Source organism: Eretmochelys imbricata, chromosome 6 (assembly GCF_965152235.1).
Source record: "Eretmochelys imbricata isolate rEreImb1 chromosome 6, rEreImb1.hap1, whole genome shotgun sequence".
Lineage (NCBI taxonomy): Eukaryota > Metazoa > Chordata > Testudines > Cheloniidae > Eretmochelys > Eretmochelys imbricata.
Genome location: NC_135577.1, coordinates 6971317 through 8037085, shown reverse-complemented (window position 1 = coordinate 8037085; position 1065769 = coordinate 6971317). Strand labels below are relative to the sequence as shown.

Below are 1065769 nucleotides of genomic sequence, written 5' to 3'. Positions count from 1 at the left end.
AGAACTTTGTCTGTTTCTACAGGGCTCTGGTGCATTTGCACAGGGTGGGTCCTAAACGCGCATTTAAAATACCCATAACCAACCACTTGATATTTTACTTTCCTTTGTATTTTTGTCACTTGGTTTGGTTTTCCTGTTTGTGTCACTTTATTACTTAATTTTACTGTTCTCTGCGTGTGAAGTATTAATCAAATTTAGAGTGGATATCTCAGAGAAATTGCATAAGCCTGAATGAGTGCCTTTTACTCTCCTTTCCAGTATCAGAAAATATTGTTGTAATGTTTGCAATGAGAGCATGCCTATTTATAGTTGACTCATAGATTTGTTTAGAATCGTAAAGCTGAGCTATGTGTGCAGATAATATGCGTGCAAGAGGGATAGTTAATTATTAAGGTTTTTTTTATATAGCGCTTTTATCCAAAGTGCTCTATGATAATTAGCTAACGGTACAAACAACATTTGGAAAGATCATTAAGTGGTCCGCCGAGACCCTCTGCAATTTTCCAGTGGTCTGCGGAAAAAAAAGTTTGAGAACCACTGAACTAGATGATCTAATTGTTCCTTCTGGCCTTGGAATCTTTGAATCTCTGAAAGTGACTGTGTAGCAATGGTCCCATCTTACTCACCATATGCATCCTGGTAAGAAATGCTGTCCTAGTGACATTTCCCCCCCCATTTCCTTTTTCACTCTTTTGATCCACACCAGCTCAGAGACAATCCAGTCTTTCTAATTCCTGATCAACAGGATTGTGTTCTGGGAGAACGGTAAGAACCAGAAGAGAATTCAATAGGGCCAGATTCCCTGCACCTTCCTGAAATTTACAGTGGTGCAAACTGGGTGAGAAACCACTGACTAGTAACTGATGCAAGAGTCTACAGTCTCAAGAAATCAGCACAGGTTTGGGAACTAGGATTCTTGGGTTCTATTCCTGTCTCTGCTCCTGAATTCTATGTGTTTTATCATATCCGTGGAGTGGACTCCCAGAAGCCTCTCACTCCCAGACCAGGTCTTTGGCTACAGCCCTCTGCTCACCAACCAACTAATTGGCCTCAACCCCTTCAGGAATGGGGATGAGCGGTTAATACTGTCATGAGGCAGCCTTCTTAAACTAAAGTATTATTAAACCCTAACAATAGGAGCACAGAACAGCACATGAGAACAAGACAATAGTCCACATGCATGTCTCACTTCCCTAAGCCTCACCAGACTCCTGGAAGTTCACCAGTTTCTGACCTTTCTGAAGGGTCTGCCTTATCTGTGTCAGTCTGCTCCATGACAGTTGCCTCCCTGGACAGAAGTTTGTGTCCTTTTAATCTGTCACTGTTCCCAGCCTTAGCAAAACAGCTGTTGCTGGAGCCTGAAATTAGCATCTTCACAACTCAGAGATCAGGTATTGTGTCTCACCTCCTGACTACAGCTGGGCAAAAGGTTTCACCCGGAACTTTTTTCCCGCAGAAAAAGGCAGATATGGGCCAACTGAAGCATTTAGCAAATTTGTATTGAATTTGCCGACTTCTTTGTTGGAAACAAACCCAAAATAAAAAAAAATCCAAAAGAATCAAAATGGTTTGTGTCAGTGTGTTCAAAATGAAATATTTTATTTTTTAGTTGAAACAGCTTTTGGTCACAAAACTTTTTTTTTTTTTTAAACAAAATGGAATGTTTTTAAAAACTCAAAACTGAAATGAAACGTGTTTCAGGTCAAACAAAAAGTTTAATTCAATCCAAAATGAATTTATTTACTTTTTGGGTTACTGAAAAATTAGACTTTTTAAATTTCAGGTTAACCCAAAAAATTTGGGGGGAGGAGAGGCCCCAGTTGTATGACCAGCAAACCAAATATCAAATATTCACCCAGCTCTCTTCCTGACTTTCTTTCCTACTAGTTTACTAACAGCCCTGCTATTAAATTAAATACTGTGGCAAGGCACTTCTTTTGCCACCTCAGCATTTCTCCCTCTGCAAGGGCCAGTATGCCAGAATAAATCAATCATATTCCAGAGATCCTTAATGCTTAACTTTGGTATATTTACAAGGTGGACCTCAAGATAGGCCCAAGTAATTCTCTTAAGCAAAAGACCACCCGCAACACAAAAGACATACATTCCTTGTGTAAGGGGACTGTTGCCCCCTTACTAACATTCAGTGGGGGTGTTTTGGTTGGCTAGCTCCCAGTACTAAAAAGGGGGAAGGGTCGATGAGGAATCAGGACCATGAGACTGACAGCCCCCAGGAACAATGGGGAGAGGCCAATGCTCCAGGTCAGCCTGAATGACAGGGGGGGCAGGCTAATCAGGGAGGTCCCGTCCTCCGTGTGAGCTGGATTTGCCTGGGTCAGACAGAGTGGGAGCTGAGCTAAGGAGAAAGCAAGGGCCCAAGGTAAGCTGGGGAGCAGAGCTGTGCCAGATCCAGAGGGGCCAGAAAAGCAGCCCAGGAAGCAGGTCAGTGCTAGGAGCAGAGTCACAGAAGCAGCCTGCAGAGCAGACTTGCCCTGGGAGCAGAGCTGCAGCAACCAGAGCCAGAGAGGTCAGAGAAGCAGCCCAGGGAGCTGGAGGCAGAGCAGCAGCAGTGCAGAGACAGAGTGGTGGAGCTGGGTGCGGTGAGCAGCTGGGGAAAGCGAGGGGGACCCTGGGCAGCGGGCCTCTCCCTGTGCTGGGCCCGCTGCCCAGGGTCCCCCTCGCTTTCCCCAGCTGCTCACCACACCCAGCCCTCCAAAGAGACATAAACTCAGTGTTTACTGAGGGAGGAGAGCAGCCCTCTAAGAAAAGCCTTAGTTTCCTGCTTCTTCTAACCTTACTGCAGAGCACTGGGAGAACTCTCTCCCCAGCGCTGGCATCCATCCACTCTGTCACATTAAAGTGCTACTGTAATGAGACTGGCAAACCTTTTAAATCCAAACCTGGTCCAATTCCAATAGGATTGTTGTCAGTCACAGCTCTTTGAAGAATTTGGCTGTGTTAGAGAGGTGTCTCATGTGCTGCAAGGGACAAGGTGTCATTAAACACTCTATTTCCTGTTGTAACTGAAAACCCTGGGTGTGGTCTGCAATTTCCCGTCAAGTTATTGCTCGTGACTCCTGTGGAAACCACTTTCTAGGAAAAGAAAACCATGAGTTCTTACCAAACACAAACAGGAAAAAAAAAAACAGCTAAAGAGTTTGAAATGTAAAGCTTTCATTGCAACAATATCACTTACTCCCTTTCTCTTATAGAAGAGTTTGATAATATTAACTGTCCTTTTGGGGAGAAAAGTGGCAGCTGCAATGATCTGGAGTGATGGTTGGTGTTGCTGATGGGCAGCTGCAATGATCTGGAGTGATGGTTGGTGTTGCTGATGGAGCTGGATCCTGTTCCCTTTCATAAAAAAACAAACTTGTACTGAGAGGTCAAAAGGTAGAAAATGCAGTCTCTGTTTCTGGCGCTGACTCATACTTGTAGCCTCACTGCTGGAAAAAGAAGCCCAGCACTGTGCTCTGATCAAACCACTCTGAGACCTGACAGACTTTTACCAGACTCGGGCAATTTGAGGCATTGCTTTTAGCTTCTTCTCTGGTCACAGGCTCACAGCTTTGTTGCAAGGAGTGGAGGTTTTTTGCTGACTAATCCAAACTCTTACTAGATAGAAGGCAAAAAGAGAGAGGCAGGGAAGAGAAGTGAAAAGGGGACGCAAAGTGACACATGAAGGAGTGTGTGGGAGCAGGAACTCAAGTCTCTCACATCCCAGCTGTTGGTCAGGAGTTACCATGAACTGGTGGCCGTGCAGTTCCTTCTCTCTGGTCGGGACACCTTCCATGCTCAGGACAATGGAGGCCCAATGGTGTCATGGTGGATCCTAGGGTCCCAAGGTGAAGTAGGGGTAGAGGTAGAAGAGCAGCCATGATGCTGAAGCTTGCTCCTTCCAATCCATATGTCCTGCTGCTCCATTTAGGGACTCCCAGATTAACAACATCCAGAAAGAGGGTGGCAGCCTCATCCCATAACCAATCAAATTGCATTTGGGGCTGATTATAACTGAACATTTCCTCCCATTTCTAGAACCTTCCATCTCACCATCCTGCCAACCCGAGCTGCCTTTTTCATAGATTCCAAGGCCAGAAGGCACCAATGTGATCATCTAGTCTGACCTGCTGTGTAACACAGGCCAAAGAACTTCCCCCAAATAATTCCTACAGCAGATCTTTTGGAAAAACATCCAGTCTTGATTTGAACATTGCCAGTGATAGAGAATCCACCACTACCCACAGTATTGTTCCAAAGGCTAATTACCCTCGCTTGTTAAAAAAGGAAAACCTCTTCTCCTGGCTCCTTTCCCCGGAACAACCTTAGTTCATACCAGTCATTCTCCAACTTCTGCTGGCTTTTATAAACAATATGATAGCCTAGTTGATTTTCTGTTACTCTTTTAACGTGGGTTTAATGTGTGTGGTGGCTAATTAGAGTGACTGTTGCTTGTGAACAGATACCCGAGTTTTCGGAAGTACAGCTCTGTTAGCTCTCTCTGAAGACCATGAGCATGAGCCCTCCTTATGGAGCTCAGGGAAGGGGTTGCTCCCAGGGCAGCTGCGTTTTTTAACCCGTGACACACTTTTCTGATCAAACAACAGAACCAGGCTCAGCGTGGTGGGTCAGAAGTTCACTTCACTTTGGAACTGTACTACCAACTCCCTAGTGCTCAAAAATCCTGAGATACGATTTTTAAGCCAGAGACGTTTTAAAAATAATAATGAATTTGGGGTTCCCCTTTGGGACGTTTGATATATGATGAGTTAACCATTTTGCAGAATGTAACCCTACAGGTGATATGGATGCCAAGCTGGAAGAACACAATTTTCAATTGGCCACAGCCTGAAGCTGAGAATATTCCCCGACATGCAAACGGATGAGAACCATTGTGGGAGCGGGTGCAGCCAGCGCTTTTCAGTGTGTCCTTTCACTCTATTACATGGGTCGTATGCCGCAAGGGATGGTGGGTGGACTAAATTCATCCCAGCTGTAGTGCGTACAGAAAAGGATTGAAACAACAACTTGATTGGTGGGTGAAGGGGCGCACCTGGAATCGTCGTTGGAAAAGGGGATTGTGGGCAGCAGGGAACACTGTGCTGGGTCCATGGAATCTGAGGGGCGAGTGGGTAACCAAACAATTGATAAGCCAAAATGTGAGATTTCAACAATGAATGAATGGCACAGCAACTCTCGGCAGATGCCACAGGATGGAGGACGGCAGTAGAGGTGAACCTGCGGTTAACTCATTGGGTAGGAGACCTTGTGACATGGGTGGGGGATGGCTTCAGAAGGCTAACATGGGGAGAAGTGTGTGTAGATATACAAAATGCTCCGTTAATAATGTTAATGGATATCATGAGAGACGCTTGGTCAGAACAATGACCTATGGTATTAAATCGGGAAGCTGACCCATATTTATCCACACTTGCGAAAACATACCCATCATCCTGGAAAATAATATCCCCTACCTGTGGGGCCAGTTCTTGTGTAATTGTTACCATGATACTGTGGGAAGGGAATGCAACTAAGGTGGTCCCCCGAACCCTATCGGAGTAACAAGAAAAGGAGGCGTTTGTTGGGAGCCTCTGGGAAATAGATGGGGAGGGTGGAATGATGTGAATGGACTATCATTACGTTAAGCAATTGTATACCCAGAGGAGGCATCTGGGTGTGCCCCTCTCCTATGACTATGGAGGAGCAGGATCAATGGCTTCTTGCAAGGGGGGGATATTTGGGTGTAATATATAGGGGTGCGGGGTATTCTGTTGGGAATGTATGCAATCCTGTAATATAACACTAGGAGGCAAAATCATACCAGCATATGACCAAATTATAAGTTTCTATACATTGCCAGCTGGACTATGGTGCACGAATGGATCAGTGGACCTAAGCATTGTAAACAATCGAACTCGCACCTATTACCCCATCCCGTAACAAGTAGTCGAATTGGTGTGGACAATACCGAATTTCACTGTGGATATTCAGTGGGCATAAAATATGGACAAGAGTACACAAAGATTACAGGAGCAACTCACCGTGGCCGCCAATAGTTGGACACACTTCAGGATGGCGCTGACAGAATTTTAACCCTATCGAAGGAGGAGAAGCAGTGTTTTTGGTGGTGGCCAGGATCTTGGACTATACTACAGTGGTCAGAAGTCTCAGTGTTGCTGTGGATTGTCATGGAGGCTGGTGTATTGTTAAGTATACTTGTGTTACATTGCATATGGAAGCCGTCAAGAGAGGCACAACTCTCTAAAGAACAGCCAATAATTATAATCCATACGTAATACAGTAAGCCCCCCGCCTCACGTACTAGACAACCCGGACTCAAACTTCTTGGGCCCACTATAATGGGAAGTCTGGAACACTAATTGGAATAGGTGTGGTATGCCCAGACGAGCGAAGGTGCAGGGCACGGTACTATACAAGGAGCAGTGGGACAGATGGAGCATCGACACATTCCACCTTGATGCCTGGCCCTATCAGGAAATGTGTCACCATATGTCCTATGCCTTTCCAGGGATACCTGGGCAGGAGGATCCCAAAAGAAAAGAAAGGGGTGGACTGTTAGAATATAGATATGCAGGCCTGCTTGTAAAGGCCTATACTTTAAGAACTTAAGTGTATTTTTATCACTTAGCTAGTTATAGAGGTATAAAACAAAGAAGCAAAATCACAGTCCACCTGTGTATGGGTCTTCTCGCACTAGGATAATCTGAGGCCTGGTTCTTAGGCTAAGGGCTTTGGCTAAGCAGCAGGGGCAGCCATAAGCTGGGAAGCGAACGGTCACATCCTCACATTCCAAACTAGTTACATTGAAATAAGGTGGTATTGGGCTGTTAGGAATACAATCCTGTTCTGGTAGTGCCTATCGCCTCCAGATAAAGAGGGTTAAAGAAAACTTAGTTTGATAGCATTCTGTCTGGCAAGAAATCACTAATCAATGGTTGTGGTTGTGAAACCCTCATTTCTGTATGTTTTATCTTTATGGCCCACACTTTTCTATTGTTAATCTGTCTGGTTCTCTAATTGTTTCTGTCTGCTGTATAATTAATTTTGCTAGGTATAAGTTAATTAGGGTAGTGGGATATAATTGTTAGAGAATTATGTTACAATAGTTTAGGATTGGTTAGACAGATTTCAGTAAAATGATTGGTTAAGGAGTAGCTGAGACTGTTACTATATAAACTGAGGTCAAACAGGAAATAGGTGGTGAAATTAGAATCATGCTTGGTGGAAATTAACCCCAATAAACATCACATTGTCTTCACTTTGGACTTCTGGTCTTTTGCTGCTTGCTGTCTGCGTGACAAGAACCAGGGAAGTGGGAGAGTTGAGAGAAAGCCCTTTAACAGTCTGCAATTTCCTGTCAAGTTATTGCTAGTGACTCCTGTGGAAACCACCTTCTATAAAAAAAACGGTGAGCTCTTATCAAACACATACAGAAAAAAAAAACAGCTAAAGAGTTTGAAATATAAAGCTTTCGTTGTAACAATATCACTTACTCCCTTTCTCTTAGAGAAGAGTTTGATGGTATTAACTGTCCTTTTAGGCAGAAAAACGTCCGTTTCAATGATCTGGAGTGATGGTTGGTGTTGCTGATGGAGTCTGATCCTGTTCCCTTGTACTGAGAGAAAGGTCAAAAGGTAGAAAATACAGTTTCTGCCTCTGGTGCTGACTCTCACTTTAGCCTCGCTGCCCAGCAAGCTAAAACAAGCCCAACACTGTGCTCTGATCAACCACACTGAGACCTGATAAACTGTTACCAGACTCAGGCGATTTCAGGCATTGCTTTTAGCTTCTTCTCTGGTCACAGTCAACATGGATTCACCAAGGGCAAGTCATGCCTGACCAACCTGATTGCCTTCTATGATGAGATAACTGGCTCTGTGGATATGGGGAAAGCTGTGGACGTGATATATCTTGACTTTAGCCCAAGCTTTTGATACCATCTCCCACAGTATTCTTGCCAGCAAGTTAAAAAAGTATGGATTGGATGAATGGACTATAAGGTGGATAGAAAGCTGGGTAGATTGTCGGGCTCAACGAGTAGTGATCAACGGCTTGATGTCTAGTTGGCACCCGGTATCAAGCGGAGTGCCCCAGGGGTTGGTCCTTGGGCTGGTTTTGTTCAACATCTTTATTAATGATCTGGATGATGGGATGGATTGCACCCTCAGCAAGTTTGCAGATGACACTAAGCTGGGGGAAGAGGTAGATACGCTGGAGGGTAGGTATAGGGTCCAGAGTGACCTAGACAAATTGGAGGATTGTTCCAAAAGAAATCTGTTGAGGTTCAACAAAGACAAGTGCAGAGTCCTGCACTTAGGACAGAAGAATCCCATGCACCGCTACAAGCTGGGGACCGACTGGCTCAGCAGCAGTTCTTCAGAAAAGGACCTGGGGATTACAGTGGACAGGAAGCTGGGTATGAGTCAGCAGAGTGCCCTTGTTGCCAAGAAGACTAATGGCATATTGGGCTGCATTAGTAGGAGCATTGCTAGCAGATCGAGGGACCTGATTATTCCCCTCTGTTCGGCACTGGTGAGGCTACATCTGGAGTATTGCATCCAGTTTTGGGCCCCCCCACTACAGAAAGGATGTGGACAAATTGGAGAGAGTCCAGAGGAGGGCAATGAAAATGATTAGGGGGCCGGGGTACATGACTTACAAGGAGAGGCTGAGGGAACTGGGCTTGTTTATTCTGCAGAAGAGAAGAGTGAGGGGGGCTTTGATAGCAGCCTTCAACTACCTGAAGGGGGGTTCCAAAGAGGATGGAGCTCGGCTGTTCTCAGTGGTGGCAGATGACAGAACAAGGAGTAATGGTCCCAAGTTGCAGTGGGGGAGGTCTAGGTTGAATATTAGGAAACACTGTTTCACTAGGAGGGTGCTGAAGCACTGGAATGGGTTACCTAGGGAGGTGGTGGAATCTCCATCCTTAGAGGTTTTTAAGGCCCGGCTTGACAAAGCCCTGGTTGGGATTATTTAGTTGGGGTTGGTCCTGCTTTGAGCAGGGGGTTGGACTAGATGACCTCCTGAGGTCTCTTCCAACCCGAATCTTCTATGATCCTATGACATTTTGTGTTCCTCATGGTGGCATGGGGTTTGGTTAGTGACCCAAATTTAGGGCCTTTTGAACAAGCGGCTCACAAGATACTGGCCCTCCACACACACACACATGTGTGCGCGCGCCAGACTAAAGTTGACATGTTTTGGCAATGATGTTTTGCATAGGGATAGAGATCAAAACAGGGCTGAGGTCATCGCACCAGGCTCTCAGTCATTTGAAAGTTCCCCCAATGCATGTTATACACCAGCCCTTTGGGAGAAATCAAATTACAGTGTTATCCGCCAAAGAGTTTGGTTCTTCTGTTAGGTGTGTCACCATGCCTTGGGTCACATGCCAAATAGAGTACACTGAGCATGCACAGACAGTGATTATAGACTACACGTTTAATTGCAGCAGGATAGCCCAAGGCTACATGTAGGTAAGTTTTTAAACAAGACCCACCTCTCCCTGTCCATTTAAGTCCCGTGCTTGGCAGAAATCTGGAAAAAGTTGGAGAAAAAAATCTGTTGCTGTCCAGGATTTTTATTATTTTATTTGGAGGCAAAGTAATCAAAGTATTTTTGTAAAAAACTTGTCGTGAATTGGGTGGAGGAGTGGGGGGAATGGGGGGAGAGAGTTTGGGGGCTGCACTGAGGGGATTGGGTATTGTGGGAAGGGGGATAAATGGGGATGGGGTGGTGAGAAGGGTTGGGGGACTCAGGTGAGGGGGAAGGACACAGGGAAGAAGGAATATGGGGTGAGTGGCAGGAGAGCTGGAGGAGAATAGTGGCAGGAGTGCCTGTCAAGTCAGCCTCATATTTCCCCCTTCTGTGTGTGTGCTAAGACCTGGGGGGCCTAGATCCTATTCCTACCTTTGCGTGTGTGCCAGTCTCTGTCCCAGCAATGGCATCTGAGCCCCTTTCCTGCCCCCACTTGTGAGCTGGGATATAAGGGGCCTGGCCTCTCTGGGGGTAGCTGAGTCCTACTCCCTGCTCCTGTCTATGTGTGCCAGCGTCTGGGGCCCCTCACCCACTTGTGAGAGCCTGACCACCACCCCCAACCGTGCATTCCCCCACGTAGCTGGTTCTGGAAGGGCCTGAGCCCCTCTCCCTAACCCTTTATGTGAGTTGGAATCAGGAGGTCCCTGCTGACCCCTGATGCACCCCCCAACTCTCCGACACCTGCTCCCAAAACATCAAAGCATTGACAGGCCAGAAAGCACATTAGGGGTGAGGAGACAGCTAACCCCGGTGGGATCACACACAGGACCCCAGGACTGTAGCCACTGGACTGTGTGTGCTTCTAACCACCCTGTGTGACAGGGGACATTGCTAGAGGAACCGAGAGTGGCAAGGATGACAAAGGACAATCCCTTCCTGTTCCCATTTATCTCCTTGCCCAGACCCCAGTCACTCCTTCCACAGTTAATAATAACCCCCACAATCTCCTGATGCAATTAACCCATGCCATGCTGAGAGGCTGTAGAGCTGGGATCCCTCACCCACCGCTGAGACAGAGCTGCTTCGCTAGTGGGTGGTGGGAGCTGTTTATACTGGGATCACCATCTGCCATTAACACAGATTTGGTGTGTGGAATGAGGGCTATTTTATAAGGGAATCTGTCCCCCACCACTGAGATGCAGCTGCCTCTGGTGTGGGTGGCTGGGGCTATTTACATAGGGATCTCTCACCTCACACCAAGAGACAAACAAAGAGACGGTTAAGGGATGACTTGGTTACCTCTGTAAGTACCTGTATGGGCAACAAATCTTTGATCATGTGTTGTTCAATCCAGCAGAGAAAGGTAGAACAGGATCCAATGGCTAGAAGTGGAAGCTAGACAAATTCAGACTGGAAATAAGGCCTCAATTTTGCATGGTGAGAGTAATTAACCACTGGAACCATTTACCAAGGGTCGTGGTGGATTGTCCATCACTGACAATTTATAAATCAAGATTGGATGTTTTTCTAAAAGCTCTTCTCTAGGAATTACTTTGGGGCAGTTCTCTGGCCTGTGCTATACAGGAAGTCAGACTAATGGTCCCTTCTGGCCTTAGAATTTATGAATCTAGATGCAACCCCCTCTGGGGAAGGGCACAAAGGCAGTTTATAAAAGGAACTCTTGCCCCGTGCTGTAATGCAGATGCCTCTGGGGTGGGACAGCTGGTTGTACAACCATCATTTGCCGGGCAAGATGCATCCCCTGCCAGAGTATACCTGCTATCTGTATGGGGATCCCTTGCCCGGTTCTGAGATGCAGTTTCTGGAGTGGGGCAAGAGTTTATGGAGTGGATCAGAAAGCAGTGTGTAATCTGGCTGGACTCTGATGTGACCTCTAATGGAGGCTTTTAATGCCTTGGAGGTAGGAATGCGGGAAGGAGGGTCAGTGTCTCTGTTTGATGTCACAGGAAACCACATACCCAACCCCCAGCAGCTGCCGAGGCTGATATGAGGGGTTGGACTCAGGATCCCTGATGCAGTCAGTCAGCCCAGTGGGAAAAGCTGCCCCCAGAGCAACCTCTCAATCCACAGCTGGGAGTGTGGGAGACACAGGTAGGAGAGCAACCCCAGCAGAGACCCCCGGTGAGTCCATAGGGACGGGTAATCATCAGTGAGATGCAGTCACCTCTGGGGTGGAGCAGCTGTTTGTACAGGGAACTCTGGGTGGGGGGAAGCTGTTTAATCCGGGGATGTACCACTGATGGCATGGGGTGCAAGGGCTGTTTATACAGTGATCCCTCACCCGGTGCTGAAGGCACTAAATGCCAGATGTTTTAATCATGCTCCCCTCACGCAGATGGCACTGGGGGACCTAGTTGAAGCAAGAGCAGGGGATACAGGCAGGTGGGGACTGGACGTGGTAATTACCTGTGGGGGGGGGAGGTGGCATCTCCTCCTGACTGGACCAGCTGCTGTGGGTGTAAGGGGAGCAGAAGATACAGGGTTGGGTGGAAGGAAAACTACAGGGATTGATTCAAATCTTTTGAGTTTAGTCCAGTCTGGGGTATGGGGAGCAGGTGTGAGGGCGTCAACTCCTTGTAAGTGGTGTCAGCTCCCTGACACTGTTACAGCACCAGAAGGGTTAGTGTAAATGGTCCCCAGCGTGGTCAGGATGCAGGTGCAATGATCTCCTGCCTGATGGGACAGAGAGCACTGGGCAGCAAGGGAGCCCTTGTTCTTAGAGCTAGTATCTGCTCAGGGGACCCAACGCTGTTGCAGCACCAGCCGCCTTAGTGTAGATGGGACCATTGTGGGATATCCCCCCTAGAGTTGTCCCCCAGCACTCCAGACTGGGAAGTCACGTCTCAGTTAGTGTTCACAGGGTTGCTGTATTGTTGCAGTCTGAGCTGGCTAGTGTAAACATGCCCTGTGATGTCGGTGCCCTGAGCATGCTCTTGACCTCCCCTGCAGACCATGCTGTGCCCCACCTCACCTCACCTAGCCCTCCTGGCCCTGCTCTCTGTGGCTGGCGCTGTGGGTCCGGGGGAGCCATGCAAGTCCGAGATGAACCTGATCAAGGACCAACTGCAGGTCAACTGCTCCGGGCAGGGGCTCAGCATGGTGCCACCTGCCCTGCCCAAGAACACCGGCATCCTGCTGCTCAGCACCAACCGCCTGGCGTCCGTCTCCACTGCCTCCTTCCAGCACCTCCCTGAGCTGGCTGAGCTGGACCTGTCAGGCAACGGCCTGGGTGCGCTGCACACTGGGCCCCCCCTGCCCTTGCTGCAGGAGCTAGTCCTGTCCCACAATGCCCTGGGGGTCCTGCCCACCCTGCAGGGCCTGCCTGCCCTCACCCGCCTGGCCCTGGCTCACAACAGCATTTCAGCGCTGCTGCCAGGGGCCTTCCAGGCTGTGGGGCAGCTGAAGGATCTGAATCTACGGGGGAACCAGCTGCGGACGCTGCCAGAAGAGGTCTTTGAGGGCCTGGCTGGGTTGAAGGACCTGGATCTGTCTGATAACGCCCTGGACGAGCTGCCACGGGGGCTGTTGACTGGGCTGGAGCTGGAGACACTGAGGCTGTCAGGGAACCAGCTCCGCACTCTGCCCAGCGGCTTCTTTCCCAAGGAGCACATGTTCGCCTTCGTCTTCCTGGCAGGGAACCCCTGGCGCTGTGACTGTGGCCTGGCCTATCTGCGGGGCTGGATCGCGGACAATGACTTCAGCGTCTACACCCAGGAGCAGAGGTCAGAAGGGCTGCAGATCGAGAATGATCCCCGCAGCCCCGTGTGCGATGCGCCCCTCAGACACCAAGGGAGCCCCGTCCTTGAGTTCAAGCAGGCCTGCGGCAAAGCAGGGGACGCGGACTTGGATATTGATGGGACAATGACAGAGGAGGGAACCCCTGTGCCCTCCGCTACTGCCCCCTCCGCCACCCTGCCCCCAACCACTCCCGTGCCCCTCACTACTGCCCCCTCCACCACCCTGCCCCCAACCACTCCCGTGTCCCCCACTACTGCCCCCTCCACCACCCTGCCCCCAACCACTCCCGTGCCCCCCACTACTGCCCCCTCCACCACCCTACCCCCAACCACTCCCGTGCCCCCCACTACTGCCCCCTCCACCACCCTACCCCCAACCACACCTGTGCCCCCCACTACTGCCCCAGAACCTGCATCCCCAGCACCCCCACAGCTCCCCAGCACCCCCATGACTCTCACCACCACCACCCTTATCCCCTCGCCTCCATTCCATACCAGCCCTCTCCACATCACCCCCTGCCACCAGCCACCCCCTCCAACGGGGGCTCCTCACCTCTGCGTGTGCCCCACCCCACCCCCAGCGATGCCCGTGGCTGGGCATCAGCAGGGCAGGGAGGGACCAGCGTGGGGCCACTGGGTGCTCGCCCACTGCTGCCTGCTGCACCTGATGCTCTACCTGGCCTCCTTGCTGCTGCTGTTACTGCCCATGGTGGCTCTCATGGGCTGGATGGGCTGGGTATATCTGAGCTGGTATCGCCCAGCTCTGAGGGGTCCCCCGGGGGCACGGCTGGTGCGGTACCAGCTGCTGAGAAAGGGGGAGCTGGCAGCGCCCACCATGATGCATCTCAGCAGCTTCAAGAGCCCCACCGAGCCCCCGACCTTCCGCACCACCAGAGAGCTGCAGATCCACCGTGACCCCCCTGTGCCCTCCTTCCGCCGTGTTACCAGGAGGCTGCTGAGTGTGGGGGGGCTGGGCCCCTGGCGGGCTCCCTCTGCCTACAGCCTAGACAGGGGGGAAGCAGCTATTGGGGCTGTCAGGGTGAAATATGCAACCACCACCCTCTAAGGGGGGCAGGACACCTGGGTTCTATTGCTGGGGCTGAGGAGGAGGGTCCTGTGAGCTAGGGCAGGGTGTGCTGGTCGCCAGGACGCCTGGGTTCTAGTTCTGGTTCTGTTGCTGTGACCATACCCACTGTGCACCGGGGACAAGATTCCTCCCACTGCTGCAGTACCTGGGAGGCTCCCTTAATATATGTAGAACCCAGGAGTCCTGACTCCCAGATGCCCCTCCTGTCTCAGACCAATGGGACCTTCTAACCCTGTATCTCCCGCACGCACACACCTGTTGCAGAGGCCAGATCTGGAATAACTGTCCAGAAGGACAGTTTGCCCCTAAAACCAGGCACTTCAGGGCTGGCTTGTGCCCTGGCAGAGCCCTGTAGATATTTCCTCCACTCTGTATCAAGTCTCTGGTTGTTCTTATAATACACATAAATGTTGATCCTACTCTGAATCCTGTGGCAGACAGTTCCATTGGCTAATCACAGAATAAAGACCTTCCCTGGATGCATTTCAACTAGGTCACAGTTCAAAAACACTGGGCCGCTAGTTGTCTTTGCCGGAAGTGAATAATGGCGCTCAGTTTATCAACTGGAGCTGACAACCTCTAGATGGGAAAGGCCCCATATCGTATGCCCTGACCTGTCTGGGCCAGCCAATTCCCTTGCCTTGTGTGTGGTTCAGAGACAGCACCCTCTAGAGCGAAAAAACCCCATATCCCAATCCCCACCACTCTAAGCTAGCTAGATCCCCTACCCTGGGGTCACATCAGCTGGTGCCCCCTAAAGGAGAAATGCCCCATCTGCCACCGCCCTAAGCCAGCCAATCTCCCACCCCGGGGCTGGATTGGAGCTGGCACCCCCTACAAGGGAAAGGCCCCATGTCCTACTCCCCACCCCCATCAGAGGGCCAATCCCCTGCCCTGAGGCTAGATTGAAGGTGGCACCCACTAGAAAAGACAGGCTGCATGTCCCACGCCCCGCTGCCCTGAGCCAGCCAGTCTCCTGCCCTGGGGACTGATGGGAAGCGAGGACAGTGCCCCCTAGAGGGGAAATGCCCCATCTCCCAGTCCCCAGCACTCTGAGCTGGCCAGTTCCCCCACCTTGCAGCTGATTTGCAGCAGCATCTTATAGGAAGGAGAAGAGTGGGTAGTTGTATGATTGTTTGATGGCTTTAAGTTCTGGCTTTATTTCCCATATCATATTTCCCAATCAAGTGTCTGATTTCCCACATCATTCCAATGCACTGAACTGCGGCTGGAACACTTTCTAATTTCTATTTCCTCTGTAACTAACACACAATATATATATAATCCAAACCCCATTTCATATGGCAATGCTCCTTGAGAGTCTTAAAGAGAAATCACAGATGGTTTTGTGGAGATGTGAGGAGTCTAAAATTTTCCTGTCTTTCAGTTTCAGAGCTTGTCATAAAAATAAAGGGAAAGGTAAACACCTTTAAATCCCTCCTAGCCAGAGGAAAAACCCTTTCACCTGTAAAGGGTTAAGAAGCTAAGACAACCTCACTGGCACCTGACCAAAATGACCAATGAGGAGACAAGATACTTTCAAAGCTGGAGGGGGTGAGGGGCAGGAAACAAAGGGTTCTCTCTGTCTGTGTTGTCTTTTGCCAGGACCAGAGCAGGAATGCAGATCAGAACTCCTGTAAAGGGTTAATAAGCAATCTAGTTAGATATGCGTTAGATTCTGTTTTGTTTAAATGGCTGATAAAATAAGCTGTGCTGAATGGAATGTAGATTCCTGTTTTTGTGTCTTTTAGTAACTTAAGGTTTTGACTAGAGGGATTCTCTATGTTTTGAATCTGATTACCCTCTAAGGTATTTACCATCCTGATTTTACAGAGGTGATTCTTTTACTTTTTCTTTCATTAAAATTCTCCTTTTAAGAACCTGATTGCTTTTTCATTGTTCTTAAGATCCAAGGGTTTGGGTCTGTGTTCACCTGTACAAATTGGTGAGGATTTTTATCAAGCCTTCCCCAGGAAAGGGGGTGTAGGGCTTGGGGGGATTTTGGGGGGAAAGATGTTTCCAAGTGGGCTCTTTCCCTGTTATTTTTGTTAGATGCTTGGTGGTGGCAGCAATAAGGTCCAGGGACAAAAGGTAAAATAGTTTGTACCTTGGGAAAGTTTTAACCTCAGCTGGTAAAAATAAGCTTAGGGGTTTTTCATGCAGGTCCCCACATCTGTACCCTAGAGTTCAGAGTGGGGAAGGAACCTTGACAGAGCTAGAGCAAATTACAGTCCAGGTTTTTAAGGGACATTGCTATAGTGTAGGGTCACATCCCAAATCTGTCTGAATAACACAAGACGGGATCCAGTTAGTTTAGCAGCCAATGTCTGTAACCACACAACTCCTTTGGAAGGAAAAGAAAGCATTTATAGTATGATGAGAAGGGAAGATCAAATCAAAGAACTGGCAACAAAAGTTTATCTGGCATGAATTAAAATTGGAGACGGGAAATATTTTGTATAATCAGATTTAATTCAAATTTTAGAAGATAGTTTTCTCTAGTTCTATGGGAGAATGAGATTTCATGATTGATACTTGTCTACACCACAAGGGACATAAACCCACAGGTGGTTTCTCTAATGTAGTTGTCATAAATATAAAGGGAAGGGTAAACCCCTTTGAAATCCCTCCTGGCCAGGGGAAAGCTCCTCTCACCTGTAAAGGGTTAAGAAGCTAAAGGTAACCTCGCTGGCACCTGACCAAAATGACCAATGAGGAGACAAGATACTTTCAAAAGCTGGGAGGAGGGAGAGAAACAAAGGGTCTGTGTGTCTGCCTATATGCTGGTTCCGGTTCTGGGACTGGTTCCGTCTGGATCTCTGGGACTGGATCCACTACTGCTGTTGCAGACATTGGCCTGGGGTCCGGGTCCATCACCTCTGACCGGGTCCTGATAGAAGTTTCCGGAACAGAGCTAGGCCTCACGGCTTGTTTAGCCTGGCTGCGGGTGACCGTTCCCACCCTCTTGGCCTGTTTCACATGATTGGCCAAGTCTTCCCCCAACAGCATGGGGATGGGATAATCATCATAGACTGCAAAAGTCCACATTCCTGACCAGCCCTTGTACTGGACAGGCAACTTGGCTGTAGGCAAATCGAAAGAGTTGGACTTGAAGGGTTGAATCGTCACTTGGATCTCTGGGTTGATTAAATTGGGGTCCACTAAGGAAGCATGGATAGCTGACACTTGTGCTCTGGTGTCCCTCCACGCGGTGACCTTCTTCCCACCCACACTCACAGTTTCCCTCCGCTCCAAGGGTATCTGGGAGGTATCTGGGCCTGTGGACCTCTGGTGTGATTCCGGTGCAATGAACTGTAATCTGTTGGGGTTCTTGGGGCAGTTGGCCTTTACATGCCCCAGCTCGTTACATTTAAAACATCGTCCAGCTGACGGGTCACTGGGGCGAGGAGGGTTGCTGGAGAACGGGGTGGTGGGACGATAAGGGGTCTGGAGGGTTCTTTGGGAGGTAGGTGGGGCTTTGGGCGGCCCCCGGTAATAGGGTGGGGTCTGGGGTTGTCCCTTCTGGTCTCCGCTCCAACTGCGACCAGTTTTCTTCTTCTCTGCCACCTCCACCCATCTGGCTCCAATCTCTCCTGCCTCGATTACAGTTTTGGGCTTCCCATCTAGGATGTATCTTTCTATTTCCTCAGGAACACCCTCTAAGAATTGTTCCATTTGCATTAGGAAGGGCAAATTTACTGGAGATTCAACACTTGCTCCTGATATCCAGGCATCCCAATGTTTCACAATGTGGTAGGCATGTCGGGTAAATGACATGTCTGGTTTCCACCTTAGGGCTCTGAACCTCCGACGAGAATGCTCGGGTGTTATCCCCATTCTGACTCTCGCCTTGGATTTAAACAGTTCATGTGTTCTCTAGGCATTTCAGCCGCCACCTCAGCTAAGGGTCCACTGAGCTGTGGCCTCAGCTCTACCATGTATTGGTTGGTAGAGATGCTGTACCCAAGGCAGGCCCTTTCGAAGTTTTCTAAGAAGGCCTCAGTATCATCACCTGCCTTGTAGGTGGGGAACTTTCTGGGATGGGAAGTGGTACCTGGAGAAGGATTGCTAGGGTTTGTTGGTATATTCTGCTGAGCCTTTATCTTCTCCACCTCCTCCACATGCTTCCTCTCTTTTTCTTTCTCCTCCTCCACATGCTTCCTTGCCTCCATTTCCCTCTTGTGGGCAGCCTCCTCTACCTCCTTCTCCAGCCGCATGAGTTCTATCTGTCTTTCCTGTTCCCTTTGTTTTTCCTCAGCCTGAAATTTGGCTAATTCCAGCTGTAGTCGAGCCGCGGATTTTGTCATTCTAACCTCTCTGTTTTTAACTAACTTTATACCCGAGGTTTAGAAATAAACAAACAAAACTTGGCTGTAAAATTTTGCCGTGCTGGAATAGAATACCTATTCTCTGATAGTGATTGTCTGCCTACAGAAAAAGACAATTCCCTTGTCTCTGCTCTGGGCCCAAATCAAAGCAAAAAACCTCCAACTACTTGGAAACCTGCTTACCCAGCCCAAAGAAAAAGCAAATGGGTAGAACACCCCCCCCCCCATTTACTATTAGGAAGAAAAAAAAAAAAACCTCTGGGTTGGAAGACTGTGAATTTCCCTGCAGGAGTTAAGTACCCTGCCTCCAGGCAAAGAAAACCTGCAATTCACAAAGATAATCCCCTTTTGTCTCTGCTTGGCCACAAAGCAGAGAAAAAACAAGCTGCTTTCAGTTTCAGCTGCTTTCTGGACTTCCTTTCCAAAGGAAAAAAAATTTCCTTTTTAAAATCTGTATTTCTAGTTCAAAAAATCTCAGCTGGATCTCAGAATGATTTCAGGTTAATCCCACCACTATGCCACCATGTCAAGGTTCCTCCCCCACTCTGAACTCTCGGGTACAGATGTGGGGACCTGCATGAAAAACCTCCTAAGCTTATCTTTATCAGCTTAGGTCAAAACTTCCCCAAGGTACAAAATATTCCACCCTTTGTCCTTGGATTGGCCGCTACCACCACCAAACTAATACTGGTTACTGGGGAAGAGCTGTTTGGACGCGTCTTTCCCCCCAAAATACTTCCCCAAACCTTGCACCCCACTTCCTGGACAAGGTTTGGTAAAAAGCCTCACCAATTTGCCTAGGTGACTACAGACCCAGACCCTTGGATCTTAAGAACAATGAACAATCCTCCCAACACTTGCACCCCCCCTTTCCTGGGAAATGTTGGATAAAAAGCCTGACCAATTTGCATAGGTGACCACAGACCCAAACCCTTGGATCTGAGAACAATGAAAAAGCATTCAGTTTTCTTACAAGAAGACTTTTAATAAAAATAGAAGTAAATAGAAATAAAGAAATCCCCCCTATAAAATCAGGATGGTAGATATCTTACAGGGCAATTAGATTCAAAAACATAGAGAACCCTCTAGGCAAAACCTTAAGTTACAAAAAAGATACACAGACAGAAATAGTTATTCTATTCAGCACAATTCTTTTCTCAGCCATTTAAAGAAATCATAATCTAACACATGCCTAGCTAGATTACTTACTAAAAGTTCTAAGGCTCCATTCCTGGTCTATCCCCGGCAGAAACCAGCATATAGACAGACACACAGACCCTTTGTTTCTCTCCCTCGTCCCAGCTTTTGAAAGTATCTTGTCTCCTCATTGGTCATTTTGGTCAGGTGCCAGCGAGGTTACCTTTAGCTTCTTAACCCTTTACAGGTGAGAGGAGCTTTCCCTTGGCCAGGAGGGATTTCAAAGGGGTTTACCCTTCCCTTTATATTTATGACAGTAGTGATTAGCATCTTGGTCTAACATCTGACAGGTCTCTGGTTTGAAACAAAGCAGAGATGATACATTTTCCTTATTTTGTTCAATTGTTCTTGTTTTAAATGTAGTCTAATATTTAATGTTTTCCCAGCTCATTGGGGTCTGTCATAAATATAAAGGGAAGGATAAACACCTTTAAAATCCCTCCTGGCCAGAGGAAAAACCCTTTCACCTGTAAAGGGTTAAGAAGCTAGGATAACCTCACTGGCACCTGACCAAAATGACCAATGAGGAGACAAGATACTTTCAAAAGCTGGAGGGGGGAGAAACAAAACCTCTCTCTCTGTCTGTGCGATGCTTTTGCCGGGGACAGAACAGAAATGGAGTCTTAGAACTTAGTAAGTAATCTAGCTAGATATGCATTAGATTCTGGTTTCTTTAAATGGCTGACAAAATAAGCTGTGCTGAATGGAATGGATATTCCTGTTTTTGTGTCTTTTTGTAACTTAAGGTTTTGCCTAGAGGGATTCTCTATGTTTTGAATCTAATTACCCTGTAAGGTATTTACCATCCTGATTTTACAGAGGTGATTCTTTTTACTTTTTCTTCTATTAAAATTCTTCTTTTAAGAACCTGAATGCTTTTTCATTGTTCTTAAGATCCAAGGGTTTGGGTCTGTGGTCACCTATGCAAATTAGTGAGGATTTTTATCAAACCTTCCCCAGGAAGGGGGGGGTAACTTTTGGGAGGATTTTTGGGGGGAAAGACGTTTCCAAACAGACTCTTTCCTAATAATATACCAGTTAGACGTTTGGTGGTGGCAGAGAAAGTCCAAGGGCAAAAGGTACAGTAGTTTGTACCTTGGGGAAGTTTTAACCTAAGCTGGTAAAAGTAAACTGAGGAGGTTTTCATGTAGGTCCCCACATCTGTAACCTAGCGTTCAGAGTGGGGAAGGAACCTTGACAGGGTCAAAAATCATATTCACATATGGGAAGTGTCATGACTATCCTAAATGGATGGACAATACATTAGTCCTTCTTGCTCCGCTTATGCTTTTATTGTGGCCAGTAGCAAGCTGAGTGATCCTGATCGGTGACTGTAGATAATATTTCCTGGTCGTGTTCCCATTTTGACATTCTCAGATGACCAACATCCTCCATCTTTGGAAGGAATAAACTGCTAACATTTGGACCTGAACTTGGAAACCCAGCCTTGAATAACAGGAAGCTCAAGTTTGGAATACATTTTTACAATTTGTATAAGATTCAATTATCCTTCAACCTAATGTCACAATAACTGAAATTGCTTTATCCTTATAGTTTGCCTAGCATAGAAATAAATTGTCTTTAAATATAACGGAGTTGAGTTAAATCACTTTTCAGAGTCAATAGTTATTTATTCATTTACTTAGCATTTGTGTGTTCACCGAGCCAAGCAGTTGCATTCTCAGTGGCCAAGTGGAGCTCTGAATTTGGTTAGCGAGCACTCGACAATGTGTATCATTGCTTGATCTGCGCCACAGCTGCAGCTTGGGTTGTCTCGAAGACCCCAACAGTGCTGGTTGGCTGCACATAGGCCTTGCCCTGTCTGGAATTGATTAGAAGGACCCAGTGATGACATGGCAGGTTGAAGCTGAGCGGGTGAGCAGCAGGGTCTGTGATGAGGAACTGATTGGTGGTTGTTGTTAAGCACTACTCTTCCCACTACAGGGACTCTGTCACTTCCTGGCATGGCAGCCTCGACCACAGTGGGTGTTGTGATGAAAGACGTGTGGCAGGTGGGTTAAAAAGGTTGTTGAAGAAGGGCAAGCTTGGGTTGGCACATACCTTCCCAAGAAGCTTGCCAGCTGCAATCTCCCTCCTGATGTAAGGTGTGGACGATGTGGCTCAGAACTGGAAGCCATGGAAGATGAGTTGGTTGGAGAGTTCCTGTGATGATGCACACTGCTGAGTTGAGTTGCATATCAACAAGTTTGGTGTATTAAAGATGTGTGTTGTTTTTCATTTCTTAGGTTCTGGTGCAATGCATGGCCATTTTGTCTCATTCCTTTCTTTTAAAATGTTAGTGATTTCCACAGAAACATTACTTCTTTGGGAGAGACTACGTTCATTTAATCTATGCCTTCACCCCTCCAAAAACAGAGAAAGATTGAAATAGTCAAATCTCAGTAGAGCCAATATTTTGTCAGATTTCCCTCCATGAAGTAGCATGGAGAAGTCAATCCTGCTGTGTTAATGCTCCATAGCATGCAGTGAATATGTTGTAAAAATAACAAGATCTTACCAATTTCAGACCATTCTTTCCCATATGCTGATAACTGATCTAAGAGCAGATTAGAAACCATCGTTTCTGGGCATGTTATAAAGGGACCTGGGTTTGGATGGGTTTTTAGCACCCTGCCCCCTGTCATGGCCAGCAAAAGTTATATGACTTGCCAAGATCATTCTGTCCTCTGCAAAGGGAAGGAGCAACTAAGAGCTGGCTAGTTCCTGGGGGATGAGGGTGCTGGACAGGGCAAAGACGTCCCTGTCATGGAAACACCAGTCACCTCCCACCAACATCCCTGTGCCAGGCCCGATGGCAGCCATCTGAAATATGCTGTCCATTGATCTATGCAGAGAAAACAACAGACTGGACTTCTACGTAGAGTGCTTCCGCCGACATGCACAGGCTGAAATTGTGGAAAAGCAGCATCACTTGCCCCATAACCTCAGCCGTCCAGAACACAATGCCATCCACAGCCTCAGAAACAACTCTGACATCATAATCAAAAAGGCTTACAAAGGAGGTGCTGTCGTCATCATGAATAGGTCAGAATATGAACAAGAGGCTGCTCAGCTGCTCTCCAACACCACTTTCTACAAGCCATTACCCTCTGATCCCACTGAGAGTTACCAAAAGAAACTACAACATTTGCTCAAGAAACTCCCTGAAAAAGCACAAGAACAAATCCGCACAGACACACCCCTGGAACCCCGACCAGGGGTATTCTATCTGCTACCCAAGATCCATAAATCTGGACATCCTGGACGCCCCATCATCTCAGGCATTGGCACCCTGACAGCAGGATTGTCTCGCTATGTAGACTCCCTCCTCAGGCCCTACGCTACCAGCACTCCCAGCTATCTTCGAGACACCACTGACTTCCTGAGGAAACTACAATCCATCGGTGATCTTCCTGAAAACACCATCCTGGCCACGATGGATGTAGAAGCCCTGTACACCAATATTCCACACAAAGATGGCCTACAAGCTGTCAGGAACATTATCTCTGATAATGTCACAGCGAACCTGGTGGCTGAACTTTATGACTTTGTCCTCACCCATAACTATTTCACATTTGGGGACAAAGTATACCCTCAAATCAGCAGCACTGCTATGGGTACCCACATGGCCCTTCAGTATGCAAACATTTTTATGGCTGACTTAGAACAACGCTTCCTCAGCTCTCGTCCCCTATTGCCCCTACTCTACTTGCGCTATATTGATGACATCTTCATCATCTGGACTCATGGAAAAGTAGCCCTTGAGGAATTCCACCATGATTTCAACAATTTCCATCCCACCATCAACCTCAGCCTGGACCAGTCCACACAAGAGATCCACTTCCTGGACACTACGGTGCTAATAAGCGATGGTCACATAAACACCACCCTATACCGGAAACCTACTGACTGCTATTTTTGCCCACATGCCTCCAGCTTTCACCCAGACCATACCACATGATCCATTCATTGTCTACAGCCAAGCTCTACGATACAACTGCATTTGCTCCAACCCCTCAGACAGGGACAAACACCTACAAGATCTCTATCAAGCATTCTTACAACTACAATACCCACCTGCTGAAGTGAAGAAATAAATTGACAGAGCCAGAAGGGTACCCAGAAGTCCCCTACTACAGGACAGGCCCAACAAAGAAAATAACAGAACACCACTAGCCATCACCTTCAGCCCCCAACTAAAACCTCTCCCACGCATTATCAAGGATCTACAACCTATCCTGAAGGATGACCCATCACTCTCACAAATCTTGGGAGACAGACCAGTCCTTGCCTACAGACAGTCCCCCACCCTGAGGCAAATACTCACCAGCAGCCACACACCACACAACAGAACCACTAACCCAGGAACCTATCGTTGCAACAAAGACCGTTGCCAACTGTGTCCACATATCTATTCAGGGGACACCATCATAGGGCCTAATCACATCAGCCACACTATCAGAGGCTCGTTCACCTGCACATCCACCAATGTGATATATGCCATCATGTGCCAGCAATGCCCCTCTGCCATGTACATTGGCCAAACTGGACAGTCTCTACGTAAAAGAATAAATGGACACAAATCAGATGTCAAGAATTATAACATTCATAAACCAGTCGGAGAACACTTCAATCTCTCTGGTCATGCGATTACAGACATGAAAGTCGCTATATTACAACAAAAAAACTTCAAAAACAGACTCCAACGAGAGACTGCTGAATTGGAATTAATTTGCAAACTGGATACAATTAACTTAGGCTTGAATAGAGACTTTGAATGGATGGGTCATTACACAAAGTAAAGCTATTTCCCCATGTTTATTCACTCCCCCCCCCCACACTGCTCCTCAGATGTTCTTGTTAACTGCTGGAAATGGCCCACCTTGATTATCACTACAAAAAGTTTTCTCTCCCCCCTCCCCGGCTCCCACTCTCCTGCTGGTAATAGCTCATCTTAAGTGATCACTCTCCTTACAGTGTGTATGGTAACACCCATTTTTTCATGTTCTCTGTGTATATAAATCTCCCCACTGTATTTTCCACTGAATGCATCGGATGAAGTGAGCTGTAGCTCACGAAAGCTTATGCTCATATAAATTGGTTAGTCTCTAAGGTGACACAAGTCCTCTTTTTTTTTTTTGGTAATAGTGACTCTCCCCAGGCAGGCAGGGAGCAAAAGGAGAAGCCAGTGGCTAAGGTGGCCCAGTAAAACATCTGTGAATGGCCTGGAGGGTGAACCAGATTTAATAAACAGTTGACAGAATTTGAAAAAAGAAATTAATTTATAAAACCCCAAGAGTGTTCTGGGCTAATTTGAGAAGAGGAAAACTGGCCAAATACTGAGGTGAACTGATTTCCTCTGTCCAGTTTGAACCATAGTCCTTTAGCATTAGAAAGAATTTATTCAGGTCAATATTTTCCGATCGGAATATGTGCTGTAGTGCCTGGTTAGTGCAGCTGGTAGCACATGAGACTTTTACTCTCAGGCCCGTTGGTTTGAGGGCTCCCCCCCACTGGGATATGCCTTAGTATTTTTAGGCTGATACAAACTCCCACTAAGGGATGGAACTGAAAACTTTTTTATTCCACATAGCAGAAAGATGTTTCCTACCTATTTAGCTGGGGATTATTCATGGGAAAGATGGAGAAATCCCCTAAAAAAAATCTTTGTCTATGTTTAAACTGCCTCAACCCGAAACTACCCCTTTTTGCCTCGGAGAAAAAGAACAGCACCGGCCTCTCTGAGAGCGATGTACCCCCCGGGCTCTGTCAGTAATGCTGAAAGTTGTGCCACTCCGTGCATGTGTTCCCGCCTCTCTCCGGAATTGTGGCATCAGAAGGGGGAATTTGCTTTACTTTTGTAGATTAAATAAACTGCTTCTGTGTTTCTAAAAGGAAAATAATGTTTTCTGTGAAAAACACCATTGTTTAATAAAAAAAGGAGTGACATGAAATAGCTACATGACGGCACGAGAACTCCAGGAATGGGAAACAAGAGGCTGCTAGTCTGCACATTGATTACGAAAAGGGATGGACTCACTCTCCTCTGTTCACAGAGAGATTCATTTATTTCTCCAATAGGCAAACTTAAATTTAAACACATTTCTAGGGCGGATGAAAAGGAATTCAGGGGTTATTTCCCTTGGGGGGCATCGTGCCTGGCACAGCACTGCTAGTAAAAGGGCTGATGCGATGAACAGGTACACGGTGCTATGACAGACGGCTCATGCATCATCTACTGATGGAGGAGTGATTTCAATCCTAGCTCTCACCCAGGGTGAACAGGTGGCTGCTTCCCTCTTGTTTTAAGGATCTGAGCACTTCAGGCAATGTGGGGATATAGCTCAGTGGCAGAGCTCCTGTTTTGTCTGTAAGAAGCTGCTGGGTTTCAAACCCTGCCATCTTCTGAAAATGCTTGCTTTGATTCCTGTCAGTGGGGGCTGATTGTTTCTTTACATCCTAAGATCAGGGCACAAATGTCCCACACCCTTCTGCTGCACAGAAGCTGGCCTTCCATTTATGTGGGAATGTTCCCTTCTTCCTCCAAGACAGTACTTTGTGCTCAGGGCTAGCGGTGACTGAGCACTTTATGAAATAGACCTAAAATGTCCCTCTATATAAACATTGCTCTGTTGAGCTTTAGTCCAGAGCTAGGGCCACCTCCCCCGGCTCTCAATTTAGTGAATCTCCGGGAGGGTCAGACACATTCAGATGCTGGGCTCTTCCACACACCCTACTCTGCTGACATCCCCGTATCCTGAGCCGGAGCTGCCGGCTGTTCCAGCTCACTCTGCTACTGCAGTTGGGAGAACAAAACCGGCCAAAAAGCAAAGATTTTTTTTCCTTACTGAGGCAAAAATTAGATGACAGTAAATTTTTATAGCTGCTCAAAGAAGGTTCAGTGATTTTTTTAACCTTGTTTTTTTTAAAAAAATCACTGTTTCCTCTAAATAACAACATCAAGAGAAATGAACATCCCTGTTTCAGCCCCTAATGAGAAACTATATCCCTAATCTCTTCACTCCAGTCTGTCGCTGATAACATCCCCCACATTGGGGAAACTGGCCAGAGTTTTGCCCTCTTTAGTGCAGTTTGAGTCACACACATTGCCCCAAAGATAAATCTCCCAGCACAAATGAGCAAAGACCCCCATCACAGCAAAGAGTCTGGGAGTAACCCAGCCCTGGATCTGTGTTAGCTAAAGTGTGTGATGTATAAAAATCAGAGTGATCTTGGGAGATGTGACAAGAGGGAAAGTGGGCAAGTGGGGAGAATAAATTATTCCCTCTGAGCAGCTGCTGCAGCTCTGGGATCACTCCCTGAGATTGGCCAAAGGTGAGAGTGCTCACAAACCATGGTCAGATGCAGGGGTGAAAGTAACTTAAAGGACTTACTGGTATGCCGGAGTCCTGCGTGGGGGCATGGCATCAACAGGAAGAGGCGATTTAAAGGCCCTGGGGCTCTGGCTGGGAGCCCCGGAGCTCAGGGGTAAATTAAAGGGCCTGAGGCTACGGCTGCCACAGAGCTCCGGGCATTTTAAATCCCTGCTGGAACCCGGCTGCCAGAGCCCCGAGGCTCCGGCAGCTGGGCTCTGGCAGCATTTTAAAGGGCCCGGGGCTCTGGCAGCTGGGCTCCGGCGGTGGATTTAAAGGGCCCAGTGCTCCTGCCACTGCGGGGAGTCCTGGGCGCTTTAAAGCACCGCTCAACCCCCGCTGCCTGAGCTCCGGAGGTGATTTAAAGGGCCCGGGTCTCCCCGCAGCGGCAGGAGCACCGGGCCCTTTAAATCACTGCTGGGGAAGCCGGTCCGGTCCGGCACAGCATACTGGCTCTTGCCGGTAAACTGGACCGGACCGGCTTACTTTCACCTCTGGTCGGATGTCATCTTTTGGCTGATAGGCTGTAAAGTAGTAGCATGGCTATTTCAGTTGGTAGAAGAGGCACCTTAAGGGCGGTGGTTTTCAGCACCACATGGGGGGAATTGTGTTTGAATTTAGTCTCCCCATGTAATAGCTCCCTAGTATTAATCAGAAACAAAGCACAAAGAAAGTATCAGAATTTAAAACATTTTCCATCTGGACAATGAGCTAAAAAGCAGCCATGAGGCAGTTTGATTCAATTCGAGAAACAGGAGAAATGAAAAAAATCCTGCCTCTGTGGGACAGAAGCAGAGACAGGAACCATCCCAGGGAGAGGATCTGCTGCCACATTGTATCATTCTGAGACTCAAGAATGGTCCCAGCTACAGGATCCTACAGTCCTACAGAGGTGTGTCTAGACGCACTAGACCCCCGTTTCTCAAATGCGGCCACCAGGGGGTTTCCCTGCAGCCACAGCAGTTTCCTGGGCAGTGGGGGGAAGCACCAGCCCCTCCACTCCCTCCTTGTTCCTCCTGCATGCGCCGCTTCTCTGGAGACAACGGTGGGACACCCAGGTGGGGCATACCACGCTTAAGGAACAAGGTGAGGCGGCAAGGAGGGGGTGCGAAGGCGAGCAGCGAAGAGAGCAGCGGGCGGGAGGGTGAGCGGTGAGGCGGGCGGGAGGGCCTGGCGGAGGAGTAAGGAGATGAGCAGCGAGCCAGCAGCAGGGCGAGGAGGTGGGCGTGGGTGTCTGGCTGCGAGCGGGGGAGTGAGGAGGAGGAGAGCGGTGAGCCACCAGACAGTGGGATTCTCACGGCGGGCAGAGGGGTGTCTGTGGCAGGGGAGTGAGGAGGCGGACGGCAGGTTGGGGGGTGAGAGGAGGTGAGCAGCGGGTGGGGGGCTGAGGAGGGACGCAGGAGGCGAGCGGTGGGCGGCGGTGAGGAGGTGAGCGGCGGGTGCATGGGCAGCGGGTGGAGTCCCCCGACTCCACCCCTTCTGCCTGCATTTGCCCCACCCTGGCAGCCAGAGCCCCGAGACCCCCTGCACCTGGAGCAACAAGCCTCCCGCCTGGAGGAGCCCCGGGCTGGCCAAGGCCCCAAGACTCCCCCCACACACACCTGCCCGGAGGAGCCCTGGGCCAGCCGCAGCCGTGCCTATCCTCCCCTCCCCAGACCCAAGCCACCCAGATATGTTTTTCATTATTACTTTGGACTTCTATTATGTCAAAGCATTTTTAAATTTACTTCACAATTGTTATACAGACAACCACTTTTACCAAAAAAGCAAAAGAAACAGTAATAAAAAAGACAAGAACGTGCAAAGCACCTTATTTGTGTTTCTCTTCTGTTAGGTCCAGTAAAGAATAGAAGTAACTGTGCATGATTTTTCTTATTGAGTCTGCAAAAAACCCCAAACCCTTCCTAAATAAATGACAGTGATGAGGATGTATAGATGTGCATATTACTTTATTAGCTTTAGGAAAAATAAATAATTTTAGGAAAAAGTGTCAGGGTGGCCAGCAGCAAGAGCTGGTGGCCGCTTTCAGAGGCCATCAAAAAATTTGTTGCCAGAACCGCTGCACTACACTTCCCCTTCCTGCCAGCGACGTCCTGTTATCATCCCATTTCTGGGGCTGCTCTTTCACTTTCACATTCCCTCCCTATTGCTGGCGGCAGGTGGGAGGAGCACATTCAGCTGCCGATTACAATCTGCCGGGACAGACGATTTCTGGCACAGCAACAGAACTGGGTGCCCTCCATTGCAAAAGCTCCTTGTGGATTAACTCTGATTCTCAGGAGGTCCTAGGGAGCCTTTCACCGTGGAGCAGGGCCTGGCACATCCCTGCGGTTAGGTAGGTGGAAGAGCTCAGAGACTGAGTGTGGCACTGTGGGTGCAGGGGCCCAGTCCCCAGATGCTAATTCGTGCTCTGTCCTTGCTCCTCTCCGGGTGAGATCAACCCCTGGTCTGGAGAGCCAGAGCAACCCTTCCACCCCCAGCATAGGGACTGGGAGTTGGGGCAGCAGCTCTGCAACAGGGATTCTGTCCCCTCTATGCCCCATGGCGGTGGTTTGTGGTAGCATCAAATGATTCAGAGGGGCTGCTGCCAGCACTCCAGGGGAAGATTGGGGCAGTGTCTGAGCTGGGAGTCTTACCATCAGTTAAATCATCACGGCTCTGTGGGTAGACCAGGCCTCATTTGGCCTATGAATATTACAAAGTTTTATCATGGCTGAACCCAGCTGGGAGCACACTTTCCTCCCAAACTGAGCCCAGACAGTCATGATGGGTGGCTGTTCCCAAGCTGTGGGCAGGATGGTGCAATCTTCATTGTGGTACATGATCACGTGCTATTTATTCCACAGGACCCCCTGCCTCATCCACCACACAAAGAGGGTGAAGTTCAGGCTGTTCGTACATCCCAGCATTTCCTAACCCTGAGAACCCAACCCTGGAACCTAAATAACGTTCTTTTAATGTGTTTTTTGTAAGTATTATTATTTGTATTGACGTAGCACTATGAGGTGCCCCAGGCATGGCCCAGGCCCTTGCTTAGCTAGGGGCTGTGCAAACACTAAACAAAAACACGGTCCCTGCCCCCAAAGAGCTTACAAGCCAAATCATGTTTCGAGAAGTGGAGACGTCCATTTCAAGAACATTGGTGAAATAAAATGAACGGATCACCCAGCCACGGGTTGAAGCAAAGACAGGGGATACTGGCAGGTGGGGACTGGATGTGGTAATTACCTGGGGGGGGGGGAGGGGGCGTGTCTCCTGGCTGGACCAGCTGCTGTGGGTATAAAGTGAGCAGAAGATATGGGATTGGGTGGAAAGGAAACTACAGGGATTGATTCAAACGTTTTGAGTTTAGTCCACCCTGGGGGATGGGGAGCAGGTGTGGGGGAGTCAACACCATGTAAGTGGTACTAATGGCAGCTCCCTGACACTGTTACAGCACCAGCAGGGTTAGTGTAGATAGTCCCCCAGCATGGTCAGGGTGCAAGTGCAATGACCTCCTACCTGATGGGACAGAGGGCACTGGGGAGCTAGGGAGCCCTTGTTACTAGGAGTTGCACCACCAGCTGGGTTGGTGTAAATGGGACCACTGTAGTATATCGCCCCGGGAGTTGTCCCCCAGCACTCCAGACTGGGGAGTCATAAACCTCAGTTAGTGTTCACAGGGTTGCTGTATTGTTGCAGTCTGAGCTGGTTAGTGTAGACATGCCCTGTGATGTCGGTGCCCTGAGCATGCTCTTGACCTCCCCTGCAGACCATGCTGTGCCCCACCTCACCTCACCTAGCCCTCCTGGCCCTGCTCTCTGTGGCTGGCGCTGTGGGTCCGGGGGAGCCATGCCAGTCCGAGATGAACCTGATCAAGGACCAACTGCAGGTCGACTGCTCCGGGCAGGGGCTCAGCATGGTGCCACCTGCCCTGCCCAAGAACACTGGCATCCTGCTGCTCAGCACCAACCGCCTGGCGTCCGTCTCCACTGCCTCCTTCCAGCACCTCCCTGAGCTGGCTGAGCTGGACCTGTCAGGCAACGGCCTGGGTGCGCTGCACACTGGGCCCCCCCTGCCCTTGCTGCAGGAGCTAGTCCTGTCCCACAATGCCCTGGGGGTCCTGCCCACCCTGCAGGGCCTGCCTGCCCTCACGCGCCTGGCTCTGGCTCACAACAGCATTTCAGCGCTGCTGCCAGGGGCCTTCCGGGCTGTGGGGCAGCTGAAGGATCTGAATCTACGGGGGAACCAGCTGCGGACGCTGCCAGAAGAGGTCTTTGAGGGCCTGGCTGGGTTGAAGGACCTGGATCTGTCTGATAACGCCCTGGACGAGCTGCCACGGGGGCTGTTGACTGGGCTGGAGCTGGAGACACTGTGGCTGTCAGGGAACCAGCTCCGCACTCTGCCCAGCGGCTTCTTTCCCGAGGAGCACATGTTCGCCTTCGTCTTCCTGGCAGGGAACCCCTGGCGCTGTGACTGTGGCCTGGCCTATCTGCGGGGCTGGATTGCGGACAATGACTTCAGCATCTACACCCAGGAGCAGAGGTCAGAAGGGCTGCTGTTCGACAATGATCCCCGCAGCCCCGTGTGCGATGCGCCCCTCAGACACCGAGGGAGCCCCGTCCTCGAGTTCAAGCAGGCCTGCGGCAAAGGAGGGGACGCGGAGTTGGATATTGATGGGACAATGACAGAGGAGGGAACCCCTGTGCCCTCTGCTACTGTCCCCTCCACCAACCCCATCTCCCACCATCTTGAGCCAGCCAATCTCCCACCCTGGGGCTGTAACAAAGCTGGCACCCCCTAGAAAGGAAAGGCCCCATGTCCTACTCCCCACCCCCGTCAGCCTTCCAATCTCCTGCCCTGAGGCAAGATCGAAGCTGACACCCATTAGAAAGGAAAGAGAAGAGAAATCACAGATGTTTTTGTGGAGATGTGAGGAGTCTACAGTTTTTGTTTTATTTTTCTTGTCTTTCAGTTTCAGAGCTAGAGCATATTACAGTCCAGGTTATTAAAGGGCATTGCTATAGTGTAGGGTCACATGCCAAATCTGTCTCAATGACACAAGAAGGGAGCTGGTTAGCTTAGCAGCCAATGTCTGTAACCACACAACTCCTTGGAAGGAAAAGAAGGCTCGTAATATGAGAAGAGGAGATCAGATCAAAGAATTAGCAACAAAACTTTATCTGGCATGAAATAGAAATGGAGACGGGAAGTATTTTGTAGAATCAGATTTCATTCAAATTTTAGAAGATCGTTTTCTCCAGTTCTATGGGAGAATGAGACTTCATGATTGATACTTGTGTACACCACAAGGGACATAAACCCCCAGGTGGTTTCTCTAATGTAGTGAGTAGCATCTTGGTCTAACATCTGACAGGTCCTTGGTTTGAAACAAAGCAGAGATGATACATTTTCCTTATTTTTTTTCAATTGCTCTTGTTTTAAATGTAGTCTAATATTTAATGTTTTCCCAGCTCATTGGGGTCAAAAATCATATTCACATATGGGAAGTGTCACGACTATCCTAAATGGATGGACAATACATTAGTCACTCTAGCTCAGCGTATGCTTTTATAGTGGCTGGTAGCAAGCTGAGTGATCCTGATTGGTGACTGTAGATAATGTTTCCTGGTCGTGTTCCCATTTTGACATTCTCAGATGACCAACATCCCCCATCTTTGGAGGAAATAAACTCCTAACATTTGGACCTGAACTTGGAAACCCAGCCTTGAATAACAGGAATCTCAAGTTTGGAATACATTTTTACAATTTGTATAAGATTCAATAATCCTTCAAGCTAATGTCACAATAACTGAAATTGCTTTATCATTATAGTTTGCATAGAATAGAAATAAATATGTCTTTAAATATAAAGGAGTTGAGTTAAATCACTTTTCAGAGTCTTTATTTGTTTCTTTAGCATTTGTGTGTTCGCAGAGCCAAGCAGTAGTGTTCTCAGTGGCCAAGTGGAGCTCTCTTAGCCCACTGCTGAATTTGGTTAGCGAGCACTCCTCGACAACGTGTATCATTGCTTGATCTGCGCCACAGCTGCAGCTTGGGTTGTCTTGAAGACCTCAACAGTGCTGGTTGGCTGCACATAGGCCTTGCCCTGTCTGGAATTGATAAGAAGGACCCAGTGATGACATGGCAGGTTAATTCTTTGGGAGAGACTACATTCATTTAATCTACGCCCTCACCCCTCCAAAAACAGAGAAAGACTGAAATAGTCAAATCTCAGTAGAGCCAATATTTTGTGAAGTAGCATGGAGAAGTCAATCCTGCTGTGTTAATGCTCCATAGTATGCAGTGAATATGTTGTAAAAATAACAAGCTCTTACCAATTTCAGACCATTTTTTCCCATTTGCTGATAACTGATCTGCAGGCAGATTAGAAGCCATCGTTTCTGGGCATGTTATAAAGGGACCTGGCTTTAGATGGGTTTTTACTGCCCTTCCCCCTATCATGGCCAGCAAAAGCTGTATGACTTGGCTGTTTCCTGGGGGATGAGGGTGCTGGACAGGGCAAAGATGTCCCTGTCATGGAGACACCAGTCACCTCCCAGCAACATCCCTGCGCCAGCCCCGAGGGCAGTCATCTGAGATATGCTGTCCATTGATCTGTGCGTGGAAAATTGTGTTTCTGTGTAAAATCCAGGAGGGACATGAAATGACCACCTGGTGGCACCATATCCTAAGGAATGAGGGTGAAGGACTCAGAACAGCACCCAGGCTGAGAACTGATTTCACTCCAGTCTCCTGGAATGAACCTTTGGTAATAGTGACTCTCCCCAGGCAGGCAGGGAGCAAAAGGAGGAGCCAATGGCTAAGAAGATGACTGACAGTGGCTGTGAATGACCTGGAGGATGAACAGAATTTACTAATGAGTTGACACAATTTGAAAAAGAAATTAATTTCTAAAACGCCAAGAGTGTTCTGGGCTAATTTGAGAAGGGGAAAACTGGCCACATAATGAGGTGAACTGATTTCCTCTGTCCAGTTTGAACCATAGTCCTTTAGCATTAGAAAGAATTTATTCAGGTCAATATTTTCCGATGGGAATATGTGCTATAGTGCCTGGTTAGTGCAGCTGGTAGCACATGAGACTTTTACTCTCAGGCCCGTTGGTTTGAGGGCTCCCCCCCATTGGGATATGCCTTAGTATTTTTAGGCTGATACAACCTCCCACTAAGGGATGGAACTGAAAACTTTTTTATTCCACATAGCAGAGAGCTGTTTCCTACCTATTTGGCTGGGGATTATTCGTGGGAAAGATGGAGAAATCCCCTAAAAAAAATCTTTGTCTATGTTTAAACTGCCTCAACCCGAAACTACCCCTTTTTGCCTCGGAGAAAAAGAAAAGCACCGGCCTCTCTGAGAGCGATGTACCCCCCGGGCTCTGTCAGTAATGCTGAAAGTTGTGCCACTCCGTGCATGTGTTCCCGCCTCTCTCCAGAACTGTGGCCAGAGCTCGCATCTCACGAGACATCAGAGGACCCACACGTCTGATAACCATGGCATAGCTGCACAGCAGGTCCTGAGCAGCTGCTGCCCCAGAGCAGCCCCATGGTAGGGGATCTTGTGGCCTAGCATGTGTCAGGTATCTGGGCCTCTGCCCTGGTCACACAGCTATAGAATGGGAAAGGATTAGGGAGAAATGTAGGGAGCACTTTCCTGGGGTGACTGACTGCTGTGAGGAGGGATGTGATAGGTGATCACAGTGAGAAGCAGATATGGTCTTATGTACCAAGAGGTTGGGGCGGGGGTGGGCTGGGAATTCTGTTCCCAGCTCCAGGAGAAGTGTGACATCTAGATTTGGAGCAGGGACTATCAGCTGGGAGATCCTGAGGTCTGTTCTTGAGGCTACAGATATGTTTTCTCCCCATGCCCACACCCTTTATTTGTAACAGGGTTTTGGCTCCCTGGGTGGAAACACTGTTAAGTAGTAAAAAGTAAACAGGGTCTTAAGGACAGGGATGCATTTGCAGCCAATAAGAATGGCCAAACTGGGTCAGACCAGAGGTCCATCTAGCCCAGTATCTTGTCTTCCAACAATGGCTAATGCCAGGTGCTTCAAAGGGAATGAACAGACAGATAATCATCAAGTGATCATTTCCTATCACCCTTTCCCAGCTTCTGGCAAACAGGCAACAGACACCATCCCTGCCCTTCCTGGCCAATAGCCATTGGTGGACCTCTCCATGAATTTATTAAGTTATTTTTTGAACCCTGTTATAGCTAGGGCTCACCATCCATCTTGGAGCTGAACGCCAGATGTGAGCTGATAGATTGTCCTTGGCGGGCAGTGTTCTGTGTGTGACGGAGCTGTGTGCCAGAGAGGGCCAGGAGCAGATGCACCACGCCTGGCCAGGACTGGGCTAAACAGCCTGTAATGCTAGGTGAGTCAAACCACGGCCACAATACAGACACCCTGGGCATCCATGGGGACTGAATCTGGGCCCTTCACTACCAAGAGCACAACTCATTTAAATTTGAGTCACGACAGTGGTGACCCCTGCCAGCCCCTCTGAGGTGGGTCATTATTATCCCTGTCAGCTGGGGCATACGGATAGAAAGCAACTGGCTGCAAGGTCACACACAGCGTCACTGACAGAGGCAAGAAGGAAGCGTGGTACTGATACCAGTCCAGCGCCAGCCACTAGACTCCTCCACCCACTTCCAAAGTCAGAGAACCCAGGAGCCCTGACTCTGACAGCTAGGCCTTAAATGACAAGACCAACCTCTCTCCCAAAGAGAAGCAGGAAGCCATAGAAGGGACCATCTGCTGAGCTCCCCTTTGCAATGCCACTGTCGAGACCATTGCTAGTGGGTGCCAAGTGACTGAGCAGGGAACTCCTTGAGAGCCTCCTAGAGACTCACAGGTATTTCACTGGGACCCTCTGGGAGCCGTGGAAAGAGTGCTGCATTGAAGACACTCTCCTGCTCTAACAAAGGATTTCTGTTCTCCTAGACAGTCAGCCAGTGAGGCCAGTTTGCAGAATGTGGAAGAGCCCTTTGGCGATGGGTTGGGGGATTCACCTTGTGGGTGTCAGCAGCTGCAGTGCCTGGGGTCCCCATGGGCCAAGCCTCCCCTCCTGACACGCCAGGCTAATCTCCCACTGCTCTCAGTGGGGCTTGGCTTTAGCTGCGGGGCCTGTGTGCCTAGACAGAGGACTCAGGGATTTCCATCAGGCTGCTCAATGGCAAATACGGCCACCCAAAGAAGTGAAGAAGAATGGAAGTAAAAGAGCAAAGCTGGACCATCCGCTGAGCTGCTGCAATCAAGTGAGCAGAGGTGGGGAGAGAAGAGGGAGAACTCGAAGGTGGCTGGCGGCATTAGGGAGCAGAAGCCGTTTGGGAGCCAGGAGAGTAGAAATAAATAGTTAATGACAAATACTGCAGGCTTTGTCTTGTGTGGTGAAGGGTTGAAAAGAGGTCTCTTTACTATCACACTAAAATAGCTGTGTATGGTGAAAGGGCAGGTCTATAAAGGTAAGAGGTCACTCTAGGGGCTTGAAGTCCCAGATTCTGGCGCTATTGCCTGCTTCTACCAGCTGATCTCAACCCAGCAAATCCCTCAGGTGGTAGCAGTCGTGAGCTCTCGTCCTCCTTTTCTGGACTAGCCACCAGAGAAAGGACACGGTACATGTGGCCAAGGAAATAGAGAGGCAGTGTTGCCTGTTAATATGGTTCTTGTGGGGGAGCACGGCAGGTTACTTTGGACTAGGTAGGAGGCACATGTCTCCAAACCTGCACATCCCGAGGCTCCAGAGACCTCTCTCCCGATCCCAGAGTTTCCTGAGTGTCCTAAAGAGCCAGATGGAATCTGGCCTCGCTCCCCGCACCTCAGCAGTCCAGAAAAAGTTAGTTGTAGACATGTTATGTGTCCTCTCCTGCCACACTCCCCTGTTGGTGACTAATGCAGTCCCAGAGTCCAGGCTTGGTGTCATGCATTCCTCTGGGCTGTGACAAGCAGGAGAACGTGAGCTGCAATGGATCCTCCTGCGTATGGGCTGAGTGGGCAACGTCTCTACTGCCATATCTGATTTCCAGCCCACACGCACTAAGGAGGAAGTGATGGACTTACCCCAAAGGTGGGGGTGGGAAGAAGCAGAGTAAAGAGGTGATCAGAGAGCCATCCCCTAGCATTCCTCCTGGAGTCACTCCAACAACCACCTGGCTCCTTCCTGCCGTAGGCCGCAGCCCCTAGATGCCACAGGGAATTTCTGAATTAACGCTCTAGAAAGCTGCCTCTGGCTTTCTACAAGCTCTCACACAGCCCTGTCATGAGAGGTAAGGAATAAGGTCCTGCCTCCCCCAACTGCTTGGGGGAATCCTCTCAAGAGAATCAGTGCAGGGCTTTATGCATCTCTGCGAACAGATCACTTTGCGTGGTGTTGTCAAGAAGCTGCACACCCCTTGGCAGCTCTTTTTAGAGCAACATTAACTCCCACATGGATTTCTGCTCTAAATGCTCCAGGCCTGAGGGAAGGATTCTGTGGAAAACAGGCCTTTCCCTTGCTCCAGTCCAGGCTCTGCTGTTCTGATGCTGCAGAGGCTTGAGGGTTCCTGGAGAGCATGCTGCAACGCCAGCAATCCCATGCTGCCTCAGCCCTGGGGACACGTTCTCTCTCTCCCCCAGCAGCTTGCAATGGACGGAAGAAAGGGACACGTGAGATGGAGTCTCTCCCTGGCTTACAGATAACCCGTCCTGTAGTAACACAAGGGTGGACTCAGGGGAATGCTGTGCTGCGGTCAGGGGTGGCAGGTTTGTAGAAATTTTGGTGGTGCCCAGAACCTGCCCCTGCCCAAACTCTGCCCTGTACCTGCCCAAGGCTCTGGGAGGGAGTTTGGGTGGGGGAGGAGGTCTTAGGTGCAGGCCCTAGGCCGGGGCAGGGGATTGGGGTGCAGGGTGCAGGCTCTGAGAGGGAGTTTGGGGATGGGAGGGGGTGCAGAGGGAGGGGGTGCAGGTTCTGGGAGCGAGTTTGGGGATGGGATGGGGGGCAGGGCTGAGGGCTGTGGGGTGTGGGGTATGGGAGGGGCTCAGGGCAAGAGTAGGGGTGTAGGGGGAGAGGGCTCTGGGGCTGGGAATGAGGGGTTTGGGGTGTGGGAGGGGCTCAGGGTGAGAGTAGGAGTGTGGGGGGTGAGGGCTCTGTCTGGGGCTCGTGGCTTTTGGGGGTTTGAGAGGCTCAGGGCTGGGGCAGAGAGTTGGAGTGCAGGGGGATGAGGGCTCTGGCTGGGACTGGGGATAAGGTGTTTGGGGTGTGGGAGGGCACTCAGGGCTCAGGCAGAGGGTTAGGATACGGGGGGATGAGGGTTCTGGCTGGGGCTAGAGATGAGGGGTTTGGGGTGTTAGAGAGGCTCAGGGCTAGGGCAGAGGGTTGAGGTCTGGGGGGTGAGGGCTCTGGCTGGGGCTGGAGATGAGGGGTTTGGGGTGTTGGAGGGGACTCAGGGCTCGGGCAGAGGGTTAGGATGCAGGGGGATGAGGGTTCTGGCTGGGTCTGGAGATGAGGGGTTTGTGGTGTTGGGGGGGCTCAGGGCTGGGGCAGGGGGTTGGAGTGCAGGGGAATGAGGGCTCTGGCTGGGACTGTGGATAAGGTGTTTGGGGTGTGGGAGGGGCTCAGGGCTAGGGTAGAGGGTTGAGGGTGTGATGGCGGAGTGAAAGCTCTGGCTGGGGGTGTGGGCTCTGGGATGGAGCAGGGCTGGGGGTGAGTTTGGGGTGCAGGCAGTCTGCTCTGGGACAGGGGCCAGAGAGGAGGATTCCCCCAGCCCTTTCCCTTCCGGCAGCAGCGAGCTCTGTGGGAGGAGCCCCCCTTTTCTGCCCCCCCAGCAGCACACTCATCCCCACCACTGTCACTGCATGTGCTCCTAGGGCCTTCTCAGGTCCAGGAATCTCGCTCGCCTCCCCCATGGTGAGTGGTGGGGGGTGCTGCGTGTACCTCCTCCCCTGCCTGCCACTGGGCTCTGACCCAGGCCACTTTGAGGGCAACACAAGGTGGTGACACTTCCTACCACCCCGCTATTGTCAAAAGTTTGCAGTTTATCACAGGAAGCTCTGAAGGGTGTCAACTCGCTGCTTGGCACCTCTTTGCAGCCAGGCGTGGCATGGCAGCTCTCTTCTTCTTGGGGTGGCAGCTGCCTGTGTAAGACTGACAGATCCCGGTCGTCGGTGGGCGGGATCGAACCGGGGACCTCTGGAGCTTAGGCCTCTACAGCATGAACTAAAAGCCACCTGGCTGTTAGCGAAGGCTGTAGAGAAGACTCGTTTTATCTCTCCCTCTAAGTGGTCTTGGTGCCACTAGCTGGGACACACCACTGCACCCAGAAGGTGTGTGGGTTACATACTTCCCCTAGCTGAGGAAGCGCGTCCTGGGAAGTCTCTGAAGCTCAGTTTTAATCCTGGACGACCCCTGTAATGATGTGGCCTCTGGCGGGACACTACTGAGAGTATCAATTCAGGACAAATTGCTTGGAGCAGGGCAGTCACAGCCCAAGGCTGGGTGTCCTTTACTATTAAAGCATGCCAAACCCGCCATACAGAGAGGACTTTGGTTTTACCCCACTGGCTAATCGGAAGTCATACAAGCAATTCCCTCAGATATTCCAGTTCCCTTGTATCACCACCAGCACCACTCCTTATGGGGATGAATGGTTATGAAAACCAATACCCCAGTAAAAGAAAAAAAGGTTCTCTCAAAGGACCGCAAAGTACCAAGCCCCAGACCCAGGTCAATATACAAATCAGATCTTACCCACAAATCACGCTGTTGCCAATCCTTTAGAATCTAAAATCTAAAGGTTTATTCATAAAAGGAAATAAATATAGATGAGAGTTAAAATTGTTAAAGGAATCAATGACATACAGCAATGGCAAAGTTCTTGGTTCAGGCTTGTAGTATCCACAGGTCAGATGGGTCATTCAGTCCTTTGTATAGAGCTTCAGTTTGTAGCAAAGTCCCTCCAGAGGTATGAATCAGGACTGAAGACAAGATGGAAGTGAGGCATCAGTCTCTTGCAATGTGGTCTTTGCTTTCTTTGTCCCAAGGACACTCTATCCAGCACGTGGCATAGAAAAACCTTAAGAGTTCTGTCCATAGGCAGGTCCCTGCATACCTTGCTGAGTCATAAGGTGTTTATGCCTTCTCTCAGTGGGTTGATTGTATCGCTGATGGTCCTTAATTGGCCATCAAGCAGGCTAGGCAGAGCTAACACCAAATTGTCTGGGGTGTTCCCCAGAAGCAGAGCACAAGTTTGAAATACAGACAGTATAGAGCCAATAGTCATAACTTCAACTACAAAAATGATACATATACACAGATAGCATAATGAGAATCAGCCAATCATAACCTCTCCGCAGACCCCTTACACGACAACCTTTATACAATAGGGGCTGCAAATATATAACAGTGGTCGCAACAGTGATCTATAGAGTTACAGATTATGTCAATAACATCACAGGAGGTGACACGGCATCAGTGAGACTGATATTGGAATACTGCCTCCAGCTTTGGTGTCCTCATTTCAAAAAGATGTTGTGAAATTGGAGCTGGGGCAGCAAAGCGCCACCAAATGTTCTGCGAGCTGGAGAAAAATGCCTTCTCGTGAGCTATTGAAAGAGCTCAACCTGGTCAGCTTATCAAAAGAAGACTGAAAGGGGACTTCATTGAAGTGTCTTAATGGAGAGAAGATATTGGGTATTAAAGGGCTCTTTAATCTAGCAGAGAAAGGCATAACAAGACCCAATGGCTGGAAGGTGAAAAGAGACAAATTCATATTACAAGTAAGGCACAAATATTCAACAGCGAGGATGATTCACTACAGGAACAAGCTACCAAGGAAAGCGGTGGATTCTCCATCTCTTGATGTCATTTAATGAAGACTAGATCCTTTCTAGAATGTGTTTGCCCAACAAGTAGCTATTGTGTCATACAGGAGGCCTGTGATACGCAGGGAGTCAGATTAGATGCTCTAATGGTCTCTTCTGGCCATCAAGTCTACTCATTTCTGAAAAACTGAGTGGAGCATTGCGAGCAGCGTCTGATGTTTTACTGTCTAGCCGGCTTGCTTCCGAGAATGAACACTCCTTGAGTGGGGTGATCCACAGGGAGTAGCTCAAACCTCCAAAGTGCCTGTCCAGCGGCAGGACATTAGCACAGCAAGGGAGGGGTGTGGCAGTGACATCACAAAGGCCTTTTGCAGGACCTCAGACTATTGGTTCAAGGTGGTGGGGAGGTGGTGACCTCACAGAGAGATGCTGACATCAGCCAGGCAGGACAGGGGCGAGGGGCAAGGGAAACCTCACAGACCCGTGTGGCTTTGCTTCAGCAAGTCTCCTTCTCGAGGTCTCTCTTTGAGGACTGAGAGAGTATTAGCGTTCACGTATGTGAGTGGAGGAGGAACCTCTTTTGAGTTTTCTTCTTTCCTTTTACTGATTTGACTAGAAAACAGACATCCCTGTTTAGAAGGTAAGAGCCTCCTCAAAGTTTGAAACCTGCTCAGTCTGATCCCTCTGGTGACAGTTGAATTTTAGGCGTGGAAAACATGAGTTTAAGGAGGCAGAATTTTATTCCACACCTAGAATTTTGTCCCTTAGAATCACTAGGGACATTAGGGTTTGTCCTTTTTGTTTCACCTTTTCCTCCATCCCTCCCTCCTTTCTCTTCTTCTCTTGCTTCTTTTGTCCTTTCTCCTGTTCCCCTCCCAACACCAGGAGGTGTGTCTGTCATGGGGGAGAGCTCTGCAGCTCCCATTGTGGGAGGTCCCCCCAAAAATGTGGGGCTGAAATAGTGCTTGGGCAGTGATCCCCACCAGTGACCTGGGCCATCCTTTGGGCTCTCTGGTGAGAACCCTCAGCCTTCCATCCTCAGTCTCTACCCTGATTGGCTGAGCAGGGGGTTATTGACAGGGAGGAGACTCAGGTCCTTGTTGTTCTCTTTTAAGACCAAGTAAAAAAGTCATAACCAGTCATATCTTTGATGAATTTTGCTGCTTCTCGGCATTAATTGTCTCTGAGCAGTTCATGCTTCTCTCTAACATTCCAGTTCTCCTAAAATACTTGCTGAATAATTCCTGTGTAGTGTTGTTGGTCTGGAGCTCATTTGAGAACACTTTATTCACGTCATTCAATCTATGAAATTCAAGATCCGAGGGTTAGTTTGAAAATCAAGGCTCTTGGGTCTTATTCCCAACTCTGCCACTGACTGGCTGTGCGACCTAAGACAAGTCAATTCTCCTTTCTCAGCCTTAGCTTCTCTCTCTTTCATGTAGGGACAATAATGATCCTCTCCTACCTACCTCACGGTGGCTGGAGGATGGGGATCCATTGGAGAGTGTCACTACGAGAAGTGCGTAATATGAGGTTTACTCAGATCAGATTATGACATCATAGAATAGCTGAAATATTCTATTTTATTTGTATTTTTTTATTTTGAAATTGTTAAGAGCAGCAACTACTTAGCTCAGACTGAAGCATCTTATCTAATCTTCGAGATCTAAGTGTCTCCTGTTTGTGTGCGATGAGACAGTTTAACACACTCTGATAAACAGGAGATGCTTTTGTTTTGCAACAAAATATTTTTTGCAAGAACTTTCATCCCGCTTGTTATGATTTCAAGAAACAAACTGGTGTAGTCTGAATGGGATTTTCTGACAGAAACGGTTTCAATGAAATTGCCCCACCATTTCAATTCCTGGACTCTATCCCTACCTCTGGGTGGTTTGTTGTTCGTTAGAACAGGAGTCAGGACTGGTGGCTTCTCTTTCTGGCTCTGCCACCACCTTGTGGCGTAGGCCCTTGTGTAGATCACTTCCCTTCTCTGTACCTCAGGCTCCTCCCCATCTGTCCAATGGAAACAGGGACAATTCTCGAACTCTGGGCAGTCATGAGCCCAAGTGAGATAAGGGGCGTTAAAGCCCTCTGTGAAGGAGAAATGGGAGTTTCACAGTGTTTAGCACCAAGGAATTCTAAAGTTTCCTAAAATGTCTAGTCTGCGGAAACAAGAAATGGTTGGGGCCAAATTTTGTAACCATTGCCTTTTTTAAAGCCCATTCAGGGATGTGAGTCCCTGTCTTTTAGGTACCTGGGGTTCTTTACCAGCAGGAGAGAAGAGGTTCCTGCCTCCATTTTTGTGGCCCTAACAAATCAGGTGCTGTTCCCCAGCTTTCATCTGAGATCCCTGAAAAAGAACATCTTCCCATCCATTAACAAGACAGGACCTATCTTTAAAAGGGGAACAAAGAGAACCCTGGGACTTACAGACTAGTTAGCCTCACTTCCATAGCTGGAAAGATACTGGAATACATTCTTAAACAATCAGTTTGTCAGCACCTACAGGATAATTTCGTTCTTAGGACGAGTGAGCATGGATTTATCAAGAACAAATAATTCCAAACCAATCCTATTTCCTTCTTTGGCAGGGTTACGGGCCTGGTGGAGGTGGGTAAACAGTAGATGTGATCTATCTTGGTGTTACTAAGGCTTTTGACACAGTCCCATGGGACATTCTCACAATCAAACGAGGGAAATGTGGTCTAGATGCAATTAGTGTAATATGGGTGCTGAGCTAGTTGAAAGCCCATACTCCAAGAGCCCTTCTCCATGTTTGGCTGTCCAATGGAGAGGATGTACATAGTGGGTCTGGCAGGGATCAGTCCGGGGTCCAGTACTATTCAATATTTTCCTTAATGATTTGTAAAATGAAGTGGAGAGTATGCTTCTAAAATTTGCAAATGACACCAGGCACTTTGGAGCACAGGATTAGAGTTCAAAACGCCCTTAACAAATTGGAGAATTGGTCTTCTTGAGCCAAACTCCATGGCTGGGCCCCTCTCTATAGACTGGGCTGAAGTGAAACCCCAGAGCCAAACACTCCTCCTCCTGCGCAGTGCGCTCCAATCTCTAATGGTCAGATGCTGCTTAGCATTGTCAGAGCAGCTTTTGCTGGTGGATTCTCCCAGCACTTTCCAATAGCGGGAAAGTATTAAATTCCTATTTGTCTGCTGGGGACAGAGCCATAGACGGGGGAGCAACTTGCCCAAAGTCCCACAGGAAAAGGAAAACAACCAGCAATGGAACCAATAGGAAACCCAGCAATGGAACTCAGGAGTCCTGACTCCCAATTCCCTGGTTCAGTCACTCCAGCGGAGTACACTCCCTCTGAAAGGCAGGAGGAGCGGACATGAGTGCCTGGCTGTAATTGCCAGCTGTGGGAGGGAGTGTGTAGCAGTGGTTAGTGAAGGGGCCTGGAAATAAGGACTGCTGGGTCCCATCCATAGTTCTAACACTTGCTGTGATTCTGAGCCAGTAGCTTCCCCTCCCCAGGTCTGTTTCTCATGAGTAGGGTTGAGGTCGCAATCCTGACAGCCCAGAGGGTTTGGGAGGCTTCAGGAAGGTGTGTAAAGTGCTGGGATGTCAGGATCCTGGAGGCGCTGTCACCCGCGCACTACGGCAGTGATCTGTACCCCCTGCTGCAGGCCGAATTTCTCCATCCCTTGGCAATAAGACAGACTCTTGTTTTCACAGCCAGTTGATTGCCCAGTGTCATCGCCCTGCCTGCTGGCTGGGCAGGGTAACTCCTCAGGTCACCACCCTCTCCAGCCTGCCTTGGCTTGGAGAGTGAGGAGAAGGGCGAGGGACAACACTGAACATCCTCCATCCATCGCTCCATCACCAAGAGCAAGTGAGTGGCACTAGGGTTCCTCTGTGGCGTTCCCTGTCTGTCTGGGGAGAGGCAGAAAGAGGGGGAGAGAATCTCTCCCAAAGGAGATTGGATTTGCAAACAGCCCCCAGGAGCCCCTCGCTCTCAGACCGGGGAGGGGCTTCTCCAGAGATGTCTCCAGTATGTTTGGAAAGGTCCCAGCAATGGGGCTCCCAGCCCTTCCCTTGTGGGAGACAGTTCCCCAGTCTGAGAGTCTCTGAGCTGGGCCAGACCCTGTGAGCTGCTGAACATGAAAATCAGTGGGAAACAAGGGGGCCCTGGTCTTGCTCAGCCTAGGGACTTTGAAGTGGGGAATGGTTTCCCAGGAGAAGTCCGGACTCCTGGGTTCTGTTCCTTCTCTAACCTGGGCAGGGGGAAGTGTGGCCTGGGATGGCAGGAGGGAGCTGCTTGTCCAAAGTGACCGATGGTCTTGTCCAAAGTGACCGATGCCCAGTGCTCGAAAAGGATGAGACTCACCAGTTATTGCAGCACCAGGGATGACGAGGGGGAACGCTGGGAGCAGATCATGCAACGAACTCCTGCTTGCACTCCCTGCACCTTTGTGGGGAGAGGAGGAGCTGCTCTGGCTGGGGCAGGGATGGGGAGGGACGAATAAGGCTGGTTCATGAGAGGCTGCCTCGACCCCAGACTCATGCCTACTCCCTGCTTGGTTCCAGGATGGCCAGGCTCCTGAGGATGTTCAGGAAGAAGGCTCTGCAGGTGGAAGTAGCTGCCATCTTCCCCAGGAGCACAGTGGCCCCTCCGTCCCCGCTGGTGGGGAAGGAGCCCCTAGCCGGGCCAGGAGGTGGAAGTGTCCAGCCTTCTGGCAGAGGAAACCCACTCCTGGCGCAGGTGCCGAGGTGGGAGAGGCAGTGGCCAGGCCAAAATGGAGCAGAGCCAGGATGCGGCTGGGCAGGCAGGACCCAGCCCAGGAGCAGAACCGGGCAGGGTGGCTCTGGGGCTTGTTGTGTGGGCAGCAGTGGCCTCAGGAGCCGAGCCCTGATTTCCAGCAGGAGGCATCGCCCTGCCCGGTCCCTGAGGACCTTCCAGCCTTCCCAGGGCAGGAGGTGGACGATCCCTGTCCCAGCACCAGCGGCTCGGCCCGCTCCCCATGGGACAGCAGCAGCACCTGGGACTCGGGCAGCAGTGAGGCCGATGGACGCTTCTGCTTTGTTCCAGGTGAGGAGCCAGGCTGGGCTCAGGGAGGGGTGAGGAGGGGGCTGTGAACCTGCTGGCCCAGGCCCTCGACCAGTGCTATGGGGGTGGGTCCCCAGCCCAGGTGTCTGGCCTGAGCCACGTAAACCCCACTGACACTAGATGCTGCCACTTTGGTCCTTGGTGCTCCATTGGGCGGGGGTGGAGGGTGGAGGCAAATCCCAGGGAGTCCAGGAGAGTGGGTGGGAGGGGTGTCTCTTTGCTGTGGTCTTGTGAAGGGGTTGGGGGCTGAAGGCATCACTGAGGCAGGGGGGAGTGTGGGGCCCGATCTGCCCTTGGTCCCAGAGGTGGGAAGGGGGCACATTGCCCCACCATGCCCCTGTCCTTCCCCCAAGTAGCAGCAGGAGTCACCCTGTCCCCTTCTCTCTCTGGTGCAGGGACCGCCAGGGACTCAGAGGACGAGGAGGAGGAGGACTGGGTGGACATGGTTACAGAGGAGGCTGCTCTCAAAAACATCCGAGAGCAGCTCCAGGGCTGAGAAAAGGTACAAACGTCCCCCAGCTGTGCTAGAACCGAGATTGTCCTGCTCCTTCCCAGCATCCCAACCCCCTGCAGAGGGTCTTGGCCCTCATGAGCCACCACCCCTAATGGGGACCTTTCTCCTCCATGATTTAGGACCCCCAAGATAGGGGTGTTTGTCACACCCCAGCCGGGGTCTCCTCCCCCACAGGCACTGTCCCAGTTGCTGACCCTGCTTGTGTAGGAGTCGTGGGGGATTTGGACAATGGGCTGGTCCCCACTATCCCCCATTCAGGCCTAAGTCCTGGAGCTGGTGTGGCTGGGACAGGGAGGTCCCCGGCTAACTGGCTCTCTCTCCCCTAACCCCACTCCTGGTGGGTGCAGGATGAGGCCCAGCAGCTCATGTTCCTGCACACCATCCACCCCGCGTGTCTCGCTGCACAGCAGAGAGGGCAGGACACACTGGAGCCGCACTGCTGCAAGGCGGCTGTGGTGGAGAGGATTGTGGTGAGCGAGACAGGGCGCCCGGGAGCTAGAGGGTGGACAGAGACATGGGAGGGGCAGGGGTCTCCGCAGGTCGATGGTCGGGGGTGGCTGGTGCTGGAGGGGCACCTGTGGGCAGGGATTGCTGGGACTGAAGATTGCGGAGAAGAGACGGGAGAAATAGTGGGCAGGTGGGGGGATCCTGCTGGCTGTGTGGGGTACTGGCTTTGTAATCTCCTCATTGGGAAGCGTGAGTGAGGCCCAAAGCTCACAGGCTCCTTTGGGTCTCACAGGAGCTCAATGAGGAGCTTCCCGATGACTCTCCACCCAGCGCTGTCCTGGCCAACTCTGTGACTGCTGTGGGCAACCTCAGATACCAAGACCCTCTTGCCCGGTTCCCCGAACCCCAGTGCTGCTCAGGCCCATGGCTGGGAGTCACTGCCCCTCCCACCTCACAAGGGTGGCTACTCTGGCAGAGGTGGCAGAAAGGTTCACTCTCTCTCCTGGCTGCTCTGATCTTTTCCCTCCAGTAACATTGCAATGGCTTTGGGGAGAGGCTGACTCCCAGGATTAGATACAGGAGGGGCAGCAGGGTCCAGGGAACAGGCCCCATTCCTGCCCTGCCACTATCTGTCTGGGAAACCTTGGCCTTATCATTCCCTGGCCCAGTGCCTCAGTTTCCATTCTCACCAGCCTCTACCTATTTCCCTGCAGCTTCACATCCGTGTTGGTGCCAGTCCCACCCCTGCACTGCACAGTCTAAAACCGGCTCCTCTCTCTTGCCAGCACCATGACACCTGCCCTTGAGCCAGAGCTGGAGACCCACCTCCTTCGAGCTGCCCTGCATGCAGTCTTCACCTTGGGCACAGAGAAGGACACCAGCCAAGTCCAGGTAGATCGTGCTAAATCCCGGATTGAAGAGCCAGCTGTCATCCTGCCACGAATCCTTGCTAATTGTCTGCAGTGGGATGTGAATGAGAGAGGCCAGGATATGTGTTTGGGGGTCTCACCAGTGCTTCCCAGAGCCCCCCTCTTCCCATCCTGTGGCAGGTGTAGCCCCAGTTTCCCTAACTCTGACCCACGACTCTCCCTTGCTTTGCAGGATCTGCATAGGGTCTTGCCAGACCTCCTGGATGCCATGCTGGGGAACCTGCTGGCAGAGTCCCCAGACACCAACAGGCTCCACTACACCTTGGAGGTGAGCCCGATGAGAGGGGTGGGGGCAATTTTCCCTTAACTCTTAGATCCCTTTTCCAGTCTGTCCTCCTAGCTGGGCCCCCAGTGGGCCATCCTTGGTCCGGGCCGTCAGTGCAATGTAGTGTCAGGCCCTTCCTCCTTGAAGGACAGAGGAAGGAGCTGGGACTTCAAGCCAGAGCTCTGCCTGGTTCTGTTGAGCACTAACCATGGGGCCCTAGCTGGCTTGGGGAGTGAGAGTCTGAACCGCTCCTGTGAGATCCAGAAGATGGTCCTCAGAGAAGAGTCACAAGCTCGTTCCTAGAGAAATAGGAGGACCCCAGAGAAGCAGCCCTTGTCTGTGATGGGCCCCGAGATTCCTGGGGGGATTGTGCTCACACTCAGTCCCTTCACCCAACCAAGGACTTGAGGGAGGGAGGGGTGAGGGGTCTGTCTCCTTCCTGGTGAGCTGTTCAGGAATCAGGAGTTCAGGGACGATGGGACCAGCCCTGACACCGAGTATTGTCCCAATGTAAAGAGACAATGACAAGCTGTGTCCTACAAGCATCATCCTGGGCACAACGATCCCCTTCTAAAGCTCTGCGATCAATGAATCAGATATTCCACCCCGCATACAATGTCTCAGCCCCCTGGGGATGGGGAGGGGCTCATTAGCACAACACATGCACCTGCCCATTGATCCTGAGCTGCCGCCTTTCCCCACAGCACATTAACTACTGGATTGTGTCCAGGGTGTCGCGAGAGAGAGCCTGGGCCATTAGGAGCAGCATGGCCCTGCTCAGATCCACCATCACCCTCCCTGAGTTCGACGTAAGTGGCCTCTGACCCCAGCTTCCTGACTCCAGATATAGGTGGGCTGGCTCCAATGGGCTGTAGGATCTGCTGCTGCAGGGGCTGTGGGTTAGGAGTGCTCCTCTTGGGGAGGCAGAGTCGAAGCAGAGAATGAGCCTGGCTTGAGTCAAGTTCTTCTTGTCCTGGTTAAGTGGCGACTCTTGCTTTTGAGGGGACCATGCTCCAGATTCATGCCTTCCTGTCATCCTGGAGCAGCTGGGGAAGCAAATCCTCATGGAGAGCCTTGCCCGCATCCCTGTGCTCCAGGCTCCCTCATGGGCAGAGACAATTAAGGATCCTATCCTCTAGCATCTCCTGCAGAGGGGCTGAGGGGAAGGAGAGTCCTGGCCCAGGCGGGGACTGGGAGCTGACAGGAAAATGCTGATGGAATCCCCTCTCCCTCTCCCTTCCATTAGAACTCAGCCGAATTCCCCAGGATGGGTCACCATGTGGCACAGCTGGCTCTGTTCATCGGTGACCCAGCCAAGGACATCACCCAGCAGGCCAGGGAGGCGGTTTACTGGCTCTACCAGCTGCTGCTGCACCAGAGGGGTAAGGAAACCAGCTGGGAAATGGCACCCGAGAGAAGAGTGAGACTGGGACCCCAGCCAATTTCTCTCAGACTGACCCTGGCTGGAAGATGAGTCTCTCTCTCTCTCTTTCTGTCTTCTACACCACTCCCTGCAATTGTGTTGGGCCAGGCACACAGCAAGGACTCTGCCCACTGTGCAGCCAGCAATGGGATTGGAAGGACACAAGCACTGCAACCAGAACGACAAATGTGTGTGTGTCTCTCTTTCCCAGGCCTGACCGTCCATGAGGCCGAAGACCTGTGGGTCTGGGACTGGCACCAGGACTGCAGGCTCCTGGGCTACAAGAATACAGCCAGGGTGGGGGAGGTAAGGACACTCTGACAGGGCATGACACAGCTCTGGCACTGCGGGTGGCTGCCTCCTGGAGCCACTAGACGGAGATGCCGTTCTAGTCCAGGATTTGGAGCCTGGCTCTGGGCTATCTGCTGAAGCCTCAGATCCGGTTGGTTTTAGGTCTTTGGAAAGTTCTTCTCGGAGGGGCAGAGAAGATTCTTCCTGCGGACGGCAGTGCTGGCCATCCAAGACCCCCTGCTGTGTGTCAGCCAGGCTGGGCTGCTCCTCACCTACTCCCTCCTGGGGGAAGCCCAGCAGCTGATGGGGGACAAGGGAAGCAGCTGCATTAGACTCAGGAGATTGTGGTGGGGCCCAGGTCTCATTCCCATCCTATGGCCATTCCCTGGCCTGGCAGCAAGGAGGCTGGTGGGGAATGAGAGTGAGAGCAGGTGCTACTGGGAAGGGAGATGAATTCACCTCCATGAGCAGGAGGGAGCCAGCTTGTCCCAGGAGCAGCTCCAACCCTGCTCTTTAGTAAGGCTAATTAATGACCAGCATTGCCTCATCACGGACTTATGTTCTTGGGAAGGGCAGCAGAGTCCTCTAAGTGCCCCCTGCGAGCCTCTCCTGTCATCTGAACCACCACACAGAGTTGTTCCCATCACTGGCAGCCTGGGAGGCCAAAGACTGATGGGTGATGGCGACTGACCAGGCAGTTCTGAGGCACATGGGTCGGGGAAGCTTGTCCTGCTGCTGGCAGGGCTGGACCCGCTCTAGAGAGAACGGGAGGATTCAGTCAGCAGGGGCTGCTGATCTGCCCCATTCACCAGGGCTCCATCCTGCGGCTCCAGCAATAGTGGCTGGGATGACTTGGGGAAAGGTCTCAACCTCCCCACTTCCCACTTCACTGCTGCCAGAATCCCTCCTTCTGCCCCCCTCCCCGGCTAGAGCCCCCTCCCTGCTCAACGTGGGTGGGGGTGGAGGAGAGGGGTCTGAGAACTTGAGCTGCGGATTGGAGGTGGAACAGCTGTCAGGGGCACTGAGGGGGAAGTGGCAAGAGCTCACCCTACAAGGAGGGGCGTTGGCACTGGAGGTCACTAGAAAGGACAAGAAGACTCCATTCTGGGGGTCAAGAGGGGGAATCCATCCCTCAGAGGTGGGCAGGTGCTGGGTGGAAATGCTGCTGGTTCCAGGTGCCCTTAATTCCCCCTGATTCCGCGGGGGCGTCTGAGTCTCTGACAGGTCCTCGTTCCCTTGCAGCAGGAGGGCGTCATGGCCACTGTGATGCGCCAGCTCCACATCATCCGGCACTTGTGCCAGGTGCCTGAGGCACTGCAGGGGCTCTGCCGCTGAGGCCACCAGCAACTCCCATTCCCTGCTGCAGGTACTGCTCTGGCTCCCTGTGAATGGGGAGTGAGTGGAAGGGGAAATGGAGCCCTCTGGCACTCACAGAAACTCTCTCCCCTCTCTGTGGAGCAGGATCCTTCCTTCTGCCGTCCAAATTCCTTCATCTGGGGCAGGAGCTCTTTCCCTCACACCCATTCCCCCTGCGCCCAGGCAGAGCTCTCCCTGCCCCATATGGTGCAGGAAGGCCATTGTGTCAGGGCCACTGAAGCTCGAAAAGCTCCACTTTTGAGGAGGTGGGGGTGGGACAGAGGTTCAGGGCTAGCTTCACCTCCTGCCCTTTATTCTCCCCTTGGCCCCTCTATGGGGTCTCTGGGTGTGAAATGAATAGGAGCCTTCTTCCCAGCTATCCTCCAGGCCCTGGGATCCTGCACAGCCTCCCAGACGGGCACATCCTGTAGCTGAGCCACGTCAGGGAGCAGTGGGGACAGGTCACCTCATCCCATCCAAGCAAGCAACACTCGCTCTCAAAGAGGCTTAGATGGAAGACCCCACTCCCCCATGGAGCTAAGAGCCATGGGGCGGGTGGGTCTCTTGGGGGAGAAATGGCATCCTCGATGCATAGCCTGGCTGGGAGCTTCCCCCGTCCCTGGCTCCCAGCTCTGGGACAGAGACGTCTCCATCATCTACCACCCTGGTTTTCTTCCTAGGAAGGGGCTCCCCAGAGACGTCCTCAAACCTGGACTCCTGAGAGTGTTTCTGGCAGGAGGCTCCAGCCCCTCAGGCAGGAATAGAGCATCAGGTAGTCTTGTTCACATGGCATCTCCGGTCTCCAGCTCCACTTCCCGCAGCAGAGCAAACGAACCCATCAGCTCCCAGAATCCCAACTCTTTGACTTCGTTCCGCTCAGCAGTGGGGTTTCTCCAGCCCCCTCACCACACCCGTCAGCCTCTGAATGATGAAGGGTCTGAATGTCAGAGTCACCAGAAAAATCAAACTTCAGGTCCAGAAAATGGGGCCTGTGTGTACTCAGCCCTTCTGGAAACCAGGTCTGAAATGGGGAGCAAGGACCCCAGGCCAATAACAGTAGGAGTGGGCAGAGCAGGCCTGTAACAGGGTGCTTTCCCCTGGGCTGCAGAGCCTGGGACCTAGCCAAGCTGATTACAGAATGAGCCCTAACTGAGAGGCACCAGGTACCTCCCCCTAAAGAGCCAGACTTCAGTGGTGACACAGCCCAGCTGGGGTATCAACAGGAAGGAGAACGAGGTCGTTCAGAGCAGCAAGGAAACTTGAGAAGAGAGGTAGGACGTGCCCAGGGAAACCTGCAGCAAAGAGAAAGGAGCAGACCTAGCTGTTGGGTACAGGGCCCTGGGCTGCTACCAATGTCAGGGTGGGACTGGGTTCCCCTACTGGCCCCAAGAAAGGGGGTGTACACACACCCAGAGAGGGTTACGAAGCCCAGCAAGGGGGTTGCAGGCTGAGCAAGAGCCCCAGCTATGGGAGAAGGACTTCTTTCTGTGGAAAGACCTCTTTGGACTCCTAGTGTGAGACAAGCTGGGCCCCAGAAGGATGGACCAAAGGTGGTAACCTGGCTGGAGGGCTGAGTAACCAGGCAGAGAAACTGCCATGGTGCTGGAGCAACCATAGGTGGGGGACGCTAGTCCAGTGAGAGGGCTGTGATGCCATGCCAGGCCTCCAGCGGCGGCACGTAACAATGAGTAGATTCGTTTATGATTGGCATAGTCAGGAGAATTGAATTCTGCCTGTGATCCACGAGGACTGATGGAAGACTTGGTTGCTGAAGGAAGGTCTGTCCTCCCAAGCGGGTGTATCGAGGGACCGAGCCGGTCACTGGATTTCCCATTTCAGCTCCAGGGACTGGTTAAGCAGCTAAACCAGGTCTACGGGTTTCTCCAGCAGCTCACAGAAAACCAAGAGAGGCAGAAGGAAGTGGAGGCGGAGCTACAGATGCAACAGCAGCAATACGTGTGAGAGATCTTGCAAAGGGAATGGACAAAAAGAGCAGACATGGAGAGCATGCCTGGGCTGTGCTGAGGTTAGCCCAGGAGAGCAGGGCATGAGAAAGTGTACAAGCCTGGCCTAATGCCAAGATGGGGACAGGAGTTCTTTGTTTTGGGTGCAGAGAAGCAGGCCATATCAAAAGACAGGGCCTGCTTAGGAAATTGCTGAGTGTCAAAAGGAGGGGCCAGGGCCCCAAGAAGTTAGAAAGAAAGGAGAAGGTTCCTCTGACACAAACCCACATGAGGCAGGTAACGTGGAGGTGGCAGGAATGGCCATGGACTTTGCAGACCCTCCACCAACACACCTTGTCAGGTGCTGCAGGGAGGTGAAGGACGAAATGGTTGGCCCAGAGATGAAGCAGACTGGAGTAGGGAAAAACACAAGGGGGAGCAGTCCATGGCGGGCTCTTCGACTCTGATGGAAAAGATTTTGGCATCTGCAGCTGCAGTAGCGAAAAGGCTACAGAAGACGCTAAGGGCTTCAGAACAGGCTCTGCCAGCAGCTGTTAATGAGAATGAGTGGCTGCAGGAAGAGCGTTGGGATACTGCAGAAGAGGAGGATTGCCTCTTCATTCTGGTGAGGCAGCTGGCAGTGGAGCTGGAGACACTGTGGGTGCAGGCTGTACAAGCACGCAGCCGGTGACAGCGACAAGATGACGAGGGATGAAGCTTGTACAAAAATAGAACTTCCCCTCGTGTGGGCCAGTTTCTAAGGAGGAGCATATCTGACAGGGGGGCTTGGCTTGTGGGCAATAAAGCCTGGAGCTAGGCCAAATGGATTACAGAGTGAGCTCCACCTGAGGAGAAAGCCAGGGAAAACCGCAGCAAAGGTACAGGAGCAGGCCCAGCCGTTCGGTACAGGGCCTTGGGGCAGAACCTAGAATCCAGAGTAGGACTGGTTCTCCCATGGTCTCTAAGGAAGGGGATGTACAAGGCCATAGAAAGGGCTACCAAGACCAGCAAGGGCAGGCCGAGCCAAAGTCAGGCTGATGAAAAGCCCCCGAAAGGGACGGAGGACCTTGTTTCGGTTAAAGACATTTTTGGACTTTTTGTTTGGGATAAGTGCGACCCAGGAAGGAGTGGACTAAAAGATGGTCACCTGGCTGAAGGGCTGAGTTCGCAGCCAAAAAACTGCCAAAGTGCCCTCGTGACTATCGGCGGGGGTGCTAGCCCAGCAAGAAAGCTGTGACACCAGGCCTTGCCAGGAAGGGGCACCTAATGGTGAGTGAACTCTGTTAGAAGCTTGCTTCCATTATGGAAACAGCCTGGTATTGGAGAGTGGTGGGGATGGCCTGTGGGAGAGGATGGCTGGAGTGGTCATACAGAAGGGGCAGCAGGGTCCAGTGATGAGAGCAGGGAACAGGTTATACTGCAGCCCTGCCACTGAGTGGTAATGTGATCCTGGCCAGGTCATTCTCCCACCTGGTGCCTCACTTTCTCTGTCTTTGAAATGGGGATCATCCTGTCCCACATTAGAAAGTGTTGGATCCTCTGCTCTTGCTTCCCAAATCCCTGCCCTCCTTGCCCCACACAGGCCTCTGCCCTGTTCCTCAAACTTCCGTGCCCGTGTTCGTGCCTGGGTCACCCCGCAACTGCAAGGGCTCATGTACAGTCTCCTGCCAGCAAATTGAAACCAGCCCTAGATCCAGAATAGGAATCGCAGTTCCTGTGTGCTGCCCTGAATGGAGTATAGACCATGGGCATGGGGAAGGCCAACACTCACATCCAGGTAGATCATCAACCTACTCCTCTGTCCCAGGAGCAGGAAGGCCTCTGGTTCTTGTTCTCTCGGTAGCTGGAGCTGCTAAGTTGGAGGTGTGTTGGGCCATTGGGCCTCCTGTGGTCAGAGCAGTCAGTGCAGAGCAAGTTTAACCAATTACCAATCCATGAGAGGACCTTATGGTGTACCTATATGGCACAATAATACTTCATTGAATCTGTTGATTCAATTGCTCATTATTTGGGGTTCAGACCCTCTGTTCTCCCCCTGAGGTGACAGAACCCTGATTGTCACATCTGTCTTTCAGGCTCTGTCCCAGCCTCTCACACAGATATATCCTGCAGCCAGCCCAGCTCAGGGAGCAGTGGGGACAGGTCATCTCATCCTGTCAAACCAAGCAACATGGGTCCCATTGAGGCTCAGATGGAAGATCCCATGCACCTCCTGGAGGGAAGAACCATTCACTCATCCTGCCACTTGGGGCTCTTGCAACAAACAGGGGGCTCCTGCTACATAACCTGGTTGGGAGCTTTCCCTGTCCCCGGATCCCAGGCTTGGAACAGAAACCTATTTCTCATCATGATATCCTCATTTGATTCTCAGAGGATGTGTCCAGGATCCTGGAGGCTGTTTCCTGCTGCAGGAGGTTTGAGCGGGGAGAGCTCACTCACTGTCACGGCCCAGGGGTCTTCAACCTGGGTCTGCAGGGTTCATGGGAGCAGCCACACTACAACCCTCCACCTGGAAGGCTGCTGAAAATTGCTTACCTAAGGCCCATGAAGTTCAGCCCCAGTCTGAGGCTCCACTCCTAAAGTCCTATTGGAGGAGTCCCAGAAAAGCTAATTGGCCCCCTGGTCCTGCTTAAGACAGCAGCAGGAACAGGAAACTGACTGAACACCAGGGCTGCTCCCTGTTCTGGACCGTGTGGTGCCTGTTTCTGCTGCCGCTCCCCTGGCTTGGTTTCCTGGCATCTGACTTGTGGTTGTGATCGCAAGTTTGTCTTTTGCTGCTGATCTTCCAGTATCCTGACCCAGCTGACTCTTGACTCCTGTCAGTTCAGGAGAGTTCAGTCTCCCTGGCCCATTCAGCTCCCTGGATTCTCTGCTGAACCCAGCAATGGGATATTAGTGCTGATGGGTTTGGGAGGGGACTGGGACAGCTGCCCCCCACCAAGTCATTCGTAGCCTCACACGCAATCAAATTACATTGGGTGCTGCTGACCAGGCCGCGGTTGAAGTTGAACTGGTGACCCAGAGGTGAAAGGCTCTGTATCCCATACAGCTGAGGCATCCAGCACCTTGGGATGCATCAGGAGAGGTATTTCCAGTAGGGATAAGGAGGTTTTAGTACCGTTATACAAGGCACTGGTGAGACCTCACCTGGAATACTGTGTGCAGTTCTGGTCTCCCGTGTTTAAGAAGGATGAATTCAAACTGGAACAGGTACAGAGAAGGGCTACTAGGATGATCCAAGGAATGGAAAACTTGTCTTATGAAAGGAGACTTAAGGAGCTTGGTTTCTTTAGCCTAACCAACAGAAGGTTGAGGGGAGATATGATTGCTCTCTATAAATATATCAGAGGGATAAATACCGGAGAGGGAGAGGAATTATTTAAGCTCAGTACCAATGTGGACTCAAGAACAAATGGATATAAACTGGCCACCAGGAAGTTTAGACTTGAAATTAGACAAAGGTTTCTAACCATCAGAGGAGTGAAGTTTTGGAATAGCCTTCCAAGGGAAGCAGTGGGAGCAAAAGATCTACCTGGCTTTAAGATTAAACTCGATAAGTTTATGGAGGAGATGGTATGATGGGATAACATGGTTTTAGTAATAGGCCTAATGGCCTGTGATGGGATGTTAGATGGGGTGGGATCTGAGTTACCCAGGAAAGAATTTTCTGTAGTATCTGGCTGGTGAATCTTGCCCATATGCTCAGGGTTTAGCTGATCGTCATATCTGGGGTCAGGAAGGAATTTTCCTCCAGGGCAGATTGGAAGAGGCCCTGGAGGTTTTTCACCTTCCTCTGTAGCATGGGGCACGGGTCACTTGCTGGAGGATTCTCTGCTCCTTGAAGTCTTTAAACCACGATTTGAGGACTTCAATAGCTCAGACATAGGTGAGAGGTTTTTCGCAGGAGTGGGTGGGTGAAATTCTTTGGCCTGCATTGTGCAGATGATAATAATGGTCCCTTCTGACCTTAGTATCTATGAATCTATGAATCTCCATCATCTTACTCCTTGCCACACATTTACTCACCAATACATTTGCTCCTCACTAATTTAATCTGGGAGTTCTGTATTTTATCCTAGTTTCTCCACAGGATTGTTCTGGGCTGGAAGCAACTGAACTAGTTTTTGCATCTCAGAAAATTTGTTATTCAAAAGTCACTCACCCAGGCCAGAAACACCCCCAACAGACAGGGCAGCATCTGCCTCAAGCACAGCCAGTGCCCTCTCCCATGGGAGCAGTGCTGGGTGCTCTGTGAACACGGACCCTCTGGGAGATGCTGCAGGAGCATTTAGAGGGGAACCAAAGTAAGGGGTTGGAAACATCCCAAACCCAGAGAATTCACTGGGGCAGTAAAAGCTCCATGGCAGAGAGGGAAGGGGCCACAAAGGAACAAATCCCATCTCTAAGGTGCTTTCGGGGAAAGTGTCAGGCCCGTGCAGAGAAATGCAATCTATGGCAATTGTCTGTGAATCTGGGAAGTTTCAAATTTACTCGGCATGAATAGGCCATAAATTCTCCATCAGACACGTGATGGAATGCTCTGGGAGGACGGTACGCATCTGACAAGCGATGTCCAAACCAAGCTGTCTAGCTCCCTCTGCTGGTGGTGCATCAGACTCTTGCTCTAGGGCATCTCCTATCCTTTAATAACAGGGCTCCCATAGCAAATGAGGACATTCTCCCAGGAGGACCAACTTCCTGGGATTAGAGAGGAGGGGGATAAGAGACTTCTGAAAGAGTGAGGTGGGATTTCCAGCCCTAATATCCCCAATGAGGGGAAGATGAAGAAAACAGCTCCATTCCCCAATCTCATTGATATAATCATGGGTAACAGGTAATTTACATAATGACCAGAAAACTAACTTTGATGGCTATCTATGTAACTATTCTATTTATTTATAACTTGCTCATCCCCAAGTGGAGTGGGAGGCTTGCTAGACATCTGGCAAGACACAACAAAGCAAGCTAAAGCATGGTAGGCCAGAATCTCAGTGCAGGAGCTCTGGGAAGGTTTTCTGATCTCCAGCTCTTCCCATCTCTCTCATATTTGAGCAGTTCTGAGGGATTCATTACGGCTCCTCAGGGGAGGGGCTTTCAGGCCCTGTGCCTTCTCTCAGGGTCCTCCTCATTGTGGTCCCAGAGCTCTGCAAACAGGTTTGTTCAGCAAGACCTATTTTCCATGAAACCATGTTGGTTGTCATTGATTCTACTTCCATCCTTGCTTCATTGTTTATTGAATCCCCTACCAGCTTTTATATTATTTTGCCTGGAACTGATATCAGGTTAACCAGCATTTAATTTTCCAGGTCATCACACTTGCATTTTTAAAATATTGGCACAACATTAGCTCTCTTCCTCTCTGCTGTAATTTCCCCACCATTTCAAGATTTATCAATAATTAACATCAGCAGCTCAGAGAATGCCTCAGCCAACTCTTTTAGAACTCTTGGGTGAAAGCTACATGAGCTGATTATTTAAATGTTTATCACTATGAGATATTGTTTAAGTCTTCCTTAGTTATCATGTGTCCTAGAGATGAACAGTTCCATATCCCATTACTCCCAGCCTGAGCCAGGCAGCCAGCCTCCTATTTTCCCCACACACCCAGTACTGGGCACTCCCTTCACAGCTGCCCCTTCAGAATTCCCCACATCCATCTTGTCATATCCTGTAGTCATCATATTACCCATTTCCTGGAGAGGCCAGAGCTCTTCTTTGGGGACACAGGGCAGCTTGTATTGGGATCTTGGGTCTTCATCCTATCCCACCTTCTCCTGGAATACACACTTGTGATGGGACTGTAGCTGTGGCTGCTCCAATTGAGAGCCAGGAGATTCCCATAATGCCCCAGAGGATAACATCTTCTCTGAGCTCACTTCATCAACTTTAACATGCACCATGACCTGAGGACAAGTCAAAAACGTCAACTTGTGCTGGGGCCTGGCACCCTCTGAGGCGAGTTGGACCTGAGACGGGAAATGGCACAGAACATCCATCATGGACACAAGGATGGGGGTGGTTGGGGGGATACAAACCCATGCTCAATGCCCAGGGGCAGTATATAGAGCTGTGGTGCTTCCTGGAAGTAAGAAACCAATAGCTCTGGCTCTGCCACTCTTTGTGCCCCCTTGGAAGCTCCCATGAGGCTGGGCAGTCAGTGTAGGGGGAAACTGTCTCTATAGAAATGGACATACCCTAGATCCTGGCACAGACATAGCACAGTCTGTCTCCCTTCCCCAACCCCATTCCTCACTGGGATGATTAGGGTTAAATGCTCTGACCTGTAGCCCTGGCCTGTCAGCCTCTGGATGTCCCAGCTGGGACCTCTCTGCCAGGGCCACTGCCTAGGCACAGGTCTCAGGGCCACATTCCCAGACACACACTCTGCATTCCTCCAGCAGGATGGTCAGGAACTGCTCCAGGATCAGCAGCTCCAGGATCTGCTCCTTGGTGCAGCTCCCGCCAGCCATGGCAGAGCTCCTGGAGCTGGAGGTGGCTGTAAGCCTCCTGGGGCCCCTCGGCCTACTGGTAGCAGAACTGCCTGAAGCGCCGACGGCACATCTCTATGTGGGTGTCATCCCCACAGAGGGTGGCTGGCTCAGCTCCTGCTTGACCTCTCGTGGTGCTGCCCATCTCAGTAACTCCCCAATGGTCCCAGCCTGGATGGCATCAGAGGCTTTTCCTGCCCCCTCCCCTGGCTCTGGGCCTGCTGCGTCCTGATTCTCCATTTTCACTGGAGGCTGCACCCCCTGCTCTATCGGTAACTGGAACTGGAGACCCAGGGCTGCTGCTGTCTCTCGCTTTACAGCCATTTTCTCTCCCGGAGGAGCACTTATCTCAGCTGGGGCCTTCCCTCGCTCTCCAACCCCCATACTTGCAAGGCCTGTTGTGTATATCCAGCCTCCCCTGCAGCCTGCAGCAAAGGCTCCAACACGGATCTTACTGTGATGGGAGAGCAAGAAATGATCTGTAACCCCAGCTCCTTGCTCCCACTCAGCACAGATAGGCCCGTCCCTGACCCCCTGCCTGTCCCCTCTAGCCTCTGCATGTCCCCAGCTCCCTGCCCGCCCAGGGCAGGGCGATGCTGCTGCAGCTCAGCTCCCTTCTACTCTCTCCTGAGCTCAGCTGCCAGGCTGGGCCCATGGGCTTGGGCTCAGGCTGCTCTTGCACCGCTACCCCCAGACTCACTCAGGAGTGGAGGCTGGGCCCAGCTCCTGGACACAGGGCGGGGGGCTGCTCGTGGGACTGTGAGCCCCGGGAACAGCGAGTTGTCACAAACTGCTGCTGCCCGTCAGAATTTGCTGCTGTGCTGTACTGAGCAGCCTGAGTAACATCTGCTGAAACCGCTGCCCTACTCTTCCCATACAACCTGCTCCCTGAAGTCCCTGCTGCTCTGGGGTTCATGGGGGAGGGAGGGGTATAGTTTGGGCAGGGCAGAAACTGAATGCACATTGCACAGGAGGGTCAAACAGCTGGAGGCAGGGGAAGGACAAGGAGAGAGGCCAAGGAAGGGGCAAAATCAGGGATGGGGTAGGAGCTGGGGTTGAGAACCGGGCTAAGTGTTGCCGGACAGCGACAGAGGGGGAAACCTAAGGAGCGGGAGGGGCACAGGGATTAAAATTATACCAAGCCATCTGTGGCTGCAAAAATGGGGTGGGGGAGGGGGAAGCTGAAGGAGTCCCAGGGCTGTGTTCTTTCTTAAAGGCACAGTGCATCCCAATGCCTAGAAAAGGCAGCTCTTCCCTATCTGCTATGCTGTATCAAGCTGCTAAAGCAAACTTGATTCCATGAAATATTTTACACACACCCCCTCTCCAAAAATAAAAAATAAAACAATGTTGTTCCTTGAAGCTACATGCATTGAGCCCACTGCCTCTCTAGGATCCATTCCCTGAACCTGATACTTACATCCAGGGTCTCATACTCACGTTTAGACTTTGCAAATCTTGGGCAAATGGGAAGCACAGCTCCAAAACCTCAGCATCTGTCACATACTCCCTCCAGTATAAAGAATGAACCCCCTTAACTGTAAACACTGAAAGCTATTGGTATAGACATATTTTCAACCTGTGAGGTATGCCATAGCCAAAGATCACCCATATCCACCAAACAACCCCCAGCTTTAACCCAATCTGCTCCTAAAATTCCCAAGAAGCAGCATCCAGAAAGACATGAGTAACAGAAAAGCTCCCAACTGGGACATCTAAGGGTTTATACCAGTGAGTATCTCCTTGCCCTGTCACTCCAGTCATAGTTTCCACTGTTGTCTTGTTGTGTGATGTCCCACATCTGAATTCTAGATGTTAAAGAGACAGACATCCACTATCAAGCAAAGCTGGCTTGTGAATGCCTTCTACAAGCAATGACACAGCAGGGCATCCCCACTTATCCAAGGTAATGTGGGTAAGACTCCTGGATAAGTGGGGGATGGAGGAAGCAGTTCCAGTTGGAGCACAGCTCCTTGCCCCCAAAATCAGCTCCTTAAGCCTCTGCACATCTTCCTCCAGTTCCTCATGATGCCTTTGTATCTCGTAGAAAGTGAGCCATGGGTGCTCAAGGCCGCCTTTCCCTCAGCTGTACCCTCTCCAATATTCAGAGGTCTCCGAACTACCCTCTGAATTGGGTTTCTGGCAGGCCACTTTCAACCCTGAATGCTTTAGCCTCCTCCAATGGGTCCCTATTCTTACCTCAAGGGGCCATGGCAAAAACCACATTCTGCTTTTTTACCCAAAATCTGAAAATCAGTACAATCCCTATCAAACATCATTTTGACTGCCTTTTTAATCTTTGGAAGTAGCCCATCTACAAGTTTTTGGTAGCCTATATCAAGATTATTAGAGATTAAGCAAAAATAGTTGCCCTTCATATTATGCTAATAGGTTTCTGCTTAACAGCATCGACAATGGTGATTGCTGTGCCAGACCCGAATAAAGTTTGGATAATCTCTGAACACAGGAACTGCCACTGTCCCTGACCTCTATAGCCCTGTGGCGTATGCAGCCAAACCCAGAGCAAACTCCCTTCTGCAAAATTCTCTCCCAATTCCCTCTAGTCAGATCACAAAATTCAGCCTGCTCCCTACTTGTCATAAGCCTCTTTAATACTTCCTCCATACGTCTGCTTTTTGGGACAAGGATCTATTTCTTTCATTATGGCTGATATCTCCTCTGGGAGAAGGTTTTGAACCTTCACTTCTGCACACGAACTACTCTGATTGTTTTGGACTGTGGATATGATTACAGGCTTCACAGGAACAGGTGCTGTAGGAGATTTCGAATCCAGATTGGTCAAGGAAGGATAAAGTGGACTATAAAGGAATGGAACTTCTTTTGACACTACAACACTCTACACATCAATGCTTTTTCCTTTCAAAAGTTTCACTAAAAGCCCTGTCGTTTCTGTATTCTCCCATTGTACTGCTTCTAGCTGTGTCTGCAGAATGTCGCTCTCCTCCACAAGAGACTCACATTCCTGAGGCTTCTCAATCAAAGCCTCAGACCTTGTAACACCCTGTGCCCCTAGCTCTGTGACCTTGCATTCCACCCTCCTGCACATCCTTGAGTTCAGGCGTTTTGTATGTTCTACATTCCCGTTTCAATGCTGCATTGTTTCACAAAAGCTCTGGCTGCTACTATCAAACTCTGAACAACGGTGGCTTTTGCCTTTTTCTTAGCAACCTTTTGTTGCCAAAAAAAAAAAAAAAAAAAAGTTGCTTTCCAACAGCTTCGTCCCCAGTTCAAATGGATTCTGGCTTGTCAGGCTGTCTTCCTCCTTAACCGGACCCCCACCGTATCTGCAGATCTCCCCAGCAACTCCATTGTCCCTGAAAAATGCCTTAAATCCCTTTTGACAGTCCCACAGTACAATCCAGACTCATAAGCGCTGACTCTGTGGGTGCTCTGGGGCTGGAGCATGGAGGGAGAAAAATTAGCAGGTGCTTAGCACCCACTGGCAGCCAACTCCCCCTTCCCCACAGCACCTCTTGCCTGTTCCTCAACTCCTCCCCCTCCCTCCCAGCGCCTCCTGCCCGCCGTAAACAGCTGTTTCACGGCATTCACGAGGCTCCAGGGTGGGAGCAGTGGGGGGCATGTGTGCGCTTGGGAGGAGAAAGAGGTGGGGAAAAGGCAGGGTGGGAAGAGGCAGGGGAGGGGGCTTAAGGGAAGGGATCAAGTGGGGGTGTGGGCTTGGGGGAAGGGGCGGAGGGGAGGGTCGAACACCCCCTGGCTAGAGGGGAAGTCAGCGCTATGTCCAGACTAATGAATACCTTTGTCACCCCAGATCTCTAACCTGGGGTGCCCTTTACAATGCTTTGCTGCTGTAGCCTCCAGCCTAGACTGCTCACAAATGGCCTCCAGCATGCAAATCACTCCCAGCTAGATCTATGTTTGCTGTAGCCAGCGAGCCACTCCAGGGTGATTCCAACTTACTCCCAATCTCAGATTTCCCCCCAGAAATCTATGTCCTGTACTGCCCAGCCCTTTCCTGGACAATAGAAGTTTATATAAAGTCTGTCATTTCATCAATTGAAATAATATGCACACATCTTGTTATCCCAAAAGGAGTTTCCCAAACACTTCAATTTAAAAGCACTGAATTGGATAAAACAATACGAGAAGTTTAATAACTACAAAGAGAGAGATTTTACATGAGTCCATATAATAAGCCATAAACATCAGAAATGGTTACATAAAAATAAAATGCAACTGGTGCCTAACCACATGCTCTCAGCAGTCTTGCTGACCAAACTTCTTAGGTCAGGACCCCTTCCCCAGTTCAATGGCCACTTCCTTTTTCCCTCCTGGTGTAGTGAATCAATTGATGCAGAGAGAGAGGAGGGGAGGGGGCATTGGGTATTTGTCTCTTCATTTTATAGTGTCAGTCTCCCCCTTGGAAAACATTTGCAGATGAGATTTAGGAGAGAGAGAGTCTATAGGGAAGGATGCTCCCTGCTGCTTTTTCCTTAACTGTTGGAGCTTCTTTTGTTTCCCTTTCTGCTTGAGGACTCTGTTTACTGCTTAAAATGTAAATTAAGACAGGCACCCATTCCTTTGTTTGAGACAGGCCTGTTTGCAATATATGTTAAGAACACCATACAGTGGAACCTTATAACTTCACTTACAATTTTGCTACACACATTTTATCAGGGCAATGACCAGCAAATTCTGAGATTTCAAATGATACCTCTCAATGCATACTTTGTACAAAGATTATTACAATAGCATATAGGGTGTAAACATAGAGATACATTCTGTCACACCCCTCAATAGCTGTAGGTTGTGGTTCCTGGAATATTGGCTGTTAGCCCAATCTGAGGAGTGTTTGGCTAGCTCACCAGAATGTTGGATTGAGGTTCATTTACGGAGCAGATGGATCTAACAAATATTTATTAAGGCAAAGCACTCAGCAAGCTGTGATCAATTACTTCCAAGTGAGAAGTTCATTAGGTCGATCTCATCACCATCATCTCCAGCACTGGACAATACAATTTCAACCTCCCTATGTTACACAAACTTATTAATTACTTTTTGATATCTTTTATTACATATATTTATTAGTCTCATTTCCATGTTAATTCCTCACCCCTTACCCCATCAGTACAGGTTTAGTGTTAGTTCAAACTGGTCTTTTCTAGCTTTTTAATTACTTTATGTTTTGTGGCTCTCACAGACACGATTACTCTGCAATTTTTTACACATACACAGTTCTACTTATGCTGTTAAGCATTATCAGAACAGGCCTGTAAAATCCACAACAGGCTTCTGTCATGCTTAAGTATGCCTTCGCTCCCAAAAGTAATCTGTTCAGAGAACTCACAGGGGAGAGAGACCTGGCCCTTGTATGTGATAAGGGGGAACCTCTGCTTGCTCTCGCCTGATCCTTCTCCCCAAAGCCTTTAGACAGAAGCTAGACCCTGAACCTGCCTTGAAATGCCCCCACCGCCCCATTTTAACCAGGCACTAGGTCAGCATGGGGTCAGCATCTGAACATCCCATTGAGAGGGCATTATGGGCTGTAGCTAGGACAGAGGAGACAACTGGAGTGAGGGCTGCCTGGTTTCTCCCAGGCCAGTCACTCACTGCAGCTCCTTCCCCTCAACCCCCACAGATGCAGTGTATTATTTTATTTCCTCAGGGGGGTTTCAGTTTGCAAAATGAAAAAATGAGGAAAGTTTCTCACCAAGAGACGGACAAGGAGCTTCCTGCTCCTGAGTAACTGAAAGGCTGTGATGCCTCCTCTGTACCCCTCACTGCACTGATCACAGGGAAGGGCAGGGACGAAGGACTGATACATTACAGGGGTCAGAGAGCTGCTGCCTGTTATAATGGATCTTTTTCTGAATAACTCAAGTCTTTGTCCCTGGAAGCGGAAGCAACACTTGAATGCCACTAACACTGAGATGTTCTAAGGTCTCAGCTCTGACATTTAGCAGCAGGGAGTGGGGACACTGTTTCCAGGCACCTCACTCTGCTTCATTGCCTGGTATTCTTAGCTTGTCCTTGTAGTGGATTAGTGGTCGTCCCTCCCTCTCTGGCTCAGTGGGAGGCCACTCCACCTCACTATGTCACTGGGGCACGGCCCGCTACTGGGGAATTAGCTAATCGAGCACGAGAATCTGTGGTCTCGGTGGTTAGACAGGGCCAAGATGGTCTAGGCCCCTGAGGTCCTTAGGCAGGGTAGAGCAAACAAACAGTCTATTGCCTGACAGACGGCAGACAAATGCAAGCCTCTTGGCCTAAGGTGGGGAGGCTGCCACCACGAGGTGGAGTTGGCAGCAGGGGGTAGGGGGACCCAGGCCCAACCTCCTCCACAGGGTCCCAGACCAGGGCCCTAACAGTGGCAGAGTGTTCCACCACTGGGTCAGCGGGGAGCCTACTGCAACACACTGACTTGGGGTCTAACAGCAAAACTGGACCATGGACTGGTTCCCCTGGGCTACTTCCTACTATGGTCTGGGCGAGGGGTAGTCCAGGGGTCCTTTGTCTTCTCAGGGTATACAGTGAGTGGCCGTCCTGGCAACTTTTCTCCAGGGTCAGTCTTCTGTAGGGGCAGGGCATGGCAGGAGAAGTGGGCATGGCCAGGCTCCACCCACCAAGGATCAGAGAGTGGCTTCTCCCCCTCTGGCTCAGTGGGAGGCCACTCTGCCTCATTACAGTCCTAATGACATTATTATGTACAAAAAGATTCAGGCTCAAGGGGCCTGGTCTCTGTGTCTGAGGAGGACGATGAGACATGCCCATCAGGGAGCTCTTAGTGCCAGGGGGCAGGAAAGCTATGAGCTCACACTGGGTGCAAGGAATGTTTTGCACATGGAGATGGGCAAGTGCAATTGACCAATCCCTGGTGCTGGGGACCATCTCAGTTTGTGCAGTGATTTAAAGGGAAGTTATCACCTTGGAAGAGTTAGCTCTGGGCCTGACTCTGCTCATTCTTCTGTCAATGGGGGATACCCCCTCCTTGCTCCTGAGCTGGTCTCAGAAGAATCATGCCCCACCTCACCCCAATGGATTCAGGACAGACAGGCAGACCAACTGACAACACCGGATTAATTTTGATTAAAGAACAAAAAAGTGTATTTAACTATAAAGAGATAAGTTTTAAGTGAGTACAAGTATTAAAGCATTAAAGTCAGAAATTGTTAGAAGAAAAATAAAGATAAAATGCTTTGTAGTACTAAATCTTTACAAAGTAGGTTTGGTTTAAGGTGAAATTTGTACCATGTGCTTCCAACTGCCGTACTGACCAATCTTCAGGTTAGGATTCCTCCCAGAGTTAAAGAGCTGAATTATTTTGTCTTCTCAGGTGGAAAAGAGAGAGAAGGACAGGGAGAGATAACTTGGAGTGCTTTTGCCCCTCATTTCAGTCACCCTTTGAAATGCATTTCCCTGAGAATGACCCTTACATAAAGTTCTTTGCAGCTGAAAGCAAGGAGACATGGAGTCTCATGAGGGGGAGATTTTACACTATTGATTGCCTAGATCAAATCTGTTTGTTCCTACCCTTTTCCTTGCCAAAAGAATGGCTACTTGGTAGGTGATGGCCCATAACTTTTGATGGCACCTGGCTGGGGCATCAGCTTGCTCCTTGTCTTTAAGGGACGGGTTTGCCCACTTCCCAGACTTGTCTGGTAAACACATGATTCCAGCTTATGTTCATAACTTTACACATAACATTGCTACATACATTTTACCAAGATATTATTGATCAGAAAGTTATTAGATTTGAAATGATACCTTACAAGGCATATATTATACAAAGGTAATTTCAGGAGTGTTTAGGGTGTGAATATAGGGGTGCATTCAGTCATACCAGTTAAACCCCACCCTGCCATAGGCTGTGGGGATTAAATTACCCCCAGTTCAGGCCTGGCCACGACTGCTGAGCCCTCCCCTGACACTGTGAGCTCAGCAGTTGTGAGCCTGACACTGGGGGCAGAGGAAGGGTCTGGCCAACTGCCATAACTGCCACTTTGGAAGGTCCCATTCTCACGGGAGGAAGGGAGGATCCCTCACCAAACCCTCAAATCTATTGATTTCTTTAAAATCAAGTTGGGATGTTTTCCTAAAAGCTCTGCTCTAGGAATTATTTTGGGGCCGTTCTCTGGCCTGTGTTGCATGGGAGGTCAGATTAGATGGTCACACTTGTCCCTTCTGGCCTTGGAATCCATGAATCTGTGCATTTAAAAATGTGGAAAATAAAAATGAAGCAGGTCAATTTTGAGCCTTTGGCATTTTATTTCCCCTCTTCTCCCACCCACTGTCGAAATGGTTCATTGAGACGGTTAGTGTCTTGCTTTGCTCTGAATTGAACCATCTTGCTGCTGGTGGTGGGGACAGTAATAAAGTATCTGGGGAGCCCATTTTATTTTTGTTTTTGTTGCCCTGTCAGGAGTTTTAAAAGAAAAACCCCTCCCCTTGTATTAGGGACTCCTTTTCAACATGGGAGTTAAAATTCCTATGTCTGGGGATAATTTTCCATCCTCCCTCTCAGGCTGAGAAGGTCCTTCCCCAGCCCTGAGCGGCAGTTAGTTGTTTCCCTTCCACTTAAACTGGGGCGGGGGGAGAGTAAACAAAGCTCTGTATTAGGGGTGGGGGTGAAATGGGACCTTCCAAAGGGGAAATTAGAAATAAACACAGCCTTATATTGCATGGGATGGGGGGTTAGCACGAATGGGCCCAACATGAAGTAGACATACTTTTCAGGTGTCCCCGGCTAATAGATATTTGTATCACAGGAGTGGGGCTTTCTCAAGATCAGTGGTGCCTGAGAACCCGCTTTCTTCCCCCCAAAATGCTCCTTCTAGAAAGGCAGAACAAGAACCGATGGTTGGAAGCTGAAGAAAGATTCATTCAAATTAGAACTAAGGCACCAGTTTTCCACCGTGAGGGTGATTAACCATGAGGACAAACTCCCAAGGGAAGTGGTGGATTCTCCAGCTCCTGGTGTCTTCAAAGCCTGTTGGGACACGGTTATGGAAGATGCTTTAGCCAAATACAAGATATTGTGCTCAATACAGGAGTAACTAGGTGAAATTTAATGGCCTGTCTTATAGAGGGGTCAGATTAGATGATTTTATACAGGGGTCAGACTAGATGATCTACTGATCCTTTCTGGCCTTAAAATATATGTATGTCTGAAGCCCTTTTCCTATCCTTCTGCACATTCACCTTCATCAATGTTCCCCCTCCACATGGATGTTGGTGCAGTAGTTGGTTGCATCAGGATTATGGAGCATGAAAGTTCTTATGCAGAGGCACACACAGCACCAAATTATACAGGAATTCTCTGTCGTAATTCATGAAGAAAATTCCCTTCTGTATCAAACAGAGTCTTATAATTTAAACCATTAAGAATGAGTAAATAAGGTGTCAATGGTGAACAGCACTAACAACAAAAGCAGGAAATCCTTAATTAATTAAAATATTTGTGTTATAATAATTAGCAACTTTTTTTTTTGCTTAATTTACAATTTCAGAGTCAAAGTGAACAAGTGCAACAGATATATCAATTGAGTAAATGTCATCTCACTAATGGTGAACCAGGCATCATATTAATTACACTAAAAGAAAAGGATGAAGTGAGCTGTAGCTCACGAAAGCTTATGCTCAAATAAATTGGTTAGTCTCTAAGGTGCCACAAGTACTCCTTTTCTTTTTGCGAATACAGACTAACACGGCTGCTACTCTGAAACCTGTCATTAAGTACACTGGAAGTTAAATCTAATCACAGAAAAATTCTAAAATGTGACCCTCAGCTATTTCCATCAGAGATTTCTGTGCTTGCTGGCAAGTAAGTTGACAGAAAACAAAATGCATTTGGGGTATTATATTAAAGTACTGTACAGTACTGCCTCTTTTCAGATACATTCTATGACTGTTCAGAGAAAGAAATGTTCCTAGGCCAGATAAATCATTCATCTGCCCCTCTTCAGTTCTTTTCAATGTAGCTTGTATATAATATTAATATTTAAAATAATGTTCCAAATGTTGATTAGTTCAGTAGAGAACATCAAAGTTATCTAAATAAACATTAACACTAATTAAAGCAAAGGTGCTGTCCTTACAGGTACAAACTGTTAGGATGACATACAACACTGGGTACCATTTTATATGTTTCCAAAAACTTGATCAAAAGGAGAGTTGCCGTTTCTGTAATGGAATTCTGGAATTTAAAAGGAAAAGGAAGTGGAGAGATTCCAGCACAGATGAAGAATTCTCCAAGTAACTTGAAAAGTAAAGTGTACCAAGAGCCACACTACTACTGTGCAACTCTCACAGCAACATTAAAGACTGGTTTAACTAGTAGTGTAGTGTGTCTGGGAATAGGGGAATATCCCTGTAAGTTGTTTGAGAGTCCTCTAATGATGTTCACTGTGATCTGTGTTTTAGAAGCTATCAGAAATCAGTCTGAGCATAGTCTGCATTAAGCTCTTTCTAGTGTGTTTTTATATCAATAATAAACATGACTATTTGGGGGCCAGGTGTGCCTGATAGTTTCTTCATATATTTTTGGTTGTGCACCAAGCAAAATACACACGCTAATTATAACAATTTTTTTCCTATTTATAACACAATGAAGCAAGTTCTGATACCTTAGCCATTGCTCCTGTTCTTAATTTGTCTGATTTAATTTGTCCAAAAAGCAAGCGGAGTTAGTCCCATAGACTTCTTAATTTGTAACTGTCCATATAATTTATGTGAAAACATTACCTCTGGATCTGCAACAATTTGGTGTGACTATTGCTTTTGGTTGATTATTTTGTGCATGTGCTATAGCTATTGTCAAATGAGATACAAAATAGAACAGAGGTGTAATATTTGGCAGGGAGTAGCCCAGACATGGAGTTTCAGCTCTGGGAATGGCATATTCTTGTCTCACCACAATGGCACTCCTGGTACTCCGAGAAATATTTTGTCACTGTCAGCCACTCCCATTCCAATTCCAGATTTGAATATTGCATTATTAAATAATGTATAATTATGTATATACACTGTTATGAAACAGTGGGTTATAGCCCACGAAAGCTTATGCCCAAATAAATTTGTTAGTCTCTAAGGTGCTACAGGACTCTTTGTTGTTTTTGTCATGAAATTCAATCAGATTTATTATGGTAAAATGTTTGAAAAAGCATCGCACACTGATGAATTACTACAAAATACTCTTTTGAATAAGTTTCAGAGTAGCAGCCCTGTTAGTCTGTATTCGCAAAAAGAAAAGGAGGACTTGTGGCACCTTAGAGACTAACCAATTTATTTGAGCATTAATCAGATAAATTGGGTTAGTCTCTAAGGTGCCACAAGTCCTCCTTTTCTTTTGAATAAGGAATGGGACGATGGGACCCATCAGCAGTGAACCGACCTCGCTTCGTGTTCACGACTGGCTGGGTCTGTAACAAATCTTCTCCTAACGAGATGATTAAGGGTTAAACCCACAGAGCTCGGGGTCCTCCACAAGCCTAGACACGCCCAGGAATGACTGCGACACCTTCCGTGCCTCAATCCTGAGCCCGGCCCGAGCGGCGCGTGCGGGAGCGAGCCCCCTCTGCAGGCTGCAGCCCCGGCGCGCGGGGCGGTGAGCGGGGCCCGGGGAGGCGCCGCCAGAGGCGGCCGCGGAGGGAGGGAAGCGGCCGCAGAGGCTGCGAATCGCTGCCCGGGGAGGAGGCTGCTGCGCGGGCGGGTCCGTTCGGCCGGTTCCTCTGGCCTGTGCCACGGGCGCTGGGACCGGCCCGCTCGGGACACCGGGCTCGGCGCCGGGCCGGGGCCGCTGCACACACCGGCGATGGGAGCGCGGGGGGAGGCTGCGCTGGGTCCGTGGGTACCGCGGGGGGAAGGTTCCTTCTGTGAGCGCCCCATCGGGCAGCGTGCTGGGGATTCAGCCCGGGGCCTCCAGCGCTACCAGCCTGGGCTGCTCCTGCTTGAGCTGCAGCTCTCTGGCTGGGGCTCCCAGGGTCTCTCTAGAGGAGGAGTGGGCAAACTTTTTGGGTCGAGGGCCACATCTGGGTGGGGAAATTGTATGTAGGGCAGGGGGTTGGGGCGCGGGGTGCAGGAACCGGCTCAGGGCAAGGGATTGGGGCAGAGGAGGAGTGTGAGGAGTATGGGGGGCTCAGGGCAGGGAGTTGGGGTGCAGAGTGCGGGATGGGGCTCTGGGCAGGGGTGCAGGAGGGGTGTGGGGTTTGGCAGGGGGCTCAGGGCAGGGAGTTGGGGGGTGGGGTGTAGGAGGGGTTCGGGCTCCAGTCTGGTGCTGCTTACCTAAAGTGGCTAAGGGGTGGCAGCGGCATGCACCGGGGCCAGGGCAGACTCCCTGCCTGCCCGCCCTGGCCCCATGCCGCGCCGCTCCGGGAAGCGGCCGGAACCAGGTCCCTGCGTGGTCCTGGGGGGCAGGCGGGGGTTTGTACAGGGCTTCGCTTACTGCCCTTGACACGCCTCCAGGTACCTCCCCCGAAGCTCTCATTGGCAGCGCGCGGTTCCCTGTTCCCAGCCAATGGGAGCTGCGGGGGGTGCCTGGAGGTGAGGGCAACATAGGGAGCCCTCTGCCCCCCTCTTCCCCGCCCCAAGGGGCAGCAGGGACGTGGTGCTGGCCGCTTCTGAGAGTGGCATGGGGCCTGCAGCACCATGGGGGCAATACCGCGGGCCGGATCCAAAGCCCTGATGGGCCAGATCCGGCCTGCAGGACGCAGTTTTCCCACCGATGGTCTAGAGGGCAACTAAAACCTGCAGCCGGGCTGTGCCAGTTGATGGGGCTCAGCGTAGGGGCAGTTTAATTGTGGTGCAGACATTCGGGCTTCTGCTGGAGCCTGGGCTTTGGGACCCTGCTCTGTGTAGCTCAAGAATAAATAAAGTTGGTCCAGAAGGAGATATTACCTCCCCCACCTTTTCTCTGTAATATCCTGGGACACACTGTTGTAGCCATGTTGAACGCTAGTTCCCGCCCAAGAAAGAGGGCAGGCCCTAGGAGGGAGTGACTGGGAAGTGAACCACCCCTGTACACATCCCACAATGCCACTCCAGTGCCCCACTCTCACCCTGCAATAGTGGCTCCAGCAAGGTCCTGTGGGGTTGACTGGGCCCGATGCCCTGCTCTGGGCATTGCATCATGGCTGGAGGGGCTGCAGTGCATGGTGACAGAGGGTCAGGTGTGCCGGCTAAATGTAAGTGGGGCTGTGACCTGCTGCGACACTCACTGAAGTTTGGCTTGCCTGTCCCATCATGACAGAGGGTCAGGAGGACGCCGCCTCAGAAGTGGTGCTACTCTTTGTGCTAGGATACAACACCCACAGCAGGGGGCCAGGCTTAGCTCCCGGAGCCACCACTGTGTGGTGAATCACAGACACGGAAAACAGTGTCCATTACTTCTTTTACACTGCGCAAACCCGCACCCATAATAATGGTACAAACTTTCAAACCTCCCAGAACCCTCCCAGATCCGTGGACCACTTTTACGTCTGCCTCACCTGCAACAGCTCTTCCTCTACCCGTGTGTAAACTTTGCCATGCTGAGTTGGGTTGTTTGTCCTTTCAGATGTTGCTGACGTTTGAGGATGTGGCCATGTATTTCTCCCCAGCGGAGTGGGCCCTGCTGGGCGAGGAGCAAAGGCAACTTTACAAACACGTCATGTGGGAAAATTACCAGACTCTGGTCTCGCTAGGTGAGGAGCTGTGTCTGTGAGATCAGGGCCCCAGTGCACTGGGTGCTGCACAGAGACACCGTAACTGAGATGGAGCATTGGTATGAGTGGTTAGGTGGAGAGGTGTCTATGGGGTTGGAAGGAGGGGTGCATGGGTGTGGATGCATAGAGGCATGTTTAATGGAGCAGAGCAGCCCTTTCAGGGGGAGACAAGGTTGGTAAGGCAATATCTTTTATTAGGCCAACTTCTGTTGGTGAGAGAGAGAAGTTTTTGAGCCACACGGAGCTCTTCTTCAGGTATGGGAAAGCAAAACTACTCTCTCTCACCAACAGAAGTTGGTCCAATAAAAGATATTACCTCACTCAGCTGATCTCTCTAATATCCTGGGACTGATATGGCTACAACTACACTGCATATCTTCAAGAGTATGCACTTCTACCCATGGTCGCTAGGGCTCCACAGTTTAGTGCAAGAGAATTGTGTCTCTTGTAGTTCCCCGGACAGAGCACATAGGCAGAAAAGGGTTGTGTGTTCGTTAGGTCTACAGGATGAAAGGCCAGCCAACGCCATAGTTAAGGTGAAAGACAGACTGGGTTCATCTGTGCAGGAATAAAAGACCCCTGGCATAGGCCCAAGACCTATGGGTGGCCTGGGTCAGTTGACTCAGGATGTAGAGCTCAGGTTCTGGGGCTAAAAATTGCATCGCAGATGTTCATGTCCGAGTTGGAGCCTGGGTTCTGGGACCCTCCCTCCAAATATATCCACTCTGCAATTTTACAGTCCAACGGCCCAAACCCAAGTCATCTGGCCCAGGCCAGCTACAGGTGTTTTATTCCTATGTAAACATATCTGCAGGAGAAAGGGGGGTGCTGGGTAACTGAGTAAATCTCCTAGGGTAAGGAGAAATATCCAGCATTTGTCACATCTGTTCCCCTCAATCCCTTGAGACATCGCAGTCCTCTCCATCTGCCCTTTCCACAGGTGCCAGGTTGTTTGCAGCTCAATATCCCACCTCTGCCGGGCACCAGGAATGTTGACCATAAGTTGCAGTACATGTTTCCATAGAAAAAAATTGCCTATTAGCCTTCACATTTAGCTCATTGCCTAATTAACAAACATTGCATATGGAGCGGTGCAAAGTGCAACAGTTGTGTAGCTGGAAGTGCTTAGCTTAGATCTAATGGGCGGTGATGATTTTCTCTAAGCAGGAATCCAAACCCCCAAGCCAGTGGTGATCTCCAGCATAGAGCGAGGAGAAAATTTGTGTGTGCCAGGTCCCACAGAAGATGAAGATGGGGACATCCTGAGAGGAACCCACCCAGGTGAGGAAGGAGTTAAACTGATGTGCAGGGATAGAAGGAAGGCAGCTGGAATCCTGATTGTGGTCCAGGTGACGACAAATCCCTGATTGTTAGTCTTTTAGTCTATTGTTGGTAGGCTTTCTTAGAACAGTATCACGTTGTCAGCTCTCATTCAATGCATGATCCACTTTAACCACCACATTCTTTTCTGCTGTACTGCTGTAAAGCCAGTTATCTCCCATTTTCTATTGTGCATTTCATTTTTCCTTCTTCGGTGAACTAATTTGAACTTGTGTTTCTTCAATTTCACCGTGTTGATTTCAGACCAATTCTCCAGTTTGTCAAGATCGTTTAGAATTCTAATCCTGTCCAAAGGTTTCAGAGTAACAGCCGTGTTAGTCTGTATTCGCAAAAAGAAAAGGAGTACTTGTGGCACCTTAGAGACTAACCAATTTATTTGAGCATGAGCTTTCGTGAGCTACAGCTCACTTCATCAGATGCATACCGTGGAAACTGCAGCAGACTTTATATATACACAGAGAATATGAAACAATACCTCCTCCCACCCCACTGTCCTGCTGGTAATAGCTTATCTAAAGTAATCTTCAGGTTAGGCCATTTCCAGCACAAATCCAGGTTTTCTCACCCTCCACCCCCCCACACAAATTCACTCTCCTGCTGGTGATAGCCCATCCAAAGTGACAACTCTTTACACAATGTGCATGATAATGAAGTTAGGCCATTTCCTGCACAAATACAGGTTCTCTCACTCCCTCACCCCCCTCCAAAAACCCACCCCCATACACACACAAACTCACTCTCCTGCTGGTAATAGCTCATCCAAACTGACCACTCTCCAAGTTTAAATCCAAGTTAAACCACAACATCTGGGGGCGGGGGGGGGTAGGAAAAAACAAGAGGAAATAGGCTACCTTGCATAATGACTTAGCCACTCCCAGTCTCTATTTAAGCCTAAATTAATAGTATCCAATTTGCAAATGAATTCCAATTCAGCAGTTTCTCGCTGGAGTCTGGATTTGAAGTTTTTTTGTTTTAAGATAGCGACCTTCATGTCTGTGATTGCGTGACCAGAGAGATTGAAGTGTTCTCCGACTGGTTTATGAATGTTATAATTCTTGACATCTGATTTGTGTCCATTTATTCTTTTACGTAGAGACTGTCCAGTTTGACCAATGTACATGGCAGAGGGGCATTGCTGGCACATGACGGCATAAATCACATTGGTGGATGTGCAGGTGAACGAGCCTCTGATAGTGTGGCTGATGTTATTAGGCCCTGTGATTGTGTCCCCTGAATAGATATGTGGGCACAATTGGCAACGGGCTTTGTTGCAAGGATAAGTTCCTGGGTTAGTGGTTCTGTTGTGTGGTATGTGGTTGTTGGTGAGTATTTGCTTCAGGTTGCGGGGCTGTCTGTAGGCAAGGACTGGCCTGTCTCCCAAGATTTGTGAGAGTGTTGGGTCATCCTTTAGGATAGGTTGTAGATCCTTAATAATGCGTTGGAGGGGTTTTAGTTGGGGGCTGAAGGTGACGGCTAGTGGCGTTCTGTTATTTTCTTTGTTAGGCCTGTCCTGTAGTAGGTAACTTCTGGGAACTCTTCTGGCTCTATCAATCTGTTTCTTTACTTCCGCAGGTGGGTATTGTAGTTGTAAGAAAGCTTGACAGAGATCTTGTAGGTGTTTGTCTCTGTCTGAGGGGTTGGAGCAAATGCGGTTGTATCGCAGAGCTTGGCTGTAGACGATGGATCGTGTGGTGTGGTCAGGGTGAAAGCTGGAGGCATGCAGGTAGGAATAGCGGTCAGTAGGTTTCCGGTATAGGGTGGTGTTTATGTGACCATTGTTTATTAGCACTGTAGTGTCCAGGAAGTGGATCTCTTGTGTGGACTGGACCAGGCTGAGGTTGGTGGTGGGATGGAAATTGTTGAAATCATGGTGGAATTCCTCAAGGGCTTCTTTTCCATGGGTCCAGATGATGAAGATGTCATCAATATAGCGCAAGTAGAGTAGGGGCTTTAGGGGATGAGAGCTGAGGAAGCGTTGTTCTAGATCAGCCATAAAAATGTTGGCATACTGTGGGGCCATGCGGGTACCCATAGCAGTGCCGCTGATCTGAAGGTATACATTGTCCCCAAATGTGAAATAGTTATGGGTAAGGACAAAGTCACAAAGTTCAGCCACCAGGTTAGCCGTGACATTATCGGGGATAGTGTTCCTGACGGCTTGTAGTCCATCTTTGTGTGGAATGTTGGTGTAGAGGGCTTCTACATCCATAGTGGCCAGGATGGTGTTATCAGGAAGATCACCGATGGATTGAAGTTTCCTCAGGAAGTCAGTGGTGTCTCGAAGGTAGCTGGGAGTGCTGGTAGCATAGGGCCTGAGGAGGGAGTCTACATAGCCAGACAATCCTGCTGTCAGGGTGCCAATGCCTGAAATGATGGGGCGCCCAGGAGTTCCAGGTTTATGGATCTTGGGTAGTAGATAGAATATCCCAGGTCGGGGTTCCAGGGGTGTGTCTGTGCGGATTTCATCTTGTGCTTTTTCAGGAAGTTTCTTGAGCAAATGCTGTAGTTGCTTTTGGTAACTCTCAGTGGGATCATAGGGTAATGGCTTGTGTAGGGGACACAATCACAGGGCCTAATAACATCAGCCACACTATCAGAGGCTCGTTCACCTGCACATCCACCAATGTGATTTATGCCGTCATGTGCCAGCAATGCCCCTCTGCCATGTACATTGGTCAAACTGGACAGTCTCTACGTAAAAGAATAAATGGACACAAATCAGATGTCAAGAATTATAACATTCATAAACCAGTCGGAGAACACTTCAATCTCTCTGGTCACGCAACCACAGACATGAAGGTCGCTATCTTAAAACAAAAAAACTTCAAATCCAGACTCCAGCGAGAAACTGCTGAATTGGAATTCATTTGCAAATTGGATACTATTAATTTAGGCTTAAATAGAGACTGGGAGTGGCTAAGTCATTATGCAAGGTAGCCTATTTCCTCTTGTTTTTTCCTACCCCCCCCCCCCCCAGATGTTGTGGTTTAACTTGGATTTAAACTTGGAGAGTGGTCAGTTTGGATGAGCTATTACCAGCAGGAGAGTGAGTTTGTGTGTGTATGGGGGTGGGTTTTTGGAGGGGTGTGAGGGAGTGAGAGAACCTGTATTTGTGCAGGAAATGGCCTAACTTCATTATCATGCACATTGTGTAAAGAGTTGTCACTTTGGATGGGCTATCACCAGCAGGAGAGTGAATTTGTGTGGGGGGGTGGAGGGTGAGAAAACCTGGATTTGTGCTGGAAATGGCCTAACCTGAAGATTACTTTAGATAAGCTATTACCAGCAGGACAGTGGGGTGGGAGGAGGTATTGTTTCATATTCTCTGTGTATATATAAAGTCTGCTGCAGTTTCCACGGTATGCATCTGATGAAGTGAGCGGTAGCTCACGAAAGCTCATGCTCAAATAAATTGGTTAGTCTCTAAGGTGCCACAAGTACTCCTTTTCTTTTTGCGAATCCTGTCCAAAGTGTTTCTAATCCTTTGCTGGCTGTCTGAATCATTGGCTGAGCAGCACTTGGGAATTTTCCTTCCGAGTTCAGGCCCAGTTTTCTAGGGACCCAACATCGTTCCATCGCTTTATTGGGCTCTCTGTTGACATTAATAAGAGATTTTCTTATTATTCTCCAGGACTGGTTCGGAGGCAACATGTTATGGGAATGAGGAGACCTGGACTCTATTCCTCATTCTGCCACTGAACTGCTGGCAGACCTTGGACAATGTTGTATTAATTCATATAGATTACATGGGCCCAGAGAGACAAAGATGTTAACATGACACTGTTATGGCCAGCATTGAAGAGCGTTAAATAAGGTTTGGGATTTGGAATACAGAGACAGTAGTCTGCTCAGTACCATAGAAATCACCATGAAAAATTCTTTCTAACCTTTCATTAAGTATACAGAAAAAGAAGGAAAAAGAGTTAAGACATTTTAGGTATTACGTAAGACTTTTATTTTGACAATGTCCCTTGTTGCCTTTCCCTTTAGCAGGAGAGAGTCTTTAGTCAAAAGGCCTCTGTTTGAAAGTCTTTTCGATGGTATTAAAGACGGTAATAACTGTCCTCCTGGGGAAAAGAGAAGCAGCTAGTTGAAATGGGCTGGAGCTGTTGTTGCTATTATTAAAATCCAATCCCATTTCATAGATTCATAGATATTAAGGTCAGAAGGGACTATTATGATCATCTAGTCTGACTTCCTGCACGATGCACACCACAGAATCTCACCCACCCACTTCTGATAAACCTCTGACATATATCTGAGCTATTGAAGTCCTCAAATCATGGTTTAAAGACTTCAAGGATCAGAGAATCCTCCTGCAAGTGACCCCATGGCCCCATGCTACAGAGGAAGGCAATAAACCTTGGGGGGAGAGATAGCTCAGTGGTTTGAGCATTGGCCTGCTAAACCCAGGGTTGTGAGTTCAATCCTTGAGGGGGCCATTTAGGGATCGGGGCAAAAATTGGGGATTGGTCCTGCTTTGATCAGGGGGTTGGACTAGATGACCTCCTGAGGTCCCTTCCAACCCTGATATTCTATGATTCCAGGGCCTCTTCCAATCTGCCCTCGAAGAAAATTCCTTCCCGACCCCAAATATGGTGATCAGCTGAACCCTGAGCATGTGGGCGAGATTCACCAGCCAGATATCCAGGAAAGAATTCTCTGTAGTAATTCAGATCCCATCCCATCACAGGCCATTGGGCCTATTTACCATGAATATTTAAAGATAAATTAACTACCAAAATCATGTTATCCCATCATACCATCTCCTCCATAAACTTATCGAGTTTAATCTTAAAGCCAGATAGGTCTTTTGCCCCCACTGCTTCCCTTGGAAGGCTATTTCAAAACTTCACCACTCTGATGGTTAGAAACCTTTGTCTAATTTCAAGTCTAAACTTCCCGATGGACAGTTTATATCCATTTGTTCTTGTGTCCACATTGGTACTGAGCTTAAATAATTCCTCTCCCTCTCTGGTATTTATCCCTCTGATATATTTATAGAGCGCAATCATATCTCCCCTCAACCTTCTTTTAGTTAGGCTAAACAAGCCAAGCTCCTTGAGTCTCCTTTCATAAGACAAGTTTTCCATTCCTAGGATCATCCTAGTAGCCCTTCTCTGTACCTGTTCCAGTTTGAATTCATCCTTCTTAAACATGGGAGACCAGAACTGCACACACTATTCCAGGTGAGGTCTCACCAGTGCCTTGTATAACGGTACTAAAACCTCCTTATCCCTACTGGAAATACTTCGCCAAATGCATCCCAAGATGGCATTAGCTTTTTTCACGGCCATATCACATTGGTGGATCATAGTCATCCTGTGATCAACCAATACTCCAAGGTTCTTCTCCTCCTCTGTTACTTCTAATTGATGCGTCCCCAGCTTCTAACTAAAATTCTTGTTATTAATCCCTAAAATGAATGACCTTACACTTCTCACTATTAAATTTCATCCTATTACTCCAGTTTACAAGGTCATCCAGATCTTCCTGTATGATATCCTGGTCTCTCTCTAAATTGGCAATACCTCCCAGCTTTGTATCATCCGCAAACTTTATTAGCACACTCCCACTTTTTGTGCTGAGGTCAGTAATAAAAAGATTAAATAAGAATGGTTCCAAAACCAATCCCTGAGGAACTCCACTGGTAGCCTCCCTCCAGCCTGACAGTTCACCTTTCAGTATGACAGGCTGTAGTCTCCCCTTTCACCAATTCCTTATCCACCTTTCAATTTTCATATTGATCCCCATCTTTTCCAATTTAACTAATAATTCCCCATGTGGCACCGTTATCAAACACCTTACTGAAATCTAGGTAAATTAGATCCACTGCATTTCCTTTGTCTAAAAAATCTGTTACTTTCTCAAAGAAGGAGATCAGGTTGGTTTGGCAAGATCTACCTTTTGTAAAACCATGTTTTATTTTGTCCCATTTATCATTGACCTCAATGTCCTTAAGTGCTTTCTCCTTCAAAATTTTTTCCAAGACCTTGCATACTACAGATGTCAAACTAACAGGCCTGTAGTTACCCGGATCACTTTTTTTTCCTTTCTTAAAAATAGGAACTATGTTGGCAATTCTCCAATCATACGGTACAAACCCTGCATTTACAGATTCATTAAAAATTCTTGCTAATGGGCTTGCAATTTCATGTGCCAATTCCTTTAATATTCTTGGATGAAGATCATCTGGGCCCCCCGATTTAGTCCCATTAAGCTGTTTGAGTTTCGCTTCTACCTCAGGTATGGAATATCTACCTTCATATCCTCATTCCCATTTGTCATGCTACCATTATCTCTAAGATCCTCTTTAGCCTTATTAAAGACTGAGGCAAAGTATTTGTTTAGATATTGGACCATGCCTAGATTATCCTTAACCTCCACTCCATCCTCAGTGTTTAGCGGCCCCACTTCTTCTTTCTTTGTTTTCATCTTATTTATATGGCTATAGAACCTTTTACTATTGGTTTTAATTCCCTTTGCAAGGTCCAACTCTACTTGACTTTCAGCATGTCTCACTTTATCCGTACGTGTTCTGACCTCAATAAGGTAGCTTTCCTTGCTGATCCCTCCCATCTTCCGCTCCCTGTATGCTTTCTGCTTTTTCTTAATCATACAGCTGGTCTACAACTCCTGCCGATGAATTTTTTCCCCTTTCTTGGGATGTAGGCTTCCGATAGCTTCTGCAGCTTTGACTTAAAGTAATCCCAGGTCTCCTCTACCTTTAGATCCATAAGTTCTTCAGTCCAATCCACTTCCCTAACTAATTTCCTTAATTTTTGAAAGCCCTTTTGAAATCAGAAACCCTAGTTGCAGATTTATTTTTGTTTATCCTTCCGTTCAGTTTAAACTGAATTAGCTCATGATCACTTGAACCAAGATTATCCCCTACAACCATTTCTTCTATGAGGTCCTCACTACTCACCAAAACCAAATCTAAAATGGCATCCCCTCTAGTCGGTTCAGCAACTACTTGATGAAGGATTCCATCAGCTATCGCATCTAGGAAAATATGAGCCCTATTATTATTACTAGCACTCGTCCTCCAGTCTATATCTGGGAAGTTAAAGTGTCCCATGATCACGCAGTTTCCATTAGTATTTACTTCATTAAAAACATTAAAGAGGGCTCTATCCATATCCAAATTAGATCCTGGCGGTCTATAGCACACCCCAAGCACTATCCCAGGGGAGGCTCTAGTAGTTTTCTTCCCCAATGTGATTTTTGCCCAGATGGACTCTGTCTTATCCATGCCATCGCTTCTTATTTCTTTACGTTCTACCTCATCATTGATATACAATGCTACTCCACCACCTTTACCTTTATTTTGGTCTTTCCTAAACAGCACATACCCTTCAATACCTGTAGTCCAGTCATGACTTCTATTCCACCCTGTTTCTGTTATCCGTATAATATCTGGTTTCACTTCCTGCACCAGTAGCTCTAGTTCCTCCATTTTGTTACCTAGGCTCCTCGCATTGGTGTCCTAGGAGACAAAACAGAACAAACCCACACGAGGGAAGAGAAGAGAACAGCATGGATAGAACATGTGGCTTCTGACTCGGGTTTACTCTTACTTGCCACTTCACGGCTGGAAAAACACAGGCACGGCACACGGTCTGATCAGCCAATTGGAGACCTGCCTGGCAAACCTGTCCCGTGCTGGTCTGTTCTGGACAATGCGTTTGGCTGCTTCTTTGATCACAGGCTTACAGCAATGTGGCAAACTGGCATTTTTGCCCAGCTAAGCCAGACTCTTATTTACTCGAAGGCAAATGGAGAAAAATAAGGAAGAGAAGAAATATGATGGGGAATGAAAATAATTCATGAGGGTTAGGCGGGACGGAGACAAAATCTCACATTCCAGGTGATTTGGGGGAGTTAGCCAGAACTGGTAACGGTGGCAGTATCCTCCGGCTCCTTCTCTCTGGTCCAGTCTTGTTAGGACATTTTTTAGGATTAGGACGAAGAAGATCTGGGGTCCCAAAAGAGTATCAGGAGTGGCAGCATGATGGTATTGCTCACCACAGCAGTTGTTGGCATGCTCCTGCTGTTGCTGTTTTTTCAGTCAGCAAGGGTTGCATTCAGTTCCACTCCTTTATTTCCCCCCGAAAGTGTTTTCTTTTGAGAAACCCCAAAAGGAAGTAATGGGCAAAATAGCCCAGCCCCTCATTGTTTTTCTGCCAGTTAGGCCTAAATTCTAACTCAGTCATTTTGGTTCGTTAATGTCCAGTTCCGCACTTCTCTTGTTTACAACCATCATTTTATCACTGTCCTTGAATTGCATTGTAGGCCTCTTTTGTTTGGACTAATTCCGTCATCTTGTTTATATTTTGCACCTTTTCCATCTTCATTTATTGTTGTAGGATATTGTAACACTTCGTAAACTTTCCCACAGTTTTTACAGTTATACTGGCAATTAGGGTAAATTTGTGGGCCCAATTATTACAACAGCAAGTTACTCTTTTGGCTCAGGTTCTCTCCCACCCTTTATGTATTTAGTATGTAAGCTTTTCAACATCAGGGTGATCTCTCTGTGTAGCACTTGGTGCTATGAAACCACAAGCTGAGTTGTGCTACCACAATACAAAGTAACAGTCAAGCCTCAAATAGCTTCTCCTCTTGTATGTTGTGGAACTAGCATGACCAGATAGCAAGTGTAAAAAATCGGGACAGGGGTGGGAGGTAATAGGAAAAAGCCCCCAAAATCAGGACTGTCCCTATAAAATCGGGACCTCTGGTCACCCTATGTGGAACCCACTGTCCAAGAGTGACTATAAATGAGTAATTTACATGCAGGGGAAAGGGCTTCTGTCAGTGATGTTCGTTTGGTCCATATGATGTCAATCAACGGCCTTTTGTCTTGGTGCAGATTTTCCAGATACGGTGGAGACCTGGGACTGGTCAGCAATCGGAAGCTCCTTGGGCTTCTTCCTCACACGAAGATATTCCTCTGGAGCAGGTAGGGAACCTGCCCTCTCTAGCAGTGGGAGCCGGAGAGCTCATTTCAGGAATCGTCCATCAGCTGCAAACTCTCCCCTCACAGAGCATTACAATACGGATTGAAGCCCAAACATGAGAAGAGCTACAGCTCCTCACCCTGACATGCCCCTAGAAACTCAATCTCTCCCCTTACGCAGATTCCTCCAGTCTCTCCCCCTCCCTCATTTTCCACAGAACATGGAGCCATTCGGATCCATCACAGTGTGAGTCCCTCGGGAGAGGGGTGTCAGTGCTGGGTCTGTGGTGATGCTGTTCTCCCCACTGAGATGGGCCTCAGATTAGGGAGAGAATCGTGGGTGCCGATTTTCACGTTTGCTTGTGGGGCTGTTATCAGGGCCTATGAGACACTGATCTCTTCCTCCTTCCCCAGCGCTGAGGCCCCTGGGAGATTGGCCTCTTGCACTGAACTGCCGATGGCCAGCCCTGCTCTGAGGGGAGAGGCATGGGGCTCCCTTAGGCACATCCCCCTGCTGGGAATATTAGTGGTATCCCTTTCTGAGCAGCACAAGAAATAACATCTGAATTCTCTTCCCCACCAACCAGGGGTGAGGAAACTGAGTAGGGCTGAGGGGCAGACTCCTGAGGAAGAGTCTGGCAACCTGGAGTCACCCAGGCCTTTCCCAGGAACACCAGTGGAGAGTCATTCCCAGAAATCTGAGCGGGGAAGGCACCACAAGAGACAGTGCAGGCTCCAAAGGCAGAGGAAGCACCTGACTAGGAAGGAGTCAGGAACCGGAAGAGGCCATCAGAGGAGATCCAGGCCAAATCTAAAGCCTCCTGCAGAGGGAAAAGCTGAGCCCAAAAAGAGCCTATATACCTGCCGTGTGTGCAGGGAAGAATTCAAGGTGCAGAGAGACCTGATAAGCCACCACTGGATGGTTCATAGGAGACAGGAACTGTATCACTGTAGCGAGTGTGGGGAGAGCTTTAGGAGAAAGAAGGAGTTCAGAGCACACGGAAAAGCTCACAGAAAGAAGAGAGACCATCCCTGTTCTGAATGTGGGAAGATATTCCACCAGTTATCACATCTCACTGCCCACCAGAGAATACATACAGGAGAGAGACCCTACTGCTGTGCTGAATGTGGAAAAAGATTCTTCCATATATCGGCTCTTAATATCCACAAGAGAGTCCACTCAGGAGAGAGACCCTATGCCTGCGCTGAGTGTGGAAAGCGATTTATGGATTCATCAACATTTCGTAATCATCAGGCAATCCACTCAGAAAAGAGACCCCATCGCTGTAACCAATGTGGGAAAGGCTTCAAAGTTACATCAAGTCTTACTAGACACCTGAAAATCCACAGCGAAGAGAGACCCTTCTTGTGCCATGAGTGTGGGAAAACATTTTGTCTGCGAGAACATCTGATCAGACATCAGAGGATCCACACTGGGGAGCAGCCCTATTGCTGTGCTGAGTGTGGGAAAAAATTCAGTCTCCTTCAAAGTCTCAGGAGACACCGGGAAATTCATAGTACGGGGAGATTCCATTGCTGTGCTGAGTGTGGGAAAGTATTTGGTCATCCAAACAGTCTCACTAGACACAAGCGAGTACACACTGGCGAACTCTATCGCTGCACTGACTGTGGAAAAGGCTTTGTCCGTCTACAACATCTCACTCGCCACCAGAGAATCCACACTGGAGAGAAACCCTATTGTTGCACTGAGTGCGGGAAAAGTTTCACCCAATTGTCTGGCCTCGCCAACCACCTGAGAATCCATTCAGGAGAGCGACCCTATCCCTGCACTCAGTGTGGGAAGCGCTTTGCTCACTCATCATCTCTCACTGAACATCTGAAAATCCATTCAGGAGAGCGACCATATTCCTGCTTTCAGTGTGGGAAGCACTTTGCTCGCTCATCATCTCTTACTCAGCATCAGAGAACCCACCCAGGAGAGCGACCATATTCCTGCACTCAGTGTGGGAAGCGCTTTGCTCGCTCATCATATCTTACTAAACACCAGAGCACCCACTCAGGATAGAGACTCCTGACCCTTGTGTTCGATGGAGGGAACCTCTTCAATCTCTTACTTCACCCGTTCCCAAAGTCTGTAAAAGTGGGAGAACTTGCTCCCACTCTGAAATGTTCCCACCTCTTCAGTAAGCAGACACAAATTTAGGTGCTGAGTTTGTTAAAATTATTTTGTGTAGTTTTGGAGATGGAAGCATTTAACCCTAGAGGTACCGAAACATTCCATTGTGAGCATTATAGGCTGCAGCTGGGACAGAGATGATTGGAGTCAGGACTGCAGTTTGGAGTCCATGAATCAAACAAATCAAACAAACAGCCACAAAACAAATTGATCAGCAGAACCAGGTCAGTGTCTCCCTGTTTCTCAAGTGGGGAAATCCATGGCCATGCCTCTCTGTCGGAGGGCGATGACGAGATGTGACTTTGTCACTGTTGTCTCATCGTTCTTGGAGGGAATAAAATAATACAATAGAATTATGAGTCTGAAATGGCTGCGTTGCCATGTGTGTAAGTGAAGACCTGCAATCTTCCCTGCAGTGCTGACTTTATCTGTGACTGCCTTTCTTTTTGGAGCAGGTTATGCCAGCTGCATTTCAGTTCAGTTGTAATATTCTCTAAACACTTATTCCCACTCTAGAAATGGGGGTGTTAGAGCTTTGAACTACTAAAAATCTGACAGAATACTCTGCTCGAGCTAACCTTTATTTTGCTAATTTACTAGTAGTTAACTTGTTCGAATCTTTGTTTATTGTATATGCGACATCTGTCAGACGCAAGATGTATGCTCTCTTAAGGTTTGCCAAATATGAACTGTGTGCTAGGTACAGTTAGTGCAAATGTTTCCTTTATCTAATGCTACTTGTGTGCTATGGTCTACTGCCAGCTAAACTGTTGTGTACATAATTAGATAAGTAAAGGTGTGTAAGGTCTGTGGAATTTGGAATTTTCTGCCTCCTAAATGCGGAGAATACAAATATGAGCTAAACTGTGCTCATAGTTTGAAACAGAGTGAAGATGTAACTGCTGCAAGACAGGTTTCAGAGGGGCAGCCGTGTTAGTCTGTATCAGCAAAAAACCCACGAGTCCTTGTGGCACCTTAGAGACTAACAAATTTATTTGGGCATAAGCTTTCATGGGTTGTGATCCGCTTCATCAGATGCATGGAGTGAAAGATACAGTAGGCAGGTATAAATAGACAGCACATGAAAAGATGGGAGTTGCCTCACCAAGTGGGGGGTCAGTGCTAATGAGGTCAATACAGTCAGGGCGGATGTGGCCCATTCCCAACAGTTGACAAGAAGGTATGAATATCAGCAGAGGAAAAATATTATTTATTTATTGTAGTGCTAATGAGACCATTTCAGTCAGGGTGCCAGCAATGCCCCTCTGCCATGTACATTGTCCAAACCAGACAGTCTCTATGCAAAAGAATAAATGGACAGAAATCATACTTTCTTGTCAACTGTTGAGAATGGGCCACATCCACCCTGACTGTATTGGCCTCGTTAGCACTGACCCCCCCACTTGGTAAGGCAACTCCCATCTTTTCATGGGCTGTCTATACCTGCCTACTGTATCTTTCACTCCATGTATCTAATAAAGTGGGTCATAACCCACAGAAGCTTATGCCCAAATAAATTTGCTAGTCTCTAAGGTGCCGCAAGGACTCCTTGTTTATTTATTTATTTATTTATTTTTTGCTGCAAGACAGTTCTCTAGATAAACAAATTAAGAACCGGAAAAATGGCTAAAGGACCAAGAAAGGTTAGTCATGGAGCTTTCTTGAATTGTAACTGTCCATATAATTTATGTGAAAACATTACATGTCGGTCTGAAACAATTTGGTTGAATATTGCTTTCGGTTGATTTTTTTTTTCATACATATGGTATGACTACTGTTAAATCAGATACAAAATAGAAACTCAGCGGGGTCTGATATTTAGCAGAGTGTAGACCAGATGCAGAGTTTCAGCTTGCGGAATGGCATATCCTTGTCTCACTTTTCAGGGCACTGTAAGTGCCATGAAAGTATTTTATTACTTAGAGCCAATCACATCCCAGTTCTAGGTTTGAATAATTATTAAATCTATTAATTTACTGAGAGACACTGTTATGAATCTCAATCCACATTTATTCTGGTGAAATGTTTGAAAAGGTCTCACACCCTGATGAATAAAGAGGGGGCCTGGAACTTAGGGTGCTGGGAGTGCAGGTACAGCAGCCCCCCCGGGTTGAAGTGGTTTCCATCCTACACAGGGCCCCCAGCCCCCCACTGTAACATTGGTGCCATACCCGCCTTTGCACAAGGGATGGGAGCCACCAACCCACAGGGAACCGGCTTCACCCCGTCTCCGCTAGTGGCTCCCCCTGCAACTCGCTTCCCCGACCGAGATGATTAAGGGTTAACCCCACAGAGCTCGGGGTCCTCCACAGCCTAGACAGGCCCAGGAATGACTGCGCGAGGGGGCGGGCGAAGGGAGGGACCTTCTCGTGCCCGCCGCGGAGACCCGGGGGCCGAGCCCGGCCCGAGCGGCGCGTGCGGGAGCGAGCCCCCTCTGCAGGCTGCAGCCCCGGCGCGCGGGGCGGTGAGCGGGGCCCGGGGAGGCGCCGCCAGAGGCGGCCGCGGAGGGAGGGAACCGGCCGCAGAGGCTGCGAATCGCTGCCTGGGGAGGAGGCTGCTGGTGCCGGAGCCGAACCGCGCCTGGGACCGGAGCCACCCCCCGGGGGCCGGTCTGTGCAGCGGAGCCCGGGAGGGTCCGCGCCCCAGCCAGCGAGAGCCCGACCGAGCCCCCCCGCTCGCTGACGGGGGCAGGCGGGACCCTTCTCCGGGGCGGGGCTGCGGGGGCTGCCGGGTTCTGACCCCTCCCCGCAGAGCAGGCACCGGCCGGGGCTGGGGGGCGGGTCCGTTAGGTCGGTTCCTCTGGCCTGTGCCACGGGCGCTGGTACCGGCCCGCTCGGGGCACCGGGCTCGGCGCCGGGCCGGGGCCGCTGCACACACCGGCGATGGGAGCGCGGGGGGAGGCTGCGCTGAGTCCGTGGGTACCGCGGGGAGAAGGTTCCTTCTGTGAGCGCCCCATCGGGCAGCGTGCTGGGGATTCAGCCCGGGGCCTCCAGCGCTACCAGCCTGGGCTGCTCCTGCTTGAGCTGCAGCTCTCTGGCTGGGGCTCCCAGGGTCTGTGCAGATGGCAACTAAAACCTGCAGCCGGGCTGTGCCAGCTGATGGGGCTCAGCCTAGGGGCAGTTTAATAGCAGTGCAAACATTTGGGCTCCTGCTGGAGGCTGAGCTTTGGGACCCTGCTCTGTTTAGCTCAAGAACAAATAAAGTTGGTCCAATAAGAGATATTACCTCCCCCACCTTGTCTCTGTAATATCCTGGGTCCAACACAGCTACAACACTGTAACCCTAATTCCTGCCCAAGAAAGAGGGCAAGCCCAGGGAGGGAGCACCTGGGGAGTGAACCAACCCTGCACACACCCCACAATGCCACTCCAGTGCCCCACATTCACCCTGCAGTAGTGGCTCCAGCAGAGTCTTATGGGGCTGCCTGCCCCCAGTGCCCTGCTCTGGGCATTGCCTCACGGCTAGAAGGGTCGTAGTGCTACTCAGGTTTGGTCTGCCCAGCCCCCCAGCATGGTGACAGAGGGTCAGGTGTGCAGGCTAAATGTAAGTGGGGCTTTGACCTGGTGCTCCAGGTTGCTGTGACACTCACTGATGTTTGGCCTGCCTGTCGCATCACGACAGAGGATCAGGAGGACGCTGCCTCAGAAGTGATGCAGCTCTTTGTGACAGGATACAACACCCACAGCTGCGGGCCGGGCCCAGCTCTCGGAGCCACCACTGTGTGGTGAATCACAGACATAGAAAACACTCTTCATTACTTTTTTTACGCTGCGCAAACCCGCACCCATAATAATGGTACAAACTTTCAAACCTCCTAGGGCGCTCCCGGTTCCATGGACCACGATACATCTGCCTCACCTGCAACAGCTATTCCTCCACCAGTGTGTAAACTTTGCCGTGCTGAGTTGGGTTGTTTGTCCTTTCAGATGTCGGTGACGTTTGAGGATGTGGCCTTGTATTTCTCCCCAGCGGAGTGGGCCCTGCTGGGCGAGGAGCAAAGGCAACTTTACAGACACATCATGTGTGAAAATTACCAGATTCTGGTCTCATTAGGTGAGGAGCTGTGTCTGTGAGATCAGGGCCCCAGTGCACTGGGTGCTGCACAGAGACACCGTAACTGAGATGGAGCATATGTATGAATGGTTGGGAGGAACAGTGTCTATGGGGTTGGAAGGAGGGGTGCATGGGTGTGGATGGATAGAGGTGTGTTTAGCTGAGCAGAGCAGCCAGTTCATGGGGGGACCAGGTGGGTGAGGTAGTATCTTTTACTGGGCCAATTTCTGTTGTTGAGAGAGAGAAGCTTTTGAACCACACGGAGCTCTTCTTCCGGTCTGGGAAAGGAAAACTCTCTCTCACCAACAGAAGTTGGTCCAATAAAAGGTATTACCTCACTCAGCTGATCTCTCTAATATCCTGGGACTGAAAGGTCTAAAACTACACTGCATATGTTCAAGAGGATGCACTTCCACCCGTGGTCACTAGGGCTCCACAGTTTAGTGCAAGAGAATTCTGGCTCTTGTAGTTCCCAGACAGAGCACGTGAGCAGAAAACAATGGTGTGTTCTTCAAGCCTACAGTATGAAAGCCCAGCCAACACCACAGTTAAGGAGAAAGGCAGACTGGGTTCAGCTATGCTGGTGTATGCTGGGTTAATCTATGCTGCTCTGGCTGGCCTGGGTCAGTTGACTCAGGACGTGGGACTCAGACTGTATGGCTAAAAATTGCATTGTAGATGTTCTCGGGCTGGTGCTTGGGCTCTGGGATCCTCCCTCCAAATATCCACTCAGCAATTTTACAATCCCACCACTGCCGGCTACCAGGAGTGTTGACCATAAGCTGCAGTTCATGTTTCTAGGGAAAACAATTGCCTATTAGCCTTCACAATTAGCTGATTGCCTAATTGGCACAAACATTGCATGTGCATCTGTGGAAAGTGCAGCACTTCTGTGCCTAGAAGTGCTTAGCGGTGATGCTTTTCTCTAAGCAGGAATCAAAACCCCCAAGCCAGTGGTGATCTCCAGCATAGAACGAGGGGAAGATCTATGTGTTCAGGGTCTCACAGAAGATGAAGATGGGGACATTCTGAGACGTACCCACCCAGGTGAGGAAGGAGTTAAAGTCATATGGAGGGATCGAACAAGTAGCTGAAGGCAGCTGGAATCCTGATATGTTTTGGCCAAAGTGACAGTAGATCTCAGAATGCTAGTCTTTTAGTCTAATATTAGGCTTTTTTAGAACAGTATCACATTATCGGCTACCATTCAATTTGTGATCCACTATAACCGTCACGTTCTTTTCTGCTGTACTGCTGCCAAGGCAGTTATTCCCCATTTTCTATTGTGCATTTCATTTTTCCTTCCTAAGTGAACTATTTTGTACTTGTGTTTCTTGAATTTCACATTGTTGATTTCAGACCAATTCTCCAGTTTGTCAACATCATTTTGAATACTAATCCCGTCTATCAAAGTGTTTGTAACCCTTCCCTGGCTGTCTGAATCATTGGCCAAGCAGCACTTGGGTGTCTCCGTTCCAAGTTCAGGCCCAATTTTGTAGGTACTCAACATTGTTCCATCACTTTTTTGGGCTCTCAGTTGACATTAATAAGGGATTTCGTTATTACTCCCCAGGATTAGTTGGGAGACAACATCATGTTGTGGGAGTGAGGAGACCTGAATTCTATTCCTCATTCTGCCACTGAGCTGCTGGCAGACCTTGGACAATGTTGTATTAATTCATATAGACTACATGGGCCTAGAGAGACAAAGATGTTAACATGACACTGTCATGGGCAACATTAAAGAGTGTTAAATAAGCTTTGGGGTCAGGAATATAGAAACAGTAGCCTGCGTAGTACCATGGAAAACACCACAACATTTTTTTTCTATTCTTTTATTAAAGATACAGGGGAAAAAAAAGGAACAAGAGATAAGGCATTTGAAATGTCAGGGATGATGTAATACTTTTATTTTGACAGTGTCCCTTGTTGCCTTTCCCTTTAGCTGGAGAGAGTCTTTGGACAAAAGTTCTCTGTTGGAAAGTCTTTTAGATAGTATTAAACATGGTAATAACTGTCCTTTTGAAATATCAAAGCTCTTGGAGCTGTTGTTGATATTATAAAAATTCGATCCCGTTTCCTAGGAGACAAAAAAAGACAAACCCACTCAAGACGGAAGAGAAAAGAACAGCATGGATAGAACATGTGGCTTCTGACTCGGGTTTACTCTTACTTGCCGCTTCATGGCTGGAGAAACACAGGCACGGCCCATGGTCTGATCAGCCAATTGGAGACCTGCCTGGCAAACGTGTACCAGCGTTGGTCTGTTCTGAACAATGCGTTTGGCTGCTTCTTTGATCACAGGCTTACAGCAAGGTTGAAAACTATGGCAGTTTTGGCCAGCTAAGCCAGACTCTTCCTTATTAGAAGGCAAAGGGAGAAAAATAAGAAAGAGAAGAAATATGATGGGGAATGAAACGAATTCATGGGAGTTAAGAGGGACAGGGGCACAAAAATCTCACATTCCAGGTGATTTGGGAGAGTTAGCGAGAACTGGTAACGGTGGCAGTATCCTCCAGCTCCCTTTCTCTGGTCCGGTCTTGTTAAGACATCTTTTAGGATTAGGATGAAGAAGATCTGGGGTCCCAAAATCAGGATCAGGGCGGCAGCTTGATGGTATCGCTCACTGCAGCAGTTGATGGCATGCTCCTGCTGTTGCTGGTTTTTTCAGTCAGCAAGGGTTGCATTCAGTTCTGCTCCTTTATTGTCCCCTTGAAAGTGTTTTCTTTTGAGAAACCCTTAAAGGAATTAGTAGGCAAAATAGCACAGCCCCTCATTGTTTTTCTGCCAGTTAGGCCTAAATTAAACTCAGTCATTTTGGTTCGTTAATGTCCAGTTCCACACTTCTCTTGTTTACAGCCATCATTTTAACACTGTCCTTGAATTGCGTTATAGGCCTTTTTTGTTTGGACTAATTCCATCATCTTGTTTATATTTTTCACCTTTTCCCATCAACATTTGTTGTTGTAGGACATTGTAACACTTATAGATTTTCTCACAGTTTTTACAATTAAATGGCCAATTAGGGTAAAATTTGTGGGCCCAATTATTACAACAGCAAATTACTCCTTTGGCTAAGGTTCTCTCCCACCCTTTGTGTATTTAGTGTATAAGTTCTTCAACATCAGGGCGATCTCTCTGTTTTTTTGTGTAGCACCTGGTACTATGGAACCATGATCTCAGTTGTGCTACCACAGTACAAAGTAACTGTCGAGACGCAAATAGCTTCCCCTCTTGTGCATTGTGGAACCCACTGTCCAACAGTGACCATAAATGAGTAATTTACCGTGCAGGGTAAAGGGCTTCTTTCAGTGATAATCATTCAGTTCATATGATGTCAACCAAAGACTTCTTGTCTTGGTGCAGATTTTCCAGATGCAGAAGAGACCTGGGACTGGTCAGCAATTGAGAGCTCCTTGGGCTTCTTCCTCACACAGAGCTCTTCCCCTGGAGCAGGTAGGGAAGCAGCTCTGCCCTTTCCATCAGTGGGAGCCAGAGAGCTCATTTCAGGAATCGTCCATCAGCTGCAAACTCTCCCCTCACAGAGCATTACAATACGGATTGAAGCCCAAACATGAGAAGTGCTACAGCTCCTCACCCAGACATCCCCCTAGAAACCCCATCTCTCCCCTTACGCAGATTCCCCCAGTCTCTTCCCCCTCCCCCATTTTCCATAGAACATGGAGCCGTTGGGATCCCATCATAGTGTGAGTGTTCCGTGTGTGTCCCTCGGGAGAGGGTTGTCAGTGCTGGTGTGTGGTGATGCTGTTCTCCCCAGTGAAATGGGCCTCAGTGTAGAGAGAGGATTGTGGGGGCTGATTTTCACGTTGACTTGGAGGACTATTAGCAGGGCCTATGGGACACTGACCTTCTCCTCCTTCCCCCAGCACTGGGGCCCCAGAGAGTGTGGCCTCTTGCACTCAACTGCCAATAGCCAGCCCTGCTCTGAGGGGAGGGGCATGAGGCTGACTCAGGCACATCCCCCTGCTGGGAATATTAGTGGTTTCCCTTTGTGAGCAGCACAAGAAATAACATCTGTACTCTCTTCCACACCAAGCAGGGGCAAGGACCCTGAGCAGAGCTGAGGGGCAGACTCCTGAGGAAGGGCCTGGCACCCTGGAGTCACTCAGGCCCTTCCCAGGGACATCAGGGAAGAACCATTCCAAGAAATCTGAGCGGGGAAGACACCACAAGAGGCAGGGCAGGCCACAAAGGCAGAAGAAAAAGCTGATCAGGAATGAGCCGGCAACCTCAAGAGGCCATCAGAGGAGATCCAGGCCATATCGAAAGCCTCCTGCAGAGGTTAAAGCTGAGCCCAGAAAGAGCCTATTTACCTGTCGTGTATGCAGAGAAGAATTCAAGGTGCAAAGAGACCTGATAAGCCACCACTGGATGGTTCATAAGAGACAGGAACTGTATCACTGTAGTGAGTGTGGGGAAAGCTTTAGGAGAAAGAAGGAGTTCAGAGCACATGGGAAAGCTCACAGAAAGAAGAGAGACCATCCCTGTTCTGAATGTGGGAAGATATTCAACCAGTTATCACTGCTCACTGCCCACCAGAGAATCCACACTGGAGAGAGACCCTATCATTGTGGTGAGTGCGGAAAAAGATTCTTATACTTATCAGCTTTTACCATCCACAAGAGAGTCCACTCAGGAGAGAGACCCTATGCCTGCGCTGAGTGTGGAAAGCAATTTATGGATTCGTCAACATTTCGTAATCACCAGAGAATCCACTCAGAAAAGAGACCCCATCGCTGTAGCCAGTGTGGGAAAGGCTTCAAACTTACATCAAATCTTACTCGGCACCAGAAAATCCACAGTGAAGAGAGACCCTTCTTGTGCCATGAGTGTGGAAAAAAATTTTGCCTACGAGAACATCTGATCAGACATCAGAGGATCCACACTGGGGAGCAGCCCCATTGCTGTGCTGAGTGTGGGAAAAAATTCAGTCTCCTTCAAAGTCTCAGGAGACACCAGGAAACCCATATTACGGGGAGACTCCATCGCTGTGTTGAGTGTGGGAAAGTATTCCGTCATCCAGACAGTCTCTCTAAACACCAGAGAGTGCACACTGGGAAACTCCATCGCTGCACTGACTGTGGAAAAGGCTTTGTCTATATGCATCATCTCACTCGCCACCAGAGAATCCACACTGGAGAGAAACCCTATTGCTGCACTGAGTGTGGGAAAAGTTTCACCCAACTGTCAGGCCTTACCAACCACCTGAGAATCCATTCAGGAGAGCGACCCTATCCCTGCACGCAGTGTGGGAAGTGCTTTGCTCACTCATCATCTCTCACTGAACATCTGAAAATCCATTCAGGAGAGCGACCATATTCCTGCATTCAGTGTGGGAAGCACTTTGCTCGCTCATCATCTCTTACTCAGCATCAGAGAACTCACTCAGGAGAACGACCATATTCCTGCACTCAGTGTGGGAAGCGTTTTGCTCGCTCATCATATCTTACTAAACACCAGAGCAGCCACTCAGAATAGAGACTCTTGACCCTTGTGTTTGATGGAGGGAACCTCTTCAATTTCTTACTTCACCCGTTCCCAAAGTCTGTAAAAGTGGGAGAACTTGCTCCCACTCTGAAATGTTCCCACCTCTTCAGTAAGCAGACAGAAATTTAGGTGCTGGGTTTGTTAAAATTATTTTGTGTAGTTTTGGAGATGGAAGCATTTAACCCTAGAGGTACCGAAACATTCCTTTGTGGGCATTATGGGCTGCAGCTAAGAGAGAGATGACTGGAGCCAAGACTGCACTTTAGAGGTCCTGGTTTATCCTAGGCTGTTTGCTCACTGCAGCTCCCATCCTCTCACACTCCACAAATCAAATTAATTGTTTCATTTCTTCTGGGATTTTTGGGTTTGGAAAAATTGGCAAAGATTCTGGCAGAGACTGAAAAGGAGCTTTTGTCTCTTTAGTTAATGAAAGGCTGTGACATCCCCTGTGTGCCCCTCATAGTACTGAATCAAAAGGAAGGGTGTTTTTATTTGGCTTTGAGAGAAAATTATGAATCAAGCTGTCTTAGTAGTTGGCTTCATGCACAATGCAGCCAGGGCTCTGTCTTCATACCTAATTGCCAGACAAGCAATACCAGCTAGGACCTGAGGTTTGGAGAGTGGAGTTTCCAGGTCACACAATGATGATACAGCTAAAGTCAAGATACCCCTTTTCTGAAATAGCCTGTCAGACAATGTATCAGAGACAACATTTCTAAGGAACAGTGCCAACAGGTGGTGTGGGACTGTACTTTGGTTTGATGCTGCATTTCTTGGTGGATAGATAAGTCAGATTTCCATCCCCTGCTCTCTCCGAATCAGCTCTCATGTCCTTCTCGGAATAACCATATTAAGTGAATCATAGAATCATAGAATATCAGGGTTGGAAGGGACCTCAGGAGGTCATCTAGTCCAACCCCCTGCTCAAAGCAGGACCAATCCCCAATTAAATCATCCCAGCCAGGGCTTTGTCAAGCCTGACCTTAAAAACTTCTAAGGAAGGAGATTCTACCACCTCCCTAGGTAACGCATTCCAGTGTTTCACCACCCTCCTAGTGAAAAAGTTTTTCCTAATATCCAATCTAAACCTTCCCCACTGCAACTTGACACCATTAGTCCTTGTCCTGTCCTCTTCTACCACTGAGAATAGTTTACAACCATCCTCTCTGGAACCACCTCTCAGGTAGTTGAAAGCAGCTATCAAATCCCCCCTCATTCTTCTCTTCTGCAGACTAAACAATCCCAGTTCCCTCAGCCTCTCCTCATAAGTCATGTGTTCCAGACCCCTAATCATTTTTGTTGCCCTTCGCTGGACTCTCTCCAATTTTTCCACATCCTCCTTGTAGTGTGGGGCCCAAAACTGGACACAGTACTCCAGATGAGGCCTCACCAATGTCGAATAGAGGGGGACGATCATGTCCCTCGATCTGCTCGCTATGCCCCTACTTATACATCCCAAAATGCCATTGGCCTTCTTGGCAACAAGGGCACACTGCTGACTCATATCCAGCTTCTCGTCCACTGTCACCCCTAGGTCCTTTTCCGCAGAACTGCTGCCTAACCATTCGGTCCCTAGTCTGTAGCTGTGCATTGGGTTCTTCCGTCCTAAGTGCAGGACGCTGCACTTATCCTTATTGAACCTCATCAGATTTCTCGTGAAAGATCCTTCTTCATTACAACAGGATACATTGTGGTGACAGGTGCTTTAACTTACATCTCTACCCATTGAGGCTTCTCGAGCTCCCAATCCTGTTCCTGTGGGGCTCAAGAACAAACAGCATGTTGTTTGGTTATGGACTGCCGTCTTTATCATATTGATGGAAGATGCAAATGCTTGACCTCTATGGATGCTGCTGTCATGATTAGAGTGTCTACATTACTTACCCAACATCTAATTCATTGTGCCATCAGAAGTCATACACCAGAAAAAAGGGCATGGGCAGGTGTCAAGGCTGATTCCCACTCTGGCACTTTGAGTGCAGAAGGTGGGGGCCTGCAAGGATTCAAAACGTTAATACTTGCCACTCCTTGCTTGTATTAAACTCTCAAGGTTACAGCTTCTCTCTGACCTTGGACGGGTAGATGCTGCCACCACTCAAATGCAAAGCCTTTGGAACTCAGGAAGGAACACTTGGGAAGTCCTTTCTGTGGGGTACCCTTAAGCCCTTTCACTCCCTCCTCCAGAGAGGAGCTGAGAAAGAAAACACAGGAAATTAGCTGTTGCCCCCAGCTAATTAAACAACATATGCACAAACCTCTTAGGACACCAAAAATCCAATCCTGTTCTTTAAAAAGGTAAATTTTATTAAAAACAAAAAGAAAGAACAAAGATCTGGAATTTAGGCTTTTGCTAGATTTTAAAAGAGCAATTCCAAAAAATAAGCACCCAAAATAGCTTTCTTGGGGGTTCAGCTTAAAGGTTACAAGCAAACAAAAGTATCTGGGGTCAGCACAGAGGAGTCCACTAGCCATAAGAAATAAACGGAAATAAACCTAATTGTGTCTTTCTAAACATTCCTGATCTACTTACACATTTGGGGGTTCCAAATCAGTCGTTCTAGGTATGATTTGATCTATGATCATACCTGGCTTAATGTTTCTCATAGGATAACTGCTCCCTGTCCCCTCTTTCCTGGAGAACAACAACAGAGACAAAGGGGAAGTTTTGTCCCCCATTTTAAAAAATCTGGCTTCAAGATTAAACTCGATAATTTTATGGAGGAGATGGTATGATGGGATAACATGATTTTGACAATTAATTGATCTTTAATTATTCATGGTAAATAGGCCCAATGGCCTGTGATGGGATGGGATCTGAGTTACTACAGAGAATTCTTTCCTGGGTATCTGGCTGGTGAATCTTGCCCACATGCTCCATATTTGGGGTTGGGAAGGAATTTTTCCTTCAGGGCAAATTGGAAGAGGCCTGTGGGGGGTTTCGCCTTCCCCTGCAGCATGGTGCACAGATCACTTGCCGGGGTATTCTCTGCACCTTGAAGTCTTTAAACCATGATTTGAGAACTTCAGTAGCTCAGACATAGGTGAGGGGTTTATTGCAGGAGTGCGTGCCTGGGTGGGATTCTGTGGCCTGCATTGTGCAGGAGGTCAGACTAGATGATCATAATGGTCCCTTCTGATCTTAATATCTATGAGTTTAAGTTATAGCCTTCCCATTGGCTCTTTTGGTCATGTGCCCACTCCCTTTCCTTTTCCTGGGGGACTTTGTTAACCCTTTGCAGGTAAAGCAAGCAGAGAACAGCCACCAAGAGGGACTTTATAGCTAACTGGCTGGGCGGGTGTCCATAAAATGGAGCTACTCCCCACCCCCTTCATTTATCACAGCAGGGATGAGAGATGTCAGTTACTTCCTGTTATGCCTTTTTTTTTTTTTTATAATTCGAATTTGTATCCTTGGACGCTTATGTGGCACTTTAGTGCCACCCAGGGCTTGTCTACACTAGACTTTATCACTTACCAAAACACTCATCCACATCCCTGAGAGATGTAAAATATACCAACCTAAGCTCTGGTGTAGACTGAGCTATGTTGGTGGGAGAGCTTTCGCCTCTCATAGAGGTGGAGATGTTATGCTGACAGGTGAGCTCTCTCTCCCCCATCGGCTTTGAGCATCTTGAATGCTAGCTTGGTGTCTTGAACACTATTGGGAGATGTAGCACTTCTAGTGTAGATTAGTCCTAACACTGAGATGTACCTGGAGCTCAGCCTTGACACCAAGTGGCCAGGAATGCAGGAAACTCTGTGGGCAACTTTGCTTCACTTTGCAGGCTGGGACTCAGGTTTGGCACTTGTTGTAGGTGTTTTCTATAAACAACTTGTGGAGTTGCAGTCCCAGTCCAGAGTGTGACAGGGTATGAAATAGCCAGGGGTCATGGGGCAGGAACAGAGATGGGATCCTGTGTGGGAACAGGCAGCCCAGACAGCACTGTTTGAGGAGAAAGAGAGGGACTCCTAAATAGAGAGGGAGAGAAATCAGTCCCAGCAACATCCACAGATCAAACTGAGCAGCAGTACTGGGCCAGTGTCTCCCCATTCCTCAAGTGGGGAAATCTGTGGCCATGCCTTTCTGTCGGAGGGCGATGATGAGATGGGACTTTGTGTCACTGCTGTGTCATCATTCCTGGAGGGAATAAAATAATAGAATTATGAGTCTGAAATGGCTGCCTCCCATGTGTGTAAGTGAAGACCTACAATCTTCCCTGCACTGCTGACTTTGCCATGTTCCAGTCACTCTTGGGAGATGATATTGGGGAGAAGTAGCCATCTTGCCTTTCTTTCTGGAGCTGATTATGCCAGCTGCAGTTCAGCTCAATTGTAATCTGCTTTAAGATTGAGAAATCTGCATTGTAACAAAGGAACAGCTTAAGGTTCCTGTCCAGACAAATCTTGTGTGTCCTAAAAACTCAGCAGGGGATGATTCTTTCACAAGAGAATGAACTATAAGAAAGGGGAAGAGGTGCCCCCAAATAATCTTCTCTTTCTCTCTGCTCATGGCATCAATGACACCTGAAAGACAAAGAAAGTAACACCTCACTTGGGGAGGGTCCCTAACTGAAGGGATTCCTGCCAATAAAACTAATACAGCGTGTGGTGAGAGACTTCTGCTTGAATCCATTTAGCTAGATATGTTAGTTATTAGTTGTGTTTTACCTTTTATTTTCTTATAGCTACGGCTACGGTTTTGTCACAGAGGTTGTGGAAGTCACGGGATCCGTGACTTCCAAAGATCTCCGTGACTTCAACCCTGGCATTTGAAGGGTCCCACTGCCTCCCGTAGTGGCAGGGAGCTGTGAGGTACCCCCTCCGCCTGAGTCAGTAGCCCCCCAAGCTCTCCGCTGCCATGGGCAACAGGGGTACCCCACCGTTCCCAGCCACAGGTGAGCTCTTTCCCATTGGCTTGAGCATCTTGAATTCTAGCTTGGGGTCTTGAGCACTAGTGGGAGCTATAGCACTTCTAATGTAGATTACCCCTAACACTGAGATGTACCTGGATCTCAGCCTTGACACAAAGTGGCAAGGAGTGCAGGAAAAATCTCTGGGCAACTTTGCTCCCCTTTGCAGGCTGAGACTCAGCTTGCTGCTTGTTGTCTGTGTTTTCTGTGAACAACTTGTGGAGTTGCAATCCCAGCCCAGAGTGTGACATGGGTATGAAACATCCAGCGGTCATGGGACAGGGACAGAGGTGGGATCCTGCGTGGGAACAGGCAGCTCAGAGAGCATTGTTTGAGGAGAGAGAGACCAGCCCCAACAACATTCACAGGTCAAACTGAGCCACAGTAGCGGGCCAGTGTCTCCCAGTTCCTCAGGTGGGGAAGTCCGTGGCCATGCCTCTCTGTCGGAGGGCAATGAGGAGATGGGACTTTGTGTCACGGTTGTGTCATCATTCCTGGAGGGAATAAAATACAAGAGAAATAGCCGTCGGAAAGATTCTGTGTGTGCGTGTACGCATGGCCCTGCAGTGCCGACTGTGCCATGTTCCAGTCCCTCTCGGGAGATGTGGGGGGAGAAGCAGCCATCTTGCCTTTCTTGCTGGAGCTGGTTATGCCAGCTGCAGTTCAGCTCAGTTGTAATCTGCTTTAAATCATTATCTGTATTCAAAAAATGGGGGTGTTAGAGCACTGAATTAGTTAAAATCTCCCAGAATACTTTGTGCTCATGCTAAGCTTTATTGTACAAATGTACAAGTAGTTAAATTGCTCTAACCTTTGTTCATAATATATGCAGAATCTGTCAGATGCAAGATGTATTCTCTCAAGGTTTGCCAAATATGAACTGTGTGCTAGGTACAGTTAGTGTACATGTATCTGGTTTTTATGCTACTTGTCTGCTATGGTCTGCCGCCAGCTAAACTGTCGTGTGCATAATTAGATGATAAAAGGTGTGTAAGGTCTGCAGAATCTTGACTTTTCTGTCTCCTGTATACATCAGGGTTACATTCTTGAAAAGGGCGATGGATACTGAAATTCAGTTGGAGATGATTCATGCAGAAGAGAATTAACTATAAGGAAGAGGTGCCCCCAAGTTTCCTCCCTCTCTCTGCTCTTGGCATCAACACCACCTGAAAGACCAGGAAAGTAACACTGCACTTGGGGAGGGTCCCTAGCTGACAGGATTCCAGCCAATAAAACTAATACAGCATGCAGTGAGAGACGTCTGCTTTGAATTCATTTAGCTTGTATAGTTATTAGTTGTGTTTTACCTTTTATTTTCTTATAACTAAGGCTATGTTTTTTTTCCCCCCACAGAAGTTGCAAAATTCAAAGAATCCGTGACTTCCAAAGACCTCCATGACTTCAGCCCTGGCATCTGGGAGCTGCAGGGTCCCACTGCCTCCCATAGCAGCAGGGAGCTGTGAGGTACACCCACTGCCTGAGTCAGTGGGCCCCCAAGCTCTCTGCCACCATGGGCAGCAGAGTATCCCACAGTTTGTAGCTGCTGCCGCAGGCCAGGTTGTACCCTGCAGCTTCTGGCCACTGTGTGGCACAGGGGAATCCCTGTAGCTCCTGACCCACTTGGGGGGCATGTGCACCCCCACAGCTCCCCCCTGCAGCGATGGCAGGGGGATTCCCTGCTCCCCACTGCTGGAGAGGGGGCAGGAGGACCCTGCAGCTTCTCTCCACTGCTGGTGGCAGGAGGACCCTGGAGAGCTGAACCCCCACTGGTAGTAGGGGCCCCAAGAGCTCCAAGCCACTCCACAGCTGCCCAGTCCCTTCCCTTTTTATCATGGATATTTTTATAAAAGTCAGGGACGAGTCACAGGCCTCTCTGAATTTTTCTTTATTAACAATCCCATGAACAATCCCTCATTACTTGTAATCACTTAAAAAATTCTCTGTAGTTTTAACTTGCAGTTAACTTGTAATATTGTTTCATCAAATCCAGTGTGTTTGGATTGAAGGGTTTGAGAATCTCCATATCGGATAACAGCTGTTCAATATTCCAGATGGAACCATGGTTAAAGTCACAATTATACTGACCATTTCCAATCAATAAAGTCAGTGAGTCTGGTTATCTGACGTCTCAACGCACTTACCATCAGACCCCGAAGCGGATAAGAATTATTGTGCATCTCTCTCTTGTTAATTAATCTGAGCTTGACTAAACTGCCTCTGCAGTACATGTTATGGAAACTGTGCCAGCCCCAAATGTTAAACAATTATGAGATTTTTCTAAAATATAAAAGTTGGAGGTTTTTATTTGCTTTAGGTTTGAGTTGTTAGGGTGCACTTGTTTCATGTTTTAAAGGTTTACTCTACTACCATGAGGGCTAGAAACTTATCTTTTGTAATGAAAGAAAATTCTCCTGCAATGCAGTGGAGACAACCTGAACCCCTGTACCAGCCCTACCCCCTGAGTGCTATCCCCATCCCTCCCTTCAACCAGCTTTGGCACTTTCCCACACAGACAGACTCTCCTGATCTGTATCTGGGCTCACATGACAGTTGCTGAGTGATCAGGATGGGCTCCAGGTTCAGGTTATCATTATGGTCCTTTTTATGTACTCCTCAGACAGAATAATTTAATAGGAACCTGATCTGCAGTCACAGGCTCCTCTCCCCCGGGCTTGTCATCTGGTGTGCCACTCCACAGAGTGGGAGTAGGGCTACGTGGCCATAAATGGTGAAGATGGCAAGGAAAGGAAATGGGGGTGATCTCATAGATCCCTGTGGAGTGTGATGAGCCTCACAGGATACAGGGTGGCAGTGATGTCTTAGGGGCTGAAGCAGGGGCTGCCCCACAGGATATGGGGGGGGGGGAACAGGGACCTCTCAGGGTCTGAGCCCTGTGCAGCCTGTTGTGGCCCCTCAGGGAACATTCACTGGGACTGTTAGAAATTCAGGAGCTGTTTGATCCTTCTGAGCCCATCATCCCCTCTCGCCCCCTGCAGCTGCTGCTCCCAGCGGTTAATGCCGCAGTGAAGGGCAAAGGGTATCTTGGGTTTGGATTGTGGGATGGAGCCTATACAGGCCCAGACTGTCCCACTCTGGGCAATTCACCCTCTACTTTCAAACTGCACAACCCCGCCCCCACCCCTAATTACCAACTGCCACTCTGGGCTGAGGAAGGACCATTCTCACCTGCGCAGGCGGGGAGAAAGGGAGTTGGAGACTTATCCCCAGACTCAGGATAAAAGCTTCCAGCTGAGGGGATGAACCATTTCACTATGGGAGGGGAGGGGGGTGATGGGTTGGGTCACAGAGATCCCCTTGGGACTGTCAAATGATGTGCTGGAATTGCCTTGGAGTCAATTTTCCCTGCTAGCCTGGGCGCCCCAGACTCCTGTCTTGTGAGCCAGACATGCTAGCCTGCCCAACACAGACCCAGGGTCTGGGCTGGGCCCCCAAAGCTGCAGGCTTCACTAAGAACAGCCCAGCAAGTTACCTGTCCCCAGATACCCAGCTCCCAATGGGATCCAACCCCCAAATAAATCCATTTTAGTCTGTATAAAGCTTATACAGGGTAAACTCATAAATTGTTCGCCCTCTATAACACTGATTAAACAAAATTAAACATAACACATAAGTCTAAGCCCAATACATTAAGAAACAGATTACAGGTAATATCTTACCCTGTGACAGGATTGGGACTCACCACCACAGTGCCGCCCCCTGGAACGTCAGGGAATTAGCTCAGTCTCATCATGGAGCACTTTTTGCACATGGTGCCTTGCCCTTTGTCTGCTCTGCTGCTTTGGGGACCCACGTTGCTCCCCACTTGGCAGTGTCCTCTTCAGGACACTGCCCTCCGGCAATGCCCACTGCTCCGGTCTCATCCCCTTCCGGGGGTTTGGTGTTATCAGCAGTCTTCGATCTACACCAGCTCTAGTGGCCGACTGCAGCCTCAAAGTCTATCCCCTTTGTCGCAGGGTCCAGCCATAGCCTGTATCAGGCCACGCTCCTCCTCAGCCAGGTGTAGTACAAGGTGGGAACCCAGGCCCACCCACTACTCTGGGTCCCAACCCAGGGGCCCTCTAGCAGCAGCCTCTCTGCCCTCCTTCTCTCCCCATGTCAAACTATTGTCCCTGGGCCGCTTCCCCTGTGGCCCCATGCACCTGCTCAGCCCTTTGTAGCAAGGCCTGCAGCCTAGGGTTTTCTTTGGCCGGAGCTCCCCAGCGCCTTCTACCCTTCCCCAGCACTGCTCTGTCCAAGGTGCTACCTTTCCACTCAGGAGACAGTCCTCCTCCCTTACCACTCAGGGAGAGACTACCCTGTGCCCTAGCTGGGCAGCCTTTATATAGGACCTTGCCTGGTCCTGATTGGCTGCCCCTTCTCCCTCCCTGATTGGCTCTCCCCAGGCCTTCACTGATTGTCTGCTGGTTCGCGCAGCCTCTCTGGCCTGGTTCAGCCCTTTTCTCAGGGGGTGGGGCTCCATCCCCCCCCCCAAAGATGTTCCAATAAGCTTCTTTTACAGACTAGACTCCTTCTTAGTCTGGGCCCAATCCTTTCTCCTGGTACAGACCTTGTTAGTTTCAGCTTACATCTCAGGTGATAAACAGTGGTGTTCTCCTAACTGGCAGTCTCTTGAGCCAGGTGAAGACAAAATGGAGGGGCTTCCAGGGCCTTTTAATATTCTCTCTCTTGTGGGTGGAAACCCCTTTGTTCTTCTGTGCAAAATCACGGCAGCAAGATGGAGTTTGTAGTCACCTGGGCAAGTCACATGTCCATGAATGATTCAGCTTTTTGCAGGCCAGCGCCATTGTATACATGTTAGCTCAGCCGATGCGGATTGGCATCTCCCTAAATCCATTGTCAGTCAAGTACTTCCAATTACTTGAATAGTCCCTTCACAATAGGTTGGCCAAAACTCCTTTATGTGTTTTCCATAGCAAACACTTAAAATACAAGAATAGAGCCAATGCTCATAACTTCAGATATAAAAATGATACATGCATACAAATAGGACGAATGCATTCAGTAGATCATAACCTTTGCAGAGATATGTTACATGGCATATTTAGCATAAAGCATATTCCAGTTATGTCATATTCAATTCATAAGCATATTTTCAGAAAGCATATGGAGTGCAACGTCACAGGGGGATTAAATGGCAAAGGCTGAAATTTCACCTGTTTAATGTTGGTTTGGGGTTTGAACAATCAGATCCTTTTCATTTTCCCTGTTCCCCTTAGCAAAGGGGGATTTTTACCACCGTGACAGATTTTGGGATTGTGTAAGGATAACCCCCTGCCACCTGGGAGAGTGGGACCTTCCAAAGTGGCAGTTATGGCAGTTGGCCAGCCTCCCTTTCCCACCCCCAACTGCCCCCTCAGAGGGCGAGGGGGATCAGCAGCCCTGACCGGCCTGGGCTTTCCCCTGTCAATGGAGGATTCCCCCTCCTCAGTCCTTAACTTGTTCCAGAATCACCCCCAACTTCCCCAGTGGAGACAGGACAGACAGACCCAATTAACCTCTACCCTGCCATGGATTGAAGGGATTAAAGTCCCCCCAGGCCAGGCCTCACCATGGCTTCTGAGCCCATTTGGCATCTGAGGCGGGCAGTTGGGGTGGGGGAAGGGTCAGTCCAACTGCCATAACTGCCACTTTGGCAGGGCCCATTCTCAGCTGGAAGGGGGGAGGGATCCCTACTAAAATCCTCAAACCTATTGATTTGGTAAATATTCCCCCTGTCACTAAAGAGAAGAGAAAACTTTTAAAGCATCTGGATTTAAATATATAGAGGAACAAAATTAAACAGGTCAGTTTTGAACCTTTGGCATTTTATGCTGCATGAGCTCCTCCTCCCAAAGGGAAATGGTTCGTCCCACGAGCTGGGAGTTTAGTGCCTTGCTCTGCTCTGGATGGAACCATCTCGCTGGTGGCAGGAGCAGGGGCGATAAAGTCACGAGGGAGCCCATTTCATTTTTGTTTTTATTTTGCTGTCAGGAATGTCAAGAAAAATCTCTGCGGTTACATTATTTGCCATCCCCCCCGTCTCAGGGTGCGAACGGTCCCTCCCCAGTCCAGGCTGGCAGTTCACTGTTCTCCTGCCCATGGGGGTGGATGGGGGTGGGCGAAGGGAGTGAACACGGTATCACCAGAGCCAATTCTCCAGTCCCTGCTGTGTAGTTCTGATCTCCGTTCGGAGTAAGGAGAAGTCACTCCTCCCTGCGATGGCTGCTGTGGGCTTGGAGCCCGCTCAGTAAGAACTTTGGATTTCTTCAGAAAAAAAAAGAAAAGAAAACGTTGCACTGGCCGCTGGCAAAGAGCCAAGTGTGTGCGGACGTGTCTCTGCAGAGTCACAGCGCTGGGGTAAAGGACAACAAGGAGCATCGTGCGAGATCGGCAACTACTGGGCATGTGCAGTAAGGGGGGACGGACAGGTCAGTCAGTTAAGCAGCTGGTTGGTCGGAAGCCACTCGTCCTGGTCACAACTTGTTTTAAAGGTCAGAGCTGTCACTCCGAATTCCGGGGTAGTGGTCAAGGCTGAGCGTGTGCAAGTGGGGGAACTGTTTCTACGGGCATGTCTACACTACGAAATTAGGTCGATTTTATAGAAGTCGATCTTTAGCAACTGATTTTATAAAGTCAGTGGTGCATTTCCCCACTAAGCACACTGGGTCGGCGGAGTGCATCCTCAGTACCACAGCTAGCATCGACTCACGGAATAGTGCACTGTGGGTAGCTATCGCACAGTCCCCGCTGCCCATTGGATTTCTGGGTTAAGCTCCCAATGCCTGATGGGGAAAAAAAGCATTGTCGCAGTTGGTTTTGGGTACATGTCATCCGTCTCCCTCACCCCCGCTTGAAAACAATGGCAAACAATTGTTTCACGCCTTTTTTCCTGGGTTATCCATGCAAACGCTATAGCATGGCAAGCATGGACCCTGCTCAGCTGTACACTGCTTTTGTGGGCATTGCAAACACTTCACGCATTATCCTGCAGTATGTGCAGAGCCTAGCTAGGAGCTGCTAGCATGAGGAAGACTGTGGGGAGGACATGGACACAGATGTTCCTGAAAGCATGGGATGTGGCAATTAGCACATGGCATCATTGGGCCATGTTGATACAGTGGAACGCTGATTCTGTGCCCGGCAAACAAGCACAGACTGGTGGGACCACATAGTGTTGCAGGTATGGGATGATTCCCAGTGGCTGCGAAACTTTCGCATGCTTAAAGTCACTTTCATGGAACTTTGCGAGTCGCTTTCCCCCACCTTGAAGCACAGGAATACCAAGATGAGACTTACCCTGACAATTGAAAAGCGAGTGTCAATAGCCCTGTGGAAGCTTGCCTGACTGCTACCGGTCAGTCAGGAATCAATTTGGAGTCGGCAAATCTACCATGGGGGCTGCTGTGATCCAAGTAGCCAGGGCAATCATTACCATTCTGCTAAAAAGGATAGGTTTCAGAGTAGCAGCCGTGTTAGTCTGTATCCGCAAAAAGAAAAGGAGTACTTGTGGCACCTGAGAGACTAACCGATTTATTTGAGCATAAGCTTTCGTGAGCTACAGCTCACTTCATCAGATGCATGCAGTGGATGAAGTGAGCTGTAGCTCATGAAAGCTTATGCTCAAATAAATTTGTTAGTCTCTAAGGTGCCACAAGTCCTCCTTTTCTTTTTGCTAAAAAGGATAGTGACTCTGGGAAATGTGCAGGACATAGTGGATGGCTTTGCCGCAATGGGGTTCCCTAACTGGGATGGGTCGATAGATGGAACGCATATCTCTATCCTGGCACCAGACCATCTTGCCAAAGAGTACATAAACCTCAAGGGGTACTTCTCAATGGTGTTGCAAGCATTGGTAGATCACAAGGGCCGTTTCACCGACATCAACATGGGATGATCAGGAAAAATGTATGACGCTTGCATCTTTCAGAACTCTAGGCTGTTCGGAAAGCTGCAAGAAGGGACTTTCTTCCCAGACCGGAAAATTACCATTGGGGAAAATTACCACTGGGGACGTTGAAATGCCAATAGTTATCCTTGGGCACCCAGCCTACCCCTTGCTCCTATGGCTCATGAAGCCATACACAGGCAGCCTGGACAGCAGTAAAGAGCAGTTCAGTTATAGGCTGAGCAAGTGCAGAATGGTGGTAGAATGTGCCTTTGGGCATTTAAAGGAGCGCTGGCGCAGTTTACTGAGTAGGTTAGACCTCAGCGAAAGCAATATTCCCACTGTTATTGCTGCTTGCTGTGTGCTCCATAATATCTGTGAGAGTAAGGGGGAGACATTTATGGCGCGGTGGGAGGTGGAGGCAGATTGCCTGGTGGCCAATTTTGAGCAGTCAGACACCAGGGCAATTAGAAGAGCACACCGAGGTGCGCTGCACATCAGAGAGGCTTTGAAAAACAGTTTCATGACTGACCAGGTTAGGGTGTGACAGTTGTGTGTGTTTGTCCTTGATGTAAAGCTGCCCCCTTTAGTGAACGTACTTCCCTGTAAACCAATCCCCCCTCCCCACTTCGACCACAGCTGGCACAGGAAATAAAGTCCCTATTGTTCTCAATCCATTCATTTTTTATTTATTAAAAAAAACTTGAGATCACTGGCAATGCTGACTAGTAAAAGGAAGCCCAGGTGTACGAAGGGTTTGATAACAGGGGCGGGTGGAGGTGGAGGGAAGGACAAGGCCACATTGCTTATTGTAGCCACACTACAAATCAAAGCTGTTTGAATGACAGCCTTCTGTTGCTTGGGCCATCCCCTGGAGTTGAGTGGCAGGGTGCCTGGAGCCTCCCCCTCCCTCTCTCCACCCCCACCCCAATGTTCTTGGGCGTCTGGGTGAGGAAGATATGGAACTTGGCGATGAGGGCAGGCGGTTACACAATGGATGCAGAGGGGCTCTGTAGTCTAGCTGCCTTTCCTGCAGCTCCACCAGATGCCTCATCATGTCCATTTGCTCCCCCATTAGCCTCAGTATCTCCTCCTACATGTTACAATCACGCTCACTGTATTGTTTCCTAGCCTCTGCCACCGAATGCCTCCATGCATTCAGCTGTGCCATATCAGTGCAAGAGGATTGCTTGAGCTCTGAAAACATGTCATCGTGAGTGTGTTTTTTTCGCTTTCTAATCTGTGATAACCTCAGGCTGGAGTTGATGTGGGTAGCATGGAAACATTTGCAGCTGCAGGGGCTGGGGGTGGGGAGGGAGAGTAGACTTTACAGAAGATTCATTTCTGAGAACAAAAGGCAGACGATTTCACAGTGAATCAAGCAATTCACAGCAGACAGCACATGTGTTTTAGGTACAAGGTCACATTTTGCTTTTTAAATCGAGTGCCTATCAGCAGGGTGACACAACACACATGGCTGGGCAACAAAATTTGGTTTGCACACAGCCATGGTGAGTGAAAGGGTACATGGGGTTGTCTTCTTCCGCGTTCATAACATGTGGGAATGGTTTCAAACTGCAGCACCCTCCTTTCCCATAGCAACCAATGCCGGTTGTGTTTGCTGTTTAAAAGGAGGGGACAGCCCGTGCACTGTCGGTGTGGACAAGGCCAGATTGACCTTTTATGGGCTCGGCACCAAACATATTTGTGGGCCCCCATGGGGGCAAAGGAGCATGGCGTGGGGAGGTCGGTCCCCAGAGCAAGGGGCCAGCCAGGGGCAATGGAGCATAGCATGGTGGGCCGGCCCCACTCTGCCCAGCCCAGTGCAAGGGCACTGTATACAAACTGGCAGTTGCCAGATGCACACTGGCCCACCCAGCCCTGTGCTGCCAGCCTGTGCCTTGCCCTCGGGGGTGGGCCCACGGTGTGTCACACAGCCCCCGACTTCCTATGCCCAGCATCCCCTGGAACTGCTATGCCCAGCAGCCCCCCGCACAGACCCTCCACCACAAATACCCAGCAGCCTGCACACCCCCAGCCCCCCACACAGCCGCACCACTTCTGGTACTGGACGTGGATTCCACTCACACATCCCTCCCCCAGCATGGCTGTTCTCCAAGATGATCCCTTTTAGCCAAGTGCAAACAGCCCAGCATGCCCGGGGTCTAATCAGCAAACAGAAGGGATTACTGTTCCCTTACAAAACTTCCCCTATTTCAGTCAGGTGACCATGAGCGATATCACTCTCCTGAGGCTGACACAGAAAGAAAAGGACCGAACATTGCATGAACACAACCAAAACCCAGGACCATTCGCTGCCATGCTTTGTGCTGCAATGATTCCAGACCACTTGCTATTGGCTTGGCATGGTAAAGTGTCCTACCGTGGAGGGTGGAATAAGACAGCCCTCCTCAGAAACCTTCTGCAAAGGCTTTCAGAGTACCTCCAGGAGAGCTTCACGGCGATGTCCCTGGAGGATTCCCGCTCCATCCCCAGTCACGTAAACAGACTTTTCCATTAGCTGTACTGTACTGGCCGCGAATGCATCCCAATTGTTCAGGGCAAATCAAATATTAAACACAATTGCTTTTAACTCCTGTAGTGTCATTACAAATGTGAACTCACCAGACGTGACTCCTCTGCCATCAGGGTCCGGGAACAATAGGTCCTGGCAGAGTATTGGCTCCAGAGTGAGCAAAAGGTCCTGGCTGCCAGGGAGAACGGATTCTCTGCTTGCCTGCTGCGCATTCCCCTCCTCCTCATCCTCTTCATCCACAAAATCCTCCTCCGTGTTGCCAGGAGGATGCCACCTTGCAGCTGTTGGCTGAGGATGCCACCTTGCAGGTGTCCATGGAGCGTGTTGGGGTACTGGTAGGGTCTCCTCCTAGAATGGCATGCAGCTAATCATAGAAGCGGCATGTCTGGGGCTCTGATCTGGAGCAACCATTTGTCTCCTTTGTCTTTTGGTACACTTGCCTGAGCTCCTGAATTTTCACACGGCACTGCTGTGTATGTAGCCTCTCTCCACCATGCCTGGTGTGATTTTGGCATATATATCAGCATTTCTTCTGCTGGTTCGGAGTTCTGTCTGCACAGATTCTTCTCCCCATACAACAATCAGATCCACTGTCTCCTGTTCGCTTCGTGCTGGAGCTTGTTTGCGATTCTGGGCTGGCATGGTCACCTGTGCTGCTGAGTTCGCCACGCTGACCAAACAAGAAATGAAATTCAAAAGTTCCCAGGGCTTTTCCTGCATACCTGGCTAGTGAAGCAGAGTTGAAAGTGCTGTCCAGAGTGGTCACATTGGAGCACTCTGGGATAGCTCCCGGAGGCCAAGAACATCTAATTGCACAGCGCTGCATCTACACTACCCCAAATTCGACCCAGGAAGGTGGATTTTAGCGCTTCTCTCCTCGTCAGGGAGGAGTACAGTAGTCGATTGTAAGAGACCTTTAAGTTGGCGGAATGGGGCTGATTGTGTAGTTCATTATAAAATCAACCTAATGAGGCTAAAGTCGACCTAACCTTGTAGTGTAGACCAGGTCTAAGAATAGGAAGCTATATAAAGAAAGAGGTACAATGTAGCATAACTGTAAAAGGCCAGTTGCCAGCAATAGTTTCGAAGTCCAGAGGCTACGTCTGAAAAGGAGAGAGGCATGCAGGAAGAGCCGGGGAGCCAGCAAGAGAAGCCAAAGAAGAACTGCGGCAGAGAGAGAAAAGAAAGATGGAGTCGGGCAAAGCTGACTGAGCAGGAATTGAACAGCAGCCACAGCTGTGATTTGACTTTTAAAAGAAAACAGCAACAGATTTATAGCGTAAGCTTAATATACTTTTAATTATGGTTTAGTGTGTAGGGCAGTATATAGGGTTAGTATGTGTATGCTTTACGCGTGTGTGTGTTTTAAGTATACTTACAGCAGCAGCTAGTGGGGACCACCCTAAGGGGGGCCACGTGACCTCCCCACGTTACCCATCCCCGCCCCATTCCTAGCCCAGGACCCCCACACTCTCCCCATCCTGTGTTTCGCCCCCCACTCCCCGGCCCCATCCTTCTTTATCCGAGGCTGGGGAGGTGTCCCAGGTCTGGCCCCTAAGCTCTGGCGGTGGACCGAGCAGCGCAGCTACACGGCTGCGTACTCTGGCCGGCCCTGCCCCTGGAGTTCAGGCAGCGGGCCAGGGGCAGCACATGGCCCTCGGTGCGACACCTATGCGGCACCAGTGTATACATATATAAACTTGAAAGTAATTTAAGATCTGTTGTCAGCGATTTGTTGCAAACTGGCTACTTGCAATGAATTACTTTGCTTAGAATCATTTGAACTATATGCTATTGTAGTTTATGTGCTCTTTAATTTGCAAGATGGGATTTGTGTCTTGGGGACACCATAATGGAAGATGCTTTAGCCAAACACAAGTTGTTGAGCTCCACAGAGGGGTAATACATTGAAATGTCATGGCCTGTGTTATGCAGATGACATAGATGATTGACTGGTCTCTTCTGGCCTTAATACCTATGAATTTCTGAAGCCCTTTTCTGATCCCTCTCCACATTCACCTTTACCAACTTTCCCCCTTCACATGGATGTTTGGTGCAGTAGTTGGTTGTGTCAAGTTTACAGACCAGGAGAACTTTTTACGGAGAGGCAGACACAGCACCAAATTATATAGGAACTATCTGCAGTAACTGGTGAAGAAAATTCCCTTCTGCACAACACAGTGTCACATAATACAAACCTTTAGGAATAGGTAAATACAGGTGTCACTAGTGTTCAGCACTAACAACAAAAGCAGGAATTGGTTAGTTAAAATATTTGTGGTATAATAGCTAGCAGGTTTTTTGCTTATTTTACAGTTTCAGAATCAAAATTAACAAGGCAACATATATCAACTGAGTAAATGTCATCTCATTAATGACGAACCACAAATCTTTTGCATTACACTGGAGGTTAAGTCCAATCACAGAAAAATTCTAAAATATGACCCTCGTCTATTTCCACCAGCAATTTCTGTGCATGATGGCAAGTAAGTTGAGAGAAAACAAAATGCATTTGGGGTGTTATATTAAAGTACTGTACTGCATCTTTTCAGATACATGCATTGACTGTTCAGAAAAAGAAATATCCCAAGGGCAGATAAATCCTTTGCCTGCCCTTTCTTTAACTCCTTTCTATGTAACTTGGATATAAGATTAATAGTAAAAATAGTGTTCCAAATATTGATTAGTTCATTAGAGAACATTAGCTTTTTCCACATCCTCTGTCACTATGTTGCCTCCCTCATTCAGAAAGGGGCCCACACTTTCCTTGACTTTCTTCTTGTTGCTAACATACCTGAAGAAACCCTTCTTGTTACTCTTAACATCTCTTGCTAGCTGCAACTCCAGGTGTGATTTGGCCTTCCTGATTTCACTCCTGCATGCCCAAGCAATATTTTTATACTCTTCCCTGGTCATTTGTCCAATCTTCCACTTCTTGTAAGCTTCTTTTTTGTGTTTAAGATCAGCAAGGATTTCACTGTTAAGCCAAGCTGGTCGCCTGCCATATTTACTATTCTTTCTATACATCGGGATGGTTTGTCCGTGTAACCTCAATAAGGATTCTTTAAAATACAGCCAGCTCTCCTGGACTCCTTTCCCCCTCATGTTATTCTCCCAGGGGATCCTTTATATTAAAGTACTGTACTGCATCTTTTCAGATACATGCATTGACTGTTCAGAAAAAGAAATATCCCAAGGTCAGATAAATCCTTCGCCTGCCCTTTCTTTAATTCCTTTCCATGTAACCTGGATATAAGATTAATAGTAAAAATAGTGTTCCAAATATTGATTAGTTCAGTAAAGAACATCAAAGTGATTTGAATAAACATTAGCACTTATTAAAGCCAAGGTGCTGTCATTACAGGCACAAAACTGTTAGGATAACATACAACACTGGGAACCATTTTGTACGTTTCCAAAAAACTTGATCAAACCGAGCGTTGGCATTTCTGTGATGGAATTCTGGAAATTAAAAGGAAAGGAAGTGGAGATATTATTGTACAGATGAAGAGTTCTCCAAGTAACTTGAAAAGTAAAGTGTACCAAGCCACACTACTACTGTGCAACTCTCACAGCAACATTAAAGCCTGGTTTAACTAGTTGTAGTGTGTGTGGGAATAGGGTTGTAATATCCCTTTAAGTTGTTTGTGAGCCCTCTGATGGTACTTACTGTGATCTGTATTTTAGAAGCCATCTGAAAATCAGTCTGACCACAGTGTGCACTCAGCTAGGTCTTGTATGTTTATATATAAATAATAAACATGTTTGGGGGGGGCTGGTTGTGTCTGATAGTTTCTTCAAATAATTTTTGTTGTGCACCATGCAAAAGACATGACACAAATTATAACATTTTAGATATTTATACAACTATGAAATAAGTTCTGATAAATTGAGCCCTTTTCTTGTTCTTATTTTGGCTAAGAAGGAAGCAGGGTTAGTCCTACAGACTTCTTAAATTGTAACTGTTGTCCATATAAACTATGTGAAAACATTACATCTGGATCTGCCATAATTTGGTTGACTATTGCTTTTGTTTGATTTTTTTTCATACATGTGGTATGACTACTGTCAAATAATATAGACTAGAAACTCGGGTATGATATTTGGCAGAGCGTAGCCCAGACACAGAATGTCACTTCTGGAAATTGTTTTCTGTTATCTTAATGGCACAAGTTACAATGCCCCCAAAAGTATTTTATTACTTACAGCCACTCACATCCCAGTTCCAGATCTGAACAATTATTAAATAATATATAGATTTACTGATAGACACTGTTATGAATCTCAATCCATATTCTGGTGAAATATCTGAAAAGGCGTCGCTCACCCTGATGAATTACTAAGAAATGGTCTTTGCACCGGGGGCCTGGAACTCAGGGTGCTGGGAGTGCAGGTGCAGCAGCACCCCCGGGTTGAAGTGGTTTCCATCCTCCACAGGGCGCCCAGCCCCCCACTGTAACATTGGTGCCATACCCGCCTTTGCACAAGGGATGGGAGCCACCAACCCACAGGGAACCGGCTTCACCCCGTCTCCCCTAGTGGCTCCCCGGGCAACTCGCTTCCCCGACCGAGATGATTAAGGGTTAAACCCACAGAGCTCGGGGTCCTCCACAGCCTAGACAGGCCCAGGAATGACTGCGCGAGGGGGCGGGCGAAGGGAGGGACCTTCTCGTGCCCGCCGCGGAGACCCGGGGGCCGAGCCCGGCCCGAGCGGCGCGTGCGGGAGCGAGCCCCCTCTGCAGGCTGCAGCCCCGGCGCGCGGGGCGGTGAGCGGGGCCCGGGGAGGCGCCGCCAGAGGCGGCCGCGGAGGGAGGGAAGCGGCCGCAGAGGCTGCGAATCGCTGCCTGGGGAGGAGGCTGCTGGTGCCGGAGCCGAACCGCGCCTGGGACCGGAGCCACCCCCCGGGGGCCGGTCTGTGCAGCGGAGCCCGGGAGGGTCCGCGCCCCAGCCAGCGAGAGCCTGACCGAGCCCCCCCGCTCGCTGACGGGGGCAGGCGGGACCCTTCCCCGGGGCGGGGCTGCGGGGGCTGCCGGGTTCTGACCCCTCCCCGCAGAGCAGGCACCGGCCGGGGCTGGGGGGCGGGTCCGTTCGGTCGGTTCCTCTGGCCTGTGCCACGGGCGCTGGGACCGGCCCGCTCGGGACACCGGGCTCGGCGCCGGGCCGGGGCCGCTGCACACACCGGCGATGGGAGCGCGGGGGGAGGCTGCGCTGAGTCCGTGGGTACCGCGGGGGGAAGGTTCCTTCTTTGAGCGCCCCATCGGGCAGCGTGCTGGGGATTCAGCCCGGGGCCTCCAGCGCTACCAGCCTGGGCTGCTCCTGCTTGATGGGAAAAGGTGGAAAATAAATTGCATTGCATCATGGCTGGAGGGGCTGCAGTGCTATTCGGGTTTGGTCTGCCCAGCCCCCCAGCCTGGTGACAGAGGGTCAGGTGTGCCGGCTCAATGTAAGTGGGGCTGTGACCTGGTGTGCTGACTGACGTTTGGCCTGCCTGCTCCATCACGACAGAGGGTCCGGAGAAAGACACCTCTGCAGTGGTGCAGCTCTTTGTGACAGGATACAACACCCACAGCAGGGGTCCAGGCCCAGCTCTGGGAGCCACCACTGTGTGAGGAGTCACAGACACAGAGAACACTGTCCATTACTTTTTGTACAATGGGACAAACCTGCACCCATAGCAATGGTACAAACTTTCAAATCTCCCAGGGCCTCCCAGTTCCATGGACCACTGTATGTCTGCCTCACCTGCAACAGCTATTCCTCTACCAGTGTGTAAACTTTGCCATGCTGAGTTGGGTTGTTTGTCCTTTCAGATGTCGCTGACGTTTGAGGATGTGGCCATGTATTTCTCCCCAGCGGAGTGGGCGCTGCTGGGCGAGGAGCAAAGGCAACTTTACAAACATGTTATGTGGGAAAATTACCAGATTCTGGTCTCGTTAGGTGAGGAGCTGCGTCTGTAAGATCAGGGCCCCAGAGCACTGGGTGCTGCACAGAGACACACTAACTGAGATGGACCATTGGTGTGAGTGGTTGGGTGGAATGGTGTCGATTGGGTTTGATGGAGAGGTGCATGAGTATGGATGGACAGAGGCATGTTTACTTTATCAGAGCAGCCAGTTTCTGGGGAGACCAGGTGTGTGAGGTAATATCTTTTATTGGTCTAACTTACGTTGGTGAGTGTGAGAAGCTTTTGAGTCACACAGAGCTCTTCTTCAGGTCTGGGAAAGGAAAGCTTCTGTTGGTGAGAGAGAGAAGTTGGTCCAGTAAAAGGTATTACCTCACCCACCTGGTCTCTCTAATATTCTGGGACTGATAGGTCTACAACTACACTGCATATCTTCAAGAGAAGATCCTTCTATGCATGGTCACTCGGGCTCCACAGTTTAAGGCAAGAGAATTCTGTCTCTTGTAGTTCCCTAGACTGAGCACATAAGCAGAAAAGGGCCGTGTGTTCTGCAGGCAACAGGATGAAAGGCCACCAGCACCACAGTTAAGGTGAAAGACAGACTGGGTTCATCTAAGCTGGTATACAAGACCAACACCACGGCCGTGGTTTGCCTGGGTCAGTTGACTCAGGACGTGGGACTCAGGCTGGAGGGCTAAAAATTGCAGTGTATATGTTCATACTTGGGTTGGAGCTAGGGCTCTGGGACCAGGGCCATCACTAGCCATTCTAGGGTCCTACGCAGCCCCCCCCTCCCCCCCCGCAGGGTGTGCGTTTGGGGCCCCAGGCCTCCGCAGGTGGGTGGAGAGGCTGGCCCCAGGCCTCCGTGGGGGCGGGGGGGGGGCGCTAGCCCTAGGCCTCCACAGGGGTGTGTGTTATCTTGGGAGACGGGGGAACTGCCCCCTGGCACTCACCAGTGGCGCGGCTGGGGCCAGGTTGCTGCCCTTCCCGCCGCCGGTCAGTGCTTCCTTGTTGCAGTCCTCAGGGGAGTGGGCGCGCAGTGGGCGTGGAGCAGGGGCGGGGGCTTTGGTGAAGGGGTGGAGTGGGGAAGGGACTGGGGCAGAGCAGGGGTGGGGGCTTTGGGGAAGGGTTGGAGTGGGGACAGAGCTGGGGTGGGAAGAGGCGGGGTGGAGCATGGGCGGGGGCCATGGGGAAAGGGTGGAGTGGGGTTGGGGCTGGGGTGGAGCAGGGAGGAAGAGGCTGGCTTGGGGCAGAGCATGGGTGGGGGAAGAAGTAGAGCAGGGGCTGGAGCAGCATGCAGCTGCATAGGGCACCAGGAAATTTGGTGCCCCAAATTTCTGGGTGCCCTACACAGCTGCGTACTTTGCGTATAGGTAGGAACGGCCTTGTCTGGGACCCTCCCTCCAAATATTCACTCAGCAATTTTGCAGTCCCACAGCCCAAGCCCCTCAAGCCCAAGTAATCTGATCCAGGCCAGGCAGAGGTGTTTAATTCCTATGTAAACATATCCACAGGAGGGAGAGGGGTGCTGGGCCATAGTACAGTAACTTTCCTATGACAAGGAGAAATATCCAGCTTTTGCCACATGTGTTCCACCCAATCCCTTCAGACACCGCTTTCCTCTCCAGCTCCCCTTTCCACAGGTGCCAGGTTGTTTGCAACTCAATATCCCACCACTGCCGGGCACCAGGAGTTTTGACCATAAGCTGCAGTTCATGTTTCCATGGAAAACAATTGCCTATTAGCCTTCACAATTAGCTCATAGCCTAATTGGCACAAACATTGCATATGGAGCTGCACAATGTTCTTAGAAGTTCTTAGGGGTGATGCTTTTCTCTAAACAGGAATCCAAACCCCCAAGCCAGTGGTGATCTCCAGCATAGAGCGAGGGGAAGAGCTTTGTGTCCAGGGTCCCACAGAAGATGAAGATGAGAACGTCCTGAGTGGCACCCGCCCAGGTGAGGAAGGAGTTAAAGTGTTGTGCAGGGAACAAATTAGTTGCTTGAAAGCAGCTGGAATCCTAATACATTTTGGCCAAAGTGACAATACATCTGGGAATGATAATTTTTAGTCTAATGTTGTAAGGCTTTTTTAGAACAGTATCACATTTTCAGCTCTCATTCAATTCATGATCCATTGTAATCACCACATTGTTTTCTGATGCACTGCTGCCAAGCCAGTTATTCCCCATTTTCTATTGTGCATTTCATTTTTCCTTCCTAGGTGAGCTATTTTGAACTTGTTTCTTCAGTTTCACCTGGTTGATTTCAGACCAATTCTCCAGTTTGTCAACATCATTTAGAAATCTAATCCAGTCCACCAAAGTGTTTGTAATCCTTCCCTGGCTTTCTGAATCATTGGCCGAGCAGCACTTGGGAATCTCCCTTCTGAGTTCAGGCCCAGTTTTGTAAGGACCCAACATTGTTCCATTGCTTTTTGGGGCTCTGAATTGACATTAATAAGGGATTTCATTATTACTCTCGAGGACTGGTTGGGAGGCAACATCATGTTGTGGGAGTGAGGAGACCTGGATTCTATTTCTCATTCTGCCACTGAGCTGCTGGCAGACCTTGGACAATGTTGTATTAATTCATATAGACTACATGGGCCCAGAGAGACAAAGGTGTTAATATGACACTGTTATGGCTAACATTAAAAAGTGTTAAATAAGGTTTGGAGTTTGGAATACAGAGACAGACGCCTGCGTAGTACCGTGGAGAACACCGTGAAAAATTCTTTCTATTCTTGTATTAAAGATACAGAAAAAGAAGGAAAAAGAGTTAAGGCATTTGAAATGTCAGGTATGACCTAAGAACTTTTATTTTGACAATGTCCCTTGTTTCCTTTCCCGTTACCCGGAGAAATTCTTCAGACAAAAGTCCTCTGTTTGAAAGTCTTTTTGATGGTATTGAAGATGGTAATAACTGTCCTTTTGGGGAAAAGAGAAACAGCTAGTTGAAATGTGCTGGAGCTGATGTTGATATCATAAAAATCCGATCCCGTTTCCTGGGAGACAAAAGAAGATAAACCCACTCAAGACTGAAGAGAAAAGAACAGCATGGATAGAACATGTGGCTTCTAGCTCGGGTTTACTCTTACTTGCCGCTTCATGGCTGGAGAAACACAGGCATGGCACACGGTCTGATCAGCCAATTGGAGACCTGCCTGGCAAACCTGTCGAGCGTTAGTCTATTCTGGACAATGCGTTTGGCTGCCTCTTTGATCATGGGCTTACAGCAAGGTTGCAAACTATGACAGTTTTGGCCAGCTAAGCCAGGCTCTTATTTACTAGAAGACAAAGGGAGAAGAATAAGAAAGAGAAGAAATATGGTGGGGAATGGAAAGAATTCATGAGGGTTAGGAGGGATGGGGACAAAATCTCACATTCCAGGTGATTTTGGGGAGTTAGCCAGAACTGGTAACCATGGCAATATTCTCCTGTTCCCTTTCTCTGGTGCATTCTTGTTAAGACATCTTTTAGGATTAGGATGAAGAAGATCTGGGGTCGCAAAAGAGGATCAGGGTGGCATCATGATGGTATTGCTCACTGCAGCAATTGTTGGCATGCTCGTGCTGTTGCTGTTTTTTCAGTCAGCAAGGGTTGCATTCAGTCTCGCTCCTTTATTTTCCCCCGAAAGTGTTTTCTTTTGAGAAACACCAAAAAGAAGTAATGGGCAAAATAGCCCAGCCCCTCACTGTTTTTTCTGTCAGTTAGGCCTAAATTCTAACTCAGTCATTTTGGTTCGTTAATATCCAGTTCCACACTTCTCTTGTTTACCACCATCATTTTAACACTGTATTTGAATTGCATTATAAGCCTTTTATATTTGGACTAATTCTGTCATCTTGTTTATATTTTGCACCTTTTCCCATCAACATTTATTCTCACAGGGTATTGTAACACTTTATAAACTTTCTCACAGTTTTTACAATTAAATGGCCAATTAGGATAAATTTGTAAATTTGTGGGCCCAACTCAGGTCAAAGGACCCACCCTTTCTGTATTTAGTGTATAAGCTCTTCAACATCAGGGCGATCTCTCTCCAATTTTGTGCAGCACCTGGTGCTATGGAACCAAGATCTCAGTTGTGCTACCACAGTACAAAGAAACTGTCAAGTCCCAAATAGCTTCCCCTCTTGTGCATTGTGGAACCCACTGTCCAAGTGACCATAAATGAGTAATTCACAGTGCAGGGGAAAGGGCTTCCCTCAGTGATATTAATTCGGTCTATGTGCTGTCAACCAAAGACCTTTTGTCTTGGTGCAGGTTTTCCAGATACAGAAGAGACCTGGGACTGGTCAGCAATTGAGAGCTCCTTGGGCTTCTTCCTCACACAAAGCTCTTCCCCTAGAACAGGTAGGGAAGCAGCTCTGCCCTTTGAACCAGTGGGAGCCAGAGAGCTCATTTCAGGAATCGTCCATCAGCTGCAAACTCTCCCCTCCCAGAGCATTACAATACGGATTGAAGCCCAAACATGAGAAGTGCTACAGCTCCTCACCCAGACATCCCCCTAGAAACCCCATCTCTCCCCTTACGCAGATTCCCCCAGTCTCTTCCCCTCCCCCATTTTCCATAGAACATGGAGCCGTTGGGATCCCATCATAGTGTGAGTGTTCCGTGTGTGTCCCTCGGGAGAGGGTTGTCAGTGCTGGTGTGTGGTGATGCTGTTCTCCCCAGTGAAATGGGCCTCAGTGTAGAGAGAGGATTGTGGGGGCTGATTTTCATGTTGACTTGGAGGACTGTTATCAGGGCCTGTGGGACACTGACCTTCTCCTCCTTTCCCAGTGCTGGGGCCCCTGGAAGTTTGGCCTCTTACACTGAAGTGCCAAGGGTCAGCCCTGTTCTGAGGGGAGGGGTGTGGCGCTTCCTCAGGCACGTCCCCCTGCTGGGAATATTAGTGGTTTCCCTTTGTGAGCAGCACAAGAAATAACATTTGGATTCTCTTCCCCACCAAGCAGGGGCGAGGAACCTGAGCAGGGCTGAGGGGCAGACTCCTGACGAAGGGCGTGGCAACCTGGAGCCACTCAGGCCTTTCCCTGGGACATCAGGGAAGAAGCATTCCAAGAAATCTGAGCGGGGGAGACCCCACAAGAGGCAGTGCAGGCTCCAAAGGCAGAGGAAAAATCTGATCAGGAACAAGCCAGCAACCTCAAGAGGCCATCAGAGGAGATCCAGGCGATATCTAAAGCCTTTTGCAGAGGTTAAAGCTGAGCCCAGAAAGACCCTATTTACCTGTCGTGTGTGCAGAGAAGAATTCAAGGTGCAGAGAGATCTGATAAGCCACCACTGGATGGTTCATAGGAGACAGGAACTGTATCACTGTAGTGAGTGTGGGGAGACCTTTAGGAGAAAGAAGGAGTTCAGAGCACATGGGAAAGCTCACAGAAAGAAGAGAGACCATCCCTGTTCTGAATGTGGGAAGATATTCCACAAGTTATCGTATCTCACTGCCCACCAGAGAATACATACAGGAGAGAGACCCTATCGCTGTGCTGAATGTGGAAAAAGATTCTTCCATATATCAGCACTTAACATCCACAAGAGAGTCCACTCAGGAGAGAGACCCTATGCCTGCGCTGAGTGTGGAAAGCGATTTATGGATTCATCAACATTTCGTAATCATCAGGCAATCCACTCAGAAAAGAGACCTCATCGCTGTAGCCAGTGTGGGAAAGGCTTCAAAGTTATATCAAGTCTTACTAGACACCTGAAAATCCACAGCGAAGAGAGACCCTTCTTGTGCCATGAGTGTGGGAAAAATTTTTGTCTACGAGAACATCTGATCAGACATCAGAGAATCCACACTGGGGAGCAGCCCTATTGCTGTGCTGAGTGTGGGAAAAAATTCAGTCTCCTTCAAAGTCTCAGGAGACACCAGGAAACCCACAATATGGGGAGACTCCATCGCTGTGCTGAGTGTGGGAAAATATTCCGTCATCCAGACAGTCTCTCTAGACACCAGGGAGTCCACACTGGGAAACTCCATCGCTGCACTGAGTGTGGAAAAGGCTTTGTCTATATACATCATCTCAAGAGCCACCAGAGAATCCACACTGGAGAGAAACCCTATTGCTGCACTGAGTGTGGGAAAAGTTTCACCCAACTGTCAGGCCTCACCAACCACCTGAGAATCCATTCAGGAGAGCGACCCTATCCCTGCACGCAGTGTGGGAAGCGCTTTGCTCACTCATCATCTCTCACTGAACATCTGAAAATCCATTCAGGAGAGCGACCATATTCCTGCATTCAGTGTGGGAAGCACTTTGCTCGCTCATCATCTCTTACTCAGCATCAGAGAACCCACCCAGGAGAGCGACCATATTCCTGCACTCAGTGTGGGAAGTGCTTTGCTCGCTCATCATATCTTACTAAACACCAGAGCACCCACTCAGAATAGAGATGCCTGACCTTTGTGTTTGATGGAGGGAACCTCTTCAATCTCTCACTTCACCCTGTTCCTAGAGCCTGTAAAAGAGGGAGAACTTGCTCCCACTCTGAAATGTTCCCACCTCTTCAGTAAGCAGACATGAGTTTAGGTGCTGGGTTTGTTAAAATAATTTGTATGGTCCTGGAGATGGGAGCATTTAAGCCAAGAGGTACTGAAACATTCCATTGTGGGCGTTATGGGCTGCAGCTAAGAGAGAGATGACTGGAGCCAAGACTGCACTTTGGAGGCCCTGGTTTATCCCAAGCCATTTGTTCACTGTGGCTCCCATCCTCTCAGGCTCCACAAATTGAAGTAATTGTTTTATTTCTTCTGGGATTTTTCTGTTTGGAAAAAGGAATAATGGGTAAAGATTCTGGCAGAGACTGAAAAGGAGCTTTCATCTCCATAGTTAATGAAAGGTTGTGACATCCCCTGTGTGCCCCTCATAGTACTGAATCAAAAGGAAGGTTGTTTTGATTTGGCTTTGAGAGAAAATTATGAAGCAAGGTGTCCTGATAGTTGGCTTCATGCAGAATGCAACCAGGGCCCTGTCTTCACACCTAATTGCCTGGCAAGCAATACCAGCTAGGACCGGAAGATTGGAGATTGGAATTTCCGGATCAACAAACAGCATGCCATTTGGTTATGGCCTGCCTTCTTTGTCATCTTGATGGTACATGCAAATGCTTGACATCTATGGATGCTGCTGTCATGATCAGCGTTGACTACATCACTTACCCATCATCTGATTCATTGTGCCATCAGAAGTCATCCACCAAAAAAAAGGCAAGTGCAGGGATGAGAGATGTCAGTTACTTCCTATTATAATGGCTTTTTTTTTAATAACTCAAATTTGTGTTCCTGGATGAGTTAGTGGCACTGTAATGCCACCTAGGGCTTGTCTACACTAGAACTTATCACTTACCAGAACACTCATCCACATCCCCGCGTGATGTAAAATATACTATCCTAAGCACTGGTGTAAACTGAGCTATGTTGATGGGAGAGCTTCCCTGCCAACATAGCCATCGCCTGTCATAGAGGTGGAGGTGTTATGCTGACAGGCAAGCTCTCTCCCATTGGATTAGAGCGTCTTGAATGATAGCTTGGTGTCTTGAACACTAGCGGGAGTTGTTGCACTTAGGGCTTGTCTTCACTACCCACTATGTCAGCGGGCAGCAATCGATCCAGAGGAGGTCGACACCAGTACACCACCAGAACGAGGAGGGCAAGTGCAGTTGATGGGAGTTACCGCGGTGTCAACTTCAGCTACGCTATTCACATAGTTGAAGTTGCGGTATCTTAGATCAACCCTGTGTGGTAGTGTAGACAAGCCTTGACAGGTACTCGGATCTCAGCCTTGACACCAAGTGGCAAGGAGTGCAGGAAAATCTCTCTGGGCAACTTTGCCCTGCTTTGCAGGCTGGGACTCGGGTTTGCTGCTTGTTGTAGGTGTTTTCTGTAAACAACTCGTGGAGTTGCAGTCCCAGCCCAGAGTGTGACATGAATATGAAACACCCAGGGGTCATGGGGCAGGGACAGAGGGGGGATCCTGCTTGGGAACAGGGAGCCCAGAGAGCATTGTTTCAGGAGAGAGATTCCTAAATAGAGAGGGAGAGATATTAGTCCCAGCAACATCCACAGTTCAAACTGAGCAGTAGTACTGGGCCATTGTCTCCCCATTCCTTAAGCTGGGGTAATTTGTGGCCATTCTTCTCTGTCAGAGAGCGATGATGAGATGGGACTTTATGTCACTGTTGTCTCGTCGTTCCTGAAGGGAGTAAAATAGTACAAGAGAAATATGAGTCTGAAATGGCTGCACTGCCGTGTGTGCAAGAGAAGATCTGCAATCTTCCCTGCAGTGCTGACTTTGTTATGTTCCGGTCACTCTTGGGAGATGATGTTGGGGAGAAGCAGCCATCCTGCCTTTCTTTCTGGAGCTGGTTATGCCAGCTGCAGTTCAGCTCAGTTGTAATCTGCTTTTTACCATTATTTCTACTGAAGAAATGGGGGTGTTAGACTCTAAACTAGTTTAAATCATCCAGAAAACTCTGTGCTCATGCTAAGCTTTATTGTACAAATTTACTAGTAGTTCAATTTGTTCTAACCTTTGTTCATTGTATATGCGACATCTGTCAGACGCAAAATGTATGCTCTGTTAAGGTTTGCTAAATGTGAACTGTGTGCTAGGTACAGTTGGTGCAAATATTTCTATGGTTTTATGCTACTTGTGTGCTGTGGTTTACTATCAGCTAAACTGTTTTGTGCATAATTAGATAAGAAAAGATGTGTAAGGTCTGCGGAATCTGGAATTTTCTGTCTTGTAAATGAGGAGAATACAAATATGAGCAAAACTGAGCTCATAGTTTAGAACAGAGTGAAGAGGTATCTGCTGCAAAACATTTCTCCAGAGTGAGTACATACTTACCTTTTTGTATTACTGTGACAGTAAAAGAATAAATAGACACAAATCAGATGTCAGGAATTATAACATTCAAAAACCAGTCGGAGAACACTTCAGTCTCTCTGGTCACTCGATTACAGACCTAAAAGTCGCAATTCTTCAACAAACAAACTTCAAAAACAGACTCTAACAAGAGACTGCTGAATTGGAATTAATTTGCAAACTGGACACCATTAAATTAGGCTTGAATAAAGACTGGGAGTGGATGTGTCATTACACAAAGTAAAACTATTTCCCCATGTTTGTTTTTTCCCCCTACTGTTCCTTATACGTTCTTGTCAACTGCTGGAAATGGCCCACCTTGATTATCACTACAAAAGGTGTTTTTTTTTCTCTCTCCTGCTGGTAATAGCTCACCTTACCTGATCACTCTCTTTACAGTGTGTATGGTAATACTCACTGTTTCATGTTCTCTGTGTATATAAAATCTCTGCACTGTATTTTCCACTGCATGCATCCAATGAAGTGAGCTGTAGCTCACGAAAGCTTATGTTTAAATAAATTTGTTAGTCTCTAAGGTGCCACAAGTACTCCTTTTCTTTCTGCGGATACAGACTAACACGGCTGCTACTCGGAAACCTGTGACAGTCTGTACCTCTATGTTCACCCCTCCTCAGGTTAATGATCAATTTTGTACAAAGTATGCCTTTTGAAGTATTATTAGAAAACTCGTAATTTGCTGAACATTGTTGTCTTGTGAAAATATGGGAGGCAACATTCTATGTAAAGTTATGATTCTACTGTATGATGTTACTTAGACATGTCATAGTTCTAGAGAAAACCCACAGACCAGTTCCTCAGAGACAAAAAGGCAGACTGACCCCTCAGCCAAATATCAGCTAAATCGAATGGACTTTCACCTGGTTAAGTGGCTGTTATTTGGCTAGGGGAAAGGGTGTGAGTGAGAAATCTGAATTTTAACAAAGGAACGGCTTAAGATTTCTGTCTAGACAGACCGTATGTCTCCTAAAACTTGGCTGGGGATGATGCTTTCACAAGAGAAAAGGAGTCCTTGTGGCACCTTAGAGACTAACCAATTTATTTGAGCATGAGCTTTCGTGAGCTACAGCTCACTTCATCAGATGCATACCGTGCATACCATACTGATGAAGTGAGCTGTAGCTCACGAAAGCTCATGCTCAAATAAATTGGTTAGTCTCTAAGGTGCCACAAGGACTCCTTTTCTTTTTGCGAATACAGACTAACACGGCTGTTACTCTGAAACCTTTCACAAGAGAATGAACTATAAGAAAGGGGAAGAGGTGCCCCCAAATAGTCCTCTCTTTTTCTCTGCTCATGGCATCAATGACACCTGAAAGACAAAGAAAGTAACACCTCACTCCCGCCAATAAAACTAATACAATAGGTGGTGAGAGAGACTTTTGCTTTGAATCCATTTAGCTAGTTACGTTAGATATTAGTTGTGTTTTACCTTTTATTTTATAACTAATCCTGACTTTTATGCCTCATTACTTGTAATCACTTATAATCTGTTTTCTGTAGCTAATAAACTTGTTTTATTGTTTCATCTAAAACACTGTGTTTGGATTGAAGGGTTTGAGAAACTTTATTTGAGACCAGGATTTGTTCCTATCATTTTCTGTTAATAAAATGATGGAGTTTATATGAGCTTGTATTGTCCAGAAGAAGGCTGGACAGGACCATGTGTTACATTTCTGGGGGGAAGGTCTGGAACTAGGAATTGGCTGGTGTTGCTCTGCAGTGTAATTCAGGAGTCACTGGCTATAGGCCTCATATAGTGTTGCTGGGAGTAATTTACATGCTGGAGGCTGAGAGAGCAAACCAGGAGTGGTTGCTTTCACAGCTAAGCAGTGTAAAAGGCACCCCTGGTTGGAGACCAGATGGGATACAGCTGTTCAATATTCTGGATGGAACCGTGGTTAAAGTCACAATTCTACTGACTTCATTTCCAATCAGTAAATCTGTTGAGTCTGGTTACCTGACATTTCGGCTCACTATCAAACCCCAAAGTGAATAGGAGTTATTGTGCCTCTCTCTCCTGCTGGTGAACCTGAGCTGTGCTGTGACTAACCTGCCTGAGTAGTACATGTTAGCTAAACAGTTTGCCAGCCCCAAATGGTTAAAACTCATGAGACTCTTGTAAAAAAAGGGAAGTTGGAGGTTTTTACTTGCTTTAGGTTTCTGAGCTGTTAAGGTGCACTGGTTTCACGTTGTCAAGGTTTCAGCCAATCATAACCTCTCCACAGACCCCTTACACGACAACCTTTATACAATAGTCGCTGCAAATATATAACAGTGGTCTCAACAGTGATCTATACAGTTACAGATTATGTCAGTAACTTCACAGGAGGTGACACGGCATCAGTGAGACTGATATTGGAATACTGCATCCAGTTTTGGTTTCTTCATTTGAAAAAGATGTTGTGAAATTGGAGCTGGGGCAGCAAAGAGCCACCAAATGTTCTGCGAGCTGGAGAAAAATGCCTTCTCGTGAGCTATTGAAAAAGCTCAACCTGGTCAGCTTATCAAAAGAAGACTGAACGGGGACTTCATTGAAGTGTTGAAGTGTCTTAATGGAGAGAAAATATTGGTTATTAAAGGGCTCTTTAATCTAGCAGAGAAAGGCATAACAAGATCCAATGGCTGGAAGGTGAAGAGAGACAAATTCATATTACAAATAAGGCACAAATATTCAACAGCGAGGATGATTCACCACAGGAACAAGCTACCAAGGAAAGTGGTGGATTCTCCATCTCTTAATGTCATTTAATGAAGACTGGATGCCTTTCTGGAATGTGTTTGCCCAAAAAGTAGCTATTGCGTCATACAGGAGGCCAGTGATACGCAGGGGGTCAGATTAGATGCTCTAATGGTCTCTTCTGGCCACAAAGTCTCATTTCTGAAAAACTGAGTGGAGCATTGGGAGCAGCGTCTGATGTTTTACTGTCTAGCCGGCTTCCTTCCTAGAATGAACACTCATTGAGTGGGGTGATCCACAGGGAGTAGCTCAAACCTTCAAAGTGCCTGGCCAGTGGCAGGACATTAGCACAGCAAGGGAGGGGTGTGGCAGTGACATCACAAAGGCCTTTTGCAGGACCTCAGACTATTGGTTCAAGGTGGTGGGGAGGTGGTGACCTCACAGAGAGATGCTGACATCAGCTAGGCAGGACAGGGGCGAGGGGCCAGGGAAACCTCACAGACCCGTGTGGCTTTGCTTCAGCAAGTCTCCTTCTCCAGGTCTCTCTTTGAGGACTGAGAGAGTATTAGTGTTCACGTTTGTGAGCGGAGGAGGAACCTCTTTTGAGTTTTCTCCTTTCCTTTTACTGATTTGACTAGAAAACAGACGTCTCTGTTTAGAAGGTAAGAGCCTCCTCAAAGTTTGAAACCTGCTCAGTCTGATCCATCTGGTGACCGTTGAATTCTAGGCGTGGAAAACACGAGTTTAAGGAGGCAGAATTTTATTCCGCACCTAAAATTTTGTCCCTTAGAATCACTGGGGACATTAGGGTTTGTCCTTTTTGTTTCACCTTCTCCTCCATCCCTCCCTCCTTTCTCTTCTTCTCTTGCTTCTTTTGTACTTTCTCCTGTTCCCCTTCCAACACCAGGAGGTGTAGGGGTGTGTGTGTGTGTGTGTGTGTCGCGAGCGAATGCTCTGCAGCTCCCATTGTGAGAGGTCTCCCCACAAATGTGGGGCTGAAATAGTGCTCGAGCAGTGATCCCCACCAGTGACCTGGGCCGTCCTTTAGGCTGTCTGGTGAGAACCCTCAGCCTCCCGTCCTCAGTCTCTACCCTGATTGGCTGAGCAGGGGGTTATTGACAGGGAGGAGACTCAGGTCCTTGTTGTTCTCTTTTAAGACCAAGTAAGTAAGTCATAACCAGTCATATGTTGGACGAATTTTGCTGCTTCTCTGCCTTAATTGTCTCTGAGCAGTTCATGATTCTCTCTAACATTCCAGTTCTCCTAAAATACTTGCTGAATAATTCCTGTCTAGTATTGTTGGTCTGGAGCTCATTTGAGAGCACTTTATTCAGGTCATTCAGTGTATGAAATTCGAGATCTGACGGTTAGTTTGAAAATCAGGGCTCTTGAGTCCTATTCCCAACTCTGCCGCTGACTGGCTGTGTGACCTAAGACAAGTCAATTCTCCTTTCTCAGCCTTAGCTTCTCCTTCTTTCAAGTAGGGATAATAATGATCCGCTCCTACCTACCTCATAGTGGGTGGAGGATGGGGATCCATTGGAGAGTGTCACTAGGAGTAGAGCATAATATGAGGTGTCCTATCACGTGTACTCAGATCAGATTATGACATCATAGAATAGCTGAAATATTCTATTTTATTGGTATGTTTTTATTTTGAAATTGTTAAGAGCAGCAACTACTTAGCTCAGACTGAAGCATCTCATCTAATTTTCAAGATCTAAGTGTCTCCTCTTTGTGTGCGACAAGACAATTTAACACACTGTGAGAAACAGGAGGTGCTTTTGTTTTGCAACAAAATATTTTTGCAAAGAACTTCCATCCCACTTGTTATGATTTCAAGAAACAAACTGGTGTAGTCTGAATGGGATTTTCTGACAAAAGTGGTTTCAGTGAAATTTCTCCACCATCTCGATTCCTGGGCTCTATCCTTGCCTCAGGGGGTGGGGTGGGGGAGTTGTTGTCCATTAGAACAGGAGTCAGGACTGGTGGCTTCTCTTTCTGGCTCTGCCACCGCCTTGCTCTGTAGGCCCTTGGGTAGGTCACTTCCGTTCCCTGTACCTCAGGCTCCTTCCCATCTGTGCAATGGGAACAGGGACAATTCTCGAACTCTGGGCAGTCATGAGCCTGAGTGAGAGAAGGGGCATTAAAGCCCTCTGTGAAGGAGAGAGGGGAGTTTCACGGTGTTTAGCACCAAGGAATTCTAAAGTTTGCTAAAATGTCTAGTGTGTGGAAACAAGAAATGGTCGGGGCCAAATTTTGTAACCATTGCCTTGTTTAAAGCCCATTCAGGGATGTGAGTCCCTGTCTTTTAGGTACCTGGGGTTCTTTGCCAGCAGGAGAAAAGAGGTTCCTGCCTCCATTTTTGTGGCCTTAACAAACCAGGTGCTGTGCCCCAGTTCTCATCTGAGATCCCTGAAAAAGAACATCTTCCCATCCATTAACAAGACAAGACCTATCTTTAAAGGGGGAACAACAAAGAGAACCCTGGGACTTACAGACTAGTTAGCCTCACTTCCATAGCTGGAAAGATACTGGAATACATTGTTAAACAATCAGTTTGTCAGCACCTACAGGATAATTTGGTTCTTAGGACTAGCGAGCATGGATTTGTCAAGAATAAATCATTCCAAACCAATCCTATTTCCTTCTTTGGCAGGGTTACGGGCCTGGTGGAGGTGAGTAAATAGTAGATGTGATCTATCTTGGTGTTACTAAGGCTTTTGACACAGTCCCATAGGACATTCTCACAAGCAAACGAGGGAAATGTGGTCTAGATGCAATTAGTGTAATGTGGGCAGGGCCGGCTCCAGGCACCAGCTTTCCAAGCAGCTGCTTGGGGCACCATTCAAAACGGGGCGGCAATCTGTGTCTCGCAGCAGCACTTCGGTGGCAGCTCCGCCGCTCTTGCGGTGGCGGCAATTTGGCGGCGACTGCTTGGGGTGGCAAAAGAGTTGCCCCGACTGTGGGTGCAGAGCTGGTTGAAAGCCCATACTGCAAGAGCCCTTCATGTTTGGCTGTCCAACAGAGAGAGTGTATCTAGTGGGTCTGGCAGGGATCAGCAGTGGGGCTCCCAGCCCTTCCCTTGTGGGAGACAGTTCCCTAGGCTGAGAGTCTCTGAGCTGGGCCAGACCCTGTGAGTTGCTGAGCATGGAAATCAATGGGAAACGAGGGGGCCCTGGCCTTGCTATGCCTGGGGACTTTGAAGTGGGGAATGGTTTCCCAGGAGAAGTCCGGACTCCTGAGTTCTGTTCCTTGTCTAGCCTGTGGGGTGGGTGGGGCGGGGGGGGGGGGAGAAGTGTGGCCTGGGATGGCAGGAGGGAGCTGCTTGTCCAAAGTGACTGATGGTCTTTGTGACTGACCCCAGTGGTCGAAAAGGAGGAGACTCCCCTGTTATTGCAGCACCAGGGATGATGAGGGGGAACGTTGGGAGCAGATCATGCAATGAACTCCTGCCAGTGTGTGTACCTTGCACTCCCTGCACCCCTGTGGGGGAAGTAGGAGCTGCTCTGGCTGGGGCAGGGATGGGGAGGGACCAAAAAGGCTGGTTCGTGAGAGGCTGCCTTGACCCCAGACTCACGCCTACTCCCCGCTTGGTTCCGGGAAGGCCAGGCTCCTGAGGATGTTCAGGAAGAAGGCTCTGCAGGTGTCCTCAGAGCCTGAGGGAAGCAGCTGCCCATCTTCCCCAGGAGCAGAGCGGCCCCTCCATCCCTGCTGGTGGGGAAGGAGCCCCAAGCCGGGCCAGGAGGTGGAAGTGCCCAGCCTTCTGGCAGGGGAAACCCGCTCCTGGCGCAGGCGCCGAGGTGGGAGAGGCGGTGGCTAGGCCAAAATGGAGCTGGGCCAGGGTGCGGCTGGGCAGGCAGGAGCCAGCCCAGGAGCAGAACCAGGCAGGGTGGCTCTGGGGCTTGTTGTGTGGGCAGCAGCGGCCCCAGGAGCCCAGCCCTGATTTCCAGCAGGAGGCATCGCCCTGCCCGGTCCCTGAGGACCTTCCAGCCTCCCCAGGGCAGGAGGTGGAAGATCCCTTTCCCAGCACCAGCGGCTCGGCCTGCTCCCCATGGGACAGCAGCAGCACCTGGGACTCAGGCAGCAGCGAGGCCGATAGACGCTTCTGCTTTGTTCCAGGTGAGGAGCCAGGCTGGGCTCAGGGAGGGGTGAGGAGGGGCCTGTGAAGACCCTGTGCCCAGGCCCTTGACCAGTGCTATGGGGGTGGCTCCCCAGCCCAGGTGTCTGGTCTGAGCCATGTGAACCCCACTGACACTAGATGCTGCCACTTTGGTCCTTGGTGCTCCATTGGGCGGGGGGGTGGGGGGCAGGGAGGCACCTCCCAGGGAGTCCAGGACAGAGCCGGGGGGTCCCTTTGCTGTGGGCTCCTGAAGGAGTTGGGGGCTGAAGGCATCCCTGAGAGGGGAGAGTGTGGGGCCCAATCTGCCCTAGGTGGGAAGGGGGCACATTGCCCCACTGTGCCCCTGTCTTTACCCTGAGTGGCAGCAGGAGTCACCCTGTCCCCTTCTCTCCCTGGTGCAGGGACCGCCAGGGACTCAGAGGACAATGAGGAGGAGGAAAGGGTGGACGTGGTCACAGAGGAGGCTGCTCTCAAAAACATCCGAGATCAGCTCCAGGGCTGAGAAAAGGTACAAACGTCCCCCAGCTGTGCTAGAACCGAGATTGTCCTGCTCCTTCCCAGCATCCGAACCCCCTGCAGAGGGTCTTGGCCGTCATGAGCCACCACCCCTAATGGGGACCTTTCTCCTCCATGATCTAGGACCCCCAAGATAGGGGTGTTTGTCACACACCAGCCGGGGTCTCCTCCCCCACAGGCACTGTCCCAGTTCCTGACCCTGCTTGTGTAGGAGTCGTGGGGGATTTGGACAATGGGCGGGTCCCCACTGTCCCCCATTCAGGCCTAAGTCCTGCAGCTGGTGTGGCTGGGGCAGGGAGGTCCCTGGCTAACTGGCTCTCTCTCCCCTAACTCCACTCCTGGTGGGTGCAGGATGAGGCCCAGCAACTCCTGTTCCTGCACGCCATCCACCCCGTGTGTCTCGCTGCACAGCAGAGAGGGCAGGACACACTGGAGCCGCACTGCTGCAAGGCGGCTGTGGTGGAGAGGATTGTGCTGAGCAAGACATAGCGCCCAGCAGCTGGAGGGTGGACAGAGACATGGGAGGGGCAGGGGTCTCCTTGGGCCGATGGGGGATGGCTGGTGCTGGAGGGGCAGCTGTGGGCAGGGATTGCTGGGGTTGAAGATTGGGGAGAAGAGACAGGAGAAATAGTGGGCAGGGATCGGAGGAGCAGGAGGCAGGTCGGGGGGTCCTGCTGGCTGTGTCCTCACTGGTGACCCCTGCCAGCCCCTCTGAGGTGGGTCATTATTATCCCTGTTAGCTGGGGCATAGGGATAGAAAGCAACTGGCTGCAAGGTTACACACAACGTCACTGATAGAGGCAAGAAGGAAGTGTGGAACTGATACCAGCCCAGCTCCAACCACTAGACTCCACCCACTTCCAAAGTCAGAGAACCCAGGAGCCCTGACTCTGACAGCTAGGCCTTAAATGACAAGATCAACCTCCCTCCCACTCAGGAAGCCGTGGAAGGGACCATCTGCTGAGCTCCCCTTTGCAATGCCACTGTCGAGACCATTGCTAGTGGGTGCCAAGTGACTGAGCAGGGAACTCCTTGAGAGCCTCCTAGAGACTCACAGGTGTTTCACTGGGACCCTCTGGGAGCCGTGGAAAGAGTGCTGCATTGAAGAGACTCTCCTGCTCTAACAAAGGATTTCTGTTCTCCTAGACAGTCAGCCAGTGAGGCCAGTTTGCAGAATGTGGAAGAGCCCTTTGGCGATGGGTTGGGGGATTCACCTTGTGGGTGTCAGCAGCTGCAGTGCCTGGGGTCCCCATGGGCCAAGCCTCCCGTCCTGACACGCCAGGCTAATCTCCCACTGCTCTCAGTGGGGCTTGGCTTTAGCTGCGGGGCCTGTGTGCCTAGACAGAGGACTCAGGGATTTCCATCAGGCTGCTCAATGGCAAATGCGGCCACCCAAAGAAGTGAAGAAGAATGGAAGTAAAAGAGCAAAGCTGGACCATCCGCTGAGCTGCTGCAATCAAGTGAGCAGAGGCGGGGAGAGAAGAGGGAGAACTCGAAGGTGGCTGGCGGCATTAGGGAGGAGAAGCAGTTTGGGAGCCAGGAGAGTAGAAATAAATAGTTAATGACAAATACTGCAGGCTTTGTCCTATGTGGTGAAGGGTTGAAAAGGGGTCTCTTTACTATCACACTAAACTTTAAAATAGCTGTATATGGTGAAAGGGCAGGTCTATAAAGGTAAGAGGTCATAGAGTCATAGAATATCAGGGTTGGAAGGGACCTCAGGAGGTCATCTAGTCCAACCCCCTGCTCAAAAGCAGGACCCATACCCAATTAAATCATCCCAGCCAGGGCTTTGTCAAGCCTGACCTTAAAAACGTCTAAGGAAGGAGATTCCACCACCTCCCTAGGCAACGCATTCCAGTGTTTCACCACCCTCCTAGTGAAAAAGTTTTTCCTAATATCCAACCTGAACCTCCCCCACTGCAACTTGAGACCATTACTCCTTGTCCTGTCCTCTTCCACCACTGAGAATAGTCTAGAACCATCCTCTCTGGAACTACCTCTCAGGTAGTTGAAAGCAGCTATCAAATCCCCCCTCATTCTTCTCTTCTGCAGACTAAACAATCCCAGTTCCCTCAGCCTCTCCTCATAAGTCATGTGTTCCAGACCCCTAATCATTTTTGTTACCCTTCGCTGGACTCTCTCCAATTTATCCACATCCTTCTTGTAGTGTGGGGCCCAAAACTGGACACAGTACTCCAGATGAGGCCTCACCAGTGTCGAATAGAGGGGGACGATCACGTCCCTTGATCTGCTCACTGTGCCCCTACTTATACAATCTGCTCACTCTAGGGGCTTGAAGTCCCAGATTCTGGCGCTATTGCCTACTTCTACCAGCTGATCTCAACCCAGCAAATCCCTCAGGTGGTAGCAGTCGTGAGCTCTCGTCCTCCTTTTCTGGACTAGCCACCAGAGAAAGGACACGGTACATGTGGCCAAGGAAATAGAGAGGCAGTGTTGCCTGTTAATATGGCTCTTGTGGGGGAGCACAGCAGGTTACTTTGGACTAGGTAGGAGGCACATGTCTCCAAACCTGCACATCCCGAGGCTCCAGAGACCTCTCTCCAGATCCCAGAGTTTCCTGAGTGTCCTAAAGAGCTAGATGGAATCTGGCCTCGCTCCCCCCACTTCAGCAGTCCAGAAAAAGTTATTTGTAGACATGTTGTGTGTCCTCTCCTGCCACACTCCCCTGTTGGTGACTAATGAAGTCCCAGAGTCCAGGCTCGGTGTCATGCATTCCTCTGGGCTGTGACAAGCAGGAGGATGTGAGCTGCAATGGATCCTCCTGTGTATGGGCTGACTGGGCAACGTCTCTACTGCCATATCTGATTTCCAGCCCACACGCACTAAGGAGAAGGTGATGGACTTACTCCAAAGGTGGGGGTGGGAAGAAGCAGAGTGAAGAGGTGATCAGAGAGCCATCCCCTAGCATTCCTCCTGAAGTCACTCCAACAACCACCTGGCTCCGTCCTGCCGTAGGCCGCAGCCCCTAGATTCCACAGGGAATTTCTGAATTAACGCTCTAGAAAGCTGCCTCTGGCTTTCTACAGGCTCTTTCACAGGCCTGTCATGAGAGGTAAGGAATAAGGTCCTGCCTCCTGCAACTGCTCTGGGGAATCCTCTCAGAGAATCAGTGAAGGGCTTTATGCATCTCTACAAACGGATCACTTTGCATGGTGTTGTTAAGAAGCTGCACAACCCTTGGCAGCTCTTTTTAGAGCAACATTAACTCCCACGGGGATTTCTGCTTTAAATGCTCCAGGCCTGAGGGAAGTATTCTGTGGAAAACAGGCCTTTCCCTTGCTCCAGTCCAGGCTCTGCTGTTCTGATGCTTAAGAGGCTTGAGGGTTCCTGGAGAGCATGCTGCAACGCCAGCAATCCCATGCTGCCTCAGCCCTGGGGACACGTTCTCTTTCTCCCCCAGCACCTTGCAATGGACGGAAGAAAGGGACACGTGAGATGGAGTCTCTCCCTGGCTTACAGATAACCCGTCCTGCAGTAACACAAGGGTGGACTCAGGGGAATGCTGTGCTGCAGTGTATGTGCCCTGCAAGATATCACTCGTGAAGGGAAGCAACGCCGCTCTTGGCAGCAGAATCTGGGCAATAAGGAAGAGGAGTTGGAAATTCTCCAAGTGGAGGAGAAATGGGAAAACCCGGTGGGACGATGCCTCTGACTGGAATGTTTGTGTCGCTGGTTACAACCCATTGGGGTAGGGGAGAGAGGGTAAAAAAAGTGGTGGGCAGGGTGGCACTTTCCATTAGACCAGCAGTTCTCCAACCATGGGTCAGGACCCCAAAGTGGGTTGCAACCCCATTTTAATGGGGTCCCCAGGGCTGGCTTAGACTGAAGCCCGAGCCCCACTGCCTGAGGCCGAAGCCAAAGCCTGAGGACCTCACCCCTGGGCAGTCAGGCTCACGTTGCAGGCCCCTTGTCTGGGGCTGAAGCTCTTGGGTTTCGATTTTGGCCTCCCCACGCAGGGTGTGGGGACTCGGGCTTTGGCTTTCCCCCCACACCTGGAGCGGTGGGGCTCTGGAGGGCTCAGGCTTCGGTCCCCCCTCATGGGGTTGTGTAGTAAATTTTGTTGTGAGAAGAGGATGGGAGTGCAATGAAGTTTGAGAACCCCTGCATTAGACACATCATTACCTGTTTTCCATTCTTGGTTCTTGAGAACCCCAGGACCACGAATGGATAGGGATCAATCTGCTAACTAACACAGCCCAGCAGATGAATCGGTGCGGGGCTGGCACAGTTCACTGAATCCAAACAAGAGAGGAAGAAATGTTTCTCCTTTTGCACCTGTCTGTGACTTGTGGGAAGAAATTAGGTTAGCACGGGGGACTTCCTATCTGGAGACAGACGGGGGAGGTCTCATGTAGCCAGGAATAAATCATCCTTGGAGATTTTGAAAAATTATAGATACTTTTCTAATACAAAGCTTGTACCCAAATAGGGGTGACTCTATTCTGGGCCTCCTTGTGGTGGATAAAGATGAGCTGATCACTGGACTGGATGTCCATGGTTGCTCTGGGGCCAGTGATCATGACTTGACTGTAACAACCAGTAAGGAGGTTTTGGAACAAATTGATAAATTAAACAGCAATAAGTCACCAGAACTATATGGTATTCACCCAAGAGTTCTGAAGAAAGTCAAATGTGAAATTGCAGTACTACTAACTAACTGTGGTATGTAACCTGTCCTTTAAATCAGCTTCCGTACCAGATGCCTGGAGGATAGCTAATATGACACCAATGTATAAAAAGGGCTCCAGAGATGCTTCCAGCAATTACAGGCCACTAAGGCTAACTTCAGTACCAGGCAAAGTGGGTGAAATTAGAGTAAAGAGCACAATTATTAGGCACATAGATATATACAATTTGTTGTGGAAAAGTGAACCTGGTTTTTGTAAAGGGAAATCATGCTTCACGAATCTACTAGAATTCTTTGAGGGAGTCAAGAAGCATGTGGATAAAGGTGATCCCGTGGATATAGTATACTTAGATTTTCAGAAAACTTTTGACAAGCTCCCTCCCCAAAGGCTCTGAAGCAAAATGGGGTAAGATGAAAGGTCCTCTCTGGGGTAGGGAACTGGTTCAAAGGCAAGAAAGAAAGGGTCTGACTAAGTGGTCAGTTTTCAGAATAGAGAGAGGTAAATAGTGGTGTCCCCCTGGGGTCTGTACTGGGACCAGTACTGTTCAACATACTCCTAAGTGATCTGGAAAAAGGGGTAAACAGTGAGGTGGCAACATTTGTAGATGATACAAACCAACTCCAGTTAGTGAAGTCCAAAAGAGAGTGCAAAGTGTGACAAAGGAATCTCACCAAATTGAGTGACTGGGCAACAAAAAGGCAGATGAAATTCAATGTTGATAAATGGAAAGTAATGCACATTGAAAAACATGATCCCAACTCTACATCTAAAATAATGGGGTCTAAATTAGTTCTTACACCTTAAGAAAGGGATCTTGGAGTCATTGTGGATAGTTGTCTGAAAACATCCACTCAATGTGCATCGGCAGTCAAAAAAGCGAACAAAATGTCAGGAAGTGATTAGGAAAGGGATAGATAGCAAGACAGAAATGAAATATTGCCTCTCTATAAATCCATGGTATGCCCACATCTTGAATACTGGAGCTGGTCCCCGCATCTCAAAAACATATATTGGAATTGGAAAAGGTCCAGAAAAGGGCAACCAAAATGATTAGGGGTGTGGAACAGCTTCCGTATGAGGTGAGATTAATAAAACTGGGGGGAGTTTTCAGCTTGGAAAAGAGATGACTAAGGGGGGATAGGGTAGAGGTCTATAAAATGACGACGGCTATGAAGAATGTAAATAAGGAAGTGTTATTTACTCCTTCTCATAACACAGGAACTAGGGGTCACCAAATGAAATGAATAGGCAGCCGTCTTAAAACAAACAAAAGGAAGTATTTCTTCACACAACACACAGTCAACCTGGGGAAACTCTTTGCCAGAGGATGTTGTGAGGGCCAAGACTATAACAGGGTTCAACAAAGAACTAGATAAGTTCATGGAGGATAGGTCCATCATTGGCTATTAGCCAGGATGGGCAGAGATACAAAACCATGCTCCTGAAGTGTCCCTAGCCTCTGTTTGCTGGAAACTGGCAATGGGTGACAGGGGATGGATCGCTTGATGATTACCTGTTCTGTTGATTCCCTCTGGGGCACCTGGCATTGGCCACTGTGGGAGGATAGGATTCTGGGCTGGCTGGACTATTGGTCTGATCCAATATGGCTGTTCTTATGACCAATAGAGGGCAGTCCCAACCACCAATATTTATATTGGGTGCACTGAAAGGGCTAACTTTCCAAAGCTGACCAAAATGATTAGAGAAAGTGTTTTGGAGAAAAACACTAAACAGAACAATGTGAATGAAAATTGGGACCTATTGTTTAAGGAGCTTGTTCGATGGGGCATAAGCCACATTGCATAATTAGCTGAGCTTGCAATGGCCTTCCACTCAACTCGCTGACAGTTCTCCGTCTGCAAATGTGGTGACCATTTTAAAATCTAGATCCAATCAATTACAACATGTCAGGAAAGATTCTAGGTGTCAATGGTCTGATCATTGGGTTGATGATGGTAAACAAGAGATTCCCATAAGGCTCCCTCCCACTCCCCAAGAGCCACCCTCATCCTCTCTCCCCTTTCTACTCCCGCATCCTCTGCAAACTTTCAAAGATGGATTCCTCATCATGGCCTTCACTTGTGGGGATGTTGCCTAGTGGTTAGGGGTTTCAGCGCTTCGGGGGGAAGGGTGTGGCAGATGGTGGGGGAGCCCAGGGCCTCCCACTGGGCTCTGACCCAGGCCACTCTGAGGGAAACACAAGGGGGTGACACTTCCTACCACCCTGCTATTGTCGGAAGTTCGCAGTTTATCATAGGAAGCTCTGAAGGGTGTCAACTCACTACATGGCACCTCTTCACAGCCAGGCATGGCATGGCAGCTCTCTCCTTCTTCAGGTGGCAGCTGCCTGTGTAAGGCTGACAGATCCCAGTCGTCGATGGGCGGGATTGAACCGGGGACCTCTGGAGCTTAGTGCATGGGGCTCTACAGCATGAACTAAAAGCCACCTGGCTGTTAGCAAAGGCTGTAGAGAAGACTTGTTTTATCTCTCCCTCTAATTGGTCTTGGTGCCACTAGCTGGGACACACCACTGCACCCAGAAGGTGTGTGGGTTACATACTTCCCCTGGCTGAGGAAGCGCGTCCTGGGAAGTCTCTGATGCTCAGTTGTAATCCTGGACGACCCCTGTAACGATGTGGCCTCTGGCGGGACACTACTGAGAGTATCAATTCAGGACAAATTGCTTGGAGCAGGGCAGTCACAGCCCAAGGCTGGGTGTACTTTACTATTAAAGCACGCCAAACCAGCCATACAGAAAGGACTTTGGTTTTACCCCACTGGCTAATTGGAAGTCATACAAACAATTCCCTCAGATATTCCAGTTCCCTTGTATCACCACCAGCACCACTCCTTATGGGGATGAATGGTTATGAAAACCAATAACCCAGTAAAAGAAAAAAGGTTCTCTCAAAGGACCCCAAAGGACCAAGCCCCAGATGCAGGTCAATAGACAAGTCAGATCTTACCCACAAATCATGCTGTTGCAAATCCTTTAGCATCTAAAATCTAAAGGTTTATTCATAAAAGGAAATAAATATAGATGAGAGTTAAAATTGTTAAAGGAATCAATTACATACAGCAATGGCAAAGTTCTTGGTTCAGGTTTGTAGCAGTGATGGAATAAACTGCAGTCACAAATCAAGTCTCTGGAGTACATCCACAGATTTGGATGGGTCATTCAGTCCATTGTTCAGAGCTTCAGTTTGTAGCAAAGTTCCTCAGGAGGTAAGAAGCAGGATTAAAGACAAAATGGAGGGGTTTCCAGGGCCTTTTATATCCTCTGCCATGTGGAAGACCCTTTTGTTCTTACTGTGGAAAATCACAGCAGCAAGGTGGAGTTTGGAGTCACATGGGCAAGTCACATGTCCATGCATGACTTCATTCTTTACAGGTGGAGCAGCCATTGCTCACATGCTATCTTGAACGTTCCCAGGAAGGCTTCTGATACGTGGATTGGAGTCTTTCAAGGTCAATTGTGAGTTAAGTGATTCTAGATTGGACACTTAATCTGAAAATTGCTTTCTCAAGAAACTGACCAAATGCTTCACTAACGCTACTTAGAATCAAACACATTGAGATACAAGTACATAGCCAAGACTCATAACTTCAAACGCAAGAAGGATACACACATACAGACAGCATAATCATAACCAGCGAATTACAGCCTTTTCATAGACACCTCACATGACCTCCTTCGTACAAGATTTGGTGCAACTATAGGACCTTGGTCACAGTTCATGTCAATAATGTCACAACCCCCCCACTTATAACACTGATACACCCCGGTCGTCAGTGGGCAGGATCAAGCCTGGGAGCTTAGTGCATGAGCCTCTACAGCATGAGCTAAAAGCCAACTGGCTATTAGCTAAGGCTATAGAGCAGACTCATTTAATTCTCTCTCTATGTGGTCTCAGCGCCACTAGATGGGACAGAACACCACACCCTGGTGCAACAGGAGCAAGTCCTCCCTTCCCTCAGGGAGACGGACCTTCACGTAGTTGCTGAGGAAGAGATCCTGCCTTCCTTCTGTTCTTCTCTCCTTTGTACCAGCAGGGCAGGATGACCTTTTCTCACTGTGCTGTGGGGAGCAGGTCCTGGGTACTAAGAGTCTGAAGAAGCTCTCAAGGACTAATTTTTAAAAATATTTTTTATCAGTGAATTGGGATAAAACATATAATCACTGCTGATAAGATTGGTGGGTGACAAAAGAGCATTGGCCTGCTAAACCTAGGGTTGTGAGCTCAATCCTTGAGGGGGCCATTTAGGGATCTGGGTCCGGAATTGGTCCTGCTTTGAGCAGGGGGTTGGACTAGATGACCTCCTGAGGTCCCTTCCAACCCTGATAGTCTGTGATTCTAAAATACTGGTGGAGTGGTAATTACTGATGAGGAGAGAGCAGTGATACAGAGCGATCTGGCTTGTTCGGCAAGCTGGCCCCATTCAAAGAAAACAAGTTTGACCAGAGCCAAAGGCAAGGTCCTACACCTAGCAACAAGGCATGCCGGCCACACCTACACAATGGGGACATGTATCCAGGAAAGCAGTGACTCTGAAAAGGATTTAGGGGCCAGAGTGGAGAAGTCACTCAAGATGAGCTCCCAGTGTGATGCTGTGGTGAACAGGGCTAAAGCCATCATCAGACGTAGGGGCAGAGCCATGAGTAGGATAGGGAGCTGTAATGATGCTGGTTCTGGCAGGACCCAAATGAGAGTGCCAATTCAGGACAAATTGCTTCAAGCAGGGCAGTTAGAGCCGAAAGCTGGTTTGCCTTAGATGTGGGTTTTTCCACATCTAAGGCAAACCAAACTGGCCAAACAGAGAATACTTCAGTTTTACCCCACTGGCTAACCACAAGTCACACAAGCAATTCCCTTGGACACTGCAGTTTCCCAGTATTACCGCCAGTGCCACTCGTTATGGGGATGAATGGTTATGAAAACCAATACCCCAGTAAAAGAAAAAGATAGCATAATTAGAATCAGCCAATCATAACCTCTCCATGGACTCCTTACACGACAACCTTTATATTGACTGCAAATGTATAACAGTGGTCGCAACAGTGATCAATAGAGTTACAAATTATGTCAGTAATGTCACGGGAGGTGACACGGCATCAGTGAGACTGATATTGGAATACTGTATCCAGCTTTGGTGTCCTCATTTGAAAAAGATGTTGTGAAATTGGAGCTGGGGCAGCAAAGAGCCACCAAATGTTCTGAGGGCTGGAGAAAAATGCCTTCTCGTGAGCTATTGAAAGAGCTCAACCTGGTCAGCTTATCAAAAGAAGATTGAAAGGTGACTTTGTTGAAGTGTCTCAATGGAGAGAAAATATTGGGTGTTAAAGGGCTCTTTAATCTAGCAGAGAAAAGCAAAACAAGACCCAATGGCTGGAAGGTGAAAAGAGACAAATTCATATGACAAATAAGGCACAAATATTCAACAGCGAGGATGATTCACCACAGGAACAAGCTACCAAGGAAAGCGGTGGATTCTCCATCTCTTGATGTCATTTAATGAAGACTAGATGCCTTTCTGGAATGTGTTTGCCCAACAAGCAGCTATTGTGTCATACAGGAGGCCTGTGATACGCAGGGAGTCAGATTAGATGCTCTAATGGTCTCTTCTGGCCACAAAGTCTCCTCATTTCTGAAAAACTGAGTGGAGCATTGGCAGCAGCATCTGATGTTTTACTGTCTAGCCGGCTTGCTTCCTAGAATGAACACTCATTGAGTGGGGTGATCCACAGGGAGTAGCTCAAACCTTCAAAGTGCCTGGCCAGCGGCAGGACATTAGCACAGCAAGGGAGGGGTATGGCAGTGACATCACAAAGGCCTTTTGCAGGACCTCAGACTATTGGTTCAAGATGGTGGGGAGGTGGTGACCTCACAGAGAGATGCTGACATCAGCCAGGCAGGACAGGGGCGAAGGGCCAGGGAAACCTCGGAGACCCCTGTGTCTTTGCTTCAGCAAGTCTCCTTCTCGAGGTCTCTCTTTGAGGACTGAGAGAGTATTAGAGTATGTGAGCACGAGGAGGAACCTCTTTTGAGTTTTCTTCTTTCCTTTTACTGATTTGACTAGAAAACAGACATCCCTGTTTAGAAGGTAAGAGCATCCTCGAAGTTTGAAACCTGCTCAGTCTGATCCCTCTGGTGATAGTTGAATTCTAGGCGTGGAAAACACGAGTTTAAGGAGGCAGAATTTTATTCCGCACCTAAAATTTTGTCCCTTAGAATCACTGGGGACATTAGGGTTTGTCCTTTTTGTTTCACCTTCTCCTCCATCCCTCCCTCCTTTCTCTTCTTCTCTTGCTTCTTTTGTCCTTTCTGCTGTTCCCCTCCCAACACCAGGAGGTGTGTGTGTCGCGGGGGAGTGCTCTGCAGCTCCCATTGTGGGAGGTCCCCCCAAAAATGTGGGGCTGAAATAGTGCTCGGGCAGTGATCCCCACCAGTGACCTGGGCCATCCTTTGGGCTCTCTGGTGAGAACCCTCAGCCTCCCGTCCTCAGTCTCTACCCTGATTGGCTGAGCAGGGGGTTATTGACAGGGAGGAGACTCAGGTCCTTGTTGTTCTCTTTTAAGACCAAGTAAATAAGTCATAACCAGTCATACGTTGGACGAATTTTGCTTCTTCTCTGCCTTAATTGTCTCTGAGCAGTTCATGATTCTCTCTAACATTCCAGTTCTCCTAAAATAGTTGCTGAATAATTCCTGTGTAGTGTTGTTGGTCTGGAGCTCATTTGAGAGCACTTTATTCAGGTCATTCAATGTATGAAATTCAAGATCCGATGGTTAGTTTGAAAATCAGGGCTCTTGAGTCCTATTCCCAACTCTTCCACTGACTGGCTGTGTGACCTAAGACAAGTCAATTCTCCTTTCTCAGCCTTAGCTTCTCCCTCTTTCAAGTAGGGATAATAATGATCTGCTCCTACCTACCTCATGGTGGGTGAAGGATGGGGTTTCTTTGGAGAGTGTCACTAGGAGTAGAGCATAATATGAGGTGTCCTATCACGTTCACTCAGATCAGATTATGACATCATAGAATAGCTGAAATATTCTATTTTATTTGTATTTTTTTTAAATTGTTAAGAGCAGCTACTAGTTAGCTCAGACTGAAGCATTTTATCTAATTTTCGAGATCTAAGTGTCTCCTCTTTGGGTGTATCTACACTATGAAATTAGGTCAAATTTATAGAAGTCGGTTTTTTAGAAATCGTTTTTATATATTCGAGTGTGTGTGTGTCCCCACAGAAAATGCTCTAAGTGCATTAAGTGCATTAACTCGGCGGAGTGCTTCCACCGTACCGAGGCTAGCGTCGACTTCCGGAGTGTTGCACTGTGGGTAGCTATCCCACAGTTCCCGCAGTCTCCGCTGCCCATTGGAATTCTGGGTTGAGATCCCAGTGCCTGATGGGGTAAAAAACATTGTCGCAGGTGGTTCCGGGTACATGTCATCAGGCCCTCCCTCCCTCCCTCCCTCTGTGAAAGCAATGGCAGACAATCGTTTCGCGCCTTTTTTCCTGAGTTACCTGTGCAGACGCCATACCACGGCAAGCATGGAGCCTGCTCAGCTCACGATCAGCGTATGTCTCCTGGGTGCTGGCAGACGCGGTACTGCATTGCTACACAGCAGCAGCAACCCATTGCCTTGTGGCAGCAGACGGTGCAATAGGACTGGTAGCCATCATCGTCGTGTCCGAGGTGCTCCTGGTCATCTCTGTGATGTCGATCAGGAGCGCCTGGGCAAACATGGGTGCAGGGACTAAATTTGGAGTGACTCAACCAGGTCATTCTCTTTAGTCCTGCAGTCAGTCCTATTGAATCATCTTATGGTGAGCAGGCAGGTGATTCAGATTGCTAGCAGTCCTATTGCATCATCTTATGCCGGGCAGGCAAGATATGAGGATGGCTAGCAGTCCTATTGTACCATCTTCTGCCGGGCAGCCATGAGATGTGGATGGCTTGCAGTCCTGCACCGTCTGCTGCCAACCAAAGATGTAAAAGATAGATGGAGTGGATCAAAACAAGAAAAAGACAAGAAATAGACCAAATTTGTTGTGTACTCATTTGCTCCACTCCCTCCCCCCATCTAGGGGACTCATTCCTCTAGGTCACACTGCAGTCACTCACAGAGAAGGTGCAGAAGTAAAAGATAGAAATAGACCAGATTTGTTTTGTACTCATTTGCTTCCCCCCACCCCCTGTCTAGGGGACTCATTCCTCTGGGTCACACTGCAGTCACCCTCAGAGATGGTGCAGATGTAAAAGATAGATGGAGTGGATCAAAACAAGAAATAGACAAGAAATAGACCAGATTTGTTTTGTACTCATTTGCTTCCCCCCCAATCCCCCTCCATCTAGGGGACTCATTCCTCTGGATCACACTGCAGTCACTCACAGAGAAGGTGCAGCAAGGTAAATCTAGCCATGTATCAATCAGAGGCCAGACAAACCTGCTTGTTCCAATAAGAACAATTACTGAGGTGCACCATTTCTTATTGGAACCCTCCGTGAAGTCCTGCCTGAAATATTCCTTGATGTAAAGCCACCCCCTTTGTTGATTTTAATTCCCTGTAAGCCAACCCTGTAAGCCATGTCGTCAGTCGCCGCTCCCTCCGTCAGAGCAACGGCAGACAATCGTTCCATACGTTTTTCCTGTGCGGACGCCATACTACAGCAAGCATGGAGCCCGCTCAGATCACTTTGGCAATTAGGAGCACATTAAACACCACGCGCATTATCCTGCAGTATATGCAGCACCAGAACCTGGCAAAGCGAAACCGGGCGAGTAGGCGACAGCAGCGTGGTGACGTGAGTGATGAGGACATGGACACAGACTTCTCTCAAAACACGGGCCCTGGCAATGTGGGCATCATGGTGCTAATGGGGCAGGTTCGTGCGGTGGAACGCCGATTCCGGGCTCAGGAAACAAAGACAGACTGGTGGGACCGCATAGTGTTGCAGGTCTGGGACGATTCCCAGTGGCTGCAAAACTTTCGCATGCGTAAGGGCACTTTCATGGAACTTTGTGACTTGCTTTCCCCTGCCCTGAGGTGCAAGAATACCAAGATGAGAGCAGCCCTCACAGTTGAGAAGCGAGTGGCAATAGCCCTGTGGAACCTTGCAACGCCAGACAGCTACCGGTCAGTCGGGAATCAATTTGGAGTGGGCAAATCTACTGTGGGGGCTGCTGTGACGCAAGTAGCCCACGCAATCAAAGATCTGCTGATATCAAGGGTAGTGACCCTGGGAAATGTGCAGGTCATAGTGGATGGTTTTGCTGCAATGGGATTCCCTAAGTGTGGAGGGGCCATAGACGGAACCCATATCCCTATCTTGGCACCGGAGCACCAAGCCGGCGAGTACATAAACCGCAAGGGGTACTTTTCAATAGTGCTGCAAGCACTGGTGGATCACAAGGGACGTTTCACCAACATCAACGTGGGATGGCCGGGAAAGGTACATGACGGTCGCATCTTCAGGAACTCTGGTCTGTTTCAAAAGCTGCAGGAAGGGACTTTCTTCCCAGACCAGAAAATAACCCGTTGGGGATGTTGAAATGCCTATAGTTATCCTTGGGGACCCAGCCTACCCCTTAATGCCATGGCTCATGAAGCCGTACACAGGCAGCCTAGACAGTAGTCAGGAGCTGTTCAACTACAGGCTGAGCAAGTGCAGAATGGTGGTAGACTGTGCATTTGGACGTTTAAAAGCGATTAGACCTCAGCGAAACCAATATTCCCACTGTTATTACTGCTTGCTGTGCGCTCCACAATATCTGTGAGAGTAAGGGGGAGACGTTTATGGCGGGGTGGGAGGTTGAGGCAAATCACCTGGCTGCTGGTTTCGCACAGCCAGACACCAGGGCAGTTAGAAGAGCACAGGAGGGTGTGGTGCGCATAAGGGAAGCTTTGAAAACCAGTTTCATGACTGGCCAGGCTACGGTGTGAAAGTTCTGTTGGTTTCTCCTTGATGAAACGCCCCGCCCCTTGGTTCACTCTACTTCCCTGTAAGCTAACCACCCTCCCCTTCTCCTTTCGATCACTGCTTGAAGAGGCAATAAAGTCATTGTTGCTTCACGTTCATGCATTCTTTATTCATTCATCACACAAATAGGGGGATAACTACCAAGGTGGCCCAGGAAGGGTGGTGGAGGAGGGAAGGACAAGGCCACACAGCACTTTAAAAGTTTAAAACTTTAAAACTTATTGAGTGCCAGCCTTCTGTTGCTTGGGCAATCCTCTGGGGTGGAGTGGCTGGGTGGCCAGAGGCCCCCCCACCGCGTTCTTGGGCGTCTGGGTGAGTAGGTTATGGAACTTGGGGAGGAGGGCGGTTGGTTACACAGGGGCTGTAGCGGCGATCTGTGCTCCAGCTGCCTTTCCTGCAGCTCAACCATACGCTGGAGCGTATTAGTTTGATCCTCAAGCAGTCTCAGCATTGAGTCCTGCCTCCTCTCATCACGCTGCCGCCACCTTTCAGTTTCAGCCCTCTCTTCAGCCCGCCACTTACTCTCTTCAGCCTGCCACCTCTCCTCCCGGTCATTTTGTGCTTTCCTGCACTCTGACATTGTCTGCCTCCACGCATTTGTCTGTGCTCTGACAGTGTGGCAGGACAGCATGAGCTCAGAGAACATTTCATCACAAGTGCGTTTTTTTCGACTTCTAATCTTCACTAGCCTCTGGGAAGGAGAAGACCCTGTGATCCTTGAAACACATGCAGCTGGTGAAGAAAAAAAAAGGGACAGTGGTATTTAAAAAGACACATTTTATAGAACAATGGGTACATTCTTTCACAGTAAACCTTGCTGTTAACATTACATACATAGCACATGTGCTTTCGTTCCAAGGTTGTATTTTGCCTCCCCCCACCACGTGGCTAGCCCCTCCCCCCCCTTCCCCCTGTCCGGGGCTAACAGCGGGGAACATTTCTGTTCAGCCACAGGCAAACAGACCAGCAGGAATGGGCACCTCTGAATGTCCCCTTAAGAAAAGCACCCTATCTCAACCAGGTGACCATGAATGATATCACTCTCCTGAGGATAACACAGAGAGATAAAAAACGGATGTTGTTTGAATGCCAGCAAACATACGCTGCAATGCTTTGTTCTACAATGATTCACGAGTACGTGCTGCTGGCCTGGTGTTGTAAAGTGTCCTACCATGGTGGACGGAATAAGGCTGCCCTCCCCAGAAACTTTTTGCAAAGGCTTTGGGAGTACATCCAGGAGAGCCGGAAATGCCAGGGCAGATTAATCATTAAACATGCTTCCTTTTAAACCATGTATAGTATTTTAAAAGGTACACTCACCAGAGGTCCCTTCTCCGCTTGGCGGGTCCAGGAGGCAGCCTTGGGTGAGTTCGGGGGGTACTGGCTCCAGGTCCAGGGTGAGAAACGGTTCTTGGCTGTTGGGAAAACCGGTTTCTCTGCTTGCTTGCTGTGAGCTATCTACAACTTCATGATCATCATCTTCCTCATCCCCAAAACCTGATTCCGTGTTCTCTCCATCTCCATTGAAGGTGTCAAACAACACGGCTGGGGTAGTGATGGCTGAACCCCCTAAAATGGCATGCAACTCATCATAGAAGCTGCAGATTTGGGGCTCGGACCCGGAGCGGCCGTTTGCCTCTCTGGTTTTCTAGTTGGCTTACCTCAGCTCCTTAATTTCATGCGGCATTGCTTCAGGTCCCTGTTATGGCCTCTGTCCTTCATGCCCTGGGAGATTTTGACAAAGATTTTGGCATTTCGAAAACTGGAACAGAGTTCTGATAGCACGGATTCCTCTCCCCATACAGCAATCAGATCCCGTACCTCCTGTTCAGTCCATGCTGGAGCTCTTTTGCGATTCTGGGACTCCATCATGGTCACCTCTGCTGATGAGCTCTGCATGGTCACCCGCAGCTTGCCACGCTGGCCAAACAGGAAACTGAAATTCAAAAGTTCGCGGGCCTTTTCCTGTTTACCTGGCCAGTGCATCTGAGTGGAGAGTGCTGTCCAGAGCGGTCACAATGGAGCACTCTGGGATAGCTCCCGGAGGCCAATACCATCTAATTGCATCTACAGTACCCCAAATTCGACCCAGCAAGGCTGATTTCAGTGCTAATCCCTTTGTCAGGGGTGGAGTAAGGAAATCGATTTTAAGAGCCCTTTAAGTCGAAAAAAAGGGCTTCATCATGTGGATGAGTGTAGGTTTACATCGATTTAACGCTGCTAAATTCGACCTAAACTCCTAGTGTAGACCAGGGCTTTGTGTGCGATAAGACAATTTAATACACTGTGACAAACAGGAGATGCTTTTGTTTTGCAACAAAATATTTTTGCAAAGAACTTTCATCCCACTTGTTATGATTTCAAGAAACAAACTGGTTTACTCTGAATGGGATTTTCTGACAGAAACGGTTTCAGTGAAATTTCTCCACCATCTCGATTCCTGGGCTCTAGCCCTGCCTTGGGGGGGTTGTTGTCCGTTAGAACAGGATTCAGGACTGGTGGCTTCTCTTGCCCCAGTGGAGACAGGACAGACAGACCCAATTAACCTCTACCCTGCCATGGATTGAAGGGATTAAAGTCCCCCCAGGCCAGGGCTGACCAGGACGGGCTGAGGGAGGGGTCTGTCCAACTGCCATAACCACCACTTTGGCAGGGCCCATTCTCCACTGGGTGGGTGGAGGGATCCCTAACAAGATCTTCAAACCTATTGGTTTGGTAAATACTCCCCGACTTCACTAAAGAGAAGAGAAAACTTTTAAAGCATCTGGATTTAAACATATAGAGGAACAAAATTAAACAGGTGTAGCCAGACAGCCAGCCCCCCCCCCCCTCAGACCAGCATTGCTGGAAACACAGGAGGAAGCCGGAACAGGGCACTTAACATATATTCCAGCACAGCCTTTGAAGCTGTGAGAAGCACAGGTGTGCTGCTACAATGTGCCTCTGGGGGCAAATACAACGATTAAGCTCACAGCAGGCAGAGGCCCTGTGACAGACATGGCTCTTAGCCCCTACTAACTAGCGTGATGCACACACACCAACATCCTAGTTGGGAAAATATTTACCCTGATAAAAGAAATGTCCAGTAGTCAACACTTATTGTTTCTCTCCCTTGCAAGTGTAAACTACTCTTGCGAAAGCTGGCGTCACCCAGACAGACCAGCCTCAATTTGGCATAAGAAAGGAGAAAGAGAATAAAGGAGTACAGAGGTATAAGTAGGGGACCTACAGCACCATGATTTTTGAGTGCTTTTCACTATCTATCTGCTGGTCAGATAAGTGACAACCTCCCAAGGCTTCTGCAGCTAAGAGGGTCCCTACGCCTTGTCCCTTATTCGTCTTTCCGCGGAATTGAGTGACCGATCCTGGCTTGGCACCGCTGGAATCGAGAGATGCAAGGAGGGTAAGAAGCACCCACACCTGATCTCCTATCTTTAGTGTACACATATTTTGAAATAGAGCTCTATACTTTGTTTTCTTTCTTTGGGATTGTGGCTTCAGTTTTGTAACTTGTTTGTGTGTGTAACATCTCTACATTTAAATAAGTAGGCACTAGCAATTTTGTAACCACATGATTAGAATCTAGCTTAATAAATTTTGGTAACCATTTGTGCATAAGCCTGACTTGTTTTCTCTGGTTTACTGTAAAGCAGCCAACACAATTAAAGAACCTCAGCCGTTTTGGCTCTAAAGCCTGGCCATTAGGTGAGAGTACTAAGAGCCTAGCGTTGAGTTGTGCCGCCTCCACGGGGCAAACTCTTGGGGCACCTGTCAGTCAATCCTGGCTGCCCGCTGCGAAGGAGCTCTGAGATCTAGCAGTTAAAGTCACGGGTGTGGAGAGGCTCTTAGTGCTGCCATTGGGGCACCTGTCAGTCAGTATTGACTGCCCGCTGCGAAGGGGCTCTGAGCTCTAGCAGTTAAAGTCACGGGTGGTTAGGACCTTGGGGCATCCGTCAGCCTAGCCCGGGCTGCCCGCCGCGAAGGGACAGTGCATCCTAGCGGTTAAAGTCACGGATGGTATAAACGGGCATAGCTGGCACCTCACCAAACATCCTTGGCCGTCGGCTAACAACAGGTCAGTTTTGAACCTTTGGCATTTTATGCTGCATGAGCTCCTCCTCCCAAAGGGAAATGGTTCGTCCCACGAGCTGGGAGTTTAGTGCCTTGCTCTGCTCTGGATGGAACCATCTCGCTGGTGGCAGGAGCAGGGGCGATAAAGTCATGGGGGAGCCCATTTCATTTTTGTTTTTATTTTGCTGTCAGGAATGTCAAGAAAAATCTCTGCGGTTACATTATTTGCCATCCGCCCCGTCTCAGGGTGCGAACGGTCCCTCCCCAGTCCAGGCTGGCAGTTCACTGTTCTCCTGCCCATGGGGGTGGATGGGGGTGGGCGAAGGGAGTGAACACGGTATCACCAGAGCCAATTCTCCAGTCCCTGCTGTGTAGTTCTGATCTCCGTTCGGAGTAAGGAGAAGTCACTCCGCCCTGCGACGGCTGCTGCAGGCTCGGAGCCGGCTCAGTAAGAACTTTGGATTTCTTCAGGAAAAAAGAAAAGAAAAAGTTCCGCTGGCCGCTGGCAAAGAGCCAAGTGTGTGCGGACGTGTCTCTGCAGAATCACAGCGCTGGGGGTAAAGGACAACAGAGAGCATCGTGCGAGATCGGCAACTACTGGGCATGTGCAGTAAGGGGGGACGGACAGGTCAGTCAGTTAAGCAGCTGGTTGGTCGGAAGCCACTCGTCCTGGTCACAACTTGTTTTAAAGGTCAGAATTGTCAATCCGAATTCTGGGGTAGTGGTCAAGGCTGAGCATGTGCAAGTGAGGGAACTGTTTCTACAAATAGGAAGATACATAACGAAAGAGGTACAATGTAGCATAACCGTAAAAGGCCAGTTGCCAGCAATAGTTTTGGAGTCCAGAGGCTGCGTCTGAAAAGGAGAGAGGCATGCAGGAAGAGCCGGGGAGCCAGCAAGAAGAGCCAGAGAAGAACTGCGGTGGAGATAGAAAAGAAAGCGGGAGTAGGGCAGAGGGAATTGAAAAGTAGCTGCAGCAGTGATTTGACTTTTAAAAGAAAACAGCAACAGATTTATAGCGTAAGCTTAATATTCTTCTAATTATGGTTTATTGTATAGGATAGTATATAGGGTTAGTACGTGTATGCTTTAAGTGTGTGTGTGTGTGTGTGCATGTTTTAAGTATATTTACAGCAGCAGTTAGTGGGGAAGGAGGCTAAGGAGGCACCACCCTAAGGGGGCCATGTGACCTCCACATGTGACCCCTCCCCGCATCACCCCTAGCCCCGGGGACTCTCCACATGAACCTTCCCCGCCCAACCCCTCGTCCGGGACCCCCACGATATCCCCATACTGCCCTTCCCCCCAGGCCCACCCCACCTTACCTGAGGCCGGGAAGGTGTCCCTTGTCTGGCCCCTGCGCTCCGGTGGTGGGCTGGGCTGCGTGGCCACGCCACTGGGCGCTCTGGACGGCCCCGCCCCTGGAGCTCAGGGAGCGGGCTGGGGGCACTACAAGGCCCTCAGTGCGACCCCCATGCAGCACCAGTGTATACATATGTAAACTTTAAAGTAATTTAAGATCTGTTGTCAGCGATTTGTTGCAAATTGGCTACATCCAATGAATTGCTTTGCTTAGAATCATTTGAGCGATATGCTATTGTAGTTTAAGTGCTCTTTAATTTGCAATATGGGATTTTTGTCTCGGGGATTTTGTGCCTTATTGAGGTGTTTTGGATACACTTTATTAGGGATTATTGGTTATATCAATAAGATACTTTGTTTTAGAAAGAATATTGCCTGTGTCAATTACTTTAGCAGAAGGTTATATCCGTTTCCTTTAGTGTTTCCTTAACAACCCCAGAAACTTTTACCTCATGAAGAACAGACTAAGGGGGAAATAGGCAGGTTATAAAGCAGTGCCCCAAAAGCCATTTTTGGGGTAATAGTAATCCTGGATTGTGGTGGGGGAGGTAGGAGAATAGGACATTTGAAAGTGGCAGTTGGACCTGGGCTTGGGAAATAAATACAGCCCTGTATGTGGAGGAGGTGTGGGGTGGAAATGGCTCCCACATAAAGTAGACTTCCATGTCCTTGGCTAATAAACACTTGTATCCAGGGTCAGTGCCTGAAAACCCACTTTCTTGTCCCCTCCCCCCGAAATGCTCCTCCTACACTTCAGAAAAGGACCAGATGGCTGGAAGCTGAAGAAAGACTAATTCAATCTGGAAATAAGGACAAATTTTCTACAGTGAGGATGATCAACCATTGGGACAAACTCCGAAGGGAAATGATGGATTCTCCAGCTCCTGATGTCTTCAAAACCCGTCATGACTCCTTTATGGAAGATGCTTTAGCCCAAACAGAAGTTGTTGAGCTCCATACAGGGGTAATACATTGAAATGTCATGGCCTGTGTTATGCAGATGATATAGATGTGTAAGCAGTGTCAGGATGAGCTCCGCCCTGACACCTGGTGGTGAGGTGTGGCAAGTTGTGGAAAAGAACTTCAGGGGCTGATCTCATTTGCATAGGCACACCCACCCTGCCTAGAATGAGGCCATAGCTGCCCAAATGGTCACTTTGGCTGCTGTGGGATCCCCAGTGTCTCTGTTATTGGGGCAGGAAGAATAAATTGTTATTACTCTGATTATGGGAACTGCTTGGAACTGTACTTGGCCTTTTGTTATGATGGAGGGACTCACCATCAACTAAGTGGCACTCGCTAGGCAAGGGTCATGGGTTCCAAAACTCTGTGAATTGAGAGAGGTTGGGGACAAGTATTATTACTTGGTGGTATGGGCCCTTTGGTGAGGGTCTTACATGCTAATTGCACTTTCTCCTCTCTCTACTGTGGAATATCAGAGCTAATTTTGATTTCATTAGAAGTTTAGTTATAGGCTGCTGAGCTCACTTTGGGCTAATAGTGCACCAGCACTGAGGCTCCCCTACTACAAGCTGAATTCACCAAAGAGCTGAGCTGACTAAGAGCTGAAATCACAGAGCGTTGTGTTAAGTAGTGGGGGAGCCTGAAGATATATTGTGGAGCAGTTTGCGGGATGGCTGGAGTGCCTTGTGGACAGGCTGGTGGAGCAGTTTGTAGGACGGTGGGAGCTGCTGGTGGGACGTGGAGCAGTTCGTGGGATGGCGGGAGTTGCTTGTGGGCCGCGGAGCGGAGCTGAGCAGAGCGAAGGAGTTCGTGGGGTGGCTGGCAGAGCGGAGCGGAGCGAAGGCCTATGGAGCTATGAGGCGGTCAGCTTCAGATCATGTAAGGTGCTTCTTACCCCCATCCCATCTCCACCCAGGTTGGGAGGTAAAGCTCCGCAGATAAACTTTCGAACTCTGGGGCTGCCCTGACCAGGGACAGAGACTTTTGGGTCATTGGACTTTTGGGACTTTGGGTGATTTGGGGTTGCTGGACTCAAGAACCAAAGGGAAAGGGGCATGCCCCAATTTGCTTGGGGTGGGTTTTTTTTTTGCTCCTGGGTTGTGGTATGAATCCTGTTGGTGGTGTTTCCCCAATATAATGCCACATTGTTTCTTTCTGTTATTAAAAGGCTTTTTGCTACACTCAGACTATGTGCTTGCGAGAGGGGAAGTATTGCCTCTTGGAGGCGCCCAGCCAGGGTGGTATATATTTGTCCCAGGTCACTGGGTGGTGGCTCGAGCCGGTTTGCATTGTGTTATTGGAATGGATCCCCTAGATATTGAACCCGGCCCTTGTTGCTGCCAACTCTGATGGGCAGAAGGGTTACAGATGATTGACTGGTCTCTTCTGGCCTAAATATCTATGAATTTCTGAAGCCATTTCCTGACCTTTCTGCACAATCACCTTTACAAGAGTTCCCCTTCCATGAGGATGTTTGGTGCAGTGGTTGGTTGTGTCAAGATTACAGACCAGAAGAACTTTTTATGGAGAGGCAGACACAGCACCAAATTATGTATGAATTCTCTGCAGTAATTGGTGAAGAAAATTTCCTTCTGCACAAAACGGCGTCTTATAATAAAAACCCTTAGGAATGAGTAAATACAGGTGTCACTAGTGATCAGCACTAACAACAAAAACAGGAATTTGTTAGTTAAAATATTTGTAGTATAATAACTAGCAGCTTTTTTGCTTATTTTGCAATTTCAGAGTTAAAGTGAACAAGTGCAACATATATCAACTGAGTAAATGTCATCTCATTAATGGTGAACCACACATCTTTTTCATTACACTGGAGGTTAAGTCCAATCACAGACAAATTCTAAAATGTGACCCTCAGCTGTTTCCACCAGCGATTTCTGTGCATGATGGCAAGTAAGTTGAGAGAAAACAAAATGCATTTGCAGTGTTATCATAGAATCATAGAATCATAGAATATCAGGGTTGGAAGGGACCTCAGGAGGTCATCTAGTCCAACCCCCTGCTCAGAGCAGGACCAATCCCCAACTAAATTCTCCCAGCCAGGGCTTTGTCAAGCCTGACCTTAAAAACTGCTAAGGAAGGAGATTCCACCACCTCCCTAGGTAACGCATTCCAGTGTTTCACTGCCCTCCTAGTGAAAAAGTTTTTCCTAATATCCAACCTAAACCTCCCCCACTGCAACTTGAGACCATTACTCCTTGTTCTGTCATCTGCTACCACTGAGAACAGTCTAGATCCATCCTCTTTGGAACCCCCTTTCAGGTAGTTGAAAGCAGCTATCAAATCCCCCCTCATTCTTCTCTTCTGCAGACTAAACAATCCCAGTTCCCTCAGCCTCTCCTCATAAGTCATGTGCTCCAGCCCCCTAACCATTTTTGCTCCCCTCCGCTGGACGCTTTCCAATTTTTCCACATCCTTCTTGTAGTGTGGGGCCCAAAACTGGACACAGTACTCCAGATGAGGCCTCACCAATGTCGAAAAGAGGGGAACGATCATGTCCTTCGATCTGCTGGCAATGCCCCTACTTATACATCCCAAAATGCCATTGGCCTTTCTGGTAACAAGGGCACACTATTGACTCCTATCCAGCTTCTCGTCCACTGTAACCCCTAGGTCCTTTTCTGTAGAACTGCTGCCTAGCCATTCGGTCCCTAGACTGTAGCGGTGCATTGGATTCTTCCGTCCTAAGTGCAGGACTCTGCACTTGTCCTTGTTGAACCTCATCAGATTTCTTTTGGCCCAATGCTCTAATTTGTCTAGGTCCCTCTGTATCCTATCCCTACCCTCCAGCGTATCTACTACTCCTCCCAGTTTAGTGTCATCTGCAAACTTGCTAAGGGTGCAATCCACACCATCCTCCAGATAATTTATGAAGATATTGAACAAAACCGGCCCCAGGACCGACCCTTGGGGCACTCCACTTGATTCCGGCTGCCAACTAGACATGGAGCCGTTGATCACTACCCGTTGAGCCCGACAATCTAGCCAACTTTCTATCCACCTTATAGTCCATTCATCCAGCCCATACTTCTTTAACATGCTGGCAAGAATACTGTGGGAGACCGTGTCAAAAGCTTTGCTAAAGTCAAGGAACAACACATCCACCGCTTTCCCCTCATCCACAGAGCCAGTTATCTCCTCATAGAAGGCAATTAGATTAGTCAGGCATGACTTGCCCTTGGTGAATCCATGCTGACTGTTCCTGATCGCTTTCCTCTCCTCTAAGTGCTTCAGAATTGATTCCTTGAGGACCTGCTCCATGATTTTTCCAGGGACTGAGGTGAGGCTGACTGGCCTGTAGTTCCCAGGTTCCTCCTTCTTCCCTTTTTTAAAGATGGGCACTACATTAGCCTTTTTCCAGTCGTCCGGGACTTCCCCCCGATCGCCATGAGTTTTCAAAGATAATGGCCAATGGCTCTGCAATCACATCCGCCAACTCCTTTAGCACTCTCGGATGCAATGCATCCGGCCCTATGGACTTGTGCACGTCCAGCTTTTCTAAATAGTCCCGAACCACTTCTTTCTCCACAGAGGGCTGGTCACCTCCTCCCCATGCTGCGCTGCCCAGTGCAGTAGTCTGGGAGCTGACCTTATTTGTGAAGACAGAGGCAAAAAAAGCATTGAGTACATTAGCTTTTTCCACATCCTCTGTCACTAAGTTGCCTCCCTCATTGAGTAAGGGGCCCACACTTTCCTTGACTTTCTTCTTGTTGCTAACATACCTGAAGAAACCCTTCTTGTTATTCTTAACATCTCTTGCTAGCTGCAACTCCAGGTGTGATTTGGCCTTCCTGATTTCACTCCTACATGCCCAAGCAATATTTTTATACTCTTCCCTTGTCATTTGTCCAATCTTCCACTTCTTGTAAGCTTCTTTTTTGTGTTGAAGATCAGCAAGGATTTCACTGTTAAGCCAAGCTGGTCGCCTGCCATATTTACTATTCTTTCTACACATCGGGATGGTTTGTCCCTGTAAACTCAGTAAGGATTCTTTAAGATACAGCCAGCTCTCCTGGACTCCTTTTCCCCTCATGTTATTCTCCCAGGGGATCCTTTATATTAAAGTACTGTACTGCATCTTTTCAGATACATGCATTGACTGTTCAGAAAAAGAAATATCCCAAGGGCAGATAAATCCTTCGCCTGCCCTTTCTTTAACTCCTTTCCACGTAACTTGGATATAAGATTAATAGTAAAAATAGTGTTCCAAATATTGATTAGTTCAGTAGAAAACATCAAAGTGATTTGAATAAACATTAACACTTATTAAAGCCAAGGTGCTGTCATTACAGGCACAAAACTGTTAGGATAACATACAACACTGGGAACCATTTTGTACATTTCCAAAAACTTGATCAAACCGAGCGTTGGCATTTCTGTGGTGGAATTCTGGAAATTAAAAGGAAAGGAAGTGGAGTTATTATTGCACAGATGAAGAGTTCTCCAAGTAACTTGAAAAGGAAAGTGTACCAAGCCACACTGCTACTGTGCAACTCTCACAGCAACATTAAAGCCTGGTTTAACTAGTTGTAGTGTGTGTGGGAATAGGGTTGTAATATCCCTTTAAGTTGTTTGTGAGCCCTCTGATGGTACTTACTGTGGTCCATGTTTTAGAAGACATCTGAAATCAGTCTGACCACAGTGTGCACTAAGCTAGGTCTTGTATGTTTGTATATAAATAAAGATATTTTGCGGGGGGGGGGGGGGGGGGGCAATTGTGTCTGATAGTTTCTTCAAATAATTTTTGTTGTGCACCATGCAAAAGACATGACACTAATTATAACATTTTAGATATTTATACAACTATGAAATAAGTTCTGATAAATGTAGCCATTTTTCCTGTTCTTAATTTGTCTAAGAACAAAGCAGGGTTAGTCCTACAGACTTCTTAAATTGTAACTGTTGTCAATATAAACCATGTAAAAACATTACATCTGGATGTGCAACAATTTGGTCAACTATTGCTTTTGGTTGATTTTTTTTCATGCATGTGATATGACTACTGTCAAATAGATACAAATTAGAAACTCAGGTATGATATTTAGCAGAGTGTAGCCCAGTCACTGGAATTTCACCTCTGGGAACGATCTTCTCTCACCTTAATGGCACTTAGAATATCCTGAAAAGTATTTTCTTATACTTTTCTTACTTACAGCCACTCACATCCCATCTCCAGATCTGATTAATTATTAAATAATTTATTAATTTACTAATAGACACTGTTATGAAACTCAATCCATATTTATTCTGGTGAAATGTTTGAAAAGGCGTCTCTCACACACTGATGAATTACTAAGAAATGGTCTTTGCACCGGGGGCCTGGAACTCAGGGTGCTGGGAGTGCAGGTGCAGTAGCACCCCCGGGTTGAAGTGGTTTCCATCCTACTCATGGCGTCCAGCCCCCCCACTATAACATTAGTGCGATACCCGCCTTTGCACAAGGGATGGGAGCCACCAACCCACAGGGAACCGACTTCACCTCATCTCCCCTAAAAAGAACATGAGTCCTTGTGGCACCTTAGAGACTAACCAATTTATTTGATCATAAGCTTTTGTGAGCTACAGCTCACTTCATCGGATGCATCACGATCATCCCTGTTGCATCCCATGAAGTGAGCTGTAGCTCACAAAAGCTTATGATCAAATAAATTTGTTAGTCTCTAAGGTGCCACAAGTACTCCTGTTCTTTTTGCGGATACAGACTAACAGGGCTGCTACTCTGAAACCTGTCATCTCCCCTAGTGGCTCCCCGGGCAACTCGCTTCCCCGACCGAGATGATTAAGGGTTAAACCCACAGAGCTCGGGGTCCTCCACAGCCTAGACAGGCCCAGGAATGACTGCGCGAGGGGGCGGGCGAAGGGAGGGACCTTCTCGTGCCCGCCGCGGAGACCCGGGGGCCGAGCCCGGCCCGAGCGGCGCGTGCGGGAGCGAGCCCCCTCTGCAGGCTGCAGCCCCGGCGCGCGGGGCGGTGAGCGGGGCCCGGGGAGGCGCCGCCAGAGGCGGCCGCGGAGGGAGGGAAGCGGCCGCAGAGGCTGCGAATCGCTGCCCGGGGAGGAGGCTGCTGCGGGGGCGGGTCCGTTCGGTCGGTTCCTCTGGCCTGTGCCACGGGCGCTGGGACCGGCCCGCTCGGGGCACCGGGCTCGGCGCCGGGCCGGGGCCGCTGCACACACCGGCGATGGGAGCGCGGGGGGAGGCTGCGCTGGGTCCGTGGGTACCGCGGGGGGAAGGTTCCTTCTTTGAGCGCCCCATCGGGCAGCGTGCTGGGGATTCAGCCCGGGGCCTCCAGCGCTACCAGCCTGGGCTGCTCCTGCTTGAGCTGCAGCTCTCTGGCTGGGGCTCCCAGGGTCTGTGCAGATGGCAACTAAAAGCTGCAGCCGGGCTGTGCCAGCTGATGGGGCTCAGCCTAGGGGCAGTTTAATGGCAGGGCAGACATTTGGGCTCCTGCTGGAGCCTGGGCTTTGGGACCCTGCTCTGTGTAGCTCAAGAACAAATAAAGTTGGTCCAATAAGAGATATTACCTCCCCCATCTTGTCTCTGTAATATCCTGGGTCCAACACGGCTACAACACTGTAACCCTAATTCCTGCCCAAGAAAGAGGGCAAGCCCAGGGAGGGAGCACCTGGGGAGTGAACCAACCCTGCACACACCCCACAATGCCACTCCAGTGCCCCACATTCACCCTGCAGTAGTGGCTCCAGCAGAGTCCTATGGGGCTGCCTGCCCCCAGTGCCCTGCTCTGGGCATTGCCTCATGGCTAGAAGGGTCGTAGTGCTACTCAGGTTTGGTCTGCCCAGCCCCCCAGCATGGTGACAGAGGGTCAGGTGTGCAGGCTAAACGTAAGTGGGGCTGTGACCTGGTGCTCCAGGTTGCTGTGACACTCACTGACGTTTGGTCTGCCTGTCTCGTCATGACAGAGGGTCAGGAGAATGAAGCCTCAGAAGTGATGCAGCTCTTTGTGACAGGATACAACACCCACAGCAGGGGGCCAGGCCCAGCTCTGGGCGCCACCACTGAGCGGTGAATCACAGACACAGAAAACATTGTCCATTACTTTTTTTACACTGCGACAAACCTGAACCCATAATAATGGTACAAACTTTCAAACCCCCCCCCCCCCCAGCGCCCTCCCAGTTCCATGGACTACTGTACTTTTGCATCATCTGCAACAACTCTTCCTCTACCAATGTGTAAACTTTGCCATGCTGAGTTGGGTTGTTTGTCCTTTCAGATGTCACTGATGTTTGAGGATGTGGCCATGTATTTCTCCCCAGTGGAGTGGGCGCTTCTGGGCGAGGAGCAAAGGCAACTTTACAGACATGTCATGTGGGAAAATTACCAGACTCTGGTTTCATTAGGTGAGGAGCTGTGTCTGTGAGATCAGGGCCCCAGAGCACTGGGTGCTGCACAGAGACACTGTAACTGAGATGGAGCATTGGTATGAGTGGTTGGGTGGAGAGGTGTCTATGGGAGGAGGGGTGCATGGGTGTGGATGGATAGAGGCATGTTTAACTGAGGAGATCAGCCAGTTCGTGGGGAGACAAGGTGGGTGAGGTAATATCTTTTATTTTGCCAACTTCTGTTGGTGAGGGTGAGAAGTTTTTGAGCCACCCAGAGCTCTTCTTCCGGTCTGGGAAAGGAAAGCTTCTCTCTCACCAACAGAAGTTGGTCCAATAAAAGGTATTACCTCATTCACCTGCTCTCTCTAATGTCCTGTGACTGACAGGGCTATAACTACACTGCATATCTTCAAGGGGACGCACTTCCACCCATAGTCACTAGGGCTCCACAGTTTAAGGCAAGAGAATTCTGGCTCTTGTAGTTCCCCAGGCTGAGCACATGAGCAGAAAAGGGCCCTGTGTTCTACAGGATGAAAGGCTAACGCCACAGTTAAGGAGAGAGACAGACTGGGTTCATCTAAGCTGGTATGCAAGACCAACACCACAGCCGTGGTTTGCCTGGGTCAATTGACTCAGGACGTGTTACTCAGGCTGGAGGGCTAAAAATTGCAGTGTATATGTTCACGCTTGGATTAGAGCCTGACCCTGCTGCAGTCCTTAGGGGAGTGGAGGCGGGGCTAGGGCGGGGTGGGAGTTTTGGTTAAGGGGTGGAGCAGGGATGGGGCTGGGGCAGAGCAGGGGCTGGAGCAGCATGCAGCTGCGTAGGGCACCAGCAAATTTGGTGCCCCAAATTTCTGGGTGCCCTACGCAGCTGTATATTTTGCATATAGGTAGGGACGACCCTGTCTGGGACCCTCCCTCCAAATATTCACTCAGCAATTTTGCAGTCCCACAGCCCAAGCCCCTCAAGTCCAAGTCATCTGATCCAGGCCAGGCACAGGTGTTTAATTCCTATGTAAACATATCCACAGGAGGGAGAAGGGTGCTGGGCCATAGTAGAGTAACTTTCCTAGGACAAGGAGAAATATCCAACTTTTGCCACGTGTTCCCCCCAGTCCATTCAGACACTGCAGTCCTCTCCAGCTCCCCTTTCCACAGGTGCCAGGTTGTTTGCAACTCAATATCCTGCCACTACCGGGCACCAGGAGTTTTGACCATAAGCTGCAGTTCATGTTTCCACGGAAAACAATTGCTATTAGCCTTCACAATTAGCTCATAGCCTAATTGGCACAAACATTGCATATGGAGCTGCACAGTGTTCTTAGAAGTTCTTAGGGGTGATGCTTTTCTCTAAACAGGAATCCAAACCCCCAAGCCAGTGGTGATCTCCAGCATAGAGCGAGGGGAAGAGCTGTGTGTCCAGGGTCCCACAGAAGATGAAGATGAGGAAGTCCTGAGTGGTACCCGCCCAGGTGAGGAAGGAGTTAAAGTGTTGAGCAGGGAACAAATGATAGCTTAAAGGCAGCTGGAATCCTGATACATTTTGGCCAAAGTGACAATACATCCGGGAATGTTAATTTTTAGTCTAATGTCGTTGGGCTTTTTTAGAACAAAAAGAAAAGGAGTACTTGTAGCACCTTAGAGACTAACCAATTTATTTGAGCATAAGCTTTCATGAGCTACAGCTCACTTCATCGGATGCATGAACAGTATCACATTGTCGGTTCTCATTCAATTCATGATCCACTGTAATCACCACATTCTTTTCTGATGCGCTGCTGCCAAGCCAGTTATCCCCCATTTTCTATTGTGCATTTCATTTTTCCTTCCTAGGTGAACTATTTTGAACTTGTTTCTTCAATTTCACCTGGTTGATTTCAGACCAATTCTCCAGTTTGTCAACATCATTTAGAAATCTAATCCTGTCCACCAAAGTGTTTGTAATCCTTCCCTGGCTGTCTGAATCATTGTCTGAGCAGCACTTGGGAATCTCCCGAGTTCAGGCCCAGTTTTGTAAGGACCCAACATTGTTCCATTGCTTTTTCGGGCTCTGGATTGACATTAATAAGGGATTTCGTTATTACTCTCGAGGACTGGTTGGGAGGCAACATCATGTTGTGGGAGTGAGGAGACCTGGATTCTATTCCTCATTCTGCCACTGAGCCGCTGGCAGACCTTGGACAATGTTGTATTAATTCATATAGTCTATAAGGGCCCAAAGAGACAAAGGTGTTAACATGACACGGTTATGGCCAACATTAAAGAGTGTTAAATAAGATTTGGGGTTTGGAATACAGAGACAGAACCCTGTGTAGTACCATGGAGAACACCATGAAAAATTCTTTCTATTCTTTTATTAAAGATATAGAAAAAGAAGGAAAAAGAGTTAAGGCATTTGAAATGTCAGGTATGACCTAAGAACTTTTATTTTGACAATGTCCCTTGTTTCCTTTCCCTTTACCTGGAGAAATTCTTCAGACAAAAGGCCTCTGTTTGAAAGTCTTTTTGATGGTATTAAAGATGGTAATAACTGTCCTTTTGGGGAAAATAGAAGCAGCTAGTTGAAATGGGCTGGAGCTGTTGCTGATATTATTAAAATCCGATCTTGTTTCCTGGGAGACAAAACAAGAGAAACCCACTTAAGACGGAAGAGAAAAGAACAGCATGGATAGAACATGTGGCTTCTGGCTCAGGTTTACTCTTACTTGCCACTTCATGGCTGGAGAAACACAGGCACGGCACACAGTCTGATCAGCCAATTGGAGACTTGCCTGGCAAACCTGTCAAGTGTTAGTCTATTCTGGACAATGCGTTTGGCTGCCTCTTTGATCACAGGCTTACAACAAGGTTGCAAACTATGACAGTTTTTGCCACCTAAGCGAGACTCTTATTTACTAGAAGGCAAAGGGAGAAGAATAAGAAAGAGAAGAAATATGGTGGGGAATGGAAAGAATTCATGAGGGTTAGGAGGGATGGGGACAAAATCTCACATTCCAGGTGATTTTGGGGAGTTAGCCAGAACTGGTAACAGTGGCAATATCCTCCAGCTCCGTTTCTCTGGTGCAGTCTTGTTAAGACATCTCTTAGGATTAGGATGAAGAAGATCTGGGGTCCCAAAATAGGATCAGGGTGGCATCATGATGGTATCGCTCACTGCAGCAGTTGTTGGCATGCTCCTGCAGTTGCTGTTTTTTCAGTCAGCAAGGGTTGCATTCAGTCCCGCTCCTTTATTTTCCCCAGAAAGTGTTTTCATTTGAGAAACCCCAAAAGGAAGTAATGGGCAAAATAGACCAGCCCCTCATTGTTTTTCTATCAGGCCTAAATTTTAACTCAGTCATTTTGGTTCGTTAATGTCCAGTTCCACAATTCTCTTGTTTACAGCCATCATTTTAACACTGTCCTTGATTTGCATTATAGGCCTTTATTATTTGGACTAGTTCCATCATCTTGTTTATATTTTGCACCGTTTCCCATCAGTATTTATTGTTATAGGATATTGTAACACTTTATAAACTTTCTCACAGTTTTTACAGTTAAACTGCCAATAAGGGTAAATTTGTGGGCCCAATTATTAAAACAGCAAGTTACTCCTTTGACTCAGGTTCTCTCCCACCCTTTCTGTATTTAGTATATAAGCTCTTCAACATCAGGGCGATCTCTCTCCAATTTTGTGCAGCACCTGGTGCTATGGAACCACGATCTCAGTTATGCTACCACAGTACAAAGTAACTGTTGAGGCCCAAATAGCTTCCCCTCTTGTGCATTGTGGAACCTGCTGTCCAACAGTGACCATAAATGAGTAATTTACATTGCAGGGGAAAGGGCTTCTCTCAGTGATATTCATTCGGTCTATGTGCTGTCAACCAAAGACCTTGGTGTGGGTTTTCCAGATGCAGAGGAGACCTGGGGCTGGTCAGCAACTGAAAGCTCTTTGGGCTTCTTGCTCACACAAAGCTCTTCCCCTAGAACAGGTAGGGAACCAGCTCTGCCCTTTCCATCAGTGGGAGCCAGAGAGCTCATTTCAGGAATCGTCCATCAGCTGCAAACTCTCCCCTCCCAGAGCATTACAATAGGGATTGAAGCCCAAACACGAGAAGTGCTACAGTTCCTCACCCTGATATCCCCCTAGAAACCCCATCTCTCCCCTTACGCAGATTCCCCCAGTCTCTCCCCCTCCCCCATTTTCCATAGAACATGGAGCCGTTGGGATCCCATCACAGTGTGAGTGTTCCGTGTGTGTCCCTCGGGAGAGGGGTCCTCAGTGCTGGTGTGTGGTGATGCTGTTCTCCCCAGTGAGACGGGCCTCAGAATAGGGAGAGAACTGTGGGGGCTGATTTTCACATTTACTTGTGGGGCTATTATCAGGGCCTATGGGACACTGACCTTCTCCTCCTCCCACAGCGCTGGAGCCCCTGGGAGTTTGGCCTCTTGCACTCAACTGCAAAGGGTCAGCCGTGTTCTGAAGGGAGGGGTGTTGAGCTTTCTCAGGCATATCCCCCTACTAGGAATATTAGTGGTATCCCTTTGTGAGCAGCACAAGAAATAACATCTGTATTCTGTTCCCCACCAAGCAGGGGCGAGGAACCTGAGCAGGGCTGCGGGGCAGACTCCTGAGGAATGGTGTGGCAACCTGGAGCCACTCAGGCCTTTCCCAGGGACATCAGGGAAGAAGCATTCCAAGAAATCTGAGCGGGGGAGACCCCACAAGAGGCAGTGCAGGCCACAAAGACAGAGGAAAAATCTGATCAGAAATGAGCCAGCAACCTCAGTAGGCCATCAGAGGAGATCCAGACCATACATAAAGCCTCCTGCAGAGGTTAAAGCTGAGCCCAGAAAGAGCCTGTTTACCTGTCGTGTGTGCAGAGAAGAATTCAAGGTGCAAAGAGACCTGATAAGCCACCACCGGATGGTTCATAGGAGACAGGAACTGTATCACTGTAGTGAGTGTGGGGAGAGCTTTAGGAGAAAGAAGGAGTTCAGAGTACATGGGAAAGCTCACAGAAAGAAGAGAGACCATCCCTGTTCTGAGTGTGGGAAGATATTCCACCAATTATCGCATCTCATTGCCCACCAGAGAATACATACAGGAGAGAGACCCTATTGCTGTGCTGAGTGTGGAAAAAGATTCTTCCATATATCAGCTCTTAACATCCACAAGAGAGTCCACTCAGGAGAGAGACCCTATGCCTGCACTGAGTGTGGAAAGCGATTTATGGATTCATCAACATTTCGTAATCATCAGGCAATCCACTCAGAAAAGAGACCCCATCGCTGTAACCAATGTGGGAAAGGCTTCAAAGTTATATCAGGTCTTACTAGACACCTGAAAATCCACAGCGAAGAGAGACCGTTCTTGTGCCATGAGTGTGGGAAAAGATTTTGTCTACGAGAACATCTGATCAGACATCAGAGGATCCACACTGGGGAGCAGCCCCATTGCTGTGCTGAGTGTGGGAAAAAATTCAGTCTCCTTCAAAGTCTCAGGAGACACCAGGAAACCCATATTATGGGGAGACTCCATCGCTGTGTTGAGTGTGGGAAAATATTCCGTCATCCAGAAAATCTCTCTAGACACCAGAGAGTCCACACTGGGAAACTCCATCGCTGCACTGAGTGTGGAAAAGGCTTTGTCTATATACATCATCTCAAGAGCCACCAGAGAATCCACACTGGAGAGAAACCGTATTGTTGCACTGAGTGCGGGAAAAGTTTCACCCAATTGTCTGGCCTCACCAACCACCTGAGAATCCATTCAGGAGAGCGACCCTATCCCTGCACGCAGTGTGGGAAGCGCTTTGCTCACTCATCATCTCTCACTGAACATCTGAAAATCCATTCAGGAGAGCGACCATATTCCTGCATTCAGTGTGGGAAGCACTTTGCTCGCTCATCATCTCTTACTCAGCATCAGAGAACCCACCCAGGAGAGCGACCATATTCCTGCACTCAGTGTGGGAAGTGCTTTGCTCGCTCATCATATCTTACTAAACACCAGAGCACCCACTCATGATAGAGGCGCCTGACCCTTGTGTTCAATGGAGGGAACCTCTTCAATCTCTCACTTCACCCTGTTCCCAAAGCCTGTAAAAGAGGGAGAACTTGCTCCCACTCTGAAATGTTCCCACCGCTTCACTAAGTAGACACGAGTTTAGGTGCTGGGTTTGTTAAAATAATTTGTATGGTCCTGGAGATGGGAGCATTTAAGCCAAGAGGTACTGAAACATTCCATTGTGGGCATTTTGGGCTGCAGCTAAGAGAGAGATGACTGGAGCCAAGACTGCACTTTGTTGGTCCTGGTTTCTCCCAAGCCGTTTGTTCACTGCGGCTCCCATCCTCTCAGGCTCCACAAATTGAAGTAATTGTTTTATTTCTTCTGGGATTTTTCTGTTTGGAAAAAGGAATAATGGATAAAGATTCTGGCAGAGACTGAAAAGGAGCTTTCATCTCCGTAGTTAATGAAAGGTTGTGACATCCCCTGTGTGCCCCTCATAGTACTGAATCAAAAGGAAGGTTGTTTTGATTTGGCTTTGAGAGAAAATTATGAAGCAAGGTGTCCTGATAGTTGGCTTCATGCAGAATGCAGCCAGGGTCCTGTCTTCACACCTAATTGCCTGGCAAGCAATACCAGCTAGGACCGGAAGGTTGGAAATCAGAGTTTCCGGATCAACAAACAGCATGCCATTTGGTTATGGCCTGCCTTCTTTGTCATCTTGATGGTACATGCAAATGCTTGACATCTATGGATGCTGCTGTCGTGATCAGCGTTGACTACATCACTTACCCATCATCTGATTCATTGTGCCATCAGAAGTCATACACCAGAAAAAAAGGCAAGGGCAGGGATGAGAGATGTCAGTTACTTCCTATTATAATGGCTTTTTTTTTTTAATAACTCAAATTTGTGTTCCTGGATGAGTTAGTGGCACTGTAATGCCACCTAGGGCTTGTCTACACTAGAACTTATCACTTACCAGAACACTCATCCACATCCCTGCGTGATGTAAAATATACTATCCTAAGCACTGGTGTAAACTGAGCTATGTTGTTGGGAGAGCTTCCCTGCCAACATAGGTACTGCCTGTCGTAGAGGTGGAGGTGTTCTGCTGACAGGCAAGCTCCCTCCCATTGGGTTAGAGCGTCTTGAATTCTAGCTTGGTGTCTTGAACACTAGCGGGAGCTGTACCACTTCTAGTGTACATTAGCCCTAACGCTTAGGGCTTGTCTACACTACCTGCTGTATTGGTGGGCAGCAATCGATCCAGCGGGAGTCAACACCAGTACTCCACCAGAACGAGGAGAACAAGCGCAGTTCATGGGAGGGTGTCAGCTATAGACTTACCGCAGTGTCTTCGCTGCGGTAAGTAGATCTAAGTACGTCGACTTCGGCTACACTATTCACATCGTTGAAGTTGTGGTATCTTAGATCGACCCCGTGCGGTAGTGTAGACAAGCCCTGACATGTACCTGGATCTCAGCCTTGACACCAAGTGGCAAGGAGTGCAGGAAAATCTCTCTGGGTAACTTTGCTCTGCTTTGCAGGCTGGGACTCGGGTTTGCTGCTTGTTGTCTGTGTTTTCTGTAAACAACTTGTGGAGTTGCAGTCCCAGCCCAGAGTGTGACATGGGTATGAAACACCCAGGGGTCATGGGGCAAGGGCAGAAGTGGGATCCTGCTTGGGAACAGGCAGCCCAGAGAGCATGGTTTCAGGAGAGAGAATCCTAAATAGAGAGGGAGAGAAACTAATCTCAGCAACATCCACAGTTCAAACTGAGCAGCAGTACCGGGCTATTGTCTCCCCGTTCCTCAAGCTGAGGTAATTTGTGGCCATTCTTCTCTGTCGGAAGGCGATGATGAGGTGGGACTTTATGTCACTGTTGTCTGGTCGTTCCTGGAGGGAATAAAATAATACAAGAGAAATACGAGTCTGAAATGGCTGCACTGCCATGTAAGTGAAGATCTGCAATCTTCCCTGCAGTGCTGACTTTGTTATGTTCCAGTCACTCTTGGGAGATGATGTTGGGGAGAAGCATCCATCCTACCTTTCTTTCTGGAGCTGGTTATGCCAGCTGCAGTTCAGCTCAGTTGTAATCTCCTTTTAACCATTATTTCTACTAAAGAAATGGGGGTGTAAGAACTCTGAACAAGTTAAAATCATCCAGAAAACTCTGTGCTCATGCTAAGCTTTATTGTACAAATTTACTAGTAGTTCAGTTGTTCTAACCTTTGTTCATTGTGTATGCGACATCTGTCAGACACAAGATGTATGCTCTGTTAAGGTTTGCCAAATATGAACTGTGTGCGAGGTACAGTTGATGCAAATATTTCTATGGTTTTATGCTACTTGTGTGCTATGGCCTACTACTAGCTAAACTGCTGTGTGCATAATTAGATAAGAAAAGGTGTGTAAGGTCTGCAGAATCTGGACTTTTCTGTCTTGTAAACGAGGAGAATACAAATATGAGCAAAACTGAGCTCATAGTTTGTAACAGAGTGAAGAGGTATCCGCTGCATAACATTTCTCCAAAGTGGGTACATACTTACCTTTCTGTATTACTGTGACAGTCTGTACCTCTGTGTTCACCCCTTACCAGGATAATGATCAATTTTGTACAAAGTATGCCTTTTGAGGTATTATTTTAAAATTCATAATGTGCTGAACATTATTGTCTTGTGAAAATATGGGAGGCAACATTCTATGTAAAGTTATGGTTCTACTGTATGATGTTACTTAGACATGTCATAGTTCTGGAGAAAACCCACAGACCTGTTCTTCAGAGACAAAAAGGCAGACTGACCTCTCAGCCAAATATCAGCTAAATCGAATGGACTTTCACCTGGTTAAGTGGCTGTTATTTGGCTAGGGGAAAGGGTGTGAGTGAGAAATCTGCATTTTAACAAAGCAACAGCTTAAGGTTTCCATCTAGACAGACCGTATGTCTCCTAAAATTCGGCTGGGGATGATTCTTTCACAAGAGAATGAACTATAAGAAAGGGGAAGAGGTGCCCCCAAATAGTCCTCTCTTTCTCTCCGCTCATGGCATCATTGACACCTGAAAGACAAAGAAAGTAACACCTCGCTTGGGGAGGGTCCCAAGCTGAAAGGATTCCCGCCAATAAAACTAATACAATAGGTGATGAGAGAGACTTTTGTTTTGAATCCATTTAGCTAGTTACGTTAGATATTAGTTGTGTTTTACCTTTTATTTTATAACCAGTCCTGACTTTTATGCCTCATTTCTTGTAATCACGTATAATCTTTTTTCTGTCGCTAATAAACTTGGTTTATTGTTTCATCTAAAACAGTGTGTTTGGATTGAAGGGTTTGAGAAACTTTATTTGAGACCAGGATTTGTGCCTAGCATTTTCTGTTAATAAAATGATGGAGTTTATATGAGCTTGTATTGTCCAGAAGAAGACTGGACAGGACCATGCATTACATTTCTGGGGGGAAGGTCTGGAACTAGGAATTGGCTAGTGTTGCTCTGCAGTGTAATTCAGGAGTCCCTGGCTATAGGCCTCATACAGTGTTGCTGGGAGTAATTTACATGCTGGAGGCTGAGAGAGCAAACCAGGAGTGGTTGCTTTCACAGCTAAGCAGTGTAAAAGGCACCCCTGGTTGGAGACCAGATGGGATACAGCTGTTCAACATTCTGGATGGAGCCGTGGTTAAAGTCACAATTCTACTGACTTCATTTCCAATCAGTAAATCTGTTGAGTCTGGTTACCTGACATTTCGGCTCACTATCAAACCCCAAAGTGAATAGGAGTTATTGTGCCTCTCTCTCCTGCTGGTGAATCTGAGCTGTGCTGTGACTAACCTGCCTGAGGAGTACATGTTAGCTAAACAGTTTGCCAGCCCCAAATGGTTAAAACTCATGAGACTGTTCTAAAAAAAGGGAAGTTGGAGGTTTTTACGTGCTTTAGGTTTCTGAGCTGTTAGGGTGCACTGGTTTCATGTTTTCAAGGTTTCAGCCAATCATAACCTCTCCACAGACCCCTTACACGACAACCTTTATACAATAGAGGCTGCAAATATATAACAGTGGTTGCAACAGTGATCTATACAATTACAGATTCTGGAATGTGTTTGCCCCAAAAGTAGCTATTGTGTCATACTGGCGGCCTGTGACATGCAGGAGGTCAGATTAGATGCTCTAATGGTCTCTTCTGGCCACAAAGTCTCCTCATTTCTGAAAAACTGAGTGGAGCACTGGGAGCAGCGTCTGATGTTTTACGGTCTAGCCGGCTTGCTTCCTAGAATGAACATTCATTGAGTGGGGAGATCCGCAGGGAGTAGCTCAAACCTCCAAAGTGCCTGGCCAGCGGTAGGACATTAGCACAGCAAGGGAGGGGTGTGGCAGTGACATCACAAAGGCCTTTTGCAGGACCTCAGACTATTGGTTCAAGGTGGTGGGGAGGTGGTGACCTCACAGAGAGATGCTGACATCAGCCAGGCAGGATAGGGGTGAGGGGCCAGGGAAACCTCACAGACCCGTGTGGCTTTGCTTCAGCAAGTCTCCTTCTCAAGGTCTCTCTTTGAGGACTGAGAGAGTATTAGGGTTCACGTATGTGAGCGCGAGGAGGAACCTCTTTCGAGTTTTCTCCTTTCCTTTTACTGATTTGAGTAGAAAAAAGACGTCCCTGTTTAGAAGGTAAGAGCCTCCTCAAAGTTTGAAACTTGTTCAGTCTGATCCAGCTGGTGACAGTTGAATTCTAGGCATGGAAAACACAAGCTTAAGGAGGCAGAATTTTATTCCACACCTAGAATTTTGTCCCTTAGAATCAGGGTATGTCTACACTACAAAATTAGGTTGAATTTATAGAAGTCGGTTTTTTAGAAATCGTTTTTATATAGTCGTGTGTGTCCCCACACAAAATGCTCTAAGTGCATTAAGTGTGTTAACTTGGCGGAGTGCTTCCACAGTACCGAGGCTAGCGTCGACTTACGGAGTGTTGCACTGTGAGTAGCTATCCCACAGTTCCCGCAGTCTCTGCTGCCCATTGGAATTCTGGGTTGAGATTCCAATGCTTGAAGGGGCAAAAAACATTGTCACGGGTGGTTCTGGGTACGTGTCATCAGGCCCCCGTTCCCTCCCTTCCTCCCTTTTGTGAAAGCAACGGCAGACAATCGTTTCGCGCCTTTTTTCCTGAGTTACCTGTGGAGACGCCATACCACGGCAAGCATGGAGCCCGCTCAGCTCACGATCAGCGTATGTCTCCTGGGTGCTGGCAGACATGGTATTGCATTGCTACACAGCAGCAGCAACCCATTGCCTTGTGGCAGCAGACGGTGCAATAGGACTGGTAGCCTGACAACCATCCTCATCATGTCCGAGGTGCTCCTGGCCGCCTCGGTAAGGTCGGTTAGGAGCACCTGGGCAGATATGGGTGCAGGGACTAAATTAGGAGTGACTCGACCAGGCCATTCTCTTTAGTCCTGCAGGCAGTCCTATTGTACCATCTTATGGTGAGCAGGCAGGAGATGTGGATGGCTTGCAGTCCTTCTGCACCGTCTGCTGCCAGGCAAAGATGTAAAAGATAGATGGAGTGGATCAAAAGAAGAAATAGACCAGATTTGTTTTGTATTCATTTGCTCCCCCCTCCCTCCTTCCCTCCGTGAAGCCCTGCTTGAAATACCAGAGGGAGGGATAGCTTAGTGGGTTGAGCATTGGCCTGCTAAACCCAGGGTTTTGAGTACCCTTGAGGGGGCTTTTCTGTGTGACAGTTGTTTTTGTTTCTCCTTGATGTAAAGCCACCCCCTTCGTTGATTTTAATTCCCTGTAAGCCAACCCTGTAAGCTGTGTCATCAGTCGCCCCTCCCTCCTGTCAGAGCAATGGCAGACAATCGTTCCGCGCCTTTTTTTCTGTGCAGACGCCATACCACGGCAAGCTTGGAGCCCGCTCACATCACTTTGGCAATTAGGAGCACATTAAACACCACGCGCATTATCCAGCAGTATATTCAGCATCAGAACCTGGCAAAGTGATACCGGGCGAGTAGGCGATGTCAGCGCGGTGACGTGAGCGATGAGGACATGGACACAGACTTCTCTCAAAGCACGGGCCCTGGCAATGTGGGCATCATGGTGCTAATGGGGCAGGTTCATGTGGTGGAACGCTGATTCTGGGCTCAGGAAGCAAGGACAGACTGGTGGGACCGCATAGTGTTGCAGGTCTGGGACGATTCCCAGTGGCTGCGAAACTTTTGCATGCGTAAGGGCACTTCCATGGAACTTTGTGACTTGCTTTCTCCTGCCCTGAAGCGCATGAATACCAAGATGAGAGCAGCCCTCACAGTTGAGAAGCGAGTGGCAATAGCCCTGTGGAACCTTGCAATGCCAGACAGCTACCAGTCAGTCGGGAATCAATTTGGGGTGGGCAAATCTACTGTGGGGGTTGCTGTGATGCAAGTAGCCCACGCAATCAAAGATCTGCTGATATCAAGGGTAGTGACCCTGGGAAATGTGCAGGTCATAGCGGATGGCTTTGCTGCAATGGGATTCCCTAAGTATGGTGGGGCCAAAGACAGAACCCATATCCCTATCTTGGCACCAGAGCACCAAGCCGGCGAGTACATAAACCGCAAGGGGTACTTTTCAATAGTGCTGCAAGCTCTGGTGGATCACAAGGGACGTTTCACCAACATCAACGTGGGATGGCCGGGAAAGGTACATGACGGTCGCATCTTCAGGAACTCTGGTCTGTTTCACAAGCTGCAGGAAGGGACTTTCTTCCCAGACCAGAAAATAACCGTTGGGGATGTTGAAATGCCTATAGTTATCCTTGGGGACCCAGCCTACCCCTTAATGCCATGGCTCATGAAGCCATACACAGGCAGCCTGGACAGTAGTCAGGAGCTGTTCAACTACAGGCTGAGCAAGTGCAGAATGGTGGTAGACTGTGCATTTGGACGTTTAAAAGCGATTAGACCTCAGCGAAACCAATATTCCCACTGTTATTACTGCTTGCTTTGTGCTCCACAATATCTGTGAGAGTAAGGGGGAGAGGTTTATGGCGGGATGGGAGGTTGAGGCAAATCGCCTGGCTGCTGGTTACGCACAGCCAGACACCAGGGCGGTTAGAAGAGCACAGGAGGGTGCGGTGCGCATAAGGGAAGCTTTGAAAACCAGTTTCATGACTGGCCAGGCTACGATGTGAAAGTTCTGTTTGTTTCTCCTTGATGAAACCCCCCGCCCCTTGGTTCACTCTACTTCCCTGTAAGCTAACCACCCTCTCCTCCTCCCTTTGATCACCGCTTGCAGAGGCAATAAAGTCATTGTTGCTTCACGTTCATGCATTCTTTATTCATTCATCACACAAATAGGGGGATAACTACCAAGGTAGCCCAGGAAGGATGGTGGAGGACGGAAGGACAAGGCCACACAGCACTTTAAAAGTTTAAAACTTTAAAACTTATTGAGTGCCAGCCTTCTGTTGCTTGGGCAATCCTCTGGGGTGGAGTGGCTGGTTGGCCGGAGGCCCCCCCACTGCGTTCTTGGGCGTCTGGGTGAGTAGGCTATGGAACTTGGGGAGGAGGGCGGTTGGTTACACAGGGGCTGTAGCGGCGGTCTGTGCTCCAGCTGCCTTTCCTGCAGCTCAACCATACGCTGGAGCGTATTAGTTTGATCCTCCAGCAGCCTCAGCATTGAGTCCTGCCTCCTCTCATCACGCTGCCGCCACCTTTCAGCTTCAGTCCTCTCTTCAGCCCGACACTTACTCTCTTCAGCCCGCCACCTCTCCTCCCGGTCATTTTGTGCTTTCCTGCACTCTGACATTATTTGCCTCCACGCATTCGTCTGTGCTCTGTCAGTGTGGGAGGACAGCATGAGCTCGGAGAACATTTCATCGCGAGTGCGTTTTTTTCGCCTTCTAATCTTCACTAGCCTCTGGGAAGGAGAAGACCCTGTGATCCTTGAAACACATGCAGCTGGTGAAGAAAAAAAAAGGGACAGTGGTATTTAAAAAGACACATTTTATAGAACAATGGGTACATTCTTTCACAGTAAACCTTGCTGTTAACATTACATACATAGCACATGTGCTTTCGTTCCAAGGTCGCATTTTGCCTCCCCCCACCACGTGGCTAGCCCCTCCCCCCCCTTCCCCCTGTCCGGGGCTAACAGCGGGGAACATTTCTGTTCAGCCACAGGCAAACAGACCAGCAGGAACGGGCACCTCTGAATGTCCCCTTAAGAAAAGCACCCTATCTCAACCAGGTGACCATGAATGATATCTCACTCTCCTGAGGATAACACAGAGAGATAAAGAACGGATGTTGTTTGAATGCCAGCAAACATACACTGCAATGCTTTGTTCTACAATGATTCACGAGTACGTGCTGCTGGCCTGGTGTGGTAAAGTGTCCTACAATGGTGGATGGAATAAGGCTGCCCTCCCCAGAAACCTTTTGCAAAGGCTTTGGGAGTACATCCAGGAGAGCCGGAAATGCCAGGGCAAATTAATCATTACACACGCTTGCTTTTAAACCATGTATAGTATTTTAAAAGGTACACTCACCAGAGGTCCCTTCTCCACTTGGCAGGTCCGGGAGGCAGCCTTGGGCGGGTTTGGGGGGTACTGGCTCCAGGTCCAGGGTGAGAAACAGTTCTTGGCTGTTGGGAAAACCGGTTTCTCCGCTTGCTTGCTGTGAGCTATCTACAACTTCATCATCATCATCTTCCTCGTCCCCAAAACCTGATTCCGTGTTGCCTCCATCTCCATTGAAGGAGTCAAACAACCCGGCTGGGGTAGTGGTGGCTGAACCCCCTAAAATGGCATGCAGCTCATCATAGAAGTGGCATGTTTGGGGCTCGGACCCGGAGCAGCCATTTGCCTCTCTGGTTTTCTGGTAGGCTTGCCTCAGCTCCTTAAGTTTCACGTGGCATTGCTTTGGGTCCCTGTTATGGCCTCTGTCCTTCATGCCCTGGGAGATTTTGACAAATGTTTTGGCATTTTGAAAACTGGAACGGAGTTCTGATAGCACGGATTCCTCTCCCCATACAGCGATCAGATCCCGTACCTCCCGTTCGGTTCATGCTGGAGCTCTTTTGCGATTCTGGGACTCCATCATGGTCATCTCTGCTGATGAGCTCTGCATGGTCACCTGCAGCTTGCCATGCTGGCCAAACAGGAAATTGAAATTCAAAAGTTCGCGGGCCTTTTCCTGTCTACCTGGCCAGTGCATCTGAGTGGAGAGTGCTGTCCAGAGCAGTCACAGTGGAGCACTCTGGGATAGCTCCAGGAGGCCAATACCGTCTAATTACGTCCACAGTACCCCAAATTTGATCCAGCAAGGCCGATTTCAGCGCTAATCCCCTTGTTGGGGGTGGAATAAGGAAATCGATTTTAAGAGCCCTTTAAGTCGAAAAAAAGGGCTTCGTAGCCCTGGTCTACACGAGGAGTTTAGGTCGAATTTAGCAGCGTTAAATCGATGTAAACATGCACCCGTCCACATGATGAAGCCCTTTTTTTTGACTTAAAGGGCTCTTAAAATCGATTTCCTTACTCCACCCCTGACAAGTGGATTAGTGCTGAAATCGGCCTTGCTGGGTCGAATTTGGGGTACTGTGGACGCAATTAGATGGTATTGGCCTCCGGGAGCTATCCCAGAGTGCTCTATTGTGACCGCTCTGGACAGCACTCTCAACTCAGATGCACTGGCCAGGTAGACAGGAAAAGGCCCACAAATTTTTGAATTTCAATTTCCTGTTTGCATGGTCACCTGCAGCTTGCCACGCTGGCCAGAGCTCATTAGCAGAGGTGACCATGATGGAGTCCCAGAATCGCAAAAGAGCTCCAGGCAAACGGCTGCTCCGGGTCCAAGCCCCAAACATGCCGCTTCTATGATGAGCTGCATGCCATTTTAGGGGGTTCAGCCACCACTACCCCAGCCGTGTTGTTTGGCTCCTTCAATGGAGATGGAGGCAACACGGAATCAGGTTTTGGGGACGAGGAAGATGATGATGATGAAGTTGTAGATAGCTCACAGCAAGCAAGCGGAGAAACCGGTTTTCCCAACAGCCAAGAACTGTTTCTCACCCTGGACCCGGAGCCAGTACCCCCCAAACCCACCCAAGGCTGCCTCCTGGACCCAGCAGGCGGAGAAGGGACCTCCGGTGAGTGTACCTTTTAAAATACTATACATGGTTTAAAAGCAAGCGTGTGTAATGATTAATTTGCCCTGGCATTTCCGGCTCTCCTGGATGTACTCCCAAAGCCTTTGCAAAAGGTTTCTGGGGAGGGCAGCCTTATTCCATCCACCATGGTAGGACACTTTACTACACCAGGCCAGTAACACGTACTCATGAATCATTGTAGAACAAAGCATTGCAGTGTATGTTTGCTGGCATTCAAACAACATCCGTTCTTTATCTCTCTGTGTTATCCTCAGGAGAGTGAAATCATTCATGGTCACCTGGTTGAGATAGGGTGCTTTTCTTAAGGGGACATTCAGAGGTGCCCGTTCCTGCTGGTCTGTTTGCCTGTGGCTGAACAGAAATGTTCCCCGCTGTTAGCCAGGGCAGGGGGGTGAGGGGCTAGCCACATGGTGGGGGGAGGCAAAATGCGACCTTGGAACGAAAGCACATGTGCTGTGCATGGTAAACAGCAAGGTTTACCGTGAAAGAGTGTACCCATTGATCTAGAAAATGTGTCTTTTTAAATACCACTGTCCCTTTTTTTTTCTCCACCAGCTGCATGTGTTTCAAGGATCACAGGATTTTCTCCTTCCCAGAGGCTAGTGAAGATTAGAAGGTGAAAAAAACGCACTTGTGATGAAATGTTCTCTGAGCTCATGCTGTCCTCCCACACTGACAGAGCACAGACGAATGCGTGGAGGCAGACAATCTCAGAGTGCAGGAAAGCACAAAATGACTGGGAGGAGAGGTGGCGGGCTGAAGAGAGGGCTGAAGCTGAAAGGTGGTGGCAGCGTGATGAGAGAAGGCAGGATTCAATGCTGTGGCTGCTGGAGGATCAAACTAATACACTCCAGCGTATGGTTGACCTGCAGGAAAGGCAGCTGGAGCACAGACCGCCGCTACAGCCCCTGTGTAACCAACCGCCCTCCTCCCCAAGTTCCACAGCCTCCTCACCGAGATGCCCAAGAACACAGTGGGGGGGCCTCCGGCTACCCGGCCACTCCACCCCAGAGGATTGCCCAAGCAACAGAAGGCTGGCATTCAATAAGTTTTAAACTTTTAAAGTGCTGTGTGGCCTTGTCCTTCCCTCCTCCACCACCCTTCCTTGGCTACCTTGGTAGTTATCCCCCTATTTGTGTGATGAATGAATAAAGAATGCATGAACGTGAAGCAACAATGACTTTATTGCCTCTGCAAGCGGTGATCAAAGGGAGGAGGAGAGGGTGGTTAGCTTACAAGGAAGTAGAGTGAACCAAGGGGTAGGGGGTTTCATCAAGGAGAAACAAACAGAACTTTCACACCGTAGCCTGGCCAGTCATGAAACTGGCTTTCAAAGCTTCTCTGATGCGCACCGTGCCCTCCTGTGCTCTTCTAACCGCCCTGGTGTCTGGCTGTGCGAAACCAGCAGCCAGGCGATTTGCCTCAACCTCCCATCCCGCCATAAACCTCTCCCCCTTACTCTCACAGATATTGTGGAGCGCACAGCAAGCAGTAATAACAGTGGGAATATTGGTTTCGCTGAGGTCTAATCACTTTTAAACTTCCAAATGCACAGTCTACCACCATTCTGCACTTGCTCAGCCTGTAGTTGAACAGCTCCTGACTACTGTCCAGGCTGCCTGTGTACAGCTTCATGAGCCATGGCATTAAGGGGTAGGCTGGGTCCCCAAGGATAACTATAGGCATTTCAACATCCCCAACGGTTATTTTCTGGTCTGGGAAGAAAGTCCCTTCCTGCAGCTTTTGAAACAGACCAGAGTTCCTGAAGATGTGAGCATCATGTACCTTTCCCGGCCATCCCACGTTGATGTTGGTGAAACGTCCCTTGTGATCCACCAGAGCTTGCAACACTATTGAAAAGTACCCCTTGCGGTTTATGTACTCGCCGGCTTGATGCTCTGGTGCCAAGATAGGGATATGGGTTCCGTCTATGGCCCCACCACAGTTAGTGAATCCCATTGCAGCAAAGCCATCCACTATGGCCTGCACATTTCCCAGGGTCACTACCCTTGATATCAGCAGATCTTTGATTGCGTGGGCTACTTGCATCACAGCAGCCCCCACAGTAGATTTGCCCACTCCAAATTGATTCCCGACTGACCGGTAGCTGTCTGGCATTGCAAGGTTCCACAGGGCTATTGCCACTTGCTTCTCAACTGTGAGGGCTGCTCTCATCTTGGTATTCTTGCGCCTCAGGGCAGGGGAAAGCAAGTCACAAAGTTCCATGGAAGTGCCCTTACGCATGCAAAAGTTTCGCAGCCACTGGGAATCGTTCCAGATCTGCAACACTATGCGGTCCCACCAGTCTGTGCTTGTTTCCTGAGCCCGGAATCGGCATTCCACCGCAAGAACCTGCCCCATTAGCACCATGATGCCCACATTGCCAGGGCCCGTGCTTTGAGAGAAGTCTGTGTCCATGTCCTCATCACTCACGTCACCGCGCTGACGTCGCCTACTAGCCCGGTATCACTTTGCCAGGTTCTGGTGCTGCATATACTGCTGGATAATGCGCGTGGTGTTTAATGCTCCTAATTGCCAAAGTGATCTGAGCGGGCTCCATGCTTGCCGTGGTATGGCATCTGCCCAGAAAAAAGGCGCGGAACAATTGGCTGCTGTTTCCTTGACGGAGGGAGGGGCGACTGACGACATGGTTTACAGGGTTGGCTTACAGGGAATTAAAATCAACAAAGGGATGGCTTTGCGAGAAACTGAATGGCCCCCTCAAGAATAGAACTCAAAACCTCAAGGATAGAACTCAAAACTGGGTTTAGCAGGCCGTTGATTTCATAGAGGGAAGGAGGGAGGGAGGAGAAAATGAATACAAAACAAATCTGGTCTATTTCTTGTTTTGAACCATTTCATCTATCTTTATACATCTTGCTGGCAGCAGACTCTGCAGTACGACCGCTAGCCATCATCATCTCCTGAGTGCTCGGCAGAAGACAGTGCAGTATGACGACTAACCATCATCTTCTGCTGGCTGGAGGTTAAAAGGCAGTGCCCTGTCGGTAGGACTGAATCTCCACAAGACGAAACAAGGGAAATGACCTGGCTGAGTCACTCCCATGTTTGCCCAGGCGCCCAGTTAAAAGAGCTCCCAGGACTACGTCGACGACGGCTACCAGTCATGCTGCACTGTCTGCTGCCAAAAGGCAATAATAAGCTGCTGCTGTGTAGCAATGCAGTACCGCGTCTGCCAGCACCCAGGAGACGTACGGTGACGGTTAGCTGAGCGGGCTCCATGCTTGCCGTGGTATGGCGTCTGCACAGGTAACTCAAGAAAAAAGGCGCAAAACGATTGTCTGCCGTTGTTTCCTCCCTCCCTCTGTGAAAGCGGGGGCCTGACGACATGTACCCAGAACCACCCGTGACAATGTTTTAGCCCCATCAGGCACTGGGATTTCTACCCAGGGTTCAAATGGGTGGCGGAGACTGCAGGAACTGTGGGATAGCCACCCACAGTGCAACGCTCCGGAAGTCGACGGTTGCCTCGGTACGGTGGACACACTCCACCGACTACATGCACTTAGAGCATTTGTGTGGGGACACACACAATCAACTGTATAAAAACGCTTTCTACAAAACTGACTTCTATAAATTCGACCTAATTTCGTAGTGTAGACATACCATAGTGTGGACGGGTGCAGGGTTAAATCGATTTAATGCTGCTAAATTCGACCTCAACTCCTAGTGTAGACCAGGGCTTAGTGGGGACATTAGGGTTTGTCCTTTTTGTTTCACCTTTTCCTCCATCCCTCTCTCCTTTCTCTTCTTCTTTTGCTTCTTTTGTCCTTTCTCCTGTTCCCCTCCCAACACCAGGAGGTGTGTGTGCATGTGTGTCGCGGGGGAGTGCTCTGCAGCTCCCATTGTGGGAGGTCCCCCCAAAAATGTGGGGCTGAAATAGTGCTCGGGCACTATCCCCACCAGTGACCTGGGCCATCCTTTGGGCTCTCTGGTGAGAACCCTCAGCCTTCTGTCCTCAGTCTCTACCCTGACTGCCTGAGCAGGGGGTTATTGACGGGGTGGAGACTCAGGTTCTTGTTGTTCTCTTTTAAGACCAAGTAAATAAGTCATAACCAGTCATATGTTTGATGAATTTTGCTGCTTCTCTGCATTAATTGTCTCTGAGCAGTTCATGATTCTCTCTAACATTCCAGTTCTCCTAAAATACTTGCTGAATAATTCCTGTCTAGTATTGTTGGTCTGGAGCTCATCTGAGAGTACTTTATTCAGGTCATTCAATGTATGAAATTCAAGATCCAATGGTTAGTTTAGCTTGGAGCCGGCTCAGTAAGAACTTTGGATTTCTTCAGAAAAAAAGAAAAGAAAAAGTTCCGCTGGCCGCTGGCAAAGAGCCAAGTGTGTGCGAGTGTGTCTCTGCAGAGTCACAGCGCTGGGATAAAGGACAACAGGGAGCATCGTGTGAGATCGGCAACTATTGGGCATGTGCAGTAACGGGGGACGGACATGTCAGTCTGGTTGGTCGGAAGCCACTCGTCCTAGTCACAACTTGTTTTAAAGGTCAGAACTGTCAATCCGAATTCTGGGGTAGTGGTCAAGGCTGAGCATGTGCAAGGGAGGGAACTGTTTCTATGAATAGGAAAAAGAAAAGGAGGACTTGTGGCACCTTAGAGACTAACCAATTTATTTGAGCATGAGCTTTCGTGAGCTACAGCTCACTTCATCAGATACATACCGTGGAAACTGCAGCAGACTTTATATATACACAGAGAATATGAAACAATACCTCCTCCCACCCCACTGTCCTGCTGGTAATAGCTTATCTAAAGTAATCGTCAGGTTAGGCCATTTCCAGCACAAATCCAGGTTTTCTCACCCTCCACCCCCCCACACAAATTCACTCTCCTGCTGGTGATAGCCCATCCAAGGTGACAACTCTTTACACAATGTGCATGATAATGAAGTTAGGCCATTTCCTGCACAAATCCAGGTTCTCTCACTCCCTCACCCCCCTCCAAAAACCCACCCCCATACACACACAGACTCACTCTCCTGCTGGTAATAGCTCGTGCTGGAAATGGCCTAACCTGACGATTACTTTAGATAAGCTATTACCAGCAGGACAGTGGGGTGGGAGGAGGTATTGTTTCATATTCTCTGTGTATATATAAAGTCTGCTGCAGTTTCCACGGTATGTATCTGATGAAGTGAGCTGTAGCTCACGAAAGCTCATGCTCAAATAAATTGGTTAGTCTCTAAGGTGCCACAAGTACTCCTTTTCTTTTTGCGAATACAGACTAACACGGCTGTTACTCTGAAACCTATGAATAGGAAGATACATAACGAAAGAGGTACAATGTAGCATAACCGTAAAAGGCCAGTTGCCAGCAATAGTTTCGGAGTCCAGAGGCTGCGTCTGAAAAGGAGAGAGGGGTGGAGGAAGAGCCGGGGAGCCAGTGAGAAGAGCCAGAGAAGAACTGCGGTGGAGATAGAAAAGAAAGCGGGAGTAGGGCAGAGGGAATTGAACAGCAGCTGCAGCAGTGATTTGACTTTTAAAAGAAAACAGCAACGGATTTATAGCGTAAGCTTAATACTCTTCTAATTATGGTTTACTGTATAGGATAGTATATAGGGTTAGTACGTGTATGCTTTAAGTGTGTGTCGTGCGTGTTTTAAGTATACTTACAGCAGCGGTTAGTGGGGAAGGAGGCTAAGGAGGCACCACCCTAAGGGGGCCATGTGACCTCCACATGTGACCCCTCCCCGCATCACCCCTAGCCCCGGGGACTCTCCACATGAACCTTCCCCGCCCAACCCCTCGTCCGGGACCCCCACGATCTCCCCATACTGCCCTTCCCCCCAGGCCCATCCCACCTTACCTGAGGCCGGGAAGGTGTCCCTTGTCTGGCCCCTGTGCTCCGGTGGTGGGCTGGGCTGCGTGGCCACGCCACTGGGCGCTCTGGACGGCCCCGCCCCTGGAGCTCAGGGAGCGGGCTGGGGGCACTACAAGGCCCTCAGTGCGACCCCCATGCAGCACCAGTGTATACATATGTAAACTTTAAAGTAATTTAAGATCTGTTATCAGCGATTTGTTGCAAATTGGCTACATCCAATGAATTGCTTTGCTTAGAATCATTTGAGCGATATGCTATTGTAGTTTAAGTGCTCTTTAATTTGCAATATGGGATTTTTGTCTCGGGGATTTTGTGCCTTATTGAGGTGTTTTGGATACACTTTATTAGGGATTATTGGTTATATCAATAAGATACTTTGTTTTAGAAAGAATGTTGCCTGTGTCAATTACTTTAGCAGAAGGTTATATCCATTTCCTTTAGTGTTTCCTTAACAACCCCAGGAACTTTTACCTCATGAAGAACAGACTAAGGGGGAAATAGGCAGGTTATAAAGCAGTGCCCCAAAAGCCATTTTTGGGGTAACAGTAATCCTGGATTGTGGTGGGGGAGGTAGGAGAATAGGACATTCGAAAGTGGCAGTTGGACCTGGGCTTGGGAAATAAATACAGCCCTGTATGTGGAGGAGGTGTGGGGTGGAAATGGCTCCCACATAAAGTAGACTTCCACGTCGTTGGCTAATAAACATTTGTATCCAGGGTCAGTGCCTGAAAACCCACTTTCTTATCCCCTCCCCCCAAAATGCTCCTCCTACACTTCAGAAAAGGACCAGATGGCTGGAAGCTGAAGAAAGACTAATTCAAACTGGAAATAAGAACAAATTTTCTACAGTGAGGATGATCAACCATTGGGACAAACTCCCAAGGGAAGTGATGGATTCTCCAGCTCCTGATGTCTTCAAAACCCGTCGTGACACCTTTATGGAAGATGCTTTAGCCCAGACAGAAGTTGTTGAGCTCCATACAGGGGTAATACATTGAAATGTCATGGCCTGTGTTATGCAGATGATATAGATGATTGACTGGTCTCTTCTGGCCTAAATATCTATGAATTTCTGAAGCCCTTTCCTGACCTTTCTGCACAATCACCTTTACCAAAGTTCCCCTTCCATACGGATGTTTGGTGCAGTAGTTGGTTGTGTCAAGATTACAGACCAGGAGAACTTTTTATGGAGAGGCAGACACAGCACCAAATTATGTATGAATTCTCTGCAGTAATTGGTGAAGAAAATTTCCTTCTGCACAAAACGGCGTCTTATAATAAAAACCCTTAGGAATGAGTAAATACAGGTGTCACTAGTGATCAGCACTAACAACAAAAGCAGGAATTGGTTAATTAAAATATTTGTAGTGTAATAACTAGTAGCTTTTTTGCTTATTTTACAATTTCAGAGTCAAAGTGAACAAGTGCAACATATATCAATTGAGTAAATGTCATCTCACAAATGGTGAACCATGCATCTTATTCATTACACTGGAGGTTAAGTCCAATCACAGACAAATTCTAAAATGTGACCCTCAGCTGTTTCCACCAGCGATTTCTGTGCATGATAGCAAGTAAGTTGAGAAAAAACAAAATGCATTTGCGGTGTTATATTGAAGTACTGTATTGCATTTTTTCAAATACATGCATTGACTGTTCAGAAAAAGAAATATCCCAAGGGCAGATAAATCCTTTGCCTGCCCTTTCTTTAACTCCTTTCCATGCAAGCTGGATATAAGATTAATATTAAAAATAGTGTTCCAAATATTGTTTAGTTCAGTAGAAAACATCAGAGTGATTTGAATAAACCTTAGCATTTATTAAAGCAAAGGTGCTGTCATTACAAGTACAAAACTGTTAGTATAACATACAACACTGGGAACCATTTTATATCTTTCCAAAAACTTGATCAAATGGAGAGTTGGCGTTTCTGTGATGGAATTCTGGAATTTAAAAGGAAAGGAAGTGGAGATATTATTGCACAGATGAAGAGTTCTCCCAGTAACTTGAAAACTAAAGTGTACTCTACTCATTTACTCCGATTTCTGTACTCCACCTTGGCAAGTGGAGTAGCGCTAAAATCGAAATCGCAGTTCTGGGTTACAGGTACTGTGGATGCAATTTGACGATATTGGCCTCCGGGAGCTATCCCAGAATGCTCCCTTGTGACCACTCTGGACAACACTCTGAACTCTGATGCACTAGCCAGGTAGGTAGTAAAAGCCCCGGGAACTTTTGAATTTCCTGTTTGGTCACCATCAGCACAGGTGACCATCAGCACAGTCCACCATCGCAGGCGACCATGCAGAGTCCACCATCTCAAGAGACCACGCAGTCCTGGATTCGCAGACGAGCTCCAGCATGGTCCGAACGGGAGGTACTGGATCTCATTGCGTGTCGGGGAGACGAATCTGTTTTGGCAGAACTATGTTCCAAAAAAAGGAACGCAAATACGTATGCTAAAGTCTCCAGGGCCATGACAGAAAGAGGCTACTCCAGGGACACAGAACAGTGTCATACAAAAATCAAGGAGCTCAGGCAAGCGTACCAAAAAGCCAGGGAGGCGAACAGGCGCTCTGGGTCACAGCCCCATACATGCCGCTTCTACCGTGAGCTGCATGCCATTATGGGGGGTGACGACACCATTACCCCACCACTGTCCGTGGACACCTGCAAGGCGGGAGTAGCATGGAGCAAGGAGGATGAGATTTTGGAGGACGAAGAGGAGGAGGAGGAGGAGGACAGTGCACAGGTGACAAGTGGGGAATCTGTTTTCCCCCCTAGCCAGGAACTATTCTTAACGCTGGAGCCAATAGCCTTCCCCTACTCCCAAAGCATGCTCCCGGACCATGACCCTGGAGAAGGCACTTCTGGTGAGTGAGAGCTTGATCGGAGCCACGCGGTGGGGGGTGGGGGAAAACCCAGCCGTGCTGGGCTGTTCATGTTTAGTTAAAGGGCTCATCCCTTCTCAGAGCCTCATCGGAGCCACTCTGGGCTGTTCACATTTAATTTAAAGGGCTCATTCCTTCTCAGAGCCTCATCGGAGCCACGCTGGGCTGTTCGGTTTAGTTTAAAGGGCTCATCCCTGCTCAGAGCCTCATCGGTGCCCTGTGGTGTGTGTGTGGGGGGAAGGGTGTTGTGTAAAGCAATCATCCCACAGAGCCTGCAGGCTGCCTGCAAGCTGAATTCTGTTGCCTGGCCGCATGTGATGGCTTACTCTCACCAAAGTGGCAGGCACTTCAGTATAGGAGGCAAAATGAGACCTTGTACAGAAAGAATATGTGCTGTGTACTATGAATTGCCTGTTTCACTGAGAAACAGTGTCCCCTTTGTTCTCTAAAATGTATCTTTTAAAATACTACCCTCCCTTTTTCTCCTCCTGCAGCAGGTGCAAATGTTTCAATGCGGCCCCTATCTACTCCGTCCCAGAGGCTGGTCCAGATTAGAAGGCAGAAAAAGCTAACTCGGGACGACATGTTTGCCGAGCTCATGCAGTCCTCCTGCACTGATAGGGCCCAGTTGAATGCGTGGAGGCAAACAATTGCAGAGTCACGTAAAGCATTACATGAATACGAAGAGAGGAGGGACATACGTGATGAGAGCAGGCAGGATGCTACGGTCAAGCTCATGGGGGAGCAAACTGACATGCTCCGCTGTATGGTGGATCTAATGCGGGAAAGGCAGCAAGACCACAGACTGCCGCTGCAGCCCCTGAATAACTGCCCTCCCTCCTCCCCAAGTTCCATAGCCTCCTCACCCAGATGCCCAAGAACACAACACAGGGTGTGGGGGGAGGGCTATGTTGACCCACACAGTCAACCCCAGAGGATTGCACAAGCAGCAGAAAGCTGGCATATCCTAAATTTTTGTTTGGTTTCTGGACTTGTCCTTCCCTCCTCCTCCACTCCCCTAACCCAACCCCCCCGCCCCCAAATCTAGCTTCTGATTTCTCTCAATGTTTTGTGCAACAAATAATAAAGAACATTTTTTAAACAATTGTGACTTTATTTCCTTTAATATATATATAGGGGGCAGGTAACTTTAAGAGAAACAAACTCAACTCTCACACCGTACCCTGGCCAGTCATGAAACTGGCTTTCAAAGCTTCTCTGATGTGCAGTGCACCCTGCTGTTGTCTGGCTGTGCGAAACTGGCCACCAGGTGAGTTCCTCAACCTCCCACTCCGCCATAAATGTCTCCCCCTTACTCTCACAGATATTGTGGAGCACACAACAAGCAGCAATTATAAATGGAATATTGGTTGTGCTGAGATCTACCCCTAAGCTTTCAAATGTCCAAACTCACATTCTACCACCATTCTGCACTTGCTCAGCCTTTAGTTGAACTGCTCCTTACTACTGTCCAGGGTGGCTTCATGAGCCATGGCATTAAGGGGTAGGCTGGGTCCCTGAGGATAACGATAGGCATTTCAACATTCCCAACAGTAATTTTCTGGTCTGCGAAGTAAGTTCCTTCCTGCAGCTGTTCAAACAGACCAGAGTTCCTGAAGATGCGAGCGTCATGCACCTTTCCTGGCCATCCTACGTTGATGTCGGTGAAACGTCCCTTGCGATCCACCAGAGCTTGCAGCAACATGGAAAAGTACTCCTTGTGGTTTATGTACTGGCCGCCCCGGTGTTCCAGGGCGAAGATAGGGATATGCGTTCCGTCTATCGCCCTGCTGCAGTTAGGGAACCCCAGCGCATTAAAGTCATCCACAATGGTCTGCACATTTCCTAAAGTCACTACCCTTGATAGCAACTGGTCAATGATTGCATTAGCTACTTGCAGCACAGCAGCCCCCACAGTAGATTTGCCCACTCCAAACTGATTCCTGACTGACTGGTAGCTGTCAGACGTTGCGAGCTTCCACAGGGCTATTGCCACTCGCTTCTCAACTGTGAGGGCTGCTCTCATTTTGGTGTCTTTGCACTTCAGGGCAGGGGAAAGCAAGTTATAAAGTTCCATGAAAGTGGCCCTAGGCATACGAAAGTTTCGCAGCCACTGGGAATCATCCCATACCTGCAACACTATGCGGTCCCACCAGTCTGTGCTTGTTTCCCGGGCCCAGAATCAGCGTTCCACAGCATGAACCTGGCCCAACAGCACCATGATCTCCCAATTGCCACATGCCGTGCTTCTAGGAACGTCTGTGTCCATGTCCTCATCAGTATAGTAACTGTGCTGTCGTTGCTTCCTCGCCTGGTTTTGCAGGTACTGCACATACTGCTGGACAATGCACGAGGTATTTACAATGGTCAAAACTTCAGCGGAGATCTGATTGGGTTCACGGCTATGGCGCCTGCACAGGTAATCCAGGAAAAAGGGCGCAAAATGTAGGAGAGCAGAGTTGGCAGCAGAAGCTGTGCTGTTTGGTTCACGGTAGCCGAACAATGGTGGAAAATGGTTGTCTTCTGTGGCTTTCACGGAGGTGGGAGCCCAGGACAGAAAACATGGAGAAGCTTGGAAGCGTGGCAATAACAGGAGAGCAGAGTTGGTGGCAGAAGCTGTGCTGTTTGGTTCACGGTAGCCAAACAATGGCGGAAAATGGTTGTCTTCTATGGCTTTCACGGAGGTGGGAGCCCAGGACAGACAACACGGAGAAGCTTGGAAGCGTGGCAATAGCGGGAGAGCAGAGTTGCGGCGGAAGCTGTGCTGCTTGGTTCACGATGGCCGAGCACAGTTGAGTTGGAGAGGTGGATTCATCGTAGCAGGAGAGCAGCGGTGCACCGTCTGCTGAAAGCAGTATGGCGTCTGCACGCCAAAAAGGCGCGAAACAATTGTCTGCTGTAGCTTTCTGACGACACACACCCAGAAACACCTGCGAGAATGTTTTTGCCCCATCATGCACTGGGAGCTTAACCCAGGATTCCAATGGGTGGTGGGGACTGTGGGAACTGTGGGATAGCTACCCACAGTGCACTGCTCCGACATTCGATGTTAGCCTCGGTACTGTGGACGCAATCTGCCGAATTCACACACTTTAGTGGAGACACAGAAGACCGAATGTATAAAATAGCTTCTGAAAATTCGAATAGAATAATTTTGAAATAATTTCATACTGTAGACGTATCTAAGAACAAAGCAGGGTTAGTCCTATAGACTTCTTAAATAGTAACTGTTGTCCAAATAAACTTTGTAAAAACATGTGGATCTGCCACAGTTTGGTTGACCATTGCTTTTGGTTGATTTTTTTTTTCATGGATGTGGTATGACTACTGTCAAATAGATACAAAATAGAAACAGAGGTATGATATGTAGCAGAGTGTAGCCCAGACACGGAATTTCACCTCTGGGAATTATCTTCTGTCACCTTAATGGCACTTAGGATATCCCCAAAAGTATTTTCTTACTTACAGCCACTCACATCCCAGTTCCAGATCTGAATAATTATTAAATAATGTATTAATTTACTAATCTCAAACCATGTTTATTCTGGTGAAATGTTTGAAAAGGTGTCTCACACCCTGATGAATTAACAGGGGGGCTGGAACTCAGGGTGCTGGGAGTGCAGGTGCGGCAGCCAATGTGCCCTCTAATTTTTGACAGGCCCTGTGCGCAAAAAATTTCTTCTGTGCAAATTTTTGTGCACGCGGTGTTTCGCCGTGTGCGCGGGGTTTAGGATCTGTGTGCACGCGCACAGGTCGAGCTTAGAGGGAACAGTGGTGGCAGCCCCCCCCGGGTTGAAGTGGTTTCCATCCTACACAGGGCGCCCAGCCCCCCACTGTAACATTGGTGCCATACCCGCCTTTGCACAAGGGACGGGAGCCACCAACCCACAGGGAACCGGCTTCACCCCGTCTCCCCTAGTGGCTCCCCGGGCAACTCGCTTCCCCGACCGAGATGATTAAGGGTTAAACCCACAGAGCTCGGGGTCCTCCACAGCCTAGACAGGCCCAGGAATGACTGCGCGAGGGGGCGGGCGAAGGGAGGGACCTTCTCGTGCCCGCCGCGGAGACCCGGGGGCCGAGCCCGGCCCGAGCGGCGCGTGCGGGAGCGAGCCCCCTCTGCAGGCTGCAGCCCCGGCGCGCGGGGCGGTGAGCGGGGTCCGGGGAGGCGCCGCCAGAGGCGGCCGCGGAGGGAGGGAAGCGGCCGCAGAGGCTGCGAATCGCTGCCTGGGGAGGAGGCTGCTGGTGCCGGAGCCGAACCGCGCCTGGGACCGGAGCCACCCCCCGGGGGCCGGTCTGTGCAGCGGAGCCCGGGAGGGTCCGCGCCCCAGCCAGCGAGAGCCCGACCGAGCCCCCCCCGCTCGCTGACGGGGGCAGGCGGGACCCTTCCCCGGGGCGGGGCTGCGGGGGCTGCCGGGTTCTGACCCCTCCCCGCAGAGCAGGCACCGGCCGGGGCTGGGGGGCGGGTCCGTTCGGTCGGTTCCTCTGGCCTGTGCCACGGGCGCTGGGACCGGCCCGCTCGGGACACCGGGCTCGGCGCCGGGCCGGGGCCGCTGCACACACCGGCGATGGGAGCGCGGGGGGAGGCTGCGCTGAGTCCGTGGGTACCGCGGGGGGAAGGTTCCTTCTTTGAGCGCCCCATCGGGCAGCGTGCTGGGGATTCAGCCCGGGGCCTCCAGCGCTACCAGCCTGGGCTGCTCCTGCTTGAGCTGCAGCTCTCTGGCTGGGGCTCCCAGGGTCTGTGCAGATGGCAACTAAAAGCTGCAGCCGGGCTGTGCCAGCTGATGGGGCTCAGCCTAGGGGCAGTTTAATGGCAGTGCAGGCATCTGGGCTCCTGCTGGAGCCTGGGCTTTGGGACCCTGCTCTGTGTAGCTCAAGCACTTCTCTCTTTCATCAACAGAAGTTGGTCTAGCAAGAGATATTCCCTCCACCACCTTGTCTCTCTAATATCCTGGGACCGACACGGCTACAACACTGTAACCCTAATTCCCGCCCCATAGAGAGAGCAAGCCCGGGGGGGAGCAACTGGAGAGCGAACCCACCCTGTGCTCACCCCACAGTGCAGCTCCAGCAGCTCCTGTGTTCTGTACGGCTGAGTCCAGTGCCCCACTCTCACCCCGCAGCAGTGGCTCCAGCAGGGTCTTGAGGGGCTGGGCCCAGTGTCCTGTTCTGGGCATTGTATCATGGCATGTGAGGTTGCAGTGCTGCCCAGGTTTGGTCTGCCCAGCCCCCCAGCATGGTGACAGAGGGTCGGGTGTGCCGGCTAAATGTAAGTGGGGCTGTGTCCTGGTGCTCTGGGTTGCAGCAACACTCACTGAAGTTTGGCCTGCCTGCCCCTTCATGACAGAGAGTCAGGAGGACTAACCCTCAGCAGTGATGCAACCCTTTGTGCCCGAATACAATACCCACAGCCGTGGGCTGGGCCCCGCTGCTGGAGCCACAACTGTGGGGTGAGTAATGGACACAGAAAAAAAGTCACAGGAAAACACTGTCCATTACTTTTTTCACATGGTGACAAACCTGCACCCATAATAATGGTACGAACTTTCAAGCCTCCCAGACCCTCCCAGTTGCGTGGACCACTGTGCATCTGCATCACCTGCAACAGCTCTTCCTCTACCAGTGTATAAACTTTGCCATGCTGAGTTGATTTGTTTGTCCTTTCAGATGTCAGTGACGTTTGAGGATGTGGCCATGTATTTCTCCCCAGCGGAGTGGGTGCTGCTGGGCGAGGAGCAAAGGCAACTTTACAAACACGTTATGTGGGAAAATTACCAGACTCTGGTCTCATTAGGTGAGGAGCTGTTTCCCAGAGAATTCTGGCTCTTGTAGTTCCCCAGACAGGGCACATGAGCAGAAAAGGACCATATGTTCTGCAGGCCTACAGGATGAAAGGCCACCAACACCACAGTTAAGGTGAAAGACAGACTGGGTTCATCTATGCTGGACCCATGACACGGCCGTGGCGAGCCTGGATCAGTTGACTTAGGACATGGGGCTCAGGCTAAAAATTGCATTGTAGATGTTCAGGCTCGGGCTGGAGCCTCTGATCTGGGACCCCTCCCCAAATATCCACTTAGCAATTTTACAGTCCCACAGCCCAAGTCTCTCAAGCCCAAGTCATCTGACCCAGGCCAGCTACAAGTATTTAATTGCTATGTAGACATATCCACAGGAGGGAGAGGGGTGCTGGGCCATAGTAGAGTAACTCTTCTAGGCCAAGGAGAAATATACACTATGTGCCACATCTGTTGCCCCCAATCCCCTCAGACACCGCAGTCCTCTCCAACTCCTCTTTCCGCAGGTGCAAGGTTGTTTGCAATTCAGTATCCTGCCATTGCTAGGCACCAGGAGTGCTGACCATAAGCTGCAGTTCATGTTTCCATGGAAAATCATTTCAAATACATAGATTAGCTTATTGCCTGATTGGCACAAACATTGCATATGGAGCTGTGCAAAGTGCAGCAGTTCCATGGCTAGAAGTACTTACCTTAGATCTTATGAGCAGTGATGCTTTTGTTTAAGCAGGAATCCAAACCCCCAAGCCAGTGATGATCTCCAGCATAGAGCGAGGGGAAGAGCTGTGTGTCCAGGGTCCCACAGAAGATGAAGATGGGGTCATCCTGAGAGGCACCCACCCAGGTGAGGAGGGAGTTAAAGTGTTGTGCAAGGGACAAATGAGTAGCTTGAAGGCAGCTGAAATCCTGGTACATTTTGGCCAAAGTGACAATACATTTCAGAATGTTAGTCTTTTAGACTAATGCTATTAGGCTTTTTTGCAACCGTATCACATTGTCAGCTCTCATTCATTCATGATCCACTATAACCACCACATTATTTTCTGCTGTACTGCTGCCAAGCCAGTTATTCCCCATTTTCTAGTTGTGCATCTGATATTTTCTTCCACTTTCTACTTGTGTTTCTTGAATTTCATCTTGTTAATTTTGGACCAGTTCTCCACTTTGTCAAGATCATTTTGTTTTCTAATTCCATCCACTAAAGTGTTTGTAACCCCTCCCTGGCTGTCGGAATCATTGACCGAGCAGCACTTGGGAATTTCCTTTCTCACTGCAGGCACAGTTTTGTAGGGACCCAACATCGTTCCATCGCTTTTGTGGGCTCTCAGTTGACATTAATAAAGGATTTCCTTATTACTCCCCAGGACTGCTTGGGAGGCAACATCATGTTGTGTGAGTGAGGAGACCTGGACTCCATTCCTCACTCTGCCACTGAGCTGCTGGCTGAGCTTGGACAATGTTGTATTAATTCATGTAGAATATATGGGCCCAGAGAGACAAAGGTGTTAACATGACATTGTCATGGCCAGTATTAAAGAATGTTAAATAAGGTTTGGGGTTTGGAATACAGAGGCTGTAGCCTGCTCAGTACCATGGAAAACAGCATGAAAAATTCTTTCTAACCTTTTATTAAATATACAGAAAAAGAAAGAAAAAAGTTTAGGCATCTGAAATGTCAAATGTTAAGTATGACTTTGTTAAAATAAATGTCCCTTGTTTCCTTGCCCTTTAGCTGGAGAGAGTCTTTAGACAAAAAGCCTCTGTTTGAAAGTCTTTTAGATTATATTAAAGATGGTAATAACTCTGCTTTTGGGCAAAAGAGAAGCAGTTAGTTGAAATGGGCTGGAGCTGTTGTGGTGATGTTAAAATCTGATCCTGTTTCTTAGAAGACAAAACAAGACAAACACACACAAGAGGGAAGAGAAAAGCACAGCAAATATAGAACATGCAGCTTCTGTCTCTGGCTGACTCTTACTTAGAGCTTTGTGGCTGCAGAAACACAGGCATGGCATGCAGTCTGATCAGACTGCATCTGGCAAACGTGTACCAGCGTTGGGCTGGTCTGGGCTGTGCTTCTGTCTGCCTCTTTGATTACAGGCTTACAGCAATGTTGCAAACTATGGCAGTTTTGGCCAGCTAAGCCAGACTTTTATTTAATCTAAAGCAAAGGGAGAAGAATTGGAAAGAGAAGAAATAAGTTGAGGAACTAAAAGAACTCATAGTGCTTGGCGGAGAAGGGGACAAAGTCTCACATTCCAGGTGATTTTTGGGAGTTAGCCAGAACTGGAAATGGTGACGGCATCCTCAGGCTCCCTCTCTCTAGTCCAGTCTTGTTAGTACATCTCTTAGGGTAAGGATGAAGAAGATCTGGGGTCCCAAAAGAGGATCAGGGTGGTAGCATGATGGTATCACTCACTGCAGCAGTTGTTGGCACGCACCTGCTGTTGCTGCTTTTTTCAGTCAGCGAGGGTTGCATTCAGTCCTGCTCCTTTTTTTCCCCTCAAAAGTGTTTCTTTTGAAAAACCCCAAAAGGAAGTAATAGGCAAAATAGCCCAGCCCCTCATTGGGTTTTTCTCCAGTTAGGGCTGATTTCTGACACATTCATTTTGGTTCATTAATTTACGGTTCCACGCTTGTCTTGTTTACCAATCATAATTTTAACACTATTCTTGAATTGCATTATAGGCCTTTTTTGTTTGGACTAATTCTGTCTTTTTGTTTATATTTTGCACCTTTTCCCATTGACATTTATTGTTGTAGGATATTGTAACACTTTATAAAAACTGTGAGAAAGTTTATAATTATACTGTCAATTAGGGTAATTTTGTGGGCCCAATTATTACAACAGCAAGTTACTCCTTTGACTCAGGTTCTCTCCCACCCTCTGTATATTTAGTGTATAAGCTCAACATCAGGACGATCTCTGTGGTTTTGTGCAGCACCTGGTGCTATACAACCATAAACTCAGTTGTGCTACCACAATACAAATTGAAAATCAAGCCCCCATTTTATGCATCATTTATGATGGTGGGGAAAGGGCTTCTCTCAGTGATATTCATTCGGTCCATGTGCTGTCAACCAAAGACCTTTTGTCTTGGTGCAGATTTTCCAGATGCAGAGGAGACCTGGGACTGGTCACTAATTGAAAGCTGCTTGGGCTTCTTCCTCACACAAACCTCTTCCCCTGGAGCAGGTAGGGAACCAGCTCTGCCCTTTCCATTGTGGAAGCTGGAAAGCTCATTTCAGGAGTCACCCATCAGCTGCAAACTCTCCTCTCACAGAGCATTACAATAGGGATTGAAGCCCAAACATGAAAAGAGCTACAATTCCTCACCCTGACATCCCCGTAGAAACTCCATCTCTCCCCTTATGCAGATTCCCCCAGTCTCTCCCCCTCCCCCATTTTCCATAGAACATGGAGCCGTTGGGATCCCATCACAGTGTGAGTGTTCCGTGTGTGTCCCTCGAGAGAGGGTTGTCAGTGCTGGTGTGTCATGATGCTGTTCTCCACACTGAGATGGGCCTCAGAGTAGGGAGAGAATCATGGGGGCTGATTCTCATGTTCATTGACTTGGGGGACTATTAGCAGGGTCTGTGGGACATTGATCTTCTCCTTCTTTCCCAGCACTGGGGCTCCTGGGAGTTTGGCCTCTTGCACTCAAGTGCCAAGAGCCAGCACTGCTCTGAGGAGGGGGGGCGCAGGGCTGACTCAGGCTCATCCCTTTGCTGGGAATATTAGTGGTTTCCCCTTGTCAGCAGCACAGAAAATAACATTTGGATACTCTTCCCCACCCAGAGGGTGCCAGGACCCTGAGCAGAGCTGAGGGGCAGACTCCTGAGGAAGGGTCTGGCAACCTGGAGCCACTCAGGCCTTTCCCAGGGACATCAGGGGAGAACCATTCCCAGAAAACTGAGTGGGAAAGACATCACAAAAGGCAGGACAGGCCACAAAGGCAGAGGAAGAACCTGACCAGGAAGGAGCCAGCAACCCCAAGAAGCCATCAGAGGAGATCCAGGTCACATCTAAAGCTGCCTGAAAAGGGACAAACTGAGCCCAGAAAGAGCCTATATACCTGCCGTGTGTGCAGGGAAGAATTCAAGGTGCAGAAAGACCTGATAAGCCATCACTGGACGGTTCATAGGAGACAGAATCTCTATCAATGTAGCGAGTGTGGGGAGAGCTTCAGGAGAAAGAAGGCATTCAAAGCACATGGGAAAACCCACAGAAAGGAGAGAGCCCATCCCTGTTCTGAGTGTGGGAAGATATTCAACCAGTTATCACTGCTCACTGCCCACCAGAGAATACATACAGGAGAGAGACCCTATCGCTGTGCTGAGTGTGGAAAAAGATTCTTCCAAATAACAGCTCTTACCATCCACAAGAGAATCCACTCAGGAGAGAGACCCTATGCCTGCGCTGAGTGTGGAAAGCGATTTATGGATTCATCAACATTTCGTAATCACCAGAGAATCCACTCAGAAAAGAGGCCCCATCACTGTAACCAATGTGGCAAAGGCTTCAAACTTACATCAAGTCTTACTAGACACCTGAAAATCCACAGCGGAGAGAAACCCTTCCTGTGCCACGAGTGTGGGAAACAATTCTGCCTACGAGAACATCTCATTAGACATCAGAGGATCCACACTGGGGAGCAGCCCCATTGCTGTGCTGAGTGTGGGAAAAAATTCAGTCTCCTTCAAAGTCTCAGGAGACACCAAGGAATCCATCGTACGGGGGGACCCCATCGATGCGATGAGTGTGGGAGAATATTCGGTCATCCAGAAAGTCTCACTCTGCACCAGAGAATCCACACCGGGGAAAGACTCCATCACTGTGGTGAATGCGGGAAAAAGTTTGTCCGTCTAGTACAACTCAGAGTCCACCAAAGAATCCATACTGGGGAGAGACCCTATTACTGCACTGAGTGCGGGAAAAGATTCACCCAATCGTCAGGCCTTATCAACCACCAGAGAATCCATTCAGGAGAGCGACCCTATCCCTGCACTCAATGCGGGAAGGTCTTTGCTCACTCATCGTCTCTTACCAAACATCAGAAAATCCATTTGGAAAAGAAGCCATACTCCTGCGCTCGGTGTGGGAAGCGGTTTGCTCGCTCCTCAGCTCTTACGAAACACCGGAGAACCCACTCAGGAGAGCGACCATATTCCTGCACTCAGTGTGGGAAGCGCTTTGCTCGCTCATCATCTCTCACTAAACACCAGAGCACCCACTGAGGATAGAGACTCCTGACCCTTGTGTTTGATTGGAGAAACCTCTTCAATTTCTCATTTCACTCTTTTCTCAAAGCCTGTAAAAGAGGGAACCTGCTCCCACTCTGAACTGCTCCCACCTCCTCACTAACCAGACATTAGGTCCAGTCCTGGGTTTGTTAAAATAATTTGTGTGGCCCTGGAGATGGGAGAATTTCACCCTAGAGGCGCCTAAACAATCATTGTGGATTGCAGCTGGGACAGGGATGTCTGGAGTCAGGACTGCGCTTTACAGGCTCTGATTTCTCCCAGGCCATTCACTCACTGCGGCTCCCATCCTCTCAGGCTCCTTGAAAAATGGAAAAATGGACAAAGATTCTGGCACAGACTGAAAAGGAACTTTTTTCTCCTGCGTTAATGAAAGGCAGCGACATCTCCCGCATGTCCTGAATCAAAAGGAAGGGCATTTTGATTTGGCTTTGAGATAAAATTATGAAGCAAGCTGTTGTAATAGTTGGCTGTATGCATAATGCAGCCAGGGCCCTGTCTTCACACCTAATTACCAGGCAAGCAATACCAGCTAGGACCGGAAGATTGGAGACTGGAGTTTCTGGGTCACACCAATGATAATACGGCTAAAGTCAAGACACCCCTTTTCTGAAATAGTTGAACCTGTCAGACAGTACATGAGACACAACATTTCTTAGAAACAGCGGCAACAGGTGGTGTGGGACTATATTTTATTTTGATGATGCACTTCTTGATGGATAGACAAGTCAGATTTGCATCCCCTTGTTCAGTCATTGTCAACCAGGGGTATGTGTACCCCTGGGGGTACACAGAGGTCTTCCAGGGGGTACATCTTCTCATCTAGATATTTGCCTAGTTTTACAGCAGGCTACATAAAAAGCACTAGGAAAGTTACAAACTAAAATTTCATACAGACAATGACTTGTTTATATTGCTCTATATACTATACACTGACATGTAAGTACAATATTTATATTCCATTTGATTTATTTTGTAATTATATGATAAAAATGAGAAAGTAAGCAATTTTTCAGTAATAGTGTGCTGTGACACTTTTTTGTATTTTTATGTCTGGTTTTGTAAGCAAGTATTTTTTAAGTGAGGTGAAACTTGGGGTATGCAAGACAAATCTGACTACTGAAAGGGGTACAGTATTCTGGAAAAGTTGACAACCACTGCCCTAGTCTCTCTGAATCAGCTCTCACATGCTCCTTGGAATAACCATATAAAATGAAAGATCCTTCTTCATTACAACAGGATACATTGTGGTGACAGGTGGTTTAACTTACATCTTTATCCAGCTTCTTGACCTCCCCATCCTGTTCCTGTGGGGCTCAAGTACAAACAGTATGCTGTTTGGTTATGGATTGCCTTCTTTATCATCTTGATGGTAGATGCATGCACTTGACGTCTCTGGATGCTGCTGCCATGATAGCGTGACCACATCACTTACCCAACATCTAATTCATTGTTTGTGCCATGAGAAGCCATACGCCAGAAAAAAGGCAAGGGCAGGGATGAGGGATTGATATAGTAGAAGTTTCAGAGAGCTGCTTCCTGTTATAATGGTTTGTTTTCTGAATAATTTGAGTTTGTGTCCCTGGAAGAGGAAGTGGCACTTTAAGTCCACTAGCACTGAGATGTACCTGGATCTCAACCCTGACACGTAGTGTCAAGAAGTGAGGGAAATTATCTCTGAGCACCTTTGCTCTACTTTCCAGGCTGGGACTTGTTTGCTGCTAGTTGTAGGTGTTTTCAATAAACAACTTGTGGAGTTGCAGTCCCAGCCCAGAGTGTGACATGGATGTGAAACAGCCAGGGTTCATAGAGCAGGGACAGAGATGGGATCCTGCGTGAGAACAGACAGCTCAGAGAGCCCTGTTTGAGGAGAGAGAGAGAGAGAGAGTCTTAAACAGAGAGGGAGAGAAACTGGTCCCGGCAACGTTCACAGATGAAACTGAGCAGCAGCACAGGGCCAGTGTCTCCTCGTTCCTCCAACTGGGGAAATCCGTGGCCATGCCTCTCTTTCGGAGGGTGACGATGAGATGCAACTTTATCTCACTGTTGTGTCATTGTTCCTGGAGGGAATAAAATAATACAATAGAATTATGAGTCTGAAATGGCTGCCTCCCATGTGTGTAAGTGAAGCCCTGCAATCTTCCTTGCACTGCTGAATTTGCCATGTTCCAGTCACTCTTGGGAGATGATGTTGGGGAAAAGCAGCCATCTTGCCTTTCTTTTTGGAGCTGGTTATGCCAGCTGCAGTTCAGCTCAGTTGTAATCTGCTTTAAATCATTATCTGCACTCTAAAAATGGGGGTGGTAGAGCACTGAATTAGTTAAAATCTCCCAGAATACGTTGTGCTTCTGCTAAGCTTTATTGTGCAAATTTACTAGTTGTTAAATTGTTCTAACCTTTGTTCATTGTATATGCAGAATTTGTCAGATGTAAGATGTATGCTCTGTTAAGGTTTGCCAAATATGAACTGTGTGCTAGGTACAGTGAGTGCAAATATTTCTTTGGTTTTATGCTCCTTGTGTGCTATGGTCTACCGCCAGCTAAACTGTTGTGTGCATAATTAGATAAGAAAAGGTGTGTAAGGTCTGTGGATTCTGGAATTTTCTGTCTTCTAAATGAGGAAAATACAAATATGAGTAAAACTGAACTCATAGTTTGGAACAGAGTGAAGATGTAAACTGCTGCAAGACAGTTCTCCAGATTGGGTGCATACTGACCTTCCTGTATTACACTGATTTTACTTCCAATCAATAAATCGGCTGAGTTTGGTTATCTGACATCTTGACTCACTATCAAACTCCAATTGCTGATAGTAGTTATTGTGTATCTCTCTCCCCTTAGTGACTCTGAGCTGTACTAAGACTGAACTGCCTCAGGGATACATGTTAGGGAAACAGTTTGCCAGCCCCAAATGGTTAAAACTCATGAGATTTTTCTAAAATAATAAAAGTTGGAGGTTTTTTCTTGCTTTAGGTTTCTGAGTTGTCAGGGTGCACTGGTTTCATGTTTTCAAGGTTTTTCTCTGCTACCATGAGGGCTAGAAACTTACTTTTTGTAATGAAAGCTGAAATTCTCATGCAATACAGTGGAGACAACCTGAACCCCTGCTCCACTCCTACCCCCTGAGTGCCATCCCCATCCCTCCCCTCAACCAGCTTTGGCAATTTCCCAAGCAGACAGACTCTCCTGGTCTGTATCTGGGCTCATGTGACAGTTGCTGAGTGATCAGCATGGGCTCCAGGGTCAGTTTATCATTATGGCCCTTTTTATTTACTCCTCAGACAGAATCATTTATTAGGAACCTGAGCTGCAGTCACAGTGCCCTCTGCCCCTGGAGCTTCAGCTGGGGTGCCCCTCCACCAAGATGGGGTAGGGCTGCCTGGCCATAAATGGTGAAAATGGGCAGGAAGAGAAATGGGGGTGATCTCCTAGATCCCTGTGAAGTGTGATCAGCCCCATAGGATATAGGGGGGCAGGGACCTCTCAGGGGCGGAGGCCGGGGCAGCCTGTTTGTGGCCCCTCAGGAAACATTCACTGGGAACCTTAGAAATTCAGGAGCTGTTTGATCCTCCTGAGCCCATTTTCCCCTCTCGCCCCCTGCAGCTGCTGCTCCCAGGGGTTAATGCCGCAGTGAAGGGCAAAGGGCATCTTGGGTTTGGATTGTGGGATGGAGCCAATAGAGGCCCAGACTGTCCTTCTCTGGGCAATTCCCCCTCTACTTTCAAACTGCACAACCCCGCCCCCACCCCTAATTACCAACTGCCACTCTGGGCTGAGGAAGGACCATTCTCACCTGTGCTGGGGTAAGGGAGGAGGGAGTTGGAAACTTATCCCCAGACTCAGGATAAAAGCTCCCAGCTGAGGGGATGAACCATTTCACTGTGGGGATGGGGGTGGGGGGAATAGAATCAGAGACTATTAGGGTTGGAAGGGACCTCAGGAGGTCATCTAGTCCAATCCCCTGCTCAAAGCAGGACCAACCCCAACTAAATCATCCCAGCCAGGGCTTTGTCAAGCCGGGTCTTAAAAACCACTAAGGATGGAGATTCCACCACCTTCCTAGGTAACCCATTCCAGTGCTTCACCGCCTTCCTAGTGAAATAGTGTTTCCTAATATCCAACCTAGACCTCCCCCACTGCAACTTGAGACCATCGCTCCTTGTTCTGTCATCTGCCACCACTGAGAACAGTCGAGCTCCGTCCTCTCTGGAACCCCCCGCCCCTTTCAGGTAGTTGAAGGCTGCCATCAAATCTCCCCTCACTCTTCTCTTCTGCAGACTAAACAAGCCCAGTTCCCTCAGCCTCTCCTCATAAGTCATGTGCCCCAGCCCCCTGATCATTTTCATTGCCCTCCACTGGACTCTCTCCAATTTGTCCACATCATTTCTGTAGTGGGGGGCCCAAAACTGGACGCAATACTCCAGATGTGGCCTCAACAGTTCCGAATAGAGGGGAATAATCACTTCCCTTGATCTGCTGGCAATGCTCCTACTAATGCAGCCCAATATGCCATTAGCCTTCTTGGCAACAAGGGCACTCTGCTGACTTATATCCAGCTTCTCATCCACTGTAATCCCCGGGTCCTTTTCTGCAAAACTGCTGCTTAGCCAGTCGGTCCCCAGCCTGTAGCGGTGCATGGGATTCTTTCGTTCTAAATGCAGGACTCTGCACTTGTGCTTGTTGAACCTCATCAGATTTCTTTTGGCGCAGTCTTCCAATTTCTCTAGGTCACTCTGGACCCTATCCCTATCCTCCAGCATATCTACCTCTCCCCCCAGTTTAGTGTCATCTGCGAACTTGTCAAGATATATCATGTCCACTGCTTTCCCCATATCCACAGAGCCAGTTATCTCATCATAGAAGGCAATCAGGTTGATCAGGCATGACTTGCCTTTGGTGAATGCATGTTGACTGTTCCTGATCACCTTCCTCTCCTCCAAGTGCTTCAAAATGGTTTCCTTGGGGACCTGCTCCATGATTTTTCCAGGGACTGAGGTAAGGCTGACTGGTCTGTAGTTCCTCGGGTTCTCCTTCTTCCCTTTTTTTAAAGATGAGCACTATATTTGCCTTTTTCCAATCGTCCAGGACCTCCCCCGGTGGCCATGAGTTTTCAAAGATAATGGCCAATGGCTCTGTAGTCACATCAGCTAATTCCCTCAGCACCCTCAGATGCAGTGCAGTCAGCCCCATGGACTTGTGCATGTCCAGCTTTTCTAAATAGTCCTCAGCCTGTTCTTTCACCACTGAGGGCTGCTCACCTCCTCCCCATACTGTGTTGCCCAGGACAGCAGTGTGGGAGCTGACCTTTTCTGTGAAGACCAAGGCAAAAAAACCATTGAGTACTTCAGTCGAAGGATGCCAAAGGCTGAAATTTCACCTCTTTAATTTTGGTGGGTTTGGGTTTCTGAACAATCAGACCCTTTTCATTTTTCCTGTTCTCTTTAAGAAAGGGGGATTTTTACCAAAGTGACAAATTTTGAGATTGTGTCTGAGCAATCCCCACCCAACTCCTCCAGGAGAGTGGGACCTTCCAAACTGGCAGTTATGGCAGTTGGCCAGTCATCTTCTCCACCCCATAAGTGCAGCCTCAGACAGCGAGGGGGATTAGCCACCCTGACCAGCCTGGCCTGGGACACTTTGATCCCCTCAGTCTGTGGTGGAGTGTGCTGTCTACACTGGAACAGGTGGCCAGTGATCCTCGGAGCAGCTTGGGTGGGGAGGGGAAATTGGACACATTTCTCCCTCCGCCTTGCCCCCCCGGTGGAAGCTGCTGTTTTGTGACCCCTCAGTGCTGGGAGGGGAGTGAGGAGTCCCTGCCTTGGTGTGTTCAGTGCCTTTGTGCAGGGACAGCTCAGCCCCAGGGGCTCCTGGAAGGGGAACGTCTCAGTCTCTTCTTCCCCAGAAGTGGTTTCCTGACCCTTCCCCATCACAGAGCAGCCTGCAGGCCTGGTTCTCTTGGGGGAGGGGGAGTAAACGCAGCCCTGTGTTGTGGTGGGGGAGGGAGGGAGGAGAATGGGACATTCCAAAGTGGCAGTTATGGCAGTTGGACCTGGGCTTGGGACATAAATACAGCCCTGTATGCGGAGGGGGCATGTCATGGAAATGGCTCCCATATGAAGTAGACTTGCACATTCTTGGCTAATAAACTTTTGTGTCCACAGTCTGTGCCTGAAAACCTACTTTCACACCCCTGAAATGCTCCTCTTATGAAGGCACATCAAGACCCGATGGCTGAAAGCTGAAGAAAGACAAATTGAATTAGGAAATAAGGACAAATTTTCCACCATGAGGGTGATTTACTAGTGGGAGAAACTCACAAGGGAAGTGGTAGATTCTCCAGCTCCTGATGTCTTCAAATTCTGTCTGGACACCTTTCTGGAAGATGGTTTAGCCAAACACAAGTTATTGGGCTCCATACAGGAGTAATTCATAGAAATTTCATGGCCTGTGTTACGGAGGTGATATAGATGGTTGGCTGGTTCCTTCTGGTATTAATAGCTATGAATCTCTGAAGCCCTTTTCCAACCCATCTGCACATGCACCTTTATTAACGTTCCCCCTCCATGTGGATGTTTGGTGCAGTAGTTAGCTGTATCAGGACTAATGACCATGAAAACATTTTATGGAGAGGCAGACTCAGCGCTAAATTATATAGGAATTCTCTGCAGTAATTCATGAAGAAAATTCCCTTGTGTACAAAAGGGGGTCTTATCATTCAAACGCATAGGAATGAGTAAATATAGGTGTCACCAGTGATCGGCACTAACAACGAAAGTAAGAATTGCTTAATTAATTAAAATATTTTTATTGTAATAACTAGCAACTTTTTTGCTTATTTTGCAATTTCAGAATCAAAGTGAACAAGTGCAACATATATCAATTGAGTAAATGTCATCTCACTAATGGTGAACCATGCATCTTATTCATTACAGTGGAGGTTAAGTCCAACCATAGAAAAATTCTAAAATGTGACCTTCAGCTGTTTCCATCAGAGATTTCTGTGCATGGTACAAGTTGAAGGGAAACAAAATGCATCTGGAGTGTTATATTAAAATAATGAACTGTGTTCAAATAAGTTCACTGACTGTTCATATAAAGGCACTCACCACAGATAAACATTTCATCTGCCCTTTCTTTAGTTCTTTTCCATATAACTTGAAAATGACACTATTTAAAATAATGTTTCAAATATTGATTGGGACATCAATGTTATTTGCATCAACATTAGTGTCTTTTTAAAGCAAAGGTGCTGTCATTACAGGTACTAAGTTCTTAGGATGATATACAACACTGGAAATCATTGTGTATGTTTCCTCAGACTTGATCGAACTGAGAGCTGGTGTGTCTGTGTTGGCATTTTGGAATTAAAAAAGGAAGGGAAGTGGAAATATTCAAGCATGGATGAAGAGTTCTCCAAGTTTCTTGAAAAGTAAAATATACCAAGCTGTTTATTGCTGCTATACAACTCTCATGGCAACACTGAAGACAAGGTCAACTAATTGTAACCTATAGGTAGGTCTGGCAGAATTCACTTTTTAAAAATAATTTCAACAGATATCAATGTTTATTTTAAGCATTTTAAAAATATTTTTTATTGATTTGAATTTTCTCAGTTGCGGGAAATTATGGGAAAGGGGGAGGTTAGACAATTACTTAATGATAATAGACATTGAGATTCAAAAAGTTAAAGCTTTTACAACCATTCATACATAAATTGTCAACATCACATGTCAAAATCTACAAAGTAAATATCCTTAAGTCAACAAATTATGCCCGTTTTTTTACTGTTCATTTGCAAGTCCTTTGGAACATCTTAATTCAAAAGTAAATCACTGGATTTTGACTATAATAAGTTCTCAACCTGCAATTTTCTTACTTTGCCTATCTGTAAATTTGATCATAATCCATTTAGCACACAGATTTTCAAACTCTGGCATGCCCCACAGCAAGCGCCTCAGGGAGTCATGGCAGCCTGGCTTCACAGGCTGGGGCCAGTTCCAGGGGTGTTGCTGACTGGCGCCAAGTTTCATTGGGGGAGAGGCAAGAGTGCATCGGGGCGCAGCTCAGAACTGTGCTACCCACCCTGCCTGGGGAGCACCTGGTCATATAGAGGCGGCCCGGTTCGGGGCACAGGGCAGGGAGGACTGCCAGGCAGCCAGCAAGTGCCTCAGCTCCCACAGTACGGAGAGCCAGGGGCCCAAGAGGGCTGGGTGGCTCCCACCGGCTTCTAATCAGTCATGCTAAATTGAAGGCAGAAATCTGGGCAGGGGGCATGTAACCCCACATGTCCCTCCTATACTGCCCCATTTTTTTGCCCCCACAACTTTGTGCCTGGGGCAACTGCCCTGCTTGCCCGATCCTGGTTACAGTCCTCTATAAAATCCCCCAAACCAGAACCTTTTGTACATAAAACCTTTTGTACATGAGTATCAGGCCATGAAGCAGAATGACAGGACCCAGACAGAACTTCCCCCATGTCCTGCCACTACACGTCAGGGCTGAGACCTGGGAATATCTCAGTGGTGCTAGTATTGGCATTCCACTTCCTCTTCTAGGGACACAGAGTCAAGTTATTGAGAGAGAGAGAAAAGAGCAGTTATAACAAAGCCGTCTGCTTTGATCAGTGCAGTGAGGGGCACAGAGGGGGCCTCACAGCCTTTTGGTTACTCAGAAGCAGGAATATACTTTTCGATCTTTTTGGAAATATACTTTGCATTTGGGAGAAATTGGGTAAAGAAGGAAAACTAGAGGAAATAAAAAAATATACTGTGTCCGTGGAGTCTGGGGTGGGTGGGAGACAGCAAGTGAACAGCCTGGGAGAAACCAGGGCCTCGTACACAGCAGCCCAGATTCCAGTCATCTCCTCTCTCCCAGTCCCAACCTGTAAACCCACAACGGGATGTTTAGGTGGGTTGTTGGTTAATGCTCCTATCCCCAGGGCTACACAAATCACCTTACCAAACTTAGCACCTGAATTTCTGTCTGGTCAATGAGCAGGTGGGAGCATTTCAGGGCAGGTGCAGGGTCCCCCTCCTATGTACAGGCTTTGGGGAGAAGGGTGAAGGGAGAGTTGGCAGAAGTTTCCCCACATCAGACATGAGGGTCAGGTCTCTCTCTCCCCTGTGGGTTCTTTCATGTCTATTGAGAGCTGATGAGTGAATAAAGTGCTTCCAGAACTCAGTGCAGGGACAGAGTCTCTCTCCTGAGCAGATGCTCTGCGGCGTGATAAGGCCTGATAATTGGGTTAATCTTTTCCCGCATTCAGCACAGCAGTGGGGTTTCTCCCCAGTGTGATTTCTTTGGTGGACGGTGAGATGTTGTACACACCTGAACCTTTTCCCACACTCAGTGCAATGAGGGGGTTCACCCTCTCCTCTAAGTGAATGTGCTGATGTCTAGCAAGATTTGATGACCAATTTAATCCTTTCCTGCAGTCAGCACAGCCATAGAGATTCTCTCCCAAGTGCTTGCTCTGGTGTCTAGTGAGATTTGATGGATAATAGAATATTTTCCTGCATTCAGCACAGGAACGGGCTCTCTCCTTTCTGTGGGTCCCCCCCCATGTGCACTGAGCAATTGCTATCCTCTGGAGCTTGCCCCACCCTCTACATTTATCCTGTTTCCCTTTCCTAGGAACCCTCCACTTGTGGTTTTTCAGGTCTCTCCGCCCCTCAAATCCTTCACTGCGTAGACAGCAGGTGTATGGGCTCTTTTTGCCCACAGCTGTCCCCTGTGTAGGGAGCTTTGGATGTGCTCTGGATTCCCTCTCCTGTCTCTTTGGGGTTGGTAGCTCTGTCCCATCCAGTTTCTCCCTCTGCTTTTGTGGTCTGTGCTGCCTCTTGTGAGATTTTCCCTACTCAGATCTCTGGGAAACACTCTCAAGGCCTGGGCAGCTCCAGGCTTCCAGGCCCTTCTCAGGCGGCTGCTCCTCAGCTCTGCTCAGGGTCCTGGCACTTGCTGGGTGGGGAAGAGAATCCAGTTGTTAGTCTCGGTGCTGCTTGCAAAGGGAAACCACTGATATTCCCAGCAGTGGAATGAGCATGAGGAAACCCCACAAGCCTCACCTCAAAGCAGAGCTGGGCCCCATCACTTGAGAGCAAAGTCCCCAATTCCAAGAGGCCCCAGTGCTGGGGGAAGAGCACAAGGCCAGTGCCCCATAGATAAGGCTACTTTTTAGTCATGGGTATTTTTAGTAAAAGTCATGGACAGGTCACGGGCAGTAAGCAAAAATTCATGGCCTGTGACTGGTCCATGACATGTTCTATATACTCCTGACTAAATCTTGGGGGTGGGACCCCACAGGTCTCGGGGGGGGGGGGGGCGGCCTGGGGGTGGCCCAGGACCCTCGCTGGTGTTAGGGGAGGGGTTGGTGGGGCACGCAGGCTCCCTACCTGGCTCCTCGCGGCTCCCTGGAAGCAGCAACATGTCCCTCCCTCAGCTCCTAGCTCCAGTCCGTGCGCTGCCCCCACCCCAAGTGCCGGCTCCAACGCTCTCATTGGCAGGTAACCGCAGCCAATGGGGGTTGTGGGGGCAGCGTTTGTGCCTGCGGGCAGAGGCAGTATGTAGACTGGAGCTAGGAGCTGAGGGAGGGTCTGCTGCTGACAGACAATGCATAAAATGAGCTCTCTGGCATCCCCTGCTCCAGAGAGCAAAGCAACACCTATTGTCTGTTCCCGGCAGGGGTGAAAGTAAGTTAGAGGACTTACAGGTACGCCGGAGTCCTGAGCAGGGGGCGTGGCCTCAACTGGAAGAGGTGTGGCCTTAACAGGAAGAGGCAGGGCCTTAAATCCCCGGGCCCTTTAAATCTTGATTTAAAGGGCATGGGCTCCAGCTGCGGTAGTGGCGGCTGGGAGCCCGGAGCCCTTTAAATCACCCCTGAGCTACCAGCTGCAGAGGCAGCTGGGAACCCTGAGGCTCGGGGGTGATTTAAAGGGCCCAGGGCTCCGGCTGCTGCTACCGCAGCGGAGCCCCTGGCCCTTTAAATCACTGAGGAGCCCTGGGGGCTCCCGGCTGCCACCTCTACCCCGGGGCTCTGGGTCTGGCAGAGCTTTAAAGGGCCTGGGGCTCCGCTGTAGTAGCGGCTGCCAGAGCCCCGAGCCCTTTAAATCCCAACCTGAGCCCGGCTGCCCGAGCCCTGGGGGAGCAGCAGCCTGGCTCCGTCGGGGATTTAAAGGGCCCCGGGGCTCCAGCCGCTGTTACCGCCCCAGCCCTTTAAATTCCCGCCAGAGCCTCCCCACCCATACCCCAGGGCTCGGGCAGCAGGGCTCAGGCGGGGATTTAAAGGGCCATGGGGCTGTAGTGGCGGCTGGAGCACCGGGGCCCTTTAAATTCCCGCCAGAGCCCCGCTGCTGCTACCCTAGGGCTTCAACAGCAGGGCTAAGGCAGGGATTTAAAGGGCTGGGACGGTAGCAGCGGCTGGAGCTCCGGGGCACTTTACATCTCCGCCACAGCCCCGCCGCCACTACCCCAGGGCTTTAAATTGCTGTCTGGGAAAGCCGGTCCCGGGGCGTACCGGCTTACTTTCACCTCTGGTTCCTGGGGATGGGTCTCGGCTGAGGAACCAGCTGGAAAACCCTTTATCAGCCTCCAAGAACCGTGTCTCCTCCGTGTTGGGGAAATCTGCATTGAAGAGAAGGTCTCAGCCTTGTGCCAGATCAGAAGTCTGCCCAGAAACTGTCCACTGAGCCCTGCCATGGGGCAGGATCTGAAGGGGTCTGGGATGGGGTTGGGGGGCTACTGAGGGGAATAGGTTTCATTAGTAATTGCTGGGTGTTGGAGTTATTAATAATATTTGAAATTATTAATATTAATATGGGAAGTCACCATACACTAATTTAACCATTAATTCCTTTATTAAATCCGAAGGCCAAATGCTACTTATACAATTGTTCTAAACATGCCTAAAAAGCCTAAATAATAAGCAATTTAGTACATCCAAACAGTAACAAAACATTTGTAAGCATTTGATCAAAATACTTACAAATGGGCTAAACCCAGTGGTGCTTAGACCCATATTGTCTGGGTCCAGTGTGTTCAGGCAGTTTACTTTTTATGCGCACTAAGAGTTTACTTTTTTACCTTTTAACAAACAAGTGATGTCATTGCCAATTACTGTACTGACTTCAGCTAAAAATCAATTTGAGACAGTTCATCCTCATTTCCAGTCTTAATCCAGATAAGATTTGCAACTGCCTTCTTTTCCAAGGCCTGTTCTCCCCTCCTTCTTGCTGTCCAACAGTTTTCCCTTTGCACTTGGGTTCAGATAGGCTTTAGCTCAGGTATGTGGGGTGGGAAGTGCTCTGTTGGCTCATTTTACAACAGATTCTTTGTTTAGAAACCATCTGCAGTCATCCCTAGCGGTCAGAGGCCTTCTTTTTAGAAACTTTCCCTTATCTCATTAATTATTCTTTGAACCAGACATCCTCCCTACTTTATTCCTTCTGGCCTTATCACTTATTATGTTCAAGGTCTTCCTTCTACTTGCTAGTCAGGGCCTTTCTTTACAACACATACATATTTCCTTAACCAAACTCAAGCTAACTCTAATTATTTAATTTTATACTTGTCCTACACTAAGCCCCCTCACACCCTGAGCAATGTCACACTGTGGTTGTGGTCAGCTGGTGGATCCCTCACATACAGAGTGTACGGAGCTTCCTGCTGCTCAGGGCTCCCAGACTGGTGCTGAGGCCATATAGGCAACAGTCTCCCAGGAGATTCTCAGATAGGAACCAGAGCGAGGGAAGAGAAGAGCCCCCTGCCCACCTATCCCAAGAACTGCTGCTGCAAGTCCTAAAACCAGCGACAGCAGGATGGGCTTCTGACCTAGCACTATGCTCCTTCCCTGAGGAATCGCTGTTCTCCCTTTCCCTCCCCCTTAATAGACTCATAGAACTGGAACGGATCTCAAGAGGTCATCTAGCCAGTCCCCTGTGTTATGCTTATAAGAAGCACACGGGATCTTTTTCAGGGGAAAAGGCAATACACTGCATTTATTGAAGATACAACAATTGGTATATGCATTCAGTCACACACACACTCACTCATTCACTCTCACTCTCTCTGTCCCGCCAGTCAATGTTATATTTACCAGTCCAGCGTCCAGATCAATCTAGTGGCCAGCTAGGTCGATCACAAGTAGAGAGGAGCCGGGTTCCGGCGGTGGCAACACGATGCTCCGGGAAAGCCTTGGAAGGACAAACCCAAAGTTTCATGGCAAGGCACCCTGTTTATATAGTGATTTTTTTTTTAATTGGGACCAATGAGTTTTGCACTGTTATGTTGTAATTAATTGTTGTTTGACGAGTGCTTGTTTTTTTAATTTTTTAATTTTATTTTTTATTTTGTTTTTTTTATCACGTTTCTCAGGGAGTTATTCCATGCTGGTTTTAATCACAACTATCTTGTCCCCATTGATAGGTGCCTGTCTCATCTTTAGAGTCGTCAAACTGCCCTCCTCTGACATTTCAGAAGGGGCGTGTTGCAGCCTCCTGGTGCCCTTGCATCTGTCTCCGGTTAAGCAGTGCTTTGTGCTCAGGTTCCAGGATGTCCTTTTCTGCAAAGAATTCAAACATCATTATTTATGTAAACAGTTTAATTTGTGAAACATGTACCCACTTCAGTTTTCCATCTTTTTCAATATGGTATACCAATGGGCTAAGGCAGTCCTTTATGGAGTAAGGGCCTATCCATTTTGATTCCAGTGTGTGCCCCTTTTCCCCATTTTAAGGTACATGACTTGGTCTCCTGTTTCCCACAGGGCTGCCTTTGTGGGCCTTTGTTTCTGAATTTTGTTGTTCATGTGTTTGATGGTCTGATTAACCCTATACTGGAGGGTGGTTTTATCTTCTTGTAACTGTTTGAGCCACTGAAAATAATCATGCTGGATTATATTAGAGCTCTCTTCTTGACCCTGTACCAGGTAACTAGGATCAATCATTAGGCACATTGGATGTCCAAACAAAATTTGGAAGGGTTGAATTTTTGTTCTTAGTCTATTACTGCTGTGGATGGCAGCCAAAATCAGAAGCAATTTATCCAGCCAGTCTTTTCTTGTGTGATTTACTACCTTCTGGGGCATTTCCTTAATAGTGCAGTTTATGCACTCTGCTTAGCCTGAGGACTGAGGCCAGTATGGTATACAGACCTTTTGTTTAATTCCCAAGACTTGTATCATTGTGGTAAAGATTCCTCCTAAAAAGGCTCCCCCATTGTCAGAATCTATTATTTTGGGGGTGCCATATCTACATACTACCTCATTAAAAAACTTTTTAGCCACTACCCTGGTGCTATTATCTTTAGTAGGAAATGCCTCCACCCATCCTGAAAAGGAATCAATTATCAGCAATAAATACTGGAATCCTTCCTTACTCCTTGGCAATTTATCAGTAAAATCAATTTGAACCCAAACCTTCGTTGGTGCATCCTGGGTTGCCAGTGCACAGGACAAGCCTTGTCCTGAGCGCACCACACCCAATTTCGCACCCATGTTTTAACATCATCTTCCATACACTCCCAATCTGCTACTTGCTTTAGCCTTCTTGAAGTCCCTTCCACTCCTTCATGCATAAACTGATGGGCTACATTAAGTAACTCCTGTCTTTCTGTTTTTCCTGTAACTTGGTTAGGGAGGTCTGTAGTGCCATCTGTTGGCTCATATGTGTCAGCACAGACATTTTTTTTTCTGTCTTCTGGTTACAACTGCTATGTCATGATGTTGGGCTATTGTATCTACCCGATTATTCCAGGTGGCCTCCGTACCCATTCCTTTACTGTGTGCCCTTAAAAAAGGAGTACGTGTGGCACCTTAGAGACTAACCAATTTATTTGAGCATCCGATGGAGTGAGCTGTAGCTCATGAAAGCGTATGCTCAAATAAATTTGTTAGTCTCTAAGGTGCCACAAGGACTCCTTTTCTTTTCGTGGATACAGACTAACACGGCTGCTACTCTGAAACCTGTGTGCCCTTACATGTTGCACCTTTAACTGTTTAGGGTTCTTTGTTACCCACTGGTAAATCCATTTCCATTCCTCTGAATAGGCAATATCCTTTCCATCTGCTGCTTTCCACCCATTCCTATACCAATCATGTATCCAAAACTGTATCTCCTTCACACAAAAATCACTGTCAGCATAAATATACACGGGCCTGGGGGGAATTTTCATATTGTCTTAATAAATAATTGCCTGATAAATTGCGTGGAGCTCGGCATGCTGAGCCGATCCATGGTCTAAATGTCCCTGAATAACTTCCTCTTCTAAGTTAATGGCAGCATATTTTACACATCTTTTCCCTTTTACTACCATTGCACTCCCATCAGTAAACCAGATGTGCTTTTCTTGGCCCACAGTATCTAATTCTTCCAGTGGGGGTGCCTCTGCCAAGGCAATTCTTTGCTCCAGAGTGGCCTCTGGACATTCATGTCTGTTCCCTTTATCAATTAGGGCATGTGTTAGCATGTCCGGCTTGGACACTGTTTCTGTGGTTACCTCTCTGTTAATTAAAGTAAGCATCCATTGAGCCATTTGGGTGTTTGCGACTTTACCTCCCATCAATCTCCCTGATAAAATGTGGGAGGAGTGGAGAGGAGTGTGGATGCTTTGGATAGTAATAGGGGCCATTCTTGTAAGAGGCTCAAAAGATTCTACTGCCCAGACGGCTGCTAGACACTAACGTACAAAATTTATTTCTGCTCCTTGTAATTTCCTGGATTCATCTGCTACTGGCCCTAGCTTTCCCTCTTCATTGTTTTGTAATAGTGTGGCAGCCAAGGCCATGTTATTAGCCGTCAAACAAATAACAAAAGGCTGTGATTCATCAGGGAAACACAGGGCTGTGACTGTGAGAGCCTTCTGCTTTAGCAGGGTTAAAGTGGAGTTCTGCTCTTTTCCCCATTCCCATTTTGTCTTTTTCTTTAGCAGTTTCCCCAATGGGTGAGTTATTTAGCATATTTATAAATGTGTGGTCTAAGAAAATTGAATCCTCCTAGCAGTACACTTAAGGAGTGGGTATTGGTAGGGACCAGCATTTCTACTAGTGCCCTTACCTTCCTCTGATCTACCTGTCTCCCTTCTTGTCCCCTTTTTCCTTTATGTCACATCCTTGGGTCTCATTTTTGGACGGGTACATATTTGGTGCTGTCAGACATTTTGAAAAAAAAAGTTTTAAAATGTTTTTGATTTAATTTATCCTTATCGGAAGCATTAGAACTAAATGAATAAATGTAGCTTTCATGCCTTTCCCTCATTTTTTTGCAGAAATTATGCTTGTTACACTTTTTAGTGCAACTCTAAATAAAGTCTAATAAACAGGTGAACCAAATCCTAATGACAGAAGAATAGCGTTAAAATGCATTTTTTGAGAAAGTGACATTTAATGCAATTAGTCCTTTCTAAATAAAGTAATTTAATAATTACAAAATCTTAATAACCATGGACAAAACTGTTAAGATATATCTAGAATTATGCATTTTTAATGGAAAATATGCTTTTTATGGAGTTAGTGCATTTCTAAATAGTCATTAAATAATTGTACAAAGTTTAATGACAGAAGAATTCAGGAAAAATATGAATAACTGTAGATAAGCAGGAATTTTTAGAAAAAAATAACTTTATGCAGTTGCTACAAGTCTAAAAGTTTATTAGACTATTGCACACAGGTCACAAAGTATTAGAGTGTGAGAGAGAAACTAGGGCCTGGTCTACACTGGGGGGGGAGGATCGATCTAAGATACGTCGACTTCAGCTACGGTATTCTCGTAGCTGAAGTTGCGTATCTTAGATCGACTTAGAATCACTTAGGCCAAGTCTACACTGCCCGCCGGATCGGCGGGTAATGATCAATCTATTGGGGATCGATCTGTCGGGGATCGATATATCTTGTCTAGTGTAGACATGATAAATTGATCCCTGATTGCTCTGCCGTCGACTCCGGAACTCCACCACTGCAAGAGGCGGAAGCGGAGTCGATGGGGGAGCAGTGGCCGTCGATCCCGCGCCGCGAGGATGCGAAATAAGTGATTCTAAGTTGACCTAAGATACGTCGACTTCAGCTACGCTATTCTTGTAGCTGAAGTTGCGTATCTTAGATTGATCCCCCCCTCAGTGTAGACCAGGCCTTACTTCGCATCCTTGCACCGCGGGATCGACAGCCACTGCTCCGCCGTCGACTCCGCTTCCGCCTCTTGTAGTGGTGGAGTTCCGGAGTCGACAGCAGAGCGATCGGGGATCGATTTATCGCGTCTACGCTAGATGAGATAAATCGATCCCTGATAGATTGATCACTACCCACCAATCCGGTGGGTAGTGTAGACGTGGCCTAGAGCTATAGAGCCACTACATAGGACAGGGGACAGAGCCACCTTTCGAAGATAACCAAGGAAGTTTTAAAACAGCAAAAAAAAAAAAGGCAGAGAGAAGAGAAAAGTGTCTCACCCTGCAAGGCTATTACTGGCTAAATGGCAGAAACTCTGCCCTGGGAGCTTGCCACAAATCAGACCTCCTTGGCTAAACCAATCAGAAAGTATTTGTTAATTAAGCGGCCTCTCGGGGAATCACATTTCACAGAATATTAACATAGCATTTTCCTCAGTCACTCTAAACAGCACTTCATGGATTTATCCATTGATATTTAATTACCCCATATTTTCCTGAGTCACACTGAACACAGCACTTTATTCACTGTGGCATATGAAAGGGTAAATTAGAGCTAAAATATCAAACAAACTGACTAGTATGCTCCTTTTGATTATCAGGCTTCTTACAAAACCTATGTCAATTTAGCAATTTGCCTTCTTTATTTTTAATTCTGTGTCAGGAATCAGATTTCCTCTTTCTAAACATTTTGTTAGCAAATGGCTTTAAAAATTGGTAGAGTGATGTTACACATGGCTAACCTTTATTCCAATTTCCCTTATTTCATTGATTAAAAATAATGTAATTCATCAAAATCTTTATTCTTTATTGGCAGTTAGCACCTAATTGGCTTAAGCTGTAAGGAGGCCTCTAATAGGCTTTAAATTAACACCTGTTTGCAGGATATCATTTGTAAAGTGTGAAGATTTTGGAGGTCAAAAAAATACCCCCCCTCCCATCACTTACAGAGGATTTTTACAATTAAAAATAATTTAATGAAACAAGTTGTAGTTTTGTGACTACAGGAAGCAGACAGATAAAGACTGTCCCCTCCGACGCTGTCAGCTTAGCAAACATGTCCCTCTACATCTCCCCCCCTCCTTTTTTGCAAAATTGCCGGGTTTTGCAGCTTCATCATCAAAAGCATTTTTTAATCATAGGATTAAAATGGGAATTGAAATAGCATTTAAAACTATACCATCCCAACCTTTTAAAGATAACATAAGCATGTTTTTACATTGAATCTATATATTACAGCCTAAACAGATGCCAAGAATGGGACATTGCTAAGTTTACTTCATTTCCATAATTAAACAATTATCATTTTCCAGCAGAACATAACAACGGTCATTCTGGGTCAGACCAAACGTCCATCTAGCCCAGTATCCTGTCTTCCGACAGTGGCTAATGCCAGGTGCTTCTGAGAGAATGAACAGAACACGTAATCATCAAGTAAACAGAGAGACAGACTTTTGTTACACTTCAAGTTTAGAAAAGTTTTACCCAAACAAATTGCATAGTGTGCCAAATCCACTGTAAAAAATAGTTTAGACAGCTCTAGTTTGTAATTCGTAAAGAAATAGGCTCCTGGGGAACAACAATATCCCCATTTGTAATTTTAAAAGACACAAGTCATTGATTTCTGGTTATCTCTGTACTTTAGACAAATACAAGGGAATGTCCATATACAAAACCCAATATCTACACGTCTGTTCCATTAAAAAAAAAAAAGTCAAGTCATGACTTTTTAAAGGTTTAAAGGACTGAGATAAAAATGAGATTTTATGTAGGTTTATGGGATTGTGTGAACAATTCTTCCAATATCCTTTTTCTATAGAAATTGTTTTTTAACAAAGAACTAGTTAAATAAAATGAGAATTACAATAAAGTTTTAAAAATTAAAGTATACCACCCCTTTTAAATAAAGAAAATGAAAAACCTATGTTAGCATGTTTTATAAGCATATTGTGTATTAGTTACTAAAGAGATGTCAGTAACAGGATAGCTTTAAATTTAAAATTTAGTTCTTATTGTGGGCCCCTTTTATTTTAAAGTTTGTTTTTAATTTAAATATATGCGAGGCTTAAAGTGTATTAAAATTGGTTGGCAGTAGTAATGCCCAGGATTTTAGTATTATATGTGTTAAAATATGAAGTTTTGTTTCACATAAAGTGACTTTGTCTTTCACTTGACCTACCAGGGTGTGTAATTAGAAACCTGTTTTCTGCAGAGATAAGAAATAGTTAGACAAGGATGCTTCTGCCCCCCTGTCATTGTCCCCTGCCGCACCTCCCCCTTGGTTTTTGTTTTATTTTGTTTTTGTTTTTTCCTTCTAGTGCTAAGCAGTTTGGTTTTGTCTCTCACGCAGAATTAATTTGCAATAAATATGACCATGCATGTGCAAAGTTGCAAAAAGATAATTATTGCTTCTTTCAGTGTAAAAGAATGTGGCAGTATAGTATTGACAGCATTGCTATGCATTTACATATTAAAGAAACATTAGTGCTGAAATTTGCGAAGTTATATCTTTACTTGATTAGCAGACTGTAAAAGAGCCGGATTCTGGCTGTGTGAAAGAGTGGTCCAACAGTTAAGGTGTTGGGCTCAAGACCTGTTGGCCTGTATGTCAGTACAGGTCTCTGGTATTTTAATATAGTTAATAAAAACCTAGGAATTGGTTGTAAACTAGTAAAATTTTTGACGGATCCTAAAAAGGTTTAGGCATGTTCTTTCGCAGACTCAGTTTGCTAATTACATATCCCCGTCCTTCAAGTAGAAAACAAAGTTGCTTTATATGATACAAAACTTTATATTTAACACAGACAATACTAAAATATAGGTTGTTTGTTCTGGCAACCAAGACAAACTCCAGCATCAAAAAAAAAGATAGCTCACAGGAACCAGCTTTAAAAAGGGCAAAGAGAATTCCTGCTTTAAGAAATTCAGAAACCCCAGAAAATCACTTCAAAGCAGCCCCAGTTTTCAGGGGCAGACAGGCAGGGGGTAAGCAGCACCCACACAACAGTGAAGTCGATAATCCTGATTTTGAACAGCCTAATACTTCCAGGGCCTTCATTGGACATAAGCCTGAGGAGCCCAGTTAGAACCCCTGGCTGTGGTGTTGTAGCTGACCAGCAAAGATCTCCTGGTGATGGTTGTAAAGAGCTGGTCAGGACTTCTACAGCTCTTAGGTGTGCAATAGAGAGAGAAAGAGTAAAACTCTGGATTTCTGAAGTGTTTCAAAAACTAGGTTCTCCAAGTGAACTGGAGGCCTTAAAAGATAACAGAGACTAAGGAATTGCTTGTAAGGTTGGTTAAAGCTGTGAATAGTGAAGTGCAGCATTGATTACACATGAATCCTGCAAACATAATGGGGTAGGGGTGAGAAAAAAAGGTGGGAGAGGTCTGAAATACTGGGGAAGATTATCAAAGAAACTTAAAAAAACACAAAACACTTTTAAGAAAGTTTAAAATCACATTAAGAAGGGTATGCTCAGAAGATTCCCCCAGACAACAAAGCAAAATCGATCCACCTAACCAGAACTTCAGGAAATAGGTGCAGATAAACCTAACCCTGAATCACAAGAAATGGTTGTTGACCCCCCTACTCCAGATTCTGAAGGAATGGAAGTGCCGTTCCTGATGAACCTGAAGAGTTTCCACAGGTGTATCTGGAACGTGTACAAGTGGATAAGATACAAATGAGCATTTAAGGTTGATGGGTTGTGACCCGAGGACCTCTTAATGCCGATGGGCATCCCATGGAGCTGGAGTGTACAGCCTAGTTCACCAGAGTGTCATATGAGGTCTTGAATAAGAGCCTGTGTCACTCTGGTAATCAAAATAATTATAAAATGTATGTACAAATACCATGTAAGGAGGTATGTGTATATACTGAAAATAAGTCTGTGGGTTCTCATCACCGACAAAGGTGAAAAACAGATTTTCTGTCAGTCAAGAAATATTTATTCATCTATCGGTTCACATGTAAATTGAGCATTGTTCCATCCACAGTGGGCTTCTTATCGCCCGTTTGAAATGAATGCAAATTAAGGATTGTGTGAACTGCAGAGAGAGGATGGAACTAACAGAGAGAGAGCGAAAGAGAAACAGGAGGAGGAAGAACCCGATCTTCAAAGGTTTGTTTGACTGTATTTGGGGGACAGAGAAGACACCTAGGCACCCTTCACTGAGGAAATAAAAAAACAACACTTTTGCTTCATAAAAAAGGGGTCTCAGCCAGGCTTGTCTGACAATGCTGATGAAAGTTACCTCCTGTCTAAAGAAGTTTTACCTCATCCAAAGGTAAGTTTAGTCTCTAGAAAGTGTGGTATGATTTTGTTTTTTCCAATATTCTTTCTCACTACTGTGTGAATCTTGAATCTTTGCTAATCAACTTATTCCTGTTAATCTAAGCGCTGTGGTGAGAAGCAAGGTGCTGATCCTGCACTGAATCGTACAAGCTGGTGTGTTCTGTTCATTTGGGAACAGTGGGCCTGGTAATTCTGTGAGGGTTCAGTGGACACTCCAGGGAATGCTCTGAGGACTTGGGGGTTGGTGTGGGTCTCCTGCTAACTGTACAGAGACAGTGAGGCCTGCAGAGGCCTGGAAAGCCATGCTTGTGTTGCTAGAGGCTGGTGGATTCAGGGAGATGATCCACAGCAGCCACGGCAAGGCTGCCTCATGCTAAGGGCAGATGGTGGTGAGGTGCCTCACAACCCTGGGGACCCCCCAGGGAGAATCACAAGATTTTCATATTGCTAATTTAGACAGTGTGATGTCTTTCACTCAGGTGATCAGAGTCATTCACGATGCAATTCAAAACTTTCTGAGTTTAATACCCAAATAGGCTACAGTTAGATGCTCCAGGGTTAAACCATCCTTTCTTGTCCAAGGGAGACTTTGGGAAGAATTAAACTCTGCAGATTTCTTAAATAACATCAACATTTTGCAAAGTAATGCAGAGGTCATGGGGATCGGTACTCAAAGGCCGGTTGTGACAATCATTAGAAATGGGGAAGGGGGCATTGCTATGCCCTTAAAGACTATTTTGCATGGTAAAATTACTGGAGGGGAAAGGAAAGATTTAAGTGATTTAAACAACCAGGATAATAACCTGTGTTTTGCTGGTAATGTCCTGGCCCTCTTATCAAATGAAAGCCTCAGAGACACCCAATTATTAGAGGGGGCCAGCATCTCTACAAGGAGCTGGGTTTTCAGACCCAAATTGGTCAGTTTAATTTGTGTAAACTCTTTCCAAGAACATTTAGGTGTGGCTGTTAAAAAAAAAATCTATCATGAAAGAGGGGATTGGTCCATTTTTCTAACAGGTGGGGAATGGCACCCCAAAATCATGTTTATACTGTTACACGACAACTGTTATTAGATAAATTTGATGTATTAAAGCAGGGTGTGATGAAATCCATCCTAGGGTACCTAAGGAATGAGCTGAAGGAATCTTGGACCCTTCACAATTATCTCTGAGAACTCTCGGAGGACAAGTGAAGTCTCAGAAGACAGGAGAAGAGCAAACACAGAACCTATATTTAAAAAGGGGAACAAAGAGGACCCAGGGGATTATAGACCAGTTTGCCTAAATTTGATACCTGTTAAGACAGTGGAACAAATTAGTAATCAGTTTGTAAGTACCTGGAGGATAATAGGATTATAAGAAATAGTATGGATTTGTCAGGAACAAATCATGCCATGCCTACCCAAATCCCTTCTTTGTTATTGACCTAGTGGATGAGGGGAAGCAGTTTATGTGCTATCTTGATTTTAGTAAGGCTGTTGACAGAGTCCCACAAGACATTCTCATAAGCAAACTAGAGAAATGTGGTTTAGGTGATATTACTAGAAAGGGCTCACAACTGGGTGACAAACGTTACTCAAAGAGTACTTATCAATGGTTCAGTGTCAAGCTGGGAGAGGCTGTGTCATGGTGTCCCACAGATGTCCATCCTGGGACCAGTATTATTCAATATTTTTCATGAATGACTTGGATAATGGAGTGGAGAGTATGCTCATAAAATTTGCAGATGACACCAAGCTGGTAGGACTTGCAAGCACTTTGGAAGACAGGATTAGACTTCAGAATGACTTTGACAACTTGGAGAATTGAGCTGAATTCAATAAGATGAAATTCAATAAAGAGAAGTTCAATGTCCTTCATTTAGGAAGGAAAAATCAAATGCACAACTAGAAAATGGGGAATAACTGGTTAGCTGGTGGTAATGCTGAAATGGATCTGGGAGTGATAGTGGATCACACATTGAATAGCTTCCATATGAGGAGAGATTAATAAGACTGGGACATTTCAGCTTGGAAAAAAGACAACTAAGGGGGGGATATGATTGAGGTCTATACAATCATGACTGGTGTGGGGAAAATAAATCATCAAGTGTTATTTACTCCTCATAACACAAGAACCAGGGGTCACCAAATGAAATGAATAGGCAGCAGCTTTAAAACAAACAAAAGGAAGTATTTCTTGACACAACACACAGTCAAACTGCCTGTTCCTAGAGAAGGGCAGCAAAGGTGTGACAAGATTATGACTATCAACAGATGGCTTAGGCAGTGGTGCTATAAGGAGAGCTTTGGGATGTATGGTCACTGGGAGGCGTTCATGGACAGAGGACAGTTTTCTCGGGATGGACTTCATCTGAGTACGGAAGGAAATAGACTTCTAGGATGGAGGCTGGCACAACTGATTAAGAGGGCTTTAAACTAGGAATTTGGGGGAGATGGTTGGGAGATGTCCAGGTAATCTCCATGCCGGATTTTAGCATTGAGAGGGAAGAAAACGAAGTAAGAAAGGATACAGCCGTGGGTAGGAGAATGTATATATGTAGGAAGGGCAGTGTGGATACCAGTCTAATAGGTTATACTGGCTGTAGAATGACCGTGCCTAATAGGGTACAGAATGTGAGCGAGGACAAAGAGTAAAAATTAAGATGTTTGTACACCAATGCGAAGAGCCTAGGTAACAAAATGGAGGAACTAGAGCTACTGGTGCAGGAAGTGAAACCAGATATTATAGGGATAACAGAAACATGGTGGAATAGTAGTCATGACTGGACTACAGGTATTGAAGGGTATGTGCTGTTTAGGAAAGAGCGAAACAAAGGTAAAGGTGGTGGAGTAGCATTGTATATCAATGATGAGGTAGAATGTAAAGAAATAAGAAGCGATGGAATGGATAAGACAGAGTCCGTCTGGGCAAAAATCACATTGGGGAAGAAAACTATTAGAGCCTCCCCTGGGATAGTGCTTGGGGTGTGCTGTAGACCGCCAGGATCTAATTTGGATATGGATAGAGCCCTTTTTAATGTTTTTAATGAAGTAAATACTAATGGAAACTGCGTGATAATGGGAGACTTTAACTTCCCAGATATAGACTGGAGGATGAGTGCTAGTAATAATAATAGGGCTCAGATTTTCCTAGATGTGATAGCTGATGGATTCCTTCATCAAGTAGTTGCTGAACCGACTAGAGGGGATGCCATTTTAGATTTGGTTTTGGTGAGTAGTGAGGACCTCATAGAAGAAATGGTTGTAGGGGATAATCTTGGTTCAAGTTATCATGAGCTAATTCAGTTCAAACTGAATGGAAGGATTAACAAAAATAAATCTGCAACTAGGGTTTTTGATTTCAGAAGGACTGACTTTCAAAAATTAAGGAAATTAGTTAGGGAAGTGGATTGGACTGAAGAATTTATGGATCTAAAGGCAGAGGAGGCCTGGGATTACTTTAAATCAAAGCTGCAGAAGCTATCGGAAGCCTGCATCCCAAGAAAGGGGAAAAAATTCATCAGCAGGAGTTGTAGACCAGCTGGATGATTAAGAAAAAGCAGAAAGCATATAGGGAGTGGAAGATGGGAGGGATCAGCAAGGAAAGCTACCTTATTGAGGTCAGAACATGTAGGGATAAAGTGAGACAGGCTAAAAATCAAGTAGAGTTGGACCTTGCAAAGGGAATTAAAAGCAATAGTAAAAGGTTCTATAGCTATATAAATAAGAAAATAAAGAAGAAGTGGGACCGCTAAACACTGAGGATGGAGTGGAGGTCAAGGATAATCTAGGTATGGCCCAATATCTAAACAAATACTTTGCCTCAGTCTTTAATAAGGCTAAAGAGGATCTTAGGGATAATGGTAGCATGACAAATGGGAATGAGGATATGGAGGTAGATATTACCATATCTGAGGTAGAAACGAAACTCAAATAGCTTAATGGGACTAAATCGGGGGGCCCAGGTAATCTTCATCCAAGAATATTAAAGGAATTGGCACCCAAAATTGCAAGCCCATTAGTAAGAATTTGTAATGAATCTGTAAACTCAGGGGCTGTACCGTATGATTGGAGAATTACTAACATAGTTCCTATTTTTGAGAAAGGGAAAAAAAGTGATCTGGGTAACTACAGGCCTGTTAGTTTGACATCTGTAGTATGCAAGGTCTTGGAAAAAATTTTGAAGGAGAAAGTAGTTAAGGACATTGAGGACAATGGTAAATGGGACAAAATACAACATGGTTTTACAAAAGGTAGATCATGCCAAACCAACCTGATCTCCTTCTTTGAGAAAGTAACAGATTTTTTAGACAAAGGAAACGCAGTGGATCTAATTTACCTAGATTTCAGTAAGGCGTTTGATACTGTGCCACATGGGGAATTATTAGTTAAATTGGAAAAGATGGGGATCAATATGAAAATTGAAAGGTGGATAAGGAATTGGTGAAAGGGGAGACTGCAACGGGTCCTACTGAAAGGTGAACTGTCAGGTTGGAGGGAGGTTACCAGTGGAGTTCCTCAAGGATCAGTTTTGGGACCAATCTTATTTAATCTTTTTATTACTGACCTCGGCACAAAAAGTGGGAGTGTGCTAATAAAGTTTGCGGATGATACAAAGCTGGGAGGTATTGCCAATTTAGAGAAGGACTGGGATATCCTACAGGAGGATCTGGATGACCTTGTAAGCTGGAGTAATAGTAATAGGATGAAATTTAATAGTGAGAAGTGTAAGGTTATGCATTTAGGGATTAATAACAAGAATTTTAGTTATAAACTGGGCACGCATCAATTAGAAGTAACAGAGGAGGAGAAGGACCTTGAAGTATTGGTTGATCATAGGATGAGTATGAGCCACCAATGTGATATGGCCATGAAAAAAGCTAATGTGGTCTTGGGATGCATCAGGAGAGGTATTTCCAGTAGAGATAAGGAGGTTTTAGTACCATTATACAAGGCACTGGTGAGACCTCACCTGGAATACTGTGTGCAGTTCTGGTCTCCCATGTTTAAGAAGGATGAATTCAAACTGGAACAGGTACAGAGAAGGGCTACTAGGATGATCCAAGGAATGGAAAATTTATCTTATGAAAGGAGACTCAAGGAGCTTGGCTTGTTTAGTCTAACTAAAAGAAGGTTGAGGGGAGATATGATTGCTCTCTATAAATATGTCAGAGGGATAAATACCGGAGAGGGAGAGGAATTATTTAAGCTCAGTACCAATGTGAACACAAGAACAAATAAATGGATATAAACTGTCCATCAGGAAGTTTAGACTTGAAATTAGACGAAGGTTTCTAACCATCAGAGGAGTGAAGTTTTGGAATAGCCTTCCAAGGGAAGCAGTGGGGGCAAAAGATCTATCTGGTTTTAAGATTAAACTCGATAAGTTTATGGAGGAGATGGTATGATGGGATAACATGATTTTGGTAATTAACTGATCTTTAAATATTCATGGTAAATAGGCCTAATGGCCTGTGATGGGATGTTAGATGGGGTGGGATCTGAGTTACGCAGGAAAGAATTTTCTGTAGTATCTGGCTGGTGAATCTCGCCCATATGCTCAGGGTTTAGCTGATCACCATATTTGGGGTCGGGAAGGAATTTTCCTCCAGGGCAGATTGGAAGAGGCCCTGGAGGTTTTTCGCCTTCCTCTGTAGCATGGGGCACGGGTCACTTGCTGGAGGATTCTCAGCACCTGGAAGTCTTTAAACCATGATTTGAGGACTTCAATAGCTCAGACATAGGTGAGAGGTTTTTCGCAGGAATGGGTGGGTGAGATTCTGTGTCCTGTGTTGTGCAGGAGGTCAGACTAGATGATCATAATGGTCCCTTCTGACCTTAATATCTATGAATCTATGAAACTCTTTGTCAGAGGAGGTTGTAAAGGCCATGACTATAATGTCTCTGCCTCTTTGAGCTTTGGCAACACAATTCCTAAGTGTTTTGTGCGATCATACCAAATGTTGCTGAACAGCATTATATCGGCAACGTAGGCCCTTGCAAAGTCCTGTAATATATTTAACACCTGGTTGACCAGCCACTGAAAAGTAGCTCCTGCATTAATTAACCCAAATGGTAACATTCCGAACTCCTATAGTTCCATGTCAGTGCATCCTCATCTAAAGGAATTTGCCAGCATCCCTTAACTATGTCAAAAGAGCTGAGATATTTAGCTTTGCTCAAGGTATCCAGCATAGTATCCATCCCAGGCATGGGATAAGCATCTGGCACTGCGACAGCCGTGAGCTTTTTATGATCAACACAAAACCTTCCAGTGTTGTTTTTCTTAGGGACCAAGACCTCGGGTGTCACCCGAGAGCTGTCAGACCCCTTAATCGCTCCCAGGCCCAGCATGCTCTGTATCTGTGTGAATTTATGCTTGTACCTCTGCAGTGGTATGGTAGGCCCTTCTGGGAGATGACTGTGGTACTACAGTAATGATTTTAGCAGTCAGCAGGTGAGTTTTCCCTGGCTTGCTAGAAAACACTTGTCTGTGTGCTTGCAATGCAGATAACACCTCTCCCTTTTCAGCTGGTGTTAATTCTCTGCAGATATCGATGCTTTCCAGAGATGACTCAGTTTGGCATTCAGCCATCAAATCGATGAGGTGGCGGGTCACGCTTTCCACAGTTGCACAGCAGATCATGTTTACCATGGCTTTCCTGTTGTCATAAGCTTTAAGTCTCTTTACATTCACGCCCTGTGGGACAGGATTACCATGAGGCCTTTAAGCAAGATATTGATCTTCATTTACCCCTTCTATCACCTCAAAAGGGTCTTCCCAAGAATTTTGCATTTTGTATTTTCTCACAGGGCTTAATACTAACACCAAGTCCCCCAGTTCTAAGTGTGTTTTCAGGTATGTTGGTCATACCACACCTTTCATTTGGACTGACTGTCCCTGAGATTAGTCTGAACTATTTCCATCCTGTCCTTTAACTTTTGCTGAATCTTTGTACTTATTCAGTTACAGGCTCCTCTTCTGCCCCAGTTTCTCCTTCCCAGGAGCCTCAGATAAGATCTATGGCACTTTCCTTCTGTATAGAAGATCAAATGGGGCAAACCCTGTGGACTCTTGTGAATAGCAAATAAGGTAACAATTCATTGTAATAAGGTAACAATTCATTCCAGTCTTGGGCTCAACAGTATTGGGCTCAGACTTAGGCTCATCTCTGGGCATACAGTCCCATCATTGATTTCAATGTCCCATTAAATCTCTCCACCAGTCTGTTTGTCTCTGGATGATATAGGGCACCCCACACAGCCTCCATAACTCACTGAATATCTGAGACATGAAATTTGTCCCACAGTCAGATGAAATCTCTTTAGGGAAACCCACTCAGCTAAAAATAGTGAAAAGGGCTCTTGCCACAGAATCAGCCTCTGTTAGTTAGAGCAACTACTTCAGGGTACCTAATAGCAAAATCCAATACCCCCAGTATATATCTTCCCCCCTCTGGGTAGGCCATGGCATAGGGCCTTCAATATCCATTGCTATCCTATAAAATGTGTCTTGTATTACAGGCAATGGGCAGAGAGGAACTTTCTGGGGTCCTACATGACTTTCCCTTTTTTGACATAATTCACAAGACCTGCAATCATTCTTCAAAAAGAAAAGGAGTTCTTGTGGCACCTTAGAGACTAACAAATTTATTTGAGCATAAGCTTTCGTGAGCTACAGCTCACTTCATCGGATGCATTCAGTGGAAAATACTGGGAGATTTATATACATAGAGAACATGAAACAATGGGTGTTACCATACACACTGTAACCAGCGTGATCACTTAAGGTGAGCTATTACCAACAGGAGAGCGGGGGGGGGGGTGAGGGGTTATACTTCCCTACCTCACACGGGTGTTGCAGGGATAGATTCTGTTATGCTGCAAGGTGCTAATGACCACTGTGGACCCCGCACTTGAGAGCAGGAACGACTTGCCCAAGATCACACGGCAGGTCTGTGGCAAAGGCAGGAAGAGAAGCCTCAGGTTAGCATCCTCGCCACTAGGCCACAGAGTCAAGGACGAAACAGGGCTTCTGGAGATGGAGCCATTTCATAGAGTTTTCCTGCCCACTGGACCCTCCGCCTCCCCTCAGTTTCCCATTCAGCCTGACTTCTCCCTGTGCTCATTCCGACAACATTAAGTCAGCAGAACCCAGCAAATAATGTCACGAGGGACTTTCTGTTACAGGAAGCTCTTATATATAAGTTTCTATTTACATCAGCATCTCCACTGACCCAGAGCTGACCCTGCTTCACACTCACGTATCATTAACCTGCTGACGAATTGCACAAGGAACTGTCCTGACCCGAAGAGCAGCTAACTAGAAACAGAGCAGTAGATATGTAGAATGATCTGAACCCACAATAACGTTCTGGGGCCAGTCTACAGATTCAGAGCCAGCTTAGTCAGCTGGGGCCCAAACATCCCTTTGAAATGTGGGAAGAGAAGGGAATCCCTTCGATCTGGACCCTACCTGAGTCTCATGGGCAGACCTCCCAAGTACCTGTTTTGCAGAAAAAATTTGGCCCATTCAGGCAGCCTGTGACCCTGCACAGGAAGCCAGGAGTTCAACTCTTACCTCTCCTGACTGCTGCTTACATTTCCATGGGCTCCCCAGCCCTTATTACTGATCAGTGTCTCCTGCCTCTAGCCTGCAAGGGCACCCTCCTCGGAGCAGGAGCATGGGATGGGGCATGGAGAGGACGGAGGCTTGGCTCTATGCCCCAGTGCACAAGGCAGCAGAGCTCTCCCAATGTGCTGGGGGAAGTACGTTGGGCCAGGCACAGAACACATGCAAGGTGCATCCCTCCCCCCCAACACTCAGAGCAGGGGGAAAGTGGGAAATAGAGGGCAACTCTGAGTCACAGTAGGGTTCCTGAGCTGCTCCTGGAACAGTGCAACCATGTGGTGCCCCTTGCCTGGGACAAAGCCGTGACTGAACCCTTGAGGAGCAGCCCCTGAAAGTGCAGTGCCTCACAAACACCCCTCTGAGTCACAATGTGTCCCTGGCTTCCCCCTTGTAATGCTGGAGCTTCTTCCCTGGATCCTCCCCTGCATGCGTGCACACACACACTGTGCTGGTTCAGGCTCACTTACCTGGCCAGCAGGTAGGGGAGGAGGAACCAAGGCTCCCCCCCTTCCTTCCTCTTCCCCATCCACTCCCCAGCAACATGCTGCAGACATGGGAGTAAATGGACAAGGAGCTCCCTTACGCCCACAAACTCAGAACCAAGTTCTAGGTGGCCCAGCAGGAGGAGTCAAGAGGGTTCTTACTCCCTCACACAGCTCACCAGGGGCACGTAGTCTGAGGCACGGTCTAGCCCAGGAACTCACAAGGGTTAAGTTGCTAAATGGCAGGGGGGTCGTGGTGTAGAGAGAGATTGAGAATCCCTGATCCAGCATTCTGTTACGATGAGATCCACCCCAAGCAACAGTTTGGAAAGCCCTGTCTTTGCGTACATAGCCCAACGCTGCACCCGTGTTCTTTAAGGGTTATCGCACGTTACAAACTCATGCCCAATGTGCTGCCCATTCCCAGCCCTAGGTCTCTGTCCAGTGTATATTCCCAACACATTCCCCCCCCCCCCCCCAAGCTGTCCCATAAGCACTGGGGTTGCACACTCTGAGCCATTCTTTAGGACAGTGTGGATTGTTTCCCCGTGTACTACCCCCACATTGAGTGGGAGCCAGTGCGCAGGGGAAGGGGTCATAGCCCTGCCCACCCCCCTGTGAGAGATTTGCTCACCCAGGGAGTGAAGGGGGCGAATGGTTATTTCTCTGCAAACAGACTGAGGTTTTGATACGTGCTGCTTCGCAGCTGTTACTCTCAACAGCAAATATACACGGCTGCCCGCAAACCTCCTTCCTGGTTTGCTCTTCTTTCTAGGCTAGGAGCGAAGCATGGGCCTCTCTTCCTGCTCTGGCTTCCTCCCCACAGCTTGAGAGTTAAAAATGTTCCTAAATTGATTTTGTTAGGGTGAAGTTTTAAAAGCTCTCTGGGTTTGTTTATTTGCCCCACACACTTTACCTGCCCATGGATGGGGTTCCTCAGGGGGCTGTTAATGGCATCCAGCCACTCAGTAGGTTGCGGAATAGGAACTGTGGTTGTTCCCAGAAGCAGGAGGTATTTTGACCTAGTTATTTATCCTTTATTCTACGGTAGCTCCGAGAGACACCCCCCGCACTGAAATTGGTGCCCCATTGTGCCAGGTGCCACACAGACCCCGACTGAGATTTGGGCCCCATTGTGCCAAGTGCTGCAGAGGCACACGGTGACCAAGTCCTGGTTCTCAGAACCCCCCAGGGTCACACACCAGGAGGCAGGTCCCTTGCTCACAATTCCAAGGCCACCTTCTCAGTCAGCACTCTCCCAAAAAGCTTCCTCTCAGGAACTCGCTACAAGAAAGCCAAGAGTCAGCCAGAGAGGCACGGCTTGCTTTCTGACTGCTTCTGACTCTCTCTCTCACACCCACATACACCCAACCAATAACTGCCCCATCTCCTGCGTTTGACATTCAGTCCCATGGAATCCCCTCAGCCCATCTGATTTAGTTTCTGATTAGCCTGGCCATGTGGCCAGTAAATAGGCTCCTATTGTTTCCAGCACCTGTTCACAAAGGGGCATTTAATTATTCCTTCCATTCAGTCTTAACAGAAGGCAGTTAGAAGCTCCCACCATCAGCTTAAATCATGTCTCTGGACCCCAGTGGTCTTTAGCACATTCTGTAATAATAGAGTTTCTCCCTGCAGCACCTCGGTGAGGCAGGGCAGTACTATCCCTGATCTACAGCAGGGGAGTAGAGACACAGGGTAGATTAACTGTCTTGCCTAAGCATGTCAGAGCAAGGAACAGAACCACAGGGCTCCCAGGCTAGGGCCTTAGCTACTAGACCTTCCATCCCACCCTAAGAGATGGGGGAAGGTTTTCTCAGCGCAGGAAGTTATGTTGCAGGCCTAGATTTTGGTGGTGATTGTGATCCATTCCTTCCCACCCATTGGGAGACTGTACGGCCACTGTTTCTGGCCGGGCAGCAAATATAGTTCAGAATGACTTGAATACTCTGCTATTTAAGAAAGGACTGAGAGACCAAAGGGAAACAGGTGGTCCAGGTGTCCCCCCTCCCCACACTGTAACAACGCCCCCTGTCTCTGACTTAATGTCTAGATGAGCTGGGGCTCCTGAAACCTCTGTCTGTGGTAACATGGGTAAGAATCTCTGACTAGCCTAGAAAGAACAGAGTAGGTTTGAAGTTCACCCATGAGAGACTAGATAGGAAAGTAAAGTGAGGATCCCACTGGAAATCCCTGGGCAGCTGCACTTTGGAATTCTTGTCCCACTCGCTCCAATTGGCCATGAAGTTTCATAGAGTTGGGCCTTCTCTAGTAGGGCTGGGAGTTTGCACCTGAAAGTGGCAGAAGTGTTTTCCTCTAAATCACTCTTCTTTCTTATCTGTTCTACTATTGAGTAATAGGACAGTCAGGCTTGTCCACAGCTACAGTAACTGATGACTGTTCAAAAGCAGAGCTACTCAGAGCTAGGAGTGGCCAACCTCTGATAGTTGGGATAAAGAGACACTCCCAGAGCAGGGCCATCCCTGTCCTCCCCAGCAGCATCCTGGGTGTTGGACTCCTCCCTCTGGCTTGGACTGAGCCACTAAAGAGTCATTTCCCAGTAAGACCCTGCAATCAGATCAACTGTCACTTTGAAAACATCACGGGATAGGCCAGTTGACACTGGCTAGGTGAAGAAACACCCTCTGCTGTATAAAGCTCTGCACAGACTGTATCTGCCCTTCTTGCAACAGTTCCTGCTCTTGGATCTGCAGCCCTGTGAGGTGTTTGAAGAGAAAGGTGAGATTTACGGGGGTTACTTTGAAAAGTTTATCTCCCTGGGTATGGTGTTTTAAAATACGAATTGATGTCAGATAGTAGCAGAAACAAGAGATAGCAATGTATTTAACTACACTGGATAGTCAATCAAATCTGAGAGAGAAGTATATTTATGCATCAGCATTATTATTTACCCTAAAAGAATACTAAGGGTAAGTTCGGTGAGGCTGAGGAATGGTCTTTTCAGGGGAAGAGGCAGGACAACACGGTTATAAGAAATAGCCAGCATGGTTTTGTCAAGAACAAATCATCCCCACCCAACCTAATTTCCTTCTTTGTCAGGGTTACTGGGCTAGTGGACAGGGTGAAGCAGTAGTTGTTGTTTAGTTTGATTTTTAGTAAACCTTTTGACAGTGCCACATGCCAGTCTCATAAAGAAGCTAGGGAAACATGGTCTAGATTAAATTACTATAAAGTGCGTGCACAACTGGTTGAAAGACCATACTCAAAAACTAGCGGTCAAACTAGGAGGAAGTATCTAGTGGGGTCCCACTGGGGTCTGTCCTATGTCCAGTGCTATTCAATATTTTCATTAATTACTGGATAATGGAGTGGGGAGTGTGATTATAAAAAGTGCAGATGACACCAAGCGGGGAGGGGTTGCAAGCACTTTGGAGGACAGGATTAGAAATCAAGTGACCTTGATATATTGGAGAATTGGTCTGAAATCAACAATATGAAATTCAATAAAGATGAGTGCAAAGTATTTCACTTAGGAAGGAAAAATCAAATGCACAAATATAACTTGGGAATAACTGGCTAGGTGGTAAAACTGCTGAAAATGATCTGGGGGTTACAGTGGATCACAAACTGGGTACAAGTTAACAATGGGATGCTGTTGCAAAAAAGGCTAATATCACTCTGGGGTGCATTAACAGGAATGTTGTATGTAAGACCCAAAATAGTGTTTCTTATACACATCCCTTGAACACATGAAGAAACAATGCCCTGAGTATGGCGAATCCAAATACAATCCCTGATCCATCCAGGTTAATGTACCTACCCTCGAGTCAGAGACTTCAGTGGTATCAGAGGGGGCGCTAGTTAATGTTATCAGCTCTGACCTCCTGGAGGTAGATCAAGAGCTCATTCAACAGGCCAAGATAAAAGGTAATGTGTGGCGCAGTGGTCAAAGTTGCATGTAGGGTTGGGATTGGGCTGAAAGCAGCACTGATACCAGGGTCTGGAGGCAGGCTGTGGGTCAGAATCTCTCAGTGACCCTAATTATCAGACCCCAGCCCCAAGGGACGGCCCAAAATTGTGTTTCTTACTCACATCCCTTGAACACATGAAGAAACAGTGCCCTAAGTCTGAAAAACGAGGAGTACTTGTGGCACCTTAGAGACTAACAAATTTATTTGGGCATAAAGTTTCCTGGGCAAAAACCCATTTCATCCGATGCATGCACTGTTCACTGATGCCGGTAACACAGGTCTAGGGGCCTTGCTAGCGCAAGCTGGTGAAAGCTTCTCCCCCTATGGCTGCATTCCACAGAATATGGGTCTCCACCCTTTCCCATTCCCCCACTGCCAGATGGGGACACAGAAATCCTCATTTTACTTAGGGGCTTTTTTCAAACACATCATGGTTCACACACCTGGTGAGTAATGAGAGCTCCACGAACAGGGCTGCTGACAGGGTTGAATGAGGGGGCAGCCATTTAAAAGGGCCCAGGGCTCCCGGCAGTGGAGCCCTTTAAAACACCCAAGCCCTTAAAATCCCCACCAGAGCCCCAGGTGACCCTGAAGGGCTGGCTGGGGGAGGCTAGCCCCAGCCCTGCCCCTTCCGCCCGAGGCCCCGCCTTCTTCTTGCAGGGGCCCGGAGCCGTCCCCCACACCACCTTGCCCAGGGCATGGCCAAGTCTGTCAGCCGCCCTGTCCCTGAATGTCACTGCCTCCCTGAGTTGAAAAGTCAGCTTCTCGTTCTAACTGATTCCCAGGGGTTACCTAACCTGGCACTGAAAGTGCTCACGTTGGCAAAAAGCACTTTCTCCCCCAGCTCCATAGGAAGCACAGTCTTCGATATTGTCATAAAAGTAAAGGGAAGGATAACCACCTTTCTGTATACAGTGCTATAAAATCCCTCCTGGCCAGAGGCAAAACCCTTTCACCTGTAAAGGGTTAAGAAGCTAAGATAACCTCGTTGGCACCTGACCAAAATGACTAATGAGGAGACAAGATACTTTCAAAGCTGGAGGGGGGGAAACAAAGGGTCTGTCTGTCTGTGTGATGCTTTTGCCCAGAACAGATCAGGAATGCAGCTCATAATTCCTTAAGTTAGTAAGTAATCTAGCTAGAAATGCATTAGATTTTCTTTTGTTTAATGGCTGGTAAAATAAGCTGTGCTGGATGGAATGTACATTCCTGGTTTTGTGTCTTTTTGTAACTTAAGGTTTTGCCTAGAGGGATTATCTATGTTTTGAATCTGATTACCGTGTAAGGTATTTACCGTCCTGATTTTACAGAGGTGATTCTTTTACCTTTTCTTTAATTAAAATTTTTCTTTTAAGAACCTGATTGATTTTTCATTGTTCTTAAGATCCAAGTGTTTGGGTCTGTGTTCACCTGTACAAATTGGTGAGGATTTTTATCAAGCCTTCCCCAGGAAAGGGGGTGTAGGGCTTGGGGGGATATTTTTTGGGGGAAGATGTCTCCAAGTGGGCTCTTTCCCTGTTCTTTGTTTAACATGCTTGGAGGTGGCAGCATACGGTTCAAGGACAAGGCAAAGTTTGTACCTTGGGGAAGTTTTTAACCTAAGCTGGTAAGAAAAAGCTTAGGGGGTCTTTCATGCAGGTCCCCACATCTGTACCCTAGAGTTCAGAGTGGGGAAGGAGCCTTGACAGATGTGAACCAAGCACTGGTGGCAGAGCAGTGCTGGCAACCTGGCATATGAGACTGGAGATCCTCCTCTCTTTCTCTAGACCAGGAGCAGCATGGGTAAAAGCTGTGAACATTTCTCACAGTGTGGCAATATGCCTCAGCTGGACCTTCAGAGAGAAGCTGTGAGAGGGGAGTTTAGTCTTAATGCCTCATTGAACCTTTCGTCTCTCTGGTGATACTAGCTCTGCGGGCATCAGATAGTGACAGTTTGCATAGAACTTCTTTTCTGCATTCTAGTAAAGGACATAACTTTCCTTGATTTGGTGTAAAACAAATCACTCTGTAATATGTACTCATTTGCTTTACTTTAATAGTAATTCATGCCCATATTCACCTTTGGAGAAGATTTGTGTAGTGAACGAGAAACAATCCGCATCACTAACGAATTTAAATGAGATTGTCCCAAGGCAGATCCTTGAGGAACTCAACTGGTAACCACTCTCCAGCCTGTTAGTTCTCCTTTGCACGTATCCTGCTAGAGTTTAGTGCTATTTCAACAGCAGAATTTGCCTTATACTTGAGCTCTTGTGTATGCATGTTGATTTGAGTTAAAGATTAAGGGCTGCAAATCCTTCATGGAATGTCTCCCATACAGACCTGTGAGTGCAACTGGTCACAGCACAACTGTTGGGCAGGAGGGGGCAGAGGGAGGCTCCATGACAATGAGGCTAACTAGGGCTGGTCAAAAATGGGGAAATTTTCATGAAAGTGGAGCCAATTATGTCATTTTAATCCATTTATCTGTGTGCTATGTGGTGTTATGATTAACTCATATGCTACGTCAATCAGTTTATGCTAAATAGATTTAAGTTGTAGGATCATAGAAGTATAAGATTGCTAAGTTGTTAGGAGTAATAAGTATGCATTAGGCATTTAAGTAAAGCAGGGCTGAAATGTAAGGCCTACAGGCTGAGGCCTGTAAAATTCCAGCTTAGCCATATTGGGCCATAGTTTAAGAATGCTTGACATAAGTAAGTGACCGAAGAATAACCCTATGCCAGTAAAGATCACAAGACTACTATAAAGATGTGACAATAGGTGATGTTGTGGAAAAGCAACCACAGTGTTTTGTTTAAGATTATGAGACACCTTATTGTAACATCATTAAAATGTCTGTCCTGACCGCAGGGTACATGTTGTACATAAATGCTAATAAGAACAAGAGGAACTAAAATAACCTATGAAAAACAGGGAACCCCAATATTCCTGGTGTGTGGAAATACAAATAAAGGAAAAAGGACTGATGCCTTCATGCACATGCATAAAGTGTCAGGTGTAGTCAGAATCAAAATTGGAGACACATATGGAACAACCTCCAGCAGAATCATTCCGAGGAACACTCAAGGAAGAACCTGTAGGATTAAGGGAAGGGAGATGATCCCTACAAAGCAGAATTACCCCATTCCCTGCTCTTGGGATCTACCTGTTCAGGCCATAAGCAAAATACAAAAAGTAAGAAAAAGTTAAACATTTTTCCCCCTCTTGTTTCTTATTTTATCACTTGAATAAATTGTTAATTGGACAGGAGTGTCTCTTGTGTAACTTTGCCCAGCTGTAATTAAGGATGAAGCTTATTTGTGGTTTTGGGGGGCTGACGTACTTCATCTCTGAAGATCCCTGTGTTGCTAATGCTGCTTGTCCTGCTATTTTCGGAGCTCCTGTGTATTCTGCACCAGCAGAGATGGTAGTTGTCTGAATCAGCAGACCTCGATGTCAAGCATAAAGAAAAACTTCAGACTTGGGTCACTGGTGAAGGCTTGGTCATGTTTATTGTCAGCAAGGCACAGGATCAGTGCCCCATCCAACTGATTATGGGTACACTAATACGTATGCCCATGACAAGGTACATACTGTACATACTCAACCAACATAATTTCATCCCCTAGGCCAGTAAAGAGCTGCTACTTGTGTTACTTTCTTTTTATTAGGGCTTTCAGTTAATTGCAGTTAACTCAAATGATTAACTCAAATCAAATGAATTCGAATAAAAAATAATTGCGATTAATCACTGTTAAGAACATAAGAAGAACATAAGGATGGCCATACTGGGTCAGACCAAAGGTCCATCCAGCCCAGTATCCTGTCTACCGACAGTGGCCAATGCCAGGTGCCCCAGAGGGAGTGAACCTGACAGGTAATGATCAAGTGATCTCTCTCCTGCCATCCATCTCCACCCTCTGACAAACAGAGGTTAGGGACACCATTCGTTACCCATCCTGGCTAATAGCCATTAATGGACTTAGCCTCCATGAATTTATCCAGTTCTCTTTTAAACCCTGTTACAGTCCTAGCCTTCACAACCTCCTCAGGCAAGGAGTTCCACAGATTGACAGTGCGCTGTGTGAAGAACTTCCTTTTATTTGTTTTAAACCTGCTGCCCATTAATTTCATTTGGTGACCCCTAGTTCTTATATTATGGGAACAAGTAAATAACTTTTCCTTATTCACTTTCTCCACACCACTCATGATTTTTTGTACCTCTATTATATCCCCCCTTAGTCTCCTCTTTTCCAAGCTGAAAAGTCCTAGCCTCTTTAATCTCTCCTCATATGGGACCCGTTCCAAACCCCTAATCATTTTAGTTGCCCTTTTCTGAACCTTTTCTAATGCCAGTATATCTTTTTTGAGATGAGGGGACCACATATGTACGCAGTATTCAAGATGTGGGCGTACCATGGATTTTTATAAGGGCAATAAATGTTCTCCGTCTTATTCTCTATCCCTTTTTTAATGATTCCTAGCATCCCATTTGCTTTTTTGACTGCCACTGCACACTCCGTGGACGTCTTCAGAGAACTATCCACGATGACTCCAAGATCTTTCTCCTGATTTGTTGTAGCTAAATTAGCTCCCATCATATTGTATGTATAGTTGGGGTTATTTTTTTCCCAATGTGTATTACTTTACATTTATCCACATTACATTTCATTTGCCATTTTGTTGCCCAATCACTTAGTTTTGTGAGATCTTTTTGAAGCTCTTCACAGTCTGCTTTGGTCTTAACTATCTTGAGCAGTTTAGTATCGTCTGCAAACTTTGCCACCTCACTGTTTACCCCTTTCTCCAGATCATTTATGAATAAGTTGAATAGGATTGGTCCTAAGACTGATCCTTGGGGAACACCACTAGTTACCCCTGCTGTTTTAATCGCACTGTTAAATAATAGAATACCAATTGAAATTTATTAAATATTTTTGGATGTTTTTCTGCATTTTCAAATATATTTATTTAAATTACAACACAGAATACAAAATGTACAGTGCTCACTTTATATTATTATTTTTATTACAAATATTTGCACTGTAAAAATTATAAACTGGATAAAGAGTATTTTTCAATTCACCTCATGCAAGTACCGTAATGCAAACTCTTTATCGTGAAAGTGCAACTTATAAATGTAGATTTTTTTTGTTACATAACTGCAATCAAAAACAAAATAATGTAAAACTTTAGACCCTACAAGTCCACTCAGTCCTACTTCTTGTTCAGCCAATCTCTAAGACAAAGAAGTTTGTTTATATTTACAGGAGATAATGCTGCCGGCTTCTACCTTACAGTTGCACCTGAAAGTGAGAACAGGCATTCGCATGGCACTTTTGTAACCGGCATTGCAAGGTATGTACGTGCAAGACATGCTTAAACATTCATTTGCCCCTTCATGCTTCAGCCACCATTCCAGAGGACATGCTTCCATGTTGATGACGCTTGTTAAAAAAATAATGCATTAATTAAATTTTGACTGAATTCCATGGGGGAGAATAGTATGTCTCCTGCTCCGCTCTGTTCTACACTCATTCTGCCATATATTTCATGTTATAGCAGTCTCGAATGATGATCCAGCACATGTTGTTCATTTTAAGAACAGTTTCACTGCAGATCTGACAAAACGCAAAAAAGGTACCAATGTGAGATTTCTAAAGATAGCTACAGTACTCGATCCAAGGTTTAAGAATCTGAAGTGCCTTTCAAAATCTGAGGGATGAGGTGTGGAGCATGCTTTCAGAAGTCTTAAAAGAGCAGGACTCCAATGCAGAAACTACAGAACCCAAACCACCAAAAAAGAAAATCAATCTTTTGCTGGTGGCATCTGACTTAGATGATAAAAGTGAACATGCATTGGTCTGCACTGCTTTGGATTGTTATCAAGCAGAACCCGTCATCAGCATGGACAGATGTCCTCTGGAATGACGGCTGAAGCATGAAGGGACATATGAATCTTTAGCACCTCTGGCACGTAAATATCTTGCGACGCCGGCAACAACAGTGCTATGCAAACGCCTGTTCTCACTTTCCTGCAAATGTAAAGAAACCTGTTTGTCTGAGCGATTGGCATAAGAAGAAGTAGGAGTGAGTGGACTTGTAGGCTCTAAAGTTTTACACTGTTTTATTTTTGAATGCAGGTTTTTTTGTACATAATTCTATATTTGTAAATTCAACTGTCATGATAAAAAGATTCCATTACAGTACTTGTATGAGGTGAATTGAAAAATACTATTTCTTTTGTTTTTACAGCACAAATATTTGTAATCAAAGATAAAGAGTGAGCACTGTGTGCTTTGTATTCTGTGTTGTAAGTGGAAAAAAGGAGATTCCAACTCTAACTTTGTCTGTTGTAGCACTGCCTCTTCTCCCATGAGCAGAACAATGATCAGGTAATACCGGTGTCTTCTTAACTGGGGGTTGGGCTGGGCGCCATCTTTAAATGTAAACGTTGTAAGGAAAAATGCATGTGCACTGTGATGCCAGAGCCTTAAGCAAACTCTAGGTCTGTGTATCAACTAAGAGTCTGTCAGACTTTATGCTGGTAGAACATTATTAAATCGTTAGAATTGCAGTAAAGTACGTAGTGTCTGGAATTTCCTAAATGCTGGTGAACAGATGACTGCAATCCTCAGGCAAATCTCTATTTTTTCTTATGTTAGGAGTAGTAACTGTACATTTGTGTTACATATCTCTCACCTGACTGGGACAGAGCCCCTCAAAACAAGACCCATTAATCATTGCTGAGTTTCACCCATAGAAATGTCTACACTCCTTAGGGGAGAGAGCAATCAATTAATACCCATTAAAAAGCAATGTGTCCACAGGCAAGTCCTCAATTCTCATCACAACAGGTACAAACCATCTTACAGAACAATGGAGAAGGGGAAACTCCCACCCAGATATGTCACACAGGATGACTTCACTGAAGAATTGCCTCATGGACCCATCCATCACCCCCTTACCATCTGTGGGCCCTGGGGGCAGAATGGTCACATGGCCGGGTTTTGGGTTAAAAGCTGCCAAGGGGAAGGAAACAAGGTTCTTTTTACCAGACTGGACCCTAAGTGTCAAGGCCTTTGTCTTCCAGGTAAAGGACCTCTAGATGGCACAGCTGGGATAAGCCCCAGAAGCTGAATTTATAAGTCTTTGTTACATTGGACAGAAGTTTTATAAGATAATGACCTAAGTTCATGTCTTTGCCTGTCGGTGTCTTGAGTATTCTTAGCACTATGCAAATATCTCTGGCTTCATTTTTATTTAATTAATAAACCCTGTGTACGCTTATGTCAAGGTTTTTTCCCCACTCTGAACTCTAGGGTACAGATGTGGGGACCTGCATGAAAACCTCCTAAGCTTACTTTTACCAGCTTAGGTTAAAACTTCCCCAAGGTACAAATTAATTTTACCCTTTGCCCTTGGAATTTCCACTGCCACCACCAAACTTTAACTGGGTTTACTGGGAAACGTAGTTTGGACACGTCTTTCCCCACAAAATCCTCCCAAACGTTGCACCCCACTTCCTGGGGAAGGTTTGGTAAAAATCCTCACCAATTTGCATAGATGACCACAGACCCAAACCCTTGGATCTTAGAACAATGAAAAAGCATTCAGTTTTCTTATAAGTAAAGGAATCAACTCTGTAAAATCAGGATAGTAGATACCTTACAGGGTAATTAGATTCAAAACATAGAGAATCCTTCTAGGCAAAACCTTAAGTTACAAAAAAGACACACAGACAGGAATAGTCATTCTATTCAGCAAAGTTCTTTTCTCAGCCATTTAAAGAAACCATAATCTAACAGATACCTAGCTAGATTACTTACTAAAAGTTCTAAGACTCCATTCCTGTTTTGTCCCCGGCAAAAGCAGCATACAGACACAGACCCTTTGTTTTTCTCCCTCCTCCCAGCTTTTGAAAGTATCTTGTCTCCTCATTGGTCATTTTGGTCAGGTGCCAGCAAGGTTACCTTTAGCTTCTTAACCCTTTACAGGTGAGAGGATTTTTCCTCTGGCCAGGAGGGATTTTAAAGGGGTTTACCCTTCCCTTTATATTTATGACAGCTTATTACAGGATCAGACTGAGAGCTGCCTTATCAGGAAAGGGAGGAAGATCTAAGGAGAAACTGACCTGTGGTCTGTGTGTGGCCCTTTTGGAACAAAGAAACTTGGATTTCTGTGACTTTTTGGTGAAAAGGGCCTAAAATCACAGGAATCCTACTTGGTGTCAAGAGGGACTTTTTAAACTCTGTACTGAGGCTGTCAAAAGCCTAGGGAGTTAATGATCTGTGCGGTTAGCTGATGTGTCTAAGGCAGTGGTTCCCAAACTTGTTCTGCCACTTGTGTAGGGAAAGCCCCTGGCGGGGCGGGCTGGTTTGTTTACCTGCCACGTCCGCAGGTTCGGCCGATCGCGGCTCCCAGTGGCTGTGGTTCGCTGCTCCAGGCCAATGGGAGCTGCTGCAAGCGGCGTGGGCCAAGGGACGTGCAGCTCTCTGTAAAAGTGCTATAGCCCTAGTACCAGATCAACTGTTGGCCTCCCTGACCTTGGGACATGCATGGAGTGGTTCTTTTGCTTTCATGCAGCACTGCTTCTGATCCCTGTCACATGCCTTCTCCAACTGCTGGTGTAACTCACACACCTCCTGGGTGTGGTGTTCTGTCCCATTCAGTGGCACTGAGACCACTTAGAGAGAGATTAATGAGTTGACTCTACAGCCTTCACTAAGGGCCACATGGCTTCATGCAGTAGAAGCTCATGCACTAAGCTCCAGAGGGCCCAAGTTCGATGACGACCGGGGTCTGTCAGGGTTACACTGATCCGTAGCTGCACTTGCACAGCCTCTTCTCCCCCGAGGCCAAAGAGCTGCACGACCGCCTGTCTGCTCCAGAAAACAGACACCCTAGTGTTTGGAGCCAGCATATTTGGTTGGGCAGTTGCACACAGGGGGCTGACAGACTTTGCTGGGCCCAGGGCAAAGGTGCGGGGCAGCTCTGGGCGCCCGGAAGGGGTGCGGCCTCGGGCGGGCGGTAGCAGGCGTGGTAGCCGGGAGCCCCGGGCCCTTTTAAATCACCTGGCCTCAGGGCAACAGCCCCCTTTGCTCCCCCTTGTTGGTGGCCCTGGTTGCACACAACACGGGAGCTCTGCTAGGTGTACTCACCAAGGTGGGCAATCAGGAAAAACATTTAAAAATGGGGGGGAGGGGGGAGCTTCCAGTCTCCATAGCCCCCGGAGAGTGGAGTTTACAACTGTGACCTGAATAGTCACTGTTGCAGGGAATGAGGCATTGTGGGAAAGCTGCTGGAGGACTATGAGGATGAACACAGGTCATGCAGGGTCTAAACTCACACTGCATCAACCTCAGTAGGTCAACTGTGACTCCACACCATTCAGGGAGGTGGTTTCACTGCGTTGCAATAACTGAGCGCTTATGTCAGCTGCAGACAAATTTGAATGTAGACACAAATCATTCAAGGCAAAGCAACTTATGTTAGTCTAACTTTGTAGTTTAGACCAGGCCTGGGTTCTGAACTTTTTTCCCTTGAGTTGTCTCTCATTTATCATTCCCAAGGGCAGTCCTACCCTCCTCATTAGGCCAAAGTACAGTGCACCTGGACTGAAACAGGAGAAGTGGGCCTGATTTCATGTAAGGGGCCAGATACACAGATATTACAGGGTGTCAAGGTTCCTTCCCCACTCTGAACTCTAGGGTACAGATGTAGGGACCTGCATGAAAGACCCCCTAAGCTTATTCTTACCAGCTTAGGTTAAAAACTTCCCCAAGGTACAAACTTTGCCTTGTCCGTGAACAGTATGCTGCCACCACCAAGCGTTTTAAACAAAGAACAGGGAAAGAGCCCACTTGGAGACGTCTTCCACAAAAATATCCCCCCCAAGCCGTAGACCCGCTTTCCTGGGGAGGCTTGATAATAATCCTCACCAGTTGGTACAGGTGAACACAGACCCAAACGCTTGGATCTTAAGGACAATGAAAAATCAATCAGGTTCTTAAAAGAAGAATTTTAATTAAAGAAAAGGTAAAATCAGCATGGTAAATACCTTTCAGGGTAATCAGATTCAAAACATAGAGAATCACTCTAGGCTAAACCTTAAGTTACAAAAAGACACAAAAACAGGAATACACATTCCCTCCAGCACAGCTTATTTTACAAGCCATTAAACAAAAGAAAACCTAATGCATTTTTGAGCTAGATTACTTACTAACTTTACAGGAGTTGTAAGGCTTGCATTCCTGATCTGTTCCCGGCAAAAGCATCACACAGACAGACAAAACCCTTTGTCCCCACCCCCTCCAGATTTGAAAGTATTTGTGCCCTCATTGGTCATTTTGGGTCAGGTGCCAGCAAGTTACCTTAACTTCTTAACCCTTTACAGGTGAAAGGGTTTTGCCTCTGGCCAGGAGGGATTTTATAGTACTGTATACAGAAAGGTGGTTACCCTTCCCTTTATATTTATGACACAGGGCATCACAGCATTTTGGTCACTCAGGCGGAGGAAGGTACTTTATTAGCTATAAACTCTGCATACTGAAAAAATTGGGCAAAGAAGAAAAACCCCAAAGAAATAAAACATTAAACTGCATCCATGGAATCTGAGGGGCGGGGGTTGGGGTGGGGAGGACAGGAGCCACAGTGGGTTAAAAGCATGGGAAAAATTCAGGCCTACTGCAGAAGTCCTAACTCCAGTCATCTCCTCTGTCCCAGATGCAGCCCATAACGTCCACAAGGGGATATATAGGTGACTCTTGGGCTAATGCTCCCACACAAACCATCTTTACAAATCCAGTGACTGACCTGGTACCTGGTTAGTGGGAAAATTTGGACATTTCTGGATTAGTTTAATGAAAAAGTAGTACTCAGTTTACTCACTGACTTCGTCCTGTTACCCAGTGGATTTGGTCATGCAGGCGTATCAACTGGTATGACTGAACTATCCAGGACTGGCCATATAAGACTGCAGTTACCTGGAAGAGACAATGCAAGCCCAATGCCCGGACATTAACTTTTAGTAACTAAGAGCCAAAGGAAACAGAACATGTTGAATTGGCCTATCTAGTACTTGAAACAAAGATGGGGGATGTGAGCAGATTGTGGGCTAATGCCTGGTGCAGTATGAAATCCTGTCCATGCTGGTAGTGATATATGTACCCTGGATGCTGTGGGGGAGAAAGGTAGGTGATACTTTACAGAAGTTAAACTTGGAAGATTGTGGAAGCTCCATCTCTGGAGGTTTTTGAGAACAGGTTAGACAGACACCTCTCAGGAATAGTCTAGATCAGTGTTTTAGGGGTCACGGGATGGGTTTAGGGTGAGTCACGAATGAGGACTAGCATTAGAGTTGTCTGAATCTTTTCCTACAGTGAGCACAGGGATGGGGTCTCTCCCCAAAGTGGACTCTCTGGTGTTTAGCAAGAGCTGGTAAGTCAACAGACCGCTTCCCACATTGAGTGCAAGAATGGGGGTCGCTCACCCGAGTGGACTCTCTGGTGTGTAGTGAGATGCTGTAGATGAATGAAACTTTTCCCGCACTCAGGACAACAATTGGGTCTCTCACCTATGGGGATTTTCTGGTGCATAGCGAAATGGGCGGTCTGCTTGAATCCTTTGCCACACTCAGCACAGCAATAGAGTCAAGTTGCAGTGGGGGAGGTTTAGGTTGGATATTAGGAAAAACTTTTTCACTAGGAGGGTGGTGAAACACTGGAATGCGTTACCTAGGGAGGTGGTAGAATTTCCTTCCTTAGAAGTTTTTAAGGTCAGGCTTGACAAAGCCCTGGCTGGGATGATTTAATTGGGGATTGGTCCTGCTTTGAGCAGGGGGTTGGACTAGATGACCTCCTGAGGTCCCTTCCAACCCTGATATTCTATGATTCTATGATTCTCTCCCATGTGAATTCTTTGGTATCTAGTGAGATGTGACAGGTGATTGAATGTTTTCCAACACTCATGACAGTGTTGGGGTCTCTTCCCTAAGTGAATTCTCTGGTGTCTAGTGAGACATGGAGGCTGGCTGAATATTTTCCTGCACTCAGCACAGGGATGGGCTGTCTCCCTTCTGTGGGTCCCCCCATGTGTTTTGAGCTCCTGCTTTCCCCTGAAGCTCTTCCCATGCTCTCTACTTTGAAACAGTTTGACTCTCAGTTTCAGGTCTCTCTGCCTCTTGAATCCTCCTTCCCTGCTCTCACAGCAGGTGTGCGGGCTCTTTCTGGGCTCAGCTCTCCCCTGCTCTGGGGTCTTTGGACATGCCCTGGTCCCCCTCTCATGTTCTCTTAGGGCCACTAGCTCATTCGCGGTCGGGTTCCAACTCTGCCTTTGGGGTCTGCGCTGCCTCTTGCAGGATGTTCCCCGCGCAGGTCTCTGGGAAACACTTTCTCCCAGTCTCACTGGGAATATCCTGGGACACTCCAGGGTTCCAGGCCTTTCCTTGGGAGGCTGCTCCTCATTTCTGCAGCCCACACCCTTCACCACAGAGCATGCCTGAGCCTCGACACTTGAGAGTGAGAGACCCAATTCCAGGTGCCTCCAGGGCTGGGAGAGGAGGAGACTGTCAATGTCTCATGGGTCCAAACAGGCAATGAAATTGGGAACAAGCCCCTAGCTATTCTGCCCCTGCTCTCAGCCCAATCTGAGTGGAAAACAGCATCACGTCAGACCCTGCAGGGGCATCAGTCTCCAAAGTGGGGAGACACATGGGACAATCACACTGTGATGGGATCCAAGCAGCTCCATGTTCTGAGATAGGAGGAAAGAGGTAAGACCAGGGCAATCTGCTTATGGGGGCAGGGAGGGTTCTAGTGGGATGCTGGGGACAGAAGGAAAAGCTGAGCTGTTTGGGCTTCAGTCCCTGTTGATATGCTCTGGCAGGGGAGAGTTTGCTCCTGATGGACAAGTCCTGAAATAAGCTCTCTGTCTCTCTCTCTGCTGAGAAGGGCAGGGCTGCACCTCCTACCTGCTCCCTGGGAAAGACCTTGTCTGGGGAACTGGCCCAAGGAGCTTTCATCTGCCAGCAAGTCCCAGGCATCCCTGGTGTTGGGGACATCTGCACCAGGACAAAGGACTTGTGGGTAACCCACACATGGACTGGACAAATATTTGTTAGAGAAAGAATTTCCCCAACTCCTTAACTGACAGATTCTCGGGACAGTGGGTTCCACGATACGCATGAATGTGAAGCAACAATGACTTTATTGCCTCTGCAAGTGGTGATCGAAGGGGGGAGGGGAGGATGCTTAGCTTACAGGAAAGTAGAGTGAACCTGAGGGGGGTGGTTCCATCAAGGAGAAACAAACAGAACTTTCACACCGTAGCCTGCGCATTCCTGAAACTGGTTTTCAAAGCTTCTCTGATGCACAGCGCGTCCTGCTGTACTCTTCTAACCACCCTGGCATCTGGCTGTGTGTAATCAGTGGCCAGGCGATTTGCCTCAACCTCCCACCCTGCCATAAACGTGTCCCCATTACTCTCACAGATATTGTGGAGCGCACAGCAAGCAGTAATAACAATGGGAATATTGGTTTCGCTGAGGTCTAACCTAGTCAGTAAACTGCGCCAGCACGCTTTTAAACGCCCAAATGCACATTCTACCACCACTCTGCACTTGCTCAGCCTGTAGTTGAACAGCTCCTGTCTACTGTCCAGGGTGCCTGTATATGGCTTCATGAGCCATGGCATTAAGGGGTAGACTGGGTCCCCAAGGATAACTGTAGGCATTTCAACATCCCCAACAGTTATTTTCTGGTCTGGAAAGTAAGTCCCTTCTTGCAGCTGTTCAAAGAGACCAGAGTTCCTGAAGATGCGAGCGTCATGTACCTTTCCTCGCCATCCCACGTTGATGTTGGTGAAGTGTCCCTTGTGATCCACCAGTGCTTGCAGCACCATTGAAAAGTACCCCTTTTGGTTTATGTACTCTCTGCCTTGGTGCTCTGGTGCCAAATTAAGGATATGGGTTCCATCTATCGCCCCACCACAGTTAGGGAATCCCATTGCGGCAAAGCCATCCACTATGACCTGCACATTTCCCAGGGTCACTACCCTTGATATCAGCAGCCCAGTGATTGCGTTGGCTACTTGCATCACAGCAGCCCTAACAGTAGATTTGCACACTCCAAATTAATTCCCGACTGACTGTCTGGCATTGCAAGCTTCCACAGGGCTATCACCACTCACTTCTCAACTGTGAGGGCTGCTCTCATCTTGGTATTCTTGCGCTTCAGGGCAGGGGAAAGCAAATCACAAAGTTCCATGAAAGTGCCCTTATGTATGCGAAAGTTTCGCAACCACTGGGAATCGTCCCAGACCTGCAACACTATGCGGTCCCACCACTCTGTGCTTGTTTCCCAGGCCCAGAATCGGCATTCCACGCCATGAACCTGCCCAATTGACACCATGATGTGCACACTGCAGGGGCCCGTACTTTGTGAGAAGTCTATGTCCATGTCCTCATCACGCTCGTCACTGCACTGCAGTTGCCTCCTCCTTGCCTGGTTTTGCTTTTCTTGCAGGTTATGGTTGTGCATATTCTGCTGGCTAACACGCGCAGTGTTTTTAGTGCTCATAATTGCCACGGTGATCTGAGCGGGCTCCATGTTCCCAGTGCTATGGCATCTGCGCTGAAAAAAGGCATGAAACGATTGTCTGCTGTTGCTCTGACGGAGGGAGGGGCAACTGGCAACTTGGCTTACAGGGTTGGCTTACAGGGAATTAAAATCAACAAAGGGGGTGGCTTTGCATCAAGGAGAAACAGAATGGCCCCCTCAAGGATAGAACTCAAAACCCTGGGTTTAGCAGGCCGTTGATTTCACGGAGGGACGGAGGAGAAAATGAATACAAAACAAATCTGGTCTATTTCTTGTTTTGATCCACTTCATCTATCTTTATACATCTTGCTAGCAGCAGACGGTTCAGTACGACTGTTGGCCATCGTCATCTCCTGGATGCTCGGCAGAAGACGGTGCAGTATGACTGCTGGCCATTGTCGTCTCCTGGCTGCTCTTTAGAAGATGGTGCAGTACGACTGCCGGCAGGACTGAATCGCCATGAGATGAAACTTAAAAGGGAAATGACCTTGCTGAGTTACTCCCATGTTTGCCCAGGTGCCCCTGACCAGCTAAAAGAGCACCCTGGAGTACGGCGATGATGGCTACCAGTCATACTGCACTGCCTGCTGCCAAAAGACAATAAACTGCTGCTGTGTAGTAATGCAGTACCGCATCTGCCAGCACCCAGGAGACACGGTGACGGTGAGCTGAGCGGGCTCCATGCTTGCCGTGGTATGGCATCTGCACGGGTAACCCAGGAAAAAAGGCACAAAACGATTGTCTGCCATTGCTTTCATGGAGGGAGGGAGGGAGGGAGGGAGGGAGGGAGGGAAGGGGGGGCCTGACGCTATGTACCCAGAACCACCTGCGATAATGTTTTTGCCCCATCAGGCATTGGGTTTCTACCCAGAATTTAAATGGGCGGTGGAGACTGCGGGAACTGTGGGATAACTACCCACAGTGCAACGCTCTGGAAGTCGACGGTTGCCTCGGTACTGTGGATGCACTCTGCCAACTACATGCTCTTAGAGCATTTGTGTGGGGGGACACACAATCGACTGCATAAAAACACTTTCTACAAAACCGACTTCTATAAATTCGACCTAATTTCATAGTGTAGACATGACCTAATTTTTAACTCTCACTGTTAAAATCAGATGCCTTATTTCTCATTTGAATTTGTTTGGCTTTCACTTTCATTTATTGTTTCTTGTTATGCTGTTCTCTACTAGATTAAATAACCCTTTAATACCTGGTATTTTCTCCTCATGACAGTATGTATACTCTTTAATCAAGTCACTTCATGTTGTCTTAGATAAGGTAAATAGATTGGTCTCTTTAAGTCTCTCATTGCAAGGTATTTTCTCCAGTCCTTGAAAAACTTTTGTGGCTCTTCTCTGCTCCCTTTTTTATTTTTTTAACACCCTTTTTAAAATGCACACACCAGAAATGAACATGGCTAGAGCTAATCTTTCAAAAAGAAACATTTCATCTCCACTGCATCTGATGGAGAACCACTCTTGTCCCTAGGTGAGCTTTCCGATACCTATCTCCCCTCCCTGTTAGAAGTCTGAATCTTGTTTCAAAAGAGACTGGTAATTTGGAGGGCTGTTTGGGATTTATAAACCCCAATTCAGACAAGGGTTGACCCATTTTGTTATTCCTGCAGGGTGTCAGATGCAGAGAGAATCATAGAATCATAGAATATCAGGGTTGGAAGGGACCTCAGGAGGTCATCTAATCCAACCCCCTGCTCAAAGCAGGACCAATCCCCAATTAAATCATCCCAGCCAGGGCTTTGTCAAGCCTGACCTTAAAAACTTCTAAGGAAGGAGATTCTACCACCTCCCTAGGTAACACATTCCAGTGTTTCACCACGCTCCTAGTGAAAAAGTTTTTCCTAATATCCAACCTAAACCTCCCCCACTGCAACTTGAGACCATTACTCCTTGTCCTGTCCTCTTCTACCACTGAGAATAGTCCAGAACCATCCTCTCTGGAACCACCTCTCAGGTAGTTGAAAGCAGCTATCAAATCCCCCCTCATTCTTCTCTTCTGCAGACTAAACAATCCCAGTTCCCTCAGCCTCTCCTCATAAGTCATGTGTTCCAGACCCCTAATCATTTTTTTGCCCTTCGCTGGACTCTCTCCAATTTATCCACATCCTTCTTGTAGTGTGGGGCCCAAAACTGGACACAGTACTCCAGATGAGGCCTCACCAATGTTGAATAGAGGGGAATGATCACGTCCCTCAATCTGCTCGCTATGCATCTACTTATACATACAGAGGAGTTAAAAGGCAGAAGTTCAGTGCAGCTGGAGAAAGGAGACAGGAGACAGGTAGTCTGGAGTTCCCTCCCTGTGGGAAGGGAGGCTGGCAGAGAGAGATCTGTAGGATGCTACAAGAATGCAGTTAGCTCCACAAAAGCTTATATCCAAATAAATCTGTTAGTCTTTAAGGTGCCATCAGACTCCAAAAGAGACAAGTGATTTTGGGTGCCCAACCAGGTGTTTGGCCAGCTAGTTCTGGCTCACATGCTTGAGGTGATCGCCATGTGTGGGGTCAGGGAGGAAATTTCCCCCCAAGTCAGACTTGCAGTGGCCTTTGGGGGTTTCATCTTCCTCTGCAGTATGGGGCGTGCGTCACTTGTCAGTATCATCTGAGCAGCTCTCACCTAGTCAATTCCCTGCCATTGCTGGGGCCTTGGGCATCGGTGCACCTCAGTCTCTCCTGACAATTCTCACAACAGTTCAGTCTCCTCAGGACTGAAATACTTTGGTCTAAATTTAGTTGCTGGGTTTACTATGCGGGTGCTGGGGTGGTGCTGATGGCCTGTGATATATGGGAGGTCAGACAACACAATCTGGTGGTCCTTCTGGCCTTGAAATCTGTGATCTGCACAAGGGGCTAAAACTCAGAGAGATAGGATTTGGCTGGGATCCATCCTATTCCCACAAAGCCTTCAGCCTTCAGTTTCATTTTGAATCCTCTCTGATAGATGAGCTCAGTTCGCTATAGTGGATGGAAGGCTGCCTACTTTAATACAGACAATGCCCATGAGCTATCTCAGCTAGTCCCAGCCATTTTCTAGTGCAGACCCAAGGACAGAACCTCTTACTCCAATGTAGCTGGTTGTTGCCCTGCTCCTCCAATATGGGTACTAAGCAAACCAGGACCCAGCGATCCCCGTGCCCTGCCCCCTTGCCATCGCCCTGTCTCCCACTTGACATTGCAGGTGCCCCCCATATATAAGCCATCTGCTTGGTCCTTGGGAGCCAATCGACATGGTCCCTTTTGGTAGGCTTGGATTCCCCTCCTGCCCAGAGACACAGGGCCACTTTACTTGGCTACCTAATCTCTAATGGATGAAATTCAAAGCTGTTCTACTCTTTCTAGGCCAGTGATTCTCAAGCATGTTACAACAGCGAAAGGTTTCAGGAGTCCCAGCCCATCCAGCCATTAAGTCAGACACAGGGGGTGTTGTTATAATCATAGGCGCCAATTCCGTGGGTGCTCTGGGGCTGGAGCGACCACGGGGAAAATTAGTGGGTGCTCTTCATCCACTGGCAGCCAAGCTCCCCCACCCCTTTCTCGCCGCTTCCTCCTCCCTCCCCTTCTGAGCACGCCGTATCCCCACTCCTCCGCCTACCTCCCAACGCTTCACCCTGGCTGCCGCCAACATTCCTCAGCCCGCGCCGCTTCCCGCAGCCCCCATTGGCTTGGAACAGAGAACCGCAGCCAGTGGGAGCCGCGATCAGCTGAACCTGTGGACGCGGCAGGTAAACAAACCGGCCCAGCCCACCAGGGGCTTACCCTGATGGGCTGCGTGCCAAAGGTTGCCGATCCCTGACCTAGGTGAAAGGTCTCAGATGTGTGTGTGTTGACTTTTCTATCTGGGTGAAAGGTCCCAAACCTAGATATGCTAACTTTGCCTTAGCTCAACGTACAGGATATGGCCTGTAGGTCCCTTGTGTTACACCCAAATTTACTTTAATATAAATCTATAAACCTATTACAATTAACCAAATACTTAAACTATAAGAAAAGATACATATACGCAAGCAAGCAGGCTAATCCTATAGTCTACATGCCCCCCCTTTGACGGGGTGGTTTGCAACAATGAACCCTGTCATGTAGGTATGGATGTAGGTGGTTAAGCATCTGAGGGGACAATTTCAATGCCATTTTCCCTCAGTTGGGGTGGAGGAAGGGTATACTAAAGATGGTATTTTGGACCCTGGCATGTTTCTAGAGTGGGCACTGTGACGTTGCACCCCACAACACTTTATGGGAATATGCTTATGAATATATATATGACATAACTGGAATATGTTTTATACTACATATGCCATATAACATATCTCTGTAAAGGTTATGATCTACTGAATATATTCATCCTATTTGTATTCATGTGTCATTGTTTTATTTGAAGTTATGAATATTGGCTGTGTACTTCTTTGATTTTAAGTAGCCTTAGTAAGGCATTTGGTCAGCTTCTTGAGAAAGGAATGTGCAAGTTAAGTGCCCAATCAAGAAACACGTATAGACCTTGATAGACGCCAATCCACATCTGAGCTTTCCTGGCTATGTGGCTTGGCCTGTACAGTTCTGAGTCATGTATGGACATGTGACTAGCCCATGTAACTCCGAAACTCCATTTTGTAGCTGTAACTCTACACAGGTGGAGGGAGGGGTTTAGACCCACAAGGAGAAACTATATAAAGCCTTGGGAAACTAAGGGCAGAGGTGCACAGACAATCCAGGAAGTTTTTGGAAAGTGTAGGGAACAATTTCCTGGTGCAAGTGCTGGAGTAACCAACTAGGGGCCATGCCCCTCTTCCCCTGCTGCTCACAAACCGGGAAGAATTAGTAGGGGAAGCAAAAGTGGATGGGAACCTGGGAGGTAGTGACCATGAGATGGTCGAGTTCAGGATCCTGACACAAGGAAGAAAGGAGAGCAGCAGAATATGGAACCTGGACTTCATAAAAGCAGACTTTGACTCCCTCAGGGAACTGATTGGCAGAATCCCCTGGGAGAATAACATGAAGGGGAAAGGAGTCCAGGAGAGCTGGCTGTCTTTTAAAGAATCCTTATTGAGGTTGCAGGAACAAACCATCCCAAAGCGTAGAAAGATTAGTAAATATGGCAGGCGACCAGCGTGGCTTAACAGTGAAATCCTTGCTGATCTTAAACACAAAAAAGAAGCTTACAAGAAGTGGAAGATTGGACAAATGACCAGGGAGAAGTATAAAAATATTGCTCAGGCATGCAGGAGTGAAATCAGGAGGGCCAAATCACACTTGGAGTTGCAGCTAGCAAGAGATGTTAAGAGGAACAAGAAGGGTTTCTTCAGGTATGTTAGCAACAAGAAGAACGTCAAGCAAAGTGTGGGCCCCTTACTGAATGAGGGAGGCAACCTAGTGACAGAGGATGTGGAAAAAGCTAATGTACTCAATGCTTTTTTTGCCTCTGTCTTCACGAACAAGGTCAGCTCCCAGACTACTGCACTGGGCAGCACAGTATGGGGAGGAGGTGACCAGCCCCCTGTGGAGACAGAAGTGGTTCAGGACTACTTAGAAAACCTGGACAAGCACAAGTCCATGGGGCCGGATGCACTGCAACCAAGGGTGCTAAAGGAGTTGCAGATGTGATTGCAGAGCCATTGGCCAGTATCTTTGAAAACTCATGGAGATCGGGGGAGGTCCCGGATGACTGGAAAAGGCCTAATGTAGTGCCCATCTTTAAAAAAGGGAAGAAGGAGGATCCAGAGAACTACAGGCCAGTCAGCCTCACCTCAATTCATGGAGCAGTTCCTCAAGGAATCAATTCTGAATCACTTAGAGGAGAGGAAAGTGATCAGGAACAGTCAGCATGGATTCACCAAGGGCAAGTCATGCCTGACTAACCTAATTACCTTCTATGAAGAGATAACTGGCTCTCTGGATGAGGGGAAAGCAGTGGACGTGTTATTCTTTCACTTTAGAAAAGCTTTTGATACGGTCTCCCACAGTATTCCTGCCAGCAAGTTAAAGAAGTATGGGCTGGATGAATGGACTATAAGGTGAATAGAAAGCTGGCTAGACCGTTGGGCTCAGTGTTTAGTGATCAATGGCTCCATGTCTAGTTGGCAGCCAGTATCAAGTGGAGTGCCCCAAGGGTCGGTCCTTGGGCTGGTTTCATTCAATATCTTCATTAATGATCTGGAGGATGGTGTGGATTGCACCCTCAGCAAGTTTGCAGATGAAGCTAAACTGGGAGAAGTGGTAGATACGCTGGAGGGTAGGGATAGGATACAGAGGGACCTAGACAAATTAGAGGATTGGGTCAAAAGAAATCTGATGAGGTTCAACAAGGACAAGTGCAGAGTCCTGCACTTAGGATGGAAGAATCCCCATGCACTGCTACAGACCAGAGACCGAGTGGCTAGGCAGAAGTTCTGCAGAAAAGGACCTAGGGTTACAGTGGATGAGAAGCCGAATATGAGTCAATAGTGTGCCCTTGTTGCCAAGAAGGCTAACGGCATTTTGGACTGTATAAGTATGTTAAGGAAAAGTTAGCATATGTGACTCCATTTTGGTTTGGGGCCCACCATTGTCTAAAAGCAAGTTCATCATGTACTAGGAGGAGTGTTTCTAAGAGATTGCATTCCCGTGAAAACCCCACCCCTGTCTCCAGCCTGTCTCGATTCCCTGTTTCTGTTCTTTGTCTGTTCCTAACTCCCTGCCTCCTGGCCTTTTGATGTGGGCCTCCCATCCTGATAAGAAAAGTTACTGATGCATTGCTTCAGGGCCATGGTGGGGAGTTGAAGTAACAGTTTAAGCACGGGGAATGTACCTAGCAGGGATAGGTGGGAGATAAGAAAAAGGTTTGTCTATTGGCTAAGGTTTCTGATGCACGAGGGCAACATGCTTTGCTAAAATGTATATAATCTTTGTATAACCTGCATTCGGGGTCCCTTCCTGACTAGCAGGAGGGCACCATGCTCGAGTGTAATAAACTTAGTATCTTTGGGAACTCTGCAGTTGTGGATTTTGTTCATGTGCCTCAGCCTCGACTCGAACTGTGCGTGACCTATCAGGTATAATTCACAGCAGTTCTTGTGCATGACCTATATCAGGTATAATTCGCAGCAGTTCTTGTGCGTGACCTATCAGGTGTAATTCATAACAAGTAGGAGCATTGCCAGCAGATCGAGGGACATGATCATTCCCCTCTATTCGACATTGGTGAGGCCTCATCTGGAGTTCTGTGTCCAGATTTGGGCCCCACACTACAAGAAGGATGTGGAAAAATTGGAAAGCGTCCAGCGGAGGGGAGCAAAAATGGTTAGGGGGCTGGAGCACATGATTTATGAGGAGAGGTTAAGGGAACTGGGATTATTTAGTCTGCAAAAAATAAGAATGAGGGGGGATTTGATTGCTGCTTTCAACTACCTGAAAGGGGGTTCCAAAGAGGATGGCTCTAGACTATTCTCAGTGGTAGCAGATGACAGAACAAGGAGTAATGGTCTCAAGTTGCAGCGGGGGAGGTTTAGGTTGGTTATTAGGAAAAACTTTTTCACTAGGAGGGTGGTGAAGCACTGGAATGCATTACCTAGGGAGGTGGTGGAATCTCCTTCCTTTAGAGGTTTTTAAGGTCAGGCTTGACAAAGCCCTGGCTGGGATGATTTAGTTGGGGATTGGTTGTGTTTGAGCAGGGGGTTGGACTAGATGACCTCCTGAGGTCCCTTCCAACCCTGATATTCTATACTGTATATTCTATATTCTATGATTTATACTGCAGGCATCCTAAAACAAGGAAATTAATCCCAATTGCAATTCCTGGACAATAACCCATCCTTTTAATCCAAAATTCTCCCTGGGAATTGTTGCAGACTCATCACCCTCATTCATTAACTGGGTAATAGCTTGTTTGGCTTTGTCCATATTGTTAGTAATTTGTATAAGGTGGGTTTCCTTACGAGCCAATAATGACTTTAACTGTAACTCTAGTGGGGGAATGTAGATGAGAAATGTGGGTGTACTTTGGATAGTTAAATCCTGATAGGCTGGGTTGGACTGGATAATGGTGATGTTTTCAAAAGTGGGAATAGGGGGAATAGCTTGATTCCCTATCAAAGTGGGTTGCTTTGGGGTAAAACAAAAATTTGGAACTATGACAGGACAATCCACAGGACAATATTGGTACCTCTTTTGATTGGTGTCATAAATATAAAGGGAAGGGTAAACCCCTTTAAAATCCCTCCTGGCCAGAGGAAAAATCCTCTCACCTGTAAAGGTTAAGAAGCTAAAGGTAACCTCGCTGGCACCTGACCAAAATGACCAATGAGGAGACAAGATACTTTCAAAAGCTAGGAGGAGGGAGAGAAACAAAGGGTCTGTGTCTGTCTGTATGCTGCTTTTGCCGGGGATAGTCCAGAAATGGAGTCTTAGAACTTTAGTAAGTAATCTAGCTAGGTATGTGTTAGATTATGATTTCTTTAAATGGCTGAGAAAAGAACTGTGCTGAATAGAATGACTATTCCTGTCTGTGTGTCTTTTTTGTAACTTAAGGTTTTGCCTAGAGGGATTCTCTATGTTTTGAATCTAATTACCCTGTAAGGTATCTACCATCCTGATTTTACAGAGGTGATTCCTTTACTTCTATTAAAAGTCTTCTTGTAAGAAAACTGAATGAATGCTTTTTCATTGTTCTAAGATCCAAGGGTTTGGGTCTGTGGTCACCTATGCAAATTGGTGAGGATTTTTACCAAACCTTCCCCAGGAAGTGGGGAGCAAGGGATGGGAGGATTCTGGGGGGAAAGACGTGTCCAAACTACGTTTCCCAGTAAACGCAGTTAGAGTTTGGTGGTGGCAGTGGAGATCCAGGGTCAAAGGATAAAATTAATTTGTACCTTGGGGGAGTTTTAACCTAAGCTAGTAAAAGTAAGCTTAGGAGGTTTTCATGCAGGTCCCCACATCTGTACCCTAGAGTTCAGGGTGGGGGAGGAACCTTGACAATTGGTAACCACATAAAATTGGCTATTTCCAGCATAGGTCACCCTCTCCATCGGATCTTCCACTTGGTCAGCCTCACCAGTCATGACGATGAAGAATTCCATAATTCCTCTCCCTGAAGTCCACACAGAACAGTGTCTGTCTCAAACACGTTACACCTACAGATATACCGAGGCCCCTTTATCGGAGCAACAGGCCATTTGTGGTACGTTCCAGGTCTGAGTTGGAGTGTGATAGACCACCAAGGGAGGTGCATTAACGCGTTCTCTATAGATGTCATCTTCGAGGTGACCTATAGAACAGACAGCTACCAATTGCCTGTACACATCCTTGTCTGGGTCAAATACTGGTAACGAGATTGTGAATGAGACATAGAAGGATCGTGCCATCCTACAATCTTTAGAAAGAGAACTGTCTCGGTTGGGGTGAGGTGTCACAGATCCCATCTCTCTCATAGCACCCACACATACATTCTGACATGAATTCAAACATGTGGATTGTTCCTTTTCCAGCCTTTGAAAACATTGGGGACACTACCAACCTAACAGTTGCTCATCTTTAATTAAGTTGCAAACCTTTCCCAATTGTAAGGATCGTAATGCATCAGTGATTGCATTTACAACGTATTCCCCATACGCAGAGCAGATAATCTCCTTTCCTAAATGTTGATCCCTGTGCTGATCATTGTTTAAAGCGATTAGCTGATTAATTTTACGTTGGGTCTCATTAAATAGTTGGGTTATGTCATGCATATTATAAGCAGTAAATCGTTCTTCCTGTGACAATCCCTTTAGTCCCTGTAACATTGGACTGACCACTTGCTTGGCTTCCTCTTGTAACACATAATCTATATGTTTGTGAATTTTCCAAATATCTACTAGGTTCCAAATCAACATTCCTGAACCAAATAGTCCTGTTAGGGACCCTAAACTTTCAAGAAGATTCAAGCTACGCTTTCTCCTAGAGGTATGCTGTTTATGGATTTCATTTTCCATCCCCAACAGAACAATATCTCACACTTGTTGTTGATAGGCTGCAATCCTATCCACAAGTCGTACTGAGAAAAAGGAAGTCCCTTTGGTATGCTGACAATAGCTGAATTCTCCTAGATACCAATTAGACAAATTTAACACCACAGGAATATGCAAAAACCAAACCTGATTAATCACTTCCCCTACTATGGGCATTATGGTGAGACCACTAGCAGGTCCTGGGTTGATCATTGGACAAGTTACATCATTAGGTATTGGATTGTCATAATCAGAGTCAATAATTGGATCCCTAACCTTAAATTCAAATGTCACGTTCAGTACATATCTTTTGCTTCCTGATTTGGTCTGAAAAGTAGCTATAATGAGCACTTCATATCCTCCTTCATCCTCATATTCAAGTTTATATAAGGTTAAACTCCTCCCCACCCCCGTTATCAGATTATTACAAATGGCTTTGTTTCTTCAAGTCCCACAAGGTATTCCGTATCTAAGGGAAGTTGAATTTGTTAGTGAGGAGGTATAGGTTTTACATCCTCCCCCCTTTGAGTCATCATCTAAGGGCCAAATCTTGTTCCAACCACTGGATGGCAACGAGATTACTCCAACCAATTGATATTCAAAGGTGACATCTTCCCCTCTAATTCCCTTAACCTGGTGAATAGGACTGTGTATAAATTCTGGGTTGAGTATCTGAAAAGAAAGAAACATGGTCCCGAGGTCCAAACACATAACACTGTCAAGGGGCACGCCCACTCGAAGGTCCAGGATTATTACATGGGTTAGGGTCATTTTGCCAATGCTGGTACCTAGGGAATCTAAGAACACCTCGGCCTAACCCTGGGGGTCCCTCAATCCTCACAGTGGGATTAGTTTATGGTTCCTGAAATATTGCAACAGGGGTTCCACGCCGACCTATTTTAGGGCCTCCCAGAGAATATGCCTTGGTCAATAAGGCTAATGCCTCCTCAAAGAAGTTTTATCATTTATATGCACAATAACCTTTTCCTGCAAATGGGGAAGAGAGTTATTGACCAGCAAACTAACGTATGGTGGCTCGTCTGTTTCCTCTTTCATGTGACTCTGCCATGCTGCACTTAACCATAGGTAAAATTGATGTGGGGACTCATTAAGTCTTTGCTTAGGTTAGAAAGGATGGCCACTCCAGCTTGCCCTGGATGCTGATTATGTTCCAGTAGGGCTACTGTATCTTGAAAAGATCTCTCTCCTACCCTAAACTCAGGTGGCAAAGTACTCCATAACGCTCGATTCACTGTGAGTTGTAAGATTTTAACCCAATCTTCTCTTGGTAAGCCAAACACTTTTGCTGTTTCTTGTACACGTTGTGCATGCATTGCAACCGAAGAATTCTCAATCATTCCCACTTGCTTAGCTACCAGATCTAGGGTCTTAATATCTGTAACAACTGCTCTAGGGCAATCAAAGTCAGAATCTGAGGATCTCCTCCCCGGATCAGGATCTGGGCTTCTATCTGAGTTTGTATCTATAGTTTCAATGTTTTGACTTCTCTTACCCAAATCCGCATTTTCCTCATAAGAGCTATTAGAACTTTCCTCTGGAGATAATCCTGGATGAGCAGGATAACTTTCCATAAAATGTCTACGTCCTACACTCAAGGCATCTCCACACTGACGCAGGACATATCTCAGTCCATTAAGATCTGGTGTAGTAGAGTGTTCTACCAGTACACCAGGTGATACCAGCATATACCAAGGGGGTGTAGAGGGTCCACAAAATTCTAGGGACCTAGGCAATGTTCATGATCGCCCAAATGCCAATAAGTGTCCACCCAAAGGGGCTGGGTCTCCTGATCTATATGGTGCCAATGTAACATTGGGTGGAGGAGCAGGAATTGCATCCCTTGGCTGTTGTATCTCTCTCTGTTGTAACCTAGAGATTACTACATCACAGGCACTAGCTACTTGTGTCACTTGTGACACTGCATCTTCTAGTCCCTGCACAATCGCAGTCTCTAAAGGCACTCCCTCTTCACTATCGGAGCGGACACTAACAGAGGAGAGGATATCTCCTTCACCTTTGCTCTGCTCGTCTCATCCTTTACATCACTAGTTGCTACTCAGGGATGACACTCAACTCCACCATCTGTGACACCACCCTGGGACTTCCTTTTTCTATCTGCAGACTGCTGGTAGCAGCGGTGCTGCTAACTTTCTGTTTTGACTTCTGAGACTCGATCTCCAACTCTGCTCCTAAAGGTACTGTATCAGCCTGAACTAACTCTCTCACCCTACTTCTAGTAATTGGCCCCGCAGGTTTCTCTATCTCCGTCGGTTCCACCATACCCATAGGGATGGGAACCGATTCTTTGTCCTCCTCTAACACATTTCCTATCTTTTCCAAAATCTGTGTCTCCATTTGTTCCTCTGTGCTTGCTTTTTCTTTCAAGTTCTATAGCCCGTGCTGTGTACGCCTTATCTCTCTCTAACAAATCACAAACACTTTCCAGCTCTCTGATCTTTCCAACAGCCGATCTCGGTCTGATTTATAGCCGTCCAGCAATCTTAAGATGGCAACCACTCACTCCTGCAAACAACTTACTTCCTCTCCTGCTCCTTGTACCTGGTACCTACTTTGTTCTAAACTTTTCTCTAACTCCGGCTTTTATTTTATTTTATTTTTTTGCAAAGTACTGACCGCTCCTCTTGTAGAAGCAGGATTTTATAATTGTACTATAAGAATTAATATATGATTTGATTTCATCCTGCCAGCCACCCTTTTTAAATAGCAGAAAGAAATGACCCTCGGGGACTATGGAATTCTGTTTCCATATGCATTATAAATTGGGCCCTTTTTAGTTCTTTGTTTTAAGGTTTAGTTAGTAAGAGACAGACTCCTGTATTCTGTCTATGTTAAGTAAATTTAAAAAATGTGAAAGGCCTAGGGCTTAATGTAAATTGTTTTGGTTATAAAATGTAGCAAGGTTTAATTTACAATGTCTTTTTGCTCGATATAAAATACTGCTGTCAAGGAACGCGGGGGGGTTGGATGGGGCAGGAGTCCCGAGGGGTGGCGGGGGGGGCAACGACCCCCTTGTGGGGTGAGGAGGGAACCCATTGTTAAGATTTTGGCAGCTCATCACTGCATACATCCTCAGCCCTAGCAAAACTAAGCATTAAAAAAAAAAGTAGGGTTTCTCACTCTGCCCCTGGGGTTTTTATATTTGGCGTATAAACCCTCGGTGGTAAAAGGCCAAGCAATACAAAGGAAAACTTAGCGTTTCTCACTCTGGCCCAGAGTGAGTTAAAATCATAAGTCCTGGCACTGGCACAGGCAACAAAATAAGAAAAATTGTAAGCCCCGGCACTGGCATGGGCAAACATAAAATCTTAATTACAGTAATTGAAAAAAACAACCAAACATCTTAAAATACAATGTTCAGGCAAAAAACGTCCCCTAAGGACAATACTCAGGCAAAACTATAAAAAGCTGCCGTGTGTGCAAAAATCATTCCTTTTAAACAAATTTTGCTCTGTTAAACCAAACTCTAAAAAATATCAGAGTTTGGCTGTGTAGTGTTTTTGTAAGTAATATTTTTTAAAAAAATAAAACCAAAAGGGGTGGGGACTGGTTAAAAAGCCCCCACCCCTTGCTAAATTGGTAATAAAACAAAGCCTGTGCCCACAAAAAAAAAAAAAAAAACGGTTCAATAAAAAAAGAAAAATCAGGCCCAGACAAGCAGGCAAGCAACAAATATAAAAAAAGTAAAAAACAAATTAAAAGCCCTCAGGGCATAGTGGCAAAAATAAAAAAAGCAGTAAGTCCAGGCATAAAAATTTCAAATCCCTAAAACAATACTTAAAATAGTAAAATCTAAATGAATAAAAGCATCATTTTAAAAAATAAGCAAATTTTTAAAAAAACTGAAAAAGCTAAAAAAACCCTAAGTAATTAAACATTATAAAAATATTTTTTTTAAAAAAATTCTTGGTTTCTTTGTATCCATTTAAAAAAAAAGGGGGGGGGCCCTTTTCCAAAAAAAAAGTCTGTAAATAAGCCAAACCAAAAAACAATCTAATTTAAATCATTTGACTATAAACAATTTAGTCAAATTTGCTAAAAAAACAGAAGGGGTTTCTATTAAAACTTAACTGCCCCCAAATGTATATAAATGTAATCTATGTACCGTTGTGTAAAAATTAAAGCAGTGTAAAATATTTTTAAAAATATGTATATATAAATATAATGTGTAAATATGTAAAATGTTTAAAACCTAAAGCAACACTCCTGGTTTGTAAAACTTTTGTTCTGTAAGTTTAAAATAAAATGGTTTTGTTTTTAAATAATACCACTAAAATCCATTTGAATCTTTCATTCAAAGTTGCAAAACCAAAAAATGTTTTTTGCCAAACACAGATAACTAAAGTGTTGTTTGGCTTTGATACTTAGCATTTAACCCTTAAGGGGTGACATAAATATAAAGGGAAGGGTAAACCCCTTTAAAATCCCTCCTGGCCAGAGGAAAAATCCTCTCACCTGTAAAGGGTTAAGAAGCTAAAGGTAACCTCGCTGGCACCTGACCAAAATGACCAATGAGGAGACAAGATACTTTCAAAAGCTGGGAGGAGGGAGAAAAACAAAGGGTCTGTGTCTGTCTGTATGCTGTTTTTGCCGGGGTCAGAACAGGAATGGAGTCTTAGAACCTTTAGTAAGTAATCTAGCTAGGTATGTGTTAGATTATGATTTCTTTAAATGGCTGAGAAGAGAACTGTGCTGAATAGAATGACTATTCCTGTCTGTGTGTCTTTTTTGTAACTTAAGGTTTTGCCTAGAGGGATTCTCTGTGTTTTGAATCTAATTTCCCTGTAAGGTATCTACCATCCTGATTTTACAGAGGTGATTCCTTTACTTCTATTAAAAGTCTTCTTGTAAGAAAACTGAATGAATGCTTTTTCATTGTTCTAAGATCCAAGGGTTTGGGTCTGTGGTCACCTATGCAAATTGGTGAGGATTTTTACCAAACCTTCCCCAGGAAGTGGGGTGCAAGGTTTGGGAGGATTTTGTGGGGAAAGACGTGTCCAAACTACATTTCCCAGTAAACCCAGTTAAAGTTTGGTGGTGGCAGTGGAAATTCCAAGGGCAAAGGGTAAAATTAATTTGTACCTTGGGGAAGTTTTAACCTAAGCTGGTAAAAGTAAGCTTAGGAGGTTTTCATGCAAGTCCCCACATCTGTACCCTAGAGTTCAGAGTGGGGAAGGAACCTTGACATGGTGGCAGCGGTGGGATTAACCTGAAATCCTTTTGAGATCAATTTGAGATTTTTTGAACCAGAAAAACAGATTTTAAAAAGGAAATATTTTTTTTCCTTTGGGGCTGCTGGAAAGGAGGTCCAACTGAAAGCAGCTAGTTTTTTCTCTGCTTTGGGGCCAGAGCAGAGACAAAAGGGGATTATCTTTGTGAATTGCAGGTTTTCTTTGTCTGGAGGCAGAGTAATTAACTCCTGCAGGGAAATTCACAGTTTTTGCAAACCAGAGGGTTTTTTCCCCTAAAAGTAAATAAGGGGGGTGTTCTACCCATTTGCCTGGAGACAAAAGTGGCAAGGTTTTTTTTTTTTTTTTTTTTTTAGGATTTTGATTTTTTTTTTGTATAAGGAGCACAGGTTTGAAAACGAATTTGTTTTTTCTTTGGGCTGCTGGTAAGCAGGTTTCCAAGTAGTTGGAGGTTTTTTGCTTTGATTTGGGGCCAGAGCAGAGACAAAGGGAATTGTCTTTTTCTGTAGGCTGACAATCACTATCAGAGAATAGGTATCCTATTCCAGCACAGCAAAATTTTACAGCCAAGTTTTGTTTGTTTATTTCTAAACCTCGGGTGTAAAGTTAGTTAAAAACAGAGAGGTTAGGATGACAGAATCCACGGCTCAACAAAAGCTGGAATTAGCCAGATTTCAGGCTGAGGAAAAACAAAAGGAACATGAAAGACAGGTAGAACTCATGCGGCTGGAGAAGGAGGTACAGGAGGTTGCCCACAGAAGGGAAATGGAGGCAAGGAAGCATGTGGAGGAGGAGAAGGAAAAAGAGAGGAAGCATGAACTGGAGATGGAGAAGGTAAAGGCTCAGCAGAATATACCAACAAACCCTAGCAATCCTTCTCCAGGTACCACTTCCCATCCCAGAAAGTTCCCCACCTACAAGGCAGGTGATGATACTGAGGCCTTCTTAGAAAACTTCGAAAGGGCCTGCCTTGGGTAAAGCATCTCTACCGACCAATACATGGTAGAGCTGAGGCCGCAGCTCAGTGGACCCTTAGCTGAGGTGGTGGCTGAAATGCCTAAAGAACACATGAACAAGTATGAACTGTTTAAATCCAATGCGAGAGTCAGAATGGGGATAACACCCGAGCATTCTCGTCAGAGGTTCAGAGCCCTAAGGTGGAAACCAGATGTGTCATTTACCCGACATGCCTACCACATTGTGAAACATTGGGATGCCTGGATATCAGGAGCAAGTGTTGAATCTCCAGTAAATTTGCCCTTCCTAATGCAAATGGAACAATTCTTAGAGGGTGTTCCTGAGGAAATAGAAAGATACATCCTAGATGGGAAGCCCAAAACTGTAATCGAGGCAGGAGAGATTGGAGCCAGATGGGTGGAGGTGGCAGAGAAGAAGAAAACTGGTCGCAGTTGGAGCGGAGACCAGAAGGGACAACCCCAGACCACATCCTATTACCGGGGGCTGCCCAAGGCCCCACCTACCTCCCAAAGAACCCTCCAGACACCTTATTGTCCCACCACCCCCTTCTCCAGCAACCCGCCTTGCCCCAGTGACCCGTCAGCTGGATGATGTTTTAAATGTAACGAGCTGGGGCATGTAAAGGCCAACTGCCCCAAGAACCCCAACAGATTACAGTTCATTGCACTGGAATCACAGCAAAGATCCGCAGGCCCAGATACCTCCCAGGTACCCTTGGAGCGGAGGGAAACTGTGAGTGTGGGCGGGAAGAAGGTCACCGCGTGGAGGGACACTGGAGCACAAGTGTCAGCTATCCATGCTTCCTTAGTGGACCCCAATTTAATCAACCCAGAGATCCAAGTGACGATTCAACCCTTCAAGTCCAACTCTTTCAATTTGCCTACAGCCAAGTTGCCTGTCCAGTACCAGGGCTGGTCAGGAACGTGGACTTTTGCAGTCTATGATGATTATCCCATCCCCATGCTGTTGGGGGAAGACTTGGCCAATCATGTGAAGTGGGCCAAGAGGGTGGGAATGGTCACCCGCAGCCAGGTTAAACAAGCCGTGAGGCCTAGCTCTGTTCCAGAAACTTCTATCAGGACCCGGTCAGAGGTGGTGGACCTGGACCCCTGGCCAATGTCTGCAACAGCAGTAGTGGATCCAGTCCCAGAGACCCAGATGGAACCAGTCCCAGAACCGGAACCAGCGGAACAACCAGCACAGGACCCATTGCCAGCACTGAATCTAGTACTTGCAACCTCAACACCAGAGGGCCCCACCGAACCTGAACCGGCAGCAGCCCATAACCCTACACAAGAGGCTCAGCCAGAGCCTGAACCCCAACATAGTGTCCCAGCGGAGAGCGGTTCACAGTCAATGGAAACAGCCCCATCCCCTACATCGCTTCCAGAGGGACCAAGCATAGGTCCATAATCCAATGAGGAACTGATGTCTCCAGCATCAAGGGAACAGTTCCAGACCGAACAGGAAGCAGATGAAAGCCTCCAGAGAGCTTGGACGGCGGCATGGAGCAACCCACTGCCTCTCAGCTCTTCTAATCGATCCAGGTTTGTTGTAGAAAGAGGACTTTTATACAAGGAAAATCTTTCTGGTGGACACGAGGAAGACTGGCATCCTCAGAGACAGTTGGTAGTTCCAACTAAATACCAGGCCAAGCTCTTGAGCTTAGCCCACGATCACCCTAGTGGCCATGCTGGGGTGAACAGGACCAAAGACCATTTGGGGGGGTCATTCCACTGGGAGGGAATGGGCAAGGATGTTTCTACCTATGTCCGGTCTTGTGAAGTATGCCAAAGAGTGGGAAAACCCCAAGACCAGGTCAAAGCCCCTCTCCAGCCACTCCCCATCATTGAAGTTCAATTTCAGCGAGTAGCTGTGGATATTCTGGGTCCTTTTCTGAAAAAGACACCCACAGGAAAGCAGTACATACTGACTTTCATGGATTTTGCTACCCGATGGCCGGAAGCAGTAGCTCTAAGCAACACCAGGGCTAAAAGTGTGTGCCAGGCACTAGCAGACATTTTTGCCAGGGTAGGTTGGCCCTCCGACATCGTCACAGATGCAGGGACTAATTTCCTGGCAGGAACTATGGAAAAGCTCTGGGAAGCTCATGGGGTGAATCACTTGGTTGCCACTCTTTACCACCATCAAACAAATGGCATGGTGGAGAAGTTTAATGGAACTTTGGGGGCCATGATACGTAAATTCGTAAGTGAGCACTCCAATGATTGGGACCTAGTGTTGCAGCACTTGCTCTTTGCCTACAGAGCTGTACCACATCCCAGTTTAGGGTTTTCACCATTTGAATATGGCCGTGAGGTTAAGGGGCCATTACAGTTGGTGAAACAGCAATGGGAGGGATTTACACCTTCTCCAGGAACTAACATTCTGGACTTCGTAACCAACCTACAAAACACCCTCCGAACCTCTTTAGCCCTTGCTAAAGAAAACTTACAGGATGTTCAAGAAGAGCAAAAAGCCTGGTATGATAAACATGCCAGACAGCGTTCCTTCAAAGTAGGGGACCAGGTCATGGTCTTAAAGGCGCTCCAGGCCCATAAAATGGAAGCATCGTGGGAAGGGCCATTCACGGTCCAGGAGAGCCTGAGAACTGTTAATTATCTCCTAGCATTCCCCACCTCCAACCGAAAGCCTAAGGTGTACCATATTAATTCTCTAAAGCCCTTTTATTCCAGAGAATTAAAGGTTTGTCAGTTTACAGCCCAGGGAGGAGAGGACGCTGAGTGGCCTGAAGGTGTCTACTACGAAGGGAAAAGTGCTGGTGGTGTGGAAGAGGTGAACCTCTCCATGAACCATGGGCGTATGCAGTGACAGCAGATCAAGGAGCTGTGCACTAGCTACGCGCCAACGTTCTCCATCACCCCAGGACTGACTGAACGGGCATACCACTCCATTGACACAGGTAATGCTCACCCAATTAGGGTCCAACCTTACCGGATGTCTCCTCAAGCTAAAACAGCTATAGAATGGGAGATCCAGGATATGTTACAGATGGGTGTAATCTGCCCCTCTGGCAGTGCATGGGCATCTCCAGTGGTTCTAGTTCCCAAACCAGATGGGGAGATACGTTTTTGCGTGGACTACCGTAAGCTAAATGCTGTAACTCGCCCAGACAACTATCCAATGCCATGCACAGATGAACTCTTAGAGAAACTGGGATGGGCCCAGTTCATCTCTACCTTGGACTTAACCAAGGGGTACTGGCAGGTACCGCTAGATGAATCCGCCAAGGAAAGGTCAGCCTTCACCACACATCTCGGGCTGTATGAATTTAATGTACTCCCTTTCGGGCTGTGAAATGCACCCACCACCTTCCAAAGACTTGTAGATGGTCTCCTAGTGGGATTAGGAGAATATGCAGTCGCCTACCTTGATGATGTGGCCATATTTTCAGTTTCCTGGGCAGAACACCTGGAACATCTACAAAAAGTCTTTGAGCGCATAAGGGAGGCAGGACTAACTGTTAAGAATAAGAAGTGTCAAATAGGCCTAAACAGAGTGACTTACCTTGGACACCAGGTGGGCCAAGGAACTATCAGCCCCCTACAGGCCAAAGTGGATGCTATCCAAAAGTGGCCTGTCCCAAAGTCAAAGAAACAGGTTCAATCCTTCTTTGGCTTGGCCGGTTATTACAGACAATTTGTACCACAATACAGCCAAATCGCCGCCCTACTGACAGACCTAACCAAAAAGAAACAGCCAAATGCCGTTCAGTGGACCGAAAAGTGTCAGAAGGCCTTTAACCAGCTTAAAGCGACACTCATGTCTGACCCTGTACTAAGGGCCCCAGACTTTGACAAACCGTTCCTAGTAACCACAGATGCGTCCGAGCGTGGTGTGGGAGCAGTTTTAATGCAGAAAGGACCTGATCAAGAATTCCACCCTGTAGTGTTTTTCAGCAAAAACTGTCTGAGAGGGAAAGCAACTGGTCAGTTAGTGAAAAAGAATGTTACGCCATTGTCTACGCTCTGGAAAAGCTACGCCCATATGTTTGGGGACAGCGTTTCCACCTGCAAACCGACCATGCTGTGCTACAGTGGCTTCATACGGCCATGGGAAATAACAAAAAACTTATTCGGTGGAGTTTAGCTCTCCAAGATTTTGATTTCAACATCCAACACATCTCAAGAGCTTCTAACAAAGTGGCTGATGCACTCTCCCGTGAAAGTTTCCCAGAATCAACTGGTTAAAATCGTCCTTGAGATGTGGAAAATATTGTTAGTCTTTATGTACTTGGTAGTATATTTAGAGGTGCATGTGTCTTATTAACTCTGTTTTCCTAGAGCTCCAGGAAGAAATCCCAGCCAGCGTTTCACCCTAGCTGAGATTTGGGGGGCGTGTCATAAATATAAAGGGAAGGGTAAACCCCTTTAAAATCCCTCCTGGCCAGAGGAAAAATCCTCTCACCTGTAAAGGGTTAAGAAGCTAAAGGTAACCTCGCTGGCACCTGACCAAAATGACAAATGAGGAGACAAGATACTTTCAAAAGCTGGGAGGAGGGAGAAAAACAAAGGGTCTGTGTCTGTCTGTATGCTGCTTTTGCCAGGTTCAGAACAGGAATGGAGTCTTAGAACTTTTAGTAAGTAATCTAGCTAGGTATGTGTTAGATTATGATTTCTTTAAATGGCTGAGAAGAGAACTGTGCTGAATAGAATGACTATTCCTGTCTGTGTGTCTTTTTTGTAACTTAAGGTTTTGCCTAGAGGGATTCTCTATGTTTTGAATCTAATTACCCTGTAAGATATCTACCATCCTGATTTTACAGAGGTGATTCCTTTACTTCTATTAAAAGTCTTCTTGTAAGAAAACTGAATGAATGCTTTTTCATTGTTCTAAGATCCAAGGGTTTGGGTCTGTGGTCACCTATGCAAATTGGTGAGGATTTTTACCAAACCTTCCCCAGGAAGTGGGGTGCAACGTTTGGGAGGATTTTGTGGGGAAAGATGTGTCCAAACTACGTTTCCCAGTAAACCCAGTTAAAGTTTGGTGGTGGCAGTGGAAATTCCAAGGGCAAAGGGTAAAATTAATTTGTACCTTGGGGAAGTTTTAACCTAAGCTGGTAAAAGTAAGCTTAGGAGGTTTTCATGCAGGTCCCCACATCTGTACCCTAGAGTTCAGAGTGGGGAAGGAACCTTGTCAAGGGGTAACTCAATGCTTTACAGAATTTAAACTGTTTTTAAATAAAAACCAAAATCATGGCTGCAGCAGGGCAATCAAAACCAAAAAAATAAAAAAAAATCTAAATTTTTTTTGGTAACAAAATAGCAAATAAAAACTAAAATAAAAAACAACAACAATGCCCCACACTGAGCCTTAAGATGGCTCCATGTAATCAAACTATCACTTTAATAAGGGTACATAAAAACTCTGTAATCACAAAAAAAAAACCAAAACACCAGTTACACCTTATGTAAAAATTAATATGGCTAATGTTATAAAAATTAAACTATGAAAAAATGTGCATTTTCCCCAATATATATTATAAAAAAAATAAAAAAATGCAACAACATACCATGCTACTTAATTAAAATCCTATTAGGGCTCCAAAGGTAGCCACAGTAGATTGTGTTTTCTTTTCCAAATTGCTGTGTGTTTTAAAAGCAAAAATTAACAATAAAAAGTAATCAAAACACTGGTAAAAATTAATTGTGTCCCTTTTAAAACAAAGTCTGTAAGCTGCTAATGGCTTTAAATCCAAAAGCAAACCAAAAAAAATCTGTGTTAATGCAAATTACCTAACTAATTAAAAAAAAACTGCCCATAAATAGATTCATAGAGTCATAGGTACTAAGGTCAGAAGGGACCATTATGATCATCCAGTCCGACCCCCCGCACAACACAGGCCACAGAATTTCACGCACCCACTCCTGCGCAAAACCTCTCACCTATGTCTGAGCTATTGAAGTACTCAAATCGTGGTTTAAATTCTTCAAGGAGCAGAGAATCCTCCAGCACGTGACCCGTGCCCCATTCTACAGAGAAAGGTGAAAAACCTCCAGGGCATGTAGCTGATTTGTTAAATCCTGAATAACCTTTCCTCCCTCATATAAAGTTTGCTGGGCTTTCCTGAGTAACTCTAATTTCTTATTCAATTTCTTTCCCAGTGAATTACAAGGCACGAGCAGACATTTGACAGCTATTCCTTTCCCCAGTTTAGCCTTTTTTTTTTGGCTCTGTTTCTACATCAAACACCTCACTCACAAAACCTCATGGGTTATAATGGTCAGCGATCATCTCGCTATTTCTCACCTGTGCTAAACTTCCTCCATGTTCATAGAATCATAGGATATCAGGGTTGGAAGGGACCTCAGGAGATCATCTAGTCCAACCCCCTGCTCAAAGCAGGACCAATCCCCAATTAAATCATCCCAGCCAGGGCTTTGTCAAGCCTGACCTTAAAAACTTCTAAGGAAGGAGATTCCACCACCTCCCTAGGTAACGCATTCCAGTGTCTCACCACTCTCCTAGTGAAAAAGTTTTTCCTAATGTCAAAGTTTGACTCAGACTCACAATTTATCAGACCACTCTGTTTTATTAGCAAAGCTGCTCTGCTAATACATTTAGAAGTGAGCCCCCCGAGTGGGGCTTGTGTCTCTTAAATTATACAGTTTTTTGGAGAACAAGTTACAGAGAAGTTACAGACAAAAGAAGAAAAAGATTTTAGTCACCACCCTTTGAGATCCCTGAGACCAGTCACGTATCTTCAATTACCTGCCACCCTTAACAATCTCCTTTAACAGCTTCCAGTTAACTTAACTAATTGCCCTTCACACCTTCCATTCTGATGCCTGCTTCTTAGACGTGCTGACTCTATCTTAATTGCTTCTCCATTCAAAACTAACTGTCCCTATGTGTGCTCCCTCAGATACTTTGTAACATGTTTTGGCATGCCCTCTCATATACAATGTATCCAGCATGTCCCCTTATACAAAGTTATACTTCCACAATCCCCCCTTTTGGTCAAGGCTACGCCTATGACCAATGACTTACTGGATTCCATACATCAATCGTTCTTTTTCATTACTTTCACTGGTGACATTTAACAACATTAGATTAGCACTCTGGTTAGGGGTAACCTGATGGATGGTGTGTCTTGTGCAGTTTTGGATACAACAAGAAATCAATTGAAAACACACAAAGATTATTAGAATTCCAAATAGGATAGTCAGGATTCCTTGAAACAACCAGTTTCCCAGACTAGAGAAATTGAATAAGTTACTTATCCATTTCCACAAGGAACTTGGTGGTTCTTGGGGAAGGTATGCAATTTGCTCCAGATGGCTAGCACGATTTATTACCTCATTAGTATTATCAGGTATGTATACACAGCATTCTGTTCCAAAGGTCCCTCCTTTGGCTGCCAGTATTATATCTAATGCCGGACGGTTTTGGAGGGCCACTTGTTGGACCGCTCCTGCTTCTTTGGCTAGAGCTTTTAAGCTCTCTCCTGTTTCATTGGCCATGATCTCAACTACCGCTTGTAACCTTAAAAGCCTTTTTGCATGGTGGATTACCCCCCCTACTGGGACTAAAGAAATGCCAACAGCTTCTTCCCAAGTTAGGGGGATTATGTTATCCACATACCATTTAGCATCTGGCAAGTCCCTCTTTTTTCGCCTGAAATTACGGAGGCGATTTCGTGGGAGGGATTGAAGCACCCAGAATTGTGGGAAAAGCTGAGCAGGATAACAGATACCTGACCAATTTGCTGGTAACACAGTGTAAACATTTTCCCCACAAACCCAATGATGTCCCATTAAAGCTGGGAAGGGTTGACTGCAACCCTTTGACATGTAAGAATTTACGAAGGAGGAATAGTATCCCCCAAAGGGCACAGGATGATTTTCACTGGGAGAAGAGGTAGCATTCACATGACACTTGTAGATGATGCTGTTTTTCTCAGGGAGGCTGTAGGGGGAGCAAGAGATTGAATCTTTGGTTTGATCCCAGGTTGAGAGGAAGTTTATCTTTCCATACCCAGTTCGCCATTCTCCAACCTTGTTTGAATAGTCCCGTACACCCTGGGACACGATGTATTGGAGACAGCTGCTCCTCCCTAGATTCAGCCCTGTCCCATTACACACCCAGCACCAGTGGCCCTTTCCTTTCACCACACTTACAAGTTTAGGAACATATGTTTTTCCCCACCCCCAAGTGTCATTTTCCTTCCATGTCCTTTTAAGTGGATAGGGTTCTCCAACAAGCTATGAGGAATTCAAAGGGATTGCCATGGTGGGGATACTAGCTTGTGAGTGAGCTGGGATTGTGGCTGCAGACCCAGCAATTAGAAATATTCAGGATCTGGGCTATCTGCACCTGTTGTTGGATGAAAGAATTGTCACTGTCACTCTGGATTCCCCAGATCCTCAGGACACAGTAGCTGAGGATTAAGCTTCTCAAAGGACACATGTTGGAAGCAGGACCCTTTCTGGTTCCGACAACCCCTTTCAAGGGAACCACAGTCACGGTTTTACGTCCACCAGGCAGCAGGCACTAGGCTCACTACTGCTTCTTGTTTGTTGGGTCCTGCTGTCTGCTTACCCTCTGCTTCTGGCAACCCTTACGAGAGCGCAGATTGTAAGGTATTGCAGGCTGTTCCTCTTTGTCTTCTGGGGTTGAAGCTGGTTCTGCGTGGTCTTGCAGAGGTGCTTGGTCCCCTTGAGGTGGCACTGGCTTACACTGTGAGGCGTGGATCCATGCAGCGATGCCGGATAATTTCACTGCTGTCTGGGTGGTGAGCAGTACCTGGTATGGACCCTTCCACCGGGGTTCCAAGGCGTGCTTCCGAAGGTGGTGCCGCAGGCAGACCCACTCACCAGGCTCAGGGGTGTGACAGGCAGCAGAGGTGGGTTCCGTCCGCCAAGCTGCTCCCACCTGCGAATGGAAGGAGCTCACCGCTTGCATTAACCCTTTGCAGTACTGGAGGAGCGTGCTGTGAGTTAGGTTTAGGTCTGGGGCTGGGGAAATAGTAGCCATTGTTTGCATAGGGCGTCCCATGATGATTTCAAATGGACTCAATTTGTGTCTCTGGGATGGGGATGACTGAATTTCCATAAGGGCCAGTGGTAAAGCAGCTGGCCAGTTTAACCCTGTGGAACTACAGATTTTTGCCAGCTTATTTTTAAGCACACCATTTCGCCTTTCAACTGCCCCTGCACTCTGTGGATGGTAAGGGCAGTGCAACAGGTGGGTGACATGTAATACCTGGTTTAGATGTTGTTAGAGGGCTTATTCCTTCACCCACTTACTTCCCTGGTCCTTCTCGCATGAACAGAGAGCAACAATACCCGAAGTCCAAAGGTGCAAACAATTTGATGTTTATTGGGGTGAACTTCCAGCAAGCATGATTCCAGTTTCCCTCCTTAGTATCCTCCTTCCCAGCTCTGACACCACAGAGCCTTATACCTGTGTCCCTGTTCCCATTACTACTCTTAGCCAAACATGATTCCAACTTCCTTACTCCCATTCCCTGTTCCTATCTCCCCCTTTAGCAAAACATGATTCCAATTTTCTTACCCCCATTCCCTGTTCCCATCTCCCTCACCCACATGCCCATGCCCACCCCCAACCACACCCAGTCACTTCCTCATTGACTACAGATTATATAGTAAAACTTGAGTTCTGCTTAGCTATACCTTAACCAATCATTTTCCTGAAATTTAACTAACCAATCCTAACATATTGTAACATGATTATGTAACCAATTATATCCCACCACCTCAATTAGTTTACACCCAGCAAAATTAATTATACAGCAGCCAAGAACAATCACAGAACCAGACAGAGATTATACAGACAAACGACAGCAAAGTGGGAACTATAATGACAAAACAATACAGAAGTGAGGATTTCACATCCCAGCTATTGATAAGTGAGTTCTTGCCAGACAGGATGCTATCAAACTAAGTTTCCTTTTACATTTTCTAGGCACTTCCCTTTCTCTGGAGGTGATAGGAATACAATCCTGTCCTGATAGTGCCTAACAGCCCAATAGCACCTTATTTCAATGTGACTAGTTTTTAATGTGAGGATATGACCGGTCGCTTCCTAGCTTATGGCTGCCTCTGCTGCTTAGCCAAAGGCCTGAGCCTAAGCACAGGGCCACAAACTGTCACAGTGAGAGAAGGCCCTTACACTGGCAGACAGTGGTTTTTTTCTTTTATACCTCTAGAACTAGCCAAGCGATAAGAATACACCTAAATTCTTAGAGTATAGGCCTTTACAGACAGGCCTGAATATCTATATCCTAACAGATGTTGAACAATTTTTCCAGTAAAATGTGTTCCCCGGTCACTAGACAAAATGGCAGGAATTCCCTTGGTAGGGATAATGTGGTTTAACAGACATTTTGTAACGGACAATGAATCAGCTTTGCGACAGGGAAAGGCTTCAATCCAACCCAAAAACAGACATATTATAACCAAAATGAATTCATATTTCTGACACTTTGGCATTTGTACAAAATCAAGTTGCCAGTGTAGGAAAGGTGCTTGAGGCAAACCCCGGAACCCTTGTGTTACTTTTACAGATTTGCCGACATTGTGGCTTTGACAAGTAACACAAGCAGCACAGTGGCGGGTTGCAAAGGAGCTGAAATGGGGAGCCCACCACCCCACCTTACTCATAGCAGAGACCATCTCCTCCTTGCCGACATGCGAAATGCCATGTAGCAGGGCAGCTAGAGACGGGTAGAGTGAGAGGGGGGCTACAAAGGTACCGGTGGGCGATCGCCAAAGGGAATCAGAATGCAAAGAGCAACCCAAAGCACTCCAGGAGTCTTTCTCTGTTTCTGGGGCAGAATCCTGGAGCTGAGCGAGATGAGACAGGGATGGTGGCATTACAGAGACACAGAGGGGACCAAGAAACGCTTCTGGTGAAGGTTTTATAGTGGCGGCATGTTTTGCAGCAGCATCAGCAAGTGCATTACCTTTTGCCACCTCAGTGTCTGCGGCTGAGTGGCCAGTACACTTAACAATTGCCAAGGCAGACGGTAGTAAAACTGCATACAGGAGGGCGGCAATGTAGGGGCCATTCTTGATAGGGGTACCAGTAGAGGTAAGAAAACCTCGAGCCTGCCAGAGGGTGCCAAAGTCATGCACAACCCCAAAGGCATACCGAGAATCAGTAAAAATAGTGGCAGAGAGCCCCTCGGCTAGAAAGCAGGCATGGGTTAGAGCAATCAGTTCAGCCACCTGGGCAGAGGTCACAGAGGGTAAGGGCGCAGCTTCTATGGTCTCAGAGAGAGAGACCACAGCGTACCCTGCAAGAAGGTGGCCTTGGTCATTTCTATAACAGGACCCATCAGTGAATAATACCAGGTCAGAGTTAGGGAGAGGTACATCTGAAAGGTCGGGGAACGGGACAGTGATAGCGGAGACAGTTGCAAGGCAGTCATGGGGTTCACCATCACTAGGTAAAGGAAGGAGGGTAGCAGGGTTTAACCGGGAGCAGCGCTTAATAGTGATATGTGAGGCTGAAAGCAGCAAAAGTTCATACCTAGTGAGGCGAGCAGAGGAGAGGTGAGCAGTGTTGCGTTGCAGAAGGAGAGTTTCCACAGAATGGGGAACCATGAGAGTGAGAGGAGAACGGAGGACAAGGGACTCAGACATCTCGACCAGGCGCGCTGCAGCAGCTACAGCGTGTAGGCAAGGGGGTAAACCCTGAGCTACAGGGTCCAAGGTTGCAGAAAAATAAGCCACCGGGCGATTTCTGTCACCGTGCTCCTGAGTAAGAACCCCGAGGGCACAAGCAGATTGTTCGTGACAGAAAAGGGTAAAAGGCTTGTCATAGTTAGGTAACCCTAAGGCAGGGGCAGAGGCTAAATTCTGCTTAAGGGAGATTAAAGCAGCATTTGCTTCAAGTGGCCATGGCATGGGGTTAGGTACAGAGGATCGAGTGAGTTCTCGGAGTGGTTTAGCCAGAGAAGCATATTGGGGAATCCATTGCCTACAGAACCCTGTCATGCCTAAGAATTTTCTGACCTGGCGTGGAGAGCAAGGCTGGGGAAAGCTAAGGATGGCTTGTACCCGGACTGGAGAGAGTGTACGGGAGCCCTGGGAGAGAAGGAAGCCTAGGTATGTGACAGAGGTTTGGCAGAGCTGCAATTTTGTGCGAGAAGCCTTATGACCCTTGTTTGCTAAAGCTGTGAGAAGTGTTAGTGAATCAGTTTCTGAGGTAGACAGAGGGGGGGAGCACAGGAGTAAGTCATCCACATATTGGATCAGTGTGGATCCTGATGGGAAAACCAGATCAGCGAGATCCCTGGCTAGGGCTTGAGAAAAATAGAATGGACTCTCTGTATACCCCTGGGGAAGGGTAGTCCATGTATATTGCTGACCCTTGTAGGAGAAGGCAAAGAGATACTGGGATTCAGAGTGAACTGGGACAGAGAAGAAAGCGGAGCACAAATCTACAACAGTAAAGTGGGTTGCATTTGGAGGAATAGACGCTAGTATTGTAGCAGGGTTAGGAACCACTGGAAAAGAAGGTATGACAATACGGTTAAGAGCTCAAAGGTCTTGAACAAATCACCACGATTTGCCATCAGCCTTTTGAACTGGGAGGATAGGGGTGTTACAGGGGCTGGAACAAAGGAGGGACTTGCAGATAGACACCGTCTGGGGAGCAGTAAATAGAACAGCCAAGTTTGCATAGCAAGTCCCGTCCCAGAAGGTTTGCAGGAGTGGAATCAGAGAGGAGGAATGCATGCTCCTCAGAGAGGGGACCGACCTGAACAGACAAAGGTTTTGAGAGGGGAAAAGAGGTAGGGATCCCTGTAATGCCAACAGCAGACACAGATTTTCCAGATCGGGGAACCTCAGGCAAGTCAGTGGTGCGGATTGTAGAAAGAGAAGCTCCAGTATCAACAAGGAAAGGGAGAGAGAGATCATTTACAGTCAGGACACATTCTCCAGTAGGGGACAGAGGTAATAAGGGAGCTAAAACTTTGTGAGGTTCCCCAGCATCCCGTCATTGTTGGGGTGAAAAATAGGGTTGGGGATCAGCTGGAGGAACTAGCGGGGGGTTCACTTGATTTCCCATACAATTATTAGGTCGTCTTGGACACTCTCTTTTTTCCAGTGTCCAGGCTGTTTACAGTAGTTACAAACCCCAGTTAATCCAGCCCCCCGCCCCCTTCTGCAACCCCGTCCCTGTCCCCGGTGTGGTCTGCTTAGTCCTGAATAATGCTGTATCTGCAGAGCCATTAACTTTTGGGAGGACTGTTCCTCCTTTCCTTTTAAAGTGCGGTGGCAATGCTCTGCTACTGCCAGCAATTTGTCCATGGTTTCAGTCTCCCATCCCACACTTATTCGTTTTAACATGCTGCCTGTGGCAGGGAGAAGACCATCAACAAATGCATGTGCCAAGGCCCCCTGCCCATTTACATCGGGCTCTTGTATTCCTGAATGTTGTAGGAAAATATCAGTTAGCCGGGACATATAGTCGCCTGGGCTTTCTCCTTGCCCTTGCTTACAGCAACGCATTGCTGTCCAGTTTGTTTTAGGAGACCACACTTTGGGAATGGCTTGATGCAGGCGCTTCCAAAGAGCCATACACCGGTCTCTGGATGCCGAATCTGGGCCAGTACTTTTTATGGTTGAGTGGCGTGCCTCAGCTGGCCAGTCTGCGGCAGCCAACCATTTTTCATAATAACTGGCAGGAGCTAACAATTTACACAGTTGGAGGAGATCTGTCTCAGAGGGTTCATAGGTTTCACAGATTAACAGAAAGAAAGGGAGTACTTGTGGCACCTTAGAGACTAACCAATTTATTTGAGCATGAGCTTTCGTGAGCTACAGCTCACTTCATCGGATGCATACTGTGGAAACTGCAGTTTAACAGAAACTGCAGATTAACAGAAACTCCTCAGCAAATTTGACAGAGTTTTCCTGTGGTTTGGGAAAACTTTTAACTTAGATAAAAGTTCCGTACGAGTCCAGGGCTTATAATCCCATATGGACTCACTTTCTCCCATTTTAAGGACTCGTAAGGGTGCCACAACAGTTTGATCAGAGTCTCTCATTAACCTCCCATCAGGTTCTCTTTTCCAAGAAGAGATGTCAAGAGAATCTTTGCAGTCTGCTTTGGATTTCTTCTTCATAATATTTTGCAGAGCTGCGAGGCCAATGAGGGTATCTTCTTCACTTTCATTATCTGTAGTCACTGAAGATTTTTCCTTTTCTGATTTCTTATTTGCGCAGGAGTATGGTGGGGGTCGGGTTTGATCCGGATCATTGCACAGGACTGGGCAAAGGGGAGCGCTCAGACTAGTGGTGGGAGAGACTGCATCCAATTGAACTGTTAGTTTTTTGATAGAATTTTTAAGAGAGGTGAGTTTTGACTCAGTCCATCTACAATTTGCCTCTTCCCACCACTGCATGAAGCAGTCTACTTCTCCTCTCTCCAATTTGGTTTTTGGGAGGACAAGTTTGCTTTTTAAAGCGTCCACTCAATCCTTGTCCCAAGAACCTAACAGTGGCCACTGTAATTTGGGGTTCTCTAGAGCTAATTTGGACCATTTTTCAAGAAACCTACAAGAGTCCGGACCCCTCCTAAAATACATAAAATAAGCTGGAGTTCCCTTAGGGAACTGTTCTACCTTAGACTTCTGATTACCCATCCAGGAGGACTTCACACAGCACTCACACAAGAAGGAAATTCGGGCTCAGCAGAGCGGTACCCAGTGCAACACACAGAAAGGAGCCCACAGGCTACTGCCTCAACTGCCCTTGCTTTCACACCAGGGGTTATACCCAAGGCGCGGTGCGGCTGCAGCTGTGCAGATTCCACTTATTCAGACCGTGGGGATGGGGACCCCTTGGTCAGCCAGTCTCCGTACAGAGATGGCTCCCAGATTCACACACACACCATGGGGAAGACGGATAGACACAAAGACAAGACAGTACTCAAACCAGTTAAAGCACAAAAATAATAATTACCTGAGACATCTGATTCCAGAAGCTGGATCCAAAGACCCCTACCCGAACAGAGTGGGAACCAACAAGTTCAATGGCGTAGACTGCGCTGCTGCTGTGTACCTTTCTGTCCTGTGGAGGATCGCTTGGACTAAGCGTCCAGGCGCCGGCTGCCACAATCGTCCTGCAAGGCAGTCAGGGATCACACAGCCTCAGTGAAGCCGCTTGCCATCTCGGTGGGACCTCCAAATTCTCAAAGTTTGACTCAGACTCACAATTTATCAGACCACTCTGTTTTATTAGCAAAGCTGCTCTGCTAATACATTTAGAAGTGAGCCCCCCGAGTGGGGCTTGTGTCTTTTAATTTATACAGTTTTTTGGAGAACAAGTTACAGAGAAGTTACAGACAAAAGAAGAAAAAGATTTTAGACACCACCCTTCGAGATCCCTGAGACCAGTCACGTATCTTCAATTACCTGCCACCCTTAACAATCTCCTTTAATAGCTTCCAGTTAACTTAACTAATTGCCCTTCACACCTTCCATTCTGATGCCTGCTTCTTAGACGTGCTGGCTCTATCTTAATTGCTTCTCCATTCAAAAGCTAACTGTCCCTACGTGTGCTCCCTCAGATACTTTGTAACACGTTTTGGCATGCCCTCTCATATACAATGTATCCAGCATGTCCCCTTATACAATGTTATACTTCCACACTAATATCCAACCTAAACCTTCCCCACTGCAACTTGAGACCATTACTCCTTGTTCTGTCATCTGCTACCACTGAGAACAGTCCAGAGCCATCCTCTTTGGAACCCCCTTTCAGGTAGTTGAAAGCAGCTATCAAATCCCCCCTCATTCTTCTCTTCCGAAGACTAAACAATCCCAGTTCCCTCAGCCTCTCCTCATAACTCATGTGTTCCAGTCCCCTAATCATTTTTGTTGCCCTCCGCTGGACATTTTCCAATTTTTCCACATCCTTCTTGTAGTGTGGGGGCCCAAAACTGGACACAGTACTCCAGATGAGGCCTCACCAATGTCGAATAGAGGGGAACGATCACGTCCCTCGATCTGCTGGCAATGCCCCTACTTATACATCCCAAAATGCCATTGGCCTTCTTGGCAACAAGCGCACACTGTTGACTCCTATCCAGCTTCTTGTCCACTGTAACCCCTAGGTCCTTTTCCGCAGAACTGCTGCCTAGCCATTCGGTCCCTAGTCTGTAGCGGTGCATTGGATTCTTCCGTTCTAAGTGCAGGACTCTGCACTTGTCCTAGTTGAATCTCATCAGATTTCTTTTGGCCCAATCCTCCAATTTGTCTCGGTCCCTCTGTATCCTATCCCTACCCTCCAGCGTATCTACCTCTCCTCCCAGTTTAGTGTCATCTGCAAACTAGCTGAGTGTGCAATCCACACCATCCTCCAGATCATTTGACAGGAAATACATTCTCCATAAAGTTTTCTAAAGCCATACTGCGGGTAACTCCTACAGACTCTACATTTGCCCTTGCTTCACTTACCTTAACCTGTAACACAGAACTCATTTCAACTCTAAAACAAAGAATTTCACTTCACTATTGACTAGCCTAAGTAGTAAACTATATAATGAACACTCTGCTGTTCTTTTACTCTGAAACTGAAGGCATCCCTTCACAGAAACAACAAGAAATAACACCCCAAACCGGTATTTACACTGAGTTTAATAAGTCCCAAGTAAACCATAGAGGGGTGGGGGCGTGTTCCCCTCTCTTCCCTTGATGGCTTGTAGCTGATCGAGAGGTCTTTTACCCTGTCTGGACCTGCTAAACAGTTGGAGGAAACTGAGACAGAAGTATCAGGGTTGCAGCCTGGGAGAGCTGAGGGGACTGAAATTGTACTTACAGTTCAGTGTATAGTATATAGAGCAGTATAAACAAGTCATTGTCTGTAATTTTAATTTGTATGACTTCGATAGTGCTTTTTCATGTAGCCTGTTGTAAAACTAGGCAAATATCCAGCTGAGCTGATGTACTCCCTGGAAGAACTCTTTGTACCCCCAGGGCTACAAGTACCCCTGGTTGAGAACCACTGACCTAGAGGACAACACGGTTATAAGAAATAGCCAGCGTGGTTTTGTCAAGAACAAATCATCCCCTCCCAACCTAATTTCCTACCATGGCAGGGTTACTGGGCTAGTGGACAGGGTGAAGCAGTAGTTGTTGTTTAGACTGATTTTTAGTAAACCTTTTTCACATGCCATTCTCATAAAGAAGCCAGGGAAATGTGGTCTAGATTAAATTACTATAAAGTGGAGGCACAACTTGTTGAAAGACCATACTCAAAGGCTAGTTATCAATGATTCACTGTCAAACTAGGAGGAAGTATCTAGTGGGGTCCCATTGGGGTCTGTCCTATGTCCAGTGCTATTCAATATTTTCATTAATTACTGGATAATGGAGTGGGGAGTGTGATTATAAAATGTGCAGATGGCACCAAGCGGGGAGAGGTTGCAAGCACTTTTGAGGACAGGATTAGAAATAAAGTGACCTTGATATATTAGAGAATTGGTCTGAAATCAACAAGATGAAATTCAATAAAGATGAGTGCAAAGTATTTCACTTAGGAAGCAAAAATCAAATGCACAAATATAACTTGGGAATAACTGGCTAGGCGGTAAAACTGCTGAAAAGGATCTGGGGGTTACAGTGGATCACAAACTGAACACGAGTTAACAATGGGATGCTGTTGTGAAAAAGGCTAATATCACTCTGGGGTGCATTAACAGGAGTGTTGTGTGTAAGACCCAGGCGGTAACTGTCCTACTGTGCTCAGCACTAGTGAGGCATCAGATCGAGTATTGTGTCTGGTTCCAGCGCCACATTTTAGGAGAGACATGGGCACAGACTGGAGAGAGTTCAGAGAAGAGGCACAAGAATGTCAAGAGATTAAGAAAATCGGAACTGTGAGAAAACATTAAAACCTGGGCCTGTTTAGTCTTTAGAAAAGAAGACTTGGGGGGGTGGGGGAGGGACCTGATAATAATCTTCAAATATGTTAAGGGCTGCTATAAAAAAGATGGGGATCAATTATTCTCCATAACATCTGGGGTTTTCAAAGGGAGTCAGTGGGAGGTGAAGAAAACCGAGGAGTCCTTGTGGCACCTTAGAGACTAACGCATTTATTTGGGCACAAGCTTTCTTGGGCTAGAACCCACTTCACGAAAGCTTACGCCCAAATAAATGTGTTAGTCTCTAAGGTGCCACAAGGACTCCTTGATTTTGTTGCTGATACAGACTAACACGGCTCCCTCTCTGAAACCTGTCACCAAGTGGGAGGTGAGTATCTAACTCCCTTCATTCCCTGACAATACCAGCCAACACCCATGTTTTATAGCAGTGTGACAGCAAAGGCGCAGTTAGTATGTTAGCACCCAGACCCCTTGCTAAGGGAATTGTTTGGCTGAACCCACTTCCCTTTCTCTGCCAGAGACAGCTCAGTGCTTGCTTCCAGTTGCAAAGCAGCAGCACAAAGGAGGGTAGAGGCCCAGGCTCACCTTCAGGCCATGTGGTGCTTGGTGGGCAGATTTGGGTTTGGGGGTTCCCAAGTGTAAAGCCCAGAGGCTGGGGCTGGGAGAAGGCTCTGTGTGCTTAGCAGTGATCTGGCTGTGAGAGTGGAGTGAGATCACAAGAAGGTCCTGGGAAGAGACAGAGCTCCAGGAGAGCTTCTGGATGACTTGGCAACGGTGTCTGCAACTCTGTGACCAAACCAGTTACACTGAGAACGACCGACTAAGTGTCACCAAATTCTGCTCCAAACATGAAACTGAGCTGCCAGTTCTCAAAATCTGCGGCCACTTTTAAAGTCAAAGTGCAACATTTTAAAGCCAAAATTTGGCCCTGATTCAGCAAAACACGTAAACATGCCCTTAACTGTAAACACACACACACACACACACACACACACACAGTGTCTTATTCAAGTCAATGAGATTATTTATGTTCTCAGAATTAAGCACATGCTTAAGTGCTCTGCTAAACTGGGGCTCGAAATTGTCGTGCCTGCCCTGTAGCACTCCCTGTTGTCCCAGGGTGGCACTGTGGGTTCCCTGCCTCAATTTCCCTTTCAAAGGTTCCCAGGAATAATCCACAGAGGATTATGTCCAGTAACGAACCCCCTTTCTGGGGACTGGTTTGTTAATGTACAATAAACCCAAAGTAAAGTCTCTTCCACTCCAGTCTGGCCCTGGGCACAGCCCCCGCTCCCTGAGGTCTGGCTGGCTCCCAGCCCCTCTCCCAGGCAGCGTTATCAGCCCTTCCCAGGCGCTGCTCAGTCTCTGCCCTCGAGGTCAGGTGGTTACCCATGTCCCTTCCTTGGGCTTGTGTTTCCTGGAGTCTCAGGCCACCGCTCCTCCAGCAGCTCCACCAGCTGCTTCCTTCCTTCCTTCCTTCATTCCTGAGCCTTTCCAACAGCTCTCCTCTCTCACCGCCCCCCACCACCTCACTGTATCTCCCTTTTTAAGGCCCAGGTACCTTCCCTTAAGCCCAGTTGGGCAGCAGCTGACCAGTCCCCCCTTCCATCTTAAAGGGGCCCATGACCCTGGCACAGGGCTTTAATGCACAACTAGTTTTGGGGAAACAGTGATAAACAAAGGTGACAAAGTTTATTAAGTTTTCCTTTCCTTGAGCCCAACCCAGACACAGCTAAAAGTTCCACCAATTTAGACAGGAGTTTTGCTTATATAAAGACTACAGCTCTGTGCCCTGTTCCTCCGAACTGGGTGATTCTCTGGTCCACGCCAATAACTTCTCTCAGAATCATACTTAAATTAAAGTAGTCACTCAATTTAAAGGGATCTTGTGCTGCACTGAGAACCTTGTCATGAATTCAGCTGCACTCGTTCAATTCAAAAACGGTAATAGGAGATTAGTGCATTTGACATGGAAAAGCCCAGAAATCATAGAATCATAGAATATCAGGGGTGGAAGGGACCTCAGGAGGTCATCTAGTCCAACCCCCTGCTCAAAGCAGGACCAATCCCCAATTAAATCATCCCAGCCAGGGCTTTGTCAAGTCTGACCTTAAAAATTTCTAAGGAAGGAGATTCCACCACCTCCCTAGGTAACGCATTCCAGTGTTTCACCACCCTCCTAGTGAAAAAGTTTTTCCTAATATCCAACCTAAACCTCCCCCACTGCAACTTGAGACCATTACTCCTTGTCCTGTCCTCTTCTACCACTGAGAATAGTCTAGAACCATCCTCTCTGGAACCACCTCTCAGGTAGTTGAAAGCAGCTATCAAATCCCCCCTCATTCTTCTCTTCTGCAGACTAAACAATCCCAGTTCCCTCAGCCTCTCCTCATAAGTCATGTGTTCCAGACCCCTAATAATTTTTGTTGCCCTTCGCTGGACTCTTTCCAATTTATCCACATCCTTCTTGTAGTGTGGGGCCCAAAACTGGACACAGTACTCCAGATGAGGCCTCATCAATGTCGAATAGAGGGGGACGATCACGTCCCTTGATCTGCTCGCTATGCCCCTACTTATACATCCCAAAATGCCATTGGCCTTCTTGGCAACAAGGGCACACTGCTGACTCATATCCAGCTTCTCGTCCACTGTCACCCCTAGGTCCTTTTCTGCAGAACTACTGCCTAGCCATTCGGTCCCTAGTCTGTAGCTGTGCATTGCGTTCTTCCGTCCTAAGTGCAGGACCCTGCACTTATCCTTATTGAATCTCATCAGATTTCTTTTGGCCCAATCCTCCAATTTGTCTAGGTCCCTCTGTATCCTATCCCTGCCCTACAGCGTATCTACCATTCCTCCCAGTTTAGTATCATCCGCAAATTTGCTGAGAGTGCAATCCACACCATCCTCCAGATCATTTATGAAGATATTGAACAAAACCGGCCCCAGGACCAACCCCTGGGGCACTCCACTTGACACCGGCTGCCAACTAGACATGGAGCCATTGATCAATACCCGTTGAGCCCGACAATCTAGCCAACTTTCTACCCACCTTATAGTGCATTCATCCTGCCCATACTTCTTTAACTTGCTGACAAGAATACTGTGGGAGACCGTGTCAAAAGCTTTGCTAAAGTCAAGAAACAATACATCCACTGCTTTCCCTTCATCCACAGAACCAGTAATCTCATCATAGAAGGCGATTAGATTAGTCAGGCATGACCTTCCCTTGGTGAATCCATGCTGACTGTTCCTGATCACTTTCGTCTCATGTAAGTGCTTCAGGATTGATTCTTTGAGGACCTGCTCCATGATTTTTCCAGGGACTGAGGTGAGGCTGACTGGCCTGTAGTTCCCAGGATCCTCCTTCTTCCCTTTTTTAAAGATTGGCACTACATTAGCCTTTTTCCAGTCATCCGGGACTTCCCCCGTTTGCCACGAGTTTTCAAAGATAACGGCCAATGGCTCTGCAATCACAGCCGCCAATTCCTTTAGCACTCTCGGATGCAACTCGTCCGGCCCCATGGACTTGTGCACGTCCAGCTTTTCTAAATAGTCCCTAACCACCTCTTTCTCCACAGAGGGCTGGCCATCTACTCCCCATGTTGTGATGCCCAGCGCAGCAGTCTGGCATCTGCCCAAATCTCATAACCATAAACAAATCTCATAACCAGTTTTGCAGGGAGGTGGGGACCGGGGGGGGGAGGAGAAATGATGCTACTGGCTGAGTCTCCATTTTAAATGATGTGATGCACGGAGACAGTTTCTGTTTTAATGGCAGTTCCGGGTTTGCATGAGTGGCGCAGGCCCGTAAATACTGGAATGTAATGGCACCATTTTGTTCCTCATCCTGCCTCATTTTCTAAAACCATAGAAGTGAAGAGCAAAAACACAACCACGGGGCAATGTTAACAGAGAATTCAAATACAACAGCTGTGGGATTCAAACCTTAGCATTCCCACACTGACAGCAGTTTTCACTTCCAGGCACGTCTTGTTTGCACAGTATAGTCTCTGATGATGGTCGATTCAGGTGGATACACCCCCTCATTGTATTGCACTGGGCATTGTGGGTACAGTGGGCAGAGCTGTTTGTTTCACAAACACTTGAGAGCTGAGCCCCTTTTCAGGACATGAAACCAGTCGCCCCCCTTATCCCCACTACAATCTGCCATGTGCTATTAAAGGCCTGCACATCTTCTATGCAGTTACCCAAGTTGGTATGGAGTTGACTTTAGCCAAATCAAGATAAACCAGGATTACAGCAAATTAAATGCGTCTTCACAGGGGTTTGCACTGGTTTAACTTAATTGGGTTTAAAACAACTTTAGTTAAAGTGATGCAACTCTGTGTGTAGACTCAGCCTGAGTGAAATCAATGGAAGTTAGGAGCCTAAATACCTTTGAGGATCTGGGCCAAAGTGCTGGTTAGGATACAGACCTAGAGAGCTCATCTGGTAAAATGCTATTTGCCATATTCAGAGTCCTCGGGTTATTTGTGTTCCCTCAGCTCAGTGTCTTGGGGCCATAACTACAGTCAGAAAATGATCAGCTTTTAAAACCTGTTTGTTAATATGCAGTTTTGCCAACTTTTGCCATTTTTATCTTGAGTCACTTGATATTTGGTGTTTTTTCATCAAGCCGCAGCTCCTGGAATTTGTACTGAGTCTTTGTGATTACAGAGAGAAGCATGGCCCCTACAGGCTCAACCACCAGACAGCAAATAAAAATCAAGAGATTAAAACAATCCATTTTGTGTTCTTTTTAAATCAATCTCATATTTTGGAGGTTGGCAATACTGAGTTTTAATTTACATATTTTCAAACCTTACTGTAGATACGTTACCTGGACATGAATTGATCTAGGGGATTTAAATGGGCTTTGGATCAGATCCTAAGTGTGAACGAATTGTATATTGTATGTCTGTTAACATCTGGTCTAAGAATTTCTTATCGCTGAGATTGGTGAAGACCACAGCCTGGACAAATGAACTGGAGGTAGTGTGGACACGGGCTGAGATGCTGATAATGACAGTTACTGTGAGTGAATGAGTGACACACTTTAGTCTATAACTTACACACGGTTAGAGCCACATTTTCAAAATCTCAGCACCCACGTAGGAACCAAAATATGGGGCCAGATTTTCCGAAGGGCTCAACATGCTGGGTGCATTTTGGAAGCTGAGGCCCAGATCCTCCAAGGTATTTGGGCTTCGAACTTTCATTGAGTTCAGTGGGAGTTAGGAACCTAAATACCTTGGAGGATCTGGGCTGGAGTTTGAAAATTTGGTCCCAGTTTTGGGCACTGAACACACAAAAATAGGGCCTCAGTAAAGGCCTCAAGTATCTTACTCTGCTGTGCTGTGGGTTTGTGAGCTTGCCCAGTAGCTGAAGAGGTGAAGGGGAGACTAGGCTTTGATGGCTGTTCAGTGCCATAAGAACGTGAGAAAAAGGACTCCTGAGGGCCAGAGTGTGGGTGGAAACAGGAAAAGCAAATTTCAGCTCAGCCCAGCCAAAGCCGTGTGTAACATACAGGATGATTCTGGATGGCACGTCCCGAGCTGCTGTCTCCTGTTCCAATCAGACAGTTTTAGGTGTTTGGTGGCGAGGGTGCAGAGATGTCTGGTCTCCCAGAATGGTCACCCTTTGTAGTAAGGTTCCATTTCTACACTTGCCTAATAGGGGATAACAAATGATGTTTTAATAAATGTTTGTCTACTGTTATAGTTTGTTACCCAGTCCAACAGGCAATGGGTTGCTTATGACCCTCTGTAGCACCTACTGCTTACGGCTGCAACATGCTTGTAAGATCCATGAATCATTTAATCAGCCTTTTTAATGATGGCCTGGGTCTCTGCCCCTCCACACCCCTGGCAAGTCATCTTCACTCCCAGCTCCCTGTGCCCCTTGGGTCTCCACCGATCTTCCCCTCCCTGCTCCCCATCCACACACAGCCCCCTGGGGTGCCCTGTGCTGCCCAGACCCCACCTTCACCCTCAGTCTGCACCCACAGGGGCTCTGCCCTATTCTCCTTCCCTCTTATATGGGGGAGTCTCTCTGCATCCTCCCTCCACACTTGGGCTGAGCCATGACTGGGCTGGAGGAGCTGGGGCCTCCCTCCCTGCTCAGCTAAGGGGGGCAACAGGGAAGGGAAGGGAGGTAGAAGGGGAAGGTGGGAGCAGAAGGAGCTGTGGATCCAAATTCCTCAGCCTCAGGCACATCAGCTCCTGCAACCACCACCCTGACCCACCCACCAGGCGGGGACGGGAAAGCGGCGAGGTCCCTGCCTCTCAGCTGCTGAGGGGAGCCAGAAATCACCAGCTCTGCCTGTGCTCGGGGAGGCTGTGGGGCCAAGAGAGCCTAGGCCTGGCCAAGCCCCTCCAGGACCTCAGCTCAGCCCTGCAGGCACTGAGCCCAGGGCAGCCTCCACTAGGCTTCCCGTAAACCCCCCCCCCACACACACACACACTTCTGCCCCTGTCCCCCCAGCCAGGCCACAGTCTGTCCCCTCTTCAGCTCTAGGGCAGGGCACTGGTGGAGCTGGTGGCTCCATGGCAGTTGGGCACCAGCCAGGGGGCACTGAGAGGGGGCAGGGAGCTGGTCTCCTGCCTTCCCTCCCACCACGTGAGTGCCCCTTGGGCCACCCGGAAGGAGGAGTCGCTGGGCAGTCTCTGCTGCCCCTCTGCAGCCCTGTGGGAAGTGAGAGATGGCAGCAGGGCTGCGATGGGGGAGTACACGGGGGCTGTGGCCAATGGCTGACACATGCCAGCCCAGCTGGGTGTGGGCGATTCCAGCAGGATATGGGGGGGCTGTGAGTCTGTCCAGTGCCCCAGGCTCTGGCTGTCTGGGTGGGCAGTGACTGCACCAGCTGGTACGGATCTAACTCCAGAGGTGTTCAGAGGTCAATGAGCAGAGAAATGGGCAAAGAGTAACATCCTCCCCTCTCGTCTCTGTTCCCTCCTAGGACGGCCAGCGCCTCTCCACCAACTGTCCAGGTAACTGAAGACACTAATCCAGGACTTCACTATTTTGATTTTATCTCAAACAGAGCAGAGGGGGAAACTGGAAGCAGGACAGGGAGAAAAGAGATGGGGAGGGAGGGGACGAGGGGAGGGACTGGGAGGGGACATGGGAAGGGTGGGGAGGGGACACAGGGACGGGGAGGGAGAGGAGGGGAGAGAACACGGGGAGAGAAGAGATAGAAGGGAGTGGACGAAACAGGGAGAAGGAATAGAAGGAGGGAGGGGCACAGGGTGGGGCAGGGGGAGGAGGGAATAAAGGGAGGTTTGATGGGGAATCTTTGAAGAAGGGTGCAATGAATCAAGGCAGGGGATGGTCCGGAGGCCGCTGTTTTGCAGTTGTTACTGTGGGTATAATTGTGTCTTGAGGGGGCAGCGGGAGAGGGCAGAAGGAGGAATAGAAGGGGGCACAGAGAGGGACAGGAGGAAATTGAAGGTGGGGAAGTTATTTGGGGAAGAGCGGATAGAGGGAGCGTCGATGCGGAGGCTGGAGAGAAGGGGTGCAGTGAATGGAGGCAGGGGGTGATTCAGAGGCTGTTGTGTTGTTGCAGTTGTTAGTGGGCATATAACTGTGTCCTGTGTCCCTTCCTTTGCCTTGTAGGACGTGCGATCAAATATGGAGCGACGGGTACGTATCTGGGCCTGGGCTGGGATTGTGTCCTGGGCTGGGATTGTGTCCTTGGCAGGGGGATGCACAGGCAGAATTAGGAGAGGCTGGGTACACGCTGGGGCCCTGCTCATTGCCTCCAGACCCAGCCTGGCTCCCCTATCTACCTCCTGTCTCTGACCCTACTTATCACCCCACCAGAGGGGATCTCCCCTATAACCATCCTGTTGACCCTTCCCCAGACCAGCCAGCTGGGACCCCTTTCCCACTGATTACCATGGTAGGACTGGGGGTCATGACCCCCAACAGGAGAAGCCCTGGGCTGCAGTGAGCCTCGTAGGACCTTACATCCCTGGTACTAAACACACTGTCAGAGTCTCAGAAAGACCCTTTGCTCACGGTGCTTTCCCCTGCCTTGCCAGAGCCCAACATAACATCCAAAGCAAGGCTGGAATAGTGGGTAAACTATTATTTCAATATCGAGAGATGCAATTTTCCTCTCAATCCACACCCCATCCCCATGTCTCCCTCATCCTGCCCTGCCTGTTAAGGTGACCTCATACTGTTTCTAGGATTAATATGTTGCATTTTTGGCAATGATTTTTATAACTGAAACCTCTGTCTGTAAGACAAGCATAGAATCTCAGAAAGAATTGCCCTCTTCTAAAAAGGGTTTCATCTCCCACTGTTCACAGAGAGCAAAGCCAGGCTGCCTTAGAGGAGATGGTGTCGTCCTTTGCTTCTGGTAGACAGAGACACTTGTTATAAGGGACCTGTGTTTAAAAAGGTTTAAAATTATTCCAGAAGCATCTCACCTAACGTTTGAAACGTCAAAAAAACTTGATAAGTCACAGGGAATCTGTTCATAAAATGGGGGATTATTTTTGAGAAAATGAATCAAAAGGAAAGGGGCAGAAACGTACGATCAGTTGGTAGATCCAATTGCTCAGAAGCAGTTCTTTGGTGTCTGCTCTGGTGAGGTGAGGGCAGCAGTGTGGGAAAATCCCAGTAACTGTGGAAAAGGCAGATGAGGCCACTGACTGATACAGGCCAACAAGACCATTTATAGTGCGCTGGTCCCAAAGGGAAGGGCAAAAGCCTGGCATAAAAGGGGGCCCCCGATTTATTCCTGGGAAAAAGGAGGGGGGAATAAGCTCCCACCAGCCCAGTACCAGTCACCTCCTGGTAACCCTCATTATTGAACCCCAGCCCAAAGGGATGGCCCCAAATAGTGTTTCTTATGTGCATCCCTTGAACGCATAAAGAAACAGTGCCCTAAGTATGGTGATCTGTCCAGTCAATTCCTGATCCGTTGAGGTTAATGTAGCTACCCTCGAGTCAGAGACTTCAGTGTAGCTAGAGGGGGATCTAGTTAATTTTTTCAGCTCTGACCTCCTGCAGGAACACAAAGAGTTTATTAAACAGTCCAAGGTAAATGGTAACCTGTGATGGGTTAGAGAGGCCCTGGAGCAGGGATTTCCCTAGTCAAGAGGGATGTGATTAAGGAGGGTGATATCATCCCAGGGGAGGAGGTAAAACTCCTGGCCTTGAGAAAATTTAGAACCACGGTTCCTTTACCCTGCATTGAATTAGAAGGGAAGGTTTAGGGGGTACCTTAAATGTTGGGATTCTTAGAAATTTACCAGCTGACGCATTGGTGTGAAATGCCATAATATCATTGCCCACAGCTGTGGATATTGTGACCCATGGCAAGAGGGAATATGTCTCAAAGTTCCCAGAGATAAATGCAGAGTAGGGAGAGGCAGATGAGAGGGGAGAAAGTAGGGATGTGTCTCCAGAGGAGGGAGATGAGGAGTCACTTCTCTTACCTATGAGAGCCCTCAGTGGAAGTAAAAGCCAAATGGAGTTTGCTGCAGAGCAAAGTGCGACCCCTCACTGGAAAGCACAAGGGAGGCCAGCCACAGTAGTGCCACAAAGAGAGAGAGAAGAGGGGGAGGCTTTCTATAGAAAAGGGAAGGATTTCAAGGGATCCCCGGTTGGGGTCAGGTCTGGGCAGAGCTTATCTCAAGCAGCTCCTGGAAGCAGCGGCATGTCCGCCCTCTGGCTCCTACATGGAGCGGCGCTGGCCAGGTGGTTCTGCGTGCTGCCCCGTCCGCAGGTGCTACTTCTGCAGCTCCCATTGCCCGTGGTTCCCAGCCAATGGGAGCTGCAGAGCCGGCACTTGCAGTGGGGGCAGCGTGCAGAGCCCCCTGGCTGCCCCTATGCGTAGGAGCTGGAGGATGGACAAGCCACTGCTTCCAGGAGCCACGGCACATGCCGAGCAGGGCAAGGTCCCGATCCCACTCCTCAGTAGGAGCTCGAGGGCCGGATTAAAAGGTCTGATAGACCGGATGCGGCCCCCAGGCCGTAGTTTGCCCACCCCTGATAGATGCTGAGGCAGATAACTGTGTAATAATTACAGGTTTCAGAGTAGCAGCCGTGTTAGTCTGTATTTGCAAAAAGAAAAGGAGGACTTGTGGCACCTTAGAGATGCTCAAATTTATTTGAGCATAAGCTTTCATGTGCTGCAGCTCACTTCATCGGATGCAGGTGCCCAGTAAAGCCTACACTGAAATGCCAAGGTCAGGGCAGGCTGAAAAAGGAGAGCAGATTCTCTCAAACCTGGTGGTTAACACTGCAGTTAGATTTACCCACCAGTTACAAATTGTGCTTCTGATCCCCCCCACTGGTTATCAAGAAGCAAAAAAGAAATCACAGAGCCCCTTTATTGAATCCTGTTCTCTGGCTCCCAATCAGCACCTAGGTCCAGTAAAGTGAGGAGTTATTTACAGCTCTGCTCACTATATAAAATATTCTTCTGATCCCAAAGGGCCAGCCACATTACCAGATTAATATTAGTTTGGATTTTACCCAAAATACCACACTGCCAGCCAATCCTCTAGTATCTAAAGCTAAAGATTTATTAGAAAAGAAAAGAAATGAAAGAGAAGAGAGTTGTTAAATGGTTAAAACAATCAGATACATACAGAGACTTCAGAGTCCATATTCAGGTTCTTAGCAGTCTTGGTGAGTTCAGTGGCTTCAAAGTCCCTCTGGACACATCCACAGCTGGGATGGGACATTCAGTCCTTTGTTCAGAGCTTCGTCTGTGGAGAAGTTACTCCAGAGGGAAGAAGCAGGACTGAAGACAAAATGAAGATGGAGCTGCCTTTTATATTCTTTTTGCCATGGGGCTTGTACTTCCTTTGTCCTAAACACAGGCTCACAGCACATGGCATGGAAAAGCCTGAGGGTTCTGTCCCTAGGCACGTCCCTCCATGTCTTGCTGACTCATAAGGTGTAGCCCCTGGCTTCTTTCAATGGATCCATTGTACAGCTGATGGCCCTTCAAATACAGATCGATCACACCTATTCATAGCTTACTGATAAAGGCTCCCTGGGACCTTTCCTGTGAGACGCTCTCACCCCTCAGTTTGCAACAGCCTGGGATATTCAACAGTGGCCCTGCCTTGAACTAAGGAAGGCCCCTTTCCTCTGCCCTGTGGAATTCCCTTCAGATACAGCTGAGTTGGGAAGTGTCCAGAATCCCCCTCCCCCGTCTCTCCCCTGTGTCCCTCAGGGAAATGTCGGCAGGGCCAAAATCCCACACACGGGGCCCTGCCCGCGCCAAAGCAGCAGCAGCACCGCACGCTGCACAGGGAAGGCCTGGGAGCTGCCGGAGCCGCTCTGTGTGCGGCGGGGGACGTGGGGGGGAGGCAGAAATGGCTGGGCTGGGCTGCCCACCCCTTCCCGACCCATCCCCTGGTCCCAGTAGCCCACGCCTCCCCCTCGCTTCTCATGAAAACACCACGTGAGGAAAGAGCTTGCCATGCGGTTTGTCATGCTAGCCGCAGGGCAGGCTGTTCAGAAGCAGGGCAGGCACCTAACTGGCTGTGAGCTCGATCCTTACATTTCACCAACCTAGGAACAAGTGTGAACTCCTCAGGCGCTGTAACAGCCTTGACATGGAGTCACTGGAAGTCGCCTTCGACGTTCCGGTCTAGCTTCCCAGCCGGGCAAGCCTGCTTCTGTGATAGACAGACCCTTTCCCCACGGTGCTTTCCCCTGCCTTGCCAGAGCCCAGGCCCCTCCTCCTTCCAGCACCCCCACCCCACCAAGGACTTGGTGCCCACAAGACAGACTGGGGAGGGGTGAAGGGAGACGCCCTTGTTGGATTTTAATCAGTGTTTGCACAGGGAGTGGGAGAAGAGGATAGAGGCAGGGAGGGAGCATAGGAGGGAGGAGGAGGGAATAGGGGGCGGGATGGGGAAGCCAGGATGGAGAGGAGGAAATAATGGGAGGGGAGGGGCAGGGGCTGGGAGAAGGGAAGGGAGGTAAATTTGATGGGGACAGTGGTGGATTCAAACAGGGCCCAGGCCCAGGCCCAAGCCCCTGTCCAATTTGGGTTCCCCGGCAGGAGCCCTGGCACCTGTGTAGAAGTGTGGGGTGGGCACCAGCACCAGAACAGTGGCCCCACTCCTCGCTCCTCCTCTTCCCCCTGGGGCCCCAGGCCAGGACAGAAGTCAGAGCTGGGCTGTGATTAGAGCTGCCCAGGGAGCTGGGACCACTGTGGGGTGCCCTGGACCCTCCACCTGGCCTGGGTGGGGAGCCAGGGGGCCTGAGAGCAGCCCCCAGCCCATGTCTCTTCCCCTGCCACCCAGGGCAGGTGGAGGGTCCAGGGCTTCCCACAGCAGCCCGAGTTCCCTGAGAGGCACGGCTGGGCTGTGGGAAGGGCCTTCCAGGGCCAGCGGGTGGGGCCTTGGGGGAACAGGAGGAGTAGAGGGTGGGGCCCCGTGGTGAGGAGGGGCTCAGGTGTATCTCAGCCCCACACTAGGAAGAGGCTGGTGCCACTCATAGGGGCTGCTGGTTCTCCTGGAATTGGGCTCTGTCTCCCAGAGGCTACTGAAGCCAAACTGGGAGATTTTAGGTGCTAAAAGTCCTGCGGCACAGTGGGGCTAAGGCAGGCTGCCTACCTGCCCTGGCCCCGCTCCGCTCCCAGCTAGCCACCAGCCTATCCTTGCAGTCCCTGGGAACGGGAGACAGGGGGTCTCTGCCCCTGCCCTGAGTGCCGACTCCACAGCTCCCATTGGCCAGGGATGCAGCAGGGTAAGAGGGGATTCAGGAGTTGCAGTGTCCTCAATAATTATGTGGTTAACTTGTATTTTTGTCTTGAATTATATATGATGTTTAACATAACATCCAAAGCAGGGTTGGAAAATTAGGCCGGAATAGTGGGAGAACTCTTATTTCAATATCGAGAGATGCAATTTTCTCCTCACTCCATCCCCATGTCTCCTTCGCCCTGCCCTGCCTGTTCAGGTGACCTCATACTATTTCTAGGATTAATGTATTGCATTTTTTGCAATGATTTTTATAACTGAACCTCTGTCGTGAGACAAGCATAGAATCTCAGAAAGAATTGCCCTCTTCCAAAAAGGCCTTCATCTTTCACTGTTTGCAGAGAGTGAAGCCAGGCTGCCTGCGAGGAGATGGTGTGGTCCTTTGCTTCCGGTAGACAGAGACACCTGGTCTAAGGGACCTGTGTTTAAAAGGTTTCAAATTATTGCAGAGGCATCTCACCTAAAGTTTAGAAACCTCAAAAATCTTAATTAGTCACAGGGAATCTGTTCATAAAATGGAGGATTATTTTTGAGAAAATGGATCAAAAGGAAAGGGGCAGAAACTTACAATCAGTTGGTAGATCCAATTGCTCAGAAGCAGTTCTCTGATGTCTGCTCTGATGAGGTGAGGGCATCAGTGTGGGAAAATCCCAGTAACTGTGGAGAAGGCAGATGATGCTGCAGACTGATACAGGCCAACAAGACCATTTATAGTGCGCTGGTCCCAAAGGGAAGGGCAAAAGCCTGGCGTGATAGGGGGCCCCCAATTTTTCCTGGAAAAAAGGACGGGGGACTAAGAACCCAGCAGCCCAGTACCAGTCACCTCCTGGTAACCCTCATTATCAGACCCCAGGCCAAAGGGACGGCCCAAACTAGTGTTTCTTGCATCCCTTGAACACATGAAGAAACAATGCCCTAAGGATGGTGAGTCCAAATACAATCCCTGATCCATCCAGTCAATGTAGCCAGAGGGGGATCTAGTTAATTTTGTCAGCTCTGACCTTCTGCAGGAACACAAAGAGTTGATTAAACAGGCCAAGGTAAATAGTAAAGTGTGCTGGGGTGGAGAGGCCCTGGAGCAGGGATTTCCCTAGTCAGGAGGGATGTGATTAAGGAGGGTGATGTAATCCCAGGGGAGGAGGTAAAATTCTTGGACTTGGGCAAATTTAGAACCACGGTTCCTTTACCCCGCATTGAATTAGAAGGGAAGGTTTAGGGGGTACCTTAAATGTTGGGATTCTTAGAAATTTACTAGCTGATGTATTGGTGTGAAATGCCATGTCACTGCCCACAGTTGTGGATATTGTGACCCATGGCAAGAGGGAATATGTCCCAAAGTTCCCAGACAAATGCAGAGTAGGGAGAGGCAGCTGAGAGGGGAGAAAATAGGGATGTGTCTCCAGGGGAGGGGGATGAGGAGTCGTTTCCCTTACCTATGAGAGCTCTGAGTGGAAGTAAAAGCGAAATGGAGTTTGCTGCAGAGCAAAGTGTGGACCACTCACTGGAAAGCAGAAGGGAGGCCAGCCACAGGAATGCCCCAGAGAGAGAGAGAACGGGGGAGGCTTTTTATAGAAGGGGGAAGGCTTTACACAGGATCCCTGGTTGGAAAAAATAGAAATCCTGGGGACTCCTGCAAACAGTTGATTGTGCCCTCACAGCAGCATGCAGAGTTATGTTACCCCCACGATTGTCCTTTTTGTTGGCCACCTGGGAAGAGAGAGGATGTTTGACAGGCTAAAGAAAAATGTTTATTGGCCCAATATGCGAAACAAAGGAAAGGAATTCTGCAGGACGTGTGACCTGTGTGAAAAGCCGAAAAAGCCTGTAGAGCTCCACAAGTCTCCTTTGCTTCCTTTCCTGGTGATCAAAGCAGCATTTTCAGGGTCGCTCTAGATATCATGGGGCCCTTACCTAGGTCAACTCAGAGAGGAAGAAGATTTGTATTGGTGGGGGTGGATTGTGCCACCAGGTATCCCCAGAGGCAATTGCTCTGTCTAATGGGGAAACTGAAAGCGTTTCTAAGGCGCTCTTCTCCATGTTCAGCAGGGTGGGCTTTCCAAATGAGACTGATCAGAACAGGGGTCAAATTTCATGTCCCAGCTATTGAGTGATTACGGAGGATGTGTGGGGTCAAACAGCTGAAATCTGCCCCTACCACCCAGAAACCAATGATTTAGTTGAGTGGTTCAGTGGGACCCTAAAATCTAGGCTGAGTGCATATGCAACCAAGAAAGCCAGTGCCTGGAATAAGAACCACGTGGAGTCCTGTGGCACCTTAAAGGCTAACAAATTTATTTGGGCATTAGCTTTCGTGGGCTGGAACCCACTTCGTCAGATGCATGAAGTGGAAACTTCAGTTTGGCAGGACCAGTGTTAACCAGACAACCAGCGCACACAGGTGCAAATGTGGGCAATCTCTCCTGTGGCCACGAGACGATGCTGCAGCCTCGCACTTTCCCATTCTCCGGATTATCAGTAATTTTGATGATCTCTTCTGGCCCAGTCCCAATTAAATCAGATAAATGGGGTTCTCCTGTACTTGTGAGTGATCATTTGATGCAGGTGATCTGCTGCTAGTGTTACTCCATGGGGAAAAGGACAACATGCAGAACTGATGGGAGGGACCTTCTGCGGTGGTAGAGAGGGTTCACGCTGTTATAAACAGGTTAAAAGTGTATCACAATAGTGAAGCCATGATCAAGATGCTATGTTGTGCAGAGGACTGTAAGACAGCCCCTTTTACTGATCTGATGCCTGAATCCCATAGTTATATCTCACCAGGGAGCACTGAGGTGTGTGAAGAGTTCACCCGAACTGAAAAGACAGAGGTTATGGCTCTGCTGCAAAGTCACTGGCAGGTATTGTCTGGCATCCCAGGCCTGACTCACAAGATGGTCCCTAAGTTTTATACTGGGGGATCACAAGTTGCACCCAGCAGAGCACACCAGGCAACGGATGAAGTGCAGCAGCAAGTTCATAAGGAGATGGCAAGCGTGCTGCACGTGGGATTAAAGAGTCAAATTGTCCCTGGGCTTCTCCAGTTGTTATGGATCCCAAGAAAGATGGAGCCATAAGGATTTGTGTTGGTTACAGAAAACTTAACACTGTCATGGCTCTGGATACATACCCTGTGCCTAGAATTGATGGTGTGCTAGAACTTTAGCCAGGGCAAAGTTTCTAAGCACCTTGGATTGAACAAAGTGTCAGGCTCTGGTTCCAGGCAGTCAGGCCTGATGGTTGGAGTGGTAGTCGGGATCGGGCTAAGAGCAGAGCTGAAATGGGGGTCTGGGGACAGACTGTGGGTCAGAACTGAGGTCAGAGTCCAAGGAGAAGCCAAATCAGTAGCGTAGTCAGAGTCCAGCCGCAGGCCAAAAGTCAAAGCCGGACTGGAGTCATTCCGGGGTTCTGGGGGTCAGGAGGCTGATGCAGGGATGGAGTGGGTCAGTAGCAGGGCTGGAGCAAGGCCAGAGTAGGGCACGGACAAGGCGGCAACATTGTGAGGCAGCAGGAGGGTTTGTCGCCAGGTGATGCTGTTGCACAGACTAACTTGTAGCTCAGGCAGGGTCAGTGAAATACCTGAGGGCTGGGTCAGTGTTGGAGGGTGAGTCACGGCAGCTGAATGAGCAGCCCTGGTCCGACTGCAGGTTTCCCTCACACAAAGGGATATTGGAAAATCCCCTTAGAAAGGGAAGCACAGAAAAAAATCCACCTTCATACCTGATTCGGGACTTTATGAATTTGAAGTGTTGCCGTTTGAGTTAATTAATGCAGGAGCCACATTTCAGAGGCTTGTTAACCAGTTGTTAGTGGAGTCACAGGACTTTGCTAGAGCTCACGTAGATGATGTTGCTCTCTTCAGCAATTCCTGCTCAGATCATAACAATTAGGGCTGGCCGTAGGGGTGGGTGACGTGGTCAGGGAGCGCTGTCCGAGTGCCATTAGCTGGCAGGCCTGGGCTGCCAGAATGGGGGTGAGTGTGGGCGGGCCTGGGGCGGGAGCCTCTGCCCAGCCAGGTGGGGAGCGGGCGATGCCATGCGGAGCTGCCACACCTCCGGGGAGCCCTCTCCATGCCCTCCAGGCAGCACTAAGGCAGAACCGTGCTCCCGCTCTCGCCATCCCCCCTCCACTGAGGTCCACACGCCGAGCCAGGCTCTCCCTGCAGCCTCCCATGGAAGCTGATGGCTACTGTTGCTGGATCAACTGCGCCATCGAGGGCAGCCAGTGGGCACTGCCCAGCTTGCTGCTCTTCAATGCTGGGCTGCTGGGGAACTTGCTTGCCCTCAGTGGACCTCACTTCAGTACTGGGCAAATTGGTTGAAACTATCGTAAAGAACAAAATTGTCAGACACATAGATGAACATAATTTGTTGGGAAATACTCAACATGGTTTTGTAAAGGAAAATCATTCCTCACCAATCTACTAGAATTCTTTGAGGGGGACAACAAGCATGCGGACAAAGGCTATCCAGTGGATACAGTGTATTTAGATTTTCAGAAAGTCTTTGACAAGGTCCCTCACCAAAGACTCTTAAGCAAAATAAGCAGTCATGGGATAAGAGGGAAGGTTCTCTTATGGATTGGTAACTTGTTAAAAGATCTGAAACAAAGGGTAGGAATGAATGGTCAGTTTTCAGAATGGAGAGAGGTAAATAGTGGTGTCCCCTAGGGATCTGTACTTGGCCCAGTCCTATTTAACATATTCATAAACGATCTGGAAAAAGGGGTAAACAGTGAGGTGGCAAAATTTGCAGATGATACAAAACTACTCAAGAGAGTTAAGTCCCAGGCAGACTGCGAAGAGCTACAAAGGGACCTCACAAAACTGGGTGACTGGGCAACAAAATGGCAGATGAAATTTAATGTTGATAAATACAAAGTAATACACATTGGAAAACATAATCCTAATTCTACATATACAATGATGGGGTCTAAATTAGCTGTTACCACTCAAGAAAGAGATCTTGGAGTCATTGTGGATAGTTCTCTGAAATCATCCACTCAGTGTGCAGCAGCAGTTAAAAAAGCGAACAGAACATTGGGAATCATCAAGAAAGAGATAGATAATAAAACTGAAAATATCATATTGCCTCTATATAAATCCATGGTACACCCACACCTTGAATACTGCGTACAGATGTCGTCGCCCCTTCTCAGAAAAGGTATATTGGAATTGGAAAAGCTTCAGAAAAAGGGCAACAAAAATGATCAGGGGTATAGAACGGCTTCTGTATGAGGAGAGATTAATAAGACTGGGACTTTTCAGCTTGGAAAAGAGGCGACTAAGGGGGGATATGATAGAGGTCTGTCAAATCATGAGTGGTATAGAGAAAGTAAATAAGGAAGTGTTATTTACTCCTTCTCATAATACAAGAACAAGGGGCCACTCAAATGAAATTAATAGGTAGCAGGTTTAAAACAAACACAAGAAAGTATTTTTTCACTCAATGCACTGTCAACCTCTGGAACTCCTTGCCAGAGGGTGTTGTGAAGGCCAATACTACAAAGGGATTCAAAAGGGAGCTAGATAGATTCATGGAAGATAGGTCCATCAATGGCTATTAGACAGGATGGGCAGGAATGGTGTCCCTCTGTTTGCCAGAAGCTGGGATTGGGTGACAGGGCATGGATCACTTGATGGTAACCTGTCTGTTCATTGCCTTTAAAGCACCTGCCATTGGCCACTGTCAGAGGAGAGGATACTGGGCTTGATGGAACTTTGGTCTCACCCAGATTGGCCGTTCTTATGTTCTTATGACCTGCCACCTGCAGGACAGGCTGGGGAGGGGTGAAGAGAGACACACTTGTTGGATTTTAATGCTGTCAATGTTTGCAGAGGGACGGGGATGAGGAGATAGAGGGATGGGAGGGGGAAAGGGCATGTAGATGTAACCCTTCTGCCCATCAGAGTTGGCAGCAACAAGGGCCGGGTTCAATATCTAGGGAATCCATTCCAATAACACAATGCAAACCGGCTCGAGCCCCCACCCAGTGACCTGGGACAAATATATACCACCCCCGCTGGGCGCCTCCAAGAGGCAATACTTCCCCTCCCGCAGGCACCTAGTCTGAGTGTAGAAAAAAGCCTTTTAACAACAGAGAGAAACAATGTGGCATTATGTTGGGGAAACACCACCAACAGGATTCATAACACAACCCATGAGCAAAAAACCCACCCCAAGCAAATTGGGGCATGCCCTTTCCCTTTGGTTCTTGAGTCCAGCAACCCCCAATGACCCAAAGACCCAAAAGTCCAATGACCCAAAAGTCTCTGTCCCTGGTCAGGGCAGCCCCAGAGTTCAAAAGTTTATCTGCAGAGCTTTACCTCTCAACCTGGGCGGAGATGGGGGCGGGAGTAAAAGGCACCTTACATGATCTGAAGCTGACCGCCCCACAGCTCCATAGGCCTTCGCTCCGCTCCGCTCCACTCCACCAGCCGTCCCACAAACTGCTTCGCTCAGCTCCGCGGCCCACAAGCAGCTCCCGCCGTCCCATGAACTGCTCCACCAGCCTGTCCACAAGGCACTCTAGCCATCCCACAAGCTTCTCCACAATATATCTTCAGGCTCCCCCACTACTTAACACAACGCTCAGTGATTTCAGCTCTTAGTCAGTTCAGCTCTTTGGTGAATTCAGCTTGTAGTAGGGGAGCCTCAGTGCTGGTGCACCATTAGCCCAAAGTGAGCTCAGCAGCCTGTAACTAGACTCCTAATGAAATCAAAATTAGCTCTTATATTCTACAGCAGAGAGAGAAGAAAGTGCAATTAGCATGTAAGGCCCTCACCAAGGGGCCCATACCACCAAACATTAAAACTTGTCCCCAACTTCTCTCAATTCACAAAATTTTGGAACCCATGTCCCTTGCCTAGCGAGTGCTGCTTAGTTGATTGCGAGTCCCTCCATCATAACAAAAGGCCCAGTACAGTTCCAAGCAGTTCCCATAGCCAGGGTAATAACAATTTATTCTTCCTGCCCCAATAACAGAGACACTGGGGATGCCACAGCAGCCAAAGTGAATATTTGGGCAGCTATGGCCTCATGCTAGGAGGGGTGGGTGTGCCTATGCAAATGAGATCAGCCCCTGAAGTTCTTTTCTACAACTTGCCACACCTCACCACCAGATGTGAGGGTGGAGCTCATCCTGACTCTGCTTACATCGAAGAGGGAATACAGGGAAGGGAGGGGACACAGGGAAAGGGAAGAGGAAACAGAAGAGAGGAGGAAGTATAGAGGGGGAGGAGGGAATACAGGTGGGGGGCACGGGGAGGGGGAGCAATAGAGAGCGGGGAAGTTATTTGGGGAAGAGCGGATAGAGGGAGGGGCGATGGGGAGGCTGGGGATAAGGGGTGCAATGAATAGAGCCAGGGGGTGATAGGGAGGCTACTGTGTTGTTACTGTGCGCATAACTGTGTCCTGTCTCCCTTCTTTTTCCTTGTAGGAGGCGTGGAGGAAGTTCCGTGTACGTATCTGGGCCTGGGCTGGGATTGTGTCATTAGTGGGGGGATGCGAATGCAGAATTAGGAGAGGCCGGGTACACACTGGAGCCCTGCTCACTGCCTCCAGCCCCAGGCTGCCTCCCCTATCTACCTTCCTGTCTCTCTGACCCAATTCATCACCCCAGCAGAGGGGATCTCCCCTATAACCATCCCATTGACCCTTCCCCAGAGCAGCCAGCTGGGACCCCGCTCGCACTGATCACCGTGGCAGGACTGCGGGTCGTTGTCACCCCCAGCTGGAGAAGCCCTGGGCTGCAGTGAGACCGGTGGGAGCTGACACCCTGGTCCTAAACACAGTGTCAGCGTCGCTGAACGAACCTTCACCCGCTGTGCTTCCCCTGCCCTGCCAGAAACCAGGCCCCTCCAGCAGCCCCATCCCACAATGCACCTGCAGGCTGGGGAGGGGTGAAGAGAGATGCACCTGTTGGATTTTAATGCTTTCAATGTTTACAGAGGGACGGGGAGGAGGAGATAGAGGGATGGGAGGGGAAAAGGGCAGGTAGAAGAGGGAATGCAGGGAAGGGAGGGGACACAGGGAAAGGGAAGAGGAAACAGAAGGAGAGGAGGAAGCATGGAGGGGGAGGAGGGAATACAGGTGGGGGGCACGGGGAGGGGAGCAATAGAGAGCGGGGAAGTTATTTGGGGAAGAGCGGATAGAGGGAGGGGCGATGGGGAGGCTGGGGATAAGGGGTGCAATGAATAGAGCCAGGGGGTGATCCGGAGGCTACTGTGTTGTTACTGTGCGCATAACTGTGTCCTGTCTCCCTTCTTTTTCCTTGTAGGAGAAGTGGAGGAAGTTCCGTGTACGTATCTGGGCCTGGGCTGGGATTGTGTCATTAGTGGGGGGATGCGAAGGCAGAATTAGGAGGGGCCGGGTACAAACTGGGGCCCTGCTCACTGCCTCCAGCCCCAGGCTGCCTCCCCTATCTACCTTCCTGTCTCTCTGACCCAATTCATCACCCCAGAAGAGGGGATCTCCCCTATAACCATCCCATTGACCCTTCCCCAGAGCAGCCAGCTGGGACCCCGCTCGCACTGATCACCGTGGCAGGACTGTGGGTCGTTGTCACCCCCAGCTGGAGAAGCGCTGGGCTGCAGTGAGACCGGTGGGAGCTGACACCCTGGTCCTAAACACAGTGTCAGCGTTGCTGAACGAACCTTCACCCGCTGTGCTTCCCCTGCCCGGCCAGAAACCAGGCCCCTCCAGCAGCCCCATCCCACAATGCACCTGCAGGCTGGGGAGGGGTGAAGAGAGATGCACCTGTTGGATTTTAATGCTTTCAATGTTTACAGAGGGACGGGGAGGAGGAGATAGAGGGATGGGAGGGGGAAAGGGCAGGTAGAAGAGGGAATACAGGGAAGGGAGGGGACACAGGGAAAGGGAAGAGGAAACAGAAGGAGAGGAGGAAGCATGGAGGGGGAGGAGGGAATACAGGTGGGGGGCACGGGGAGGGGAGCAATAGAGAGCGGGGAAGTTATTTGGGGAAGAGCGGATAGAGGGAGGGGCGATGGGGAGGCTGGGGATAAGGGGTGCAATGAATAGAGCCAGGGGGTGATCCGGAGGCTGCTGTGTTGTTACTGTGCACATAACTGTGTCCTGTCTCCCTTCTTTTTCCTTGTAGGAGAAGTGGAGGAAGTTCCGTGTACGTATCTGGGCCTGGGCTGGGATTGTGTCATTAGTGGGGGGATGCGAAGGCAGAATTAGGAGGGGCCGGGTACACACTGGAGCCCTGCTCACTGCCTCCAGCCCCAGGCTGCCTCCCCTATCTACCTTCCTGTCTCTCTGACCCAATTCATCACCCCAGCAGAGGGGATCTCCCCTATAACCATCCCATTGACCCTTCCCCAGAGCAGCCAGCTGGGACCCCGCTCGCACTGATCACCGTGGCAGGACTGTGGGTCGTTGTCACCCCCAGCTGGAGAAGCCCTGGGCTGCAGTGAGACTGGTGGGAGCTGACACCCTGGTCCTAAACACATTGTCAGCGTCGCTGAACGAACCTTCACACGCTGTGCTTCCCCTGCCCTGCCAGAGCCCAGGCCCCTCCAGCAGCCCCATCCCACAATGCACCTGCAGGCTGGGGAGGGGTGAAGAGAGATGCACCTGTTGGATTTTAATGCTTTCAATGTTTACAGAGGGACGGGGAGGAGGAGATAGAGGGATGGGAGGGGAAAAGGGCAGGTAGAAGAGGGAATACAGGGAAGGGAGGGGACACAGGGAAAGGGAAGAGGAAACAGAAGGAGAGGAGGAAGCATGGAGGGGGAGGAGGGAATACAGGTGGGGGGCACGGGGAGGGGAGCAATAGAGAGCGGGGAAGTTATTTGGGGAAGAGCGGATAGAGGGAGGGGCGATGGGGAGGCTGGGGATAAGGGGTGCAATGAATAGAGCCAGGGGGTGATCCGGAGGCTACTGTGTTGTTACTGTGCGCATAACTGTGTCCTGTCTCCCTTCTTTTACCTTGTAGGAGGCGTGGAGGAAGTTCCGTGTACGTATCTGGGCCTGGGCTGGGATTGTGTCATTAGTGGGGGGATGCGAAGGCAGAATTAGGAGGGGCTGGGTACAAACTGGGGCCCTGCTCACTGCCTCCAGCCCCAGGCTGCCTCCCCTATCTACCTTCCTGTCTCTCTGACCCAATTCATCACCCCAGCAGAGGGAATCTCCCCTATAACCATCCCATTGACCCTTCCCCAGAGCAGCCAGCTGGGACCCCGCTTGCACTGATCACCGTGGCAGGACTGCGGGTCATTGTCACCCCCAGCTGGAGAAGCCCTGGGCTGCAGTGAGACTGGTGGGAGCTGACACCCTGGTCCTAAACACATTGTCAGCGTCGCTGAACGAACCTTCACCCGCTGTGCTTCCCCTGCCCTGCCAGAAACCAGGCCTCTCCACAGCCCCATCCCACAGTGCACCTGCAGGCTGGGGAGGGGTGAAGAGAGATGCACCTGTTGGATTTTAATGCTTTCAATGTTTACAGAGGGACGGGGAGGAGGAGATAGAGGGATGGGAGGGGAAAAGGGCAGGTAGAAGAGGGAATACAGGGAAGGGAGGGGACACAGGGAAAGGGAAGAGGAAACAGAAAAGAGGAGGAAGCATAGAGCGGGAGGAGGGAATACAGGTGGGGGGCACGGGGAGGGGGAGCAATAGAGAGCGGGGAAGTTATTTGGGGAAGAGCGGATAGAGGGAGGGGCGATGGGGAGGCTGGGGATAAGGGGTGCAATGAATAGAGCCAGGGGGTGATCCGGAGGCTACTGTGTTGTTACTGTGCGCATAACTGTGTCCTGTCTCCCTTCTTTTTCCTTGTAGGAGAAGTGGAGGAAGTTCCGTGTACGTATCTGGGCCTGGGCTGGGATTGTGTCATTAGTGGGGGGATGCGAAGGCAGAATTAGGAGGGGCCGGGTACACACTGGAGCCCTGCTCACTGCCTCCAGCCCCAGACTGCCTCCCCTATCTACCTTCCTGTCTCTCTGACCCAATTCATCACCCCAGCAGAGGGGATCTCCCCTATAACCATCCCATTGACCCTTCCCCAGAGCAGCCAGCTGGGACCCCGCTCGCACTGATCACCGTGGCAGGACTGTGGGTCGTTGTCACCCCCAGCTGGAGAAGCCCTGGGCTGCTGTGAGACTGGTGGGAGCTGACACCCTGGTCCTAAACACATTGTCAGCGTCGCTGAACGAACCTTCACCCACTGTGTTTCCCCTGCCCTGCCAGAAACCAGGCCCCTCCAGCAGCCCCATCCCACAATGCACCTGCAGGCTGGGGAGGGGTGAAGAGAGATGCACCTGTTGGATTTTAATGCTTTCAATGTTTACAGAGGGACGGGGAGGAGGAGATAGAGGGATGGGAGGGGAAAAGGGCAGGTAGAAGAGGGAATACAGGGAAGGGAGGGGACACAGGGAAAGGGAAGAGGAAACAGAAGGAGAGGAGGAAGCATGGAGGGGGAGGAGGGAATACAGGTGGGGGGCACGGGGAGGGGAGCAATAGAGAGCGGGGAAGTTATTTGGGGAAGAGCGGATAGAGGGAGGGGCGATGGGGAGGCTGGGGATAAGGGGTGCAATGAATAGAGCCAGGGGGTGATCCGGAGGCTACTGTGTTGTTACTGTGCGCATAACTGTGTCCTGTCTCCCTTCTTTTTCCTTGTAGGAGGCGTGGAGGAAGTTCCGTGTACGTATCTGGGCCTGGGCTGGGATTGTGTCATTAGTGGGGGGATGCGAAGGCAGAATTAGGAGGGGCCGGGTACACACTGGGGCCCTGCTCACTGCCTCCAGCCCCAGGCTGCCTCCCCTATCTACCTTCCTGTCTCTCTGACCCAATTCATCACCCCAGCAGAGGGAATCTCCCCTATAACCATCCCATTGACCCTTCCCCAGAGCAGCCAGCTGGGACCCCGCTCGCACTGATCACCGTGGCAGGACTGCGGGTCATTGTCACTCCCAGCTGGAGAAGCCCTGGGCTGCAGTGAGACTGGTGGGAGCTGACACCCTGGTCCTGAACACATTGTCAGCGTCGCTGAACGAACCTTCACCCGCTGTGCTTCCCCTGCCCTGCCAGAAACCAGGCCTCTCCACAGCCCCATCCCACAGTGCACCTGCAGGCTGGGGAGGGGTGAAGAGAGATGCACCTGTTGGATTTTAATGCTTTCAATGTTTACAGAGGGACGGGGGGAAGCAGATAGAGGGATGGGAGGGGGAAAGGGCATGTAGAAGAGGGAATACAGGGAAGATAGGGGACAGAGGGAAAGGGAAGAGGAATGATTAGAGCCAGGGGGTGATACGGAGGCTACTGTGTTGTTACTGTGCGCATAACTGTGTCCTGTCTCCCTTCTTTTTCCTTGTAGATGGTGTTTAGGCTGTTACGGGTACGTATCTGGGCCTGGGCTGGGATTGTGTCATTAGCGGGGGGATGCGAAGGCAGAATTAGGAGGGGCCGGGTACACACTGGGGCCCTGCTCACTGCCTCCAGCCCCAGGCTGCCTCCCCTATCTACCTTCCTGTCTCTCTGTCCCAATTCGTCACCCCAGCAGAGGGGATCTCCCTTGTAACCATCCCATTGACCCTTCCCCAGAGCAGCCAGCCGGGACCCTGCTCCCACTGATCACCGTGGCAGGACTGCGGGTCGTTGTCACTCCCAGCTGGAGAAGCCCTGGGCTGCAGTGAGACTGGTGGGAGCTGACACCCTGGTGCTAAACACATTGTCAGCGTCGCTGAACGAACCTTCACCCGCTGTGCTTCCCCTGCCCTGCCAGAAACCAGGCCCCTCCAGCAGCCCCATCCCACAGTGCACCTGCAGGCTGGGGAGGGGTGAAGAAAGATGCACCTGTTGGATTTTAATGCTTTCAATGTTTACAGAGGGACGGGGAGGAGGAGATAGAGGGATGGCAGGGGGAAAGGGCATCACTATGGTAGGACAGGGAAGAGCCTGGTGGCTCTAGTAGGGGCTGCTGGGTCTCCTGGAATCAGGTTCTATCTCCCGGAGTGCTAAAATTCCTGCGGCGCAGTGGGGCTAAGGCAGGCTGCCTACCTGCCCTGGCTCCTTGCTGCTCCCAGAAGCCGCTGGCACGTCCTTGCAATCCCTGGGGGTGGGAGACAGGGAGTCTCTGCACTCTGCCCCTGTCCTGAGTACCGACTCCACAGCTCCCATTGCCCAGGGATGCAGCAGGGGAGGAGGGGATTCAGGAGTTGCAGTGTCCTCAATAATTATGTGATTAACTTGTATTTTTGTCTTGCATTATGTACGATGTTCAACATAGCATCCAAAGGAGGGTTGGAAAATTAGGACGGAATAGTGGGAGAACTCTCATTTCAATATCGAGAGATGCAATTTTCCCCTCACTCCTCACCCCATCCCCATGTCTCCTTCGTCCTGCCCTACTTGTTCAGGTGACCTCATCCTGTTTCTAGGATTAATGTGTTGCATTTTTTGCAATGATTTTTATAACTGAACCTTTGTCGTGAGACAAGCATAGAATCTCAGAAAGAATTGCCCTCTTCCAAAAAGGCCTTCATCTCTCACTATTTGCAGGCAGCAAACCAGGCTGCCTAAGAGGAGATGGTGTGGTCCTTTGCTTCTGGTAGACAGAGACACCTGGTCTAAGGGACCTGTGTTTAAAAGGTTTCAAATTATTGCAGAGGCATCTCACCTAAAGTTTAGAAACCTCAACAAACTAGATAAGTCCACTCCTGGACTTGTCCAACAAACTGTGGAAAAGCAGCTAATGCCACTGACTGATACATGGAAGAGAGACCATTTGTAGTGCGCTGGTGCGAAAGGGAAGGGCAAAAGCCTGGCATGGAAAGGCGTCCCCCAGTTTGTTCCTTGGAAGGAGGAGGAGGGGACTAAGCACCCAGCAGCCCAGTACCAGTCATCTCCTGGTCACACTAATTATCAGACCCCAGGCCAAAGGGACGGCCTAAAATAGTGTTTCATATACACATCCCTTGAACACATGAAGAAACAATGCCCTAAGTATGGCAAATCCAAATCCAATCCCTGATCCGTCCAGGTTAACGTACCTACCCTCGAGTCAGAGACTTCAGTGGTACCAGAGGGGGTGCTAGTTAATGTTATCAGCTCTGACCTCCTGGAGGTAGACCAAGAGCTCATTAAACAGGCCAAGATAAATGGTCATGTGTGGCGCGGTGGTCAAAGTTGCATGTAGGGTTGGGATTGGGCTGAAAGTAGCGCTGATACCAGGGTCTGGAGACAGGCTGTGGGTCAGAACCTCCCAGTGACCCTAATTATCAGACCCCAGCCCCAAGGGATGGCCCAAAATGGTGTTTCTTACTCACATCCCTTGAACACATGAAGAAACTGCACCCTAAGTATGAAGAACGAGGAGTACTTGTGGCACCTTAGAGACGAACAAATTTATTTGGGGATAAACTTTCCTGGGCTAAAACCCACTTCATCCGATGCATGCACTGTTCCCTGATGCCGGTAACACAGGTCTAGAGGCCTTGCTAATGCAAGCTGTTGAAAGCAATAAGAAACATCCTGTTGCTTTTTTAAATGAAAAACTGACACCCAGTGAATAAAATTACTCTGTCATAGAAAAAGACTGTTATGTGATTGTTCGGGCAGTCCGGAAGCTAAGGCCTTCCCTGTTCAGCCAGAAATTCAGGGTTCTAATGGACCACTCTCCAGAGCAAAAGGTACCAACTCCAGACTGCTACGTTGCAGTAGAGAGCTTCAAGAATATGATACAGAAATAGTCCATATTAAGGGCAAGGAAAAGGTAGTGGCAGATACACTGTAAAGGCAAGAGGGTCTGAGCTGACTCATATGCATCAATGTAGGGGGTGAGCTGTGACCCAGGGACCTTTTGGTGCCAAACGGCAGAGGGCACGGGGGCGCAAAGGGTTTTACAGGGATCCTCTGGATCAGATCTCTGCATAATACCAAAGGGTGGCATGTGAGGTCTCTCCTGAGAGCCCGTAGTCCATTAGCCATCATGATCACTGCAAAATATATGTACAGAGAATATTTAGGGAGTTATGTATCTATACTGAAAATTATGTTCTTAAGGATTTGGGATTCAGGCAAGTAGCCAGAGGTAACAATCTTCAGCACTGTACCTCCCAGATAAAAGGTAACAGACACATAGAATCATAGAATCATAGAATATCAGGGTTGGAAGGGACCTCAGGAGGTCATCTAGTCCAACCCCCTGCTCAAAGCAGGACCAATCCCCAATCAAATCATCCCAGCCAGGGCTTTGTCAAGCCTGACCTTAAAAACTTCTAAGGAAGGAGATTCCACCACCTCCCTAGGTAACGCATTCCAGTGTTTCACCACCCTCCTAGTGAAAAAGTTTTTCCTAATATCCAACCTAAACCTCCCCCACTGCAACTTGAGACCATTACTCCTTGTTCTGTCATCTGCTACCACTGAGAACAGTCTAGGTTCATCCTCCTTGGAACCCCCTTTCAGGTAGTTGAAAGCAGCTATCAAATCCCCCCTCATTCTTCTCTTCTGCAGACTAAACAATCCCAGTTCCCTCAGCCTCTCCTCATAACTCATGTGTTCCAGTCCCCTAATCATTTTTGTTGCACGCCGCTGGACTCTTTCCAATTTTACCACATCCTTCTTGTAGTGTGGGGCCCAAAACTGGACACAGTACTCCAGATGAGGCCTCACCAATGTCGAATAGAGGGGAACGATCACGTCCCTCGATCTGCTGGCAATGCCCCTACTTATACATCCCAAAATGCCATTGGCCTTCTTGGCAACAAGGGCACACTGCTGACTCATATCCAGCTTCTTGTCCACTGTCACCCCTAGGTCCTTTTCTGCAGAACTGCTGCCTATCCATTCGGTCCCTAGTCTGCAGCGGTGCTTTGGATTCTTCCGTCCTAAGTGCAGGACTCTGCACTTGTCCTTGTTGAACCTCATCAGATTTCCTTTGGCCCAATCCTCCAATTTGTCTCGGTCCCTCTGTATCCTATCCCTACCCTCCAGCATATCTACCACTCCTCCCAGTTTTGTGTCATCTGCAAACTTGCTGAGGGTGCAATCCACACCCTCCTCCAGATCATTAATGAAGATATTGAACAAAACCGGCCCAGGACTGACCCCTGGGGGACTCCACTTGATACCGGCTGCCAACTAGACATGGAGCCATTGATTATTACCCGTTGAGCCCAACAATCTAGCCAACTTTCTATCCACCTTATAGTCCATTCATCCAGCCCATACTTCTTGAACTTGCTGGCAAGAATACTGTGGGAGACAGTGTCAAAAGCTTTGCTAAAGTCAAGGAACAACACGTCCACTGTTTTCCCCTCATCCAAAGAACCAGTTATCTCCTCATAGAAGGCAATTAGATTAGTCAGGCATGACTCACCCTTGGTGAATCCATGCTGACTGTTCCTGATCACTTTCCTCTCCTCTAAGTACTTCAGAATTGATTCCTTGAGGACCTGCTCCATGATTTTTCCAGGGACTGAGGTGAGGCTGACTGGCCTGTAGTTCCCAGAATTCTCCTTCTTCCTTTTTTTAAAGATGGGCATTACATTAGCCTTTTTCCAGTCATCTGGAACCTCCCCCGATCACCATGAGTTTTCAATGATAATGGCCAATGGCTCTGCAATCACATCCGCCAACTCCTTTAGCACTCTCGGATGCAACACATCCGGCGCCATGGACTTGTGCTCGTCCAGCTTTTCTAAATAGTCCCGAACCACTTCTTTCTCCACAGAGGGCTGGTCACCTCCTCCCCATGCTGTGCTGCCCAGTGCAGTAGTCTGGGAGCTGACCTTGTTCGTGAAGACAGAGGCAAAAAAAGCATTGAGTACATTAGCTTTTTCCACATCCTCTGTCACTAGGTTGCCTCCCTCATTCAGTAAGGGGCCCACACTTTCCTTGGCTTTCTTTTTGTTGCTAACATACCTGAAGAAACCCTTCTTGTTCCTCTTAACATCTCTTGCTAGCTGCCACTCCAGGTGTGATTTGGCCTTCCTGATTTCACTCCTGCAAGCCGAGCAATATTTTTATCCTCATCCCTGGTCATTTGTCCAATCTTCCACTTCTTGTAAGCTTCTTACACCTATCTCTCTGTCTGATTATTTGTGTATGTTGCGTTGTATACCTCACTCTGTGTGCCTGTTAGCATTCTGAGCCAATTCCTGATGAAAAATTTTAAAATCTACAAGACAGGAAATCTACAGGAAGAACCCGTCAGGAGGGGGGTGTCCTGTTTATGCATAAAGCCATAGGATTGTTCGGATAGACCTAGGGGTGACCAGGGACACCCTGGGTCCTTTACCAAGGAATAAAGTGACAGCATGTTTGTCTCATGAAATAAGGTCACAGATTGCCTGGCTGAAAAGCATTGGAATGATTTGGGGCGAGCAATTCTTTATTAGACATGAGAGCAGCTTGTTAATTAAGTCTAGATTCTAGAATGCATGTGATGATTTTATTTGATATGTAAGCATTTGTTGCCAATACTTCTACTTGGTACGACTTGAATCTCTGGGCTTTGGTAAATGAACTGATAGTGGATCTCACTCTGAACATCTCTAAGTGCTGTGAGGTGAGGAGAGCGGTGATCTGAGGTGTAATTGATAGCTGGGGTTCACTATTTCTTTGGAAGCAGCAGATCTGTGCATACTGAGAGTGTCCAGTGATCAGAGACTGGACATGCTAGGGAGACACTCAAGGGATCAAGGGTTGGAATGTGCCTATTGCTAACCTGTAGATTGACAGCGGGGCCTGTGAGGCCGTGAGGGGAGTGCTTGTGTTACCCCTGGCCAAGCTGGGGATCTGATCCGCTACAGGCATAGAAAAAGCTTCCTCACACTAAGGGCAGGTGGTAAGGAGCTGCCTCACAACCCTAGGTCCCTCTGGGAAGAATCATATTAGATGTATTATGGTAGTAGCTAGGCGCCCCAGTCATGGACCAGCACTCCCTTGTGCTACGCACTGTACAAACGTGGGTTTTTAGGCATTGCAGCAAAGGAGAGTTTTGAGGAGGGATTTGAAGGAGGAGGAGGAGGTGGTTTTGTTTTATTTCTTGAGAGCTTGTTTGTCCCTTGTCACTGGATTGGAGCATTGACCTTTCTTTGCATCACGGGCAGTTCTTAAGTTGGCCACAGAGCATGGCCTTCGGCAGACGATCTTGGGGCACGCGCGTCATGTGTCCCAGACAGTGAAGCCTGCGAGCATCCAGCATAGTCTGCATAGATTATAGGCTGGTTCTCTCAAGGATCTCGTTATTGATGATCCCTTGGTCTCAAGTGACTCCAGGGATTTTTCTAAGACAGCGGAGGTGGGAACTGTTCAATCTCCTCTCCTGCTTGGAGGATGTGACCCAGCTTTCACAGCCGTAAAGGAGGGTACGAAGGACACAAGGCTGATAAACAGACCCCTGTGTGTTCAGGGTTAGCCACAGGCGTTGAATGTGTAGGTGCTCCAGGGCTGGAGCACCCCCAGAAACAAAATGGTGGGTGCTCAGCATCCACTGTCAGCCCCCCACCCTAATCAGCTCTTCCCCTTCGCCCCAGCCACCTCCTACCTGCTGGCAGCTCTGCTGATCAGCACCTCCCCCGCCCCCCAGCACCTCCTGCGTGCTGGTGATCAGCTGTTCGGCAGCAGGGAGGAGGCGCTGGCAGGGGAAGGGGGATGAGTGAAAGTGGTGTGAGCTTGTGGGAGAGGGCGGGAAGAGGTGGGGTGGGGGCAAGAAGAGGCAGGGTGAGGGTGGAGTGGGGGGAGGAAGAGGCAGGACCTGGCTGGGACCTTGGGGGAAGGGGTGGAGTGGGGTGGAGCCTGGGTCGGAGCGGGGTCGAGCACCCCCCCCGGCACATTAGAAAGTCGGTGCCTCTGGGTTTAGCAGCTTGTTGTTCCAAACACGTGACAGGTATCACGAAGGTGACAGAAGCTTTGCCAATGACAGCAACAAGTCTCCTATCAAGGTTATGTGAGTTGGTAAGATAGCAGAAGGGATCCACGTTATCCAGAGCTTCATTACTGACATAGCTTTTGGTGGGATGTTGGTACTGTGACAGGGCAAGGCCAGATGGCTATAGAAAAGTAGTGGGAGATAGATATATTAACTCCAGGGTAAAGAAATCCCTGGTACCAGGATAAGTGAAATGGCAGCTGCTCCAGGTCAATTAAGACACCTGCGGCCAATTAAGAACTATCCAGAAGGCAGGGAGTAGGCTAGGTTGATTGGGACACCTGAAGCCAATCAGGGGCTGGCTGAAACTTGTCAAAAGCCTCCCAGTTAGTCAGGTGGGTGTGCATGTCAGGAGCTGTGGGAGGAAGTTGTGCTGTTGGAGAGACTGAGTAGTACATACCATACCAGGCACAAGGAAGGAGGCCCTGAGGTAAGGGTGAAGTGGAGCTTGAGGAAGTGAGGGCTGCTGTCGGGGAAGTAGCCCAGGGAATTGTACATGTCATGTTTCTAAAAGGTCAGCTACCATAGCTGATACTATTAGGGTCCCTGGGCTGAAGCCCGGAGTAGAGGGTGGGCCCGGGCTCCTCCCCCCCACCTTTGCCCCCTGATTGATCACTGAGACTGGGAGACAACAGAGACTGTGCAAGGAAAGATAAATTCTCCTCACCTCCCTCGCTGGCTTATGATGAAAATGGCTCAGTAGACTGTGACCCTTGTCTCTAGAGAGAGAAGGGTTACGTGCAGGGTTACAGTGAGCCTCTGAGGCTAGCAAAATCCACCAGGAAAGGCGGGACCCACGGAGGCAAGGACAGAGCTTTGTCACAACTGGCGTCAGGAGTGGGACTTCGTTCACAGCGTGGCAGAAGAAAGAAGTTTTTTTTAAAAAAGAAGTGCACTGGGGTTTTGGATTTTTTTTTTTGTTTTGGTTTGTTTGTTTGCTTTGTACCACAATGGAGGAGGTGGTAAGAGCTCTGGTACAAGCCACGGCAGCCCAGCAGGAGGCCACCCGGGTTCAGGCAATGGCACGACAGGAGTCTATGCGGCTACAGCAGGAAACCAATCAATTATTGATGAGCCAGGTGACCCAAGATCGTGCCCTCTTGAGAGAGGTGGTGGACCAGCTGAAGATCCTCACCACCCAGGCCCAGGGGTCCGATGGGACGCGAACCCTGAGGGCCACTGGTTGTCTGCCAAAGATGACATCAGAAGATGACGTAGAGGCATATCTCCTCTCATTCGAAAGGACTGCTCAGCGTGAGGCATGGCCCCAGGAGCAGTGGGCCAGCATTCTTGCCCCTTTTTTGTGTGGAGAGGCCCAGAAGGCCTTCTTTGACTTTCCTGCCACAGATGCCACTGACTATACCCGTCTGAAGGCAGAGATCCTAGCACGATCAGGGGTAACGGCAGCGGTAAGGGCCCAGAGGTTCCATGAGTGGAAAAACCAGGAGAACAAAACCCCAAGGTCCCAGCTATTCGACCTCATACACCTCGTGCGGAAGTGGTTACAGCCCAAGGTGTGCAGGCTGGAGGAGATTTTGGAGAACCTGGTCATAGACCATTACATGCGGGGACTGCCGCCAGATCTCCGCAAATGGGTAGGCCAGAATGATCCGTCCACGTACGATGAGATGATCACACTGGTAGAAAGACGGATGACAGCCAGGGAACTGACCCGACTACCCAAGGAAGGCCCCTTTCAAACCAAGCACCCGACCCCAACCCTGGAAGTTTGGGCAGCCAAACCCCCGGGGAGTCCTAGGTGGAAGAAGCAGGGGGCCCGAGAACCAGCGGGGACCCCAGAAGGAAGGGATTGGCCTGAGTGGGGGGAACCCTGGGACTAAACCCCCTAACCCCCGGGATAGGGGAGTGATTAAAAGCAATTATAGATGTTATGCATGTGGAGAGTGGGGACACAAAGCAGCAAAGTGTCCCAGCACTGAGGAGCCTATGCAATGTAACTTGGGGGATTGGGAGGTCCCATGCTCCCTTATCCACCTCGAGGGGGTAGCATTAGCTCCGCATAATTATACCAGGCCGGTGAGGATAAATGGAGCAGAGACTACAGCTCTTGTGGACTCTGGGAATGCTATCACCCTCATATCGGGTAAGCTGGTAAAAAATAGTCAGCTGCTACAAGCCAAACGCGTAGCAGTGACGTGCGTGCATGGGGCCGTGAGCCATTACCCCACCATCCCGGTGGAGATAGAGGTTCAGGGAAATCCCATTGAGGTGACCGTGGGCGTAGTTCCTAAACTCCCATATCCTGTAGTCATAGGGAGGGACTATCCAGGGTTTGATAATTTACTCCCCCCGGAGAGGCTGGAGGGAGGTGGGGATCCTGAGGACAGCAACTCGTCACTGGGGGAATGTCAAACTCCGATGTTCGCTGAGATTTCTCAGGATCTGTTCTCAGCCCCCCGAAAGACCCGGAAGACAAAAAAAGAGAGGAAGGCTGCGAAGGCCTTGGGAACCCGGATCCTGACCCAGGGCCAGAAGACCTACCTATTCGGCAGATGGACGCGAGCAGCCAACAGAGAAACTTCCACCACAGAAGGTGAGCCAGAAGCTGCGCCCAGCCATGACGGCGGCGAGCTATTGGAAGAAGCAGAAGCCGGCCCCTGGGAGCTTGGGCAGGTTAGTCCCGGGAGAGAGACTTTTGGGCGGGACCAGGAGGAGGACCCCAGATATGATAACACCAGGAAAGAGGTGGCTGAGATCGATGGGATACCTGTTGATGAGAAGGTCCAGGGTCCCGGACCTTACTTTATAGTGAAGAAAGATCTCCTGTACCGCGTGGTGAAAATGCAGGAGCAAGAGATACAACAACTTCTGGCGCCACGAAAACATCAAAAAACCATGTTCAGTCTCGCCCACAGTCACCTGTTTGGAGGACACCTAGGGGTAGAGAAAACCCAAGCACGGATCCTGCAGAGGTTCTTCTGGTCAAGAGTACATGAAGATGTCTGGCGGTACTGCACCTCTTGTCCGGAGTGTCAGTTACATAGAAAACTTGTTCATCATGTTCTGCAATTCATCAGGTGAATTAGAGACGAGTGCAGTGTCATCTGCAAAAAGCAGATCCTGAATAGTAAGCTGGGTGACATGCCTTCTGCTCTGTCATCATCTGATTTTAAACAAGCTGCCGTCCATCCTTGAGTCAGTTAGTACACCAGATGGATCATTTCCAAGTCGTACTTAAGAAGACTCGAGAAGAAGATGCCAAAGCCAGTGGGTGCTAAGTTGCAGCCTGCTTCATGCCAGTATCAACAGTAAACTCGGATGATGTTTCATTTTCAAACTGGATAGTTGCCTTCATTCCCAAGTGGAACTCTTTGAATAGGGAGAGCCCCATTTCTGCACAGCCAATTTTCAACAGGATCTTATAGATGCCGTTCCTGCCAACCGTGTTGAAGGCCTTTTGTAGTTTAACGAATGCGATATAGAGACGGGCCTGTTGTTCACAGCTTTTTTCTTGAAACAAGCACAATCACTACATGCAATTAGTACAAAAGCATCCAGTGATTTGTAAGGGCCACATCTGCATGGGTCAGAACGACCAATTTTCAAATCATTAGGAACATCACATGGTCACATTCACTTTAGGTTTTTGGTTTAGTGACCATATATGAGATTTTTAATTAAAGCAGGGCAATTCCCAGACAAAAACCTTACTGTGGAGTTAAGGCTGAGGGGACATAGCAGTAATTTAGAGTAAACTATAGTACCAGGATGTAGAAATGATCCCAAATCCAAGTGGTCGGCCAGTTCTCTTCTAAAAAGTTAAGTCGAGCCTGTTATGTAGCTCAGGGCAGGAGCGTGAGAAGCTCCCTAGACGGGGGGGGGGCACCAGCACCCAAACAATGTCCTGCCCCCTGCTCCTTCCCTTCTTCCCGAGGTCCTGCCCTCCCTCTGCCACTTCCCCTGAGGCCCCATCGCACTGCTTGCTCCTCTCCGCCCCCTGGCTGAGGAGCATGAAAAATCCACACCCCTGCGTGACGTAGTCAAACCAGCCTAACCCCTGGTGTGGACAGCGCTAGGCTGATGGGAGAATTCTTCTGTCGCCCTACATACCGCCTCTCGGGTAGGTGGGTTAACTCCAGGGGGAGAACGCCTGTCGTGGGTGGCTGCACTGAGGTGCTATAGTCCTGTAGCTGCACCACGGCAGCTGTGCCCCTCGAGTGGTTTGAGTGTAACCATGGCTAACCCCAGCCCATCCACAGTCCAGGTCGCCCTGAGCACAAGCAAAAGACGGTAGGGTCTGGAAATGCCCAGCCAGGGCCTGCAGAATAGATGGAAGCAGCAAGGCCTGAGGGGGAGGGAAGAGGGGGGACGACATGTGTGTGAGGGAGGGGAGAGGAGGAGGCATTATCCAGATGATCCGTATTTTTTCCGACACTGCTATTCCTGTCTTCGTACAGACACGGCTAACGCCTGGATTTTCCATGTATTCATGTCTTAGCCCAGTTAAGTTCTTCCTCCACATTTCTTTTAGGCTGGACTGGGGGTGAGTGCTGAGCAGGGGGAGCGAATGGGGCTACAACAGGGGGAGGCAGAACACAGCAGGGGGAGGCAATGCCAGCAGTGGGGCGGGCAGGGGGGTAAAAGGACGGTAGAAGTGAGAGGGGAGCATGTGTGTTGACGGAGATGAAGGGGGAGGGGAAGATGTTTGTGAGGGGGAGGGGATCCTTTGTGTGAAGGCAGGCAGAGGGCAGGGAGCACATGGGGTGTGAATGGAAGGGGCATGTGTGTGTTTAAGGGATGTGTAGGGGAGGGGATTGGGGGAATGAAGAACATTTGTTCTTGATGGGGGGACGAGGACACAAGGATGGCTGGTGGGATGGGGAGTGCTTGTGTTTTAGAGGGGTGTGATGGGGGATGGGACCATGCATGAGGGAGAGGTTGGGAGGGGAGCTTTGTTGGAAGCCTTTGTGTGTGCAAGAGAGAGATGTTGTAGATATTCTGTGATTCCCCTGCCCCATCCCCCGACACACACACACACACACACACACACACACACACACACGAAACACTGGTCGTTGTCAAAGGGCTTCTCAGATCTGTTTCTATCTGGTACTGAAGTAAGCGTGTCCCATTCCTGGCAATCTATTTGCCTTCTGCTCGGCTGCTGTCTGCTCTGGAAATCCAGATCTAGTTTCTTGATGGTGGGAAGGGAGGCCTGTTTGGGTGAACTCCCCCAGGTTAGTGTAGATGGCACCTTTCTTCACATTAGACAGCGGGATCTGGCAGTGGGAAAACTAGGATCCCAGCTGCATCAGCCTCCGCCCGCCTCTCCTTCCTCTTCTGGAGGTGTGGGTTCCCCTGGGGCCCTGCCCCCACATCACCTCTTCCCCCCAAAACCCCATCCCCAACTCGCTCCTCTCCATGCATTCCTCCCCATCACTTGCCCTTATGTCCAGGAAATATTGCCAGGGCACAGCCCTCTGACTTTTGCAAGTGATGGGGCCATGGCCACCTGGCCCCCCCTGTTCCGGTGCCACTGTGCAGGAGCCTCCATCTGTTCCTCCCCCTGCTCTTCTTTCTGTTATTTTTGTGGGGGGGGTTCACTGTTCTCTTCCTCCCATCACTCTGCTCCACTGTTGCTCCTGCTGCCTCCCCTCTGTCCCCCATGGAGCTGCCCCAGCTGCTCCGGACTGGGAGTCTGCCTCCTGTCTGCTGCACAGAGCGCGGGGGAGGGTGCTGATGTCAGGGTGTCCCCCTCCCGTGCACCTGGTCGCCTCTGAGCTGTGGTCGGGGAACAGGGGGAGCCTGTCTCGGCAGCTGCCTCTGGGTCAGGGATGGGTGCTGCTGTCTGAACAAGCGTTCAGGCTGGTGAGTGCTCTGCTCACAGAGACCGTACGCTGACACCCTCACTCCCCCAACACACACACTGTCTCACGCAGTCCCCCAACACACACACAGTCCCTCTCTCACACACAATCCCCACCACACGTTCCCCCAACACACACTCCACCAACACACACCGTCCCTCTCTCACACACACACACTTCCCTCCAACATCCAAGAAGATTTAAATAAACGGTATTCTATTATTCTTTAACAATGCCATTAAAACTGTGATTAATTGCGACTATTTTTAATATCATGATTAATCACAATTAATTATTTTAATTGTTTGACAGCCCTAGTTTGGACTAATAGAGTTTCTCTGTCTGGTTCTTTAGCTTAGAGTCAAACTCATATTAGGGTAGCTGTGTAGGCCCCGTTATCACAACAGCACCCCGCAGGGGGAGTGTGGGCACACGGCAGGAAGAGGGAATGACCAGCAGGGCTGAGGGGAAGCTGCAGCGGGAGAGATTTTTGTCATGGATTTACAGACCCTTTTTGGCAGTTAGAATCATAGAATCATAGAATATCAGGGTTGGAAGGGACCTCAGGAGGTCATCTAGTCCAACCCCCTGCTCAAAGCAGGACCAATCCCCAACTAAATCATCCCAGCCAGGGTTTTGTCAAGCCTGACCTTAAAAACTTCTAAGGAAGGAGATTCCACCACCTCCCTAGGTAACGCATTCCAGTGTTTCACCACCCTCCTAGTGAAAAAGTTTTTCCTAATAACCAACCTAAACCTCCCCCACTGCAACTTGAGACCATTTCTCCTCGTTCTGTCGTCTGCTACCACTGAGAACAGTCTAGAGCCATCCTCTTTGGAACCCCCTTTCAGGTAGTTGAAAGCAGCTATCAAATCCCCCCTCATTGTTCTCTTCTGCAGACTAAACAATCCCAGCTCCCTCAGCCTCTCCTCATAAGTCAAGTGTTCCAGTCCCCTAATCAGTTCCTCAACTCCTCTGTACTGCTCCTTAGCTTTTCATACACTCCGGCAGTGTTTCCCAGCTAGTGTGCCATCAGGCCCGAACAGGTGTGCCGCAGAATTTTTAGAAAAGGTACATGTGAGAGCAAGATGAAGAAAGCCACATTTTGATTGGTCATCTGCCTCACTGCCCTACCTCCTCCTGGGGTGGAGCAACCAATCAAAGCTCAATCTCCCTTTCTGCCCCCCTCCTTTCCTGTGTGAACAATGGATCACCTCTTCTGCATCTCCTCTTCCCTCCCGGCTGCTGGCCAGGGGAAGGGGGAAGAGCCCTGGGAGCTCGAGGTGAGCCGCGGCACAGAAAAGGTTGGGAACCACTGCGCTAAGGATGGATTTTCTTCATTATGACACTTTGCAGCACTGTTTAAAAGACTTCAAGGTACAGAGAATCCAATATTACCCTAGTTCAGGGGTCTCAAACACACGTGAAAAAACACCCCCTGAGCGCAGCAAGGTTCAGCGCTGTAAAGCTACAGTGTAAACAGTACAGCAGCGCAGGGAGCCGCGCCCCACGTGGAGGTGGTGTTTTTAGAGCGCTGGGGGAGAGCTCTCCACCGCGACTACATGAGCCATGTTAGTTCACTTCAATGAGTAGTTTATTTAAAGTTGAAAGACCGATAGGAAGTTGGAAAAGCTTGTCTTTCTCTTCTTCTTCTTCTTCCAATCTTTGAATAAAAATGGTTTGAGAGGATGAGATCTACTGGTTCTAAAATGTTAAAGGCTGCGGTGACCAGAAACATCAATTCAATTCCTAATTAGAGATAATACTGCCTTTGTTTAATAAATCAGGTAATTTTACATTCAAAAGCCCAGGGTTTGATATACTTAGATATTTTTTCCTATGTATCCAGTACATTTAAGGTAGTTTGATTTAACTAATAACAAATTAAAATGCTGCTTTTGTGCATTTTTACTTGAATTTTAATTTCAATCCAAGTAGAGCTTGACACAAATCACAAGTAAAAAAATACTAATATAGTCCATAAAAAATCACTATTTTCTAACATATACAAAATGTAAAAATTAAGAATCTGGATAAAAGTAAATTAAGCTATATTATAGGTTAAAGGTCGATATAGTGTATCTTCCTAGTTTATGAAAAAGAAGGACCAAACTTAGGGTGGAGGCTATATTTACATGCAAGTCAACATGTTTTAATTGTTACCAAACAATGAGAACCAACCTTTCTTGAGGGGGAAAAAAAGAAAGTAGAAAGGCAAAGCAAGGTTAAAATTAGTTATTTAATACGGGATGAAAATTGGTGATTTAAATAGCTTAGACTTAAATTCTTCCACTCTGATCTGGGGAGGTAGAATTGGTTGTTTTAGAGAGGGGAAGGGGAAGGGGAGGTGTGAGAGGGAGGATGGGGGGATGAAGAGTTTGTGTGGAGAGAGCTGTAGCGGTGAGGGGGACCTGACTGTGTGGTGAAGGGGTGAGGAGTAGGGGAGCACGTGCACGTGTGTGAGTGTGTGTGGAGGAGGTGATGGGGAGGGGAGTGTGTGATGGCTGAGGGTGATGGAAGTGGCAATTTTCTGTACTATTTTTATGAACTATCTGTATGAGTCTGTGCCAACCCTCTCGTTATCACTGCCTGTTGGGGAAAAGAATTGATTTTCTCCCTGGGACATGGGAGATCAGGGCTAGGTATTCCAGACATAGCAGCACTAGGAGTGTCTGGGCTAGAATCACCACATTCGAATGGAAGCCTCAATGACTGAAGCTAACTCGCAAAGAGAATGACTTCCCCACACCTCTCTGCAGGGAAGCAGGGCAATGCCCCAAGCTGGAGAAAAAGAAAGAACGTGTCAGGAGGCTGCAAGTTAAAGTGCATTTGTAGCATGGATTAGCATACCCATGCTAGCTCTAATCTAGCCAGCACGGGTAGCAATATCAGTGTGGACAATGCTGGCACAGGCCTCAGCATGGGCTCATAACCCGAGTTCTGTGTTGTTGAAAGACTGCGGCAGCGAAGAGCTGCCAGAGCTTTTCCCTGCTCCCCCCGCCCTGTGCCAGAGGCTTTCCCCACTGCTGGAGCCTTTCTCTGTGAGAGAGGAAGACTACAGCAGCAGGGAGGCAGTGTGGGACAGTACACTGCAAAAATTAACAGGGGAGTCAGGAGGCATGGCTTGGATGAGTCGAGAGCGTGTAGGGCTGGGGTAGTCAATAGGTGGACTGTGGGCCAAATCCAGACCAACAGACAGTTTTGAATGGACTCTGAAATCTTTTTATTTCCTTATTATTATCATTAAAACAGTGTAACACAGTTGCAAAAAAAAGTAAACATAATTCTGGGATAGATTAGCAGGAGTGTTGTCGGCAAGACACAAGAAGTAATTCTTCCACTCTACTCCCCTGCCCACAGCCCGACCACACCTGTCCAGCACCCCACACAGAACCCCCCACTCGAAGTTTCTCAATACACAGAGATTTCCCTTCCTCCGTCCCAGTGCCCTTCCCCACAGCCCCACCACCACTACTACACAATGCCCCACATAGACCCCCAGTGCCCTGGCACACACAAATCTCCCCCACTTCCCAGCACCCCCCAACAGGCCCCCAAAACACACAAACCTCCCCCACTGCCCAGCACCCTCCACACACCTCCCAGACACTCACCATCACACCCTGCCCCCTTCCCTGGCCGCACTAGCCAGCCCTGCTGGGAGGTCTCTTGCTTCTCGGGTGAGAGCGGTGAGGGGAGTCTCCAGACTCTCCACGGGCTGCGCCCGCCAGACGCGTGAGCTCCATGGCTCCCATTGGCCGTGGCTCCCATTGGCCAGAATTACAGGGAAGAGAAGGGACACAGGGAAAGGGAAGAGGAAACAGAAGGAGAGGAGGAAGCATAGAGTGGGGAGGAGGGAATACAGGTGGGGGCACAGGGAGGGGGAGCAGGGAATAGAAGGAGGTGGGGCCTGGGACGGGGCAGGTGGGAATAGAGGGAGGGGAGGGGACACGGGAAGCGGGAGGAAGGATTAGGGTGCAGGAGGGGGCATGGGGAGGGGGAGGAGGGAATAGAGGGAAGGCTCATGGGGAGACTGGGGAAAACGATTACAATGAATAGAGATGGGGGGGTGCATTTGGAGGCTGCTGTGTTGTTTCTGTTGTTACTGTGGGTGTGATTGTGTCCTGTGTCCCTTCTTTTGCCTTGTAGGTAATATCAGTACTTCAGGTGGCAGCGGTAAGTAGCTGGATCCGGGTTGGGATTGTGTCATTAGCAGGGGGATGCGAAGGCAGAATTAGGAGAGGGCCGGGTACACGCTGGGGCTCTGCTCATTGCCTCCAGCCCCAGGCTGGCTCCCGTATCTACCTTCCTGTCTCTGTGTCCTTACTCGTCACCCCAGCAGAGGGGATCTCCTCTATAACCATCCCACCAACCATTCCCCAGAGCTGCCTGTGGAAGAGGGAATACGGGGAAGAGAAGCGACACAGGGAAAGCGAAGAGGAAACAGAAGGAGAGGAGGAAGCATAGAGTGGGGAGGAGGGAATACAGGTGGAGGGCACAGAGAGGGGGAGCAGGGAATAGAAGGAGGCGGGGCCTGGGACGGGGCAGGAGGGAATAGAGGGCATGGAACTGACACGGGAAGGGGGAACAGGGTTTAGGGTGGAGGAGGGGGCATGGGGAGGGGGAGGTGAGAATAGAGGGGAGGCTCATGGAGTGACTGGGGAGAACGATTACAATGAACAGAGATGCGGGGGGAGGGGTGCATTTGGAGGCTGCTGTGTTGTTTCTGTTGTTAATGTGGGTGTGATTGTGTCCTGTGTCCCTTCTTTTGCCTTGTAGGTAATATCAGTACTTCAGGTGGCAGCGGTAAGTAGCTGGATCCGGGTTGGGATTGTGTCATTAGCAGGGGGATGCGAAGGCAGAATTAGGAGAGGGCCGGGTACACGCTGGGGCTCTGCTCATTGCCTCCAGCCCCAGGCTGGCTCCCGTATCTACCTTCCTGTCTCTGTGTCCTTACTCGTCACCCCAGCAGAGGGGATCTCCTCTATAACCATCCCACCAACCATTCCCCAGAGCTGCCTGTGGAAGAGGGAATACGGGGAAGAGAAGCGACACAGGGAAAGCGAAGAGGAAACAGAAGGAGAGGAGGAAGCATAGAGTGGGGAGGAGGGAATACAGGTGGAGGGCACAGAGAGGGGGAGCAGGGAATAGAAGGAGGCGGGGCCTGGGACGGGGCAGGAGGGAATAGAGGGCATGGAACTGACACGGGAAGGGGGAACAGGGCTTACGGTGGAGGAGGCGGCATGGGGAGGGGGAGGTGAGAATAGAGGGGAGGCTCATGGAGTGACTGGGGAGAACGATTACAATGAACAGAGATGCGGGGGGAGGGGTGCATTTGGAGGCTGCTGTGTTGTTTCTGTTGTTACTGTGGGTGTGATTGTGTCCTGTGTCCCTTCTTTTGCCTTGTAGGTAATATCAGTACTTCAGGTGGCAGCGGTAAGTAGCTGGATCCGGGTTGGGATTGTGTCATTAGCAGGGGGATGCGAAGGCAGAATTAGGAGAGGGCCGGGTACATGCTGGGGCTCTGCTCATTGCCTCCAGCCCCAGGCTGGCTCCCGTATCTACCTTCATGTCTCTGTGTCCTTACTCGTCACCCCAGCAGAGGGGATCTCCTCTATAACCATCCCACCAACCATTCCCCAGAGCTGCCTGTGGAAGAGGGAATACGGGGAAGAGAAGCGACACAGGGAAAGGGAAGAGGAAACAGAAGGAGAGGAGGAAGCATAGAGTGGGGAGGAGGGAATACAGGTGGGGGACACAGGGAGGGGGAGCAGGGAATAGAAGGAGGCGGGGCCTGGGACGGGGCAGGAGGGAATAGAGGGCATGGAACTGACACGGGAAGGGGGAACAGGGCTTAGGGTGGAGGAGGGGGCATGGGGAGGGGGAGGAGAGAATAGAGGGAAGACTCATGGGGTGACTGGGGAGAACGATTACAATGAACAGAGATGCGGGGGGAGGGGTGCATTTGGAGGCTGCTGTGTTGTTTCAGTTGTTACTGTGGGTGTGATTGTGTCCTGTGTCCCTTCTTTTGCCTTGTAGGTAATATCAGTACTTGCCGTGGCAGCGGTAAGAAGCTGGATCTGGGCTGGGATTGTGTCATTAGCAGGGGGATGCGAAGGCAGAATGAGGAGAGGGCCGGGTACACACTGGGGCTCTGCTCATTGCCTCCAGCCCCAGGCTGGCTCCCGTATCTACCTTCCTGTCTCTGTGTCCTTACTCGTCACCCCAGCAGAGGGGATCTCCTCTATAACCCTCCTACCAACCATTCCCCAGAGCTGCCTGTGGAAGAGGGAATATGGGGAAGAGAAGGGACGCAGGGAAAGGGAAGAGGAAACAGAAGGAGAGGAGGAAGCATAGAGTGGGGAGGAGGGAATACAGGTGGGGGGCACAGGGAGGGGGAGCAGTGAATAGAAGGAGGCGGGGCCTGGGACGGGGCAGGAGGGAATAGAGGGAGGGGAGGGGACACGGGAAGGCAGCGGAAGGATTAGGGTGGAGGAGGGGACATGGGGAGGGGGAGGAGGGAATAGAGGGAAGGCTCATGGGGAGACTGGGGAGAACGATTACAATGAATAGAGATGGGGGGGTGCATTTGGAGGCTGCTGTGTTGTTTCAGTTGCTACTGTGCGTGTGATTGTGTCCTGTGTTCCTTTTTTGCCTTGTAGGGAACAGCATTATTTGTCCTGGTAAGTACCTGGACCTGGGCTGGGAGTGTGTCATTAGCAGGGGGATTCACAGGTAGAATTAGGAGAGGGCTGGGTACACGCTGGGGCCCTGCTCATTGGCTCCAGCCCCAGGCTGGCTCCCGTATCTACCCTCCTGTCTCTGTGTCCTTACTCGTCACCCCAGCAGAGGGGATCTGCTCTATAACCATCCCACCAACCATTCCCCAGAGCTGCCTGTGGAAGAGGGATTACAGGGAAGGGAGGGGAGACAGGGAAAGGGAAGAGGAAACAGAAGGAGAGGAGGAAGCATAGAGTGGGGAGGAGGGAATACAGGCTTGGGGCATGGGGGGGAGCAGGGAATAGAAGGGGGTGGGGCCTGGGATGGGGCAGGAGGGAATAGAGGGCGGGGAACTGACACAGGAAGGGGGTACAGGGCTTAGGGTGGAGGAGGGCGCATGGGGATGGGGAGGAGAGAATAGAGGGAAGGCTCATGGGGAGACTGGGGAGAATGATTACAATGAATAGAGATGGGGGGGGGTGCATTTGGAGGCTGCTTTGTTGTTTCAGTTGTTACTGTGCGTGTGATTGTGTCCTGTGTCCCTTCTTTTGCATTGTAAGCAAGATTAGTTTTTGCCATGTCACCGGTAAGTAGCTGGGCCTGGGCTGGGATTGTGTCATTAGCAGGGGGATGGGAAGGCAGAATGAGGAGAGGGCCGGGTACACGCTGGGGCCCTGCTCATTGCCTCCAGCCCCAGACTGGCTCCCGTATCTACCTTCCTGTCTCTGTGTCCTTACTCGTCAGTCCAGTAGAGGGGATCTCCTCTATAACCATCCCACCAACCATTCCCCAGAGCTGCCTGTGGAAGAGGGATTATAGGGAAGGGAGGGGAGACAGGCAAAGGGAAAAGGAAACAGAAGGAGAGGAGGAAGCATAGAGTGGGGAGGAGGGAATACAGCTGGGGGGCACAGGGAGAAGGAGCAGGGAATAGAAGGAGGCGGGGCCTGGGACGGGGCAGGAGGGAATAGAGGGCATGGAAGTGACACGGGAAGGGGGAACAGGGCTTAGGGTGGAGGAGGGGGCATGGGGAGGGGGAGGAGAGAATAGAGGGAAGACTCATGGGGTGACTGGGGAGAACGATTACAATGAACAGAGATGCGGGGGGAGGGGTGCATTTGGAGGCTGCTGTGTTGTTTCAGTTGTTTCTGTGGGTGTGATTATGTCCTGTGTCCCTTCTTTTGCCTTGTAGGTAATATCAGTACTTGCCGTGGCAGCGGTAAGAAGCTAGATCTGGGCCGGGATTGTGTCATTAGCAGGGGGATGCGAAGGCAGAATTAGGAGAGGGCTGGGTACACACTGGGGCTCTGCTCATTGCCTCCAGCCCCAGGCTGGCTCCCGTATCAACCTTCCTGTCTCTCTCTACTTACTCGTCACCCCAGCAGAGAGAATCTCCCCTATAACCCTCCCACCAACCATTCCCCAGAGCTGCCTGTGGAAGATGGAATATGGGAAAGAGAAGGGACACAGGGAAAGGGAAGAGGAAACAGAAGGAGAGGAGGAAGCATAGAGTGGGAAGGAGGGAATACAGGTGGGGGGCACAGGGAGGGGGAGCAGGGAATAGAAGGAGGTGGGGCCTGGGACGGGGCAGGCGGGAATAGAGGGACAGGAGGGGACACGGGAAGGCAGCGGAAGGATTAGGGTGGAGGAGGGGGCATGGGGAGGGGGAAGAGGGAATCGAGGGAAGGCTCTTGGGGAGACTGGGGAGAACGATTACAATGAATACTGATGGGAGGGTGCATTTGGAGGCTGCTGTGTTGTTTCGGTTGTTACTGTGCGTGTGATTGTGTCCCTTTTTTGCCTTGTAGGGAACAGCATTATTTGTCGTGGTAAGTAACTGGACCTGGGCTGGGAGTGTGTCATTATCAGGGGGATTCACAGGCAGAATTAGGAGAGGGCCGGGTAGACGCTGGGGCCCTGCTCATTGCCTCCAGCCCCAGGCTGGCTCCCCTCTCTACCTCCTAAAAAAACCAACGAGAAGTCCGGTGGCATCTTAAAGAGTAACAGGTTTATTTGGGCATAAGCTTTCGTGGGTAACAGACCCACTTCTTCAGATGCATGGAGTGAAAATTACAGATACAGGCATAAATATACTGGTACATGAAGAGAAGGGAGTTACCTTACAAGTGGAGAACCAGTGCTGAGAAGGCCAATTCAGTCAGGGTGACTATCTACCTCCTGTCTCTCTAACCCCAAGGGTGCCATTCGGGGGTGGGGGGAGCTCCTGCTGTCTCCCCCGCTTCTGATTTTTGTGCAGGAGGTGTTCTCCCAGGTGGAGCTCTTAACTGCAGCCCAGCATTGCTGTGGAGTGTGGATTGTGGGGAGGAGAGGTGCTGCTTCCAGCTTGTGCCCCTGGGGCAGGGAGCCAGTGTTCGGTTTACAGACAGAGGCAGGGTGATTAAGATGAGAAGGAGCTGGTAATAAAATGAAGGACCTGGATGTCCTTAGATGAGCCTGTAAAACAGGAAGCTCTCTGCACGGGTTGTGGGAGGGAGGGAGGTGGAGGGGCAGGGGAGTGTTGAAGGGAGAACACAGGGGACTCAGAAGAAATACAGCCAAGCCCTTTGAGCCAAGGTTACAGTCAGAACAGAGGGAGATTTGAGGGCTCAGGTGAAAAGAAGGATCCAAAACCAAGGGGAGGAATAGCAGCAGTGGTACGGTGAGGTTCCCACTCTACCTGTGATATGTATGTGGCCCCATCCCCACGGTATATTAGCGCCTCACAGGGTCTAAAGTGTTTCTCTTCACATCCTCTCAATGAGGTAGAGCAGGGCTGTTATAGCCATTGTACAGAGGGGGCACTGAGGGACACACAGACTAAAGGACAGAACAGAACAAGGAGCAATGGTCTCAAGTTGCAGTGGGGGAGGTCGAGGTTGGATAGTAGGAAAAGCTATTTCCCTAGGAGGGTGGTGAAGCAGTGGAAGGGGTTACCTAGGGAGGGGGTGGAATCTCCATCCTTGGAGGTTTTTGAGGCCTAACTTGACAGAGCCCTGGCTGGGATGATTTAGTTGGGGTTGGTCCTGCTTTGAGCAGGAAGTTGGACTCGATGACATCCTGAGGTCCCTTCCAACCCTGTTCTTCTATGATTCTAAAGGCCAGATTTTCAGAGGTATTTCTGCACCTGGTAGGATTTTCAGAAGTGCCGAGAAGGACACTCAATGGAAGGGGCCTCGTAGGTCTGGGGACAGAGTTTCAGAAACTGTGGAAAAGGCAGCAGATGCTACTGACTGACACATGCAAGCAAGACCATTTATAGTGCGCAGGTCCCAAAGGGGAGGGCAAAAGCCTAGCATTGAAGGGGGGGCCCAGTTTGTTCTTTGGAAAGGGAGGGGGACTAAGCACCCACCACCCCAATACCAGTCACCTCCTGTTAACCTTAATTATCAGGCCCGAGCCCCAAGGGACAGCCCAAAAGAGTGTTTCTTACATGCATCCTGTGAACACATGAAGAAACAATATCCTAAGTACAGTGAGTCCAAATACAATCCCTGATCCGTCCGAGTCAATGTAGCTCCCTCGAGTCAGAGACTTCTGTTTTTGGTAGCGCCCCACACACAGAGTTGATTAAACAGGCGCAGAGTTGATTAAACAGGCCAAGGTAAATGGTAACCTGTGCTGGGGTGGAGAGACACTGGAGCATGGATTTCTCTAGTCAGGAGGGATGTGATTAAGGAGGGTGATATAATCCCAGGGGAGAAGGTAACACTCCTGGTGTTGGGCAATTTACAAACATGATTTCTTTAGCCTGCCTTGAATTTCAGGGGAAGGTTTTGGGGGGTACCTTAAATGTGGGGGCTCTGAAGAATTGACCAGCTGATGTATTAGCGGGAAATGCCATAATATCACTATCCAAAGCTATGAGTATTATGAGCCATGGCAAGAGGGAATATGTCCCAGAGCTCCCAGAGATAAACCCAGAGGAGGGATAGGCAGGTAAGAGGGGAGAAGAGACCCCTTCACCCTTATCAGCAAAAAGCAGCAATATGTTTCCAGGGGAGGGGGATGAGGAGTCACTCCCTTTACCTGAGAGAGCTCTCAGTGCAACCAAAACCAAATGCAATTTCCTGCAGAGCAAAGTGCGACCCCTCACTGGAAAGCAGAAGGGAGGCCAGCCACAGTAATGCCCCAGAGAAAGAGAACAGTGGGAGGCTCTTGACAGAAGAAGGAAGGAGTTACAGGGGATCCCCAATTGGGAAAAACAGAAGTTCTCTGGCACTGTGTCGGAAGCTGGTTTTAAATACGCCATCACTTCCTTTGAGTGTCCACTCAATGCCCATATTCCCTGAAAGGGGGACCAATCCCTCCCCCCTTATCAGCTTTGCCAGGTTTTATTTGGGGTCACTCTCCTTCCTGCTGTCTGGCAGAGGCACACTCCAATTTGCATTTCTGATGGCTCCCTATCAGATTTTACCCCGGCCCATTTCCCTCTGTAGGGAAGAGGGTGGCCATCACCCCTGTGTCCCCAGCTAAATGTATATACAAGACTTACACAATCAGGTACGGAGTACACATCACTACATGCAATTAATACAAAAAGCAATCCAATGATTAGTAAGGGCCACATCTGCATCGGTGACAAGAACCAATTTTCCAATCATTAGGAATGTCACAGGGTCATATTCTCTTTAGGTTTCTGGTTTAGTGACCATATATGAGATTTTTTAATTCAACCGGACAATTCCCAGACAGACGGGCAAACAAACACACACCCCTTATTGTGGAATTAAGCCTGAGGGGACATAGCAATAATTCCGAGTAGACTACAGCAGCGGCTCTCAACCTTTCCAGACTACTATACCCCTTTCAGGAGTCTGATTTGTCTTGCGTACCTCCAGGTTTACCGCACTTAAAACCTACTTGCTTACACAATCAGACAAACATACAAAAGTGTCAGAGCACACGATTACTGACAAATTGTTGATTTTCTCATTGTTACCAATAATTATAAAATAAATTGATTGGAATTTTAATATTGTGCTTACATTTCAGGGAATAGGATATAGAGCAGTATAAAGAAGTCACTGTCTGTATGAAATTTTAATTTGTACTGACTTGGCTAGTGCTTCTTATGTAGCCTGTTGTAAGACTAGGCAAATATCCAGAGGAGTTGATGTGCCCTGTGGAAGACCTCTGGTTCCCCAGGAGTACACGTGCCGCTGGTTGAGGACCACTGAACTACATGAGCAGGATGTAGAAATGATCCCAAAGTCAAGTTTTAGGCCAGATCTATTCTAAACAATAAAGTTGAGCCTGTTACATAGATCAGGGGCATGAAAAATCCTCACCCCTGCGTGATGTCGTTAAAACGACACACCCCCGACTGCCTCTTAGAGAGGTGGATTAACCACAGTGACAGGAGAACCCCTGTAGTGAGTGGTTACACTGAAGCATTACAACGGTGCCGCTGCTGGTTTAAGTGTAGACGTAGCTAAACCCAATAAATTCACAGTCCAGGTTGCACTTAGCACAACCAGAACACGGTAAGGTCTGGAATGCACAGCCAGGGCCTGCAGAACAGATGGAAGGGAGGGAAGGGGGGCGGCGACGTGTGTGAGAGGGAGAGCGGGGGAGGAGGAGGAGGCATTATCCAGATGATCGGTATTTTTTCTTACACTGCTAATCCTGTCCGAGTACAGACATCACTAGCACCTGGATTGTCCATATATGCATGTCTTGCCCCAGTTAAGTTCTTGCCTTACATTTCTGTGAGGCTGGAGAGAGGAAGAGTATTGTTCAATGACTAGTGAGTGCTGAACAGGGGGAGTGGGTGGGGCTACAGCAGGGGAGGAGGGACAGAAAGACAGGTAGAAGTGGGAGGGAAGCATGTGTATGAAGGGAGGTGAAGGGGGAGGGGAGGGTATTTGTAAGGGGTAGGGGATCGTGTGTGTGAGGGCATGAGGGGGGAGGGAGCACATGGGGCACCAGTGGGAGAGGAATCTGTGTTTGAGGGATGTGAGGGGGAGGGGCGTGGGAAGGGAGGGGAATGGAGCACCTTTGTTCTTGATTGGGGGAAAGGGGGTCTGAGGATGGGTGGCATGGTGGGGAGTGCTTGTGTTTAGAGGGGTGTGATGGGGTCATGAGAGAGAGTTTGGGGGGTGGGAGTGTTGGAAGTATGGGAGTGGGAGAGAGATGATGTAGTTATTCTGTGATTTCCCACCGCCTCTCCTCCTCATGAGGGCAACACTGGTCATCAAGAGCTTCTGTGATCCATTCCTATCTGGTACTGAAGGAAACGTGTCCCATTCCTGGCAGTCTGTTTCCCTTCGGTTAGGCCATTCTCAGGGCTGGGACTGCAGATCTGGTTTCTTGCTGATGGGAAGGGAGGCCTGATTGGGTGAACTCCCCCAGGTTAGTGTAGACGGAATCTTCCTACACGTTCGACAGGGGGAAAACTAGGATCCCAGCTGTATCCTCATCACCTTGCCACTCTTTCCTCTTCTGGAGGTGCGGGTTGGCTGGGTGATCCTGGCCTGTACCCAGGGAAGACAATTCCGTTCTATGTCTCCTGACGTCCCCACTGGGCATCGGATCAGGTTTTGTTTTCCCAGTGAGGCCTTGTCCGTGCCTGGAGATGTTATTTCATTTACTCACAGGACGAGGGCTCAGCAGTTTGGGCAGCTGTGACTTGCCAGTCACCTGGGGGAGTGTTGCTGAGCACTGACAAGGGAAAAGAAGGCTCACACCAGCTTAGGTCTTGAGAAGAGGGGGCTGCCCTGGAGTAGTCTCTTCATGTGGCCCTGCTGACCCAACAAGCCTGGTTCGCAAAACATTGTTTTATTGCTGTGCTTAGTTCCCCTCAGTGTGGGGGTTTGGTACATCGGCCACCTCTTGTGCACTCTCTGGGAAAATTCCTCTTTGAGTTATTATCTGGACCGTGGCCCCACTGTTTCGGAGGTGTCCTTCCTTTCTCATAATGGGGATGCCGATAGTGACCATTGTGTTTCCTTCAAAGAGACCTATCCCCATAGGCTTTATGTTTACCCAGAATATCACAGCTGGGCTCCCCTTTCCCCTCTCTGTTTGTTTCTCCCTTATTGAGGGATTGATATAGTGCCTCAGTGGGTCACAACTGAGAATACCAGCTTCTGGACAAACTGCTGAGAAATGGGACAGACTCACCACGAACTGGTGGTTATTCTTCCGTAAGATATTCCAAAACAGTAACATAAGTATACTTCGGTCTCACCACACTGGCTAATAAGAAGTCAGAAATGCAGCCTCCTTGGGTATTCTAGTCTTTGTTTCACCATCCAGACACCGATTTTATGATGAGTAAAAAGAAAAGGAGTACTTGTGGCTACTCTGAAACCTGTCTTTATGATGAGTAGTTATTTAAAAGTAGTTTAATCAAACAAAGAGTTCTTCTCATCCCCAAGGACCAGCCACGTGCCCAGGTCAATATATAACACAGATCTTACCCAATTATCACACTGTTGCCAATCCTTTAGTATCTAACATCTAAAGGTTTATTTATGAGAGAAAAGAATAAGGAGAGATTTAAAATGGTGAAAGGAATCCAATACATGCTGAAACAGTCCTCACTTGGGACTGTGGCCTAGTGGTCACAGCTGCAATCCCTGAGTGCCAAGGGGGCTGTGGGGAGGGGATCCCAGGCCCTCCCACTCCACCAGGCTCTGACCCAGGGCCCTTTGGGCTACCAGTAGCCTGGCAACCAAGCTGCTGTCCTCCCTGGGCCTCTTCCTCTCATCCAACTGCCTCAGGTCAGCTTAGTCCAAGGCTTTCCCCTGGTGGGGAAACCCAAACCACGCTAAGTAAGAGGGGGTTTCCACCAGGGTCCACAGGATACTTCCCTCCCTGGGGTAGGTCCTCCCTTCCCTCAGTCAGGGCCCCTTTGGGCAACAGTGTCAGAGCTTTTAGGCTTCTTGCTGCACGGCTGGAGCTCTGAGCTACAGGTCTGCTCCCCTCCAGCTCTGCCACCCAAATGAGCGAATTCCCTGCCTTTTAATTCCTCCAGCAGATGGAACATTTGCTGTGGGTGTGGCAGGGCAGGGCTGGCTGATACCAAAATAATCCCTTAACCCTTGTTGCATAGTGTGGGGTGTGTACATCCCATCCCACATACACTCATTGTAAAGTTCTCATATCAGGGTTGAAGCAGTGATGGAATAAACTGCTGGCTTTTATGGCTTCGAAAAGCTTGGAAGGTCCTCAATCCATTGGTTGTCATGCTCCTTTTATTATAAGTCCGTAGTCACGAGGTCAGAACAGGAAAGAGGCAAAATGGAGATGCTTCCAGGGCCTTTTCTACTTTCCCTCATGTGGTGCTGCTCTCAGCCTTAGTTTGTGGGAAAGTACAGGCACAAGATGGAGTTCAGAGTCACATAAGCTGGCCACATGCCCCTGCATGCTTCCATGAGTCACAGCAGAAGCCATTACCCTTATTCCAGCTAAAACGTCCACAGGAAAGTCTATCAGGTTGGGATAAGCTGCTTCTATGGCCCATTGTGTTTCTGAATGGGCTATCTGCTTAAATGGTCCATCCACAATGTGCTGGCTCGACTGGATGTAAACTACCTTGTGGGTGTTACCACAGGAGTAAACACATTTGAAATACAGGTGCATAGTCAATATTCATAACTTCAGCTACAACAATACTTCAGGCCTACAGGGAGGGTAATCATATTCAGCAAATCGTAACTTTTCCAGTGAAATGGTACATGACATACTTTCTATAAGATTGGTTGGAATTCTATAGCAGAGGTAGCAACAAAGACATACATTCCCTGAAGACTGACTTTTAATCAATAACATCACAGGGGCGTACAAAATTCCTTGCCCTTCCACTGGTTGGTCAGGCTGAGTTGATGATTGTGTTTGTCCATGTCACTCAGCAGTTAGTGTACAGGGAACCCCTAGAAAGGGGTGGATCTGCTGAGATCTGAGTGGGGGCAGCTGCCTGCAGGCCCAGGAGAGAAGTAAGAGTCCCTAGTTTGGAAGCACAGGCTGAAGGATTAGAAAGAGGCGCTGGGGTCTCCTGGTGAGGGACAGAGACAGATACATTTGTTGACTGAGAGCCTGCACCAATAACCATGGATTAGTAGCCAGAGTGGGTGTCTATGGGCTCTTTGCTTGAGGAGCAGGGGACCATTGAGGAGAGACAGGGCCCTGCTCACCCTGACATGGTGAAGTAATGCATTGTTTATAATGGCCAGTGGGGGTGTAACGATTCTGGTTCTGGCAGGACCCAACTGAGAGTGCCAATTCAGGACAAATTGCTTAAAGCAGGGCAGTTACAGCCCAAGGCTGGGGTTTTTCCACCTCTAAGGCAAAGCAAACCAGCGAAACAGAGAGGACTTTGGTTTTACTCCACTGGCTAACCGCAAGTCACACAAGCAATTCCCTTAGACACTCCAGTTTCCCAGTATCACCACCAGTGCCAGTCGTTATGTGGACGAATGGTTATGAAAACCAATACCCCAGTAAAAGAAAAGAGGTTCTCCTGATCCCAAAGGACCAAGCCCCAGACCCAGGTCAATATACAAATCAGATCTTACCCACAAATCATGCTGTTGCCAATCCTTTAGAATCTAAAATCTAAAGGTTTATTCATAAAAGGAAAAAGATATAGATGAGAGCAAGAATTGGTTAAATGGAATCAATTACATACAGTAAAGGCAAAGTTCTTGGTTCAGGCTTGCAGCAGTGATGGAATAAACTGCAGGTTCAGATCAAGTCTCTGGAGAACATCCACAGCTGGGATGCGTCTTTCAGTCCTTGGTTCAAAGCTTCAGTGTAGCAAAGTCCCTCTAGAGAATGAAGCAGGATTGAAGACAAGATGGAGATGAGGCATGAGCCTTTTATCGTCTTTTCCAAGGGTAAGAACACCTCTTTGTTCTTACTGTGGAAAAATTCCAGCAAAATGGAGTTTGGAGTCACATGGGCAAGTCCCTGCATACTTTGCTGAGTCACAAGGTGTATCTGCCTTCTCTCAATGGGTCAGTTGTACCGCTGATGGTCCTTAATGGGCCATCAAGCAGACTAGGCAGAGCTGACACCAACTTGTCTGGGGTGTCACCCAGAAGCATAGCACAAGTTTGAAATACAGACAGTGTAGAGCCAATATTCATAACTTTAACTACAAAAATGATCCACCCGTATAGACAGCATAATCATAACCAGCAAACCATAAGCTTGTTTTAGACACCTGATTTGACCCCCTTTATACAAGATTTGGTGCCACTACAGGACCTTAGTTGCAAGCATGTTCTATATGTTACCAGTTCAAGCCAATAATGTGACGGGGGGGGATACATCAGGGGAGGGAATGCCCACCAGAGGGTAGCGGAGATATGTTAGGCGGGTGAATTCCCAGTCGGGGAGGGGGAATGCAGCTGGGGGGATCAGGCATAGGTGTAGTTTGACTTCTATTTTGGGTGGGCAGGGGCCAGCGGGGCTCAAGCCAGCTCCGTAGGGTGGCGACTGGGGAGGGACAACCACCTCCACCCCCTGACTCACGTCAGCAGGCCACCCGCCTGCCTGGGTTCTGTGTGGGGGCACTACCAAAAAAGTATAACTCAAGGGGAGGGGGCGGGCCTCAGCTCCAAAAGTTTGCAGGCAGCTCAGGGTGCAGGGGGAGAGGGGTAACCAGGGACTTTGTGTGGGCAGGGGCGTAGCTCAGGGTGCTGGGAGGGGGTTGCTCAGGGTGCCGGGCCAGGATAGCTCAGGGAAGGCGGGAGCTAGGGGCAGTTTGCCCAGAGGGCTCCCTGCGGTCTCTGTTCCTTGAGGGCTCTGCCAGCCAACTCTGCCCATGGCTCAGGACTTCTGCCCCCGGGGGAGCACCGGGCTCGGGGCTCTGGAATTCAGCCCTGCTGTTCCCGGCTTCAGCCCCTCCCACGTACCGGGTCACCACTGAGCTGGGGTCGGGGAACAGGGGGAGCCTGTCTGTGCAGCTACCTCTGGGTCAGGGATGGGAGCTGCCAGCAGCTGCTACTGTCGGAACAAGCGTTCAGGCTGGTGAGTGCTCTGCTCAGAGACAGTACACTGCCACCCTCACTCCCCCAACACACACACTGTCTCACGCAGTCCCCAACACACACACAGTCCCTCTCTCACACTCCCCATCACACATACTGGCTCAGTCACACTCCCCCAACACAGAAACAGTCTGTCCCCGTCACACACTCCCCCACACAGTCTCTCTCACACTCACAGTCTCTCTTTCATACACACTCTGTCTCACACACTGCCCTAACACACACACACTTCCCGCCAACATCCAGAAATATGTAAATAAATGGTATTCTATTATTGTTTAACAATGTGATTAAAACTGTGATTAATCGCGACTACATTTTTTAATATCATGATTAATCACAATTAATATTTTTAAGTGTTTGACAGCCCTAGTTTAGATTAATCCAGTTTCTCTGCCTGGTTCATTTTGGCAGTTCCTCAACTCCTCCGAACTGGTCGTTCACTTTTCACACACTAAGGCAGCGTTTCCCAACTCGTGTGCCATGTCACCCTGGTGTGCCGTCAGGCCCGAACAGGTGTGCTGCAGAATTTTTAGAAAAGGTACATGTGAGAGCAAGATGAGGAAAGTCACCCTCTGATTGGCTATCTGCCTCACTGCCCCTCCTCCTCTGGGGGTGGAGCAACCAATCAGAGCTCAATCTCCCTTTCTCCCCTCATCCCTGCCTGTGTGAGCAATGGGTCGGCTCCTCTGCCCCTCCCCTTCCCTCCGGCAGCTGCCAGCCGGGGGCGGGGGGAAGAGCCCCGGGAGCTCCAGGTGAGCCCTGGCTGGGAACCACTGCACGAAGGAAGGATTTTCTTCATTATGACACTTTGCAGCCTGTTTCTGTCCTAGCCACGCCTGGGGCAGAAGAAGACGTGTCCTTTCCCTTTTTACTCGGCTCACAACGCTCTTCCTTGGACAGGTTTCAGAGTAACAGCCGTGTTAGTCTGTATTCGCAAAAAGAAAAGGAGTACTTGTGGCACCTTAGAGACTAACCAATTTATTTGAGCATGAGCTTTCGTGAGCTACAGCTCACTTCATCTTGGACAGTGCATCTGCCACGACCTTTTCCTTTCCGTTAATATGTACAAGTGCAGGAATAGGACATCAAGACACCCTCTTTCTTCCTTTCCTCCTTCCTTTCCAGGGGTTTTAAAACTTTCTCTGCAGCCTCTCTGAGTTTATTCTCTCTCTGTCTGTAACAGGCTGAAAGGCTTTTGTTTTCTCAGATGTTCTACCGCCTCTCTCGGTTTGTTCTTGTTTAACTCCCCGCCCCCCGCCTGCTTTATTTTCTCTACAATCACATTCTGTTACTAAATATTTATTATTCAGAAAAACATAATAATTTTTCAGTCGTTAGTTAAAACTAAACCTAAATGCAAAAACATAATTTTTGTCTAAAAAGACCTGTTAACATATTTGCAGCTTACCGCTGTATTCCTCTTCCCCAGTCTTCCTTTAAAATGTGTAAAAAGCCTATTTTCTTTTGAAAAAAAAAAACCTTTTTTTCTTCTAATCTTTACAATGGCTCTAAATGTGAGAGACACACGCACACAAGCAGTCCTAATGTTCCCCATAAAAATATAAAATTCATTCAAAATGGCCATCAGACCTAAAGTGCACGGTCCAAAAATGAGAGTGGAGGGAAGGACATAAACCAAAAAGGGAGTATGATAGTCTGTCGATATTATACGGTAAGGCAAGATATAGAGGTCTTTATTACTATTAGGAAGGGCCACATCTCCACTGGTCACAACTACAATCTTCATATCATTACGAACGTCACATGGTCACAGTCTCATTAGGTGTCTGGTTGAGCGAGCATGGACAAGATGTTTAGTTCAGCAACCAAGGCACTTCCCAGAGTAAAAACGTTGTTACTGTGGCGTTATGGCTGAGGGGACATCGCTAATTCTGAGTAAATTACATTACCAGGGTGTGGAAAGGAGCCCAAAGCCAAGTGTTAAAAACCCATGAAAAGAGTCCAGGGTGGTACGCAGAGCACCACCCAGAGACGGTAAAGTCTGGCAATGCACAGCCAGGGTGTGCAGAACAGATGAAAGCAGCAGAGCCTGAGAGGGAGAGAGGAGTGTGTGTGTGTGTGTGTGTGTGTGTGTGCTTGGGCGGGCACAGGAGGGAAATGGCCTTTGCTCTCTCTCCTTCTCTTTTACTTCTTTCTGTTAAGCTCCTTTCGAAAATCACGAGGTCCCATCAGTGTGAAGGTTCAAGATCCAAAGGACGCAGGGAACTAATACTGACAGTGTTGTGATGGTCCATAGCGCAGAGCTGGAAGGCCAGTCACTCACTCTGCATGAAACCTGCTTCCATCATATACCCCTCAACTCACCTGATTTCCCCTCCATGGATGAGCAGTTCAGTTGATTTGGAAAGCAGCCCACTGCTGTGTAAAACATGAGTGTTATAACTTCCTATCTGCCAATATCCACTCTACTAATGGCATAGTCTGATGATGAATGAATGGGGAAAGGGAAACTCAGACAGAGGAGATGGCCTGATGAGAACAAATACAATCAAATGGAAAAAGGGAGTGAGATGAAAAAGCTCACAGCACATGGCATGGAAAAGCCTGAGGGTTCTGTCCCTAGGCACGTCCCTCCATGTCTTGCTGACTCATAAGGTGTAGCCCCTGGCTTCTGTCAGTGGATCCATTGTACAGCTCATGGCCCTTCAAATACAGATCGATCACACCTATTCATAGCTTACTGATAAAGGATCCCTGGGACCTTTCCTGTGAGATGCTCTCACCCCTCAGTTTGCAACAGCCTGGGATATTCAACAGTGGCCCTGCCTTGAACTAAGGAAGGCCCCTTTCCTCTGCCCTGTGGAATTCCCTTCAGATACAGCTGAGTTGGGAAGTGTCCAGAATCCCCCTCCCCCGTCTCTCCCCTGTGTCCCTCAGGGAAATGTCGGCAGGGCCAAAATCCCACACACGGGGCCCTGCCCGCGCCAAAGCAGCAGCAGCACCGCACGCTGCACAGGGAAGGCCTGGGAGCTGCCGGAGCCGCTCTGTGTGCGCCTGGGGACATGGGGGGTAGGCAGAAATGGCTGGGCTGGGCTGCCCTCCCCTTCCCGACCCATCCCCTCGTCCCAGTAGCCCACGCCTCCCCCTCGCTTCTCATGATTTAACTGGGAATTGGTCCTGCTTCGGGCAGGGGGTTGGACTAGATGACCTTCAGGGGTCCCTTCCAACCCTGATATTCTATGATTCTATGATTCTATGAAAACACCACGTGAGGAAAGAGCTTGCCATGCGGTTTGTCATGCTAGCCGCAGGGCAGGCTGTTCAGAAGCAGGGCAGGCACCTAACTGGCTGTGAGCTCGATCCTTACATTTCACCAACCTAGGAACAAGTGTGAACTCCTCAGGCGCTGTAACAGCCTTGACATGGAGTCACTGGAAGTCGCCTTGGACGTTCCGGTCTAGCTTCCCACCCGGGCAAGCCTGCTTCTGTGATAGACAGACCCTTTCCCCACGGTGCTTTCCCCTGCCTTGCCAGAGCCCAGGCCCCTCCTCCTTCCAGCACCCCCACCCCACCAAGGAGTTGGTGCCCACAAGACAGACTGGGGAGGGGTGAAGGGAGACGCCCTTGTTGGATTTTAATCAGTGTTTGCACAGGGAGTGGGAGAAGAGGATAGAGGCAGGGAGGGAGCATATGAGGGAGGAGGAGGGAATAGGGGTGGGATGGGGAAGCCAGGATGGAGAGGAGGGAATAATGGGACGGGAGGGGCAGGGTCGGGGAGAAGGGAAGGGAGGTAAATTTGATAGGGACAGTGGTGGATTCACACAGGGCCCAGGCCCAGGCCCAAGCCCCTGGCCAATTTGGGTTCCCCGGCAGGAGCCCTGGCCCCTGTGTAGAAGTGTGGGGTGGGGCACCAGCACCAGAAGAGTGGCCCCACTCCTCGCTCCTCCTCTTCCCCCTGGGGCCCCAGGCCAGGACCTAAGTCAGAGCTGGGCTGTGGTTAGAGCTTCCCAGGGAGCTGGGGCCACTGTGGGGTGCCCTGGACCCTCCACCTGCCCTGGGTGGGAGGCCAGGGGGCCTGAGAGCAGCCCCCAGCCCATGTCTCTGCCCCTGCCACCCAGGGCAGGTGGAGGGTTAAGGGTTTCCCACAGCAGCCCAAGCTCCCTGAGCGGCCCTTCCCACGGCCCAGCTGCACTTTCCGGGGCCAGCGGGCGGGGTCTTGGGGGAAGAGGAGGAGTAGAGGGTGGGGCCCCGGGGTGAGGAAGGGCTCAGGCATATCTCAGCCGCCCACTAGGAAGAGGCTGGTGCTACTCGTAGGGTTGCCTGGAATCAGGCTCTATCTCCAGAAGGTTTCAGAGTAACAGCCGTGTTAGTCTGTATTCGCAAAAAGAAAAGGAGTACTTGTGGCACCTTAGCCAAACTGGGAGATTTTAGGTGCAAAAAGTTCTGCGGCGCAGTGGGGCAAAGGCACGCTGCCTACCTGCCCTGGCCCCGCGCCGCTCCCAGAAACCGCCGGCACGTCCTTGCAGTCCCTGGGGGCAGGAGACAGGGGGTCTCTGCGCTCTGCCCCTGTGCTGAGTGCCGACTCCACAGCTGCCATTGGCCAGGGATGCAGCAGGGGAGGAGGGGATTCAGGAGTTGCAGTGTCCTCAATAATTATATGATTAACTTGTATTTTTGTCTTGCATTATGTACGATGTTCAACATGACATCCAAAGCAGGGTTGGAAAATTAGGCTGGAAAAATGGGAGAACTCTTATTTCAATATTGAGAAATGCAATTTTCCCCCTCGCTCCTCATCCCATCCCCATGTCTCCTTCGTCCTGCCCTGCCTGTTCAGGTGACCTCACACTGTTTCTAGGATTAATGTGTTGCATTTTTTGCAATGATTTTTGTAACTGAACCTCTGTCGTGAGACAAGCATAGAATCTCAGAAAGAATTGCCCTCTTCCAAAAAGGCCTTCATCTCTCACTGTTCGCAGAGCAAAGCCAGGCTGCCTTAGAGGAGATGGTGTGGTCCTTTGCTTCTGGTAGACAGAGACACCTGGTCTAAGGGGCCTGTGTTTAAAAGGTTTCAAATTATTGCAGAGGCATCTCACCTAAAGTTTAGAAACCTCAAAAAACTTGAGAAGTCCACTCTTGGACTTGTCCAACAAACTGTGGAAAAGCAGCCAATGCCACTGACTGATACATGCAAGAGAGACCATTTATAGTGCGCTGGTGCGAAAGGGAAGGGGAAAGCCTGGCATGGAAAGTGGTCCCCCGGTTTGTTCCTTGGAAAGAGGAGGTGGGGGGACTAAGCACCCAGCAGCCCAGTACCAGTCACCTCCTGGTAACACTAATTATCAGACCCCAGGCCAAAGGGATGGCCCAAAATAGTGTTTCTTATACACCTCATTTGAACATATGAAGAAACAATGCCCTAAGGATGGCGAATCCAAATACAATCCCTGATCCGTCCAGATTGACGTACCTACCCTGGAGTCGGAGGCTGTGGGTCAGAACCTCCCAGTGACCCCAATTATCAGACCCCAGCCCCAAGGGACGGCCCAAAATATGGATCAATGTAGGGGGTGAGCTGTGACCCAGGGACTTTTTGGTGCCAAAGGGCAGAGGGCACAGGGGTGCAGAGGGTTTTACAGGGATTGTCTGGATCAGATCTCTGCATAACACCAAAGGATGGCATGTGAGGTCTCTCCTGAGAGCCAGAAGTCCATTAGCCATCATGATCACTGCAAAATGTATGTAGAGAGAATATTTAGGGAGTTACATATCTATACTGAAAATTATGTTCTTAAGGATTTGGGATTCAGGCAAGTAGCCAGAGGTAACAATCCTCAGCACTGTACCTCCCAGATAAGAGGTAACAGACACCTATCCCCCTGTCTGCTTATTTGTGTATGTTGCATTGTATACCTCACCCTGTGTGCCTGTTAGCATTCTGAGGCAATTGCTGATGAAGACATTTTAAAATCTACAAGACAGGAAATCTACAGGACGAACCAGTCAGGAGGGGGGTGTCCTGTTTCTGCATAAAGCCATAGGATTGTTCGGAGAGAACTAGGGGTGCCCTGGGACACCCTGGGTCCTTTACCAAGGAATAAAGTGACAGCAGGTTTGTCTCATGAAATAAGGTCACAGATTGCCTGGCTGAAAAGCATTGGAATGATTTGGGGCAAGCAATTCTTTATTAGACATGAGAGCAGCTTGTTAATTTGTTAGACATGAGAGCAGCTTGTTGATGTCAAGGAACTATGACGTGATTGGAATAACAGAGACTTGGTGGGATAACTCACATGACTGGAGTACTGTCATGGATGGTTATAAACTGTTCAGGAAGGACAGGCAGGGCAGAAAAGGTCGGGGAGTAGCACTGTACGTAAGGGAGCAGTATGACTGCTCAGAGCTCCGGTACGAAACTGTAGAAAAACCTGAGTGTCTCTGGATTAAGTTTAGAAGTGTGTGCAACAAGAGTGATGTAGTGGTGGGAGTCTGCTATAGACCACCGGACCAGGGGGATGAGGTAGATGAGGCTTTCTTCCGGCAGCTCATGGAAGCTACTAGATCGCATGCCCTGATTCTCATGGGTGACTTTAATTTTCCTGATATCTGCTGGGAGAGCAATACAGCAGTGCATAGACAATCCAGGAAGTTTTTGGAAAGCGTAGGGGACAATTTCCTGGCACAAGTGCTAGAGGAGCCAACTAGGGGGGGCACTTTTCTTGACCTGCTGCTCACAAACCAGGTAGAATTAGTGGGGGAAGCAAAAGTGGATGGGAATCTGGGAGGCAGTGACCATGAGTTGGTTGAGTTCAGGATCCTGACGCAGGGAAGAAAGGTAAGCAGCAGGATATGGACCCTGGACTTCAGGAAAGCAGACTTCGACTCCCTCAGGGAACGGATGGCCAGGATCCCCTGGGGGACTAACATGAAGGGGAAAGGAGTCCAGGAGAGCTGGCTGTATTTCAAGGAATCCCTGTTGAGGTTACAGGGACAAACCATCCCGATGAGTCGAAAGAATAGTAAATATGGCAGGCGACCAGCTTGGCTTAATGGTGAAATCCTAGCGGATCTTAAACATAAAAAAGAAGCTTACAAGAAGTGGAAGGTTGGACATATGACCAGGGAAGAGTATAAAAATATTGCTCGGGCATGTAGGAATGATATCAGGAGGGCCAAATCGCACCTGGAGCTGCAGCTAGCAAGAGATGTCAAGAGTAACAAGAAGGGTTTCTTCAGGTATGTTGGCAACAAGAAGAAAGCCAAGGAAAGTGTGGGCCCCTTACTGAATGAGGGAGGCAACCTAGTGATGGAGGATGTGGAAAAAGCTAATGTACTCAATGCTCTTTTTGCCTCTGTCTTCACTAACAAGGTCAGCTCCCAGACTGCTGCGCTGGGCATCACAAAATGGGGAAGAGATGGCCAGCCCTCTGTGGAGATAGAGGTGGTTAGGGACTATTTAGAAAAGCTGGACGTGCACAAGTCCATGGGGCCGGACGAGTTGCATCCGAGAGTGCTGAAGGAATTGGCGGCTGTGATTGCAGAGCCATTGGCCATTATCTTTGAAAACTCGTGGCGAACGGGGGAAGTCCCGGATGACTGGAAAAAGGCTAATGTAGTGCCAATCTTTAAAAAAGGGAAGAAGGAGGATCCTGGGAACTACAGGCCAGTCAGCCTCACCTCAATCCCTGGAAAAATCATGGAGCAGGTCCTCAAAGAATCAATCCTGAAGCACTTGCAAGAGAGGAAAGTGATCGGGAACAGCCAGCATGGATTCACCAAGGGAAGGTCATGCCTGACTAATCTAATCGCCTTTTATGATGAGATTACTGGTTCTGTGGATGAAGGGAAAGCAGTGGATGTATTGTTTCTTGACTTTAGCAAAGCTTTTGACACGGTCTCCCACAGTATTCTTGTCAGCAAGTTAAGGAAGTATGGGCTGGATGAATGCACTATAAGGTGGGTAGAAAGCTGGCTAGATTGTCGGGCTCAACGGGTAGTGATCAATGGCTCCATGTCTAGTCGGCAGCCGGTGTCAAGTGGAGTACCCCAGGGGTCGGTCCTGGGGCCGGTTTCGTTCAATATCTTCATAAATGATCTGGAGGATGGTGTAGATTGCACTCTCAGCAAATTTGCGGATGATACTAAACTGGGAGGAGTGGTAGATACTCTGGAGGGGAGGGATAGGATACAGAAGGACCTAGACAAATTGGAGGATTGGGCCAAAAGAAATCTGATGAGGTTCAATAAGGATAAGTGCAGGGTCCTGCACTTAGGACAGAAGAATCCAATGCACCGCTACAGACTAGGGGCCGAATGGCTAGGCAGCAGTTCTGCGGAAACAACCTAGGGGTGACAGTGGACGAGAAGCTGGATATGAGTCAGCAGTGTGCCCTTGTTGCCAAGAAGGCCAATGGCATTTTGGGATGTATAAGTAGGGACATAGCGAGCAGATCGAGGGACGTGATCGTTCCCCTCTATTCGACATTGGTGAGGCCTCATCTGGAGTACTGTGTCCAGTTTTGGGCCCCACACTACAAGAAGGATGTGGATAAATTGGAGAGAGTCCAGCAAGGGCAACAAAAATGATTAGGGGTCTAGAACACATGACTTATGAGGAGAGGCTGAGGGAGCTGGGATTGTTTAGTCTGCAGAAGAGAAGAATGAGGGGGGATTTGATAGCTGCTTTCAACTACCTGAAAGGGGGTTCCAAAGAGGATGGCTCTAGACTGTTCTCAATGGTAGCAGATGACAGAACGAGGAGTAATGGTCTCAAGTTGCAGTGGGGGAGGTTTAGATTGGATATTAGGAAAAACTTTTTCACTATGAGGGTGGTGAAACACTGGAATGCGTTACCTAGGGAGGTGGTAGAATCTCCTTCCTTAGAAGTTTTTAAGGTCAGGCTTGAGAAAGCCCTGGCTGGGATGATTTAACTGGGAATTGGTCCTGCTTCGAGCAGGGGGTTGGATTAGATGACCTTCTGGGGTCCCTTCCAACCCTGATATTCTATGATTCTATGATTCTAAGTCTAGATTCTAGAATGCCTGTGATGTTTTTATTTGATATGTAAGCATTTGTCGCCAAAACTTCTACTTGCTACTACTTGAATGACTGGGCCTTGGGATCTCACTCTGAACATCTCTAAGTGCTGTGAGCTGAGGAGAGCACTGATCTGAGGTGTAATTGGTAGCTGGGGTACACTATTTCTTTGGAAGCAGCAGATCTGTGCATACTGAGAGTGTCCAGTGATCAGAGAGTGGACACACCAGGGAGACACTCAAGGGATCAAGGGTTGAAATGTGCCTATCGCTAACCTGTAGAGTGAGAGCGGGGCCTGTGAGGCCGTGAGGGGAGGGCTTGTGTTACCCTTGGCCAAGCTGGGGAGCTGACCCACTACAGGCATAGAAAAAGCTTCCTCACACTAAAGGCAGGTGGTAAGGAGCTGCCTCACAACCCTAGGTGCCTCTGGGAAGAATCATATTAGATGTATTCTGGTAGTACCTAGGCGCCCCAGTCATGGAGCAGCACTCCATTGTGCTAGGCACTGTACAAACAGGGGTTTTTAGGCATTGCAGCAAAGGAGAGTTTTGAGGAGGGATTTGAAGGAGGAGGAGGAGGTGGTTTTGTTTTATTTCTTGAGAGCTTGTTTGACCCTTGTCACTGGATTGGATCATTGGCCTTGCTTTGCGTCACGGGCAGTTCTTACATTGGCCACAGAGCACGGCCTTCGGCAGACAATCTTGGGGCACGCGCATCATGTGTCCCAGACAGTGAAGCCTGCGAGCGTCCAGCACAGTCTGCATAGACTGTAGGCTGGTTCTCTCAAGGGTCTCGTTACTGGTGATCCCTTGGTCTCAAGTGACTCCAAGGATTTTTCTAAGACAGCGGAGGTGGGAACTGTTCAATCTCCACTCCTGCTTGGAGGATGTGACCCGGCTTTCAGAGCCGTAAAGGAGGGTACGAAGGACACAAGGCTGATAAACAGACCCCTGTGTGTTCAGGGTTAGCCACAGGCGCCGACTGTGTAGGTGCTCCACGGCTGGAGCACCCCCAGAAACATAATGGTGGGTGCTCAGTATCCACTGTCAGCCCCGCACCCTAATCAGCACCTCCCCCACCCCCCAGCGCCTCCTGCATGCTGGTGATCAGCTGTTCGGCAGCATGGAGGAGGCGCTGGCGGGGGAAGGGGGATGAGTGAAAGCGGTGTGCGCTTGTGGGAGAGGGTGGGAAGAGGTGGGGTGTGGGTAGGAAGAGGCAGGGCAGGGGCGGAGTGGGGGGAGGAAGAGGCAGGACCTGGGTGGGGCCTTGGGGGAGGGGATGGAGTGGGGTGGAGCCTGGGTCGGAGCGGGGTCAAGCACCCCCCCCCGGCACATTAGAAAGTCGGTGCCTCTGGGTTTAGCAGCTTGTTGTTCCAAACACGTGACAGGTGTCACGAAGGTGACCGAAGCTTTGCCAATGACAGTATCAAGTCTCCTATCAAGGTTATGTGAGTTGGTAAGAATTGAGCCATGATAGCAGAAGGGATCCACGTTATCCAGAGCTTCATTACTGACAGAGCTTTTAGGTGGCATGTTGGTACCTTGTGAAATGACAACGGTTTTCTTGATACTGATTACCAGGCCGAACTTGTTGCAGGCATCAGAAAACTTGTTCATCATGATCTGCAATTCATCAGGTGAATTAGAGACAAATGCAGTGTCATCTGCAAAAAGCAGATCCTGAATAGTAAGCTGGGAGACATGCCTTCTGCTCTGTCATCATCTGATTTTAAACAAGCTGCCGTCCATCCTTGAGTCAGTTAGTACACCAGATGAATCATTTCCAAGTCGTACTTAAGAAGACTCGAGAAGAAGATGCCAAAGCCAGTGGGTGCTAAGCTGCAGCCTGCTTCATACCAGTATCAACAGTAAACTCGGATGATGTTTCATTTTCAAACTGAATAGTTGCCTTCATTCCCAAGTGGAACTCTTTGAATAGGGAGAGCCCCTTTTGTGCACAGCCAATTTTCAACAGAATCTTATAGATGCCGTTCCTGCCAAGCGTGTTGAAGGCCTTTTGGAGGTTAACGAATGCGATATAGAGAGGGGCCTGTTGTTCACGGCTTTTTTCTTGAACTAAGCACAATCACTACATGCAATGAGTACAAAAGCATCCAGTGATTAGTAAGGGCCACATCTGCATGGGTCAGAACGACCAATTTTCCAATCATTAGGGACATCACACAGTCCGACCCTCAGTTTGCGTACCCCTGGAATAGAGGGAGCAGAGGGAGGGGAGAGAAGATGGGAAGGGAGAGGAGGGAGGGGAGGGGGAAGGGAGGGGCGGGAGGGAATAGAGGGACAAGAGGGGGCACGGGGAGCAGGGACTAAAGGCAGCGGAGTGTGCTGGGGTTGGGGAAAGAGGGAATATAGTGATGTGAGGGACACGTGAGGGGCAGGAGAAGTGCTTAATTTGTAATGAAAGATGTACCTGGGCTCAAGCAATTAGGTGCTGGGGCTCAAGAAATGTTCTTACATTCGTAACTGATGCAGGAATCCCAGCAGTATAGGGGCTATGAACTGCCAAGCCCAGAGGAGCTGGGGCTTATCCCTGGCAAGCCCTGGCACAAATTAAGCACTGGGAAGGAGGGAATAGAGGTAAGGGAGGGGGCCTGGGGAGAGGGCAGAGGGAATAGAGCGCGGGAAAGTAGCAGAGCAGGAGTGAAGGGGTAAGATAGGAATGGGAGGGACATGTGGCTCAGGAGGAGGGAATAGAGGGAGGGGAAGGTTAAGGGGTAGATAGATGAGGCCATAGAGGGATGGGAGGTGACACGAGGGAACAGAGGGAAGTGATGGGTAGAATGGACTGGAGGGTGGAGAGAGGCTACAGAGAGGGAAGAGAGATGTATTGGGGGCAGAGCAAATAGAAGGATGGGAGGGGGCATGAGTTAGGTCTGAAGAAATAGAGGGAGAGGAGGCGTCATGGAGGGGGCAGGAGGGATACCGGAATGGGAGGGTGCAGCGGGAGAGGGTGGAGGGAATGGAGGGAGGACGGATGCGGAGGCTGGGGAGAAGGGGTGCAATGAATAGAGGCAGGGAGTGGTTTGGAAGCTGCTGTTGCAGTTGTTACTGTGGGTATAATTGTGTCCTGTGTCCCTTCTTTTGCCTTGTCGGGAGAACCACTATATGTAGGGCCCTACCAAATTCACCATCCATTTTTGTCAGTTTCACGGTCCTAGGGTTTTACGAATCGTAAATGTCATAATGTCAGACATTTCAATCTGAAATTTCCTGGTGTTGTAATTCTCAGGGTTCCTGACCCCAAAAGGAGTTGTGGTGGGGGTTGTGCTATTGCCACCCTTCCCTCAGCGCTGCTGCTGGCGGCGGCCCTGCCTTCAAAGCTGGGCAACTGGAGAGAGGCAGCTGCTGGCCGGGAGCCCAGCTCTGACGGCAGAGCCACCGCCAGCAGCAGCCCAGAAGTCAGGATGGCCTGGTCGGGTATTGCCCCCTTCCGTCTGCGCTGCTGTCTGCAGAGCCGGGCCCTCAGTCAGCAGCCGCCACGCTCTGGCCGCCCAGCTCTGAAGGCAGCAGCGCAGAAGTAAGCGTGGCAATCCCGCAATCCCCCTAAAATAACCTTGCGACCCCAGGCTGGCTCTCCTATCTACCTCCTGTCTCTCTTACTCATCACCCCACCAGAGGGGGTCTCCCCTATAACCCTCCCACTGACCCTTCCCCAGAGCAGCCATCCGGGATCCCCTCCCGCACTGATCTCCAGGGCTGGCTCTGTCTTTTCTCTGCCAGCTGCTCTCCAGACTCTGTCCCACGCTGCCTTGCTGATCTCCTGCTTCCACCTAAGATTCTGGGCAGAGCTTGCCTGGAACTAACCTTGTCAGCCTCTCTTATCGGCCCTTCGCCCCCTGGCTGCACCAGAGCCCAGCCCCCTTCACCCTCCAACACCCTGTCCCGTATTCACAGTGTCTGGTCTCGGCCTGGCCTTTAGCCAGACCCTTGGGAGTGACCCCATCAGTGTCCAGGTCCCCAAGGACTCACACAGTTCCACAGGGGCAGGCCCAGGCCGCCACAACTCGGAAACTGGGTCTTTGGCACCAGCGATCCCTGTCTCTCTCTGTAGCTCCCTGCAGTGAGTCCAGTCAAGCCTGACACCTGTGGGAGAGTTTTTCTACCCCATCAGGGCACAAGGCTCCCACTCAGAATGTGCAGGGCCAGCAGGCAGCCTTTTCCAAAACAGGTAACAATCGACTATCTCCTGAAGCACAAAATCTGAAAGTCCCGGGGTGAGTGTGAGAGAGGCAGGGGGAAGCCAGGTTTCATTGGGCCCTGCTGCCCTGCCCTCCATCCCTGCTGTCTCTGTCCCCGTGTCTCCCAGTCCCAGTGCCCTGCCTGTCTGTGCACCCTGCTCATCTCCACACCGACACCTGACACCTTCTCTCTTTATTCTCCTCCACAGCCCTCCCCGAGGAGACTCCCGGAAAGCGTAAGTCACTTGCTCTAAGGCTTGATGTCCAGTCACTGACCACTCCTGCTGCCTTTTCCAGATTCTCCATCGATATGGGTAGATTCTAGCCGAGACAGTTCTAGTGGTGCTATGTCTTGACCCGTGGCCTAGGGAGGAAATGAATTTTCAGTGCCAAGAGGCTTGATACAGATAGTTCATAAATTCCCACAGTCATCACACATGCCCCCTCCCCGCCGCCACAAGGACCCTTCAGGGCATTGAGGCGTTAGGGGGACATATCTCTGGGGTGGGTGATTAGTGGGACATGGAAAGGGGATTATTCCCTCTGCCTCTCCTCCCCATTCTCCCACTGTCCCCTCTTCCCCTGGGGCCGAGGAGGGTCGGGCTCAGTGATGGGCACAGGGACCCTCACAGGCCTGTCACGGACACAGAGGGGTATTTGTCTCCTCCCAACACACAGTTTAACTCCCTCCCCAAACAGCCGCAGCGGGAAAACAACCGCTCAGGTTAATGGGAGCAGCAGGTGCAGAGGGCTCAGGATTGGAGTCACATTCATGTCCCCCAGCCCAGCTGGCCGTATGTGCAGAGGGGAGGGGCACATGGAGCTGGACTCTGACCTGGCTGCAAGGGGAGGCTGCTCTGGCTGCTGGGGAAGGGTGGGGACAGGCCCCTCTGCTGCTCTGCTCAGCGACCCTGGGCAGTTACTGATTGGAGCAGGAGCTTGGGAAATTCCCCCTCATTAGCACTGCTCCCCCACCCCAAATGCCCCTCTGCAGCCCCTCAACCCTTAGCCACCCCCTGCAGAAACTGCAAAGGGTGGAGTGTGGGGGCGGGGACTGGAGGGCGGGGAGGAGGGATCCCAGGGAATAGATGTGGTGGGGGTAGGGAAGCTGGAGGGAGCCGGGAAGGAATCAGGTTTTTTCTTGTTTTCATCCTGTCAGTGCCTGCTTCCCCTTCTCTGTTTGTGTAAAAAGGATTAGTTGGCAGCCAGGGTAGAACAGCAGTAAATACATTTGTAAAGCTCTTTTCCAGACAGCAACACGACCCCAAGTGTGTGTGGGGGCGGGAGTGTGTGTGAGTGCAAGAACCTGTTTTGCATTGCAGGAGAGTCTCTAGGTTTGCGCTTCAAACACTTTCCATTCTAAATTATAAGGGATCCCTGGGACCTTTTCTGTGAGAAGTTCTCACATCTCAGTTTGCAACAGCCTGGGATATTGAACAGTGGGCCCTGCCTTGAGCTAACAAAGGTGCCTTTCCTCTGTCCTGTGGAATTCCCTTCAGATGTAGCTGAGTTGCAAAGTGCTGAGAATCACCCTTCCCCTTCTCTCACCTGTGTTCCTCAGGGAAACGTCAGCAGTTCAAAAAATCACACATACTGGGCCCTGCAACTAGTATTCTTTTCTTTAATTACACACAATATTTAACATAAGGTCCAAAGCAAGGTTGGAAACTTAGGGTGGAATAATGGGACACCTATTATTTGAATTTTGAGTGATACAATTTCCCCCTCACTCCTTCCCTCACACCACCCTGTGTCCTCCATCCTGCCCTGCCTGTTCAGTTGCCTTCATGCCATTTCTAGGATTAATATGTGTGTGTGGGGGGGTTTGCCATTATTTTTAGAACTGAAAGCTTATCTGTGAGACAAGCATAGAATCTCAGAAAGAATTGCCCTCTTCCCAAATGGCCGTCATCTCCCACGGTTCCCAATGAGAGCGAAGCTAAGCTTCATTAATGGAGACGTTGGCCTCTGGTAAACAAAGACACTTGATTGAAGGGATCTGTGTTTAAAAGAATTCAAATTATTCCAGAGGCATCTCACCTAAAGTTTAGAAACCTCAAAAAAATGGATAAATCACAGGGAATATGTTCATACAATGGGGGGTTATTTGATTTGAGAAAATGGATCAAAAGGAAAGGGGCAGAAACTTATGATCAGTTTGTAGATTGAATTGGTCAGGAGTTCTCTAATGTCTGCTCTGACAAGGTGAGGGCAGCGGTGTGGGAAAAGTCAAACAAACTGGAAAGGGCATCCGATGCCACTGACTGACACATGGGAGAGAGACCATTTATAGTGCTCAGGTCCCAAAGGGAAGGGCAAAAGCCTGGCATGGAAAGGGGCCCCCGGTTTGTTCCTGGGAAAGAGGAGGAGGGGGCTAAGCACCCAGCAGCCAAGTACCAGTCACCTCCTGGTAACACTAATTATCAGACCCCAGCCCAAAGGGACGACCCAAAATCGTGTTTCTTACTCACATTCCTTGAACACATGAAGAAACAATGCCCTAAGTTTGGCAAATCCAAATCCAATCCCTGATCCGTCCAAGTTAACATAGCTACCCTCGAGTCAGAGATTTCCGTGGTACCAGAGGGAGTGCTAGTTAATGTTATCCATATTCCTGAAATCTGATGCACACTCACTCTGTCTGCCCTCTCTTGGCAAAGGCAGCTTGCCCAGGCAGCACTCGATCCTGCACAGCCTGGGCCTGGAAAGACAGGCAGAGCTGGAGTCAAGCCTTTCTCTTGAAGAAGGCTTTGAAAGCCAAGCCATTGGCTCTGTCCAAAGCAAGAGGTTTGGGATCCATGCAGGGCTCTTAAAAGACGTGTTTTGGCCCCTGAGTTCTCCTGTGGAAGGAAAGTGAAAGGACAGGAGCCTGGACTGGCTCTAGTTCCACTATGGCCACGGCACAGAGGACGTCAAACACACTCTTGGTGAGTGTGGGGCTGAGGTGCCTGTGGAGCTGGACAGTTGGGCTCCTCGCCATCCCAGGAGACTGTGAAAATGAGCCTGGATCGGGGGCTGGGTGGAAGGAATGGGAACAAAAACTGGACATAAATGAACTAGAACAACACACCATCAGATGGGCTTTGAACCCATTCCTGCCTGAGATCAAAGGCCACAGGGTGCATCTTCTAATGGACAGCACAGCAGTGGTGTACTACGCGAGCAACCCGAGTGGAGCAGGTTGTGCAGAGAAGTGTATCCTGGACCTAAATGTCGAAAGCAGGTGAAAGGAAACAATTGTCCTGCTCAACCTGTTCCATAAAATTCTGCAGGAAATAAGGAAAAATTGGAGACAGACAGACTGGTACAAAGTGGATGTTGTGACCCGTGGTGCCCAGTAAAGCCCACACTGAAATGCCAAGGTCAGGGCAGGCTGAAAAAGGAGAGCAGATTCTCTCAAACCTGGTGGTTAACACTGCAGTTAGATTCACCCACCAGTTACAAATTCTGCCCCTGATCCCCCCCGCCCCACTGTTTATCAAGAAGCAAGAAAGAAATCACAGAGCCCCCTTTGTTGAATCCTGTTCTCTGGCTCCCAATCAGCACCTAGGTGCAGTAAAGTGAGGAGTAATTTACAGCTCTGCTCACTATATAAAGTATTCTTCTGATCCCAAAGGGCCAGCCACATTTCCAGATTAATATTAGTTTGGATTTTCCCCAAAATACCACACTGCCAGCCAATCCGCTAGTCCCTAAAGCTAAAGATTTATTAGAAAAGAAAAGAAATGAAAGAGAAGAGCGTTGTTAAATGATCAAAACAATCAGAGACGTACAGAGACTTCAAAGTCCATATATCAGGTTCTTAGTAGTCTTGGTGAGTTTACCGGCTTGAAAGTCCCTCTGGACACATGCACAGCTCGGGTGGGTCATTCAGTCCTTTGTTCAGAGCTTCGTTTCTGGAGAAGTTACTCCAGAGGTAAGAAGCAGGACTGAAGACAAAATGGAGAAGATGTAGCTGCCTTTTATATTCTTTTTGCCATGGGGCTTGTACTTCCTTTGTCCTAAACACAGGCTCACAGCACATGGCATGGGAAAGCCTGAGGGTTCTGTCCCTAGGCACGTCCCTCCATGTCTTGCTGACTCATAAGGTGTAGCCCCTGGCTTCTGTCAGTGGATCCATTGTACAGCTGATGGCCCTTCAAATACAGATCGATCACACCTATTCATAGCTTACTGATAAAGGCTCCCTGGGACCTTTCCTGTGAGAGGCTCTCACCCCTCAGTTTGCAACAGCCTGGGATATTCAACAGTGGCCCTGCCTTGAACTAAGGAAGGCCCCTTTCCTCTGCCCTGTGGAATTCCCTTCAGATACAGCTGAGTTGGGAAGTGTCCAGAATCCCCCTCCCCCGTCTCTCCCCTGTGTCCCTCAGGGAAATGTCGGCAGGGCCAAAATCCCACACACGGGGCCCTGCCCGCGCCAAAGCAGCAGCAGCACCGCACGCTGCACAGGGAAGGCCTGGGAGCTGCCGGAGCCGCTCTGTGTGCGGCGGGGGGGAGAAGGGGGCAGGGGGAGGCAGAAAGGGCTGGGCTGGGCTGCCGTCCCCTTCCCAACCCATCCCCTGGTCCCAGTAGCCCAGGCCTCCCTTGAAAGCACCACTTGAGGAAAGAGCTTGCCATGTGGTTTGTCATGCTAGCCTCAGGGCAGACTGTGAAGAAAGGCACCTAACTGAGCAGGGCAGGCACCTATCTGGTTGTGAGCTCGATCCTTACATTTCACCAACCAAGGAACAAGTGTGAACTCCTCAGGCGCTGTAACAGCCTTGACATGGAGTCACTGGCCGTCGCCTTCGACGTTCCGGTCTAGCTTCCCAGCCGGGCAAGCCTGCTTTTGTGATAGACAGACCCTTTCCCCACGGTGCTTTCCCCTGCCTTGCCAGAGCCCAGGCCCCTCCTCCTTCCAGCACCCCCACCCCACCAAGGACTTGGTGCCCACAAGACAGACTGGGGAGGGTTGAAGGGAGACGCCCTTGTTGGATTTTAATCAGTGTTTGCACAGGGAGTGGGAGAAGAGGATAGAGGTGGGGAGGGAGCATAGGAAGGGGGAGGAGGTGATAGCAGGGTTGGGGAAGCTAGGATGGAGAGGAGGGAATAATGGGAGGGGAAAGGAGGGGCAGTGTGGGGGAGAAGGGAATGGAGGTAAATTTGATGGGGACAGTGGTGGATTCACACAGGGCCCAGGCCCAGGCCCAAGCCCCTGGCCAATTTGGGTTCCCCGGCAGGAGCCCTGGCCCCTGTGTAGATGTGTGGGGTGGGGCACCAGCACCAGAACAGTGGCCCCACTCCTCGCTCCTCCTCTTCCCCCTGGGGCCCCAGGCCAGGACAGAAGTCAGAGCTGGGCTGTGGTTAGAGCTGCCCAGGGAGCCGGGGTCACTGTGGGGTGCCCTGGACCCTCCAACTACCCTGGGTGGGAGGCCAGGGGGCCTGAGAGCAGCCCCCAGCCCATGTCTCTGCCCCTGCCTCCCAGGGCAGGTGAAGAGTTCAGGGCTTTCCACAGCAGCCCGAGCTCCCTGAGCAGCCCTTCCCAAGGCACAGCTGCGCCTTCCGGGGCCAGGGGGCGGGGCCTTGGGGGAAGAGGAGACGTAGAGGGTGGGGTCCCAGGGTGAAGTAGGGTTCAGGGGTATCTCAACCCCCCACTAGGAAGAGGCTGGTGCCACCAGTAGGGTCTGCTGTGTCTCCTGGAATTGCGCTCTATCTCCCGGAGGCTACTGAAGCCAAACTGGAAGATTTTAGGTGCTAAAAGTTCTTTGGCACAGTGGGGCTAAGGCAGGCTTCCTACCTGCCATGGCCCCTTACTGCTCCCAGAAGCCGGCGGCACGTCCTTGAAGTCCCTGGGGGTGGGAGACGAGGGGTCTCTGCACTCTGCCCCTGTCCTGAGTGCCGACTCCACAGCTGCCATTGGCCAGGGATGCAGCAAGGGAGGAGGGGATTCAGGAGTTGCAGTGTCCTCAATAATTATATGATAAAAATTGTATTTTTGTCTTTTTTTGCAATGATTTTTATAACTGAACCTCTGTCGTGAGACAAGCATAGAATCTCAGAAAGAATTGCCCTCTTCCAAAAAGGCCTTCATCTCTCACTATTCACAGGCAGCAAACCAGGCTGCCTTAGAGGAGATGGTGTGGTCCTTTGCTTCTGGTAGACAGAGACACCTGGTCTAAGGGGCCTGTGTTTAAAAGGTTTCAAATTATTGCAGAGGCATCTCACCTAAAGTTTAGAAACCTCAAAAAACTTGAGAAGTCCACTCTTGGACTTGTCCAACAAACTGTGGAAAAGCAGCCAATGCCACTGACTGATACATGCAAGAGCGACCATTTGTAGTATGCTGGTGCGAAAGGGAAGAGCAAAAGTCCGGCATGGCAAGGGGTTCCCTGGTTTGTTCCTTGGAAAGGGGAGGAGGGGACTAAGCACCCAGCAGCCCAGTACCAGTCACCTCCTGGTAACACTAATTATCAGACCCCAGGCCAAAGGGACGGCCCAAAATAGTGTTTCAAATACACATCCCTTGAACACATGAAGAAACAATGCCCTAAGGATGGCAAATCCAAATCCAATCCCTGATCCGTCCAGGTTAACATACCTACCCTCGAGTCAGAGACTTCAGTGGTACCAGAGGGGGTGCTAGTTAAAGTTATCAGCTCTGACCTCCTGGAGGTAGACCAAGAGCTCATTAAACAGGCCAAGATAAATGGTCATGTGTAGCGCGATGGTCAAAGTTGCATGTAGGGTTGGGATTGGGCTGAAAGCAGCGCTGATACCGGGGTCTGGAGACAGGCTGTGGGTCAGAACCTCCCAGTGACCCTAATTATCAGACCCCAGCCCCAAGGAATGGCCCAAAATGGTGTTTCTTACTCACATCCCTTGAACACATGAAGAAACTGTGCCCTAAGTATGAAGAACGAGGAGTACTTGTGGCACCTTAGAGACTAACAAATTTATTTGGGCATAAACTTTCCTGGGCTAAAACCCACTTCATCCGATGCATGCACTGTTCCCTGATGCCAGTAACACAGGTCTAGGGGCCTTGCTAACGCAAGCCGGTGAAATCAATAAGAAACATCCTGTTGCTTTTTTAAAGAAAAAACTGACACCCAGTGAATAAAATTTCTCTGTCATAGAAAAAGACTGTTATGTGATTGTGTGGGCAGTCCGGCAGCTAAGGCCTTCCCTGTTCAGCCAAAAATTCAGGGTTCTAACAGACCACTCTCCAGAACAAAAGGTACCAACTCCAGACTGCTACGTTGCAGTAGAGAGCTTCAAGAATATGATCCAGAAATAGTCTATATTAAGGGCAAGGAAAAGGTAGTGGCAGATACACTCTAAAGGCAAGAGGGTCAGAGCTGACTCATATGGATCAATGTAAGGGGTTAGCTGTGACCCAGGGACCTTTTGGTGCCAAAGGGCAGAGGGCACAGGGGGTGCAAAAGGTTTTACAGGGATCCTCTGGATCAGATCTCTGCAGAATACCAAAGGGTGGCATGTGAGGTCTCTCCTGAGAGCCAGTAGTCCATTAGCCATCATGATCACTGCAAAATGTATGTACAGAGAATATTTAGGGAGTTATGTATCTATACTGAAAATTATGTTCTTAAGGATCTGGGGTTCAGGCAGGTAGCCAGAGGTAACAATTCTCAGTACTGTACCTCCCAGGTAAGAGGTAACAGACACCTATCCCCCTGTCTGCTTATTTGTGTATATTGCATTGTATATCTCACCCTTTGTGCCTGTTAGCATTCTGAGGCAATTGCTGATGAAGACATTTTAAAATCTACAAGACAGGAAATCTACAGGAAGAACCAGTCAGGAGGGGGGTGTCCTGTTTATGCATAAAGCCATAGGATTGTTTGGATAGACCTAGGGGTGCCCAGGGACCAGCTGGGTCCTTCACCAAGGAACAAAGTGACAGCAGGTTTGTCTCATGAAATAAGGTCACAGATTGCCTGGCTGAAAAGCGTTGGAATGATTTGGGGCGAGCAATTCTTTATTAGACATGAGAGCAGCTTGTTAATTAAGTCTCGATTCTAGAATGCCTGTGATGATTTTATTTGATATGTAACCATTTGTCGCCAATACTTCTACTTGCTACTACTTGAATCTCTGGGCCTTGGTAAATGAACGGATACTGGATCTCACTCTGAACATCTCTAAGTGCTGTGAGCTGAGGAGAGCACTGATCTGAGGTGTAATTGGTAGCTGGGGTTCACTATTTCTTTGGAAGCAGCAGATCTGTGTGTACTGAGAGTGTCCAGTGATCAGAGAGTGGACACGCCAGGGAGACACTCAAGGGATCAAGGGTTGGAATGTGCCTATCGCTAACCTGTAGAGTGAGAGCGGGGCCTGTGAGGCCATGAGGGGAGGGCTTGTGTTACCCTTGGCCGAGCTTGGGAGCTGACCCAGTGCAGGCATAGAAAAAGCTTCCTCACACTAAGGGCAGGTGGTAAGGAGCTGCCTCACAACCCTAGGTCCCTCTGGGAAGAATCATATTAGGTGTATTCCGGTAGTACCTAGGCACCCCAGTCATGGAGCAGCACTTCATTGTGCTACGCACTGTACAAACAGGGGTTTTTAGGCATTGCAGCAAAGGAGAGTTTTGAGGAGGGATTTGAAGGAGGAGGAGGAGGTGGTTTTGTTTTATTTCTTGAGAGCTTGTTTGACCCTTGTCACTGGAATGGAGCATTGGCCTTTCTTTGAGTCACGGGCAGTTCTTATGTTGGCCACAGAGCACGGCCTTCGGCAGACGATCTTGGGACATGCGCATCATGTGTCGCAGACAGTGAAGCCTGCGAGCGTCCAGCATCATCTGCATAGACTGTAGGCTGGTTCTCTCAAGGGTCTCGTTACTGGTGATCCCTTGGTCTCAAGTGACTCCAAGGATTTTTGTAAGACAGCGGAGGTGGGAACTGTTCAATCTCCACTCCTGCTTGGAGGATGTGACCCGGCTTTCAGAGCCGTAAAGGAGGGTACGAAGGACACAAGGCTGATAAACAGACCCCTGTGTGTTCTGGGTTAGCCACAGGTGCCGACTGTGTAGGTGCTCCAGGGCTGGAGCACCCCCAGAAACAAAATGGTGGGTGCTCAGCGTCCACTGTCAGCCCCCCACCCTAATCAGCCCTTCCCCTTCGCCCCAGCACCTCCTACCTCCTGGCAGCCCTGCTGATCAGCACCTCCCCCGCCCCCCAGCACCTCCTGCATGCTGGTGATCAGCTGTTCGGCAGCATGGAGGAGGCGCTGGTGGGGGAAGGGGGATGAGTGAAAGCGGCGTGCGCTTGTGGGAGAGGGCAGGAAGAGGTGGGGTGGGGGCAGGAAGAGGCAGGGCAGGGGCGGAGTGGGGGGAGGAAAAGGCAAGACCTCGGTGGGGCCTTGGCGGAAGGGGTGGAGTGGGGTGGAGCCTGGGTCGGAGCGGGGTCGAGCACCCCGCCGGCACATTAGAAAGTCGGTGCCTCTGGGTTTAGCAGCTTGTTGTTCCAAACACGTGACAGGTGTCACAAAGGTGACCGAAGCTTTGCCAATGACAGTATCAAGTCTCCTATCAAGGTTATGTGAGTTGGTAAGAATTGAGCCATGATAGCAGAAGGGATCCACGTTATCCAGAGCTTCACTACTGACATAGCTTTTAGATGGGATGTTGGTACCTTGTGATATGACACCTGTTTTCTTGATACTGATTACCAGGCCGAACTTGTTGCAGGCATCAGAAAACTTGTTCATCATGATCTGCAATTCATCAGGTGAATTAGAGACGAATGCAGTGTCATCGGCAAAAAGCAGATCCTGAATAGTAAGCTGGGTGACATGCCTTCTGCTCTGTCATCATCTGATTTTAAACGAGCTGCCGTCCATCCTTGAGTCAGTTAGTACACCAGATGGATCATTTCCAAGTCGTACTTAAGAAGACTCGAGAAGAAGATGCCAAAGCCAGTGGGTGCTAAGATGCAGCCTGCTTCATGCCAGTATCAATAGTAAACTCGGATGATGTTTGATTTTCATACTGGATAGTTGCCTTCATTCCCAAGTGGAACTCTTTGAATAGGGAGAGCCCCATTTCTGCACAGCCAATTTTCAACAGGATCTTATAGATGCCGTTCCTGCCAAGTGTGTTGAAGGCCTTTCGGAGGTTAACGAATGCGATATAGAGAGGGGCCTGTTGTTCACAGCTTTTTTCTTCAACCAAGCGCAATCACTACATGCAATTAGAACAAAAGCATCCAGTGATTTGTAAGGGCCACATCTGCATGGGTCAGAAGTACCAATTTTCAAATCATTAGGAACATCACACGGTCTCGTTCATTTTAGGTTTTCGGTTTAGTGACCCTGTATGAGATTTTTAATTAAAGCAGGGCCATTCCCAGATAAAAACCTTACTGTGGAGTTAAGGCTGAGGGGACATAGCAGTAATTTAGAGTAAACTATAGCAGCAGGATGTAGAAATGATCCCAAATCGGAGTGGTCGTCCAGTTCTCTTCTAAAAAGTTAAGTCGAGCCTGTTACGTAGCTCAGGGCAGGAGCGTGAGAAGCTCCCTAGACGGGGGGGCACCAGCACCCAAACAATGTCCTGCCCCCTGCTCCTTCCCTTCTTCCTGAGGACCTGCCCTCCCTCTGCCACTTCCCCTGAGGCCCCATCGCACTGCTTGCTCCTCTCCACCCCCTGGCTGAGGGGCATGAAACATCCACACCCCTGCGTGACGCAGTCAAACCAGCCTAACCCCTGGTGTGGACAGCGCTAGGCTGATGGGAGAATTCTTCTGTCGCCCTACATACCGCCTCTCGGGTAGGTGGGTTAACTCCAGGGGGAGAACGCCTGTCGTGGGTGGCTGCACTGAGGTGCTACAGTCCTGTAGCTGCACCATGGCAGCTGTGCCCCTCGAGTGGTTTGAGTGTAACCATGGCTAACCCCAGCCCATCCACAGTCCAGGTCGCCCTGAGCACAACCAAAAGACGGTAGGGTCTGGAAATGCCCAGCCAGGGCCTGCAGAATAGATGGAAGCAGCAAGGCCTGACGGGGAGGGAAGAGGGGGGACGACATGTGTGTGAGGGAGGGGAGAGGAGGAGGAGGCATTATCCAGATGATCCGTATTTTTTCCGACACTGCTATTCCTGTCTTAGTACAGACACGGCTAACGCCTGGATTTTCCATATATTCATGTATTGCCCCAGTTAAGTTCTTCCTCCACATTTCTTTTAGGCTGGACTGGGGGTGAGTGCTGAGCAGGGGGAGCGAATGGGGCTACAACAGGGGGAGGCAGAACACAGCAGGGGGAGGCAATGCCAGCAGTGGGGCGGGCAGGGGGGTAAAAGGACGGTAGAAGTGAGAGGGGAGCATGCGTGTTGACTGAGATGAAGGGGGAGGGGAAGATGTTTGTGAGGGGGAGGGGATCCTTTGTGTGAAGGCAGGCAGAGGGCAGGGAGCACATGGGGTGTGAATGGGAGGGGCGTGTGTGTGTTTAAGGGATGTGTAGGGGAGGGGATTGGGGGAATGAAGCACATTTGTTCTTGATGGGGGGACGAGGACACAAGGATGGCCTGCGGGATGGGGAGTGCTTGTGTTTTAGAGGGGTGTGATGGGGGATGGGACCATGCATGAGGGAGAGGTTGGGAGGGGAGCTTTGTTGGAAGCCTTTGTGTGTGCAAGAGAGAGATGTTGTAGTTATTCTGTGATTCCCCTGCCCCATCCCCCGACAAACACACACACACACACACACACACACGCACACACAAAACACTGGTTGTTGTCAAAGGGCTTCTCAGATCTGTTTCTATCTGGTAGTGAAGTAAGCGTGTCCCATTCCTGGCAGTCTATTTCCCTTCTTCTCGGCTGCTGTCTGCTCTGGAAATCCAGATCTAGTTTCTTGCTGGTGGGAAGGGAGGCCTGTTTGGGTGAACTCCCCCAGGTTAGTGTAGATGGCACCTTTCTTCACATTAGACAGGGGGATCTGGCAGTGGGAAAACTAGGATCCCGGCTGCATCCTCCTCCGCCCGCCTCTGCTTCCTCATCTGGAGGTGTGGGTTCCCCTGAGGCCCCGCCCCCACATCCACTTTTCCCCCCAAAACCCCATCCCCAACTCGCTCCTCTCCATGCATTCCTCCCCATCACTTGCCCTTATGTCCAGGAAATATTGCCAGGGCACAGCCCTCTGACTTTTGAAAGTGATGGGGCCAGGGCCGCCTGCCCCCCGGTTCCGGCGCCGCTGTGCAGGAGCCTCCGTCTGTTCCTCCCCCTGCTCTTCTTATTCTTATATTGGGGGGGGGGGGCGGTTCACTGTTCTCTTCCTCCCATCGCTCTGCTCCACTGCTGCTCCCGCTGCCTCCCCTCTGTCCCCCATGGAACTGCCCCAGGTGCTCCGGACTGGGAGTCTGCCTCCTGTCTGCTGCACAGAGCGGGGGGGAATCATAGAATCATAGAATATCAGGGTTGGAAGGGACCCCTGACGGTCATCTAGTCCAACCCCCTGCTCGAAGCAGGACCAATTCCCAGTTAAATCATCCCAGCCAGGGCTTTGTCAAGCCTGACCTTAAAAACTTCCAAGGAAGGAGATTCCACCACCTCCCTAGGCAACGCATTCCAGTGTTTCACCACCCTCATAGTGAAAAAGTTTTTCCTAATATCCAATCTAAACCTCCCCCACTGCAACTTGAGGCCATTACTCCTCGTTCTGTCATCTGCTACCATTGAGAACAGTCTAGAGCCATCCTCTTTGGAACCCCCTTTCAGGTAGTTGAAAGCAGCTATCAAATCCCCCCTCATTCTTCTCTTCTGCAGGCTAAACAATCCCAGCTCCCTCAGCCTCTCCTCATAAGTCATGTGTTCTAGACCCCTAATCATTTTTGTTGCCCTTCGCTGGACTCTCTCCAATTTATCCACATCCTTCTTGTAGTGTGGGGCCCAAAACTGGACACAGTACTCCAGATGAGGCCTCACCAATGTCAAATAGAGGGGGATGATCACGTCCCTCGATCTGCTCGCTATGCCCCTACTTATACATCCCAAAATGCCATTGGCCTTCTTGGCAACAAGGGCACACTGCTGACTCATATCCAGCTTCTCGTCCACTGTCACCCCTAGGTCGTTTTCCACAGAACTGCTGCCTAGCCATTCGGTCCCTAGTCTGTAGCGGTGCATTGGATTCTTCCGTCCTAAGTGCAGGACCCTGCACTTATCCTTGTTGAACCTCATCAGATTTCTTTTGGCCCAATCCTCCAATTTGGGTGCTGATGTCAGGGTGTCCCCCTCCCGTGTACCTGGTCGCCTCTGAGCTGTGGTCGGGGAACAGGGGGAGCCTCTCTCGGCAGCTGCCTCTGGGTCAGGGATGGGTGCTGCTGTCCGAACAAGCGTTCAGGCTGGTGAGTGCTCTGCTCACAGAGACCGTACGCTGACACACTCACTCCCCCAACACACACACTGTCTCACGCAGTCCCCCAACACACACACAGTCCCTCTCTCACACACACTCCCCACCACACGTTCCCTCAACACACACTGCACCAACACACACCGTCTCTCTCTCACACACACACACTTCCCTCCAACATCCAAGAGGATTTAAATAAACGGTATTCTATTATTGTTTAACAATGCCATTAAAACTGTGATTAATTGCGACTATTTTTAATATCATGATTAATGCATCCGATGAAGTGAGCTGTAGCTCACGAAAGCTTATGCTCAAATAAATTGGTTAGTCTCTAAGGTGCCACAAGTCCTCCTTTTCTTTTTGTGACTACAGACTAACACGGCTGCTTCTCTGAAACCACTCATATTAGGGTAGCTGTGTAGGCCCCGTTATCACAACAGCACCCCGCAGGGGGAGTGTGGGCACACGGCAGGAAGAGGGAATGACCAGCAGGGCTGAGGGGAATCTGCAGTGGAAGAGATTTTTGTCATGGATTTACAGAGCCATTTTGGCAGTTCCTCAGCTCCTCCAAACTGCTCCTTAGCTTTTCATGCACTCTGGCAGTGTTTCCCAACTCGTGTGCCACCAGGCCCGAACAGGAGTGTTGCAGAAGTTTTAGAAAAGGTACAAGTGAGAGCAAGGTGAGGGAAGCCACATTTTGATTGGTCATCTGCCGCACTGCCCCACCTCTTCTGGGGGTGGAGCAACCAATCAGAGCTCAATCTCCCTTTCTGCCCCCCTCCTTTTCTGTGTGAACAATAGATCACCTCTTCTGCGTCTCCCCTTCCCTCTCGGCTGCTGGCCAGGAAGAGCCCCGGGAGCTTGGGGTGTGCCGTGGCACAGAAAAGGTTGGGAACCACTGCACTAAGGATGGATTTTCTTCATTATGACACTTTGCAGCACTGTTTAAAAGACAGAGAATTCAATATTTACCCTAGTTCAGGGGTCTCAAACACACATGTGGAAAAACACCCCCTGAGCGCACCAAGGTTCAGCGCTGTAAAGCTCCAGTGTAAACAGTACATCAGCACAGGGAGCCGCGCCCCTCGTGGAGGTAGCTTTTTTAGCGCGCTGGGTGAGCTCTCCCCGAGCGCTCTACCGCGACTACATGAGCCACGTTAGTTCACCTCAATGATTAGTTTATTGAAAGTTGAAAGACCGATAGGAAGTTGGAAAAGCTTGTCTTCCTCTTCCTCTTTTTCTTCTTCTTCTTCTTCCAGTCTTTGAATAAAAATGGTTTGAGAGGATGAGATCTACTAGTTCTAAAATTTTGAAGGCTGCGGTGACCAGGAACATCAGTTCAATTCCTAAATACAGATAATACTGCCTTTGTTTAATAGATCAGGTAATTTTACATTCAAAAGCCCAGGCTTTGATATACTTAGATATTTTTTCTTATGTATCCGGTACATTTAAGGTAGTTTGATTTAACTAATAACAAATTAAAATGCTGCTTTTGTGCATTTTTACTTGAATTTTAATTTCAATCCAAGTAGATCTTGACACAAATCACAAGGAAAAAAATACTAATATAGTCCATAAAAAATCACCATTTTCTAACATATACAAAATGTACAAATTAAGAATCTGGATAAATGTAAATTAAGCTATATTATAGGTTAAACAAATGTGTGTCGATATAGTGTATCTTCCTGGTTTATGAAAATGAAGGACCAAATTTAGGGTGGAGGCTATATTTACATGCAAGTCAACATGTTTTAATTGTTACCAGCCAATGATAACCAATCTTTCTTGAGGGGAAAAAAAAGAAAGTAGAAAGGCAAAGCAAGGTTAAAATAGTTATTTAATACGAGATTAAAATTGGTGATTTAAATAGCTTAGACTTAAATTCTTCCACTCTGCTCTGGGGAGGTAGAATTGGTTGTTTTAGAGAGGGGAAGGGGAAGGGGAGGTGTCAGAGGGAGGATGGGGGGATGAAGAGTTTGTTTGGAAAGAGAGGTAGCGGTGAGGGGGTCCTGACTGTGTGGTGAGGGGGTGAGGAGTAGGGGAGCATGTGTGTGTGTGTGTGTGTGTGGAGGAGGTGATGGAGAGGGGAGTGTGTGATGGATGAAGGTGATGGAAGTGGCAATTTTCTGTACTATTTTTATGAACTATCTGTATGAGTCTGTGCCAACCCTTTCGTTATCACTGCCTGTTGGGGAAAAGAATTGATTTTCTCCCTGGGCTAGAATCACCACATGCGAATGGAAGCCTCAATGACTGAAGCTAACTCGCAAAGAGAATGACTTCCCCACACCTCTCTGCAGGGAAGCAGGGCAATGCCCCAAGCTGGAGAAAAAGAAAGAACGTGTCAGAAGGCTGCAAGTTAAAGTGCATTTGTAGCATGGATTAGCATACCCATGCTAGCTCTAATCTAGCCAGCACGGGTAGCACTATCAGTGTGGACAATGCTGGCACAGGCTTCAGCATGGACTCATAACCCGAGTTCTGTGTTGTTGAAAGACTGCGGCAGCGAAGAGCTGCCAGAGCTTTTCCCAGCTCCCCCCGCCCTGTGCCAGAGGCTTTCCCCACTGCTGGAGCCATTCCCTGTGAGAGAGGAAGACTACAGCAGCAGGGAGGCAGTGTGGGACAGTACACTGCAAAAACTAACAGGGGAGTCAGGAGGCATGGCTTGTACGAGTAGAGAGCATGTAGGGCAGGGGTAGTCAATAGGTGGACTGTGGGCCAAATCCAGACCAACAGACAGTTTTGAATGGACTCTGAAATCTTTTTATTTCCTTATTATTATAATTAAAACAGTGTAACACAGTTGTAAAAAAAAGTAAACATAATTCTGGGATAGATTAGCAGGAGTGTTGTGGGCAAGACACAAGAAGTAATTCTTCCACTCTACTCCCCTGCCCACAGCCCGACCACACCTGTCCAGCACCCCACACAGAACCCCCCACTCGAAGTTTCTCAATACACAGAGATTTCCCTTCCTCCCTCCCAGTGCCCTTCCCCACAGCCCCACCACCACTACTACACAATGCCCCACACAGACCCCCAGTGCCCTGGCACACACAGATCTCCCCCACTTCCCAGCACCCCCCAACAGGCCCCCAAAACACGCAAACCTCCCCCACTGCCCAGCACCCTCCACACACCTCCCAGACACTCCCCATCACACCCCGCCCCCTTCCCTGGCCGCACTCACCAGCCCTGCTGGGAGGTCTCTGGCTTCTTGGGTGAGAGCAGCCAGGGGAGTCTCCAGACTCTCCATGGGCTGCGACCGCCACAGGCACAAGCTCCATGGCTCCCATTGGCCGTGGGTCCCATTGGCCAGAATTATAGGGAAGAGAAGGGACGCAGGGAAAGGGAAGAGGAAACAGAAGGAGAGGAGGAAGCATAGAGTGGGGAGGAGGGAATACAAGTGAGGGGGCACAGGGAGGGGGAGCAGGGAATAGAAGGAGGCGGTGCCTGGTACGGAGCAGGAGGGAATGGGGGGGGGGAAGGGACACGGGAATGGGGAATAGGGCTTAGGGTGGAGGAGGGGGCATGGGGAGGGGGAGGAGGGAATAAAGGGAAGGCTCATGGGGAGACTGGGGAGAACGATTACAATGAATAGAGATGGGGGCGCATTTGGAGGCTGCTGTGTTGTTTCAGCTGTTACTGTGCGTGTGATTGTGTCCTGTGTCCCTTCTTTTGCCTTGTAGGTAATATCAGTACTTGCCGTGGCAGCGGTAAGAAGCTGGATCTGGGCTGGGATTGTGTCATTATCAGGGGGACACGAAGGCAGAATTAGGAGAGGGCCGGGTACACACTGGGGCCCTGCTCATTGCCTCCAGCCCCAGGCTGGCTTCCGTATCTACCTTCCTTTTTCTGTGTCCTTACTCGTCACCCCAGAAGAGAGGATTTCCTCTATTACCATCCCACCAACCATTCCCCAGAGCTGCCTGTGGAAGAGGGATTACAGGGAAGGGAGGGGGGAAAGGGAAGAGGAAACAGAAGGAGAGGAGGAAGCATTGAGTGGGGAGGAGGGAATACAGGTGGGGGACACAGGGAGGGGGAGCAGGGAATAGAAGGAGGCGGGACCTGGGGCGGGACAGGAGGGAATAGAGGGCGGGGAACTGACACGGGAATGGGGAATAGGGCTTACGGTGGAGGAGGGAGCATGGGGAGGGGGAGGAGGGAATAGAGGGAAGGCTCATGGGGAGACTGGGGAGAACGATTACAATGAATAGAGTTGGGGGGGTGCATTTGGAGGCTGCTGTGTTGTTTCAGTTGTTACTGTGGGTCTGATTATGTCCTATGTCCCTTCTTTTGCCTTGTAGGTAATATCAGTACTTGCCGTGGCAGCGGTAAGAAGCTGGATCTGGTCTGGGATTGTGTCATTAGCAGGGGGATGCAAAGGCAGAATTAGGAGAGGGCCGGGTACATGCTGGGGCCCAGCTCATTTCCTCCAGCCCCAGGCTGGCTCCCGTATCGACCTACCTCTCTCTCTCTACTTACTCGTCACCCCAACAGAGGGAATCTCCACTATAACCCTCTCACCAACCATTCCCCAGAGCTGCCTGTGGAAGAGGGAATTCGGGGAAGAGAAGGGACACAGGGAAAGGGAAGAGGAAACAGAAGGAGAGGAGGAAGCATAGAGTGGGGAGGAGGGAATACAGGTGGGGGGCACAGGGACAGGGAGCAGGGAATAGAAGGAGGCGGGGCCTGGGACGGGGCAGGAGGGAATAGAGGGAGGGGAGGGGCACGGGAAGGGGGAGGAAGAATTAGGTGGAGGAGTGGACATGCAGAGGGGGAGGAGGGAATAGAGGGAAGGCTCATGGGGAGACTGGGGACAACCATTACAATGAATAGAGTTGGGGGGCTTTTGGAGGCTGCTGTGTTGTTTCATTTGTTACTGTGTGTGTGATTGTGTCCTGTGTCCCTTCTTTTGCCCTGTAGGTAATAACAGTAGTTGTAGTGGCAGTGGTAAGTAGCTGGATCTGGGCTGGGATTGTGTCATTAGCAGGGGGATGCGAAGGCAGAATTAGGAGAGGGCCGGGTACACACTGGGGCCGTGCTCATTGCCTCCAGCCCCAGGCTGGCTCCCATATCGACCTTCCTGTCTCTGTGTCCTTACTCCTCACCCCAAGCAGAGGGGATCTCCTCGATAACCATCCCACAAAACATTCCCTGGAGCTGCCTGTGGAAGAGGGATTACAGGGAAGGGAGGGGACATAGGGAAAGGGAAGAGGAAACAGAAGGAGAGGAGGAAGCATAGAGTGGAGAGGAGGGAATACAGGTGGGGGGCACAGGGAGGGGGAGCAGGGAATAGAAGGAGGCGGGACCTGGGACGGGGCAGGAGGGAATAGAGGGCGGGGAACTGACACGGGAAGGGGGTACAGGGCTTAGGGTGGAGGAGGGCGCATGGGGAGGGGGAGGAGGGAATAGAGGGAAGGCTGATGGTTAGACTGCGGAGAACGATTACAATGAATAGAGATGGGGGGGGGTGCATTTGGAGGCTGCTGTGTTGTTTCAGTTGTTACTGTGGGTGTGATTGTGTCCTGTGTCCCTTCTTTTGCCTTGTAGGCAAGATCAGTTTTTGCCATTTCACCGGTAAGTAGCTGGGTCTGGGCTGGGATTGTGTCATTATCAGGGGGATGGGAAGGCAGAATGAGGAGAGGGCCGGGTACACGCTGGGGCCCTGCTCATTGCCTCTAGCCTCAGGCTGGCTCCCATATCGACCTTCCTGTCTCTCTGTCCTTACTCCTCACCCCAGCAGAGGGGATCTCCTCTATAACCATCCCACCAAACATTCCCCAGAACTGCCTGTGGAAGAGGGAATACGGGGAAGAGAAGGGACAGAGGGAAAGGGAAGAGGAAACAGAAGGAGAGGAGGAAGCATTGAGTGGGGAGGAGGGAATACAGGTGGGGGACACAGGGAGGGGGAGCAGGGAATAGAAGGAGGCGGTGCCTGGGATGGGGCAGGAGGGAATAGAGGGCAGGGAACTGACACGGAAAGGGGGAGGAAGGATTAGGCTGGAGGAGGGGGCATGGGGAGGGGGAGGAGGGAATAGAGGGAAGGCTCATGGGGAGACTGGGGAGAACGATTACAATGAATGGAGATGGGGGTGCATTTGGAGGCTGCTGTGTGGTTTCAGTTGTTACTGTGGGTGTGATTGTGTCCTGTGTCCTGTGTCCCTTCTTTTGCCTTGTAGGTTATAACAGTAGTTGTCGTGGCAGTGGTAAGTAGCTGGATCTGGGCTGGGATCGTGTCATTATGATGGGGATGCGAAGGCAGAATTAGGAGAGGGCCGGGTACACGCTGGGGCCCTGCTCATTGCCTCCAGCCCCAGGCTGGCTCCCGTATCTACCTTCCTGTCTCTGAGTCCTTACTCGTCACCCCAGTAGAGGGGATCTCCTCTATAACCATCCCACCAACCATTCCCCAGAGCTGCCTGTGGAAGAGGGATTTACAGGGAAGAGAAGGGACACAGGGAAAGGGAAGAGGAAACAGAAGGAGAGGAGGAAGCATAGAGTGGGGAGGAGGGAATACAGGTTTGGGGCATTGGGGGGGGAGCAGGAAATAGAAGGAGGCAGGCCCTGGGACAGGGCAGGAGGGAATAGAGGGTGGGGAACTGTCACGGGAAGGGGGAATAGGGCTTAGGGTGGAGGAGGAGGCATGGGGAGCGGGAGGAGGGAATAGAGGGAAGGCTCATGGGGAGACTGCGGAGAACTGTTACAATGAATAGAGATGGGCGGGGGGGGCGTGAATTTGGAGGCTGCTGTGTTGTTTCAGTTGTTACTGTGGGTGTGATTGTGTCCTGTGTCCCCTATTTTGCCTTGTAGGCAAGATCAGTTTTTCCCATGTCACCGGTAAGTAGCTGGGCCTGGGCTGCGATTGTGTCATTAGCAGGGGTATGCAAAGGCAGAATTAGGAGAGGGCCGGGTACACACTGGGGCCCTGCTCATTGCCTCTAGCCTCAGGCTGGCTCCCATATCAACCTTCCTGTCTCTCTGTCCTTACTCGTCACCCCAAGCAGAGGGGATCTCCTCTATAACCATCCCACCAACCATTCCCCAGAGCTGCCTGTGGAAGAGGGATTTACAGGGAAGAGAAGGGACACAGGGAAAGGGAAGAGGAAACAGAAGGAGAGGAGGAAGCATAGAGTGGGGAGGAAGGAATACAGGTGGGGGGCACAGGGAGGGGGAGCAGTGAATAGAAGGAGGCGGGGCCTGGGACGGGGCAGGAGGGAATAGAGGGAGGGGAGGGGACACGGGAAGGCAGTGGAAGGATTAGGGTGGAGGAGGGGCCATGGGGATGGGGAGGAGGGAATAGAGGGAGGGGAAGGGACACGGGAAGGGGGAATGGGGCTTAGGGTGGAGGAGGGGACAGGGGGAGGAGGGAATAGAGGGAAGGCTCATGGGGAGACTGGGGAGAACGATTAGAATGAATAGGGATGGGGGGGATGCATTTGGAGGCTGCTGTGTTGTTTCAGTTGTTACTGTGGGTGTGATTGTGTCCTGTGTCCCTTCTTTTGCCTTTTAGGTAATATCAGTACTTGCCGTGGCAGCGGTAAGAAGCTGGATCTGGTCTGGGATTGTGTCATTAGCAGGGGGATGCGAAGGCAGAATTAGGAGGGGGCCGGGGACACACTGGGGCCTTGCTCACTGCCTCCAGCCCCAGGCTGGCTCCCGTATCTACGTTCCTGTCTCTCTGTACTTACTCGTCACCCCAGCAGAGGGAATCTCCCCTATAACCCTCCCACCAACCATTCCCCAGAGCTGCCTGGGGAAGAGGGAATTCGGGGAAGAGAAGGGACACAGGGAAAGGGAAGAGGAAACAGAAGGAGAGGAGGAAGCATAGAGTGGGGAGGAGGGAATACAGGTGCAGGGCACAGGGACGGGGAGCAGGGAATAGAAGGAGGCGGGGCCTGGGACGGCGCAGGAGGGAATAGAGGGACGGGAGGGGACACGGGAAGGCAGCGGAAGGATTAGGGTGGAGGAGGGGGCATGGGGATGGGGAGGAGGGAATAGAGGGAAGGCTCATGGGGAGACTGGGGAGAACGATGGCAATGAATAGAGATGGGGGGGTGCATTTGGAGGCTGCTGTGTTGTTTCAGTTGTTACTGTGCGTGTGATTGTGTACTGTGTCTCTTCTTTTGCCTTGTAGGGAACAGCATTATTTGTCGTGGTAAGTAGCTGGACCTGGGTTCGGAATGTGTCATTATCAGGGGGATTCACAGGCAGAATTAGGAGAGGGCCGCGTACACGCTGGGGCCCTGCTCATTGCCTCCAGCCCCAGGCTGGCTCCCCTCTCTACCTCCTAAAAAAACCAACGAGGAGTCCAGTGCTATCTTAAAGACTAACAGGTTTATTTGGGCATAAGCTTTCGTGGGTAACAGACCCACTTCTTCAGATGCATGGAGTTAAAATTACAGATACAGGCATAAATATACTCGTACATGACGAGAAGGGAGTTACCTTACAAGTGGAGAACCAGTGCTGAGAAGGCCAATTCAGTCAGGGTGACTCTCTACCTCCTGTCTCTCTAACCCCAAGGGTGCCATTGGGGGGTGGGGGGAGCTCCTGCTGTCTTCCCGACTTCTGACTTTTGTGCAGGAGGTGTTCTCCCAGGTGGAGCTCTTAACTGCAGCCCAGCATTGCTGTGGAGTGTGGATTGTGGGGAGGAGAGGTGCTGCTTCCAGCTTGTGCCCCTGGGGCAGGGAGCCAGTGTTCGGTTTACAGACAGAGGCAGGGTGATTAAGATGAGAAGGAGCTGGTAATAAAATGAAGGACCTGGATGTCCTTAGATGAGCCTGTAAAACAGGAAGCTCTCTGCACGGGTTGTGGGAGGGAGGGAGGTGGAGGGGCAGGGGTGTGTTGAAGGGACAACACAGGGGACTCAGAAGAAATACAACCAAGCCCTTTGAGCCAAGGTTACGGTCAGACCAGAGGGAGATTTGAGGGCTTAGGTGAAAAGAAGGATCCAAAACCAAGGGGAGGAATAGCAGCAGTGGTACTGTGAGGTTCCCACTCTACCTGTGATATGTATGTGGCCCCATCCCCACGGTATATTAGCGCCTCACAAGGCTTTTGTTTTCTCAGCTGTTCTACAGCCTCTCTCGCTTTGTTCCTGTTTAACTCCCCACCCCCCCGCCCCCACTTTATTTTCTCTACAATCACATTCTGTTACTAAATATTTAATATTCAGAAAAACATAATAATTTTTCAGTCGTTAGTTAAAACTAAACCCAAATGCATAAACATAATTTTTGTCTAAAAAGACCTGTTAACATATTTGCAGCTTACCACTGTATTCCTCTTCCCCAATCTTCCTTTAAAATGTGTAAAAAGCCTATTTTCTTTTGAAAAAAAACAACCTTTTTTTCTTCTAATCTTTACAATGGCTCTAAATGTGAGAGACACACGCACACAAGCAGTCCTAATGTTCCCCATAAAAATATGAAATTCATTCAGAATGGCCATCAGACCTAAAGTGCACAGTCCAAAAATGAGAGTGGAGGGAAGGACACAAACCAAAAAGGGAGTATGATAATCTCTCCATATTATACGCTGAGGCAAGGTATAGAGGTCTTTATTACTATTAGGAAGGGCCACATCTCCACTGGTCACAACTACAATCTTCGTATCATTACGAACGTCACATGGTCACAGTCTCATTAGGTGTCTGGTTGAGCGAGCATGGACAAGATGTTTAGTTCAGCAACCAAGGCACTTCCCAGAGTAAAAACATTGTTACTGTGGCATTATGGCTGAAGGGACATCGCTAATTCTGAGTAAATTACATTACCAGGGTGTGGAAAGGAGCCCAAAGCCAAGTGTTAAAAACCCATGAAAAGAGTCCAGGGTGGTACGCAGAGCACAACCCAGAGACGGTAAAGTCTGGCAATGCACAGCCAGGGTGTGCAGAACAGATGAAAGCAGCAGAGCCTGAGAGGAGAAAGAGAGAGAGAGAGAGGAGTTTGTGTGTGTCTCTGTGTGTGTGTGTGTGTGCTTGGGCGGGCACAGGAGGGAAATGGCCTTTGCTCTCTCTCCTTCTCTTTTACTTCTTTCTGTTAAGCCCCTTTCGAAAATCACGAGGTCCCATCAGTGTGAAGGTTCAAGATCCAAAGGACGCAGGGAACTAATACTGACAGTGCTGTGATGGTCCATAGAGCAGAGCTGGAAGGCCAGTCACTCACGCTGCATGAAACCTGCTTCCTTCATATACCCCTCATCTCACCTGATTTCCCCTCCATGGATGAGCAGTTCAGTTGATTTGGAAAGCAGCCCGCTGCTGTGTAAAACATGAGTGTTATAACTTCCTATCTGCCAATATCCACTCTACTAATGGCATAGTCTGATGATGAATGAATGGGGAAAGGGAAACTCAGACAGAGGAGATGGCCTGATGAGAACAAATACAATCAAATGAAAAAAGGGAGTGAGATGGAAAAGCTCACAGCACATGGCATGGAAAAGCCTGAGGGTTCTGTCCCTAGGCACGTCCCTCCATGTCTTGCTGACTCATAAGGTGTAGCCCCTGGCTTCTGTCAGTGGATCTATTGTACAGCTGATGGCCCTTCAAATACAGATCGATCACACCTATTCATAGCTTACTGATAAAGGCTCCCTGGGATCTTTCCTGTGAGATGCTCTCACCCCTCAGTTTGCAACAGCCTGGGATATTCAACAGTGGCCCTGCCTTGAACTAAGGAAGGCCCCTTTCCTCTGCCCTGTGGAATTCCCTTCAGATACAGCTGAGTTGGGAAGTGTCCAGAATCCCCCTCCCCCGTCTCTCCCCTGTGTCCCTCAGGGAAATGTCGGCAGGGCCAAAATCCCACACACGGGGCCCTGCCCGCGCCAAAGCAGCAGCAGCACCGCACGCTGCACAGGGAAGGCCTGGGAGCTGCCGGAGCCGCTCTGTGTGTAGCGGGGGACGTGGGGGGGGAGGCAGAAATGGCTGGGCTGGGCTGCCCTCCCCTTCCCGACCCATCCCCTGGTCCCAGTAGCCCACGCCTCCCCCTCGCTTCTCATGAAAACACCACCTGAGGAAAGAGCTTGCCATGCGGTTTGTCATGCTAGCCACAGGGCAGGCTGTTCAGAAGCAGGGCAGGCACCTATCTGGTTGTGAGCTGGAACCTTACATTTCACCAACCAAGGAACAAGTGTGAACTCCTCAGGCGCTGTAACAGCCTTGACATGGAGTCACTGGCCGTCGCCTTGGACGTTCCGGTCTAGCTTCCCAGCCGGGCAAGCCTGCTTCTGTGATAGACAGACCCTTTCCCCACGGTGCTTTCCCCTGCCTTGCCAGAGCCCAGGCCCCTCCTCCTTCCAGCACCCCCACCCCACCAAGGACTTGGTGCCCACAAGACAGACTGGGGAGGGGTGAAGGGAGACGCCCTTGTTGGATTTTAATCAGTGTTTGCACAGGGAGTGGGAGAAGAGGATAGAGGCAGGGAGGGAGCATATGAGGGAGGAGGAGGGAATAGGGGTGGGATGGGGAAGCCAGGATGGAGAGGAGGGAATAATGGGACGGGAGGGGCAGGGTCGGGAAGAAGGGAAGGGAGGTAAATTGATAGGGACAGTGGTGGATTCACACAGGGCCCAGGCCCAGGCCCAAGCCCCTGGCCAATTTGGGTTCCCCGGCAGGAGCCCTGGCCCCTGTGTAGAAGTGTGGGGTGGGGCACCAGCACCAGAAGAGTGGCCCCACTCCTCGCTCCTCCTCTTCCCCCTGGGGCCCCAGGCCAGGACATAAGTCAGAGCTGGGCTGTGGTTAGAGCTGCCCAGGGAGCCGGGGCCACTGTGGGGTGCCCTGGACCCTCCACCTGCCCTGGGTGGGGGACCAGGGGGCCTGAGAGCAGCCCCCAGCCCATGTCTCTGCCCCTGCCACCCAGGGCAGGTGGAGGGTTAAGGGTTTCCCACAGCAGCCCAAGCTCCCTGAGCGGCCCTTCCCACGGCCCAGCTGCACTTTCTGGGGCCAGCGGGCGGGGTCTTGGGGGAAGAGGAGGAGTAGAGGGTGGGGCCCCGGGGTGAGGAAGGGCTCAGGCATATCTCAGCCACCCACTAGGAAGAGGCTGGTGCTACTCGTAGGGTTGCCTGGAATCAGGCTCTATCTCCAGAAGGCTACTGAAGCCAAACTGGGAGATTTTAGGTGCAAAAAGTTCTGCGGCGCAGTGGGGCTAAGGCACGCTGCCTACCTGCCCTGGCCCCGCGCCGCTCCCAGAAACCGCCGGCACGTCCTTGCAGTCCCTGGGGGCAGGAGACAGGGGGTCTCTGCGCTCTGCCCCTGTGCTGAGTACCGACTCCACAGCTGCCATTGGCCAGGGATGCAGCAGGGCAGGAGGGGATTCAGGAGTTGCAGTGTCCTCAAAAATTATATGATTAACTTGTATTTTTGTCTTGCATTATGTACGATGTTCAACATGACATCCAAAGCGGGGTTGGAAAATTAGGCTGGAAAAATGGGAGAACTCTTATTTCAATAGTGAGAAATGCAATTTTCCCCCTCACTCCTCATCCCATCCCCATGTCTCCTTCGTCCTGCCCTGCCTGTTCAGGTGACCTCACACTGTTTCTAGGATTAATGTGTTGCATTTTTTGCAATGATTTTTGTAACTGAACCTCTGTCGTGAGACAAGCATAGAATCTCAGAAAGAATTGCCCTCTTCCAAAAAGGCGTTCATCTCTCACTGTTCGCAGAGCAAAGCCAGGCTGCCTTAGAGGAGATGGTGTGGTCCTTTGCTTCTGGTAGACAGAGACACCTGGTCTAAGGGGCCTGTGTTTAAAAGGTTTCAAATTATTGCAGAGGCATCTCACCTAAAGTTTAGAAACCTCAAAAAACTTGAGAAGTCCACTCTTGGACTTGTCCAACAAACTGTGGAAAAGCAGCCAATGCCACTGACTGATACATGCAAGAGAGACCATTTATGGTGCGAAAGGGAAGGGGAAAAGCCTGGCATAGAAAGTGGTCCCCCGGTTTGTTCCTTGGAAAGAGGAGGTGGGGGGACTAAGCACCCAGCAGCCCTGTACCAGTCACCTCCTGGTAACACTAATTATCAGACCCCAGGCCAAAGGGATGGCCCAAAATAGTGTTTCTTATACACATCATTTGAACATATGAAGAAACAATGCCCTAAGGATGGCGAATCCAAATACAATCCCTGATCCGTCCAGATTAACGTACCTACCCTGGAGTCGGAGGCTGTGGGTCAGAACCTCCCAGTGACCCCAATTATCAGACCCCAGCCCCAAGGGACGGCCCAAAATATGGATCAATGTAGCGGGTGAGCTGTGACCCAGGGATCTTTTGGTGCCAAAGGGCAGAGGGCACAGGGGGTGCAGAGGGTTTTACAGGGATCGTCTGGATCAGATCTCTGCATAACACCAAAGGATGGCATGTGAGGTCTCTCCTGAGAGCCAGAAGTCCATTAGCCATCATGATTACTGCAAAATGTATGTAGAGAGAATATTTAGGGAGTTACATATCTATACTGAAAATTATGTTCTTAAGGATTTGGGATTCAGGCAAGTAGCCAGAGGTAACAATCCTCAGCACTGTACCTCCCAGATAAGAGGTAACAGACACCTATCCCCCTGTCTGCTTATTTGTGTATGTTGCATTGTATACCTCACCCTGTGTGCCTGTTAGCATTCTGAGGCAATTGCTGATGAAGACAGTTTAAAATCTACAAGACAGGAAATCTACAGGACGAACCAGTCAGGAGGGGGGTGTCCTGTTTCTGCATAAAGCCATAGGATTGTTCGGAGAGAACTAGGGGTGCCCTGGGACACCCTGGGTCCTTTACCAAGGAATAAAGTGACAGCAGGTTTGTCTCATGAAATAAGGTCACAGATTGCCTGGCTGAAAAGCATTGGAATGATTTGGGGCGAGCAATTCCTTATTAGACATGAGAGCAGCTTGTTAATTTGTTAGACATGAGAGCAGCTTGTTGATGTCAAGGAACTATGACGTGATTGGAATAACAGAGACTTGGTGGGATAACTCACATGACTGGAGTACTGTCATGGATGGTTATAAACTGTTCAGGAAGGACAGGCAGGGCAGAAAAGGTCGGGGAGTAGCACTGTACGTAAGGGAGCAGTATGACTGCTCAGAGCTCCGGTACGAAACTGTAGAAAAACTTGAGTGTCTCTGGATTAAGTTTAGAAGTGTGTGCAACAAGAGTGATGTAGTGGTGGGAGTCTGCTATAGACCACCGGACCAGGGGGATGAGGTAGATGAGGCTTTCTTCCGGCAGCTCATGGAAGCTACTAGATCGCATGCCCTGATTCTCATGGGTGACTTTAATTTTCCTGATATCTGCTGGGAGAGCAATACAGCAGTGCATAGACAATCCAGGAAGTTTTTGGAAAGCGTAGGGGACAATTTCCTGGCACAAGTGCTAGAGGAGCCAACTAGGGGGGGCGCTTTTCTTGACCTGCTGCTCACAAACCGGGTAGAAGTAGTGGGGGAAGCAAAAGTGGATGGGAATCTGGGAGGCAGTGACCATGAGTTGGTTGAGTTCAGGATCCTGACGCAGGGAAGAAAGGTAAGCAGCAGGATACGGACCCTGGACTTCAGGAAAGCAGACTTCGACTCCCTCAGGGAACGGATGGCCAGGATCCCCTGGGGGACTAACATGAAGGGGAAAGGAGTCCAGGAGAGCTGGCTGTATTTCAAGGAATCCCTGTTGAGGTTACAGGGACAAACCATCCCGATGAGTCGAAAGAATAGTAAATATGGCAGGCGACCAGCTTGGCTTAATGGTGAAATCCTAGCGGATCTTAAACATAAAAAAGAAGCTTACAAGAAGTGGAAGGTTGGACATATGACCAGGGAAGAGTATAAAAATATTGCTCGGGCATGTAGGAATGATATCAGGAGGGCCAAATCGCACCTGGAGCTGCAGCTAGCAAGAGATGTCAAGAGTAACAAGAAGGGTTTCTTCAGGTATGTTGGCAACAAGAAGAAAGCCAAGGAAAGTGTGGGCCCCTTACTGAATGGGGGAGGCAACCTAGTGACGGAGGATGTGGAAAAAGCTAATGTGCTCAATGCTTTTTTTGCCTCTGTCTTCACTAACAAGGTCAGCTCCCAGACTGCTGCGCTGGGCATCACAAAATGGGGAAGAGATGACCAGCCCTCTGTGGAGATAGAGGTGGTTAGGGACTATTTAGAAAAGCTGGACGTGCACAAGTCCATGGGGCCGGACGAGTTGCATCCGAGAGTGCTGAAGGAATTGGCGGCTGTGATTGCAGAGCCATTGGCCATTATCTTTGAAAACTCGTGGCGAACGGGGGAAGTCCCGGATGACTGGAAAAAGGCTAATGTAGTGCCAATCTTTAAAAAAGGGAAGAAGGAGGATCCTGGGAACTACAGGCCAGTCACCCTCACCTCAGTCCCTGGAAAAATCATGGAGCAGGTCCTCAAAGAATCAATCCTGAAGCACTTGCATGAGAGGAAAGTGATCGGGAACAGCCAGCATGGATTCACCAAGGGAAGGTCATGCCTGACTAATCTAATCGCCTTTTATGATGAGATTACTGGTTCTGTGGATGAAGGGAAAGCAGTGGATGTATTGTTTCTTGACTTTAGCAAAGCTTTTGACACGGTCTCCCACAGTATTCTTGTCAGCAAGTTAAGGAAGTATGGGCTGGATGAATGCACTATAAGGTGGGTAGAAAGCTGGCTAGATTGTCGGGCTCAACAGGTAGTGATCAATGGCTCCATGTCTAGTTGGCAGCCGGTGTCAAGTGGAGTGCCCCAGGGGTCGGTCCTGGGGCCGGTTTTGTTCAATATCTTCATAAATGATCTGGAGGATGGTGTAGATTGCACTCTCAGCAAATTTGCGGATGATACTAAACTGGGAGGAGTGGTAGATACGCTGGAGGGGAGGGATAGGATACAGAAGGACCTAGACAAATTGGAGGATTGGGCCAAAAGAAATCTGATGAGGTTCAATAAGGATAAGTGCAGGGTCCTGCACTTAGGACGGAAGAACCCAATGCACCGCTACAGACTAGGGGCCGAATGGCTAGGCAGCAGTTCTGCGGAAAAGGACCTAGGGGTGACAGTGGACGAGAAGCTGGATATGAGTCAGCAGTGTGCCCTTGTTGCCAAGAAGGCCAATGGCATTTTGGGATGTATAAGTAGGGGCATAGCGAGCAGATCGAGGGACGTGATCGTTCCCCTCTATTCGACATTGGTGAGGCCTCATCTGGAGTACTGTGTCCAGTTTTGGGCCCCACACTACAAGAAGGATGTGGATAAATTGGAGAGAGTCCAGCGAAGGGCAACAAAAATGATTAGGGGTCTAGAACACATGACTTATGAGGAGAGGCTGAGGGAGCTGGGATTGTTTAGTCTGCAGAAGAGAAGAATGAGGGGGGATTTGATAGCTGCTTTCAACTACCTGAAAGGGGATTCCAAACAGGATGGCTCTAGACTGTTCTCAATGGTAGCAGATGACAGAACGAGGAGTAATGGTCTCAAGTTGCAGTGGGGGAGGTTTAGATTGGATATTAGGAAAAACTTTTTCACTATGAGGGTGGTGAAACACTGGAATGCGTTACCTAGGGAGGTGGTAGAATCTCCTTCCTTAGAAGTTTTTAAGGTCAGGCTTGACAAAGCCCTGGCTGGGATGATTTAACTGGGAATTGGTCCTGCTTCGAGCAGGGGGTTGGACTAGATGACCTTCTGGGGTCCTTTCCAACCCTGATATTCTATGATTCTATGATTCTAATTAAGTCTAGATTCGAGAATGCCTGTGATGTTTTTATTTGATATGTAAGCATTTGTCGCCAAAACTTCTACTTGCTACTACTTGAATGACTGGGCCTTGGGATCTCACTCTGAACATCTCTAAGTGCTGTGAGCTGAGGAGAGCGCTGATCTGAGGTGTAATTGGTAGCTGGGGTACACTATTTCTTTGGAAGCAGCAGATCTGTGCATACTGAGAGTGTCCAGTGATCAGAGAGTGGACACACCAGGGAGACACTCAAGGGATCAAGGGTTGGAATGTGCCTATCGCTAACCTGTAGAGTGAGAGCGGGGCCTGTGAGGCCATGAGGGGAGGGCTTGTGTTACCCTTGGCCAAGCTGGGGAGCTGACCCACTACAGGCATAGAAAAAGCTTCCTCACACTAAAGGCAGGTGGTAAGGGGCTGCCTCCAACCCTAGGTTCCTCTGGGAAGAATCATATTAGGTGTATTCCGGTAGTACCTAGGCACCCAAGTCATGCATCAGCACTTCATTGTGCTACGCACTGTACAAACAGGCATTGCAGCAAAGGAGAGTTTTGAGGAGGGATTTGAAGGAGGAGGAGGAGGTGGTTTTGTTTTATTTCTTGAGAGCTTGTTTGACCCTTGTCATTGGATTGGATCATTGGCCTTGCTTTGCGTCATGGGCACAGAGCACGGCCTTTGGCAGACGATCTTGGGGCACGCGCATCATGTGTCCCAGAAAGTGAAGCCTGCGAGCGTCCAGCATCGTCTGCATAGACTGTAGGCTGGTTCTCTCAAGGGTCTCGTTACTGGTGATCCCTTGGTCTCAAGTGACTCCAAGGATTTTTCTAAGACAGCGGAGGTGGGAACTGTTCAATCTCCACTCCTGCTTGGAGGATGTGACCCGGCTTTCAGAGCCGTAAAGGAGGGTACGAAGGACACAAGGCTGATAAACAGACCCCTGTGTGTTCAGGGTTAGCCACAGGCGCCGACTGTGTAGGTGCTCCAGGGCTGAAGCACCCCCAGAAACAAAATGGTGGGTGCTCAGTATCCACTGTCAGCCCCCCACCCTAATCAGCCCTTCCCCTTCGCCCCAGCCACCTCCTACCTCCTGGCAGCCCTGCTGATCAGCACCTCCCCCGCGCCCCAGCGCCTCCTGCGTCCTGGTGATCACCTGTTCAGCAGCAGGGAGGAGGCGCTGGCAGGGAAAGGGGGATGAGTGAAAGCGGTGTGCGCTTGTGGGAGAGGGCAGGAAGAGGTGGGGTGGGGGCAGGAAGGGGCAGAGAGGGGCGGAGTGGGGGGAGGAAGAGGCAGGACCTGAGTGGGGCCTTGGGGGAAGGGGTGGAGTGGGGTGGAGCCTGGGGTGGAGCGGGGGTCAAGCACCCCCCCGGCACATTAGAAAGTCGGTGCCTCTGGGTTTAGCAGCTTGTTGTTCCAAACACGTGACAGGTGTCATGAAGGTGACAGAAGCTTTGCCAATGACAGCATCAAGTCTCCTATCAAGGTTATGTGAGCTGGTAAGAATTGAGCCATGATAGCAGAAGGGATCCATGTTATCCAGAGCTTCATTACTGACAGAGCTTTTAGGTGGCATGTTGGTACCTTGTGATATGACAACGGTTTTCTTGATACTGATTACCAGGCCGAACTTGTTGCACGCATCAGAAAACTTGTTCATCATGATCTGCAATTCATCAGGTGAATTAGAGACAAATGCAGTGTCATCTGCAAAAAGCAGATCCTGAATAGTAAGCTGGGTGACATGCCTTCTGCTCTGTAATCATCTGATGTTAAACAAGCTGCTGTCCATCCTTGAGTCAGTTAATACAGCAGATGGATCATTTCCAAGTCATACTTAAGAAGACTCGAGAAGAAGATGCCAAAGCCAGTGGGTGCTAAAATGCAGCCTGCTTCATGCCAGTATGAATAGTAAACTCAGATGATGTTTCATTTTCAAACTGGATAGTTGCCTTCATTCCCAAGTGGAACTCTTTGAATAGGGAGAGCCCCTTTTGTTGTCAGCCAATTTTCAACAGGATCTTATAGATGCCGTTCCTGCCAAGCGTGTTGAAGGCCTTTCAGAGGTTAACGAATGCGATATAGAGAGGGGCCTGTTGTTCACAGCTTTTTTCTTGAACCAAGCGCAATCACTACATGCAATTACTACAGAAGCATCCAGTGATTAGTAAGGGCCACTTCTGCATGAGTCAGAACAACCAATTTTCCAATCATTAGGAACATCACACGGTCCAACCCTCAGTTTGCGTATCCCTGGAAAAGAGGGAGCAGAGGGAGGGGAGAGAAGATGGGAAGGGAGAGGAGGGAGGGGAGGGGGAAGGGAGGGGCGGGAGGGAATAGAGGGACAAGAGGGGGCACGGGGAGCAGGGACTAAAGGCACCGGAGTGTGCTGGGGTTGGGGAAAGAGGGAACATAGTGATGTGAGGGACACGTGAGGGGCAGGAGAAGTGCTTAATTTGTAATGAAAGATGTACCTGGGCTTAAGCAATTAGGTGCTGGGGCTCAAGAAATGTTCTTACATTCGTAACTGATGCAGGAATCCCAGCAGTATAGGGGCTATGAACTGCCAAGCCAAGAGGAGCTGGGGCTTATCCCTGGCAAGCCCTGGCACAAATTAAGCACTGGGAAGGAGGGAATAGAGGTAAGGGAGGGGGCCTGGGGAGAGGGCAGAGGGAATAGAGCGTGGGAAAGTAGCAGAGCGGGAGTGAAGGGGTAAGATAGGAATGGGAGGGACATGTGGCTCAGGAGGAGGGAATAGAGGGAGGGGAAGGTTAAGGGGTAGATAGATGAGGCCATAGAGGGATGGGAGGTGACACGAGGGAACAGAGGGAAGTGATGGGTAGAATGGACTGGAGGGTGGAGAGAGGCTACAGAGAGGGAAGAGAGATGTATTGGGGGCAGGGCAAATAGAAGGATGGGAGGGGGCATGAGTTAGGTCTGAAGAAATAGAGGGAGAGGAGGCGTCATGGAAGGGGCAGGAGGGATACCGGAATGGGAGGGTGCAGCGGGAGAGGGTGGAGGGAATGGAGGGAGGACGGATGCGGAGGCTGGGGAGAAGGGGTGCAATGAATAGAGGCAGGGAGTGGTTTGGAAGCTGCTGTTGCAGTTGTTACTGTGGGTATAATTGTGTCCTGTGTCCCTTCTTTTGCCTTGTCGGGAGAACCACTATATGTAGGGCCCTACCAAATTCACCATCCATTTTTGTCAGTTTCACGGTCCTAGGGTTTTACGAATCGTAAATGTCATAATGTCAGACATTTCAATCTGAAATTTCCTGGTGTTGTAATTCTCAGGGTTCCTGACCCCAAAAGGCATTGTGGTGGGGGTTGTGCTATTGCCACCCTTCCCTCAGCGCTGCTGCTGGCGGCGGCCCTGCCTTCAAAGCTGGGCAACTGGAGAGAGGCAGCTGCTGGCCGGGAGCCCAGCTCTGACGGCAGAGCCACCGCCAGCAGCAGCCCAGAAGTCAGGATGGCCTGGTCGGGTATTGCCCCCTTCCGTCTGCGCTGCTGCCTGCAGAGCCGGGCCCTCAGTCAGCAGCCGCCGCGCTCTGGCCGCCCAGCTCTGAAGGCAGCAGCGCAGAAGTAAGGGTGGCAATACCGCAATCCCCCTAAAATAACCTTGCGACCCCAGGCTGGCTCTCCTATCTACCTCCTGTCTCTCTTACTCATCACCCCACCAGAGGGGGTCTCCCCTATAACCCTCCCACTGACCCTTCCCCAGAGCAGCCATCCGGGATCCCCTCCCGCACTGATCTCCAGGGCTGGCTCTGTCTTTTGTCTGCCAGCTGCTCTCCAGACTCTGTCCCACGCTGCCTTGCTGATCTCCTGCTTCCACCTAAGGTTCTGGGCAGAGCTTGCCTGGAACTAACCTTGTCAGCCTCTCTTATCGGCCCTTCGCCCCCTGGCTGCACCAGAGCCCAGCCCCCTTCACCCTCCAACACCCTGTCCTGTATTCACAGTGTCTGGTCTCGGGCTGGCCTTTAGCCAGACCCTTGGGAGTGACCCCATCAGTGTCCAGGTCCCCAAGGACTCACACAGTTCCACAGGGGCAGGCCCAGGCCGCCACAACTCGGAAACTGGGTCTTTGGCACCAGCGATCCCTGTCTCTCTCTGTAGCTCCCTGCAGTGAGTCCAGTCAAGCCTGACACCTGTGGGAGAGTTTTTCTACCCCATCAGGGCACAAGGCTCCCACTCAGAATGTGCAGGGCCAGCAGGCAGCCTTTTCCAAAACAGGTAACAATCGATTATCTCCTGAAGCACAAAATCTGAAAGTCCCGGGGTGAGTGTGAGAGAGGCAGGGGGAAGCCAGGCTTCATTGGGCCCTGCTGCCCTGCCCTCCATCCCTGCTGTCTCTGTCCCCGTGTCTCCCAGTCCCAGTGCCCTGCCTGTCTGTGCATCCTGCTCATCTCCACACCGACACATGACACCTTCTCTCTTTATTCTCCTCCACAGCCTTCCCCGAGGAGACTTCCGGAAAGCGTAAGTCACTTGCTCTAAGGCTTGATGTCCAGTCACTGACCACTCCCGTTGCCTTTTCCAGATTCTCCATCGATATGGGTAGATTCTAGCCCAGACAGTTCTAGTGGTGCTATGTCTTGAATACCTAGCCCTGATCTCCCGTGGCCTAGGGAGGAAATGAATTTTCAGTGCCAAGAGGCTTGATACAGATAGTTCATAAATTCCCACAGTCATCACACATGCCCCCTCCCCGCCGCCACAAGGACCCTTCAGGGCATTGAGGAGTTAGGGGGACATATCTCTGGGGTGGGTGATTAGTGGGACATGGAAAGGGGATTATTCCCTCTGCCTCTCCTCCCCATTCTCCCACTGTCCCCTCTTCCCCTGGGGCCGAGGAGGGTCGGGCTCAGTGATGGGCACAGGGACCCTCACAGGCCTGTCACGGACACAGAGGGGTATTTGTCTCCTCCCAACACACAGTTTAACTCCCTCCCCAAACAGCCGCAGCGGGAAAACAACCGCTCAGGTTAATGGGAGCAGCAGGTGCAGAGGGCTCAGGATTGGAGTCACATTCACGTCCCCCAGCCCAGCTGGCCGTATGTGCAGAGGGGAGGGGCACATGGAGCTGGACTCTGACCTGGCTGCAAGGGGAGGCTGCTCTGGCTGCTGGGGAAGGGTGGGGACAGGCCCCTCTGCTGCTCTGCTCAGCGACCCTGGGCAGTTACTGATGGGAGCAGGAGCTTGGGAAATTCCCCCTCATTAGCACTGCTCCCCCACCCCAAATGCCCCTCTGCAGCCCCTCAACCCTTAGCCACCCCCTGCAGAAACTGCAAAGGGTGGAACGTGGGGGCGGGGACTGGAGGGCGGGGAGGAGGGATCCCAGGGAATAGATGTGGTGGGGGTAGGGAAGCTGGAGGGAGCCAGGAAGGAATCAGGTTTTTTCTTGTTTTCATCCTGTCAGTGCCTGCTTCCCCTTCTCTGTTTGTGTAAAAAGGATTAGTTGGCAGCCAGGGTAGAACAGCAGTAAATACATTTGTAAAGCTCTTTTCCAGACAGCAACACGACCCCAAGTGTGTGTGGGGGCGGGAGTGTGTGTGAGTGCAAGAACCTGTTTTGCATTGCAGGAGAGTCTCTAGGTTTGCGCTTCAAACACTTTCCATTCTAAATTATAAGGGATCCCTGGGACCTTTTCTGTGAGAAGTTCTCACATCTCAGTTTGCAACAGCCTGGGATATTGAACAGTGGGCCCTGCCTTGAGCTAACAAAGGTGCCTTTCCTCTGTCCTGTGGAATTCCCTTCAGATGTAGCTGAGTTGCAAAGTGCTGAGAATCACCCTTCCCCTTCTCTCACCTGTGTTCCTCAGGGAAACGTCAGCAGTTCAAAAAATCACACATACTGGGCCCTGCAACTAGTATTGTTTTCTTTAATTACACACAATATTTAACATAAGGTCCAAAGCAAGGTTGGAAACTTAGGGTGGAATAATGGGACACCTATTATTTGAATTTTGAGTGATACAATTTCCCCCTCACTCCTTCCCTCACACCACCATGTGTCCTCCATCCTGCCCTGCCTGTTCAGTTGCCTTCATGCCATTTCTAGGATTAATATGTGTGTGTGTGGGGGGGGGGGGGGTTTGCCATTATTTTTAGAACTGAAAGCTTATCTGTGAGACAAGCATAGAATCTCACAAAGAATTGCCCTCTTCCCAAATGGCCGTCATCTCCCACGGTTCCCAATGAGAGCGAAGCTAAGCTTCATTAATGGAGACGTTGGCCTCTGGTAAACAAAGACACTTGATTGAAGGGATCTGTGTTTAAAAGAATTCAAATTATTCCAGAGGCATCGCACCTAAAGTTTAGAAACCTCAAAAAAATGGATAAATCACAGGGAATATGTTCATACAATGGGGGGTTATTTGATTTGAGAAAATGGATGAAAAGGAAAGGGGCAGAAACTTATGATCAGTTTGTAGATTGAATTGGTCAGGAGTTCTCTAATGTCTGCTCTGACAAGGTGAGGGCAGCGGTGTGGGAAAAGTCAAACAAACTGGAAAGGGCATCCGATGCCACTGACTGACACATGGGAGAGAGACCATTTATAGTGCTCAGGTCCCAAAGGGAAGGGCAAAAGCCTGGCATGGAAAGGGGCCCCCGGTTTGTTCCTGGGAAAGAGGAGGAGGGGGCTAAGCACCCAGCAGCCAAGTACCAGTCACCTCCTGGTAACACTAATTATCAGACCCCAGCCCAAAGGGACAACCCAAAATCGTGTTTCTTACTCACATTCCTTGAACACATGAAGAAACAATGCCCTAAGTTTGGCAAATCCAAATCCAATCCCTGATCCGTCCAGGTTAACATAGCTACCCTCGAGTCAGAGATTTCCGTGGTACCAGAGGGAGTGCTAGTTAATGTTATCCATATTCCTGAAATCTGATGCACACTCACTCTGTCTGCCCTCTCTTGGCAAAGGCAGCTTGCCCAGGCAGCACTCGATCCTGCACAGCCTGGGCCTGGAAAGACAGGCAGAGCTGGAGTCAAGCCTTTCTCTTGAAGAAGGCTTTGAAAGCCAAGCCATTGGCTCTGTCCAAAGCAAGAGGTTTGGGATCCGTGCAGGCTCTTAAAAGACGTGTTTTGGCCCCTGAGTTCTCCTGTGGAAGGAAAGTGAAAGGACAAGAGCCTGGACTGGCTCTAGTTCCACTATGGCCACGGCACAGAGGACGTCAAACACACTCTTGGTGAGTGTGGGGCTGAGGTGCCTGTGGAGCTGGACAGTTGGGCTCCTCGCCATCCCAGGAGACTGTGAAAATGAGCCTGGATCGGGGGCTGGGTGGAAGGAATGGGAACAAAAACTGGACATAAATGAACTAGAACAACACACCATCAGATGGGCTTTGAACCCATTCCTGCCTGAGACCACAGGGTACATCTTCTAATGGACAGCACAGCAGTGGTGTACTACGCGAGCAACCCGAGTGGAGCAGGTTGTGCAGAGAAGTGTATCCTGGACCTAAACTGTTGAAAGCAGGTGAAAGGAAACAATTGTCCTGCTCAACCTGTTCCATAAAATTCTGCAGGAAATAAGGAAAAATTGGAGACAGACAGACTGGTACAAAGTGGATGTTGTGACCCGTGGTGCCCAGTAAAGCCCACACTGAAATGCCAAGGTCAGGGCAGGCTGAAAAAGGAGAGCAGATTCTCTCAAACCTGGTGGTTAACACTGCAGTTAGATTCACCCACCAGTTACAAATTCTGCCCCTGATCCCCCCGCCTCCACCCGCCCCACTGTTTATCAAGAAGCAAGAAAGAAATCACAGAGCCCCCTTTATTGAATCCGGTTCTCTGGCTCCCAATCAGCACCTAGGTGCAGTAAAGCGAGGAGTTATTTACATCTCTGCTCACTATATAAAGTATTCTTCTGATCCCAAAGGGCCAGCCACATTACCAGATTAATATTACTTTGGATTTTCCCCAAAATACCACACTGCCAGCCAATCCGCTAGTCCCTAAAGCTAAAGATTTATTAGAAAAGAAAAGAAATGAAAGAGAAGAGCGTTGTTAAATAATCAAAACAATCAGAGACGTACAGAGACTTCAAAGTCCATATATCAGGTTCTTAGTAGTCTTGGTGAGTTTACCGGCTTGAAAGTCCCTCTGGACACATCCACAGCTCGGGTGGGTCATTCAGTCCTTTGTTCAGAGCTTCGTTTCTGGAGAAGTTACTCCAGAGGTAAGAAGCAGGACTGAAGACAAAATGGAGAAGATGTAGCTGCCTTTTATATTCTTTTTGCCATGGGGCTTGTACTTCCTTTGTCCTAAACACAGGCTCACAGCACATGGCATGGAAAAGCCTGAGGGTTCCGTCCCTAGGCACGTCCCTCCATGTCTTGCTGACTCATAAGGTGTAGCCCCTGGCTTCTTTCAATGGATCCATTGTACAGCTGATGGCCCTTCAAATACAGATCGATCACACCTATTCATAGCTTACTGATAAAGGCTCCCTGGGACCTTTCCTGTGAGACGCTCTCACCCCTCAGTTTGCAACAGCCTGGGATATTCAACAGTGGCCCTGCCTTGAACTAAGGAAGGCCCCTTTCCTCTGCCCTGTGGAATTCCCTTCAGATACAGCTGAGTTGGGAAGTGTCCAGAATCCCCCTCCCCCGTCTCTCCCCTGTGTCCCTCAGGGAAATGTCGGCAGGGCCAAAATCCCACACACGGGGCCCTGCCCGCGCCAAAGCAGCAGCAGCACCGCACGCTGCACAGGGAAGGCCTGGGAGCTGCCGGAGCCGCTCTGTGTGCGGCGGGGGTTGTGGGGGGGAGGCAGAAAGGGCTGGGCTGGGCTGCCCTCCCCTTCCCGACCCATCCCCTCGTCCCAGTAGCCCAGGCCTCCCCCCGCCTCCCATGAAAACACCAAGTGAGGAAAGAGCTTGCCATGCGGTTTGTCATGCTAGCCACAGGGCAGGCTGTTCAGAAGCAGGGCAGGCACCTATCTGGTTGTGAGCTGGATCCTTACATTTCACCAACCAAGTCACAAGTGTGAACTCCTCAGGCGCTGTAACAGCCTTGACATGGAGTCACTGGCCGTCGCCTTCGACGTTCCGGTCTAGCTTCCCACCCAGGCAAGCCTGCTTCTGTGATAGACAGACCCTTTCCCCACGGTGCTTTCCCCTGCCTTGCCAGAGCCCAGGCCCCTCCTCCTTCCAGCCCCCCACCCCACCAAGGACTTGGTGCCCACAAGACAGACTGGGGAGGGGTGAAGGGAGACGCCCTTGTTGGATTTTAATCAGTGTTTGTACAGAGAGTGGGAGCAGAGGATAGAGGCAGGGAGGGAGCATAGGAGGGAGGAGGAGGGAATAGGGGGCGGGATGGGGAAGCCAGGATGGAGAGGAGGAAATAATGGGAGGGGAGGGGCAGGGGCAGTGTGCGGGAGAAGGGAATGGAGGTAAATTTGATGGGGACAGTGGTGGATTCACACAGGGCCCAGGCCCAGGCCCAAGCCCCTGTCCAATTTGGGTTCCCCGGCAAGAGCCTGGCCCCTGTGTAGAAGTGTGGGGTGGGGCACCAGCACCAGAACAGTGGCCCCACTCCTTGCTCCTCCTCTTCCCCCTGGGGCCCCAGGCCAGGACAGAAGTCAGAGCTGGGCTGTGGTTAGAGCTGCCCAGGGAGCCGGGGCCACTGTGGTGTGCCCTGGACCCTCCACCTACCCTGGGTGGGAGGCCAGGGGGCCTGAGAGCAGCCCCCAGCCCATGTCTCTGCCCCTGCCTCCCAGGGCAGATGGAGAGTTCAGGGCTTTCCACAGCAGCCTGAGCTCCCTGAGCAGCCCTTCCCAAGGCACAGCTGCGCCTTCCGGGGCCAGGGGGCGGGGCCTTGGGGGAAGAGGAGACGTAGAGGGTGGGGCCCCAGGGTGAAGTAGGGCTCAGGGGTATCTCAACCCCCCACTAGGAAGAGGCTGCTGCCACCAGTAGGGTCTGCCGGGTCTCCTGGAATTGCGCTCTATCTCCCGGAGGCTACTGAAGCCTTACTGGAAGATTTTAGGTGCTAAAAGTCCTGTGGCACAGTGGGGCTAAGGCAGGCTTCCTACCTGCCATGGCCCCTTACTGCTCCCAGAAGCCGGCGGCACGTCCTTGAAGTCCCTGGGGGTGGGAGACGAGGGGTCTCTGCACTCTGCCCCTGTCCTGAGTGCCGACTCCACAGCTGCCATTGGCCAGGGATGCAGCAAGGGAGGAGGGGATTCAGGAGTTGCAGTGTCCTCAATAATTATATGATAAAAATTGTATTTTTGTCTTTTTTTGCAATGATTTTTATAACTGAACCTCTGTCATGAGACAAGCATAGAATCTCAGAAAGAATTGCCCTCTTCCAAAAAGGCATTAACCTCTCACTATTCGCAGGCAGCAAACCAGGCTGCCTTAGAGGAGATGTTGTGGTCCGTTGCTTCTGGTAGACAGAGACACCTGGTCTAAGGGACCTGTGTTTAAAAGGTTTCAAATTATTGCAGAGGCATCTCACCTAAAGTCCGGCAGCTAAGGCCTTCCCTGTTCAGCCAAAAATTCAGGGTTCTAACAGACCACTCTCCAGAACAAAAGTTACCAACTCCAGACAGCTACGTTGCAGTAGAGAGCTTCAAGAATATGATCCAGAAATAGTCTATATTAAGGGCAAGGAAAAGGTAGTGGCAGATACACTCTAAAGGCAAGAGGGTCAGAGCTGACTCATATGGATCAATGTAAGGGGTTAGCTGTGACCCAGGGACCTTTTGGTGCCAAAGGGCAGAGGGCACAGGGGGTGCAAAAGGTTTTACAGGGATCCTCTGGATCAGATCTCTGCAGAATACCAAAGGGTGGCATGTGAGGTCTCTCCTGAGAGCCAGTAGTCCATTAGCCATCATGATCACTGCAAAATATATGTACAGAGAATATTTAGGGAGTTACGTATCTATACTGAAAATTATGTTCTTAAGGATCTGGGGTTCAGGCAGGTAGCCAGAGGTAACAATTCTCAGTACTGTACCTCCCAGGTAAGAGGTAACAGACACCTATCCCCCTGTCTGCTTATTTGTGTATATTGCATTGTATATCTCACCCTTTGTGCCTGTTAGCATTCTGAGGCAATTGCTGATGAAGACATTTTAAAATCTACAAGACAGGAAATCTACAGGAAGAACCAGTCAGGAGGGGGGTGTCCTGTTTATGCATAAAGCCATAGGATTGTTTGGATAGACCTAGGGGTGCCCAGGGACCAGCTGAGTCCTTCACCAAGGAACAAAGTGACAGCAGGTTTGTCTCATGAAATAAGGTCACAGATTGCCTGGCTGAAAAGCGTTGGAATGATTTGGGGCGAGCAATTCTTTATTAGACATGAGAGCAGCTTGTTAATTAAGTCTCGATTCTAGAATGCCTGTGATGATTTTATTTGATATGTAACCATTTGTCGCCAATACTTCTACTTGCTACTACTTGAATCTCTGGGCCTTGGTAAATGAACGGATACTGGATCTCACTCTGAACATCTCTAAGTGGTGTGAGCTGAGGAGAGCGCTGATCTGAGGTGTAATTGGTAGCTGGGGTTCACTATTTCTTTGGAAGCAGCAGATCTGTGTATACTGAGAGTGTCCAGTGATCAGAGAGTGGACACGCCAGGGAGACACTCAAGGGATCAAGGGTTGGAATGTGCCTATCGCTAACCTGTAGACTGAGCGCGGGGCCTGTGAGGCCATGAGGGGAGGGCTTGTGTTACCCTTGGCCGAGCTTGGGAGCTGACCCAGTGCAGGCATAGAAAAAGCTTCCTCACACTAAGGGCAGGTGGTAAGGAGCTGCCTCACAACCCTAGGTCCCTCTGGGAAGAATCATATTAGGTGTATTCCGGTAGTACCTAGGCACCCCAGTCATGGAGCAGCACTTCATTGTGCTACGCACTGTACAAACAGGGGTTTTTAGGCATTGCAGCAAAGGAGAGTTTTGAGGAGGGATTTGAAGGAGGAGGAGGAGGTGGTTTTGTTTTATTTCTTGAGAGCTTGTTTGACCCTTGTCACTGGAATGGAGCATTGGCCTTTCTTTGAGTCACGGGCAGTTCTTATGTTGGCCACAGAGCATGGCCTTCGGCAGACGATCTTGGGACATGCGCGTCATGTGTCCCAGACAGTGAAGCCTGCGAGCGTCCAGCATCGTCTGCATAGACTGTAGGCTGGTTCTCTCAAGGGTCTCGTTACTGGTGATCCCTTGGTCTCAAGTGACTCCAAGGATTTTTGTAAGACAGCGGAGGTGGGAACTGTTCAATCTCCACTCCTGCTTGGAGGATGTGACCCGGCTTTCAGAGCCGTAAAGGAGGGTACGAAGGACACAAGGCTGATAAACAGACCCCTGTGTGTTCAAGGTTAGCCACAAGCGCCGACTGTATAGGTGCTCCAGGGCTGGAGCACCCCCAGAAACAAAATGGTGGGTTCTCAGTGTCCACTGTCAGCCCCCCACCCTAATCAGCTCTTCCCCTTCGCCCCAGCACCTCCTACCTCCTGGCAGCCCTGCTGATCAGCACCTCCCCCGCCCCCCAGCACCTCCTGCATGCTGGTGATCAGCTGTTCGGCAGCATGGAGGAGGCGCTGGCGGGGGAAGGGGGATGAGTGAAAGCGGTGTGCGCTTGTGGGAGAGGGCGGGAAGAGGTGGGGTGGGGGCAGGAAGAGGCAGGGCAGGGGCGCAGTGGGGGGAGGAAAAGGCAAGACCTCGGTGGGGCCTTGGCGGAAGGGGTGGAGTGGGGTGGAGCCTGGGTCGGAGCGGGGTCGAGCACCCCCCCGGCACATTAGAAAGTCGGTGCCTCTGGGTTTAGCAGCTTGTTGTTCCAAACACGTGACAGGTGTCACAAAGGTGACCGAAGCTTTGCCAATGACAGTATCAAGTCTCCTATCAAGGTTATGTGAGTTGGTAAGAATTGAGCCATGATAGCAGAAGGGATCCACGTTATCCAGAGCTTCACTACTGACATAGCTTTTAGATGGGATGTTGGTACCTTGTGATATGACACCTGTTTTCTTGATACTGATTACCAGGCCGAACTTGTTGCAGGCATCAGAAAACTTGTTCATCATGATCTGCAATTCATCAGGTGAATTAGAGACGAATGCAGTGTCATCTGCAAAAAGCAGATCCTGAATAGTAAGCTGGGTGACATGCCTTCTGCTCTGTCATCATCTGATTTTAAACGAGCTGCCGTCCATCCTTGAGTCAGTTAGTACACCAGATGGATCATTTCCAAGTCGTACTTAAGAAGACTCGAGAAGAAGATGCCAAAGCCAGTGGGTGCTAAGATGCAGCCTGCTTCATGCCAGTATCAATAGTAAACTCGGATGATGTTTGATTTTCATACTGGATAGTTGCCTTCATTCCCAAATGGAACTCTTTGAATAGGGAGAGCCCCATTTGTGCACAGCCAATTTTCAACAGGATCTTATAGATGCCGTTCCTGCCAAGCGTGTTGAAGGCCTTTCGGAGGTTAACGAATGCGATATAGAGAGGGGCCTGTTGTTCACAGCTTTTTTCTTCAACCAAGCGCAATCACTACATGCAATTAGAACAAAAGCATCCAGTGATTTGTAAGGGCCACATCTGCATGGGTCAGAAGTACCAATTTTCAAATCATTAGGAACATCACACGGTCTCGTTCATTTTAGGTTTTTGGTTTAGTGACCCTGTATGCGATTTTTAATTAAAGCAGGGCCATTCCCAGATAAAAACCTTACTGTGGAGTTAAGGCTGAGGGGACATAGCAGTAATTTAGAGTAAACTATAGCACCAGGATGTAGAAATGATCCCAAATCGGAGTGGTCGTCCAGTTCTCTTCTAAAAAGTTAAGTCGAGCCTGTTACGTAGCTCAGGGCAGGAGCGTGAGAAGCTCCCTAGACGGGGGGGCACCAGCACCCAAACAATGTCCTGCCCCCTGCTCCTTCCCTTCTTCCTGAGGTCCTGCCCTCCCTCTGCCACTTCCCCTGAGGCCCCATCGCACTGCTTGCTCCTCTCCACCCCCTGGCTGAGGGGCATGAAACATCCACACCCCTGCATGACATAGTCAAACCAGCCTAACCCCTGGTGTGGACAGCGCTAGGCTGATGGGAGAATTCTTCTGTCGCCCTACATACCGCCTCTCGGGTAGGTGGGTTAACTCCAGGGGGAGAACGCCTGTCGTGGGTGGCTGCACTGAGGTGCTACAGTCCTGTAGCTGCACCATGGCAGCTGTGCCCCTCGAGTGGTTTGAGTGTAACCATGGCTAACCCCAGCCCATCCACAGTCCAGGTCGCCCTGAGCACAACCAAAAGACGGTAGGGTCTGGAAATGCCCAGCCAGGGCCTGCAGAATAGATGGAAGCAGCAAGGCCTGAGGGGGAGGGAAGAGGGGGGACGACATGTGTGTGAGGGAGGGGAGAGGAGGAGGCATTATCCAGATGATCCGTATTTTTTCCGACACTGCTATTCCTGTCTTAGTACAGACACGGCTAACGCCTGGATTTTCCATATATTCATGTATTGCCCCAGTTAAGTTCTTCCTCCACATTTCTTTTAGGCTGGACTGGGGGTGAGTGCTGAGCAGGGGGAGCGAATGGGGCTACAACAGGGGGAGGCAGAACACAGCAGGGGGAGGCAATGCCAGCAGTGGGGCGGGCAGGGGGGTAAAAGGACGGTAGAAGTGAGAGGGGAGCATGCGTGTTGACGGAGATGAAGGGGGAGGGGAAGATGTTTGTGAGGGGGAGGGGATCCTTTGTGTGAAGGCAGGCAGAGGGCAGGGAGCACATGGGGTGTGAATGGGAGGGGCGTGTGTGTGTTTGAGGGATGTGTAGGGGAGGGGATTGGGGGAATGAAGCACATTTGTTCTTGATGGGGGGACGAGGACACAAGGATGGCTGGCGGATGGGGAGTGCTTGTGTTTTAGAGGGGTGTGATGGGGGATGGGACCATGCATGAGGGAGAGGTTGGGAGGGGAGTTTTGTTGGAAGCGTTTCTGTGTGCAAGAGAGAGATGTTGTAGTTATTCTGTGATTCCCCTGCCCCATCCCCCGACAAACACACACACACACACACACACACACACGCACACACGAAACACTGGTCGTTGTCAAAGGGCTTCTCAGATCTGTTTCTATCTGGTACTGAAGTAAGCGTGTCCCATTCCTGGCAATCTATTTCCCTTCTGCTCGGCTGTTGTCTGCTCTGGAAATCCAGATCTAGTTTCTTGCTGGTGGGAAGGGAGGCCTGTTTGGGTGAACTCCCCCAGGTTAGTGTAGATGGCACCTTTCTTCACATTAGACAGGGGGATCTGGCAGTGGGAAAACTAGGATCCCGGCTGCATCCTCCTCCGCCCGCCTCTGCTTCCTCATCTGGAGGTGTGGGTTCCCCTGGGGCCCTGCCCCCACATCCCCTCTTCCCCCCAAGACCCCACCCCCAACTCGCTCCTCTCCATGCATTCCTCCCCATCACTTGCCCTTATGTCCAGGAAATATTGCCAGGGCACAGCCCTCTGACTTTTGCAAGTGATGGGGCCAGGGCCGCCTGCCCCCCCGTTCCGGTGCCACTGTGCAGGAGCCTCCGTCTGTTCCTCCCCCTGCTCTTCTTTTTCTTATATTTGGGGGGGGGGGTTTCACTGTTCTCTTCCTCCCATCGCTCTGCTCCACTGCTGCTCCCGCTGCCTCCCCTCTGTCCCCCATGGAGCTGCCCCAGGTGCTCCGGACTGGGAGTCTGCCTCCTGTCTGCTGCACAGAGCGGGGGGGAGGGTGCTGATGTCAGGGTGTCCCCCTCCCGTGTACCTGGTCGCCTCTGAGCTGTGGTCGGGGAACAGGGGGAGCCTCTCTCGGCAGCTGCCTCTGGGTCAGGGATGGGTGCTGCTGTCTGAACAAGCGTTCAGGCTGGTGAGTGCTCTGCTCACAGAGACCGTACGCTGACACACTCACTCCCCCAACACACACACTGTCTCACGCAGTCCCCAACACACACACAGTCCCTCTCTCACACACAATCCCCACCACACGTTCCCTCAACACACACTGCACCAACACACACCGTCCCTCTCTCTCACACACACACTTCCCTCCAACATCCAAGAGGATTTAAATAAACGGTATTCTATTATTGTTTAACAATGCCATTAAAACTGTGATTAATTGCGACTATTTTTAATATCATGATTAATGCATCCGATGAAGTGAGCTGTAGCTCACGAAAGCTTATGCTCAAATAAATTGGTTAGTCTCTAAGGTGCCACAAGTCCTCCTTTTCTTTTTGTGACTACAGACTAACACGGCTGCTTCTCTGAAACCACTCATATTAGGGTAGCTGTGTAGGCCCCGTTATCACAACAGCACCCCGCAGGGGGAGTGTGGGCACACGGCAGGAAGAGGGAATGACCAGCAGGGCTGAGGGGAATCTGCAGTGGAAGAGATTTTTGTCATGGATTTACAGAGCCATTTTGGCAGTTCCTCAGCTCCTCCAAACTGCTCCTTAGCTTTTCATGCACTCTGGCAGTGTTTCCCAACTCGTGTGCCACCAGGCCCGAACAGGAGTGTTGCAGAAGTTTTAGAAAAGGTACAAGTGAGAGCAAGGTGAGGGAAGCCACATTTTGATTGGTCATCTGCCGCACTGCCCCACCTCTTCTGGGGGTGGAGCAACCAATCAGAGCTCAATCTCCCTTTCTGCCCCCCTCCTTTTCTGTGTGAACAATAGATCACCTCTTCTGCGTCTCCCCTTCCCTCTCGGCTGCTGGCCAGGAAGAGCCCCGGGAGCTTGGGGTGTGCCGTGGCACAGAAAAGGTTGGGAACCACTGCACTAAGGATGGATTTTCTTCATTATGACACTTTGCAGCACTGTTTAAAAGACAGAGAATCCAATATTTACCCTAGTTCAGGGGTCTCAAACACACATGTGGAAAAACACCCCCTGAGCGCACCAAGGTTCAGCGCTGTAAAGCTCCAGTGTAAACAGTACATCAGCACAGGGAGCCGCGCCCCTCGTGGAGGTAGCTTTTTTAGCGCGCTGGGTGAGCTCTCCCCGAGCGCTCTACCGCGACTACATGAGCCACATTAGTTCACTTCAATGATTAGTTTATTGAAAGTTGAAAGACCGATAGGAAGTTGGAAAAGCTTGTCTTCCTCTTCCTCTTGTTCTTCTTCTTCTTCTTCCAGTCTTTGAATAAAAATGGTTTGAGAGGATGAGATCTACTAGTTCTAAAATTTTGAAGGCTGCGGTGACCAGAAACATCAGTTCAATTCCTAAATACAGATAATACTGCCTTTGTTTAATAGATCAGGTAATTTTACATTCAAAAGCCCAGGCTTTGATATACTTAGAGATTTTTTCTTATGTATCCGGTACATTTAAGGTAGTTTGATTTAACTAATAACAAATTAAAATGCTGCTTTTGTGCATTTTTACTTGAATTTTAATTTCAATCCAAGTAGAGCTTGACACAAATCACAAGGAAAAAAATACTAATATAGTCCATAAAAAATCACCATTTTCTAACATATACAAAATGTACAAATTAAGAATCTGGATAAATGTAATTAAGCTATATTATAGGTTAAACAAATGTGTGTCGATATAGTGTATCTTTCTGGTTTATGAAAAAGAAGGACCAAATTTAGGGTGGAGGCTATATTTACATGCAAGTCAACATGTTTTAATTGTTACCAGCCAATGATAACCAATCTTTCTTGAGGGGAAAAAAAAGAAAGTAGAAAGGCAAAGCAAGGTTAAAATAGTTATTTAATACGAGATTAAAATTGGTGATTTAAATAGCTTAGACTTAAATTCTCCCACTCTGATCTGGGGAGGTAGAATTGGTTGTTTTAGAGAGGGGAAGGGGAAGGGGAGGTGTCAGAGGGAGGATGGGGGGATGAAGAGTTTGTTTGGAAAGAGAGGTAGCGGTGAGGGGGTCCTGACTGTGTGGTGAGGGGGTGAGGAGTAGGGGAGCATGTGTGTGTGTGTGTGTGTGTGTGTGTGTGTGTGTGGAGGAGGTGATGGAGAGGGGAGTGTGTGATGGATGAAGGTGATGGAAGTGGCAATTTTCTGTACTATTTTTATGAACTATCTATATGAGTCTGTGCCAACCCTTTCGTTATCACTGCCTGTTGGGGAAAAGAATTGATTTTCTCCCTGGGCTAGAATCACCACATTCGAATGGAAGCCTCAATGACTGAAGCTAACTCGCAAAGAGAATGACTTCCCCACACCTCTCTGCAGGGAAGCAGGGCAATGCCCCAAGCTGGAGAAAAAGAAAGAACGTGTCAGGAGGCTGCAAGTTAAAGTGCATTTGTAGCATGGATTAGCATACCCATGCTAGCTCTAATCTAGCCAGCACGGGTAGCACTATCAGTGTGGACAATGCTGGCACAGGCTTCAGCATGGGCTCATAACCCGAGTTCTGTGTTGTTGAAAGACTGCGGCAGCGAAGAGCTGCCAGAGCTTTTCCCAGCTCCCCCCGCCCTGTGCCAGAGGCTTTCCCCACTGCTGGAGCCTTTCCCTGTGAGAGAGGAAGACTACAGCAGCAGGGAGGCAGTGTGGGACAGTACACTGCAAAAACTAACAGGGGAGTCAGGAGGCATGGCTTGGACGAGTAGAGAGCATGTAGGGCAGGGGTAGTCAATAGGTGGACTGTGGGCCAAATCCAGACCAACAGACAGTTTTGAATGGACTCTGAAATCTTTTTATTTCCTTATTATTATCATTAAAACAGTGTAACACAGTTGTAAAAAAAAGTAAACATAATTCTGGGATAGATTAGCAGGAGTGTTGTGGGCAAGACACAAGAAGTAATTCTTCCACTCTACTCCCTGCCCACAGCTGCCCAGCACCCCACACAGAACCCCCCACTCGAAGTTTCTCAATACACAGAGATTTCCCTTCCTCCCTCCCAGTGCCCTTCCCCACAGCCCCACCACCACTACTACACAATGCCCCACACAGACCCCCAGTGCCCTGGCACACACAGATCTCCCCCACTTCCCAGCACCCCCCAACAGGCCCCCAAAACACGCAAACCTCCCCCACTGCCCAGCACCCTCCACACACCTCCCAGACACTCCCCATCACACCCTGCTCCCTTCCCTGGCCGCACTAGCCAGCCCTGCTGGGAGGTCTCTGGCTTCTTGGGTGAGAGCAGCCAGGGGAGTCTCCAGACTCTCCATGGGCTGCGACCGCCACAGGCACAAGCTCCATGGCTCCCATTGGCCGTGGGTCCCATTGGCCAGAATTACAGGGAAGAGAAGGGACGCAGGGAAAGGGAAGAGGAAACAGAAGGAGAGGAGGAAGCATAGAGTGGGGAGGAGGGAATACAAGTGGGGGGCACAGGGAGGGGGAGCAGGGAATAGAAGGAGGCGGTGCCTGGTACGGAGCAGGAGGGAATGGGGGGGGGGAAGGGACACGGGAATGGGGAATAGGGCTTAGGGTGGAGGAGGGGGCATGGGGAGGGGGAGGAGGGAATAGAGGAGAGGCTGATGGTTAGACTGGGGTGAACGATTACAATGAATAGAGATGGGGGGGTGCATTTGGAGGCTGCTGTGTTGTTTCAGCTGTTACTGTGCGTGTGATTGTGTCCTGTGTCCCTTCTTTTGCCTTGTAGGTAATATCAGTACTTGCCGTGGCAGCGGTAAGAAGCTGGATCTGGGCTGGGATTGTGTCATTATCAGGGGGACGCGAAGGCAGAATTAGGAGAGGGCCGGGTACACACTGGGGCCCTGCTCATTGCCTCCAGCCCCAGGCTGCCTTCCGTATCTACCTTCCTTTTTCTGTGTCCTTACTCGTCACCCCAGAAGAGAGGATTTCCTCTATAACCATCCCACCAACCATTCCCCAGAGCTGCCTGTGGAAGAGGGATTACAGGGAAGGGAGGGGGGAAAGGGAAGAGGAAACAGAAGGAGAGGAGGAAGCATTGAGTGGGGAGGAGGGAATACAGGTGGGGGACACAGGGAGGGGGAGCAGGGAATAGAAGGAGGCGGGACCTGGGGCGGGACAGGAGGGAATAGAGGGCGGGGAACTGACACAGGAATGGGGAATAGGTCTTACGGTGGAGGAGGGAGCATGGGGAGGGGGAGGAGGGAATAGAGGGAAGGCTCATGGGGAGACTGGGGAGAACGATTACAATGAATAGAGTTGGGGGGGTGCATTTGGAGGCTGCTGTGTTGTTTCAGTTGTTACTGTGGGTCTGATTATGTCCTATGTCCCTTGTAGGTAATATCAGTACTTGCCGTGGCAGCGGTAAGAAGCTGGATCTGGTCTGGGATTGTGTCATTAGCAGGGGGATGCAAAGGCAGAATTAGGAGAGGGCCGGGTACACGCTGGGGCCGAGCTCATTTCCTCCAGCCCCAGGCTGGCTCCCGTATCGACCTACCTCTCTCTCTCTACTTACTCGTCACCCCAACAGAGGGAATCTCCACTATAACCCTCTCACCAACCATTCCCCAGAGCTGCCTGGGGAAAAGGGAATTCGGGGAAGAGAAGGGACACAGGGAAAGGGAAGAGGAAACAGAAGGAGAGGAGGAAGCATAGAGTGGGGAGGAGGGAATACAGGTGGGGGGCACAGGGAGGGGGAGCAGGGAATAGAAGGAGGCGGGGCCTGGGACGGGGCAGGAGGGAATAGAGGGAGGGGAGGGGCACGGGAAGGGGGAGGAAGGATTAGGTGGAGGAGGGGACATGCAGAGGCGGAGGAGGGAATAGAGGGAAGGCTCATGGGGAGACTGGGGACAACAATTACAATGAATAGAGTTGGGGGGCTTTTGGAGGCTGATGTGTTGTTTCAGTTGTTGCTGTGTGTGTGATTGTGTCCTGTGTCCCTTCTTTTGCCCTGTAGGTAATAACAGTAGTTGTAGTGGCAGTGGTAAGTAGCTGGATCTGGGCTGGGATTGTGTCATTAGCAGGGGGATGCGAAGGCAGAATTAGGAGAGGGCCGGGTACACACTGGGGCCGTGCTCATTGCCTCCAGCCCCAGGCTGGCTCCCATATCGACCTTCCTGTCTCTGTGTCCTTACTCCTCACCCCAAGCAGAGGGGATCTCCTCGATAACCATCCCACAAAACATTCCCTGGAGCTGCCTGTGGAAGAGGGATTACAGGGAAGGGAGGGGACATAGGGAAAGGGAAGAGGAAACAGAAGGAGAGGAGGAAGCATTGAGTGGGGAGGAGGGAATACAGGTGGGGGACACAGGGAGGGGGAGCAGGGAATAGAAGGAGGCGGGACCTGGGACGGGGCAGGAGGGAATAGAGGGCGGGGAACTGACACAGGAAGGGGGTACAGGGCTTAGGGTGGAGGAGGGCGCATGGGGAGGGGGAGGAGGGAATAGAGGGAAGGCTGATGGTTAGACTGCGGAGAACGATTACAATGAATAGAGATGGGGGGGGTGCATTTGGAGGCTGCTGTGTTGTTTCAGTTGTTACTGTGGGTGTGATTGTGTCCTGTGTCCCTTCTTTTGCCTTGTAGGCAAGATCAGTTTTTGCCATGTCACCGGTAAGTAGCTGGGTCTGGGCTGGGATTGTGTCATTATCAGGGGGATGGGAAGGCAGAATGAGGAGAGGGCTGGGGACACGCTGGGGCCCTGCTCATTGCCTCTAGCCTCAGGCTGGCTCCCATATCGACCTTCCTGTCTCTCTGTCCTTACTCCTCACCCCAGCAGAGGGGATCTCCTCTATAACCGTCCCACCAAACATTCCCCAGAACTGCCTGTGGAAGAGGGAATACGGGGAAGAGAAGGGACAGAGGGAAAGGGAAGAGGAAACAGAAGGAGAGGAGGAAGCATAGAGTGGGGAGGAGGGAATACAGGTGGGGGACACAGGGAGGGGGAGCAGGGAATAGAAGGAGGCGGTACCTGGGACGGGGCAGGAGGGAATAGAGGGCAGGGAACTGACACGGAAAGGGGGAGGAAGGATTAGGCTGGAGGAGGGGCCATGGGGAGGGGGAGGAGGGAATAGAGGGAAGGCTCATGGGCAGACTGGGGAGAACGATTACAATGAATGGAGATGGGGGTGCATTTGGAGGCTGCTGTGTGGTTTCAGTTGTTACTGTGGGTGTGATTGTGTCCTGTGTCCCTTCTTTTGCCTTGTAGGTAATAACAGTAGTTGTCGTGGCAGTGGTAAGTAGCTGGATCTGGGCTGGGATCGTGTCATTATGATGGGGATGCGAAGGCAGAATTAGGAGAGGGCCGGGTACACGCTGGGGCCCTGCTCATTGCCTCCAGCCCCAGGCTGGCTCCCGTATCTACCTTCCTGTCTCTGTGTCCTTACTCGTCACCCCAGTAGAGGGGATCTCCTCTATAACCATCCCTCCAACCATTCCCCAGAGCTGCCTGTGGAAGAGGGATTTACAGGGAAGAGAAGGGTCACCGGGAAAGGGAAGAGGAAACAGAAGGAGAGGAGGAAGCATAGAGTGGGGAGGAGGGAATACAGGTTTGGGGCATTGGGGGGGGAGCAGGAAATAGAAGGAGGCAGGCCCTGGGACAGGGCAGGAGGGAATAGAGGGTGGGGAACTGTCACAGGAAGGGGGAATAGGGCTTAGGGTGGAGGAGGAGGCATGGGGAGGGGGAGGAGGGAATAGAGGGAAGGCTCATGGGGAGACTGCGGAGAACTGTTACAATGAATAGAGATGGGCGGGGGGGGGGCGTGAATTTGGAGGCTGCTGTGTTGTTTCAGTTGTTACTGTGGGTGTGATTGTGTCCTGTGTCCCCTCTTTTGCCTTGTAGGCAAGATCAGTTTTTCCCATGTCACCGGTAAGTAGCTGGGCCTGGGCTGCAATTGTGTCATTAGCAGGGGGATGCAAAGGCAGAATTAGGAGAGGGCCGGGTACACACTGGGGCCCTGCTCATTGCCTCTAGCCTCAGGCTGGCTCCCATATCAACCTTCCTGTCTCTCTGTCCTTACTCGTCACCCCAAGCAGAGGGGATCTCCTCTATAACCATCCCACCAACCATTCCCCAGAGCTGCCTGTGGAAGAGGGATTTACAGGGAAGAGAAGGGACACAGGGAAAGGGAAGAGGAAACAGAAGGAGAGGAGGAAGCATAGAGTGGGGAGGAGGGAATACAGGTGGGGGGCACAGGGAGGGGGAGCAGGGAATAGAAGGAGGTTGGGCCTGGGACGGGGCAGGAGGGAATAGAGGGAGGGGAGGGGACACGGGAAGGCAGCGGAAGAATTAGGGTGGAGGAGGGGCCATGGGGATGGGGAGGAGGGAATAGAGGGAGGGGAAGGGACACGGGAAGGGGGAATAGGGCTTAGGGTGGAGGAGGGGACATGGGGAGGAGGGAATAGAGGGAAGGCTCATGGGGAGACTGGGGAGAACGATTAGAATGAATAGGGATGGGGGGGATGCATTTGGAGGCTGCTGTGTTGTTTCAGTTGTTACTGTGGGTGTAATTATGTCCTGTGTCCCTTCTTTTGCCTTTTAGGTAATATCAGTACTTGCCGTGGCAGCGGTAAGAAGCTGGATCTGGTCTGGGATTGTGTCATTAGCAGGGGGATGCGAAGGCAGAATTAGGAGAGGGCCGGGTACACACTGGGGCCTTGCTCACTGCCTCCAGCCCCAGGCTGGCTCCCGTATCTACGTTCCTGTCTCTCTGTACTTACTCGTCACCCCAGCAGAGGGAATCTCCCCTATAACCCTCCCACCAACCATTCCCCAGAGCTGCCTGGGGAAGAGGGAATACGGGGAAGAGAAGGGACACAGGGAAAGGGAAGAGGAAACAGAAGGAGAGGAGGAAGCATAGAGTGGGGAGGAGGGAATACAGGTGCAGGGCACAGGGAGGGGGAGCAGGGAATAGATGGAGGCGGTGCCTGGGACGGGGCAGGAGGGAATAGAGGGACGGGAGGGGACACGGGAAGGCAGCGGAAGGATTAGGGTGGAGGAGGGGCCATGGGGATGGGGAGGAGGGAATAGAGGGAAGGCTCATGGGGAGACTGGGGAGAACGATGGCAATGAATAGAGATGGGGGGGTGCATTTGGAGGCTGCTGTGTTGTTTCAGTTGTTACTGTGCGTGTGATTGTGTACTGTTTCTCTTCTTTTGCCTTGTAGGGAACAGCATTATTTGTCGTGGTAAGTAGCTGGACCTGGGTTCGGAATGTGTCATTATCAGGGGGATTCACAGGCAGAATTAGGAGAGGGCCGCGTACACGCTGGGGCCCTGCTCATTGCCTCCAGCCCCAGGCTGGCTCCCCTCTCTACCTCCTAAAAAAACCAACGAGGAGTCCAGTGCTATCTTAAAGACTAACAGGTTTATTTGGGCATAAGCTTTCGTGGGTAACAGACCCACTTCTTCAGATGCATGGAGTTAAAATTACAGATACAGGCATAAATATACTGGTACATGACGAGAAGGGAGTTACCTTACAAGTGGAGAACCAGTGCTGAGAAGGCCAATTCAGTCAGGGTGACTCTCTACCTCCTGTCTCTCTAACCCCAAGGGTGCCATTCGGGGGTGGAGGGAGCTCCTGCTCTCTTCCCGACTTCTGACTTTTGTGCAGGAGGTGTTCTCCCAGGTGGAGCTCTTAACTGCAGCCCAGCATTGCTGTGGAGTGTGGATTGTGGGGAGGAGAGGTGCTGCTTCCAGCTTGTGCCCCTGGGGCAGGGAGCCAGTGTTCGGTTTACAGACAGAGGCAGGGTGATTAAGATGAGAAGGAGCTGGTAATAAAATGAAGGACCTGGATGTCCTTAGATGAGCCTGTAAAACAGGAAGCTCTCTGCACGGGTTGTGGGAGGGAGGGAGGTGGAGGGGCAGGGGTGTGTTGAAGGGACAACACAGGGGACTCAGAAGAAATACAGCCAAGCCCTTTGAGCCAAGGTTACGGTCAGACCAGAGGGAGATTTGAGGGCTTAGGTGAAAAGAAGGATCCAAAACCAAGGGGAGGAATAGCAGCAGTGGTACTGTGAGGTTCCCACTCTACCTGTGATATGTATGTGGCCCCATCCCCACGGTATATTAGCGCCTCACAAGGCTTTTGTTTTCTCAGCTGTTCTACAGCCTCTCTCGCTTTGTTCCTGTTTAACTCCCCCCCCCGCCCCCACTTTATTTTCTCTACAATCACATTCTGTTACTAAATATTTAATATTCAGAAAAACATAATAATTTTTCAGTCGTTAGTTAAAACTAAACCTAAATGCATAAACATAATTTTTGTCTAAAAAGACCTGTTAACATATTTGCAGCTTACCACTGTATTCCTCTTCCCCAATCTTCCTTTAAAATGTGTAAAAAGCCTATTTTCTTTTGAAAAAAAAACACCTTTTTTTCTTCTAATCTTTACAATGGCTCTAAATGTGAGAGACACACGCACACAAGCAGTCCTAATGTTCCCCATAAAAATATGAAATTCATTCAGAATGGCCATCAGACCTAAAGTACACAGTCCAAAAATGAGAGTGGAGGGAAGGACACAAACCAAAAAGGGAGTATGATAATCTCTCCATATTATACGCTGAGGCAAGGTATAGAGGTCTTTATTACTATTAGGAAGGGCCACATCTCCACTGGTCACAACTACAATCTTCGTATCATTACGAACGTCACATGGTCACAGTCTCATTAGGTGTCTGGTTGAGCGAGCATGGACAAGATGTTTAGTTCAGCAACCAAGGCACTTCCCAGAGTAAAAACATTGTTACTGTGGCATTATGGCTGAAGGGACATCGCTAATTCTGAGTAAATTACATTACCAGGGTGTGGAAAGGAGCCCAAAGCCAAGTGTTAAAAACCCATGAAAAGAGTCCAGGGTGGTACGCAGAGCACAACCCAGAGACGGTAAAGTCTGGCAATGCACAGCCAGGGTGTGCAGAACAGATGAAAGCAGCAGAGCCTGAGAGGAGAAAGAGAGAGAGAGAGAGGAGTTTGTGTGTGTCTCTGTGTGTGTGTGTGTGCTTGGGCGGGCACAGGAGGGAAATGGCCTTTGCTCTCTCTCCTTCTCTTTTACTTCTTTCTGTTAAGCCCCTTTCGAAAATCACGAGGTCCCATCAGTGTGAAGGTTCAAGATCCAAAGGACGCAGGGAACTAATACTGACAGTGCTGTGATGGTCCATAGAGCAGAGCTGGAAGGCCAGTCACTCACGCTGCATGAAACCTGCTTCCTTCATATACCCCTCATCTCACCTGATTTCCCCTCCATGGATGAGCAGTTCAGTTGATTTGGAAAGCAGCCCGCTGCTGTGTAAAACATGAGTGTTATAACTTCCTATCTGCCAATATCCACTCTACTAATGGCATAGTCTGATGATGAATGAATGGGGAAAGGGAAACTCAGACAGAGGAGATGGCCTGATGAGAACAAATACAATCAAATGAAAAAAGGGAGTGAGATGGAAAAGCTCACAGCACATGGCATGGAAAAGCCTGAGGGTTCTGTCCCTAGGCACGTCCCTCCATGTCTTGCTGACTCATAAGGTGTAGCCCCTGGCTTCTGTCAGTGGATCCATTGTACAGCTGATGGCCCTTCAAATACAGATCGATCACACCTATTCATAGCTTACTGATAAAGGCTCCCTGGGATCTTTCCTGTGAGATGCTCTCACCCCTCAGTTTGCAACAGCCTGGGATATTCAACAGTGGCCCTGCCTTGAACTAAGGAAGGCCCCTTTCCTCTGCCCTGTGGAATTCCCTTCAGATACAGCTGAGTTGGGAAGTGTCCAGAATCCCCCTCCCCCGTCTCTCCCCTGTGTCCCTCAGGGAAATGTCGGCAGGGCCAAAATCCCACACACGGGGCCCTGCCCACGCCAAAGCAGCAGCAGCACCGCACGCTGCACAGGGAAGGCCTGGGAGCTGCCGGAGCCGCTCTGTGTGTAGCGGGGGACGTGGGGGGGAGGCAGAAATGGCTGGGCTGGGCTGCCCTCCCCTTCCCGACCCATCCCCTGGTCCCAGTAGCCCACGCCTCCCCCTCGCTTCTCATGAAAACACCACGTGAGGAAAGAGCTTGCCATGCGGTTTGTCATGCTAGCCACAGGGCAGGCTGTTCAGAAGCAGGGCAGGCACCTAACTGGCTGTGAGCTCGATCCTTACATTTCACCAACCTAGGAACAAGTGTGAACTCCTCAGGCGCTGTAACAGCCTTGACATGGAGTCACTGGCCGTCGCCTTGGACGTTCCGGTCTAGCTTCCCAGCCGGGCAAGCCTGCTTCTGTGATAGACAGACCCTTTCCCCACGGTGCTTTCCCCTGCCTTGCCAGAGCCCAGGCCCCTCCTCCTTCCAGCACCCCCACCCCACCAAGGACTTGGTGCCCACAAGACAGACTGGGGAGGGGTGAAGGGAGACGCCCTTGTTGGATTTTAATCAGTGTTTGCACAGGGAGTGGGAGAAGAGGATAGAGGCAGGGAGGGAGCATATGAGGGAGGAGGAGGGAATGGGGTGGGATGGGGAAGCCAGGATGGAGAGGAGGGAATAATGGGACAGGAGGGGCAGGGTCGGGAAGAAGGGAAGGGAGGTAAATTGATAGGGACAGTGGTGGATTCACACAGGGCCCAGGCCCAGGCCCAAGCCCCTGGCCAATTTGGGTTCCCCGGCAGGAGCCCTGGCCCCTGTGTAGAAGTGTGGGGTGGGGCACCAGCACCAGAAGAGTGGCCCCACTCCTCGCTCCTCCTCTTCCCCCTGGGGCCCCAGGCCAGGACATAAGTCAGAGCTGGGCTGTGGTTAGAGCTGCCCAGGGAGCCGGGGCCACTGTGGGGTGCCCTGGACCCTCCACCTGCCCTGGGTGGGGGACCAGGGGGCCTGAGAGCAGCCCCCAGCCCATGTCTCTGCCCCTGCCACCCAGGGCAGGTGGAGGGTTAAGGGTTTCCCACAGCAGCCCAAGCTCCCTGAGCGGCCCTTCCCACGGCCCAGCTGCACTTTCTGGGGCCAGCGGGCGGGGTCTTGGGGGAAGAGGAGGAGTAGAGGGTGGGGCCCCGGGGTGAGGAAGGGCTCAGGCATATCTCAGCCACCCACTAGGAAGAGGCTGGTGCTACTCGTAGGGTTGCCTGGAATCAGGCTCTATCTCCAGAAGGCTACTGAAGCCAAACTGGGAGATTTTAGGTGCAAAAAGTTCTGCGGCGCAGTGGGGCTAAGGCACGCTGCCTACCTGCCCTGGCCCCGCGCCGCTCCCAGAAACCGCCGGCACGTCCTTGCAGTCCCTGGGGGCAGGAGACAGGGGGTCTCTGCGCTCTGCCCCTGTGCTGAGTACCGACTCCACAGCTGCCATTGGCCAGGGATGCAGCAGGGCAGGAGGGGATTCAGGAGTTGCAGTGTCCTCAAAAATTATATGATTAACTTGTATTTTTGTCTTGCATTATGTACGATGTTCAACATGACATCCAAAGCGGGGTTGGAAAATTAGGCTGGAAAAATGGGAGAACTCTTATTTCAATATTGAGAAATGCAATTTTCCCCCTCACTCCTCATCCCATCCCCATGTCTCCTTCGTCCTGCCCTGCCTGTTCAGGTGACCTCACACTGTTTCTAGGATTAATGTGTTGCATTTTTTGCAATGATTTTTGTAACTGAACCTCTGTCGTGAGACAAGCATAGAATCTCAGAAAGAATTGCCCTCTTCCAAAAAGGCCTTCATCTCTCACTGTTCGCAGAGCAAAGCCAGGCTGCCTTTGAGGAGATGGTGTGGTCCTTTGCTTCTGGTAGACAGAGACACCTGGTCTAAGGGGCCTGTGTTTAAAAGGTTTCAAATTATTGCAGAGGCATCTCACCTAAAGTTTAGAAACCTCAAAAAACTTGAGAAGTCCACTCTTGGACTTGTCCAACAAACTGTGGAAAAGCAGCCAATGCCACTGACTGATACATGCAAGAGAGACCATTTATGGTGCGAAAGGGAAGGGGAAAAGCCTGGCATAGAAAGTGGTCCCCCGGTTTGTTCCTTGGAAAGACGAGGTGGGGGGACTAAGCACCCAGCAGCCCTGTACCAGTCACCTCCTGGTAACACTAATTATCAGACCCCAGGCCAAAGGGATGGCCCAAAATAGTGTTTCTTATACACATCATTTGAACATATGAAGAAACAATGCCCTAAGGATGGCGAATCCAAATACAATCCCTGATCCGTCCAGATTAACGTACCTACCCTGGAGTCGGAGGCTGTGGGTCAGAACCTCCCAGTGACCCCAATTATCAGACCCCAGCCCCAAGGGACGGCCCAAAATATGGATCAATGTAGCGGGTGAGCTGTGACCCAGGGACCTTTTGGTGCCAAAGGGCAGAGGGCACAGGGGGTGCAGAGGGTTTTACAGGGATCGTCTGGATCAGATCTCTGCATAACACCAAAGGATGGCATGTGAGGTCTCTCCTGAGAGCCAGAAGTCCATTAGCCATCATGATTACTGCAAAATGTATGTAGAGAGAATATTTAGGGAGTTACATATCTATACTGAAAATTATGTTCTTAAGGATTTGGGATTCAGGCAAGTAGCCAGAGGTAACAATCCTCAGCACTGTACCTCCCAGATAAGAGGTAACAGACACCTATCCCCCTGTCTGCTTATTTGTGTATGTTGCATTGTATACCTCACCCTGTGTGCCTGTTAGCATTCTGAGGCAATTGCTGATGAAGACAGTTTAAAATCTACAAGACAGGAAATCTACAGGACGAACCAGTCAGGAGGGGGGTGTCCTGTTTCTGCATAAAGCCATAGGATTGTTCGGAGAGAACTAGGGGTGCCCTGGGACACCCTGGGTCCTTTACCAAGGAATAAAGTGACAGCAGGTTTGTCTCATGAAATAAGGTCACAGATTGCCTGGCTGAAAAGCATTGGAATGATTTGGGGCGAGCAATTCTTTATTAGACATGAGAGCAGCTTGTTAATTTGTTAGACATGAGAGCAGCTTGTTGATGTCAAGGAACTATGACGTGATTGGAATAACAGAGACTTGGTGGGATAACTCACATGACTGGAGTACTGTCATGGATGGTTATAAACTGTTCAGGAAGGACAGGCAGGGCAGAAAAGGTCGGGGAGTAGCACTGTACGTAAGGGAGCAGTATGACTGCTCAGAGCTCCGGTACGAAACTGTAGAAAAACTTGAGTGTCTCTGGATTAAGTTTAGAAGTGTGTGCAACAAGAGTGATGTAGTGGTGGGAGTCTGCTATAGACCACCGGACCAGGGGGATGAGGTAGATGAGGCTTTCTTCCGGCACCTCATGGAAGCTACTAGATCGCATGCCCTGATTCTCATGGGTGACTTTAATTTTCCTGATATCTGCTGGGAGAGCAATACAGCAGTGCATAGACAATCCAGGAAGTTTTTGGAAAGCGTAGGGGACAATTTCCTGGCACAAGTGCTAGAGGAGCCAACTAGGGGGGGCGCTTTTCTTGACTGCTGCTCACAAACCGGGTAGAAGTAGTGGGGGAAGCAAAAGTGGATGGGAATCTGGGAGGCAGTGACCATGAGTTGGTTGAGTTCAGGATCCTGACGCAGGGAAGAAAGGTAAGCAGCAGGATACGGACCCTGGACTTCAGGAAAGCAGACTTCGACTCCCTCAGGGAACGGATGGCCAGGATCCCCTGGGGGACTAACATGAAGGGGAAAGGAGTCCAGGAGAGCTGGCTGTATTTCAAGGAATCCCTGTTGAGGTTACAGGGACAAACCATCCCGATGAGTCGAAAGAATAGTAAATATGGCAGGCGACCAGCTTGGCTTAATGGTGAAATCCTAGCGGATCTTAAACATAAAAAAGAAGCTTACAAGAAGTGGAAGGTTGGACATATGACCAGGGAAGAGTATAAAAATATTGCTCGGGCATGTAGGAATGATATCAGGAGGGCCAAATCGCACCTGGAGCTGCAGCTAGCAAGAGATGTCAAGAGTAACAAGAAGGGTTTCTTCAGGTATGTTGGCAACAAGAAGAAAGCCAAGGAAAGTGTGGGCCCCTTACTGAATGGGGGAGGCAACCTAGTGACGGAGGATGTGGAAAAAGCTAATGTGCTCAATGCTTTTTTTGCCTCTGTCTTCACTAACAAGGTCAGCTCCCAGACTGCTGCGCTGGGCATCACAAAATGGGGAAGAGATGACCAGCCCTCTGTGGAGATAGAGGTGGTTAGGGACTATTTAGAAAAGCTGGACGTGCACAAGTCCATGGGGCCGGACGAGTTGCATCCGAGAGTGCTGAAGGAATTGGCGGCTGTGATTGCAGAGCCATTGGCCATTATCTTTGAAAACTCGTGGCGAACGGGGGAAGTCCCGGATGACTGGAAAAAGGCTAATGTAGTGCCAATCTTTAAAAAAGGGAAGAAGGAGGATCCTGGGAACTACAGGCCAGTCACCCTCACCTCAGTCCCTGGAAAAATCATGGAGCAGGTCCTCAAAGAATCAATCCTGAAGCACTTGCATGAGAGGAAAGTGATCGGGAACAGCCAGCATGGATTCACCAAGGGAAGGTCATGCCTGACTAATCTAATCGCCTTTTATGATGAGATTACTGGTTCTGTGGATGAAGGGAAAGCAGTGGATGTATTGTTTCTTGACTTTAGCAAAGCTTTTGACACGGTCTCCCACAGTATTCTTGTCAGCAAGTTAAGGAAGTATGGGCTGGATGAATGCACTATAAGGTGGGTAGAAAGCTGGCTAGATTGTCGGGCTCAACAGGTAGTGATCAATGGCTCCATGTCTAGTTGGCAGCCGGTGTCAAGTGGAGTGCCCCAGGGGTCGGTCCTGGGGCCGGTTTTGTTCAATATCTTCATAAATGATCTGGAGGATGGTGTAGATTGCACTCTCAGCAAATTTGCGGATGATACTAAACTGGGAGGAGTGGTAGATACGCTGGAGGGGAGGGATAGGATACAGAAGGACCTAGACAAATTGGAGGATTGGGCCAAAAGAAATCTGATGAGGTTCAATAAGGATAAGTGCAGGGTCCTGCACTTAGGACAGAAGAATCCAATGCACCGCTACAGACTAGGGGCCGAATGGCTAGGCAGCAGTTCTGCGGAAAAGGACCTAGGGGTGACAGTGGACGAGAAGCTGGATATGAGTCAGCAGTGTGCCCTTGTTGCCAAGAAGGCCAATGGCATTTTGGGATGTATAAGTAGGGGCATAGCGAGCAGATCGAGGGACGTGATCGTTCCCCTCTATTCGACATTGGTGAGGCCTCATCTGGAGTACTGTGTCCAGTTTTGGGCCCCACACTACAAGAAGGATGTGGATAAATTGGAGAGAGTCCAGCAAGGGCAACAAAAATGATTAGGGGTCTAGAACACATGACTTATGAGGAGAGGCTGAGGGAGCTGGGATTGTTTAGTCTGCAGAAGAGAAGAATGAGGGGGGATTTGATAGCTGCTTTCAACTACCTGAAAGGGGATTCCAAACAGGATGGCTCTAGACTGTTCTCAATGGTAGCAGATGACAGAACGAGGAGTAATGGTCTCAAGTTGCAGTGGGGGAGGTTTAGATTGGATATTAGGAAAAACTTTTTCACTATGAGGGTGGTGAAACACTGGAATGCGTTACCTAGGGAGGTGGTAGAATCTCCTTCCTTAGAAGTTTTTAAGGTCAGGCTTGACAAAGCCCTGGCTGGGATGATTTAACTGGGAATTGGTCCTGCTTCGAGCAGGGGGTTGGACTAGATGACCTTCTGGGGTCCTTTCCAACCCTGATATTCTATGATTCTATGATTCTAATTAAGTCTAGATTCGAGAATGCCTGTGATGTTTTTATTTGATATGTAAGCATTTGTCGCCAAAACTTCTACTTGCTACTACTTGAATGACTGGGCCTTGGGATCTCACTCTGAACATCTCTAAGTGCTGTGAGCTGAGGAGAGCGCTGATCTGAGGTGTAATTGGTAGCTGGGGTACACTATTTCTTTGGAAGCAGCAGATCTGTGCATACTGAGAGTGTCCAGTGATCAGAGAGTGGACACACCAGGGAGACACTCAAGGGATCAAGGGTTGGAATGTGCCTATCGCTAACCTGTAGAGTGAGAGCGGGGCCTGTGAGGCCATGAGGGGAGGGCTTGTGTTACCCTTGGCCAAGCTGGGGAGCTGACCCACTACAGGCATAGAAAAAGCTTCCTCACACTAAAGGCAGGTGGTAAGGGGCTGCCTCCAACCCTAGGTTCCTCTGGGAAGAATCATATTAGGTGTATTCCGGTAGTACCTAGGCACCCAAGTCATGCATCAGCACTTCATTGTGCTAGGCACTGTAAAAACAGGCATTGCAGCAAAGGAGAGTTTTGAGGAGGGATTTGAAGGAGGAGGAGGAGGTGGTTTTGTTTTATTTCTTGAGAGCTTGTTTGACCCTTGTCATTGGATTGGATCATTGGCCTTGCTTTGCGTCATGGGCACAGAGCACGGCCTTTGGCAGACGATCTTGGGGCACGCGCATCATGTGTCCCAGAAAGTGAAGCCTGCGAGCGTCCAGCATCGTCTGCATAGACTGTGGGCTGGTTCTCTCAAGGGTCTCGTTACTGGTGATCCCTTGGTCTCAAGTGACTCCAAGGATTTTTCTAAGACAGCGGAGGTGGGAACTGTTCAATCTCCACTCCTGCTTGGAGGATGTGACCCGGCTTTCAGAGCCGTAAAGGAGGGTACGAAGGACACAAGGCTGATAAACAGACCCCTGTGTGTTCAGGGTTAGCCACAGGCGCCGACTGTGTAGGTGCTCCAGGGCTGAAGCACCCCCAGAAACAAAATGGTGGGTGCTCAGTATCCACTGTCAGCCCCCCACCCTAATCAGCCCTTCCCCTTCGCCCCAGCACCTCCTACCTCCTGGCAGCCCTGCTGATCAGCACCTCCCCCGCCCCCCAGCACCTCCTGCGTCCTGGTGATCACCTGTTCAGCAGCAGGGAGGAGGCGCTGGCAGGGAAAGGGGGATGAGTGAAAGCGGTGTGCGGTTGTGGGAGAGGGCAGGAAGAGGTGGGGTGGGGGCAGGAAGGGGCAGAGAGGGGCGGAGTGGGGGGAGGAAGAGGCAGGACCTGAGTGGGGCCTTGGGGGAAGGGGTGGAGTGGGGTGGAGCCCGGGGTGGAGCGGGGGTCAAGCACCCCCCCGGCACATTAGAAAGTCGGTGCCTCTGGGTTTAGCAGCTTGTTGTTCCAAACACGTGACAGGTGTCATGAAGGTGACAGAAGCTTTGCCAATGACAGTATCAAGTCTCCTATCAAGGTTATGTGAGCTGGTAAGAATTGAGCCATGATAGCAGAAGGGATCCATGTTATCCAGAGCTTCATTACTGACAGAGCTTTTAGGTGGCATGTTGGTACCTTGTGATATGACAACGGTTTTCTTGAGACTGATTACCAGGCCGAACTTGTTGCACGCATCAGAAAACTTGTTCATCATGATCTGCAATTCATCAGGTGAATTAGAGACGAATGCAGTGTCATCTGCAAAAAGCAGATCCTGAATAGTAAGCTGGGTGACATGCCTTCTGCTCTGTAATCATCTGATGTTAAACAAGCTGCTGTCCATCCTTGAGTCAGTTAATACAGCAGATGGATCATTTCCAAGTCGTACTTAAGAAGACTCGAGAAGAAGATGCCAAAGCCAGTGGGTGCTAAGATGCAGCCTGCTTCATGCCAGTATGAATAGTAAACTCAGATGATGTTTCATTTTCAAACTGGATAGTTGCCTTCATTCCCAAGTGGAACTCTTTGAATAGGGAGAGCCCCTTTTGTTGTCAGCCAATTTTCAACAGGATCTTATAGATGCCGTTCCTGCCAAGCGTGTTGAAGGCCTTTCAGAGGTTAACGAATGCGATATAGAGAGGGGCCTGTTGTTCACAGCTTTTTTCTTGAACCAAGCGCAATCACTACATGCAATTACTACAGAAGCATCCAGTGATTAGTAAGGGCCACTTCTGCATGAGTCAGAACGACCAATTTTCCAATCATTAGGAACATCACACGGTCCGACCCTCAGTTTGCGTATCCCTGGAATAGAGGGAGCAGAGGGAGGGGAGAGAAGATGGGAAGGGAGAGGAGGGAGGGGAGGGGGAAGGGAGGGGCGGGAGGGAATAGAGGGACAAGAGGGGGCACGGGAAGCAGGGACTAAAGGCACCGGAGTGTGCTGGGGTTGGGGAAAGAGGGAACATAGTGATGTGAGGGACACGTGAGGGGCAGGAGAAGTGCTTAATTTGTAATGAAAGATGTACCTGGGCTTAAGCAATTAGGTGCTGGGGCTCAAGAAATGTTCTTACATTCGTAACTGATGCAGGAATCCCAGCAGTATAGGGGCTATGAACTGCCAAGCCAAGAGGAGCTGGGGCTTATCCCTGGCAAGCCCTGGCACAAATTAAGCACTGGGAAGGAGGGAATAGAGGTAAGGGAGGGGGCCTGGGGAGAGGGCAGAGGGAATAGAGCGTGGAAAAGTAGCAGAGCGGGAGTGAAGGGGTAAGATAGGAATGGGAGGGACATGTGGCTCAGGAGGAGGGAATAGAGGGAGGGGAAGGTTAAGGGGTAGATAGATGAGGCCATAGAGGGATGGGAGGTGACACGAGGGAACAGAGGGAAGTGATGGGTAGAATGGACTGGAGGGTGGAGAGAGGCTACAGAGAGGGAAGAGAGATGTATTGGGGGCAGGGCAAATAGAAGGATGGGAGGGGGCATGAGTTAGGTCTGAAGAAATAGAGGGAGAGGAGGCGTCATGGAAGGGGCAGGAGGGATACCGGAATGGGAGGGTGCAGCGGGAGAGGGTGGAGGGAATGGAGGGAGGACGGATGCGGAGGCTGGGGAGAAGGGGTGCAATGAATAGAGGCAGGGAGTGGTTTGGAAGCTGCTGTTGCAGTTGTTACTGTGGGTATAATTGTGTCCTGTGTCCCTTCTTTTGCCTTGTCGGGAGAACCACTATATGTAGGGCCCTACCAAATTCACCATCCATTTTTGTCAGTTTCACGGTCCTAGGGTTTTACGAATCGTAAATGTCATAATGTCAGACATTTCAATCTGAAATTTCCTGGTGTTGTAATTCTCAGGGTTCCTGACCCCAAAAGGCGTTGTGGTGGGGGTTGTGCTATTGCCACCCTTCCCTCAGGGCTGCTGCTGGCGGCGGCCCTGCCTTCAAAGCTGGGCAACTGGAGAGAGGCAGCTGCTGGCCGGGAGCCCAGCTCTGACGGCAGAGCCACCGCCAGCAGCAGCCCAGAAGTCAGGATGGCCTGGTCGGGTATTGCCCCCTTCCGTCTGCGCTGCTGTCTGCAGAGCCGGGCCCTCAGTCAGCAGCCGCCGCACTCTGGCCGCCCAGCTCTGAAGGCAGCAGCGCAGAAGTAAGGGTGGCAATACCGCAATCCCCCTAAAATAACCTTGCGACCCCAGGCTGGCTCTCCTATCTACCTCCTGTCTCTCTTACTCATCACCCCACCAGAGGGGGTCTCCCCTATAACCCTCCCACTGACCCTTCCCCAGAGCAGCCATCCGGGATCCCCTCCCGCACTGATCTCCAGGGCTGGCTCTGTCTTTTGTCTGCCAGCTGCTCTCCAGACTCTGTCCCACGCTGCCTTGCTGATCTCCTGCTTCCACCTAAGGTTCTGGGCAGAGCTTTCCTGGAACTAACCTTGTCAGCCTCTCTTATCGGCCCTTCGCCCCCTGGCTGCACCAGAGCCCAGCCCCCTTCACCCTCCAACACCCTGTCCTGTATTCACAGTGTCTGGTCTCGGGCTGGCCTTTAGCCAGACCCTTGGGAGTGACCCCATCAGTGTCCAGGTCCCCAAGGACTCACACAGTTCCACAGGGGCAGGCCCAGGCCGCCACAACTCGGAAACTGGGTCTTTGGCACCAGCGATCCCTGTCTCTCTCTGTAGCTCCCTGCAGTGAGTCCAGTCAAGCCTGACACCTGTGGGAGAGTTTTTCTACCCCATCAGGGCACAAGGCTCCCACTCAGAATGTGCAGGGCCAGCAGGCAGCCTTTTCCAAAACAGGTAACAATCGATTATCTCCTGAAGCACAAAATCTGAAAGTCCCGGGGTGAGTGTGAGAGAGGCAGGGGGAAGCCAGGCTTCATTGGGCCCTGCTGCCCTGCCCTCCATCCCTGCTGTCTCTGTCCCCGTGTCTCCCAGTCCCAGTGCCCTGCCTGTCTGTGCATCCTGCTCATCTCCACACCGACACATGACACCTTCTCTCTTTATTCTCCTCCACAGCCTTCCCCGAGGAGACTCCCGGAAAGCGTAAGTCACTTGCTCTAAGGCTTGATGTCCAGTCACTGACCACTCCTGCTGCCTTTTCCAGATTCTCCATCGATATGGGTAGATTCTAGCCGAGACAGTTCTAGTGGTGCTATGTCTTGAATACCTAGCCCTGATCTCCCGTGGCCTAGGGAGGAAATGAATTTTCAGTGCCAAGAGGCTTGATACAGATAGTTCATAAATTCCCACAGTCATCACACATGCCCCCTCCCCGCCGCCACAAGGACCCTTCAGGGCATTGAGGCGTTAGGGGGACATATCTCTGGGGTGGGTGATTAGCGGGACATGGAAAGGGGATTATTCCCTCTGCCTCTCCTCCCCATTCTCCCACTGTCCCCTCTTCCCCTGGGGCCGAGGAGGGTCGGGCTCAGTGATGGGCACAGGGACCCTCACAGGCCTGTCACGGACACAGAGGGGTATTTGTCTCCTCCCAACACACAGTTTAACTCCCTCCCCAAACAGCCGCAGCGGGAAAACAACCGCTCAGGTTAATGGGAGCAGCAGGTGCAGAGGGCTCAGGATTGGAGTCACATTCACGTCCCCCAGCCCAGCTGGCCGTATGTGCAGAGAGGAGGAGCACATGGAGCTGGACTCTGACCTGGCTGCAAGGGGAGGCTGCTCTGGCTGCTGGGGAAGGGTGGGGACAGGCCCCTCTGCTGCTCTGCTCAGCGACCCTGGGCAGTTACTGATGGGAGCAGGAGCTTGGGAAATTCCCCCTCATTAGCACTGCTCCCCCACCCCAAATGCCCCTCTGCAGCCCCTCAACCCTTAGCCACCCCCTGCAGAAACTGCAGAGGGTGGAGTGTGGGGGCGGGGACTGGAGGGCGGGGAGGAGGGATCCCAGGGAATAGATGTGGTGGGGGTAGGGAAGCTGGAGGGAGCCGGGAAGGAATCAGGTTTTTTCTTGTTTTCATCCTGTCAGTGCCTGCTTCCCCTTCTCTGTTTGTGTAAAAAGGATTAGTTGGCAGCCAGGGTAGAACAGCAGTAAATACATTTGTAAAGCTCTTTTCCAGACAGCAACACGACCCCAAGTGTGTGTGGGGGCGGGAGTGTGTGTGAGTGCAAGAACCTGTTTTGCATTGCAGGAGAGTCTCTAGGTTTGCGCTTCAAACACTTTCCATTCTAAATTATAAGGGATCCCTGGGACCTTTTCTGTGAGAAGTTCTCACATCTCAGTTTGCAACAGCCTGGGATATTGAACAGTGGGCCCTGCCTTGAGCTAACAAAGGTGCCTTTCCTCTGTCCTGTGGAATTCCCTTCAGATGTAGCTGAGTTGCAAAGTGCTGAGAATCACCCTTCCCCTTCTCTCACCTGTGTTCCTCAGGGAAACGTCCGCAGTTCAAAAAATCACACATACTGGGCCCTGCAACTAGTATTGTTTTCTTTAATTACACACAATATTTAACATAAGGTCCAAAGCAAGGTTGGAAACTTAGGGTGGAATAATGGGACACCTATTATTTGAATTTTGAGTGATACAATTTCCCCCTCACTCCTTCCCTCACACCACCATGTGTCCTCCATCCTGCCCTGCCTGTTCAGTTGCCTTCATGCCATTTCTAGGATTAATATGTGTGTGTGGGGGGGTTTGCCATTATTTTTAGAACTGAAAGCTTATCTGTGAGACAAGCATAGAATCTCACAAAGAATTGCCCTCTTCCCAAATGGCCGTCATCTCCCACGGTTCCCAATGAGAGCGAAGCTAAGCTTCATTAATGGAGACGTTGGCCTCTGGTAAACAAAGACACTTGATTGAAGGGATCTGTGTTTAAAAGAATTCAAATTATTCCAGAGGCATCTCACCTAAAGTTTAGAAACCTCAAAAAAATGGATAAATCACAGGGAATATGTTCATACAATGGGGGGTTATTTGATTTGAGAAAATGGATCAAAAGGAAAGGGGCAGAAACTTATGATCAGTTTGTAGATTGAATTGGTCAGGAGTTCTCTAATGTCTGCTCTGACAAGGTGAGGGCAGCGGTGTGGGAAAAGTCAAACAAACTGGAAAGGGCATCCGATGCCACTGACTGACACATGGGAGAGAGACCATTTATAGTGCTCAGCTCCCAAAGGGAAGGGCAAAAGCCTGGCATGGAAAGGGGCCCCCGGTTTGTTCCTGGGAAAGAGGAGGAGGGGGCTAAGCACCCAGCAGCCAAGTACCAGTCACCTCCTGGTAACACTAATTATCAGACCCCAGCCCAAAGGGACAACCCAAAATCGTGTTTCTTACTCACATTCCTTGAACACATGAAGAAACAATGCCCTAAGTTTGGCAAATCCAAATCCAATCCCTGATCCGTCCAGGTTAACATAGCTACCCTCGAGTCAGAGATTTCCGTGGTACCAGAGGGAGTGCTAGTTAATGTTATCCATATTCCTGAAATCTGATGCACACTCACTCTGTCTGCCCTCTCTTGGCAAAGGCAGCTTGCCCAGGCAGCACTCGATCCTGCACAGCCTGGGCCTGGAAAGACAGGCAGAGCTGGAGTCAAGCCTTTCTCTTGAAGAAGGCTTTGAAAGCCAAGCCATTGGCTCTGTCCAAAGCAAGAGGTTTGGGATCCGTGCAGGCTCTTAAAAGACGTGTTTTGGCCCCTGAGTTCTCCTGTGGAAGGAAAGTGAAAGGACAAGAGCCTGGACTGGCTCTAGTTCCACTATGGCCACGGCACAGAGGACGTCAAACACACTCTTGGTGAATGTGGGGCTGAGGTGCCTGTGGAGCTGGACAGTTGGGCTCCTCGCCATCCCAGGAGACTGTGAAAATCAGCCTGGATCGGGGGCTGGGTGGAAGGAATGGGAACAAAAACTGGACATAAATGAACTAGAACAACACACCATCAGATGGGCTTTGAACCCATTCCTGCCTGAGACCACAGGGTACATCTTCTAATGGACAGCACAGCAGTGGTGTACTACGCGAGCAACCCGAGTGGAGCAGGTTGTGCAGAGAAGTGTATCCTGGACCTAAAGTGTCGAAAGCAGGTGAAAGGAAACAATTGTCCTGCTCAACCTGTTCCATAAAATTCTGCAGGAAATAAGGAAAAATTGGAGACAGACAGACTGGTACAAAGTGGATGTTGTGACCCGTGGTGCCCAGTAAAGCCCACACTGAAATGCCAAGGTCAGGGCAGGCTGAAAAAGGAGAGCAGATTCTCTCAAACCTGGTGGTTAACACTGCAGTTAGATTCACCCACCAGTTACAAATTCTGCCCCTGATCCCCCCGCCCCCCCCCCCCCCCGCCCCACTGTTTATCAAGAAGCAAGAAAGAAATCACAGAGCCCCCTTTATTGACTCCGGTTCTCTGGCTCCCAATCAACATCTAGGTGCAGTAAAGCGAGGAGTTATTTACAGCTCTGCTCACTATATAAAGTATTCTTCTGATCCCAAAGGGCCAGTCACATTACCAGATTAATATTACTTTGGATTTTCCCCAAAATACCACACTGCCAGCCAATCCGCTAGTCCCTAAAGCTAAAGATTTATTAGAAAAGAAAAGAAATGAAAGAGAAGAGCGTTGTTAAATGATCAAAACAATCAGAGACGTACAGAGACTTCAAAGTCCATATATCAGGTTCTTAGTAGTCTTGGTGAGTTTACCGGCTTGAAAGTCCCTCTGGACACATCCACAGCTCGGGTGGGTCATTCAGTCCTTTGTTCAGAGCTTCGTTTCTGGAGAAGTTACTCCAGAGGTAAGAAGCAGGACTGAAGACAAAATGGAGAAGATGTAGCTGCCTTTTATATTCTTTTTGCCATGGGGCTTGTACTTCCTTTGTCCTAAACACAGGCTCACAGCACATGGCATGGGAAAGCCTGAGGGTTCCGTCCCTAGGCACGTCCCTCCATGTCTTGCTGACTCATAAGGTGTAGCCCCTGGCTTCTGTCAGTGGATCCATTGTACAGCTGATGGCCCTTCAAATACAGATCGATCACACCTATTCATAGCTTACTGATAAAGGCTCCCTGGGACCTTTCCTGTGAGAGGCTCTCACCCCTCAGTTTGCAACAGCCTGGGATATTCAACAGTGGCCCTGCCTTGAACTAAGGAAGGCCCCTTTCCTCTGCCCTGTGGAATTCCCTTCAGATACAGCTGAGTTGGGAAGTGTCCAGAATCCCCCTCCCCCGTCTCTCCCCTGTGTCCCTCAGGGAAATGTCGGCAGGGCCAAAATCCCACACACGGGGCCCTGCCCGCGCCAAAGCAGCAGCAGCACCGCACGCTGCACAGGGAAGGCCTGGGAGCTGCCGGAGCCGCTCTGTGTGTAGCGGGAGGGAGAAGGGGGCAGGGGGAGGCAGAAAGGGCTGGGCTGGGCTGCCGTCCCCTTCCCAACCCATCCCCTGGTCCCAGTAGCCCAGGCCTCCCTTGAAAGCACCACTTGAGGAAAGAGCTTGCCATGTGGTTTGTCATGCTAGCCTCAGGGCAGACTGTGAAGAAAGGCACCTAACTGAGCAGGGCAGGCACCTATCTGGTTGTGAGCTCGATCCTTACATTTCACCAACCAAGGAACAAGTGTGAACTCCTCAGGCGCTGTAACAGCCTTGACATGGAGTCACTGGCCGTCGCCTTGGACGTTCCGGTCTAGCTTCCCAGCCGGGCAAGCCTGCTTTTGTGATAGACAGACCCTTTCCCCACGGTGCTTTCCCCTGCCTTGCCAGAGCCCAGGCCCCTCCTCCTTCCAGCACCCCCACCCCACCAAGGACTTGGTGCCCACAAGACAGACTGGGGAGGGTTGAAGGGAGACGCCCTTGTTGGATTTTAATCAGTGTTTGCACAGGGAGTGGGAGAAGAGGATACAGGTGGGGAGGGAGCATAGGAAGGGGGAGGAGGTGATAGCAGGGTTGGGGAAGCTAGGATGGAGAGGAGGGAATAATGGGAGGGGAAAGGAGGGGCAGTGTGGGGGAGAAGGGAATGGAGGTAAATTTGATGGGGACAGTGGTGGATTCACACAGGGCCCAGGCCCAGGCCCAAGCCCCTGGCCAATTTGGGTTCCCCGGCAGGAGCCCTGGCCCCTGTGTAGAAGTGTGGGGTGGGGCACCAGCACCAGAACAGTGGCCCCACTCCTCGCTCCTCCTCTTCCCCCTGGGGCCCCAGGCCAGGACAGAAGTCAGAGCTGGGCTGTGGTTAGAGCTGCCCAGGGAGCCGGGGTCACTGTGGGGTGCCCTGGACCCTCCAACTACCCTGGGTGGGAGGCCAGGGGGCCTGAGAGCAGCCCCCAGCCCATGTCTCTGCCCCTGCCTCCCAGGGCAGGTGAAGAGTTCAGGGCTTTCCACAGCAGCCCGAGCTCCCTGAGCAGCCCTTCCCAAGGCACAGCTGCGCCTTCCGGGGCCAGGGGGCGGGGCCTTGGGGGAAGAGGAGACGTAGAGGGTGGGGCCCCAGGGTGAAGTAGGGTTCAGGGGTATCTCAACCCCCCACTAGGAAGAGGCTGGTGCCACCAGTAGGGTCTGCTGTGTCTCCTGGAATTGCGCTCTATCTCCCGGAGGCTACTGAAGCCAAACTGGAAGATTTTAGGTGCTAAAAGTTCTTTGGCACAGTGGGGCTAAGGCAGGCTTCCTACCTGCCATGGCCCCTTACTGCTCCCAGAAGCCGGCGGCACGTCCTTGAAGTCCCTGGGGGTGGGAGACGAGGGGTCTCTGCACTCTGCCCCTGTCCTGAGTGCCGACTCCACAGCTGCCATTGGCCAGGGATGCAGCAAGGGAGGAGGGGATTCAGGAGTTGCAGTGTCCTCAATAATTATATGATAAAAATTGTATTTTTGTCTTTTTTTGCAATGATTTTTATAACTGAACCTCTGTCGTGAGACAAGCATAGAATCTCAGAAAGAATTGCCCTCTTCCAAAAAGGCCTTCATCTCTCACTATTCACAGGCAGCAAACCAGGCTGCCTTAGAGGAGATGGTGTGGTCCTTTGCTTCTGGTAGACAGAGACACCTGGTCTAAGGGGCCTGTGTTTAAAAGGTTTCAAATTATTGCAGAGGCATCTCACCTAAAGTTTAGAAACCTCAAAAAACTTGAGAAGTCCACTCTTGGACTTGTCCAACAAACTGTGGAAAAGCAGCCAATGCCACTGACTGATACATGCAAGAGCGACCATTTGTAGTATGCTGGTGCGAAAGGGAAGAGCAAAAGTCCGGCATGGCAAGGGGTTCCCTGGTTTGTTCCTTGGAAAGGGGAGGAGGGGACTAAGCACCCAGCAGCCCAGTACCAGTCACCTCCTGGTAACACTAATTATCAGACCCCAGGCCAAAGGGACGGCCCAAAATAGTGTTTCAAATACACATCCCTTGAACACATGAAGAAACAATGCCCTAAGGATGGCGAATCCAAATCCAATCCCTGATCCGTCCAGGTTAACATACCTACCCTCGAGTCAGAGACTTCAGTGGTACCAGAGGGGGTGCTAGTTAAAGTTATCAGCTCTGACCTCCTGGAGGTAGACCAAGAGCTCATTAAACAGGCCAAGATAAATGGTCATGTGTAGCGCGATGGTCAAAGTTGCATGTAGGGTTGGGATTGGGCTGAAAGCAGCGCTGATACCGGGGTCTGGAGACAGGCTGTGGGTCAGAACCTCCCAGTGACCCTAATTATCAGACCCCAGCCCCAAGGAATGGCCCAAAATGGTGTTTCTTACTCACATCCCTTGAACACATGAAGAAACTGTGCCCTAAGTATGAAGAACGAGGAGTACTTGTGGCACCTTAGAGACTAACAAATTTATTTGGGCATAAACTTTCCTGGGCTAAAACCCACTTCATCCGATGCATGCACTGTTCCCTGATGCCAGTAACACAGGTCTAGGGGCCTTGCTAACGCAAGCCGGTGAAATCAATAAGAAACATCCTGTTGCTTTTTTAAAGAAAAAACTGACACCCAGTGAATAAAATTTCTCTGTCATAGAAAAAGACTGTTATGTGATTGTGTGGGCAGTCCGGCAGCTAAGGCCTTCCCTGTTCAGCCAAAAATTCAGGGTTCTAACAGACCACTCTCCAGAACAAAAGGTACCAACTCCAGACTGCTACGTTGCAGTAGAGAGCTTCAAGAATATGATCCAGAAATAGTCTATATTAAGGGCAAGGAAAAGGTAGTGGCAGATACACTCTAAAGGCAAGAGGGTCAGAGCTGACTCATATGGATCAATGTAAGGGGTTAGCTGTGACCCAGGGACCTTTTGGTGCCAAAGGGCAGAGGGCACAGGGGGTGCAAAAGGTTTTACAGGGATCCTCTGGATCAGATCTCTGCAGAATACCAAAGGGTGGCATGTGAGGTCTCTCCTGAGAGCCAGTAGTCCATTAGCCATCATGATCACTGCAAAATGTATGTACAGAGAATATTTAGGGAGTTATGTATCTATACTGAAAATTATGTTCTTAAGGATCTGGGGTTCAGGCAGGTAGCCAGAGGTAACAATTCTCAGTACTGTACCTCCCAGGTAAGAGGTAACAGACACCTATCCCCCTGTCTGCTTATTTGTGTATATTGCATTGTATATCTCACCCTTTGTGCCTGTTAGCATTCTGAGGCAATTGCTGATGAAGACATTTTAAAATCTACAAGACAGGAAATCTACAGGAAGAACCAGTCAGGAGGGGGGTGTCCTGTTTATGCATAAAGCCATAGGATTGTTTGGATAGACCTAGGGGTGCCCAGGGACCAGCTGGGTCCTTCACCAAGGAACAAAGTGACAGCAGGTTTGTCTCATGAAATAAGGTCACAGATTGCCTGGCTGAAAAGCGTTGGAATGATTTGGGGCGAGCAATTCTTTATTAGACATGAGAGCAGCTTGTTAATTAAGTCTCGATTCTAGAATGCCTGTGATGATTTTATTTGATATGTAACCATTTGTCGCCAATACTTCTACTTGCTACTACTTGAATCTCTGGGCCTTGGTAAATGAACGGATACTGGATCTCACTCTGAACATCTCTAAGTGGTGTGAGCTGAGGAGAGCGCTGATCTGAGGTGTAATTGGTAGCTGGGGTTCACTATTTCTTTGGAAGCAGCAGATCTGTGTGTACTGAGAGTGTCCAGTGATCAGAGAGTGGACACGCCAGGGAGACACTCAAGGGATCAAGGGTTGGAATGTGCCTATCGCTAACCTGTAGAGTGAGAGCGGGGCCTGTGAGGCCATGAGGGGAGGGCTTGTGTTACCCTTGGCCGAGCTTGGGAGCTGACCCAGTGCAGGCATAGAAAAAGCTTCCTCACACTAAGGGCAGGTGGTAAGGAGCTGCCTCACAACTCTAGGTCCCTCTGGGAAGAATCATATTAGGTGTATTCCGGTAGTACCTAGGCACCCCAGTCATGGAGCAGCACTTCATTGTGCTACGCACTGTACAAACAGGGGTTTTTAGGCATTGCAGCAAAGGAGAGTTTTGAGGAGGGATTTGAAGGAGGAGGAGGAGGTGGTTTTGTTTTATTTCTTGAGAGCTTGTTTGACCCTTGTCACTGGAATGGAGCATTGGCCTTTCTTTGAGTCACGGGCAGTTCTTATGTTGGCCACAGAGCACGGCCTTCGGCAGACGATCTTGGGACATGCGCATCATGTGTCGCAGACAGTGAAGCCTGCGAGCGTCCAGCATCATCTGCATAGACTGTAGGCTGGTTCTCTCAAGGGTCTCGTTACTGGTGATCCCTTGGTCTCAAGTGACTCCAAGGATTTTTCTAAGACAGCGGAGGTGGGAACTGTTCAATCTCCACTCCTGCTTGGAGGATGTGACCCGGCTTTCAGAGCCGTAAAGGAGGGTACGAAGGACACAAGGCCGATAAACAGACCCCTGTGTGTTCTGGGTTAGCCACAGGTGCCGACTGTGTAGGTGCTCCAGGGCTGGAGCACCCCCAGAAACAAAATGGTGGGTGCTCAGCGTCCACTGTCAGCCCCCCACCCTAATCAGCCCTTCCCCTTCGCCCCAGCACCTCCTACCTCCTGGCAGCCCTGCTGATCAGCACCTCCCCCGCCCCCCAGCACCTCCTGCATGCTGGTGATCAGCTGTTCGGCAGCATGGAGGAGGCGCTGGTGGGGGAAGGGGGATGAGTGAAAGCGGCGTGCGCTTGTGGGAGAGGGCAGGAAGAGGTGGGGTGGGGGCAGGAAGAGGCAGGGCAGGGGCGGAGTGGGGGGAGGAAAAGGCAAGACCTCGGTGGGGCCTTGGCGGAAGGGGTGGAGTGGGGTGGAGCCTGGGTCGGAGCGGGGTCGAGCACCCCGCCGGCACATTAGAAAGTCGGTGCCTCTGGGTTTAGCAGCTTGTTGTTCCAAACACGTGACAGGTGTCACAAAGGTGACCGAAGCTTTGCCAATGACAGTATCAAGTCTCCTATCAAGGTTATGTGAGTTGGTAAGAATTGAGCCATGATAGCAGAAGGGATCCACGTTATCCAGAGCTTCACTACTGACATAGCTTTTAGATGGGATGTTGGTACCTTGTGATATGACACCTGTTTTCTTGATACTGATTACCAGGCCGAACTTGTTGCAGGCATCAGAAAACTTGTTCATCATGATCTGCAATTCATCAGGTGAATTAGAGACGAATGCAGTGTCATCGGCAAAAAGCAGATCCTGAATAGTAAGCTGGGTGACATGCCTTCTGCTCTGTCATCATCTGATTTTAAACGAGCTGCCGTCCATCCTTGAGTCAGTTAGTACACCAGATGGATCATTTCCAAGTCGTACTTAAGAAGACTCGAGAAGAAGATGCCAAAGCCAGTGGGTGCTAAGATGCAGCCTGCTTCATGCCAGTATCAATAGTAAACTCGGATGATGTTTGATTTTCATACTGGATAGTTGCCTTCATTCCCAAGTGGAACTCTTTGAATAGGGAGAGCCCCATTTGTGCACAGCCAATTTTCAACAGGATCTTATAGATGCCGTTCCTGCCAAGCGTGTTGAAGGCCTTTCGGAGGTTAACGAATGCGATATAGAGAGGGGCCTGTTGTTCACAGCTTTTTTCTTCAACCAAGCGCAATCACTACATGCAATTAGAACAAAAGCATCCAGTGATTTGTAAGGGCCACATCTGCATGGGTCAGAAGTACCAATTTTCAAATCATTAGGAACATCACACGGTCTCGTTCATTTTAGGTTTTTGGTTTAGTGACTCTGTATGAGATTTTTAATTAAAGCAGGGCCATTCCCAGATAAAAACCTTACTGTGGAGTTAAGGCTGAGGGGACATAGCAGTAATTTAGAGTAAACTATAGCACCAGGATGTAGAAATGATCCCAAATCGGAGTGGTCGTCCAGTTCTCTTCTAAAAAGTTAAGTCGAGCCTGTTACGTAGCTCAGGGCAGGAGCGTGAGAAGCTCCCTAGACGGGGGGGCACCAGCACCCAAACAATGTCCTGCCCCCTGCTCCTTCCCTTCTTCCTGAGGACCTGCCCTCCCTCTGCCACTTCCCCTGAGGCCCCATCGCACTGCTTGCTCCTCTCCACCCCCTGGCTGAGGGGCATGAAACATCCACACCCCTGCGTGACGCAGTCAAACCAGCCTAACCCCTGGTGTGGACAGCGCTAGGCTGATGGGAGAATTCTTCTGTCGCCCTACATACCGCCTCTCGGGTAGGTGGGTTAACTCCAGGGGGAGAACGCCTGTCGTGGGTGGCTGCACTGAGGTGCTACAGTCCTGTAGCTGCACCATGGCAGCTGTGCCCCTCGAGTGGTTTGAGTGTAACCATGGCTAACCCCAGCCCATCCACAGTCCAGGTCGCCCTGAGCACAACCAAAAGACGGTAGGGTCTGGAAATGCCCAGCCAGGGCCTGCAGAATAGATGGAAGCAGCAAGGCCTGACGGGGAGGGAAGAGGGGGGACGACATGTGTGTGAGGGAGGGGAGAGGAGGAGGAGGCATTATCCAGATGATCCGTATTTTTTCCGACACTGCTATTCCTGTCTTAGTACAGACACGGCTAACGCCTGGATTTTCCATATATTCATGTATTGCCCCAGTTAAGTTCTTCCTCCACATTTCTTTTAGGCTGGACTGGGGGTGAGTGCTGAGCAGGGGGAGCGAATGGGGCTACAACAGGGGTAGGCAGAACACAGCAGGGGGAGGCAATGCCAGCAGTGGGGCGGGCAAGGGGGTAAAAGGACGGTAGAAGTGAGAGGGGAGCATGTGTGTTGACTGAGATGAAGGGGGAGGGGAAGATGTTTGTGAGGGGGCGGGGATCCTTTGTGTGAAGGCAGGCAGAGGGCAGGGAGCACATGGGGTGTGAATGGGAGGGGCGTGTGTGTGTTTAAGGGATGTGTAGGGGAGGGGATTGGGGGAATGAAGCACATTTGTTCTTGATGGGGGGACGAGGACACAAGGATGGCCTGCGGGATGGGGAGTGCTTGTGTTTTAGAGGGGTGTGATGGGGGATGGGACCATGCATGAGGGAGAGGTTGGGAGGGGAGCTTTGTTGGAAGCCTTTGTGTGTGCAAGAGAGAGATGTTGTAGTTATTCTGTGATTCCCCTGCCCCATCCCCCGACAAACACACACACACACACACACGCACACACAAAACACTGGTTGTTGTCAAAGGGCTTCTCAGATCTGTTTCTATCTGGTAGTGAAGTAAGCGTGTCCCATTCCTGGCAGTCTATTTCCCTTCTTCTCGGCTGCTGTCTGCTCTGGAAATCCAGATCTAGTTTCTTGCTGGTGGGAAGGGAGGCCTGTTTGGGTGAACTCCCCCAGGTTAGTGTAGATGGCACCTTTCTTCACATTAGACAGGGGGATCTGGCAGTGGGAAAACTAGGATCCCGGCTGCATCCTCCTCCGCCCGCCTCTGCTTCCTCATCTGGAGGTGTGGGTTCCCCTGAGGCCCCGCCCCCACATCCACTTTTCCCCCCAAAACCCCATTCCCAACTCGCTCCTCTCCATGCATTCCTCCCCATCACTTGCCCTTATGTCCAGGAAATATTGCCAGGGCACAGCCCTCTGACTTTTGAAAGTGATGGGGCCAGGGCCGCCTGCCCCCCGGTTCCGGCGCCGCTGTGCAGGAGCCTCAGTCTGTTCCTCCCCCTGCTCTTCTTATTCTTATATTGGGGGGGGGGGGCGGTTCACTGTTCTCTTCCTCCCATTGCTCTGCTCCACTGCTGCTCCCGCTGCCTCCCCTCTGTCCCCCATGGAACTGCCCCAGGTGCTCTGGACTGGGAGTCTGCCTCCTGTCTGCTGCACAGAGCGGGGGGGAATCATAGAATCATAGAATCATAGAATATCAGGGTTGGAAGGGACCCCTGAAGGTCATCTAGTCCAACCCCCTGCTCGAAGCAGGACCAATTCCCAGTTAAATCATCCCAGCCAGGGCTTTGTCAAGCCTGACCTTAAAAACTTCCAAGGAAGGAGATTCCACCACCTCCCTAGGCAACGCATTCCAGTGTTTCACCACCCTCATAGTGAAAAAGTTTTTCCTAATATCCAATCTAAACCTCCCCCACTGCAACTTGAGGCCATTACTCCTCGTTCTGTCATCTGCTACCATTGAGAACAGTCTAGAGCCATCCTCTTTGGAACCCCCTTTCAGGTAGTTGAAAGCAGCTATCAAATCCCCCCTCATTCTTCTCTTCTGAAGGCTAAACAATCCCAGCTCCCTCAGCCTCTCCTCATAAGTCATGTGTTCTAGACCCCTAATCATTTTTGTTGCCCTTCGCTGGACTCTCTCCAATTTATCCACATCCTTCTTGTAGTGTGGGGCCCAAAACTGGACACAGTACTCCAGATGAGGCCTCACCAATGTCAAATAGAGGGGGATGATCACGTCCCTCGATCTGCTCGCTATGCCCCTACTTATACATCCCAAAATGCCATTGGCCTTCTTGGCAACAAGGGCACACTGCTGACTCATATCCAGCTTCTCGTCCACTGTCACCCCTAGGTCGTTTTCCACAGAACTGCTGCCTAGCCATTCGGTCCCTAGTCTGTAGCGGTGCATTGGATTCTTCCGTCCTAAGTGCAGGACCCTGCACTTATCCTTGTTGAACCTCATCAGATTTCTTTTGGCCCAATCCTCCAATTTGGGTGCTGATGTCAGGGTGTCCCCCTCCCGTGTACCTGGTCGCCTCTGAGCTGTGGTCGGGGAACAGGGGGAGCCTCTCTCGGCAGCTGCCTCTGGGTCAGGGATGGGTGCTGCTGTCCGAACAAGCGTTCAGGCTGGTGAGTGCTCTGCTCACAGAGACCGTACGCTGACACACTCACTCCCCCAACACACACACTGTCTCACGCAGTCCCCCAACACACACACAGTCCCTCTCTCACACACACTCCCCACCACACGTTCCCTCAACACACACTGCACCAACACACACCGTCTCTCTCTCACACACACACACTTCCCTCCAACATCCAAGAGGATTTAAATAAACGGTATTCTATTATTGTTTAACAATGCCATTAAAACTGTGATTAATTGCGACTATTTTTAATATCATGATTAATGCATCCGATGAAGTGAGCTGTAGCTCACGAAAGCTTATGCTCAAATAAATTGGTTAGTCTCTAAGGTGCCACAAGTACTCCTTTTCTTTTTGTGACTACAGACTAACACGGCTGCTTCTCTGAAACCACTCATATTAGGGTAGCTGTGTAGGCCCCGTTATCACAACAGCACCCCGCAGGGGGAGTGTGGGCACACGGCAGGAAGAGGGAATGACCAGCAGGGCTGAGGGGAATCTGCAGTGGAAGAGATTTTTGTCATGGATTTACAGAGCCATTTTGGCAGTTCCTCAGCTCCTCCAAACTGCTCCTTAGCTTTTCATGCACTCTGGCAGTGTTTCCCAACTCGTGTGCCACCAGGCCCGAACAGGAGTGTTGCAGAAGTTTTAGAAAAGGTACAAGTGAGAGCAAGGTGAGGGAAGCCACATTTTGATTGGTCATCTGCCGCACTGCCCCACCTCTTCTGGGGGTGGAGCAACCAATCAGAGCTCAATCTCCCTTTCTGCCCCCCTCCTTTTCTGTGTGAACAATAGATCACCTCTTCTGCGTCTCCCCTTCCCTCTCGGCTGCTGGCCAGGAAGAGCCCCGGGAGCTTGGGGTGTGCCGTGGCACAGAAAAGGTTGGGAACCACTGCACTAAGGATGGATTTTCTTCATTATGACACTTTGCAGCACTGTTTAAAAGACAGAGAATTCAATATTTACCCTAGTTCAGGGGTCTCAAACACACATGTGGAAAAACACCCCCTGAGCGCACCAAGGTTCAGCGCTGTAAAGCTCCAGTGTAAACAGTACATCAGCACAGGGAGCCGCGCCCCTCGTGGAGGTAGCTTTTTTAGCGCGCTGGGTGAGCTCTCCCCGAGCGCTCTACCGCGACTACATGAGCCACGTTAGTTCACCTCAATGATTAGTTTATTGAAAGTTGAAAGACCGATAGGAAGTTGGAAAAGCTTGTCTTCCTCTTCCTCTTGTTCTTCTTCTTCTTCTTCCAGTCTTTGAATAAAAATGGTTTGAGAGGATGAGATCTACTAGTTCTAAAATTTTGAAGGCTGCGGTGACCAGAAACATCAGTTCAATTCCTAAATACAGATAATACTGCCTTTGTTTAATAGATCAGGTAATTTTACATTCAAAAGCCCAGGCTTTGATATACTTAGATATTTTTTCTTATGTATCCGGTACATTTAAGGTAGTTTGATTTAACTAATAACAAATTAAAATGCTGCTTTTGTGCATTTTTACTTGAATTTTAATTTCAATCCAAGTAGATCTTGACACAAATCACAAGGAAAAAAATACTAATATAGTCCATAAAAAATCACCATTTTCTAACATATACAAAATGTACAAATTAAGAATCTGGATAAATGTAAATTAAGCTATATTATAGGTTAAACAAATGTGTGTCGATATAGTGTATCTTCCTGGTTTATGAAAATGAAGGACCAAATTTAGGGTGGAGGCTATATTTACATGCAAGTCAACATGTTTTAATTGTTACCAGCCAATGATAACCAATCTTTCTTGAGGGGAAAAAAAAGAAAGTAGAAAGGCAAAGCAAGGTTAAAATAGTTATTTAATACGAGATTAAAATTGGTGATTTAAATAGCTTAGACTTAAATTCTTCCACTCTGCTCTGGGGAGGTAGAATTGGTTGTTTTAGAGAGGGGAAGGGGAAGGGGAGGTGTCAGAGGGAGGATGGGGGGATGAAGAGTTTGTTTGGAAAGAGAGGTAGCGGTGAGGGGGTCCTGACTGTGTGGTGAGGGGGTGAGGAGTAGGGGAGCATGTGTGTGTGTGTGTGTGTGTGGAGGAGGTGATGGAGAGGGGAGTGTGTGATGGATGAAGGTGATGGAAGTGGCAATTTTCTGTACTATTTTTATGAACTATCTGTATGAGTCTGTGCCAACCCTTTCGTTATCACTGCCTGTTGGGGAAAAGAATTGATTTTCTCCCTGGGCTAGAATCACCACATTCGAATGGAAGCCTCAATGACTGAAGCTAACTCGCAAAGAGAATGACTTCCCCACACCTCTCTGCAGGGAAGCAGGGCAATGCCCCAAGCTGGAGAAAAAGAAAGAACGTGTCAGAAGGCTGCAAGTTAAAGTGCATTTGTAGCATGGATTAGCATACCCATGCTAGCTCTAATCTAGCCAGCACGGGTAGCACTATCAGTGTGGACAATGCTGGCACAGGCTTCAGCATGGACTCATAACCCGAGTTCTGTGTTGTTGAAAGACTGCGGCAGCGAAGAGCTGCCAGAGCTTTTCCCAGCTCCCCCCGCCCTGTGCCAGAGGCTTTCCCCACTGCTGGAGCCATTCCCTGTGAGAGAGGAAGACTACAGCAGCAGGGAGGCAGTGTGGGACAGTACACTGCAAAAACTAACAGGGGAGTCAGGAGGCATGGCTTGGACGAGTAGAGAGCATGTAGGGCAGGGGTAGTCAATAGGTGGACTGTGGGCCAAATCCAGACCAACAGACAGTTTTGAATGGACTCTGAAATCTTTTTATTTCCTTATTATTATCATTAAAACAGTGTAACACAGTTGTAAAAAAAAGTAAACATAATTCTGGGATAGATTAGCAGGAGTGTTGTGGGCAAGACACAAGAAGTAATTCTTCCACTCTACTCCCCTGCCCACAGCTGCCCAGCACCCCACACAGAACCCCCCACTCGAAGTTTCTCAATACACAGAGATTTCCCTTCCTCCCTCCCAGTGCCCTTCCCCACAGCCCCACCACCACTACTACACAATGCCCCACACAGACCCCCAGTGCCCTGGCACACACAGATCTCCCCCACTTCCCAGCACCCCCCAACAGGCCCCCAAAACACACAAACCTCCCCCACTGCCCAGCACCCTCCACACACCTCCCAGACACTCCCCATCACACCCTGACCCCTTCCCTGGCCGCACTCACCAGCCCTGCTGGGAGGTCTCTGGCTTCTTGGGTGAGAGCAGCCAGGGGAGTCTCCAGACTCTCCATGGGCTGCGACCGCCACAGGCACAAGCTCCATGGCTCCCATTGGCCGTGGGTCCCATTGGCCAGAATTACAGGGAAGAGAAGGGACGCAGGGAAAGGGAAGAGGAAACAGAAGGAGAGGAGGAAGCATAGAGTGGGGAGGAGGGAATACAAGTGGGGGGCACAGGGAGGGGGAGCAGGGAATAGAAGGAGGCGGTGCCTGGTACGGAGCAGGAGGGAATGGGGGGGGGGAAGGGACACGGGAATGGGGAATAGGGCTTAGGGTGGAGGAGGGGGCATGGGGAGGGGGAGGAGGGAATAGAGGAGAGGCTGATGGTTAGACTGGGGTGAACGATTACAATGAATAGAGATGGGGGAGCATTTGGAGGCTGCTGTGTTGTTTCAGCTGTTACTGTGCGTGTGATTGTGTCCTGTGTCCCTTCTTTTGCCTTTTAGGTAATATCAGTACTTGCCGTGGCAGCGGTAAGAAGCTGGATCTGGGCTGGGATTGTGTCATTATCAGGGGGACGCGAAGGCAGAATTAGGAGAGGGCCGGGTACACACTGGGGCCCTGCTCATTGCCTCCAGCCCCAGGCTGGCTTCCGTATCTACCTTCCTTTTTCTGTGTCCTTACTCGTCACCCCAGAAGAGAGGATTTCCTCTATTACCATCCCACCAACCATTCCCCAGAGCTGCCTGTGGAAGAGGGATTACAGGGAAGGGAGGGGGGAAAGGGAAGAGGAAACAGAAGGAGAGGAGGAAGCATTGAGTGGGGAGGAGGGAATACAGGTGGGGGACACAGGGAGGGGGAGCAGGGAATAGAAGGAGGCGGGACCTGGGGCGGGACAGGAGGGAATAGAGGGCGGGGAACTGACACGGGAATGGGGAATAGGGCTTACGGTGGAGGAGGGAGCATGGGGAGGGGGAGGAGGGAATAGAGGGAAGGCTCATGGGGAGACTGGGGAGAACGATTACAATGAATAGAGATGGGGGGGTGCATTTGGAGGCTGCTGTGTTGTTTCAGTTGTTACTGTGGGTCTGATTATGTCCTATGTCCCTTCTTTTGCCTTGTAGGTAATATCAGTACTTGCCGTGGCAGCGGTAAGAAGCTGGATCTGGTCTGGGATTGTGTCATTAGCAGGGGGATGCAAAGGCAGAATTAGGAGAGGGCCGGGTACACGCTGGGGCCGAGCTCATTTCCTCCAGCCCCAGGCTGGCTCCCGTATCAACCTACCTCTCTCTCTCTACTTACTCGTCACCCCAACAGAGGGAATCTCCACTATAACCCTCTCACCAACCATTCCCCAGAGCTGCCTGTGGAAGAGGGAATTCGGGGAAGAGAAGGGACACAGGGAAAGGGAAGAGGAAACAGAAGGAGAGGAGGAAGCATAGAGTGGGGAGGAGGGAATACAGGTGGGGGGCACAGGGACAGGGAGCAGGGAATAGAAGGAGGCGGGGCCTGGGACGGGGCAGGAGGGAATAGAGGGAGGGGAGGGGCACGGGAAGGGGGAGGAAGAATTAGGTGGAGGAGTGGACATGCAGAGGGGGAGGAGGGAATAGAGGGAAGGCTCATGGGGAGACTGGGGACAACCATTACAATGAATAGAGTTGGGGGGCTTTTGGAGGCTGCTGTGTTGTTTCATTTGTTACTGTGTGTGTGATTGTGTCCTGTGTCCCTTCTTTTGCCCTGTAGGTAATAACAGTAGTTGTAGTGGCAGTGGTAAGTAGCTGGATCTGGGCTGGGATTGTGTCATTAGCAGGGGGATGCGAAGGCAGAATTAGGAGAGGGCCGGGTACACACTGGGGCCGTGCTCATTGCCTCCAGCCCCAGGCTGGCTCCCATATCGACCTTCCTGTCTCTGTGTCCTTACTCCTCACCCCAAGCAGAGGGGATCTCCTCGATAACCATCCCACAAAACATTCCCTGGAGCTGCCTGTGGAAGAGGGATTACAGGGAAGGGAGGGGACATAGGGAAAGGGAAGAGGAAACAGAAGGAGAGGAGGAAGCATAGAGTGGAGAGGAGGGAATACAGGTGGGGGGCACAGGGAGGGGGAGCAGGGAATAGAAGGAGGCGGGACCTGGGATGGGGCAGGAGGGAATAGAGGGCGGGGAACTGACACGGGAAGGGGGTACAGGGCTTAGGGTGGAGGAGGGCGCATGGGGAGGGGGAGGAGGGAATAGAGGGAAGGCTGATGGTTAGACTGCGGAGAACGATTACAATGAATAGAGATGGGGGGGGGTGCATTTGGAGGCTGCTGTGTTGTTTCAGTTGTTACTGTGGGTGTGATTGTGTCCTGTGTCCCTTCTTTTGCCTTGTAGGCAAGATCAGTTTTTGCCATTTCACCGGTAAGTAGCTGGGTCTGGGCTGGGATTGTGTCATTATCAGGGGGATGGGAAGGCAGAATGAGGAGAGGGCCGGGTACACGCTGGGGCCCTGCTCATTGCCTCTAGCCTCAGGCTGGCTCCCATATCGACCTTTCTGTCTCTCTGTCCTTACTCCTCACCCCAGCAGAGGGGATCTCCTCTATAACCATCCCACCAAACATTCCCCAGAACTGCCTGTGGAAGAGGGAATACGGGGAAGAGAAGGGACAGAGGGAAAGGGAAGAGGAAACAGAAGGAGAGGAGGAAGCATTGAGTGGGGAGGAGGGAATACAGGTGGGGGACACAGGGAGGGGGAGCAGGGAATAGAAGGAGGCGGTGCCTGGGATGGGGCAGGAGGGAATAGAGGGCAGGGAACTGACACGGAAAGGGGGAGGAAGGATTAGGCTGGAGGAGGGGGCATGGGGAGGGGGAGGAGGGAATAGAGGGAAGGCTCATGGGGAGACTGGGGAGAACGATTACAATGAATGGAGATGGGGGTGCATTTGGAGGCTGCTGTGTGGTTTCAGTTGTTACTGTGGGTGTGATTGTGTCCTGTGTCCCTTCTTTTGCCTTGTAGGTTATAACAGTAGTTGTCGTGGCAGTGGTAAGTAGCTGGATCTGGGCTGGGATCGTGTCATTATGATGGGGATGCGAAGGCAGAATTAGGAGAGGGCCGGGTACACGCTGGGGCCCTGCTCATTGCCTCCAGCCCCAGGCTGGCTCCCGTATCTACCTTCCTGTCTCTGTGTCCTTACTCGTCACCCCAGTAGAGGGGATCTCCTCTATAACCATCCCACCAACCATTCCCCAGAGCTGCCTGTGGAAGAGGGATTTACAGGGAAGAGAAGGGACACAGGGAAAGGGAAGAGGAAACAGAAGGAGAGGAGGAAGCATAGAGTGGGGAGGAGGGAATACAGGTGGGGGCACAGGGAGGGGGAGCAGTGAATAGAAGGAGGCGGGGCCTGGGACGGGGCAGGAGGGAATAGAGGGAGGGGAGGGGACACGGGAAGGCAGTGGAAGGATTAGGGTGGAGGAGGGGCCATGGGGATGGGGAGGAGGGAATAGAGGGAGGGGAAGGGACACGGGAAGGGGGAATGGGGCTTAGGGTGGAGGAGGGGACAGGGGGAGGAGGGAATAGAGGGAAGGCTCATGGGGAGACTGGGGAGAACGATTAGAATGAATAGGGATGGGGGGGATGCATTTGGAGGCTGCTGTGTTGTTTCAGTTGTTACTGTGGGTGTAATTATGTCCTGTGTCCCTTCTTTTGCCTTTTAGGTAATATCAGTACTTGCCGTGGCAGCGGTAAGAAGCTGGATCTGGTCTGGGATTGTGTCATTAGCAGGGGGATGCGAAGGCAGAATTAGGAGAGGGCCGGGGACACACTGGGGCCTTGCTCACTGCCTCCAGCCCCAGGCTGGCTCCCGTATCTACGTTCCTGTCTCTCTGTACTTACTCGTCACCCCAGCAGAGGGAATCTCCCCTATAACCCTCCCACCAACCATTCCCCAGAGCTGCCTGGGGAAGAGGGAATTCGGGGAAGAGAAGGGACACAGGGAAAGGGAAGAGGAAACAGAAGGAGAGGAGGAAGCATAGAGTGGGGAGGAGGGAATACAGGTGGGGGGCACAGGGACGGGGAGCAGGGAATAGAAGGAGGCGGGGCCTGGGACGGCGCAGGAGGGAATAGAGGGACGGGAGGGGACACGGGAAGGCAGCGGAAGGATTAGGGTGGAGGAGGGGCCATGGGGATGGGGAGGAGGGAATAGAGGGAAGGCTCATGGGGAGACTGGGGAGAACGATGGCAATGAATAGAGATGGGGGGGTGCATTTGGAGGCTGCTGTGTTGTTTCAGTTGTTACTGTGCGTGTGATTGTGTACTGTTTCTCTTCTTTTGCCTTGTAGGGAACAGCATTATTTGTCGTGGTAAGTAGCTGGACCTGGGTTCGGAATGTGTCATTATCAGGGGGATTCACAGGCAGAATTAGGAGAGGGCTGGGTACACGCTGGGGCCCTGCTCATTGCCTCCAGCCCCAGGCTGGCTCCCCTCTCTACCTCCTAAAAAAACCAACGAGGAGTCCAGTGCTATCTTAAAGACTAACAGGTTTATTTGGGCATAAGCTTTCGTGGGTAACAGACCCACTTCTTCAGATGCATGGAGTTAAAATTACAGATACAGGCATAAATATACTGGTACATGACGAGAAGGGAGTTACCTTACAAGTGGAGAACCAGTGCTGAGAAGGCCAATTCAGTCAGGGTGACTCTCTACCTCCTGTCTCTCTAACCCCAAGGGTGCCATTGGGGGGTGGGGGGAGCTCCTGCTGTCTTCCCGACTTCTGACTTTTGTGCAGGAGGTGTTCTCCCAGGTGGAGCTCTTAACTGCAGCCCAGCATTGCTGTGGAGTGTGGATTGTGGGGAGGAGAGGTGCTGCTTCCAGCTTGTGCCCCTGGGGCAGGGAGCCAGTGTTCGGTTTACAGACAGAGGCAGGGTGATTAAGATGAGAAGGAGCTGGTAATAAAATGAAGGACCTGGATGTCCTTAGATGAGCCTGTAAAACAGGAAGCTCTCTGCACGGGTTGTGGGAGGGAGGGAGGTGGAGGGGCAGGGGTGTGTTGAAGGGACAACACAGGGGACTCAGAAGAAATACAACCAAGCCCTTTGAGCCAAGGTTACGGTCAGACCAGAGGGAGATTTGAGGGCTTAGGTGAAAAGAAGGATCCAAAACCAAGGGGAGGAATAGCAGCAGTGGTACTGTGAGGTTCCCACTCTACCTGTGATATGTATGTGGCCCCATCCCCACGGTATATTAGCGCCTCACAAGGCTTTTGTTTTCTCAGCTGTTCTACAGCCTCTCTCGCTTTGTTCCTGTTTAACTCCCCACCCCCCCGCCCCCGCTTTATTTTCTCTACAATCACATTCTGTTACTAAATATTTAATATTCAGAAAAACATAATAATTTTTCAGTCGTTAGTTAAAACTAAACCTAAATGCATAAACATAATTTTTGTCTAAAAAGACCTGTTAACATATTTGCAGCTTACCACTGTATTCCTCTTCCCCAATCTTCCTTTAAAATGTGTAAAAAGCCTATTTTCTTTTGAAAAAAAAACACCTTTTTTTCTTCTAATCTTTACAATGGCTCTAAATGTGAGAGACACACGCACACAAGCAGTCCTAATGTTCCCCATAAAAATATGAAATTCATTCAGAATGGCCATCAGACCTAAAGTACACAGTCCAAAAATGAGAGTGGAGGGAAGGACACAAACCAAAAAGGGAGTATGATAATCTCTCCATATTATACGCTGAGGCAAGGTATAGAGGTCTTTATTACTATTAGGAAGGGCCACATCTCCACTGGTCACAACTACAATCTTCGTATCATTACGAACGTCACATGGTCACAGTCTCATTAGGTGTCTGGTTGAGCGAGCATGGACAAGATGTTTAGTTCAGCAACCAAGGCACTTCCCAGAGTAAAAACATTGTTACTGTGGCATTATGGCTGAAGGGACATCGCTAATTCTGAGTAAATTACATTACCAGGGTGTGGAAAGGAGCCCAAAGCCAAGTGTTAAAAACCCATGAAAAGAGTCCAGGGTGGTACGCAGAGCACCACCCAGAGACGGTAAAGTCTGGCAATGCACAGCCAGGGTGTGCAGAACAGATGAAAGCAGCAGAGCCTGAGAGGAGAAAGAGAGAGAGAGAGAGGAGTTTGTGTGTGTCTCTGTGTGTGTGTGTGTGCTTGGGCGGGCACAGGAGGGAAATGGCCTTTGCTCTCTCTCCTTCTCTTTTACTTCTTTCTGTTAAGCCCCTTTCGAAAATCACGAGGTCCCATCAGTGTGAAGGTTCAAGATCCAAAGGACGCAGGGAACTAATACTGACAGTGCTGTGATGGTCCATAGAGCAGAGCTGGAAGGCCAGTCACTCACGCTGCATGAAACCTGCTTCCTTCATATACCCCTCATCTCACCTGATTTCCCCTCCATGGATGAGCAGTTCAGTTGATTTGGAAAGCAGCCCGCTGCTGTGTAAAACATGAGTGTTATAACTTCCTATCTGCCAATATCCACTCTACTAATGGCATAGTCTGATGATGAATGAATGGGGAAAGGGAAACTCAGACAGAGGAGATGGCCTGATGAGAACAAATACAATCAAATGAAAAAAGGGAGTGAGATGGAAAAGCTCACAGCACATGGCATGGAAAAGCCTGAGGGTTCTGTCCCTAGGCACGTCCCTCCATGTCTTGCTGACTCATAAGGTGTAGCCCCTGGCTTCTGTCAGTGGATCCATTGTACAGCTGATGGCCCTTCAAATACAGATCGATCACACCTATTCATAGCTTACTGATAAAGGCTCCCTGGGATCTTTCCTGTGAGATGCTCTCACCCCTCAGTTTGCAACAGCCTGGGATATTCAACAGTGGCCCTGCCTTGAACTAAGGAAGGCCCCTTTCCTCTGCCCTGTGGAATTCCCTTCAGATACAGCTGAGTTGGGAAGTGTCCAGAATCCCCCTCCCCCGTCTCTCCCCTGTGTCCCTCAGGGAAATGTCGGCAGGGCCAAAATCCCACACACGGGGCCCTGCCCGCGCCAAAGCAGCAGCAGCACCGCACGCTGCACAGGGAAGGCCTGGGAGCTGCCGGAGCCGCTCTGTGTGTAGCGGGGGACGTGGGGGGGAGGCAGAAATGGCTGGGCTGGGCTGCCCTCCCCTTCCCGACCCATCCCCTGGTCCCAGTAGCCCACGCCTCCCCCTCGCTTCCCATGAAAACACCACATGAGGAAAGAGCTTGCCATGCGGTTTGTCATGCTAGCCGCAGGGCAGGCTGTTCAGAAGCAGGGCAGGCACCTATCTGGTTGTGAGCTCGATCCTTACATTTCACCAACCTAGGAACAAGTGTGAACTCCTCAGGCGCTGTAACAGCCTTGACATGGAGTCACTGGCCGTCGCCTTGGACGTTCCGGTCTAGCTTCCCAGCCGGGCAAGCCTGCTTCTGTGACAGACAGACCCTTTCCCCACGGTGCTTTCCCCTGCCTTGCCAGAGCCCAGGCCCCTCCTCCTTCCAGCACCCCCACCCCACCAAGGACTTGGTGCCCACAAGACAGACTGGGGAGGGGTGAAGGGAGACGCCCTTGTTGGATTTTAATCAGTGTTTGCACAGGGAGTGGGAGAAGAGGATAGAGGCAGGGAGGGAGCATATGAGGGAGGAGGAGGGAATAGGGGCGGGATGGGGAAGCCAGGATGGAGAGGAGGGAATAATGGGACGGGAGGGGCAGGGTCGGGGAGAAGGGAAGGGAGGTAAATTTGATAGGGACAGTGGTGGATTCACACAGGGCCCAGGCCCAGGCCCAAGCCCCTGGCCAATTTGGGTTCCCCGGCAGGAGCCCTGGCCCCCGTGTAGAAGTGTGGGGTGGGGCACCAGCACCAGAACAGTGGCCCCACTCCTCGCTCCTCCTCTTCCCCCTGGGGCCCCAGGCAAGGACATAAGTCAGAGCTGGGCTGTGGTTAGAGCTGCCCAGGGAGCCGGGGCCACTGTGGGGTGCCCTGGACCCTCCACCTGCCCTGGGTGGGAGGCCAGGGGGCCTGAGAGCAGCCCCCAGCCCATGTCTCTGCCCCTGCCACCCAGGGCAGGTGGAGGGTTAAGGGTTTCCCACAGTAGCCCAAGCTCCCTGAGCGGCCCTTCCCACGGCCCAGCTGCACCTTCTGGGGCCAGCGGGCGGGGTCTTGGGGGAAGAGGAGGAGTAGAGGGTGGGGCCCCGGGGTGAGGAAGGGCTCAGGCATATCTCAGCCGCCCACTAGGAAGAGGCTGGTGCTACTCGTAGGGTTGCCTGGAATCAGGCTCTATCTCCAGAAGGCTACTGAAGCCAAACTGGGAGATTTTAGGTGCAAAAAGTTCTGCGGCGCAGTGGGGCTAAGGCACGCTGCCTACCTGCCCTGGCCCCGCGCCGCTCCCAGAAACCGCCAGCACGTCCTTGCAGTCCCTGGGGGCAGGAGACAGGGGGTCTCTGCGCTCTGCCCCTGTGCTGAGTACCGACTCCACAGTTGCCATTGGCCAGGGATGCAGCAGGGGAGGAGGGGATTCAGGAGTTGCAGTGTCCTCAAAAATTATATGATTAACTTGTATTTTTGTCTTGCATTATGTACGATGTTCAACATGACATCCAAAGCAGGGTTGGAAAATTAGGCTGGAAAAATGGGAGAACTCTTATTTCAATATTGAGAAATGCAATTTTCCCCCTCGCTCCTCATCCCATCCCCATGTCTCCTTTGTCCTGCCCTGCCTGTTCAGGTGACCTCACACTGTTTCTAGGATTAATGTGTTGCATTTTTTGCAATGATTTTTGTAACTGAACCTCTGTCGTGAGACAAGCATAGAATCTCAGAAAGAATTGCCCTCTTCCAAAAAGGCCTTCATCTCTCACTATTCGCAGAGCAAAGCCAGGCTGCCTTAGAGGAGATGGTGTGGTCCTTTGCTTCTGGTAGACAGAGACACCTGGTCTAAGGGACCTGTGTTTAAAAGGTTTCAAATTATTGCAGAGGCATCTCACCTAAAGTTTAGAAACCTCAAAAAACTTGAGAAGTCCACTCTTGGACTTGTCCAACAAACTGTGGAAAAGCAGCCAATGCCACTGAGCTACATGCAAGAGAGACCATTTATGGTGCGAAAGGGAAAAGCCTGGCATGGAAAGTGGTCCCCCGGTTTGTTCCTTGGAAAGAGGAGGTGGGGGGACTAAGCACCCTGCAGCCCAGTACCAGTCACCTCCTGGTAACACTAATTATCAGACCCCAGGCCATTGGGATGGCCCAAAATAGTGTTTCTTATACACATCATTTGAACATATGAAGAAACAATGCCCTAAATATGGCGAATCCAAATACAATCCCTGATCCGTCCAGATTAACGTACCTACCCTGGATTCGGAGGCTGTGGGTCAGAACCTCCCAGTGACCCCAATTATCAGACCCCAGCCCCAAGGGACGGCCCAAAATATGGATCAATGTAGCAGGTGAGCTGTGACCCAGGGACCTTTTGGTGCCAAAGGGCAGAGGGCACAGGGGGTGCAGAGGGTTTTACAGGGATCGTCTGGATCAGATCTTTGCATAACACCAAAGGATGGCATGTGAGGTCTCTCCTGAGAGCCAGAAGTCCATTAGCCATCATGATTACTGCAAAATGTATGTAGAGAGAATATTTAGGGAGTTACATATCTATACTGAAAATTATGTTCTTAAGGATTTGGGATTCAGGCAAGTAGCCAGAGGTAACAGTCCTCAGCACTGTACCTCCCAGATAAGAGGTAACAGACACCTATCCCCCTGTCTGCTTATTTGTGTATGTTGCATTGTATACCTCACCCTGTGTGCCTGTTAGCATTCTGAGGCAATTGCTGATGAAGACAGTTTAAAATCTACAAGACAGGAAATCTACAGGACGAACCAGTCAGGAGGGGGGTGTCCTGTTTCTGCATAAAGCCATAGGATTGTTCGGAGAGAACTAGGGGTGCCCTGGGACACCCTGGGTCCTTTACCAAGGAATAAAGTGACAGCAGGTTTGTCTCATGAAATAAGGTCACAGATTGCCTGGCTGAAAAGCATTGGAATGATTTGGGGCGAGCAATTCTTTATTAGACATGAGAGCAGCTTGTTAATTTGTTAGACATGAGAGCAGCTTGTTGATGTCAAGGAACTATGACGTGATTGGAATAACAGAGACTTGGTGGGATAACTCACATGACTGGAGTACTGTCATGGATGGTTATAAACTGTTCAGGAAGGACAGGCAGGGCAGAAAAGGTAGCACTGTATGTAAGGGAGCAGTATGACTGCTCAGAGCTCCGGTACGAAACTGTAGAAAAAACTGAGTGTCTCTGGATTAAGTTTAGAAGTGTGTGCAACAAGAGTGATGTAGTGGTGGGAGTCTGCTATAGACCACCGGACCAGGGGGATGAGGTAGATGAGGCTTTCTTCCGGCACCTCATGGAAGCTACTAGATCGCATGCCCTGATTCTCATGGGTGACTTTAATTTTCCTGGTATCTGCTGGGAGAGCAATACTGCGGTGCATAGACAATCCAGGAAGTTTTTGGAAAGCGTAGGGGACAATTTCCTGGCACAAGTGCTAGAGGAGCCAACTAGGGGGGGCGCTTTTCTTGACCTGCTGCTCACAAACCGGGTAGAATTAGTGGGGGAAGCAAAAGTGGATGGGAATCTGGGAGGCAGTGACCATGAGTTGGTTGAGTTCAGGATCCTGACGCAGGGAAGAAAGGTAAGCAGCAGGATACGGACCCTGGACTTCAGGAAAGCAGACTTCGACTCCCTCAGGGAACGGATGGCCAGGATCCCCTGGGGGACTAACATGAAGGGGAAAGGAGTCCAGGAGAGCTGGCTGTATTTCAAGGAATCCCTGTTGAGGTTACAGGGACAAACCATCCCGATGAGTCGAAAGAATAGTAAATATGGCAGGCGACCAGCTTGGCTTAATGGTGAAATCCTAGCGGATCTTCAACATAAAAAAGAAGCTTATAAGAAGTGGAAGGTTGGACATATGACCAGGGAAGAGTATAAAAATATTGCTCGGGCATGTAGGAATGATATCAGGAGGGCCAAATCGCACCTGGAGCTGCAGCTAGCAAGAGATGTCAAGAGTAACAAGAAGGGTTTCTTCAGGTATGTTGGCAACAAGAAGAAAGCCAAGGAAAGTGTGGGCCCCTTACTGAATGAGGGAGGCAACCTAGTGATGGAGGATGTGGAAAAAGCTAACGTACTCAATGCTTTTTTTGCCTCTGTCTTCACTAACAAGGTCAGCTCCCAGACTGCTGCGCTGGGCATCACAAAATGGGGAAGAGATGGCCAGCCCTCTGTGGAGATAGAGGTGGTTAGGGACTATTTAGAAAAGCTGGACGTGCACAAGTCCATGGGGCCGGACGAGTTGCATCCGAGAGTGCTGAAGGAATTGGCGGCTGTGATTGCATCTTTGAAAACTCGTGGCGAACGGGGGAAGTCCCGGATGACTGGAAAAAGGCTAATGTAGTGCCAATCTTTAAAAAAGGGAAGAAGGAGGATCCTGGGAACTACAGGCCAGTCACCCTCACCTCAGTCCCTGGAAAAATCATGGAGCAGGTCCTCAAAGAATCAATCCTGAAGCACTTGCATGAGAGGAAAGTGATCGGGAACAGCCAGCATGGATTCACCAAGGGAAGGTCATGCCTGACTAATCTAATCGCCTTTTATGATGAGATTACTGGTTCTGTGGATGAAGGGAAAGCAGTGGATGTATTGTTTCTTGACTTTAGCAAAGCTTTTGACACGGTCTCCCACAGTATTCTTGTCAGCAAGTTAAGGAAGTATGGGCTGGATGAATGCACTATAAGGTGGGTAGAAAGCTGGCTAGATTGTCGGGCTCAACGGGTAGTGATCAATGGCTCCATGTCTAGTTGGCAGCCGGTGTCAAGTGGAGTGCCCCAGGGGTCGGTCCTGGGGCCGGTTTTGTTCAATATCTTCATAAATGATCTGGAGGATGGTTTAGATTGCACTCTCAGCAAATTTGCGGATGATACTAAACTGGGAGGAGTGGTAGATACGCTGGAGGGGAGGGATAGGATACAGAAGGACCTAGACAAATTGGAGGATTGGGCCAAAAGAAATCTGATGAGGTTCAATAAGGATAAGTGCAGGGTCCTGCACTTAGGACAGAAGAATCCAATGCACCGCTACAGACTAGGGGCCGAATGGCTAGGCAGCAGTTCTGCGGAAAAGGACCTAGGGGTGACAGTGGACGAGAAGCTGGATACGAGTCAACAGTGTGCCCTTGTTGCCAAGAAGGCCAATGGCATTTTGGGATGTATAAGTAGGGGCATAGCGAGCAGATCGAGGGACGTGATCGTTCCCCTCTATTCGACATTGGTGAGGCCTCATCTGGAGTACTGTGTCCAGTTTTGGGCCCCACACTACAAGAAGGATGTGGATAAATTGGAGAGAGTCCAGCGAAGGGCAACAAAAATGATTAGGGGTCTAGAACACATGACTTATGAGGAGAGGCTGAGGGAGCTGGGATTGTTTAGTCTGCAGAAGAGAAGAATGAGGGGGGATTTGATAGCTGCTTTCAACTACCTGAAAGGGGATTCCAAAGAGGATGGCTCTAGACTGTTCTCAATCGTATCAGATGACAGAACGAGGAGTAATGGTCTCAAGTTGCAGTGGGGGAGGTTTAGATTGGATATTAGGAAAAACTTTTTCACTATGAGGGTGGTGAAACACTGGAATGCGTTACCTAGGGAGGTGGTAGAATCTCCTTCCTTAGAAGTTTTTAAGGTCAGGCTTGACAAAGCCCTGGCTGGGATGATTTAACTGGGAATTGGTCCTGCTTCGAGCAGGGGGTTGGACTAGATGACCTTCTGGGGTCCTTTCCAACCCTGATATTCTATGATTCTATGATTCTAATTAAGTCTAGATTCTAGAATGCCTGTGATGTTTTTATTTGATATGTAAGCATTTGTCGCCAAAACTTCTACTTGCTACTACTTGAATGACTGGGCCTTGGGATCTCACTCTGAACATCTCTAAGTGCTGTGAGCTGAGGAGAGCGCTGATCTGAGGTGTAATTGGTAGCTGGGGTACACTATTTCTTTGGAAGCAGCAGATCTGTGCATACTGAGAGTGTCCAGTGATCAGAGAGTGGACACACCAGGGAGACACTCAAGGGATCAAGGGTTGGAATGTGCCTATTGCTAACCTGTAGAGTGAGAGCGGGGCCTGTGAGGCCGTGAAGGGAGGGCTTGTGTTACCCTTGGCCAAGCTGGGGAGCTGACCCACTACAGGCATAGAAAAAGCTTCCTCACACTAAAGGCAGGTGGTAAGGGGCTGCCTCCAACCCTAGGTTCCTCTGGGAAGAATCATATTAGGTGTATTCCGGTAGTACCTAGGCACCCCAGTCATGCAGCAGCACTCCATTGTGCTACGCACTGTACAAACAGGCATTGCAGCAAAGGAGAGTTTTGAGGAGGGATTTGAAGGAGGAGGAGGAGGAGGTGGATTTGTTTTATTTCTTGAGAGCTTGTTTGACCCCTGTCACTGGATTGGATCATTGGCCTTGCTTTGCGTCATGGGCACAGAGCACGGCCTTCGGCAGACGATCTTGGGACATGCGCGTCATGTGTCCCAGACAGTGAAGCCTGCGAGCGTCCAGCATCGTCTGCATAGACTGTGGGCTGGTTCTCTCAAGGGTCTCGTTACTGGTGATCCCTTGGTCTCAAGTGACTCCAAGGATTTTTCTAAGACAGCGGAGGTGGGAACTGTTCAATCTCCACTCCTGCTTGGAGGATGTGACCCAGCTTTCAGAGCCGTAAAGGAGGGTACGAAGGACACAAGGCTGATAAACAGACCCCTGTGTGTTCAGGGTTAGCCACAGGCGCCGACTGTGTAGGTGCTCCAGGGCTGGAGCACCCCCAGAAACAAAATGGTGGGTGCTCAGCATCCACTTTCAGCCCCCCACACTAATCAGCTCTTCTCCTTCGCCCCAGCACCTCCTACCTCCTGGCAGCCCTGCTGATCAGCACCTCCCCCGCGCCCCAGCGCCTCCTGCGTCCTGGTGATCACCTGTTCAGCAGCAGGGAGGAGGCGCTGGCAGGGAAAGGGGGATGAGTGAAAGCGGTGTGCGGTTGTGGGAGAGGGCAGGAAGAGGTGGGGTGGGGGCAGGAAGAGGCAGGGCAGGGGCGCAGTGGGGGGAGGAAGAGGCAGGACCTGAGTGGGGCCTTGGGGGAAGGGGTGGAGTGGGGTGGAGCCTGGGGTGGAGCGGGGGTCAAGCACCCCCCCGGCACATTAGAAAGTCGGTGCCTCTGGGTTTAGCAGCTTGTTGTTCCAAACACGTGACAGGTGTCATGAAGGTGACAGAAGCTTTGCCAATGACAGCATCAAGTCTCCTATCAAGGTTATGTGAGCTGGTAAGAATTGAGCCATGATAGCAGAAGGGATCCATGTTATCCAGAGCTTCATTACTGACAGAGCTTTTAGGTGGCATGTTGGTACCTTGTGATATGACAACGGTTTTCTTGATACTGATTACCAGGCAGAACTTGTTGCATGCATCAGAAAACTTGTTCATCATGATCTGCAATTCATCAGGTGAATTAGAGACGAATGCAGTGTCATCTGCAAAAAGCAGATCCTGAATAGTAAGCTGGGTGACATGCCTTCTGCTCTGTAATCATCTGATGTTAAACAAGCTGCTGTCCATCCTTGAGTCAGTTAATACAGCAGATGGATCATTTCCAAGTCGTACTTAAGAAGACTCGAGAAGAAGATGCCAAAGCCAGTGGGTGCTAAGATGCAGCCTGCTTCATGCCAGTATGAATAGTAAACTCAGATGATGTTTCATTTTCAGACTGGATAGTTGCCTTCATTCCCAAGTGGAACTCTTTGAATAGGGAGAGCCCCTTTTGTTGTCAGCCAATTTTCAACAGGATCTTATAGATGCCGTTCCTGCCAAGCGTGTTGAAGGCCTTTCAGAGGTTAACGAATGCGATATAGAGAGGGGCCTGTTGTTCACAGCTTTTTTCTTGAACCAAGCGCAATCACTACATGCATTTACTACAGAAGCATCCAGTGATTAGTAAGGGCCACTTCTGCATGGGTCAGAACGACCAATTTTCCAATCATTAGGAACATCACACGGTCCGACCCTCAGTTTGCGTATCCCTGGAATAGAGGGAGCAGAGGGAGGGGAGAGAAGATGGGAAGGGAGAGGAGGGAGGGGAGGGGGAAGGGAGGGGCGGGAGGGAATAGAGGGACAAGAGGGGGCACGGGAAGCAGGGACTAAAGGCACCGGAGTGTGCTGGGGTTGGGGAAAGAGGGAACATAGTGATGTGAGGGACACGTGAGGGGCAGGAGAAGTGCTTAATTTGTAATGAAAGATGTACCTGGGCTTAAGCAATTAGGTGCTGGGGCTCAAGAAATGTTCTTACATTCGTAACTGATGCAGGAATCCCAGCAGTATAGGGGCTATGAACTGCCAAGCCAAGAGGAGCTGGGGCTTATCCCTGGCAAGCCCTGGCACAAATTAAGCACTGGGAAGGAGGGAATAGAGGTAAGGGAGGGGGCCTGGGGAGAGGGCAGAGGGAATAGAGCATGGGAAAGTAGCAGAGCGGGAGTGAAGGGGTAAGATAGGAATGGGAGGGACATGTGGCTCAGGAGGAGGGAATAGAGGGAGGGGAAGGTTAAGGGGTAGATAGATGAGGCCATAGAGGGATGGGAGGTGACACGAGGGAACAGAGGGAAGTGATGGGTAGAATGGACTGGAGGGTGGAGAGAGGCTACAGAGAGGGAAGAGAGATGTATTGGGGGCAGAGCAAATAGAAGGATGGGAGGGGGCATGAGTTAGGTCTGAAGAAATAGAGGGAGAGGAGGCGTCATGGAGGGGGCAGGAGGGATACCGGAATGGGAGGGTGCAGCAGGAGAGGGTGGAGGGAATGGAGGGAGGACGGATGCGGAGGCTGGGGAGAAGGGGTGCAATGAATAGAGGCAGGGAGTGGTTTGGAAGCTGCTGTTGCAGTTGTTACTGTGGGTATAATTGTGTCCTGTGTCCCTTCTTTTGCCTTGTCGGGAGAACCACTATATGTAGGGCCCTACCAAATTCACCATCCATTTTTGTCAGTTTCACGGTCCTAGGGTTTTACGAATCGTAAATGTCATAATGTCAGACATTTCAATCTGAAATTTCCTGGTGTTGTAATTCTCAGGGTTCCTGACCCCAAAAGGCGTTGTGGTGGGGGTTGTGGTATTGCCGCCCTTCCCTCAGCGCTGCTGCTGGCGGCGGCCCTGCCTTCAAAGCTGGGCAACTGGAGAGAGGCAGCTGCTGGCCGGGAACCCGGCTCTAAAGGCAGAGCCACTGCCAGCAGCAGCCCAGAAGTCAGGATGGCCTGGTCGGGTATTGCCCCCTTCCGTCTGCGCTGCTGTCTGCAGAGCCGGGCCCTCAGTCAGCAGCCGCCGCACTCTGGCCGCCCAGCTCTGAAGGCAGCAGCGCAGAAGTAAGGGTGGCAATACCGCAATCCCCCTAAAATAACCTTGCGACCCCAGGCTGGCTCTCCTATCTACCTCCTGTCTCTCTTACTCATCACCCCACCAGAGGGGGTCTCCCCTATAACCCTCCCACTGACCCTTCCCCAGAGCAGCCATCCGGGATCCCCTCCCGCACTGATCTCCAGGGCTGGCTCTGTCTTTTCTCTGCCAGCTGCTCTCCAGACTCTGTCCCACGCTGCCTTGCTGATCTCCTGCTTCCACCTAAGATTCTGGGCAGAGCTTGCCTGGAACTAACCTTGTCAGCCTCTCTTATCGGCCCTTCGCCCCCTGGCTGCACCAGAGCCCAGCCCCCTTCACCCTCCAACACCCTGTCCCGTATTCACAGTGTCTGGTCTCGGGCTGGCTTTTAGCCAGACCCTTGGGAGTGACCCCATCAGTGTCCAGGTCCCCAAGGACTCACACAGTTCCACAGGGGCAGGCCCAGGCCGCCACAACTCGGAAACTGGGTCTTTGGCACCAGCGATCCCTGTCTCTCTCTGTAGCTCCCTGCAGTGAGTCCAGTCAAGCCTGACACCTGTGGGAGAGTTTTTCTACCCCATCAGGGCACAAGGCTCCCACTCAGAATGTGCAGGGCCAGCAGGCAGCCTTTTCCAAAACAGGTAACAATTGATTATCTCCTGAAGCACAAAATCTGAAAGTCCCGGGGTGAGTGTGAGAGAGGCAGGGGGAAGCCAGGCTTCATTGGGCCCTGCTGCCCTGCCCTCCATCCCTGCTGTCTCTGTCCCCGTGTCTCCCAGTCCCAGTGCCCTGCCTGTCTGTGCATCCTGCTCATCTCCACACCGACACATGACACCTTCTCTCTTTATTCTCCTCCACAGCCTTCCCCGAGGAGACTTCCGGAAAGCGTAAGTCACTTGCTCTAAGGCTTGATGTCCAGTCACTGACCACTCCCGTTGCCTTTTCCAGATTCTCCATCGATATGGGTAGATTCTAGCCCAGACAGTTCTAGTGGTGCTATGTCTTGAATACCTAGCCCTGATCTCCCGTGGCCTAGGGAGGAAATGAATTTTCAGTGCCAAGAGGCTTGATACAGATAGTTCATAAATTCCCACTGTCATCACACATGCCCCCTCCCCGCCGCCACAAGGACCCTTCAGGGCATTGAGGAGTTAGGGGGACATATCTCTGGGGTGGGTGATTAGTGGGACATGGAAAGGGGATTATTCCCTCTGCCTCTCCTCCCCATTCTCCCACTGTCCCCTCTTCCCCTGGGGCCGAGGAGGGTCGGGCTCAGTGATGGGCACAGGGACCCTCACAGGCCTGTCACGGACACAGAGGGGTATTTGTCTCCTCCCAACACACAGTTTAACTCCCTCCCCAAACAGCCGCAGCGGGAAAACAACCGCTCAGGTTAATGGGAGCAGCAGGTGCAGAGGGCTCAGGATTGGAGTCACATTCACGTCCCCCAGCCCAGCTGGCCGTATGTGCAGAGGGGAGGGGCACATGGAGCTGGACTCTGACCTGGCTGCAAGGGGAGGCTGCTCTGGCTGCTGGGGAAGGGTGGGGACAGGCCCCTCTGCTGCTCTGCTCAGCGACCCTGGGCAGTTACTGATGGGAGCAGGAGCTTGGGAAATTCCCCCTCATTAGCACTGCTCCCCCACCCCAAATGCCCCTCTGCAGCCCCTCAACCCTTAGCCACCCCCTGCAGAAACTGCAAAGGGTGGAGTGTGGGGGTGGGGACTGGAGGGCGGGGAGGAGGGATCCCAGGGAATAGATGTGGTGGGGGTAGGGAAGCTGGAGGGAGCCGGGAAGGAATCAGGTTTTTTCTTGTTTTCATCCTGTCAGTGCCTGCTTCCCCTTCTCTGTTTGTGTAAAAAGGATTAGTTGGCAGCCAGGGTAGAACAGCAGTAAATACATTTGTAAAGCTCTTTTCCAGACAGCAACACGACCCCAAGTGTGTGTGGGGGCGGGAGTGTGTGTGAGTGCAAGAACCTGTTTTGCATTGCAGGAGAGTCTCTAGGTTTGCGCTTCAAACACTTTCCATTCTAAATTATAAGGGATCCCTGGGACCTTTTCTGTGAGAAGTTCTCACATCTCAGTTTGCAACAGCCTGGGATATTGAACAGTGGGCCCTGCCTTGAGCTAACAAAGGTGCCTTTCCTCTGTCCTGTGGAATTCCCTTCAGATGTAGCTGAGTTGCAAAGTGCTGAGAATCACCCTTCCCCTTCTCTCACCTGTGTTCCTCAGGGAAACGTCAGCAGTTCAAAAAATCACACATACTGGGCCCTGCAACTAGTATTGTTTTCTTTAATTACACATAATATTTAACATAAGGTCCAAAGCAAGGTTGGAAACTTAGGGTGGAATAATGGGACACCTATTATTTGAATTTTGAGTGATACAATTTCCCCCTCACTCCTTCCCTCACACCACCGTGTGTCCTCCATCCTGCCCTGCCTGTTCAGTTGCCTTCATGCCATTTCTAGGATTAATATGTGTGTGTGGGGGGGTTTGCCATTATTTTTAGAACTGAAAGCTTATCTGTGAGACAAGCATAGAATCTCACAAAGAATTGCCCTCTTCCCAAATGGCCGTCATCTCCCACAGTTCCCAATGAGAGCGAAGCTAAGCTTCATTAATGGAGACGTTGGCCTCTGGTAAACAAAGACACTTGATTGAAGGGATCTGTGTTTAAAAGAATTCAAATTATTCCAGAGGCATCGCACCTAAAGTTTAGAAACCTCAAAAAAATGGATAAATCACAGGGAATATGTTCATACAATGGGGGGTTATTTGATTTGAGAAAATGGATCAAAAGGAAAGGGGCAGAAACTTATGATCAGTTTGTAGATTGAATTGGTCAGGAGTTCTCTAATGTCTGCTCTGACAAGGTGAGGGCAGCGGTGTGGGAAAAGTCAAACAAACTGGAAAGGGCATCCGATGCCACTGACTGACACATGGGAGAGAGACCATTTATAGTGCTCAGCTCCCAAAGGGAAGGGCAAAAGCCTGGCATGGAAAGGGGCCCCCGGTTTGTTCCTGGGAAAGAGGAGGAGGGGGCTAAGCACCCAGCAGCCAAGTACCAGTCACCTCCTGGTAACACTAATTATCAGACCCCAGCCCAAAGGGACAACCCAAAATCGTGTTTCTTACTCACATTCCTTGAACACATGAAGAAACAATGCCCTAAGTTTGGCAAATCCAAATCCAATCCCTGATCCGTCCAGGTTAACATAGCTACCCTCGAGTCAGAGATTTCCGTGGTACCAGAGGGAGTGCTAGTTAATGTTATCCATATTCCTGAAATCTGATGCACACTCACTCTGTCTGCCCTCTCTTGGCAAAGGCAGCTTGCCCAGGCAGCACTCGATCCTGCACAGCCTGGGCCTGGAAAGACAGGCAGAGCTGGAGTCAAGCCTTTCTCTTGAAGAAGGCTTTGAAAGCCAAGCCATTGGCTCTGTCCAAAGCAAGAGGTTTGGGATACGTGCAGGCTCTTAAAAGACGTGTTTTGGCCCCTGAGTTCTCCTGTGGAAGGAAAGTGAAAGGACAGGAGCCTGGACTGGCTCTAGTTCCACTATGGCCACGGCACAGAGGACGTCAAACACACTCTTGGTGAGTGTGGGGCTGAGGTGCCTGTGGAGCTGGACAGTTGGGCTCCTCGCCATCCCAGGAGACTGTGAAAGTGAGCCTGGATCGGGGGCTGGGTGGAAGGAATGGGAACAAAAACTGGACATAAATGAACTAGAACAACACACCATCAGATGGGCTTTTAACCCATTCCTGCCTGAGATCAAAGGCCACAGGGTACATCTTCTAATGGACAGCACAGCAGTGGTGTACTACGCGAGCAACCCGAGTGGAGCAGGTTGTGCAGAGAAGTGTATCCTGGACCTAAATTGTCGAAAGCAGGTGAAAGGAAACAATTGTCCTGCTCAACCTGTTCTATAAAATTTCTGCAGGAAATAAGGAAAAATTGGAGACAGACAGACTGGTACAAAGTGGATGTTGTGACCCGTGGTGCCCAGTAAAGCCCACACTGAAATGCCAAGGTCAGGGCAGGCTGAAAAAGGAGAGCAGATTCTCTCAAACCTGGTGGTTAACACTGCAGTTAGATTCACCCACCAGTTACAAATTCTGCCCCTGATCCCCCCCCCCGCCCCACTGTTTATGAAGAAGCAAGAAAGAAATCACAGAGCCCCCTTTATTGAATCCGGTTCTCTGGCTCCCAATCAGCACCTAGGTGCAATAAAGCGAGGAGTTATTTACAGCTCTGCTCACTATATAAAGTATTCTTCTGATCCCAAAGGGCCAGCCACATTACCAGATTAATATTACTTTGGATTTTCCCCAAAATACCACACTGCCAGCCAATCCGCTAGTCCCTAAAGCTAAGGATTTATTAGAAAAGAAAAGAAATGAAAGAGAAGAGAGTTGTTAAATGATCAAAACAATCAGAGACGTACAGAGACTTCAGAGTCCATATATCAGGTTCTTAGTAGTCTTGGTGAGTTTACCGGCTTGAAAGTCCCTCTGGACACATGCACAGCTCGGGTGGGTCATTCAGTCCTTTGTTCAGAGCTTCGTTTGTGGAGAAGTTACTCCAGAGGTAAGAAGCAGGACTGAAGACAAAATGGAGAAGATGTAGCTGCCTTTTATATTCTTTTTGCCATGGGGCTTGTACTTCCTTTGTCCTAAACACAGGCTCACAGCACATGGCATGGAAAAGCCTGAGGGTTCCGTCCCTAGGCACGTCCCTCCATGTCTTGCTGACTCATAAGGTGTAGCCCCTGGCTTCTGTCAGTGGATCCATTGTACAGCTGATGGCCCTTCAAATACAGATCGATCACACCTATTCATAGCTTACTGATAAAGGCTCCCTGGGACCTTTCCTGTGAGACGCTCTCACCCCTCAGTTTGCAACAGCCTGGGATATTCAACAGTGGCCCTGCCTTGAACTAAGGAAGGCCCCTTTCCTCTGCCCTGTGGAATTCCCTTCAGATACAGCTGAGTTGGGAAGTGTCCAGAATCCCCCTCCCCCGTCTCTCCCCTGTGTCCCTCAGGGAAATGTCGGCAGGGCCAAAATCCCACACACGGGGCCCTGCCCGCGCCAAAGCAGCAGCAGCACCGCACGCTGCACAGGGAAGGCCTGGGAGCTGCCGGAGCCGCTCTGTGTGCGGCGGGGGGGAGAAGGGGGCAGGGGGAGGCAGAAAGGGCTGGGCTGGGCTGCCGTCCCCTTCCCAACCCATCCCCTGGTCCCAGTAGCCCAGGCCTCCCCCCTCCCGCCTCCCTTGAAAGCACCACTTGAGGAAAGAGCTTGCCATGTGGTTTGTCATGCTAGCCTCAGGGCAGACTGTGAAGAAAGGCACCTAACTGAGCAGGGCAGGCACCTATCTGGTTGTGAGCTCGATCCTTACATTTCACCAACCAAGGAACAAGTGTGAACTCCTCAGGCGCTGTAACAGCCTTGACATGGAGTCACTGGCCGTCGCCTTCGACGTTCCGGTCTAGCTTCCCAGCCGGGCAAGCCTGCTTTTGTGATAGACAGACCCTTTCCCCACGGAGCTTTCCCCTGCCTTGCCAGAGCCCAGGCCCCTCCTCCTTCCAGCCCCCCCATCCCACCAAGGACTTGGTGCCCACAAGACAGACTGGGGAGGGTTGAAGGGAGACGCCCTTGTTGGATTTTAATCAGTGTTTGCACAGGGAGTGGGAGAAGAGGATACAGGTGGGGAGGGAGCATAGGAAGGGGGAGGAGGTGATAGGAGGGTTGGGGAAGCTAGGATGGAGAGGAGGGAATAATGGGAGGGGAAAGGAGGGGCAGTGTGGGGGAGAAGGGAATGGAGGTAAATTTGATGGGGACAGTGGTGGATTCACACAGGGCCCAGGCCCAGGCCCAAGCCCCTGTCCAATTTGGGTTCCCCAGCATGAGCCCTGGCCCCTGTGTAGAAGTGTGGGGTGGGCACCAGCACCAGAACAGTGGCCCCACTCCTCGCTCCTCCTCTTCCCCCTGGGGCCCCAGGCCAGGACAGAAGTCAGAGCTGGGCTGTGGTTAGAGCTGCCCAGGGAGCCGGGGCCACTGTGGGGTGCCCTGGACCCTCCACCTGCCCTGGGTGGGAGACTAGGGGGCCTGAGAGCAGCCCCCAGCCCATGTCTCTGCCCCTGCCTCCCAGGGCAGGTGGAGAGTTCAGGGCTTTCCACAGCAGCCCGAGCTCCCTGAGCAGCCCTTCCCAAGGCACAGCTGCGCCTTCTAGGGCCAGGGGGCGGGGCCTTGGGGGAAGAGGAGGAGTAGAGGGTGGGGCCCCAGGGTGAAGTAGAGTTCAGGGGTATCTCAACCCCCCACTAGGAAGAGGCTGCTGCCACCAGTAGGGTCTGCTGGGTCTCCTGGAATTGCGCTCTATCTCCCGGAGGCTACTGAAGCCAAACTGGAAGATTTTAGGTGCTAAAAGTCCTGTGGCACAGTGGGGCTAAGGCAGGCTTCCTACCTGCCATGGCCCCTTACTGCTCCCAGAAGCCGGCGGCACGTCCTTGAAGTCACTGGGGGTGGGAGACGAGGGGTCTCTGCACTCTGCCCCTGTCCTGAGTGCCGACTCCACAGCTGCCATTGGCCAGGGATGCAGCAAGGGAGGAGGGGATTCAGGAGTTGCAGTGTCCTCAATAATTATATGATAAAAATTGTATTTTTGTCTTTTTTTGCAATGATTTTTATAACTGAACCTCTGTCGTGAGACAAGCATAGAATCTGAGAAAGAATTGCCCTCTTCCAAAAAGGCCTTCATCTCTCACTATTCGCAGGCAGCAAACCAGGCTGCCTTAGAGGAGATTGTGTGGTCCTTTGCTTCTGGTAGACAGAGACACCTGGTCTAAGGGGCCTGTGTTTAAAAGGTTTCAAATTATTGCAGAGGCATCTCACCTAAAGTTTAGAAACCTCAAAAAACTTGAGAAGTCCACTCTTGGACTTGTCCAACAAACTGTGGAAAAGCAGCCAATGCCACTGACTGATACATGCAAGAGCGACCATTTGTAGTATGCTGGTGCGAAAGGGAAGAGCAAAAGCCCGGCATAGCAAGGGGTTCCCTGGTTTGTTCCTTGGAAAGAGGAGGAGGGGACTAAGCACCCAGCAGCCCAGTACCAGTCACCTCCTGGTAACACTAATTATCAGACCCCAGGCCAAAGGGACGGCCCAAAATAGTGTTTCAAATACACATCCCTTGAACACATGAAGAAACAATGCCCTAAGGATGGCGAATCCAAATCCAATCCCTGATCCGTCCAGGTTAACATACCTACCCTCGAGTCAGAGACTTCCGTGGTACCAGAGGGGGTGCTAGTTAAAGTTATCAGCTCTGACCTCCTGGAGGTAGACCAAGAGCTCATTAAACAGGCCAAGATAAATGGTAATGTGTGGTGCGGTGGTCAAAGTTGCATGTAGGGTTGGGATTGGGCTGAAAGCAGCGCTGATACCGGGGTCTGGAGACAGGCTGTGGGTCAGAACCTCCCAGTGACCCTAATTATCAGACCCCAGCCCCAAGGAATGGCCCAAAATGGTGTTTCTTACTCACATCCCTTGAACACATGAAGAAACTCTGCCCTAAGTATGAAGAACGAGGAGTACTTGTGGCACCTTAGAGACTAACAAATTTATTTGGGCATAAACTTTCCTGGGCTAAAACCCACTTCATCCGATGCATGCACTGTTCACTGATGCCGGTAACACAGGTCTAGGGGCCTTGCTAACGCAAGCCGGTGAAATTAATAAGAAACATCCTGTTGCTTTTTTAAAGAAAAAACTGACACCCAGTGAATAAAATTTCTCTGTCATAGAAAAAGACTGTTATGTGATTGTGTGGGCAGTCCGGCAGCTAAGGCCTTCCCTGTTCAGCCAAAAATTCAGGGTTCTAACAGACCACTCTCCAGAACAAAAGGTACCAACTCCAGACTGCTACGTTGCAGTAGAGAGCTTCAAGAATATGATCCAGAAATAGTCTATATTAAGGGCAAGGAAAAGGTAGTGGCAGATACACTCTAAAGGCAAGAGGGTCAGAGCTGACTCATATGGATCAATGTAAGGGATTAGCTGTGACCCAGGGACCTTTTGGTGCCAAAGGGCAGAGGGCACAGGGGGTGCAAAAGGTTTTACAGGGATCCTCTGGATCAGATCTCTGCAGAATACCAAAGGGTGGCATGTGAGGTCTCTCCTGAGAGCCAGTAGTCTATTAGCCATCATGATCACTGCAAAATGTATGTACAGAGAATATTTAGGGAGTTATGTATCTATACTGAAAATTATGTTCTTAAGGATCTGGGGTTCAGGCAGGTAGCCAGAGGTAACAATTCTCAGTACTGTACCTCCCAGGTAAGAGGTAACAGACACCTATCCCCCTGTCTGCTTATTTGTGTATATTGCATTGTATATCTCACCCTTTGTGCCTGTTAGCATTCTGAGGCAATTGCTGATGAAGACATTTTAAACTCTACAAGACAGGAAATCTACAGGAAGAACCAGTCAGGAGGGGGGTGTCCTGTTTCTGCATAAAGCCATAGGATTGTTTGGATAGACCTAGGGGTGCCCAGGGACCAGCTGGGTCCTTCACCAAGGAACAAAGTGACAGCAGGTTTGTCTCATGAAATAAGGTCACAGATTTCCTGGCTGAAAAGCGTTGGAATGATTTGGGGCGAGCAATTCTTTATTAGACGTGAGAGCAGCTTGTTAATTAAGTCTCGATTCTAGAATGCCTGTGATGATTTTATTTGATATGTCACCATTTGTCACCAATACTTCTACTTGCTACTACTTGAATCTCTGGGCCTTGGTAAATGAACGGATACTGGATCTCACTCTGAACATCTCTAAGTGATGTGAGCTGAGGAGAGCGCTGATCTGAGGTGTAATTGGTAGCTGGGGTTCACTATTTCTTTGGAAGCAGCAGATCTGTGCATACTGAGAGTGTCCAGTGATCAGAGAGTGGACACGCCAGGGAGACACTCAAGGGATCAAGGGTTGGAATGTGCCTATCTCTAACCTGTAGAGTGAGAGCGGGACCTGTGAGGCCGTGGGGGGAGGGCTTGTGTTACCCTTGGCCGAGCTTGGGAGCTGACCCAGTGCAGGCATAGAAAAAGCTTCCTCACACTAAGGGCAGGTGGTAAGGAGCTGCCTCACAACCCTAGGTCCCTCTGGGAAGAATCATATTAGGTGTATTCCGGTAGTACCTAGGCACCCCAGTCATGGAGCAGCACTCCATTGTGCTACGCACTGTACAAACAGGGGTTTTTAGGCATTGCAGCAAAGGAGAGTTTTGAGGAGGGATTTGAAGGAGGAGGAGGAGGTGGTTTTGTTTTATTTCTTGAGAGCTTGTTTGACCCTTGTCACTGGAATGGAGCATTGGCCTTTCTTTGAGTCACGGGCAGTTCTTATGTTGGCCACAGAGCACGGCCTTCGGCAGACGACCTTGGGACATGCGCGTCATGTGTCGCAGACAGTGAAGCCTGCGAGCGTCCAGCATCATCTGCATAGACTGTAGGCTGGTTCTCTCAAGGGTCTCGTTACTGGTGATCCCTTGGTCTCAAGTGACTCCAAGGATTTTTCTAAGACAGCGGAGGTGGGAACTGTTCAATCTCCACTCCTGCTTGGAGGATGTGACCCAGCTTTCAGAGCCGTAAAGGAGGGTACGAAGGACACAAGGCTGATAAACAGACCCCTGTGTGTTCAGGGTTAGCCACAGGTGCCGACTGTGTAGGTGCTCCAGGGTTGGAGCACCCCCAGAAACAAAATGGTGGGTGCTCAGTATCCACTGTCAGCCCCCCACCCTAATCAGCCCTTCCCCTTCGCCCCAGCACCTCCTACCTCCTGGCAGCCCTGCTGATCAGCACCTCCCCCGCCCCCCAGCACCTCCTGCATGCTGGTGATCAGCTGTTTGGCAGCATGGAGGAGGCGCTGGCGGGGGAAGGGGGATGAGTGAAAGAGGTGTGCGCTTGTGGGAGAGGGCGGGAAGAGGTGGGGTGGGGGCAGGAAGAGGCAGGGCAGGGGCGCAGTGGGGGGAGGAAAAGGCAAGACCTCGGTGGGGCCTTGGCGGAAGGGGTGGAGTGGGGTGGAGCCTGGGTCGGAGCGGGGTCGAGCACCCCCCCAGCACATTAGAAAGTCGGTGCCTCTGGGTTTAGCAGCTTGTTGTTCCAAACACGTGACAGGTGTCACAAAGGTGACCGAAGCTTTGCCAATGACAGTATCAAGTCTCCTATCAAGGTTATGTGAGTTGGTAAGAATTGAGCCATGATAGCAGAAGGGATCCACGTTATCCAGAGCTTCACTACTGACATAGCTTTTAGATGGGATGTTGGTACCTTGTGATATGACACCTGTTTTCTTGATACTGATTACCAGGCCGAACTTGTTGCAGGCATCAGAAAACTTGTTCATCATGATCTGCAATTCATCAGGTGAATTAGAGACGAATGCAGTGTCTTCTGCAAAAAGCAGATCCTGAATAGTAAGCTGGGTGACATGCCTTCTGCTCTGTCATTATCTGATTTTAAACGAGCTGCCGTCCATCCTTGAGTCAGTTAGTACACCAGATGGATCATTTCCAAGTCGTACTTAAGAAGACTTGAGAAGAAGATGCCAAAGCCAGTGGGTGCTAAGATGCAGCCTGCTTCATGCCAGTATCAACAGTAAACTCGGATGATGTTTGATTTTCATACTGGATAGTTGCCTTCATTCCCAAGTGGAACTCTTTGAATAGGGAGAGCCCCATTTGTGCACAGCCAGTTTTCAACAGGATCTTATAGATGCCGTTCCTGCCAAGCGTGTTGAAGGCCTTTCGGAGGTTAACGAATGCGATATAGAGAGGGGCCTGTTGTTCACAGCTTTTTTCTTCAACCAAGCGCAATCACTACATGCAATTAGAACAAAAGCATCCAGTGATTTGTAAGGGCCACATCTGCATGGGTCAGAAGTACCAATTTTCAAATCATTAGGAACATCACACGGTCTCGTTCATTTTAGGTTTTTGGTTTAGTGACCCTGTATGAGATTTTTAATTAAAGCAGGGCCATTCCCAGATAAAAACCTTACTGTGGAGTTAAGGCTGAGGGGACATAGCAGTAATTTAGAGTAAACTACAGCACCAGGATGTAGAAATGATCCCAAATCGGAGTGGTCGTCCAGTTCTCTTCTAAAAAGTTAAGTCGAGTCTGTTACGTAGCTCAGGGCAGGAGCGTGAGAAGCTCCCTAGACGGGGGGGCACCAGCACCCAAACAATGTCCTGCCCCCTGCTCCTTCCCTTCTTCCTGAGGTCCTGCCCTCCCTCTGCCACTTCCCCTGAGGCCCCATCGCACTGCTTGCTCCTCTCCACCCCCTGGCTGAGGGGCATGAAACATCCACACCCCTGCATGACATAGTCAAACCAGCCTAACCCCTGGTGTGGACAGCGCTAGGCTGATGGGAGAATTCTTCTGTCGCCCTACATACCGCCTCTCGGGTAGGTGGGTTAACTCCAGGGGGAGAACGCCTGCCGTGGGTGGCTGCACTGAGGTGCTACAGTCCTGTAGCTGCACCATGGCAGCTGTGCCCCTCGAGTGGTTTGAGTGTAACCATGGCTAACCCCAGCCCATCCACAGTCCAGGTCGCCCTGAGCACAACCAAAAGACGGTAGGGTCTGGAAATGCCCAGCCAGGGCCTGCAGAATAGATGGAAGCAGCAAGGCCTGAGGGGGAGGGAAGAGGGGGGACGACATGTGTGTGAGGGAGGGGAGAGGAGGAGGCATTATCCAGATGATCCGTATTTTTTCCGACACTGCTATTCCTGTCTTCGTACAGACACGGCTAACGCCTGGATTTTCCATATATTCATGTATTGCCCCAGTTAAGTTCTTCCTCCACATTTCTTTTAGGCTGCACTGGGGGTGAGTGCTGAGCAGGGGGAGCGAATGGGGCTACAACAGGGGGAGGCAGAACACAGCAGGGGGAGGCAATGCCAGCAGTGGGGCGGGCAGGGGGGTAAAAGGACGGTAGAAGTGAGAGGGGAGCATGCGTGTTGACGGAGATGAAGGGGGAGGGGAAGATGTTTGTGAGGGGGAGGGGATCCTTTGTGTGAAGGCAGGCAGAGGGCAGGGAGCACATGGGGTGTGAATGGGAGGGGCGTGTGTGTGTTTAAGGGATGTGTAGGGGAGGGGATTGGGGGAATGAAGCACATTTGTTCTTGATGGGGGGACGAGGACACAAGGATGGCTGGCGGATGGGGAGTGCTTGTGTTTTAGAGGGGTGTGATGGGGGATGGGACCATGCATGAGGGAGAGGTTGGGAGGGGAGTTTTGTTGGAAGCGTTTCTGTGTGCAAGAGAGAGATGTTGTAGTTATTCTGTGATTCCCCTGCCCCATCCCCCAACAAACACACACACACACACGAAACACTGGTCGTTGTCAAAGGGCTTCTCAGATCTGTTTCTATCTGGTACTGAAGTAAGCGTGTCCCATTCCTGGCAATCTATTTCCCTTCTGCTCGGCTGCTGTCTGCTCTGGAAATCCAGATCTAGTTTCTTGCTGGTGGGAAGGGAGGCCTGTTTGGGTGAACTCCCCCAGGTTAGTGTAGATGGCACCTTTCTTCACATTAGACAGGGGGATCTGGCAGTGGGAAAACTAGGATCCCGGCTGCATCCTCCTCCGCCCGCCTCTGCTTCCTCATCTGGAGGTGTGGGTTCCCCTGGGGCCCCGCCCCCACATCCCCTCTTCCCCCCAAGACCCCACCCCCAACTCGCTCCTCTCCATGCATTCCTCCCCATCACTTGCCCTTATGTCCAGGAAATATTGCCAGGGCACAGCCCTCTGACTTTTGAAAGTGATGGGGCCAGGGCCGCCTGCCCCCCCGTTCCGGCGCCGCTGTGCAGGAGCCTCCGTCTGTTCCTCCCCCTGCTCTTCTTTTTCTTATTTTTTGGCGGGACAGGAGGGGTTCACTGTTCTCTTCCTCCCATCGCTCTGCTCCACTGCTGCTCCCGCTGCCTCCCCTCTGTCCCCCATGGAGCTGCCCTAGCTGCTCCGGACTGGGAGTCTGCCTCCTGTCTGCTGCACAGAGCGGGGGGGAGGGTGCTGATGTCAGGGTGTCCCCCTCCCGTGTACCTGGTCGCCTCTGAGCTGTGGTCGGGGAACAGGGGGAGCCTCTCTCGGCAGCTGCCTCTGGGTCAGGGATGGGTGCTGCTGTCTGAACAAGCGTTCAGGCTGGTGAGTGCTCTGCTCACAGAGACCGTACGCTGACACCCTCACTCCCCCAACACACACACTGTCTCACGCAGTCCCCCAACACACACACAGTCCCTCTCTCACACACAATCCCCACCACACGTTCCCCCAACACACACTCCACCAACACACACCGTCCCTCTCTCACACACACACACTTCCCTCCAACATCCAAGAGGATTTAAATAAACGGTATTCTATTATTGTTTAACAATGCCATTAAAACTGTGATTAATTGCGACTATTTTTAATATCATGATTAATCACAAATGATTATTTTAATTGTTTGACAGCCCTAGTTTGGACTAATCCAGTTTCTCTGTCTGGTTCTTTTGCTTAGAGTTAAACTCATCTTAGGGTAAATGTGTAGGCCCTGTTTTCACAACAGCACCCCGCAGGGGGAGTGTGGGCACACGGCAGGAAGAGGGAATGACCAGCAGGGCTGAGGGGAAGCTGCAGGGGGAGAGATTTTTGTCATGGATTTACAGAGCCATTTTGGCAGTTCCTCAACTCCTCCGAGCTGCTCCTTAGCTTTTCATGCACTCTGGCAGTGTTTCCCAACTAGTGTGCCACCAGGCCCAAACAGGAGTGTTGCAGAAGTTTTAGAAAAGGTACAAGTGAGAGCAAGGTGAGGAAAGCCACATTTTGATTGGTCATCTGCCGCACTGCCCCACCTCTTCTGGGGGTGGAGCAACCAATCAGAGCTCAATCTCCCTTTCTGCCCCCCTCCTTTCCTGTGTGAACAATAGATCACCTCTTCTGCGTCTCTCCTTCCCTCTCAGCTGCTGGCCAGGAAGAGCCCCGGGAGCTTGGGGTGTGCCGTGGCACAGAAAAGGTTGGGAACCACTGCACTAAGGATGGATTTTCTTCATTATGACACTTTGCAGCACTGTTTAAAAGACAGAGAATCCAATATTTACCCTAGTTCAGGGGTCTCAAACACACATGTGGAAAAACACCCCCTGAGCGCACCAAGGTTCAGCGCTGTAAAGCTCCAGTGTAAATAGTACAGCAGCGCAGGGAGCCGCGCCCCACGTGGAGGTGGCTACATGAGCCACATTAGTTCACTTCAATGATTAGTTTATTTAAAGTTGAAAGACCAATAGGAAGTTGGAAAAGCTTGTCTTCTTCTTCTACCAATCTTTGAATAAAAGTGGTTTGAGAGGATAAGATCTACTAGTTTTAAAATTTTTAAGGCTGCGGTGACCAGAAACATCAATTCAATTCCTAATTACAGATAATACTGCCTTTGTTTAATAGATCAGGTAATTTTACATTCAAAAGCCCAGGCTTTGATATACTTAGATATTTTTTCTTCTGTATCCAGTACATTTAAGGTAATTTGATTTAAGGAATAAAACATTAAAATGCTGCTTTTGTGCATTTTTAATTAAATTTTAATTTCAATCCAAGTAGAGCTTGATACAAATCACAAGTAAAAAAATATTAACTAACATATACAAAATGTAAAAATTAAGAATCTGGATAAATCTAAATTAAGCTATATTAAATGTAAATTAAGCTATATTATAGGTTAAACAAATGTGTGTCAATATAGTGTATCTTCCTGGTTTATGAAAAAGAAATACCAAATTTAGGGTGGAGGCTATATTTACATGCAAGTCAACATGTGTTATTTGTTACCAGCCAATGAGAACCAATCTTTCTTTAGGGGGAAAAAAGAAAGTAGAAAGGCAAAGCAAAGTTAAAATTAGTCATTTAATACGTGATGAAAATTGGTGATTTAAATAGTTTAGACTTAAATTCTTCCACTCGGATCTGGGGAGGTAGAATTGGTTGTTTTAGAGAAGGTAAGGGGAAGGGAGATGTCAGAGGAAGGATGGGGGGATGAAGAGTTTGTGTGGAGAGAGAGGTAGCGGTGAGGGGGTCCTGACTGTGTTGTGAGGGGGTGAGGAGTAGGGGAGCACATGTGTGTGTGTGTGTGGAGGGGGTTATGGGGAGGGGAGTGTGTGATGGATGAGGGTGATGGAAGTGGCAATTTTCTGTAATATTTTTATGAACTATCTGTTTGAGTCTGTGCCAATCCTCTGGATATCACTGCCTGTTGGGGGAAAAGAACTGATTTTCTTCCTGGGACATGGGAGATCAGGGCTATGTATTCCAGACATAGCACCACTAGGAGTGTCTGGGCTAGAATCACTACATTCGAATGGAAGCCTCAATGACTGAAGCTAACTCGCAAAGAGAATGACTTCCCCACACCTCTCTGCAGGGAAGCAGGGCAATGCCCCAAGCTGGAGAAAAAGAAAGAACGTGTCAGGAGGCTGCAAGTTAAAGTGCATTTGTAGCATGGATTAGCATACCCATGCTAGCTCTAATCTAGCCAGCACGGGTAGCACTATCAGTGTGGACAATGCTGGCACAGGCTTCAGCATGGGCTCATAACCCGAGTTCTGTGTTGTTGAAAGACTGCGGCAGCGAAGAGCTGCCAGAGCTTTTCCCTGCTCCCCCCGCCCTGTGCCAGAGGCTTTCCCCACTGCTGGAGCCTTTCCCTGTGAGAGAGGAAGACTACAGCAGCAGGGAGGCAGCGTGGGACAGTATACTGCAAAAACTAACAGCGGAGTCAGGAGGCATGGCTTGGATGAGTCGAGAGCGTGTAGGGCAGGGGTAGTCAACAGGTGGACTGTGGGCCAAATCCAGACCAACAGACAGTTTTGAATGGACTCTGAAATCTTTTTATTTCCTTATTATTATCATTCTAACAGTGTAACACAGTTGCAAAAAAAAGTAAACATAATTCTGGGATAGATTAGCAGGAGTGTTGTAGGCAAGACACAAGAAGTAATTCTTCCGCTCTACTCCACCCTGATTAGGCATTAACTGGAATATTGTGTCCAGTTCTGAATGGCACATTTCAGTAAAGATGTGGAGAAATTGGAGAAGGTCCAGAGAAGAGCAACAAAAATGACTAAATGTCTAGAAAACATAACCTATGAGGGAAGATTGAAAAAAATGGGTTTGTTTTGTCTAGAGAAGAGAAGACTAAGAGGGGACTGTGGTGGGTTCCCCTCGGGGTGCCCCCTGGAACTGGGGTACCACTGAGCCCCTTGACCCACCAGCCTGGGCTCCCTCTCACACTGTACTGCTGTGACAAGCTGCAAAGCCCTCCGGGCTGCACTTTCACCAGCATTCATATCGGTGGGGACACACCCAGCTGCAGTTACATGCAGGCTCTCTCACCACCAGCTTCCCAGCCTGGGACCCAAGAGCAGTACCGTTCTGCCCTGGTCTGTTCTGGCCAGTGTATGAGTTTAATACCCGGTCCGTCTCACCCTGAATGTGAAGAGAACAATCACACTTGGGGTAACCAACTAGAGATTCTCCTCAAGCCCTGCAGGCAAAGCTCACTGCGTTAGAATGAAACAAAAGCAAGTTTATTAACTACAAAAGAGAGTATGAGGTTAGGTCTGAAGAAATAGAGGGAGAGGAGGTGTCACAGAGGGGGCGGGAGGGATACAGGAACTGAAGGTATATCCGGAGAGGGTGGAGGGAATGGAGTGAGGGTCGATGGGGATGCTGGGGAGAAGGGGGAGGGATAGCTCAGTGGTTTGAGCATTGGACCGCTAAACTCAGGGTTGTGAGTTCAATCCTTGAGGGGGCCATTTAGCAATCTGGCATAAAAATTGGGGATTGGTCTTGCTTTGAACAGGGGGTTGGACTAAATGGTCTCCTGAGGTCCCTTCCAATGCTGATATTCTATGAAGGGGTGCAATGAATAGAAGCAGGAGGTGATCCAGAGGCTGCTGTTGTTACTGTGGGTATAACTGTGACCTTTGTCTCTTCTTTTGCCTTGTAGGGAGAAGCATCATCTCAAGGGACATCAGAGGTACATAGCTGGGCCTGGGCTGGGATTGTGTCATGAGCAGGGGGATGCGCAGGCAGATTTAGGAGAGGGCCCAGTACACGCTGGAGCCCTGCTCATTGCCTCCAGCCCCAGGCTGGCTCCCGTATCTACCTTCCTGTCTCTGTTCCAACTCATCACCCCAGCAGAGGGGATGTCCCCTATAACCATGCCATTGACCCTTCCCCAGATCAGCCAGCTGGCACCCCGCTCCCACTGATAACCGTGGTAGGACTGGGGGTCGTGACCCCCAGCTGGAGAAACTTGGACTGCAGTCAGCCTCGTAGGAGCTTACACCCCTGGTACTAAACACATTGTTACAGTCTCAGAAAGACTCTTTGCCCGTGGTGCTTTCCCCTGCCTTGCCAGAGCCCAGATCCCTCCACCCTCCAGCACCCCCACCCCACCTGGACTTGGTGCCCACAAGACAGCCTGGGGAGGGGTGAAGGGAGACGCACTTGTTGTATTGTAATGCTATCAGTGTTTGCACAGGGAGTGGGAGAAGGGGACAGAGGGTGGGGAGGGGGCATAGAAGTAGGGAGGAGGTGATATGGGGAGAGGTGGGGAAGCCAGAAGGGGGAGGAGGGAATAATGGGAGGGGAGGGGAAGGATGGGGGAGAAGGAAATGGAGGTCAATTTGATGGGGACAGTGGTGGATTCACGCACGGGTCCACAGGCCCAGGCCTCCGTCCAATTTGGGGGCCCCTGCAGGAGCCCTGGCACCTGTGTAGAAGTGTGGGGTGGGGCACCAGCACCAGATGAGTGACCCCACTCCTCGCTCCTCCTCTTCCCCCTGGGGACCCAGGCCAGGACAGAAGTCAGAGCTGGGCTGTGGTAAGAGCTGCCCAGGGAGCCCCGGCTGCTGTGGGGTGCCCTGGACCATCCAGATGCCCTGGGTGGGGGGCCAGGAGGCCCAAGAGCAGCCCATGTCCTTGCCCTCCAGGTCACGCCACCCAGAGCAGGTGGAGGGTTCAGGGCTTCCCACAGCAGCTCGAGCTCCCTGAGTGGCCCTTCCCCCGGCTCAGCTGCGCCTTCCAGGACTGGGAGCAGGGCCTTGGGGGAAGAGGAGGAGTAGAGGGTGGGGCCCCATGGTGAGGAGGGGCTAAGGCATATCACAGCCCCCACTAGGAACCCTCATTATTGGACCCCGGCCCAAAGGGACCTCCCAAACTAGTGTTTCTTATGTGCCTCCCTTGAACGCATGAAGAAACAATGCCCTAAGTATGGTGAGTCCAAATACAATCCCAGTCAATGTAGCCAGAGGGGGATCTAGTTAATTTTGTCAGCTCTGACCTCCTGCAGGAACACAAAGAGTTGATTAAACAGGCCAAGGTAAATAGTAAAGTGTGCTGGGGTGGAGAGGCCCTGGAGCAGGGATTTCCCTAGTCAGAAGGGATGTGGTTAAGGAGGGTGATGTAATGCCAGGGGAGGAGGTAAAACTCTTGGCCTTGGGCAAATTTAGAACCACAGTTCCTTTACCCCGCATTGAATTAGAAGGGAAGGTTTAGGGGGTACCCTGGGCTGCGATTGTGTCGTGAGCAGGGGGATGCACAGGCAGAATTAGGAGAGGGCCGGGTACACGCTGGGGCCCTGCTCATTGCCTCCAGCCCCAGGCTGGCTCCCCTCTCTACCTCCTAAAAAAACCAACGAGGAGTACGGTGGCATCTTAAAGACTAACAGGTTTATTTGGGCATGAGCTGAGAAACTGTGGAAAAGGCAGCGGATGCTGCTGACTTACACATGCAAGCGAGACCATTTATAGTGTGCAGGTCCCAAAGGGGAGGGCAAAAGCCTGGCATTAAAGGGGGGGCCCAGTTTGTTCCTGGGAAAGGGTGGGGGACGAAGCACCCACCACCCCAGTACCAGTCACCTCCTGGTAACCCTAATTATCAGGCCCAAGCCCAAGGGACAGCCCAAAAGAGTGTTTCTTACATGCATCCTGTGAACACACGAAGAAACAATATCCTAAGTATGGCGAGTCCAAATACAATCCCTGATCCGTCCAGGTGAATGTAGCTACCCTTGAGTCAGAGACTTCAGTGGTGCGGGAGCGGTGCCAGTTAATTTTGTCAGCTAGAGGGAGACAAAGAGTTTATTAAACAGGCCAAGGTAAATGGTAACAAGTGCTGGGATGGAGAGACACTGGAGCATGGATTTCTCTAGTCAGGAGGGATGTGATTAAGGAGGGTGATATAATCCCAGTGGAGAAGGTAACACTCCTGGCGTTGGGCAATTTAGAAACACGAGTTCTTTAGCATGCCTTGAATTTCAGGGGAAGGTTTTGGGGGGTACCTTAAATGTGGGGGCTCTTAAGAATTGACCAGCTGATGTATTAGTGGGAGATGCCATAATATCACTGTCCAAAGCTGTGAGTATTATGACCCATGGCAAGAGGGAATATGTCCCAAAGCTCCCAGAGATAAACCCAGAGGAGGGACAGGCAGCTAAGAGGGGAGAAGAGACCCCTTCACCCTTATCAGCAAAAAGTAGCTATATGTTTCCAGGGGAGGGGGATGAGGAGTCACTCCCCTTACCTGAGAGAGCTCTCCGTGCAAGCAAAAGCCAAATGGAATTTCCTGCTGAGCAAAGTGCGACCCCTCACTGGAAAGCAGAAGGGAGGCGAGCCACAGTAATGCCCCAGAGAAAGAGAACAGTGGGAGGCTCTTTACAGAAGAAGGAAGGATTTACAGGGGATCCCCAATTGGGAAAAAATGAAGTTCTCTGGCACTGTGTTGGAAGCTGGTTTTAAATACGCCATCACTTCCTTTGAGTGTCCACTCAATGCCCATATTCCATGAAAGGGGGACCAATCCCTCCCCCCTTATCAGCTTTGTCAGGTTTTATCTGGGGTCACTCTCCTTCCTGCTGTCTGGCCTAGGCACACTACAGTTTGCATTTGTCATGGCTCCCTATCAGATTTTACCCCTGCCCATTTCCTTCTGCAGGGAAGAGGGCGGCCATCACCCCTGTTTCCCCAGCTAAATGTATATACAAGACTTACACAGTCAGGTACGGAGTACACATCACTACATGCAATTAATACAAAAAGCAGTCCAATGGTTAGTAAGGGCCACATCTGCATCGATGACAAGAACCAATTTTCCAATCATTAGGAATGTCACAGGGTCATATTCTCTTTAGGTTTCTGATTTAGTGACCATATATGAGATTTTTTAATTCAACCGGACAATTCCCAGACAGACGGGCAAACAAACACACACCCCTTATTGTGGAATTAAGCCTGAGGGGACATAGCAATAATTCCGAGTAGACTACAGCAGCGGCTCTCAACCTTGCCAGACTACTATACCCCTTTCAGGAGTCTGATTTGTCTTGTGTACCTCCAGGTTTATCGCACTTAAAACCTACTTGCTTACACAATCAGACAAACATACAAAAGTGTCAGAGCACATGATTACTGACAAATTGTTGACTTTCTCATTGTTACCAATAATTATAAAATAAATTAATTGGAATATAAATATTGTACTTACATTTCAGTGTATAGGATATAGAGCAGTATAAAGAAGTCATTGTCTGTATGAAATTTTAATTTGTACTGACTTGGCTAGTGCTTCTTATGTAGCCTGTTGTAAGACTAGGCAAATATCCAGAGGAGTTGATGTGCCCTGTGGAAGACCTCTGGTTCCCCAGGAGTACACATGCCGCTGGTTGAGAACCACTGAACTACATGAGCAGGATGTAGAAATGATTCCAAAGTCAAGTTTTAGGCCAGATCTATTCTAAACAATAAAGTTGAGCCTGTTACATAGATCAGGGGCATGAAAAATCCTCACCCCTGCATGATGTCGTTAAACCGACACAACCCGACTGCCTCTTAGAGAGGTGGATTAACCACAGTGACAGGAGAACCCCTGTAGTGAGTGGTTACACTGAAGCATTACAACGGTGCCCCTGCTGGTTTAAGTGTGGACGTAGCTAAACCCAATAAATTCACAGTCCAGGTTGCACTTAGCACAACCAAAACACGGTAAGGTCTGGAATGCACAGCCAGGGCCTGCAGAACAGAGGGAAGGGGGGAAGGGGGGGGGGGCGACGTGTGTGAGAGGGAGGGCGGGGGAGGAGGAGGAAGCAGCATTATCCAGATGATCGGTATTTTTTCCGACACTGCTATTTCTGTCCGAGTACAGACTTCGCTAGTGCCTGGATTGTCCATATATGCATGTCTTACCCCAGTTAAATTCTTGCCTTACATTTCATAGAATCATAGAATCATAGAATATCAGGGTTGGAAGGGACCCCTGAAGGTCATCTAGTCCAACCCCCTGCTCGAAGCAGGACCAATTCCCAGTTAAATCATCCCAGCCAGGGCTTTGTCAAGCCTGACCTTAAAAACCTCTAAGGAAGGAGATTCTACCACCTCCCTAGGTAACGCATTCCAGTGTTTCACCACCCTCTTAGTGAAAAAGTTTTTCCTAATATCCAATCTAAACCTCCCCTACTGCAACTTGAGACCATTACTCCTCGTTCTGTCATCTGCTACCATTGAGAACAGTCTAGAGCCATCCTCTTTGGAACCCCCTTTCAGGTAGTTGAAAGCAGCTATCAAATCCCCCCTCATTCTTCTCTTCTGCAGGCTAAACAATCCCAGCTCCCTCAGCCTCTCCTCATAAGTCATGTGTTCTAGACCCCTAATCATTTTTGTTGCCCTTCGCTGGACTCTCTCCAATTTATCCACATCCTTCTTGTTGTGTGGGGCCCAAAACTGGACACAGTACTCCAGATGAGGCCTCACCAATGTCGAATAGAGGGGAACGATCACGTCCCTCGATCTGCTCGCTATGCCCCTACTTATACACCCCTAAATGCCATTGGCCTTCTTGGCAACAAGGGCACACTGCTGACTCATATCCAGCTTCTCGTCCACTGTCACCCCTAGGTCCTTTTCCGCAGAACTGCTGCCTAGCCATTCGGCCCCTAGTCTGTAGCGGTGCATTGGATTCTTCCATCCTAAGTGCAGGACCCTGCACTTATCCTTATTGAACCTCATCAGATTTCTTTTGGCCCAATCCTCCAATTTGTCTAGGTCCTTCTGTATCCTATCCCTCCCCTCCAGCGTATCTACCACTCCTCCCAGTTTAGTATCATCCGCAAATTTGCTGAGAGTGCAATCCACACCATCCTCCAGATCATTTATGAAGATATTGAACAAAACCGGCCCCAGGACCGACCCCTGGGGCACTCCACTTGACACCGGCTGCCAACTAGACATGGAGCCATTGATCACTACCTGTTGAGCCCGACAATCTAGCCAGCTTTCTACCCACCCTATAGTGCATTCATCCAGCCCATACTTCCTTAACTTGCTGACAAGAATACTGTGGGAGACCGTGTCAAAAGCTTTGCTAAAGTCAAGAAACAATACATCCACTGCTTTCCCTTCATCCACAGAACCAGTAATCTCATCAAAAAAGGCGATTAGATTAGTCAGGCATGACCTTCCCTTGGTGAATCCATGCTGGCTGTTCCTGATCACTTTCCTCTCATGCAAGTACTTCAAGATTGATTCTTTGAGGACCTGCTCCATGATTTTTCCAGGGACTGAGGTGAGGCTGACTGGCCTGTAGTTCCCAGGATCCTCCTTCTTCCCTTTTTTAAAGATTGGCACTACATTAGCCTTTTTCCAGTCATTTCTGTGAGGCTGGAGAGAGGAAGAGTATTGTTCAATGACTAGTGAGTGCTGAACAGGGGGAGTGGGTGGGGCTACAGCAGGGGAGGAGGGACAGAAAGACAGGTAGAAGTGGGAGGGAAGCATGTGTATGAAGGGAGGTGAAGGGGGAGGGGAGGGTATTTGTAAGGGGGAGGGGATCGTGTGTGTGAGGGCATGGAGGGTGGAGGGAGCACATGGGGCATCAGTGGGAGAGGAGTCTGTGTTTGAGGGGTATGAGGGAGAGGGGCGTGGGAAGGGAGGGGAATGGAGCACCTTTGTTCTTGATTGGGGGAAAGGGGGTCTGAGGATGGGTGGCATGGTGGGGAGTGCTTGTGTTTAGAAGGGTGTGATGGGGGATGGGGTCATGAGAGAGAGTTTGGGGGGGTGGGAGTGTTGGAAGCGTGGGAGTGGGAGAGAGATGATGTAGTTATTCTGTGATTTCCCACCCCCTCTCCTCCTCATGAGGGCAACACTGGTCATCAAGGGCTTCTGTGATCCGTCCCTATCTGGTACTGAAGGAAACGTGTCCCATTCCTGGCAGTCTATTTCCCTTCAGTTAGGCCGTTCTCAGGGCTAGGACTGCAGATCTGGTTTCTTGCTGATGGGAAGGGAGGCCTCTTTGGGTGAACTCCCCCAGGTTAGTGTAGACGGAATCTTCCTCCACGTTCGACAGGGGGAATACTAGGATCCCAGCTGTATCCTCGTCACCTTGCCTCTCTTTCCTCTTCGGGAGGTGCGGGTTGGCTGCGTGATCCTGGCCTGTACCCAGGGAAGACAATTCCATTCTATGTCTCCTGACGTCTCCACTGGGCATTGGATCAGGTTTTGTTTTCCCAGTGAGGCCCTGTCCGTACCTGGAGATGTTATTTCATTTACTCACAGGACGAGGGCTCAGCAGTTTGGGCAGCTGTGACTTGCCAGTCACCTGGGGGAGTGTTGCTGAGCATTGACAAGGGAAAAGAAGGCTTACACCAACTTAGGTCTTGAGAAGAGAGGGCTGCCCTGGAGTAGTCTCTTCATGTGGCCCTGCTGACCCAAGAAGCCTGGTTCCCAAACATTGTTTTATTGCTATGCTTAGTTCCCCTCAGTGTGGGGGTTTGGTACATCAGCCACCTCTTGTGCACTTTCTGGGGAAATTCCTCTTTGAGTTATTATCTGGACCGTGGCCCCACTGTTTCGGAGGTGTCCTTCCTCTCTCATAATGGGGATGCCGATAGTGACCATTGTGTTTCCTTCAAAGAGACCTATCCCCATAGGCTTTATCTTTACCCAGAATATCACAGCTGGGCTCCCCTTTCCCCTCTCTGTTTGTTTCCCCCTTATTGAGGGGCTGTCATAGAGCCTCAGTGGGTCACAACTGAGAATACCAGCTTCTGGACAAACTGCTGAGAAATGGGACAGACTCACCACGAACTGGTGGTTATTCTTCCGTAAGATATTCCAAAGTGGTAACATAAGTAAACTTTGGTCTCACCACACGGGCTAACAAGAAGTCAGAAATGCAGCCTCCGTGGGTATTCCAGTCCTTGTTTCACCACCCAGACACCAACTTTATGATGAGTAGTTATTTAAAACCAGTTTCATCAAACAAAGGGTTCTTCTCATCCCCAAGGACCACCCACGTACCCAGGTCAATATATAACACAGATCTTACCCAATAATCACACCCTTGCCAATCCTTTAGTATCTAACATCTAAAGGTTTATTTATGAGAGAAAAGAATAAGGAGAGATTTAAAATGGTGAAAGGAATCCAATACATGCTGAAACAGTCCTCACTTGGGGACTGTGGCCTAGTGGTCACAGCTGCAATCCCTGAGTGCCAAGGGGGCTGTGGGGAGGGGATCCCAGGCCCTCCCACTCCACCAGGCTCTGACCCAGGGCCTTTTGGGCTACCAGTAGCCTGGCAACCAAGGCTGCTTAAAGCTGTCCTCCCTGGGCCTCTTCCTCTCATCCAACAGCCTCAGGTCAGCTTAGTCCAAGGCTTTCCCCTGGTGGGGAAACCCAAACCACACTAAGTAAGAGGGGGTTTCCACCAGGGTCCACAGGGTACTTCCCTCTCTGGGGTAGGTCCTCCCTTCTCTCAGACAGGGCCCCTTTGGGCAGCGGTGTCAGAGCTTTTAGGCTTCTTGCTGCGCGGCTGGAGCTCTGAGCTACAGGTCTGCTCACCTCCAGCTCTGCCACCCAAATGAGCGAATTCCTGCCTTTTAATTCCTCCAGCCAATGGAACATTTGCTGTGGGTGTGGCAGGGCAGGGCTGGCTGACACCAAAATAATCCCTTAACCCTTGTTATATAGTGTGGGGTGTGTACATCCCATCACACATACACTCATTGTAAAGTTCTCATATCAGGTTTGAAGCAGCGATGGAATAAACTGCTGGCTTTTATGACTTCCAAAAGATTGTGTAACCCTTCTGCCCGTCAGAGTTGACAGCAACAAGGGCCGGGTTCAAAATCTAGGGGATCCATTCCAATAACACAATGCAAACCGGCTCGAGCCCCCACCCAGTGACCTGGGACAAATATATACCACCCCTGCTGGGCGCCTCCAAGAGGCAATACTTCCCCTCTCGCAACCACATAGTCTGAGTGTAGCAAAAAAGCCTTTTAATAACAGAGAGAAACAATGTGGCATTATGTTGGGGAAACACCACCGATAGGATTCATAACACAACCCATGAGCAAAAAAACCCACCGCAAGTAAATTGGGGCATGTCCTTTCCCTTTGGTTCTTGAGTCCAGCAACCCCAAATCACCCAAAGTCCCAAAAGGCCAATGACCCAAAAGTCTCTGTCCCTGGTCAGGGCAGCCCCAGAGTTCGAAAGTTTATCTGCAGAGCTTTACCTCTCAACCTGGGTGGAGATGGGGGCGGGGGTAAGAGGCACCTTACATGATCTGAAGCTGAGCACCCCACAGCTCCATAGGCCTTCGCTCCGCTCCGCATCCCACCAGCAGCTCCCGCCGTCCCACGAACAGCTCCACAAGGCACTCCAGCCACCCCGCAAACTGCTCCACAATATAGCTTCAGGCTCCCCCACTACTTAACACAATGCTCAGTGATTTCAGCTCTTAGGTGAATTCAGCTTGTAGTAGGGGAGCCTCAGTACTGGTGCACTATTAGCCCAAAGTGAACTCAGCAGCCTGTAACTAGACTTCTAATGAAATCAAAATTAGCTCTGATATTCCACAGTGGAGAGAGGAGGAAGTGCAATTAGCATGTAAGGCCCTCACCAAGGGGCCCATGCCACCAAGTAGTAATACTTGTCCCCAGCCTCTCTCAATTCACAGAGTTTTGGAACCCATGACCCTTGCCTGGCGAGTGCTACTTAGTTGGTGGTGAGTCCCTCCATCATAACAAAAGGCCAAGTACAGTTCCAAGCACAGTTCCCATAATCAGGGTAATAACAATTTATTGCCCCAATAACAGAGACGCTGGGGATCCCACGGCAGCCAAAGTGACCATTTGGGCAGCTATGGCCTCATTCTAGGAGGGGTGGGTGTGCCTATGCAAATGAGATCAGCCCCTGAAGTTCTTTTCCACAACTTGCCACACCTCACCACCAGATGTCAGGGTGGAGCTCATCCTGACACTGCTTACATCTGGAAGGTCCTCAGTCCATTGGTTGTCATGCTCCTTTTATTTTAAGTCTGTAGTCATGAGGTCAGAGCAGGAAAGAGGCAAAATGGAGATGCTTCCAGGGCCTTTTCTACTTTCCCTCATGTGGTGGTGCTCTCAGCCTTAGTTTGTGGGAAAGTACAGGCACAAGATGGAATTCAGAGTCACATATGCTGGTCACATGCCCCTGCATGCTTCCATGAGTCACAGCAGAAGCCATTACCCTTATTCTTGCTAAAACATCCACAGGAAAGTCTATCAAATGGGGATAAGCTGCTTCCATGGCCCATTGTGTTTCTGAATGGGCTATCTGCTTAAATGGTCCAGCCACAATGTGCTGGCTCGACTGGAGGTAAACTACCTTGTGGGTGTTACCACAGGAGAAAACACATTTGAAATACAGGTGCATAGTCAATATTCATAACTTCAGCTACAACAATACTTCAGGCCTACAGGGAGGGTAATCATATTCAGCAAATCGTAACTTTACCAGTGAAACGGTACATGTCATACTTTGTATAAGATTGGTTGCAATTCTATAGCAGAGGTAGCAACAAAGACAAATACATTCCCTGAAGACTAACTTTTAATCAATAACATCACAGGGGCATACAAAATTCTTTGCCCTTCCACTGGTTGGTCAGGCTGAGTTGATGATTGTGTTTGTCCATGTCACTCAGCAGTTAGTGTACAGGGAACCCCTAGAAAGGGGTGTATCTGCTGAGAGCTGCCTGGGGGCAGCTGCCTGCAGGCCCAGGAGAGAAGTAGGAGTCCCTAGATTGGAAGCACAGGCTGAAGGATTAGGAAGAGGCGCTGGGGCCTCCTGGTGAGAGACAGAGACAGATACATCTGTTGACTGAGAGCCTGCACCAATAACCACGGATTAGTAGCCAGAGTGGGTGTCCACGGGCTCTTTGCTTGAGGGGTAGGGGACCCTTGAGGAGAGACAGGGCCCTGCTCACCCTGACATAGTGAAGTAATGCATTGTATATAATAGCCAGTGGGGGTGTAACGATGCTGGTTCTGGCAGGACCCAACTGAGAGTGCCAATTCAGGACAAATTGCGTAAAGCAGGGCAGTTACAGCCCAAGGCTGGGGTTTTTCCACCTCTAAGGCAAACCAAACCAGCCAGACAGAGAGGACTTTGGTTTTACCCCACTGGCTAACCACACACAAGCAATTCCCTTAGACACGCCCATTTCCCAGTATCACCACCAGTGCCACTCGTTATGGGGACGAATGGTTATGAAAACCAATACCCCAGTAAAAGAAAAGAGGTTCTCTCTGTCCCAAAGGACCAAGCCCCAGACCCAGGTCAATATACAAATCAGATCTTACCCACAAATCACGCTGTTGCCAATCCTTTAGAATCTAAAATCTAAAGGTTTATTCATAAAAGGAAAAAGATATAGATGAGAGCAAGAATTGGTTAAATGGAATCGATTACATACAGTGAAGGCAAAGTTCTTGGTTCAGGCTTGCAGCAGTGATGGAATAAACTGCAGGTTCAAATCAAGTCTCTGGAGAACATCCACAGCTGGGATGTGTCTTTCAGTCCTTGGTTCAAAGCTTCAGTGTAGCAAAGTCCCTCCAGAGGTATGAAGCAGGATTGAAGACAAGATGGAGATGAGACATCAGCCTTTTATCATCTTTTCCAGGGGTAAGAACACCTCTTTGTTCTTACTGTGGAAAATTACAGCAAAATGGAGTTTGGAGTCACATGGGCAAGTCCCTGCATACTTTGCTGAGTCACAAAGTGTATCTGCCTTCCCTCAATGGGTCAGTTGTATCGCTGATGGTCCTTACTGGGTCATCAAGCAGACTAGGCAGAGCTGACACCAACTTGTCTGGGGTGTCACCCAGAAGCATAGCACAAGTTTGAAATACAGACAGCGTAGAGCCAATATTCATCACTTTAACTACAAAAATGATCCACACGTACAGACAGCATAATCATAACCAGCAAACCATAAGCTTGTTTTAGACACCTGATTTGACCCCCTTTATACAAGATTTGGTGCCACTACAGGACCTTAGTTGCAACCACGCTCTATATCAGGGGTCGGCAACCTTTTAGAGGTGGTGTGCCGAGTCTTCATTTACTCACTCTAATTTAAGGTTTCGCGTGCCAGTCATACATTTTAACCTTTTCAGAAGGTCTCTTTCTATAAGTCTATAATATATAACTAAACTATTGTTGTTTGTAAAGTAAATAAGGTTTTTAAAATGTTCATTTAAAATTAAATTAAAATGCAGAGCCCCCCGGACCTGTGGCCAGGACCCAGGCAGTGTGAGTGCCACTGAAAATCAGCTTGCGTGCCGCCTTTGGCACGCGTGCCATAGGTTGCCTACCCCTGTTCTATATGTTCCCAGTTCAAGCCAATAATGTGATGGGGGGGATACATCGAGGAGGGAATGCCCACCAGAGGGTAGCGGGGATATGTTAGGGGGGTGAATTCGCAGTAGGGGAGGGGGGATGCAGCGCAGGGAGGGGAATCGGGCATAGGTGTAATTTGACTTCTATTTTGGGTGGGCAGGGGCCAGCAGGGCTCAAGCCAGCTCCGTAGGGTGGGGACTGGGGAGGGACAACGACCTCCACCCCCTAACTCACCTGAGCAGGCCACCCGCCTGCCTGGGTTGTGTGTGGGGGCGCTACCAAAAATTATAACTCAAGGGGAGGGTGAAGGGGCTCAGCTCCAAAAGTTTGCAGACACCTCACAGAGCAGGGGAAGAGGGGTAACCATGGACTTTGTGTGGGCAGGGGCGTAGCTCAGGGTGTGGGGAGGGGGTTGCTCAGGGTGCCGGGCCAGGATAGCTCAGGGCGCAGGGAAGTGGGGAGCTTGGGGCAGTTTGCCCAGAGGGCTCCCCTGCGGTCTCTGTTCCTTGAGGGCTCTGCCAGCCTCGGAGCTGGTTCCCCCACCCAGGTGGCTCTTACTGGCTGCATGAGCAAAGGGGGCTGGGAGCTGAAAAGCAGATTCAACCCCCTGCACCAGCCTCAGCAGAAGATGAGGGAACTCTGCGGCTGCCTGCTCCATGGCACGAGCCAGAGCAGCAGCTGCCCTGCACTGCCCAGCTCTAGCTTCCTGCCTCCGACCTAGCCAGGGGGCGGGGAGAGAAGGAAGTGAAGGGGTGGGGGTGTGGAGCTGCCTCGGGACTGCCCTGCTTTTGCACTGTAGTCATTTTGGGGGGGACAACACCCTTGTGTCCCCCAAACTCTGCTCATGGGCTCAGGGCTTCTGCCCCCAGGGCAGCACGGGGGTCGGGGCTCTGGAATTCAGCCCTGCTGTTCCCGGCTTCAGCCCCTCCCATCTACCTGGTCACCGCTGACCTGGGGTCGGGGAACAGGGGGAGCCTGTCTGTGCAGCTACCTCTGGGTCAGGGATGGGAGCTGCCAGCAGCTGCTACTGTCGGAACAAGCGTTCAGGCTGGTGAGTGCTCTGCTCAAAGACAGTACACTGCCACCCTCACTCCCCCAACACACACACTGTCTCACGCAGTCCCCAACACACACACAGTCCCTCTCTCACACTCCCCATCACACATACTGGCTCAGTCACACTCCCCCAACACAGAAACAGTCTGTCCCCGTCACACACTCCCCCACACAGTCTCTCTCACACTCACAGTCTCTCTTTCATACACACTCTGTCTCACACACTCCCCCAACACACACACACTTCCCGCCAACATCCAGAAATATATAAATAAATGGTATTCTATTATTGTTTAACAATGTGATTAAACCTGTGATTAATCGCGACTACATTTTTTAATATCATGATTAATCACAATTAATATTTTTAAGTGTTTGACAGCCCTAGTTTAGATTAATCCAGTTTCTCTGCCTGGTTCATTTTGGCAGTTCCTCAACTCCTCCGAACTGGTCGTTCACTTTTCACACACTAAGGCAGCGTTTCCCAACTCGAGTGCCATGTCACCCTGGTGTGCCGTCAGGCCCGAACAGGTGTGCTGCAGAATTTTTAGAAAAGGTACATGTGAGAGCAAGGTGAGGAAAGTCAACTTCTGATTGGCTATCTGCCTCACTGCTCCTCCTCCTCTGGGGGTGGAGCAACCAATCAGAGCTCAATCTCCCTTTCTCCCCTCATCCCTGCCTGTGTGAGCAATAGGTCGGCTCCTCTGCCCCTCCCCTTCCCTCCGGCAGCTGCCAGCCGGGGCGGGGGGAAGAGCCCCGGGAGCTCCAGGTGAGCCCTGGCTGGGAACCACTGCACGAAGGAAGGATTTTCTTCATTATGACACTTTGCAGCCCTGTTTCTGTCTTGGGCACACCTGGGGCAGAAGAAGACGTGTCCTTTCCCTTTTTACTCGGCTCAGGACGCTCTTGCTTGGAGAGTGCATCTGCCACGACCTTTTCCTTTCCGTTAATATGTACAAGTGCAGGAATAGGACAGCAAGACACCCTCTTTCTTCCTTTCCTCCTTCCTTTCCAGGTGTTTTAAAACTTTCTCTGCAGCCTCTCTGAGTTTATTCTCTCTCTTTCTGTAACAGGCTGAAAGGCTTTTGTTTTCTCAGCTCTTCTACAGCCTCTCTCGCTTTGTTCTTGTTTAACTCCCCGCCCCCTCCCCCTCTTTATTTTCTCTACATTCTGTTACTAAATATTTAATATTCAAAAAAATAATAATTTTTCAGTCTTTAGTTAAAACTGAACCTAAATGCATAAACATAATTTTTGTCTAAAAAGACCTGTTAACATATTTCCAGCTTACCTCTGTATTCCTCTTCCCCAATCTCATTTAAAATGTGTAAAAAGCCTATTTTCTTCTAACCTTTACAATGGCTCTAAATGTGAGAGACACACGCACACAAGCAGTCCTCATGTTCCCCATAAAAATATAAAATTCATTCAAAATGGCCATCAGACCTAAAGTGCATGGTCCAAAAATGAGAGTGGAGGGAAGGACACGGTCACAGCCTCATTAGGTGTCTGGTTTAGCGAGCATGGACAAGATGTTTAGTTCAGCAACCAAGGCACTTCCCAGAGTAAAAACATTGTTACTATGGCGTTATGGCTGAGGGGACATCGCTAATTCTGAGTAAATTACATTACCAAGGTGTCAGAGTAACAGCCGTGTGTGTTAGTCTGTATTCGCAAAAAGAACGGGAGGACTTGTGGCACCTTAGAGACTAACCAATTTATTTGAGCATGAGCTTTCGTGAGCTAAGTGAGCTGTAGCTCACGAAAGCTTATGCTCAAATAAATTGGTTAGTCTCTAAGGTGCCACAAGTCCTCCTTTTCTTATTACCAGGGTGTGGAAAGGATCCCAAAGCCAAGTGTTAAAAACCCCTGAAAACAGTCTAGGGTGGTACGCAGAGCACAACCCAGAGACGGTAAAGTCTGGCAATGCACAGCCAGGGTTTGCAGAACAGATGAAAGCAGCAGAGCCTGAGAGGAGAGAGAGTGAGAGTGTGCGTGTGTGCTTGGGCGGGCACAGGAGGGAAATGGCCTTTGCTCTCTCTCCTTCTCTCTTGCTTCTTTCTGTTAAGCCCCTTTTGAAAAAATCACGAGGTCCCATCAATGTGAAGGTGCAAGATCCAAAGGACGCAGGGAACTAATACTGACAGTGTTGTGATGGTCCATAGCGCAGAGCTGGAAGGCCAGTCACTCACTCTGCATGAAACCTGCTTCCTTCATATACCCCTCATCTCACCTGATTTTCCCTCTGTAGATGAGCAGTTCAGTTGAAAGCAGCCCACTGCTGTGTAAAACATGAGTGTTATAACTTCCTATCTGCCAATATCCACTCTACTAATGGCATAGTCCAATGATGAATGAATGGGGAAAGGGAAACTCAGACAGAGGAGATGGCCTGATGAGAACAAACACAATCAAATGGAAAGGGAGTGAGAGGGAAAAGTATAAATTCTACAGTTGTTGAGTGGGAGGGGAGCCTGTGAGATGCGGCGGGGGTGCTGTGATACAGCAGGGGGAGTGACTGTCCATCAGGGACTGAGGCGATACCGCAGTGGGAGTGGGGATACAGCTGGAGGAGAGGGGATTCAGTGGTTGCAGTGTCATCAATAGAGATTATATGGTTAACTTGTATTTTTGTCTTTAATTATATACAATGTTCAACAGAACAGCCGAAGCAGAGTTGGAAACTTTGAGTGGGAAACTATTATTTGAATTCTGAGTGATGCAATTTACTCCTCACTCCCCACTCCTTCCCCAGACAACCCTGTGTCTCCTCTGTCCTGCCCTGGCTGTTGAGTTGACCTCATACCATTTCTAGGATAAATGCATTGGGGGACGGGGGAGTTGTCATTATTTACATGACTGAAAGTCTATCTATGAGATGGGCATAGAATCTCACAAAGTATTGCCCAGTTCCAAAATGGCCGTCATCTCTCACTGTTTGCAAAGAGAGTGAAGCCAGGCTGCCTTGGAGGAGATGGTGGTGTCCTTTGCTTCTAGTAGACAGAGACACTTGGTACAAGGGACCTGTGTTTAAAATGTTCCAAATTATTCCAGAAGTGTCTCACCTAAAGTTTAGAAACCTCAAAAAACGTGATAAATCACAGGGAATAGGTTCATAAAACGGGGGATTACTTGAGAAAATGGAAAGGGGCAGAAACTTATGATCAGTTGGTAGATCTAATTGCTCAGGAGCAGTTCTTTGATGTCTGCTCTGGTGAGTTGAGGGCAGTGATGTGGGAAAAGTCCCAGAAACTGTGGAAAAGGCAGCTGCTGCCACTGATTTATACATGCAAGTGAGACCATCTACAGTGTGCAGGTCCCAAAGGGAAGGGCAAAAGCCTGGTGCGAAAGGGGGGCCCCGGTTTATTCCCGGGGAAAAAGGGAGGGACTAAGCACCCACCACCCCAGGACCAGTCAGCTCCTGATAACCCTAATTAACCCCAGCCCAAAGGGACGGCCCAAAATAGTGTTTCTTATGCGCATCCCTTGTTCACATGGAGAAACAATGCCCTAAGTATGGCAAGTCCCAATACAATTCCTGATCTGTCCAGGTTAATGTAGCAACCCTCGAATCAGCGCCTTCACTGGTGCCAGAGAAAAATCGAGTTCATTTTATCAGTTCTGAGCTCCTGGAGGGGCACAAAGAGTTTATGAAATCAACCAAGGGAAATGGTAACGTGTGCTGGGGTGGAGAGACACTGCAGCATGGATTTCCTTAGTCAGGAGGGCTGTGGTTAAGGAGGGTGATATAATCCCAGGGGAGAAGGTAACACTCCTGGCCTTGGGAAAATTTAGAACCACGGTTCCTTTAGCCTACATTGAATTAGAGGGGAAGGTTTAGGGGGTACCTTAAATGTCTGGGTTCTTAAGAATCTACCAGCCGATGTATTGGTGGGTAATGCCATATCACTGCCCAAAGCTGTGAGTATTGTGACCCATGGTAAGAGGGAATAGGTCCCACAGTTCCCAGAGATAAACGCAGAGCAGGGAGAGGCAGCTGAGAGCGGAGAAGAGACCCCTGCACCCTTATCACCAGAAAGTAGCAATGTGTCTCCAGAGGAAGGGGAGTCATGCCCCTTACCTGAGAGAGCTCTCAGTGCAAGCAAAAGCCCAATGGAGTTTGCTGCAGAGGAAAGTGTGACCCCCTCACTGGAAAGCAGAAGGGAGGCCAGCCACAGTAGCGCCCCAGAGAGAGAGAACAGGGGGAGGCTTTTTATAGACGAGGGAAGGATTTACAGGGGATCCCCAGTTGGGAAAAGCAGAAGTCCTGGGGAGTGCTACAGACAGTTGGTTGTGCCCTCACAGCAGCAGGCAGAGTTAATGTTACTACCACGATTGTCATTTTGCTGGTCACCTGGGAATAGAGGGTCCATGACAGGCTAAAGAAAAGTTTCTATTGGCCCAGTATAAAAAATGAAGTAAATCAGTGGTAGTGGTGAGAGATGTCAGGTCCTGCCATGGAATCACTGGGTAACTGCCTCAGGAAGTGGCTGATGGCCCTTGTGATTTCTTCCACTGGCTCCCCTGCATACCATGAAATACTCCTCTGTCTTGGTGCTCAGGAATTCCTTCAGGGTGTCTGGCACCTGCAACTGCCCCCCAGTCCCTTACCCAGCACCTGGAGGGGCAGGTTTTCAGAGGCATTTTCAGTGCTGTTTCCACACCCATCCCAGCGTCTGAGAATCTGACCTGCCCCCTGTGGGACCCGGCCTCCCCACACAAGGCTTGAGCTGCATGGCCTCTTGGCCCTCCTTTGAAAATCCTCCTGTTCCCTGTGGTTTGGGTCTTGATTGCCCAAGGGCCGCCTCAGTCCCCTAGTGACACTGTGGCAGGTGCAGTCAGTTCAGGTGCTCAGGCTAACAGCCCCTGGTTCAAATCAGGCTACTGGCCAAGTGCTTCCGTGAGAGGCTCCAGACAACCCCTGGGCTCTGCCTGTCCTGAAACGCTGGAGTATAGGTTGCTCTGGCCTTCTCCCTACCATGCCCCCTAGGCTGAGAGGCCAGGGTCAGGTGGTTACATTGTCTATATGCCAGCAGCATTCTTTCTGGAGGGCCACAAAGAACAGACCCCTTCAACTGAAGTTTCCTGTCCTTCCAAACAGTAGCTGAGGAGAGAGTTAAGATGCTTAAAGAAGCTGGTAGGTAGCTGGGTGGGAAGCCTGGTAGCAAGATAATTTCAATAGTGGAGAGAAACCATTTGTTGTCATTCATGCTCCCAGCCAGCCAACAGGGAGGCCTTTGCAGTGCAACAGTTTTGATCAACTAGAGGAACAAGAGGGAATCCCTGAATATTGAAAGGTGTCCTTAACTGGGGATGGAGGTGAAGTGGCTGAAGGTTTGTTCTAAGGGCCATTGAATATGGCATTGGTATAGAGATACGAGATCCAGATATTTCCCATACTCCGTGATTACCCACAGGATACTTGGAAGAGAACTGGCCGGGTGGGAAAGAACTAAGGCTCTGGCTACACTACAGTACACTACACTACTAGACTCAGCCAGTGCAGATGCTCTAAGCCTACAGGAGAAAACTCTCCAGTCAACTTAATTACTCCAGCCCCCGCAAGTGGCAGTAGCTATGTTGGCAGGAGAAGCTCTCCCTCTGACATTGCTTTTCCAAACTGGCACAAAGGTCAGCGGGATTCACGTCGCTCCAGAGTGGCTTACTCACACCCCTGAGCAACATAACAGATTGACCAAAGCTGTAGTGTGCTTATCGCCTCTGTCACCTGCACATAGTATGAATTTATCTCCTTGCAGCCACATTCACCAGCTCCATGTCCAAGTCCACGTCACCTCTCGTAAGTGAAGGGGTTGATCTGGCAGTTGTTATATAATAATGGCTGGTTTGATAGGGGTCCACGTGAGGAACACTTGCATAGCCATGACACACAGTTTGTATTTGAGTCTAACACATCTGAATCTATAACCAATATTGCATACTTTGGGGTTGTGTAACAGGATGCACTCACCCCTCACGAGCGCCCCCGGCCAAGTGCGTGATCCTGCATTCTCTTCTGTGTTTTTTGGTGGCTCTTCAGTGACTCAGCCCTCCAGCCAAATCTCACACACACTGTATGTGAAAAATAAAACACACCCCTTCTGGGATACAAGTCCAACGGGGGGGCCTCTCTCGGGGTCCCGCTCTGGAAGACAGCGGTGCCGCAGAGCTCCTTCCCTGGAGGCAATGCCTTCACCCTCTCAGGGCTTTTCTGGCTCCAGCTCTTCAGCTGGGTCATAATAGCTCAGGTCCCCTTCTGGGGCACCTCAAAGTCCAGGCCTTCCCCCCCGCAGTGGCTAAAAGGGGTTGGGGGAACCCAGGCCCACCCACTACTCTGGGTCCCAGCCCAGGGACCCTATAGCTAGCAGCTGTCTGCTGCATCCATTCATTTAGGTCCCACAGCTGCTTTAATTCCCGGGGCCACTTCCGCACGGCCCTGTGCCATCTCTGCCCTTATCTCAGGGCTCTGCCCTGCTTGTCGTGAGCTCTCCACAGTGAGCTGCCCGTGGAACTGCTACTCTGCCAACCAGGCAGTCTACACTCCTTGAGCTCTGCACAGCAACTGCGTGATTCGCTGTTCTTCAGCTTCTTTTATATGGCCCTCCTGACTCTGACTGGCTGCAGCCATTCTAACCTGCTTGGAGGATCTCTCTACTGGTCTTTATTCTGGAGCGGGGTGTGGCAGAACCACAAGGCCTCCAGCAGGGGTATAACTGTGTCCTTTGTCTCCTCTTTTGCCTTCTAGGGACAAGCATTACTGGAACAGGTATGTAGCTGGGCCTGGGCTGGGATTGTGTCATTATCAGGGGGATGCGAAGGCAGAATTAGGAGAGGGCCGGGTACACACTGGGGCCCTGCTCATTGCCTCCAGCCCCAGGCTGGCTCCCGTATCGACCTTCCTGTCTCTCTGTCCCTACTCATCACCCCAGCAGAGGGGATCTCCCCTATAACCATCCCATTGACCCTTCCCCACTGATCACCATGGTAGGACTGGGGGTCGTGACCCCCAGCTGGAGAAGCCCTGGGCTGCAGTGAGCCTGGTAGGAGCTGACACCCCTGGTACTAAACACAGTGTCACAGTCTCAGAATGACCCTTTGCCCGCGGTGCTTTCCCCTGCCCTGCCAGAGCCCAGGCCCCTCCTCCTTCCAGCAGCCTCACCCCACCATGGACTTGGGGAAAAATGTTCATTGGCTCAATATACAAAACGAAGGAAAGGAATTCTGCAGGACGTGTGACCTGTGTCAAAAGCCGAAAAAGCCTGTAGGTCTCCACACATCTCCTTTGCATCATCTACCAGTAATCAAAGAAGCATGTTCAGGGTCGCTCTAGATATCATGGGGCCCTTTCCCAGGCCAACTCAGAGAGGAAAAAGATTTATATTTGTGGGGGTGGATTGTGCCACCAGGTATCCAGAGGTAATTGCTCTGTCTAACGTGGAAACTGAAAACATTTCTGAGGTGCTGTTCTCCATGTTCAGCAGGGTGAGCTTTCCAAATGAGATCTTCCCAGAACAGGGTTGAATTTCATGTCCCAGCTATTGAGTGATTATGGAGGACGTGTGGGGTAAAACAGCTCAAATCTGTCCCATACTACTCAGAAACCAGTGGTTTAGTTGAGATTACCAATGGGACACTAACATCAATGCTGAGAACGTATGCAACGTATGCTGAGAACAAGAAATCAAGTGCCTGGGATATTATGTTACCCTTGCTGTTATTTGCTTACTGGGTGGAGCCCCAAGCGTCCAAGTTTGACCTCCTGCATGGGAGAAAGGTCAGAGGTCCCTGATCTCATCAGGGATTCCTTGGAGGGTGGCACGGAAGCAGAGGGGGAATCAGTTGCGGAATATGTGGAGAGATTCAGAGAGGATTCAAAATCCATGATGGGGATAGTGCAGCAAAACCTCCATAAAGCCAAGCAGCTCAGAGAGAATGGTATGATCATAATACAGTAGAACCCTGTTTATTTATCCCTCCATTATCCGGCTCTCTGTATTAACCGAACAACCACTGCACACAGGTCCAGAAGCTGGCAAGCTCTCCTGTGGCTACTAGATGGCGCTACAGCCTCACACTTTCCCATTATCCGAATTATCTGTATTTTTGCGAAAGGAAAAGGAGGACTTGTAGCACCTTAGAGACGAACAAATTTATTTGAGCATAAGTTTTCGCGAGCTACAGCTCACTTCATCGGATGTAGCTCACGAAAGCGTATGCTCAAATAAATTTGTTCGTCTCTAAGGTGCCACAAGTCCTCCTTTTCTTTTTGTGAATACAGACTAACACGGCTGCTACTCTGAAACCTGAATTTTTGGTTATCCAATCCTGCCCCAGTCCCAGTTACAGGGCTGGCTTTTGGTTTTTTGCCGCCCCAGACAAAAAAATTTTTGGCTGACGTCCACCCCAGCCCTGGGCTCTCCCCCCACAAGTGCCCTCCCCCACCCACACGCCCTGCTGCCCTAGCCCTGGGCTCTCTCTTTCCCCCCCCACCTGCACCCCCTGCTGCCCCAGCCCTGGGCTCCCCCTCGCCTCCAGTCGGTCTGGCGCTGGCAGGGTCAGGGTAAGCAGCCTCTGCCTCAGCCCAGGGTCCCTCCAGCCAGGGCTCCTGCCTCCAGGACCGGCCGGGACCCGGGAGGGCAGAGCCGGGGGACCACGCTGGCAGGGGGCTGAGGAGCTGGGGCAGAGCAGCCCCAGAGGGAGCGGAGCTCCGGAGAGTGGGACACAGGCTCTGCACGGCAGTGTCCCGCCCTCTATGCCCCCGCTGCTGCTGCTGCTTCTGGCCGCCCTGCCGCAGTCCCTGGGCGGCTCGGGCCGCTTTGCCCAGCCCCGGCCGCGGCGCTAGGGGGCCTCCGCCCTGTGGCACCTGCAGGCGGCTCCGTGTGCCCTGCGGGGCGGCCCCAGCCCGAGTGCCCCTGCTCGGAGCCTGCCCGGCCCAGCCACAAGGTGCGGGCGCTGCTCCCCCGCGGCGCGAACCGCAGCGGCCTCAGGGCGCCCCCCCGCGCAAGATGTGCTGCTGCTGCTGCTTCCAGGGCCAGCTCTAGGCTTTTGCCGCCTGAAGCAAAAAAAAAAAAAAGATGGCCGGATGTGCCGCCCCAAGCACGTGCTTTGTTTGCTGGTGCCTAGAGCCGGCCCTGCCAGTTAAATCAGTAAAGGGGGTTCTGCTGTCCTTGGGAGCGATCATTTGATGCAGCTGATCTGCTGCTGGTGTTACTCCTTGGAGAAAAGTACAAACTGCAAAACTGATGGGAGGGGCCTTCTGAGGTGGTAGAGAGGGGTCACGCTGTTACCTGCAATGTACAAAGGCCCCGCAGCAGCGTTGCACCTCGGACTGTGCATATAAACAGGTTAAAAGTGTATCACAATAGTGAAGCCATTGTCATGATGATACACTGTGCAGAGGACTGTAAGACAGCCCCTCTCACTGGTTTGATGCCTGAATGCCATAGGGATATCCCACTAGAGAGCACTGAAGTGTGTGAATTGTTCACCCTAACTGAAAAGAGGGAGGTCATGGCTCTGCTGCAGAGTCACTGGCAGGTATTGTTGAGTAGGCCGGGCCTGATTCACAAGATAGTCCCTAAGTTTTACATTGTGGGATCACAACCTGCAGAGCACACCAGGCAACGGGTGAAATGCAGCAGTAAGCTCATAAGGGGATGGCAAGCATGCTACTCATGGGAATAATTAAAGAGTCAAACAGTCTCTGGGCATGTTCAGTTATTATGGATCCCAAGAAATATGGAGCCATAAGGATTTGTGTTGATTACAGAAAATGTAACACTGTCATGGCTCCTGATACATACCCTATGCCCAGAATTGATGACGTGCTAGACACTTTAGTCAGGGCAAAGTTCCTGATCACCTTGGATTTAATAAAGTGTCAGGCTCTGGTTCCAGGCAGTCAGGCCTGGTCGTTGGCGTGGTGGTCGGGATCGGGCTGAGAGTGGCACTGAAACAGGGGTCTGGGGACAGACTGTGGGTCAGAACTGAGGTCAGAGTCCATGGAGAAGACAAATCAGTAGCGTAGTCAGAGTCCAGCTGCAGGCCAAAGGTCGAAGCCGGGCTAGAGTCATTCCAGGGTTCTGGGGGTCAGGAGGAAGATGCAGGGATGGAGTGGGTCAGTAGCAGGGCTGGAGCAAGGCCAGAGTAGGGCACGGACAAGGCCGGAGTGGGCTGGAAGAAGGCAACAACATTGTGAGGCAGCAGGAGGGTTTGTCGCCAGGTGATGCTGTTGCACACACTAACTGGTAGCTCAGGCAGGATCAGTGAAATACCTGTGGCTGGGGGTCACCTGACCTGGGCCCTGCTCAGTGATAGGCGGCTGCAGCGTGCCCTGGGGGCTGAGTCACTGCTGGAGGGTGAGTCACGGCAGCTGAGTGAGCAGCCCTGGTCTGACAAATCCCCTTAGAAAGGGAAGCACAGAAAAAAATCCACCTTCATACCTGATTTGGGACTTTATGAATGTCAAGTGTTGCCATTTGGGTTAATTAATGCAGGAGCCACATTTCAGAGGCTTGTTAACAGTTGTTAGTGGGGTCATAGGACTTTGCTGGAGCTCACGTAGATGATGTTGCTCTCTTCAGCAATTCCTGCTCAGCTCATAACAATCAGGGCCGGCCCTAGGGGTGGGCGACGTGGTCAGGGGGCGCTGTCCGAGTGACAGTAGCTGGCAGGCCTGGGCTGCCAGAATGGGGGTGAGTGCGGGCGGGCCTGGAGCCTCTGCCCAGCCAGGTGGGGAGCGGGCGATGCCATGCAAAGCTGCCACACCTCCGGGGAGCCCTCTCCATGCCCTCCAGGCAGCACTAAGGCAGAACCGCGCTCCCCACTCTCGCCATCCCCCCTCCGCTGAGGGCCACACGCCGAGCCAGGCTCTCCCTGCAGCCTCCCATGGAAGCGGGTGGCTACTGCTGCTGGAGCAGCCGCACCATGGAGGGCGGCCAGTCGGCACTGCCAGCTTGCTGCTCTTCGGTGCCGGGCTGCTGGGGAACTCGCTACCTTCCTGCTGGGCCAGCACCAGCTGCAGGGGGCTCCTGCCTTCTCCCTGCGGGTGAGCAGGCTGTCGGTCACTGACCTGCTGGGCAAGGGCCTGCTCCGCCCCATGGTGCTGGTCGCTACGCACACAGCTGGAGCCTCAGCGACCTGGGCTGGGGAGCAGCGGTGGGGTGGGGGGAGCCGGGCAGCCTGTGCCAGCTCTTCACCTTCCTCACGGACTTCTTCGGGCTGCCCCCAGGCTGCTGCTGCTGGCCATGGCCCTGGAGTGCTTGTTTCCCTGGGCCCCCCCTGACTTCTACCAGCCCCACATCAGCCACCACTCGGTTGCCACTGCTGGTCCCGGCTGCCGTCGTGCTCTGCGCCCCCTTCTGCGCCCTGCCACTGCTGGGCTCCGCACCCCCGTGCAGTACGGCCCGGGCACCTGGTGCTTCATCCGCACGGCCAGCAGCGTCACCGCCGTGCTGGGCTGCTCTGTGCGCAACGTGGGCCTGCTGTGTTTGCTGGTGCTGGCCCCCGTGCGCAGCCTCGACCGCGTGGACCCTGGCTGCAGGGCAGGAGCTGCCCGGTGGTGGGCCAGGCACAGCGCCCCCCACAGAGCAGAGCACATGACGCAGCTGGATCCCCTGCTCCTGCTGGCCCACGGACTTGTTTTTCTCCCCGGTGGATGCTCCACTCCCGCTCCACCACGAGGCCCCGCCCTCACTCCACCTCTTCCCGACCCCACTCTGCCCCCTCATCCGAGGCCCCCCAGCCCACCCACCACTCACTCCTCTCCACCCCCTCTCCTGAAACACTCCCCCCCGCCCACTGCACACTCTCTGCCTCCTCCCCCGAGCACCTCCCACCAACCGCTCGCTGGTCGGCATCCAGCCCCGGGCGCCGTCAAACAGCTCTGGCTGGTGGGTGCTGTCAGAGAAACCTGTTCTGGCCAGTCCAGACTTGGACAAAGTCTTGGCTCTGTTCACTGGTGCAGGTAACACAGGTCTGGGGGCCTTGCTAACGCCAGCTGGTGAAGGCAATAAAAAGCATCCTGCTGCTTTAGTAAAAAAAAAACTGACGCCCAGTGAACGAAATGACAAGGTTACAGACAAAGAACGTTACGCGGCTGTGTGGGCAGCCCAGCAGCTACGGCCTCCCCCGTTCAGGCAGAGAATTCAGGGGTCTACCAGCCCCTGCTCCAGAACAAAGGCACCGACTCCAGACTGCGACACTGGAGTGCAGAGCTTGAAGAATATGACACCAGACAAGAGGGTTCTGAGCCAATTCATGCAGATCAGCCAGTGGCTGACCCTGCTGCATCCATGTAGCGTGTGAGGTGTGATTCAGGGAGCTTTTGGTGCCAAATGACGGAGGGCACAGCGCGTGCAGAGGGTTTTACAGGGATCTTCTGGGTCAAGTCTCTACATTATTGTTCACCAAAGGGTGGCATGTGAGGTCTGTTACCGACAGCAGGTGGCTCTCTAGCCGTCATCATCACTGCAAAATGTAGGTAGGGATCATAGTTAGGGAATTACGGATCTAGTCTGAAAATTATATTTTTGAGGATTTGGGATTAAGGCAGGTTGCCAGGAGGAAACAAATCACAGGAATGTACCCCCCCAGGCAGGAAGTAACAGACGCCTATCTTCCTGTCTGGCCATGTGTGTACGTTGCATTCTATGCCTCACACCGTGTGCGTATTTGTGTACTGAGCCAGGTGCCAAGAGATTGTGATATCTACAAGAGAGGAAATCTACAGGAAGAACCAGTCAGAAGGGGAGTGTCCTGTTTATGAATAAAGACATAGGATTGTTCCAATAGACCTAAAAGTGCCCAGGAAGGGTCGATGGGGAAGCTGGGGAGAAGGTTACAATGAATAGAGGCAGGTGGTGGTCGGGGTCCTCTGTGTTGCAGTTGTTACTGTGGGTATAATTGTGTCCTGTGTCCCTTCTTTTGCCTTGAAGGGAGAACCATCATCTCAAGGGACGTCACTGGGACATAGCTGGGCATGGGCTGGGATTGTGTCATTCGCAGGGGGGATGAGCAGGCAGAATTAGGAGAAGGCCAAGTACACGCTTGGGCCCTGCTCATTTCCTCTAGCCTGAGGCTGGCTCCCATATCGTCCTTCCTGTCTCTCTGTCCCTACTCATCACACCAGCAGAGAGGATCTCCCTTATAGCCCTCCCACCAACCATTACCCAGAGCAGCCAGCTGGAACCCCTCCACACTAATCACTGTGGCAAGACTGGGGCTCGTCATCACCCATAGCTGGAGAAACCCTGGAGTGAGACTGGTGGGGGCTGACACCCTGGTACTAAACACATTATTAGTGTCTCTCTATGAACCTTCACCTACTGTGCTTTCCCCTGCCTTGCCCAAGCCCAGGCCCCTCCAGCACCCCCACCCCACAATCGGCCTGCAGGACAGGCTGGGGAGGGGTGAAGAGAGATGCACTTGTTGGATTTTAATGTTGTCAATATTTGCAGAGGGAGGGGGCGGAGGGGATAGAGGAAGGGGAGGGGGAAAGGGCCTGTGGAAGAGGGAATACAGGGAAAAGAGATGAGACACAGGGAAAGGGAAGAGGAAACAGAAGGAGGGGAGGGGGGATAGCTCAGTGGTGTGAGCATTGGCCTGCTAAACCCAGGGTTGTGAGTTCAATCCTTGAGGGGGCCATTTGGGATCTGGGGCAAATATTGGGAATTGGTCCTGCTTTGAGCAGGGGGTTGGACTAGATGACCTCCTGAGGTCCCTTCCAACTCTGATATTCTATCCTAAGGAGAGGAGGAAGCATAGAGTGGGGAGGATGGAATACAGTAGGGGGGCACAGGGAGGAGGAAATGGAGAGAGGAGGATATAGGAACAGAGGGGAGGGGGCCACAGAGGGGCAAGAGGGAATGGAGGAACAAGAGGGGGGAGGGGGAGCAGGCAATAGAGGGAGGACAGGGTGCAGGGGTAGGAGTAGGAAGGAAGAATGAGAGAAGAGGGCGATGAGGAAATCGAAGTCGGGGAGAGAGTTCAGGGAGAGGGAGGAGGGAAAAGAAGGAATAGAGTGGGACGGGGCAGAGGTAGGAGGGAATAGCAGGATGGGAGGGGCAGGAGAGAAGAGAGGTAAGGGAGGGGGTACAGGGAGAGGGAATAGGAGGAGTCGGGATCTGGGATGGGGCAGGAGGGAATAGATGTAGGAGAGGAGACACAGGAAGGGGGAGGAGGGATTAAGGTGGAGGTGGGGGGCATGGGGAGGGGAAGGATACAATACAGAGAGGGGAGAGGCCATGGAATTAAGAAGGAAGAAACAGAGGGAGGGGAGGCATCATGGAGGGGGCAGGAGGCATCCCAGGAATGGGAGGGGGCACAGGGAGAGGGAATGGAGGAAGAGAAGGGGGCACAGAGAGGGACAGGAGGAAATAGGGAGCGGGGAAGTTATTTAGGGAAGAGCAGATAGAGGGAGGGTCGATGCGGAGGCTGGGGATAAGGGATGCAATGAATAGAGGCAGGGGGTGATCCAGAGGCTGCTGTTCTTGCAGTTGTTACTGTGGGTATAACTGTGTCCTTTGTCTCTTCTTTTGCCTTCTAGGAACCAGCATTACTGGAACAGGTACATAGCTGGGCCTGGGCTGGGATTGTGTCATTAGCGGGGGGATGCGCAGGCAGAATTAGGAGAGGGCCGGGTACACGCTGGGGCCCTGCTCATTGCCTCCAGCCCCAGGCTGGCTCCCGTATCGACCTTCCTGTCTCTCTGTCCCTACTCATCACCCCAGCAGAGGGGATCTCCCCTATAACCATCCCATTGACCCTTCCCCACTGATCACCATGGTAGGACTGGGGGTTGTGACCCCCAGCTGGAGAAGCTTGGGCTGCAGAGAGACTGGTGGGAGCTTAGACAACTTTCAGCTCCTTCTCACTAGCCCATGCTCTGCTCTTAAAGGCACAGAACAGACTTGCATGAGAGTCTTTCTACCATTTTTAAAGACAAGGGCTAAAATCTTTATGTAAAAAAGAGGTTATTTGATTCCTGGTACAAAACTAAAAACAAATAAGAGTGTCTGCTAAATTTACATCAATTTTCTAAAAAAGGAAATCTACACCCATGCTCCTTTTGGTTGGTGCTTTAAAAGTTTGTTGGTTAAAACTTTACTTGGTTTAACAGCACTGAGATTTTTAAGAGGTTAGGAAAGAAAGAGTGTGGAGGAGAAATAGCCCTCTCTCTGGTAAAATGTGTTGCTATCTGTTTTACATAGACTGGTTGGTTGGTCTTTTGAGGTAGCCTGTGTGGGTTTTGTGTGAAGTGTGTAAACCTCAACCTTTACCTCCAGTTTACATGTAGTAATTTTTAGAGCAGTTTTCCTGTAGGCCAAACTTTAAAAAGCAAGCTAGCACTAGTTTTTAAAAGGCTGGTGTATTTCTACAAACCCTTGTATGTTTTAGCCCAATCAATGAACAAAAGCCACACCTCTTGGGGCATTAGATGTCATAGAATTGCATTTTCCTGAACCAGTCCTAAAGAATAGCTTGTGATTGGCAGGGCTGGATTAGCACAGGGGCTTTAGGGGCTGCAGCCCAGAGCCCCGGGCTAAGGGGGGCCCCACAGGCCGGATGCAGCCTGCTGCTTCTTTTCATCCAGCCCTCGGCAAGAATCCATGCCGCAGACCAGACACCAGTCCCCGAGCCTCAGTGCCCCCTAACCCCCCACGTGGCTGGATCCGCAAGCTCTGGCCTAGGCAAGGGGCGTTCAGGGAAACTCTGTGTGTTGTCCCTGCCCCCAGCACTGACTCTGCAGCTCCCATTGGCCGGGAACAGTGGCCAATGGAAGCTGCAGGGGCAGCACCTGCAGACACGGGCAGCGTGCATCATGCAGAGCAGCCAGGCCCCTCCGCCAGACATGCTGGCCACCTCGAGGAGCAGACCAGCGTGGAGCCAGGGCAAGCGGGATCCTGCCTTAGCTCTGCCGACCAGGAGCCACCCGAGGCAAGCGCCTCCTGGCCAGAGCCTGCACCCCACACCCCCTCCTGCACCCCAACCTCCTACCCCAGCCCAAAGCCCCCTCCTGCACCCAAACTCCCTCCCAGACCCTGCACCTCCACCCCAACTCCCTGTCCCAGCCCTGAACTCTCTCCCGCACCTAAACTTGCATCTAGAGCCTTTACCCCGCACCTCCTGCCACACCCAACCCCCATCCCATCCCTAGCCCCACCCCAGAGCCCACCCCCTCTCACACCTCAATCTCCTGCCCTAGCCCTGAGCCCATTCCCACACTCCAAACCCCCAGGGGCCCCATAAAATCTAATAGCCCCAGGCCCACAGGAGTGTTAATCCAGTCCTGGTGATTGGCTCAGCAAAGAGTCGTGGCTTGTCCAAGGCTGACTGCCCTGGAATTACTGACATTTGAATAGTGACAGGTTTCAGAGGGGTAGCTGTGTTAGTCTGTATCAGCAAAAACAACGAGAAGTCCTTGTGGCACCTTAGAGACTAACAAATTTATTTGAGCATAAGAAAGCTTAAGCTCAAATAAATTTGTTAGTCTCTAAGGTGCCACAAGGACTCCTCATTGTTTTGACATTTGAGTAGTGGCAGCTGCAGAGACAGCTGGTGGGAAGAGAGAAACAGCTTTTCTTCCTTACCTGTTTTGAAACATTCTCTGCAGTCTCTGAGTTCATGGTCTCTTTCTGTAAATGCCTGAAAGTCTTTTTTGCTTTTCTCAGCTGTTCTGCATCCTCTCTCACTTTGGGTTTTGTTTAACCCACCCCCACTTTGACTCATATTTAATGCCTCTATTTCAAAACACACTACAGTTATTCTCAGACTATATTTCAAAATAACCTAAATGCATAAAAATTATTGTTCTCTGAAAAGGCCTGTTAACAGATTTCTGCCTTAGCATTTTATTCCTCTGTTTACTAACATTTAAAACATATAAAAAGCTTATTTTCTTCTGAAAAAAATAGTTTTTCCTTCTAACTTTTAAAATGGCTCCAACTGTGGACACACACAGAGAAGCAGTCCTAATCTTTGCTATAAAAATTATATTCTGTTTGAGGGACCCTCTTACTGATTTCATGACTGAATGCCATAGGGATATCCCACTAGAGAGCATTGAGGTATGTGAAGGGTTCACCCTAACTGAAAAGGCAGAGGTTATGACCAGAGCCCTGCAAATCCCCAGATATCTACTTTATGTCCTGTGACAAGATGAACAATGTTAGTATGGTGGGTGCTGGGCTTTTCTTGGCAGGGGACTAAGATGTCACCCTTTTCCCTTGCTCTTGGGGCACAGAGGGCCCCATTAGTGACCCAGGAAGGTGGTAAAAGAGGGAAGCAGGGAAGGGGTCTGGGTTTGCTCCTCCCTCTGAGCCCCAGCCCCTCTCAACCCCTGTGGTTCTTACTCTCTTACCCCTTGGGTGGGGTACCTGCAGTCCTTAGACACTGGGGGAAAGAGGACTCCCTTACTTCAGTTCTTTGGTCTTTCAAGTCTCATAGCACACCTCCAAGCTCCAATCCTCACTCCTTCTCTCTGACTTCCTGAAGCCCCAGGGCGGGGGGTGTTATTAGGTTCCTGACAGGGCCTTAATTGACTGCAGGTGCTCCAATTAACCTGTAGCCACGCTCCCTAGTCTACAGGGAACTATGCCTTAATTAGCCTAGTGCTTATGTATTTCCCCTCGACCACTATCCCAGTGCTCCCTGGCCCTCCTGTATCACACTATACAGAGTTGTCCTGGCAGTGCCAGCTGATTGCTCGCCACTTCTTGGGGGCTGCTGCTGCTGTTGTGGGGAGAGGACTCTGCTGGTGTGACCACCCAGAGGGGAGGGCAAGGCCCCACTTTTCCCATTATCTTTGGGGCCTACCTTGGCTGGGTTGCTGCTGCTGCCCCCGGTAGTAGGGTATGGTCTGAGGGTGTTCCTTCTGGTATCCGCTCCAACTGTGACTAGGGTTGTTCCTCTCTCCTCCCTCCACCCGTTTTGTTCCAGCTTGCCCCTCCTCTCTGGCGGTCTGGGACTGCTCGTATTGATCAGCATAAGAAGCAAGACTTTCTGCTGAGTCCATTTTGTTATCCCATAAACACTGCTTTATATCATATATAAGACATGAGGCAGCTGAAGGGAATAGCTCAGACTTGCAGATGGAAGCAGGACTGCAGAATTCTGAGGGGAGACTGCTTGGTGAAGAAAATGGACAGTAGAAGCATGGGACTAAGAGAACCAGGCAGAGGAAAAAACGGGCTAGTGAAGGAGAAATAGAGCTCAAGAATAGGTTTGCAGAGTTGGAAAATGAAGAAGGGGCTGAGCAGGTAGTCACTGAAGGTGAGCAAGAAAGAAGAGAAGAGCAGCTAGTCCTATAGGAAAAGGGGAAGAGTCAATGGAGACTACACCAAATATGAGCCCCAGGAGGATACAGGATGGATTGAAGAGGATTACAAGGGAGAATAGGAATGGAAAGAACTTGCAGCCAGAGGGAACAGGGGATGGACCGGAGAATGGCATGGTCACCAGGAAAAGGCAGGTCTACGTGATCAGGGACTCTTTACTGAGAAGAATAGACAGGCCTGTAACCAGAGCTGATCCAGAGAATAGAAGGGTGTGCTGTCGTCTAGGTGCTAAGATACGGGATGTAGACCTGAGGTTGAAAAGGATCCTAAAGGGAGCGGGAAAGAATCCACTGATTACCCTTCAAGTGGGAACAAATGATACCGGTAGATTCTCGCTGGAACGTATCAAGGGAGACTATGCTAGGCTAGGGAAGACGCTTAAGGAAATCGAGGCTCAGGTGATCTTCAGTGGGATTCTGCCTGTTCCTAGAGAAGGGCAACAAAGGTGTGACAAGATTATGACTATCAACGCTTAAGGAAATCGATGGCTCAGGCAGTGGTGCTATAAGGAGGGCTTTGGGATGTATGGCCACTGGGAGGCATTCATGGACAGAGGACAGTTCTCTCGGGATGGACTTCATCTGAGTAGGGAAGGAAATAGACTTCTAGGATGGAGGCTGGCACAACTGATTAAGGGAGCTTTAAACTAGGAATTTGGGGGAGATGGTTGGGAGATGTCCAGGTAATCTCCACGCCGGATTTTAGCATTGAGAGGGAAGAAAACGAAGTAAGAAAGGATACAGCTGTGGGTTGGAGAATGTATATATGTAGGAAGGGCAGTGTGGATACCAGTCTAATAGGTCATACTGGCTGTAGAATGACCGTGCCTAATAGGGTACAGAATGTGAGCAAGGCCAAACAGCAAAAATTAAAATGTTTGTACACCAATGCGAGGGATCTAGGTAACAAAATGGAAGAACTAGAGCTACTGGTGCAGGAAGTGAAACCAGATATTATAGGGATAACAGAAACATGGGGGAATAGTAGTCATGACTGGACTACAGGTATTGAAGGGTATGTGCTGTTTAGGAAAGATAGAAATAAAGGTAAAGGTGGTGGAGTAGCATTGTATATCAATGATGAGGTAGAATGTAAAGAAATAAGAAGCGATGGAATGGATAAGACAGAGTCCGTCTGGGCAAAAATCACATTGGGGAAGAAAACTATTAGAGCCTCCCCTGGGATAGTGCTTGGGGTGTGCTGTAGACCGCCGGGATCTAATTTGGATATGGATAGAGCCCTCTTTAATGTTTTTAATGAAGTAAATACTAATGGAAACTGTGTGCTCATGGGAGACTTTAACTTCCCAGATATAGACTGGAGGACGAGTGCTAGTAATAATAATAGGGCTCAGATTTTCCTAGATGCGATAGCTGATGGATTCCTTCAGCAGGTAGTTGCTGAACCGACTAGAGGGGATGCCATTTTAGATTTGGTTTTGGTGAGTAGTGAGGACCTCATAGAAGAAATGGTTGTAGGGGATAATCTTGGCTCAAGTGATCATGAGCTAATTCAGTTTAAACTGAACGGAAGGATAAACAAAAATAAATCTGCAACTAGGGTTTTTGATTTCAAAAAGGACTGACTTTCAAAAATTAAGGAAATTAGTTAGGGAAGTGGATTGGACTGAAGAACTTATGGATCTAAAGGCAGATGAGGCCTGGGATTACTTCAAGTCAAAGCTGCAGAAGCTATTGGAAGCCTGCATCCCAAGAAAGGGGGAAAAAATTCATAGGCAGGAGTTGTAGACCAAGCTGGATGAGCAAGCATCTCAGAGAGGTGATTAAGAAAAAGCAGAAAGCATACATGGAGTGGAAGATGGGAGGGATCAGCAAGGAAAGCTACCTTATTGAGGTCAGAACATGTAGGGATAAACTGAGAAAGGCTAAAAGTCAAGTAGAGTTGGACCTTGCAAAGGGAATTAAAACCAATAGTAAAAAGTTCTATAGTCATATAAATAAGAAGAAAACAAAGAAAGAAGATGTGGAACTGCTAAACACTGAGGATGGAGTGGAGGTTAAGGATAATCTAGGCATGGCCCAATATCTAAACAAATACTTTGCCTCAGTCTTTAATAAGGCTAATGAGGATCTTAGCGATAATGGTAGCATGACAAATGGGAATGAGAATATGGAGGTAGATATTACCATATCTGAGGTAGAAGCAAAACTCACACAGCTTAATGGGACTAAATCGGGGGACCCAGATAATCTTCATCCAAAAATATTAAAGGAATTGGCACATGAAATTACAAGCTCATTAGCAAGAATTTTTAATGAATCTGTAAACTCAGGGGTTGTACCATATGACTGGAGAATTGCTAACATAGTTCCTATTTTTAAGAAAAGGAAAAAATGTGATCTGGGTAACTACAGGCCTGTTAGTTTGCCTTCTGTAGTATGCAAGGTCTTGGAAAAAATTTTGAAGGCGAAAGTAGTTAAGGACATTGAGGTCAATGGTAAATGGGACAAAATACAACATGGTTTTACAAAAGGTAGATCATGCCAAACCAACCTGATCTCTTTCTTTGAGAAAGTAACAGATTTTTTAGACAAAGGAAACGCAGTGGATCTAATTTACCTAGATTTCAGTAAGGCATTTGATACTGTGCCACATGGGGAATTATTAGTTAAATTGGAAAAGATGGGGATCTATATGAAAATTGAAAGGTGGATAAGGAATTGGTTAAAGTGGAGACTACAGCGGGTCATACTGAAAGGTGAACTGTCAGACTGGAGAGAGGTTACCAGTGGAGTTCCTCAGGGATCGGTTTTGGGACCAATCTTTCTATTACTGACCTCAGCACAAAAAGTGGGAGTGTGCTAATAAAGTTTGCGGATGATACAAAGCTGGGAGGTATTGCCAATTTAGAGAAGGACCGGGATATCATAAAGGAGGATCTGGATGACCTTGTAAACTGGAGTAATAGTAATAGGATGAAATTTAATAGTGAGAAGTGTAAGGTCATGCATTTAGGGATTAATAACAAGAATTTTAGATATGAGCTAGGGACGCATCAATTAGAAGTAATGGAGGAGGAGAAGGATCTTGTAGTATTGGTTGACCACAGGATGACTATGAGCCACCAATGTGATATGGCCGTGAAAAAAGCTAATGCAGTCTTGGGATGCATTAGGCGAGGTATTTCCAGTAGAGATAAGGAGGTGTTAGTACCGTTATACAAGGCACTGGTGAGACCTCATCTGGAATACTGTGTGCAGTTCTGGTCTCCCATGTTTAAGAAGAATGAATTCAAACTGGAACAGGTACAGAGAAGGGCTACTAGGATGATCCGAGGAATGGAAAACTTGTCTTATGAAAGGAGACTCAAGGAGCTTGGCTTGTTTAGCCTAACTAAAAGAAGGTTGAGGGGAGATAAGATTGCTCTCTATAAATATATCAGAGGGATTAATACCAGAGAGGGAGAGGAATTATTTAAGCTCAATACCAATGTGGACACAAGAACAAATGGATATAAACTGTCCATTGGGAAGTTTAGACTTGAAATTAGACGAAGGTTTCTAACCATCAGAGGAGTGAAGTTCTGGAATAGCCTTCCAAGGGAAGCAAAAGACCTATCTGGCTTCAAGATTAAACTCGATAAGTTTATGGAGGAGATGGTATGATGTGATAACATGATTTTGGCAATTAATTGATCTTTAAATATTCATGGTAAATAGGCCCAATGGCTTGTGATGGGATGTTAGATGGGGTGGGATCTGAGTTACTACAGAGAATTCTTTCCTGGGTATCTGGCTGGTGAGTCTTGCCCACATGCTCAGGGTTCAGCTGACCGCCATATTTGGGGTCAAGAAGGAATTTTCCTCCTGGGAAGACTGGAAGAGTTTTTCGCCTTCCTCTGTAGCATGGGGCACAGGTCACTTGCTGGAGGATTCTCTGCACTTGAAGTCTTTAAACCATGATTTGAGGACTTCAAGAGCTCAGACATAGGTGAGAGGTTTATTGCAGGAGTGGGTGGGTGAGATTATGTGGCCTGCATTGTGCAGGAGGTCAGACTAGATGATCATAATGGTCCCTTCTGACCTTAATGTCTATGAGCCTATGAGTCTGTATCCTCCTTGGACATATTCAGGAATTGCTCCTGTGTCATCAAATCACACACTTCTCAAAGCTAGTTACACCCCTTCCTTTGACCAATTTATCTAACAGATCCTTCATCTGATTTACATAAACTACATTACTTAGTCCAGGCCCTCTCTTAAGGAATCTAAATTTTACTCTGTAAGTTTCAGGTGTACCTTGAAATTGCTTTAAAACCAAATCCTTGAATTTATTATAGTCAGAAGCCTTATCAATAGGCATCTTATTGAATATGTTCAGAACTCTTTCAGTCAATTTTGCGACCAGTGTGGTTATTTTGTGAGCTTTAGGAATTTGATGGAGTGTGCACAGGTGAGAAAATATTCAGCAATATCACTGGATTCATCATACTGTGGACATAGTAGCTCCCATATGTGGATTGTTGGAGAAGGATTGTTAGGATTATTCAGTATATTTTGCTGAGTCTTTGCCTTCTTCATCTCCAAAGCATGCTTCCTCTCTTTTTTTTCTCCTCCATTTCTTTTGCCTCCATTTCTCTTCTGTGGGCAGCTTCCATTTCTTTTTCTTTTGCCTTCATTTCTCTCCTGTGGGCAGCCTCCCTTTCTTTTTCTTTGGCTGCTTGTGCATCCATCTCCATCTGTCTGAGTTTTACCCGTCTTTCATGTTCCTTTTGTTTTTCCTTAGCCTCAAATCTGGCTAATTCCAGCTTCTGTTGAGTATTGCTCTCTGTCATTCTAACCTCTCTGTTTTTAACCTAGCTATACCCGAGAGTTAGAAAGAAAAAAAAAACCTGGCTTGTAAAATTTTGCTGTGCTGTAACCTGATACCTATTTTATCTGATAGCTGTTCTCAGCCTACAGAAAAATCCTTTTGTTAGGCCTGCTGCTCTGTCCCCCAGGCAGAGAGACAGAATCTACAGCTGTAATCACCTTTTACAAAACCTTTTAAAATCTTGCTGTGCTTCTGGTTCAAAATGATCTCACCTCTAACACCATGTCAAGGTTCCTTCCCCACTCTGAACTCTAGGGTACAGATGTGCGGACCTGCATGAAAGACCCCCTAAGATTATTTTTACCAGCTTAGGTTAAAAACTTCCCCAAGGTACAAACTTTGCCTTGTCCTTGAACCATATGCTGCCACCACCAAGCGTTTTAAACAAAGACCAGGGAAAGAGCCCACTTGGAGACGTCTTCCCCCAAAATATCCCCCCAAGCCCTACACCCCCTTTCCTGGGGAAGGCTTGATAAGAATCCTCACCAATTTGTACAGGTGAACACAGACCCAAACCCATGGATCTTAAGAACAATGAAATATTAATCAGGTTCTTAAAAGAAGAATTTTAATTAAAGAAAAGGTAAAAGAATCACCTCTGTAAAATCAGGATGGTAAATACCTTACAGGGTAATCAGATTTAAAACATAGAGAATCCGTCTAGGCAAAACCTTAAGTTACAAAAAGACACAAAAACAGGAATATACATTCCATCCAGCACAGCTTATTTTACCAGCCATTAAACAAAAGGAAATCTAACGCATTTCTAGCTAGATTACTTACTAACTTAACAGGAGTTGTGAGGCTGCATTCCTGATATGTTCCCAGCAAAAGCATCACACAGACAGAGCAAACCCTTTGTCCCCCAGATCTGAAAGAATCTTGTCCCTTCATTGGCCATTTTGGGTCAGGTGGCAGCGAGGTTATCTTAGCTTCTTAACCCTTTACAGGTGAAAGGTTTTGCCTCTGGCCAGGAGGGATTTTACAGCACTGTATATAGAAAGGTGGTTACCCTTCCCTTTATATTTATGACAGGTGCCCAGGGACATCCTGGGTCCTTTACCAAGGAAATCAAGTGACAGCATGTTTGTCTCATGAAATAAGGTCACAGATTGCCTGGATGAAAAGTGTTGGAATGGTTTTGGATGAGCAATTATTTATTAGACATGAGAGCAGCTTGTTAATTAAGTCTAGGCTCTAGAATGCATGTGGTGATTTTATTTTATATGTAGCCATTTGTTTTCAATACTTCTACTTGCTACTACTTGAACCTCTGTGCTTTGGTAAATGAACTGATATTGGATCTCACTATGAACATATCTAAGTGCTGTGAGTTGAGTGGAGCGATGATCTGAGGTGTAACTGGTAAGCTGGGGTGCACTGTTTCTTTGGAAGCAGCAGATGTGTGCATACTGAGAGTGTCCAGTGATCAGAGACTGGACACACCAGGGAGGGGCTCAAGGGTTGGAATGTACCAAGTGCTAACCTGTAGATTGACAGCGAGGCATGTGAGGCCATGAGAGGAGTGCATGTGTTGCCCGTGGCCAAGCTGGGGAGCTGACCCACTAGAGGCACAGACAAGGCTTCCTCACACTAAGGGCAGGTGGTAAGGAGCTGCCTCACAACCCTAGGTCCCTCTGGAAAGAATCATATTAGGTGTATTCCGGTAGTACCTGGGTACCCCAGCCATGGACCAGGACTCTCCATTGTGCTAGGCACTGTACAAACAGGGATTTTTAGGCATTGCAGCAAAGGAGAGTTTTGAGGAGGGATTTAAAGGAGGAAGATTAAGTAGTTTTGTTGATATTTATTGCGACCTCCTCCCAAGTGCGGGGGGGCAGCATGGGAGAAAGCACAAAGGAGCTTGTTCAAAGTGTGAGTGATGGAGGCTAGCATCATAGGCAAGGATCCTGAGGCCTCAAGTCCTTTTAGAACTAGGGTGAGCAGCAGCCATTTTGGAAGAGGTCAGTTTTCTCCTGGAGTTCTCTGCAGTAGAAAATTGTTTTTCAGAACCTGCTGAAGGAGAAATTTTCCTTTAAGAAGAACAATGGCATAAAATTACCATTAATTCTCAACCATTTATTCAAATATAGTTCACACAAATTAGTTCTGGGGTCCTGCAATTCTCCATTCAGGAATCACTGATACCTAGAGCATAGATTCATAAAGTTTAAGGCCAGAAGGGACCATCAGGATCATCTAGTCTGACCTCCTTTATGTTGCAGGCCACAGAACCTCACCCACCCACTCCTGTAATAGACCCAGAACCTCTGGCTGAGTTACTGAAGTCCTCAAATCATGATTTAAAAATGTCAAGTTACAGAGAATCCACCATTTGCCCTAGTTGAAACCTGCAAGTGACCCGTGCCCCATGCTGCAGAGGAAGCCATAAAAACAAACAAACCAACCCTCTACCAGTCTCACAAAGAGGAAAATTCCTTCCTGACCCCAAATATGGCCATCAGTTAGACCCTGAGCATGTGGGCAAGACCCACCAGCCAGACACCTGGGACAGAATTCTTTGTAGTAACTTAGAGCCCTCCCCACCTACTGTCCCATCACCGGCCGTTGGTGTTATTGTCTACTAGGAGTCACAGACTGGCTGTTGCCGAATGCCATTGTAGGCAGTCTCGTTATACCATCCCCTCCATAAACTTATCAAGGTCAGTCTTGAAATCAGTTAGGCTTTTTGCCCCTTCTGCTCCCCTTAGAAGGTTGTTCCAGAACTTCACTCCTCTGATGGTTAGAAACCTTCATCTAATTTCAAGCCTACACTTACTGATGGCCAGTTTATAGCCATTTGTTCTTGTGTCCGCATTGGTGCTAAACTAAAATAACTCCTCTCCCTCCCTGTTATTTATCCCTCTGATGTATTTATAGAGAGCAATCATATCTCCCCTCAGCCTTCTTTTGGTTACGTTAAACAAGCAAAAATCTTTGAGTCTCCTCTCATAAGGTAGATCTTCCATTCCTAGTAGCCCTTCTCTGCACCTGTTCCAGTTTGAATTTATCTTTCTTAAACATGGGAGAGGAGAATTGTACACGGTATTCCAGATGAGGTCTTACCAGTGCCTTGTTTAATGGTACTGACACTTCCCTGTCTCTACTGGAAATACCTCGTCTGATGCATCCTAGCACCGCATTAGCCTTTTTCATGGCTGCATCACATTGGTAGCTCGTAGTCATCATGTGATCAAACAATACACCCAGGTCTTTCTCCTCTTCTGTCACTTCCAACTGGTACATCCCCAGCTTATAGCAAAAATTGTTCTTGTTAGTCCCTAAATGCATGATGTTGCAATTCACACTATTAAATTTCATCCCATTTCTATTACTCCTGTTTTCAAGGTCCTCCAGATCTCCTTATATGATATTCCGGTCCTCCTCCATATTAGCAATATTCTCCAACTTTGTGTCATCCGCAAATTTTATTAGCACACTCCCACTTTCTGTGCCAAGGTCAGTAATAAAAATGTTAAATCAGATTGATCCCAAGACTGACCCCTGAGGAACACCACTAGTAAACTCCCTTCAGCCTGACAGTTTACCATTCAGCATGACCCATTGTAGTCTCCTCTTTAACCAGTTCCTTATCCACCTTTCTATTCTCATATTAATCCTCGTCTTCTCAAATTTAACTAATAATTCCCTATGTGAAACTGTATCTAATGCCTTATTTAAATCCAGGTTGATTAGATCTATTGCTTTTCCTTTGTCTGAAAAATCAGTTATCTTCTCAAAGAAGAAAATTGGGTTGGACTGGTAGGATCTACCTTTTGTAAAACAATGTTATATTTTATCCCAACTACCATGTACCTCTATGTCCTTAACCACTTTCTCTTTCAAAATTCCAGTACCTTGGATACACCTGAGGTCAAACTAACAGGCTTGTAGTTTCCAGGTTGACTTTTTTTTTCCCTTTCTTAAAAATAAGAACTATATTAGCAATTCTCCAGTCACAGGGCACAACCCGCAAGTGTACAGATTCATTAAAAATCCTTGCTATTGGGCTTGTAATTTCATGTGCCAGTTCCTTTAATATTTTTGGATGGAGATTATCTTCCCCCTTGTCTCCCAATTTAATCCCATTAACCAAAAGGTTTTCATGAAAAAAAACCCAACAAAATTGTATTCTGACTTTGGAACAATTGGCAAGTGATCCTTTCACCACACATAGATTTCTATATCCCCTGCAATGCTACCATAGCCAATGGAGACCCAGGGAGACTGAGCTCCTTCCCTTACTCCTGCCTCTGTCTTTCTCTGGCTTCATGTCTGTGCGGGAAACTAGTTTAAAATATGCCCTCACTTTCTTTGGGTGTCCCATATTCCCTGTAAGGGGAACCAATCCCTCCACCCTGATCAGCTTTGCCAGGTTTTGTCTGGGGTCACTCTCCTTCCTGCTGCGTCTGACCCAGGTACAATCCAATTAGCGTTTGTGATGGTTCCCTATCAGATTATATCCAGGTCTATTTCCCTCTGCAGGGGAGAGGGTGGCCATCCCCCCTGTATTCCCAGCTGCACTTATATACCGGACCTACACAATCAGATATGAACTACAGCGTATATGGTATATGGCCGTCAAACATCTTGACAGATGAAAGGAGACGCAACAAAGTTGGTCCCCAGTGGTGCTTAGCGATGGTATGGGGAAAAGAGTCTGATACGTGAGCAGCAAACCTTCTCCCAGTGGCTACAGGTCTTCTCGCCAGATAGAGGTTGGAGCCTACTCTGCTTCCTTCCTTGCCTGTGAGCCTCAGCCTGGGCTCTCTGATGGCTCTCCACCGTGACTGCACCAGTTTTAACCCAGTTCCTCCCAGCTGAGCAGTTGTGGGCAGAGTTCTCCCAGTTGTCACTGGGAATCCTGAATTTCTTGAGACCTTGCTTGACCCTTGTCACTGTATCGGAGCTTTGGCCTTCCTCTGCATCACAGGAGTTCTTACGTTGGCCACAGAGCACGGCCTTCGGCAGACGATCTTGAGGCATGCGAGTCACGTGTCCCAGACAGTGAAGCAAGCGAGCGTCCAGCATAGTCTGCATAGACTGTAGGCTGGTTCTCTCATGGATCTCGTTATTGATGATCCACTGGTACCAAGTGACTCCAAGAAAGCAGAGGTGGGAACTGTTCAATCTCCACTCCTGCTTGGAGTATGTGACCCAGCTTTCACAGCCATAAAGGAGGGTACTAAGGACAGAAGCCTGATAAACAGATACGTGTGTTCAGGGCTACCCATAGGCAGGGGCGGCAGGTTTGTAGAAATTTTGGTGGTGCCCAGAACACACAGAACCCTCACCCCCCCACACCCAAACTCCCCACACACACCTGCCTAAAGCTCTGGGAGGGAGTTTGGGTGGGGGAGGGGGTCTGGGGTTCAGGCGATTGGGGTGCACGAGGGGGTGGGGATGCAGGCTCTGAGAGGGAGTTTGGGTGCAGAAGGGGTGAGAGGTTGGGCTCTGGGAGGAAGTTTGGTGGGGGATGGGGTCTGGGGTGCAGGCTCTGGGATGGAGTTTGGGTGCAGGCTCTGGGCTGGGGCAGGGGATTGGGGTGCAAGAGGGGTGCAGGGTGCAGGCTCTGGAAGGGAATTTGGGTGCAGAAAGGGTGAGAGGTCGGGCTCTGGGAGGAAGTTTGGGTCGGGAGGGGGTCTGGAGTGCAGGCTCTGGGAACGAGTTTGGGTGCTGGGTGCAGGCTCTGGGCAGGGGGCGGGGGTGCAGGAGGGGGTGGGTGTGCAGGCTCTGGGAGGAGTTTGGGGACAAAAATAGGTGCAGGGGAGGGGTGGCAATGCAAGAGGGAGTTGGGGGAGGGGGTGTGGGGTGCAGGATGGGGGTGCAGGAGGGGGTGAGGGGTGCAGGCTCTGGGAGGGAGTTTTCGGGGCGAGAGGAGGTGCGGTGGTGGGGGTGCAGGAGGAAATTTGGGGGCCGGAGGGGGTGTTTGTGGAGGGGGTGTGGGTGCCGGCTCTGGAAGTGGATGGGGGGGGTTGATGCTTACCTGGGGCACCCCCTCCGGCAGCGGCTCCCAGGTGGGGCAGGCCGGGGGGTCTCCTCACGCTGCTGTCTCCAGGCACCGCCCCTGCAGCTTCCCATTGGCCGCAGGGGCATTTGGGGCAGGGGCAGTGCACAGCGGCACAACGCCCTCACACAGGCTGCAAGGACCTGCTGGCAGCCCCATGAACTAGTGCGCGGGAAGCCGCTCAGCCCCGCTGGGTGGCGGCGGGAGCCCTCGGGCTGTTTTAAATCGCCCGGGGGCGGCAGGGGTTCTTTGCTGGAGCCGGGCCCCTGGGACAGGAATATTCCTGGTGCCCGGGCTCCATGGGCCCATAGAATTCGCTGCCCATGCCCATAGGCACTGACTCTGTGGGTGCTCCAGGGCTGAAGCATCCAAAGAAAAAAAATGATGGGTGCTCAGCACCCATCGGCAGCCCCCCCGATAAGCTCCTCCCCCCCCCCCCCGCGCCTCCTGTGTGCCCGTGATCAGCTGTTCAGGCAGAGGAAGGAGGGTTAGGGGGAGAAGGAGATAGGGGGAGGAGGGAATAGAGGTAGGTTTGATGGGGAGGCTCTGGAGTGTCTTCCAGGAGTCTGCTGCATTACCTGAGAGTTTCTGCTCCTCGGGGGATTTTAGTTGCTCCATCTCCAGGATGACTCCATCACACAGTCCTCTTTCCTTTGTCCTCTCTTCTGCCTCTCTCCGGTACCATGTGTTCGCTTGCGTATTCATAAGAAGGAGGCACAGTCTGGACTCTAAGAAGTAAGGCTTTTTGTAGAACTAAAACAGAGTTATCTAAGACAAAGGAGAGCCATGTGCTCCCAGCTGTGTGTATCTTGGCCAGGGTTACAGGCTTTCCTCTTTTCCTGTTGTTTTGAAACTTTCTATGCAGCCTCTCCAAGTTTATTTTCTCTCTCTGTCCATAACAGGCTGAAACGTTTGCTTTGCTCAGCTGTTCTATAGCCTCTCTTTATTTAAAATGTGTAAAAAGCCTATTTTCTTCTGAAAATATTTTTTCTTCTAACCTTTACAATGGCTCTAAATGTGAAACACACACACAAGCATCCTAATGTTCCCCATAAAAAAGTTCAAAATGGCCACCACACTAAAACTGTACAGTCCAAAAATAAGAGTGGAGGACATAAGCCAAAAGGAGGACATAGAAATCTGTCAAAATTATATGGTTATGAAAGGGATAGAGGGCTTTAATGCCATTAGGAAGGGCCACATCTCCATTGATCACAACTACCAATCTTCAAATCATTAGGAACGTCACATGGTCACATTCTAATGAGGTTTCTGGTTTAGTGAGCATGTGTGAGACTTTTAGTTAAGAAGCCAAGGCATTTCCCAGACTAAAATCTTTGTTACTGTTAGGGTGACCGGATGTCCCAATAAAATCGGGACTGTCCCGATTTTAAGGTCTTTGTCCCACATCCCGACTGATGCACGGTCGGGACACTGTTTGTCCAGATATTGCAGCTTTTGCTGCTCCGGCGTTTTTTGGTTTTGTTTTGTTTTTCTTCTGCAACTCCGGCGGATTCTGTTTTTGTTTTTTGCTTCCTCTGTGTGTCCTGATATTTTCCCTGTTAAATCTGGTCACCCTAGTTATTATGGAGTTATGCCTGGTTTGGGTGGGGGGTGCAGAAAGTGGGGGAAGGAGGAACATAGAGCCTTTAGCATGAGGGAATGGGGGACAGAAAGAGCCCTTGGCATGGGGGGAAAAGGAGAAATGAGGGCAAAGGAGTAATGCAGTTTCTCACAGAGCCAGTGCTATGGGAGGAGAATGGGTCACCTTGCCATGGGAGGAAGGGTGAATGGGGGGCCCACAGAAGTCCTGGTTTGGGGGAGATTAGGAGACCCTGGAATGGGAAGGGGACCCTGCACAGAACCCCTGCCATGGGAGAAAGGGGAAATGGAAGGCACACACAACCTCTGGTGTGTGTGGCGGGGGGGGAGAGTTTGGAGAGACTTGCAGGAAACCGCTGAAATAGAGGGGAGTGGGAGGGTGGGATGCGGGGAGCTACTTGGGGAAATGGAGGGATGCAGGGAACCCAAGGTGGGTGCAATGAGCTCAGCCTATATGAGTTATGCAATGTGAGAACCTCCCTAGTTTATTTTATATGTTTAAATCCACCTGAAAATTAGATTAATTTGATGACTTGATATTGACCCACTGTCATAAATATAAAGGGAAGGGTAAACCCCTTTAAAATCCCTCCTGGCCAGAGGAAAAATCATCTCACCTGTAAAGGGTTAAGAAGCTAAAGGTAACCTCGTTGACACCTGACCAAAATGACCAGTGAGGAGACAAGATACTTTCAAAAGCTGGGAGGAGGGAGAAAAACAAAGGGTCTGGGTCTGTCTGTATGCTGCTTTTGCCGGGGACAAAACAGGAATGGAGTCTTAGAACTTTTAGTAAGTAATCTAGCTAGGTATGTGTTAGATTATGATTTCTTTAAATGGCTGAGAAAAGAGTTGTGCTGAATAGAATGACTATTCCTGTCTGTGTCGTTTTTGTAACTTAAGGTTTTGCCTAGAGGGATTCTCTATGTTTTGAATCTAATTACCCTGTAAGGTATCTACCATCCTGATTTTACAGAGGTGATTCCTTTACTTCTATTAAAAGCCTTCTTGTAAGGAAACTGAATGCTTGGTCATTGTTCTAAGATCCAAGGGTTTGGGTCTGTGGTCACCTATGCAAATTGGTGAGGATTTTTACCAAACCTTCCCCAGGAAGTGGGGTGCAAGGGTTGGGAGGATTTGGGGGGGAACGACGTGTCCAAACTACGTTTCCCAGTAAACCCAGTTAAAGTTTGGTGGTGGCAGTGGAAATTCCAAGGGCAAAGGGTAAAATTAATTTGTACCTTGGGGAAATTTTACAGTGTCTACACCTGCTGATGGGTCAAGTCACCCACTGCCATGAGAAAACCCATGGAAGTGCTTGGGGGAGCAGGGGAGGCTGCCCCAGGGTGAACAAGGTGGAGTTTCCATCACACTGTTGGGATGATCTGACGGCTGGTCAGTGCCCTTTGACAAATGAGTTGGTGGTCTTGGTCCTCTTCCTAGGGGACAAGTGTCCCCTCAGAAACACTGCCAACAGAACTTGCATTAAGTCCCCCGTGATAATGTTGTCAGTAGAGACACCAGGGACTATGTGAGCCATGTAGACCTAACTCCTTTTCCCCCCTCCACAGACAGTCCCATCAGCTCAACAGTACGGTGCATCAGTCTGTGTGTGTGTGTGTGTGAAATCTGATCTGCCACTGGCCACATCATCCCAGATTTGGGGTTTTATATAGGACAGTATCGTAGTCTATGATTCAATCACTTCTGCCTTTGTAATGGGCTTAAATTAATTCTTTTAAATGTTTCATTTCTGTTTCCTGTCATTGCAGACAGTGAAGGCGATATTCGCTTTTTATGCTCAAAAGATCAAGAAAACTCTGAATGAGATGGAAAGAGAAGATGCAGCCTCACTGGAGAAAAAACCTGACAGGGAGCGGGAGAAGAAGGAAGAGCTGAAGTGGAAATTGGAATGGTTACAAAAAGTGGAGCCAGTAGTTATCAATATTGTGTTAAATCTCAGTGGTTTGGGAAATGTGCTAACCAGTCAGCAAATCACGTTCATGAAGGGCCTGGCAAACCTTGCTGATGGAAGAATTCAGAGAGCAAATGATGAAGCAGAAGTAACTGCAGTAGTGAGTGAGGCTGCAAAAGAGGGTGATCACCTGCTTCACAGAAAATCTGCTGAACTGCTTGGGAGAGATGAGAGTAAGAAACTAAAGCAAAGCCTGGATCAAATGGCAGGTTCATATTCTTCACTAGTCCAAAGTGGATTTAGGGAAACTGAATTTAGCAAGGAATTCAGTGCCTATGCAGACAGGTGTGGTCCTGAAATTTTTCAGCCTTCATAGGAGTCCTGCCAAAACCTGTTAAAATCGCTGTGCTCTCAGCAGGGTGTACCATGCCCCTTTTGTGGATGAGCCTACACATCTTTCTGTCAGTGTAAGAACACCCCCTCCCCAAAAGACACTCTGTCTGCAATGGGGGGTTTGTCGGCATAGCTACATTGGTCAGGCCTGTGATTTTTTCACACTACTGACCAACATAGCTAGGCCAATGTAACTTTTAAGTGTAGACCAGGCCTAAGTTGACTATATATGTACACAAAAGTCCTTGTACTTTTTTCAACAAAATTAATTTTGAGCCCAAGCCAAGTCCAGTGATAGCTTCATTGTTGCTTGAAAAGTCAGTTTGGCCATTTTGGAGTTATACAAGCATGTAAAAAAGATGGGGGTTTTGGTTGGTTTTTAAATCAGGATGTGATACTCAAATGGCTGACCCTAAACTGGCTGCAGGGAGCTCAGGAAGTGCAAACCCTGCAGCACTTCCTCCTCCCCCTGCAGTTCGAAGCTCCATGTTGGTGGGTTGCTGGCAGAGGCTGCATGTGAGCAGCATTGCCAACCTTATGTTCAACAATCCTAAGTCAGACTCCTCCCTCCAAAAAAATAGATAGTTTTAAAAACCATGAGAATTTAAAACATCATAAACTTTCTTTCATTTGCATTCAGAAATATGCCTGCCTTGCTCCTTGCTGCATACCTGACAAAATTTGCAATCAAAGCATATATTTACATGTATTTGCCTACATTTGCATATAAATGTTCCTGCTTTGTCTCACTTACATTTAACTATTGTTCATGTCTCACCCATTCATTTCACATTCACTTTGTCTTTCCACTTTCCTGAGTTCTGGGTACATTGTGAGAGAACTGTTGGAGGCAAGGTACATCCATGCAAAGGTCCTGTGCCTCTGTGCTACATCCTGACCCACTGCAGGTCTCACCTGGGATCTGTGAACCTGGCTCCAGTTGGACACAAGTAAATAAAATGGGGAAAAATAATATTTAAGTCTAGTCAGCTAAATAGTTACAGAAAGCTGTTCTTGAACAAAACCTGGGCTGAAAATCTGTTCTCACAAACTGTCAGAATGCTTAATAACAAATCAATTAATTTGTAAAAATCAAATAGGCTAAATTAATCATACACTGTTAAAAATTATTTGACCAGTTCTAGTGCTGTTTGTCTAATTTTACCTATAAGACACTTGTGGCAGAGACAGGAATTGCAAAAATGCCTAGAGCTCTTCTTTCATTCGACGCTTGGCTCTGCCCAGCAAGGTGTCAGTCATAGTCAATTAAGCCCTAGATCCTCCAGGGTGTTTAGGCTTCTAGTTTGAAATCCCTTTATAGATCTCAGCCTTAGAGTCTTAGTCATGGTTTTTTTTTAAGTTTTGTTGTTTTAATTTTTAGCTTTACGTAGATCCAATTTCTGCTTATTCACATCAGACTGACCAGGTAACTTTACAGTTGTTTCCATTAAAGTTTATTAATTGTTTTGCTGAAGATCGTAGCTACACTTGCACTCGTACAACATTGTGACTTTCCTGTATTGAACTGAATGACTCAGTCTGAGTTTTTGCTGTTTGATTTATTTTACATTAATTAAAGCTCTTAGTTTAATTCCAGAATTATCAGGACTTTATTCTCTTTGTAAAGGGTGAAAATCACCCTGTGGCACACGCTGGGGGTGGGGGAAAGGAAGAACAAAAGAAAACCCATGTTCTGTAAGAAGATGAACTTGTTACCTCTTGTCTGGAATGCGGTGTTTTCTGGAGAGAAAAAGTCAGGAAGTGGGCTTTAGGAAAGTTTTGTTCCAGCCCAGGAACTGGACCTAGGGTGTGGTTCAGCCAGATTCACCCATTGTGTTGTGTCTTTTGTTCTGTTTGCAACATCTGTAAAATGAAGGAACCACATGGGCATATTGGGTCCAAAAACCAGCGTCTACTTACAATTGTGATGAGTTGGGGACTCTGTCTTTACAACTTCATGTATACTGCATGGTATCATGAAACTGTGTCTTCAGTTACTGTGTCCTGGAGAGCCTGTCTGCGTGTGGCTCCACAACTGATGACAGGACATGCAGCAGGGACACTCCAGACTGAGGACAATGGGAAGGTGCTTTGACCATAATGGTTATGCTAACCCATAGCTTAATTCAGGGGAAAAAAACAGTTTTGCCTTGTCCCTCGGGAGGGAGGGGGTGTCACGAAGTGTGGGGGAGTCCGGGCCCTGCGCCCCTCTGCTTGGGATTCACCGTGACTCTCAGCCAGCCAGTAAAATGGGAGGTTTATTGGACAATAGCAACACAGTCTAAAACAGAGCTTATGGGTACAACCAGGACCCCTCAGCCAAGTCCTTCTGGGGGGCAGGGAGCTTAGACCCCAGCCTTGGGGTTCCCTGCGTTCGACCTCCCAGCCCGAAACTGAAAACTCTCTCCAGCCCCTCCTCCTTTGGGCTTTGTCCCTTTCCCGGGCCAGGAGGTCACCTGATTCCTTTGTTCTCCAACCCTTTAGCTCTCACCTTGCAGGTGGGAAGGACCAGGCCATCAGTTGCCAGGAAACAGGGTGTCGGCCATTCTGTGTGTCCAGACCCCTGCACACACCTGCCCTCTAGGGCTCTGCAAAGATCATACACCCTTATCCCACCACCTAGATACTTAAGAACTGCATAGGGGAAACTGAGGCACCCCCACACTATTCAGAGAAAACATTAAGAACAGTCCCACTTCGTTACATCACAGTTCGAGACCGAACTGAGCGAGGTCACTTTAGCCAGTGACCTGGGGAAGTTCAGGGCCCCCTCTCCAGGACAACGCATCTGCTATCATGGTGGCAGTTCCCTTCACATGGACCAAGTCCATTTCATAATCCTGCAGGAGCAGGCTCCACCTCAGGAGCTTGACATTGGCTCCTTTCATCTGGTGTAGCCAGGTCAGGGGAGAGTGGTCGGTGTACACGGTGAAGTGTCACCCAAAGAGATATGGCTCTAGTTTCTTAAGGGCCCACACCATGGCCAGGCATTCCTTCTCGATGGCCGCGTAGTGTTGCTCCTGGGGTAGCAACTTCTTGCTCAGATACACGATGGGGTGTCTCTCCCTTTTCATCCTCCTGCATTAACACCACCCACAACCCCATATCTGAGGCGTCAGTGAACACCATAAAGGGCTTGTCAAAGTCTGGGTTTGCCAGAACTGGGCCACTGACCAGAGCCTCCTTCAGTGCACAGAGAGTCTTCTGGCACGCCTCGGTACAGACCACCTTGTCTGGTGTCCCCTTCTTGCATAGCTCAGTGATGGGGGTGGCTATGGTGCTAAAGTGGGGCACGAATCTCCAATAACACCCCACTATCCCAATAAAGGCTTGGACCTGCTTTTTGGTTTGGGGCGCGTGCCAGTCTCTGATCACCTCCACTTTGGCTGGTTCCAGCTTTAGGCAGCCGCTCCCCACCCGATGACCCAGGTAAGATACTTCCGCCATCCCCACCTTGCGCTTCTCAGCTTTTATGGTCAGCCCAGCCTCCTGGAGTCGGTCCAGCACGTGTCTAACCTGGGACACATGGTCCTCCCAGGTCTGGCTAAAGACACAGATATCATCAATATACGCCATGGCAATATACGCCCCCTCAGAAGCTGATCCACCAGGTGCTGGAAGGTGGCCGGCGCTCCCTTGAGGCCGAAAGGCAGGGCAGGAACTCATAGAGCCCCAGAGGGGTGATAAAGGCGGATTTCAGCCGGGCATCTGCCAGTAGCCCTTTGTAAGATCCATGGTGGTAAGTACCAGGCGCCTCCCAGTTTATCTAGGAGCTCGTCAGGCCTGGGCATGGGGTAGGCATCAGACATGGTGATGGCATTAAGCTTCCAATAGTCTACACAGAACCGGATCGACCCATCCTTTTTTGGGTACCAGCACCGCCAGCGAGGCCCAAGGGCTGGCAGATGGCTGGATCACCCCCAAAGCTAGCATGTCCCTGACCTCTCTCTCCAGGCCCTGAGCAGTTTTCCCCATGACGCGGAAGGGGGAGCATCTTACAGGGGAATGTGATCCTGCCTGCACCTGGTGGACAATCAGATTAGAGAGTCCAGGCTGGTTGGAAAACAGCTGTCGGTACAGATGCAGCACCCCTCTGATCTCAGCTTGCTGGGCAGGGGTTAGCTGATCCGAGAGGGGAATTGTTTCAAGGGGTGAACCAGCTCTGGTCCCAGGGAATAGATCTACTAAAGGGTCATCTCACTGCTCCTCCCAATGTCCACACACGGCCAACACCACATTCCCCCTGGCATAATATGGCTTCATCATATTCACATGATACACCCGGCAGTGGTGCGCCCGGTTCGACAGCTCCACCACATAGTTTACCCCATTTAGCTGCTGGACAACCTTGAAGGGACCTTCCCAGGTGTCCTGCAGTTTGTTTTTTCTCATGGGGATGAGAACCATCACCTGATCCCCAGTGGCATAGGCACGGGCCTGCGCCGTGCGATCATACCAGACCTTCTGGGCTCTGGCTAAATTCTCCCCAGCCAGGCCCATGAACTCAGCAAGTCTCTCTTGGAAGGTCAGAACATACTCCACCACTGATTCTCCATCAGGAGTGGTCTTCCTCTCCCATTCGTCTCTCATCAGGTCTAGGGGTCCCCTTACCCTCCTGCCATATAACAGTTTGAAAGGCGAAAACCCAGTAGACTCCTGGGGCACCTCCCTGTATGCGAACAGCAGGTGCAGTAAGTACTTGTCCCAGTCCTGCGGGTGCTGGTTCATAAAGGTTTTCAGCATCATCTTTAGCATCCCATTGTACCTCTCCACCAGCCCATTGGATTGGGGGTGATAAGCAGAGGCCCAGTTCTGCCGGACCCCACATTTCTCCCACAAGCACCGGAGCAGGGCCGACATGAAGTTGGACCCTTGGTCTGTCAAGACTTCCTTGGGGAACCCCACTCAGCTGAAAATGGTCAGCAGTGCATCTGCCATGGTGTCGGCTTCAATGGAAGCTAAAGGCACTGCCTCGGGGTAGCGGGTGGCGAAATCTACCACCACCAGAATGTATTTCTTCCCCGAATAGGTCGTCTTGCTGAGAGGTCCCACTATGTCCATGGCCACCTTCTGGAAAGGTTCCTCTATGATGGGCAAAGGTTTCAAAGCCGCTTTCCCCTTGTCCCAAGCCTTCCCCACCCTCTGACAGGGGTCACAGGATCGGCAATATTGCTGGACAGTGGTAAAGTCCCCAGGCCAGTAAAAGTTCTGCAGCAGCCTCTGCCAGGTGCGCTGGATTCCCTGGTGTCCTGAGAGGGGGATGTCATGGGCCAGGTGCAGTAGCTTGCGGCGATATTTCCGGGGTACCACCAGCTGCCTCCTGATCCCCCATGGCTCCACTTCCCCTGGGGGAGCCCATTCTCGGTACAGGAACCCCTTCTCCCACAGGAACCTCTCCTGGCAACCTCTCCTCATGGTCCGTACCACACTACGGGCACCTTGAATGGGGTCCCGCCCACCCCCGTCAGGGTCAGGTAGGTGTCGGGCATCACCCAATCTGGCGCCACCACCTCGAGCAGGGCCAGTGTCACCTCCGCACCTGTATCCCAGTATCCCTGGGCCTTCCTCCCATCCACCTCCAGGGGAACAAGGCACTCACTCCGCAGGGACAGCCCCGCGCCCACCCAGTAAACGGAGAACCTTGAGTCCGGGGCATCCAGCCCCCCAGAGGAGCTGGCCTGGGGCCCTCCCCCCTCGTGAGCAGTTGATAAGCTGCTAGCCCCCTTGCTGGGAAGCTTGCCCCTCATCCGGCTGGGTCCCTACCCAGTTAACCCTGCGTGGGTTCGGTCTGCTCAGTTTGTCCCTGAGCTTGGGGCACTGGGTCCGTATGTGGCCTCTCTGGCCACAGTGATAGCAGCCCATGTCCCGTTGGTCCCCTCGAGCCAGTCGGTTGGCCCTGACACTGGATGTTCCCCTTGGGAAGGGGTTCTCCATATTTCCCCGCTGGGAGGTCCCATGGTGACTGTCTCTTTGCATCATGGTGGGTTTGTTCCTTTGGGACTCCTCCCTGCCACCCCCTGGCTGGCTCTTCACAAACTCATCGGCCAGCTACCCTGCATGTCACGAGTTCTCTGGCTTTTTGTCCACCAACCATAGCCTCAGGTCAGATGGGCACTGCTCATACAGTTGCTCTAGTACGATCAGCTTAACGAGGTCTTCCTTCGTCTAGGCCCCCTCTGCCCACTTGGTGGCATATCCCTCCATGCAGACGGCTAGTTACAGATATGAGGCCTCAGGGGTTTTACACTAACTCCGGAACCTTTCCTGATACATATCAGGAGTCAGCCCAAACTCGCGGAGCAGGGCCTTTTTGAATAGTTCGTAGTCCCCTTTCTCCACCTCTTCTAGTCGGCAGTACAATGCCACAGCCTTGGGGTCCAGTAAGGGGGTGAGAGACCAGAGCCTGCCTGCAGGATCAATCTGGTGCAGCTCGCAGACTGTCTCAAAGGCATCCAGGAAGTCATCCATGTCCTCCCCCTCCTTACGCTGGGCCAGGAGGCACTTATCAAAGCTCTGTGCCATCTGGGGTTCCCCATCACCCACCGCAGCCGGGGGCTCGCTGCTTCTCAGCCTGGCCAAGTCCAGCTCATGCTGCCTCTGTTTCTCCTTCTCCTCCAGTTCGTGCTGATGCTGCTTTTCCCACTCCTGACACTGCTTTTCCAGCTCTTCCCGCCCTCCTGCAGTTCCCGCTGCCTGAGCTCCAACTCTCTCAGTTTTAGCTCCTTCTCCCATTGCAGCCGCCTCTGATCCAGCGATGTGGAGCTCTGCCAGGAGGATCCCCTGCTGGCCGCAGGGGTCACAGTGCCCTCAGTATTCTCTGGGCTCCTCCCGGCCCTTCCCCTAGGCATAGGTAGAAGGGGTCTCGGGAAGCCCTCAGCAGCTGCCTATTCACTCCCCGCTGGGACAGACACCGGTGTCTGCACTGCATCTGCCAGACTGCTTCCCTCAGAGACAGGGATCAGTTTGTTTCAGCGATCTCCCTCCTCCAGCTGGGCAATCAGCTGTTCTTTGGTGAGCCTCCCAATGCGCAGCCCCCTCTGCTTGCACAGCTCCACCAGGTCGCTCTTAAGGCACTTGCTATACATCTCCTCGCTGGCCACTCGCAGGCCTGTGTGCCTGCCACTCCCCACAGTTTCCAGGGAGAACCCCGAGGGTGCCAGCCCTTCTCGAGGTCACCACCTCTTTGCCAGGGTTGAGCTGCAGACTCCTCCGCCCCTGGGACTGCTCACTGCAATCCCCAAGGGGACCCTGTTACTGCAAAAGTCCTTGTCGCCAGGACCCCTCAGCCAAGTCCTTCTGGGGGGCAGGGAGCTTAGACCCCAGCCTTGGGGTTCCCTGCATTCGACCACCCAGCCCAAAACTGAAAACTCTCTCCAGCCTCTCCTCCTCTGGGCTTTGTCCCTTTTCCAGGCCAGGAGGTCACCTGATTCCTTTGTTCTCCAACCCTTTAGCTCTCACCTGGCAGGGGGGAAGGACCAGGCCATCAGTTTCCAGGAAACAGGGTGTTGGCCATTCTCTGTGTCCAGACCCCTGTGCACACCTGCCCTCTAGGGCTCTGCAAAGATCATACACCCTTATCCCACCACCTAGATACTTAAGAACTGCCTAGGGGAAACTGAGGCACCCCCACAATATTCAGAAAAAACATTAAGAACAGTCCCGCTCCATCACAGTGGGGAAAGCAGGAGCAGTGGAAATTTACCAGATGCAGAACAAAGAAAGTCAGGTGACTAGTCAGAGGTTTAAATAAGGAGTCACAAAGGGGAGAAGGGAGGACAGACACACAGGAAAAGAAAGCATGGGGCAAGAGAGAGGAAGGTCACAGAAGCTGGGAAGAAATCTCTACAAGGGAGAACCAACCCAGCATGTAACAGCTTCATAAGGCTGGATTGTGCCTGTTTCCTGAACACACCTGGTACCCCCAAGGACTCCCAAGGGAAGGGTGAGCTAATGATGAACATCTTAGGATGTTTCTTTTCTCTGTTCTCTCCTGTGCTTTATGTGATGACATAAAAGAGCTATTGTGTTGGACTCTGGGCAAACTGTGTATGTGTATCTGCCTCACAATTATCATGTGCCTCTCAAGAGAGTTAAACTGTAACTGCAAAACTTCCCACCTTTGGGGAGGGATTCTGGGAGAGGATGTGTTTAAGTGTGAGGGAGTCTGAAGAGTCAGCATTACACCCAGGGGCTAGAAGCTGACAGCAGATTCCAGCTCTCAGGAGCGGTTGATAGACAGAAGATCTGTACCCTGAAAGCATGCCTGGAGACCCATGGCTACTCAGATTGCCTCGATGTTTGGCATGCCTCGGTGGGGGGCACGGGCGTATAGGATTGGGTTCATGATCCAAATTTGGAGTCAGTTGATCAAGGGGTTCCTGAGATACAGCCACCTGAAAAAAACCCACACTTTTCTTAAGGTTGACAGATTGGACTGTGGAAAATGCTCATGAATCATAGAATCATAGAGTGTTGTAAGCAAGACACGAGAAGTAATTCTTCCACTCTACTCTCATAGAATCATAGAATATCAGGGTTGGAAGGGACCTCAGGAGGTCATCTAGTCCAACCCCCTGCTCAAAGCAGGACAAATCCCCAATCAAATCATCCCAGCCAGGGCTTTGTCAAGCCTGACCTTAAAAACTTCTAAGGAAGGAGATTCCACCACCTCCCTAGGTAACGCATTCCAGTGTTTCACCACCCTCCTAGTGAAAAAGTTTTTCCTAATATCCTACCTAAACCTCCCCCACTGCAACTTGAGACCATTACTCCTTGTTCTGTCATCTGCTACCACTGAGAACAGTCTAGGTCCATCCTCCTTGGAACCCCCTTTCAGGTAGATGAAAGCAGCTATCAAATCCCCCCTCATTCTTCTCTTCCGTAGACTAAACAATCCCAGTTCCCTCAGCCTCTCCTCATAACTCATGTGTTCCAGTCCCCTAATCATTTTTGTTGCCCTCCGCTGGACTCTTTCCAATTTTTCCACATCCTTCTTGTAGTGTGGGGCCCAAAACTGGACACAATATTCCAGATGAGGCCTCACCAATGTCGAATAGAGGGGAACAATCACGTCCCTCGATCTGCTGGCAATGCCCCTACTTATACATCCCAAAATGCCATTGGCCTTCTTGGCAACAAGGGAACACTGTTGACTTATATCCAGCTTCTCGTCCACTGTAACCCCTAAGTCCTTTTCTGCAGAACTGCTGCCTAGCCATTTGGTCCCTAGTCTGTAGCAGTGCATGGGATTCTTCCGTCCTAAGTGCAGGACTCTGCACTTGTCCTTGTTGAACCTCATCAGATTTCTTTGGGCCCAATCCTCTAATTTGTCTTGGTCCCTCTGTATCCTATCCCTACCCTCCAGCGTATCTACCACTCCTCCCAGTTTAGTGTCATCTGCAAACTTGCTGAGGGTGCAATCCACACCATCCTCCAGATCATTATGAAGATATTGAACAAAACTGGCCCCAGGACTGACCCTTGGGGCACTCTGCTTGATACCGGCTGCCAACTAGACATGGAGCCATTGATCACTACCCATTGAGCCCGACAATCTAGCCAACTTTCTACCCACCTTATAGTCCATTCATCCAGCCCATACTTCTTTAACTTGCTGGCAAGAATACTGTGGGAGACAGTGTCAAAAGCTTTGCTAAAGTCAAGGAACAACACATCCACTGTTTTCCCTTCATCCACAGAACCAGTTATCTCCTCATAGAAGGCAATTAGATTAGTCAGGCATGACTTGCCCTTGGTGAATCCATGCTGACTGTTCCTGATCACATTCCTTTCCTCTAAGTGCTTCAGAATTGATTCCTTCAGGACCTGCTCCATAATTTTTCCAGGGACTGACGTGAGGCTGACTGACCTGTAGTTCCCAGGATCCTCCTTCTTCCCTTTTTTAAAGATGGGCACTACATTAGCCTTTTTCCAGTCGTCCGGGACTTCCCCCGATCGCCATGAGTTTTCAAAGATAATGGCCAATGGCTCTGCAATCACATCCGCCAACTCCTTTAGCACTCTTGGATGCAATGCATCTGGCCCCATGGACTTGTGCACGTCCAGCTTTTCTAAGTAGTCATGAACCGCTTCTTTCTCCACAGAGGGCTGATCACCTCCTCCCCATGCTGTGCTGCCCAGTGCAGTAGTCTGGGAACTGACCTTGTTTGTGAAGACAGGGGCAAAAAAAGCATGGAGTACATTAGCTTTTTCCACATCCTCTGTCACTAGGTTGCCTCCCTCATTCAGTAAGGGGCCCACACTTTCCTTGGCTTTCTTCTTGTTGCCAACATACCTGAAGAAACCCTTCTTGTTACTCTTAACATCTCTTGCTAGCTGCAACTCCAGGTGTGATTTCACCTTCCTGATTTCACTCCTACATGCCCGAGCAATATTTTTATACTCTTCCCTGGTCATTTGTCCAATCTTCCACTTCTTGTAAGCTTCTTTTTTGTGCTTAAGATCAGCAAGGATTTCACTGTTAAGCCAAGCTGGTTGCCTGCCATATTTACTATTCTTTCTACACATCGGGATGGTTTGTCCCTGTAACCTCAGTAAGGATTCTTTAAAATACAGCCAGCTCTCCTGGACTCCTTTCCCCCTCATGTTATTCTCCCAGGGGATCCTGCCCATCAGTTCCCTGAAGGAGTCAAAGTCTGCTTTTCTGAAGTCCAGGGTCCGTATTCTGCTGCTTTCCTTTCTTCCTTGTGTCAGGATCCTGAATTCGACCATCTCATGGTCACTGCCTCCCAGGTTCCCATCCACCTTTGCTTCCCCTACCAATTCTTCCAGGTTTGTGAGCAGCAGGTCAAGAAGAGCTCTGCCCCTAGTTGGTTCCTTCAGCACTTGCACCAGGAAATTGTCCCCTACATTTTCCAGAAACTTCCTGGATTGTCTGTGCACCGCTGTATTGCTCTCCCAGCAAATATCAGGGTGATTGAAGTCTCCCATGAGAACCAGGGCGTGCGATCTAGTAACTTATGTGAGTTGCCGGAAGAAAGCCTCATCCACCTCATCACCCTGGTCCGGTGGTCTATAGCAGACTCCCACCACAACATCACCCTTGTTGCTCGCACTTCTAAACTTAATCCAGAGACTCTCAGGTTTTTCTGCAGTTTCATACCGGAGCTCTGAGCAGTCATACTGCTCTCTTACGTACAGTGCAACTCCCCCATGTTTTCTGCCCTGGCTGTCCTTCCTGAACAGCTTATATCCATCCATGACAGTACTCCAGTCATGTGAGTTATCCCACCAAGTCTCTGTTATTCCAATCACATCATAATTCCTTGACTTTGCCAGGACTTCCAGTTCTCCCTGCTTGTTTCCCAGGCTTCGTGCATTTGTGTATAGGCACTTGAGATAACTCACTGATCACCCCTCTTTCTCAGTATGAGGCAGGAGCCCTCCCCTCTCATGCGCTCCTGCTCGTGCTTCCTCCCGGTATCCCACTTTCCCATTTACCTCAGGGCTTTGGTCTCCTTCCCCCAGTGAACCTAGTTGAAAGCCCTCCTCACTAGGTTAGCCAGCCTGCTTGCGAAGATGCTCTTCCCTCCCTTCGTTAGGTGGAGCCCATCTCTGCCTAGCACTCCTCCTTCTTGGAACACCATTCCATGGTCAAAGAATCCAAAGCCTTCTCTCCGACAGCACCTGCGTAGCCATTCATTGACTTCCACGATTCGACGGTCCCTACCCAGGCCTTTTCCTTCTACGGGGAGGATGGATGAGAACACCCCTTGCGCCTCAAACTCCTTTATCCTTCTTCCCAGAGCCACGTAGTCCGCAGTGATCCGCTCAAGGTCATTCTTGGCAGTATCATTGGTGCCCAAGTGGAGAAGCAGGAAGGGGTAGCGATCCGAGGGCTTGATGAGTCTTGGCAATCTTTCCGTCACATCGTGAATCCTAGCTCCTGGCAAGCAGCAGACTTCTTGGTTTTCCCGGTCGGGGCGGCAGATAGTTGACCCAGTCCCCCTGAGGAGAGAGTCCCCGACCACCACCACCCGCCTCCTTCTCTTGGGAGCGGTGGTCATGGAACCCCCAACCCTAGGACAGTGCATCTCATGCCTTCCAATCGGCGGAGTCTCCTTCTGCTCCCTTCCCTCAGACATATGAGCTAGTCCACTCTCTGCATTAGTACTTGTGGAGAGAACATGAAAACGGTTACTTACCTGTATCTGCGTTGCTGTTACATGGACGCTCCCCTTTCTTCTTCTGGAGGTCACATGATGCCAAATTTCCTCACCGTCCTCCTGTCCCCGATGTGCAGCCTGCTCTGAATCTTCAGAACCTTGTGCCCATTGAAGCATATCCTGACATCTGACCAGGAAATCTTCAGTTTCTCTTATGCACCACAGGGTCAATACCTGTTGCTCCAGACCTTGAATCTTCTCTTCCAATATGGAGACCAGCTTGCACTTTCTTCCACTTCTGTCACTTCTGTCCTGTGGAAGAAAGACAAACATGGCACATCCAGTGCAGGTCACAACAGCTGAACGCTCCCCATCCATATTACCTTCCTTCTATGAGCTTCCTTTGTGCTGATTAGGCCTCAGCTGGAGTACTGTGTCCAGTTCTGGGCGTCACATTTCAGGAAAGATGTGGCCAAATTGGAGAAAGTCCAGAGAAGAGGAACAAAAATGATTAAAGGTTTAGAAAACATTTGCTTTTCATTCTCTTGTTGTGCTATGTGGGGGGTGAGGGGCATGTGGAGCAGTTTGTATATGTGCATAAGGGATGTCTCTTGTATACTCCTGAGAGATTTCAATGAAAATTTCATGGAGTTACTCTGCAATTCTCTCCCATAGGTTTCTAGGAACAACTGCCTATTTCTTCCTCTGCCATGGGACACTTACCCGCACCACCTAGTGATGAGTTCAGCTGGTACCATTGCAGTAAACAAGCTAGAGGAGTATGGGCCTGGGCAGCTTTAGGTCGCCATTAGCAGCTGTGCTCTCTGTGTCTTTGTTATCTTTGGGAGTGAGCTATCAGCTAAAACCATCAGTGCCTGTGGAAAACACTGCAAACATCAGCGCCTGCCCTGACTTTGGCATTTCCAGTGTGGGCTGCTGTTAAGGTTCCTTCCCCACTCTGAACTCTAGGGTACAGATGTGGGGACCTACATGAAAACCTCCTAAGCTTACTTTTACCAGCTTAGGTTAAAACTTCCCCAAGGTACAAACTATTTTACCTTTCCCCCTTGGACTTTTGCTGCTACCACCAAACGTCTAACCGGGATATAATTTAGAAAGAGTCCGTTTGCAAACGTCTTCCCCCTCCCCAAAAAATCCTCCCAAAACCTTGTACCCCCCTTTCTGGGGAAGGTTTCATAAAAATCCTCACCAATTTGCATAGGTGACCACAGACCCAAACGCTTGGATCTTAAGAACAATGAAAAACATTCAGAGCCTTAAAAGAAAAATTTTAATAGAAGAAAAAGTAAAAAGAATCACCTCTGTAAAATCAGGATGGTAAATACCTTACAGGGTAATTAGATTCAAAACATAGAGAATCCCTCTAGGCAAAACCTTAAGTTACAAAAGGACACACAGACAGGAATATCCATTCTATTCAGCACAGCTTATTTTCTCAGCCATTTAAAGAAATCAGAATCTAATGCATATCTAGCTAGATTACTTACTAAGTTCTAAGACTCCATTCCTGTTTTTTCCCTGCAAAAGCATCACACAGACAGAGAGAGAGGCTTTTTTTCTCCCTCCCCTCAGCTTTTGAAAGTATCTTGTCTCCTCATTGGTCATTTTGGTCAGGTGCCAGCAAGGTTATCCTAGCTTCTTAACCCTTTACAGGTGAAAGGGTTTTTCCTCTGGCCAGGAGGGATTTTAAAGGTGTTTACCCTTCCCTTTATATTTATGACACGCCCCCCAAATCACAGATAGGGTGAAACGCTGGCTGGGATTTCTTCCTGGAGCTCTAGGAAAAAACGGAGTTAATAAGACACAGGCACCTCTAAATATACTACCAAGTACATAAAGACTAACAATATTTTCCACATCTCAAGGATGATTTTAACCAGTTGATTCTGGGAAACTTTCATGGGAGAGTGCATCAGCCACTTTGTTAGAAGCTCCTGAGATGTGTTAGATGTCAAAATCAAAATCTTGGAGAGCTAAACTCCATCGAATAAGTTTTTTTGTTATTTCCCGTGGCGGTATGAAGCCACTGTAGCGCAGCATGGTCGGCTTGCAGGTGGAAACACCGTGCCCAAACATATGGGTGTAGCTTTTCCAGAGCGTAGACAATGACGTAACATTCTTTTTCACTGACTGAACAGTTGCTTTCCCTCTCAGACAGCTTCTTGCTGAGAAACACTACAGGGTGGAATTCTTGATCAGGTCCTTTCTGCATTAAAACTGCTCCCACACCACGCTCGGACGCATCTGTGGTTACTAGGAATGGTTTGTCAAAGTCTGTTGGCCTTAGTACAGGGTCAGACATGAGTGTCGCTTTAAGCTGTTTAAAGGCCTTCTGACACTTTTCGGTCCACTGAACGGCATTTGGCTGTTTCTTTTTGGTTAGGTCTGTCAGTGGGGCGGCGATTTGGCTGTATTATGGTACAAATCATCTGTAATAACCGGCCAAGCCTAAGAAGGATTGAACCTGTTTCTTTGACTTTGGGACAGGCCACTTTTGGATAGCATCCACTTTGGCCTGTAGCGGGTTGATAGTTTCTTGACCCACCTGCTGTCCAAGGTAAATCACTCTGTTTATCCCTATTTGACACTTCTTAGCCTTAACAGTTAGTCCTGCCTCCCTTATGCGCTCAAGGACTTTTTTGTAGATCTTCCAGGTGTTCTGCCCAGGAATCCGAAAATATGGCCACATCGTCAAGGTAGGTGACTGCATATTCTCCTAATCCTGCTAGGAGACCATCTACAAGTCTTTGGAAGGTGGCGGGTGAATTCCGCAGCCCGAAAGGGAGCACATTAAATTCATACAGCCCGACATGGGCAGTGAAGGCTGACCTTTCCTTGGCGGATTCATCTAGCGGTACCTGCCAGTACCCCTTGGTTAAGTCCAAGGTAGAGATGATCTGGGCCCGTCCCAGTTTCTCTAATAGTTCATCTGTGCGTGGCATTGGATAGTTGTCGGGGCGAGTTACAGCATTTAGCTTACGGTAGTCCATGCAAAAACGTATCTCCCCATCTGGTTTGGGAACTAGAACCACTGGAGATGCCCATGCACTGCCAGAGGGGCGGATTACCCCCACCTGTAACATATCCTGGATCTCCCGCTCTATAGCAGTGTTAGCTTGAGGAGACACCCGGTAAGGTTGGACTTTAATTGGGTGAGCATTACCTGTGTCAATGGAGTGGTATGCCCGTTCAGTCAGTCATAGAATCATAGAATCATAGAATATCAGGGTTGGAAGGGACCCCTGAAGGTCATCTAGTCCAACCCCCTGCTCGAAGCAGGACCAATCCCCAATTAAATCATCCCAGCCAGGGCTTTGTCAAGCCTGACCTTAAAAACTTCCAAGGAAGGAGATTCCACCACCTCCCTAGGCAACGCATTCCAGTGTTTCACCACCCTCCTAGTGAAAAAGTTTTTCCTAATATCCAGTCTAAACCTCCCCCACTGCAACTTGAGGCCATTACTCCTCGTTCTGTCATCTGCTACCATTGAGAACAGTCTAGAGCCATCCTCTTTGGAACCCCCATTCAGGTAGTTGAAAGCAGCTATCAAATCCCCCCTCATTCTTCTCTTCTGCAGGCTAAACAATCCCAGCTCCCTCAGCCTCTCCTCATAAGTCATGTGTTCTAGACCCCTAATCATTTTTGTTGCCCTTCGCTGGACTCTCTCCAATTTATCCACATCCTTCTTGTAGTGTGGGGCCCAAAACTGGACACAGTACTCCAGATGAGGCCTCACCAATGTCGAATAGAGGGGGACGATCACGTCCCTCGATCTGCTCGCTATGCCCCTACTTATACATCCCAAAATGCCATTGGCCTTCTTGGCAACAAGGGCACACTGCTGACTCATATCCAGCTTCTCGTCCACTGTCACCCCTAGGTCCTTTTCTGCAGAACTGCTGCCTAGCCATTCGGTCCCTAGTCTGTAGCGGTGCATTGGATTCTTCCATCCTAAGTGCAGGACCCTGCACTTATCCTTATTGAACCTCATCAGATTTCTTTTGGCCCAATCCTCCAATTTCTCTAGGTCCTTCTGTATCCTATCCCTCCCCTCCAGCGTATCTACCACTCCTCCCAGTTTAGTATCGTCCGCAAATTTGCTGAGAGTGCAATCCACACCATCCTCCAGATCATTTATGAAGATATTGAACAAAACCGGCCCCAGGACTGACCCCTGGGGCACTCCACTTGACACCGGCTGCCAACAAGACATGGAGCCATTGATCACTACCCGTTGAGCCCGACAATCTAGCCAGCTTTCTACCCACCCTATAGTGCATTCATCCAGCCCATACTTCCTTAACTTGCTGACAAGAATACTGTGGGAGACCGTGTCAAAAGCTTTGCTAAAGTCAAGAAACAATACATCCACTGCTTTCCCTTCATCCACAGAACCAGTAATCTCATCATAAAAGGCGATTAGATTAGTCAGGCATGACCTTCCCTTGGTGAATCCATGCTGGCTGTTCCTGATCACTTTCCTCTCATGCAAGTACTTCAAGATTGATTCTTTGAGGACCTGCTCCATGATTTTTCCAGGGACTGAGGTGAGGCTGACTGGCCTGTAGTTCCCAGGATCCTCCTTCTTCCCTTTTTTAAAGATGGGCACTACATTAGCCTTTTTCCAGTCATCCGGGACTTCCCCGGTTCGCCACGAGTTTTCAAAGATAATGGCCAATGGCTCTGCAATCACAGCCGCCAATTCCTTCAGCACTCTCGGATGCAACTCGTCCGGCCCCATGGACTTGTGCACGTCCAGCTTTTCTAAATAGTCCCTAACCACCTCTATCTCCACAGAGGGCTGGCCATCTCTTCCCCATTTTGTGATGCCCAGCGTAGCAGTCTGGGAGCTGACCTTGTTAGTGAAAACAGAGGCAAAAAAAGTATTGAGTACATTAGCTTTTTCCACATCCTCTGTCACTAGGTTGCCTCCCTCATTCAGTAAGGGGCCCACACTTTCCTTGGCTTTCTTCTTGTTGCCAACATACCTGAAGAAACCCTTCTTGTTACTCTTGACATCTCTCGCTAGCTGCAGCTCCAGGTGCGATTTGGCCCTCCTGATTTCATTCCTACATGCCCGAGCAATATTTTTATACTTTTCCCTGGTCATATGTCCAACCTTCCACTTCTTGTAAGCTTCTTTTTTATGTTTAAGATCCGCTAGGATTTCACCGTTAAGCCAAGCTGGTCGCCTGCCATATTTACTATTCTTTCGACTCATTGGGATGGTTTGTCCCTGTAACCTCAACAGGGATTCCTTGAAATACAGCCAGCTCTCCTGGACTCCTTTCCCCTTCAAGTTAGTCCCCCAGGGGATCCTGGCCATCCGTTCCCTGAGGGAGTCGAAGTCTGCTTTCCTGAAGTCCAGGGTCCGTATCCTGCTTCTTACCTTTCTTCCCTGCGTCAGGATCCTGAACTCAACCAACTCATGGTCACTGCCTCCCAGATTCCCATCCACTTTTGCTTCCCCCACTAATTCTACCCGGTTTGTGAGCAGCAGGTCAAGAAAAGCGCCCCCCCTAGTTGGCTCCTCTAGCACTTGCACCAGGAAATTGTCCCCTACGCTTTCCAAAAACTTCCTGGATTGTCTATGCACCGCAGTATTGCTTTCCCAGCAGATATCAGGAAAATTAAAGTCACCCATGAGAATCAGGGCATGCGATCTAGTAGCTTCCGTGAGCTGCCGGAAGAAAGCCTCATCTACCTCATCCCCCTGGTCCGGTGGTCTATAGCAGACTCCCACCACTACATCACTCTTGTTGCTCACACTTCTAAACTTAATCCAGAGACACTCAGGTTTTTCTACAGTTTCGTACCGGAGCTCTGAGCAGTCATACTGCTCCCTTACATACAGTGCTACTCCCCCACCTTTTCTGCCCTGCCTGTCCTTCCTGAACAGTTTATAACCATCCATGACAGTACTCCAGTCATGTGAGTTATCCCACCAAGTCTCTGTGATTCCAATCACATCATAGTTCCTTGACATCACCAGGACCTCCAGTTCTCCCTGCTTGTTTCCAAGGCTTTGTGCATTCGTATATAAGCACTTGAGATAACCTGTTGATCGCCCCTCATTCCCAGTATGAGGCAGGAGCCCTCCCCTCACAGACATTTCTGCCTGTGCTTCCTCCCGGTATCCCTCTTTCCCACTTACCTCAGGGCTTTGGTCTCCTTCCCCCGGTGAACCTAGTTTAAAGCCCTCCTCACTAGGTTAGCCAGCCTGCTGGCAAAGATGCTCTTCCCTCTCTTCGTAAGATGGAGCCCATCTCTGCCCAGCACTCCTCCTTCATGGAACACCATCCCATGGTCAAAGAATCCAAAGCCTTCTCTCCGACACCACCTGCGTAGCCATTCGTTGACTTCCACGATTCGACGGTCCCTACCCAGGCCTTTTCCTTCCACGGGGAGGATGGACGAGAACACCACTTGCGCCTCCAACTCCTTTATCCTTCTTCCCAGAGCCACGTAGTCCGCAGTGATCCGCTCAAGGTCATTCTTGGCAGTATCATTGGTGCCCACGTGGAGAAGCAGGAAGGGGTAGCGATCCGAGGGCTTGATGAGTCTCGGCAGTCTCTCCGTCACATCGCGAATCTTAGCCCCCGGCAAGCAGCAGACTTCTTGGTTTTCCCGGTCAGGGCGGCAGATAGTTGACTCAGTCCCCCGGAGGAGAGAGTCCCCGACCACCACCACCCGCCTTCTCCTCTTGGGAGTGGTGGTTGTGGAACCCCCAACCTCAGGACATCGCATCTCATGCCTTCCAACCAGCGGAGTCTCCTTCTGCTTTCTCGCCCCTGGGGTAGCTGAGAACGTTGGCGCGTGGCTAGTGCACAGCTCCTTGATCTGCTGTCGCTGCATACGCCCAAGGGTCATGGAGAGGTTCACCTCTTCCACGCCACCAGCACTTTTCCCTTCGTAGTAGACACCTTCAGGACACTCAGCGTCCTCTCCTCCCTGGGCTGTAAACTGACAAACCTTTAATTCTCTGGAATAAAAGGGCTTTAGAGAATTAATATGGTATACCTTAGGCTTCGGTTGGAGGTGGGGAATGCTATGAGATAATTAACAGCTCCCAGGCGCTCCTGGACCGTGAATGGCCCTTCCCACGATGCTTCCATTTTATGGGCCTGGAGCGCCTTTAAGACCATGACCTGGACTCCTACTTTGAAGGAACGCTCTCTGGCATGTTTATCATACCAGGTTTTTTGCTCTTTTTGAGCATCCTGTAGGTTTTCTTTAGCAAGGGCTAGAGAGGTTCGGACGGTGTTTTTTTGGTTTGTTACAAAGTCCAGAATGTTAGTTCTCGGAGAAGGTGAAAATCCTTCCCATTGCTGCTTCACCAACTGTAATGGCCCCTTAACCTCGCGGCCATATACAAGTTCAAATGGTGAAAACCCTAAACTGGGTTATGGTACAGCTCTGTAAGCAAAGAACAACTGCTGCAACACTAGGTCCCAATCATTGGAGTGCTCATTTACAAATTTACGTATCATGGCCCCCAAAGTTCCATTAAACTTCTCCACCATGCCATTTGTTTGATGGTGGTAAGGAGTGGCAACCAAGTGATATACCCCATGAGCTTCCCAAAGGTTTTCCATAGTTCCTGCCAGGAAATTAGTCCCTGCATCTGTGAGGATGTTGGAGGGCCAACCTACCCTGGCAAAAATGTCTGCTAGTGCCTGGCACACACTTTTAGCCCTGGTGTTGCTTAGAGCTACGGCTTCCAGCCATCGGGTGGCAAAATCCATGAAAGTCAGTATGTACTGCTTTCCTCTGGGTGTCTTTTTCGGAAAAGGACCCAGAATATCCACAGCTACTCGCTGAAATGGAATTTCAATGACTGGGAGTGGCTGGAGAGGGGCTTTGACCTGGTCTTGGGGTTTTCCCACTTTTTGGCATACCTCACAAGACCGGACATAGGTAGAAACATCCTTGCCCATTCTCTCCCAGTGGAATGACCCCCCCATATGGTCTTTGGTCCTGTTCACCCCAGCATGGCCACTAGGGTGATCGTGGGCTAAGCTCAAGAGCTTGGCCCGGTACTTAGTTGGAACTACCAACTGTCTCTGAGGATGCCAGTCTTCCTGGTGTCCACCAGAAAGAGTTTCCTTGTATAAAAGTCCTCTTTCTGCAACAAACCTGGATCAATTAGAAGAGCTGAGAGGCGGTGGGTTGCTCCGTGCCGCCGTCCAAGCTCTCTGGAGGCTTTCATCTGCTTCCTGTTCAGTCTGGAACTGTTCCCTTGATGCTGGAGACATCAGTTCCTCATTGGATTGTGGACCTATGCTTGGTCCCTCTGGAAGCGATGTACGGGATGGGGCTGTTTCCGTGGACTGTGAACCGCTCTCCGCTGGTGCACTATGTTGGGGTCAAGGCTCCGGCTGAGCCTCTTGTGTTGGGTTATCGGCTGCTGCCGGTTCAGGTTCGGTGGGGCCCTCTGGTGTTGGGGTTGCAAGTACTGGATTCAGTGCTGGCAATGGATCTGGTGCTGGTTGTTCCGCTGGTTCCGGTTCTGGGACTGGTTCCATCTGGGTCTCTGGGACTGGATCCACTACTGCTGTTGCAGACATTGGCCTGGGGTCCGGGTCCATCACCTCTGACCAGGTCCTGGTAGAAGTTTCCAGAACAGAGCTAGGCCTCACGGCTTGTTTAGCCTGGCTGCGGGTGACCGTTCCCACCCTCTTGGCCTGCTTCACACAATTGGCCAAGTCTTCCCCCAACAGCATGGGGATGCGATAATCATCATAGACTGCAGAAGTCCACGTTCCTGACCAGCCCTGGAACTGCACAGGCAACTTGGCTGTAGGCAAATTGAAAGAGTTGGACTTGAAGGGTTGAATCGTCACTTGGATCTCTGGGTTGATTAAATTGGGGTCCACTAAGGAAGCATGGATAGCTGACACTTGTGCTCCAGTGTCTCTCCACACGGTGACCTGCTTCCCGCCCACACTCACAGTTTCCCACCGCTCCAAGGGTATCTGGGAGGTATCTGGGCCTGAGGACCTCTGGTGTGATTCCGGTGCAATGAACTGTAATCTGTTGGGGTTCTTGGGGCAGTTGGCCTTTACATGTCCCGGCTCGTTACATTTAAAACATTGTCTAGCTGACGGGTCACTGGGGCGAGGTGGGTTGTTGGAGAATGGTGTGGCGGGATGATAAGGTGTCTGGAGGATTCTTTGGGAGGTAGGTGGGGCCTTGGGTGGCCCCCGGTAAAAGGGTGTGGTCTGAGGTTGTCCCTTCTGGTATCCGCTCCAACTGCGACCAGTTTTTTTCTTTTCTGCCACCTCCACCCATTTGGTTCCAATCTCCCCCGCCTCGATTACAGTTTTGGGCTTCCCATCTAGGATGTATCTTTCTATTTCCTCAGGAACACCCTCTAAGAACTGGTCCATTTGCATTAGGAAGGGCAAATCTTCTGGAGATTTAACACTTCCTCTCGATATCCAGGCATCCCAATGTTTCACAATGTGGTAGGCATGTCAGGTAAATGACACGTCTGGTTTCCACCTTAGGGCTCTGAACCGCCGAAGGGAATGCTCGGGTGTTAGCTCCATTCTGACTCTTGCCTTGGTTTTAAACAGTTCATACTTGTTCATGTGTTCCTTAGGCATTTCAGCCACCACCTCAGCTAAGGGTCCACTGAGCTGTGGCCTCAGCTCTACCATGTATTGGTCTGTAGAGATGCTGTACCCAAGGTAGGCCCTTTCAAAGTTTTCTAAGAAGGCCTCAGTATCATCGCCTGCCTTGTAGGTGGGGAACTTTCTGGGATGGGAAGTGGTACCTGGAGAAGGATTGCTAGGGTTTGTTGGTATATTCTGCTGAGCCTTTGCCTTCTCCATCTCCAGTGCATGCTTCCTCTCTTTTTCCTTCTCCTCCAGTTCTTTGTCCCTTGCCTCCATAGCTCTCCTGTGGGCAGCCTCCATTTCTTTTTCTTTGGCCACTTGTGCATCCATCTCCATCTGTCTGAGTTCTACCCGTTTTTCATGTTCCTTTTGTCTTTTCTCAGCGTCAAATCTGGCTAATTCCAGCTTCTGTTGAACAGTGCAGTCTGTCATCCTAACCTCTCTGTTTTTAACTAACTTTACACCCGAGAGTTAGAAAGAAAACAAAAAAAAAAAACTTGGCTTGTAAAATTTTGCTGTGCTGTCCGGATTGTCTCTGATAGTGATTGTCAGCCTACAGAAAAATCCTTAAAAAAAAAAACCTAACACCTTTGTCTCCAGGCAAATAGTCAGAAAACCCCTCTAGTTGCTCTTCAGGTCTGTGAAGACTTATGAATTTCCCTGCAGGAGGTTAACTACCCTGCCTTTAGGTAGAGAAAACTCCAGTTCACAAAAGACAATTCCCTTTTGTCTCTGCTCTGGCCCCCAAGCAGAGACCAAAAAAAAAAAAAAAAAAAACCTCTAACTGCTTTCAGCTTAAAACCTGCTTTCCAGCAGCCCAAAGGAAAAAAAATATTTCCTTTTAAAATCTGCGCTTCTGGTTCAAAAAATCTCAAATTGATCTCAAAATGATTTCAAGTTAATCCTACCTCTCTGTCACCATGTCAAGGTTCCTTCCCCTCTCTGAACTCTAGGGTACAGATGTGGGGACCTGCATGAAAACCTCCTAAGCTTATTTTTACCAGCTTAGGTTAAAACTTCCCCAAGGTACAAACTATTTTCCTTTTTCCCTTGGACTTTATTGCTGCCACCACCAAGCATCTAACAGATATATAACAGGGAAAGAGCCCGCTTGGAAACGTCTTTCCCCCCCCCCCCAAATCCTCCCAAACGCTAAACCCCCTTCCTGGGGAAGGTTTGATAAAAATCCTCACCAATTTTCATAGGTGAACGCAGACCCAAACCCTTGGATCTTAAGAACAATGAAAAAGCAATCAGGTTCTTAAAAGAAGAATTTTAATATAAGAAAAAGTAAAAGAATCACCTCTTTAAAATCAGGATGGTAAATACTTTACAGGGTAATCAGATTCAAAACATAGAGAATCCCTCTAGGTAAAACCCTAAGTTACAAAAAGACACAAAAACAGGAATATCCATTCCATTCAGCACAGCGATTTTATCAGTATTTAAACAAAACAGAATCTAACGCATATCTAGCTAGATTACTTACTAAGTTCTAAGACTCCATTCCTGTTCTGTTCCCGGCAAAAGCATCACACAGACAGACCGAGCCTTTGTTTATCCCCCACTCCAGCTTTGAAAGTATCTTGTCTCCTCATTGGTCATTTTGGTCAGGTGCCAGCAAGGTTATCCTAGCTTCCTAACCCTTTACAGGTGAAAGGGTTTTTCCTCTGGCCAGGAGGGATTTTAAAGTGTTTACCCTTCCCTTTATATTGATGACACCTCCTCTAATGACACCTCAGTTTGGGACAGTTCCTCAGATCTGTCACCCAAAAAGAATGGCTCAGGTTTGAGAATCTCCCTCATATCCTCAGCCGTGAAGACTGATGCAGAGAATTCATTTAGTTTCTCCACAGTGGCCTTATTATTTTTGAGTGCTCCTTTAGCATCTCGATCCTCCAATGGCCCCACTGGTTGTTTAGCAGGCTTTCTGATTCTGATATATTTTAAAAAAAAATTTGCTATTACTTTTGGAGGTTTTGGTTGGCTGTTCTTCAAATTCTTTTTTGGTCTTTCTAATTATATTTTTACACTTCATTTGCCAGAGTTTATGCTCTTTTCTATTTTCCTCATTAGGATTTATCTTCCACTTTTTAAAGGATGCTTTTTTGCCACTCACTGCTTCTTTTACTTTGTTGTTTAGAGCAAGCCCTAAGTGAAGAGGGCAAGGGCAGAATTTTTGTGAGGGGTGAATTGTTGCTTAGGGAAGCTCCGAGGGAAAGAAATCTTCATGGTAGTCTTTGCAAGCAGTTTATTGTAACTGAAGGGTGTAAAAGCGATTTAAAAAAGGAAGTTTCAGTTCCTAACAGTGAGAAATTTTCTGTTGTAAATGGATCCACTGACTTTCCTTTTGAAAGTTTCAGTGTGAATAGATTCATAGATTCATAGATATTAAGGTCAGAGGGGACCATTATGATCATCTAGTCTGACCTCCTGCACAATGCAGGCCACAGAATCTCACCCACCCACTCCTGCGATAAACCTCTCACCTATGTCTGAGCTATTGAAGTCCTCAAATCATGGTTTAAAGACTTCAAGGTGCAGAGAATCCTCCAGCAAGGGACATGTGCCCCATGCTGCAGGGGAAGGCGAAAACCCCCCAGGGCCTCTTCCAATCTGCCCTGGAGGAAAATTCCTTCCCGACTCCAAATATGGCGATCAGCTGAACTCTGAGCATATGGGCAAGATTCACCAGCCAGATATCCAGGAAAGAATTCTCTGTAGTAACTCAGATCCCACCCCATCTAACATCCCATCACAGGCCATTGGGCCTATTTACCATGAATATTTAAAGATCAATTAATTGCCAAAATCATGTTATCACATCATACCATCTCCTCCATAAACTTATCGAGTTTAATCTTAAAGCCAGATAGGTCTCTTGCTTTGAGAAGGTCTCAGTTGGAGTAAAAGCTGGTAAGAAAGTTGAGCAGCCCTATAACCAAGTGGCTGTGCTTAACCAGTTTGTTGGGAAGACAAGGTTGTTGAGAGAGGAATGTCATCAGGCTAATTCTTTAAGTGAGCAGTCTGTGCTTCAGGGTCTGCAGTTGGTGAACACACATAGCCAGCAGAGGAATTCCCGTGAGCAGGAAGTTTCAGTTTTCAACTTTCTAGGAAAAAGGTGTGGGGGGAAAGAACCCAATCCTGCTAAATGGAAGAATGAATGTCCAGCCTTGAAATTGGTAGCAGCTGAGAATCTAAAAGCTAGTGTCTGTGTTGATGCAAATTATCTACCTGGCAGGGAGAAGAAAGACTTGCTAATAGCTATTAGCGGAGAAAGCACACCCAATCAGCCAGTGGATTCTTTTAAGCAAGAGAAATCAGGGTTTGATCCTTCAGGACAACGAGGAAAGAGAGCCCTTAATTTTGCAAAGAGAAGCTACAGGATAACCCGAAAATGCCAAAACCCCACTGGTATTGAGCCAAAGGTGTGGAATAACAAACATGATTGTAGATGGACACTTGCAATGAATTTGTTGTTATTGCTAATGATAATTTTTGTAACGAATGTGTTGCTATTACCAAGAACTGTAAAAATGTACAATGTGCCTAATCTTTTGGAAAATCCCTTGAACATGTTAAGTGTGATACATAAGAACACACTTTATGTTAAAAGACTTTGTAATACTGATGTTTCACAGTTAGTGACTGTAAACAGTCCTGGCACTTTGCACAGGAGAAAAGACATTCCAAACCTAATGTGCTATATGAAAAGCGAAAGGAAGGCACACCACCATACTCCTTTCACAGCTAAATGCCAAGATTCCTGTACTATGGACAACATCAATATCTACATAGCTACTGTCATAAATATAAAGGGAAGGGTAAACCCCTTTACAATCCCTCCTGGCCAGAGGAAAAATCCTCTCACTTGTAAAGGGTTAAGAAGCTAAAGGTAACCTCACTGGCACGTGATCAAAATGACTAATGAGGAGACAAGATACTTTCAAAAGCTGGGAGGAGGGAGAAAAACAAAGGGTCTGGGGCTGTCTGTATGCTGCTTTTGCCGGGGACAGAAGAGGAATGGAGTCTTAGAACTTTTAGTAAGTAATCTGGCTAGGTATGTGTTAGATTATGATTTCTTTAAATGGCTGAGAAAAGAGCTGTGCTGAATAAAATGACTAACCCTGCCTGTGTGTCTTTTTTGTATAAGGGCCCTACCATCAATCAAACCCTAACCCCGCCCCTTGACCCCTTAGCCCCGCCCACCGGAATTCCTGCCCCCATGAGTTATTACTTTCGGGGTCAAGGCCGCCACATGACCGGAAGCAAGGTGTGCCATGTGACACCCACCCCACCCCTTGACCCCTTAACCCCACCCCTTGACCTCTGCCCCCCACCGGAAGTCCCGCCCCATGGGGTATTACTTCCAGGGTCAAGGCTGCCACGTGGCCGGAAGCAAGGTATGTCATGTGACCCCCCTCTAACAACTCCTCCCACTGCCCTCTACCAATCAGGGTGGGTTTCGCCCCTGTAGGACCGCCCAGAGAGGAGCTTTGACCAATCAGGGCAAGTTCCGGGGTGGGGGTGTCCTCTTTGGAAGTGGGTCTTGTGACCCCTCTAACAACTCCTCCCCCCACCCCGCTACCAATCAGGAGGGGTTTTGTTCCGATAGGACCAAGAGGAGATTTAACCATCAGGATGAGTTCCGGGGGCGGGGTGACCCGTCCGGAAATGATTCGTGTGACCCCTCTAACAACTCCTCCCACCAACCTCTACCAATCAGGCCGGCCCGAGAGCAGATTTGACCAAAATAGGGCAGGTTCTGGGATGGGGTGAACCGCCCAGAAGAGGGGCGTATGACCCCTCTGCCAATCAGAGCACAGCACCATCACCCCATAAGGCCCAGCGTCGGGCAGAAGAGGCTCTCTTTTACCAAGAGCGCGTGTTTTAGAAATCATGGAAACATGGACTCCTTCACCACCCCCGTGAGAACTTCAGACTTTGTTTTAGCCCCGAGGGCCTTCGACAAACCGCGGCGAAAGCGCTACATCAGCGACAGTTCCGAGGAGGAGGGGGGGCAATTGAGGGGAGCCCTTTGGCCCAGCCATTGATGGATACCCCGGAACCTGAAACCCAGCCGCTTGTGGGGCCCCGCGATGAGCGTGATGGCCTCTTGTTGTCCACCCCCCTGGAGGAGGAAGGTGATGGCAGCTCGGGGAAGTCACTAGTGGACAAGATGAACGCTCAGGTAAATGAATGCTTAAGAAGTGACGGTCGGGGTAGGGGTGTAACAGGGCTAGGAACCAGGGATTGTGTAAATCAAAAACCAAGCAGTGGGGTGCTTACGCTGTTTCTTTTTTGAAAAAAATCTCTCAACAGCTCAATGATGCCTTTCTGGAGGCCTTTGAGAACTTACACATCAGTAGCCCTGTGGGAGTAAATGTATCATGCATCAGCTGTTTTTGCTCATGTCTGAGACACAGCTCTCAAGAGGAAAAGGACAAAATGGAAGAATGAACCAGCACAGACACCCTCATGTTAGGAGTCATGGCGTCCATTTTTACAGGCGGTTGTAAAAGGTTGTGTTAAACCAGGTGATTAATAAAACTTATTTAAATGTGTTAATATGAATGTTGTCCCCCACCCACACTTGTGTTAGTAAGGGATGGTACCAGTAACAGTCATGTCTCCACAGGCGGCTCTGTTAAAGAAAATATATTACACCCCCGAGGAAGTTGGGAGCTTTGGCGGGGTGAATCCTCTTTTTCAAGTGGCCAAAAAGCATAGTAAAACTTTAAATAGAAGACAAGTAACAGCTTGGCTTTCAGACCAGGATGCTTATACTTTACATAAACCAGCTCGAATACGTTTTAAAAGAAACAAGACCATTGTTTCAGATGTGGATGCGCAATGGCAGGCAGATTTGGTGGATATGCACCAGTTCTCCAAACAGAACAGCAATTTTAAGTACATCTTAACAGTGGTAGACATTCTATCCAAATATGCCTGGGCCTTAGGCCTAAGAGACAAGACGAGTGGTGAGGTATCCAAGGCCTTTAAAGCTATTTTTAGCAAAGGGCGTGTGCCTCAAAAATTACAAACCAATCGGGGGAAAGAATTTTTAAACAAACCCTTAAGCAGATTGTTAAAACGACATGGCATTCACCATTTTGTTACTAATAATGAAGTCAAAGCAGGGGTTGTGGAGCGGTTTAACAGAACTTTAAAAACTAGGATGTGGAGATATTTTACAGCCCATAACACCTTTCGCTACATCGATGTGTTACCTGACTTTATAAAGAGTTACAACCAGAGCTTTCACAGAACTATACATACCAGACCCGCTGATGTTAACCCTTCAAATTCTCTGAAGGTATGGAAAATGGTTTATGGAGATGATTTTAAAATAAAACCGGTTGTTGCCCCTTTTCGAAAAGGCGACCACGTGAGACTATCTAAAACCAAAGGAGCTTTTGAAAAAGGTTATGAACAGACATTTACCGATGAGATATTCATAGTGGATGAAGCCTTAACCAGGGGTCAGAGACCTGTATACCGATTAAAAGACTACGAGGGTGAGACAGTTACTGGATCTTTTTACCCTGAAGAATTACAAAAAGTAAACCCCAAACGAGACAGGATTTACAGGGTTGAAAAAGTTCTAGCGGAGAAAGGAAAAGGGAGAAAAAAGCAACTACTGGTAAAATGGTTGGGGTGGCCTGATAAGTTTAACAGCTGGGTGAAAGCTTCCCAACTCTGTGACATTTAGACGCAAACAACAAAGAAACAAAAGTTATTCCTCCCCGCAAAGTCAGAGAAGATGAGCGATGGCGGGTTTTACATTACTTTGCCCAGCAACGCCAGCTCTGCAGTTTTTCCCCAAAACACCAGCTCGAACTTTACAATACGGCTAATGAAGCCCTTGGATCTCCGGGGTGCCTGGGAGGTGGGGTTAGTGGAAATACAATACCCGCACAGCTGGAACACTATCAACGAAGACCCCCCTTTTGAAGTCACCTTTGGAGATATGGCATGGAGTTTCATCCTATGACGAGGTTATTACACGTCGATACCCGAATTACTGGATCATATGAACAGTATCATAGCTCGTCACCCCGGACCACCTGAGATGGTCATGAACTGCGACCCTGTGGGTAGAAAAATTAGACTTAAATCCGCCGCTTTTACTTATATGTTTTCTACCAGCGGGGAGCTAGCTAACATTCTGGGCTTGGGCCCCAAACACAGTGTCCAAAAATTCCCTTTCTCAGCAGACATTACAGGGGGTTTTAATTCCTTGTATCTGTACACGGATATCGTAGAACATCAGTTTGTGGGGGACTTTTCTGTTCCCCTGTTACGTTGTGTCCCTGTCCAAGGAAGGAACAACGAGTTTGTCACCATCACCTACGATAAACCTCATTACGTCCCTATCAGTAAGCACCACATCAACACCATTACCATTGAAATAAAGACAGATCAGAACAAAAGCGTCTCATTTCGCTTTGGCAAGGTGATCATCAAGCTACACCTGCGCCCCCGGAGAGAGCGAGTTTTCTAAAAAAGCAAAACAGTATTATGGCGAGTATTATGATCCTAAAAAATTACGGCGACCCCAACGTCTACAGAAACCATTACAAAGCCCAGGCGGGATACGCCCTTCCCGGATATCATGGGGCCCCCGTGATGTATGGGGCAGGCATGGGTGGGATATTCTGTAGCCTCTTTCGAAAAGCCGTACCGCTTTTGAGGAGGGGGCTAGAGATTATTAAACCCCACGTAAAAACCGCCGCTCAAAACATAGCTAAAGACGTGGTAGGTCACGTCTCCCGCGCTGTTCTGGAGAAGGTGGGGAACATAGCTTCACAGGAAGGATCAGGGCTGATGTACATTAAAAGGAGGAAGAAGAGAAAGAGAAATGCATCATACCCGCGACGTGCAAGTCCCCCGAAACCCTTTAAAAGAAGGGCTTTGACCCGCAGGGTCGGCCATAAGCGAAAGTCCAAGAGGAAGCCTGGGCGAAAGAGGAAACACTCGCCAGCTGATACGAGAGATATATTTTAATCAACATGGCTTTCGTTCACTGCGGGTCTGAAGAACGCACCAAATCTGAACTAGACTTGTTCCAAATAGCCCCTACGCAGACCAGCATTGAGAAAAGCATCTACCTCGAGGTGACACCTCTGTCAGCCGTTAGGAAGTCTGCCCCCATTGACTTTTTTATAGCAGGGAATGGCGTAGATTATACGGATTTAAACAACACACTGCTGTACCTGTGTTGCAAGATTGTAAAAGGAGACGGAACTGAACTCGAAGCGGATGCCGAGGTGGGCCTGGTGAATTACCCAGTGGCCTCTATTTTTAGTCAGCTGGATGTCACGCTCGGAGACCGTCTTGTAAGCCAAAGCAACAACTGTTACCCTTACAGGGCCTTTATAGAATTGGTGCTCAATTACAGCAACGACACCCTCGCCACACAATTTTCCGCTGGCCTCTTTTACAAAGACACTGCCGGACAACAGGAAGACACAGACTTGGATGGCGAGAATCTAGGGTTTGTGAGGCGTGCAAAGCTGACCGCTCAAAGCAGAACAGTAGAGCTTCTGGGTCATCTACACAGCGACCTGTTTTTTCAAGAAAAACTATTGTTGAACGGAGTGGATGTGAAAATTAAACTGACGTGCAGTAAAGATCCTTTCTGTTTAATGGGCAGCAGAACCGAAGGCTTTAAACTGCGCATTCTATCAGCATCCCTTTTTGTGAAGAAAGTACGGATGGCTCCGAGCGTTTGTCTGGGGCACGCCGAGGCCCTGCTTACCGCTAATGCCAAATACCCTGTGGACCATGTGGGAATGAAAGTGTTTAGCATCCCTGCGGACAGCAGGGTCAGGAACCAGGAGAACCTGTTCTTGGGACAGTTGCCCAAAATGCTTGTCCTGAGGTTCGTGGATAACGATGCCTTTAGCGGAAGTTACGCTAAAAATCCCTTTCATTTTAAGCATTACGATATTAATTTTGTGGCCTTGTATGTGGATGGTGAGCAGATACCGACCAAGCCTCTGCAACCAGACTTGGAGGCAGGACGCTGCGTGAGAGAATACATGAATCTGGTACAGACAGCCGGTAAACACATGAAAGATCATTCTCTGTTAATCGACCGTCAGGAGTTTGCACAGGGTTACACCATGTTTGCCTTTGACCTGTCCCCCGACCAGGAATGCGCCAATCACTATTCCCTGATTAAAACCGGGAACCTGAGAGCAGAAATTCGTTTTGGGAAGGCTTTAACCATTACCGTCAATATGATCGTGTATGGGGTTTTTGACAACGTCATAGAGATAAATCAGAGGAGAAATGTTCTGTTTGACTACATGTGAGCATGGACAGCGTGCAGCTCTCACATGTCTTATCAACGGACCCTTACACGAAAAAGAATTTCTTAGACGTGTTTCCCTGCGATTGGCTCCCTGGTGGCAAGCTGTCTCAGAGACCCCTAGGTTTGGTGGTCAACATGCATCCACACAGCCGACTGGGTGAACACTGGCTTGCCGTGTATCTGGTGGAGCGTAACCTTGGAGAGTTTTTTGACTCATACAGGCATCCCCCGAACAGTGTGTTCTTTCCTAAAAGCATTATGAAATTTTTAAACAAAAATGCCACAGACATTGTGTTTCACAACAGACAGTTACAAGACCCCAGCTCCGTTGCCTGCAGCTATCACTGCGTGTTTTTCTTACACCATCGTAGCAAGGATTTATCTTTTGACTGGATTTTAAAATTGTATTCTAATGACTTAGTGCAAAACAAACGGATGGTGATGAATTTTGTAAAAAATAAATTTAAATACTTGGCCATGCCTAGCCTTGCTCAAAGCATGTTTCAACAAGCCTAGACATGCATATCTTGCAATGATTTTCATAGTCATGTTACCCAATAAAGCACCCCAGGTGAGGGGTTTAAAGACAATCGATGTTTGGCGTGGTTTTTTAAAAAAAAAACAAAACACAATGACCCAATTCAGAAATGTTTTATTTAAAGCAAAACATTACCAGTTTTAAAAAAAATAGAACGTGAAAAAGATCACAAACTGAGCCATTCAGCTCTTTTAGCCAATTTTCGTTTTTTAGATGGCAAAAAAGGGGTCACTGTTTCTTGGTCCACACCAGTGTCGGCGATCGAGGCCTTGAGGCGTTCCAAAAGATCTCTGTTGGTCGCGTTGCCCATGACGGAAGATGGTATGTTCAGTTCCGCCATGGCATTCATAAACACATCCCATCCTTTAGGTACATGTCTGCTAGGAACAGAGCGCGTCTGGGTGACGGCCCTGACTAAGTCGAGCATGTTAGAACCATTAACCACAGAGCCTTTGTACACAAAAGACCCTTTATCGGTCCATGAAGAAATGTTTTTTTCTTGGCCCAGCTTATTTAGCAATACTGATGCATTTTTCTTATAACGCTTATTCATGTTATCCAACACCTCCTGAGCAACAGAGTCTGAGGTCTTTGGTGTTTCAGAGGGTTTGGCAGTCACACTCTGTTCCTGTTCTGGTAGAAACAGACTTATTTTTCCTTTGTCCACATCGCTCTGCTTCATGTACGTTAGGTACCTTTGAAGCACGGTGCTGTAAAGTTTAGCCTTTTCATATTCACCTAAGTCAGTTCTTTGAAGAACAGATTTCATTTCAGCATCTAGTAAGTGTGTTGCGGTCGTTCTGATATTTTCCTCTGCCGGAGGGGGAGCACTTAATTGCTCCAACTGCCGGCTGGGCACCAGGTACATTTTTTCTGCATACTCCATTATCGATTAGTTAAAAGCCCCATTATCAGAGGGATAGCAAAACTTAACAGGGGTCCTATAAACCCCCCAGAATGCTTCACCAGACGCTTCTTTCTTTTAAATGAAACCCTTTTATTACACAAAGTTTTTATAAGCGTGTGTTTCTTTTTCAGCACATGCACTTGCTTCGGTGTTAAAGGTACGTTTCCTTTTAAGGTGTTGAGCGCTATTTCTGAGATGGCTGCTACTAGATCGTCAGAGGACGAGCACAGTATAGCCCTCCTTTGCTGCGGGGACGATTTGCTAAGTAATTTTAAAAGGCCCAGGTTTCTTTTCACGCAGCTAGACATGTTTTCAGTCAGCAACCCCGGCTGCTAAAAAGGGGCCTGCCAATAATTCATCTCTTTTTATACCGGGCTGTTGTTCTTTTTAAAGTATAAACTGCCGGCCAGTCTGGAGGGAAAAGACCAGTTCTTAGCCTATAAGCTTCTGGTGTGGAAGCATTTAAATCCACCACCAGGTAGCCATAAGGCCTTTTGGTAGCATCTTCAAAAGCTTCTAGAAAGAACTGAGCTTTGCCGAGCGAGTGTAGCAATTTGTAATCTGTCCCTGGCGTTTTTGAACAGAACCATGTACTTTGTGTTTAGGTTAATAGTGCGACTCTTTTTTCCCTGGCAAAATACGTTCTGAACTATATACATAATGCTCAGGTTCCTGTGATGCACGTACGTGGTAAAGGCTTTCTCGATTTCATCGCTTTCACAAGCAGAGTTCATCAGATCGTCTATGATAATCATGTTCACTTTATTGGTAGGAAACAAACGGTCATTGTCAAAAGCATCAGGCAGACCCTCCACAAAATTGATAAAGGGATATTTACAGAGCAGTTCTTTATACAGAGGTTGCCAACAACTGTAACACCACACAATATTCTCAGGCGTAACAGACAATGTTTGTTTGGCATTATCCAATACATTTTTTATAAAGTAACTTTTCCCGCAGTTGCTAGGCCCCGCGAGAATTGCAGAAAAGGGGTGTTTCCACCTCGTATCCATTTTTCAAAAGCCGTAGGGCAGGGTTTTAAACCCTTCTCCTAGGACCCTCTTGTTGTAAACGACTTTCTGTGTTTTTTTAAGGGTTTTTGTCTCTATTTGCCACTGATTTTTGTTTCTTACAATAGAGGGCTGCTGCACCTCTATCTTTTTTGATGGGTTTTCTTGCAGGCCCGTGCAATAGTCCAGGACTAGATCTTTCAAACTGTCAAAGTTGATCTTTTCACAGTTTGCTACGTTCAGGGTAATACCTTTGACCTTCATACAAGCCTTTCCTCCCGACAGTTTATACCCGTATGTTTTTGGGCCTGCCGACACAAACGCGGTGATGTGTTGATCTGGTGGGATTTCGCTCGTGAGGTCCCCTAAATAATCCCCCAGAGGGGGATTCCAGGCCCCCTCCTTTTTCACAAATATCACCGAGTCAGAGTCGTGGTACAGGCACCGCTCTTGCAATCCGTCTAGGAGGTTGTATCGTTCTAAGCGGGCATAAGCAGTGGTGAAACAGGCTATGAAAACATTGGTATTGCCAGAGACAGAATAACGGTCTTTTGCGTGCTTCCAAGATACGCACGCTGTTTCATCGTCGATAAACTCACAGGATAAAACCTCGTAGTTGGGGGAAAATAGGTACTGAAAGAGTTCATCGGGGTCTCTCACGATGCTGGTTTTGGGTAGGTTGGTTCTTTGGCCGAATTTACCCCACAGAGAATTTAAAAACAGTTTAGCAATTTGGCGTTTAGCGGGGTTTAGCCTGATCTCGTGTCGGCGTAAAAGCACGCCTTCTTTCTGGTAGAAATCGTTCACATACTTATTTTGTTTGTCTTCGTCTGTGCACCAGCTGGGATACCCTGAAGCCTCTTGTTTCTGGTGGAGGTGTAATTTTATGTACTCTGAAAAGAGTTCATCAGATTTTTTATTAAAATGCCAGATTTCATAGATTTTAGCCACCACGTACCCCTTCGCTATGGCTGCGTTCAATTCCACAGTGCACCAAGTCCCCAGGATGGCCCTCTCCTCATCTGAGCATGGGTGCACGTCTCCCGCTGCTCGGTTTCCGCACAGATTCGGCATAGCGGGAACATAAGCTTGCCGCCCACTCTGACAGGTAACAATGGGAAAAAGAGGCCTCGTGGGGGGTACACTTTAACTTTTGCAATTCCAAAATAATTTGCAAGGGGTCCAAATTTGTCATAAACTATATCGGGGTGCCCGATAGGGTAGTCTTTGGTTTTGTTTACAAAAGGGTACAAGCTGGTAAAATCATAATAGTGGATTTCTTCGCTGGGCTTAGGTTTATAATATAGATGGATGGCATTCGTCCTCCCCCCAAAAAGAGCATCCCTAGGCATGAGAGGCTGGGGTAACTGGGCTCGGTTTAAAAAGCTCGCAAGCTCCCTGTCTGTTTCTTTCATCACCACCCACTCGTGCTCCCAAAGAGTCCTCACTACAAAACCAAGCCGTTTTAGATAGTCAGTCTTGAGCTGCGTCTTGTAATTAAGAAATCCAAAAGTTGTACCCATCATAGGGTTTTGTGCTTTTTCACAATGACAGGCGACACAGCCGTGAAAAAAACACCCATTAAACTCAAAGGCTGTGTGTACCCCGTCAATATTGGCATAACCGTCTAAAAAGTAGGGGCCTACCTGTAGTTCCCCACCCTGTAAAGCGTGCCGTATTTGTATATTTTCTTTTTGAGAGATATACAACAGCCACTGGATAGATGGGGTCTCTTTTTCTGTCTGTGATAGAATATCTCTTTTTCTGTCTGTGATAGTTGTCTGGAGGGAGAAAAGCTACCGTGTTAGGCTCCAGAAACATAAACCTGTACATAGCCATGCAGACGGATGTCAGCGTTATGTACCGGAACGGATCTATACAGTTTTATCTCGGTGAATTTACCGGGTTCTCTTTCTACTAGATCGACCTTCTCCGTCATATTCATAATTTCTTTTCTGTATAGGATACAAGCCTGTCTCAAAATTTTTACATCCTGCTGGCAGTAATATGCAAGCTCTTTCTGCAGGTCAAAAGTCTCAGAGCTGTGGTCTTGATACCAGTCGAGAAACTCTGCTTTTTCCCTGGGCATCATGCTTTCTACACCGTAGTGCTCCACACCGGGCATAGGCCCCACATAATTTTGATTTTCTAAAGTGTTAAAAAAATGTGGAAAATACCCTTTGCAACCTTCAAACCCCATCGCCTGTGGGAGCTTGCTAAGCTTCATGGGCAAGAAGTTTAAAGAGTCTATAAAACGAATGCCAAGGGCCTTAACTTCCACACACATTAGTTTACTGCCCTGAGTGATCAGTTCTATGCACATCTTTTCCTTCAGTAACTGTCTAACGCAGAAATACGTATCATAACCTTTGGAATTGTGTGCTAGGACCGTGTAGTCCTGCAACTCTTTGCCAATAAAGGTCTTAACAAACATAGAAAGACATTCGTCACCCTTAAATTCCCAGGATTTTTCCGGCTTTAGGGACATCGCAAAAATGTAATTGGGAGTGTGCAACCCAGTCTCCTGCATGCATTCAAAATCATAAAAAATATACTTTTCTGATGATTCGGGCTTTCTAAGGCTGTCCATAAAACAGAGGTGAACGTCTACATCTCCAACGATCAAACCCTGACACTGCTTACAGCGCCTCCCTTTACACCTGTGCCGCTTGTCCACGTACACCTGACACTTATCGCACAAAGTTTTAGACAGGCATTCAACTTGGTTTTTTGACGCACAGTTGACATGTCTGTCTAAACACTCTTTGGACCGACAATACAGTCTACAGCTAGGAGACCTCAGCTGCACACCCATGTTGTCAGAGCATGTTGTGCTCAAGCAGAGACGGCAACGATACCTGCAAGAATGGTCGTGACTGTGCACCGTGTGGCAAAACTCACAGTAATTTTTTGCTCCAAACAACTTTTTCACATCCAGAACCCCATAGTAATGTTCATTGTGCAACAGGATGAAATAAGTCTTAGGGTACACGGGGCCCCCTGTTTTAAAAAAACCCCAGCCACCTTTCACCACATACAGCACCACCTGTATGTTAACTCCTAAATGCTGTTCAAACTTTGCTACATCACTGAGCAGAACCTTTTTTTGATCTGACCACCCCAGTTTCTCGTGCAACTTTCTCGCCTCTGCTAACAATTCTGCATCCGTAGGTTTATGACCGGCCATGACGGCCAAGAGCCCTCCCGCAAAACATAGATTGGTACTGGTGTAAGTCAGGTCTACTAAACATTGTCTCTTTCTATGAATAATCTGACTACTAAGGATAGAATTTAAAACTCTTCAAGCGCCCCCACCCCTATTTTTTACAACTGTCACAACGAGGCGCAACGTCCCATCGAGATGCAATTCTCTGTTGCTCTGAAGCAGCTTTGAGGCCTGGTTTAAGAAATCCTCAGCGGACAGCTCATCCCTAGTTCTTCTGACTGAAAACAAAGGGTTAGTTAAACGACGGCTCTCTAAACGTAACTGTACGTAATCATCAGGGCCTACCCTACCATTAATGTCATCAAGAACTAGCTGTATCCCTCTGTGTATGGCTTCAACAGCCTGTTGAGCTGAATTTATTTGCTCAAGATGGACAAAACGAAACTCCTCACAATACACCGACCCCCCAAATCTGGGTAATTCACGTTGCCAACTTCTCACTCTCTCCATATACACCTCTGCATTTTCAGGGTTACTTGGGGGTTCCTCTACGGAACCATCAGTGGCATCTTCTACATCCAATACTAATTGAGAGTCAGACTCTGAGACGCTCTGAGGGTCATTGGGAGTAGATGGGACTCCGTCTAGAGAGCACTCTGGGGAATTTTCTAAACCAGAGTCTGATTTCGCCTCCCCATTTTCAGACATGCCAGTTTGAGAGCCTCTGGTAGGGGGCATCTCTTTTTGGTTTTTTTCCCTCATTACCTCTTTAGCCCTTTTTAAAATTTTTACAGCGACCCTGGCCTGGAATTTTTTGGCAGCCATCTGTTTATCCCCCAAGCGCCGTCCGCCCTTTTGTTTACACACGAGCTGATGTGTACCCTTGAGGGTACCCCTTTCCACACCTAGTCATGCCTGATCAGAGCCACCTTTCCAGCCCCCCTTTCTTTTAGGCCCCCTGAGGATTCAGCGTCCATCAGTTTTCTGAACAAAGAGTCGTATTTTTTCCAAATCTTTTTAGAATGCCGTAGTTTTAGACCCCCCGAGGATACAGCGTCCAACAGTTTTCTAAATGAAGCATCAAACTCTTCCCAAATACTAGAATATGGGGGATCTTTGTCAGTCCTTAGTTTTTTATTCACAACCCCTAGAGCACCTGCTCTGGGTTTGTGAATGTGTGTGTTTCTGCACACAGTCAGAGCCCCTAGAGGGCCTACTCCGGGTTTGTGAATGTGGACGTTTTCGCTCACAGTTTTCTCAGGGCTTGGCGTGGCGGTGGCCACTGAGGAACTGGAGTTGTGTTTGCATGGTTGCAATACCTTGGCATCGCAGGTGTTTTCAATCCTTGGTTTTTTATTCACAACCCCTAGAGCACCTACTCCGGGTTTGTGAATGTGGGCGTTTTCGCTCACAGTTTTCTCAGGGCTTGGCGTGGCGGTGGCCGCTGAGGAACTGGAGTTGTGTTTGCATGGATGTTTTTTACCAGAGTGTTTTGTTTTGTCCTTGGGTTTGACGTAAATGAGGTTTGGACTGGGCTGATGCTTCATCTGCACTCTTGTGCTGTTTTGCGTTGTTAAAGGTCTCAAAGCAGATTCCTGGTTCTTTGGTGGTTCTCAGGGAGGGGTCCTTGTAGCTCCCACTACAGCCTTGTCAGAAGGGCTGCATATGCCTGCTTGGGGCAGGTGGGAAAAAAAAGCATTTTACAAAAACGTAACTTTGCCAGCTTTCTCACCGACACCTAGGTATGTACTTAAAATACAAAACCTCATAATTAACCAGACTAATAAGCAAAATATATTTACCCAGCTTCATCCATTCATCTGTCACTGATACTTGTGAATTTTTCTTTTCAGTTGTCTCTTTCCTTTTTCTTTTGAGCATTTTTACCCGCTCATGTTTTGACCGTGCTGTAAAGCAAACAACATTCTAATAAAACACATGAAACTGTCTAGTAAACTTTAAAATAAAATAAAAAAATATCCATTAGGGTGTTTTTTCTATTTAAAAAAGTCATAGCTTTAAAACAAAATAATCCATTTCAGGCTGTACAACAAACACAGGTTTTGAGTTTATTTCTACCACTTTGAAAACAACCCCCACAAATATTTTTTTTAAAAAATACATCTCATTTTGCAAAGTAAAGCCCTGTTAATTGGAAACACACCATCACCATCAGTTTGTAGACATATACTTTTTAAAAACCACCTATATACTTTTTTTGTAGACATATACTTTAAAAACACACACAAACACAGAGTTTAAAACACTGTTTGCAACAAAATACTTTTCAATAAACCCACATGCTTTTAAAAAGACCCCTGGTTGTTCTGGCCCCCGCCCTGCCCCAGCCATGTGTGCTTGGGGTCTTTGGGGTAAAAAAAAACAAGCCAAAATGTTAGTTAGTATTAGCTCCCAAATCCCTATTCAACCTATGTAATACCTGAAGTTATTAAGCACAACTACAGTTAAAAATGGTTTTTACCTTGGCCTGGTGATGAACTGCAACTTAAAGTTACTGGCTCCATGCTAAACAGATCACACTGCAATAAAGATATGCACCATTATTTACTAAGATAGCATGGCCAAAAAATGGCATTATATAATATATATATATATTCAGAGTTAAAAAAAAACCAGGGAACATACCTCCACTTGCAGTCCAGCAGCAATTCAAGAGAGTTTCTGTTGAAAGAGACAGTCTCCAAGCTACCTGAGGTTTTGGGGTTTTTTTTACACCATCCTAACTCTTTTGTTTCAAAATAGTTAGCAGGTTGATTGGATCACCCCTCCCTAGCATTCCCTTTTGTGATCGGGGGTGGGGAATAAGTTTTCTGCACAATTGGGCTGCTTTTCTTTTTTTTCTTTTTTAAGTTCAAATACTTCCCCCTCCCCCCCCCAGTAGGGCCTTCTTACAGTAACCATTTCAAGTGAGGGGCCCTTTGCAGATATCAATGAATGTCTTGGGGCTTGTTTTTGTTTCTAAAAACATGTTTCTTTCATGCTTAAAGTTTGGTGGGGCGGGGGGTGATTTCTAGAAAAAGTGCCCCGTGGCCTTCAACCAACTCCTGGGCCATATTTAAACTGGCCTATAGCATTCCGCCAACTCCAGGGGTTATATTTAAACTGCCCAATAGCATCTGCAAACTCCTGAGGTTTTATTTCATTTCATATTAATCAGAACTCACCATCCTCACCCACCCACCTCCCTTACTATGGGTGCACCCCCATCAAAATTAACCCTATGGCAACAAGGGTGAGTAATCACAGTCACCCTGGCTATTCAGTGAGGGGGGTGGTTAAACCCGTTCAGTTCAACGGAATAAGTCAGCTCTATTGTACTCAACCACATGTCTGAACCATCCCTGTTTGTTTTATTGTAAACACATTTTTAGGATATTTTTCCCCCTCCCACAACATACATTTCAGCTTTGTCTCTCTTACACAAAAGACACAAGAGCTAGGTTCTCACAAACAATTTTTTTTATTTAAAAGACATACAGCTCCTTGAAAACAAACCAAGATGCTCCATTAAAAAAAGAAAGAAAGAAAAAAAAGACTTTAAGCTCCCTTAAGGGCCAGAGACCTTTTAACAGAAATACAGATAGTCACAAAGCCCTTTTCAATAGATTTTTTTTTTAAATTTACAGCTACCAAGTTTTATATCGCATGTTTGCCCCCTCACCATTTTCTAACTTAATCCTTTTAGATTTCTTACAAATAGCCTTTTTCTTAAGCAGGGTTCTGTAACTTTTTGTGCGGACCGGACGGTCAATATAACGCTCTAAGCAGGCATCTTCCGGTTTGGTCATTTTCTTTAAAAAGTGGTCAGGGTCTCCACTGAACTGCACAGCATTTATCAAGGTCACCCCTTGTGCTAAATGTTCTTGGGTTAGGCACAGACATTGCGTAACATAACCTATGGCAATAACAGTGTTTAATAAGCTTTCCAAACACAGCTCAGCACACAGGCCCCAGAGCTTGCAGTTAATATCCACTGAAGTCCAAGTCACACAGTCATGGTGCCGCTGGCCTGGGGCATCTATGACACAGCCCTCACAATCTTCAAAAAGCTTTTCCCTAAGACAGTGATTAAGAACAGCATAAACAGCAACGCGTACAATAGTTTGCATGACTTTTTTACTCTCACGACGTGGCACTGGCTCAGTCAGTTCCATGCCAAGCCTCCTCCTAAACTCCTCATAGCCGTCATCCTCGGAGTCCTCTTCAACATTTTGTATCGGCGTTGAGCAAAAACAAGGTGGGCCCGGTTCATCTTCGCTGCTTGGTGCAACGCTGTCCAGAGTCTCCGGGTCCTCTAGAAAGGCATCATCGAGCTGTTGAGAGATTTTTTTCAAAAAAGAAACAGCGTAAGCACCCCACTGCTTGGTTTTTGATTTACACAATCCCTGGTTCCTAGCCCTGTTACACCCCCACCCCGACCGTCACTTCTTAAGCATTCATTTACCTGAGCGTTCATCTTGTCCACTAGTGACTTCCCCGAGCTGCCATCACCTTCCTCCTCTGGGGGGGGGACAACAAGAGGCCATCACGCTCATCGCGGGGCCCCACAAGTGGCTGGGTTTCAGGTTCCGGGGTATCCATCAATGGCTGGGCCAAAGGGCTCCCCTCAATTGCCCCCTCCTCCTCCTCGGAACTGTCGCTGATGTAGCGCTTTCGCCGCGGTTTGTCGAAGGCCCTCGGGGCTAAAACAAAGTCTGAAGTTCTCACAGGGGTGGTGAAGGAGTCCATGTTTCCACGATTTCTAAAACACGCGCTCTTGGTAAAAGAGAGCCTCTTCTGCCCAACGCTGGGCCTTATGGGGTGATGGTGCTGTGCTCTGATTGGGAGGAGTTGTTAGAGGGGTCACAAGACCCACTTCCAAAGAGGACACCCCCACCCCGGAACTCGCCCTGATTGGTCAAAGCTCCTCTCTGGGCGGTCCTACAGGGGCGAAACCCATCCTGATTGGTAGAGGGCAGTGGGAGGAGTTGTTAGAGGGGGTCACATGACATACCTTGCTTCCGGCCACGTGGCAGCCTTGACCCTGGAAGTAATACCCCATGGGGCGGGACTTCCAGTGGGGGGCAGAGGTCAAGGGGTGGGGTGGGTGTCACATGACACACCTTGCTTCCGGTCATGTGGCGGCCTTGACCCCGAAAGTAATAACTCATGGGGGCGGGAATTCCGGTGGGTGGGGCAAAGGGGTCAAGGGGCGGGGCTAAGGGGTCAAGGGGCGGGGTTAGGGTTTGATTGATGGTAGGGCCTTTATACTACTTCTATGTTTTGAATTTAATTACTCTGTAAAGTATCTACCATCCTGATTTTACAGAGGTGATTCCTTTACTTCTATTAAAAGTCTTCTTGTAAGAAAACTGAATGCTTTTTCATTGTTCTAAGATCCAACGGTTTGGGTCTGTGGTCACCTATGCAAATTGGTGAGGATTTTTACCAAACCTTCCCCAGGAAGTGGCGTGCAAGGGTTGGGAGGATTTTGGGGGGAAAGACGTGTGCAGACTACGTTTCCCAGTAAACCCAGTTAAAGTTTGGTGATGGTAGTGGAAATTCCAAGGGCAAAGGGTAAAATTAATTTGTACCTTGGGGAAGTTTAACCTAAGCTGGTAAAAGTAAGCTTAGGAGGTTTTCATGCAGGTCCCCACATCTGTACCCTAGCGTTCAGAGTGGGGAAGGAACCTTGACAGATACAGACAGGGCCGGCTCTACTTTTTTCGCCGTCTCAAGTGGCGAAGCAGAGAAAAGATCAAGGGGCTGCCGCCGAAGTGCTGCCAAGGGAAAGAAAAAAAAGCGGCCGGAGTGCCACCCCGAGAATGGCCAGAGTGCTGCCCCTTCAGATTGGCCGCCCCAGGCACCTGCTTCCTTAGCTGGTGCATAGAGCTGGCCCTGGCTATACATAGCTAATGTTACGCCAATATTTAAAAAGGGCTCTAGAGGTGATCCCGGCAATTGCAGACCAGTAAGTCTAACGTCAGTACCGGGCAAATTAGTTGAAACAATAGTAAAGAATAAAATTGTGAGGCACATAGAAGAACATAAATTGTTGGGCAAAAGTCAACATGGTTTCTGTAAAGGGAGATCATGTCTTACTAATCTATTAGAGTTCTTTGAAGGGGTCAACAAACGTGGACAAGGGGGATCCAGTGAACATAGTGTACTTAGATTTCCAGAAAGCCTTTCATAGAATATCAGGGTTGGAAGGGATCTCAGGAGGTCATCTAGTCCAACCCCCTGCTCAAAGCAGGACCAATCCCCAACTAAATCATCCCAGCCAGGGCTTTGTCAAGCATGACCTTAAAAACCTCTAAGGAAGGAGATTCCACCACCTCCCTAGGTAACCCATTCCAGTGCTTCACCACCCTCCTAGTGAAAAAGTTTTTCCTAATATCCAACCTAAACCTCCCCCACTGCAACTTGAGACAATTACTCCTCATTCTGTCATGTGATACCACTGAGAACAGTCTAGATCCATCCTCTTGGGAACCCCCTTTCAGGTAGTTGAAAGCAGCTATCAAATCCCCCCTCATTCTTCTCTTCCACAGACTAAACAATCCCAGTTCCCTCAGCATCTCCTCATAAGTCATGTGTTCCAGTGCCCTAATCCTTTTTGTTGCCCTCCGCTGGATGCTTTCCAATTTTTCCACAGCCTTCTTGTAGTGTGGGGCCCAAAACTGGACACAGTACTCCAGATGAGGCCTCACCAATGTCAAATAGAGGGGAACGATCATGTCCCTCGATCTCCTGGCAATGCCCCCACTTATACAGCCCAAAATGCCATTAGATTTCTTGGCAACAAGGGCACACTGTTGACTCATATCCAGCTTCTCGTCCATTATAGCCCCTAGGTCCTTTTCTGCAGAACTGCTGCCTAGCCATTCTGTCCCTAGTCTGTAGCAGTGCATTGGATTCTTCCGTCCTAAGTGCAGGACTCTGCACTTGTCCTTGTTGAACCTCATCAGATTTCTTTGGGCCCAATCCTCTAATTTGTCTTGGTCCCTCTGTAACCTATCCCTACCCTCCGGCGTATCTACCACTTCTCCCAGTTTAGTGTCATCTGCAAACTTGCTGAGGGTGAAGTCCACACCATCCTCCAGATCATTAATGAAGATATTGAACAAAACCGGCCCCAGGACCGACCCTTGGGGCACTCTGCTTGATACCGGCTGCCAACTAGACATGGAGCCATTGATCACTGCCCATTGAGCCCGACAATCTAGCCAACTTTCTATCCACCTTATAGTCCATTCATCCAGCCCATACTTCTTTAACTTGCTGGCAAGAATACTGTGGGAGACCATATCAAAAGCTTTGCTAAAGTCAAGGAATAACATGTCCACTGCTTTCCCCTCATCCACAGAGCCAGTTATCTCATCGTAGAAGGCAATTAGGTTAGTCAGGCATGACTTGCCTTTGGTGAATCTATGCTGACTGTTCCTGATCACTTTCCTCTCCTCTAAGGTCCCTCACCAAAGGCTATTACGTAAATCAAGTTGTCATGAGATAAGAGGGAAGATCCTTTCATGGATTGAGAACTGGTTAAAAGACAGGGAACAAAGGGGAGGAATAAATGGTAAATTTTCAGAATGGAGAGGGATAACTAGTGGTGTTCCCCAAGGGTCAGTCCTAGGACCAATCCTATTCAACTTATTCATAAATGATTTGGAGAAAGGGGTAACCAGTGAGGTGGCAAAGTTTGCAGATGATACTAAACTGCTCAAGATAGTTAAGACCAAAGCAGACTGTGAAGAACTTCAAAAAGATCTCACAAACTAAGTGATTGGGCAACAAAATGGCAAATGAATTTTAATGTGGATAAATGTAAAGTAATGCACATTGGAAAAAATAACCCCAACTATACATACAATATGATGGGGCCTAATTTAGCTACAACAAATCAGGAAAAAGATCTTGGAGTCGTCGTGGATAGTTCTCTGAAGACATCCACGCAGTGTGCAGCGGCAGTCAAAAAAGCAAACAGGATGTTAGGAATCATTAAAAAAGGGATAGAGAATAAGACGGAGAATATCTTATTGCCCTTATATAAATCCATGGTACGCCCACATCTTGAATAGTGCATACAGATGTCATCTCCTCATCTCAAAAAAGATACACAGGCATTAGAAAAGGTTCAGAGAAGGGCAACTAAAATGATTCGGGGTTTGGAACGGGTCCCGTATGAGGAGAGATTAAAGAGGCTAGGACTTTTCAGCTTGGAAAAGAGGAGGCTAAGGGGGGATATGATAGAGGTATATAAAATCATGAGTGGTGTAGAGAAAGTGAATAAGGAAAAGTTATTTACTTGTTCCCATAATATAAGAACTAGGGGCCACCAAATGAAATCAATGGGCAGCAGGTTTAAAACAAATAAAAGGAAGTTCTTCACATAGCGCAGAGTCAACCTGTGGAACTCCTTGCCTGAGGAGGTTGTGAAGGCTGGGACTACAACAGGGTTTAAAAGAGAACTGGATAAATTCATGGAGGCTAAGTCCATTAATGGCTATTAGCCAGGATGGGTAAGGAATGGTGTCCCTAGCCTCTGTTTGTCAGAGGGTGGAGATGGATGGCAGGAGAGAGATCACTTGATCATTACCTGTTAAGTTTACTCCCTCTGAAGCACCTGGCATTGGCCACTGTCGGTAGACGGGATACTGGGCTGGATGGACCTTTGGTCTGACCCAGTATGGCCATCCTTATGTTTTTATGTTCTTACGGTCTTCAATAATCCAACCACACCAACATTTTCAGAGCACATTGATGGCACACCGTCTGTAGCCAAAGATATGAGTTTGTTCCATGCACTCTTCCAGTCCTTGAAATACGTCACGTCCCGTTGTGGTACCCTTCAGTGGCATTAAGTCTAGCAATTCTTCAGTTATATTCAAATTGCAATCCACACCTCTAATGAACACTGCACACTGTGCGGTATCTGATACATCTGTACTCTCCTCAAGAGCAACTGAAAATGTTTCAAAGTCTTTTGCCATTTGAATCAATTGTTTTTGCACATTATCTGCTAAATCCGTTATCCAGCAGGCAACTGTATTGGCAGACAAGGATATGCCTTCAAAAACTTTCTTCCTATCAGGACATAAAATTTCAGGGCTGGCCTTCATCAGACATTCTTTTACGAATAGGCCTTCTGTAAAAGGTCGCAACAATTTAGCTTATCACAAAACTTGCTCTTACTGAATCTTCGCTAGACTTGTTAATCCCCGAAAAGAAATTTCTTTGCTTGGCATATGCTGCTTTAAGTTGCTGAACGTTTTCCTCTCGGATTTTTCCAGTGAATGCATCATATTTTTCATGGTGCATTGTGTCCTAGTGCCGATGCACGCTATACTCCTTGAGAACAGCCATTGTTTGCTGGCAAATAAGGCATTGAATTTTATCTTTCACCTCTGTGAAAAAATATAAATTCTCCCATTTGTCTTGGGAAACTCTCTTTTCTTCCATGAGTGTTCTTTTTTCAATGAAGTCATTTCCAAGCAGTTTTAATAAAACATATACACTCAGTAATGCACCTCACTCAAAGGAGAAAACACGCACTTATTTAGATTTACTTCTGTTAAAGCCCCCGCCCCTGCCCTGGGCTGCGCCCCCACTCCACTCCTGCTCCGCCTCTTCCCACCCCTTCCCTGTCCCCATTTCAACCCCTTCCTCAAAGTTCCCACCCCAACTCTGCCCCCTCCCTGCCCCAATTCCAACCCCTTCCCCAAATCCCCACCTCTTCTCCCCCTCCTCCCCTGTGTGCATGGCTTCCCACTCCTCCCCGCTCCCTCCTGGAAACCGCTAAGCTGCCAAAAAGCTGTTTGGTGGCGGGAACTGCCTGGAGGTAAGTAGAGGAGCGGGGAGCAGCACACGGGGGGGCAGGGAGGGGTGGCGGGGAGCTTAGCAGCCACAGAAAATAACTCGCAGGGGGCGGGGGTGAGGGGAGTTTGGCGACCACAGGAAGTAACTTGGGAGGGGCGGGGAGCTTGGCGGGCCACAGGGAAGAGCTCCCAGGGCCGCATGTTTGAGACCCCTGAGCTATTCCATCCCCCTTCTTTCCATTCCACCTACCAACCCTCCTCCCCCGCCCCTCTTCAGGGACCCATCTCACCAGCACCTGTTACAGCAGGAAATACACCATCTTCTGCAATTAGGTGCTGTGGAACCAGTTCCAGTTCAGCTCAGGGGCCAGGGGCTTCTACTCACATTACTTCCTCGCTCCGAAGAAAACAGGTGGATGGAGGCCCATTCTGGACCTCGGCAAACTCAACAAGTTCATGAGAACACAGCGCTTCAAGATGGTAACCCTAGCAACCATAATTCCGGCACTGGAGAAAGGAGATTGGCTCTCGGCCCTCGAGTTACAGGACGCTTACTTTCACATCAGTATCCACCTGGTGCACAGAGATTCCTATGATTCGCTCTTGGCAACCTACACGATCAATACAAGGTAGTTCCCTTCAGCCTCTCTACGGCTCCAAGGGTTTTTTCCGAAGTACTGACCATGACAGCAGCACATCTTCGCAAGCAGGTTTCCCAAACTTGAGCCCTGCCCCTTCCTTTCCAGTGGTAAGTTTCAGGAAGTCCCAGGTAATGTTCAGTATCAGGTGACAAGACCACCTGACTCTAGTATCACAGAGTCCACGAGTCAGTAGCAGTATGGAGCATCTGCAGGAAGGCCAAGTCTTTTCGCAGTCCGTTCCATCGTCCTCACTGATGGGCCACCCGCCCTGTCTGGCTTTTCATTGTTGTACCAGAAGTGTTAGCAGGGGGCATCACCCAAAGTAGCATAGTCAAAATATAGAGACATAGAGACATAGTCAATATTCCTAACTTCAGATACAGAAATGATAAAGGCATGCGAACTGGATAATCACATTCAGTAAATTATAGCCTTTCGAATGTTATAAAGACCCATCTCGGTTAAAATAAAATAAAATACATCTCGGTTATATCATTCATATCATAAGTATATTTTCATAAATAATATGGAGTGAAACATCACAGGCCGATCTTACAAGAGGAGACTGGAAGAGGTTGGCTTGTTTAGCTTAGCAGAACAAAGGCTGAGGGGTATCTGACAGCTCTCTATAAATACATCAGGGGTTAACATTAGGGAGGGGGAAGAGCCACTGAAGCTGAAGGACAATATTGGCACAAGAACACATGGAGATAATCTGGCCATGAATAAATTTAGTCTGAAAAAGAGAAAGGTTCTAACCATCAAAGAAGCGAGGTTCTAGAACAGCCTCCCAATAGGAGGAATGGGGGCAAACACTCTGATTAGTATTAAGATACAGTTAGGTATGTTTATGAAAGGGATTATATGACAGGGTTGCCTTCAGGACTTGATGGCCCAGGAGGTCCCTTCCAGTCCAATGTCTTATGTTCTACAACTTTAGAGTTCACTTATCTTTTTGGTCCAAAAATAGCCTAAACCTCTCAACTTTCTGCACACTCTGCAAGGCCAATCAATTTTCAGGGAATTAGGGGGAAGTGTGTGAGGTCTGTGGGTTGATATTGCTACTTCCTGTTGGCACGAGCAGTTAGACAATATCTTGAATTTTGCAGGACGTTTCAATTAGGTGGAGAATCTGATGGAATGAGTCTCTGATGCAATTCTGTTTATTAACACAGAATATACACAAAGTCCTTTCCTCCTAAACAAAGTAGGGCTAAACAACAGGGGACAGTTTCTTTGATCACTATTCCAAGTCTGCCTTTCCAGCACTCTGTCTAAAAAGCTGTTTCTCTTGGCTTTCTCCCACCTCCATGCTATCGGTGCTTCTCTTGTTGTCTCCCAGTCCAGTCGCAGGGTCTAGCTGCCACATCAAGAGCCATGCAGGCTTGTCCATTTCAATGGACAAGACAATCCAGTTGGGACTGGGGGTTAGGGGAATAAGCAGCTGCCCAGGCCTTCTCGCCTCCCTGTTCCCCACCAGGAGCAGGCGAGGGAAGTCGCCCAAAGACTAGACTGCATGAAAACCCTGGGCAGGGTCTGGGCCATGTGGACACAAATACAAGGGCTAGGATTAATTGGGGAAGTGGTGTGTGTCTCTGGGACAGTGGGAGAAGCAGTCAGAAGCAAGCAGAAAGTCTGAAGGCAGCAGGGCCAGCGTTAGACTCGCTGGGGCCCAGAGCAGGAACTAAGGAGTGAGCCCCACCCCATCTGCATTACCTGCTCACACACTGGATTTCTGCAGTTTTTGAAGCCAAAGCCCGAGCCCCATGGGCGGCAGGTATCAAAGGCACAGGAAGGCTAAGTCTGCCCACACTGCCTGTGTGGCCCTGCCTGGCCCATTCAATTTTCACCCAGGCAGAGCCCTCCCCCTTCCCTTCCCCCCAAAGCCCCACTCCCAGACAGGCACCAGTGTGGAGCCCGGCCAGGGAGCCTGGGCAGCTGAGGGGAACCACGGTAGACCCTCCACTTGTCCGTGGTGCAGCGGGCCTGAGCAGGCCCTGGCCCATGTCCCTGCTCCCTGGCCATCCTGAGCAGGAGAAGGGAGCACGGCTCCCCACAGCTGCCTGCATGGCTCTCCCCAGCCTGGCTCCTCCCTGGGAGAGGGTCTCGGAGCTACAGCCTCACCATGGTAAGAGCTGGGCGGGCAGCTGTGAGGAGCTGTGGAGTCACAGACCCTCCTCCTGCCCTTGGTGGGGAGTCTGCGGGGCAGGGAGGAGGCCTGGAGCACCATGGGCAGGTAGAGGGTCCACCGTGGCTCTCCACAGCTGCCTGCCTGGCTCTTATCATGGCCAGGCTGTGGCTCTGAATCCATCCCACCCCGGCCGGAGTCAGGTTGGGGCGACCTGTGCAGGCAGCTGTGCGGAGCCTGGGTCCCTCCACCCACCTGGGATGGGCACTCAAGTGGCCGGCAGGGGTGGGGGTCCCAGGGCAGAAGGGTCGGGCTGGCCAGGGGCTAGCCTCACCAACACCCCGGGTCACCCAGCATCCATGCTGGGTCCTGCTGCCTGGGGCTGAAGCCTAAGCCCGAGCCCTGCTGTGTAGGGCCCAGGCAATTGCAGGAAACTAGGGGGCAGGGGGCGGTAGCCCGCTGGGAGCCCAGGATCCCAGAAAGCAGCTGCAGCGAAGCTGAGAGACCTGGCTCTCAGCTCCCCACACTGCCCCCTTAGATTGGTGGAAGCGCTCCTGGTGAGGACATGACCATTCAATCCAAGGATGGTAATGTGGACATCATCCACCGCAGGAATTAATGTGGTGCTGTAAGCTGATCTAACATAGGTTGACTTATCTTTGTAGTGTAGACATAGCGTAATTTGAATCATCAAAGGGCCTCCCAGCGAGAGGAGTCTCTCACATGAGGCAGTCACGTTCCACGGCTACAGCTCAGAAGCAGAGCCAACTTGTGATCTCCATGATATTGTTGTGGTTTAAACTTTATAACCCTGGTCTCTCTCTGGGTTCCTGAAGTGCAGCGGCTGCAGCATACTCACAAAGAAGATACTGTTGGCTGCCTGACCAGGCTAGAAAGCATGACAGAGCAATGTTCCCCCTGTGCATCGGGGTCTGTGCAAGCCCCAGGCACCGCTTACGACCCACTAAGTTCTATTCTGAGGTCTGAAGTGGTCCTCTGCCCGGGAAGTATAACTCCAAATCTAACCATGCATCCTTCCAAAAACGCTAGAAGGGGCAGAGTAATAAACCAATCGGGACTTTGAAGCCCAAGCTATATTACACAGCTATTCCACAACAAAAGTAAGAAACTGCTCAATATATATCATGTCTTCTAAACACCCTGTCCAGTCACCTTCAGGCTTTCCAAAAACCAGTCTCTTCAGGCAGGACATACATGAGACATACATGTGGCAGGACAGAAATAATACATGTCAAGGAAAATGGATTTGTTCCGATGGATTTAGCCATGATTTTCATAGAATAACATGGACTGTGCCAGACTGGATTCGTGCCGAGGTCTTTCTAGCCCAGTCTCCTGTCTCTGACAGTGCCCAGCATGGGATGCTGCAGAGGAAGGTGTAAGAACCCGCAGTAGCAGATGGGAGGCAGGAAGCAGGAAGTTTAATGTCTCTGTGTGTGTATATAAAGTCTGCTGCAGTTTCCACGGTATGCATCCGATGAAGTGAGCTGTAGCTCACGAAAGCTCATGCTCAAATAAATTGGTTAGTCTCTAAGGTGCCACAAGTACTCCTTTTCTTTTTGCGAATACAGACTAACACGGCTGTTACTCTGAAATCTCTCCCAAAGGTTTGTCTTATTTATGAAAAGTCTGATATTCCTGTTGTCCATAGAAAGGTCCCTCTTTGAATCTAGAGGGGAAAAGCATGGGCAACACAGGCCATGGGCCAGCACCATAGTCTGCTGGAATGCTATTAACCTTTAATCTCCGAGAATTCTTTCCTAAAAACAAGTATCAACCAAGCCATTGAGGGAGGAGGGAGGAAATAGGCTGAGGAACTTAGTCAATGGAAAAATAGAGATATAGGAAGGCTCAGCATGTGTATTAAATACTCAGGCATGGATGTACAAAGGGAGTTGGGGCAGCTAAGTGCCAATTTTAGGCTCCAATGCAACACAAAACATCCTCACCCCAATCCCCTGAATTCTGTAGGCACCCAAACTCACTCAGCACCTAAGTGTTTGCAGTAATGTTCCCTCAGTGCCTGTGTTGCTGCTCCACTCTAGGTGTCTGGACACCTACCTCCTGCCTAGAACTGGGTAGGAGAATGGACATAAGGAGGAAGGGTAGTGTGGATACCAGTCTAATAGGTCATACTGGCGGTAGAATGTCTGTGCCCAATTGGGTACAGAATGTGAGCGAGGCCAAACAGCAAAAATTAAGATGCTTGTACACTAATGCGAGGAGCCTAGGTAACAAAATGGAGGAACTAGAGCTATTGGTGCAGGAAATGAAACCAGATATTGTAGGGATAACAGAAACATGGTGGAATAGGAGTCATGATTGGAGTACAGGTATGGAAGGGTATGTGCTGTTTAGGAAAGACACAAAATAAAGGTAAAGGTGGTAGAGTAGCATTGTATATCAATGATGAGGTAGACTATAAAGAAATAAGAAGCGATGGAATGGATAAGACAGAGTCTGTCTGGCCAAAAATCACATTGGGGAAGAAAGCTACTACAGCCTCCCCTGGGATAGTGCTTGGGGTGTGCTATAGACCGCCGGGATCTAATTTGGATATGGATAGAACCCTCTTTAATGTTTTTAATGAAGTAAACACTAATGGAAATTGTGTGATCATGGGAGATTTTAACTTCCTAGATATAGCCTGGAGGACAAGTCCTAGTAATAATAATAAGGCTCAGATTTTCCTAGATGCGATAGCTGATGGATTCCTTTATCAAGTAGTTGCTGAACCGACTAGAGGGGATGCCATTTTACATTTGGTTTTGGTGAGTAGTGAGGACCTCATAGAAGAAATGGTTGTAGGGGATAATCTTGGTTCGAGTGATCATGAGCTAATTCAGTTCAAACTGAATGGAAGGAAAAACAAAAATAAATCTGCAACTAGGGTTTTTTATTTCAAAAGGGCTGACTTTCAAAAATTAAGGAAATTGGTTAGGGAAGTGGATTGGACTGAAGAATTTATGGATCTAAAGGCAGAGGAGGCCTGGGATTACTTTAAATCAAAGCTACAGAAGCTATCGGAAGCCTGCATCCCAAGAAAGGGGGAAAAAATTCATCGGCAGCAGTTGTAGACCAAGCTGGATGAGCAAGCATCTCAGAGAGGTGATTAAGAAAAAGCAGAAAGCATACAGGGAGTGGAAGATGGGAGGGATCAGCAAGGAAAGCTACCTTATTGAGGTCAGAATATGTAGGGATAAAGTAAGAAAGGCTAAAAGCCATGTAGAGTTGGACCTTGTAAAGGGAGTTAAAACCAATAGTAAAAGATTCTGTAGACATATAAATAGGAAGAAAACAAAGAAAGAAGAAGTGCGACCCCTAAACACTGAGGATGGAGTGGAGGTTAAGGATAATCTTGGCATGGCCCAATATCTAAACAAATACTTTGCTTCAGTTTTTAATTAGGCTAATGAGGAACTTAAAGATAATGGTAGGATGACAAATGGGAATGAGGATATGGAGGTAGATAACACATCCGAGATAGAAGCCAAACTCGAACAGCTTAATGGGATTAAATTGGGGGGCCCAGATAATCTTCATCCAAGAATATTAAAGGAACTGGCACATGAAATTGCAAGCCCATTAGCAAGAATTTTTACTGAATCTCTAAACTCAGGGGTTGTACCGTATGACTGGAGAATTGCTAACATAGTTCCTATTTTTAAGAAAGGGAAAAAAAGTGATCCGAGTAATTACAGGCCTGTTAGTTTGACATCTGTAGTATGCAAGGTCTTGGAAAAAAATTTGAAGGCAAAAGTAGTTAAGGACATTTAGGTCAATGGTAATTGGAATAAAATACAACATGGTTTTACAAAAGGTAGATCGTGCCAAACCAACCTGATCTCCTTCTTTGAGAAGGTAACAGATTTATTAGACAAAGGAAACGCAGTGGATCTAATTTACCTTGATTTCAGTAAGGCACTTGATACGGTTCCACATGGGGAATTATTAGTTAAATTGGAAAAGATGGGGATCAATATGGAAATTGAAAGGTGGATAAGGAATTTGTTAAAGGGGAGACTACAACGGGTCCTACTGAAAGGTGAACTGTCAGGCTCTAGAGAGGTTAGTAGTGGAGTTCCTCAAGCATTGGTTTTGGGACCAATCTTATTTAAACTTTTTATTACTGACCTCGGCACAAAAAGTGGGAGTGTGCTAATAAAGTTTGCAGATAACACAAAGCTGGGAGGTATTGCCAATACCGAGAAGGACTGGGATATCATACAGGAAGATCTGGATGACTTTGCAAACTGGAGTAATAGTAATAGGATGAAATTTAATAGTGAAAAGTGCAAGGTCATGCATTTAGGGATTAATAACAAGAATTTTAGTTATATGCTGGGGACGTATCAATTGGAAGTAACAGAGGAGGAGAAAGACCTTGGAGTATTGGTTGACCACAGGATGACTATGAGCCATGTCAAAGTCAGATTCAGGACTCACTGAATTTTGTCAGACCACTCTGTTTATTAGCAAAGCGCTTTGCTAATGCACCCAGATATGTGAGCCCCCTCCAAAAGCTCAAGCTAACTTATTTATACAGATAAGCCAAAGCCAATTTAACATAAGAGACAAAAGGAAGAGAAACTGACAAATATACATACATATCTTATTTGCGTACTAACCTTTACCAATCTCCTAGCTCAGTAGGAGCTCTAAGTTAATTAGTTTGAGGACCCATTGTCTCACACTCCTTAATGTTTCTCTTCCTGACAACTATATTTCAACAAACCCTTCAAGCAGCATTTCTTTAATGAGTTATATTTCAATATAATTCATTTTACTTTCACAGCCACCAATGTGATATGGCTGTGAAAAAAGCTAATGTGGTCTTGGGATGCATCAGGCGAGGTATTTCCAGTAGAGATAAGGAGGTGTTAGTACTGTTATACAAGGCACTGGTGAGACCTCACCTGGAATACTGTGTGCAGTTCTGGTCTCCCATGTTTAAGAAAAAAGAAAAGGAGTACTTGTGGCACCTTAGAGACTAACCAATTTATTTGAGCATAAGCTTTCGTGAGCTACAGTGAGCTGTAGCTCACAAAAGCTTATGCTCAAATAAATTGGTTAGTCTCTAAGGTGCCACAAGTACTCCTTTTCTTTTTGCGAATACAGACTAACACGGCTGTTACTCTGAAACCTGTCACGTTTAAGAAGGATGAATTCAAACTGGAACAGGTACAGAGAAGGGCTACTAGGATGATCCAAGGAATGGAAAACCTGTCGTATGAAAGGAGACTCAAAGAGCTTGGCTTATTTAGCCTAAACAAAAGAAGGCTGAGGGGAGATATGACTGCTCTTTATAAATATATCAGAGGGATAAATACCGGAGAGGGAGATGAATTATTTAAGCTCGGTACCATTGTGGACACAAGAACAAATGGATATAAACTGGCCATAAGGAAGTTTAGACTTGAAATTAGACGAAGGTTTCTAACCATCAGAGGAGTGAAGTTCTGGAACAGCCTTCCAAGGGAAGCAGTGGGGGCAAAACACATATCTGGCTTCAAGACTAAGCTTGATAAGTTTATGGAGGAAATGTCATGATGGGATAGCCTAATTTAGGCAATTAATTGATCTCTGACTATTGGCAGTAGATATGCCCAATGGCCTGGCATGGGATGTTAGATGGGGTGGGACCTGAGTTACTACAGAGAATTCTTTCCTGGGTGTCTGGCTGGTGAGTCTTGCCCACATGCTCAGGGTTTAGCTGATCGCCATATTTGGGGTCAGGAAGGAATTTTCCTCCAGGGCAGATTGGAAGAGGCCCTGGGGTTTTTTCGCCTTCCTCTGCAGCGTGGGAAACAGGTCACTTGCTGGAGGATTCTCTGCACCTTAAAGTCTTTAAACCACTATTTGAGGACTTCAATAGCTCAGAAATAGGATAGAGGTTTATTACAAGAATGGATGGGTGAGATCCTGTGGCCTGCGTTGTGCAGGAGGTCAGACTAGATGATCATAATGGTCCCTTCTGACCTTAAAGTCTATGAGTCTATTCATCCAGGCCCTATTTCCCAAATAGAGGAGCCTGAGGTCACCAGCTAAATTAAATGGAGACCCTTATATAAAGGACCAAGCAAGCTGCAATGACCAGGTGTCTGTTGCCATTTAGGAAATTCAGACACCCAGCAGGGGGGAGGAAGGAAATTTGAAGTATATGGGGGATGAGATGGAGCAGGGGAATCAGGATGGGAGCAGTGGTGTAGTCAAGCCAGAAGACACCTGACTGCACTCTGTTGCTATTACTCTGTGTCTCCGCCACCTAGCATCAGTTGTTATCTGGGGAAAGTGCCTGAACACTGCGGCCACTCAGTGCCTGGCCCACAGTTGGCACCATCTGCAGCCCCCTTGTGGCTTCATGCTTATTTTAGTTAGTGGTGCAGCAGGTGTAGGGAAGCTCAGACGCTCCCAGAGGCAGGACCGAATTAACCTTTTGTAGATCCCCATGTAGTCATCATGGGCCCCTTCTGAGTGTGGGCCTCGTGTGGCGGCACCATAGTATACCCAGGACTGAATCTCAGAGACATTTTTCATTTTTGAAGGAACAAAATATGGACACGGTGTAGAATTAAGCATGTGGGTTTATTACGCACAGCGCTGGCAGAGTGTCACCTTGCTTATTAAGCTCAGAGACACGAAAGCTCATGCTCAAATAAATTGGTTAGTCTCTAAGGTGCCACAAGTACGCCTTTTCTTTTTGCAAATACAGACTAACAGGGCTGTTACTCTGAAACCTGCCAAACAATTGATTACAATAGATTATATGGATTTTCCACGGGTGGAGGGAAATGACGGGGTAGGCAGTCCCAAACCCCTGGATAGGTTTAGCAGCAAGACAAGATAAGCACAGTAGCCAATGGTCAAAAGGTTACATAATGTCTCCGCCCATGGTTTCAGGTTAACACACGACACTTAATTAGTACACAGGTGTTTTCCTTTAAACAATGTATAGAGTGTGTTAGTATAAAATATATATGTTGAATTCTGATTTGGGATCCATAGGAATGAAGTAGCTCCCCGATTGTCTGACAGATACACACCTAGGAGCTAAAGCAAAAGGACAAATGAAAAGTATATAGCAATAAAGATTGTCTTTTAGTTGTTCATTTGTGTTTCCAAGGGTATGTTTACACTACGAAATTAGGTCGAATTTATAGAAGTCGTTTTTTTCGAAATCGTTTTTATATATTCGAGTGTGTGTGTCCCCAAAGAAAATGCTCTAAGTGCGTTAAGTGCATTAACTCGGCGGAGTGCTTCCACCGTACCGAGGCTAGCGTCGACTGCCGGAGTGTTGCACTGTGGGTGGCTATCCCACAGTTCCCGCAGTCTCCGCTGCCCATTGGAATTCTGGGTTGAGATCCCAATGCCTGATGGGGCTAAAACATTGTCACAGGTGGTTATTGGGTACATATCGTCAGGCCCCCGTTCCCTCCCTCCCTCCGTGAAAGCAGCAGCAGACAATCGTTTCATGCCTTTTTTCCTGAGTTACCTGTGCAGACGCCATACCACGGCAAGCATGGAGCCCGCTCAGCTCACGGTCACTGTATGTCTCCTGGGTGCTGGCAGATGCGGTACTGCATTGCTACACAGCAGTAGCAACCCATTGCCTTGTGGCAGCAGATGGTACAATAGGACTGGTAGCTGTCATCGTCATGTCCGAGGTGCTCCTGGCCACGTCGGCCACAAGCGCCTGGGCAGACATGGATGCAGGGACTACATTACAAGTGACTTGACCAGGTCATTCTCTTTAGTCCTGCAGTCAGTCCTATTGAACCATCTTATGGTGAGCAGGCAGGTGATACGGATGGCTAGCAATCCTATTATACCATCTTCTGCCGAGCAACCATGAGATGTGGATGGCTTGCAGTCCTTCTGCACCATCTGCTGCCAGCCAAAGATGTAAAAGATAGATGGAGTGGATCAAAACAAGAAATAGACCAGATTTGTTTTGTACTCATTTGCTCCCCCCCCCCCCCCGCCCATCTAGGGGACTCATTCCTCTAGGTCACACTGCAGTCACTCACAGGGAAGGTGCAGCGAGATAAATCTAGCCATGTATCAATCAGAGGCCAGACCAACCTGCTTGTGCCAATAAGAACAATTACTTAGGTGCACCATTTCTTATTGGAACCCACCATGAAGTCCTGCCTGAAATACTCCTTGATGTAAAGCCACCCCCTTTGTTGATTTTAATTCCCTGTAAGCCAACCCTGTAAGCCATGTCATCAGTCGCCCCTCCCTCCGTCAGAGCAACGGCAAACAATCGTTCCGCACCTTTTTTCTGTGCGGACGCCATACCAAGGCAAGCATGGAGGCCGCTCAGCTCACTTTGGCAATTAGGAGCACATTAAACACCACACGCATTATCCAGCAGTATATGCAGCACCAGAACCTGGCAGAGCGATACTGGGCGAGGAGGCGACGTCAGCGTGGTCACGAGAGTGATCAGGACATGGACACAGATTTCTCTGAAAGCATGGGCCCTGCCAATGCATGCATCATGGTGCTAATGGGGCAGGTTCATGCGGTGGAACGCCGATTCTGGGCTCGGGAAACAAGCACAGATTGGTGGGACCGCATAGTGTTGCAGGTCTGGGACAATTCCCAGTAGCTGCGAAACTTTCGCATGCGTAAGGGCACTTTCATGGAACTTTGTGACTTGCTTTCTCCTGCCCTGAAGCGCATGAATACTAAGATGAGAGCAGCCCTCACAGTTGAGAAGCAAGTGGCGATAGCCCTGTGGAGGCTTGCAACGCCAGACAGCTACCAGTCAGTCGGGAATCAATTTGGAGTGGGCAAATCTACTGTGGGGGCTGCTGTGATGCAAGTAGCCCATGCAATCAAAGATCTGCTGATATCAAGGGTAGTGACCCTGGGAAATGTGCAGGTCATAGCGGATGGCTTTGCTGCAATGGGATTCCCAAACTGTGGTGGGGCCATAGACGGAACCCATATCCCTATCTTGGCACCTGAGCACCAAGCCAGCGAGTACATAAACCACAAGGGGTACTTTTCAATAGTGCTGCAAGCTCTGGTGGATCACAAGGGACGTTTCACCAACATCAACGTGGGATGGCCGGGAAAGGTACATGACGCTCACATCTTCAGGAACTCTGGTCTGTTTCAAAAGCTGCAGGAAGGGACTTTCTTCCCAGACCAGAAAATAACCGTTGGGGATGTTGAAATGCCTATAGTTATCCTTGGGGACCCAGCCTACCCCTTAATGCCATGGCTCATGAAGCCGTACACAGGCAGCCTGGACAGTAGTCAGGAGCTGTTCAGCTACAGGCTGAGCAAGTGCAGAATGGTGGTAGACTGTGCATTTGGACGTTTAAAAGCGATTAGACCTCAGCGAAACCAATATTCCCACTGTTATTACTGCTTGCTGTGCGTTCCACAATATCTGTGAGAGTAAGGGGGAGATGTTTATGGCGCGGTGGGAGGTTGAGGCAAATCGCCTGGCTGCTGGTTACGCGCAGCCAGACACCAGGGCGGTTAGAAGAGCACAGGAGAGTGCGGTACGCATCAGAGAAGCTTTGAAAACCAGTTTCATGACTGGCCAGGCTACGGTGTGAAAGTTCTGTTTGTTTCTCGATGAAACCCCCTGCCCCTTGGTTCACTCTACATCCCTGTAAGCTAACCACGCTCCCCTCTTCCCTTTGATCACCGCTTACAGAGGCAATAAAGTCATTGTTGCTTCACATTCATGCATTCTTTATTCATTCATCACACAAATAGGGGGATGACTACCAAGGTAGCCCAGGAGGGGTGGTGGAGGAGGGAAGGAAAAGGCCACACAGCACTTTAAAAGTTTACAACTTTAAAATTTATTGAATGCCAGCCTTCTGTTGCTTGGGCAATCCTCTGTGGTGGAGTGGCTGGTTGGCCGGAGGCCCCCCCCACCATGTTCTTGGGCGTCTGGGTGTGGAGGCTATGGAACTTGGGGAGGAGGGCGGTTGGTTACACAGGGGCTGTAGCGGCGGTCTGTGCTCCAGCTGCCTTTGCTGCAGCCATACACTGGAGCATATTGGTTTGATCCTCCAGCAGCCTCAGCATTGAATCCTGCCTCCTCTCATCACGCTGCCGCCACATTTGAGCTTCAGCCCTCTCTTCAGCCCACCACTTACTCTCTTCAGCCCGCCACCTCTCCTCCCGGTCATTTTGTGCTTTCCTGCACTCTGACATTGTTTGCCTCCACGCATTCGTCTGTGCTCTGTCAGTGTGGGAGGACAGCATGAGGTCAGAGAACATTTCATCACGAGTGCGTTTTTTTCTCTTTCTAATCTTCACTAGCCTCTGGGAAGGAGAAGATCCTGTGATCCTTGAAACACATGCAGCTGGTGGATAAAAAAAAAAGGGACAGCGGTTTTTAAAAAGACACATTTTATAAAACAGTGGCTACACTCTTTCAGGGTAAACCTTGCTGTTAACATTACATACATAGCACAAGTGCTTTCGTTCCAAGGTCGCATTTTGCCTCCCCCCACCACGTGGCTACCCCCTCACCCCTCACCCCTCCCCGTGACTAACAGCGGGGAACATTTCTGTTCAGCCAAAGGCAAACAGCCCAGCAGGAACGGGCACCTCTGGGCGTCCCCTGAAGAAAAGCACCCTATTTCAACCAGGTGACCATGAATGATATCTCACTCTCCTGAGGATAACACAGAGAGATAAAGAACGGATGTTGTTTGAATGCCAGCAAACATACACTGCAATGCTTTGTTCTACAATGATTTCCGAGTACGTGCTACTGGCCTGGAGTGGTAAAGTGTCCTACCTTGGAAGACGCAATAAGGCTGCCCTCCCCAGAAACCTTTTGAAAAGGCTTTGGGAGTACATCCAGGAGAGCCGCGAATGCCAGGGCAAATTAATCCTTTCACATGTTTGCTTTTAAACCATGTATAGTATTTTAAAAGGTACACTCACCGGAGGTCCCTTCTCCGCCTGCCGGGTCCAGGAGGCAGCCTTGGGTGGGTTCGGGGGGTACTGGCTCCAGGTCCAGGGTGAGAAACAGTTCCTGGCTGTCAGGAAAACCGGTTTCTCTGCTTGCTTGCTGTGAGCTATCTACAACCTCCTCCTCCTCATCATCTTCTTCGTCCCCAAAACCTGCTTCCGTGTTGCCTCCATCTCCATTGAAGGAGTCAAACAACACGGCTGGGGTAGTGGTGGCTGAACCCCCTAAAATGGCATGCAGCTCATCATAGAAGCGGCATGCTTGGGGCTCTGACCCAGAGCGGCCGTTCGCCTCTCTGGTTTTCTGGTAGGCTTGCCTCAGCTCCTTAAGTTTCACGCGGCACTGCTTCGGGTCCCTGTTATGGCCTCTGTCCTTCATGCCCTGGGAGATTTTGACAAAGGTTTTGGCATTTCGAAAACTGGAACAGAGTTCTGATAGCACGGATTCCTCTCCCCATACAGCGATCAGATCCCGTACCTCCCGTTCAGTCCATGCTGGAGCTCTTTTGCGATTCTGGGACTCCATCATGGTCACCTCTGCTGATGAGCTCTGCATGGTCACCTGCAGCTTGCCACGCTGGCCAAACAGGAAATGAGATTCAAAAGTTCGCGGTTCTTTTCCTGTCTACCTGGCCAGTGCATCTGAGTTGGGAGTGCTGTCCAGAGCAGTCACAATGGAGCACTCTGGGATAGCTCCCGGAGGCCAATACCGTCGAATTGTGTCCACAGTACCCCAAATTCGACCCGGCAAGGCCGATTTAAGCGCTAATCCACTTGTCAGGGGTGGAGTAAGGAAATCGATTTTAAGAGCCCTTTAAGTCGATAAAAAGGGCTTCATCATGTGGACGGGTGCAGGTTTACATCGATTTAACGCTGCTAAATTCGACCTAAAGTCCTCGTGTAGACCAGGGCTAAGGCAGGCACTGGCAATGGCTTGGAGGAGAGGTGCACATCTGTGAGAGGGAGGATATCGTATCTCATACTGACGTGTTTGAACCTCTTCCATAAACTCAAGGCTGGTGTGTAGGAAGGCACCTATTCTACAGAAGAAACAGGGCCCCTTTCATTCCTTAGGTCTGTTTGCAACTGAGATAAAGCCCCCAATTATAATTTCCACCTGGCTTCTTGCTGACCAAGCTTATCTTAGCAAAAAACAAAGTTGTCTTTTGTTTGTTCTGCTTCTTAGCTGATATTGTTCACTATTTGCTCGGCCTCTCTTGTCTTGACCAAACTCTGGATTTTGGGCCTGTAAAAAGAGCTGACACAGTCTATATATCAGGCTGTAACATAAACAGCATATGGATTTTAGCCCTTCAATTTTGATCACACACCTCTGCTTAACTATATGTTTTGCCATACCCAGCTTCCTCAGCCCTCAGTTTTTCTCATTGAGCTGTACCCATGTGGGTTTACCAGTGTCCACAGTGAGCAGAACTTTCATAAGGACCAGGGAAACTCCCCACAGATTTATCTCCTTCCTCATTCAGACATTGTATAGCCATGTCTCCAGTACCACCCTATTTCACCAGTCACTGTGTGTGATCCTGGCCTCAGCTCAATAAAGTTCCACAGCCAACAGATACCCGATCAATTCTGACAAATTCCTCCCCCAGCACCCATCCTGCCACTTGCAAACATCATTTCTCCAACCCTGGCTCAGTGAGCACTTAGCCCCTGGGAACCTGCAGCCTTCTTTTTCTCTCTGCTCCCATCTATGTGCTATTCCACTACCTGGTCACCACCACCTCTCCCCAGGCTTGTTTCCCTTCTACCTTGGACGTGCTCCCCAGACAGCTGGTCCTATTCTCCCCCTGCAAACCTGATCTGCTCCTGCTTTCCCTGCTCCCCTTGACATTCCTTTCCTACTGGTGACCTCTGTTCCTTGAGGTTAACTTCAGTTTCTTTATCTGCTCCGAGCTTAATGGCCCCCCAGTAGTCACAGAGCCACCTGCAGCTTCTCTGGCTACAGTGACAGGGCCAATTGCCAGAGGCCTTAGACAGAGCCTTAGACAGCTGCACCTACTAGCTGCGGGAGGGGTGGCAATTCCAAGGCTGAGCATACTTGAACGTTGCAACAGCAGCACTAGGGACTCTCAATCTGCAGCGCTGGCCTTAGGCAGCTGTAGACTCTGCAGTTAGGTGCTTCCCTATTCCAGGCCAAGGCTTTAAGTACCTGAGATGCACATCACATGCAGAAAGGGCCCCCAATTCCTATGCACCCAACAGCTAACACATAGTAGTGAAGAAGGTTCAGCCTGCATGATTTCCGAGGCTGGGGTGCCAGGAGATTCCCCATCCCTGAGCAGCAGCTCTGCAACAAGCTCACACCACCCCCCTCCACTGTGGGATCGGTACCCTATGAAGACAGTGGAGTTACCCCATGTTTCCACCCAAAGCCTGCTGAAGTCAGTGGGAGTCTTTTCAATGTCTTTAATGGGCTGTGTATAGAAGCAAAGGAACTAATTCTAGACTCCAGGAGTACAGTGCATTCGAAAACTATGCTGTACTGGTTTACTGTTGTAAACAGGAGAGACTCACATGACCTAGTGAATAAGCAACATTTCCTGCAGCACTTACCTTTTTCTGAGAGGCCTCCCGCCCAATTACTAAACGTAAACCTGCTTCGCTTACAGCGTTTGAAACTATCAGGTGGTATGGTTACAAAAGCAAGGTACTTCTGCATTCAGTAGGAATTTTGGATGGGCATAGAATGCAGGACTGGTTCCTGCATGGTTACAGAACTGCAGTAAAGTGGAACAATTTTCAGTTTGTATGATTAGAGGATATCTGGATCCATATTGTAAGACTGTCCCACATAATGAGGAAAAGTTGAGGTGCCTTTGGTGTTCTTTTGTTCTACTCTTAGTTTCTGTGGGGAACTTGCCAATGCAATATTGACTGTCATCTTCTTTTTAAACAAACAAAACTAAAATAAAAAAGGGCAATGGTTGTTGAAAATAGCAATTCCAGTCCTAGTTAACATTGGGAAGATGCCAGCATTTGTTGCTCAATTTTATCCTACTTTTTCTTCAGTAAATTACAGTGGATCAATATTTGATTTGGGAGAAATGAAGTAACAGAGAGCGGCCCAAATGGAACTTGAGTGCTCCTGAACTTTAAGGGTGTTCAAATCTGGAAGGCAGGTGCGAGATTCCCTTTCTGGATATGAGATAAATCTGGAAAGGAAAAGCCAATTTCTGCTTCTATGTTTCAGAAGTAGAAATTGAGTCACATCCTCCTATGTGCCTGGTACTGTATCTAAAGCTGCCCAGGTCCTCTAGTAGAGCCTTCCCTCTCTTACTTATCATTTTAACTTCTCCTAGTGGGGTCCACATACCTCCTTTACTAGGCTTCAGATAGAGGCACATTCTCCATTCACTCCACCCAATTCCTTCTTTGGGAGCTGCCAGCCAAGGAAGTCTTCTGAGGGTGATGTCTGGGTCCAAGTCTTCTACTCCTTGTGCATACATGTGCCCCATTCACAGTACCACCCCCTTCTACCAGCCATCTCCCCATTCACAACAAGCAGATGCATCAGGTCTGTCACAAATATAAAGGGAAGGGTAAACACCTTTAAAATCCCTCCTGGCCAGAGGAAAAACCCTTTCACCTGCAAAGGGTTAAGAAGCTAGGATAACCTCACTGGCACCTGACCACAATGACCAATGAGGAGACAAGATACTTTCAAAGCTGGAGGGGGGAAGAAACAAAGGGTCTGTGTCTGTCTGTGTGATGTTTTTGCCGGGGACAGAACAGGAATGGAGTCTTAGAACTTAGTAAGTAATCTAGCTAGGTATGCGTTAGATTCTGTTTTCTTTAAATGTCTGAGAAAATAAGCTGGGCTGAATGGAATGTAGATTCCTGTTTTTGTGTCTTTTTGTAACTTAAGGTTTTGCCTATAAGGATTCTCTATGTTTTGAATCTAATTACCCTGTAAGGTATTTTCCATCCTGATTTTACAGAGGTTATTCTTTTACCTTTTCTTTAATTAAAATTCTTCTTTTAAGAAACTGAATGCTTTTTTCATTGCTCTTAAGATCCAATGGTTTGGGTCTTTGGTCACCTATGCAAATTGGTGAGGATTTTTATCAGCCCTTCCCCAGAAAAAGGGGGGTAAGATTTGGGAGGATTTTTGGGGGAAAGACGTTTCCAAACGAACTCTTTCCCAGTAACTGGTGTTAAACGTTTGGTGCTGGCAGCGAAAGTCCAAGGGCAAAAGGTAAAATAGTTTGTACCTTGGGGAAGTTTTAACCTAAGCTGGTAAAAGTAAGCTTAGGAGGTTTTCATGCAAGTCCCCATATCTGTACCCTAGAGTTCTGAGTGGGGAAGGAACCTTGACAAGGTCTCACCAGCCTTGGCATCTTCCCCCCTCCATCCCCTGTTGATAGCAGCCAAGGGAATGCTGGGAAATGTAGTTCCTTCCCTGCTCCAGGGCTGATGCTCCAGGCAGGAAGCTGGCCAAAGAACTACTCCATCCCTTCCATGAGGCCCCTTCTCTTCTCTGCTCCCATTCCAACCCCTTCCCTGAAATCCCCACCCCAACTCTGCCCCCTCCCTGCCTCCAGGGGGTGCAGGAGGCATGTGGGGTGTGGCGGGGGCTCAGGTAGGGAGTTGAGATGCAGGAGGTGTGCAGGGTGTGGCAGGGGGCTCAGGGCAGGGGTCAGGGGTCAGGAGGGGTGCGGGGGATGGCAGGGGGCTCAGGACAGTGGGTTCGGCTGCAGGGGGGAACCCGCAGCCCCCCTTCCTCCCCCCTGCATTTACCTAGAGCGGCTCCGGCCCAGGGTGCACTGGGGGCAGGTCAGGCTCCCTGTCTACCTGCCCTGCCCCCCCACCTTTGCTCGTTCCTTCCAGGCACCGCCCCTAGCAGCTCCCATTGGCCAGGAACGGGGAACCACGGCCAATGGGAGCTTCGGGGGAGGTACCTGGAGGAGAGGCCAGGGAAACACACAGACCCTGGTGCCCCCTCCCCCAGGTTCTGGCCGAGGGCTGCCCCCGGTGCATACCGGGCTAGAGCCGCTCTAGGTAAACGCTGCGGGGGGGCCACAGGGAGCTTGCGGGCCACAGAAAATAACCCCGCGGGCCACGAGTTTGAGACCCCTGAATTAAAGTGACCTGCTTAAAGCGGAAATAGGGCAGATTGTTTTGCAGGAGGGAGCCGTCCCTGTGTGCTCAGCACGGCCTGCCAGGGGCCTATCCCAATGCTTCCCACAAGGAAGGGAGAACAGGGTGGTTGGACAAGAATGGTGTAACAGTGTTTGTTGCTCCTGACAAACGGTGCTGCTCCCATGGGGCTTGTGATGAAAAGGAAATGAGCATGTTGATAAATTGGAGAATTGGTCTGAAAGCAACAAGATGAAATTCAATAAAGACAAGTGCAAAATACTTTCCTTAGGAAGAAAAAAATCAAACATACAAATACAGAATTGGGAATAACTGGTATGGTTATAGTGCTGCTGAGAAGGATCTGGGGGTTATATTGGATCATAACTTGAATATGAGCCAGCCATGTGATGCAGATGTCAAAAAGGCTAATATCGTTCTGGGGTGTATGAGTAGGAGTGTTGTACGTACAACATAGGATGTAATTGTCCCGCTCTGCTCAGCCCTGGTGAGCCCTCACCTGGAGTTCTGTGTCCAGTTTTGGGCACCGCACAAAGAAAGATGTTGACAAATTGGAAAGAGTCCAGGGGACAACAACAGAAACGATAAAAGGTTTAGAAAACCTGGCCTACGAGGAAAGTTTAAAAAAAAATAGACGTTTAATCTTGAGAAAATAGGCGAACTGGAGATCACTTCAGCTCCGACATGGACTCGGCCAGGTGAGCAATCATTCAAAACCCCACACAGGAGCTCTTCTGTAGTTCCAAAATGGTAACACCCTTTGCTCCGCACAAGGACACAGTCTTATCCAGTCCTTCCCTAAGGACTGGAGCCTTCTGTGGACCAGAGGTCCTGTCCATTTGCTGGATAAGAAAGGAGGCCTTGAGTCAGTTTAAACTCAGGCTATTTAACCAAAAGTCCTTTCTTTCTCGGTTGATCCTAGGAGAATCGAGTTTGAACCAGTATATGCCAGTCTTTCCAGGTGGTCGGCCTCCTAAGAGGAGTTACAATGTGATTAATCAGCCCCTGCTCTTCCGAGTGGTTCCCCCGCCCCTATGGAAGTGCATACAATCTGAAGCACCCTGGAGCACCCATGATAAAAAAATGAAGGGGTGTTCAGCACCCACCGGAGCCAGCTCCTCCCCCTGCCACCCACCAGCATCTCCCACCCACCAGCAGCCCTGCCAATCAACTCCTCCCCCTGGGACTGGGCGCGCTCGGGGGAAGGGGGCGGAACTGGTCGGCAAGAGCCGGGGCAGGGGTGGGGACCTGGGGGAAGGGATGGAGTGGGGGCGGGGCCTGTGGTGGAGCAGGGGTTGAGCACCCCCAGGGCAAAGAGGAAGCCGGTGCCTGCGCCAACAACCTTGAATTGTTTTTTGCCACTGTGACCGGGGGTGCCCGGGGCAGCCCTCACTGGAAATGCCAAGGCAGGGCAGGGCAGGCTGCAAAAGGGAGAGCAGATACTCCCAAGACTGGTGGGTAACACTGAAGTTAAACCTCCCAACCAGTCACAAACTGTGCTTCTGATCCCCCGCACTGGTTATCAAGAAGCAAAAAAAAGAAATCACACAGCCCCTTTATTGCATTCCAGCATCTGGCTCCCAGTCAGCACCTAGGTCTGGTACAGTGAGAAGTTATTTAAAACTCTGCTCACATATACAAAATGTTCTTCTGACCCCAAAGGGTGAGCAACGTCACCAGGTCAGTATAGGTTTGGATCTTACTCAAAATACCATACTGCCAGCCAATCCTTTAGTATCTGAAACTAAAGGTTTATTATAAAGAGAAAAGAAAGAACAAGAAGAGAGATGTTAAATGGTAAAACAGTCACATACATACAAAGACTTCAAAATCCATATATCAGGTTCTTAGCAGTACTGGTGAGTTTGCTGGCTTGTGTGGATCATTCAATCCTTGTTCAGAGCTTCAGTTTGTAGCAAGGTTCCTCCAGAGGTAAGAAGCAGGGACTGAAGACAAAATGAACAAGATGCAGCTGCCTTTTATAGTCTCTTACCATGCAGCCTGTGCTTCCTTTGTTCCAAACACAAGCTGCCCAGCACATGGCTTGAAAGCCCAATTCCGTTCATAGGCATGGCATATCTGGTATAATTCATTGCCATTCTACACTATTGATATTCATAATATCCTCAAGTGTCCCCTACATTCCATGCAGCGTCACACCCCCGACACAAAACTGATGCGGAAAGGGGTGTTCCTAGACACTGCTGAATGCATCACACGAATTTTCCATTCTTGGTCCTATATCATTACACTTCTGGTTTACATCACAAGCATTAGTGTAAAAAAGAACTAGTTTATCAAAATCATGTCTGACTAAATCAGGCTCTTTATATATAGCTACCTTCACTTTCTGAAAGTCTTCTCATCCGATGTTACTTTAATATAGACATTAATGCTCTCAAGGGTGTAATTACCTTGGCATTTAGCCATGACAGTAATGTGGTAGTGTGCCTCAGTTTCCCTTTCTGTATAGCAGACTAGATTTGTAAAGGTTTCTCTGCTGTGCCAAACTTTACGATTACTTACAGGTACCAGTTGTAACATTTCACTATTCTACAGCTCTCTAGCATACAGCGTGTTTTTAGGTATTATCCCCAATATGTTTACAGGCCTTTTATCAAAGTCATACACATTGTACCATTTTACCAGGGTTGACGTCAAAATCAAATACATTAGAAAGCTAAACCTTAACAGTACCACCAAATCTGTTACAAGTCAGTGTTTATAAGTATCTTGGTCATACCATGCCTCTTGTCTCACTGAATCCCTTGCCTGGCCAGGTGTGTCCTCAGTGCTACCAGCTATGGGCAAATCTTCCCTGTCCCTTGTTAGCCAGGTAGATTGTATCAACTCAGACACCAGCTTTCAAATTCTCATCTGCTACCAATTTCAAGTCTGGACCCTCATTCTCCCCCTCAACAGAATTGGGTCCTCCCCTTCCCCCCAACCCCCTTTCTCCTAGAAGGCTGAAAACTGAACCTCCCTGTTCACAGGGATCCTTTTGCTGGCTAGGTGTGTTCACCAACTGCAGCCCCTCTGTGCTATCAACATCTACACAGACACCCTCCTGCATGCTTGCTTCTGGATCCACCACCACCAGCTTAGAGACTGGACTCTGCTTTAAAGATACCAAACAAATCCAAAGTGTCTCAGGGTGAGAGTTTGTCTGCTCTCCCCTGCATCCTTGTGGGTTCAGTCATAAGGCTGTTCTGCTCTGAAAAACCAGTAACCCAATCTTTCCTCAGACCCCGAGGCACAGGCTGCTTACTCAAAGAATCAGCATGGGGAACATGCTGGCCAAGCCCAGCCACTTGGCTACAGGGCTGTTCAATTTCTCTAACAATTCCCCGGCCCCAGCCCCCAATCTGAAACCTCCTCTAGGCTATCCACTCTGGATCTTTCTAAAGCAAAGTCAGTGGATGTTGACACCTCAGAAAGACACTGGCAGTTAGGAACTGAAACCAGTCTCCCAAACAAACTGTTGCTTTCTCTATATAGTGATTCACCCTCAGTGAACTCACGCAAATCACTTTTACACCCATCAGTGGCAGCAAACTGTTTGGGAAAACTACCATGAGGAACCTTCTCCCTAGGAGCTTCTCTAAGCAACAACCCCGCTTTTTTCTGCTCTACAGAAGCGTTGCTCTGTGGAGCCACAACAAACTCCTTCTGAGTTTCACTTACACCCAGAATCATCCCTGGAAGATTAAGAGGATTTTCACATAACCCCCTTTCCGGCAAACGGCTACATTCCATGGTGAAAGCCGGGTTGGAGGACCCTCCCTCTGCAGCTTTCCTCACTGGCAGTATCACACAAGCTTAGGAACGCTTCCTTTTTGGGTTTCAGTTAAGTCCAGAACCGCCTCTGGGAAAACTGAAAAACCATCATAGGCTGTTATACCTAGATGATATCCTGGTGCTTGCTAAAACATCTGATCAGGAACTGAAACATTTTGGTGTGTGAGAGAACACACAGATACTGAGGTCATAGCGAGAGGCAGGCAGAGAAAGAGGCAGAAAAGCCAAGCAGGAGGCTGTAAGTACAGCGTGGCCTTGGAAAAGGCTAGACAGAGCTTTTGGGTCTAGTGTTGGCTGAAGAGTCTCGGGGGCTGGACGCTAAGAAACGGCTCCTTTTGTTCTTGGGTCCTTCTGCGTTCAGAGACACAGGACTTGGTACATTCTTTATAAATAAATGAAGCTGCATCAAAGAAATACCAACTATCCCCAATTTCTGCTTCTAAATGGAACATCCCCAGAGCCCCAGATTTTGACTAGCCGCTCAGGTCAAAAAGCGGCGATGTCCTCTTAAATCACTGGACAGACTGACACACTCCCCCACGATAGGGGTTGTTCAATCTCACCCAACCGTCCCCCTGTGCAGAATGTTCCTTGCGGCCAGCGGGTGTTCACAGACTCCTGCCCCCTTGCAATGAGAGCTCCCTCTGTGTCCGAAGGGGATGGTAAGATGTGCCAGTCAGAGACAGGGCCACAGAGGCCCGCTGGGCCAGGGAAACAGGGAGACACTGGCCAGGGCTGCTGCTGAGTGCTTTGGGGACTGGTTTCTCTGTGTATCTGCGAGTCACTCTCTTTTCTGAAACACCACTCTCCTGATTGCCCGCTCCCACACAGGATCCCAGATCTGTCCCTCCCATGCTACCCCTGACCATTTCATACCAGCGTCACGCTCTGGGCAGGCCCTGTGACTCCAAGGGATGTTTGCAGAGAACACTTACAACTAGCAGAAACCACGAGTCTCAGCCCCAAAAGGTGCCGAGAGACAATGCCCCCCTATTCCTTGCTGCTGGGGATCAGGGCTGCGCCCTACAGACATCTCAGTGTTAGTAACATTAAGTGCCCCTTCCTCCTCCAGAAACTGAGACTCAAGTTCTTCAGAAAAAGAGCCATTAGAACAGGAAACAGCTCCCTGACCCCTGTAACAATCCCTCATCCCTCCCCTTCCATGTGATCAGTGCAGTGAGGGGCACGGATGGGGCACCGCAGCCTTTTGGTTACTCAGGAGGAGGAAACTCCTCTTCAGTCTCTGCCAGAAATGTTGCCCATTTTTCACTGTCCATAATAAAATAATCCCTTCCAGCCGAGAGACGCTGAGTGAATGGCCTGGCAGAAACCAGGGCCTCCAAAGTGCAGCCCTGACTCCTGTCATCTCCTCTGTCCAGCTGCAGCCCATAATGCTCACGGCGATGTTTAGGTGGCTGCTCGGTTCACACTCCCATCCTGGGGGCTACACAAACCATTCTAATAAAACTCTCATCTAGTACCTGGTTAACGGGGAGGTGGGAGGAAGGGTCTCCCTTCTGTGCACTGGCTGTGGGGAGAAGGGCGAGGTGAGAGCGGGCAGAGGTTCCCCCCCATCAAACTCAAGGGTCAGGAGTCCCCGCCCCATGGGTTCGCTGGTGTTTAGCAAGAGACAACGAGTGAGCAAAGCGCTTCTCACACTGCGTGCAGGGATAGGGTCGCTCTCCCGTGTGGATTCTCAGGTGGGTGGTGAGGCCAGACAACTGGGTGAATCTTTTCCCGCACTCAGTGCAACAATGGGGTCTCTCCCCAGTGTGGATCCTCTGGTGGCTAGTGAGATGATGCAGACGGACAAAGCCTTTCCCACAGTCAGCGCAGCGATGGAGTTTCTCCCCCGTGTGGACTCGCTGGTGTCTAGTGAGATTTTCCAGACAACTGAATGTTTTCCCGCACTCGGCGCAGTGATGAGGGGTCCCCCCACGGTGGACTCTCTGGTGTCTCCGGAGACTTTGAAGGAGACTGAAACTTTTCCCGCACTCAGCGCAGCGATGGGGTCGCTCCCCAGTGTGTGTTGTCTGGTGTCTAATGAGATGTTCTTGTAGGTTGAATCTTTTCCCACACTCGTGGCACAGGAAGGGTCTCTCTCCACTGTGGATTCTCAGGTGTCTAGTAAGACTTGATGTAAGTTTGAAGCCTTTCCCACACTGGGTACAGCGATGGGGCCGCTTTTCTGAGTGGATTCTCTGGTGTCTGTTAAGGGTAGAGGAATACATAAAGCACTTCCCGCACTCAGCGCAGGCATAGGGTCTCTCTCCTGAGTGGATTCTCTTGTGCATGGTAAGAGCTGATATTTGGAAGAATCTTTTCCCACACTCAGCACAGCAATAGGGTCTCTCGCCGGTGTGGATTCTCTGGTGAGCAATGAGATGGGATGCTCGATTGAATATTTTCCCACACTCAGAACAGGGATGGGCTCTCTCCTTTCTGTGGATTTTCCCATGTGCTTTGAATGCCTTTTTTCTCCTGAAGCTCTCCCCACACTCGCTACATTGATAGAGATTTTGTCTCCTATGAACCGTCCAGTGGTGGCTTATCAGGTCTCTCTGCACCTTGAATTCTTCCCTGCACACACGGCAGGTATATAGGCTCTTTCTGGGCTCAGATTGACCCTCTGCAGGAGGCTTTAGATGTGGCCTGGATCTACTCTGATGGCTTTTTGGGGTTGCTGGCTCCTTCCTGGTCAGGTTCTTCCTCTGCCTTTGTGGCCTGCCCTGCCTCTTCTGCTGCCTTCCTCGCTCAGATTTCTTGGAATGGTTCTTCCCTGATGTCCCTGGGAAAGGCCTGGGTGGCTTCAGGTTGCCAGGCCCTTCCTCAGGAGTCTGCCCCTCAGCTCTGCTCTGGCTCCTCGCCCCTGCTTGGTGGGGAAGAGAATCCAGATGTTATTTTCCGTGCTGCTGACACAGGGAAACCACTAATATTCCTAGCAGGGGGATAAGCCTGAGTCAGCCCCATGCCCTTCCCCTCCCCTCAGAGCAGGGCTGGCCCTCGACGCTTGAGTGCAAGAGGCCAAACTCCCAGGAGCCCCAGTGCTGGGGAAGAAGGAGAAGATCAATGTCCCACAGACCCTGCTAATAGTCCCCCAAGTCAATGAACATGAGAATCAGCCCCCATGATTCTCTCCCTACTCTGAGGCCCATCTCACTGGGGAGAACAGCATCACCACACACCAGCACTGAGGACCCCTCTCCCGAGGGACACACACGGAACACTCACACTGTGATGGGATCCCAACGGCTCCATGTTCTATGGAAAATGGGGGAGGGGGAGAGACTGGGGGAATCTGCATAAGGGGAGAGATGGAGTTTCTACGGGGATGTCAGGGTGAGGAGCTGTAGCACTTTTCATGTTTGGGCTTCAATCCCTATTGTAATGCTCTGGGAGGGGAGAGTTTGCAGCTGATGGACGATTCCTGAAATGAGCTCTCTGGCTCCCACTGGTGGAAAGGGCAGAGCTGGTTCCCTACCCGTTCCAGGGGAAGAGGTTTGTGTGAGGAAGAAGCCCAACGAGCTTTCAATTGCCGACCAGTCCCAGGTCTCCTCTGCATCTGGAAAATCTGCACCAAGACAAAAAGTCTTTGGTTGCCAGCACATGGACCAAATGAATATCACTGAGAGAAGCCCTTTCCCCACCATCATAAACGATGCACAAGATGGGAGGTTATTTGGGGCTTGATTTTCAATTTGTATTGTGGTAGCACAACTGAGTTTGCGGCTGCATAGCACCAGGCGCTGCACAGAGAGATTGTCCTGATGTTGAAGAGCTTATACACTAAATACACAAAGGGAACCTGAGCCAAAGCAGTAACTTGCTGTTGTAATAATTGGGCCCACAAATTTACCCTAATTGGCCGTTTAATTGTAAAAACTGTGAGAAAGGTTATACAGTGTTACAATATCCTACAACAATAAATGTCGATGGGCAAAGGTGCAAAATATAAAAAAGAAGATGGAATTAGTCCAAACAGAAAAGGCCTATCATGCAATTCAAGGACAGTGTTAAAATTATGGCTGGTAAACAAGAGAAGTGTGGAACTGGAAATTAATGAACCAAAATGAATGTGTCAGAATTTAGGCCTAACTAGAGGAAAACTCAATGAAGGGCTGGGCTATTTTGCCCATTACTTCCTTTCTTGGTTTTTCAAAAGAAAACACTTGGGAGGGAAATAAAGGAGGGGAACTGAATGCAACCCTTGAAAGATGCAGCAACAGCAGGTGCATGCCAACAACTGCTGCAGGGAGCGATATCATCATGTTGCCACCCTGAACTTCTTTTGGGACCCCAGATCTTCTTCATCCTTATCCTAAGAAATGTGCTAACAAGACTGGACCAGAGAGAGGGAGCTGGAGTATACAGCCACCATTACCAGTTCTGGCTAACTCCCCCAAATCACCTGGAATGTGAGACTTTGTCCCCTTCTCCCCCAAGCACCGTGAGTTCTTTTCGTTCTTCAGCTTATTTCTTCTCTTTCCTATTCTTCTCCCTTTGTTTTATATTAAACAAGAGTCTGGCTTAGCTGGACAAAACTGCCATAGTTTGCAACATTGCTGTAAGCCTGTGATCAAAGAGGCAGCCAAAAGCACTGCCCAGAACAGCCCAACGCTGGTACACGTTTGCCAGGTAGGCCTCCAATTGGCTGATCAGACCATGTGCTATGCCTGTGTTTCTCCAGCCAGGATTCAGCTCCAGCTCATTTCAGCTAACTGCTTCTCTCCTCCCCAAAAGGACAGTTATTACCATCTTTAATATCATCGAAAAGACTTTCAAACAGAGGCCTTTTGTCTAAAGACTCTCTCCAGCTAAAGGGCAAGGAAACAAGGGACACTGTCAAAATAAAAGTCACACCTAATACTTGACATTTCAGATGCCTTAACTCTTTTCCTTTATCATTAATAAAAGGTTAGAAAGAATGCGTCATGGTGTTTTCCATGATACTAAACAGGCTACAGTCTCTGTATTCCAAACCCCAAAGCTTATTTAACCCTCTATAATACTGGCCATGACAGTGTCACATTAACGCCTTTGTCTCTCTGGGCCCATGTAGTCTATATGAATTAATACAACATTGTCCAAGGTCAGCCAGCAGCTCAGTGGCAGAGTGAGGAATAGAGTCCAGGTCTCCTCACTCCCACAAGATGATGTTGCCTCCCAAGCAGTCCTGGGGAGTAATAAGGAAATCCCTTATTAATGTCAACTGAGAGCCCACAAAAGCGATGGAACGATGTTGGGTCTCTACAAAACTGGGCCTGATGTGGGAAGGGAGATTCCCAAGTGCTGCTCGGCCAATGATTCCGACAGCCAGAGAGGGGTGACAAACACTCTGGTGGACAGGATTAGAATTCAAAATGATCTTTACAAGGTGGAGAATTGGTCCGAAATCAACAAGATGAAATTCAAGAAACACAAGTACAAAAGTAGCTCGCTTAGGAAGAAAATATCAGATGCACAACTAGAAAATGGGGGATAACTGGCTTGGCAGCAGTACAGCAGAAAAGAACGTGGTGGTTATAGTGGATCATGAATTGAATGAGAGCCGACAATGTGATACCGTTGCAAAAAAGCCTAACGACATTAGACTAAAACACTAACATTCTGGGACAGAGGTGGGCAAACTGCAGCCCGTGGGACCGTCCTACCCGGCCCCTGAGCTCCCGGTTGGGGAGGCTAGCCCCCAGCCCCTCCCCCGCTGTCCCCTCCTGCCGGGCAGTGCGGGCGGCGTGGCTGTGAGCTCCTGCTGCTCTGAGCAGCATGGTAAGGGAGTGGGGGCGGGAGGGGTGTTGGATAAGGGATAAGAGGTTCGCAGGGGCAGTCACGGGACAGGGAGCGATTAGATGGGGCAGGGCGGTCAGGGGACGGGGGGGTTGGATAGGGGGTAGAGTCCTGGGGTGGGGGGGCCCCGGAGGGGGCGGTTAGGAGAAAAGAAGCAAGGGGGGTTGGATGGATCAGGGATTCTGAGAGGGGCAGTCAGGGGGCAGGAAGTGGGAGGGGATAGATAGGGGGTGAGGGCCAGGCTGTTTAGGGAGGCACAGCCTTCCCTACCCAGCCCTCCATACAGTTTCACACCCCGATGTGGTCCTCGGACCAAAAAGTTTGCCCACCCCTGTTCTGGGATGTATTGTCAATTTGGCCAAAATGCAACAGGATTTCAGCTGCCTTCAAGCTACCCATTTGATCCCTGCACATCACTTTAACTCCTTCCTCACCTGGCCGGGTGCCACTCAGGATGTCCCCATCTGCATCTTCTGTGGGATACTGGACACACAGCTCTTCCCCTTGCTCTATGCTGGAGATCACCACTGGCTTGCGGGTTTGGATTCCTGCTTAGAGAAAAGCATCACCGCCCCGTTAGATCTAAGCTAAGCACTTCTAGCCACGGAACTGCTGCACCTTCCGCAGCTCCATATGCAAGGTGCCAATTAGGCAATGAGCTAATCTACGGATCTGCATTTGTTTTCCATGGAAACATGAACTGCAGCTTATGGTCAATACTGCCTGCACATGGCAGTGGCGAGATATCTACACTGCAATTTTAGCCCCGCAGCCTGAGTCCCACGTCCTGAGTCAACTGACCCAGCTCAACCACAGCCGTGCCGTGGGTCTTTTATTCCAGCACAGATGAACCCAGTCTATCTTTCACCTTAACTGTGGTGCTGGTGGCCTTTCATCCTGTAGCCTGCAGAACACACGGCCCTTTTCTGCTCGTGTGCTCTGTCTGGGGAACTTCAAGAGCCAGAATTCTCTTGCCTTGAACTGTGGAGCCCTAGTGACAATGGGTGGAAGTGCCTCCCTTTGAAGATATGCAGTGTAGTTGTAGCCATATCAGTTCAAAGATATTGGAGAGACCAGGTGGGTGAGGTAATTTACTGGACCAACTTCTGTTGGTGAGAGAGAAGCTTTCCTTTCCCAGACCTGAAGAAGAGCTCTGGGTGGCTCAAAAGCTTCTTTCTCACACTCACCTTGTCTCCCCCTGAAAGGGCTGCTCCGCTCCATTAAACACACCTCTATCCATCCACACCCATGCACCCCTCCTTCCAACCCCATAGACACCTCTCCACCCAACCACTCACACCAATGCTCCATCTCAGTTACGGTGTCTCTGTGCAGCACCCAGTGCACTGGGGCCCTGATCTCACAGACACAGCTCCTCACCTAACGAGACCAGAGTCTGGTAATTTTCCCACATGACATGTCTGTAAAGTTGCCTTTGCTGCTCGCCCAGCAGCGCCCACTCCGCTGGGGAGAAATACATGGCCACATCCTCAAACGTCACCGACATCTGAAAGGACAAACAACCCAACTCAGCATGGCAAAGTTTACACACTGGTAGAGGAAGAGCTGTTGCAGGTGAGGCAGACGTACAGTGGTCCACGCAACTGGGAGGGCCCTGGAGGGTTTGAAAGTTCGTACCCATGGGTGCAGGTTTGCCACAGTGTGAAAAAAGTAACGGACAGTCCTTTCCTCTGACTTTTTTTCTGTCTGTGACTCACCCCACAGTGAGCCCAGCCCCTGGCTGTGGGTGTTGTATTCTGGCACAAAGGATTACAGCACTGCTGAGGGTTAGTCCTCCTGACCCTCTGTCATGATGCAACAAGCAGGCCAAACTTCAGTGAGTGTTGCTGCAACCCAGAGCACCAGGACACAGCCCCACTTACATTTAGCCGGCACACCCGACCCTCTGTCACCAGGCTGGGGGGGCTGGGCAGACCAACCCTGAGTGGCACTGCGGCCCCTCCAGCCATGATGCAATGCCCAGAACAGGACACTGGGCCCATCCCCTCAAGACCCTGCTGGAGCCACTGCTGCGGGGTGAGAGTGGGGCACTGGACTCAGCCGTACAGAACACAGGAGCTGCTGGAGCTGCACTGTGGGGTGAGCACAGGGTGGGTTCGCTCTCCAGTCGCTCCCCCCCGGGCTTGCCCTCTCTATGGGGCAGGAATTATGGTTACAGTGTTGTAGCCTTGTCGGTCCCAGGATATTAGAGAGACAAGGTGGCGGAGGGAATATCTCTTGCTAGACCAACTTCTGTTGATGAAAGAGAGAAGTGCTTGAGCTACACAGAGCAGGGTCCCAAAGCCCAGGCTCCAGCAGGAGCCCAGATGCCTGCACTGCCATTAAACTGCCCCTAGGCTGAGCCCCATCAGCTGGCACAGCCCGGCTGCAGCTTTTAGTTGCCATCTGCACAGACCCTGGGAGCCCCAGCCAGAGAGCTGCAGCTCAAGCAGGAGCAGCCCAGGCTGGTAGCGCTGGAGGCCCCGGGCTGAATCCCCAGCACGCTGCCCGATGGGGCGCTCACAGAAGGAACCTTCTCCCCGCGGTACCCACGGACTCAGCGCAGCCTCCCCCCGCGCTCCCATCGCCGGTGTGTGCAGCGGCCCCGGCCCGGCGCCGAGCCCGGTGTCCCGAGCGGGCCGGTCCCAGCGCCCGTGGCACAGGCCAGAGGAACCGGCCGAACGGACCCGCCCGCGCAGCAGCCTCCTCCCCAGGCAGCGATTCGCAGCCTCTGCGGCCGCTTCCCTCCCTCCGCGGCCGCCTCTGGCGGCGCCTCCCCGGGCCCCGCTCACCGCCCCGCGCGCCGGGGCTGCAGCCTGCAGAGGGGGCTCGCTCCCGCACGCGCCGCTCGGGCCGGGCTCGGCCCCCGGGTCTCCGCGGCGGGCACGAGAAGGTCCCTCCCTTCGCCCGCCCCCTCGCGCAGTCATTCCTGGGCCTGTCTAGGCTGTGGAGGACCCCGAGCTCTGTGGGTTTAACCCTTAATCATCTCGGTCGGGGAAGCGAGTTGCCCGGGGAGCCACTCGGGGAGACGGGGTGAAGCCGGTTCCCTGTGGGTTGGTGGCTCCCATCCCTTGTGCAAAGGCGGGTATGGCACCAATGTTACAGTGGGGGGCTGGGGGCCCTGTGGAGGATGGAAACCACTTCAACCCGGGGGGGCTGCTGCACCTGCACTCCCAGCACCCTGAGTTCCAGGCCCCCGGTGCAAAGAACATTTCTTAGTAATTCATCAGGGTGAGCGACGCCTTTTCCGATATTTCACCAGAATAAATATGGGTTGAGAGTCATGACACTGTCTATTAGCAAATTAATACATTATTTAATAATTATTCAAATCTGGATCTGGAATCAGAGTGGCTGTGAGTGATAAAATACGTTTTCTGGGCAGCCTAAGTGCCACTGTGGTGAGACAAGAATATGCCATTCCTGGAGCAATTATCTTGCAGCAGTTACATCTTCACTCTGTTCCCAACTATGAACTCAGTTTTGCTCATATTTGTCCTCATTTAGAAGACAGAAAATTCCAGATTCCACAGACCTTACACACCTTTTCTTATCTAATTATGCACACAACAGTTTAGCTGGCGGTAGACCATAGCACACAAGGAGCATAAAACCAAAGAAATATTTGCACTCACTGTACCTAGCACACAGTTCATATTTGTCAAACCTTAACAGAGCATACATCTTGCGTCTCACAGATTCTGCATATACAATTGTCATAAATATAAAGGGAAGGGTAACCACCTTTCTGTATACAGTGCTATAAAATCCCTCCTGGCCAGAGGCAAAGTCCTTTTACCTGTAAAGGGTTAAGAAGCTCAGGTAACCTGGCTGGCACCTGACCCAAAATGACTAATGAGGAGACAAGATACTTTCAGATCTGGAGGGGGGGGAAAAGGCTTTTTTCTGTCTGTGTGATACCTTTGCCTGGAACAGATCAAGGATGCAAGCCCTCCACCTCCTCTAAAGTTAGTAAGTAATCTAGCTAGAAAATATGTTAGGTTTTCTTTGTTTTGGCTTGTGAAATTCACTGTGCTGGAGGAAATGTGTATTCCTGTTTTTGTGTCTTTTTGTAACTTAAGGTTTTGCCTAGAGGGATTCTCTATGTTTTGAATCTGACTGCCTGTAAGATTATCTTCCATTCTGATCTTACAGAGTTGTTCTCTTATCTTTTATTTTTTTTGTTGTTGTTGTTCTTCTAATAAAGTTCTGTTTTTTAAGAATCTGATTGGGTTTTTTGGGTGTTAAAAATCCAAGGCTGGTCTATGCTCATCTTGTTTATTCTCAAGCCTCCCCAGGAAAGGGGGTGTAAGGGCTTGGGGGGATATTTTGGGGAAATAGGAACTCCAAGTGGTCCTTTCTCTGTTCTTTGTCTAAATCACTTGGTGGTGGCAGCATACTGTTCAAAGACAAGGTGAAGTTTGTGCCTTGGGAAAGTTTTTAACCTAAGCTGATAAAAATAAGCTTGGGGGGTCTTTCATGCGGGTCCCCACATCTGTACCCTAGAGTTCAGATTGGGGAAGGAACCCTGACAACAATGAACACAGGGTAGAACAATTTAACTACTAGTAAATTTGCACAATAAAGCTTAGCATGAGCACAGAGTATTCTAGGAGATTTTAACTAGTTTGAAGTTCTAACACCCCCATTTCTTGAGTGGGAATAATGGTTAAAACCAGATTACAACTCAGCTGAACTGCAGCTGACATAACCAGCTCCAGAAAGAAAGGCAAGATGGCTGCTTCTCCCCAATATCATCTCCCAAGAGTGACTGGGACATGGCAAAGTCAGCGCCGCAAGGAAGATTGCAGGCCATCACTTACACACACAGCAGTGCAGCCATTTCAGACCCATAATTCTATTGTATTATGTCATTCTCTCCAGGAATGATGAGACAATAGTGAGATAAAGTCCCATCTCATCATCGCCCTCTGACAATGGCCTGGCCACGAATTTCCCCAGCTTGAGGAACGGGGAGACACAGCCTGTGCTGCTGATCGGTTTGATTTGTTGATGTTGCTCCTAAACCCTCTCTATTAGGAGTCTTTCCCTCTCTCTCCTCAAACAATGCTCTCTGGGCTGCCTGTTCCCATGCAGGATCCCATCTCTGTCCCTGCCCCGTGACCCCTGGCTGTTTCATACCCATCTCACACTCTGGGCTGGGACTGCAACTCCACAAGTTGTTCACGGAAAACACCTACAACTAGCAGCAAACATGAGTCCCAGCCTGCAACGCGGAGCAAAGTTGCCCAGAGAGATTTTCCAGCACTCCCTGCCACTTGGTGTCACGGCTGAGATCCAGTGTTAGGGGTAATCTACACTCGAAGTGCTACAGCTCCTGATAGCATTCAAGACACTCTACGCTGACGGGAGAGAGCTCGCCTGTCAGCATAACACCTCCACCTCTATTTGAGGCGGTAGCTATGTTGGTGGGAGAAGCTCCCCCGCCAACATAGCTCGGTCTACCCCAACACTTAGGTTAGTATATCTTACATCGCTCAGGGACATGGATGAGTCTTCTGGTAAGTGATCAGTTCTAGTGTAGACAAGCCCTACGTGGGCATTAAAGGGCCACTTACTCTTCCGGGGACACAGCTCGAATTATTTTTTAAAAAGCCATTATAACAGGAAGCGACTGACATCTCGAATGTACCAATCCCTCACCCCTGCCCCTGGCGTTTTTCTGGCGTATGGCTTCTAATGGCACAAACAATGAATTAGATGTTGGGTAAGTGATCTCGTCACTCCATCATGGCAGCAGCATCCGGAGACGTCAAGCGTTTGCATCTACCATCAAGATGATAAAGAAGGCAGCCCATAACCAAACGGCATGTCCTGTTTGTTCTTGAGCCCCACAGGAACAGGATGGGGAGCTGAAGAAGCCCCAGTGGGTAGAGATGCAAGTTAAACCACCTGTCACCACAGTGTATCCTGTTGTAATGAAGAAGGATCTTTCCGTTAATACGATGATTCCGAGGAGGACGTGAGAGCTAATTCGGAGAGACTAGGGGATGGAAATCTGACTTGTCTATCCACCAAGAAATGCAGCATCAAACCAAAGTACAGTCACACACCACCTGATGTCGCTGTTTTCTAAGAAATGTTGTGTCTGATTTTACTGTCTGACAGGCTCAACTATTATTATGCATTCAGCCAACTATCGGGACAGTTTGCTTCATAACTTTATCTCAAAGCCAAATCAAAGCACCCTTCCTTTTGATTCAGTACAATGAGGGGCACACAGGGGATGTCACAGCTTGTCATTAACTCAGGAGACGGAAGTTTCTTTTCAATCTCTTTGCCAGAATCTTTGCCCGTTTTTCCTTTTTCCAAACAGAAAAATCCCAAAAGAAATAAAACAATTAATTCCATTTGTGGAGCCCAAGAGGATGGGAGCTGCAGTGAGCAAACAGCCTGGGAGAAACCAGGGCCTCCAAAGTGCAGTCCTGACTCCAGTCATCTGTCCCAGCTGCAGCCCATAATGCCCACAATGGAATGTTTCGGTACCTCTAGGGTTAAAGGCTCCCATCTCCAGAACGACACAAATTATTTTAACAAACCCAGCACCTAAACTCATGTCTGCTTCCTGGCTGGGCGGCTCCCAATGCTTGAGGAGACTCGATGCAGCCAGGCTTCCCAGGGGGAACAGGGAGCCAGGAGCCCATGAAATTGGCCAGTATGACAGCCAACAGCCCATGGAAGTAACACGCAGTGTCCACATGAACACTCCATCACCCTAACTACACTGACATAAGCCGTACGCCTCTTGTGGAGATGGAGTTATTATGTTGGTGTAGTAGGGCCCTTAGATCGGTGGGAGAAAGGCTGTAGTGTGTACACTGAAAAGCTGCCTTATATCAACCTATGACTGTAGTGTAGACCAAGCCCTAGTCTAAGAACATTCATGGGGAGAAAATACCAGGTACTAAAGGGCTCTTTTTAATGTAGTGGAGACAGGCATAAGAAGAACCAATGGCTGGAAGTCAAAGCCAGACAGATTCAAATTAGAAATAAAGCACTTTTGTTTAGCAAAGAGGCTGATTAACTGTTAGGACAAACTACCAAGGGAAGTGGTAGATTTTCCATCTTTTGATATTTTCACATCCCGACTGGATGGTCAAAGCAGTAACTAGATGAAACATTCGATAATAGTGACAATAATGTAATTAAATGTAACGTCCTTGTAGGGGGAGAAATACCAAAAACCCCACTGTGGTAACATGTAACTTCAAAAAGGGAAACTGCAAACAAATGAGGACTCTTGTTAGAAAGCAATTAAAAGGAGCCGTCACAAGGGTTAAATGCCCGCAAACTGCCTGGGGACGATTTAAAAACACCATAACAGAGGTTCAGATTAAATGTATACCCCAAATCAGAAAAGACAAGAAGAAGACCAAAAGAATGTCACCATGGCTACACAGCAGAGTAATGGAGGCGGTTAGAGGCAAAACAAACAAACAAACGACCCCTCCCACAAACAAAAACAAAGCAAAGTAAAACCTTTAAAATTTGGAAGTCAAAACGGAGTGAGGATAACGGGAAGGAGGACAAATACTGGCAGGTGAAGTGTAACAGTATAATTGGGCAGGCCAAGAAATAATTTGAGAAGCAATTTGCTAAAGATTCAAAACGTACCAATAAGAAGGTTTTTTACATTCGTGGGGAAGCAGGAAGCCTGCGGAATAGCCAGCGGGGCACTAGATGACAAAGATTCTAAAGTATCCGGCGGGAGCAGTGTTAGTCTTTAAGGTGCCACCAGACTCCTTGTTGTTTTTGTGGATACAGACTAACAGATTTATTTGAGCATAAGCTTTCGTGGGGTAAAAAAAGATTCTAAAGGAGCACTCCAGGAAGACAAGGCCACTGCAGAGAAGCTCAATGAATTCTTGGCATCGGTGTTCGCTGCGCAGGATATGGTGAGACACCCCAAAAGAACAGCTCTGATGTGGGTGACGCATCTGAAGTACTGACCCACCATGATGTGTCAATAGAAGAGGTTTTAGAACAAACTGAGAAGTTAAACAGCAATAAGTCACCAGGCCCAGCGGGTATTCGCCAAAGAGTTCGGAAGGAACTCTACTATGAAATGGCAGAACTACTATCTGTAATATCTATCCTGTCCCTGAAACAAGCCCCATGGCACTGGAACAGGTTTTAATTAGTGCAGGGGTGGAAAGCCAGCTAACGAAACTGTAAACCATGTTTCAGAGTTGCAGCCGTGTTAGTCTGTATCCACAAAAAGAAAAGGAGGACTTGCGACACCTTAGAGACTAATTTATTTGAGCATAAGCTTTTGTGAGCTACAGCTCACTTCATCGGATGCATGTAGTGGAAGATACAGTGGGGAGATTTTATATACACAGAGAACGTGAAACAATGGGTGTTACCACACACATGGTAACAAGAGTGATCAGGTAAGGTGAGCTATTACCAGCAGGAGAGCAGGGGAGGGACGACAGACCTTTTGTAGTGATAATCAAGGTGGGACATTTCCAGCAGTTGACAAGAACATGTGAGGAACGGGGGGGGGGGGGGGGGGGGGAATTGTGTAATGACACATCCACTCCCAGTCTTTATTCAAGCCTAAGTTAATTGTATCCAGTTTGCAAATTAATTCCAATTCAGCCGTTTCTCATCTGTTTTTGAAGTTTTTTTGTTGAAGAATTGCCACTTTTAGGTCTGTAATCAAGTGACCAGAGAGATTGAAGTGTTCTCCGAGTGGTTTTTGAATGTTATAATTCTTGATGTCTGATTTGTGTCCATTTATTCTTTTACATAGAGACTGTCCAGTTTGGCCAATGTACATGGCAGAGGGGCATTGCTGGCACATGATGGCATATATCACATTGGTAGATGTGCAGGTGAACGAGCCTCTGATAGTGTGGCTGATTGGATTAGGCCCTATGATGGTGTCCCCTGAATAGATACGTGGGCACAGTTGGCAACGGGCTTTGTTGCAAGGATAGGTTCCTGGGTTAGTGGTTCTGTTGTGTGGTGTGTGGTTGCTGGTGAGTATTTGCCTCAGGTTGGGGGGCTGTATGTAGGCAAGGACTGGCCTGTCTCCCAAGATTTGTGAGAGTGATGGGTCGTCCTTCAGGATAGGTTGTAGATCCTTGATAATGCGTTGGAGAGGTTTTAGTTGGGGGCTGAAGGTGACGACTAGTGGCATTCTGTTACTTTCTTTGTTGGGCCTGTCCTGTAGTAGGTGACTTCTGGGTACTCTTCTGGCTCTGTCAATGTGTTTCTTCACTTCAGCAGGTGGGTATTGTAGTTGTAAGAATGCTTGATAGAGATCTTGTAGGTGTTTGTCTGAGGGGTTGGAGCAAATGCAGTTGTATCGTAGAGCTTGGCTGTAGACAATGGATCGTGTGGTGTGGTCTGGGTGAAAGCTGGAGGCATGTAGGTAGAAATAGCGGTCAGCAGGTTTCCGGTATAGAGTGGTGTTTATGTGACCATCGCTTATTAGCACCGTAGTGTCCAGGAAGTGGATCTCTTGTGTGGACTGGTCCAGGCTGAAGTTGATGGTGGGATGGAAATTGTTGAAATCATGGTGGAATCCCTCAAGGGCTTCTTTTCCATGGGTCCAGATGATGAAGATGTCATCAATATAGCGCAAGTAGAGTAGGGGCAATAGGGGACGAGAGCTGAGGAAGCGTTCTAAGTCAGCCAGAAAAATGTTGGCATACTGTGAGGCCATGCGGGTACCCATAGCAGTGCCGCTGATTTGAAGGTATACATTGTCCCCAAATGTGAAATAGTTGTGGATGAGGACAGTCAGAAAGTTCAGCCACCAGGTTTGCCGTGACATTATCGGGGATCGTGTTCCTGACGGCTTGTAGTCCATCTTTGTGTGGAATGTTGGTGTAGAGGGCTTCTACATCCATAGTGGCCAAGATGGTGTTTTCAGGAAGATCACCGATGGATTGTAGTTTCCTCAGGAAGTCAGTGGTGTCTCGAAGATAGCTGAGAGTGCTGGTAGCGTAGGGCCTGAGGAGGGAGTCTACATAGCGAGACAATCCTGCTGTCAGGGTGCCAATGCCTGAGATGATGGGGCGCCCAGGATTTCCAGGTTTATGGATCTTGGGTAGTAGATAGAATATCCCAGGTCGGGGTTCCAGGGGTGTGTCTGTGCGGATTTGATCTTGTGCTTTTTCAGGGAGTTTCTTGAGCAGATGGTGTAGTTTCTTTTGGTAACCCTCAGTGGGATCAGAGGGTAAGGGCTTGTATAAAGTGGTATTGGAGAGCTGCCAAGTAGCCTCTTGTTCATATTCCAACCTATTCATGATGACGACAGCACCTCCTTTGTCAGCCTTTTTGATTGTGATGTCAGAGTTGTTTCTGAGGCTGTGGATGGCATTGTGTTCCGCACGGCTGAGGTTGTGGGACAAGTGATGCTGCTTTTCCACAATTTCAGCCCGTGCACGTCGGCAGAAGCACTCTATATAGAAGTCCAGTCTGTTGTCTCGACCTTCAGGAGGAGTCCACCTAGAATCCTTCTTTTTGTAGTGTTGGTAGGGAGGTCTCTGTGGATTAGTATGTTGTTCAGAGGCGTCTTAGAAATATTCCTTGAGACGTCAAAAATAGAATTTTAAGTCAGCACAGAACTGTATCATGTTCGTGGGGGTGGAGGGGCAGAAGGAGAGGCCCCAAGATAGGACAGCTTCTTCTGCTGGGCTAAGAGTATAGTTGGATAGATTAACAATATTGCTGGGTGGGTTGAGAGAACCATTGCTGTGGCCCCTTGTGGCATATAGTAGTTTAGAAAGTTTAGTGTCCTTTTTCTTTTGTAGAGAAGCAAAGTGTGTGTTGTAAATGGCTTGTCTAGTTTTAGTAAAGTCCAGCCACGAGGAAGTTCGTGTGGAAGGTTGGTTTTTTATGAGAGTATCCAGTTTTGAGAGCTCATTCTTAATCTTTCCCTGTTTGCTGTAGAGGATGTTGATCAGGTGGTTCCGCAGTTTATTTGAGAGCGTGTGGCACAAGCTGTCAGCATAGCCTGTGTGGTATGTAGATTGTAATGGATTTTTTACCTTCAGTCCTTTTGGTACGATGTCCATTTGTACTGGAAATGGCCCACCTTGATTATCATACACATTGTAAGGAGAGTGATCACTTTAGATAAGCTATTACCAGCAGGAGAGTAGGGTAGGGGGAGAGAAAACCTTTTGAAGTGATAAACACCCATTTTTTCATGGTCTGTGTGTATAAAAACCTCCTCGCTGTATTTTTCACTTTATGCATCCGATGAAGTGAGCTGTAGCTCACAAAAGCTTATGCTCAAATAAATTGGTTAGTCTCTAAGGTGCCACAAGTCCTCCTGTTCTTTTTGCAAATACAGACTAACACGGCTGCTACTCTGAAACCTGTTCTAGATAAGTCATCTGAACAGAGCCCTGTCCCATTAGTGGCTCTTCTTCCCTGCAGGAGCAAGTAGGTGTGTGCTGTGAGAGCTGCGCTTGGTGGCCCCAGGGAGGTATTTTGAAAAGAAGGTGGAGCTGGTGCTGTTAACAACAACTGAAGAAGACAGGTGTGTACAGTAGATCTTATGCCCCCATTATATAGATCTAGGCCTTTTCCTCACTGCTAAACAAGTTTGGTTTTTGCCACCTTGCAGTAACAAGGGGGTTTGAGCCATTCTGAAGTCGCAACACAAGGAGGACAAGGCACTTGCCTTTTCGCAGTGCGGGAAAAGGCTCAAGAGAAAGTCTTTAAAATAAGAGGGGAGAGCAATGCGCTGACGTGTGCCTTGGGACAGAAGTGTCATTTTTGTGTTGAAGCCTTGTTGCTCAGTCTGTGTAACAACGACAAAAGGGGGGCGTCTGTATAAAACACAGAGGTAGGTTTTCTGCCTAGTAGCTTGTTTTCAAAAGGAGATTCATAAGTATTTCCAATACTATTTCCAGTGGCTTACACTATTTTCAGTGTTTTGTGGGCATTTAGTGTTTCTTTACTAATACACTGTGTGACCTACTCTGCAGTGGAAAGGCGCTAATAAAGAACTACTCAGACTTTCATTCAAGGTTTTACATATAATAGTTTTAGTCTGCAGACGACAACTGTTAGGGGGATTTGATAGCTGCTTTCAACTACCTGAAAGGGGGTTCCAAAGAGGATGGATCTAGACTGTTCTCAGTGGTAGCAGATGCCAGAACAAGGAGCAATGGTCTCAAGTTGCAGTGCGGGAGGTCTAGGTTGGATATTAGGAAAAACTTTTTCACTAGGAGGGTGGGGAAGTACTGGAATGCGTTACCTAGGGAGGTGGTAGAATCTCCTCCCTTTTGAGGTTTTTAAGGTCAGGCTTGACAAAGCCCTGGCTGGGATGATTTAGCTGGGGATTGGTCCTGCTTTGAGCAGGGGGTTGGACTAGATGACCTCCTGAGGTCCCTTCCAAGCCTGATATTCTATGATTCTATGAATAGTCCTGAAATTCAACTCTGCAGAATGCTTTCTAAAAAGTCCTGGAAACACGAAAATGTGGGCTGGGTCCTCTCTGCTCCCAAGAGTGGTTTTTTATCAAATGTTTTCTAGCAGGTGTTGTGATGATCTTGCCTAGCCACCTTGTCATAAAGATAAAGTATCACCTATGGTTTTTGAGCTATAAGCATCATGGACATAAGGTTAGTTTTACTAGGAGATAACACAGGGTTGGTGAACCCATACAAGAGTGTACCTACTGATCTTGCTTACTTGTGGTAAACACCTCAAGTGTCTCCACTTCTCATTCTCCAGAGAGATAATAACTATCCTGCCATGACCACTTATCCTTCAGCACTTTGCACCCTTCAATAGAAGTCTGACCACCCAAAGATTTAGGGGCTCCTGGCTGAGTGCATGATAGTCAAGGACCTTCGCAAAAACTCTCAAGTCACTTTGTGCTTTTAAAATGTTTGTTCGTGCCTGTGATCATCCTGATACTGAAATGTGTATGTTATATGGGTTTTTTTATTTCAGATTCTTCAGAATTACAGAAAACTCTTTCCCCCCCCAAAAAAAGCTGTACTAGGCAAAAAATTCACTGTAATATACAACAGTATGGCAGGTAAAGAGAGGGTTTCCTTTCCATACATATTTTGTTGTTTTCTGAATATATTATACAGTATCTTCAAACACCCCTGCTTGTGCTTTTTTTGCAATTCACATTTTGGTGCTGTTACATTTCCTGTCCTGAGTGACTATGTGTCACGGAGTCACCATGCCAATGCTCTGGAACTACTCCATACGAAGCCAGCCAGGACTCTGGGGGAGCCTCCTCTCTGAGCATACTGTAGCCAGGGCAAGAAGCTTACACAGGTTTGACCTTCCTGGGTCTGACCTCGGAGCATTCAGCATCCCCTTCCACACCAGGCACTTCCTGCAGTGAGTCCACCCAGGCAGGGCTCCTGGGGAAGCCAGAGGGCCCTGCACCCCAACTCCACAGTCAGACATGACTCTCAGCCAGCCGGTAAAACAGAAGGTTTATTAGTCGACAGAACACAGCGTAGGACAGAACTTGTTAGCACAGAAATCAGTGACTTTCAGCCAAGTCTATCCTGGGGGGAGGGGAGCCCAGAGCCAGGGCTCTGGCCCTCCCCCTGCGCCCCAAGCCAGGCGAGACGGACTCGCTTCCAGCTGCCTGGCCCCTGCCCTGCCCGTTGCTCCTCCTCCGGCCTTTGTCTCTCTTCCCAGACCAAGAGTCACCTGGTCGCATCCTCTTCCTGGGTCTCAGGTTATGATGGGGTGGCCATAGCATCTGTGCAGGCAGCTGGGCAGCCCCCACAAAAGTCACACCCCCTTATTCCCATCACCTAGACATTGGTGCAATACCCTTGGAAACTGAGGCACACACAGGATTCATGCAAAACAGTAAGATTCACATAGGCTCACATGCAACATAACCAGGGAAAATCCCAACTACGTCACAGTATGATCTTACATGGTTAAAATCTGATCGATGTGATCTAATTATTTCAAATGAAATTTGATCTCATTACAAAATCTGGCTGTATTTGAGCAAGCCACAAATACTTCAAACTTATGCACATAGTTCAGATTTACTTATGTCACTCTTGTGATTGGCCTATGACTGCTGCATTGTTGAGTTTGGCTTCCCTTGCTTATATGTCTGCAGTTTACATGTCACACCTCACCTACAAAATAACACCTGATTGTTATGCAGGTAGATACTTCATGTTTGCAATGATGTGAACGTTAACAGTATGAAATGTTTTCTTCTGTGAACAATACTCGGGAACATCTTTGGAGGAAAAAACTGCACACGTTTTGGCATATAAGAGGAGTAACGTGTATCCTGAAGGAATGAATAAAACAGACAGACGTAACTTGGGTCGATTTTCTGCCAACTTTTCTTTGGAAGGCAAGCCGTGCTTGTTTTTTTACGTAATAAAGACACAGAATACAGTGGAATCTTGAGCATATAAGAGTGTTAACCTTACCTTCAATGGGACCATGATTAGGATCACTAGTTTTCGTCAAATTTCCCAGAAAATCTCCTTGCTCCATATATAGGCACTGTGACAAACCTATATGTCAGTGACATGACAAATGAGTATAAAGTATAAATATTACCAAAACCCCTATGATTTAACTTTCTTTTTCAAGTACAAGCGGCAGAGAGTCCTGTAGCACCTTATAGACTAACAGACCTTTCGGAGCATAAGCTTTCGTGGGTGAATACCCACTTCGTCGGATGCAACAAGTATGTTATCCAGTGCATCCTACAGTGTATCCTACAAACAGCAACAACGATCCATATATGTTCACTGAACAATGACTTCTAGTTTTTAAAAAAAAAATCAAAATCTAATTATAACCATATAGTGGAATTCCCCCCTTGTATCAAGTTAAGATGACCGATATGCAGACAGGTATCTTTTATAAGCATATGCCTTATAATGAATCCGTGACTTTGAAAATATCTGATAATTGCTTAAGTGCAACACTTGATGTCATCATCACGTCTCCATCTGCTTTGATTTGCAGAGGGGACACTTTTCTATTCCGCCAAAGGAAGAAAGGTTGTCATTGTGCATACCATGAAACAAGCCCTACAGCTCTTTAAACAGGTTCATGCCAGTCCCCAGGGTGAACATCAAGGAAAAGTCAAAATGAGAATTGCACTGACCTCAAAATACTATTGGCCAGGGATGACAAAGGACATCACAGGCTGGGTATGTAAAGTAATGAAACAAAATCCTGAAATAGGTGATTTAAAATTTAAATACAGATTTGAAATGTACAGTGCAAAGAATGATATTAATACATTTGGTGTGAAAGTGTAAACTCCGTTCCCTTGCAGTAATGTTTTCATACAAGAATGTTAATGCCGTCCAAACTAGGTTGAGCAATGTCTGCATTGCCGGAAAGCAGGAAAGGAATTAAATCTAGATACCACCTTGAAAAACATAAAGGTAAATTTTGGACTCTGAGACATCTACTACATATCTTCTTTTAAAGCCTTTCCATTGTCAATGCATGAGGAATGTTCTTAGTGCAGACTGCATGTACATGATATACAGTCTTATTCACTTCCTTCAAAAACAGTAAGAAATCTTTGAAAGACAGAATCAAAGATAATTGTTTATCATTATCCATTTTTATTATTGCTACACAATGAGGCTTTGAATTTACCTGAGTGGCACAATGGAGTGCAACAATGACCTCTCTTGCTCCTTGCGCTGGCATGGTCTATTTCTGCAGGTTTATTCTTGTATCATTTTTCCTACCCCTATTCTTATATTTCTTTTTCATGTGTTTGCTTCTTTATTTCTTTTTGTTCTGTTTTTTAAAAAAGGAAATTAGATTCTGCTTGTGTGGTTGTGGAAACCACATTATAGCGTTTCCTCTACTTCCTACATATGTGCTTATTGAGACCATTTAATAAGAAAGATCCAAAGTATGACTGCATGTTAGCCGACGGCCAAGGATGTTTGGTGAGGTGCCAGCTATGCCCGTTTATACCATCCGTGACTTTAACCGCTAGGACGCACTGTCCCTTCGCGGCGGGCAGCCCGGGCTAGGCTGACGGATGCCCCAAGGTCCTAACCACCCGTGACTTTAACTGCTAGAGCTCAGAGCTCCTTCGCAGCGGGCAGTCAATACTGACTGACAGGTGCCCCAATGGCAGCACTAAGAGCCTCTCCACACCCGTGACTTTAACTGCTAGAGCTCAGAGCTCCTTCGCAGCGGGCAGCCAGGATTGACTGACAGGTGCCCCAAGAGTTTGCCCCGTGGAGACGGCACAACTCAACGCTAGGCTCTTAGTACTCTCACCTAATGGCCAGGCTTTAGAGCCAAAACGGCTGAGGTTCTTTCATTGTGTTGGCTGCTTTACAGTAAACCAGAGAAAACAAGTCAGGCTTATGCACAAATGGTTACCAAAATTTATTAGGCTAGATTCTAATCATGTGGTTACAAAATTGCTAGTGCCTACTTATTTAAATGTAGAGATGTTACACACACAAACAAGTTACAAAACTGAAGCCACAATCCCAAAGGAAGAAAACAAAGTATAGAGCTCTATTTCAAAATATGTTTCAGAGTAACAGCCATGTTAGTCTGTATTCGCAAAAAGAAAAGGAGTACACTAAAGATAGGAGATCTGGTGTGGGTGCTTCTTACCCTCCTTGCATCTCTCGATTCCAGCGGTGCCAAGCCAGGATCGGTCACTCAATTCCGCGGAAAGACGAATAAGGGACAAGGCTTAGGGACCCTCTTAGCTGCAGAAGCCTTGGGAGGCTGTCACTTATCTGACCAGCAGATAGATAGTGAAAAGCACTCAAAAATCATGGTGCTGTAGGTCCCCTACTTATACCTCTGTACTCCTTTATTCTCTTTCTCCTTTCTTATGCCAAATTGAGGCTGGTCTGTCTGGGTGACGCCAGCTTTCGCAAGAGTAGTTTACACTTGCAAAGAAGAGAAACAATAAGTGTCGACTACTGGACATTTCTTTTATCAGGGTAAATATTTTCCCACCTAGGATGTTGGTGTGTGTGCATCACGCTATTTAGTAGGGGCTAAGAGCCATGTCTGTCACAGGGCCTCTGCCTGCTGTGAGCTTAATCCTTGTATCTGTTCCCAGAGGCACATTATAGCAGCACACCTGTGCTTTCACAGCTTCAAAGGCTGTGCTGGAATATATGTTAAGTGCCCTGTTCCGGCTTCCACCTGTGTTTCCAGCAATGCTGGTCTGAGGGGGGGGGGCTGGCTGTCTGGCTACACTGCAGCCTGTACCCCTGCATATAGGTCAGTCAGCCCTGGGAACTGGTGGGAATGGATTTAATAGGGCCACTACCAGCAACGAAGAAGGGATACCAGTACATACTGGCAGCCATGGATTATCTTACAAGATGGGTGGATGCATTTCCACTTCGAACTAAGTCAGCCTATGAGGTAGCAAAGAAAATATACAGCATTATTATTAAATATGGATATGTACAGAGGATACTGACAGATGGCGATCCTGAATTCAATAATGAGGTAAAGATTTATTTTTGAGGTTATTTTTACTATTTCTTCATTCACACTGTCAGGTCACGGATAGTTGATAGCGAACATGGGTTTCATTCCCTTGTGAGTTTTTATTTTTTTTAATGTAAATTGTTGATGACAAGTTTTTCTGAACACCCACCCTGGTTTTGCAAATACTGTAGTTGGTCACCCCATCAGGGTCGCTATAACGTGGGTGTGTATGCGTGCATGTGTGCTTACCCACCAAAATAACCCCCATCATATTATTCCAAGTAGTAAAATCTACAGGATAGTTCCAGGTAGTAAAACTAAAAGTAATCCACAGTAATCACACACAAAATCAATGGCAAAGAGGGGAAGAAACATAAATACAGAGCTGTCCAAAGCAAAATTTATGGTGTAATTTTTTTTTCATTGTAATCTGGAAATGTGCAAAGTATGGGGAATAGAACATATCTTCACCAGCCCATGCCACCCACTGACCAATACGTTTGCCCATAGCACTACCAAATCCATCAAAAGGTAATTTTAGGGGTGGGAAAATTACAGTACTAAAGGCTAGTAGAATGCACCATGCCAGAAGCTGCAAATTGCTTCTAAATCTTGCAAGTCAATTTATTACATTGCAAGTCTTTTTACCATATCACACGTGAAATGAAAAATAATCATAGCAATGCTCTGTGATGACCTCCTTCTAGTGCCTTTTTGATTCCATATGATCTGTCTCGGTCGTTTACTTTTTTCCCCACAAACTAATCAATCGCCATTTGTTACAGAGCATTGCAGAAGTTGGTTGATGACACTGGGAGTAACTGGGATGAATTTCTTGGTGATATTTTATTTTCTTTGTGATCTCAAGTGAACATGACCACCAAAATGTCCCCCTTTCAACTACTATATGGCTTTGAAGCAAGATTTCCAATCCAAGTCTCGGAGGATTATGCAGTAAGTGTATTTAAGTACCGTCAGCTTTCATGTCAATGTCTTATTCTGTGAATCTTCATTTCACAAATCCAACCCCTTCTCTGTTTGTTTTAAAGCCACCAAATTTCGAGGAACTCGATGAACAATTCTACAAAGAGTACAGCATAAATTTGAAATTGAGAAAGGATGCTGACATTGCACTGGCTCTTAGTAATATTGCCAAAGCACAAGAAAAACAACAAAACCAGCATGCCAAAAGAAAGAGTTCTGAATATGGGGAAATAACATTTGAGTTTGGGGACTGTGTTATGTTATTGAATACGAGAAGGAAAACAAGAAAGGGAGGGCTGCTGCAACCTACCTATTGTGGCCCATACAAAGTTACTACTGTTGCGGGTAAAAGAGTTAAATTGGAAACCACCTCGGGGAACCTGTTAGGATCTAAGTACAGTATCTCCCACTTAAAACCATTTAAAGAGCCACCAACGTTAGGGGCTGAAAACAAATCAGAGGCAAACACAGAAATGGAAACTTCTGTGGATGAGATTGAAAAAACAGTGCCCTCGGAAGAGATTGGGCAAATGGGTGGCAATATATCTCACGAGCCTCCTGAGAGCCGAGTGATCAAGGTGGAGCTCACATGGCAGAAGAGGAGTGTGTAGTGGAAGAAGTTGCATGCAGTGATGTTGGTGATATGCTTGTGGAGGATGGGGGAAGACAGAGAATGGCTGCTCAAAGGTAATTGCTTACCACACTTTTTTTTTTTTTTTTAACAATTGGTTAAAAGTTTTCATGTCAAAAGGGCAGCATGCACAATGGTAAAACAGAGAAAAAGGAAACTGTATTACCAGGCATGTCATATATGTTCCATGTTTTTTTTTTCTAGTAAAATTTGTACAGACCCACAAGGTTACACAGAGACTGGAGGCCAAAGTGATAGAAATCCATTTGTATGACACTTCATTTTATAACCTGAAGCCCAGAAGCTGGCTGGGTGTTGAGGTACATTTAAATAGCAGTAAACGTTGCTGGCGACTGGATGGATTCATCAACTCTTTTTTTAAAATTTGAACTATTCTTTCATCCGTTGCAGGTGGTCTGTGGGGCTGCGACTTCAACACCGGTACATGCACTGGTTAGTCAGTTTTTAAAGGAAGACAGAGCACATGGGGGCTTACAGAAAAGGTTTGTAATCCATTTTACATCACTTATTTGTAACAGTAAGGATCCCTTCCATATATGTGTTTATGAACTACATTATGGTCTGTGTGTGCCATGATCATAGAATATCAGGGTTGGAAGGGACCTCAGGAGATCATCTAATCCAACCCCCCGCTGAAAGCAGGACCAATCCCCAATTTAATCATCCAACAGATTTTTGCCCCATGTCCCTAAATGGCCCCCTCAAGGATTGAACTCACAACCCTGGGTTTAGCAGGCCAATGCGCAAACCTCTGAGCTATCCCTCCCCCATTAAAAACTTGCTTGCGTGTCAACAGATACAAGCCATTTCGTCAGTCACGTCCACTAGCATTCTGTCAGGCCGAGCAAAACTGAAACTGGAGAAGAAAAATGTTCACACGTTCTCATGCCCCACAGGGGCAAAGCACATTTTCATAAAGGTGGTTAAGTGCAAACACAGTGCTGTGTTGGGGAAGGAAATGTACTGAAACTGGGAAATCCACTATAATCTACATTGCATGGTTTGCTTCACTGACCAGCATAACTGCATTTTTCATTCTTTTTTCAATCAACACAGAGTGGAATCATGCAAAGTGATCTCTTATTGCTTCCTTTCAACGCACCAAAGCACTGGGTTCTTGTGGTAAGATGTTTTCCGCTGTTATACTTTGGGATTGCCTGCACTAAATGTAGGGCTGTCGGTTAATCGCAGTGAACTAACACAATTAACTCAAAAAAATGAATCATGATTAAAAAAATGAATCACAATCACACTGTTAAACAATAGAATACCAATTGAAATGTATTAAATATTTTGGAGGTTTTTCTACATTTTCAAATATATTGATTTCAATTATAACACAGAACAAGTGTACAGTGCTCACTTTATATTATTTTTATTACAAATATTTGCAGTGTAAAAATGATTTAAAAAAAAAGAAATAGTAAAAAGAAGGAGGAGTACTTGTGGCACCTTAGAGACTAATAAATTTATCTGAGCATAAGCTTTCGTGGGCTAAAAACCACTTCATCCGATGCATGCAGTGAAAAATACAGTAGGAAGATACATATACACAGACCATGAAAAAAAGGGTGTTGCCATACCCACTATAAGGACAGTGATCAATTAAGGTGAGCTATTATCAGCAGGAGAGAAAAACTTTTTGTAGTGATAATCAGGATGGCCCATTTCCAACAGTTGACAAGATGGTGTGAGTGACAGTGGGGGGGGGGGCGAAATAAGCATGGGGAAATAGTTTTACTTTGTGTAATGACACATCCACTCCCAGTTTTTATTCAAGCCTAATTTAAAGGTGTCCAGTTTGCAAATTAATTCCAATTCAGCATCTCTCGTTGGAGTCTGTTTTTAAAGTTTTTTTGTTGTAATATTGCAACTTTTAGGTCTGTAATCAAGTGACCAGGGAGATTGAAGTGTTCTCCGAGTGGTTTTTGAATGTTATAATTCTTGACGTCTGATTTGCGTCCATTTATTCTTTTATGTAGAGACGGTCTGGCTTGGCCAATGTACATGGCAGAGGGGCATTGCTGGCACATGATGGCATATATCACATTGGTAGATGTGCAGGAGAATGAGCCTCTGATAGTGTGGCTGATGTGATTAGGTCCTATGATGGTGTCCCCTGAATAGATATGTGGACACAGTTGGCAATGGGCTTTGTTGCAAGGGTAGGTTCCTGGGTTAGTGTCCAGGAAGTGGATCTCTTGTGTGGACTGGTCCAGGCTGAGGTTGATGGTGGGATGGAAATTGTTGAAATCATGGTGGAATTCTTCAAGGGCTTCTTTTCCATGGGTCCAGATAATGAAGATGTCATCAATTTAGCCCAAGTAGAGTAGCCCAATGTAGCCCAAGTAGAGTTAGGGGATGAGAGCTGTGGAAGCGTTGTTCCATATGGCTGACTTAGAACAACGCTTCCTCAGCTATTGTCCCCTAACGCCCCTACTCTACTTGGGCTACATTGATGCGCCTACAAGTCCGATCAGTCCTACTTCTTGTTCAGCCAATTGCTCAGACCAACAAGTTTGTTTACATTTGCAGAAGATAATGCTGCCCACTTCTTAATTACAGTGTCACCTGAAAGTGAGAACAGGTGTTCGCATGGCACTGTTGTAGCTGGTGTCACAAGATATTTACATGCCAGATGTGCTAAAGAATCATATGCCTTTTCATGCTTTGGCCACCGTTCCAAAGAACATGCTTCCATGCTGATGACGCTCGTTTAAAAAAAAAGCTTTGATTAAATTTGTGATTGAACTCCTTGTGGGAGAACTGTAAGTCTCCTGCTCTGTTTTACTGGCATTCTACCATGTATTTCATGTTATATCAGTCTCAGATGATGACCCAGCTCATGTTGTTTATTTTAAGAACACTTTCACTGCAAATTTGACAATATGCAAAGATACCAATGTGAAATTTCTAAGGATAACTACAGGACTCAACCCAAGGTTTAAGAATCTGAAGTGCCTTCCAAAATCTGAGAGGGACGGGGTGTGGAGCATGCTTTCAGAAGTCTGAAAAGCAACACTCCGATGCAGAAACTACAGAACCTGAACCACCAAAAAAGAAAATCGACCTTCTGCTGGTGGCATGTGACTCAGATGATGAAAATGAACGTGTGTCAGTCCGCACTGCTTTGGATTGTTATCGAGGAGAACCCGTTATCCAACATGGACGCTGTCCTCTGGAATGGTAATTGAAGCATGAAGGGACATATCAATCTTTATTGCATCTGGCACATAAATATCTTGCAACGCCGGCTACAACAGTGCCATGATCTCTATTTCAGGTGACATTGTAAACAAGAAGCGGGAAGCATTATCGTCCGCAAATGTAAACAAAGTTGTTGGTCTGAGCGATTGGCTGAACAAGAAGTAGGACTGATTGGACTTGTAGGCTCTAAAGTTTTACATTGTTCTATTTTTGAATGCAGGGTTTTTTGGTACATAATTCTGCATTTGTAAGTTCAACTTTCATGATAAAGAGATTGCACTACAGTACTTGTATTAGGTGAATTGAAAAATACTATTTATTTTGTTTTTTTAAGGTTCAAATATTTGTAATCAAAAATAAATATAAAGTGAGCACTGTACACTTTGTATCCTGTGTTGTAATTGAAATCAATGTATTTGAAAATGTAGAAAACATCCACAAATATTTTAAAAAATTGTATTCTATCATTAACAGCACAATTAATCATGATTAATTTTTTTAATCGCTTGACAGTCCTAAGTACTACATACGACATTTCAAACACAGTTATGTAGCAGTGATATAATTTCCTTTGTATTGTGGGTTTTCAATAAGTTTAATACACACAAATGAAAATGGAACTTCAATGTAAGTCTTGAAATTCAGAGGATGGCCGTTTAAAAGATAAAATCCTAGTGTGAAGAATGTGTTGTTGGTAACGTATATGTAAAGAATATCGTCTGTAGTGTTTGAATCAAGGCATTCACAATACGATTTTCTCTTGTGTGTTAGTCAGATGTTACAAATGAGAATATCTGCAGGCAGTGTTTTGAAAAATCATTACACAATTGTTTCAGAGTAACAGCCGTGTTAGTCTGTATTCGCAAAAAGAAAAGGAGTCCTTGTGGCACCTTAGAGACTAACCAATTTATTTGAGCATGAGCTTTCGTGAGCTACAGCTCACTTCGTATTACCAATAACGTATGTATATGTATTAACACTTACAGATCACATTAATGGAAACAAAAGAAGTATTAATAATTGACCCCTTGGGTGATGAGACGAGATATGAAAGAACCTTCCTGAGGACTTGGAGGTGATTCTTTAGATACTTATTTTCACAGTTTACATGTAGTGTTAGTGTGAAACTATGTTTAATCAGTGTAACAACAGTGAGGAGAATAGCTTCCTGATAGCTACAACGAAAAATGGAAATAGCATATACTTGTACCCACTGTACTTAATAATGGACATTGGGTGAACATGTGCGATTTGAGTGTGACTACTTCATTGGCCGTGGGCACAAAACACTAGCATTTAGTGTGAGTGAGACGGTGTTATTAGCAACGCAGGCCATAGCAAATCAAGTGATATGTAGCGTAAGACTCTCCGCCTAGGAGCTGCAGGGACATGCTGGCCGCTTCTGGGGAGCCCCCTGAGGTCAGCACCGCCCTGCACCCTAACCCCCTGCTACAGCCCTTAGCCCCCTCCCACACCCCAACTGCCCCAGCAGCGGCTGGTGCTTCTGGACCAGGGGCTGCATGATCTGCTCGGGTAGCTCTGGAACCAGCCGCTGCAGAAGTCACAAAATCCGTGACCTCCGTGACAGACACGCAGCCTTAATTATCCTGTGTTTTTCTAATTAGACTTGTTTTTAGTTTGCAGAAACGTTTTTACAGCATAAAGACATCAGTGCTGTAGAAACCACACAAGAGGCTCTCACTACGTGCAGAAGAAAAATAGCAATTCTTTTGATGGAAGAGGCAGGTAAGAGCTTTGTTACATATTACCAAGTCAGCCCATAGGATATGGGAAGATAATAGGAAAAGTGGAATAATGTCATATCACAAACAGTTACCTTAATACATCTACAGTGGGGTATGTCACAAGTTTGGGTCTCGAATGGTGACTCTGTATGAATAATTTCTTCAAGTCGTGAAAAATGTGGAAGGTTTGAGTGGTTACTACGGATCAAGCAGTGAAATGTAATTGGATATTGTTCTACCCACCTGCATTAAACTAAAAGTTTGAAACCCCTAGACTGGGGTACAAAATATCATCTAAAATAGGACACCCCCCAACCCAAAAAAATAAAAAAAAAGTTCGCAAACCAGTTTAATTACTTGACATAATTGACATTAATCAAGATTTGTGTTTAGAGGTTTGGTCACAATGTAATCACAATTTGAGTACAGCGCATTGATTTTTCAGAGAGCGTGGAGGAGTACTGCGTGTACTCCAACTTGGTCACTTGCAAAAAAGAAAGTGAAGATTGCATGATGGGTAAGAAACAGTAAATGTATGAGAAACACACACCATGTGTTGGAGCAGATGAGGAAGCAGAATATGATTGTTTATAGTACAAGAACAAAAGTCATGACCCAACATCTAGCCAATTACATATAGACCCAGCGTAATAACCTGCCAAAGGGGCAGGATTCTTGTAATAATTCCACAGAAGTAAATATTTCCATAAGAATGGCCAAACTGGGTCAGACCAAACGTCCATTTAGCCCACTGTCTTCTAATAGTGACCAATGCCAGGTGCCCCAGAGGGAATGAACAGAACAGGTGATCATCAAGTGATCCGTCCCCTGTCGCCCATTCTCAGCCTCTGGCAAACAAAGGCTAGGGGCACCATCCCTGGCTAATAGCTATCTTCCACGAATTTATCTAGTTCTTTTTTGAATTTTGTCATATCTTGGCCTTCACAACATCCTCTGGCAAGGCTGTTGATAGTCATATCTGACTAATGATTATATGTTCAAGGAATATTATTTTATAAGTTAATTGAAATTAATTTTATGTTATAAGTTTTTATAAATTGTATAAATTAATTGAAATTATATTTAGCACGATTAATTCTGTGATTTCGTGTTCTCATCTCTTACTTATCAAAGGTCCAGTGTGACTCTTGTGAGAGGTGGGCACATGTGCCCTGCCTGCCAGAGGAAATCAATGAAGAAAATGTAACGGATGAGGAGAAAAAGTGCAGCTGCACAAAATGTGCCTCGTTCAGTTGTTTATAAAAAATGTACATTGTGGCATTGTTTTGTAAAGAGAAATATTTTGGTTTTCTTGGAATAACACAGCTGGAATATAAACCAGTAATAGAGAAGTTTAATTTTAATGTACATCTCAGTTAAGAACAAAAATTGTGTTGTTAACTCTGTATCTGTAAATACGTTTAGATGCTTGTTTTTGAAAAACTCTTGAAATGAAAAGTAAGCTGTCCTTGTTTCTATACCTTGCTACAATAATAAAGTCTTTTTACATTTTGAAAAATATCCGTGTTTATTTGTGTCCACATTTACAATGGAGATTTCAAACCGGTAGCAAATTCCCATCACTGTTTGCTACCTCTCAACTTTGTCATCCTCCAGGCCAGAGGTAGGTAACTGCAACGGATGGGTGATGCTCTGGCAGAAGTTGCTACCCCTGGGCCAGAGACTGAAAGGGGAGAGGTAGCGAATTCTGATAGAGGTACCGCTGGCCTAGAGCAAGTACATGGAAGACCTTACAGCAGGTGCAGCGGTACAGCTATGTAGTGTAGAAATAGCCTTTGAAGTCAAGGGGAGGTTACCTTTGATTTCAATGGGAGAAGAACCAGTCCGGCGCCGTGTGCTTTTGAAATTCCCACACTCTGTGCATTCAGCAGCTGAGGAGTTTGCCCTACAAGTGGATTTGCAGGGTGCCGGCCCAGAAATCGACTATGAACCATTTGATGAACTCTGACTCCGACATTTAGGAGCCTAACCTGCAACCAAACACCTGTGTGAAACGGGGGGGAAATGCCGTGGCTGTGCAAACATTCACTAGCTTATGCTCAAATAAATTGGTTAGTCTCTAAGGTGCCACAAGTCCTCCTTTTCTTTTTGCGAATACAGACTAACACGGCTGCTACTCTGAAACGATTCACTAGGTGGATTTTATTTATAACCTTTGCATGGTTAATTTCTTAGACCAGTCCAGGCGCAGAGGGATGCACTTTGCATTTAATACGTTGATTATAGTGCTCATTTCCATGTATTTGGGGAACTGAAAGAAATAACCGTAGAGCTCCCAAGCCTTCCCCAGTTCCAGAGAGGGCCAGGCTATGCTGTAAGGGGAACTTAATAAAGACAGGAACTTCCTGCTCTCAGCTGTTTCCTCTGGAAGTATCAGGCTGGAGTCTCTCAGCACCTTGTGCACTGAGGGGTTGGATCCAATTGATGAGCTCTCCTGGGAACACCTTTGGGAATAAGGCTTCCAAGCGGTGAGTCTCTGGGCTAAAGGGGAATTACAGCGAGAGGCGGCCCAGGGGAGGGACAGAAACAGGCAGAGGCAGGAAATTGCTGCCGGGAGGAACAGGCTGCCAGGACAAAGGGAGCCCAGCTGACCTGTGGCTGAGGCCAGAGGGAACCCACCCAGGCAGCTGGGCAGGGCTGAGCTCAACAGCCGGGAGAACATTTGCACAGTATTTAATTTTGTGTGTCAGGAGTGCAGTATGGGGTCTCACTGGGTGAATCAGAGCCACTTCCTATTGTCGGTAGGAGAGCAGCACTGAAAGCCCCAGTCAGGCTTAGGTCACCCACTGAACAAAAACACCTCAGTTATTCACCCAGATCTACGCTGGTTTCCCCGGCCTGCGTTGTGCAGGAGATCCGACTAGACTCTATGAGCGTCTACCAATCTCTCCCCACGACCCTGAGCAAATCTCCATGGAAAATTCTCGATCCGCTGGATTCAGGGGCCAGTTGTGGCAATGCTGTGCTACATCTCCTCTCGGCTTTCACGCCCTCAGCCAAACCTGCCATGATCTCCCGGATGGAGCGCGGGGAGGAGCCCAGCATCCTGATTCTCCAGGACTCCAAGGAAAGGGAGAGCCTGAGAGGTGAGGAGTGAGTGACGCCGGCTCAGAGAGCAGGGGAAAGCTGGGATCCCAGCAAAGCCATTGGGAGCTCTCCAGTCTGTCTTGTCTTGTCCCCTGTCCTCAGGGCAAGCATCACTCCCGGCTCCCACCTGCCCTGTCTGACCCCTGGCCTCCCCCAGCTTTGGGGGGATTCACTTCCTGCCCATCAGCTGCCTCTCTTTCTCTCGCTCTCCCCCAGAAGGTGCCAGGACAGCGAGTGAGAACGAGGAGGCGAATCCCCAGCAGGAAGGGTCAGCAGGAACAGAGCTGCACAGGACACAGGGAGGAGCCAGCGAGAGCCCAGGCGGGGCAGGACAGCAGCAGGGAGAGCCCCTGGAGGAGAATGAAGCCGGCCCGGGGGAGAAACTCTACCAGTGCACCCAGTGCCTCAAACGCTTCAGCCGCAGCTCCAGCCTGCTCCGTCACCAACGCACCCACACTGGGGAGCGGCCCTTCTGCTGTGCCAGCTGCGGGAAGGGCTTGAGCCGCAGCTCCAACCTGATCCGGCACCAGAGGATCCACAGCGAGGGGACCCCTGCCATCCAGTGACATGGGGAGGGAGAAGGGTGGGAAGTTTGGTTGGAAGATTGACTACAGCTAGACACCAGGAAATCAGCTCAGAGGGGCCCGGCCACGGACCCACCTCAGGGAGAGGGGTTCAGTCATGATTCAGCACCAGGGAATTCCCATCCAGGAAAGCGCCTGCCATTGACCCACAGGCTGTGTGGGAAAGAAGCTGACCTGGTAGGTCAGTCTCTGCCATCAAGTGAGTTCCCAGAGTGCTGCGGTGGCTATGAAGGCTGGCCAGGATCCTAGGCTGTATGAGCAGGGGAACGTCGAATAGGAACCAGGAGACCATCCCCAGAGACTATACGCAGTTCTGGTGCCCACAGTTCAAACCGGAGGGTACATAAGGACGGCCATGCTGGGTCAGACCAAAGGTCCATCTAGCCCAGTATCCTGTCTTCCGACAGTGGCCAATGCCAGGTGCTTCCGAGAGAATGAGCAGAACAGGTAATCGTTGTGTGATCCATCCCCTGTTGCCCACTCCCAGCATCTGGAGTGGGTTCATAGGCATTGCAAGACTGGCTCAGATCCTAGCACCATCTAGTGCTGTATGCCAACTCGGACAGTGTCCCAGTTGCTGCAGAGAAAAGTGTGAGAACCCTACCGTAGCACGTGTGGGGTATTCCGCCCCCCACGTTAGGCCTCAGCCTGGACTGCAAGGGAGCAGAGTGGCCTGAAGTGCAGGCCACAAGAATGATTCCAGGTCTGGAAAAACCTTCCTTGTAGTGAAAGACAGAAGAAGCTCCATCTCTTTGGTTTCTCCAAGGGAAGGCTCAGAGGTAACTTGATTCGGGTTTACACACCCCTGCATGGGAAGGAGGTTCCTGATGGCAGATGGCTCTGTCATCAACAAAGTCTGAACGAGATCCACAGCTGGGAGCTGCGGCAGACCGGAGAGAAGGTGCACATTTTTGACAGACACTGGGGCAGCCTTACCAAGGGACATGGTGGATTCTCCTTCCCTTGGGGTCTTTAGAGGGCGACTGGCAGGGTATCCTCGAAGACATGCTGTCGCTCTGCCACGAGCTGTGGGCTTCATGCAGAGATCACAGGGTGAGTCTCTGGCCTGCGTTATGGAGATCAAACTAGATGATCCCAACGGACCCTTCTGGCCCTCAAATCACCTTTAAACGAGAGAGTTTCACACTTGGTTGCTTCTGCAGGCTGAGCCCGTTGCGCAAGCCAGGGACTCCTTGCATTCTTCTACTTCCCCTACTAGCTCCTGTGGGCCACCCTCTCATCCCTTTCTATTTCTGGGACTCCCCTCCTCAGCACATATGGCTCCATCCCCCATACAATACCCCATACATATGGCTCCATCCTCCGTCCCCCATATGGCTCCATCCGCCATACAATTATCCCCTGTTCACCTCCCATTCCTGAGGCTCTATCTGCCTCCCCATCCCCTATTCCCCCCTTCTCCCTATGTATTCCCCCTTCCCCCATATCAGGGTCCCTCATTTTCCCTCTAGCCGCGGTTCTCTATGCCCCCATTCCCCCATGCCAGGGTCTCTGTGCTCCTATTCCCCCTGTACCAGGGTCCCCCATTCTCCCGCTCATGCCAGGGGCTCTGTACGCCCCCTCACACCCTGCTTTGCCCCTTCCCCCGGTTTTTATTTTCTTTCTATCTGGGAGCTAAGTCATGCAGGATGTCAGCCTTTCAAACTGAGATGGGGGGTTATGGGACACAGGAAGGTGTCATCAGCCTCTCCTTTGAGCTACGGACAATTATGGAGGTGGTGGAAGCTGTAGCTTTGCTAGCCAAAGACCAAGGGCTGGGTGCACCCCACATTTTGCCATTCCAGTTTTCTGGGTGTTTTTTTCCTGTTTTTTGCCAGATCCATGGGGTTCTGCCCCTTGACACCTAGAACAGGGCCTGAAATTGCGGAATTGATCAGCCAGGGCATTCAAAAGTGATCGCATTACAGACCAACAGAGAAATGTCATCAAAGTTGAGTGTAATGATGTGTGTGGAGATGCTTTGGTGGGAGCTTGAATCTTATCAGATGCCAGGAAAACCATGTTGAGAGAGACCCTGTCCCTGAATTACATGGTGGGTTGGGGAGAAGGTTCAGAGCCTTGACATAATGGGCTAGAGAGCCTCATTGAAATCACTGGAGCGATGCCACTTTACACCAGCTGAGAGTCTGACCGCATTGAGTCTCCTCCAATTTCTTCCATATGGGGTAGAATCCAGTGCCCTTGCTCATTAAGATGTCTTGTAATCTTCATGTGCGGGGTGCCAAATAATATCAGCCCGTCCCCTGCCATATCAGCCAGGGGACGGGCTGATATGGCAAGGGACAGGCTGATGTTAGTTGGCAATCTGTTCTGGAGACAAGGTTCTCTCAGCCAGGCTGAAAGGGAACTGAATACTGGAAGTATCTGCATCAGAGTGAGTTACTTTCCCTTCCCCTGCTCAGCAGGAAACATTAACCCCCAGGCCCAGCCTGTACCCTATATATCTATGCCTGTCCCGAATTAAGAACATAAGAACGGCCCTACTGGGTCAGACCAAAGGTCCAGCTAGCCCAGTATCCTGTCTTCCGACTGTGGCCAATGCCAGGTGCCCCAGAGGGAATGAACAGAACAGGATGAAGTGATCCATTCCCTATCGCCCATTCTCCGCTTTGGGATTTGGAATCCAAATGCTGCGGGCTTTTTGCTCTGCTGGATCTTGCAGCCTCTTGTAATGATGCCTCTGGCCGGACGTCTGCCTGGATTGAACCCAGGAGCTCTGGATCTGAAAGCTCAAGGCACGGCTGCCTGAGTGATGGGATCAGGGCCCTCAGCTGAGAGGCTGCAGGAAGCTCATAAACGTCCAGAAATAGTCTGGCCACTAGATGGGGACACACGAGTCACCCGGTGTGGGTTATTCTTCGGGTTGGGGTGAAAGTCCCAAAGGCCGCTAGAAACCGGAGGTCCCTGAGAGGCCAGCCCATGGCCTCCTGCCCTCTCCAGCGCCTGGCTCCTCTCTCCAAGTTGCAGGGAGCTGCTCGTTCAGGAGCCAGGAACATCTGGGGAAAGTCCCCTCTGTGGCCAGCACTGCCCTGGAGGCTCCCAGACTTCCGACCATCCCCACCGCTAATATCAGTTCCCAGTGGGTACCCAGATCCCTCTCCCACATGCTAGTTCCTGGAGCCAGGGCAAGATTCCCAGTTAGGCCCAGGAGGCACGTGCCCAGGGGTGCTGGCAGCGTTCTAGGGGTGCCTAAAAGTTAATAGTGGGTTAAAAGTTTCATTTTTGAATGGAAAACACCAAGGGCAGCTGGGGGGGCACTGAAGACGCTGTGCCTAGGGGCGCGTAAGGTCTCAATCTGGCCCTGCCTGGAGCCCCCACTACAGGGGCAGGGGTTACAACAGCCCAGGATATGTCAGAGCCAGGGTCCGGCCCCGGGGGGGGTGCAGGGTTCCCGGGGGGGGGGGTCTCTGAGGGAGGATGCGAGGATCCCCCATTGCAAGTGGGGTGCAGAGTATCCCCCACCTGCCCTGGGGCGGGGGCTCATCCCGGGGAGGTGCGGGGGTTAGACACTGCTCCGCGCCGGGGTCTTTGGTGCCTGTTCGGGGCGGGGGGGGGGGGGCGTGACGGGGGGGGGGGGCGGGGCTCTCCCGATCGCCGTGCTCTGGCGAGCTCAGAGTTAAAACCAGCGAGCTCCGAGAGCCGCCGAGCCCCGGGCCGGAAGGGAGGGGCCGGCGCGGTCCCGGCCCACGTGCGGCGGGAGCGGGGAGACCCAGCCGCAGAGGCAGGACATCGCTGCCCGGGGGGCGGATCGGAGCCGAACTGGGACCGGAGAGACCCCCCCCATCCAGCTCCGGGGGTCTGTGCAGCTGGGGCCGGCAGGGTCCCTGTTCCAGCCCTGCCCTCCCCGTGCATGTTCAATAAACCCCCCGTGCTTAGATCCCAGCGGCAGCTCCTCCATGGGGCCGTGCCCGGACCCATCGCTACAAGGGGCCAGCTGCTGCCCCCCCCCGGCCCCGTGTGCCTGGAGATCCCTGATTCCCCTGCATGGGGCGCGGCCCATCTGCCCCCAGGGGTCTCCCTGCCTCAAAGAGCCCCTGGGAACATCCCCCCCCCCCCTCACCCCCCAGGCGCATCTCACCGGTTTCTTCTCCTAAACAGGATTCCCCGACCCCAACCTGGCCGGGATCCCCCGCATGGAGCCAGGGGAAGAGCCGAGGGCCCTGGATCTCCAGGGCTCCGAGGAAAGAGAGACCCCGAGAGGCGCCCACCCAGGTGAGGAATGAGCCACACCGGCTCGGAGACCCTCCGGGAGGGAAGGGAAACGCTGGGATCCCAGCAAAGCCGCCGGGAGCCCCCCAGTTCTGTCTCCGCTAGTGTGGCAGCACGTACACGCCTCGCTCAGGTGCGGTGCCCCGCGGTGCCAGGTGCTGCACAAACACAGAGACCTAGTGCCTGACCCAAAGAGCTTTCACCCTTAAGAGGCAAAGGCAGGCAAAGGGTGCTGGGCGGGAAAGGGATGCAACGTACAAGGGTTTGGCCCGACACAGCTCCGTGTATCGGGCCCTAGCAATGTATGGCCAGATCCACAGCTAATGTCAATCCGTGTTGCTCGTTGATTCGCACCAGCTGGGATCTGGCCCATTGACTCCAGTGTAGTGATGCCCATTTACACAAGGGTGGGATCTAGCCTGATCCCCACCTTAAATACCAGCTGGTACTCCCCGCTTCCTTCGTCCTTGTTATAAAAGATTAAATGAGCGTTGCAATATGAGTTTCAGATATATCCTCGTTATTCAAGGCTCTGAGTTTTCGGTCCTAGCCTTCTTATCACATACAAATATAAATAATTCCTTAATCATCTCGTCTCACTCAACAGGTGCCCTGTCCTCATGGCAGGTGTCACTCCCAGCTCCCACCTGTCCTGCCTGATGCCTGGCAGGAGCCCTCCCTCCCTTCAGTCTTTCTCTGGGGACTCAGCTGGGCCACTGGAGCAGACCCCGCCCCTCCTCTCTCTTCAGGGAAGGGTTTGTGGGATTTCGATTCCTGCCCATCAGGTTTTCTGCTCCGTGACCAACTACTTGGCCTCCCCTCGCCAGCACAGGGAACGAGCCCTGGCTGGATTCTCTCTCTCGCTCTCCCAGCAGGTGCCGGGGCAGCCAGTGAGAACGAGGAGGAGAATCCCCAGCAAGAAGGGCCTGCAGAACCTGAGCGACACGCGACGTCCTGGAGCCCCGAGCAGGGAGACGTCGGTGGGGCGGGACGGCAGGGAGGAAACCTCCCAAGGGAGAGCTCTGCTGAGCGAGAAGGAGATCCCTGGCAGCTCCGAGACTGCTCTGGGCGTCCGGAGGGGAGACTGGCCATATGTGGGCAGTGTGGGGAGAGCTTCTCTCAATACAAAGACCTCGCTGAGCACCAGAGATCCCATAGAGAGGAGAGGCCCCATCAGTGCCCTGACTGCGGGAAGGGTTTCACCAGCAGCTCCCACCTCCTCCAGCACCAGCGCACCCACACTGGCGAGAGACCCTTCCAGTGCCCCGACTGCGGGAAGGGCTTTGGGGTCAGCTCCCACCTAGTTGTCCACCAGCGGGTCCACACTGGGGAGCGGCCCTACAAATGCCCCGACTGCGGGAAGGGCTTCAGCCAGAGCTCCCACCTGGCCAAGCACCAGCGCACCCACACCGGGGAGCGGCCCTACAGGTGTGCGGCCTGTGGGAAGAGCTTTGGGGACAGCTCCTACCTGATCCAGCACCAGCACGCCCACACCGGGGAACGCCCTGGCGTGGGCGGTGAGATGGGTGCAGAGGACAGGCCTCACCCGTGCCCCCAGTGCGGGAAGAGCTTTGGCACCAAACTGGCCCTGAGCCGGCATCAGACGGTGCACAGCGAGGAGCGGCCCTATGAGTGCGCTGAGTGCGGGAAGAGCTTCAAGCTCAGCCGGCTGCTCATCCAACACCAGCGGATCCACACCGGGGAGCGGCCCTACCGCTGCCCCGACTGCGGGCAGAGCTTCGGCCGCAGCTCCCACCTCCGCTCCCACCAGCACATCCACACCGGGGAGAAACCCCACCCCTGCCCTGACTGCGGGAAGGGCTTCAGCCACAGCTTCCAGCTGGCTCAGCACCGGCGCGTCCACACGGGGGAGCGGCCCTACGGGTGCCCCGCCTGCGGGCGCAGCTTCAGCCACCGCTCCACCCTCATCAAGCACCAGCGCACCCACACCGGGGAGCGGCCCTACCACTGTGCCCAGTGCGGCAAGAGCTTCAACTGGAGCTCCGCATTCATCAAGCACCGCCGGACCCACTCGGAGGAGCGGCCCTTCCGCTGCTCGGACTGCGGGAAGGGCTTCCGCGAGAGCTGCACCCTCATCCAGCACCAGAAGATCCACTCGGAAGAGAAACCCTACAAATGTCCCGACTGCTGCAAGAGCTTCAGCCTCAGCTCCTACCTCGCCAAGCACCAGAAAATGCACACGGCCTAGGGACGCTGGCGGGGGACCTGCCCTGCCCGCGCAGGGGTGTCTCGGACTCACAGGTCGTGCCCACTCATAGCCCCGTGCGGTCCGTGGGGGGAACCCCCTTCAGTGTGACAGCCCTTCTCGGGGGTCCACTCTGTCTCGGGGGTTAAGCCCCTCCACCTCCCGGAGACGCACCTCTCTGAGCCTTAGTACACCTGTTTCTCGCCGTCGGCCCCCTCAGGGAGTCCACTTGCTCTGGACCTCCGGGGCCTCCACTCCCAAAAGGAATAATGCCACCCTGTTCTCTAGACCGGAGCGACTCTCGGCCAACGTAAAACAGGAGGGTTTATTGAGCGTTTGAACACAGCATAAGAAACTCTCAGAGCGACTCCTGAGCTGAGCCTCCGGGTCGCCAGGTCACCAGTTGCTGGGGTATCCATTCTCCAGGCCATTGGCTGGGGTCCCAAGTTCCCTTGCCGGTCCTCTGTAACAACAAATTCCCTCTCCCATCACCTCATTAAACCAGTAACACACAGGGAAACTGAGTCCCACCCCCTCTGCATGCAAACCATTGGAAAAAACAAGAAAATCCCCCACTTCGTCACAAGGGGCATTGTGGGTACATTTCTGGAGTGGGTATGCACCCCCTGCTTGCACAGAGATGTCCTCTTGTCTTCCCTCTGGTGACTGGAGCGTGTATCAGAATTTGTGTGGAATTTGTGGCCCTGGAGGTTTTTAAGAACAGTTCCAGATCTCGAACAGCTCCCACCTCTCATTGAAGGTCTAGGTATATTTGATCCTGCCTCAGTGTGGAGGAGAGGACTAGATGACTTCTCAAGGACGCTTCCAGCCCTCCATTTCTATGACTCTGTGAGTCTGCTGCTAACCCCTAAACTGATTGAATTTCTCATGGGACGAAAACTTTGAATGTCAGAGATTTTAAAAATTTGATTTTCACCCCGATTTGTTGAAAGCTCATAATTTTTCACAAAATATTATTGGGGGAAATATTTCATTTTATTTATTGTTTTGACTAATTATGTCTTCTGTTATCTGAGAGGCAGTGTGGTCTAGGGCAGTGTTTCGCCACCAGGGCCTTTTCTTGTGGCAACAGCCTCCTGGGCTGTGATGGGGGCAGAGGGGCGCACAGCAGTGGCCCCTCTCCCAGGGCCGTCAGCAGTGATTGGTGTCTGCCCCCCTCTGGAGACAGACACGCTGCAGGTGCAGGCAGCTGGTAAATTCCCCACTTTCCCGGGGGTAAGGTGGGCAGGCTTCAGCCATGGGGCTTCGGTCTCCATCCACGCAGTGGCGGCTCTGGTTCAGGCTCCAGCCCCAGGCTCACCATCCCCTATGCACACCCCTATTGTCCCTGGGCCCCGCTGCCTCCCTGCCCACCTCTCCAACCAGGGCTTAATCTGTCCCAGGGCTTGCCGGGGCTGAGTAAGTCTGCTGTGAAAAGTGATATTAGCAAACATACAAAGATCACTTTCACAGCAGAAAACTTATCAGCTAGCAAGTCTTAGGGGGGAAGAAAAAGCGCAACCAAAAAAGCAAAAGAAACCACAAAAAAGACAAGAACACGGGAAGCACCTTATTTGTGTTTCTATTCTGTTTATGTCCAGTAACAAATAGAGACAGCTGTAAATTATTTTTATTACCGAGTCTGAAAAAACTCTACATAAATTACAATGATTTGGACATATGTGCATATTTATATGTTTTTCCTAAAGTTAATTAAATATTTTAGGAAAACTTGTCAGCGCGGCCACCAGCAAGAGTTGGTGGCCGCACTCTGAGGCCCCCAAAAAATTTGTTGTGAGATCCCCTGGTCTAGTGGATCGCACACTGCACTGAGACATGGATTCTATTCCCAGCTCTGCCACTGGCCTGCTGGGTGACCTTGGGCAGGTCATGTCACCCCTCTGTGCCTCAGTTTCCCCATCTGTAAAATGGAGGTGATGATACTTGACCTTTGTAAAGCACTTTTTGAGATCTACTTGAGGAAAAGCACTGTGTATAAGAGCGTGGCAGTATTATAAATTTTAATATAAAGTAAAAGTCAAAATGATAAAGTAACATTCATAGATTCCAAGGCCAGAACGACCATTGTCATCAGCCTATCTGACCTCCTGCAGAACACAGGCCATAGAACTTCCCCCAAAAAATTCCAAGAGCAGAGCTTTTTGAAAAACAAACAATCTTGATTTAAAAATTGCCAGTGACGCAGAATCCATCACTTCGTAAATTGTTCCAAAGGTTAATTACTCTCAATGTTAAAAACTGACACCTTATTTCTAGTCTGAATTTGTCTAGCTTTAACTTGTTATACCTTCTTCTGCTAGATGTAAGAGCCCACTATCACATATTTGTTTCCCCTGTAGGTACTTAGACTGTGATCAAGTCTATAACCTTCTCTTTGTTAAGCTAAATAGATAGACTCAAAGAGATCAGTCGCTGTGAGGCAGTTTGTGGGGCTAACTGGTGTGATCATTGGAACCCCGCAGGAGATGGACTGGTAGAGCTGAAAGATGTGACTACAGAAGAACAGGGTCCCCCAGGGTGAGCCTGGGAATGAGTTCTCCGGGCACTCGGAGGCAGTGTTTTACATGTAAGTCACTGGGCTAGAGCTCTACAAATCTGGTTCCGTGACTGCCCCAGCCTCTTCATGAGATTGTGGGCATCTCTGTCTCAATTTCCCTATCTGTCCCTTTCTCTGTTTAATTGGTAATTTCTTCAGGCCAGGAGCTGTTTCTGAGTGTGTTTCTGTGCAACGCCCAGCAGAACGGGGCCCCGAGATGCTACTGTAATGCAAACAAAGAAATGGGAGTGTGAGACCTTACTATTTCTTTACTACCATGACAGAGTTGTGTGGCCCAGTTTGGGCAAGGGTGGGATGCCTTAGACCTGGCTAATTTGGACACCTTGGTCTTGGATACCTTTATGTGGATGTCTCCTTGTTTTTCTAACAAATCTTGTTTCAGTAAGATCCATGTTGACTTGGACTCTCAGGAATTTCCCAGAAGGATAAATGAGCCATCAACCTTTCAGGACGGGTGGCTGAATGGGACCTAACTCGGCTTGTGAATTATTATCTAAAGGGTTGAAGCCAAGTGACCATTTTCTATAAGGTGTGTCACTCCCTGGGCTATGTCTAAAGGACAGGTCAGTTCAGCCAAACCCATCAGGATCCCTCCTGACCCTGCCCAGCCAACTCAGGAATTATGGTCCAGAGGGTAAGAGTCCTCCTATGGCTGTGTCACACCCAGCCAGTGGAAGATGCTGGATAACCAAGGCAAGTTGAAGGGGTGTAAGGTTGCAGCAAGATTTCCTTTGCTTAGTGGAGTACTTGTGGCACCTTAGAGACTAACGAATTTATTTGAGCATGAGCTTTCGTGAGCTACAGCTCACTTCATCAGATGCATACCGTGGAAACTGCAGCAGACTCTATATATACACAGAGAATATGAAACAATACCTCCTCCCACCCCACTGTCCTGCTGGTAATAGCTATCAATATCAGAGGCACTATCACTAACACTATCAGAGGCTCGTTCACCTGCACGTCCACCAATGTGATTTATGCCATCATGTGCCAGCAATGCCCCTCTGCCATGTACATTGGTCAAACTGGACAGTCTCTACGTAAAAGAATAAATGGACACAAATCAGATGTCAAGAATTATAACATTCATAAACCAGTCGGAGAACACTTCAATCTCTCTGGTCACGCAATCACAGACATGAAGGTCGCTATCTTAAAACAAAAAAACTTCAAATCCAGACTCCAGCGAGAAACTGCTGAATTGGAATTCATTTGCAAATTGGATACTATTAATTTAGGCTTAAATAGAGACTGGGAGTGGCTAAGTCATTATGCAAGGTAGCCTATTTCCTCTTGTTTTTTCCTACCCCCCCCCCCCGATGTTCTGGTTTAACTTGGATTTAAACTTGGAGAGTGGCCAGTTTGGATGACCTATTACCAGCAGGAGAGTGAGTTTGTGTGTGTATGGGGGTGGGTTTTTGGAGGGGGGTGAGGGAGTGAGAGAACCTGGATTTGTGCAGGAAATGGCCTAACTTCATTATCATGCACATTGTGTAAAGAGTTGTCACTTTGGATGGGCTATCACCAGCAGGAGAGTGAATTTGTGTGGGGGGGTGGAGGGTGAGAAAACCTGGATTTGTGCTGGAAATGGCTTTTAGATAAGCTATTACCAGCAGGACAGTGGGGTGGGAGGAGGTATTGTTTCATATTCTCTGTGTATATATAGAGTCTGCTGCAGTTTCCACGGTATGCATCTGATGAAGTGAGCTGTAGCTCACGAAAGCTCATGCTCAAATAAATTCGTTAGTCTCTAAGGTGCCACAAGTCCTCCTTTTCTTTTTGCGAATACAGACTAACACGGCTGTTACTCTGAAACCTTTGCTTAGTGGGAGGTTCCTGTGGTTTAACCCCATCTCTCCCAGCATTCTCTGGTTGCTGATCTCCCTTGCCCGGGGTGAGGGGACTTCAGTCTGCAACGGCTGGCATCAGTCCCATCTCACCTCAGTGAGGATCTCAAAAAAGTATCCGAGAGAGGCGAATGCCTCTATCTCTAGGGTGGTGGTGGGGAAAGCCAGCTAGGGTCTCTCCCTCTCCTCAGCGGACCCCAAAGGACACAACCCCATCCCAACTGCACCCAGTCTGCTCCCATGTACAGCAGTCACGGAACTTTCCAAGCCTTAGTGTTCCATCTGCCCCCATGGCTATGGAACATTCCTGACCCCAAGATTCCATCTAGCCCAGGTTCCAGGCCCCAATGTTCCACTGACCCTGGAACCTCCTGAGCCTCAAAGTTCCAACTGCCACAGACCCCTCCTAGCTGGAGCAGTGAGTTGGGGGGGCCGGGCACAGGGGAGATGCAGAGAAGAGTCTCAGTGAGAGGCGGCTCCGGGGGAGGGAGAGAAACAGCAGCAGAGACAGGAAATCCCCTGCCTGGAGGAAGCGGCCACAGGGACAAGGGGTTGGGAGCCTGAACCACAGCTGGGACCAGAGAGATTCCCCCCAGCCAGCCCTGGGAGCTGCATGGAGGGAGGCGGGGTCTGTGCAGCTGAGGCCAGAAGGTTCCCCCCCTTTGCCCCCGCAGCAAGTTTCAGGGCAGCACAGGAGATCGGTGCAGCAGAGTGCCCCCAGCCACATTCGGGAGCCATGGAGTGCGTGAACACAATAGGCTGCTGGGAACAGGAGGGGCTGCTCCCTGAGAAGCCAGACAGATGGATGTTCCCAGGTGCGGGGCACCCAGCTCCTCTCTCCACAGCGCTTACCAAGCTCCTAGTTCTCCTGGGCCCAGAGCAGCCCGAGAAGCTCCCAGGTATCTGGCCACACCCCATCTCCTTGACCTAAAATGGGTGATGTGGGGGCAGGAACCCATGAATTGTCAGATTCCAAGGGGCTTTTCACAGTCAAACCTGGTCTTTGCAGGGCGGTTTCTCACTGTGTGACTTCAATAAACAAGGATTTTTTTTTTTTTTTTAGGAAACTAGGAAAAACAATCCCATCATGTGCGACTCTAAGAATCTTATCTCATAGGTGACTGGCGTGGCCTGAGCCCCTTTTGTTTTGTGGACCAGCCCCCAGAGGGGGATGTGGCTAAGCTTTTAGCCCACAAGCCACACAATTAACTGGTCGACAAGCACTGAATGTAGGATCAGCTTTCCTGAGTTCTCTCTCTAGCTCTGGGAGGGATGTGGGGTAGAGCAGGACTCCTGGGTTCTGTCTGCAGTGCTGGGAGGGGCGTGGAGTCTAGAGCAGTGGTTACAGATCAGATCATAGGGGAACACAGTGTTTTGGCCTGTTCCTTACAAAAGACAGTCCCCTCCCGGGCCTGGAGATGCTGGAGGTTCCCAGGCATTCTGCGGCCCTGCCCCAAACTATCCATTCCCAGCAGGTGTCCAGACCTGGCTCCCCAGTGAGGCCCTAGTTCCCAGCTGGCTGTGATCACTGTGGCGCCTGGGGAATGACCCCCTGCCCCAATGCTTTGCACTCTCCTGGCTCTGGTCCTGGAGCCCCAGTTATAATGGCCTTGGATACATCAGAGAAAGAGCCCCCTAGGGTTTCCCTGGGGGCTCTTTGGGAGGGAGAAGGGTTCCCTCTTTAGGACCATCCTGTGGGGGGCGGAATTCCCGGATTTTGTGGGGCGCTGCATTAAAGTCCAGCCAGGCCCATAATGGGTCCCCCAATATCTGCTTCTGCTGTGAGTTCGCTCTCGGACTGTGAGCCTACAAGGGTCCGGATCCCCTGCCCCACTCAGCCCTAGCTAGGGGGTCTGTGTTATCCGCCCCAGGGAATCTGCACCAGTCCGCTGAGCTCCCCCAACGCCGGCTCCTCGGGGTCCCAGCTGAACCCCCAAACCAAGACCTGGTGCCAGGGTGGGCATGGACGGGCACTGGGGCAGCTGGGCAGGGCCACCGTCCCGGCGAGACCGGGGCATCGGAGATGGGGCAAGAGGAGCCAACGGATGTGGGTACGCCAGGGATGGGGGGGCCAGGGGGTCTCTCCTGAAGGTGTGGGGAACTGGTGCATCCTCCACAGGAGGGATCTATCCCCCCCTCTCTCCAGCCCAGCCCCCCGGGGGGGACCCTGCATCCTTCCGCCCCGTGCAGAGCCTTTCCCGGCTCCTGGGGCCGCCAGGCCGGGCTATCCAAAGCGGATCTTCCCGGAGCGGAGCCGACCGAGCCGACCGCGGGGTTGCAATAGCGCAGGGACCTTCCTGTCCAACCCCCCTGCCTGCACCCTGGGCCGGGGACTCAGGCAGCATCCGCTGCCCAAGGGGCCGGACCCCCTGTCTGCAATGAGACCCCCCCGCGCCCCAGGGGACCAACCAGTAACCCCCCCCCACCCCGTGCGCTGCAGCCGGGCGGTGAGTGGGGGCGCAGGGGCGGCGGCTCCGGGGAGGGAGAGAAACAGCGGCCGGGGCAGGAAATCGTTGCTTGGACGAAGCGGCCGCAGGGCCGGGGGGGTCGGAGCCGAAGGGGGGGCTGGGACCGGAGAACACCCCCCCCACACACACAGCTTTAGGGCAGTGCTGGGAGAGGTGGGTCTGTGCAGCTGAGCCCAGCAGGCTGTCCCCCCACCCCAGCCCACCCCCCAGCCTAGCAGCGAGCCCCCGGGACCCCACTGGAGGTTGTGGTTTGTACCGCTTCCTTGGAGCAAAGTTACTGACCCCAGGCAATGAAGGGGAGTCGTGTGCTGAGATCTCCCCCCCCCCCCAGCAATTCGCGTGAGAGCCATTGAACCAAACTGTCAACCCTGGATCTGCTGGAAACCACTCCCTAGCTCCTGCACCTCGGCACGTTTAGGCTGCTTTTTGCAGCTCTGGCGTGGCATGAAAAGGGTTAACACACTGTGTGGTTTCAAGGCCCTTAGGTGATGTTTGCAAAATGACTTCTACTGCTAAGTGTGACTTATTCGTCAAAACACCTCTTCCCTGTCTCTTAGATCAGATCAGTAACTTAACAGCCCTCGAGTGGGGTTCCCCTACAGCCCAGGGGGCCCCACTGTGCTAGAACTTGGGTGGGGGGTTTTTTCGGATGAGATTATAAATGTAGTTGACAGAGGCAATAGTGTTGATGTAAGATAGACTTCTGTAAGGTGTTGGCATTGCTACTGAATGACATTTTGAAAAAAAACTAGAACGACGTAAAATTAACCTGGCGCACATGAGAGGGACCAAAAACTGGCGAAGTGATAGGTCTGAAAATGTAACTGTAAAATCATCAGCAAGTGGGTGTATTTCTAGCGGGGTCCCACAGGGATCAGTTCATGGCACCCCACTATTTAACATTTTTATCGATGACCTGGCAGAAAACATAAAATCGCCACTGATAAAGTTTACTGGCAACACACAAAATGGGAGGAGCGATGGATAATGAGGAGGATAAGTCACTGATACGGAGCGATCTGGATTGCTTGGTAGACTGGGTGCAAGCAAACAATCTGTGTTTTAATATGGCTAAATGCAGGGGTGAAAGTAACATTCAACACTTACCAGAGTAAGAGGCGGGGCCTTGGGTGGAAGGGGCGGGGCTGGGGGGGGTCAGCGTCCCCCAGCCAACCCAGCCACGCTGCCTGGCCTGCGCCGCCTGGGGCAATTTAAATCGCCGGCCCTGGGGCAGCTGCTCCTTTTGCCCTCAAAGCAGGGTCCTTTGCCACAGCAGCGCTTTCACGTTGGCTCCATACGGGCCGGTACCGAAGGCCACCTTTTACCAATACGCCGTACAGGCCCGTACCAGCTTACTTTCACCCCTGGCTAAATGTGACTATAGAAACAAAGGATGTAGATGATGCTTACAACTTTAACCTGAGAAGCAATGCCTCTGAAGACTTGGAGGTCATGGCAGATAATCAGCTGACCATGAGCTCCCCATGTGATGCTGTGGCCGAAAGGGATAAGACATGATTTAGTTGGTGTTGGTCCTGCTTTGAGCAGGGGGTTGGACGCGGTGACCTCCGGAGGTCCCTTCCAACCCTGATCTTCTCTGATTCTATGCATAAGCGGATGCATACACAGCAGTATCTTAAGTAGGAGTAGGATGGTTATTTTACTTCTATATTTGGCACTGATGTGACCACTGCCGGAGTACTGTGGATTCCATTCTTGTGTCCACAATTAGAGAAGGATGTTGCTACATTGGTGAGAGGGTTCAGAAAAGAGCCCCAAGACTGATTAAAGGATTAGAAGGATTAGAAAACAGGCTTTATAGTGATAGATTCAAGGAACTCAATCTATTTAGTTTAACAAAGAGAAGGTTAAGGGGTGACTTGATTACAATCTTTAAGCACCTGCAGGGGGAACAAATATTTGATAATGGGCTTTTCAATGTAGCAGACAAATATATAAGACAATCCCATGAGTGCAAGCTGAAGCTAGACAAATTCAGACTGGAAATAAGACATATGTTTTTACAGTGAGGGTAATTAACAACTGGAAGATTTTACCAAGGGTCGTGGTGGATTCTCCGTCATTAGCAATTTTAAAATCGAGGGGATGTTTTTGTCTAAAAGATCCGCTCTAGGAATTATTTTAGGAAAGTTCGTTGGCCTGTGTTAAGCAGGAGTTCACAACAGATGATCACAACGGCCTCTTTTGGCCTTGGAATCTGTGAATTGTACTGGGTGATGCACAGATCCTGACTAAGATCTGGGCCCCCATTGTGCCAGGCCCTGCACAGACCCAGGCTGAGATCAAGCCCCATTGTACCAGACACCACACAGACCCCTACCAAGATCAGGGTCCCCCATTGTGGCGGGGCTGCATAGACCCTGACCGAGATCAGCGACAAACCCCTTGCCCCTCCTCCCTCCCCAGCGCAGGGAACGAGCCCCGGCTGGATTCTCTCTCTCTCCCAGCTGGAACGGGCTGCAGGAGCAGAGTGGCAGGGGAGGTCCCAGAGCCGGCAGGTGGCAGGTGGCAGGGCAGGGCAGGTCCCTCCCTGCCAACCAGCCAGCTCCAGGGGAGATCAGAGCTTGGATCTGAGTCATAGTGTTTGAGGTTCATTCACTCTCTCCCAGCAGGTGCCGGGACGGGCGTGAGAACAAGGAGGAGCTGGGACCTTCTCAGGAAGAGGTGTGGCAGGAACCCCTCAAATGTCCCTCTTGCCACCCGAGCTGGGGGAGCCGCTGACCATCTGCAGCCAGTGCGGGAAGAGCTACAGACTGAGCACCCAGTTCCTGCGGCACCAGCGGACCCACGTCCGTGAAAAACCCTTCAAGTGCGACGAGTGTGGGAAGAGCTTTGTGGACAGCTCGGCCTTGCTCACACACCGGCGTGTCCACTCCGGGGAGCAGCCCTACCGTTGTGCCGACTGTGGCCGGCACTTCAGCCGCAGCTCCAACCTGATCCGGCACCAGCGCACCCACCGAGAACTGCGGCCCCACCAGTGCCCCGATTGCGGGAAGAACTTCGCTGAGGCCTCCTGCTTCCTGCAGCACCGACATTCCCATGCAGGCGAGCGCCCCTACCTCTGCCCTGACTGCGGGAAGAGCTTCCGCCACCGCTCCGCCCTCCTGGCCCACCGCCGCACCCACCTGGGGGAGCGGCCCTACACGTGCTCCGATTGCGGGAGGAGCTTCCACCAGAGCTCCCAGCTCTCCGCCCACTGCCGGGTTCACCTGGGCGTCAGGCCCTTCCAGTGCCCTGACTGTGGGAAGAGCTTCTTGGACAGTTCCTCGCTGATCATCCACCAGCGCATCCACACCGGAGAGAAACCCTACAGGTGCCCCGAGTGCGGGCGCAGCTTCAGCCGCAGCTCCAACCTCCTCCGGCATCAGCGCATCCATGCCAGGGAGCAGCCTTTCAAGTGCCCCCAGTGTGGGAGGAGCTTCCGGGATGGCTCAGGTCTGGCTCAGCACGAGGGGTCCCACCTGAAAGCCAAGACATACCAGTGCACCCAGTGTGGGAAGGGTTTCAGCCAGAGCACCACCCTCATTAGGCATCAGAGGATTCACACCGGGGAGCGGCCCTACACCTGCCCTGAGTGCGGGAAGAGCTTCAGCCAGAGCTCCACCCTCTTCCGACACCGGAGGATCCACACAGGCGAAAGGCCCTACAAGTGTCCCCAGTGTGGGAAAAGCTTCATCGAGAGCTCGGCCCTGATCCAGCATCAGAGAAGTCACACGTGACAGAGGCCACTAGGGGAGTGCATCCGTTGGAAGTCAACCATTGGCCAGTATCAGTGTGGTGCCGGCAGGAGCAGGTGCCTGGAATATTATGGATTCATTGGCAGGAGGAGAACATCAACCATTGGCCAATGTCAATGTGGCATTGGCATGACAGCATGGCTGGAACATCGTAGATTAATTGGCTGGAGGAGAGCATCAGCTATTGACCAATATCACTATGGTGTTGTTGTGCATTTGTGTCTGGATTATCATAAAGTAATCAACCAGAGGAGAAGGTCAACCACTGGCCAATGTCAACATGGTTTTCGTGTGAGAATGTGGCTGGATTATCGTAGATTAATCAACCTGAGGAGAAGATCAACCATTGGCCAATGTCAACGTGGTTTTGGTGTGAGAACGTGGCTGGACTATCACAGATAAATTGACTGGAATTTTCAAATGACCCTAATGGTGTCAAGTGACCAGGTTCGAAATCCCCCCTTGGAAATCCCAACCATAGATGTGGAAGGCCAGAAGGGACCATTACAATCACCCAGCCTGTCCTTATGCCTAGCACAGTGATATACTGACATTCTTGGCAGTGTGTGGCGGAGGTGTGGAGTCTGGTCAGTGGTAATTGAACTTTCCTGTCTCTGTACGAATTGTCTTTTCCAAGGCTGTTTGACGTGGTATTTAACAAGGTGAAACAGCAATCCCCAAAACAAGAACCCATCATTTCTGCCATGCAAATGGACCAAATGTCAGTGTTTAAAGTGACCTGCAGAGGGGGGGAAGTTAAGGCTGGGTTTGGGCCCCTTTTCTTGATCTTTTATGAAAAAAGTCTGGCCGTTTTATTTTTTTTAAATTCTGCTTGGTTTGGGTGTGTCCCACAGTAAAGCCGTATCTACACACATTTGTAGCTGTTTCACTACACCGGTCTAGTTAAAGGGGTGCAGCCCCCATAGTGTGGGCTCAGTTATTCTGTTATGAAGGGACTTTTTTTATTATTGCTATTCATTTCTATTTACCGTAGTGCTTCGGAATCCTTGGTGTGGACCAAAACCCCACGGTGCTTGGTGCTGTACAGACACGGAACGAGACGTCAGTCCCTGTCCCAGAAATCGTACAATCAAAGTCTAGAACAAGAGACAACAGATGGATACAGACGGAATGATGGTGGAGTACAAGGAAACAATGGGACACTGCTGGTCAGCATGACTGACCATGGTCTCAGCACCAGCGGTCTAAACACTGTCAAGTTTTTTGTAGGACTGATGGCACAGGAGGGATTTGAAGGAGGAGGATGTTTAAGGGGGAGCCCCTCCCCGGCATGAGAGTTCAGCATGGGAGAAAGCGCAAAGGGTCTGGTTTTAAAAGGTCAGTCCAAACTGGATTGAAAAATGGCCAGTGATGGAGAGTCCACCGTGACCCGTGGAGAGTTGTTCTTATGCTTAATTATTATTCTCACGAAACTTTGCCCCTTATTTCCAGTCTGAAATTGTCTAGCTTCAACCTCCAGCCCTTAGATCTTGTTATGCAATGTAACTGTATCAGTTAAAAAAAAAATAATAAATCACACCCCGACCACCAAAGCTCTGCTGGAAAAAGACGTAGGGGAGACCCAATGATACCGGTGAAAAAGGCCGTGTTGCTGGAATAGCTTATTCTGCCTGGGGAACTGATAGAAGCCAAGCTAAAGGAACTCTGTTGGTGGCATAAGCTAGGTCTCCGCAAGGGGGCTTGCTAGTATAGCTCTAACCGGGGTTCTCAAACCTTTTTTGCTGGGATGGGGACCCCCTTTGAAAATAGTTCAGGCTGTGATGCTCCCCCCTCCCATGCCATCCTTACTTCTGCGCTGCTGCTGGCAACGCGCTGCCTCCAGAGCTGGGCGCCTGGCCTGCAGCCACCGCTCTCGCGACCCCCCTACAATAGTCTTGTGACCCCCTTTTGGGCCAGGGCCCCCAGTTTGAGGAACTCTGTGCTATAAACTACACGTTTCCCAAACCCGAAGCAAAGCTCTGTGTAAGCGCGTCTCTCTTACCAACAGAAGCTGGTCCAGTAAAAGATACTAGAGTACCTCACCCACCTTGCCTCTGATATCCTGGGACCAGCCTGGCTGCAACAACACGGCATAAGCTACACGGCAGACTCTTTCTAGTGTAGACGAGACCCAACTCTGTGTGGCTAGACCACATGGGGAGGGGTTTAGGCGTCTACTCCGTCCATGCTTCTGTAGCAGAGATGTCTTCTGTTAGATTCAATCATTCCACTGGCCCTCTGTGGCAATGCAGTGGGTGTAGGGAATTATTCCCTTGGGGTTGGAGGGGGGGCGGGGGTCAATCCAGCAGCAGGTGCTGTTGGTGGGGCTGGTGGCAGGAAGGTCTCCACGCTGTTACAGGCCCGCTCTGGGGAAGTGAGGAGGTTAGGAGCTTCGTAACTTGAAGTCTACAGTAGATTCCTCGTGAGATGCAGCTGGTGGGGGTGGAGGGTATGGGGGCTGTTTAAACAAGGATCTCTCACTTGGCACTGAGATGCGGCCGCTTCTGGAGTGGAGTGTGGGGGTGATTAACAGGAACAGTGCTTTAGGAGGGAAGTGAAAGAGAATCCTGCAGTCAGTTGAAGCCACAACTGGGGGGCATGGCGGGTAGAGGGAAATGAAATGGAATTACCCAACTGGGATGCTATTTTTATTGCTGTTTGTATTACAGTAGCAGCCAAAGGCTTGAACTGAGGTCAGAACCCCATTGTGCGAGCTGCTGCCCCGACACACAGTGAGACAGTCCCTGCCCCCAGGAACCTAAAGCCTCTAGGTCAGGGGTCTCAAAGTCCCGGCCCACGGGCCATCTGCGGCCCGAGAACCTCCCCGCTGCGGCCCGCAGAAACTTTTTTAAAACTTCTTTCATCCCTCCCCGGGGGAAGGGAGCAGGCAGGAGAGATGCAGCCCCGCTGCCGGCTCTGTCTGCTGCAGGTGCCTCCCCCCGCAGCTCCCACTGGTTGGGGGAGAGGGATGGAGATACCATCACCAGTCGCCGGGCAGAGTCAGCCGTGGCGGTTGCATCATTGGTTGCCGGGCGGAGTCAGCTCTGGAGGCCAAGTCACTTTTTTCCACAATGAACATAAACAAGTCAACGTAGCGAACACAACTCTCTGATGCCCACCTGGCTGCAATCCTGAAGGTTTCAACGGCTCAGTTCCCTGAGGCCAAACATCAACAAACTGGCAGAACTGAAGCATTGCCAGGTGTCTGGCAAACACGAAAAGCTCTCTGGCAGGCGAAGCATTGTATCAAGTGGTACGACAGCGGTATTCTTTCCAAGACATTCGAAAGAAAAAATACACTAGAAACATTTTCTTTTCTACACACCATCTTCAGTGACATTATTGGCCCGCTGGGAGGATTTGAGGACTGGCCCTGGCCCGAAGGGAAATGGAGTTTGAGACCCCGATCTAGGTAGAGCGTTTTTCAGATGGGGACACCAAGGCTCAGGGGCTTGGGGACCTGACCCAGGAGCTAATAGCAGAGCCAGGAATTGAACGCAGGTCTCCAGCACAGCACCTTAACCAAGGCCCTGGCCCCATCCTGGTTCTGCCAGCAGGCTGCGGGGTCACGCCCCGATGCTGGGGGGAAAGATCTGAGCTCAGTTTCTTCCATTCAGCCCATCACAGTGGCATCTCTTGGAGCCAAAGGGCACAACCCCTACTCCCAAAGCAAGGGCACCCCAGGACCACAGTTTACACGTAGTCCTGTTTTTCCAGTTGGGGTCCCCTGACATGACACCCCCTCCCCAAACCTGCTGCTTGGGGACACCTGACCCAAACAAGGCAGGATTTTCTGACACTCCCCCACCTTCCCCATCAGATGTTTCGAATTTTGTCACTGGAAATCAGCGTGAAGAGCGGAAGGAAGTGCTCTCGCTCTGCAGATGCGTCTGCACTCCTCTCCCCCTCCCACATCCGTGGGAAAAGCGGGTGATAGAAATCTGCGTAATCATTTCCCCCAAACTCTGTTTCCAGCACCTCAAGCCGGCTCCTTCCCCCTCCGCCTGTGCCCAGACACTGTCTGCACAACGGGCAGGCGAGCCCGCCCGGCCGGATTTCTCCCTTTGCCATCATGCCCTGCGTCATCTAACTCCCCAGATCCCCGGGGATCCATCACGCTCCAGATCCTGACATGGCCAGGACCCCAGGTGCCTTCCCTCTGCTGTTGCTGTTGCTCGGGCCGCCTCTCAAAGGTGGGTTGAATTGAGGGAGCCAGGTTCGGTCAGTCTGAGCCCCCTTCCGGGTGCATGTGAAAGGCCCATGGGATGGAGGGTGTCTGAACTGAAAGCACCTGGTGGGGCAGCGGATTGAATGGGGAGGCAGCAGGGCGGAGAGGTTGGTTTGGCACCAGCCCCAGGTTTGGGGAAAACGGGGATGGGGATGGGAAGAACCAACCCTGGGCACTGCAGTTGGTTTGTGGGTTCCTCTCACTGCAGCAGCTGGCCTCAGAGCCAGGGGGGGTGGGCTGCACCGATTGAAAAGGAAGGGGTGACGAGAGAGAAGCAGACTCATTAGAAATGTCATGGCAGCCGGGCAGCATCTGGTGTGTCTATAAAGGGAGGGCAGTGGAGTTTAGGCCATGCTCCAGTTGTTAGACAAGCCCCAGCCTGGAGCCCCTTGGTCGTTAGAGTTGCCCAGGGCTGGGTGCCTTTGGCCATGAGCAATGTCCCGAGCCAGCTGCCCTCAGTTGTCATTGTCACCCCAGATCAGATGCCCTCTGTCCTTAGCAATGCCCCTGTGACCGACCCAGGGTACAATCCAGACTAATGAGTAGCTGTGTCACCCCTGCCCTGTAATCCGGGGTGCCCTTTACAATGCCTTGATGCTGTAGCCTCTAGCCTGGACACTGCTCACAAAGAGTTTCCAGCATGCAATTCACTCCCAGCTATCTCTGTGTGATCTGCAGCCAGCCAGCCACACCCTGGCTCTTACCAGCCTTGGTTATACTGCAGGGTAATCCCAATTCACTCCCAGTCTCAGATTTCCCCCCAGAAATCTATGTCCTGTATTGCCCAGCCCTCTCGTGGACACTACAAGTTTATATAAAATCTGTCATTTCATCAATAGAAATAATAGGCACACACCTTGTTACCCCAAATGGAGTTTCCCTGACACTTCACTTTAAACACACTGGATTAGATAAAGCAGCAAAACAAGTTTATTAACTAAAAAGAGAGAGATTTTAAGTGAGTATAAGCAATGAGTAGGGCCCTACCAAATTCACGGTCCATTTTGGTCAATTTCACGATCACAGGATTTTAAAAACCGGAAATTTCATGATTTCAGATATTTAAAACTGAAATTTCACAGTGTGGTAATTGTAGGAGTCCTGACCAAAAAAGGAGTTGTGTGTGTGTGTGTGTGTGGGCGGGGGGGTCGCAAGATTTTTCTAAGGGGGGTTCTGGTACAGCCACCCTTACTTCTGCGCGGCTGGCGGCGGCGGTGCTGCCTTCAGAGCTGGGTGTCCGGAGAGCAGCAGCTGCTGACTCGGAGCCCAGCTCTGAAGGCAGCAGCATAGAAGTAAGGGTGGCAAAACCGCGACCCACCCAGAAATAACCTTGTGACCCCCCCTGCAACACCCGTTTGGGTCAGGACCCCCAATTTGAGAAACGCTGGTCTTCCACGTGAAATCTGTATAGTACACAAAAAAACAGATTTCACGGGGTGAGACCAGATTTCATGGTCCAGGATGCATTTTTCATAGCTGTGAATTTGGTAGGGCCCGAGTAATGAGGCATGAACATCAGAAATGGTTACAAGAAACAAATCTAAAATGCAGCTGGTGCCGAACTTCACACACTATGTTAAATTCAAAGCAAAGTTTTCTCACTACATGCTCTCAGCAGTCTTGCTGGTCAAACTTCTTAGGTCAGGACCCATTCTCCAGTTCTCTCTCTCTCTCTCTCTCTCTCTGTGAGAGAGAAAGAGCTCCCTGCTGCTTTTCCTTACCTGTTGGAGCTTCTTTTGTTTCTCTTCCTGCTTGATGTCTCTCTTTACGGCATAAATGCAAATTAAGCAGAGCACCCTTTCCTTTGTTTGAGACAGGGCCTGTTTGCCAACCTCAGTTTGGAATATCTGCTATTAACGCCAAAATCTTATAACTTCCCATACAATGCTGCCAGACCTATTTTATCAGGACAGTATTGACCAGCAAATTTTGACTTTTCAAATGATATCTCACAAGGCAAACTTTGTAAAAGATTGTCACAATAGAGGTGTAGGGGGAGGGCATAGGGGTACATTCTGTCACAGCCCCCAGCCAGATGCCCTCAGTCATCAGCGTTGCCCCAAACTGGATGCCCTAGGTCAATAGAGATACACCAGCCTGGACACCCTTGATTCTTAGCGACACCCTAGGCCAGATGCCTTTATTAATTTCAGCCATCCTGGACTTGATGCCCTCAATCGTTAGTGATGCCCCAGGCTGGACACCTGCAACTTTGTCATTGTACCCAATCAGTTTTTCCCTAAACACTGCCCAACTTTTCAGTCCTTTTCAGTGTGTGTTTAGTGCGGGGGGGGCCTCCCCTCCTGCCAGTGAAACCTCCAGCTGAGCCACGGTGGCTGTTCAGAGGGGAAACAGCAGCACCTGGGGACAGCTCAGATCTCAGGCTGGATGTGTCTCAGGCCTCTGAGTGCGCACGGCTCCCTCTCTGCAGGGGTGCCCGGCCCTGAGAAGCCTGTGAACCCCAGGGATCGTGGGGCACAAGGGCAAATCCTTCCCACACCCCGAGTCTACCCTGGGGAGTCAGCGGGTTAAGACGATGAATGGACTCCTCTTCTGAAAGGTCCAGCCCCTGCCTAGCTCTCCTGCCTGCCACAATCCCCACTGGCCTCCCTGCTGCACGGCGTTCACCCCCAATCCTGCTCACACCAGTGCCCCCACCGGTGCTCCCTCCGCATTGTGGGAACCCCTCCTCCTGCCCCCTAACTAGCACCCCTAATCTGTGATCCCTCCCCATTGCAGGAATCCGTCCCCTGTCCCCCCCACTCGCACCCCTAATCTGTGATCCCTCCCCATTGCAGGAATCCATCCCCTGCCCCCCCCACTCGCACCCCTAATCTGTGATCCCGCCCCATTGCAGACACCCCTCCCCTACCACCCGAACTAGCTCCCCAGTCTGTGATCCCTCCCCGCTCCTGTAGCTTGTGTAGTCGCAGTTCACCACCTGCGCTCTCAAGAAACCCACCTCCACGAGGGGCGTAGCTACTGTCTCCACTGGCATTTTACAGCGCTCAAACCTGCAGCCCTCGGGGAGCAGGGGGCTTTCACCCCCCCCACCCAAGTGAGAAAGTTGCAGCGCTGAACAGCGCCAGAGGAGACAAGCCCTAAGAATCTTACCTCTCCAGCCTTCAGGACACCTGGGTTCTTCGCGCCCTCGGGCCGAGAGCGATGCAGTGTTGTCAACTCACCATATTTGGCATTTCACATAAAGCCCATCGTGTCTTTTGTATTGTAAAACACAGCGCACCTCTCCAGCCCTTGTCTTGGGGAAAGACACGAGCAAGAGTGACCCTTGGCGGCTCAGAAGTCAAATAAGGAAAACCACAAATTTATCATTGGGAAAAAAAACAACCCCACCCAAGACACTTTAAGCCAGTCTTATGATTTCAGGGGACCTGGTGTATGATTTTTGAATGCTTGGGAATGGCAATCCTGCAGCGGGACCCTAGAGGTTAAAACAAAAAAAACACCCCGGCTTTCTGTCAGCTTGTACTAGGATATCAAAAACAGCTATTTCCTTGTGGCGTGTGGTTTGGCGTGTGTGAAGAAAGCGCACAAGCTGAACCTTTGCTTTCTCCACACTGACTTCCTGTAACAGCGGGGGGGGGCAAACCGGGTGGGAGGGCTAACAGGTTGGGGCTGGGAGCCAGGAGTCCTGGGTTCAGTCCCCAGCTCCGGAAGGGGAGTGGGGTCTAGTGGGTTGTAGCCGGGGGGGGGCTGGGAGTCAGGGCGCCTGGGTTCGACCCCTGCTTTGTCTCCCGTTGGCCTGCGATGGAATGAAAATGCCTTTCACGGCCCGCAAGGCCACATCTATCCTTGCAGCTGCGTGGTAATAACAATCCCAGCGGCTCTCAACCTTTCCAGGTGACTGGACCCCTCTCAGGAGTCAGATTTATCTTGCGTACCCCCAAGTTTCACCTCCACCTAAAAACGACTGGCTTACAAAACCAGACATAAACATACAAAAGGGTCATAGCCACACTAGTACTGAACAACGGCTGCCTGGCTCATCGTTACCATATAATTATCAAATAAAGCCACTGGGATATAAATATTGCATTTACATTTCAGGGTATGGAGCGGTCTAGACAAGTCATTGGCTACATGAAATTTTAGTTTGTACTGACTTCGCTAGTGTTTTTTATGTAGCCTCTTGTGAAATCCAGATGAGGTGATGTACGCCCTGGAAGACCTCTGCGTACCCTCAGGGGTATGCGTTCCCCGGCTGAGAACCACTGTCCCCTTGTCATGAAAAGCCCACTTCTACAAGCGGCAGAGTCCCACCCCTCAGTTACATAAGTTATGCCAACAGAGGCTTAGTGTAGACAGCGCTTCTACCACAGACTAGCCCCGTTGCTTATTTCACATGCGGGCTTTCAACACAGCAGGGCCTCTTCCTCTTTCAGTTATCATCACCTGCAGCTAGGAAACCAGCTGGGGCTGGGGGCAGGCGGTTAACGCAGGGGCAAGCACTTAGAAACGCGAGGGCGCGTAGGGGGGTGAGAAAGACAGATTATAGTGGGGCGCTAGGACCACCCTAAGCTAGCTAAGGCTCAGAGAGCCCGCAGCTTGACAGAGGATTTCTCTAAATGCTCTAAAATCCCCACACCGACTGGATTTGGCTTGAAAACTGCTCTGGCCTGAGGGCTGCGGGGTAGGGATAATGGTCCGGATGTGAGGGGAGGGGAGTTTCTAATGTTTCGGAGGCTCGAACGCTCCGCAAACTGATTGCCCATGGAGCTGTGATCCGGGGTCAAAGCTGGCTCTTTAATCCCTTGAGACCAGCGATACAAGGCACTTGCTGCCTTGTGGCTTTTGAAGCTAAGCACCACCCACGGGCTGTGAGTCGGAGGCTCTTTGTACACTGCAGCGTGTGTCGGTGTAACTTATGTGACACGCGGGGGCTGGAGCAGTGAAGCTGACGGGAAAGCTCTTTCCCGTCAATTTAGGGCAGCTTGATTAGAGAGATAATGGCGGTGGAGCTGCGTGGCTTTGTGAGCTCTCTCGGGTAGCCGTAGCCTGAGTCGGGCCTGGGGGAGCAGTCTGAGCATCGTGTGTTGTGTGACTTAGCTGTTCTCAGGCTGCGGGGGGCTCCTAATGGAAGTTTGGCTTCGGTATTTCAAAGTCCACAAGCAGATTCATATTTTATTCCAGTAAATTCACTGACAGCCACCTTCGTTAGCTCAGAGTTAAGGTGTCCCGGGGCTGTCTCATGCCCTTCCAGAATGCTGAGTTCAGCAAAGCACAACTTCCGAAAACCAGGAAATACAGAGTTAAGGTAAACGCCCACATAACCTTAACTCTGCCCTCTTTGAGTGATGCCCCAACGTCATGGGCAGCGGATAGCATAGGCAGGGGAAGGCTGTGCCTCCCCAAACAGCATGGCGTGGCCCCGCCCACGCTCGTCCCCCAGGCTCCCTCCTGCCTGCTTCAGTTCCCTTCCCGCCAGCCCTCTTCTGTGGCCGAGAGGCTGGGGCCGGCAGGCTGGGGCTGGTGCACACAAGGCCCAGGGCTGGGGAGCTCCGGGGTTGGGGCTGGGGGTGCTCTGGCCGCGCCACCCACCCGGCACTCCAGGGCTGGGGGCATGTTGCGGGGGGGCAGCGGCTGTGTGTGGGGGTGCTCCTGGCTCCGGCGGGGCAGGGAGGATAGGAGGGGCGGGGCCTCGGGCAGAGGGGGAGGGGACAGGGGCTAGCCTCCCCCAAGGATGCATTCACCCATCGCCCATGCCCGACATGCCCATAACACACACACTGACCCTCCGCCTTTGTGCCATACTGAACAGGCGCGCCCTACACCTGCCCTACACTCACTTAGCCTGGTCCACAGAAAGAACCCCCCCATCAGCTAAATTTTGCATCCCCTGTAGCACCCCCATCACCTTCATGCGCCCGGTGCTGTCCGGCACTCCGCTTTCACTTACCCTCCTTTCAACCCACAGAGCACGCTCACCTCCCACCTCATGGCTGACAAGCCCCCGGGCAAGAAGACCCCTGTGCCCTGCTACTGACACACCCTACACTACACAGGGCTGTAATGACTGGATCTCCCAAGACACACGTGCAGGGCCGCCCAGAGGATTCAGGGGGCCTGGAGTCTTCGGCGGCGGGGGTCCTTCCGCTCCGGGTCTTCGGGGCACTTCGCTGAAGAAGCGGCGGCGGGTCCTTCACTCCGGGTGTGTTCGGTGGCACTGAAGGACCCGCTGCTGAAGTGCCACCGAAAATTCTCCTGGGGGCCCCTGAAAACTCTCATGGCGGCCCCTGAGGGGCCCGGGGCCGGGGCAAATTGCCCCACTTGCCCCCCGCCCCCTCTGGGCAGCCCTGCACACGTGCGCCTCTTTGATCACATACACGGGGTCAGGGAGAGGGGCTCACAACTCCCCCCCCCCCGCCCCAATCAGCTTATACAATCACAGCTCTGCCAAGCTGCTCCAACTAATCCCTCCATCATTCAGCATAGCTACTCCCAGTACAGGGAATGCAGCTGCAGTGCATGCAGATAATTCCCTGGGGCTCTTGCCAGCCCCGGGGGGCACAGTTAAGGTTACCAGAGCATTTGCCTTCACTTTATATTTCCTGGTTTGCAGAGGTTCAAGTTTTGCTGAACGCAACGTTATGGGAGGACCCAAGAGAGCCTCAGGCAGCCTTCCCTCTGTGGTTATGAAGATTTTTGAACAGAAAGAAGCGTTATTCGTGGGAGTTGGTGGTCATTTAGGCAGTTGTAATGCTACTGTGGTTAATGAATGTAATGACACCACCTACTCGCGCACGGTGCTTTGGCTCAGTACATTGAGAAAGGAGGTACATATCTTTAGCCCAATATTAGAGGTGGGGGAAATTGAGGGCCAAAGAGGTGAAGAGACTTGGTCAAGGTCTCTCAGCAGCCAAGCTAGGACTGGACCCCGTGACTCCTGACTCCCACGGGTCTCACTGCACAGCCACAGAGTTGCTATGTGATTCCCACCCCTGCATTCCCCCCTGTATGTTTTGTTGTGGGGGCAGTCCTGGGTTTACAGTGGCACCAGGGTGCCGGGCCCACACTCAGAAGGGGCTCTGGCACCCGGACTGTGGCCCCGCCCCCCACCCCACTCCACCCATGCTGCGCCATAAGGCCCCGCCCACACTCGGCCTCTTCCCCCTGAGGCCCCGCCCACCACTCGCTCCGCTCCACTCCCTCCCCCAGGGCTTTGGGGGGAAGAGGCCGAGCAGGGGGCAGGGTCTTGGGGGGGACCCTTGCGGGGAAGAGGCCGAGTGGGGGGCAGGGTTTCAGGGCGGGGCATGGGCGGAGCGGGGGGCAGGGCCATCATCTGGGTGCCTGGGCCCATAAAAGATTAATCTGGCCCTGCGTGGAGCACTGGGGTTAAGGATCCTGCTTTGAAATGTTTGCAGTGTGTAGCTGCTAACAGGGCGGGTGAGAGAAACCTCAGACATGGGCCGTGCCCCAAATACTGTATGAAATTAGTCATCAGCAAGTGCTTTGTTGTGTCCAGATCCCCAGCCCAGGATAATGCTGAAAGGGGGACGGCTGGAGGGAAGGGGCTGTGCACACCCCAGAGAGGTGCCAAGTGGCGTCTCAGATGGAGTGTGAACTGCTCCATTCACCTCAGTGGGTGTTCCCATCCCTCACACACACACACACACTGCTGGGGAGCCTGTGATATGCATCGAGCATGCCTGTTCTCAGCTCCTCACGCCAGCCTCAGGCCTGGTCGACATTACAGCGTGAGGGGGGCATAGGGCGGCTGATGTCAACCTAACTCCGTAAGTGTCTACACTGAAATGTAGCTCCCACCCCCGTGAGTCGCCCACTGCAGCTACTTGCGTTGCCTGTTGGCTGTCAGCAGCGTGGTCTTGGTGCCGGGTCCCTATATGCCTGTTCTCAGCTCCCACCCAGAGGAGCAGGGCTGCCCCAGAGGCTGGTTCCTATGGGAGTATCAAGGAGAGGGGCTCAGACTTCCATGGTAGACCAGAGCTTCCTCGGATGGCAGCTCATGGGGGCGGGGAGAGAAAGCGCTTCAGACACCCTAGAATGGCTCAGACACCCCCAGACCCCAAACAGGAGGGGAGAATATGGGGCAGGCGCCCCCCCTCTGTAATCCCTCCACTCACTCTGCCACCCAGCCCTATGTCACTTCTCCAGTCCTCACCCCCTTCCCCAACCCCTTGTGGTCCCCTTCCCATAATCCCCCCACTCCTTGCCACAGCCCCTCCTCCCCATGCCTTCACCCCTATGTCCCCCTCCCCTCCCAGCAAACATTCACATAGTTCATCTTTTTCTTTAAAAAAAATAATAAAAAAATTTGAGCCCCTGCTGAACTCAAGAGTGCCGGTACCCAAACTGACAACAGCCCGTGGACAGGGGCTACCCGCCTGCAGTTCAGCTTCTTGCCAAGGGTCCGGTGTGACGCTATAGGGCCGGGCACAGGGCAGGAGATCAGTGACCTTAGCAGGTCCCCCGGGGGCCAATCAGGGCCTGGGACTAATTTCTCTCTGACGAGCCTCTTCTCAAGTCTTTCTGCCCGTGGAATCCGATTGGTTCACAGCTGTTAGGCACACGCCCATCGAAAGTGCCAGGCTCTGTTTCAGATCCCATTTGGATTCCCCGTAGGGGCAGAGGGATCTCATGCAGTAGTAGGGTGACCGGACAGTAAATGTGACAAATTGGGACAGGGGGTGGGAGGTAATAGGCCCCTATATCATAGAATGATAGAATATCAGGGTTGGAAGGGACCTCAGGAGGTCATCTAGTCCAACCCCCTGCTCAAAGCAGGACCAATCCCCAAGTAAATCATCCCAGCCAGGACTTTGTCAAGCCTGACCTTAAAAACTTCTAAGGAAGGAGATTCCACCACCTCCCTTGGTAACGCATTCCAGCGTTTCACCACCTTCCTAGTGAAAAAGTTTTTCCTAATATCCAATCTAAACCTCCCCCACTGCAACTTGAGACCATTACTCCTCGTTCTGTCATCTGTTACCACTGAGAACAGTCTAGATCCATCCTCTTTGGAACCCCCTTTCAGGTAGATGAAAGCAGCTATCAAATCCCCCCTCATTCTTCTCTTCTACAGACTAAACAATCCCAGTTCCTCAGCCTCTCCTCATAAGTCATGTGTTCCAGCCCCCTAATCATTTTTGTTGCCCTCCGCTGGACTCTTTCTAATTTTTCCACATCCTTCTTGTAGTGTGGGGCCCAAAACTGGACACAGTACTCCAGATGAGGCCTCACCAATGTCGAATAGAGGGGAACGATCACGTCCCTCGATCTGCTGGCAATGCCCCTACTTATACAGCCCAAAATGCCATTGGCCTTCTTGGCAACAAGGGCACACTGTTGACTCCTATGCAGCTTCTCGTCCACTGTAACCCCTAGGTCCTTTTCCGCAGAACTGCTGCCGAGCCATTCGGTCCCTAGTCTGTAGCTGTGCATTGGATTCTTCCGTCCTAAGTGCAGGACTCTGCACTTGTCCTTGTTGAACCTCATCAGATTTATTTTGGCCCAATCCTCCAATTTGACTAGGTCCCTCTGTATCCTCCAGCATATCTACCACTCCTCCCAGTTTAGTGTCATCGACAAACTTGCTGAGGGTGCAATCCACACCCTCCTCCAGATCATTTATGAAGATATTGAATAAAACCGGCCCCAGGACCGACCCTTGGGGCACTCTACTTGATACCGACTTGATATAAGAAAAAGCCCTGAATATCAGGACTGTCCCTATAAAATCGGGACATCTGGTCCCCCTATCCGCACCACTGATCAGTTTCACCCCTACAGTTCCAGGGGAAAGGAGATCCGACAGGAATGCCAAATTCTAGAGAAATGACCCCACTGGGGGTGTGTAGGGGCCAGGAGAGGGCTCGAGTTGGTAACCAAGCGGCTGTGCTGTGATCCCTGGTGTCCACACCCTACCAACCACTTCCTCAAGTCAAAAACCATGGGAAATTCCTCCCCAACTACTTGGTTAAGGCAGAGTTCTGGTTGCCCCTGTGCCCTTCCCAGAAGTGGAGAGCAGCTAAATGTATCCCTCTGCAAATGGGACATGCAGCAGTAAGGGATACGCCACCCCCCGGAATGTAACCTTAACTCTGCCCCCAAGGAGCGATGCCCCAACTCGCCCCGGGCAGATGTGGTGCCGCTCTCCTCCCGGCTGGGACAGAGCACTGTGGGGACACAGAGCGTGTCCTCGCTGAGCCACCTTCAGGGCAGGCTTAGGGAACAGCCCCAACCTCTGGAGCCTCTGGAAGCTCCCCTTCACTCCCCCCGGCCTTGCAGTGCATGGTCACCTATCTTCTCATCCCCACAGCAAGAAGAGGCAACTGCGTTCCCCGCCCACCACAAACCACATAGATCAGCCCAGGAACAAGGCCCTGATCACCCTGGGGACAGATGCCCCTCTCCTCCTATGACCGTGCAGCCCACCTGCCCAGCCAATCCAGCTGGCCATAGCACAGAGCATGTACAGACAATGGCACATTCACAGAGTCAGTCCCAATGGGCAGCCCTAGTGGCCTAATGGATAAGGCCTTGGCTTCCTAAGCCAGAGATTTTGGGTTCAAGTCCCATCTGGGGTGAAAAACTACCCTACTCACAGGATGGGGGCATGGGACATGGCGCCCCAGGCTGGCTCTTGGGGACAGGGAATGGGACCCTCTAGGCTCCAAGGTGGGGGGACTAGCTGGCTCAGGGGGGCAGAGACATTCTGACTGGGCACCTGTTCAGTGGTTCCCTGTGTGAGGTGAGTTTATTGGGTCTCAGCACAAATTTCCCCTGTCCTGCAAGTTTCACTAACCAGTCCCCCTTGCTCCCTGAGAGCTGGACGGAGTACAGAGACCGACCTCCCATCAAGTGGGGGCTCTCCCCGAGCCCCCCAACCTAGGCACTGGGAGGTCTCCTGTCAGCTAGTTGCACACTGACTGCAACATGACGCAAGCAGGGTGGAGAGGTGTTAAATGACACCGGGGGGACTAGGCTGGGAGTGGGGCTGGCCTCAGCCCACAAGTCACAAACCACACGGTGCAGATGACATAACCAAGGCAGGGTTCCCGTGCGAGCGTGAAAGGCAGAGCGAAAGGATATGGCAATAGGTCAGGGTTCTTGGCAGCTAGGCGTCACCTCTTCGGAGGATGAAGGGATCAAAGGGGTTAAGGGCAGGGTTAGGGTTTGAGGGGTTGAGTAGCGGTGTCCCCACTCTGGATGGGGAGGTGGCTGTGCAGGAGGATGCTCTGATCCAGTTTCCTTCAATACCCCACTCTGCTGTAGGGCCAGCCCCCACCCTGGGGTACAACATTGACACCGTCCACCCAGAGGTGCTCGCCCCCAAGGCCAGTAGGACTTTCGGGTACCAGGTGCTGCAGTTCAAAGATGCAAGGTAAGAGACCCACCCTGCACTGCAAGAAAGACCCAGAGTTAAAGGGGGCTGGGAATCAGGACTCCTGGGTTCTATCCCCAGCTCTGGGAGGGCAGTGGGGCCAGAGCAGGGGGCGGGGAGTCAGGACTCCAGACTGTGGGGATTGCCAGGCCCCTGCCCACTCTTTCCTGGTGGGATTCCCCCCCAGCTTGTGTATGATCCCTACTGGGTCATGCACAAACCATGATGCTGACTCCCTCTTCCCCTTTCACTACCCGAATGCATGCTGCATCCACCAGGGCTAATTGGGAAGTGAGAGTATGTCAGCGGGCCACAGCAGGCAGCACTGGGGTGGGGTGACCCAATGAAGGACTAACTGGAACACAGAAATCAGGAAGGAGGTGGGGTCTCATCATGTGTTAGAGCAGGGAGGGGGCTGGGAGTCAGGACGCCTGGGTTCTATCCCCACCCTCTGTGGGGTCCCTGGCAAGCAGGTATTTCCCACCCCCGGCGTCTGATCTGCCTTGTTTTACAGCATCATCGTGGGAGCGCCAGGTGACCAGAACTCCACAGGGCAGTTGTACCAGTGTGCTGTGAAGAAAGGCTCCTGCCAGGTCATCCCATTGCCGGGTGGGTCTGGGGAGAAATCAGGGCGGCAGGGGGCACGGGGCACTGGACAGGGCGAAGCACTGACCCCATTTCCCTCTCCTTGCAGAGAGTGCTCAAATGGCGCATCTCGGCATGGCACTGGCGAGCAGTGGTTCAGACGCCCAGCTGATTGTGAGTGTGCGGGGGTAGGGGGGGGCATTGGCTGCGGGACAGGTCCTGATGGGACGTCTCCAGCTCTGCTGGGGAATAGACAGTTGGGGAAGCTCCTGCCTCAGGTGGGGAGAGGCTAGATGGGGCGTCTCCCTCTCTGCCGTCCCCTCTTGGATTCTCCTGCTGTTGGTCTCATGCCTGGAGACCCAGGCCCCAGCCCCATCTCCCTTCCCGGTCGGGTTTGGCTCAGTCATAGACACTCTGATTTCCAGTCCTATGTGCTTCCCCCGCCAATCCCATACATGGCTGGTAACTGCCCTGCTCGGTGCCCCCCGTAGGCCTGCGGCTCTGGGTTGAACCGAACGTGTGATGGAAACCAGTACCTGAGTGGGGTCTGCTACCTCTTCAAGGAACACCTGGAGCAGCCCAAGGAGATGACGCCAGGATTTGAAAGTAAGGAACTGACAAACTCAAAGCACTGAGACCCTGTTTCAGGAGTCCTGGCTCCCCGCTCTAACCCACCAGACCCCACTCCCCTCCGAGAGCCGGGGATAGCACCCAGATGTCCTGACTCTGAGCCCCGCTGCTGTAACCACTAGACCTCACTCCCCTCCCCGAGCTGGGAATAGAACCCAGGAGTCCTGGCTCCCGCCCCCTACCCCACACTCCAACCCTCTCTGGTGGTTCCCCACAGAATGCCTGAAGGGGAATGTGGATCTGGTGTTTCTCTTCGATGGATCAGGCAGCATGAACACTGCCCAGTTCAATGCCATCAAGGACTTCATGGTCGACGTGATGGAGAAGCTGGGAAACTCCACAATACATGTATGTGTTTGACTCCTGCCCCTCCTGGTGACACTGGCCGGGCCCCATCTCCCCAGATGGGTGCTACAGGACTCTGCTTTCCATCTCCCAGCCATGCCCCATCTCCCAGCTTGGCACTAGGGGGTGCTGTGTTACGGGGGGGGTGCTGGCCGTGGCCCATCTCCCAGCTTGGCACTAGGGGGCGCTGTGTTATGGGGGGGTCCTGGCCGTGGCCCATCTCCCAGCTTGGCACTAGGGGGCGCTGTGTTACGGGGGGTCCTGGCCGTGCCCCATCTCCCAGCTTGGCACTAGGGGCGCTGTGTTGCAGGGGGGTCCTGGCCATGCCCCATCTCCCAGCTTGGCACTAGGGGCGCTGTGTTGCAGGGGGGTCCTGGCCATGCCCCATCTCCCAGCTTGGCACTAGGGGCGCTGTGTTGCAGGGGGGTCCTGGCCATGCCCCATCTCCCAGCTTGGCACTTGGGGTGGTCCTGGCCAGTCCCTATCTCTCAGCCTGGCTCTAAGGAGTGCTGTACAGCAGGGATCCCAGCCCTGCCCTGTCTACTGGCATGGGGGGTGAGGGGGTGCTGTTCTGACAACCCCTCTTCCCCGCCAGTTTGCCGCAGTGCAGTTTTCCCTGGAGGTGAAGACAGAATTTGACTTTAACGATTACAAACGAAACCGAAATCCCCGGGAACTCCTGAAAAATGTGATGCACATGAAAAGCCTGACAAACACCTTCGAAGCCATCAACTATGTTGCGTGAGTAACCAGGGGTGGTAGGGAGAGATGGACCCATGACAACCAGCCCCCCACGCCCCACCCCAGAGGTGGCTGCATCTCAGTGCTGGGGGAGGGATCCTTGTAGAAACAGCTCCTGTGCCCAGCTCTGGAAGTGGCTACTTCTGAGTTCATCTGCACCCTTTCGCTGTGTCCTGCAGAGACAAGGTTTTCACCCCAGAGCATGGCGCCCGGGAAGATGTGACGCGCGTGATGATCATTATCACGGACGGAGATCCCAGTGACAGAGGGAATGTGACCGCTGCCAAAAATAAGAAAATTGTTCGCTACATCATTGGGGTAAGGAACCCAGGAGTCCTGGCTCCCAGCCCCCCACTGCTCTAACCCACTCCCCTCCCAGAGCTCAGGAGAGAACCCAGGCGTTCTGGCCCATTGGGACTGACACGGGCGCCAACGTCCCCTCTTGCTCTCTCCAGATTGGCAATAACTTTCACCGGAACGAGTCCCAGGCCTTCTTGACACAGTTCGCCTCAGAGCCCACAAGCCAGTTTGTCAAGGTGCTGGACAACTTCGAAAAGCTCAAAGGCCTCTTCAGTGAGCTGCAGGCCAAGATCTACGCCATCGAAGGTACCGGCGCCCCCTGGTGTGTGGCCTGGATTGTGGCGGACACAGCTTGGCAGCCCCCCCTGGTGCATGCACTGGACATCTGCAGCTCCCCCAGCGCCCCCGGTGCATGCACTGGACATTGCACAGTCCCCAGTGCCCCCTGGAGCATGCACTGGACATTGCGCAGCCCCCAGTGCCCCCTGGAGCATGCACTGGACATTGCACAGCCCCCTAGCCCCCCCTGGTGCATGCACTGGACATTGCACAGCCCCCAATGCCCCCTGGAGCATGCACTGGACATTGCACAGCCCCCAATGCCCCCTGGAGCATGCACTGGACATTGCACAGCCCCCTAGCCCCCCCTGGTGCATGCACTGGACATGCACAGCCCCCCAACACCCCCTGGTGCATGCACTGGACATTGCACAGCCCCCAATGCCCCCCCTGGAGCATGCACTGGACATTGCACAGCCCCCAGTGCCCCCTGGTGCATGCACTGGCTATGAACAGCCCCCCCCAACACCCCCTGGTGCATGCACTGGACATGCAGTCCCTAGTGCCCCCTGGTGCATGGACTGGACATTGTGCAGCCCCCAGTGCCCCCTGGAGCATGCACTGGACATGCACAGCCCCCCAACACCCCCTGGTGCATGCACTGGCCATGAACAGCCCCCCCCCAACACCCCCTGGTGCATGCACTGGCCATGAACAGCCCCCCTGGTGCATGCACTGGACACGCACAGTCCCTAGTGCCCCCTGGTGCATACACTGGGCATGCACAGCTCCCTCAGTGGATGTACTGGACATGGACAGCAGCCCAGAGCACACGCTGGACACAGAACTAGCAATTCCCCTATGGCTGAAAAGCTGAGGCACATAATCCGAACCCAGGAGGCCTGACTCCCCCCACCCCCCCCACTTCTTTAATCCACTAGAGCCCCCACTCCCTTCCCAGAGCCCGGGATAGGACCCAGGAGTCCAGACTCTCAGCCCCCCCTGCTCTAACCATCCATTCTGTCAGCTGTCACCGAGATGCAGCTGTCTCTGGGGTGAGGCGTGGGGGCTCTTCATACAGGGGTCACTGCTCTGAGCTCCCACCCCTGTCTGTCTTGCAGGTACCAGCAGCCGCAGCTCCTTCCACCTGGAGCTCTCATCCAGTGGATTCAGTGTGGACCTGGACAAAGTGAGCCACAAGGAGGGGGCCTGGGCTATAGTGATTTGGGGTGGGGGAGGGGTCTGAGCTATTGAGGTTCAGGAGGGTGGGAGAGGGCTGTGGGGTTCAGAGGTGGGGGGATGGCTTTTGGGAGCTTGGGGGGGTTGGGGAGGGGCCTGGGCTATGGGAGTTCAGGAATGAGCTGGGGCTACAGGGATTGGGGAGGCTGGGCCATGGGGGTTCAGAAGAGTCATAGAGGGGCCAGGACTATAGGGGTTCAGGAGGGGAGGGACCTGGACTATGGGGGGGAATGGGCTATGGGAGTTTGAGGGGGGGGTGTCAGGGAGGGACCCAGGCATGGGAGTTGAGGGGCTCCCCATTCCCTCTGCCCTCCCCTTTGCCCCATGGCGTGTCTCTCTCCCCCTGCAGGAACGGGTGGTGCTGGGGGCCGTGGGGGCAGATGATTGGGCGGGGGGCCTGATTGAGCTGCGGAGCAACCCGCCGCTGGAGACCTTCATCGGCAGCCCCTCAGCCAGTGAGCAGATAAAGGACGCCTACCTGGGTATGTTACCCCTAGGCCTCCCAGCCTGCCCCAGCATCCCCCATCTGTGGGGTGGGGCGCGGGAGCCATGTATACAGGGATCCCTCACCCGGTTCTCACAGGGGGGAATCCCTGGGTTGTGCGTACAGCCCTGGGGCGAGGGCCTCCGCAGCTGTGTGGCTCTCCGGCTGCTGAAGCTTTGGAGGGCTGATGGGGGCGCACCCTGCCGCCCCCTGCACCCCCATGGGCAGGGCTAGAGAGGCCTGCCCATCCCCCTCTCATCCGGAGAGGTTTCCTGCCCCCCAGGCTACGCAGTGAAATCCATGCAGCACCAGAACAGAACTCTCTGCGCTGCGGGAGCCCCCCGCTATCAGCACGTTGGGGAGGTCATCGTGTTTGAAATCGACCCCCGCACCTCCAACTGGACAGACACTCAGCACATCATGGGCAAACAAGTGAGAACGGGACGGCCGGGCTGCAGGGAGGGGGCGGGGGCTCAGCAGGGGGCGCCGGGCTGCAGGGAGGGGGCGGGGGCTCAGCAGGGGGCGCCGGGCTGCAGGGAGGGGGCGGGGGCTCAGCAGGGGGCGCCGGGCTGCAGGGAGGAGGCAGGAGGCTCAGCAGGGGGCGCTGGGCTGCAGGGAGCAGGCGGGGGGCTCAGCAGGGGGCGCTGGGCTGCAGGGAGGAGGCAGGAGGCTCAGCAGGGGGCGCTGGGCTGCAGGGGACGGGCGGGGGCTCAGCAGGGGGCGCCAGCCTGCAGGGGGCGGGCGGGGGCTCAGCAGGGGGCGCCAGGCTGCAGGGAGGGGGCGGGGGCTCGGCAGGGGGCACTGGGCTGCTGAGAGCGGGTCGGGGGCTCAGCAGAGGGCACTGGGCTGCAGGGAGCGGGCAGGGGCTCAGCAGGGGGCGCCGGGCTGCAGGGAGGAGGCAGGAGGCTCAGCAGGGGGCGCCGTGCTGCTGAGAGCAGGAGGGGGCTCAGCAGGGGGCGCTGGGCTGCAGGGAGCGGGCGGGGACTCTGCAGGGGGCGCTGGGCTGCTGGGTGCAGTGAGAGGCTCACTAGGGGGCGCTGTGGTTGCTCCCTACCTCTCTGACCCCCACCCGCCGTTTGGTTTGCAGATTGGCTCCTATTTCGGGTCAGTTCTGTGCTCGGTGGACGTGGACGGGGATGGGGACACGGACGTGCTCCTTGTGGGGGCCCCCCTGTACTATGAGGAGAGGAGTGGGGGGAGGGTCCACATCTATCGCTTGGACCAGGTGAGTAAGGGGGACCCTGGGGCTAGGAGCGTGGAGGATGGGGGGGGTCTCCCCAGCAGGAGGGTCACCCTAAGGGGTTCCCAGGGCAGTGCTGGGGGGACACTGACTCTGTATCTAACCTTTCCGTGCTCACTCCCCAGGCCGGGCTCACCAGCACTGCCGTGCTCCAGGGAGCCACGGGGAACCCCCTGGGCCGCTTCGGCGCAGCCATCACAGCACTGGCTGACCTGAACGGGGACGGCTGGGCTGACGTAGCCGTGGGGGCACCGCTGGAGAGCGAGGAGCGGGGCGCTGTCTATATATACAACGGCCACCACAGGGAGATCAACACACACTACAGCCAGGTCAGGAGCGGCAGTAGGGGGCGCTGTGCCCCATGTCCCAGCCTGGTACTAGGGGGCGCTGTGCTGTGCGGGGTCCTGGCTATGTCCCGTCTCCCAGCCTGGTACTAGGGGTCGCTGTGCCGCAGGGGGTCCTGGCCATGCCCTGTCTCCCAGCCTGGCACTAAGGGGCGCTGTGTCATGGGGGTCCCAGCCATATCCCATCTCCCAGCCGGGCACTAGGGGGTGCTGTGCTGTGGGATTTCCCAGCCGTGCCATGTCTTCCAGTTGGGCACTAGGGGGCGCTGTGCCATGGGGGAGGTCCCAGTCATGTCCTATCTCCCAGCCTGGCACTAGGGGGTGCTGTGCCATGAGGGAGGTCCCAGTCATGGCCTGTCTCGCAGCCTGGCACTAGGGGGTGCTGTGCCATGGGGGAGGTCCCAGTCATGTCCTATCTCCTAGCCTGGCACTAGGGGGTGCTGTGCCATGAGGGAGGTCCCAGTCATGGCCTGTCTCGCAGCCTGGCACTAGGGGGTGCTGTGCCATGGGGGAGGTCCCAGTCATGTCCTATCTCCCAGCCTGGCACTAGGGGGCGCTGTGCCATGGGGGAGGTCCCAGTCATGTCCTATCTCCCAGCCTGGCACTAGGGGGCGCTGTGCCATGGGGGAGGTCCCAGTCATGTCCTATCTCCCAGCCTGGCACTAGGGGGCGCTGTGCCATGGGGGAGGTCCCAGTCATATCCTATCTCCCAGCCTGGCACTAGGGGCCGCTGTGCCATGGGGGAGGTCCCAGTCATGTCCTATCTCCCAGCCTGGCACTAGGGGGCGCTGTGCCATGGGGGAGGTCCCAGTCATGTCCTATCTCCCAGCCTGGCACTAGGGGGCGCTGTGCCATGAAGGAGGTCCCAGTCATGGCCTGTCTCGCAGCCTGGCACTAGGGGGCGCTGTGCCATGAGGGAGGTCCCAGTCATGGCCTGTCTCACAGCCTGGCACTAGGGGGTGCTGTGCTATGGGGAGTCCTGGCCATGTACCATCTCCTGGCACTATGGGGGCCCTGTGCTGCAAGAATCCAGCATTCACATTCTCATACTGTCGTGATTTCCCCCCGGCTCCGTGTTCCACAGAGAATTGAGGGCGCAACACTCTCTCCTGGTGTGAAATACTTTGGCCAATCCATTCATGGACAGATGGACCTCAGTGGGGACGGGCTATCAGACCTCACCGTTGGGGCTCTAGGAGAGGTGATCATGCTGAGGTAAAGCTGTTTCCCGGACTCCTGGGTTCTCTTCCTAGAGAGTGGGACACGGGGCCTTTCCCCTCTAGGGGTTGCTGGGTCCCGTCTGGCCTGAGGGAAGGGGGACTGGCTGGATCAAGGGGTGGGGAATGGGCCTCCAGACCTTTCTCCTCTAGGGGGTGCTGGCTGACACTGTCCATTGTTCCCCCAGCTCCCGGCCCATCCTGACGGTGGTCCCCACAATGTCGTTCTCGCCAAAGGAAATCCCGGTAAAGCAGGTGGAGTGTTCAGGGAGCGTTTCCTCCCGGCAGGGTGTCCAGAGTAACCTCGTCGTCTGCTTCAGTGCCAGCCAAGCCACCAAGCGCTACCAAGGTCAGAGACAGGGACTGAACCACGTCCTCTAACCCATTAGGTCCCACTCCTCTCCCAGAGCTGGAGTCCTGGCTCCCAGCTCTTCCTGCTCAAACCCACTCACCCGTACTCCAACCTTTATGCATTTCCCCGCTTCTCTCCCGCCAGAGCCTCTCTCTGCCAACCTCACCTACTGGCTGGAGATTGACGCCAATCGCATGAGGAGCCGAGGGGTGTTTGGGAATGGGCAGAGGAACACGTCTGGGACCATGGAGATCTCGGAGCGGGAGCACTGTGAAAAAGAGATGATCCAGATATCAGTAAGGTCCCACTCCGTGGCACGCAGCGGGAACTGGCTAACCCATTGGGATAATAGCGCAGCTGCCTTGGGAGCGGGTCACGGTGGCTGTTTATACGAGGGATCCCTTGCCCAGTGCCGCAATGTGGGTGGAGTGCGGGGACTGATTAGACAGGGATCCCTTGCCCACCTCTGGGGTGGGGTGCAGGGACTGGTTAGACAGGGATCCCTTGCCCACCTCTGGGGTGGGGTGCAGGGACTGGTTAGACAGGGATCCCTTGCCCACCTCTGGGGTGGGGTGCAGGGACTGGTTAGACAGGGATCCCTTGCCTGGCGCTGAGCTGCAGCAGCCTCTGGGGTGGAGCGTTTACACAGCGATCACTCTCTGTTCAGAACTGCATTGAGGATTACGTCACGGCAATCAAGATCTCGCTGCACTTTGCCCTCCAAGAGGACGGTGGCCTGAGCAGGACCCCGAGCCCGGTGCTGAACCCCTTGTACAACTCGTCAGCGACAGAGGTGAGGGGAGCCCAGCCTGGCGTTGCTCAGCTCTGTGGGGCTGGCTGGGCTCTGGGGCTGATCTGGGAGGCGGCCAGCCCAGTCCAGCTGATCTGGTATTAACTTTCAGGCTCTGTTCTGTGTTGCAGATCCCCTTCGAGAAGAACTGTGGGGATGACGGGGTGTGCAACGCCGATCTGCAAATCCGCTTCCACCAGAATATGTACAGCAGGGGGAACCGTTCTGCAGGGAGCGGGGCGGGGGCTGAGCAGGGGGCGCTGGGCTGCAGGGAGAAGGGGGCTCGGCAGGGGGCGCTGGGCTGCAGGGGGAGGGCGGGGGCTTGGCGGGGGTGCTGGGCTGCAGGGAGAAAGGGGCTCGGCGGGGGGTGCTGAGCTGCAGGGAGCGGGTAGGGGCTCAGCAGGGGGTGCTGGGCTGCAGGGAGAGGGTGGCTCGGGAGGGGGCGCTGGGCTGCAGGGGGAGGGCGGGGCCTCGGCAGGGGGCGTTGGGCTGCAGGGAGAAGGGGGCTCGGCGGGGGGCGTTGGGCTGCAGGGAGAAGGGGGCTCGGCGGGGGGCGCTGGGCTGCAGGGGGAGGGCGGGGGCTCGGCGGGGGGCGCTGGGCTGCAGGGGGAGGGCGGGGGCTCGGCGGGGGGCGCTGGGCTGCAGGGGCAGGGCGGGGGCTCGGCAGGGGGCGCTGGGCTGCAGGGAGAAGGGGGCTCGGCGGGGGGCGCTGGGCTGCAGGGAGAGGGGGGCTCGGCAGGGGGCGCTGGGCTGCAGGGGGAGGGCGGGGCCTCGGCGGGGGGCGCTGGGCTGCAGGGGGAGGGCGGGGCCTCGGCGGGGGGCGCTGGGCTGCAGGGAGAAGGGGGCTCGGCGGGGGGCGCTGGGCTGCAGGGAGAGGGGGGCTCGGCGGGGGGCGCTGGGCTGCAGGGAGAGGGGGGCTCGGCAGGGGGCGCTGGGCTGCAGGAGGAGGGCGGGGCCTCGGCGGGGGGCGCTGGGCTGCAGGGGGAGGGCGGGCCTCGGCAGGGGGCGCTGGGCTGCAGGGAGAAGGGGGCTCGGCGGGGGGCGCTGGGCTGCAGGGAGAAGGGGGCTCGGCGGGGGGCGCTGGGCTGCAGGGAGAGGGGGGCTCGGCGGGGGGCGCTGGGCTGCAGGGAGAAGGGGGCTCGGCAGGGGGCGCTGGGCTGCAGGGAGAAGGGGGCTCGGCAGGGGGCGCTGGGCTGCAGGGGGAGGGCGGGGGCTCGGCAGGGGGCGCTGGGCTGCAGGGGGAGGGCGGGGGCTCGGCAGGGGGGCTGGGCTGCAGGGGGAGGGCGGGGGCTCGGCAGGGGGCGCTGGGCTGCAGGGGGAGGGCGGGGGCTCAGCAGGGGGGCTGGGCTGCAGGGAGAGGGGGGCTCGGCAGGGGGCGCTGGGCTGCAGGGGAGGGCGGGGGCTCGGCAGGGGGCGCTGGGCTGCAGGGAGAGGGGGGCTCAGCAGGGGGCGCTGGGCTGCAGGGAGTGGGGCCAGAGGCTCAACGGGGTGCACACTCCCCCTGCAGTCATTGATGACCCCAATGCCCCAGTATTGGCGCTTTCCCCTAATACTTCCCCCTTCACCCCATGGCTCTATTAACCCTTTAATCACCGTGGAGGGACTGAGAGCTCCCCTCACCCTGCTCCCACCGACTACGTCCTCCTCCCCCGCTGCCCCCTGCCCTGCTCCCCGCTCATTCTGCTCACGGATCTGGGGAAGGGGCGGCAAATCCAGTCATGGGACGGAGGGCCGGGGTCTGCTCCCATGGACCGCTCATTCCCCGGGCACCTGGGTCCTTTGCAAGCCCCTGCCCCTCACATTATTTGGTGCCCAGTGCGGGGAATTGCTGCTAACTGGGTCTCTCACCCCTGCCCTCTTCCGGTAGGTCGCAGCGGCTGTTGGTGTCGCCCTCCACCCAGCTGCGGGTGGTGGTGGAGCTCACCAATCGCAGGGAAGACGCTTACCACACAGCTGTCCACCTGCCCCAACTGCCAGGACTGTCCTTCCGCAAGGCCTCGGTGCTGGAGGTAGGAGGGGGCTCAGGCTCTCAGCAGACTCAGGCAGACACCCCGGCGTTGGTGACACTTGGGACAGCTTTAAGCTGGACCAAGCTCAGGGCGGCCTGGTTGCCTCGTGGGGCAGGGGAACAGACCATGGGGCCTTTCCCCGCCAAGGGGCACCGTCGCTGATTGGGCCCCAGGGCAGGGGACCGGCTGGCTCAGGCGGGTGGGGAATGGGCCATGGTGCCTTTCACATCTCGGGGTGCCAGCTCCGACCTGGCCCCAGGGTGTCCGGGGACTGGCTGTCTCTGGGGGGGGTGTTGTTTCCTGACTGGTCTCGCAAGCACTGCTGGCCAGGATTGGGGTCCTTCCTCCTCCCCCCGCCCCGCTTACTTCTCATTGGTGTTTCCCCCCCACAGTCCAGCGTCCAGGCCAGCGTGAGCTGCAATGGCCTGGAGACTCCAGACATTAACTTCAGGAACCTCTCGTGTAACGTCAGCCACCCGATCTACTGGGCGAACAGCCGGGTGAGTCAGCGCCGCCCCCATGGCCCATACGGGTGCTAGGGGGCGCAGTGCTGCAAGGAGTGGGGTGGGGACTCAGTAGGGGGCGCTGTGCTGCAGGGAGCAGGGAAGGGGGTGGCGTTCAGTAGGGGGCGCCGTGCTGCAGGGAGCGGGGGAAGGGGCAGTGCTCAGCAGGGGGCGCTGTGCTGCAGGGATTGGGGGGCGCTCAGTAGGGGGCGCTGTGCTGCAGGGAGCGGGGGAAGGGGCAGTGCTCAGCAGGGGGCGCTGTGCTGCAGGGAAGGGGGTGGCGTTCAGTAGGGGGCGCTGTGCTGCAGGGAGCAGGGAAGGGGGTGGCGTTCAGTAGGGGGTGCCGTGCTGCAGGGAGCGGGGGAAGGGGCAGTGCTCAGTAGGGGGTGCTGTGCTGCAGGGATTGGGGGGCGCTCAGTAGGGGGCACTGTGCTGCAGGGAGCGGGGGAAGGGGCAGTGCTCAGTAGGGGGCGCTGTGCTGCAGGGAGCGGGGGAAGGGGCAGTGCTCAGCAGGGGGCGCCGTGCTGCAGGGATTGGGGGGCGCTCAGTAGGGGGCGCTGTGCTACAGGGAGCAGGTGGCGTTCAGTAGGGGGCGCTGTGCTGCAGGGATTGGGGGGCGCTCAGTAGGGGGCGCTGTGCTACAGGGAGCAGGTGGCGTTCAGTAGGGGGCGCTGTGCTGCAGGGAGCGGGGGAAGGGGCAGTGCTCAGCAGGGGGCGCTGTGCTGCAGGGATTGGGGGGTGCTCAGTAGGGGGCGCTGTGCTGCAGGGATTGGGGGGCGCCAGTAGGGGGCGCTGTGCTGCAGGGAGCGGGGGAAGGGGCAGTGCTCAGCAGGGGGCGCTGTGCTGCAGGGATTGGGGGGCGCTCAGTAGGGGGCGCCATGCTGCAGGGAGCGGGGGAAGGGGCAGTGCGCAGTAGGGGGCGCTGTGCTGCAGGGATTGGGGGGCGCCCAGTAGGGGGCGCTGTGCTGCAGGGAGCGGGGGAAGGGGCAGTGCGCAGTAGGGGGCGCTGTGCTGCAGGGATTGGGGGGCGCCCAGTAGGGGGCGCTGTGCTGCAGGGAGCGGGGGAAGGGGCAGTGCTCAGTAGGGGGCGCTGTGCTGCAGGGATTGGGGGGGCGCCCAGTAGGGGGCGCTGTGCTGCAGGGAGCGGGGGAAGGGGCAGCGCCCAGTAGGGGGCGCTGTGCTGCAGGGATTGGGGGGGGCGCCCAGTAGGGGGCGCTGTGCTGCAGGGATTGGGGGGCGCTCAGTAGGGGGCGCTGTGCTGCAGGGAGCGGGGGAAGGGGCAGTGCTCAGTAGGGGCGCTGTGCTGCAGGGAGCGGGGGAAGGGGCAGTGCTCAGCAGGGGGCGCTGTGCTGCAGGGATTGGGGGGCGCCCAGTAGGGGGCGCTGTGCTGCAGGGATTGGGGGGGCGCTCAGTAGGGGGCGCCATGCTGCAGGGAGCGGGGGAAGGGGCAGTGCTCAGCAGGGGGCGCTGTGCTGCAGGGATTGGGGGGCGCTCAGTAGGGGGCGCTGTGCTGCAGGGAGCGGGGGAAGGGGCAGTGCTCAGTAGGGGGCGCTGTGCTGCAGGGAGCGGGGGGGCGCCCAGTAGGGGGCGCTGTGCTGCAGGGAGCGGGGGAAGGGGCAGTGCTCAGTAGGGGGCGCTGTGCTGCAGGGAAGGGGGTGGCGTTCAGTAGGGGGCGCCGTGCTGCAGGGAGCGGGGGAAGGGGCAGTGCTCAGCAGGGGGTGCTGTGCTGCAGGGATTGGGGGGCGCTCAGTAGGGGGCGCTGTGCTGCAGGGAAGGGGGTGGCGTTCAGTAGGGGGCGCTGTGCTGCAGGGAGCGGGGGAAGGGGCAGTGCTCAGCAGGGGGCGCCGTGCTGCAGGGATTGGGGGGCGTTCAGTAGGGGGCGCTGTGCTACAGGGAGCAGGTGGCGTTCAGTAGGGGGCGCTGTGCTGCAGGGATTGGGGGGCGCCAGTAGGGGGCGCTGTGCTGCAGGGAGCGGGGGAAGGGGCAGTGCTCAGCAGGGGGCGCTGTGCTGCAGGGATTGGGGGGCGCTCAGTAGGGGGCGCCATGCTGCAGGGAGCGGGGGAAGGGGCAGTGCGCAGTAGGGGGCGCTGTGCTGCAGGGAGCGGGGGAAGGGGCAGTGCTCAGTAGGGGGCGCTGTGCTGCAGGGATTGGGGGGCGCCCAGTAGGGGGCGCTGTGCTGCAGGGAGCGGGGGAAGGGGCAGCGCCCAGTAGGGGGCGCTGTGCTGCAGGGATTGGGGGGCGCTCAGTAGGGGGCGCTGTGCTGCAGGGAGCGGGGGAAGGGGCAGTGCTCAGTAGGGGGCGCTGTGCTGCAGGGAGCGGGGGAAGGGGCAGTGCTCAGCAGGGGGCGCTGTGCTGCAGGGATTGGGGGGCGCTCAGTAGGGGGCGCTGTGCTGCAGGGAGCGGGGGAAGGGGCAGTGCTCAGTAGGGGGCGCTGTGCTGCAGGGAGCGGGGGGCGCCCAGTAGGGGGCGCTGTGCTGCAGGGAGCGGGGGAAGGGGCAGTGCTCAGTAGGGGGCGCTGTGCTGCAGGGAGCGGGGGGGCGCTCAGTAGGGGGCGCTGTGCTGCAGGGAGCGGGGGAAGGGGCAGTGCTCAGTAGGGGGCGCTGTGCTGCAGGGAGCGGGGGGCGCCCAGTAGGGGGCGCTGTGCTGCAGGGAGCGGGGGAAGGGGCAGTGCTCAGTAGGGGGCGCTGTGCTGCAGGGATTGGGGGGCGCCCAGTAGGGGGCGCTGTGCTGCAGGGATTGGGGGGCGCTCAGTAGGGGGCGCTGTGCTGCAGGGAGCGGGGGAAGGGGCAGTGCTCAGCAGGGGGCGCTGTGCTGCAGGGAGCGGGGGGCGCCCAGTAGGGGGCGCTGTGCTGCAGGGAGCGGGGGGCGCCCAGTAGGGGGCGCTGTGCTGCAGGGAGCGGGGGAAGGGGCAGTGCTCAGTAGGGGGCGCTGTGCTGCAGGGAGCGGGGGGCGCCCAGTAGGGGGCGCTGTGCTGCAGGGAGCGGGGGAAGGGGCAGTGCTCAGTAGGGGGCGCTGTGCTGCAGGGAGCGGGGGGCGCCCAGTGGGGGCGCTCTCCCCTTGCGGTCAGCGCTGACTATTCTCCCTCGCCCTGCGCAGGTTCTGCTCCAGCTGCTGTTTGACGTTCTCACCAACAGCTCCTGGGGCGACTCGCTGGAGCTGGACGTCACGGCCAGCAGGTGGGCGCGGTGCTCTGGACTAGCCTCTTAAAAACCGGGACCGAGCTGCCTTTGGGGCCATCCCTGTGATCCTGGCTGCATGGGCCACAGCCCCACAACACAGGCCACGGGCGCCCCCCACAGCTGCACGGGCCACAGCCCCCCCTAGCTTGGACGTTGAGAGGTCGGGGGTTGTGTCCTGTGTCACGGGGAGCATAGCTGTTCCCCAGCTGTACCACCCGAAGCAAGCTGGGTTGTGTCCTTGCACCCTACCCCAGAGGCAGCCGCATCTCAGCGCCGGGCGAGGGATCTCTGTATAAACACCCCCCCACGCCTCGCCCCAGAGGGGGCCTCATCTCAGCGCGGGGCGAGGGATCTCTGTATAAACACCCCCCCCACGCCTCGCCCCAGAGGGGGCCTCATCTCAGCGCCGGGCGAGGGATCCCTGTATAAACACCCCCCCACGCCTCGCCCCAGAGGGGGCCTCATCTCAGCGCCGGGCGAGGGATCCCTGTATAAACACCCCCCCCCCACGCCTCGTCCCAGAGGGGGCCTCATCTCAGCGCCGGGCGAGGGATCCCTGTATAAACACCCCCCCCCCACGCCTCGCCCCAGAGGGGGCCTCATCTCAGCGCCGGGCAAGGGATCCCTGTATAAACACCCCCCCACGCCTCGCCCCAGAGGGGGCCTCATCTCAGCGCCGGGCGAGGGATCCCTGTATAAACACCCCCCCACGCCTCGCCCCAGAGGGGGGCCTCATCTCAGCGCGGGGCGAGGGATCCCTGTATAAACACCCCCCCCCACGCCTCGCCCCAGAGGGGGCCTCATCTCAGCGCCGGGCGAGAGATCCCTGTATAAACACCCCCCCACGCCTCGCCCCAGAGGGGGCCTCATCTCAGCGCCGGGCGAGGGATCCCTGTATAAACACCCCCCCACGCCTCGCCCCAGAGGGGGCCTCATCTCAGCGCCGGGCGAGGGATCTCTGTATAAACACCCCCCCCACGCCTCGCCCCAGAGGGGGCCTCATCTCAGCGCCGGGCGAGGGATCCCGGTATAAACACCCCCCCCACGCCTCGCCCCAGAGGGGGCCTCATCTCAGCGCCGGGCGAGGGATCTCTGTATAAACACCCCCCCCACCGCCTCGCCCCAGAGGGGGCCTCATCTCAGCGCCGGGCGAGGGATCCCTGTATAAACACCCCCCCCACGCCTCGCCCCAGAGGGGGCCTCATCTCAGCGCCGGGCGAGGGATCCCTGTATAAACACCCCCCCACGCCTCGCCCCAGAGGGGGCCTCATCTCAGCGCCGGGCGAGGGATCCCTATATAAACACCCCCCCCACGCCTCGCCCCAGAGGGGGCCTCATCTCAGCACCGGGCGAGGGATCTCTGTATAAACACCCCCCCCACGCCTCGCCCCAGAGGGGGCCTCATCTCAGCGCCGGGCGAGGGATCCCTGTATAAACACCCCCCCACGCCTCGCCCCAGAGGGGGCCTCATCTCAGCGCCGGGCGAGGGATCTCTGTATAAACACCCCCCCCACGCCTCGCCCCAGAGGGGGCCTCATCTCAGCGCCGGGCGAGGGATCCCTGTATAAACACCCCCCCACGCCTCGCCCCAGAGGGGGCCTCATCTCAGCGCCGGGCGAGGGATCCCTGTATAAACACCCCCCCACGCCTCGCCCCAGAGGGGGCCTCATCTCAGCGCCGGGCGAGGGATCCCGGTATAAACACCCCCCCCACGCCTCGCCCCAGAGGGGGCCTCATCTCAGCGCCGGGCGAGGGATCTCTGTATAAACACCCCCCCCCCACGCCTCGCCCCAGAGGGGGCCTCATCTCAGCGCCGGGCGAGGGATCCCGGTATAAACACCCCCCCCCATGCCTCGCCCCAGAGGCGGCCTCATCTCAGCGCCGGGCGAGGGATCCCTGTATAAACACCCCCCCCACGCCTCGCCCCAGAGGCGGCCGCATCTCAGCGCCGGGCGAGGGATCCCGGTATAAACACCCCCACACACCTCGCCCCAGAGGGGGCCTCATCTCAGCGCCGGGCGAGGGATCCCGGTATAAACAGCCCCCCACGCCTCGCCCCAGAGGCGGCCGCATCTCAGCACTGAGCAAGGGCTGGAGCCTGTAAAGCACTTGGGGATGTCTGTGGTTTCAGGTACTATCAATAGCGGTGCCTGCCAGGAGGATGTCGCTGGCGTATGGGGCAGGGACTCATTCGGGACCGGGGGTGGCTGCAGGGGGCTATAACGTGTTTCCTTCTTGTCCATCCGCCTCTCCCCCCCCACCCACCTCCCCAGTGACAATGAGATGAACGGGACCCTTGCGAATAACAGAGACTCGCTGAGGATCCCCGTCCTATACCCCATAAACATCATCACCAAGGGGTAAGACACCGGCCCCCTCTCCCCTCCCAGAGCTGGGGCTAGAACCCAGGAGTCCTGGCTCCTCGTGCCTTAAGCTCCCTCTTCCCCTCTCTGCGCCCCCTGACCTGTGGGTCGGGGCCAGCCCTGCTCTCTCTGCTCACCAATGTCCCTCCCTCCCCCTCACAGAGCGGACAGGTCCACCCAGTACGTCAGCTTCAGCTCCCTGAACCCAGAGAGCCAGACGGTGCAGCACGTGTACCAGGTGAGGGGCTGGGCAAGGGGTGGGGGGCGCCGCGCTGGCCAGGATCTGACAGGGGGCGCCCTCCCCTCCAGCCCCGTGACACTGCCCCCAGACTGCCCCAGCCCTCTCTCCACAGCTCCCTTCCCCACCTCCTGCGTCGCCCGCCTCCCACACGCCGGACTCCCCTCCGCGCCCGACGTGAATCCCCCGCCCTCCCCTCGTGCCCTGTGGCCCGGGTCATGGCCTGGCCACAAGGGCCCGGTCCGCGGCCTCGTCCCCATTGCTCTCGGCGCTTCTCTTTGGCAGGTGGAGAACCTGCTGCCAGGGACTTTCCAACAGCCAGAGGTGACGGCCTTTGTGATGGTGCCGCGGGAGTTCCCAGCCGGGCTCGCCTGGGAGCTGCCGGGCGTGCAGACGGTGAGGACAGCGTGAAGGAGTGGAGACGGGGCACACAGCACCCCTAGTGCTGGGGGGGGGAGGTGGGACACAGCCAGGGGCCCCCACGGCACAGCACCCCTAGTGCCGGGGGGGAGGCGGGAGACAGCCGGGAGGCCCCACGACACAGCACCCCAGTGCCAGGACAGGAGATGGGCCATGGCTAGGACCCACCGGGGCACAGCACCCCGTAGCAGCGGGCTAGGATACAGGACACCAGCAGGGGCTGTCAGTCAGATGCTCTACAAGCTCCGTTACATGTGGTGGACTCTCCTGGGTTTCCCCTGCTCCCCCAGGACCCCAAAGTGATCTGCAATCCTATTGCCACGGACGGGAAAACGAAAGAGACAGACGCCACCAGTGTCCCCTTCCACACTCTCAAGGTAGGCGTCTCTGTCCTGAGTGACGTGTAAGACACATCTCAGCCCAAAGACCTTTACAGGGATCCCTCGCCTGGTGCGGAGGTTCAGCCACCTCTGGGGCAGGGCATGGGGGCTGTTTATACAGGGATCCCTCGCCTGACGCTGCGATGCAGCCACCTCTGGGGCAGGGTGCGGTGCAGCATGCAGACTGTAATGTGGCCAGGACACCAAGGTTAACAGCCCCACCCTTGGGGGAAAGTGTCAGGGAATCTTTAATGCCCAGGATCTCACACTAGCGCTGACTTTGAAAGACCTTCAGCAGCACCACACTGGGGTCAGCTCCGATTGTGAGGGGGCAGTACCCTCTATGGAGTCCCCCACCCTGCTCCCTGCAGCACAGCGCCCCCTAGCACCATGCTGGGGCATAGGGGCCAGCACTGACTGAAAGGGGCGCATGCCTCCTGTTGACCCTCCAACCCGCTTCTTGGGTTTTCATGCTGTCTCCCATCCCTGCACTAACCCAGCCTGCTCTACATTGTGTGTGAAACCTGCCCGGGTCCCCACCTGCCAGGCCCGTTGGAGCCAACAGCCCCGTTCCTCTCCCTGAGCCAGGTCCCCACCCCTCACTGGCCCCAGGAACCTCTCGGGTCCCTTTGTGCCCATGCTCCCGCGCCTCGGCTCTCCGGAGAACCCTCTCCCCACCTTTTGCTGGTGTGTTTCTTCCTAGCACTGCTCACCCGGAGACTGGCAAATCTACCAGTGCAACCTGGGCCGGATATATGCTCCCTTCAACATCACCATCACCGGGCAGTTGTCGGTTACTGGCAAAATTGAGGTCAGGGCTCTGTGCGAAGATATAGGGCCTTTCTCCTCCAGGGGGCACCATCACTGAGCCAGCCCCAGGCCAGGTTGGCTCACGGGGGCAGAGAATGGGACTCGGGGCCTTTCTCCTCTAGGGGGCGCCAGGTCTGCTCCAGTCCCAGGTGGAGAGACTGGCTGGCTCGGGGCAGGGGAGGGAATCCAAAGCCCTACGCTACCCCCTCAGCAAAGAGACTGAGCCCCTCACCCTGGCCTGATGTCTCTGTTGGGGGCAGAGCTGAGTTTCCTGCTCTTCCGCTGGGCCCCCCTGGGTAAGGGGGCTCTCAGTTGGGAGCTGCTGTAGAGATTAAGCTTCTTGATCTCACAGGTCAAACCTCGAGCCCTGTCCATAGCGTGGCCCCTGGCGGGGGACTGAGCACCCTCCAGTGTTAGTGTCAAGGTGAGGTGTGATGCCTCCATGCCCCCCAGAAGTGCCAAGAAAGGCAGAGAGCGCCAGTGAGGCTGCCCTATGGAGGCGGGATCGACTCATCTCATGCTCTGCCCCTCTGCCATGAGATTACAGGTGGGGGGCCAGGGTGTCTGAGGCCTGGTGTCCTGCTCTCCCTCCAGACTTCCTCCCGGTCCCGGTTCTGCACTGCCCTGTGGTTCAGCTTCAACACCAGCAAATATGTCAGCCAGTACAGCGACGAATTCACACAATCCCAGGTAATAATCTTGGGCGTGAAATCCCCCCCCCCCCCCCCCCCCGCAGCGAGCAGCTGGAACTTCACTGCCCTGCTCCCCACCTGTGTCTGGGATTCAGTGCCCACCACCCAGCCCAAACTGTCTTGTTGGGCTCGGCTCCTCCCCGAGGGCTGCTCAGCCCACATACTGAGTCCTCCCTCCCCAGAGGCAGGTGGGGTTTCCCCCTTACAGCCCCATCTGCATTTCCCGTTGTGCCCTGTGTCTGCCCCTGCAGGTCACCACGGAGGTGGAGCTGTTGCACGTGATGAATTACCTCTATGTCTACATAGGCAGCGGGGTAGGGGGGCTGCTTCTACTGATCCTGATCATCGTCGTCCTGTACAAGGTGAGATGGGCAGGGACTGGCTGGGCGATAGGACTCCGGCTCACTTAGAAGTGGTGCGCTGGAGCCCGCCGGGCGCTGAATTTCCCTGCTGAAGCAGCCAATAAAATCGCTTAATCTTTCTCCAGCAACATTTCCCCCAGGGGATCCCAAAGCCCCAGGCAGACATTGGAGGGACCACGTCACCTCCTTAGCGCTCATCCAGAGATGCATCCACCTCTGGAGTGGAGGCAACGCTCTCCAACAGCAAAGGGGAGGAACTGAAAAAGAATCCCATGTCCCAGTTGAAACCACAGTGAGGACCTGGCTGTCACAGAGAGGAGAGAATGGGGCCTCCGCTTGGCGGGGGAGGGATAGCTCAGTGGTTTGAGCATTGGCCTGCTAAACCCTGGGTTGTGAGTTCAATCCTTGAGGGGGCCATTTAGGGACCTGGGGCAAAAATCGGGGATTGGTCCTGCTTTGAGCAGGGGGTTGGACTAGATGACCTCCTGAGGTCCCTTCCAACCCTGATATTCCATGACATGGGGCCTTTCCCATCTCGGGGGCACTGGCTCCAATCCAACCCCAGGGCACGGGAGATGGTTGGCTCAAGGGGGCAGGGAATGGGACACAGGGCCTTTCCCCTCTAGGGCAGGCACCAGCTCCAATTCAACCCCAGCATGGATCAGAGAGAGTTTCTCTAGTCCCCTAGTCAATCAGTGGTGGTTTTCCCTTTTCCTGGCAGTGTGGTTTCTTCAAGCGTAATTACAAGGACATGATGGACCATGAGCCAGCGGCTGGGAACGGGGCGGCACCTGCAGAGGTCAGCAATGAGGGAAAGGCAGGTGAAGATTGTAAGGAGGCACTCACCATCGATGCTCCCAGTGAATGACCAGACCCTCCCACCCCCTGGACCATGAATCCGAGACCTCCTTCTCTTCCCTCCATCCCCACCTGCCCCTAGGACTGCCTCATGCTCAGCCGGGGCCCTGCCCTTGCCAGTGTCCCCCAGTGGCCCGAAGGAGGATCACAGCAGCTATGCCTTTGCAGACTCATGTCTATCCCTGTCCTTGTGGCGGGGGTGGCTCCATCCTGCTCCTGGTGGAATGGGTGTCCCCAGGACCTGAGCCCCCCTCGCCGGCAGCCACAGCACAGAGACCGGGGGGCAGAGCGGGCCATGGATACCAAGGTCCACTCTCCGCCAGGCTAAGGCGAGGCACGGGGGCAGCATGTGTTGGGCAGCTCCCCCTGCGCTCAGGGAAGGACATCGTTTCTCCAGGCCTCCCGGCCAGCGCCTCTCCTCAGCAGCTGCCCCATCCACTTCAGTGACGAATAGGGGGAAAAAAATCCCCGTGAGATGTGAACAGCGTCTGCAGTCAGGCGAGCAGCACGTCCCTGGATTAGCGCCACGCTCACCAAGGGCCAGTGGTTCTGGGCAGCCAGACATGGCATGTAAGAAAGCATTTGTGGAGCCACATCTACTTCAACAGGTGACTGGGAACACAGCTTTAATAGTGACTGTCGACTATTAATCTAGGCCCAGCCCCCACACTCGTGAACTCTCCGTTCCTGGAGCCAACTAGAATGCTCATCTATTTATCACCTCGCGCACTTACTGATGTATCTGTCTTCTGCGAGTATGCGACACTGGATGCTGATGCTTCCATCGCCTCGTGGATTTTCGCTTTCCCTGTTCTTCGCTTGAAGTTGCTCTTGCTCTCAGAGGCCTCTGAGTAGAGAGGTGGTTTTACCTCTGTATTCGGCACTGGGGCGACCACAGCTGGAATCCTGTGCCCACAATTCCAGAAGGATGTTGATAAATTGGAGAGGGTTCAAAGAAGAGCCACGAGAATGAGTAAAGGATTAGAAAACCTGCCTTACAGTGAGAGACTTCAGGAGCTCAAACAAAGAGAGGGTTAAGGGGTGACTTGATCACAGTCTATAAGTGGGAACAACTATTTGTTAGTGGGCTCTTCCATCTAGCAGAAGAAGGTATAACAAGTTCCAAAGGCCAGAAGTTGAAGCTAGACAACTTCAGACTGGAAATAAGGTGTCAGTTTTTAACAGTGAGACCAATTAACCATTGGACCAATTTGCCAAGGGCTGTGATGGATTCTCTACCCTGCCAACTTTTAAATCAAGATTGGATTTTTTTTAAAAAAAATCTTCTCTAGTTTGACCAGGAATTATTTCGGGGAAGGTCTCTGACCTGTTTCCCCCCACAACCCCCATGATTTCACAGGTCAGACTAGATGATCACAATGGTTCCTTCTGGCCTTGGAATCTATGAATCCATCTTGCAGTGGCAGGGTGAGGATCAAGAATTTCCTGATACAGGGAAGGAAAGCTGATCTTCCTTTTGTTAGGTGCCTCAGCCAGGTGAGCCCTTTCTAATGAAAACCGAGAGAATGATCACCCCATGATAGCCAGCAGCCACCTGGGATGTAGAACCCCCCCCCCCCAGTTCAAGCCCCTGCTCCCATAACTATTTAAACCAAGTGAAAAGCTTCAGTGGGAGGGATTCCCACACTAGAATACCCTATAGCCCAGTGGCTAGGGAACTCCCCTGGGAAGATGTGGTTTAAGGTCATTGCTGCAGATCAGGGAGAGTGGGGATTCCAACCTAGGTCTCCTACTTCCCATGGGAGTGCTCTAACCAGTGGGCTGCTAATGAGCGACCAGTCCTAAGCTCCCCGCAGGTGTCCTTTGTGCAGGTTAGGTGTGCTTTTGAGCATCCAAAGCCCTACATCTCTTTGTACATCCACCTCCAGAGTACCCCAACTTTGGTGGAATTTCATGGGAGCAGGGCCCTTGCTTTGACACCCAAGCAACGACTGCTCCGTCTGCTGGCAGGGTTGAACCCTGGCACCTATAAGCACCCATCTCTGGTGCCTGAGCTAAAGGACCTCAATACTCAGTCCACTAGAGGGGAATAAGAGCCATTCTGGGATCATGTGGATGTCTCTCTCAGGCACACACTAAATTTCCATTGCGAGGGGGCTGATCTTTAACCCACATGGGTCAATACCAATTTCCAAGTGAGGTAAATCTCTTGTCTACAAACTGTGGAAACCCCCAAGCCAGGCTGTTTCTTTGACACATACGGGGCTGTTATAACTAGGGCCCTACCAAATTCACGGTCCATTTTCGTAAATGTCACAGTCATGGCATTTTAAAAATCTTTACTGTCCCAGTTTCAGATATTTAAATCTTAAATTTCATGGTGTTGGAACAAAACATGAATGTGCATTTAAAAACAGCAAAAGATAAACATGCAAAGCCCTAAAGACTCAGTGTTTCTCAAACCGGGGGTCCTGGTCCAAACGGGGGGTCCCCAAGGCTATTGTAGGGGGTCACGGTATTGCCACCCTTACTTCTGTGCTGCCTTCACAGCTGGGTGGCTGGAGAGCAGCGGCTGCTGGCCAGGTGCCCAGCTCTGAAGGCAGCGCTGCAGCTAGCAGCAGCACAGAAGTAAGGGTGGCAATACTGTGACCCCTCTACAATAGCCTTGCGCCCCCCTTTTGGGTAGGGAACCCCAGTTTGAGAAGCACTGTGTACTTCTGTATACAGTCACCCTGTACTATAGGATACTTTTATAGCATAGGGTAAAAGTTCACATAAGCCCAGATTTCACAGTCCGTGACACGTTTTTCGTGGCCATTAATTTAGGTAGGGCCATAGTTATAACCCCTGCCCCGGCAATGGGGACTCCAAGGCCAGAGCTGGGTGAATGCAGAGCATTGGGATTGGGGAGGTGGGAAGAGGGGCCCCAACAGGGTGACACTGATCACCTAGCCAGGAACTAGCGAGTAATACAAATTACTAGGAAATCAGGAGAAAGGGTCTGGAAAGTGTGTTGGACACAAAAAGCCTCCCCGGCTCGTCTCTTTAAATGCGGCAATCGTACGCTGAGCCCAGTTCTTACTGGGCTAATAAAATACTAGTGATTATAACGCTTTCCACTCACGTAGTTAACGCTCTCAAACAGCCATCAGGTACGTTCTACAACCCCCCTGTTAGTGTCGAGCTCCAGACCCAAGAGGGGTTTCCCTTCACATCTCCAGCGAAATGCAGCCACCTCTGGGGTAGGGTGTTGCAAAAAGCAATATTAACAGAGCACAGCAACGGTTTGGGCCAGGAAGTGGAGAATCCCCTACGTCACTGAGACTGCGGGGGGTGGGGGGGTGAGGGGAGGGGAGGTTGATGTCCTGATGCTGGGGATTCTTAATGGCTGCAAACGAGTCAGGATCTCAGTTTGATGTCTCACCTGAGAAACAGCAGCTCCGCGCCCCCTGGCAGGGCTCGGAGGTCAGCACTGACTGGAGGGGGAAAACATCCCCTACGGGGCCCCCGCCCTGCTCCCTGCAGCACAGCAGGGGGGCCAGCACGGACGACATGGGGAGAGCACCCACTGCTCAAGCCAGGGCTCCAAGCAAGAGGCTGGGCTATTTCAGCCGCGAAGCCAGGCCTCAGACGAGAGAGGCTGGGGCGGGGCTGGCAGCAGCAGGACTTGAACATAAGACCCCTGGATCTTAAGGCACAAGACCCCACGCTCTGAGCGCCACGGCCCTGGCCGCTGCTCGCGGGGGAAAGAGCGCTGCTCTCACCGCCCTTCCCGTCCCCCCCACGCACATACCGTCCTTCCCGTCCCCGCCAGACACGTACCTCCCTTCCCGTCCCTGCCAGACACGTACCGTCCTTCCCGTCCCCGCCAGACACGTACCGTCCTTCCCGTCCCCCTCCACCCATCCCCCACAGACACATACCGTACTTCCCGTCCCCCACTACCCATCCCCCTCAGACATGTACCACCCTTCCCATCCCCCTCCTCCCATCCCCCCCAGACACGTACCGTCCTTCCCGTCCCCCACCGCCCGTCCCACCGACACGTGCCATCCTTCCCATCCCCCGCTGCCCGTTCCCCCCCGACACGTACCGTCCTTCCCGTCCCCCCCAGACACTTATTGTCCTTCCCATCCCCGCCAGACACGTACCGTCCTTCCCGTCCCCCCCAGACACGTACCACCCTTCCCGTCCCCCCCAGACATGTACCGTCCTTCCTATCCCCCCCAGACACGTACTGCCCTTCCTGTCCCCCCAGACACGTACCGTCCTTCCCTCCTCCCGTCCCCCCCAGACACGTACCACCCTTCCCATCCCCCTCCTCCCGTCCCCCCCCGACACGTACCGTCCTTCCCATCCCCCGCCGCCCATTCTCCCCAGACACATACCGTCCTTCCCATCCCCCACCGCCTGTTCCCCCCAAGACACATACCGTCCTTCACATCCCCCTCCACCCGTCCCCCACAGACACATACCGTCCTTCCCATCCCCCTCAGACATGTACCACCCTTCCCATCCCCCTCCTCCCGTCCCCCCCAGACACGTACCGTCCTTCCTGTCTCCCCACGTACATCCTCCCCCAGACACGGCCCTTCCTGTCCCCCTCCTCCCATTCCCCTCAGACATGTACGGCCCTTCCCATCCCCCACCGCCTGTTCCCCACAGACACGTACTGACCTTCCCGACCCTCGCAACTTCCCCCCAGACACGTATGGCCCTTCCCGACCATGCCACCCGGTCCTCCCAGACACGTACCACCCTTCCCGTGCCCCTCCGCCCATTCTCCCCAGACAGGTACTGCCCATCCCAACCCCGCCAGACACGTACTGCCCTTCCCGACCCCCGCCGCCTGTTCCCATCGGAGGAGGGTGGAGAAACTAAATGAATTCTTTGCATCGGTCTTCATGGCTGAGGATGTGAGGGAGATTCCCAAGCCTGAGCCATTCTTTTTAGGTGACAGATCTGAGGAACTGTCCCAGACTGAGGTATCATTAGAGGAGGTTTTGGAACAAATTGATAAATTAAACAGCAATAAGTCACCAGGACCAGATGGTATCACCCAAGAGTTCTGAAGGAACTCAAATATGAAATTGTGGAACTACTAACTGTGGTAGGTAACCTATCATTTAAATCAGCTTCTGTACCAGATGACTGGAGGATAACTAATGTGATGCCAATTTTTTAAAAGGGCTCCAGAGGTGATCCCGGCAATTACAGGCCTGTAAGCCTGACTTCAGGACCAGGCAAACTGGTTGAAACTATAGCAAAGAACAATATTGTCAGACATATCGATGAACATAATTTGTTGAGGAGGAGTCAACATGGTTTTCGTAAAGGGAAATCATGCCTCACCAATCTACTAGAATTCTTTGAGGGGGTCAAGAAGCATGTGGACCAAGGGATCCAGTGGATACAGTGTACTTAGATTTTCAGAAAGCCTTTGACAAGGTCTCTCACCAAAGGCTCTTATGCAAAGTAAGTTGCCACAGGATAAGAGGGAAGGTGCTCTCACGGATTGGTAACTGGATAAAAGATAGGAAGCAAAGGGTAGGTATAAATGGTCAGTTTTCAGAATGGAGAGAGGTAAACAGTGATGTCCCCCAGGGGTCTGTACTGGGACCAGTCCTATGCAACATATTCATAAATGATCTGAGAAAAGGGGTAATCAGTGAGGTGGCAAAATTTGCAGATGATACAAAATTACTGAAGATAGTTAAGACCCAGGCAGACTGTGAAGAACTACAAAAGGATCTCACAAAACTGGGTGACTGGGCAACAAAATGGCAGATGAAATTTAATGTTGATAAATGCAAAGTAATGCACAATGGAAAGCATAATCCCAACTATGCATATAAAATGATGGGGTCTACATTAGCTGTTACCACTCAAGAAAGAGACCATTGAGTCATTGTGGATAGTTCTCTGAAAACATCCACTCAATGTGCAGCGGCAGTCAAAAAAGCGAACAGAACGTTGGGAATCATTAAGAAAGGGATAGATAACAGGACAGAAAATATCATATTGCCTCTATATAAATCCATGGTAAGCCCACATCTTGAATACTGTGTGCAGATGTGGTCGCCCCATCTCAAAAAAGATATATTGGAATTGGAAAAGGTTCAGAAAAGGGCAACAAAAATTATTAGGGGTTTGGAACGGATTCCATATGAGGAGAGATTAATAAGACTGGGACTTTTCAGCTTGGAAAAGAGACAGCTAAGGGGAGATATGATTGAGGTCTATAAAATCATGACAGGTGTAGAGAAAGTAGATAAGGAAGCGTTGTTTACTACTTCTCATAACACAAGAGCTAGGGGGTCACCAAATGAAATTAATAGGCAGCAGGTTTAAAACAATCAGAAGGAAGTATTTCTTCACACAATGCACGGTCAACCTGTGGGACTCCTTGCCAGATGATGTTGTGAAGATCACGACAATAACAGGGTTCAAAAAAGAACTAGATAAATTCATGGAGGACAGGTCCATCAATGGCTATTAGCCAAGATGGACAGGGATGGTGTCCCGAGCCTCTGTTTGCCAGAAGCTGGGAATGAGCGACAGGGGATGGATCACTCAATGATTGCCTGTTCTGTGCATTCCCTCTGGGGCACCTGGCACTGGCCACTGTCGGTAGACAGGACGCTGGGCTAGATGGACCTTTGGTCTGACCCAGTAGGGCTGTTCTTATATTCTTATGTTCCCTCCAGACACGGCCCTTCCCATTCCCCCCAGACACGTGCGGCCCTTCCTGTCCCCTGCCACCCATTCCTGCCAGACACGTAGTCCCCTCCCCTTCTACCCGGGAGCTTGAACCAGGCCGCCTCGAACCATCACAGTGATCCTCCTACTACCAGTCCCCTCAGCGTCCACTGCAGCTTCCACTTTTCCCTTCGTTGCCCCGCCAGGTACATATTCCCTTCCCGGTGCCCTGGTCCCAGTCACCCCAGCCCGGTGCTCTCCTTGCTTCCTGCCTCATCACCCTCCTCCTCCGCCTCCTCCCGCTGGCTCTGTCCGAGCTGGGACGCGCCCCAGCCCCCCAGCGGGATCACTCCAGTCGGCTCCTGGCCCAGGTGAGTCCTCTGGTGCTGGGCCATGGCCGCCTTCTGCCCGAAGCCCTTCCCGCAGTGGCTGCAGCGGTAGGGCCGCTCGCCGGTGTGGGTGCTCTGGTGCTGGAGCAGGGCAGAGCTGCGGCTGAAGGCCTTGCCGCAGTCGGCGCAGGCGTAGGGCTTGAGCCCGGTGTGGGTGCGCCGGTGGACGTTGTAGGTGGAGGAGACGCGGAAGCTCTTGCCGCACTGGGGGCAGCGGTAGGGCCGCTCGCCGGTGTGGGTGCGCTGGTGCTGCAGCAGCGCCGAGCTGACGCCGAAGGCCTTGCCGCAGTCGCCGCAGGCGTAGGGCCGCTCGCCCCGGTGGGTGCGCTGGTGCTGGGCGAGGTTGGAGCTCTGGCTGAAGCCCTGGCCGCACTGCGGGCAGCGGTAGGGCCGCTCGCCCATGTGGGTGCGCTGGTGCCGGAGGAGGTGGGAGCTCTCCACAAAGCGCTTGCCGCACTGGGCGCAGCCGTAGGGCTTCTCGCCGGTGTGGGCACGCCGGTGCCGCAGCAGGTCGGCGCTGAGCCGGAAGGCCTTGCCGCAGTCCGGGCAGCCGAAGGGGCGCTCGCCGGTGTGGAAGCGCTGGTGCTGGGCCACCTTGGAGCTCTGGGCGAAACGCTTGCCGCACTGCGGGCAGGGGAAGGGCTTCTCCCCCGTGTGAACCCGCCGGTGCTGGGCCAGGTCCGAGCTGTGCCCGAAGCTGCGCCCGCACTCCCCGCAGGTGTAGGGGCGCTCGCCCGTGTGGGTGCGCTGGTGGATGATGAGGTTGGAGCTCTGGGCGAAGGCCTTGCCGCACTCGGTGCACTGGTAGGGACGCTCGCCGGTGTGGGAGCGCCGGTGCTGGGCCAGGTGCGAGTCCTGCCGGTAGCTCTTGCCGCACTCGGGGCAGGCGTAGGGCTTTTCCCCCGTGTGCGTGCGGCGGTGGCGGGCCAGGTGCGAGCTGTTCCCGAAGCTCTTCCCGCAGTCGGGGCAGAGGGTGGATTTCTGCCCCTTGAGGGGTTTGGGAAGCAGCTCGGGGCCCTCTGACCCTTCAGGGGTCTCCCCTGCGGGATCCCCCGGCTGCCGTCCCACGCAAATGGTGTCTCCCCAGGCAGGGCTCTGGGACATCCCGCGAGACTCCGTTCCTGCAGGTCCTTCCGGCTGGGGATTCTCCTCCTCTGTCCCGGCACCTGCTGGAAGAGAGCGAGAGAGTCCAGACAGGGCTGTGCCCGGGAGAGGGGATGGCAAAGGGCTTGGCTACAAAGAAATCAACATTTGTACCAATCCCACAGCCAGAGCCCCCCAGACCCTGCTCTGACGTGCTTCGTCCTGCTCAGTGCTGCTCAGAGATGAGACTGAGACCAGAGCCCCATTACGCCAGGCGCTGCACAGACCCTGACTGAGATCCGGGGCCCCATTGCGCCGCGCACTGCACAGACTCCGGCTAAAATCACGGCCCCCTCCTGCCAGGCGCTGCACAGACCCTGACTCAGATCTGGGGCCCCATTTAGGCCTTGCACTGCACACACCCTGGCTAAAGTCAGGGCCCCCTCCTGCCAGGTACTGCACTCCCACCCCCCGAGAAACAGTCCCTGCCCTCACAACCTAGAGAGCCAAGAAGTGACGGGGAAAGGGAGGCCCAGAGCGGGGAGGCGGCTCCCCAGGGCCCTGCAGCCGAGGCCAGAGGCGGAGTTGGGGGCGGGGGAATAGAACCCAGGCGTCCGGCCCGGCTTCGGAGAGCAGCAGCGATCGCCCCCCTGCGCGTCCTCTTCTCTGCGGCCCCTTCCCAAGCTCCCGGGTCTGCCCCAGGCCGGACAAGCCCGGCCGGCCGGCAGGACCCCCCAGCTCCGGGGAAGGAGGGGGGGGGCGAGTGTAACCCAGCCGCTGGCGGAACTGGGGCTCCCCCCTTCGCTCATTCCTCACCGGTGCGGGCGCCTCTGGGGATCCCCCTTCCCGGGGAGCCCTGGCGATCCGGGAGCCTCGGCTCGTCCCCTGGCTCCATGCGGGGGGAAGGAAACAGCGGCTATTTGCTACACACAAAGCTCCCTGGGTTTATCCCGCAGCCCCCCCCCCCCGCATCCCGGCTGGGGGGGGGTCTCTCTAGCCCCCATCTGGCTCCGATCCCCCCAGCCCGGCCCTGCGGGTTCCCCTGCCCGGCGCGCCGCTGGCGGGGCTCCCCCGGGGGCCGGGCGCGCTGGGACCCCGCCGCCGCCGCCGCCGCCGCCGCCGCTTTCCGAGGGGGCAGCTGGGAACAGGAAGGTCCCTGCGTTATTCAGACCCCTTGGCGGCAACTTCCGAGTCCTTGCGAGGAGCCCGCGGCCTGAGGAGCTCCGCTGGTTGCGGCTGGGGGGCAGATTTTCCCAGGGAAGAGGGGCGAGAGCTCACCCTGGGGTGGGGGATGGTGCGGGGGGGGCCCCGTCCCCGTCCCCGTCCCCGGGGAGGCAGGCGAAGTCCCATCACTGCAGAGATCCCAGTCCAAGAGCCAAGGGTATTCAGGGATCCCTCGCCGGGTGCTGAAATGCAGCCACCTCTGGGGTGGGGGCTGGGTATTCAGGGATCCCTCGCCGGGTGCTGAAATGCAGCCACCTCTGGGGTGGGGGCTGGGTATTCAGGGATCCCTCGCCGGGTGCTGAAATGCAGCCACCTCTGGGGTGGGGGCTGGGTATTCAGGGATCCCTCGCCGGGTGCTGAAATGCAGCCACCTCTGGGGTGGGGGCTGGGTATTCAGGGATCCCTCGCCGGGTGCTGAAATGCAGCCACCTCTGGGGTGGGGGCTGGGTATTCAGGGATCCCTCGCCGGGTGCTGAAATGCAGCGGCCCCTGGGGTGGGGGCTGGGTATTCAGGGATCCCTCGCCGGGTGCTGAAATGCAGCCACCTCTGGGGTGGGGGCTGGGTATTCAGGGATCCCTCGCCGGGTGCTGAAATGCAGCCACCTCTGGGGTGGGGGCTGGGTATTCAGGGATCCCTCGCCGGGTGCTGAAATGCAGCGGCCCCTGGGGTGGGGGCTGGGTATTCAGGGATCCCTCACCGGGTGCTGAAATGCAGCCACCTCTGGGGTGGGGGCTGGGAATTCAGGGGTCCCTCGCCGGGTGCTGAAATGCAGTCACCTCTGGGGTGGGGGCTGGGAATTCAGGGGTCCCTCACCGGGTGCTGAAATGCAGCCACCTCTGGGGTGGGGGCTGGGAATTCAGGGGTCCCTCACCGGGTGCTGAAATGCAGCCACCTCTGGGGTGGGGGCTGGGTATTCAGGGATCCTCGCCGGGTGCTGAATTGCAGTGGCCCCTGGGGTGGGGCACAGGGGCTGTTTACCTGGCAATCCCTTCCCAGCAGCCACCTCTGGGGGGGAGCACGGCTCTTCTCAGCTCCCCACTCTTGGTTCCAAAGGTTGTAAACGCCGAGGCAGGGTCCGTGTGCCGCACACAACGGATGTCCCTTTATTATCAATGTAGCAAAGCTGGCTGGCTTTATTGTCCGGGCCGGGGGTGGCCAACCTCTGGCTCCGGAGCCACACGCGGCTCTTCAGAAGTGAAGATGCGGCTCCTTGTACAGGCACCGACTCCGGGGCTGGAGTAGGGTGGCCAGATAGCGAGTGTCAACAATTGGGACGGGGGTGAGGGGCAATAGGAGCCTGTGTAAGAAAAAGACCCCAAAATCGGGATGTCCGGTCAGCGTAGGCTGGAGCTACAGGTGCCATCTTTCCAATGTGCCGGGGGATGCTCACTGCTCAGCCCCTGGCTCGGCCACCGGCCCTGTCCCCACTCCACCCCTTCCCGCCCCCGCCCCTGAGCCTGCCGTGACCTCGCTGCTCCCCCCCAGAGCCTCCTGCACGCCACGAAACAGCGGATTGAGAGGTGCCGCAGGGAGCGGGAGGCGCTGATCGGCGGGGCTGCAGGTGGGCGGGAGGCGCTGGGAGCGGGGTGGGGGAGCGGATGGGGGGCTGCTGACGTATAACTGTGGCTCTTTGGCAATGTACATTGGTAAATTCTGGCTCCTTCTCGGGCTCAGGTTGGCCACCTGGGAGGTTCCTGCGTACCTGACTCTACCGCTCAACTATTGTGAGACCTTGGGCAAATCATTCCTCTCTTTGTGGGTGTTTCCCTCCTGCCGAGGCTGAGCAGACAGCGAGTGTCAAAAATCGGGACAGGAGGTGGGGGTAATAGGTGCCTATGTGAGAAAAAGACCCCAAAATCGGGAGTGTCCCTATAAAATCGGGACATCTGGTCACCCTGCTCCTGCCCTTTGTCTATCTCATATTAACCTCTTTAGGGCCTCCATTATCTCTTATTCTGTTTCTGCGTCGCACCTGGCACAATGGAGCCCTGATCTTACAGGAGGCCATTAAGATCTGTTAAGATTAACAATAATAAGAGTAATTAATTAGTCTTTCCACCAGTCTCCCAATCTTGAAACGAAGCATTTTCCATATGAAACAAAACCAGATTTTATTTATTGGGGTCTTTGCAAACGACAGATACAACCGTCCTCTCGTCCAAAGTCATTACGGCAGAGCATGGGGCCACTTGCGTCCCTGATTGGAGTCTCTGAAGATACTAACGCCATTGGCCAGTCAGATGTCTTGCTGATCACGTGGATCTGTGGTGGGGCTAGGAGGGGAAAGGATACAGCTCCCCGATCGCACAAGAAGACAGAGAATCCAAGAATCATGAACAAAACAGAATTCAACAGCTGCTTTCAAACAGGGCCAGGCCTGCATTTTTCTGTCATGGGGGAGGGTGTGTTACTTACAGGGCTGTTCCAACACCCATTGGAATTAGTGGAAAGGTTCTCATTGGCCCAGATCCCCAGCTGGTGTGAATAGGCCAGGGTGACCAGACAGCATCTGTGAAAAATCGGCACAGGGGGTGGGGGGGGGTAATAGGCTTCTATATAAGAAAAAGCCTCAAATATCGGGACTGTTCCTATAAAATTGGGACATCTGGTCACCCTAGAATGGGCTGTAGATCCACCGGAATCAATGGGGCGATGCCAGTTGACACCAGCTGAGGCTCTGGCCCACTGATTGTGATGGGAATTGGATCAGGCCCTGAATCTCAGGAATCAACCAACAGTCTTGTGTCTCTTTGGAGTCTGTACTTGGATGCCAAGCCCTGCGCTGGGCCTTTTTTACCCGAGCATTCAGCCTTTATCGTAGCCAGTGCTCTGACAGTATGGAACCTGCCTCTCACCCCCCTGAGCTCAGCGTGGGAGTGTGCTTTCGGTCCCATCAACACTAGTGGCTCTGTCCGCTCAGAAAAGGAAGCGAAGCAGGATGACCTTGTAGAGAAAGGTATTGTACCGGGACTCAGGAGAGCTGGGATCGATTCCTGGGGTAAATGCTTGAAAAGTGACTGAGGAGCCTAAATCACAGTTTCAAAAGCGGATGAGACACTTAGGAGCCTTTCAATGAGACTTAGGTGCCTAATTCACTTTTGACATGGGACTTAAGGTTTGTCTACACCACAGAGCCTTGGCTAGTATAGCTATACCAGCAGCGCCCCCTAGTGGAAACACGGTGTAAGCTGTCTGAAGAATAGCTACACCATCTACCCGAACATGCCAACAGAAGCCCTCTTCTATCAGGATAGTTGTGTCTACACCAGGGGTTCTGCTGGCACAGCTATGTCAGCTGATCCAGGCACGGATTTTTTCACAATCCCAGATGACACAGCTAGGCCAACAAAACTTTGTAGTGTAGATCAGGCCTTAGGCTCCTAAGTCTCTTAGCCGCTTTTACAAATGTTACCCTTAGTCTTTCTGTCTCTCTATTATAAAATGGAGGAAACAGTCCTCACTTTCCCTGTCTCGTCTATTTAGGCTGTGAACTCTTTGGGGCAGGGACTGACTTATTGTGTGTTTGTGCAGTGCACCGTGGGGACACTGATTTCAGTCAGGGTCTGTGTAGGGCCTGGTACAATGGAGGCCTTTATCTCAGAAAGGGTCTGTGCAGTGCCTGGCACCTGGGAACCTGCTCTCAGTCAGGATCTGTGCGGCACCTGGGAACCTGCTCCCAGTCAGGATCTGTGCGGCACCTGGCACCTGGGAACCTGCTCCCAGTTAGGATCTGTGCAGCACCTGGCACCTGGGAACCTGCTCCCAGTCAGGATCTGTGCGGCACCTGGGAACCTGCTCCCAGTCAGGATCTGTGCGGCACCTGGCACCTGGGAACCTGCTCCCAGTCAGGATCTGTGTGGCACCTGGCACCTGGGAACCTGCTCCCAGTCAGGATCTGTGCGGCACCTGGCACCTGGGAACCTGCTCCCAGTCAGGATCTGTGCGGCACCTGGCACCTGGGAACCTGCTCCCAGTCAGGATCTGTGCGGCACCTGGCACCTGGGAACCTGCTCCCAGTCAGGATCTGTGCGGCACCTGGCACCTGGGAACCTGCTCCCAGTCAGGATCTGTGTGGCACCTGGCACCTGGGAACCTGCTCCCAGTCAGGATCTGTGCGGCACCTGGCATAATGGGGACGCTGATCTCAGCTGGGGCGTCCAGGTGCTATTGTAATAATACAGTGTCTTTAACATGAGTCATGCCTAATGTATGGGGCCCTACCAAATTCACGGTCCATTTCCGTCAATTTTATGGTCACAGGATTTTAAATGTAATACATTTCACGGTTTCAGATATTTAAACGTGAAATTTCACGGTGTTGTAACCTTGGAGGTCCCAACCCAAACCAGGGTTCGGGGGTTCGAAGGTTGTTGTAGGGGGGTCATGATATTGCCACTCTTACTTCTGTACTGCTGCCTTCAGAGCTGGGCAGCCAGAGGGCAGCTGCTTGGGCTGGCTGTGTGTGGGGTGGGGGGTTACCCTGGCACCCCCCGACCATGGGGCCCTTGGCGGTTGCCCATTTGTCCACCTGTAAGGCCAGCCCTGCCCCTACAATCGCCAGATTTCACAGAGGAAATCAGATTTCACGGTTCCTGATACATTTTCCACGGCCGTGAATTTGGTAGGGCCCTACTAATGTAAGGCAGATCCATGGTTGGCTCCTCCTGCACATGGATTCTCTGATGCTGGACAAGGTGGGAGCTCTGGCTGAAGGATTTCCCACATTCCAGGCATTTATAGGGTCTCTTGCCCAAGTGGACTCTCTGGTGCTCGATGAGGTTGGAGCTCCGGCTGAACCGTCTCTGGCACATGGGGCATTTATAGGATCTCTCCCCAGTGTGGGTCTCCTGGTGCTGAGTGAGAATTTAGCACTGACCAAAGCTCTTCCCGCGCTCGGGGCATTTATAGGGTCTCTCTCCCATGTGGCTCCTCTGGTGTTTGATCAGGGCTGAGTTCTGGCTAAAGCTCTTCCCACACTTAGGGCATTTATGAGGTCTCTCTCCTATGTGGGTTTTCTGGTGCTGAATCAGGGTGGAGCTCTGGCTGAAGCTCTTCCCACACTGGGGGCAACTATAGGGCCTCTCTGACATGTGGATCCTCCAGTGTTTCATGAGGTCCGAGTTCTGGTTGAAGCCTTTCCCGCAGTCAGAGCATTTGTAAGGCTGCTCCCCAGTGTGGATGCGCTGGTGCCGGATCAGGTTGGAGCTCTGTCTGAAGCTCTGTCCACACTCAGGGCAGAAGTAGGATCTGTAACCCAGGTGGGTCTTCTGATGGGTGAGCAGGTTGGACCTCTCACCGAAGCTCTTCCCGCAATGGGGACACTTGTAGGGCTTCTGTCCTGTGTGGATCTTCTGGTGTCTCATCAGAGTCGAGCTCTGGCTGAACCTTTTTCCACATTGGGAGCAGCGATGGAGTTTGACCCCTGTGTGGGTCTTCTGGTGGCTGATCAGCTTGGAGTTCCAGAGGAACCTTTTCCCACACTCCTCGCACCTGTAGGGCTGCCCACCTGTGTGGACCCGCTGATGGCTGAGCAGGTGCAAACTGCTCACAAAGCTCTTCCCACACAGGTGGCAACTGTACGGCCGCTCTCTGCTATGGGTCCTCTGGTGGATCATGAGTTTGGAGGTGTGGCTGAAGTTCCTCTCACAGGTCATCACATCAGCCACGCCATCAGGGGCTCGTTCACCTGCACATCTACCAATGTGATATATGCCATCATATGCCAGCAATGCCCCTCTGCCATGTACTCTAAGGTGGATAGAAAGCTGGCTAGATTGTCGGGCTCAATGGGTAGTGATCAATGGCTCCATGTCTAGTTGGCAGCCGGTATCAAGCGGAGTGCCCCAAGGGCCGGTCTTGGGGCCGGTTTTGTTCAATATCTTCATTAATGATCTGGAGCATGGTGTGGATTGCACTCTCAGTAAGTTTGCAGATGACACTAAACTGGGAGGAGAGGTAGATACGCTTGAGGGTTGGGATAGGATACAGAGGGGCCTAGACAAATTAAAGGATTGGGCCCAAAGAAATCTGATGAGGTTCAACAAGGACAAGTGCAGAGTCCTGCACATAGGACAGAAGAATCCCATGCATCGCTACAGAGTAGGGACCGAATGGCTAGGCAGCAGTTCTGCAGAAAAGGACCTAGGGGTTACAGTGGACGAGAAGCTGGATATGAATCAACAGTGTGCCCTTGTTGCCAAGAAGACCAATGGCATTTTGGGATGTATATGTAGGGGCATTGCCAGCAGATTGAGGGACGTGATGGTTCCCCTTTATTCCACATTGGTGAGGCCTCATCTGGAGTACTGTGTCCAGTTTTGGGCCCCACACTACAGGAAGGATGTGGAAAAATTGGAGAACATCCAGCAGAGGGCAACAAAAATGATTAGGGGACTGGAACACATGACTTATGAGGAGAGGCTGAGGGAACTAGGATTGTTTAGTCTGCGGAAGAGAAGAATGAGGGGGGATTTGATAGCTGGTTTCAACTACCTGAGAGGGGGTTCCAAAGAGGATGGATCTAGACTGTTCTCAGTGGTAGCAGATGACAGAACGAGGAGTAATGGTCTCAAGTTGCAGTGGGGGAGGTTTAGGTTGGATATTAGGAAAAACTTTTTCACTAGGAGGGTGGTGAAACGCTGGAATGCATTACCTAGGGAGGTGGTGGAATCCCTTTCCTTAGAAGTTTTTACGGTCAGGCTTGACAAAGCCCTGGCTGGGATGATTTCGTTGGGGATTGGTCCTGCTCTGGGCAGGGGGTTGGACTAGATGACCTCCAGAGGTCCCTTCCAACTATAATATTCTATGATTCTATGAAAGGTGTATCCGATTTTCTCATGAGTATGAATTAACAAAGCGTTAATGCAGCCCTCTTTGTTTGAGCTTCTACCAGGTCCAGATTTAACTGTTCCTCTTTCAAGACCAAAAGAAAAGGTTGATATCCCAGCTCTACCTTTTCCAGTGTACATGTCTTTTTGGCAGTGAGACCTTTGCTCTAGTTTCAGTTAATTGAGTGCATCTGACCTGGTGTCATTAGCACTAGGAACAGCTTCACATCCAAGTCTTCCCTTTGAACCTGCCCTTGTTCAGGGCTAGGCCTCCTACCAGCAGTGGAATTATCAACTGGATTATTTGTAGCTGTCCAAACACTGTGTAACAACTGTCTTTTTTTGCAGTCATGATGGGGTGTCCAGCCCACACAGGTCTGGAAGGGGTTGGGGTGGTGTAAGCAGGGGGATGGTCCCGCTATTTTGGGGAACTTTCCTGGCTTCAGAATTGGCTACCAACTCCCTTTACTTTTAGGCCTGCCTGACTTCAAGGACTCCCCTTCCTTCCTCCCATATGGCAGAGTCCTCGCAAACCCTACAAGCTTGGACCCAGGATTCCTGGGCGGCTTGATTCCCAGTCTTGTCATGGTCACTTAGGATGGGGACAAAGTTGTCCCCATTCCAGGGTGCTCTCTTCACACCAGACACTTCCCTGACTCACCGATCAATACATATCATTCAAAGCAAATACAGTTTATTAAACAAACAAAAAATTAAAGAAAAAAATTTAAGGCTAAAGAATTGTTAAAGGAAACAAGTAATCCCACCCTTGGGGCAAGGGGACACCACAAACAGCAGTCTTTGGGATGTAAGGAAAGGTCACAGTCTGTTCCTCACACATCCCAGGCCTCCTTCCTAGGCCCTGTCTGTGCTGCGGTGACACTATGGGTCAGACACCTGCTCTGGTGGTGGCCACATGCCCTCAGGATCTAGGTGGCAGGACTCTTCTTCGCAGTGTCAGCCCTCCTGTCTGGTTCACGTCCCCCCTCCGAGTCTGGCAGGGACACCATTTCAGATTTTTTGGGGGTGGGGGAGGCATGACAACTTTAACCGTGATTCCAGGGGCTACTAGGCACCTGAAAACTCTAGGTATTTTGCAGATAATAACTTAGAAATTAGCTGATAGTGTTCCTATCTAATTCTTATATAAAGAAAGGAAAAAACTAGGGCTGTCAAGTGATGAAAAAAATTAATTGAAATTAATCGCAAGATTAAACAATAGAATACCATTTATTTAAATATTTTTACAGTTTCTACATTTTTAGATATATTGATTTCAATTACAACACAGAATACAGTGTACACTGCTCACTTTATATTTATTTTTTATTACAAATATTTGCACTGTAAAAAACTGCATTCAAAAATAAAGCAATGTCAAATTTTAGAGCCTGCAAGTCCATTCAGGCCTACTTCTTGTTCAGCCAATTGCTCAGACAAACAACTTTGTTTACATTTACAGGAGATAATGCTGCCCACTTCTTGTTTACAATGTCACCTGAAAGTGAGAACAGGCGTTCGCATGGCACTGTTTGTAGCCGGCGTCGCAAGATATTTACGTGCCAGATGCATTAAAGAGTCATATGTTCCTTCATGCTTCAATCACCATTCCAGAAGACATGCATCCATGCTGATGACGGGTTCTGCTCAATTACAATCCAAAGCAGTCTGGACCGACGCATATTCATTTTCATTACCTGAGTCAGATGCCACCAGCGGAAGGTTGATTTTCTTTTTTAGTGGTTCGGGTTCTGTAGTTTCTGCATTGGAGTGTCGCTTTTTTAAGACTTCTGAAAGCATGCTCCACACCTCGTCCCTCTCGGATTTTGGAAGGCACTTCAGATTCTTAAACATTGGGTTGAGTCCTGTAGCTATCTTTAGAAATCTCACATTAGTATCTTATTTTGTGTTTTGTCAAATCTGCAGTGAAAGTGTTCTTAAAACGAACAACATGCTGGGTCATCACCTGAGACTGCTAAAACATGAAATATATGGCAGAATGTGAGTAAAACAGAGCAGGGGACATGCAATTCTCCCCCAACGAGTGCAGTCATAGATGTAATTAACACTTTTTTTTTAATGAGCGTCATCAGCATGGAAGCATGTCCTCTGGAATGGTGGTCCCGGACATATGAATCTTTAGCGCATCTGGCACCTAAATATCTTGCGACGCCGGCTACAGCATTGCCATGTGAATGCCTGTTCTCACTTTCAGGTGACATTGTAAACAAGAAGCGGGTAGCATTATTTCCTGTAAATTTTTTAACGCAGTTATGTAACAAAAAGAAATAAATCTACATTTGTAAGTGGAACTTTCACAACAAAGAGATTGCACGACAGTACTTGTATGAGGTGAATTAAAAATACTATTTCTTTTGTTTATCATTTTTACAGTGCAAATATTTGTAATCAAAAATAAGATACACTTTGATTTCAATTACAACACAAAATACAGTATATATGAAAATATATCCAAAATATTTAATAAAACGGCGATTAATTGCGATACATTTTTTAAATTGCGATTAATTTTTTGAGTTTAATCGCGTGAATTAATGGCGATTAATTGACAGCCCTAATATAAACTTAAAATATGGCTTTAATTGGTGTTTGTATATATTTTTTTGCAAATTTAAATCAATCAGGAGATAACATAGCAAGATAGTCCCAGTCCCAAAGCTTGAGGTATCGGTTTTGGAGCCTTGACACAGATATCAGAAACACAAGTTTGATACTTTGTACACTATCTTTAGTAGAGATAAATAAAATCTGCTTACTTTCTCTAACAGACACACTCTGTGTTACGGCCATTATCCACTCCATTTTAGTCATCTGTTTTTCACTCCACTAAAAACGTATTTAATTTTAACATGCGTGGTTAAGTTTTTTCCCCTCTTTTATTAAGGAAACAAATTTATTTTTCTAATTATTTTGGCATTTATGTTTATCAGTGTAAATCATGTACGTAACTCACTAACATTTGACTCCATCATTACTTGGAACCACATTAATTTTTGTACAAATTTTAAGTTATTTTACAGAGATAACTAAAAATACAATTTGAAAATAAGCGACCTTCATCTGCAGCGTCTAAGGTTCTGTGTTTAGCTAATGTTGTTTTAAACTGGCTCTGCTAAGGCGAGTACAAGATAAATTTACATTCTAGAAGGATATTATTATTTGATTGTACCACTTTAATCAATGAATGACAAAAGCATAATTTGGTAATAAAAGTAATAAGGATAATTACTCCAGCCAGGACAGGTTCGGCATTTTAGAACTCACTGCTCAGAATTAAATTTAATCATAAGAGAGAAATAAAATTGTGAAATGCACAGACCAGGCAAAAAACTGTAAAGTAACAGCACTGTAATCCTTAGCGAACGTTGACAAAATAAAATGGCAGAGAACATATGTACGTTTTGACAGGAAGTATCCAGATGTAATAATAGCACCACTACAAGTGTGTGTGAGAAAGAGAGAAAGCGTGTCTGTTGTGGGACGCATGTGAGGGAGACTGCGTGTGAGTGTGTGTTTTTTGGGTGGGGAGTGCGAGGGAGACTGGGTGTGTGTTGCGGGGGGAGTGAGCATGTGCCTGAGTGAGTGTGTCAGCCAGCTGTCTCTTTAAGCCGAGCACTCAGGAGCCTGAAAGCTTGTTCAGTACAGCAGCAACTCCCACATCAGAGCCAGAGGCACCAGCCAAGACAGGCTCCGTCCCCGCACCCCAGCTCAATGGAGACTGGTTACATGGGCAGGGGGACACCCTGACATCAGCCCCCACCTAGCTCTGTGCAGCAGGAGGCAGGCTCCCGGTCCTGAGCAGCTTGGCCAGCAGTGGCTCCATGGTGGGGGAGCGGGGGCAGCGTGGCAGCTGCAGACAGCAGTGGAATAGGGCAGCAGCGGGGCGGGGGAATAGGGGTCAGCATTTTCCCTCCTGCTGCAGACTTCACCAAATGTGGTACAAAACTCAGGGGCAGGGAAAGCAGATGCCCCTGCTGCCCTCCCTAAATGGTGCCCCTGAAGTCCGGCCTGCAAGTCCTTTTGTCTGGTGGCATCTCCCTGCCCAGGGCCTCCACTCGCACTTCCCAGCGGCTCATGGCCGGCGTCTGCTCCCCAGCTCTGGGTCCGTAGCTCCCCGCTGTAGCTCAGCCCTGGCTCCCCATCCACGTGGCTGCTCCAGCTCCCCCTGCCTCAGCACTGCTCTTGTTCGGCTCTGGCTCAGCTCCCCTGAGCTCCCCTGGGCTGCTTCTCTGGCCCCTCTGGTTCTGGCTGCTGGGCAGCTCTGCCCCCAGCTCAGCTCTGCTCCGCCTCCGTCAGCTCCAGCTCACCCTGAGGACAGGCCCTGGGCTCCTGACTCCCTCATTAGCCTGCTTGCCCTGTCAATCAGGCCGAGCTGGAGCGTTGGCTTCTCCCCATTGGCCCTGGGGACCTTGATTTCTCATTGGTAGGGCCCTACCAAATTCATGGTCCATTTTGGTCAATTTCATAGTCATAGGATTTTAAAAATCAAATTTAAATGATTTCGGCTATTTAAATCTGCAATTTCACGGTAGTGTCAATGTAGGGGTCCTGACCCAGAAAGGAGTTGTGGGGAGGGGTCACAAGGTTATTGTAGGGGGGGTTGCGGTCCTGCTGCCCTTACTTCTGTGCAGCTGCTGGGGGCGGCCCTGCCTTCAGAGCTGGGAGCTGGAGAGTGGCGGCTGCTGGCAGGGAGCCCAGCTCTGAAGGCAGAGCCGCCGCCAGCAGCAGCAAAGAAGTCAGGGTGGCAATGCCATACCAGGCCATTCTTATTCCTGCGCTGCTGCCTGCAGCCCTGGGCCCTCGGTCAGCAGCCGCCACCCTCTGGCCGCCCAGCTGTGAAGGCAGCAATGCAGGAGTCAGGGTGGCATGGTATGGTATGGCCACCCTTAGTTCTGCGCTGCTGGTGGCAGGGTGCGGCCTTCAGAGCTGGGTGCCCAGCCAACAGCCATCGCTCTCCAGCCACCCAGCTCAGAAGGTAGCACAGAAGGAAGGGTGGCACTACCCTGATCCCCCTAAAATAACCTTGTGACCTCCCTGCAACTCCCTTTTGGGTCAGGACCCCCAATTTGAGAAACGCTGCTCTCCCCTGTGAAATCTGTACAGTACAGGGCACATAAAAGACCAGATTTCACGGTCTGTGATGCGTTTTTCACGGCCGCGAACTTGGTAGAGCCCTACTCATTGACCGTTCCCCTTTCTTTTGGCACAGGGAGATGGCAACCAAAAGCCCCACTGAGTTTCAGTCAGGAGCCAACAGTCCCCTTGCTGGAGGCCTATTAACCCCACAGGCGGCAGCTGCGGAAGAGCCAGGGAGCATGGAACCCATTGCAAGCGGGTTTAGCCACAGGTGCCGACTTTTCAAAGTGCTGGTGGGTGCTCGACCCCCAGCTCTACCCCAGGCTCTGTCCCCGCCCCGCCTCCTCCCACCCAATTCCACCTCCTCCCCCAAGCGCGCCGCGTCCTTGCTCCTCCCTCCCGGCCTCCCTGCATGCCGCGAAACAGCTGATTGCGGCAGGGAGGGGCAGGTGCCGATCTGCGGGGCCCACCGGCGCGCGGGAGGGGCTGGGGGCAGTGGCGGATTTAGAGTTATTGGGGCCCTGTGCCCAGCTTCATTATTGGGGCCCCTCCTTGGGACCCAGCCAAGAAAAAGAACATTCTCTCTTATCTCTCCCCCCCGCTCCCCTTTTTCATTCTTTCTTTTTCTTCATCCTCCTCCTATAAGTCAAAGGAAGTAAATGAAAATAAAGTGAGGTACTTGACTGTTTTTGTAGTCTAACTTATTTTTCCACAGACCACTTGAAGATTGCTGAGGGTTGCGGCGGACCACTTAATGATCTTTCCAAATATTGTTTCTACCGTTAGCTAACTACTGTAAAGCACTTGGGATAAAAGCGCTTTATGAAAAGAAAATGTAAAAAAATTTGGGGTGCAGGGTCTGGCCAGGACTTAGGGTGCAGGAGGAGGCTCAGGGCTGAGGGTGCAGGGTCTGGGAGGGAGTTAGGCTGCAGGTGCAGGCTGAGGGTTGGGGTGCAGGGTCTAACCAGGAGTTAGGGTGTGGGAGGGGGCTCAGGGTTGGGGAAGGAGGTTGGGGTGTGGAACGCTGACCTGGGGCAGCTCCCGTTTGGTGCGAGGGGTGCAGGTGGGGATGGGGGGGGCGGCAGGCAGGGGGTGTATGAGGGGGCTGCAGGAGTCAGGGCTGGGAGTTTTTTGTGTGAGGGAGTGCTGGAGTTCCCAGTTGGTGCTCAGGTTAGGGGTGGGGATGTAGGGGGGTGCAGGATTCAGGGCATGGGGTGGGGGGGCTGGGTATGTGGGGGGCTGCAGCAGTCAGGGAGGGCAGGGGGCTGGGGATTTGTGAGAGGGTGCAGAGTCAGGGCAGGGGGCTGGGAGCACCCCCACAACCTCAGCCCACACCCCCAGCCCCCTGCCCTGAGTGGCTCATGGCAGGGGGCTGGGTGGGGTATGTGTAGGGGGAGTACGGGGGCCCTGCCTTTGGTCTGCCCTGCCCCGATTCCACCCCCTTCCCCAAGGCCCCGCCTCCGCCTCTTCTCCGCCTCCGTTCCCAGCCCCCTGCGGCCCTGCTCCTCCCCCTCTCTCCCGGAGCGACCTGAACGCCGGCAAACAGCTGTTCGGCAGCGGGGGAAGCACTGGGAGGGAGCGGGAGAGGAAGGGGCGGGAACGCGGCACGTTTGGGGGAGGAGGCAGGGAGGGGAGCTTAGTTGCTGGTTTGGGGCGGAGCCTGCAGCAGGAACCCCAGGAGCTGGCAGGATCAAACTTCTGCCCTCGCAGCTGCCCAGCCCTGGGGCCCCCTCTCACTGGGGGGGCCCTGTGCCTGGGCACCCTGTGTTTCATTGTAAATCTGTCTCTGTCTCAAGGCGTCCTTCACCTCCTTGTTCCTCAGGCTGTAGATCGGGGGTTCAGCATGGGGATCACAAGGGTATAGAACACAGCCACCAACAAACAAACCACCCTGGAACAAATTAACCAGGGAAGAGGTGGATTCTCTGTTTCCTGGTATCCTCACATCACAACTGGTTACCATTCTGGAAGGTGCCTTTTAGTGAATTTCAAGCAATTGGGCTTAATATGGTGGTAAGTGTGTGACATTTCATAGCCGATGAAATAGAGGCCGGATTAGGAGATCGAATAGTTTCACAATCTATGTCTTTATGGAAAACTCAGGGTGGGGTGAGGAACAAGCTCTGCTGTTTTACTGGGTGGCCTGCTTGCTCCCCAGAATCAATAATGAGCAAGTGGGGTGATCCGGGGTACAGCTCAAACATCCAACCAGGCTGGCCAGGGGCAGACATCAGGCCTGCAAGGGAAAGGTGAGCATGGCAGTGACTTCACACAGGCCTTTGGCAGGAACTCAGCCTATTGGGCAAAGGTGATGAGGCGGCTGTGACCCCACAGAGCTCCCTTGACAACAGCCCAGCAGGACAGGGATGCGGGGCAGGGGGAACCTAAGAGACCCCTGTAGCCTTGCTGCACCAAGCCTCCATCTCCCGGTCTCTCGGTCAGGACAAGGAGAGGATTGGGGTGGAGGAGATTCTTTGGGAGTTTTTGCATTTCTGTGTGGATTTTGTTGAAAGAAATCATCATCTGTGTAGAAGGTAAGAAAAAATACAGGCTCTCTCTACAAGATGGGGGACTCTATCCTAGCAGCTTTTCAGGTAGAAGGAGAGAGGTTCTATATCTCTCCATACTGGGCATTGGTGCAGCCACTCCTGGAATATTGTGTCCATTTCTGGTGTCCACAATTTGAGACAGATGCTGATCAGTTGGAGAGGGTCCACAGAAGAGCCACATGAACGATGAAAGGATTAGAACACATGCCTTGTGCTGACAGACTACAGGAGTTCAATCAAAGAGAAGGTTAAGGATGAGCCTAAGAGAACAAATATTTACTAATGGGCTCTTCACTTTAGCAGATAAAGGTTATGAGCAGATAGTGGCTGGAAGCTGAAGCTAGACCAATTCACATTGGAAATAAGAAGAGCATTTTTAACCTCAGCGTTTGGAGCAATTCACCGAGGGATGTGCTGAATCCTCTCAACTGGCCTTTTTTAAAATCAAGATTAGGTGTTTTTCTAAAAAAAAGTCTGCTCTAATTCCTATGGAAATTATTTTGAGGGATGTTCTATGGCCGATGTGAAACAGAAAGTCAGAGCAGAGTGGTTCCTTCTGGGCTTGGAATTTATGAATCTGAGATTCGCTGGGGGCGTTTGGAATTTGTCCCTTTTTGCTTCTCTCTTCCTCCTTCCCTCTTGTCTCTTCTTCTCTTTTCTCTGCTGCTCTTCTTCCTGGGGAGGGTGGGGCTGTGCTCCAGCTGTCATTGTAGGAGGCCCTCACGAAGAGGTGGGGCTGGAATTGTGCGCTGATGGTGATCTCCACTATAGTGATCTCCTGTGGTGACTAGTTGAGATTGCTCGGCCTCCAGGCCTGAGAGTCTTCACACTGATCGGCCAAGAGGGGGGCTATTGCTGAGTTAATAGGGAGGAGACTCAGGCACTCTTGGCTGAGTGCAGTGAGGCCTAAGGCTCAATTCAACGGCATTTCTTTGTCTGTCTGGAAGGCCATAATTTTGGAAGGCTACATCCAATTCATTCCAATATTTAAGGGAATTTCTAGGCATCAGTGGGAAGAACATTGTTGATTTTGGTGACAATTGGAAAACAACACCGCCAGAAAAGCCTGATTTCCGCACTGTGCCCCTTACATTGGTGCTGGAAGCTGAAGGGCGTTGTGACTTGGGAGTTAATTCAGCCAGTCAGTGCTGACTCTCCACGGGCGATTTGCATAAGTCAGCAAATGAGCCTGCAGGTTTCAGTGGGAGCGATGCCCAAGGCAGGCCTCAGGGTCAGGGTCTACGCTCAGGTTGGTGGAGTCGGTGAGCAACAGGTGGCCAAGTTACCACTGATGTCACAGTGTTACTGCTCAGGTTCCTCTGCCTGCAGCAACCCCTGGGCAGTGACTGTCAAGGGGAAGGTTTTGTAGATTTGAAACTTATAAAACAGGAAGCGCAGAAGAGGAATGGCTGAGATGATTTGTCAATAAAATGTAGGTTTTGTGGCAATATCCTGTGCAATTAATACTGGTTCAGGGAGGGAGACAGCATTCCTGCCCCTCCCACCACCTCTGAGCTGGGCCTCCATAAAAGAGGAAGCTACTGCTGTCCAAAGCTGGGTTAGCATTTCAGCTAACTTTGCTTCCAGGGCCTTAGCTATCACGTCAGTGGTGTGACTGTCTTTAAAAGTTGGGAGTGAACATGTTCCCCTTCATGTTATTTTTTCTCTTCTATTTAAATTATTTAAGAGATTGTCATAGATTTCGCCCTAAATAAAGGTTGTCAATTTCAAATTTAATTCAAGCTGGGCTTTACAAATCTCTAAGGATGAAGATTCCACCACCTCCATTGGTCACACTCAGAGCCAGGGAGACTGGGAATAGAGGAAAACCACCAATGAAAGCCAGGAGTCCTGACTCCCAACCCCTGCCTCAGTCACTACAACAGGTCACACTCAGAGCCAGGGAGACTGGGAATCGAGGCCCGCTGGCACGTCCCAGCGCTGGAAGGGAGTGTTCTTCTAGTGGTTAGTGCGGGAGCCTGGACAAAGGACTCCTGGGCTCCATCCCTGGCTCTATCTCTGACTCCCAGTGTGACCCTGAGGCAGTGGCTTCTCCTGCCCAGGCCTCTGTCTCCATCAGTGGGGCTGGGGACACTCCTCTACAGCCCATGGGTCATCACGCTTCAGGAATGTGCGTGAGGTACAAGGAGACCTGGAGATGGGAGGTGTGCTGCTGGCCGTAGGTCAGTGTTCTGAACCCCCGGCTGCTAGCCTGGGTTCATGCATCCCCTGGCAATAAAACATCATCTTGTTTTCACAGCCCCTTTCGATCTCCTGGCTTCTATCCCCTGCCCTGCTGGCAGGGCATTGTGCAGCACCCTTTCCAGCCCGCCTGGGTGTGGGAGATCGAGGAGGAGGGCAAATTACGGACCATCAGTGAGCATCTGCCACCCAGCTCCATCCCATCTAGAGCAAGTGAGTGGAGTTCTCCAGAGCCATCCCCAGTGTGGGGGGAATTGCCCAGAAACAGGGCTCCCAGTCCTTCCCTTGTCGGAGATTGTTTCCCACGTCGAGAGTCTTTCGGGAGAGCAGAACCTGCCACGTGCTGAACACCCCCACCCCAAATCAGTGAAATCAGTGGGAACTGAGGGCGACTCCTGCCTCCTTTGATTGGCACATCTGGGTAATTGTGATTGCCCATCACAATGGGCAATGATCAGGTTCCTGGTACCTAGCCTGGCTGAGAGCATCCCTTATCCCTAGATCCAAGACCTGGGATACAGCTGTCATTCATAGAATCAGAGAATCATAGAATATCAGGGTTGGAAGGGACCTCAGGAGGTCATCTAGTCCAACCCCCTGCTCAAAAGCAGGACCAATCCCCAATTAAATCATCCCAGCCAGGGCTTTGTCAAGCCTGACCTTAAAAACTTCTAAGGAAGGAGATTCCACCACCTCCCTAGGCAACACATTCCAGTGTTTCACCACCCTCCTAGTGAAAAAGTTTTTCCTAATATCCAACCTAAACCTCCCCCATTCTCTGTGTGGTGTTCTCATTTTATTCCTAGGAAAAGGATCCCCAAAGGAGGTGTGAGGATCTTCGACTCTAATGTCTGCAAGAAGCTTCAGCCACCTTCATAGGTAGAAGTCACTGTCTTTCCTACAATGCCACTACTGCCCTTTCTGCTCTCCAGGCCTGCTCCCTGCAGCAGGACAGAGACGCCCCTTAACTCCCCGAGTCCTGATTTCCTGCCATTCAAGGGGTTGGGGGTTTCCATTGCCCACACCCCCACCCCCATCAGATACTTTTCCTGTGGGAATCTCCCTAGAGCAGGGGAGAAATCTCTTCTTCTCTTCTCTGCTCCGTAAATCCACCGACACTGACCTCATCTGAGCTGCTTTGTTTATCCGAGATTAGTGGTATTTTTGGAAAACCCTTAGGGGGTGTGAGGTGGAGCAGGGGAGACGTGAGCTCCAGCAGATTCCCCTGAAAAACACCACCCTGCCTTTCTCTGGTGAGGCTAGGGCTCACTGTCCATTCTGGAGGTGAAGACCGGATGGGAGCTGCTGGATTGACCTTGATGTGCCATGTCCTTGTGTGGATGAAGGACCTACATCTCAGAGATGGCCAGCAGCAGATCTACCACATGTGTCCAGGAACAGGCTAAACAACCTACACTAATAGGTAAGTAAAATCATGGCCACATGTAGACATGAACCCCCTGATCTAAAGCCTAAGGAACAAGGATGTGAAAGATACAGTAATGAAAATGACAGAGAGGAAAACGTTTACTCCGTGAATTCCTATCATAGTGTAATTCAGAGTAACTAATGGGGAAGGGTGGTAGGAGATTGGAATCCCACCATTGCTATGGGATGGGAAGCCAGGGCATTTGCACAAAGACGTGAAAAGTATCACCTGAGTTATATATTGTGACAAAGTTCCTCCTCTACCTTGGTGGGTCTTGCACTTATTGGCGGATTTGCTCGTCTTGGAGCTTCACGGCAGCCCTCGGTTTGGCCGCTTTCGTGAACCCACAGTCCGGCAGGTCAACTCCTCCTGTGTCTGACCAGGAGTTGGGAGGTTTGTGGGGAACACGGGCCCACCCTCTACTCCGGATTCCCTGTGGAATGCAGCTGTTTAGAGTGCCTCCTGGAACAGCTGTGCGACAGCTACAACTCCCTGGGCTACTTCCCCATGGCCTCCTCCCAACACCTTCTTTATCCTCACCATAGGATCTTTCTCCTGGTGTCTGATAATGCTTGTACACCTCAGTCCTCCAACGGTCCGCGTTCTCACTCTCAGCTCCTTAGTGCCCCTTGCTCCCAGCTCCTTACACGCGCACCACAAACTGAAATGAGCTCCTTTTTAAACCCAGGTGCCCTGATTAGCCTGCCTTAATTGATTCTAGCAGCTTCTTGATTGGCTGCAGGTGTTCTAATCAGCCTGTCTGTCTTAATTATCTCCAGAAGGTTCCTGATTGTTCTGGAACCTTCCCTGTTACCTCACCCAGGGAAAAGGGACCTACTTAACCTGGGGCTAATATATCTGCCTTCTATCACTCTCCTGTAGCCATCTGGCCTGACCCTGTCACAATATTTGTTGGCTATCCCTATTCAATGCCCTAGGTACATTGAATGCTGTAAGATCCTAGATGTCAGTCATATTACTAAAACGCTGATTCATCAGGAAATCCTTGTTCAACACAGCATTTAAGCAGATGCCTAACTTGGTGTATCTGTTTTCATCCCCATTGATGTCATGCCTTTAGACACGGGCTCTGAATTTTCTAAATTTCCACAGTGCATCTTATTCTGATCACTAACTCTGTTTCCCAGAGCGTTGCAAGGTAGGAGTAAATATTCCAGTCACTATCTCTAAATGTAGAGAACAACCAGGGGATGCTTTTGGATGCACTCTCTGGGTATGTCTACACTGTAATTCAAAACCTGTTGGCTAGAGCATGAGCAGAGCTTTATGAGACGGCTGCTGCTGCTGTGGACAGCCATCTCAGCACGTTTCCCATTGTCTCTCTTCTGGCTGTGGATGCTCGATTGCAGCAGCTCCGCGGAGGTCCCTGCCATGCCATTTTATCTGTATCCAGCGAGTAGCTGGCACTCGATTGGAAATACATGAAGAGAATCGTCCCGTGGAATTTGGCAACAGCTGTCAGATGGGAGGCGCAGGTGGAGAAGGCCTTGCGCCTGCCCTCAGCAGAGCGGATCCTCAGCATGGCTATGATGATGATAATGTATGAAACGATGATCAGAAAAGTGCTCATTTCAAACAAACTGCCAAAGACAAAAACCAGCATCAAATTCCTATGAATGCTGCTGCAGGAGAGTTTCAGGAGAGGGGTGAGGTCACAGAAAAAGTGATTGATGACATTGGAGTCACAAAAGGATAATCTCAACAAACCACTTGTGTGTATCAAAGCATTCACAAAGCCCCAGAAGTAGGACCCAGTGACAGCATCAGGCAGACCTTCTTGGTCATGCTGACCATGTAGAGCAGTGGATTTCAGATGACCATATAACGATCGTCCGCCATGGCGGCTATGAGGAAGATCTCAGTGGTGGCAACTACAGCAAAGAAGCCATATTGCGTAATGAACCTGCTCTAAGATATGGCTTTGCTCTCCACTAAGAAATTGACCAGGATATTGGGAGCAATGGTGGAGAAATAACAGGTGTCTAGGAACGACAGGTTGCTGAGGAAGAAGCACATGAGTTTGTGGAGATGGGAGTTGATCAGAATTACCAAAATCATCCCTAAATTCCCCAGCAGGGTGATAAAATAGATTAGTAAAAACACTACAAAAAGCATGGACGATAAGCACTGGAGGATTTGTTAGTCCGATGAAAACCAACCTAGTCACCCTTGTGTCATTGTTTCCAGCCATTGCCTTAGCTTGATTCTTAGCTGCTGGGATAATAAATATTATGTATTATTTCTATTGCTTTCGCACCAGGGGGCCCCAGTTGCTGACCAGGACCTGGTGGCGCTAGGAGCTGTACAAACACAGAACAAAAGGATGGTCTCCGTCCTAAAGAGCTTACCATATATTTACAAGACAAAAGACAACAGATGTTTACAGAAAGACAGATCAGGGGAGCACAGGCAAACATGATAGGCAGTGAGCACAGGATATCACCTAACGCTATAATAACTGATGTTTGTTGGCCTAGTGCTACGGGCTGGCGGCCAGCTCCAGTCAGCTGGTTACTGCCCTCTAGGTGTTGGCCACGATTCCAAAACCTTCCTAATTTCGGCATCAGCTGCACAGTGTGCACAATAGCTTCCTGGCTTTTATTAAAGCAACAATATAAAGATTAAAACTGGTGTCTGTCTTTTTAAGTTCCCTGCTCCCAACAGGCCATCACTTATCTCTAACCCACAGCACCTGTAAACAACCCAGGTGTCCCTCAACTGCTGCAGACCCATGGGAGAGAGAGAGAGATTGGAACTTACTGTCAAACCCAGGCCAGCTTCATCAGCAGTCCCTAAGTCACTGGATCACCCAACAGCCTCCCAGCCACTGGCAATCTGGGTAGAGAAAGCAGCACCCTCACTGAGGTGAGGCTAAATGGATAAATAAATGTGGTGACGTGTCTCTCATACTCCCTCTGTTTCATCCAAACATCACACAGATCTCACCGTATCCAGAAGAACGTGGCCGTAAAAGGGCTCATGAGCTCGTGTACTTACATAAGGTCCCTCTGTATTCCTTTTATTCACATCGATAGTACTGTATGGAAAAGTCATTTTAGGATCAATGAAGTTATTCTGAAAGACCCCAGATGAGGAAGATACTTAAGCATGTGCCTTACTTTAACCACACAGGAAGTTCTAAATTAATGGGATCATCCAAATGCTTAAAATTAGCACCAGGATCACAGTAAAATATCACTCAAATTTTATAAATATGCCACAGTGTAGGCCACTATTATTATTACTTATTTTTTGTATTGTGCTAGCACCAACATGCCTAGTCATGGGTCAGGACTCAATTGTGCCAGGCGCTGTACAAACACAGAGCAAAATGACAAAATGCTTACCAAGAAAACCAAGAGATAGCAGGTGGATACAGACACAGAAATGGGGAGGACAAGGCAACAACGAGACAGTAGTCATCATTTTCAGAGGCTTAATATTACAGGTGGAAGATTATGTAGGTCGGACATAAACACATTAATTTTTGATCATTTGGGGCCCAGAGCACTTGCAGTGCCATGAATAAATTAGTCTGCAAAAATATTTCTCCCATTTCACTAATTTTACATTTAAAATAATATGTGTTGTCCTAACATGTAGCACTACCTACTTCAAACTCTTCAGATCACATTGGCAAGAATTACTTTTCACATTCCTTCTTCCAAACTAAAATCAAATATAAAGTGAAGATACTTCAGGCCAGCGATACAGCTGGTGTAAATCGGCACCGCACCCGGGAGAACACCAGCTAAGAATCTGGCCCTAAATATTTCCCCCTGCAGAAAATAGAACATTTATCTCAGTATTTATCCCAGTTTGGGCCATACTAGATCTAGTCAGAACGTTTTTCATGCAAATATCTTTTGTTAGCCAGAGAATGCGGTGTCATTGACGCAGAAACGTTGATGGGTTGATTTTGGTGGAGTTTTCGGCCAGAAGTTTTCTGAGGTGTCGGGTGCACTTTCTGGTCAACTCCAGAGAGAGAAGGAGAAAGAGAGAAAAGACAATTGAAAATCTGACCTTTTTGATCATCCAACAGACATTTTAACACAATTCAATTTTGTGAAGCCTTTTGGAAGGTTTTATTTTCGTTCCACTGTGGAATGGAAACAAATTTTGAAACCTTGAAGATTGTCACAAAAAAGAATCTTCATTCTCTGGCTGTCTCTAGTCCGTGAACCCTACTTGCTGGAAAAAAGGGACCAACTTACGGAAAGACTCCAGAGGATCCACATTGAAGGAAGGGGAGGGGAAAAAGGGCTTGTATATATATGGCTTGTATCTGTCTTTCAAGGCAAGTCACCTGAAAGCTCCAAACATCGCTCCTACTCTCAAACTTCCTCAAACTAAGCAATTAAGATTCCCATCCTAGATCTTTGTTTTGGCTGCAGAATAATTGCCCTCAGATGAATTGTGCCGTGAGAAAAAGAAATGATGTTTGCACCTACATCCATTCTTTCTAGTGTGTCGTGAGCTAGAGCAGGGGTTCTCAACCTTGGTTCGCGGCTTGTTCAGGCCGCGGTTCGCCGTTCCCAGCCAATGGGAGCTGCGATCGTCCGAACCTGCAGACACTCAGGTTAACAAAGCGTCTCGCGGCCCGCCAGGGACTTACCCTGAACAAGCCGCGGCCCAAGGTTGAAACCCCTGAGCTAGAGGACTCTTTCCATAGAGACCCAGCTGGGAGGACTCTAATCATAGTGTTATAACCTAAAGCATAGATCCCTCAAGCCTTTTGTGTCCACAGACTTGAGCTATGGGTGGTGCCCTACCATCCCTCATAGGTCACAGGGCTTTGGAAGCTGTAACCAGAGAGAAGCCAAGCAGCCATCCAGCCAGGCAGACTCAAGGCCTCCGAGCCACAGAACAAAGGCCATGGTGCAGATGCAGCAGTTACAGCCTCCCTCCCCAACCTCCAAGCTAGACATGCAGGAACCTTGTGTTGCAGTTAGGAAGGGGAGAGATGGACCCACTCGGCCGCACTGTACAAATATTTATCGCTTCCTCCCCCCTGCTCTGAGAGAGACGTCATGTGAAAGACTCAGAACAAACTCCTTTCTGTTCCCACATCTTCTGGTGTCCTCACCAGAGAGCCTTGCCCCTTGAAGAGTATAATTTTATCCTGAAACAGACATGGCTGCATTTCAGATACAAATGACTAGTTGACTTCTGCAAATTCCTGCCTTGGGCAAGGTGACCTGAAAAGAGCTATTTCCTGATGTAACTCACAAAGGGAGATTTCAGTTCTATTGTAATGGAAATAGTGTTCACTCCTACCTTCCGAGAGATGTTGTCTTTCTTGATTTCGAAGTACAGGATGGAAGTATGTTTATGTTTGGCATAGCATCATTTTGGGAGAGGATCCCTGTAGCACTGTTGAGTTCTGATCATCAAGACAAGCACGGGCAGACTCATTAAAATACACCGTATTTCTCTGGGGGACAGGGGATAATCACATGCAGATGCATTATCTTTAAAAGTTTTGCAAAGGTTTTTGCCACTGCGGGGGTATGGGCTCTGTGGCTGATGTAGAACCCATCCCCTGCCTCCCCCACCCAGGGCCTGCTATAGGAGGCAGGTTGGAGCAATCCAGGGGAAGGACAGGGTCTGGCCAGACTGCATTATTTTGTGATTATACTTTGCTGGTGTAATGGCCCTGAGTAGGTTTAACATCATTCTCATCACTGATTCCCAAGGGGCTGTAAAAGTGCGGCAGAGAGCATGACTTGGTCCCTGGCATGCAGCAAGCCTGGTCCAGCAATGGTACCTGTCATGTTCCGTCTTGTTTGCCGGCCCAGGGTGCCACTTGCAATGTACGATGCTGGTTTTCCAGTGTATTTGAACTCTGCGAACATGACCTTGTGCTTGTGAAACTTCGCAGCCCAATTAAACGTGACTTATGGATGGTTTTGAACAGCCACCTTCCAATCAGGTTGGAGTCTAGAACTTGAAATACCAGGAAAGCTGGTGCGTGCACAAATTCAGGGCTCCCGTTTGGCCCGCCTGTAGAGCAGTCTCTTTCCAAACCCACTCCTGCCCTGCTCATGACCTCCTCCCAAGCACCCCCTGGTGGCCTGAGTGGTTCTGCAGCACCCTGCCATCCATCTCTCCCTCCTCCGGGCTCCACGGCTGCACTCACAACAGATCAGTCTCACCGGCCCTTCCAGCCGGGTTTTATTTCTTTTCCAAGAGACAACGAACGAAAAGGAGAAGAACAGCATAAGGCAATTTTGCTGCTGGCCTTAGTCTCTGCTCTCGGGGTCTTTCCTCCAAGGTTATTGCCAAACTCTCCGTCTCTAGCCGTCCTTGCTGCTCCTTCCTTTCTCTGCAGCTCCTGCAACTCCCTCAGCCACTTCCTCTTCTGCTCCCCGCTGATCAGTAAGAGAATCAGCTGATCCCTGTTCGGGTGGGCCTTCTTAGCCGCTAGGGTTGGCTGAGCTCAGGCCTCCAGTCCTTAAAATGCCAAGCCACCCCATTACAGAGCTATTTACAGGGACAGGCCATCATCAAAAATCTAGTCCTTTTCCACATCACCTCCCACCCTCTCTGCTTCACCCGTACAGCTAGCACCAATGCCATGTGTGTTTCTTTCTCCCCATTCCGTTTTTTGTGTATTTTCAAATTGCTCCCTCTACATGGAACAACCTCACCACACAAGTTCCCCAACGCACCACCCTTTCTTTAATAATAATAATAATTAATAATAATAAATTAATTAATAATTAATAAATGACTATTCATCAACTGAAAGAAAGAAAGAAAATCCTAGTTCTTACATATCCTGCTTTCTTTGTATGTGTTTGTCTTCCTTAGATCATAAGGTCTTTGTATTAGGGAGTGTCTTTACTTTTTCTGTCGGGTAAAGCACGCACTATTGACACTGAACAGATAAATAATGGATACATCACAAACAAAAAATAAACCTTTGTCATAAAGATTGGTCTCCTCAGTAAAGTAAGCCATAAAAATTAGGAAATGCACAAAGGACTAAAAGACTGCAAAGTCAAGCACTCTCAAGTTAGGAAATACCAGAATGAGCATTGCTCAGGCAACATTAACTCTGCAATAAAGGAGGCAGGGATCCTACAGACAACAGACTCCTTCAATACACAGCCCCAGAGCAGAAAATCCTGTGCATTGAGTAAAGCAGGGATCCTGTGGGAAAAAAATAACATGGGATCATGTAATTAAAGTCTGCATCATCATGCAAATGCACAAAAGGACTGAATTAAGGGTGCCAGGGCAACACTTATTTGGACATTTGCTAACCTGAGAATGCAAAACTTTGTAACCTTTTAATCCATTTTAAAACCTTGACTTTGTATTTCCTAATTATTTCATGGTTTAATTTATTGATGAAAGCTAACTTAAGAAACTTTAAATGAAGGGTTTTTGGTTTGTTAATTTCCTTACTTTTTTTTGAATAGAAAGAAAATCTATTGTATATGTGCCGTTTAAACAAAGAAGCTCTTAATCATCTGTTGTTTTCAGTATATATTTTATTGCCATTCTTATCTTTGTGCAGGTCCCTTTTCACCACTCAATGCTGTGTTGAACACAGTAGTGAAAGTAATTAAATTAAACTGTATTAAAACAAAACTCATTTTATGCAACTTCAGTTTCAGTGAAAGTTCTAAGCTCTAAACCTCAATGTGTAAGAAGCAGATAAACAATATCCAAGAAAAAGAGCAGGAATTTTCCATCTTATTTTCACCTAGCCCTTACTAAGGAAAGTAGCAAACAGTTGCTCTTTGAAAAGAAACACTGTACCGTACCACAGTACAAACCCAAATGAGCCCAGCAGGAGGCTATCGGCTTCTCTCAATCTGGTCCTGTTTCATTACAAACTTCCTTTCTGTGACGATGTTCTGGTAAGAAGGGGGCAATCAGTTGTCAAAGGTAGCTGTTGCCATGGTAGCCAGGGGGCTAGTCATTCTCCCCAGGTATGACAATGAGCTGGAGGCAGGGAGTGCTGAGTGGTGAGTAATCTCTGATGTCACAATGCTACTGCTCAGGCAGCACCAGTGGGTAGCAAATGTGCACTGTGGGGTGGTGGGGGGGGGAAAATAGGCTTTCCCAGTGCTCCCGTTTCCCCAAATTTCCTAAAGAAACCAACAACATAACATCGAATGCACGAGTGATTGTTCCAAACACATGCTAATTAGTAGCTGAAATTTGATTCAAATTCCCCATGGCATGTTTCGAAACCAGTGTTCCAAAACAAGGAGAGACCTTGTAAAACAGAAAATTTGGAGGCTCTGGTGTATTTGTGGTTGTGTTAAGATTAAATACTGTGACTTTAAATTTGGGGCACGGTTCCTGGACCTACTTGCATGCTAGGTAGCTCAGTGGGGGCTTTGCAGCAGTCAGTCAGCAGGTACCCAGTGAATTGCACCTCTCTGTTACAGGCAGTAGCTTACATTCTCTCCCTCTGATTTTTGGGTTCTTATTTGTTATTGTTCTGGTCTTAAGAAACAAATTAGCGAGACATTGCAAACTTCCAGCAAGAATATTTTATGTTTTCTCTAACTTCTCTGCTTGTGTGCCACAAAACATAAAAGACACAATCTCATAAAAAAACAAAATAAAATTCTGAAGCCAAAAGTCCTAACTTCCTCCTGTCTAATTTCCCCCTACTGTTACTCACAGCTTCTTGGCAACTGTTTGAAATGGGCCACCCTCATTACCACGAGAAAAGTGATTTTTTCCTCCCTTGGTATCCTACTCCTAACTGAATTGTCTCGTTAGACTGACCTCCCACTTGGTAAGGCCACGCCCATCCTTTCCTGTGCTGTGTCTTTATACCTGCTACTGTATTTGCCACTCCATGCATCTGATGAAGTGGGTTCTGGCCCACGGAAGCTTATGCCCAAATCAATGTGTTAGTCTCTAAGGTGCTCCAAGGGCTCCCCGTCGTTTTGCCGATACAGACGAACGCGGCCACCCCTCTGAAAACCATTGAACGTTTTCCAGCAGAACATTTTTTTCAGCTGGGAAATGTTGATTCCTTTAAAATGACACATCCCTTGGGAACACATCCGTCTCAATGACATTTCGTTTGGTGGGGGTTCCGACCAAAATGGGATCGTGGGGGAGTTCAGAGGTTGTTGTAGGGGGGTCACAGCATTGCCAGCTCACTTCTATGTTGCCTTTAGACCTGGGCTCTGAGGGCAGCAGCCAACAATCTTTCTGAAGTTAGAGGAGGTTTGAAGATGTGCAGGTGGGTCCCTGCTGCTGAGAGCACCTCAGCTGGGGGCTCCTACCTACTAGTCCCCTGGCAAATTAACGCAAGGGCCAATTTGGGGGCATCCAGAAAAATGGACCCCTGAGCCCCAAAAGGAACTGCAAGGGAAGCCCCGAGCCCCTGCTGCAGATGCTGGGCAGAAGCCCTAAGCCCAGGCACCCAGAGTGCAGACAGCAGTGGGGAGGGGCATGAAAGTTCTGAGCTCATCACCCCAGCCCTGGCTGCAGCCACAGGGGTTAGAAGCCCTGAGCCCGGGCACCCAGAGACGTGGCTGGAGCATAAATTGTCAAAGCCAAACCCCTGAGCCCAATGCCGGGTTGATGCAGTGCAGTCACACCTGCATGCCTCTGGTACATCTGATGTCCCTAGCCCGGCAGACATACAGCTAGGAGGCCCCTGCTGGGGTGCTCCTGGCTGGGGGCTCCCACCACGACAGGGAGATCGGTTTTCACGGGGCAGGGCTAATTCGATCTAGCCAAGAAAGGCACAAGAACCAAGGGCTGTCAGTTGAAGCCAGAGAAATTCAAATGAGAAGTAAGGCACACATTTTTGACAGTGAGGGAGACTAACGACTGGAATAAATTACCCAGGGAAGAGGTGGATTCTCTGTTTCCTGGTATCCTCACATCACAACTGGTTACCATTCTGGAAGGTGCCTTTTAGTGAATTTCAAGCAATTGGGCTTAATATGGTGGTAAGTGTGTGACATTTCATAGCCGATGAAATAGAGGCCGGATTAGGAGATTGAATAGTTTCACAATCTATGTCTGTATGGAAAACTCAGGGTGGGGTGAGGAGCAGGCTCTGCTGTTTTATTGGGTGGCCTGCTTGCTCCCCAGATTCAATAATGAGCAAGTGGGGTGATCCGGGGTGCAGCTCAAACATCCAACCGGGCTGGCCAGGGGCAGACATCAGGCCTGCAAGGGAAAGGAGAGTGTGTCAGTGACTTCACACAGGCCTTTGGCAGGAACTCAGCCTATTGGGCAAAGGTGATGAGGCGGCTGTGACCCCACAGAGCTCCCTTGACAACAGCCAGGCAGGACAGGGATACGGGGCAGGGGGAACCTCAGAGACCCCTGTAGCCTTGCTGCAGCAAGCCTCCATCTCCCGGTCTCTCGGTCAGGACAAGGAGAGGATTGGGGTGGAGGAGATTCTTTGGGAGTTTTTGCATTTCTGTGTGGATTTTGTTGAAAGAAATCATCATCTGTGTAGAAGGTAAGAAAAAATACAGGCTCTATGTACAAGATGGGGGACTCTATCCTAGCAGCTTCTCAGGTAGAAGGAGAGAGGTTCCATATCTCTCTGTACTGGGCACTGGTGCAGCCACTCCTGGAATGTTGTGTCCATTTCTGGTGTCCACAATTTGAGACAGATACTGATCAATTGGAGACGGTCCACAGAAGAGCCACATGAACGATGAAAGGATTAGAACACATGCCTTGTGCTGACAGACTACAGGAGCTCAATCAAAGACAAGGTTAAGGATGAGCCTAAGGGAACAAATATGTACTAATGGGCTCTTCGCTTTAGCAGATAATGGTTATAAGCAGACAGTGGCTGGAAGTTGAAGCTAGACCAATTCACAATAGAAATAAGGCAAGCATTTTTAACCTCAGGATTTGGAGCAATTCACCAAGGGTTGTGCTGGATCCTCCACAAATGGCCTTTTTTAAATCAAGATTAGGTGTTTTTCTAAAAAAAATCTGCTCTAATTTCTGTGGGAATTATTTTGAGGGACGTTCTATGGCTGCTGTGAAACAGAAAGTCAGAGCAGAGAGGTTCCATCTGGGCTTGGAATTTATGAATCTGAGACTCGCTGGGGGCGTTTGGAATTTGTCCCTTTTTGCTTCTCTCTTCCTCCTTCCCTCTTGTCTCATCAAGTCGTGTCTTCTTGGCTTTTCTCCTCTTCCATTTCTTTCTGCTGCTCTTCTTCCTGGGGAGGGTGGGGCTGTGCTCCAGCTGTCATTGTAGGAGGCCCTCACAAAGAGGTGGGGCTGGAACTCTGCGTTGATAGTGATCTCCACCATAGTGCTCTCCTGTGGTGACTAGTGCTGGCTTTTGCCCCTCTGTAGAGAATGCTCGGCCTCCAGGCCTGAGAGTCTCCACACTGATCGGCCAAGTGGGGGGCTATTGCTGAGTTAATAGGGAGGAGACTCAGGCACTCTTGGCTGAGTGCAGTGAGGCCTAAGGCTCAATTCAACCGCATTTCTTTGTCTGTCTGGAAGGCCATAATTTTGGAAGGCTACATCCAATTCATTCCAAAATTTAAGGGAATTTCTAGGCATCAGTGGGAAGAACCTTGTTGATTTTGGTGACAGTTGGAAAATAACACCGCCAGAAAAGCCTGATTTCCACTCTGTGCCCCTTACATTGGTGCTGGAAGCTGAAGGGCGTTGTGACTTGGGAGTTAATTCAGCCAGTCAGTGCTGACTCTCCACGGGCGATTTGCATAAGTCAGCAAATGAGCCTGCAGGTTTCAGTGGGAGCGATGCCCAAGGCAGGCCTCAGGGTCAGGGTCTACGCTCAGGTTAGTGGAGTCGGTGAGCGACAGGTGGCCGAGTTACCACTGAGGTCACAGTGTTACTGCTCAGGTTCCTCTGCCTGCAGCAACCCCTGGGCAGTGACTGTCAAGGGGAAGGTTTTGTAGATTTGAAGATTATAAAACAGGAAGCGCAGAAGAGGAATGGCTGAGATGATTTGTCAATAAAATGTAGGTTTTGTGGCAATATCCTGTGCAATTGATACTGGTTCAGGGAGGGAGACAGCATTCCTGCCCCTCCCACCACCTCTGAGCTGGGCCTTCATAAAAGAGACTAACTAGAGTTTCAGACACTTGTTTGTTTAAGATTGACCAAAAAGGCACAACAAATTACTGGTATGATGAATTTTGCTGCCATCTCTCCTTTAATAGAATATGAGCAGTTTATGATTCTCTCGATTGAAGTAGGTCTAAAATCAAGGTGAAAACCTATCAATGGCTGTTTCAAAACCAAAAACCCCCCATAGGGATTTTTTTTAAATTTAAACTGGATTTTTAAAATGTACATTTAAAAACAGTTTTTGGGTTTTGTTTTGTTTTTTAACTGAACTATTTGAATAAACTGAAATGAAGAAAATATTTTCTGCCACCTTTCAAGGAAGCTACTGCTGTCCAAAGCTGAGTTAGCATTTCACCTAACTTTGCTTCCAGGGCCTTAGATATCACGTCAGTGGTGTGACTGTCTAAAAACTCAGCAGTAAACATGTTCCACTTAATGTTATTTTTGAGATTGTCATAAATTTCACCCTTAACAAAGGTTGTCAATTTCAAATTTAATTTTAAATATATGATTTTTTTTTGGTCAAGCTGGGCCTTACTAATCTCTAAGGATGAAGATTCCATCCCCTCCATAGGTCACACTCAGAGCCAGGGAGATTGGGAATAGAGGAAAACCACCAATGAAAGCCAGGAGTCCTGATTCCCAACCCCTGCCTCAGTCACTACAACAGGTCACACTCAGAGCCAGGGAGACTGGGAATCGAGGCCCGCTGGCACGTCCCAGCGCTGGAAGGGAGTGTTCCTCTAGTGGTTAGTGCGGAAGCCTGGACAAAGGACTCCTGGGCTCCATCCCCGGCTCTATCCCTGACTCCCAGTGCGTCCCTGAGGCAGTGGCTTCTCCTGCCCAGGCCTCTGTTTCCATCAGTGGGGCTGATCCATCCATCCCCTGGCAATAAAACATCGTCTTGTTTTCACAGCCACTTTCCATCTCCTGGCTTCTACCCCCTGCCCTGCTGGCAGGGCATTGTGCAGCACCCTTTCCAGCCCACCTGGGTGTGGGAGATCGAGGAGGAGGGCAAATTACGGACCATCAGTAAGCATCTGCCACCCAGCTCCATCCCATCTAGAGCAAGTGAGTGGAGTTCTCCAGAGCCATCCCCAGTGTGGGGGGAATGGCCCAGCAAGAGGGCTCCCAGCCCTTCCCTTGTCAGAGATGGTTCCCTACGTCAAGAGTCTTTGGAGAGGGCAGAACCTGCCAGGAGCTGAACACCCCCACCCCCAATCAGTGAAATCAGTGGGAACTCAGGGCAACTCCTGCCTCATCGGATTCGCCCCTAGTGAACTTTTGCTGGGGACTATCCAGGTGCTGCTCTTTCCCTGGCCGAGGAGGGAGCGGGGCCTGGAGGGGTAGAGGGAGCTGCTTGTCCAAACTAACGGAGAGCCCCACTGCTCTGAAAGGACGAGACTCCCCTGGTGTCACAGGGCCCCAGTGGTGAGGGGGAGCGTTGGGAGCAGCCTGTGCTGTGAGCTGCTGCCAGTGGGTGTGGACGGCAGCCCCCATGCCCTGGGGTGGGGTGTGCGATGAGGAGGAATTGCCTCAGCGGAGGGGAGGTGGGCAGGGGATCAGGCCGGCCTGTTAATGAACAGCTGCCTTGAGCCCAGACTCATGGCTGCTCCCCACTCAGTCCCAGGATGCAGCGGCTGAAGCGAATGCTGAGGAGGAAGGCTGGGCAGGTGGCTCCGGAGCCAGTGGGAAGAAGTGGCCGGCTTGCCCAGGAGGAGAGCGGCCCCTCTGTCCCCGCGGGCGGGGAAGAGGCCAGTGGCCAGGCGAGGAGGAGGAGCTCCCTGGCTTTCTGAAGGAGGAGGAAGACACCAGCTCCCATAACAGGCCCTGAGGCCTCTTTGGGCCCAAACGGAGGTGGCCCAGGGTGATGCTCTGTGGGAGGGACCCAGGAGCGGGCGGGAGCCGGGCAAGACGGCTCTGGGGCTTCCTTCACAGGAAGCAGAGGAGCCAGGAGCCGTGCCCCAGGGCCCAGCAGGAGTCACCCACCAGCCTGGCCATTGAGCAGCCCCCAGCTGGCCCAGAGCAGGAGCTGGGCAACTCTGGCACGAACACCAGTTGCTCTGCCTACTCCCGCGGGGCCAGCAGCCCCTCCATGGGGTCTCACAGCCCTGAGGCTGAAGGCTCCCACTGTGCAGGTGAGGGGAGACCCAGGGGAACGGGACGAGGACGGGGGTGGTGGGGGGCTCGCCAAGGCACCAGGACTGAGCCACGGGAGCCCCACTGACACCCTGCGGCAGGGGATGCTGGGCGGAGTCGGGGGAGCTCCAGCCTTTCCTGATGATGGGGGTGGGGGTTGACTGCCCCGGGTCCCTGTGGCTGATGGGGCTGAGGGTGTCTCTGGGAGGGGCAGGGTGGGGCCCTTTCTGCCATGGGGCTCCTTGCAGAGGAGGAGGAACATGGAGCCTTTTCTCTCCACTGCATCCCCCCAGCAGCAGCATAAATGATCCTTTTTCCTTCCCTCCCTAGTGCAGAGACCCCCAGTGCCCAGCTGGAGGAGGTGGAGGAGGAGGATGTGTCCCCTGAACAAGCCACCATCAGGGTCATCCAGCAGCACCTCCGGGGCAGAGCTGAGGTACAAAACTCCCCCAGCTGCGCTGCCCCCGAGTCTGTCCTGCCCCTTGTTCCATCCCCACCCATGCAGGGGGTCTTGTCCCAGAGAATCCATCACCCCAATGGGGGGCACTTCACCTCTGTTATCCTGTACCCCAAAGTGGAGATGTTTGTATCCCACACAGGCCAAGGTGTCCACTCCCCGGTGACACGGTCCCAGTTACAACCCTTTCTGTGCAGGGCGACACTGTGGTTTCGGGAAGATGGGGGGCTTTCCCTGTCCAACCCCATGGAGATCCTGGTTTGGGTGGGACAGGGAGGTCCCTACCTAACAGGCTCTCGCTCTCTCTCTTCCCCCACCCCACTCCTAGGGGGTGCAGGACAGGGCAAAACAGCTCCGTTTCCTCCATGCTGTCTCGAGTCTGTGCTTCTCCACACAGAAGCAGGGGTGATACACTCTGGAGCTGCACTTCTCCAAAGCGGCCCTGGTGGAGAACACTGCGGTGAGTGGGACCCTGTGCCCGGCCCCTGGGGCGAGGGAGCCAGACATGGCAGGACGAGTTAGTGGGGCCGGAGGGGGGAGCAGAGGACAGGGCTTCCTGGGGCTGCAGACTGGGGAACAGGGAAGGGGCAAATTCTGACACTGATGGGCAGCTGGCAGTGGAGGAATTGTGAGGCCGGAGGAGCAGCTGAGGCCGAGGGGAGGGAGGAATTGGGTGGGAAAGGGGGAAGGAAGGAGGAAGTTTGATGGATGGGAGGAATGGGGAGCCCAGCTGGTTGGGGGTGGGGGTGACACTGGCTGTTTCCGCAGAGCACTTTGGCCTCCTCCCTGAGAAGCGCCTGTGGGTCTGCGGAGCCTGAATCTCACATGCGGCTTTGTCTCCTTGGGGTCTCCCAGGAGCTGACTGAAAATCTCCCCATGGAGTCCAAGCCAGCCTCCATCGTCTCCAGCTCCATGGCCGCGGTTTGCAGCCTCAGGTACCAGGACCCTCCCTTCCAGCTGCCCTAACCCTGGTGCTGATCGGGCCCAGAGCTGGGAGTCACAGATCCTCCCCGGCCTGCGTTACCCCAAGCTCTGGCTGTTCGAATCCCGCAGCAGAGGAGGTGGGAACGTCCCCTCTTTCCTGGCTGGGGGGTTGATTTCACTTCAGTAACGTTCGAGTTGCCGTAGGGAGGGGATCACTGCAGGGGAGGGGGGTCGTGTCCATGGCAGTGCCAGCACCCCTCTCGTCCTGCAAGGTGTAACATGGGCTCCTCTCTCCTGACAGCAAACTGAAGCCGCCGCTTGCCCTGCAGCTGGAATCCTGCCTCCTGCGGGCTGTTCTCCACGCGTCTTCACCATGGGCACAGGACAGGACACCACCCACTTCCAGTAGGTCCTGATCCTACTTCTGTGTCCCAGGAGCAAGAGCGGCCTCTGGTCCCCGCTCCCTCAGTTTACATATCGGACCCAGCCGACGACATCAGCCAGCAAGCCAGGGGCGGGGTTTATTGGCTGTACAGCCTCCTGCTGCAGAAGAGGGGTAAGAAACCCAGCTGGACAATGGGACACCATAGAAGCAAGCCCCTTGGAGACTAGCTACAGCTGGCCATTGGGACGCCTTTACAACTAAGGCCTCTCCTTTTAGACCAACTGCAGAGGGGCAGAGGGACCCCAAGAGAAACAAGTCCCCGGGGCTTTGGGGGCCATGGGACCCTACAGAAAGAAGCCCCCTCCTCTGAGACTGACCCCAGCTTAGGTGATGATTCACACTCATCTCCCTAATTCAGGGAGAGGGGAAGAGAAATAAAGTGCCCAGGAAATTGGCTGCTTTATCTCAGAGCCCAGCTCTGTTCCCCACCCCAGGGTAATCAGCCCACCCACGGGGCTGCCAACTGGTGAGGGGTCAGGAATGGAGCTATTGAGACACATGGAGGGAAAGAGCCCATCATGAGGGCAGGGGCAGGAACCACAGGGGATGGACACAAAACTTGAATGCATCCAATGAAGTGAGCTGGAGCAAATAAATAATGTAAATAAATATGTTCGTCTCTAAGGTGCCCCAAGTACTCCTTTTCTTTTTGCAAAACTTGTACGATGTCACCAGCTGGGTAGCTAGGGTCAGATCCTGACTTCAGTGGAGGGGGCGGGGGGATTTCTCAGTATTAGACGCCACCATTAACAGGCGCCCACTCCCAGAGCACAATGACCGTAAGGGTCACATGATTACTGTGATGAATGAGGATCCCGGCCAGTGTTCACCCAGCAAAGGGAACCAAAGGAAACAGGCATGGAAACCGGAGGCCAAACCTCCCCAGTGGGTGTGTCTTTCTCCCCCCAGGGCTGAACATCAGAGAGGCGAGCGAGCTGTGGTATCGGAACGGGCTCCAGGACACTGAGTGCCTGGGCTACAGGAACATGGCCAGGGTGGGGGAGGTAAGGACTCTCCGCCGGTGCATGGCAGCAGCTCAGGTGTGGAGCTGCCTCCCCCTGCAGTGAGTGTGTCATGGATACAGGGCTAGAGCCTGCTACTTATTTCCAGCTGACAGCGTTCGGCTGCGAGAGGCTGAGGATCCTGGCTTGGAGCCTTGCTAACGGCCCCGGCTTGTGTGTGTTGCATGGATCCATGGCTATGTGGCATAAAAGGGATCCCCTTGGAGGTTGCGTTAATGGAGAAGTGTATCTCCAGGGATCCGGCTCCGCTCACTGTCCCCCTGACTGACACCCTGGTGTCAGTGAGTTGGGAAGCTCACACCAGCTAGTGCCGGACCAGATCCTCATTGGATTCCCTGCACCCCCTGGAAGCACAGGCAGGGTGTGGGGTTTGCCCAGCACTGTGGTGAGTCCGGGAGCAGAACCTGCCCCTACCCTGGGCATTGGGTGAGGGACACCGAGCTCCTTTTCTGGGCGGAGTCACTGCAGCATATGTGACGCTCGTGGGATTGTCAGTGGGGTGAGGAGCGGGAACGGAAGCAGATCTAAAAGGCCTCTAACCTCTAGCGGGTGAGCTGCAGGAGATAGTGCTGCTGGAAGCAGTAGGGGACCTTTGTTGTCTTTGTGAGCTGCGATCCAGAGCACGCAGACACGTTCCCAGCATGTCATGGCACCTGCGGTGAATCCGGCTCCAGAAAGAGCTATTCGAGGCCTCAGTGCCTGCAATCTCTAACTGAAGGGGGTTCCTTGGTCCATGGGACTCCAAAGGTTGGCTGCCCCAGGACTCGTATCCCCCTGGTGAGATGCTAGAGGGATTTGGAGCCTGGTTCTGGACAATTGCCAAGGGCTCTGGTCCTCTTTGTTTTAGATCTTCGGACACGTCTTCACTGGAGGCCAAAGAAGAACTTTCCTCCAGGCGGCGCTTCTGGCCATACACGACCCCCTGATCCATGTCAGCCAGGCTGGGCTGGTGCTCACATATTCCATCCTGGGAGAAGCCAGCCAGCTGATAGGGGACGAGGTAATCAAAGAAGGATCAACTGGGGAGGGATCCCCAGGTCCTCTCACCTCCGGGCCATAGAAAGACACTTCCAACCCATCCCCATTCGCTGACCAGGGAGCAAGGAGACGTTGAACCCAAGGAGGTGCCATTGGTAGGTGCCAGCTTGTCCCCTGAGCAGCTCAAAGCAGAGGAGACCCAGCTCTCCAGTAAGGCTATTTCCTAACAGGCGTCACATCAACATGAAACACTGCCATGCTCATGCTAGGGACTGCCAACTTCCCTAGACACCTCTGTGAGCCTTTCATCCCCGTCCGGGGCTCAGGACGGTTCCTAGTACTCTGGTATCATGTTATCCCAGCCACCACCTGCTCTGGGAGAACTGGAGGAATCAGTCAGCAGAGGCTGCTCAAGTGCCTCATTCCCCAGAGCTACTGTCCATGGCGTCACCTTAAGGACAGCGAGGGTCCCTTGGGGAAAGGTGTCCACTTCTTCTCACCCCACAGCACTTCTGCCCAAAGCCTCCCAACCCCTCATCTGAAGGGGGCGAGGGTGGCTGAGGGATTCTGGGGAGTGGAGCTGAATCCCTAGCTGGGTGGGGAGGTAGAACAGCTCTCACGGGGGGATTGAGAGGAAGGGGGCAGGAGTTCATTTCACAATGGTGGGAGTGGGGTTGGAGATCACTAGAGAGGAGACAAGATTTCATCTCGGTGGATGGGTGGGGGAATCCGTCCCCCGGACATGGGAAGCGTTGGGGTGGAAATTTTGCTGCCTCCCAGTGCCGTTAATGCCCTTCGTTGCCATGGGTGTCCGAGTCTCTGACTGATCCTTGTTCCCTTGCAGCAGGAGGACGTGACAGCGACGATCTCCATCTGGTGCTTGCGCCAGGTGCCCAAAGCGCTGCAGGGGCTGTGCTCCGTGGGACAGCCTTGAAGGGCCCCCCCTTCCCATGCTCAGAAGCTCCCACTCCCTGTGGCAGGTACTGCTCTTTCTCGCTGGGCCTGGGGGAGACGGGCTGAGGGAAGGTCCATAGAGCCCACAGCACTGAGAGAAACCCAGGCCGAGGACCTCGCTCTCACCACCCTGCCCCACCCCAACCCCTGGAACTGGGGCCAGGCCAGATACGGTCCCTGCCCCCATGCCCAGAGGCCAGTTCAGAAGCATCAGGGGCTGGCAAGAAATGAGAGCATCCGCAGAGCCAGGGTTTATCGTCAGTAGCCATTGCAGTCTGGGAGGGGTGGCCCGACTTGGAGCCCCTCTCATGTCATCACTGCTTAGACCTCCCCATGGCCCGTGTCACCCCGACGCAGTGAATGTCTGACCACCTGGTATCTGAACCCTTCCCAGCCAGGAATGAAACTCCCCGCTAGCACCCTGGGGCAGGGAAGGATCCTCCCCATCTGGCAGGTGGGGACTGAGACACAGAGGAAGAGCTGTGATCCTGGTCACACAATCCTGGGGGTAGATCTGGGAACTGGACGGGGTCCCAGGCCTTTCCCCCAGTGGCACCTTTGCTTTCTGCCCTTTATTCTCCCCTCCTGCTAGGGGGTCTGTGAGTGTGAAATGAACAGGAGGGTGATGGGGTCCTGACACATAGCCTGGGTGGGAGCTCCCCTTGGCTTTGAGCCCACCGTCAGTGACATCTTTGTCATCCTGCTCTCCTTCTTTTATTCCTAGGATGGGAGTCCCTCGATGAGGGGTCTCTAGGGCTCCAGGTGGGCAGTGCCTAGGAGTACCAATAAATCATCCTGGTTCCCGCCTGCATGCACCACCCGGCCCTGCCCTGCCCTCCAGTTCCTCGCTATTGACTCTGGCTTGACTCTGGGGTTATGACTTTGCCATGACCCTTATTGGCTCCAGATGTTGGCTACCCACCCTGATGCCGTATTCTCCTTGCCCTTCTCTAGCCTCGCTCCAGGCCCTCCACTGACCCACTCCAGCATTGCCTCCTCCTCCTGATCTTCCCCAAGCCCTCCGATGTTGACTACCCGGCTTTGACCTTCGGCCTGTATCCGCACTCTGGCTTGACAATGACATCGATTTGGCTGATCTTTGGTCCCTGACTACCCAGCTACGACCTCTGGCATGGACTTGGACTCTGGCTCTGATTCTGCTTTGTCGATGGACTCTGACCTCGCTTTTGACCCTGGTGCGTCCCTGGACCTTGATTCTAGCACCACTCTCAGCCTAGACACAATCCTGCACTTCCCTGCGCTCCAAACACTGGGCCTAATTCTCAGATGTAGCTTGTGACATCAGGTTATACAACTTCTGGCAGAAAAGCAGGCTCTCCACAAGCAAGTGGCCCGTATGCAACAAGGGACGCATCACACAACAAGGTGTGAACCAGGGCCTCACTACATCAGCCTGGCCTGGGGATACCCCTACTGGAGCTGTGCACTGGAAATGACTGAAAATATCGGGGTTCCTTTTACCAGCTTCCGCTCCTGGAAGGAGTAAGTTTGATGGATGGGAGGAATGGGGGGCCCAGCTGGTTGGGGTGGGGGTGACACTGGCTGTTTCTGCAGAGCACTTTGGCCTCCTCCCTGGGAAGCACCTGTGGGTCTGCAGGGCCTGAATCTCACGTGCGGTTTTGTCTCCTTGGGGTCTCTCAGGAGGTGATTGAAAATCTCCCCATGGTGTCCGAGCCAACCTCCATCGTCTCCAGCTCCATGGCTGCGGTTTGCAGCCTCAGGTACCAGGACCCTCCCTTCCAGCTGCCCTAACCCTGGTGCTGATCGGGCCAGAGCTGGGAGTCACAGATCCTCCCCGGCCTGCGTTACCCCAAGCTCTGGTTGTTCGCATCCCCCAGCAGAGGAGGCGGGAACGTCCCCTCTTTCCTGGCTGGGGGGTTGATTTCACTCCAGTAACGTTCGAGTGGCCGTAGGGAGGGGATCACTGCAGGGGAGAGGGGTCGTGTCCATGGCAGTGCCAGCACCCCTCTCATCCTGCAAGGTGTAACACGGGCTCCTCTCTCCCGCCAGCAAACTGAAGCCACCACTTGCCCTGGAGCTGGAGTCACGCCTCCTGCGGGCTCTACTCTACACCATCTTCACCATGGGCACTGGGCAGGACACCACCCACTTCCCGGTAGGTCCTGATCCTACTTCTCGGTCCCAGGAGCAAGAGTGGCCTCTGGTCCCTGCTCCCTCGGTTTGATGGAGCTGCTGAGAATAGGGGAGGGGTGAGCAGAGCTGGGAACAGGCCCAGGAGGGGCGGGGGAGAGGGGCGGACACAAACTGTCAGGGAGGGCCCCTTCCCTCCAGAGGGGATTGCGTTAGCCCTTCTGGCTGATCCCAGACTTCCCTCTTCTCCTCACTCTCTGCTCTGCTGCCCGGACTCTCCCACCCGGGGATCCTGCCTCCCACCCATTGCGGTTTGACTGCTCCATACTCTGCTGGGTACCAGGCCCTGCGCAGAGAACAGCTAAGGGCTAGGATTGAGGAGCCAGCAGGCATCCGGCCATGAACTCTTGCTCAGTGTCCCTGCAGTGAGGTGAATGGGAGAGGCCAGGAGGTGCCTTTTGGCTCTTGCCATGGCTCCCCGGAGAAACCCCACCCCGATTGTCCCCTCTCTGGGGTAGCCCCAGATCCCACGGTTGAGGGTGCTCCCTCTTTTTGCAGGCTCTGCACAAGACCTATTTACAGAGCCTGGACACCATGTTCAGGGGCCTGCTGACAGAGACCATCACCACGGACAAGCTGCAGCACCTCTTGGAGGTGAGCAGAATGGGAGGGTCTGGGGCGAAATTTCCCCTGAACCCTGTGGGAGGGCTGCAAAGGAGAGACTAGAAGAGCCATGTTTCCATTGTGTCCTCCCAGCTTGGACCCAGCCGGCCACAGGTTTCCAAAGCCATCAGTGCAGAGCTGGGACTGTCAGCCAGAGCTCTGCAGGGTTGCATTAAACACTAACAGTGAGCACCAGAGACTGAAACCCCTGTGAGATGTAGGACATGGGCCTCTGAGAAAAGTTACTGGCTCCTTTCGAGGGAGACCCTGAGATACAGGAGGAGCCTCAGGGAATCAGCTCTTCTGTCCTAGGGACACAGCAGTTCCTGGAGGGATTGTCCTCACGGCCGCTCCATCCATCCTACCAAGGCCTCTGCAGCTGGGGTCTGGGGGTCCAGGGCATGTGCCTTGGTGCTGATGTGCTGTTCATGGATCAGGGGTTCAGAGCAAGTAGACCAGCCCCAAAGCCGAACCTTGTCCCTGCCTGGAGAGACAATGACAGCTTGTGCCTAGCAAGATGTGGGCAGTGTCATGAACCCCCTTTTCAAACCCTGCAAGCAGCGGTCAGCTATGACCCCCTGAGCACATGGTCTCAGCCCCTTGGGGAGGGGGAGAGGCCCGTTTGTAGAGCATATACGCCTGCGTGCTGACTCTCCCCTGCCTCCTTCTCCTGCAGCATTTCTGGCTCCACTCCAAAATGACCCAGGAGAGAGCTAGGGCCGTACGGAGCAGCGCTGCCCTGCTCCGATTCGCCACCACCCTCCCCGGATTTGACGTAAGTGACCTTTGATCCCAACATCTACATAGGCAGGGCTGGCTCTGAAAGGCTGTGGGACGAGCCGCTGCAGGGTTGTAAATAGAGAGGGCCCCCATGGGGAGGCAGAGTCAGAACTGAGCCTCAATTATGCTTGAGTCAAGTTCCTCATCCCCTGGCTACATGGTTCCCCCTGGGTCCGTAAGGGACAGCTGCGTTCCATAGGCCACTGGCTGGCACAGCCATGCCTGGCTTCAGGGCCCTCTTTATTCTGGAGCAGCTCGGCAGCGAGAGCTCATACAGGGCCCTTGCCCTGGTCCCGTTCCTCCAAGCTCCCCCAGCGCCTCCTACAGATGGATGGGAGCAGAGCTCTGGCCCAGGGGAGCTGGAGAGCTGAAGGGAGACTGTTGATGGATTCCCCTCTCCTCCTCCTTCCACCAGAGCTTCTCTGACTTCCCCAGGGCAGGCGACTTTGTGCTGCAGCTGGGTCTCTACATATCGGACCCAGCCGACGACATCAGCCGGCAAGCCAGGGGCGGGGTTTATTGGCTGTACAGCCTCCTGCTGCAGAAGAGAGGTAAGAAACCTAGCTGGACAATGGGACACCATAGAAGCAAGCCCCTTGGAGACTAGCTACAGCTGGCCATTGGGACGCCTTTACAACTAAGGCCTCTCCTTTTAGACCAACTGCAGAGGGGCAGAGGGACCCCAAGAGAAACAAGTCCCCGGGGCTTTGGGGGCCATGGGACCCTACAGAAAGAAGCCCCCTCCTCTGAGACCGACCCCAGCTTAGGTGATGATTCACACTCATCTCCCTAATTCAGGGAGAGGGGAAGAGAAATAAAGTGCCCAGGAAATTGGCTGCTTTATCTCAGAGCCCAGCTCTGTTCCCCACCCCAGGGTAATCAGCCCACCCACGGGGCTGCCAACTGGTGAGGGGTCAGGAATGGAGCTATTGAGACACATGGAGGGAAAGAGCCCATCATGAGGGCAGGGGCAGGAACCACAGGGGATGGACACAAAACTTGAATGCATCCAATGAAGTGAGCTGGAGCAAATAAATAATGTAAATAAATTTGTTCGTCTCTAAGGTGCCCCAAGTACTCCTTTTCTTTTTGCAAAACTTGTACGATGTCACCAGCTGGGTAGCTAGGGTCAGATCCTGACTTCAGTGGAGGGGGCGGGGGGATTTCTCAGTATTAGACGCCACCATTAACAGGCGCCCACTCCCAGAGCACAATGACCGTAAGGGTCACATGATTACTGTGATGAATGAGACAAATTCCGCTTCAGGTACTAAACCGCCTGGTGGGGAACCTGCGAGTCCACTGGGCCATGGGTGCCACAAGGATCCCGGCCAGTGTTCACCCAGCAAAGGGAACCGAAGGAAACAGGCATGGAAACCAGAGGCCAAACCTCCCCAGTGGGTGTGTCTTTCTCCCCCCAGGGCTGAACATCAGAGAGGCGAGCGAGCTGTGGTGTCGGGACGGGCTCCCGGACTCCGAGTGCCTGGGCTACAGGAACATGGCCAGGGTGGGGGAGGTAAGGACTCTCCGCCGGTGCATGGCAGCAGCTCAGGTGTGGAGCTGTCTCCCCCTGCAGTGAGTGTGTCATGGATACAGGGCAAGAGCCTGCTACTTACTTCCAGCTGACAGTATTTGGCTGGGAGAGGCTGAGGATCCTGGCTTGGAGCCTTGCTAACGGCCCCGGCTTGTGTGTGTTGCATGGATCCATGGCTATGTGGCATAAAAGGGATCCCCTGGGGGGGTGAGTTAATGGAGGATTGTATCTCCAGGGATCCGGCTCCGCTCACTGTCCCCCTGACTGACACCCTGGTGCCTGAGAGACGAGCCAGTGGGTCAGTGAGTTGGGAAGCTCACACCAGCTAGTGCCGGACCAGACCCTCATTGGATTCCCTGCACCCCCTGGAAGCACAGGCAGGGTGTGGGGTTTGCCCAGTACCGTGGTGACTCCGGGAGCAGAACATGCCCCTACCCTGGGCATTGGGTGAGGGACACCGAGCTCCTTTCCTGGGCGGAGTCACTGCACTGTATGTGAGGCTCGTGGGATTGTCAGTGGGGTGAGGAGCGGGAACGGAAGCAGATCTAAAAGGCCCCTAACCTCTAGCGGGTGAGCTGCAGGAGATAGTGCTGCTGGAAGCAGTAGGGGACCTTTGTTGTCTTTGTGAGCTGGGTTCCAGAGCGCGCAGACACGTTCCCAGCATGTCATGACACCTGCGGTGAATCCGGCTCCAGAAAGAGCGATTCGAGGCCTCAGTGCCTGCAATCTCTAACTGAAGGGGGTCCTTGGTCCATGGGACTCCAAAGGTTGGCTGCCCCAGGACTCGTATCCTCCTGGTGAGATGCTAGAGGGATTTGGAGACTGGTTCTGGGCAATTGCCAAGGGCTCTGGTCCTCTTTGTTTTAGATCTTCGGACACGTCTTCACTGGAGGCCAAAGGAGAACTTTCCTCCAGGCAGAGCTTCTGGCCATACACGACCCCCTGATCCATGTCAGCCAGGCTGGGCTGGTGCTCACATATTCCATCCTGGGAGAAGCCAGCCAGCTGATAGGGGACGAGGTAATCAAAGAAGGATCAACTGGGGAGGGATCCCCAGGTCCTCTCACCTCCGGGCCATAGAAAGACACTTCCAACCCATCCCCATTCGCTGACCAGGGAGCAAGGAGACGATGAACCCAAGGAGGTGCCATTGGTAGGTGCTAGCTTGTCCCCTGAGCAGCTCAAAGCAGAGGAGACCCAGCTCTCCAGTAAGGCTATTTCCTAACAGGCGTCACATCAACATGACATGCTGCCATGCTCATGCTAGGGACTGCCAACTTCCCTAGACACCTCTGTGAGCCTTTCATCCCCCTCCGGGGCTCAGGACGGTTCCTAGTGCTCTGGTATCATGTTATCCCAGCCACCACCTGCTCTGGGAGAACTGGAGGAATCAGTCAGCAGAGGCTGCTCAAGTGCCTCATTCCGCAGAGCTACTGTCCATGGCGTCACCTTAAGGACGGGGAGGGTCCCTTGGGGAAAGGTGTCCACTTCTTCTCACCCCACGGCACTTCTGCCCAAAGCCTCCCAACCCCTCATCTGAAGGGGGCGAGGGTGGCTGAGGGATTCTGGGGAATGGAGCTGAATCCCTAGCTGGGTGGGGAGGTAGAACAGCTCTCACGGGGGGATTGAGAGGAAGGGGGCAGGAGTTCATTTCACAATGGTGAGAGTGGGGTTGGAGATCACTAGAGAGGAGACAAGATTTCATCTCGGTGGATGCATGGGGGAATCCGTCCCTCGGACGTGGGGAGGGTTGGGGTGGAAATTTTGCTGGCTCCCAGTGCCGTTAATGCCCTTCGTTGCCATGGGTGTCCGAGTCTCTGACTGATCCTTGTTCCCTTGCAGCAGGAGGACGTGACAGCGACGATCTACACCTGGTGCTTGCGACAGGTGCCCAAAGCGCTGCAGGGGCTGTGCTCCGTGGGACAGCCTTGAAGGGCCCCCCCTTCGCATGCTCAGAAGCTCCCACTCCCTGCTGCAGGTAATGCTCTTTCTCGCTGGGCCTGGGGGAGACGGGCTGGGGGAGGGGCCATAGAGCCCACAGCACTGAGAGAAACCCAGGCCGAGCACCTCGCTCTCACCACCCTGCCCCACCCCGACCCCTGGAACTGGGGCCAGGCCAGATACGGTCCCTGCCCCCATGCCCAGAGGCCAGTTTCAGAAGCATCAGGGACTGGCAAGAAATGAGAGCATCCGCAGAGCCAGGGTTTATCGTCAGTAGCCATTGCAGTCTGGGAGGGGTGGCCCGACTTGGAGCCCCTCTCATGTCATCACTGCTTAGACCTCCCCATGGCCCGTGTCACCCGGACGCAGTGAATGTCTGACCACCTGGTATCTGAACCCTTCCCAGCCAGGAATGAAACTCCCCGCTAGCACCCTGGGGCAGGGAAGGATCCTCCCCATCTGGCAGGTGGGGACTGAGACACAGAGGAAGAGCTGTGATCCTGGTCACACAATCCTGGGGGTAGATCTGGGAACTGGACGGGGTCCCAGGCCTTTCCCCCAGTGGCACCTTTGCTTTCTGCCCTTTATTCTCCCCTCCTGCTAGGGGGTCTGTGAATGTGAAATGAACAGGAGGGTGATGGGGTCCTGGCACATAGCCTGGGTGGGAGCTCCCCTTGGCTTGGAGCCCACCGTCAGTGACATCTTTGTCATCCTGCTCTCCTTCTTTTATTCCTAGGATGGGAGTCCCTCGATGAGGGGTCTCTAGGGCTCCAGGTGGGCAGTGCCTAGGAGTACCAATAAATCATCCTGGTTCCCGCCTGCATGCACAACCCGGCCCTGCCCTGCCCTCCAGTTCCTCACTATTGACTCTGGCTTGACTCTGGGGTTATGACTTTGCCATGACCCTTATTGGCTCCAGATGTTGGCTACCCACCCTGATGCCGTATTCTCCTTGCCCTTCTCTAGCCTCGCTCTAGGCCCTCCACCGACCCACTCCAGCATTGCCTCCTCCTCCTGATCTTCCCCAAGCCCTCCGATGTTGACTACCCGGCTTTGACCTTCGGCCTGTATCCGCACTCTGGCTTGACAATGACATCGACTTGGCTGATATTTGGTCCCTGACTACCCGGCTACGACCTCTGGCATGGACTTGGACTCTGGCTCTGATTCTGCTTTGTCGATGGACTCTGACCTCGCTTTTAACCCTGGTGCGTCCCTGGACCTTGATTCTAGCACCACTCTCAGCCTAGACACAATCCTGCACTTCCCTGCGCTCCAAACACTGGGCCTAATTCTCAGATGTAGCTTGTGACACCAGGTGATACAACTTCTGGCAGAAAAGCAGGCTCTCCACAAGTAAGTGGCCCGTATGCAACAAGGGACGCATCACACAACAAGGTGTGAACCAGGGCCTCACTACATCAGCCTGGCCTGGGGATACCCCTACTGGAGCTGTGCACTGGAAATGACTGAAAATATCGGGGTTCCTTTAACCAGCTTCCGCCCCGGAAGGAGTAAGTTTGATGGATGGGAGGAATGGGGGGCCCAGCTGGTTGGGGTGGGGGTGACAGTGGCTGTTTCTGCAGAGCACTTTGGCCTCCTCCCTGGGAAGCGCCTGTGGGTCTGCGGGGCCTGAATCTCACGTGCGGTTTTGTCTCCTTGGGATCTCTCAGGAGGTGATTGAAAATCTCCCCATGGAGTCCGAGCCAACCTCCATCGTCTCCAGCTCCATGGCCGCGGTTTGCAGCCTCAGGTACCAGGACCCTCCCTTCCAGCTGCCCTAACCCTGGTGCTGATCGGGCCAGAGCTGGGAGTCACAGATCCTCCCCGGCCTGCGTTACCCCAAGCTCTGGCTGTTCGCATCCCCCAGCAGAGGAGGCGGGAACGTCCCCTCTTTCCTGGCTGGGGGGTTGATTTCACTCCAGTAACGTTCGAGTGGCCGTAGGGAGGGGATCACTGCAGGGGAGGGGGGTCGTGTCCATGGCAGTGCCAGCACCCCTCTCATCCTGCAAGGTGTAACACGGGCTCCTCTCTCCCGCCAGCAAACTGAAGCCACCACTTGCCTTGGAGCTGGAGTCACGCCTCCTGCGGGCTCTACTCTACACCATCTTCACCATGGGCACTGGGCAGGACACCACCCACTTCTGGGTAGGTCCTGATCCTACTTCTCTGTCCCAGGAGCAAGAGCGGCCTCTGGTCCCTGCTCCCTCGGTTTGATGGAGCTGCTGAGAATAGGGGAGGAGTGAGCAGAGCTGGGAACAGGCCCAGGAGGGGCGGGGGAGAAGGGCGGACACAAACTCTCAGTGAGGGCCCCTTCCCTCCAGAGGGGATTGCGTTAGCCCTTGTGGCTGATCCCAGACTTCCCTCTTCTCCTCACTTTCTGCTCTGCTGCCCGGACTCTCCCACCCGGGGATCCTGCCTCCCACCCATTGCGGTTTGACTGCTCCATACTCTGCTGGGTTCCAGGCCCTGCGCAGAGAACAGCTAAGGGCTAGGATTGAGGAGCCAGCAGGCATCCGGCCATGAACTCTTGCTCAGCGTCCCTGCAGTGAGGTGAATGGGAGAGGCCAGGATGTGCCTTTTGGCTCTTGCCATGGCTCCCCGGAGAAACCCCACCCCGATTGTCCCCTCTCTGGGGTAGCCCCAGATCCCACGGTTGAGGGTGCTCCCTCTTTTTGCAGGCTCTGCACAAGACCTATTTACAGAGCCTGGACACCATGTTCAGGGGCCTGCTGACAGAGACCCCCACCACGGACAAGCTGCAGCACCTCTTGGAGGTGAGCAGAATGGGAGGGTCTGGGGCGAAATTTCCCCTGAACCCTGTGGGAGGGCTGCAAAGGAGAGACTAGAAGAGCCATGTTTCCACTGTGTCCTCCCAGCTTGGACCCAGCCGGCCACAGGTTCCCAGAGCCATCAGTGCAGAGCTGGGACTGTCAGCCAGAGCTCTGCATGGTTGCATTAAACACTAACAGTGAGCACCAGAGACTGAAACCCCTGTGAGATGTAGGACATGGGCCTCTGAGAAAAGTTTACTGGCTCCTTTCGAGGGAGACCCTGAGATACAGGAGGAGCCTCAGGGAATCAGCTCTTCTGTCCTAGGGACACGGCAGTTCCTGGAGGGATTGTCCTCACGGCCGCTCCATCCATCCTACCAAGGCCTCTGCAGCTGGGGTCTGGGGGTCCAGGGCATGTGCCTTGGTGCTGATGTGCTGTTCATGGATCAGGGGTTCAGAGCAAGTAGACGAGCCCCAAGGCCGAACCTTGTCCCTGCCTGGAGAGACAATGACAGCTTGTGCCTAGCAAGATGTGGGCAGTGTCATGAACCCCCTTTTCAAACCCTGCAAGCAGCGGTCAGCTATGACCCCCTGAGCACATGGTCTCAGCCCCTTGGGGAGGGGGAGAGCCCCGTTTGTAGAGCATATACGCCTGCGTGCTGACTCTCCCCTGCCTCCTTCTCCTGCAGCATTTCTGGCTCCACTCCAAAATGACCCAGGAGAGAGCTAGGGCCATACGGAGCAGCGCTGCCCTGCTCCGATTCGCCACCACCCTCCCCGGATTTGACGTAAGTGACGTTTGACCCCAACATCTACATAGGCAGGGCTGGCTCTGAAAGGCTGTGGGACGAGCCGCTGTAGGGTTGTAAATAGAGAGGGCCCCCATGGGGAGGCAGAGTCAGAACTGAGCCTCAATTATGCTTGAGTCAAGTTCCTCATCCCCTGGCTACATGGTTCCCCCTGGGTCCGTAAGGGACAGCCGCGTTCCATAGGCCACTGGCTGGCATGGCCGTGCCTGGCTTCAGGGCCCTCTTTATTCTGGAGCAGCTCGGCAGCGAGAGCTCATACAGGGCCCTTGCCCTGGTCCCGTTCCTCCAAGCTCCCCCAGCACCTCCTACAGATGGATGGGAGCAGAGCTCTGGCCCAGGGGAGCTGGAGAGCTGAAGGGAGACTGTTGATGGATTCCCCTCTCCTCCTCCTTCCACCAGAGCTTCTCTGACTTCCCCAAGGCAGGCGACTTTGTGCTGCAGCTGGGTCTCTACATAGCCGACGACATCAGCCGGCAAGCCAGGGGCGGGGTTTATTGGCTGTACAGCCTCCTGCTGCAGAAGAGGGGTAAGAAACCTAGCTGGACAATGGGACACCATAGAAGCAAGCCCCTTGGAGACTAGCTACAGCTGGCCATTGGGACGCCTTTACAACTAAGGCCTCTCCTTTTAGACCAACTGCAGAGGGGCAGAGGGACCCCAAGAGAAACAAGTCCCCGGGGCTTTGGGGGCCATGGGACCCTACAGAAAGAAGCCCCCTCCTCTGAGACCGACCCCAGCTTAGGTGATGATTCACACTCATCTCCCTAATTCAGGGAGAGGGGAAGAGAAATAAAGTGCCCAGGAAATTGGCTGCTTTATCTCAGAGCCCAGCTCTGTTCCCCACCCCAGGGTAATCAGCCCACCCACGGGGCTGCCAACTGGTGAGGGGTCAGGAATGGAGCTATTGAGACACATGGAGGGAAAGAGCCCATCATGAGGGCAGGGGCAGGAACCACAGGGGATGGACACAAAACTTGAATGCATACAATGAAGTGAGCTGGAGCAAATAAATAATGTAAATAAATTTGTTCGTCTCTAAGGTGCCCCAAGTACTCCTTTTCTTTTTGCAAAACTTGTACGATGTCACCAGCTGGGTAGCTAGGGTCAGATCCTGACTTCAGTGGAGGGGGCGGGGGGATTTCTCAGTATTAGACGCCACCATTAACAGGCGCCCACTCCCAGAGCACAATGACCGTAAGGGTCACATGATTACTGTGATGAATGAGACAAATTACGCTTCAGGTACTAAACCGCCTGGTGGGGAACCTGCGAGTCCACTGGGCCATGGGTGCCACAAGGATCCCGGCCAGTGTTCACCCAGCAAAGGGAACCGAAGGAAACAGGCATGGAAACCAGAGGCCAAACCTCCCCAGTGGGTGTGTCTTTCTCCCCCCAGGGCTGAACATCAGAGAGGCGAGTGAGCTGTGGTATCGGAACGGGCTCCAGGACACTGAGTGCCTGGGCTACAGGAACATGGCCAGGGTGGGGGAGGTAAGGACTCTCCGCCGGTGCATGGCAGCAGCTCAGGTGTGGAGCTGTCTCCCCCTGCAGTGAGTGTGTCGTGGATACAGGGCTAGAGCCTGCTACTTATTTCCAGCTGACAGCGTTCGGCTGCGAGAGGCTGAGGATCCTGGCTTGGAGCCTTGCTAACGGCCCCGGCTTGTGTGTGTTGCATGGATCCATGGCTATGTGGCATAAAAGGGATCCCCTTGGAGGTTGCGTTAATGGAGAAGTGTATCTCCAGGGATCCGGCTCCGCTCACTGTCCCCCTGACTGACACCCTGGTGTCAGTGAGTTGGGAAGCTCACACCAGCTAGTGCCGGACCAGACCCTCATTGGATTCCCTGCACCCCCTGGAAGCACAGGCAGGGTGTGGGGTTTGCCCAGTACCGTGGTGAATCCGGGAGCAGAACCTGCCCCTACCCTGGGCATTGGGTGAGGGACACCGAGCTCCTTTCCTGGGCAGAGTCACTGCACTGTATGTGAGGCTCGTGGGATTGTCAGTGGGGTGAGGAGCGGGAACGGAAGCAGATCTAAAAGGCCTCTAACCTCTAGCGGGTGAGCTGCAGGAGATAGTGCTGCTGGAAGCAGTAGGGGACCTTTGTTGTCTTTGTGAGCTGGGTTCCAGAGCACGCAGACACGTTCCCAGCATGTCATGACACCTGCGGTGAATCCGGCTCCAGAAAGAGCAATTCGAGGCCTCAGTGCCTGCAATCTCTAACTGAAGGGGGTTCCTTGGTCCATGGGACTCCAAAGGTTGGCTGCCCCAGGACTCGTATCCCCCTGGTGAGATGCTAGAGGGATTTGGAGCCTGGTTCTGGGCAATTGCCAAGGGCTCTGGTCCTCTTTGTTTTAGATCTTCGGACACGTCTTCACTGGAGGCCAAAGAAGAACTTTCCTCCAGGTGGCGCTTCTGGCCATACACGACCCCCTGATGCATGTCAGCCAGGCTGGGCTGGTGCTCACATATTCCATCCTGGGAGAAGCCAGCCAGCTGATAGGGGACGAGGTAACCAAAGAAGGATCAACTGGAGAGGGATCCCCAGGTCCTCTCACCTCCGGGCCATAGAAAGTCACTCCCAACCCATCCCCATTCGCTGACCAGGGAGCAAGGAGACGATGAACCCAAGGAGGTGCCATTGGTAGGTGCCAGCTTGTCCCTTGAGCAGCTCAAAGCAGAGGAGACCCAGCTCTCCAGTAAGGCTATTTCCTAATAGGCGTCACATCAACATGAAACGCTGCCATGCTCATGCTAGGGACTGCCAACTTCCCTAGACACCTCTGTGAGCCTTTCATCCCCCTCCGGGGCTCAGGACGGTTCCTAGTACTCTGGTATCATGTTATCCCAGCCACCACCTGCTCTGGGAGAACTGGAGGAATCAGTCAGCAGAGGCTGCTCAAGTGCCTCATTCCGCAGAGCTACTGTCCATGGCGTCACCTTAAGGACGGGGAGGGTCCCTTGGGGAAAGGTGTCCACTTCTTCTCACCCCACAGCACTTCTGCCCAAAGCCTCCCAACCCCTCATCTGAAGGGGGCGAGGGTGGCTGAGGGATTCTGGGGAGTGGAGCTGAATCCCTAGCTGGGTGGGGAGGTAGAACAGCTCTCACGGGGGGATTGAGAGGAAGGGGGCAGGAGTTCATTTCACAATGGTGGGAGTGGGGTTGGAGATCACTAGAGAGGAGACAAGATTTCATCTCGGTGGATGCATGGGGGAATCCGTCCCTCGGACGTGGGGAGGGTTGGGGTGGAAATTTTGCTGGCTCCCAGTGCCGTTAATGCCCTTCGTTGCCATGGGTGTCCGAGTCTCTGACTGATCCTTGTTCCCTTGCAGCAGGAGGACGTGACAGCGACGATCTACACCTGGTGCTTGCGACAGGTGCCCAAAGCGCTGCAGGGGCTGTGCTCCGTGGGACAGCCTTGAAGGGCCCCCCCTTCGCATGCTCAGAAGCTCCCACTCCCTGTGGCAGGTACTGCTCTTTCTCGCTGGGCCTGGGGGAGACGGGCTGAGGGAAGGTCCATAGAGCCCACAGCACTGAGAGAAACCCAGGCCGAGGACCTCGCTCTCACCACCCTGCCCCACCCCAACCCCTGGAACTGGGGCCAGGCCAGATACGGTCCCTGCCCCCATGCCCAGAGGCCAGTTTCAGAAGCATCAGGGACTGGCAAGAAATGAGAGCATCCGCAGAGCCAGGGTTTATCGTCAGTAGCCATTGCAGTCTGGGAGGGGTGGCCCGACTTGGAGCCCCTCTCATGTCATCACTGCTTAGACCTCCCCATGGCCCGTGTCACCCCGACGCAGTGAATGTCTGACCACCTGGTATCTGAACCCTTCCCAGCCAGGAATGAAACTCCCCGCTAGCACCCTGGGGCAGGGAAGGATCCTCCCCATCTGGCAGGTGGGGACTGAGACACAGAGGAAGAGCTGTGATCCTGGTCACACAATCCTGGGGGTAGATCTGGGAACTGGACGGGGTCCCAGGCCTTTCCCCCAGTGGCACCTTTGCTTTCTGCCCTTTATTATCCCCTCCTGCTAGGGGGTCTGTGAATGTGAAATGAACAGGAGGGTGATGGGGTCCTGGCACATAGCCTGGGTGGGAGCTCCCCTTCGCTTGGAGCCCACCGTCAGTGACATCTTTGTCATCCTGCTCTCCTTCTTTTATTCCTAGGATGGGAGTCCCTCGATGAGGGGTCTCTAGGGCTCCAGGTGGGCAGTGCCTAGGAGTACCAATAAATCATCCTGGTTCCCGCCTGCATGCACCACCCGGCCCTGCCCTGCCCTCCAGTTCCTCGCTATTGACTCTGGCTTGACTCTGGGGTTATGACTTTGCCATGACCCTTATTGGCTCCAGATGTTGGCTACCCACCCTGATGCCGTATTCTCCTTGCCCTTCTCTAGCCTCGCTCTAGGCCCTCCACCGACCCACTCCAGCATTGCCTCCTCCTCCTGATCTTCCCCAAGCCCTCCGATGTTGACTACCCGGCTTTGACCTTCGGCCTGTATCCACACTCTGGCTTGACAATGACATCGACTTGGCTGATCTTTGGTCCCTGACTACCCGGCTACGACCTCTGGCATGGACTTGGACTCTGGCTCTGATTCTGCTTTGTCGATGGACTCTGACCTCGCTTTTGACCCTGGTGCGTCCCTGGACCTTGATTCTAGCACCACGCTCAGCCTAGACACAATCCTGCACTTCCCTGCGCTCCAAACACTGGGCCTAATTCTCAGATGTAGCTTGTGACACCAGGTGATACAACTTCTGGCAGAAAAGCAGGCTCTCCACAAGTAAGTGGCCCGTATGCAACAAGGGACGCATCACACAACAAGGTGTGAACCAGGGCCTCACTACATCAGCCTGGCCTGGGGATACCCCTACTGGAGCTGTGCACTGGAAATGACTGAAAATATCGGGGTTCCTTTAACCAGCTTCCGCCCCGGAAGGAGTAAGTTTGATGGATGGGAGGAATGGGGGGCCCAGCTGGTTGGGGTGGGGGTGACACTGGCTGTTTCTGCAGAGCACTTTGGCCTCCTCCCTGAGAAGCGCCTGTGGGTCTGCGGGGCCTGAATCTCACGTGCGGTTTTGTCTCCTTGGGGTCTCTCAGGAGGTGATTGAAAATCTCCCCATGGAGTCCGAGCCAACCTCCATCGTCTCCAGCTCCATGGCCGCGGTTTGCAGCCTCAGGTACCAGGACCCTCCCTTCCAGCTGCCTTAACCCTGGTGCTGATCGGGCCAGAGCTGGGAGTCACAGATCCTCCCCGGCCTGCGTTACCCCAAGTTCTGGCTGTTCGCATCCCCCAGCAGAGGAGGCGGGAACGTCCCCTCTTTCCTGGCTGGGGGTTGATTTCACTCCAGTAACGTTCAAGTGGCCGTAGGGAGGGGATCACTGCAGGGGAGGGGGGTCGTGTCCATGGCAGTGCCAGCACCCCTCTCGTCCTGCAAGGTGTAACACGGGCTCCTCTCTCCCGCCAGCAAACTGAAGCCACCACTTGCCCTGGAGCTGGAGTCACGCCTCCTGCGGGCTCTACTCTACACCATCTTCACCATGGGCACTGGGCAGGACACCACCCACTTCCGGGTAGGTCCTGATCCTACTTCTCTGTCCCAGGAGCAAGAGCGGCCTCTGGTCCCTGCTCCCTCGGTTTGATGGAGCTGCTGAGAATAGGGGAGGGGTGAGCAGAGCTGGGAACAGGCCCAGGAGGGGCGGGGGAGCGGGGCGGACGCAAACTGTCAGGGAGGGCCCCTTCCCTCCAGAGGGGATTGTGTTAGCCCTTGTGGCTGATCCCAGACTTCCCTCTTCTCCTCACTTTCTGCTCTGCTGCCCGGACTCTCCCACCCGGGGATCCTACCTCCCACCCATTGCGGTTTGACTGCTCCATACTCTGCTGGGTACCAGGCCCTGCGCAGAGAACAGCTAAGGGCTAGGATTGAGGAGCCAGCAGGCATCCGGCCATGAACTCTTGCTCAGTGTCCCTGCAGTGAGGTGAATGGGAGAGGCCAGGATGTGCCTTTTGGCTCTTGCCATGGCTCCCCGGAGAAACCCCACCCCGATTGTCCCCTCTCTGGGGTAGCCCCAGATCCCACGGTTGAGGGTGCTCCCTCTTTTTGCAGGCTCTGCACAAGACCTATTTACAGAGCCTGGACACCATATTCAGGGGCCTGCTGACAGAGACCACCACCACGGACAAGCTGCAGCACCTCTTGGAGGTGAGCAGAATGGGAGGGTCTGGGGCGAAATTTCCCCTGAACCCTGTGGGAGGGCTGCAAAGGAGAGACTAGAAGAGCCATGTTTCCATTGTGTCCTCCCAGCTTGGACCCTGCCGGCCACAGGTTTCCAAAGCCGTCAGTGCAGAGCTGGGACTGTCAGCCAGAGCTCTGCAGGGTTGCATTAAACACTAACAGTGAGCACCAGAGACTGAAACCCCTGTGAGATGTAGGACATGGGCCTCTGAGAAAAGTTACTGGCTCCTTTCGAGGGAGACCCTGAGATACAGGAGGAGCCTCAGGGAATCAGCTCTTCTGTCCTAGGGACACGGCAGTTCCTGGAGGGATTGTCCTCACGGCCGCTCCATCCATCCTACCAAGGCCTCTGCAGCTGGGGTCTGGGGGTCCAGGGCATGTGCCTTGGTGCTGATGTGCTGTTCATGGATCAGGGGTTCAGAGCAAGTAGACGAGCCCCAAGGCCGAACCTTGTCCCTGCCTGGAGAGACAATGACAGCTTGTGCCTAGCAAGATGTGGGCAGTGTCATGAACCCCCTTTTCAAACCCTGCAAGCAGCGGTCAGCTATGACCCCCTGAGCACATGGTCTCAGCCCCTTGGGGAGGGGGAGAGCCCCGTTTGTAGAGCATATACGCCTGTGCGCTGACTCTCCCCTGCCTCCTTCTCCTGCAGCATTTCTGGCTCCACTCCAAAATGACCCAGGAGAGAGCTAGGGCCGTACGGAGCAGCGCTGCCCTGCTCCGATCCGCCACCACCCTCCCCGGATTTGACGTAAGTGACGTTTGACCCCAACATCTACATAGGCAGGGCTGGCTCTGAAAGGCTGTGGGACGAGCCGCTGCAGGGTTGTAAATAGAGAGGGCCCCCATGGGAAGGCAGAGTCAGAACTGAGCCTCAATTATGCTTGAGTCAAGTTCCTCATCCCCTGGCTACATGGTTCCCCCTGGGTCCGTAAGGGACAGCCGCGTTCCATAGGCCACTGGCTGGCACAGCCATGCCTGGCTTCAGGGCCCTCTTTATTCTGGAGCAGCTCGGCAGCGAGAGTTCATACAGGGCCCTTGCCCTGGTCACGTTCCTCCAAGCTCCCCCAGCACCTCCTACAGATGGATGGTAGCAGAGCTCTGGCCCAGGGGAGCTGGAGAGCTGAAGGGAGACTGTTGATGGATTCCCCTCTCCTCCTCCTTCCACCAGAGCTTCTCTGACTTCCCCAGGGCAGGCGACTTTGTGCTGCAGCTGGGTCTCTACATATCGGACCCAGCCGACGACATCAGCCGGCAAGCCAGGGGCGGGGTTTATTGGCTGTACAGCCTCCTGCTGCAGAAGAGGGGTAAGAAACCTAGCTGGACAATGGGACACCATAGAAGCAAGCCCCTTGGAGACTAGCTACAGCTGGCCATTGGGACGCCTTTACAACTAAGGCCTCTCCTTTTAGACCAACTGCAGAGGGGCAGAGGGACCCCAAGAGAAACAAGTCCCCGGGGCTTTGGGGGCCATGGGACCCTACAGAAAGAAGCCCCCTCCTCTGAGACCGACCCCAGCTTAGGTGATGATTCACACTCATCTCCCTAATTCAGGGAGAGGGGAAGAGAAATAAAGTACCCAGGAAATTGGCTGCTTTATCTCAGAGCCCAGCTCTGTTCCCCACCCCAGGGTAATCAGCCCACCCACGGGGCTGCCAACTGGTGAGGGGTCAGGAATGGAGCTATTGAGACACATGGAGGGAAAGAGCCCATCATGAGGGCAGGGGCAGGAACCACAGGGGATGGACACAAAACTTGAATGCATCCAATGAAGTGAGCTGGAGCAAATAAATAATGTAAATAAATTTGTTCGTCTCTAAGGTGCCCCAAGTACTCCTTTTCTTTTTGCAAAACTTGTACGATGTCACCAGCTGGGTAGCTAGGGTCAGATCCTGACTTCAGTGGAGGGGGCGGGGGGATTTCTCAGTATTAGACGCCACCATTAACAGGCGCCCACTCCCAGAGCACAATGACCGTAAGGGTCACATGATTACTGTGATGAATGAGACAAATTCCGCTTCAGGTACTAAACCGCCTGGTGGGGAACCTGCGAGTCCACTGGGCCATGGGTGCCACAAGGATCCCGGCCAGTGTTCACCCAGCAAAGGGAACCGAAGGAAACAGGCATGGAAACCGGAGGCCAAACCTCCCCAATGGCTGTGTCTTTCTCCCCCCAGGGCTGAACATCAGAGAGGCGAATTAGCTGTGGTGTCGGGACGGGCTCCCGGACTCCGAGTGCCTGGGCTACAGGAACATGGCCAGGGTGGGGGAGGTAAGGACTCTCCGCCGGTGCATGGCAGCAGCTCAGGTGTGGAGCTGCCTCCCCCTGCAGTGAGTGTGTCATGGATACAGGGCAAGAGCCTGCTACTTATTTCCAGCTGACAGTGTTTGGCTGGGAGAGGCTGAGGATCCTGGCTTGGAGCCTTGCTAACGGCCCCGGCTTGTGTGTGTTGCATGGATCCATGGCTATGTGGCATAAAAGGGATCCCCTGGGGGGGTGAGTTAATGGAGGATTGTATCTCCAGGGATCCGGCTCCGCTCACTGTCCCCCTGACTGACACCCTGGTGTCTGAGAGAGGAGCCAGTGGGTCAGTGAGTTGGGAAGCTCACACCAGCTAGTGCCGGACCAGATCCTCATTGGATTCCCTGCACCCCCTGGAAGCACAGGCAGGGTGTGGGGTTTGCCCAGTACCGTGGTGACTCCGGGAGCAGAACCTGCCCCTACCCTGGGCATTGGGTGAGGGACACCGAGCTCCTTTCCTGGGCGGAGTCACTGCACTGTATGTGAGGCTCGTGGGATTGTCAGTGGGGTGAGGAGCGGGAACGGAAGCAGATCTAAAAGGCCCCTAACCTCTAGCGGGTGAGCTGCAGGAGATAGTGCTGCTGGAAGCAGTAGGGGACCTTTGTTGTCTTTGTGAGCTGCGATCCAGAGCACGCAGACACGTTCCCAACATGTCATGACACCTGCGGTGAATCCGGCTCCAGAAAGAGCAATTCGAGGCCTCAGTGCCTGCAATCTCTAACTGAAGGGGGTTCCTTGGTCCATGGGACTCCAAAGGTTGGCTGCCCCAGGACTCGTATCCCCCTGGTGAGATGCTAGAGGGATTTGGAGCCTGGTTCTGGGCAATTGCCAAGGGCTCTGGTCCTCTTTGTTTTAGATCTTCGGACACGTCTTCACTGGAGGCCAAAGAAGAACTTTCCTCCAGGCGGCGCTTCTGGCCATACACGACCCCCTGATGCATGTCAGCCAGGCTGGGCTGGTGCTCACATATTCCATCCTGGGAGAAGCCAGCCAGCTGATAGGGGACGAGGTAATCAAAGAAGGATCAACTGGGGAGGGATCCCCAGGTCCTCTCACCTCCGGGCCATAGAAAGACACTTCCAACCCATCCCCATTCGCTGACCAGGGAGCAAGGAGACGTTGAACCCAAGGAGGTGCCATTGGTAGGTGCCAGCTTGTCCCCTGAGCAGCTCAAAGCAGAGGAGACCCAGCTCTCCAGTAAGGCTATTTCCTAACAGGCGTCACATCTACATGAAACACTGCCATGCTCATGCTAGGGACTGCCAACTTCCCTAGACACCTCTGTGAGCCTTTCATCCCCGTCCGGGGCTCAGGACGGTTCCTAGTACTCTGGTATCATGTTATCCCAGCCACCACCTGCTCTGGGAGAACTGGAGGAATCAGTCAGCAGAGGCTGCTCAAGTGCCTCATTCCCCAGAGCTACTGTCCATGGCGTCACCTTAAGGACGGGGAGGGTCCCTTGGGGAAAGGTGTCCACTTCTTCTCACCCCACAGCACTTCTGCCCAAAGCCTCCCAACCCCTCATCTGAAGGGGGCGAGGGTGGCTGAGGGATTCTGGGGAGTGGAGCTGAATCCCTAGCTGGGTGGGGAGGTAGAACAGCTCTCACGGGGGGATTGAGAGGAAGGGGGCAGGAGTTCATTTCACAATGGTGGGAGTGGGGTTGGAGATCACTAGAGAGGAGACAAGATTTCATCTCGGTGGATGGGTGGGGGAATCCGTCCCTCGGACATGGGAAGCGTTGGGGTGGAAATTTTGCTGCCTCCCAGTGCCGTTAATGCCCTTCGTTGCCATGGGTGTCCGAGTCTCTGACTGATCCTTGTTCCCTTGCAGCAGGAGGACGTGACAGCGACGATCTCCATCTGGTGCTTGCGCCAGGTGCCCAAAGCACTGCAGGGGCTGTGCTCCGTGGGACAGCCTTGAAGGGCCCCCCCTTCCCATGCTCAGAAGCTCCCACTCCCTGTGGCAGGTACTGCTCTTTCTCGCTGGGCCTGGGGGAGACGGGCTGAGGGAAGGTCCATAGAGCCCACAGCACTGAGAGAAACCCAGGCCGAGGACCTCGCTCTCACCACCCTGCCCCACCCCAACCCCTGGAATTGGGGCCAGGCCAGATACGGTCCCTGCCCCCATGCCCAGAGGCCAGTTCAGAAGCATCAGGGGCTGGCAAGAAATGAGAGCATCCGCAGAGCCAGGGTTTATCGTCAGTAGCCATTGCAGTCTGGGAGGGGTGGCCGGACTTGGAGCCCCTCTCATGTCATCACTGCTTAGACCTCCCCATGGCCCGTGTCACCCCGACGCAGTGAATGTCTGACCACCTGGTATCTGAACCCTTCCCAGCCAGGAATGAAACTCCCCGCTAGCACCCTGGGGCAGGGAAGGATCCTCCCCATCTGGCAGGTGGGGACTGAGACACAGAGGAAGAGCTGTGATCCTGGTCACACAATCCTGGGGGTAGATCTGGGAACTGGACGGGGTCCCAGGTCTTTCCCCCAGTGGCACCTTTGCTTTCTGCCCTTTATTCTCCCCTCCTGCTAGGGGGTCTGTGAGTGTGAAATGAACAGGAGGGTGATGGGGTCCTGACACATAGCCTGGGTGGGAGCTCCCCTTGGCTTGGAGCCCACCGTCAGTGACATCTTTGTCATCCTGCTCTCCTTCTTTTATTCCTAGGATGGGAGTCCCTCGATGAGGGGTCTCTAGGGCTCCAGGTGGGCAGTGCCTAGGAGTACCAATAAATCATCCTGGTTCCCGCCTGCATGCACCACCCGGCCCTGCCCTGCCCTCCAGTTCCTCACTATTGACTCTGGCTTGACTCTGGGGTTATGACTTTGCCATGACCCTTATTGGCTCCAGATGTTGGCTACCCACCCTGATGCCGTATTCTCCTTGCCCTTCTCTAGCCTCGCTCCAGGCCCTCCACTGACCCACTCCAGCATTGCCTCCTCCTCCTGATCTTCCCCAAGCCCTCCGATGTTGACTACCCGGCTTTGACCTTCGGCCTGTATCCGCACTCTGGCTTGACAATGACATCGATTTGGCTGATCTTTGGTCCCTGACTACCCAGCTACGACCTCTGGCATGGACTTGGACTCTGGCTCTGATTCTGCTTTGTCGATGGACTCTGACCTCGCTTTTGACCCTGGTGCGTCCCTGGACCTTGATTCTAGCACCACTCTCAGCCTAGACACAATCCTGCACTTCCCTGCGCTCCAAACACTGGGCCTAATTCTCAGATGTAGCTTGTGACATCAGGTTATACAACTTCTGGCAGAAAAGCAGGCTCTCCACAAGCAAGTGGCCCGTATGCAACAAGGGACGCATCACACAACAAGGTGTGAACCAGGGCCTCACTACATCAGCCTGGCCTGGAGATACCCCTACTGGAGCTGTGCACTGGAAATGACTGAAAATATCGGGGTTCCTTTTACCAGCTTCCGCTCCTGGAAGGAGTAAGTTTGATGGATGGGAGGAATGGGGGGCCCAGCTGGTTGGGGTGGGGGTGACACTGGCTGTTTCTGCAGAGCACTTTGGCCTCCTCCCTGGGAAGCGCCTGTGGGTCTGCGGGGCCTGAATCTCACGTGCGGTTTTGTCTCCTTGGGGTCTCTCAGGAGGTGATTGAAAATCTCCCCATGGTGTCCGAGCCAACCTCCATCGTCTCCAGCTCCATGGCTGCGGTTTGCAGCCTCAGGTACCAGGACCCTCCCTTCCAGCTGCCCTAACCCTGGTGCTGATCGGGCCAGAGCTGGGAGTCACAGATCCTCCCCGGCCTGCGTTACCCCAAGCTCTGGCTGTTCGCATCCCCCAGCAGAGGAGGCGGGAACGTCCCCTCTTTCCTGGCTGGGGGGTTGATTTCACTCCAGTAACGTTCGAGTGGCCGTAGGGAGGGGATCACTGCAGGGGAGGGGGGTCGTGTCCATGGCAGTGCCAGCACCCCTCTCGTCCTGCAAAGTGTAACACGGGCTCCTCTCTCCCGCCAGCAAACTGAAGCCGCCGCTTGCCCTGGAGCTGGAGTCACGCCTCCTGCGGGCTCTACTCTACACCATCTTCACCATGGGCACTGGGCAGGACACCACCCACTTCCCGGTAGGTCCTGATCCTACTTCTCGGTCCCAGGAGCAAGAGCGGCCTCTGGTCCCTGCTCCCTCGGTTTGATGGAGCTGCTGAGAATAGGGGAGGGGTGAGCAGAGCTGGGAACAGGCCCAGGAGGGGCGGGGGAGAGGGGCGGACACAAACTGTCAGGGAGGGCCCCTTCCCTCCAGAGGGGATTGCGTTAGCCCTTCTGGCTGATCCCAGACTTCCCTCTTCTCCTCACTTTCTGCTCTGCTGCCCGGACTCTCCCACCCGGGGATCCTGCCTCCCACCCATTGCGGTTTGACTGCTCCATACTCTGCTGGGTACCAGGCCCTGCGCAGAGAACAGCTAAGGGCTAGGATTGAGGAGCCAGCAGGCATCCGGCCATGAACTCTTGCTCAGTGTCCCTGCAGTGAGGTGAATGGGAGAGGCCAGGATGTGCCTTTTGGCTCTTGCCATGGCTCCCCGGAGAAACCCCACCCCGATTGTCCCCTCTCTGGGGTAGCCCCAGATCCCACGGTTGAGGGTGCTCCCTCTTTTTGCAGGCTCTGCACAAGACCTATTTACAGAGCCTGGACACCATGTTCAGGGGCCTGCTGACAGAGACCCCCACCACGGACAAGCTGCAGCACCTCTTGGAGGTGAGCAGAATGGGAGGGTCTGGGGCGAAATTTCCCCTGAACCCTGTGGGAGGGCTGCAAAGGAGAGACTAGAAGAGCCATGTTTCCATTGTGTCCTCCCAGCTTGGACCCAGCCGGCCATAGGTTTCCAAAGCCGTCAGTGCAGAGCTGGGACTGTCAGCCAGAGCTCTGCATGGTTGCATTAAACACTAACAGTGAGCACCAGAGACTGAAACCCCTGTGAGATGTAGGACATGGGCCTCTGAGAAAAGTTTACTGGCTCCTTTCGAGGGAGACCCTGAGATACAGGAGGAGCCTCAGGGAATCAGCTCTTCTGTCCTAGGGACACGGCAGTTCCTGGAGGGATTGTCCTCACGGCCGCTCCATCCATCCTACCAAGGCCTCTGCAGCTGGGGTCTGGGGGTCCAGGGCATGTGCCTTGGTCCTGATGTGCTGTTCATGGATCAGGGGTTCAGAGCAAGTAGATGAGCCCCAAGGCCGAACCTTGTCCCTGCCTGGAGAGACAATGACAGCTTGTGCCTAGCAAGATGTGGGCAGTGTCATGAACCCCCTTTTCAAACCCTGCAAGCAGCGGTCAGCTATGACCCCCTGAGCACATGGTCTCAGCCCCTTGGGGAGGGGGAGAGGCCCGTTTGTAGAGCATATACGCCTGCGTGCTGACTCTCCCCTGCCTCCTTCTCCTGCAGCATTTCTGGCTCCACTCCAAAATGACCCAGGAGAGAGCTAGGGCCATACGGAGCAGCGCTGCCCTGCTCCGATCCGCCACCACCCTCCCCGGATTTGACGTAAGTGACCTTTGATCCCAACATCTACATAGGCAGGGCTGGCTCTGAAAGGCTGTGGGACGAGCCGCTGCAGGGTTGTAAATAGAGAGGGCCCCCATGGGGAGGCAGAGTCAGAACTGAGCCTCAATTATGCTTGAGTCAAGTTCCTCATCCCCTGGCTACATGGTTCCCCCTGGGTCCGTAAGGGACAGCCGCGTTCCATAGGCCACTGGCTGGCACAGCCATGCCTGGCTTCAGGGCCCTCTTTATTCTGGAGCAGCTCGGCAGCGAGAGTTCATACAGGGCCCTTGCCCTGGTCACGTTCCTCCAAGCTCCCCCAGCGCCTCCTATAAATGGATGGGAGCAGAGCTCTGGCCCAGGGGAGCTGGAGAGCTGAAGGGAGACTGTTGATGGATTCCCCTCTCCTCCTCCTTCCACCAGAGCTTCTCTGACTTCCCCAGGGCAGGCGACTTTGTGCTGCAGCTGGGTCTCTACATATCGGACCCAGCCGACGACATCAGCCGGCAAGCCAGGGGCGGGGTTTATTGGCTGTACAGCCTCCTGCTGCAGAAGAGGGGTAAGAAACCTAGCTGGACAATGGGACACCATAGAAGCAAGCCCCTTGGAGACTAGCTACAGCTGGCCATTGGGACGCCTTTACAACTAAGGCCTCTCCTTTTAGACCAACTGCAGAGGGGCAGAGGGACCCCAAGAGAAACAAGTCCCCGGGGCTTTGGGGGCCATGGGACCCTACAGAAAGAAGCCCCCTCCTCTGAGACCGACCCCAGCTTAGGAGATGATTCACACTCATCTCCCTAATTCAGGGAGAGGGGAAGAGAAATAAAGTACCCAGGAAATTGGCTGCTTTATCTCAGAGCCCAGCTCTGTTCCCCACCCCAGGGTAATCAGCCCACCCACGGGGCTGCCAACTGGTGAGGGGTCAGGAATGGAGCTATTGAGACACATGGAGGGAAAGAGCCCATCATGAGGGCAGGGGCAGGAACCACAGGGGATGGACACAAAACTTGAATGCATCCAATGAAGTGAGCTGGAGCAAATAAATAATGTAAATAAATATGTTCGTCTCTAAGGTGCCCCAAGTACTCCTTTTCTTTTTGCAAAACTTGTACGATGTCACCAGCTGGGTAGCTAGGGTCAGATCCTGACTTCAGTGGAGGGGGCGGGGGGATTTCTCAGTATTAGACGCCACCATTAACAGGCGCCCACTCCCAGAGCACAATGACCGTAAGGGTCACATGATTACTGTGATGAATGAGACAAATTCCGCTTCAGGTACTAAACCGCCTGGTGGGGAACCTGCGAGTCCACTGGGCCATGGGTGCCACAAGGATCCCGGCCAGTGTTCACCCAGCAAAGGGAACCGAAGGAAACAGGCATGGAAACCGGAGGCCAAACCTCCCCAGTGAGTGTGTCTTTCTCCCCCCAGGGCTGAACATCAGAGAGGCGAATTAGCTGTGGTGTCCGGAAGGGCTCCAGGACACTGAGTGCCTGGGCTACAGGAACATGGCCAGGGTGGGGGAGGTAAGGACTCTCCGTCGGTGCATGGCAGCAGCTCAGGTGTGGAGCTGCCTCCCCCTGCAGTGAGTGTGTCATGGATACAGGGCAAGAGCCTGCTACTTATTTCCAGCTGACAGTATTTGGCTGGGAGAGGCTGAGGATCCTGGCTTGGAGCCTTGCTAACGGCCCCGGCTTGTGTGTGTTGCATGGATCCACGGCTATGTGGCATAAAAGGGATCCCCTGGGGGGGTGAGTTAATGGAGGATTGTATCTCCAGGGATCCGGCTCCGCTCACTGTCCCCCTGACTGACACCCTGGTGCCTGAGAGACGAGCCAGTGGGTCAGTGAGTTGGGAAGCTCACACCAGCTAGTGCCGGACCAGACCCTCATTGGATTCCCTGCACCCCCTGGAAGCACAGGCAGGGTGTGGGGTTTGCCCAGTACCGTGGTGACTCCGGGAGCAGAACCTGCCCCTACCCTGGGCATTGGGTGAGGGACACCGAGCTCCTTTCCTGGGCGGAGTCACTGCACTGTATGTGAGGCTCGTGGGATTGTCAGTGGGGTGAGGAGCGGGAACGGAAGCAGATCTAAAAGGCCCCTAACCTCTAGCGGGTGAGCTGCAGGAGATAGTGCTGCTGGAAGCAGTAGGGGACCTTTGTTGTCTTTGTGAGCTGGGTTCCAGAGCGCGCAGACACGTTCCCAGCATGTCATGACACCTGCGGTGAATCCGGCTCCAGAAAGAGCGATTCGAGGCCTCAGTGCCTGCAATCTCTAACTGAAGGGGGTTCCTTGGTCCATGGGACTCCAAAGGTTGGCTGCCCCAGGACTCGTATCCCCCTGATGAGATGCTAGAGGGATTTGGAGACTGGTTCTGGGCAATTGCCAAGGGCTCTGGTCCTCTTTGTTTTAGATCTTCGGACACGTCTTCACTGGAGGCCAAAGAAGAACTTTCCTCCAGGCGGCGCTTCTGGCCATACACGACCCCCTGATCCATGTCAGCCAGGCTGGGCTGGTGCTCACATATTCCATCCTGGGAGAAGCCAGCCAGCTGATAGGGGACGAGGTAATCAAAGAAGGATCAACTGGGGAGGGATCCCCAGGTCCTCTCACCTCCGGGCCATAGAAAGACACTTCCAACCCATCCCCATTCGCTGACCAGGGAGCAAGGAGACGATGAACCCAAGGAGGTGCCATTGGTAGGTGCTAGCTTGTCCCCTGAGCAGCTCAAAGCAGAGGAGACCCAGCTCTCCAGTAAGGCTATTTCCGAACAGGCGTCACATCAACATGACACGCTGCCATGCTCATGCTAGGGACTGCCAACTTCCCTAGCCACCTCTGTGAGCCTTTCATCCCCCTCCGGGGCTCAGGACGGTTCCTAGTGCTCTGGTATCATGTTATCCCAGCCACCACCTGCTCTGGGAGAACTGGAGGAATCAGTCAGCAGAGGCTGCTCAAGTGCCTCATTCCCCAGAGCTACTGTCCATGGCGTCACCTTAAGGACGGGGAGGGTCCCTTGGGGAAAGGTGTCCACTTCTTCTCACCCCATGGCACTTCTGCCCAAAGCCTCCCAACCCCTCATCTGAAGGGGGCAAGGGTGGCTGAGGGATTCTGGGGAATGGAGCTGAATCCCTACCTGGGTGGGGAGGTAGAACAGCTCTCACGGGGGGATTGAGAGGAAGGGGGCAGGAGTTCATTTCACAATGGTGGGAGTGGGGTTGGAGATCACTAGAGAGGAGACAAGATTTCATCTCGGTGGATGGGTGGGGGAATCCGTCTCTTGGACATGGGGAGGGTTGGGGTGGAAATTTTGCTGGCTCCCAGTGCCGTTAATGCCCTTCGTTGCCATGGGTGTCCGAGTCTCTGACTGATCCTTGTTCCCTTGCAGCAGGAGGACGTGACAGCGACGATCTCCATCTGGTGCTTGCGCCAGGTGCCCAAAGCGCTGCAGGGGCTGTGCTCCGTGGGACAGCCTTGAAGGGCCCCCCCTTCCCATGCTCAGAAGCTCCCACTCCCTGTGGCAGGTACTGCTCTTTCTCGCTGGGCCTGGGGGAGACGGGCTGAGGGAAGGTCCATAGAGCCCACAGCACTGAGAGAAACCCAGGCCGAGCACCTCGCTCTCACCACCCTGCCCCACCCCGACCCCTGGAACTGGGGCCAGGCCAGATACGGTCCCTGCCCCCATGCCCAGAGGCCAGTTCAGAAGCATCAGGGACTGGCAAGAAATGAGAGCATCCGCAGAGCCAGGGTTTATCGTCAGTAGCCATTGCAGTCTGGGAGGGGTGGCCCAACTTGGAGCCCCTCTCATGTCATCACTGCTTGTGATGGGGGGAGGGGCCATAGAGCCCACAGCACTGAGCCAATAAGGGTGATTGCAACTTTTTGCAGAAAACCAGGCTCTCCTCAAGTAAGTGGCCCGTATGCAACAAAGGACACATCTCACAACAAGGTGTGAACCAGGGCCTCACTACATGAGCCTGGCCCGGGGATGCCCCTTCTGGAGCTGTGCAATGGAAATGACTGAAAATGTCGGGGTTCCTTTAACCAGCCTCCGCCCCTGGACCTACTCCACTGTTCTTGATTCGGACACCCGGCATTCCTGATAAAAGCCAGGGTTACATGGATACCTTTGAAAGAAATGTGGATTCGTTGCCGCTGCACCGGGGCTATGACTGCCCTCTTGACTTACAACCTTGGTTGAAAGTTGCCTTCGGCTGTATTTACACATTGTCAGAACAAGAATTTGTGGCTCTCCCTGCGTACAGGCATGAAAACCAGTACAAAGGCTTTCTTAGCTACCAAGCTTTTCCCACGGGTGCTCAGGCCCTTTTTGAGAAGAAGAAATGTGGGACTCTACTACGCTTCTGGTTAGACAATCGGCCCCTGAACAAAGTGCTTGTTTGGAACCATAACCCCCAGCTGTGAATCCCACAGCTCACAGGAAATCTGCAAAAGTTTTCATCAAACTAGATCTGCAAGGATTTATAATCTAACACTCATTTGGGCAGGGGACAAATGGAAGTCAGATTTCAAAACACACTCTGGACATTTTAACTGTCTGGTATGCTATTTGGGCTCACTAGCGGTCCTCTGTCCTTGCAACACTTCCTCAGTTATGTATTTGGGGCCATTGTGGATCCATACAGTGCCATCTCTTCAGGTGACAGACTTCTCTTTTTGGAGAACCCAGAGCAGCACGTGAACCACACCCGAACCTGGAGAGGTTTGGGCAGCATGCTCTCTACACAGAATTGGAAAAGCGAACCTCCAGCCGACTCTCCACAGAGTTTTTGGGGTACAGCCTCTCCCCGGAAGGTGTCACGATTGATCCAAAGAAGGGGAAGCCATTCACAACTGGGAGGAAGTTTGAAGTCCTCAAGAAGAGCAGTGCTTCCTCGGCTTCACAAGTTTTACCACGGATTCGGCCCAGGGTTCTCAGAGCCGGTAACCCCCAGGAGAGCTCTCCTCCTCAAGATGGCCACATTCGTGTGGTCACTCAAGGCCCAACAAGCCCTCACACAGCTCAGAATCGCCTGCACGACTGCCCCTGTTCTCACATGCAGCATTCATCGTGGAAGTAGACGCATCTACTATGACCATCAGGGCCCACTTTGTTTGGTGGTGCCAAAAGTGGGCTGAAATTCAGACTCATGTGACTTCTGCCCTTGCACCAATGCACCACGCACCAAACTTCTTGGCATTTCAGGCCTCTGGAGACTTTGTCCCAGCCATGGGCAGCCATTGCCAGGAATTTCACTGTTGAACTCCCTGAATCAAATGGCCACAGGGTGGAACTGACTCTCATAGATCACCTGACCAAGATGGCGCACTTCATACCTTGGACTGAGAGGACAGATTAACTCTGAATTCCCAAACCCAAAATGCCGATGACACCTTTATTTTGATAACTATAGATTCCCCCCCGATTCCATGCCACACAACCAATGGCCTCTCCGTACTTCCTGGCCATCAACCTGGTTCAACGAATCCACCACATTCAAGAAGAAAGAAGGGAGCCTCTTGAGGACACTAGGAAGGACTTCAGATAATACGTGGATTGCTGATTTCAAGAGGGGCTAGTCTTTTCAGTAGGGGAGCAAACTCTGGGTCCCTTCCCTCACTCTGACACAATCCGTGCCCAGAATATCTGAGCCCCTCACAGACAATGGGACTGTCCTCCCCTCTCCTCCTTGTTGGGGGGACTTGTACCCCCATTTTACAGACAGGGATTGAAGGTGAGGAAGTGACCTCTCCAAGGTCATGTCTGGAAATGTGGGGGAGAGCTGGGAACTGGACTGGGTTCTACAGGAGTGCCCTCCCCACAGGGGCAACTTCACTTTCTGCCCTTCGTTCTCTCCTTCCCTCTTGGCCCGTCTTCGAAGGGGGCTGTGAATGGGAAATGAGCAGCGGATTCCTCCCCTCCTCTGTCTTCCAGCCTCTGGGATCTGTCCACCTCACCTACAGCAATGCAGCCTGCAGCTGGCCCGGCTTGGGGACCCATGACCTCATCCTGTGAAATCGAGAAGTACTGGCTCTCAGGGATGCTTAGATGGAAAACCACTCACCCCACACAGAGGTAGGAATCACCCATTCCCAGGTTGCCCTGAGGAGCCATGATTCCTCCAGGAGCTGGGGAAGGGCACAGTGATCAGTTTGTCAAAGGTAGGGGAGGATCGTGTAAGGAGAGGGTCTAAGAGAGGAGGAGCGTGAGCTAGGCTCTGTATTTGGACTTGGCTGGGCTCAAGAGAACGGACAGGGGCTGTTAGAGGACAATGGTGAGGTACAAGGGGTGTCGGAGATGGGGGCAAGGCCTGAAAAGTTCAACTACTTTAGATCAATAGTACCAGAGAGTTGAGGTGACTGAAAGCTCTGAAGTAGGGCAGCCAAAATCATCCTCCTCAGATGGGAACGTACCAAAAGTCTGCAGAAGCTCAGCCTCTGAGGTGAACGTTGTGGCTCAAACCTCTCTCTGCTCTGTACCACACAGGATTCCAGTTGGCTGTTCCAATCCAGGATGAAAACTATGCCACTGATGTCTCACAGCACCTGGGCAGTGAAGTGCCACTTAAACTCGCTGTGATGCACAGACCTTGCCCTGGCTGTCTGCCCCGGGCTGAATTTCACCCATTCAGAGTGTAAGGAAATAATTGGCTGAAGGCCTTTTTCTTTTTGGATGTCTGTCTAGTGGGAAAGAACTATGGGGATTTTTAACCTGTATTGCTCCCGGGACTGGTGCTTCAATGTTACAAAAAAGTGCTCATGCACTGGTGGATTTTTCCCCCTTTTAATCTACTCTCTTCTTCTCTTTTAACAGGTATTCTAAGGGCACCCCATGCTTCATACGGGCATTCTTGGGTGTGCAAATTGCATCAGACCAGCACAGGAATAAATAATAGTGAATGAAATATGCAGACACTAAAGTTCTGTAGCCAAATTCTCAGAAACTTTCCTCTTCAATGTAGGATCAGGATTTTGTATTTAATTGATTTTTTTAAAGTGCTAAGCAGGTGTTACACTGTAATGAGAGGAAACAGAAGCAAAAAACTAAAAGAATGTTACTTAAACCAATGAACTGATGCAGAGAGTGGAAACACAGCAAAGCAAACAAATGAATACTGTGAGTAAATAACCTGAAAGCAAATGGGGAAGAAAACCTCATCTGGGTAATTGTGGCTCTTGGGGATAAAGATCAAGTTCCTGGTACCTAGTCTGGCTTGGAGCATCCCTTATCCCCTGGATCCCAGACCTGGGATACAGATGTCATTCTCTGTGTGGTGTCCATATTTTATTCCTAGGAAAAGGATCCCCAAACAAGGTATAAAGATCCTGGACTCAGTTGCCTGCAAGAAGCTTCAGCCACCTTCACAGGTAGAAGTCACTGTCTTTCCGAAAACGCCACTAGTGCCCTTTCTGCTCTCCAGACCTGCTCCCTGCAGCAGGACAGAGACACCCCTTAACTCCCCGAGTCCTGATTTCCTGCCATTCAAGGGGCTGGGGGCTTGCATTGCCCCCACCCCCGCCATCAGATACTTTTCCTGTGGGAATCTCCCTAGAGCAGGGAAGAAAACTGTTCCTTTAGAACCAGTCTGCCCAGTAAATCCACCCACACTGACCTCCTCTGAGCTGCTTTGTGTATCCGAGATTAGCAGTATCTTTGGAAAACCCTTCGCGAACAGGGGTGTGAGGTGGAGCAGGGGAGACGTGAGCTCCAGCAGATTCCCCTGAAGAACACCACCCTGCCTTTCTCTGGTCAGGCTAAGTCTCGCCATCCATTGTGGAGGTGAAGACCGGATGGGAGCTGCTGGATTGATCTTGATGTGCCATGTCCTTGTGTGGATGAAAGTCCTACATCTCAGAGATGGCCAGCAGCAGATGTTCCACGTGTCCAGGAATAGGCTAAACAACCTACACTGATAGGTAAGTAAAATCATGGCCACATGTAGACATCACAGGAATTGCTGGGGATTGAACCAGGGCCCTTCAGCACAAGCCCCTCTCACTCAGTGTCAACCAGTCCTGCTCCACCCACTAGACCACGCCCCCTTCCAGAGCCGCAGAACCCAGGAGCCTTGATTCTGAGACTCATGCCTCACATCACAAGGCCAAACCTCCTCCCATTAAGGGAGCTATAGAAGAGACCGTCTGCAAGAATCATAGAATATCAGGGTTGGAAGGGACCTCAGGAGGTCATCTAGTCCAACCCTCTGCTCAAAGCAGGACCAATCCCCAATTAAATCATCCCAGCCAGGGCTTTGTCAAGCCTGACCTTAAAAACTTCTAAGGAAGGAGATTCTACCACATCCCTAGGTAATGCATTCCAGTGTTTCACCACCCTCCTAGTGAAGAAGTTTTTCCTAATATCCAACCTAAACCTCCCCCACTGCAACTTGAGACCATTACTCCTTGTCCTGTCCTCTTCTACCACTGAGAATAGTCTAGAACCATCCTCTCTGGAACCACCTCTCAGGTAGTTGAAAGCAGCTATCAAATCCCCTCTCATTCTTCTCTTCTGCAGACTAAACAATCCCAGTTCCCTCAGCCTCTCCTCATAAGTCATGTGTTCCAGACCCCTAATCATTTTTGTTGCCCTTTGCTGGACTCTCTCCAATTTATCCACATCCTTCTTGTAGTGTGGGGCCCAAAACTGGACACAGTACTCCAGATGAGGCCTCACCAATGTCGAATAGAGGGGAACGATCACGTCCCTTGATCTGCTCGCTATGCCCCTACTTATACATCCCAAAATGCCATTGGCCTTCTTGGCAACAAGGGCACACTGCTGACTCATATCCAGCTTCTCGTCCACTGTCACCCCTAGGTCCTTTTCCGCAGAACTGCTGCCTAGCCATTCGGTCCCTAGTCTGTAGCTGTGCATTGGGTTCTTCCGTCCTAAGTGCAGGACCCTGCACTTATCCTTATTGAACCTCATCAGATTTCTTTTGGCCCAATGCTCTAATTTGTCTAGGTCCCTCTGTATACTATCCCTGCCCTCCAGCGTATCAACCACTCCTCCCAGTTTAGTATCATCCGCAAATTTGCTGAGAGTGCAATCCACACCATCCTCCTTTATGATCATTTATGAAGATATTGAACAAAACCGGCCCCAGGACCGACCACTGGGGCACTCCACTTGACACCGGCTGCCAACTAGACATGGAGCCATTGATCACTACCCGTTGAGCCCGACAATCTAACCAACTTTCTACCCACCTTATAGTGCATTCATCCAGCCCGTACTTCTTTAACTTGCTGACAAGAATACTGTAGGAGACCGTGTCAAAAGCTTTGCTAAAGTCAAGAAACAATACATCCACTGCTTTCCCTTCATCCACAGAACCAGTAATCTCATCATAGAAGGTGATTAGATTAGTCAGGCATGACCTTCCCTTGGTGAATCCATGCTGGCTGTTCCTGATCACTTTCCTCTCTTGCAAGTGCTTCAGGATTGATTCTTTGAGGACCTGCTCCATGATTTTTCCAGGGACTGAGGTGAGGCTGACTGGCCTGTAGTTCCCAGGATCCTCCTTCTTCCCTTTTTTAAAGATTGGCACTACATTAGCCTTTTTCCAGTCATCTGGGACTTCCCCCGTTCGCCACGAGTCTTCAAAGATAATGGCCAATGGCTCTGCAATCACAGCCACCAATTCCTTCAGCACTCTCGGATGCAACTCGTCCAGCCCCATGGATTTGTGCACGTCCAGCTTTTCTAAATAGTCCCTAACCACCTCTTTCTCCACAGAGGGCTGGCCATCTACTCCCCATGTTGTGATGCCCAGCGCAGCAGTCTGGGAGCTGTCCTTGTTAGTGAAGACAGAGGCAAAAAAAGCATTGAGCACATTAGCTTTTTCCACATCCTCTGTCACTAGGTTGCCTCGCTCATTCAGTAAGGGGCCCACACTTTCCTTGGCTTTCTTCTTGTTGCCAACATACCTGAAGAAACCCTTCTTGTTACTCTTGACATCTCTTGCTAGCTGCAGCTCCAGGTGCGATTTGGCCCTCCTGATTTCATTCCTACATGCCCGAGCAATATTTTTATACTCTTCCTTGGTCATATGTCCAACGTTCCACTTCTTGTGAGCTTCTTTTTTATGTTTAAGATCCGCTAGGATTTCACCGTTAAGCCAAGCTTGTCACCTGCCATATTTACTATTCTTTCGATTCATCGGGATGGTTTGTCCCTGTAACCTCAACAGGGATTCCTTGAAATACAGCCAGCTCTCCTGGACTCCTTTCCCCTTCATGTTAGTCCCCCAGGGGATCCTACCCATCCGTTCCCTGAGGGAGTCGAAGTCTGCTTTCCTGAAGTCCAGGGTCCGTATCCTGCTGCTTACCTTTCTTCCCTGTGTCAGGATCCTGAACTCAACCAACTCATGGTCACTGCCTCCCAGATTCCCGTCCACTTTTGCTTCCCCCACTAATTCTTCCCTGTTTGTGAGCAGCAGGTCAAGAAAAGCTCCCCCCTAGTTGGCTCCTCTAGCACTTGCACCAGGAAATTGTCCCCTATGCTTTCCAAAAACTTCCTAGATTGTCTATGCACCGCTGTATTGCTCTCCCAGCAGATATCAGGAAGATTAAAGTCACCCATGAGAACCAGGGCAAACTCAACCTTATCTGTGGCACTATGCTATACAGTAAATAGTCTGTACTTGGAGCCACATGAACATTTTTTTCAGTGTTGCAGAAAAGTTAGTTTGTCATTTAGTTCTGCTTCATTGGTTAGAAATATATCGATAATGTTCATGGCAGTTGCATATATGTCTATATTTTGCACTAAATCCTGATCTTATTAAACACAAGTGCCAAAACTTCAATTGACTTCAAACTACTTGAAATCTAATAATGCATATGCAGAAGGGGAAAGAATTAAGATTGCATCTGTCTGAAAAGGTCTGAGGAATCACAGCCTAACCCGTAGGCCCGCTGCCTTTCAGACCCATGACGCCCAGTCAAACATTTCCCCTCTTTTTCATGCAATTTGCTCCCTTCTGCATCCTGCTGCTGCCGCCCCCTTTCTGCCCTCACCCAAACACAGTGGAGTTTTTATCTTGCTCCCCTGCCCAGAATATAGCCCAGGGGAGGGGAAAAAGCAATTCTAAAGGCTGGAGAGCCTCCTGCATGGCCTACAGAAGCAGCAGTATCCTAGAGCTGAGAACTGTGCAGGCAGAGGAAGGGGGGAAAAGAATAGAGCCACGCCCAGATATCAGCATCAGCCATCTTAACAGAAAGCATCACCCAGCCCATCACCTAAGAACATAAGAATGGTCGTACTGGGTCAGACCAATGGTCCATCTAGGCCAGCGTCCTGTCTTCCACAAAGGCCAATATCAGATGTTTTAGAGAGAATGAACAGAACAGGACAATTATCAAGTGATCCACACCCTGTCATCCGCTCCCAGCTTCTGGCAGTCATAAGTTTTGGGACACCCAGAGCATGGGGTTGCATCCCTGACCATCTTGGCTAATAACCATTGATGGACCAGTCCTCCAGGAACTTATCTAATTCTTTTTTGAACCCAGTTATACTTTTGGCCTTCACAACATCCCCTGGTAATCACTGTCCTCCGCACAGCTCTACTGCTGACAGTTGAGAGAAATTCTTTTTTAGCACCTCAAGTATTGGCTTGTGTTTTAGGAACTGAGTTCCAGACCCTAGGTTGTTGTGTAATTTCGTTGAACTCACTTGAAGTCAATGGAGCTACACGAATGACAGCAAATGAGGATCTGGCCCTGAAAATAAGGAGTTCTACTGATTCATCTTATTTTTATTAGTTAGTTTATCCAAGGGAAGGTCAAGAAGTGACTTAAACATGCTGTATACGTGCTTGTGTGGGACAAAGATTTCCAATCGGGTAAAGATCTTTCTTTCTGCAGACAGAGGCATAAGATTCAGTGGCTGGAAGCTAAATAAACTCCGTCAAGATACGAGGTGCACCTTTTTCTTCGTGAGGGTAATTAATTATTGGAACAAATTACCTATTACTGCGGTGGATGTTCCATCATGTAATGTCTTAAAATCAAGGCACGCTGTCTTCCTAAATCATATGCTGTAGCTTGAACAGAATTCATGGACTCAATGGACAAATTTCTGGGTCTTGTGCCTGTGTTATGAAGGAAGTTCAACCAGATAAAGATATTGGTCCTTTCAGCATGTTTAAGTCACTTTAAAAAAATCTAGGAATTGATGAGTCTCTTTAAGTCTTCCCAACACATCCTGATCTCTGACTTATGAGGATACGTAAAAATAACCCTGTTAAATCTGACGTTTATCTCAGCAGCTATTGGCATATTCCATATGTCAGGGGTCTGTTGGCCCCTTACTAAAACTCAGTGCGGGTGTTTTGGTTGGCTAGGGCCCAGTACCAAAAGGAAGGGGAAGGGTCGGTGGGAAACCAAGCCCCTGAGGCTGACAGTCCCCAGGGACAATGGGGACAGGCCAATGCTCCAGGTCGGGCCTGCTTGACAGGGGGGCCAGGCTAATCAGGGAGACAGGGGGTCAGAAAGGCCCCGTCCTCCCTGTGAGCTGGAACCAGAGGCTCCACTTTGCCTCAGCCCGGCTGCTGCTTCTCTGGCCCCCCGCCGGCCCTGCCCCCAGCACAGGGCCTGCTCTCTCCTTAGCTCGGCCGCACTCTGTCTGCCTGACCCAGGGCGACTCCAGCTCACACGGAGGACGGGACCTTCCTGACCCCCTGACTCCCTCATTGGCCTGCCCGCCCTGTCAATCAGGCCGCGCTGGAGCATTGGCCTCTCCCCATTGCCCCCGGGGACTGTCAGTCTCCGGGTCCTGGTTTCCCACCGACTCCTCCCCTTCCTTTTGGTGCTGGGCCCTAGCCAACCAAGACACCCCCACTGAGTTTTAGTAAGGGGCCAACGGTCCCCTGAGACATAGCAGTGTGGAAGTGGAGCCACTGAGCCAAAGCCTAGCGCACGTATAAATCTGGAATAACTTCCCAGATTGAACAATGGTAGAAAAGCTGGATCCAAAGGCGCTGAACTCAGTGACGGCTTTTCCATGGACTAGTGGGCTACAGCTCAAGGCATAGAAGCTGATGCACTACTGAACTCTTTCTTGTTGGGAAGAGGCATCTCTCGCTATATCCCCACCCATCCTGAGCCGGGAATTGGGTGTCTTGCCAAGATGCTCTGATACAAAGCAAGGCTCTCTTTGGATTGGAGTGGCAATCTCACTGGCTGCAAGAAAAGAGTTCCCAAAGAACAGCAGCAAAAGGGTTAAGGAGCAGAAAGTGATCTTCGACACACACGCAAATCTACTTCTCTGCTAACAATGCCCGTTGCAACTGACGTTCAAGATATATCTTCAGACACTGGCATTTACATATTCCCAATATACCATATTATCATCAATATGTTTACACCCAAGAGCGTATCTAGTGTTGCAGCAGTTGAATGAATACTTTGATCAATACTGAGAGCAAAAGGCCAAACAGGAAGGAAGGGCCGGACCTCTCAGTGCTAGCCTGGAATTTGGAAGAGGAGTTAAATTCCTGTCTCTGCCACAGATTTGCTATGTGACCTTGGACAAGTCACTTAGCCCCTCATTTGCCTTTCTGTAAAATAGGGCTAATAGCACTTCCTTATTTCACAGAGGTGTTCTGAGAACACCAACATTAAAAGGTTGTGAGATACTCAATTGTTGCAGTAGCTGGAGCCATATATGTGCTTTAGATACATCGCAAATACCTTACTTATGTTGGTGAATGCTGATTCACATGAGCTGTCCCATTCACTACTGCAGGAATAAGATGTCACCCATCAGGAAGAGTCCAGTGATGTGGCTCAAACAGAGGTAGAAAATGGTTACCATTATCAATAAGAACATTCCTATAACTGAGCCATCGGGATGCCTTTTGTGTGGTGTGTGTATGTCCTTTCTAGTAGGTACCACACCTGACATTCATAGCACAGGGCATTTTTGCATGAAAAGGAGATAGAAGGGAGGGGTGTTGAATTAATAAGAAATTTGTTTCATATGAATTCCCAAAGGCCTGCCCCTTCTTTTCCTCCTCTGTGGCAAATATCCTCAATTCTGGATTGAGACATGAAGGATTCCATAGGCCAGATGCTTTGAAAACGATCCACTGTCTGATTCAGAAACGACTATTAAAAGGAAGAGAGCCAAGCTATGGAATAGAGCTGTGGAAAGAAGTGAAAGCATTTGAAGAAAATCAGGGTCCAACTGTGACAGGGTGAGGCCGGACTGCACCATTTTGTGGCTATACTGTGCTGGTGTAATGGCCCTGAGTAGGTTTAACATCATTACATAAGAACATAAGAACGGCCATACTGGGTCAGACCAAAGGTCCATCTAGCCCAGCATCCTGTCTTCCAACAGTGGCCAGTGCCAGGTGCCCCAGAGGGAATGAACAGAACAAGTAATCATCAAGTGATCCATCCCTTGTCGCTCATTCCCAGCTTCTGGCAAACAGAGGTTAGGGACACCATCCCTGCCCATCCTGGCTAATAGCCATTGATGGACCTATCCTCCATGAATTTATCTAGTTCTTTTTTGAACCCTGTTATAGTCTTGGCCTTCACAATATCCTCTGGCAAGGAGTTCCACAGGTTGACTGTGCGTTCTGTGAAGAAATACTTCCTTTTATTTTAAACCTGCTACCTATTAATTTCATTTGGTGACCCCTAGTTCTTGTGTTATGAGAAGTAGTAAACAACACTTCCTTATCTACTTTCTCTACACCAGTCATGATTTTATAGGCCTCAATCATATCTCCCCTTAACTGTCTCTTTTGCAAGCTGAAAAGCCCCAGTCTTATTAATCTCTCCTCATACGGAAGCTGTTCCATACCCCTAATCATTTTTGTTGCCCTTTTCTGAACCTTTTCCAATTCCAGTATATCTTTTTTGAGATGGGGCAATCTGCACACAGTATTCAAGATGTGGGCATACCATGGATTTATAGAGGAAAGATGATAGTTTCTGTCCTATTATCTATCCCTTTCTTAATTATTCCCAGCATTCTGTTTGCTTTTTTGACTCCTGCACACTGAGTGGATGTTTTCAGAGAACTATCCACCATGACTCCAAGATTTCTCTTTCTTGAATAGTACCAGCTAATTTAGACCCCATCATTCTCATCATTGATTCCCAAGGGGCTGTAACAGTGTGGCAAAGAGCATGACTTGGTCCCCGGTCTGCAGCATCCCTGCTCCAGCAACGGTACCTGCCATGTTCCCTCCTGTTTGCCGGCCCAGGGTGCTACTTGTAATGTACAATGCTGGTTTTCCAATTTATTTGAACTCTGGGAGCATGACCTTGTGTCTGTGAAACTTCGCAGCCCAATTAAACGTGACTTATGGATGGTTCTGAACAGCCGCCTTCCAACCAGGTTGGAGTCTAGAACTTGAAATACCAGGAAAGCTGGTGGGTGCACAAATTCAGTGTTCCCATTTGGCCCGGTCTCCTCCCAAACCCCACGCTTCCCCTGCTCCTCCCAAGCACTATGGACACTGTGTGTAGCCTCCTTCTCTTCACCAGAACTCAATGGGACGGAAGTTGGAAGCTTCATCTATGCCTTCTAAAGCACGCTTCTGTTCTTTCACCAGTATGACCACACACGGGGCCGGCCTTACACAGGGGCGAACTGAGCGAAGGCCGGGGGCGCCATTATAAACGGGGTGCCTCTGGATCAGCGGTGCCCCTGCCGCTCTGCTGGCGTCTGCAGCCCCGCAGCTCCTTGGAAACACCCCCCCTCCCCCCCCCCGCAGCTGGGGAAGAAGGGCGCCACTGATGCCCCCTGCCATGTACCCTATCTCTGCAGAGCGGAGTCGGGGGTGGGGATAGGGCTCACCAAGAGAGGGACAGGGCTGCTGGCACCTGCTACTGTGTTGAAAGGAGCTTTTTATTTAGACTGGTGAGTGCCTTCTCTTAAAGGGGCAGTGCACAGTCTCTCACACTCCCCCAGCTCACACCGACTCTCTCTTTCACACTCACCTCCCAGCACATACTTATATTGTTGTTGTTGTTTGTTGTTACTTCTTGGTACTTCCTGCAATGCACATATATTCTCTGTAATTTTATTCTTTCACAGTGCTGTAATTTTAGTTTTTTGACTGGTCTGTGCATTTCATAATTTTATTTCTCTCTCATGCTGACATTGAATTCTTTAAGTAGTGAGTTCTAAAACGCTGAACGTGTCCTGGCTGGAGTAATTATCATTATTACTGTTATTATCATATTGTGCTTTGTCATTCATTATTGTGCTACAATCAAATAATAGTATCCCTCTCGAATAGGGGTGGGCAAACTACAGCCCGTGGGCCACATCCAGCCTTCCAGACGGTTTAATCCGACCCTCGAGCTCTTACTGGGGAGTGGGGTCTGGGGCTTGCCCTGCTCCCGCCAGGGAGAAGGATCGGAGGCCGCTCCACACGTGTGCTGAGGCTCCTGGAAGCAGCAGCATGTCCCCCCTATGGCTCCTACATTTAAGGGCAGCCAGGGGGCTCCGTGTGCTAGCCCCGCCCCAGGCGTCACCCCTGCAGCTCCCATTGGCCAGGAACTGCGACTAATGGGAGCTGCAGGGGTGGTGCCTGCAGACGGGGCAGCGCGTAGAGTCTCCTGGCCACACCTCCGCATAGGAACCAGAGTGAGGACATGCCGCTTGCTTCCAGGAGCTGCTTGAGGTAAGCACGGCCCAGAGCCTGCACCCCTGACCCCCTCCCACACCCCAAACCCCTACCCCACCCTGGAGCCCCCTCATACACCCTGAACTCCTCATTTCTGGCCCCGCCCCAGAGCCCGCACCCCAGGCGAAATCCTCACCCCCCACCATGCCCTAACCCCCTGCCCCAACCCTGATCCCCCTCCCGTCCTCCTAACCTCTTGGTCCCAGCCTGGACCACCCTCCTACAGTCCAAATCCCTCATCCCCAGCCCAGAGCCCACACCTCCAGCCAGAGCCTTCCCCCTCCCCTTACCCCCCACACCCCAACCCCCTGCCCCAGCCAGGAGCCCCTTCCTGCACCCTGAACTCCTCATTTCTGGCCTCACCCCAGAGCCCGTACCCCCAGCCAGAGCCCTCACCCCCTCCTGCACCCCAACCCCCAATTTTGTGAACATTCATAACCCACCATACAATTTCCATACCCAGCTGTGGCCCTTGGGCCAAAAAGTTTGCCCACCCCTGTTCTCGGCAAAACCTGTGTGTGTTATCCAAAAATTGAACATGGCTCTAGATCTTAAAGGAACAAACAAGAGACCAGAACTCTTGAGCCTATTTGCTAATAAGAACAATCAGAATCGCAGGCCTGACTCCATGGACGGCAGGGGTCCCTCCGGATTTACATCAGCGTCACCAAGATCAGAATGTGGCCCTGATTCTGATGCAACCAGGGATTACAGAAATGGAGCTCTATTAAAGACTCCCCATCATTTTCTTTGTTTCCTTTTAATCTTTTCCAGGAACCAGAGCACCACCCAGGCATGACCGAGAGATACAGAATGCTCCACCTATTACCCTGAAAAACTGGCTTTGGGGCACCTCTTGAATAACCTGCCTATCACCCCCCTTAATCTCTCCTTCCCAAGGCATGGGTCTCCAGGGTTGTGAGGGAAACACTTGAAGGACAGGCAGCCAGGCACTTTTTATTTGTGTACGTACTAACCCGGAACAGAGTACTAATCGAAAAGCAAACAACACACAAATAACTTATCACAAGCTAAAGAGCATTCAAACTATAATAGCATACAGTTCAAATTGTCCTAAGCGATTGTGTTTGGCTACACATGGCCAGTATGCAGCAGATCTGGTTTCCTTGTACTAAACGTATTTTGTCCAAGCGCTCCCTTATTAAACTCCACATACATTGTGAGCAGTGTTCCCTCTAATTTTTTATGTCCGTGTGTGGAACGAATTTTGTTATGGGCACCAATATGAAGGTGATGTGTTGCACATCACCTCCATATTGGTTCACATAACATTCATGTGGTGGAGGTGGGGCCAAGGGGTTCAGAGTGTGGGAGGGGGCGCAGGGCTGGGATGTGGGGGGGATGAGGGCTCTGGCTGGGGGCGCGATCTCTGGGGTAGGGTCGGGGATGAGGGATTTGAGGTGCGGGAAGGGGCTCAGGGCTGGGTCAGAGAGGTTTGGGGTGCAGGCTGCCCCAGGGCTGTGGTCGGGACAGAGGACTCCCCCCAGCCCTCTCTCGCCGCAGCAGCTCGGGGCCTGGAGAGAGGCATCTCTCCCCGGAAAATCCGGCAGGCCTGGGCCGGGCCTAGGGAGGGGCTCCTCTCCTCCAGCCGCAGCAAGTCCGGGGCAGGTCTGCGCTATGGCCGGTGGGGAGGGGCGCCTCTCCCTGCTGCAGCAGGTCCATGCTGGGGCCAGCGGGGAGAAGCCTCTCTCCCCGTCGCAGCCCTGAGCCCCTGCGCTGGGCTTAATAAGCGGCTGCAAAGCCACACAGCTTAGAGGGAATTTAGATTGTGGTTCTTCCCCAGGTACCCTGATCTAAATGGGTCACTAAGTCAGCAGGATCATATGCTGACACTGGGGAAACCGGAAGTGCCCAGCCTCCCTATGCTGTCTGCGTGGAGGGGTGGGGGAGATGTAGGTACAGTTTCCTCATACGTTAGTAACCTTCAGAGCAGCTCTGCAGTCAGTTTGGTCTCTGCTTTCATATTGTAACAGCCACTTCCACACTACGTTTCTCCAGGATTTCTGCTGTTCTTTGTTAGGATTCCTATTAATTTCCCCATTCTGGCTACCTCGCTGGCCCCCTTTTGCCAGCAGCTGGTCTCCTAATTCCTCTCTCAACCATTCTATCTGCCTTTTATACTGTCCTGTCAGCTCGCAGATCTTTACAACACATGCTGATCACAAGTTGTTTACCACAGAGTTATGCTGCACCTCTTTCTGCCAGTTCGGTGGTTTTCTCTGGGGGCTTTTTCCCCGCTGAACTTTCGACCTGCAGAGCTTTCGACCTATTTTTTTTCCCCTTCCGCTGAACTTTTTAACTTTTTGGCCTACTTTCAGCAATGAAGTATCATGTGACCTGCAACTTCTCATGGTGGAATGACCTCAGCATATTCAAAATGCAAGCTAGGGACACAAAACGGAGCCTGGAGAATCTCTCCGGTATCACACCATCTCTTACCCTGCAGCAATCCAGGCACTGGGATTCAAATCCTTCACACAGGCCTCTGAACTCCCTTCCTGTGACCCCTCTTAGCTCAGTTCACCCGCACAGAATCCCTATCCCTACCCCCCCCCAGACTTCTTATTTCCACACAGCCGTGGTTTTCTGGATTCCATAGACCACAAAGGAAACACACACACACACACACACACACACACACACACACACACACACACACTCTCCATCATTTAGATCCAAATATTTATTTATTCTTCTTAGATCTAACTACAGGAAGCTCACTACATGGATAGAAAAATATCACTAGTTAAAAAAAATGGATAAAGAATTAAAATCAGCCCTACAGAAAAATATTTGAATTAATCTAACACCTCTCCCTTAAAAGCTACATAGTGAGATGACCCCAATCCTTCCATGAGTAGATTTCCTTCATTAAGTCTCTCTCAACTCATAATAACATTGATTGAAATAAGTGGAACGAGATCTCTGTGTTATGACAGCTAATGAAGCTGCAGAAGAAATATCTCTGGATTATAGCGTCCTGCGAAGTTGCAGGAAAAAGCTCTCTCTTTCCTGCTAAAATGAAATCATGCCAATCCCTCAACTTCCCCCGTCCCCATGTTTATAAAAATTCCCAAATTCAAATATGCACACTCTCCCTCAAAAAGAAAAAACACAACAAAAAAAGAGGCTCACAAAAAAATCACTTTAAAAGGGAATTTTAACAGCAGTCACTTCTCTATAACCATCTGGGTTTCCTTTGGTTTTAGAAGACACTTCCCCACGAGAATCAAAAGAGCAAACAATTGACTTAAGAGAGGGTGGGTGGAAGACCTGGCTAAGGAGACAGCAGGGATTCTAGCTAGTTACTTTGACGATTCAGTGGCCACCACTGTCAAAAGCAGCGAGTGATTCAGTGTCTCAGTTTTTAGGGGACTCAAATTGGGGGAGACCCCCTTACAAGGAAATTGATTCCCCAGAAAGCACTGAGTGATCACCCTCTGAAAAATCAGACTCAGACTGAGCACCCTCAAAATAATTAGCCAGTTTAGAAAAAATCTTAGCCATTTTCTTTCTCTCCTTCTTCCCCCTCTCTCACCCCTTTCTTCAATCACAGCTTTTCCATGCCACATCTTGATGCTAGCTCAGGATTCTAAAAAGTTCTGGTGTAAATTCTCCATGCAGCCCTGTCGCAGACTTAGCCCCTGCCTAGGGTTGGGTGCCTGCTGCTAGTTGCCGTGCACAACCTGTGCCGGGCAAGTGTCTGGTTGTTGAGGGCACTTGGCAAAGGGCCAGAGTGCCATTCTTTTGCAAAGAACAGAACACAGAAATCTAGATTTCCATGGCCTCCTCTGCTGCAACCAATAGACCCCACTTCCCTCCAAGAGCCATGGATACAGCCCAGGCATTCTGACTCCCAGCCTCCCCCGTTCTAATCCACGCTACACTTTTCCTCTACCAGAGGTGGGAAGAAAACCCAGAAGTCCTGACTTGTATCCCTTCTTTAATCTACACAGCTCCAAGACCAGACGAATCACCTTTTCTGCCTTTACTTATGCATAGATAGTTCCACTGGGCTGCTGGGTTTTTTATGAAGAATTCTGCCTTGCAGACATAACTCCACCAAACTCCAACGACAGCTTTGCCTGTAGAAATACAACAGGGCTGGGGGAAGCTCTGGGATTTATTCTTTAAACCTTAGAACCACTAGGAATGTGTGATCTTATTTTATTTCCCTGTGAAGCATCAGGTGAGGATGCTCGAGAATTTAACAGAATGTTAGGATATAGATATTCAGGCCTGTCTGTAAAGGCCTCTAAAAATTTAGGTGTATTCTTATCACTTGGCTAGTTCTAGAGGTATAAAAGAAAGAATCAAAATCACTGTCTGCCGGTGTAAGGGCCTTCTCTTACTGTGACAGTCTGAGGCCCTGTTCTTAGGCTTAGGCCTTTGGCTAAGCAACAGAGGCAGCCATAAGCTGGGAAGCGACCGGTCACATCCTCACATTCCAAACTAGTCACATTGAAAGAAGGTGCTATTGGGCTGTTAGGAATACAATCCTGTCCTGATAGTGCCCATCACCTCCAGAGAAAGGGAAATGCCTAGAAAATGTAAAAGGAAACTTAGTTTGATAGCATCCTGTCTGGCAAGAACTCACTTATCAGTAGGTGGGATGTGAAATCCTCATTTCTGTGTTTGTTCTATCACTGTAGTCCCCATTTCCCCATTGTTTGTCTGTATAATCTCTGTCTGGTTCTGTGATTGTTTCTGTCTACTGTATAATTAATTTTGCTGGGTGTAAACTAATTAAGGTGGTGGGATATAATTGATTACATAATCATGTTACAAGATGTTAGGATTGGTTAGTTAAATTTCAGGAAAATGATTGGTTAAGGTAATACACAATGGGCTGCATCGCTCCCTGAGACAAGAATGTCTCCACAGAAGTCTGATCTCAGCTGGACTCGCTGTAGGAGCTCCTGGTGGCAAACAGGGGTGCTGGAGCCTGAAGGCCCAATCCTGGAATCAGGAAGGCTGTATGGCCTACCCTGGTGGAACAGTGTGGCCCCCGAGGTCTGCCACACTGAAAGGGAGACTATTTAAAGGCCGGGATGCAGCATAGACCTGGTAAACCCATGTCTGATGGGGTGTTCACCCCACACCACCTCTGAAGGGCTTAACGTGGCTAGTTGGACTAATTAACCACCAAGGCTGCACCTGGACAGGGAACCAGGGAGCAAAGAGGACTAATCAAAGGATGAAGCTCACCTGGACAGGAATAGGAAGGGCTTGTAGAAAGCCAGGTAGCTGAGGGCAGAAAGGGGCTGCAGGGACGAGGTCTGTAGCCACTCTGGGGCTTGGGAGAACAGGGAGCTTGGCCCAGAGGGAAAGGCAAACCTGGAGGAGGATGGAAAAGAAGCTGGACAGAGACAATGTAGGAAGCAGACCAGAGAAACAGAAGTCAGGTGGGGGACAGTGCAGGTCTTAGCCACTGGATGTAGGGTCCCTGGGCTGGAACCCAGAGAAGAGGCCAGGCCTAGGTTCCCCTACCACCCACTGGGGAAATGGCCCCATTGATGGGCAGTGAACTGGAAGACTGCCTGGGATGACTGGTACAGAGAGACTTGGATACACAAACCCCCCACCCCCAGAAGGGGAAAACTACAGTGACCTGGCCAAAGGACGAAGTCACGAAGAGGGAGCCATTGAGTCCCGAGAGAGAGACGGAGTGAGCACGTCAGGAAGGGGCGTCAGACTGGCAGAGTATTCCCCAGCTGTGGCCACAAGAAGGTGCTCCAGTGGTGAGCAGAGCACTCCATGATGCCTTGATACAGGCATTTGAGTTACATAAATATTAACACAGGCAACGAGTCTTACAGGCTCCCTTTGTTGACATTTATCTAACTCAGTTATCCCAGGAGCATATTGGAGAAAAATCCTCATTGTTAAAAATTTATATCAAAACTTTCCATGGTGACAGGCGGTGCCCAACTGTTAATGGTTAAGGGGGCCCAATTTTGAGACAATGCTGAGCACTTTGTGGGCATTGCTGAGCACAATGCTCAGACCCAGTTCTCCAGTCTTCCCAAGAGACTTCCAAGTTATACAACTCCCAAATGTCTAATGTACAAGCCCCAAGCAGGTCGATTCCCTCTGCCCCTTCCCCAGCCTTTGATTTGTGCATCATAAAGTAGCAAAATTGAGGGGCACAATCCCCAGTTTTATTTCCCTTTCCAGGATGCCTTTAAATTTCTTCTCCTGGTTAGTTGAGAGAAATGAGAGATCAATTATGGATCTTAATTACTGCAAACCAGATTAAGAAAAGACTGAGAGATCTATGCTCTGCAGCCAACTCAGAGCATGAACAAAACAGGTCAGCTGAGAGCCACTTCTGCTTAGAGAATTACTCATCAAATAAAGAAAAGGAGTACTTGTGGCACCTTAGAGACTAACCAATTTATTTGAGCATAAGCTTTCGTGAGTTACAGCTCACTTCATCGGATGCATACTGTGGAAAGTGTAGAAGATCTTTTTATACACACAAAGTATGAAAAAATACCTTCCCCCACCCCACTCTCCTGCTGGTAATAGCTTATCTAAAGTGACCACTCTCCTTACAATGTGTGTGATAATCAAGGTGGGCCATTTCCAGCACAAATCCAGGGTTTAACAAGAACGTCTGGGGGGTGGGGTGGGAAAAAACAAGGGGAAAATAGGTTACCTTGCATAATGACTAGCCACTCCCAGTCTCTATTCAAGCCTAAGTTAAATTGTATCCAATTTGCAAATGAATTCCAATTCAGCAGTCTCTCGCTGGAGTCTGGATTTGAAGTTTTTTTGTTGTAATATTGCAACTTTCATGTCTGTAATCGTGTGACCAGAGAGATTGAAGTGTTCTCCGACTGGTTTATGAATGTTATAATTCTTGACATCTGATTTGTGTCCATTTATTCTTTTACGTAGAGACTGTCCAGTTTGACCAATGGACATGGCAGAGGGGCATTGCTGGCACATGATGGCATATATCACATTGGTGGATGTGCAGGTGAACGAGCCTCTGATAGTGTGGCTGATGTTATTAGGCCCTGTGATGGTGTCCCCTGAATAGATATGTGGGCACAGTTGGCAACGGGCTTTGTTGCAAGGATAGATTCCTGGGTTAGTGGTTCTGTTGTGTGGTATGTGGTTGCTGGTGAGTATTTGCTTCAGGTTGGGGGGCTGTCTGTAGGCAAGGACTGGCCTGTCTCCCAAGATTTGTGAGAGTGTTGGGTCATCCTTCAGGATAGGTTGTAGATCCTTAATAATGCGTTGGAGGGGTTTTAGTTGGGGACTGAAGGTGACGGCTAGTGGCGTTCTGTTATTTTTTTTGTTAGGCCTGTCCTGTAGTAGGTGACTTCTGGGAACTCTTCTGGCTCTATCAATCTGTTTCTTCACTTCCGCAGGTGGGTACTGTAGTTGTAAGAATGCTTGATAGAGATCTTGTAGGTGTTTGTCTCTGTCTGAGGGGTTGGAGCAAATGCGGTTGTATCGCAGAGCTTGACTGTAGACAATGGATCGTGTGGTGTGGTCAGGGCATGTAGGTAGGAATAGCGGTCAGTAGGTTTCTGGTATAGGGTGGTGTTTATGTGACCATCGTTTATTAGCACTGTAGTGTCCAGGAAGTGGATCACTTGTGTGGAGAGAGATTTGTGGGGGGGACCTGGATTTGTGCTGGAAATGGCCCAACTTGATTATCATACACATTGTAAGGAGAATGATCACTTTAGATAAGCTATTACCAGCAGGAGAGTGGGGTGGGGGGAGGTATCTTTTCATGCTTTGTGTGTATAAAAAGATCTTCTACACTTTCCACAGTATGCATCCGATGAAGTGAGCTGTAGCTCACGAAAGCTTATGCTCAAATAAATTGGTTAGTCTCTAAGGTGCCACAAGTACTCCTTTTCTTTTTGCGAACACAGACTAACACGGCTGTTACTCTGAAACCTGTCACCAAATAAAGAATAATATGGGTATCATTATTCCCATTGTACAAAGAGAGGCCCAGAGAGGTCAAGTGACAGAGCTGGGGCTGGAACCCAGGAGTCCTGATTCTCCCAGCCCCCTCTGATATCACCCCTAGACTCCATTCCCCTCTCTAAGGACCAAACCCAGGAGTCCTGACCCCCAGCCCTAATCACTATACCTCACTATGTTTGCTTATTTCCTCTCTACAAATCTACACATCAAAGCTGAACAAGTTACCTTCGCTCTTCCTGCCATTTTGGGATCTTCACAGAGGCCATCAGCACCTTGATCCACTGGAGGGGGGAAAAGGGGGCTTCTAGTGCACTGGCATGCATTGCAGGTAGGAGCCAAGGCTTCCGAGATGGATTGGTATGTCTTGCTGAGCAGTGGGGGTGGGAAGAGAGGAAGCCAATTTACTCTCTATAAAGGTGCCCTTGTCCCTCCCAGCGCCCCCGGAAGGCACATTAATGTCCCCCTCTGTAGTGGCCCCTGTTCCCCAGGACATGTCAATTTCACTCTCTAGAGGGCCACCAGTGCCCCCCCTCTCCACCTGCTGGGTGTCTACTTGGTGTGCATCCTCAGGTGCTTCATGAGGGCGGAGCTGTCTCCAAAGCCCTTCCCGCAGTCAGTGCATTTGTAGGGCCGCTCTCCAGTATGGGTGCGCCGGTGGTTGGTCAGCCTAGACCTATTGATGAAACCCTTCCCGCACTCGGGGCACTTGTAGGGCCGCTCCCCGGTGTGGATGCGCTGGTGGTTCATCAGGGATGAGTTGCAGCGAAAGCGCTTCCCGCACTCGGTGCACTCGTAAGGCCGGTCTCTGCGGTGGATCTGCCGGTGCCGCATGAGCGACGAGCTCTGGCTGAAGGTCTTGCCGCACTCGGGGCAGCTGTAGGGTCTCTCTCCGGTGTGGATGCGCCGGTGCTTGATGAGATTGGCGCTCTGGCTGAAACTTTTCCCGCAGTGGCCACAGCTGTAGGGTTTCTCTCCGGTGTGGATGCGCCGATGCTGGATCAAGTTGGAACTGCTTATGAAGCTCTCGCCGCACTCGGCACAGGTGTAGGGCTTTTCGCCCGTGTGCGTGCGGACGTGCTTGGCGAAGGATCCCAGGCTGAAGCTCTTCCCGCACTCGCTGCAGAAGCAAGGCTGCTCTGCAGCATGGGTGTGGTAATGCTTCACCAGGGTGTAGTTGCATTTGAAGCTCTTCCCACACTTGGTGCACTGGTAGGGCCGCTCGCCCGTGTGGATGCGCTGGTGCTGGAAGAGGTGGGAACTCCGGATGAAGCTCTTCCCGCACTGGCCGCACTTGTAGGGGCGCTCCCCGGTGTGGATGCGCTGGTGATCGATGAGGTTATATCTGAGGACAAAGCACTTCCCGCACTCGGTGCACTTGTAGGGCTTCTGGCCCGTGTGGATGCGCTGGTGCTGGACCAGGTGGGAGCTCTGGCTGAAGCTCTTCCCACAGTCCGAGCAGCTGTAGGGACGTGCCTCAGCCTGGGCTTGGTTGTGCTCTGTCACCACCCCGATGTCCATCTCATCCGGAGATATCGCCTCCGTCTCCTGCTGCCGTCCAACCCCGCTGGCCTCTCCCTGCTCGGTGCTTCGAGACATCCCACAAGGCTCCCTTCCTGCAGGCCCTTCCTGCTCAGGATTATCCTCCTCCATCCCAGCACCTACTGGGAGAGAGGGAGAATCCAGGCAGGGCTTGTTCCCTGTGCCAGGGAGAGACAGGGCACAAAAGGAGGCAGAAAATCTGAAAAGCAGGAAACGAATCCCCTGCAAACCCTTCCCCAGAGGAGAGCGGAGGGGCTGGTTCTGCCCCAATGGTCTTGCATGAGCCCCCAGAGAATGGCTGGGGGAGGGCAGGGTTCTTCCCAGGGGTCAGGCAGGGTGGGCAAGAGCCGGGAGTGACATGTGTCAGGAGGACAGGGACCTGCTGGAGATGACATCGAGCTAGACCTGTGGAGGGCTCCAGGCGGCTTTGCTGGGATCCCCTCACTCCCGTAAATTGCCAAACTAACCTAAATTATTTGATGCCAATTTTGCCACTTCAAGGCTCCCGCAGCTTGTGGACCACTGACACTAGCCCTATGGGTTTGGGGTGCGACGTCAGGCTTGCTGACCAGAACAGTCCCTTCTGACCTTCCCCATCTATGGCTCTAGCCTGGCACCCTGGGGTGCTGGCCGTTAGTTCGTGGTGGGTCTCTGGGCCAGCATCACTCCTTTCTCACCTGTGCAAATGACCATCAGGTTCTCCCTTTCCTGGGATCCCTGGAGATCAGGGACTCTCGGCTCATCCCTTCGCTCCATCCTGGGGATCACGGCCGGGACAGGGAATCCTGCTCAGGGGAAGGAAACAGGCAAGATGACGCTTCGTGAAGTCTCCCTGGAGGTCTTGGTGCAAAGAACACGCTCTCATTTTAACCCCGGCCCCGTTCTCTGCTGGGGGGCGTGGGGAGGATATGTTTACAGGGACCCTTGGGGCAGGGTGATGCCTGGGGGAAATGGGCTGTGCCCCCCATAAGGGAGTCAGGGATCTCAACACACAGTGAGAGGCCCAAATGGCTCAGGGAGTCGCTGGGCCGTTCCTAGCCCGGCAGAGAGAGCAGAACCCCTGCTGGGCACGGAGCTGCCTTGGGAGGGGGATACAGGGATTCAGTGCCTGTGTGAACTGGAGCAAGGACATGCAGCCACCTGTGCCCTGGAGAGCCCTGGGGGAGGGGATCAAACTACCCCATGTGAATCCCCTTCCAATGAGGGGCTGTGGGGGTGACAGTCTCTCCTGTGGGGTTGGGGGCAGGGGCCAATCCCCCAGAAATCTACAGGACAGGGAAGAGCCCTGAGCCAAAGCTATCCAGGGCTCCCTGCTACATCAGCTCCTGATCCCCAAGGGGCAACGGCGCCTCACCCAGTGAGATGAGAGTCTGGTAGTTCTCCCGCATGACGTCCCTGTAGAGCTGCCTCTGCCCTTCGTCCAGGAGGCCCCACTCCTCCCGGGAGAAATACACGGCCACCTCCTCGAACCCCACAGGCGCCTGGAACCAGAAGGGACCCCGCTCAGCACCTGCCGCTCCAGCCACGGCCCCCAGCGCTGGATCGGAGGGCGGGCAGCGAGGGGCACAGCTGGGAGAGCCCAAAGGGGGAGTCTGTGGAGCAGGATCCAGGGGGAAGGTGCAGTGCTCACTGTCCGATAGCACATCCCGCTGCGCATCTCACCTGGTAGCCAGCCGCAGCAACCACCAGCTCCTGTGCCAGGCCGCTCCCTTCCTCGCCCAGGGCAGGCCGATCTGTGGGGAGGACAGGGAGGTCAGAGGCCAGGGCACAGCCCCAGGGGGACGTGTGCATGGCCCCCTATGGAGCAAACCGCTCTGCTGGAGACCCGTGGCTGGCACAACATCCAGGGGGCCCTGCTGGGGTCATGCTCATCCTGGGGCACATGGGCGGCTGCTGGGATCGCCAGCCCCCTTGGCACAGCTCCCAGCCCCACGGAGCCATCTCTCTGCTGCTCCCCCATGATCTGGGGCACGTGAACCCTGCGGGCAGCCCCGGGGGCACGAGACACAAACACTCGCCGAGTCTGTTCCAGCCGCACACACGGAGCCCAGCTCTGCAGCTCCAGCGACTCCCGATTTCAGCCCTGCCGGACCCGGTTCGCGCCCCGCCGCCCCTGCGCCCAGCCCCGCCCTACCCACGTCCTGCCGCCCGCGGGGCTCCGGCAGCGGCTGGTCCGGGGAGCCCCGGGGGAGCCGCCGGCCTCCGCCCCCCGGCTGGGAACCGGGGCAGGGACCGGGCTCCAGCTGGGAGCGCGGGGCATCCATCGGGCCTGAGATCCTGTCCCGTCTGCTGGCGTCACGTCCCCACGTGTGTCACCCGGAGCCAATCCGCTTATGTCAGAGGCAGGGACTGAATGAAGGGGCTGGTACCCGTGCATCTGCCACCGGCGCCCCCCAGTCCCCACCCGCAGCCCCTGCTAGCCCAGCCGCCCCCCAGCGCCCCCCAATCCCGCCCCTGCTAGCCCAGCCCTGGGCTCCCCCCGCCCCCACAGCCCTGCCAGCGCCCCCCAGTCCCGACCCACAGCCCCTGCTAGCCCAGCCGCCCCCCAGTGCCCCCCAATCCCGCCCCTGCTAGCCCAGCCGCCCCCCAGCGCCCCCCAATCCCGCCCCTGCTAGCCCAGCCGCCCCCCAGTGCCCCCCAATCCTGACCCACAGCCCCTGCTAGCCCAGCCGCCCCCCAGCGCCCCCCAATCCCGCCCCTGTTAGCCCAGCCACCCCCCAGCGCCCCCCAATCCCGCCCCTGCTAGCCCAGCCCTGGGCTCCCCCCGCCCCCACAGCCCTGCCAGCGCCCCCCAGTCCCGACCCACAGCCCCTGCTAGCCCAGCCGCCCCCCAGTGCCCCCCAATCCCGCCCCTGCTAGCCCAGCCGCCCCCCAGCGCCCCCCAATCCCGCCCCTGCTAGCCCAGCCGCCCCCCAGTGCCCCCCAATCCTGACCCACAGCCCCTGCTAGCCCAGCCGCCCGCCAGCGCCCCCCAATCCCGCCCCTGCTAGCCCAGCCGCCCCCCAGTGCCCCCCAATCCTGACCCACAGCCCCTGCTAGCCCAGCCGCCCCCCAGTGCCCCCCAATCCCGCCCCTGCTAGCCCAGCCGCCCCCCAGTGCCCCCCAATCCTGACCCACAGCCCCTGCTAGCCCAGCCGCCCCCCAGTGCCCCCCTATCCCGCCCCTGCTAGCCCAGCCGCCCCCCAGCGCCCCCCAATCCCGCCCCTGATAGCCCAGCCCTGGGCTCCCCCCGCCCCCACAGCCCTGCCGGCGCCCCCCTGCCCCACACTCCCGACCCGCAGCCCCTGCTATCTCCTCCCCTGTCTGCACCTACCTGGCACCTGTGCCTGCCTCGCTCCCGGGGCTATCCAGGTGAAGGGCGAATAGCAGGTTTGGGAGCCTCTCGTTGAACAGGCGTCACCTGAAAGGGGCATTTCAACCTAACCTGAAGAGCAGCCTGGGGAGCCAGCAGGACACTGGCCAACGCTGGGGACTGCTGGGCTCTGATCGCAGTTCTGGGAGCTGAGCGGGCAGAGCAGGGGGCCGGGCGCCGGGGCCCCTGGGTTGTAGCCCGCCCTGTGGGAGAAGAGCGGGGTCGAGTGCGTTGCTGGGGGGCGGGGCTGGGCGTCAGGACTCCTGGGTTCCGTGGCCGGATCTCCTCAGGCAAGTCGCTGAACTGTTCTCTGAGCCATTGCGGAAACGGGGATGGAAGCAGCTGAAGAAAAATCGTTTCCTGCTGACTGGAGAGTTCAGTGTTAATATAATAGAGAAATTCAAGCCCAGCTTCCCAGAGCGGAGCCGGGGCTGGCTTAGGTAGGGCTGTAATAGCGCAGGGACCTTCCTGTCCCAGCCCCCGGACACCTGGGTCCCTCCCAGGCCGGCTTCCCCCGTCCCCCTGCGTGCCCAGGGGTGAGTCCCTGCTGAGGGCCGAGGGGATGGCTCGGCCGGGGGGTGAGTGGGGACGCAGGGGAGGGAGAGAAAGGGCAGCAGGGGGCAGGAAATCGCTGCCTGGAGGAAGGGGCTGCAGGGAGGAGGGGATCGGGGCTCCCCGAACTGCAGCTGGGACCAGAGACACCCCCGGGCAGCGCGGGGGGGGGGCGGGGGGTCTGTGCCGCTGAGCCCAGCAGAGTCCCCCCAACGCAGCCAGCGCCTGGGGAAGTTTTGAAGGGTTTAATGGTAATTCATCAAAGCAGGACTCCCCCCGCTTCCCTCCCCTGCAGGCAGGATTCCTGGTCCCTGACCCCGGGATCTCCGGGACGGAGCGCCGGGGCGAGCCCTGTGCCCGGGATCTCCAGGGCGCCGAGGAAAGGGAGACCCTGGCCGTCACTTGCACAGGTGACAAAGGAGTGAGGAGGGCTTGGGGAGTCTCCATGAACTAACAGTCAGCACCCCCGGGTGCCATGCTAGAGCCATAGATGGGGAAGGCCAGAAGGGGCCATTCTGGTCGGCTACTCTGACATCCTGCCAAGCCCAGGCCAGAGAACCGCACCCCAAACCCGTAGGGCTGGTGTCAGTGATCCACAAAGCTGGGGGAGCCTGGAAGTGGCAAAACTGGCATCGAATAACTTGGGTAAGTTTGGCAATTTACGGGAGTGAAGGGTTCCCCACAAAGCCGCCTGGAGCCCTCCGGGTTCTGTCTGGTCTCGCTCAGTGTCATCTCCAGCAGGTCTCTGTCCCCTGCCCTCCCCCAGCCATTCTCTGGGGGCTCAGCCAGGCCATTGGGGCAGAACCAGCCCCTCCGCTCTCCTCTGGGGAAGGATTTGCGGGGGATTCATTTCCTGCTTTTCAGATTTTCTGCCCCCTTTTGTGCCCTGTCTCTCCATGGCACAGGGAACAAGCCCTGCCTGGATTCTCCCTCTCTCCCAGTAGGTGCTGGGATGGAGGAGGATAATCCTGAGCAGGAAGGGCCTGCAGGAAGGGAGCCTTGTGGGATGTCCCGAAGCACCGAGCAGGGAGAGGCCAGCGGGGTTGGACGGCAGCAGGAGACGGAGGCGATATCTCCGGATGAGATGGACATCGGGGTGGTGACAGAGCACAACCAAGCCCAGGCTGAGGCACGTCCCTACAGCTGCTCGGACTGTGGGAAGAGCTTCAGCCAGAGCTCCCACCTGGTCCAGCACCAGCGCATCCACACGGGCCAGAAACCCTACAAGTGCACCGAGTGCGGGAAGAGCTTTGTCCTCAGCTACAACCTCATCGATCACCAGCGCATCCACACCGGGGAGCGCCCCTACAAGTGCGGCCAGTGCGGGAAGAGCTTCATCCGGAGTTCCCACCTCTTCCAGCACCAGCGCATCCACACGGGCGAGCGGCCCTACCAGTGCACCAAGTGTGGGAAGAGCTTCAACCGCAACTACACCCTGGTGAAGCATTACCACACCCACGTCGGGGAGCAGCCCTTCATCTGCAGCAAGTGCGGGAAGAGCTTCAGCCTGGGATCCTTCGCCCAGCATGTCCGCACGCACACGGGTGAAAAGCCCTACACCTGTGCCGAGTGCGGCGAGAGCTTCAGCAGCAGTTCCAACTTGATCCAGCATCGGCGCATCCACACCGGAGAGAAACCCTACAGCTGTGGCCACTGCGGGAAAAGCTTCAGCCAGAGCTCCAACCTCATCAAACACCGGCGCATCCACACCGGAGAGAGACCCTACAGCTGCCCCGAGTGCGGCAAGACCTTCAACCAGAGCTCGTCGCTCATGCAGCACCGGCGGATCCACCGGGGCGAGCGGCCCTACGAGTGCACCGAGTGTGGGAAGTGCTTCATCGACAGCTCCAAGCTCAACAAGCACCGGCGCACCCACACAGGTGAGCGGCCCTACAAATGCACCGACTGCGGGAAGGGCTTCAGAGACAGCTCCGCCCTCATGAAGCACCAGCGGACCCACACCAAGCAGACGCAACCCAGCTGCGGGGAGGGACTTTAGAGGAGGGGAAATTGACGTGATTGCAGGGGGACCCTCTGACAGTATCTCATATGCTGGAAACTGAGGCATGCATGCATATCAATCAGAGAAGTATTTACCAACATTCTCATGTTCATCACAGACACTTTGGAGAAGGCTTCCTTGTTCAAGGTTTGCCAGCGTGTCACCTTGCTGGCTTTGTCCCCAACTCTAAAGCGTGCCCTGCCACACCCAGTCTTTTCAAGGAGGTCTATTTCTTTGACAGAGGTTAGCACACAGAACAGGAAACAGCCTTAACTCAATCTTGGCCTCAGGCTTCAGGGCCACCCCACCCCGGGGGTCTCGGGCACCCCTGCTCCTGGCAGTTTCCCAGTTTCAGCCACCTCTACATAAGAATACCCATACTAGGTCAGACCAATGGTCCATCTAGCCCAACATAAATGCCAACTTCTCATGGCACCGGTGGGTGCTCGCAGTCCCCCCCCATTCCAACCCCTTCCCCCAAAGTCCCCGCCCCAACTCTGCCCCCTCCCTGCCCCATTGGACCCCTCCCCAAATCCCCACCCTGGCCCCACCTCCTCCCCTGAGCACGCTGCGTTCCCCCTCCTCCCCCATCCCTCCCAGCGCTTGCCGCGCAAAACAGCTGTTTCACGGCAGCAAGCGTGGGAGGGAGGGGGAAAAAGCGGGCACGCGGCGCGCTCGCGGAGGAGGTGGAGCAGAGGCGCAGGAGAGCTGGGCCGGGGGGAGGGGCGGGGTTGGTTGTTGTTTTTGCATTTGTCTCTTTCCAATAAACTCTGATGCTTAAGGCACACCTGAGAGGCAAGGACTGTGTATTATCATTTTAAACCATGCTCTTTCCACTGAAGTAGCTAAAAAACTTAGTTTACACATCTCTCAGCTCTCCAGCCTCTGGCCTTAACCTTACTGAGTCTGTGGCATTTTTGTACAAGAGGCCATGAAAAGTGGGATGGGGCTCAATGGGGATGATCTGGGGGTAGAGGAGGGATTTTTAGCTCATCTCTTAACTTCTTTTGACAACAGAAGCGTCCGGACTTGGAGCTTTCTTTGCAGCTGTCGTGACCAGGGAGCTGGGAATTTCCACTGTTCCTGAACCAAGGCAGGCAAAGGGCCCCAGACTGGGATTCAAACCCTCAGATCCCAGCACCACCCCCTTTTGTATATCCCCCACTCAGCCCCTGCTGAGCTGACTCCTTTCATCTCCCCTTGTAAACTGGTCCCCACAGCCTCTGATCATGTCTGTTGCTTTGCCCTAGGCTCCCTGCAATCTGTCTATATCTCTCCAGGATTGAGGGACCCAGAGATGAATCAAAAGGAGCCTCCCTGGGTTTATACAGACAGGGACTATCCCCTCTGTTCTCAGGTCTGGGAATGGGACTGCAGCCTTTCCCCTCTAGGGGCTTCGAGCAGCCTCAGTGGAGGGGAGTGGGTGGCTCGGAGGGTGAGGGGGTTGGGGGGAATGGGATATGGGACCTTCCCCTCTAGGGGGCACTGGCTCTGATCCAGCCCCAGGGCAGGGGACTGGCTCGCTCAGGGGGGCAGGGAATGGGATACAGGCCAGGACCTTAGTGTGTGAATCTCGTTTGCTGTGTTCATTAGGCCTAGTGTGAAATGAGTTGGGTCTCAGCCCAGATAGGAACAGACAGGTGTGCGCTTGACCACAGTCCCCACAAAACAGTGGGCTCAGTGACAGCAGGAGCCATGAATCCCTGAGACATTTCTGCCTCCTCAACTCCCCCCAGGGTTTGTGACTGAGGTATTTACCTCATGCCTGTGACCCCCTGTCCACCTCAGGCCCCAGCCCCCCACCCAACTGCCCCAGAGACACCAAACCACAACATGCCCAACTGCCATGGAACCTCCAGAGCCCAACATTCCACCCAACTGCCACAGAACCTCCAGATCCCAACACTCCCCCCCACCCCCGACTGCCACAGAACCTCCAGATCCCAATATCCCCCTCCCCCAACTGCCACAGAACCTCCAGATAGCAATATCCCCCACCCCACTGCCACAGAACCTCCAGACCCCAGCAGCCCCCACCCAACTGCCACAGAACCTCCAGATCCCAACACTCCCCGCCCCCTGACTGCCACAGAACCTCCAGACCCCAGCACCCCCCACCCAACTGCCACAGAACCTCCAGATTTCAATATCCCCCACCCAACTGCCACAGAACCTCCAGATCCCAATATCCCCCACCCGATTGCCACAGAACCTCCAGACCCGAGCACCTCCCACCGAACCTCCAGATCCCAGCACCCCCGACCCAACTGCCACAGAACCTCCAGATCCCAGTATCCCCCACCCGACTGCCACAGAACCTCTAGATCCCAGCACCTCCCACCCAACTGCCAAAGAACCTCCAGACCCCAGCACCCCCCACCCGACTGCCACAGAACCTCCAGACCCCAACAGTCTCCCCACCCCCACCCGACTGCCACAGAACCTCCAGACCCCAATATCCTCCTCCCTCAACTGCCACAGAACCTCCAGATCCCAGCCTCCCCCACCCGACTGCCACAGAACCTCCAGACCCCAGCACCCCATAAGAACATAAGAATGGCCCTACTGCGTCAGACCAAAGGTCCATCCAGCCCAGTATCCCGTCTACCGACAGTGGCCAATGCCAGGTGCCCCAGAGGGAGTGAACCTAACAGGTAATGATCAAGTGATCTCTCTCCTGCCATCCATCTCCACCCTCTGACAAACAGAAGCTAGGGACACCATTCCTTACCCATCCTGGCTAATAGCCATTAATGGACTTAACCTCCATGAATTTATCCAGTTCTCTTTTAAACCCTGTTATGATCCTAGCCTTCACAACCTCCTCAGGCAAGGAGTTCCACAGACTGACAGTGCGCTGTGGGAAGAACTTCCTTTTATTTGTTTTAAACCTGCTGCCCATTAATTTCATTTGATGGCCCCTAGTTCTTATATTATGGGAACAAGTAAATAACTTTTCCTTATTTACTTTCTCCACCCACTCATGATTTTATATACCTCTATCATATCCCCCATTAGCCTCCTCTTTTCCAAGCTGAAAAGTCCTAGCCTCTTTAATCTCTCCTCATATGGGACCCATTCCAAACCCCTAATCATTTTAGTTGCCCTTCCCTGAATCTTTTCTAATGCCAGTGTATCTTTTTTGAGATGGGGAGACCACATCTGTACTCAGTATTCAAGAAGCAGGCGTACCATGGATTTATATAAGGGCAATAAAATATTCTTCATCTTATTCTCTGTCCCTTTTTTAATGATTCCTAACATCCTGTTTGCTTTTTTGACTGCCGCTGCACACTGTGTGGATGTCTTCAGAGAACTATCCACGATGACTCTAAGATCTTTCTTCATTAGCTGTAGCTAAATTAGCTCCCATCATATTGTATGTATAGTTGGGGTTATTTTTTCCAATGTGCATTACTTTATATTTATCCACATTAAAATTCATTTGCCATTTTGTTGCCCAATCACTTAGTTTTGTGAGATCTTTTTGAAGTTCTTCACAGTCTGCTTTTGTCTTAACTATCTTGAGCAGTTTAGTATCATCTGCAAACTTTGCCCCCTCACTGTTTACCCCCTTCTCCAGATCATTTATGAATAAGTTGAATAGGATTGGTACTAGGACTGACCCTTGGGGAACACCACTAGTTACCCCTCTCCATTCTGAAAATTTACCATTTATTCCTACCCTTTGTTCCCTGTCTTTTAACCAGTTCTCAATCCATGAAAGGATCTTCCCTCTTATCCCATGACAACTTAATTTCCATAAGAGCCTTTGGTGAGGGACCTTGTCAAAGGCTTTCTGGAAATCTAAGTACACTACGTCCACTGGATCCCCCTTGTCCACATGTTTGTTGATCCCTTCAAAGAACTCTAATAGATTATAAGACATGATCTCCCTTTACAGAAACCATGTTGACTTTTTCCCAACAATTTATGTTCTTCTATGTGTTTGACCATTTTATTCTTTACTATTGTTTCAACTAATTTGCCCAGTACTGACCTTACCAGTCTGCAATTGCCAGGATCACCTCTAGAGCCCTTTTTAAATATTGGCATTACATTAGCTATCTTCCAGTCATTGGGTACAGAAGCTGATTTAAAGGACAGGTTACAAACTATATAGTTAATAGTTCTGCAATTTCGCATTTGAGTTCTTTCAGAACTCTTGGGTGAATGCCATCTGGTCCCGGTGACTTGTTCCTGTTCAGTTTATCAATTAATTCCAAAACCTCCTCAAGTGACATTTCAATCTGTGACAATTCCTCAGATTTGTCACATACAAAAGACGGCTCAGGTTTGGGAATCTCCCTATCATCCTCAGCCATGAAGACTGAAGCAAAAAATTCATTTAGTTTCTCCACAATTACTTTATCGTCTTTAAGTGCTCCTTTTGTATCTCGATTGTCCAGGGGCCCCACTGGTGGTTTAGTGAGCTTCCTGCTTCTGATGTACTTAAAAAACATTTTTTTATTACATTCTGAGTTTTTGGCTAGCTGTTCTTCAAACTCCTTTTTGGCTTATCTAATTACATTTTTACACTTAATTTGGCAGTGTTTATGCTCCTTTCTATTTACCTCACTAGGATTTGACTTCCACTTTCTAAAAGATGCCTTTTTATCTCTCACTGCTTCTTTGACATGGTTGTTAAGCCGCGGTGGCTCTTTTTTAGTTCTTTGACTGTGTTTTTTAATTTGGGGTATACATTTAAATTGGGCCTCTATTATGGTGTCTTTGAAAAGGGTCCATGCAGCTTGCAGGGATTTCACCCTAGTCACTGTACCTTTTAATTTCTGTTTAACTAACCTCCTCATTTTTGCATAGTTCCCCTTTCTGAAATTAAATGCCACAGTGTTGGGCTGTTGAGGTGTTTTTCCCACCACAGGAATGTTAAATGTTGTTATATTATGGTCACTGTTTCCAAGTGGTCCTGTTATAGTTACCTCTTGGACCAGATCCTGCGCTCCACTCAGGACAAAATCGAGAGTTGCCTCTCCCCTTGTGGGTTCCTGTACCAGCTGCTCCAAGAAACAGTCATTTAAAGTATCAAGAAATGTTGTCTCTGCATTTCATCCTAAGGTGACATGTACCCAGTCAATATCGGGATAATTGAAATCCCCCACTATTATTGAGTTCTTGATTTTGATAGCCTCTCTAATCTCCCGTAGCATTTCATTGTCACTATCACTGTCCTGGTCAGATGGTCAATAATAGATCCCTACTGTTATATTCTTATTAGAGCATGGAATTACTATCCATAGAGATTCTATGGAACATGAGGATTTATTTAAGATTTTTACTTCATTTGATTCTACATTTTCTTTCACATACAGTGCTACTCCTCCCCCCCCCCCCCCCCGATCTGTTCTGTCCTTCCGATATATTTTGTACCCCGGAATGATTGTGTCCCATTGATTGTCCTCACTCCACCAGGTTTCTGTGATGCCTTTTGTATCAATTATTATACCCACCCCCCGACTGCCAAAGAACCTCCAGACCCCAGCATCCCCCACCCGACTGCCACAGAACATCCAGACCCCAACATTCCACCCAACTGCCACAGAACCTCCAGATCCGAACATTCCCCCCACCCCCACCCGACTCCACAGAACCTCCAGACCCCAGCACCCCCCACCCGACTGCCACAGAACATCCAGACCCCAACATTCCACCCAACTGCCACAGAACCTCCAGATCCGAACATTCCCCCCACCCCCACCCGACTGCCACAGAACTTCCAGATCCCAGCATCCCCCACCCAACTGCCACAGAACCTCCAGATCCGAACATTCCCCCCACCCCCACCCGACTGCCACAAAACTTCCAGACCCCAGCATCCCCCACTCAACTGCCACAGAACATCCAGACCCCAACATTCCACCCAACTGCCACAGAACCTCCAGATCAGAACATTCCCCCACCCCCACCCGACTGCCACAGAACCTCCAGACCCCAGCATCCCCCACTCAACTGCCACAGAACCTCCAGACCCCAACATTCCACCCAACTGCCACAGAACCTCCAGATCCCAACATTCCCCCCACCCGACTGCCACAGAACCTCCAGACCCCAGCATCCCCCACTCAACTGCCACAGAACCTCCAGACCCCAACATTCCACCCAACTGCCACAGAACCTCCAGATCCGAACATTCCCCCCACCCCCACCCGACTGCCACAGAACTTCCAGATCCCAGCATCCCCCACTCAACTGCCACAGAACCTCCAGACCCCAACATTCCACCTAACTGCCACAGAACCTCCAGATCCCAACATTCCCCCCACCCCCACCCGACTGCCACAGAACCTCCAGTTCCCAACATTCCACCCAACTGCCACAGAACCTCCAGACCCCAGCACCCCCCACCCCACTGCCACAGAACCTCCAGATCCCAATATCCCCCTCCCCCAACTGCCACAGAACCTCCAGATAGCAATATCCCCCACCCCACTGCCACAGAACCTCCAGAGCCCAAACTCGCCCCCCCCCCGCCACCGCCATGGAACGGACAGACCCCAACATTCCATCTGAAATGGCCCGTCCCCCCTGTCTCCTCCTGCTGCAGTTACCCTGTGGGGGCGTCAGGCCGCGTGGAGCCGGAGGAGCTGCTCGCTCCAGCTGGGCTTCACCCCGCGGTGGGAGAAGAGCACTTTGACTGAGACCCGGGACCCCCGATCCCCAGGGAGCCCATAATTCGGATTCCATCCGCTCCCTCTCCAATCTCTAGCGAGCACCCACAGGGAACTCTACCGCCTGCTACCCCTCCCGGGGCACGTGCCGTGGGGGGACCGCACCCCACCGCTCCCCACGCTGGTCTAGTCTCTGCGGTGCCTTCCCGGGGGGCTCGAGCTCTGCCCACCCCGGGCGCGCTCCGCTTTCCCCGGCCTCCGGCGAGTCACCGGGTTAAAAACATAGAGATCGGCAGCGCCCCGGACTAGAGCGGAGCCGGGAGGAGCGGGGCTGCGATCGCGCAGGGACCTTCCTGTCCCAGCCCCGGACACCTGGGTCCCGAGCCCCCGGCTGCAGCGCTCCCCGGCCCGGGCGCGATCCCCCGCATGGAGCCAGGGGAAGAGCCGAGGGTCCCGGATCTCCCGGGCGCCCAGGAACGGGGGACCCCCAGAGGCGCCCCCCCAGGTGAGGAATGAGCCACACCGGCTGGGAGTGAGGGGGGAAGCTGGGGTCCCAGCCAAGCCAGCGGGAGCCCCCCCCCAGTTCTGTCTGGTCAGTATCGTCCCCAGCAGGTCCCAGTCCTCATGGCAGGTGTCACTCCCGGATCCCCCCCCGGCAGGAGCCCTCCCCTCCCCCAGCCTTTCTCTGAGGGCTCAGCTGGGATGCTGGGGCAGCCCCGGCCCCCCCTCTCCCCTCAGGGAAGGCTTTGCGGGCGTGGGGTGCTTCTTACCCTCATGTTTCCTGCTCAGTGACAAACCCCTTTGTTATCCCTTCTCACCCGGGCGCAGGGAACGAGCCCCGGCTGGATTCACGCTCTGTCCCAGCAGCTGCCAGGACAGACAAGGACAACCCCAAGCAGGAAGGCCTGGCGGGAGCAAAGCTGCATGGGATGTCCCACTGTTTCAAGCAGGGAGATGATGCCTGTGGGGCAGGACAACAGCAGGGAGCCCCCCCGGGGCAGAGACCTAGTGATCTCGCCCCGCTGGCCTCCACCCCAGCAGAGAAACCCTACAAATGCCACGAGTGCAACAAGAGCTACAGCCTGAGCTCGAACCTGAGCCGCCATCGCAGGATCCACACGGGGGAGAGAGCCCACAAATGTGCCCAGTGTGGGAAGAGCTTCCACTTCAGCTCCCAGCTTGTCCAGCACCAGATCAGCCACACTGGGGAGCGACCCTACAAATGCCCCGACTGCGGGAAGAGCTTTGGTGTGAGCTCCAACCTTCTCCAGCACCAGCGCATTCACTGGGTGGAGCGACCCTACAGCTGTGCCAACTGCGGGAAGAGCTTTGGCCACAGCTCCCACCTGGCCCGGCACCAGCGCATCCACATGGACGAGAGACCCTACAAGTGTGGGGAGTGCGGGAAGGCTTTTGGGGTGAGCTCGGCCCTGATCCGGCACCAGCGGATCCACACGGGTGAGAGGCCTTACAAGTGTCTGGTTTGCGGGAAGAGCTTCAACCTTAGCTCCAACCTCTTCACCCATCGCAGGATCCACTGGGACGAGAAACCTTTTAAATGCCCCGAATGTGGGAGGAGCTTCAGCCAGAGCTCAAGCCTCAGCCGCCACCAAATCAGCCATACGGGGGAACGACCATACAAATGCCCTGAGTGTGGAAAGTGCTTCAACCAGAGCTCCCTCCTGATCCGGCACCAGCGGATCCACACGGGGGAGCGACCCTACAGATGCTCCCAGTGCTGGAAGAGCTTCCTACGGAGCTCCCAGCTGAAGAGACACCAGAGAGTCCACACCAGGTAGGGGGCAGTGGTTGATGGCTCTCTAGTATCCCGCTGGACCTGGGCCATAGCAGTTATACAGACTGACTGGGATCACTTGGATAATTGGGATTGTCTCAACAAGATGTGTTTTAACACAGCCAAATGCAATGCTGTACATTCAGGAACTATGAGAATGTATTTTGCATTTACTGGGTGAAGGACTGTATCCTGGGACACAGTGACTCGTGAAAAGGACTTACGGGTCCTGGCGGATAACCAGCTGACCATCAGCTCCCAGTATGATGCTCTAGCTAAGAGAGTAACGTGATCCTTGGTTCTATAAACCGGGGAATATCGAGTAGCAATGGAGAGTGGGTAACACCTCTGTATGTGGCATTGGGGAGAGCATTGTAGGAGACTGCGTCCAGTTCTGGAATGCACCCTTCAGAAGGGATATTGACAAATTAGGAAACGTTCAGAAAAGAGCCACAAAAACAGTGTGAGGTCTGGGAAACCTTCCTTGTAGTGAGCCACTAAAGAAGTTTGATCTATTTAGCTTATCCAAGAGAAGATGAGTCGATGACTGGATCCCAGTACCTACATGGGGAGGAGAATGCTGATAGCAGAAAGGTCTTCAGCGTAGCAGTCAAAGGCTAAATGAGATCCAATGGCAGGAAGCTGAAGGGAGACAAATTCAGACTGGAAATAAGGTGTGAATTTCTAGCAGTGGGGGGAATTAACCTCTGGAACAACTCACCAAGGGGTGTGGTGGATTCCCCATCACTTGGAGTCTTTACACCAAGACTGGATGACTGTCTGTAAAAGTTCCACTCTAGAGCCACCAGAAGTTCTGGGCTGGCTACAGGAATCACACGGTGAGGTTCGTTGGCCGGGGTTATGCAGAAGGTCAGGCCGGGTGGTCAGAATGGTCCCTTCTGGCTATAAACTACAAATCCCTCACCCCTGTCGACCTAGCTGTGGGAGGCAGAGAGTGATAGAGACACAAAATGAAGGATTCACATAAACATATCAAGGCAGGCAGAACTAAGACTAAGAAACCACATGGTACTCAAAGTCAGCAGATCTGGGTTGTATTCCTGCCTCAGCTACTGACTGGCTGTGTGTCCTTAAGCAAGTCCCTTCCCCTTTCTGTGCCTCAGTTTACCCTCCTGCCCTTTCTGTTTTCCCTTGTATGTCCTTTGGGAGAGGGACTATTCTTGCTCTGGGTGTGTGCTGCGTCCAGCACAATGGGGCCCTGATCTGGGGTGGGCCTGTGAGTGTGGTTGTAATAGAAATAACTAACCAAGTAAGAAGCTTTCGCATCATTTACAAATGATTCTGTCGCCTCCTCCTTGTGCTGCTTTATCCCTGGTGGAAGTGGCGTCCCACAACCCAAGCCTGTTGACTGAGCAAAATGAGATCTTACCCTTAACTCCAGGGCATCAATTGGACAACCAGTAGGGGGTAAATGGGGGACACACAGAGCTCCTGGCATGGGGAAAAGAGGGAGATGGGGGAGACACATAGAGCCCCTGACATGGGAGTGATGGGGGGGACACAGAGCCCCTGGCATGGGGAAGAGGGGGCAATCAGGGGGGACACAGAGCTCCTGGGATAGGGCCAGGGTTCAAGTAGTCCCTGAAATAGAGGGGGCTGGGAGGGTGGTGCACAGGGAGCTTGTGGGGGATGTGGAGGGATGCACAAACAGAGGAATCTTGAATAGGAGTAAAGAGGTTATTTTATCTCTGCATTTGGCAGCGGTTCCAGTGCTGGAACCCACAATTCAAGAAGGATGTTAATAAATTGGAGAGGGGTCAGAGAAGAGCCACAAGAATGATGAAAGGATTAGAAAACCGGCCTTAATAGTGACAGACTCTAGGAGCTCAATCTATTTAACTGTCCAAAGAGAAGATTAGGGGGTGACTTGAACATAGTCTGTAAGTGCCTACACGAAGAACAAATATTCAATAATGGGCTCTTCAATCTAGCAGAGAAAGGTCTGGCATGATCCAATGGCTGGAAGTTGAAACTAGACAAATTCAGACTGGAAATAAGGTGTAAATTTTTGACACTGAGCGTAATTAACCACTGGAACAATTTACCAAGAGTTGCGCTGGAGTCTCCATCACTGACCATTTTTAAATCGAGATTGGATGTATTTCTAAAAGCTCTGCTCTAGGAATTCTTTTGGAGCCGTTCTCTGGCCTGTGTTATCCAGGAGGTCAGACGAGATGATCACACTGGTCCCTTCTGGCCTTGGAATCTATGAGGAAGCCCTGGTGGGTGCAAAGAACTTGGCGAACAGAAGGAACAAAGTGTGGGACCCTCTAGCATAGAATGTAGGTCACTTCAGGAGCTGAAAGTAGCGATAGGTCAGAGCCCTTCACTCCCAGCTCCCACCCCACATCCCTGGGGCCTCCCAGGAGATCTCCAGCAGGACTACAGAAGAGGAGACTGATCCGGGCTGGGGTTTAATTTGAGATCAAGAACACCGTTATGAAGAGGAACTTTCCACATCTGTTGGGATGCTTCTCCACCTGTTCTGTTCTCCATCTGTCCCTGGAGAATGGACCCATGGGTGGTGGTTGGCACGGTGGGACAAGGGCACATTAACTGGGACACAGGACTCTGAGCCCTTAAGGGAGCCCGTACTTCTGATCCCATGTGTTTCTTCTCCAATCCCTAGAGAGCACCCAGAGGGAAATCTACTGCCTGGTACCTCTCCCTGGGCACATCCCCTGGGGAGAGGGCACCCCATTGCTCCCCACGCTGGTCTAGTTTGTAGTGTCTTCCCCAGGGGCTCGAGATCTGACCACCCCACTCTCTCCATGTCAGGAGCCTTTTCCTAATACTGTATCCGGCATCTCCCTGGGTTAAAAACATAGAGATCGGATGCACCCCGGACTAGAGCGGAGCCAGGATGAGCGGGGCTGTGATCGCGCAGGGACCTTCCTGTCCCAGCCTCCCGGGCTCCCCAGCCCGTGTGCGCGCAGGGGCCAGTCGCCGGCTGCCGCCCCACAATGCCCAGGCGGGACTCGCCCCGGCCAGGCGGTGAGTGGGGACCCCGGAGGCAGGGGAGAGGCAGAGGCAGGAGATCGCTGCCGGGAGGAAGCGGCCGCAGCGACAGGGGGATGGGCGCTGACCCCCAGCTGGGGCTGGAGAGACCCGCCAGCCCTCTGGGAGGCGGGGTGGGCTGGGGGTCGGTGCAGCGTGGGAAGGAGTTTTCTGTGCAGCTGAGTTCGGTAGAGCCCGGGCGCGTTCTCTGCACCGAGCCCCGGGGGGAGGTTTCACCGAGCCCCGTCTCTCCCCTTTCTTTCCCCCGAGCAGGATTCCCTGGCCCGGCCACGATCCCCCGCACGGAGCCAGGGGAAGAGCCGAGGGTCCCGGATCTCCAGGGCTCCCAGGAAAGGGAGATCCCCAGAGGCGCCCCCACAGGTGAGAGACACCAGAGACCCGTGGAGATGGGGAGCGGGGTTGTATCCTAGGAAGCGGTGACCCTGTAAAGAACCTAGGGGCCTCGATGGAAACCTAGTGAAAGCCTGAGCTCCAGGTGCAATCCTCTGGCTAGGAGGGTAAGACGATCCATGGACCCATGAACAGGGAGATAATCCAGCAGTGGCCAGGAGGGATTATCACCTCTGTACAGAATCCTAGAATATCAGGGTTGGAAGAGACCTCAGGAGGTCATCTAGTCCAACGCCCTGCTCAAAGCAGGACCAACACCAACTAAATCATGCATAGGGCATGGGGGAGACCATTACAGGAGGCTGTGTCCAGTTCTGGTATCGCCCTTCGAGAAAGGACGTTGGGAAAGTGGAGGGGGTTCAAAGAAGAGCCATGAGAAGGATGTGAGGTCTGGGTAACCTGCTTTCAGCTGGGGCCCCAAAGACGCTCAATCGATTATGATTTTCCAAGAGGAGGTGACTTGACACCACTCGTCCCTCTGAGGGGAGGATATGGCTCAGAGCAGAGGGCTCTTCAATCTACCTGCCAAAGACAGAGCAAGATTCAGCAGCTGGGAGCTGAAGTGAGACACATTCAGACTAGAAATAAGGTGCGGGCCGGGGAATGAAGCACTGGGCTAAGTGACCAAGGGCGTTGGTGGGTTCGCCATCACCTGGAGTCATTTCACTCTAGTGAAAGCAGAAGCTGGGTTAGATGCAGGAGTCACTGACTGAACTGCTCCAGCCTGAGTTACACAGGAGGTCAGACTAGGTGATCACCATGGTCCCTTCTGGCCTTCGCATCTGTGTATGTTCTCTCACTCCCAGCAGATGCCAGGACAGCAGGTGAGGAGAATCCCCGGCAGGAAGGGCCTGTGGAAGCAGAGCCTCACTGGAATCCCGGAGTGCCAAGTTGGGAAATGCCAGCGGGGCAGGGTGGCAGCAGTGAGATCTCCAGGAGGGAAGAGGCTTGTAGGCACTCGGGGTCCCAGTGGGGATGCAGCGGGGGGAGCAAGCCTACCACTGCCCCGACCGCGGAAAGGGATTCAGCCAGAGCACAAACCTCCTAACCCACCGGTGAGCACACATGGGGGAGAGCCCGTACGAATGCCCTGATTGCGGGAAGGCCTTCAGCTGGCGCTCCCACCTGCTGGAGCACCAACGCATCCACACCGGGGAGCGCCCCTACCAGTGTGGGGAGTGCGGCAAGAGCTTCAGCTGGACTTCGGCTCTGATCCAGCACCAGAGCACTCACACAGGCGAGCGGCCCTACCGCTGCCCCGACTGTGGGAAGAGCTTCAGCCGTGGCTCCAACCTGCTGCAGCACAAACGGATCCACACAGGTGAGAGACCCTACCAATGCCCCGAGTGCGGGGAGTGCTTTGGCCACAGCTCCCACCTGGTGCGGCACCAGCGCATCCACACGGGCCAGAAGCCCTACAAGTGCGCCGAGTGCGGGAAGAGCTTCATCTCCAGCACCTGCCTCCTGCGGCCCCGGCGCATCCACACGGGAGAGAAACCCTTCACCTGCTTGCAGTGCGGGAAGAGCTTCAGCCACAGCTCCTCGCTGCTGCGCCACCAGCCGGCCCACAAGGGCGAGCGCCCCTTCCTGTGCAGCCAGTGTGGGAAGGGCTTCAGCCAGAGCTCCTACCTCTCTGAACACTCGCGCACCCACACCGGCGAGCGCCCCTACAAGTGCCCCGACTGTGGGAAGGCCTTCGCCCAGAGCTCCACATTGGCCCGGCACCAGGGGGCCCACCCCAGCGAGCACTGCTTCCCCTTCATTGGCTGCAGGAGGACTTGATGCAGGGCAGGGAGGCTGCTGCAAACACTCACGCTCCTTCGGATGGGGAGAACCTGCTGCTGTCTCCAGCTGGGGTCCTGTCCCGGGAGCCTCAGCTATTGCATCAAGTTGAGAGTCTGAAAAGGTGACTGGTGGAGACATGTCTCCCTGGGGTCCTGCCCCATTAACCCACGGGGGGGACATACCCCTGCATCCGGCTGAGGGTTTCCAGTGGTGGACCATGCAGCCACATCCCACTGCATTCAGCTGGGGTCCTGGCCTGGAGAACCCAGGGGATACATGTCACTGATCTGGCTGGGGTCCTGTGCCAGTGGACATGAGGGGGGACATGCCACTGCCTCAGGATAAAGGTCTGCCATCTCCCTGTGGCCCTGGCTGAGTGGCCCTGTAGCAGTGGTTTTCAAACTGCGGGTCGCGACCCGCTACTGGGTCATGGAATGTAAGGCGCTGGGTCTCGGCGGCTCTGGTCAGCACCGCCAAGCGGGCCGTTAAAAGTCCCATTGGTGGTGCTGCCCGGCTAGGGCAGGCTAGTCCCTGCCTGTTCTGACACCACGCTGCGCCGCAGAAGTGGCCAGCAGTAGGTCCAGCTCCTAGGCGGGGGGACCGTGCGGCTGTACGCACTGCCCCTGCCCCAATCACCGGCTCCGCACTCCCGTTGGCCGGGAACCAGCTAATGGGAGCTGGGGGGTGGTGCCTGTGAACGAGAGCCACATGGAGCCACTTGCGTGCCTCCGCCTAGGAGCCAGATCTGCTGATGGCCGCTTCTGGGGCGCAGCGCGGTCCGCGGTACCAAGACAGGCAGGAAGCCTGCCTTAGCACCCCCACTGCACCGCTGACCGGGAGCTGCCCGAGGTAAGCCCGCACCCCAATCCCCTGCCCCAGCCCTGCGTCCACCCAGAGCCCCCTCCTGCACCTCAAACCCCTCATCCCAGGCCCCACCCTAGAGCCTGCACCCCCAGCCCAGAGCCCTGATCCCCTCCCACACCCCAACCCTCTGCCCCAGCCCTGACCCCTCCCACATCCCAAAACCCTCATCCCCAGCTCAGTTAGGTCATGGGCATCAACAATTTTTTTCAACTGGGTCACCAGAAAAAAAGTTTGAAAACCACAGCTCTATAGGATAGGGGTCACTGATCAAACCTCAGTGGCCTTTGGAGGGATGTGCCACCCCATCAGGCTGAGGGTCTGCAGTAGCAGATCGTGGAGCCAGTTCCCACTGCAGCCAGCTGGGATCCTGGCCTGGTGGCCCCCATGGGGCACATCACTACATTGTGTCTCACCTCTCCCCACCGGGGGTTGAACCTAGTAACTCTGTTTCTAGACCTATGCCTCCCTCCTGTCAGCAATAAAGGACGTGTTGCCTAAGAGGCACTGACAAGCCCATCATTTAGCTGTTAGGGAGGGACATAGGCACCCTGTTAGCACAGGTTACAGCTAGCCTGAGAGTCACTGGATTATGTACTCATACTCCCTTGGTTGGTCTATTCATGGGGCTCAAACCCATAACCTCTGGTTTTCTACTGCCCTATGTTCTCTCTTTGACTCAGGTCCCATTCAGCTGGGCTGAGAGGTGAAAACAAGCATTGATACCTCTCCGTCACGCCCTCTCCCCCCCCGCCACCGGTGGCATCAATATGAGCCATCAGTTCACAGTAAATTGAGTGGATCATCTGGCTGTGGCCAACCCTCTCTTTCATTACATGGAAGAAGTAAGTGTGTGTGTGAGAGAGAGAGAGAGAGAGAGAGAGAGAGAGTTGGAGGGAGAAGCACAGTGCTCGCATAGTGCTCGGGTACTGGACCGTATGGGGGATACATCAGAGGGTCCATACAGAAGATGGACCAATCAGAGGTAGCACATATTATTGGAACACCTAGGAGCCTCAATCAGGCTCCAGGACCACACCATGGTGGATACTGTACATTATTTATTAGGTGGATTATGGTAACACCTAGGAGCACGGGTCAGGCACCAGGACCGCACTGTGTTTGATACTGTATGTTATTTATTAGGTGTTGTGATGGGTTGCCCCCGCTTCCAGGGTGCCATCTGATTTTACTGCAGTACCATTGAGCCCACCTGTTCCACCGGCTTGGGCTCCCGCACCCTGTCCTGCTAAACCAGGCCCTCAAGCCTCCTCTAGCACACACACAGGTAGGGCCCCACCCAGCTGCAGAAAGACAGACACTGAGATCAGCTCTGTGTGGGACGACTCAGCTCGGGAATTTCCCAGCACTCAAGAGCACATCCCCTCTGGACTGTAAACCCAAAATTGTATTGTCTTGCACCGCTCAGAAGTCTGTACAGCGTAAGCTCATGGAAATTGCCCCCTACTTCAATGTGGAGGAAGATATGCAAAGCTTTTTGGCCCCAGTTATGAATTGCACAAACTGGTTTAGAGAAAACAAAACGAGTTTATTAACTACAAAGGATAGATTTTAAGCGATTATAAGGGATAGCTATCAGATCAAAGCAGATTACTGAGCAAATAAAACACGCAAACTAACCTTAATACACTAAAGAAACTGTCTACAAGTAGTAACTTCTCACCCTAAATGTTGTTTTAAGCAGGTTGCAGAGTTTCTTGAAGACAAACTTCTCTTTCTTGCAGCTTAGAATGGCCAGATATTCCATTCACAGGCCAGACACCTTCTAGCCTGGGTCCAGTCCTTTCTTCCCCCAATCACTCTTAGGTGTTTTCAGCAGTCATCCTGGGTGGGGATTCAGTGAAGAACCAACCAAGATCAACTCACTTCCCTGCCCTAAATAGGATTTATATATGGCGGGAATCCTTTGTTTCCTAGTTTGGTCCCCACCCCGATTAGTGGAAAAATATTAGTAGGCCAAGATGGGGTCCAGTACCAGGTGACATGATCACATGACCCTGCAGTGTCAAAGCAGCATCCCAGGAAGGTAGGAGATTAGCATCTTCAGAGTCCTATTGTTCGCCCTAATGGCCTGTCCAGGCTGATTGCCTACTGTCGAGTGGGCATTCTCCAAGTGTAAACACAGTTGTAATTGTTACATAGTCAATAATCAAAACTTCAGATACAGAAATGATACATGCATACAAATAAGATAATCATACTCAGTTCATCACCTTTCCAATGATACTGCACATGACCCATCTTGCATAAAACATATCTTAGTTATGCCATATTCATACTACAATATCTCTATGACGAATATGGGGCGTAGTGTCACTGAGGTATTATGGTAGCACCTAGGAGCCCCAGTCATGAGCCAGGACCGCATTATGCAGGTGCTGCACCAACACAGGATGTGGGGAGAATCATATGGGGGAAGCATCAGTAAGCCTCAGGACTCCTGGGTTCTATTTTCTAAGAGAAGAAGGATGGCCCACTGACTGATTCCAATTCCCTGCTTCACCGCAGACTATGTGGCCTTTGGCAAGTCATCACAGCCAGATCCCCAAAGGTATTTAGGCGCCTACTTAATTCAAGACTAGGCACCTCTCTGCATCTTTAGGCACCTAAAAACCTTTGAGGAGCTGGCTCTTAGTTGCTCGGTGCCTCAGTTTCCCCATCTGTACTATGGGGATAATAGCTCTGCCCCGCCTCGCAGGGGGTGTTGTGAGGATAAATACATTACAAATAGTGAGGCACTCAGATACTACTTCTCTGGTCCCCACTGATGTATCTTAGCTAGATAGCTGTTGCCAGCACTATCTCACTATATGACTGTATACCAGTCTCTTCCCTGCTCTGTGCCTCAGTTTCCCCATCTATAAAATACGTGTACCGGGCCTACATGAGTGAATGTTCCTCAGGCAGATTCTACCGGGGCCCCAAGATATTACGATGTGGAATATTTCAAGTATGCTGGTCGCTATCTAGCTCTGTTCTCTCTTCCATTCCTGGTACTTGTAAAATCAGTCGAAGGCAATGCTTTTCCATATCACCCACCATTAGCTGGCTGACTGTGAGCTCAGGAGCCCAGTGTCACCCAAGGACTGTCCTCTCTGGTCACCCCCTCCTCTAATCCACTCACCCCATGCCCCTCTCAGAGTTGCAGTGCTCAAATTGTAATGAAAGAGGTGCCAGGGCTCAAGCAATTGTTTTTGGTTTGTTTGTTTTTTTTACATTCATAACTGATGCAGCAAGCCCAGAGGTGCTGGGGCTCTGAACTGCCCAAGCCTAGAGGTGCTGGGGCTCAGCCCTGGCACAAATTAAGCACTGCAGAGTTGGGGCTGGAACCCAGGAGTCCTGGGCAGTGTCTGTGACATGAGGAGTAGAGAGTTACAGCTTTTCACCCCGTCATAAATATGCAAGAGGAGCTGGATCTGAAATCTCCAGCAGGCCCGGAACCAATGGCCAACCCTGCCCTACCATGCACTGCAAAGAGAAGCTCCATTTCCCGGAGTCCCTTGCAATGGGGGCTGCACTAATTGTAGGACAGAATCCTAGCCGCAGCCTATTCCCACCCCCTTAGTTCCTGCCCCGGCACTGGGGACCAGCTGGTGCTGAGTAGGGTCCCTTGCGGTTCTAGGTGCTGTTTGAAGAGGTGGCCGTGTATTTCTCCCAGGTGGAGCGGGAGCTCCTGGACGAAGGGCAGAGGCAGCTCTACAGGGACGTCATGCAGGAGAACTACCAGACTCTCATCTCGCTGGGTGAGGAGCTACTGCTGCTCAGGGATTAGGAGCTGTAGGACTTTGACATACCTGGGTTTGACTCCCAGCCCCCACCCTCCCACTTTAACCCACTAGACCCCACTCCCCTCCCCGAGCTGGGGATGGAGCCCAGGGCTCTTCCTCAAACCCTTACATTTCTGGGAGATCAGGCCCTGCAGCTCCCAAACCCAGCAGCACAGAGACTCTCACCCCTACAGTGCAGCACCCATGTGCCCCCATCAGAGAACAGGGTCAGGATACTGAGCCCTTCAGGGGAGATTTAACAAAGCACTGTCTCATCAGTTTCCTTCCCCATCCCTGAGATCTCCCAGATGGAGAGAGGGGAAGAGCCGAGGGTCCTGGATCTCCAGGGCTCTGAGGGGAGGGAGATCCCGAGAGGCGCCCACACAGGTGAGGAATGAGCAACACCGGCTCAGAGACCATCTGGGAGCAAAGGGGGAAGCTGGGACCCCAGAAAAGCTGCTGAGAGCCCCCCAGTTCTTTCTCATCTCTCAGTTTCGCTGCCTTTTTTTAAACAGCTAACAAAATCATCCAAAGCACAGCCTTAGCAGCAGCCATGCTACACCACCAACCGGGAGCCGCCAGAGGTAAATGCTGCCCGGCAGGAGGCTGCACCCCAACCCTGAGCCCCTCCTGGACCCAGCACCCTGAACCCCCTCCTGGACCCCAAACCCCAGCCCTGACCCCCCTCCCAGAGTCAGCACACCCACCCTCTCCTGCAACCCAGCCTCCTGCCCCAGCCCTGACCCTCTCTCCCAGAGCCCACAGCCCGCACCCTCTTCTGCACCCCAGCACTCTGCCCCAGCCCAGAGCCCCCTCCTGCACCCAAACTCCCTCCCAGAGCTTGCACCTCTCACCCTCTCCTACACCCCTGCCCCAGGCTCAGCCCAGAGCCCCCTCCTGTACCCCAACCCCCTGCCCCAGCCCCTTGAAAATGAGTGAGGGTGGGGGAGAGCGACTGTTGGGGGGGGGGGGGGTGGAGTGAGTGGGGCAGGGCCTCGGGGAAGGGGCAGGAATAGCTCCTGGGTTGCCCTTACTTTCAAAAAGTGATCTTGGGTGTAAAAAGGTTGGAGACCACTGCCCTACACTAAGCAGTCCCCGCCCTGCCTTTCCAGTCTCGGCTGCCTGCTGATCCTTCCCGTCCCCTGCCAGCCCTCTGCGGCTCCCTCGCCCTGCCATGCGCCCACAGGGGAGGGCACAGCTCCCCACCCCCAGCATAACTATGCAAAAGAAGGTGGCGCTGAAATAATCTCCAGCACGCCCCCGCGTCAATGACGAACCCTGCCCAGGGTGCATTGCAAAGGCAGACTCCATTTCCCAGAGCCCCGTGCCGGGGGGAGGGCACTCAACGTGGACAGGCTCCCAGCCCCAGCCCCTTCCCACCCCCTGAGCTCCTGCCCCAGCAGCCGGCGGCTCCCTGGTGGTTCTCCCGGGCGGAGTGGGGGCTTCTGGGGGAGGCTCCGAGGCCGCTCTGCAGGGACGTCATGCAGGAGAATGACAAGACCTTGACCTCGCTGGGTGAGGAGCAGCTGCCCCCCCCCCCGGGGCTCGGGGGGCTCGGAGGTGCCCCGGGGGGAGGCTTCGGTCCAGGACTCCTCCCCACCCCGTTAGATTCCTGAGGGAACCGCCCCTGGAACCTCACCACCCCATAGATAGAGGGGGTCACCCCCCCCCACGGGGCCAGCTGCCCCTTCCACATCCCCAAGTGCTGACTCTGCCTCTCCGTCCCCATCAGCAACAGCTGGAGACCCCCCCCCCGTCTCCAAGAGAACCCTAAATCCTCCGCAGTCTCCTGCCCTCCCTGAGCAGCAGCATCTCCCTGAACACTGCCCCCCTCCCCCCCACACACACATCACTCAGGTTCCCTTTCCATCCACCCAGGGAGTGGAGGAAGTGTGTGCAGGTGGCAGGGTGAGAGGATGGGTGTGCATGGGGAGGAGGGGTGCACACATGTGTGCAAGTGGGGAAGGGCCGGGTGTGCATGTGCAGAGAAGGATGGGAGAGGTGCTGCTAGACCCCATCTCTGTGGCTACGGGGAGTGTTATGGGGGTGCACTCACCACCCAAGCACCCTCTGGGGTCAGGACACAACAGGGATTCGTCCAGCTTCAGCACCCCCTTTTGTCAGCTGATCTGGCTTTGCTGTGGTTTTTTTCTGGGTGACTCAGCCTTCAAGACAGGTCACACTTCAAGTTCAGTGCCCTTCCGGGGTATCCAAGTCCAGCTGTAACTGGTCAAACCCCACGCTGGCCTCTTCACAGTCCCTTCACCCACCTCCCCCCTGGTCCCACTGCAAAATTATAAAATGTAAGTCCATCTCCCTGTGCTAAGGTGGGACCAAGTAAACCTAGACCATCCCTGGCAGTGGTTTGTCCAGCCTGTTCTTAAAAACCTCCAATGACGGGGACTCCACAACCTCCAGCCCTGGAACATGTTGCCTCTGAACTATCCATAGAGTTAGAAAGTTTTCTTAGGTTTCAGAGTAGCAGCCGTGTTAGTCTGTATTCACAAAAAGAAAAGGAGGACTTGTGGCACCTTAGAGACGAACCAATTTATTTGAGCATAAGCTTTCGTGAGCTACAGCTCACTTCATCGGATGCATAAAGTGGAAAGTCTCCTCACTGTACTTTCCACTTTATGCATCCGATGAAGTGAGCTGTAGCTCACGAAAGCTTATGCTCAAAACAAATTGGTTAGTCTCTAAGGTGCCACAAGTCCTCCTTTTCTTTTTGCAAAGTTTTCTTAATATCTAACCTAAAGCTCCCTTGCTGCAGATTAAGCCTGGTTGCTTCTTGTCCTGCCTTCAGTTGATCACTTGGCTTATTTTTAGATTGTTATCAGGTCCCCCCCTCAGTCTTCTTTTCTCAAGACTGAACATGCCCTGGGTTTTTTAACCTTTCCTCAGAGGTCAGGTTTTCTGAACCTTTTATTGTTTATGTTGCTGTTCTCTGGACTCTCTTCAGCATCTTTCCTAAAATGTGGTGCCCAGACTGCGACACCGTTCTCCAGCTGGGGTGTCTCCCAGTGCTGAGTAGAGCGGGACAATTACCTCTTGTGTCTTACACACAACACTCCTGTTAATACACCCCAAAGTCCTTCCAAATTAAACAGAACCTAGCAAAATCACAAGCTTCTTTCACAGAGTAGCAAATCCCAGGGCTTCTCCATAGAACTCAAAACGACAAACAAAATTAAACACTCCCAAAGCATTTCTCAGCCCTCTCCACGCTTGGGCCTCTCATTCCTCCAGGACTCCTTGTCAGTTCCCTGTTTCTCTTGTGGAATGCTGGCCACAGGACGGCATCCCTGGAGCCTGGCCCCTCATTCTAGGGCCCCACCACAGGAATGGAATGGAAGTGAACTCGCATGGCATGGCATGGCATGGCATGGCATGGGTCGTCACCTCTGCTCTACATCAAGCCCCTCACTGTGTTCTCTTAAGCCTTTCTATTTTGAGGCCCAGGTGTTCACCATACTAAGATCCAACCCCATTATTCCCGCAGCCTCATGGAGCTGGGCCCATTTCCCCTTAAAGGGGCCAGGAACAGGCACTCTAGGCCCCGTTGTTATGGTTACAGCAGAATTGGGGAGATGCGCACTGGAGGCCCCATCTCTATGGTTACAGCAGAATTGGGGAGATGCGCACTCAAGGTCCCGTCTCTATGGTTACAGCAGAATTGGAGAGATGTGCACTCGAGGCCCCATCTCTATGGTTACAGCGGAATTGGGGAGATGCGCACTCGAGGCCCCATCTCTATGGTTAGAGCGGAATTGGGGAGATGCACACTCGAGGCCCCATCTCTATGGTTACAGCGGAATTGGGGAGATGCGCACTCGAGGCCCCATCTCTATGGTTACAGCGGAATTGGAGAGATGTGCACTCGAGGCCCCATCTCTATGGTTACAGCGGAATTGGGGAGATGCGCACTCTAGGCCCCATTTCTATGGTTAGAGCGGAATTGGGGAGATGCGCACTCGAGGCCCCATCTCTATGGTTACAGCGGAATTGGAGAGATGCGCACTCAAGGCCCCATCTCTATGGTTACAGCTGAATTGGAGAGATGCGCACTCGAGGCCCCATTTCTATGGTTAGAGCGGAATTGGGGAGATGCGCACTCGAGGCCCCATTTCTATGGTTAGAGCGGAATTGGGGAGATGCGCACTCGAGGCCCCATCTCTATGGTTACAGCAGAATTGGAGAGATGTGCACTCAAGGCCCCATCTCTATGGTTACAGCTGAATTGGAGAGATGCGCACTCGAGGCCCCATTTCTATGGTTAGAGCGGAATTGGGGAGATGCGCACTCGAGGCCCCATCTCTATGGTTACAGCTGAATTGGAGAGATGCGCACTCTAGGCCCCATTTCTATGGTTAGAGCGGAATTGGGGAGATGCGCACTCTAGGCCCCATCTCTATGGTTACAGCTGAATTGGAGAGATGCGCACTCGAGGCCCCATCTCTATGGTTACAGCGGAATTGGGGAGATGCGCACTCAAGGCCCCATCTCTATGGTTAGAGCGGAATTGGGGAGTTGCGTACTCGAGGCCCCATCTCTATGGTTACAGCTGAATTGGAGAGATGCGCACTCGAGGCCCCATCTCTATGGTTACAGCGGAATTGGAGAGATGCGCACTCTAGGCCCCATTTCTATGGTTAGAGCGGAATTGGGGAGATGCGCACTCAAGGCCCCATCTCTATGGTTAGAGCGGAATTGGGGAGATGCGTACTCGAGGCCCCATCTCTATGGTTACAGCTGAATTGGAGAGATGCGCACTCTAGGCCCCATCTCTATGGTTACAGCTGAATTGGAGAGATGCGCACTCGAGGCCCCATCTCTATGGTTACAGCGGAATTGGAGAGATGCGCACTCGAGGCCCCATCTCTATGGTTACAGCGGAATTGGAGAGATGTGCACTCGAGGCCCCATCTCTATGGTTAGAGCGGAATTGGGGAGATGCGCACTCGAGGCCCCATCTCTATGGTTAGAGCGGAATTGGGGAGATGCGCACTCGAGGCCCCATCTCTATGGTTAGAGCGGAATTGGGGAGATGCGCACTCGAGGCCCCATTTCTATGGTTAGAGCGGAATTGGGGAGATGCGCACTCGAGGCCCCATCTCTATGGTTACAGCGGAATTGGAGAGATGTGCACTCAAGGCCCCATCTCTATGGTTACAGCTGAATTGGAGAGATGCGCACTCGAGGCCCCATCTCTATGGTTACAGCGGAATTGGAGAGATGCGCACTCGAGGCCCCATCTCTATGGTTACAGCGGAATTGGAGAGATGTGCACTCGAGGCCCCATCTCTATGGTTAGAGCGGAATTGGGGAGATGCGCACTCGAGGCCCCATCTCTATGGTTAGAGCGGAATTGGGGAGATGCGCACTCGAGGCCCCATCTCTATGGTTAGAGCGGAATTGGGGAGATGCGCACTCGAGGCCCCATTTCTATGGTTAGAGCGGAATTGGGGAGATGCGCACTCGAGGCCCCATTTCTATGGTTAGAGCGGAATTGGGGAGATGCGCACTCGAGGCCCCATCTCTATGGTTACAGCGGAATTGGAGAGATGTGCACTCAAGGCCCCATCTCTATGGTTACAGCTGAATTGGAGAGATGCGCACTCGAGGCCCCATTTCTATGGTTAGAGCGGAATTGGGGAGATGCGCACTCGAGGCCCCATCTCTATGGTTACAGCGGAATTGGAGAGATGCGCACTCTAGGCCCCATTTCTATGGTTAGAGCGGAATTGGGGAGATGCGCACTCTAGGCCCCATCTCTATGGTTACAGCTGAATTGGAGAGATGCGCACTCGAGGCCCCATCTCTATGGTTACAGCGGAATTGGGGAGATGCGCACTCAAGGCCCCATCTCTATGGTTAGAGCGGAATTGGGGAGTTGCGTACTCGAGGCCCCATCTCTATGGTTACAGCTGAATTGGAGAGATGCGCACTCGAGGCCCCATCTCTATGGTTACAGCGGAATTGGAGAGATGCGCACTCTAGGCCCCATTTCTATGGTTAGAGCGGAATTGGGGAGATGCGCACTCAAGGCCCCATCTCTATGGTTAGAGCGGAATTGGGGAGATGCGTACTCGAGGCCCCATCTCTATGGTTACAGCTGAATTGGAGAGATGCGCACTCTAGGCCCCATCTCTATGGTTACAGCTGAATTGGAGAGATGCGCACTCGAGGCCCCATCTCTATGGTTACAGCGGAATTGGAGAGATGCGCACTCGAGGCCCCATCTCTATGGTTACAGCGGAATTGGGGAGATGCGTACTCGAGGCCCCATCTCTATGGTTACAGCGGAATTGGAGAGATGCGCACTCGAGGCCCCATTTCTATGGTTAGAGCGGAATTGGGGAGATGCGTACTCGAGGCCCCATCTCTATGGTTACAGCGGAATTGGAGAGATGTGCACTCGAGGCCCCATCTCTATGGTTAGAGCGGAATTGGGGAGATGCGCACTCGAGGCCCCATCTCTATGGTTACAGCGGAATTGGGGAGATGCGTACTCGAGGCCCCATCTCTATGGTTACAGCGGAATTGGAGAGATGCGCACTCGAGGCCCCATTTCTATGGTTAGAGCGGAATTGGGGAGATGCGTACTCGAGGCCCCATCTCTATGGTTAGAGCGGAATTGGGGAGATGCGTACTCGAGGCCCCATCTCTATGGTTACAGCGGAATTGGGGAGATGCGTACTCGAGGCCCCATCTCTATGGTTACAGCGGAATTGGAGAGATGCGTACTCTAGGCTCCATCTCTATGGTTACAGCGGAATTGGAGAGATGCGCACTCTAGGCTCCATCTCTACGGTTTCAGCAGAGCTGGGGAGATGTGCATGCTTGGCCCTGCTCTATGGTTACATGCAGGCATGGGGAAATGCACATTCTAGGCCCCATCTCTTTGGATACGGGGGAGCCAGGGAAGTGCACACTCTAGATATAGTCTCTATGATTATGGTTGAGCCTGGAAGATGCACAAATTCTACACTGGGTCTCTATGGTTACTGGCAGGGCAGGGAGATTTGTGCTCTGAGTCCCATCGCTATTTACTGGGGGGTGGGGTTGGGAATATGGAGTCTAAGCCCTGACTCTTTGGTTACAGGTGGGCCAAATTGACGTGCATTCTTCTAGGCCCATCTCTGTGGTTACAGGTGGGCTAGAGAGACGTGTTCTCTATGGTTACAGCATAGGTGGGGAGCAAGATGGGGAGCCAAAGGGAGTGAACTCAGGGAAACCTCGGGAGGAGATTACAGAGAATGGGGAGAATCCCTTTTTAAACTTATTATTGAGGGGATATTATATTCATAGTCTTGTTTGCATAATTGTATGGAAATTAGGGGATTGGCTCATTTGCATAAACCCTCCAGATTTCTGAGCCTGCAGCCACGACATTACAGTGAGGGGGCAGCTGGAGAGTGGGAGGGTGGTATAAATGTTGCTTCTGGGCAGGGTAGATACTTTCCACTGATGCCCAGGCCTATAACAACACCGATGATTCACTGGGCATAGCCAGCATCTGCCCTGCCAGGGGTTTCACTTCCTGCCCATCAGGTTTTCTGCTCAGTGACAAACCCCTTTGCTGCCCCTTCTCTCCCCAGCAGGGAACAAGTCCCAGCTGGATTCTCTCTCTCTCTCCCAGCAGGTTCCAGGATCAAGAAGTGGAATCCCCATCAAGATGAGCCTGCGGGCGCAGAACTGCAAGGGATGCCCCAGAGCCCTGAGCAGGGAGACAATCCGGGAGACAATGGTTATAGCCAGGGAAGGAGAGGACGGCAGCAGGGAGACACAGAGGGAGAACCCACTGATGAAGAATGTTCTAAGAAGTTCCTTGGCTTGCAAAGAACCTGCACAGCAGAGAGACCCTATAAATGCCCCGAATGCGGGAAAAGCTTCACCCAGAGCTCTATGCTCATCCGCCATGAGAGATCCCACACGGGAGAAAAACCCTACACATGCTCTGTCTGTGGGAAGAGTTTTAGTCAGAGGTCCAATCACATGCAGCATCAGAGGATCCACACAGGGGAGCGACCCTATAAATGCACTGACTGTGGGAAGAGTTTCTCTCTGAGCTCCCGCCTGCTCCAGCATCAAATGGTGCATACTGGAGAGCGGCCTTACAAATGCCCTGACTGTGGGAAGAGCTTCAACCAGAAGTCGAACCTGAAGCAGCACCAGCGAATCCACACAGGGGAGCGACCCTACAGACGCCCTGACCATGGAGAAAGCCACTCTCTGAGCCCACCCCAGGAGATCCATAAAGTAGAGAGACCCTATAAGTGTCCCCAGTGTGGAAAATGCTTCCGTGTGAGCTCACACCTTATTAGACACCAAGTCACCCACACGGGAGAGCGACCCTATAAATGCTCCGACTGCGGGAGAAGCTTCTCGCTGAGCTCTCACCTCATCCGGCACCGGATAGTCCACACAGAGGATAAACCCTTCGTCTGCACTGAGTGTGGGAAGAAGTTTAGCCTAAGCTCCAGGCTCGACAGGCACCTGAGAACCCACACGGGAGAGAGACCTTATAAATGCCCCAACTGTGGGAGTGGCTTCGTCGACAGCTCCGCTCTTATTAAGCACCAGAGGATTCACACCGGGGAGCGACCCTATACCTGCCCTGAATGTGGGAAGAGCTTTGGTCGGAGCTCGTACCTTATCACCCACCAAAGAACCCATACGGGAGAGAGACCCTATAAATGCCCCGACTGCGGGAAAAGCTTTGTTGGCAGCTCTGATCTTAATAAACACCAGCGCACCCACACGGGGGAGCGCCCCTATAACTGCCCTGAATGTGGGAAGAGCTTCAGCCGGAGCTCAAACCTTATTGCCCATCAGAGAATCCACACTCGTTCCTTCACTCCTGCTCAGGGATGTGGTTAAGGGGATTTTGAATGTTGGCATTAAACATTTTGGGAGGGTTATTTATTTGATCACTTGGCTCCCATGTAGCCTCTTATTTCCAACCCGGCTAGTGCCTTGTTCATCCTGTATTACACCCTGTGTTTAATACAGCTAAATGTAAATGTATACATCTGGGAACAAAGAGTGTTGGCCAGACTTACAGGATGGGGGACTGTCCTGGGAAGCAGGGACTCTGGAAAAGATTTGGAAGTTATGGTGGATAATCAGCTGAACACGAGCTCTCCCTGCGATGCTGTAGCCAAAAGATCTAAAGCAATCCTGGGATGCATAAACAGGGGACTCTCAAGTGGGAGTAGAGAAGTTATTTTACCTTTGTATTTGGCACTTTTGCAACCACTGCTGGAATATTGTGTCCAGTTCTGGTACCTACAATTCAAGAAGAATGTTGATAAATTGGAGAGAGGTCAGAAAATAGCCACAAGAATGATTAAAGGATTAGAAAGCATGCCTTATGGTGGCAGACTCAAGGAGCTCAATCTATTTCGCTGAACAAAGAGAAGATTATGAGATGACTTGATCACAGCCTATAAGTAACTCCATAGGAAAAAAATGTTTAATAATGAACTCCTCAGTCTAGCAGAGAAAGATGTAACACAATCCAGTGGCTGGAAGTTGAAGTCAGACAAATTCAGACTGGAAATAAGGCATAATTTTTTAATGGTCAGAGTAATTAACCATTGGAGAACTGACCAAGGGCTGTAGTGGATCTCCATCTCTGACAATTTTTAAATCAAGATGGGATGTTTTTCTGAAAGCGCTGCTCTAGGAATTATTTTGGGGAAGCTCTATGGATTATGAGATACAGGAGGTCAGACTAGATGACCACAATGGCTTTAGAATCTGTGAATCTACATAAAGCCTTGTCAGGAATAGATTTTTAGTTGGTAAATGTCAATTTCACCGTGCACACACAAACCAGTGACAAAATATTTCCAGTGATAATCAAAATTTACAGATAGGCAAAGTAAGAAAAATGCTGCTTTAGAACTTCTTGGAGTCAAAATCCAGTGACTGGAAATAAACTTATTACAAATCCACTAGTGAATGAATAGTAAAATAGGTAGGATTTGATGATGTCAGGATATTGACTTTGTATATTTTGACATGTGAAGTTGACAATTTGGTTTTAATGGTTTATAAAACTAGAATTTTTTGAATCTCAACATCTGCTATCATTAAATAATTATCTGACCCTCCCGACTTAATTTCCGGTGACTGTGAAAATTTAAAGAGATTAAAAAAAATAAACTTTGGTATTAACTGTTGAAATTATTTCTAAAAATTCTGCCAAACCTAGTTTTATTATATATATTTATATATATATTGTGACAGGATCAGGCCAGATGGCTACAGCCGAGTGATCAAAGGTAGATATATTAGCCCCAGATTAAGCAGGTGCCTTTACCCTGAGTAAAATAATGGGCTGTTCCAGAACAATCAGGAAGTTGCTGGAACCAATTAAGGCAGGCTAATTAGGACACCTGGAACCAATTAAGAAGCTACCAGAATCAATTAGGACAGGCAGGCTAATCAGGGCACCTGGTTTTAAAAAGGACCTTCCTTCAGTTAGTGAGGCACATGCAAGGAGCTGGGAGTAAGAGGCGTGCAAGAAGCTGAGAGTGAGAAGGTGTACTGCTGGAGGACGGAGGAGTACAAGCGTTATCAGACATCAGAAGGAAGGTCCTGTGGTGAGGATAAAGAAGAAGCTGGGAGGAGGCCATGGGGAAGTAGCCCAGGTAGTTGTAGCTGTCATGCAGTTGTTACAGGAGACACTGTAGACAGCTGCAATCCACTGGGCTGGAACCCAGAGTAGAGGGTGGACCCGGGTTCCCCCTCATCCCTCTCAACTCCCTATTTGATACAAGAGGAGGTGACATGGACTGTGGGTCCCACCAGAGGGGAAGGTACCTGGCCTATCCCCCAACCCACTGGGTGGGTGAGCAGAGACTGCTGGGATTGATCTCCTCCCTTTCCCCATGCTGGCCAGTGATGAGGTAATATGAGTGAACAGCAGGTTTGAGGCACTAGCAAAAGTGGCCAATCTGAGGGCTGCCGTGAATCTCTGAGGTGATCAAATCCGCCAATAAGTGCAGGACCCACCAAGGCAGAGGAGGAACTTTGTCACAATATATACATATAAGCTCTTTGGGATAGGGCCTGTCTCTTCAATATGTACAATGCCTAGCACATTGGGATCCCACACTTGATTGGTCCCTCTGGGTATAACCAGGCTGGAAACATTAAAATAACAAAAATGTCCATGTTTTGATTTATGAAATGTTTTTGCAGCCTTTCTTTGAGAAGCTCTAACACATCTCTCATTTGTAGCAGGGTTCTGAAATTAAGCAGAGGGAAAGCCCTTGGGCTGGAGAAGTGCCTTTTCTTTGTCCTGGAAGGTCTGCTCCAGTTTGGCTGAGATATCAGTTGTTACCAGTCACCAATTCTTTTCTCTCACTTGGGTTTCTCCAGAAAGTGGCGAGAGGCTGCAGGAATAACACCCGAACTCAACCATTGTAGAGCCAGGCCTGTCCTGGAGCAGCACACACGACTGGAAATGTGTGGGACCTGCTGGCATGGGAGGAAATGGGGGACACACAGAGCCCCTGGCCTGAGGGAGAAGGAGGGGGGGGGGGTCTCTGAAATAGAGCGGTTGGGATGGTGGCACACAGGGAACTTGAATGGAAGGAAAGCGTGAGCCCTTGGTGTGTGCACTGAGTAGAGCCTGAGCCGAACACTCTCTGAAGGGCTGGGGGAAGTGCCCTCTGCATCTTAGCTCTGAAACCTGTTACTCTGGTGACAGGACAGGACACGGAGGCAGAGAGGAAAGCCCCAAAGCCCCAGATACAGATTTTGTTGCTGGGTTGGATTGGAGCTGAGTTCCCAGCCAGCCTGTGATGAGGTTGCCACACTGGGCAACAAGGGTTAAGGGATTATTTTGGGCTCAGCCAGCTCTGCCCTGCCCCACCTGCAGCAAATGCTCCATCTGCTGGAGGACTTAAAAGACTGGGAATTCACTCATTTGGGTTGCAGAGCGAGAGGTGAGAAGACCTGCAGAATGCAGTGGGAAGCTTGAAGGCTGTTATAACTGCCCGGAAAGAGGGACCCACCCAGAGAGGGACGTATCCTTTGGACATTGGTAACCCCCTCTTATTTATTGTGATTTGGCTTTCCCCACCAGGAGCCGGAAGCAGGAAGATACTGACCTCCATTGCCTCTGGCCTGAGGGAGAAGGAGGGAGTCCGTGAAATTGAGGGGTTGGGATGGTGGCACACAGGGAACTTGAATGGCAGGAAATCGTGAGCCCCTGGTGTGTGCACTGAGTAGGGCCTGCTGGAGAAAGAGACGTGTGCAATCTTTTGGTGGAGAAGGTACTAGCAAGGGACACGGTATTCCTGGACCTTGAGGGAGTCATTCCCTTCTCTGAGCCTCTTTCCCTCTCCCACCTTGGGTCTGCCTTGGGCAGGCCTGGCTCGTGGCTGGGACTGCTGTCCTAAAGTTCTTCCTCTGTAATCTGTTGCCTTTCAAGTCCATTGAACGCCCCCTGAGGGTTTTGTGGCACAGAAGATCCTAAGCTCCTGTCTCCACCTCGCTCCTCGCTCCGGTCCCCTCTCCCTCCTCCCCTCTCTGGGCTAACCAGCCCCTGGCTCTCCAGCCTCACTCCCGAGGACCGTCTGTCCTGCCTGCTCATCCTTCTCCTGCCCCAGCCCTGCCCCCGGGCCTCCCTGCGCCTGCCAGGCTAGGGGGAGATTCGTAGCTCTTCAAGCCACAAGGCACCGCTGGGATCATCGTGTCTGACCTCCCCTGGAACACGGGTCCGAGACCTGCCCGGAATGAATTCCTGCTTCGGCCGGAGCGGATCTGTCGGCAACAGGGACAGCCTGGAACAAAGGTACCAGCTCCCCGCCCCCTCATGAATATTCAACAGGGGGAGGGGCGGGGGCGGAAACCTCCAGCCCGCCCCACGCAACCAGCCCCCCCGGGGCATGGCCAAGGGAGACTCCATTTCCCAGAGACCTTGGCCAAGTGGGCCGCGCTGAAAGCCGCCCCCGCCCCCGCCCCGTCCGAAAGTCGCTCCCGCCCCCGCCCGAGTGCTGGGGACGCTGGCCCCGGGGGCAGGTGCGGCGCGGGGTGCCCGCCCCGGTGGCTCCCGGCGGGGCTGGAGGAGGCTCCCGCGGGGCGGGGGGCTCCCGGCGGACGGGCAGAGGCAGCGCTGCGGGACGCGCCGCAGGAGAATTGCCAGGATCTCCCGGGCTCCGAGGACGGGGAGACCCCGAGAGGCGCCCACCCAGGTGAGGGGTGAGCGACACCGGCTCGGAGACCGTCCGGGCGGGAAGGGACCAGCCGGGAGCCCCCAGTTCTGTCTCCTCCCAGCATCGTCCCCGGCAGGTCCCTGTCCTCAGGGCAGGTGTCACTCCCGGATCCCCCCGGCAGGAGCCCTCCCCTCCCCCAGCCTTTCCCTGGGGCCTCAGCTGGGCTGTTGGGGCAGCCCCGGCCCCCCTCTCCCCTCAGGGAAGGGTTTGGGAGATTCGCGTCCTGCCCATCAGGTTTTCTGCTCAGCGACAAACCCCTTTGCTGCCCCCCCCTTCACCCGGGCGCAGGGACCGAGCCCCACCTGGATTCTCTCTCTCTCTCCCAGCAGGTGCCGGGATGGCGAGTGGGAACTTTGAGGAGATCCCCCAGCGGGAAGGGACTGTGGGAGCGGAGCTGCCCAGGACCTCCCAGAGCCCCAAGCCGGAGGATACTGATGAGGCTCTCCATTGCCATTCTGCCCCCCCGGCAGGGAAACTGAGTCAATCCAGAGCTGGTGTCGAAGCTGAATATGACATGGTGTCTCGGGGAACCCAGGCCAGGGAGAGAGCGAATACGTGCCCCGAGTGTGGGAAAAGCTTCCCTTGGAGCTCCCGGCTCCTCCGACACCGGAGATCCCACACCGGGGAACGCCCCTACCAGTGCCCTGACTGTGGGAAGGGCTTCGTCGAGAGCTCGGGCCTGATCCAGCACCAGCGGACTCACACCGGGGAGCGCCCTTTCAGCTGCGGCGTGTGCGGGAAGAGTTTTGGCCTGAGCTCCCACCTGATCCGCCACCAGCACATCCACACGGGGGAGCGCCCCTACCAGTGCCCCGACTGCGGGAGGGGCTTCCTGCGGCGCTCCCAGCTCACCCTGCACTGCCGGACCCACACGGGAGAGAGACCCTACAAATGCCCTGAGTGCGGGAAGGGCTTCAGCGAGATCCGCAACCTGAACCGGCACCAGCGCACCCACACGGGGGAGCGGCCCTACAAATGCCCTGAGTGCGGGAAGGGCTTTGCTCAGAGCTGCCACCTCCTGCAGCACCAGCGAACCCACACAGGGGAGCGGCCCTACAGGTGCCCCTGCGGGAGGGGTTTTGTCCGCAGCTCCCAGCTGATCCGGCACCAGTCGGTTCACACAGGGGAGAAACCATACAAATGTCCCATCTGCAGAAAATGCTTCACTCAGGCATCCACGCTGGCCAGCCACCTGCGGATCCACACTGGGGAGAGACCCTTCAAATGCCCCCAGTGCGGGAAGAGCTTTGTTCGGAGCTCGCACCTTATTACACACCGGAGAACCCATATAGCATAGAATGCCATGCATGCCTCCCCCTACACGTCCCAGCCCTGGGGTGTGTATTAGCCAAGGTTCATCCCTTATAACGCCCCATAAAACCCATACATGTGTCTCCCTTTGTACGTGCTCCCTCCTGTGCAGGGGTACAGCTAAGGCGAGCTAAATAGTTTTAGGGACCTCACTTATTTCAAATAACCCCTTGGATTTAATCCCTTGATTTCTAGCCAAACTCCTAGTGCCTTTTTGATGCATGGGGGCGGGGGGGAGTGTTCAGAGGTAGCCATGGGGTTCAGATGCCCCCTTTATTAATTTCAATGGGGATTGGATCGCCCCATCCCTTAGGCAGAAAAGGTGGCAATAAGGCATACATTTTTAACAGAGTAATTAACCACTGGAACAATTTACCATGGGTCATGGTGGATTCTCCATCCCTGGCAATTTTTAAATCAGGAGTGGAGGCTTTCCTACAAGCTCTGCTCTAGGAATTATTTGGAGGGAGTTCTCTGGCCTGTGCTATACAGGAGGTCAGACTAGATCAGTGGTTTTCAAGCTGTTTGTTGTGACCCAGTACTGGGTCGCGGAATGTCAGACACTGGGTCGTGACGGCTCTAATCAGCACCGCCGACCGTGCTGTTAATAGTCCCATCGGCGGTGCTGCCCGGCTAAGGCAGGCTAGATCCTATCTGCTCCGACACCGCACTGTGCCCCGGAAATGGCCAGCAGCAGATCCAGCTCCTAGGTCGGGGGGCCACGGGGCTCCGTGCGCTGCCCCGAGCACCAGCTCCGTGCTCCCCAGCCAATGGGAGCGGGGGGCGGTACCTGTGGCTGAGAGCCGTGCAGAGCTTCTTGCGTGCCTCCACCTAGGAGCCAGATCTGCTGCTGGCCGCTTCCAGGGCACGGCGCTGTGCCGGGACCAGCAGGAAGTCTGCCTTAGCACCCCTGCTGCGCCGCTAACCAGGAGCCATCCGAGGTAAGCCTGTGCCCCAATCCCCTGCCCTAGCCTGAGCCCCACCCCCCCCAAACCTGGATCTTCCTCCTGCACCCCAAACCCCTCATCCCTGGCACCACCCCATAGCCAGCACCCCCAGCCCAGAGCCCTGCCCCCATCCCGCACCCTGACCCCCTGCCCCAGCCCAGAGCCCCCAACTACACCCTGAACCCCTCATTCCTGGCCCACTCCACAGCCCTCACCCCTGCACCTCAACCCCCAGCCCTGAGCCCCTCCCACACCCAAACCCCTCATCCCCAGCTCCGGTGGGTCACGGGCATCAACAATGTTTTTCAACTGGGTGGCCAGAAAAAAAGTTTAAAAACCACTGGACTAGATGATCACAAGGGTCCCTTCTGACCTTGGGATCTATGAATCTAGGCACCTTTCGATGTCTGATCCCCACACATTGTAATGTGGAGCGCGTTTCCAAAGCCCTGGGGCTCCAGGGAGAATCTCAGCTCTGTATCCGCTGAACAGACTGTAAAGTCTTTGAGGTAGGGACTTCCTCCACGGTCAGTACTCCTTGACCAACAAGGGACACGGATCACAACCTCTGTGTTCTACCAGGCTGCATGTAATAAAGACAACCTTCACAGGTGACAGTTTGGAAGTCAGTGTTGTCGTTATGGAGGTATTGAAAGGAAGGGTTGTGTTGGGGGTGAGTGTGGTTATTGGGGAGGCCTTAGAGGTTTGGATAATGAATTGGGGCTGGGTTTAGTTCCATTCTCCGGACCCTGGCTTCTGGACTTGCAAGTTTTTATCAGAAACCCCGTTTTCATTAAAAACAAAATCTCTAACCCTCAAGGTTGCAAAGAAAAGTTTCAAAATGTCTCTTGGCTGTGAGCTGAACTCATCGGTCTGAGAGGCAGGAACTTTCCCAAATGGAACGAATGCTGCCTGAGTCTGCAGAGAGCCTGAGCCGAACACTCTCTGAAGGGCTGGGGGAAGTACCCTATGCATCTTAGCTCTGAAACCTGTTACTCTGGTGACAGGACAGGACACAGAGGCAGAGAGGAAAGCCCCAAGGCCCCAGACACAGATTTTGCTGCTGGATTGGATTGGAGCTGAGTTCCCAGCCAGCCTGTGATGGGGTTGCCGCACTATGCAACAAGGGGTTAAGGGATTATTTTGGGCTCAGCCAGCTCTGCCCTGCCCCACCTGCAGCAAATGCTCCATCTGCTGGAGGAATTAAGAGACAGGGAATTCGCTCCTTTGGGTTGTAGAGCGAGAGGTGAGAAGACCTGCAGAGTGCAGGGTGGGAAGCCTGAAGGCTGTGATAACTGCCCAGAAAGGAGGACCCACCCAGAGAGGGACGTATCCTTTGGACATTGGTAACCCCCTCTTATTTAATGTGGTTTAGCTTTTCCCACCAGGAGCTGGAAGCGGGAAGATACTGCTGAGGCTCTCCATTGCCCCTGGCCTGAGGGAGAAGGAGGGAGTCTCTGAAATAGAGGGGTTGGGATGGTGGCACACAGGGAACTTGAATGGAAGGAAAGCGTGAGCCCCTGGTGTGTGCACTGAGTAGGGACTGCTAGAGAAACAGACGTGTGCAATCTTTTGGTGGAGAAGGTACTAGCATTGGACTAGGTATTCCTGGACCTTGAGGGAGTCATTCCCTTCTCTAAAAAGAAAAGGAGGACTTGTGGCACCTGAGAGACTAACCAATTTATTTGAGCCGAAGCTTTCCTGAGCTACAGCTCACTTTATCGGATGCATTCAGTGGAAAATGCAGTGAGGAGATTTATATACACACAGAACATGAAAAAATGGGTGTTTATCATGCATACTGTAAGGAGAGTGATCACTTCAGATAAGCTATTACCAGCAGGATAGCGGGGAGGGGTGTGGGGGGGTTAAAGAAAACCTTTGGTAGTGATAATCAAGGTGGGCCCTTTCCAGCAGTTAAGAAGAATGTCTGAGGAACAGTGGGGGGTGGGTGGGGATTAAACATGGGGAAATACATTTACTTTGTGTAATGACTCATCCGCTCCCAGTCTCTATTCAAGCCTAAAATAATTGTATCCAGTTTGCAAATTAATTCCAATTCAGCAGTCTCTCATTGGAGTCTGTTTTTGAAGCCTTTTTGTTGTAATATTGTGACTTTTAGGTCAGAGATTGAAGTGTTCTCCGACTGGTTTATGAATGTTATAAATCTTGACGTCTGATTTGTGTCCATTTATTCTTTTACATAGAGACTGTCCAGTTTGACCAATGGACATGGCAGAGGGGCATTGCTGGCACATGACACGATAGCATTTTTATGGCTGACTTAGAACAACGCTTCCTCAGCTCTCGTCCCCTAATGCCCCTACTCTACTTGCGCTACATTGATGACATCATCTGGACCCATGGAAAAGAAGCCCTTGAGGAATTCCACCATGATTTCAACAATTTCCATCCCACCATCAACCTCAGCCTGGACCAGTCCACACAAGAGATCCACTTCCTGGACACTACGGTGCTAATAAGCGATGGTCACATAAACACCACCCTATACCGGAAACCTACTGACCGCTATTCCTACCTACATGCCTCCAGCTTTCACCCTGACCACACCACACGATCCATTGTCTACAGCCAACCTCTACGATACAACCGCATTTGCTCCAACCCCTCAGACAGAGACAAACACATACAAGATCTCTATCAAGCATTCTTACAACTACAATACCCACCTGCTGAAGTGAAGAAACACATTGACAGAGCCAGAAGAGTACCCAGAAATCACCTACTACAGGACAGGCCCAACAAGGAAAATAACAGAATGCCACAAGCCAACCAGCCCTCAACAAAACCCCTCCAACGCATCATCAAGGATCTACAACCTATCCTGAAGGACGACCCATCACTCTCACAGATCTTGGGAGACAGGCCAGTCCTTGCCTACAGACAGCCCCCCAACCTGAAGCAAATACTCACCAGCAACCACACACCACACCACAGAACCACTAACCCAGGAACCTATCCTGGCAACAAAGCCCGTTGCCAACTGTGCCCACGTATCTATTCAGGGGACACCATCATAGGGCCTAATCCAATCAGCCACGTTATCAGAGGCTCATTCACCTGCACATCTACCAATGTGATATATGCCATCATGTGCCAGCAATGCCCCTCTGCCATGTCCATTGGTCAAACTGGACAGTCTCTACGTAAAAAAATAAATGGACACAAATCAGACGTCAAGAATTATAACATTCATAAACCAGTCGGAGAACACTTCAATCTCTCTGGTCACTCGATCTCTGTCCTAAAAGTTGCAATATTACAACAAAAAGACTTCAAAAACAGACTCCGACGAGAGGCTGCTGAATTGGAATTAATTTGCAAACTGGATACAATTATTTTAGGCTTGAATAGAGACTGGGAGTGGATGAGTCATTACACAAGGTAAAACTATTTCCCTATGTTTATCTCCCCCCCCCCCCCCTTCCTCAGACATTCTTCTTAACTGCTGGAAAGGGCCCACCTTGATTATCACTACAAAAGGTTTTCTTTAGCCCTCCCCTCCCCACCCCCGCGCTCTCCTGCTGGTAATAGCTCATCTTAAGTGATCACTCTCCTTACAGTGTGCATGAAAAACACCCATTGTTTCATGTTCTGTGTGTATATCAATCTCCTCACTGCATTTTCCACTGAATGCATCCGATGAAGTGAGCTGTAGCTTACGAAAGTTTATGCTCAAATAAATTGGTTAGTCTCTCTGGTGCCAAAAGTCCTCCTTTTCTTTCTGCGAATACAGACGAACACGGCTGCCACTCTGAAACCATTCCCTTCTCTGAGCCTCTTTCCCTCTCCCACCTTGGGTCTGCCTTGGGCAGGCCTGGCTCGTGGCTGGGACTGCTGTCCTAAAGTTCTTCCTCTGTAATCTGTTGCCTGTCAAGTCCATTGAACGCCCCCTGAGGGTTTTGTGGCACAGAAGATCCTAAGCTCCTGTCTCCACCTCGCTCCGGTCCCCTCTCCCTCCTCCCCTCTCTGGGCTAACCAGCCCCTGGCTCTCTAGCCTCACTCCCGAGGACCGTCTGTCCTGCCTGCTCATCCTTCTCCTGCCCCAGCCCTGCCCCCGGGCCTCCCTGCGCCTGCCAGGCTAGGGGGAGATTCGTAGCTCTTCAAGCCACAAAGCACCGCTGGGATCATCGTGTCTGACCTCCCCTGGAACACGGGTCCGAGACCTGCCCGGAATGAATTCCTGCTTCGGCCGGAGCGGATCTCTCGGCAACAGGGACAGCCTGGAACAAAGGTACCAGCTCCCCGCCCCTCATGAATATTCAACAGGGGGAGGGGCGGGGGCGGAAACCTCCAGCCCGCCCCACGCAACCAGCCCCCCCGGGGCATGGCCAAGGGAGACTCCATTTCCCAGAGACCTTGGCCAAGTGGGCCGCGCTGAAAGCCGCCCCCGCCCCCGCCCCGTCCGAAAGTCGCTCCCGCCCCCGCCCGAGTGCTGGGGACGCTGGCCCCGGGGGCAGGTGCGGCGCGGGGTGCCCGCCCCGGTGGCTCCCGGCGGGGCTGGAGGAGGCTCCCGCGGGGCGGGGGGCTCCCGGCGGACGGGCAGAGGCAGCGCTGCGGGACGCGCCGCAGGAGAATTGCCAGGATCTCCCGGGCTCCGAGGACGGGGAGACCCCGAGAGGCGCCCACCCAGGTGAGGGGTGAGCGACACCGGCTCGGAGACCGTCCGGGCGGGAAGGGACCAGCCGGGAGCCCCCAGTTCTGTCTCCTGCCAGCATCGTCCCCGGCAGGTCCCTGTCCTCAGGGCAGGTGTCACTCCCGGATCCCCCCGGCAGGAGCCCTCCCCTCCCCCAGCCTTTCCCTGGGGCCTCAGCTGGGCTGTTGGGGCAGCCCCGGCCCCCCTCTCCCCTCAGGGAAGGGTTTGGGGGATTCGCGTCCTGCCCATCAGGTTTTCTGCTCAGCGACAAACCCCTTTGCTGCCCCCCCCTTCACCCCGGCGCAGGGACCGAGCCCCACCTGGATTCTCTCTCTCTCTCCCAGCAGGTGCCGGGATGGCGAGTGGGAACTTTGAGGAGATCCCCCAGCGGGAAGGGACTGTGGGAGCGGAGCTGCCCAGGACCTCCCAGAGCCCCAAGCCGGAGGATACTGATGAGGCTCTCCATTGCCATTCTGCCCCCCCGGCAGGGAAACTGAGTCAATCCAGAGCTGGTGTCGAAGCTGAATATGACATGGTGTCTCGGGGAACCCAGGCCAGGGAGAGAGCGAATACGTGCCCCGAGTGTGGGAAAAGCTTCCCTTGGAGCTCCCGGCTCCTCCGACACCGGAGATCCCACACCGGGGAGCGCCCCTACCAGTGCCCTGACTGTGGGAAGGGCTTCGTCGAGAGCTCGGGCCTGATCCAGCACCAGCGGACTCACACCGGGGAGCGCCCTTTCAGCTGCGGCGTGTGCGGGAAGAGTTTTGGCCTGAGCTCCCACCTGATCCGCCACCAGCACATCCACACGGGGGAGCGCCCCTACCAGTGCCCCGACTGCGGGAGGGGCTTCCTGCGGCGCTCCCAGCTCACCCTGCACTGCCGGACCCACACGGGAGAGAGACCCTACGAATGCCCTGAGTGCGGGAAGGGCTTCAGCGAGATCCGCAACCTGAACCGGCACCAGCGCACCCACACGGGGGAGCGGCCCTACAAATGCCCTGAGTGCGGGAAGGGCTTTGCTCAGAGCTGCCACCTCCTGCAGCACCAGCGAACCCACACGGGGGAGCGGCCCTACAGGTGCCCCTGCGGGAGGGGTTTTGTCCGCAGCTCCCAGCTGATCCGGCACCAGTCGGTTCACACAGGGGAGAAACCATACAAATGTCCCATCTGCAGAAAATGCTTCACTCAGGCATCCACGCTGGCCAGCCACCTGCGGATCCACACTGGGGAGAGACCCTTCAAATGCCCCCAGTGCGGGAAGAGCTTTGTTCGGAGCTCGCACCTTATTACGCACCGGAGAACCCATATAGCATAGAATGCCATGCATGCCTCCCCCTACACGTCCCAGCCCTGGGGTGTGTATTAGCCAAGGTTCATCCCTTATAACGCCCCATAAAACCCATACATGTGTCTCCCTTTGTACGTGCTCCCTCCTGTGCAGGGGTACAGCTAAGGCGAGCTAAATAGTTTTAGGGACCTCACTTATTTCAAATAACCCCTTGGATTTAATCCCTTGATTTCTAGCCAAACTCCTAGTGCCTTTTTGATGCACGGGGGCGGGGGGGAGTGTTCAGAGATAGCCATGGGGTTCAGATGCCCCCTTTATTAATTTTAATGGGGATTGGATCGCCCCATCCCTTAGGCAGAAAAGGTGGCAATAAGGCATACATTTTTAACAGAGTAATTAACCAATGGAACAATTTACCATGGGTCATGGTGGATTCTCCATCCCTGGCAATTTTTAAATCAGGAGTGGAGGCTTTCCTACAAGCTCTGCTCTAGGAATTATTTGGAGGGAGTTCTCTGGCCTGTGCTATACAGGAGGTCAGACTAGATCAGTGGTTTTCAAGCTGTTTGTTGTGACCCAGTACTGGGTCGCGGAATGTCAGACACTGGGTCGTGACGGCTCTAATCAGCACCGCCGACCGTGCTGTTAATAGTCCCATCGGCGGTGCTGCCCGGCTAAGGCAGGCTAGACAGTATCTGCTCTGACACCGCACTGTGCCCCGGAATGGCCAGCAGCAGATCCAGCTCCTAGGTCGGGGGGCCACGGGGCTCCATGCGCTGCCCCGAGCACCAGCTCCGTGCTCCCCAGCCAATGGGAGCGGGGGGCGGTACCTGTGGCTGAGAGCCGTGCAGAGCTTCTTGCGTGCCTCCACCTAGGAGCCAGATCTGCTGCTGGCCGCTTCCAGGGCACGGCGCTGTGCCGGGACCAGCAGGAAGTCTGCCTTAGCACCCCTGCTGCGCCGCTAACCAGGAGCCATCTGAGGTAAGCCCGTGCCCCAATCCCCTGCCCTAGCCTGAGCCCGACCCCCCCAAACCTGGATCTTCCTCCTGCACCCCAAACCCCTCATCCCTGGCACCACCCCATAGCCAGCACCCCCAGCCCAGAGCCCTGCCCCCATCCCGCACCCTAACCCCCTGCCCCAGCCCAGAGCCCCCGACTACACCCTGAACCCCTCATTCCTGGCCCACCCCACAGCCCTCACCCCTGCACCTCAACCCCCAGCCCTGAGCCCCTCCCACACCCAAACCCCTCATCCCCAGCTCCGGTGGGTCACGGGCATCAACAATGTTTTTCAATTGGGTGGCCAGAAAAAAAGTTTAAAAACCACTGGACTAGATGATCACAAGGGTCCCTTCTGACCTTGGGATCTATGAATCTAGGCACCTTTCGATGTCTGATCCCCACACATTGTAATGTGGAGCGCGTTTCCAAAGCCCTGGGGCTCCAGGGAGAATTTTACCTCTGTATCCGCTGAACAGACTGTAAAGTCTTTGAGGTAGGGACTTCCTCCACGGTCAGTACTCCTTGACCAACAAGGGACACGGATCACAACCTCTGTGTTCTACCAGGCTGCATGTAATAAAGACAACCTTCACAGGTGACAGTTTGGAAGTCAGTGTTGTCGTTATGGAGGTATTGAAAGGAAGGGTTGTGTTGGGGGTTAGTGTGGTTATTGGGGAGGCCTTAGAGGTTTGGATAATGAATTGGGGCTGGGTTTAGTTCCATTCTCCGGACCCTGGCTTCTGGAGTTGCAAGTTTTTATCAGAAACCCCGTTTTCATTAAAAACAAAATCTCTAACCCTCAAGGTTGCAAAGAAAAGTTTCAAAATGTCTCTTGGCTGGGAGCTGAACTCATTGCTCTGAGAGGCGGGAACTTTCCCAAATGGAACGAATGCTGCCTGAGTCTGCAGAGAGCCTGAGCCGAACACTCTCTGAAGGGCTGGGGGAAGTACCCTCTGCATCTTAGCTCTGAAACCTGTTACTCTGGTGACAGGACAGGACACGGAGGCAGAGAGGAAAGCCCCAAGGCCCCAGACACAGATTTTGCTGCTGGATTGGATTGGAGCTGAGTTCCCAGCCAGCCTGTGATGGGGTTGCCGCACTATGCAACAAGGGGTTAAGGGATTATTTTGGGCTCAGCCAGCTCTGCCCTGCCCCACCTGCAGCAAATGCTCCATCTGCTGGAGGAATTAAGAGACAGGGAATTCGCTCCTTTGGGTTGTAGAGCGAGAGGTGAGAAGACCTGCAGAGTGCAGGGTGGGAAGCCTGAAGGCTGTGATAGCTGCCCAGAAAGGAGGACCCACCCAGAGAGGGACGTATCCTTTGGACATTGGTAACCCCCTCTTATTTAATGTGGTTTAGCTTTTCCCACCAGGAGCTGGAAGCGGGAAGATACTGCTGAGGCTCTCCATTGCCCCTGGCCTGAGGGAGAAGGAGGGAGTCTCTGAAATAGAGGGGTTGGGATGGTGGCACACAGGGAACTTGAATGGAAGGAAAGCGTGAGCCCCTGGTGTGTGCACTGAGTAGGGACTGCTAGAGAAACAGACGTGTGCAATCTTTTGGTGGAGAAGGTACTAGCATTGGACTAGGTATTCCTGGACCTTGAGGGAGTCATTCCCTTCTCTAAAAAGAAAAGGAGTACTTGTGGCACCTGAGAGACTAACCAATTTATTTGAGCCGAAGCTTTCCTGAGCTACAGCTCACTTTATCGGATGCATTCAGTGGAAAATGCAGTGAGGAGATTTATATACACACAGAACATGAAAAAATGGGTGTTTATCATGCATACTGTAAGGAGAGTGATCACTTCAGATAAGCTATTACCAGCAGGATAGCGGGGAGGGGTGTGGGGGGGTTAAAGAAAACCTTTGGTAGTGATAATCAAGGTGGGCCCTTTCCAGCAGTTAAGAAGAATGTCTGAGGAACAGTGGGGGGTGGGTGGGGATTAAACATGGGGAAATACATTTACTTTGTGTAATGACTCATCCGCTCCCAGTCTCTATTCAAGCCTAAAATAATTGTATCCAGTTTGCAAATTAATTCCAATTCAGCAGTCTCTCGTTGGAGTCTGTTTTTGAAGCCTTTTTGTTGTAATATTGTGACTTTTAGGTCAGAGATTGAAGTGTTCTCCAACTGGTTTATGAATGTTATAAATCTTGACGTCTGATTTGTGTCCATTTATTCTTTTACATAGAGACTGTCCAGTTTGACCAATGGACATGGCAGAGGGGCATTGCTGGCACATGACACGATAGCATTTTTATGGCTGACTTAGAACAACGCTTCCTCAGCTCTCGTCCCCTAATGCCCCTACTCTACTTGCGCTACATTGATGACATCATCTGGACCCATGGAAAAGAAGCCCTTGAGGAATTCCACCATGATTTCAACAATTTCCATCCCACCATCAACCTCAGCCTGGACCAGTCCACACAAGAGATCCACTTCCTGGACACTACGGTGCTAATAAGCGATGGTCACATAAACACCACCCTATACCGGAAACCTACTGACCGCTATTCCTACCTACATGCCTCCAGCTTTCACCCTGACCACACCACACGATCCATTGTCTACAGCCAACCTCTACGATACAACCGCATTTGCTCCAACCCCTCAGACAGAGACAAACACATACAAGATCTCTATCAAGCATTCTTACAACTACAATACCCACCTGCTGAAGTGAAGAAACACATTGACAGAGCCAGAAGAGTACCCAGAAATCACCTACTACAGGACAGGCCCAACAAGGAAAATAACAGAATGCCACAAGCCAACCAGCCCTCAACAAAACCCCTCCAACGCATCATCAAGGATCTACAACCTATCCTGAAGGACGACCCATCACTCTCACAGATCTTGGGAGACAGGCCAGTCCTTGCCTACAGACAGCCCCCCAACCTGAAGCAAATACTCACCAGCAACCACACACCACACCACAGAACCACTAACCCAGGAACCTATCCTGGCAACAAAGCCCGTTGCCAACTGTGCCCACGTATCTATTCAGGGGACACCATCATAGGGCCTAATCCAATCAGCCACGTTATCAGAGGCTCATTCACCTGCACATCTACCAATGTGATATATGCCATCATGTGCCAGCAATGCCCCTCTGCCATGTCCATTGGTCAAACTGGACAGTCTCTACGTAAAAAAATAAATGGACACAAATCAGACGTCAAGAATTATAACATTCATAAACCAGTCGGAGAACACTTCAATCTCTCTGGTCACTCGATCTCTGTCCTAAAAGTTGCAATATTACAACAAAAAGACTTCAAAAACAGACTCCAACGAGAGGCTGCTGAATTGGAATTAATTTGCAAACTGGATACAATTATTTTAGGCTTGAATAGAGACTGGGAGTGGATGAGTCATTACACAAGGTAAAACTATTTCCCTATGTTTATCTCCCCCCCCCCCCCCCCTTCCTCAGACATTCTTCTTAACTGCTGGAAAGGGCCCACCTTGATTATCACTACAAAAGGTTTTCTTTAGCCCTCCCCTCCCCACCCCACCCCCGCGCTCTCCTGCTGGTAATAGCTCATCTTAAGTGATCACTCTCCTTACAGTGTGCATGAAAAACACCCATTGTTTCATGTTCTGTGTGTATATCAATCTCCTCACTGCATTTTCCACTGAATGCATCCGATGAAGTGAGCTGTAGCTTACGAAAGTTTATGCTCAAATAAATTGGTTAGTCTCTCTGGTGCCAAAAGTCCTCCTTTTCTTTCTGCGAATACAGACGAACACGGCTGCCACTCTGAAACCATTCCCTTCTCTGAGCCTCTTTCCCTCTCCCACCTTGGGTCTGCCTTGGGCAGGCCTGGCTCGTGGCTGGGACTGCTGTCCTAAAGTTCTTCCTCTGTAATCTGTTGCCTTTCAAGTCCATTAAACGCCCCCTGAGGGTTTTGTGGCACAGAAGATCCTAAGCTCCTGTCTCCACCTCGCTCCTCGCTCCGGTCCCCTCTCCCTCCTCCCCTCTCTGGGCTAACCAGCCCCTGGCTCTCCAGCCTCACTCCCGAGGACCGTCTGTCCTGCCTGCTCATCCTTCTCCTGCCCCAGCCCTGCCCCCGGGCCTCCCTGCGCCTGCCAGGCTAGGGGGAGATTCGTAGCTCTTCAAGCCACAAAGCACCGCTGGGATCATCGTGTCTGACCTCCCCTGGAACACGGGTCCGAGACCTGCCCGGAATGAATTCCTGCTTCGGCCGGAGCGGATCTGTCGGCAACAGGGACAGCCTGGAACAAAGGTACCAGCTCCCCGCCCCTCATGAATATTCAACAGGGGGAGGGGCGGGGGCGGAAACCTCCAGCCCGCCCCACGCAACCAGCCCCCCCGGGGCATGGCCAAGGGAGACTCCATTTCCCAGAGACCTTGGCCAAGTGGGCCGCGCTGAAAGCCGCCCCCGCCCCCGCCCCGTCCGAAAGTCGCTCCCGCCCCCGCCCGAGTGCTGGGGACGCTGGCCCCGGGGGCAGGTGCGGCGCGGGGTGCCCGCCCCGGTGGCTCCCGGCGGGGCTGGAGGAGGCTCCCGCGGGGCGGGGGGCTCCCGGCGGACGGGCAGAGGCAGCGCTGCGGGACGCGCCGCAGGAGAATTGCCAGGATCTCCCGGGCTCCGAGGACGGGGAGACCCCGAGAGGCGCCCACCCAGGTGAGGGGTGAGCGACACCGGCTCGGAGACCGTCCGGGCGGGAAGGGACCAGCCGGGAGCCCCCAGTTCTGTCTCCTGCCAGCATCGTCCCCGGCAGGTCCCTGTCCTCAGGGCAGGTGTCACTCCCGGATCCCCCCGGCAGGAGCCCTCCCCTCCCCCAGCCTTTCCCTGGGGCCTCAGCTGGGCTGTTGGGGCAGCCCCGGCCCCCCTCTCCCCTCAGGGAAGGGTTTGGGGGATTCGCGTCCTGCCCATCAGGTTTTCTGCTCAGCGACAAACCCCTTTGCTGCCCCCCCCCCCTTCACCCGGGCGCAGGGACCGAGCCCCACCTGGATTCTCTCTCTCTCTCCCAGCAGGTGCCGGGATGGCGAGTGGGAACTTTGAGGAGATCCCCCAGCGGGAAGGGACTGTGGGAGCGGAGCTGCCCAGGACCTCCCAGAGCCCCAAGCCGGAGGATACTGATGAGGCTCTCCATTGCCATTCTGCCCCCCCGGCAGGGAAACTGAGTCAATCCAGAGCTGGTGTCGAAGCTGAATATGACATGGTGTCTCGGGGAACCCAGGCCAGGGAGAGAGCGAATACGTGCCCCGACTGTGGGAAAAGCTTCCCTTGGAGCTCCCGGCTCCTCCGACACCGGAGATCCCACACCGGGGAACGCCCCTACCAGTGCCCTGACTGTGGGAAGGGCTTCATCGAGAGCTCGGGCCTGATCCAGCACCAGCGGACTCACACCGGGGAGCGCCCTTTCAGCTGCGGCGTGTGTGGGAAGAGTTTTGGCCTGAGCTCCCACCTGATCTGCCACCAGCAAACCCACACGGGGGAGCGCCCCTACCAGTGCCCCGACTGCGGGAGGGGCTTCCTGCGGCGCTCCCAGCTCACCCTGCACTGCCGGACCCACACGGGAGAGAGACCCTACAAATGCCCTGAGTGCGGGAAGGGCTTCAGCGAGATCCGCAACCTGAACCGGCACCAGCGCACCCACACGGGGGAGCGGCCCTACAAATGCCCTGAGTGCGGGAAGGGCTTTGCTCAGAGCTGCCACCTCCTGCAGCACCAGCGAACCCACACGGGGGAGCGGCCCTACAGGTGCCCCTGCGGGAGGGGCTTTGTCCGCAGCTCCCAGCTGATCCGGCACCAGTCGGTTCACACAGGGGAGAAACCATACAAATGTCCCATCTGCAGAAAATGCTTCACTCAGGCATCCACGCTGGCCAGCCACCTGCGGATCCACACTGGGGAGAGACCCTTCAAATGCCTCTAGTGCGGGAAGAGCTTTGTTTGGAGCTCGCACCATATTACGCACCGGAGAACCCATATAGCATAGAATGCCATGCATGCCTCCCCCTACACGTCCCAGCCCTGGGGTGTGTATTAGCCAAGGTTCATCCCTTATAACGCCCCATAAAACCCATACATGTGTCTCCCTTTGTACGTGCTCCCTCCTGTGCAGGGGTACAGCTAAGGCGAGCTAAATAGTTTTAGGGACCTCACTTATTTCAAATAACCCCTTGGATTTAATCCCTTGATTTCTAGCCAAACTCCTAGTGCCTTTTTGATGCACGGAGTGGGGGGGGTGTTCAGAGATAACCACGGGGTTCAGATGCCCCCTTTATTAATTTTAATGGGGATTGGATCGCCCCATCCCTTAGGCAGAAAAGGTGGCAATAAGGCATACATTTTTAACAGAGTAATTAACCACTGGAACAATTTACCATGGGTCATGGTGGATTCTCCATCCCTGGCAATTTTTAAATCAGGAGTGGAGGCTTTCCTTCAAGCTCTGCTCTAGGAATTATTTGGAGGGAGTTCTCTGGCCTGTGCTATACAGGAGGTCAGACTAGATCAGTGGTTTTCAAGCTGTTTGTTGTGATCCAGTACTGGGTCGCGGAATGTCAGACACTGGGTCGTGACGGCTCTAATCAGCACCGCCGACCGTGCTGTTAATAGTCCCATCGGCGGTGCTGCCCGGCTAAGGCAGGCTAGACAGTATCTGCTCTGACACCGCACTGTGCCCCGGAATGGCCAGCAGCAGGTCCAGCTCCTAGGTCGGGGGGCCATGGGGCTCCGTGCGCTGCCCCGAGCACCAGCTCCGCACTCCCATTGGCTGTTTCCCAGCCAATGGGAGCGGGGGGCGGTGCCTGCGGGTGACAGCCACGCAGAACTTCTTGCGTGCCTCCACCTAGGAGCCAGATCTGCTGCTGGCCGCTTCCAGGGCACGGCGCTGTGCCGGGACAGGCAGGAAGTCTGCCTTGGCACCCCCGCTCCGCTGCTAACCAGGAGCCATCCGAGGTAAGCCTGTGCCCCAATCCCCTGCCCTAGCCTGAGCCCTCCCCCAAACCTGGAGCTTCCTCCTGCACCCCAAAAGCCTCATCCCTGGCACCACCCTAGAGCCTGCACCCCCAGCCCAGAGCCCTGCCCCCATCCTGCACCCTGAACCCCTCATTCCAGGCCCACCCCACAGCCCTCACCCCTGCACCTCAACCCCCAGCCCTGAGCCCCTCCCACACCCAAACCCCTCATCCCCAGCTCCAGTGGGCATCAACAATTTTTTTCAACTGGGTGGCCAGAAAAAAAGTTTAAAAACCACTGGACTAGATGATCACAAGGGTCCCTTCTGACCTTGGACTCTATGAATCTAGGCACCTTTCGATGTCTGATCCCCACACATTGTAATGTGGAGCGCGTTTCCAAAGCCCTGGGGCTCCAGGGAGAATCTCAGCTCTGTATCCGCTGAACAGACTGTAAAGTCTTTGAGGTAGGGACTTCCTCCACGGTCAGTACTCCTTGACCAACAAGGGACACGGATCACAACCTCTGTGTTCTACCAGGCTGCATGTAATAAAGACAACCTTCACAGGTGACAGTTTGGAAGTCAGTGTTGTCGTTATGGAGGTATTGAAAGGAAGGGTTGTGTTGGGGGTGAGTGTAGTTATTGGGGAGGCCTTAGAGGTTTGGATAATGAATTGGGGCTGGGTTTAGTTCCATTCTCAGGGCCCTGGCTTCTGGAGTTGCAAGTTTTTATTAGAATCCCCGTTTTCATTAAAAACAAAACCGCTAACACTCAAGGTTGCAAAGAAAAGTTTCAAAATGTCTCTTGGCTGTGAGCTGAACTCATCACTCAGAGGTGGGAACTTTCCCAAATGGAACCAATGCTGCCTGAGTCTGCAGAGAGCCTGAGCCTATTGCTCAGAGAGGTGTGAACTGCCCTGATTGTAATCAGTGCAGCAATGCTGCCTGAGTCTACAAAGAGCCTGAGCCGAACACTCTCTGAAGGGGTGGGGGAAGTGCCCTCTGCATCTTAGCTCTGAAACCTGTTACTCTGGTAACAGGACAGGACACAGAGGCAGAGAGGAAAGCCCCAAGGCCCCAGACACAGATTTTGTTGCTGGGTTGGATTGGAGCTGAGTTCCCAGCCAGCCTGTGATGGGGTTGCCGCACTATGCAACAAGAGGTTAAGGGATTATTTTGGGCTCAGCCAGCTCTGCCCTGCCCCACCTGCAGCAAATGCTCCATCTGCTGGAGGAATTAAGAGACAGGGAATCCGCTCCTTTGGGTTGTAGAGGGAGAGGTGAGAAAACCTGCATAGTGCAGTGGGAAGCCTGAAGGCTGTGATAGCTGCCCGGAAAGGAGGACCCACCCAGAGAGGGACGTATCCTTTGGACATTGGTAACCCCCTCTTATTTATTGTGGTTTGGCTTTCCCCACCAGGGGAAAGCCTTGAACTAATCTGACCCAGAGGGATGAGGGGAGGAAGAGGCCCAGGGAGCACAGCTTTGGTTGCCAGCCTACTGGTAGCCCAAAGAGCCCTGGGTCAGAGCTTGGTAGAGTGGGAGGACCTGGGCTCCCCGTCCCCCAAGCCCATGGCAGTCAGGGGTTGTGACTCTGACCACTAAGCCATGCTCCCCAACCAGATCTTGAGTCAGGACCATTACACAGCCCCATGGAAGGCAGGGAACAGTGGTGTGGGGAGACCGTGGAAGGGAGGGGGCCATAGCAGAGGGAGGGGAATGGGAAGTGTGCTGTTCGGATATAGATATTCAGGCCTGTCTGTAAAGGTCTGTGCTCTAAGAATTTAGGTGTATTCTTATCACTTGGCTAGTTCTAGAGGTATAAAAGAAAGAATCAAAATCACTGTCTGTTGGTGTAAGGGCCTTCTCGCTGTGACAGTCTGAGGCCCTGTTCTTAGGCTACGGCCTTTGGCTAAGCAACAGAGGCAGCCATAAGCTGGGAAGCGACTGATCACATCCTCCCATTGCAAACTAGCCACATTGAAATAAGGTGCTATTGGGCTGTTAGGAATACAATCCTGTCCTGATAATGCTTATCACCTCCAGAGAAAGGGAAGTGCCTAGAAGATGTAAAAGGAAACTTAGGTTGATAGCATCCTGTCTGGCAAGAACTCACTTATCAATAGCTGGGATGTGAAATCCTCACTTCTGTATTGTTTTGTCATTATAGTTCCCACTTTGCTATTGTTTGTCTGTATAATCTCTGTCTGGTTCTGTGATTGTTCCTGTCTGCTGTATAATGAATTTTGCTGGGTGTAAACTAGTTAAGGTGGTGGGACATAATTGGTTACATAATCACGTTACAATATGTTAGGATTGGTTAGTTAAATTTCAGGAAAATGATTGGTGAAAGTATAGCTAAGCAGAACTGAAGTTCTACTATATAGCCTGAAGTCAATCAGGGAGTGAGTGGGTGGGTGTGAGGAGGGGAAATGGGAACAGGGAATGGGGGTGGGGAAATTGGAATCATGTTTGGCTAAGGGCAGGAATGGGAACAGGGACACAGGTGTAAGGCTCTGTGGTGTCAGAGCTGGGAAGGAGGATACTAAGGAAGGAAATTGGAATCATGCTTGCTGGAAGTTCACCCCAATAAACATTGAATTGTTTGCACCTTTGGCCTTCGGGTATTGTTGCTCTCTTGTCATGCGAGAAGGACCAGGGAAGTAAGTGGGTGAAGGAATAAGCCCCCTAACATCTTGGTGCTGGTGACTCGGATGCATCGCATTGGATAGGTGAGTGGCAGCCTGTAAGTCCCCCTCCCCAACAGTCTGCGCAGCTGCTTGGAGGGGGTATTGCGAACTCTCTTGATAGTAGTTGCCAGTTCTGTCAAGCCAGGGTAAAGGATTTTTTGGATAAATGGATAAGGAAGAACCAGGGCCCATACCACGTGCAGGGGTCAACCTGGGATGAGATTAACAAGGAAATGGAGGAAGCGTTAGGGGACCCAGAGGGATGGGGGGTGGCTGAGGAGCCCACCCTCCTTGGCATACGGTAGTGGAAGAAGGTCCCTGCCCATGGGGACTGAATGCCTTCCGGGGAAAGGAGGCTCTTCAGTCCACTTGTGAGAGGTTTGAAGTAAGGGCAGCATTATGGGAAGCTGCCAGGAATCTTTCAACTTTGGTGCTGCTTCAGCAAGGGCTGCTGAAGGGTTGTAAATTAGTTAGGGATGGTTAAAGATGATTTGGCACAGCAGGGTTTAAAGTCAAAAGCAGAGTTAACAGACAATCTTTAGAGACTGGAGCTGGGACTTGCTCCTGGGGGAGTGGAGAGAAAGAAGGGGCGGGGGGGGGGAGTGGCAGGGTTTGCAGGAGCAGGTAACAACCCCCACTCTTCTCCCAGAGCCAGAATGAGAACCTGAGGATAAGGGTTCCCAACTGTTTCAACCCAGGGAGCGTACTCTTGGATCAAAGCTAACTATGTCCTTTTCTTCTTTTCCTCAGTTTACTTAATTTGCTGCTGGTAGCCTATACTTTAAACTGACCTGGCAGGCTTAATTGGTTTCTTTCCACCTCTCCCCCTGCCTTTCCACACTTTTGTTTTTCTGAAGTTTTAATGGAGGGTACTTCGGATACTTATGTGAGATGTCAAGAAGGAAGATTTTGTTTAATGATAAAACCCAGTTCTATAAATGTAACTGTATGTGCAACTCTGCAGTCACATTGGATGGAAGCTTGGTAATTAAATTATCCAAGGGGGTCAGGTAAAGTGGCTACTACCACCACTAGGCTTCTGTCCCCAGAAACCTTTACAGTTATTCTGAGGGAAAATGGGCCCTTTTCCCACAGAAATAGTCTATAAGGGACTGCTGCAGGCACAGAGAGAATCTGATCAAAATTATTTGACTATTGGGTAATGTAATCAAAATCACTAAAGGATGTAGGGGGTTTCTATTGGAACTTAACTTGGCTGCTCCTGGTTGTCTAGTTGTACAAGATGAAAGTGTAATTGGGGTACAGTTGTGTAAAAGAGTAATCACAGTGCAAGAAATGTTAGCCAAAAAGGAATTTTGTGTGTGCGCACAAGGAAAAGGGGAGGAATGATGGGAACACTGAGCCTTGGGGTGGCTCTGGGGGATCAGATTGTTGCTTTGGTGGGTGTGCATGAAAACTCTGTGGGCATGGGAGGCAGTTACACCTTGTGTAACATTAATATGGCTAACATATTATGAAGGTTAAACTATCTGGAAGGAATGTGCATTTTCCCAGGATGTGTACAGTGCTAAAATCTGAAGCTATGTCTCAGCTATTACCTGAGAATAAACTTAAAGCTTGGTACAGCAGAGAAACTATTGCAAACATGGCCTGTTGTACAAGAGGGGAAACTGAGGTATACAACCTCATGAATTTCATAAATGACCAGCAAGTGGGGTAATTCACTAGCCTGACTATAGAACAAAATAAGGACAGCCTGGAGGTAATTCTTCTGTTTTTCCTGCAATTAACAAGGAAATTTGTAAAAGAAAGTGATATTATTATTAAGCAATAATCTGTCCCCACCAGGGGGGTGGAAATTATTTCTTTTGTTTTTCAGACACTCTACAAGCTGGTGCCAGCGGGGAAAATAACTCAGAATATCATGGATCTGTGTTTTGTGTTTGTCTGTGTTGTTTGTCTTGTTGCTAGCATTGCTGTGCTTCAATGAACAAAAAATCTCATGATATGGTTGGGGATGGCTTCAGAAGGCTGACCTTGGGGGGCAGATGTGTATGGGAATGCAAAATGCTCAACTAGGAGGCCAGCACCTGTGTAATAGCTACCGTGGTACCTGGAAATGGAATGGCAGCTCAGGTGGTTCCCACGAGCCGTATGGAATAATGAGAAGGGGAGGAGCTCACTGGGAATCAATGGAGGTGTGTAAAATAGTGTAAATCAACAGAAGATGTTTAGATGTGCCCCTCTCCTGTGACTATGGAGGAGCAGGATCAATGGTCTATGCAAGGGGTGGACAATTGGGTGTACTGTGTATAATTTGTTTTGCTGGGAATGTACATATTACTGGGGGCACAATTACACCAGCCCATAACCAAACTACACCCATCTATACGCTGCTATCTGGACTTTGGTGCACAAATGGATCTGTGAATCTTATTGCTGTGAATAATCAAACTAGGGCATACTGCCTGATTCCATAACAAGTGGTCAGGCTGGTTTGGACAATATCACATTTCTCTGTGAACGTTCAATGGACTTATGATATGGACAAAAGCAAGCAAAACCTGCAGGGGCAGCTTGTTGCAACTGCCAGCAACTGGATACATAAGATCGTGACCCTGTCAAAGGAGGAAAGGCAGTGTTTTGGGGGTGTCTCGGATGTTGGACCATACTGCAGTGGTCAGGACTTGGTGTTGCTGTGGATTTTGTATTGTTAACTGTACTTGTGTTACATTGCATATGGAGATAACCTATAAGTAATAAGCCCTCCAAACCCCGCAGTGTACTAGACAACCTGGACACAACCTTCTCTGGCCCACTCTAATGGGAAGTCCGGAACACTAATTGGAATAGGTGTGGTATGCCCGGATGAGAGAAGGTGCAGGGCACTATACTACACAAGGGGCAGTGGGACAAATGGACTATTGACACCGTCCACCTTGATGCCTGGCCCTATCAGGAAATGTGTCGCCATATGTCCTATGCTTTTCCAGGGATACCTGGGCAGGAGGATCCCAAAAGGAAAAAAAAAAAGGGGGTGGAGTGTTAGGATACAGATATTCAGGCCTATCTGTAAAGGCCTCTACGCTAAGAATTTAGGTGTATTCTTATCACTTGGCTAGTTAGAGAGATATAAAAGAGAGAATCAAAATCACTGTCTGCGGGTGTAAGGTCTTTCTCTTACTGTGACAGTCTGAGGCCCTGTTCTTAGGCTAAGGCCTTTGGCCAAGCAGCAGAGGCAGCCATAAGCTGGGAAGCGACCGGTCACCTCCTCACATTCCAAACTAGTCACATTGAAAGAAGGTGCTATTGGGCTGTTAGGAATACAATCCTGTCCTGATAGTGCCTGTCACCTCCAGAGAAAGGGAAGTGCCTAAAAGATGTAAAAGAAAACTTAGTTTGATAGCATCCTGTCTGGCAAGAACTCACTTATCAATAGCTGGGATGTGAAATCCTCACTTCTGTATTGTTCTGTCATTATAGTTCCCACTTTGCTATTGTTTGTCTGTATAATCTCTGTCTGGTTCTGTGATTGTTTCTGTCTGCTGTATAATTAATTTTGCTGGGTGTAAACTAATTAAGGTGGTGGGATATAATGGGTTAAATAATCACGTTACAATATGTTAGGATTGGTTAGTTAAATTTCAGGAAAATGATTGACTTCAGGCTATATAGTAGAACTTCAGTTCTGCTTAGCTATACTTTCACCAATCAGGGAGTGAGTGGGTGGGTGTGAGGAGGGGAAATGGGAACAGGGACTGAGGGTGAGGAAATTGGAATCATGTTTGGCTAAGGGCAGGAATGGGAACAGGGACACAGGTGTAAGGCTCTGTGGTGTCAGAGCTGGGAAGGGGGACACTAAGGAAGGAAACTGGAATCATGCTTGCCGGAAGTTCACCCCAATAAACATTGAATTGTTTGCACCTTTGGCCTTCGGGTATTGTTGCTCTCTGGTCATGCGAGAAGGATTAGGGAAGTAAGCAGGTGAAGGAATAAGCCCCTAACATGTGCTCCCAGTGGGGTGTACCTATGGCCATGGATTGCTTTAATTCAGCCCAGGGAAGGATGCAGAGAAGAGGAACCATGGACTGACCCAAGGGAGGATCATGGTCGGAGCCACCCTCTTCCAGGCTAGAGTGGGGTGGATCACAACTCCCCTGGATGAATATGAATGGAGGGGCAAGGCAAAAGGATCAGTAAAGAGAGAGCCAACCCTGCTCATGCTGCCTTGCAAAGGCAGACTCCATTTCCCAGAGGCCCTTGCAAAGGGGGCGTGCACAAAAAACAGGACAGGACCCCAGCCCCGTCCATTCCCACTCTTCTTAGTTCCTGCTGGGGACTGGGACAGTGTTGTGGGGTCCCTTGGGGTTCCAGGTGCTGTGGGGAGAGATTGGCCATGTGTTTCTCCCGGGAGGAGTGGGGGCTCACGGCGGAAGGGCAGAGGCAGCTCTACAGGGACATCTTGCAGGAGAATTATCAGACTCTGATCTCGCTGGGTGAAGCACCGCTGCCCCTTGGGCATCAGGAGCTGGTGGGGGTCTGACATACTCATAACTGACTGCCAGCCTCCCTGCTCTAACCCGCTAGACCCCACTCACCTCCCAGAGCTGGGCTAGAATCCAAGAGTCTGGGCTCCCAGCCCCTCTTCTACGTGTAAAAAGAAAAGGAGGACTTGTGGCACCTTAGAGACTAACCAATTTATTTGAGCATGAGCTTTCGTGAGCTACAGCTCACTTCATCGGATGCTGTGGAAACTGCAGCAGACTTTATATACACACAGAGAATATGAAACAATACCTCCTCCCACCCCACTGTCCTGCTGGTAATAGCTTATCTAAAGTGATCATCAAGTTGGGCCATTTCCAGCACAAATCCAGGTTTTCTCACCCTCCACCCCCCCACACAAATTCACTCTCCTGCTGGTGATAGCCCATCCAAAGTGACAACTCTTTACACAATGTGCATGATAATCAAGTTGGGCTATTTCCTGCACAAATCCAGGTTCTCTCACCCCCTCACCCCCCTCCCAAAAACCACACACACAAACTCACTATCCTCCTGGTAATAGCTCATCCAAAGTGACCACTCTCCCTACAATGTGCATGATAATCAAGGTGGGCCATTTCCAGCTCAAATCCAGATTTTCTCACCCCCCCACCCCCATACACACACAAACTCACTCTCCTGCTGGTAATAGCTCATCCAAACTGACCACTCTCCAAGTTTAAATCCAAGTTAAACCAGAACATCTGGGGGGGGGGTAGGAAAAAACAAGGGGAAATAGGCTACCTTGCATAATGACTTAGCCACTCCCAGTCTCTATTTAAGCCTAAATTAATAGTATCCAATTTGCAAATAAATTCCAATTCAGCAGTTTCTCGCTGGAGTCTGGATTTGAAGTTTTTTTGTTTTAAGATAGCGACCTTCATGTCTGTGATTGCGTGACCAGAGAGATTGAAGTGTTCTCCGACTGGTTTATGAATGTTATAATTCTTGACATCTGATTTGTGTCCATTTATTCTTTTACGTAGAGACTGTCCAGTTTGACTAATGTAAATGGCAGAGGGGCATTGCTGGCACATGATGGCATATATCACATTGGTGGATGTGCAGGTGAACGAGCCTCTGATAGTGTGGCTGATGTTATTAGGCCCTGTGATGGTGTCCCCTGAATAGATATGTGGGCACAGTTGGCAACGTGCTTTGTTGCAAGGATAAGTTCCTGGGTTAGTGGTTCTGTTGTGTGGTATGTGGTTGTTGGTGAGTATTTGCTTTAGCTTGCGGGGCTGTCTGTAGGCAAGGACTGGCCTGTCTCCCAAGATTTGTGAGAGTGTTGGGTCATCCTTTAGGATAGGTTGTAGATCCTTAATAATGCGTTGGAGGGGTTTTAGTTGGGGGCTGAAGGTGACGGCTAGTGGCGTTCTGTTATTTTCTTTGTTAGGCCTGTCCTGTAGTAGGTAACTTCTGGGAACTCTTCTGGCTCTATCAATCTGTTTCTTTACTTCCGCAGGTGGGTACTGTAGTTGTAAGAAAGCTTGACAGAGATCTTGTAGGTGTTTGTCTCTGTCTGAGGGGTTGGAGCAAATGCGGTTGTATCGCAGAGCTTGGCTGTAGACGATGGATCGTGTGGTGTGGTCAGGGTGAAAGCTGGAGGCATGCAGGTAGGAATAGCGGTCAGTAGGTTTCCAGTATAGGGTGGTGTTTATGTGACCATTGTTTATTAGCACTGTAGTGTCCAGGAAGTGGATCTCTTGTGTGGACTGGACCAGGCTGAGGTTGATGGTGGGATGGAAATTGTTGAAATCATGGTGGAATTCCTCAAGGGCTTCTTTTCCATGGGTCCAGATGATGAAGATGTCATCAATATAGCGCAAGTAGAGTAGGGGCTTTAGGGGACGAGAGCTGAGGAAGCGTTGTTCTAAATCAGCCATAAAAATGTTGGCATACTGTGGGGCCATGCGGGTACCCATAGCAGTGCCGCTGATCTGAAGGTATACATTGTCCCCAAATGTAAAATAGTTATGGGTAAGGACAAAGTCACAAAGTTCAGCCACCAGGTTAGCCGTGACATTATCGGGGATAGTGTTCTTGACGGCTTGTAGTCCATCTTTGTGTGGAATGTTGGTGTAGAGGGCTTCTACATCCATAGTGGCCAGGATGGTGTTATCAGGAAGATCACCGATGGACTGAAGTTTCCTCAGGAAGTCAGTGGTGTCTCGAAGGTAGCTGGGAGTGCTGGTAGCGTAGGGCCTGAGGAGGAAGTCTACATAGCCAGACAATCCTGCTGTCAGGGTGCCAATGCCTGAGATGATGGGGCGCCCAGGATTTCCAGGTTTATGGATCTTGGGTAGTAGATAGAATATCCCAGGTCGGGGTTCCAGGGGTGTGTCTGTGCGGATTTGATCTTGTGCTTTTTCAGGGAGTTTCTTGAGCAAATGCTGTAGTTGCTTTTGGTAACTCTCAGTGGGATCATAGGGTAATGGCTTGTAGAAAGTGGTGTAGGAGAGCTGCCGAGCAGCCTCTTGTTCATATTCCAACCTATTCATGATGACAACAGCACCTCCTTTGTCAGCCTTTTTGATTATGATGTCAGAGTTGTTTCTGAGGCTGTGGATGGCATTGTGTTCCGCATGACTGAGGTTATGGGGCAAGTGATGCTGCTTTTCCACAATTTCAGCCCGTGCACGTCGGCGGAAGCACTCTATGTAGAAGTCCAGTCTGCTGTTTCGACCTTCAGGAGGAGTCCACCTAGAATCCCTCTTTCTGTAGTGTTGGTAGGGAGACCTCTGTGGATTAGTATGTTGTTCAGAGGTATTTTGGAAATATTCCTTGAGACGGAGACGTCGAAAATAGGATTCTAGGTCACCACAGAACTGTATCATGTTCGTGGGGGTGGAGGGGCAGAAGGAGAGGCCCCGAGAGAGAACAGCTGCTTCTGCTGGGCTGAGAGTATAGTTGGATAGATTAACAATATTGCTGGGTGGGTTGAGGGAACCATTGCTGTGGCCCCTTGTAGCATGTAGTAGTTTAGAAAGTTTAGTGTCCTTTTTCTTTTGTAGAGAAGCAAAGTGTGCGTTGTAAATGGCTTGTCTAGTTTTAGTAAAATCCAGCCACGAGGAAGTTTGTGTGGAAGGTTGGTTTTTTATGAGAGTATCCATTTTTGAGAGCTCATTCTTAATCTTTCCCTGTTTGCTGTAGAGGATGTTGATCAGGTGGTTCCGCAGTTTCTTTGAGAGCGTGTGGCACAAGCTGTCAGCATAGTCTGTGTGGTATGTAGATTGTAATGGATTTTTTACCTTCAGTCCTACGTGTGTGTGTGTGATGAGAAGTAAGCTTAAGGATCAATTTCCTATTCATGCACAAATGCATCATCATGGCAACAAAGATCACATCCCTATGACTTGTTACTAGGCGTACTACTGTAGCACCTGGAGGGTTGTTGTCCAACGCATGACTGAGATTGCCCTGTGTACCTGCCCAATGGAGGTGGACTTGGGACTCCAGGGTCCTGAACTGTATTCCTGGCTCTGCCACTCACCCACTGTGTGACCTTGCCCTAGTCAGTTTCCCCTCCCTCTATTTAGATCATAAGCTCGTCCTGTTAGGGATGGTCTCACTGTTTCTGCACAATGCTTAGCACGTGGGATTGGAGCCTTTTGGTGCTACATAAGACAATTTTGCTGCTCTTTTCGTTGCCTGGTCTGGCCTGTGCTTTCCTTGGAATCCACTGGCAATGGAGTTTCACTCCTGGAAACTATTTACTTTTAAAAATGTTATTTGGATTGCTCTTAGCACTTCATTGTTTACCTGCATTAACGCTGTGCAGCTGGATTGTGCTATGTGACTGATATTTTAATAGCAATAATCATTCAAAATATTAATAATTGTTAGTCATTTCAGCAATTACACTTCTGTGTTTCTAGTATAGCACTTCCTGTTTCTCCTGCAACATTAGATTTTAATTCTAAATTGGGGAGCCGGGGGGATTTTTTTTTTTATACCCAAGCTTATTCTTTGGGGTCATGTGACTTTTAGGCTGACCGATTTCCTGGTTTCATGTCAAAACTATTTCGGTTTCCTTTGATCCTCCTACGGGGATTGCCCACTGCTACTGTTGTTTTGCCTCTCTAACCAGCACCGTCCTCCTTTTTCGCCTCACTTGTGTGTCAAACTTCGATCCCAAATAGTCATCCCAGGCCAGATTTTTAAGTGTTGAAAATACCTAGATGCTATTGAAAATTCTGCTAGTCCCCTTAATACACTTACAAATCTGGCTCTTAAGGCACTATACTATCTTATATGAAATCCTTTTCAGAAGCCAATTTCTACGGTAATTTTTACTGAATATAGGTATACAAGCCTGAGATAGATTGACAACCACAAGCATTCAAAAATCATGGGTTTTACACCTGAAAATCATGACATTTAAATAAATACATATATTTGGGGGTCTTTTATTTTGTCTTTTTGTTTCTGAGCTTCTAGGGTGCACTAGCTTCATACTTTTTCTGTTTCCTCTCCCAAAGACTGCATCTACCTAAAACAGTTGTACATGCCTTTAACATTCAATACTGTTTTGGACCTCCAGTAACATGTGAGTCTCCCCTCCTGTCATAATTGAAAACGTATTAAAGATCCTTATTTCTGTAAGTAATCCCCCATCCTGCAAACACCGAAGTGCAGACTTCCTTCTTTCTATTACTTTCTTTGTTGCATTGTAGATATGTCAATTTGTAAATATTGATTTTTTAATTGAATTGTATATGCTTCTAATTGCATATTTTAATTGCGTAGCCTTTAAGATGTACGCTACATATTTTGTGACGATACATTCCAGTGACATTCTTCATTCTGACAAATTTACGGTTCTGTGCTGCCAAAATCCGGGATTTTTTAAAGTGAATTAGCCTGATACTCCTTTGCATTGATTGGGCCGGAGCACAGTGCTGACCTCACCTGGTTTGCCGTTTGGTGAAACTAAACGGCCTTGTCACCATTGTGTCTTCACAGGGAGATAGCTAATGCATGTTGGCCATATCACACTCCAAAACCACATCTTTTCCAGACTATGCTGCTGCCTCAGACGTTAAATGAACCATTATTATCCATAGCTTGACCGCTCTGGTACTGCTTGCGTGGCTAGCCCTGCTCCTTCGCCGTCAGAGGTATTTGCGTCTGAATGTTTGCAGCCCCCCATTTGTGTGGGTGTCATGGAAAACCAATGAAAACGTTTTTAAACTGGAGGAAATAACAGGTTTGTCTCCCCTCAATTTCCCTTCCCTTATTAAGATAGTACCATGTGACATTAAAGGTGTGAAACCGATGCACATAAAGTGCCTTAAACCCCTGTGTAGACACTCTCGTTCAGAAGTGAAGTGACCTTAGTTTTGACAACAGCTTTCAGGGCCATCATAGCACTACTAATCATCATACTTAGCCCTTTCTTGAGTGCAGGGCTTACAGTGGACGAGAAGCTGGATATGAGTCAGCAGTGTGCCCTTGTTGCCAAGAAGGCCAATGGCATTTTGGGCTGTATAAGTAGGGGCATTGCTAGCAGATCGAGGGACGTGATCGTTCCCCTCTATTCGACATTGGTGAGGCCTCCTCGGGAGTACTGTGTCCAGTTTTGGGCCCCACACTACAAGAAGGATGTGGAAAAATTGGAAAGAGTCCAGCGAAGGGCAACAAAAATGATTAGGGGGCTGGGGCACATGACTTATGAGGAGAGGCTGAGGAACTGGGATTGTTTAGTCTGCAGAAGAGAAGAATGAGGGGGGATTTGCTGCTTTCAACTACCTGAAAGGGGCTTCTAAAGAGGATGGCTCTAGACTGTTCTCAGTGGTAGCAGATGACAGAACAAGGAGTAATGGTCTCAAGTTGCAGTGGGGGAGGTTTAGTTTGGATATTAGGAAAAACTTTTTCACTAGGAGGGTGGTGAAGCACTGGAATGCATTACCTAGAAAGTGGAAGAATCTCCTTCCTTAGAGGTTTTTAAGGTCAGGCTTGACAAAGCCCTGGCTGGGATGATTTAGGTGGGGATTGGCCCTGCTTTGAGCAGGGGGTTGGACTGGATGACCTCCAGAGGTCCCTTCCAACCCTGATATTCTATGTCTCCGGAGCCACAGATCAGCCACCCCTGGTCTAGGAGCTTGTGTTTAAAAGGTATTCATAAGCTGGATGTACTGTTCCCCCTGTGTTAGGCTAGTTGCAGTGTTCTGTGTACAGTAAATGTTTGTTTACTATAGAAACTTTCTACAAAGGGAAGAGACCGAATACAGAAATATTGCAACCCCTTCCTCTGTTCGCTGGTTTTAGAGGCAACAGCCCGGCCCTGGAGTGCTGTAGCATGCTTTTGCAAATTAGACAAATACCTTTCTTTAGGGGTGTCAGAGGAGCAGCCCTGTTCATCCGTATCCGCAAAAAGAAAAGGAGGACTTGGGGCACCTTAGGGATTACTCTTTTTCTTTATGGGTGTCCCCATTTAAGGCAGAGATTTCCCAGGGATGAAGAGGCACCTCTCACCATCACAAAGGGCTCCTGGGAGATGGGGGGAGGTAGCAAACTTGGGCCGAGCCTAACCCCCCCCCCCCCCGGCCCACCTTGCTACCCCTGGACCAGATGATGAAGGGGGTGGGCAGCAAACTGCGCCAGGGTAGCACAACCCCCCCCCCCCAGGTGAGGGCAGCGGTTTGTAACATTGCACCCTGCGGCGGGGTGGGGGGGGGGAGGATTCAAAGCACCGGGGATCCCCAAGTGTTTTGCAGCAGGGGGGGGCTCAACCCCGCCTGACCGGGGGGGGGGGGGGAAGGCGACCAGGGCCAGGAGGGAGCGTGCCGGCAAGGGAAGGGTTAAGCCGAGGCATTGCCCCGCCCCAGAGCCCATGGGGCCGGGCTGTGATAGCGCCGGGACCTCCCCGGCCCGGCCCGCCCGGGCGCAGGGCCCGTCCCCGGCTGCAGCCCCGGCCGGGCGGGGCGCGGGGGCGGCGCCGCGAGAGAGACTCGCCGCAGCCGAGGCAGGAAATCGCCGCCCGGAGGAAGCGGCCGCGGGGCCGGGGCCGGGGCCGGGGCCGGGGCCGGGGCGGGGGATCGGGGCCCGACTGGGACCGGAGAGACCCCCCCCCCCCCCCAGCCAGCTCCGGGGGTCTGTGCAGCTGAGCCCGGCAGGGTCCCCCCCACCCAGCCCGCCGGGCCTTCGGGGCAGCCCCGGCCCCTGCTCTCCCCCGCGGGAGAGGGGCAGGGGTTGGGGGGTTCGCTGCTGCCCCTCGGGGGTCTCCCTCCCTTTGCCGGGCGCAGGGAAGGGGCCCGGCTGGATCCCGGCAGCCGCCAGGACGCAGGAGGGGAGCCCCCAGGGGCGGTGAGGGGGGGGGGGCACGCCCGGGGAGCCCCCATGGGCGACGCTCTGACCATCTGCCCCGACTGCGGGAAGAGCTTCCGCCAGCACTCGTACCTGGTCACCCACCGGCGCGTCCACACCGGGGAGCGGCCCTACAGCTGCGCCCAGTGCGGCCGGGGCTTCTCCCAGCGCTCCAGCCTCGTCCGGCACCGCCGCACCCACACGGGCGAGAGGCCCTACCGGTGCCCCGACTGCGGCAAGGCCTTCGCCCTCAGCGCCTCCCTCCTGGCCCACCAGCGCACCCACACCGGGGAGCGCCCCTACGGCTGCGCCCAGTGCGGACGGGGGTTCAGCCAGCGCTCGGCTCTGGTCACCCACCAGCGCACCCACACCGGGGAGAGACCCTACCAGTGCCCCGACTGCGGGAAGAGCTTTGCCATCCGCTCCCACTGCACCGCTCACCAGAGGACCCACGGGGATCCAGGCGGGGAGCCCCCCTACCGGTGCCCCCAGTGTGGGGAGGGCTTCCGGCTCCGCACGCGGTTCCTGAATCACCGGCGCAGCCATGCAGGCGGCAAACCCCACCGCTGCCCCGACTGTGGGAAAGGATTCTCCCGCAACTTCCTGCTCAAGACGCACCGGCGGATCCACACCGGGGAGCGGCCCTACCCCTGCCCCGACTGCGGGCGCCGCTTCCGGCAGAGCTCCCACCTCACCCACCACCGGGCCACCCACACCGGGGAGCGGCCCTACCGCTGCAGCCGCTGCGGGGACGCCTTCCCCTGCAGCTCGGAGCTCTACCTGCACTACCGTACCCACACCGGGGAGCGGCCCTACCAGTGCCACGACTGTGGGCGCAGCTACACCACCAACGGCAGCCTGCGGCGGCACCGGGCCAGCCACGGCCTGGGCTAGGGCTGCAGCCGGCTCGGCCCAGGGGCACCCTCCTGGGCAAGGGGCTGCATCTTCCTGCCTCTAGGCATGGCCTTTCTGGCTGTTTGCTGGATGGCTTGTACTGGGGAAGAGAGCTAGGGACGGGTTATAGGGGGCTCGCGGTGATCGTTCCAGGAGAGAGAAGGAACGCAGGGAGGGATCGATGGGTCATACAGGTCTAGAGCTGGGTCATACCTGTTAGACTGTGAAAAGCAGCTCCGCTCCATCTTCCGCTCCTGGTCCCGAAGATGAGGTTTTCAAAATGATCTGAAGTGTGCGTGTATTTTTCCAAGCACCTTGAAATAGAGCGTGAGTGTGTCTGTCTGTTCTTAGATGCAGATCTGTGTTCTGGGGCTCAATAGAACAATCAGCCGACGCACAAATTGTGCCAGCAGGGGGTGCAATGTTGGTAGGCCCTGGTGGCAGCTATCAGGTGACAATGACAGACCTCCTTACCGCCACTTAGGGAGTAGAGAGAGCCGCCGAGAAAGGAAGCAACTGCCAGGAGACTTGGCGGGTCAGAGCTGAGCTGGTTGCAAGCTCCGAGCCCTAGGAGATCAGCCTGGGTTGGAGTCAGCAAGTCAAGAGAAGGAGGTGGGAGCATGACCCTGAGAGGGAGCAGAGGCAGAGATTCTTGGTCACAGAGCCCACTGGAGGGGCAAAGGTGGGGATTGTGCTGCGGGGAAACTGCCGGCTGTTTCTTTTCTGCGGCGTATAGGGAAACAGGGTCCTGTGGGCATTCTTTGTAAATAAACACCATCACACCTGGAATAGACCTGCCTTGTCTCAGCGAGGTGCTGTCCACAGAGGAACAGCCTTGCAAGGCCTTGGCTATTGGCTAAGAGCTCAGGCCGGCAGGTTACAGGGTATGGACACGATACCTTGCCCCAGATTAATCCTGAATCAGTCAGTCCCTTGGGATGAGAGCAGCATGAGCCTGAAGCAGCACAGATCTGCCCCCATCTGGACCCCAGGCGGGGTGGACCAATGTTCTAGGGTGGTCCAGAGAATCTTCTTTCTAGCTGCCTGGCCGGTGGGTCTTGCTCGCATGCTGAGGAATGACCGATTAGGGGTCAGGAAGGAATTTCCCCCCCCAGGTCAGATTGGCTGGGGCCGTGGGCGGGGTGGTTGTCAACTTCCCATGCAGCAAGGGGTGCGGGTGGCCAGCTGTTGAACATCTGGGCATAGAATTATAGAGTTGTAGGGCTGAAAGGGACCTCAAGAGGTCATCAAGACCAGCCGCCTGTGCTGATGCGGGACCAAGACCATCCCTGACAGGTGTCTGTGTAACCTACTCTTGAAAACCTCCAGTGACGGGGATTCCACAACCTCCCGGGGCAAACCTGTTCTCGCACTTCACTACCCTGAGAATTAGGAAGTTTTTCCTTATCACTAACCTACATCTCCCTGGCTGCAGAATGAGCCCATTATTTCATGTCCTACTTCTGGTGGACATGAAAAACAATTGATCCCTGTCCTCCTTATCACAGCCCTTAACATATTTGAAGACTGTTACCAGGTCCCCCCTCTGTCTTCTTTTCCCAAGAGTAACATGCCTGTTTTTTTTTTTTAACTTTTCCTCCTAGGTCAGGTTCTCTGAACCTTTTATCATTTTTGTTCCTCTCCTCTGGGCTCTCTCCAATTTGGCCACATCTTTCCTGAAGTGCGGTGCCCAGAGCTGGACACAGTGCTCCAGCTGAGATCTCATCAGTGCTGAGGAGAGCAGGACATTTACCTTCCATGCCTTACATACAGCATTCCTGGTAATACACCCCAGAATGATACTAGCCTTTTTTGCAGAGGCATCCCATGGTTGACTCATAGTCAATTTGTGACCCACTGTAACCCTCACATCCTTTTCAGCAGCATTGCCACCTAGCCAGTTCCCCATTTTGTAGTTGTTCTTTTGATTTTTCCCTCCTAAATAAAGAACTTTGCACTTCTCTGTACTGAATTTCATCCTGTTGATTTCCGCCCAATTCTCCAATTTGTCACGCTCATTCTGAATTCTGCTCCTGTCCTCCAAAGAGCTTGCAACCCCTCCCAGCTTGGTGTCGTCTGAAAGTTTTATAATTGTACTCTCCACTCCATTATCCAAGTCATTCATGAAAATCTTGGCTAGTACTGGACTTAGGACTGACTCCTACAGGACGGCACTAGATGGCCGCTGCCAGTTTGACAGCAAACCATTGATAACTACTTGCTGAGTATGGGCTCACCCAATCAATTCCCTGCCAGTGCAGGGACCGTCAGGCATTGGCGGCTCACTGGTTTCTCGTGTTCTCTGCCCGTTGCTCACAACAGGGCTGAAATGCTTTGGTCTAACTAAAGGCTTTGGGCTGAATAGTAATGGCCTGTGACCTTTGGGAAGTCAGATTAAATGAGCTAATGGCCTCAACCATCCATGAAACTTTGCTGTTTGTTGAGGCTGGTTTAGGCCACGCAGGTTGGGGAGGGGCCTGTAACTGGGGGCTCAGTTATTTATACCGACATTTTAAAAATGCATCCAGGCCTCTGGGTCCCTGGCAGGTCAATTAAAAATTGCTTCCCAGAAAGCTATTCCTTGCCTTTCAGAGTTTGCATTTTAGCCCCCATCTGTCAGCTGCAGGCTACGGTAACACTGCATTAATTTTCTGGCAGGGGATTTCCCTTGTTTGTTATTGAGGAAGTGCTGGTAGCAGTGAGGGGGTGGGATTAGGGGAATCTGTGTGTGCAAAGGGGCATCGTGGGCACACTTCACCATTCAACTGCTGCCTCCCCCCTCCTCCGTGCTGCCCCATGCGTTGGTAAGAGCGGAGGGGAGCTGGTGGGGCCCTGTGGGGCACAGCCCAGCTGGGGGCAGGGGAGTGGAGATGCCAAATGCCTTCCCCAGATACACACATCCAGGGAGAGGTGTGAAGTGGCCCATTCATCTCAGGGCAATGAGAACACCCCAGGGAGACGACTACCGCCTGCAACAATCGCTCGGAGAGGTGTGTACTGCTCCATTCATCCCAGCGGGTGTGCGTGTGCGCCCGGAACTGAGCATGCCCGTCCCCAGCGCCTGGCACAGACCCAGTGCTGGAGTCCAGTGCCCATACCCCTCGCGTGTCCAAAAGGAGCCCCAGAAGCCATGCAAAAGGCAGGGTGAGAGCGAACGCCTATGGCACAGAGTGGCCCGCCCTGAAGATTTTGCCTCCTTGCCCTTGCCTTTCAGGGGCAGCACTTGTTGCCTTAATCCCTTGGGCAAGCAAACAACAGCTCGCAGGGGGGTGAAGGGACATCAGCAGAGGTCCAAAGGGCCGTCTCCACCAAGGGGCCTTAGCCTCAGCATTGCAAGGCCTAGCTTTTTGGTGCCTGTGATGGGTTCAGAGGAACATAGAACCATCGGGCTGGAAGGGACCGCCAGCGTCATCGAGTGTAACTCCAGCCCCGCTGGAGTGATTCGTATAGGATGTCTGAGATCACAGCCTGGCTCAGGCCCAATAGGTGGGGGAACACCTAGATGGGGTTTAGGTGTGAGACAGGCCCCTGGAGCAAGGACTTTAGGTGGCAGTGTGGTTTCCCACTGGCAAATCTTTAGGTGCTAAAGAGACTTTGTCAATGGAAATTCACGCACCTAGAGGCTGTCAGTGCTCACAGGGTTAGGCAGCAGCTGAGAAGGGATTTTGAGGATCTAAATGTTGGATTTAGGTGCCTAAAGTGCACTTAGGGTGACCAGATAGCAAGGGTGAAAAATTGGGATGGAGGTTGGGGGGGGGGATAATAGGCACCTATATACAACAAAGCCTCAAATATCGGGACTCTCCCTATAAAATCGGGACATCGCGTCACCCTAAGTGCAGTTATCCCTTTGTGGACTGAGCCCGAAAGCTTTTGTAGTGCATTGTTGCCAACCCTCCAGGATTGTTTTGGAGACTTCAGGCATTAAAGCTGAATCTTTAATTAAAGATTATGTCACGTGATGAAAGCTCCTGGAATGCATCCAGCCGAAATTGGCAACTCACCCATTATTCCTTGCCTGAGGGTCGGAGCCTAAGCTCTGGGCCAAACACATGATACAAATCTGCAAACGTTCAAAGCTGCTCTTTCTGGTGGGGCTGCATGTGGGGAACTCCTTAACCAAAGGACCCGCAATTGTCCCTTCTGGGCTTAGACTCTATGATTCTATTGCACGTGGGTTTCCGAGCACCTTGACTGTTAAAGTCAGACGCTGATTGGGGTGCTCTGTCAGAGGAAACCCTTGACCAAATGACCCCAAACTAGTACCATTTTCTGTCCTCCTGGTACTGAGGATGGGTAGCAATTTTCAAGACAATCTGATTAGGCTCGTAGGTTTCCAAGCACTTTGAACTATTGGTTCTTAAGCAAAAAGCTCTGAGTTTAGGGCTCGTTTGCCACAACCGGAGAGCGGTCATCTAGGCTGGGGAATTTGCCAACAGCTCAACTTGAACTCATGACACAGGGGAGGTGCTTGGAGTCAACCCTTAAGATCCTGAGCAACTCTATTATTCGGGCTGCTGCTTCATAGGCTCATTCATCCCTGTCTCAGGGTACACCAGCAAACCTTCCCAGGTGCATGCCACTTCAGCAAGCCACAGCACAGCCCTCGTACTTCTTTAACTCTTGCTCCCCCAAAGGCGGAGTGAGTGGGTGCTAGACGCGAGCAGAGATCAGACCAGATCGAGTGAGATCGGTGCGGGGTGTTCACAGCAAGAATTTGAGCCCACGGGTGTGTAGCAAAAAAAACCCAGCGTAATAAGAACGGAAATGTTACCAACCGGTGCTTTATTCTGCTCAGCAACCCCTTGTCCGAATGACCCCAAATTTGCCCTGCTGACCTTATGCCAGGCCCTTATAGGGCCCAAAGATTTTTAAGAAGTGTTGTGTATGCAGATGCTAATCTAACAACTTCCAGTGCTGTGTTCCCGTTGGCTAATACAGGCTGCTCTGTCTTGAAAACGCTTGGGGTCACTGCAAATACTGGCTGAGGTACATTAAGAACGGCCGTACTGGGTCAGACCAAAGGCCCATCTAGCCCAATATCCTGTCTTCCGACAGTGGTCAATGCTGGGTGCTTCAGAGGGAATGAACAGAACAGGTGATTATCAAGCGATCCATCCCCTGTTGCCCCTGGGGAGTGTACAAGTCTCTAACCAGGAGTCTGTTTCAGTTGGATTCACTAAGGAGAGCTTGCAATGTGAAACAGGAGTTCTGGAGCTGTCTCGGAGGTGGCGAGGCTGCACGGCCTAACCTGAAGGAAGTGTCAGACTCTGTGGGAACCTAACTGTAAAAAGGTTCCCCCAAGAGACTGTTTAAAAGCTGGAGCAGAGCACAGATCCTGTCCATGCACAGAGGATCTGGCCTGGGTGGTGCTGAGAACGGTAGGGCACATTCCAGCTAGAGCTGGGTGAATAACGAATTTTTTGATTCACCGGCAATTCTGAAAACAAGAGAAAAGAAATCATTTGGGGTCAAGCTGAAAACCACATTTTCAGCAAATCAAAAAGTGGGGGAGGGGGATTAGTTTTGGGTCAATGTACATTTTTTTGTTTCAATTTTGAGCATTTTTTAAAAAATCTTTTTGAATTGGAGTTTAATGAAATTGAAGGAAATTCGGAATCCAAAAGTTGTTTTGAACCAAAAAAATCAAAAAATGTTCCATTTAGAAAATGTCAAAACTTTACATTTGGATTTTTCAGATTTTATTTTTTGTAAATCAACAATTTGGTGAAACTAATGTGAATTTGCGAAATGTTGCCATGGTGCAAAATCTGCACTTTTCATGGGGGAAAAATGGTTCAGATGAAACCGTTTGCCCACCTCCAGTTCTGACATTGAGCTAACCAAGACCTGGGGTGGTAAGTTGGCAGGAAAGAGCCCATCTCCCTGGTAGCAGACCTCCAAACCATTTACGGTTTTGGTTAAGTCTAACTGTTCGGTGTCACCCCGGGAGCTTATCAGATGCCAGCGCCGACTGAGGATGGCTGGTCTGACGCACTCCCAACAAGAAGAGGTGGTGACAAACTTTCCGTCAAAACTGTTTTTCTACAGAAAATTGAGTTTTTGACTAGATGAAAAGCACCCGCTGCTTTCCATGGAAAATGTCCATGTCTTGTCAAAAAAAACCAAATGTTTGAAAACAGAAATATTTCAATTTGGATCTGCCACCACAGTGCCGTAGGGGATTTATAGTTCAGTTGCCTCATGTCTCCAGTCTCCTCTAGGCGGGGGGGAGGGCTGAGCTCCCTGGCTGGACTAGATCTTCCATGATGCACTGCAGGTGTGGGAGTTTCATAGAATCATAGAATATCAGGGTTGGAAGGGACCTCAGAAGGTCATCTAGTCCAACCCCCTGCTCAAAGCAGGACTAATCCCCAATTTTAGCCCCAGATCCCTAAATGGCCCCCTCAAGGATTGAACTCACAACCCTGGCTTTAGCAGGCTAATGCTCAAACCACTGAGCTATTGATGCACCATCTCCTGTCACCTAGAGTAGACCATGATGCATCAGGGGAGATGTACTCAGACCTGGGAGCCCAGCCTATATAGAATAGGATCATGAGGCACACAATCTACAACTCCCATGATGCATCATGGCCACAGGATTCCCATATGCACTGCCTCCCATCCCCTAGGGCAGGCCATGATACACCATGGGAGATGTAGTCCGACCAGGGAGCCCAGCCTATAGAGAAGGGGAGCATGAGAAACCAACAACTCTAATACTGCCAGTGGCTCTGGGACTCCCAGGATGCACTTTGGTCTGTCTTAGGTGAGAAGGGGAGGTGCATCCTGGGAGTCCTATGCCCATGATGCAACAGGGGAAATGTAGTCTGACGAGGGAGACCTATAGGAAAGGGGAGAAGAAGGCCCTGTGGCCAGGGACTCCCCAAATGCAACAGCCTCCCCAAGAGCCTGCTAGTCCAGGGGTTCTCAAACTTTTTCTTTCTATGGCCCCCCTCAACAGGCTATAAAAATTCCACGGCCCGTCTGTGCCACAACAAATGTTTTTCTGCATATGAAATCCAGGGCCGGTGTTCAGGGGTAGCAAGCAGGGCAACTGCCTAGGGTCCCACAGCACAGGGAGCCCTGTGAAGCTAAGTTGCTCGGGCTTTGGCTTCAGCCACAAGTGGTGGGCCTCCGGGCTTCTGCCCCGGGTTGTGGGGTTTCAGCTTTCCGCCCTGAGCTCCAGCGAGTCTAACGCTGGCCCTGCTTGGCGGACCCCCTGAAACCTGCTCGTGCCCCCCCCCCAGAGGGCCCTGGCCCCCTGATTGAGAACTGCTGTGCAAGTCCATGACAGGGTCCTGGCACCCACTGATAGCCTCAGGGCTGGCAGGGCACCACTCTCCTCTAGCAGCCATGGGCCGAGCCGGCTGCACCCCGTAGGCCAGGGCGTGGCTGGCCCGGTGCCGCCGCAGGCTGCCGTTGGTGGTATAGCTGCACCCACAGTCGTGGCACTGGTAGGGCCACTCTCCGGTGTGGGTGGCCCAGTGGTGGGTGAGGGGGGAGCTCTGCCGGAAGCGATGCCCGCAGTCGGGGCAGGGGTAGGGCCACTCTCTGGTATGGATCCGCTGGGGCATCTTGGGCAGGAAGCCCTGCTCCTGGGGACTCCCCTCCTGGTCCTAGTGGCCGCTGGCGGATGGAATCCAGCCAGGCCCCTTCCCTGCACCAGGAGAGCGGGGTGGCAAAGGGAGGGAAACCCCGACAGGCAGGAGCGAACCCCCCAACCCCTGCCCCACGGGGGAGAGGAGGGGCCTGGGCTGCCCTGAAGGCCCGGCGGGCTGGGTCGGGGGTCCCTGCCTAGCTCAACAGCACAGACCCCTGGGCTGCCCTGGAGCTGGCTGGGGGGGCGGGGTGTCTCTCCGGTCCCAGTTCAGTACCAATCCCCCTGGCCCTGCCGCCACTTCCTCCGGGCAGCGATTTCCTGCCTCGGTTGCTGTGTCTCTCCCTCCCTGGGCTTCAGGCTGTGACTTGCTTCGCCCGATGCCCTACTCACCGCCCTGGGGCTGCAGCCTGCAGAGGGAGACTTGCTCCGGCGCACACGCAGGACCCAGGCGGCTGGGGCGCTGGGGCAGGAAGATCCCTGGGCAGGGCCATGAGATGGGCTCTGCCTGGGAAAGGGAGGAAGACAGAGATGGGGGAGGGGAGAGTTACCCCTTCCCAGTTTGGGCTCCCTCCCTTTTCCCCCTCCCAAGCCTGTTCGCTGCACCATGGGGCACAACACAGTAGCACATAGGGGGCAGGCGGCCACACCCACCCCACGCCCTCAGTTATATTATTCCTTATGTGCAGTGCAGCAGCACCTAGGGGCCCACGCCGCCGATTAGAACCCCACAAACTCCCGGTGTGTCCCCCCCACCATTTCGGGGACTCCCTGCAACCCCTCCCCCACAAACCCTTCCCTCTGCCAGGGTCTCTGCATGCCCCCCATGTCCCTGGTGTCTTTGCCCCCAGTGCTCATTGCTCCTATCAGCTGAGCTCGTTGCTCTCACCAGAGGCTCCCTCCACGGCAATTTCTAATTTTGTACATTCGTTCTTGCCTGCTCGTCTGAGGGCTCAGTCACACGGGGTGGCCACCTGCCACGCTCCATTGGGCCGCTGGGCCCAGCTGGCCTGGGGGAATGTTGTGAGGCTGGAAGGCAGCCATGACCGCCATCAGCCCTGTCTTCCATCTCTAGCCAAACCATGGCAGGCCTGGCTGAAGCTGCAGGCTTCGCTAACCAGACGTTAGGGGCTCTGCGTCCCTCCACCCCACCTCCCCACCCCCGAGTCTGGTTTTCTTATCTTTTCCAAAATCCCCAGGGGTCTGATCTGCAATGTGGAGAACATTCCCTGGAGATCTGGAATCAATTTTGTGTCTCATGCCACCACGTTGGGGTTGGCCTCTCACTTCCCTCAGCTAGCGATTGGTCCATCTGTCTGTCTGTCCAATCAATCAGTCCATCCATGTGTGTCAGAGCAGTCCAACTCTGTGCTCCCTCTACAGGTCAGAGATCCATTCTAACCCGGCCCAGTCCCCCTCTGTATGGACACCCATCTATTGCCAGTGGGCCCCCGTCGTTGGGTCCCATGTGCTCTCAAGTCCCCTGGCTCTGGCTCTGGGCAGGGTGTAGTCCCTGTTTCCAGCTCTGGATCTATGGGGCACATGCCCAGGCTCACACCTCTTGCCTGAGCCCGTCCTTGGGACATGGGACTCCACCATCCAGCCGTCCTAGAGCCTGAAAGGCCTTCTGAGTCTCTCCCCCCCACCCCCAGTTGCCAAGGCCATGGGCACTCTGGCTGTGGGCCCTCTAGGCTTCTAGTTTAACCCTTTCATGGACAAGGGGGTGGGAAACTGTAGAGAGGGGCCATAGCCTCCCTTGGAGACTGATAGGGAGGAGGCACCATTCACTCTTGGTGGGCGGAGCCGTGCCAGCCGCGCCCACCCCACCGGAAACAGAGAGGTGGGACAGGATGTTTAAAAGGCGGGCCCTGCACCATTGGCAGGGCCCTGGGTTGGGACCCAGCGGAGTAGAGTGGACCCAGGTCCCCCTACCTCCTGCAGCCGCCCCACCCCTGGGGTAGCCGCCTACCCACCTTAGGCCTAGAGGCCTGCATTTGTCTGTCATCTGCCTGAGCTAGGAGGCCAGAACCTTAGATTGCTTATTGCTCTGCCCTGCCCAGAGGCCCCTAGATCCCTTGCTCCTCTTCCCTGCCAGACAGCTGGAGCCCCTTTAGACTGTGGCCCTGCCCCTCCCAGATGGCCAGAGCCCTCTAGACTGTCATTCAGCCCAGCCAGAGGGCCTCATACACTGCTGACTGCTCTGCCTGTCCCGGAGGGCCAGCGCCTTACAGACTGTTGCATTCGATGAAGTGAGCTGTAGCTCACGAAAGCTCATGCTCAAATAAATTGGTTCGTCTCTAAGGTGCCACAAGCCCTCCTTTTCTTTTTGCGGATACAGACTGACACGGCTGTCTGAACCCTGTCATTATAGACGGTTTGTTGCCCTGCCCTGCCCAAAGAGTCAGAGCCTTGAGAATGCTAGTTCCCCCTTTCAGACACACTAATGCAGGGGCATGGCCTCCCTCTGAGACTGACGGGGAGGGACGGTCACGGACCCTTACAGAAAGCAAAGAACACGAGCTGAGCCAAGGGGTTTCCTAACGCCAGTGACTTTACTATTAAAGCCCTTGAGAGTTACAGAGCTTTGAAAACAAGCACAAAGCACTCCCAGTCCCCTGCTCTGAGCTGGCCCCAGCTGGGAGTTTGTCCGTGTTTCAGGCTGGTGAGGGTCCCTCTTGCCCTCTCCTTCCCCTGCACATCTGGATTACTTGTGCCCCCATGCTCCATAGGGCCAGTAGTTAACAGACATTCAGAGTTGGTAGCTGCAGATTGCTGTGTCCTGGATGGTCCTTCAGCAAGTGTCAAGCCCTTCCCTGTGTGGGGCGGCTCTCTGGGATGCAGGACAATAGGCCACCCTTGGGCAGCTGTAGACCCATGTTGAGCAAGTGTTACAAAAGGTTTCAGAGTAGCAGCCGTGTTAGTCTACAGCTCACTTCATCGGATGCATTCAGTGGAAAGGAAGTTTGTACTATAAATTAGAGCTCACATGGGAACAGCTCAGAGCCCAGGGTGTGTTGGGGGGCATCGGTGGGTTTATCTTCCCAGGCATTAGGAAAAAAGCTCTCAGAAGCAAAAAGGACTGGAGTAGTTGGATAGACAGTTATCCAGTCATGGACCAAACCCCTTTGAATTATTTGTTAGGTGTATTACAGCAGAGCCTTGGAACCTCAGTTAAGGGGTAGGACCTCACTATACCAGGTGTTGTACAAACACAGAACAAAAAGACAGTCCCCGCTCTAAAGAACTTATAGACTTCTGGAGGCAGATAGGGGGTAATGGATTCTAAACTCTCCCAGGGGAAAATGCATCAGTTGGTGGAGTATTGGTGGGGGAATCCCATAGGGCCAGCAGGTGACCAGCCTGAGGTTGCTGCCATCTGCATTAGACACACAGGTGAGGGCTTGGCTGTTTCTTTGCAAGATGACGTACATGGGGCCGATACAGACTCTGCCCCTGCAATGAGGATGTAGGTCACGAGATGGGAAAAGGTTGTTGATGAATATAGGGGTGCCCAGAAAGTTCCATGGCAGATGAATTGTTGAGCCCAGGAGGGTTCTATGGAAGCTGAGGCAGATGGAACATTGGGTTTATAAAGGCTCCATGGTGGTTGAGGTGGACAGAACATTGGCTTTATGAAGGTTCCATGGCAATTAAGGTGGATGGAACATTGGATTCATGAAGGTTCCATGGAAGTTGTAGCAGATGGAACAATGGGTTCATGAAGGTTCCATGGAAGTTGTAGCAGATGGAACAATGGGTTCATGAAGGTTCCATGGCAGTTGTGGCAGATGGAACATTGGGTTCATGAAGGTTGAAGCCAGGAGGGTTTGGTGGCAGTCGGAAATGAGAGTTGAGTGGGAGCAATGGGTAAGGCATCCCTTCTGTGATCATTTCTCAGGGGCTGGTCCAACGGCACTCAGCCCAGGCCTCAGCTGGAGAAGTGTGCCCAATTCTGGGCACCGAGCTTTAGGAAAGATGTGGACAAACTGGAATGTCCAGAGGAGAGGAACAAAAATAATAAAAGCTTTAGAGAACCTGTGAAGAAAGGTTAAAAAAAAACAGGCATGTTTAGTCTTGAGAAAAGAAGGCTGAAGGGGGACCTGATAACAGCCTTCAAATATGTTCAGGGCTGTTACAAAGAGGACAGTGATCAATTGTTCGCCATGTCCACTGAAGGCAGGACCAGAAGCAATGGGCTTAATCTGCAGCAAGGGAGATGTAGGATAGGTCAGAGGTTTCCTAGGGAGGTTGTGGAAGCTGCAATATTGCAGGTTTTTAAGAACAGGTTGGACAAAAACCTTTCAGGGGTGGTCTAGGGTTACTCGGACCTGCCTTTGCACCGGGGGCTGGACCTGATGACCTCTCGAAGACCCTTCCAGCCCTACATCTCTATGACTCTCTGAGCCCTCAGAGAAAGGCTGGGGGAGGGGAGGGCTCCTGCCAGGGGTCAGGCAAGGCAGGAGGGAGCTGAGAGCCACACCTACCATGAAGATGATACCGAGCAAGACGAGACAGTGTTCTGCTGGGGTTTACGTCAGGATCAGAGCGGCAAATCGTGATAACTGGGAGCCCAAGCCAGCTTCTGAGCTTCCCTGCAGGCGAGAACAACATGTCCAAGGCCACACTGAGCTCTGAGACAGGGCCCTCAGCACGGAGACGGGGGGAGGCAGATCCCGGTGGGGAAGTTTATTTCCAACAGATGCAGTTGACTAACACAACAGCAGACTGGATCATCATCAAAACCAGGCGGGGGGGTGGGATCCAGGTGCCTGCTAGGAACCGAGAGCCAAGGGTGGGGCTGGCGGGATGCCAGCTGCCCCTAGCTCAGGAACGGACGTTCCCCAGGTGCCACTGGGCTCCTGAGCTAGCAGGTCTGTGCACCGTGGAGAGAGGAGCCAGGTGCTGGAGACGCCACCAGGAAGGTGATTAGATGCTCCCTCACCCCCTGCCCAGCCATCTGGGAGCATATGTCTGTCTGGCCTCTGAGAGCAGCCCCCTCCAGTTTCCAGCAGCCTCACGTACCCCTCCCCATGGCTCCCAATACTTCCCTTCCCCAGCCCCTGGGAGAGGGAAAGGAGCAAAGAGTGAGGTCCAGAGCTGTGGAGTTCCAGGGGAACGAAGGAACAGGTCTCCCACACCCCACCCAGGAGCGGGCACAGACAAAAGGCCCCATGTCCTTCAGAGATCACTACCTCACTACTGTGGGGATTCTCACCTTTTCCCTACCAGGATCCCACTGCCATATAGCCAGGAACCCTCCCTCTTAGCAACAAGAAAGGGGTAGGGTTACCATGACCCCCTTTGAGGGGCAGCGATCCCAGGCTGAGAACCCTGCCTTGTGGCCTCTAAGCATTTCTAATAGCCGCATCTTGATTGGGGCAGAAGGGACCCCCACATTCACTTCCTTCCCCACTTCAACTAATTTCCACCTGTGGGCCCCTCAGTCATTCCCGTCCCCCCCTTCCACCCATACACACACTGCACCCATATCGCAGTGCCTACGTGGTACATCACTAGTCTGGAGTCGGACGGGCTGTGCCTCGCCCCAGGGGAAAAACTATGTCAGGTCTCTGGGCTGATGTGATTCCTAAGGACCTTGCTTCCTTCTCCCTAAAGAGACCTGGTCCCAGGTCTCCAAGGCCCTTGGTCTCTAAGGAGGCCTGCTCCCCAAAGAGGCCTGGTCTCTGGTCTCTCAGGAGGCCTGGTCCCAGGTCTCCAAGTTCCTTGGTTTCTAAGGAGGCCTGGTCCCAGGTCTCCAAGTTCCTTGGTTTCTAAGGAGGCCTGGTCCCAGGTCTCCAAGTTCCTTGGTTTCTAAGGAGGCCTGGTCCCTAAAGAGGCCTGGTCTCTGGTCTCTCAGGAGGCCTGGTTTCTAAGGTTCCTAAAGAGGTGTGAACAGTTAATAGAACTGGCCTCGCATGGGGACTCTAGGCCACATGGACCCTCTGGTGCCGGACAAGGTGGGAGCTGAGGATGAAGCTCCTCCCGCACTCTGGGCATTTGTAGGGTTTCTCTGCCAAATGGGTGCGCTGGTGCTGATTCAGGGTGGAGCTGTCGCCAAAGCCCTTCCCGCACTCGAGGCACTTGTAGGGCCGCTCACCGGTGTGGGTGTGCTGGTGCTGGATCAGGGCTGAGCTGTCCCCAAAGCCCTTCCCACACTGGGTGCATTGGTAGGGCCGCTCCCCAGTGTGTGTGCGCTGGTGTTTGATGAAAGCCGAGCCCCAGCTGAAGCTCTTCCCACACTTGGGGCAGCTATAGGGCCGCTCCCCGGTGTGGGTCCGCTGGTGCTTCACCAGGGTTGACTTGTGCCGGAAGCTCTTCCTGCACTGGGGGCATTTGTAGGGCTTATCGCCACGGTGGGTCCTCTGGTGCCCAATCAGGGTGGAGCTGTGGCTGAAGCTCATCCCGCAATCAGTGCATTTGTAGGGGCGTTCCCCTGTGTGGACCCGCTGGTGCTGGACCAGGTGCGAGTTCCGGCTGAAGCTCTTCCCGCACTCGGTGCATTTGTAGGGCCGCTCGCCCGTGTGGATGCGCTGGTGCTGGATGAGGTAGGAGCTGTCGCTGAAGCTCTTCCCGCAGTCAGGGCATTTGTAGGGTCTCTCGCCGTGATGCACCTTCTGGTGCCGGGTAAGGCCTGACTTGTCTCCGAAGCTTTTCCCGCAGTCCGGGCATTCATAAGGCCGCTCGCCCGTGTGGGTGCGGCGGTGCTGCAGGAGGTAGGAGCTGTCGTTGAAGCCCTTCCCGCAGTCAGGGCATTTGTAGGGCCTCTCACCCGTGTGGATCCGCTGATGCTTGGTGAGGTGGGAGCTCTGGCTGAAGCTCTTCCCGCACTGGGAGCAGCTGTAAGGTCTCTCCCCCGTGTGGATCCGCTGGTGCTTAATAAGGTCCGAATACTGGCTAAAGCTCTTCCCACATTGCCCACAGATGGTCAATCTCTGGGGTACAGACATGCTACTGAGAAGGCCAAATCCATTTTCCACCCCTTGGAGTTCTTCCCCCTGCCATCCCACCCTGTTGGCCTCTCCCTGCTCGGGGCTCTGCGAAGGCCTGTGTGGCTCCCGCTGGGGATTCTCCTCCTCCTTCCTGACACCTGCTGGGAGAAAGAGAAAATCCAGTTCCCCGTGACAGGGAGAAAGGGGACAGCAAAGGGGTTTGTCACCAAACAGAAAACCCGATGGGCAGGAAGCAAAACCCCCCTCAAATCCTTCCCAGAGGGGAGATGAGGGGCCAGCAAAGGAATTTGGCATTCACCCATTAATATGTCTGAAAAGTTTAATCTGGTTATGAAGGACTGGGGAAGGGAGAAAGTCACCTAACCTAAGTGTTGTGTCTACTCATCCTAATCTATGAATCCTCCCTTATCACATGGCAGTTTATAGTATCCAATCGTCCAAAACCTGGGTCTAGTTCTGGTGTCCACAACTTCAAAAAAGGTGTTAACAAATTGGAGAAGACTCAGAGAAGAGCAACAAGAATGATTTGTCCGTTCTGGATAACCTGCCTTATAGCAAACAAAGAAATGGAAGTGACTTGATCACGGTCACTGGAAGACAATATCATAGAATCTAGGGCCAGGAGGGACCATCTAGTCTGACTTCCTGTGCAACACAGGCCAGAGAACGTCCCCCCTGATAATTCCTGTTTGAACCAGAGCAGGTCTTCTAAAAAAAACAACCCCACCCAATCTTGATTTTTCAAATTGCCCCTGATAGAGAATCCACTATAATCCTTCGTAAGTTGTTACAATGGTAAATTGCCCTCACCATCAAACATTTTCACCTTGTTTCCAGTATGAATTTGTCTAGCTTCAAATTCTAGCCTTTGGGTCCTGTTAGATCTTTGTCTGCTAGACTGAAGAGCCCACTACTAAAAGTTTGTTCCCCACATATGTAGTTACAGACTGTGCTCAAATCACCCCTTAAGCTTCCCTTTATTAAGCTCAATAGATTGATCTCCTGGAATCTATCATTCTAAGGCAGGTTGTCTAATCCTTTAATCATTCTCGTGGCTCTTCTTTGACCCCTCTCTAATTTATCAACATCCTTCTTGAAGTGCGGACCCAAGAACTGGACAGTAATGGCATCACCAGTGCTGTATACAGAGCTAATATCACGTCCTCATTCCCTAGCTCATACACCCAAGGATCATATTAGCTCGCTTCACTACAGCATGTCTGGGAACCAAGTGAAGATGAGCTGTCTATCATTACCCCCTCCCCTAGTCCTTTTCAGAGTCACTCCTTCCCAGGATACAGCTCTCTCTGGTATCTTTGAGACAGGAGAGCTTTATAATCTACTGGACAAAGGGAGAACGAGACCCAACAGCTGGGAATTGAAGCTGGAGTAATTCAAACTGGAAATAAGATACTGATTCTTAACAGTGAGGGGATTTAGTCAGTGGACCAGCCTTACCAAGGGATGTGATGGATTTTCCATTACATGGAGATTGGGTTGTCTTTCTTTAGGGAGACAGTGTGGCTACTGGATAGAACACTAGGAGTCCTGGGTTCTATTCCTGGCTCTGCTACTGGGAGGCCTTGGGCAGTCCATTTCCCTCTCTGTACCTCAGTTTTCCCATCTGTAAAACAGGGGAAAGGAGCCCACCTCTATGAGAGTCCCATGGTGATGCTTTCCAGCCTGGGCTACACAGGAAGGGCAGGCTGGACAACCATTGGGGTTACTTTTGGCAAACCATCTAGGGATCTATGGATGGTCCCTCTGATTTTCCAGTCCATGACACTAATCAGCCTGCCACAAGCCTTTCCGAATACTCCCCTGGCCTAGTTTATCTAGTGCCCCCATCCAGACCAAGGCCACCAAGTCTAGTTATCGAGGCAGCGATGTGGGGGATGAGTGAGGGTATGTCTGCTCCAGTGTGAGCAGCCCCCCAAGTCACTGCACCCTCTGGTGCTGCCTTTCCCCCTGCAGGTGGGCTGCAATGCCAGGGCTTCTGGGGGGCACATCCCACAATGCTTTGTGCTGCACTCAGCTGAGCTTGCTGTGTGATTCTTTCCCAGAGCACCGTGGGAGACGCCGTCTCGCCTTCTGGGCACATGGGGATCGTGGGAAGGCAGCAGGGGACTAAGGGCGCTCAAGGGCTTAGCCAGCATCCTCCCTGCGAAGTGGGGAGGTTACCAGCCAGGCTGAGCACCCGAGGAAAACCCCTATGGGTGGTGAGCGGCCGGATCACCTGGCCAAGGCTAAATGAAGGAGCCTGCAGCTGGCTAGATCTCCAGAAGCCAAGAGGACTCCCGTGGGGCCTGGAAGCCAAACGCTCTCAAGAGATGGTGCCCTTGACCCCTGGGGAGAAGGGCCAGAAACAGGGACACTCCTTGGCGCCGGCTGGGGGCGCTACTGAGCGAGTGGAGACAGAACTGGGGGGGGGCTCCCGCTGGCTTGGCTGGGACCGCAGCTTCCCCCCTCACTCCCAGCCGGTGTCGCTCATTCCTCACCTGGGGGGGCGCCTCTGGGGGTCCCCCGTTCCTGGGCGCCCGGGAGATCCGGGACCCTCGGCTCTTCCCCTGGTTCCATGCGGGGGATCGCGCCCGGGCCGGGGAGCGCTGCTCGGTGAAATCCCCCCCCCGGGACAGAGAACGCGCCCGGGCTTGAACCCCGGCCCCGCGCTCTGCTGGGGGGAGGCGGGATCCGGGCCGGGGATCGTGGGGGAGACCCGGGCTGCTCAACCAAGCTGGGCTGGGCTCGGCTCGGGTCCCCTCCGGGCAGCGATTTCCTGCCGCTGGCGCTGCCCCCCGAGCCGGGCACGCAGCCCTGCGCACACCCGGCGGGGCCAGGAGCCGGGCTCCGCGGGGGCTGGACAGGAAGGTCCCGGCGCTGCTCCGGCCCCGCGGCTGGCAGCTCCCTGGGAAGCGGAAGGTTCAGGAGAGCGGTGGGTTTAACCCGTTCTTCTCCGGGCCTTGCGGAGACACCGCTGGTTAGAGGCACTTCCGATCCCCCCGCCTCTCTGCAGTGGTTAGCTCGCACGCTTGTCCTAGCTGGGACCAGGACCCAGGAGCCCTGACCCCCCTAGGCCCCATTCCCTTCCCCGAGAGCTAGGGATAGAAGTAGAACCCGGGAGTCCTGACTCCCAGACCCCACACTATCCCCCTAGACCCCACTCCCTTCCCCCAAGAGCTAGGGATAGAAGTAGAACCCAGGAGTCCTGACTCCCAGACCCCACACTATCCCCCTAGACCCCCCTCCCCGGAGAGCTAGGGATAGAAGTAGAACCCAGGAGTCCTGACTCCCAGACCCCACACTACCCCCCTAGGCCCCACTCCCTTCCCCCGAGAGCTAGGGATAGAAGTAGAACCCAGGAGTCCTGACTCCCAGACCCCACACTATCCCCCTAGACCCCACTCCCTTCCCCTGAGAGCTAGGGATAGAAGTAGAACCCGGGAGTCCTGACTCCCAGACCCCACACTATCCCCCTAGACCCCACTCCCTTCCCCGGAGAGCTAGGGATAGAAGTAGAACCCGGGAGTCCTGACTCCCAGACCCCACACTAACCCACTGGACCCCACTCCTTTCCCCCCAGACCTGCCGATAGAAGTTAGAGCCCAGGAGTCCTGACCCACTGCTTCAATTCTTATATAAGCAGAAGACTCCTCAAAACTACCACACAACGATGTGAGACATGCAGATGGTGACAAAAGAGATCCAGGAAAGGTGATGAATATACACAAGAACCCTCTGTAGTTAAGACGTTCAATGGGCCGAGAGTATGTAACAGAGCTTCCTTACACCTGTGCTATCCAGATACAAGAGGAGAAATTATGAGTAGGGCCCTACCAAATTCACAGTCCATTTTGGTCAATTTCACAGTCATAGGATTTTTAAAATAGTAAATTTCATTATTTCAGATATTTAAATCTGAAATTTCATGGTGTTGTAGGGATCCTGACCCAAAAAGGAGCGGGGGGCCCAAAGTTATTGTGTGTTGGCGGGGGGAGGCGGTTGCGGTACCGATACCCTTACTTTTGTGCTGCTGGTGGCGGCTCTGCCTTCAGAGCTGGGAGCTGGAGAGCGGCGGCTGCTGGCCGGGAACCCGGCTCTGAAGGCAGCGCCGCGGCCAGCAGCAGCGCAGAAGTCAGGGTGGCCTGGTCTGGTATTGCCCCCTTCCGTCTGAGCTGCTGCCTGCAGAGCCGGGCCCTCAGTCAGCAGCCGCCGCTCTCCGGCCGCCCAGCTCTGAAGGCAGCAGTTCAGGAGTCAGGGTGGCATGGTATGGTTTTGCCACCCTTCGTTCTGTGCTGTTGCTGGCAGGGCGCTGCCTTCAGAGCTGGGCACTTGGTCAACAGCTGCCGCTCTCTGGCCACCTAGCTCTGAAGGTAGCACAGAAATAAGGGTCTCAATACCGTGACCTCCCCCACCTGCAACGCCCTGTGGATCAGGCCCCCAATTTGAGAAACACTGGTCTCCCTCCCTAAAATCTGGTATTTTGTGTGCTTTTACTGTATACCATACAGATTTCAGGGGGGGACCAGATTTCACGGTCCATGACATGTTTTTCATGGCCGTGAATTTGGGAGGGCCCCAGTTATGAATAATGTGAGACCACATTATCGGACAAGCTTGTGAGGCTCTAAGTGCTCCTTGCTGGTGTTTCTGTTTGTATTGTTTTGCATGGATCCCTCACCCTGCAGCTGTTTCTGGGGTGGAGTGTGGGGACTGTTTATATAGGGATCCCTTACCTAACCCTAAGATGCAGCTGCCTCTTAGGTGGGGTGCAGGGCTGTTTATACAGGATCCCTCACCTGATGCTAAGATGTAGCCACCTCGGAGTGGGGTGCGGGGCTGTCTATACAGGGATACCTCACCCATTGCTGAGATGCAGCCACCTCTGAGGTGGAGTGTGGGAGCTGTTTCTATAGGATCCTGCACCTGAATCTGAGATGCAGCCACCTCTGGTATGGGGCATGAGGGCTGTTTATACAGAGATCTCTCCTGATTTTTAAACCAATTTTATGATTTTTTTTTTAGGATATATTTCATGAGTTTTGAAGACTCCAGGCCTGGCAAGACCAAGATTTTTATTATGATAGTAATAATAATTCCTAGCTGTTATTTTCATTTGTAAATCTCAGGTCACTTTACAAGAGAGGGCAGTATCATTATCCCTGTGACACCCTGGCACCTCCATATTCACCACTGTCCTATAATTTTAATATGTTTTGTACAATGCATGCCTTGTGAGGTATCCTTCTAAAAGTCTTGATCTGTCAAACATTAATATCCTGTTGGATTGTACGTGTCATTGTATGTATTACTGAAAGATGTTGTGAAGTTGAAAACACCCACAACTAGCCTTTCAGGTACAGCGATGGAGTAGCCAGACAGTGTTAACTGCTGTCATCAACACCCATCCAGGGAAGAATCCACTAGCACAGGAACTCTGTATAAGGAAGTTTCCTCGGAGGGAGCACGTAGGCAATGGAGAATGTTTGGCCAATGCAGCAGACTCCCCATGTCACATGCATAGACTTTCCGGCAAGCTGGAAGAACCTATAAATGATGAGGAGTGACATCATGACTTGGTCTTCACTCCCGCACAACTCAACACCTGAAAGAAGCTCTGGAAGACAAAGGACTCTGATTGGGGGAGGGGAATCCAAGCTGCAAGGCAGGTGCAGCTTGTGCCTCAAGAATCTGTAAGCCTGCTTGTATCATCAGACAGGGTGAGATATTGCTGATTCAAATCCAATCTAGTTTGTATAAGACTTAGTTTGCGATTTTGTTTATTTACAAGGTAATCTACTTTGATCTGTTTGCTATCACTTAAAATCTATCTCTCTGTAGTTAATAAACTTGTTTTATATTTTATCGTAACCCATGTGTTTTTCAGTGAAGTGAGTGGGGAAAATCTCAGCTCAGCTATCAAAGGCACGGTGCAAATCTTTTCCACATCGAGGGGGAAGCGAACTATATTAATGAGCTTGGATTGTACAGATCCCTGTGCAGTGCAAGATGGTATAATTCTGGGTGAATACTCCAGCAGGGGTGCAAGGCTGGGGAGCTGGCTGGCGCTGCCATTGTTGATCCATGAGTGGCTTAGGTAAAGCACTCAGGTAGGCATGTTGCATCACCTGCTGTTCTGTGGGGTGTTAACAGGGCCTGGAGAGGCTGGCTGAGTCACCAACAGAGCAGTGTGAGAGAGGCCAACCCAGCTGAATGGTTGGGGGGGGCACAGTGGTTCCAATGGCTCCCAGAGTGCACCCTAGGGGTACAATCCATCACAATCCCCATTTTACAGATGGGGAAACAGCCACGGGGAAATGAAGTGATTTGCTCAAGGTCACCCACTGGCAGAGCTAGGAATAGAACCCAGATCTCCAGAGTCCCACCCTAGTGCTTTGTCCACTAGGTTTGCTCTGCACACACTTTTTCTCGAGATATTACTATGTCAGTTTGCGGTGTGATGTTAAAATCAATATAGCAGCACAACCGCTAGCATAGAGGTAGTTACACCAACATAAAAATATCTGATACCAGTGCAGCTAGTCCCCTACCTTTATAGTGTTGGTGGCTTAATTCCCTTAATTCCCTTATTGATAAGATAGCAAATAACTCAGCTCCATCAGTTCACTAAACAGTGAGAAATCAGCACAGACAGAGGTGTTCAGACCTTACCCCCCTGCAGGGAAGAGCCGTTAAACCAGCGATACTCAGTCCTGAACAGGAGCCAAATTCGCGATCAACATTACCCCAAAGAGCCACAGGAGTCTGAATTCATTGTTTCATTCTCTCTCTATATATATGTATATATAATTCTTACCGCAAAATAACTGACCCAGTATTATTATTTTATCAACTACAATTGGTTAATAACATAGTAGAAGCTTCCTGCTTGATTAATAATGAAATCACAGAGTGTTTTAGTATCCTGTGCTGCAAAAAGCCGCAGGAGACACATTAAAGAGCCACTTGTGGTCGCGAGCCTCAGTCTGAGTATCACTGCATTAAACTGTCCCAAAAGCATGAGCTCACTTCTGCCCATATTCATAACCCTTTTGTGTACAGCAGATACAACATTTCCCAAATTCCCCTGTATCAACACAAACCTTCCATCCCTTTTTCCTATCTAGTTCTGTACCCATTTTTCAAGTTCAAAGACCACCTGCTCCGATTATTTCTAGCTTGTATCTAGTTAAAGACCCCTGTACCAATTATCCCTAAAAGATAACCAGCCATGCCTGGCACTCTGTTTATATTTGCTATTGCTTCTGACAGGTTCTGCATACACAGACAACAGAGGTCACATACAGTGAGGCTTGGAAGGATGACATTTTTATTGGTAAATGTTGATTTAGCCGTACACACCCAAACTGATGAAAAGCTATTTCCATGGATAACCATCAAAATGTACAGATATGCAAAAGAAGAAAAACACTGCTTGAGAAAGAAAAGTTCGATCCAAGGATATTTACTTTGTATAGTATGACATGTGATCCTGGCAATTTGTGTTTTAGTTATAAAGCTGTAACGTTGTGAATCTCAACATCTGTCGTTAAATAATTATTGTCTGCCCATCCCCATTGTCTGCCCTCTCCCCAATTTCCTGCAACTGTGGACATTTAAACTGACAAAAGGAGAAAAAAATGCTTAAAACAGAATTTTGCACAACTGTAAACTGATAAAAATGGGGGGAGGGGAGGAATGCTTTAAAACCACCATCAATATTATCCATGGAAATGATTAAAAAAATAAAAATCTGATTCTGTCAAGCCGACATACATTTCACCTGTTAAGAAGTTTCCACAATAAAGCTTAGCATAAGTGCGTGGCATTTGGGGAGTCTGATTCATGGTTATGCAACTTAGCATACGTACAAAGCCTTCTAAAATGTATATGATATTGGCTAATAATAGGAATAGAGGTGGTTGTTTCTCAGATTCAGGTGCAGGATCCTAAGCTATAATGCCCATAAGCATGGGGGTAGGCTGTGCCCCTTTACTAGTATACCACTTACAACTTTTTCCGTGAAGGCAAGGTCTAAGAGATTTAGTTCTTTTTATGCAGAAGCATCACACTTTTGGAAACATGTTGGAAACTTTGCATGGCAAAAGGGGATGTTTGGATAAGGACCAGACAAAACAAGAGGGAAGTAGATTGATCCAGAAATGGTCATTTTCAATATTTGGCAAACAACATCTGAGAGATGCCCGGACCCTGGTTCTAATCTTTGGCCTTGTCTGGGATTGAAAGGTGTGACTTTAGCTCCATCTAATCAACGCTTTCTAAAACTCTTGTGCAGGGAAAACAATGGCACTGGAGCACCTGCTAAATTAAGGAAGATGAAGACTATTATTATTAATTGTGATCTGTATTACGGCAATGTAAGCCTGCCGCAGTGAGCCTCCCAGCCTGGTTCAACAGACTCAGGTTAACAGGGCTTGGGCTAGTACTTTGAAATATTGTGTAGACAGCACTTTGAAGTTGCAGCCTGGACTGGAGCTCAAGGTCTGAAGCCTAAGGAGGGGTCTGGATGATATCTTAGCACTGTGTTATGGCCACGTACAGGAGGAAATTGACTGGGGATAGCTATTCCACAATAACTCCCCAGGCGGATGCTCCATTCTAGTACAGTATAAGAGGGCCTTGATCTAGTTTAGCTTAAACCAGTTTAGATCCTTTTGCTCTGGAAGTGGATTAAGCTAAAATGGAACCAGGTTGCTGGCCTGATTCCCCAGCCCTGGAAGGAATGGTGCCTCCCAGAGTCTGGGTCACTCTTTCCTCAGAATCTTGGAAGATGCCTTTGGTCAGTTGCAGTCGGTGAAGCCAATTCCACTGATGTCAATGGCCAGGCCTCCACTGATGTTACCAGTCTTTGGTTTGTGCCCCTGGTTAGCTGCATGGTGAGAGAAGATGGTGAGAGAAGTTTCACAGATGTCAATGGCCAGACCTCCGCTCACACCAGCGACCAACAATGGCCTTTGGCTCACCATGCCCCTGGTCAGCTGCAGATGGTAAGGGATGTTCCATTGACATCAACAGCTGAACAACTTCATTGATGTCAATGGCCTTTGGCTTGTGTCCCTGGTCAGCTGCAGGTGGTGAGGGGAGTTCTGCTGAAGTAGAATTCTCCGTGGTGGGATTTTTCAACCCCTGCAGCCTGGCACAGCCCCACCCCCAGTTCCTTTCCCCAGTGGTTCCTCTGGTGCCTTGTGAGCTGGGGGCTAAGGCTGAAGGCCTCCTCACACTCAGAGCATCAGGACAGTTTCTCCCTGGTGTGGATCCTCCAGTGGAAAGTGAAGGAGTATCTCAGGTGGAAGTCCCTCCTGCACTGGGGGTATGGGTAGGGTCTCTCCCTTGTGTGGGTCTGGTGGTGCTGGATCAGGGTGGTCCTGGTGCCAAAGCGCCTCTTGCAGTCAGGGTAGAGGAGGCATCTGCCTCTGAGGTGGGTGCGCTTGTGTTCCTGGAGGTTGGATCTCTGCAGGGAGCCCCTCCTGCAGAAAAGACACCTTTGTGGCCACTCCCTGATGTGGGTGCACTGATGCTCAACTGGCCCATCACTCTCCCTGAAGCCCTTCCCACACTCGGGACACTTGTAGTGCTGCTCCAGCACCCGCTGTGTCCTCTAGTGTTGAGTGAAATGCAAGACCAACCAGAAGCCTTGTCACCACAGCCACACTAGGAGGGCCACTCTTCAGGGGGGTATGCTGGTGTTGCAGGGCATGGGAGTTCTCAGCAAAGCTCCTCCCTTATTTGGTGCCCTTGTAGGGCTCCTCTCCGGCGGGGATGACCAGTGGGTGGCCAGGTTGGAGCTGTAGCTGAAGTCCCTCCCACAGTCAGGACACTTGTAGGGGTGGGTCTGGCAGTGATGGAGCAGACACCAAAGCCCTTCCCGCAATCAGGATGTTGATGGGGTCTCCTCACTGCATGGGCACTTTGGTGCTTGGAGGGGGATTATCGCTGCCTGGACCACCACCCACACTCAGGACATGCCTGGAATCTCTTCCCAGTGAGAGCCACGTGGTGCAGAGCCAGCATCACACTCCCGCCAAAGCCCTTCCCAAGGTCGGGGCATCAGTCAGGGTGATCACCCATGTGGGTGTGTTGGTGTTTCACGAGATTTATTCTCTGGACATCTCTTCATGTTCTCTCTCTCCTTCTAAGCAAGATTTTCCTCCCCTGGCCTGGGGTCCATCTTGTCCTGACTCGCTTGCATCTTTAGCTCGGGGCTCTGGGATATCCCATGCAGCTCTGCTCTTGCAGGCCCTTCCTGCTGGTGATTCTCCTCCATCCTGGCACCTGCTGGGAGGCAGAAAGAATCCAGCCAGGGCTCATTCCCTGTGCTGGGGAGAGAGGGGGCAGCAAAGGGGTTTGTCACTGAGCAGAAAACTTGATGGGCAGGAAACGAATCCCCCCAAACCCTTCCCTGAGGGGAAAGGAAGGGCCGGGTCTGTCCCAAGAGCCCAGGAAAGGCCTCAGAGAAAGGCTGGGAGATGGGAGGGCTCCTGCCAGGGGTGGGATCCAGGAGTGACGCCTGCCATGAGAACAGGAACCTGATGGGAATGATACTGAGCGAGATGAGACAGAACTGGGGGGCTCCTGGTGGCCTTACTGGGGTCCCAGCTTTTCCTTTCAGTCCCAGACAGTCTTTGAGATGGTGTCACTCTTTCCTTATCTGTGTGGGATCCTCTCAGGATCTCCCTTTCCTTGGAGCCCTGGAGATCTGGGATGCTCGGCTCTTCCCTTCGCTCCATCTGGGAGATTATAGCTGGGTCAGGGACAGGGAATCCTGCTCAGGGGAAGGAAACAGGCAAGGTGGCGCTTGGTGAAATCTCCCCCAAAGAATTCTGTACAGAGAATGTGCCCTGATTTTAACCCCAGCCCTATTCTCAGTCTGGGTGATGTGGGATCCAAGCAAAGGGAAAATGTTTACAGGGATCCTTTCGGGTAACGAGATGCCTGGGGGAAGATGGCCTGTACTCTCTGTAGGAGAGGGATTCCCCCCTACACACGGACAGTGGGGGCTTAGGAACAGCACAGGTATCCCATCACAGTGATAGTCAGACTAGTGCAGTGGTTTTCAAACTTTTTTTCTGGCAACGCAGTTGAACAAAACTGTTGATGCCCATGACCCAACAGAGCTGGGGATGAGGGGTTTGGGATGTGGGAGGGGCTCAGGGCTGGGGCAGAGGGTTGGGGTGCAGGGGTGAGGACTGTGGGGTGGGGCCAGGAATGAGGGGTTCAGGATGTGAGAGGGGGCTCTGGGCTGGGGCAGGGAGCTGGGGTGCAGGAGGGGGTCAGGGCTCTGGGCTGGGGGTGCAGGCTCTGGAATGTGGCTGGGGATGATGGGTTTGGGGTGCAGGAAGGGGCTCCAGGTTTGGGGGGGGCTCAGGGCTGGGGCAGGGAATAGGGGTGTGGGGTTGGGGCATGGGCTGACTTCGGGCGGATCCCAGTCAGCGGCTCAGTAGGGGAGCTAAGACAGGCACCGTGGACCGCACTGTGCCCCAGAAGCTGCCAGAAGCAAGTCCGACTCCTAGACAGAGGCACGCAAGCGGCTCTGCGCGGCTCACACTTGCAGGCACCACCCCCAACCCCCTAGCTCCCATTGGCCGGGAACCGTGGCCATGCCGCCTCAGAGCCGGACCTGCTGCTGGCTGCTTCCAGGGCACAGCGCAGCATCAGAACAGGTAGGGACTAGCCTGCCTTAGCCGGGCAGCACCACCCGCGGGACTTTTAACGGCCCGGTTGGCGGTGCTGACCAGAGCCACCGTGACCCAGTGCCTTACATTTTGCGACCCGGTGCTGGGTCGCAACCCGCAGTTTGAAAACCACTGGACTAGTGCCTATGTGAAAAGGGGTCCTTACAAACACAAAGTCATTGCCAGGCTGGAGCAAACCAAGGGGCCCATCTGGCTTGGCATCAAATGAACATGGCACAGGGGACTTGTCATTGGCCTGGTGTTTTTCCAGGGAGCCCTGCAGGGATCGAGTCGGGGCCCCAGAATGGGAACGTGTTGGAAGGAGACATAAGGGAACCCCTGGCACAGTCTGCAGAGGACACGCGCCGGGGGGAGGCAAGTGGTCAAGCGGGAAGAGGCCAGGTGGCTGAATCAGAGTGAGCTGCATGGGTGGGAAGTTCGTCACGTGTTTTAATTTGGCGATGTGTAAATGGGTCCAAGGGGAACAAAGAACGGGGGCCCCACGCTCCCAGGATGGGGACTGGCCGGAGCCCCCATCACTAGGGTGACCAGACAGCAAGTGTGAAAAATTGGGACAGGGATGGGGGGTAATAGGAGCCTATATAAGAAAAAGACTCCAAAATCGGGACTGTCCCTATAAAGTTGGGACATCTGGTCACCCTACCCATCACCCAGGGTCGCCTGGCCCTTTAAATGCGCAGCTTCTCGCCCTCATCCAAGATGGCCTCGCCCTGAAACTGCTTCACTCCCTCCGATGCCCTAATCCAAGATGGCAGCACCGCATGGCGGCACCGCTATGTCCCCTTGACCGCCCCCCCCACCCCGCCACCACACACTGTTGCCCCACCCCAAGATGGCGGCGGCTCAGCTTGAGCCGTGACACGGCTTTCTTTCTCTCCCTTTGCCAAGATGGCGGTCCCCACGGCTTCAAGCTCCGGGGACCCCCGGGCAGCAAGGCGTGCGGCCATTGGCTGAGAGCGGACGGGAGCAAGGCCCGCTGCCATTGGCCGCGGGGGGTCGGGCTGTGGAGCGTCGACAGAAACGGGGCGGGGCGGGAGGAGGCTGAGCCGCAGCCGGAGACCGAACGGGAGCGAGCGAGAGCCGGTGAGCCGGGAGGGGGAGCAGTGCGGGGAGGGGGGCAATGCGGGGAGCCGGGAGGGGGAGCAGTGGGGGGAGGGGGGACAATGGAGGGAGCCGGGAGGGGGAGCAGTGGGGGGAGCCGGGAGGGGGAGCAGTGCGGGGAGGGGGGCAATGCGGGGAGTCGGGAGGGGGAGCAGTGGGGGGAGGGGGGACAATGGAGGGAGCCGGGAGGGGGAGCAGTGGGGGGAGCCGGGAGGGGGAGCAGTGCGGGGAGGGGGGCAATGCGGGGAGCCGGGAGGGGGAGCAGTGGGGGGAGGGGGGTCAATGGAGGGAGCCGGGAGGGGGAGCAGTGGGGGGAGCCGGGAGGGGGAGCAGTGGGGGGAGGGGGGACAATGGAGGGAGCCGGGAGGGGGAGCAGTGCGGGGAGGGGGGCAATGCGGGGAGCCGGGAGGGGGAGCAGTGGGGGGAGGGGGACAATGGAGGGAGCCGGGAGGGGAAGCAGTGGGGGGAGGGGGGACAATGGAGGGAGCCGGGAGGGGGAGCAGTGGGGGGAGGGGGGGCAATGGGGGAGCCGGGAGTGGGGGCAATGTGAGAGCCGGGAGGGGGAGCAGTGGGGGAAGGGGGTCAATGGAGGGAGCCGGGAGGAGGGGAAGGGGGGGCAAAGCGGGGAGCTTGGAGGGGGAGCAGTGGGGGGAAGGAGATCCAGGGGGTTAGAGAGCAATGAGGCACTTTGAGGATGGGGGGATCAGTGAGGGAGGGTAACAGGGGTCGGGATTGGGGGAGATCAGGGTAAGGGGAAGTATGGCGGGGGAGACCTGGGGGAAGCGTGGTTTGGGGGATTTGGGATTATAGAAGTGGTGGAGGGATTTGAGGGGGGAAAGCTGGAGTGCAGCTGGGGAGAAAGGGACCAATGGGGAAGACCTGGTGGAAGGGCAGTTTAGGGGGACCGGCGACGGGAGCCATGGGGGGAAGACCCAGGGGGAGAGCAGATGGTGAGAGGGAGCACCTACGGGGGGGGCAATTTGTGGAGGCGAGTGAGGAGGGGTGCAGTGTGGGAGGGGACCGAACATAGGGAGAGCCCTGGGGGAGGGGCTGAGAGTAAAGAGAGTGTGGGAGAGGCAGGTGGGTGAGGGAAAGGAGGAATAGTTGGCGGGGGAGGGGTGAGAGAGATCCAAGGGGAGGAGAGAGACCTAGAGCCCAGGCAATGGATTTTGGGGTAGGGACCCAGTGGGGGAGAGATTTGGGAGTAACCAGAGTGGGAGATTTCAGAGTAACAGCCGTGTTAGTCTGTATTCGCAAAAAGAAAAGGAGTACTTGTGGCACCTTAGAGACTAACCAATTTATTTGAGCATATGCTTTCGTGAGCTACAGCTCACTTCAACCAATTTATTTGAGCATAAGCTTTTGTGACTGAGAGAGGGGAAATAGAGAGGGCTGGTGGGGAGAATCTAGGGGGAGAAGGGAGGAACCTGAAGCGGGGGAGGTCCAGTGGGGGAGTCCTAGGGGCAGAGTTAGGCAGGGTCAGTGCTGGGAGGCAGGACAAAGAGAGAGAGATGCCCCATCAGGGCCCCTCTAGCCTGTCCCCGCTGCCCAGGATCCGTGCATGTCCTTTGTGGCCTGGGAAACCATCTCTAGGTGATCGTTCCCAACCCCCACACCTCCTGAGCTTCCCTTCTGCTCCCAAGCTGGTGTCAGGTCACACCTGAGCTGCGCAAGGGGCTCTCTGGTTACTGCTAGCAATGGCTTTGCCTGCCCGCTAATGCCCTGTAATTATTCTCCCAGCGGCTCCCCTCTGCTTGTCCATTGTGATCTCTTGGGTTCTGCACCGTGGGAATGTGCCCCCTCTGCAGCCCCTCCCCCCGGCACTGAGGAGAGCCCACCCCCACCACCACATCTACACCCCTTCCCCCAGTCTGATCCCCCATGGCTGAGCCCTCTGCTACTGTGGCCATGCTGCCAACCCTAGAATGCAGGAGGTTGTGGGGGAGGGGTGTCATGCTGAGTCCTCGGGGGCTCTTCACAAGAGCCGGTGCCCCCTAGAGGGGAAAGACCTTGTGTCCCATTTCCCCTCCAGCTGAGCCAGCCAGCCCCCCACCCCGGAGCTGGGTCAGGGCGGGGGTCTTGCAGTGCTCATTGTAACCCTGGATTCTCTTTCCTGGGCAGAGGAGACCACGCTGGAGGATGAGTAGGCAGGAGGCTGTCCCGGGACGACCTCTGAACCCCTGATCCCAGGGGGCTGCCCCCTACATCCCAGCTGAAGCCAGCCATGGAGCACCCCGTGGCCAGAGGGGCGCTGGCAGGGGGCTGTACCAGGCTGTCTGCCTCGGAGCGGAACATCCGACGCCAGAGGCTCATCGTGTACAGGTGTGTGGGGGGGTTCACCTCTGTCCAGCCGCCTCCCCTCTGGGGTCAGGGCCTGTCTATCCCACTCTGGGCAGAACTCACTGGGGGCAGCGCCCTTCCTCTTCCCCTGGGTGTGTTTTAGGGGGGAGACTCGGGGCTGAGGATGCTGGAGGACAGGATGCTGTGGGTGGGAGACAATGAGAGGCAATGGTCTCAACTAGGCCGGGTGAGTGATTTTTTTTTGGGGGGGGAGCTGTGGGTCTCTGGGTCCTGGGGCAAACATCATGCCAGTAATAAGGGGGATTTGGGGGTCCATGGCCCCTGTGAGTGACCCCATCTCTCTCTTCCAGACCCTCCACTGAAAATCAGAGCTCCCCTGCCCCCCGGGGGCCTGAGGAGAAGGCTCCCCCGCTGTGCTGGCTGCCCCGGGGCAGGGCCAGGTCTCCTCAGGCAAGGCGCCAGTCGGAGAGACTGCAGGGCAGACGGCAGCGGCTGCAGCAGGGGGTGCCCCAGTGGGGCCAGGGGGCGGAGCTGTGGCTGGTGGCCTCGCCCATGGAGAGAGCCCGGCACAGGGTACTGGCCATTGCCCTGGAGGAGTGTCTTGCCACCAAAGGAGGGGCTGTGAGTGCGGGGGGGGACGGGTGGTCTGGGACTGCGGCGGGGGCCCTGCTTGGAGATCTGGTGGCCTGAGCCCCCTGCCCCAACCTCCCCTGAGCCCTCCCAGGCCCTGTTGTCCTGCTCCCTTGAACCTGCTGAATCCTTTGCTGCTCCCCGGTATGGATTTCTCGAGCCAGCCTCTCCCCCACGTAACGTCCTTCTCTCCCTGCTGTGGTTTGCCACCAGATGGCCCAGAAACTCCTGTGCTGAGCTTGGGGGGGGGAGGGGGGGAGGCAGAGCAGGACGGCTTGGTATTTGTGCCCCCATTACACATGGGAGGGGGCCAGGCTGGGCTCTTGAGGAGAGTTGTTAGGAGATGCCAGGAGCTGGGAGTCAGTGGCGGGGGGATGGGATCCATGTTTAACCCCGTGGTGTCTCTTGCCCAGCAGGTCTCCCAAAGGGGCGCATCCTCCTCAGCTCATCTGGACACCCCCTCCCTCCCTGGACACCCCCTCCCTGGGAAAGCCTTGCTGCCAGCTGGGAGCCCTACGCCTGGTTCAGATTGGACCCCTAGGCAGCAGGAGCCCACCATGGACAGGTGAGCGGGGATGAATCATGTGTCAGGGCACGTTCCAAATACTAAGCAGGGTGTCTGCCGGGGGAGGGGGTCACTGGCTTCTGGGGCAGGGGCTGGATCTGGAGGATCTGACGGCGGAGGTATGGCAGCATGTGGGAGGCTGGGAAAGGGGAGCGGGGTGCTTTGAGAGTGGGGGGGGGGGGGGGGATGTGGGAATGAGGTGCCAGGGGGCTCAGTGGAGCTGATGGCAGGGGTGCAGGGAGTGGGATCTCGGAGGGGGTGCTGGTGGTGTGATGATTGGGGGGGAAGGGGAGTCTCTGGGGGGGGCTGAAGATCCGGGGGGGGTGAAAATTGTGCCAGTGAGCGACGGGGCTTTGGGGTCCGTGGCCCCGTCTCATTCTTCCAGACCCTCCCCTGAGGAGCAAAGGTCTCCCGTCTGCCAGAGGCCTGAGAATAAGGCCCCTGCATCGTGCTGGCTGCCCCAGGGCACGGCTGGGTCTGAGTCAGAGCGGCTGCAGGGCAAGCGATGGCTGCTGCGGCAGGGGGCACCGCAGCAGAGCCGGGGGCCGGGGGCATCTCCCTCCATCTCCCAGCAGGGGAAGGAGCTGGTGACGTCGCCCATGGAGAGGGCCCAGCAGCGCGTCCTGACTGTGGCACTGGAGGAGTGCCCCATGGCAGCAGTGAGCAGCTGGGAAGCTAGAGGGGACTGCCAGAGCCCAGAGAGGAGGGGATGGGGGTGGGGGAGGGATTGGGGGTGGGGGAGGCTGCCAGAACCCAGGCCAGAGGGGCAGGGATGGGTGGGTGGGGATCTCAGCAGTGGGTGCTGTCCCAGATGGGTCAATGGAGGGAGGGATTGGGCTTACAACCAAGGAGGAAGCTGCCCTGACCAGGTGTCGCTGTCCTGTCAGCCTTGGGTACGGGGGGTGGACCCCATCCTGTGCCCCAGCTCAGATGCTACCTCTCATTGGCAGGATGCCAGCCTGCAGCAGGAAGATCTGCTGATGCTGTTGCCTCCTAGCACGTAAGTGCACTTCCCTACCAACCAGCTGGGCTGGGACACAGGGCCCTTTAGGGGGCGCTGGCCCCAGAGCTTCACTTCCTCTCTCTTGCCTGACAGGGTTGATCAGCTGACAGCATCTTCCTCTTCCTCAGACCAGTGGGAGCGCTGCCCACAGCCAGGTAGGCGGAGCTCCAACTCATGCAGGGGCGGGGCTGGGGGTGGAGCTTGGACATGGGGGTGGGTCTCCATGGGGAGCAGGGGTTGAACTTTTCCTTAAAACGTTTTTTAACCGAAAATGTTCTTGAGAAGGAAAAATTAATTTAAATGAAATTTCAGTTAAAAAAAAAAATTCTATTTTGGATATTTTGAGTTTAGCAACCTTTTTTTTTTTGTTTTTTGTTTTATAGAAAAAGAAGTTTTTAAAGAGATTGAATCAGTACAAAAACGTTTAGATCCTTATCAGGATGAAACCTTTTTGCTCAAAATGTGGCTTTCCCCAAGTCTTGTTTTGTGGGAAGTCAAAATTTCTTCTTTGTTCTGAAAACAGGGCCGGGGAGGCAAGAGTTTGTTTTGGGGGTGTTTCTGGGACCTTGCTCAGGGTTAGTGGGTTCGGCACTGTTGGGGGCTGTCTGTGCATCGCAGGATGTGGTCCTCCCTTGACTTCTCCTGACCCCTGTGCCCTCCTCCCAGCAGATCCTGCCCCACAAGAAGCTGAGCCATCTGGCAGCCTCCTGCCTTCCTCCTCCTCCGCCTGGCCTCCCCCGATCTGTTCGCTGCTGCGCCCCCGGGCCACAGTCCCCAACTTGCGGCACTGGGGCATCGCCCCGCTCTTCCAGAGTGTCAAATCCAAGCTGGAGACCTTTGCTGACATCTTCCTGAGCCCGGCCAAGCCGCGCCTGCGCCCCCCACCATCTCCCTGTCCGGACGAGGGAGAAGGTGGGGGGCAGCCGGCGGAGCTCCCCCGCCCCGAGGAGGAGCCAGCTCAGAGTCGGAGTGGGCCGAGCCAGCAGGGGGCACACAGCTCACGCCAGGGGGTGAACATCGAGGTCAAAATTGCCATCTCAGAGCCAGCAGAGAGGAGGGGCCCTGGCGAGGCCAAAGATGACGGGGACGGGGACAGCATTGTGAGCCGCAGACCCCCCATCTGCCAGTGGCGCCTGAGCCCTGAGGACCCCAGCCAGCCCCGCCTGGGTCGCAGCTACTCCTGCCCTGACTTCCCCTGGGCCATGCCGTCCCCATTGCCAGCGTCCGCCCCCTGCCCACCGCGCCGTCGCCGTCACACGGTCTGCAGCCTGGAGGTGTCGCGGGAGTTGCTGCGGGGCCACCCCTCGCCCCCCGTCCTGCCCTGCCTGCGCAAGGAGGTCTTCCCCTTCCCCTCCCCAGCCTCCCGCCACCTGCTCAGCCCAGTGGTGTGCATGACCCGCTGCGACGAGGCCCATTCCTCCTGCCCGGGGCCACCCCACCACGAGGAGCCTGCCACTGCCCTGCTTTGCCCCAGGTAACCCTGCCCCCTGAGCCCCTGCTTGGCCCCGGGGAACACTTCCCCCTGAGCCCCCCTGCCGTGCCCCCAGTAACCCTGTTGCTGCCTGCCACACCTGCTATCCCCTTCCTGCCCCTAACACCACCTCACCACCCCACCCTGCCCCAGATAAGCCTGCCCCATCCCTCTTGCCACCCTGCCTTGGCCTAGGCCATCCCACTGCCATCCTGCCTTGCCCCAGCATCTGGGCTCCTAGTGCCATGGCATTGCCTGGTCCTCCAGAAAAGGCCCTGAGAGGTTCCTGGTCCATATGGTCTTCTTGCCTCGCAGGGACGGCTCCCAGTGCCCGGAGCAGGGGGACAGGGGCCATGGCATCACCACGGGTGGGATTCTGCTGTCACACACAGATGCCAAGGTGAGGTGGAGCAATGGGAGGCAGCGCTGGACCCAGAGTCCCAGTGCACTGCTGGGGGCGCTGTGTTGTGGAGAGTGGGGGGCTCAGCAGGGGGCGCTGTGCTGCCAGGAGCGCGGTGGGGGGGGTGCCGTGCTGCGGGGAGTGGGGAGCGCTGTGCTGCGGGGAGCAGAGGCTTGGTGGGGGGCACTTTGCTGCGGGACAGGGCTCAGCAGGGCACGATGATGAAGGGGGCACTCTCCACTCACTGTGTGCATAAAAGGGAATCTTTCCTGATCCTGTCCTATTTCTCTCCCCATTCCCTGCAGTGCTCCCAGGAAGAAACCACAGGGAAAGTGTCCCGCTTCCGCATCCGCAAGACCCCAGCCAAACAGCAAGCCAACCTCACGCCAATGGGCCTGCCCCGGCCAGTCAGGTATTGGGAGCTCTGGGGGAGGGGAGTGGTTGGGATTCAGGACTCCTGGGTTCTATCCCCAGCTCTGAATCTCCCCAGCAGTTACAGCTGGCCACAGGATTCTCTTCCATTCCTGTCGTGTGGTGGTTGTCCAGCCTCCACGTCCCACCCCCGAGGCTGCTGAGTCTCGGCACGGACAAGGGATTCCCGTGCGTTGTTGCTAAGTCCGGTCTCCCCATCACAGGTTGAACAAGAAGGAGTTCAGTTTGGAGGAGATCTACACCAATAAGAACTACCGCACTCCCACCGAGAAGCGGTGAGGGGGCCCAGTGTGCTGCTGCTGGAGGGGGTGAGGGGTTGGGGGTGGCTACAAGGGGGGCACCCCCCTCCTCCAACTCACAGGAAGGGGAGAGCCTGGCTTCAGAGTTGAGGTGGGGTGCAGGATGTTAAATCCAGCCGGGGTTGGTTCTTGCTGCTGGGAACCCAGGTGTCCAGCCCACAAACTTGCTGCCCCCCTAAGCAGCAGGAGGTGTTTGGTCCTGAGTGGAGGACCCAGGAGTCCGATCCCCGTTCCCCCCGCCCCTTGTGCTGAGGGTGTCCCAGTTGGGGGACACCGTAGGTAAGGATCGAGGTGTCTGGGCTCCATTTGTACTATAGGCGTTCCAGCCGGGATACAGAGTGGGTTGGTGGACTCAAGCACCTGGGTCCCATCTAGCCCTCTCTCCTCCCCCGTAGGACCTTCGAGACTATCTTCGAGGAGCCTCGGGAGCGGAACGGGGCACTGGTGCTTACCAGCCAGCGCAAGCTGAAGCGCACCATGGAGTTCCAGGACAGCAGCCTGCCCCGCAAACAGCGCCGTGCCCGGCCCCGGGGGAGGCTGGCAGGGCGAGCGCCAGGTGGGCGCCGGGCCCCACCCCAACACCCCAACCTGGAGGAACTGCTGCGCCAGCGCCTAGCCGAGCTGGACGCCCTGTTTGAAGCTGATGGGGACTAGGGGGCGCTGTGCACTGTCCAGATCCATGCTGGGCATTGAACCAGAGACTGAGTGGCCCCTCTGTCCTTGGTATTGCTCATTGGCCTGGGGGAGCTCCCAGAATCCTCTGGTATCCAAGGAGAGTAGTTACCTCCCAGAAGCCTCTGCTCTTCCAGGGAGCATCTCCCCTGGGGCTATACCCAGAATGTTCTGCTATTGGATCCTCCTAGAGCCATCATGTCCTCAGGGGTACTCCCAGAATCCTCAGCTCCCCTGGGGCTCCTGGACCCATGTCCAAGCAGAGATCTCTCTGGGACAGAGATGTCCTAGTTCTGCCCAGAATCCTTTGCTGCCCAGGAGGAGACATCTCCCCCTTGAGCCCTAGTTCCACCCATAATTGGCTGCTCCCCTGGGGGCAGCTCTTGGTTGCTCCCAGATCTGCCTGAGCCAAGGCAGCTGTCCTGCAGCCAGTCGCCAAGCTGCCTCCACCACTGCTCCCCTCACAGGCTCCAGGTCTGGTCCAGGAGTGGAGTGGGGGTGGGATGAATGTCCAGCAGTTGTGACGAACCTTCCTGTTCTCAGCACTCAGTTGCCTACGCACAAATCCTCCTGGTGCTTCCATCGTCCCAGTGCCTCTGTGTAGCCCCCCTCCGCCCCCCCCGCGGTGGCTGAACATACCAGGGGGCTGATTGTTTGGGAGGGGGCAGTATTAGCCATTTTAGGGTCACCTCCCACGGAGTGCCTAGGGGGCTAGTGGCCTTTGTCCAGTCTGGCTGGGATATAGGGCAGGAGAGGGGGCTTGTGGGAAAAGGCACCAGGGCATCAGGTCCCTGTGTTTATCAGGAGGAGGGCATTTTCCGCTCTGAAGTGTGACTGCAGCCTTGGGGACACTGGCAGGAGCCCTGGGTGTGGGGTGTCTCCTGGGCTGGGTCCTGTTGGGTCAGTCAGTGGATATTTGCTGGTTTTATGTGTGTGGAATTTTTTGAGATCTATATTTCTATTAAACTTTTCAACAAAAACATCCATCCTGTTGTCTGATCTGCTTCATTCATGCTGTCCCTGGCACTAGGGGCCACTGTGCTGCAGGGGGGAGCTCAATAGGGGGCACTCTCCCTTTGCAGTCAGTGCTGATCCCTACACACCATTAGGGGATGCTGTGCTGCAGTGAGCTCCTCAGCTGGGGTCTGAGAGGTAGCGGATGTAGGAGGAAGCTGATGGGAGGTAAGCCCTGAACCTCAGTGCCCTGTGGGTGGGAGATGATATGTCCACCTGGAGCTGCTGGCCTAACTGGCCCAGGCTGTTAACCCTAAACCCTACTGTTGTCACTAATTGACTGCTTGTTCAGGCTCATTTGGCAGCTCTGAGCCTGCCATAGTCACTCCAATGCCATGCCAGAATCTGCCCTGCCTGTGCCCCATCTGTTAGGGGACCAGGGCCCCAAAGAGGGTTGGAGCTGCAGCAGAAGAGACTCCTGTTTTCATGCAAGGGAAAGCAGATGGGAGGAGGCCAGTGTTAAGGCAACTCCTTTACTGTAGCACCTAGGAGTCCTAGTCACAGTCCCGGTCTCATTGTGCTTGGTGCTGTACAAAGTGATTGTCCCTTGAGTGCTGGCACTGGATTGGGATGAGATGTCCCAGGAGGTTGGGATCAGAAATGCTTTTGCATTAGGTACCCAGCCGCTGTGTGTTGTTACATGAAGGAGATGGGGGCTGACTGCGGGTTATGAGGTGACAGGCTCATTTTTACCCAGCTGGATTCATCTGGGCCTTGGCCTAAGCCTCCTGTCAACAGCCATCCTTGGCCTGTGGGGATGGAGCAGCTGTGTCCCTGGCAGCAAGGCATAGGCAAGCCTCCATTCCTGGGTGTGGGGTCATACCCCCTCCCCACTGCTGTGGTTTGCGGTGGGGGAGGGATGGAGCTGGGTTTGGGCTGACCTGGTGTGATTGGGCGGGACTCTGAGAGCAGGCCAACATGTGACATGCATGGTGCTGGGGTTGGGTGGGGCACTGGGGCTGTGACATCACAAGGGTGGTTGGTGACATCAGGACAGAATCAGGTCTTGTCATGTGATGTCGTAGTATGGTGGGGCTATGACATCAGAGTAGGATGTGATTTGATCAAGCTGTGCGGTGACATCAACATGCTTTTGCGTCTCCTGGGGACGTTGTGACATCACAATGTGGGGGAGGGAGAGTCCCGGCCTGGGGAGGGGCTGCAGGGACTACTTCTTCTAGGGGAGGGATTTTTCCCTCTCTGTGCTTTCAGCACGTAGCGGAGGGATCGCACGCTGTGGTCGGAGTTGCGTCGCGTGCCGTGCGCAGAAGAGAAGAGGATCCGACGGCGACGCGCACAGACAGAGCCGAGAGGGTCGGGGGACAGTAGCGAGCGGGGCGCGGCCCGGCCCGTGGAGGGGGAGGGCGAGGGCGAGGGCGAGGGCGAGACCAACCGGGCCCTCTCCCGTGGGGGAAGGAGAGACCGGCTCGGACCGAACCATTCCATCCCCCCCGCTCCGGCCAATCAACGGGGGGCGGGGGGCAGCGAGGACAGCGTAGGGCACGAGCCTCGCGGCCAATCAGCGCGGGGGTCGCGAGACGCCCCGCTCCCCGCAACGGCCGCGGGACCCCCTCCCCGCCGTCAACGGATTCCTGCCCTCTACGGCCGCTTTCTTAAAGGGACAGAGCAACGTGAGGCGTCAAGGGGGATTTCTACCGGAAGAAAACAACCCCCCTCTTCTTCCCAGCGCCTGTCAATGGATTTAAAGGAAGCCCCGAGCTGGTAAAGGGGAGTTCGCTCTTGCCCCATTGTGGAAAGTGGTTTCTTGTCGGAGGACTTTGACGCCAGGTTCTTAAAGGGGACGCTGGCTGGCTAATGACGGAAGTGGCTGGTGAGATTTAAACTCCGGGTTCTCCAAAGGGACGTGGCCCCCTGACACGAATGCCAAGAAGCGGTTTCAGTCCGGTTTCTTAAAGGGGCAGTGACCCCCACCCCGCGGGAGGCAGAAGCCGTTCGATCCGGATCCTGACCGGGGAGGCGGCTCCCGCCGAGCCAGGCGCGTCGGCTGCGGAGACTTGCCCCGGGGTTGTTAAAGGCGAGGTGCCTTCCTCGGCACGTCAACCATTGCCATTGCTGGCAGAAGGGGAAGCCGGAGTCTTCAAGGGGAAGTCCCCCCCTCCCCCCCGGCGTGTTGGGTTGCTGAAGGCATTTAAATCGGGACTCTCCAAGGGGAAGTGGCCCCAGGCCGGCTACGCAAGCGGCTGACTGCGGTGGGGGTGTCCAGCCCACGCACTTCAAGGGGAGGCCGCACCCCAGAAGCCACCCTCCCCCACGCTGCACTTTGTGCGGGGAGGGATTTAAATCTATTCTGAGGAGGGGCCCCCAACCCCGCAAGGGGCGGGGGCGGGGGGGGGATGTGAGGCCTGATTAAAGGGGAGGCCTCTGCGAGAAGCCGCCTCAGCCCTTTCCTCCCCTATCCTTAAAGGGGAGGCCCCGCTTTTGAAGGGGAGGCCCCTGGAAAGAGGGTGGTAGCATGGTTTGTTTCGGCAGCAATTTAATCTGAATTAAAGGGGAGGTGCACCTCGGCCCGCCCCCCCCCCCAGGCTTGGAGTTTATGTCAAGGGGCATTAAACCTCTGTTCTTCGAAAGGCCTGCCTTAAAGGGGAAGACGCACAGAGCAGCCGCTGTGGCGTTCTGAAGGCAAGGCCCCCCAAAGCAGCTGCCGCAGGGAGTTCGTGTTGGGGGGCCCTAAATCGGATTTCAAAGGGGACGATTGCCAGCGCGTGTCTAAATCCACCTTAAAGGAGAGGACGAAGACACACTCCCTCTGCTTCCTGGGGGACCACCTCCCGCCTCCAGTTCTCCACCGGTCAGCGCCCAGAGGAGAGAGCGAGGACCCAGTTCAGAACAGCTGCCATGCAGCAGGCCGGAGAGGGGTGAAGGGCGTCGCAGGAAGAGGCTTGGCCAGGGGCAGCATGGAAGCAGCGGCCGCTCCTGCCCCCTGCTGGAGCGGGGGAGGTGGCAGGGCCCGGAGGTTGCGGCGCTGCTCGCGGCGGGACCGCGAGAGCCGCCGGAGCCAACGTCGGGGGGGACGCCCGGGGGAGCCCGCCCACCGGGGTGTCCTCTCCTCCTCCTCAGACTCAGAGAGCGAAGGTCCCGCCCCGCCAGCCCCTGTGGCACCCGGTAAGCCCCGGCGCCGGCCTTTGCGCCGGAGGACAAGACCATCAGGCTCCTCCTGTAGCCATGAGGAGGAGGAGGAGGAGGAAGAGGATCTGATTGACGGTTTCGCCATTGCTAGTTTCATCAGTCTGGAGGCACTGGAGGTGAGGGGCTGAGAATCATCCTCAGCCACAGGCGCTATAGGGCACAGGACACACATAGCAGAGCCCATTCCAAGCGAAGCACAGTGGTGTGTGACACACATACCCCACACCCAAAACAGACAATTGTAGGTAGCCCAGCCCAGAGAGAGTGGATTTATGTGGTTATGTTTCTAGAGTACTTGGCATATAGCAGTGGAGGTGGGGTCATGTCTCGGTGCTGTGGGTTCCTGGGGGCTGGAATATAGTGAGGGACGTAGTTAGGTGCCAGAGGTTCCTGAGGGCTGAGATATAGTTGGAGACAGGGATGTGTTTTGGGGATGGGGGTTCCCGGGGGATGGGATATAGTGGGGGGTGGGGGGCAGGACAGCATGATGGAGGGGCAGTGTTGCAATGCCTGGGGATGTTATATAGCATGCGGGGGGGGAGAGAACACACCTGTACATTGGAACCCCGGGTTCCTAGCACTGGATATAGTGGGAGAGATGGGGCTATCTCTCAGTGGCAAGGGTTCCTGAGGGCTGGGATGTAGCAGGGGGACGGGGCCATGACTTTTGTCTGGGATGCCGGGTGCTGTGTCCAGGAAGGTTGCCCTCCTTTGGGAAGAGGTGCTGTGTCAGGCCGCACCTAAGGCTGTGTCTACATTGCCACTTTCAGCGCTAAAACGTTCAGGGGTGTGAAAAAAACACCCCTCCTAGCAACAAAAGTTTTAGCGCTGAACAGTGCCTGTATAGACACCTTGTTCGGGGTGGTTATTTTTTATCACTGCCAGATAAAAAGCATGGCCACAGGTAACATGAGCAGTGTAGACGTACCCTAAGACACCTTCCGGTTAAGATGTGAAGCAGGGAATCCAGGTTTCAGGAATGCAGGGTGGGGAGCTCTCTGAGCTCCATGTGTTCCTGTTCTGCAGTGACTCATGCTTGCTCCTCTTGTCAGACTGGACTGAGTACGAATCAAGGCGTGTACTCCAGAGTAAAGGTTGAACTCCACTAGGGCAGTTATAGTCTGCCATGTCACGCCCCCAGGTGGCTGCTTCTCAGCGCCAGGCAAGAGATCCCTACGTAAACCGTCCCTGTGCCCTGCCCAAGAGGTGGCCATATCTCAGCGTTGGGCAGGGGATCCCAATATAAGCAGCCCCCCACACTCCACCCCAGAGGTGGCTGCATCTCAGCACTCTGTGAGGGAACTCCTTAGAGATGGCTGGGCAGGTGTCATCTGTCCTCAAGGAGCTGCTTCACCGTCTCCCCCTCCCCACAGAAGGACACGACATTGAGGACCCCCGAGCGGCTGGAGCATCGGCTGAAGCACTCGGGGAAGCGGAAGCGGGACGAGGGGAGTGGCTCAGAAGAGGAGGAGGGCCATGATGAGAGCTCAGAGAAGGGGTGTGGGCGGCATGCGGGGGAGCGGGCGCTGAGGAGACGCAGCAAGAGGAGGAGGAAAGAGGTCAGTGGAGAGGGGTTTGTGGGTTTGGGCAGGGAGAACTGAGGGGCTGTATGACATGGGGCTGCAAGAGAGGGTGGGGGGGCTGGGCAGGGGGACGGGGCATGGGGGATGCAAGGGAGGGTGGGGGCTGGATGAGGACTTTGGGATGGAGGCCGGGGGTGTGGGTTACAGGAAATTCTCATGACACATGGCAGGGGCATCCCAACCCTGCTCAGCAGGGGGCGGTGCTGCCAATCATACCCCTTCATTTCCACAGGCCTCCCTCCGCTCCTACTTGGAAACAGGATACATAGTAAGTGGCTCCCTCGCGCTCCGCCTCTCCCCCCTTTGTCTGGCCCACGGCACCCCCTAGGGGCAGGCTCAGGCAGCTCGCCCTCCGCTCATCCCACCTTTGTCTTTCTCCCTTGCAGTGCGACATGGAGAGTGACCCAGGGGAGCAGGTGAGAGGCCCTGAACCCCACCCCTCCTCCTGCCCCCTCCTCCCATCCCCACCCCCTGAACTCCACCAGCCCACCCTTCCTGCCCCCACATCCCTGAATCCCCCCTCCCCTGGGCAGGCACATTCGGGAGGGGAGCCCTCCATGGGGAGCTCAGAGAATCAAGGATGGTGGGGAGCTCCTGGCGTGTATTTGGCATCAGGGGGCTCCCCACAGCCAGGGATAATGTGAGTTCATTTCTCTTCCTATCAGGCCTCCAATGATGACCTGGATCAATCGTTCACTGTCTCAACCAACAAAGGTGGGTGCTAAAGAAAAAGAGCGGCCCTTATCGAGCCCCCCCGCCCTGCTATCTGCAGCACAGCGCCCCCTGTGACATTACCCTGGGTACAATCTGGACTGTTGAACAGCTGTGTCCCCTTAATTTTTTAGCCTGCGCTGCCTTTTGCGCTGCTTTGCTGTGAGAACAGCCACTCCTGCTCCTACTCACTCATAGCCCCATACCTGCAAAATCACTCCCAGCTAAATGACGTGAGGGCTCTGGCCAGCCACCCATGAATTACATACAGGGCAACACCAGCAAATTCCCAGTCCCAGCCTTGTCGTCCAGAAATGTACGTCTTGTACTGCATGGCTCCCAGCTGGGCAATACGAGGCAGAAAGACAGTCATTTCATCAATGGAAAATTATATGCACAAACTCTGTTATCTCAAGTGGAGGTTCCCAAACGCTTCAATCCAAACACGCTGGCTTAGATAAAACAATAAAACAAGTTTCTTATCTCCAGAAAGAAAGATTTTTAAATGATTACAAGTAATGAGGCATCAAACTCAGAAATGCTTACAATGAAAATAAAAGGGCAAAAAGGCAAACTAATACCTAACATAAGAACGGCCACACTGGGTCAGACCAAAGATCCAGCTAGCCCAGTATCCTGTCTACTGACAGTGGCCAATGCCAGGTGCCCCAGAGGGAATGAACAGAACAGGTAATCATCAAATGAGCCATTCCTTGTCACACATTCCCAGCTTCTGGCAAACAGAGGCTCGGGACACCATCCCTGCCCATCCTGGCTAATAGCCATTGATGGACCTATCCTCCATGAATATATCTAGTTCTTTTTTAAACCCTGTTATAGTCTTGGTATCACAACATCTGCTGGTAAAGAGTTCCACAGGTTGACTGTGCGTTGTGTGAAAAAATACTTTTACAAGGAAGTACCTAGCTTAACAAGCTCCCTTAACAAGCTAAGTGAACTTAAAGCAAAAATGTATTTCTTGCAATAAGCTTACAGCAGTCTGGCTGGATTGCTTCAGCCAGGATCTCCCCCCAGTTCAGTGATGCTTCCTTTGTCTTTCCAACTTCACTGCTGCTGTGAGTAGAGATGGGTGGAGAGAGGTGATTTGGAGGCCACTGTTTCTCGTACCCTTTCCCCCTTTTTGAGGATCATCTCTAGCTGGGGGTCAGGCGACAGGCAGTCAGTTTACACAGAAACCCCCAACTGTGGCTTTGCCAATATGTAAAGTTTTCGCTCACACCCTTCTTCCTGCCAAAGAATGGCTGCTTATCTCGGTGGTAGTCCATGATTGGTTGTGCTGATACCTGGCCGGGATGTCAATGTGTCTTTTGTCTCTGAAGAACTGGTTTGGGCCTGCTTTTATAAACTTGGAACACGTTACAGCAATGTAATACAGTATAATCTTATAACTTCACATACATTGTTGCCACACATATTTTACTGGAATGATAATGTTCAGCAGATTATGAGTTTTCTATTACCACCTCACAAGGCATACATTTGTACACAATTTATCATAGTTTTTTGAAAAGTGGGAACATGGGGTACAGTCTGTCACAGCCCCCTAGCACTGCACTGGGGCATAGGGCAGCAGTGACTGCTGGGGAGAATGCCTCCTACTGAGCCCCCCACCCCGCTCCTTGCATGGCAGCACCCACCCACCCCACCCCCAGCGCTGCATTGGGGCATCAGCGCAGCACTGGCAGCCAGGGGAGTGCCCCCTGGTGCTGGGTGGTCTCTCACTGGGTGCTGTCTCTCTCCCCAGCCTCGGGCCCAGTTGGTGCAGTGAACGGGAGCTGTGCAGCCAAACTCTCTGTGATCCCCAAGGTCTCAGGGCTGGAGCGGAGCCAGGAGCGGAGCCACGAGGCTGACGGGGACCCCCTGCTAGTGCCTTTCCTGCCCAAGGACCCCCTTTCTCAGGCAGCCCCAGCCCTCCCTGTGGCCCCAGCCCGGGCTCCTACTCCTCCAGCCCCGCCGCCCTCCCGGACACCCAACCCGGCTGCTGCCCGCACCACGCCCCAGCCCCGGGGTCAGCTGTCGGCGCCACAGGGGGGCCCAGCACCCCACAGCCTGCCCCAGCCCACTGTGCATGGGAAGGGAGCGCCCTTCGCCAGCCCCACGCCGCCGGGGCCCTATGGAGCAGGGCTGGACCTCAGCATCGCCGGGTGAGTGAGCTAGGGAGTGCGTTCCTGCCTTGTTCTTTCCCCCTTCATTCTGTCACCTTTTTCCCTCATTCTTTTCTTGCTCTCTCTCAGGCGTGCTATCCCCCCCCCCCCCCGTCTTATCTCGCGTTCCGTTCCATGTTCCTCACCCCGTCATCTTCTCCCCCCCCCGCCAAACTACTCTTCTCCTGTTCGGTCTCGCTCGTTCTTTCCCCTGGGCTGACTTTCTCTCTTTCTCTGTCTTTTGCAGGTGCAGCCGGAGCAGCGCACATGCCAAGCCCCTGCTGCCCCCATGCTCCTCCTCCTCGCAGCTTCCTCCCCGCCCCTCCACCCCCTCGCTGGCCCTGCCCCCCCACGCCTTCCCTTCCACCCTGCGGCCCCCCACCCACCATCACCCATCCCTCTTTCCCCCTTCTCCGGGCCTGCCCCCACCCCCCCCTCTGCTCCAGGTCGCTGGGCACCCGGCCGCAGCCGCAGCCTTATCCGGTGAGTTGGGAGGGAGGCACGAGGGAGTGGGGGGTGTATGGCGAGGCTGGTGAGGGGGAAGGGAGGGGCTGGTGGGGCGAGTCCCATCTCTTCTGGGAAGGGGCTAGCAGAGTGGAGAGGGGTGGAGCAGGCAGAAGATGGTTCCCATATCTCCAGGGGAGAGGGGCCGGCAGGGGGATCCCGTCTCTCTGGGAGGGTGGGGAGGTGGCTGCTGGTGGTGGTGGTGGAAGGGGTTTCACTTCTCAGGATGAGGCTGGTGGGGGGTGCTCTCGTCTCTCTGGGGGTCTGAGCAGGAGAGGCTACAAGGGGGTCCCATCTCCCCCAGATAACTGCACCCCCTGCTTTCTCCTCTCCCTGCTCAGAACAAGAGCTGATCCGGCAGGGCCTGAGCTCACGGTTCCTGACAGCGCAGGGCGGGGCCGACATGGGGGCAGCCGCCATCCGCCCGCTGGCCTTCCAGTTCCACCAGCACAACCACCAGCACCAGCATACCCACCAGCATACGCACCAGCACTTCACCCCCTTCCCACCGGGCATGGTGCCCGGGCCCGCCCCCGCCATGGTGAGTGACCCTTCAGGGGCATCCGCTCCAGTCTGACCCCAGGGCAGGAGACACTGCCTCAGGGGGAGCGGGGAAAGGGACATGGGCCTCTAGAGAGCACTGGTGCGTTGGGTTCCCCTTATACCCCACTTTTTTTCTTTTCCAGTTTGAGAAATACCCAGGCAAGATTGATGGGCTTCTGAGGCATAACGTGAGTGCGGCCTTGGCAGCCACTATCCTGTTCCAGGGGTTCCCAAGGGCTGGGATATTGTGGGGGGCAGGGCTTTGTCTAGGTGCCGGGGCTCCTGGGGGCTGGGGTATGGGGGGGGCAGGGCTTTGTCTAGGTGCCGGGGCTCCTGGGGGCTGGGGTATGGGGGGGGCAGGGCTTTGTCTAGGTGCCGGGGCTCCTGGGGGCTGGGGTATGGGGGGGGCAGGGCTTTGTCTAGGTGCCGGGGCTCCTGGGGGCTGGGATATTGTGTGTTGGGGGGGGGGGCATGTCTCAATACCAGGAGAGGTTCTTCGAGCGGTGTCCCTATGGATGCTGCACTGTAGGTGCGCTTGTGCCCCCTATGCCTTTGGTCGGAGATTTCTCATAGAAGTGTCAGGTCCGCTCGCACATGCATGCTTGTCAGCCTCCTGCTCCGTGCTGTTGTTATATAGCACTGCACGGGCGAGCCGCCTTCAGCTCCTTCTCAGCCGACTCGGCCAGAGACAGAGCTCTGACAGCGGTTCCCATTGAGATTACCTCAGCTGGATCCTGCTCTGTTATTGTAGTAGTTAGTTTGTAGTGCTTAACATTAGTGTAATTAGTTTTAGCTTCCTAGTTATGAAAAATAATTATTTTTTTAATGTGTTACATTTGGATAGATATTAGTTAGTAGATAAGGTAGTTCCTGTTCGCTGGAAGGTTATGCCCGGTTCTCCCAGTGTCAAACGTTGTCTGTTGTGACGGGCATTCCTCAGTGCATTTGTTGCCTCAGCGAATCGCACATTGCCCAGAAGTGTAAATTCTGTCTGGCATTGAAATCTAGAGCCAGAAAAATCGGGGAGATCAAACTTCGGCTCCTCATGATGGAAAGCTCACTACGCCCTGCTTCTGACCCAGGCCAAGGGACTCCTCCTGTACACCAGTCTCCAGGAAAATATGCTACCTCCACTATCTCTCAACTGCTTTCATTGAGGGTATTGTAGAGGAAGACACAAGACTCCTCTCATAAGCCTTCCAAAGGTCGTGCCCTGAGTTCACGAGGTAGAATCCGTCTCAAAAAAGCCAAGGTCGTAGTATCTTCAGCTACTTCAGCACTGTCTGTTCTCCAGTCTGGTACCCATGAGGCTGCTGGTTCCTCAGGTTCCGAGGACACCACTAGACCAAAAGATGGCAAAGCCTCGGGCCCATCGAGATCATTGGTACCGTTAGCAGACCAAAGCAGCAAGAAAAGCTCTTCCTCTGCGTCCTTGGTACCAAAGAAGCCCGCTTGGGCTCTGACCACGTTTCCCTCAGTGCAGCTGAGACTCATAGTACCATCAGCTCAGTGCAGACTATGGGCTCGGTACTGACAGCATGCTCGGTACCACAGGAGTTTAATCTTCCCTGGGACCTCGCTGTATATGAGGCACCCAATTCTCCACTGCCCGTCTCCAAAGTATTTTCCATACCGAGTGCATCGAGATGGCCAGTTCACCTGGTAATTACCGTTTCCCCTCAGATTTCTCCAGGCACGCCACCATAGTGAGCATTCCATGGTGAGTTTGAGGAAGAGGATTCTGATGAAGACCTTGCCTCAGTTTCCCAAATACTGATCCAGGGCTCTCCTCCTCACCCCTATAGTGGCCCCTCTCCAGAAGTCTCTTATGAGTCTATGACCACTCATGGCACAAGATCGCAACCACCCCCTCCTATGCCTTATGCAACACCTCCTTGGCCATACTGGGACCCTTGGGCCTATCATTAACAATTTTCCAGGGCTTCAAGCACCACCCATCACAAAGATAGTCAACCTTCATCGCCTTTCATCTCTAGGAGATCTGATCCTCAAGAAGAAACTTTATAAGAAGAAACTCATAAACATTTAGACCCATGTTAGGGGGCTTCTTCATTCACCCTCTCGCTTCCCTGGTCCTTCTCGCATGAACAGAGCAACAATATCCGAAGTCTGAAGGTGCAAACAATTCGATGTTGGGGTGACCTTCCAGCAAGCTTAAATCCAAGTTCCTTTTTCCTTATTTTCGAATTTGAACTTACTTCCTGTTTGCCCCCAATTTATATAGTAATATTCTCAGCTATACTGTAACCAACCATTTTAGTGAAATTTAGCTAACCAATCCTAACGTATTGTAACATGATTAGCTAAACAATTATATCCCACCACTTCAATTAGTTTACACCCAGCAAAATTAATTATACAGCAGACAGAAGCAATCACAAAACCAGACAGAGACCTTGCAAATAAACAATAGCAAAGTGGGAACTATAATGACAAAACAATACAGAAGTGAGGATTTCACAACTACATCTATAAAGACACAAGGGTTTCCCAGCTGTGTCTAAGTGAGTTCTTACCAAACAGAAAACTATCAAACTAAATTTCCTTTTACATCTTCTAGGTTCTTTCCTTTCTCTGGAACTGATAGATCGGATCACCTTTCTAACAGCCCCAGATTGCCTTATTTCAATATGACTAGTTTGGAATGTGAGGATGTGACCATATGTTTCTCAGCTTATGGCTGCTCCCACTGCTTGGCCAAAGGCCTTAGCTTAAGAACAGGGCCCCAGACTGTCACAGTGAGAGAAGGCTCTTACACCAATTCTTTCTTTTATACTTCTATAACTAGCTAAATGATAAACATATACCAAAATTCTTAAAGCGTAGGCCTTTACAGATAGGCCTGAATATCTATATCCCAACAACTAGTTGGTAGAAAATCTTATTCGTCTGCCTCCTTACAACTTAAAATAACCAACTATCAGGCATTAATGGTGAAACATAATCACTAGGGGTTTACCAAATTCTCGGCCATGAAAAACACATTGCGGACCGTGAAGTTTGGTCTCGTGTGCTTTTACCGTATACTATACAGATTTCACGGAGGAGACCAGCGTTTCTCAAATTGGGGGTCCTGACCCAAAAGGAAGTTGCAGGGGGTTTGCAAGGTTATTTTAGGGAGATTGGGGTATTGCCACCCTTCTGCGCTGCTTTCAGTGCTGGGTGGCCAGAGAGCGGTGGCTGTTGGCCAGGTGCCCAATTCTGAAGGCAGCGCCCCGCCATCAGCAGCAGCCCGGAAATATTATTTACGTGTCACCCTTACTTCTGGGCTGCTGCTGGTGGCGGCTCTGCCTTCAGAGCTGGGCTCCTGGCCAACAGCTGTCGCTCTCCAGCTGCCCAGCTCTGAAGGCAGCGCCGCCGCCAGCAACTGCACAAAAGTAAGGGCAGCAGGACCGCAACCCCCCCTACAATAACCTTGCGACCACCGCACAACTCCTTTTTGGGTCAGGATCCCTACAATTACAGCACTGTGAAATTTCAGATTGAAATAGCTGAAATCATGTAATTAATGATTTTTAAAATCCTATGACCGTGAAATTGACCAAAATTTACCTTGAATTTGGTAGGGCCTAATAATGTAAATTACACCAAACTGAACTCTCTTGTTGACCGCATACCTGCGGAGCATAGAGAGCAATTCCAGGCAATTATTGCAGAGGGCCAGCTGCTTGCCAGAACATCACGACAAGCCTCCCTCAACGCTGTTGATATTGCTGCCCATTCGATCTCTGCAGTGGTAGTTCTGAGAAGGGCTTCCTGGCTCCAGCTTTGGATTTCTGAAAGAGGAGCCGAATACAGTGGAAGACCTTCCTTTTGATTCGTGTAAACTGTTTGCAGATGGGACAGATGAATCTCTGAGCACATTAAAGGACTCTAGGGCTACTTTGTGTTCTCTTGGAATCTATACGCCTGCCTAGAAGAGATGGTTTACCAAATCCGGTACAGCTCAGATATCCCGTCCAGCTCAATTCCTGATCTCTGAGGCTGCGAGAACCATATCAGAAGACACCCAAATTCCAGAGAGGGAAGCCATCCAACTCTCAGCCTTCTGCCTTCCACCATTCCACCTCCCCATGACAATTCTGATGGGCTGGTTGAGATTCTGAATTATCACCCTCATCCTTACCAGCTCCACCAATTCCACTGTTTTCCTCCCTTTGGCAACCACCTTTACTTCTTCAGGCAAGTTTGGGAGTCGATCCCTACAGTCAGATGGGTTTTGGAGATCTTTTCCACAGGGTACACCATCCCCTCCACATCTGACCAACCCCCCTTCTCCATCCCTTTTCAGGGACCCCTCTCACAGGAGCTTCCTTTGTCAGGAAATAGCCTCTCTCCTACACTCGGGTGCTATAGAACCAGTTCCCATAAAGCACAGAGGAAAGGGGTTTTAGTCCAGGTATTTCCTAGTACCAAAAAAGAATGGCCTTGGGAGACCCATCCTAGATTTGAGTCTACTCAACACTTAGGTGAAGGCACAAACTTTCAAAATGGTGACACGTGCAGTGTTAATTCCATCACTAGATCCAGGGGATTGATTCTCAGCCCTCGACCTTCAGGATGTGCATTTCCACATTGCGATCCACCCATCTCACAATAGACATTTTACTGTCAGCTGGGACCACTGTCAGTACCAGGTGCTCCCTTTCAGCCTGTCCTCTGCCCCAAGGGTCTTTTCGAAAGTCATGTCCGTAATAGCAGCACAGCTCCGCAGGAAATGTATTCTAGGGTTCCCTTACCTGGATGATTGGCTGCTGAAGGGTCGCTCCCTGGAGCTGACTTCATGGGCCACTTCCAAAGCTTCAACTTGGGCCTGCAACTGAACATTCAAAAATCCTCTTTATCCCCTGTGCACAACTTGGCATTCATAGGAGCGCATCTTGACTCAGTAACAGCAAGAGCATACCTCCTGTGCTGGTGTGTGGCCCTTTCCAACACCGCCAATATGATCCAGCTCAGCACCCAAACTTTGGTCAAGAACTGTCTTCAGTTGTTGGGGCACATGGCAGCTAGTAGATCACGCAAGACTCTGAATGTACTGCCTTCAGGGGTGGCTCAGGAGTGTTTAGTCACCAAACAGACACAGTTTAAATATGCTTCTTTCCATACCCACTTGCATAAAACAGTCCATCAGTTGTTGGAAAGACCATCACAGCGTGTGTGCAGGAGTCCCATTTGTACGTCTTTTCCCAATGGTCATCATAATGACCGATGCCTCCATGCTAGGGTGGGGAGAGCATCTGGATGCTCACATGGCCCTAGGCAAATGGACGTCACAAGAGACCATGCTATGCATCAGCCTCCTGGAGCTCAGAGTGGTCAGATACGCCTTTCTCCGGTTTCTACCACTAATCAAGGGCAAGTACATAAAGGTCATGATGGACAACATATGCATGTTTTATATTAACCGGCAAGGAGAAGCAAGATCCCCCCTCCCTCTGCACTGAGGCTGTCAAGCTCTGGAGTTGGTGTTTATGCAATCGGAGAGTCTTCACAGCACCCTGTCTTCCAGGGTCGCAGAATGTGACCGTGGATACTCTCAGCAGGCACTTCTTCCAAGACCACGAGTGAGAAATAGATTCCAGCATATTACACTACATATTCTGGTAATGGGGCACCTCCCAGATAGGTCCCAAACTGGAAAAGGACGCTCAATTGGCAGATCAAGATTTCCAATCCACCACAGTGATAAACAAGAGATGTGTCTAGTTTTGCTCCAGAGGCAGACTAGGTCACTGATTCCTGTGAGATGCCTTCATTGGTCATCAGATCGACTGCATGTATTCCCACTGACTCCTCTGATAGCCAAAGTTCTGCTCAAAATAAAAAAGGACAGAGCCAGAGTCATCCGAATAGTTTTGATCAGGCCCAGACAAACATAATTTCTTTACCTGATAAGCGGATTGTTTGCTCACTGATCACTCTCCACATTGCTCCTCACCTGCTCTCCCAGGAAGGGCTGGAAGATCCTTAACCCCAATCTTGGAGAGCTTCATTTTAAAGCACTGTTGGCTCATGAGATTAGAGACTTACCTCCTCTCAGCAGGCTAAGGAATACTGTTACACAGCAGAAAACAGTTTATTTCCTACACATACTCTCCAAAATGGGCAAGATTTGTCTGTTGGTGTGACCTCCGACATATTCCACCGACCTCATCACTGCCAGATATACTGGACTGTATCCTAACGCTAAAAATTTTGGGACTGTTGCTGAGTTCCATTAGAGCCATCCCAGCTTTCCATTCTCCAATAGAGGGCTATTCTGTTCTTGCCCAGGGGGTTCCCCAGAGGTTCCTCAGGGGGCTCAGAAATCAGAATCGGTCAGTCAAGTGTCCTAATCTGATTTCGGCCCTCAATCTGGTTCTTAAATGCCTTTCAAGATCACAGTTTAAACTGAGCTACCTGCTCCATTTATCAATGAAAACAACATTCCAGGTAGCCATCCCATCGGCACAGCTGCTTGGGGGACATGCCACAAAGGCATTCACCGAATTTTTTAAGGTTGAGGTCACATTATGACACCACCTCGAATTTTTACCTCAAGTTTCCTCTGAGTTCCATATTAACCAACCCATTCACCTGCTGATTTTCCACCCTAAACCTCACCTAGATAAACAAGAAGCACTGCTGCACACTCTTGACCGTGGGAGAGCCCTGGCCTCCTATCTGGAAAGGACTAACCCCTTCAGAAAGACCCCCAAATTGTGTGTCTCACTTGCAGATAGATCAAAAGGGCCTGGAGTCTCTAATCAAAGACTTGCCAAGTGGATATCTGACTGCACTAATTCTTTGTACAAATTTTGTAATATTCAGGCACCTCCGGACATATGAACTCCCTCTACAAGGTCCATTTTCACCTCTACTATATTTCTCAAAAAAGTGCCCGTGATTGAAATATGTAAGGCTGCTACTTGGGTTTCTATATGCACGTTCACAGAACGCTTGTCAATAACTCACAACTCTGCTTCTGATGCTGTGTTTGGCTCAGCTGTACTTCCTTCCGTACTGGACTCGACTCTGAAGCCTGCCCCATCCTTGGAGGGAATTGCTTGGTAGTCACCTGGAGTGGTGCACCCACAGGGACACTACTCCGAGAAGAAGAGACAGTTACTCACCCTGTGCAGTAACTGTGGTTCTTCGAGATGTGTTCCACTCCCCGCCCCCCTTCCCCTTCCCTTCAGAGTTCTCTGCTATGGAGCTTCATGGTAGAGACAGAGCTGAGGGCGGTTTGCCCATGCAGTGCTATATGACAATGGCCCGGGGCACTGCTATGAGAAATCTCCAATCAAAGGCAAGGGGGCGCAAGCCCACCTAGAGTGCAGCACCCGGAGGGGGACACATCTCGAAGAACCACAGTTACTGTCCAGGGTGAGCAACCGTTTCTTCCCGGGGGCTGGCTGTAATGGTGGGGAACAGGGCTGTGTCTCGGTGCTTCCCAGGGGCTAGGATATGGGCTGTGTCTCGGCAGCTGGGATATAGCCAGAGGACAAGACCATGTCTCGGTGCTGGGGCATAGCGGTGGGGGACAGGGCTGCGTCTTGGGGCTGGGGGTTCCTGGGAATTGGGATATAACCGGGAGGATGGGGACGTGTCTCAGTGCTGGGGGTTCCCAGGTGCTGGGATATAGGGTGGGTGGGGGAGGCTGGGCCATGTTGTAGTGCTGGGTGCTCCTGGGGGTTGAGGTCCGAGGTCCCAGGGTGCTGCTTATTCCCCAGGGACTAGGAGACACCTGCAGTGATGGTGCTTCCGTTTCCACTCAGTGAGCTCTCCATGCCCTCTCTCTCCTCCTAGTTCTATGCCACGTTCCCTCCCACCGTGTCTGGGATCCCACCTGTCCTGCCCCCTGCTGTTTCCTTTGGCTCCCTGCAGGGGGCTTTTCAGCCTAAGGTGAGCAGGGAAGTAGACGTTGTCCATTCCCAGCTCTGGGAGGGGAGTGGGGCCTAGAGGGTTAAAGCTGGGGGGAAGGAGGGGTTAGCGGCTGGGAGCCAGAACTTGTGGATTCTATCCCTGCTCTGGCAGGCTAGTGGGATCTCATGGATTAGAGCGGGGGGGTGCGGGGGGACGCTGGGAGTCTAGGTGATTGTGCGGGAGGGATGGGAGGGAGGACTCTATCTTGGCTCTGGCTGTGGTAGGGGGATTTGTTTGTTTGTAGCCTCCTGACGCCCTGTTCTCTCCCCAGAGCACTAACCCAGAGCTGCCATCGCGGCTGGGAGCTGTCGCCCCCTCTTTATCCCAGAAAGGGGGTCAGGTGAGCGGGGCAGTGGGCTGGTTGCATGGCGTGGGGGTGTGGGCACGGATCCCTGTCTAACTGCCCGCTCTCCGTCTTTTTGTAGCTCACGGACCCTTTCAGACCCTCCCTGAGGGTAAGTAACCACGTGTACCAATCCTGTAACTTCACTTGTTGCAGCAGCGGGTGCTGTGAGAAATGGGTCATGGGGGGAATAGGCCAGTGTGTGCCCAGCAGGGGGCGCTGGGAGGAACGGGTCATGGGGCAGGGGAATAGCCCATCTTGTGCCCAGCAGGGGGCGCTGTGGGGAATGGGTCACAAAGGGGGAATAGCCCAGGCGGGGGCACTGCCCTGGTGTGTCCCAGGAGCTGATGCTTTCCCATCTTTCTTGTAGAAGCCTGGCAAATGGTGCTCCATGCACGTCCGCGTGGCCTACATGATCCTGCGGCACCAGGAGAGGATGAAGGTAGAGTCGTGGTGGTGCCCTTTCTAGGCCCCAGTGGGCACTGCAGGGGACAGCAGATCCTGACCAGTAGCGCCCCCTGCAGTACCAGTGCTGGGCGAGAGCACAGCTGGGATCCTGCACTCATAGTCTGGGAGCATAATGTAGTAAAAACTCATTCTGGGGGCACCTTAGCCATAGAAAGGCAAGAGAGGTGTCAGCTGAGTCTTAACTATCTCCAGAATTATCAATTCAGTGGTTTCACCCTCTGCAGCATGGCAGGGGGCACTCTTTGCCCCCGCCTCCAGATCTAGAGCTTCCAGTTGGTGGGAATTTTGTTAATACTGTGTCATCAGAAATGAGTCCAGTTGGGTATCACTCAAAAGCCCTTTCTCCCTCTAACACAACAGTACCAAACGTAACAAACCTAGAGCATTTAAATGGATCCGGTCAAACTAACCTGATATATTTTTTTTTTTTTTTTAAATGAGATTACAAGTTTGATCAATAAAGGTAACAGGTTTTATTTAACTGTACTTTAACCTGGGATGTATTGGTTACATAAAAAAGACATGGTTCTTTGGTAATTCTAGGGAAGTTAGCCTTGACATGTAGGACTGAAAACATGTTTTCATCAAAGTCATCATCGGGGTCCTCTCAGTCTAGGCACATTGTCACACTGATCCTTGTTCGTGCCGAACTCTCACATCTCTGTACAGGCAGGCTGCTGGCCAGACATTTGCAGGGTGATGAGTATCTGGGCTGTGCATGTGGGCGTTTGATTAACTAAGGATGGATTCAGGAGCACGCGGTATTTTACACACAACTGGTGTGGTCACTCCATCTGTGCCTGAGAGGAGGAGGGTAGTTTTGGATGCACATGATCATCTTTGAGCCATTCCGTGCTTGATGATTTGCACTTCTGGTAGCAGGTATAAATGCACCCCTTGTCGGTGGCAGTTTGTCTGTTGGTCTGCTTCTTGGCAAACATCCACACTGTAACTCTGCAAGTGTCGTAATGTTGATCTTCAAGTGGTAAACTCAGCATGTGAACACCTCCAGTGCACTTATGATGTAAGAATGGCCACACTGGGTCAGACCAATGGTTCACCTAGCCCAGTAGCCTGTCTTCCGACAGTGGGCAATGCCAGGTGCTTCAAAGAGAATGAACAGAACAGCTCATCATCACATGATTCATCCCTTGTTCTCCAGTCACAGCATCTGGCAGTTAGAGGCTTAGGGACACTCGGAGCGTGGGGTTGTATCCTTGACTATCATGGCTAATAGTCATCGCTGGACCTATCCTCCATGAACTTATCTAATTAAATTATTTTTTTAATCCATTTATAGTTTTCGCTTTCACAACATCCCCTGGCAATGAGCTCCGCAAGTTGACTGCGTTGTGTGAAGTACTTCCTTTTGTTTGTGTTAAACCTGCTGCCTGTTCATTTCATTGGGTGACCCCTGGTTCCTGTGTTATGTGCAGGGGGAAAAAACACTTCCTTATTCACTTTCTCTCATATCCTCCCTTGGTCGTCTCTTTTCCAAGTTAAATAGTCCCAGTCTTTTAACTCTCCTCATATGGAAGCTGTTGTATACCCCTAATCATTTTTGTTGCATTTCTCTATACCTTTTCCAATTCTAATGTGTCTTTTTTGAGATGGGGTGATGAGAACTGCATGCAGTATTCAAGGTGTGGACATACCATGGATGTGTATATAGCGGCATTATGCTATTTAGTGTGTTATCGATCCCTTTCCTAATGGTTCTTAACATTCTGTTCGCTTTTTTGACTGCCACTGCACATTGAGAGGATGTTTTCAGAGAACTATCCACAATGACTCCAAGATCCCTTTCTTGAATGGTAATAGCTAGTTTAGACCCTATCATTTTATATGTATAGTTGGGATTATGTTTTCTAATGTGCATTTGCATTTATCAACATTGAATTTCAACTGTCATTTTGTCGCCCAGTCAGCCAAGTTTTGTGAGATTCCTTTGTATCGCTTCGGAGTCTGCTTTGGACATAACTATCTTGAGTAATTTTGAATCATCTGCAAATTTTGGCACCTCACTGTTTACCCCTTTTTCCAGATCATTTCTGAATATGTTGAACGGCACTGGTCCCAGTACAGACCCCTGGGGGACCCCACTATTTACCTCCCTCCATTCTGAAAACTGACCATTTATTTCTACCCTTTGTTTCCTGTCTTTTAACCAGTTACTAGTCCATGAGAGGACCCTCCCTCTTATCCCGTGACAGCTTAGTTTGCTTAAGAACCTTTGGTGAGGGACCTTGTCAAATGTTTTCTAAAAGTCTAAGTACACTATATCCACTGGATCACCCTTGTTCACATGCTTGTTGACCCCCTCAAAGAATTTTAGTAGATTGGTGAGGCATGATTTCCCTTTACAAAAGCCGTGTTGACTCTTCCCCAACAAATCATGTTCATCTATGTGATTGATAATTCTGTTCTCTACTGTAGTTTCAAACAATTTGCCCAGTATTGAAGTTAAGCTTACCAGCCTGTAATTGCCAGCATTGGCTCGGGAGCCTTTTTTAAAAATTGGCGTCACATTAGCTATCCTCCAGTCATCTGGTACAGAAACTGATTTAAATGATAGGTTACAAACTACAGTTAGTAGTTCTGCAATTTCATATTTGAGTTCCTTCAGAACTCTTGGATGAATACCATCTGGTCCTGGTGACTTATTACTGTGTAACTTATCAGTTTGTTCCCAAACCTCCTCTATTGACGTCTTAATCTGGGATAGTTCTTAAGATTTGTCACCTAAAAAGAATGGCTCAAGTGTGTGGATCTCCCTCATATCTTCTGCAATGAAAACCAATGCAAAGAGTTAATTTAGCTTCTCCTCAATGTCCTTGTCTTCCTTGTGTGCTCCTTTAGCACCTTGATCCTCCAGTGGCCTCATTTTTAGCAGGCTTCCTGCTTCTGATATACTTAAAAAATATTTGGCTGTTAGTTTTTGTGTCTTTTGCTAGTTGCTCTTCAAATTCTTTTTTGGCCTGCCTAATTATATTTTTACACTTTATTTGCCAGAGTTTATGTTCCTTTTTATTTTCCTCATTTGACCTCCAACTTCTAAAGTATGCCTTTTTGCTTCTAACTACTTCTTTTACTCTGTTTAACCACGGTGGCATTTTTTGGGCCCTCTTACTATTCTTTTTAATTTAGAGTATACATTTAATTTGAGCCTCTATTGTGTTTTTAAAAAGTTTCCCTGCAGCTTGCAGGCATTTTATTCTTGTGACTGTTCTTTTTAATTTCAGTTTAACTAGCTTCCTCATTTTTGTGTAGTTCCCCTTTCTGAATCTAAATATCACTGTGGTGGGTTTCTTTGGTATTCCTCTTCTTCCTTCCTTCCCACCCCACCCCTGGATGTCAAATTTAATTACGTTATGGTCACTGTTACTGAGTGGTTCAGTTATAGTCGCTTCTTGGACCAGATCCTGTGTTCCGCATAGGACTAAATCAAGAATTGTCTCTCCCCTTGTGGGTTCCAGGACTATGTGCTCCAAGAAGCAGTCATTAATGGTGTCTAGAAGTGTTATTTCTTCATCCCATCCTGAGGTGAATGTACCCAGTCAATATAGGGATAGTTAAAATCCCCCATATTATTGAGGTTTTTTTCTATTTTAATAGCTTTTTTAATCTCCCCGAGCATTTTACAGTCACCATTCTGGTCCATTGGTCGGTAATATATCCAGGGCCGTCCTTACCCATACGCAAAGTATGCAGCTGCGTAGGGCACCAGTTTGGCACCAAATTTCCTGGTGCCCTGCGCAGCTGCGTGCTGCTCCAGCCCCTGCTCTGCCCCAGCTCCGCCCCCATTCCCCTGAGCTCCGCAGCAGGGCAGGGCCTGCACTCACCGGCGGCAGGAAGTGCAGTGACCCGGCCCCAGCCATGCCTCTGAGTGCTGGGGGGTGGTTCCCCTCCTGTCCCCCAAGGGCCCCAGAATTGCTAGGGATGGCCCTGAGTTTATCCCTACTGCTATACTTTTATTACTCAGCATGGAATTTCTATCCATAGAGATTCTATAGTAAAGTTTATTTCATTTAAGATGTTTACTATATTTGACTCTGTGCTTTCTTTCACATATAGTGCCACTCCTCTACCAGCATGACCTATTCTGTCATTCTGATATATTTTGCACACTGGAATTACTTTTGTCCCATTCATTGTCATTGTTCCACCAAGTTTCTGTGATGCCTATAATATCAATATCCTCATTTAATACCGGGCACTCAAATTCACCCATGTTAGTATTTAGACGTCTACCATTTATATACAAGTACTTATAAAATGTGTCACTTTTTAGTTGTCTGCCTTCATGTGATGTACTTGAACGGGACTCCTTTTCATTTGACTTAAAAGAAAAGGAGTACTTGTGGCACCTTAAAGACTAACAAATGTATTTGAGCATAAGCTTTCATGAGCTCGCGAAAGCTTATGCTCAGATAAATTTGTTAGTCTCTAAGGTGCCACAAGTACTCCTTTTCTTTTTGCGGATACAGAATAACACGGCTGCTACTCTGAAACTTTTCATTTGACTGTTTCTCTTGCGTTCCTACCTGTACTTTATCAACTTCTATTCTCTACTCTTTACTAGAATATAGAGAATTCCAGTTAATAGATCCTCCCCATGGGATGTCTCTGTCCAAACCGTGTGCTCCTCTGCACCTGTTGGCTTTTCTCCAGCCCTTAGTTTAAAAACCTCATTGGTGACTGTCACAGCTGTTTCGAGCACCTTTGGACAAGGAGAGAGGTGAATTAAATGCCTTCCAGTAAAATAATTTGGTCTTCCCAGTCAACCTTCCAGTAGTGTCACATCTTGAAAGGGCATGGAAACATGCTAGTGGGTAGCATTTAATGGTCCGAGTGATAGGAACACCTTTCTGAGGGATATACAGCGATTCTGTTCCCCAGAAGAAGCAGGCACAAAAGCAGAACCTGGAACATCTGTGTCTTGTGCAAAACTCTCTGGAGATTAGTAGCACCTCTTTCTCTGTGGCTTTGATGGCATGCAAGATAATTTTAGCCGCAGCCACCTGATGGGAACTATGAAGAAACTCCACTGAACAGTGCAAGGCAGCAGGTTCATTACACCATACAACCATGATATTCTTCCATCAGTTCTTTGCATGTTGGAGCGTTGTCCCTGCAGTGTACACTGTTAACTCATCCTTCATGCAAGTACGAGACTGTAGCTTCTTCATTGTGAAAGTGGAGATGTTTGTGGAGTCAATTATTTTGTATCAGACAGGGGCAGTATCTCCTTTCTGGTAATATTGTTAATTGATTCCCCCGCATACGTGTCAAACATGAGCTGGAGTTTATCATAGGTCCAGTATTTTCTCTGTAGCTTCATAATGAAATGTTCAGCCAAACCTTGGCAGGTGTTACTAGGGTCTGGTTTATCAGAACCTTGTACCTCAGCCATACCATCTCTGATTGCTATGCTGAATGGCCTCTGCCGGCGTAAGGCACCAGTCATGTTGTCAGTAGGTGCTGGCTGAGGAAGTCCAGATGAGATGTGCTTTAGTTTGCTTCTTGTCTGGTACATATGCATTGTTCTATCACATTCAAATGTAGATTGTGGTACCATGAAGAACTCGTACGTTCCCAAAGTCTTATGTAGATCAACATCAAGCTGCGATCTGGACGCAGCCAGGACATGAGCAGACAATGACCTGTCTGGTTAGCCTTTCACGCTGACTTCCTTCTTGCGTTTGAGCACAGCTTTAGCCTACTGTTCTTGATTGGAGCCTATAGATTGACACGGTCTTGGATAAGTGTTTGGGTTTTGAAGTCTTTATGCACGTCGTGGCCCACAGTATTCATTTGACCGAAACCTTTAGCTATATCATCCCTGAAGGCTGTTATTCCTGAGCTCCAGTCTGTTATATGTAAATGGATTGCCAGTGCAAGTAAGCTCATCATGTAGCTTTACAGTTACCCCCTTCTTGGCATTTAACAACACCTAACAAATCCAGATGGTGCTTGGCTACTTCTGGGGAAATCATCCCAGCCATGCTTAATGTTTCGTTCGAAATTGGATGGAGTCCTGTCATTGTGAGGAAAACCCAGAAAAGAACATTTGGATGCTGTTATGCCCACCAATCCCCCCAGTGCCTTTCAGTGCTCTGTTTTCTTGTTCAATTTTTTTGTCTGAATCAAGTGCACAGAAGGGAACTGGCGACCTTTTAACAACCCAAATTCCTTTTCTAAATTCCTCCCTAAATACATCTCTTATTTCAGCAAGGAACTAGGCAACTGTTGCAGAATATTTCGATACTTTAGATGTATTCAAGTAGGCAGGGCCTGATGAAAGTCATTGTAGGGTACTTAAGGAACTAGTTGAAGCAATCTTAGACCATTAGCAATTATCTCTGAGAATTCCTGGAGGAAGGGTGATCTCCCAGAAGAATGGAGGAGGACAGCCACAGTACATATCTTTAAAAAGGGGAACAAAGAGGACCCGGAGAATTGTAGACCAATCAGCTTAACTTCAATACCTGGAAAGATACTGGAACAAATAATTAAACAATCAGTTTGTAAGCACCTGGAGGATAATAGGGTTATAAGGACTAGCCAGCATGGGTTTAGAACATAAGAATGGCCATACTGGGTCAGACCAAAGGTCCATCCAGCCCAGTATCTTGTCTATTGACAGTGGCCAATGCCAGATGCCCCAGAGGGAGTGAACCTAACAGGTAATGATCAAGTGATCTCTCTCCTGCCATCCATCTCCACCCTCTGACAAACAGAGGCTAGGGACACCATTCCTTACCCATCCTGGCTAATAGCCATTAATGGACTTAGCCTCCACGAATTTATCCAGTTCTCTTTTAAACCCTGTTATAGTCCCAGCCTTCACAGCTTCTTTAGGCAAGGAGTTCCACAGGTTGACAGTGCGCTGCATGAAGAACTTCCTTTTATTTGTTTTAAACCTGCTACCCATTAATTTCATTTGATGGCCCCTAGTTCTTATAGAAGGGAACAAGTAAATAACTTTTCCTTATTCACTTTCTCCACACCGCTCATGATTTTATAGACCTCTATCATATCCTCCCTTAGTCTCCTCTTTTCCAAGCTGAAAAGTCCTAGCCTCTTTTATCTCTCCTCATATGGGACCCGTTCCAAACCCCTAATCATTTTAGTTGCCCTTTTCTGAACCTTTTCTAATGCCAGTATATCTTTTATGAGGTGAGGGGACCACATCTGTACGCAGTATTCAAGATGTGGGCATCCCATGGATTTATATAAGGGCAATAAAATATTCTCCGTCTTACTCTCTATCCCTTTTTTTAATTATTCCTAACATCCCATTTGCTTTTTTGACTGCTTGTGCACACTGTGTGGATGTTTTCAGAGAACTATCCACGATGACTCCAAGATCTTTTTCCTGATTAGTTGTAGCTAAATTAGCCCCCATTATATTGTATGTAAAGTTGGGGTTATTTTTTCCAATGTGCATTACTTTACATTTATCCACTTTAAATTTCATTTGCCATTTTATTGCCCAAACACTTAGTTTTGTGAGATCTTTTTGAAGTTCTTCACAGTCTGCTTTGGTCTTAACTATCTTGAGCAGTTTAGTATCATCTGCAAACTTTGCCACCTCACTGTTTACCCCTTTCTCCAGATCATTTATGAATAAGTTGAATAGGATTGGTCCTAGGACTGACCCTTGGGGAACACCACTAGTTACCCCTCTCCATTCTGAAAATTTACCATTTATTCCTACCCTTTGTTCCATGTCTTTTAACCGTTCTCAGTCCATGAAAGGAGCTTCCCTCTTATCCCATGACAACTTAATTTCCATAAGAGCCTTTGGTGAGGGACCTTGTCAAAGGCTTACTGGAAATCGAAGTACACTATGTCCACTGGATCCCCCTTGTCCACATGTTTGTTGATCCCTTCAAAGAACTCTAATAGATTAGTAAGACATGATCTCCCTTTACAGAAACCATGTTGACTTTTTTTCCCAACAATTTATGTTCTTCAACGTGTATGATAATTTTATTCTTTACTTTTGTTTCAACTAATTTGCCTGGTACTGACGTTAGACTTACCAGTCTGTAATTCTCAGGATCATCTCTAGAGCCCTTCTTAAATATTGGCATTACATTAGCTATCTTCCAGTCATTGGGTACAGAAGCTGATTTAAAGGACAGGTTACAAACTATGGTTAATCGTGCCGCAATTTCACGTTTGAGTTCTTTCAGAACTCTTGGGTGAATGCCATCTGGTCCTGCTGACTTGTTACTGTTCAGTTTATCAATTAATTCCAAAACCTCCTCTAGTGACACTCCAATCTGTGACAATTCCTCAGATTTGACACCTACAAACAACGGCTCAGGTTTGAGAATCTCCCTAACATCCTCAGCCGTGAAGACTGAAGCAAAGAATTCATTTAGTTTCTCTGCGATGCCTTTATGTTCTTTTAAGTGCTCCTTTTGTATCTCGATCGTCCATGGGCCCCACTGGTGGTTTAGTGAGCTTCCTGCTTCTGATGTACTTAAAAAAAATATTTTTGTATTACCTTTTGAGTTTTTGGCTAGCTGTTCTTCAGACTCCTTTTTGGCTTTTCTAATTACATTTTTACATTTAATTTGGCGGTGTTTATGCTCCTTTCTATTTACCCCACTAGGATTTGACTTCCACTTTTTAAAAGATGCCTTTTTATCTCTCACTGCTTCTTTGACATGGTTGTTAAGCCACGGTGGCTCTTTTTTAGTTCTTTGACTGTGTTTTTTAATTTGGGGTATACGTTTAAATTGGGCCTCTATTATGGTGTCTTTGAAAAGTGTCCATGCAGCTTGCAGGGATTTCACTCTAGTCACTGTATCTTTTAACTTCTGTTTAACTAACTCCCTCATTTTTGCATAGTTCCCCTTTCTGAAATTAAATGCCACAGTGTTGTGCTGTGGAGGTGTTCTTCCCACCACAGGAATGTTAAATGTTGTTATATTATGGTCACTGTTTCCAAGTGGTCCTGTTATAGTTACCTCTTGGACCAGATCATGCACTCCACTCAGGATTAGATCAAGAGTTGCCTCTCCCCTTGTGGGTTCCTGAATCAGCTGCTCCAAGAAGCAGTCATTTAAAGTATCGAGAAATTTTGTCTCTGCATTTCGTCCTGAGATGACATGTACCCAGTCAATATGGGGATAATTGAAATCCCGCACTATTATTGAGGTTTTTATTTGGTAGCCTCGCTAATCTCCCTTAGCATTTCATCATCACTATCAGTGTCCTGGTCAGGTGGTCGATAATAGATCCCTACTGTTATATTCTTATTAGATCATGGAATTATTATCCATAGAGATTTTATGGAACATGTGGATTCATTTAAGATTTTTATTTAATTTAATTCTACATTTTCTTTCACACACAGTGCCTGCATTCTCTCCTACAGCTACCTAGGTTAATGACAGGGTTTTTGTTTAAATCAAGAAGTTTAGTTTAAAGGTTTTAAAGAATGGCAAGTATACCTCCTCCCCTTTCCAAACTCCCTCTCGAAACTCGCTGGTCGCAAAGCCCTGGTGTTCTTGATAGCCCCGCTCTATGACTGAGGCTCAGCCGATGAACAGAGACTTCTAGATTTCAAACCTTGTTTAGAAGCTCACAGCTTCCAGCTGCTGGCACAGCACATGGTCCTTCAAACAAACAAACACAAGCTCAGCACACAGCAAGTAACCCCCAAACACAAACCCACACTACAGACAGCCACTTACCCCAAGGGTCCCATATTTGCTCCTCCTTCCCCTGGAGAACTCCCTCTCAAAACTCCCTGTTCGCAAAAACAAATAATGCCAAACCAAACTAATTTCCTTCAAGATGTGACCTATCTTGATTTTTAGTAAGGCTTTTAATATTGTCCACCGGACATTCTCATACACAAACTAGGGTAATGTGGTCTAGATGAAATTACCATGAGGTGGAAAGATTGTAGTCAAAGAGTAGTTATCAGTGGTTTGCTGGCAAACTGGGAGGGTGTATTTAGCGGTGTCCCACAGGAGTCATTCTTGGGTCTGATACTATTCAATATTTTCATTAATGACTTGGATAATGGAGTGGAGACTATGCTTATACATTTTCCAGATGTCACCAAGCTGGGAGGGGTTGCAAGCTCTTTGGAGGACAAGATTAGAATTCAAAACAACATTGACAAATTAGAGAATTTGTCTGAATTCAACAAGATGAAATTTAATAAAGATGAGTGCAAGATACTTCACTTAGGAAGGAAAAATCAAAGGCCCAATGTGGGGAATAACTGGGTGGCTGCACTGCTGAAAAGGATCTGGGGGTTAAAGTGTGTTACAAATTGAATGAGTCAAGAAGGTGATGTAGCTGTGGAGAAGGCTAATATTGTTCTGGGGTGTATTAACAGGAGTGTCATATCTAAGACAAGGGAGGTAATTATCCCCCACTACTCTGCCCTGGTGAGGCCTTAGCTGGAGCACTGTGTCTAATTCTGAGTGCTGCGCTTTAGGAAAGATGTGGACAAATTGGAGAGAGTCCAGAGGAGAACAACAAAAATGATTAAAAAGTTTTAAAACACCTGACCTAGGAGGAAAGGTTAAAAAAACTGGTCATGTTATTCTTGAGCAAAAAGTCAACTGAGAGAAGACTTGCTAACCATCTTCGAGTAGGGTAGGGGCTTGATCAGTTGTTCTCCGTGTCCACTGGAGCTAGGACAAGAAGCAATGGGCTTAAACTGCAGCCAGGGTGATGTAGGTTAGATATTAGGAAAAACTTTCTAACGCTAAGGGTCGTGAAGCTCTGGACCGGACTTCTGAGGGAGGTTGTGGAATCGCTGCCACTGGAGGTTTCAAAACGGGTTGGACAAACCCCTGTCTGTGATGGTCCAGGTTTACTCCGTCAAGGGCACCAGAACCTTTGTAGAAGTGGGCAGGGGAGAGGGCAGGCGACATATAACTGTGGGTAGTGGGGAACTACAGTTGAAAGGGGTTTTTTTGGCAGGGGGTGGGGGGCTTGTGACCATCTCAGCAAGCTGTCCTGCTGCTTCCTTCCTCCCTGGGCTGCAGGGACACATGGAGAGTGCAGATGCCAAGGGCAGCACTGTCTCTTTGCTGCAGGGCATCCCACCCCGAGGTGTCCCAAGAAATCTGGGGGTCCACGTAACCCCGCATGCCCCCCGACATGTCGCCTCTGGAAGGCCAAAGTGGATTCCTGTGCCCCTTCTCCCCTAAGCCTTGCACTCCCCTTCTGCACCCCCTCCCCATGTGGAACCCCTTGCCCTCCAGGCACTTGGTAAAGCCGGTCTTCTACCTCCAGCAGCTGCACGGAGATCGCCGGGACCCAGCCACATAGCCTGTCCCCCTGCCTTTCCTACCAGCCAGCACCTGCAGCACCATGATCAGCGCCCCTGCTGGTGCTGCTCCAGGCTTGCCTGGTGCTTGCAGTTTGTGGATGGAGCCCAGTGACTTGTGACTGGATGTCTTAACCAGCGCCCCATTACACCTCTTTTCGTGTAATAATCCAGGCTGATAACAACGATGATCGACACCACTGAACTGCTTCTCTTTTGCTGATGACGCCAAATCAATGGGAAGCTCTCCTTCCCTCTCTCGTAACCTTAGAAAAACGAATCCGGTCTTCTGGTCTGAGCATTAACTGCTACCATGGCATTGTCAGGCGAGGGCCCCAGTTTCACTTGTGGGGGGCTGCATGTTTCACATCCCTGGGTTAAAGTAGAATTAAAAAACCCCTTGGGTTTATCAATATTTTTCAATAACTCAAGACTAAATAATTGTTCTAGGTCTGACCCGTTGTGTGGGGGGAGAAAGGGCTTTTGAATGATACCCCACTTGACCCATTGCTGCTGACGTATTATCAAAACTTCCACCAACCAGAGGACCGAGAGCTGAGGGGACTGTGAGCCCATCGCAGAGGGTGACACCCGTGAAATGAGGATTCTGTAGATTTTTTTTTTTTTTTACGAATCCGATGACCCCTCCCTCACCTTTCTGCCATTAACTTTCCCCAGAATTACACGTGCTCCCAGACTGTCAGCTCTGGCCCATGGTTCCCAGAACTCCAGGAGGGCCCGTTCCGTAGCACCGAGGAACGTGAGCCCGGGGACTGATGCCATATGGAGCCCTGGGGAGTAACCTTGGGGGCGACCCTGCCTGGGTGGGGGTGGGCTAGATGGGCCCTGTGAGATGCAGTTAGGTCCCCCCCTTTGCTGACCTCCTTTCTCCCCTCTCCCCAGCTGATGCAGGGTGATCCCCACAAGCTGGATTTCCGGAATGACCTGATCACCTGCCTTCCTGGCACAGGGACCTTTGGAAGTCTGGCTCATGGCCAGGAGCTCACGCGCCCCGCCACGCTCTTTACCCCCGCAGGTCAGCGCCTTCCAGGCTCCAAGATCCTGCAGCCACTGCCCCCCTCCCAGCCCTGGGTACCCAGGTTATTGGGAAAACTGGGCATAAGAGTGCCATGGGAGTTGGAGGCCTATCTGGGGGAGGGGATACTGGGCTGGTAGGGGACGTGGGGGCATTGGAGCCGATTGTGGGAGGGAAGAGACAGGCGACCCAGGGGCTGTGGGGGGTTGGGGCTCAGGCTGGGGGCGGGAGGGAGGGAGATGATCTAGACAAGGGCTGTGGGCCCAGTAGGGATGAACTCCTCTCAACCAATCTAATGCTCTTTCTGTCCTCCACAGGCGCTGTCCATCCAAGCTCTGGTGCCTCCTTTGGGCCCCCCAGCGCGCCACACAGCTCTTTCCTGGGCCCCAGCACGCACCTTGGTAAGAGCTGGGGGCGGGGTACAGGGCACCAGGACTAGGCATGGAGTCAGGGGCTGCACATGAGGCACGTGGGCTGTGCTGCCCACGCCGGGGGTGGGGCATGAGGGCCCCGAGGGGCATTGCTGCGCCCATTCACCCCTCCCTTTCCTCCTCCTTGCTTTTCAGATCCTTTCAGCCGCCCCACCAGCTTCGCCGCGCTGGGGGCGCTCTCCAACGGGGCCTTCGGGGGCCTGGGGAACCCCGCCTTCAGTGAGTAGAGGGGGCGGGGCCACAAGCATGAGGGCGGACTCCAGTGCTGGGAAGGAGGGAGGACTGTTCTGTGCCCCATGTGGGGCGACCCCTCAGGGCCGAAGCCCACCTGGGAGGGAGCAGGACCTGCGTGGTGAGAGGCTGGGGGCGGAGCCGGTGAGGGAAAAGTTGTGGAGCCGGGTGAGCTCTCGGGAGTGAGACCCCCATGTGAGAGGAGGTGGGGCCTCAGTGAGCCCTGGGGAAGGGTTCGGGGCGGCACTGTGCCCAAGAGGGACAGTAATTGCCCAGGAACAACCCTGGGGCAGGGCCCGTGCTGGAGCGGGCAGGCGAGCCCCAGGTATTTCTGGGGGGAAGAGGGGCGGAGCCTGCACCTGAGGGGCGGGACCTATTCTCAGAACCTCTGTAAGCTAATCCCCCATGGAATAAGGCAGGGCCTGGATAGGGAAGGGACATGGGGGTGGGGCCTCCCTTGGCAGAGGTGGAGCCTACGTAGGGAGAGCCCTGGGGATGGAGCCCACTTTGGGAGCGGCGGAGTTAGGTCCTTCCCAGACTCATGTTCTGGTCTCTGTGTTCCCATCCCAGACTCCAGCTCCATGTTCGGGCAGAAGGACAGCCCTGGGGCTCAGGCCTACGGCAGCCCCCACGACCCATGGAACCGGCTGCACCGCACGCCCCCCTCCTTCCCCACTGCCCCCGCCTGGCCCAAAGGGGGTGCTGGTGATGCAGCTGAGCGTGGACCGGCCCAGCACGAGAAGGAGCCGGACAAGCGGGAGGTGCCTGCCATAAAGGACGAGAAGGACAGGTATGAGGTGGGGGCAGGCCAGCTGGGTGGGTAGGGGTCAATGTAAGAGGGCCGGGGATGAGGGTTGCAGGGCTGGCTGAGGATTGTTGGGGGGTCAGGGTGGGATCGGTCAATGAGGTCCAGGTGCTGGAGCGGGGACTGATTCTGGGGAAGGGGGGGACGGGCTGGCCGGAGATTGGGAGGGGATCGGGGCTGGTGTGGGGGAGGAAGGAGATGGAACGGCTAGGGATTGAGGAGGGGGATGGGATGGCTGAGGAATGTGGGGGGATCAGGGACTGAGGAGGAGGGGGACGAGTTGGAGATTGTGTTGGCCTCAGCCCAGTTCGTGGCACTAACCCCCAGCTCTGTTCCAGGGACACCCTTTTCTCCAGGCCGCCCCCTCGTGCTTCGCCAGTGCCCCTCCCCACTAAGCACCCTGCATCCCTGGGGCTGGAAGACGGCCCCATGCGGGCACACAGTGAGCCAGGCCGGGAGCAGCGTTATGGCAGCCCAGTGGGGGGCCGGGCTTCACGCTCACCCTACCCTGACCCTGCCCTCAAGAAGGAGGTGAAGGTGAAGGAGGAGCCGGAGCTGGGTGCCCTAGAGGGGGCACTACGGGCGGGCGGGCCCTTCCCCGGGGCTCTGCATGTCTCCCACCCGCTGGGGGCGCTGGCTGTCTTCGAGCGGCCGCAGGGCTCCCCGTATCTGGTGGCTGGGCCGGCCCCCGGTGCCCCCTATGCTGCCCTGGAGGCCTGGCGGGAGCCCTACGCCCTGCCCCGCTATCTAGAGCGTGAGCTGCCCGAGGACTACGAGCGCGCACGGCTCTATGGGCTGGGCCCGCACCCCCCGGGGCTGCTGGCCTACCCCCGGCATGCCACGCTGCTGGCCAAGGCCCCACCCCCAGAGGGGTTGCTTGGCGCCCCTCCGCCCCTCATCCCTGCCGTGCCCGGCGCCCGGCCCAGCTCCCCCCGCCGTGCCCCGGACCTCCGTGAGCTCACCACCGCCTACAAGGACCGGGACTCCAGATAATGATGCCTGTGGGTCCCAGGCCCTGGCATCAGAGATGGCATAACCTCCCCACACTGGGCTGGCTAGGATCCCACCCCCCCCCCGCCATTAGGGGCAGAATTCTCCCCTGCCCACCCCAGCATCAGGGGCAGCATGTCCTCCCCACGCCAGGCCAGTCAGCATCCCTCCCACCTAGCATCAGCACTGGTATCCACTCCCCCCAACGTGGCATCAAGTGCAGGATCCCTGCCCCCATCCCTTGGACTGGCCAGGATCAAGGGTGAGAGCGCTGAGGAAACTGCCCCCCTCCCGGCTGCTACACACGGTCAGAAGGGATGGGAGGCAGGACAGTGGGGTTCAGGGTGTGGCTGTGCCTCCCCATCTCCCCCTGGCCTGGCTGGGTCCAGGCGAAGGAGGGTTGGCATTGCGTGCCCCACGTTGTCCCATAGAGAGGGCTTGGGGGAGGAAGACCAGCTGTCGGGGTGTTCTCTACTGGACTGGTGGGGTTTAGATCTGGGTTGTTGGGATCATCCCAGGGCGGGTGGGGGTTAGAGGTGTGGGTTAAAGGGCGATCTCCCCAAGCTCATGGGGTTTCAGGGCAGGAGTCGGGCTTCAGGTTCCCCAAATCTCCCCGTAAGTGGGGATTTTGGGGGGGTGTCTTGCTTTGCTCCCCTGTGGACTGGGGGGAGGGGGCAGGAGTGGAGCTGGGCCCCCCAGCCTAGTGTAAATAGGTCCCTGCTACCCTCAGGTGAGCTGGGTTTTATACATTTATACCAGGTTTGAGGTGGTGATTTTAAAGGATCCCCCCCGCCCCTCTTCTCTCCCCTCATTTTTAATGTACCGCGCTTTTTTCTATTTCTGTATCGACGTTGTGACGCTCCCCTCCCTCTCCCAACTGGACCTGATCGGAAAGGGATAACACGGCTGCAGGGGAAGGGTAGTGGAGACCCCCACCCCTTGCATTGGACACTGCCGGTTCCTCCCCTTCCTCTACCCCCCCGTTTAATTAAACCCCAGATTGGTGCTTCTGGATGGATTACTCTTTGTGATTTCTTCTACCTGGGGACGGGTGGGGGATCCGAGTTATAATCCATGGCAGCAGGATCTGAACATGCCAGTGATTAAATATTCAGGCCCAGGGCTGGGAGTCTCTGGGGAGGAGTGGGCAGCTGGTGCCTTGATGCAGTAAAATGAGGGAGGCCATATGCGGGCTGATCCTGGGGTTCAGGCCCCAACCCAGGACACCTGGGTTCCATTCCTGGCTCCATTGCAGGCTGTGGGTGACCCTGGGCACGTCCTTAAATCTCTCTGGGCTGTATCTGTAAAACAGGGAGAATTGTTCTTCCCTTTGTCGATTTAGATTGTGAGCTTCTTGGGGCAAGGACTCATATTCTCTCTCTCTGCGACACCCAGCACAATGGGGGCCCCAGTCTCAGTTGCAGTCTGGGCAGCACCCTCCACAATGGGAGCCCTGATCCATTTGGGGAGGGATCTGGGCAGAGCCTGGGGTGCTGGCAACCCCAATCCCATGCAGGGTGAGGTCCATGTAGCCCCCAGCATGACACGGCCATGAACCTGTGTGTGACAGATCCGTGCAGCCCCTGGTGTGATGCGGCCCCAATCCTGTGCAGGGATAGATCCGTGTAGCCCCAATCTTGTGCAGGGAGGGGTCCGTGCAGCCCCTGGTGTGACATGGCCTCAAACCTATGTGGGGAAAGGGCCGCGCGGCCCCTGGTAGATTGCAGCCCCAGCCCCAGTTAGGGAGGGGTCCACACTGCCCCGGATGCAACAGCAGCCCTGATCTGAGTCGGAGAGGGGTCTGCATGATTGCTGGTATGCCAGGGAGAGGCTTCCAGAGCATTCTCCACCCAAGACCATGCTCCCCATCCCTCGTGTTCCACTAGTACAAAACTACAAGGGGACCGAAGCCCCCTGATTCCCTGCCCCATCCTTTGCAGGTAAGATCCACTGGCACCTGCCCTAGATTTTCTCTGTGCTTCACTCCCGTGGCAGTTGCATTTTGGCAGGGCCGTGCCAGTGCATTGCAGGGGCACTTGGCACGTGGGTGCTCTTTCTCTCTCCCCAAGAGCCTGCTACAGCAAGCAGAGTAGAGGAGCAGCTATGGAAGCCTGCAGCACTGACCAGGCCAGTAGGAGGTGCTTTATTGCTGGGGAAATGGTGACAGCAGAGAGGTCTGGGTATTTCTAAAATGAGGGGCTCCTCTCCCAACTACCAGCTGCTGACACAGCCCTGACCCTGAGCTTCCTCCATGTTGGGCATGATGCTCCAACCCAGAGCCAATCATGTTTAAGTGAGGTTCTCTATACAGAAGGAATGAAATAGGGTTGGTGGGAGGGCTGGGAACTAAGACTCTTGGGTTCTATCCCCAGCTGTAGGAGGGGAATAGCATATATTGATTAGAACATGGGGCACTGGGAGCCTTAAGGGTTCAGCAAATGGAAAAAATGCTCCATGTTACAGAGGATTACTAACAATTATCTATTGCAGTCAGGATGGGGCACTCTACAGCCCAGGAGCTTATTCCTGGCCCCAAGAGTTTAGAATGGGCCTGCACTATCGCGGTGCTACAGCACTCCCGAGAATGGATAATTATCATTCGCAGTGCGGGGGACATTGTGACCCAACAGAACCTGAGGCTAGGGGTAGGGATGCCTCCTGTTGTGCAGTGATATGCTGACCCATTTCCCGCAGCAGATAGAGCCAAGAGCAATAAGGGAGTGAAGGGGGTGTTATTCATACTGAACAAAATGGGAACAAAAAAGAACCCAGATCTCAAGGACTAGGGGGAAGATGAGCCCTAATGGATCCTGCTCTGTTAATTCAGAGGGAAGCAGGATGTTCGTGGAAAAGTTGCTGGATGGTTCAAGTGCATCTGACTGCTGTCCCCAGGGGGCAATAGTGAGACAGCAGAGGGAATGGATTTGTTTGCAATGTATGATTTGATAGCATCCTATTACCTTGAAATGGGATTTGAAAAGCTACTTTTCTGTCTACATACATCCTTCTCTCTCCACCTATGCCCATGCATGCCCCTTCCTCCCTGCACATATCCCTCCTCTTCCACATCCCCCATCTATCCTTATCCACACTCCTCTATCACTGCCTCCCTCCACATCCACACTGCTCCATCCACACCCACCTATCTGTCCTTCTGAATACATCCAGTCCATCCATCCCCATATACTGGCTGTCTGTATCCATCCCTTCCCATACATGCTCATCTATATCCGTCCCTCCATATGCACATCTTTCCATCCATTCATCCCCATATGGACCCCTCTGTCCATCCTCCCACACACCCCATGTATCTGTCTCCATACACTCAGACCTACACTCCCCTTACTCATTAGCTACTGGGATTGTTTATGCAGAAACAGGGTGGATTCTTCCTCAGGTGGAGTGTTTAAATAAAGACAAGATGTCTTTTTCTCAACTCTGCTCTAGATCAGCCAGGGAGGTGTGGGGCTGGATGCAGGAAGCATTGGGGGAGGTTACTAGCCCTGGGGGATTCCAGCTAGATCATCTGATGGGGGCTAATTCGTGGCCCCAAGAGTTTAGCAAGCGATAGCACAGGCTCGGCCACTCGCGCTCTCTCTCCATAAAGCCCATCCATGGCTCCATCTAGGTGAAGACGCTGATCACATCCACACACGAGCACCAGTAAAAGGGGCATTGGCAGAAAATTTTGCAGAGAAAAATTATCACAAGGTTCTGTTAAGTTTCCCCAGACAGTAGATAGTGACAATCCATCGTGGTTCGGCTCCAGTGTTCTCCCTGAAGAGCTCAAGGGAAATACCCCCTCAAAAATTGGTGGGGAAAATCCTTGATATCCTTCCATGGAACTACATTTCCCAGCAGCCTCCTCGGCACTCGGCTGGAGAACTGCATTTCTCAGCATCTTCCTGTGTCACCGCCCGACGCCCGCTCCCACGGAACTACGTTTCTTCGCCTCCCCTTCTGTCCGGGCTCTATGGAATAATATTTCCAAACGCCCGCCTCTGCCGCCCCTCCATGGAACTACTTTTCCCGTCATCCCCTGCGCCCTATCTCCGGGCTGGACTCCATTTCCCACAATCCCGTGAGCTCAGAGCTCTTTCTTTCCTCGCCGGGAGTCGAGACTTCACTTCCCGCGCTCCCCGGTTTCCTCCTCTCGCGAGACTTCGCGGCCGCATTGGTCCCGTTCTGTCCCCGTTGCCCCGCTCGAACTCCACTTCCCGTCATCCCTCGCGCCTCTGACTGTGTCTCCCTTTCACCTCTCGCGAGAGTTGCCGGGCGGCGAAGCGGGCGCGGGGGGGGCGGCCCTGGTGGTGGAGGTGGTGGCGTCCGCCATTTTGCCGCGGCGGCTCGGCTCGGCTCGGCGGGGCCTGGTTCGGGGTCGGCATTCGGGTGGGAGGGGCCAGCGCGGGGCTGATCGGGGCCGGCGGGGCCCGAGCGCGGGGAGGGGCGGGGTGGCTGCGGCCGGGGGGCTGCGGATGGCGGCGGATCTTGCCCGGCGGCGGCGCTGGGGCTGAGGCGGCGGCAGGAGGAGGCGGAGCAGGAGGCGCCTCCCTCCCTCCTCCCCCCTCCCACCCAGGTAAGATGGCGGCCCGGCCGGGGCTCCGCGCTCCCCCCCCGCCCCTACCCATAGGGGCGCGAGACGCGCTTGGGGAGGGAGGGGGCGCGAGGGAGGAGGGAGCGCGTGCGCCGCCAACGGCCGCTCCCCCTCCCCGCGCGGCACTAACCGCCGCCTTCCCTGGCGGGGGGAGCCTCGCTCTGGGGCGTCCGGGGCAACGGGGATGGGGTCAAAGGGCAAAAGGGTGGTGGGTTGGGGTGTGCAGGGGTCAAGGGTCAAAAGGGTGTTGGCGTGGGCTGTAGGGATCAGAGGTTAAAGGGTCAGAGGGCAAGGCGTGGTGGGTTAGGGGTGGGGGTCAAAGGGTGGTGGGTTCATAGAATCCTAGAATCTCAGGGTGGGAAGGGACCTTGGGAGGTCACCTAGTCCAGCCCCCTGCTCAGAGCAGGGCCAATCCCCAATTTTCGCCCCAGATCCCTAAATGGCCCCCTCAAGGATTGAACTCACAACCCTGGGCTAAGCAATTGCCTAGTTAGGCACTGGGGATCAAGGGGCAAGAGGGGGCTGGGCTGGGGCTGATGGGATCAAGGGGGAATAGGGATAGGGGCTGAGGGAGGGCAGGGGTTAGAAGTCAAAGGGCAAGTGGGGTTGGGTTGAAGTGGGTCAGTGGCTATGGAGTCAGGAGCAGCACAGCTAGTGGGTATGTCTCAGTGGGCTGCAGATCTGAGGGTGTCTGAGCGGGGTCGGGGGGCATCAGCGCTTGTGTAACAGGTGGTTGCGGGGTCAGTGGGGCAGGGAGCATCAGGGTTGATGGGACAGGATCAGGAGTTGGCCCAGCAGGCAGCCATGGGTTTAGTGGGGCAGGGGACATCGGTGTTGGCACAACAGGCAGTCATGGAGTTTGTGGGGCCAGGGGCACCAGGGCTGGTGGGGCTGGATCAGGGGGAATGGGAGTTTGTCAGTTTGGGTCAGGGGTTGCTGGGGGACAGTGTGCCAAGATTGGTAGTGACAGCAGAGGCAGGACGGTCTCCAGGCAGGACAGAGGTGGTTGACAAAAGGGAGTCGGCAGCGTGGGGTCTTGGGAAGAGGGAGATGGTGGACGTTGGGGTGTCAGGCTTGGCAAGACAGAGTTGTGAGGTAATGGGATTGGGGGGGTATAGGATGATGGGTTTGGCAGGTTTAATGATACAGAGATCCAGAGTACTGGGGTTGGCTGGATGGGGTCAGAAGGTACTGGGGTTGGAGGTAGAGGGATATGCAGTGACAGGACGGGGTGATTGGTTAGTGGACTTAGTGACAGTACCCAGGGTATCAGGCTTGAAGGACACAGATTACAGGAATATGATAGGGTTGGCAGGACAGGACCAGGGTGTAACAGTGGCAGGACCTGGGATAGTGGGACAAAACCCTGATGTGACAGGCTTGGCAGGATGGGTTCAGGAATCAAGGGCACTGGAGGCAAAAGTGGGACTGGGTAAGGAGGTGGTAGAAGCGTCTGGGATGGTGGGAAAAGGGGTGACATGGCTCACAGGCTGGGACCGGGGACTTAGTGGGTTGAAGGTGGTGGGAAACAGAGTGGCTGAGTTGTCGGGACAAAGTGCAGAGGTGCTGGTGTTGGAAGAGGCAGTGAGATGGGGGGATGGGGTGGCAGGGATGGCAGGATATGGGGGGATGGGGCTGGAGGGACAGGGTCGTGTATTGGGAGTGACGGAGGCAGTGGGGCTTGGGATGGCAGGTTTGGCATTGGAAGGGCGCAGCGTGAGGGAGTTAGTGGGACAGGGTCAGGCCTTGGCAGAGTTGGTGGTGCCAAGGCATGGTGTGCAGGCGCTGGCAGGACAGGGTCATGGGTTGGCAGGCGAGCGACGTGGGGTGACAGAATCGGTGGGGTGGGGGTTGGCAATGGAGGGATACAGGGCAAGGAGGTTGGCAGTACGGGGTCAGGGGGTGACAGGGTTGGAGGTGGTTGGGCACGGGCTCCCTGGATTGTCGGGACATGATCGGGGGTTCCAGGGCACGGCATCGCAAAGTGGGGTCAGGAGGCAACTGAGTTAGCAAAAACAGGACACCGGAGGCCGGGGTGGGCACATTAGGATCAGGGGATGACTGAACTGGTGGTGGGGGGACACAGGGTAACTGGCCTGATTGGGTGGGGAAGTGGGGCTGTGGGATTGGCAGGGATGGGACAGGGCATAGGTAACAAGGAACAGCTAGGCACATGGGATCAGGAAACAGGAAGGTGTAATAGGATTGGGGCTTATGGGGGTCAGGGTAGTGATGGGGAGGACACACAGGTTGCAGTGTGGGGATGCAGTAATGTGATGAGCATGATGAAGTCAGTGGGGTGGGGGGGCAGGGTTTAGCAGGTAATGACAATGGGATTGAGTGACAAGGGATGGGTCAGGAAGGGGTCACAGGGTGGGCCAAGATTGGATGTAATAGGGACACCAGGGCATCAGCAGATCAGAGGGTGGGAGATTAGAAAGTGGTGAAGGGCTGAGAAGGGCTAATATGGGATAAGGGATACGATACAGTAACAGAATGGAGCAAGGTGGCAGACAGGGAAGTGGCCAGGATTAGAGGAGAGAATGCAAGGGTCTGGGCTCCTAACTCCCTTGCAGACAAGCCAAGCTAGCAAGCTAAGTGGAGATGGGTTATACCTGCCTTGACGACATCTAGGCATTGCTGTTGGCAGCCAGCCGTCTCCCAGGCTCCGCACTAGGACAGACAGGGTGTCCCCGTCCCTGCCTCTCCCCAGCACCCTCAACAGGTCTCTGCCTTTCCCCATAGGCAAGGATTTGGTAGCTGGTGCTCAGAGAAAATTCTCCGTTATGTCCTGCAGCTAGGTCCATAGTCTGCCAACTGCATTTCAGGCCCAGAGAGACAGGTTTAGCTAGACCCAAGGACTGTTCTGTGCGAGCCATGTTGGACCAAGGGCACAGGGAAAAGTGGGAGGAATTGGGGGGGGGGGGGGTCGGGTCTGTATCCCTGTGGAGTACCCTTCCAAGGAAAGGGCTGGGATTAGAAAAGTGTGAAGGGAGAGGGAAGTCTGGAGCCATGCCCCCATCCTGTCCCATCTTGCTGCAGGAGCGGTCTTCCCCGGGAAAGAGAAACCGTGGAAGTGGAGTCTGACGAGGAGGAGGAGTTCTCAGCTCACACAGGTATGGCTGGGATATGCTCTCTGGTGGCTCAGGGCTTTTCCCCCCTCTTGGGGGAAGCCAGCAGTGTAGCATTGCCTTTGAAGCAGGAAGCTTTGGATGTTCTCCAGAGCTGTGTCACGTTTCACCCCATAGGCAGGTGCATTTCAGCAGCAGGCAAGTGAATCCTTCCCCCTGTAAGAAACCCTTTTGAGATCCCAAATTCAAAAGTGATGGAAAAATACAGATCACTGATGAAAAGGGCTGAGGGATCAGATGGGCAGAGGTTGGTTATGGATTCCCTGTGTCAAACTGGGAAGCGGTCATTCTTGGGAGAATCCTGACAAAGAAGGTGTTGCGTTTCCAACTATTTAAAAATATTGTTGTTGACTTAAGGTTTCCTCCTAGCGTGAAACAAAAACATCTTGAACACCATGGGCCTGTCTTCTTGTTCTGTTGTCGTATGGCACTTAGTGCAGTGGGGTCCTGGTTTGTGACTCATGCATCTAGATGCTACTGTGATAATAATATAAATAAGATCGTATATGAGCATTCTTGCTAAATAAATTGATTTCAGCTGCAAGCCTCAGTCCTGGACGCATTAAAAGTGGACTTATACTAGCGATGCTGAACTTGGAAACTTCCCGATCAACTCTTTCAACTTAAGGCAGTAGACTGTGTCTGTATTATGGAGTTGCCACAGCACATGTCGATTGGTGTAATGTAAATCAGTGCAGATTAACTTAGGTCAGGCCAAGTTCATGCTTATCCCAACTTCAGCAGCTGTTAAAATATGAACAACAATTGAAATTAAAGTGTCGTGTGTCCTGAGCTTAGCTCCCAGTTCTTGGTAGTTGATTGACAGGTGGAACTGGCAGCAAAAGGCAGTGTAGTCAGGGAGGGAGTTTTTCCCCATTATAAACTTATTTTTTTTCATTGAAGATGAACGTCTACAGCACAGCAGAGAGCCAAGGAATCCTAGCTCTGTTCCATCCTGCTCTAACCCACTAGACCCCACTCCTCTCACAGAGCCAGGGCTAGAACCCAGGAGTCCTGACTCCCAGCCCTTGCTGAAACCACTAGACATACTCTCATCTAGTTCTGTTTCTGCAAGGTGAGTCTCCCCAGAGGAGATGGGTGTTGCCTTCTGAGTATGGGCAGCTTTCGGTAGCAGAGGAGTCCCTTCAGCTGGCAGCGTGAATACACAGTTGATGGCTACTTCCCCATCTCTTGCCAGGTGATTCAGAGACAGGCAGCCCCGAGCGCAGGCTGGGCTGCCAGGGGACCCAGGAGCTGGACAGTTCGTCCCAGCGGTTGCTTGACCAGAATGAGGCCGGTTCCCAGCATGCACTGGAGCAGGACGACAGCACTTCGGCCACGAGCAAAGCTATCGGGGCGCGAGGCGAAGAGCAAGGGAGCAGTAAAATGCAGAGCCATCCTCCCCAACAGCACCATGCACTGCGCAGTGAGGTAGGGGCTCCCAGCCTGGCCTTGGAGCTGACCAGGAACACACTGCATTGCTGCCTGGGTGGGAGAGCTGGAGAAACGCGAATGCTGCTGGGGGTTCAGAAAGGGGCGCTCTCCTCTCGCAGTCAGTGCTGACCCCAGTGTGGTACTTGGGGAAGCTGTGCTGCAAGGAGCAGCGTGGCGGCTCACTAGCGGGCTCCCTCCCCTCAGTCGGTGCTGACCCCAGCACTTGGGGGAGCTGTGTTTCAGGGTAGGGAGCGCTCTACTTTAAAGTCAGTGGGCGCTGTGCTGTATGGAGCAGGGTGGAAGCTCAGTAGGGGGTGCTCTTCCCTTGCAGTCAGTGCTGGCCCCAATGCCGTGCTGGCAGTCGCTACTGCTATGTCTACTCTACAAAATGATGTCGACCTAACTTATGTCAGCGTACAGCCACTGCAGTTGTTATATCGCTTGTGTGTGTGCACACTTGGCTCCTTGCGTTGTCGGTGCCTGTTCTCACCAGGAGCACTCGTATTGATGGTATTGTCAGTGTGGGACAGCTCCTGAAAACCAGTAAGAGTCAGCTTGAACAACACTGACGTTGCGTCGATCTAATTGTATAAACTGTGACTCTGCGCCACTCGGGGAGGTGGTCACTAAATCAGTGTAGGGAGGCACTTGCATCAGCAGGAGCCAATTTTAAGTGAAGACACTTCCACAGCTAAGTCAACACAAGGCAGCCTGTGTTGCCCGAACCCTGCAGTGTAGACCTGGCCTTTGCTGATGTGGGTCTTTCATTAAGACAGTGATACTCGGACTGAGGCTTAGGAGCCGCATGTAGCTCTTTAAAGTGTCTGCTGCGGCTCTTTGCAACACATGATATTAAAACATCGTGTGACTGAATTATTAACCAGTCTAAGTTATTAACCAATCAGGATGTTATTACTGTACTATTAATCAGTTGTAGTTGATAAAATAATAATACTCGGTCACTCGTTTTGCTGTGAGAATTAATTATTTTTTTATATATATATATCTATATATTACTGTAGTGAACGAAACAATGCATTCACACTACTGCGGCTCTTTTGGGTAATGTTGATCACTAATTTGGTTCCTGAACCACTGAGATCTGAGTACTGCTGCATTAAGAGACTTAAAATAAGTCAACCCCCGTTTCTATTAATGCTGTCCTGGCCCTTTTTTTCAAGACCTGGAGTATTAATCTTACTGTCTTGTCCAAATCTTAAATGTAATTCCATTCTGCTTCCTTAATTCCGTCTGCAGTTTCAGGTGGATATGGGATTCTCTGTCACTTCCCATCCAAAACTGTTATATGCAGCTGATAATTAGAGGCCATGCCTCAACCAAGAGCTGGCTGCACCTGGGTGAGGGATCCCTGTATAAACAGCCCCCCTCCCCACTCCAGAGACTGCTTCATCCCGGCACCAGGCAAGGCTTTCTTGTTCATACACAAGGGGAAAAGCACTTTACCGTCCTTAGGCTGAAAGGGCTGCTGAGTTCACTGGTTCCATATGTAGCTGTGGCAGTGGCTGTCCCAGTCATCTCATCCTCTTTCGCCCCCAGATTGCACCAGACAAAATGACGGGGAGCAATCCTGTGTCACCGGCCTCTTCGGGGTCACCTGCCTCCAGTGGCAGCGTCTCGCCGCCACACCTCACTCACGATTCCTCCCTGGACAGTCACCTGGGCTTTGATGTGCCCAGGCTGCAAAGCAAAGCTCTGGCGTCCCCAGGAGTTTATGCCTCGGACCCGGCCAGCATGTGGGACAAGACGCATGCTGAGATCGCTGAGCAGGCCAAGCACGTGAGGAGCTGACTGTGTCTGAAGGGTCCCCTGGGCTGGAGCCCTCCATGGCTCCCAGGGCCATGACCCAGACGCCCTCGAGGAGCCCATGCCAGGGTGGGGGGTGGGAGGAAGTAGGGGATGTGACCCAGATGCCCTCAAGGAGACTGTCAGGTCAAGGGGGGGAGATAATGCCCTGGCTGGGGAGGAGGGGTAATGTGACTCTGAGCCCCTCTAGGTCCCTTACCCCTGTGTCACTGTGGGTCATCTCCTTTTGTTTAGGGTCAGATGGGTCTCGGCCCTGCCTTCCAATCTCCCGTGATGGGTGGGGGCTGGGATCCCTGCTGACTTGGTGCTATGTTCCAGGAGGCAGAGATTGAGAACCGCATCGCGGAGATGAAGAAGGAGGGCTTCTGGTCCCTGAAGAGGCTCTCCAAGGTGCCGGAGCCAGTTCGCCCCAAGGTGCACTGGGATTACCTCTGTGAGGAGATGCAGTGGCTTTCGGCAGACTTTGCCCAGGAGCGACGCTGGAAGAGGGGTGTGGCCAGGAAGGTGAGTTCTGCCCCTCCCTGAAACAGCTCTGACTCGTTTATTAAGTCCCCTAAAACCCAAAGGTGGGTTTGGATTGTCTTGGAAATTCCTGTGCCTCAAGGAGCTGTAGGGCAGGGTAAATGGTCCAAACTTGGGGGCATTTGAGATAGACCTGTGAAAGTATCACATGACATCAAAAAGTTCTGGGTCTTCTAACTCTCTTACACGCATCTGGGGCTGAAACCTATTGCTGTGATCCTCCCCCATTCAGGATTGATCTCAGCCAGCATTTCATACCCACTGACCCTCTGAGAAATCGATAGCACAAGAGTCATTGAGGGTCAAATTTGGGAATTCTAGCACAGGTCAAGCCACAATGCAGGGTGGATTGATTTAAATTGAAGCTATTTAAATGACTAATTTTAATCACGATTTAAATGCAAGAAGGTAGCCTTGATTTAAATCATTTATTTTACTCTCGTTTTGCATTTATACTTTTTAGTTACTTTCCTAAAGAAAGGTTGATTCTCATTGGTTGGTAACTATTACAATATATTGATTTACAACTAAATATAACCTTTACACTAAATTTGGTGCTTCTTTTAGTTAACCAGCAGGATATGCTACTTACACCTTCATTTAAGCAAGTATATAGTTTAACTTACATTTACTCTGATTCTTAATTTTTACATTTTTGTTAGTTTAGAAAACAATGAATGATGCATTTCTTATTTACTAGATGATTTGTTTTTTACATGTAATTTGTGCCAAACTCAATTTGGGTGGAGATTCAACTAAAATGCACAAAAACAGCATTTTTGAATGTTTTTTAAATAGTTAAATAAAACTATCTTAAACGTGCTAGATAAATAAGAAAAGTTTATCGGACAGTTTATCAAAATATGTTTTACGTTGAAAACTGATTTATTAAACAAAAGAAGTACTTAGTGCATTGAACTGTGGTTTTGGTCACCATGTCCTTCAGAATTTTAGAACTAGTAGATCATGCCCTCTCATGCCTAATTTTTATTCATAGAATTGGAAGAAGAAAACAAGCTTTTCTGCTTTTTCAACACCCAGCTCATTTTGTAACTGAATTGTCTGTTCATTGAACTGAATTAGTTGGATAAACTGAAATGAAGCAAATTATTCTGCAGGTGCAGAAGAGGCTACTTATGTCAAAAGCTGGTTTACCACTACGACAAACTCTGGTTCCAGGTGCTTTGCCTGTGACTTCCACCAGTTCAGTGCTTAGTCTTTCTTTAAAACTTGGGAACAAATATGAACTGCTAATTTTTGTATTTAATTGTAATTATTTTGTAGACTCAATAGATTATAGTAAATTGAGGTCTTAACATGGGTTGTCATTTCAAATTTAACTTAAATAGGTTTATTTTAAAATATAAATCTGTAGCTAATTTAAATGTTGAAATCTGATTTTAAAAAGCACTTAGATTTTTGTTCACCATGCCATGCCAAAGAGGGTGGTGGAAAGGTACATGTGCAGCAGGACAGGATCTCTGTTGCAAGGCAGAGAGTTTGCAGGTCACTTCGTATCAGGGTAGCTGGATGGCTCCCGTGTTCTGTGAATTCAAGTCCTGCCCTCAGCAGCTTTCTGTGACTGCTGGGCACATTTTGCAGGGGATTTACTAAGGGTTCTGCCTTGAGAGCACACCTTCGGGCTTAAGAGGTGGTATTTCCAAGGGCTCTGAAATCCATCCAGGCGACATCTGTCTGTCCATGTTCCTGTGTTCCATCTAGGCTTGCTCTGTCTGTCCTAGGTGCTGAACGGAAACCTCCCTGACCCTTCTCAAACTGTGGCTGGTGACCCAGCTGTTGGTTGGCAGCATGTCCCTGGGCTGTTGCTCCAGCTAGAGAGATCTCCCCCACCCCCAATACAGTCTGCCCTGGGTTGGTATAGCCCCCTTCTTCCCCCCAGCCATGCATGCATCTCATCCTCCTCCTCCCCTCCCCCAGGTGGTGCGGATGGTGATCCGGCACCATGAGGAGCAGAAACAGAAGGAGGAGCGAGCCAAGCGTGAGGAGCAGGCCAAGCTGAGGCGCATCGCCTCCTCCATCGCCAAAGAGGTCAAGCAGTTCTGGAGCAACGTGGAGAAGGTGGGTAGGGCGTGCAGCTCTGGAGGGAGTGCTCAGGCTGGCTTTGGGCCTGGCCTTTCTCATATAAGAATTGTCACACAACATACAGGCCTCTAGCCTGGTATCCGTGCCTCTTCGCTGCTCTAGCTCAGGCTGTTGGGCTTCTCTGTCCCAGCATCCCCTGCTCTCTGTCATTTCAGCTTGGGTATCATGACTCTCTAGCCCGAGGTCCCTGCCTCTCCTCTACTCCAGGGTGGGTTTCACTAACACAGCGTCTTGTATCGAGCAGTAGAATACAGTCGTCAGAGGGGAGATTTCCTTTTGCCCCTCAGCAGGAAGGTTCTTCAGAAGCGAGGATGACAGGCTAACAATATGCTGCTTTTTGAGACCTCCCGCTTACCCTTCTCTTTCACTTGGATGTCCCTGCCCACCCCCCTGGCCCTCCACTGGCAGGTGGTGCAGTTCAAGCAGCAGTCTCGCCTGGAGGAGAAGAGGAAGAAGGCCCTGGACCTGCAGCTGGACTTCATCGTGGGCCAGACAGAGAAGTACTCAGATCTGCTGACTCAGAGCCTCAACGAGACCTTCCCCATAGCCAGCAAGACTGGCTCCTCCTCCCACATCAGCTCCTCCCACGCCGGCTCCACCACATCCAGTCCCCCGCCACCTCCACACCTCACCGACGAAGAAGGTAGGGAACCCAAACACCCCACGTCCCATTCCCTGCTCACCTTGAGCCAGCCAGTCCTCCCCTAGAGGTTAAAGGTCTTGTGTCCGTTTCCTCTGAGTTGGCCAGTCTCTCCTGCCATGGGGCTGGATTGAAGCTGGCACCCTTTAAAGAAGAAAGATTCCATGTCCCATTCCCTGAGCCCTCCAGTCCCTTCCCCCTCCAAGGCCAGATCAGCCGGCGCCCCCTACAGAGGAAAGGCCCCAGATCTCACTCCCAGGGTTCCTTAGTCCCAGGGTTCCCCATTTGCCCTGTCAGTGCCCCAGGTGTATGGTTCACACGCTGCTTCCTCCTCCTGCAGATGGGGACTTCCAGCCCCATGAGGAGTCAGACGATGAGGAGACGATTGAGGTGGAGGAGCAGCAGGAAGGGAATGACTCGGAGACGCACCGGCGTGAGATAGAGCTGCTGAAGCAGGAGAGTGAGCTGCCCCTGGAGGAACTGCTGCAGTCCCTGCCCACCCAGATCCTGGAGAATTCCTGCAGCGCTGCCCCCTCCATCTGCAGCTCCAACAACGAGGAGGAGGAGACTGCGCGGGAGAGTGAGGAGGAGGTAGAGAAACAATCCAAGATGGTAAAGATGACTGAGGGGTGGGTCAGACCTGCTAGGGAGGCTAAGGGGATTGGTGATCAGCGACAGTCTCGCGGCGCTAGACGGGACACCCCTGACTGAAGCAACGCTTTGCTTAGAGCAAGCACCTCCCTTCTCAGTCTACTGACCTGGAGAGCCAGCTGCACTCGGATCCCTTAAGCCAGTGGTTTTCAGATCTTTTTCAGGCGACCCAGCTGAAGAAAACTGTTGATGAGCGCGACCCAATGGAGATGGGGATGAGCAGTTTGGGGTGTGGGAGGGAGCTCTGGGCTAGGGCAGGGGGTTGGGGTGTGGGGGGATGAGGGCTCTAGGGTGGGGCTGGGGATGAGGGGTTTGGGGTGTGGGAGGGGGCTCCAGGTTTGCATGGGCTCAGGGCTGAGGCAGGTTGTTGAGGTGTGGGAGGGTGAGGGCTCTGGGGTGGGGCTGGGGATGAGGGGTTTGGGGTGTGGGAGGGGGCTCTGGGCTGGAGCAGGGGTTTGGGGTGCAGGAGGGGGTCAGGGCTCTGGGTTGGGGGTGCAGGCTCTGGGGTGGAGCCAGGAATGAGGGGTGTGGGAGGGGGCTCTGGGCTGAGGCTGGGGGTGAGGGGTTTGAGGTGTGGGAGGGGGCTCAGGGCGGGGGTTGGGGTGCAGGAGGGGGTCAGGGCTCTGGGCTGGGGGTGCAGGCGCTGGGGTGGAGCCAGGAATGAGGGGTTTGGGGTGCAGGAAGGGGTTCTGGGTTGGTGGGGGGGGGGAGCTCAGGCCTGGGGCAGGGAGTTGGGGCGACTCCTGGTCAGCAGCATAGCGGGAGTGCTAAGGCAGGTTTCCTGCCTGTCCTGGAACTGTGCTGCGCCCCAGAAGCAGCCAACACTAGGTCCGACTCCTAGGAGGAGGTACGCAAGTGGCTCCACACAGCTCTTGCCTGCAGGCACTGCCCCCCTCCTCCCCCCACCACTCCCATTGGCCGATTCCTGGCCAATGGGAGTGTGGAGCCGGAGCTAGGGGCAGAGCGCAGAGCCCTATGGCTTCCCCACCCCACCCCCACCCTCCCCCGAGCCGGACCTGCTGCTGGCCGCTTCCGGGGCACGGTGTCAGAACAGGTAGGGACTAGCCTGCCTTAGATGGGCAGCACTGCCAACGGGGCTTTTAACGGCCCAGTCGGTGGTGCTGACCAGAGCTGCCGCGACCCAGTGCCTTACATTCCATAAGCCAGTACTGGGTCGCAATCCACAGTTTGAAAACCACTGCCTTAAGCTGCATGATCTGTGTCCCCCAGCTAGGCCATGGTAGGAGTGCCTGGGGGGGCCAGGGCTCTCCTTTTGAGGTAGGAGGGCCTGGCCCCAGCCTCTCCTCCCAGCCCTCTACTTCATGCCTCCAGCAGGAGAAAGCAAAGTCCGTCATGCAGAGGAACAAAAGGCCGTGGAAGCCTGACAAGGAGGATGAGGAGTTCACGGCCAACGAGGAGGAAGGTGAGTATGGCAAGGGACCTGCTGGAGCAGCTAGGCTCTGGGTGGATGGGAGGGACCTGACTGCCACTGGTGGCTGATGGGGGTGACAGATTAACAGGGCTTTCTCCCATCCACGTGGTAACACAGCCCCTTTTCTCCTCAGCTGAGGATGAAGAGGAGACGATCGACGCTGAAGAGAAGCTGGAAGGGGACATGGATCACAGGAAGGAACTGGATGACTTGGCCCAGGAAGGTATGGAGGGGGTGAGAGGAGAGTATGTCTGGGACAGGCCTAACTGTCCTCGTAGCTCCAGGATTCTCCCCTATGCTTTAACGGCATGGGTCAGAGAGATTTTAATCCTCTGACCACACCCAAGCTTGCGAGGGGATGGAGCCCTCAGGGTGTAAAGATCTTCTCAAGACAGAGTATTAACCCCAGCAGTGGGGCCAAATCCAACAGCTTGGGAAGCCCCTGATCTGTCCTTGGCAGATTTGTTGGTGGAGCCTCATTCTGAAACCAGTTTCTGCACCTTCCCCTCTGTGCTGCCTTGTTGCTAAGCCCTGAAGAATAAGGCCTTGTGGGACTGGACTGATTCCAGCCATGTAGCACTGATGTTCAGCGTGGCCTGGATCTCTCTCAGGGACACAGGGTCAGTTTCTCTGTCCCACCATCCCCAGGGCTCCTGGCAAACTGTCCCCCAAGTCATGTGATCAATGTTCAGGGAGCACTTAAACAGGTCCCTGCCTGGCCCCGTAGGCTGGGATTTGGTAGCTGGTGCTCAGAGAAACCTCTCCATTGCAACCCTCAGCCAGGTCCTTCCTGTGCTGGCTGAGTTACAGATTTGGAGAGACATCTAGTCACAGAGCGGGGGTGGAACACGACATGACCCCTGCCCCATCCCACCCTCTGCGTGTTCCCATGCGCCCCTGACCCTGTCGCTGTCTGGCAGGGGAGCTGCCCATGGAGGAGCTGCTGCAGAGATATGCCGGCGCCTACGCCTCAGACTTTGAGATGGATGAGTCGGATAGCTCCTCGGATGCCTCGGAGCCCAGCACCTCGGAGTATGAGGAGGAGTCAGAGGATGAGGACAGCAGCAGCCAGTCAGGTATAGAGGGATGAGGCGGCGTGGTCTGAGGAGTGGGTGGGTGTCTTAAGGCAGGGCTGATGCTAGCTGGATCTTGCCCCAGACTCCACGGCAGAGGAGGAGAGTGAGGAAGAGGAGGAGAGCCAGGAAGAAGAGGAGGAGGAGGAGGAGGATACCCCTGCTGAGGAAGCGACGGCGGTGAGCCGGGAGGAAGACTTTGGCGTGGAGTACCTGTTGAAAAGGGACGAGGATCGGGGAGAGGGGCGTAACGACACAGCCCCCACCCTGGGGCCCAAGAAGGAGATCACAGACATCGCAGCCACTGCCGAGAGCCTGCAGCCCAAGGGCTACACTCTGGCTACTACCCAGGTAAGCGGGACCGCAGTGGGGAGGGGGTTGGAGGAGGGAAGGCAGCCAGACTAACTCACTCCCCCTTTGTGCAGGTGAAGACGCCCATCCCTTACCTGCTGCGGGGGACCCTGCGGGAGTATCAGCACATCGGCCTGGACTGGCTGGTCACCATGTACGAAAAGAAGCTCAACGGGATCCTGGCGGACGAGATGGGGCTGGGCAAGACCATCCAGACCATCTCCCTGCTGGCTCATTTGGCCTGCGAGAAGGGTGAGGGGGTGGGATGGGGCTGCATGGGGCGGCTCCATCTCTGACGGGGACAATCCTGCCCCAGGTGGGGACAGGCTAGATGGGCCCAGATGCCTGGATTGCAATAGCCACCTGCCCCATTGGTGGCATCTGCAGAGAAGCCCAGGGCTGACAGACTATGGAGATGGAGCTCCCTTCCTCAGGGGCTCGGGGAGGCTCATTGGTGAGGAGGGTACGTGGAAGAGATTGCCATGCTGCTATTCAGGCTTTGCCCACCTTGGCGCGCCAAGATCCCTGAGTCCGCAGCTCGAAAGCAGCCCTGCTCTGTGTTGGTCCCACAGGTAGCTGGGGTCCCCACCTGATCATCGTGCCCACCAGCGTGATGCTGAACTGGGAGATGGAGATCAAGCGCTGGTGCCCCAGTTTCAAGATCCTCACCTACTATGGGGCACAGAAGGAGCGCAAGCTCAAGCGGCAGGTGAGGAACCGGGGCTCCTCCATTACCCCAAATGCACCCCCCAACTGGGATACAGGACTGCCTCCTTATGGTGGCTGAGGATTGTCTGCTCTCCCTGGCATTGGGGACGAGAGTCATAGAGTATAAGCCAGAAGGGACCACTAGATCTAGTCTGACTTCCATATAGAGCACAGGCCACCAACACCACCCAGCACCCACACACTAATCCAGCCAGCGAAATGTGGCCAATGTATTGACTAGCCTGTTGTGTGCCACAGGCAGAGTAGGCGGGAGCGGTGCATCGACACCAGCAGGGAAATAATTAGATGCAAGATCCCCAGATGGGGACCTGCGCCCACACACTGCAGTGGAAGGGGAAGTCGTCTCCTCCAACCCAGGGTTCCTGCCAGTCTGACCTGGGGGACAAATTCCTTCCCAACCCCACATACAGCGATCAGTGAGACCCAGCCCTTGTGAGCAAGAACCAGCCAGCCAAGCACTTGAGAGAGAGACTGCTCAGTGCCACCCAAGTGCCCTGGCCCGCCCTCCCAATGTCCCATTTCCAGGGTGGCCATCCCTGATGCTTCAGAGGAAGGAGATGATAAAAGCCTCAGAAAAACAGAATATATGGAGGAAATCCCTTCCTGGACCTGGCTAAAGCCCTGAAGCATGAGCTTTAGGAACATAAGAAATAAATCTGCCCCCTGCCAGCACAAGCAACCCCGTCATACAATCGCACGCATACGTTTTTCCAGCTTTCTCTTAAAACTAATGGAGATTTTTGCTCCTAGAACTCCTACTGGGGGTCTGTTCCAGAACCTCACCCTACTGATAGTTAGAAGCTGCCTTCTCATTTCCAGCCTGAATTTGTTCATGGCCAATTTATATCCATTTGTTCTTGTGCCAACTTTGTCCTTTAGCTTCAGTAGCTCTTCTCCCTCCCTGGTATTTACACACGCCCCCACCCCCCACTCCCTGGTGTATTTATAGAACTCAGTCAGATCCCCCTCAGTCTTTGTTTGACTAGACTAAATAAGCCACACTCTTCCAGTCTCCTCTGGTAGGATCAGCCCTCTGTTTGCCTGGTCATCCTCATAGCTGTTCTCTGCACCTGTTCCCGATGGAATTCACTTTTCTGGAACCAGGGGGCCCAGAACTCTACAGTATTCCCAGTACCTTGGACAATGGCATTAATACTTCTCTCTGTCTCTACTGGAAATGCCTCTCCTGAGGCATCCTAAGATCACATTTAGCTTTGTCACTGCTGCATCATGTTGGTGCCTCATAGTCATCCTGTGATAGACCCCCACAGCCATGTCTCTCTCCTCTCTTGCTTCCAGCTGATGAGCTTGTAACAGAAATTCTTATTATTAGACTCGAGATGCAGGACCTTGTACTTTGTCCTGCTGAATTTCATCCCATTTCTGTCACTGTAGTCTTCAAGGTCAGATTTTCCTGTATAATATTCCAATCTTCTGTATTGACAGTGTCTCCCAGGTCTGTATCATTAGCACACTCCTGCTTTATGAGCAGGCAGGCTTCTGTAGGGTTGCACAGGATACTGGCTGGCTCATGGGGGTGGGGAATGGACCCGGGGCCTTTCCCCTTTGAGGGCACCAGCTCCAGTCTGGTCCTGGGCTGTAGAACCACCTGGTTTGGAGATGGGAAGGGGATCTGGGTGGTCCATCTTCTCTGGCTGCTCGCAGCCCCTCCCAATGTAACCCAGCTCCCCTCTGTAGGGCTGGACCAAGCCCAATGCCTTCCACATCTGCATCACCTCTTACAAGCTGGTGCTGCAGGACCACCAGGCATTCCGGCGCAAGAACTGGAAGTACCTGATTCTGGATGAGGCCCAGAACATCAAGAACTTCAAATCCCAGCGCTGGCAGTCGCTGCTCAACTTCAACAGGTGGGTGGGGTACCCCCCTGAGGTGGGGAGGGCCCTGGCCTCGCATGGCCCAGCACGCTCATTGCTTTGCCTTTCCTTTCCCCGTGTCTCCTCCAGTCAGAGGCGGCTGCTGCTGACAGGCACCCCCCTGCAGAACAGCCTGATGGAGCTCTGGTCCCTCATGCACTTCCTGATGCCCCATGTCTTCCAGTCGCACCGCGAGTTCAAGGAGTGGTTCTCCAATCCACTGACAGGCATGATCGAGGGTAGCCAGGAGTACAACGAGAGCCTGGTCAAACGGCTGCACAAGGTGCGGGTGGGAACTGCTGTGGCTGCAGTGGAAGGGGAGAAGGAGCTGCTTGGGGTGGGGAGCAAGGGCTGCTAGGAATCAGGCCTGGGGTGGGGTCTGCAAGGGATTGGGGTTGGGAGAGGGGATGGGTGAGGACCGGGACATAGGCAGTTTGATCTAGTGCTCGGAGCAGGGGTGACAGGCCTAGTGGTCAGAGGCCAGGCCAGGGGGCCAGAATTGGGAACCAGTCAGGAAGTCAGTAGGTTGCCCAGACAACTTTCTGTGCTTCCTCCTGGTTTAAATAGTACAGTTGGGGCAATCGGTGGGGGCCGGGCATCGTCCCCAAGCAGGATCCTCATAAGTGGTGTCTCTGGGAGGGGTCAGAGTTCTGCAAGCCTCATGACCCCCAGGGTTGGGGGGCTGCCCAGGGTGTGAGGGCAGACTTTCCCTGTTGGGCTGGGCTGGGCTGGGCATTCCCGCTGGTGATCAGGACAGCTGTGACGGTTGGGGGCGGGGCTGGCTTTCAGACTGATGGCTCTGCCCCACCCCTGGCAGGTGCTGCGGCCCTTCCTCCTGCGAAGGGTTAAGGTGGATGTGGAGAAGCAAATGCCAAAGAAATATGAGCACGTCATCAAGTGCCGGCTGTCCAAGCGCCAACGCTATCTCTATGATGACTTCATGGCCCAGGCCACGTGAGTGCAGAGGGCACAGGACGCTTGGGTTTATCCTGGCTCTTGGGGGCGTGGGGTGTCTAATGGGTTAGAGCAGTGGGGACTGGGAGCCAGCACTCCTGGGTTCTGTCCCCAGCTCTGGGAAGGACTGGGGCCAGATCCCAACTCGGGTCATTGCGTTCTGCCTCTCTGACTCCTGCCCATAGTGTCAGTTGGGTACAGAATCCACCTTCGCTGCTCTGTTGCACTGCTGTGTTAATCAGTCACTGCTCCCTGCCCCAGAGATAGCTGCATTTCAGTATTGCCTGAGGGTCCCTGTGCAGTGGCACGGTGTGGTTACCCGGCTGCTGCTGTGCTGCACCCCAGAAGCGGCCGCATCTCAGCGCTGGGTGGTCGATCGCTGGGTGGTTCTTACCCACCCGCCAGTCCAGAAATGCAGCATGTGGTGGCAGCAAGGAGCTCGAGCTGACTCTGCTCTTGCTTGCCTCTCAGCACCAAGGAGACTCTGGCCACAGGGCATTTCATGAGCGTCATCAACATCCTGATGCAGCTGCGGAAGGTCTGCAACCACCCCAACCTCTTCGACCCCCGGCCCATCCACTCGCCCTTCATCACCCAGGGCATCTGCTTCAGCACCGCCTCCCTCGTCCTGTGTGCCCTCAACCGGGACCCCTTTAAGGCAGGTGCCCCAGCCCTTCAAGGGGGGTGGGGGGTAGGACACAAGGCTCTAGGGGACTTCAGTTCCAGTCCAGCCCCAGGACAGGGGCTTGGCTGGCTCAGGGAGGGGGGCGGGAAGAGATGGGGCCTTTCTCTAGGGAGCCCTGGCTTGCTCAGGGGGAGGCAGGAATGGGACACAGGCCCTTTCACCTTCCTGCCTGCCCTTGTGTTGGTGTTGCTCCGGGGGGAAGTACTAGGAGCCATGGGAGGGCTGGTCCTCTCCTAACTGGGCCTGGCCCCTTTGCAGCATGTGGACATGGGCATTTTCGACCTCATCAACCTGGAGGGGCGCGTGTCCCGCTACGAGGCCGACACCTTCCTGCCTAAGTGGAAGGTGACAAGGAAGCTGATCGAGGAGATCGCCGAGTCCCCGGACCCCCCGCCCAGGCCCAAGCCTGTCAAGATGAAAGTGAACAGGTACCGCAGCCCCCCATGGGGATCTCAGCGGGAGGGAAGGGGGCTGCCATGGCCATGGGCTGGGGGGGATGGGGATCTCAGTGGGGGGAGGGGCTACCATTGCCCAGGACAGAGGAATCTTGGGGGCAGTGGAGGAGGCTTCCATAGCCAATGCCAGGGGTTTTGGGGGAGGGGGTTGCCATAGCGCAGAGCAGGGGGTTGGAGGGGAGTCCTGGATTTGTGGGGGGGTCGGCAGGGAGTGGCGAGTTCCCTTGCCCCCGCACTTTAACCCCATCTGTTCCCCCTCCCTGCAGGATGCTGCAGCCAGTGCCAAAGCCAGAGAACCGGACTGTGGTGCTGGTGAACAGCCCTCGCCCTGTGGCCCCCTTGCAGAGACCTATGGCTCCTGTGTTGCCAGAGGCCCTGGCCCCCATGCACCCCATGGGCCCAGTTCTCCCGGGGCCCATTCAGCCTCCCCTGCTCCCTCACCCCATGGCCGTACCCATCTCGCTGCCCCTGCCCCTCCCACCATCCCCGGTGCCGGTGCCTCCCGCTGCCAGGCCGCAGGGCCCAACGCTAGTGCCTACGCTGAGCCAGAACAACGCCGCTGCCGCCATGCTCCAGGCCCCGGTGTCCGCCCCGCAGGGTAAGGGCCCTGCCCAATGGGAGGGGTGGGGCGGGGCTGGGTCCCCACTGGGATCCCCTGCAGCAGGGCCCTTTCCTCTGCCCTACTGGGGGGGTGTGGCCTGGATTTCCCTCCCCTCTCCTTTTTGGAGGGCAGGGCCAGGCCAGGTAACAGCTCCTTGGGCCCTGCCCCATCTTTCCCAGGGTGGAGGAGCTGGGCTGGTATCCCCCTCTCCCTTCCATGGGGGCGTGGCTAGGCTGGCTGACTCCTCCCCTCTAACCAGCCCCTCTTTCCTCTCACAGTCCTGCCTACACTGATGCCTGCGGCCCAGCTGGTCCCGAATGCCCCCCAGCCCCCTGTGCTGCCGGCCCCTGCCACCGCTGCTGCTGCCTCCACCCTCAAGCCCGGCCCGGTGCCAGCCCCCGCCGTGCGGCTAGCCACCAACCCACTGAACCCGGGCGCCGTGGGGAGCATGATGAAGCCAGTGACAGTCCATTCCACCACTAGCACCCTGCCTGGCTACAACTTCCCGGCCACCAGCGCTGTGCAGCAGAGGCTGCTGCTCTCCCCGGACATGCAGGCCCGGCTGCCCTGTGAGTACAAGGGGCGCTGCAGGAAGTGGGGGGGAAGGCAGCAGGTGTCTGCCCCCTCCCCTCCTGGGAACTGACCCCGTCCCCTCTCCGCAGCGGGTGAGGTGGTGAGTATCGCACAGCTGGCCTCGCTGGCCAACCGGCCCCTGCAGAGCGCCCCAGGCAGCAAGCCCCTCACCTTCCAGATCCAAGGGAACAAGCTGACCCTGACGGGCACCCAGGTGCGGCAGGTCACCATGGCCCAGCCCCGACAGCTGCAAAGTAGGTAAACCCCTCCCTTCAAGTGCCCCAGGCACCTCTGCTTCCCCTCTCCTCCTTCGATTCTGGTGAGGGATCTCTGTGTAACCAGCCCCCACGCCCTACCCAGAGGTGGCTGCATCTCATCAGTCCCTGCACACTGTGTGATCCTCCCACTAAGAGCCCTCTCCCTGCCCCAAATCCTCGCTCCCCTGCTTCCACCATTGCTGTTCTCACTGTCTCTCCCTCAGCCCCCTGTGCCCTGGCTGCTTGGCTGGCTTACCTGCTTTCTCTCCTCTTCCCCTCCACTCAGCCAGAGCTCTGCTGGGGGCTGCTGAACACTCGTTCTTAGACCGGACGAGGCAGGGTGGAGGGAGGGGGCATGAGAGACTGCAGCACTTGGGGGAGGAGATGGAAGAGCCAGGGGGTCCCAGTGGGTGGAGTAAGAACGGATCTGGGGGAGTGGGGTCCTGTAGAACAGCCAAGGGGCACGGTGGGGAAGAGCAGGGAACCAACAGGCACCAGTGGGGTGTGGAGCCCTGGGGCGAGCAGAGCGGCGCTGGTGAGGTGGGGTGGGCAGCGGTGCACAGAGGGATGCCAGTGGGGTGGGGAGTGGGAACCGAGGGCCAGTGGTGGGCAGGCAGCGGAGGGGCACCATAAGGGAGTGTTGGGGCATGGCGGGGCAGACGGCCAGGGTGGGATCCCTCTAAGCTCCAGCCGTCTCTGCCCATGAGGCGCCTGTTGACCCGAGGGAGAGAGCAAAACTCCAAGCCTGACTCTGCTGTAAGGCCCCAGTGCCAGCCCGGCCGGGTCGCTGCAGGGGGGCGCACAGGGGACGGGGATGGGGTGGGCGTGCTCTGGTGGGGAAGCCCAGCTGTTCATGCTTTCTCCCCTGTAGGGAATGTAGTTCACCTGGTCTCTGCCGGGGGGCAGCACCACATCATCAGCCAGCCCGCCCAGGTGGCTCTCATCCAGGCCATGACCCAGCAGGGCGGACAGGCGCAGGGCGGGGTGCAGGCCATGTCAGGCCCCCAGCCCACCACCATCCTGCCCGCCCCAGCCTCTGCCACCACGGCAGCCACCACTTCAGCAGCCATCAGCGTCCCCATAGCTGCCACACAAGGTGAGTGTCAGTGGCCAGGGGGCAGATCAGGGCGAGCGGCAGGCCGGACTCCTGGGTTCTATCCCCAGTTCTGGGAGCGGGGCGGAGCTAGTGGGTTAGGGCAGAAGGGGCTGGGAATTAGGTTTTGTCCCAGCTCTGGGAAGGGAGTGGGGTCCCGTGGTTAGTGTGGGGGTCAAGCTGTGTGCTGTGAGGGGGAAGATGTCTGCCAGGCTCTAACCCTGCTTTCCTCCTCCCCAGTGCCCTCCTCCATGGTGAACAGCTCTGGTGTGGTGAAGATCGTAGTGCGGCAGGCCCCGCGGGACGGCCTGGTGCCTGCCCCAGCCCTACAGCAGCCTCCACGCCCGGCCACAGCCACCACCCTGCCGAGCCTGCCGGCTGCCCTGATGGCACAGCGAGCCCAGCTCCCCGTGGCACCCATGCCGCCCGTGCGGTTGCCCACTCAGCCACTGGTTCCGGTGCGGGCACCCACCCCACTGCAGGCCCTGGTGCGACCCATGATCCGAGTGGTGCAGGCACAAGTGCCCAGCATGGAGCAGTCAGGTAAGCGGGTCATCTTTGCCTTCCTAGACGGGGCGTTGTGCCCTAGGACTCTCGCTAACCCCGCTTGGCCTTTCTCTGCAGCTCCAGCACCGGCTCCACCTTCTCCTGCCACGGCGGCCCCTCTCCCCATCCCCCCTGCCACCACCGTCGCTGCTGCTGTCTGCCCCGCACTGGCTCCGCGGCCCGCAGCCGCACCCAGCCCAGTGCCCAAGGAGGAACCCGAGACACTAATGCTACGCTCCACCACGCCCACCCCGCCTCCCCCGTCGCCACGGGCCCCACGGCACAGGCGGCAGCCCCCTCCCCCACCCCGGTCACCCTTCTATCTGGTGAGTGAATGTGCGGGGGGACTGGGCTTGGGGGAAAGAAGAGGGGGCAGATAGGGCAGGGAGGGGCTGGGATAGTCCATGGGGAGGAGGATCTCAGTGCAGTGGGGCAGGGATAGGACTGGACCAGAAGAGGGGGAGAAGAAGGATCTGGACCAGCTGGGCTGGGGAGAGGATCTCGGAAGAGTTGGGAGCTATGCTAGCCCGGACTGGCCCGGATGGAGGGGAGAGGATATTGTGGGGTGAGGCTGGGATCTCAGATGTAAGGCAGCTCAGGGGGGGCGTCCCATCGCCAACACTGACGTCTGTCCATCTGTGTGGTCCCGGTGGCAGGAATCACTTGAAGAGAAGCGGAAGAAGCAGAAGGAGGAGCGCCTGGACCGGCTTTTCCGCCTCAACGAGCAGCACTGCAACCTGGCCCCCATCTATGGCACCGAGGTGCTGCGCCTCTGCACCCTCTTCCCACCCAGCCCCCCTCGGGAGCAGGAGGAGGAGGGGCAGGAAGCGGCACCAGAGCTGGATGGCTGGAGGGGGGCCAGCTACAGCCACTGCTACGTGGCGCAGGTGCATCGGGACCCCCAGCACCTAGAGATGTATTGGCAGCGGGCCACAGCCGTTGCCCAGGCCATCCTGACCCCCCAGCAGAGGGTTGAGCAGTTGGCAGACATCATTGAGAGGTAACGCCTCCCGGCGGTGTGGCTGGGCCCCTCAGTGAGGAACGGGGATCTGTGCAGCTGCCTTGGGGAGCTGGGGTTCGAACTTAGGAGTCCTGGCTCCCAGGCCCAACCTGCCCCATTCCAGGCCTGGGGCTGGAACCCAGCAGCCCTGACTCCCAGGCCCCTTCTCCACCCGACTGTAACCCACTCCCCTCCCAGAGCTGACAACCGTGGAGGCGCGTCCTCCGTCCCCCTGGCCTGCTGTTGTGCCCTGGCTGTTCGCACCCTCAGCCATGCCTGTTGTATCTGCAGGTTCATCTTTGCTATGCCTCCCGTGGAGGCGCCTGCCATCACCATTCACACCTCTCACCCGCCCCCGTCACTCCTGCTCCACCAGGCCATCTTCAAGGAGACGCTGCGGCGGGAGATCTCGCCCCGTGCCAGCGGCCTGCATCGCATCGTCTGCAACATGCGCACCCAGTTCCCCGACCTGCGCCTCATCCAGTACGACTGCGGTATGTGGGTGGGCCGGGCAGTGGGGGTCATGGCTAGCTGGGCCCCTGGCCGATCCAGGGGAGGGGTGGGAAGCAGGGAGGCTGGGCAGAGACGCTCTGCTCAGGCAGGGGCTGAGGGAGAAGCCAGGCTCTTCGTGGTCCTTACTCCTGCCTGGCTCGCCTGGTCACCATCCCTGTTCCTTCCTGCAGGGAAGCTCCAGACCCTGGACCTGTTGCTGCGACAGCTGAAGGCCGGAGCGCATCGGGTCCTCATCTTCACCCAGATGACCCGCATGCTGGACGTGCTGGAGCAGTTCCTCAACTACCATGGGCACATCTACCTGCGCCTGGACGGCAGCACCCGCGTGGAGCAGAGACAGGTATCGCCGGCTGCCGCCTTGTTCTTGCACCCACATGTCCTGGGGGTTCCCTCAGCAGCCAGGCTAGGGACTCCTCTGAGCCCACAGGCCTCCTCTGCTATGCATCCACCTCACTCCTCTCCCAGAGCTGGGGACAGAACCCAGGAGTCCTGATTCCCAGCCCCGCAGCTGTAAACTCTAGACCCCACCAGCCCCATATCCTGTCTGCTACCCCTCACTGTGGCTTCCCCCTTGACAGGCACTGATGGAGCGTTTCAACGCTGACAAGCGCATCTTCTGCTTCATCCTGTCGACACGCAGCGGAGGCGTGGGGGTGAACCTGACGGGTGCTGACACTGTGGTGTTCTACGACAGCGACTGGAACCCCACCATGGACGCCCAGGCCCAGGACCGCTGCCACCGCATCGGCCAGACCCGTGATGTTCACATCTACAGGTCAGCCATGCGCCGTGTCACCTGCTCTGACTCCTCCTGTCCAGCAGAGGGAGCCTGTGCAGTGCATGTCCCCTCCCCTCCCACTCTGTGCGGCTGACCCTGCCCCAGAGGGTAAGTTGCCTCTCTGCCTCCCCCTGCAGGCTGATCAGCGAACGGACAGTGGAGGAGAACATCCTGAAGAAGGCCAATCAGAAGAGGATGCTGGGAGACATGGCCATTGAGGGTGGGAACTTCACCACAGCTTACTTCAAACAGGTACCTGGCCCTGCTGCAGCAGTCACACTCCCTGCTGCATTGCATCCCTTGCTGACCAGCTAAGTCATGGGCTGAAAGCTGAAACTCCCTACTGGGACCCAGGATTAGTGATTCCCAGCACCCCCAACCTACCAGACCCAACTCCCATCCCAGAGCTGGGGAGAGAACCCAGGAGTCCTGACTCCCAGCACCCCCTGCTCTAACCCAAGAGACTCCACTTCTCTTCCAGAACAGAACATAAGAATGGCCATACTAGGTCAGACTAAAGGCTAGCCCAGTATCCCATCTTCCGACCGTGGCCAATGCCAGGTTCCCCAGAGGTAATGAACAGAACAGGTAATCATCAAGTGATCCATCCCCTGTCGCCCATTCCCAGCTTCTCACAAACACAGGCTAGGGACACCATCCCTGTCCATCTTGGCTAATAGCCATTGATGGACCTGTCCTCCATGAACTTACCTAGTTCTTTTTTGAACCCTGTTATAGTCTTGGCCTTCACAACATCCTCTGGCAAGGAGTTCCACAAGTTGACTGTGCGTTGTGTGAAGAAATACTTCCTTTTGTTTGTTTTAAACCTGCTGCCTGTTAATTTCATTTGGTGACCCCTAGTTCTTGTGTTATGAGGAGTAAATAACACTTCCTTATTTACTTTCTCCACACCAGTCATGGTTTTATAGATCTCTGTCATATCCCCCCTTAGTCGTCTCTTTTCAAGCTGAAAAGTTCCAGTCTTATTAACCTCTCCACATACAGCAGCCCTAATCATTTTTATTGACCTTTTCCAATTCCAGTATATCTTTTTTGAGATGGGGCGACCACATCCGCACACAGTATTCAAGATGTGGGCGTACCAAGGATTTATATAGAGGCAATATGATATTTTCTGTCTTATTATCTATTTCTTTCTTAATGATTCCCAACGTTCTATTTGCTTTTTTGACTGCCGTTGCATACTGAGTGGATGTTTTCAGAGAATTATCCACAATGACTCCAAGATTTTTCTTGAGTGGTAACAGCCAATTTAGACCCCATAATTTTATATGCGTAGTTGGGATTATGTTTTGCAACGTACATTACTTTGCATTTATCAACATTGAATTTGAGCTGGGGAGAGAACCCAGGAGTCCTGACCAAGCCCGATCTCCTTGATCCAATCCCAGAAATCTGGCTGAGTACATTGCTCTTGCTCTTACAAAGCCCCTCACTCAAGCAGGTCACTGCTCAGTATAACCCGGGGGTATCTATGCCTAACCTGGGTGTGTCTGCCCCTCAGCAAACCATCCGGGAACTCTTCGAAATGCCCTTGGACGAGCCGGCCAAGAAGGAAGGGGAGGTCCTCACCATGGCACAGGAGGACGAGGAGGATCCCATGGCCAACAAGCAGACCCAGATCCTGGAGCAGGTAAGCCCCACCCAGCCATGGGGAGGGTTGGGTTTCCCTCAGCTCCGCCTCCTCACCCACTGAGAGAAGTGTGTCTGGCCGGCAGGCGCTGTGCAAGGCCGAGGACCCTGAGGACATCCGAGCGGCCACACAGGCCAAGGCCGAGCAGGTGGCAGAGCTGGCCGAGTTCAACGAGAACATCCCCCTGGACGCAGACGAACGGCCCAGCAAGGAGGAGGAGGAGGAGATGTCCAAGGCGGAGCAGGAGATCGCCTCGCTCATGGAGCAGGTGCAGGGCAGGGGCAGGGGCAGGGGCAGATTGGCTAGAAAAAGATCCACCCTGCATCATGTTGCTCCCCTTGCTCCTACCCTGCAGCACAGCGAACCCTAGTGTATCTCAACTGGGGGAGCATTGTACCGTGGGAAGGGGGTGGGTGGCTGAGTCCTTGCTGCCACCTGCTGGAGGGAATGAGCCCTGCTCTCAGTGGTAGGTTCAGAATCTCGCAAGCTTTTCCAGCGGCCCCTGCGCCCTGGGTGTAGCCAATCCTGTGGGCCCACCGTTTCAGGGCTCTTTTATGTGCAATAGGACCCAAAAGACCTGACTCCCAGCCCGCTGCTGCTCTACTCCAGTAGACCCCACTCCCCTCCCTGAGCTGGGGCTAGAACCCAGGAGTCCTGACTTCCCAAATCCCTCTGGTAACTCCTGTTCATCATCTCCTGCCCTCGCAGCTCACCCCCATTGAACGCTATGCCATGAACTTCCTGGAGGCCTCTCTGGAGGACATCAGCCGAGAGGAGCTGAAGCAGGCAGAGGTGAATGCAACCCCTTTAATCCCTTCATCGCTTGGGGCCAGGTGGGGGATCTCATCCTGGCTGGCCAGAGTAGCTTTGTCCACAGCCTTGGCTTCGGCAGCACCTCCAAACCTCAAGCGCGTGGCTCCCCCCATGCAACGCAGCTTCAGTGGTGTGGCCGCACAGCAACCATCTCTCAGGCTGTTGTGAGCCCCACTCCCCTGGGCTTATGACCTTTCATGGAGATGACAAACAGGCACCAGCTGGGTGCGGGACGGGGCCACAGGGCACTGAGGCACTGTGTAAACCCATCTGGTATCCTGTGCCCTATGCTGCCCCAGATCACACCCAGGGGCCCATCTAGCCTGGTATCCTGTCCCCCTACTGCCTCAGATCACACCCAGGGGCCCATCTAGCCCTGTATCTGGTCCCCCCCTGCTGCCCCAGATCACACCCAGGGGCCCATCTAGCCTGGTATCCAGTCCCCTCGCCCCAGATCACACCCAGGGGCCCATCTAGCCTGGTATCCAGTCCCCTCGCCCCAGATCACACCCAGGGGCCCATCTAGCCCGGTATCTCATCCCCCTCATCGCCCCAGATCACACCCAGGGGCCATCTAGCCTGGTATCCTGTCCCCCTGCTGCCCCAGATCACACCCAGGGGCCCATCTAGCCCGGTGTCCCATCCCTCTTGCCACCCGAGATCACACCCACAGGATTATCTAGCCCCCTGTATCCTGTCCCAGATCACAGCCATGGGACCATCGAGGCACAAACATCCCTCTCATATCCCGCCCTGGATGAGACCCATAGGACCCTCAAGTCCTGTACTCTGCCCCCTCCCTGCTGCCCCAGCTCAGACCCATGGGCCCATTTAGCCCAATATCCTGCCCTGGATCAAGCCAATGGGCCCATCTGGCCAAGTATCCCACCCCCTCCTTGTCCCCCTGGCCCAGACCAGATGCTCTGTGGTTGCCTGGCAGATGACCACTGTCTCTCTCCTTTACAGGAGCAGGTGGAGGCCGCCCGGAAGGACATAGACCAGGCCAAGGATGAGGTGGTGTTCAAGCTGCCCGATGACGAGGAGGAGGGTCGGCTCAGCGAGGAAGGCTACATCAAAAAGAGCAAGAAGGCCAAGGTGCCCAGCCGTGCAGGCCCAGAGCGCACTGGCACACGCATGAGTGAGCGACTGCGGGGCACTCGCCTCTCCCTGCGCGAGGCAGATGGAGTGGACACAGAGTCGCCCCAGGCCCGGCTCCCCAGCCTGCGCCACCTGCGGGGCCACCATGCCAGGCTGGAGGCCGAGGAGGCAGAAGACCACCTGTCCCTGGTGGCACAGCACACGCGTGGCGCAGCCATCCGCAGGGACCTGGTGCGGGAGGAGATGCCGGTTCCGACCCGCAAGGCCGCGGCCAAGAGGGAGGAGTCGGGGACCAAGGTTCCAGGGGCTGGCGAGAGGGTGCTCCGGCCCATCCCTCACAGAACAGAGGCCCCCTTCATCGGGGAGAGGGTGCTCCGGACCTCCCCGCAGAGACCTGAACCCCCTGCCACCGGAGACAAGGTGCTGCGAGGCACCCCCCAAAGAGCCGAGCCCCCAGCCACCATAGAGCGGGTGCTCCGAGCCATCCCTCAGAGAACAGACACCCCAGTCCCCGGGGACAGGGTGCTACGAGGCGCCCCGCAGCGAGCAGAGCCCTTGGCTGCCCTGGAGCGGGTGTTGCGGAGCGCCCCCCCGAGAACAGATGCTCCAGCTCCTGGGGACAGGGTGCCTCGACCAGCCCCACTCAGACCAGAGGCACCTCCTGCTGGGGAGCAGGACCTGAGACCTGAGGCACCAGGAGCTGGTGCGAAGCTCCTCCAGCCAAGACCTGAGGCAGCACCTGCCAGAGAGGAGACTCCCCAGCCAATGCTCCTAGCTGCTGAGATCTTGGGGGCACCGGCCCTGCTAGGGCATGAGAGCACAGCACCCACAGGGGAGCTAGCCTCGAAGAAGCCCCCTGCTGAGCATGTGTTGAGGGTGGAACCTCCACCCACTTGGGAAAAGGTGCTGGGATCCATGGAGCTCAAGACGGGGGCGAAGATGGGGAGCGCGGAGCCATCGTCTGCCTCAGAGAAATTTCCCCTACCAACCCCCTGCAACCTGGAGATCCCAGCCCCCGACAAGCCGGTGCCAAGCCCGGAGACGCCAGCCTCTGGGGAGGAGCCACCTGAAGAAGCCAAGGGATCTTTGGGCAAAGCTGAGGTAGCCGGAGAGCTGTCCCGATGCCCAGTGGAGCTGGACAGTGTGGACGTGAAGAGGGGAGAGCCAGTCAGAGGTACCCTGGAGGTGCCGGAGAGCCAGGCACCCGATGGGCCCGCAGCAGAGCTCCCACCAGAGACGCGTGCCCACAGCGCTGCTAGGACAGGGGTCGAACCGCCCGCTGCTGAGCCTTTCTCCACCACAGAGGACAAAGTGCCAGGAGAGGCGGAGCCCCAGCCAGCCTGGCCTCTCACAGGCTACCTGAACCAGCCCGTGGAGGCTGCCAACTCCCTGCCTCGACTGAAAACGCCGCCCCCCAGCAAGGAGCACAACGGGCTAGAGCGGCCTTCCCCTCTCTCCAATAGCGTGGCCGAGCCCCAGCCCAGGGAGCTGGCGCAGGGTGCCACGGAGCCACTGGAGATGGCCACTGGTGGCAGCAGCAGCCTGAAGGTGGTGTCCAAGAGGGGGCTGGAGGACCGGGAAGACAAGCCCAAGCACCCAGACAGAGTGCGTGCAGCCAACACCGCCTCGCTGGGGCTGGGGGAGATGCAGCCAGGGACGACCTCCTCCTCGGACAGCCCATCGCCGGCCAAAACACCGCGCCGACGCACCAGCGCTGACGTAGAGATCCGGCAGAACCACCAGGGCCAGGACGGCCCAGCTGCCAAGGTCTTGCGCAAGCTGCCAGGCCGCCTGGTTACTGTGGTGGAGGAGAAAGAGCTGATCCGACGCCGGCGCAACCGCATCCACAAGCTGGACACCACCGGCGGCACCGTGGTGAGCCCCAGCAGCAGTTCGGCCCACAGCATCTCCGAGCTGGAGTTGTCCCCCTCCAGCAAGGAGCTGCCGCTGCTCCGTGACCTGCCCGCCCGCCGCAGGATTGAGCTGGAGAGCCGGGCTGCCAAGGAGAGGGGAGACGAGGGATCTGGGCTGGAGCTGCCCCCCAGCCTGCCCCCGCCGCCCCTCAAGCGTAAACGGGGCCGGCCCCCCAAGAACAAGTCTCCAGAGCAGCCAAGCCAGGGGGAAGCACAGCCACCACCCAGCACCAATGTGCCCCGCATCAGGAAGCCAGAGATCAAGACTCCCGAGCCATCCTCACCCAAGACCCTGAAGCAGCCATGCAAGGGGGAGGCACGGCCACCGCCCGGCACCCTGAAGCCACGTGCCCAGAAGCTGGAGCCCAAGGCCCCTGAGCCAGTCTCACCCAGGAGCAAGACAGAGAGCAGTGAGAATGACTCCCCCCTGGAGAAGCGCCGGCGGGGCCGGCCCCCCAAGGCACAGTGGGCCCCTGCCACTCCCAGCACTGAGTCACCCCCCAAGCGCAAGCGGGGCCGGCCCCCCAAGAACCCAGCTTCCCCCCGTGTGGAGACAGCAGCCCCCCGCCCTGGCTCAACTTCGGACCGTGACACCTCTGCCGAGAAGGAGCCGCCCCCACCTGGCCGCAAGAGGAGGTGGAGGAGGAAGGAAGAGCCTGGCCAGGCCCCCAGCGAGAGCTCGTCAGATGGCGAGGAGGCCCGGCCCCTCACCCGGCTGGCCCGTCTCCGGCAGGAAGAGAAGCTGGAGTCGGGCAGCGAGTGCTCGGCCCTGCTCCTATCCCAGAGCGCTGCCCCTAAGCCGGAGCCGGACGGCACCTCGTCAGGGGAGAGCAGCACCTCCGAGCAGGCCCCAGCCCGCTCCACCCGCCAGCGCCCTGGCAGCTTGGTGCCACCGCTGGAGCAGGAGCATCAGAGGCGCAAGCGGGGGTGCTTGTCAGAGGGCGGCAAGTCCCCCGGGGCTGCCGGCTCATCGGAGGACGACGGGGGCGGCGAGTCAGAGTCGTCAGCAGAGTTGAGCGGCGAGGAGGGCGAGCGGCGGCCCAAGCGCCGCCGCCGCCATGCAGGCCGAGCCACCGGCAGCAGGAGGCGGCCGTGCCCCCGAGGCAGTTCGGCCGACCGCATCCTGCGAAGCGCCGCCGCCACCCCAGCCGGCAACACCCGCTCGGCCACCGGCACCACGCCGGGGGGGGTGGCTGGAGCCCCCACCCCCTCGGCCACCGCTGCTCCTGCCGCCATGGTTACCTCCTCACTAAGTATCAGAGGCCGCAAGCCCAAAACGTGACCACAGCCTGGGAGATGCCAGAGTCACTTCCCCTTGGGATAGATCGGAGCTCGCCTCCCCACCCACCCCCATCCCGCCCTTCTCGGGCAGCAGTACAGCCGCTCTGGGCTTCCCACCTCTCTGCCATCCCCGTCTGGACTGTTAAACCACTACTTGAACGCGGGAGGGGCTGGTGGCACGGCTGTCCGGTTCCCCTGGCCCCGACACACGCTTGGCTCTGGGCACAAGCTACCCCAGCTGCAAGTCTCGGCAGCCTGGGGTGACCCTGCTGCTCCGGCCCTGGGGCAGACACGTCCTGTGAGGGAACAGGGCTCTGCTCCTTGCCATCTTAGAGCAGGCAGGGTGCCAACCAAGGCGGGTGGTGTACGCGGCTCCTCCTGGTTCCAGGCATGGGATTAGCCCAAGGCCCTGGCTGGATTGGCCCAGGCGTTTCACACCCTTTTTTATTTCTATCCTCTTGCCCAATCCAGGGCTGGTTCAGATTCCCCCCTCCTGCCCTCCCAATGGAGGGAGCTCCCCCCCGCTTTCTAAAAACTCACCCGTTCTTTTTAACTAGCTTGGGTTGGTTTTTAACTGATGCGACCAAATTCGTGGCCTCCCACTCCCGCCTGGGGTTCTTCTCGATTTCCTTCCTGCTCTTCCATGCAGGAGCCAGGTTGTCAGGCTGGGGCAGCCAAATCTGGCCGCTGGGGACAGACTGGAACGCGGGGTGCAGCGGCCCCCCCAACACACACAGGAGAAATTGTCCTCTTTTTAATTATGTACATTTCAGACTCACAGCTCCAAGGACTCTTGGGGCTCTGATTGGTTGGACCCCCCCCCCCCCGACACACAAGCCCCCCACCTTTCTCTGTATGTACAGCCCTTGTTGTAAAATAGGTTCTTTTGAACATAATCTATGCAAAGGTTATTTTGTATAGGGGAGCACACCATTCCCCCCTCCACGGCAGGACTGGGGGCGGCAGCCGTTCTCTGGGGTTGGGGGCGGGGGAGCGTGTGGTTGGGGAGCAGGGGGTGTAGGGACTGGGGGGGGGTGTTCCCATGGAGCTGTCTTTCCTACTGAAGCATGTTCAGAACGTGTACAGAGGTCCGATGTAATCTTTCTTCAGAATAATGCTATGAATAAAGTGTTTAAAAAAAAGAAAAACCGACAGCACAGCCCCGGCCTCTGCAGTGTGGTTTGTGCCTCCTGCACCCTCCTGTCTCCCGTCCACTCTCTCAGCCTTCCCTCGCGGCTATGATTGCCACGCTGCGGTGGAAGGTCTAAACATGCTCACACACGGGGGTCGTGCCATTTCAAGGGGCTTGGGCACTGGTGGCACGTCAGTGTCTCCCCTCCCCCGGTTCTCTGTGGCTCAGAAGAGAACTGAAATGCTTTGGGCTAACTAAAGCCATTGGGCTCAACATGGGGAACGGGGTGTGCTCTACAGCGGCTCAGAGCAGATGCTCTGTGGGGCTCCTTCTGGACTTGGAATCCGTAAAACAGCCCCGTCTGCAGCATCCCAGGCCACGATTCCAGGGTTGAAGCCTGTATCTGGTGGCCAAGCTAGAGCATCTCTTTAAGAAGGGACGTAGGGACGGCCGGACTGGCTCGGAGCCAGTGGCCATCTAGCCCAGTATCCCATCTGGCAGCGCCCAGTACTAGCCACTTAAGAGGAAGGTGTGAGAACCTCCCAATAGCAGATGTAGGATAATCTGACCCTGTTTTAGGTTTGCACCCTGAGATCAAAGAATTAAAGATCAGTTCAGGCTCAGCCAGAGGAGAAGTAATATCCCCACCAATATTAGCGTGAGCTACGCTAACTCTGGCTGTTCGCGTTATCCACAGACATGACCAATCACTTTAGCAGGCCTCAAAGCCTTGGTGTTGCCCTTATCATGTGGCGGTGAGTTCTGCAGGCTAATATCAGTGTATGGAAAAGGATTTCCTTTGCTTGGTTTTGAACTTCTCCTCTTACTGTAATTCGTTGTCCCCTTATTCTGTGTTGTAAGTCAGGGGAAACAAACCCTCCCTACTCTCAGCCCATCAATATTTTAAAGGCTTTCATCATGTCCCTTCTGTCTCTAACCAGCCCCATTCCCGTCAGTCTCTTGGAGAGAGGCCCATCCCCTCTGTCTCTGAGGACTCCCAGGGATGGGGAATCTACCTTGACCCATGATGGCACTTCCAACCCAAGACCCTCCACTGCATTTGTTCTTAGGGCAAAAGCATCACCGTGAAAACATATTTTTAAAAAACAAAAGTATTGAAAGGTTTCCTTGCCATCCCAGGAATGGCCTGTCTTGGAGGCTGGTGGGCCACAGTCTTCGCAAACACTGAGGCCACCCTATGGGGGCGGGGGAGAAGGGACGGACCAGCGAGCCAGGGACACACACAGACTCATCAGCTGTATTGCTACAAAGGGCTGTAAACATTGTGTGCCTCAAACTGTCCGGCCTAGCTCACTGTAGTGGCTTTTGGGAGGTTTTCAGGCTTTAAATGTGAAACTACCCCGCTCCCCAAAGATACCGCACGTGGTTCCAATAGCTGTCACACCTCCCTGTGCCCCTGTATGGCTCAGCCCCATGGTTGGCATCCTTCTGTGCCCTTGATACATCCCTGTACCAGTAAGATACCATAGTCAGGTACCGGACACCTCCCTGGGCCTTTGATGGCACTGCTGGGGGCATGACAGCAGCTGAGGAGGGTGGGAATTTTTTGTGCTATTTTTAGATTCATAGATATTTAAGTCAGAAGGGACCATTATGATCATCTAGTCTGACCTATTGCACAACGCAGGCCACAGAATCTCACCCACCCACTCCTCCGAAAACCTCACCTATGTCTGAGCTATTGAAGTCCTCAAATCGTGGTTTAAAGACTTCAAGGAGCAGAGAATCCTCCAGCAAGTGACCCGTGCCCCATGCCACAGAGGAAGGCGAAAAACCTCCAGGGCCTCTTCCAATCTGCCCTGGAGGAAAATTCCTTCCTGACCCCAAATATGGCGATCAGCTAAACCCTGAGCATATGGGCAAGATTCACCAGCCAGATGCTACAGAAAATTCTTTCCTGGGTAACTCAGATCCCACCCCATCTAATATCCCACCCACCCCATCTAATATCCCACCCCATCTAATATCACAGGCCATTTTTATGACCCATCTGGCTGACTCAGGGCCTCTTCCCGCTTTGTATGGCCACCTCTTGGAGGGGAGGGGGCGGGGGGAAGAGTTCTCCCTGGGCCAGGGGAGATCAGGGCTACGGTTTGAGTTGAGCCCAGACTGGCTGCATCCTACACCCCTTGAAGGGCAGATCCTGTGCTGGCAAAGGAAGAGCCATTATTCCATGGGAGGAAATGACCCGCAGCGGGGAAAAAGGTGCCATGGGAGGGAGCCAGGATGGATCTCAGAAGAGCAGGGCAGCGTCGGGGCCATGGCTCCTTCCAGTGGGGACTCTGAAGCCTGGCTTGTCCAGGCCGCCCTAAGGACTTTCTCACGCTGGCTTCTAGGAGACTTAACAGCTACTGCCTTGTTTGAAAAGGTGCAGCATCACTGCGAATACTCCGCTGGCTTCACTCCTGAGAGATGGGGTGCTGGAGCTCACAGACCCCGGCAGGATGGGCCTGGGACCTGCCCTGGGGGTACAGCAGGAGCCCTGGGCGTCTGGCACATGAATGGCCGGGACAGAGCACAGATCCTGTGACTCCACGCCACCCTCCCTCTGCCCTTACATGGTACAGCTGGCGGAGTAACAGCCTGGCACATGGCGGCTCCTCGTGCCCCTGAGAGTCTTCATACATACACCTCTCCCTGTTCCCGTATCTCGTAGAGCCTGGTGCGTCTGAGCAATCCACATGCCCTCCCCACCTCCGGCACCCCACCTGCCCACCCTAGTCCCTGTCCACCCTCCCTCGTCTGCCCTGTGCCCCACACACGCTGCCTCCAGCCTCCCCCGTTCGCCCTGCTCTACTTCCCATTCTTCTTCGAGTGATTGCTTATGTGTATTCCACAGTAGGGTGCACGTGCTCGTCACGTGCACCGGTGCCAGAAGTTTTTCCCCTAGCAGTACCCGGAGGGGGAGCACCGCTGCACCCCCTGGAGTGGTGCCTTCATGGCGCGGTGTAAGGGGAGCTGCGCACTCCCCTCACCCTCAGTTCCTTCCTGCCGCCAGTGAAGGTGCATGGGAACTATTCTGCTCCAGCTTAGCTGTAGCTCGACCCCAGAACTTTTCGGTTCGCTTAGTGCTAGTCAGTTCTTTCAGTCAGTTCAGTTCAAGTACCCGGGCTGGGGCCTGCCCCAGGGCCCGGGCTTCAAGTCGTGCGACACTTGCAGGCGTTCTATGCCAAGAAGTGACCCGCCCGCGGATTGCCTATGTTGTTTGGGCGAGACTCGCATCGGCGACCGCTGTAAGATTTGTAGATCTTTTAAACTCCGAACAAAAAGGGAAAGAGACATTAGACTCCGGGCCATTCTCATGGAGTCAGCGCTGACCCTGGCTCCGGCATGCCGATTCAGCTCCGGGCACCGTGCCTTCGGTGCGCGGCGACCCTTCGGTGCCTTCCACTAGCTGGCACTGCTCCCCAGCTACGGGACAGAAGAAGCCGAGGAAAGGCCAACCGTCGCAGTGGCATCGAGAGAAAGTAGGGGCAGAGGCTAGACCCATGTCGGGCAGCCCCTGTTCCCCTCCGGACCCTAGGCCTCTGACTCATGTTGAGCGGAGTAGCCCGGCCGTGTCAGGTCAGGCCTGTCCGGATGTCTGGATGCCTTGGACGCCGGAGGCCTTGCAAGCGGCTCGAGACGTCATGACCATGCTGGTACCAGGGGTGTTGGGGCCCCCGCTCTAGAGGCAAACCGCCGCTGGGCTCCCCGCAATCACCCCCAGCTTGGCACAGGTCTTGGTCAGGAGACCGCCCCCAACCCCCCTAGCCGCCCAGCGATCATTCGGGACGCAGTCCTCATGCATCGCCATCAACATCCGCTAGACTGTCTGGTTGGCTGCCTTCCGAACAGGGCTCCCGGCACCGTTCCACACCACGGAGCGATTACCGACGTGACCGAGAAAGGCGTCGCAGACAGTCACCGAGTGGTCGGGGCTACCGCAGTCGGTCACAGCATGGGCACCGTCACCGCTCCTGGTTAGGCTCCTGCTCTCGCTCCCCGCGGAGACACCGTCCCTGCGGCTCGAGGCATAGATTGCCAGCACTGTGGCATCGAAGGTCCACGCATTGGAGCAGATCGCGGAGCAGCAGCTATGAGCGGTACCACTCCTCTGTGTCGGGGTCGCGGTCCGGTGGACGCCGTCGCTCCAGGCACCGCCATTCCTCCCTCTCCGGTGATAGTGCCAGGTCACTGGTCAGCCTGACCTCCGCTCGCAGCCACCCCTCCTTGGGTCAGCCTAGTCAAGCCGACCAGCCGGTGCCGCTCGTGCTGCAGCAAGGGCAGTGGCACCAGTGGGCTCTGTGGCCTCCGACGCAGCCCCAGGTGGGGGCTCGCTCAGTAACCGGAGCTTCAGAGGCGCTGTTGGCCTCACTCTCTAGGCCCCTGGGAGCTAAATCGGTGGGACATACGTCCTTGGCGCCCCGCCTGGAGTCCGACGAAGGGGTGGACCCTCCAGTGCCGGCAGACACTCAGAGCTCCATGCCGGCCTCCTCCCCTGTTCCGGATGACACAGTTGCGGCCCCGCCACCCGCGGCCCTGCAGGACTTCAGAGCACACCAGGAGCTCCTGAAAAGGGTAGCATCGAGTATTAACCTCCAAGCAGAGAAGATGGAGGGGCCCTCGGACTCCCTTTTTAATGTCCTGTCCTCCCCGGTGCCGGGCAGGGTGGCTTTGCCCCTCCACAAGGGGCTGGCAAACATTTCGAACACCTTGTGGCAAACGCCAGCTTCCCTGGCCCCCATTTCAAAGAAGGCACAGCGCAAATATTTTGTACCTGCCAAAGGGCATGAATACCTTTATACCCACCCGGCGCCCACTCCCTGGTGGTCGAATCTGTCAACCACAGAGAGAGACAGGGCCAACCAGCTCCCATGCCCAAAAATAAAGATTCGAGGAGACTGGACTCTTTCGGTAGGAAGCTGTATTCATCTTCAAGCTTCCAGCTGTGGGTGACTAATCACCAAGCTCTCCTGAGCAGATACGAATTTAACTTGTGGGGCTCACTGCCAAAATTTGAGGTCTCCCTCCCAGAGCGAGACAAGAAAGACTTCAAGGTGCTGCTGGAGGAGGGTGCGGCTGCTGCCAACGCTGCCTTACAGGCAGCGTCGGATGCGGTGGACATGGCTGCTCAATCCATGGCCTCAGCAGTATCCAGGCGAAGGGCATCATGGCTTCTGCTGTCCAGGCTATCCACGGAGTCCCAGCCAATTATGCAGGATCTCCCGTTTGATGGGAAGGCTCTGTTCGCAGAACAAATGGACGCCAGGCTGCGTGGCATGAAGGATTCCCACACAACCTTGCAGACCCTGGGCCTTTACGTACCGCCGGCCAAAGCCAAGCTCAAGCCGCAGCAGGCCCCTGCCCAGGCTTCTCAGCCTAGATATGAGCCCGCCTATAACAGGTCTAAGGACCGAAAGGGGCGCCCTCAAAGGCAGTCGCGTCCTGCCCTGCAGCCTGGCCCCCCTAAGGGCAAGCAGGTGGGAAAAAGGCATTTTTGATGGGGCGCCAGGGTGTACCCGGGCAACTCCCAAGGGGACTCCCCCTTCAATAAAGCTTCCCTTCCGCAATCGCATGTGTGCTTTCCTCTCAGAATGGTCGCGACTAACCTCGGACCAATGGGTCCTCAACACCATCTCTCGGGGTTACATGCTGCAGTTTGTCTCGCCCCTGCCCAACCACACCCCCATCCCTCGCTGGTCTGGGGGACCCATCACATGTGGATCTGTTAGAGCAGGAGGTGGGCCGGCTCCTCAGTATGGGAGCTGTGGAAATGGTGCCCAGGGAGTTCAAGGGCAAGGGGTTTTACCCCCATTATTTCCTTATCCCCGAGGCAAAAGGGCATCTCAGGCCTATCCTAGATCTGTGGGACCTGAACCAGTTCATGGTCAAGCTCAAGTTCCACATGGTCTCCCTGTCCTCTATCATACCCTCCCTGGACCCTGGGGATTGGTACACGGCCCTGGACCTGCAGGACACGTATTTCCATATTCATATATTCGAGGGGCACAGGTGCTTCCTCCGGTTCCAAGTGGGGCAGAACCACTAGCAGCTCACGGTCCTCCCGTTTGGCCTATCCACTGCCCCCAGGGTGTTCACGAAGTGTATGTCGGTGGTGGTGGCCTACCTCAGGTGCCGGGGGGTCCAGATCTTCCCCTACCTGGACGACTGGCTGGTCAAGGGCAGCTCCTGGTTGCAGGTGCGGGACCACGTGGCACTCCTTTTGTCCGCTTGTGCCACCCTGGGTGTGTTGGTAAACAAGGCCAAGTCAACATTAGTTCCAGTCCAGCACATAGAGTTAATCGGGGCGCTCCTGGATGCCTCGACGGCCACAGCCTCCCTCCTGCTGGGCAGGTTCGAGACCCTGAAAGGGCTAATCGCCTCGGTCTCGAAATTCCCCATGACAACGGCCAGGGCGTGCGTACAGCTCCTGGGTCACATGTCGGCGTGCACGTATGTAGTACGCCACACCAGACTCCGGATGAGGCCTCTCCGACTTTGGTGGGCCTCACAGGTCTCCCAGGCCCGGTGACTGCCTCCCTACAGTGGTGGTCCTCCCTGAGCAACATGCTCCAAGGGGTTCCCTTCCGGGACTTGGCCCCGTCACTGGAGCTAGTGTCAGATGTGTCGGACCTGGGTTGGGGGGGACGGTTCAGACCCAAGGGCTGTGGTCGACCATGGAGTTGTCCCTCCACATAAACGTCAGGGAGCTCAGGGCGGTACGCCTGGCGTGTGTGGCCTTCCGCTCACACTTACAGGGCAAGATAATCAGGGTCCTCACGGACGATACGGCCTTGATGTTTACATCAACAGGCAAGGCGGGACCTGGTCCTCGGCCCTCTGCAAAGAAGCCCTCAGGCTGTGGGACTTCTGTATAGCCCACGGCATCTCCCTGAGGGCCTTCCACCTGCCAGGAGCCCGCAACACAAGGGCCGATCATTTGAGCAGGAATTTCTCCTCCCAGCATGAGTGGTCTCTCAACTCGGAGGTGGCTCACCAGACCTTCCGAGCACGGGGAATTCCCCAGGTGGACCTGTTCGCACCGAGGCAGAACAGGCGTTGCCCCCGGTTCTGCTCCAGGGAGGGTTTGGGACAGGGTGCTATCTCAGATGCCTTCCTCCTGCCGTGGTCAGGCCAGCTTCTCTATGCCTTCCCCCCCTTCCCCCTCATCAGCAAGGCCCTAGAGAAGGTGAAGTTAGACAAGGCACGGGTCATTTTAATCACCCCAGCTTGGCCCTGGCAGCATTGGTATGGGACCCTCATGAGCCTAATGGCAGCCCCGCCACGGCCGTTGCCTCTCCGCCCGGACTTGCTCTCCCAGAACTGAGGCCGTCTCCTTCACCCCAACTTAGAGGCTCTCCACCTCACAGCGTGGCTGCTCAATGGCTAGGCGGGGAGGAGCGGGCATGTTCGGAAGGGTCCGAGGAAAGTCGGCAGCTGTCCACACGCCAAGCCTACTTGGCAAAGTGGTCCAGGTTCTCCAGATGGGCTGTCGAGCACGGTGTTTCCCCAACGGCCACCCCAATTCAGCTTATCCCGGATTACCTCCTCCACCTTAGAACCCTGGGCCTGGCCCCCTCCTCGGTCAGGGTGCACTGGGAGGCCATATTGGCCTTCCATCCGCTGGTGCAGGGTCGTATGGTGTTCTCCCATACTTTGACCGGATGGTTCCTTTGACCATGGGATGGTGTTCCATGAAGGAGGAGTGCTGGGCAGAGACGGGCTCCATCTTACGAAGAGAGGGAAGAGCATCTTTGCCAGCAGGCTGGCTAACCTAGTGAGGAGGGCTTTAAACTAGGTTCACCGGGGGAAGGAGACCAAAGCCCTGAGGTAAGTGGGAAAGCGGGATACCGGGAGGAAGCACAGGCAGGAATGTCTGTGAGGAGAGGGCTCCTGCCTCATACTGGGAGTGAGGGGCGATCAACAGGTTATCTCAAGTGCTTATATACGAATGCACAAAGCCTTGGAAACAAGCAGGGAGAACTGGAGGTCCTGGTGATGTCAAGGAACTATGACGTGATTGGAATAACAGAGACTTGGTGGGATAACTCACATGACTGGAGTACTGTCCTGGATGGTTATAAACTGTTCAGGAAGGACAGGCAGGGCAGAAAAGGTGGGGGAGTAGCACTGTATGTAAGGGAGCAGTATGACTGCTCAGAGCTCCGGTACGAAACTGTAGAAAAACCTGAGTGTCTCTGGATTAAGTTTAGAAGTGTGTGCAACAAGAGTGATGTAGTGGTGGGAGTCTGCTATAGACCACCGGACCAGGGGGATGAGGTAGATGAGGCTTTCTTCCGGCAGCTCACGGAAGCTACTAGATCACATGCCCTGATTCTCATGGGTGACTTTAATTTTCCTGATGTAACCCTTCTGCCCGTCAGAGTTGGCAGCAACAAGGGCCGGGTTCAATATCTAGGGGATCCATTCCAATAACACAATGCAAACCGGCTCGAGCCCCCACCCAGTGACCTGGGACAAATATATATCACCTCCGCTGGGCGCCTCCAAGAGGCAATACTTCCCCTCTCGCAAGCACATAGTCTGAGTGTAGCAAAAGCCTTTTAATAACAGAGAGAAACAATGTGGCATTATGTTGGGGAAACACCACCAATAGGATTCATAACACAACCCATGAGCAAAAAAAAAACCCCACCCCAGGCAAATTGGGGCATGTCCTTTTCCCTTTGGTTCTTGAGTCCAGCAACCCCAAATCACCCAAAGTCCCAAAAGTCCAATGCCCCAAAAGTCTCTGTCCCTGGTCAGGGCAGCCCCAGAGTTCGAAAGTTTATCTGCGGAGCTTTACCTCCCAACCTGGGTGGAAATGGGACAGGGGTAAGAGGCACCTTACATGATCTGAAGCTGACCACCCCATAGCTCCATAGCGGCGCTCCGCTCCGCCAGCTGCCCCACAAACTCCTTCGCTCAGCTGCACTCCGCTCCGCCAGCCGCCCCACGAACTCCTTCGCTCAGCTCCACGGCCCACAAGCAGCTCTTGCCATCCACATGCTGCTCCGCGTCGAACTGCTTCACCAGCCGTCCCGCAAACTGCTCCACAATATATCTTCAGGCTCCCCCACTACTTAACACAACACTCAGTGATTTCAGCTCTTAGGTGAATTCAGCTTGTAGTAGGGGAGCCCCAGTGCTGGTGCACTGTCAGCCCAAAGTGACCATTTGGGCAGCTATGGCCTCATTCTAGGCGTGGTGGGTGTGCCTATGCAAATGAGATCGGCCCCTGAAGTTCTTTTCCACAACTTGCCACACCTCACCACCAGATGTCGGGGGGAGCTCATCCTGACACTGCTTACACTGATATCTGCTGGGAGAGCAATACAGCAGTGCATAGACAATCCAGGAAGTTTTTGGAAAGCGTAGGGGACAATTTCCTGGCACAAGTGCTAGAGGAGCCAACTAGGGGGGGCGCTTTTCTTGACCTGCTGCTCACAAACCGGGTAGAATTAGTGGGGGAAGCAAAAGTGGACGGGAATCTGGGAGGCAGTGACCATGAGTTGGTTGAGTTCAGGATCCCGATGCAGGGAAGAAAGGTAAGCAGCAGGATACGGACCCTGGACTTCAGGAAAGCAGACTTCGACTCCCTCAGGGAACGGATGGCCAGGATCCCCTAGGGGACTAACATGAAGGGGAAAGGAGTCCAGGAGAGCTGGCTGTATTTCAAGGAATCCCTGTTGAGGTTACAGGGACAAACCATCCCAATGAGTCGAAAGAATAGTAAATATGGCAGGCGACCAGCTTGGCTTAATGGTGAAATCCTAGCGGATCTTAAACATAAAAAAGAAGCTTACAAGAAGTGGAAGGTTGGACATATGACCAGGGAAGAGTATAAAAATATTGCTCAGGCATGTAGGAATGAAATCAGGAGGGCCAAATCGCACCTGGAGCTGCAGCTAGCGAGAGATGTCAAGAGTAACAAGAAGGGTTTCTTCAGGTATGTTGGCAACAAGAAGAAAGCCAAGGAAAGTGTGGGCCCCTTACTGAATGAGCGAGGCAACCTAGTGACAGAGGATGTGGAAAAAGCTAATGTACTCAATGCTTTTTTTCCCTCTGTTTTCACTAACAAGGTCAGCTCCCAGACTGCTGCGCTGGGCATCACAAAATGGGGAAGAGATGGCCAGCCTTCTGTGGAGATAGAAGTGGTTAGGGACTATTTAGAAAAGCTGGACGTGCACAAGTCCATGGGGCCAGACGAGTTGCATCCGAGAGTGCTGAAGGAATTGGCGGCTGTGATTGCAGAGCCATTGGCCATTATCTTTGAAAACTCGTGGCGAACCGGGGAAGTCCCAGATGACTGGAAAAAGGCTAATGTAGTGCCAATCTTTAAAAAAGGGAAGAAGGAGGATCCTGGGAACTACAGGCCAGTCAGCCTCACCTCAGTCCCTGGAAAAATCATGGAGCAGGTCCTCAAAGAATCAATCCTGAAGCACTTGCATGAGAGGAAAGTGATCAGGAACAGTCAGCATGGATTCACCAAGGGAAGGTCATGCCTGACTAATCTAATCGCCTTTTATGATGAGATTACTGGTTCTGTGGATGAAGGGAAAGCAGTGGATGTATTGTTTCTTGACTTTAGCAAAGCTTTTGACACGGTCTCCCACAGTATTCTTGTCAGCAAGTTAAGGAAGTATGGGCTGGATGAATGGTGGGTAGAAAGGTGGGTAGAAAGCTGGCTCGATTGTCGGGCTCAACGGGTAGTGATCAATGGCTCCATGTCTAGTTGGCAGCCGGTATCAAGCGGAGTGCCCCAAGGGTCGGTCCTGGGGCCGGTTTTGTTCAATATCTTCATAAATGATCTGGAGGATGGTGTGGACTGCACTCTCAGCAAATTTGCGGATGATACTAAACTGGGAGGAGTGGTAGATACACTGGAGGGGAGGGATAGGATACAGAAGGACCTAGACAAATTGGAGGATTGGGCCAAAAGAAATCTGATGAGGTTCAATAAGGATAAGTGCAGGGTCCTGCACTTAGGATGGAAGAATCCAATGCACCGCTACAGACTAGGGACCGAATGGCTAGGCAGCAGTTCTGCGGAAAAGGACCTAGGGGTGACAGTGGACGAGAAGCTGGATATGAGTCAGCAGTGTGCCCTTGTTGCCAAGAAGGCCAATGACATTTTGGGATGTATAAGTAGGGACATAGCGAGCAGATCGAGGGACGTGATCGTTCCCCTCTATTCGACATTGGTGAGGCCTCATCTGGAGTACTGTGTCCAGTTTTGGGCCCCACACTACAAGAAGGATGTGGATAAACTGGAGAGAGTCCAGCGAAGGGCAACAAAAATGATTAGGGGTCTAGAACACATGACTTATGAGGAGAGGCTGAGGGAGCTGGGATTGTTTAGTCTGCAGAAGAGAAGAATGAGGGGGGATTTGATAGCTGCTTTCAACTACCTGAAAGGGGGTTCCAAAGAGGATGGCTCTAGACTGTTCTCAGTGGTAGCAGATGACAGAACGAGGAGTAATGGTCTCAAGTTGCAGTGGGGGAGGTTTAGATTGGATATTAGGAAAAACTTTTTCACTAAGAGGGTGGTGAAACACTGGAATGCATTACCTAGGGAGGTGGTAGAATCTCCTTCCTTAGAGGTTTTTAAGGTCAGGCTTGACAAAGCCCTGGCTGGGATGATTTAACTGGGAATTGGTCCTGCTTCGAGCAGGGGGTTGGACTAGATGACCTTCAGGGGTCCCTTCCAACCCTGATATTCTATGATTCTATGATTCTAAGGGATTGAACCGTCTTTTCCCATATGCTAGGCCCCCTGTCCCACAGTGGGATCTGAACTTGGTGTTGTCCCGTATCATGGGACCCCCCTTCGAACCTCTGGCCACGTGCTCCTGGTCTCATCTTTCATGGAAGGTGGCCTTCTTGGTTGCCATCACATCGGCCAGGCAGGTATCGGAGCTCTGGGCTCTGGACCCCCGTACACGGTTTTTCACAAGGATAAGGTCCAGCTCCGCCCACACCCCGCGTTCCTCCCTAAGGTGGTCTCCGTCTTTCACATGGGCCAAGACATCTTCCTGCCTGTCCTCTGCCCCAAGCCTCCCGCGTCCAGTGAAGAACGCCTCCTCCACATGCTCGATGTACGTAGGGCACTGGCTTTCTGGAACGGACTAAGCCATTCAGATCTTCGCAAATGTTTATTGCTTCAGCTGAGCACATGAAGGGGCGGTTGATCTCCACCCAGCGCCTCTCTCGCTGGATCACCTTGTGCATCCGCACCTGTTACGATCTAGCAGGAGTTCCCCCGCCACCGATGTGAAGGCACACTCGACGCGGGCACAGGCCTTGTCAGCTGCCTTCGTGGCCCACGTCCCAATTCAGGACACTGTAGGGCCGCTGCCTGGTCCTCTGTTCACACGTTCACCTCGCACTATGCGATTGTCTCTCAAACCAGGGACGAATGCCGGGTTTGGTAGGGCTGTACTCCGTCCCGGGAATCTGTGAACTCCTACCCACCTCCAAAAGATATAGCTTGGAATCTCCTATTGTGGAATACACATGAGCAATCACTCGAAGAAGAAAAGACAGTTACCTTTTCCAGAACTGGTGTTCTTCGAGATGTGTTGCTCATGTCTATTCCACATCCCACCCTCCTTCCCCTCTGTCGGAGTTGTCCGGCAAGAAAGAACCGAGGGCAGGGGGAGCGCGCAGCTCCCCCTGTACCGTGCCATGGAGGTGCCACTCCAGGGGGCGCAGTGGTACTCCCCCTACAGGAACTGCTAGGGGAAAAACTTCCGGCACCGGTGCACGTGGCGAGCACGCACACCCTACTGTGGAATAGACACGAGCAACACATCTCGAAGAACACCAGTTACAGAAAAAGGTAACTGTCTTCTCCCAGCCCACCCCACACCCTGCTCTACATCCAGCCGCTGCACGCTCTGCCTGGTTCACATTCTCAGCATGGCCTTTCTACCATTCTGGGTTTCTAGGTCTCAACCGTATTCAAACACACAATATTTGCTTGCAACCCATTTACCAGGCAATCCAGATTGCTCTGACTCAGTGACTTCTCATCTTCTATATTTACTGCTCCCCCCAATCTTTGTGTCATCTGCAAACTTTATCAGTGAAGCGTTTATGTTTTGGGCCAGGCTACTCATAAAAATGTTACATAGTGTAGGGACAAGAACCGATCCCTGTGCGCCCCCCCCCCCATTATATCCCAGCCCCCAGGAACTTCTTGCACCGAGACACAGCCCCACACTCCCCGCTATACCCAACTCCAGGAACCCCTGGCATCAAGACACAGCCCTATCCCCCCACCATATCCCAGCTCTCAGGAACCTCTGCCACCAAGACACAGCCCTGTTCCCTTGCTATATTCCAGCCTCCAGCACCAGGACGGCACAGGGTCTGGGCGGGTGGCTGATGTCGTGAGGTCAGTGCCTGGTTCATCACCACAGTCTCTGCCTCATCCCCTGTGGGTTTCCCAGCGCAGCCGTTCTGCACGCTGAATGCCATCTCTTCCCCCATGGGGCACCGAGGGCTCCCCCAGGGTGGGACCTACAGGACGGAGACATGAACAGTCACACGGCCCTGCCCTGCCCTGCTTCGGCTGCTGCAGTCCCGGTGTGCTTCCAGCTCTTCCCTTGGGCAGAGGAATCAGGGTGCCAGGGTCCCCCGCAACTCCAGGAGGGGGTGCTGAGCAAAGAGTGATGAAGCAGCCCCCTGGGGCTCCACTCTCCTTTTGGGAGGCGCCCCAGGGCTGGGCACCCTCGTTCTTTGCAAGGCCCCCATTTTGGGCTGTCTGTGCATGGCCCCCTCCCGGTTTTCCTGCAGGGGATTCCCCAGCTTCCCAGGGGAGAGAGGGTGGCACCAAATGCCAGGGCCCAGCACATTCCTGAGTTTCCAGGGGCAGCAGCTGCCTCAGCCGGCAATGCCCCATCCCCCAGTGCCCCCCAAGAGGGGAAGGGCCCCACGTCTCATCCCCCCCACTGAGCCAGCCAGTCCCCCCAAGTCTCTGGTTCACAATCAATTCCCCTCCCCAGGTCTAATTTCTCTTTTTCTCTCTGGGCTCATTTCAAACACCCTCCCACTAACGGGCCACTTCACCTTGAATGGGCCCTTAGCACAGGCGTTAACTGCTTACGCTAAACTATCTGCTCCTCCTCCTGTTTAGCTGTGACTAGGGTTGCCAGGTGTTCGGTTTTCTGGCAACCTGACACACATCTGACCAGGCCATTAAAAGTCCAGCTAGCTGCAGCGGGGCTATGGCAGGCTCCCTGCCCGGCTCCACACGGTTCCCAAGAAGCGGCCAGCGTGTCCGGCTCCTAGGCGGAGGGGCAGCCAGGGGGGCTCCGCACGCTGTCCCCACCCAAAGCACCGGCTCCACAGCTCCCATTAGCTGGGAATCCACGGTGGGCGTGAATCCAGGGAGCCACAGCTGTGGCCAATGGGAGCTGCGGAGCCAGCACTCAGGGCTGCACCTGCAGGCAGGGGCAGCATGTGGTGCCCCCCGGTCGCCCCTCCGCCTAGGAGCCAGAGAGACATACCACTGCTTCCTGGGAGCTGTACGTACTTACTTCCTCCATCTCCGGGAAATGTTAACTAAAGCCATTGGGCTCAGTTAGCCTCCCAGAGCCCCCTCGAACTGCACCAGCTAGAGCCACCCAGAGCCCACACCCCAAACCCACTCCTGCACCCTAAACTTCTCATCGCCAGCCCCACCCCAGAGCTCGCACCCCCAGCCCAGAGCCCCCCCAACAATCCCCTGCCACAGCCCAGAGCCCCCTCCCTCATTTCTGGCCCCAACCCAGAGCCCTCACCCCCAAGCCCATGCCCGGAGCCCATACCCCCTCCCACACCCCAACCCCCCTGCCCCAGCCCGGAGCCCTCTCCCACACCCCGAACCCCTCGGCCACACACCCCAGCCAGCAGCCCCCTCCTGCACCCCAAACCCCTCATCCCCGTCTTCACCCCAACCTGCTACCCAGCCCAGTTAAAATGAGCAAGTGAGCGAGGGTGGGGGACAGCAAGTGACGGATGGAGGGGGGCATGGAGTGAGCGGGGAGGGCACCTTGGAGAAGGGGCGGGGCTTCGCAGAAGGGGCGGGACAGGGCAAGGGTGTTCCATTCTCTTTGATTAGAAAGCTGGCAACCCCGACTGGGAGAACCATTCACGGACCAGACTCTTCCCTGGAGTGGAAGAGGAGCTCTGTGTGGCTTGTCTCTCTCACCTACATACCTGGGGCCTGTGAAACAGATTACTCCACCCACCTCCTCTCTCCCATTTTTAAAGGCGGCTCCAAGCACAGAGCAAACACCAGCCCCCAGCTTCTGAATCCCCTTGGTAACATTTCCTCAGTGCCTCTAAAAACCCAGCTGGGTCCTGACAGCGACTCTCAGGCCACACCTAACAGCCCAGGCTGGAAAATCATCCACCACAGCCCTAGAAAGGGGGTGAACTTCTAGCTGAGAGGAGGGGGCTAAGGGGAGCAACTATCCCAGAGCGTCAGGGCAGCTGCAAATCTGGTGTGCCCGAGGGAGTACACTGGGGGGACGACCCAGCCTCGGAGGTGAGAGGGACTGTCTGGATTGGCTCTGACGGGGAATCATCTCCATCTCTGCCGGGGAAACAGACTCTTAGGGAGGGGGCTGTGCGGACAAGAAAGGGGTGGGGTGGAAGGAGGAGCCCCCCACACACACCTCCAGGGTCTTGGCCTGGGATCCCAGCTCCCTCTGCCTGTTTGTCTGCACACCTGTGAGTTCCCGGTCCAGGTTTGGCAGTGCCTCTTTAGGGCTGGGCCCAGCCTCTCAGCATGAGGTCATTGACTCTGACTCAAAGCTGGCTGGCTGCCTCGTCAAACGCCCCCGTCCACCTTGCCCCTCTGGCCGAGTCCCCGCCAGGTCCCCAGGATACGGTGGACATTCAGGCTGGTTCAAGCAATGGGGACTGGGAATCAGCCCTCCTGGATTCTAGCCACAGTGCTAGGCAGGGATCTGTGGGTTAGACCAGAGGATGGCCTGTGAGTCATTCCTAGCCTTTCCTCTGTCTCGTAATGCATGTCTCTTCCCCTCTTCATGGCTCAGTTTCCCCCTTGTTGATGCTGCATTTCTGTTGAAATCGGGATGCCTCTGGGGCATGTGGCAGGAGAAGGGTTGTTTGCAATAGGCTAGGAGCTAATTTCTGGAGCATGGGGAACCATTTGATCAGCTATGGCTGCCTCCTTCCATTAGCTTGGGAGTTTTGCTCTCTCCATGCCTGGCAGGCCCTGCCCCGGGCAGCAGCAGCAGGACAGGTGAGTCTTTGTGTGTGTGTCCCTCTGCCTCTGAGCATGTGTCTGTCTGGGGAGCAGCCCCCAGGCCAAGCAAATGTGTCACGAGCCACCGCTCCCACTCCAGGAGGGGCTGAATCAGGAAGCACTTGGGGCCCAGTGCTGGCGATGATCCACCCTGGGACTGCCCGAGCCAGGGAAATTGCAGAGCCATCTTGTCTTTTACACATTCCTGTGCCCACAGCGTTGGCATGGTGCCACCCCCATAGGCTGGCATAAGACCCCTCCCCCTAGGGTTGCCATCTTTCTAGTTGCACACTAGAAATGTAGTGCCGGCTCACTACATTCCACCTCCCTGGGTGGGTCGCTCTCCCCCACCCTCACTCACTTTCACTGAGCTGGGGCAGGGGGTTAGGGTGCGGGAAGGGGTGAGGGTTCTTACTGAGGGTGCCAGATCTGGGGTGAGGCTGGGGAATGAGGTGCAGGAGGGGGCTCCAGCCTGGAAGATGGGGCCAAGGGATTTGAAGTGCAGGAGGGGGCTGCAGGTTGAGGCAGGGAGTTGGGGTGAAAGCTCTGGGTTGGGGGTGCTGGCTCTGGGGTGAGGCCAGGGATGAGGGGTTTGGAGCTCTGGGTTTGGGGGGGCTCAGGGCTGGGGCACTGGCTTACCTCAGGCAGCTCCTGGTCAGCAGTGCAGCCCTGGCACCTAGTGGCACTGGAACATTTCTAGTAGTGGGGGTGCTGAAAGCCAGCCCCCTTACCCATCCACCCCTGCCCCTGATTGGGAGCAGGGCTGTCTCTCCAGGAGCGGGGGACCCGGACAGGGATAAGGGGGCCGAGGCGACAGCTGGGGGAGGGCATGGGGCCAGGAGCAGAGCTCCAGCCAGGGACCAGCAACTGGGACCCCACGTGCGGGGCCAAGAGCAGAGCCCCGTCCATGGGGCCAGGTGCGGGGCTACGGGCAAGGGGCAAGCGATACCCGGGAGCAGAGGCCTGGGAGCGGGGTGGGGCCGCCACAGGGGCCCAGGACCCGAGGCCCCCCAGGTGAGGTGAGGGGTTGTGGGGCAGAGGTCTGGTAGCAGGGCATAGGCAGGGGAGGCACCCCCCAACACACACACCTCCCCCGCCTATGCTGGCACCTCCCCAGATACCACCGGTGTTGCGCAGGATCCGGAAGCGGCAAACAACCAGCAGGTCTGGCTCCTAGGCGGTGGGCCAGGAGGCTCCACCCGCCCGCAGAGATTGCTCCCCCACCCCCCTTGGCCAGCTCCCAGCCAATGGGAGCGCGGAGCCGGTGCTTGGGGCAGAGCACAGAGCTGCCGTGGCCCTGCTGCCTAGGAGCCGGACCTGCTGGTCGTTTGCTGCTCCCGGGGCGCACGCAGCGCGGTGCCAGCCAGGACAGGGAGGGACTAGCCTGCCGTATAGCCACCCCCAGCGGGCTTTTAATGGCCCAGTCGGCCCGGAGCCGCCAGGTTGTTCCCGTCGCAAAGCGGACACCTGGTCACCCTAGCCCCCTGCCCCAGGCTGGGTGTGTTCGTCCCGGGGGAGAGATTCCCCCCTGTGCACTAAGGGCCTGATGGGCCCCCCTGGCCCCGGCGAACCTGGGCCTGGCCAGGGACAGGATGGGCCCAGGGCAGCTCCCCGACCCCGGCCGCCTGAGGGTCACACGTGGGGCCTCACGTGACCTGGGGGCACCGAGAGGTCAGTGTTTGCCATGTGACAGCCCAGGGCGCCGGTCAGGTCACGTGACCATGCTGCAGCCGCAACCCCCTTGGCGTGAGGGCCCCAACCCTGCCTCTGGGGTCAGAGGTCACCTGGCTGACCCCACGTTAACCCAGGAAGCTATCCATTTAAGAGCGCCTTCTTTTCCCCTATTGGCTGGCCCGCCCCCCTGCTCGGTTTCTGATTGGTTGGATGCTTGGCAAAACCGTTCCTCCTCCCCGTCTGATTGGCTGATTGGTTCGTCAAGCATAGCGCTGCGCAGCATTCCCATTGCTGATTGGCTAACTGAGCCGTCACTCAGCTTCAAACCCCGCCTTCCCCTTCTGTTTGGCCACGCTCCCCGCTGCTCACCCGCCGAGGCCGAGCCCCGGAGCTCGATTGGTCAATCTGGCTGCCGCTCAATTCCCCCGGGTCCGCCCCTCATTTGTTCCCTGCCAGTGCCCGTTGATTGTCCTGCCTTCTTGGCGCGTGGGTGGTCAGGCTCCTCTCCGGAAGTGGGCACGGCGCGCGGCCCCATCCAAACCGCGCGGCCCGAAACCGAGGTGCTGAGCGCGTGGGGGATCTGGCGTGGGGGGCGGGGGTGGGGCGGGGGTTGGTCGGCTGGGGGAGGGGCTGGGGGAGGGTGGGTTGGTTGGATGGGGGGGGCTGGAGGAGGGGGAGCTGGGGGGAGGGTGGGTTGGTTGGATGGGGGGGGCTGGAGGAGGGGGAGCTGGGGGGAGGGTGGGTGGGTTGGTTGGATGGGGGGGCTGGAGGAGGGGGAGCTGGGGGGAGGGTGGGTGGGTTGGTTGGATGGGGGGGCTGGAGGAGGGGGAGCTGGAGGGTGGGTGGGTTGGTTGGATGGGGGGGCTGGAGGAGGGGGAGCTGGGGGGAGGGTGGGTGGGTTGGTTGGATGGGGGGGGCTGGAGGAGGGGGAGCTGGGGGGAGGGTGGGTGGGTTGGTTGGATGGGGGGGGCTGGAGGAGGGGGAGCTGGGGGGAGGGTGGGTGGGTTGGTTGGATGGGGGGGCTGGAGGAGGGGGAGCTGGGGGAGGGTGGGTGGGTTGGTTGGATGGGGGGGGCTGGAGGAGGGGGAGCTGGGGGGAGGGTGGGTGGGTTGGTTGGATGGGGGGGGCTGGAGGAGGGGGAGCTGGGGGGAGGGTGGGTGGGTTGGTTGGATGGGGGGGCTGGAGGAGGGGGAGCTGGGGGGAGGGTGGGTGGGTTGGTTGGATGGGGGGGCTGGAGGAGGGGGAGCTGGGGGGAGGGTGGGTGGGTTGGTTGGATGGGGGGGCTGGAGGAGGGGGAGCTGGGGGGAGGGTGGGTGGGTTGGTTGGATGGGGGGGCTGGAGGAGGGGGAGCTGGGGGGAGGGTGGGTGGGTTGGTTGGATGGGGGGGCTGGAGGAGGGGGAGCTGGGGGGAGGGTGGGTGGGTTGGTTGGATGGGGGGGGCTGGAGGAGGGGGAGCTGGGGGGAGGGTGGGTGGGTTGGTTGGATGGGGGGGCTGGAGGAGGGGGAGCTGGGTGGTATCTGGGGAGATGGTTGGCTGAGGGGGGAGATGGAGATGGATTGTCTGGCTGCGGGGAGGGGGTGGTTAGGGAAGGGGAGGGGGACCTGGGGGTGGGGCTCTAATGCTTGGTTGGGGGGGGGAAGTGCAGATAGAGGTGAGTCGCTGCCCTCTCTCCACTTGCTGTTTGTCTCTCCCCTCCCCCAGCTGGCCCGCAGGTCTGTGAGCCTAGCCCCGGGAGAAGCTGACAAGCATGACCCAGGACATGGGGCTTGAGGACAAACTGCCGGACTTGGGTGGCAGGAGGGAGTTGGACCAGAAAGACAACGACAGCGGCAGCAGCTGGGCCAGCAGCATCTCGGAGCTGGCGCTGTCCTCCAGCGGCGAGGAGCTGCTGCAGCACCGAAGCCAGCCTGCCAGCCACAGGGTCGAGGTGGAGAGTGATGATGAAGCTTCTGAGCCAGAGATGGCCCTCAGCCTTTCCCCAGTGCCCCTCAAGCCTAAACGGGGCCGGCCCCCCAAGAACAAGTCTGTGCAGCAGCCAAGCCAGGGGAAGGTGCAGCCCCCAGCTGGCACCCCCAAGTCCCATGCCAGGAAGCCAGAGACCAAGGCACCTGAGCCCTCTTCACCCAGGAGCAAGAAGATCTGTGAGAATGACTCTTCCCTTGAGAAGCGCAGGCGGGGCCGGCCTCCCAAGGCGCACCGTGTCCCAGTCACCCCCAGTGCTGAGTCTCCACGTGGGCGGGGCCGGCCTCCCAAGGCACAGTGTTCCCCAGTCGCTTCCAGTGCTGAGTCACCCCGCAAGCAGGGCTGGCCTCCCAAGCCATGGTGTTCCCCAGTCGCCCCCAGGGCCGAGTCGCCCCGGAGGCGGGGCCGGCCTCCCAAGGCACAAAGTTCCCTGGTAGTGGTCCCCCCCAGCATTGAGTTGCCTCCCAAGCGGGGCCGTCCTCCCAAGGCACAGTGTTCCTCAGTCATCCCCAACACTGAGTCACCCCGTGGGCGGGGCCGGCCTCAGAAGGCACAGTGTTCCCCAGTCGCCCCCAGTGCTGAGTCACCCCGCAAGCGGGGACGGCCTCCCAAGGCACAATGTTCCCTGGTCACCCCCAGTGCTGAGTCACCCCGCAAGCGGGGCCGTCCTCCCAAGGCACAGTGTTCCCCAGTCATCCCCAGCACTGAGTTGCCCCGCAAGCGGGGCCGGCCTCCCAAGATCAAGTCTTTGGAGCAGTTGCCATCCGGCACTCTTAAGTCCCACATCAGGAAGCTGGAGACCAAGGCCCCTGAATTATTCTCACCCGGGAGCGAGACAGACAGCAGTGATAGCAACTCCCGCCTTGAGAAGCGCAAGCAGGGCCGACCTCCCAAGGTGCACGGTGCCCTGGTCATCCCCCATACTGATTTGCCCCATGAGTGGCACCAGCCCTCCAAAAAGAAGTCTCCAGAAATCAACAAGGGGGATGTACAGCCACCACCCGGTGTCCCCACATCCCATGTCATGAAGCTGGAGACCAAGATGCCTGAGCTTTCCTCACCAAGGAGCAGGACCTCAGAACTGCCAGGGGAGGCGGAAGCACAGCCCTCACCCAGCACCCCAAAGCCACATGCCCAGAAGCCAGGATCCAGTGCCCCTGAGCCAGTCTCATCCAGGAGCAAGACAGTAAGCAGTGAGCAGCCTCTGGAGAAGCGCCGACGGGGCCGGCCCCCCAAGGTGCCCTGGGCCCCGGCTGCCCCCAGTGCTGAATCACCCTCCAAGCGCAAGCGGGGCCGGCCCTCCAAGAGCCCAGCCTTGCCCCGCGTGGAGGTGGCAGTCCTGTGCTCCGGGTCAGCCTCAGACCGTGACACCTCTGCTGAGAACGAGCCACCTCTGCCTGGCCGCAAGAGGAGGAGGCGGTGGAGGAAGGAGGAGCCTGTCCTGGCCGGCAGTGAGAGCTCATTGGATAGTGAGGATGGGATGGCCCCACTCTGGCAGAAAGAAAAGCCAGACTTGGGCGGTGAGACCTCGGCCCTGCTCCCACCCCAGAACACCACCCCTGAAGTGGAGCCAGATGGCAACTCGTTGGGGGAAAGCAGTGCCCCTGAACACCCCCCAGCCCGCTCCACCCGCAGCACAGCAGCAGTTAGCAGCAGCAAAACGGGGCCCATCAGTGGCTCACTCAGAATGTAGAAAAGGAGAAGAAAGGAACAGGTCTAAAAATTAAAAAGAGCAGCCTTTAAATCTTCAAATTCCCACACCACTGTCTCATGAAGACGGTTTAACTCAAAGGCTTCGGTGTTTATGGTCTGCTCCTTTCTCTCCTCATTCATGCCTCACTCAACTCAGGGTGCTGAACTTGGTGCTGTTGCCTGTGCTTTGGAACGCTTCACTGGTTTTCTCATACCCTTGCTTTCGCTTTCCAATTCTGCATGGCTATGCAATGCCCTCACCAAATTCCAACTTTTCTAATAAACCTACCCCTGATCTTCCCTCTCTCCTTTCCTACATTGCTTCCCTCGCTTCATCCTCTCCCTTTCATAGAATATCAGGGTTGGAAGGGACCTCAGGAGGTCATCTAGTCCAACCCCCTGCTCAAAGCCAGGATTAATCCCCAACTAAATCATCCCAGCCAGGGCTTTGTCAAGCCTGATCTTAAAAACTTCTAAGGAAGGAGATTCCACCACCTCCCTAGGTAACGCATTGCAGTGTTTCACCACCCTCCTAGTGAAAAAGTTTTTCCTAATATCCAACCTAAACCTTCCCCACTGCAACTTGAGACCATTTCTCCTCATTCTGTCATCTGCTACCACTGAGAACAGTCTAGATCCATCCTCTTTGGAACCACCTTTCAGGTAGTTGAAAGCAGCTATCAAATCCCCCCTCATTCTTCTGTAGACTAAACAATCCCAGTTCCCTCAGCCTCTCCTCATAAGTCATGTGTTCCAGTCCTCTAATCATTTTTGTTGCCCTCCACTGGATGTTTTCCAATTTTTCCACATCCTTCTTGTAGTGTGGGGCCCAAAACTGGACACAGTACTCCAGATGAGGCCTCACCAATGTCGAATAGAGGGGAACGATCACGTCCCTCAGTCTGTTGGCAGTGCCCCTACTTATACATCCCAAAATGCCATTTGCCTTCTTGGCAACAAGGGCACACTGTTGACTCATATCCAGCTTCTTGTCCACTGTAACCCCTAGGTTCTAAAGGTTTCCTAGATTCCCAAGCCAGAAGAGAGCATTATGATCCATCTAGTCTGACCTGCCCTGGCCATAGACTCTCCCCTCCCATCTCTTATAAATTGCTTTTCCTCCCGTATTCTATGCTGTCCTCCTATATTTTTTTTTCTTTTTTTTTTTGGTACTTGCTTTCTTCGTCATTTTATTTTTGTGTCCCCCACCTCGCCCTTCTCATTTCATTACGTGATTTGTTTATAAAGGTACTCTGTTTTTACCAAAGTCACTGGTCAATTCCTAAACCTTGAAGTACAGCCTCCTTGTCGGGAATCAGACCCCAGTGTGCTGCAAGACGGGTGGAGATATTCACCAGTATGCTAATGAAGAAAGCTGTACGGCTCTGTTTCATTATGCAAATCTTATCACTAACTCTTGCTACACCAAGTGATCAAGGGGTGACAAGGAAGTGATGGGCTCTTTCCATAAAATTGTGAGCATTTCTGTTCTAGCAATCAGTCTTGCGGAGACTGCCTGTTTTGTAGGCTCTGCAGAGGTGGATTGCCATATTGTCAGAAGCAATAAAACAGGATCAGGCTAAGGAAGGAATTGTCATAGGACTAACTCTTAATCTTACAAACCAAAATAGAGAACCACGGAGAGTTGCTTTCTTATGTAAAAAGGGAATGGGGCACTAATTTGAAAATTTGATTTATTTGGTCCATGACGTTCCCTCAGGAGGATAGCAAGGGACTGATAAAACCAGGCAAAGATTGGCAAGAGTAGGTTTGTAGCCAGAGAGAAGAAATAATGTGAAATAATGCTGTGACAATTGCTTAATCTGTGTGCAAAATGATCTTAAAGTAATAAGAACAGTGCTCCCCTTAAAGCTCATAAAAATTTAGGGCCGTGGTCTACTTTGCAGATTCATTTTGTGGGACTGTTACCTGCAAGTTAAAAAGGAAATAAATATTTTTTTCTTCAGCAATGGCTCGTGTGTTGGTAGTCTAGGTATTCTCCTATTGGGCCCTACTGGCAAAATTGAAATCAGATCGAGGAACTGACTTTACAGGAAAAAATCTTCCAGAATTGTCTTTTGGTGTGAGGGACAAAACAAAAGTTCCACAGTCCATACTGCGCTCAGGACAGGTGGAAAGGATGAACAGAATCGTCAAACTGATGGTGAGAAAGTTTCTCTCTAAAGGGAAGAGACCAGGACAGTCTCATTCCGTTACTTGACATGGCATTCGGGGCTGCTCTGCTAGTGCAAGAAATTGCATTTTGTTTGAGGTAATGACGCATGGAGAAATGAGACTTTCAAAACATCTATGAAAAACTAATGATGCATGAGATTGAGGGAATAAAAATGGATGTTTTGTGCAAAACTTTCAAAGACTACCTTAAACAAGCACATGTGTACATAGTTAACGAATGGGGAATATCAAAGTGAAAAGCAAAAGTGTATTTTGACAGATAAAGGAAAATGACTGGAAAGTAGGAGACCAGGTCATGCTTCTATTATGCTTATTGAAGCATAATTTGTATAATAAATGGCTGTCTCTCCATTGAACTGTGGATAAATTAAACTCATTTATGTGTAATCGGGTTACTGGGAATAAGAGAAATGTGGATAAAGTTTAGCATGCTAACCAACTTCAGATGTTTTAGAAGTGCGTCACCCAGACCAAAGACACCAAGGTATATCAGTGCATAGTGAAGAAACCCCCAGGCATCGGAAGGGAAAAGATAAACCTACAGGTGACAGATGAGCCAATTACACTTCCACCTACTCTGTAAGAACAACTGAGTATGCAATTGGCTATAGAGATGTTACAGTGCCCTAAGGTTGGACTGTGCTCGCTTACTGGTCTAACTGCTATTTCAGTCCCTCGTGCTTTGCTTAATAATGTGTAGTTTATGCATATATCTATTGTTTTAAATCTTTCTCGATGGAATATTGCTGAATTTGTCCACTGTGTAACAACAAATGTATTGTTGCTGTAGGCATCTTTGTTATTAGACTTAATAGCATTTTATCAGGGACAAGTGCAAAATCTGGGAGCTGCTCCAGAAACTATTACATAGTCTGGTATCTTTCAAAATAGGCAACTCTGAAGTTTTGATGGAATTGTTCGTTCAGTTTTAGGATTATTTGGATCAGGGATGTCTTTTTTTCAAACGGGAGATTTAGAAAATATAAAAAGACACATTAACTATTCCAAGTACCAGGCAGTGGAAACAGTTTCTAAACCTATAATATGCCATTAATGGCCTAACTACTGAGGAAAGGTATAGTGTGTGTGTGTATAATAAGCATGACATTGCTAAACTGTTTAGCCAGACACCAAGATTAATGAATTAATTACAGAAAAGAAAAGGAACATGGCGTAGGTAAGAAGATTATTTGCACAATTTATGATAGTTGTGTTAACTGCCATAACCAGTTTGTCAAGTGATGATGAAATGGATAAATTTCCTGATTTTTGTTACTGACAAAAAATTAGCTAAATGGTCTTTCCATCAGTGTATCTCAAAGGCTCTTGTAAACCGGCAATGTCTCAAATCCTGCAAACAGATTCTCTTGAGCACAATTTGTAATTTGGGGTCAGTGACACCTCATCATACCAGAGGTACTTGTTGATCTAAACAGTCTTGGCTTCCGTTGTCCGAATCTTAGCGCTGACATGTTTAATAAATTGGCATTTGTCCGGTCACTTGATTACCTAGAAGAAGACCTCTACAACGCGTGTCTGGATGTACCACAGCTACTGGTATTTCATTCAGCCGTGCAAACCTGGAGCCCACCACGTGTAGCCTGCCATCATAACTACTGTCTGTGGCCATGCCAGCCTGACACGGCTCAACGAGACAGATGGACAAGAGGCTGTAGCACCTTGTCCTGCAAGACTCATCCACTGGTGACAACCAGCAGTTAGGGCGACCTAGGCTCTGGAGAGATGGGATTGCATAGTAACCAGTTAAAATTTTTTTTGACCTATGGAGACTTCGCTTCACTCCAACTTCCTGTTTGACCCACAGTGTTGCAAGTCGAACCATAACGTGTAGGTTGGAACAGGCATCAGTGAATCCATTATCCAAAGTGAACCCCGTCACCAGGATGAAGTTGAAAAATAATACCAGTTGTTCAACCTACACGTTGATCCACTAACCTCAAATGTAAAAATATCATTAGACTGAAGAGATACGCATCTTAATCAGATTAACAATGTCATGCACAAAGCAGAAAAGGCTCTGTATAATCACAGGCATGATGGTGACTTAGAAATACTTACGTTTAATGCCTGGACAGAGATAACTCTTAAGGCTTTAATTATATTGATTTTGCGTGTGTCAGTTTTGTTTTGTCATGTGCTTTGCTAAAACAGCCTAAACTTCAGTTAAATGCTTTCACATCAGCTACGTGATTTTTTCCCCCCAGGGAGTCACCCTGTTGCTATAAATCTGAGCGGGGAGGGGCTATTAGCCAATATCATATGTTTCTGACGGTTTTGTATTTTCGCACTTTTGCTAAGTTGTGTAACTATGAAGCAGACTCCTAGCATGCTTTGTGTTCATGCTAAGCTTACAGTTGTTGACTTGTGACCCCTGAGCTGATTTTGAAAGGTCCATATTTAAAAATTATTTTTTCTTTGCTAGGAATGGCTTGCTTACGGTCTCAAATAATCTGGTGGGGTGTTTGGAAAATGAGTTAAAAGCTGGTCAGACCACCTCCATACACCAGGATGACAGGATAGTGGAATCATGTCTACTTATGGTATTTCTCCACTTACTATTTCTTCCATCTTCACCTGTGATGCTTCCGGTGGTCTCCATAAGGTTGGGAGCATGTGCAAGGCAGGGAAACATTTTGCTGTTTCCTTTTCAGTTGGATGTTAAAGTCTTCAGATCTGTGTGAGACCCACCAATGTCAGTTGGTATGATACATTTTACGTAGCTGCATGAGTACCGTGATCAGTGACTTGTGCGCTCTAAATTAATCAAAGGCTACGGAGTGAGCTGTATATAACCTCTGGTATTTGTAAGTGTAGGAACTGTCAAGCAAGATGTATGTTCTGTTAAGGCTTGCCAAATAACAATTAGTGTACAAAATACAAGGTATAAAGTGATAGGAGTGATTGGCGCAGGTGTCTTTGGGTGAAGATGTCTGTAGACCTTGAAAAACAGGTGGGGAAAGTAGATAAGAATAGGGAAATTAGGTCTTTAATGCAACCGTGAGATGGGGGTGGGTGGGGGAGCGGAGGGTGTTCTGCCTATTGAAAATGCAGGATATAAATGTCAGCTAAGCTCATGATTTTGGAACAGATTGAAGACTGCTGCAAGCCTGTATCCCCAGCTGGTACAGTGCTAACCTTTGCTTTTCTGTATTGTGCTGATCTATCTTTGCTTAATAAACTGACTGAGCATGGTTAGCGGATGTGCCATTGATCGGTAATTTAAATTGACTCCTCAGTGTTTTGTATAAGGGAACGCAGCATTTCCCCTCTCCGCGGCAGGACTGGGGGTAGCAGCCGTTCTCTGGGAGGGGGCAGGGAGTATGTGGTTGGGGAGCTGGGAGATCAGGAGCTGGCGGGGAGGTGTTCCCCCTGAGCTGTCTTTCCCCCTGAAGCATGTTGAGAACGTGTACAGAGGGCTGACGTAAACTCTCTTCAGAATAATGCTATGAATCAAGTGTTTTTAAAAAATAAAGAGGGAAAAACTACCAGCACATCCTCTGCAGTGAGTTGTGTGCTTCTGTTCTTCCATTCCTTCAAGGCAATGCCCGTCTCCTCTGACCTCCTTCCTCTGCAGGGGTGCTTGCCTGCTGGGGTCATCTGGGTATCTCTCACCTCATCAATTCCCTCCCATTGCCACATCCTCAGGGTGGCAGTTCGGTCTCCCCTGTTCTCTTCCTGTGTCTCACACCAAGGCTGAAATGATTTGATCTAACTGAAGTCATTGGGCTCAACCCAGCAAGAAGTGGGTGGCACTTGTAAGAAATACAGGGTATAAAATAAACCTTGGTTAAGCAACTGCTTATCTGAGTACCCATCTCACCTTTCTTAGGGTTCTTCTCATGTTGATTACTTAACTAAAGAAAAGGTCATAGGAGTTGAATAGGATTAAATATCCTTAGCAACAACTACGAGTTTAGGACATAAGAAGACGAGAAGAGTGTTGGACTATGTGGGTCCATAAACTAGCACGGTCAATATAACCATGTAGGTTTTCAGAATCAAATCACACAACCACCCTTGAAAACGCTTTTACTCTGTCACTCAAATCAGGGTCTCGCTTATGCTTGTTTGTGTCAGCAGCTTCAGTGCTGCTATCACACCCGAGGAAAAACCATCCAAAGCTAGTGTAGAAGACGATCTGCCAATTACTTATATGCCAGATCACCCACGGAGGCATAGTAATCAACCCTCGTTACCTGTTTCCCAAGGAGTGAGATTAGCCCCAGGCTCTAACGTTTCTAAGTAGCTAAGATGAATTCCTAGGTTCTAATGAATCATTGGGCAGACTTAGTGCAGATCAAGAAGCCTGCCCGCTTGGTCTCATTTTATATCTGTATGTGCCTAGCACTTGACCAGCAGGTGTGACACACTGACAATATTCCATAATGTCCTGAACGAACCATATGGGATTAAGAGAAGCTTTACGGAGTTAAATTAAACCTTATTGAATTAGGGTTAATGCCTTTGGGGTACATGGTATTAAAAATGCAGCTGTGTCTGTTACTGCAGCATTGTACGTACCTTCTCGAGTAGGGTGCTAACGAACTTCCTGCATTATCAGCCTTCAAACTCTTTCTCCCCCTCCTGGGGAGATATGCATAGACTAGTTTGAACTGGATTCTCCAGAGCCCCCCAGACAACAGCTATGGTGGAGCTGGGGCTTTCTTCCTGATCCAGCAAACGGACTGGACCCTTGCTCCCTGGAGGGCCCCAATCCACAGGGGAAGATTGGAAGGACTTGGCCTACGAGGCCTCTTAAGTCTGTGTGCTTGTTGTGATTAAAGCTCCGCTGAACTGGTGATCACAAGGAAGCCCCCAGGAGTGAGGGTTGAAAGAGGGGTCTTGCCACAGCCCATGTGAGAGTTGGGTTGAAATCTGGTAAACTTATTAGTACACGTGCCAGTTCTTTTGTTGGTTTTAATGGTTCTCTGTCCTGCTTTGTACCTTTAAAAATAAAGTCGGCTTGCCTAGAAAACTTGGTATGGCAACTTGTATTGCTGGCAATCACTCTGTTAGTCTCTGAAGAGGAAGCAAGCAGGTCTGTTTGGACAGCCTGTCTGTGCTGGGAGCAAAGGCAGGGAACTGTCCATCCTGGAAATACCCTGGTCAGAAGGGAGAGGGACCCATGTCTCTATTCAATAAAGGCAACAGTTGCAGTGCTGGAAGCCTGAGGTAACCTGAACCACTGAGGGCAGATACAGCTACGCTTGCCCTGAACTGGGACAGCAGTATGGAACATGAACTATGGTAGACGTGCATACAGTGTTATGCCATCTTAGTTAACAACAGTAATTTGTTCAGTGTCCAAGGTACTGTACAACAATCTTGATTGGAATTTGCTACAAAACAAGGACACATTCTGTGACACTTTAAAACTCATACACAAGCATGTACACTTCCTTACTAATTAGGAACGCAGTTTCAGGAAGTGGTCAGTTGATTGACTTAGGTCATCACCCCAGAGAGAGTCTGTGTGTTACTTACCAGATCTTTGCTCACTTGTCAGCTTTCAGTGCTGTTATTATTTACAGTAAGAGTTGACATTGCAATAACAGGTGGAGCAAAGGGGACACACAACCACAGTCTTTTCCCAGTGTATTAGCAGGCAACCTGAATTGCTGGAAAATAGAGACAGTTAAAAGTGCCTATCTGAGACAGGTACTTCATGTCACCAGGAGCACTCCTAGGGCATCAACTCAGGATCTCTGTCTTCTCCCTTCCAGGTGTCGTCAGCCTTCAGGAAGCTGTGGGCTGAAGGAGACAGGATGGATTCCTTTTCTTGGAAGTGCTGGTGTGGACCAAGCAGATGGTGAAGATTTGAAAAGTGTCATCCTTTCTCACCATCCAATCAGGGAATGAAACATCAGCTTTTGAGATTTTGCAGCTGGGACTGGAACTTTCTAATCTTGTTGTGCAGCACATCTTATCACACCAGCTTGTGTAAAAGTTAGGCCATGACTGTTGGTACAATCATCTTGGGACATATCTTGAGCATTGACTTGTTTGTGTCGGTCAGCAATTTACCTCTACAAGTTGCTTTCTATGGGCCTTTTGCAGCCCTTGGACAATTTTTGCAGTTCTGCTTGCTCAAGTTGCAGTTCCTCCATCAATGCTGCTAACAGCTGAAATGTTCAGTTTAAAGTTTATAATTTATACAGAGACTCTCCATCTGCTTTGATGCACCTGACACTTGTTTTAACAGTCCATTATACAATGCGAAGTCCCTTCAAGATCTGGTCTCTAGCAGACTGGAACACCTCTATAAACTTTTCCTTTCTGGTCTCCTTATTTTAACAGCAAGTGTGAGCCCTTCGTCCATATGCCTGAGCTGAGTCTGTGCATTATCAGTTGAATTAGGTAGAGGTCTGGGATAGGTCACAGCTACATACCAGGTGGAACAGATTGCTTAGCATTTTGGTTTTGTGTTAAAGATGAAGAGGTCTAGTGAAATAAAAATTACATATCAGTGTTTAAAAGATCTCTCCCCACCTTTAAAAAATCGTGTTAGTTTGTTTTTGAAGTTTTGCCTAAATGAATTGCCCAGCCTAGAAAACCCCCAACCACCCAAAAACTTTCTCTAAAGGCAGGCTTCAGAGTAGCAGCCGTGTTAGTCTGTATCCGCAAAAAGAAAAGGAGGACTTGTGGCACCTTAGAGACTAACAAATTTATTTGATCATAAGCTTTTGTGAGCTACAGCTCACTTCATCGGATGTATTCAGTGGAAAATACAGTGGGGAGATTTATATACACAGAGAACATGAAACAAAGGCAGTTGACAAAGATGGGACATAGGTCTCTTACTAGGCTTGTATTGTAAAGAAAAAGATTTAAATTCCAATCATGCTATAAATTTGCTCCGTTCAGGGATTTTACAATAAAAAAGTAAAATGTTAAAAGGCAAAAGCCATGGCTTTGTGCCTGCATGCGGGCCAGGGATAAGGCTGCAGCCTCTGACACTGTTGACCCACCCCACACCCTCTCCTCCCTTTCTGAATTTTTTTTGGTCTGAAACGGCAACCTTCTCCGATTCACCTCTTAAACGTCTGTTCAGTTTTATCAAATATAGTTGTACTGTTCAGTGGACTATCAGACGAGTAAATAAATACCATTAACAAAAGCATAGGAGGGAGTACATGATGGACAATATTTTGTAGCAGTATCTGGAAAGCAACAATGACTTTCTTTGTTTTTATCATCACAATCAAGGGGCCCGAAAGAATGATTTTTTCTGTTCTTACTGATATAAATATATAACACTTTACATTTTGCAAAAAGAAAAGGAGTACTTGTGGCACCTTAGAGACTAACCAATTTATTTGAGCATGAGCTTTCGTGAGCTACAGCTCACTTCATCAGATGCATACCGTGGAAACTGCAGCAGACTTTATATATACACAGAGAATATGAAACAATACCTCCTCCCACCCCACTGTCCTGCTGGTAATAGCTTATCTAAAGTAATCGTCAGGTTAGGCCAATCGTCAGGTTACATTTTACTTTTATGCAAGCTGTAACTCTAGATACTCAACAGCATTAAATCATACAAGTCAGTCGATGAGAGAGCTGAGCAATTACTGAAAACAGGTGTTATGATAACAAAAGGCCTAATGCAGAGAGACTGGGGAGGAATTAAGAGGCACTGCTGAAGTGAAAGTGGGTATAAGAATAAATCATGTCAAATCAACCTAATTTCCATCTTTAACCACTAGGCCAGTAGCCCTGTTAGGGGAGAAGCAATAGATACGATATAAGGCTTTTGACACAGTCTCACATGACATTCTCATAAGCAAACTAGAGTAATGTGGTCTAGAGGAAATTGCTATAAGGTGGGTGCAAAACTGGTTGGAAGAGTAGTTCTCAATGATTCGCTGTCAAAGTGGGAAGGCGTATCTAGTGGAGTGCTGCAGGGGTCCATCCTGGGTCTAGTACTATTCAGTATTTTCATTAATAACTTGGATAATGGAGTGGAGAGTATGCTTATAAAATTTGTTGCTGACACCATGTTGGGAGTGGTTGCAAGCACTTTGGAGGACAGGATTAGAATTCAGAATGACCGTGACAAATTAAGGAATTGGTCTGAATTTGACAAGATGAAATTCAATAAAGACAAGTGCAAAATATTACACCTAGGGAGGAAAAATCAAAGGCACAAATACAAAATGGGGAATAACTGGCTAAATGATAGTATTGCAAAAAAGGATCTGGGGCTATAGTGGATCACAAATTCAATATGAGTCAACAATATGATGCCGTTGTGAAAAAGGCTAATAGCGTTCTGTGGTGTTTTAACGGGGCATTGTATGTAAGACACGGGAGGTAATTGTCCCACTCTACTCAGTACTGGTGAGGTCTCAGCTGGAGCATTGTGTCCAGATGTGGACACCCCATTTTAGGAAAGAGGTGGAGAAATTGGAGAGAGGCCAGAGGACAGCACCAAAATTGATAAAAGGTTTAGCAAACCTGACCTATGAGGAAGGGCTAAAAACACGGTCGTTTTTAGTCTTAGACTCATAGATATTAAGGTCAGAAGGGACCATTTTGATCATCTAGTCTGACCTCCTGCACAGTGCAGCCACAGAATCTGACCCACCCACTCCTGCAATAAACCCCTCACCTATGTCTGAGCTATTGAAGTCCTCAAATCATGGTTTAAAGACTTCAAGGTGCAGAGAATCCTCCAGCAAGTGACCTGTGCCCCATGCTCCAGTCTTGAGATAAAAAGACTCAGGGGGGACCTGGTAACAGTCTTCAAAGATGTTAAAGGCTGTTACAAAGGGGACAGTGATCAATTGGTTGCCATGTGCACCAATGGTAGGAGTTGAGTGGCTGAGGGGTACTTTGTGAAGGCCTAGATGCCCATAGACCTACTGCACACTTGGGAGGACATGGGGCCACGTGTCTCTTGTTCTGGACAAACTCTAACTTATCAACATGTATGAGAAAAATAATGCAGAACTAAGTGTGCAAATGTCTTTCCCCTTTCAACTATGGTCCCTAATCTACTTTGCCCCAAATAGAAATTCCTCCTTGGGGGAGGCCAATAACTTTCTGAGAGAGAAGCAATTTGAGGACTGCCCAGGTTGTGTTGTAGATGCCCCTGGCCAGAGCAGCCATGGTGATGACCCCACTACAGCAGGCTTTTAAAAAGAAGTGGATAAAATCATGGAGGACAGGTCCATCAATGGCTATTAGCCAAGATGGTCAGAGATGGAACCCCATGTTCAAGGTTATCCTAAACCTCTGACTACCAGAAGCCAGGAGTGGAAGATGGGGTGGATCACTCCATATTTGCCCTGTACTGTGCACACTCAAGCTCTGGCATGGGCCACTGTCAGAGACAGGATTCTGAGCCAGACGGACCATGGTCTGTGACCTAGTATGGCAGCTCTTATGTTTTTGATGACGTGAACCATAAAATCAAAGATACTTGTGTTAATTTGTGCACGGAGAGTGTTTAAAATATTACCACGTTGGCATGCACACTACAGTGCCTCTGGTTCACACAGAATCGCTCAGCTCAAAGACCAGAGCTGGTGGACAAAGCGCCAGAGGCCGACGACCCCGCCAGAGTGCTAGATAAAATAATCAGAACAGCGTGTGGAATGTTGAACGTCGTCTTTGTTCAGCCGCATTTCGCTAATGTCATACAAAGTATTCTTACAGCTTCATACAAGCTCTGAAACATAATTTGTGTCAACTCATTTCCCCAGGCACACATGTCGTTTTAATTTTATCCCTCCAAACTTTAACCCTCAGCAAGTACACGTTTAAAACGTACTCTCTGCAGGCCTTTGAATTGCGTTAGCACTGGGAACATGACACTTGGAGGTGCCATATAAGGGTATGGGGAAGTGACACACCCCCAGCTATGCCATATGAGGGCGTGGGGCTGTCACACAGGAGCCCCGGGGCATGCCACAGGAATGAGTGAAGACCAGTTTCCCAGCTGGCTCGGGCGGTCCCAGGGTGGATTGTCCCCAGCACTGGGCCCCAAGTGCTTTCTGATTCAGCCCCTCCTGGAGAGGGAGCGGTGGCTCGTGACACGGTTGCTCGGCCTTGGGGCTGCTGGACAGACACATGCTCAGAGGCAGAGGGACACACACAGAGACTCACCTGTCCTGCTGCTGCCCATGGGGAGGGGGCTGCCAGGCATGGAGAGAGCAAAACTCCCAAGCTAATGGAAGGAGGCAGCCATAGCTGATCAGACGGCTCCCCCTGCCCCAGAAACTAGCTCCTAGCCCACCGACCAGCCCTCCCCCCTCACACGCCCCAGAGGCAGGGGGATGTCAACGCTCAAGCCACTAGCCCAGCCTGACTATCCACGCAGGGACCTGGCAAGGTGGGTGGGGGCGTTTGACGAGGCAGCCGGCCAGCTTTGAGTCAGAGTCAATGAGCTCATGCTGAGAGGCTGGGCCCAGCCCTAAAGACGCACTGCCAAACCTGGACTGGGAACTCACAGGTGTGCAGACAAACAGGCAGACGGAGACGGGTGGAGCTGGGATCCCAGGCCAGAACCCTGCCACCAGGTGAGACAATTCCCCATAGGGGTGGGGGGCTCTTCTCTTCCACCCCACCCCTTCCTCGTCCGCACAGCCCCCTCCCCAAGAGTCCGTTTCCCCAGCAGAGATGGAGACAACTCCCAATCAGAGCCCATCCAGCCTGTCTCCCCGCAGTCTACTCCCTGCCCTTCCCTAGGGCAGACCAGACTCACAGCTGCCCTGGCACGAGGGGATCTTTACTCCCCTTAGCACCCTGCTCTCGGCTAGAGGCCCCCGCCCCCCACCCGGGGCTGTGGTGGATGATTTTCCAGCCAGGGCTGTTAGGTGTGGCCTGAGAGTCGCTGTCAGGACCCAGCGGGGTTTGGAGAGGACCGGAGGGAACGTTACCAATGTGATTGTGAAGCCCAGGGGCTGTTGTTTGCTCTGCGCTCGAAGCCACCTTTAAAGCGCCTTTGAAAAGAGCTGACAGAAAGAAGGAACGATTCTGAACCAGAGACTGGGGGGGACTGGCTGGCTCACGGGGGCGAGGGGGTGGGACATGGGGCCCTTCCCCTCTTGGGGGGCACTGGGGGATGGGGCATTGCTGGCTGAGGCAGCTGCTGTCCCTGGAAGCTCAGGAATGGGCTGTGCCCTGGCATTCGGTGCCACCCTCCCTTCCCCGGTGTCACCCCCCTCCCCTGGGCAGCCAGGTAATCCCCTGCAGGCAGTGACTCAGGGCAATGGAAACCAGGGAGGACGCAGGTAATCCCAAGCACAGACACAGCCCTAGAGGGGAAGCCCACAAAGGATGAGGGGACCCAGCTCAGAGGGGACCCAGCCTTAAGGGAGCTGGTGTGGGGAGGGGGGGGTGCTCCCTAGTAACTCTGGGCTCAACACCCTATCCCTGAGCTGGTTGAGCACCCCGATTCCCCTCCCCGAGGGGGAGCTTAGCCATGCCTGGGGCTACAGCAGCTGCAGCGGGGCAGGGCAGGGCTGTGGCATGTGGCTATCTGTGTTTCTGTCCTGTAGGTGCCCCTGCGGCCCCATGCTGGGGGAGCCCTCGGTGCCTCATGGGGGAGGAGATGGCCCTCGGTGTGGGGAACGGCTGCGCTGGGAAACCCACAGGGGATGAGGCAGAGACTGTGGTGATGATCCAGGAGGGGCCCTCGCGGCCTGAGCCGTCTGCCTGGACCCCACGTCCCCATGCCCTCCGCTGCCTGGCCATAGGCAGCATTGTCTGCTGCTGCTCCTGCCTGGGAGTGCTGGCCCTAATCTATGCTGTCAAGGTGAGGGGGGCTGGGATACAGCAGGGAGGATGGGGACATGTCTCAGTGCTGGACGGTTCTTGGGGCTGGGATATAATAGGGCGAGGGGGGGCTGGGGCCATGTCTTGGTGCTGGAGGTTCCCAAGAGCTGGGATAGGGTGGTGGGGGCATGGGGCCACATCTCGGTGCTGGGGGCTACCAGGGACTGGGATGTAGTGGGGGACATGGGGCCATGTCTCGGTGCCAGGGGTTACTGGGGACTGGGATGTAGCGGGGGGTCGGGGCCATGTCTTGGCATGGGGGGCTACCAGGAGCTGGGATATAGCGGGGGGTATGTGGCCATGTCTTGGTGCCAGGAGCTACCGGGGACTGGGATATAGAGGGGGTACGGGGTCGTGTCTTGGTGCTGGGGACTACCGGCGGCTGGGATATAGCAGAGAGGGAGGATGACAGGGCTGTGCTTCTGGTGACTCTCCCTTTTCTCCCCAGGCCAACGAGAAGCGGAAGACAAACTCTCCCGACGCAGATCTCTGGGCCCGGAAGTCCTTCCGGTTCTCCCTTCTCAGCATCGGGGTCTGGGTGTCTCTGCTCATCCTGGTGCCGCTGCTCATGGGACTCATCTCCTACCTGATTGCCAGGGCTGAATGATCTCCTGCCACATCCCCATTGGCTCTGGGGGATCAGGGGAATTCCCAGATCTGATTTTCCTCTCCTGGGACTGCAGGATGGGAGTTGCCCTGCCTGCATCTCACCACAACTGGCCTGGAATCTCCCCAGCCCTGCCAGTTCTGGAGCAGCTCTGGCTTCTCTGTGGCTTGGGACTGAGACTTGAGAGAGACCGGGGGGGGGGGGGGGGTGTGAGACAGGATCATCCGTGACTGTCTATTCCCAGCAGAGATGGCAATAAGGGAACCTAAAAACATCAAGGAAAAATCCATGGCTGGTAGGGCTAAGGACCAGACCGATTCCGTTCCTAGACGGAGATGGTAAAGCTGTTAATAAGGATGTACAGAAGGCAGAAGTGTTCCATAAATATTAGGGCTTTGTATTTGGAGAGAAGCAGGATGATGAACTCGCATCCCGTGAGGATGGTGAACTACTTTCCGGCCCATCAGTGACCGAGGAGGATGTTAAACAACGTCTACTAAACATGTTCACATCACAGGCCCAGGTAAATCGTCCCCCAAAGTCCCAACAAAGTTGGCGGAGGAGATCGCAGCCTGCGAATGTTTATTTTTAATAGATGTTGGAATGAAATGCCAGAAGACTAAGAAACAGATTGATAGAGCCAGAAGAGTTCCCAGAAGTCACCTACTACAGGACAGGCCTAACAAAGAAAATAACAGAACGCCACTAGCCGTCACCTTCAGCCCCCAACTAAAACCCCTCCAACGCATTATCAAGGATCTACAACCTATCCTGAAGGATGACCCAACACTCTCACAAGTCTTGGGAGACAGGCCAGGCCTTGCCTACAGACAGCCCCCGAACCTGAAGCAAATACTCACCAGCAACCACACACCACACAACAAAAACAGTAACCCAGGAACCTATCCTTGCAACAAAGCCCGTTGCCAACTGTGCCCACATATCTATTCAGGGGGCACCATCATAGGGCCTAATCACATCAGCCACACTATCAGAGGCTCGTTCACCTGCACATCTACCAATGTGATATATGCCATCATGTGCAAGCAATGCCCCTCTACCATGTGCATTGGTCAAACTGGACAGTCTTTACGTAAAAGAATAAATGGACACAAATCAGATGTCAAGATTTATAACATTCATAAACCAGTCGGAGGGCACTTCAGTCTCTCTGGTCACACGATTACAGACATGAAAGTTGCGATATTACAACAGAAAGGCTTCAGGACCGGGCTCCGGCGGGAAACTGCTGGATTGGAGTTCATTTGCGGATTGGATACAGTTGATTTAGGCTTGAATAGAGACTGGGATTGGCTAAATCATTATGCAAGGTAACCTATTTCCCCTTGTTTTTTCCTCCCCCCCCCACCCCCCCTCAGACGTTCTTGTTAAACCCTGGATTTGTGCTGGGAATGGCCCACCTTGATTATCATACACATTGTAAGGAGAGTGATCACTTTAGATAAGCTATTACCAGCAGGAGAGTGGGGTGGGGGGAGAGAAAACCTTTTGAAGTGATAAACACCCATTTTTTCTTGGTCTGTGTGTATAAAACATCCTCACTGCATTTTCCACTTTATGCATCTGATGAAGTGAGCTGTAGCTCATGAAAGCTTATGCTCAAATAAATTGGTTAGTCTCTAAGGTGCCACAAGTACTCCTTTTCTTTTTGGAAGAATGCTAATACTGTGCCAGGCAAGCAGGGTGACCAGGGGAATTATAGGCTGGTTAGCGTGACATCAATTCTGGGCGACACAAGGGAAAAGCTGATAAGGGCTTCCATCAACAAAGACTGAAAAGATGTAATTAAAGTCAGACAGCATTGTTTTATGGAAAAGACATTTTTGTCAGACAAAGCTGATTTAATTCTTTAACGAGGTTACAAATTCGGTTGATAAAGGCAGTTGTGTAGCTGTAATATACTTAGGGTTTTTGTAAAGCAGTTGACTTAGACTCATATGACATTCTGATTAAAAATATAGCACAATGCCACATCAACAGAGCACAAGTTAAATGGATTAAGAACGGGCTGACTGGCAGAGCTCAAGAAGCAGCTGTCAATGGGGGAGTTTCTAGTGGAGTTCTGCAGGGATCGGTACAAGGCCAGACGCTATTTGACATTTTCATTAATGATCTGAAAGTAAATAGGTGCTGATAAATTTGCAGAGTGTCCAGCCTCTGTTCTGCTGGACACACAGAATTCACAGACCTGCTGTTCCCAAAGGAACACCACACCTCAGCTTACCACAGGATCACAGCTCTGCTTAACACACAACACTTCCCTTTGTTTATGGTGAAAAGAAGTACAGTGAAAGCAAACAACCACGATTCATATAATAGCAATTAGGTAAAAGTATTGGAAACAATGGGTTACGTTTAAAACAAAATCATCATGTGCCTTCTAGAGTCTAGATTTAAATAACAAGACACTTTCATGGTTTTATGAAGTTTAGGTCACCCAAAGTCTTTCTCTCAGTGAGCAACAAGCAGATCGGCTGTGATCCTCCGTTCATAAGACAAGCAGGCAGGCTGCTTGTCCCTTGGGTGAAGGATACCGTATCTCTCTCTGCATGCTCCTCCTGATATACCAGACGAATGCTTTGATCTTAGTCATAAACAGGACAACCCTTCCTACTGTGTGGTTCTTCCTGTAGATTCTGTGATCTCTTGTTGACTTCGCAGTCTTGATTAGCTGGTGGCTCCGGATGCAAATAGATTTACATTGTAAGACACACAATACGCAATGGTCAGCCCGGGAGAGATAAGCACCTCCACCCTCAGTTGACCTGTCTTAACTTACACACCTTAAAACCATAATGTTCAGTACAGAAACATAACTTCTTAAATATTATTATCATTTTGGAAAGATTAAACTGATTAGTGGCCTACTGGGTCAGTGGAGACCTCACATGCCCCTCCACTGGTGAATTATTATGCATATACCAGCCCCAGGAGACGCCTGTAAACCTCTGTGCATCACTTATGTCATCCATCAGTTAGCATTAAGGGATCTCTGGGTCAGAGTAAGCTGGGCCCATTCAAACAAAAGGTGCCCTAATGTAATGCCGACAGACCTGGTCATCGGGATTGAACGTGGAAGCTCTGGAGCTTAGTGCCTGATACTCTACCGCATGAGCTAAAAGTCACCTGGCTGTTAGCTAAGGCTCTAGAGCAGACTCGTTTTATCTCTCTCTAAGTGGTCTCAGTGCCACTAGATGGGACACACCACCACACCCAGGAGGTGTGTGGATTACATACTTCCCCGAGCTGGGGAAGTGCATCCCGAGCTTCAGAGACTTCCCAGGTGATATCCTAGATGAGCCCCGACTTGTAACACCAACAGATCCTGGTCATCGGCGGGCGGGATCAAATGGGGAGCTCTGGAGCTTAGTGCATGAGCCTCTACCTCATGAGCTAAAAGCCACCTGGCTGTTAAGCAGACTCATTTTATCTCTCTCTTTAAGTGGTCTCAGTGCCGCTAGATGGGACAGAACACCGCTCCTGGGAGGTATGTGGGTTACACAACCAAATGCAGAGCTGGGCTCGAGAAACGCAGGCCAGAGCACGCGAATGGGGGACTGTAGCCAGGGCAGCAGTGACGCCAAAAAGGATCTAGGGGTCAGGGCGGACAAACACGAGCTCCCAGGACGGCGCGGGGGCACAAGGGGCTGACGCGAGCCACGGATGGGTAAGGAGGGGAGGAGCGCAGAGGAGCAGGAAGGTGAATCGGGCGCACTGGGGAGAGGGATACGGGGTCCCGCCACCCCCCGTTCACATCCAGCCCAGAGGCCTTTCTGGAAGATGCTTTAGCCCAGGGGTAGGCAACCTATGGCCCGCGTGCCAAAGGTGGCACGCGAGCTGATGTTCAGTGGCACTCACACTGCCTGGGTCCTGGCCACCGGTCCGGGTGGGGTGGGAGGGGTGGGGGGGCTCCCCCTTTTAATTTAATTTTAAATGAAGTTTCTTAAACATTCTAAAGACCTTATTTACTTTACATACAACAATAGTTTAGTTATAGATTATGGACTTCTAGAAAGAGACCCTCTCAAAACGGTACCATGTACGACCGGCAGGCGAAACCCTAAATGAGGGGGACTCAATGAAGACTCGGCACTGAAAGGGGGCCGACCCCGGGTGCAGCCGACCCCGGTGGCTGGGCTCCGTGCAGGGGGGCCGGGGGGACACTGGCCGCCCCGGGCTCTACGGGGCCTCGGGGGCAGGATGGGTCCAGGGCAGCCCCCCTGGTGCAGTGCCCCCAGCCCAGCCGCCCGAGGGCCACAGGGGCCACCGGGGGAGGGTGTCACGTGACCGGGGGGCACCATGGGGTCAGCTGGGGGTCAGCATTTGCCATGTGACAGCCCAGGGCACCGGTCAGGTCACGTGACCAGGCTGCACCCCCTTTGGCGTGAGGGCCCCTAACCCTGCCTCTGGGGTCAGAGGTCACCTGGCTGCCCCTTGGCTGACCCAGGAAGCTGCTCCTCTAAGAGCTTCCCCCTGTTCCCCTCCGGCGGGCCCTCTCTTGGCTCCTGATTGGTTAGCTTTAAAGACCTACCCGCCCCTGTCCTCGGCTGACTGGCAGTTTGGTTTGTCAATCATAGGGCTGCTCCACATTCCCGTTCCTGGTCGGTCAATTGAGCCCTCACTCAGGTTCAAACCCCGCCTTGGACTCCTCATTGGTCCGGCTGTCCGCCATTCACCACACCCGGCCCCACCCCACAGCTCGACTGGACAATCAGGCGGTGGCTTAATTCTTAGTTCCGCCTCTTATTGGCTCCCCGACTCATGACCCCTGGCTCGCGACTCACTCTTCCTGCCTGCTGATTGGCCGTCTTGCCTCTCCTCCCGTGGGGGTGGGACAGTGCGGGCCAATCGGGGCAGACGTAGGGGGCGGGGCTGGGAGTCCGGCTCGAAACCGAGGTGCCGGGTGAGTGGGCGGGAGCGCGATGCTGGGGGGGGGAGGTCCCGTGGGGGGGGGTACGTGGGAGGGGAGGCCCGTGGACGCCCCGTGTGTCGGGGGGAGGCTCGGGGACGCCCCGTGTGTGTGGGGGGGTACGTGGGGGGGAGGCTGGGGGACGCCCCGTGGCGGGGGGGTACGTGGGGGGGAGGCTCGGGGACGCCCCGTGTGTGGGGGGGTACGTGGGGGGGAGGCTGGGGGACGCCCCGTGGCGGGGGGGTACGTGGGGGGGAGGCTCGGGAACGCCCCGGTGTGGGGGGGTACGTGGGGGGGAGGCTCGGGGACGCCCCGTGGCGGGGGGGTATGTGGGGGGGAGGCTCGGGGACGCCCCGTGTGTGGGGGGGTATGTGGGGGGGAGGCTGGGGGATGCCCCGTGGTGGGGGGGTACGTGGGGGGGGGCTCGGGGACGCCCCGTGTGGGGGAGGCCCCGTGGGGGGTTGCGTAGGGGGGGAGGCTGGGGGATGCCCCGTTGGGTCCCCTGGGTGGGGATCAGGGCACCCTGTGGCGGGGCGCTGACGCGGACCCAGTCAGTGGTTGCGGTGGGTGGGATCCCCAGCTCGGCTGGCTGCAGCCCGCACATTCCCCGCTCGTTCGCTCAGCATCACCCCTGCAGCCACCCAGCCTGCCCTCGCTGCCCAGGCCAGCCTGGCCTGGCTTAGCTCCCTCACCCTTCTCCTCCTGTTCCATCCCACCCGGAGCTCCCCCTGCCCTCCAGCTCCTGTCTAGACCCTTCCAAGATGGCTCCCCTCAAAGTGGCTCTTGCTGAGGTCTGATCACCCCAAGCCTGGGGGCTGGGAATGGGGTACAGTGAAAAGGGGGCTGGCTGACTTGGGGAGGGAGTGTTGGGAGGGGGTCAGATGGCTGGGGCGGGGAGGCACGTGAGTGGGGAGGGGGTGCTCCGTGGGAGGAGGCTGGGATGGAGGGGCACGTGGGTGGGGAGGGGGCACTCTGTGGGAGGGTGTCTGGGTGGGGTCACATGAGTGGGGCTGGCTGGGGGGGATGCAAGGAGGTGGGTGATCTGGCTGGTTATCTGGAGGGGAAAGGGAAAGGGGGTATGCTAGCTGGAAAAGGGATTGCTGGGGAAGAGAAGTGTGGAACTGGGGGAAGTGAAGTGGGCTGGACGGGAGAGGGAATGGGGCCAGTTGGCTGCGCTGGGGGTCTCCCATGCTGCAGGGGAAGGTGGGGTGTGTGTGTGAAGGGTCTATGGGACAGATCACTGCTCCCTCCCCACTTGCTGTCTGACTCTTCTTTCACCCAGCAGGTGCGGGGGTCCTGGAGCTCGGGTCCTGGAGCTCAGCTCCTGGGGAGCCGGCCAGCATGACCCGAGATGTAGGGCTAGACGATGAGCTGCCCGACTGGGCCGGCGCTAAGGAGTTCTACCAGAAGTATGACCCCAAGGACGTCATCGGCAGGTGGGGCAGGGGGAAGGGTCTCACTCCTTACTTGGGGGGGGGGGGGGGTTGGGGTGAGGGGGAGCTCTGTGCACACAGAGATGGGCGGCTACATCTGTCCATGGCAGGGCTGTGAGCAGCGTGGGGTGGGGGGGTTGTGGGTGTCAGTCTGTCTATCTCACCAGGGTGCCTGTCTGTCCGTAGCAGGTGGGTGAGCAGGTGATGTTGATAAACTGGAGAGGTTAGAGAAGAGCCATGACAATGATCAAAGGGTTGGAAATCCTGCCTAATAGCGATAGACTTACGGAGCTCAATTTATTTAGCTTAAGAAAGAGAAGGTTGAGGGGTAACTTGATCACAGTCTCTAAGTATTTATGCGGGGGACAAAATTCGATGATGGACTCTTCAGTCTAGCAGAGAAAGGTCTAACACGATCCAACGGCTGGAGGTTGAAACTGTGCGTCTTATTTGTAGTCTGAATTTGTAAACATCTCACAGTGAAAGTAACTAGCTATTGGAACTAGATGATCACAGTGGTTCCATCAGGACTTGAAACGTATAAATCAACAGGGTGTGGAGGGCTGTGGGTGTCTGTCTCACAGTGGTGTCTGTTGGTCTGTCCATGGCAGGGGCGTGAGCAGCGTGGTGCGGCGCTGCGTGCACAAGCAGACGGGGCAGGAGTTTGCGGTGAAGATCATTGAGGTGACCCCGGAGCGCATGACCCCGCAGCAGCTGGAGGAGGTGCGGACCTCCACGGGCAAGGAGATTGCCATCCTGCGTCAGGTGGCTGGGCACCCCTACATCAGTGAGTGACACCCTCCATCCCCCTGGGACACCCTATGTCAGTAAGTGGGTATGTTTACACTGCAAAAAACAGGCGTGGCCTTGAGTTCATGGATTCCAAATCTAGAAGGGACCACTGGGATGATCTAGTCTGATCTCGTGTATAACACAGGCCAGAGGGCTTCCCTGGGCTATTCCTTACGGAGCAGAGTGGGTGTTTTTAAAAACATTCAGTCCTGATTTTAAAATTGCCAGTGACGGAGAATCCCCCGGGAACCTTGGTCATTTGTTTGAATGGTTAATTATGCCCCCTGTTCAATACGTCCGCTTTATTTCTGAGCTGAATTTGTCCAGCTTCAGTTTCTAGCCGTTGGATCGTATTAGGCCTTTCTCTGCCAGATTGCACTGGGAGTTCATGATCAGCTGATCATACATCACGACCCCCAAATCTTTTTCAGAGTCACTTGCTTCTCAGGACAGAGTCACCCGTCCTGTAGTGTGGCCAACATTCTTTGTTCCCAGATGTACATTTGACTGTAGTGAAACAGACATCGCTGCTTGCACCCAGGGAGCTGTGAAGTAGAGATGAAGATTTAACAGCTCAGGTTGAAGCTTAGAGGACTGGAATTGATTTTTTTTTTCCCCCTGCTAACCCAACTCACTGCTAGTTTAACCCCAGTGAAGAACACGCCTTTTTGCTGTGCCTCTATACCGGGTAACACCCTCCAAATTTCCCGGGCACCCCTATGACAGGAAGTCCCACCCCTGGTACCATCCCCTGTGACATACCAGGATGCAGTCCAGACTAATGAACAGCTGTGTCACTCCTGCCTGCAACCTTGCTGAAGTGCCTTCCACCTGGGCTGCTCACAAACAGCATGCAAGTCACACCCTGTGTGTAGCTGAAGCCTGCCAGCCACACCTGGGTTACAATCTGGCTCTCACCAGCCTGGGTTATACAGCAGGGTGACCCCCAATACACCCCCAGTCTTAAGATTCCCCCCCAGAAATGTATGTCCTGTTGTGCCCAACCCTCTCCTGGACAGTACAAGTTACATTTAGTGCATTATTTCTTTAATAGGAATAATGCACACAACTTACCACCCCAGTGGCGTTTCCCAGACACTTCATTTTAAACATACTTGATTAGATAAAATCCCTTTGTACTTATTAAATTTATGACTATTTTTATTGTTGTTTTAAGTGAGTACAAGTAATGAGGCATAAATGTCAGAAATGGGTACAAGAAAAATAAAGATAAAATGCAACCGATGCCTAACTTAACCTTGCTTTGAATTTAACCGTTTGTTTTCTGACCGCGTGCGCTCAGCAGTTTGTGGATTTGTTTTTGTGGATACAAACTAACACGGCTACCCCCCTGATACTCAGCGGTTTGACCAAACCTCTTAACTTAGGACCCCTTCTGCATTCCAACAGCTGCTTCCTTTGTCTCTTTAGATGTAGAGAATCGATGGACAGAGAGAGAGGGGTGTCTTGGGATGTTTTTCCCTCTCTTTTGTAGTTTCAGTTCTTCTTTTGAAAAACATTTAAAACTTGGTTCCAAGAGATAAAAAGTCTGTGTGGAAGGATGCTCCCTGCTGCTTTTTTCTCACCTGTTTGAGCTTCCTTTGTTTCCCTTCCTGCTTGATGACTCTTTTTACTGCTTAAATGCAAATTAAACAGAGCACCCATTCCTTTGTTTGTGATAGACCTGTTTGCCAACCTCGGTTTGAAACATATGTTCTTAACACCATACAGAGGAATGTTATAACTTCACATACAATATTTCTACACATATTTTATCAGGATGACAATGATTAGCAAATTATGAGTTTTCAAATGATCCCTTGCAGGGTGTGCTTTTTACAAAGATTATAACAATAGTGCGTAGGGTGTGAATTCAGAAGTACATTCTGTCACACCTCCCCCTTTACAGAGCTGCAGTAAGATTAGTCACTGGCTGACCTGGAGGCAGCAGGTCAGGGCCCTCTTTCCTGGATAGGGCATCTTCCACCATGTTTTCCCTTCCCTTTATATGAACAATTTCCATATCAAATTCTTGGAGTATAAGACTCCAGCATAGAAGCTTGGAAATTGAGCCTTCAGGTTTTTTTAAACAAGATTAATGGCGAATGATCCATCAATACCCTGAATTTTCTGTTAATAAGATAGGCCCTTAATTGCTTGACTGCCTACACTGTAGCATAATGTTCTTTTTCTATGACAGGATAATTTTGTACGGTGGGTGTCAATTGTTTAAGAAGGTGATGGGGTATTTGTTGTTGTTCCCCCATCTGCATCAGCACAGAGCCTAGACCATGGATCTCGAACTCAAATAACCACGAGGGCCACATGAGGACTAGTACATTGGCCCGAGGGCAGCATCACTGAAACCCTTCCATAGAAAAGCCCCACACCTTGCCCCCGGCCCCTTCCCCACTCCACCCCTTCCATGAGGCCCTGCCCCTTCCCCACGCCCATTCCAGCTCCGCCCCCTCCCTGCCCCTATTCCAACCCCTTCCCCAAATCCTCTCCCTGGCCCCTCTTCTCCACCTCTTCCCCTGAGCATGCCGCGTCCCCGCTCCTCCCTCCTGGAAAGTCCTAAGCAGCGAGAAGCGCTGGGAGGTAGGCGGAGATGTGGCGCGCTTGGGCGGGAAGGCGGGGGGTGAGGGGAGCCTGGCAGCCGGTGGAGTCTGCACCTATGGCGGGCCACAGGAAATAACTCCATGGGCCGCGTGTTTGAAACCCCTGGCCTAGACCAATGTCTGATGCACCTGTACACAGTTCAAACATTTTGTCAAAATCTGGACTAGCTTTTTTGGACAAGATTTTCTTCACCTTATCAAATCCCTCTTGATGTGCCTTTGTCCATATGACTTTGTTAGGTTTATTTATTTATTTTTGTGACATAGGTCTGTGATTGCAGATACAATGTTGCAGAACCCCAAGTAACCCCAACAAACCTCAAGTAATAGTTTACCAAACCTATGAAAGAGTGGACCTGTTTTTTGGTTTGAGGTACAGGCCAGTTTCCAATGGCTTCAACTTTTTAAGCGCTCATGGGATCTGTGACCCTCCCCCTACCCAGTGTTCCAAATAAGGAGCTGTGGCTGCTCCAATTTTACACTTAGAGGCTTTTATGGTTAGGCCTAGCTCTTTGGGCTTTGACAGCACAACTTCCGAGTGTGTTTTGTGATCTGCCCAAGTATTGCTAAACACTGCGATGTCCTTAAATGGTTTGCAGAGCTCTGCAAGGGTCTATGTTCACACTGGGTTGACCAGCCTCTGAAAGTTGGTTCCAGCATTAATTAACCCAAATGGTAACATTATGACCCCAGAGTCCCATATCAGTGATGAAAGCCGATTTTTTTTTTTTTTCTGAGCACCCTTATCTAAAGGAATCTGCCAGTAACCTTGAGTTAAATCAAGAGTGGAGATATTTAGCTTTCCTTAAAATGTGCATTATATCATCAATTCTAGGGATGAAATACACATCTGGCGCTGCAAAGCATTGAGTTTTCTATAATCAACACAAAACCATAAAGTGTTGTATTTCTTAGAGACCAAGACCACAGGTGACACCTAAGAGCTGTCAGGTTTCCAAGTAGCTGCCGTGTTAGTCTGTATCCGCAAAAAGAAAAGGAGGACTTGTGGCACCTTAGAGACTAACAAATTCATTTGAGCGTAAGCTTTCGTAAGCTACAGCTCACTTCATCGGATGCTGTCAGACTCTTTAATTACTCCCAGGTCCAAGGTGTTTTGTATTGCTGTTTGAATTTGTTCCTGCATCTTGCAAGTGGCCCTGGAGGATCTGCTGGGGGGCGACTGTGGCCCTTCTGTAATGATCTTCTGAGTTAGCAAGTGGATCTTCCCTGGCTAGTGAGAAAACACTTCTTTGTGTTATTGCAACACAGACAACACCTCTGCCCTTTCAACTGGTGTTAATGCACTGCAGATAGTGATGCTTTCCAGGGCTGAGTCAGTTTGGCATTCAGCCATTCAATCAATGAGGTGGTGTGCCTCAGTTTCCCCCTCTACACAGTGGATCATGTTCACCATGGCTTCCCTGCTGTGATAGGCTCTAAGTCTGTTCACATGGACTAGTTATGGGACAACATTACCATAAGGCTCTCTAACGTGATATATATCTTCATTTACCAGCCATCATGTCTTCTAACTCCTTTTTTAACCTGTGTACATATTCAGTTACTGGCTCTTTCTCTGTCTCGGTGTTAGTCAGAGCTACAGCCTCAGGATACCTAGTGGCAAATTCACCACCACCAAAATAGATTTCTTCCCCCTTTTGGTAGGACATGGGCATGGGACCCACAATGTCCATTGCTACCCTCAGGAATGCCTCTCGTATCAGAGGCAAGGGGTGTAGAGGAACTGTCTGGGGTCCTGCAGGTCTTCTGCAATAATTCCTTTCATCATTCTGTTTTCCTGGCCAGCAGACATTTTCTTTTAACCCGTCTCAGGTTCTGTGTGGCCCTAGGTGATTAGCAAAAGGTCAGTCATGTGCTAACAACATTAATTCCCCACAGTGCTGGTGGGCACAACCAACTGCTTAGAGGGACGCCCAGGGCTTTTGTTTTTTTGTCAATGGAGCATCTTTATGCAATCTCCCATCTTCTTTAAAAACCTCTCCCCATCTTCCCTGCTTGGGGCCTCATCTAGGACACACTCTTTTGTGCTCTCTAGAGTGGGGTATACCCTTTGTTCAGTTGCAAAACAAACAAAAAAAATCTGATATCTGGGACAGTGTCTTCAGTCACAGGGCTCATCCTCTCTCTGCCCCGCCCCTAGCCCGAGGCCATGCTGTTTTTCTCTGCCGTGCAGGACACAGCCTCAACCCCTTCCCACATGTGGAAATGCAGTTTCCGTCTGCTGCAGAGGAGCTAGATAGACCCCCCCAAGCAATCTCTGGGATTTTACCACTCTCCTCTGGGATCCCAGCATATGATTACCTTTTGCTACAAGTTACCACATTAATAGCCTTATGCAAAATATCATTCCCAGCAAGCATTTCCATGGGGTTACTATCCCGCACCCGTACCGGCAAGACACCTTCCAAACCTTCCCAGTCCACATGCACCTTGGCTAAAGCTACAGGAATGTTATATCCCCCCACAGCCAGACGCTCCACCTTCTGGTCAGGTAACAGGTCAGTCTTTTGGTCCATGCTTCCCTTGACCAGAGAGATCTGGGCTCCGGTGTCTCTCCACATCATGCACTCCTTGGTATTTACTCTGGAAGCCTTAATAAATTCCATAGCTACCCCCTCGGGGTCAGTCCTCACAAAACTCATCATTAGACCCTGGGGGTAGCTCTGGAGCGCCTGTATTAAGGACAGCTGTGTTAATGTGGGTTGGCTGGGGCCTGGTTTCTTTTAGCTCAGGCCACTGATTTTTCAGGTGGTCAGTGGAGTTACAATGGAAACACTGACTGGGACCCTCCTCTGTCACAGGAGGTTTGTGATGAGGATTTTCAGAAGGGGAATGATTCTGCAGGGGTGAGTCCTTAGGCCTCCTTCCCAGGGGTAAAATGGGATCCCCTTTACGCTGGGTTTGGGTCCCTCCTTTCTGTGGCTTGCACTCATTGCACCTCTGGGCTTGCACAAAGGAGTCAGCCAGAGTGGCCATCTCTTGCACAGATTTTAAAGATTTATCTCACAGACTGTTCCTAATGTCGTCAGTGCACGTATGCAGGAAATGTTCTGGAGCAAAGATATCGAATCATTAGTTGTAATCCTCAGCCCTCTTCCCCTTTATCCATTTCCTTGTTGTCGCACGTCTTATTCGCTTCAGGAGTAACTTGAAACCTTGTAAAACAGCTTTTTGAAATGTACGATACTGTATAACAACGCTTCCTGAATCAGCATTTCATTAAATACATTCAAAGCTTTACCAGACAGTTTTGCAGTCAGTGGGGGGTCTTTCTTGTCCTCAAGAATATTGTGAATCTCACAGAGCCTTTCAAATGTGGTCAGATATTCTTTAGTGCAGGCTGATTCCCTGTACACAGGATACAACTTGTCTGAGCTAAGGGTTCTTTGAGTGGAGGGAGAGATTGGTGATGCTGGGATCTGTCCAGGTTATACATCCGCTGCTCCTCTTCTTGGATCTCTTTCTCTCTCAGCTCCGCAGCTCATGCATGAGCTGCTGCGTCTCACTCTTCTCTTTGCTTCTCACCTTCTAGGGCTTGCCAATAGGCAGCTCCCTGATCTGCTCACCGTTTCTGGTGCTCATGTTCTCTGTCGCTTTCTTCTGCCTCCAGCCTGGCCAGCTCTGGCTTTGCAGTTGCTTCGCTGTTGCTCATTGTGATGCTTTACTGTTTCTGCGTCCCTTACCTGAGACAAGCAGACAGCAAACAAACCAAGGGTGACCTCTCCCTGTCCGCTTCCAGCCACTGCATGCGAGACTTACTTAGAATTTGGTATTAGCGGAGCTTTGAAGCCTAGACGGCTGGTGTCAGTTTCCCCCGGCTAACCCAAGTCACTGCGTCTTCACTGGTAGTTTAACCCCAGTTATGAACATCCCTTGTTTGCAGTGCCTATGTACCCAGTGACCCACCCCCCCCAGCAATCTTCTGGGCACCCCTCTGGCAGGAAGACCCACCCCCGACACAAGGAGTGCTCCGCTGTAACCCCCCCATCCTCTCATTCCTCTCTCTCCCCACAGTTTCACTGATTGATTCCTACGAGTCGTCCACGTTCATGTTCCTGGTGTTTGATCTGTGAGTATGAGATTCCTGCGCTCCCATGCCCCTTCCCCAGAGGGGCCTGCCCAGCCCCCACTTCTCCCACCAGGACCCTACCACGAGTGATCCCCCCCCACTCCCCCACCCCTGCAGGGGCCTGCCACGCCGCAGGGGCCTCCGGCACACTCGCGTGTGCCCCCACTCCCTGTAGGGGCCCCCCATGCCCTGGGGCTCTCACACCAGGAATGGAACCAGCCTACCTCCTGCAGACCCCAGAGTTGCTGTGGTGTGGGGTGCCTGTGCCCATGGATCAGGAAAGGTGGTGTCCCCACATCCTGTACTGCCTGCCTGGGCTCCCTCCCACTCCATCCGCTCCCTGGGCCAATTTCCACCCACCCCACCAGGGCTGATCACCCCCAATCTGCCCTGTCACCCCACCGCGGCCGCCCGCCCCCCTCCCCAAGCTGGCTGACAACCCCCTTCTCTCCCCAGGATGCGGCGTGGGGAGCTCTTTGACTACCTGACGGAGAAAGTGACCCTGAGTGAGAAGGAGACCAGGTACCGTACAATGCCCGCTGCTGGGGGAAGCTGGGGCTGCAGTAGCCGGGAGCTCCCCCGCAGCCGCGCTCCTGCCCTGCTCCCCCCAGCACCCTCTGTTTGGCGAGGCAGTGGCTGCAGGAGTGATCTGGCTCTTCACTCCCCCCCCCCCCCCCCCCCAGGTGCATCATGCGAGCGCTGCTGGAGGCAGTGAGCTACCTGCATGCCAGCCACATCATCCACCGTGACTTGAAGCCCGAGAACATCCTCATGGACGATCAGCTCAATATAAAGCTCTCTGACTTCGGCTTCTCCTGCCGGCTGGAGCCGGGGCAGAAACTGCGGGGTCAGAGCAGGCTGGGTGGGAGGGGACTGGCTGGCTGGGCCTGGGGGGAGGACAGGAGGGAGGCCAAGCTGATCTATTGTCAGTGGGAGGGCTGAGCTAGCTGGGTCAATCCAGGGGACTGTGGGGAGGGGAGAGGCCAAGGGGCTGACTGATGGGTGGGGAGGAGTTGGAGGGGAGCACACACCCCAGTCTGGGGGGCTGAGCGATTCAGGGTTGGGGGAAGGGAGAACATGGCTGGGTGGAAGGGGGGAGCTGCTGGGGACTGCTTCGGGGAGGGGGGTGCAGGGGCGGGCTGATCCATGGGGCTGATCTGGGAGGGAATTGAAGGGCACTGTTGGTCCCTGCTCACCCATGCCTGGGGTGTCTCTCTTGCCCCTCCCCCATACCAGAGCTGTGCGGGACCCCCGGGTACTTAGCCCCAGAGATCCTCAAGTGCTCCATGGATGAGATGCACCCGGGCTACGGCCAGGAAGTGGACCTGTGAGTCCCTGTTCCAGCAACCACCGTTGGGCTGTGGGGAGAAGGGCTCATTCTGGGGGGAGTGGGTGGGCTTGCCCTGTCTACCTCAGTTCCTGTTATGGCTCTTAGACACCCCCATGTGCCCCCTGCTGGCCACCCACCCACCCGCTGTGCGGGATTCTGACCAGGTCCCCAGCTAGTGGTGTCCATGCCCGCCCTCCCCCCAGTACCAGCGCTCTGATGGATCCAGTAGGAATGACTTGACCCCTCCCGCCCCATTGTGTCTGTCCCAGCCCCGTACACATGGTCGCACCTGGCAAGTGATGGGTCTGACTTGAGAGCGTGTGGGGGATGTGGCCCTGTCTGCCATCTGGTGTGGGGAGGGGCCCAGCTCCCCACACAGTGGCCATTGGCCCCTCTTGCTGCTGATCCCCCACTCCTGGCTCCACCCTCTGGCCCCTCCCTGCAGATTCACCGTGGCTGAGTTGTGTCCATGATTCCAGGCCAATGATCCGTCTGTCCATCCCTCCACCCATTGGTCTGTGTCTGTCCATCTGTCCCCCTCCCAGTGGCTCTGCCTACCCTAGGTCTTACTCATGGAACCGTAGCGTGACCTCACCCCCACCTCTCCTCCCCCCAGGTGGGCATGTGGGGTGATCTTCTTCTCCCTGCTGGCCGGCTCACCCCCATTCTGGCACCGCAAGCAGATGCTGATGCTGCGCATGATCATGGAGGGGCACTACCAGTTCAGCTCCCCTGAGTGGGATGACCGCTCCGACACCGTCAAGGACCTGGTGAGAGCAGGAGGCCCCCCTGCCATCCCAATTGGATCAGCCTCCTGCAATCGCAACCCCCCAACTCCATCCCCAAATCAATCAGCTTCCCCCCACCCCCCCTGAATAAAACAGTCGTGTCCCCCCCCCAATGCCCTTGTGCTGAGTGGATTGTCCCCTGGCACCCCGTGGTCTAGTGGCTTAGGCCCCTCTGACTCCTCCTGCCCCTGCAGATCTCGCGGCTGCTGTGTGTGGAGCCGGCGGAGCGGCTGACGGCGGAGCAGGCCCTGCAGCATCCCTTCTTCGAGCGCTGCGTGGGGCGCCCGGTCCGGCTGTTCAGCCCCTACCGCCGGTTCAGGGTGAGTCACCTCCTTCTCCCCCTCCCCACTAGCTGGGGTCTTCCAGGGCTTTCCCCATCACTGTAATGGGCCTTCCAGCAAGAACCCCCTCCCTTGGGTCAGTGGGCTCTTGAGTCCCCAATAACTCCCCCCGGCCTGCACTGAGCTAATGGGCTCTCCCAGGTTCCCCTCTCCCCCTCCCACCTGAATTGAGCTCTCCTGGGTTCTCCCTCTCCCCCCCACTGCACGGAGCTCATGGACTTTGCTGGGTTCTTCAGGGTACATGCCCCCCTCCTCCATGTGCTGCCTTAAGGGGCTCTTGTGACTCCCCCTATCCCTCTTCCTTTTCCATTCTCCCCTTTGCTGGAATAGCCATTCCGCAGCACTGGAGTAATGGCATCTCCTATGTGCTTTCCCCCCCCGCCTCCCCAATGGTGGGGATAATGGTCTCTCCTTTGCCACCTGGCTTCTCCTCCTCCTTACAGTGGGATAATGGTCTCTGCCATCCCATTCCTCCCCTCTGCAGTTGGAAAGTGGTCTCCCCTGTGGCCTCCCCCTCTGCCCTGTGCTAATGGTTTCCCCTGCTGCCTCATTCCCCCCACATCAGGAACAGGGATACTGGGCTCTCCTGTGTTCCCACCCACTGGGATAATGGTCTCTCCCACGCACCCCCACCCTCCTGCTGATGGCCTGTCCTGCGTGGTAGGTGCTGGCGTGGACAGTGCTGGCCTCCATCCGCATGTTCAACAGCTACCGGGTTCGGACGCGGCCGGTGACGCGGGAGCTGCTGCTGCGTGACCCCTACGCGCTGAAGGGCGTGCGCAAGCTCATCGACGCCTGCGCCTTCCGCATCTACGGCCACTGGGTCAAGAAGGGCGAGCAGCAGAACCGCGCCGCCCTCTTCGAGAACCTGCCCAAGGCCCTGCTGCTGGCCCTGCTGGGCGCGGAGGGCGAGGGGGTGGAGCTGGGCCATGGCGAGGGGGCGGAGCACCACTGCTCCTCTCCACTAGGAGGCAGGGACCAGGCTGGGCTGGGGGAGATCCTGGGGTGACCCCCCCTCCTAGCCTGGGACCGCGAGTGGGGGTAGGGATGGTTGCACTGAACTTTAGGCCAGGGAACCCTCCACTGGGAGGTTGCAGGGGGGGCCCTAATGCAGGTTTGTCAGGGATCTCTGGACAGGAAGGGGCAGTCCTGACTGGGTGAGGTTTAAGGACCCCATGTGTGTCTGGCAGGGAGGGGGCTGGTGTGCTGTGTGCATCCCCCTGCCCTTGACTTTTTTTTTTTTTTTTTTTAACTTGGTCAGTATTGCAGCCTGGGGGAGATGGGGCCAAATCCTCCCCTCCACCTAGATGGCAGAGTTGGGGAGATGGGGCCAAATGCTCCCCCGCTCCCGCCATGGCTTAGCCAGGCCCCGCTGATGTAGCTTGGCTAATTTTTACTTTTTCCTGTAGTCTGAATTCCTGTGAATTAGAATAAAAATCTGTTGTGACCCCTACAGCGCCTGGGGGTCCTTCCTTCGTCTGTACTCCCAGCAGGGGCCCCAGGTCTGGGAGTGCAGGGACTGGGAGCTATCTCCCCAGCAGGGGGCACTGTCCCTGGGGCAGGGGCAGTGGGGGGGGACCTTGAGACTGGGGTTCCCCCCCAGCAGGGTGCAGTTTCCCAGGGCAGTGAGGCATGGTACCACCGTAGAATTGGAGTCCTTTATTGCACTCTTCTCTCCCCTCACTTCCGGCGGCCCCGGCCGCCCCCCTTGGAGGAGTTGGGCACCTTCTCCAGCAGGGCCAGCTTGGCGTTGAACTGTTCCTCGCTGGCCCGTAGCTGCTCCTCCACTGCCAGCCGCAGCTGGGCCATCTCCTGGCAGAGTTGAGCCGAGATGTATTCCCGCAGCGGGGCCCTAGGGCCTGGAGGGGGGAGAGGGGTGAAGAAAGCAGCCAACCAGATCCCTCAGCCGAGATTTGGAGCAGGGCTGGTGCCCCCCAGAAGGAAAAAGCCTAGGTCCCATTCCCCACCCCCCACCCTGGGGCCAGTCTGGAGGCCCCGTTTGCCCCCAAAGGGGAAAGGCCCCGTATCTCATTCCAGGCCTCACTCTTCCTCACTCTCTTACTCTCACGGGGGGCTGTAGGTCCACTGTCTGCTTCCTCCTCTTGCGCTGGGGGGACAGGTGCCGTCACGCTCTCACCCAGCTCTCCTGCTGGGGGGTGAAGACAGTGGATAATCAGGGTGGGGCTTGGCTTCATTGGCTGGATGCTCCACCTTCCCGTGCCTCCTAAAGCCCCCTCCTCCCTTCTGTGGTGTCTGGGAGCTTGTCCCGCCCAGCACCCTCAGGTGCCCCACTCTGCTGGCATCAAAAAGCCACTGTCTCAACGTTCTTTGGCTGGGAGTTGCCGTCCTGTTCGAGCATTTTCACCTTGGCTCCGAGGCCCCAGGGCTTGCTCTTGGTCAGCAGCAGAAAGGAGAAGCCCCAATCATCTCCCCCCTGCACCTCCCAACCAAACCCCTCCCATGGGTATGAAGGAGGGTAAACTCCTCTGAGTTCATCTGCATGGCCGAGAGGTTTTGGGGTCCGGCGAGCACCAGCTACTCACCCAGCTCAGCCGCGGGCTCCGGCTCTGGCATTCCCACGTAGGACAGCGATATGTCCAGCCGGATCTGCGAGGGGAGAAAACAGGGCCGTCCTGGAAGCTGTAGGGGCTGAGGTAGGTCTTGGGCTGGGTACGCCTGCCCTCTGTTAGCTTCCCCATGTGGGTGGAGGACTCAGAAAGGGGGCCTGTGTGCAGCTAAGCCATGCGCGTGGTGGGGCAGGCCAGGTCCCCAGGGGGTGTTGGGTGTGGCTGACACTGGAGGTGCCATACCCCATGGGATTCCCCGGGGGGCGCCATACCTGCGGTGTGAAGGCGTACTTGTACAGCTTGAAGTGGCGGAAGTAGGTGTTCACCACATAGTCGCTTATGAGTGCCAGCTGCTCCTGGCTGAAGAGGTCGATGCTGAATGGAGGCCGCTGGGGGTGGGGAGAGGAGAAGGTGAGGCAGGAGATGGGCAGAGGCTCCCCACCCCACACTCATCCCTCTAACTGGGCCCTGCCGGGGGGGGGAGCTGGCAGCAGCAAGGGGTCCCTGGCTGGAGCTGTCCCTCCCTGGCCCGTGGGCGGTGCCGAGCGGCGGGGCTCACCCGTATGGCGTGGCAGAAGAGCAGCTCGGTGAAGTAGCGGTAACATTCCTCCACATTGGGCAGGGGTGTCTCTGGGGGAGCAGACATGAGTGTGAGGGACCTGCACACCCCATGGCCACCCCCCACCCTGCAAGCTCCTCCCCGCCAGCCACACCATCTTCCAGGCTCCTCCTCTTCCTTCCCCATGCCCACCCCCACTGCCTCCCTCCACAGCCATGTTCAACCTCCAGGCTTCTCCTGAGAGCCCCACCCACCTTGTAGGCTCCTCCCCCTCCCTGTGCCCATCCCTACTCACGGAGGGTCCTCTACACCCCACTCATTTTTGTGGGCTCCTCCCTTGAGACTCATCCCCTTTCTTTAGGCTCTCCTGCCCCCCCGCCCCAATTCCCTGACTCCCTCCTCCCACAGAGGCCAGTAGTGCCTCCCTTCGGCCCCCGCTCTTACCCACACAGGCCTCGTGGGTGTCTTTGACGATGGTGAAGAAGGCGGAGCTTTGCTCCCGGCTGAAGCTGTGCTCCCGGCTGAACTGCACCGTGTAGAAGTAGAGATCCAGCAAGATGGCGGCCCGTGGGTCCGATTCCCAGCCCTGCAGCTGGAACAGCTCCGCCAGCACCCTGCAAACAGGGGGCCACAGACTCCAGGGGTGGGGTGTCTCCCCACCCAGGGGCCCCCTCGAGGGTGGGGGGCCCTAGGGAGGACCTGAGAGTACAGGGGGGCTGGTAGGGGGTGCTCTCCCTACCATGGAAGGACAATGGGGGGGGACTCCAAGCCTAGGTGCAGGGGATGGGGGTATCCCCCCAGGACTGGGGGGCACTGACCTAGAGTCTTCCCCAAGTCCTACAATCAGTTACCTCTTTAGCTCGTCGGTGGTCTGCGCTTTGTTGATGAGGTCCATGGAGTGAACGTCCAGGTACTTCCTGCACCAGGGAGAGGGGCCCCAATGCCGTGAAAGAGCATCATTTGAAGCCCCAGCACGGGCTCAACAGCCCGTTGGGGAACGTCGACAAGAGACCATCTATTAATATGGCAGGTTAAGGAGATACGTTGGGTCTCCCAGCTGAGCCGTTTCTGCCATTCCCAAGTACTGCATACCCCCTCCCTGCTCTAGCTGCAGGGCGTTCGCATTATCTGCATTTTAAGGACATAGTTTGTCCTATGTGCTGGGTGCACCAGAGACTCCTGAACCAGTGGGGAGATAAGTTCACCTGATCAGCTGTAGCCTGGTATGTACCCTGACCCCAAAGGCCGTCCCTAATTTAGATTGCCTGTGCCAGGCCTGGAACCCAAGCCAAGCGGGTAGTGCCTTGCAAAGCATTACAAACTCAACACGTGATCTACCGAGCGCCATCCTTGTGGCCCAAGATACAACCCTTTGGCTAGAAGTAGATAGGAGGATAAACGGCCTTCCCAGAACTGGGCTGTGGGCTAAATCCCATCAATTTAGAAATGCTTCAGCTCCCGGGAAGCTTGGTTCTCTAGATCAGTGCTCGGAGCCAAACGATCTGTGGGGGAGAGATGGAAGAGCAGAAGCCTGGCACGGTGACTTGGCCGACATGGCAGCTAATGAGCAGGAACGTTTCAGAGAAGAGGGACCTCGGACAAATTTGAAAAGATCTGGTCTGACTTTTTAGATGCTTTTGATTAATTCCTAGCAGATGGAAACCAACATGGCACTCTCCTTTTCCTGCCTTTCCAGTTGCTTTCTTTTTTTGTTCTTTTTGTCTTGTTTGTTCTCCACCTACTTTTGGGAGCAATCAATAAAATACACATAACTATCAGAAGCTGCATCTTGGGTCGGGCAACTGGGTAGCAGCCACACAGCGACACCATGTAGGGTGGCTTGCTTGGCACTGAGATGCAGCTGCCTCTGGGGTGGGGAGGTGGGCAAGAGCCATGCAGAGACGCTGCACGGGGATGGCTTGCCTGGCGCTGAGATGAAGGTGCCTCTGGCTGTGTAACAGCCACAGAGCGATGTGCCTAGAGCGCCCTTTGGAGGGGCTGGATGCTACTCACCACATGCAGATCTTGGCTTCATGGCACTGGGGCTGAAAGAGAGAGTGGTGTGGGGTGTCAGTGAACATGATGGGGATGGGGTGTGGCCAAGACATTGGGATGGGGGGGAATGACAGGTCACACATGCCCCACCCTGAGAGAGGGTAGCCTGGCCAGTGGCCATAAGAATTAGCTGGTTGATGTTCCTAACGGGTTGGTAAAGCTGGGGATGTTCGATAGTTTAATTCATATCAGATTATCAGAATCCGAGACAATTTGCCTGTATGTAATGATGAATATCATGAGCTAACCAACAATGTGCTCAACATCAGTGAGGAGACAATCAGCCGGCAGGAGGTGATGGATATTCATGAGGTGATCAGCAATGTGATTAATATTCATGAGGACATGGTTAATCAGCTGTGGATGCTGACTTTTCTTGAGACATGCTTACATGTACAACCTACATATGTACAAGAACCTACATCACAAAACAGAATTTCCCTCCTGACATTTTGAAATTTGGTTTTGTTCCGAGTCAGAACAAAAAGCTGAAATTTCTTGTGGAAATTTTGAAAAATTGTTCTTTGGAACCATCAAAACGTTTCGTTTCGACAATGTGGAATTGCCCACTTTTGACAATGTCAAAATGTTTTATTCTGATAATAATAATAATACCACCAATTTCTTAGCGCTTTTCCCCAGTAATTTCCAAGCGCTCCAGAATCTTTAATTGTATGCAGAGTAGTTGGAGCTGTGTCAGTCTCAGGATATTAGAGAGACCAGGTGGGTGAGGGAATATCTTTTATTGGACCAACTTCTGTTGGTGAGAGAGAGAAGCTTTCAAGCTACATAGAGCTCTTCTTCAGCTCCGAGAAAGGTACTCCAAGTGCCACAGCTCTAACTATTTATGCTAAGCAACCTGTTCCACCTTGCATTTAGCGGGTGCTGCAAGGCAGAGGTCCTGAGATTCCCCTCACCCCCAAATCTGGCAGGTGAAGGGGGGGAGGCTGCGGGCTGCACTTTAATGGTAAAAGAGCCATATGTTGGCCACCCCTATATTATAGTGTCCGTAACATTGACATACGTGCAGTGATGAGTGTTTTTAAAGCTGTAGAAATTCAGTAGGTGACAAATCTTACTGAGGGGGAAGTAATTAGGTAATGCTGGGTTTGGATATTCAGAGTGTGATTAAGGTAAATGAGATAGTGAATATTCAGGAGATGATGCATATTAAGGAGGTGATCGAGGAGTGAATAGTCATGTTGAATTACTATTAATGAGCGGTTTCAGAGTAGCAGCTGTGTTAGTCTGTATGCGCAAAAAGAAAAGGAGGACTTGTGGCACCTTAGAGACGAACCAATTTATTTGAGCGTAAGCTTTCATGAGCTACAGTGAGCTTACCTCACGAAAGCTTATGCTCAAATAAATTGGTTCGTCGCTAAGGTGCCACAAGTCCTCCTTTTCTTTTTATTAATGAGCAATGACAATTAAAAATGATTGGTGATTCAAGGCTGATCTCTACCACGGATTTACATATGGGTCCTGAGATGACTCAGAAGTCCGATCCTGGAACTGCAAACCCATCCGCTAAAGGTACAGACATTTCGTGGCAGGCCAGCTGCCTGCTGGGAGAAAGTTAGTTCTTTCTTTTTCCTTCCTTCTCTCTCTCTTTTCAGCTTTGAGGGCAAGGTGCTTCTCCTCAAAGCGGGCTACTGCCCGATGAAGGATATGGCGCCATCGGGGTCAGCTGGTGGCTTGCTCCTCCAGTTTGTGATGTCCACATCAGTTTTCTTAAGATACACTTTCAGTGTGTCTTTGCAGCGTTTCCTCTGACCACCACGGGATCTCTGACCACGGGCGAGCTGAGAGCAGAGGACTTGTTTTGGGAGGCGAGAGTCTGGCATCCGCGCACAGTGTCCAGCCCAGCGAAGTTGGTGCAGGAGGATCATTGCTTCAATGCTGGTGACGTGGGCTTCAGCGAGGATGCTGGCGTTCGTGCGGCGATCTTGCCACCTGGCGCAAAGGGTCTTCCGGAGGCATCACTGGTGATACCTCCCCAGACGCTTGAGGCGCTGTGGACAGGTCTCCCAGGTTTCGCAGCCGCAGAGGAGCGTGGGAACAACAAATGTGTTATCGGCTGGATCTCGGTGTCCTGCCGTCGGTCCGAGCCGTGACAACGCGTCGGAGCAATTTCCCAAGGGAAGCCCTTGCGCACTGGAGCCTGAGCTGGGCCTCGCGGTCGATGTGAATGCGTGACAGGGGTTCGGCTGCTGGTGTGTGCCGGATCACGCTGGCTAATACTGCTCCCTTGGGCCCTCCGGTGTCTTGTGTGACACGGGGATTGTCGTTTGGTTCCGCGTCTGTCCCGCGCCGAGGTCCCCGAGCTCCTCCTGGTCTGTGACTGGGGCCTCCAGCTGCCACCCTCAGGCACGGAATAAACAATGTGCAGCGCCTAGCACAAGGGGGCGTGGCCCAGGGCGGGGCTCCTCCGGGGTGCGAGGGGGGAGCGATCAGGGCAAACGGGGGCTAAAGGGCAAACGAGCGAGGGACGCGCCCCGGCGGAAACCGCCCCGGCCCGCCTGCCGCTTGGGCGGTGAATATTTACATGCTCATGAATATTCATGAGCGGCTATGCGGGGGGGGGGGGGCGGGGTTTGCTCACGCTCCCTGAGTGGACAGGGACGGCCCCCAGGCACGAATCAGAGGCTACCATGACGAGCCGATGAATATTCAGAAGGCGATGAATATTCATGAGGTGGTCGAAGAGCCGCGGCCCCCCCCCCCCCGAGGCTGGGTCTTTGTGGCGCGGTTGCCATGGCAGCGGCAGCAGCGTGGCCCCCGCCCCGCCCCGGGCTCACCTGCTTCAGGCGGTCCCCCGGACCCATCGCTGCGGCGGCGCCGGCTCCCGCTAATGCGTGGGACGCGTCGCCACGGTAACCCCCGCTCCGCCAATCAGAGAGGGTATCGGGGCTCGAGCCAATCAGAGAAGGATTCACTGGATGGGTGAGAGCCTATTGACCAATCGCCGAGGTCGTCTTTGTCCAGCCAATCATAATGTGTATCTGTGCTGGGCTACGACCGAGTTTTAATTCCTTCAGCCAATCAAAAACGGTCTTTTCGGCTCAGCGGGCTTCAGCCAATCAGCGCATGTCTCTCTTTGAGGGCTGGTTTCCACGATCCAATCACAGAAAGCGTCTTTCACCTCTCAGCCAATCCCCAGCCTGTCTCTAACATCAGCCAATCTTCGGCAGGGACTCTCGTTGACTAACCCCGCCCCTCCCTCGCTCTCATCCAATGGGAGAAGAAGGGGAAAAAAACTCGTCCCGCGCATGTGCAACGCGAGGTAGGGGGCGGGTGTTGGGAGTGTCAGGTCAGCGCGTGCGCAGTGGTGCGGCTGGGGGTGGGCCTGGCACGGGAAGCCGCTGGGAGTGGGAGCGCGAGGCAGGTGAGCGGTGCGGGAGGGCTGGCAACGGGGGGAGGGAGGCAAAGGGGGTGAGCGGTGGGGGTTGGAGGTGAGGGGGGACATGGGGGTGAGCGGTGGGGGTGAGGGAGTGGGAGGGGTGGCAAGGGGGGGAGGGAGGCAAAGGGGGTGAGGGAGGTGAGGGGTGGCAAGGGGGTGAGAGGTGGGGGGAGGGGTGGCAAGGGGGTGAGCGGTGGGGGTTGGGGGGAGGGGTGGCAAGGGGGTGAGAGGTGGGGGGAGGGGTGGCAAGGGGGTGAGCGGTGGGGGTTGGGGGGAGGGGTGGCAAGGGGGTGAGAGGTGGGGGGAGGGGTGGCAAGAGGGTGAGCGGTGAGGGTTGATGGTGCGGGTGGCAAGGGGGTGAGGGGTTGGGGGATTTAAGGGGTGCCATGGGGTTGGGGAGGTGAGGGCTTTGGGGATAGCAAAGGGAGATGAGGGGGGTTGGGTAAGAGTCCAGGGAGTGTGGGGTGGGGGGGCAGAGATCATGAGGGTAGGGAGGTTTCTGACCCCTCTCTGTTTTCCCCTCCAGGTGAGGTGCAGCTCCTGGGCTGATCCCCCGCCCCCAGCTGCTGCTTCCAGAGCCCCCGGCCAGCGGCGTCATGTCGGGGCCGGGGAGCAAGCGGGCGGCTGGGGATGGGGGCTCAGGGCCCCCTGAGAAGAAAGCCAACCGGGAGGAGAAGACGACCACCACCTTGATCGAACCCATCCGCCTGGGGGGCATCTCCTCCACGGTCAGTGCTTGGGCTAGGGACTGGTGGGGGCAAGGGGGGTTGGTGGATGGAGGGCATTTGGGGAGGTCAAGAGAAACTGGGAGCATGGAAGGGATTTGGGAACCCTGATTGGGCAGGTGGGATGGGGGCGTGGGGACACTGGGTGTAATTTGGGGAGGGCAGGGTGGGGGATTGAGAAGTGGGGGAAGAGGCAGCTGCGGTGGTGGTGGGGGTGGCAGGGAGCCACTGCTGACCCCCCCACACCCCCCGTTGATCCCCCCAGGAGGAGATGGACCTGAAGGTGCTGCAGTTCAAGAACAAGAAGCTGGCGGAGCGGCTGGAGCAGCGCCAGGCCTTTGAGGACGAGCTGCGTGAGCGCATCGAGAAACTGGAGAAGCGCCAGGCCACAGACGATGCTACCCTGCTCATTGTCAACCGTTACTGGAGCCAGGTGAGACCCATGTCCCTCCCCTGGCCATGGCCCTCTCCCCCCGATCTCTCCTGCCGCCTCCCCCGACTGTGCATTCCACACCCACCCCTCCTCCCCTCCCGGCCACAACCCTCTGGCCTTGCATTGCACTACCCTGTCGCAATGCCTCATCACCACCACTCTACCCCTGCCACGCATCCCCTACCCTGCCTCGTTGTTTATCGTCATCTGCAGTTGGAGAGCCGTCCCTCTGGACCCTCGGCATATCTCCCAGTGATCACAACAGGCTGCCTACAGTGAGACCTCGGCCTGCTGTACTCTAGTGGGGTTGAGTGATTGCGGGCTGCAAGCCAGGACCTCTGGGTTCTTAGCTCTGTTACCACAGTCTTTCTTTGTCCCTCCCAGAGACCTTCCTCCTGGGTGTACGTTTCCCCCAGCCAGCGGAGGGGGGCACAGATGTTTATATCCTCTCCCAAACCTGAGCTGGGCTGACACCCCCACCCCCATCTCCATCTCCCTGCAGCTGGATGAAAATGTGCAGGTCCTGCTGAGAGGCTATGATGGGGACTGTGAGCCCCCACCTCCCGCAGCCCCTGCTGCCCCCTCTGCAGAGGAACCCGGGCCAGAGCCAACAGGACCGGACCCTGAGAACACAGCCAGCCCTAGTACCGAGGGCCCAGATAGGACAGGTGAGCATGGGAGAGGTACCAGGCTGCAGGGGGTGCTGCGCTGGGTCAGGGGTGGTGCTGCACTAGGGCAGGGGGTTCAGCGGGGCAGGGGCATTCAGCAGGGGGTGCTCTCCCCTCGCAGTGATCTCAACATAGCGCTAAACCAGGGGTGGGCAAACTACAGCCCGCGGGGCCACAGGGATGTGGTGATGGCTGCTTCCGGCAGCAGCGAGGTGCCAGGGCAGGCAGGGAGCCTGCCCTCACCCCAGTACGCACCGCTGCCACCCTGGAGCCGCTCCGGGTAAGCGGTGCCGGCTGGAGCCCGCACCCTGAACCCCTCCTGTACCCCACACCCCAACCCCCTGCCCTGAGCCCCCTGCTGCACCCCACACCCGTTCTGCACCCCAACCCCCTGCCCTGAGGCCCCTCCCATACTCCACACCCCTCCTGCACCCCAACCCCTTGCCCTGAGCCCCTTCCTACACACCACACCCCCTCCTGCCCCTCCTCCCGCACCCCTGCCCCAGCCCTACACTCGGCCCTGCATGCAATTTTCCCACCCAAATGTGGCCCTTGGGCCAAAATGCTTGGTCACCCCTGTGCTAAACCCTTCTCTGTCCTCTCCACCCCCGCAGAAACAGCTCTACCTGTTGCAGCCCCGTCAACCCCCTGGAAGGCCGGGGGGCTCCTGCTGAATGAGCCAGCCCTGTCATTCCTGGCCACCCTGGCCAGCAGCAGCAGCGAGGAGATCGAACTGCAGCTGCAGGAACGCATGGAGTTCTCCAAGGCCGCCGTGTCCCGTGTGGTCGAAGTCTCCAACAAGATCCACCGGCGCACGGAGGAGCTGTGCCAGAAGATCCATGCCCGTGGTGAGCCGAATGCCAGGGTTCCATCCTGGCCGTGGGAGCGGAGTGAGATCTAGGGGGTTAGAGTTGGGGCGCTGGGAGTCAGGACTCCTGGATTCTCAGAGGTGTGACTCCTTTTCAGCTGACTTGGACCAGCTGGATGAGGCGCTGAAGTCCTTGAACAAAGAGCTGATGAGAGAGAATCAGCGGCTGCAGGACTTGGCGATGCAGCTGCAGGAGAAACACCACAAGATCTCGCTGGAGGTACGAGCCGGTTGTCAGGGCAGAGGGGCTGGCTGGCTGGCACAGGGGTAGGGAATGAGTTGCAGGACCTTTCCCCTCTGGGGGCACTGGCTCTGACCGCAGAGTCAGGGGCTATCTGGCCTGGAGTGGATCCAGCCCCACTCATCTGTGTCTCTTTCTGGCACAGTACACAGAGCTGCAGGACAAGGTGACATCGTCGGAGACCAAGGTGCTGGAGATGGAGACGACGGTGGAGGATCTGCAGTGGGACATCGAGAAGCTGCGCAAGCGTGAGCAGAAGCTCAACAAACACCTAGCTGAGGCGCTGGAGCAGGTGATCTGCCCCCATGTCCAAGGCTTCCCTCTCCTCATCCCCCCAGGCCCCTTTCTGTGTCTCACTGCTCCCATCTGGCCCCATTGCAGCTGGAGCCATAGTTTCTCTGCCGCTTATATCTGGGTCCCTCTCCCCCTCATCCCCCATATCTGGGGCTTGTTGCCACATTTGCCCATTGCTCAGAGCACTTGGGAGGCCTGATCGGCAAGGGGGTGGCTGACTCTCTTTCTGGCCTTTTGCAGCTGAACTCCGGTTACTACGTGTCAGGCAGTTCCGGGGGCTTCCAGGGCGGGCAGATCACGCTCAGTATGCAGAAGGTGAGGGGGCAGAGGGAGCTGGGGACATGGGAGGGGCAGGGATCTCTGGCACTTGGGCAGGGGAGGTGAGGGTCTCAGTGGGTGGGGTCCCAGTGCAGAGAGGGGCGGGGCTCTCTGGCACTGGGATGGGGGAGTCCTGGTGTAGGGAGGGGTGGGGGAGTCTGGCCCTGAGGTTAGGGAGCATCTTCATGCTGGGTGGGGTCCTGGTGCAGGAAGGAGCGGGGCTGGGAGGGTGGGGTCTCATAGCATGTGTTGAGGCAGCCGCCGGGTGGGGGTCTCGAGGCGGGTGGAAGATAGGGCTCCGATGACAGAGTCTGTCTCGGCAGTTTGAGATGCTGAACGCGGAGCTGGAGGAGAACCAGGAGCTGGCCAACAGCCGCATGGCCGAGCTGGAGAAGCTGCAGCAGGAGCTGCAGCAGGCTGTCAGGACCAATGAGAAGCTCAAGGTAACGAGGTGGAGGGCGGTGCCCCCTGGAACCAGGCTCGGCGATGGGACCTGGCCGGGAGGGGTGGAGGGCAGCACCCCCTGGAGCCAGGCTGGGCGGTGGGGCCTGGCCGGGAGGGGTGGATGGCGGCAGGCTGGGCGATGGGACCTGGGCAGGAGGGGTGGAGGGTGGTGCCCCCTGATGCCAGGCCGGGGGGGAGATGTGGGGAGGCTGACTGGGGGTGGAGAGCAGTGTCTGTGGCAGTGACTCCCCATGCCTGCAGGTGGCGCTGCGGTCGCTGCCCGAGGAGGCGGTGAAGGAGACCCTGGACTACAAGGTGCTGCAGTCCCAGTTCTCGCTGCTCTACAACGAGAGCCTGCAGGTGAAGACCCAGCTGGACGAGGCGCGCGCCCTGCTGCTCACCACCAAGAACAGCCACCTGCGCCACATTGAGCACATGGAGGTGAGGCTGGGGGGAGGAGTCACAGTGGGGGCGGGGCCTCTTGGGAGGGGCGGGGCCTGTGGGGAATGCGCCACGCCTTTTGTGCAGGGGGCGGTTACTGTTTTGGAGAGCCTGTGCCATGTTGGAGGGTACCATTTGTGGTGCAGTGCCTCATTGTGTCGGGATGCGGGTGGCCAGGGGTGGAGGAGCGCTTACCATGCTGCCTCCAGGGAAGCCAACTGGGGTTGGGGGAGAGTGATTCCTCCCCCCGTCTCTCACCCTCCGCCCGCCCCATTGCAGAGCGACGAGCTGAACCTGCAGAAGAAGCTGCGCACGGAGGTGATCCAGCTGGAGGACACGCTGGCCCAGGTGCGCAAGGAATACGAGATGCTGCGCATCGAGTTCGAGCAGAACCTGGCCGCCAATGAGCAAGCGGGTGAGAAAGAAACACTTCCCCCTCCCCCACGCCCGGCCCCGTGGTACAGGCCGGCATGGTGTATCGCCCGGCCCTGTGCGTAACTTTGTGGTACAGCCCTGTGTGGAGTGCGGGGGTGGGCAGGCCGGCCCCTCATAAGGGAGCTCTGTCTCTGCCTGCTGGAAGCTTCCCTCACCAGTGCCCTGCCACCAGCCACCTACCCCCCATGGCAGATGCCCCCCGTTTCTCAAGTGCTTCCCCCCGTCCTGAGACAGCAGGTTCCTCTTCCCCCTGTGTAACCCTGCCCTTCCCCCCCAGGTCCCATTAACAGGGAGATGCGCCACCTGATTAGCAGCCTCCAGAACCACAACCATCAGCTGAAAGGAGACGTGCAGCGATACAAGCGCAAGCTGCGTGAGGTGCAGGCTGAGATCAACAAGGTGAGAGACCCGCTGGGGAGGGGTGCGCTCAACGATCCGCTCTGCGGGAGGGGAGGGCTTGACTGGAGCAAGGGCAGGGAGGGAGGGATCCATTTAGGGATCTGCTCTGAGGGGCAGAGATGGATCCACTTGAAGCGTGGGGCTGCATTTAGAGATCCATTTGGGGCAGGGAAGGATCTGTTCTAGGGGAGAGGCTTGATTAAGGATCCCCTTGGGGGGCCGGGGAGGGATCTGTGGGGGGGATGCGGGGTTTGGGGATTGGCTTAGGGGGGTCAGGGAGGGATGGGTTGGGGAGGTGTGGGGTTTAGGGAATCTGCAGCCCAGGTGTCTCACTCCGACTCTCTCTCTCCCAGATCCGAATGCAGTCAAGTGGCTTCCCCTGCGGCTCAGCTGTGCTGCCCCCCGCACCTGGGCCGGAGGAGCCGGTGGGCGGGGTCCCAGCTGTGGCGGTGAAGGAGGAAGAGGGGGGCACGCCTGCCCTAGAGGTGAAGAAGGAGCCGAAGGAGGCAGTGGTGGCTGTGGTGAAGAAGGAGGAGGCAGTGCCCCTGCCTGAAGGGGGTGTGAAGAAGGAGGAGGAGGAGCCACTCCCACCGGCTCCCCAGCCGCCCCCCCCTCCTCGCATCAAGGAACCACCAGAGCGCCCCAAGGGGGGCCGCGGGGGGGACCGGGAGCGTTCGCGGGACCGCGACAGGGATGGCTCGGCTCGTGAGCGCGACCGCCAGAAGAGCAGCGATGACCCCAAGAAGAAGGACTCAGACCTGCTCAAGCAGCTGCGCATTGAGCTCAAGTGAGAAAACCCAGGCGTCCGGGGGAAGGGGGTGGGGGGGAGGAGCTCGCAGGGGGGTCCCAGGCTGGCTGTGGTGTGCAGGGCCTTGATTCCTCTCCCCCCCAGGAAGGCCCAGGAGAGCCAGAAGGAGATGAAGCTGCTGCTGGACATGTACAAATCAGCCCCCAAGGAGCAGCGGGACAAGGTGCAGCTCATGGCCGCTGAGAAGAAGACGAAGGCCGAAGTGAGTGAGACCCTTGTGGGCTGGGGGGGTCTGGAGGGTGGGTCTATGGGTAGAATGCAGGTTGAGGGGTAGGGTTTGCCTCACTCTCTGTATGGGCAGATATGGGACAGTGACCCCCGTCTTTCTGCCCCCTGCAGGCAGAGGAGCTGCGGGAATGGTTATGGGGCTGACACACCATATCTCTGCCCCCTGCAGGTGGAGGAGCTGCGGGAGGGGAGCTATGGGGTTGTGACGCCATTTCTGCCCCATGCAGGTGGAGGAGCTGCGAGGGCGGGTACGGGAGCTGGAGGAGAAGGAGAAGAAGGAGAGCAAGAAGATGGCCGACGAGGATGCCCTGCGCAAGATCAAGCTGGCAGAGGAGCAGATTGAGCACCTGCAGAAGAAACTGGCTGCTACCAAGCAGGTACTGGGGTAGGGGAGTGGAGGGCGGCTGGGTTGGGGGTGGTTAGTGGTGGGAGTTTCCCCTGAATGGGGTGGGGAGGGGAGATCTGGCAGGATTTGGGGAGCTCTGGGGGTGGGGCTGGGCAATCTGGCAGAAAGGACTTAGCAGGGGAGGGCATCCAGGCCCCCCTGACCTCATGGCCTCGGGCTTCAGGAGGAGGAGGCCCTGCTGTCGGAGATGGATGTGACTGGCCAGGCCTTCGAGGACATGCAGGAGCAGAACATGCGCCTCATGCAGCAGCTGCGTGAGAAGGACGATGCCAACTTCAAGCTCATGTCAGAGCGGATCAAGTCCAACCAGATCCACAAGCTGCTGCGTGAGGAGAAGGACGAGCTGGCAGATCAGGTGCTGGCTCTCAAGTCACAGGTAGGGGGTGCTGCAGGGAGTGGGATGGGGGGCTCAGTAGTCGGGTTGCCAACTGTGTTATCACACAAGCCCAAACACCCTTGCCCTGCCTCTTCTCCGAGGCCCCACCCTCCCCACTCCATCCCCCCTCCCTCTGTCGCTTGCTCTTCTTCCACTCTCACTCATTTTCACTGGGCTGGGGCAGGGGGTTAGTGTGCGGGAGGGAGTGCCGTCTCTGGGCTGGGGCTGAGGGGTTTGCAGTGTGGGAGGGGACTCCGGGCTGAGTCTGGGGCAGGGGGTTGAGGTGCAGGAGGGGATGCAGGTGCAAGCTCTGGGAGGGACTTTGGGTTTTGTAAGGGGCTCAGGGCTGGGGCAGGGGCTTGGGATGGAGGAGGGAGTGTGGACTCTGGGAGGGAGTTTGGGTGTGGGAGGGGGCTCAGGGCTGGGGCAGGGGGTTGGGGTGCGGGACAAGGTGAGGGGTGCAGACTCTGGGAGGGAGTTTGGATGCAGGAGGGGGCTGGGACAGGGGCTTGGGTGCAGGAGGGCGTTTGGGTGCGGGAGGGGGCTCAGGGCTGGGGCAGGGGGTTGGGGTGCTGGCTCTTGGAGGGGGCTCAGAGCTGAGACACGGGGTTGGAGTATGGGAGGGCATGTGGGGTGCTGGCTCTGGGAGGGGGCTCAGGGCTGGGGCAGAGGGTTGGGATGCGGGAGGGGGTGTAGGGTGCTGGCTCTAGGAGGGGGCTTAGGGCTGGGGCAGGGATGTGAGGGTGTGGGGTGCTGGCTCCGGGAAGGGGTTCAGCGGTGGGGCAGGGGGTTGGGGTGCTGGAGGGGCTGCAGGCTACAGCAGGACGGCGCTTATCTCAGGCAGCTCCCAATGGGCGGCGCAGTGGGGCTAAGGCAGGCACCCTGCCTGCCCTGGCCCCTTGCAACTCCTGGAAGCGGCCGGCATGTCCCTGCGGGGGGCCACCAGGGGGCTCTGTGCTCTGCCCATGCAGCTCCCATTGGCTGCAGTTCCTGGCCAATGGGAGCTGCAGAGTTGGCGCTCGGGGTTGGGGCAGTGAGCAGAGACCCCCCTGCTCCCTCCCCACAGGGGCCGCAGGGACGTGCCGGCCGCTTCCAGGAGCGGCGCAGGGCCAGGGCAGGCAGGGAGCCTGCCTTAGCCCCACTGTGCCGCTGGACTTTTAGTGCCTAAAATCTCCCTGTTTGGCTTCAGTAGCCTCCAGGAGATAGAGCCCAATTCCGGGAGACTTCTGGGAAAACTGGGAGGGTTAGCGACCCTAGCTCATTAGGGACCGCTCTCCCCACACAAGCAGCGTGTGCCTCAGTGCGGCACTAGGGGGCACTGGGTTGCACAGAGGAGCATGGGGGTTCAGCAGGGTGGGCCTGTGTGGTTGGGGTGGGGGTTCATTAGGGGGTGCTCTCCCCTGGCAGGCAGGGGGCGGGGGCAGCTGGCTGGCTGCGAGTCGGCAGGCGGCGCTCTCCTGACCGGGCTGCGTTGCAGGTGGACGCCCAGCTGCTGGTGGTGCAGAAGCTGGAGGAGAAGGAGCGGGTGCTGCAGGGGAACCTGGGCACGGTGGAGAAGGAGCTGACCCTGCGTAGCCAGGCCCTCGAGCTCAACAAGAGGAAGGTGAGTTGGGGGGCAGGGCTGTGGGCTGGGGACCTGGGTCGGGGGGGTTGATGAGGGCGATCCGCAGGTGAGGGGGAGTGGGGTGACGGCGGCGGCTCTTTTGCACCCACAGGGCAGTCTCCTGGGAGAACCCTTATTTCTTGGCTAAGCTTCTGCTGCCTCAGCCCAGCCTTCTCCCACTCAAGAGTCCCTCTGCTTCCTGGTCTGTCATTGGGGTTCCTGTTCACAGGTGTGGATCCCAGTGTACCCGATCTCATCCCAGATGCTTGGCCAGGCCTCATGCCTCTCTCCCCTAGGAGTCACCTGCCCAGTTCCACTCAGCGGGTGGGGAAACTGAGTCACACATGTTGGTTATAAAAATATGACCAATATCTCCACGTTTGTTGGTGATGCTGCTGGAGGGAAGCTACCAGCATCGGGATGGGCTCTGTGGCTGAGGCCCTCCTGTGGGGGGAAGCTGGCAGTGCTGTGGGGTGTTCCCCAGTGGGAGCAGTCCCATAGGGGAAGATTACAGTGCCGGAGGCACTGTTCAGGGGGAAGCTCGCAATGATTGACATTCCCTCCTCCTGCAGGCGGTGGAAGCGGCCCAGCTGGCCGAGGACCTGAAGGTGCAGCAGGAGCATGTGCAGTGCAAGCTGAAAGAGATCCAGGCCTGCATGGCCGAGAACCGCGCTGCCAAGGAGAAGGAGTCCTTCAACCTCAAGAGGGCCCAGGTAGGGGGCGGGGGCTTGTGGGGCATACTGGGGGAAGGGGCAGGGGAGGGCCCGGGCCCTCTTGCTGACTGGATCTTCCCTGCACTCCAGGAGGACATCTCCCGGCTGCGGCGCAAGCTGGAGAAGCAGAAGAAGGTGGAGGTGTACGCCGACGCTGACGAGATACTGCAGGAGGAGATCAAAGAGTACAAGGTGGGCAGGGGGCAGCTGCGGGAGGAGGGGGAAGCCTGGCACAGGGGCCGGGGGGTGCGGGGAGGCACGAAGCTTGGGGAGGGCCTGTGCTCAGGCTCTGGGGTTGGGGGGAAGGAAGCCCGCCCCCCCCCACTAACAGGGTCTGTGGCCTCCCTGCCCCCCTAGGCCAAGCTGACCTGTCCCTGCTGCAACACACGCAAGAAGGACGCGGTGCTCACCAAGTGCTTCCACGTCTTCTGCTTTGACTGCGTCAAGACGCGCTACGACACCCGGCAGCGCAAGTGCCCCAAGTGCAATGCTGCCTTCGGCGCCAACGACTTCCACCGAATTTACATCAGCTGAGCGTCTGCAGTTCCTCTTCCCACCCCATCCCCTAGCCCAACGTTCCACAGATCCACCCCCTCCAGGATCCACGCGGCGGTCCCCTCCCTCCTGCCCTCTGCAATCCGCTCAGCAGGTGCTGCCAGGATTCCCTTGACCCATCACTGAGGATCGCACCCAAATGATGCCCGATCCCCTGAGGATCTGCTCCTCACAGCTCTCTGGATCCTCCCCCAGGCTCTGCTCTGTGCTCACTCTGTGGGTTCTGCTGGGGTCTGCTCCCCTGGGGCTGGTCTCCTCCCTCTGATATTTGAACTCCGGTGAGAGCCCTGTTGTGCTGAGAGGATGCCCTTGGGGGTGAAGGGCCGCAGGGCAGCAGCTGACTGTGTGTGTGGCGGGGTGGGGACTGTTCATTCTATTTGGATTTTATTTTATTTTTAAATACTATGTTTGGTTATGTGGGAAATAAAAATTGGAGAGTCCCACTGGGGCCAGATCCTCCAGCCTGGGAGCGTCTGTATCGGTGCTTGGGGAGGGGAACCGGGGGAGGACCACAAACACAGAGGTCACACAGGAAGCTTTTACGGTACATCTACACTGCAATTAAAACCCTGTGGCTGGCTCGTGCCAGCTGGCTCGGGCTGTGGGCTGTTTAATTGCAGCATAGAGTCCCGGCCTCGGGCTGGAGCCCAGGTTCTAGGACCCTGTTTTTTAATCAGACTGTGATTAAAAGGCCTTACAGAAGTCTAAATATATCCTCATCTAAACAAAGTTACCAACATTTGCCTGGATCTGTTGTCCGTAAACCCATGGTGCTTGGTATTAATTACTTTGCTTTCCTTTATTAATGGAGTCCCCCCCATCAGCTGATCTGTTATCTTCAGTGGGATTGAGGTCGGGCTGACAGGCCTATGATTATCTAGGTCGTCCTGTTTACCCTTTTAAAATATCGGCAAATCTTTTGCATGTGGTCAGGCAGGGCACTGCTAGGTGGCAGCTCGCAGCTTCCATGCTCCAGGGGAGTGGGAATGGGGGGTGCCTCCTTTTCCAGCCTGTCAGCACTGGAGAGTTGGGAGCTGCTGAGCTGAGATGGAAGGGTTGTCCCATGACCCTAGAGTCTTCATCCACCCAGTGAAATGTAAGGGGAATGCTGCATCCCATCAGCCGCCTTGCTGCCATGATGGCTGAGAGGGGCTGGGGAGGAGACCCTGTTGTTGGGATGGTGCTGCTCCATTCATGTGGCCCTGCTCCCCTCCCAGAAGTGGGGCAGAGAACCCTGGAGTTGAGTCCCAACCCACAAGGCCCCACTCCCCTCCCAGAGCCATGGATAGAACCTGGGACTCTTGACCTCCTCCCAGCTGGCTCAACCTCATTCCCCTCCCAGAGTTGAGGATAGAATCATAAAAATGTAGGACTGGAAGGGACTTTGATAGCTTGTCCAGTCCCGTGCACTGAGGCACTTTAAGTATTATCTAGACCGTTCCAGACAGGTGTGTCCCCAATTCTGGCTGTTCTTAAAAACCTCCAGTGATGGAGATTCCACACCCTCCCTTGGTAACCTGTTCCAACATTTAACTACAGGATGTTTATCCTAATATCTAACCTAAGTCTCCCTTGCTGCAATGTAAGCCCATTACTCTCGTCCTGGCCTTAGTGTATAAGGAGAACAATTTGTCACCCTTCTCTTTGTAACAACCTCTTACATACTTGAAGACTGTTATCATGACTCCCTTCAATCTTCTCCAGAAAAACTCAGTTTTTTCAATTGTTTTCTAGACCTTTAATCAGTTTTGTTGCTCTCCTCTGGACTCTCTCCAATTTGTCTACATCCATCCTGAAATGTGACCAGAACTGGACACAGTTACTCCAGTTGAGGCCTAATCAGTGTGGAGTAGAGCGGAAGAATTACTTCTCCTGTCTTGCTTACAACACTGCCACCAATACATCCCAGAATGTTGTTTGCTTTTTTTGCAATAGTGTGACACTCTTGACTCATATTTAGCTTGTGATCCACTATGACCCCCGGATCCCTTTCTGCAGTACTCCTTTCAAGGCAGTCATTTCCCGTTTTGTATGTGTGCAACTGATTGTTCCTTCCTAAGTGGAGTACTTTGCATTTGTCATATTGAATTTCATCTTATTTATTTGACTATTTCTACAGTTTGTCAAGATCATTTTTAATTCTAATCTTGTCCTCAAGTGCTTGCAACCCCTCCCCTCTTGGTGTCATCTGCAAACTTTATAAGTGTACTCTCTACGCCATTGTCCAAATTATTTATGAAGATATTGAACAGAACCGGACCCAGAACTGATCCCTGTGCGACCCTGCTTGATATGCCTTTCCAGCATGACTGTGAACCACTGATAACTAGTCTGAGTATCGTTTGCCAACCAGATGTGCATTCACCTTATAGTAGGTTCACCTAGGCTGTATTTCCTTAGTTTGCTTATAAGAAATTCATGTGAGACCGTATCAAAAACCTTACTAAAGTTGAGATATGTGACATCTGCTTTCCCCTCTCAATCCACAAGTCTTGTTATCCTGTCAAAGAAGGATATTAGGTTGGTTTGATAAGATTTGTTCTTGACAAATTCATGTTGACTGTTACTTATTACCTTTTTTTCTAGGTGCTTACAAATTTGAGTGTGTGTTTGCTCCATTATCTTTCTGGGTACTGAAGTTAAGCTGACTGGTCTATAATTCCCTGGGTTGCCCTTATTCCTCTTTCTTTTGATAGATACAGTATTTGCCCTTTTCCCATCCTCAGGTATCTCTCCCATTCTCTATGAGTTCTCAGAGATAATCACTAATGGCTCAGAGATCTCTTCAGCCAGTTCCTTAAGTATTCTAGACTTACTTCATCAGGCCCTGCTGACCTGAAGACATCTAACTTAATTCGTAACTTGTTCTTTCCCTATTTTAGCCTCAGATTCTACCCCATTTACACTGATGTTCACTATGTTAGATGTCCAGTCACTGCTAACCTGTTTGGTGAAAACTGAAACAAAAAGAGCATTTAACACTTTGGCTATTGCTGTGTTTTTTATTGTCATTGTCTTTCCCTCTTCACTGAGTAATGAGCCTACCCTGTCCTTGGTCTTCCTCTTGTTTCTAATGTATTTGTAAAATGTTTTCTTATTACCCTTTATGCCCCTAGCTAATTGAATCTTGTTTAGTACCTTGGCATTTGTAACTTTGTCCCGACATGGTCTCATCCTTTGTAATTTGACCTAGTTTCCACTTTTTATATGACTCTCTTTTGAGTTTCAGGTCTTTGAAGATCTGGAGTTGTCAGGGTGGTCTCTTACCGTACTTCCTTCTCTCCTGAGCCCGGGGATAGTTTGCTCTTAATAATGTCTCTTTAAAAAAACGCCAATTCCCCTGCACTTGTTTCCCTTAGACTTGCTTCTAATGGGCTCTGACCTGCCATTTCTCTGAGTTTGCTAATGCCTGCCTTCTTGAAGTCCATTGTTTTTTTTTATTCTGCTGTTTTCCCTCCTACCTTTCCTTAGAACCGTGAACTCCATCTTTTCATGATCACGTCGACCCAAGCTGCCTGCCATGTTCAAATTCTCAACCAGTTCCTTCCTGTTTGTCAGAATCCACTCTAGGACGGCCTCTCACCTAGTCGCTTTCTCCACCTTCTGCAATAAGAGTTGTCTCCAATGCATTCCAAGCACTGGTTGGAAAATCTGTGTCCTTCTGTATTATTTTCCCAACAGTTGTCTGTGTAGGTGAAGTTCCCCATCACCGCTAAGGTCTGGTCTGTACTACAGACTTCTATCGGTATAACTTCATCCCTCAGGGGTGTGTGAAAAATCCACACGTCTGAGCGACGAAGTTACACCAGCCTAACCTGCCGTGTACACAGCGCTATGGCAGCAGGAGAGTTGCTTCTGTCGACATAGTTACCACCTTCTGGGGAGGTGGATTAACTATGCCAAAGGAAGAGCTCTTTTCTGTCATCTTAGATGCAGCGTTTTAAGGGGGCGTTTGCCCTAAGTCTGGGGCTTGGGATGATTTTGTTAGTTGCTTAAGAAAAGCCTCCTCCACCTCTTCTTCCTGGTGTGGTCGTCTCTCGTAGACCCCTCCCATGACGTCACCCTTATCTTTTACTCCTTTCATCCTTTCTCAGAGACTTTCAGCCGTCTGCTTCCCTTCTCTCTCAATCTCAGTGTAAGCGTACGCATCTTGGATATTCAAGGCAACACCTCCTCCCTCTTTCCCCTGCCCGTCCTTCCTGAACAAGCTGGACCCCTCTATGCCAATATTCCAGTCATGTGAATTGTCCCACCGAGTCGCTGTGATGTCAGGGATGGCCCAAGTGTGATTATTCACTAATATTTTTAGTTCTTCCTGTTTATTCTCCATACTTCTAGCATTAGTGTACAGACATCTAAGAACCCAGGAGTCCTGACTCCCAGCCCCCCGATCTACCCCACTAGACCTAGAGCTGGGGACTCCTTGAGCAACATAAGCTGGGTGAGTGAAGTTCTGCTCCTGGGCTCCAGCTGGTCTCGTTGGGGCTGGTTTCTGCTGTTCCATGAACCCCCTGGGGCTGTGGATGAACAGGTCAGGACTGACCCAGGTTTCAGCACCTCTAGCAGGGCTGGGGCCAGACTTCTGCAATGCCTCACACCAACCCCAGGGGCTGCTGCAGGGAGTTCACAGCACCCCCTAGTGGCGCATTTGGGGCTAGCGCTGACTGCAAGGGGAGAGCGCCCCCTACTGAGCCCCCACCCCGATCTGGGTGCAGTGACCCCTTAGCACCAGTCTGGGGCCAGCGCTGACTGTGAGGCCCTCACCCCACTCCGACCCAGATCCCGTGACCCTGCTGGGCCCGTAGGAGCTGGTGGTGTAAGTAGCCCCGGGTTTCAGGACACGTGCTAATGCCCCACCTGCCCTGGCTGTCGTCTCCGCTGGGGGTCCAGGGCCATGCTCGCACCCCCCCCCCAACACACACAATGGGGCGATTCCTAGAGGGGATGAGGAACTATTGCAAGGAGGGGACGGAATAAGGCAGGGACCTTCCTGTTCCCAGCAATCCCCCCGGCTTGTGTTGTGTGTGTGAGCCTGGCAGCTGGGAGGGGAGCACACAAAGAGACCCGCTGCCACCCGTGCCTCGGGGCCGCGTCTCCGGCTGCAGCCCCGGCCCCGGGAGGGGATCGCCCCGGCTGGGCGGGGGCGCGAACAGCAGCCGAGGCAGGAAATCGCTGCCCAGAGGAAGCGGCCGCGGTGAGGAGGGGATCGGGGCTGGGACCGGAGAGACACCCCCGCCCCCAGCCAGCTCCGGGGCAGCCCGGGGGGGGGGTCTATGCAGCTGAGCCCAGCGGGGTCCCCAGCTCCGAGGCAGCGGCGGGGTGGGGCTGCGGATGGGAAAGATGCTAAACCCAGGTGATCTGGCCACGGGGGTCCCTGGGAGCAGAGGAGAGAGAGCGGCGATGGTGGCAAAGCCCCCCCCCCCCCACCGCACCGCACAGCACCCCCGGGCATGTGGCTCTTAATTCCAGCTGGAAATTGTGCAGGAGCCTTGTTTAAATAACTTCCCCCAGGCCTGTTCTGAATGGTGCAGAAATGGAACCCAGGAGTCCGGGGTGTGGAGGGTGTCTGGGTATTTGATTTTCTCCCCTGCCCTCCTGGTTCTCCAGGCCACAGGGATTGCTGTGCTGATGGTGTCTGCCTCCTCGAATTGGCATGTGTATTGGGGGTAGCGGGCTCGGGGCTGGCTGAAGGTTTGAGCACCCAGGGGGATGGGTTGAGATAAGTGCATGAGCTGGACAGGGCAGCTCAACGACTTTGACGTTTTACACGTCATCATTAGGTTTCAGAGTCGATGCCCCCAGTGAGAAGAGTGGAGGCAATTCATGCCTTTCAGGGCAAGTCTACGCTATGACCTAAATACGGCCCTTGCAGTAATTGAATCGGTTTTACACGTCCACACTACGCTCCTTGTGTCAGCGGTGCACGTCCTCACCAGGACCTTATTAGCTACCAGCGTGGGGTAGTGGGGGATGGTTTCCTAAAGGCAGCAACGGTCGATGTAAGTAACGCAGTTTTTACACGGGACACTGTGTCGACCGAACTACATCAATTTAAGCGCTACGCCTCTCGCGGAGGTGGAGTTATTAAGTCGGTGCAGTGGGCGAGTTACATCGGTGGGAGCTACATTTTAGTGTAGATGCTTACAGAGCCAGGCCGATGTAAGCTGCCTTACGTCAGCCTAGCTGTGTCGTGTGGACCAGGCCTCAGCGTGATCAGTTCAGGCTCTCTGCAGACTCAGGCAGATGTTGGGTCATGTTCTCCAGATTTTCTGCGCACCTGTGACATCTAGAAATATGTGAAAACCGAGGTTCTACTGCTAATTGTGCATTCTGGGCACTTAATACATGTTTCTTCTGATTTCTGGTTTCATCTTATTCGATGCCTAGCCTATCTCAATTCAGAAGTGATGAAATTAAAACCTTTAGCATGGAAAACTCATTGAGATCAACAGCTGCTTTCTAGGGCCAGATAATGCCCGAGGGCAGCTGTGGAGCGTTCTGTGTGGGGTCTGTGACATGCGGAAGTGGAATCAGCTGGGAATAAAGCAACGTCTTGTGGCTGTAAATTGTCCCAATGCCAAGTATCGGGCTGGGGGGTGTTGAGTGATGGTGCTGTGATTAGGTCCCATCTTAATTAAGCTCTTGGTTAAGGGTCCCTCTGGAAGTGGGATGCTAACCGTGGATGGCACCTGAATGAGAAGGGGAAATCTAACAATGTGTTTGAATTCAGCAGCTCACTCCACATGACTGGGATCATGCCTGGCCCTGCCCCTGCCCCAGGATTCCCCGACCCTGCCAGGATCTCCCGCATGGAGCGAGGGGAAGGGCCCAGGGTCCTGGATCTCCAGGGCTCTGAGGAAAGGGAGATCCCGAGAGGTGCCTACACAGGTGAGGACTGAATGACACCGGCTTAGAGACTGGGAGTGAAGGGAAAAGCTGGTTTCCTAGCAAAGCCATTGGGAGCCCCCCTCCAGTTCTGTTTTCCACTCCCCCATTCCTGTTACTGTGTAACCCCATCCACAGCCATGTGCCCAGCAGTGGGCTGGGGGGGGGAAGACTTGGGCTCCAACTCCTGCACCCTGTGGGGCCAGATGCCCCCCCTTGCGTCCTCCAATGCTCAGCACTGCCTCTTTCTGCTCCCCCCATGACAGCTGGGGAACCCCAAGGGCCACTGAGGATCCTAAAATCTCCCCAGCAGCATCTCCCTGACCAATGCCCCACCCCACAATTCCGTTTCCATAGAGATGGGATGGGGAGATGTGAAAGGGGCTAGACCCCCATCACTATGGTTACAGGTGGGTAGGGACCTCCTGGCCCCATCTCTATAGTTACTGGGGTGCTGGGGCAGGGTGATATATGTTCTAGGCCCTATCGCTGTGGTATGGGCAGGGAAGAGCAGAGCAGAGCCGATCCCACTGTGAGTTGGCAGGGCAGCAGTCGTGGGTCCCCTGTGGCAGCTGGGCCACTGGGGCAGACGTGGCCTCTCCTCTCCCTTCTTGCGAAGGGTTGGGGGGAATTCAGCTTCCTGCCCATCAGCTTTTCTGCTTTGCCAGCCGCTGTCTCCCTTGGCCCAGGAATGAGCCCTGTCTGGATTCTCTGTCTCCTAGCATGTGCCAGGATGGAGGAGAATCCCCAGCGGGAAGGGCCTGCAGGAACGGAGTCTTACGGGAGCCCCAAGCAGGGGGAGGGCCGGCCCGACTGGGAGACGGCGTGCGAGAGCCCCCTGCAGGAGATCCTGGTGCACCAGCGCACCCACATGGGTGAGAAGCCCTACAAGTGCCCCGAGTGCGGGAAGAGCTTCCACCAGAGCTCCCACCTCATCCGGCACCAGCGCATCCACACCGGGGAGCGCCCCTACAAATGCGGCGAGTGCGGCAAGGCCTTCAGCCAGAGCTCGCTGCTGACCCGCCACCAGCGCACCCACACCGGGGAGCGCCCCTACAAATGCCCCGACTGCGGGAAGAGCTTCAGCCGCGGCTCCAACCTCAGCCAGCACCAGCGCATCCACACCGGGGAGCGCCCCTACCAGTGCACCGAGTGCGGCAAGAGCTTCACGCTCAGCTCCCACCTGATCCGCCACCAGCGCACCCACACCGGGGAGCGGCCCCACAAATGCGGCGAGTGCGGCAAGGCCTTCGCCGAGAGCTCCCACCTCCGCCAGCACCGCCGCACCCACCGGGGCGAGCCGCCCTACAAGTGCCCCGACTGCGGGCGCGCCTTCGCCCTGAGCCTGGACTTCGTGCAGCACGTGCGGGAGCACACGGAGCGCCGGCCCTACCGCTGCGGGGCCTGCGGGCGCCGCTTCCCCCTCAGCTCGGCCCTCTCGCAGCACCGCAAGAGCCACCACCGCCCCCCGGCCGCCCCCAAGGCCCACCCCTGCGGGGTGTGCGGGAAGGTCTTCGGGAAGAGCTCGCACCTGGTGACCCACCGGCGGGTGCACACGGGCGAGAAGCCCTTCGCCTGTGCGGAGTGCGGGCGCGGCTTCAGCCAGAGCGCCGACCTGGCCAAGCACCGGCGCACCCACACCGGCGAGCGGCCCTACCCCTGCCCCGAGTGCGGCAAGCGCTTCAGCGTCTCCTCCACCCTGGCCAAGCACCAGCGCAGCCACAAGGGCGAGCGGCCCTACCCCTGCCCCGAGTGCGGCAAGCGCTTCAGCCAGAGCTCCAACCTCGCCCAGCACCAGCGCAGCCACCGCGGCCACCGGCCCTACCGCTGCACCGAGTGCGGCAAGGCCTTCGCCCAGAGCTCGGCCCTCCTGCAGCACCACCGCACCCACACCGGCGAGAAGCCCTTCGCCTGCCTGCAGTGCGGCAAGGCCTTCAGCCTCAGCTCCAACCTGCACCAGCACCGGCGTACGCACCGCGGAGACGCCGGCCCCGCCTGGGGCGTGGCTGCGGGAGCTGGCCCGCTCGGACGCATTCGGAAATACCTTGGCTGACCCGGAGGGGACACGGGAACCCCACGGGGGTGTCCCCGGGAGGGGAGGGGATTTAAAGCAGGGAGGGGGCTGATAACCAAGACGTCTAGGTTCCCTGGGGGGTAGAGTCTAGTGGTTAGAGCAGGGGCTGGCAGTCAGGACACTTGGGTCCTTTCCCTGACTCTGGAAGAGGAGTGGGTCCAGGGGTGAGAGAAAGGGACAGGGAGACAGGACTCCTGGGTTCTCGTCCCGGCTCTGGGAGGAGAGTGGGGTCTAGCGGTGAGAGCAAGGTGGGAGACCGGACTACTGGGTTCTACCCCGGCTCTGACATTTTGCTTTTGTGCTCTTGGGGGAGTCTTTTCCCCTGTCTCTGCCTTAGTGCCTCATCTGGGAAAAGGGGACAGTGCTGCTGACCCACCTTCGGGAACGCGCTTTGGGATCTAGGGCTGAAGAGCGTTGGCTGGGAACTCCGCATGATACATAGGCTCATCCGAAGGGGATCGGAGTGCAATGAGGGAGGGGACGGATGGGTTATTTAGAATTCATGTGGAGGGAGGGGGAGGAGGCAAATAAGAGGGTGGGGAGGGAGGTTTGGGTCAGGGTGTGAACTCCACGAAAGAAGAGGTTTTGGGGGAACGTTGGAGAAAGAAGGATTCGAGTTTCTCCCTGGTGCCCTGGGAATCCCATCCGTGCTGGAGCTGGGGGAGAAGTGCCCCAGTTTGGGGGCCTCTCCTGCACTCCCACCCCCCACTCAGCAGGGATCATTAACTCTTGCAGGCCCATCCTGTCCCCTAATGCCTGTGCCCGTCCTGGGCGGGGGAGACCATCCCTTCACTCTCCAGAATCTGGCTGCCTCTGGACCCTGCTCTCTGCTCCTTCCCCTTTCACAGGCACCAGGGGGTTCGGGAGCTGTGGGGGGCGGGTGAGACTGCTGAGTACCAGAGAGGCTGCTCCCTGAGAGGCTGGACAAACGGACACACCCAGATGGGGGGCAGCCTGTCTCCTTCTCTCCAGCGCCTGGCTCCTCTCTTTGCAGCGCATGGAGCTGTTCATTTAGGAGCCTAGTGACACCTGGGGAACATCCCCTCCTGGCCTGGAGCAGACAGAGAGCTTCCCAGAAGTCAGTCTGGCCCCAGCCCAAACCCTCTGTTCCCAACAGGTGCCTGGATCCTGCTCCCCTGCTCCCCTGCTGGATTTTGTGACCGATGGGGTCTCTTGTGTTATCAAGTTGTATCTGTAGGAAATAAACTCCCTTCCTCTGTGATTTGCCTCCCCCCGTGTCTGTACTGTGGACCCCGTCTTGGGGGTCAGAATGGCCCTGGACATGTCGCTGTGCCGGCACGGAAGCCCAGATGCTGCTTGGGCTCCCAGATGGGCCAGGAGGCTCCCAGTTCTGTGGTGGGGTCCAGACTATACTGATAGAGACCTCAGGGAGACCTCCCAGACTGTAACGCCCCCTCCAGGATTCTAAACCATAGAGACCCCTAGCAGCTCTACCCAAGCGTAACGCCATCAGGTCTCCAAATCAAAGAGACACTCGCGAATGATTGCTCTCTATAAATATATCAGAGGGATAAATACCAGAGAGGGAGAGGAATTATTTAAACTCAGTACCAATGTGGACACAAGAACAAATGGATATAAACTGGCCACTAGGAAATTTAGATTAGAAATTAGACGAAGGTTTCTAACCATCAGAGGAGTGAAGTTTTGGAATAGCCTTCCGAGGGAAGTAGTGGGGGCAAAAGATCTATCTTGCTTTAAGATTAAACTCGATAAGTTTATGGAGGAGATGGTATGATGGGATAACATGGTTTTGGTAATTAAATATTCATGGTAAATAGGCCCAATGGCCTGTGATGGGTTTTAGATGGGGTAAGATCCAAGTTACCTGGGAAAGAATTTTCTGTAGTATCTGGCTGATGAATCTTGCCCATATGCTCAGGGTTTAGCTGATCGCCATATTTGGGGTCGGGAAGGAATTTTCCTCCAGGGCAGATTGGAAGAGGCCCTGGAGGTTTTTCGCCTTCCTCTGTAGCATGGGGCACGGGTCACTTGCTGGAGGATTCTCTGCTCCTTGAGGTCTTTAAACTACAATTTGAGGACTTCAATAGCACAGATATAGGTGTGAGGTTTTTTTTGTAGGAGTGGTGGGTGAAATTCTGTGGCCTGCGTTGTGCAGGAGGTCAGACTAGATGATCATAATGGTCCCTTCTGACCTAAATATCTATGAATCTATGAATCTATGAATCCTCCCACCGTGTAATCCTTTCAGGACTCTAAATCATAGCAACCCTCAGCAGCCCTCCCAGACTCCTTCAGGATTCTAAACCATAGAGATGCTTGGAAGACGTCCCAGAGTGTAACCTCTGCAGGAGACCAAATAATAGAGACTCCCCAAGAATGCTCCTAGATTGTAACACCCTCCAGGGCACTGTACTCTCGAGCAGTGTTTCTCAATGACCGGTCTGTGGACCACTGCTGGTCCCTGAGATCTCCCCGACACAGTCTAGGAAGGCAGCAAGCCGGTCCCTGGGATCAAAAAGCTTGAAAATACCTAGATCAGTGCAGGTGTTAGCCCACTGGGTGCCCGAAGTAAAAAATGTTTGGTTCCCCCCAATACTAAAACAAGAAAATAGGGGTCCCCCTTGAGCTGCTCAGGGCCCTAAGCAATTGCTTAGTCTGCTTATGCGCAGTGCCAGCTCTGCCCTAGATCATAATGCTCCCCAACCCATAACCATAGAGAGATGGATAGTGACATGGCTAGATTGGTACTACGCAGGTGGTCACTCTGGCCATATTTTTGTGGCAAGGCTGGAAGAGAAAATTGTATCTCTATGGTTATTAGACTCCTGGAGGGTGCTTGGAAAACTCACCATAGAGACCCTGCCCTGGAGTTTCTCCCAGTTGGCCTACAATCCTGGGCAACGCTAGTGCACTGGGTGACGTAATGGATAGAGTGGACCAATGCAGGCAGCCACTCTTAACTACATCTCTGTGGCTGCAGGGTGGCTGTGGGGAATCAGTGCTCCATGGTCAGGGAGGCCTTGGGGCGGTGGCCGGGTGGGCAGAGCCAAACAGAAATTACGGGGGGCGGGGAGGGAGGGAAGGAATCTATATTATGTAGATAGTCAATGCATATTAATCCAGCATGTATACTGCTCTTGCATACTTCTCATGAGATGCCTGGATCTCTGGTCCCACAGACAGGGGACTGGCCTAGGGGATGTTGGTTTGCCTCCCCAGCCTCCTGGGGAGAGAGAGAAACCTCAGACAGGGCAGGGCAGAATCCCCACCCCCAGTGTTGCTGGCTCTCTTGATTTTTCATGAGTCTCATGATAATTATTTTTCCTTAAAGCCCCAGCTCCTGGAGTCAAGCGGAGATGTGATAATTTCAGCCTTCATTCTTACAGAAAAAGTATGTTTCTAGCCCTCGTGGCTGTGGAGAAAGCTTCAACATGCGACCCCTGTGCAGCCTAAAGACTCACAAAGCAGAAGGCAAAGAAAAAGACCCCCACATCTATTATTTTTACCTCATCTCATGATTTTGGGTGAGCCTGACTCTTGATTTTGAATATCTGGGATTGGCAATACTGCTCACGCTCCTTGTTGTCTGCCTCCCGCTGAAGTTTAGCAGGGGGCTTCCCCATCCTGGTTATGCTTCAAACACCCCAACAAAAGAGCCTCTGTTGCATTATGAGTGGGTGTAACAGACCCCAACCAGTAGGGGGCAGCACCCCCAAAGGGGGAAAGGCCCCACGTCCCATACCCCACCTCCCAGAGCCAGCCAGTCCCCTGCTCTGCCTGGGGCTGGATCAGAGCTAGTGCCCCTGATCGTGAGCCACAGCTTTGCCCTTCGGACATTCACTTTGCTCTCATTTCTGCCTCCTGGCGCTCCCTGTCCCTGCCAGGCGACCACCGGGGCCAGTTACAGCTCCCCACCCCCCTCATGAATATGCAAGAGGAGGTGGGCCAGAAACCTCCCAAGTGGCCGACCCTGCCCAGGGTGCATTGCAAAGGGAAACTGCATTTCCCAGAGCCCCTTGCAAAGGGGACAGACCGAAGCGTGGGACAGGCTCCCCGCGCCAGCCCGTTCCCACCCCGTTGGTTCCTGCCCAGAGCGGCAGGTGCGGCGCGGGGTGCCCGCCCCGGTGGCTCCCGGCGGGGCTGGAGGAGGCTCCCGGGGGACGGGCGGAGGCAGCGCTGCGGGACGCGCCGCAGGAGAATTGCCAGGCTCCGGGCTCGCTGGCTGCGGCGCTGCCCCGCGGGGATCAGGAGCTCGCGGGCTCTGACGGCCCCGGGGCAGCTCCGGCTCAGGGCTCGTCCCCGCTGAGATCTCTGGGGGACCAGCCCCGCGGCCCCCAGGCCCAGCAGCCCAGGGACTGTCACCCCCCAGCGCGGATCCCGTGTCCCCCCAGCAGGGAGCGGGGCCCGGGTTCAAGCCAGGGCGGGTTCTCCGGACCGAGACCTCGGGGGAAATTTCAGCGAGACCCGTCTCGCCTGTTTCCTTCCCCAGAGCAGGACTCCCCGTCCCGGCCGGGATCCCCCGCGCGGAGCCAGGGGAAGAGCCGAGGGTCCCGGATCTCCCGGGCTCCGAGGACGGGGAGACCCCGAGAGGCGCCCACCCAGGTGAGGGATGAGCGATACCGGCTCGGAGACCGTCCGGGAGGGAAGGGACCAGCTGGGACCCCAGCAAAGCCGCCGGGAGCCCCCAGTTCTGTCTCCTGCCAGCATCGTCCCCAGCAGGTCCCTGTCCTCAGGGCAGGTGTCACTCCCGGATCCCCCCGGCAGGAGCCCTCCCCTCCCCCAGCCTTTCCCTGGGGGCTCAGCTGGGCTGTTGGGGCAGCCCCGGCCCCCCTCTCCCCTCAGGGAAGGGTTTGGGGGATTCGCGTCCTGCCCATCAGGTTTTCTGCTCAGCGACAAACCCCTTTGCTGCCCCCCCCTTCACCCCGGCGCAGGGACCGAGCCCCACCTGGATTCTCTCTCTCTCTCCCAGCAGGTGCCGGCATGGAGGAAGAGACTCCTCAGCAGGCAGGGCCTCTGGGAGCAGAGCCGCGCGGGACCCCCGAGCAGGGGCAGAGTCAGGGTGGGCTGGGCCGGCCCTACCAGTGCCCCGAGTGCGGGAAGAGCTTTGCCCGCAGCACCCTCCTGATCCGGCACCAGCGGATCCACACCGGCGAAAAGCCCTACAAGTGCGGGGAGTGCGGGAAGAGCTTCTACCAGAGCTCCAACCTGGCGCAGCACCGGCGCGTCCACACGGAGGAGAAACCGTTCGGCTGCCCTGACTGCGGGCGCGGCTTCCGCCACAACGCCCACCTGGCGCAGCACCGGCGCGTCCACACCGGCGAGCGCCCCTTCCCCTGCGCCCAGTGCGGCAAGGCCTTCAGCCAGCGCTCCAACCTGCTGCAGCACCGGCGCGTCCACACCGGCGAGCGCCCCTTCGTCTGCACCCACTGCGGGAAGAGCTTCGGCGACAGCTCCAACCTGCTGCAGCACCTGCGCACCCACACGCCGGAGAGACCCTATCCGTGCCCCGAGTGCGGGCGCAGCTTCCGTCACGGCAAGCACCTGACCCAGCACCGCTCCCTACACACGGGCCAGAAATCCCACCGCTGCCCTGACTGCGGGAAGGGCTTCAACTGGAGCTCCCACCTCGCCCAGCACCGGCGCATCCACACTGGGGAGCGGCCCTACCAGTGCCCCCAGTGCGGGAAGGCGTTCACACAGAGATCCAATCTCTTGCAGCACCAGGCCCTCCATCGCCCTGCCCAGGACCTGGCTGAGCAGCTGCAGATGAACCATGTGGCTTAGGGATGGCTGGGGTCAGAGGTCATGCTGGAGAGGAGAGAGACCCGCCTCTCAGCATCGGATGCCTGGGGTCAAAGGTCTGACGATGTCCGACACCCAGGACTCCCCCACAGCATGGACACACCAACTGGACCCCACTCGGACATGCTGCCAGAGAATGCGGGGGTGGATTAAACAAGCTCCCTGGGGGGACTTACTTGCTGGAGAGGAGAGCTGGGGACATTATTAATAAAGAGTGTAAAGCAGTGGTTCTCAAACTTTTGCACTGGTGACCCCTTTCACGCAGCAAGCCTCTGAGTGCGACCCCCCCCCCCAAAAAAATTAAAAACACTTTTTTACATATTTAACACCATTATAAATGCTGGAGGCAAAGCGGGGTCAGGGTTGGAGGCTGACAGCTCATGACCCCCTGAGGGGCCCTGACCCCCAGTTTGAGAACCCCCGGTGTAAAGTAAGAGTGTGTGGGTGGGTGTGCACGGCTGTGTGTACAGCACTGCCCCCTGCTGGAGGGAATCGGGGCTGTATGTGTGCGCACATGCATAGCACTGCCCCCTGCTGGAGGGAATCAATTGTTTGTGTGTGTGTGAAGGTGCACAGCACTGCCCCCTGCTGGGGGATTTGGGGCTGTGTGTGTGTGTGAGTATGCATAGCACTGCCCCCTGCTGGAGGGAATCTGTCATATATGTGTGCAGCACTGCCCTCTACTGGAGGGAATCAGTTGTGTGTGTGTGCGCATGTGCACAGCGCTGCCCCCTGCTGGAGGGATTCAGGGCTGTGTGGATCCCTGCTGCCCCCTAGTGGGGTAAATGAACCCAGGTACCTGTGTGATTCTGTATCTGAGTGGTAATATCAGACACTTTCCCCCCCTCACAAACCCCCTCCTCGCCATTTCACCATCAGCCCACGTGAAATCCAGATGGCAAGAAAAATAGCTTTTGTCCTAGAGGGAACACAAGCCCCAAGGCAGGACAAAATCCAGCTGTTGGCAAGGAAGAGAGCCCTCTGCACCCCACAGCACAGCCCTCCCAGAGCCAGGGCACCCATCCCCTGCTCTCATCCACTAGACCCCACTCCCCACCCAGGACCGGGGATTGAACCAGTGGTGCTGGGACAATTTGTGTAGTGTGGGGTGGTGAGAGCCATTGAACCAAACTGTAGACCCTGGATATAATGGAAACCACTTCAAGTCAGCCCACACACTCCTAGTTCCAGCACCTATGGATCGAACCCAGCACTCTCAGCCCAGCTCTCCCGCACGGTGCTACAGACGGGCATTCAGAGCAGCTGCATGGCTCTTCCCCGAGGCACTGAGATTTCACAGTGGAGTGCCCTGTTTGGGGGATCCCCCATGGGAGACATCTCACTTCGATTGTAGGGTGGGTGTGAGAGATGCAAATCCTTCCTCTCAACCGATTAAAGCTCCCAGAGTCATTTTGGACCTGGTCTGTTTTTCAGTGTAATGTGGTAATACCCCTTGGCTGAAATGAGTCACCCTGACCACCGGCTTTCCTCATTTGCTCCATGTGCAGCACCTGGCACAACGAGGGCTCGATCTCAGCTGGGGTCTGTGCAGCGTCTGGCACAATGGGGGCCCCGATCTTGGTCAGGGCCTGACAGAAGTGGGGGAAGAGGTGAGGGTCGGGACCCAGCGGGAGACTTGTTAGAGTGGGAGGTGAGGGAGCCGGCAGGGTGTCCAGTGCGGGCTGCATAAGCAGCAAAGCACAAACCCCGCTAGCTAATAGTGATTGAAGAATCCTCTCTGCCCCGCGTCACGGGTCGCCAGCTGTTCCCTGTGGGCTGGTACCTATTCTCTGATACTTGCCACACTCCCCTCCAGTGGCTGGCCTGCGTAGTGGATAACAGCCCACTGCTGCTACCAGCAAAGGGATGACTCCTTTCAGAGCTCAGGGCTGATGGGCATAGGCAGTAGTCACGAGAGAAGAACAACCTACTACTGCTGCTTGACTCAAATAGGAAAAAGCCTGGCTGGGCTGTCCTCCCAAAGGCTTTGAATTCAATAGTGCTGGTGACTCGGGGCAGGGGCCTGCTGTACATGGAAGATAACAGCTTACTATGGCAGCCTGCAGGTGGCATTACTCCATCTCAAGTGGCAGCATGTTGTGAGGTGAAAGGGAAGGCCCTGGGTTCGATTCCCAGTCAGGGCTGTTCTGCTGTGTGCTGGCAGCCATTGTTGATGTTAGGGGGTGCTCAGTGCTGCTGCAAACAGGGTGTTAGGTGCCCCTGAATAGCAGCCACATTGGCCTCAGGCTGTCAGGGCTGGTTTGTGCAGCTCTGAGACTGGCCACCAGCACATTGTGGAGGCCCAGCACTCTGGCTATCTGCTGGAGAGGGAGATAACTCTCTCTCTAACCCCATACACTCTCTGTACCTATTTCTAGCCCCATGCACTACCTCCTCTACCCTCAGACCCCCAATCCATAAGAACAGCCAGACTGGGTCAGACCAAAGGTCCATCTAGCCCAGTTTCCTGTCTTCCAACAGTGGCCAATGCCAGGTGCCCCAGAGGTAATGAACAGAACAGGTAATCATCAAGTGATCCATCCCCTGTCGCCCATTGCCAGCTTCTGGCAAACAGAGGCTAGGGACACCATCCTGGCTAATAGCCGTTGATGGACCTGTCCTCCATGAATTTATCTAGTTCTTTTTTGAACCCTGTTATAGTCTTGGCCTCTGGCAAGGAGTTCCACAGGTTGACTGTGCGTTGTGTGAAGAAATACTTCCTTTGGTTTGTTTTAAACCTGCTGCCTATTAATTTCATTTGGTGACCCCGGGTTCTTGTGTTATGAGAAGGAATAAACAACACTTCCTTATCTACTTTCTCCACACCAGGCATGATTTTATAGACCTTACCATACCTCCATAGAAACCCCCAACCCTATACACCCCCCCATCTCTCTCTATCCTCATAGCCCCTCCCAGCCCCATACAACCCCCATCTCTCTAGCCCCCCATATACCCTCATCCTCATACCTCCAACTCTACACACCCCCATATCTCTCTATCCTCATAGCCCCTCCCAGCCCCATACAACCCCCATCTCTCTAGCCCCCCATATACCCTCATCCTCATACCTCCAATTCTACACACCCCCATCTCTCTCTATCCTCATAGCCCCTCCCAGCCCCATACAACCCCCATCTCTCTAGCCCCCCATATACCCTCATCCTCATACCCCCCCGTATCTCTCTATCCTCATAGCTCCTCCCAGCCCCAACCTCATAACCCCCCATCTCGCTCTATCCCCCTACATGCCCTCCTCCGCCCTCCAGGCTCTCCGACAGGGACTACACCCCCCAGAATGCCGTGCGCGAGGAACTACACCTCCCACAATGCCCCGCGCGGGGGTGGGGGCGCTCTAGAACCCCCCTGCCTGGAGTCCCCTGCACCGGCCAGACTCGGGTCCCCGCTGCTCCCGCGCCCCCTGCCCAGGTAAGTGCGGGCAGCCGGGGCCCCGGGGTGTGTCCCGGCCTGGGGGGAGGGGCGCTTCCCGGGCCCCTCCCCCCGCCAACGTGTCCCCCGGGCAGCGCCGGACACCGGGCCTGCGGGGCGCCTCGCTCCTGCCCCGGGGGTGCAGCCTGCGGTGGGAGGGGCGGGTCAGTGTAACTCACTAACTCCCCCCCATTACACCCACAGCGTATTTACAGCTGTGTGTGTGCAGGCAGCTACACTGCGTGTGTAACACCGACATGCACACACACGACATGCACACACTCAGAGCATGTAACACGCATGCAGAAACACAGGGCACGTAACACACACACACAGTGTAACACCCACACGTGTGCGCACACTCAGAGCATGTAACGCACACAGTGTAACACCCACACGCATGCACACACACGGAGCGTGTAACACACACAGTGTAACACCCACACGTGTGTGCACACACATAGAGCATGTGACACCCACAGTGTAACACCCACACGTGTGTGCACACACATAGAGCATGTGACACACACAGTGTAACACCCACACGCATGCACACACACGGAGCGTGTAACACCCACACGTGTGTGCACACACATAGAGCATGTGACACACACAGTGTAACACCCACACGCATGCACACACACGGAGCGTGTAACACCCACACGTGTGTGCACACACATAGAGCATGTGACACCCACAGTGTAACACCCACACGTGTGTGCACACACATAGAGCATGTGACACACACAGTGTAACACCCACATGCATGCACACACACGGAGCGTGTAACACACATGCAGAAACACAAGGCATGTAACACATACAATGTAACACCCAGATGTGTATGCACACAGAGCATGTGACACACACAATGTAACACCCACATGTGCGCACACACACAGAGCATGTAACACACGGCGTATAACACCCACACATGTGCGCACACAGAGAGCATATAACACACACGCAGTGTAACACCCACATGCATGTGCACACACACAGAGCATGTAACACACAGAGTGTAACACCCACACATGTGCACAGAGCATGTAACACACAGCGTAACACACAGACACACAGTGTAATGCGCACACAGAGCATGTAACACAGTGGAACACGCACAGAGAGTGTGTAACAGGTGCACACAGAGTGTAACACACATGCACACAGAGTGCAATAGACATACACACAGCATGTAATACACACTGCGCACATGTACAGAGTGTAACATGCACACACGCCCCCACATATACCCACAGTACAACACATATGCAGTGTAACATGCACGCACACAAAATGTGTAGCACGCACACCATACTCTCACACACCGCTTAACACAGACTGCACACATGCACTAATGCGCACACAGAGTGTAACACACTCAGCACAGACACAGGCTGCATTCAGATTGCGCCCGCACACCTTAACATACCCACGGCGTGTAACGCACTGACAGCGTGCACAGACAGAGTGTAACGCTGAGCGTCTGCAGTCTCTGATTACACTGTATACTTGTGACATTGTGTGTGTGTGTGTATGCAGTCAGTGGGTTGTGTTCTCTTCTCGTACCCATGGACTCCTCCTTGCTCTGGCTAATGTCTTCTCCCCACAGACCCGCTCCGGCCATGCCCAGCCTGGGGGTGCAGCCGCTCTGCACGGAGCAGTATGGCTCCCGTGGTGCCCGGTGCTACGTGCCCTCACCTGACGGGCGCCTAAGCTGTGTGGGGGATGAGCCAGGGCGTGTGGGATGGCGCTCGCTAAAGGAGATCTTCATGGTGAGACGAGGGGTGGGGGTCAGAGGGCAAAGGTGGGGAGTTGGGGGGAGCCAGGAGGGCTGACGGGTAATTCAGAGGTGGGCAGGGGAGGAGGGGTTCAGAAGTCAGAGGGATCAGGGTGGGGGGCACAGATTGGGAAGGGGGTTTAGCCAGGCTCGATCTGAGTGGGGGGGGGTTGGAGGTTATGAAAGCGAGCTGAGGGTGAGAGATGAGGGGAAGGGCGATTGGGGGGCTTGGAGGAGTTTACGGGGGGTGGGTGTTGGAGAATTTGTGGGGGGCGGACAGGACATGCTGTTGACCAGGTGGAGATGTAGGGTGGGACGTGTGGTCTCTGATTCCCAGGGGAAGGTCGCTGTTCTGCTCACCCTTGGCCCCCACTTTTCTCCGCTGCAGTCCGTGTTTCTGCCTCAGGGGTACCCCGAGAGTGTGAGCCAGGACTACCTGCCCTACCAGATATGGGACACCGTGCAGGTGAGGTGGTGGAGAGGGGGAGACCCACCCCAGCTCTGGAGGAGGAGGGGACCTAGCCCCTGACCTGGGGGATTGGGGGTGCACTGGGAGTCAAGGGGACCCAGTCCTGGAGGAAGAGGGCACTGGGGGGGCAAGGGAACCCAGCCCCAGCCCTGGAAGTATTGGGGGACCCCTGCTGCTTAGCAGTGGGTTTTGGGGGTCAGAGTGCAGTGGGGTGTGGCCCAGTCCCCCTCTTTATAGTACTAGGGCATGCGGAGGACTGGCTGAGGGCAGAAGGGTGTGATGGGGGTAATGGCGGACACTGGGAAGCCAGAGGTGTGGAGAGGTTTGTCAGGGTACTTGCCCCTCCAGGGGCTGCCCCAGTAGTAACAGCCTTCCCTGTTCCTCCCAGGCCTTTGCCAGCAGCATCACGGGGGCGCTGGCCACGCAGGCCGTGCTAAAGGGGGTGGGCGTGGGGGACCAGACCTCGACTGTTGCTGCAGCCACCGTCACCTGGATACTCAAAGGTGAGACACACTCCCTGAATCATCCTGGAGACACCCACTCCACAAATCCCTATCTCTGACCCCACTATCGAAGAAGGCCGTACTGGTTAAAAAGCTGACCTGGTTTGGTGGGGAAGTGACGGCATCTTCAAAAATATAAAAATAACATGTAATGAATAGAAGAAAGGGGAAACCTCATAGTAATTATTATAAATCAGAAGATAGGAGTTTCAGAAAACTGATAAAGGAAGCAAAGAGACACAAGGAGAAATCTGTGGCCAGCAGAGTTAAGGACAGTAACAAGGGAACTTTTTAAGCACATTAGGAACAAAAAGAATCCTGACAGTGATATTGGTCCATGACTAGATGGAAATTGTCGAATTAACAATAATAATGCAGAAAAGGCTGGAGTGTTCAATAAATGTTTTTGTTCTGTATTTAGGGCAAAACCAAATGATGCTGTCATATAATAGAATAACACTTTTTCCATTCCACTAGTATCTCTGAAGGATGTTAAACAGCAGCTACTTAAGTTAGACATTTTAAAATCAGCAGGTCCAGATAACTTGCATCCAAGAGTTTTAAAAGAGCTGGGTTAGGAGCTTCCTGGACTTTTAATGTTGATTTTCAATAAGTCTTGGAGCACTGGGGAAGTCCCAGAAGACTGGAAGACAGCTAATGTGCCAACATTTAAAAAGGGTAAACAGGATGATCTGGGTAATTATAGGCCCATCAGCCTGACCTCGATCCCAGCCAAGAAAATGGATCAGCTGATACGGGACTCTATTAAGGAAGAATTAAAGGAAGATAATATCATTAATGGCAGTCCATATGGATTTATGGAAAATAGGGCCTGTCAGACTAACTTTGTTTAGCGTAAGATTACAAGTTTGAAAAAGGTCACACTGTTGTAATATACTTAGACTTCTGTAAGGCTTTTCACTTGGTACTGCACCACATTTTGATTAAAAAAACTAGAACGATGTAAAATGAACACTGTCCACATCAGATGGATTGAAAACTGGCTAACGGATAGGTATCAAAATGTGCCTGTGAACGGGGAATCCCCACCAAGTGGGTGTGTTACTAGTGGGGTCCCGCAGAGCTGGCCCTTTGCTGTTTAACATTTGCATTAATGACGTGCCAGAAAACATAAAATCATCGCTGATGACAGAAAAAGTCTGGGGAGTGGGAAATAACGAAGCGGACAGGTCACTGATACAGAACGATCACTTGAGCTGGGCTCAGGTGAACAATATGTGTTTGGATACGGCTAAATATATAGGTATAGGAACCAAAGAGCGTGGGCCAGACTTACAGGATGGGGGGACTCTGTCCTGGGAAACAGGGACTCTGAAAAAGATTTGGAGGTCCTGGTGGATAATCAGCTGAACGGGAGCCCCCAGTGCGAAGCTGTGGCCAAAAGAAGTCAGGCGGTCCTGGAATGCATAAAAGGGGATCTTGAGTCAGAGCAGAGAGGTTATTCTACCCCTGTATTTATCCCTGGTGTGTCTGCAACTGTGTTCAGTGCTGGAACCTACAATTCCAGAAGGATGTTGTTACATCCTTAATTGCAGAAGGATGTTGAGAGGGTCAGAGAAGAGCCGTGAGAATGATTAAAGGATTAGAAAACCTGACTTATAGTGACAGCTCAATCTCTTTAGCATAACAAAGAAAAGGTTATGGGATGACTTGATCACAGTCAGTAAGTACCTACGTGGGGAACAAATATTTAATAGTGGGCTCTTCAATCTAGGAGAGGGAGGTCTAACAGGATCCAATGGCTGGAAGTTGAAGCTAGACAAATTTAGACTGGAAATAAGGGTAAATGTTTCACAGTGGGAGGAATTAACCATTGGAACAATTTATCCAGGGTTGTGGTGGATTCTCCATCAGTGACCATTTTTAAATTAATTTTATATGTTTTTCTACAAGCTCCGTTCTAGGAATTACCCTGGGGTAGGTCTCTGGCCTGTGTTATCCAGGAGGTCAAATGAGATTATCGTAATGGTCCCTTCTGGCATTGGAATCAATGAATTGGTGAATCCATCCTGTCCTGGGACTCCCCCATACCTGGGTTCCCCTCCTTGATGCATGCCGGCCTGGGACATCGCCCACTCCCTCCCACTAATCCCAGTACTGCCCCCCCAGAGTCCCCTGAACCCCCCATTCACCCTGCGGGATCTGCCATTTCCTTCACTCCCCCTGACAGCCCTCTCTGTCTCCCCTGCAGACGGGACGGGGATGCTTGGCCGGATCCTTTTTGCCTGGATGAAAGGGTGAGTGGTACACCCTGTGGAGGGGGAGGTTTCTGGGTCACCAGTGCTGGTAGGGTTATCTCTCCTCATGACCTCTTCTCTCTCTCTCCCCCAGGAGCAAACTGGACTGTGACGCCAAGCAGTGGAGGTGAGTGAGGAAAGGACCCGCCCCCCCGTTTTCCCAGGACATCCCTCCCCCAACCCCTCATCGCTGGGGCGCCCTTCACCCCAACACCCTGGGATGCCCCTCATCCTGATATCCCAGTGGCGGATCCCCGCTTGCTGACTATTACATGATCTTTGACCTCTGAACCTTAAATGTGTTAGTCTTGCCCTCTGCATGTGATTGGACGATCCTCCCCTCTGAGCCTCTCAGGTGACCCTCACACTCTGATCTCTCATTGGGCATTTGTCGTCTGAGTCCCCATTGTGTGATCTTCACCTTCTGACTGTCCATTGGGCAACACTTGCCTTGTGACTGCACTGTGTGACCTTTGCCCTCTGACCCCCATTGAGCCAACCTCAACTTTTGACATTTGTTGAGCAATACTTGACGTTTGACCTCGACCCATTGGTGACCTTCACTCTTTGAATCTCATAGTGCAATTCTCAACCTCGTACCCCATTGAGTGCCCTCTGACCTCCCCCATGACCTCTTACCCTTCACTCCTGACCATCAGCAGGCAATCCTGAACCTCTGACCCCTGTTTAGTGCCCAGTGTCCTCTGAACCCCATTGGGTGACATGTGACCTCTAACGCTGCCATGCCCCACCACTCTTACCCCTTGTGCCCTTCAGGCTCTTCGCAGATGGGCTCAATGACCTGGCCATCTTCATGGAGATCTTGGCCCCTGCCTTCCCAGCATGCTTCACTCTCATCATCTGCACCAGCGGCTTCTTCAAGGTAGCAGGGACTGGGTTGGCATGAGGGGGTTTGGCGTGTGGGGAGAAGGGATTGATGCAACGGGTTTGCATTGGGGTGGGGGTTGGCATGAGGGGAAGAGGGTTGGTTCAGGGGAGGGGGCGGTGTGATATATTGGGCTGTATTAGTAGGAGCATTGCCAGCACATCTAGGGAAGTGATTATTCCCCTCTATTCGGCACTGGTGAGGCCACACCTGGAGTATTGCGTCCAGTTTTGCCCCCCCCCACTACAAGAAGGATGTGGACAAATTGGAGAGAATCCAGCGGAGGGCAACAAAAATGATCAGGGGTCTGGGGCACATGACTTACGAGGAGAGGCTGAGGGGACTGGGGTCATTTAGTCTGCAGAAGAGAAGAGTAAGCAGGGATTTGATAGCGTCCTTCAACTACCTGAAGGGGGGTTCCAAAGAGGATGGATCTAGACTGTTCTCAGTGGTAGCAGATGACAGAACAAGAAGCAATGGTCTCAAGTTGCAGTGGGGGTGGTCTCGGTTGGATATTAGGAAACACTATTTCACTAGGAGGGTGGTGAAGCACTGGAAGGGGTTACCTAGGGAGGTGGTGGACTCTCCATCCTTAGAGGTTTTTAAGGTCAGGCTTGACAAAAGTCGTGGCTGGGATGATTTAGTTGGTGTTTGTCCTGCTTTGAGCAGGGGGTTGGTCTAGATGGCCTCCTGAGGTCTCTTCCAACCCTAATCTTCTATGATTCTATGTGGGTGAGGAGTTGGTGGGAGGGGTTGGCATGAGGGGCTGGCATGGGGGGATTGGCACAGGGGGAGGGATTGGCATGGGGTGATTGGTAGGGGGTTGGCAGTGGGGCAGAGGATTGGCAGAGGGGCAGGGAATGGTGTCAGAGCTGCGTGGATGGCAGAAGTTCCATTTCACGAAGGATTTTGTGCTTTTGAAATTTGGCCGCATTCTTCATCAGAGCAAAACCCGACCATTTCAATATTCTCCACGAAGGAGAATTCCAGAAAACGTTCATTTCAGCTCGTTGGAAAGATTTTGCTTTAGTTTCACCTCTTTGTACTATATAACACAGCGTATACTCCATACTGAGGTCTATGCAGTAGAGAATTCTATGGCCATCGATACCAAAATGAAATAAAAACAATCCAAGCAAAAATTATTTTCTAAACAAAGAGTCAGGACATTGTCAGAACATTTTCTCCCGTTTTCTTATTTTCCCCCTGATGAAATTCTGGTGGAACCGCCCTGATCCACATATTCCTATGGGATACGGCTCTCTCTTAAGTCTTTCCCCCCGACTCTCGTTGACATGAGTCCTGCACCCCACTCCCAAACCCCTCTCCTCTCTCTCTCTCTTTCTGCCCCAGTGCATCGTGGGAGTAGCCGGAGGCGCCACCCGGGCAGCCCTCACCATGCACCAAGCCCGGCGGGACAACATGGCGGACGTTTCGGCCAAAGACGGGAGCCAGGTGGGATCCTGCTGGGGCGGTGTGGCCAATGTTAAGGGGCACCCCACAGTGCAGCGAGCAGGGGAGCTCCAGGGGGCAGAGGGGACAGGTTCTCCCAGAATGCAGCAGGGTGGAAATGCCATGGGGATGGGAGTTGTACCCCACCTCTGCAGACGCCCTCACTCACTCCTCTCCCTGACCCCCAGGAGACCCTGGTGAATTTAGCCGGCCTGCTCGTCAGCCTCCTCCTCATCCCCCTCGTCACTGACAGGCTCCAGTGAGTGACCCCAAGGGCAGGGATAGCACAAGTGTTATGGGGGGGGGGTCAGAGGGGATTGTGGGAAGGATTGTGGGGGATTATGGGAGGTGGGAGGCAAAAGTGATTGTGGGAAGGGTGGTGGCAGGCATGGGATTGTGGGGGATTCTAGGTCTGGCTGGGCCTGCCCCTGTCTCTGATCCCTGTCCCTGCCCTCCACCCCCCCAGGCTCACCTACGCCCTCTATGGCCTGTTCACGGCTCTACACCTCTACGCCAACTACCGGGCCGTGCGCGCCGTCTGCATGGAGACGCTCAACCGGGCCCGGCTGCGCCTTGCCCTGCACCACTTCCTGTGCCAGGGCTGGGTCCCCACGCCCGCCCATGCCAACCCGCAGGAACCCCTGCTGCCAGGTGACCACGGGGGGAAGAGGATACGGGGGGAGAGGGGAAGAGGAGAACCCCAGCATGGGCAGATGCAGAGACCAATTACCCCGAGAGAGGAAAGGCCCCATGTCCCATTCCCTGACCCCCTGAGCCAGCCAGCCAGTCAGTCTCCCCACCCTGGAGCCAGATTGGAGCCAGCGCTCCCGAGAGGGGAAAGGCCCCGTGTCCCCTTCCCCCCACATACCCAGCTGACTAGACTCTTTGCTCCTTACTTCTTCACAGAATTCCAGCGGCATCTCAGGGTAACTCTGGGCGCCCCACTCCACCTGCTGGTCTCCAGGTTAGTAACAGAGGTTTAACTTGTCCCTCATCCCTCCCCAGGGATTGGCCCTCGGCCCAGCCAGCACAAGTCTCTAGGGACATCCATCGACATTTATTCTAGTTGCTGTTCCTGCTCACAGAAACCTTTGTGTCTTTGGTGGATCTTGTCCCTGTAACATCTTGTGGCAGGGAGTTCCAGAGGCTAAACGTGTCTGTTCCATTCATAGTGAGCATCGCCTTCTTTGCGTATTCTTTCCCTCTGTCTATCCTGCAGCGTAGCTGAGTTCCAGCAGGCCTGCGAGGGCAACTCGAGGAACTATCTAATCGCTCTGAACCGAAAAGCTGGTGAGGAGGGACCGGGAGGAGGAATGAGACCCAGGTGTCCGGGATGGCAGCCATAGGAGGCAGAGACCAGGAGGGGAATGGGACCTAAGTGTCCAGAACAGCAGCTGTAGGGGGCAGAGCCTGGGAGAGGAAATGGGACCCAGGCATCCGGGATGGCAGTTGTAGGAGACAGAGACCGGGAAGGGAAATGGGATCCAGACGTCCAGGATGGCAGTGCGGTGAGATGGTGCGGGACACCCTGCTGTGCCCTTCTCCCCACAGGCACTGTGGCCGTGGCCCTGCGCCGTGGGGCGAGCAGTGTGGACACCATCCAGGCCTGTTCCCATGCCCTGCTGCTGGAGACCCTGCTGTGCCAGGCCCTGCCCCCGGGTGCTGTGGAGGGAGAGACGGTACAGAAGCTGCAAAGGCAGCTGTGTGGAGGTGAGGGGCCGGGCCGGGGGGGTGGGGTGCCCAGACACCCCCTGTGCCTGGTCCTGTGTGCGGGGAGGGGGGCTCAACTAGGGGTTTCCCAGCACCTATCCTTCATCCCCAGCCAGCTCTGTTCTGTCTTTCAGCCCCTGGCGGAGAGGTGTGGGCTGCACTAACGGAAACTCACCAGCTGCTGGACAGGCTGTTCCCCCGGTTCCTAGCAGGTAACTGGGATGTCTGTGCACTCAGCCCTCAGGGACCCCTAGTGCCCCTCCCTGGAGAGAGCACCCCCTGCACTCAGCCCTGAGCCCCCTAGTGTCCCTACCCCTGGGAGAGCGCCCCCTCCTGGGAAATGTCCCCACCCCCTGCACTCAGCCCCGGCCCTTCCCTGTGTCCCCGTCCGGGGAGAGCGCCCCCTGCTGGGGAACATCCCCACTCCTTGCACTCCCAGTCCTGGTCCCACCCCCTGCAGGCCCCGTGCCCTGGGAAGAGCACTCTGTGCTCTGGAGACCCTACCCCCATGCTCTCAACGCTGGGGTCTTCCCCATGGGCCCCTGCCCTGGGGAGATTGGCAAGATACCCCCACCCACTGCATTTCCAGCCCTGGGGTGTCCCCTGCTGCCACCTCTCTTATGGAGAGCGCCCCCTGCTGGGGAAACACACACACCATCCCCTTGCCCTGGGCTGGTCTGTCTCTTGCAGGGCTAGTCTCGGCGGGCTGGGTCACAGATCGGAACCTGCTTGGAGCAGAGGAGTGGCGTCTGGATTGGACCCCAAAGGACAAGAAAGTCCTGTAGGCCGGCCCCCCTCCCCAGCATCGGTACCAACCCCAACGGGACCAAAACATTCAGTGCCTTAGTGGGCTCATCCCAGGGAGCTGACTGGGACCAGTGACTGAAGGATGTGGATTGGATCCAGCCCCATGTGGGACCAGAGTTATAGACGCTGGGAATTCAACGTGCTCTGCACCCCTGTACTGCTGGAAATAAAGTTTTAATATATATACATAGACCTGGGGCTTTTCCCTGCTAGGAGGAACAGCTGAGACGGAGCCACCTTTAGGTTGGGGTGCAGGGGCTGTTTACATGGGGATCCCTCACCCAGCACTGAGATGCAGCCACCTCTGGTGCAGGGTGTGGGGACTGTTTATACGGGGATCCCTTGCTTAGTGCTGAGATGCAGCCCCCTCTGGGGTGGGGTTCAAGGGCTGTTTATATGGGGTTGCCCGGTGCTGAGACGCAGCCCCCTCTGGGGTGGGGTTCAAGAGCTGTTTATATGGGGATGCCTGGCCTGGGCTGAGATGCAGCCGTATCTGGGGCATAGTTCAAGCCCCTTCTGTTTGCAATCCCACCTGTGTGCGTGGCCCGGTGATGTCATGGTCCTGCTGTGTGGGGTGATGATGAGACCATAGGCTTGTGCAGAGCCAATTCCGTGAGGGAGCGCCCGGCCCCCCCCGTGCAAGCCTTGTGAGTCATTGTGCACGTGTTGTGTGATGGCCATTGCTGAGCACTGGCGAGGAGGAAGAGACAGATCCGGGCCAGCAAAACCCTTGCTCCCAGTGAGTGTGTCTGGGCTGGCCTCGCCCTGTGTGTGTGTGGTTATTTGTGTGTTGTCATTCTCTGTACCCTTGTAGTGGGTGTGATTTTGTGTTAGTGTCATTCAGTGTTTTTCTCTGTGTTTGTGTGTGTGTTTGTGATTGTGTTAGTGTTCTGTCAGTGTGATTTTGTGTTTGTGTGAATGTTACCCTCTATGGTTATAGTGGGTGTGATTGTGTGTTAGGAGTATTCTCTGTACCCTTGTGTGTGTGGTTGTATGTCAGTGTGCGCACATGTGTGTGTGTCTTGTTCCGCATGCCCTTGTGTGTGTGACTGTGTGTCACTGTTCTGTGTGCCATATTGTAGGAGGCTGCTGGGGGGGGTGTCTGTGCTGAGTTGTGGGTGTGTGTGTGTGGATATGCATTTACCAACATCAGTAGATATCAGCTGTCTTGAGAGTCGTGCTGCTATCAGTGTGTGTGTGTGTGTGTGTGTACATGTTGCAGGGTGTGGGTCATTGTGTCAAATGTGTGTGTTGTATCTGTGCCAGTTGTCCGTTCTGCTGTCAGCGAGTGTGTGTGAGTTTTGTTTCCTGTGTGTATAAATAGCAGGGTGCGTCACTCAGGGCAGGTGTGTGTTACATTATTAATGCGTGTGGGGGGTGTCCTGTTCCGGGTGTGTGTGTGACCCAAAGGCTAGGAGTCACTCTCCCAGCCACTGTGCATCAGTGTGTGTGTGTATATTGGTGTGTGTTTGAAGGTTTTCAGGAGTCACACCCCACTCTCAGCTGCTGTGTGTTATGTGTGTGTATATCTCTCTCTGTGTTACACTATGTTATAGTCTGGGTGTATGTGACACTGTGTGTCTGTGCATGTGTGTGACGTGTGTTACACTGTGCTACACTGCGACATTGCGTGTTACACACAGACACACAGTGTGTGTGAATTACACTGTGCATTTTGTGTTAGTCTGTCAGTGTATCACGTCTGTTATTGTGTTATACTGTTATGCTCTCTGTGTGTTACACTGTGTTATGCCCTGTTTATGTGTTAAATTTGTGTGTGCAACTCTTACTCTTTCTGTGTGTCTGTGTGTGTATCTTGGTGTGTGTGTTACACTGTGCTCTGTGTGTGATGCGGTTACACTTTCTGTGTTACACTGTTAGTGCGTTCCACTGGCTTATGCTCTCTGTGTGTGTTACACCCTCTGTGTGTTACATTTGTATGTGCAACTCTTTCGCTATGTATCTCTGTATCAGTGTGTGTGTTATACTGCTATACTCTGTGTGATGCTGTTTGTGTGTTACGCTCTGTGTGTTACACTGTGCCTGTGCACAACACTGTTGTGCTCTGTGTGTATGACACTGTGTGTCTGTGTTATGCTGTGTGTAACTGTGTGTGATCTCGGGGAGTGGGCTGGCTCTGTCTTAGGGGGTGCCCTCTGACCCCGTGGCAGCCCTGAACCGGGGCGCTGCTCTCCTGATGGGCGTGGGGGGCCCAGCCTGGCTTTGGGGGATGCGCCTGGGGCAGTGACTCCCCTCTGCCCCAGGCTGGGATCATCCCAGGCAAAGGCAGGCTGTGCAGAGCATCTCATAACTCCCAGTTTCACCCCCAGGGGTGAGCCGTGGTGTGTGTGCGGTGCTGTACGTGTCCCTCCAGGATGGCCATCCCCAGGCTCTCCCTGCGGCGCCATCTACCCCAGATGCCGGGCCATGCCCTGCGGCTCCGCTCCTGGCAGATTCTCAAGCCCCTCACCCATGCTGGGCTGCAGCCCACCAGCAAGGTCAGGGCGTGGGGGGTAGACAAGGGGCCAGCGAGGGGGAGGAGCTGGGGAGAAGGGGGGCAGAAGAAGCGGTGGGAGGGGAGGAGTGGGGGCAGGGGGTATATACGGGGCGCTATGGGGCGAGTGCCCCCTGCTGACTCCCCCCCCCCGCAGGCCGTGTACCGTCGCGCCCCCACCCGGCTGCTCTCGCGACTCTGGGGGGTGCTGACTGGGCTGGTGCTGCCCCGCTGGCTGCGGCGCCCCCTGCTGGCGCTCTACGTCTGGGCCTTCTCCGTCAACATGGCCGAGGCGGCTGAGGAAGATCTGAGCAGCTACCGCAGCCTTGGGGAGCTCTTCCGACGCCCGCTCAAGCCCTGGGTGCGTCCCATCGCACCCCATGACATGGTATGTCCTGCCCTGTCCCCCGCATTGCCCTCCCATGACATGGTATATCCCTCGTTGCCCTCCATTGCCCTCCCATGGCATGGTACGCCCTGCTGTGTTCCCCACCCCCCATTGCACTTCCATGCCGTGGTATATCCTGCCCTGTCCCCCATTGCCCTTCCATGGCATGGTATGTCTCATGCTGCCCCCCCATTGTCCTCCCATGCCATGGTACGTCTTGCCCTGCCCCCCCATGACATAGTAGGTCTCTCCCATTGTCCTCCCATGGCATGGTACGTCCCACCCTGCCTCCCCATTGCCCTCCCATGGTATGGTATGTCCCACCCTGCCTCCCCATTGCCCTCCCATGACATGGTATGTCTCACCGGCCCCTTCATTGCCTTCCCATGTCATGGCAGGTCCCCCCGCCCCTCCCGGTATGGTTACATTCCACTCCTGCACCCCCTAAAATATGATAGGTCCCATTTTGTTCTCCTCCCGCCATGGCATGGTATGTCCCACCCCTCCTGTACAATTATGGTATGTCCCACCCCCACCCCAACATGGTATGTTTCATTGGCCCCTCCCCCAGGTGCCCCATGTCATGGGTCTTCCACCCCGAGACACCCCTTTGACATGGTTCGTGGGGATGCCCGCAGTGGCAGTACACATGCACGTCCCTCCTTGAGGCCAGGCTCACCAGGGTCCCAGACCTACCCGCCTGCCGTGTGCCCAGCAGTGCCCCGAGCTGGCGTTGGCCGCCGCTCAACATGGCCGTGCCAGCCGCGGCACTTGAGCCTCCCGCACGTGCGAGACACAAGTGCGTTCCCCGGGGCTCCGGGCCGGGTGCCTTCACAGCCTGGCTCTTCACGAGAGCTTTGCACTGTCTGTGCACGGGCCGGCATGGGCCCTCCCCGGAGCTCTGCCCCGGCCTTCCCCAGGGCGCTGCTCCCTGGGGATTGGGAGCTCCCCCGTCTTCGCTCAGCTGCCACAGGTGTGACCGCCCTGGCCTGCCCTCGTGAATCCCCTTGTGAGGCCATCCCCGCTTCTCATCCTGTCCCGGCTGGTTGCAGGTCAGCCCGGCGGACGGCTGCATCGTGCACCTGGGCCGGGTGCGGAGGAGCCGCCTGGAGCAGGTGAAGGGGGTGACGTACTCCCTGGAGAGCTTCCTCGGGCCCCAGGACTGGAGGGAAGATGGGGGTGAGCGAGGGGTTGGGGGTGGGCTGATGGTGGGGGGCTGGGCCCAGGATCCAATCCAGGGGGGGTGGCTGGGATAGATCCCAGGGGCCAATCTGGGCCCCAAGGGGGCCATGCTGGAGGGCCAATCTGGGGTGTGTCTCCCCCAATCCAAGGCAGGCCCCAATTAACCCTTTGCTGTCCGTCTCTCTCCCCCAGGCCGGGGTCTCTCCCCACGGTGGCACCGGGGGCAGCGGCTCTATCAGTGCGTCATCTATCTGGCGCCGGGCGACTACCACCGCTTCCACTCGCCCACCAACTGGCGCATCCAGCACCGCCGGCACTTCCCTGGTACGGCACAGCCGAGGGGGGGAGCAGGCTGGGGGGGCGGGGGGCATGGACCCGGTTGTCACTCACGCTGGGGTCTCCTCTTCCCTCCCATCTGTCTGCCTGCCCTGCCCCGTGCCCGTCCGTGGCAGGGTCCCTGATGTCGGTGAGCCCGAGTGTGGTGCGCTGGATCCCGGGGCTGTTCTGCCACAACGAGCGGGTGGTGCTGAGCGGGGAGTGGGCCCACGGCTTCTTCTCCCTGACTGCCGTGGGGGCCACCAACGTGGGCTCCATCCGCATCTACTGCGACCAGGTGGGGCTGGGGGCAGAGGGAGCTGGGAGCCCTGGAGAGGGGGGCAGCCCTCTGGTGTCCTGCTGGGGTCCTTGGTGAGCGTGTGCGCTTGTGGGGTTGCGGGGGGGGGGGGTGTCCTGGTGAGCATGCACAGGCTCATGGGATTGCATGTGGGGGGGGCCCTGGTGAGCATGTGTGTGCTTGTGGAATCTCATGTGGGGGAGCCCCTGGTGAGCACGCACGCATTTGTGGGATCAGACAAGGGGGGGGCCCTGGTGAGCACGCACGCATTTGTGGGATCAGACAAGGGGGGGCCCTGGTGAGCGCGCACGCATTTGTGGGATCAGACAAGGGGGGGGCCTGGTGAGCGTGCAGGTGCTTGTGTGATCGCACGTGGGGGGCCTCTAGTGAGCCCATGCATGCTTGTGAGATTGCACGTGGGGGGCCCCCGGTTAGCATGTGCTCCCATAGGATTGCATGTGGGGGGGCCTGGTGAGCATATGCTTTGGTGGGATTGCACGTGGGGGCGGGGGGGGGCTAGTGAGCACGTGCTCCCGTGGGATCGCATGTGGAGGGGGGGGGGTGAGCGCACAGTCACATGGCTCCTGCAAACCAGAGCAGACGTGGCGTCGGGGGGTGCCCGTCACCGTGGTAACCGTGGCCCCCTTTCTCTCCGGCAGGACCTTCGCACCAATTGCGCCCGCCACGTGCAGGGCTGCTACCATGACTGCAGCTACTTGGCCTGGGCGGAGCCAGCTGGAGTCCCCGCCCCCAAGGGGGCCGGCCTGGGCGAGTTCAACCTGGGCTCCACCATCGTCCTCCTCTTCCAGGGGCCCCGGCGCTTTGGCTTCCGCGCCAGTGCTGGGCGCAGGGTGCGGGTGGGGCAAGCGCTGGGCAGCCTGTGACGCGGCGGGCAGAGGAGCAGGCCCCCATTTCCGGGCGGGACCCCGCTTTCCTGGGGAGATTGCAGAACCCCTTCGCTGCCATGGGGGAGACACCCCAGATTCAGTTGGGTAACAGGGAGGAGACACCAGACTTGTGGGAGAAGGGAGACCCCCACTTCAGATGGGAGAATTGGACCCCTCTTTACTGGGGGGAAGGGAAGAGTCCCCCATCCCAATAGCCCCTTCAGCTTTCTGCTGGGGAATGTGGGGGGCTTTGACACCCCTTAAGAGCCATGGAGGAAACATAGGTGGGACCCTGATCTTAGCAGGGGATGGGATTTTTGGAGGCAGGAGCATGAGGAACCTACTTTCAAGATGGGGAACCGAGAGCCCCCCCATACTAGGAGAAGGGACCCCACTTTCCAGTGAGGGAATATGGGGTGAATCTGTGGCCCCCCATCTTTAATTCCAATGGGGGTAAAAAGAAGATACTTGGTTTTAAGTGGGGGAGTACCAAATTCAGCGGGGAGGGTATGGGGGTGGATCCGAGGCCCCCCCTTAATTCCAATGGGGGATGATGTGAATGGGGCTCTGGGGAGCTCCTTCCCAGATCCTTTGGGGTTGAAATCTGGGGGGAAACTTTTGTACAATCCTCTCTGCCGCCCCGGCCCCTGCATCCCATCCCATCCCCATAAGGCGGTCTGAACGCCAGGGGGCAGAATAGCTCTGAAATAGACCTTTCTATTTTCATATACAGCCTGTTTGTCCTGGTGCGTTTGTGGTGGGGAACGGGATTTAGGGCCATTCCCCTCTAAAGGGCGCTGGCTGTGATCCGGCCCTGGGCTAGGGGATTGGCTGGCTCAGGGGGGTGGGGAACGGGACCTGGGGCCTTTCCCCTCTAGGGGGCGCTGGCTGTGATCTGGCCCTGGGCTAGGGGATTGGCTGGCTCGGGGGGGTGGGGAACGGGACCTGGGGCCTTTCCCCTCTAGGGGATGCCGGCTGTGATCCGGCCCTGGGCTAGGGGATTGGCTGGCTCAGGGGGGTGGGGAACGGGACCTGGGGCCTTTCCCCTCTAGGGGGCGCTGGCTGTGATCCGGCCCTGGGCTAGGGGATTGGCTGGCTCAGGGGGGTGGGGAACGGGACCTGGGGCCTTTCCCCTCTAGGGGGCGCTGGCTGTGATCCGGCCCTGGGCTAGGGGATTGGCTGGCTCAGGGGGGTGGGGAACGGGACCTGGGGCCTTTCCCCTATAGGGGGTGCTGGCTCCGATCTGGCCCTGGGCTAGGGATTGGCTGGCTCAGGGGGGTGGGGAATGCCTGGGGCCCTTTCCCTCTAGGGGGCGCTGGCTGTGATCCGGCCCTGGGCTAGGGGATTGGCTGGCTCAGGGTGGTGGGGAACGGGACCTGGGGCCTTTCCCCTCTAGGGGGCGCTGGCTGTGATCCGGCCCTGGGCTAGGGGATTGGCTGGCTCAGGGTGGTGGGGAACGGGACCTGGGGCCTTTCCCTCTAGGGGCGCTGGCTGTGATCCGGCCCTGGGCTAGGGGATTGGCTGGCTCGCGGGGGTGGGGAACGGGACCTGGGGCCTTTCCCCTCTAGGGGGTGCCGGCTCCAATCTGGCCCTGGGCTAGGGCTCAGGGGGGTGGGGAATGCCTGGGGCCTTTCCCCTCTAGGGGGCGCTGGCTGTGATCCGGCCCTGGGCTAGGGGATTGGCTGGCTCGGGGGGGTGGGGAACGGGACCTGGGGCCTTTCCCCTCTAGGGGGCGCCAGCTCCCTCCCAGAAAAGCAAACACTGGCTGGAGTTTCCCATTCATTTATTTGTCTGTTGCTTTCCCTCCACGCTCTTCCCAGCCTGAGTTTCATGGGGGGACCTGGTGGGAGGCTGGGCTGGGGGGTCGGTGAGAGGTTGGGGGCTATGCTGTCCCCCTCCCATTTCCACCCTCTTCCTGTGGTCGCAGCACTGGGTTTGGGCGGGAGGGGAGCCCCCAGAGAATACCTTGGGGGTGGGGGAAGGGGTGTACACAAGCCGCTCATTGACAGCTGAGGTGCACAGTGCCGGGGGGGAGGGGGACGATGGCATAGGGCAGAGGGGACCCCACCACAGGGAGAGGCCACATTGGACAGAGGGTGCAGTGGGGGCGGGGGCTACAGGAACGGGGAAGGGAAAAAGGGTTTATTTGCGGCAGTGGGGGGCCGAGGGTGCTGTGGGTTCCCCGTGGCAGAGGCAGAAGCTGCCGTGGGTTCCCTGCGGTGGGGCTCAGACCCGGGGGAGGGGCTCCGCATGGCAGAGGTGGGGGTGCGGGCAGCGGCTCAGGCGTAATAGCCCCACAGGAAGAGGGCGACGGCCATCATGGCGATGGCGTTGAGGTTGACGACCCGGCTCCAGGTTGGCTGCTCCGTGATGTCCGGCAGTGTCTCCTCGGCCTCCTTGTCCGCACCCGGCTCCGGCACCCGCTGCGCCGCGCCCCCCAGGCTGCAGAGCCAGGCTACGCAGCGCCCCACGCAGCCCTGGGGCTGACCTACTGGGGGGCCTGGCGGAAGAAAGAATGTGAACAGCGCCCCCTGCTGAGCCCCCCCACCCGCCCACTGCAGCCTGGCACCCCCTGCTGAGCCCTCTGTCCACCACCTGCAGCCCGGCGCCCCCTGCTGAGCCCCTCGCCCGCCCCCTGCAGCCCGGCGCCCCCCTGCTGAGCCCTTGCCTGCTCCCTGCAGCCCGGCGCCCCCTGCTGAGCCCCCCACCCGTCACCTGCAGCCCGGCGCCCCCTGCTGAGCCCCCCACCCGTCACCTGCAGCCCGGCGCCCCCTGCTGAGCCCTTGTCTGCTCCCTGCAGCCCAGTGCCCCCTGCTGAGCCCCCCGCCTGCCCCCTGCAGCATGACGCCCCCTGCTGAGCCCCCCGCCCACCCCCTGCAGCCTGGCACCCCCCTGCTGAGCCCTCTGTCCGCCACCTGCAGCCCGGCGCCCCCTGCTGAGCCCCTCGCCCCGCCCCCTGCAGCCCGGCGCCCTCTGCTGAGCCCTCTGTCCGCCACCTGCAGCCCGGCGCCCCCTGCTGAGCCCTTGCCTGCTCCCTGCAGCCCGGCGCCCCCTGCTGAGCCCCTCGCCCGCCCCCTGCAGCTCGGCGCCCCCTGCTGAGCCCTTGCCTGCTCCCTGCAGCCCTGCGCCCCCTGCTGAGCCCCCCCGCCCCGCCCCCTGCAGCTCGGCGCCCCCTGCTGAGCCCTTGCCTGCTCCCTGCAGCCCTGCGCCCCCTGCTGAGCCCCCCGCCCGCCCCCTGCAGCTCGGCGCCCCCTGCTGAGCCCTTGCCTGCTCCCTGCAGCCTGGCGCCCCCTGCTGAGCCCCCCCACCTACCCCCTGCAGCCCGGCGCCCCCTGCTGAGCCCCCCCGCCTGCCCCCTGCAGCCTGGCATCCCCTGCTGAGCCCTTGCCTGCTCCCTGCAGCCCGGCGCCCCCTGCTGAGCCCTCTGTCCGCCACCTGCAGCCCGGAGCCCCCTGCTGAGCCCTTGCCTGCTCCCTGCAGCCCGGCGCCCCCTGCTGAGCCCCCCGCCCCGCCCCCTGCAGCTCGGCGCCCCCCTGCTGAGCCCTTGCCTGCTCCCTGCAGCCCGGCGCCCCCTGCTGAGCCCCCCCGCCCCGCCCCCTGCAGCTCGGCGCCCCCTGCTGAGCCCTTGCCTGCTCCCTGCAGCCTGGCGCCCCCTGCTGAGCCCCCCACCCGCCCCCTGCAGCCCAGCACCCCCTGCTGAGCCCTTGCCTGCTCCCTGCAGCCCGGCGCCCCCTGCTGAGCCCCCCGCCCGCTCCCCTGCAGCCCGGCGCCCCCCTGCTGAGCCCCCCGCCCGCTCCCTGCAGCCCGGCGCCCCCTGCTGAGCCCTTGCCTGCTCCCTGCAGCCCAGCGCCCCCTGCTGAGCCCTTGCCTGCTCCCTGCAGCCCAGCGCCCCCTGCTGAGCCCTTGCCTGCTCCCTGCAGCCCAGCACCCCCTGCTGAGCCCCCCGCCCGCCCCCTGCAGCCCAGCACCCCCTGCTGAGCCCCCCCGCCCGCTCCCTGCAGCCCGGCGCCCCCTGCTGAGCCCTTGCCTGCTCCCTGCAGCCGGGCGCCCCCCTGCTGAGCCCCCCGCCCGCCCCCTGCAGCCCAGCGCCCCCTGCTGAGCCCCCGCCTGCTCCCTGCAGCCCAGCGCCCCCTGCTGAGCCCCCCGCCCGCCCCCTGCAGCCCGGCGCCCCCTGCTGAGCCCTTGCCTGCTCCCTGCAGCCCGGCGCCCCCTGCTGAGCCCCCCTCCCACTCCCTGCAGCCCGGCGCCCCCCTGCTGAGCCCCCCGCCTGCCCCCTGCAGCCTGGCACCCCCTGCTGAGCCCTTGCCTGCTCCCTGCAGCCTGGCGCCCCCTGCTGAGCCCTTGCCTGCTCCCTGCAGCCCGGCGCCCCCTCCTGAGCCCCCCGCCCCGCCCCCTGCAGCCTGGCACCCCCTGCTGAGCCCTTGCCTGCTCCCTGCAGCCCAGCGCCCCCTGCTGAGCCCCCCACCCACCCCCCTGCAGCCCGGCGCCCTCTGCTGAGCCCCCCGCCCGCCCCCTGCAGCCCAGCACCCCCTGCTGAGCCCCCGCCTGCTCCCTGCAGCCCAGCGCCCCCTGCTGAGCCCCCCCACCCGCTCCCTGCAGCCCGGCGCCCCCTGCTGAGCCCTTGCCTGCTCCCTGCAGCCCGGCGCCCCCTGCTGAGCCCCCCGCCCCGCTTTCTGCAGCCCGGCGCCCCCTGCTGAGCCCTTGCCTGCTCCTGCAGCCCGGCGCCCCCTGCTGAGCCCCCCGCCCCGCCCCCTGCAGCCCAGCGCCCCCTGCTGAGCCCCCCCGCCCGCTTTCTGCAGCCCGGCGCCCCCTGCTGAGCCCTTGCCTGCTCCCTGCAGCCCGGCGCCCCCTGCTGAGCCCCCCGCCCGCTCCCTGCAGCCCCGGCGCCCCCTGCTGAGCCCTTGCCTGCTCCCTGCAGCCCAGCGCCCCCTGCTGAGCCCCCCGCCCGCCCCCTGCAGCCCGGCGCCCCCTGCTGAGCCCTTGCCTGCTCCCTGCAGCCCGGCGCCCCCTGCTGAGCCCCCCTCCCACTCCCTGCAGCCCGGCGCCCCCTGCTGAGCCCCCCGCCTGCCCCCTGCAGCCTGGCACCCCCTGCTGAGCCCTTGCCTGCTCCCTGCAGCCTGGCGCCCCCCTGCTGAGCCCCCCGCGCCCGCTTTCTGCAGCCCCGGCGCCCCCTGCTGAGCCCTTGCCTGCTCCCTGCAGCCCGGCACCCCCCTGCTGAGCCCCCCCGCCCCGCCCCCTGCAGCCCAGCGCCCCCTGCTGAGCCCCCCCGCCCGCTTTCTGCAGCCCGGCGCCCCCTGCTGAGCCCTTGCCTGCTCCCTGCAGCCCAGCGCCCCCTGCTGAGCCCCCCGCCCGCCCCCTGCAGCCCGGCGCCCCCTGCTGAGCCCTTGCCTGCTCCCTGCAGCCCGGCGCCCCCTGCTGAGCCCCCCTCCCACTCCCTGCAGCCCGGCGCCCCCTGCTGAGCCCCCCGCCTGCCCCCTGCAGCCTGGCGCCCCCTGCTGAGCCCTTGCCTGCTCCCTGCAGCCCGGCGCCCCCTGCTGAGCCCCCCCGCCCACCCCCCTGCAGCCTGGCACCCCCTGCTGAGCCCTCTGTCCGCCACCTGCAGCCCGGCGCCCCCTGCTGAGCCCCCCACCCACCCCCTGCAGCCCGGCGCCCCTCTGCTGAGCCCCCCGCCCGCCCCCTGCAGCCCAGCACCCCCTGCTGAGCCCCCCGCCTGCTCCCTGCAGCCCGGCGCCCCCTGCTGAGCCCTTGCCTGCTCCCTGCAGCCCAGCGCCCCCTGCTGAGCCCCCCACACCGCTCCCTGCAGCCCGGCGCCCCCTGCTGAGCCCTTGCCTGCTCCCTGCAGCCCGGCGCCCCCTGCTGAGCCCCCCGCCCGCCCCCTGCAGCCCAGCGCCCCCTGCTGAGCCCCCCGCCCGCTCCCTGCAGCCCGGCGCCCCCTGCTGAGCCCTTGCCTGCTCCCTGCAGCCCAGCACCCCCTGCTGAGCCCCCCGCCCGCCCCCTGCAGCCCAGCACCCCCTGCTGAGCCCCCCCGCCCGCTCCCTGCAGCCCGGCGCCCCCTGCTGAGCCCTTGCCTGCTCCCTGCAGCCGGGCGCCCCCTGCTGAGCCCCCCGCCCGCCCCCTGCAGCCCAGCGCCCCCTGCTGAGCCCCGCCTGCTCCCTGCAGCCCAGCGCCCCCTGCTGAGCCCCCCGCCCGCCCCCTGCAGCCCGGCGCCCCCTGCTGAGCCCTTGCCTGCTCCCTGCAGCCCGGCGCCCCCTGCTGAGCCCCCCTCCCACTCCCTGCAGCCCGGCGCCCCCTGCTGAGCCCCCCGCCTGCCCCCTGCAGCCTGGCACCCCCTGCTGAGCCCTTGCCTGCTCCCTGCAGCCTGGCGCCCCCTGCTGAGCCCTTGCCTGCTCCCTGCAGCCCGGCGCCCCCTCCTGAGCCCCCCGCCCGCCCCCTGCAGCCTGGCACCCCCTGCTGAGCCCTTGCCTGCTCCCTGCAGCCCAGCGCCCCCTGCTGAGCCCCCCACCCACCCCCTGCAGCCCGGCGCCCTCTGCTGAGCCCCCCGCCCGCCCCCTGCAGCCCAGCACCCCCTGCTGAGCCCCCGCCTGCTCCCTGCAGCCCAGCGCCCCCTGCTGAGCCCCCCACCCGCTCCCTGCAGCCCGGCGCCCCCTGCTGAGCCCTTGCCTGCTCCCTGCAGCCCGGCGCCCCCTGCTGAGCCCCCCGCCCGCTTTCTGCAGCCCGGCGCCCCCTGCTGAGCCCTTGCCTGCTCCCTGCAGCCCGGCGCCCCCTGCTGAGCCCCCCGCCCGCCCCCTGCAGCCCAGCGCCCCCTGCTGAGCCCCCCGCCCGCTTTCTGCAGCCCGGCGCCCCCTGCTGAGCCCTTGCCTGCTCCCTGCAGCCCGGCGCCCCCTGCTGAGCCCCCCGCCCGCTCCCTGCAGCCCGGCGCCCCCTGCTGAGCCCTTGCCTGCTCCCTGCAGCCCAGCGCCCCCTGCTGAGCCCCCCGCCCGCCCCCTGCAGCCCGGCGCCCCCTGCTGAGCCCTTGCCTGCTCCCTGCAGCCCGGCGCCCCCTGCTGAGCCCCCCTCCCACTCCCTGCAGCCCGGCGCCCCCTGCTGAGCCCCCCGCCTGCCCCCTGCAGCCTGGCACCCCCTGCTGAGCCCTTGCCTGCTCCCTGCAGCCCGGCACCCCCTGCTGAGCCCCCCGCCCGCCCCCTGCAGCCCAGCGCCCCCTGCTGAGCCCCCCGCCCGCTTTCTGCAGCCCGGCGCCCCCTGCTGAGCCCTTGCCTGCTCCCTGCAGCCCGGCACCCCCTGCTGAGCCCCCCGCCCGCCCCCTGCAGCCCAGCGCCCCCTGCTGAGCCCCCCGCCCGCTTTCTGCAGCCCGGCGCCCCCTGCTGAGCCCTTGCCTGCTCCCTGCAGCCCGGCGCCCCCTGCTGAGCCCCCCACCCGCTCCCTGCAGCCTGGCGCCCCCTGCTGAGCCCTTGCCTGCTCCCTGCAGCCCAGCGCCCCCTGCTGAGCCCCCCGCCCGCCCCCTGCAGCCCGGCGCCCCCTGCTGAGCCCTTGCCTGCTCCCTGCAGCCCGGCGCCCCCTGCTGAGCCCCCCTCCCACTCCCTGCAGCCCGGCGCCCCCTGCTGAGCCCCCCGCCTGCCCCCTGCAGCCTGGCACCCCCTGCTGAGCCCTTGCCTGCTCCCTGCAGCCTGGCGCCCCCTGCTGAGCCCTTGCCTGCTCCCTGCAGCCCGGCGCCCCCTGCTGAGCCCCCCGCCCACCCCCTGCAGCCTGGCACCCCCTGCTGAGCCCTCTGTCCGCCACCTGCAGCCCGGCGCCCCCTGCTGAGCCCCCCACCCACCCCCTGCAGCCCGGCGCCCTCTGCTGAGCCCCCCGCCCGCCCCCTGCAGCCCAGCACCCCCTGCTGAGCCCCCGCCTGCTCCCTGCAGCCCGGCGCCCCCTGCTGAGCCCTTGCCTGCTCCCTGCAGCCCAGCGCCCCCTGCTGAGCCCCCCACCCGCTCCCTGCAGCCCGGCGCCCCCTGCTGAGCCCTTGCCTGCTCCCTGCAGCCCGGCGCCCCCTGCTGAGCCCCCCGCCCGCCCCCTGCAGCCCAGCGCCCCCTGCTGAGCCCCCCGCCCGCTCCCTGCAGCCCGGCGCCCCCTGCTGAGCCCTTGCCTGCTCCCTGCAGCCCGGCGCCCCCTGCTGAGCCCCCCGCCCGCTTTCTGCAGCCCGGCGCCCCCTGCTGAGCCCTTGCCTGCTCCCTGCAGCCCGGCGCCCCCTGCTGAGCCCCCCGCCCGCCCCCTGCAGCCCAGCGCCCCCTGCTGAGCCCCCCGCCCGCTTTCTGCAGCCCGGCGCCCCCTGCTGAGCCCTTGCCTGCTCCCTGCAGCCCGGCGCCCCCTGCTGAGCCCCCCGCCTGCTCCCTGCAGCCCAGCGCCCCCTGCTGAGCCCCCCGCCCGCCCCCTGCAGCCCGGCGCCCCCTGCTGAGCCCTTGCCTGCTCCCTGCAGCCCGGCGCCCCCTGCTGAGCCCCCCTCCCACTCCCTGCAGCCCGGCGACCCCTGCTGAGCCCCCCGCCTGCCCCCTGCAGCCTGGCACCCCCTGCTGAGCCCTTGCCTGCTCCCTGCAGCCCGGCACCCCCTGCTGAGCCCCCCGCCCGCCCCCTGCAGCCCAGCGCCCCCTGCTGAGCCCCCCGCCCGCTTTCTGCAGCCCGGCGCCCCCTGCTGAGCCCTTGCCTGCTCCCTGCAGCCCGGCACCCCCTGCTGAGCCCCCCGCCCGCCCCCTGCAGCCCAGCGCCCCCTGCTGAGCCCCCCGCCCGCTTTCTGCAGCCCGGCGCCCCCTGCTGAGCCCTTGCCTGCTCCCTGCAGCCCGGCGCCCCCTGCTGAGCCCCCCACCCGCTCCCTGCAGCCTGGCGCCCCCTGCTGAGCCCTTGCCTGCTCCCTGCAGCCCAGCGCCCCCTGCTGAGCCCCCCGCCCGCCCCCTGCAGCCCGGCGCCCCCTGCTGAGCCCTTGCCTGCTCCCTGCAGCCCGGCGCCCCCTGCTGAGCCCCCCTCCCACTCCCTGCAAGCCCGGCGCCCCCTGCTGAGCCCCCCCGCCTGCCCCCTGCAGCCTGGCACCCCCTGCTGAGCCCTTGCCTGCTCCCTGCAGCCTGGCGCCCCCTGCTGAGCCCTTGCCTGCTCCCTGCAGCCCGGCGCCCCCTGCTGAGCCCCCCGCCCACCCCCTGCAGCCTGGCACCCCCTGCTGAGCCCTCTGTCCGCCACCTGCAGCCCGGCGCCCCCTGCTGAGCCCCCCACCCACCCCCTGCAGCCCGGCGCCCTCTGCTGAGCCCCCCGCCCGCCCCCTGCAGCCCAGCACCCCCTGCTGAGCCCCCGCCTGCTCCCTGCAGCCCGGCGCCCCCTGCTGAGCCCTTGCCTGCTCCCTGCAGCCCAGCGCCCCCTGCTGAGCCCCCCACCCGCTCCCTGCAGCCCGGCGCCCCCTGCTGAGCCCTTGCCTGCTCCCTGCAGCCCGGCGCCCCCTGCTGAGCCCCCCGCCCGCCCCCTGCAGCCCAGCGCCCCCTGCTGAGCCCCCGCCCGCTCCCTGCAGCCCGGCGCCCCCTGCTGAGCCCTTGCCTGCTCCCTGCAGCCCGGCGCCCCCTGCTGAGCCCCCCGCCCGCTTTCTGCAGCCCGGCGCCCCCCTGCTGAGCCCTTGCCTGCTCCCTGCAGCCCGGCGCCCCCTGCTGAGCCCCCCCGCCCGCCCCCTGCAGCCCAGCGCCCCCTGCTGAGCCCCCCCGCCCGCTTTCTGCAGCCCGGCGCCCCCTGCTGAGCCCTTGCCTGCTCCCTGCAGCCCGGCGCCCCCTGCTGAGCCCCCCGCCCGCCCCCTGCAGCCCAGCGCCCCCTGCTGAGCCCTTGCCTGCTCCCTGCAGCCCAGCGCCCCCTGCTGAGCCCCCCGCCCCCCCCCTGCAGCCCGGCGCCCCCTGCTGAGCCCTTGCCTGCTCCCTGCAGCCCGGCGCCCCCTGCTGAGCCCCCCTCCCACTCCCTGCAGCCCGGCGCCCCCTGCTGAGCCCCACGCCTGCCCCCTGCAGCCTGGCACCCCCTGCTGAGCCCTCTGTCCGCCACCTGCAGCCCGGCGCCCCCTGCTGAGCCCTTGCCTGCTCCCTGCAGCCCGGCGCCCCCTGCTGAGCCCCCCGCCCGCCCCCTGCAGCTCGGCGCCCCCTGCTGAGCCCTTGCCTGCTCCCTGCAGCCCGGCGCCCCCTGCTGAGCCCCCCGCCCGCCCCCTGCAGCCTGGCACCCCCTGCTGAGCCCTTGCCTGCTCCCTGCAGCCCAGCGCCCCCTGCTGAGCCCCCCACCCACCCCCTGCAGCCCGGCGCCCTCTGCTGAGCCCCCCCACCCGCCCCCTGCAGCCCGGCGCCCCCTGCTGAGCCCTTGCCTGCTCCCTGCAGCCCAGCACCCCCTGCTGAGCCCCCCGCCCGCCCCCTGCAGCCCAGCGCCCCCTGCTGAGCGCCCCGCCCGCTCCCTGCAGCCCGGCGCCCCCTGCTGAGCCCTTGCCTGCTCCCTGCAGCCCAGCGCCCCCTGCTGAGCCCCCCGCCCGCCCCCTGCAGCCCGGCGCCCCCTGCTGAGCCCTTGCCTGCTCCCTGCAGCCCGGCGCCCCCTGCTGAGCCCCCCTCCCACTCCCTGCAGCCCGGCGCCCCCTGCTGAGCCCCCCCGCCTGCCCCCTGCAGCCTGGCATCCCCTGCTGAGCCCTTGCCTGCTCCCTGCAGCCTGGCGCCCCCTGCTGAGCCCTTGCCTGCTCCCTGCAGCCCGGCGCCCCCTGCTGAGCCCCCCGCCCACCCCCTGCAGCCTGGCACCCCCTGCTGAGCCCCCCGCCTGCCCCCTGCAGCCCGGCGCCCCCTGCTGAGCCCTTGCCTGCTCCCTGCAGCCCTGCGCCCCCCTGCTGAGCCCCCCTCCCTCTCCCTGCAGCACAGCGCCCCCTGCTGAGCCCCCTGCAGCCCGGCACCCCCTGCTGAGCCCTTGCCTGCTCCCTGCAGCCCTGCGCCCCCCTCCCGCTCCCTGCAGCACTGCACCCCCTGCTGAGTCCCCCTGTCCGCTCCCTGCAGCCCGGTGCCCCCTGCTGAGCCCCCGTCCGCCCCCTGCAGCCCAGCACCCCCTGCTGAGCCCCCCGCCTGCCCCCTGCAGCCTGGCGCCCCCTGCTGACCCCCCCGCCCACCCCCTGCAGCCCAGAGTCCTCTAGAGCCCCACCTTCCACCTCCAGCACGTGCTCCACAGCCCCGTTCGCGGCCACTCCTTGCTGCCGCCTCATTTCTTGCCTCCTCCTCCTCTCCTCCTTCTCCTCCTCCTCCACGTCCAGGTCCACACGCTCCTCCTTGCTGTGCCGCAGGCTGAACACCAGCCGGTGTAGCTGGGGATGGGGGGTTGCAGGGTGAGCACTCTGCACTGGGGTGCCTGGGTCCCATTCCCCGTCCTGCTCCCTCCCCCTAGGGGGGAGGGCCCTGTGCTGCTGTCCCGGACACCTGGGTCCCTTTTCCCCACTTTGTCTCTTCCACTCGGGGCGAGCACCCTGTGGTCCTGTCCTGCATTCTTCCCCACCCTGGTCTCTCTCTTCTAGGGTGAGCGCCCTGTGCAGCTGTCCCGGACGCCTGGCTCCCATCCCCCTTCCCCGCTCCCAAGGGCTACTCACGTGCTTGTCAGGGATGGGTGGGGTGCAAAGCGATACCCCCACCACCAGGGCGACGCTGGCCAGGAAGAGGATGATGGCGAAGTACAGGTAGTGGACCCCGCAGACGAGGCGGGGGCAGGCACTGGGGAAGGTGCAGCTGCCAGTGCCATAGGCGAATTCAGGCAGCAGACGGGCCAGGCCCATCAGCAGCCCCCCGACCAGCCCCCAGAACGCGCCCTGTGTGGAGAAAGGCGGGGGGAGGGGGGGTGTCACTGGGCTTCTGAGTCCTCGCTCCCTCATCCTCCCAGGGCCGGGATGCGCATTCCCCACCCCCTCCACCCTCCCCTGGTCTCCCGCTCCCCGGACGCCTGGGTCCCCCCTCCCCTCCTCCGTCCGCCCTGTGCCCGACACTTGGGTCCCCCACACCCTCCACCCCACCCCTCCCCCATCCTTCCACTGCCTAGACACTGGGTTCCCCCACTCCTCCCCTCCCTCCCCTCTGCCTGGACGCCTGGGTCCATCTCTCCCTCCCTCCTTCTGCTGCCTGCTGTGGACACCGGCAGACCGGGTGTCAGCTCGGGCCAAGGCCTCTGGAGCTCAGCGGGACACTGAGGCCCGCACAGCTGGGCCCCAGCCTCCCCCCGCGTGTTAGCGTTGTTAAATAAGGTCGGCGGGGTTAGTGTGTAGACTTGCAGGCAGCGATCTCACCTACCGCCTCTGTACCCCTGAGGGGTTGCTCTGAAAGGGCAAATCACCCGCCGGGCGAATCGCTCCCCCGGGGGTGAGAGGCCAGTTTGCCACAGGACAAAAGACGGCCCCCGCGGGCTCTGTCTCCATGGCAATTAGCGGCCCACGCTGGCCCAGGCTGCGGGGTGTAAACGTTTGGGGTCGGGCTGGCTCTGGGACCCTCTGACCCCGCAGGCTCCTAGACCCTGGCCCGCGCCCGGCCGTGTACACAGCAACAAAACAGCCCCGCAGCCCAAAGCTGAGTGGGCCAGACTCAGAGACACCAGACAGCCCAATGCGGAGCATCAGAGGGCAAATGATGCCCCCCCCCCCCATGAAGAGGAGATGCCCATGAGGCCTTGTCCCGCCAGCTTAAACTCTGGGGGAAGGGAATAAAACCCCCTGCCAGGAAGAATGGCCCCTTCTCGTCATCCCCGGTCACCTGGGTCCCTCGGCTCCCCCACCCTTGACCCCTCCTCCCCATCTCCAGATACCTGGGTTCCCCACTCCTTCGGCCCCTTCTCACCATCCCCGGACACCTGGGTCCCTCCCTCCTCCTCCCCGGTCCATCTCCGAATGCCTGGGTCCCCTGGCACTCACGGGCTCGTTGACCCTCTTAACGAACAGGGCGAGGAAGAAGACGGCGGCGATGGGTGGCGCCAGGTAGCTGGCGATGGACTGGATGTAATCGAAGAGCTGCCCGCTCTGCGCTGCCTGCACCACTGGGATCCAGGCAATGCTGATGGCCACCATGCACAAGATCCACACCCTGCCCAGAGACCAGGGTGAGGGGCAGGGGCACGGCTGGGCCCACAGGGAACTCAGAGGCACAGCCCTCCCCGCAGCACAGTGCCCCGAGCGCACCCTCACCTGCCCACAATCAGCAGCTCCTTGCTCCTGGCCCGGGGCCGCAGGCGGTTGTAGATGTCCATGGTGAATAGGGTGCTGCTGCTATTGAAGATGGAGGCCAGGGAGCTCATCAGGGCAGCCAGCATCACGGCCAGCATCAACCCCCGCAGACCTGTAGGGGGCGACAGAGAGTCATATGGCCCCTGCCCTTCAGCCCAGCGCCCCCTGCTGAGCCCCCTGCCCTTCAGCCCAGCGCCCCCTGCTGAGACCTCTGCCCTCTTCCCTGCAGCCCAGCGCCCCCTGCTGAGCCCCCCGCCTGCTCCCTGCAGCCCAGCGCCCCCTGCTGAGCCCCCTGCCCTCTTCCCTGCAGCCCAGCGCCCCCTGCTGAGACCCCCGCCTGCTCCCTGCAGCCCAGCGCCCCCTGCTGAGCCCCCCGCCTGCTCCCTGCAGCCCAGCGCCCCCTGCTGAGACCTCTGCCCTCTTCCCTGCAGCCCAGCGCCCCCTGCTGAGACCCCCGCCTGCTCCCTGCAGCCCAGCGCCCCCTGCTGAGACCTCTGCCCTCTTCCCTGCAGCCCAGCGCCCCCTGCTGAGACCCCCGCCTGCTCCCTGCAGCCCAGCGCCCCCTGCTGAGCCCCCCGCCTGCTCCCTGCAGCCCAGCGCCCCCCGCTGAGACCTCTGCCCTCTTCCCTGCAGCCCAGCGCCCCCTGCTGAGACCCCCGCCTGCTCCCTGCAGCCCAGCGCCCCCTGCTGAGCCCCCCGCCTGCTCCCTGCAGCCCAGCGCCCCCTGCGGAGCCCCCTGCCCTCTTCCCTGCAGCCCAGCGCCCCCTGCTGAGACCTCTGCCCTCTTCCCTGCAGCCCAGCGCCCCCTGCTGAGACCCCCGCCTGCTCCCTGCAGCCCAGCGCCCCCTGCTGAGCCCCCCGCCTGCTCCCTGCAGCCCAGCGCCCCCTGCTGAGCCCCCTGCCCTCTTCCCTGCAGCCCAGCGCCCCCTGCTGAGCCCCCTGCCCTCTTCCCTGCAGCCCAGCGCCCCCTGCTGAGCCCCCTGCCCTCTTCCCTGCAGACCAGCGCCCCCTGCTGAGACCCCTGCCCTCTTCCCTGCAGACCAGCGCCCCCTGCTGAGCCCCCCGCCTGCTCCCTGCAGCCCAGCGCCCCCTGCTGAGCCCCCCGCCTGCTCCCTGCAACACGGTGCCCCCTGCTGAGCCCCCACCCGCTCCCTGCAGCCCAGCACCCCCTGCTGAGCCCCCCGCCCGCTCCCTGCAGCCCAGCGCCCCCTGCTGAGCCCCCCGCCTGCTCCCTGCAGCCCAGCGCCCCCTGCTGAGCCCCCCGCCCGCTCCCTGCAGCACGGTGCCCTCTGCTGAGCCCCCCGCCCGCTCCCTGCAGCCCAGCGCCCCCGCTGAGCCCCCTGCCCTCTTCCCTGCAGCCCAGCGCCCCCTGCTGAGCCCCCGCCTGCTCCCTGCAGCCCAGCGCCCCCTGCTGAGCCCCCGCCTGCTCCCTGCAGCCCAGCACCCCCTGCTGAGCCCCCCGCCTGCTCCCTGCAACATGGTGCCCCCTGCTGAGCCCCCCCGCCCGCTCCCTGCAGCACGGTGCCCCCTGCCGAGCCCCCACCCGCTCCCTGCAGCCCAGCACCCCCTGCTGAGCCCCCCGCCCGCTCCCTGCAGCCCAGCGCCCCCTGCTGAGCCCCCCGCCTGCTCCCTGCCGCCCAGCGCCCCCTGCTGAGCCCCCGCCCGCTCCCTGCAGGCCGGCGCCCCCTGCTGAGCCCCCCGCCCGCTCCCTGCAGCCCAGCGCCACCTGCTGAGCCCCCCGCCCGCTCCCTGCAGCCCAGCGCCGCCTGCTGAGCCCCCTGCCCTCTTCCCTGCAGCCCAGCGCCCCCTGCTGAGCCCCCGCCTGCTCCCTGCAGCCCAGCACCCCCTGCTGAGCCCCCCGCCTGCTCCCTGCAACATGGTGCCCCCTGCTGAGCCCCCCGCCTGCTCCCTGCAGCCCAGCACCCCCTGCTGAGCCCCCCACCCGCTCCCTGCAGCCCAGCACCCCCTGCCGAGCCCCCACCCGCTCCCTGCAGCCCAGCGCCCCCTGCTGAGCCCCCGCCCGCTCCCTGCAGCACAGCGCCCCCTGCTGAATCCCCTGCCCGCTCCCTGCAGCACGGTGCCCCCTGCTGAGCCCCCGCCTGCTCCCTGCAGCCCAGCGCCCCCTGCTGAGCCCCCCGCCTGCTCCCTGCAGCCCAGCGCCCCGTGCCGAACCCCCACCCACTCCCTGCAGCCCAGCGCCCCCTGCTGAGCCCCCCGCCTGCTCCCTTCAGCCCAGCGCCCCCTGCTGAGCCCCCTGCCCTCTTCCCTGCAGCCCAGCCCCCCCTGCTGAGCCCCCGCCCGCTCCCTGCAGCCCAGCGCTCCCTGCCGAGCCCCTGCCCGCTCCCTACAGCACGGTGCCCCCTGCTGAGCCCACTGCCCGCCTCCCTGCAGCCCAGTGTCCCCTGCCGAGCCCCCGCCCGCTCCCTACAGCACGGTGCCCCCTGCTCAGCCCCCTGCCCCCTCCCCACAGCCCAGCGCCCCCTGCTGAGCCCCCCCAACCCACTGCAGCCCAGCGCCCCGTGCTGAGTCCCACGGCCGCTCCCTGCAGAACAGCACCCCCCTAGCAATGCACTAAGGCAGTGGGGGCCAGCTCCAACTGCTTACCAGCAGGCATGAGCGTCACCACCAGCTTGGGGTAGGCGATGTTGGAGCAGCCGACTTCAGTGCCACAGATCCGCTTGCAGTCCTCTGGCACCACGCAGGCCACCTCGTCTGGGGAGAAAACGGGGTCAGCAGGGGGGCCAGGCCTGGAGGCAGGGGGTTAAGACATGGGGCAGCTGGGATCCCGCCAGCAGGGGGCAGCGGTACCCAGCCGTCACTATCTCCTGGTGAGGTGAGGAGCACCGTACCTGGGTAGAGGATGCGGCTGATCATGCCTGGCATCACCATGAGGAACATGGGCAACAGCTTCAGGTACCCACAGAGGATGCAGCCGGCTTTGACGTGGGTCAGGCTCCTGCCCGCTAGGCAACGCTGCACAATCACCTGTGAACAGGGAATGCCCCCGTGGCAGGCCCCACACCCTGAGCCAGCCAGTCCCCACCCTGGGGCTGGATGGGAACCGGCGCCCCCAGAGGGGAAAGGCCCCGGGCCCCACTCCCCACCCCCATACCTGGTCGCTGCACCAGTACCAGGTGGAGATGATGGTGAGGCCGAAGATTAGCGCTGGCCAGGGGAGGTCTCCCGTCAGGGGGTCGCGGAGGAGGTGGAAGGCGTCGGGGCGGGGCTGGTAGCAGGTGGCTGAGATGTTGTACAGGGCCGGGGCTGGAGAGAGGGTCTTGCTGGGAATGGCCTCCAGGTACTTGTCAAAGAGCCCCTGGTAGCCCCCCACCTCGTGAAATGCTGCAAAGCAACCAACAGAGGGCACTGTGACCAAGAGTGACCGCGGCAGCCTGCGCCCAACATCTGGGAGAACTCGGGGCTGGAGTCACCGGGAGCCCCCCACAACCAGCACCCCTTCCCTACTCCCTACAGCACCCCCTGCTGGGACTGGAGTCACCAGGAGCCCCCCCCGCCCCAGTCAGGACCCCTGCCCTGCTTCCTACAGCACCCCCTGCTGGGTATGGAGGCACCGGGAGCCCCCCACAACCAGCACCCCCTCCCCACTCCCTACAGCACCCCCTGCTGGGACTGGAGTCACCAGGAGCCCCCCCCGCCCCAGTCAGGACCCCCGCCCTGCTTCCTACAGCACCCCCTGCTGGGTATGGAGGCACCGGGAGCCCCCCACAACCAGCACCCCCTCCCCACTCCCTACAGCACCCCCTGCTGGGACTGGAGTCCCCAGGAGCCCCCCCCGCCCCAGTCAGGACCCCCGCCCTGCTTCCTATAGCATCTCCTGCTGGGACTGGAGTCACCGGGAGCCCCCCACAACTGGCACCCCCTCCCCACTCCCTACAGCGCCCCCTGCTGGGTCTGGAGGCACCGGCGGCTTCCTTTCAGCTGCAATTCCTGCCCCTGTCCGTGGGGGAGCAGTGGGTGGATCTCACTCACCAAAGCCCATGAGGACGAAGGCTCCCCCAATGATGACGAAGGTTTGTACTGTGTCGGTGTACATCAGGGCTGCCAGCCCCCCTGGGAGAGCAACAAGGGGTGGGGTGAAATGGTGCCCACCTGCGCTCCCCCCCCCTCGCTCCCCAGGGCCCAGCTGGAGCAGCCCCTGGGCCCCCACCCCAGATGCGGCCCCGTTACCTGTCACAGTGTATATGGTGGTAATTACGAGCAGGGCAATGACAGCGACATAGATATTCCAGCCCAGAGCCTGCTGGATAAAAACAGCCCCCGAGAACATGTCCACCTACGGGGGGCGATACAGGATGGGGGTCTCAGCATTGGGCCAATGTACACAGCACCCCCTGTTGGGAGAAGCCAGGAACACCACCCACAGCCGGTGCTCCTGCCCACCCCCTGGAAGAGGATTAATTACGTACTGAGATTTTAGTGAAGATGTAGAGAAAGAGGGACAGGATGGACAGATAGATCCGGATTCGCCGGCCCCCAAATCGCTTCTTCAGATACTGGGGCATCGTGATCACCTGCAGGTAAAGGGAGAACAGAATGGAACCCAGGTGTCCTGGCTCCCAGCCCCCACTGCTCTAACCCACCAGACCCCACTGCCCTCCCCTCCCAGAGCTGAGGATAGAACCCCAGAGTCCTGGCTCCCAGCCCCCGGCTCTAACCCACCAGAGCCCACTCCTCTCCCAGGATTGGGATAGAACCCAGGAGTCCTGGCTCCCAGCCACCCCAGCCTATACCCAGTGTGATGCTCACCCCGGCAGTGAGGTAGACAGGTACGAAGAGCCATCCCAGGAGGAGAACCACGAAGAGAGCCTGGCAGGGAGAGAGGAGAGGGGTCAGGGAGGGGCAGTGGGGTCAGGGAGGGGGAGATGGGGGGGAGGGGGTTCTGGGCACTCGAAATCACCTACATTCCACTCGAAGCCGGCCACAGCCAGGCCACTGGCGGCACCGGTGCCAGCCAGCCCCACGAAGTGCCCACTGCCGATGTTGCTGGCAAAGAGAGACGCGCCCACCTGCAGCATAGCCGGAGGGAGAGGGACTGGGCTATGGATAGGTGCATGGAGCACTGCCCCTAACCCCAACCCCCTGCCCCGGGCATGCCCCTAACCCCAACCCCCTGCCCCCGGGCACTGCCCCTAACCCCAACCCCCTGCCCCCGGGCATGCCCCTAACCCCAACCCCCTGCCCCCGGGCACTGACCCTAACCCCAACCCCCTGCCCCCGGGCATGCCCCTAACCCCAACCCCCTGCCCCCGGGCACTGACCCTAACCCCAACCCCCTGCCCCGGGCACTGCCCCTAACCCCAACCCCCTGCCCCCAGGCACTGCCCCTAATGCTAACCCCCTGCCCCGGGGCACTGCCCCTAACCCCAACCCCCTGCCCCGGGGCACTGCCCCTAACCCCAACCCCCTGCCCCCGGGCACTGCCCCTAACGCCAACCCCCTGCCCCCGGGCACTGACCCTAACCCCAACCCCCTGCCCCGGGCACTGCCCCTAACCCCAACCCCCTGCCCCGGGCACTGCCCCTAATGCTAACCCCCTGCCCCGGGGCACTGCCCCTAACCCCAACCCCTTGCCCCCGGGCACTGACCCGAACGCCAACCCCCTGCCCCGGGCACTGCCCCTAACGCTAACCCCCTGCCCCCGGGCACTGCCCCTAACCCCAACCCCCTGCCCCCGGGCACTGCCCCTAACCCCAACCCCCTGCCCCGGGCACTGCCCCTAAAGCCAGCCCCTGCCCCCGGGCACTGCCTCTAATGCCAACCCCCTGCCCCCGGGCACTGCCCCTAATGCCAACCCCCTGCCCCCGGGCACTGCCCCTAATGCCAACCCCCTGCCCCGGGCACTGCCCCTAAAGCCAGCCCCTGCCCCCAGGCACTGCCCCTAAGCCCAACCCCCTGCCTCGGGCACTGCCCCTAAGCCCAACCCCCTGCCCCGGGCACTGCCCCTAACACCACCCCCTGCCCCGGGCACTGCCCCTAACACCACCCCCTGCCCCCAGGCACTGCCCCTAACGCCAGCCCCCTGCCCCTGGGCACTGCCCCTAATGCCAACCCCCTGCCCCCGGGCACTGCCCCTAACCCCAACCCCCTGCCCCGGGCACTGCCCCTAAAGCCAGCCCCTGCCCCCGGGCACTGCCCCTAACCCCAACCCCCTGCCCCTGGGCACTGCCCCTAATGCCACCCCCTGCTCCCGGGCACTGCCCCTAACACGAACCCCTGCCCCCGGGCACTGTCCCAATGCCAGCCCCTGCCTCTGGGCACTGCCCCTAAAGCCAACCCCCTGCCACTCAACCTCATACCCTTGCTATGGGCCCCCTGACATCAATCCCCTGCCCCGCCCCACACTGCCCCATCCTCACCCCAGCTGCTTCTAGGGTCAAGTATTAACCCTCTTCCCTAAATCCATCTCTGAATCCGTTCCCGAGATCGACGGTTAGCCCCATACGCACCCATCTATCCGTCTGTCTGTCTGTCTCCCCCGCCCCCACTGCAATACTCACCGGCCCCCAGACCATGTTCCTACCAGCCAGGAAGTAACCCCCGATGGTGCTGCGGTTGGTGCGGCACATAGACTGCAGGGGCGAGAGCGGGAGGAGGGCGTTTTCCATGGGCTGGATGCTGGGTTTCTTCACCAGCTCCAGAGATACCCTGCCAGCTCTGTCTCCCTCCACGGGGTGAGTCCCCCCCAGCTCTGTCTGGAGATGCCAGGCTCCGAGAAGGGCGATGGGACGGCTCAGCGGGCTGGAGCAAATCTCCTCTGGAGAGTGACTGACCTGGGGCTCAGAGATTCTCAGGCCGGCCGGGTCTGACCTCCCGGGTAGCACAGGCCAGGGAACTGCCCCAAATCGTTCCTGGCTGAACTGGGGCACCAACTTCCCAGCGATGGCGAATCAGCCACAGCCCTGGGTGAGCTGTTCCAATGGTTAATTCCCCTCACTCTTAAAAACGTACCCCTTAGTTCCAGGCTGAATTTGCCTACGTCCAGCCACTGGGTCGTGTCAGACCTTCGTCCACTAAAGAGCCCCGTATTAATGATTTGTTCCCTATGGAGGTACGTACAGACTGTGATCAGCCCACCCCTTAACCTGCTCTTGGTTTCACTAAATAGATTGAGCTCCTGGAGTCAATCACAAGGAGGCAGGAAATGCACTTTCACCCGAGGCGTGATGGGCCTTCGGAACTGCCTGCCACCAGAAGTTGTGGGGGGCCAAGATTCAAAGAGGGACTGGGTATTTCAGTGGCTGAAACTAGCCAGAGTTGGTGACACAGCTTCCTGCCGCGAGGCTTCAGGGGGATCCCTGTTAGAGACCAGGTTGAGATGTATATTGCGGGGGGTGGAGGGGTGTGTGTGTGTATGTCACATTTTCCTTTGCTGGAGGCTGAGTTAGATGGGCCTCGGTTGTGAGCCAGCCTGGCACTGAGTGAGGAATCCCACTGCCGTGCATGTGTCTTGCCTGAGTAATTCTAGTGTGTCCCATCATTTTGGGTCTTTGCCATGTACTGCAGCAAGCTGAGGTGTCCGCGGGGGGAGGATCCAGCACTCGGGGCTGTGAGGGGATGGGGCTGGCTAGTTGGAGGGGCCGCAGTGACTTATTAAAGCCATGGGTCAACGGTCGGGGGACTTTGTGTGGCGAGGTGATGCAGGGGGCACACGCCGTACATTTCTGCTCCCTGACTAATCTGCTAAATTTACAACACCTCATTACAGGCCTCATGAGCATGGACCATGTACTTCCCAGTAATAATTAACAACCTCTTCCCCTGTCCCTGCCCAATCTGGAGCTGAGATCAAAGAGCTAAGACTATGAGAAGAGCAAAAAACCAACTGTACAGCCGGGATGAGGCCCCACCAGCCCTTCCACTGTGAGATGGGACCCTCCTGGGGTGGAGTAGAGGGAGTGATAAGCGGGAGAAGGGACAGAAATGTCATGGGAGTGGTGGAACAAGGACAGCCCCATCCGAGATCCTAGCGGTTTGGGTTCTAGGTACATCAATCATGCCAGTGACTTGTGTTCTAGGCATGCCAATCACATGAGATTGTTGGGTTCTAAGGTCCGGCTCCACAAAGGGACTTAGGCATCATGGTGCTCGGCACGGGAACACCTAATGTTTAGGTGCTGAGAAAAATCACTGGACCAACACTGGGATCCAGAAAGCCTGAGCTAGGCGCCAGGCTCCCTATATAATGAATGGGTGCTAGGTGTGCTAGGCAGGGAGCCAGCTGAGCCAGGCAGTGGGAGATGGGAGGTCCTAAGTCCTGCCCTTCTCATGCAGTTTGCCCCCTTAGTCCAAGCTGCAGAGAGGCGCCTCGCTCTGCCAGCGGCCCAGAGCTGGGAATCCCTCTCCTGGGGTCGGGCAGCTTTGGTATCTCCGTTGTTCCTTGTGAGAATGAGTTGGGCGCCTGCCTCGCTCCCCACAAACCAGCCACAGGAGGAGGTGCCCAGCTTACGACTTCCAGCCCAGTGCTTAGAGTACTCAGCCTGGGTTGTGGAAGCTCCTGGTTCAATTCCCCCCTCTGCCTGAAGAGAAGCCACGGAGCAATAATGGGATAGTCGGACGTACGAGCTCCCTTGGTCTCTCCTGGTGCAGCTTCTCCTCCATGGTGGCTTTAAAGAACAAGAGTCCCTGGGCCAGAGAGAGAGCAGGCCAGAGCTTGAGAAGAACTCTGTGGGCTGGTGCTTGGGACATCCAGCTGGGAGGTGGGAGACTCCTGGGGCCAGTCCCCTGGCTGTACCCACTCCTTCACTGAGGCACTGTGGAACAGCTGTACCAGGAGGGACTGAGGGGGTCCCACATCAGCATAGCCCAGTGGGTAGCATGAATGCGTGTCCTCCTGGACACCCAGAGGGAGGCAGCAGCTCATGTGCCCCGAGGCAGAAACTCTGGCAGGTATGAAACTTCGACTACAATGACTTAGGTGTTGGGTGGGAGCCGAGTGAGAGTTTTGTGGATCTCAGGGGAGCCTAAAACTAGGACTTGGGCATCTAAGTCCTCTGTGGATGTGGGCCTCAGCCGCAGGCCCTTCTGAGCCCCACTGTTTTGTGGATGGGCTTCCCGGGCCACAGTTCAAGTTCTGAGGTCAGATTTCCAGGGTCGAGCCCTGGGCTTTGATTCTGGGATCTGCCAGCAACAGAGACATGCTAGGGTGGAGATGGAAATTCAAGTTTCAGAGACTGAGTTCCTGGGTGATGATGCTTGATTCTGGGATAGATGGATAAGTGTGGGGGGGTTCTGGAGACTGATGGATAGAGGGGTGTGTATGGAGATAGGTAGATGTGTGTGTGTATGGGGATAGACAGCTGGCTAGAGGGGTGTGTATGGGGATGGAGAGAGGGGTGAGCAGCGGGATGGATGGGTGGACAGAGGGTTGTGTAGCTGGATAAAGAGCGGGCTCTTCTTGGGGCTGGATGGATAGAAGGTTGGGTATTAGGGTGGATAGATAGGTAGGGAGGTGCCTATGGAGTCTGATAAAGGGATAGAGAGAGAGGTGTGTACGGGGAGGGATGAATGGATAGACAGAGGGGTGTGTATGGGGATGGCTAGAAAGAGGGGTGTGTTTGGGGAATGAAGGATGGATGGGGTGTGTGTATGGGGATGGATAGAGGGATAGAAAGCGAGGGGTGTATGGGAAAGGATGGATGGACAGCTAGAGAGAGGGGTGTATATGGGAATGGCTGGATGGGGGGATAGATAGCAGGGTGCATATGGGGATGGGGGATAGATAGAGAGTGTTTATGGGGATGGGTGGATAGATAGCAAGGTGTGTATGTGGATGAGTGGATGGATGGATAGATAGAGGGGTGTATATGGGGATGGGTGGATAGATGGCTGGATAGCAGGGTGTATATGGGGATGTCCTTGACTCAAGTTTTGGGTCTAATTTTGGGGTGGTCAGTTCTCGTTCTCCGCCTGGTGGTTCTGGGTCCCAGAAGAGTGGCTCAGGTCTCTACCCTGTGCAATTTCTCCCCCTGGTGCCCAGTGTTGGGGGGTGGGAGAGAGGGGACTGGGGCAAAGGGCAGTGTCCCCAGGTCACCTACCCAGAGCCCTACGCAGATGACCAGGACGAAGTAGCCCACGATGACGCTGATGTCGGCCGGGTTGTTGATGACGGCCCTGGACTGTGGCACCCCCTCCATACCGTTGCGGTCTCTCTCCCTGAACCGAAATGACACCTCCTGGAAGGGTCCCCAGGGGCCAGCGGGGATGGTTAATAGCAAACTTGGTCATGGGGCTGGATCTGTGATTAACCAACCCAGAGACGGCGGGGAGGGGGGAAGTAGACTAGAACGAAGGAATCCTGACTCCCAGTCCCGCCCTGAGTTGGGGACAGAACGCAGGAGTCCTGATTCCAGACCCATTGTTGGGCCAGGCACTGGCTCTGGGTTGAGTCACCATGTGCCAGTGGCTAGTGTCAGAGCAGGGGTGTCTCTAGAGTGCGATTAGCCTTGTCCCT

At 51.9% G+C, this 1065769-nt stretch overlaps 26 protein-coding genes and 3 long non-coding RNA genes across 58 annotated transcripts; 24 read left to right on the top strand and 5 right to left on the bottom strand.

Moving 5' to 3' along the window:
• The first annotated feature begins 11538 nt into the window (after positions 1 to 11538).
• LOC144267025 (uncharacterized) lies at positions 11539 to 16063 on the top strand. Of its 2 annotated transcripts, none has more exons than XM_077820659.1 (2): positions 11539 to 11637; positions 12466 to 16063. In XM_077820659.1, the coding sequence occupies exon 2, from the start codon at positions 12469 to 12471 to the stop codon at positions 14317 to 14319; it is 1851 nt and encodes a 616-aa protein (XP_077676785.1). In that variant the 5' UTR covers positions 11539 to 11637; positions 12466 to 12468; the 3' UTR covers positions 14320 to 16063. The 2 variants fall into 2 exon arrangements, with proteins under 2 accessions (XP_077676785.1, XP_077676786.1); XM_077820660.1 differs by having other exon boundaries at positions 11556 to 11607.
• A 12181-nt stretch (positions 16064 to 28244) lies between these two features.
• Positions 28245 to 33102, top strand: LOC144267055 (platelet glycoprotein Ib alpha chain-like). Of its 3 annotated transcripts, none has more exons than XM_077820715.1 (4): positions 28245 to 28324; positions 29398 to 29573; positions 30085 to 30206; positions 30990 to 33102. In XM_077820715.1, the coding sequence occupies exon 4, from the start codon at positions 30993 to 30995 to the stop codon at positions 32019 to 32021; it is 1029 nt and encodes a 342-aa protein (XP_077676841.1). In that variant the 5' UTR covers positions 28245 to 28324; positions 29398 to 29573; positions 30085 to 30206; positions 30990 to 30992; the 3' UTR covers positions 32022 to 33102. The 3 variants fall into 3 exon arrangements, with proteins under 3 accessions (XP_077676841.1, XP_077676842.1, XP_077676840.1); XM_077820716.1 differs by lacking the exon at positions 28245 to 28324 and adding an exon at positions 28492 to 28508; XM_077820714.1 differs by lacking the exon at positions 28245 to 28324 and having other exon boundaries at positions 29286 to 29573.
• Positions 33103 to 71238: 38136 nt separating this feature from the next.
• LOC144267023 (uncharacterized) lies at positions 71239 to 86883 on the top strand. 2 transcript variants are annotated; one of them, XM_077820656.1, is made up of 5 exons: positions 71239 to 71344; positions 73292 to 73418; positions 74607 to 74720; positions 83656 to 83745; positions 84330 to 86883. In XM_077820656.1, exons 2-5 carry the CDS (start codon positions 73292 to 73294, stop codon positions 85766 to 85768), a joined length of 1770 nt encoding a protein of 589 aa, XP_077676782.1. In that variant the 5' UTR covers positions 71239 to 71344; the 3' UTR covers positions 85769 to 86883. The 2 variants fall into 2 exon arrangements, with proteins under 2 accessions (XP_077676782.1, XP_077676781.1); XM_077820655.1 differs by lacking the exon at positions 71239 to 71344 and having other exon boundaries at positions 72007 to 73418.
• A 1357-nt stretch (positions 86884 to 88240) lies between these two features.
• On the top strand, positions 88241 to 102469 carry LOC144267026 (uncharacterized). Its single transcript, XM_077820661.1, has 6 exons — positions 88241 to 88343; positions 89806 to 89932; positions 90866 to 90979; positions 93299 to 93388; positions 93990 to 95549; positions 101387 to 102469. The coding sequence occupies exons 2-5, from the start codon at positions 89806 to 89808 to the stop codon at positions 95429 to 95431; spliced, it is 1773 nt and encodes a 590-aa protein (XP_077676787.1). The 5' UTR covers positions 88241 to 88343; the 3' UTR covers positions 95432 to 95549; positions 101387 to 102469.
• Positions 102470 to 115552: 13083 nt separating this feature from the next.
• LOC144267024 (uncharacterized) lies at positions 115553 to 126082 on the top strand. 2 transcript variants are annotated; one of them, XM_077820658.1, is made up of 4 exons: positions 115553 to 116708; positions 118518 to 118631; positions 120941 to 121030; positions 121633 to 126082. In XM_077820658.1, exons 1-4 carry the CDS (start codon positions 116489 to 116491, stop codon positions 123069 to 123071), a joined length of 1863 nt encoding a protein of 620 aa, XP_077676784.1. In that variant the 5' UTR covers positions 115553 to 116488; the 3' UTR covers positions 123072 to 126082. The 2 variants fall into 2 exon arrangements, with proteins under 2 accessions (XP_077676784.1, XP_077676783.1); XM_077820657.1 differs by having other exon boundaries at positions 121630 to 126082.
• Positions 126083 to 131555: 5473 nt separating this feature from the next.
• LOC144267073 (uncharacterized) lies at positions 131556 to 133358 on the top strand. The gene is made up of 3 exons (XR_013346532.1): positions 131556 to 132367; positions 132770 to 132876; positions 133236 to 133358. It is a non-coding gene; the product is annotated as an uncharacterized LOC144267073 (long non-coding RNA).
• Positions 133359 to 159795: 26437 nt separating this feature from the next.
• On the top strand, positions 159796 to 170570 carry LOC144267021 (uncharacterized). 5 transcript variants are annotated; one of them, XM_077820650.1, is made up of 5 exons: positions 159796 to 159901; positions 161162 to 161288; positions 162629 to 162742; positions 165086 to 165241; positions 165842 to 170570. In XM_077820650.1, exons 2-5 carry the CDS (start codon positions 161162 to 161164, stop codon positions 167278 to 167280), a joined length of 1836 nt encoding a protein of 611 aa, XP_077676776.1. In that variant the 5' UTR covers positions 159796 to 159901; the 3' UTR covers positions 167281 to 170570. The 5 variants fall into 5 exon arrangements, with proteins under 5 accessions (XP_077676776.1, XP_077676775.1, XP_077676774.1 ...); XM_077820649.1 differs by lacking the exon at positions 159796 to 159901 and having other exon boundaries at positions 159933 to 161288; positions 165845 to 170570; XM_077820648.1 differs by lacking the exon at positions 159796 to 159901 and having other exon boundaries at positions 159934 to 161288.
• A 19785-nt stretch (positions 170571 to 190355) lies between these two features.
• Positions 190356 to 810750, top strand: LOC144267068 (uncharacterized). Its single transcript, XM_077820732.1, is given in 15 exon segments — positions 190356 to 191943; positions 192678 to 192791; positions 195051 to 195140; positions 195744 to 197133; positions 549299 to 549310; positions 619529 to 620526; positions 630239 to 631160; positions 633693 to 633696; positions 769444 to 770278; positions 777978 to 778747; positions 783148 to 783839; positions 796460 to 796792; positions 796868 to 797430; positions 802438 to 802972; positions 809321 to 810750. Coding segments are annotated over 15 exon segments (8127 nt in total). The 5' UTR covers positions 190356 to 191816; the 3' UTR covers positions 810063 to 810750.
• LOC144267071 (uncharacterized) lies at positions 203242 to 213441 on the top strand. The gene is made up of 3 exons (XR_013346530.1): positions 203242 to 203980; positions 204525 to 204718; positions 210626 to 213441. It is a non-coding gene; the product is annotated as an uncharacterized LOC144267071 (long non-coding RNA).
• LOC144265798 (uncharacterized) lies at positions 218595 to 325311 on the top strand. Its single transcript, XM_077818802.1, has 16 exons — positions 218595 to 218644; positions 287274 to 287304; positions 287930 to 287956; positions 300491 to 300511; positions 301331 to 301351; positions 302171 to 302191; positions 303011 to 303031; positions 303850 to 303870; positions 304690 to 304710; positions 305384 to 305404; positions 321922 to 321948; positions 322552 to 322578; positions 323182 to 323208; positions 323812 to 323838; positions 324435 to 324455; positions 325237 to 325311. The coding sequence occupies exons 1-16, from the start codon at positions 218595 to 218597 to the stop codon at positions 325309 to 325311; spliced, it is 459 nt and encodes a 152-aa protein (XP_077674928.1).
• Positions 368232 to 383221, top strand: LOC144267074 (uncharacterized). The gene is made up of 5 exons (XR_013346533.1): positions 368232 to 368245; positions 368850 to 368876; positions 369550 to 369576; positions 370174 to 370194; positions 383194 to 383221. It is a non-coding gene; the product is annotated as an uncharacterized LOC144267074 (long non-coding RNA).
• Positions 398903 to 512973, top strand: LOC144267063 (uncharacterized). The gene is made up of 12 exons (XM_077820728.1): positions 398903 to 398924; positions 399517 to 399543; positions 400143 to 400169; positions 400765 to 400791; positions 401398 to 401424; positions 402098 to 402124; positions 402722 to 402742; positions 449376 to 449402; positions 465535 to 465564; positions 485046 to 485066; positions 492846 to 492866; positions 510847 to 512973. The coding sequence occupies exons 3-12, from the start codon at positions 400161 to 400163 to the stop codon at positions 511363 to 511365; spliced, it is 729 nt and encodes a 242-aa protein (XP_077676854.1). The 5' UTR covers positions 398903 to 398924; positions 399517 to 399543; positions 400143 to 400160; the 3' UTR covers positions 511366 to 512973.
• Positions 578513 to 589236, bottom strand: LOC144267027 (uncharacterized). Of its 5 annotated transcripts, XM_077820667.1 has the most exons (5): positions 589151 to 589236; positions 587739 to 587865; positions 586793 to 586909; positions 584056 to 584145; positions 578513 to 583446 (listed from the first exon to the last, which is right to left on the bottom strand). In XM_077820667.1, the coding sequence occupies exons 2-5, from the start codon at positions 587863 to 587865 to the stop codon at positions 582155 to 582157; spliced, it is 1626 nt and encodes a 541-aa protein (XP_077676793.1). In that variant the 5' UTR covers positions 589151 to 589236; the 3' UTR covers positions 578513 to 582154. The 5 variants fall into 5 exon arrangements, with proteins under 5 accessions (XP_077676793.1, XP_077676789.1, XP_077676791.1 ...); XM_077820663.1 differs by lacking the exon at positions 589151 to 589236 and having other exon boundaries at positions 587739 to 589013; XM_077820665.1 differs by lacking the exon at positions 589151 to 589236 and having other exon boundaries at positions 578513 to 583443; positions 587739 to 589013.
• Positions 635152 to 669727, top strand: ITGAL (integrin subunit alpha L). Its single transcript, XM_077820619.1, has 30 exons — positions 635152 to 635375; positions 646664 to 646772; positions 647287 to 647381; positions 647467 to 647531; positions 647849 to 647963; positions 648205 to 648335; positions 648928 to 649073; positions 649253 to 649391; positions 649529 to 649679; positions 650774 to 650841; positions 651241 to 651373; positions 651659 to 651807; positions 652463 to 652600; positions 652741 to 652944; positions 654044 to 654174; positions 654365 to 654525; positions 654673 to 654824; positions 655196 to 655321; positions 655450 to 655523; positions 657186 to 657327; positions 657720 to 657827; positions 660927 to 661006; positions 663283 to 663369; positions 663535 to 663610; positions 663896 to 664006; positions 664321 to 664407; positions 665114 to 665221; positions 665815 to 665910; positions 666164 to 666274; positions 666996 to 669727. The coding sequence occupies exons 1-30, from the start codon at positions 635315 to 635317 to the stop codon at positions 667140 to 667142; spliced, it is 3501 nt and encodes a 1166-aa protein (XP_077676745.1). The 5' UTR covers positions 635152 to 635314; the 3' UTR covers positions 667143 to 669727.
• LOC144267010 (uncharacterized) lies at positions 672871 to 766681 on the bottom strand. Its single transcript, XM_077820620.1, is given in 9 exon segments — positions 672871 to 675168; positions 679226 to 679228; positions 681160 to 681874; positions 681959 to 682030; positions 763545 to 764568; positions 765088 to 765195; positions 765765 to 765891; positions 766073 to 766143; positions 766545 to 766681. Coding segments are annotated over 9 exon segments (3387 nt in total). The 5' UTR covers positions 766675 to 766681; the 3' UTR covers positions 672871 to 674031.
• A 4737-nt stretch (positions 810751 to 815487) lies between the features above and the next one.
• On the top strand, positions 815488 to 833656 carry LOC144267070 (uncharacterized). The gene is given in 3 exon segments (XM_077820734.1): positions 815488 to 815689; positions 816040 to 816962; positions 832551 to 833656. Coding segments are annotated over 2 exon segments (1734 nt in total). The 5' UTR covers positions 815488 to 815689; positions 816040 to 816050; the 3' UTR covers positions 833373 to 833656.
• Positions 833657 to 846398: 12742 nt separating this feature from the next.
• LOC144266046 (uncharacterized) lies at positions 846399 to 852885 on the bottom strand. Its single transcript, XM_077819185.1, has 3 exons — positions 852785 to 852885; positions 850424 to 850830; positions 846399 to 848062 (listed from the first exon to the last, which is right to left on the bottom strand). Exons 1-3 carry the CDS (start codon positions 852883 to 852885, stop codon positions 846900 to 846902), a joined length of 1671 nt encoding a protein of 556 aa, XP_077675311.1. The 3' UTR covers positions 846399 to 846899.
• Positions 852886 to 860553: 7668 nt separating this feature from the next.
• Positions 860554 to 869496, top strand: PRR14 (proline rich 14). 5 transcript variants are annotated; one of them, XM_077820640.1, is made up of 12 exons: positions 860556 to 860719; positions 862859 to 863059; positions 863389 to 863611; positions 864085 to 864233; positions 864619 to 864892; positions 865184 to 865233; positions 865330 to 865391; positions 865903 to 866710; positions 867023 to 867107; positions 867413 to 867519; positions 867743 to 867814; positions 868234 to 869496. In XM_077820640.1, the coding sequence occupies exons 2-12, from the start codon at positions 862962 to 862964 to the stop codon at positions 868490 to 868492; spliced, it is 2187 nt and encodes a 728-aa protein (XP_077676766.1). In that variant the 5' UTR covers positions 860556 to 860719; positions 862859 to 862961; the 3' UTR covers positions 868493 to 869496. The 5 variants fall into 5 exon arrangements, with proteins under 5 accessions (XP_077676767.1, XP_077676766.1, XP_077676763.1 ...); XM_077820637.1 differs by having other exon boundaries at positions 860557 to 860719; positions 863389 to 863659; XM_077820639.1 differs by having other exon boundaries at positions 860558 to 860719; positions 863389 to 863659; positions 865906 to 866710.
• Positions 869497 to 870770: 1274 nt separating this feature from the next.
• On the top strand, positions 870771 to 902733 carry FBRS (fibrosin). Of its 2 annotated transcripts, XM_077820624.1 has the most exons (18): positions 870773 to 872787; positions 874045 to 874230; positions 874487 to 874522; positions 874641 to 874670; positions 874920 to 874968; positions 876731 to 877130; positions 877378 to 877613; positions 877976 to 878175; positions 878321 to 878365; positions 885990 to 886085; positions 886378 to 886446; positions 886532 to 886561; positions 886820 to 886891; positions 899132 to 899264; positions 899582 to 899665; positions 899831 to 899914; positions 900497 to 900716; positions 901070 to 902733. In XM_077820624.1, exons 1-18 carry the CDS (start codon positions 872440 to 872442, stop codon positions 901722 to 901724), a joined length of 2973 nt encoding a protein of 990 aa, XP_077676750.1. In that variant the 5' UTR covers positions 870773 to 872439; the 3' UTR covers positions 901725 to 902733. The 2 variants fall into 2 exon arrangements, with proteins under 2 accessions (XP_077676751.1, XP_077676750.1); XM_077820625.1 differs by lacking the exon at positions 886820 to 886891 and having other exon boundaries at positions 870771 to 872787.
• A 4703-nt stretch (positions 902734 to 907436) lies between these two features.
• SRCAP (Snf2 related CREBBP activator protein) lies at positions 907437 to 937452 on the top strand. 6 transcript variants are annotated; one of them, XM_077820610.1, is made up of 34 exons: positions 907437 to 907747; positions 909358 to 909431; positions 910645 to 910877; positions 912438 to 912677; positions 913023 to 913208; positions 915165 to 915305; positions 915738 to 915972; positions 916310 to 916560; positions 917851 to 918043; positions 918186 to 918275; positions 918973 to 919128; positions 919211 to 919476; positions 919551 to 919728; positions 920049 to 920185; positions 921904 to 922073; positions 922170 to 922362; positions 922897 to 923033; positions 923505 to 923691; positions 923977 to 924146; positions 924440 to 924771; positions 925053 to 925343; positions 925437 to 925601; positions 926476 to 926700; positions 926938 to 927240; positions 927322 to 927569; positions 927900 to 928243; positions 928535 to 928737; positions 928927 to 929096; positions 929335 to 929531; positions 929672 to 929786; positions 931060 to 931188; positions 931274 to 931456; positions 931897 to 931980; positions 932968 to 937452. In XM_077820610.1, the coding sequence occupies exons 1-34, from the start codon at positions 907704 to 907706 to the stop codon at positions 936292 to 936294; spliced, it is 9597 nt and encodes a 3198-aa protein (XP_077676736.1). In that variant the 5' UTR covers positions 907437 to 907703; the 3' UTR covers positions 936295 to 937452. The 6 variants fall into 6 exon arrangements, with proteins under 6 accessions (XP_077676736.1, XP_077676738.1, XP_077676737.1 ...); XM_077820612.1 differs by having other exon boundaries at positions 916310 to 916581; positions 917953 to 918043; XM_077820611.1 differs by lacking the exon at positions 910645 to 910877 and having other exon boundaries at positions 917956 to 918043.
• Positions 937453 to 955823: 18371 nt separating this feature from the next.
• On the top strand, positions 955824 to 964430 carry LOC144267022 (uncharacterized). The gene is made up of 2 exons (XM_077820653.1): positions 955824 to 955923; positions 957066 to 964430. The coding sequence occupies exon 2, from the start codon at positions 957112 to 957114 to the stop codon at positions 959017 to 959019; it is 1908 nt and encodes a 635-aa protein (XP_077676779.1). The 5' UTR covers positions 955824 to 955923; positions 957066 to 957111; the 3' UTR covers positions 959020 to 964430.
• Positions 964431 to 972783: 8353 nt separating this feature from the next.
• Positions 972784 to 973626, top strand: TMEM265 (transmembrane protein 265). Its single transcript, XM_077819183.1, has 2 exons — positions 972784 to 972999; positions 973468 to 973626. Exons 1-2 carry the CDS (start codon positions 972784 to 972786, stop codon positions 973624 to 973626), a joined length of 375 nt encoding a protein of 124 aa, XP_077675309.1.
• A 4892-nt stretch (positions 973627 to 978518) lies between these two features.
• Positions 978519 to 991401, top strand: PHKG2 (phosphorylase kinase catalytic subunit gamma 2). 4 transcript variants are annotated; one of them, XM_077820699.1, is made up of 10 exons: positions 978519 to 978550; positions 979839 to 979992; positions 980601 to 980776; positions 987435 to 987489; positions 987946 to 988011; positions 988173 to 988336; positions 988726 to 988816; positions 989436 to 989589; positions 989802 to 989927; positions 990613 to 991401. In XM_077820699.1, the coding sequence occupies exons 2-10, from the start codon at positions 979898 to 979900 to the stop codon at positions 990955 to 990957; spliced, it is 1272 nt and encodes a 423-aa protein (XP_077676825.1). In that variant the 5' UTR covers positions 978519 to 978550; positions 979839 to 979897; the 3' UTR covers positions 990958 to 991401. The 4 variants fall into 4 exon arrangements, with proteins under 4 accessions (XP_077676825.1, XP_077676821.1, XP_077676824.1 ...); XM_077820695.1 differs by having other exon boundaries at positions 978525 to 978550; positions 979842 to 979992; XM_077820698.1 differs by lacking the exon at positions 978519 to 978550 and adding an exon at positions 979052 to 979347 and having other exon boundaries at positions 979842 to 979992.
• Positions 991402 to 991592: 191 nt separating this feature from the next.
• CFAP119 (cilia and flagella associated protein 119) lies at positions 991593 to 999127 on the bottom strand. The gene is made up of 9 exons (XM_077819180.1): positions 999034 to 999127; positions 997928 to 998064; positions 995088 to 995119; positions 993926 to 993991; positions 993519 to 993688; positions 993075 to 993145; positions 992788 to 992904; positions 992492 to 992555; positions 991593 to 991807 (listed from the first exon to the last, which is right to left on the bottom strand). The coding sequence occupies exons 1-9, from the start codon at positions 999125 to 999127 to the stop codon at positions 991629 to 991631; spliced, it is 930 nt and encodes a 309-aa protein (XP_077675306.1). The 3' UTR covers positions 991593 to 991628.
• On the top strand, positions 998440 to 1008945 carry RNF40 (ring finger protein 40). Of its 3 annotated transcripts, XM_077820623.1 has the most exons (20): positions 998440 to 998514; positions 999056 to 999257; positions 999520 to 999687; positions 1000190 to 1000355; positions 1000970 to 1001203; positions 1001322 to 1001443; positions 1001610 to 1001756; positions 1001999 to 1002073; positions 1002400 to 1002519; positions 1002782 to 1002961; positions 1003241 to 1003376; positions 1003674 to 1003795; positions 1004149 to 1004582; positions 1004688 to 1004805; positions 1005059 to 1005208; positions 1005401 to 1005613; positions 1007091 to 1007216; positions 1007789 to 1007929; positions 1008020 to 1008121; positions 1008287 to 1008945. In XM_077820623.1, exons 2-20 carry the CDS (start codon positions 999126 to 999128, stop codon positions 1008461 to 1008463), a joined length of 3063 nt encoding a protein of 1020 aa, XP_077676749.1. In that variant the 5' UTR covers positions 998440 to 998514; positions 999056 to 999125; the 3' UTR covers positions 1008464 to 1008945. The 3 variants fall into 3 exon arrangements, with proteins under 3 accessions (XP_077676749.1, XP_077676747.1, XP_077676748.1); XM_077820621.1 differs by having other exon boundaries at positions 1007789 to 1008121; XM_077820622.1 differs by having other exon boundaries at positions 998493 to 998510; positions 1007789 to 1008121.
• Positions 1008946 to 1013517: 4572 nt separating this feature from the next.
• Positions 1013518 to 1023454, top strand: LOC144267069 (uncharacterized). The gene is made up of 4 exons (XM_077820733.1): positions 1013518 to 1013678; positions 1015215 to 1015372; positions 1016092 to 1017353; positions 1022487 to 1023454. Exons 2-4 carry the CDS (start codon positions 1015228 to 1015230, stop codon positions 1023210 to 1023212), a joined length of 2133 nt encoding a protein of 710 aa, XP_077676859.1. The 5' UTR covers positions 1013518 to 1013678; positions 1015215 to 1015227; the 3' UTR covers positions 1023213 to 1023454.
• Positions 1023455 to 1026560: 3106 nt separating this feature from the next.
• RUSF1 (RUS family member 1) lies at positions 1026561 to 1036714 on the top strand. The gene is made up of 15 exons (XM_077820692.1): positions 1026561 to 1026659; positions 1028272 to 1028434; positions 1028828 to 1028905; positions 1029297 to 1029411; positions 1031624 to 1031669; positions 1031764 to 1031796; positions 1032447 to 1032552; positions 1033909 to 1034010; positions 1034196 to 1034266; positions 1034474 to 1034658; positions 1034914 to 1034971; positions 1035227 to 1035297; positions 1035559 to 1035717; positions 1035852 to 1035929; positions 1036408 to 1036714. The coding sequence occupies exons 2-15, from the start codon at positions 1028285 to 1028287 to the stop codon at positions 1036500 to 1036502; spliced, it is 1347 nt and encodes a 448-aa protein (XP_077676818.1). The 5' UTR covers positions 1026561 to 1026659; positions 1028272 to 1028284; the 3' UTR covers positions 1036503 to 1036714.
• Positions 1036715 to 1037294: 580 nt separating this feature from the next.
• On the top strand, positions 1037295 to 1042777 carry LOC144267051 (phosphatidylserine decarboxylase proenzyme, mitochondrial-like). 2 transcript variants are annotated; one of them, XM_077820707.1, is made up of 6 exons: positions 1037295 to 1039022; positions 1039176 to 1039406; positions 1040459 to 1040585; positions 1040781 to 1040912; positions 1041041 to 1041201; positions 1041861 to 1042777. In XM_077820707.1, the coding sequence occupies exons 1-6, from the start codon at positions 1038900 to 1038902 to the stop codon at positions 1042083 to 1042085; spliced, it is 999 nt and encodes a 332-aa protein (XP_077676833.1). In that variant the 5' UTR covers positions 1037295 to 1038899; the 3' UTR covers positions 1042086 to 1042777. The 2 variants fall into 2 exon arrangements, with proteins under 2 accessions (XP_077676833.1, XP_077676832.1); XM_077820706.1 differs by having other exon boundaries at positions 1041041 to 1041275.
• Positions 1042778 to 1044367: 1590 nt separating this feature from the next.
• On the bottom strand, positions 1044368 to 1065452 carry SLC5A2 (solute carrier family 5 member 2). Its single transcript, XM_077820668.1, has 15 exons — positions 1065354 to 1065452; positions 1061817 to 1061888; positions 1060221 to 1060325; positions 1060066 to 1060125; positions 1059726 to 1059830; positions 1059487 to 1059592; positions 1059289 to 1059369; positions 1058411 to 1058640; positions 1058148 to 1058283; positions 1057903 to 1058010; positions 1055260 to 1055410; positions 1054990 to 1055158; positions 1053685 to 1053900; positions 1053246 to 1053405; positions 1044368 to 1044588 (listed from the first exon to the last, which is right to left on the bottom strand). Exons 1-15 carry the CDS (start codon positions 1065450 to 1065452, stop codon positions 1044368 to 1044370), a joined length of 2019 nt encoding a protein of 672 aa, XP_077676794.1.
• Positions 1065453 to 1065769: the final 317 nt, after the last annotated feature.

What these genes read in the sequence shown, in the direction of transcription:
- LOC144267025 (XM_077820659.1), top strand. Translation starts at nt 12,469, where the DNA reads ATGCTGTGCCCCACCTCACCTCACCTAGCCCTCCTGGCCCTGCTCTCT.
- LOC144267055 (XM_077820715.1), top strand. Translation starts at nt 30,993, where the DNA reads ATGCTGTGCCCCACCTCACCTCACCTAGCCCTCCTGGCCCTGCTCTCT.
- LOC144267023 (XM_077820655.1), top strand. Translation starts at nt 73,157, where the DNA reads ATGGTACAAACTTTCAAACCTCCCAGAACCCTCCCAGATCCGTGGACC. An exon ending in CCAGACTCTGGTCTCGCTAG is followed by an intron (nt 73,419 to 74,606) that starts GTGAGGAGCTGT and finishes TTCTCTAAGCAG; the next exon opens with GAATCCAAACCCCCAAGCCA. An exon ending in AAGATATTCCTCTGGAGCAG is followed by an intron (nt 83,746 to 84,329) that starts GTAGGGAACCTG and finishes CCCACCAACCAG; the next exon opens with GGGTGAGGAAACTGAGTAGG.
- LOC144267026 (XM_077820661.1), top strand. Translation starts at nt 89,806, where the DNA reads ATGTCGGTGACGTTTGAGGATGTGGCCTTGTATTTCTCCCCAGCGGAG. An exon ending in TCTGAGACGTACCCACCCAG is followed by an intron (nt 90,980 to 93,298) that starts GTGAGGAAGGAG and finishes GTCTTGGTGCAG; the next exon opens with ATTTTCCAGATGCAGAAGAG. An exon ending in GAGCTCTTCCCCTGGAGCAG is followed by an intron (nt 93,389 to 93,989) that starts GTAGGGAAGCAG and finishes TTCCACACCAAG; the next exon opens with CAGGGGCAAGGACCCTGAGC.
- LOC144267024 (XM_077820657.1), top strand. Translation starts at nt 116,489, where the DNA reads ATGGACCACTGTATGTCTGCCTCACCTGCAACAGCTATTCCTCTACCA. An exon ending in CCAGATTCTGGTCTCGTTAG is followed by an intron (nt 116,709 to 118,517) that starts GTGAGGAGCTGC and finishes TTCTCTAAACAG; the next exon opens with GAATCCAAACCCCCAAGCCA. An exon ending in AAGCTCTTCCCCTAGAACAG is followed by an intron (nt 121,031 to 121,629) that starts GTAGGGAAGCAG and finishes TTCCCCACCAAG; the next exon opens with CAGGGGCGAGGAACCTGAGC.
- LOC144267021 (XM_077820648.1), top strand. Translation starts at nt 161,069, where the DNA reads ATGGACTACTGTACTTTTGCATCATCTGCAACAACTCTTCCTCTACCA. An exon ending in CCAGACTCTGGTTTCATTAG is followed by an intron (nt 161,289 to 162,628) that starts GTGAGGAGCTGT and finishes TTCTCTAAACAG; the next exon opens with GAATCCAAACCCCCAAGCCA. An exon ending in AAGCTCTTCCCCTAGAACAG is followed by an intron (nt 165,242 to 165,841) that starts GTAGGGAACCAG and finishes TTCCCCACCAAG; the next exon opens with CAGGGGCGAGGAACCTGAGC.
- LOC144265798 (XM_077818802.1), top strand. Translation starts at nt 218,595, where the DNA reads ATGCTGATGAAAGTTACCTCCTGTCTAAAGAAGTTTTACCTCATCCAA. An exon ending in TGGTGTTTAGGCTGTTACGG is followed by an intron (nt 305,405 to 321,921) that starts GTACGTATCTGG and finishes TTTGCCTTGTAG; the next exon opens with GTAATATCAGTACTTCAGGT. An exon ending in GAACAGCATTATTTGTCCTG is followed by an intron (nt 324,456 to 325,236) that starts GTAAGTACCTGG and finishes CTTACTCGTCAG; the next exon opens with TCCAGTAGAGGGGATCTCCT.
- LOC144267063 (XM_077820728.1), top strand. An exon ending in CAGTTTTTCCCATGTCACCG is followed by an intron (nt 401,425 to 402,097) that starts GTAAGTAGCTGG and finishes TTTGCCTTTTAG; the next exon opens with GTAATATCAGTACTTGCCGT. An exon ending in GACAAGCATTACTGGAACAG is followed by an intron (nt 485,067 to 492,845) that starts GTATGTAGCTGG and finishes TTTGCCTTCTAG; the next exon opens with GAACCAGCATTACTGGAACA.
- LOC144267027 (XM_077820663.1), bottom strand. Translation starts at nt 588,000, where the DNA reads ATGGGTACGAACTTTCAAACCCTCCAGGGCCCTCCCAGTTGCGTGGAC. An exon ending in CCAGACTCTGGTCTCGTTAG is followed by an intron (nt 586,910 to 587,738) that starts GTGAGGAGCTGT and finishes CTTTTCTCTAAG; the next exon opens with CAGGAATCCAAACCCGCAAG. An exon ending in AACCTCTTCCCCTGGAACGG is followed by an intron (nt 583,447 to 584,055) that starts GTAGGGAACCAG and finishes TTCCCCACCAAG; the next exon opens with CAGGGGCGAGGAGCCAGAGC.
- ITGAL (XM_077820619.1), top strand. Translation starts at nt 635,315, where the DNA reads ATGGCCAGGACCCCAGGTGCCTTCCCTCTGCTGTTGCTGTTGCTCGGG. An exon ending in GTTCAGACGCCCAGCTGATT is followed by an intron (nt 647,532 to 647,848) that starts GTGAGTGTGCGG and finishes TGCCCCCCGTAG; the next exon opens with GCCTGCGGCTCTGGGTTGAA. An exon ending in AGCACATCATGGGCAAACAA is followed by an intron (nt 651,808 to 652,462) that starts GTGAGAACGGGA and finishes TTTGGTTTGCAG; the next exon opens with ATTGGCTCCTATTTCGGGTC.
- LOC144266046 (XM_077819185.1), bottom strand. Translation starts at nt 852,885, where the DNA reads ATGCCCCATACCAGAGGTGGCTGCATCTCAGATTCAGGTGCAGGATCC. An exon ending in TGGCTGCATCTCAGCAATGG is followed by an intron (nt 850,831 to 852,784) that starts GTGAGGTATCCC and finishes TCCGCTTCCCAG; the next exon opens with GGAGCTGCCAGCCGCGGGGC. An exon ending in CCCCAGAGGCGCCCCCCCAG is followed by an intron (nt 848,063 to 850,423) that starts GTGAGGAATGAG and finishes TTCTCCCAGCAG; the next exon opens with GTGTCAGGAAGGAGGAGGAG.
- PRR14 (XM_077820637.1), top strand. Translation starts at nt 862,962, where the DNA reads ATGGAGCACCCCGTGGCCAGAGGGGCGCTGGCAGGGGGCTGTACCAGG. An exon ending in AGGAGTGCCCCATGGCAGCA is followed by an intron (nt 864,893 to 865,183) that starts GTGAGCAGCTGG and finishes TCTCATTGGCAG; the next exon opens with GATGCCAGCCTGCAGCAGGA. An exon ending in ACTGCCCTGCTTTGCCCCAG is followed by an intron (nt 866,711 to 867,022) that starts GTAACCCTGCCC and finishes CTTGCCTCGCAG; the next exon opens with GGACGGCTCCCAGTGCCCGG.
- FBRS (XM_077820624.1), top strand. Translation starts at nt 872,440, where the DNA reads ATGGAAGCAGCGGCCGCTCCTGCCCCCTGCTGGAGCGGGGGAGGTGGC. An exon ending in CACTGTCTCAACCAACAAAG is followed by an intron (nt 874,969 to 876,730) that starts GTGGGTGCTAAA and finishes CTCTCTCCCCAG; the next exon opens with CCTCGGGCCCAGTTGGTGCA. An exon ending in CGCAGCCGCAGCCTTATCCG is followed by an intron (nt 877,614 to 877,975) that starts GTGAGTTGGGAG and finishes CTCCCTGCTCAG; the next exon opens with AACAAGAGCTGATCCGGCAG.
- SRCAP (XM_077820608.1), top strand. Translation starts at nt 907,438, where the DNA reads ATGGGTTTGGCAGGTTTAATGATACAGAGATCCAGAGTACTGGGGTTG. An exon ending in ACACTCTGGCTACTACCCAG is followed by an intron (nt 919,477 to 919,550) that starts GTAAGCGGGACC and finishes CCCTTTGTGCAG; the next exon opens with GTGAAGACGCCCATCCCTTA. An exon ending in GACTTCATGGCCCAGGCCAC is followed by an intron (nt 923,034 to 923,504) that starts GTGAGTGCAGAG and finishes CTTGCCTCTCAG; the next exon opens with CACCAAGGAGACTCTGGCCA.
- LOC144267022 (XM_077820653.1), top strand. Translation starts at nt 957,112, where the DNA reads ATGACCCAGGACATGGGGCTTGAGGACAAACTGCCGGACTTGGGTGGC.
- TMEM265 (XM_077819183.1), top strand. Translation starts at nt 972,784, where the DNA reads ATGGGGGAGGAGATGGCCCTCGGTGTGGGGAACGGCTGCGCTGGGAAA. An exon ending in CCCTAATCTATGCTGTCAAG is followed by an intron (nt 973,000 to 973,467) that starts GTGAGGGGGGCT and finishes TTTTCTCCCCAG; the next exon opens with GCCAACGAGAAGCGGAAGAC.
- PHKG2 (XM_077820699.1), top strand. Translation starts at nt 979,898, where the DNA reads ATGACCCGAGATGTAGGGCTAGACGATGAGCTGCCCGACTGGGCCGGC. An exon ending in CCCAAGGACGTCATCGGCAG is followed by an intron (nt 979,993 to 980,600) that starts GTGGGGCAGGGG and finishes TGTCCATGGCAG; the next exon opens with GGGCGTGAGCAGCGTGGTGC. An exon ending in TACGGCCAGGAAGTGGACCT is followed by an intron (nt 988,817 to 989,435) that starts GTGAGTCCCTGT and finishes TCCTCCCCCCAG; the next exon opens with GTGGGCATGTGGGGTGATCT.
- RNF40 (XM_077820621.1), top strand. Translation starts at nt 999,126, where the DNA reads ATGTCGGGGCCGGGGAGCAAGCGGGCGGCTGGGGATGGGGGCTCAGGG. An exon ending in TGGGGGGCATCTCCTCCACG is followed by an intron (nt 999,258 to 999,519) that starts GTCAGTGCTTGG and finishes TGATCCCCCCAG; the next exon opens with GAGGAGATGGACCTGAAGGT. An exon ending in TCGAGCTCAACAAGAGGAAG is followed by an intron (nt 1,007,217 to 1,007,788) that starts GTGAGTTGGGGG and finishes CTCCTCCTGCAG; the next exon opens with GCGGTGGAAGCGGCCCAGCT.
- CFAP119 (XM_077819180.1), bottom strand. Translation starts at nt 999,127, where the DNA reads ATGACGCCGCTGGCCGGGGGCTCTGGAAGCAGCAGCTGGGGGCGGGGG. An exon ending in GAAGCCAAGATCTGCATGTG is followed by an intron (nt 993,992 to 995,087) that starts GTGAGTAGCATC and finishes TCCCTGGTGCAG; the next exon opens with GAAGTACCTGGACGTTCACT. An exon ending in TCTTCTGCCACGCCATACGG is followed by an intron (nt 992,905 to 993,074) that starts GTGAGCCCCGCC and finishes CCCCACCCCCAG; the next exon opens with CGGCCTCCATTCAGCATCGA.
- LOC144267069 (XM_077820733.1), top strand. Translation starts at nt 1,015,228, where the DNA reads ATGACTGGGATCATGCCTGGCCCTGCCCCTGCCCCAGGATTCCCCGAC. An exon ending in CCCGAGAGGTGCCTACACAG is followed by an intron (nt 1,015,373 to 1,016,091) that starts GTGAGGACTGAA and finishes TCTGTCTCCTAG; the next exon opens with CATGTGCCAGGATGGAGGAG. An exon ending in GGCGTACGCACCGCGGAGAC is followed by an intron (nt 1,017,354 to 1,022,486) that starts GCCGGCCCCGCC and finishes GGGCAGAGTCAG; the next exon opens with GGTGGGCTGGGCCGGCCCTA.
- RUSF1 (XM_077820692.1), top strand. Translation starts at nt 1,028,285, where the DNA reads ATGCCCAGCCTGGGGGTGCAGCCGCTCTGCACGGAGCAGTATGGCTCC. An exon ending in GCAGGAACCCCTGCTGCCAG is followed by an intron (nt 1,034,659 to 1,034,913) that starts GTGACCACGGGG and finishes ACTTCTTCACAG; the next exon opens with AATTCCAGCGGCATCTCAGG. An exon ending in CTCCACCTGCTGGTCTCCAG is followed by an intron (nt 1,034,972 to 1,035,226) that starts GTTAGTAACAGA and finishes TCTATCCTGCAG; the next exon opens with CGTAGCTGAGTTCCAGCAGG.
- LOC144267051 (XM_077820706.1), top strand. Translation starts at nt 1,038,900, where the DNA reads ATGGCCATCCCCAGGCTCTCCCTGCGGCGCCATCTACCCCAGATGCCG. An exon ending in GGACTGGAGGGAAGATGGGG is followed by an intron (nt 1,040,586 to 1,040,780) that starts GTGAGCGAGGGG and finishes TCTCTCCCCCAG; the next exon opens with GCCGGGGTCTCTCCCCACGG. An exon ending in GTGTCCTGCTGGGGTCCTTG is followed by an intron (nt 1,041,276 to 1,041,860) that starts GTGAGCGTGTGC and finishes TCTCTCCGGCAG; the next exon opens with GACCTTCGCACCAATTGCGC.
- SLC5A2 (XM_077820668.1), bottom strand. Translation starts at nt 1,065,452, where the DNA reads ATGGAGGGGGTGCCACAGTCCAGGGCCGTCATCAACAACCCGGCCGAC. An exon ending in GGTGACGCTCATGCCTGCTG is followed by an intron (nt 1,055,411 to 1,057,902) that starts GTAAGCAGTTGG and finishes CGCCCCCTACAG; the next exon opens with GTCTGCGGGGGTTGATGCTG. An exon ending in GCACGTGCTGGAGGTGGAAG is followed by an intron (nt 1,044,589 to 1,053,245) that starts GTGGGGCTCTAG and finishes TTCTTCCGCCAG; the next exon opens with GCCCCCCAGTAGGTCAGCCC.